General features: G+C 44.3%; 2 protein-coding genes and 4 pseudogenes across 4 annotated transcripts; 5 read left to right on the top strand and 1 right to left on the bottom strand.

The window, feature by feature from the left end:
* Positions 1 to 211,597: 211,597 nt before the first annotated feature.
* On the top strand, positions 211,598 to 836,015 carry LOC126215325 (uncharacterized). The gene is made up of 4 exons (XM_049942007.1): positions 211,598 to 212,285; positions 804,472 to 804,654; positions 825,489 to 825,601; positions 835,812 to 836,015. The coding sequence occupies exons 1-4, from the start codon at positions 212,126 to 212,128 to the stop codon at positions 836,013 to 836,015; spliced, it is 660 nt and encodes a 219-aa protein (XP_049797964.1). The 5' UTR covers positions 211,598 to 212,125.
* Positions 284,368 to 284,485, top strand: LOC126215410 (5S ribosomal RNA; annotated as a pseudogene).
* On the top strand, positions 454,050 to 454,167 carry LOC126215534 (5S ribosomal RNA; annotated as a pseudogene).
* On the bottom strand, positions 498,963 to 499,080 carry LOC126215537 (5S ribosomal RNA; annotated as a pseudogene).
* LOC126215347 (uncharacterized) lies at positions 825,661 to 1,112,598 on the top strand. Of its 3 annotated transcripts, none has more exons than XM_049942031.1 (9): positions 825,661 to 825,707; positions 835,810 to 835,953; positions 943,335 to 943,475; positions 964,512 to 964,658; positions 980,539 to 980,679; positions 1,004,413 to 1,004,527; positions 1,011,538 to 1,011,632; positions 1,077,549 to 1,077,641; positions 1,107,855 to 1,112,598. In XM_049942031.1, the coding sequence occupies exons 3-9, from the start codon at positions 943,424 to 943,426 to the stop codon at positions 1,108,085 to 1,108,087; spliced, it is 876 nt and encodes a 291-aa protein (XP_049797988.1). In that variant the 5' UTR covers positions 825,661 to 825,707; positions 835,810 to 835,953; positions 943,335 to 943,423; the 3' UTR covers positions 1,108,088 to 1,112,598. The 3 variants fall into 3 exon arrangements, with proteins under 3 accessions (XP_049797988.1, XP_049797990.1, XP_049797989.1); XM_049942033.1 differs by lacking the exon at positions 1,077,549 to 1,077,641 and adding an exon at positions 1,092,891 to 1,092,922 and having other exon boundaries at positions 1,107,855 to 1,107,978; XM_049942032.1 differs by lacking the exon at positions 1,077,549 to 1,077,641.
* A 16,952-nt stretch (positions 1,112,599 to 1,129,550) lies between these two features.
* Positions 1,129,551 to 1,129,667, top strand: LOC126215552 (5S ribosomal RNA; annotated as a pseudogene).
* The last annotated feature ends 23,766 nt before the right edge of the window (positions 1,129,668 to 1,153,433 follow it).

The following is a 1,153,433-nucleotide window of genomic DNA, read 5'->3' as shown; positions in this document are numbered from 1 at the left end:
CGTGTATTCGCCATCGCCATACTGGCGTATCACCCGGCGTGATGGTATGGGGTGCCATTGGTTACACGTCTCGGTCACCTCTTGTTCGCATTGACGACACTTTGAACAGTGGACGTTACATTTCGGATGTGTTACGACCCGTGGCTCTACCCTTCATTCGATCCCTGCGAAACCCTACATTTCAGAAGGACAATGCAACACCGCATGTTGCAGGTCCTGTACGGGCCTTTCTGGATACAGAAAATGTTCGACTGCTGCCCTGGCCATCAGATTCTCCAGATCTCTCACCAAATGAAAGCGTCTGGTCAAAGGTGGCCGAGCAACTGGCTCGTCACAATACGCCAGTCACTACTCTTGATGAAGTGTGGTATCGTGTTGAAGCTGCATGGGCAGCTGTACCTGTACACGCCATCCAAGCTCTGTTTGACTCAATGCCCAGGCGTATCAAGGCCGTTATTACGGCTAGAGGTGGTTGTTCTGGGTACTGATTTTTCAGGATCTATGCACCCAAATTGTGTGAAAATGTAATCATATGTCAGTTCTAGTATATTTGTCCAATGAATAAACGTTTATCATCTGCATTTCTTATTGGTGTAGCAATTTTAATGGCCAGTAGTGTATAATACATCGTATGCAAAATCATATGAAATTCATCTAGGTAAATAGCTGAGGTAATATTCACCTGTACAAGACTCGAAAATATTCCCGGCATCAACTATTTCTATAAAAAAAGGTAAATTTAGAGGTGTCCCAATTTTTATCTTAATTTGTCTGTCGGTTGTTCTTTCTAGCAACTCTTACAAAGCTTTTAAGGGATTCTTGCAGTGTTCTTTGTCGTTCTTGCGGCTATACCAGTATCCTCTGCATATGCTAGTATCTGAACTGTTTGTACATGACAGCACCCTTATACAGCAGGACCCCATTGGTTGTCATCGGCGGTACCCTCACAGCACGGCGGTACGTCGACGATATTCTACGCCCCGTTTTGACGCCCTTGATGGCGAGCCATCCTCGGATTACATTTCAGCAAGATAATGCCCCCCCCCCCCCCCCCACACACTACGAGAGTTTCTACTGCCAAACCCTACCTTGGCCAGCAATGCCGCCGGACCTCTCCACAACTGAGAACAGTGGGCAGGGTCATCCAACAATGTCGGCATTTTATCTAAGGCTCCAGTTGGGCAGAATTTGGCTCGACATCCCGAAGGATGTGAACCAAGAACTCTACAAATCAATGTCAAGGCGAATAACTGCTTGCATAAGCGCCAGAGGTGGATCATCGCCTTAATGACTGCTCGATTTGTGAAGCTCCTACTGTTGAATAAATCGTGCAGTTTTTCTGAAATTGTAATCTTTTTTTATCTGTACACGTACATCAGAAATGGTTCAAATGGCTTTGAGCACTATGCGACTTAACATCTGAGGTCATCAGTCCCCTAGAACTACTTAAACCTAACTAACCTAAGGACATCACACACATCCATGCCCGAGGCAGGATTCGAACCTGCGACCGTAGCGGTTGCGCGGTTCCAGACTGTAGCGCCTAGAACCGCTGGGCCACTCCGGCCGGCTACACGTACCTCACATTAACCTATTTCTGTCCTATTCGATAATTCCTTGGTGGTGTGTGTTTTACTCTCTTAGAGTCTATTAACAGAAGTAACTGATTATTGCGAAAAGAGGGTGTGACAGGTAGATGAAAATATGGAAAAACCGAAGCTGCAAAATTCGAACAAAATGAATAATTGATGAACTCCAGATCTCATAAACACTACACAGCTACTGGTTTTCGTAATTTCAGAAAGAAAGAGATATTCGAGCAAATACTCATTACCTTCATTACGACTCTTCGCTACATGCAAATCCACCTTTCACAATATCACGTCGGTACACTCACCATTTGTAAATACGCGCGGCATGCTTAAATGACAGAGCAGAATTGCACAACGAATAACAGTTACAATGACAGTTGAAAAATTCTATTGTGTAAACTCAAGCAGAACTTTACAACGAACTTTAATACAGAAGTCACAAACGGTAAATAAACCCACAACAAGTGAGCTATACACAAGTTCAAGACTTATCTCTGTAGTTAGACTGTATCTCTGTAACGAATAAAAGTTGAACAGATATTATACAGAATGTTTTATTCGAATTAGTTCTATACTGCCACTTTCTACAATATTTGCTTTTCCTACTGAAACAGTCTGAATATACAGACGTATGGGGGACAGAAAACTACATTATGGTCCTACACACACACACACATACACATACACAAGCTGAAAGTTTCCTTTAATAATTCTTTTCGTTAAATGTTTGGCCTTTGAACTCGTTTCGTTGTAACTTCGCTGTTGTTTAGCTTTGGGTGGCTTCGTGCATTTCCAACTGCAAGATAAAGCAAACATAATTGGCTGCGGGAAAGCAATATGAATTTGGCCCTATTTTATAATCTTTCTAAAGGAAATGTGCAAACTGATTAAATCCTGAAGTTTACTATTAATCGCTTTAAGTAAACAAAGTGGTTCCTGTGGACTAATGATATGACTAGTACTGCTGGTCATGAAATTGTCCCTGTTGGTTGATAATTTTCGTAGCAAAATGATCCAGAAATCAAAATATCTTACCTCTTAGTATAATTGCTTGGGAAGGCGGTGCCTGCTGCTTTCTGTGCGCCAGCTGCATATTTCTAACCCCAACTGCTGAGAGCTTAGTGCTATGCTCCAAACGACAAGTAAACTATTTTATACATATCAATGAGTGAGACGTTCTTTAAATAAACATGACTCAGTTCGACGATGTGGACAATGCTATTAGGTGAAAAATTACTTTAACAAAGTCTTTTTAAATTGTCTGATATATTACAACTTGTACGATATTCATATTACAGCACTCATTAACATTCGCAATGGACAACATTGATATCAAATTATGACTCTCACAAAAGTCAGACAAACTACCGTGCAGTGAAAATTACACAATCTTTAATGAAAAATCTAATCTTCCCTGGTATGGATGTCTCATTAAACAATGATTCTAACTACCTACGACGGCAGAGCCAATAAGTAAAAATATTACACTCATTCCTCTTCATACTCTTTTCATTCTACATCGCTGATCAAATCCTTCTCCTCTCTCTCACAATACTCAAACACAAATCATTTTACTTAAACACAGCTGCAGTTAACTATATGTCTACACTGCCACGAGTCTCACTACAGAACTCCCGCACTCCTCGCTGCCAAGCAGCGATGACAAAAGAAGCACATCTCCCAGCGATACTCTGACCAAAGACGACGTGTGAATAATAAGCGATTCAAAATGGTCGCTTAGCGTCTGACACATCCATAGAGTAAATATCTCTGGAGTGAGCATTCACATGCGCAGAACAATTTTGTGTTGTCAACATACATTGCCGGCCTGGTCACGTGTTCTCGGGACGTCGTGTGTTTGTCCGTATAGCGCCCTGTATATTTCGAATGTCACTACATCCCTAGTACAGACGGATTCTTTTCGTACGTGTCGTGGATTATTTATATATGTTGTGCAGACATTTTAACAGTATCCATTTGACACCGGGAATAAACCAGCTACGTAACTTTTAAGAGCAAGTGATATTGCCTTCTGCTTCTTTGCGATAGGCGTCACAGTTCAGATGCACTCGATTTTTGGTAGTTTTCGGTATGATACGGCACTTTATAGTATTACAGAGCCTGATGTACATTTTTCCAGTGATAATTTTGCGAAACGACTTGACAGTACGCTAGCACTTTTGCAAGTGTCCGAAAAACACCGAATTTGCCACACATTAGCGATTATATCCCTGCTAATTCGTCCTTTTTTCTGCTATTTCTGCGTATTTATCTTCTCGTTTTTGCGACCTGAAGCACAATTTTTCTTACTGATGACACTTTGAAGTGTTTATTTAACGCATTTTACGCACTTGGTCCCAGTTTATTAAATAAGTAGTAGACTGAGTAAGAAGGGGGCAAAAAGGCGGCCGGAGAATAAATGTACTGTAAAGCAAATACAAGGGGTCATGTAACAGTCAACCCATATAACACCATTAAGGGAAGTGGAAAGTGACACAAATGAAAGAGTTTGGGGACATGTTTACTAATATTTTACGCTTCTTAATCAAATGGCGAAGGAAATAAATTGAAGGCAAAATACACCAAAGAAGATGAATGCGTACTTTGATTAGCTGCACTATTGTGTTTTTATTTGATTTGTGCAGAAAATGTATTTAAGCTGAATGCAGAAATTGGTAGTAGGTGCTGTGGAAAATTAAAAATAGTTGGTATAGCACCTACCTTCAGCCACACACGTCCAAATTTTTCTCTGTCTAAACTTTCCTCTACAAAGTGTTTTGAACATACTTCGGCATATTTTGTGGCAACAAAATTACTCCTCCTTATTTTCTGGAGCCACATATTTACTCGTTGTTCATCCTTCGGGAAACTAAAATATAAATGCCACATAATCATTCTCCATGTCCTAGACACACTTAACATCGTCTACTACTGTAACTTTATACTAAACGAAAAGGTTTGGACACACATGTTATACGAAGACAATTACAGACTCCCACTCTATTGAATTTATCTGTCTCCCGTCTTTCAAATCTATATACATAATCGACAAGTCACTGATAAATGCATGGGGGATAGTATTTGCTGAAACAACTAAGCATTCCCTTTCCTGTTCCACTAGTAAATTTACGAGAGGAAGCGATTGTTTGTAAGCTTTTGTACAAGGCGTAATATCTGTTATATAGTCATAAAATGGTAGAAAAATAGGTCCACAGAATCAATGATAATGCGTCTCGAAATTTTTAAACATAGTACCCAGGAAAAGTTACTATCCCTCCTTTCACATATTTTTCTTTGCATCCGTAGCAACAACAGTAATTCACCATAGCTATTACACTATCAACAAACGGTGAAAACACAACAAAAACTCTTGATATTATAAACTTCAAACTCTGCGGAAAGCACACACGCACAGCGAAGTCCCGGAAACACGTGACAATCCTCGTTTAATACTGACAACATGCGCAGAACGCAATGCTCATTCCAGAGATATTTACTCTATGGACACATCCAAAGTATGTACGAGGGTGGTTTGAAAAGTTCTCGGAATCACCGTGAGAGGTCAGCGCTAGCGCAACGAGTTGCTCACGTGATAATCATAGGATTGTAGCCTGTAAACACGTGCCACGTCAGTGCTCTTGGAAGAGAGCTGTGGCGATGACGGGGCTTTGTCGTTGTTCCCGCGTTGTGATTTGCGAAGATGAAAAAAATCGAGATTCGAGCAGTGATTGAGTATTTCGTAAAGAAAGGTCTGAACGCAAAGGACATTCATGCCGATTTCCATAATACACTGGGGGACTCTGCTCCTTCATATTCAACTGTTGCCAAGTGGACAATTGAATTTAAATTTGGTCGGGAGAGCTAAGATATGATCCGCGCAGTGGTCGGCCAAGATGTCACTACTCCAGAAATCATTGCAAAAGTGCACAAAATGCTCACCACGGATTGCCGATTCAAAGTGCGTGAAATTGCCCACGCTTACCAGATCTCATCTGAAAGGGTATATTACATTTTAACTGAAGAATTAGAAATGTAAAAACTATCTGCAAGATGGGTGCCGCGACTCTTGACGCTGCATCCAAAACGCACTAGAATTGACATACCGGAACAACGTTTGGCCCGTTTCAGGAGAAATGAACAAGATTTATTGCGCCGGTTTGTGACCACAGATGAAATTTGGGTACACTACTATACCGCAGAAAAAAAAAACAGTCAAAGGAGTGCAAACATGCTGATTCTCCGCCACCAAAAAAGCAAAGGTAATTCCTTCGGCGCGAAAGGTCATGGTATCAGTGTTCTGGGATGTGAAGGGGTTCCCGTTTGTAGATTATCTCCCCACTGCTCATGCAATTACTGAGGAATAGTATGCTGACCTTCTGGACAAATTGCAACAAAAGATACGTGAAAAAGGCGAGGTTTAGCAAGGAAGAAAGTCAACTTCCATCCAGAGAATGTGCGCCCGCTCACATGTGCCGTCGGCATGGCAAAATTACACGGACTTAAGTATGGACACCAACACCGACTGGAAGTGCACCACATAAATTAAAACAAGGATAGCAATGGCGAAAGGGGCGTTTTATAAGAAAAGCAGAATTTTCTGCAGCGGTCTGGACAGAGAACTCAGAAAGAGACTCATAAAATGTCTTGTATGGAGTGTTCTTCTATATGGCGCTGAAACATGGACTATGAGGAAAAAAGACAGAGAAAGGCTGGAGGCTTTTGAGATATGGACATGGCGGAGGATGGAAAGAATAAGTTGGATGGTCAGAGTAAAAAATGAAGAGGTACTGAGAAGAGTGGGAGAAAAAAATTACTAGATGTAATAAAGAGAAGAAAAATAAATTGGATTGGGCATATATTAAGAAAGTTTTAGAAGGTTATGTAGAAGGGAAAAGGAAGCGAGGAAGGAAGAGATTCCAGATACTGGATGACATGATGGACGGTACAACACACAGCAGCCTTAAGAAGGAAGCAATGGATCGCAGTAAATGGAGAGGCAAAGGACCTGTTAATATAGCAGATAACTGATGATGATGAAGTATGGACTGTTGCCACACCCGCCTTATTCACCTGATATGGCTCCGTCAAACTTCCATCTCTTCGAAAAACTGAAAATTTTTCTTGGTGGGCGAAGATTCACTTCAAACGAAGAAGTGACAGCCAGAGTTGACAACTATTTTGCAGGCCTCGAGGAAACTCATTTTCGAGATGGGATCGAGGCGCTGGAGCATCATTGCACCAAGTGCGTTAACCTACAAGGAGAGTACATTGAAAAAGAAAAACAAAAAGTTTCAGTGATGTAAGTACTTTTTCTATTCCATTCCGAGAACTTTTCAAACCACCTTCGTACAAATTCCACAAATACAAATAACAGACTCCCAATAGGCGTGTCTCAACACACACACACACACATAACATTGTGCAACTACGATCGTAACTCTCGCGCACGGTGCTCCATCACGCACCTGACCTCACGCATGTGCGCGCGTTGCTCTTTTTTCCCTCCCGTCGCGCGGGGCAAGTTTTACAGCGCGAGTGATCAACGACTGCAGAGTACCCGAGGCGTCCTACGCCAGTGCAGCGGCGAAACAAACTGCGCGATTGTGCGCCACCAACCGCTGCGGAATGGAAAATACAGAACCCTCAAATGTTATTTCACGTCCAAAATTCCATTGCGACACAGAAACTTACGGAAGAGGCACGATGTCAAAGTGAAGCTACCGACAAGCGTGGTGTAATTCTATTGAATTCTCCGCTCGTTTCGTAAATCAAAGACCTGTTACAGCTACTCGATATATTCTCAACCGATTGGTTCAGAACGGAGCCTCTCTCTTCGTCATAATGTAAATTTACGCTTGATTAAAGTTGGTTCCGGTGTAACAGGGACTTTGTAACTTTTTTATGTTTAATTTAGTGAACTGATACTAGAGTAAACTGAATTGCTATTCTTTAACCTCGCATGTCTGTGTTCTAATCCTAAACAATGTAAATGGTGTAGATACGGAAAACGCTAACTTATAAAAAAAAAACGCCAAATTGAAACCGTGTAACTGTACTTTAATTACCTTCAACTTAGCCCCATGAACCGTGGACCTTGCCGTTGGTGGGGAGGCTTGCGTGCTTCAGCGATACAGACGGCCGTACCGTAGGTGCAGCCACAACGGAGGGGCATCTGTTGACAGGCCAGACAAAAGTATGGTTCCTGAAGAGGGGCAGCAGCCTTTTCAGTAGTTGCAGGGGCAACAGTCTGGATGATTGACTGATCTGGCCTAGTAACAATTACCAAAACGGCCTTGCTGTGCTGGTACTGCGAACGGTTGAAAGCAAGGGGAAACTACGGCCGTAATTTTTCCCGAGGGCATGCAGCTTTACTGTATGATTAAATGATGATGGCGTCCTCTTGGGTAAAATATTCCGGAGGTAAAATAGTCCCCCATTCGGATCTCCGGGCGGGGACTACTCAAGAGGATGTCGTTATCAGCAGAAAGAAAACTGGCGTTCTACGGATCGGAGCGTGGAATGTCAAATCACTTAATCGGGCAGGTAGGTTAGAAAATCTAAAAAGGGAAATGGATAGGTTAAAGTTAGATATAGTGGGAATTAGTGAAGTTCGGTGGCAGGGGGAAAAAGACTTCTGGTCAGGTGAATACAGGTTTATAAATACAAAATCAAACAGGGGTAATGCAGCAGTAGGTTTAATAATGAAAAAAAAATAGGAGTGCGGGTAAGCTACTACAAACAGCATAGTGAACACATTATTGTGGCCAAGATAGACAAGAAGCCCATGCCTACAGCAGTAGTACAAGTTTATATGCCAACTAGCTCTGCAGATGACGAAGAAATTGATGAAATGTATGATGAGATAAAAGAAATTATTCAGGTAGTGAAGGGAGATGAAAATTTAATAGTCATGGGTGACTGGAATTCGAGAGTAGGAGAAGGGAGAGAAGCAAACATAGTAGGTGACTATGGATTCGGGGTAAGAAATGAAAGAGGAAGCCGTCTGGTAGAATTTTTCACAGAGCATACCTTAATCAAAGCTAACACATGGTTTAAGAACCATAAAAGAAGGTTGTATGCATGCAAGAAGCCTGAAGATACAGACACGTTTCAGATAGATTATACACTCCTGGAAATTGAAATAAGAACACCGTGAATTCATTGTCCCAGGAAGGGGAAACTTTATTGACACATTCCTGGGGTCAGATACATCACATGATCACACTGACAGAACCACAGGCACATAGACACAGGCAACAGAGCATGCACAATGTCGGCACTAGTACAGTGTATATCCACCTTTCGCAGCAATGCAGGCTGCTATTCTCCCATGGAGACGATCGTAGAGATGCTGGATGTAGTCCTGTGGAACGGCTTGCCATGCCATTTCCACCTGGCGCCTCAGTTGGACCAGCGTTCGTGCTGGACGTGCAGACCGCGTGAGACGACGCTTCATCCAGTCCCAAACATGCTCAATGGGGGACACATCCGGAGATCTTGCTGGCCAGGGTAGTTGACTTACACCTTCTAGAGCACGTTGGGTGGCACGGGATACATGCGGACGTGCATTGTCCTGTTGGAACAGCAAGTTCCCTTGCCGGTCTAGGAATGGTAGAACGATGGGTTCGATGACGGTTTGGATGTACTGTGCACTATTCAGTGTCCCCTCGACGATCACCAGTGGTGTACGGCCAGTGTAGGAGATCGCTCCCCACACCATGATGCCGGGTGTTGGCCCTGTGTGCCTCGGTCGTATGCAGTCCTGATTGTGGCGCTCACCTGCACGGCGCCAAACACGCATACGACCATCATTGGCACCAAGGCAGAAGCGACTCTCATCGCTGAAGACGACACGTCTCCATTCGTCCCTCCATTCACGCCTGTCGCGACACCACTGGAGGCGGGCTGCACGATGTTGGAGCGTGAGCGGAAGACGGCCTAACGGTGAGCGGGACCGTAGCCCAGCTTCATGGAGACGGTTGCGAATGGTCCTCGCCGATACCCCAGGAGCAACAGTGTCCCTAATTTGCTTGGAAGTGGCGGTGCGGTCCCCTACGGCACTGCGTAGGATCCTACGGTCTTGGCGTGCATCCGTGCGTCGCTGCGGTCCGGTCCCAGGTCGACGGGCACGTGCACCTTCCGCCGAGCACTGGCGACAACATCGATGTACTGTGGAGACCTCACGCCCCACGTGTTGAGCAATTCGGCGGTACGTCCACCCGGCCTCCCGCATGCCCACTATACGCCCTCGCTCAAAGTCCGTCAACTGCACATACGGTTCACGTCCACGCTGTCGCGGCATGCTACCAGTGTTAAAGACTGCGATGGAGCTCCGTATGCCACGGCAACTGGCTGACACTGACGGCGGCGGTGCACAAATGCTGCGCAGCTAGCGCCATTCGACGGCCAACACCGCGGTTCCTGGTGTGTCCGCTGTGCCGTACGTGTGATCATTGCTTGTACAGCCCTCTCGCAGTGTCCGGAGCAAGTATGGTGGGTCTGACACACCGGTGTCAATGTGTTCTTTTTTCCATTTCCAGGAGTGTATAATGGTCAGACAGAGACTTGGAAAACAGGTTTTAAATTGTAAGACATTTCCAGGGGCAGATGTGGACTCTGACCACAATCTATTGGTTATGACTGAAGAAACTGCAAAAAGGTGGGAATTTAAGGAAATGGGACCTGGATAAACTAAAAGAACCAGAGGTTGTACAGACTTTCAGGGAGAGCATAAGGGAACAATTGACAGGAATGGGGGAAAGAAATACAGTAGAAGAAGAATGTGTAGCTCTGAGGAATGAAGTAGTGAAGGCAGCAGAGGATCAAGTAGGTAAAAAGACGACGGCTAGTAGAAATCCTTGGGTAACAGAAGAGATATTGAATTTAATTGAGGAAAGGAGAAAATATAAAAATGCAGTAGATGAAGCAGGCAAAAAGGAATACAAACGTCTCAAAAATGAGATTGACAGGAAGTGCAAAATGGCTAATCACGGATGGCTAGAGGACAAATGTAAGGATGTAGAGGCTTATCTCACAAGGGGTAAGATAGATACCGCCTGCAGGAAAATTAAGGAGACCTTTGGAGAAAAGGGAACCACTTGCATGAATATCAAGAGCTCAGATGGAAACCCAGTTCTAAGCAAAGAAGGGGAAGCAGAGAGCTGGAAGGAGTATATAGAGGGTCTACACAGGGGCGATGTACTTGAGGACAATATTATGGAAATGGAAGAGGATGTAGATGAAGATGAAATGGGAGATACGATACTGCGTGAAGAGTTTGACAGACCACTGAAAGACCTGAGTCGAAACAAGGCCCTGGGAGGAGACAAAATTCCATTACAACAACTGACAGCCTTGGGAGAGCCAGGCCTAACAAAACTCTACCATCTCGTGAGCAAGATGTATGAGACAGGCGAAATACGCTCAGACTTCAAGAAGAACATAATAATTGCAATCCCAAACAAAGCAGGTGTTGACAGATGTGAAAATTACTGAAGTATTAGTTTAATAAGCCACTGCTGCAAAATACTAACACGAATTCTTTACAGACGAATGGAAAAACTGGTAGAAGCCTACCTAGGGGAAGATCAGTTTGGATCCCGTAGAAATGCTGGAACACGTGCGGCAATACTGACCCTACGACATATCTTAGAAAATAGGTTAAGGAAAGGCAAACCTACGTTTCTAGCATTTGTAGACTTAGAGAAAGCTTTTGACAATGTTGACTGGAATGCTCTCTTTCAAATTCTGAAGGTGGCACGGGTAAAATACAGGGAACGAAAGGCTATTTACAATTTGTACAGAAACCAGATAGCAGTTCTGAGAGTCGAGGAGCATGAAAGGGAAGCAGTGGTTGGGAAGGGAGTGAGACAGGGTTGTAGCCTATCCCTGATGTTATTCAATCTCTATATTGAGCAAGCAGTGAAGGAAACAAAAGAAAAATACGGAGTAGGAATTAAAATCCAAGGAGAAGAAATAAAAACTTTGAAGTTCGCCTACGACATTGTAATTCCGTCAGAGACAGCAAAGGACCTGGAAGAGCAGCTGAACAGAATGGACAGTGTCTTGAAAGGAGGATATAAGTTTAACATCAACAACAGCAAAACGAGGATAATGGAATGTAGTCGAATTAAATCGGGTGATGCAGATTCAGAAGGACGTAGGTTGCAGTAGGTACTGGGAGATGAAGAAGCTTGCACAGGATAGAGTAGCATGGAGAGCTGCATCAAACCAGTCTCTGGACTGAAGACCACAACAACAACAACAACAGTAGAGCGTCGATTATCCGAACGTCGGTCAACAGAACACCGCTTAACCGAACAGTGTACTCGCTCGCACCTGTTACTCTCCCACCCTACCGTCCATCATCCCCATTGCTTCCAATGGGGCCTTCACAAGGCGCTGCTGACCGGCCAAGCCGCCAGTCGCTGTGTTGCAACAATCAGCACACTTCTGTCGCCTTGGCACTGGCAGTAGAAGTAGCGGTATTACAGCTTTGGCTTGTGCTAATGCTACTGGGAGTCACCGACTGCCTATGTTCGTCACTGGTAAAAGTAAAAAACCGCGTTGTTTCAAGCAAGTTAATATGTCAGCCTTGCCTGTTGTGTACACCTCACAAAAGAGTGCCTGGGTGGATAATACGATTTTTATGAAGTGGTTTCTGGACGTTTTCGTACCCTCTGTAAAAGCTCAGCTAAAGAATGGGAAGAGGGAGAAATCACTACTTCTCCTTGATAATGCACCAACTCATCCGGCATGTGATATTTTAAACGAAAAAGACGAGTTCATAAAGGTAATATTTCCTACACCTAACGTAACCTCCTTATTACAGCCCATGGATCAATGCGTTATTGAGACTTTGAAACGATATTACAGGAAAGATCTGTTGCGTAAGTTATTGTTAAAAAGAGAAGAGGATGGAAAGTCTCTTAAGAAATCATAAGAATATTGACTTTAAAGACGCGTCATACATGATCAGCGCAGCATGGAATAGTGTAAAGGAAGAGAATTTGAAGAAAGCCTGGAATAAAATTTTGGACACAGAAGAAAATTCACAAGGTATGATTGAAAATGACGAACGGAATGAAATGTCCGAAATTCTCGGTATGCTAAAAGAAATAGATTGCCACGAATGTGATGAAGAAGACGTTCATGAATGGACGAATATCGATGATGCAGATCCAGGACACCAAATCATGCAGGACAGCGAGATTGTAAACGTCGTCACTGGTAAAGATGACGCCGCCAGCATGTCATCAGTCAGTGCTCCAGAAAGTGAAGGTGAAAGTATACCAACAGCTTCTGAGGTGTTCACTTGTTTGGCTACTGCCTTGCGATGGTTTGAAGCCCAAAATGAAAGTGACTAGTTTCAGATATCTGTAATGAAAAAAGTACGTGACTTAGCTACTCGTAAGCGTGTAGGCTTGCTTAGACAGACCAAAATAAATCATTTTTTTAAACGTTAATTTTGTATACAGTGTGTATTGTTCATGCAAAATGCGTATGTAATATGTATATATTTTTGTTTAATTAACTGTGCCACATACCATATAGTTCTACTGAAGTTGCCTTTGTATGTTACTCTGTAATACTAAAAGAGAGGCCTGTTTTTATGAATAAATTTACTGTACAGTACTTCTTTTTGGCAAATAAACATGTACAGTTCGATTGGCGGAACAAACCAGTTTTCCGAACACCCATGTCCCCCAATTACTTCGGATAATTGACGCTCTACTGTACCCCCTAGTATCTTGTCGGACGTACTATTTTCCCGGCGTAGCGCAGAAACTCGATGTGGAATGAATTCGACAAGTCGTTGGAAGTTTCCTACAGAAATATTGAACCTCTATAGCCGTGCATAATTGCGAAAGAGTTGCCCGTGCCGGATTTTGTGCACGGACTGACCTCCAGATTGTGTCACATGAATAATCGATTGGTGTACGAAACTCTTCTCTCAAATTATCAAGAATGTTCTTCAGACCAATCACGAACAATTGTGGGCCGGTAACGTGGCGTACTGTCATCCATAGAAACTACACCGTAGTTTCGGTACATGAGGTCCATGAATGGCTGCAAATGGCATCCAAGTAGCCGAACATCACCATCTCAGTCAATGATTGGTTCAGTTGGACCGGAGGACCGAGTCCATTCCACACAGTCCACACCATTAATAGCCACCAGCAGCTTGAACAGTGGCTCGTTGACAGCCTGGCTCCATGGCTTCATGGGGTCCGCGCTACACTCGAACCCTACCGTCAGCTCTAACCAACGGAAACCCGGACCCATCTGACCATGCCACGGGTTTCCAGTGGTCTAGCGCCGCCCGATGAGGTCACGAGCCCAGGAGAGGCGGTGTCCTGCTGGTAGCAGAGGCACTCGCGTCGGCCGTCTGCTGCCACAGCCCCATTGACGCCAGATTTCGCCGCACTGTCCTCAGGGATACGTCCCACATTGGTTTCTGCCGCTATTTCACGCAGTATTGCTTGTCTGTTAGCACTGACAACTTTATGCAAGCGACGCTGCTCGTGGTCGTTAAGTGAAAGCCGTCGGACGCTGCGTTGTCGGTGGTGAGAGGTGATGCCTGAAATTAGGTATTCTCGGCACACTCTTGACACTGTGGATCTCACAAAGTTGAATTCCCTAACGATTTCCGAAACGGAATTTCCGATGCGTCTAGCTGCATACACCATTCTGCATTCGTCGTCCGTTAATTGCCACCGTGCAGCCATAATCACGTCAGAAAACCTTTTGTAGTGTCTAGACAAGACAGCCTAGACACAATGAGAGGAAGCCGAAAGGCACGCGCTTAAGCTCACGCAGCCTGGCGTGAGGTCTGAAACAGGATACGTAATGAATGCTATAAAGAAAAGTACGTAGCTTCTGGAATACTTAACTTTAATCCACATTTGTAGAACATCGCTCTCGATAATACATTAATACACTCCTGGAAATGGAAAAAAGAACACATTGACACCGGTGTGTCAGACCCACCATACTTGCTCCGGACACTGCGAGAGGGCTGTACAAGCAATGATCACACGCACGGCACAGCGGACACACCAGGAACCGCGGTGTTGGCCGTCGAATGGCGCTAGCTGCGCAGCATTTGTGCACCGCCGCCGTCAGTGTCAACCAGTTTGCCGTGGCATACGGAGCTCCATCGCAGCCTTTAACACTGGTAGCATGCCGCGACAGCGTGGACGTGAACCGTATGTGCAGTTGACGGACTTTGAGCGAGGGCGTATAGTGGGCATGCGGGAGGCCGGGTGGACGTACCGCCGAATTGCTCAACACGTGGGGCGTGAGGTCTCCACAGTACATCGATGTTGTCGCCAGTGCTCGGCGGAAGGTGCACGTGCCCGTCGACCTGGGACCGGACCGCAGCGACGCACGGATGCACGCCGAGACCGTAGGATCCTACGCAGTGCCGTAGGGGACCGCACCGCCACTTCCCAGCAAATTAGGGACACTGTTGCTCCTGGGGTATCGGCGAGGACCATTCGCAACCGTCTCCATGAAGCTGGGCTACGGTCCCGCACACCGTTAGGCCGTCTTCCGCTCACGCCCCAACATCGTGCAGCCCGCCTCCAGTGGTGTCGCGACAGGCGTGAATGGAGGGACGAATGGAGACGTGTCGTCTTCAGCGATGAGAGTCGCTTCTGCCTTGGTGCCAATGATGGTCGTATGCGTGTTTGGCGCCGTGCAGGTGAGCGCCACAATCAGGACTGCATACGACCGAGGCACACAGGGCCAACACCCGGCATCATGGTGTGGGGAGCGATCTCCTACACTGGCCGTACACCACTGGTGATCGTCGAGGGGACACTGAATAGTGCACGGTACATCCAAACCGTCATCGAACCCATCGTTCTACCATTCCTAGACCGGCAAGGGAACTTGCTGTTCCAACAGGACAATGCACGTCCGCATGTATCCCGTGCCACCCAACGTGCTCTAGAAGGTGTAAGTCAACTACCCTGGCCAGCAAGATCTCCGGATGTGTCCCCCATTGAGCATGTTTGGGACTGGATGAAGCGTCGTCTCACGCGGTCTGCACGTCCAGCACGAACGCTGGTCCAACTGAGGCGCCAGGTGGAAATGGCATGGCAAGCCGTTCCACAGGACTACATCCAGCATCTCTACGATCGTCTCCATGGGAGAATAGCAGCCTGCATTGCTGCGAAAGGTGGATATACACTGTACTAGTGCCGACATTGTGCATGCTCTGTTGCCTGTGTCTATGTGCCTGTGGTTCTGTCAGTGTGATCATGTGATGTATCTGACCCCAGGAATGTGTCGATAAAGTTTCCCCTTCCTGGGACAATGAATTCACGGTGTTCTTATTTCAATTTCCAGGAGTGTAGAATCTCAATTTCAATTGAAGACGGCGCCTTGCTAGGTCGTAGCAAATGTAGCTGAAGGCTATGCTAACTATCGTCTCGGCAAATGAGAGCGTAGTTGTCAGTAATCCATCTCAGGCAAAGTCGGCTGTACAACTGGGGCGAGTGCCAGGACGTCTCTCTAGACCTGCCGTGTGGTGGCGCTCGGTCTGCTATCACTGACAGTGGCGACACGCGGGTCCGACGTATACTACCGAACCTCGGCCGATTTAAATGCTACCACCTAGCAAGTGTGGTGTCTGGCGGTGACACCACACTTTCCACATGAATCACCTGAGTACAGTCCGCCCCCGGTAGCTGAGTGGTCAGCGCGACTGACTGTCAATACTAAGGGCCCGGGTTCGACTCCCGGCTGGGTCGGAGATTTTCTGCGCTCAGGGACTGTCCTAATCATCATCATTTCATCCCCATCGACGCGCAAGTCGCCGAAGTGGCGTCAAATCGAAAGACTTGCACCAGGCGAGCGGTCTACCCGACCGGAGGCCCTCGTCACACGCCATTATCATTATTACCTGAGTACCAACGATCGCTCTGCCAGTGCACTGCCCTTGTATACCTTGCGTGCGCGATACCATCACCATCTGCATATACGCGTATCACTACCGCTGTGGCTTGTGTCACCTCAGTTTATAGCAGTTCAATGTTAGCACTGGAGGTGTTATTTGGAGGCTGCTACACCTTTGAGGATACAACATTTCAGTATTTCACAAGGCAGCGGAGCAGTAAATATCATTACAAATAATATTAAATTAAAATCATTCCAGCCGCCCGCGGTGGTCGAGCGGTTCTAGGCGCTACAGTCTGGAACCGCGCGACCGCTGCCGTCGCAGGTTCGAATCGTGCCTCGGGCATGGATGTGTGTGATGTCCTTAGGTTAGTTAGGTTTAAGTAGTTCTAAGTTCTAGGGAACTGATGACCTCAGCAGTTAAGTCTCATAGTGCTCAGAGCCATTTGAAACAAAATCATTCCATAAGTATACTCTTGGAATTGTCTCTTTCGCACAAAAATCGCGTTCATCAACAATAATATCGATATTTTTCGGCAGATCTATATTTTTCGAGATATCGACGATACTTGCTGGGTGGATATCTATCGATAGATCATTATTTCTCGGTAAATCTATATTATTCGAGATGTCGATATCTCACGAGGTACTTATATTTCTCGGTATATCGAATTCTTTTGATTGATGGATATATATCGAGATACTGAAATGTTTTGATAGAACTAAATCTTCGAAAGATCGATACTCTTGATAAATAGACATTTTCCAATAGACCTATATTTTTCGCTATGTCGATATCTTCCGGGATGATATTTAACGATGTGTAGGTATATTCCGATACATCAATACCTTTCGATATATCGATATATTTGGGTGGACTGGTATTTTTCGGTGTATCGGTTTTTTCTGGGTTGTCTGCATTTTTCGACGTTTCATATTTTCCGACCAATCGATATTTATCTGTATCGATATGTTTCGAGATGTCTGTATTTTTCCAGATACGCTCTATCCAGTAACAATCTCTGTGTGTTCCTATTTGCCAGCCGTTGTGGCCGAGCGGTTCTAAGTGCTTCAGTCTAGAACCGCGCGACCGCTATGGTCGCAGGTTCGAATCCTGCCTTGGGCATGGATGTGTGTCATGTCCTTAGGTTAGTTAGGTTTAAGTAGTTCTAAGTTCTAGGGGACTGATGACCTCAGATGTTTAGTCTGTTAGTGCTCAGAGCCATTTGAACCATTTGTTTCTATCTTGCATGGTTTGCCTGCAATAAGCAACTGAAATCTGTTCTTTCTTTTTGTATAACCCTGTATTTTAGTGAACGATACAAAATGTACATAACTCTACATGTCAATAGACGTGTGCGGCAGATAAAACTAACCTTGTCAACAAAAAAAAGTTAATGCTGAATGGTACAGAAATTTAGTCTGCTACGTCATCAATTAAATCAGGAGAAAAAAAGAGCAATTGGCCAATTGGAAATAGGACTTGTGCACTTATAGGCCCTTATAGGGCCTTTGTCCCACTTCAACGTGGGGTCGGTCCTATTACTATGGATTTGGCGACGTTAGTGTCAGAGGGTGGAAACCCGTACCCCCCCCCCCCCCCCGCCCCTCCCCCGCTCACCCTAGGAAGGAATTAGTGTATCCCAGCTGTCTGTGTCTAGTGCGAACGTTTTTCAAATGTCTATGTGAGTCGTGTAACTGACACAAAACACGGGGACCAGCCCAGTAGTCACATAGTGGGATGTGGAAAACCGCGTAAAAACCACATCCAGCCTGGCCAGCACACCGGCCCTCGTCGTACATCCGCAGGGCTGATTCGATCCGGGGCCGGCGCGATTGCCCGAGTCCAGGAAGCAGCACATTAGCACCCTCAGCTAACCTGGCCAGAATGTGTAACAGATTAGAGAAATCCATGCATTTTCTGTACTCTCTTTTATTATGGAGTTACTTGTTACTGGAATTGCAAAATTTCACGGGTTGGGTGGAGGTACCAGATTTACGTTGCCTACCACCCACATAGTTCATGCAGCCTTGGAATTGAGAATGTCAACAGTTTTTGCCTGCTGTCGATATCGACACTTGCAAGATACTGTTCCGATGAATTCCGAGACCATATCACAATCTGTGTCCCTGAGATGAAACAGGACATGAAAAAGCAGCGAGAAGGTGACTCCAGTCTGTACATGTGCAGAGAGAAGATTTAATAACATATTTTTTTTTTATTTTACATACTTAAACATGGCTGCAATCTATCTGACAGATTATGAGTGCAATGTTAGTTCTAATGGCAAAAATATATTTTTTTGCATGATATAATGAAAATTTAACAACTTTTCTTTTTTTCCTGTATTTGCACTGTGACTCCTCGCTTCTTGCTAAATTTCATGATTATAGGTCAACGGGAAGTTTAGTATCGATCCTGGTGAGTAAGTTTTAGGGTCTCAAAATACGGCCGTACTTTTTTTATTGCGTTGACTTACAAGTTTAAATGTTTCACGCCACCAAGCGACTGTGGACCTTACACGTCACATAAATTTGAACTTGATACGTCTACCCGTTCCTGAGAAAAAGTGATCTTAAGATACGGACATCTACATCTACATCTACATCCATACTCCGCAAGCCACCTGATGGTGTGTGGCGGAGGGAACTTTGAATACCTCTGTCGGTTGTCCCTTCTATTCCAGTCTCGTATTGTTCGTGGAAAGACAGATTGTCGGTATGCACCTGTGTGGGCTCTACTCGCTCTGATTTTATCCTCATGGTCTCTTCGCGAGATATACGTAGGAGGGAGCAATATACTGCTTGACTCCTCGGAGAAGGTATGTTCTCGAAACTTCAACAAATGCCCGTACCGAGCTACCGAGCGTCTCTCTTGCAGAGTCTTCCACAGGAGTCTATCTATCATCTCCGTAACTCTTTCGAAATTACTAAATGATCCTGTAACGAAGAGCGCTGCTGTCCATTGGATCTTCTATATCTCTTCTATCCACCCTATTGGCTACGGATCCCACACTGCTGAGCAGTATCCAAGCAGTGGGCGAACAAGCGTACTGTAACCTACTTCCTTTGTTTTCGGATTGCATTCCCTTAGGATTCTTCCAATGAATCTCTGTCTGGCATCTGCTTTACCGACGATCAACTTTATATGGTGATTCCATTTTAAATCACTCCCAGATAATTTATGGAATGAACTGCTTCTAGTTGCTGACCTGCTATATTGTAGCTAAATGATAAGGGATCTTTCTTTCTGTGTATTCGCAGCACATTACACTTGTCTACATTGAGATTCAATTGCCATTCCCTGCACTATGCGTCAATTCGTTGGAGATCCTCCTGCATTTCAGTACAATTTTCCATTGTTACAACCTCACGATATACTACAGCATCATCCGAAAAAGCCTCAGTGAACTTCCGATGTTATCCACAAGGTCATTTATATATATTGTGAATAGCAACTCCTCTGCGGCACACCTGAAATCACTGTTACTTCGGAAGACTTCTCTCCATTGAGAATGACATGCTGCGTTCTGTTATCTAGGAACTCTTCAATCCAATCACACAGTTGGTCTGATAGTCCATATGCTCTTACTTTGTTCATTAAACGACTGTGGGGAACTGAGTCAAACGCCTTGCGGAATTCAAGAAACACGTCATCTACCTGGGAACCCGTGTCTATAGCCCTCTGAGTCTCGTGGACGAACAGCGCATTTTCGAAACCCATACTGATTCCTACAGAGTAGATTTCTAGTCTCCAGAAAAGTCATTATACTCGAATATAATACCTGTTCCAAAATTCTACAACTGATCGACGTTAGAGATATAGGTCTATAGTTCTGCACATCTGTTCGACGTCCCTTCTTGAAACCGGGGATGGCCTGCGCCCTTTTCCAATCCTTTGGAACGCTACGCTCTTCTAGACATACGGTACACCGCTGCAAGAAGGGGAGCAAGTTCCTTCTCGTACTCTGTGTAAAATCTAAGTGGTATCCCATCAGGTCCAGCGGCCTTTCCTCTTTCGAGCGATTTTAATTGTTTTTCTATCCCTCTGTCCTCTATTGCGATATCTACCATTTTGTCCTCTGTGCGACAATCTAGAGAAGGAACTACAGTGCAGTCTTCCTCTGTGAAACAGCTTTGGAAAAAGACATTTAGTATTTAGGCCTTTAGTCTATCATCCTCTGTTTCAGTGCCATTTTAGTCACAGAGTGTCTGGACATTTTCTTTTGATCCACCTACCGCTTTGACATAAGACCAAAATTTCTTAGGATTTTCAGCCAAGTCAGTACACAGAACTTTACTTTCGAATTCATTGAACGCCTTTCGCATTGCCCTCCTCACACTGGCCGGCCGGTGTGGCCGAGCGGTTCTAGGCGCTTCAGTCTGGAACCGCGCGACCGCTACGGTCGTACGTTCGAATCCTGCCTCGGGCATGGATGTGTGTGATGTCCTTAGGTTAGTTAGGTTTAAGTAGTTCTAAGTTCTAGGGGACTGATGACCACAGAAGTTAAGTCCCATAGTGCTCAGAGCCATTTGAACCTCCTCAGACTACATTTCTCTTCGCGTAGTTTTTGTTTGTCTGCAAGGCTTTCACTATGTTTATGTTTGCTGTGAAGTTCCCTTTGCTTCCGCAAGCAGTTTTCTAACTCGGTTGTTGTACCACGGTGGCTCTTTTCCATCTCCTTCGATCTTGCTAAACGGGAAGTTTAGTATGGATCCTGATGAGTAAGTTTTAGGGTCTCAAAATATGACCGTATTTTTTTATTGCCTTGACTTACAAGCTTAAATGTTTCACACCACCAAGCGACTGTGGACCTTAGTACGTCACATAAATTTGAACTTGGTAAGTCTATCCGTTCCTGAGAAAAAGAGGTCTTAAGATACGGACAGACAGTCAGGCAAAAAACGACAAGTAATTAAAAAACTAACACTTTTCGGATTTTTTACTTTACTTGCGCTGTGAAACATTGGTTCTTGACAAAGTTCATGATACTACCCCGACGTGAAGTACAGCAGAGTTTTGACGAGTGAATTTTCGAGTTCTATAGTATGTGATACAAATGGCCGCATCTTTTGATTGTGTTGGTCTTAACAGACGGCCGGACAACAAAGCGATGCTACAAGCTTTGCGTTTTCAGCGACTGAGTTACGGAACCTTAAAAACGAGAACGTCGCATCCCGAGCATTTGTGCTGGTTCGTGGCACAGACCGCTGTCCACCAGCGTGCGGCTACCGGTGTCCCAGTCTGTGGCCTTCACTGACTACAGACAAGGTCGTCAGCGTCACGCTCATGTTGTCACTCGTTCCTGGAGTGCAGCCTTGGCTGCCGCAATCCGTGCACTCGCATGGCGGCACTTGGTAGCTCAGCGGTGGAGATGTTAACGCTACCGTTCCACTGTAGAGTCTGTGGAGGCCGTGACAATAGACAGCCCGCAGAGAGCTTTTGCCTTATAAGCCGCGAATCACTACACGGTGCGTCGCAAGAGGTTCACTACTAGCCATTAAAATTGTTACACTAAGAAGAAATGCAGATGATAAACGGGTATTCATTGGACAAATATATTATACTAGAACTGACATGTGATTATATTTTCACGCAATTTGGGTGCACAGATCCTGAGAAATCAGTACCCAGAGCAACGACCTCTGGCCGTAATGCCGGCCGCGGTGGTCTAGCGGTTCTAGGCGCGTAGTCCGGAACCGCGCGACTGCTACGGTCGCAGGTTCGAATCCTGCCTCGGGCATGGATGTGTGTGATGTCCTTAGGTTAGTTAGGTTTAAGTAGTTCTAAGTTCTAGGGGACTGATGACCACCGATGTTAAGTCCCATAGTGCTCAGAGCCATTTTTTTTCTGGCCGTAATATCGGCCTTGATACGCCTGGGCATTGAGTGAAACAGAACTTGGACGGCGTGTACAGGTACAGCTGCGCATGCAGCTTCAACACGATACCACAGTTCATCAAGAGTAGTGACTGGCGTATTGTGACGAGCCAGTTGCTCGGCCACCATTGACCAGACGTCTTCAGTTGGTGAGAAAACTGGAGAATGTGCTGGCCACGGCAGCAGTCGAACATATTCTGTATACAGAAAGGCCCGTACAGGACCGGCAACATGCGATCGTGCATTATCGCAGATCGAATGAAGGTTAGAGCAACGGGTCGTAACACATATGTAATGTAACGTCCACTGTTCAAAGTGCCGTCAATGGGAACAAAAGGTGACCGAGACGTGTAACCAATGGCACTCCATACCATCACGCCGTGTGATATGCCAGTATGACGATGACTAATACACGCTTAAATAAAATATGGCGTTTCAGTCTTCGATCTCTATTCTTTATTTTCAGTTACCGGTTTCGGGCTAGCTGCCCATCTTCAGATCATATACTGTAGTTACAGAGTAACTTGTCCGTACAGAACACTCGGTTCGTTGTCATAACTTTACTTATGATAACGAACCGAGTGTTCTGTATGTACAAGTTACTCTACATGATCTGAAGATGGGCAGCTAGCCCGAAACCGGTAATTGAAAATAAAGAATAGCCATCGAAGACTGAAACGCCATATTTTATTTAATGAACGATCGCGGAATTCCCATTGAGACTATCATGTCTAATTTTGATGAATACACGCTTCCAATGTGCGTTCACCGCGATGTCGCCAAACACGGACACGACCATCGTGATGCTGTAAACAGAACCTGGATTCATCCGAAATAATGACGTTTAGCCATTCGTGCAGCCAGGTTCGTCGTTGAGTACACCATCGCAGGCGCTCCAGTCTGCGATGCAGCATCAAGGGTAACCGCAGCCACGGTCTCCGAGCTGATAGTCCGTGCTGCTGCAGTCGTCGTCAAATTGTTCGTGCAGATGGTTGTCGTCGTGAAAACGACCCCATCTCTTGAATCAGGGATCGAGACGTGGCTGCACGATCCGTTACAGCCGTGCGGGTAAGATGCCTGTCATCTCGACTGCTACTGATACGAGGCCGTTTGGATCCCGCACGGCGTTCCGTATTACCCTCCTGAACCCACCGATTCCATAATCTGCTAACAGTCATTGGATCTCGACCAACGCGAGCAGCAATGTCGCGACACGATAAACCGCAATCGCGATAGTCTACAATCCGACATTTATCAAAGTCGGAAACGTGTTGGTACGCATTTCTCCTCCTTGCACGAGGCATCACAACAACGTTTCACCAGGCAACGGCGGTCAACTGCTGTTTGTGTATGAGAAATCGGTTGGAAACTTTCGTTGTAGGTGTCACCACCGGCGCAAACCTTGTGTAAATGCTCTGAAGAGCTATTCATTTGCATATCACAGCTTCTTCTTCCTGTCAGTTGAATTTCGCGTCTGTAGCACAACATCTGTAGCAGTGGTTGACAAGAAAGTGTGGCAGGGTGTTATTCAATTTGTACATTGAAAAAGCCCTAAAGAAAACCTATGAAAAATTTGGAATAGGAATTAAAGTTCAGGGACAAGAAATAAAAACTTTGAAGTTTGCCGACAACACTCTAATTATATCGCAGCTAGCAAACAACTTCGATGAGCAGTTGAACGAAATGGACAGTGTCCTGAAAGGAGGATATAAGATGAACATCAACTAAAGCAAAACGAGGATAATGCAATCTAGTCGAACTAACATCGAGCACAGATTTAAGCTTCAGAAAGTCCTTTCTGAAAGTATATGGAGTGTAGGCATGTATGGAAATGAAACATGTGTGATAAACAGTTTAGACAAGAAGAAAATATTTTTTCTGATGTGGTGTTACAAAAGAATCCTGAAGATTAGATCGGTAGATCACATAACTAATGAGGAGGTACTGAATAGAACTGGGGAGAAGAGAAATTTGTGGTACAACCTGACTAGAAGACGGGATCGGTTGATAGCACACATTCTGATGCACCAAGGGATCGCCAATTTAGCACTGGACGGAAGCTTGGGGGGTAAAAATTGTAGAGGGAGACCAACAGATGAATAAATAAAGTAGATTCAGAAGGATGTAGGTTGCCGTCGGAGATGGTGAGGCTTGCGCAGGATAGAGTAGCATGGAAAGCTGCATCAAACCAGTCTCTGGACTGAAGACCACAACAACACATACATGACGTGCACAACATCAACATCTTAGCTGCTCACACTGATGAGAAGCTGAACTGGAAATCAGATGTCAGAGATCTTCTTAAAACACCTTAGCTCTGCAACTTCTGAGTTATAAACAATATCAGATTCAGCAAATTGAAAAATTAATGTATTTTTCCTATTTTCACTTACTAATACCTGATGACAATACGTTCTAGGGTTAATTATCACTAGGCGAACTGTTTTTGTACAGAAACATGTAGTAAGGATAACAACATGTGTAACCACTGTAGGACGTTTTTCTCAAGACAGCCCTATGCTGACAACAGCCTCACAGACATTTACTTAGGAATTTTGTTGCCAACAATCAATCACAGTTTCAAAGCAACATTAGTTTCATACACATAATACTAGAAGGAGAAGTGACTTACACCATCCATTTAGTGTTAGTCAGAAAGGTATTAACTCAGCCATAAAAATCTTTGAACATGTTCTCCGATTTCTGTACGTGTTAAGAAATCGTTAATTAAACATGTAAATTGTCACAATGTTGCTGTAAAACTGACTCACTGCATGGCATGGCGAGAGGTTGGAATTATGATGCACAGAACACCTAAATAACTAACAGTTAAATAGTTATTGCAAATTATCACAGATGACTGGCTGCAGTCATTTCTGATAATCTTCATCCACTTCAGTCCCAGTGTTCCACACCCATAATTTGATACAAGTTTTAAATATTATTTTACAGAAAGCCTTTATGTAGGATGTAATCAATATGATAATACAAACATAAAGGTATTCCGTCCCAATCAGTATGGAACGATGTTATACACAAAAACAAAGTGAGTGAATTGCACAATTCTTGCGCTAGTAGAATATCACTGGGAACAAATAATTATAATCAAAATGCGTTTTACTGACATTTCTCTCTTGCTTTCTGCTCGTTGTCTAAGGTGGATTTATTATGTGACGACAGAAACATCTTTCTTCGCGTTTTTCGTCATTTATTGATGTCAGATCTGCTGTTGATGACCTTTCTGCACACAAATAACGAACATCCTCAGACGAGAGCGATGGCATCTTTCAGGCAGAAAGTTAATCTTAGACTGACTGGCATATTATTTATACAGATGGAAAGCTAAATATTACTCTCTGCCCGTTTCCCACGAGAGTGTTTTGGAAACAGGAACATCGCAGTTTTGTTACTTTCATAATCTGCACATTAATTTTGAGAAAAATATATATCTTTAGAACCCTGAGAATTAGGGTTACAAGAACACAGATTTATTTATTCACATATTATTGAATGTCACAAAAGAACATTCTAAAATGCGAAAGATTTCTACCTTCAATAATGTTTCTAAGAAAATTTTTTTGGGAACATAAAATTGTTGTTTCAAAAGTGAAGAAAAGGTACTTTTCAGGTGTATAGATATTTGACGCAATACATTCTTAGTAGGTATTGTAATTTTATCATATTTCTTAAAATAAAATGTATTTAGCAAAGCTAACTATACCACGAGAATCAGGAGACAGGTAGCTAAACGCAGAATAATGAATGAAACATCTTTAATAAAATTTCAACCAGTTCTGGAATATTTTTGTTACACGCTTACCGCAAAAAAGAAGTATAAAATGTAGTTTGGGTGATTAGTTTCTCATTTTGTTTTAATTCCTTCCTTTATTTTAAAACGGACCATGTGATGCCGAATCATTATTGCTACTGTGTTAGGCAAATGTGTTGTAGTAGACTATAGCTCAAAAGAAATACTTTTATTAGTTACGATGCACACCGAATGAAACATCTAGTTATGGAAGTATGTGATGATATGTAATGCATAACTGAGACGTAAATTAGTATCGACAACTTTTATAAGCAATGGAATCAATATTACGGTAATGGAAATGTACCCACCCCAAGACATTCCTTTTTTTGTAACTGTAAGGTTTCTAGTTTATTTTTTGGCACTCAACAAAAGTTATGTGAGCTTTAGATTTTCTTTTAATGTGTTATATTTCATACGTGTACACTAAACATTTTTCAAACAGTATTCTTCAATACTCGATATGTTACGTCATAGAGATCCTGAGTACAAGCAGTGTGATCTTTGGTTGTGAGCAGCACTGTCGTTGATGTAAGCGTTCTAGGAGAAACTAGTAAGAGCGTCAAGCGTTTGTTACGCTTCTCAGCTGTCTTCAAACAGCTTTCATAGTACAGAGAGAAAATTACAAGGGCGATGGATTGTGAAACATGACTTTGTAAAGATTAATTGGATCTTTTCAGGTTAGGCGTTACTGCACTGCTTGCTTGCCTCATAGTTACGATATATTAGGATAACGGAATTTTTCTTTACTGGTCTGGGCTAGTCAGTTTCCTTGTTCAGACGTGTGTAAGTAAATTTGTCAGATCACATGGATTGCACTCAGAAGTTAGTTTTAGAACTCCTTTACCATTTTCAGTAGTTAATTTCATGGTAGAGAATACTTTGTTTTAAATTCTAAATATTTTTGTAAATATTTTAATTGTTGAGGTATGACTATCAGTTTTCGGAAAACAGTTTTTAATGTACTTTTAATCATTTAGAAATTTCGCATTTCATCATTATCCTCTCACGTAAGAATTTCATATTTTCTGATTATTTGTGTCGCCGCATTGCGCTTTGCGGAACAGAGTAAGGTTGAAGCATGAGCTGGTTAGAATAGTTCCACGTCCTCGAATTGCAATGCACAAGGCCTTTTGTTTCCTATTTACCTTGCTTGCTGGTGCGCTGCATATTTTGTATTCATCACTTAGAGCAGTACCGAGAGTCTCTTTCCACAAAAATTGGTTAGGGTCGGTTTAACAGTGCAGTCAGGATACAGTGAGACCAGTCAGTTAGCTTTGCTTTTGAAAATTCACTATCACGTCAGTTTAGGCAAAGTTCAGTTCAGATTTCATTCCACATGCAGGCAGTCTTTTATTTTAAAGAGCAGTGTTGGGAACTTGTTTGGTCAGATTGTGTGAGTAAACAGTTGGGTTATTTATTATTTAAAAATTCGTTTGCTAAATTTATGTAACATTTTATCCTTTTAGTTTGTGTGTTGGAACTGCAAGTCACGTATTTTGACGTCACACATTGAAGCATTGCGTTGCACAACACAAAATTCCACAGGATCGCTTATCTATCGCTTTAGGTTTCGCTTTATAATTGATTTGTTGACGTTGCTTATAATACAGTTATACAGTTTGAGTTAATACAGTTATACAGTTTGAGTTATCGAGGAGGAGGAGTAAGAGACTAGTGTTTAATGGCCCGTCGACAACGATGTCATTAGAGACAAAATACAAGCTCGGATTAGAGTCCAATGGCTCTGAGCACTATGGGACTCAACTTCTGAGGTCATCAGTCCCCTAGAACTTAGAACTACTTAAACCTAACTAACCTAAGGACATCACACACACCCATGCCCGAGGCAGGATTCGAACCTGCGACCGTAGCGGTCGCGCGGTTCCAGACTGTAGCGCCTAGAACCGCTTGGCCACTCGGGCCGGCCTCGGATTAGGGATGGATGAGGAAGGAAATCGGCAGTGCCTTATCAAAGGAACAACTCTGGCATTTGCCTGAAGCGATTTAGACAAATCACGGAAAACCTCATCAGGATAGCCGGACGCGGGGTTGAACCATCGTCCTCCCGAATACGAGTCCAGTGTGCTAACCACTGCGCCACCTCGCTCGGTATCTTCAGTGTTAGCGATTCATTTTATCAGATAGCATTTTCGTAATTACACAATTGCATTGTTCTGGACAACAACACAGATGTTGTTGTGGTCTTCAGTCCAGAGAATGGTTTGATACAGCTCTCCATGCTAATCTATTCCGTACAAGCTTCTTCATCTCCCAGTGTCTACTGCAACCTACATCCTTCTTAATCTGCTTAGTGTATTCATCTCTTGGTCTCCCTCTACGATTTTTACCCTTCACGCTGCCCTCCAGTACTAAATTGGTGATCCCTTGATGCCTCAGAATATGCCCTACCAACCGATCCCTTCTTCTAATCAAGTTGTGCCAAAACTCCTCTTCTCCCCAATCCTATTCAGTACTTCCTCATTAGTTATGTGATCTACCCATCTAATCTTTAGCATTCTTCTGTAGCACCACATTTCGAAAGGTTATATTCTCTTCTTGTCCAAATTATTTATCGTCCATGTTTCACTTCCATACATGGCTACACTCCATACAAATACTTTCAGAAACGACTTCCTGTCACTTAAATCTATACTCGACGTTAACAAATTTCTCTTCTTCAGAAACGATTTCCTTGCCATTGCCAGTCTACATTTTATATCCTCTCTACTTCGACCATCATCGGTTATTGTGCTCCCCAAACAGCAAAACTCCTTTATTACTTTAAGCCTCTCATTTCCTAATATAATTCCCGCAGCATCACCCGTTTCAATTTGCCTACATGCCATTATCATCGTTTTGCTTCTGTTGATGTTCATCTTATATCCTCCTTTTAAGACACTGTCCATTCCGTTCAGCTGCTCTACCAGGTTCTTTGCTGTCTCAGACAGAATTACAATGTCATCGGTGAACCTCAAAGTTGTTATTTCTTCTCCATGGATTTTAATACCTACTCCGAATTTTTCTTTTGTTTCCTTTACTGCTTGCTCAATATACAGATGGAATAACATCGGGGATAGGCTACAACCCTGTATCACTCCCTTCCCAACCAATGCTTCCATTTCATGCCCCTCGACTCTTATAACTGCCCTCTGGCTTCTGTACAAATTGTAAATAGCCTTTCGCTCCCTGTGTTTTACCCCTGCCACCTTCAGAATTTGAAAGAGAGTATTTCAGTCAACAACACAGATACACGAGTACAAACAACAGCAGTTCACTTGCTGCAGCTTCAATTCACAAATTCAACATGAAACAGTTACGTAACACACTCTCAAGTGTCAAGCTGGGTGCAGTCGTTTACGCAACACAATATTTCAACAGTATATCCTGAAGTCACCTTGAGCAGGTACTAAGTAGTCCGGTATTTCGAAAGAGTACTTTGTCGTCCTCTCAGAGTGCACGAGGATCGACACTCGAGAGCAAGACGAGCAGTGGATTCAATGACAAAGCGTTGTCACCGCTCTTTGCGCGGAGGAGATATACCAGAGTATCACATGAATGTGACGACAAAGTACGCTGTGGAAAAGTCGTGTTACGAAAACGGCTGTGCGCGGCTCGACATCTGAGGGCAATACAAACTACATACGTTACGTAAACAAGGCTCCTTCTTACGCTGTTGGCAGCTAGGAGCTGCTCTACACGCATACGAAGTCCCCACTCTCCCCTCTGCGGCCCGTTTTAAATATTCACGGGGACCAGTGCGGCATCCAGCAGAGGAAACTGAGGGCGGAGGGGGGGGGGGCGGTGAGGGGGGGAAGGAAACTCGATAAGGGAAACCCAGGCGCCCTACCCATCCCTACTGCACCCACTTGGGCCCTCCAGGCGGACCAGTTACATCGGGGCCCCATCTCCCGGCAAGCTAACGCGAACCCTTCCTCCGGCGGACAACGAGGGCCGTGCAGAATCACGACTTACGAAGGCACGCTCACAGGCACTGATATTTCGAGACGAGGGCGCTTTGTATCGCACGAAGAGGAGCGCTAGATATTGTAGGGCCACTTCCACGTTGCGTTTCTTATAACGCGGCGCCCTGCAAAGTGTCACCAGCGTTTCTGAGCAACGGCCAAATCTCACGAGAACATCTCTGCTTCAAGCGAGGGACGTTATCGACATTTTTCAAGACAAGTGCTCTACTTTCAAAAGTTGCAACGTGGTCTCGGATTAAAACAGTGATTCAGGAAGCATAGAATCTGTCTTTTATTTCCACCTATGATCACAAAACTTGTGGTCCGACTACCTGTTCCAGTGAGCAATGAGCATCTTCAGATGTGTTTTGCAACATGTCGTAATACAATAGAGCCACAGTGGCATCGCCACAAAATATTATCGATACGGCTTTATTATATAAGGACTTGTTATAAAACACGTCTGGAGATGCTCATTGCTCATCGGAACAGGTAGTCTGAGGACCACAAGTTTTGTGATCATAGGCGGAAACTGACAAAACACTACCATCTGGTGAGCAAGATCTATGAGACAGGCGAAATACCCTCAGACATCAAGAAGAATATAATAATCCCAATCCCAAAGAAAGCAGGTGTTGGCAGATGTGAAAATTACCGAACTATCAGTTTATTAAGTCACAGCTGCAAAATACTAACGCGAATTCTTTACAGACGAATGGAAAAACTGATAGAAGCCGACCTCGGGGAAGATCAGTTTGGATTCCGTAGAAATGTTGGAACACGTGAGGCAATACTGACCCTACGACCTATCTTAGAAGAAAGATTAAGAAAAGGCAAACCTACGTTCCTAGCATTTGTAGACAATGTTGACAATGTTGACTGGAATACTCTCTTTCATTATAAGCATTTTGTCTTATTTTATTGTAAATCTAGTAAGGTTTATATTACTTTCTAAATTAAATTACAGGTCTGATGATGGTCATGTGATATTACCGAAACTGGTCACCTATGTTCTTGTAACATTCGTGGTGTGATTAAGACTGAATTTTAAAAACAAAAAAATATCAAGATCAGTTCATGGAAGGTATACTACAGAAAACTGTTAATGTCAATAGCAACAGCAGCTAGATCAGACTCCCAAGAAGAGAAAACGAATATCCAAAACTTGATAACTATATGCAGACTGAAGGGACGAATGAAACTTTGTACCAAGGCTGGGGTTCGAACCCAGGTGTTCTCTGAATTAGAAGGGTAACTGAGTTTCAGGTGGGATTTCACGATTCGTTTGATGCTGAGGTGCTATCACAATACAGTTGGAGAGCCTCTACAAGCTGTTTGAGTTTAGGAGGAATACCAAGTGGGCTGAAACGTAAGTGGGAATGTGGGGTGAGTTTGGAGGCATGCTAGGGTAGTCCGTGAAGCTGTGCAAGGCAGCCACTGTGCCGGGGCGGCGTAATAGTCAGTGCATTTGCCGAGTGCGCAGGAGGCCTCGGTTCGAATCCCGGCCTTGGTACAAGTTTTCATTCGTCACCTCAGTCGGGATATAAACATCAAAGATGTTTGAGACTTGGAAAAGTCTCTGGAGCCAAGTAGTTCCATTTGATCAAAACTTGAACCGCACAGAGAGAGCTCATAAAGCAAATACCACGAAAGATATAGAAATGGATGGATTATTTCAATCCATTTTATATAGTTGCCAAACGTATCTGTTATGTTACATCACTTCTGTTATGTAAAATTTTAGGTTGTGCTTCATAAAGTAGTTTCATATGAAATGGTAGAGTCGATGTAGGCCTGGGGATAGTTAATGATCTTAATGAACTCAAGGGCCAGCCGGAGTGGTTGAGCGGTTCTAGGCGCTTCAGTCTAGAACCGCGGGACCGCTACGGTCGCAGGTTAGAGTCCTGCCTCGGGCATGGATGTGTGTGATGTCCTAAGGCTAGTTAGGTTTAAGTACACTATTGGCCATTAAAATTGCTACACCACGACGATGACGTGCTACACACGCAAAATTTAACCGAAATGAAGACGATGCTGTGATATGCAAATGATTAGCTTTGCAGAGCATTCACACAAGTTTGGCGCCAGTGGCGACACCTACAACGTGGCGACATGAGGAAAGTTTCCAACCGATTTCTCATACACAAACAGCAGTTGACCGGCGTTGCTTGGTGATTCGTTGTTGTGATGCCTCGTGTAAGGAGGAGAAATGCGTACCATCACGTTTCCGACTTTGATAAAGGTCGGATTGTAGCCTATCGCGATTTCGATTTATCGTATCGCGACATTGCTGCTCGCGTTGGTCGATATCCAATGACTGCTAGCAGAATATGGAATCAGTGGGTTCAGGAGGGTAATACGGAACGCCGTGCTGGATCCCAACGGCCTCGTATCACTAGCAGTCGAGATGACAGGCATCTTATCCGCATGGCTGTAACGGATCGTGCACCCCCGTCTCGATCCCTGTGTCAGCAGATGGGGACGTTTGCAAGACAACAACCATCTGCACGAATAATTCGACGACGTTTGCAGCAGCATGGACTATCAGCTCGGAGATCACGGCTGCGGTTACTCTTGACGCTGCATCACAGACAGGAGCGCCTGCGATGGTGTACTCAACAACGAACCTGGGTGTGCGAATGGCAAAACGTCATTTTTTCGGAAGAATCCACGTTCTGTTTACAGCATCATGTTGGTCGAATCCGTGTTTGTCGACTTCGCGGTGAACGCACATAGGAAGCGTCTATTCGTCATCGCCACACTGGCGTATCACCCGGCGTGATGGTATGGGGTGCCATTGGTTACACGTCTCGGTCACCTCTTGTTCACATTGACGGCTCTTTGAACAGTGGACGTTACATTTCAGATGTGTTACGACCCGTGGCTCTAGCCTTCATTCGATCCCTTCGAAACGTCACATTTCGGCAGGATAATGCACGACCGCATGTTGCAGGTTCTGTACGGGTCTTTCTGGATACAGAAAATGTTCGACTGCTGCCCTGGCCGGCACATTCTCCAGATCTCTCACCCATTGAAAACGTCTGGTCAATGGTGGCCTAGCAACTGGTTCGTCACAATACGCCAGTCACTACTCTTGATGAACTGTGGTATCGTGCTGAATCTGCATGGGCAGCTGTACTTGTACACACCATCCAAGCTCTGTTTGACTCAATGCCCAGGCGTATCAAGGCCGTTATTACGGCCAGAGGTGGTTGTTCTGGGTACTAATTTCTTAGGATCTATGCACCCAAATTGCGTGAAAATGTAATCACATGTCAGTTCTAGTATAATATATTTGTCCAATGTATACCAGTTTATGATCTGCATTTCTTCTTGGTATAGCAATTTTAATGGCCACTAGTGTATTATTGGTGACTAAAGTCTCTGTTATGCGTATATGATGTATTAAACTCACGGAAAAACCCTACCCACTTATGCACCAACCCAATATATGAAGCAGCTCCAAATTATTGGAGGAAGCCCAAGAAACGTTATAATTTTAAGTACCGTGTAAGGAACACCCTACTGAATACTTTCGCTGAAGGTTTCCTGGCGGTCCAGCAGAGAGGCATTACGGTACCGCTAGGGAGGATTTTACGTCCTGCCAGTTGCAACATTCCTGGCCCTACAGCAGATCCACACACGTACACAACCACACGCGGACACACTACTTGCTTCGCAAATCGCATACCGGCGGCTGCAACGGTGCGGGCTCTCATGCAGTATTGATGCGGCTCACCGCCAGGGCCGCAGGTGTCGGCGGGGTCTCATGAATATCTCTGGCCGGCAGCTGCCCCTCTGCCTCCCAGGGGATCCCCCTGCACCGCTGCACACGTATCTCTGGTGGTCGCGGGCCGGATACCAGCCATTTCCTCTGCCGGCCACACATTCACTGTGCTTCTCGCACTAAGCAGACTACTGTTTTGGTTACTCGACATATCTACATCTACATCTACATTTATACTCCGCAAGCCACCCAACGGTGTGTGGCGGAGGGCACTTTACGTGCCACTGTCATTACCTCCCTTTTCTGTTCCAGTCGCGTACGGTTCGCGGAAAGAACGACTGCCGGAAAGCCTCCGTGCGCGCTCGAATCTCTCTAATTTTACATTCGTGATCTCCTCGGGAGGTATAAGTAGGAGGAAGCAATATATTCGATACCTCATCCAGAAACGCACCCTCTCGAAACCTGGACAACAAGCTACACCGCGATGCAGAGCGCCTCCCTTGCAGAGTCAAGTTTCAACACAGCCATGTTTTTGGTGGGGTGTTTCCACGACTGTTGAAAATACGAATGGAAACATAACGAAACAATACCACAATTTTAAATAAACTATTTAAATTATGCCTTTCAGATAGCTATATTTGACAATTCTGTCTGATGATGACCAAATATTGGAAGTTGCATTTGTAATAACAGTAATAAAAATGTCAGCCCTAATTGTAAACAACCATTTTTAAGACTTACATAAAGTTTGTGGAACCAGACAACCTGTAACTAATCTGAAAGTTTTTTTATTTATGGCATATTTCGTGGGGCTTTGTCCCATGATCAGATGATGGTATGTGGAAAATAAAAAAAACTTTAAATTTAGGCACTGGCGACTTTCTGTTTTATTACTTTGTAGCACTGACATGTCAAACAACTACACCAAGTCACGGCCACTAGAATACACAGTAGGGGCCACACGGTCTGTGCACAGGAGCAAGCTGCGATGCTTACGTCACAGAAAACCCTGCTAGTGGCCAGTACGGCACCCAGCCGTACGTACTGTGTTGCGATTAAGTTTTTGGGTGATAAGAAAGCCGTCTACTTGCTTATGAATTGTTATCGGTGATTGACTTTTAAGTGCAAATTAATGCTACAGTTATCAATATATTGAGGGGTTCAGTGAAAAACATTGATTAGCTGTTCATGGCGACTTGTATTAACCACTGCAGGCGGAAAAAGAAAGTTAGGAATTAACTTTTATTCATTCCCTGAGACCATAGCGGCGAAATAAAAATTGATTACTGCTTGTAAAGAGGATTGCAAGTTATACCGACCCTTTCACGACAGTGCACGGTACCAACACGTTCCATAAAGCCGCGCAAGAAAATGATATTTTTCGCGGGTCATACTTCGTGTTCTATTGATCACAGAGATAATGTGTCAAGGGTTTTGGATAGCCCTTGGCCCAATAGTCACTTGTATACCCATCGGAGGAACGAGGATACGGCAGCCATGCTCAAAATTTAAATGTTGTCCACTTCCCCCACCCAAGGTAAATTGAGCAAATCGGTTGGTTCTTTTGCGGTCTAGGGTAGAACGTAGGCGGCTTATTAAAGCACCATTTGTTCATAGGCAGTTCCAGAGAAAATCCAGAAAACCATGATTTTTGGGTACAAAAGTACCAGTTGTGGGAATGGCCACTTGTACAATTTCTGGGTTTGGTACCGCGTCATAATGTAAAAACTACTGCTGCTATAGAAAAACGAACGTTTCTGCCGCTGCAATCGTGGCCGAAACGTTGGTTTTTCTACAGCAGCAGTAGTTTTTACATTATGACGCGGTACCAAACCCAGAAAACTTTTATGTCGACTGACTCTGGCCGCGGAAGCCTACGCAATGTACAATTTCTGTTCATGGCAGATCACCGAAATTTTTCAAAGATACCGTACTTATGCAAGTGGTATCTGGTCTGACGTGTAAATGTAGTTTTAGCTGACGTAATGAGAGAAATGGCAAGGGAGACACGGCTAGGGTTCTAGTGTCATCGCAAGGGATGTAGCTAAACCATGCTTTAGCCAGCATTTTTTGACCAAGGAAGCTTTATGATACGCCGTGTCTGTACAATAGGTACGATGCCTACACAAATAAGCCCAAACTTATACTAGGATAAAAAGGATCTTAAAATGGCCGAAAACAACTTACAATGGCTGCCAAAAGTTTTATAAAACTGGGAAGACTGTAAATTCGGTAAAATGTTTCTAATAATTTTTCTATGCTTTCAAGATACAAATCATAAAATAGGCATTTTCTGCGAATTGCGACCGAAAAGCAAAGTATCCAGAAAAATGCAAACGGTTTTGTGTAAATCTTATACTATGCATACGCATTTGCTGTTAATATATGTGAAAGTATGTGTGTGTGTGATGTCCTAAGGGGCGAAACAGCTGAGGTCACCGGTCCATGAAAGTATAAAACTGCGTCAAAGTATATAAATAAACCTATGGAATTAATTTTATATAAGCAGCACACATGTAGTAGCAGGGGAAAGAAGGGAAGCTAGAAAATGTTCACGTGGGAGCACAAAAAAGGCGAATAAATTCCTCTTTAAAAGACTCTGACAGAAAAGTGAGGGACCAGCTGCTTGAATCCTCATTTTGGCATACGAACATAGCTGCACTTTTTTCTGCTGAAAGAGATGAGCAGAGTCACGGTGATTGTGGAAGAGAGAGGAGACAGTGCCAGTGGGACAGAAAGAGAGCGAAGACAATGAAGTTGGGAGAGAGAACGTGGCAGTGAAAGAGACATGATGGTGGATGAAGAAAACAGCAGTGGGAGGCAAAGAGAGAGAGGGAGAGAGAGGAGACATTGATTTTCAGTGAGAGACAGTGGCAGTGAAAGAGAAAGAGAGAGTGATGAATATAGAAACAGTAGGAGAAAAAGAGAGAAATGAGAGAGAGTGGCAGTAAAAGAGAAAGAGAGATTGATGGAGGTAGAGGTAGTGGGAGAAAAAGACAAAGAAGAGAGTGGAAATGAGAAACACAGATGAGTGGACGCCATATGTAGGCTTCGGGGGGACCCTCCCAGACGGGCGATTTTTAACGTGTTGGTATATGGGAGGTGGCATTCCGGACCGAAATTTTAAACGTGTGTGTATAGAGGAAAAGTACAATACTGGCCATCAAAATTGCTACACCACGAAGATGACGTGCTACAGGCGCGAAATTTAACCGACAGGAAGAAGCTGGTGTGATATGGAAATGAATAGCTTTTCAGAGCATTGACATAAGGTTGGCCCAGGGACGACACCTACGACGTGCTCACATGAGGAAAGTTTCCAACCGATTTCTCATGCACAAACAGCAGTTGCCCAACGTTGCCTGGTGAAACGTTGTTGTGATGCCTCGTGTAAGGAGGAGAAATGCGTACATCATGCTTCCGACTTTGATAAAGGTCGGATTGTAGCCTATCGCTTTTGCGGTTTATCGTATCGCGACATAGCTACTCGCGTTGGTCGAGATCCAATGATTGTTAGCAGAATATGGAATCGGTGGGTTCAGGAGCGTAATAAGGAACGCCATGCTGGATCCCAACAGCCTTATATCACTAGCAGTCGAGGTAACAGGCATCTTATCCGCATGGCTGTAACGGATCGTGCAGCCACGTCTCGATCCCTAAGTCAACAGATGGGGACGTTTGCAAGATAACAACCAGCTGCAAGAACAGTTCGACGACGTTTGCAGCAGCACGGACTATCAGCTCGGAGACCATGGCTGCGGTCACCCTTGACTCCTGCGATGGTGTACTCGACGACGAACCTGGGTGCACGAATAGCAAAACGTCATTTTTGCGGATGAATCCAGGTTCTGTTTACAGTATCATGATGGTCGCAATCCAGGTTCTGTTTACAGCATCATGATGGTCGCATCAGTGTTTGGCGACATCGCGGTGAATGCACATTTGAAGCGTGTATTCGTCATCGCCATACTGGAGTATCACCTGGCGTGATGGTATGGGGTGCCATTGGTTACACGTCTCGGTCACCTCTTGTTCGCATTGACGGCACTTTGAACAGTGGACATTACATTTCAGATGTGTTACGACCCGTGGCTCTACTCTTCATTCGATCCCTGCGTAACCCTACATTTCAGCAGGATAATGCACGAGCGCATGTGGCTGGTCCTGTATGGGGCTTTCTGGATACAGAACACGTGCGACTGCTGCCTTGGCCAGTACATTCTCCAGATCTCTCACGAACTGAAAACGTCAATGGTGGCCGAGCAACCGGCTCGTCACAATACGCCAGTTACTACTCTTGATGAACTGTGGTATCGTGCTGAATCTGCTTGGGTAGCTGTACCTGTACACGCCATCCAAGCTCTGTTTGACTTAATGCCCAGGCGTATCAAGGCCGTTATTACGGTCAGAGGTGGTTGTTCTGGGTACTGATTTCTCCGGATCTATGCACCCACATTGTGCGAAAATGTAATCAGATGTCAGTTCTAGTATAATATATTTGTCCAATGAATACCCGTTTATCATCTGCGCCGGTTGGAGTGGGCGAGCGGTTATAGGTGCTTCAATCTGGAACCGCGCGACCGCTACGGTCGCAGGTCGAATCCCGCCTCGGGCATGGATGTGTGTGATGTCCTTAGGTTAGTTAGGCTTAAGTAGTTCTAAGTTCTAGGGGACTGATGACCTCAGAAGTTAAGTCTCATAGTGCCATTTGAACCATTTTTTATCATCTGCATTTCTTCTTGGTGTAGCAATTTTAATGGCTAGTAGTGTATTCGTCCACTGAATACCCGTCTATGTCCTGCATTTCTTCTTGGTGTAGCAATTTTAATGGTCAGCAGTGTATATTGTATTCGCCAGAATTTTTGAGCTGCCAACGTACGCTGGAGAGGAGACAATGGCTGTGGAAAAGAAAGACAGGACGAGACAGTGAAAGTGAGAGCGGAGACACAGGCAGTGAGAATGCAGTTAAACAGTGGGAGAAGTAGGCGAGACGTATCATCCAGCGGCAGTGAGAGGGAGATGCTGGGTGTTACAGTTTAACTACAAAGATGGACTGGGTGGACGGATTTAGAATGTTCTGTATTCAAAGCGCGCGAATATGTTCGCAAGCAAAAATTTTTTGTGATGGCGGATGATGTATGAGATAGGTCCCTCCCCACTTTTCCGTCGAAGTCTTATTAGGAAGAACACATTCGCCTTATTTTTTTTCTCGCACTCGAGAATTTTACTTTGGTTCCTATCGATATAGGTGCGACATAATGTATACGTAATATGTTCCAAAATATCGCACTCAAAAATGGGGTTTTCCAGTGTTCATACCTCAGGTTCTAATAGTGATAAAAAGGTAGGGTGAAGTGTTTTGTACATCCATTGGGGTATGGGCCATTTATACAGGGTGAGTCACCTAACGTTACCGCTGGATATATTTCGTAAACCACATCAAATACTCACGAACCGATTCCACAGTCCGAACGTGAGGAGAGGGGCTAGTGTAATTGTTTAATACAAACCATACAAAAATGCACGGAAGTATGTTTTTTAACACAAAACTACGTTTTTTAAAATGGAACCACGTTAGTTTTGTTAGCACATCTGAACATATAAACAAATACGTAATCAGTGCCGTTTGTTGCATTGTAAAATGTTAATTACATCCGGAGATATTGTAACCTAAAGTTGACGCTTGAAACCTCCGACGTTCAGTTGCGTGTTGTAACAAACACGGGCCACGGTCGGCGAGCAGCATCTGTAGGGACATGTTTACGAGTGTGGCTGTAGTGCACTGTTGTGGTTTGGTCTAGCTGTCGCAGTGTCCGCATGTAGCGCTTGCTGCTATTGTTATTCTGCATTCGTCTCCGCACGCAGACCAACTGTAGTGCACCGTGTTACCAGACGTCTGTGATAGTGTAGTGTTGTAGGAACTGTGACCATGGTGTATTCGAACTCTGAAAAGGCGTAGATGATACTCATCTATGGCGAGTGTCGACGAAATTCAGCTGAAGCCTGCAGGGTGTATGCAGAACGGTACCCGGACAGAGAGCATCCAACGTGCCGCACATTGCAAAACATCTACCGCCAACTGTATGCAACAGGTATGGTCGTAGCACGCAAACGGGTCCGTAACAGTTTGGCGTGTTAACTGCTGTTGCCATGAACCCACACATGAGTACACAGGACATTGCGAGAGCCGGTGGACTGAGTCAAAGTAGTGTCATGCGCATACTGCATCGTCACCGCTTTCATCCGTTTCATGTGTCGCTACATCAGCAATTACATTGTGATGACTTTAATCATCGAGTGCAATCCTGTCAATGGGCATTAACAGAGAATGCGTTGCAGTTCTACCTGTTTACCGATGAAGCGGGTTTCACAAACCACGAGGCAGTGAATCTACGGAACATGCATTACTGGTACGTGGACAATCCTCGCTGGCTCAGACAGGTAGAGCGACAGCTACCGTGGACTGTAAATGTATGGTGCGGAATCATTGGCGACCACCTCATTGGTACTCACTTCATTGCAGGGGCCCAAACAGCTGCAACATACATCGATCTGCCAACGTTGCTCGAAAATGTCCCACTGAAAACGCGTCGACGTATGTGGTATCAGCATGATGGTGCACCTACTCATTCCGCAATTAACACTTGGCTGACCCTTGACAGGATGTTCGACGGGCGTTTCATAGGACGTGGAGGACGCATAAATTGGCCAGCCCGTTCTCCTGATCTTACACCTGTGGACTTCTTTCTGTGGGGTACGTTAAAGGAGAATGTGTACCGTGATGTGCCTACAACCCCAGAGGATATGAAACAACGTACTGTGGCAGCCTGCGGCGACATTACACCAGATGTACTGCGGCGTGCACGACATTCATTACGCCAGAGATTGCAATTGTGTGCAGCAAATGATGGCCACCACATTGAACATCTATTGGCCTGACATGTCGGGACACACACTATTCCACTCCGTAATTGAAAACGGAAACCACGTGTGTACATGTACCTCACGCCTCATGGTATTGTACATGTGCGTCGGTGAAAAAGACCAATAAAAAGGTGTTAGCATGTGGACGTAATGTGCTGTTCCAGTCTCTTCTGTACCTAAGGTCCATCACCGTTCCCTTTGGATCCCTACGTAATTCGGTGCTCTCCGATACACACGATAGAACAGCGGAGCAGTGGTACTCAAGCGTCAACTTTAGGTTACAATATCTCCGGATGTAATTAACATTTTACAATGCAACAAACGGCACTGATTACGTATTTGTTTATATGTTCAGATGTGCTAACAAAACTAACGGGGTTCCATTTAAAAAAACGTAGGTTTGTGTTAAAAAACGTACTTCCGTGCATTTTTTTTATGGTTTGTATTAACATATTACACTAGCCCCTCTCCTCACGTTCGGTCTGTGGAATCGATTCGTCAGTATTTGATGTGGTTTACGAAATATATCCAGCGGTAATGTTAGGTGACTCACCCTGTATAGCCAACATATGTATCAGTGTCACTATCCTAGAGTACAGGGTCAAAGTATGAATACTGCACTTGCTCCCGCTTAGAGAAGTGGAGTAAATCGGTTGGTTCATTTCGCATTTGATGTGGTCTACGGTCGGTTTGGTGGGTCTTATGGAGGAGCTGTTATTTCACAGGTGGTTTCTTGGAAAACCCCAAAAATGCAAATTTCTACCATATTTTCGGTATTACCAACAGACCAAAAAAAACCAGCCGAGGATTCCGAGACGACAATGCACAGCAAATGGCTATAATTTTTACGATGTATTCCTAAGATCTCTAACAACCTTGCAAATTTTCTTCATATTTATCTGTTCCCTAGATATATGGGTTCCAAGTTATGCGACTCGTACACGTAAAATACTTATGTAAAATGTGGTGTGAGGCGGAAACATAGTTTATAAAGTGGCCTAGAACGGAGACGTTTGTTGTAAAGAGTTTCCGTTATCACCTGGGAAACCCATGTTGTATTACTGAAGCACATGGAAAAATTCTTTTTACGTAAAATCCCTTCTGAGATGTAAAATCAGTTTTGTTGTGTTTCAATTTCACATAAGTAAACTATCTAAATTCTATTGACCAATATATTTGATTTCATATGAGTAACATGCCCTGACACGTCAGAGAAAAGAATGGAACCGGTAGAAAAATACTCCTATCGAAGAAAAGAAAATGGGAGTATGTTCCTGTTTATTAAAAGACTCTGACTGGAAAGTGAGTTATCAGCTACCTCATTCTACTGTCTTTACTACCTTTAAAATTTTTCTCAAGAATTTTGGTATGAGAACATATTTGCGCTTTTTTACGCTGAGAGAAAAGAAGTCAGTGGCAACCCGCCAGGGTAGTCGAGATCGCTAACGCGCTGCTTCCTGGACTCGGGTAGGCTCGCCGGCCCCGGATCGAATCCGCCCGGCGGATTAATGACGACGGCCGGTGTGCCGGCCAGCCTGGATGTGGTTTTTAGGCGGTTTTCCACATCCTACTACGTGAATACCGGGTTGGTCCCCACGTCCCGCCTCAGTTACACGACTCGCAGACATTTGAAACACATTCACGCTGTTTCACGATTTACACTAGATGCAGACAGCTGGGGTACACTAATTCTGTCCCGGGAGAGGGGGGGGGGGGTGGCAGGAAGGGCAACCGGCCACCCCTTACACATTAACATGCCAAATCCGATTAACCATGTCCGACCCTGCGTCACTGCGGTACAAGGTGCAAGTGATAGATATATAGAAGAAGTCAGTGGCAATGGGAAAAGGTGGGAAAGTAATAAATTCTGGAAGATGGTAGACTGTGATTGTGGTATAGAAACAGTGAAGTAGACGACAATATGAGAGAAAAAGAGGCGGACACTGGAACATAGTTCACAGTGATAGAACAGTGCTTGGAAAAAAGTGAAGGAGACAGTGCGACTTGGACAGGGATAAAGAGAAGAAGAAAGTGGAAGTGCGTGAGAGCCAGTGATATTGAGTGACAGTATGACAATGACAATGACAACGAGAGAGGTAGCGACTGTGAGTAGAGACAACAGCAGCAGGAAGTAATGAACGAGTTACTAACAGTAAGAGAGAGCAACAGGGAGATTTGACAGTAAGAGGAGACTGTAGCAGCTGGATATGAGGAAGGGGGCTTTGGCTGTGAGATGATTACAAAGAGCTGGGCCTAATGAATGGATCGGTATCAACTACTTAAAGCGATGGACTAGTTGGTGCAAATGAGGTACAGCTAGGGGAGCTTGTGGGAGTAATAGGTGAGTTGCATGTTTAAAAAATATATCGAATACGTTCGCATGCGAAAGTTATTGGAAAATTTTTAAAGGTGCTGAGGAAGGTAGACTGAGGCAGCTGGTATCCCTTTTCAGCAATATTTCACATTTTTTGTGGTCTGATAGGACTATTTTTCCACTTGTTCCGTGAGCCGGATCGCTGGTCGATCATCAGCGATCGGCTTGTTATCTTTGGCGCGTCCCCGGGCATGAACATCTTTGCGTTTTCGGCTGGGACGCGCGGGACGGCGAGAGGCAGTCGGTTTGGGGCGGCGGGTGAGACTGGCGGAGTTGTGGGTCGGGCGTAAGCGCATGTGTGATGTCTGTTACGCTGGGCCTGTTTGCTAATCGCGAAACTCCTGCGGCGGTTTCTGGTTGCCTGGAAGGCATTTCGTATAAACTGTGCCGAGCCTCGCAGTGAGAGGGGAGTCCGGAGTTGGTGTTGGCCGAGATTTTGGTACAAATTGAGGTGCCTGTGTGAGAAGCACGGCGTGGGCCTGTCGGTTGCTTCGTCCTTCTGGCAGCCACCGCAAGCGGATGTTCGGCCGGAATGTCTACAGTTTGTGGTGAGCATAGTGTGAACAAGTTCTCTTAGGATGTGCTCCCAGCCAGACTCTTAGCCTGTGTTATTTGTGGGTGCCGACCCCTTGTCTGTTACTGCTTCCGGGTGTCCTGTAAGATTTCACAGCAAATTGTGTTTTTGTGGCATTCTGTGTTTCTGGCTCAGCCTCCGCCTGGAAAGGGAAAAGATGTTACTCTTCAGGCTTTCCCGGCGAGATCTTGACATGTGGCATAATCGGGTCTACTGCCAGATGTTTGTGTCGCTCTGGCACAATATTTCGACCACGTAACTCGTTGCCTTCTTCAGGTGCGACCTGAGACTGCCGTATTGGAGGAGCTTGTCCAGTATTTATGCCCAGAGGGCGCTGGGTGCTCTCTCTGCCGTCCGCGCCCGTCTGGCGCTGCTTGTAATGTGTTGTCTCTTCCCCGGCAGTAGACCCGATTATTCCACATGTCAAGGGAAAAGATCTTCTGAAATTCCTTAATGCTGTAATTTAAACATATAAAGAAAATGTTCTTTCAGAATAAGCGCCTGTTTGTTTGGGACACTGCAGTTCAAACAGGAGTGGCGTAATATGAACGGGTCTTTGTTATTCGTGAAATGAAGTGTAGTTAATGTCTTGCAGTTTTCTGGGGCACGCAGCTGTGTTACTGAACTCTTTTTGTTCTGTCGGGTGAATGACTGCACCCCATTTCAGTGTATTCTTTTGAGTAGTATTGTAAGGTTTTTTGGATATTTGTCAGTGGGGTGTATTGATTCAATTTTGTTTTTCTCTTTCTTTTGAATTACGGTGAATTGTTTAGTTTATCTGGTTATTGGCTTAACTCGCGCTTCACGCACTGAATCAGCTGATATTGAAATTGTTTTTTTTTATTCCTGTTTAATGTCAGACAGATTCAAATGTAACTTCATTTATATTATTTGAAATAAACGTGTTGGATTGACCTTAATGAATTATGTGCAGTCGAAGTAAGGGACCCAGTCTTTCAGTAGTGCTTAACAGTGGCGTGTGGTTCGGGTTGCGAGCCCCGTGCTCGAACCAGTTCTGGTAGCAGAGCGTGGTTGCTCTGTGGTTACTGCTATTGCGCATGGTTCATGTTTTAACTAATGGATATTGTCTTTAAATTGTAAATTTGTTGTTCTGCTGTGTGCTGTTCGTGTGCGTATTTTACAGAATTGTCATGTGGGCACGTGCGGTCGTGGGGACTGGGTGCCTGAAGAAGGACCAATTGCAATACGAGTTACGGATTCGAGGAGGGTGGCGTGAGTGAGCTGTCTGCGTCCTGCCACCTGCTGAAACCTTCACTACTCCTCCTGGTAGCTGCCGATGCACAGTGGCCGTCCCGCTCCGCTGCGACTGCCCAGCCGCACTTCCCCACTTCCCAGCTCTCTCGCCCACCTCGGGCAGTGGTCGGAAGTCGCCCGTTGGGCGTGCCGGCTTCGCCTGGGGTCACGGCCAAACTCCACGGCCACGCCGCCGTCTGACGCAACGCAGAACGGCAAGTGAAGTGGCCTCGTGTGGTCGCCTGTCATACGGTTCAAGAGCGACGCAACCTCGCGGAGAACCAAGCCAAACGGCGCCTCAGCAGCTAGCGGAAAACCCCATTTCTTCACTTACGGCAGTGGTTCCTAAACTCGGGCTAATTACCCCCCGAGGGATAAGGTGTAATTTTCTGAGGGGTAAAAACAAAAGGGTTCAGTTGTGTTTCGGATATTTTTAAAAATCTTTAGTATTATCGCTATTTTGTAACTATTGATTACATAAGTAGCCCCTTTGTATGTTGGCAGCTCTATAGACTGTGTTAATATCGCTGAGAGCGCTTCGCGCCCTCGGCAACAGAATGTGTAGTTGGATGGACCAGCAGTTATCCAGTGGACGGCTTGGACATATCTCCTTCGTGGAGACTCAGTGTTTGTAGGACATGTATTGTAAAATGAGGATGGATACACACACACACACACGCACTCACTGGTCATACCGGACTCGAGAGTCCATTACCGCAGCAACGTATTTTCGCCATCTGTCCCTGTCTTGGGCTATTTCCTTCCATTCACCTTCAGTACCTAGGCTCCTCAAATCAGCCTTCACATTGTCCTCCCATCTACGCCTCGGTCTCCCCACAGGACGTTTTCCCTCTAGGTGCCCTACCAGTACTCTGCGCGCTGCCCTGCCCTCATCCATTCGAGCTACGTGACCCGCCCGTCGCAGCCTACGTGATTTAATAATACTGATTATGTCAGGGCTTTAGTAGAGTTCGTGAACCTCTTCGTTATGCAGTTTTCGCCACTCTCCGCTAATGTCACCCTCTTTGCTCCGGAAATTTTCCTCAAAATTTTGTTTTCAAAATCTCGAAACAGCTTTTCATTTTGCACAGTGAGAGACCAAGTCTCACACCCATACAACATAACTGGTAGAATAATAGTTTTGTATATTCTAATCTTTAAATTCCTAGACAATGTCCGTGATGAAAGTAATATATTCAGTGAGAAGTAGCACGCATTTCACGCCCGTAATCTCTTCTTCAGTTCGGATTCAGCCGGCCACAGTAGCCGAGCGGTTCTAGGCGCTGCAGTCTGGAACCGCGCGACCGCTACGGTCACGGGTTCGAGTCCTGTCCCTGGCATCGATGTGTGTGATGTCCTTAGGTTAGTTAGGTTTAAGTAATTCTAAGTTCTAGGGGACTGATGACATCAGAAGTTAAGTCGCATAGTGATCAGAGCCATTTTTTTTTTCTTACGTGGCACCTGTCGGAGCCGAAGTCCCGCTAGTGTACCTCTGATGACTGCACGACACGAAGCCTTACGCCTCACCTAAACCCGTCAAAACAGCCATTCAAATTGTATCGAGCGGATGGACGTGTGCAGGTATGGAGACAACCTCATGAATCCACGGACCCTGCATGTCAGCAAGGGACTGTTCAACCTGGTGAAAGCACTGAAACAGTGTCGGACGTGTGCAGTTGGAGTGATACTGGACCACGGATACGTCTATATACGACTCTCCAAGGTGACACGTACGTAAGCATCCTGTCTGATCACCTGCATCCATTCATATACACTACTGGCCATTAAAATTGCTACACCACGAAGATGACGTGATACAGACGTGAAATTTTACCGGCAGGAAGAAGATGCTGTGGTATGCAAATGATTAGCTTTTCAGAGCATTCACACAAGGTTGGCGCCGGTGGCGACACCTACAACGTGCTGACATGACGAAAGTTTCCAACCGATTTCTCAAACACAAAAATAGCAGTCGACTGGTGAAACGTTCTTGTGACGCCTCGTGTAAGGAGGAGAAATGCGTACCAACACGTTTCCGACTTTGATAAAGGTCGGATTGTAGCCTATCGCGATTGCGGTTTATAGTATCGCGACATTGCTGCTCGCGTCGGTCGAGATCCAATGACTGTTAGCAGAATATGGAATCTGATGTGTCGGCAGCTGGGCCAACACCTTGTAGATCGAAGTGGCTGAAAGTGCACGCTAAACTAACGCAGACGGGCGTGAAGTACTGGAACATGAGACTTATTAATGAATAAGAAGAACAGTACGTAGCTGGAATAATATACTTAACTTTATTCTCTTGTTGGAATACATCTCTTGAATAGTAGTAAGCTATAAGCACTGATACAAATGGCGCCTTGCTAGGTAGTAGCTATGGAATAAGCTGAAGGCTATTCTATCAGTCTCTCGGCAAATGAGAGGAAGACTTGGTAGGTCTGGTCGCAAGCTATGTCGTCCGTACAACTGGGGCGAGGTCATGTCCGTGTCTTGTGACCTGCCATGTGGTGGCGCTAGGATTGCGATTACACAGTGGCGACACGCGGGTCCGACATGTACTACAGGACCGCGGCCGATTTAAGTTACCACCTAGCAAGTGTGGTGTCTAGCGGTGACACCACAGAATCGGTGGGTTCAGGAGGGTAATACGGAACGCCGTGCTGGATCCCAACGGCCTCGTATTACTAGCGGTGTAGATGACAGGCATCTTATCCGCATGGCTGTAACGGATCTTGCAGCCACGTCTCGATCCCTGAGTCAACAGATGGGGACGTTTGCAAGACAACAACCATTCGGACGAACAGTTCGACGACGTTTGCAGCAGCATGGACTATCAGCTCGGAGACCATGGCTGCGGTTACCCTTGACGCTGCATCACAGACGGGAGCACCTGCGATGGTGTACTCAACGACGAACCTGGGTGCACGAATGGCAAAACGTCATTTTTTCGGATGAATCCAGGTTCTGTTTACAGCATCATGATGGTCGCATCCGTGTTTGACGACATCGCGAGGAACGCACATTGGAAGCGTGTATTCGTCATCGCCATACTGGCGTATCACCCGGTGTCATGGTATGGGGTGTCATAGGTTAAACGTCTCGGCCACCTCTTGTTCGCATTGATGTCATTTGAACAGTGGACGTTACCTTTCACATGTGATACGACCCAAGGCTCTACCCTTCATTCGATCCCTGCGGAACCCTACATTTCATCAGGATAATGCACGACTGCATGTTGCAGGTCCTGTGCGGGCCTTTCTGGATACAGAAAATGTTCGACTGCTGTCCTGGCCAGCACATTCTCCAGATCTCTGACCAATTGAAAATGTCTGGTCAATGGTGGCCGAGCAACTGGCTCGTCACAATAACGCCAGTCACTACTCTTGATGAACTGTGGTATCGTGTTGAAGCTGCATGGCCAGCTGTACCTGTACACGCCATGCAAGCTCTGTTTGACTCAATGCCCAGGCGTATCAAGGCGGTTATTACGGCCAGAGGTGGTTGTTCTGGGTACTGATTTATCAGGATCTATGCCCCCAAGTTGCGGGAAAATGTAATCATTTGTCAGTTCTAGTTAATACATTTGTCCAATTAATATCCGTTTAGCATCTGCATTTCAATTTTAATGGCCAGTAGTGTACAGTGTTCATTCTGACGGACTTGGGCAGTTCCAGCAGGACAATGCGACACTCCACACGTCCAGATTTGTAAAACTGTGGATCCAGGAACTCTCTTCTGTGTTTAAACGTTTTAGCTCACCGCACCCCACACCACAAGGCCTAGGTCGGGGCCCGTGTGACTTGGATAGATGCACTCTAGGAGACAGTCCTCACCAGATCTACGGCATACGTGCAAACGACAATCATTTGTGTGCATGCAGAATCTGCTTTCTTCTCTGGAGACTACGGCCCGCCATTGCATCTTCCATACGCTCCTGTGATGACACTAGCCCAGTCGCACACACCGATGCTGCAGCGTGATGGGAATGTGGGTTAGAGATGTCTGTCGTAAGTAGGCTGTTTAGGTTCTTATATTGGTAACGCCACCGCCACGTAGCGCTCTGTATGAAAATCACTAGTTGTGCTGTGTTTGTCTCTGATTTTGTCCCATCGTGTATAACTTTTGCTGTGTTTGTCTCTGATTTCGTTCCATTGTGTCTAACATTTGAAGATTTTGTTCCATTGTGTCTAACTTTTGAAGATTTTTTTTCCATTGAGTCTAATTTTTGAAGCTTTTGTATTTGTTGTATTAATTGTAATAACAATGAACTGATGTCTGAAACATTTTCCTCAGTGCTATTCGGCAGTGCATTTGAACCGCCAATATTCACTTCCTGAAAAGCAGAAAATGTGTCTTGACTCATTTGAGAAAACGGTGAGGACGCAAAACCTGAATCTACAGTATTTGCAAGATTGTGTCCTGTCATTTCGGATTCCTGAGGCGAGCTGTTGCCGACCGATCGATTGATAATGCTTCCCTGTTCACTAATTGTTTCACTGTCTACACCATTATTTGCAGCCCGCTCCATTTCCCTATGCACAATTACCAAATTACTACTTTGAACATTAGTTAATTCATTACACGGTGGCGCTAACACACTGCTTTCGTCTTCACTATCATTTCTCAGTTTACTTTGGAGCCTAGTGTTACGTTTTTCACACGCCATAATTATCACGTATTTCACACGATAGCAAGAAAAGCACAATTTTAAGAGCAAAAATAAGAAAACACATTAACATAGCACTGAAAATAATATCTAGTTAATTGCTAGTGCAGCTGCGAAATACTTGGTGCAAATGTACATGCATGCCACAACTGTTTTACTGTACAACAATGAAAAACTACAACTACAAAGGAAATTCTCTCTATAAATACGCGCTAGCAACAAACAATAACTACACTAATTACACAAACTACAAGAAAAAATCAGAAGATTCCAGTGGGGTATCCTCGGCTAAGGGTCGACATGTGAAACGTCCCCTTAGAAAAATTATACATGACTGTGCTTATAAACCTCTTACATTATTTGATTTTCAAACAGCTGAGCAGAACTGAACGTACTCAGACATTTCGCTCTTCGCCTATTCTGATCAACACTAAACTGACACACAATATTTTTAGCGCAACGCAATCTGACTTTCAATAATCCCTACAAAAGAATGGCCCTGACTAACATTAACCTATACCTTTCGCAAATCACTTACCTCACAAAAATCTTCGTTACTCGTACTACTGCAATACAGCGACCGCCATTACTGCCAGCTAAATAAAAGATTCAAACTACTGAAGGCACTAACTACTAATAGGCATTGTTAGGAAATGAAAGATTTTGATAAAGAACAAACAATGTATTTACCTTAATAGTGTTCAAAAGTCATAATATATATATATATATCAGTTCATGACATCCAGTCTTACAAATTTACTGTCTCTGATGGACACACGTCCAGATCGTCCGCTCTCAAAACTCCGCCATCCCTCTCCCCACATCCACCACTGCTGGCGGCTCACCTCCAACTGCGCAACGCTACGCGCTGTTCACATCCAGCTGCCAAACACTACAATAGCGACTATGCCAACAATGCTAACCAGCCACAGACTACACACAGCACAGCTAGTGACTTTCATACAGAGCGCTACGTGGCGGTGGCGTTACCAGTATAAGAACCTAAACAGCCTACTTACACTGTGCCTTAGTCCCACTGCGTCAGTTCGTGTTGACACGCCTGGGCTCACGAGCCCTGTTGTCTGGGCTGTCGTAGCAGTACTATCTGTACTATCTGCCCCTACGGTACGATCGCTCTGGCGGGCGTCTGTGCTACCTCATCTACGACTGTGATCACGTGACCGGTGATGCCAGCACCGTTGCACAATCTTGTGTGTCAGTTCTCCGTTAAGAACCATCCCGCCACTCACAAGGCGACAGTTTGACCAGACTCCCTCACCTGGCTAGCACGAGTGCGTCTCCGTGGCATAGTTGCCTGATTGCATCACGTGCTCGCTTCACACTGAGCCTTCTGGCTTTGAGCATTCAATATTAAAGTGTAGCCACAGATCGCTCTCTGGTAGCTGTACCGCTACGCTGTTGGCGGACGACGTAGCAACAACTATCAGTATATCCGCTATCCCCCAGGTGGCGTATGTCGTCATCAGGTCGTCGACGTCGTCTCTTGAGGTGTACTAATTTTGTACGGCAATGTACACACATCAAAAAAAGTTTTGCAGCACCTCGGTTCCGAGAGTTCAGGAACCTGTACAGAAAATTGGAACAGAGATCAGTATAAATATCATTTCCGCCGTTTTTATTGCTCACGAAAACCACACATTGCATGTTGTACCATCATACAGCGAGTCTATCAGAGGTGGTGGTCCAGATTACTATACACACCGGTACCTCTAATACCCAGTAGCACGTCCTCTTCCATGGATGCTGAGCCGTGGAAAAAAAAAATTGCTGTTTTGAAGAGCGCGCCGCAGCGCGTAGTGTGAAGCAGTCGCCCTCCGCTTCTGGCGATGGCGCCGCTGTGGCAACCGCAGCTTTGGTGTCTCCCTCTGGTGGGAAAGGGGAGAGGTTGCTGTTCACGTGCATTTAAGGGGCGCTATGAGCTCACCAGTGAGTCATTCTGGGCCAGTCTCGCGTCCCCAGTTTGCTAGTCGTCTCTCGTCCGCATTTTTTAGGCAGTTAGTGTCTGTCTGTCGCTCGGAGTGCAACTAAGTCTGTCGTTCGCATCAATCTTTAAAGCCGGCGAAATGAGAGTCTTTCGACTCCGCCAGTACGAGAACAGCGAATGGTCCCCCGGTCGGGGCTTAGTTCCTGCATCTGAGTCCGCGCGTTAGGCCGCCAGTCTGCTCGAGTTTGCTCAGGCAACGGTCATTGGCCGTTGGATCGATCGGTTGGTCGGTCGCGCACTGAGACACGAGATGTCTTGTCCGTCTTGAGCGTCGGCGCATGTGAAGTCACCACGTGAGTCAATTGGGCCGCGGCGTATAGTGAGGGGTAGTGACTTCGCGGCCGACACGAGAGCAACAGGAGTCAACCCACGACATCGGTCTGGCCGGCGCGAGCTACGACGCCGTGAGACGGGAGATCGGCGTGCCTTCCTGCGTCCAGTGAAGCGGCTGGCAGCGGACGCTTCGGGAGAGCGATTTGGGGGTGCTGCGCCAAGTCTTCTCGAGAAATCGCAGTTTGTTAGAAGTTAAGTGATTGGTGATATGTTGTTGATTTACTCTTGTTAAATTCTACTTGTTTTCTTGGTGAAGTCACCGTGTACTGTAGAGCATCTGAACTATTGTTTGGCCAACCTTGTAGAATTTTATATAAGATTGCATTTGATGGGCTTCTATTTAAATGATCATTTCAGTATATAAAATTGCCATCCTTTCACCGTAAGACTTTTCTTAGAAGTTAAAATCAAGTTGCACCTTCAGTGGCAAGGTTAATATTTTATTAATATTTTAATTGTTAGTATTTAGTACCATTTCCATCCCACCTACAGGGGGTGCATAGTTTGTGTGCTTGTGTGAATTGTTAAAATTTTTAGTTTAAAGTAATCTGGTGTGTTGCAGATTTGCACCAGTGTAGTCTTTCAGAGGTTGTTGTGAGTGGTCGTAACTACGGCCGTGTCAAAAGGGAGCGGCAAGGTTCTCAGCCCGAAAGCTCATATAGTCAAAAATTTGTTTCTTTCTACCTCTGAATAAATTGTAACTTGATATTTAGAGGGTGCTTTCTGATTATAGTATTAAATCTGTTTCTTTTAAAAAAATGCTTTAGGCACCATTAAAGTGAATAAATTGTCATTTGTTAAAAAGGAATTTGCTTATGATTTTATCAGTTACTCCCTGGCAACTACTTCCACACTAACATAGTGTGATTAGATGTGTTAATGTTCTTGATTCGCTAGTAAATAAAATAAATTTTTAAGAATATTCTTTGAAAATAAGCCACGGTTCAGATGCATTCCTGTATGCGTCGTGACATACTATCCACAAGTTCATCAAGGCACTGTTGGTCCAGATTGTCCCACTCCTCAACGGCGGTTCGGCGTAGATCACTCAAAGTGGTTGGTGGGTCATGTCGTCCATAAACAGCCCTTTTCAGTCTACCCCAGGCATGTGCGATAGGGCTCATGTCTGGAGAACATGCAGGCCACTCTAGTCGAGCGATGTCGTTAGCCTGAAGGAAGCCATGCACAAGATGCGCACGATGGTAATGCGAATTGTCGTCCATGAAGACGAATGCGTCGCCATTATGCTGCCGATATGGTGCACTACGGGTCGGAGGATGGCGTTCACGTATCGTACAGCCGTTACGGCGCCTTCCATGACCACCAGCGGCGTACACCGGCCCACATACTGCCACCCCAAAACAGCAGGGAACCTCCACCTTGCTGCACTCGCTGGACAGTGTGTCTAAGACGTTCAGCGTTACCGTGTTGCCTCCAAACGTCTCCGACGATTGCCTGTTTGAAGGCATATGCGACACTCGCCGGTGCAGAGAACGTGATGCCAATTCTGAGCGCTCCATTCGGCATATTGTTGGTCCCATCTGTACCGCGCCGCATGGTGTCGTGGTTGCAAAGATGGACCTCGCCATGAACGTCGGGAGTGAAGTTGCGCATCATGCAGCCTATTTTTCACTGTTGGAGTCGTAACACGACGTCCTGTGGCTGCACGAAAAGCATTATTCAACATGGTGGCATTGCTGTCAGGGTTCCTCCGAGCCATAATTCGTAGGTAGCTGTCATCCACTGGAGTAGTAGCCCTTGGGCGGCCTGAGCGAGGCATGTTATCGACAGTTCCTGTCTCTCTGTATCTCCTCCATGTCCGAACAACATCGCTTTGGTTCACTCCGATACGCTTGGACACTTCCCTTGTTGACAGCCCTTACTGGCACAAAGCAACAATGCGGACGCGATTGAACCGCAGTATTGACCGTCTAGGCATCGCTGAACTACAGACAACACGAGCCGTGTACCTCCTTCCGGCCGGCCGGTGTGGCCGAGCGGTTCTAGGCGCTACAGTCTGTAACCGCGCCACCGCTACGGTCGCAGGTTCGAATCCTGCCTCGGGCATGGATGTGTGTGATGTCCTTAGGTTAGTTAGGTTTAAGTAGTTCTAAGTTCTAGGGGACTGATGACCTCAGATGGCTCAGAGCCATTTGAACCATTTACCCCCTTCCTGGTGGTATCAGTGGAACTGATCGGCTGTAGGACCCCGTCCATCTAATAGGCGCTGCTCATGCAAGGTTGTTTACATCTCTGGGCGGGTTTAGTGACATCACTGAACAGTCAAAGGGACAGTGTCTGTGATACAGTATCCACAGTCAACGTCTATCTTCAGGAGTTCTTCGAACCGGGGTGATACAAAACTTTTTTTGATGTGTGTACATCTACATCCACATCGATACTCTGCAAATCACATTTAAGTATCTGGCAGAGGGTTCATCGATCCACCTTCACAATTCTCTATTATTCCAATCTCGTACAGCGCGCGGAAAGAATGAAGACCTACATCTTTCTTTACGAGCTCTGATTTCCCTTATTTTATTGTGGTGAGCTTTCCTCCCTATGTATATCCCTCCCTATGTATAACCCTTCTGAGTTCATCGTTAGGTAGGGAGGTCGCGTGAATTGCAAAATTGAAATGAATTCCCGTACAGCATCATTCCCGAAGAAAATGCACATGCTGGCTTTCCTGATCCAGTAATTCCAGCAGGGCTAACAAAACAATTAAAAGTTTATCATTTTGAAATCATAAAGACGTGCTGCAGAGAGCAATAAAGGTACAGCGTGTCCTGAAATACAACATGAACCAGCGAGAAGTGACGAAGAAGATACTAAGGAAGAATCTGGCCCCGCCGCACAAAGAAGAAGAGACGAAAATGCTGTTTGTAGATGATCTTGAACCTCTTCAGAGAAAAGTATTTTAGAAATAGGAAAAAAAATCACGTGGCTACTATAAAATATGGATACTCAATCATATAGTTTTGGGGATTTAAGAATTAAAAATTTTAGATGATTTGTGTTCATGAATGGCTTCAAAATCAAACTTTGGTTTAAGTGATGGAATGAAATAGAGTAAAAATACCACTATTTTGCCAAAAAAGGCTGCACCTGGTACGCTAAATTTTCTCAATTTTGGGCCAACTGATTTTCCTTTTAAATTTGTGTACACTAAAATGTGCTGTAGGTCCGAAACTGCTAACTACTTGAGGCGTGATGTTAACTTAAAAAAAAAATCTGTGCCTCTTGGCAAAGGACTTTTTAGGCTAATATAGCCTGACTGAAAAAAATCGCAGCATCGTGAGACATGAACGAAAGTCGGTAGGCGTGTTTCTACATCCGAAACACGATGCCTATTCAAATTTCGCACCCGCTCCGTAAGTGTGGCGCTAGCAGCGCCAGTATTAGGATGAAGATCAAGTTCGCTTTACATAAACGCAGTTACGAACGTAAGCGCTAGCTACCTTTGAGGCTGGACGTGGTCAGCTGACGTTAGTCAAGAATTCGTTTAAGGTGACTGAACCGTGGATTTATTTTCAAAGAATATACTTACGAATTTTTTTTATTTACTAGCGATTCATCAAGAACATTAACACAATTAATCAGACTATGTGAGCGTGGAAGTATTTACCAGGGAGTAACTGATGAAATCATTACCAAATTGCTTTTAACAAATGGAAATTTTATTCGTAAAGTTTTTTTTTAAAAGAAACAGATTTAAAATTATAATCAGAAAGCACCCTCTAAATATCAAGTTACAATTTATTCAGACGCAGGAAGAAACAAATATTTGACTGTATGAGCTTTCGGGCTGAGAATCTTGCCGCTCCCTTTTGAGACGGCCGTAGTTGACGACTGCTGACAACAACCTCAGAAAGGCTACACTGGTGCAAATCTGCAACACACCAGATTACTTTAAACTAAAAGTTTTAACAATTCACACAAGCACACAAACTATGCACCCCGTAGGAGGGATGGAAATGGTACAAAACGCTAAAGTTAAAAAAAATTAACTTTGCCACCGAAGGTGCAACTTTATTTTAACTTCTAAGAAAAGTCTTACGATGGAAGGGTGGCAACATTATATACTAAAATGACCATTTAAATAAAAACCCATGAAATGCAATCTTATGTAAAATTATACAAGGTCGGCCAAACAAGTTAACATGCTCTACAGTAAACAGACAACGCCTCTCAATATGATAGGTAAGATCAAAACATATTTCAGGAATTAGGCTGTTATACTCCAAGCAATAAATTCCTTAACACGCCGAATCCGACAAAGATGACAGAGGCAGCTCCGAACGACAGACAGACACTAACCGTCTAACAAATGCGGACGAGAAACAGACGAGCAAGCTGGGGACGAGAGACTGACTCCGACTGACCCACTGGCGAGCTTACAGCGCCCCTTAAATGCACGTGAACAGGCAACCTCTCCCCTTTCCCACCAGACGGAGACACCAAAGCTGCGATTGCCACACCGGCGTCACCGCCAGGAACGGAGGGCGACTGCATTACACTACAGGCTGCGGCGCGCTCTTCAAAACAGCAATTTTTACCACGGCTCAGTGACAAAGACGCCATTATCAACACCTCACTGAGTTTGGACGAGATCGTGTAATAGAGCTACGAGAAGTTAGATGTTCCTTCTGTGATACTGCACAAAGACTTGGCAGGAATTTAGCCACTGCACATGACTACTGGCCCGCATTAGTCACTAGAAGAAACAGGGCTCCGCATGGTCATATGGCACCACCGACAGGGAGGGCCAAAATGCTCGGCGTGTGGCTCTGGCGCATCGTACTGCATCTGCAGCAGCAATTCGAGCAGCAGTTGGCACCACTGTGACACAACGAACCGTTAAAAATCTGTTATTTCAAGGACAGGTCGGAACCAGACGCCCTGTAGCGTGGATTCCAATGACCCTGAACCACCACCATTCTCACCTCCAGTAGCGTTAAGCCAGAGCTCCTTGGAGGGAGGATGGAGGTGTGTTGTGTTTTATGATGCACGCTGGTTCTGCCTCGGTGCTATAGTGCGCGTCATTTACAACGGCGGCCGAGTTTAGGTTCGTTCTGCGCATCTAATGTCACAAAACACAGTCAGCCAATGAACAGAGAGCGACGTTGCCAGAGCTCGACTGCAGTGCAGAGCACGGACGAGTGTCTTCAGTTTTAGAAACGTTCAGTCATAAATAAAGTAATTGAACAAAAGCAATGTCTTGATAGCAGACTTTCTTTTATAGAAAGTTTGGAAAAAGCATTCTTTATACCAATTGCTTCATATTCTATTAATTAATTAAACCAGACAAGCAATCATCCTCCTAATTCAGGTGATAGCAAGAAAAGGTGTTTGTATCATTCTCAAGAACCGCTTTTTCACAATAAAGAACAGCGGTAATTGTTTATTTCCTATTGTACTTCGATGAAACGTGAGTAATTCGTAGTCATACCAACAGTGTTTGTCGGTATTTTGCGTGATTTTTTAGAATCCTCCAGCAGTTTTACTGAACAACGAGTTACATTAGCATAATGGTTAAGGTGTTTGACTACTAAGCAACACGTTCTGAGTTCAAACGTTGTTCGGTACCTAATATTTTCTTTATTTAAAAACAATATCGAAGTGTCTTACTTCATGAATTTTATTCGTTTGAATGTAATTTTTTGAAATTTCTAGTGCTTTGTCTCTTCATTATAATCATAATAAGTTTTCGGTTTATTAATTTTGTCCTCCAATATTTTTTTTCACAGCAGTTAACAATAATGAAAAGGCACACATACAATATTCATGTTATCTGTTTTTTTTGTATATCTTCGCTTCCGCTGTCGCTGTTTTACTATTCATATTGAGATATATTCTTTTGCGACAGTATTAAAGGTATTATTTAGAGCAGAATTTCGGCTCGTACATTGCCGAGCTACTTGATTGTCTGACACAGTTCTTTGCTTCGCTGCTTTGGCAACATCATCATATTCAATGTTTTTGTTGACTGATCTATGTTTTGGCAGGTATTTGTTGTCTGCTGTAACAAACACAAATTGTTTGTGCACTGTGCCTCGCTGACAATATATTTTAGTTTCTAGTTTTTGTTACGTCCACAATTCAAAAATGGTTCAAATGGCTCTGAGCACTATGCGACTTAACTTCGGAGGTCATCAGTCGCCTAGAACTTAGAAATAATTAAACCTAACTAACCTAAGGACATCACACACATCCATGCCCGAGGCAGGATTCGAACCTGCGGCCGTAGAGGTCGCTCGGTTCCAGACTGTAGTGCCTAGAACCGTACGGCCACTCCGGCCGGCCGTCCACAATTCAGTTTTGTGTACTTCGCCAACTTTGTTTTAATCAGAACTTTTTAGAAAAAAGCGAAATGACTCTGGTATAAAAAAAAACTTTTATTACAGTCGTGAAAGACGGAATATTTCTCAATATTACATACGACACCTATCTGGTACTTAAATGAGATATTGTTATACAGTAAATTGTGTATGAAATTTAGGTATCTTGTCCACATTTCATTCTCAACACTGTGGCAACTAAAATGGACCATACGTAAAGTATACACTATGGACTTTTACCTCTGCAAATTCTTCAAAATTTCGTGCAATGGTTTACTACATTTGATGCTGCACAATAACTGCGTTGAACATGGAAATAGAATTAAGTGATTTATGGAGGGAAGGTATCAGTCAAGAAGATGTGTAGAAATAAGATTTTTGGGACAAATAGTTTTTGTGAAATTGAAAGATAAATGTGTCAAAGTCGGAACAGCATGTGTCTGCACAGGCGAGCTGTGCAGTGATGACAAAATCGCGCACAGCGCGGAATGCGGGGAGCACGTCTCTGTAGCAGCGAAAGGGTTAATGCGGCTGTGGTGGCTTTACTTCACAAACTGCGCGCTCCCCCCTAAACGTACGTTTGCGAACTATACTATACTATGGCGCTGCTTCTCTCGGCGCGCGCGTCGTTTGCAACTGGCAACGCAGCAATCTCCCGCTTCTGGGCGGGCACGCGCGAGCCGCCAAGATAAAAGAATTGAACTATAGTAATGGCCGTGTGTTGGCCAGAAGAAGGCCAGTTGAGGTCTGCAAACAACATGCTAGACAAACTGGACCTACACCTGGAGATACAGTCCGGAGTGCGATTTCGTATGACAGCGAGCGCACTCTCATGGTTATACCATTTGTACATCAGTCTGGTGATTCGACCTGTCGTGCAGACATTCGTGAACAGCTTGTAATATTTCTGGCTTAGTCAGCCGTCATATTAGGCTCCAAGAAGCTGTTCACAGAGCAGTAGAGATGTGAGAAGTCTACAGATGACGAAATGTGGTGTGAGGTACCTGTGACAGATGTTAGATTCGGTGCCACTCCCGTGAGAAAGACCGCCTGCATAATGCTACTGCTCTGTGATTGGCTGCTGTGTTCGGAGCATGGGCTCCAAAACGTTAAAGTATAGTTGTTGTTATTATTAGTTAAACAACTCGTTGGAATGGCTTCACTTTTTAACATAAATATCTCTCAACAGCTGACTATCTATTCAGTCATTTTAGAATTATTAAAAACAATTTAAATCAAAAACAAAAGAGTGCCGAAATTGCAGACCAAGCACTTCGGAAGCGTTCGGGTCACGCCTTTTATGGTATGGCGCGCGAAGTATTTCGGGCTATTCGTCACTCTGGATTACTCAGTCGAGAAGAACAGGCATGTTGTCTGTCGTAGGATGTGTTTCCAATTTTTATTTAAGCTCCTGTTCGTCACTCTGGAATAGGCAGTCGAGATGTACAGTCACGTTGTCTGTGGCAGGATGTGTTCGCCAGTATTCAGTATTATAAGATTCACTCCGGTAGTCATGAGGCACAGACACGTGCCACAAATAGTGTAAAGATACATTTTCGTAAACATTGTGTTTGATCATGTACTTTGCTGTATCAGAAGGTGTTGTACGTATTAAGATCATGTAGTCTTCTCGTGTGGCTATATTAAAATACGCGAGTGGCATCCCAAAGAGGTGATACATCATTTCAGAACAGAACCTCGCCAGAAGTCAGTTTCAGCCTCAAGATACAGAACCTACGACCTGCGTGCTGTTTCCTGCGCTGTGGACATCAACTTGAAGACAGCAGGTTAGTGAACTGTAACAGAACCTCCGTATTTCACACAGTGCAGTGAACACAACTAGGGGCCTCACGCGTACTGCATGCACAGAACAAATGCGCTCAGTGACACGTCATCTGCAGTAATGCAGAGCAGGTAAAGGAGGATGGTCGTTACTAACACCAGCAATCAATTCATTCTTCCCTTCTTGCCGTAAGCTTCCCATGAGATGTTTTCGAACAGAATAACGGTCGCCAACTTACCGCTTTTGTAATCCAAACTGCTCTACATAGACATCTTGTCTCGACCTGTTCGATCACTATCTCCGCCTGCAATCGAGCACATATGGGACATCATTGGACGACAACCTCAGAGTGATCAACAACACACATTAACCGACCCTGTACTGATCAACTAAGTGCAGCAAGCAAGGAACCATCCCTGAAGCTTACATCCGGGGCCTGTACAAGACAGTGCATGCACACTTCCATGCTTGCATTCAACATTGTGACGGATACATCAGTTATTAAAGCACCAGCATTTCGCATTTTCAGTGGCTTACCTCGCGTGATCTTGCAATGTTTATCACCTGAACACGCTACAAAGACAAATGTATTCCCGAAATTTCATTACTCTGTGTTAATTATTTTTTGTCTTGAGATTTTTTTTTCAATGAGTGTATGTTGGCCAGTCAGGCAGAGGTGTGGGAATTAGTTTGTCTGAACGTAAGCGGAGCTTGAATTTAAGAAAGAAAGATTCAAATTTTGCCGATCTTTTAGCAGAAAACCAGTTATATGAGGTAGAATGTGAAGTTAAGAAAAGCAGATAGGCGACCCTACTCTACATACTGGAAATCAACAAACATATGACACACAACGCCAGTTTAGTATTAAATAATGATACCCTTTTTGCTCCTCCCTCTTTTACGATAAATTTTAGTTACAAATAGTGGATTTAAACTGTAAAGTCTATTTTTTCATTAGTTGTTCGAAATGAATATAATTTTGAAGAACATTAGTTGTTTCCTATTTAATATTATTATTATTTTCTGCCAAGCATCGATGGAATGTTCAGTTATTTGAGTAAGTTTGTACGTAATACTGTAGCAGGGCCTATAAGTGAAATTATACATATGTCTCTAGTCTAAAACGAAGCGTTTGTGTATACATTAAAAGAAAACTGTAAACAACAGCTCGATGCATCGTTGTATCGAGGAAGATTGTAATCGCACATAATTAGTGACGAAGACGTTCAAAAGTAATTTAAAATTATTTCGAAATCTGACCCAGGAATGTATCTTTTGAAGGTGTGCTTCTTAGTGTCCGTTTTGTAGACAATAATGTCTTTACTTTTACATTGGAAAAGATAACGGAAATTGTTTCTGGGTACATTAAGCTGAATGGAGCCTATTTTGAACGATTTAATTAATGTTATACCAGATCATCCTCGTGGGTGAATGGTTATCAGCTACCTGCGTGTTGTCTTCCGTTTATCATAATAAAGCCGTAAATTATTAAAACGTACAACGGAGTTTATGGCACTGCGGAATTGTTTGCTGTGGTGTTTAGAAGGCAAATGAACGAATATTATTCTTTCATATACCTTCACTAAAATCCAGTTGTGTGTTGAAGAACGTGTACCAGCGCACAAGAAGCGGCCAGATAACAGCTTTTCTGAAAGAGTAAGAAAAATGCTGAAAAAAAGGAAAAAGAGCTGTCTCTGGCCTTTAAAACAAAGTTTCGGCGCAATTAACCACTCCCCCCTCTTCTCAAGAAAACAATTCACCGCCGCAGAACACGGTTTGTGCTGAATCCTCCCCGCCTTTGTGCCCGGAGTTTTACGTTGTCTCAAGAGACGAGGTAAAAAAAAAAAAAATGAACAGATGAGGAGAGTCAGCATTTATCCTTGAGACAATGGCCGCTTTCTGCTTCTGCAACTCGAATGCTCTACCAGGTGCAGAGAAACCACTATACCGAGACAATCGCCCATTACACGTCGACACACTCTCTGGATTTTCAGTAGCTATAATAATGTTACTGATATTCTACCAATATCACCGTCTAATTTTTTTTTCGGATGTTTCTTTCACTTCATGAGTCAAATCATTCTAATTCTGGGTTGACAAAGACGAATACCAAAATTTTTGATTAATTATAGTTTCTGTGATATACGGTAGGTGGAAGTACAGGATGTCCGTAAATTATCTTTACAACTGAAGACTTTCACAACTTTAAAACTATACTAGATATTAACAAATGGTTTTCAACATGCTGTAAGTCAAATCGAAATTTTTTTAACATCCAGGTGATGCAATATTGACGCAAAATTGAACTTTAAAAACTGATAAAATGAGGACGTCGCATGAGAAAACTCAAGATTGTGGCCTGGTTAACACAGACGACGTCCGATGCCCGAGTGCAACGGAACTTTCCGACAAGGTACAGAAGGCAACCACCGTCTCCACCAACTATTCGAACTTGGCATACGTGATTTGTGGAAACAGGTTGCGTTCTCCATAAGAGAGGGAGGCAGGTCGCCCATCTGTTTCAGACGCTAACGTGGTCAAAGTACGGCAGGCGTCTGCAAGGTGTTTGACAGAATCGGCCAGAGACTTAGAAATGAAACCCTCACCAGTGCACAATGTCTTGCATGAGAGGTTACGGCTGTATCCCTTCAAGGCACAGTTGCCTAAGGCCTTCAAACCTACGGACAAACCTCAGCGCGAGCGGTTTGCAGTGGATATGCTAGGCGAGACTGACACAAACAGTGACTTTTTGGAAAATATTTGTTCCTCCGATGAGCGAACGTTTCATGTATCCGGAAAACTGAATCGTCATAAGGTTCGTATATTGAGTTCATAACAGCCTCAAGTTGCACTTGAAAACAGACAGTTCAAAATGGTTCAAATGGCTCTGAGAACTATGGGACTTTACATCTGAGGTCATAAGTCCACTAGAACTTAGAACTACTTAAACCTAACTAACCTAAGGACATCACACACATCCATGCCCGAGGCAGGATTAGAACCTGCGACCGTGGCAGCAGCGCGGTTCCGGACTGGTCTAGAACCGCTCGGCCACATCGGCCGGCCAAAAAGACAGTCCCAGGGTCGGTGTTTGGTATATACCGATACAGAATTGCGTCTTTGGTCCATTATTTCCACCGAGTCTGACGTCAACGGTGGCGTTTACCTGGATATGTTACAAGAGTTTTCTGTGCCACATTTGGCACCTGCAGCCCGGTGTCATATTCCAACAGGTTAGGGCACCACCCTACTGGTCCTAAACGTCCGTCAATTTCTAAATGAAAAGTTTGTGGGTAGGTGGACTGGACGAGATGGTCCAATTCGATGACCGCCGAGATCCCCTGAGTTCACACAACTACACGTCTTCCTGCGATGTTCTGTAAAGGATCTGTTGCATCGAACCAAGGTTAGACATGCAGGCCTTGAAGGCGCCCATTCGCAGTGCATCTGAAGATGTCACTGTGTAGATCTTGAATCGTACATGGAGAGAAATGTAATTCCCACAAGACATTATCCGTGACACTAAGGCTGCACACATTGATGTGTACCAATGAGGAAACAAAATTTTATTAGTTACCTTATCACATACTGAAAAACATTTTTTAATATCTAGTATAGTTTTTAAGATATTAGAGTCTTAAGTTGTGAAGATAATTTATGGACACCCTGTATTTTATTTTAACAGATTAAGAGAAACCGATACATTTTAATTACACACTCCAACAACACTGAACGTCTTGTATTCTTTTAGCGGCTTTTATGTCATCTCGTCGTGTCTGTAGAGCTGTACCATGGGTAGCCAGGAGATGGTGTTGGTTGGTGGCCGGTATCCTCGTTCTATAACACAAACGTCACGCAGTTAATACAGGGTGTTTCAAAAATGACCGGTATATTTGAAACGGCAATAAAAACTAAACGAGCAGCGATAGAAATACACCGTTTGTTGCAATATGCTTGGGACAACAGTACATTTTCAGGCAGACAAACTTTCGAAATTACAGTAGTTACAATTTTCAACAACAGATGGCGCTGCGGTCTGGGAAGCTCTATAGTACGATATTTTCCACATATCCACCATGCGTAGCAATAATATGGCGTAGTCTCTGAATGAAATTACCCGAAACCTTTGACAACGTGTCTGGCAGAATGGCTTCACATGCAGATGAGATGTACTGCTTCAGCTGTTCAATTGTTTCTGGGTTCTGGCGGTACACCTGGTCTTTCAAGTGTCCCCGCAGAAAGAAGTCACAGGGGTTCATGTCTGGCGAATAGGGAGGCCAATCCACGCCGCCTCCTGTATGTTTCGGATAGCCCAAAGCAATCACACGATCATCGAAATATTCATTCAGGAAATTAAAGACGTCGGCCGTGCGATGCGGCCGGGCACCATCTTGCATAAACCACGAGGTGTTCGCAGTGTCGTCTAAGGCAGTTTGTACCGCCACAAATTCACGAAGAATGTCCAGATAGCGTGATGCAGTAATCGTTTCGGATCTGAAAAATGGGCCAATGATTCCTTTGGAAGACATGGCGGCCCAGACCAGTACTTTTTGAGGATGCAGGGACGATGGGAGTGCAACATGGGGCTTTTCGGTTCCCCATACGCGCCAGTTCTGTTTATTGACGAAGCCGTCCAGGTAAAAATAAGCTTCGTCAGTAAACCAAATGCTGCCCACATGCATATCGCCGTCATCAATCCTGTGCACTATATCGTTAGCGAATGTCTCTCGTGCAGCAATGGTAGCGGCGCTGAGGGGTTGCCGCGTTTGAATTTTGTACGGATAGAGGTGTAAACTCTGGCGCATGAGACGATACGTGGACGTTGGCGTCATTTGGACCGCAGCTGCAACACGGCGAACGGAAACCCGAGGCCGCTGTCGGATCACCTGCTGCACTAGCTGCGCGTTGCCCTCTGTGGTTGCCGTACGCGGTCGCCCTACCTTTCCAGCACGTTCATCCGTCACGTTCCCAGTCCGCTGAAATTTTTCAAACAGAACCTTTATTGTATCGTTTTTCGGTCCTTTGGTTACATTAAACCTCCGTTGAAAACTTCGTCTTGTTGCAACAACACTGTGTTCTAGGCGGTGGAATTCCAACACCAGAAAAATCCTCTGTTCTAAGGAATAAACCATGTTGTCTACAGCACACTTGCACGTTGTGAACAGCACACGCTTACAGCAGAAAGACGACATACAGAATGGCGCACCCACAGACTGCGTTGTCTTCTATATCTTTCACATCACTTGCAGCGCCATCTGTTGTTGAAAATTGTAACTACTGTAATTTCGAAAGTTTGTCCGCCTGAAAATGTACTGTTGTTCCAATCATATTGCAACAAACGGTGTATTTCTATCGCTGCTCGTTTAGTTTTTATTGCCGTTTCAAATATACCGGTCGTTTTTGAAACACCCTGTAACTAGGTTATTTATTCATAAACAAAGAGCTACTGAGCTGAAGTTTCCATGAGCTGTCGTGCAAGCTCTCTTCTGTACAGTCCAAGCAACCTCAACGCTGTTGAAACTGAAGTCCACTATGCTCACTGTAAGGCTGCTACGTGCTGCCTGTCTCTGTGCTGGAGGCTGTCTGCGGCTGCGTCTCGGTGGCACGCTGGAGCTCACATGGCGTACAGACTCGAACTGACTGACTAGCTGGCCCCACGGTCCGCGACCGCGATCCTAAATACTGGTGGCTCAGAGGACGCTGGCGGCGCGTTTCCAGCGAGTCTTGTCGTCGGCCTCTATCGATACTCTCGTAACCTCTGTGCCTCGCAGTGTGCTGGCGCCAGTGCACGCCAGCACAAAAAGTCCTTTTGGCATTTTTTTTTTTTACTGTCATTTACAGTGTAAGTGTTCTAAACTGCTGGAAGAATACTTGGCAGTTGGTTCAGTACGAAGAAAATCAGGTGGTGGCTTTATGAGATCACTGTCTTTTGGCTTTCCTCTCGTGACTTCCCTGGGATCCATAAACACAGACCGGCAGTAATTCTCAAGCACCGCCTCATTCAAACGCCCTCGGAATTTCTTCCTTAACAGAAATATCCTAACGGAAACTGTCTTCTTGTTGCACAACTACAAAGGAAAAAAGTCTGCGGGTAAGTGGAGAAAATTTTATTTAAGAGACATGTTGCATCCGAGTTTATGTTATGGTATCTTTGCAAAAATGCTTTCAGCATATGACTGCAGCTTTCGTATTTTTTGTTGCTTAACAATTCATGAAAGGCTCCCTGCGCAGTTTATCATTCTTTCGTCAAAATCAGACTCTTGGGATGTGAAAGGCTCATTCGTTTATTCTTCTTCTTCTTCCACACTGTCTTCATTTTTTAGTCAAGCTCACAATTCTGGGGTGAAGTAGGAAGAGTTAAACTGTCTAAATGTGGAACAGGCCGAACAGCAGATGAAAGATTACGGTACTGAACACCGATCGAGGTGGCGCAGTGGCTAGCACACTGGGAGGACGGCAATTCAATCCCGCGTCCGGACATCCTGATTTAGGTTTTCCGTGATTTCCCTACATCGCTCGAGGCAAATACCAGGGTGGTTGCTTTGAAAGGGCACAGCCGACTTCCTGTCTGGTTTCCTCCCCCAAACAACCCACCCCAGCCACGGTACTGAACTATTACTTGCTTCACTACAGCTGACATATTCGTCTTGTGAGAATCGGCAACTGTATTGATATTTGAGATAATTCTCATTTATTGTTCAGTCTCAGCTGCACATTTGGAATTACGTTACACGTTTCTGTCCTTCAGCTTCATCTTCAGATCTAAAGCAAAGTAAAAGTAAATATGTACCATCTAATATATTACAATAAGTAGAAAAGAAAAGAACTGTATGTACAAGTTGAATTTACTTGAGAAGTTGCGCCAGCGAACAGTCTTGCCTACTCAAAACCACATTTCAGAGTACTGTGTTTTCCAGTTGCGGGCAATGTTTTAAATAGATATATGTTGAAGATAAGGGAGAGAATGGGGAGGCGGAAGGGGAAATTTGACAAGGAGCGCTTCTATCAAAATATAATTCCAATGGATGCAAAAGTTAAAATCGGAAATAAAAAGCAAGACCTCGTTCAATAAAGAAGAAAAGTGAAATTATGTGAGTAAAAGCAGAAATCAGGAAAGCCTACAAGAACAATGACGTATTGAATGAAGAGTTGCAGTTATTGCACTTAAAGGTAGCTAAGACGCCACCTCCAGTACAGTTTCATAGCCGATGTACATTTATTGACGATAGGGTGGGCGCCAAAGAACCAAAATGACTGCAAGGCATCATTAGAAAATGTATGACACGTGGAAAGAAAGGCGAAAATTGTGCCTAAAAAGCACGTGTTCTTCGACAAGCTTGTTAATCTTACGGATAGTCCTCTTATAGCTGAAGAAATATTTCGTCAAAAGGTTTAAACTATTATACCAAACCAACGTTAGGACAGAAAGACATGAAGACAGTTATAGCAGAGGTCATATGCGCTGATGTAACAAAACTTCCCACTCATGATCTAATCCCAAAGTCACCAACGCGATAGAAACATAGTTGCAATCAGAAAGCAAAATTATACACTGAAGAGCCAAAGAAAATGGGAAACCTACTTAATATCGAGTAGGGCCCCCGCGAGCACACAAAAGTGCCGCAACACGACGTGGCACGGATTCGGGTAACGTCTGAAGAAGTGCTGGAGGGAATAGACACCACGAATCCTGCAGGGCTGTTAATCCGTAAGAGTACGTGGGGGCGGAGATCTCTTCTGAACAGCACGTTCCAAGGCATTCCAGATATGCTCAATTATGTTCATGTCTGGGGAGTTTGGTGGCCAGCGGAAGTGTTCAAACTCGGATGACTGTTCCTGGAGCCACTCTGTGGTAATTCTGGACGAGTGGCATGTCGCATTGTTCTGCTGGACATGAATGGATACGGGTGATCAGACAGGATGCTTACGTACGTGTTACCTGTCAGACAAGTATCTAGACGTATCAGGGGTCCCATATCATTCCAACTGCACACGCTCCACGCCGTTACAGAGCCTCTATCAGCTTGAACAGTCTCCTGCTGACATGCAGGTTCCATGGATTCGTGAGGTTGTCTCAATACCCGTACGTACCCATCCGCTCGATACAATTTGAAACGAGACCCATCCGACCAGGCAATATGTTTCCAGTCATCAACAGTCCAATGTCAGTGTTCACGGGTACAGGCGAGGCATAAAGCTTTGTGCCGTGCAGTCATCAAGGGTACACGAATGGGTCTTTGGCTCCGAAAGCCCATATCGACGATGTTTCGTTGAATGGTTCGCACACTGACACTTGTTGATGGCACAGCATTGAAATCTGCAGCAATTTGCTGAATGGCTCCACTTCTGTCGTGATAAACGATTTTCTTCACTCTTCGTTTTTCCCGTTCTTGCAGGATCTTTCCCTGGCGCGGCGATGTCGGAGATTTGATGTTTCACCGGATTCCTGATACTCACGATACGCTCGTGAAATGGTCGTACGGGAAAATCCCCACTTCTTCGCTACCTCGGATATGCTGTGTCCAATCGCTCGTGCGCCGACTATAACACCACGTTCAAACTCACTTAAATCTTGATAACCTGCCATTGTAGCAGCAGTAACCGATCTAACAACTGCACCAGACACTTGTTGTCTTATATAGGAGATGCCGACGTGAAATTTGAATACGCATGCCTAAACCAGTTTCTAGCGGTTTCCCAATGCCATTATTCCCTCTCTGTAGTGTTCCTCCAAAAGTGCTGCAAAGAACGCATGTACAGCCGTGATGGCTTCTCGATTGGACGTAAAGCGCTGAACAATGAGGAAATCTTCAGTTTTGAGAATAGATGGAGTTGCGCGTGGAACAGCGTGGATGTTCCTGCACTTCATAGTACAAATCCCTCAGTTTCCCCATTGCCAAGACAATTTTGGGGGCGTGTGCAGATGGAAGATGACTTTCTGCTGCTTTAAACAGCGTCTGCCTTCACGATTGCTTGTGTCCAGTTTCGTCAGAAGTTGAGAGTAGTATTCTGCAGTTATGATCTTACCTTTTTCATGACAGTCAGTCAATAAAATTCCTTTCGTATTGTAAGGCATCGTGGTCTCCTGACCTTCATTGCTTACATATTCCGCCCTCACAATCATATTCCGCACATCAAGACGCTTCATTCGAACCCTAACTCGATAAGATAAAGTCAATGTTGCATGAATTCATGCAAACGATATGCAAATAACAAATGCGCCCCGGGGTTGAAATACTCGAGGCTGGCGTACACACATACATTCCAGACACGACGGTCACAGGAGCTTTTAGTTCGGGAGAGGCAAACCACACACCAGGAGGCTGGTCCCTTCAGAGGACGAGTCAGCCTCGGCTGCCTGTGGAGCAGACAGCGTGTGCCCGAGTGAAAGGGGGAATGACCCTGTGTTCGGCTTAAAAGCAAATTCCGCTACATTGTGTGGGAGCGTCCAACCCACGCATTCTTTACACATAGCACGCAGTTTCAGAGATTTTCACAGGGAGACAGCAAACGCCAAACGCCGATACTACAGATTTCCGGATTGGTCGCCTTAAACGAAACGTCATTCTCCTGTTTTAGAAGAGCAATGCTGATTGGCAGATGATATTTCTGACGCCTTGAGCTGAAGGAGTAATGGAAGAGACGGAAAGGTATACCCCTTCACGTCTGGCGTGGAGAGCCGCTGTTCCGTTGTCGCTCTTGGAGCGAGGAACAAGTCTCTCCTCAGTAGTTTTCACTGGGAGAGCACCTCTGTCGAGAGCGAATCGGAGTGCGACTCTATATTGAGTCATTGCGATTAAGCGTTGTTCACTGTGTTGGCCGACACACTTATTGTGCTGTGTGAACGGACAGAGTTATAGTTAAACGCCTGCGAGCGAATTTTTGAGGGGCACCGCGGTCGACTGGTTATCTGACCGGTGTACCACGCCAATAGTTAGACTAGGGCGAATAGGAATCCTTGACTTCGTCAAGGCGTAGGGAGAGTTTGATTGGCGAAGGTCAATCCACATAGAACGAGAGTTATCTTATTTGTCAGCAGCGAGCGGCGCAGACAGCAGTCATCGCAGCTTACGGTATTGTGCGCTACAGCTATTGCGAGCCCCATATTTCCTCCACAAGAGTACACTTCACTGCATTTCACACGCGACAGCCTCGACCGTACCTAGCAACATTCTAAAGGATAATTATTCAAGTGGAGTAGGCGCGCCGCTCAGCCATTCTGCCAAGACAAAACAATCTTAAACTTTGTATAGAAATTTCATTAGCGAATCCTATCCTTGAGAGGTAACTTCACATTCCGAAAAGAACCAGGATATAAGTTGTTCAATTCATAACTAAAAGTGCCATTGTGATTTCTCAGAATTTTTGCAAAGTAAATAATAATTTTCGTTAGTTTGATGTTTTTCTTACACTAACTAGCACTACTCCAGTACCCAAGTATCCCACTAGTTACGTAAGAAATTTTGTGAATTTTTGTGTCATTTCCTTACAGCAGACGACTCCAGAAGATATTTATTGCTGAATGTTTTTCAGGCATTTCTCTTTACAACGTTAGGAGCGTCTGTCTGACTTCTGTAGTAGTGTGGGGGTGGAAATGGCGTCTTGCAGGAGCCACAGGGTAAAGGGTACATCTCAAATTAATCCGTTGCGCAGAATAACAGAATAGCAGATCAACCCCACGCTCACAGCATCCCAAAACACCTACACCATGATCTTTCACGCCGAGGGCACCGTCTTTGCCTTCTTTGGGGTTGAAGGAGCGACTTCTGTCCATTGCATAGCCTGCTGTTTGGATTCGAGCACGCAGTGGTGAATCCATGTTTCATCCACTGTCACGTATTGACACAAAAAGTCACATCCCTTTTTCTTAAGTAGCATGTAACATGTAACATGTCGGCCTCAGTCGCAAGCAGAAACCAAACATTACCCAGGTTTCAGCCAAAATAATTTGGCCTTCTTCAGAAGTGAGTGACACTGAACTACTGCATGCCAAAGTTTGGCCATGTCAAGTATAAAACTGCTAACACGTTTGTGTTCCGCAGTGAGCATACGCGGCACGCATCTTGCGCAAACCTTTCTCATGTTCAGTTTTTGGTGCGAGCTGTGACCAAGACGTTCCTCTCACATCCGTACGGCATTAGCAGTATCACGCAACTTTATACGTCAATCTTCCAAAATCACATCATTCACTTTGTGGATGGTTTCCGGTGTGGTTGCACTTTGCGGACGTCCTTCGCGTGGATCGTTGTGGACGATCCCACGACCACGTTTAATCTCGGCCGCCCATTTCTTCACGGTGTAAATTGAAGATGAAGAGCCGCTACACGTATTTACAAGCCGCAAATGAATATCGGTGGACGTTAAACTTTCTTTTACGAAGTTTAATCACCACATGATACTCGACTTTTTCCATTTTCTAGATTTATGTAGCTTTTTTTTTCAGCTAATTGCAAAATTTTAGATGCTAAATATTGTTTAGTGGTACTTAAGATAGGTAAATAAATTGGTGAAATCAATGTGAAGTAGAAAGAGAAAATAAATGAAAAACTTAGTTTAGTTTAGAAGAGTTACACTTTGGTAAACAGCGGGCAGAGCAGAAGAGGCAATGACCGTGAAGTCAGCACGTTCAGGAGAAGCCATCGCCCTCCCCCCATAAGCGGAAGCTGTCGATTCAGCCGTCAGGGCATCGACGACCGGCTCACGTGTTTCTCAGTTGTCACATGTGATCAAAGGCCCTCGCCTACATTCCAAGAGCCAATGACCGACGTTAAGAAGATTCTTCGAGAAGTTTTTCAACGTGACAGAAGAGGCAAGTCGTTCACCTCCAGTGAATAGAAGTAAATAAATACGCAAGACGCAGTGGGTCTGACAGTAGTTTTCAGTTCAGTTTCGGTTCGAGTTCAGTTCCAGTACAGTTCAGTCGGTGCTGCAGACCGTCATGCAGGAAGAGACTACATCGTACACAGAAGCACCAGGTCCGCCACTGTAATGGAATAGCAAGCAGCAGCCTCGCCGCCAGAAGACAGAAGTTAGAAGGTATTTGAAGACTGATTTGTACGTACCCGGGTGACTCGTGAGGACGGGAAGGAGACGGCCTCACATCAGCAGTCACCTGTGAACTGGGATGAAGATCTGACAGCCGAAGACTGGCAAGCGGGAGTCTGTTGTTCGAGTCCGGGACACTGGCCTTCCCCCGCCGCGCCGCTCCGCTGGCCGACGCACAACACTGTCACACGCGGCCGCTTAGAGAAGAGAAACACTGGGACGCCACATCCAAGGTATCACCATCCGATGCACGACTTCGTTCTCAATAATTAAACGGGCGACCTCACGATGCGCGTCTCCAGTCAACTGGGCAAAGAGCGACACGAGATAAACACCACCAGATGTAAACACACGCCGCCGCTCACGCAGCAGAAGGCTTCGCAAACGACACAGCTGCCGCTCTCCCAGCCAGAACAGTGCAGTAAGCAAACCATTGTACAAATCTTTCAATAAAAGTTATCTTATGTAAAAATGCTGTTTCATTCTACCTCATACCCGAGCCAAGGAAGAACCCACCCTGCCCACATGTTGTTAAGAGAGAAAAGGTAATTTATTTAGTGTTTTTCACCCTGACGTAATGCTTCGCAGTAATGCTCATCCTGACAATTGACTAGCATCAAAAGAGAAAACCCAATTACAATATTGAGTTTTACTTTGTTTCAGAAGTGAAGATCATCCTGAGTGATCGAAACATGTCATCTAATTAAAAATGTGCAATTGAGATGGAACAATAAATAAGAAGAATCTTAAATGTTCTTTTCTTGACTGCCAATCCAGGTTTTGTAGGTGGAGCAAGGCGGAAATAGCAGTTGTCTGCGTGGTGTGCAGTCTCACGTCGAACTACAGCCGCAGCTTTTTTGTTTTCTCACCCATTCTCGTTGACTAACTGAACAAGAGGTGCCCCACATATGCTGAGGCCATGATTTATCATGTCTCCTACCTTCATACCGAAATAAAGTCTATAGATAGTCTTCAGAAACGTCGTCAGACTGAGATTCTACGACGAAATTACTCACTGAATTTACAGATTTCCTTGGCATTTCGATTTAACAAATTTTCCACCTGAAAAGCACTCAAAAGCCAGAAATTCTGCACTACTTACAACAACATCATTCTCACAGTCACAACAGTAATAACAATGTTTATAAACTACGAACAGATGAACGTTGCAACACAAAAACCAAGATAATCACAGTCCTATAGACAGTAATTTCGATGCATAGTGAACATTACGTTGTCTGCGCGTAGAGCATTTGTGCCACATCGTAGACGACATTACTTCATCCAACAAGGACGCTCTCAGTAAAGCATTTTCTGATGTATCAGGAGATGTAGCCGACACGTAGCGCAGCTGTGTCAAAACTTTGAACCTTCCTCTATCCAGTGACATTCACACTAGGTTTCTATCTTTTATAGTTTACCCATGATAAACGGTTGATATCCTTTCTTTTTGAATCGCCCGATATTTACAGTCCTATAGACAGTAATTTCGATGCATAGTGAACATTACGTTGTCTGCGCGTAGAGCATTTGTGCCACATCGTAGACGACATTACTTCATCCAACAAGGACGCTCTCAGTAAAGCATTTTCTGATGTATCAGGAGATGTAGCCGACACGTAGCGCAGCTGTGTCAAAACTTTGAACCTTCCTCCATCCAGTGACATTCACACTAGGTTTCTATCTTTTATAGTTTACCCATGTTAAACGGTTGATATCCTTTCTTTTTGAATCACCCGATATTTACATTCTATTAAAGAGAATAAATGATGACCAGCTGTCGAGCTTACAATGATCAGTGATACTGTAAGCATTCCCCATAGTTGAAATGTTCTGTAAACGGCAATTTAGATTTTTGATCAGACAGTAGAAACCTGAGTGTAAGGGTATTTGATAGTGGCTATCTGAAACAGATAACTGGAACGCGAGTCACGCATTCTTTTTGAAGAAATTCAAAAGGTATCTTCGCGAGTTTTTGTTTTGTTTTTGTTACCCTTAGCTTCTCAGGTCATTTTTTGTCACACTCTCTCCCTGGTGCGGTTTCACAGAGTGCTATATTTATCAGCCATAAAAACTGCACTCAGCAATTTCAGTGAAACAGTTTAGATTTTTATGCAAAAAATTAGATTAATGTCACCAAAAAATATTTTCAGATAAATTTTAAAATTTATTTTTACGAAAAAGCACAAACAGAAAAATGACAGAACGGTTAAAATGACTCTGAGCACTATGGGACTTATCATCTGAGGTCATCAGTCCCCTAACCTAAGAATATCACACACATCCATGCCCGAGGCAGGATTCGAACCTGCGACCGTAGCGGTCGCGCGGTTCCAGACTGAAGCGCCTAGAACCACTCGGCCACACCGGGCGACCAAAAATGACAGAATGAACATAATATTACATGATAATGTTAATGCTATGAAGTCCCAAACACCCTGCTCTGTAAATTTTACTTTATGCTATATTTTTAATGTTAATTATACCCGTAAAGACAAAAAGATAAAAAACTCCCATAAAATATTTAAAAAATGGAAATTACACTAGTACTTTTAAAATTTTTAGTTTCCTTCTCCCACGTTTTCTTTGCACTCGCTGGAAATTTTTGTGGAGAATTCAGGTCAGATTGGCTTCTTGCAACAATGGCAAAAACAAGGTGTGTTTCTCTTCTTTTTTGGGTCAAGATGGAGCACGTTTTGCGTTTCCCAATCGTTCTATGACTTCCATTCTTGGTTCTACTACACCCAAAGACAGTAAATGGATGAACGTTCACGGGGTATGTCATAGCTGATGATTTGCCTTTTATGAAACTGTGAAGCACAAACTCATTTACCCCTCTTATGTCCAACACGTGAAAAAGTAATGCCATTGGGCTTCATTGGTTGGTTGGCTGTTTGGGGAAGGAGACCAGACAGCGTGGTCATCGGTCTCATCGGATTAGGGAAGGATGGGGAAGGAAGTCGGCCGTGCCCTTTCAGAGGAACCATCCCGGCATTTGCCTGGAGTGATTTAGGGAAATCACGGAAAACCTAAATCAGGATGGCCGGACGCGGGATTGAACCGTCGTCCTCCCGAATGCGAGTCCAGTGTCTAACCACTGCGCCACCTCGCTCGGTGGGCTTCATTGGGAAAGGCTTCGACGACCAGCGATATTTGTTTCGACCTAACATATTCCTAGCAGAACTTTTAGCTAAAGGTTCAGTCTCTACACTTCTGTCTTCATCACGTTGATCACTTGTTTCATTCAAGGAATTCACGGATAGCAGGAAAAAGAAGTTCATCTTCACTTTCTCGCTGTCCCTGTTCTGAGTTATGTTTTCGTGCAATATCTTTGTCCCTTGCAGTTTGTCACTATTTGATCCAGCTTCACTTCCTAAACTACCCTCAAAACATTTTAAAATAGCATCCTTAAAGTCGGCGTTCGTAACAGGAACAGTAGACGAAGACTTGGCTCCTGAATTCATAACGCAATGTCTCAGGTGCATTCTCAGATACCGCTAGCACGAAATAACCGGTAGTAGCATAAGTCCAGGTCACGTTCAAGTGGCTACTGCAAAAAAAAAAAAAAAAAAAAAAAAAAAAAAAAAAAAAAAAAAAAAAATGGCAGCTTCGGGAAAGAGCAACCAGACAGTGCTGTAGTACTCGAACCCCGCCTCTACGCATCAGCAACACACTAACAATAAACGCAGGCGGTTTGTGAGACCACACCTGCGACTTTAAGGGCTAAGATTCGTTTCAGTACGACTTACAACGAAAATTGGCGTACTTTATGCGTTAAGTCATCAGGTACTACAAGCAAATAATTAAATCTCTTGAGCATTACATTATGTTACAAGACTGACTAATGTTATGGCCGAGAGATGGTCAACTGAGTTAAGGGAATTATACCAGCACCTGCTTGTAGATACTTAGCAAAATAGGGAAAAGTTAAAATCGGAATGACCTGATAATTAAACAAAAATTGTCTCATGATATATAGTGCCTCATTCAGAGACAACAAATAATCTCTGCTAACGTTTGTGAAACCGTAGCAATAATGAAACACGGCGCTGTCCGGGGACAATTAAAAGGCGTTCCAAGGAGTTTGTTTCGTGCCAGCGACTACGAAAGAACCTTGTGTGAAGCCATTCACAGACATTTCCACTCCGACAGCTGAACAAACGCTGTAAAACCTGTTTCTTTATAGCGGTTCCCTGATGAGAGGAAATTGGTTTACAGACTTCTGTTTATGCCATCGAGATAAGACCGCGAAGATAAAGTCACTAGTCGTTAGCACGAGGCAGCATTATCTCGCAGCTGATCTACTGCAAACAGGTTTGTAGTTCACTGCATTTGCAGGAGAAGGATTAAGCGAGCGAGTATTGCCTTACGCGAATGAGTGTTGTGTGTGTGTGTGTGTGTGTGTGTGTGTGTGTGTGTGTGTGTGTGTGCGAGAGAGAGAGAGGGAGAGACAGAGAGCTGAGCCTTGTTTAGCTTGAAATGTATTTGGGGTTTAGGTAAATTTCCTTTTACTGGATACATGTGGCCACATACAAGTGTTTCACTCAGCATGTGCTGTTACTTAGGAAAGCATTTCTTTCGAGTCATATTCAAGTAAAAGATGTATGTTTAACATATAGTAATAAATACACCTAATCATATTATTCGTTTTAAGATAAAAAATATAACAGAGTTTCGGTACCTACAAAGTAAGTATTACCAAAAATTTCTGCAAAGGTGAAAGTTGTTCGTATTAGTTTTGACATATCTCAATGTAAACCTCCTTTTCTCAACTTTTGAAAGAACAGTTTTTCCATAAATATTTTGCTTCGAAAGCTATTGATGATAAAATCCTTCGGGTTCTAAAATAGTCTTCCTCAAAATTATTAAGATTTCTGTAACCAATACCATATTCTTGCAATAGAAATTCTCACGTTTTTAAAAACGTATACTTTTGTAAAAACTAATGTTATAATTGTAAAATTATTGAAATTAATAAGCTTCTGTTTCCAGCGGCAGATCAGTACTGCATTAATAGGGAATACTTATATCTTAAATACACTTACTATTTCTGGTTTTTAACTTTGTTGCATTATGATTAAGGTGCTACATTACAATTTCCACCTATTCTTCGCACAACGACAACCCTACAGCCAGTGATAAATTCTTGTAAGCGATTAGTAAAAGGCCACTATCATAATAATATTATCGGGGACAAATACAAAGGACATTGTAGTGGACTGACAAGGCAGCCAGTCCACAGTGACGGGTAGCCGAAAGGGCACACGTACACACACGCCGACTGGCGCGAAGTCTGGAACAGGATTCGTAATGAATGTGATAAAGAAAAGAACGTAGCTACTAGAACACTTAACTTTTATATCGTCCTTTGGTATACAGCATTCTTGATGATACAAGTGAGACTATCTTGAGATACATGCAATGTTACAAATGGCGCCTTGCTAGGTCGTAGCCATGGACTTAGCTGAAGGCTATTCTAACTGTCTCTCGGCAAATGAGAGAAAGGCTTCGTCAGTGTAGTCGCTAGCAATGTCGTCCGTACAACTGGGGCGAGTGCTAGTCCGTCTCTCGAGACCTGCCTTGTGGTGGCGCTCGGTCTGCGATCCTGACAGTGGCGACACGCGGGTCCGACATGTACTAATGGACCGCGGCCGATTTAAGCTACCACCTAGCAAGTGTGGTGTCTGGCGGTGACACCACAGACATCATTACTGTTATCATTTGTTTTCCCTCCCGATTTTTTTAGAAGTCGTAGGAAATGGTGGAGTACGAATTTATTGCAAACCAGATGTTTTGTGCCAAGCGGGTAGCGAGAATATTGAGCCAGTTAACAACAATATTACTATTTACTATGTTGTTTCAGAATGGTAATGAGAGACGCCAAACTTTACCTCCCCTGTTACGTGAACTTATTTGCCTGGTTGCCCCATCATCGCCTGAAAATAACGCATCCGACGGATCTGAAGAAGTGAAACACAGTGTAAGGTTTCAGTTATGCATGACAAAATCAATTTTGCTGATAGAACGTTTTATTATTAGTTAGGCCGGTTGCAAACACTCGATTTAAATGGCAGTGCCCTAGTCACAAACGGAAACTCTAAGACGTTTCGCGAGGGAATCAAACTCAGTTTTTTAGTTTATTCTTATACTTTCAATATAGTAGATAAATTTTAATTACAAAAGTATATGAGATTTCTTTTCAGAACAAATTTAATTTATTGCAAATATCGCCTATGCCTGTGGATCCCATTCTGGATTCGTTAGCTGAAACAAAATTGATTTTCCGTTTGCCTACAGACTATGCTGCAACGAATCATCACAAAGGCACAATAATAAAAAATAATTGGAGTGCGAAAGCGAAGGCGTCACTTTGGTACTATCAAATGGAAATTGATCCGTTTAAGGCTACCCCGTGCGACTATTAATATTCACACGGGTCGTTACGCCACTTGTTCGGAATTGGCACTGTTACAGTTTTCTTCAACTCTGGGGGCATTTTTATAAACTTTTATGGATGGCTAAATGCGCTTACTAGTCCACCAGCTGCGACTGTTGTAGTTCATACAGTCTCGTAAACGTTGAAGTGTCAGCATAAATGTGTTGTGAATTCTCATTTTCTTTCTCTTTAATGTTTGCTGCCTCGGCAGTATACCTCCAAGAAGGCTTCGTAACCTCTGACGGAGAAGTTTGTTGTAAATTCCGAAGTACTGGAGCCTTAGCTCGATACGGCAGCCCTGCTGAACGAATAATTTATTCGCGCTCTGCACTTTTAACGAGGAGAAAATGCTCTTGGAAATTTTAGGACGGCGCGTGAGTTAAGACCTCAAAGATAACGCTGCGGGTGAGGACGTATCGCGAAAGAGATCTGACTGCACGGGAAGTTGTGTCGGGGTAAATAGTTCCCGCGGAAAATTGTGGGAGGGGAGATGAAGTAGGGTAATATAATAAAGAAAAAGCTCTCTAGAGAGAGGGAGAGCGTGCGGGGATAAAAACAGAAGAGAGAGGAGACGGAGAGAGAGCTCAAAAGAGGAAAGTAAACACGTGCCGACTCTGAAGAGACACCGGTGCGAGACATTTCAGCACAAAGGCACTCTTCTCTGTAGAACCCAATTATAGCTAAAATGGAATGGGTAGAAAGCTTCTTTTCGCGTTACGGTCTCCGGGAGAGAAACTCGCCAAAGTGAGCAACAGAACTCTGAAGTCCTGTGTACGTATGTGAATATTACAAAACCCGAAAAAATTGTTCCTAAAAAGTCCCAGGTGCTGAACACTGTGACAAACCGCTCAGCTCTTCTCGCCGTAACTGATTAATGGTGTGCTTCCACATGCTCTGCTGATCTGTCCCTTCTATTATGTGGACAACACATCGACGACCGACCGCGTCGTCTCCTCCAGATTGAATGGTCTCTTAATTAATTCAATTTTTTGGGTTCCGAATATCAGTCGGTGAAAACGGAATCCTTATACTATCACTGTTGTCTGTCAGTCTGTCTGTCCGACCGGTAAAACTCATTTTTTTCTAGAAACGGGTAGACGTATCAACTCGAGATTTATGTCAGATACCACGCTTTACGGTATCTCGGCGGTGTGAAAAAGTGAAGCTTTTACGTCAGTGCAGTCAGAAGATGCAGACATATAAGTCACATGCACTACTGGCCATTAAAATTGCTACACCAAGAAGAAATGCAGATAATAAACGGGTATTCATTGGACAAATATATTATACTAGAACTGACATCTTATTACATTTTAACACCGTTTGGGTGCATAGATCCTGAGAAATCAGTACCGAGAACAACCACCTCTGGCCTTGATACGCCTGGGCATTGAGTCAAACAGAGCTTGGATGGCGTGTACAGGTACAGCTGCCCATGCAGCTTCAACACGATACCACAGTTCATCAAGAGTAGTGACTGCCGTATTGTGACGCGCCAGTTGCTCGGCCACCATTCACCAGACGTTTTCAATTGGTGAGAGATCTGGAGAATGTGCTGGCCAGGGCAGCAGTCGAACATTTTCCGCATCCAGAAAGGCCCGTACAGGACCTGCAACATGCGGTCGTGCATTATCCTGCTGAAATGTAGGGTTTCGCAGGGATCGAATGAGGGGTAGAGCCATGGCTCGTAACACATCTGAAATGTAAGGTCCACTGTTCAAAGTGCCGTCAATGCGAACAAGAGGTGACCGAGACGTGTAACCAATGGCACCCCATACCATCACGCCAGGTGATATACGCCAGTATGGCGATGACTACACGCTTCCAATGAAGCGGCTAGAACCGCACGGCCACAACGGCCGGCTAGATTGTTTGCAGATGACGCTGTAATTCACCGTCTAGTAAAATCATCAGACGATCAGTACCAATTACAAAATGATCTAGAGAGAATTTCTGTATAGTTCGAAAAGTGGAAATTTGCACTAAATAAAGAAAAGTGCGAGGTCATCCACAAGGGTACTAAAAGAAATTTTGGGTATACGATAAATCGCACAAATCTAAGGCCTGTCAATTCGACTAAATACCTAGGAACTACAATTGCGAGCAACTTAAATTGGAAAGACACATAGACAATATTTTGGGGAAGGCGAAACAAAGACTGCGCTTTCTTGGCAGAAGATGCGACATACCCCCTAAAGAGACAGCCTGCATTACACTTGTCCGTCCTCTGCTGGAATATTACTGCGCGATATGGTATCCTTACCAGGTAGGACTGACGGAGGACATCGAAGAAGTGCAAAGAAGGGCAGCTCGTTTCGTGTTATCGCGCAATAGGGGTGAGAGTGTCACTGATATGATACGCGAGTTGGGGTGGCAGTCACTGAAACAAAGACGGTTTTCTTTGTGGCGAGATCTATTTACGGAATTTCAATTACCAACTTTCTCTTCCGAATGCGAAAATATTTCGTTGACAGCCATCTACTCAGGGAGAAATGATCATCGTAATAAAGTAAGAGAAATCAGAGCTCGAACGGAAAGATTTAGGTGTTCTCTTTTCCCGCTCGCCATTCGAGATTGGAATGGTAGAGAAGTAGTATGAAAATGGTTCGACAAACCCTCTGCCAGGTACTTAAGTGTGAATTGCAGAGTAATCATGTAGATGTGGATGCCATGTAGATGTAAAACGGTCCTAAATTTATTTGGTAAGCGTTGAAAAGGCTGGATCAGTACCATCCGGCACGCTTTACAGTGGCTGCCCCCAGGAGTCGCTGAAAGTAAACACGTTCTCGCCAGTTCAGAAAACATATATTCACCTACATGGTGGTCAGAAATAGTATGAAAGGCTTTTAAGGGGATACGGAATCACCTATCCCCGCAATGTTAATATATGCCTATTATAGGGAACATTTTCTCACAAACTACTGGAGACAGAGAGGTAAAAATTTTACTGTATGTGCATTCATATGTTACAACAATACTGAAACAACAGTTTATTGTCAAAGTATTTTCTTACAGAGATATTGTACATTTATTTTTAAGTAAATTTTTTCCATCGCTTTTTACTAGACTATCACCCCTAAGTCTTTTGTAAATCAAGTAATTAAAAAATCGTTGTTTCAGTATGTAATAGGGACCTATGTCACTACGTCATAAAAATTTCAGACTTCTAGGTTGACCAGTACCTGAGATAATGTTCCTAGATGAAGTAAAAAGTAAACTTACGGGAAACGGAGAAAGAAGATTAAAACATTCCTGATCCGTAGCTAATACCCCCTTCACAGTCTTCATAATCATCTTCAAGTCTTCTTTTGGCACCCCTCTGCACCTGTCTTGCTTTTTTCACTAATGTCTTGATTATATTATCAGCATGCCTTAGTCTGTGCTGATCTAAAAAGAACATAGCACGTACCGTACGGGAACCAACACACATACCCAACTTTTGAAGGACCTGGCATTTAGTTATATTTCCAAGATTGAAGGTTGCCACAGCATCATACACACCAAAATGTAGTGTATTAATTCCGACAAACACTGTTTTTGGGAGACGATGCCATATCACACTATTCAAGCACTCGTTGGGGTTCTGCGTTTTTCCGTGAAGACATTTCATCAGAAGACTTCTGTCAGCCAGATCTCTGAAAATGGGCTTTATTTCTGCCATGATGGCTGATGGTAGACTGTGGTGGTGAATGTATTTCTCTCCTGTTGTTAGTCCCCTATTGTATTTACACCAGCTGTTTTCACCTTTGGGGCACAAACCATGTTGTGGATGCTCATCCGTGGATGCGGTGTGGAAATATAAAGCCCATATAGCTCTCCTCATTTCTTCAAGATTGCCTGTATTTTGCCTGATTGCAAGGCCATAGCAGTTCTGAATGTGGTCTATTATGGAATCAGTCAATCTTCCTCTGCCATCCAAGGTTTTCCCATCATCTAGTTTTTTCCCTTTCGTAACTGATTTTAACCTTCTCAGCCCGGCACCCATTCTCTTCTGCACATGTCCTATACATTCAAGTTTGCTTATATTTACACTGTTCCCATATGGTTTGCTTTCCAAAACTTCTTTGAATGCTTTAGAGTCACCATCTCCCAGATATTTGACATAGCGAACATTATACCACTGTGAAGAGCGATGAAAAATTTTCTTCACCCCAGCAACCTCCATGCCACCACTACTACCATAATAATTAGCAATACAGTCATCACTGTGTTCATTTTTCAGCCTGCCTGTGCACCTACAGTATTTAGACATTATTGCAACATCAATAACCTTGCCAGTATCAACACTAGTTGCTGTTACAACACCATTGTTGGAGGTGTGGCCCCTTTTCTGCCACGTGCCATCAAACGCCACTGTGAGGTCACGACTGCCGTCATTTTCTTCCACTGCTTCTTCCACAGCAACCTGCATTGACTTCTGTGCTACATCTTCAACTGCAGATCCTAGTACATAATTGTAAGCTTCAAACTTTGAAGGTGCACTTGGAAGATTTAGAACACCACATAGCATATCACCAGCTGCTTTGCCCTTACCAATTGCTCGCAATCCATAAACTAACCTAATATTTACACTATAAAGTTCAGTTTTCTTGTATCCATTATTTACAGTTACTGAAACCGAACTTGGAAACTTACAGCTGTATTTACAAACACTGCATATTAAATTAAACTGGGCAGCCAGGCCAACATGGGATTCTACTTTCAGAGAAACGTTTCCATGACATTTTTTGCAGCACAAACTGTTTTCAAGAGCTTCACACAATATATTCGTATCAATGAGTTCAAAAACTTCATTCCCTCTATCAAGTAAATTATATTTCTCTTCCAAATCTCTTAGTTTTTTATGAGAAGCACTGTTTTCATTTGGTGTAAGTTCGTTCGGCAAATCAGTAATAAGTGGATTCACATTTTCCAACAGTGATGATGATGAACTGCTTTGCTTTGCTAATGAATCATTATTTCTTTTCTTTTGCCAGTTCACACGCTTTTTAAATACTTTTGCTTTAGCTCTAGGCATTTTCACTGCGAAAAATGAAGCACTAAATACGTAATAACTCAACAACAACTACTTTCTTATATCACACTGTTTACAAAACAGTCCCGCCACAAAGTCAAAGAGTAACTTGAGGACACCAGAGAGAAACATTTTCGGGCAACTAGTGTATAAATAGTCGCTGGAAACCGGGATATTTGAATTCATGTCACTTTAAAGGTACTGCCAAAAAGTTCATGGTCAGCCACGAGAGACGTGTATAACTAAAGCGCAATACCCGATCTCACAAATATATAAAAATAAAATAGTTATAATTGTAGTAGAGCTATGTATGATACGTCATTTTAAAGAGGAAACATGGCAGAATATAATACGCCAATAAAAAAAATTCGATTTTTTAACCCAAAATCCGATTCCGTATCCCCTTAAGGACGTTGCAGGGTAGGCTGTACTGAGAAATAATTGTTAACAAAAAATTCGATACGTTGCGCCATTTTCGAGTTAGTGTTAGCCAATCAGGCCGTTGCATACACAGATTCAAGCAGCCCACCAGAGACTGTGTCGCCAAATGTGTTACGCTTTTGCTTTGCTAAAAGCGAACAAGAGAGCGACACAAAAACTGGACATGGGGCGGTAGTAAGGATATAACCTGAGCCAAAGCCTGAGGCTCGTGCGTTGTCATGAGGACAACTGACTCTAACCGGATCTGGTGGGCCATTCGAATTTCGACGTCCAACGTCCTGATTAGCTAACTTGAATGCTAATTAACTCGAACTGGCACAACATATCAAATTTTTTTATTAAAAATTATTTATCAGCCAAGCCTACGCTGCGATATTCTTACAAGCTTTTCAGACTGTTTCTGTCCACCCTCTATACTATCGATCCCACACATTCGCAGCCGGCCGGAGTGGAAAAGCGGTTCTAGGCGCTACAGTCTGGAACCGCGCGACCGTTACGTTCGCAGGTTCGAATCCTGCCTCGGGCATGGATGTGTGTGATGTCCTTAGGTTAGTTAGGTTTAATTAGTTATAAGTTCTAGGGGACCGATGACCTCAGAAGTTAAGTCCCATAGTGCTCAGACCCATTTTGAATCGCACATTCGCGCAGATCAATCCTTCTCCCCTAAAAGTAAAACACAGATAGGGAACATTGGGAGACTTGACCACTGGATAGGCTCACTATCCCCTACAGAAGCTCCTGTTTATGTGCCTTAATTTGACTTTACCAGTTTTTAAATATCTTACCATCAAACTTACAGGGTTGGACATCATCTCAGTGACCTCATAGGAACCTGTGAAACCTGGCAATAACTTACCTGTAATCTTTGCTCCACATTTCTGATTCTCAATAAAAACGCGGTCAACTGTCACCAGTGAAGGCCGACAGTCATGTCTCCTTTCTGACCTGAGAAGGTTATCCTTGGTATCAGCGTTCCTCCATTCCTCAAGTTAATAATCTTAGTATAACTGAACCTCAGTTTCAAGTGGAACATTTACCTCACGATCAGGCTGATTAATTGTCGAATTCACTTAATCAGTTCCCAGACGTCTTGACTAACTCTTTCGGGCTTGTTGGTAATGACGAATACGAAATTCAGCTCAGAGACGAAATCATTGTCAGGTATTCTCCCTACCATTTGTCACCATCTAAAATGCAGAACTTACACAATTAAATTTTCCTTCAGACATATGAATCTCAATTTTATGTATGATAATGACAGATTCTCAAGAAAATAATTGAAATTTGTGCCACTGTTGGGAAGGACGGTGTCCTGTTTACTAGGAAGACTTGTTAGCCATTACACGACCGTAGCGGTGTAGGTAATACTGGTGCACGGACTATCCTAGCCGAATTCCGTTCCCATTACGTATGAGCCTTGGCCGCTATTCCAGTACCGGAGAGCGTTGGCAATACTGACCATCTAAGAAGGGGAAAATAGGCTAAAGGGGGCAACTGAAGTTCGTGTGAGGGAGGGCACTGGCCTAGGGTAGCCCGTGCATGTCTGTTGCAAGTATTGCTATGCTTGTGTAATGACTAACACATCTACCTAATAAGCAGGAGAGCCAGGTTCAAGTCTCGGCTGTGGCACAAATTTTAATTGATTTCTTCAGCTTCTATCATTAATGTAAAATGTAGAAGGTGAGAAATGTATTTGATACATCTACATCTACATATATACTCCGCTAGCTACCAAGTGGTGTGTGGCGGAGGGCACAATTCGCGCTAACGTCATATTTCCCCCCCCCCCCCCCCCCCCCCCTCTGTTCCACTCGCGGATCGCGAGAGGGAAAAACGACTGTCTGAACGCCTCAGTACGAGCTCTTAATTCCCTTATCTTTGAAAGATGATCATTACGCTATTTGAAAGTTGGTGGTAATAATATATGCTCTACTCCTCGGTTAAGATTGGATTTCGGAATTTAGTGAAAAGCCCCTTCTGTTTAGCGCGTCGTCTATCTGCAAGTGTGTCCCACTTCAGTCTTTCTATGAGATTTGTAACGCTCTCGCGATGGCTAAATGTACCAGTCACGAATCTTGCCGCTCCTCTTTGGACCTTCTCAGTCTCTTGAATCAGACCAAACTGGTAAGGGTCCCATACAGACGAACCATACTCTAAGACTGGACGAACTAACGTATTGTAGGCTATTTCCTTTGTTGAAGGACTGCATCGCTTCAGGATTCTACCAATAAACCGCAATCTAGAGTTCGCCTTACCCGTTTGAGATCATTTCGAATAGTCACACCCTGATACTTGACTGATGTTACCGCTTCCAAAGAGTGATCATTTATTTAGTACTCATACAATAATGGGGATTTTCGCCTTGTTATACGCAGTAGGTTACACTTACTAATAATGAGAGATAACTGCCAGTCATTACACCACGCATTTATTTTCTGCAAATCCACATTGATTTGTTCACAACTTTCGTGTGATACTACTTTCCTGTAGACTACAGCATCATCGGCAAACAGTCCAAGGCCGCTGTCAGTACCATCAACTAGATCGTTTATGTACATCGTAAAAAGCAGAGGACCTATTACGCTGCCCTGTGGCACACCTGAAGTCACTCTTGTTTATGTTGAATACGTTATTGTATTTGATAAGTTATTTGAAGGAGCGATTATTAGGCAGTTTGCATCTCTGTAAGCATCTCGTATGCTTCTGGTGCTGAAAAGGAAGGCAAAAACGTTACAGGCCAGTAGCTGAGTACTGCGCTCTCAACCAATAACCTAGTCAGGTCAGTCTTGGTCGTGTGGAAATATCTTTCCGCGGTTATCTTGTGTATGTTCAAGGAATGATGATTTATAAGGAAAGAATCAGATGTGTTGATGATTCTCTGCCTTAGATGATTAAGAAAGGAACAGCACGTTTTATTGGCATGGTTAATTTTTTATGGAAGTTTATTTCTGGGTATGCTGTGTTGGCTGCATTCCTTTGTCAATTCCAGTGCAGAGGTGAGCCTTTTGTTAGTAGCAATAGCACGTGGCATTAGATGTCTTGATACAGTCCCTCAGTAATGCCGTTACCCTTGCAATACACGAATTTCAACGTGAATTTTGTTTGCAGACAGACGCCTACAATCTAGGCATTATGTTGAAGATCACCCGTGTAACCATCAACCACTGGTTTACGCATCGATAGCTGCTCCTAATGGTGAGGTTAAATATTCATTGTATGAGCTGAGGTGTTGGCTGTTCTGTTCAAGTTATAAAAATTTAAATTCTATCTGCAGCACAGAAAATTTCGTCTAGAGACCGACAACGAGGTCCTTATTTGGGTTTCCAGTCGTCTTCACAAGTGGGATGGATGGCTCGTTGGGCGGTTCGGATTTCAGGCTTCTGTTTTACTGTTACTCGCATAAAAGGGGATAACAGCCGAACTGCAGAAGCGTTGAGTCGAGTCTTTAATCAAGGCCAGGAGCCAGAGAAACTGTTGCAGGAAGAAGGGGATTTGCAGGTCCTCAGTACCATCCTGACTGACTATCTTTTTCAAAAACTTATCAAAACGTAATACCAGGATCAAAGGTTTCATCGCCATCATCAGTTATCTGCTATATTAGCAGGTCCTTTGCCTCTCCATTTTCTGCGATCCATTGCTTCCTTCTTAAGGCTGCAGTATGTTCTACCGTCCATCATGTCATCCAGTATCTGGAATCTCTTCCTTCCTCGCTTCCTTTTCCCTTCTACATAACCTTCTAAAACTGTTTTTATCAGTCCGTCGTTCTTTCTTAATACATGCTCAATCCAATTTCTTTTTCTTCTCTATATTACATCTAGTAACTGTCTTTTCTCTCCCACTCTTCTCAGTACCTCTTCATTTTTTACTCTGTCCATCTAACTTATTCTTTCCATCCCCCGCCATGTCCAGATCTCAAAAGCATCCAGCCTTTCTCTGTCTTTCTTCCTCATAGTCCATGTTTCAGCGCCATATAGAAGAACACTCCATACAAGACATTTTATGAGTCTCTTACTGAGTTCTCTGTCCAGACCGCTGCAGAAAATTCTCCTTTTCTTATAAAACGCCTCTTTTGCCATTGCTATCCTTGTTTTAATTTCTGTGGTGCACTTCGAGTCGGTGTCTATCCTGCTTCCAAGATACTTAAAATTTTGCACCTGTTCTAGTATTTCTCCATTCAGCATAATTTTTTATTCCTTATTTCCTCCTAGTGCCAATACTTTTGTTTTATTTGTGATAATTTTTATTCCATATTTCTTCCGTTAGTTTCAATGTTGTCCACTAAATTCTGCAATTCTTTTTCCCCTGTGGCTAGAAGGACCATGTCATCAGCAACCCTCAAACACCTTACTCTTCTTCCTCCAATTTCTTTTTCATCTAATGAGCATTGGTCAATCATATTTTCTAAGTAGAGGTTGAAAAGAGTAGGTGATAGCATCCTTGTCTTACTCCTTTTCCTAGTCCGATCCAGTTTGTACTTTCTCCTCTCACTTTAACTGAAACTTTTTGATTAAGATGTAATGAGTTTACAAGTCTTCTGGTTTTCCAGTCCACTCTATTTTCCCTCATTATAGTCAGCAGCTTGTCCCAAATCACATTGTCAAATGCCTTTTCTAGATCGATGAAGCACATACATAGGTCTCTTCCTTTTTCAATAAATCTTTCTCCTATGATTCGTAGGAGCCCTATTGCATCTCTGGTGCCCGTATTCCGTCTAAAGCTAAACTGCTCCTTGCCGAGATTCTCCTCCATTACTTTTTCAAGTCTCTTATTAATTATTCTTAACATCACTTTGGCTGCATGTAAAATGAGGCTGATTGTCCTGTGCTCGCTGCATTTCTTGGTTCCTTGTTTTTTTCGGTAATGGAATCATTATTGTTGTCAGAAAGTCCTCAGGCCATTCACCACTGTCGTATATTTTATTACATAATCTCAATATTTCTCTTATTCCATTTTGGTTCAAGCATTTTAATATTTTTCCCGGTATCGTATCTGTACGTACCGCTTTACCATTTTTCATTGCAGGGTTAGTGGTATTAAAAATCAGTTCCTTCAGGTCAATCTGTTCAAGGGCATTGACTGAACGATGGTATTGCGCTAAATACGAAAGGAGGACTAAAGTCTGTCTTTGCTGTGAGCTTACTCCTACTGTTTACTATTATTTCCATTTTTCTCCTTGTGGAGGCCATTCAGAGTTCTTTGCAACTATGATGAAGACTGAGCATCATCTTACTTCGCCCTGCGTAAATTATGATGTCTGAAGACTGCTATGACAGTCTCAGGAGTACCAGGTAACTAAACCCAATACCAATACATATCGGGTCTTTTATAACCCAGTTGAGAACAGGGGCTAACGGACAAGCTTTTCACATATTACCTGGAGCCTATTCCGCGAAGTATAGTATCCACAAACCAGAACATACTTATAGTGACACATATTCAGAACTACCTTTTATTGATATTCTGTTGTACCCTTTTCAATGCTTTGAGAGAGTATGCTGTTTAAGCAAGCATAATTAAAGACCTCGGATGTAACTGTAAGAGACATTTGGTTGTTTCAAGAAATCGTTTCAATAAATTCTCAAAAAAGATGATGCTGCTTGTACACCTGCGCCAAGTTATATTCCTGATAATTCATTGTTTTCACGTAATCCGCAGTAACGATATATCTTTCAAGTGGGAAATTGCACCCACAATTCTATTCTCAAAATTTCGTTAATGGGTACTTAACATTGTGTACTTGAAAACTGAGAGCACTTAACCTAAGTTTCCATGACATGTTTACGTGCTGGATAAATTAACGAAGCATTACTGCAAAACATGTCCAAACCACAAATGTAAAACTTCGTTTTACGGATAACATTTTTTGACCTTGAACGACCTTGTAGGTACGCATTTTGCGTATCACATCTATTCAGCTGCCAGAAATTCCTGAATATTCGTTGCTTGTCTTCTTCACTTAAATGCTAGAAACTTTTTGGAGCGTTCACATGGAGCGCCTAAATGTTTAAATACAACACTTCTCTTGCCCCTGTATGCTCTATAATTCTTGCCTTCATTTCTCTTTTTCTTCATTTGTTCCTGGATACTTCGATGATTTACCGCCTTGCAACATCTGTGTCACTCCGCCGATCGTTTGGATAAACTGTTTGGGCCTGATGAATGTTCGGAAGGATGCAGTTCTGTGAGGGTCCTCTGAACCTATAAAAATTCAGAGCTATTAGCTTAACATCCTCCGGATAAAACGGAATGATTTTTAACGGGTAAAATACACTACTGGCCATTAAAATTGCTACACCACGAAGATGACGTGCTGCAGACGCGAAATTTAACCGACAGGAAGAAGATGCTGTGATATGCAAGTGATTAGCTTTTCAGAGCATTCACACAATGTTGGCGCCGGTGGCGACACCTACAACGTGCTGACATGAGGAATGTTTCCAACCGATTTCTCATACACAAACAGCAGTTCACCAGCGTTGCCTGGTAAAACTTTATTGTGATGCCTCGTGTAAGGAGGAGAAATGCGTACCATCACGTTTCCGACTTTGATAAACGTCGGATTGTAGCCTGTCGGGATTGCGGTTTATCGTATCGCGACATTGCTGCTCGCGTTGGTCGAGATCCAATGACTGTTAGCAGAATATGGAATCGGTGGGTTCAGGAGGGTAATACGGTACGGCGTGCTGGATCCCAACGGCCTCGTATCACTAGCAGTCGAGATGACAGGCATCTTATCCGAATGGCTGTAACGGATCGTGCAGCCACGTCTCGATTGCTAAGTAAACAGATGTGGACGTTTGCAAGACAACAACCATCTGCACGAACAGTTCGACGACGTTTGCAGCAGCATGGACTATCAGCTCGGAGACCGTGGCTGCGCTTATCCTTGACGCTGCATCAGAGACAGGAGCGCCTGCGATGGTGTACTCAACGACGAACCTCGGTACACGAACGGTAAAACGTCATTTTTTCGGATGAATCCAGGTCCTGTTTACAGCATCATGATGGTCGCATCGACATCGCGGTGAACGCACATTGGAAGCGTGTTTTCGTCATCGCCATACTGGCGGATCACCCGGCGTGATGTTATTGGGTGCCATTGGTTACGCGTCTCGGTCAGCTCTTGTTCGCACTGACGGCGCTTTGAACAGTGGACGCTACATTTCAGATGTGTTACGACCCGTGCCTCTACCCTTCATACGATCCCTGCGAAACCCTACGTTTCAGCAGGATAATGCACGACCGCATGTTGCAGGCCCTGTACGGGCCTTTCTGGATACAGACTGCTGCCCTGTCCAGCACATTCTCCAGATCTCTCACCAATTGAAAACGTCTGGTCAATGGTGGCCGAACAACTGGCTCGTCACAATACGCCAGTCACTACCCTTGATGAACTGTGATATCTTGTTGAAGCTGAATGGGCAGCTGTACTTGTACACGCCATCCAAGCTCTGTTTGACTCAATGTCCAGGCGTATCAAGGCCGTTATTACGGCCAGATGTGGTTGGTCTGGGTACTGATTTCTCAGGATCTATCCACCCACATTGCATGAAAATGTAATCACATGTCAGTTCTGGTATAATATATTTGTCCAATGAGTACCCTTTATGATCTGTATTTCTTCTTGGTGTAGCAATTTTAATGGCCAGTGGTGTATAAAAGATCAGTGCATTGGTAGAGCTGCCATTTGCACTCAGGTGGTTCATGTCAAAAGCTTTCCGACGTGAGTATGACCGCACGACGGAAATTAACACACTTTGCACGTGGAATGACAGTTGGAGTTAGACGGATGGGACATTCCATTTCAGAAATCTGTTGATTTGGCTGCACTATGCGTTGCAGCCATGCGGATAAGATGCCTGTCATCTCGACTGCTAGTGATACGAGGCCGTTGGGATCCAGCACGGCGTTCCGTATTACCCTCCTGAACCCACCGATTCCATATTCTGCTAACAGTCATTGGATCACGACCAACGCGAGTGGCAATGTCGCGATACGATAAACCGCAATCGCGATAGGCTACAATCCGACCTTTATCAAAGTCGGAAACGTGATGGTACGCATTTCTCCTCCTTACACGAGGCATCACAACAACATTTCACCAGGCAACGCCGTTCAACTGCAGTTTGTGTATGCGAAATCGGTTGGAAACTTTCCTGATGTCAGCATGTTGTAGGTGTCGCCACCGGCGCCAACCTTGTGTGAATGCTCTGAAAAGCTAATCACTTGCATATTACAGCATCTTCTTCCTGTCGGTTTAATTTCGCGTCTGTAGCACGTCATCTTCGTGGTGTAGCAATTTTAATGGTTGGTTGGTTGTTTGGGGTGGTCATCGGTCTCATCGGGTGAGGGAAGGATGGGGAAGGACGTCAGCCGTGCCCTTTCAGAGGAACCATCCCGGCATTTGCCTGGAGTGATGTAGGGAAATACCGGAAAACCCAAATCAGGATGGCGTGACGCGGGACTGAACCGTCGTCCTCCCGAATGCGAGTCCAGTGTGTAACCATTGCCCCACCTCGCTCGGTGCAATTTTAATGGCCAGTAGTGTACGTTGTGTGCGCTATACTACGTTGTGTGCGCTATACTAACGCCGTCTGTATCTATGCATATTCTTTCCCATGACTTTTGTCACCTCAGTGTAACTGTTGACAGAACCTCCTTATGTCCATAAAAAGTTAACATAAAACTTGTTCCAAATAATTGTCTACTTCTTCATAAATCTATATCAAGTCCACACAAAAATGAATACGCAGAATGTTATAAGAAATTCTACTTATTATTCAATCGTCTTCATCCACTTATACGTTATATCTCCAGCTGATTATAAAATCTTGATAATATATGTAATATATTTTCAGAAGTATCTCAATATCGTCTTTGTTCTTGCTTATGCTTGTATCAGGAAGCCCAATGTTCTTGTTGGTTAAATATGACGTCATTCATCATCATTTGCTTGAGCCTTTGTCCCACTCCAACGCTGGGTCGTCCCTGTGACTATAGATTTGGCAATGTTAGTGGCAGAGGGTGACCGAATGCCATTTCTGTCGCCAACCAGTACCGCCCGGGATGGAAGTAGTGCACGCCAGCTGTCTGCGTCTAGTGTAAGCCATGAAATGGTGTGAACGTTTTCAGATGTCTGCGAGTAGTGTAACTGAGGTGGGACACGGAGACCGACCCGGTATTCACCTAATGGGATGTGGAAAACCGCCTAAAAACCACATCGAAGCTGGCTGGTACACCGGCCCTCGTCGTTAATCTGCCGGGCGGATTCGATCCGCGGCCTGCGCGGCTACCCGAGTCCAGGAAGCAGCGCGTAGCGCTCTCGGCTAACCTGGCGGGTGCGACTAAATGTGATCTGGCTTTCACTAATTTAAAGATATGGACGTCGATTCCTTCGTTGCAGCACTTACCAAACACTTGCCTTTTCTTTTCTGCAGCGTACACATAGTACATGAACTAATGTCTTTTGTGCCTCTTACCGTTGTTTCAGCGGAGCTGACGACGTTTTTGTATAAAAGGATCCGTTACGCTTTAAAATTCACTATTTCGCTTATTTTTGCGGCATAAATCGAGCAAGTTGGCTGGATTCTGTGGTAAGTGACATATGTCGATCTCAAATGAGTACTCAGTCATACATTCGTAACTTCGTTTTCCTGACACCTAAGTCACGGTAAGGTGCCCTCCAACAGAGAAATAGTAGTAGATTTTGTCAATCTGCCACTGTCTTAAGCAAAAATATTCTTATAGCCGTATCGCAATTTTAGGTCTGCATGCATTGGAGTTCTTTCATAGGGATAAAGACTGAACGATAGAGAAAGGCGCACACCTCAGTAGCTCCCTACTTGCCTGGTCTCTGGTGACAACAAGAAAACCTATCTTGGTATCTTTTCATGTTGTTTATCTCGAAATTAAAAATCCATAGCATACCAAAAGTAGTAGAGGTTAATGTTACTTATAATCCGTCTTGATTGCAAAATTTTTTATTCATACGACCGGTTTCGGTTCACCCAGAACCATCTTCAGATCTGATATTTCAGTTACAGGAGTAACCCCTCCAAATCCAGCAACTTTCACATGCTGCGTCACATGATGTGATTTTGCAATTAAGACGGATTATAAGTAACATTATACAATCACTGATTGCTGCTATCCCATCAGACATTATATCTGTTTTTGCAAAGGAATAGAGGTTCCTTTCTTTCGTTTTCTTTTATTTTTTGCATCATTATTTGAAACTTAGGTTCTTGTACTGGCCATCTTAATATTGTAAGCAGAAGAGTTAGTTAAAGTTTTCAACAAAAATCACCGATGATTGCAGGCCAGCCCCAAGTTTATTTGTAAAACTTTACAACTCTTGCAGCTGTCCCCTAGTAGAAACAATTGCATATTTAAATTTACTCCCTCCATCAGCATGGCAATGATGGTCTCCCATTTTCGTTCCATTCGATACACCTACGTTTCAAGAAACAGAAACCGACAAAATCAACATTTTCAATTTTTGAGGAGTTGTTTCCTCTTAGTAATAAGCGATTAATGTGGAAAGACGTTACGTTTCCAGAGTAATTTATGTGATTTCAGAGAAAGTATGCACCACGCCTAAGTGATTGCTACCATTTCAAAATAGAATAGCAAAATTTATTAGCTTTTGTTACAGTGCTGCCAAGAGACGAAAGTCTGAAACGTGTTCCACAGTACAACATTCTGCTCTATTCTGTTCTTGGTCGTCCATTCTTTTTGTTCTTCCATGTTTCTTGTACATCAAGTATATTAGCAACACCCCACAACCTACAGACAGGCAGCATTCCACGATATGACCTCTTTTATATCGCCAAGAATATTCGGACTAGGAACTCAATGCAATAAGAACAATAGCCACAAATAATGTATTTGATTCCAGCACTATTGACAAAATTCTCAATAAAAAAAAGTGCGCCCAGCGAGCACATACATCGACCGAAAAGGAAATGGTGTAATTTACATTTGTAGGTAAAACTTCGAATAGGATGAGCAACATTTCAAAAGCAAAGGGTTTCTGTGTGCTTTTCTATGTTCCACAGACAGTAGGCAGATATCTCTTGAATTCGAAAGATAAACTGCCAGACAGCATGGGAAGTGGGGTTAATAAGATCATCGGTCATTGTCGCTACATTGACCAGAGTGGGAGGTCAGTCTCCACTAGGCTCAGAAAACACCATAAAAGCTGAAGATTAAAGAAGCCAGGTTATTATTTGCCGAAATAAAAACCACAAATACAGCATAGATTCAGACACAAAGAGGGAAATTTTAGAGAAGTAAGAGACAGACAGGTTTTCAAGCTGGAGGAGACTCTGTAATGGCGTGGGGCATGTGCAGTTGGAGTGATATCGGACCCCTGATAGGTCTAGATACGAGTCAGACAGGTGACACGTATGTAAGCACCCTGCCTGATCACCTGCATACGTTCATGTCCATTGTCCATTCCGAAGGACTCGGGCAATTTCAGCAGGACAATGCGACACTCCACACGTCCAGAATTGTTACACTATGTTAAAAAATGACGTTATTCCTCCAGCTGTATTAAGGTGTTGGTTTTATTGGCAACTAGTTTCGATGTTGCAACAACATCGAAACTAGTTGCCAATAAAACCAACACCTTAATACAGCTGGAGGAATTACGTCATTTTTTAACATATACCAGCTGACGTCCAAAGTCGTCCGTTTTAATTATGGATATACGAAGAGAATTGCTACAGAGTGGTTCCAGGAAGACGCTTCTGAGTTTTAACTCTTCCGCAGGCCACCAAACTCCCCAGACATTACCATTATTGATCATATCTGGGATGGCTTGCAAAGTGCTGTTCAGAAGAGGTCTCCACCGCATCGCAATCTTACGGATTTATGGACAGCCCTGCAGGATTCACGGTGTCAGTTCCCTCCAGCACTACTTCGGACATTGAGTGCATGCCACGTCGAGTAGCGGCACTTCCGCGTGCTCGCTGGAGCCCTACACAATATTAGGCCGGTGTACCAGCTCCTAACGCGCTACTTCCTGGACTCAGGTAGGCGCGCCGGCCCCGGATCGAATCCGCCCGGCGGATTAACGACGAGGGCCGATGTGCCGGCCAGCCTGGATGTGGTTTTTAGGCCGTTTTCCACATCCCACTAGGTGAATACTGAGCTGGTCCCCATGTTCCGCCTCAGATCCACGGCTCGCAGACATCTGAACACTTTCGCACTATTCCATGGATTACGCTCGACGCAGACAGTTGGGGTACACTACTTCCATCCCGGGGGGTACGGGGTGGCGGCAGGAAGGGCATCCAGCCACCCCTTAACCATTAACACGCCAAATCCGATTAACGATGGCTGACCCTGCGTAACTGCGGGACAAGGCTCAAGCGATAGAATAGTAGAGGAAAGGTGCCTATTATGCGGTAGTTCCCTAATATGAGACACTCCAACTGTGCTCATGTTAGGGGTTGCACTCTGGTGGAGAGTTTCTTAAACACGTCTATTGCATGCGAGACGACGACACAGCGAGTAGGACGCCGTAGTTGAGCAGGACACAGTACGTAGAAGTAGATACAAAATTTCTTGTGTTTGGAGTTTTTGCGACGTCGGTGTTAAGACAATATTTCAGCTTAAAGCTGAGTAGATATTACTGCACTCTTTTATTGCTGTTATTTGTGACGGTATTACCTATAATTATTGACAATTAGGTTCATTTTCCAACGAACGTTGCTAGCAAGTGTGCGATTCTTTGTGTAAGATGGCGAAATTCCTAATATGCGACAGTATGGGGATCCAAATACGCGACAGAGTCGCATATTACGATACCTATCGCATATTGGGGGAACTCGTTGTCTCTCGATTTTTTATATGCAATTGACGCTATACTATCATGAGATAACAATATTTTATCATTTACTGGAGTAAAATTTTGGCAACTGCGTTTATTTTAATTCGATTAAATTATCATAAACAAGGGTTTCTTTGACTAGTCTTATGATCAGAAATTGGAATGTTTTCTGGAACTTTCTTTCAAGGCAGTATTTTTCCCAGAAGTTGATCAATATTACTCTAAATTCAAAGTACTCCTTTCACAGTACTTATAAAAAATAATCTAACAAATAAAATCATATAAGTTGAAGTCCTTTAAGAAGTATATCTGATTATTGCATTTATTCTTTGTAGGCGGCATTGGCACCTAGAAGGAAAACGTGGGATAAAGACGCCTTGGTTCGTGCCATTATGCGTGAGAAATGGCGAGATGGGGTACTTAAAAGCTTCAAAATTTTTTACTGTACCAAAACGTAGTTTGGAAAGGTATGTGAAGGATAAAACTCGTACACCCGAGAAGCTGGTTGGTGTTAACCTTTGCAGAAGGCCTGTTCTCTCATCTCAACTGGAAGATGAACTAGTGAAATACTGCCTTGCAATGGAAGAGTGATTTTATGCTCTTAAATGCTCAATACGAAGCATGGCCTTTCAGTTAGCTGTCAGGAATAGGCTGAAGAATCCCTTGAATTCAGAAAAGGCTTCAGCAGTAAACAAATGGCTCTGAGCTTTCCTTAAGAGACATCCCATTTTATCAGTGAGAACTCCTCAGGGTCTTGCAGCAGCAAGAGTGAAAGCTTTCACTCCAGAAAATGTAGGGACATTTTTTGATATTTACGAATCTGTGCCATCTAAAGTGAACCATAACCCGCATCGAGTCTTCAATGTTGACGAAACTGGGGTGACGTCTGTGCAGCACAAACAGAGCAAGGTTACTGCTATGAAAGGGAAGAGACAAGTTGTTGCCTTGACTTCAGCAGAAAGGGGAAATCTCATCACAGTTGTAACGTGTATGAACGCAGCTGGCACTTGCGTTCCACCACTAATCGTCTTCCCAAGGAAGAGTATCAAACACGAATTGACGGACGGTGTACCTGCAGGATCAATATCAGCTTGTCATCCAAGTGGCTGGACACAAACTCACATTTTTACTCAGTGGTTGGGTCAGTTTGTGAGTCATGTAAAGCCATCTTCGAATGACCATGTCATTTTAATTCTTGATGGGCATTATTCCCACACAAAGAATCTCGATGTGTTAGATAAAGCACGTGAAACAATGTTCATATTGTATATTTGCCTCCTCACTCAACGCGTAAAATGCAGCCAGTTGACGTCGGATTTATGGGGCCTTTGAAAACCTGCTATGCCCAAGAGATAGAAACGTGGTTGACAAGTAACCCAGGTCGTGTTATCACCCCATTATTAACAGCCAGGTTATTTGGGGCAGCTTACATCCGAGCAGCAAATTGGAAGCATCTGTGAATGCCTTCAGGGAAACAGGTTTCATCCCATGCAACAGAAACATCTTTAGGAAACATGAATTTTCAATTCATCGCCATGCTGACGCTCTTCAAGAAAGAGATGCCAAAAACGAAAATGAAACTACTGATGGTGATGGTCAAGCTGTCAGCCCGGCAGACATCAGACCTCTCCCACACATCGCGAAACCACTTGGAGATACTCAAGTAGGTCAAACATCGCGTTCGTGCTCTGCTGTGTTACTAACTTCAACTTCTTATGCGAAGCAATTGCAACAATTTAAACAGAAGAAATCAGAGGCTGAAGCTAAGAAAGCAGCCAGAAAGTTATTTGGGGAGAAGAGTGGAAAATCTTCCAATCGTAGACCTAAAGCAGAATAATTGTCTAGTGACTCGGCATCGGATGTCCATCTTGATGACAGTGGGGATTCAGACAGCAGTGATGACGATGACGCAGAGTGTCTGTTCTGTACTGGGTGCTTTTCTGAAAACAAACACGGGGAGAAATGGGCACAGCGCACGAAATCTTATCGCTGGGCTCATGGAGATTGCGGTGTCACGGAAGACAAATTTGATTGCCCCGAACGTCGTTAATATAAAAAAAATGGCTCTGAGTACTATGGGACTTGACATCTTAGGTCATCAGTCCCCTAGAACTTAGAACTACTTAAACCTAACTAACCTAAGGACATCACACACATCCATGCGCAAGGCAGGATTCTAACCTGCGACCGTAGCGGTCGCGCGGTTCCAGACTGTAGCGCCTAGAACCGCTCGGCCACCCCGGCCGGCGTCGTTAATATAAATCTAAGTACTGTGAAATGAGTGAAAGATAACAGAAATGAATGAACATGTAAAAATTGTACATTCATATGTCATTATTCTGTAATAAAATATTTAAAGCAAAATATTATTAGTCTCACATTAGGAAACCTTGATCTCATTTCTACGAAATGCCTTGTTTGTGAAAATTTAATAAGTACTCTGAAAGATTGTTTGTAATTGTAAATACGATAACTGTATGATAAAATTAAATAATGCAAGATATTATTACCATCATAAAAAATACAATTGCACTTACTTTTAGGTCTTTCAAATGAGTTTACAAAAGTGTGTCTCATATTAGGCACCTTTCCTCTACCAGTTTCTTTGGCTCTTCAGTGTATGTTTCCGGGGCTTAACATTTTAAATTAATTATTTTTCCAGCCCTCTCTCTGCCTGAAACAAGGCAAGCCCACTTATTGAATCAACAGAGCAGTTAAGTTCCGAAATGAGGAGGCAGTACGGGAGAGAGATGTTTTTTACGGGCGGCTCGGCCAGTACAGTGAGAGAGAGAGAGAGAGAGAGAGAGAGAGAGGGTCCCCCGGGGCGCCGCTTTCTGCCTGAAACGGCCGTCGGCGCGGACCGTGTCGTCCTCGCGAGGCGTTGTTAGCCTCCGTAAACACCGCGCCCTGCGCGCAGGGCCTGTGGGCGCAAGGGCGGAGGGCTCGCCCTGATTTCCCCCGAGGGCCCGCGGCGCGCGCTAAAAGGGCGCCGGTTTTGCGCCGCCGAAGACTCGCAGCGCACGTCTGAGAACGAGCTTTACGACTCGGCACTACACGCCGTAATCACTGCTGGCACACACTCTGCCTCTCTGTGTATTACCTAACAGCCCTCAGACTCGTGACGAACCTATAGTTAAAGCGAGTGACTTAACAAGCGAAGGCCACAACGATGGGATCACGAATTTACTTCAGAGATTGTACACCTCTAGTAGGCCGGTGCAACAACGTGATGTGTAAGCAGTAAGGTGCGCTAGTCTAGTTTTACGCTTGTGTGTGTAACTGATGTACAGTATGTGTTCGCCCGGCCGGAGTGGCCGAGCGGTTCTAGGCCCTACAGTCTGGAACCGCGCGACCGCTAAGGTCGCGGGTTCGAATCCCGCCTCCGGTATGGATGTGTGTGAGGTTAGTTAGGTTTAAATAGTTCTAGGAGACTGATGACCTCAGAAGTTAAGTCCCATACTGCTCAGAGCCATTTGAACCATTTGAACCAGTATCTGTTCGTAGGTCCCGGACGTCAGATTTCATTGTGGTCAAGAGTGTATAGCGCTCGATCTACGTAAGACAAAGGTGTAAATTTTTAATCTACTTTTTTCGTCACTGGTCATATTATTAAATTTATACACCACTGGCCATTAAAATTGCTACACCAAGAAGAAATGCAGATGGAAAAATAAATTATACTAGAACTGACATGTGATTACATTTTAACGCAATTTGGGTGCATAGATCCTGAGAAATCAGTACCCAGAACAACCATCTCTGGCCGTAATAACGGCCTTGATACGCCTGGGCATTGAGCCAAACAGCATGGATGGCGTGTACAGGTACAGCAGCCCATGCAGATTCAACACGATACCACAGTTCATCAACAGTAGTGACTGGTGTATTGTGGCGAGCCAGTTGCTCGGCCACCATTCACCAGAAGTTTTCCATTGGTGAGAGATCTGGAGAATGTGCTGCCCAGGACAGCAGTCGAACATTTTCTGTATCCAGAAAGGCCGGTACAGGACCTGAAACATGCGGTCGTGCATTATCCTGCTGAAATGTAACGTTACGCAGGGATCGAATGAAGGGTAGAGCCACGGGTAACACATCTGAAATGTAACGTCCACTGTTTAAACTGCCGCCAATGCGAACAAGAGGTGACTGAGACGTGTAACTAATGGCACCCCATACCATCACGCCGGGTGATACGCCAGTATGGCGATGACGAATACACGCTTCCAATGTGCGTTCACCGCGATGTCGCCAAACACGGATGCGACCATCGTGATCCTGTAAACCGGACCTAGATTCATCCGAAAAAATGACGTTTTGCCATTCGTGCACCCAGGTTCGTCGTTGAGTACACCATCGCAGGCGCTCCTGTCTGTGATGCAGCGTCAAGGGTAACCGCAGCCACGGTCTCCGAGCTGATAGTCCGTGCTGCTACAAACGTCGTCGAACTGTTCGTGCAGATGGTTGTTGTCTTGCAAACTTCCCCATCTGTCGGCTCAGGGATCGAGACGTGGCTGCACGATCCGTTACAGCCATGCGGATAAGATGCCTGTCATCGCGACTGCTGATGATACGAGGTCGTTGGGATCCAGCACGGCGTTCCGTATTACACTCCTGAACCCACCGATTTCATATTCTGCTAACAGTCATTGGATCTCGACCAACGCGAGCAGCAATGTCGCAATACGATAAACCGCAATCGCGATAGGCTACAATCCGACCTTTATTAACGTGATGGTACGCATTTCTCCTCCTTTACACCGAGGCATCACAACAACGTTTCACCAGGCAACGCCGGTCAACTGCTGTTTGTGTATGAGAAATCGGTTGGAAACTTTGCTCATGTCAGCACGTTGTAGGTGTCGCCACAGGCGCTAACCTTGTGTGAATGCTCTGAAAAGCTAATCATTTGCATATCACAGCATCTTCTTCCTGTCACTTAAATTTCGCGTCTGTAGCACGTCATCTTCGTGGTGTAGCAATTTTAATGGCACATTGTGACGAAAGTGTGCTTATGTGCCGTCGTGCATGAACCACATTTTATTCGTTACTGCAGCGCCACAGCCTCCAGCAAATCAGGCAATACATTAATGAGTAAGTCCAAATAACGCTACCCAGTTAACCTTTGTGGTAGACCGTATGGCTCCATTAATCTGTCACCAAGAATGCTTCGAAATGCTTCGAATGGCTCCGAGCACTATGGATCTTAACATCTGAGGTCATCAGTTTCCTAGAACTTAGAACTACTTAAACCTAACTAAGCTAAGGACATCACACACACACCCATGCCCGAGGCAGGATTCGAACCTGCGACCGAAGCGGTGGCATGGTTCCAGACTGAAGCGCCTAGAACCGCTCGGTCACAACGGCCGGCCGCCAAGTATGCCCGGCCATTCGTTATTTGAGGAAATGTGTTGATGCCCTCTTTCCTGAACTGCTAGGGGATTTACACCTGCCCATATTTGCTGGTTATAGATATTCGGAACTCCATCTCCAACTGCCTCATCGATAAATAAAATGTGTGATGTGAACAGTGGATCAGCGGCACTCTTCTGCAACAGCAATTGACGGAACTGCCATCTGCCATGAAGATCCTGCAGCCTTAGGACCTGAACGCGCTGTAGATGATACGGGAAAAATAATTGTTCGTGAAGTTCCCCCCCACACAAGGGAGTGAGACACACATTGTGCCGCTGCTAACCGTGGCATACCCTGCTCCGTTTCAGGCGTGCGGACTGTGCAGGGCCTTCCACTGTCAATCTTCCGAGGTGTAGGGGTACCTTCGTCCCTCAGACGCTGGAAAAGTCGGCCGAACGGCTCATCAATGGCTACTCTGCGCTGTGGATTATTTTCAACATAGACGGCACGGGCTTGCAGGCTACGTCCATCTGGTAAAGCATAGCAGAATATCTTATCCTTCATTTCACTTGTCGATTAGTAGGCTTCTATTGCTAACAAGTCGTGGAGGAGAGAAAAGGTAAATGTTGTGCAGCATTTGTACCTACAAACAGCGCATTAACAGTGAACTCTTAAGCGAATCCTCGTTTGAAAGATGGTGAAACCTCATGATACGTATCAGGGGTTGGCAGTTCCGTACAATAAGGCACGAGAACACTACGAAAACTAACGTAGCCTACAACACGACTCGAAGCACACAGTTGTAGACCACCTAATGGTAGGTGAGAGTGCTGTAAGGCACGCCAACGCCACGACTGTGCTAATATCCGGAACCAAGCGTCGTGCAGCCCTTCGTATAAGCAAGTGTTTATCTCGCAAAGTATGCGTTTCCCGACGCTTGTTTACTGGACTCATTTTTCTTGTTACGATGAGTGCTACCATCTCTCAAAGTATTAGACACTTTTTTTAAACCCCCTTTATAGATGAGGAACAGCAGAATTATAACACTTCCTTGGGGAAAGTTAGATGCTACTTCTGTTTTACCCCATGATTTTCAGCCGACTACTACGTACTGTTGTGACCTTCCGTACAGCAAATCAAGAATCCAGTCTCACAAGTGAAGCGATACCTCAAAGGCACGCAGTTTGATCGAAAGTGTCCAGTGAGGAATGCTGTCAAATGCTGTGCCAGAAACCTTCTGGAAATCTAGAAATATGGAGTCAATTTGAGATCCTCTGTCTATAACACTAATTAGTTTGTGGGAATAAAGAGTAGTTGTGTTTCACAAGAACGATGTTTCCTGAACCTCTGATGACTACGTGGCAACTGATGATGTTCGAACAAACTGCACTGAATTAGAATTATATCAATATATTCAGCTGCTGACGGGTGTTTATATATATCAACGGGACAGGTGAAAATGTGTGCCCCGACCGGGACTCGAAGCCGGGATCTCCTGCTTCGATGGCAGACGCTCTATGCATCTCGCGGGAGGCGTGTGCGAGATAGTTCCTGCAGTCGCGCTATCCTCTGTGGCCTCGGTGGCTCAGATGGATAGAGCGTTTGCCATGTAAGCAGGAGATCCAAGGGTTCCAGTCCCGGTCGGAGCACACATTTTCACCTGTCCCCGTTGATATGTATCAACGCCCCTCAGCAGCTGAAGGTATTAATATAATTCTAATTTCGTTCTAGACGGCTGCAGGTCATCAATGGTGTCTGTTCTTTCGGACATGTCCATAAAAGTACACTGAGGCGCCAAAAGTAATGTGATTCCTTGTAACATTGTGTCAGATCTGCTTTCTCCCGGGTTAGTACAGTACATCGACGTGGCCTGGACTCAACTATTCTTGCAAGTCCCCTGCAGAAATGTTGACCCAAGCTGCCTATATAGCAGTCTATAATAGCGAAAGCGTTGCTGCTGGAGGATTCTGTCCACGAACTGACCTCTCGGTCATGTCACATAAATGTTCGATGGGATTCATGTAGGGGGATCTGGGTGGCAAAATCTTGCGCTCGTACTGTCCAGAATGTTCTTCAAACCAATCGGGAGAAATTGTAGCCCGGTGACACGCCCCACTGTCATTCACAAAAATTTCACTGTTTGGGAACAAGTAACCGAAGATAACCATTTCCAGCCAATGATCGATTCGGTTTGACCAGAGGACCCAGTCCACTCCATGTAAACACAGCCCACACCATAATAGAGCCACCATTGTTGTAACTGACAATTTGAAAGTTCTTACAACACAACTTTTATTTACGTGGTCTTCATGGAAATGAATGAATAACAACGAAAAGTCACAATCACAAAGCCAGTAAGAATTTCCTACTAGAGCCAACAAAATATAACGTCTAAGTTTCCCACAATAGTCCGAGGTAACACACATACACTTAATTCCAAGTCCTATTCCGATGGCGGAGACGTAGTCTTCTGGGGAGACGTCCTTGAGGTAGGTATTCGGCCTGAACTGATGTCCAGTGTTGGTTCTAGCCTCTAAATAGTATTGGCCAACCAATCAGATGTTGATGTAGTAATACTTCCCGCAGGCCATCTCGAACTCGATCTGCGGGAAGTAGTATGCGGAATGTCTGTTTCCAAAACAGCCGATGTTTACCATTGCTTTCGCCTTGGGAATAGACAACCTCGGTCCTGTGTGGTCTTAGATGTGTAGCCGGCCCGCAGGGGCTACTTTGGCGACGGCGTAACAACCATTATCTTGAGCGGGTCTGTGGCTTCGTGATGTCTATGCCACACTCGAACCCTAACATCTACTGCTACCAACTGAAATCAGGACTCATCTGACCAGGCCACGGTTTTCCAGTCGTCTAGGTCCCAGTCACTATGGTCACAAGCCTGGGAGAGGCGCTGCAGGCGATGTCGTGCTGTTCAATTCTTTTATCTTGGCGGCTCGCGCGTGGCCGCCCAGACCGGGCAGACTGCTGCGTTGCCAGTTGCACACGACGCACGCGTCAAGAGAAGCAGCGCCATAGTATAGCATAGTTCGCAAGCTTACGTTTAGGGGGGAGCGCGCAGTTCATGAAGTAAAGCCACCACGGCCGCGTTAACCCTTTCGCTGCTGCAAAGACGTGCTCCCCGCATTCCGCGTTGTGCGCGATTTCGTCACTGCACTGCTCGCCTGTGCAGGCACATGGTGTTCTCACTGCTTTGACACTCTTTATCATTCGCGCCCAGTGTAAATAAAACTTTTATTACAGTCACGAAAGACGGAATATTTCTCAATATTACATACGACACCTATGTGGTACTTAAATTAAATGAGATATTGTTATACAGTAAATTTTATATGAAATTTAAGTATCTTGTCCACATTTGATTCTCAACATCGTGGCAATTAAAATCGACCATACGGAAAGCATACGCTATGGACTTTTACCTCTGCAAACTCTTCAAAATTTCGTGCAATGGTTTACTACATTTAATTCTGCACAATAAGTGCGTTGAACATCGAAACAAAATTAAGTCATTTATGGGGGGAAGGTATCAGTCAAGAAGATGTGTAAAAATCAAATTTTCTGGCCAAATAGTTTTTGTGATATCGAATAATAAGAGTGTCAAAGCAGTGGGAACACCATGTGTCTGCACAGGCGAGCAGTGCAGTGATGACAAAATCGCGCACAGCGCGGAATGCGAGGAGCACGTGTCTGCAGCAGCGAAAGGGTTGAAGAAGAGACAAAGCACTAGAAATTTCAAAAAAATGCATTCAAACGAATAAAATTCGTGAAGCAAGACACTTCGATATTGTTTTTAAATAAAGAAAATATTTAGCATCGTGCAATTTTTGAGCTCCCAACCTTTCATTTGCTAGCCCAACACCTTAACCGTTACGCTAACACAGCTCATTTATCAATACAACTCCATGAGGACTCTAACACGTCACGCAAAATACTGATAAACACTGTTGGCATGACTATGAATTACTCATGCTTCGTCGAAGTACAATAGGAAATAAACAATTACCACTGTTCTATATTGCGAAAAACGGTTCATGAGATTGATACAAACACATTTACTTGCTATCGCCTGAATTAGGAGGCTTATTGCTTGTTTGGTTTAATTAATTAATAGAATATGAAGCAATTGGTATAAAGAATCCTTTTTCCAAACTTTCTATAAAGGAAAGTCTGCTATCAAGACATTGCTTTTGTTCTATTACTTTATTTATGACTGAACGTTTCTAAAACTGAAGACACTCGTCTGTGCTCTGCACTGCAGTCGTTCTCTGTTCATTGGCTGACTGTGTTTTGTGAAGTCTGATGCGCAGAACGCACCTAAACTCGGCCGCCAACATAAATGACGCGCACTCTAGCAGAAGGCACTCGTGTCTGTGCCCCGCTGTCATAGATCATTAACGACCAATTTCGCCGCAGTGCCCTAAGGGATGTGTTGCTCATACGTCCCACACTGATTTCTGCGGTTACTTCATGCGCAGTTGCTTGTCTGTTAGCACAGACAGCTCTAAGCAAACACCGTCGCTCTCGGTCGTTAAATTAAGGCGTTTTCCGTGGTGAGAGGTAATGCCCGACATTTGGTATTCGCGGCACATACTTGACACTGTGGATCTCGGAACACTGACTTCGCTAACGATTTCCAGTGCAGAATGCCCCATTTGTGTAGCTCCAACTACGATTCCATTAATTTACGTCGTGTGGCCATATTCAGGCTGGAAATCTTTTGAGACGAACCACCTGAGTACAAATGGCAGCTCCGCTACTGCACTGCGCTTTCATACATTGTGTCTGCCATACTGGCGCCATCGGCATATGTGCAGAGCGCTATCCTATTCCAAAATCGTACTGGAAATCGATCTCAGTGAATATCAGTAATTCAAGAACAGTCTTAATCGCATTTATTATTGTTATAATGCCGCCAACCGGTTTCAACCCGACGTATGGGTCATCTTCTGGGCGTTTACACCATTGGTCGACTGCTGGTGGTGTCACTCCTGTCTACATAACGGCAGGAAACTATCGAGCAATGGTATAAACGCCCAGAAGATGACCCCTACGTCGGGTTGAAACCGGTTGGCGGTATTATAACAATAATAAATGCGATTAAGACTGTTATTGAATTATTGATTAATCATACTAATCGCTGCTTCTCTCCACAACCATGTTGTCCAAAAATCGATCTCAGTGAGATGGGTCTGTAGTTAAGCGGATTACGCCTACTTCCTTTCTCGAGTGCACCCTGTACAACTTCCGAGTCTTTTGGGGCGGATCTTTCGTACACCTTCTGGGTCCGAGTGTAGGACCAGGCGATGTGAGGCAGCCAAAACACACACAGCCTGTGTCGCCTGAGGTCAGCCGTGTCACGCCGTCCTCGTGTTGCCGCAGTAAACGACGAGACGGCCGCAAACAGGGTAATTGCCGCCGCCAACAAGTGTCGGCTGGAGCTGCGCCACTTGCTGCTCGCTGAGGTAGCAATTGGGGGCGACCGTTTCGCCGCTCCGTGACGCGTCATCCTCAGCAGTTTGCTTGCCGAGTGCCCGACTTACTGGCGGCAGGCCGTACTACCGGCTTCAACGCTCTTCTCCCTTCTTCTACCAACAAACTCCTCTCCATTTTACTGATTCCGCTGTTAGCGTTTGCTTCAAAGACTTTCGAGGGAAACTAAAAAAATTTCTGTTCAAAAAGCAAATGAAACCTATACTCATGGACGGTGTTTATAAATCTACAGGGTGAAAAGTATTTAAACCGACAAACTCTGGGAGGTTGTAGGGGGCATCAAAACAAATATTTTTCCCTAATGTCATTTTTAGGATTATTTAAACCGGTGGAGGCCGTATTACGCTCTTCAGTTGTTAGAGGCCGTATTACGATCTTCGGTTGTTAGAGGGCGTTTTACGCTCTTCAGTTGAAGGAAACTACTGTCCACCAGTGTAGTAGTGCATTGTCTCTGTTTACTAATGGACCGATACACCTGGAGTGACTACTCTGATATGATTGGTGCGTACTGCGTAGCGCACCACAATGGACGAGCTACACAGCGGGTTTACCAACAGCAATATCCTAATCGCCGTATCCCGCATCAAACGACCTTTGCTGCTGTGTACCAACGTCTGCATGACACTGGGTCGTTTAGCAAATTACCTGGACAGGGTCGCCGTCGCACGGTAAGAACGCTGCAATTTGAGGAAGCTGTCTTGCAGCATGTGGAGCGGGATCCTTCAATCAGAACTCGTGCAATTGCACGTAACATGGGAACGAATCAGACGAATGTAAGAACAGTCCTTCGAGAGCAGTTGTTACATCCATTTCACTTACAGCGAGTCCACAATCTGGAACCAGTTGATTACCCACCCAGAGCACAGGTTTCGCAGTAGTACCTAAAAAAGTGTGAAATGCATCCTACATTTCCATCCTCTGTGTTGTTTACGGGAAGCAACGTTCGGGCGTGATGGAGTCTTCAACATGCACAATTCACATGTTTGGAGTGAGGATAACCCACATGCCACAGTTACTAGCGCTCATCAAGTGCGGCTCTTCGTTAACGTGTTGTTGGGGACTGTTTAATTGGGCCGTATCTGCTACCTAGGCCATTAAATGGCAGCCACTATTACAATTTTCTCGCCAGAGCATTGCCAGAATTGCTGGAAGACGTCCCGCTCCCTACAAGATAACGCATGTGGTTCCAACATGACGGGGCGCCGGCGCATTTTAGTCTTCGTGTGCGTCGATTCCTGGACCGACGGTTGAAACCTGCTCGATTTACGCAACTCCTGTTGTTCAGAGGAGGATGTGGTTGCCTGAATAGTAGCAGCAACAGGAACAATTCAGGATACTCCTGGGGTTTCTGCCCGTGTCAGACAGAACATGATTTGACGGTGTAACCTTTGGCCGGCCAGTGCGGCCGAGTGATTTTCGGCGCTTCAGTCTGGAACCGCGCGACGGCTACGGTCGCAGGTTCGAATCCTGCCTCGGGCATGGACGTGAGTGATGTCCTTACATTGCATAGGTTTAAGTAGTTCTAAGTTCTAGGGGACTGATGACCTCAGATGTTAAGTCCATAGTGCTCAGAGCCTTTTGAACCATTTGGTGTAACCTTTGTTTACGTGTCAATACAGGCATTTTTGAAAATCTACTGTAATTGAAATTGGGTTGCGTAGATGTGTTATCTCCTGGTCATAAAAAAATGGAAAGGTGCTTGTTGGTTTAATTAAGTTGCCGCAAGAGAATTCTTCCTGTACCGGTTTAAATACTCCTCGTAGGAAAAAATGACATTAGGGAAAAATATTTGTTTTGATGTCCCCTACAACCCCCAGAGTTTGTCGGTTTAAATACGGGCTGGCTCTGAGCACTATGGGACTTAACATCTGAGCTCATCAGTCCCCTAGAACTTAGAACTACTTAAACCTAACTACCCTAAGGACATCACACACATCCATGCCCGAGGCAGGATTCGAACATGCGACCGTAGCGGTCGCTCGGTTCCAGACTGAAGCGCCTAGAACCGCTCGACCACATAGGCCGGCGGTTTAAATACTTTTCACCCTGTACATACAGGGTGTTTCATAGTTCACATTACACACTTCTAGAGGCTGTAAAGGGGAATTAGTAGATAAAGTTTTACACGGAAATCCCTGTCCGGAAACGTCATCCAAAGACGCTACAGAACGTCATAGTTACAGGCGCCTGCGCCTATGGATGTACGTGTACAGGCTGTTACAAAAAGGTACGGCCAAACTTTCAGGGAACATTCCTCACACACAAATAAAGAAAAGATGTTATGTGGACATGTGTCCGGAAACGCTTAATTTCCATGTTAGAGCTCATTTTAGTTTCGTCAGTATGTACTGTACTTTGTCGATTCACATTGCCCAATTGAATTTAATTGGCCCAATTGAAGGAAGGTAATGTTGACTTCGGTGCTTGTGTTGACATGCGACTCATTGCTCTACAGTACTAGCATCAAGCACATTAGTACTTAGCATCAATAGGTTAGTGTTCATCACGAACGTCGTTTTACAGTCAGTGCAATGTTTACAAATGCAGAGTTGGCAGATGCCCATTTGATGTATGGATTAGCACGCAGCAATAGCCGTGGCGCGCTACGTTTGTATCGGGACAGATTTCCAGAACGAAGGTGTCCCGACAGGAAGACGTTCGAAGCAATTGATCGGCGTCTTAGGGAGCACGGAACATTCCAGCCTATGACTCGCGACTGGGGAAGACCTAGAACGACGAGGACACCTGCAATGGACGAGGCAATTCTTCGTGCACTTGACGATAACCCTGATGTCAGCGTCAGAGAAGTTGCTGCTGTACAAGGTAACGTTGACCACTTCACTGTATGGAGAGTGCTACGGGAGAACCAGATGTTTCCGTACCATGTACAGCGTGTGCAGGCACTACATTATACTTCTGCGAATGGTTCATCCAACAATGTGTCAATCCTCATTTCAGTGCGAATGTTCTCTTTACGGATGAGGCTTCATTCCAACGTTATCAAATTGTAAATTTTCACAATCAACATGTGTGGGCTGACGAGAATCCGCACGCAATTGTGCAATCACGTCATCAACACAGATTTTCTGTGAACGTTTGGGCAGGCATTGTTGGTGATGTCTTGATTGGGCCCCATGTTCTTCCACCTACGCTCAATGGAGCACGTTATCATGATTTCATACGGGATACTCTACGTGTGCTGCTAGAACATGTGCCTTTACGACACAACATGTGGTTCATGCACGATGGAGCTCCTGCAAATTTCAGTCGAAGTGTTCGTACGCTTCTCAACAACAGATTCGGTGACCGATGGATTGGTAGAGGCGGACCAATTCCATGGCCACCACGCTCTCCTGACCTCAAGACTTTCATTTATGGGGGCATTTGAAAGCTCTTGTCTACGCAACCCCGGTACCAAATGTAGAGACTCTTCGTGCTCGTATTGTGGACGGCTGTGATACAAAACGCCATTCTCCAGGGCTGCATCAGCGCATCAGGGATTCCATGCGACGGAGGGTGGATGCATGTATCCTCGCTAACGGAGGACATTTTGATCATTTCCTGTAACAAAGTGTTTGAAGTCACGCTGGTAGATTCTGTTGCTGTGTGTTTCCATTCCATGATTAATGTGATTTGAAGAGAAGTAATAAAATGAGCCCTAACATGGAAAGTAAGCGTTTCCGGACAAATGTCCACATAACATATTTTCTTTCGTTGTGTGTGAGGAATATTTCCTGAAAGTTGGGCCGTACCTTTTTGTAACACCCTGTGTAAAGGGTGATTCCGAGACAATATTACAAACTCTCTAGGCTGTTGGAGAGGGATATACACTCCTGGAAATTGAAATAATAACACCGTGAATTCATTGTCCCAGGAAGGGGAAACTTTACTGACACATTCCTGGGGTCAGATACATCACATGATCACACTGACAGAACCACAGGCACATAGACACAGGCAACAGAGCATGCACAATGTCGGCACTAGTACAGTGTATATCCACCTTTCGCAGCAATGCAGGCTGCTATTCTCCCATGGAGACGATCGTAGAGATGCTGGATGTAGTCCTGTGGAACGGCTTGCCATGCCATTTCCACCTGGCGCCTCAGTTGGACCAGCGTTCGTGCTGGACGTGCAGACCGCGTGAGACGACGCTTCATCCAGTCCCAAACATGCTCAATGGGGGACAGATCCGGAGATCTTGCTGGCCAGGGTAGTTGACTTACACCTTCTAGAGCACGTTGGGTGGCACGGGATACATGCGGACGTGCATTGTCCTGTTGGAACAGCAAGTTCCCTTGCCGGTCTAGGAATGGTAGAACGATGGGTTCGATGACGGTTTGGATGTACCGTGCACTATTCAGTGTCCCCTCGACGATCACCAGTGGTGTACGGCCAGTGTAGGAGATCGCTCCCCACACCATGATGCCGGGTGTTGGCCCTGTGTGCCTCGGTCGTATGCAGTCCTGATTGTGGCGCTCACCTGCACGGCGCCAAACACGCATACGACCATCATTGGCACCAAGGCAGAAGCGACTCTCATCGCTGAAGACGACACGTCTCCATTCATCCCTCCATTCACGCCTGTCGCGACACCACTGGAGGCGGGCTGCACGATGTTGGGGCGTGAGCGGAAGACGGCCTAACGGTGTGCGGGACCGTAGCCCAGCTTCATGGAGACGGTTGCGAATGGTCCTAGCCGATACCCCAGGAGCAACAGTGTCCCTAATTTGCTGGGAAGTGGCGGTGCGGTCCCCTACGGCACTGCGTAGGATCCTACGGTCTTGGCGTGCATCCGTGCGTCGCTGCAGTCCGGTCCCAGGTCGACGGGCACGTGCACCTTCCGCCGACCACTGGCGACAACATCGATGTACTGTGGAGACCTCACGCCCCACGTGTTGAGCAATTCGGCGGTACGTCCACCCGGCCTCCTGCATGCCCACTATACGCCCTCGCTCAAAGTCCGTCAAATGCACATACGGGTCACGTCCACGCTGTCGCGGCATGCTACCAGTGTTAAAGACTGCGATGGAGCTCCGTATGCCACGGCAAACTGGCTGACACTGACGGCGGCGGTGCACAAATGCTGCGCAGCTAGCGCCATTCGACGGCCAACACCGCGGTTCCTGGTGTGTCCGCAGTGCCGTGAGTGTGATCATTGCTTGTACAGCCCTCTCGCAGTGTCCGGAGCAAGTATGGTGGGTCTGACACACCGGTGTCAATGTGTTCTTTTTTCCATTTCCAGGAGTGTATATATCAACGGGACAGGTGAAAATGTGTGCCCCGACCGAGACTCGAACCCGGGATCTCCTGCTTCGATGGCAGACGCTCTATCCATCTCGCGGGAGGCGTGTGCGAGATAGTTCCTGCAGTCGCGCTATCCTCTGTGGCCTCGGTGGCTCAGATGGATAGAGCGTTTGCCATGTAATCAGGAGATCCAGGGGTTCCAGTCCCAGTCGGAGCACACATTTTCACCTGTCCCCGTTGATATGTATCAATGCCCCTCAGCAGCTGAAGGTATTAATATAATTCTAATTTCGTTCTAGACGGCTGCAGGTCATCAATGGTGTCTGTTCTTTCGGACATGTCCATAAAAGTACACTGAGGCGCCAAAAGTAATGTGATTCCTTGTAACATTGTGTCAGATCTGCTTTCTCCCAGGCTAGTACAGTACATCGACGTGGCCTGGACTCAACTATTCTTGCAAGTCCCCTGCAGAAATGTTGACCAAGCTGCCTCTATAGCAGTCTATAATAGCGAAAGCGTTGCCGGTGGAGGATTCTGTCCACGAACTGACCTCTCGGTCATGTCACATAAATGTTCGATGGGATTCATGTAGGGGGATCTGGGTGGCAAAATCTTGCGCTCGTACTGTCCAGAATGTTCTTCAAACCAATCGGGAGAAATTGTAGCCCGGTGACACGCCCCACTGTCATTCACAAAAATTTCACTGTTTGGGAACAAGTAACCGAAGATAACCATTTCCAGCCAATGATCGATTCGGTTTGACCAGAGGACCCAGTCCACTCCATGTAAACACAGCCCACACCATAATAGAGCCACCATTGTTGTAACTGACAATTTGAAAGTTCTTACAACACAACTTTTATTTACGTGGTCTTCATGGAAATGAATGAATAACAACGAAAAGTCACAATCACAAAGCCAGTAAGAATTTCCTACTAGAGCCAACAAAATATAACGTCTAAGTTTCCCACAATAGTCCGAGGTAACACACATACACTTAATTCCAAGTCCTATTCCGATGGCGGAGACGTAGTCTTCTGGGGAGACGTCCTTGAGGTAGGTATTCGGCCTGAACTGATGTCCAGTGTTGGTTCTAGCCTCTAAATAGTATTGGCCAACCAATCAGATGTTGATGTAGTAATACTTCCCGCAGGCCATCTCGAACTCGATCTGCGGGAAGTAGTATGCGGAATGTCTGTTTCCAAAACAGCCGATGTTTACCATTGCTTTCGCCTTGGGAATAGACAACCTCGGTCCTGTGTGGTCTTAGATGTGTAGCCGGCCCGCAGGGGCTACTTTGGCGACGGCATAACAACCATTATCTTGAGCGGGTCTGTGGCTTCGTGATGTCTATGCCACACTCGAACCCTAACATCTACTGCTACCAACTGAAATCAGGACTCATCTGACCAGGCCACGGTTTTCCAGTCGTCTAGGTTCCAGTCACTATGGTCACAAGCCTGGGAGAGGCGCTGCAGGCGATGTCGTGCTGTTCAATTCTTTTATCTTGGCGGCTCGCGCGTGGCCGCCCAGACCGGGCAGACTGCTGCGTTGCCAGTTGCACACGACGCACGCGTCAAGAGAAGCAGCGCCATAGTATAGCATAGTTCGCAAGCTTACGTTTAGGGGGGAGCGCGCAGTTCATGAAGTAAAGCCACCACGGCCGCGTTAACCCTTTCGCTGCTGCAAAGACGTGCTCCCCGCATTCCGCGTTGTGCGCGATTTCGTCACTGCACTGCTCGCCTGTGCAGGCACATGGTGTTCTCACTGCTTTGACACTCTTTATCATTCGCGCCCAGTGTAAATAAAACTTTTATTACAGTCACGAAAGACGGAATATTTCTCAATATTACATACGACACCTATGTGGTACTTAAATTAAATGAGATATTGTTATACAGTAAATTTTATATGAAATTTAAGTATCTTGTCCACATTTGATTCTCAACATCGTGGCAATTAAAATCGACCATACGGAAAGCATACGCTATGGACTTTTACCTCTGCAAACTCTTCAAAATTTCGTGCAATGGTTTACTACATTTAATTCTGCACAATAAGTGCGTTGAACATCGAAACAAAATTAAGTCATTTATGGGGGGAAGGTATCAGTCAAGAAGATGTGTAAAAATCAAATTTTCTGGCCAAATAGTTTTTGTGATATCGAATAATAAGAGTGTCAAAGCAGTGGGAACACCATGTGTCTGCACAGGCGAGCAGTGCAGTGATGACAAAATCGCGCACAGCGCGGAATGCGAGGAGCACGTGTCTGCAGCAGCGAAAGGGTTGAAGAAGAGACAAAGCACTAGAAATTTCAAAAAAATGCATTCAAACGAATAAAATTCGTGAAGCAAGACACTTCGATATTGTTTTTAAATAAAGAAAATATTTAGCATCGTGCAATTTTTGAGCTCCCAACCTTTCATTTGCTAGCCCAACACCTTAACCGTTACGCTAACACAGCTCATTTATCAATACAACTCCATGAGGACTCTAACACGTCACGCAAAATACTGATAAACACTGTTGGCATGACTATGAATTACTCATGCTTCGTCGAAGTACAATAGGAAATAAACAATTACCACTGTTCTATATTGCGAAAAACGGTTCATGAGATTGATACAAACACATTTACTTGCTATCGCCTGAATTAGGAGGCTTATTGCTTGTTTGGTTTAATTAATTAATAGAATATGAAGCAATTGGTATAAAGAATCCTTTTTCCAAACTTTCTATAAAGGAAAGTCTGCTATCAAGACATTGCTTTTGTTCTATTACTTTATTTATGACTGAACGTTTCTAAAACTGAAGACACTCGTCTGTGCTCTGCACTGCAGTCGTTCTCTGTTCATTGGCTGACTGTGTTTTGTGAAGTCTGATGCGCAGAACGCACTTAAACTCGGCCGCCAACATAAATGACGCGCACTCTAGCAGAAGGCACTCGTGTCTGTGCCCCGCTGCCATAGACCATTAACGACCAATTTCGCCGCAGTGCCCTAAGGGATGTGTTGCTCATACGTCCCACACTGATTTCTGCGGTTACTTCATGCGCAGTTGCTTGTCTGTTAGCACAGACAGCTCTAAGCAAACACCGTCGCTCTCGGTCGTTAAATTAAGGCGTTTTCCGTGGTGAGAGGTAATGCCCGACATTTGATATTCGCGGCACATACTTGACACTGTGGATCTCGGAACACTGACTTCGCTAACGATTTCCAGTGCAGAATGCCCCATTTGTGTAGCTCCAACTACGATTCCATTAATTTACGTCGTGTGGCCATATTCAGGCTGGAAATCTTTTGAGACGAACCACCTGAGTACAAATGGCAGCTCCGCTACTGCACTGCGCTTTCATACATTGTGTCTGCCATACTGGCGCCATCGGCATATGTGCAGAGCGCTATCCTATTCCAAAATCGTACTGGAAATCGATCTCAGTGAATATCAGTAATTCAAGAACAGTCTTAATCGCATTTATTATTGTTATAATGCCGCCAACCGGTTTCAACCCGACGTATGGGTCATCTTCTGGGCGTTTACACCATTGGTCGACTGCTGGTGGTGTCACTCCTGTCTACATAACGGCAGGAAACTATCGAGCAATGGTATAAACGCCCAGAAGATGACCCCTACGTCGGGTTGAAACCGGTTGGCGGTATTATAACAATAATAAATGCGATTAAGACTGTTATTGAATTATTGATTAATCATACTAATCGCTGCTTCTCTCCACAACCATGTTGTCCAAAAATCGATCTCAGTGAGATGGGTCTGTAGTTAAGCGGATTACGCCTACTTCCTTTCTCGAGTGCACCCTGTACAACTTCCGAGTCTTTTGGGGCGGATCTTTCGTACACCTTCTGGGTCCGAGTGTAGGACCAGGCGATGTGAGGCAGCCAAAACACACACAGCCTGTGTCGCCTGAGGTCAGCCGTGTCACGCCGTCCTCGTGTTGCCGCAGTAAACGACGAGACGGCCGCAAACAGGGTAATTGCCGCCGCCAACAAGTGTCGGCTGGAGCTGCGCCACTTGCTGCTCGCTGAGGCAGCAATTGGGGGCGACCGTTTCGCCGCTCCGTGACGCGTCATCCTCAGCAGTTTGCTTGCCGAGTGCCCGACTTACTGGCGGCAGGCCGTACTACCGGCTTCAACGCTCTTCTCCCTTCTTCTACCAACAAACTCCTCTCCATTTTACTCATTCCGCTGTTAGCGTTTGGTTCAAAGACTTTCGAGGGAAACTAAAAAAATTTCTGTTCAAAAAGCAAATGAAACCTATACTCATGGACGGTGTTTATAAATCTACAGGGTGAAAAGTATTTAAACCGACAAACTCTGGGAGGTTGTAGGGGGCATCAAAACAAATATTTTTCCCTAATGTCATTTTTAGGATTATTTAAACCGGTGGAGGCCGTATTACGCTCTTCAGTTGTTAGAGGCCGTATTACGATCTTCGGTTGTTAGAGGGCGTTTTACGCTCTTCAGTTGAAGGAAACTACTGTCCACCAGTGTAGTAGTGCATTGTCTCTGTTTACTAATGGACCGATACACCTGGAGTGACTACTCTGATATGATTGGTGCGTACTGCGTAGCGCACCACAATGGACGAGCTACACAGCGGGTTTACCAACAGCAATATCCTAATCGCCGTATCCCGCATCAAACGACCTTTGCTGCTGTGTACCAACGTCTGCATGACACTGGGTCGTTTAGCAAATTACCTGGACAGGGTCGCCGTCGCACGGTAAGAACGCTGCAATTTGAGGAAGCTGTCTTGCAGCATGTGGAGCGGGATCCTTCAATCAGAACTCGTGCAATTGCACGTAACATGGGAACGAATCAGACGAATGTAAGAACAGTCCTTCGAGAGCAGTTGTTACATCCATTTCACTTACAGCGAGTCCACAATCTGGAACCAGTTGATTACCCACCCAGAGCACAGGTTTCGCAGTAGTACCTAAAAAAGTGTGAAATGCATCCTACATTTCCATCCTCTGTGTTGTTTACGGGAAGCAACGTTCGGGCGTGATGGAGTCTTCAACATGCACAATTCACATGTTTGGAGTGAGGATAACCCACATGCCACAGTTACTAGCGCTCATCAAGTGCGGCTCTTCGTTAACGTGTTGTTGGGGACTGTTTAATTGGGCCGTATCTGCTACCTAGGCCATTAAATGGCAGCCACTATTACAATTTTCTCGCCAGAGCATTGCCAGAATTGCTGGAAGACGTCCCGCTCCCTACAAGATAACGCATGTGGTTCCAACATGACGGGGCGCCGGCGCATTTTAGTCTTCGTGTGCGTCGATTCCTGGACCGACGGTTGAAACCTGCTCGATTTACGCAACTCCTGTTGTTCAGAGGAGGATGTGGTTGCCTGAATAGTAGCAGCAACAGGAACAATTCAGGATACTCCTGGGGTTTCTGCCCGTGTCAGACAGAACATGATTTGACGGTGTAACCTTTGGCCGGCCAGTGCGGCCGAGTGATTTTCGGCGCTTCAGTCTGGAACCGCGCGACGGCTACGGTCGCAGGTTCGAATCCTGCCTCGGGCATGGACGTGAGTGATGTCCTTACATTGCATAGGTTTAAGTAGTTCTAAGTTCTAGGGGACTGATGACCTCAGATGTTAAGTCCATAGTGCTCAGAGCCTTTTGAACCATTTGGTGTAACCTTTGTTTACGTGTCAATACAGGCATTTTTGAAAATCTACTGTAATTGAAATTGGGTTGCGTAGATGTGTTATCTCCTGGTCATAAAAAAATGGAAAGGTGCTTGTTGGTTTAATTAAGTTGCCGCAAGAGAATTCTTCCTGTACCGGTTTAAATACTCCTCGTAGGAAAAAATGACATTAGGGAAAAATATTTGTTTTGATGTCCCCTACAACCCCCAGAGTTTGTCGGTTTAAATACGGGCTGGCTCTGAGCACTATGGGACTTAACATCTGAGCTCATCAGTCCCCTAGAACTTAGAACTACTTAAACCTAACTACCCTAAGGACATCACACACATCCATGCCCGAGGCAGGATTCGAACATGCGACCGTAGCGGTCGCTCGGTTCCAGACTGAAGCGCCTAGAACCGCTCGACCACACAGGCCGGCGGTTTAAATACTTTTCACCCTGTACATACAGGGTGTTTCATAGTTCACATTACACACTTCTAGAGGCTGTAAAGGGGAATTAGTAGATAAAGTTTTACACGGAAATCCCTGTCCGGAAACGTCATCCAAAGACGCTACAGAACGTCATAGTTACAGGCGCCTGCGCCTATGGATGTACGTGTACAGGCTGTTACAAAAAGGTACGGCCAAACTTTCAGGGAACATTCCTCACACACAAATAAAGAAAAGATGTTATGTGGACATGTGTCCGGAAACGCTTAATTTCCATGTTAGAGCTCATTTTAGTTTCGTCAGTATGTACTGTACTTTGTCGATTCACATTGCCCAATTGAATTTAATTGGCCCAATTGAAGGAAGGTAATGTTGACTTCGGTGCTTGTGTTGACATGCGACTCATTGCTCTACAGTACTAGCATCAAGCACATTAGTACTTAGCATCAATAGGTTAGTGTTCATCACGAACGTCGTTTTACAGTCAGTGCAATGTTTACAAATGCAGAGTTGGCAGATGCCCATTTGATGTATGGATTAGCACGCAGCAATAGCCGTGGCGCGCTACGTTTGTATCGGGACAGATTTCCAGAACGAAGGTGTCCCGACAGGAAGACGTTCGAAGCAATTGATCGGCGTCTTAGGGAGCACGGAACATTCCAGCCTATGACTCGCGACTGGGGAAGACCTAGAACGACGAGGACACCAGCAATGGACGAGGCAATTCTTCGTGCACTTGACGATAACCCTGATGTCAGCGTCAGAGAAGTTGCTGCTGTACAAGGTAACGTTGACCACTTCACTGTATGGAGAGTGCTACGGGAGAACCAGATGTTTCCGTACCATGTACAGCGTGTGCAGGCACTACATTATACTTCTGCGAATGGTTCATCCAACAATGTGTCAATCCTCATTTCAGTGCGAATGTTCTCTTTACGGATGAGGCTTCATTCCAACGTTATCAAATTGTAAATTTTCACAATCAACATGTGTGGGCTGACGAGAATCCGCACGCAATTGTGCAATCACGTTCTGTGAACGTTTGGGCAGGCATTGTTGGTGATGTCTTGATTGGGCCCCATGTTCTTCCACCTACGCTCAATGGAACACGTTATCATGATTTCATACGGGATACTCTACGTGTGCTGCTAGAACATGTGCCTTTACGACACAACATGTGGTTCATGCACGATGGAGCTCCTGCAAATTTCAGTCGAAGTGTTCGTACGCTTCTCAACAACAGATTCGGTGACCGATGGATTGGTAGAGGCGGACCAATTCCATGGCCTCCACGCTCTCCTGACCTCAAGACTTTCATTTATGGGGGCATTTGAAAGCTCTTGTCTACGCAACCCCGGTACCAAATGTAGAGACTCTTCGTGCTCGTATTGTGGACGGCTGTGATACAAAACGCCATTCTCCAGGGCTGCATCAGCGCATCAGGGATTCCATGCGACGGAGGGTGGATGCATGTATCCTCGCTAACGGAGGACATTTTGATCATTTCCTGTAACAAAGTGTTTGAAGTCACGCTGGTAGATTCTGTTGCTGTGTGTTTCCATTCCATGATTAATGTGATTTGAAGAGAAGTAATAAAATGAGCCCTAACATGGAAAGTAAGCGTTTCCGGACAAATGTCCACATAACATATTTTCTTTCGTTGTGTGTGAGGAATATTTCCTGAAAGTTGGGCCGGACCTTTTTGTAACACCCTGTGTAAAGGGTGATTCCGAGACAATATTACAAACTCTCTAGGCTGTTGGAGAGGGATATACACTCCTGGAAATTGAAATAATAACACCGTGAATTCATTGTCCCAGGAAGGGGAAACTTTATTGACACATTCCTGGGGTCAGATACATCACATGATCACACTGACAGAACCACAGGCACATAGACACAGGCAACAGAGCATGCACAATGTCGGCACTAGTACAGTGTATATCCACCTTTCGCAGCAATGCAGGCTGCTATTCTCCCATGGAGACGATCGTAGAGATGCTGGATGTAGTCCTGTGGAACGGCTTGCCATGCCATTTCCACCTGGCGCCTCAGTTGGACCAGCGTTCGTGCTGGACGTGCAGACCGCGTGAGACGACGCTTCATCCAGTCCCAAACATGCTCAATGGGGGACAGATCCGGAGATCTTGCTGGCCAGGGTAGTTGACTTACACCTTCTAGAGCACGTTGGGTGGCACGGGATACATGCGGACGTGCATTGTCCTGTTGGAACAGCAAGTTCCCTTGCCGGTCTAGGAATGGTAGAACGATGGGTTCGATGACGGTTTGGATGTACCGTGCACTATTCAGTGTCCCCTCGACGATCACCAGTGGTGTACGGCCAGTGTAGGAGATCGCTCCCCACACCATGATGCCGGGTGTTGGCCCTGTGTGCCTCGGTCGTATGCAGTCCTGATTGTGGCGCTCACCTGCACGGCGCCAAACACGCATACGACCATCATTGGCACCAAGGCAGAAGCGACTCTCATCGCTGAAGACGACACGTCTCCATTCGTCCCTCCATTCACGCCTGTCGCGACACCACTGGAGGCGGGCTGCACGATGTTGGGGCGTGAGCGGAAGACGGCCTAACGGTGTGCGGGACCGTAGCCCAGCTTCATGGAGACGGTTGCGAATGGTCCTCGCCGATACCCCAGGAGCAACAGTGTCCCTAATTTGCTGGGAAGTGGCGGTGCGGTCCCCTACGGCACTGCGTAGGATCCTACGGTCTTGGCGTGCATCCGTGCGTCGCTGCAGTCCGGTCCCAGGTCGACAGGCACGTGCACCTTCCGCCGACCACTGGCGACAACATCGATGTACTGTGGAGACCTCACGCCCCACGTGTTGAGCAATTCGGCGGTACGTCCACCCGGCCTCCTGCATGCCCACTATACGCCCTCGCTCAAAGTCCGTCAAATGCACATACGGGTCACGTCCACGCTGTCGCGGCATGCTACCAGTGTTAAAGACTGCGATGGAGCTCCGTATGCCACGGCAAACTGGCTGACACTGACGGCGGCGGTGCACAAATGCTGCGCAGCTAGCGCCATTCGACGGCCAACACCGCGGTTCCTGGTGTGTCCGCAGTGCCGTGAGTGTGATCATTGCTTGTACAGCCCTCTCGCAGTGTCCGGAGCAAGTATGGTGGGTCTGACACACCGGTGTCAATGTGTTCTTTTTTCCATTTCCAGGAGTGTATTATCAACGGGACAGGTGAAAATGTGTGCCCCGACCGGGACTCGAACCCGGGATCTCCTGCTTCGATGGCAGACGCTCTATCCATCTCGCGGGAGGCGTGTGCGAGATAGTTCCTGCAGTCGCGCTATCCTCTGTGGCCTCGGTGGCTCAGATGGATAGAGCGTTTGCCATGTAATCAGGAGATCCAGGGGTTCCAGTCCCAGTCGGAGCACACATTTTCACCTGTCCCCGTTGATATGTATCAACGCCCCTCAGCAGCTGAAGGTATTAATATAATTCTAATTTCGTTCTAGACGGCTGCAGGTCATCAATGGTGTCTGTTCTTTCGGACATGTCCATAAAAGTACACTGAGGCGCCAAAAGTAATGTGATTCCTTGTAACATTGTGTCAGATCTGCTTTCTCCCAGGCTAGTACAGTACATCGACGTGGCCTGGACTCAACTATTCTTGCAAGTCCCCTGCAGAAATGTTGACCAAGCTGCCTCTATAGCAGTCTATAATAGCGAAAGCGTTGCCGGTGGAGGATTCTGTCCACGAACTGACCTCTCGGTCATGTCACATAAATGTTCGATGGGATTCATGTAGGGGGATCTGGGTGGCAAAATCTTGCGCTCGTACTGTCCAGAATGTTCTTCAAACCAATCGGGAGAAATTGTAGCCCGGTGACACGCCCCACTGTCATTCACAAAAATTTCACTGTTTGGGAACAAGTAACCGAAGATAACCATTTCCAGCCAATGATCGATTCGGTTTGACCAGAGGACCCAGTCCACTCCATGTAAACACAGCCCACACCATAATAGAGCCACCATTGTTGTAACTGACAATTTGAAAGTTCTTACAACACAACTTTTATTTACGTGGTCTTCATGGAAATGAATGAATAACAACGAAAAGTCACAATCACAAAGCCAGTAAGAATTTCCTACTAGAGCCAACAAAATATAACGTCTAAGTTTCCCACAATAGTCCGAGGTAACACACATACACTTAATTCCAAGTCCTATTCCGATGGCGGAGACGTAGTCTTCTGGGGAGACGTCCTTGAGGTAGGTATTCGGCCTGAACTGATGTCCAGTGTTGGTTCTAGCCTCTAAATAGTATTGGCCAACCAATCAGATGTTGATGTAGTAATACTTCCCGCAGGCCATCTCGAACTCGATCTGCGGGAAGTAGTATGCGGAATGTCTGTTTCCAAAACAGCCGATGTTTACCATTGCTTTCGCCTTGGGAATAGACAACCTCGGTCCTGTGTGGTCTTAGATGTGTAGCCGGCCCGCAGGGGCTACTTTGGCGACGGCGTAACAACCATTATCTTGAGCGGGTCTGTGGCTTCGTGATGTCTATGCCACACTCGAACCCTAACATCTACTGCTACCAACTGAAATCAGGACTCATCTGACCAGGCCACGGTTTTCCAGTCGTCTAGGTTCCAGTCACTATGGTCACAAGCCTGGGAGAGGCGCTGCAGGCGATGTCGTGCTGTTCAATTCTTTTATCTTGGCGGCTCGCGCGTGGCCGCCCAGACCGGGCAGACTGCTGCGTTGCCAGTTGCACACGACGCACGCGTCAAGAGAAGCAGCGCCATAGTATAGCATAGTTCGCAAGCTTACGTTTAGGGGGGAGCGCGCAGTTCATGAAGTAAAGCCACCACGGCCGCGTTAACCCTTTCGCTGCTGCAAAGACGTGCTCCCCGCATTCCGCGTTGTGCGCGATTTCGTCACTGCACTGCTCGCCTGTGCAGGCACATGGTGTTCTCACTGCTTTGACACTCTTTATCATTCGCGCCCAGTGTAAATAAAACTTTTATTACAGTCACGAAAGACGGAATATTTCTCAATATTACATACGACACCTATGTGGTACTTAAATTAAATGAGATATTGTTATACAGTAAATTTTATATGAAATTTAAGTATCTTGTCCACATTTGATTCTCAACATCGTGGCAATTAAAATCGACCATACGGAAAGCATACGCTATGGACTTTTACCTCTGCAAACTCTTCAAAATTTCGTGCAATGGTTTACTACATTTAATTCTGCACAATAAGTGCGTTGAACATCGAAACAAAATTAAGTCATTTATGGGGGGAAGGTATCAGTCAAGAAGATGTGTAAAAATCAAATTTTCTGGCCAAATAGTTTTTGTGATATCGAATAATAAGAGTGTCAAAGCAGTGGGAACACCATGTGTCTGCACAGGCGAGCAGTGCAGTGATGACAAAATCGCGCACAGCGCGGAATGCGAGGAGCACGTGTCTGCAGCAGCGAAAGGGTTGAAGAAGAGACAAAGCACTAGAAATTTCAAAAAAATGCATTCAAACGAATAAAATTCGTGAAGCAAGACACTTCGATATTGTTTTTAAATAAAGAAAATATTTAGCATCGTGCAATTTTTGAGCTCCCAACCTTTCATTTGCTAGCCCAACACCTTAACCGTTACGCTAACACAGCTCATTTATCAATACAACTCCATGAGGACTCTAACACGTCACGCAAAATACTGATAAACACTGTTGGCATGACTATGAATTACTCATGCTTCGTCGAAGTACAATAGGAAATAAACAATTACCACTGTTCTATATTGCGAAAAACGGTTCATGAGATTGATACAAACACATTTACTTGCTATCGCCTGAATTAGGAGGCTTATTGCTTGTTTGGTTTAATTAATTAATAGAATATGAAGCAATTGGTATAAAGAATCCTTTTTCCAAACTTTCTATAAAGGAAAGTCTGCTATCAAGACATTGCTTTTGTTCTATTACTTTATTTATGACTGAACGTTTCTAAAACTGAAGACACTCGTCTGTGCTCTGCACTGCAGTCGTTCTCTGTTCATTGGCTGACTGTGTTTTGTGAAGTCTGATGCGCAGAACGCACCTAAACTCGGCCGCCAACATAAATGACGCGCACTCTAGCAGAAGGCACTCGTGTCTGTGCCCCGCTGCCATAGACCATTAACGACCAATTTCGCCGCAGTGCCCTAAGGGATGTGTTGCTCATACGTCCCACACTGATTTCTGCGGTTACTTCATGCGCAGTTGCTTGTCTGTTAGCACAGACAGCTCTAAGCAAACACCGTCGCTCTCGGTCGTTAAATTAAGGCGTTTTCCGTGGTGAGAGGTAATGCCCGACATTTGATATTCGCGGCACATACTTGACACTGTGGATCTCGGAACACTGACTTCGCTAACGATTTCCAGTGCAGAATGCCCCATTTGTGTAGCTCCAACTACGATTCCATTAATTTACGTCGTGTGGCCATATTCAGGCTGGAAATCTTTTGAGACGAACCACCTGAGTACAAATGGCAGCTCCGCTACTGCACTGCGCTTTCATACATTGTGTCTGCCATACTGGCGCCATCGGCATATGTGCAGAGCGCTATCCTATTCCAAAATCGTACTGGAAATCGATCTCAGTGAATATCAGTAATTCAAGAACAGTCTTAATCGCATTTATTATTGTTATAATGCCGCCAACCGGTTTCAACCCGACGTATGGGTCATCTTCTGGGCGTTTACACCATTGGTCGACTGCTGGTGGTGTCACTCCTGTCTACATAACGGCAGGAAACTATCGAGCAATGGTATAAACGCCCAGAAGATGACCCCTACGTCGGGTTGAAACCGGTTGGCGGTATTATAACAATAATAAATGCGATTAAGACTGTTATTGAATTATTGATTAATCATACTAATCGCTGCTTCTCTCCACAACCATGTTGTCCAAAAATCGATCTCAGTGAGATGGGTCTGTAGTTAAGCGGATTACGCCTACTTCCTTTCTCGAGTGCACCCTGTACAACTTCCGAGTCTTTTGGGGCGGATCTTTCGTACACCTTCTGGGTCCGAGTGTAGGACCAGGCGATGTGAGGCAGCCAAAACACACACAGCCTGTGTCGCCTGAGGTCAGCCGTGTCACGCCGTCCTCGTGTTGCCGCAGTAAACGACGAGACGGCCGCAAACAGGGTAATTGCCGCCGCCAACAAGTGTCGGCTGGAGCTGCGCCACTTGCTGCTCGCTGAGGCAGCAATTGGGGGCGACCGTTTCGCCGCTCCGTGACGCGTCATCCTCAGCAGTTTGCTTGCCGAGTGCCCGACTTACTGGCGGCAGGCCGTACTACCGGCTTCAACGCTCTTCTCCCTTCTTCTACCAACAAACTCCTCTCCATTTTACTCATTCCGCTGTTAGCGTTTGGTTCAAAGACTTTCGAGGGAAACTAAAAAAATTTCTGTTCAAAAAGCAAATGAAACCTATACTCATGGACGGTGTTTATAAATCTACAGGGTGAAAAGTATTTAAACCGACAAACTCTGGGAGGTTGTAGGGGGCATCAAAACAAATATTTTTCCCTAATGTCATTTTTAGGATTATTTAAACCGGTGGAGGCCGTATTACGCTCTTCAGTTGTTAGAGGCCGTATTACGATCTTCGGTTGTTAGAGGGCGTTTTACGCTCTTCAGTTGAAGGAAACTACTGTCCACCAGTGTAGTAGTGCATTGTCTCTGTTTACTAATGGACCGATACACCTGGAGTGACTACTCTGATATGATTGGTGCGTACTGCGTAGCGCACCACAATGGACGAGCTACACAGCGGGTTTACCAACAGCAATATCCTAATCGCCGTATCCCGCATCAAACGACCTTTGCTGCTGTGTACCAACGTCTGCATGACACTGGGTCGTTTAGCAAATTACCTGGACAGGGTCGCCGTCGCACGGTAAGAACGCTGCAATTTGAGGAAGCTGTCTTGCAGCATGTGGAGCGGGATCCTTCAATCAGAACTCGTGCAATTGCACGTAACATGGGAACGAATCAGACGAATGTAAGAACAGTCCTTCGAGAGCAGTTGTTACATCCATTTCACTTACAGCGAGTCCACAATCTGGAACCAGTTGATTACCCACCCAGAGCACAGGTTTCGCAGTAGTACCTAAAAAAGTGTGAAATGCATCCTACATTTCCATCCTCTGTGTTGTTTACGGGAAGCAACGTTCGGGCGTGATGGAGTCTTCAACATGCACAATTCACATGTTTGGAGTGAGGATAACCCACATGCCACAGTTACTAGCGCTCATCAAGTGCGGCTCTTCGTTAACGTGTTGTTGGGGACTGTTTAATTGGGCCGTATCTGCTACCTAGGCCATTAAATGGCAGCCACTATTACAATTTTCTCGCCAGAGCATTGCCAGAATTGCTGGAAGACGTCCCGCTCCCTACAAGATAACGCATGTGGTTCCAACATGACGGGGCGCCGGCGCATTTTAGTCTTCGTGTGCGTCGATTCCTGGACCGACGGTTGAAACCTGCTCGATTTACGCAACTCCTGTTGTTCAGAGGAGGATGTGGTTGCCTGAATAGTAGCAGCAACAGGAACAATTCAGGATACTCCTGGGGTTTCTGCCCGTGTCAGACAGAACATGATTTGACGGTGTAACCTTTGGCCGGCCAGTGCGGCCGAGTGATTTTCGGCGCTTCAGTCTGGAACCGCGCGACGGCTACGGTCGCAGGTTCGAATCCTGCCTCGGGCATGGACGTGAGTGATGTCCTTACATTGCATAGGTTTAAGTAGTTCTAAGTTCTAGGGGACTGATGACCTCAGATGTTAAGTCCATAGTGCTCAGAGCCTTTTGAACCATTTGGTGTAACCTTTGTTTACGTGTCAATACAGGCATTTTTGAAAATCTACTGTAATTGAAATTGGGTTGCGTAGATGTGTTATCTCCTGGTCATAAAAAAATGGAAAGGTGCTTGTTGGTTTAATTAAGTTGCCGCAAGAGAATTCTTCCTGTACCGGTTTAAATACTCCTCGTAGGAAAAAATGACATTAGGGAAAAATATTTGTTTTGATGTCCCCTACAACCCCCAGAGTTTGTCGGTTTAAATACGGGCTGGCTCTGAGCACTATGGGACTTAACATCTGAGCTCATCAGTCCCCTAGAACTTAGAACTACTTAAACCTAACTACCCTAAGGACATCACACACATCCATGCCCGAGGCAGGATTCGAACATGCGACCGTAGCGGTCGCTCGGTTCCAGACTGAAGCGCCTAGAACCGCTCGACCACATAGGCCGGCGGTTTAAATACTTTTCACCCTGTACATACAGGGTGTTTCATAGTTCACATTACACACTTCTAGAGGCTGTAAAGGGGAATTAGTAGATAAAGTTTTACACGGAAATCCCTGTCCGGAAACGTCATCCAAAGACGCTACAGAACGTCATAGTTACAGGCGCCTGCGCCTATGGATGTACGTGTACAGGCTGTTACAAAAAGGTACGGCCAAACTTTCAGGGAACATTCCTCACACACAAATAAAGAAAAGATGTTATGTGGACATGTGTCCGGAAACGCTTAATTTCCATGTTAGAGCTCATTTTAGTTTCGTCAGTATGTACTGTACTTTGTCGATTCACATTGCCCAATTGAATTTAATTGGCCCAATTGAAGGAAGGTAATGTTGACTTCGGTGCTTGTGTTGACATGCGACTCATTGCTCTACAGTACTAGCATCAAGCACATTAGTACTTAGCATCAATAGGTTAGTGTTCATCACGAACGTCGTTTTACAGTCAGTGCAATGTTTACAAATGCAGAGTTGGCAGATGCCCATTTGATGTATGGATTAGCACGCAGCAATAGCCGTGGCGCGCTACGTTTGTATCGGGACAGATTTCCAGAACGAAGGTGTCCCGACAGGAAGACGTTCGAAGCAATTGATCGGCGTCTTAGGGAGCACGGAACATTCCAGCCTATGACTCGCGACTGGGGAAGACCTAGAACGACGAGGACACCTGCAATGGACGAGGCAATTCTTCGTGCACTTGACGATAACCCTGATGTCAGCGTCAGAGAAGTTGCTGCTGTACAAGGTAACGTTGACCACTTCACTGTATGGAGAGTGCTACGGGAGAACCAGATGTTTCCGTACCATGTACAGCGTGTGCAGGCACTACATTATACTTCTGCGAATGGTTCATCCAACAATGTGTCAATCCTCATTTCAGTGCGAATGTTCTCTTTACGGATGAGGCTTCATTCCAACGTTATCAAATTGTAAATTTTCACAATCAACATGTGTGGGCTGACGAGAATCCGCACGCAATTGTGCAATCACGTCATCAACACAGATTTTCTGTGAACGTTTGGGCAGGCATTGTTGGTGATGTCTTGATTGGGCCCCATGTTCTTCCACCTACGCTCAATGGAGCACGTTATCATGATTTCATACGGGATACTCTACGTGTGCTGCTAGAACATGTGCCTTTACGACACAACATGTGGTTCATGCACGATGGAGCTCCTGCAAATTTCAGTCGAAGTGTTCGTACGCTTCTCAACAACAGATTCGGTGACCGATGGATTGGTAGAGGCGGACCAATTCCATGGCCTCCACGCTCTCCTGACCTCAAGACTTTCATTTATGGGGGCATTTGAAAGCTCTTGTCTACGCAACCCCGGTACCAAATGTAGAGACTCTTCGTGCTCGTATTGTGGACGGCTGTGATACAAAACGCCATTCTCCAGGGCTGCATCAGCGCATCAGGGATTCCATGCGACGGAGGGTGGATGCATGTATCCTCGCTAACGGAGGACATTTTGATCATTTCCTGTAACAAAGTGTTTGAAGTCACGCTGGTAGATTCTGTTGCTGTGTGTTTCCATTCCATGATTAATGTGATTTGAAGAGAAGTAATAAAATGAGCCCTAACATGGAAAGTAAGCGTTTCCGGACAAATGTCCACATAACATATTTTCTTTCGTTGTGTGTGAGGAATATTTCCTGAAAGTTGGGCCGTACCTTTTTGTAACACCCTGTGTAAAGGGTGATTCCGAGACAATATTACAAACTCTCTAGGCTGTTGGAGAGGGATATACACTCCTGGAAATTGAAATAATAACACCGTGAATTCATTGTCCCAGGAAGGGGAAACTTTACTGACACATTCCTGGGGTCAGATACATCACATGATCACACTGACAGAACCACAGGCACATAGACACAGGCAACAGAGCATGCACAATGTCGGCACTAGTACAGTGTATATCCACCTTTCGCAGCAATGCAGGCTGCTATTCTCCCATGGAGACGATCGTAGAGATGCTGGATGTAGTCCTGTGGAACGGCTTGCCATGCCATTTCCACCTGGCGCCTCAGTTGGACCAGCGTTCGTGCTGGACGTGCAGACCGCGTGAGACGACGCTTCATCCAGTCCCAAACATGCTCAATGGGGGACAGATCCGGAGATCTTGCTGGCCAGGGTAGTTGACTTACACCTTCTAGAGCACGTTGGGTGGCACGGGATACATGCGGACGTGCATTGTCCTGTTGGAACAGCAAGTTCCCTTGCCGGTCTAGGAATGGTAGAACGATGGGTTCGATGACGGTTTGGATGTACCGTGCACTATTCAGTGTCCCCTCGACGATCACCAGTGGTGTACGGCCAGTGTAGGAGATCGCTCCCCACACCATGATGCCGGGTGTTGGCACTGTGTGCCTCGGTCGTATGCAGTCCTGATTGTGGCGCTCACCTGCACGGCGCCAAACACGCATACGACCATCATTGGCACCAAGGCAGAAGCGACTCTCATCGCTGAAGACGACACGTCTCCATTCATCCCTCCATTCACGCCTGTCGCGACACCACTGGAGGCGGGCTGCACGATGTTGGGGCGTGAGCGGAAGACGGCCTAACGGTGTGCGGGACCGTAGCCCAGCTTCATGGAGACGGTTGCGAATGGTCCTAGCCGATACCCCAGGAGCAACAGTGTCCCTAATTTGCTGGGAAGTGGCGGTGCGGTCCCCTACGGCACTGCGTAGGATCCTACGGTCTTGGCGTGCATCCGTGCGTCGCTGCAGTCCGGTCCCAGGTCGACGGGCACGTGCACCTTCCGCCGACCACTGGCGACAACATCGATGTACTGTGGAGACCTCACGCCCCACGTGTTGAGCAATTCGGCGGTACGTCCACCCGGCCTCCTGCATGCCCACTATACGCCCTCGCTCAAAGTCCGTCAAATGCACATACGGGTCACGTCCACGCTGTCGCGGCATGCTACCAGTGTTAAAGACTGCGATGGAGCTCCGTATGCCACGGCAAACTGGCTGACACTGACGGCGGCGGTGCACAAATGCTGCGCAGCTAGCGCCATTCGACGGCCAACACCGCGGTTCCTGGTGTGTCCGCAGTGCCGTGAGTGTGATCATTGCTTGTACAGCCCTCTCGCAGTGTCCGGAGCAAGTATGGTGGGTCTGACACACCGGTGTCAATGTGTTCTTTTTTCCATTTCCAGGAGTGTATATATCAACGGGACAGGTGAAAATGTGTGCCCCGACCGGGACTCGAACCCGGGATCTCCTGCTTCGATGGCAGACGCTCTATCCATCTCGCGGGAGGCGTGTGCGAGATAGTTCCTGCAGTCGCGCTATCCTCTGTGGCCTCGGTGGCTCAGATGGATAGAGCGTTTGCCATGTAATCAGGAGATCCAGGGGTTCCAGTCCCAGTCGGAGCACACATTTTCACCTGTCCCCGTTGATATGTATCAACGCCCCTCAGCAGCTGAAGGTATTAATATAATTCTAATTTCGTTCTAGACGGCTGCAGGTCATCAATGGTGTCTGTTCTTTCGGACATGTCCATAAAAGTACACTGAGGCGCCAAAAGTAATGTGATTCCTTGTAACATTGTGTCAGATCTGCTTTCTCCCAGGCTAGTACAGTACATCGACGTGGCCTGGACTCAACTATTCTTGCAAGTCCCCTGCAGAAATGTTGACCAAGCTGCCTCTATAGCAGTCTATAATAGCGAAAGCGTTGCCGGTGGAGGATTCTGTCCACGAACTGACCTCTCGGTCATGTCACATAAATGTTCGATGGGATTCATGTAGGGGGATCTGGGTGGCAAAATCTTGCGCTCGTACTGTCCAGAATGTTCTTCAAACCAATCGGGAGAAATTGTAGCCCGGTGACACGCCCCACTGTCATTCACAAAAATTTCACTGTTTGGGAACAAGTAACCGAAGATAACCATTTCCAGCCAATGATCGATTCGGTTTGACCAGAGGACCCAGTCCACTCCATGTAAACACAGCCCACACCATAATAGAGCCACCATTGTTGTAACTGACAATTTGAAAGTTCTTACAACACAACTTTTATTTACGTGGTCTTCATGGAAATGAATGAATAACAACGAAAAGTCACAATCACAAAGCCAGTAAGAATTTCCTACTAGAGCCAACAAAATATAACGTCTAAGTTTCCCACAATAGTCCGAGGTAACACACATACACTTAATTCCAAGTCCTATTCCGATGGCGGAGACGTAGTCTTCTGGGGAGACGTCCTTGAGGTAGGTATTCGGCCTGAACTGATGTCCAGTGTTGGTTCTAGCCTCTAAATAGTATTGGCCAACCAATCAGATGTTGATGTAGTAATACTTCCCGCAGGCCATCTCGAACTCGATCTGCGGGAAGTAGTATGCGGAATGTCTGTTTCCAAAACAGCCGATGTTTACCATTGCTTTCGCCTTGGGAATAGACAACCTCGGTCCTGTGTGGTCTTAGATGTGTAGCCGGCCCGCAGGGGCTACTTTGGCGACGGCGTAACAACCATTATCTTGAGCGGGTCTGTGGCTTCGTGATGTCTATGCCACACTCGAACCCTAACATCTACTGCTACCAACTGAAATCAGGACTCATCTGACCAGGCCACGGTTTTCCAGTCGTCTAGGTTCCAGTCACTATGGTCACAAGCCTGGGAGAGGCGCTGCAGGCGATGTCGTGCTGTTCAATTCTTTTATCTTGGCGGCTCGCGCGTGGCCGCCCAGACCGGGCAGACTGCTGCGTTGCCAGTTGCACACGACGCACGCGTCAAGAGAAGCAGCGCCATAGTATAGCATAGTTCGCAAGCTTACGTTTAGGGGGGAGCGCGCAGTTCATGAAGTAAAGCCACCACGGCCGCGTTAACCCTTTCGCTGCTGCAAAGACGTGCTCCCCGCATTCCGCGTTGTGCGCGATTTCGTCACTGCACTGCTCGCCTGTGCAGGCACATGGTGTTCTCACTGCTTTGACACTCTTTATCATTCGCGCCCAGTGTAAATAAAACTTTTATTACAGTCACGAAAGACGGAATATTTCTCAATATTACATACGACACCTATGTGGTACTTAAATTAAATGAGATATTGTTATACAGTAAATTTTATATGAAATTTAAGTATCTTGTCCACATTTGATTCTCAACATCGTGGCAATTAAAATCGACCATACGGAAAGCATACGCTATGGACTTTTACCTCTGCAAACTCTTCAAAATTTCGTGCAATGGTTTACTACATTTAATTCTGCACAATAAGTGCGTTGAACATCGAAACAAAATTAAGTCATTTATGGGGGGAAGGTATCAGTCAAGAAGATGTGTAAAAATCAAATTTTCTGGCCAAATAGTTTTTGTGATATCGAATAATAAGAGTGTCAAAGCAGTGGGAACACCATGTGTCTGCACAGGCGAGCAGTGCAGTGATGACAAAATCGCGCACAGCGCGGAATGCGAGGAGCACGTGTCTGCAGCAGCGAAAGGGTTGAAGAAGAGACAAAGCACTAGAAATTTCAAAAAAATGCATTCAAACGAATAAAATTCGTGAAGCAAGACACTTCGATATTGTTTTTAAATAAAGAAAATATTTAGCATCGTGCAATTTTTGAGCTCCCAACCTTTCATTTGCTAGCCCAACACCTTAACCGTTACGCTAACACAGCTCATTTATCAATACAACTCCATGAGGACTCTAACACGTCACGCAAAATACTGATAAACACTGTTGGCATGACTATGAATTACTCATGCTTCGTCGAAGTACAATAGGAAATAAACAATTACCACTGTTCTATATTGCGAAAAACGGTTCATGAGATTGATACAAACACATTTACTTGCTATCGCCTGAATTAGGAGGCTTATTGCTTGTTTGGTTTAATTAATTAATAGAATATGAAGCAATTGGTATAAAGAATCCTTTTTCCAAACTTTCTATAAAGGAAAGTCTGCTATCAAGACATTGCTTTTGTTCTATTACTTTATTTATGACTGAACGTTTCTAAAACTGAAGACACTCGTCTGTGCTCTGCACTGCAGTCGTTCTCTGTTCATTGGCTGACTGTGTTTTGTGAAGTCTGATGCGCAGAACGCACCTAAACTCGGCCGCCAACATAAATGACGCGCACTCTAGCAGAAGGCACTCGTGTCTGTGCCCCGCTGCCATAGACCATTAACGACCAATTTCGCCGCAGTGCCCTAAGGGATGTGTTGCTCATACGTCCCACACTGATTTCTGCGGTTACTTCATGCGCAGTTGCTTGTCTGTTAGCACAGACAGCTCTAAGCAAACACCGTCGCTCTCGGTCGTTAAATTAAGGCGTTTTCCGTGGTGAGAGGTAATGCCCGACATTTGATATTCGCGGCACATACTTGACACTGTGGATCTCGGAACACTGACTTCGCTAACGATTTCCAGTGCAGAATGCCCCATTTGTGTAGCTCCAACTACGATTCCATTAATTTACGTCGTGTGGCCATATTCAGGCTGGAAATCTTTTGAGACGAACCACCTGAGTACAAATGGCAGCTCCGCTACTGCACTGCGCTTTCATACATTGTGTCTGCCATACTGGCGCCATCGGCATATGTGCAGAGCGCTATCCTATTCCAAAATCGTACTGGAAATCGATCTCAGTGAATATCAGTAATTCAAGAACAGTCTTAATCGCATTTATTATTGTTATAATGCCGCCAACCGGTTTCAACCCGACGTATGGGTCATCTTCTGGGCGTTTACACCATTGGTCGACTGCTGGTGGTGTCACTCCTGTCTACATAACGGCAGGAAACTATCGAGCAATGGTATAAACGCCCAGAAGATGACCCCTACGTCGGGTTGAAACCGGTTGGCGGTATTATAACAATAATAAATGCGATTAAGACTGTTATTGAATTATTGATTAATCATACTAATCGCTGCTTCTCTCCACAACCATGTTGTCCAAAAATCGATCTCAGTGAGATGGGTCTGTAGTTAAGCGGATTACGCCTACTTCCTTTCTCGAGTGCACCCTGTACAACTTCCGAGTCTTTTGGGGCGGATCTTTCGTACACCTTCTGGGTCCGAGTGTAGGACCAGGCGATGTGAGGCAGCCAAAACACACACAGCCTGTGTCGCCTGAGGTCAGCCGTGTCACGCCGTCCTCGTGTTGCCGCAGTAAACGACGAGACGGCCGCAAACAGGGTAATTGCCGCCGCCAACAAGTGTCGGCTGGAGCTGCGCCACTTGCTGCTCGCTGAGGCAGCAATTGGGGGCGACCGTTTCGCCGCTCCGTGACGCGTCATCCTCAGCAGTTTGCTTGCCGAGTGCCCGACTTACTGGCGGCAGGCCGTACTACCGGCTTCAACGCTCTTCTCCCTTCTTCTACCAACAAACTCCTCTCCATTTTACTCATTCCGCTGTTAGCGTTTGGTTCAAAGACTTTCGAGGGAAACTAAAAAAATTTCTGTTCAAAAAGCAAATGAAACCTATACTCATGGACGGTGTTTATAAATCTACAGGGTGAAAAGTATTTAAACCGACAAACTCTGGGAGGTTGTAGGGGGCATCAAAACAAATATTTTTCCCTAATGTCATTTTTAGGATTATTTAAACCGGTGGAGGCCGTATTACGCTCTTCAGTTGTTAGAGGCCGTATTACGATCTTCGGTTGTTAGAGGGCGTTTTACGCTCTTCAGTTGAAGGAAACTACTGTCCACCAGTGTAGTAGTGCATTGTCTCTGTTTACTAATGGACCGATACACCTGGAGTGACTACTCTGATATGATTGGTGCGTACTGCGTAGCGCACCACAATGGACGAGCTACACAGCGGGTTTACCAACAGCAATATCCTAATCGCCGTATCCCGCATCAAACGACCTTTGCTGCTGTGTACCAACGTCTGCATGACACTGGGTCGTTTAGCAAATTACCTGGACAGGGTCGCCGTCGCACGGTAAGAACGCTGCAATTTGAGGAAGCTGTCTTGCAGCATGTGGAGCGGGATCCTTCAATCAGAACTCGTGCAATTGCACGTAACATGGGAACGAATCAGACGAATGTAAGAACAGTCCTTCGAGAGCAGTTGTTACATCCATTTCACTTACAGCGAGTCCACAATCTGGAACCAGTTGATTACCCACCCAGAGCACAGGTTTCGCAGTAGTACCTAAAAAAGTGTGAAATGCATCCTACATTTCCATCCTCTGTGTTGTTTACGGGAAGCAACGTTCGGGCGTGATGGAGTCTTCAACATGCACAATTCACATGTTTGGAGTGAGGATAACCCACATGCCACAGTTACTAGCGCTCATCAAGTGCGGCTCTTCGTTAACGTGTTGTTGGGGACTGTTTAATTGGGCCGTATCTGCTACCTAGGCCATTAAATGGCAGCCACTATTACAATTTTCTCGCCAGAGCATTGCCAGAATTGCTGGAAGACGTCCCGCTCCCTACAAGATAACGCATGTGGTTCCAACATGACGGGGCGCCGGCGCATTTTAGTCTTCGTGTGCGTCGATTCCTGGACCGACGGTTGAAACCTGCTCGATTTACGCAACTCCTGTTGTTCAGAGGAGGATGTGGTTGCCTGAATAGTAGCAGCAACAGGAACAATTCAGGATACTCCTGGGGTTTCTGCCCGTGTCAGACAGAACATGATTTGACGGTGTAACCTTTGGCCGGCCAGTGCGGCCGAGTGATTTTCGGCGCTTCAGTCTGGAACCGCGCGACGGCTACGGTCGCAGGTTCGAATCCTGCCTCGGGCATGGACGTGAGTGATGTCCTTACATTGCATAGGTTTAAGTAGTTCTAAGTTCTAGGGGACTGATGACCTCAGATGTTAAGTCCATAGTGCTCAGAGCCTTTTGAACCATTTGGTGTAACCTTTGTTTACGTGTCAATACAGGCATTTTTGAAAATCTACTGTAATTGAAATTGGGTTGCGTAGATGTGTTATCTCCTGGTCATAAAAAAATGGAAAGGTGCTTGTTGGTTTAATTAAGTTGCCGCAAGAGAATTCTTCCTGTACCGGTTTAAATACTCCTCGTAGGAAAAAATGACATTAGGGAAAAATATTTGTTTTGATGTCCCCTACAACCCCCAGAGTTTGTCGGTTTAAATACGGGCTGGCTCTGAGCACTATGGGACTTAACATCTGAGCTCATCAGTCCCCTAGAACTTAGAACTACTTAAACCTAACTACCCTAAGGACATCACACACATCCATGCCCGAGGCAGGATTCGAACATGCGACCGTAGCAAAATGTTCAAATGCCTCTGAGCACTGTCCGACTTAACTTCTGAGGTCATCAGTCCCCTAAAACTTAGAACTAATTAAACCTAACTAACCTAAGGACATCACACACATCCATGCCCGAGGCAGGATTCGAACATGCGACCGTAGCGGTCGCTCGGCGGCAGGCCGTACTACCGGCTTCAACGCTCTTCTCCCTTCTTCTACCAACAAACTCCTCTCCATTTTACTCATTCCGCTGTTAGCGTTTGCTTCAAAGACTTTCGAGGGAAACTAAAAAAATTTCTGTTCAAAAAGCAAATGAAACCTATACTCATGGACTGTGTTTATAAATCTACAGGGTGAAAAGTATTTAAACCGACAAACTCTGGGAGGTTGTAGGGGGCATCAAAACAAATACACTCCTGGAAATGGAAAAAAGAACACATTGACACCGGTGTGTCAGACCCACCATACTTGCTCCGGACACTGCGAGAGGGCTGTACAAGCAATGATCACACGCACGTCACAGCGGACACACCAGGAACCGCGGTGTTGGCCGTCGAATGGCGCTAGCTGCGCAGCATTTGTGCACCGCCGCCGTCAGTGTCAGCCAGTTTGCCGTGGCATACGGAGCTCCATCGCAGTCTTTAACACTGGTAGCATGCCGCGACAGCGTGGACGTGAACCGTATGTGCAGTTGACGGACTTTGAGCGAGGGCGTACAGTGGGCATGCGGGAGGCCGGGTGGACGTACCACCGAATTGCTCAACACGTGGGGCGTGAGGTCTCCACAGTACATCGATGTTGTCGCCAGTGGTCGGCGGAAGGTGCACGTGCCCGTCGACCTGGGACCGGACCGCAGCGACGCACGGATGCACGCCAAGACCGTAGGATCCTACGCAGTGCCGTAGGGGACCGCACCGCCACTTCCCAGCAAATTAGGGACACTGTTGCTCCTGGGGTATCGGCGAGGATCATTCGCAACCGTCTCCATGAAGCTGGGCTACGGTCCCGCACACCGTTAGGCCGTCTTCCGCTCACGCCCCAACATCGTGCAGCCCGCCTCCAGTGGTGTCGCGACAGGCGTGAATGGAGGGACGAATGGAGACGTGTCGTCTTCAGCGATGAGAGTCGCTTCTGCCTTGGTGCCAATGATGGTCGTATGCGTGTTTGGCGCCGTGCAGGTGAGCGCCACAATCAGGACTGCATACGACCGAGGCACACAGTGCCAACACCCGGCATCATGGTGTGGGGAGCGATCTCCTACACTGGCCGTACACCACTGGTGATCGTCGAGGGGACACTGAATAGTGCACGGTACATCCAAACCGTCATCGAACCCATCGGTCTACCATTCCTAGACCGGCAAGGGAACTTGCTGTTGCAACAGGACAATGCACGTCCGCATGTATCCCGTGCCACCCAACGTGCTCTAGAAGGTGTAAGTCAACTACCCTGGCCAGCAAGATCTCCGGATCTGTCCCCCATTGAGCATGTTTGGGACTGGATGAAGCGTCGTCTCACGCGGTCTGCACGTCCAGCACGAACGCTGGTCCAACTGAGGCGCCAGGTGGAAATGGCATGGCAAGCCGTTCCACAGGACTACATCCAGCATCTCTACGATCGTCTCCACGGGAGAATAGCAGCCTGCATTGCTGCGAAAGGTGGATATACACTGTACTAGTGCCGACATTGTGCATGCTCTGTTGCCTGTGTCTATGTGCCTGTGGTTCTGTCAGTTTGATCATGTGATGTATCTGACCCCAGGAATGTGTCAATAAAGTTTCCCCTTCCTGGGACAATGAATTTACGGTGTTCTTATTTCAATTTCCAGGAGTGTATTTTTCCCTAATGTCATTTTTAGGATTATTTAAACCGGTGGAGGCCGTATTACGCTCTTCAGTTGTTAGAGGCCGTATTACGATCTTCGGTTGTTAGAGGGCGTTTTACGCTCTTCAGTTGAAGGAAACTACTGTCCACCAGTGTAGTAGTGCATTGTCTCTGTTTACTAATGGACCGATACACCTGGAGTGACTACTCTGATATGATTGGTGCGTACTGCGTAGCGCACCACAATGGACGAGCTACACAGCGGGTTTACCAACAGCAATATCCTAATCGCCGTATCCCGCTTCAAACGACCTTTGCTGCTGTGTACCAACGTCTGCATGACACTGGGTCGTTTAGCAAATTACCTGGACAGGGTCGCCGTCGCACGGTAAGAACGCTGCAATTTGAGGAAGCTGTCTTGCAGCATGTGGAGCGGGATCCTTCAATCAGAACTCGTGCAATTGCACGTAACATGGGAACGAATCAGACGAATGTAAGAACAGTCCTTCGAGAGCAGTTGTTACATCCATTTCACTTACAGCGAGTCCACAATCTGGAACCAGTTGATTACCCACCCAGAGCACAGGTTTCGCAGTAGTACCTAAAAAAGTGTGAAATGCATCCTACATTTCCATCCTCTGTGTTGTTTACGGGAAGCAACGTTCGGGCGTGATGGAGTCTTCAACATGCACAATTCACATGTTTGGAGTGAGGATAACCCACATGCCACAGTTACTAGCGCTCATCAAGTGCGGCTCTTCGTTAACGTGTTGTTGGGGACTGTTTAATTGGGCCGTATCTGCTACCTAGGCCATTAAATGGCAGCCACTATTACAATTTTCTCGCCAGAGCATTGCCAGAATTGCTGGAAGACGTCCCGCTCCCTACAAGATAACGCATGTGGTTCCAACATGACGGGGCGCCGGCGCATTTTAGTCTTCGTGTGCGTCGATTCCTGGACCGACGGTTGAAACCTGCTCGATTTACGCAACTCCTGTTGTTCAGAGGAGGATGTGGTTGCCTGAATAGTAGCAGCAACAGGAACAATTCAGGATACTCCTGGGGTTTCTGCCCGTGTCAGACAGAACATGATTTGACGGTGTAACCTTTGGCCGGCCAGTGCGGCCGAGTGATTTTCGGCGCTTCAGTCTGGAACCGCGCGACGGCTACGGTCGCAGGTTCGAATCCTGCCTCGGGCATGGACGTGAGTGATGTCCTTACATTGCATAGGTTTAAGTAGTTCTAAGTTCTAGGGGACTGATGACCTCAGATGTTAAGTCCATAGTGCTCAGAGCCTTTTGAACCATTTGGTGTAACCTTTGTTTACGTGTCAATACAGGCATTTTTGAAAATCTACTGTAATTGAAATTGGGTTGCGTAGATGTGTTATCTCCTGGTCATAAAAAAATGGAAAGGTGCTTGTTGGTTTAATTAAGTTGCCGCAAGAGAATTCTTCCTGTACCGGTTTAAATACTCCTCGTAGGAAAAAATGACATTAGGGAAAAATATTTGTTTTGATGTCCCCTACAACCCCCAGAGTTTGTCGGTTTAAATACGGGCTGGCTCTGAGCACTATGGGACTTAACATCTGAGCTCATCAGTCCCCTAGAACTTAGAACTACTTAAACCTAACTACCCTAAGGACATCACACACATCCATGCCCGAGGCAGGATTCGAACATGCGACCGTAGCGGTCGCTCGGTTCCAGACTGAAGCGCCTAGAACCGCTCGACCACACAGGCCGGCGGTTTAAATACTTTTCACCCTGTACATACAGGGTGTTTCATAGTTCACATTACACACTTCTAGAGGCTGTAAAGGGGAATTAGTAGATAAAGTTTTACACGGAAATCCCTGTCCGGAAACGTCATCCAAAGACGCTACAGAACGTCATAGTTACAGGCGCCTGCGCCTATGGATGTACGTGTACAGGCTGTTACAAAAAGGTACGGCCAAACTTTCAGGGAACATTCCTCACACACAAATAAAGAAAAGATGTTATGTGGACATGTGTCCGGAAACGCTTAATTTCCATGTTAGAGCTCATTTTAGTTTCGTCAGTATGTACTGTACTTTGTCGATTCACATTGCCCAATTGAATTTAATTGGCCCAATTGAAGGAAGGTAATGTTGACTTCGGTGCTTGTGTTGACATGCGACTCATTGCTCTACAGTACTAGCATCAAGCACATTAGTACTTAGCATCAATAGGTTAGTGTTCATCACGAACGTCGTTTTACAGTCAGTGCAATGTTTACAAATGCAGAGTTGGCAGATGCCCATTTGATGTATGGATTAGCACGCAGCAATAGCCGTGGCGCGCTACGTTTGTATCGGGACAGATTTCCAGAACGAAGGTGTCCCGACAGGAAGACGTTCGAAGCAATTGATCGGCGTCTTAGGGAGCACGGAACATTCCAGCCTATGACTCGCGACTGGGGAAGACCTAGAACGACGAGGACACCAGCAATGGACGAGGCAATTCTTCGTGCACTTGACGATAACCCTGATGTCAGCGTCAGAGAAGTTGCTGCTGTACAAGGTAACGTTGACCACTTCACTGTATGGAGAGTGCTACGGGAGAACCAGATGTTTCCGTACCATGTACAGCGTGTGCAGGCACTACATTATACTTCTGCGAATGGTTCATCCAACAATGTGTCAATCCTCATTTCAGTGCGAATGTTCTCTTTACGGATGAGGCTTCATTCCAACGTTATCAAATTGTAAATTTTCACAATCAACATGTGTGGGCTGACGAGAATCCGCACGCAATTGTGCAATCACGTCATCAACACAGATTTTCTGTGAACGTTTGGGCAGGCATTGTTGGTGATGTCTTGATTGGGCCCCATGTTCTTCCACCTACGCTCAATGGAACACGTTATCATGATTTCATACGGGATACTCTACGTGTGCTGCTAGAACATGTGCCTTTACGACACAACATGTGGTTCATGCACGATGGAGCTCCTGCAAATTTCAGTCGAAGTGTTCGTACGCTTCTCAACAACAGATTCGGTGACCGATGGATTGGTAGAGGCGGACCAATTCCATGGCCTCCACGCTCTCCTGACCTCAAGACTTTCATTTATGGGGGCATTTGAAAGCTCTTGTCTACGCAACCCCGGTACCAAATGTAGAGACTCTTCGTGCTCGTATTGTGGACGGCTGTGATACAAAACGCCATTCTCCAGGGCTGCATCAGCGCATCAGGGATTCCATGCGACGGAGGGTGGATGCATGTATCCTCGCTAACGGAGGACATTTTGATCATTTCCTGTAACAAAGTGTTTGAAGTCACGCTGGTAGATTCTGTTGCTGTGTGTTTCCATTCCATGATTAATGTGATTTGAAGAGAAGTAATAAAATGAGCCCTAACATGGAAAGTAAGCGTTTCCGGACAAATGTCCACATAACATATTTTCTTTCGTTGTGTGTGAGGAATATTTCCTGAAAGTTGGGCCGTACCTTTTTGTAACACCCTGTGTAAAGGGTGATTCCGAGACAATATTACAAACTCTCTAGGCTGTTGGAGAGGGATATACACTCCTGGAAATTGAAATAATAACACCGTGAATTCATTGTCCCAGGAAGGGGAAACTTTATTGACACATTCCTGGGGTCAGATACATCACATGATCACACTGACAGAACCACAGGCACATAGACACAGGCAACAGAGCATGCACAATGTCGGCACTAGTACAGTGTATATCCACCTTTCGCAGCAATGCAGGCTGCTATTCTCCCATGGAGACGATCGTAGAGATGCTGGATGTAGTCCTGTGGAACGGCTTGCCATGCCATTTCCACCTGGCGCCTCAGTTGGACCAGCGTTCGTGCTGGACGTGCAGACCGCGTGAGACGACGCTTCATCCAGTCCCAAACATGCTCAATGGGGGACAGATCCGGAGATCTTGCTGGCCAGGGTAGTTGACTTACACCTTCTAGAGCACGTTGGGTGGCACGGGATACATGCGGACGTGCATTGTCCTGTTGGAACAGCAAGTTCCCTTGCCGGTCTAGGAATGGTAGAACGATGGGTTCGATGACGGTTTGGATGTACCGTGCACTATTCAGTGTCCCCTCGACGATCACCAGTGGTGTACGGCCAGTGTAGGAGATCGCTCCCCACACCATGATGCCGGGTGTTGGCCCTGTGTGCCTCGGTCGTATGCAGTCCTGATTGTGGCGCTCACCTGCACGGCGCCAAACACGCATACGACCATCATTGGCACCAAGGCAGAAGCGACTCTCATCGCTGAAGACGACACGTCTCCATTCGTCCCTCCATTCACGCCTGTCGCGACACCACTGGAGGCGGGCTGCACGATGTTGGGGCGTGAGCGGAAGACGGCCTAACGGTGTGCGGGACCGTAGCCCAGCTTCATGGAGACGGTTGCGAATGGTCCTCGCCGATACCCCAGGAGCAACAGTGTCCCTAATTTGCTGGGAAGTGGCGGTGCGGTCCCCTACGGCACTGCGTAGGATCCTACGGTCTTGGCGTGCATCCGTGCGTCGCTGCGGTCCGGTCCCAGGTCGACGGGCACGTGCACCTTCCGCCGACCACTGGCGACAACATCGATGTACTGTGGAGACCTCACGCCCCACGTGTTGAGCAATTCGGCGGTACGTCCACCCGGCCTCCCGCATGCCCACTATACGCCCTCGCTCAAAGTCCGTCTACTGCACATACGGGTCACGTCCACGCTGTCGCGGCATGCTACCAGTGTTAAAGACTGCGATGGAGCTCCGTATGCCACGGCAAACTGGCTGACACTGACGGCGGCGGTGCACAAATGCTGCGCAGCTAGTGCCATTCGACGGCCAACACCGCGGTTCCTGGTGTGTCCGCTGTGCCGTGCGTGTGATCATTGCTTGTACAGCCCTCTCGCAGTGTCCGGAGCAAGTATGGTGGGTCTGACACACCGGTGTCAATGTGTTCTTTTTTCCATTTCCAGGAGTGTATGTATCAATTCGTGTTAAGGGTCCCTGGTTTGGAAACTACCGAGTCGAAAGTTACAAGCGAGTATCATTCTGGTACCTTTGACAGTGGAATACATGCGCCAGTGCTGTTGTTGCTAAGAATGTAGGTATGCAACTTTCAGATACGGTGAAATGTGGACGAAAACGAGGAAAATGTCTAGTAGATACGGACTCTAAAATGCATATTTCCGAGGAGCTATGAGGACTTATTCATCTTCACTAATGTGAGAGCGTGCATCTCGCGATCACGCGGTTTCGTTCTCGCTTCCCGAGCACGGGATCACGGCTTCGATTCCCGGCTGGGTCAGGGATTTTCCCCTGGCTCTAGATGACTGGGTGTCTGTGTTGTCCTTATCATGTCATCATCATTCATGAAAGTGACGAAATTGGGCTGGGACATTTTTTCTTGTTTTGATTCATACTAGCACCTCTGAAACTTGCCTACCCTACAATCTTAACAACAGTATCTGTACATGTACGAGGGTCGTTCAATAAGTGGAAATGAAGTCCCATTCTTCTTGACAGAGCATAGGGGAACGGTACTGGGGACCTGCACCGCCGTACTAGGCAAGATCTGAATGGCGGTGGTTTGCCATTGTCTTCCTCCGACCGTAACAGGGATGAGTGATAATGACGAAGACGACACAACAACACCCAGTCGTCTGGGGGCAGGTGAAAATCCCTGACCCCGCCGGGAACCGAACCCGTGACCCTAGGCTCGGGAAGCGAGAAGAGCGGAAGTTCTACATCTACATCTTCGTGATTACTCTGCTATTCAGAGGCAGAGGGTTCAATGAACCACCTTGAAGCTGTCTCTCTACCTTTCCACTCTCGAATGGCGCGCGGGAAAAATGAGCACTTAAATTTTTCTGTGCAAGCCCTGATTTCTCTTATTTTATCGTGATGATCATTTCTCTCTATGTAGGTGGGTGCCAATAGAATGTTTTCGCAATCGGAGGGGAAAACTGGTGATTGAAATTTCATGAGAAGATCCCGTCGCAGCGAAGAATGCCTTTGTTTTAATGATTGCCACTCCACGTATCATGTCTGTGGCACTGTCTCCCCTATTTCGCGATAATACAAAATGAGCTGCCCTTCTTCGAACTGGTACGGATCCAACACCGCACAACAATACTCTAGAACAGGGCGGAAAAGTGTAGTGTAAGCAGTCTCTTTAGTAGACCTGTTGCAGCAGCCGAGAATTCTTTCGGGTTGTAAGGACGTGGTCCATGGAACTCTTCTATCCCCGACGTTTCGTCCAAAGCTACGTTGGACATCTTCGGAGGTGCTTCTGGTTGGGGTGAGCCTTGCCGACAGACGAGTCGGACGTCAAAGAACGGCCGAAATACCATGGAAAGTGGGTGTTGTCTGGATTTCACGTGATAGCATAGATAAACCTTGTCAAGGATAAAATATAACTATCGATCATAGTATGTCAAAGATAAAAACTTCTCATCGATTCTGTAGCGCTACTGTCCATGTATTGCTGAGTTTCATAGCTTCTTCTTTTCTATATAGCCGTAGATAATAGTTCGTCATAGTAGGTGAAATTTCAGTTTCCGAAAATTTCACTACGTGATCACCCGACTGAAGAGCATGTTCCGCCACGGCTGATTTGCCTGTTTTCCCTAGTCGGCAAAGACTTTTATGTTCCTTCAACGGTGTATTCACACTTCTCTTTGTAGTTCAAATGTAAACCCTACCACATGTACACGGAATCTTGTATACACCACTTGCAGACAGAGGGGGACGTTTATCATTAATGGAACGCAGTGTTTGGCCTATTTTCTTAGTTGGTCTGAAAATCGGTCGAATGTTATGTTTCCTTAAAATCTTGCCGATTTGATGCGTAACTTGTTCGATGAAGGGTAGACGAGCCATGTTCTTCCATCGCTGTGTCGTATCGTTGTCCTTAGACCTCCTGTTATTCGGTCGCAAAACTCTATTTATTTCCTTACTAGAGTACCCATTCTTCTCAAGAGCCTGCTTTAGATGTTTTAACTTGGTGTCCAGGTGTTCCGGCGTACAAATCCTTTTAGCTCTCTCCACTAGACTTTTAATTACACCTCTTTTCTGTTGTGGATGATGAATGGAATCCTTATACAAGTGTCTGTCGGTATGTGTAACCTTCCGAAAGACTTTATGTTTCACGCTGCCATCAGTCTGTCTCATAACGAAGACATCCATGAAGGATACTGCATTGTCTTTCTCCATTTCCATGGTAAACTGGATTTTAGGATTTATACTATTTAAATAACAAAAGAATTCGTCTAAAGCTTTTTTGCCATGTGACCAAACCACAAATGTATCATCCACGGATCGATACCATCGACATGGTTTCTTATTCGCTTTTTCCAGTGCTAATTGTTCGAATTCTTCTACGTAAAAATCGGCGACACCATCAACCTGCTCATAAAACTCATCCTCCCACTGGAACTGACTAGAGGTGAGACAGCGTCTGAAAAGAGCAGTCAAATCTGCTGGGAAAACATCCGCTATGTAAAGCATAACTTCGTTAAGCGGAATCATCGTAAATAACATAGTCCTTTATTTATGGCGTTTCTCAAGAAGAGAAATTTGTTAACATCGGGTATAGATTTGAATATATAGATATAGATATAAATATAGATATCTATATCTATAGATATAGATATAAATGACAGCATATCGTTTCTGAAAGTATTTGTATGGTTTGTAGCCGTGTATGGAAGATAAACTTTGACGACAAAGAGTTTAGACAAGAAGAGAATGGAAGATTTTGAAAGGTGGTGCTACAGAAGAATTCTGAAGATTAGATAGGTAGATCACGTAACTAATGAGGAGGTACTGAAAAGAATTGGGGAGAAAAGAAATTTGCAGCATAATCTCACCAAAAGAAGGGATCAGTTGATAGGACACGTTCTCAGACGTCAAGGGATCACCAGTTTAGTAGTGGAGGGAAGTGTGGGGAGGAAAACTCGTAGATGGAGAACAAGAGATTAATAATAAATTAGGCAGCGTTGCAATAGTTACTCGGAGATGAAGGCTTACACAGCATAGAATAACATGGAGAGCCTCATCAAACCAGTCTGCGGAATGTAGAGCATAACAATAACATATAAAGGGAAAACTTTGTTTCCAAAAATTTCGGGAAGTTCTTGACCTATGTACTTCAAGTTTTTGCATGATACTGTAATAAAACATTCGCACGGACATAGGCTACAGACAGGGCGTCCAATGAAGGTGTTCCTGATTTCAAAATAAAATATACTGGAAACAAAAATCTTGTGATTGCTTTAATTTCAAGTTTGACGGTGGTTAACAAATGGCAAAAGAAATATTTTCACGTGTGAAATTTTCCTTTGGATATACTGCCAAATCTCAAGTTCCTAGTTCAATGGGAAGTACCATGTAGGTTTTGATGAGTGAGTTTTCATTATCAAAATATGCGTATAAACGGCCGTACCTTCCGACTGCATTGACTTGAAAACTTCAATTTTTCATACAGCCAAGGGACCGTAGATCTTACTATGTGAGATAAATATGAACTTGATACGTCTCCCATTTCCTGAGAAAAAGAGTTCTTAACAATCGGGGAGCAGTCAGACAGACAATCGGATAACAAACTGATGCTATAAATGTTCAGTTTTTACCGATTGAGGAACACTAATAATGTCCACCCTTTCTCATTTTTAAAGCTGTCAGTGGCTCAGAAAGGTGTTCAATACGCACCATCAAAATTTTTTGATCATTTGCCAAATACCATAAAATATTTCACAGGTACTAAAGCAAGTTTTAAATGAAGGAGGAGGAGGAGGAGATTAGTGTTTAACGTCCCGTCGACAACGAGGTCATTAGAGACGGAGCGCAAGCTCGGGTGAGGGAAGGATGGGGAAGGAAATCGGCCGTGCCCTTTCAAAGGAACCATCCCGGCATTTGCCTGAAGCGATTTAGGGAAATCACGGAAAACCTAAATCAGGATGGCCGGAGACGGGATTGAACCGTCGTCCTCCCGAATGCGAGTCCAGTGTGCTAACCACTGCGCCCCCTCGCTCGGTGCAAGTTTTAAATCTAAACTAAAGTTGTTTCTGTTGGACATCTCCTTGTATTGCATGGACGAATTTCTATTTAAAATTTGGCGCCGTGTAGATTTTATCTGTAGTGCCATGAGTTGAACTAAAAAAATTATTTGTTCATTAATGTTAATACTAATCATGTGTACGTGTAAAGTGAATCTTTCCACAGCATTTCGATGAACAAATAATCCTGAATGAGATTTTCACTCTGCAGCGGAGTGTGCGCTGATATGAAACTTCCTGGCAGATTAAAACTGTGTGCCCGACCGAGACTCGAACTTGGGACCTTTGCCTTTCGCGGGCAAATGCTCTACCAACTGAGCTACCGAAGCACGACTCACACCCGGTACTCACAGCTTTACTTCTGCCAGTACCTCGTCTCCTACATTCCAAACTTTACAGAAGCTCTCCTGCGAAAGGCAAAGGTCCGAGTTCGAGTCTCGGTCGGGCACACAGTTTTAATCTGCCAGGAAGTTAAATAATCCTGAGTTAATAACGAGCATCAAAGCCGATCCAGGGATTAGTGAACACAGGGTTGTCGTAGCGAGATTGAATATTGTAACCCCAAAATCCTCGAAAAATAAGCGAAAAATATATCTATTGAAAAAAGCAGATAAAAAATTCACTTGACGCCTTCCTGAGAGACAATCGACACTCATTCCAAATCAACAATGTAATTGTAGACCAGATGTGGCTTAAATTCAAAGAATATGATCGGTAGCAATTCAGAGATTTATACCAAATAAATTAACGAACGACGGAGATGATCCTCCTTGGTACACAAAACGAGTTAGAACACTGTTGCAGAAACGACGAAACAAACATGCCAAATTTAACAGACGCAAAATCCCCAAGATTGGCGATCTTTTACAGAAGCTCGGGATTTAGCGCAGAGTTCAATGCGAGATGCCTATAACAGTTTCCACAACGAAACTTTGTCTCGAAACCTGGCAGAAAATCCAAATACACTCCTGGAAATGGAAAAAAGAACACATTGACAGCGGTGTGTCAGACCCACCATACTTACTCCGGACACTGCGAGAGGGCTGTACAAGCAATGATCACACGCACGGCACAGCGGACACACCAGGAACCGCGGTGTTGGCCGTCGAATGGCGCTAGCTGCGCAGCATTTGTGCACCGCCGCCGTCAGTGTCAGCCAGTTTGCCGTGGCATACGGAGCTCCATCGCAGTCTTTAACACTGGTAGCATGCCGCGACAGCGTGGACGTGAACCGTATGTGCAGTTGACGGACTTTGAGCGAGGGCGTATAGTGGGCATGCGGGAGGCCGGGTGGACGTACCGCCGAATTGCTCAACACGTGGGGCGTGAGGTCTCCACAGTACATCGATGTTGTCGCCAGTGGTCGGCGGAAGGTGCACGTGCCCGTCGACCTGGGACCGGACCTCAGCGACGCACGGATGCACGCCAAGACCGTAGGATCCTACGCAGTGCCGTAGGGGACCGCACCGCCACTTCCCAGCAAATTAGGGACACTGTTGCTCCTGGGGTATCGGCGAGGACCATTCGCAACCGTCTCCATGAAGCTGGGCTACGGTCCCGCACACCGTTAGGCCGTCTTCCGCTCACGCCCCAACATCGTGCAGCCCGCCTCCAGTGGTGTCGCGACAGGCGTGAATGGAGGGACGAATGGAGACGTCTCGTCTTCAGCGATGAGAGTCGCTTCTGCCTTGGTGCCAATGATGGTCGTATGCGTGTTTGGCGCCGTGCAGGTGAGCGCCACAATCAGGACTGCATACGACCCAGGCACACAGGGCCAACACCCGGCATCATGGTGTGGGGAGCGATCTCCTACACTGGCCGTACACCACTGGTGATCGTCGAGGGGACACTGAATAGTGCACGGTACATCCAAACCGTCATCGAACCCATCGTTCTACCATTCCTAGACCGGCAAGGGAACTTGCTGTTCCAACAGGACAATGCACGTCCGCATGTATCCCGTGCCACCCAACGTGCTCTAGAAGGTGTAAGTCAACTACCCTGGCCAGCAAGATCTCCGGATCTGTCCCCCATTGAGCATGTTTGGGACTGAATGAAGCGTCGTCTCACGCGGTCTGCACGTCCAGCACGAACGCTGGTCCAACTGAGGCGCCAGGTGGAAATGGCATGGCAAGCCGTTCCACAGGACTACATCCAGCATCTCTACGATCGTCTCCATGGGAGAATAGCAGCCTGCATTGCTGCGAAAGGTGGATATACACTGTACTAGTGCCGACATTGTGCATGCTCTGTTGCCTGTGTCTATGTGCCTGTGGTTCTGTCAGTGTGATCATGTGATGTATCTGACCCCAGGAATGTGTCAATAAAGTTTCCCCTTCCTGGGACAATGAATTCACGGTGTTCTTATTTCAATTTCCAGGAGTGTAGATTCTGATCGTATGTGAAGTATGTTAGCGGCAAGAAACAATCGATGCCTTCTCTTCGAGAACAGCTGCCAACATGAGTAACGTAGAAGTAAATATCCTCGGAGCAGTGAAGCAACTTATATCAATAAAAGTAAGTCTTCTGGTCCAGACTGTATACCAATTAGGTTCCTTTCGGAGTATGCTGATGCATTAGCTCCATACTTAACAATCATATAGAACTGTTCTCTCGCCGAAAGATCCGTACCCAAAGACTGGGAAGTTGCACAGGTCACACCAATATTGAAGAAAGGTAATAGGAGTAATCCACTACATTACAGGCACATATCATTAACGTCGATATGCAGCAGGATTTTGGGACATATATTCCGTTCGAACATTATGAATTACCTCGAAGAAAACGGTCTATTGGCACACACTCAACATGGGTTTAGAAAACATCGTTCCTGTGAAACACAGCTAGCTCTTTTTCACGTAAAGTATTCATTGCTAGTGACAAGGGATTTCAGACCGATTCCGTAATTCTGGATTTCCGGAAGGCTTTTGACACTGTAACACACAAGCGGCTCGTAGTGAAATTGCGTGCTTATGCAATATCGTCTCATTTATGTGACTGGATTTGTGATTTCCTGTCAGAGAGGTCACAGTTCGTAGTAATTGACGGAAAGTCATCGAGCAAAACAGAAGCGATTTCTGGCGTTCCCCAAGGTAGTGCTATAGGGCCTATGCTGTTCCTTATCTAAATAAACGATTTGGGAGACAATCTGAGCAGCTGTCTTCGGTTGTTTGCAGATGACGCTGTCGTTTATCGACTAATAAATTCATCAGAAGATCAAAACAAATTGCAAAACGGTTTAGAAAAAATATGTGAATGGTGCGAAAATTGGCAGTTGACCCTAAATAACGAAAAGTGTGAGGTCATCCATATGAGTGCTAAAAGGAATCCGTTAAACTTCGGTTACACGATAAATTTGTCAAATCTAAAGACCGTAAAGCCAACTAAATTGCTAGGTATTACAATTACAAAAAACTTAAAGTGGAAGGAACACATATAAAATGCAATGGGGAAGGCTAACCAAAGACTGCGTTTTATTGGCAAGGCACTTAGAAAATGTAACAGACCTGCTAAGGAGACTGCCTACACTACGCTTGTCCGTCCTCTTTTAGAATACTGCTGCGTGGTGTGGCATCCTTACCAGATAGGACTGACGGAGCACATCGAAAAAGTTCAAAGAAAGGCAGCACGTTTTGTATTATCCGGAAATATGGGAGATAGTGGCACAGAAATGATACAGGATTTGGGGTGGAAATCATTAAAACAAAGGCGTTTTTCGTTGCGACAGAATCTTCTCACGAAATTCCAATCACCAACATTGTCCTCCGAATGCGAAAATATTTTCTTGACATCGATCCACATAGGATCGATCACCACGATAAAATAAGGAAAATCAGAGCTCGTACGGAAAGATATAGGTGTTCGTTCTTTCCGCGTGCTATACGAGATTGGAATAATAGAGAATTGTGAATGTGGTTCGATGAAACCTCTGCCAGGCACTTAAATGTGATACGCAGAGTATGCATGTAGATGTAGATGTAGATATAGAATCACCTGCGTATCCAAGCAGTTAGTACATCTTATGCAGATGTGTCGTTTAGTGTATGCTGTGCACACTGTGTTACAGTTTTAATGGGCAGTACTATAATTCGTTGTCTTTATGTCTATAAACAAAAATATACGGATCTAGATGGCTAGTGTATGAGGTGTGCGATAAAAGTCATGAGACTGATTTTTTTCTACCAAACTTTTTACTTTTTTTTCAAACAACAGTATTGTTCCCTTCAAAGTAGTTCCCTACGGCAGCTATACACAGGCCGAGTTATTGTACCCAGTCTTGGTAGCAGCGCTGAAAGGCTTCAACTGGCAGGGCCTCCAGTACGTCGGTCACGTTCTTTTGAATGTTCTCCAGAGTCCCAAAGTGACGTCCTTTAAAGACATTTTTGAACAATGGGAAAAGAAGAGAGTCACAAGGACTCAGGTGAATACGGAGGCTGTGGAACAACAGGAATTGCTTTTGAGTGGATGGAGCTGGCTGTGTGACATCGGGCATTGTCATGATGGAGCACCCACTTGCCTACAGTGTCCCGTCTCATTTGATTCACCCTCAGCCTTTCAAGGATATCTTTGCAAAACACTCGGTTCACACTTTGTCCTGGATGAATGAATTCCTTATGCAAGATACCACTTCTTCTTCTTCTTCTTCTTCTTCTACGAGATCAGGCCTAGTGGACCGCACGCTGCTAAGAGTTTCCTCCTCCACTGTATTCTGTCCATTGCTGCTATCCGCCATCCGTCCACTTATATTTATGATTGGGCCGGCCGCGGTGACCGAGCGGTTCTACGCGCTTCAGTCCGGAACCGCGCGTCTGCTATGGTCGCCGGCTGGAGTGGCCGTGCGGTTCTAGGCGCTACAGTCTGGAACCGAGCGACCGCTACGGTCGCAGGTTCGAATCCTGCCTCGGGCATGGATGTGTGTGATGTCCTTAGGTTAGTTAGGTGTAATTAGTTCCAAGTTATAGGCGACTAATGACCTCAGAAGTTAAGTCGCATAGTGCTCAGAGCCATTTGAATCATTTTGTTTGATCATTCGAGCTTTTTTCGGTCGAGGGGATGTCTCAGTGTGCCATTCCTCACTTTGCCGCTTTTTCTCAGAATCGTAATCAAAAGTCCAGCGTTCATCACACGACTGAACCATTCGTAGACATTGCCAATCCTCTCAAGAAGATTAACGTGCACGTTTCTTCGAGTGTACTTCTGTCTAGTTGTGAGATATTTTAGGCACTATTTTGGCACAAAGCTTTCGCATGTGCAACGCTTCCGTCAAAATTTGATGTACGGTGAAACTGTATAAGATTACCAGGTAACCCATCATCTTTATCGTGAAACGCCGTTCTGATCTCGCACTAGCACAAACACGATCGACCATTTCGTCGAATTTTGAAGTTGAAGGTCTGTCTGAGCGGGGATCAACTGCAACGTAATCTCGGCCTTCCAAAAACGATTCGTGTCAGCAAAAAACTTGTGCTTTTGTTAAGGAATGTTCCCCCCATGCCTCCCCAATGATTCAAAGATCACACTCGCGGATTCCCCAGTTTAATAATAAACTTGACGACATAACCTTGTACTAAATTCCGCTGTTCCATTTTCGTAATGAACAACAAAAACACAACTTCACTGATGGCGCTCTCAAAAATCACGTGATGGCTATACCGATATGAAATTGGAGTGAGCATCTGTAAGGAGTGAAGTCACTGGTCTACCCAACTACACTACTGGCCACTAAAATTGCTACACCACGAAGATGTGCTACAGACGCGAAATTTAACCGACAGGAAGAAGATGCTGTGATATGCAAATGATGAGCTTCTCAGAGCATTCACACAAGGTTGGCGCCGGTGGCGACGCCTACAACGTAGTGACATGAGGAAAGTTTCCAACCGATTTCTCATACACAAACAGCAGTTGACCGGCGTTGCCTGGTGAAACATTGTTGTGATGCCTCGTGTAAGGAGGAGAAATGCGTACCATCACGTTTCCGACTTTGATAAAGGTCGGATTGTAGCCTATCGCGATTACGGTTTATCCTATAGCGACATTGCTGCTCGCTTTGGTCGAGATCCAACGACTGTTAGCAGAATATGGAATCGGTGGGTTCAGGAGGGTAATACGGAACGCCGTGCTGGATCCCAGCGGCCTCGTATCACTAGCGGTCGAGATGACAGGCATTTTATCCGAATGGCTGTAACAGATCATGCAGCCACGTCTCGATCCCTGAGTCAACAGAGGGGGACGTTTGCAAGACAACAACCATCTGTACGAACAGTTCGACGACGTTTGCAGTAGCATGGACTATCAGCTCGGAGACCACGGCTGCGGTTACCCTTGACGCTGCATCACAGACAGGAGCGCCTGCGATGGTATACTCAACGACGAACTTGGGTACACGAATGGCAAAACGTCATTTTTTCGGATGAATCCAGGTTATGTTTACAGCATCATGATGGTCCCATCAGTGTTTGGCGACATCGTGGTGAATGCACATTGGAAGTCTGAATTCGTCATCGCCATACTGGCGTATTACCGGGCGTGATGGTATGTGGTGCCATTGGTTACACGTCTTCGTCACCTCTTGTTCGCATTGACGGCACTTTAAACAGTGGACGCTACATTTCAGATGTGTTACGACCCGTGGCTCCACCCTTCATTCCATCCCTTCGAAACCGTACATTTCAGCAGGATAATGCACGACCGCATGTTGCAGGGCCTATCTGGATACAGAAAATGTTTGATTGCTGCCCTGGCCAGCACATTCTCCAGATCTCTCACCAATTGAAAACGTCCAGTCAATGGTGGCCGAGCAACTGGCTCGTCACAATACTCCAGTTGCTACTCTTGATGAACTGTCGTTCGGATGTTGTCACGCTGTTTACTTTTGCCACACACCTCGTAGTTTGAACCTCGCAGAAGACGCACGTTTTATTTACCTATGGCCGTATTTGATTCCCTATTTTATCCGTCCTGTTAGTGTTAGACACAAGGGCAAGTGACTCTCTCTCTCTCTCTCTGTGTGTGTGTGTGTGTGTGTGTGTGGGACAGCACGTCAGCACGTGCTCTGGTCACGTGCGCCTACGTGGTCGCGTGCTGCAGCAGCGGCAGCAGTGCGGTGGTGGGGGTAAGGTAGGGGCGGCTTAGCGGCAGAGGAGGGGATCGATACCCCCTCCATACCCTCCCCCCCTTGCCCTCCCACCCCCTACCGCGTGCCACTGCGGCAGACGCCGTCGGCCCACCGACGCCCGGCGTCTTCCCAGGCGTCAACCTGCCGACCCGGAACCGCAGCAGACACTGGGTGGGACACACACCGCCACCGAATGCCACGGCCACAGGCCAGCGAAACCGCTCTGCGGTTCGCACTTAATGAGTACTTGGCAGGGAGTTCACAGAACCAATTTCAAGCTACCGTTCCATGATCGTTCCCCTCTCGAAAAGCACGTGGGAAAAATGAACATGAAATCTTTCCTTGCAAGCTCTGACTTCTCTTATTTTATTACCACATCCGTTTCTGCAGTATGAATGTGTTAGTAAAAGAAATATATTTTCAAAACTGTCGATCGAGATTTCGGCGCAACAAAAAATCATCTTTCTTTATACACTACTGGCCATTAAAATTGCTACATCAAGAAGAAATGCAGATGACAAACGCCTATTCATTGAACAAATATATTATACTAGAACTGACATGTAATTACATTTTCACGCAATTTGGGTACATAGATCCTGAGAAATCAGTACCCAGAACAACCACCTCTGGCCGTAATAACGGCCTTGATACGCCTGGGCATTGAGTCAAACATAGCTTGGATGCCGTGTACAGGTACAGCTGCCCATGCAGCTTCGATACGATACCACAGTTCATCAAGTGTAGTGACTTGCGTATTGTGACGAGCCAGTTGCTCGGCCACGATTGACCAGACGCTTTCAATTGGTGAGATATCTGGAGAATGTGCTGGCCAGGGCAGCAGTCGAACATTTTCTGTATCCAGAAAGGCCCGTACAGGACCTGCAATATGCGGTCGTGCATTATCCTGCTGAAATGTAGGGTTTCGCACGGATCGAATGAAGAGTAGAGCCACGGGTCGTGACACATCTGAAATGCAACGTCCACTGTTCAAAAGGCCGTCAATGCGAACAACAGGTGGCCGAGACCTGTAACCAATGGCACCCCTTACCATCACGCCGTGTGATACGCCAGTATGCCGATGACGAATACAAGCTTCCAATGTGCGTTCACCACGATGTCACATAACACACGATGCTGTATACAGAATCTGGATTCATCCGAAAAAATGACGTTTTGCCATTCGTGCAACCAGGTTCGTCGTTGAGTACACCATCGCAGGCGCCCCTGTCTGTGAGGCAGCGTCAAGGGTAACCGCAGCCACGGTCTCCGAGCTGATAGTCCATGCTGCTGCAAACGTCGTCGATCTGTTCGTGCAGATGGTTGTTGTCTTGCAAACGTCCCCATCTGTAGCCTCAGGGATCGAGACGTGGCTGCACGATCCGATACAGCCATGCGGATAAGATGCCTGTCATGTCGACTGCTAGTGATACGAGGCTGTTGGGAACCAGCACGGCGTTCCGTATTACCCTCCTGAACCCACCGATTCCATATTCTGCTAACAGTCATTGGATCTCGACCAACGCGAGCAGCATTGTCACGATACGATAAACCACAATGGCGATAGGCTACAATCCGACCTTTATCAAAGTCGGAAACGTGATGGTACGCATTTATCCTCCTTACACGAGGCATCACAACAACGTTTCACCAGGCAACGCCGGTCAACTGCTGCTTGTGTTTGAGAAATTTGTTGGAAACTTTCCTCATATCAGCACATTGTAGCTGTCGCCACCGGCGCCAACCTTGTGTGAATGCTCTGAAAAGCTAATCATTTGCATATCACAGCATCTTCTTCCTGTGGGTTAAATTTGTCGTCTGTAGCACGTTATCTTCGTGGTGTAGCAATTTTAATGGGCAGTAGTGTATTCACACTCTAAGATAAGAAGTCAATGTAGGCGCGAGATAGCCGGCCTGGGTGAACGAGCGGTTCTAGGCGCTTCAGTCTGGAACCGCGCAACCGCTACGGTCGCAGGTTCGAATCCTGCCTCGCGCATGGACGTGTGTGATGTTCTTAGGTTAGTTAGGTTTAAGTAGTTCTATGGGACTGATGACCTCCGAAGTCCCATAGTGCTCAGAGCCATTTGAACCATAGGCGCGAGATAAGCCATTGTAAATATGACATACTGGTACCGTAATGACTGGTGTCACTGACGCAATGTTGAATGCAAGCATGCATCCATTGTGTGGTACAGGTGCCGCGTCTCAGCTCTGGAATGGAGTTCTATGCCTGTTGCACTTCGTCGGTCAGCACAGGGACGGTTAATGCTACTTGTGGATGATGCAGGAGTTGTCATCCGATGATGTCCCATATGTGCACAATTGGAGATAGATGTGGTGGTCAAGCAGCCCAATTTAACACGTCGACATTCTGTGGAACATATTGGGTTACAACAACACTATATGGGCGAGCGTTATCCTCATGGAATTCCCCCCCCCCCCCCCACCGCCCTTGGAAGTTGCAAATTGCACTCCGTCGTCAGGCCACGAGTGACCTACCGGGACCATTCGACCGCCGTGTCATCCACAGGGGAGGATGTGGTTAGGAGGGGCGTGGGGTGAGCACACCGCTCTCCCGGTCGTTATGATGGTATTCTTGACCGAAGCCGCTAGTATTCGGGCGAATAGCTCCTCAATTGGCATCACGAGGCTGAGTGCACCCCGAAAACAGCGCATGGCGGCTGAATGGTCACCTATCCAAGTGCCGGCCACGCCCAATTGTGCTTAACTTCGGTGATCTCACGGGAACCGGTGTATCCATTGCGGCAAGGCCGTTGGCCCCCCCCCCCCCCCCCCGCCCTGGAATGCTTCTCTACATCTACATCTACATCCATACTCCGCACGCCACCTGACGGTGTCTGGCGGAGAGTACCTCTATCGGTTCTCCCGTCTATTCCAGTCTCGTATTGTTCATGGAGAGAAGGATTGTCGGTATGCCTCTGTGTGGGCTCTAATCTCTCTGATTTTATCCTCACGGTCTCTCCGCGAGATATATGTAGCAGGGAGCAATATACTGCTTGGCTCCTCGGTGAAGGTATGTTCTCGAAACTTCAACAAAAGCCCGTACCGAGCTACTGAGCGTCTCTCTTGCAGAGTCTTCCACTGGAGTTTATCTACGTAACGCTTTCGCGATTACTAAATGCTCCTGTAACGAAGCGCGCTGCTCTCCGTTGGATCTTCTCTCTCTCTTCTCTCAACCCTATCTGGTACGGATCCCACACCGGTGAGCAGTATTCAAGCAGTGGGCGAACAAGCGTACTATAACCTGCTTCCTTTGTTTTCGGCTTGCATTTCCTTAGGATTCTTACAATGAATCTCAGTCTGGCGTCTGCTTTACCGACGATCAACTTTATATGATCATTCCATTATAAATCACTCCTAATGCGTACTCCCAGATAATTTATGGAATTAACTGCTTCCAGTTGCTGACCTGCTATATTGTAGCTAAATGATAAGAGATCTAACTTTCTATGTATTCGCAGCACATTACACTTGTCTACATTGAGATTCAATTGCCATTCCCTGCACCATGCGTCAATTCGCTGCAGATCCTCCTGCATTTCAGTACAATTTTCCATTGTTACAATCTCTCAATATACCACAGCATCATCCGCAAAAAGCCTCAGTAAACTTCCGATGTCATCCACAAGGTCATTTATGTATATTGTGAATAGCAACGGTCCTACGACACTCCCCTGCGGCACACCTGAAATCACTCTCACTTTGGAAGACTTCTCTCCATTTGGAATGACATGCTGCGTTCTGTTATCTAGGAAGTCTTCAATCCAATCACACAATTGGTCTGATAGTCCATATGCTCTTACTTTGTTCATTAATGGACTGTGGGGAACTGTATCAAACGCCTTGCGGGTCAAGAAACAAGGCATCTGCCTGGGAACCCGTGTCTATGGCCCTGTGAGTCTCGTGGACGAATAGCGCGAGCTGGGTTTCACGACCGTCTTTTTCGAAACCCATGCTGATAAAAAGAGTAGATTTCTAGTCTCCAGAAAAGTCATTATACTCGAACATAACACGTGTTCCAAAATTCTACAACTGATCGACGTTAGAAATATGGGTCTATAGTTCTGCACATCTTCTGGAACGCTACGCTCTTCTGGAGACCTGCGGTACACCGCTGCAAGAAGGGGGCAAAGTTCCTTCGCGTATCCTGTGTAAAATCGAACTGCTATCCCATCAGGTCCAGCGGCCTTTCGTCGTTTGAGCGATTTTAATTGTTTCTCTATCCCTCTGTCGTCTATTTCGATATCTACCATTTTGTCATCTGTGCGAGAATCTAGAGAAGGAACTACAGTGCAGTCTGCCTCTGTGAAACAGCTTTGGAAAAAGACATTTGGTATTTCGGCCTTTAGTCTGTCATCCTCTGCTTCAGTACCATTTTGGTCACAGAGTGTCTGGACAACAGGGTGAATCAGCAGTCTGAGGTACAGTTTTGTAGCGACGGTGCGTGGGGTGACCGCGAGAGTGCTCCTGCTGTCAAACGAAATCGCACCCGATACCGTAACTCCAGGCATAGGTCCAGCATGTCCAGCACACAGACAGGTCGGCTGTAGGCCCACAGCTGGGCTCCTGCTAACCAACACACGGCCATCACCGGCACCGAGGCAAAACCAGCCTTCATCACAAAACACAACAGACTTCCAACCCGCCCTTCAATGAGCTCTCGTTTGACACGACTGAAGTCGCGTATGGCGATGGTTTTGGGTCAGTGGAATGCACGCTGCAGGGTGATGGCTCGGAGCTGTCCTTGATGAACCGATCTGTAACAGTTCGTGTGCCATTTCTCTGGCGCGTTGCGTATCCGTCACCATCGACAGCGACTTGTATTTCTGTTTCCGTCTGGTTCGGCCTGCGCAGGCGTTGAGGCGGCTGCTGCCCTCTGGAGCGTTTTTCGCGGGGGGCCGCGCGCGTTCGGCTCGGCAGTTGGATTCGCACCGAGCTGGTGGTATTTTGCCTTCCGCCCCGGCACAGGGATGTGGTCTCGTTGTTGGCGGGCCTCGTCGATTTGGCCATTGGGCGGTGTGGCGTGTTGGTGACGTGCTGTAGTGGACAACTGATGGACCCCCGCACGCGATCGCTCGAGGTTCTCCGGCTCTGGAAAGGGTGCCACGATATCGCTCGGGTTTCCGCACCCAGGAGTTGTAAGGACTGCAGCGCAGGCTTTCTGTGTGTTTGCTCTGTCCGGTCTGCGTGGCGGGGTTCGTTTCACCTTACTTCAGCTGTTGTTTATATTTTCTGCGTGATTCCGTTTTGGCCGGAGTCTAGGTGTCGAGTTTTCTGCTGGTGTGTACCCGGTCGTCGCCCCCGTTTTCCCGCCCGGGGGTCAGCCGTATCTGTTGGTGGGAATTGTTTGGCAGTGTGTGTGTTTTGCGTGGACCCGGTGTCCGCACGCGCCCTGCTTCTGAGCTGAAATTGCTGTGGTCAGGCTGGCTCGGTTGCTGGAGTGTGTGTTATTGGTTTTCTGGCTTGCTGGGGACTGCGCGCGCGCCTGTTCCGTTTTGTGATGTGGCAGCAGTCTGATATTTTTATGTGTGTTTGTTAAGGTGCTAGCGATTGCTTTTAGCCTTGTGCTTACTCATTTTTATATAAATTGCTGGGCATTGTCATTTGCCTGTTCTTTTACCTTTATTTGTTTGTAGTGTCAATTAAGCCTAAGACGATGTCCAAGGCGCTAGCAATTGATTTTAGCCTCATGTGTACTTAATCCTATTTAAATTCTTAGCCATTCTGATTTGCTTGTTCTTTTATTTATTTGTTGTGCCAGTTAACCCTAAGATGATGTCAGACCTTGGTATCTTTCAACCTTATTTTGCCTACTAGCGCTCAGGTGCAATATTCCCGGACCTATCCCCGATTTTGTCATTAATTGAGATATTTTTATACTGTATTTTTAGTAGTAGGTTTGGCAAGTGCACTTGCTTATGGTATTTATTACGTCCGTCCCCCCCCCCCCCTTCTTCCTCCTTCGTGAAAACTGAATTTGGTAAGATTGCTAGGTGGCCTGTGTTCTTTTATTACCTATGTAAGTTTGCCCGCTGCCGCAGTCGTAACATGTTTTGACCGGCAAGCGGCCCATGTTGGCTAGAGTTTGAATGTGGTCTGCGCTGCTGAAATCAGCAAACTTTCTGTAGGGAAGCAAATGTGGGGCTTTGCCGTAGGTATATTTATTATTTGAGCTAGTCATGTATGTGTTGTTTTGTTAAGGGTTTTAGGGCACTTTTAATCGAGATACCTTTTGAAAATTTTATCACTCTTTTAAAGAAGGTATAGGAAGGAGTAACTTCGACTGAAAATTTAATTGTAAATTATACATTTGTGCTTCACATTATAAAATTTAGCTGTGTTAGGTGAAAGTATGTAGTTTAATGCACAATGATTATTTGTTAATGTACCAAATTGAAAACAGTTTTGTTTGGCAGTGATTCAAACGACACAAATAAGTTTCTCTGTTCACCTGTGGCATATAACATTTTTATTACCTCATATTGTAAGCAGCTTGAGTTGTTTGTGTCACTGTAATTTGTAAGCCACAGTGTAATTTGCCAAAGAAGGCAAATGCTACAAGATGTGAAAATTATAGGACGCTCAGCCTAGTTACTCACGCCTCTAAAATATTAACCTCAATTATCCTAAAACGCATAGAACAAAAAGTCGAAGCTACACTCTCCGAAGACCAGTTTGGATTCCGGAAAGATAGAGGAACCACAGAAGCAATATTTGCTCTAAAACTAATAATAGAGAAACGACTAGATAAGAACCTGAAAACATACATAGATTTCGTAGATGTAGAGAAAGCCTTTGATAATGTCCAATGGGATAAGATGTTTGAGGTACTCGAAAAAGTAGGAATAGACCATAAGATAGAAAAATGATATGGAACCTGTACAAAAACGAGACAGCAATTATCCGTGGACGGACAAAACAAGAAGAGGTGCAGATACGGAAAGGTGTCCGACAAGGTTGCGCACTATCCCCTGTTATCTTTAACCTATACATTGAAGAGGCGCTCAAAAAAGTAAGGGAAAATTCACAGACAGGTGTAGTAATTCATGGCCAACGAATAGATATGATAAGATATGCCGATGATATAGCTGTCCTGGCTGAAAGTGAAGAAGATCTTGTAGTCCTATTGAATAGAATGGATAAAGTTATGGGTGAGGAATATAATATGAGAATTAATAAAGCAAAAACAAAAGTAATGGCATGCGACAAAGAAGATCAAGTGAAAGTCCAAGTTCATGTAGGCAATGAACTTCTTGAACAAGTTGATAAATTTACTTATCTGGGCAGTAATATTACCAGGGATGGAAGGAGCAAGGCAGAAGTGAGAAGTAGAATAGCTCAAGCAAAGGCTTCTTTTAACAAGAAGAAAAACATATTAACATCTAAGAGCATCAGCCTTGAAATCAGGAAAAGATTTTTGAAATCATATGTGTGGAGTGTGGCATGCTATGGGTGTGAAACATGGACTCTCGGGACAGAGGAAGACCAGAAGCTAAATTCTTTTGAAATGTTCTGCTATAGACGCATGTTCAAAATAAAATGTATCGACAAGGTCACAAACGAAGTGGTTCTGGAAAGAGCAGGTGAGAAGAGAAGCTTCTGGAGTTTCATTGTTAAAAGAAGAGTGCAATTTACAGGTCATCTATTAAGACATAAAGGACTCCTGAACACAATCATAAGGGGGATTTGTCGAGGGAAAAAGACTAAGAGGAAGACCACGACTGAGGTACATTGATCAAATCGTGAAAGATGTGGGATGTAACACCTATAAAGAAATGAAGAGAAAAGCTGAAAGACACACAGAATTGAGACAAGCTGCCATTGTAGCTGTTGCAAACCAATCCTTCGACTGACCACTACAGAAGAAGAAGTGTAATTTATTATAATTAATTAATTGTTTTGGGGAAATAAACCTTGAATTGTATGTCCCCTTTTCATTAACCGAATCCCATCCAAATCGTCCGCTCTGTTCGTTTTGTCCCTGTGACGCTCAGATTGCTGCTCCAGATGCAGTACGATACGCCAGAGGCATACGATGGTCTCCCCTCTCGGCAGAGCCACTTGGCCGCCTGGAGTCCGGTCTTCTTGAGACCGTACAGCCTCGTCGCCGCCGCTGCCCAGCAATCGAGCACAGTGGTTACATTCCTGCCAAGTCTTGCTGCAATATCGCGGAAGGAACATCCAGTTTCTCATGGTCCTATTACGCGACATCATTCAAACTCAGTGGGGTCTTTATAACATCGGCTCAACACGTCCGGTCTGAAACGTAAGTAACGCTCACGACCGTCAAAGAGAATGTCTAAGCCAAACCTGATTTAGATCCTCATAGTGGCGCTAACAGCCCCACTCTTGTGCGACTGGCGCGAGATTTGGTTAGAGATCATCTCTGAGTTGTAGAAACACGCCTTCGAACTTTCATTTATTTCGCACAACTCGTTCTTGATGCTGCTGAGGCGTAGCGCCGTATAACGATCCTGCCTTGGAGGCGGTTAAGTGGGAGATGTGTCTCAGAGCTGGATAGTGACAGATGGTGACGAGAGACTGGACGCGCACGTAGTTTATGTATCAGCCGATAGAGGACAATATTGGGTAGGGGGACTGTGATTTTAGTTTCGATTGTGCCCACTAGAGTGCACTAAAGTAATAGAATGTTTTTCATAAACTGTTCTACTACTTTCATAAAGTGTTATTATGTCTTTTTGTGTATTTAAAATGTTATAAATGTGTTTTAGCAGTATGAATGATGCGTGAGCGTGGTTTAAGATTAATGTCAAGATAATTGTTTAACGAGTTATGTAGTAGAATTTAGTGTGGGAACATTTCGAAGAAGTATGGATATGGACAACGGGGATTTTTGTAGAATAGATTTGTAAAGTAAGTTTATGATAAAGGTAAAGTTAATTCAGATATAAATAACAACAGTAAATAACTTTATGCATAAACAAAACTTCAGCGCATTACATATTTACGTCGGTAAAAAGTGCAGTCGTTAGGTTTATTATTTTGCGATTGGTTACTGATGAAAAGCACGGACTGACGCGGGAGAATGTTGTTTTGCTATTGGCTGTTGAGTAAACTGACCAATGATAAAGCAATATTCTTCGCGCGCCTTTCTCTGCTGGTAGAGAAGACTTAGAGTAGACAAGAGTCGGAGCCTAGCCATGAAACAGATCGGACGTGTGTAGTAGTAGTTCCGATGGAAATGATAAGTTGCCGGATGTAGCAGTGTTTCATACATCAAAAGTGTTGGAAAGTGACGGCATAATTATTCCGATGTGTGTGTAGAAATTTCGGAATTTTTAAGTGAATTTTGTGACGAGAAAAGACATATATTCCGCTTGGGGTATTGAGCAGGTCGGTGACTAAAAACTGTGACTGCATTTGGTACCAACAGACTTAATATTTGGCAAGCGTTACGTTTTCGGGACATGCAACACTATAAACTTGCTAACGTGACTGAAATGGATTATGAGTGACTGTGTTAAGACTAGCATGGGCTTGGCAGTGATACTTGTTCACCTAAGTTTCAGAATATATTAACTGAGGACAAAATTTCCAACCTTTCATTTCGTGTTTCTCCCGAAACGTAGATTAATTGCAGCCTGGTTCACGTCGAAGTACAGTAGGTTTCACTCGGCCTTTCTACTGATGATCTGCTGAGACAATGTTCACAGGTAGGTGCAGGTCGCCGCACTGCCGCTGATTTCCGCCAGTGTGTATGAGGATTAGCGTGCTCCCCGTCCTGTGGCATGACGACAGTTTGAGTGTGAAGAATGAAGTTGTCTACAGCAGGTTCCACGAGTGGGTGTAACAAGTTTGTTTACAAACAACACACACAGTTCCTACCGTCGACATCTGGACTGCTGAGCAGATGTTTTCAGGGCTGGCACAGGTACAGTGACAATTAGGGATAAGAAATGAAAGTGAATGTGATTACTCTATAGCGATCCACCGAAGACTAAGGATCTATTATGCAGAAAAACTCTGAAATTTCCACCGAGCAACCTCGGGTTTACTGTGTAGAATTCGCCAGACTCTGCAGCGGGCAGATGTTACGTGGTGACTGGCCCGAAAGATAATATCCTGTTTGCTATACTAAAATGGGCAGCACAGTGAAAGTGTCCATTACTCGTAACATCGTAATAGCCTTCCACTGCGAAAGATAAGTTTGAAATTTGGCTCAAAGGTGCCAACAACTTTCAATGGTAATGATGCAAAAGCATGGCACTTTAAAAACGCACTAGACTCTCGCTAATCCGGCCATTCCTGGCACATATGGGTGCCGGATTAGCGGAAGTGCCGTATTATTGAGTGTCTGAAATTTATTTTATTCGTTTATCTGGTTTTTTATGTATTCTGAGAACATACGGGATGTAGTGTACTGTATTATATTAAACCGAAGGATACAATTTTAAAACTTAGAGAATATAATTTATTAAGTCCTTGAGTGTACAGTATACTGTACTTAATTACACAGTCGTATCACTCGCTACGAAACATGTCCCTAATTTTTAACTGTCACAATGATGATACGTGACGGTGGCATGCTTTATCACGCAACCGCATTTCAAGCATTACATCGATTCTGCACGTAGCTGGTTGTTACATAATGTACTCCAGGAAGACCTCGGCAGCTTCAGCACTAGTAGTGTGAGAAACCTTCATGCTCCCTCCTCCTGTGTCCTCTTTTTCATCACTTTCATCATTACTTTTTTGAGCTCGTTTGATTGTTTCTTCACCTATTAAAGTTTGGTCCGTATCACAGTTTTCCTCATTCAGACAGTAACATCTTCATCATCAATTTCTTCTCCTCCTGGAAGGTTGTAGAACATGTGAGTGTACAAAGTAATTGATAATTACGGATTGACTGGCTCATCGCTGTCACTCACCACTGGATCCAACTCGGCGTCAATGGACGGCCACAATTTTCTCCAGCTCTCCACTTTATCCCATGCTTCGGCTGCTTGGAAAACAACATCACATATTTTAATTGCTTTCCACGCCTTCAGCATAGCCTAGATACAGTCGTTTTCACTTTCGTTCAGCAAGGAGACGAGAAGTGAATGTCGATAATGACGATTAACTGGTTCCAAAATTCCCTAGTCCATGGGCTGAATTGGGGCTGTCACATTGGGTGGGAGAAAGAGTGCTTGTGTATCATCGAACTTTACATCTAAAGGATGACTGGGAGCACTGTCAAATACTGTAAGTATAGCTTTCAGTGGAAGCTTTTTCTTCTTTCGCTCTTTTCTCAGTGCTGGTACAAACGTTTTATGGAACCACCGAGAGAATATTTGTCTGTCCATCCACGTTCTCTTCTGAGAGCAATACTGCACTGGTAGAGCCTTTATGTCAGTGTGTTGAAAACAACGTGCATGTTGGGATTTTCCAATCACCATAAGCGGTAGTTTATGAAACCCATTTGCATTGAAACACGCCATTAATGTTACGCACTGCTTCTGTTGCTTGTAACCACGAGCTTCCTTCTCGTTCTTGGCAACTAATGTTTTTGAAGGAAGCATCTTCTAAAAGAGTCCTATTTCATCAGCACTATACAAGGCATCAGCAGTTAAATCTTCTTCCTCTCTTATCTTCCGTATCTTACTTACAAACTCATCACCATCCTTATCATTAGCTGAGGGACTTTCCCCGGTGACTGTCAGTTGCCGAATGCCATCTCGGTTTTTTTTTCCAGTTTCATAGCCAACTTTCACTCGCTGCAAACAAGTTACTACTGCCAAGTTGTTTGTTAAATGCAGCTGCTTTTTCCTTTATAGTTGGGCCACTGACTGGAATTCCTCTACTGCGTTGTTGTATGAACCATCTACAGGGTGCGTCAAAAAAATGTATACACACTTTGAACTGTCATAGACAATTTATTTCCCGTTCTACAAGGTTAAATATCTGTGAGAAAGTAATGTTATGTTTCTTTAACAGGTGGCAGCAGTGACAAGGAAGTAACTGCAACATGGTGGACGTGCGTTTGAGCTTTGAAGCGTGGAAGCAGATAATTAAGTGGTACTGGAAGTGTGAGAATGTAGCTGCGGTTCGAAGACAGTGGAGAAGTGAGTATGTTACAGAACCACCTTCAAGCTTAACGATTACACGTCTACGAGACAAATTCGAAATTCATGGAAGAGTGTGTGATGTGCATAAAGGTCGATCAGGGCGACCTCGTAGAGCTACGAGTGATGATTCCACAACTGCGATCTCGGAACTGTTTCAGCGTTCGCCTTGAAAATCTTCAGGGCAAGCGGCACGTGAGAGTAATGTAAATGCCAATAGTGTGCTACGCATTCTGAAGAAAGGCAAGTTTCGTGTGTACATTGCAAGGCTGGTGCAACACCTAAGTGACGACGATCCAGAACGAAGGTTAGAATTTTGTGAATGGGTGCACGAGATGTTGAGTCGTGAACCGGGATTTATGGGTAGCATAATTTGGTCGGATGAAGCCCAATTCAGACTCAATGGAACTGTCAATAGGCACAATTGTGTGTACTTGGCTGAAGATAATCCTCACATTACAGTTGAAAAGGCTGTGAATTTGCCTGGTGTAAATGTGTGGTGTGGTTTGTCTGGAAGGGGACTCATTGGGCATTTCCGCTTTGAAGGTATTGTTACTGGAGAAACGTACCTAACAATGCTTGCTGACTCCCTCCATATGCCCTGCCATTCGTGCATTATACGGTAATGATGAGTTTTATTTCCAACAAGATGGCGCCCCGCCGCACCATCATAGGGACGTACGAGCATACCTGGATCACAATGTGCCAGGCCAGTGGATAGACCGCAGGGGACCAATCGAGTTTCCTGCACGCTCTCCAGACCTCACGCCGCTGGATTTCTTCTTATGGGGCACAGTAAAAGATGAGATGTACAAACGTAAACCACTTAACATGGGCACACTTTGGAATGAGATTCAGGCGGTGTGCGCAGAAATCTCATTGGACACTTTGGTACGATGTACGGAATCAGTGATGAGTCGTACTCAGAAATGTATTGATGCTGAAGGCCACCACTGTGAACATTAATCACATTTGCAAAGTACATTTATTTTTCCAATTGGACTTTAAGCTTACCATTTCCATAAATTTAATATTGCAGAACGGGAAATAAATTTTCTATGACGCTTTTTTATACATTTTTTGACGCACCCTGTATAAACAGCTACGTCTAGCTCTTCATTCTCACTCTATCGCATAACCTTCCGTTTTCCCGACTCACTATCCATTTGTGTTGAGTACTGCCGAATAACATCTTCTTTCTTTTTTATGTCATAAATAGTTGCTCTTCCAACACTGAACTCAGCAGCAATGGCTTTCTGCGAAGAACCTCCATTCAATGTATCTAAAATTTTTCGAGTTTCTGCTTCAGGTATAGTGTAACGTGTTTCCTTTTAAAAGATACGATTCCGGACTATAAAGAAAGCTACAATTCCAAATACAGTATATAAAGCATTGTTTAACTGAAGGTTGTTGAGCACGATAATTAATTGCTCATGTGTTTTTGGATGTGCGCCGGATTATTTAGAGGCCGGAGGCCGAGAGTCTAGTAAATTCCTGTACAGAGACAGACGTTGACGGGTTTCTAGGTGCCAATGTAACAGGCAAAAATTTCGACAGAGCTGAGTCGTTGTTTAACTAGTGCCTGCTGGCCGCGTGTGAATTCCGAGGGGTGTCGAAAGGGGTGCCTGTCACGCAGGCGCCTAATAATCAGTGAATGGCTCCCTCTGTACAGGAACATTTTTAGAGTGCCCGACAAAGGTGTGCAGGTGACACTGAGGGTCTTGCCGAACTGTGGCCTCAGAAGGACCCCTTGGCGTTTTATTCACGTGTGTGCCATTGTCGCAGATCCCATGATCACGACACAGCAGGGCGCGCAACAGAAGCCATTAAAAACTCGTAAACACCCTTTGCCGCTTCGGGTCACTTTCAGTTTTGGCCCAGTTATTTTGAACGGTCCCTAGTGGTTCTACTCCGTACACCAGAGCAAACATTGCAAACGCACCTCGCATCCAAGGCTCGAGATCACGCTCAATGGGGTTGCGGGCCCACAGTGACCTTAGTGAAGGGTCGAGTCGTCGAGGCGTGTGTCAGCACTGTCAAGGGCTGTCAAGAACCTCGTCTTGTCGCTTATCGCACTGTTTTGTTTTGTTTCAGGGCACAAAAGCAAGTGGTCATAGGCGCCCAAGTTATAACTTTGTTGTTGTTGTTGTGGTCTTCAGTCCAGAGACTGGTTTGATGCAGCTCTCCATGCTACTCTATCCTGTGCAAGCTTCTTCATCTCCCAGTACCTACTGCAACCTACATCCTTCTGAATCTGCTTAGTGTATTCGTATCGTAGTCTCCCACTACGATTTTTACTCTCCACGCTTCCATCCAATACTAAACTGGTGATCCCTTGATGCCGCAGAACATATACTACCAACCGATCCCTTCTTCTTGTAAAGTTGTGCCACAAACTCCTCTTCTCCACAATTCTGTTCAATACCTCCTCATTAGTTATGTGATCTACCCATCTAATCTTCAGCATTCTTCTGTAGCACCACATTTCGAAAGCTTCTATTCTCTTCTTGTCCAAACTATTTATCGTCCACGTTTCACTTCCATACATGGCCACACTTCATACAAATACTTTCAGAAACGACTTCCTGACAAATCTATACTCGATACTAACAAATTTCTCTTCTTCAGAAATGCTTTCCTTACCATTGCCAGTCTGCATTTTATATCGTCTCTGCTTCTACCATCAGCAGTTATTTTGCTCCCAAAATAGCAAAACTCCTTTACTACTTTAAGTGTCTCATTTCCTAATCTAATTCTCGCAGCATCACCCGATTTAATTCGACTACATTCCATTATACTCGTTTTGCTTTTGTTGATGTTCATCTTATATCCTCCTTTCAAGACACTGTCCATTCCGTTCAACTGCTCTTCCAAGTCCCTTGCTGTCTCTGACAGAATTACAATGTCATCGGTGAACCTCAAAGTTTTTATTTCTTCTCCATGGATTTTAATTCCTACTCCGAATTTTTCTTTTGTTTCCTTTACTGCTTGCTCAATATACAGATTGAATAACATCGGGGACAGGCTACAACCCTGTCTCACTCCCTTCCCAACTACTGCTTTCCTTTCATGCCCCTCGACTCTTTTAACTGCCATCTGCTTTCTGTATAACCTTAGAACACTAATACGAAAAAGAAGTTATAACCAACTACACGGTTAGCCCAAAGAGAGCTACGAACAACGACTTTCTCTTCGAGAATGGTCCACGAAATACGCCGTAGAGACAGCGGACGTCCCAAACTAAAGATTAAATGTTGTCCGCCATATGAAGGATAGAAAGTAAAACACGGTCGACAGCCCGTGGATCGTTCGCTAAAATGGCCTACAGCTCGAACAGCAAGAATACACTAGAGCATAAGTGGTTGAAAAAAGGGGCATTCCGTCACTAAATGGCGGTCCACCCAAGGTTGATGACAATGAGCACATATTGATGTGGGATCACCGCATAATAAATGACAGTGGCTAAAACCACGGAGCCTAATAAGCAACGTAGCTAAAATTATCTCCTTGCGGCGAGAGAGATGAGAGGAGGTCGGCCAAGCAGCTGGGAGAGGTTTAATTCCATGGAGCTTGTTCCCATGAAGGGAGACCAGTGGGGAGGCAAAAAGCGATAGCACCTACTGACACACGGTGAAACGTCCCCTTAGAAAAATTATCAGTGACTGTGCTGATAAACCTTTTACGTTTTTTGGTACAGAGTCAGCTGAGTAAAACTGAACGTACTCAGACATTTCTCTCTTTACTTATTCTGATCATCAATAAACTGACATACAATATTTTTCGCGCAACGCAGTCTGACTTTCAATAATCCCTACAAAAGAATGGCCCTGACTAACAATAACCTATACGTTTCGCGAATCATTTACCTCACAAAACTCTTCGTTACTCGAACTACTGCAATACAGCGAGCGCCAATACTGCCAGCTAAATAAAAGATTCAAACTACTGAAGGCACTAACTACTGATAGGCATAGCAAATGAAAGATTTTGATAGAGAAGAAACAATGTATTTACCTTAATAATGTTCAAAAGTCATCATATATATATCTATCAATTCATGACATTCATTTTTACAAATTTCCCTTTGCTGGCGGACACACGTCCAGATCGTCCGTTCTCAAAACTCCGCCATTTCTCTCCCCACATCCACCACTGCTGGCGGCTCACGTCCAACTGCACAACGCTGCGCGCTGTTCACATCCAACTGACCAACACTACAATAGCGAATATTCCAAAAATGAGTCCAATCAGCCTCAGACTGCACACAGCACAGTCAGTGATTTTCATATAGAGCGCTACGTGGCGTTACCAACATAAAAACCTAAACAGCGTACGTACATGGCCCTCATGCTCCACACAAAAATCCTACAAATTGTTTTGGGCAGTGCCCAATACATGTTTGTTAAAATTTATTTTTATATTAACGATAACAGATATCAACTGCACACAATTATTGATACACTGTTGGTCAAAAGCAAAAATTGTCCACTGTCCATAAGGACAGTCCTGATCATTCATCACAGTGTTTTACTGAAAGTCTGAGCAGTAACAGAAAATGCACACGAAAGTAGCGGATTTCCATGCAGTCTTGAAGAAGTATTGTTATCCTTCCAACGGAAAAACAGTGCGGACTACTGACATGCAGACAGGTAATGGGCCACAACAGAGACAACCCACAGCAGGTTCATTCGGAGTTTGGGCCACCAAAGATGTAGATCCAGTGTAGTCCTTGTAGAGATAATGGTATTGGTGGGCCACCAAAGATGTAGATCCAGTGTAGTCCTTGTAGAGATAATGGTATTGGTGCGCCACCAAAGATGTAGATCCAGTGTAGTCCTTGTAGAGATAATGGTATTGGTGGGCCACCAAAGATGTAGATCCAGTGTAGTCCTTGTAGAGATAATGGTATTGGTGGGCCACCAAAGTTGTAGATCCAGTGTATTCCTTGTAGAGATAATGGTATTGGTGGGCCACCAAAGATGTAGTGCCATTATAGTCCTTGTAGAGATAATGGTATTGGTGGGCCACCAAAGATGTAGATCCATTGTAGTCCTTGTAGAGATAATGGTATTGGTGGGCCACCAAAAATGTAGATCCATTGTAGTACTCGTAGAGATAATGGTACTGGTGGGCCACCAAAGATGTAGACCCATTATAGTCCTTGTAGAGATAATGGTATTGGTAGGCCACCAAAGATGTAGATCCTGTGTAGTCTTTGTAGAGATAATGGTATTGGTGGACCACCAAAGATGTAGATCCATTGTAGTCCTTGTAGAGATAATTGTATTGGTGGGCCACCAAATATGTAGATCCATTGTATTCCTTGTAGAGGTAATAGTATTGGTGGGCCACCAAAGATGTAGATCCAGTGTATTCCTTGTAGACATAATGGTATCGGTGGCCCACCAAAGATGTAGTTCCATTATAGTTCTTGTAGAGATAATGGTATTGGTGGGCCCCCAAAGGTGTAGATCCATTGCAGTCCTTGTAGAGATAATGGTATTGGTAGGCCCCCAAAGATGTAGATCCATTGTAGTACTTGTAGAGATAATGGTATTGGTGGGCCACCAAAGATGTAGATCCATTGTAGTCCTTGTAGAGATAATGGTATTGGTGGGCCACCAAAAATGTAGATCCATTGTATTCCTTGTAGAGGTAATAGTATTGGTGGGCCACCAAAGATGTAGATCCAGTGTAGTCCTTGTAGAGATAATGGTATTGGTGGGCCACCAAGGATGTAGATCCAGTGTAGTCCTTGTAGAGGTAATAGTATTGGTGGGCCACCAAAGATGTAGATCCAGTGTATTCCTTGTAGAGATAATGGTATTGGTGGCCCACCAAAGATGTAGTTCCATTATAGTCCTTGTAGAGATAATGGTACTGGTGGGCCACCAAAGATGTAGATCTAGTGTAGTCCTTGTAGAGACAGTGATATTGGTGGGCCACCAAAGATGTAGATCCAGTGTAGTCCTTGTAGAGATAATGGTATTGGTGGGCCATCAAAGGTGCAGATCCAATGTAGTCCTTGTAGAGATAATGGTATTTGTGGGCCATCAAAGGTGCAGACCCACTGTAGTCCTTGTAGAGATAATGGTATTTGTGGGCCATCAAAGGTGCAGACCCATTGCAGTCCTAGTACAGATGGCCAGCAGCCGTATGTTGCGACGGTGCAAGTGCACAATCACCATGGAAGAGTCTTGCGGATAATATAGCAAGCCCATAAACCACCACTTGTGCACTCACAAACTTTTTGGAAAGTCCTTAGAACCAGCAGTGCTGTTAACCACTCCCTTGCTGAATTATCAACACACGTGCAAACGCTAACATTCCCCTTTTTTTTAACTTATCACATATTATGCATACACTATGACCAAATGAAACGTTTGCAGCGAAATGAAACTTAATGTGAAGAACTGGTGTGTATACAATTATAAATTTACAACACGAGAATACAATTAAGAAGGTGCAGAAAACATCATTAAAGTACATAATAATACAGATAACATTTGTAGTAATACAGGGTTTACAAAAGTTTAGAAATAAATATGTACATCAGTGTTACAGGAATTATGACATAAGTAAATATATAAAAGATGAGAAGAGCTTTGGAAACGTTAACTTCACACTAAAGCATTAAAACAGAACAGAATAAATAATGTCTAAACATCTGTACAAAGTAAATAACATATTATTAATGCACAGGCTACTTACAACGGCAACACAGAGATGATCGGAGGGAATGGAAGACCGATCTGGCTGAGGTACGGGGATTGCAGCCTTGGCAGCAGAGTCAGCGGCCTCGTTTCCCTTCAGTCCGACGTGACCAGGAAACCACATAAACGTGACACTGGCTCCATCAACAGCAAGCCCGTTCACTAGGGAATGCACTGTGTAGAGTACACAGAGACTCTGAAGGGCATTGAGAGAGTCGGTGAGCATATGGCGCAATTGGAAAGCCTGCGTCGCCGGATGTAGTGCGTGGCCAGATACAGGGCGAAGAGCTGTGCACTACATATTCAGCAGTGTTCTGGAAGCCGATACCGAAAATGGTTGGGGCCAGTGACAAAGGAACAGCCGACACCACAACCGGTCTTAAAGTCACCAGTGGTATCACTAAGTTGCGTGGGAAGGTCAAGAAACTTGCAGCGCGAAATGTGTCGGTGTCAACGTCCAAAGGTAAGCGGCGGTTTCATTGAAATACTTTACGCCACACCCTGAGACGTTTTCGCGTCGATTGTCAGCAGCGGTGTGTCTGAAATGTTTTCTTCGTCCGCCGATACAAGAACTGCTCGATTTCAAAGCAGTGGATCGTGTTTGTAACCTCCATCATACAGTCGTCAAAAGAAGGGTGGAAATTAACTCAAGCCCACGATGGCATTTTCCAGAATTTTGGTGAAATTTGGTGTCAGTATGACACAATTTTTGATTGCAATACTCTCTTTCAAATTCTGAAGGTCGCAGGGGTAAAATACAGGGAGCGAAAGGCTATTTACAATTTGTACAGAAACCAGATGGCAGTTATAAGAGTCGAGGGGCATGAAAGGGAAGCAGTTGTTGGGAAGGAAGTGAGACAGGGTTGTAGCCTGTCCCCGATGTCATTCAATCTGTATATTGAGCAAGCAGTGAAGGAAACAAAAGTAAAATTCGGAGTAGGTATTAAAATCCATGGAGAAGAAATAAAAGCTTTGAGGTTCGCCGATGACATTGTAATTCTGTCAGAGACAGCAAAGGACTTGGAAGAGCAGTTGAACGGAACGGACAGTGTCTTGAAAGGAGGATATAAGATGAACATCAACAAAAGCAAAACGAGGATACTGGAATGTAGTCGAGTTAACTCGGGTGATGCTGAGGGAATTAGATTAGGAAATGAGACACTTAAAGTAGTAAAAGAGTTTTGCTATTTGGGGAGCAAAATAACTGCTGATGGTCGAAGTAGAGGGGATATAAAATGTAGACTGGCAATGGCAAGTAAAGCGTTTCTGAAGAAGAGAAATTTGATAACATCGAATATAGATTTGTCAGGAAGTCGTTTCAGAAAGTATTTGTACGGAGTGTAGCCATGTATGGAAGTGAAACGTGGACGATAAATAGTTTGGACAAGAAGAGAATAGAAGCTTTCGAAATGTGGTGCTACAGAAGAATGCTGAAGATTAGATGGATAGATCACATAACTAATGAGGAGGTACTGAATAGAACTGGGGAGAAGAGAAATTTGTGGTACAACTTGATTAGAAGAAGGGATCGGTTGGTGGGACATGTTCTGAGGCATCAAGGGATCAGCAATTTAGTACTGGAGGACAGCGTGGAGGATAAAAATCGTAGAGGGAGAACAAGAGATGAATACACTAAGCAGATTCAGATGGATGTAGGGTGCAGTACGTACTGGGACATGAAGCAGCTTGCACAGGATAGAGTAGCATGGTGAGTCTCAGGACTGAAGACCACAACAAGAACAACAACATGACACCATTAGCCCACCTTAAACCTCACATGATCTTCTGAGCTATGGCCTTTTTTGCGTGTGCAGACACGTTGCTAGAATGAGATTTTCCACTCTGCAGCGGAGTGTGAGCTAATGTGAAACTTCCTTTCAGATTAAAACTGTGTGCCAGGCCGAAACTCGAACTGGGGACCTTTGCCTTTCGCGGGCAAGTGCTCCACCAACTGAGCTACTCTGAGCTGCAGAGTGAAAATCTCATACTGGAAACATATTCCAGGCTGTGGCTAAGCCATGTCTCCACAGTACCCTTTCTTCCTGGAGTGCTAGTTCTGCAAAGTACGCAGAAGAGCTTCTGAGAAGTCTGGAAGGTAGAGGACGAGATACTGGCAGAATTGAAGCTGTGAGGACGAGTCTTGAGTCGTGCTTGGGTAGCTCAGGTGGTAGAGCACTTGTCCGCGAAAGGCAAAGGTCCCGAGTTCGAGTCTCGGTCCGGCACACAGTTTTAATCTGCCAGGAAGTTTCAGACACTTTGCATCGCTGAATCCGATGGTGAAGTAGTAAGGCGCCACGCTTTGGCACCATTACAGAAGAAGGTTGTAAACACCTCTCAGCCAAGTTTCAAACTTCTGCACTGTACTGGGAGACAAATACCGGGTTTCGAAAAAGTGAGCGTTTTTGTTCGTGTTGCATAGTGTAGTTCCACGCATAAAACTCCTATAACTACTGTAGCAACGGTCCGTCGCAGCTCTAGCAAATGAGAGATACTGAAATACGCAGTCGCTGTATTGACACCAACTGAGCCTACTGGAAGCGAAGATGTAGTCTCGTTGTTATAGAGGTACTGTTACGCCTTGCAGCGAATACACAGCGGAATTTGTCCCCCTGCCAGCTCATGTTAGTCAGGAATTTTTCGTTCGGCGAATATTGTTGCGTGACTGCGACAGAGCACGCGTCACGGTCCTTTGTAATGAGGCCAGAAGGGCGTCGCCACGGAACTACCGGCCAATGGCTTCCAGTGTCTGTCCGCTGCGGCGCTGCAAGGCATTCTGTAAGCTCCTAATTTACATCCAGAATGTGGCGCGAAGAGAAATGTTGCTCTCAAAATATAAGGAACCATCAAAATGTTTCTGTTCGATGGCAGTGCACTCCACAATCGGCATTCCACTCAGGAAAAATCGCAATTATCGCAACCGGCGCACCAGGTTGAAGATGGCCGTTTGGTGAAACACTGTGTTCTGTTGCGTGAACAAGTCCGCAACTGTCGACAGGAATCGTCGACCCTTCGAGGCCTTTTCTATGAACCCAAAGGCGTGGTAATCGCATAGCGAGGGATCAAAAGTATAAGGCGGATGCTGCAGTGTCTCCCGCTTTTCGTCTTATATGCGTATACATTCTTCATTCTCCGAAAGACTTTTGCCGGTGTTTGTCCTTCGGCAGACAAGAAAAGAATAACAACTTGTTGGTCCTGTTTGAACGCATTTGATAATAACGTCGCCATAGTTCACGCTTCCGCTTTTACCGCACGCACGTCGGAAAGTCACGAACGCCACACTAATCCCTTGCGTTCATGTCGGTGCTTGTATACCAGCTTCGGAGTCGAGCTACGTTGCGTATCCGTTGCAGCGACGCCCTCAAATAGACACTATTTTGATCGCCCCTTATATCATAGATCGGATGCGCCAGACGTCACTAGTCTAAAATACAGCTTCCAAACGCATTGTTGTACAGAGTACATGTAGACGGGCACATAGCTTCCTAGATTCTCGGTGGGCATCTTAAAAGCATGATTTGGCATAATGGTGACTGCGAAAATTACCAGTCTGGGTCAAACAACAGGCGACTCCCTGTTGTTGTGGTCTTCAGTGTGAAGACTGCTTTGACGCATCTCTCCGTGTCCCTCTATCCTGTGCGAGGCTCATCTCTGAATAACTACTGCAACCCATAGGCTGCTTGTTACGGTCAAGCCACGGTCTCCCCTCCAGTTTTTATCATCCACGCTTGCTTCCGTCAACAAACTGACGACTCTTGGGCGTCTCAGAAACTGCCTATCAACCTAGTCCTCCCTCGAGTTAAGTTGTGTGATAAAATTTCTTTATTCCCCGTTTTAGTTCAGTAACTCGTAATTAATTAATACACTTACCCATCTAATCACAGTCCTTCTCATGTAGCATCACACTTCAAGAGCTTCTAATCTTTTCTTGTCTGAACTGCTTGTCATACAAGTTCCGTTTCCCTGCAAGGCTACGCTCCATACAAGTACCTTCTGGAAATACTTCTTAATACTTAAATTACAAATTTTTCTTTCCTGAGAGATGCTTTTCTAGATATTATCAGTCTGCTCTCTACTTCGGCCATCGTCATTTATTTCGTTGCAACGGCATAACACAGCTACTACTTTTACCATCGCATATTCTAGTTTCGTACCTTCATCACCACCTGATTTAATTCGATTACATTCCATTTCGATTTTTCTCGATTCATATGTCCTCTACTCATTTGACCGGTCATCCCATTTAGGGTCCATCAATTGTTCCTCTCTTTTGCCGAACATAGCAATGCCAGCAGAGAATCTTCTGGCTGATGTCGCTGCGCCCTGAATTTTAATCATCCTGCTCACTTTTATATCCGTCTTCCTCGACGCACAAATAGAGAAGTAGGGGAGAAGTGCTGCATCCCTGTCCTGCGCCCTTTTAATCCAATCACTTCATTCTTGGTCTTGCTCTCTCAAATGGTTCAAATGTCTCTGAGGACTATGGGACTTCTGAGGTCATCAGTCCCCTAGAACTTAGAACTACTTAAACCTAACTAACCTAAGGACATCACACACATCCATGCCTGAGGCAGGATTCGAACCTGAGACCGTAGCGGTCGCACGGTTCCAGACGGAAGCGCCTAGACCCACTCCGCCACACTGGCCGGCCTCTTCCGTTCTCATTGGTCCTTCTAGGTACTCGTATATATTACAAACTAACAAACCCGGCAATATTTCTTAGTTGCTAAATGTGTGTGGGACTTCGATATACGTGCTGATATCCATAACACTGTCTCTCTTTCCGTCATCTCCTTCCCCATCATTTGTCCATCTCCTATTTCTCCACCTCTGTCTCTCTGTCCACCATCTCCTCCCCTGCCTCTCTCCGTCTCCCCAATTTCTCTGTCCATCCCACCAATCACTGCATATTTTCTCATTCCTCTCAAAAATGGCTCTGAGCACTATGGGACTCAACTGCTGTGGTCATCAGTCCCCTAGAACTTAGAACTACTTAAACCTAACTAACCTAAGGACATCACATACACCCATGCCCGAGGCAGGATTCGAACCTGCGACCGTAGCAACAGCGCGGCTCCGGACTGGAGCGCCTAGAACCGCACGGCCACCGCGGCCGGCGTCTCATTCCTCTCTCCCTCTCTCTTTGACCTTGAGCCTTATTTATCGATATTGCAGACGGAACCTTGATTGGAAATTCAGGTCGCTTAAAATTAATGGATAAAACAGTTAAGCCGCTCGGGATTAGCCGAGCGGTCTTAGGCGCTGCAGTCATGGACTGTGCGGCTGGTCCTGGCGGAGGTTCGAGTCCTCCCTCGGGCATGGGTGTGTGTGTTTGTCCTTAGGAATATTTAGGTTAAGTAGTGTGTAAGCTTAGGGACTGATGACCTTAGCAGTTAAGTCCCATAAGATTAAAAAAAAGAATCATTTGGGGTGATCAGTATATGGGGTATGAGAGAGATCTCCATAGCTGTTGGATCTGTGAGGATATTCACTGGGAGTTCTTCGCATAGTTTTAATCTGTGAACGGGTAGCATTACGAGGGTGTCCAACACTTCAGATTCCTAGCAGTGTCCTAACCATAAATAAATAAGCCATGAACAGAGCTTTCCTGTTTTCTGCTGCAACCGACTGCGAAGAAGAAAACAAGACAACATTATATTTAGTCAGAAACTGACATATTGAGCCCGTGGTTGTGTACGAAATATAGGCTGACTCTTACAGAGAAGATTACAGCAACCAGTCCCTTATTAAAACTCAAGTAATTGTATGACAGTATAACAAAATATACAGGCAGAAATATGGGTTGGCAATGGGTAGCAGCGTAGCTGGGATGTTAGCAGATATTTACATAAATCACTTAGAGCAGACATTTTTTGAAGCTAACAGTCACATCAACAGCAAAATCATCTACTACAAAAGATATGTTGATGATACAATCATACTTTTCGATGGTACCAATGAGGTAATAGACACATTAGCAACAAAACTGAGTAGCATGCACAGAAACATTAAATTCACCATTGAACAGGAGACCAACAACAGCATCAATTTCCTAGATGTAAAAATCACCAACAAAAACCGTAAACATCCACTGATGTATGTATCGACAGCTCATCTTGTCATCCAAACCAGCATAAAATGGCATATTTTAGATCCACACTGAATCGCCTACATAAAATACCTCTTGAACCATTTAAAAGAAGAAAAAGAAATCAGTATCATTAAAACCATAGCCTCAAACAGTGGATACAGCCCTCTCATGATAGACTATCACAAAAAAAATCCCCAAAACCATCAGCTAACAAAACTGCGCACCAGACAACCATGCAACTTACACAAGACACAGTAGAAAAGAGCAGAATATACGTTGCACTACCTTTCTTACGCAGCATATCCTATAAAATGAGCGACCCATTTAGAAACACAATCATTAAAATAACCTTCCACACAAAAACAAACTCCAGTAGTTAGCAGTTCACCACTTAAAAAATAAAAACCCACCATACAAAAAATCTCGCATATACAAACTCAGCTGTCAAAGTTCCCCTCTTACTATACAGGACAAACTGGAAGAAACATTGAGACACCTTTCAAAGAGCATATAGATGCCATACGTTTGAACAACATTTCAATGTCCGCGTTTGCCATTCACACAACTACCAACAGTCATGCAATAAAGAACATAGAAAACCACGTACAAATATTGCACCAAGCTGAGAATTTGCCTTATGAATTTGCTTGAGGAGATTGAAATATACGTACATAAAAGCAAATCACCACAAAATCTCCTCAATGAACAAACTGAGTTAGCCAATTCAGCCTTTCTTCAAAATTTCATTCACCTGCCTTTCAATTTAAAGTAAAAAATAAATAATAAAAGTCTAGTTTTGTAATATTTGCAATATTTATATATGCAGATCCACCCCAACCCATTAACTGTGCTTTCAACGTATGCTCTGTCCGCCCCCGGTAGCTGAGTGGTCAGCGCGACAGAATAACAATCCTATGGGCCCCAGTTCGATTCCCGGCTGGGTCGGAGATATTCTCCACTCAGGGACTGGGTGTTGTGTTGTACTAATCATCATCATTTCATCCCCATCGACGCCCAAGTTGCCGAAGTGGCGTCAAATCGAAAGACTTGCACCCAGCGAACGGTCTACCCGACGGGAGGCCCTAGTCACACGACATTTTTTATTTAACGTATGCCACACTATGTCCATAGTGGTAACGTTTATTTAAGGACATCTGGCCCTTATCATTTACTTTTGGCCCAATGTATAGCATAATATTTACATAATATCACTGCAGGAACACTTTATAACTGACTGCTTTATTAGTTTATCTTAATTTTAATCAGTTCTCTTTCATTGTAAATAGTAAGTAACGTAACATTAGCAATTTGTAAATTTCTACTGTCACATACATGTACATTATGAAATATCTCTGAGAGTGGAAGTCTTTGTCATTCTTATGGTTGTAATATCGCCATCTTTGTATACTTCCTCCATGTGATTGAAACTTTTAAGTGTTTGAGTGGTGCATTACATTATGCACATATATACACAAAAAAGTGCATTATACAGTTCTTGATGTTGCAAGATGATAAGCAACCTGCTCTGGAACGTAATGACGCAGATTCTTCATTGCAAGTACCGAAACATCTTCCATTTGATAATAATAATTTGTTTACATCACTTAAAATCGTCGCGAGGCACAATTACAATTAAAAAGACATTGTCTCACATCTTGTTTTGGTTGTAGGGCACCACCACCCCAAGGAAGTTTCGACAGGTGAGAAAACAAAACACAAATGTAATGTAAGACGTGAACTAGCCGTCTGAAGATGAACCTATTAGTTCGAAACCGGTAACGGCGCAGTTTAAGTAAATAAATATGATTGTGAAAAGTGGCTGATTTCTGTAATCTGCTGTGTAAGAGTCAACAAATATAAGCGAAACAAACCACTGTCGTGTATACAGTTTTTGATTGATAAGGGTCGTGTATACAATTTTTGATTGATAAGGAGTTACAGATGGCTGCGAGAAAGAACCCGAAACAGTACATTTTCACAGCAGAACGTTTGCTTTCTCGCAGCTCCTTCTAACAGAAAATCTGTACATTGCTGTTTAAAAATAATGTAGCTTAGGGTCTCCCTGTATGTCTGTTACAGTATCGTACAAAAATCTGAAGTAAATCGGCCAAAAGCTTTTCGAGATTTTTGTTAACAGCGTTTCGTCTTTGTGTATTATTCATATATGCTTATACACTATACAGGGTGAGGCAGCTCAGTCATAACACCCATTGTATCTCCCCAACCAGAACAGATACAAAGATGCCGTTTGGATATTGAATTTCAGGGACAGGGGCTACGTGAATACATCACATTTCATGTTTGTGCCATTTTTTATTACAGAGATATGAGGCCATCTTTGGTTTTTAAGCGTTTTTTTAGCGTTAACATGATGGGCTTAAAAAGACGGTTTCAAAGATGTGTATATCATAATATTTAGGCGAACAGTTTTTGAGACACAGATGTGTTCTCTGATCGTGTTCGTCCTTCGAAGCGGCGTTGTCCAATGCGACCTTTCCTGTTGATCACTGAGGAACTTAAAAGGGAAGGCGCTGTTTTCCTGCTTCTCGGTAACGCCGCAAGGTGACGCACGAGGTAGCTGGACAGAAGGGTATAAATGTGCTGCTGGGGTAATGAGACATCGCATTTCCGTCACAGTTTCTTGGAGCAGACATGAACACCAACGATGAAAAGTTGCATATGCTTCTAGTGTATGGTGAAAAGCAGAAGAAGTACTGTTGGAGCAATAAAGCAATATGGAGAGCTGTATCCTGATCGTGAGCGCCAGAAACTACTTGAATCGGGATCATGGAACGTCATACAGAGGATGAGGCAGAAAACTGCAACTGGCGAGGTACATGAAGAGGGCGTTCTAGCGTTGGCGCATAACGACCCTACTGTTTCGTCGCGACGTATCGCCTCGGAATGTGGTATAAGTCAGAGAAGTGTTCACTGGCATAGATTTCACCCGTTTCACCTCTCATTACATCAAGCACCCTCCGGTGTGGATTTCGAACGGTGCCAGGAATTTTACCGGTTTGCTCTGCAGCGCCTACAAAATGAGCCAACGTTTTTTCAACGGGTGCTTTTTACTGATGAAGCTACTTTCACCAGCCACGGTAATGTGAATTTCATAATATGCATTACGATGGCTTCGACAGGTACAGCAGCAGCATCCGTGGAGTATTAACGTGTGGTGCGGCATCGTCGGAAATGTCATTGTGGGGCCGTACGACATACTGGGTATTCTAAATGGCAATAACTATGCCCAGTTCCTGCGAAACGTTCTGCCCATTTTGCTGGAAGAGACCACTAACTACGCGTCACTGCATATGGTTCCAACATGACGGCTGTCCTGCTTACTCTTCCCGTGTGGCTACAGAGCTGTTAAATGAAAGGTTCCCGGATTGTTGGATAGGACGACGTGCTGAAGTGGCCAGCCCGGTCACCTGATTTGGCCCCTTTTGATTTTTTTCTGTGGGGAGCAATCAAACATAAAGTGTACGCTCAAATACCAACTACGCCAGACGATATGAAGCAACGTATCATCGAAGCGTGCGCTGATAACTCACGTGACACCCTCGCAGCCGTTCACAAATCATTCGAACGGCGACTACAAATATGCATTGCAGCAGAGGGGAAGCATTTTGAGCACATGCTTCAGTAAAGTTCTGTATCACGTACAGTATGTATTTTGCATCTTTGTGTGTATTTGCTTCGTATTGTGATCAATAATAAATACACTCCTGGAAATGGAAAAAAGAACACATTGACACCGGTGTGTCAGACCCACCATACTTGCTCCGGACACTGCGAGAGGGCTGTACAAGCAATGATCACACGCACGGCACAGCGGACACACCAGGAACCGCGGTGTTGGCCGTCGAATGGCCCTAGCTGCGCAGCATTTGTGCACCGCCGCCGTCAGTGTCAGCCAGTTTGCCGTGGCATACGGAGCTCCATCGCAGTCTTTAACACTGGTAGCATGCCGCGACAGCGTGGACGTGAACCGTATGTGCAGTTGACGGACTTTGAGCGAGGGCGTATAGTGGGCATGCGGGAGGCCGGGTGGACGTACCGCCGAATTGCTCAACACGTGGGGCGTGAGGTCTCCACAGTACATCGATGTTGTCGCCAGTGGTCGGCGGAAGGTGCACGTGCCCGTCGACCTGGGACCGGACCGCAGCGACGCACGGATGCACGCCAAGACCGTAGGATCCTACGCAGTGCCGTAGGGGACCGCACCGCCACTTCCCAGCAAATTAGGGACACTGTTGCTCCTGGGGTATCGGCGAGGACCATTCGCAACCGTCTCCATGAAGCTGGGCTACGGTCCCGCACACCGTTAGGCCGTCTTCCGCTCACGCCCCAACATCGTGCAGCCCGCCTCCAGTGGTGTCGCGACAGGCGTGAATGGAGGGACGAATGGAGACGTGTCGTCTTCAGCGATGAGAGTCGCTTCTGCCTTGGTGCCAATGATGGTCGTATGCGTGTTTGGCGCCGTGCAGGTGAGCGCCACAATCAGGACTGCATACGACCGAGGCACACAAGGCCAACACCCGGCATCATGGTGTGGGGAGCGATCTCCTACACTGGCCGTACACCACTGGTGATCGTCGAGGGGACACTGAATAGTGCACGGTACATCCAAACCGTCATCGAACCCATCGTTCTACCATTCCTAGACCGGCAAGGGAACTTGCTGTTCCAACAGGACAATGCACGTCCGCATGTATCCCGTGCCACCCAACGTGCTCTAGAAGGTGTAAGTCAAGTACCCAGGCCAGCAAGATCTCCGGATCTGTCCCCCATTGAGCATGTTTGGGACTGGATGAAGCGTCGTCTCACGCGGTCTGCACGTCCAGCACGAACGCTGATCCAACTGAGGCGCCAGGTGGAAATGGCATGGCAAGCCGTTCCACAGGACAACATCCAGCATCTCTACGATCGTCTCCATGGGAGAATAGCAGCCTGCATTGCTGCGAAAGGTGGATATACACTGTACTAGTGCCGACATTGTGCATGCTCTGTTGCCTGTGTCTATGTGCCTGTGGTTCTGTCAGTGCGATCATGTGATGTATCTGACCCCAGGAATGTGTCAATAAAGTTTCCCCTTCCTGGGACAATGAATTCACGGTGTTCTTATTTCAATTTCCAGGAGTGTATTTTCAAATAAGAAACAAATACGTACGAAATAATTGTGAATAATAAGGGCCTCCTCATTTACATTTGCATTTATGTTACTTAAAATGTATTAACATCTTGTAGTATTTTAATACTGCATGTTGTCTACCATTTTGATATCACAGTTGTCAAATAACTGAATAATACTTGCGCGACATCGTCAGTTAATTTTTGCGCAAAATATCGCAGTATGTATTACTATTGTCTGGTAAATGGGCGTGTCTGTGTAAGGATGGACTCGCGACGTTTACCAGGTACTCTACACAACAGGAAAGGTCGCATTGGACAACGCCGCTTCGAAGGACGAACACGATCCGAGAACACATCTGTGTCTCAAAAACTGTTCGCCTAAATATTATGATATACACATCTTTGAAACCGTCTTTTTAAGCCCATCATGTTACGCTAAAATTTAACATAGGGTTCCATTAAAAAAAAACAAAGATAACCTCATATCTCTGTAATAAAAAATAGCACAAACATGAAATGTAATGTAGTCAAGTAGCGCCTCTCCCTACAATTCACTGTCCAACCGGCATCTTTGTATCTATTACGGTTGGGGAGATACAAGGGGTGTTGTGAGTTAGCTGCCTCACCCTGTACATATTTAATAAATTATTGTACGTCCTAAGGCTGAAACGAGCAACGTGTAAAAATTTGAAGCAAATCGGTCAAAAAATTTTCGAAATTTTTGGAATCATCGTTAAACAACGTGTTATATTGTACTTCAGATTTTTGGTCTTTGCCCGCATCTCGTGGTCGTGCGGTAGCGTTCTCGCTTCCCACGCCCGGGTTCCCGGGTTCGATTCCCGGCGGGGTCAGGGATTTTCTCTGCCTCGTGATGGCTGGGTGTTGTGTGATGTCCTTAGGTTAGTTAGGTTTAAGTAGTTCTAAGCTCTAGGGGACTGATGACCAAAGATGTTAAGTCCCATAGTGCTCAGCCATTTAGCCATTTTTGGTCTTTCCCTGTTGCTTATACCTAATTACCTGAGAATTTCAAAAATCTTGCACCATTTCACGTTGCCGAACGCTTCTCCCACGTCGACAAACCCTATGGTTCATGTCTTGCCTCCATTATTAGGCGCAAGGTCAGAGGTGCATCTCTGGAACTTTGAAAAATTGGTCATCTAACAGATGTTCAGTTTTCTTCCCGTTCTTCTGTATATTATACTTGTCAGGAGCTTCTGTATATCAACTATGAAGCTGCTGCGCGATAGATAAGCCCTCCCTATCTGCGAGACTGTGTTCGACAGTCTTCATGAAACCATTCGTTGTGTATCTAATGTTGCAAATTCTACACACCATCTTGAATAGTCGTTTATTTCTCAATTTTCCTTGTGATTTTAAGAATTCGAAAGGAATCTGAATGTTATAGATGCAGGGTTATGGGGCGTTTATCCGGATATATTTGACACTTTATACAAAGCGCCTTCCCCACAGTGCTAAATAATTGCTTCATGATTGCAGACTTGTGGGACATTGTGTAAATAGATGAGGCTAGTATTTGTGAATTCCGCACCTTGTCTGATTTGCAGCCGTTCAGATTCTGTCGCGCAGCAGCTGAGTTGCCTGAATCTGGGGGAAAAAAACACCCGCGCGTGTCTTCGAGGCGCGGGGCGATTACCTGCGGAATATTTACGATCTGCGGGATGGGGTTATGATGTAATTTACCCCAAGGAGGGGTTAAAAATTACCCCTGCTATCAGCTGGAAGCGGACTCCAGCGCCGTCGCTATCTCCTCCACAGGGCCCTGCTCCCGTTAAGCGGACTGTCTGCTCCAGCAGCGTTATCTGGACAAGCCTGGAGACAGGCTGGCCATCGCAGTGGGGAGTCCCTGTTGTCTGTTTGTGTGGGCAGTGTCTCGGCGTGGAGGCTCGGTCCAGTGAATCGAGCCGCTGTGACGCAGTTGGAGCAAGTTCGTCTCGCCCGTATTCAGACAGGGTTCTCTGTGCTGGGCTCGTCTGCGCTCTGACGGGCCGAACTAAATTTGACTTACCTCACGCGAGATAGTAACAGGCGCACGTGTCAGTATTCAAGGAGTGAGAGGAATTTTTAATTACGAGGTTCGTCCACAAAGGAAGTTCCGTTTCTATACGCGGCAGCGCTACGATCGCAGGTCCGAGCATGCGCGGCAGTTACTCTGACTCGAGGAGAAGACATGTACGCCATTTTCACATCGCTGCTGCCGACGTGTGCTTTGTAGTGCTTCTTTGTAATGTCGGCCGTAATTGAAAATTACCCCGCGAGGCGCAATTTCTTAATGGTCTTGCAGTAACCACGTGCATTGATTGTTTGGTCTCGTGGTAAGAAATCAATCAGCTAAATGCCTTTTCTGCCCCAAAAAACAGTGCACATGACTTTTCGAGGCTTAGGCTTAACCTTCGTTGGGGATGAAGTGTGCCTCCATTCCACTGATTGCCGTTTTGCCGGCCGTTGTGACCGAGCGGTTCTAGGCGCTTCAGTCTGGAACCACCCGACCGCTACAGTCGCAGGTTCGAATCCTGCCTCGGGCATGGATGTGTGTGATGTCCTTAGATTAGTTAGGTTTAAGTAGTGCTAAGTTATAGGGGACTGATGACCTCAGATGTTACGTCCCACAGTGGTCAGAGCCGTTTGAACCATTTTTTTGATTGCCGTTTTATTTCAGGGTTGTCGTACAATACCCAAGTTTCATCCCCCGTGACTATCCGAGGAAGAAAACCATCGCCTTCTTCACTGTAGTGTGTCAAAAACTGAAGTGCACTGCCAACCTTTTTTTTTTTTTTTGTTCAGTAAGAATTTTGGGTACACAAAGTACGCAAAGTTTTCGAAATTTCAGTTTTTCAGTAACAATTTCATGAATCAGTGATCGTGAGATTTTGCGGAACTTCCATAGCGAGGGCACTAAGTGTAAACTAACGGTTGTGCTTAATCTTCTCTTCAGTTGTGTGAACCAGTTCATCAGTAACCGCAGACGGGCGTGCACTTCGTTCTTCATCGTGCACTTGATCATGTCCTGCATTGAACAGTCTCATCCATCTTCTAATCATTGAATCACTCATAGCATTTTGTCCGTAAACAGCCGGCCTCGGTGGCCAAGCGGTTCTAGGCGCTTCAGTCCGGAACCGAACTGCTGCTACGGTCGCAGGTTCGAATCCTGCCTCGGGCATGGATGTGTGTGATGTCCTCAGGTTAGTTAGGTTTAAGTAGTTCTAAGTTATAGGGGTCTGATTACCTCAGATGTTAAGTCTCATAGTGCTGAGAGACATTTGAACCATTTGTCCGTAAACCTCGCAGATTTGCCGATGAATTTCCTCTGGTTTAACTTTTTTTGCGTTTAGTAAGCGAATCACAGATCTGATTTCACACGTGGCGGCATTTTCAAATACGGCTGACATTACAAAGAAGCACTACAAAGCACATGTCGGCAGCAGCGATCTGAAAATGGCTTACATGTCTTCTCCTTGAGTCAGAGTAACTGCTCGGAACTGCGATTGTAGCGCTGCCGCAGATAGAAATGGAAACGGAACTTACTTTGTGGACGTCCCTCGTATTACTAGCGGACGAACGAGTAGTTGTCCAGGTATTCATTTTGACAATTTTCTATTACACACGAAGACAAAGGAAAGAAACTACAGTGATTGTACTGTAATACTGAAAAAATTTCATCTTCATGTATTCGTGACAATAGCTTTGAAGTAATGAAACAGTTTTACTGTCCTAGTAACAAAAAAATAAATGCATTAAAACTTCGTGCATTTTTTCACGCATCTCCGTGTTTATGACATCACATCTCTTAAAATATTCTCGGGTTTCAAGCCGCTTCAAGTGCCAAAGGCTCGTGCGCAGTTAACCACTCGACGCGGCTTGAAACCCGGGAATATTTTATTTATGGATATCGCCGCGAGAGCATGCATTCGTAAACCATATCTCTTGAACTAGGTGTCATGCTATGATATATTTGTGTAGGTACATTCAGCGGCGCATGTGGATACTGTCTGCAAGGTGAGTTGTGAACGGGGTAAGAAGCAACGAAGAAATAAATATAAAAGTCATGCAAAGTGCGGCAGTTCTTGACGCATCTCAGTGCTTATGACGTCACATCTCCTGAACTATGACAGGTGGGTGTTTCTTATCCCCACAGCGATTGTTGCCTGACAGTGAAGGATATGTGTACCGTGTTTGTTTGAAATCGGTCCAGTAGTTTAGGGGGAGATGTGTGACATACATACACGCATACATTTTTACAGTATTGGTAGAGTCATTAGTTTAAGGAAAAAACAGGTAATGGGAGTCGGTATGGAGGCACAGGGAATTCAGTAACGGAGTTCAAGTAAGGTAAAATGATAAATACCAGTCCATCGGAATTTCTAAAACCATTGGGGGAAGTGGGAACTCAACGAGTACTCAAGCTGATGTTTAAAATCTATCAGACTGGAGACATACCACCACACTTACAGAAAAATAGCATCCACGCAATTGTGAAGTCAGCAAGGGCAATTAAGTGTGAGAAGTAACGCACAATCAGTTTAACAGTTCATGTATCCAACTCGTTGAGAAGAATAATATGCAGAAGAATGGAAAAGAAAATTGAGTATCTGTTAAATGACGATCATTTTGGCTTGAGGAAGGTAAAGGCATACGGAGGCAGTTTTGCCGTTACGGTAGATAATGGAAGCAAGGCTGAAGGAAAATCAAGAGATGTTTACAGGATTCGTCGAGCTGGAAACAGCGTTCCACGATGTAGAACGGTGCAAGATGTTCAGAAATCCTGAGAAAAATAGGGGTAAGCTGTAGGGAGAGACGGGTAATACACAATATGTACGAGAACGGAGAGGGAACAATGACAATAAAATGACAAAAAATGAAGTGCTCGGCTTAAAAAAAGAGTGTGAGACAGGGATGTAGCCTAACGCCCGTACTGTTTAATCTATACGAGGAAGAACCAATTGCGGAAGTAAAATAAAAGTTTAGGAGTGGATTTAAAATACAGAGTAAAGTTCATCAGTGTTATGCTAAGGGAAACTGAAGAATAATTATAGGCAATTGAAAGAAAACAGCCCTCGGTCACTATTTTTAATGAATTAACCGAATTTCAACACTGCTAGGAGTGTCTACCTCAGAATTTAAATCAAAGAATGTTCTGTAACATGGTCACAGAATTATGACTAAAAACGTATGATACAGAGTATAAGTACGGAATCATGGTGAAAGACTGGCAGTACTTATAGGTCATTTATAAAATAATAAATATGCCAAAAGGGCATTAGTCACAAAGATATTTAAGATATTCACAGTCTCTGAACGTGCAGCCATGTACAAAATTTTAAGAGTTAGAGGACCTGTTGAATGGAACGAATAGCCTCATGAGTTCAGAATATGAACTGACAGTAAACCGAAAGAAGAGGAATGTAATTGAACGTAGCAGAAATGAGCTTAGCGATAAACTTATCGAAATTAGGGAAAGAATGAAGGAATTATGCTACGTTGGATGGAAAACAACATACGATGCAGGAAGTAAGGACGATATTAAAAGCATGTTAACACTGGCAAAGAGCGAATAGCTGGCCAAAAGATGTCTTCTAGTATCTAACGTAGACCTGAATTTGAGGAAGAAGTTTCTGAGAATGTATCTTTAGAGCACAGTGTTGAATGGTAGAGACTCATGTATTGTGAGAAAACCGGAACAGAGGAAAATCGAAGCGTTTGAAATGTGGTGCTACAGAAGAATGTTGACAATTAGATGAACTGATAAGGTAAGGAATGGTTCTACGCAGAATCGGTGAGGAAAGGGGTATGTGGAAAACACTTTGAAGAAGAAAGTGCAGGATTACTAGACCTGTTTTAAGACATCGAGGAATAACTCTCATGGTACTAGACGTATACGGGAAAAACTGTACGGGAAGACAGAGACTGAAATGTACACAAAAAATAATTGAGGACATAGCGTGAAAGTGCTGGTCCGAGAATTTAAAGGTTGGTACAAGAGAGGAATTTGTGGCTGGCAACTTCAGACCAGTCAGGATACTGACGACTAAAAAAAGAAAAAAAGTGTTCGGCGGGCGAGAGTTACGATCTGGAATAGGCTGAGTTAGGAAAACACGAGCGGCACGCGGCACTGGGCGCCAGTGTTGGCAAATCGGCGCAGGGTCCTATATGCTCGTTCACCCGAGCGTTGAGCCTTGCAGCATAAAACACGAACGCTATCCCACATACGGCTTGCGAGACAGTTTTTGGCAAGGGTCGGCCGTGACGTAACGTCCTGCATCTGCATTGTGTACACAGGGCGATATCGAACGAGCCTGCGAGATCGCGTATAGGCAGCCCGCACAACAGGGCGGTAAGCATGGTGGCGGCATTCCAGCTGGCCACTGCGGTTGGCTCATGCAAGCACACACACACACACCCACACACACACACACACACACACACACACACACACACACACACAGACAAACAAACAAAGATCGCTAGCTTTCCCCGCTGCTTTCAGCCTACACCCTCAAAGTCCTTCGCAGTATATAGCGTTTGCAGTCAACACACAGGTGACGCAAGTGAAGGGCTACTTGATATGCACGGCGACCACAACCGAAATATTCCGTGATTTGAATAAACAAGGCTGCTGGGTTTGTTTATTCAAATCATAAAAAGTCATGGGATACCTTCCAATATCTTGTCTTAATTCCTTCGCACAGCGTAGATAGCAATCGATGCGGCATGGACTCAACACTCCATTGGAAGTCCCGTGAAGAAACACTGAGCCATACTGCTTCTCTAGCCATCGATAATTGCGAAAGTGTTGCCGGTTTACGAATTTGTGTACGAACTGACCTCTCCATTATGTCCAATAAATGTTCGACAGGATTCATTTCGAGCTATCTGGGAATCCAAATCATTCGCTCGCATTGTCCAGAATGTTATTCAAAGCAGTGACGGAAAGCTGTGACAAATTCCATCGCTGTTTGGGAACTTGAAATCCATGTTGTTGCTGTGGTCTTCAGTCCTGAGACTGGTTAGATGCAGCTCTCCATGCTACTCTATCCTGTGCAAGCTTCTTCATCTCCCAGTACCTACTGCAGCCTCCACCCTTCTGAATCCGTTTCGTGTATTCATCTCTTGGTCTCCCTCTACAATTTTTACCCTCCACGCTGCCCTCCAGTACTAAACTGGTGATCCCTTGATGCCTCAGAATATGTCCTACCAACTGATTCCTTCTTCTAGTCAAGTTGTGCCGCAAACTCCCCTTCTCCCCAATTCTATTAAATACCTCCTCATTAGTTATGTGATCTACCCATCTAATCTTCAGCATTCTTCTGTAGCACCTCATTTCAAAAGCTTCTATTCTCTTCTTGTCTAAACTATTTATCGCCCATGTTTCACTTCCATACATGGCTACACTCCATACAAATACTTTGAGAAACGACTTCCTGACACTTAAATTAATACTCGATGTTATCACATTTCTCTTCTTCAGAAACGCTTTCCTTGCCATTGCCAGTCTACATTTTATATCCTCTCTACTTCGACCATCATCAGTTATTTTCCTCCCCAAATAACAAAACCCATTTACTACTTTAAACGTCTCATTTCCTAATCTAATTCCCTCAGCATCACCCGGCTTAATTCGACTACATTCCATGATCCTCGTTTTGCTTTTGTTGATGTTAATCTTATATCCTCCTTTCAAGACACTGTTCATTCCGTTCAACTGCTCTTCCAAGTCGTTTGCTGTCTCTGACAGAATTACAATGTCATCGGTGAACCTCGAAGTTTTTATTTCTTCTCCGTGAATTTTTCTTTTATTTCCTTTACCGCTTGCTCAATATACAGATTGAATAACATCGGGGAGAGGCTACAACCCTGTCTCACTCCCTTCCCAACCACTGCTTCCCTTTCATGCCCCTCGACTCTTATAACTGCCATCTGGTTCCTATACAAATTGTAAATAGCCTTTCGCTCCCTGTATTTTACCCCTGCCACCTTTAGATTTGAAAGAGAGTATACCTGTCAATATCTTGTCTCAATTCCTTCGCCCAGCGTAGATAGCAATCGACGCGGCATGGACTCAACACTCCATTGGAAGTCCCGTGCAGAAACATTGAGCCATACTGCCTGTATAGCCATCCATAATTGCGAAAGTGTTGCTGGTGTACTAATGTGTGTACGAACTGGCCTCTCCATTATGTCCCATAAATGTGCGACGGGATTCATGTCGAGCTATCTGGGTGACCAAATTATTAGCTCGCATTGTCCAAAATGTTATTCAAACCAGTGACGGGCAATTGTGGCCCGGTGACAATTCCGTCGTTGTTTGGGAACTTGAAATCCATAAATGGCTGCAAATAGCCTACAAGTAGCCGAACATAACCAATTCCAGTCAATGATCGGTTCAGCTGGGCCAGTGGACCCACTCCATTCGATGTAAATACAGTCCACATAATTAGTGAGCCGCTACCAGCTTGCATATTGCCTTCTTTACAACTGGGTCCGTGGCTTAGAAGGGTCTGCGCCACACTCGAACCGTATCATCGGCTCTTACCAACTGAAATCCGGACTCATCTGAGCAGGCCACAATTTTCCAGTCGTCCAGGATCCAACGATACGGTCACTGGTCCTGGAGAGGCGCTGCAGGCGATGTCGTGCTGTCAGCACAGGCACCCGCGTCGGTCGTCTGCTGCCATGGCCCATTAACGCCAAATTTCGACGCACCGGTCCAACGGATACGTACGTTTCCCATTGTTTTCTGCGGTTATTTCACGCAGTTATTTCCTTTTTTTTCTTTTTTTTAACACTAACAACTGCACTCAAACGCTGCTGCCCTCCGTCGTTAAGTGAAGGCCCTGGACTACTGCATTGTCCACGGTGAGCGGCAACGCGTCAAAATTGGTACTGTCGACACAGTCTTGACACTTTGGACCTCGGAATATTGAATTCCGTAACGATTTCAGAAAAGGAATGGCCTGTTAATGCTATAACCAGGTCGGAAACTTTTTCACATGAATCAGCTGAGAAAAAATAACGGCTGCGTCAATGCACTGCCCTTTTATACGCTGTGCACGAGATTCTACCGCCATTTGCATGTGTGCATATCGCTGTCCCATGCCCTTTGTCATCTCAGTGTGTAGCATCAGTAGATTTGGTAAAAGCTTTTCTTTCTCTGGAAAACACTGTTTAAAACTGTAAAAGTAACCAATGAGTTTGAGAGGAAGCATTAGGCAATATTAGACAGATATGGGCAAAAGGACTACTGTAGAAGGAGACTGGGGAGCTCTGAAAGATGGTACAGTGAATAAAGCACAGAGAGAATCTAGTAAGTAGGACTGCAAGGGCTACTGTGACCGTCAGGAAACTAGACAAGTCAGGACCACGGCACATTCTCGTAACACTGACGGTGTTGATTAGAAATATCAAAAAAATTTCTAAAATGTATTATACCTTTCTACTTATAGTCTAGAATACGATGGAGTATTCTTTTGAAGAAGTATTTTTTTATCAATTTAACCTGTGGAAAAAAATACTATTATAAACTGAAGCGCCAAAGAAACTGGCACAGGAATGCCTATTCAAATTGAGAGATATGTAAACAGACAGAATACGGCACTGCAGTATAAGACAACAAGTGTGTGGAGCAGTTATTAGATCGGTTGCAGCTGCTACGAGGGTCACTCCAAAAGAAATGAACACTATTTCTTTAATAATCCATCTTTTATTCTACATGTTTGAAAGTTTTACAGTGTGTAGATACATCCTTTAGGAACAATATTTTCATTTCTCCACATAATTTTCATCCCTCTCAACTGCCTTACGCCATCTTGGAACCAGCGCCTGTATACCCGTACAGTAAAATTCTGGGCCAACCTGTTGGAGCCACTGTTTGGCAGCGTGCACAAGGGACTCATCATCTTCAAACCTTGTTCCACGAAGAGAGTCTTTCAGTTTCCCAAAGAGGTGATAGTCACATGGAGCCAGGTCAGGACTGTAAGGCGTGTGTTTCAGTGTTGTCCAGCCGAGCTTTGTAATCGCTTCCATGGTTTTTTGACTGACATGTGGCCGTGCAATGTCGTGCAACAGCAAAACATCCTGCTTTTGCCCATGTAGTCGAACACGACTCAGTCGAGGTTGAAGTTTCTTCAGTGTCGACACACATGCATCAGAATTTATGGTGGTTCCACTTGGCATGATGTCCACAAGCAAGAGTCCTTCGGAATCGAAAAACACCGTAGCCATAACTGTTCCAGCAGATGGTGTGGTTTTGATTTTTTTTTCCTTGGGTGAATTTGCATGATGCAACTCCACTGATTGCCTCTTCGTCTCTGATGAAAAATGATGGAATCATGTTTCATCACCTGTCACAATTCTTCCAAGAAATTCATCTCCACCATTCTCGTACTGTTACAAAAGTTCGCTGCATACCGTTTTTCTTGTTTCTTTGTGAGCCACTCTCAACATCCTGGGAACCCACCTGGCACAAACCTTTTTTGATGCCAACACTTTGAGTATTCTGCAAACACTTCCTTCCCCTATCCCATGCGTCTGTCAGCAGTCACCAGTTCGTCAACTCTCTGCACATTGTCTGGAGTGTGTGCAGTACGAGGCCAGACGCTGCGAGGACAATCCTCAATATTGTCGTGGCCGCTTTCATCATGTAACCTGCTTGCCCACCGACTAACTGTACTGCAATCGACAGCAGCATCTCCGTACACCGTTTTCAACCTCTTGTGGATGTTTCCCACTGTCTCATTTTCACAGCACAGAAATTCTATGAAAGCACGTCACTTCTGACGAACGTCAAGTGTAGCAGCCATCTTGAAGACATACTGTGATGGCGCCACTCACGGGAACAGGTTGAACTAAGTTTGCAACGAAGCAGGAAGGATGTCTCTACACACTGTAAAACTTCCGCACATGCAGAATGAAAACAGTTTTTTTTACAAAAATAGTGTGCATTTCTTTTGTAGTGACCCTCGTACAATGGTAAGTCATCGAGATTTAAGTGAGTTTGAACGTAGTGTTATAGTCGGCGCACGAGCGATGGTACACAGCAACTCCAAGGTAGCGATGAAGCGGGAATTTTCTCGTACGACAATTTCACGAGTGTACCGTGAATATCAGGAATCCTGTAAAACATCAAATCTCCGACGTCGCTGCGGCCGGAAAAAGAACCAGCAAGAACGGTACCAACGACGACTGTAGTGAATCTTTCAACGTGACAGAAGTGTAACCCTTTTGCAAACTGCTGGAGATTTCAATGCTGGACCATCAACAAGTGTCAGAGTGCGAATCATTCAAGGAAAAATCGTCGATATTGGCTTTCGAACCCGAAGACCCACTCGTGTACCCTTGATGACTGCACGACACAAAGCTTTATGCCTCGCCTGGGCCCGTCAACACCTTTGATGACTATATACCACTATATACCACTATATACCACTCTGTTGTCTGATCGGACGAGTCTCGTTTCAAATTGTATTGAGTGGATGGTCGTGTACCGGAATGGAGACCTCGTGAATCCATGGAACCTGCATCTCAGCAGGGGACTGCTCAAGCTGGTGGAGTCTCTGTAATGGTGTGGGGCGTGCCATGTTGAAGTGATGTGGGACCCCTGATACGTCTAGATACGACTCTGACTGGTGGGTGACACGTACGTAAGCATCGTCTCTGGTCACCTGCGTGGTCTCCAGGAAGATTCTTCTGAGTGTAAACACTCCCGCCTGCCGCCAAACTCCCCAGACATGAACAGTATTGAGTGTATCTGGGATGCCTTGCAACGTGCTGTTCAGAAGACATCTCCACGTCTATGGACAGCCCTGCAGGATTCATGGTGTCAGTTCCCTCCAGCACTACTTCAGACATTAGTTGAGTCCATGCAACGTTGTGTAGCGGCACTTCTGCGTGCTCGTGGCGGCCGATGTTAGGCAAGTGTAGCAGTTTCTTTGGCTGTTCAATATATTTCGACTGAAACAGTATATGAAATGTAGTGTGGCTAGGGCCTCCCGTCGGGTAGACCGTTCGCCTGGTGCTGGTATTTCGAGTTGACGCCACTTCGACGACCTGCGCGTCGATGGGGATGAAATGATGATGCTTAGGACAATACAACACCCAGTCCCTGAGTGGAGAAAATCTCCGACCCAGCCGGGAATCGAACCCGGGCCCTTTGGATTGACAGTCTGTCACGCTGACCACTAGACATTCTCATAGTTTATAGGTGCATGTGATATATATTTGATCATGAAAAAATAAAAATATTCAGATTTTTAAAAATATATAGCGTAAGAGGTCAGAAATTTTGTCTGTGTAGCTCGTAGAAGGTTTTTAAGAAAATTATAAAATTAATTTTGGTAACATGTGAAACATCATTATCCATCATTATCGTACAATGGCTTCTATGAACGCCATTTATTTACGAGAGACTCCGTGCGCGGCAATGCGAGAGTAGTTGCGATGGCTTACCTTAATACCACCGATAATATTACCTAATTCCCCAAGATTTTTTCATTTGTAGTTGTTAGAGGCCTTTCACCACTACACCCGTCACCCAAAATGCCGATATAAGCTGTCCAAAGGTAACTATAGATACTTTCGTGTCTTTATTTTTTACGATGTCGAGCAAAATATATCTCTTTGTAGGGTTTTGTGAGACCCTAATTTTACATCAATAAGCTACAGTCCTATTGTCCCAAGCACACAATAAGTGCACTGTGCGCAAAATCTTTGCTGTTGCTGCTGCTATGTCTTCAATTGCTGCAGTCCATGAAAAATTTTAGTCCATCGTTACACTTTCTAAACCGAAAATCAAGTGAGGGGAGAAGACGATGAACTGAGATCTCTGCACGACAATAATTAATTTTTTTACAGAGATCACTGTGTATTTTTCTAGCCGTCGTACGCACTCATGTGTCGTAATAACAAAGTACAGTTCTTCACACTAACTTTCCGTCAAATTTCACCGTTTCCGTACTCGTTTGTATCCCTTTCTTGGAGAATCAAAACACTTCCTCACACCTGCAGATTCTTCCGGTGTTACAGCACTGTTAATAGGCCTTACCATCGATTCCGAAAACCCGCAAGCTTTTGCCGTCAGGGCAGAATTAGATACTTAACCGGTTCAGCTGTAAATACAGGGTGACAAAGAATAACGGAAATGTTTCAAATGAGTAGTGGTAGCCATGGGCAGATGGAAGCACTGCAGGTTCGTGACAGCGAGTAAGCAGTCCACCATTTCAGTAATCATGGATCAGTGGAAAGGACAACAGCGTGCGTTAACCATAAAAATGTTTAATAAAACCAATGATAGTTTGGTAGCGGGGCAGAGGGAGTTTCGACGTGTTTATAATTTAGGACGTCATGATGCCGTTCCGTCGAAACACGCGATAAAATTTTGGATTAATAAATCTGAAGAGGATGTAGATGAAGACGAAATGGGAGATAAGATACTGCGTGCAGAGTTTGACAGAGCACTGAAAGACCTGAGTCGAAACAAGGCCCCGGGAGTAGACAACATTCCACTAGAACTACTGATGGCCTCGGGAGAGCCAGTCATGACAAAACTCTACCATCTGGTGAGCACGATGTATGAGACAGGTGAAATACCCTCAGACTTCAAGAAGAATATAATAATTCCAATACCAAAGAAAGCAGGTGTTGACAGATGTGAAAATTACCGAACTATCAGTTTAATAAGTCACAGCTGCAAAATACTAACGCGAATTCTTTACAGACGAATGGAAAAACTGGTAGAAGCTGACCTCGGGGAAGATCAGTTTGGATTCCGTAGGAATGTTGGAACACGTGAGGCAATACTGACCTTACGACTTATCTTGGAAGAAAGATTAAGAAAAGGCAAACCTACGTTTCTAGCATTTGTAGACTTAGAGAAAGCTTTTGACAATGTTGACTGGAATACTCTCTTTCAAATTCTGAAGGTGGCAGGGGTAAAATACAGGGAGCGAAAGGCTATTTACAATTTGTACAGAAACCAGATGGCAGTTATAAGAGTCGAGGGGCATGAAAGGGAAGCAGTGGTTGGGAAAGGAGTGAGACAGGGTTGTAGCCTCTCCCCGATGTTATTCAATCTGTATATTGAGCAAGCAGTAAAGGAAACAAAAGAAAAATTCGGAGTAGGTATTAAAATTCATGGAGAAGAAGTAAAAACTTTGAGGTTCGCCGATGACATTGTAATTCTGTCAGAGACAGCAAAGGACTTGGAAGAGCAGTTGAACGGAATGGACAGTTTCTTGACAGGAGGATATAAGATGAACATCAACAAAAGCAAAACGAGGATAATGGAATGTAGTCAAATTAAGTCGGGTGATGCTGAGGGAATTAGATTAGGAAATGAGACACTTAAAGTAGTAAAGGAGTTTTGCTATTTAGGGAGTAAAATAACCGATGATGGTCGAAGTAGAGAGGATATAAAATGTAGACTGGCAATGGCAAGGAAAGCGTTTCTCAAGAAGAGAAATTTGTTAACATCGAGTATAGATTTAGGTGTCAGGAAGTCGTTTCTGAAAGTATTTGTATGGAGTGTAGCCATGTATGGAAGTGAGACATGGACGATAACTAGTTTGGACAAGAAGAGAATAGAAGCTTTCGAAATGTGGTGCTACAGAAGAATGCTGAAGATAAGGTGGGTAGATCACGTAACTAATGAGGAGGTATTGAATAGGATTGGAGAGAAGAGAAGTTTGTGGCACAACTTGACTAGAAGAAGGGATCGGTTGGTAGGACATGTTTTGAGGCATCAAGGGATCACAAATTTAGCATTGGAGGGCAGCGTGGAGGGTAAAAATCGTAGAGGGAGACCAAGAGATCAATACACTAAGCAGATTCAGAAGGATGTAGGTTGCAGTAGGTACTGGGAGATGAAGAAGCTTGCACAGGATAGAGTAGCATGGAGAGCTGCATCAAACCAGTCTCAGGACTGAAGACCACAACAACAACAAATCTGAAGACTCTGGATCTGCCCACAAGAAGAGACCAACAGGACGACCAAGAAGTGTCCGTTCTCCAGCGAACACTGATGTTCGCGAGTCTGTCTTACGGAGCCCACGGCGTTCAGTTCGTAAGCAAGCAGCAGTGGCTGGAATATGCTGGGAGAGTGTTTGCAGAATTCTTCATCTTGATTTAAAATTTTATCTGTACAAACTACAGACGGAGCAAAAATTGAAGGACAACAATTACCGGTTACGACTAGGATTCTGTCAACAAATTATAATAAAAATAAACAATGACGATAAATTTCTAAACAAGTTGTGTATGTCAGATGAGGCGCATTTTCATCTCACAGGTTACGTGAGTAAATAGAGCTACCGTTACTGGACAAACACAAATCCTAAAGACGTTCACGAGCGCCCTTTACACGCTGGTAAAGTGACAGTATGGTGTACTGTTTCACTCACATGGGATTATCGGACCGTATTTTTTCGGAAATGAACTGGGAGAGGTTACGAACTTTCGTTACACCTGCATTGAACAGCGTTCCAAACGTTCAAGAAGCCTGGTTTCAACAGCACGAAGCGACATCACACGCTGCACGGCAATCAATGGCATATGTGCGGGAATTGTTTGGCAACCGTGTGATCTCACGATTCGGTAACATTCCCTGGCCCCCTAGATCACCAGATTTATTCGTTTGTGATTTTTTCTTGTGAGCCTACCTCATTAGCAAAGTCTACATGAGTCGACAAAGAAACCTGGATGACTTAAAACAGAGAATTCTGGATGCAATTCACAGTATCCCAACTGAGATGTTACAGCGGTCAATGAGGAATCTCAACAGCGGATTTCACGAATGTATTCGTACAGGAGGACGCCATCTAAAAGACGTAATTTTTTAAAAAAATTATAAATGCCATCAGTGTTTCGTAAATGGCAAAGTTGTAAGGTTTCAATTACTATGAATGTAATTCCTTCCCTCGATCACTTCTAGTTTTATTCGATTGTGGAAATGTTCCCGTTTTTCTGTGTCACCTTGTAGTTTGATTGGTTCGAAAGCACGACCTGTTTCGGCGATTACAAGCCCATCTTCAGGTGCACAAGGACCGTGAGGCGCGTCGCCGCATCACACGAACATCACGGCTGCGGGCAGGTGAGAGCCACACGTGGAGCCGAGACACGATTCCGCTTGGTTTTCATTGAGCCTAGTGTGTCCAGTGTGCCATGCCCCTCACGGTTCTTATACACCTGAAGATGGGATTATAACGCCCGAAACAGGTCGCGAACCAATGAAGCTATTTACAATTGAAGCGATTAAATATGTATTATGAAGCTCAGTTGCGGATGTCCTATTATCCAAATCTTACGCTTTTGTTGTCAGTTTATGAATTTGGTTAAAAATTGTACAAGCAAAAAGTTTCCGTTCGAAGGCCGTACACTCCTGAATCTACACTCATGCTCATAAATTAAGGCTAACTGCAGAATGTGGTGCCACACAACGTGACACTACGCAAAACTGGCGTTAATAGAACAGGCAAATAGGGAACACACACGACACAGTTCTGCAAGTCCACGGTATTGGTGATAAGTTGAGAAAACTGTCCCGAAACACATGTACTACAAAACGCCACTGTTTCCTGCGCAAGTACCCCGACATCAGTATGTGATATGATCACCATGCACACGTACAGAGAAGCCGCACAATGGGTTGGCATACTCTGGATCAGGTGGTCGAGCAGCTGCTGCGGTATAGCCTCCCATTCTTGCACCAGTGCCTGTAGGAGCTCCTGAAGCGTCGTAGCCGTTTGAAGACGTGTAGCGATACGTCGACCGAGAGCATCCCAGACGTGCTCGATGGGGTTTAGGTCTGAAGAACAGGCAAGCCACTCCATTCCCCTGAAATCTTCTGTTTCAAGGTACTCCTCCACGACGGTACCTCGGTGGGCCCGTGCGTTATCATCCATCAGGAGGAAGGTGGGACCCACTGCATCCCTGAAAAGGCGGACATACCGGTGCAAAATGACGGCCCGATACACCTGACCTGTTACAGTTCCTCTGTCAAAGACATGCAGGGGTGTACGTGCACCAATCATAATCCCACCCCACACCATTAAACCACGACCTCCATACAGGTCCTTTTCAAGGACATTAAGGGGTTGGTATCTGGTTCGTGGTTCACGCCAGATGAAAACGAAACTAGAATCACTGTTCAGACTATACCAGGACTCGTCTGTGAACATAACCTGGGAGCACTGTTCCAATGACCATGTACTGTGTGACACCAGGCTTTACAGGCTCTTCTGTGACCAGGGGTCAATGGAATGCACCTTGCAGGTCTCCGGGCGAATAAACCGTGTCTGTTGTCGTTTGTGTGTCTGTAGACAGCTGTTCCAGTGGCTGCGGTAAGGTCCCGAGCAAGGCTGCCTGCAGTACTCCCTGGCCGTCTGCGGGCACTGGTGGTGAGCTATCGGTCTTCTTGTGGTGTTGTACACTGTGGATGTCCCGTACTGTAGCGCCTGGACACGTTTCCTGTCTGCTCGAATCGTTGCCATAATCTTGAGATCACACTTTGTGGCACACGCGGGGCCCGTGCTAAGACCTGCTGTATTTGACCAGCCTCCAGTCGCCCTAGTATTCTACCCCTCATAACGCTATCAATATGTGTTCTCTGAACCATTTTCAACACACAGTCACTATTTACACGTCTGAAAACGTCTGCACACTTACTCGCTGCACCGTACTCTGACGTGCACCAACACACCTCTGTGTATGTGGACTGGTGCTAGCGCCACCGTGCGACGACCGCGGGTCAGATGCACCGCATGGTCATACCCCGAGGTGATTTAAACCCGCAAACTGCCCACGTTGTTTCACCATGTACCAGCATTACCCTTAATTTATGAGCATGAGTGTATATGCCTATCAAGCAAAATCGCCGTGAACATGCGTGCGGGAGTACTACTGCACAACCATCAAAGTTGGTTGGCTCAAATGTGTCATCTGCAAATTTCGATAACACTTGTAACATGTACAGTAAATTTCAGATGTGGAGAAAGAAATAAGAAGCACAATTTCAATTTTGCTGTGTTTCACCATTTTTAAAAGTTACCAGTTTGAACGGCGAAGGACATTGCAAAGCCTTTTGTCGGCGTCTAATACCCTATTTTTTTAATTGGAATGTTTCCTACGATTTATTTCATGTTGTAATAAATGAAACATTGCATAGCTTGGCATACTTTTTTTGAATTTGTTACCTAGTTATCGTCACTCCATCTCACCCAGATGATCTATGATCCATGGACCAGTCACATTTTTGTAACCCCGGAACCCTAGCCGACAATTTTCAGGAATTTGTCGTATGACTGTTGCAAATATATTTGGTATTAGATAACTGTGGGTCTTTTTAATTATTATAAAATTTCTGGAGTGTCCTGGAATGGCATTAGAAAAAATGTGGTCCGTCTCTCCCGGAATTACTCTGTATAACTTTAAACAAAACTTGGTTTCTTCACCGCAGTCGGCTTTCACAGAAAACATAGGCCTATCTGTGGCTTATGTGGCTTATCGGCCTCATGACTACCTGGAATACTTCTATGGAACCTGAATCATCGAGAACTTGCCGTTTGTCATTTGTAGACTACAACAATGTGAGGTACTCTCATCGAAGCTACTAACGTCATAGACCCAGCAGCAGAGGGGGTCTCTGATACCCCACAAACCAATGACCGCAACCGATTTAACCACTCCAATTAAGGATTCCTTGGCAATAACAATAAGCCCAGGCGGGGGGGGGGGGGGAGAATAGGTGGAAAGTGAGGGGGGAGTAGGGATTAGGACGTAATGCAATTGCTATACATATTTAAGAATTGCAAAGCATTCCCGGGATTGCTAATTTATGGTTCAAATGGCTCTGACCACTATGGGACTTAACTTCTGAGGTCATCAGTCCCCTAGAACTTAGAACTACTTAAACACAACTAACCTAAGGACATCACACACATCCATGCGAGAGGCAGGATTCGAACCTGCGACCGCAGCGCCTAGAACCGCTCGTCCACCGCTTTTGTATAAATAAAAATTTAAATGGTCGGTTGTTCAAAATCTTGACCAATTCCTTTCAAATTCTGCGCAACGTTGCATACCTTTTTGAGATTTTTTTTCAACAAAGTATCTCTATTATTAAATTAATAAAAAACTATATATTACATAAAAAATAACTACATACACTAAAGCGCCAAAGGAACGTATAGGCATGCGTATTCAAATAAAGAGGTATGTAAACAGGCAGAATACGGCGCAGCGGTCGGCAACGCATATATAAGACTAGTGTGTGGCACAGTTGTTAGATCGGTTACTGCTGCTACAATGGCAGGTTATCAAGATGTGAGTTTGAACGTGGTGTTATAGTCGGTTCACGACCGATGGAACAGAGCATCTTCAACGTAGCGATGGAGATTTTCCCGTAAGACCATTTCACGAGTGTAAATACCAGGAACCCAGTAAAACATCAAATCTCCGACGTCGCTGCGACCGGAAAAGGATCCTGCAAGAACGGGACCAACGACATCTGAAGAGAATCTTTCAACGCGACAGAAATGCAACCCTTCCACAAATTGCTGCAGATTTCAATGCTGGGCCATCAACAAGTGTCAGCGTGCGAACCATTCAACGAAACATAATCGATATGGGCTTTCCAAGCCGAAGGCGCAGTCGTCTACCCTTCAAGACTGCACAACACAAAGCTTTACGCCTCGCGTGGGCCGGTGAACACAGACATTGGACTGTTGATGACTGGAGACATGTCGCGTGGACGGATGAGTCTCGTTTCAAATTGTTTTGAGATGGTGGGCGAGACAACGTCACGAATCCATCGACCCTGCGTCTCAGCAGAGGACTGTTCAAGCTGGTGGAGCCTCTGTAATGGTGTGGGGCGTGTGCAGTTGGAGTGATGTGGGACCCCTGATACATCTAGATACGACTCTGACAGGTGACACGTATGTAAACATCCAGTCTGCCCACCTGCATTTATATCCATGTGCATTCCGACGGAGTTGGACAATTCGAGCAGGAAAATGCGACACCCTACACGTCCAGAATTGCTACAGAATGGCTCCAGGAACACTCTTCTGAGTTTAAGCTCTTCCGCTGGCTACCAAACTCCCCAATCATCATTATTGAGCATACCTGGGATGCCTTACAACGTGCTGTTCCGAAGAGATCTCCACCCCTCGTACACATTTATGGGGGGCCTGCAGGATTCATGGTGTCAGTTCCCTCCAACACTACTTCAGACTTTAGTCGAGTCCATGTCACCTCGCGTTGCGGCACTTCTGCATGTTCGCTGGGGCCCTACACAATTTAGGCAGGCGTACTAGTTTTTTTGGGTCTTCAGTGTAAAAACACTCGCATATTCCAATGCAACATTGTGTCACAATTTCAAAGTATTTGATGAAAAACTTTTGGAGATTTGTGATTAAGAACATTTAAAGTTTCTATATAAGTGGAAACGTAGATATTCGTTTCTATTTTTTTTTTAAAAACCAACTTTAAAGTACGAAAGTTCCTCACGGATTGCATCGAAATTTTGAGTCAACATTGCATTCGAATACCCAAAGTTTTGTATATACCTACGGGAACGCTATCTGGTATATATGTAATACATATGTGTGTCATAAAAGCGGAAACGTTACAAAAATGTAAATATTGGTTTGTTCAACATCGTTTATCTTCGCAATTTCTCGCCCGATTGGTTTAAAATTTTCACATAACGTGTTTTTGGGTACATAATTCTTTAATATATGTACATTTTAACACATAAAATATAGGAGTATATATATGAAATATAAAAAGGAAAAACATAGCAAATAGGAAATTGGTATTTCTTGGTTTGTAATTAGAATGCTACTATAGAATCTGAAATTGCAAGATCAATAAGCAAGGCTAAAGCTTAGAAAGAGGAGGAAAGAGGGGTGGGATAGAGGAGATGGACAAACAAATGGGGAAGAAGAGAGACAGGAGTGAGATGGAGATTAGGACGTATATCCGATTCCCGTAAACATTGGAAACGTGTCCTTTCTCTTTGCTTGGTTTTCCATTTAAGCAAATTGAGCCACAGCAACAGCTAGTTTATTATAAAAATACCTTTATAGCATCTAAAAGGCGGACAATTGGTTCCATAACAGAGTACTTACTACTAAAAAACACTGGCCAGGACCCAAAGCACTGAGGGTTCTGAGCAAACTTAATTACGTATACAGACGGTTTTTGCATTCCCCTCGAGGATCTGGACGATTTTTGCAAGATATCGGTCTCTGAGAATCTAAGACTTTCGAAACTGTTTTAATTTTAATTTTAGCAATTTTCTGATTCTTTTCCTCAACCTGTACTGTGGAAACGTTCTTCTTGCGAAATTTCACGATTCTATGTCAAGGACAAGTACACTGCATGTTTAATGAGTGAGTTTGCTACTCTCAGAATACGTGCCATAAATTGTATCCTTCGATGTCTTTGACTTAACATTTTTACACTACCAAAGGGCTATAGAGCTCAGTACGTGAAATGGATTTCACGTTCCTGAGGAAAGGGAGATCTAACAGATGGACAAATAGACAGACAGTCTGATAACAAATGAAAATTTTTTTCATGTAAAAAAAATGGGAAGCCCCTAGTCGGGGAAGTTCGGCCGCCAAGTGTAAGTTTTGTTTCATTCGACGCCACATTGGGCGACTTGTGAGTCGGTGACGAGGATGAAATGATGATGAGGACAGCAACACAACACCCAGCCCACGAGCGGAGAAAATCCCCAACGCAGCCGGGAATCGAACCCGGGTCCGCTTGCGTAGGAAGCGAGCACCTTACCACCCAGCTAAGCAGGCGGACTTTTTCATGTAATATAATTACAAAATTTTGTACATGGCTGCGCGTTCAGAGACCGTGAACAGTCACAACTGAAAACAGCAGCCCTCGGTCACTATTTTTAACTAATTAACCGGGTTTCAACACTGCTAGGAGCTTATTAAAAAACTAAAAACCCGCCTCGATTGCGAAAAAAGAAACAAGTGTTACGTGTTAACCCAAGTTTCGGCGTAGATAACTACACCTTCTTCAGAACAACAATAAAACCCACAAGTGCCTAAGAAGACCTTTGTCAATGATTAAAAGAACACCATAGCTGTACATTTATAAACGAAACAGAAAAGGAAAACACAAACAGTACATATGTAGATATGTAAGCGAGCGACCGTTTGTAGCTGCAGTTTGTGGCGGGTCATGGCCCATCCAACATAGGCCGGTGTGAGGTGGAGCGTACACCATTAAGTTAAGTAGTGGCTTTGACTTTGTACATATGTACTGTTTGTGTTTTCCTTCTATTTTTCGTTTATAAATGTGTAGCTATGCTGTTGTTTTAATCATTGACAAAGGTCTTCTTAGGCACTTGCGGGTTTTATTGTTGTTCTGAAGAAGGTGTAGTTATCCACGCCGAAACCTGCATCAACACTTAACACTAGGAGCTTTTTTCGCAATCGAGGCGGGTTTTTAGTTTTTTAATATATTAACCAACGATTGCTGACGCGCTGCGATGTTGACGGTTCTAAAACTGCTAGGAGGGCCTTCCTCAGAATTTAAATCAAACAATGGTCTATAACATGGTCACAGAATTATGACTAAAAACGTATGACACACAGTATAAGTACAGGAGCATCGTGAAAGGCTGGCAGTACTTGTATGTTATTTATAAAATAATAAATATGCCAAAAGCGCATTAGTCACAAAGATATTTAAGATAAAAAATTGTGATGGTGAGCCACTAAGGGCTGCTCGTTACTTACGCGGTTACAGGTTGCAGACGGACTGAGGTGCCCGAGTTAACAAAAGCGGCCAGGTGAACATGGCACTGTAACGAGCGTGCCATCTAGTAGCCGTAGATACAATTAGGCTACTTCACAGTGAATATAGGCAGAAATGATTATAAATGAACTGTATTTGGTACATAATAGAGAGCAATGTTTGTTTGGTAGTAGCATACAACATTAACATTTTGTCTACATCGAAGCTTATAACAGTAAGATAAAACATGTAAACATCATTATGAAAATGTAGATAGGACTGAATGACAGGCCGGCCGGGGTGGCCGAGCGGTTCTAGGCGCTACAGTCTGGAACCGCGCGACCGCTACGATCGCAGTTTCGAATCCTGCCTCAGGCATGGATGTGTGTTATGTCCTTAGGTTAGTTAGGTTTAAGTAGTTCTAAGTTCTAGGGGACTGATAACCTCAGAAGTTAAGTCCCATAGTGCTCAGAGCCATTTGAACCATTTTGAACTGAATGACAACTTGTAGAAAGCAATATTGACGTGAAATACAACCAAGAAACATTTGATAATTAGAAAACATAGGACTACCTTAGACGGAAAAGAACATTTCGGCAACCTGCACAAGGAGACCCGAAGTCGGATACTGAGTAACGGCTTTATACCGTTGAAAACATTTTTGTTACGTAGCTGTAGCTGTTCGTTAAGGATGAGGCTATCCTTTCGACCGAGATGTTTGAAAATCTCTAATTTTTCTAGAATATCTAGTCTACGCCCTTTCTTTTCGGTGAGCAAAATGTTGCTATCACAGATGGCTTTAGGTGAATGACTTGTAATTAGAAGATGGTCGACTAAAGACGAGTTTTGGAGGGTAGTGCCATTTTCTCTTAGCAAGTGTTCTGTATATCTGGTAGTGAAGGCACGTCCAGTTTGTCCTATATAGTAAGAAGAGCAAGTATCGCAGACAATTTTGTAGACACCAGAATTTTCCAAGGGGAGCTAATAGATTGTAAATTATGAATGAAATTTCTTTCCAAATTGTTACTAGTAGAAAAAGCAACGTTGCAATCGTATTTCTTTCGAAGAATGCGTTGGATCTGATAAGAGACAGACCCCACGAAAGGAATAGAGAAATATTTTTTCGAATTAGACTCGATAACAGAAGTGCCTAGCGTAGTAATTCTTTCAGCAGTTTTCGTTTTAAGGACATCACCTACTATGTTAGGTTTATACTCGTTGTTAACTGCCATTGTTTCAAGTAAATTGATTTCGTCGTTGAACTTTTCTTTAGAAAGTGGGATGGAAATGGCTCGGTGAACAGCAGAATGAAAGAAGGCTTTTTTATGCGATTGTGGATGAGTAGAAGATGCAGGAACGATGTGGTCGGTATATGTTACTTTACGAAAAACATTGAAAGAAATTTTATTTCTGTCTGTGGTAAGCGTCAAGGAAGTTTAGTTGACGGGCCTAATTTTCAGCCGGCCGGTGTGGCCCAGCGGTTCTAGGCGCTTCAGTCTGGAACCGCGCGACTGCTACGGTCGCAGGTTCGAATCCTGCCTCGGGCATGGATGTGTGTGATGTCCTTAGGTTAGTTAGGTTTAAGTAGTTCTAAGTTCTAGGGGACTGATGACCTCAGATGTTAAGTCCCATAGTGCTCAGAGCCATTTTGAACCTGATTTTCAAATTCGATAGTGAAAGAAATTTTCTCATGAAGATCATTGAATAGGTTAAAGATACGATCAACACCGTCAGCGGGTCCTTTGTAGATGATAAGAATGTCGTCAACGTATGTGGAATAAGAAAGAATGTCTAGTGTCGCAGCTGGAAAACAACTAAAAAAATTTTTCTTCTAGGGAGTTGATGAATATATCAGCGAGGATACCAGCTAATGAATTTCCCATAGCGAGACCGTCGGATTGCTGGTACAAATGTCCATAATATAATTACAAATTCACGGCTGTCGGAATTTTTCCATTGGTTGCTTCTTGCGCTATTTCATGATGCTAAGGCAAGAGGAAGTACCCTATAGGTTTTGATGAGTTTGCGAATATGGAAATACGTGACATACAGGGTCGTATCTTCTATTTGTATTGACTAAGAAGCTGGGAGATGGTAGATCTCAATACGTGACACAAATCTCAACATGATACGTGAACCCTTTCCAGAGGAAAGGGGTCTTGAAGTATCAGAGGGACAGACAGACAGCAAAGATGCACCACTGCAGGATTACTGTAACCCTTGGACCTTCACATTGACGATGAAACACAGAAATGCATCGGGATTTAATACAAAAGGCAAAATTACGATTTATGTTTAGGCGAGCAACGCTTCAAATGGTCTGTGCTTGTAGCCTTTCCTGGGAGTCCAGTAGTAGTTCCCGATTCACATTGACAGTGAAACACAGAAATCGCATCGGGACTGAATACAACAGGCACCATGTTGACTTCTGTCCAGGTAGATAATGCTTCAAACGGCCTGTGCTTGGATCCTTTGCTGGGAGTCCAGTTGTAGATTACGATGCACCGCTGCAGGTTTACTGTTACCCTTGGACCTTCACATTTACGATGAATCGGGATTCAATACAACACGCGACATGACGATTTATGTCCAGGCGAGAAAGCCTTCAAATGGTCTGTGCTTGTATCCTTTCCTGGGAGTCGAGTAGGAGTTCCCGTTGCACCATTGCAGGTTTACTGTTACCCTTTGACCTTCACATTGACGATGAAACACAGAACTTGCATCGGGATTTAATACAACAGGCACCATGACGATTTACGTCCAGGCACAGACAGACAGACAACAAACTGATCCTATAAGGATCCCGTTTTTACAGACTGAGATACGGATCCCTAAAAACAAAAGATAATTTCAGAACAAGGTTACTGGACCTCTGCTGTAAAATTTACCACGTCGACCTGAGCCCTACTTCTCTCCCTCGACGCTTTCGGCGCAGCCTCCGTGGCCGTAATCCCATCCGGAGACGGCCTCCGCATAGCTGCGCCGCGCTGGACACAACAGACGCCAGAGTTCCGCTCCCCACTCTCCGTTCCGCCCCTCCCCTTCCACTCTCGTCCGCCCCCACCCTGCCTCCCTCCCTCCCCCCCCTCCCCTCCCCCCCGCCCCACGACTCATCGACGCGCGCTGCAGTGCCGCGAACCCACAGTCTGCACGCTGGAATCTCCCGGTGCAGCAACGGCAGCAGCGCACACCACACGGCCAGGACGACCACGACGTCGACGCCGCCCCGGCCGGCCACTTGTCGCGGGGATCCCTCGCCACCCCACTATCGCCCGACGCTCCGCTGTACTTGCCCCCACCGACCACCCCCCACATGCGGCGAATCAGTCTAGCGGCGAGATAAGCGGGCGAAAACGACGAAAATATTGCCGAAAATAGAGAAGCCACCCCCCTGTGCCGCAGAAGGGGGTGAAAACTGCCACCCGCCGACAGGGATGTGACGACCGCCGGAACACCCCCACGTAGAAAAATCCCGCGGGCAGCAGCCTTTTGTTTCCGCATTTTTCTTTTCCGTTCGCTTCGTTCCGCCGCACAGTAGTTCATTTACAATTCCTCCCTATTCTCATCCATGTTGTCCTCCAGCTTAAATCGCTAGCCTCTTGATACTTTTCCTTTGCCTCCCCTCACTTTCTTCGCGGTATACCATTTGCAACAGCGAGCTAATATTTAAAAAAAAAAAAAAAAACATGGGGGGAAGACGTCCGGCGCCGTATAGGCGCTACGGAAGCCACGCATCACGGTGGCTGACGCTCCACGGGCCGTGGTGGTTGATCGCGATGGTTGCCGCTGCGCTGGTTGGCCACGTGGCGGGAGCTGAGGTGTCCGTCTCCACGGCGGCCGAGAATGGTGAGTCACGACCGGTCGACGTCAGAATCTCCACTGTCGCCTCACTTTCACGCTTGGCTCTCCGCTAGGGAACTAGCTCGTAGAGCGGCATGATATTGCCTGTTCGCTTTGCATGACACGTCCTTTGTTCGCCTCAAAACGATCAAGATATTTCCCTTCCCGCGCTGTTTATCCAATAAAAGCACTGCGTCCTAGTCGCTGAAGGGCGAGAACGAATTCCACACCATCAAATATTCCGACATTTGTAGTACGCTACACGGCCAGTCAAATTAGCAACAGTTGAAGTAAGTTTCATGATTACAGCCACAAACAGACTTAATAAATCAAGCTAATGGAAGGCATCCTACACAAAAAGCAGTGTGTATGACATATAGCGTCCACAGTTGCGTTACAGTTATTTAAGGGGGGGGGGGGGGGGGGTAGGACGTCAAACGGGCCGACTTCGAGCAGGAGAGGCACCACACGACATTTTAATTTCCACTGTCTATACTTTTACAAACAAATTCATAAAACTTTGTCAACACGACCAGGAAGGATTCATGATTCAAACGCATAGCAATGTATGTTCAAAAGTATAACAAAATAAATTTTTTTTCTTACGTGTGAAATTTCATCATTTTTTCACTTACTATTGGCTCCATTTGTTGCTATAGGTACACTTTTCTTCAGAAGTAAGAGAGATTCTACGATGAATTTTGCACAGCATACAAACCATACTTACAGCTGTATGAAACTCTAGAATTTATTTAATTAATGAAAAAAATGAATGAGCTGTTACATTTTAAACTTCATGTTTAGAAAAAACTCATATTTTATGGTTAATTATCTCAATTTTTATCACAGTTTTTAATAGATTTGGAAAATTCTAGAGTTTCATACACCTGTAAGTATGGCTTGTATGCTGTGGAAAATTCATAGAAGAATCTCCTTTACTTATGAAGAAAAGTGTACCTACAGCAACGAATGCAGCCAATAGTAAGTGAAAAAATGATGACATTACACATGTAAAAAAATATATTTTTGTTATATTTTTGAACTTCGACTGCTATGAGCGTGAATCCTGAACCCTTCCTGGTCATGCTGACAAAGTTTTATGGATTTATTTGTAAAAGTATAGACAGTGGAAATTAAAATGCCCTGTGGTGCCTCTCCTGCTCCCAATCGGCCAGTTTGACGTCCTACCCCCCTTAAGGTACTTAAATTCCGTCTGTGCAAATACGAAAAAAAAAATGCGTATTTGTATCACCACACGTATTCCGCTTTATTGATGTATCACGTCGTCAGCGTTCTGCAGTGAAACATATTTAAAATTTGCTTTGCCTTCGACATTTAAAAGCAATTCTTCGCGAAAGATACTGAGGTGTGATTGTTTTAACTCGCGGCATTTTACGTCCGATTTGTCCTGACGTCAGCAAGTGACGCACGCTTGTTAATTTTTGAAGTTTTCCTTCGTCTGGCAAGGTATTTGTTTGTGGCATTACTCGTTTCCTGACGTGAAATGCAGACAGACTCCAGCTGACACTACTGTGTCCTATTTCACATCAAGGAACTTCTTTTGCAGCAAACAACAACGTGAGAGTATAAAAAACCACCAGTATCATGGAAGGAACACATCAAATGTGCTAGCAGACTTAACTGTAAGCGAAAATCGGGCGTAAAACGCCGCAAGTAAAAGAGAAAATGGTACCTCAATGTCTTTTGTAACGACCTGTTTTTAGATCTAGAAGCCGGCCGAAGTGGCCGTGCGGTTAAAGGCGCTGCAGTCTGGAACCGCAAGACCGCTACGGTCGCAGGTTCGAATCCTGCCTCGGGCATGGATGTGTGTGATGTCCTTAGGTTAGTTAGGTTTAAGTAGTTCTAAGTTCTAGGGGACTAATGACCTCAGCAGTTGAGTCCCATAGTGCTCAGAGCCAGCCATTTTTTAGATCTAGAAAGTAAACAGAAATTGTAAACATGACCACTGACGGTGTTTTACCTAGGTAAAAGCAAACGCGCATGGTCATATAAACGAGCTTTTGGACTGACGGAATTTAAATAGCTTTAAACCTTTATTTTATTGGATCAAAACAGGTTTCGACCGTCTTGGTCACTATCAAGTGCCTGAATACAGAAAAACATGCATTAATGCTAATGTTTATTTCATCTGTTGTATAGGAAAATTAACAAATATATCGAATAATTCACAGAACAAGAGCTACTTACATTACAAATCATCAAGTGCGTCCAACGTAGTCAAATCTCTGAACAACAGACATTATCAAAAACCATGGGTGTAAAATTGTAGAACACAGAAAACTGTATAACATGAAAGTACCAACCGTAATTCGTAATTAGTCTCTATGTGGCTCATGTTACGAATTGCGATGTATGTTTCCTGTTATACAGTTTTAAGACTTTAGATTCGAGTAATTTGTCAATAATGATGGTTGAGATATGCGACTACGCGGGACGCACTTGGTGGTTTGTAGGGAAGAGTGTTAGCTTAATATATTTCCTTATTCCATTTTTAAATGATGGCATTCAGTTTTTGTGTGCTGCAGTCGTTTTTTTTTAAATTACAAGAAATACTACGGAAAATTTAGTGTTTTAGAAATCTGAAAACATGTTTCGAGGTTCAGTATGCTCACGTACCTAGAAACGAACATCCAACAAATTTAAAAGCACTGTAATCGAAACAGTCTTGTCAAAATTGTATTCAACAGTCGATGTTATACTGTTACTCTACTACACACGACTGAAATCGAATTAAGCTAAAGTATTTTGAAATAGTAGCTATTGGACACATACATAAATTCCCATTTTCAAGACTGGTAAAAGCTATTGAAGATATTACAGAAACTCACTTTATCTGCAAGTATCACATGTTCCACGTAAAAGACCCCATCTCTTCCTGTGTACAAGAAAGTGCACTACCGACACAGTATGGCTTAAATATCCACATGTTATATAAATAGTTTAAAAAAACAAGTAGGATTTTATTCGTCATAAACATTTGTACCTGGAGAAGTAACAATATACTGTAAGTAGCTTTAACGTATTATATAGCATTTAAATGTGGTGAACGCTGAATATTTACAATGGTTCAAATGGCTCTGAGGACTATGGGACTCAACTTCTGAGGTCATCAGTCCCCTAGAACTTAGAACTAGTTAAACCTGACGAACCTAAGGACATCACACACATCCATGCCCGAGGCAGGATTCGAACCTGCGACCGTAGCGGTCTCGCGGTTCCAGACTGCGGCGCCTAGAACCGCACGGCCACTTCGGCCGTCGAATATTTACAAACTTGCATGAAACACAACCTCATGTTTCAAAACAACAAAAATTTTAGAAAATGGAACATACTGCTTCTGGCAGTCTGAAGTGCGCATTCCTTTATTTGATTCTAAAATCAATCACTAGACTGAAGTAGACCCCAAAACACATCGTGTGTTCGTATGCACACTATCGTCTAGGTACAACACTTTCCCCTACTGTAACTGGCCCTTATTCTGTGAATAATTTGATATAGGCCGATTCGTTACTTCTCGTACAACAGCCAGAAAGAGTTTTTCTACTCGTGAATATTTTTCTGTATTCAGGCACTTGATAATGACTAAGAATCTCGAAACAGGTTTTATGAGCTCAGTTTATTATATTTTTCCAGAACGTTTTTCACTTGAGATAACTGGAATACTGAGCATTAGGGAAATTTAAAGATACAGAGATCTGTTAAATGACGCTGTTACATACACAAAGACGAATATTGCTGATCCTTTATATTTGCTGAAAGATTGCATAACAGTTGATCTTTTGTTTCCTTTAGTACTATTGCAGAATTTTGATCTTAGGTCATTTGTCAAGCACCTATTTACGTTTGCTAGCTGCCTGAGCATCAAAACTCGCCTGAATTGGCAATTTTTGCCATCGCAGAATCTTTATGATTGATCATCTAAATACGTGAAATAAATGGTTGTAGCACCGTCGTAAGTTGCATTGAGAAGTACCTATTTTTATTTTTTAATGGTGACTAATTGAAAATGGACACAGGTGTCTGAAATTAGTCACCATCAGGAAATAAAAAATAGATGCCTCTCAATGCAACTTATAGTACGACGGAACTACAATCATTTATTTCCATTATAAGACAAGCTGCGGACCTATTTTTCCGCTAAATCATGCTGCAAGTTCGTAACTACACTCCTGGAAATGGAAAAAAGAACACATTGACACCGGTGTGTCAGACCCACCATACTTGCTCCGGACACTGCGAGAGGGCTGTACAAGCAATGATCACACGCACGGCACAGCGGACACACCAGGAACCGCGGTGTTGGCCGTCGAATGGCGCTAGCTGCGCAGCATTTGTGCACCGCCGCCGTCAGTGTCAGCCAGTTTGCCGTGGCATACGGAGATCCATCGCAGTCTTTAACACTGGTAGCATGCCGCGACAGCGTGGACGTGAACCGTATGTGCAGTTGACGGACTTTGAGCGAGGGCGTATAGTGAGCATGCGGGAGGCCGGGTGGACGTACCGCCGAATTGCTCAACACGTGGGGCGTGAGGTCTCCACAGTACATCGATGTTGTCGCCAGTGGTCGGCGGAAGGTGCACGTGCCCGTCGACCTGGGACCGGACCGCAGCGACGCACGGATGCACGCCAAGACCGTAGGATCCTACGCAGTGCCGTAGGGGACCGCACCGCCACTTCCCAGCAAATTAGGGGCACTGTTGCTCCTGGGGTATCGGCGAGGACCATTCGCAACCGTCTCCATGAAGCTGGGCTACGGTCCCGCACACCGTTAGGCCGTCTTCCGCTCACGCCCCAACATCGTGCAGCCCGCCTCCAGTGGTGTCGCGACAGGCGTGAATGGAGGGACGAATGGAGACGTGTCGTCTTCAGCGATGAGAGTCGCTTCTGCCTTGGTGCCAATGATGGTCGTATGCGTGTTTGGCGCCGTGCAGGTGAGCGCCACAATCAGGACTGCATACGACCGAGGCACACAGGGCCAACACCCGGCATCATGGTGTGGGGAGCGATCTCCTACACTGGCCTTACACCACTGGTGATCGTCGAGGGGACACTGAATAGTGCACGGTACATCCAAACCGTCATCGAACCCATCGTTCTACCATTCCTAGACCGGCAAGGGAACTTGCTGTTCCAACAGGACAATGCACGTCCGCATGTATCCCGTGCCAGCCAACGTGCTCTAGAAGGTGTAAGTCAACTACCCTGGCCAGCAAGATCTCCGGATCTGTCCCCCATTGAGCATGTTTGGGACTGGATGAAGCGTCGTCTGATGCGGTCTGCACGTCCAGCACGAACGCTGGTCCAACTGAGGCGCCAGGTGGAAATGGCATGGCAAGCCGTTCCACAGGACTACATCCAGCATCTCTACGATCGTCTCCATGGGAGAATAGCAGCCTGCATTGCTGCGAAAGGTGGATATACACTGTACTAGTGCCGACATTGTGCATGCTCTGTTGCCTGTGTCTATGTGCCTGTGGTTCTGTCAGTGTGATCATGTGATGTATCTGACCCCAGGAATGTGTCAATAAAGTTTCCCCTTCCTGGGACAATGAATTCACGGTGTTCTTATTTCAATTTCCAGGAGTGTAGATACGTGTCTACGTAGCACGAAAAAGAAACTATGTAAAACGTGAGACAGTTGCAGGTGGCATGGAATCTCCCAGCAGATGCGGACCGAGATGCAAAGAAAATCGTTCTTCGTATATATTTGAAATAGTTTAATGTAACTGTATAACGTCGCTGCCTTATTTAATTTCCTCCAAGATAAATGGAAGGCTAAAAACTTATTAATGCTGTTAGTGTTCCTACGTAACAAAACAGATATACAAACATGGAATATGAATTTTTGTTACGGGAACGTTTGCTTTAATTCCCGTTGATTCTCCAACATTTTACGTGCTCTAAGACGGCAATGACCTAAGCTTCTTCCAAATAACGAGAATCGCTTCCGATTATTGTAATCATTTTTTTTCTATGAAGACAGCTCAAATAACAGTTTGGTACGGTCCTGGAACAATCAATTCGCTTTGTTACGTCAGTTACCTTCATGACTATGCTGTCGAATGAATACCTGCTCGGCAGGCTAAATCCAGGTAACAGGGGATGAATGTTTAGTGTTTATAAAGCTTGCGCTCTCACAAATTCATGTCAAACGCTGTTTAGGCTTCGACTGAGCACTGTTCATTTGTATCTCTTGCTTTCTTTCCGGCAATGATACAGTTGCAATGGATTAACGCATGTGGAGGTGGACAATACGCTCCTCGCGTAAGACAGTCCGTGCTGCGTCACTACAGAGTTTCGACAGTAAGTCAGTGACTGCCGGAACGTACTCGTTACAGCTAGTGTGCTTCACGAACACTAAAAGTCACGTCCACTAGGTGGAAGTCATGCTGAAGGATGTTATATAGAGATATCGAATATATTATTTACTCTGTCTAGAATACGTCAAAAAGTTCACCGATGAGGCAAAACACTACTGGCCATTAAAATTGCAAAAACTAGACATGATTGTCTTAAGGGATTTCCGCGATCGTTCTTTAAAAATATGGCATTTCAGTCTTTGATCGCTATTTTTTATTTTAAATGACCGGTTTCAGGCTAGCTGCCCATCTTCAGAACATATATTGCAGTTACAGATTAACTTGTCAGTACAGAACTATCGGTTCACTGTCATAACTGACTAACATTAAAATTGCTACACCACGTGCTACAGACGCGAAATTTAACCGAAAGGAAGAAGATGCTGTGACATGCAAATGATTAGCTTTTCAGAGCATTCACACAAGGTTGGCGCCGGTGGCAACACCTACAACGTGCTGACATGAGGAAAGTCTCCAAGCGATATCTCATACAAAAACAGCAGTTGACCGGCGTTACCAGGTGAAACGTTGTTGTGATGCCTCGTGTAAGGAGCAGAAATGCGTACCATCACGTTTCCGACTTTGATAAAGGTCGGATTGTAGACTATCGCGATTGCGGTTTATCGTATCGCCACACTGCATTTCGCGTTGGTCGAGATCCAACGACTGCTAGCAGAATATGGAATCGGTGGGCTCAGGAGGGCAATACGGAACGCCGTACTGGATCCCAACGGACTCGCATCACTAGCAGTCGAGATGACAGGCATCTCATTCGCATAGCTGTAACGTATCGTGCAGCCACGTCTGGATCCCTGAGTCAACAAATGGGGACGTTTGCAAGACAATAGCCATCTGCTCGATCAGTTCGACGACGTTTGCAGAAGCATGGACTATCAGCTCGGAGACCATGGCTGCGGTTACCCTTGACGCTGCATCGCAGACAGGAGCGCCTGCGGTGGTGTACTCAACACCAATGGCAAAACATCATTTTTTCGGATGAATCTAGTTTGTGTTCACAGCATCATGATGGTCGCATCCGTGTTTGGCGACATCGCGGTGAACGCACATGGTGTATACGTCATCGGCATACTGGCGTATCTCCCGGCGTGATGGTATGGGGTGCCATTGGTTACAGGTCCCGGTCACCTCTTGTTCGCATTGAGGGCACTTTGGACGTTACATTTCAGATGTGTTACGACCCGTGGCTCTACCCTTCATTCGATCCCTGCGAAACCCTACATTTCTGCAGGATAATGCATGACCGCATGTTGCAGGTCCCGTACGGGCCTTTCTGGACACAGAAAATGTGTCGACTGCTGCCCTGGCCAGCACATTCTCCAGATCTCTCACCTATTATATACGTTTGGTCAATAGTGGCCGAGCAACTCGCTCGTCACAATACGCCAGTCACTACTCTTGATGAACTGTGGTATCGTGTTGAAGCTGCATGGGCAGCTGTACCTGTACACGCCATCGAAGCTCTCTTTGACTCAATGCCAGGTACAGCTGCCCATGCAGCTTCAACACGATACCACAGTTCATCAAGAGTAGTGACTGGCGTATTGTGACGAGCCAGTTGCTCGACCACCATTGACCAGATGTTTTCAATTGGTGAGATACCTGGAGAATGTGCTGGCCAGGGCAGCAGTCGTACATTGTCTGTATCCAGAAAGGCCCGTACAGGACCTGCGACATGCAGTCGTGCATTATCTTGCTGAAATGTAGGGTTTCGTAGGGATCGAATGAAGGGTAGAACCACGGGTCGTAACACATCTTAAATGTAACGTTCGCTGTTCAAAGTGCCGTTAGTGCGAACAAGAGGTAACCGAGACGTGTAACCAATGGCAGCCCACAACATCACGCCGGCTGATAAGCCAGTATGGCGATGACGAATATAACTTCCAATGTGCGTTCACCGCGATGTCGCCAAACACGGATGCGACCATCATGATGCTGTAAACTGAACCTGGATTCATCCGAAAAAATGACGTTTTGCCTTTCGTGCACCAAGCTCCGTCGTTGAGTACACCATCGAAGGCGCTCCTGTCTGTGATGCAGCGTCTAACCGCAGCCGTATTCTCCGAGCTGATAATCCATGCTGCTACAAACGTCGTCGAACTGTTCGTGCTGATGGTTGTTGTCTTGAAAACGTCCCCATCTGTTGATTCAGGGATCGAGACGTGGCTGCACGATCCGTTACAGCCATGCGGGTATGATGCCTGTCATCTCGACTGCTAGTGATACGAGGCCGTTGGGATCCAGCACGGCGTTCAGTATTACCCTCCTGAATCCACCGATTCCGTATTCGGCTAACAGTCATTGGATCTCGTCCAACGCGAGCAGCAATGTCGCGATACGATAAATCGCAATCGCGATAGGCTACAATCCGACCTTTATCAAAGTCGGAAACGTGATGGTACGCATTTCTCCTCCTTACACGAGGCATCACAACAACGTTTCACCAGGTAACGCCGGTCAATTGCTGTTTGTATATGAGAAATCGGTTGCAAAGTTTCCTCATGTTAGCACGTTGTAGGTGTCGCCACCGGCGCCAACCTTGTGTGAATGCTCTGAAAAGCTAATGATTTGCATATCACAGCATCTTATTACTGTCCGATTAAATTTCGCGTCTGTAGCACTTCATCGTCGTGGTGTGGAAATTTTAATGGCCAGTAGTGTAGTTTCTTAAAAATACAAGTTCTTTGAAAGTATTGTTCAACAAAGTCATTTTGAGTTACAATTAAAATTGCTTGTTTCATAAGAAGTTACAGTTACAGTCTAGAATGTAATAAATGACTGATTATAAGGAAGCTATTTCCAAAATTGCTTTTTAAATTTAGTATCGAAATTCTGCTTGAGAAATGTGACTAAGGATACTTAATAGAAAACAATTAATATCTTCTTTATTACAACAGGAATTTTGATACTAAGATAGTTTGGAGTACTTTACATAACGCGGGGATAGGCGTTGAGGTTCAAATTTTGCCCAGTAATGTCGTTCTGACCAAATGATCGAAATAATAGTTTGTTTACGCCAGAAAGCTCTAGAACTCGTAGTTACGGAATTAAGTGCTATGAGTCTGATTTGAGGTTTTATAGAAACATAATCCCTTGTGAGTGAGCGTAACGTTTAGTGCGGCAGCTAGCGAGAAATCTAGCCAAACATTAAATTTCACGTTTTATGAAATAATCGACTTTTGACAATTAATTTCCCATTTAATGACTTAACTGATTATGTCACTAACATTTCTACGTGATTATTCTCTGATAGTTGCATAAACGGAATAACGTTACAGTCAGTAAATTTCGTAAAATTGAAAATTACAAGAAGATACTTGTCCAGTAATTTAAGATTCCTGTTAATTGTATTTGAATGAGTCGTAGTTGACTAAATGAGAGGGTTACGTTTTATACACTTCGTATACAATGCTCTTGATATAATACAGAGCACCAAAAGTTATATTTTAACGTTTGGTGTGCTCTGAAATGTGTATCGTATAATACGTAAAATCGTGGTACTGTATACTTGATATAAGGGTCCCGATAGTATGTCTTGTCACACGGTGCAGTTGAGTGGACACGGGAACACGATGGGGAGTTTCCGCTCCTCTGCCATCCTCTTCATCTCAGAGTAGCACTTTCACGCTACTTCCTTCATTATTTGTTGGGTGTATTCCAGTCTGTTTTCCCCAGGAGTTCTTACCCTGTACAGCTCCATCTGGTACCAAGGAAGTTATTCCTTGAAGTCTTAACACATGTCCTACCACCCTGTCTCTTCTTCTTGTCAGTCTTTTCCACATATTCCTTTCATCGCCTCCTTACCTTATCAGCCCACGTAATTTTCAACATTTTTCTGTACACCACATCTCATATGCTTCGATTCTCTTCTGTTCTGCCGGCCGGTGTGGCCGAGCGGTTCTAGGCGCTTCAGTCTGGAACCGTGCGACCGCTACGGTCGCAGGTTCGAATCCTGCCTCGGGCATGGATGTGTGTGATGTCCTTAGGTTAGTTATGTTTAAGTAGTTCTTTCTAGGGGACTGATGACCCCAGATGTTAAGTCCCATAGTGCTGAGAGCCATTTGAACCATCTTCTGGTTTTCCCACTGTCCATGTCTCACTTCCATACAATGCCGTGCTTCAAACGAACATTGTGATACATTTCTTATTCAAATTAACGCCTATGTTTGATACTAGTAGACTTATCTTGCTCTTGCTCTTTGCCAGTGCTAATCTGATTCTGACGTCCTCCTTGCTCCGTTCGTGATTTCTTATTCTGCTGCCTAATTGGTAGCATCTTTAACTTCATCTACTTCGTGAACATAATCCTGATGTTAAGTTTCTCGCTGTTCTTATTTCTGCTACTTCTCATTACATTCGTCTTTCTTCGCCTTGCAGTCAATTCATATTCTCTGCTCATTAGACTGTTCATTCTTCATTGAGGATTGCAATCTCATCAGCGAACCGTATTATTGATATCCTTTCTCCTTAAATTTTAAGTTCATTCCTGAACTTTTGTTTTGTATTCATTATTGCTTCTTTGATATAAAGATTATAGAATAGCGGTGGAGAACTGCATTCCTGTGTTACACACTATTTAATCCGAGCGCTTCGTTCTTGGTGTTCCGAGCTTATTTACCCCTCTTGTCTCATGTACGCGTTGTATATTATCCGTCTCTCCCTATATCTTACCACTACTTTCCTCAGAACTTTGAACATCCTGTACCATTAGTCGAACGCTTTTTCCAGGTCAACAAATCCTATGAAAGTGTCTTGATTTTTCTTTAGTGTTGCTCCCATTATCAGCCGCAAGGTCAAAATTGCTTCTCTGGAGCGTTTACCTTTCCTAAAGCCAAACTGATGGTCACCTGGCCACAGGTACCTTATATCAAAATGATTCCTTAACAACCGCCGAAATTTCTTCGATGGTCTTCCGGTTGATCCTATACACATTGTTGGGGTTTCTTCACGTGCTTGTTTCAAAATTCATGACACAGAAAAGAAAAATTGGCTCTGAGGCATGTGTTAATATTCATTTGAAAAGTGTTCAGATCGCACAGTCAAAAAAACGACAAAACGGTCTGTTTCCCATGAGGGGATTTTTCGCAGCACTCCCGAGCAACGTCAGTACGTGATGGGAAGGCCCCCTTGCTCAGATGCAGGACTGAATCCGTCGTGACAGACCACCGATGAGATCATCAAGCCAGTCCCGGTCAAAACTGTTCCACTCTTCAATGCCGATTGTGCGTAAGTCGCGCGGACCACTTAGTCGTTGTCGATTTCGATAAACAGCTCGTCCCTATCGATCCATCACATATGCGACTGGATTTGTGTTTCGAGAACAGCAGACCACTCGAATCTAGTGATGCTGGCATGTTGAAGGAACGTGTTCATAAGCACGTTGAGCCCGTTGATTTACCATCTATCGGGACGACACTGTCACTAATATGTCGGCGATACGGTCCCAGTATAGGCTGCAGAATCTCGTCCCTGTACCGTAGAGCTGTGAGATTGCCTCAAGAACCAAAAGTGGTGTGCGGTGGCCCCATGTAATCTCAGCCCAGGACACCACCCCACCATCACCTTGTTGCATACGTGGGACCCAGTATTGGAGGCGCCTGATATTACCGTGTTGTCTTCAAACACGTTGTCTGCGATTATCAGGTAGTAACACGTCCGGATTTTGTCAGTAAACAACAGTCAGCGTCAGTCGTGGGGCGTTCATTGGTCATGGTTCTTATCCTCTTATAACTAAGTCCGTGGTGCTGCTGTTTACGACGAGATGCCTGCCATGGTCAGCGGTAATGGAGATTCGTCTCCTGACAGTCTGATGCAGTACACTACGCCCTGGAGCCTCTCGGAACGCCAGATTCAGTCCTGGAGCTCTAAGATATCGATCATCCTGCGTATCTGTCGAACGTGGACGGCCGGTACGGTAAAAGCCCGCAACACTACCTGGAGCCGATACCGCGTCCGTACCACATCACTTTCTCTTTTAAATACACGTCGAGCAACTCTCGTGGCTGACAAGACTTCTGCACGTGATATGATTTTCTGATATCTGGAATGTGTTTTCTTATAGGACAACTATCCAAGGATTTCTACCCAATAATATCCAAACAGCAGACTCTGTCCACAATTTATTAAAATGCCAATACTAAACTCTTTTAAATAACAACAAATTCATATAACTTACAGAACTTAACAAATGGTTAAAAGAAGGAGCTTTAAAAAACAATAAAGGCGGCTTGCCACCATAAAATCAAGTAACCTTTTACAATAGTGTTTTTAGAGTTTACCCAAGAGACAAAATCCAATAATAAGTTAACCTGGCAATACAACTTAAGATAATTTACAAAAACCTTTAAGAATGATAATGACACTTGCCACCATAAAATCGGAAAACAGTAAGAGCAGTAATAAACTTAAAAAAATAATAATAATAGCAACTTGGCACCATAAAATAAGAGAAATTTCTTCTGCAAGAACTAATTACAATGGTGCTTTAAAAGATTTTACTCCACAGACCAAGATCCAATAATAAGTTAACTTGGCATTACAATTTAAAATCATTTATATAAAAATCTTTGGGAAAGATAATGGCACTTGGCACCACAAAATCAAAGAAACGCAACACAACCAATAAATACAATAACAAAATAATAATTTGGAACAACCAAAGGGCAAGGGCAACTGCCAGCGCAATCACAGACGAGCGAGCTCTCAACACTTTCGGAGCATTCCCACTACAAACGGTCCCCGAAATAAATCGCTGAGAGCTCCCCGACATGCCTCCCACAACTGCCCATCACTTACGCACCTTGGTTATGTTCTGTAACACACGACAGATTATATCAACACAAGATAAAATTCAAGACTCAAATAACAACATAACATCCCGACAGCACATGATAACCACGGCGCCGTTAGCTCGGGCGCTCTTAATAAGTGCCGGAAGCCAACACACACGACACAACAATTAGCACTTCTTAAAACAAAACAATAAAAGCCAAGCGCACATGATTAGTCAAATCACAGTCTTAGAAGTGCCTTAACGACACAGAACGCGACTATTCCACCAATTTAATAATAACACAGTGAGATAAAAATACAGAACATACCACTAAATGCTGTTACACAAACCAAATTGACGAGATCGTGTTGTTCAGGTCCCAGAAGACCACATATACCACGCAGCAGTAATTCACTATGCCTATACTGTCCAAAACGGCCTTCCTGTCAGAAAGGTCGCAGTTTGTAGTAATAGACGGAAAATCATCGAGTAAAACTAAAGTGATATCACGTGTTCCCCAGGGAAGCGTCCTAGGACCTCTGCTGTTCCTGATCTATATAAATGACCTGGGTGACAATCTGAGCAGTTCTCTTAGATTGTTCGCAGATGATGCTGTAATTTACCGTCTAGTAAGGTCATCCGAAGACCAGTATCAGTTGCAAAGCGATTTAGAAAAGATTGCTGTATGGTATGGCAGGTGGCAGTTGACGCTAAATAGCGAAAAGTGTGAGGTGATCCACATGAGTTCCAAAAGAAATCCGTTGGAATTCGGTTACTCGATAAATAGTACAATTCTCTAGGCTGTCAATTCAACTAAGTACCTGGGTGTTAAAATTACGAACAACCTCAGTTGGAAAGACCACATAGATAATATTGTGGGCAAGGCGAGCCAAAGGTTGCGTTTCATTGGCAGGCCACTTAGAAGATGCAACAAGTCTACTAAAGAGACAGCTTACACTACACTCGTTCGTCCTCTATTAGAATATTGCTACGCGGTGTGGGATCCTTACCAGGTGGGATTGACGGAGGACATCGAAAGGGTGCAAAGAAGGGCAGCTCGTTTGTATTATCACGTAATAGGGGAGAGAGTGTGGCAGATATGATACGCGAGTTGGGATGGAAGTTATTAAAGCAAAGACGTTTTTCGTCGCGGCGAGATCTATTTACGAAATTTCAGTCACCAACTTTCTCTTCCGAATGCGAAAATATTTTGTTGAGCCCAACCTACATAGGTAGGAATGATCATCAAAATAAAATAAGAGATCAGAGCTCGAACAGAAAGGTTTAGGTGTTCGTTTTTCCCGCGCGCTGTTCGGGAGTGGAATGATAGAGAGATAGTATGATTGTGGTTCGATGAACCCTCTGCCAAGAACTTAAATGTGAATTGCAGAGTAATCATGTAGATGTAGATTTCGTAGGCAGACTTTACGTAACACATCAAATGCCAGATATACCATACATGAACGCAACTCCGGGCAAGTAACAGGAACCACTTAAAGTGAATTACTTCAAAATGCGACGAACAGGCACCACCAAAGGTAACGCCGAGCAGACCGGGTGGGCAACGACCCAGTCAGCGGGACAACCAAAACATACTCCAGTTGAGCAAATAAATTAGTACCAACAAATATCGTAACGTGCCACACACACACACACACACACACACACACACACACACAGCAAAAACTTCCAATAACGCCGTCCCACATAAGAAACAATTGCTGGAGCTTCCAGCGGAAAATCTGACGAGCCAACCGAGCCCACACCCTAACCTGGCAGACGACTCCAAAATTCAGCAACTAGTGTCTCCGGGCCAGAGTATCACAGGACCCCACCGGATCTCCACATGAGACAGGCAGGCAGAACAACTACGCCGACTCCAATCAATCACCACCGCACGGCCAGCACAGCGGCGAGTCGCCTCCGCTCCAGACCACTGTGCTCATATTGCGAGGCACAACAACCTTAAGCCGTCGGCACACGGACCGTGCATGCGAACGTTGAGCGTTGAGCGTGCCGAGTTTCTGACGTCACAGCGTGAAATAGCACGCTCGGGAGTCTTACCGAACGTGCAGAGCAATATCTGGCGTGTCAGATATTCTGAGCGTGCGTCTGAGCGTTGACCAATGAGATGGCACAACGCCACCTACGTCACAAGCACGCCGTCTCCCTTCAGTACAGAGTTGTGAGGCGCCATATTGGCATTCATTTCAAGCCTATATGCATATATGCCGTTTCTGAGCACCAGCAAATTGAGAATCACTGGAAATCCTGTTGTTAACTGCGTGATTCGTTCCAATAAAACGATGAGAAACATCATATTCGTGGCAAAAGAATTATTGTAACTTGCGTATAATGAGAGTAGGCTATTTGAAGGCAGCGACACACTGAAGATCCACCCAAAACGCATTTTTCTTGGTACAATTTGTTACCATTAAATTTCAGTTAGTAACATATCTGCGATTAAGGTTTTTAGCAAGCGGTAAGACACTATGATTAGATAGGAAAGGTGTGATGCTGGTTTAGCGTAATGAATAGCGACAGTATCCTACAATGAGTTTTTTTTTGTTGGGGCTGTGGTTCGCGTCATGACACAACCAGTTATTTTTTCCTAAAATTCGCGTTTTTATTAGGTTGTGGTACTTTATTATTTAATAAAAGTATAGACTATAATATTTGATGTTATGTAAATACAAGTTCACCTTTTTTTGAGGGGTGACATTGTTCGACTGGCTTAATCGAAAGGACAGCTTGCGCTACTTGTATAAAGATACTTTACTCCTTCTTCTTTTACTCTTCGTAATTCACATGTTGCAAAGGTTCTGCTACTGGGTAGGAACAGTGATCAAGTAAGACTGACCTTGGGCCTTTACTAAAATGTGGGAATGATGGAATAATGTTTATCTTATGCGGAGAAGTATTCCAAATTTGTACCGCACTGTTTGTAATGGAACTTTTATAAGCCTGTGTCCTTGTTGATTGGACATGGTACTTTCCTTTTCGTGGACGATGGAAGAAATGTGCGTATTAATAGAGCTAACGTGGGGATTTTACGCGCGCCCGTTGAGTAAACAGTGTGATTTACGAACTAGAAACATCCCTCAGCTGCCGCTGGAGTGCGTTGCGATCGCGTATACCAGGTTGGGGCCCACGTACCGTATGCACGAGTCGCATCGTTCCTGAGCGTTCAGCAGCACGTTGAACTTGGCGAGCTCGACGTTAACGTTCGACAGCACGGTCCGTGTGCCGACGGCTTTAGCGCTAGTCACCAGCAGGTCAGGCAGAGCGAACTTCACGTTCCGTGCAATACCCGGAAACCGACTACCCTCTCGCTTTCCGCCGGCCACCGCAAACACACGCCAGCGACGTAATAGTAATAGCAAATCACCACCGGAGCGCCACCCGCACCAGAACAGCGAACTATAATCGATTATAGCGCGCGCTCTAAACAAGACCACAGGATAGCGGCGCGGGCCGTATCAATTGTGCTTTGCAGCGTGGCGGATCCCACTCTATCGTTCCGCAGACCCTTAAATGCTTCCCTGCTGGTGATGATGATGATGTTTAGTTTGTGGAGCTCGCAACTGCGAGGTCGTCAGCGCCCGTGCAAAGTCCCAATATCTGCAAAGTCAAATTTTTGCATAATCCAATCTAGCCACTGTCATGAATGATGATGATGAAATGACGACGACAAACACCCAGTCCCCCGGCAGAGAAAATCCCCAGTCCGGCCTCGAATCGAACCCGTGATCGCGTGATCCAGAGCCAGCAACGCTAGCCACTAGACCAGGGAAGTCCCTGTTGGTGATTTATTTGGAAGCGAAATGCTGCAATCGATTCGAATAAGACGATTTACCCGTGTGTGGTAACTGTGTGTATGTTTAATCTGCCGAGTCAAGGCGTCGTTCTCTTGTTTAAAATGGCTCTGAGCACTATGGGACTTAACATCTGAGGTCATCAGTCCCCTAAAACTTAGAACCACTTAAACGTAACCAACCTAAGGACCAGAATGAATCACACACATCCATACCCGAAGGAGGATTCGAACTTGCGACCGTAGCGGTCGCTCTGTTCCAGACTGAAGCGCCTATAACCGCTCGGCCACAGCGGCCGGCCGTCTATTGTTTAGAAACTGTCACACTTGAGCTGCCTATCGGCACAGGAATAGTTACAATAGGGCAATGGCAACAGTCCTGTACGATATGTCGTGTGATGTAGAAGTTTTGTTGACCTGTGAATTATTCTGTTAATTTTTTTTATCTTTCGTTGTCGTCTCCTATAGACGTGATTCCGTCCTGTCAGCGTCTGAGTGAAAGGGTGAGGGAACGGTGGAATTGTCAATAGTTTCCAACTCGACAGAAGCAACGTCACCGAACAAATTTCGTATTGTCAGACCCAATTGCACTGATGCGCGGATATTATCTGTACAACACAGTCACAAAGGTAACTGGGGTTATCAACCGGAACGGATTACTCTGTGTCAACTCACTGGCGACCAACACTTCCCTGTGCAATGGCCGTCATTAAACGACCACGATAAACTGTTGTATCTGTGTGGCTATTTGCCGGTACAGTTCCGTCACACCCTGTGCGAGCTTTCATACGGGCCTGTCCACACAGGTATATCAAATAAATACATATTCGGAGTATTTATGAGAGTTTACATGTTTACGTCTTCATCCGGAAATCGGTGTCACGGGGTAATAGCTGTTTTTAATACCACCCCTCCCCGATGAACGTTTCATACTTTGGAACATATGCCTCTAGTCCACCTTACTCTTCTTCTTGTCATTTTTACACTGTCATTCACTAATAACATTTCCAACGACTGAATAAGGACGTCTTCAGCGTTTATACCAAGCTTAAAACAATGATTCCTATTTCATATCCTCTCTAAGCATTTAACGCGCTAGCGTGTTTACCAATTATCCCGATGACTATTCGCCACTGCGTCTACAATAATCGCGTTTAAAATCCTCTCAATTCTTCTTTTCTTCCTACTATGCAACTGCCCGACAGTAAAAATACAAATATCAAAGGTGCCCATGCCAGAGCCATCTTCGAAATAACATCGCAAACGACGTATTTTGTATAAAATCATTTTTACTTTTGTCAGTTGAAGATATGATAAAGTGCTCCTGTACTGCTAACGTGAAATACCATTTTCAGAAGTTTACGCTAAAAGTTAAGAGTGGGAAAACTTCATTTACTCACAAAATCTTATTGTGTTGCATCACACTATACCATCTGTGGCCATAGGTATACGTACGCATGTATGCTAACGTTTGTCCGCAACCTTTTAGATTGTCTTTCAAACGTTCTCACACCGTGCATCCAAACTTTTAGCCTCACTCTCCAATTTGCAAAATAGTCACTTTAACATTCGCTCCAACCATCTGTCCACAAAACTTAGGAAATACCAGTGTTAGCGTTTAAAAAAAACTTGCTGATTTGGTATCAACGACCCATTTCAACAGCACGCCAAAAATATGCCACACGATACACACCTATGACTTTGCACTCCGTATGAAGACAAACTGCCCGTATCTTCAAACTTCATGGCTGATTAAAACTGTCTTTCGGACCAGGACTCAAACCTGCAATCCTACCTTCGACCGAGCTATCTATGTACGACCCCGACATGTGTTTATATTCTGTTTTTTTTTTTCCAGTACGACTCTCGTATTTTCCAAACGTCACAGAAGGTCCCCAGTTCGAGTCCAGGTCAGACACACAGTTTTAATCGACAACGAAGTTTCGAAACAGTGAGGTTCCGCTGCAGATAGAAAGAGTACTTCTGAAGATAATTTCTTATACTCAAAAATGTTTATGACTAGGTTACATTTCAAATAATATGTTTCTTTCAGTGAAGTCTCACAATATTGGAAAGTAATACAGTGAAAACCCAAAACATTATGACTACCTACTTAGAAACGTTTAGCCCATCTCCGAAAGGCAGTGCAGCACAGATTCTGGGTGGCACGGTTTCGACAAGACCTTGATAGCTTTGCGGAGTGATGTGACACCCGGCAACTTTGCACAGAAATTTTAGTAACATTTTCGAGCCACAGAGATCTTGTAAGCTACACTATGTGATCAAAAGTATCCGGACACCTGGCTGAAAATGACTTACAAGTTCGTGGCGCCCTCCATCGGTAATGCTGCAATTCAATATGGTGTTGGCTCACCCTTAGTCTTGATGATAGCTTCCACTCTCGTAGGCATACGTTCAGTCAGGGGCTGGAAGGTTTCTTGGGGAATGGCAGCCCATTATTCACGGAGTGCTGCACTGAGGACAGGTACCGATGTCGGTCGGTGAGGTCTGGCTCGAAATCGGCGTTTCAAAAAATCCAAAAGGTGTGCTATAGGATACATGTTGGGAGCCTGTGCAGACCAGTCCATTACAGGGATGTTATTGTCGTGTAACCACTCCGCCAGGGGCGGTGCATTATGAGCAGGTCCTCGATCGTGTTGAAAGATGCAATTGCAATCCCCGAATTGCTCTTCAACAGTGGAAAGCATGAAGGTGCTTAAAACATAAATGTAGGTCTCTGCTCCATGCAAAACACGACCACACCATAACACCGCCGCCTCCGAATTTTAGTGTTGGCACTACACACGCTGGCAGATGACGTTCACCGTGCATTCCACATACCCACACCCTGACATCGCATCGCCACACTGTTTACCGTGATTCGTCACTCAACACAACGTTTTTCCACTGTTCATTCGTCCAATGTTTACGCTTCGCACGCCAAGCAAGGCGTCGTTTGGCATTTACTGGAGTGATGTGTGGCTTATGAGAAGCCGCTCGACCATGAAATCCAAGTTTTCTCACTAACTGTCATAGTACTTGCAGTGTATCCTGATGCAGTTTGGAATTCCTGTGTGATGGTCTGGATAGATGTCTGCCTGTTACACATTACGACCCTCTTCAGTTTTCGGCTGCCTCTGTCAGTCAACAGATGGGGTCGGCCTGTAGTCCTTTGTGGTGTACGTGCTCCTTCACGTTTCCACTTCGCTATCACATCGGAAACAGTGGACCTAGGCACGTTTAGGAGTGTGGAAATCTGGCGTACAAACCAATGACACAAGTGACACCCAATCACGTGACCACGTTCGAAGTCCGTGAGTTCCGCGGAGCGCCCCGTACTGCTTTCTCACGGTGTATAATGACTACTGGGGTCGCTGATATGGAGTACCTAGCAGTAGGTCGCAGGACAACGTACCTGATACGAAAAACGTATGTTTTTGGAGATGTCCGGATACTTTTGATCAAATAGTGTACACTGATAAGCAAGAGCATTATCGACGCCTCGTAATTATTAAAATATTCCGCATTATTAGAGGCAAAGGTGGAAAAGTGGGCCCCTGCTGGTATTATGTGCCCCCTACATATCTGGAAGTACAGGCCATGAATTCTAGCGGAGAGCACATGAGCTACTAGAACTAGTTGCCAAACTTCACTGTAGAGTGTGCAGACGTAGTAGCTGTCATGCTTTGTGAGTAGTTGTGCTGCGAATTTTTTCGCTGTCATCAAAAGTTTGAAAGGTTAGTGTTTATTTGAATAAAACTCAAATTTCTAACATGTTATTACTAAAACTAAGGTAAAGTACGTATTTGGTTTGTTGTTGGGATGCCTTTTACATTAATTAACGTCGGTTGCGAACCAAACTAACCGTAGGCAAAATCGTTTTTCCCAAGATGTCGAGGGTGGATATATGGGCCCCTTTTGCTGCTGGTATTATGGGCCCCGTAAAATCAATCAGATTTTATGGGACCATTTACAAATATTGCTACTCTTTATGTTTCAGATGCCTCGAAGACATCTTGTACCACCAAAAAATCGAAACGGCAATCGTGGGACAAAGCAAATATGTCAAATGCTATTGTAGCTATTGAAGAGAAAAAAATTGGGTTGAAAAAAGCGGTTAAAGTGTACTCTGTCCCTCGTTCTACGCTCCAAAGTCTTTCACGAATCGATAAACCGGTCGAAGAAATAGTTAATATTAAACTGGGCCGTCCACCGGTTTTACCACAGGGACTTGAGGACGAACTGGTTAAATATCTTCTCATTATGGAATCCAAATTCTACAGCCTTACCAGAAATGACGTCTGGCGCATGGCCTACCAGTTTTGCACAAGAAATAAAATCCCTCATCCATTTGTAAAGGGCGAAGTTTCTGGTCGAACTTGGTTTGACCATTTTATGTCACGCCACAAAAATATTCTGTCTATTTTGAAGCCATCCGCAACTTCGATTTCACGTGCTAAAGAGTTTAATAAACAAGCTGTCGACAATTTCTTCAGTTTACTTGAAGCTGCGTTCAGTAACTACAAATATCCTGCAAACAGTTTTTAATGTAGACGAATCAAAAAATGGCTCTGAGCACTATGGCACGTAACTGCTGAGGTCATCAGTCCCCTAGAACTTAGAACTACTTAAACCTAACTAACCTAAGGACATCACACACATCCATGCCCGAGGCAGGATTCGAACCTGCGATCGTAGCGGTCGCGCGGTTCCAGACTGTAGCGCCTATAACCGCTCGACCACCCCAGCCGGCAGACGAGTCAGGTCTTAGTGTCGTTCAAAGAAAAATTTCTCGTGTCATCGGCCTGAGGGGAAAAAGGCAAGTTGGTGCATTATCTGCAGCTGAAACAGGATCACTTGATGCTTATGTGTGTGACTTTTGTGAGTAGACTAGGCGTAGGCTGTGAAAATCATCCCACCAGTAGACTAATTAACAATGTTCAGAGTGAATCTTTCTTTCATTATACACAAAAATTAAATAAAATTATTTTTTCAAATTTTTGTTTCTTTTTATTTCAAACTACCTCGGGGCCCATATTACCAGCACAAATTCTTGACGCAACAAAATGCAGACTATCATGAAAAATAAAATTTTGTTTTAACTATTAAAAAGTTGAACCAAAACATGTCGTAACTATTTGCAGGACATACTAGAGAAATGCTTTATGTTAATTTCAGGTGATTATACTAAAAATAGAAGGTGTTATATAAAAAAAACAAAGTAGGGGCCCATTTATCCACCTTTACCTATACTCCGTTGTCGATCGGATTTCACTAGGGTTTTTTCGATACCTTACGTTTATATCTTTGTGTCCCCGTGTCCTTGCCCTTTATGCAGGTAAACAATCGAGATTGCGTTTTTGAAGTTCAAAATAGTTGTGTAACTAACAGGCGGAGGCCACGGCGTTCTGATCACGGTTTTATTTAAACTCCGTACACTTTTAAAAGTCCATTAGTACAAGGTAATGTACACGTACTATACTAAGGCGTACTACTTACGTCATACGGAGAAAAATCTCAAGAGAAATTTTACGCGTCCTATAAATGTCTGTACTTTGCGACCCGAAGCACGAGGTGCCGGCGGTCAACTGGTTACCCTTCAAGCTCCATAAACGCTAGATCACTGGATCGAGGCCCAGCAATTTTTTGTTCTTTAAATATTTATTTTTCTGATATAGATGAGATTTGACAGGTAATGCAATACAAAAGACACGTGTCTTTGCATAAACTTTTATTGCGTTTCCAGTGATGTTGTGCTGTTCACTGATTTTAATTTTTACAACAAATATTATATATATATAACTATCGACAAGTAAACGACCGAATGCATGACGTTTCTATGCAAATGTATACCTGCCGTGAGTTTCGAAACCCCTTACACCTGCAGCCGGTTGAGGTACCCGAAATGCTTCGCACCTGGACGCTTCGGCCCGCAGACAGGTCTCGAGGACGAGGAACAGGGTTGGAAGGTCCAAATCGGACATCGATAAATAAAGGTGTAAACAACTTTATTCAATAATACGACGAGTTACAATAAGCCAGAATATCAGGGTACTGTGCACATAATCGTAGAATGTACTAGCGCGAGCAATAGTGTACGTGCGATTTATTTATCGAGGTTTAACTTGGACTTTGAAAACCCGCCCCTCGTCCATATCTATGACAGAGTAGCTTAAGAATTATATATGGATCATTGGCCTCCTTGTACAATTAATATTACAAGGAGCATTCAGTAAGAGTGGGGAATAATACGGTGTACTGGAATCCTGAATAAAACCAGAAAAAAATGTGTCGCATTACTTGTTGTTCGCTCCTTGTAATACGTAATTTACTTGCGTTTCTCTGCCTATGACTGTCCGATACTGTTTTTAAAAAATCATGTGTCTTATAAATCATTAGCAAAAAAATACGTTACTATATTAGTGATTGCGAATAACGTCATTCGCATCATTATTTATCGAGATTTAACTTGGGCTTTCCAAACCCGCCCCTCGTCCTTGAAATTTTTAGTTACAAATAGTAAACAGCCAAATAACATATCAAATTCACTAAAACTTCATGAAAATGCACGTGGTTTTTCCCTCATTATACAAGGTATTACCTTTCAAATGTCAAATAAATTAAATAATGTGACCACTGATGAAAAAGATGTAGATTGAAGAATAAGTGGTAGCGTGATTCGAATCGTCGCGTCGTCCTAAGCGCGAACACTTGAAACGTCCCCTTAGAAAAATTATTGAATTACTGTGCTGATAAACCTCTTACATTATTTGATTTTCAAACAGCTGAGGAAAACTGAACGTACTCAGACATTTCGCTCTTTATCTATTCTGATCAACACTAAACTGACACACAATATTTTTAGCGGAACGCAATCTGACTTTCAATAATCCCTACGAAAGAATGGCCCTGACTAACATTAACCTATACCTTTCACAAATCACTTACCTCACAAAAATCTTCGTTACTCGAACTACTGCAATACAGCGAGCGCCTCTACTGCCAGCTAAATAAATGATTCAAACTACTGAAGGCACTAACTACTGATAGGCATAGTTAGCAAATGAAAGATTTTGATAGAGAACAAACAATGTCGTTACCTTAATAGTGTTCAAAAGTCATAATACACTCCTGGAAATTGAAATAAGAACACCGTGAATTCATTGTCCCAGGAAGGGGAAACTTTATTGACACATTCCTGGGGTCAGATACATCACATGATCACACTGACAGAACCACAGGCACATAGACACAGGCAACAGAGCATGCACAATGTCGGCACTAGTACAGTGTATATCCACCTTTCGCAGCAATGCAGGCTGCTATTCTCCCATGGAGACGATCGTAGAGATGCTGGATGTAGTCCTGTGGAACGGCTTGCCATGCCATTTCCACCTGGCGCCTCAGTTGGACCAGCGCTCGTGCTGGACGTGCAGACCGCGTGAGACGACGCTTCATCCAGTCCCAAACATGCTCAATGGGGGACAGATCCGGAGATCTTGCTGGCCAGGGTAGTTGACTTACACCTTCTAGAGCACGTTGGGTGGCACGGGATACATGCGGACGTGCATTGTCCTGTTGGAACAGCAAGTTCCCTTGCCGGTCTAGGAATGGTAGAACGATGGGTTCGATGACGGTTTGGATGTACCGTGCACTATTCAGTGTCCCCTCGAGGATCACCAGTGGTGTACGGCCAGTGTAGGAGATCGCTCCCCACACCATGATGCCGGGTGTTGGCCCTGTGTGCCTCGGTCGTATGCAGTCCTGATTGTGGCGCTCACCTGCACGGCGCCAAACACGCATACGACCATCATTGGCACCAAGGCAGAAGCGACTCTCATCGCTGAAGACGACACGTCTCCATTCGTCCCTCCATTCACGCCTGTCGCGACACCACTGGAGGCGGGCTGCACGATGTTGCGGCGTGAGCGGAAGACGGCCTAACGGTGTGCGGGACCGTAGCCCAGCTTCATGGAGACGGTTGCGAATGGTCCTCGCCGATACCCCAGGAGCAACAGTGTCCCTAATTTGCTGGGAAGTGGCGGTGCGGTCCCCTACGGCACTGCGTAGGATCCTACGGTCTTGGCGTGCATCCGTGCGTCGCTGCGGTCCGGTCCCAGGTCGACGGGCACGTGCACCTTCCGCCGACCACTGACGACAACATCGATGTACTGTGGAGACCTCACGCCCCACGTGTTGAGCAATTCGGCGGTACGTCCACCCGGCCTCCCGCATGCCCACTATACGCCCTCGCTCAAAGTCCGTCAACTGCACATACGGTTCACGTGCACGGTGTCGCGGCATGCTACCAGTGTTAAAGACTGCGATGGAGCTCCGTATGCCACGGCAAACTGGCTGACACTGACGGCGGCGGTGCACAAATGCTGCGCAGCTAGCGCCATTCGACGGCCAACACCGCGGTTCCTGGTGTGTCCGCTGTGCCGCGCGTGTGATCATTGCTGGTACAGCCCTCTCGCAGTGTCCGGAGCAAGTATGGTGGGTCTGACACACCGGTGTCAATGTGTTCTTTTTTCCATTTCCAGGAGTGTATATATAGCAGTTCATGGCATCCAGTCTTACAAATTTAGTGTCTGTGATGGACACACGTCCACATCATCCGCTGTCAAAACTCCGCCATCTCTCTCCCCACATCGACCACTGTTGGCGACTCACCTCCAACTGCGCGACGCTACGCGCTGTCCACATCCAACTGCCCAACACTACAATAGCGAATATTACAACAATGCCACCCAGAAACAGACTGCACACAGCACAGTCAGTGATTTTCATACAGAGCGCTACGTGGCGTTAACAACATAAAAACCTAAACAGCCTACTTACATACTAATCACGTGACCACACTGACATCTAACGGGCTATATCTCCGCAGAGATACGTCTGTGACATAATAGACGCGGAAAACTTCTCTTGATATTTTCTCGCAACTGGCAGAGTAGTGGCCCTTATTACTAGCAAATTATGTTGTTTTAAGGGGAGGTTTACTATCTTTTGGTTCAAAAAATCGATTTTTTAAAAATTACATTTTTGGATCTATAACAGTGTTTAGAATCCACCCCTGAAACGGTTTTCCCGAATACGGAACGGAAATGTTTGTTATTCGAGGTTGTATATAAAATGTACCTGCCTGAAATCGGCCTTTTTCACCCCCCAGTTTTTTTCGGGAATTTCGACTTTATAGCCGCGAAAAATTATTCTGTGTGCTTGCCCATGACTAAAACTGATAAAGTGATCAAGGAGCTTACGACGTACTAGGGCTCGGCAATCCGACGGCATTCCAGTTCGGTGGAAAAGATGAAGAAGGCAATTTGGGCAACATTTCCACAGGTGTTTGACAGATGATCACCCACAACACCAGAATTCTCCGGCGGCGCATTGCAGAGCCTGCCGGACATCTGGACGGATATCAACACGACCAGCCGCTCTGCAAAGAGTTTCAAAAAGTGATTCATCCTATCTACGAGGCCCTTTCGGAGGACGAGTTATTGTGCTGGTGCTTGGGAGGAAACACACAAAATTCCAATGAAAGTTTGAATGCGTGTGTTTGGCAGTTAGCCCCCAAGCATTTGCATTCTGGTGCGAGGACTGTGGAGATTGCGACTTTCCTGGCAGTGAGCAGCTTCAACGATGGGTATTCAGCAATTCTGAAGGCCGTAAGAACGATGGAAGTCCCCCTGGGACTCTCTCTATTCGACGCAGTTCGCCAAACATTCCGACCAACATCGGATTCAAGCGGCCGAAAACCGCTTGTCACCTGCCGTACGAGCGGCTCTGGAGCAGCGCACGATGGCTCAGATCGAGCAGAACACCCTCGATGAGGAAGAGGAAGGACTAGTTTATGGACTCAGAATAGCAGATTGAACGTAAGTTGCATAATATTGCATTTATATGTAGTCAAAATTCCACACGAGTTTTTCTGGAAATGACCTTCTTTTTTATCACGCGGTATCTTAACTTCAAATCTACTGAACCGATTGGCGTGATTCTCTGTTTCCGACGAAGCTACTAAATTGTCTAGGGGTTGTACCACTTTTATTCCGATCCATCAACTATAAATATTTATACTTGGCCGACGAAGTCGAAAAATCGATCAAAAATCGATTTTTCAAATGGCTTCCATTTAGTTTTCTATGGTCGAAACAACTTAAGCGAGTTGCAACTCCTAAAGAATCTTATATACTTCGCTAACGTCAACTCAATTTTCATTTCAGACGAGCCGGCTGACCTGTGACATAAGGCGCGTGGAGATCTACATCGAAATTTTGTTTCGTTCCGACGGTACTTTCGTCTTTGCTCTTTGACATTTCCGGTAGAAAAAAATTCCAGTTTGTAGAGGAAATATCAATAAACATTTTGACCAAATTTTACATTGATATCTTTAATAAATCCCGAGAAAAAAATTCTCAATGACCATGCTTTTTTCCGGCCAGAGATAGTAAACCTCCGATTAATGGTGTACTAAAGGTGTACAAAGATTGCAGTAAATCCGTGATGCCAACGTCGTGGACTCCCCTTGTTACTAAATAGGGTCCAAGTGGAAAACGCCCTCTTCACTCAACAAATTTACGGAAGTAAAAGAAAGATTTTTAAAAAATATATTATTTTCAATTCTATATCTGTAATAAAATTTGCCGTTTCCAGTGGTGCAATTCTGCAAACGTGGTGTCGAGACGCTTCACAATGCCTCGCGCGTCCGGCAGTGGCACACAGGTCGGCTTTCCGCAAATGAATCGGTTAGCGACAGCTGGATCGATCGTCCTCACCTTCGATTCACGGCCGCGTGCTCTCGTCAAACATTAAAACACTGCCGGCGGGCGAAGAATGAGGTGGACGGCTCTAGCTAGTGACGTGCTTCCGCTTTCCAAGACAAGGCGACACGTAATGAGTGAAAAAAATAAAAAGAAGTTTGTAGCGGAATGAACGCAATACATTCACGTCCCGAGTTCCGAGTAACGCATTCATCAAAGTGTGTTACCACTGTCGTGTTCCCGTTGTGCCGTTTGAATCGCACAATGGAAGTATCTTATTCGGGTAAAATGTGCTTCTACTGACCTTGAACGACAAGAGGACGAGATAATATTAGCGTATAGCAGTGAACTCCCGATTCCTTACAAAATCGAACGCCAATGTACAATGCTTTAGACGTCTGATTACTTTACAAATGAGTTAATGTGTTAAATACTTGACGTTAAGCGTGCAAGCGAAAATTCAGATTATGCTTGAAGTTTGATCGGAGTCGCTAAGTGCGCTCATTGTGAAATACTGGGTAAGTATATTCTGCGGAATTTGGCTTCCGCTTTAAGCAAAAAGTAGTCTTTTTTCATGTTTATGGCGTCGGATCCGCTGAACTAGTGCCATAAAATGATATAATTTTCCAGGTACATTCAGCAAAGTATGTGGATACCGACTGCAAACTGTGTTGCGAATAGAGTGGATAGTAAAGAATTAATAAATTAAAAATACATCCCTGACGCTGAAGTTTCACTCCATTAACAGTGAAATGTAGTAAGCGATAGACCTTTTCCTTTCTTCTTTTTGTGAGGGTGGGGTGAAAGTGACAGTGAGAAAAAGTCTGGTGTAAAGGTTTGAAGTTACATTCTTAAATACCAGATGAATATAATCCGTGTGTTTGTCCGCAGCCAGTTACTCCGGATGAACGAATAAGTATCTTTCAATAACTAATACCCCCAATTTTTAAGAAGCAGAATTGGATGACTACACTACTGGCCATTGCAATTGCTACACCAAGAAGAAATGCAGATGATAAACGGGTATTCATTGGACAAATATATTATACTACAACTGACATGTTATTACATTTTCACGCAATTTGAATGCATAGATCCTGAGAAATCAGTACCCAGAACAACCACCTCTGGCCGTAATAACGGGCTCAATACGCCTAGGCATTGCGTCAAACAGAGCTTGGATGGCGTGTACAGGTATAGCTGCCCACGCCGCTTCAACACGATACCACAGTTCATCAAGAGTAGTGACTGGCGTATTGTGATGAGCCAGTTGCTCGGCCACCATTGACCAGACGTTTTCAATTGGCGATAGATCTGGAGAATGTGCTGGCCAGGGCAGCAGTCCAACATTTCCTGTATCCAGAAAGACCCGTACAGGACCTGCAACATGCGGTCAAGCATTATCCTGCTGAAATGTAAGGTTTCGCAGAGATCGAATGAAGGGTAGAGCCACGGGTCGTAACACATGTGAAATGTAACGTCCACTGTTCAAAGTTCCATCAATGCGAACAAGAGGTGACCGAGACGTGTAACCAATGGCACCCCATACCATCACGCCGGGTGATACGCTAGTATGGCGATGACGAATATTCCTTCCAATGTGCATTCACCGCGATGTCACCAAACACGGAAGCGACCATCATGATGCTGTAAACAGAACCTGGATTCATCCGAAAAAATGACGTTTTCCCATTCGTGCACCCAGGTTCGTCGTTGAGTACACCATCGCAGGCGCTCCTGTCTGTGATGCAGCGTCAAGGGTAACCGCAGCCGTGGTCTCCGAGCTGATAGTCCATGCTGCTGCAAACGACGTCGAACTGTTCGTTCAGATGGTTGTTGTCTTGCAAACGTCCCCACCTGTTGACTCAGGGATCGAGACGTGACTGCTCGATCCGTTACAGCGATGCGGATAAGATGCCTGTCATCTCGACTGCTAGTGTTACGAGGCCGTTGGGATCCAGCACGGCGTTCCGTATTACCCTCCTGAACTCACCGATTCCGTATTCTGCTAACAGTCATTGGGTCTCGACCAACGAGAGCAGCAATGTCGCGATACGATAACCCGCAATCGTGATAGGCTACAATCCGACCTTTATCAAAGTCGGAAACGTGATGGTACGCATTTCTCCTCCTCACACGAGGCATCACAACAATGTTTCACCAGGCAACGCCGGTCAACTGCTGTTTGTGTATGAGAAATCGGTTGGAAACTTTCCTCATGTAAGCACGTTGTAGGTGTCTTTCTCCACACACTGCGCCACATTTCCTCACCTTAATAAAGAAATCTTTAGTAAAAATACTGTAATTATGAAAAATATATTGTGATTTTGAGACCGAAGACTGCTTTGATGCAGCTCTCCATGCTACTCTATCTTGTGCAAGCTTCTTCATCTCCCAGTACCTATTGCAACCTACATCCTTCTGAATCTGCTTACTGTATTCATCTCTTGGTCTCCCTCTACAATTTTTTATCTCCACATTCCCCTCCAGTACTAAATTGGTAATCCCTTGATGTCCATAATGTGTCTTACCAACTGATCCCTTCTTCTAGTCAGGTTGTAGCATAAATTTCTTTTCACCCCAGTTCCATGCAGTACCTCCTCATTAGTTACATTATCTACCCATCTAATCTTCAGCATGCTTCTGTAGCACTACATCTAAAAGCTTCTATTCTCTTCTTGCTTAAACTGCTTATTTTCCATGTTTCACTTTCATACATGGCTACACTCCAGACAAATACTTTCTGAAAAGACTTCCTAACACTTAGATCTACATTCGATGTTAACAAATTTCTCGTCTTCAGAAAACCTTTTCTTACCATTGACAGCCTATATTTTATATCCTCCCTACTTCGGCCATGATCTGCTATTTTGCTGCCCAAGTAGCAATACCTGTCTACTACTTAAAGTGTCTCATTTCCTAATTTAATTCTCTCATCATCACCTGATTTAATGCTGCTACATTCGCTTATTCTTGTTTCGCTTTTGTTGATATTCATCTTATATCCTCCTTCCAACACGCGGACCATCCTGTTCAACTGCTCTTCCAAATCCTTTGCTGTCTCTGACAGAATTATTTCATCATCAAACACCAAAGTTTTTATTTTTTCTCCCTGATCTTTAATTCCTACTCGAAATTTTTCTGTTTTTTCCTTTACTGCTCATTCAACGTAAAGATTGAATAACATTCGTGACAGGCTAAAATCCTGTCTCACACCTTTCTCAACCACTGCTTTCCTTTCATGACCATGGACTCTTATAACTGCCATCTGGTTTCTGTACAAGTTGTAAATAACTTATGGCTCCCTGAATTTTACGCCTGCTACCTTTAGAATTTCAAAGAGAGTATTTCAGTCAACATTGTCAAAAGCTTTCTCTATGTCTACAAAAGCTATAATCGTAGATTTTACTTTTCTTAACGTATCTTCTGAGATGTCATAGGGTCTGTACTGCGTCGTGTGTGCCTACTTTTATCCAGAATCCAAACTGTTCTTCCCCGACGTCTACTGCTATAATTTTTTCCTTTCTTCTGTAAAATTTGTGTTAATATTTTTCGTCAATTGCTTATTAACTGAGACTTCGTTTAATTTCACACATTTCAGCACCTGCTTTCTTTGGAACTCCAATTATTACATTCTTCTGAAAATCTGAGTCTGTTTCCCGTGTCTCATACATCTCGCATACCAATGAAAAAGTTTTTTCATGCTGTTTCTCCAAAAGCTATCAGTAGTTCTGACGGAATATCGTCTACCTCCGGTACCTTTTTTAACTTAGATCTTTCAGAGCTCTGTCAAATTTTTCTCGCAATACTGCATATCCCATCTCATCGTCATCTATGTCTTATTCCCCTTTTTATAATAGTTCTTTCACGTTCACCTCTCTTGAAGAGACGCTCTGCATTCTCCCTCCACCTTTCGGCTTCTCCTTCCTTGCTTAGGACTGGTTTTCTATCTGAGCTCCTTGTGTTCTTTGTCCCAAAGAACTCTTTAGTTTTCCTGTGGGTGGTATTTACATTTCCCATAGTGAAATATACTTCCAAGTCTTTACATCTGTCGTCTAGCCATTCCTGCTTAGCCATTTTGCACTTCCTGTCAATCTGATTTCTTAAACGTTTGTATTCCCCTTCCGCCTGCTTCATTTCTTGTATTGTTATATATTCTTCTGTCATCATTTAAAGTCAGTACCTCTTCTGTAATATAAGATTTTCTAATTGGCATTCTCATTTTACCAATTCGAATCTCTGCTGCCTTTACAAAGATGACTGAAACATTATTCCAGAAGTCACCTGGAAATAGCTGCGACCACTGTTCACCTGACAGAAACGTTTGTTTTCGACATAACGACATACTGCGCAGTCAGTATCACCTGTGGTCTGATTAAGTTAGAATGACGTGTACAGGTTCAGCCGACTACTTGGCCGGGACAGGTTAATTACTGCCGTTGTTGGCCGTCGATTCAATCACGACAATCGATTCCCCCAGCTGACCCGCTAAACGGCGCCAAGCGCCGAAGGACGCCCGAACAACAGGCGACGCGAACGCCACTGTCGGCGTACAATAGCCGTAAAAGTGACGCGTCGCGTTGTGTGCTAGCAAACCATCGCAATGAGCGACATATTCGCAGAAAAAACAACCAAATGTTTGCAACAAGCAAGAACACTAATGTGTTTCACTAGCAGGAATTTCAGGTTTCGTCAGATGTCTCATAACCGAATAAACTCATTCCTGAGACTATGCGCTCTCGTATGTAAATAACATCGAATATTGCAGAATATATTTGTATTACACGAATCAGAAAGCATTCATTCTGTCAGAAACGCGAAAATGAATGTGTACTCAAAACATTATTACCAGCTGCGGCGCGCTCTTCGAAACAGCAATTTTTACCACGGTTCACACACCCTCACCTCTGCTTGCGCCGCTTCATCACCATTCAAGTGAAGTCCTCGGAGGTGTTCTCTACGTTTTGGAAACGGATGCAACTCAGATGGGGCCAGTTCGAGACCGAATGGGGATGATCGATGACAGCGAAGTCAAGGCCAATGGATTGTTGCAGATTTCGCAGCGCTCGTGCGTGGTCCGGCATGGTATTGTCATGCTGAAGAAGCGTGTGCTCCATGTTTGGAATTACTTTCTGAATTCGAAACTTGTTTCTCGCACACCGACATTGCTATGTGGCACGCCGCCATATCAAGCGCTACCATTCCGAGCCGCAGAGGGTCGCAACTTGTGTAAGCGAAGCAGGAAAGTCGCCCGAGTAACAGGCATGCCGCGTAATACCTCAACCGAAACTGAGAACAGAACAAAAAAATTGGGAGACGTTAGTTTTCAGCACGCCCACATATTTCGTAACATATGTAGAAAAAGAATTAAATTCTAACGTAATTCTTACGGCGCTTATGTGATAAAAAAACAGCAGGCTCTCTCTCGAAATGGTAAACATTGCACTGTGCAAAACCACGTTCGTGATGAACACTAACCTGTTGATGCTACGTACTGATGTGCTTGATGCTAGTACTGTAGAGCAATGAGTCGCATGTCAACACAAGCACCGAAGTCAACATTACCTTCCTTCAATTGGGCCAACTGGCGGTGAATCGAGGAAGTACAGTACATACTGACGAAACTAAAATGAGCTCTAACATGGAAAGTAAGGGTTTCCGGACACATGTCAACATCTTTTCTTTCTTTGTGTGTGAGGAATGTTTCCTGAAAGTTTGGCCGTACCTTTTTGTAACACCCTGTATAAAGACAGAAATGATCGTCCTAATAAGAGAAATCAAAGCTCTCACGGGAAGATTTAAGTTTTTCCTCTTGCCCCCGCCCTGCTCGAGAGTGATGCGGTAGAGAAACAGCTTGAAAGTGCTTTAGTTAACCTTCTGCCAGGCATTTAATTGTGAATTGCACGATAATCATGTAGATGTAGGTGTAGGCGCGTAAGTGTCGCTCCAACAGCCTGATAGCAAGAACCTTCACAGCTGTAAGTGTGAGTGTCACTGTACTGAACAGGGACGCTACACTCTGTGTGCTTTAGGGAAGCTTTATGCAATGTTGAACCGAAACATCAGGAGTACCTGGCTTCAGAATTCCAGCCTCTGGGCTCATAGTGAAACGACGCTATCGTAGACAGCTCCGCATGATCTTGAAACGGTTTATTGCCACAATTCGGACACAGCTCAATTACGCGTCTGAAACAGTGCGCCTACAGTAAGGCAAAACGGCAACCAGCCGAATCGCTCCGTGTGGCCGTCTCCTCTACCCAGCAGGCGTTTAATTAATTAATGGTCATTTCCCACAGCTCAATTGCGCGCCTGAAAGATTAGATTAGATTAGATTAGTACTTGTTCCATAGATCATGAATACGACACTTCATAATGATGTGGAACGTGTCAGGTTAATAAAAGGTGTCTATACAAGATATTACATTAGACAAAATATTACATGACACTCAATATTTTTAATTTTTTTCGTGGGGGTTGGGAAATTACCCACTTACTATATAAAGAAATTCATCTAATTAGGAGAAGCAGTTGCCATTAAGAAATTCTTTTAATTTCCTTTTAAAATCTATATGGCTATCTGTAAGATTTTTGATGCTATTAGGTAAGTGACCAAAGACTTTTGTGGCAGCATAATTTACCCCCTTCTGAGCCAAAGTTGGATTTAACCTTGAGTAGTGAAGATCATCCTTTCTCCTAGTGTTGTAGCCATGTACACAGCTATTACTTTTGAATGCGTTTGGGTTGCTAATAACAAATTTCATAAGTGAATATGTGTATTGTGAGGCTACAGTGACGATTTCTAGCTCTTTAAATAAGTGTCTGCAGGATGATCTTGGATGAGCTCCAGCAATTATTCTGATTACACGCTTCTTTTGTGCAATGAACACTCTTTTACTCAATGATGAGTTACCCAAGGATATGATGCCATACGAAAGCAGAGAATGAAAATAGGCGTGGTAAGCTAATTTACTCAGATGTATATCGCCAAAAATTGCAATGACCCTAATAGCATAAGTAGCTCATCTCAAACGTTTCAGCAGATCCTCAGTGTGTTTTTTCCAGTTCAACCCCTCATCAATGCATACACCTAGAAATTTTGAATATTCTACCTTAGCTACCGATTTGTGATAGAAGTCTATATTTATTAATGGGGTCATTCCATTTACTGCGTGGAACTGTATATACTGTGTTTTGTCAAAGTTTAATGAGAGCCCATTTGCAGAGAACCACTTAATGATTTTCTGAAAAACATCATTTACAATTTCACCAGTTAATTCTTGTCTCTCGGGTGTGATAGCTATACTTGTATCATCGGCAAAAAGTACCAGCTTTGCATCTTCGTGAATATAGAATGGCAAGTCATTAATATATATTAAGAACAGCAGAGGACCCAAGACCGAACCTTGCGGCACCCCATTCTTGATTGTTCCCCAGTTTGAGAAATCACCAGTTTTTTGCATATTATATGAACTGTTTATTTGAACTTTCTGCACTATTCCAGGTAGGTATGATTTAAACCATTTGAGCACTGTCCCTTTCATACCACAGTACTTGAGCTTATCTAGAAGTATTCCATGATTTACACAATCAAAAGACTTTGATAGATCACAAAAAATCCCAACGGGTGACTTCCGGTTACTCATAGCATTTAATATTTCATTAGTGAAAGTATATATAGCATTTTCCGTTGAAAAACCCTTCTGAAAACCAAACTGAAATTTTGTTAAAACTTTATTTTTACAAAGGTGTGAAGCTACTCTACAGTACATTACTTTTTCAAGAATTTTGGATAAGCCTGTCAGAAGAGAGATTGGGCGGTAGTTGTTAACATCAGACGTATCCCCTTTTTTATGCAGTGGTTTAACAATGGCATACTTCAATCTATCTGGGAAAATACTATGCTTCGGACAGCTATTACATATGTGGCTAAGAATCCCACTTATTTCTTGGGCACAAGCTTTTATTATCCTGCTGGAAATGCCATCAATTTCATGTGAGCTTTTATTCTTGAGAGAGTTTATTATCTTCCTAATTTCAGAAGTCTACAGTCTTTACACCCACACTTTTCTCCGTTACGAAAATGATGATTCGTTAATGCATCAGAATATGTCCTATCAATAGATCCCTTTTTTTGTCAAGTAATAGCCATAAATTAATTTTTTCCTCAATTCCATATAGTACCTCGACATTACTTACCCAATCGAACCATCTCATCCTCAACATTCTTCTGTACTCCATATTTCAAAAGCTGTTCGCTACTTGTCCAAACTATGTATCATCCACTTTTCACTTCTAACAAGACTATAAATCAATGAGTGTGAATAAATTCGTAACATTTAAATACATTACCGATGTTAACAAATTTTGCCATTGCCAAACTTCCTTCTATATCCTATCTACTTTGAGCATCACTAATTAATTTCCTACCAAAATAGCAAAATTCGTCTACTACCTCTCGTGTCTCATTACTAATATCATTCAGTGAGCATCGCCTGATTCGATTACACTCTATCGCTCTTGTTTCACATTTACACCGAAAAGACAAAAAAAACTGCCTAATATCGTGTAGAGCCCCAGCGAGCAGGCAGAAGTTCCACAACACTGAAGTAGTGCTGAAGGGACTCCATGAATCCTGCAGGTTTGTCCATAACTCTGTAAACAGTACGAGGGATGGAGATCTCTTCTGAACAGCACATTGCAACGCATCCCAGATGCCAAATAATATTCATGTCTGGGTAGTTTGGTGCCCAGCGGAAGTGTTTAAACTCAGAGGAGTGTTCCTGGAGCCACTCGTAGCAATTCTGGATGTGTGGGGTGTCGCATTGTTCTACTGGAATTGCACAACTCCGTCCTAATGCACAATCGACATGCATAAATGCAAGTGATCAGATAGGATGCTTACGTACACGTCGCCGGTCAGAGTCGTAGGTAGACATATCACGGGTCCCATATCACGTCAATTGCACATGGCCCACACCATTACAGAACCTCCACCAGCTTGAACAGTCCCCTGCTGACATGCAGGGTCGATGGATTCATGAGCTTGTCTCCATACCCGTATATGTCCATCCGCTAGATACAATTTGAAACGAGACTCGTCCGAGCAGGCATCATGTTTCCAGTCATCAGCAGTCGAATGTCGGTGTTGACGGACCCGGGCGATGCGTAAAGGCTTGTGTCGTGCAGTCACCAAGAGTACACGAGTGGGTTCTCGGCTCCCAAAGCCCGTATCGATGATGTTTCGTTGAATAGTTCTCACGCTGACACTAGTTGATGACCCAGCAGTAAAATATTGAATATCTGCGGAAGTTGCACTTCTGTCATGTTGAACGATTCTCTTCAGTCGTCGTTGAGGCCGGCCGATGTAGCCGAGCGGTTCTAGGCGCTTCAGTCTGGAACCGCGCGACCGCTAAGGTCGCAGGTCCGAAACCTGCCTCGGGCATGCATGTGTGTAATGTCCTTAGGTTAGTTACGTTTAAGTAGTTTTAAGTTCTAGGGGACTGATGACCTCGGATGTTAAGTCCCATACTGCTCAGAGAAATCTGAACCATTTGCAGTCGTCGTTGATCACGTTCTTGCAGGATGTTTTTCCGGCCGCAGCAATGTCGGAGGCTTGATGTCTTAGCAGATTCCTGATATTCACGGTACACTCGTGAAATGGTCTTACGGGAAAATCCCCACTTAATCGCTACCTCGGAGCTGCTGTCTCCCACCACTCGTGCACCGACTACAACATCACGTTCAAACACACTTAAATCTTGATAACCTGCCATTGTCGCAGCAGTAACAGATCTAACAATTGCGACAGACAATTGCTATCTTACACTAATGGCCATTAAAATTGCTACACCAAGAAGAAATGCAATGATAAACGGGTATTCACTGGACGAATATATTATACTAGAGCTGACATGTAATTACATTTTCACGCAATTTGGGTGAATAGATCCTGAGAAATCAGTGCCCAGAACAACCACCTCTGGCTGTAACAACGGCCTTGATACGCCTGGGCATTGAGTCAAACAGAACTTGGATGGCGTGTACAGGTATAGCTGCCCATGCCGCTTCAACACGATACCACAGTTCATCAAGAGTAGTGACTGGCGTATTGTGATGAGCCAGTTGCTCGGCCACCATTGACCAGACGTTTTCAGTTGGTGAGAGATCTGGAGAATGTGCTGGCCAGGGCAACAGTCCAACATTTTCTGTATCCAGAAAGGCCCGTTTAGGACTTCCAACATTCGGTCGTGCATTATCCTGTTGAAATGTAGGGTTCCGCAGGGATCGAATGAAGGGTAGAGCCACGGTTCGTAACACATGTGAAATGTGACGTCCGCTGTTCAAAGTGCCGTCAATGCGAACAAGAAGTGACCGAGACGTATAACCAACGGCACCCCATACCATCACGCCGGGTGATACGCCAGTATGGCGATGACGAATACTCGTTTCCAATGTACATTCACCGCGATGTCGCCAAACGCGGATGCGACCATCATGATGCTGTAAACAGAACCTGAATTCGTCCGAAAAAATTACGTTTTGCCATTCGTGCACCCAGGTTCGTCGTTGAGTACACCATCGCAGGCGCTCCTGTCTGTGATGTAGCGTCAAGGGTAACCACAGCCATGGTCTCCGAGCTGATAGTCCATGCTGCTGCAAACGGCGTCGAACTGTTCGAGCAGATGGCTGGTGTCTTGCAAACGTCCCCATCTGTTGACTCAGGGATCGAGACGTGGCTGCACGATCCGTTGGGATCCAACACGGCGTTCCGTATTACCCCCCTGAACCCACCGATTCCATATTCTGCTAACAGTCATTGGATCTTGACCAACGCGAGCAGCAATGTCTCGATACGATAAACCGCAATCGCTATGGGCTACAATCCGACCTTTATCAAAGTCGGAAAAGTGATGGTACGCATTGCCCCTCCTTACACGTGGCATCACATCAACGTTTCACCAGGCAACGCCGGTCAGCTGCTGTTTGTGTATGAGAAATCGGTTGGGAACTTTCCTCACGTCACCACGTTGTAGGTGTCGCCACCGGCGCCAACCTTAAGTGAATGCTCTGTACATAGGCGTTGCCGACCGTAGCGCCGTACTCTCCCTGTTGACGTATATCTCTTTTTGAATACGCGTGCCAATTCCAGTTTGTTTGGCGTTTCAGTGTATATCACCCATATTTTCCTTTATTTTTTTTTTTAGAATTTCGAACAATTTGCACCATTTGACATTGACGAACGGTTTTCTTATGTCGACAGTTTCTATGAGCGTGTCTTGATTTTTCTCCAGTTTGCCTCCATTATCAAGCGCAACGTCAGAATAGCGAAACTCACTGTCAACTGACAGGCCCTCAGTTTTCTTTTTCATTCTTCCGTATATTATGCTTGTCTGCAGCGTGGATGGTGAGTTGTTATGCTGATTGTGCGACATATTCTCTCAGTTATCTGCCGTTTCCCAGTCGACCACAGAAATCGAAACGATCGCTATTGAAGAAAATTGAAAAGGACTATGACGCTCGCCGTCCGCCTAGCTAGATTTTGCCATCAGAATATACTCGTACATTGCCTGAGTAGAAAATCCTGTATTCGGTGACTGCAGGATTTGTTTAGTCGATTCCGGACACGCGTCTTCTCCCCTGGTTGCGCCTTTCCTGCTGTTTGCTTTCTCCGTCGTGTTCTGTGCACACAGAGAGTACAAATTTGCTCATCTTCGGGCGGCAGTCAGACTGAATCGGTGCCCGGTAACCGGACAGGCGGTGTCTGGTGGCGTGGGAAACCAAGCCAGCCGCGAAGCGCGGGACTGTCGGCGCCAGGGAAATCGATATCGGCGATGTTGGCAGCGCTGACAAAACACCGCGTTAGCCCGCCGACTGCGGCTGGCGCCGGGCAGTCGTCACGTGACCCAGCCACGGGACGGGCTGTTGTGGTGTGACGTTCATTTAATAAACGAATTTAAATTCCGGTTGTGGTAATTTGCTGTCGGGAGGGCTTTTAATTATTCTGTGTGATTGATCTAGAGTCCTCCGATCTGCCCAGCCGAACCTCGGAGCACAGTGATTTTGTCACCGACAGAGGTCAAATACCACACGAAAGAGCTGTAAATTAAATCCCCTAATAGTCACTGCTTTATACTGCTGGACAGGGTGACTCACTGTAAGACGTAATACCCTTTTTACCTCGTGAACGGTTACACACATCGAAGCCAGATTTCCGACAAATCTTAGAGCGTCGAAGGACACGTGTGTTTTTGTTTGGTTAATGTTTCTAGAACTGTTATAAACTGAAAGTTGAAAGACAACATTCCATTAGAACTACTGACGCCCTTGGGAGAGCCAGTCCTGACAAAACTCTACCATCTGGTGAGCAAGATGTTTGAGACAGGCGAAATACCCTCAGACTTCAAGAAGAAAATAATAATTCCAATACCAAAGAAAGCAGGTGTTGAAAGATGTGAAAATCACCGAATTATCAGCTTAATAAGTCACAGCTGCAAAATACTAACGCGAATTCTTTACAGACGAATGGAAAAACTGGTAGAAGCCGACATCGGGGAAGATCAGTTTGGATTCCGTAGAAATATTCACGCGAGACAAATCTAACCCTACGATTTATCTTCGAATCTAGATTAACGAAAGGCAAACCTATGTTTCTAGCATTTGTAGACTTAGAGAAAGCTTTTGACAGTGTTGACTGGAACACTCTCTTTCAAATTCGAAAGGTGGCGGGAGTAAAATACAGGGAGCGAAAGGCTATTTACAATTTGTACAGAAACCAGATGGCAGTCATAAGAGTCGAGGGACATGAAAGGGAAGCAGTGGTTGGGAAGGGAGTGAGACAGCGTTGTAGCCTCTCCACGATGTTATTCAATCTGTATATTGAGCAAGCAGTAAAGGAAAGAAAAGAAAAATTTGGAGTAGGTATTAAAATCCATGGAGAAGAAATAACAACTTTGAGGTTCGCCGATGACATTGTAATTCTGTCAGAGACAGCAAAGGACTTGGAAGAGCAGTTGAACGGAATGGACGGTGTCTTTCAAAAAATGGCTCTGAGCACTATGCGACTTAACTTCTGAGGTCATCAGTCGCCTAGAACTAATTAAACCTAACTAACCTAAGGACATCACACACATCCATGCCCGAGGCAGGATTCGAACCTGCGACCGTAGCGGTCGCTCGGTTCCAGACTGTAGCGCCTAGAAACGCACGGCCACTCCGGCCGGCGACAGTGTCTTTAAAGGAGGGTATAAGATGAACATCAACAAAAGCAAAACGAGGATAATGGAATGTAGTCGAATTAAGTCGGGTGATTCTGAGGGAATTAGATTAGGAAATGAGATAAAGTAGTAAAGGAGTAAAATAACTGATGGTGGTCGAAGTAGAGAGGATATAAAATGTAGACTGCCAATGGCAAGGAAAGCGTTTCTCAAGAAGAGAAATTTGTTAACATCGAGTATACATTTAAGTATCAGGAAGTCGTTTCTGAAAGTATTTGTATGGAGTGTAGCCAAGTATGGAAGTGAAACATGGACGATAAATAGTTTGGACAAGAAGAGAATAGAAGCTTTCGAAATGTGGTGCTACAGAAGAATGCTGAAGATAAGATGGGTAGATCACATAACTAATGTGGAGGTAGTGAATAGAATTGGGGAGTAGAGGAATTTGTGACACAACTCGACAAGAAGAAGGGACCGGTTGGTAGGACAAGTTCTGAGGCATCAAGGGATCACAAATTTAGCATTGGAGGGCAGAGTGGAGGGTAAAAGTCATAGAGGGAGACCAAGAGATGAATACACTAAGCAGATTCAGAAGGATGTAGGTTGCAGTAAGTACTGGGAGATGAAGAAGCTTGCACAGGATAGTGCAGCATGGAGAGCTGCATCAAACCAGTCTCAGGACTGAAGACCACAACAACAACAACAACATCAACTGAAATACTGAAGTAAATACTTTTTTTTAAATGTAACCGTATACTTTTCATAACTGCATTCGATAGTTCTTGAGGAGACAATTACAGTGATATAGCGTTTGTTAATGTCGACGTTTGGACATGTCGTAAAAATACGAAAAATGTCCTAGAATTTGAGATCAAGGTGGCTGGAATCGACACTAGCGATGCAAACTTCGCGAAACAGAGCTCTCGTGCTACGGTGTGTCAGAATGACTACACATTTTCCTGTTTAATTGTCTGCACTGCAGGTCGCTCATTTCTGCTTCAACATTCGTTGCGTGCAGACATGTACACCAATGAGGAGAAGTTGGATAAAACAGTTTTATATGGTGCGTGTAACAGAAATGCTGTAAAAACGGTACAGGGCTATCTATCCGGAACGCCAGCGTCCGATGTGCCAGGCAATTGCACGAACCATTAAGACGCTAGTGCGGGTAGGCTGCTTGAACGTCTAAAGAGGGCCAGAAAGAAGACAGTCACTGACAGAGAAAACGAAGAAGCTACGCTCTTGAATCCGCACAGCGGTACGAGACACACTGCCGCGGAATGTGGAATCATCAGACGAGTGTCATTGGCGTCCTACACGACAGAAATTCCATCCCTGTCATCTGTCACTACATCAGGCACTCTACAACCGTGATTTAGAGTGTCGTACCAAATTTTGTCAGGTTGCCCTTCAGCAACTGAGAGACAACGCTATGTTTTGCAAACGTGTACTGTTTACCGATGAAGCATCGTTTACTAACCACGATAATGTAAACTTGCATAACATGCTCTACTGGACATCCACACTGGCTTCGCCAGGTGCAACATCAACTCCCATGGAGCGTAAACATACGGTGCGGCATCATAGTAAATTACATTCTGAGACCTTACTTCATCTCGGACATTCTCACTCGCACAGTCTGACAACATTCTGACGGTTCTTCTAGAAGAGGTATTAATGGATATTCGACAGTGTTTGAGGCTGCAACACGACGGTTGTCTAGCTCATTCGTCTCGTGTTGCAACGAAAATACTAAATGGGGACATTCTGGACGTTGGATAGAATGAAATTCTGTTGCCATATGGCCTGCGAGGTTCCCCGATTTGGGTACTCTCGATTTATTTCTTTGGGGAGCACTCAAAGATGCAATGACGAAGCCCAACTACGACAGATGATATGTGTCCTTGAATCGCCAGTGCGTGATTTACCATATCATCCACCGTAATTACATATCTTCAACGTACTCCGAACAGCGATTGCAAATGTGTCTTTCAGTCCATGGTCAACAATTTGAACATATGCATAATAAAGGATAGAGTTATTTTTTTGGAGGGCCAAATATATGTTATTTAATTTGAGTGGTTATCAAATCATTGTTACCAAACTGTTTATTTGATTTACGTGTGTACGAAATTGCATCGCAGTCTCAAATAAGTCGACAGCTTGCACTGCACGTGGCAGGTAACACTGTCATTACGACGTTTCGTTAAGAACAATATTTATTTTCCGGAGAGCAGATGATTCCGGGTGCACCAGTTTAAGCTCAATCACAATTGATTTCAAAAACGATGTTCCAGCAGGTTCTTGTTATCAGCATGAGAGAGAAAAGGTAGTAAGAAAATAGCTGTGATGGAGGCAGTGTTTAAATCTTCCAACTTTGACTGCCGTCACTTCTACATCTACATCTACATCCATACTCCGCAAGCCACCTGACGGTGTGTGGCGGAGGGTACCCTGAGTACCTCTATCGGTTCTCCCTTCTATTAATTCAAGAAACAAAAATTCTCCGTAACTACGAGATATTCTATAAAGGCTTCCTCTAACGCTGCAGCATGCAAAAATAAATTATATCATTAGCTGAAGATGTTTTTCGCAATTTTAATAATCTCCTCATTATTCATAGGTGTTATACAATTGCACAGAAATAAGTATCTACAACTTGCGATCAACACCCAGCTTCTATTCCTGTCGTCAGTCATCAACATCATATTGATAACTACACAAAATCCAACCGCCAGGAAAACATGGAGCGATGACGGCAAGCCATTAGGCATGGTTCGGTCTTTAGAGGCGTCACCCATTAAATCAAAGTGAAAATGCAACTCTTTTCTAGTGATAAAACACACACACACATAATCCACAACTTGTGTAAAATATGTCGAACATACATTATGTGGGTTGTTGCCCAAAATGTGTGTCAAAAATAATTTTGTTTAAAATAATTTTCATTTACTGCTCAGTCTGAGTTACACACTTTTAGTTACAAGGCATGTTTCGATCATTCAAGATCTTCTTCAGGTTAGTGTACTCTCGTTGAGGTTCTGAATAAATAAGACGCTGCCGCAACTACTTAGGTCTGAAGATGATTCTGAGTGATCGAAACATAACATGCAACTAAAAATGTGCAAGTCAGAATGAATAGTAAATGTGAAGTATTTTAAATATCAACACTGTTGGCCATTGTCAGAAAATGAATATGTCGGCCGTAATGAAATAATTCTATGACACTGCAATATCTTGCGACAGACGAGATTTGCCCTCCCTGCATACGGACGTTGTACTGAAAAAGTTTGGTTTCGCTCATACCCGACATCTTTTACGGATTTAGACTTTTTTCTCCTTTTGCATCATCACTTAACATGCTTTGTCAATAAAAATGTAGCTTCCTCGAATTTCTGTATTCTTAAAACCAGCAAAAGAGGTAGTTAATATATTAATTGCTGCACTGCGTACACCATATTCTTCTTTCCTCAGTTTTAACTTAACGCAAAACTTTGTTAATCATTTAACATCTGATTCACTGCTGAATACCGTTCCAGCATTTGTTATTGGCGGATCTACTCTCTCCGATTATGGGTCTGTAAACAATTCGGCTGGTTTCTGTGTCTGTGCTAGGTCACGAGTTGGCTAATGACCTGTTCAAAACACAGCCTACACCAAGGCGGGGGTCTTAGCCAGGTCGATATTTGAGGCAAATATTATGCAACCGCTGGTCCGCTGCACGTACGTCATGACCTGAGTAGACATGGCTGTCTAAACATGCAAGACGCCACCACAGATTTCGTCACACAATGCGATTGAAACCGTCGGAGAAATAAATGCTGCACAGTCATTTACAGCAACACATGCAAGGCGAAATTTTCTTATGCAGAGAATTAAAAAAATACATTAGCGCAAAAATAAACGATTTACGTTGTGGGTGATTCAAATGTTTTATGAAATTGATAGCATAGTTAACAGATACATCACGTTATGTTTAACAAAACGTTAAGATGTACTTCGTTATTCACCAGTTGGATACAGAAGATATTTTTCTCGTGAGGGAAATCATTAATGGTGTTGCACAAGGTCTGCTGTTTTTCGTGCATATTAATGGTCTGCCATTTAATATACGAGGGTTGTTCGGAAATTAAGGAACGATCGGTTGCAAAATGGAAACCACAGTGAAAATCAAAATTGTTTTCTTTGCACAATTAGCTACACCTTCCAGGTACTTCTCTACATAGTCGCCACTCCGACTTAGACATTTGTCGGAGCGTTATACCAAATTTCCAACACCATCGTCTTAGAAGGTAGCCGCCTGTGCTTTCCGATAATTCTCTACGCTGGTCTATAGCGCGTAGCCTGCGCCCAAGTGTTGTCTTCGTATCCAGCGTTTCATGTGAACAGAGATGACACTCAGGACGAGCCAACTAGGGCTGTGTTGTGGGTGATAGAACACTTCACATGGAAAAGGCTGCAGGAGTTTCTTCACTGCCCCTGCACCGTGCGGCTGAGAATTGCCGTGAAGAAGGAAGTGCGTGGCAGTTGTGTCAGGTGGGCTGCATCCATTAAGGCGAAGCCTCGCAGCGAGGCCTCCTACTTGGCGGGAGACATCGTTGTTCTAGGCACCTGTACTCGCTCACAGTGCGATCACAAGTGAAAAGAGCGTCTTGATGCGATCGCAAGTCTCTAGAGGAACGGTAGGTTACAAATGATTGGAAAAGAGCGAAATGCAGGAAGATCTGCAGCGGATAGGCACTTGGTGAGGGAGTGTCAACTGACCCTTAACATAGACAAATGTAATGTATTGCGAATACATAGAAAGAAGGATCCTTTATTGTATGATTATATGATAGCGGAACAAACACTGGTAGCAGTTACTTCTGTAAAATATCTGGGAGTATGCATACAGAACGATTTGAAGTGGAATGATCATATAAAATTAATTGTTGGTAAGGCGGTTACCAGGTTGAGATTCATTGGGAGAGTCCTTAGAAAATGTGGTCCATCAACAAAGGAGGTGGCTTACAAAACACTCGTTCGACCTATACTTCAGTATTGCTCATAAGTGTGGGATCCGTACCACATCGGGTTGAAGGAGGAGATGGAGAAGATCCAAAGAAGAGCGGCGCGTTTCGTCACAGGGTTATTTGGTAACCGTGATAGCGTTACGGAGATGTTTAGCAAACTCAAGTGGCAGACTCTGCAAGAGAGGCGCTCTGCATCGCAGTGTAGCTTGCTCGCCAGGTTTCGAGAGGGTGCGTTTCTGGATGAGGTATCGAATATATTGCTTCCCCCTACTTATACCTCCCGAGGAGATCACGAATGTAAAATTAGAGAGATTCGAGCGCGCACGGAGGCTTTCAGACAGTCGTTCTTCCCGCGAACCATACGGGACTGGATCAGAAGAGGGAGGTAATGACAGTGGCACGTAAAGTGAACTCCACCACACACCGTTGGGTGGCTTGCGGAGTATAAATGTAGATGTAGATGTAGACTGGCATACTAGAGACACTGCCCAAAAAGTCTGTGAAAAGCCTCGTCGGATTTGCAGTGTGGTTTCCATTTCGCGACCCATCATTCCTCACTTTCCGAATAGCCCTAGTGTATCAGATTTAGTTCTTTTTGCGATAGGCACAAGTAACAGTCAATCCATATAAACATAGACTCAGCATAATAAGTTATAAATAATATGTTTGTAAGTATTGGTGACTGATTTTTTACTAACTTTTTTTAAGCGCAGTCGCGCGTGGCCGGCACTTGGATGGACGACCATCCGGGTCGCCATGCGCTGTTGCCATTTTTCGGGGTGCACTCAGCCTCGTGATGCAAATTCAGGAGCCACTCGAGCAAATAGTACTGGCTCCTGTCAAAGAAAACCATCGTCACGACTGGGAGAGCGGTGTGCTGACCACACGCCCCTCCTATCCGCATCCTCAGCTGAGGATGACACGGCAGTCGGATGGTCCCGATAGGCCTGAAGACGGAGTGCTTTTTCTCACTTTTTAGAAAGTGCTAAATTTGAAGCCTGGGCAGGAGTTAAGAAGCGCGACGGCATCTTCAAGGCTCGAGGGAATATTCGGCGAATGGACGGACGGGCCTGCCAGTTCCCCCGACTTAAATCCCCTGGACCACCTGTGGGATGCGTTGGCGAGACGTTCTGCACCACGCCCACATGTACCAAAGCAGCTGTCAACCGCGCCAGTGGAGGAATGGAACGCCCTGCCACGAGCAGCCCTCTCAACCTTGTGGCCAGTATGGGAGCACCTGGCAGAACATGCACTGCCGTCCTTGATGACCACACGCCTTATTAAGAACCGTGTGCCACCTTTAGGAAAGTCCAGGGGAGCATCGCGAAACACGGTGACTGCAGCGTTAATTACACTACTGGCCATTAAAATTTCCATACCACGAAGATGACGCGAAATTTAACCGATAGGAAGAGGATGCTGTGAAATGCAAATGCTTAGCTTTTCAGAGCATTCACACAAGGTTGGCGCCGGTGGCGACACCTACAACGTGCTGACATGAGGAAAGTTTCCAACCGATTTCTCATACACAGACAGCAGTTGACCGGCGTTGCCTGGTGAAACGTTGTTGTAATGCCTCGTGTAAGGAGGAGAAATGCGTACCATCACGTTTCCGACTTTGATAAAGGTCGGATTGTAGCTTCTCGCGATTGCGGTTTATCGTATCGAGACATTGCTGCTCGCGTTGGTCGAGATCCAATGACTTTTAGCAGAATATGGAATCGGTGGGTTCAGGAGGGTAATACGGAATGCCATGATGGATCCCAACGGCCTCGTATGACTAGCAGTCGAGATGACAGGCATCTTATCCGCATGGCTGTAACGGATCGTGCAGCCACGTCTCGATCCCTGAGTCAACAGATGGGGACGTTTGCAAGACAACAACCATCTGCACAGTTCGACGACGTTTGTAGCAGCATGGACTATCAGCTCGGAGACAGTGTTGACGCTGCATCACAGACAGGAGCACCTGCGATAGGTACTCAACGACGAACCTGGGAGCACGAATGGCAAAACGTCATTCTTTCGGATGAATCCAGGTTCTGTTTACAGCATCATGATGGTCGCATCCGTGTTTGGCGACATCGCGGTGAAAGCACATTGGAAGCGTGTATTCGTCGTCGCCATACTGGCGTATCAACCGGCGTGATGGTGTGGGGTGCCATTGGTTACACTTCTCGGTCACCTCTTGTTCTCATTGACGCCACTTTGAAAAGTGGACGTTACATTTCAGATGTGTTACGACCCGTGGCTCTACCCTTCATTCGATCCCTGCGAAACCCTAACTTCAGCAATGAACGACCGCATGTTGCAGATCCTGTACGGGCCTTTCTGGATACAGAAAATGTTCGACTGCTGCCCTGGCCAGCATATTCTCCAGATCTCTTACCATATGAAAACGTCTGGTCAATGGCGGCCGAGCAACTGGCTCGTCACAATACGCCAGTCACTACTCTTGATGAACTGTGGTATCGTGTTGAAGCTGCATGGGCAGCTGTACCTGTACACGCCATCCAAGCTCTCTTTGACTCAATGCCCAGGCGTATCAAGGCCGTTATTACGGCCACAGGTGGTTATTCTGGGTACTGATTTCCCAAGATCGACGCACTTAAATTGCGTGAAAATGTAATCACATGTCAGTTCTAGTCTAATATATTTGTCCAATGAATATCATCTGCATTTCTTCTTGGTGTAACAATTTTAATGGCCAGTAGTGCAGAGTCTCTGAATAAAAGGGTCATTTATGTTCGTGTTACTACGCGTTTCTTTTTGTGTACCGTCTAAGTTCTGTTGAGCTATTTTACTTGGCAGTGTCACAAAAGTTACTGCCGTCTTTAAGTACCGCACACCAGCCTGACAATATAGGAGGGACCATTCGTCTGGATATTCTGACACGGCTGTCCTCTAGCTGCGGACTTTGGAACTGCACTATGGCCGATATAACGAATAGGAACTCTATCCACTTGCGTGTGTAATTTTTCGGTACGTCTTATAGGTTTGGCACAGTCATCTTCTGAAACGCCAGACACACTTACAATAAGTCGTAGCTGCTTGATTCCTGGAAGTGAAGAGAGAGAGACGGCTAATCCTTACACACACTTTTTTGGATGTGAGGTCCGCCAGTTATGCAAATCACCGTTTTTCTCAGTACCCAAACAAGTTTCGGCACCACTGTGCCATCATCAGTGGGTTTTCGTTTTTTATTTATTTTGCAATGTGAACATTTTGTTAAATGATTATAAAATTATGTGCATTTTTACTTCACACAACAGATCATTTCTTTTTGTAAATACCTTTACATTTGGTGTGCATGAATTTTCTGGATCACTTTTGTGTTAATTACTACAGGTATCTTGTCATCTGCAACCAAACGATGTTGATGAGAAAGTTTTTAGGTGGCAGTTAACCTATCTTTTGGAATGTAATTTAGTTTTTCGTGATGTTTTCGCACCTATTTTGTATTTACTTACGTTTTCGTGTGGCAAGCGCTTCCATTCTCCGCATCTTGCTGAGATGCGATGCATACGTAGCTATAACAAGTATTTTCCACAAATAACGTAGTAAAACGCTTTTCACTACGCCAGAACACAGTGTGGTCGTGGTTTGTTATGTGTCCCAGTCCAGTCAGTGTTCATTTGTTCACCAGAGAGTTCGGCGCCAAATTTGAATTTTGTTTGCATTTTATCTTTGTGTGAGTGAGTTTGTGTGTTTGTGTGTGTGTTTCCTGTGTGCTTCCTTAACTGTGCGTGTTGTGTTTTATATGGTACTCCTTTTGTGTGTAAATAGTGCCTCTTTGCAGATTTTAGTGTATCTATTTTTCGTGTGTGTGTGTGTGTGTGTGTGTTGTGTGTGTGGGTGGGTGGGTGGGTGGGTGGGTGGGTGTGCGTGTCCGCGTGTGTGTAGACTTTATCTGTTTGTGCTGTTTTTATTTGTAAAGTTCCTTTAATGTGTTAAATAGTGTGGCCTTGCAGAGTGTAGAGTATTCGTTTAAGATCTGTTTTTCTTCTGCTATTGCCTTCTGTATATGGAAGTTTTCCTCAATGGTCAGTTTGCTGTATAGGCTGTGGCTGGGTTTTAGTATTCTTAAGTCTGTTTCTATTGTGGTTCGGTGGTGATTGTTGGCTATAAGGTGGTCAGCAAATGTGCTATGGGAGCTGTTGCTTTTTAAAGCTCTTAGATGTTCTGAATATCTGGTTCTGAAGTTTCTGCATGTTTGTCCTGTGTATACTGACTGGCAAGTGTTGCATGTGAGTTCATATAACTGGCGGAACTCACATGCAAAAATTTTTGACTGCAAACACGGCCAATACAAGGAGCTGCATATCAAAAGATGGACCTTACACACACTCTCACCTGCATTCTGGACCTTCCAACGTCTTCGGCATCCAGTGATGCAACATCTCTTCGCTACTAATGCCCTTCAGTGTTTGCACTTTCATATTTTGACAAACTGCCTGCCGCCTCATTTGCGTTTCTGCCACGTGCCCATCGTCAGCACGATCCGCACAAGGTCGCGCCTCTCTGGGAAGGTCGCAGATCAGAGCCAGCAGGGAGCAAACTGGCCTCCGCATGTCTTCATTTGGTCGCAAGTTAGATTGCTGTCTGCCGGCGGGAGACCGGCATTAAATTTGATGAGAGTCCGCGCATGGGGGAGAATGGAATAGCGAAGGGGAGTTTAGGCGGCGAAATTTCCATGCCGGGGCGAGCGCGCCCAAGTAAATTCATTAATTTAGATCCCGTCGTTCCACGGGGAACGGACAGGGTAGCCTAGAAAGGTTGCGTGTTTTTTTTTCCCACCCGAGGAAGGCCTTATGTAACGTGGAGCTGGAAAACATGACTTCCGGGTTATGTAAAGCGGTAAGAGGCGTGTCATCTCCATGCGGCAGGGGACAGATGGCAGCTCTTGTCGTAATCACCGAAATATATCAGCGAGTGCTCGCGAGCAGATGCCCTCTAGAATGGACTGCTACGTGACCTCAATAACCCTTTCTGCTGCTATAGACACTGACCCATATTAATGCAGTTCGTTCTTACAAGAGAATCTCTTCGATTTTCTATACGATTATACATATGATTTGTACATCAGTGCTTGGACATCAATACCTAAAGCAGTACGACATAATTCTCAAAAAAAGTTGTAAGAAATCGTGTTTGAAGGGTGGAATATTTCCGACTAGAAAAATTTCGAAATTCTTAACAATAAGGAGCTCAGTGCGTAATGTGAAAGTCTAGTTATCGTAACGTAGTTGACCAAATTTTGTTGGTACACTCACTTATCAACAAATGGAAATGTTAATTGTCAAATATTCAATCATAATTATTAATAAAAGTTGTAACTTTCCCGAAGAAATTAATTAATTAATTAACTGTTGTGAACTAAACTTGACATGGACCCTATATTAACCTTCGTGTGTCGGTGTTGTTGTCCTAAATAATACAAGTGGAGTAATTACGAAGCGCTATCTGATAAAATGAGGCGCTAAATGTATGAAACTGTGTAACTGTATTCTTCTATTGCAATTAACTTCAACCAGATTAATTAGAATAACTAACGCTGGAAGCTAAATATGCTGTCCTGTGAAAACCTGTACTGTGCACTATAGTAAACAGTGCTACAGTGTGTGACGTCATACTACATGAATTGAAAAAATAACCAAAAAAATACTACCTAATAGTACAAATCGATTTTTGAAAGAATAAATAACCGAAGCGTTTCTCCTAAAATGCACTGTGAATTTACGCGTGTGAGCTGAGTAAAGAGAATTTCAAACGCAATTATAACACTGCACTGTAAGAAAGACTGTGTGACAAAATAATGTAATCTGAACTGAACTTTACCTAAACTGAACCTGATAATAGCTTTGAACTGCAATGGTTCACTGTGAATGATGTTTCTATGTTTTGACTGTGATGTAAAACTGGTACTAATAAGTTTTCAAGGCTTACTTGTGGCAACAGAAACTCGGTACTGCACGAAGTGATGGACAGAAAAAAAAGCATTGCAGCAGCAAACTAGCTAAAGGAAAGAAAGCCTTGCTCAGTGCAACACTACTCTAAGTTAATCATACTCTAGTTTTGGCCACTGTGTTCTGTTCGTAGCAGTGAGGCGACACACACAACCAGAAAATACACTTTCATGAGGAGATATTGGTACGTTTTAAAAAGTTGAATGATAGAAAGGAACTCATTTAAAAAAATATATGTTTTGAATAATGAAACTCATTCTTTGACAGTCGCAATGATCTTTGAAAATAAAATACTTTTGATAACAAATATTACTCTGCCATGAGATTCATTATTGAAAAGGTAAAGCAGTGGTAAATGTACAACTTGCGAGTGAGAGCCGTGTGAATAGATAACTTGTTTAATCACGCCTCAGTAATGAACTGACTCATATCAATAAAGACAAATCCCACTAAACCTTTCTGTTATCCTGCCACATCATAAACTAGCGCAAGCAAGCGCTGCAGCAACAACAGTACCTGGAAATCTTCACCTCTCAAAGTGATCTTTACCAAGTCCCATTCCCAAAATTCATCGTCCTCCGTATCCTTATTCGTGTGTTCTGTAAGCTGTTTCCACACGGCTCACTCACTAGCTTCTCTGAGAATGCTACTGCAACGTAAATGCTACTAGCAACCAAACATTATATTGCTTCCACATCCCAGTGATGTAACATATGAACTCGTGAATACCTCTCTTTGAAAAATATCCTGTACACAGATATGAAGTGTCAGATATCCAATTGAAATAGAGCTTATATCACTTTCCTTGTATACGAAAAATAAGCTAGAAACCACACAAAGTAAAATCTTTTTTTAATTACTAATCATTCGAAAATATGTTGAAATATTATGCAGACATACGAAAGGCGTTGTGGTAAAATGAAAGAAGGTTATAAACATCAACTAGCGAACGTGGCAATACTTCGGAGTTGCTATAGATGTAGGGGAACTAGATAAGCACCTTTATCTCTCTCCCTCCCTCTCTGGCTCCATGTCCTCCACCCCCCTCTGTTCATTTCTTACCTCCCCCCTCCCCCCCCCCCCCGTCTCTGTTCATCTCCTCTTCCTGCCTTTCTGTGACTTTTGAGTCGCGTTTATTGTCACTGCAAACGAAAGCTAGATTGGGAATTGAAGTCTCTTAAAATGAGTGGTTAAATCAGTTCGGATCACTAATATTTGGGGTATGAGAGAGAACTCTCCAACGGATAGATGAGGAGAGTTTTAATTTGCGAACGGGTAGCATTACAAAGTTTCCAACTATTCAGATACCTCAGTAGCATTCTGATCGTAAATCCTATGAGCCACAAATACAAATAAACCTGTTGCTCCGTTAAAAGCGACAGCGAGGAACAAATCAAACAGAACATTGCAGTGTATATAATTTTTGTTTAAAGTTATATCTAAGGGAAAAAATATATACGGGAAAAGTTTGTCTAACAACCTGCTATCGTAGTTAAGCCTGACTGCAAGAAAGCAAATTAAACCGAACATATTCACAGAACTGCTTTTTTTTTCTTGCAGTCGGTTTTAATAGAAAACATGTGCATTGTTGCTTAAATATAACCTATATCCATCTGTATGATTATTAGAGTTCTGTGCAAAAATGTGAAGATTATATACAAAATATAAATTATTTATTTATTTGAAAAGGTAGCCTATGTCGATTTGGATGTTTCTTACAGTATTGAGTAAAAACATAAATATGTCAAGAAATTTTCGAGCATTATGCTAACCACATTTCCATGTTATATATTATATTTATATTAACGTATTGCATACATTAAAAAACAAGTAGTCTATTTCCATTCCACTGTTCATAAGAACATCGTGTAAAAATTTAAAGTAAATCGGCCAGGAACTCTTAGATATTTTTGATAACAATATTAAACAAAATTTTTCCATATGCAGCAGATACATATTACATACTTTACGCGTTAACAAGTAGATGTCCTATGTCCCTCCGAAAATTTATTAGAGCATCGTGTAAAAATCTGAAATAAATAGGTAAGGACCTTTCAGAGATTTTTGGAAACAATATTAAACATCGTCTTGGGTTCTGTTGTGGTACAGATGGTATTGTGCGATCTCTGGACATAAAAAAGTGTTTTATTTTCTTTCCAGTGTTTCCCAGTTTTGTACACAAATTTGGTTTAGTGTGAATACTCGCATTTTGATGCGATTAGTAACTGAAAATAAAACGTTGTTATTTATCCTAAAAACTTATGATTCGTTTTATCTTAATTAACACCTTTATTTGTTAATAAACATGGGATTCAAAATGAAACCGAAAAATGACGCTTCTAGCGTTGTCTAAACTAATTAACTCAAAGCTATATCCTCAGGTACTAACAATTATTTTTACAAGCTCGAAAATTCTTTTTAAACAATAGGAGATTTGGTGGAGGGGCGACAGTTGTAGACGGCGAAGGACGCAGGAGCCAAAGAAACTGGCACGTCTGCCTAGAATCGTGTAGGGTCCCCGTGAGCACGCAGAAGTGCCGCAACACGACGTGGCATGGACTCGACTAGTGACTGAAGTACTGCTGGGGGGAACTGACTCCATGAATCCTGCAGGGCTGTCCATAAATCCGTAAGAGTATGAGGGGGTGGAGATCTCTTCTGAACAGCACGTCGCAAGGCATCCCAGATATGCCCAAGAATGTTCATATCTGAGGAGTTTGGTAGCCAGCGAAAGTTGTTAAACTCATAAGAGTGTTCCTTGAGCCACTCTGTAGCAGTTCTGCAGGCGTGAGGTGTTGCTTTGTCATGCTGGAATTACACAAGCCCGTCGGAATGCACAATGGGCATTAATGGATGCAGGTGATCATACTGGATGCTTACGTACGTGTCACCTGTCAGAGTCGTATCCAGACGTACCAGGTGTCCCGTATCACTCCAGTTGCACACGCCACATACCATTACAGATCTTCCACCAGCTTGAACAGCCCCATGATGAAATATAGGGTCCACGGACTCGTGAGCTTGTCTCCATACCGGTACACATCCATTCGCTCGATAAAATTTGAAACGAGACTTCTCCGACTAGGCAACATGTTTTCAATCACCAAAAGACCAACATCAGTGTTGACGGGCCCACGCGAGGCGTAAAGATTTGTGTCGAGCACTCACCAGGGGTACACGAGTGGGCATTGGGCACCGAAACCCCATTTCGATGATGTTTAGTTGGATGGTTCACACGCTGACACTTGTTGATGGCCCAACATTGAAATCTGCAGCAATGTGGGGAAAGGTTGCACTTCTGTCACGTTGAACGTTCCTCTTCAGTCGTCGCTCGTCCTGTTCTTTTCCAGTGGCAGCGACGTCGGAGATTTGATGTTTTACCAGATTCCTGATATTCACGCTACACTCGTGACATGGTAGTACTGGAAAATCCCCACTTTATCGCTATCACGGAGATGCTGTATCCCATCGCTCTTGCACCGACTGTAACACCACGTTCAGACTAACTTAAATTTTGATAACCTACCATTGTAGCAGCAGTAACCGATCTTACTACTGCATTAGACACTTGTCTTATATAGGCGTTGGCGACCGCAGCGCCATATTCTGCCTGTTTACACTACCGGCCATTATAATTGCTACACCAAGAAGAAATGCCGATGATAAACGGGTATTGGACAAATATATTATACTAGAACTGACATGTGATTACATTTTCACGCAATTTGGGTGCATAGATCCTGATAAATCAGTACCCAGAACGACCACCTTTGGCCTTGATACGCCTGGGAATTGAGTCAAACACAGCTTGGATGGCGTGTACAGGTACAGCTGCCCATGCAGCTTCAACACGATACCACAGTTCATCAAGAGTAGTGACTGGTGTATTGTGACGAGCCAGTTACTCGGCCACCATTGACCAGACGTTTTCAATTGCTGAGAGATTTGGAGAATGTGCTGGCCAGGGTAGCAGTCGAACATTTTCTGTATCCAGAAAGGCCCGTACAGGACCTGCAACATGCGGTCGTGCATTATCCTCCTGAAATGTAGGGTTTCGCATGGCTCAAATGAAGGGTAGAGCCACGGGTCGTAACACATCTGAATCGCAACGTCCACTGTTCAAAGTGCCATCAATGCGAAAAGAGGTGATCGAGACGTGTAACCAATGGCACCCCACACCATCACGCCAGGTGATACGCCAGTATGGCGATGACGAATACACGCTACCCATGTGCGTTCACCGCGATGTCGCCAAACACGGATGCGACCAACATGATACTGTAAACGGAGCCTGGATTCATCCGAAAAAATGACGTTTTCCCATTCGTGCACCCAGGTTCGTCGTTGAGTACACCATCGCAGGCGCTCCTGTCTGTGATGCAGCGTCAAGGGTAGCCGCAGCCACGGTCTCCGAGCTGGTAGTCCATGCTGCTGCAAACTTCGTCGGATTGTTCGTGTAGATGGTTGTTGTCTTTCAAACGTCCCCATCTGTTGACTCACGGATCGAGACGTGGCTGCACGATTCGTTACAGCCATGCGGGTAAGATGCCTGTCATCTCGACTGCTAGTGATACCAGGCCGTTGGGATCAAGCACGGCGTTCCGTATTACCCTCCTGATCCCACCGATTCCATATTCTGCTAACACTCGTTGGATCTCGACCAACGCGAGCAGCAATGTCGTGATATGTAAACCGCAATCGCGATAGGCCTCAATCCGACCTTTATCAAAGTCGGAGATGTGATTGTACGCATTTCTCCTCCTTACACGAGGCATCACAACAACGTTTCACCAGGCAACGCCGGTCAACTGCTATTTCTGTATGAGAAATCGGTTAGAAACTTTCCTCATGTCAGCGGTGCCAACCTTTTGTGAATGCTCTGAAAAGCTGATCACAGCATTTTCTTCCTGTCGGTTAAATTTCGCGTCTGTAGCACGTCATTTTCGTGGTGTAGCAATTTTAGTGGCCAGTACTGTAACAACTGCGTTAGACACTTGTTTGTCTTATATAGGCGTTGCCAACCTCAGCGCCATTTTGTGCCTGTTTACATATCTCTTTATTTGAATACGTATGCCTGTATTAATTTCTTTGGCGTTCCTGTGGGCGAACATCTAATACACTACTGAATCTAATTTTCCTCTTACTGTTCGTTGCCTGCCCCTGACTGTCGTCAGCAAGATCATCGTCGGCTGTCAAGAGTTTCACGCCTGCAGATGTGTGCCAGTTGTGTGCTCCCGACAGAGACGGAACACCTTGGGGGGCGCTGCGACTGGCCTATTCCAGACTGGCCTATTCCCCTCCCTGTTGTGGCCGCTTCTTAATCCGGCTGTCTGGGCCGGTCCGAAATAGAGGACGTAAACACGGCACGACGGATCGATGTGTGGCGGCGGGAGGCTGATGGATGGCACGGCAGCCAGGTGTCCAGGCTGTGCTGACGTCTCGACGTCTCCCCTCTACCCCGTCCACTCTGCCGTAACAGGAACCACCAGCGCTGAAGCGATGAAAGGATAGCGTTAACTAAAAATGGTTCAAATGGCTCTGAGCACTATGGGACTTAACATCTGAGGTCATCACTCCCCTAGAACTGAGAACTACTTAAACCTAACTAACCTAAGGACAGCACACACATACATGCCCGAGGCAGGATTCGAACCTGCGGCCGTAGCAGTCGCGCGGTTCCGGACTGCGCGCCTAGAACCGCGAGACCACCGCGGCCGGCGATAACGTTAACTCTCGTGCGTCTAGTACGTCTACAGCGTGGTCAAAAAAACTGGCTGTTCACCTTAGGCTAGGCAACCCAACTTAGTCCTGAATTACAGTGGAACGGTACAAGATGGCTTCGTGTCCAGGTGTAGCAGGGCTCAGTTGGCTGCAGGGATGGCAGTTGCGAGTGGCGACCGGTCTGCAGTCTCTATCAAACGATTTTAAACGAATTACTCGGTAAAAAAAGTTAATTCTAGCGCGGCTCGTAGCTTAGTTCAAATGGTTCAAATGGCTCTGAGCACTATGGGACTCAACTGCTGTGGTCATAAGTCCCCTAGAACTTAGAACTACTTAAACCTAACCAACCTAAGGACATCACTCACATCCATGCCCGAGTCAGGATTCGAATCTGCGACCGTAGCGGTCGTGCGGTTCCAGACTGTAGCGCCTTTAACCGCTCGGTCACTCCGGCCGGCTCGTAGCTTAGCTCGTCTGCTTCATGATGAACTGCTTATCATTTCGTTAATTTTTGTAGATTATGGCAAACGATAGCACGCAAAGAGGGGAGTGTGTAGCAATATGTTTACTGTACTTAATTTCCTTATCTAGCGCAATACACAAGTAACTGCTGATTTCTTCGATGGAATTACGTAATTTTTAAGGGTCGTCAACAGCTGGTGCAACGAAAATTGTTACAGCTTGCTAGAAATCAAAAGAAGTTTCTGAGACATGGTTCTGACCTTCACAATACGATTTCACATCCATTGTATGAATTCGTTAAAAAAATGGCTCTGAGCACTATGGGACTTAACTTCTGAGGTCATCAGTCCCTTAGAACTTAGAACTACTTAAACCTAACTAACCTAAGGACACCACACACATCCATGCCCGAGGCAGGATTCGAACCTGCGGCCGTAGCGGTCGCGCGGTTCCAGACTGTAGCGCTTAGAACCGCTCGGCCACTCCGGCCGGAGAACAATGTAATTTCGGCTTTGTTAATGTGATAAATCAAAGGACTCTATGATATACTAAAATGTGAGAAAATGTATTTACATAAAAACAAAAATTCTCCAACAATCATCAAATTTATGTAGTTCAAGCGAACCGTGAGGACCTGCCGTGACATTTTCAACTTTAAGAATCTGCCCCCAGACAAGAGGAACTGGAGCCAAATCAACATCAGAAGCTAAGTAAACTAGAAAGTTTATTGTAATCTTTGCTCCTGTCAAATCTACATAAAGAAGGGGGCGGAGGGGGGGGGGGAATTACAAACTAGATAAAACAATTAGGTGCATCTACTGTTGCTCTTCATATAATTGCTGTTTTCGGATACAGAAGAATCAACCTTTGCATAATTCCACAACAGTACCTTTTGGAACAATTTTATGGGGTAACTATTTGTCGAATACTTTTTTACAGTAAAAATTTTTATACTTGGATCATAGTCTTTCTATTAGACACCAATCGGGCTGCTTGTGTGTCCCTAACCTACTCCAGTTATCCAATAGTGGAAAGGGGACCTGGAGTTTGGCGTTAAAAAATCGCCATCCAGGATACAACACTATACGGTTACCCCAAAATTGTGCCAGTATGTTGGTTGGTACTCTTCCATGGCCTCTCATTCCAGATGAGAAGAAAATTTAAAAGAAGAAAATTAATCAATCATGGGTCAAGAAGGAAAACACAGAATTTGTGCAAACTGGTCTTGAAGTCTTCTGCGCGAACGTGCAGAAATGCGTGGTGACGTTGTTGAACAGAAGTGTTGTCTGGACGACAGTTCCGACTATGATCTGTTCTAATCGCTGTTACATGTTCGTTATTACATTTTGTATGACACAGGAGGCATTAGGATTTGATACATCTTCGTGCAACACTTACACAACGTGCCCATTATTGTGGAGTCTCTGGTCTGACTACAGTATCGAATCCCGCGAGTGAACCTAGCGCTAACGACTCGGTAACAGTGGTGTCTTGGGAGCCGAGTCTCTAAACGCCGGTATAATCCGCCCCATAAAGCACCTTTTGCCGGGGAAGGGGTGCTCGTTAATGTCCAAGTTGAGACGATAACTAGCCATTTTACGACGCTAAAGGTGTAACGTTGGAACTTCCCCGTGACGATGTCTGCTCCTCGCTTCCTCGTCTTCGTCAACTCCTGTAATTTTCTGAATTTCTGAGTGCTGCAGGGAACATCCTATTAACGAGCTACGCTATCCCCGTAGATCGCAACCGCTGTCAACGCTAGAGGGCCCTACTGGCGTCGTTATAAGTGGCAATGCCGAAGGTAGCTTTTGTAGTTCACCGCTTCCTTCTTGTGACATGTTCCTTTTTCCCTAAATTGAACGAAAATCAGCGGGTACAATGGTCCTCAATTCATTAGGATGGCACGGTATCGACTATTGTATGATTTTATTTGTGGTTAGATTTCTGATGTTCTGCCCAGTTCTTGACTACATTTTCATGTACAATATTTCGTCAATGATAAGACAGAGATTTCCGAAACAAATTTTAAACTGTATGACATTTCCAAGGGCAGACGTGCACTCTTACCACAATTTATTGATTATGAACTGTGGATAAAAACTGAAGAAATTGCAAGGAAAGTATGAAATTAAGGAGGTGGGACCTGGGTAAGTTGAAAGAACCAGAGGTTGTTGGGGGTTTCAGAGGGAGAATTGGGCAACGATTTACGGAAGCTGGGGAGAAAAATACAGTAGAACACGATAGGGCAGCTTTGAAAGATGAAACAGTGAAGCCAGCAGAATATAAAATATGTAAAAAGACAAAAAATGGTTCAAATGGCTCTGAGCACTATGGGACTTAACATCTATGGTCATCAGTCCCCTAGAACTTAGAACTACTTAAACCTAACTAACCTAAGGACATCACACAACACCCAGCCATCACGAGGCAGAGAAAATCCCTGACCCCGCCGGGAATCGAACCCGGGAACCCGGCCGTGGGAAGCGAGAACGCTACCGCACGACCACGAGATGCGGGCGGTAAAAAGACAGTGCCTAGGAGTAATCCTTGGGTATCACAGGAGATATTGTATTTAACTGATGAAAAGGGAAAACTTAAAAATGCAGCAAAGAAAGCACTGGAAAGGAAATACAAACGTCTAAAAATGAGATTGACAACAAGTGCAAAATATCTAAGCAGGAATGGTGAGACGGCGAATATATGAATATACAAGCACATGTAATTAGGGGAAAGATGTATACTGCCTACAGAGAAATTAAAGAGACGTTTGGAGTAAAGAAAAACAGCTATATGAATATCAAGAGCTGTTTTGGGAAACCAGTATCAAGCAAAGAAGGTGATGCTGAAAGGTCAAAGAAGTATGTGAAGCGGCTATACAAGGCAAACGATCTTGGACCAAAATATTAGAAAGGGCAGAGGACACAGATGAAGATAAGATTGGAAACATGATACTGCGAGAAGAATTAGATATAGCAGTAAAAGATATAAGCCGAAACAAGGCTCTGGGAGAAACGACATTCCGTCATAACTGCGGATAGCCTCGGGACGGTCAGCCATGACTTCACTATTCCATATGGCGTACAAGATGCACGAGCCAGGAAAATACCCTCAGACTTCAAAAATAAAATAATAATGCCAATCGCAAAGAAAAGAGGTGCTGACACGTGAGAATCTTACCGAAGCATTAATTTAATAAGTTATGCTTGCCAAATACTAGCACGAATTCTCCACAGAATAATGGACAAACTGGTACAAGCCAACTTCAGGAAAGATCTGTTCGAATTCTATGGAAATGTAGGAACAAGTGAGGCAATACTGACCGTACGACTTACCTTAGAAGATAGGTTAAGAAAAGGTAAACCATCGTTTATAGTTCTGTAAATTTGGAGAAAACTTTTGACAGTGTTGACTGGAATGTTGACTCTTTGAAATTCAGAACGTTTCTGGGGTCAAATACAAGGAGCCAAATGTTATTTATAAGTTACACTGAAACCAGACGGCAGTTAGAAAAAGATGGTTCAAATGGCTCTGAGCACTATGGGACTCAACATCTGTGGTCATAAGTCCCCTAGAACTTAGAACTACTTAAACCTAACTAACCTAAGGACATCACACACATCCATGCCCGAGGCAGGATTCGAACTTTCGACCGTAGCAGTCGCGCGGTTCCGGACTGAGCGCCTAGAACCGCTAGACCACCGCGGCCGGCTGGCAGTTAGAAGGGGCGAGTGGCATGAAAGAGAAGCAGTGGTTGAGAAGGGACTGAGCCAGGGTTCTAGCTTTTCCCTGATGTTATTCATTTTGTACATAGAGCTACCAGTGAAGGAAACCAAAGAGAAATTTGGAGAATGAATTAAAGTTCAAGGAGAATAAATAAAAATTTTGAGGTTTGTTGATGACAGTCTTATTCTGTCAGAGACAGCAAAGGACTCGGAAGAGCAGCTGAACGGAATGGACAGAGTCTTTATACGAGGGCACGATATGAACATCAACAAAAGCAAAACAAGAGTAACGAAATGTAGGCAAATTAAATCAGTTGATGGTGAGGAAATTAGATTAAGATACGAGACAGTGATAGTAGATGAGTTTTGCTATTTTGCCAGTGAAATAAACGATGAAGACCCTCAAAAACGTCCAATGTTTTTCGGAACACAGGACAAAAATTAACGGCAAGTGGAAACACATATCCGAAACAGTCATCCAAGAAGGCAATGGAGCATTGCATTCATAGGTGATAAGGCCATTCTACGCAGCAGCTAGCTCTATCTTCTCCACTGGCTATTGTGGCAATCAGCTGCAATCACTGAACGGCAAACAACATTTCTAGACATTCCGCTTATGGTCCATGCACATACAAAGTCACGTTTGCTGCCTATAACTTCGACGCTCTGTAGCGTCTTTGGGGAACGTTTCTGGTCAGAGGTTCCTGTCCCTTAAGACCCCCTCTACAACCCCTTGACATTAGTTGCAACATCCTTGGGACACCCAGTATATGAATGTTGCCAAGAATGGATAATGTAATTACGTTGCCTATCTTAAGGTTCCTACCCTCAATTTGTCCCCCGCTGCAACCCATTGATGTTTGTTGCAACATTCCTGGGATACCCAGTATATCACTCTTACCTAGAATGAATTATGTAAATTTGGTTGCCTGTCTAGAAGTGCGTTATTTGTGGTCAGGAGCAGTTTTACACAGGTGTGCCAAACATAAGAACGAAAATAACTTTTGCATGTTGTGTCTCTGCCAAGAAAGTTGATGAAACTTGAACCATATGTAGAAAGAACTGCTATAGCGTAGTACAGAAGGTAAGTGAAAGAAACAAGCAATGACAGGAACAGAAATGACAGTTTTATTCAAAGGCAGTAATAATTATACTGAAGTAAATGCAATGATGGTCCCCTGGACATCAGGAAAGATGGGACACAGTTCTCAATCTGGTGTGTGGTCACCATAGACAGCAATGCATGCTCTGCGATGTGCTCCCATGCTGGATACAGGGTTGGTAAAGAGTCCTCGTGGTACGGTGTTACATTCCTACACCAGATGGTTGACAACTGCTTGATGGTCGTTGGTGCATGTGGGAGTGGTGTAACACGTCTGGCCAAAGCATCCCACACATGGCCAATTGGATTTGGGTTGGGTAAACAGAAATGACCATGCATTTTTCTTGGGTGCATAACGTGTCCCCACATCTCGCCATATGATGGTGCGTCCAACACTCGGACATGATGCTTTTGGCGGTCAAAGTGTCACAGTGTGCAGAGGCGTAATACTACATGGGCGTACTGACTCCCAAATCTTTGAACACACACTAGTGGACGTTATAGCGACACTGTAGTACTCCCATATGTGCTTACTTTTGGGGGTGCACTTGGCCCTGATTCATTTCTATGGATGTCAATGCGCGACCCCACATTGAGCAGTGCAGATGGCTTGGAATGAGAGGATATTTGGCGAATATCCTATTGAGCACATATGGAGTGCATTGGGGAGACGTATTACAGGATGCCCATAAGCACCAATGCCCATCGAGCAGACGTCACCTGCGCTGGGGAAGAACGCTATGCCTTATCACAAGAACTCCTTATAAAGTGCTCTACCATCTGATCTACCCAAGCACGACTCACGCCCCGTCGCCACAACTTTACTTCCACCAGTACCTCGTCTCCTACCTTCCAAACTTCACAGAAGCCCTCTTGCGAACCTTGGAGAACTAGCACTCCTGGAAGGAAGAATATTGCGGCGACATGGCTTAGCCACAGCTGGGGGTTTCCAGAATGAGATTTTCACTCTGCAGCGGAGTGTGCGCTGATATGAAACTTCCTGGCAGATTAAAACTGTGTGCCGGATAGAGACTCGAACTCGGAATCTGTGCCTTTCGCGGGCAGTTGCTCTACCAACTGAGCTACCCAAGCACGACTCATGCCCCGTCGTCACAACTTTACTTCCACAAGTACCTCGTCTCCTACCTTCCAAACTTCACAGAAGCTCTCCTGCGAACCTTGCAGAACTAGCACTCCTGGAAGGAAGGATATTAGCCACAGCCTGGGGGATGTTTCCAGAATGAAATTTTCACTCTGCAGCCGGGTGTGTGCTGATATGAAACTTCCTGGTAGGCTAAAACTGTGTGCCTGACCGAGACTCGAACTCGGGACCTTCGCCTTTCGCCGGCAAGTGCTGCACCATCTGGTGCTCTACCAGGCTGTGGCTAAGCCGTGTCTCCACAATATCCTCTCTTCCAGGAGTGCTAGTTCTGCAAGGTTTCGCAGGAGAGCTTCTGTGAAGGTTGGAAGGTAGGAGACGAGGTACTGGTGGAACTGAACCTGTGAGGACAGGTCGTGAGTTGTGCTTGGGAAGCTCAGATGGTATAGCACTTGCCTGCCAAAGGCAAAGGTCCCGAGTTCGAGTCTCGGTCTGGCACACAGTTTTAGTGTGTCAGGAAGTTTCATATCAGCGTACGCTCCACTGGAGAGTGAAAATTTCACTCTGGAACTTCCTTAACAACGTTGTAGCCAGCGTGGGAGCACATTGCAGAGCTTGCATTGCCCAACGTGGTGACCATACAGTCTATTAAGAACCATGTTTCACCTTTTGGAATGTCCCAGGGACCATTATGGATCACAGTCACTTCAGTGTAATTATCATCTTTGAATAAAAGTGCCTTTCTGTTCGTATCATTGGGTAATTCTCTCAGTTACCCTCCCTGCACTATTCTGTAGAAGTTGTTTCTATGCATGGTACAAGTCTCATTGAGGTATTTTACTCCATAGTGTGAGATCTTACGAAAATTAGTTTTGTCCTCAAGTTTTGGACGCCAGTCTGAAACTAGCCCAGGAAGTAAATGATGCACCAATATTAAGGTGCATGAAATACTCCGTCGTCCAGTTTTAGTTTCTCGCAGACTAATGCCGTTTGTGGACACAAGTGTGTAGTTTCCTGATGATATTCCACTAAGCTCAAAAACGGTCAGTAATATTCAAATGTAAATTAAACAAAATGTGACTGGAATTTTGTACCAAGGAGTAATGGGAGAACATATTAACTTCAGCATTAGTTAATATGTGAGTCCCCTCAAGCTACTTTCCTGTGAAACACATCTAGAGGCCGTCTCTGACGTTTATGTAGTTACTCGAAAGTTTCAGACACTCGTCACAAGTGTGTACATAATCAGCATTACACAACACGAGTGACGTTATGAGCAGAGATGGACAATTTAAATTGCCGCTTTGACGCTAATCACCACTCCACAGCGCAATTAGCTGGAAGCCTGTAGTTTGTAGGGAGAGCGGTGAAATGAGCTAACGTGAGCCAGTTAGTGGTTCGGTATTACTAGTAGCGCCAAGCAGTCGCCGTTAATAAGGCAGCGCAGCTGTTGTGGTAGCGCAGTTGTGGGAGTAGAGAGACTGAGTGCTGCGCCGTCAATGTTTGGGTACCGAGTATAACGATTCGGTAACGGCCGACACGGCACGCAGGTCGACTGTGATCGTCACAGCCGTGTGGCAGCGCGACTGAAATGTAGGGGATAATAAAGGTAGCCAGCCCGAGCGAGGTAAACTGGAAAGACGACGTAAAACAAACTGTGGAAAGAGCAGATTCTAGGCCACGATTCGATCGCTTTGTATTAACAGGGGAAGTAAAATGCAGCGAATAACAAACACTAATCCAACAATCGCTATGTATTAACAGGGGGAAGTAAAACGCAGCGAATAACAAACAGTACTCCAACAATCGCTATGTATTAACAGGGGGAAGTAAAACGCAGCGAATAACAAACAGTACCCCAACAATCGCTATATATCAACAGGGGGAAGTAAAATGCAGCGAATAACAAACAGTACTCCAACAATAGCTATGTATTAACAGGGGGAAGTAAAACGCAGAGAATGACAAACAGTACTTCAACAGCGACTGTGTAGCGCTGCTGCATGGTGGGGTTCGTCAGCACTGGCTGGGGAGCTGTTGGAGTATGGTCTGTTATTCCTCGTCCCTGTTAATACATAGCGATAAACTGCTATCGCACTGGACTTTTACTTAGCCCTCTATCGTAGTAAAATTCCGCTTTTAATAATCATTTTCTTCGTAACGGGAAACAAACCGAAGCTTTCCACCGGCACTGAGCGTCGCATGAAAGACGTGCTGAGCAGTATTTGTTTGGACTGCATCCAAGGAGGAAATTGCAAATACCTGCAGAAACATCAGAAAATGTGTGCCTGGTGCTTCTCAGGAGGGATGTGCTGTATATGATTACGAAGCAGATTTGATGAATATATGTTGTAAAATTTAGATCAACATCAAATTACTACTGGTATCTGAAGAGTTAATTTTCTGAATGTACAAATGTACTCATTTAAAGCAAGATGACTTTGAATGATTGTTAAGGCAAAGCCCCTCATACTAGAACCACTCACACATTTGAAAGAAATTCTTTTCCCATCTTTCACAGTTTTTTGCCGTAGGTTTTATTGCTATTTTGTTTTTACTGTCCCTAAAATGGTTCAAATGGCTCCGAGCACTACGGGACTTAACATCTGAGGTCATCAGTCCCCTAGCCGTAGAACACCTTAAACCTAACTAACCTAAGGACATCACACACATCCATGGCCGACGCAGGATTCGAACCTGCGACCGTAGCGGTCGCGCGGTTCCAGACTGAAGCGCCTAGAACCGCTCGGCCATTAGTGTCCCTAAGCTAAGTGTCACAAGTTCCCGGCTTCGGCGAATGTTTACGAAAAATAAATAACTTTTTTAATTTTTCACCTTTTGTTGCTTGATAATGTATAAAAACTGACTCTTATTTTTACGTCTCAAGGGCAGACCTGATGATGGCAGTAGCCGAAGCGCCGTTACAAATAAATAAGTATGTAAGCTATTTAGACGCCTTTATTCAAAACGTATACACAACCAGTGAACATTCCAGCCCCAATACTTAATTATTTGAAATCCCATACATAAAACAGTTTCAAATATCTGTTTACATTACAGATCAGTTGATATGGAGCTAATGTCTTAAATACGCTGAGGTGACAAAAGTCACGGCATACATCCGTGTCGAAACTCTTTTTGCCCGATGTATTGCAGCAACTCGACTTAGCATGGAACACTGACCCATAATTCTGAAAGTCTTATCGGTGCACTATTTTGTGCATATACTGAAATCTCGATTATGTATCATAAATGTTCGACGGAATTCATATCGGGCGACCTGGATGGCCAAATTATTCGCTCGAATTGTCCTGAATGTCCTTCAAAACAATCGTGACCAATCGCGGCCCAGTGAGATATGACGCATTATCGTCCATAAAAATTCCATCGTTTTTTCGGAACATGAGGTACATAAATGTTGCAGATTGTCTGCAAATAGCCGAACATAACCATTTTCAGTCAGTGAGCGGCGTAGTTAGACCAGAGCACTCACACTTTTCTAGAGCCACCACCAAGTGCCCTGTTGACCATTTGGGTCCATGGTTTCGCGAGGTCTGCGTCACACTCGAACCCTAGCGTCAGCTCTTACCAACTGAAATCGGGAATCGGCTTCACCAGGCCACGGTTTTCCAGTTGACTAGGGTCCAACTGATATGGTGACGAGCTCAGAAGAGGCTCTTCAGGCGATGTCGTGCAGTTAGCAAAGGCTCTCGCATAGGTCATCTGCTGCCATAGACCCATTAACGCCAAATTTCGCCGCACTGTCCTAAGGGATACGTTCGTCGTGCGTCCCATATTAATTTCTGCTATTATTTTACGCAGTATGTAAGTCTGCAGGCTTTCGTGGCCGTTGTCAATGAAGTTAAAATCCTCTGTGTTATTAGGCCGCGTCATGTTCCTTCTAAAATGTTCGACGTTTCGACCCCTCCGCGTGGGATATTCCTCAGGATCTTTTGGTGTCCACTACTGCTAGAAGAAAAGACACCAAAAGATCCTGAGGAAGATCCCAGCGGAGGGTTCGAAACGCCGAACATTTCTACATCTACATCTACATCTACATGATTACTCTGCAATTCACATTTAAGTGCTTGGCAGAGGGTTCATCGAACCACAATCATACTATCTCTCTACCATTCCACTCCCGAACAGCGCGCGGGAAAAACGAACACCTAAGCCTTTCTGTTCGAGCTCTGCTTTCTCTCATTTTATTTTGATGATCATTCCTAACTATGTAGGTGGGCTCAAAAAAATATTTTCGCATTCGGAAGAAAAAGTTGGTGACTGAAATATCGTAAATAGATCTCGCCGCGACGAAAAACGTCTTTGCTTTAATGACTTCCATCCCAACTCGCGTATCGTATCTGCCACACTCTCTCCCCTATTACGTAATAATACAAAAAGAGCTGCTCTTTTTTGCACCCTTTCGATGTCCTCCGTCAATCCCACCTGGTAAGGATCCCACACCGTGCAGCAATATACTAACAGAGGACGAACGAGTGTAGTGTAAGCTGTCTCTTAAGTGGACTTGTTGCATCTTCTAAGTGTCCTGCCAATGAAACGCAACCTTTGGCTCGCCTTCCCCACAATATTATCCATGTGGTCTTTCCAACTGAAGTTGTTCGTAATTTGAACACCCAGGTACTAAGTTGAATTGACAGCCTTGTGAATTGTACTATTTATGGAGTAATCGAATTCCAACGGATTTGTTTTGGAACTCATGTGGATCACCTCACACTTTTCGTTATTTAGCGTCAACTGCCACCTGCCACACCATACAGCAATCATTTCTAAATCGCTTTGCAACTGATACTGGTCTTCGGATGACCTCACTAGACGGTAAATTACAGCATCATCTGCGAACAACCCAAGAGAACTGCTCAGATTGTCACCCAGGTCATTTATATAGATCAGGAACTGCAGAGGTCCCAGGACGCTTCCCTGGGGAACACCTGATATCACTTCAGTTTTACTCGATGATTTGCCGTCTATCACTAAGAACTGCGACCTTCCTGACAGGAAATCACGAATCCAGTCGCACAACTGAGACGATACCCATAGGCCCGCAGCTTGATTAGAAGTCGCTTGTGAGGAACGGTGTCAAAAGCTTTCCGGAAATTTAGAAATACGGAATCAACTCGAGATCCCCTGTCGATAGCGGCCATTACTTCGTGCGAATAAAGAGCTAGCTGCGTTGCACAAGAGCGATGTTTTCTGAAACCATGCTGATTACATACCAGTAGATCGTTCCCTTCGAGGTGATTGATAATGTTTGAATAGAGTATATGCTCCAAAACGCTACTGCAAACCGACGTCAATGATATAGGTCTGTAGTTCGATGGATTACTCCTAATACCCTTCTTAAACACTGGTGCGACCTGCGCAATTTTCCAATCTGTAGGTACAGATCTATCGGTGAGCGAGCGGTTGTATATGATTACTAGGTAGTGAGCTATTGTATCAGCATAATCTGAAAGGAACCTAATCGGTATACAATCTGGACCTGAAGACTTGCCCGTATCAAGGGATTTGAGTTGCTTCGCAACCCCTAAGGTATCTACTTCTAAGAAACTCATGCTAGCAGCTGTTCGTGTTTCAAATTCTGGAATATTCCATTCGTCTTCCCTGGTGATGGAATTTCGGAAAACTGCGTTCAATAACTCCGCTTTAGCGGCACAGTCGTAGAAGAAACATGGCGCAGCCTAATAACACAGAAGATTTTAACTCCACTATTTTACGCAGTGTTGCTTGTCTATAAGCACTAACTACTCTACGCAAATGCCGCTGCTGTCGGTCGTTCAGCGAAGGCCGTCGCCCACTGCGATGTCCGTGGTGAGAGGTAATGCCTAAATTTTGATATTCTCGGCACAGTCTTTGCGCTGTCGATTTCGGAATGTTGTGTTCCCCTACGATTTAAGTGCGGGAATGTGTCTAGCTCGAACTACCATTCCACTTTACAAGTATATTAAACCCTGTCGTGCTGCCATAATCACTTCGAAAACCTTTTCACATGAAACACCTGAGTACAATTGACTGCTCCGCCAATGCAGTGACGATTTAATCTTTGTGTGCGCGATGCTACCGCCATCTGTTTACATCTACATGGTTACTCTGTAAATCACATTTAAGTGCCTCGCAGAGAGGGTTCATCGAACCACCTTCACAATTCTCTATTATTCCAAACTCGTATAGCGTGCGGAAAGAATGAACACCTATGTATTTTCGTACGAGCTCTGATTTCCCTTATTTTATCATGGTGACCGTTCCTCCCTATGTAGGTCGGTTTCAACAAAATATTTTCGGAGGAGAAAGTTGGTGATCGGAATTTCGTGAGAAGATTCCGTCGCAACGAAAAACGCCTTTCTTTCTTTACGTACACATCGCTACCCTACGACTTCTCTGACTTCAGGGTATTTGACGTTAAACAGTAAAACCATTTACGGTGAATTATGTTGGTTTTGCAAGTTTCGGATTATTCACACATAGACTCAGTGAAAAAGTAATAAATTAAAACGTTATGACTGATTCTGCAGTTTTGCTGTATTAAGAGCGAAAATGCAGTAAGCGATAGACTTTTTTGCCCCCTTAGTTTGTGAGAGGGTGTCACCGAGAAAGAATTTGGTAAATGTTTGAAATTACGTGTAAAGCTTGTTGCAAGAGGCTAAGTGTTGCCATTTTCAAATAATGGGCGAATAAAATATGGGTAATTTGGGCGCCATGATTTACGCTGACTCAAGAGATGTACACAGTTTGTAAATTCAGTATCTGTCTTATTCCATTAAAACTTTAACGCGAGATTAAAGCTCCTAATGAGTAGATCATGGCAGCGTTCCCAATTTTTAAATTGCGTCAATAGTAATGTGAAGAAATTCAAAAGTTTGTTGCCATGAACGCCGCTTGATATCAAACCTCCAATAGGAATCGACTGACAGGTCGTTTGGTAATATGCGAGATGTTATCGAAATCTTTCGGGCAATTCATTATCTTTATTAATATCTCTATGAAGCTGTGGGACATGTCTTACTTAGAGCATAATTCTGCTCACCTTTCTAAACACGTATCGTTGTCGCTGCCTGGGTCTACAGTACGGAATGAGAGCGATAACCTGGAAATCGGTTATTGACTGAACTGCGGGGAACCTTTGCGTCTCTCATGCCTCACTTTCTTTATCTCTCTTTCTGCCTCTCTCTCTCTCTCTCTCTCTGTGTCCCTCGGCTCCTCTTCTTGGCTGTGGCACCCCTAACACCACATACCGCTCTAACACATCCGTACCTCCTGTCTGTGCTGGATCTAGGCCAATGGCGAGCTTAACGTGATGCATGGGGCAGGCGATCCCATGTCGAACACAGTGCTTCACCTTGTAGCACAGACCGCATCGAAAATTACGTCCGTAGCAGAGCACTACGTCATCACTTGCTATGGCGTACACTGCTCAGGAGAACGCCTGTAGTAAATTTACAGGGCGTCAAACATTTCGTTCACATCGTTGCAGAAGCACATAAGACGAAACAGCCGTTTACGGGACAAATCGCGGCCCGACACCCAGTTTAACCGCTGAGTACTTTACGCTATGCATTCTTTAGTGATCTACAGGTAGAATGCTGCAGGTTTTTGGGTGTACATAATGCTGAAAACTCTAACTTGTAACGATATATCCTTTCCTCTACAGTAGTTGTCGATACCAATATTATTTTTCGAATTTTGGACCGTTCAGTATTATCTCAGCTGGTTTTCTGAAAACTTTCATATAATTTTATACACGGTATTTTATATTTCAAGCTAAAATTTATGAAAAGGAATTACTTTATAAAATATTTTAGTTTCTATGTTATAATCGGTAAGTACTAGTTCTCAATGTGCAGTTAAAATTATTTTCTTAGAAACATTTGAAATAACGAATTATTGGCATACTTGAAATTTCTATTATTAATTACACAATCCTGTACTGTTTACTACTTTTTTGGATTCATTTATGAAATAATAATCTAAATTATTCATGTAACTGAAACTAGTAGAATTTCATTTGTTAAGAAAAATATTGTTGCCAATGGCCTTGCTACAGTGGTAACACCGGTTCTCGTCAGATCACCGAAGTTAAGCGCTGTCGGGCTGGGCTAGCACTCGGATGGGTGACCATACGGTCTGCCGAGCGCTGTTGGCGGGTGGGGTGCACTCAGACCTTGTGTGGCAAACTGAGGAGATACTCGATTGAGAAATAGCGGCTCCGGTCTCGTAAACTGACCTACGGCCGGGAGAGCGGTGTGCTGACCACATGCTCCTCCATATCCGCCTGCAATGATTCCTGTGTCTGAGGATGACATGGCGGACGGTCGGTACCACTGGGCCTTCCAAGGCCTGTTCGGACTGTTGTTAGTTTATTGTTATTTCCGCAGGGTGTGGGGGTTGTAAGATTGCCTCTGATATGTGCGGACGGATTTATGTGCGAACAATACAATTTCGGGTTTGTTAACGTGATAAATCAAAAGACTGTATGATATACTAAAATGTGAGAAAATGTATTTACGTAGAAACAAAAATTTTGCAACAACAACCTTCAAATTTATTTAGTTCAATCTAGCCGTGAGGACTTGCCGTGACATTTTCAGCTTTAAGAATCTGCCCCCTAGACTAGAAGAACTGCAGACAACTAACATGACAGATTGAGTAAGCTAGAAAGTTTCCTGTATCAGATTAACTTCCATTCCGATGGCTGTTGCACTCAGCGACTGTTATATTGACTTGTAAATAATAGATTTCAGCTATCAGTCGTCCTTTTTAAATTTTATTGGCTGATCTACATTCCAGCTAGAGACTAGCCATTCTCAATTCACTATCGTTTTTGATCAATGCGTGTAATTGCCTGTTGGTCAGGCTTCATCCACCGTAGGGTAGCTTGCGGAATATCTATGTAGTTGTAGATTTAGATGTAGAGTGCTCGCTAAAAGCAGATTGGTGTCAAACGTAGGCCTTACCTTGAGCAAGAAAGTTTTGTGAATGTGGGTCTGGAGCAGAGCATTGAAGGGAAGTTAATCACGGGCTGTGCGAGGATCAGACAAGGAGAGAATAGAAGTGTTCGAGATGTGAGGCTATAGATGAATGCTCAAAACTAGGCGGACTGATAAGGTAAGGTATGACGAGGTGCCCCTCTGCATCGACGAGGAGGTGAATGAGCCCGAAGCTCTGACTACAATAAGGGACAGGATGACTGCACGTGAGTTATCTACAATTACATCTACATTGCCCAAGCCACCTTACTGGGCGTGGCGGAGGGTAGTTTATGCACCGACGTCACATTCCCCTTTTCCCGTTACAGTCGCATGTGGTTCCCTGGAAGAACGATTGCTGGTAAGCTTCCGTGTGGGCTGGAATCTCTGGACGGTGTTTTCGCGAGATATAAGTTGGAGGGAGCAGTATACTGGTTGACTTTGCTAGGGACGTACGCTCTCGGAAATTTAACAGTGGACCACACCGTGCTGCAGAATGCCTCTCTTGCAGGGTCTGCCACTGAAGTTCGCGACGCTTTCGCGCTTGCTAAATGATCCTTTAACGAAACGTGCTGCTCTTCTTTGGATCTTTTAAGTAATTTCTGGCGTTCCGCAAGGTAGTGTTATAGGCCCATTGCTGTTCCTTATCTATATAAACGATTTGGGAGACAATCTGAGCAGCCGTCTTCGGCTGTTTGCAGATGACGCTGTCGTTTATCGGCTAATAAAGTCATCAAAAGATCAAAACAAACTGCAAAACGATTTAGAAGAAATATCGAAATGGTCCGAAAAGTGGCAGTTGATCTTAAATAACGAAAAGTGTGAGGTCATCCACATGAGTGCTAAAAGGAACGCGTTAAATTTCGGTTACAAGATAAATCAGTCTAATCTAAAAGCCGTAAATTCAACTATACACCTAGATATTACAATTACGAACAATTTAAATTGTAAGGAACACACAAAGAATGTTGTGATGAAGGCTAACAAAAGACTGCGTTTTATTGGCAGGACACTTAGAAAATGTAACAGACCTACTAAGGAGACTGCCTACACTACGCTTGTCCGTCCACTTTTAGAATACCGTTGCGCGGCGTGGGATCCTTACCAGATAGGACTGACTGAGTACACCGAAAAAGTTCAAAGAAAGGCAGCACGTTTTGTATTATCGCGAAATATGGGAGAGAGTGTCACAGAAATGATACAAGATTTGGGATGGACATCATTAAAAGAAAGGCGTTTTTCGTTGCGGCAGAATCTTCTCACGAAATTCCAATCACCGACTTTCTCCTCCGAATGCGAAAATATTTTGTTGACGCCGACCTACATAGGGAGGAACGATCACCAAGATAAAATAAGGGATTCAGAGCTCGTACGGAAAGATATAGGTGTTCATTCTTCCCGCGCGCTATACGAGGTTGGAATAATAGCGAATTGCGAAGGTGGTTCGGTGAACCCTCTGCAGGCACTTAAATGTGATTTGCAGAGTATCCGTGTACATGTAGATGTAGATCTTTTCTGTTTGCTGTAGCAATCCTATCTGGTACTGATCCTACACTGACGAGTATCGGTCACACGAGTGTTTTGTAAGATTGGAGGTAAAATAAATGAATGTGGCGACAGAGACTTAGGCTGTACATTGCTTTAAAGCCAGCGTCGAGACGCTAGTATCCGCTAAAAATAAGCAGACTACTGTTTAAAATTGCTTCTGCTTCTTAATTTCTCTCGTGTCGAGGCAGCAGTTATAAATAGCAAATATTTCACTGCTTTGGTAAACAAGACAGTATCAGGTAGTCATTTTCTGACGTTCTTCTGGTCTTAAAAGCATATCTGACCCAGTAATGCGACGCATTTGGAGTCTTTATTGTTACTTTCTTTTTCTTACAAGTCTAAAATAACCAAGAAGCGAAGTATGCGATGTGAATAGGCTGCTTCCCTAATCCAGCACTTTTCTTAATGCGGAATGACGAAACCGGTGTTCCGTCTGTGTACTCTTCCCAAAAATGCTGAGAACATATTTTGCGGTGTCTTGACGGTTTCCAATATCTCCTCCTCACAGCGTTCAACCAGAGCGGTCTTCGAGTTGTACTAATAGGAAACGTAAACTCAGATTTCGGATATAAAGCCACTATTGAAAAAGTAACCAGCGCGACTAAAATTCATGTAAATAATAGATTTGAGCCATCAGTCGTCCTTTTTCATTTTATTGGCAGATCTAGATTTCAGCTAGAAACTAGCCATTCTCAATGCACTATCGTTTTTGATCAATGCATGTAATTCCCGTTGGTAGGGCTTCATCCACAGTTCATTGAATACTCAATTTGCAAGTCAATATAACAGTCGCTGCGTGCGACAGCCTTCTGAATAGAAGGTAACCCGAGAAAATTGATGTATATGAAAGAAAATATAGCTTGAGAGAGAACACCTATGAATGAAGTATGAGTCTTTTACACTGTAGACTATAACCAGAAGAAATAGAACACCGGCAAATGATGCAAGGTGGCACTATTATTAAAACATTTCCACCAGAAGATGATGTTTGGACCAACTAATATGGCCGACGTCGGCTACACATTTGTGACGTCTTGACAAATCCCCCTCATGAGACCGCTATGTTTGTAAGCTGCTTCCTTTGTTCGCGGACACGTGCGATCATTCCACTTCAAATAGCTTCGTACACCTACTCCTTGATATTTTAGGTAAATAACTGCTTCCAGTGATTGTTCTCCATTCGTGTAATCATACAATAATTGGTCTTTCTGTATATGTATTCGCAATACGTTACCTTTATGTTGAGGATCAACTGCAACTGACTGCGTCAACCGTCAACCCTTTTCAGATCTTCCAGGGTTAAGCTAAAATTTTCTAGTGTCGCAGCTCCTCTGTATACAACAGCATTATCGGCGACATCAAGGAATAGCTTCCGCGATACTAGGTGCTGAGAACTGCAGGGGAAGAGATACATTTAAATATACCCAACAAATAGTCCATTAATATCACGGCCACCTTCGACGTCAACGTGCAATAACCAGTCACACATGGATGGTGGCAGCACTTGCAGTGGAGGGCATATAAAGCATGTTGGGCGAACACGGAAAATAGCGCAGGCGTTGTCGTAATTTTATCTGACGTCCAAAAGGGCATCTACATCCATACACCGCAAGCCACCTGACGATATGTGGCGGAGGGTACTTTGAGTACCTCTATCGGTTCTCCCTTCTATTCCAACCTCGTTTTGTTCGTGGAAAGAAAGATTGTCGGTATGCCTCTGTGTGGGCTCTGATCGCTCTGATTTTATCCTCATGGTCTCTTCGCGAGATATACGTAGGAGGGAGCAAAATACTGCTTGACTCTTCGGTGAAGGTATGTTCTCGAAACTTCAACAAAAGCCCGTACCGAGCTACTGAGCGTCTCTCCTGCAGAGTCTTCCACTGGAGGTTTATTTGTCATCTCCTTAACGCTTTCGCGATTACTAAATGATCCTATAACGAAGCGCGCTGCTCTCCGTTGGATCTTCTCTACCACTTGTATCAAACCTATCTGGTACGGATCCCACACTGGTGAGCAATATTCAAGCAGTGGGCGAACAAGTGTGCTGTAACCTGCTTCCTTTGTTTTCGGATTGCATTTCCTTAAGATTCTACCAATGAATCTCAGTCTGGCATTTGCTTTACCGACGATCAACTTTATATGATCATTCCATCTTAAATCACTCCTATTGCCTACTCCCAGATAATTTTGGAATTAACTGCTTCCAGTTGCTGACCTGCTATATTGTATCTAAATGATAGAGGATCTTTCTTTCTATGTATTCATAGCACATTAAACTTGTCTAAATTGAGATTCAATTTGCCATTGCCTGCAGCATGCGTCACATCGTTGCAGATCCTCCTGCATTTCAGTACAATTTTCCATTATTACAACCATTCGCTATACTACAGCATCATCCGCAAAAAGACTCAGTGAACTTCCGGTGTTATCCACAAGGTAATTTATGTATATTTTGCATAGCAACGGTCCTTCGACACTCCCCTGCGGCACACCTGAAATCACACTTACTTCGGAAGACTTCTCTCCATTGAGAATGACATGCTGCGTTCTGTTATCTAGATTCGTGCCAAGCGTGGAAGCGTTAATGAAACGGCTCAAATGGTTCAAATGGGTCCGAGCACTATGGGACTTAACATCTGAGGTCATCAGTCCCATAGAACTTAGAACTACTTAAACCTAACTAACCATGACACACATCCATGCCCGAGGCAGGATTCGAACCTGCGACCGTAGCGGTCTCGCGATTCCAGACTGTAGCGCCTAGAACCGCTCAGCCACTGCGGCCGGCCGTCATTCTGGAAACCACAGTTGATCAATAGAAGTTTGTATCCATTCTTGAGAATGAGGACCTAGGGCAGTGGCGACAGTTTGAGATGAGGAATTTGGCCTCGTGAAACCAGCCAGAAGACTCATTACCCTCCCCAGCTGGCCTGGTTTGCGCCGCCATACCGTCAGGTCCCGCGGTCTGGCGTGCCGCCTGCGCCATTCTGCGGTCTGGCCCCACCACACCGCATTCCCGGCGCACCGCTTTATTGGACAGCGGGAATGCGGCAATTAAGTTGCTGCGTCGCGACCGCGCTGTACCCGCAGCAAAACCCACATGTGTGCGAGTGACGTGCGACCCCTGAATGATGCAGAATTGACAGCTAGCTGTCGCGAGAGGCGGACCCGCCGCTATAAAAGGAGGCAGGAGTGTTGCGTTGCAAGCAGAGAAGCAGCGACAGCACAGTGGGACGGGCAGCAGAGCTCACAGGCTTCGAGCGTCGATAAGTCACTGGATGTCGTCTGACTAACATATCCATCAGGAACATTTCAGCCACTCTGAAACTCCACAAGTTTTGATTGTGACGAGGAAACGGCGCAGAGCAACACGGCTAGAGCAGGACCGTCCAGACACTAAAGGACAGTAACCGCCGAGCACTAGTCAGTGTTTGTAAACAGTCACACAAAATTTTGATCCCACAACGCTACCACCCAAGCACAAACACTGTACATAGGGAGTTTAAAACACTGGGATACAATTGTGATACGACCATTACTGTTTACAATATAAATAATTAAAATTGCTACACCAGGAATAAATACAGAAGATAAAAGGGTATTCATTGGACAAATACATTATACTAGAACTGACATGTGATTACATTTTCACACAATTTGGGAGCATAGATCCTGAGAAATCAGTACCCACAACAACCACCTCTGGCCGTAATAACGGCCTTGATACGCCTGGGCATTGAGTCAAACAGAGCTTGCATGGCGTCTACAGGTACAGCTGGCCATGCAGCTTCAACACGATACCACAGTTCACCAAGAGTAGTGACTGGCGTATTGTGACGATCCAGTTGTTCGGCCACCATTGACCATACATTTTCAATTGGTGAGAGATCTGGAGAATGTTCTGGCCAGGGCAGCAGTCGAACATTTTCTGTATAAAAGGCCCGTACAGGACCTGCAACATGCGGTCTTGCATTATCCTGCTGAAATGCAGTGCTTCGCAGGTATCGAATGAAGGATAGAGTCACGGGTCGTAACACATCTGAAATGTAACGTCCACTGTTCAAGTGTCGTCAGTGCGAACAAGAGGTGACCGAGACGTGTAACCAATGGCACCCCATACCATCACGCCATGTGATACGCCAGTATGACGATGACGAATACACGCTTCCAATCTGCGTTCACCGCGATGATGCCAAACAAGGATGCGACAATCATAATGCTGTAAACAGAACCTGGATTCTTCCGGAAAAATGACGTTTTGCCATTCGTGTAGCCACGGTCGTCGTCGAGTACACCATCGCAGGCGCTCCTGTCTGTGATGCAGCGTCAAGGGTAACCGCAGCCGTGGTCTCCGAACTGATGATCCATGCTGCTGGAAACGTCGTCGAACTGTTCGTGCAGATGGTTGTTGTCTTGCAAATGTCCCCATCTGTTGACTCAGGGATCGAGGCGTGGCTGCACGATCCGTTACAGCAATACGCATAAGATGCCTGTCGACTGATAGCGATTCGAGGCCGTTGGGATTCAGCACGGCGTTCCGTACTACCCTCCTGAACCAACCGATTCCATATTCTGCTAACAGTCGTTGGATCTCGACCAATGCGAGCAGCAATATCGCGATACGATAAACCACAATCGCGATAGGCTACAATCCGACCTCCTTATACAAGGCATCACAACAATGTTTCACCAGGCAACGCCGGTCAACTGCTGTTTGTGTATGAGAAATTGTTTGGAAACTCTCCTCATGTCAGCACCATGTGTGAATGCTCTGAGAAACCAATCATTTGCATATCACAGCATGTTCTTCCTGTTGGTTAAATTTCGCGTCTGTAGCACGTCATCTTCGTGGTGTAGCAAATTGTGATGGCCAGTAGTGTGGAAAGTGTCGGATGCTCTGTAAGGCTATTCACAGATGATGTAGTCGTCGATACCAAAGTAGCAACGGCAGAAGGTAGTAATAGTTTGCAGAACGACCTGCACAGAATTGATGATTGGTGCAGGCTCTGGCAGTTTCATCCCGAACGTAAATAAATGTAACGTATTCCGTATACATACCAAAAGAAATCTACTACTCTACAACTACACTATTGATAACAAACAGCTGAAGAGAGCGTCTGCCGTAAAATACCTAGTAACTATCCATAGCGACCTTAAGTCGAATGATCACATATAACAGATAGTGGGAAAAATAGACACCAGACTCACATTCATCGGCAGAATCTTATCCAAATGTAACTCATCCACGAAAGAAGTGGCTTATAAGGGACTTGTTCGAACGATTCTTCAGTATAGTTCATGTACACACATTAAAAAAAAGTTTTGCATCACCTCGGTTCAGAGAGTTCCGGAAACTTACAGAAAATTCAAATAGAGATAAACACTACCATCATTTTTGCCCTTTTTATTTCTCATGAAAACCACACATTGCATGTTGTACCACCATACAGTGAGACCTTCAGGGGTGTTGGTCCAGATTGCTGTACACACCGGTACCTCTGATACCCGGTAGCACGACCTCTTGCATTGATGCATGCCTGTATTCGTCGTGGCATACTGTCCACAAGTTCATCAAGACACTGTTGGTTCCGATTGTGCCACTCTTCAATGGCGATTCGACGTAGATCCCTCAGAATGGTTGGTGGGTCACGTAGTCCATGAACAGCCCTTTTCAATCTAACCCAGGCACGTTGGATAGGGTTCAAGTCTGGAGAACATGTTGGCCACTCTAGTCAAATGATGTTATCCTGAAGAAAGTCATTCACAAGACGTGCACGATGGGGGCGCGAATTGTTGCCCATGATGACGCATGCTTCGCCAATATGCTGCCGATATGGTTGCACTATCGGTATTGTACAGCCGTTACGGCGCCTTCCATGTCCACCAGAGGCATACGTCGCCCCTACATAATGCGACCCCAAAACAGCAAGGAACCTTCACCTTGCTGCACTCGCTGGACAGTGTGTCTATGGCGTTCAGCCTGACCGGGTTGCCTCCAAACACGTCTCCGTCGATTCTCTGGTTGAAGGCAGATGCGACACTCACCGGTGAAGAGAATGTGATGCCAATTATGGGCGGTCGATTCGGCATGTTGTTGGGCCCATATGTACCGAGCTGCGTAGCGTCGTCGCTGCAAAGATGGACCTCGTCTAGGACGTCGGATGTGAAGTTGCGCATCGTGCAGCCTATTGCGCAAAGTTTGAGTCGTAGCACGACGTCCTGTGGCTGCACGAAAAGCATTATTCAACACGGTGGCGTTGCTGTCAGGGTTCCTCCGAGCCATAATCCGTAGGCTGCGGTCATCCACTGCAGTAGTAGCCCTTGGGCGGCCTGACCGAGGCTTGTCATCGAGAGTTCCTGTCTCTCTACATCTCCTCAATGTCTGGAAAACATCGCTTTGGTTCGCTCCGAGACGCCTGGACACCTTCCTTGTTGAGAGCCCTTCGTGGCACAAAGTAATATTTTGGACGTGATCGAACCGCGGTATTGACCGTCTAGGCATGGTTGAACTACAGGCAACACGAGCCGTGTACCGCCTTCCTGGTGGAATGACTGTCGGACCCCCTCTGTCTAACAGGCGCTGCTCATGCATGGTTGTTTACAGGTTTGGGCGGGTTTATTGACATCTCTAAACAGTCAAAAGAACAGTGTCTCTGATGCAACATCCACAGCCAACGCCTATCTTCAGGAGTTATGCGAAACGGTGTGATGCAAAACTTTTTTGATTACGAAATGAGGCACTGGAATTAGTAGACGAATTTTGCCATTTGGGGAGCAAAATACACTATGTGATGGAAAGTATCCGGACACGCCCAAAAACATACGTTTTCGATATTAGGTAGACTGTGCTGCCACCTACTGACAGGTATTCCATATCAGCGGCCTCAGTAGTCATTAGACAACGTGAGAGAGCAGAATGGAGCGCTCCGCGGAACTCACGGACTTCGAACATCGTCAGGTGATTGGGTGTCACTTGTGTAATGCTTCTGTAAGCGAGATTTCCACGCTCATAAATATCCTTAGGTCCGCTGTTTCCGATCTAATAGTGAAGTGGGAACGTAAAGGGATACGTACAGCACAAAAGCGAACAAGCCGACCCCGTCTGTTGACTGACAGAGACCGCCGACAGTTGAAGAGGGTCGTAATGTGTAATAGGCAGACATCTATCCAGATCATCACACAGGAATTCCAAACTGCATCAGCATCCACTGCAAGTACTATGACAGCTAGGCGGGAGGTGAGAAAACTTGGACTTCGTCGTCGAGTGGCTGCTGATAAGTCACACATCACGCCGGTAAATGCCAAACGACGCCTCCCTTGGTGTGAGGAGCGTAAACATTGGACGAATGAACAGTGGAAAAACGATGACTGGAGTGACGAATCACGGTACACACGAAGTGATCCGACGGCAGCATGTGGGTATGGCGAACGTCATCAGCCAGAGTGTGTAGTGCCAACAGTAAAATTCGGAGGTGGTGATGTTACGGTGTGGTCGCGTTTTGCATGGAGGGGGCTTGCACCCCTTGTTGTTACGCGTGGCACTATCACTGAAAGAGCATACATTGATGTTTTAAGCATCTTCTTGCTTCCCACTGTTGAAGAGAAATTTTGGGATGGAGATTGTATATTACAACACGATCGAACACCTGTTCACAATGCAAGGCCTGTGGTAGAGTGGGTACAGGTCAATAACATCACCGTAATCGACTGCCCTGCGCAGAGTCCTGACCTGAATTCTATAGAACACCTTTGGGATGTTTTGGAACGCTGAATTCGTGCCAGGCCTCACCGACCGACATCGATACCTCTCCTCAGTGCAGCACACCCTGAAGAACAGACTGCCATTCCCCAAGAAAATTTCCAGCACCTATTTGAACGTGTGCCTGCGAGAGTGGAAGCTGCCATTAAGGCTAAAAGTGGGCCAACACCATTCCGAATTCCAGCATTACCGGTGGAGAGCTCCAAGAAATTGAAAGTCATTTTCAGCCACGTGTCCGGATACTTTTGATCACATAGTGTAACTCGTGATGGCCTATAAGGAGAGGATATAAAATGCGTACTGTATACAGCGTAGTAACCATTTCTGGAAAAAAAGGAGAATCTGGAGTGCCATCTTGTACGGAAACGAATGGTGGAGGAGGAACATAATAAGACTGTAAGGCTGTTGGGTCTGTCTGTCTGAACACGCTTGTCTCCAGAACTACTAACCTCAGCGTTGCTTAGGGGAGTGTATAGGTTTAATTTAAACAAAATCGGAACTCAGAAAATAAAGATATCGTAATTCAAAATTATACCTGAAATCGTCTGCTCGCTTAGTATTTAATCATCACAGTGTAGTATACCAAAGACACAATACATGGCACTATCAGTTTCGTAGTATACCACACAACCAACAAATGACGTTATTAGTGGTTTTTAACTCCGTGACAGATGTATTTTCGAAAATTTGTATCAGTGACAAAATTAAGTGCCACAATCTTCACGAACACAAACTAACGCTAAATATATTTGGTTTGAATATATGGGTATACTGTGCACTAAAAACTTAACGGCAATGCTGCTTTCTATAGGTTCTAGTTATATTCTTTGCTTGTTGTTGTTGTGGTCTTCAGTCCTGAGACTGGTTTGATGCAGCTCTCCATGCTACTCTATCCTGTGCAAGCTCCTTCATCTCCCAGTACGTACTGCAACCTACATCCTTCTGAATCTGCTTAGTGTATTCATCTCTTGGTCTCCCTCCACGATTTTTACCCTCCACGCTGCCCTCCAATGCTAAATTTGTGATCCCTTGATGTCTCAGAACATGTCCTACCAACCGATCCCTTCTTCTAGTCAAGTTGTGCCACAAACTTCTCTTCTCCCCAATCCTATTCAATACCTCCTCATTAGTTATGTGAACTACCCACCTAATCTTCAGCATTCTTCTGTAGCACCACATTTCGAAAGCTTCTATTCTCTTCTTCTCTAAACTATTTATCCTCCATGTTTCACTTCCATACATGGCTACACTCCATACAAACACTTCCAGAAACGACTTCCTGACAAATCTATACTCGATGTTAACAAATTTCTCTTCCTCAGAAACGCTTTCTTTGCCATTGCCAGTCTACATTTTATATCCTCTCTACTTCGACCATCATCAGTTATTTTGCTCCCCAAATAGCAAAACTCCTTTACTAGTTTAAGTGTCTCATTTCCTAATATAATTCTCACAGCATCACTCGACTTAATTCGACTACATTAAAGCTGCATGCCCTCAGGAAAATATTCTTTGCTAGGAAAAGCAAATTTACACTTTTATTTCGTTTTGTTTGCAAATAAGAATGTCTAGAAAATGGTCTTCTCTTCTTTAAAACATTAGAACGGCTAAAGGTCTGCAGACTACGCTGTCTCAAGCATGCATTGAAGATGGTGAGGCGACACTTGATGTGCCTCGAGAACACCAGGCTTTAACTCGCTCTTTGGAAGTTTCTTCCAGAAGCGAGGAACAGTGTAACTCTGATCTAGAGCATCATGCATTGTCCTGAGAACCCGTCGAACTGAGAGGCGTAGAGTTACTTCTGTCCAACGGAACATCATAGAAGCGGATATTCTGAAGGGGAGTGGTGAAGGCGAGCCAGTTTTTGCACTGCTGGCCATTACAACTCCTGCACCAGAAGATGACGTGCTACAGACGCGAAATGTAACCGACAGGAAGAAGATGCTGTGATATGCAAATGATTAGCTTTTCAGACCATTCAAACAAGATCGGCGCCGGTGGCGACACCTACGACGTGCTGACATGAGGAAAGTTTCCAATCGATTTCTCATACACTAACAGCAGTTGACTGGCGTTGCCTGGTGAAACTTTGTCGTGATGCCTCGTGTAAGTAGGAGAAATGCGTACCATCACTTTTATGACTTTGATAAAGGTCGGATTGTAGCCTATCGCGATTGCGGTTTATCGTATGTATCGCGACATTGCTGCTCGCGTTAGTCGAGATACAATGACTGTTAGCAGAATAGGTGGGTTCAGGAGGGAAATACGGAACGCCGTGCTGGATCCCAACGGCCTCGTATCACTAGCAGTCGAGATGAGAGGTATGTTATCAGCATGGGTGTAACGGGTTGTGAAGCCACCTCTCTATCCCTGAGTCAACATATGGGGACGTTTGCAAGACAACAATCATCTGCACGAACAGTTCGACGACGTTTGCAGCAGCAGGGACTATCAGATCGAAGACCACGACTGCGGTTACCCTTGACGCTGCATCACAGACAGGAGTGCCTGCGATGGTGTACTCAACGACGAACCTGGGTGCACGAATGGCAAAACGTCATTTTTTCGGATGAATCTAGGTTCTGTTTAATCATGATGGTCGCATCCGTGTTTGGCGACATCGCCGTGAACGCACATTGGAAGCGTGTATTCGTCATCGCCATACAGGCGTATCACCCGGCGTGATGGCATGTGGTGCCATTGGTTACACGTCTCGGTCACCTTTTGTTCGCATTGACTGCACTTTGAACTGTGGACATTACGTTTCAGATGTTTTACGACCCGTTGCTCTACCCTTCATTCGATCTGCGATAATGCACGATCGCATGTTGCCGGTCCTGTACGGGCCTTTCTGGATACAGAAAATGTTCGACTGCTGCCCTGGCCAGCACATTCTCCAGATCTCTCACCAATTGAAAACGTCTGGTCAATGGTGGTCGAGCAACTGGCTCGTCACAATACGCCAGCCACTAGTCTTGATGAACTGTGGTATCGTGTTGAAGCTGCATGGGCAGCTGTACCTGTGCACAGCATCCGAGCTCTGTTTGACTCAATGCTCAGTCGTATCGAGGCCGTTATTACGGCCAGAGGTGGTTGTTCTGGGTACTGATTTCTCAGGATCTATGCACCTAAACTGCGTGAAAATGTAATCACATGTCAGTTCTAGTGTAATATATTTGTCCAATGAATACCCGTTTATCATCTGCATTTCTTCTTGGAGTGGCAACTTTAATGCCCAGTAGTGTATATCGCGAATCTCACTTGTTCTTAACAGTTTGCCATTTCATTTTACGCGTGCACAGGTCACAGTGAGCTTACGTTGCGTCATGACCGTAAACAGAGCACAAGAGCACACACTGCGTGCTGCATGTGTCGACCTTAGTGTCAGGTGCATTTTGCGCGACTAGGTGTATGTGGCACTCTCCCGTGTTTGTGAAGCAAACAAGCTCTTCGTTAATGTCCCCGATCATTCTGTTTCAAAGGTTCTATACAGAAACACTTTATAAGTGAGAAATAAATCACACGTGTACATAGTCTCAGGTGCAGCTACAAATAAATGCCCGGGGGTGACTGGCTTTCTCCGCAACAATGATTATTGATAAATCAGAATTTCAGGTTTGAGGCGCTCGTTAGCTGAGGCGCCTCACATACCGGTTGGTTATAATTAAACTTTCCCTATTTATATTATTATTATTATAACACGTATCTATCGTACACGTACCAAACTTGGCAGCATTAATGTCCACTGTATGGGGTGCAGGATGCCCATACGTCACCGCCCCACCGTCCAGTTCCAACTAGGGCCACCACGTGCCGTGATCAGTCAACGTGGTTCATAGCCTCACACACCTGACCAGTCGCAGTGCACTTGTTGACGTGTCAACATGAGCTTGCACAAAAGGAGCAACGCGATATTGGTGAAACTCTACTATTGTTGTTCTTGTGGCCTTCAGTCCAGATACTGGTTTGATGCAGCTCTCCATGTTACCCTATCCTGTGCAAGCTTCTTCATCTCCCAGTACCTACTGCAACCTAGATCCTTCTGAATCTGCTTAGTCTTCTCATCTTTTGGTCTCCCTCCACGATTTTTATCCTCCACGCTGCCCTCCAGTACTAAATTGGTGATCCCTTGATACCTCAGAATATGTCCTACCAAGCGATCCCTTCTCCCAGTCAAGTTGTGCCACAAATTTCTCTTCTCCCCAATTCTATTCAGTACCTCCTCATTAGTTATGTGATCTATCTATCTAATCTTCAGCATTTCGAAACCTTCTATTCTCTTCTTGTCTATTTATTCTCCACGTTACTTGGCTACACTCCATACAAATACTTTCAGAAACGACTTCCTGACACTTAAATCTATACTCGATGTTAACTAATTTCTCTTCTTCAGAAATACTTTCCTTGCCATTGTCAGTCTATATTTTATATCCTCTCTACTTCGACCAGTTATTTTGCTCACGAAATAGCAAAACTCATTTACTACTTTAAGCGTCTCATTTCCTAATCTAATTCCTGCAGCATCACCCGATTTAATTCGACTACATTCCATTATTTTCGTTTTGCTTTTGTTGATGTTCATATTATATCCTCCTTTCAACACCCTGTCCATTCCATTCAGCTGCTCTTCCAAGTCCTTTGCTGTCTCTGACAGAATGACAGTGTGATCGGCGAACCTCAAAGATTTTATTTCTTCTCCATGGATTTTAATTCCTACTCCAAATTTTTCTTTTGTTTCCTTTACTGATTTCTCAATATACAGATTGAATAACATCGGGGAGAGGCTACAACCCTGTCTCACTCCCTTCCCAACCACTGCTTCCCTTTCATGCCCCTCGACTCTTATAACTGCCATCTGGTTTCTGTACAAATTGTAAATAGCCTTTCGCTCCCTGTATTTTACCCCTGCCAAAGAAAGTAGTCCAGTCAACATTGTCAAAAGCTTTCTCTAAGTCTACAAATGCTAGAAACGTAGGTTTGCCTTTCCTTAATCTATTTTCTAAGATAAGTCGTAGGGTCAGTATTGCCTCACGTGTTCCAACATTTCTACGGAATCAAAATTGATCTTCCCCGAGGTCAGCTTCGACCAGTTTTTCCATTCTCTGCTATTAAGACAACAGTAATGCTCCAGCTGTACTTCGAGAATATCGCCGGCTGAAAGGATTACGGAAGGGTCGTCTTTCTCCACCTGCTGCGCGGAGCATGATGAAGAAGTTCGAATCGTCTGGAGAACTGGGCGTCGCTCTGGTAACAGGCCGACGACCCGTTGCACCACTGCTGGTTGGCGAAATCTCTGTTGCTATGGCATGCAGCGCTGCGCGCAATTCCTGATCGTCAGGCAGTGCGCGTGCTGTGTCGCGACAGTTGAACGTCCCGTGGTCCACTGTACGGAAGGTGCTTCGAACCGTTCTCAAACGGTAACGGTACAAAATCCATATCGCACAGCTCCTTGCACCATAGGGCGCACAATGACGTGTTGACTTCGCTCTCCACTTTCTCATAAGAACTGAAGTTGACGAGGGCTGACCCTGGATCATCTTACGGACACACGAAGCTCATTTTCCTCTGACGGTTGAGGTGAACACACAGAATTGCCGAGTGTGGCGATCTTCACCTCCAGCCACTGTGCGTGAAGTTCCTCCGTGCGGTGAACGTGTCACCGTATGGTGTGGCTTCACGGGAACGTTCATCATTGGTCCATTCTTTTTTGAACGGGATGCCGCTCCAGGGCCAAAGACGTGCAGTGCAACTGGCCAGCATCACTGTGATATGCTTCGCCAGCATGTCGTACCCCCCTACAGGAGAGAGACACATTGAAGTCAACAGTTTTCTTGTAAGATGGGGCCCCACCGCACATCACTCGTGACATTCATCTACTTCTCTGGAACATTTTTGGAAACGATTGAACTATCGTTCGATTCTTTCCAAATGCTTAGTCAGCACGATCACCTGACCTCAGTCCCTGTGATTTCTGGTTGTGACGTTACCTGAAGGACAGAGTTTACCAGGGAAACATTCACACATGTGCTGATCTGAAGCACAGCATATCAAGAGAGGTAGCCAACATACCTATGGATGTGATTTGTTCTGCTGTACTTCACTCGTGAAGTCCACCTGCTTCTCCGAAGCACGTTTTCAAACGATCGAATTATCAGCCGATAGTTCCCAAATGCTTGACCGCCATGATCACCCTATCTCACTCCCTGTGATTTCTGGTTGTGGGGCTACCTGAAGGACAGGGTTTACATCATTCAAACATGTGCTGATCTGAAGCGCAGCATATCAAGAGAGGTAGCCAGCATACCTACGGACATGTTTCGTTCTGCTGTGCAGATTGCAGCCCTGCGCTTTCACACTCTTCTGGACACTGATGGGCCCCTTTTATAGCGGTAATGGTACAGGTATGCAATGCTATGGTGTACCGTAGCAGCAAATTAAAAGTGTTTCAATTCAATTGATTCTACATTATTTCTCTTCCTCATGTCCTTTACATTGATGCTACCAAGTTTGGTACTCGTACGCTAAGTAGTTTACGCGTAAGACGAAATAAATAGGGAAAGTTTAGTTATAACCACGCTGTATATCTGTAACACACTTTCAAACTACCATAATCATACCCTTCAGTTTTCATAGTTCCTCTGGCATCCAGTGCTCATATTCTCCATTATGTACGCTGTAAGCAATAAAGCATCTGTGATAAGATAATGCTGGTAAATGGTAGACGTGTGTACGAGAAGCGTCCACGCGCCATCAACTTGCTTACGCTTCTCTCGGCTGTGTTTGTTAGAGGACCACGGGAAACTGCTGGACTTTTCGTTTCAGTCCACCGGAGCGCGAAATGAGTCCGATGCCGGCTTCAGTGGAGACGATGTGCCGCGAAAAATTTCCAGCTGCCAAAATTCAGCCGCTCGCCAGATAGGATAAAGACATCTGCAAGGTCTTGCCCAGAGACAGACAGACCTGGAACTTATTACTGTTTCTCACATTTTAATTAAACAACTAGGATCACTAACAAGTTGAGTTCGTCTATTTTCCTTCTTTAATTTTTTCCCTGTATTCCTCTACCTTCTCCTCACGTTATCTTTTTTCTAACGTCTGTCCATGTAATTACCTTTTTTCCTAATTTGAGAACCTTTTGATTCTTTGGTGTTGCGTCTTTGTAGTTCTGTGCCTATTTCTGTGACCAGGTTACCGTTGACTTCTTTTTCCTGATATACAGAGATATATCCTTTGTTAATCTGCTTTCTTTCGTTCGGTAGCGATGTCCGAAAGAAAACTGATATTTCGTTTTGCCATTACCTTTAATGTTAACTCGCAATTTCCAACCCGCTTTCGTTCATGTTGCACGTTTTTTTCCCTTTCTTTAGTTCTATTCCCTTCCAACTGACAAATGGTTTTGTGCGTCTATGTGTTTTGTGTATTATGCGCGCGCGCGCGCGCGGGTGTGTGTGTCTTTTGTTACACATTCGTTTCCACAATGCGTGTTTCGCACTGGAAAACCCTGTTTTGGGAATATAGTACTTGTGTAAACATCTACGAGAATACGTTGTTCTTTTATAACGTACGTGCCAGTCCTGTAATTAACGTTGTGCAAATACTGGAGAGCTACATCTTTACATCTCTGAAGCAGCTTTGAGAAGCCCTGAAACATCGTACTGCGTGTTTCTGTGGAAGTAATCTGGCCTGTATCCGGGTATCCAGTTCATCTCAAACATTTTTCTTAGGCGAAAATCGCAGTCATGTGCAAATTTCAAAAAATGCCGGACACTGTGCTGTCTATAATAACATTTATTGCTAGCGGTCAACCCATTTCGGTTCTCAGTCACCTTCAAGGCAGTTGTTCAAAAGTTCTCGTTGGAAACTTGTATGACTTGTAGAGGGCAGTGAGTACATGAATGTCTGACTACGAACCCATGTCCGTAAATGACATCCAACGGCGCTACAGAGCGTCGAAGTACAGACGCTGGCCCCTGTAAATCTGTGTATATACAAGGTGATTCCACGATGATGTTACAAACTTTGAAGGATGATGGACATTGATATGTATCAGTTTAAGGTAAGGGTCCCTGTACCGGAAACGAACGAGTCGAAAGTTGTAAACGAAAACCGTTATGATACCTTTGACGGTGAAATACATGCACCGGTACTGTTGTTGCTAAGAATGTAGGGTAAAATAACTTTCAGAGGTGGTACTATGGACCAATACAAGGAAAAAATGTACATCTACATCTACATATACATGATAAATCTGCAATTCACATTTAAGTGCTTGGCAGAGGGTTCATCGAACCACAATCATACTATCTCCCTACCATTCCACTCCCGAACAGCGCGCGGGAAAAACGAACACGTAAACCTTTCTGTTCGAGCTCTGAATTCTCTTATTTTATTTTATGATCATTCCTATCTATGTAGGTTGGGCTCAACAAAATATTTTCGCATTCGGAAGAGAAAGTTGGTGACTGAAATTTCGTAAATAGATCTCGCCGCGACGAAAAACGTCTTTGCTGTAATGACTTCCATCCCAATTCGCGTATCATATCTGCCACACTCTCTCCCCTACTAGATGATAATACAAAACGAGCTGCCCTTTTTTGCACCCTTTCGATGTCCTCCGTCAATCCCACCTGGTAAGGATCCCATACCGCGCAGCAATATTCTAACAGAGGACGAACGAGTGTAGTGTATGCTGTCTCTTTAGTGGACTTGTTGCATCTTCTAAGTGCCCTGCCAATGAAACGCAACCTTTGGCTCGCCTTCCCCACAATATTATCTATGTGGTCTTTCCAACTGAAGTTGTTCGTAATTTTAACACCCAGGTACTTAGTTGAATTGACAGCCTTGAGAATTGTACTATTTATCGAGTAATCGAATTCCAACGGATTTCTTTTGGAACTCATGTGGATCACCTCACACTTTTCGTTATTTAGCGTCAACTGCCACCTGCCACACCATACAGCAATCTTTTCTAAATCGATTTGAAACTGATACTGGTCTTCGGATGACCTTACTAGACGGTAAATTACAGCATCATCTGCGAACAACCTAAGAGAACTGCTCAGATTGCCACCCAGGTCAGTTATATAGATCAGGAACAGCAGATGTCCCAGGACGCTCCCCTGGGGAACACCTGATATCACTTTACTCGATGATTTGCCGTCTACTACTACGAACTGCGACTTTCCTGACAGGAAATCACGAATCCAGTCGCACAACTGAGACGATATCCCATAGGCCCGCAGCTTGATTAGAAGTCGCTTGTGAGGAACGGTGTCAAAAGCTTTCCGGAAATCTAGAAATACGGAATCAACTTGAGATCCCCTGTCGATAGCGGCCATTACTTCGTGCGAATAAACTGCTAGCTGCGTTGCACAAGAACGATGTTTTCTGAAACCATGCCGACTACATATCAGTAGATCGTTCCCTTCGAGGTGATTCATAATGTTTGAATACAGTATATGCTCCAAAACCCTACTGCAAACCGACCTCAATGATATAGGTCTGTATTTCGATGGATTACTCCTAATACCCTTCTTAAACACTGGTGCGACCTGCGCAATTTTCCAATCTGTAGGCACAAATCTGTCGGTGAGCGAGCGGTTGTATATGATTGCTAAGTAGGGAGCTATTGTATCAGCGTAATCTGAAAGGAACCTAATCGGTATACAATCTGGACCTGAAGACTCGCCCGTATCAAGCGATTTGAGTTGCTTCGCAACCCCTAAGGTATCTACTTCTAAGAAACTCATGCTAGAATTCTGGAATATTCCATTCGTCTTCTCTGGCGAAGAAATTTCGGAAAACTGCGTTCAATAACTCCACTTTAGCGGCACAGTCGTCGGTAACAGTACCATCGGCACTGCGCAGCGAAGATATTGACTGCGTCTTGCCGCTTGTGTACTTTACATACGACCAGAATTTCTTCGGATTTTCTATCAAACTTCGAGACAATTTTTCGTTGTGGAACCCATTAAAGGCATCTCGCATTGAAGTCCGTGCCAAATTTCGCGCGTCTGTTAATTTTAGCCAATCTTCGGGATTTCGCGTTCTTCTGAACTTCGCATGCTTTTTCCGTTGCCTTTGCAACAGCGTTCAGACATGTTTTGTGTGCCATGGGGGATCAGTTCCATCTCTTACCAATTTATGAGGTATGAATCTCTCAATTGCTGTTGTTACTATATCTTTGAATTTGAGCCACATCTCGTCTACATTTGCATAGTCAATTCGGAAGGAATGGAGATTGTCTCTTAGGAAGGCTTCTAGTGACACTTTATCCGCTTTTTTAAGTAAAATTATTTTGCGTTTGTGTCTGGTGGATTTGGAAGAAACGGTATTGAGCCTAGCTATAACGACCTTGTGATCACTAATCCCTGTATCAGTCATGATGCTCTCTATTAGCTCTGGATTGTTAGTGTGTTTTCGCAACCATTTACAATTGGCGTGGGTTATTGGACTAACTGCTCGAAATAAAGATTGACTCTAACATTGGCTCTAACATGCATATCTGAGGCGCTATGAGCACTTGTTCATGTTGGCTAGTGCGAATCTCCTGTGTTGAACACGTGCTCATAGCTCTTAGGCCCGTTACTCACTGGGAAACTGATAAAGATCACCAGCGACCGTCACCGACAGAGATGCATTCGTTTGAACTGGAGTGTTCACACAGGGACACCACACCGCTTCACCGATGACCGAACCACTGTGACCCAGCAGTGACTCACTCTCGCCACATGTGGCGGACAAGGTCACTGTGATTACAGCTGTCACCGCCAGACGTGCACTAGTTTTAATTGGAGCGTTCACACTGGATCAAAGATCACAGACACAGCGCTGCAGGTTTGCCAACCGACAGGCTGGCATTTCTGAGACAGTGACGCGAAACATTCATTGTACATTGTACTCTACACACTGTAGCCATGAGTTTAGATTTGATTAACACGGAAGATTTTGTAAGTGAGGTAGAGAGTCGTCCTGATATTTGGGATGTGAAAAGCGATGACTAATGCAACAAAGTGAATAAAATAATGCGTGGCAAGAAAGTATAACGAAGTTTGTGCCTGATTTCAATGAGAGGAGCATAGATGAGAAAAACAAAACTGGTAAGTTGTATGTCCTTTTTTTCAAATTTAATACCTTAGCCTATAAAAGGCTAGCGAAGTTTAGTTGTTACCCCTGTACGAGTCCATTTCACTAACTAATCAGTTGGCAATACCTGCGATGTCAGACACCAATGCTCCAAGAGTGTTTACCACACACACCAAAGACCATCACTGGCGACCGTCATCAGTGTCATAGTGCGAAAAAGGCCTTAATGCATCCATTTTAGAGCTCATGTTTATTGAAGATTTTTTCCTTGTTTTCGTCCATACTACCACGTCTGAAAGTGGCCTATCCTACAACCTTAGGAACAGCAGTACCGGTACACGTATTCCACCGTCAGAAGTATCACAACGGTTTTCGTTGACAACTTTGGTTCATTTCCGGTACAGAGACCCTTAAGTCAGATTGATGCATTTATCAATGTCCATCATAATATCAAGTTTGTTCCTTTCTTCCAGTGCGTAAGCACAACATGTCCAATCTCTTAAGAGGAGTAGGTCATCAAATGGGCTGACTTGGGGCAGGAGAGGCACTACAGGACATTTTAATTTCCACTGTCAATACTTTTACAAATAAATTCATAAAACTTTGTCAGCATGATCAGGAAAGGTTCAGGATTCACACTCACAACAGTTGAAGTTCAAAAACATAATAAAATAACTTTTTTTACTTGCGAAATTTCATTATTTTTTCGCTTACAATTGGCTGCATTTGTTGCTTTCGGTACACTTTTATTCAGAAGTAAGAGAGATTCTTCGATGAATTTTGCACAGCATACAAACCATACTTACAGGTGTATGAAACTCTAGAATTTATTTAATTTATGAAAAAATAAAAGAGCTGTTACATTTTAAATTTCATATTTAGAAAAAATTCAAATTTTTACCACAGTTTGTAATAGATTTGGAAAAATCTAGAGTTTCATACACCTGTAAGTATGGTTTGTACGCTGTGTAAAATTCATCACAGAATCTGTCTAACTTATGAAGAAAAGTGTACCTATAGCAACAAATGCAACCAATAGTAAGTGAAAATATGATGAAATTTCACACACACACACACACACACACACACACACACAAATATTTTTGTTGTGGGTTGGCAGGAGAGCCAACACCGTATTACTAGAGGAAGCTGAAAGGCACGCGTTTTAGCTCACGCAGGCTGGCGTGAGGTCTGGAACAGGACAAGGAAATTAGAATTAAAAAAAACGGACGTAGCTGGTGGAATACTTAACTTTAATCCATTAATGGTGAACGTCGCTCTTGACGGTACATGATTCAGTATCAATAGTAACTGGTAATGGCGCCTTGCTAGGTCGTAGCAAATGACGTAGCTGAAGGCTATGCTAACTATCGTCTCGGCAAATGAGAGCGTATTTTGTCAGTGAACCATCGCTAGCAAAGTCGGCTGTACAACTGGGGTGAGTGCTAGGAAGTCTCTCTAGACCTGCCGTGTGGCGGCGCTCGGTCTGCAATCGCTGATAGTGGCGACACGCGGGTCCGACGTATACTAACGGACCGCGGCCGATTTAAAGGCTACCACCTAGCAAGTGTGGTGTCTGGCGGTGACACCAAAATTTTCGTATGCTTTTGAACTTCCACTGCTATGAATATGAATCCTGGATCCTTCCTGGTCATGCTAACAAAGTTTTATGAATTTATTTTTTAAAACTATAGACAGTGGAAATTAAAATGTCATGTGGTGCCTCTCCTGCCCCAAGTCAGCCCATTTGATGTCCTACCCCCCTTAAAGGAATCAGAAACTGCGAGCAAGGGGTCATGCTTAGGTGGTGTCACTGCTACATCAGAAGTGAGTTTCAGTCTGGGAATTTGGATCGGAAGACGAGCGTGCTCGGGCGGCCGGAGCACTTAAGACAACCAGTCGCGTAAAGCGGGAAATCTGGGTTCGAATCCGAGTTCGGCACAAATTTGCACCTGTTACTACTGAGACATTCCAATGCCCAAATTAGGGTAACGTTATCAAAATCTCTGGTAAATAATATATTACGTAGGACTTCATTCTTTCTCGGTAACGATTAACAATTTATGAACACCTCTTGTAAGTTACTGTTAGGAACTGAACGTGACGAAATGGCTCTTAATACGTTTTAGATGCTTGTTCCTAAACGTAAACTATATAGCGACCGGGGAAAAGTTGCAAGACTGGTTTTATTTCTGGGAATTTAAGAAGTGTCAGCGCAGTAGCTTAGGTGGCAGCTCGAACTAACAACTGCAAACAACATATGTGCATTCGACCAGTCAGTCGTGAGCAGGCGGTGTTAAATAGTCTACGTGGCGGCCGCAGTTTGTCAACGTTGCTGTCTCACAAATCGCAAATGGGGCAACACCTGTAAATCCAGTGTTCAAGACACTGTCCACAGAATGTCTCTAAGAAGAGAAAAGTGATTGCAAAACTTTCCTCGCACACCTTGACACCCGTAGAGGAACAACGACGCATGGATGTCCGCCTCGAGTCGTTGGAAATGCAAAATCCGGACAGTTCTTCTCCGGAAAATATCATAACAGCTGACTAGACCTACTGTGATCAATATGAAGCCACCACAGAATGGCAGAGTACATAAATTCTGATGAAGGGTCAACGTTTTGACGACGTATCCGACATTCCAGCCATAGTAACGCTCGAGTTGAACAACATCCCAACAGAGGAATTTCCGGACGGTTTCACGTGGTTGTTCGAATGCCCTGCGCGTTGTACTCGACAGGAGGGAAACACTGTAGAACAGCTGAAGCACTAGAAGCCAGCATTTTAATTTTTCTCTACTTTATATGAATTCAGTCTCAGTTTTGTCGACTGACAAGGTACACGTAACGCATTGGTACTAATTTTTGTGTTGACTCTTATGACGTATGGACATTTTTAGACGCGTTTTCGAACTTTTAGTCCACTGCGCGACGTCGTGCTGAGAAGTTTTGAAACCTCCGTTTGACCTCGCCCCGAAGAGCAGTAATGTGACAAGCTGTGGCCACGGGAGTGGAGTGGATTAACTTGTCAGCGAAAGCATGGAGGCGCGCGCACCACAGGGGAGTGGGGTGCCATTTGCCATACGTCTCTCTCTCTCTCTCTCCCCGCCCCCCCCCCCCCCACACACACATACACACATATACTCACATGCACTATTAATGGCGGTTATACCAGAGACAACCTGTTTTTGTTCATACCGATTTTTTTCGTCTCCAGTTTAACCCGACTGCTAAAACCACTCAAATAGCCGGTTTGTTTTATTGCTGTTGTTTCCAGGAATTAACGTAGACTTCCAAAAAAGATTGAAAAAAATTTAGTGAAGTTGAAGGAGTACAAGATGTCGACCAGTAAGAAGTTGGGGCTCTAACAGAAGTTGACCTCCGCACCTCCAGAAAAGATTGCGTAGGTGAGGGAGACGATGACAGCGAGAGGGAAGTGTGACAAGTCGAAGACTTCCCTGCATTGTCACTTTTGGATTAATTTTCCTCTCTGAAGCAATAACAAAAATCGCAATGTTATTGGACAATAGCTATGTTAATCAAATTCACCTTCCCTTCCAAGGAACATTGTGGCTGTTTTCTCCTTATAGATTCCTCAAGTGTGTTGTGCCTGCTCCTATTTTTAATCTAGTATGTTGGAACACGTGAGGCAATACTGACCCTACGACTTATCTTAGAAGAAAGATTAAGTAAAGGCAAACCTACGTTTCTAGCATTTGTAGACTTAGAGAAAGCTTTTGACAATGTTGATTGGAATACTCTCTTTCAAATTCTGAAGGTGGCAGGTGTAAAATACAGGGAGCGAAAGCCTATTTAAAATTTGTACAGAAAGCAGATGGAAGTTATAAGAGTCGAGGGGTATGAAAGGGAAACAGTGGTTGGGAAGGGAGTGAGACAGGTTTGTAGCCTATCCCCGATGTTATTCAGTCTGTGTATTGAGCAAACAGTAAAGGAAACAAAAACATTCAGAGTAGGTATTACAATCCATGGAGAAGAAATAAAAACTTTGAGGTTCGCCGATGACATTGCAATTCTGTCAGCAAAGGACTTGGAAGAGCAGTTGAACGGAATGCACAGTGTCTTGAAAGGAGGGTATAAGATGAATATCAACAAAAGCAAAACGAGGATAATGGAATGTAGTCGAATTAAGTCGGGTGATGCTGAGTGAATTAGATTAGGAAATGAGACACTTAAAGTAGTAAAGGAGTTTTGCTATTTGGGGAGCAAAGTAACTGATGATGGTCGAAGTAGAGAGGATATAAAATGTAGACTGGCTATGGCAAGGAAAGCGTTCCTGAAGAAGAGAAATTTGTTAACATCGAGTATAGATTTAAATAGGAAGTCGTTTATGTAAGTATTTGTATGGAGTGTAGCCATGTATGGAAGTGAAACATGGACGATAAATAGTTTGGAAAAGAGAATAGAAGCTTTTGAAATGTGGTGCCACAGAATAATGCAGATGATTAGATGGGTAGATCACATAACTAATGAGGAGGCATTGAATAGAATTGGGGAGAAGAGGAGCTTGTGGCATAACTTGACTAGAAGAAGGGATCAGTTGGTAGGACATGTTCTGAGACATCGGGGGATCACCAATTTAGTATTGCAGGGCAGCGTAGAGGGTAAAAATCGTAAAGGGAGACCAAGAGATGAATACACTAAGCAGATTCAGAAGGATGTAGGCTGCAGTAGGTACTGGGAGATGAAGAAGCTTGCACAGGATAGAGTAGCATGGAGAGCTGCATCAAACCAGTCTCAGGACTGAAGACCACAACAACAAATTACAAAGCAGATGGAGCATTCTAGTTAAGAGGGTATCAAATTTAATACCTTTCAGCCGTCAAATTTTCTACCTTATTTTATGTGCCAACCAGTTTTAGCGTTATGCTACGCCATCTGCAGGTACCTGACCGACGGTTAGGAAGATTCTACCGCGTTTGTGATATAATCAGGGACCAGCAAATAGTGGTATTAGTAGATACTTGCTACAGTCGCCACTGGAACCTCGGCAGGTGTCGCTGAAATGATCACTGTAGTAAGTATCTAGTAATACCACTATTGCTGGCCCCTGTTTCGATCACAGCCGAGTTAGATTCTTCCTACACGTCGGTCAAGGGCCTGAAGATGGCCCAGTGTAAAGCTGAAACTGGTTGCCAAATAAAATAAGGTTGAAAATTTGACGGCTGAAACGTGTTTAATTTTCTCTATCGAACAGCCGAGTCCCGCAACCATCTCTAAAGAGATGGACATACAGAGACTCGTTGCAGTTAATCCCTTCGTAAAATATTCCCAGACTATGGATGCCTCCAATCTGAAATACAATCGGCATCTGACGACAGCGGGAAACTACCCTACAGACCTGGTGCGGGCACGTCGCACACGCTTACCGTCTAAACGGGCCACGCCACACGGCTGCATTCCTGTGTCATGTGCTTGTTGCTTGTTTCTAACTGCTGGCTACGTTATTAAAATACTACTGATGGATTTTCATATTTCCTAAATAGTCCAATATTTCAACCAATGGAAATTTTACGAGTAACATTTCTCGAATCCTGCCTCGGGCATGGATGTGTGTGATGTCCTTAGGTTAGTTAGGTTTAAGTAGTTCTAAGTTCTAGGGGACTGATGACCACAGCAGTTAAGTTCCATAGTGCTCAGAGCCTTAAAAGAAAGTTTTACCTAAAAATAAAAATAAAAATTCGCACTGCTGCTGTAGTAATCTGATACGCCAGTTTTTTTAATCGGGTTGTTAGTAAAAAAATGAAAAAAAAAACTGTTATAAACGAGACCAAAGAAATACCGAAAAATACTGTTTATTCATAACAAAACTACAAGTGTCTGTTTTAACCGGTCGATTTTTCTCGCCCCTAATACGAACAGGTGGAGGTTCTTCGTGTCTGCTTCACTACCTTAATTCTCTGCAGCTGTCATCTAGATACCTGGCAGCTGTGGGAAAAACAGCTGGTGGCCAGCTGAGGCTCAGTCCATAGCGAGGTAATTAGCGCTGCGATTCTAGTCCTGGTTTGAGCACCACGGCCATCGCTTTTCCTTCTAATTCCGTGTGACGCTAGCTCCAACGTTGGTAACTGAGGTAATCTAATGAGGCATCTGGGCGGTCTCAAAGGATCAACTTACCTAGTCCGTACTACGCACTGCGTGGAGTGTGGTTGACAACACTAGGTATTCCATTCCCGGACGGTATGCAGAGAGAACGATTGTTCCTTATAACATCCAGCACACGCATGGATTGATTATATCAACACTAATTATTATAGATATAATAACATTTATAAATACCGAAACTAGAAATATAAATAACTCAATTAATTACCAAGCTATAACAATATCTTTAGAAAAATTGAACAATAGCCCACCATTTATTATTACAATAACAATAATAATAATTTATTTTTAGCATTATTAGCAGTAGTTAAAATCACTAATACACTACTGGCCATTAAAATTGCTACACCACGAAAATGACGTGCTACAGACGCGAAATTTAACCGACAGGAAGAAGATGCTGTGATGTGAAAATGGTTAGCTTTTCAGAGCATTCACACAAGGTTGGCGGCGGTGTCGACACCTACAATATGCTGACATGAGGAAAGTTTCCAACCGATTTCTCATACACAAACAGCAGTTGACCGGCGTTGCCTGGTGAAACGTTGTTGTGTAAGGAGGAGAAATGCCTACCATCACGTTTCCGACTTCGATAAAGGTCGGATTGTAGCCTATCGCGATTGCGGTTTATCGTAGCACGACATTGCTGCTCGCGTTGGTCGAGATCCAATGACTGTTAGCAGAATATGGAATCGGTGTGTTCAGGAGGGTAATACGGAAAGCCGTTCTGGATCCCAACGACCTCGTATCACTAGCAGTCTAGATGACAGGCATCTTATCCGCATGGCTGTAACGAATCGTGCAGCCACATCTCGATCCCTGAGTCAACAGATGGGGACGTTTGCAAGACAACAACCATCTGCACAAACAGTTCGACGACGTTTGCAGCAGCATGGACTATCAGCTCGGAGACCGTGGCTGCGGTTACCCTTGACGCTGCATCACAGACAGGAGCGCCTGCGATAGTGTACTCAACGACGAACCTGCATGCACGAATGGCAAAACGTCATTTTTTCTGGTGAATCCAGGTTCTGTTTCCAGCACCACGATGGTCACATCCGTGTTTGGCGACATCGCGGCGAACGCACATTGGAATCGTGTATTCGTCATCGCCATACTGGCGCATCACCCGGCGGGATGGTATGGTGTGCCACTGGTTACACCTCTCGGTCACGTTCGCACTGACGGCATTCTGAACAGTGGACGTTACATTTCAGATGTGTTACGACCCGTGGCTCTACCCTTCATTCGATCCCTGCGAAACCCTACATTTCAGCAGGATAATGCACGACCCCATGTTGCAGGTGCTGTACGGGCCTTTCTGGATACAGAAAACGTTGGAGTGCTGCCCTGGCCAGCACATTCTCCAGATCTCTCACCAACTGAAAACGTCTGGTCAATGGCGGCCGAGCAACCGGCTTGTCACAATACCCCAGTCACTACTCTTGATGAGCTGTGGTATCGTGTTGAAGCTGCTTGGGCCGCTGTACCTGTACACGCCATGCAAGCTCTGTTTGACTCAATGCCCAGGCGTATCAAGGCTGTTATTACGGCCAGAGGTGGTTGTTTCTCAGGATCTATGCACCCAAATTGCGTGAAAATGTAATCACATGTCAGTTCTAGTATAATATATTTGCCCAATGAATACCCGTTTATCATCTGCATTTCTTCTTGGCGTAGCAGTTTTTACGGCCAGTAGTGTATCAGTGCACTCGATGGATTAAGAATTTCATTTCGAATCCCTCCCTGATGTTATGGAGAAATTCGAATGTTCTACTGCCATTGTCTGAAGTGTCCCATTCATTTTTCCACAGCTGTAATATGCGACCTTTTATAGCCATCTTCGAATCGGCCTCAGTTTCAAGCCCCGTTTGTACTTCCATTCGGTCGCTTTTCTTTAACCAGTAAAAGGTTTCCTCTTTTCCTAATTTCCAAGTCCAGTGGCCATATTCCTGGAATGACTAACAAAGTATCATTCGCGATAGTGCAGTGGGCGCCCGTTAATCTTAGTAGAACGCCGCGTTGAATTAATTTTATCAACTATAACACGTTGTCAGTAAAGACAGACTTCTGCGCTATTCTGTTTTTTTTTTTTTTTTTTTTTTTTTTTTGCTGAATCACGTTGGCGCCTTGGCCACCACATTTGCTGATTTCGACGTGATGGAACACGTCCGGGACGCCGTCGAACGCCAGTTTCGCGCCTACAAATCACAGGCCAGTAGTTTACATCGTTTGTGTGCCAAATACGTAAACATCTGCTGCCACATAGCTTGTCAGAGCCATGTCACGGACAATATTTCTTCTATTGCGCTCGAAAAGATCCCAGAAGCTGTTAAGTAGTTTGGCTGGTAAGTATAAACAGAGAGTTGCCGCCTCAGGAACAAATTCTGCGCTTTGCATCTTTTCACCCCTAGTCATCCTCGATACACAAAAACCCGCGCGCGATGCAGCACTCTTCCTGAAGCGATAAACATTTTGTATGAGAGTTTAGCGGGTATTATCTGGCTGAGAGCTGAGCGAGTTCGATCCGGAGGGTAACTTACAGCGCTGCGAGCAGTCGACGTCCGCGGCGTCGATGCTGCGGGTCGTTTGGCAGGCGGTACAGCAGGCGCTCAACGAGCCGACAGCTCAGGGGACGACGCGGCCCGTTTAACTTGGCTGCAGACCCGTTCTCGTGGCGGGTCTCCAGCACCGCAACGTAAACTAGTCTGGATTACTGCACTGCGCTGTGAGCGATGAACCCACCCTCGAAACTTTCCTGTCTGGGTCGCTTGCTGAGTGTACGGCCGCTCACCCCAGGACAACTCGTGCCGTTGAAAGCAGGGCGGACTGAAAAAAGCTGTGTGATCGACGCAAGCAATCAAGCGCACAGGAAAAATAATTGATGACGTCATAAGAAGAGGACATCAGGCCATTTGGAGCGCTGTACGGGTTTGGACGAAAACATGGGAACACCACGAGATATGCGTTCTTGAATAAAAATACAGAAGCTAGCAGAGCCTACAGGTTGCGCTGTTGTTGGTTGGTTGGTTTGGGGAAGTAAAGGGACCAGACTGCGACGGTCATCGGTCCCTTGCGCTGTTGTATTTGACCAAGAAGGCCAGCTGTGTAATGCCCTTAGTACGTCACGTGTCAGCCGTGGTCAGAACACCCGCCTGTTTCTTTAGATACGTTGACGACACCTTCGTTGTTTGGCCTCATGGTACGGAGAATTTGAATGTCTTTCTAGAACATCTGAACTCGATCCACCCATACATTCTTTTTACGATGGAGGTGGAAGAGGATAGTTACCTTCCCTTTCTTGACTTGTTGGTTAGGAGGAAGGATGACGGATCATTGGGACATGCAGTCTACAGGAAACGTACTCACACCGACTTTTACTTACAGGCTAATAGTTGTCACCATCCGGCTCACCGTGGAGGGGTACTTCGTACCTTGGTACACAGGGCACATGTCGTTTCTGACGCTGAGACTTTGCCAGCTGAGCTGTCCCATCTTGAAGTTACATTTCGTCAAAATGGTTATAGTGATAGACAGATTGAACGTGCGTTGCGCTATCGACCAACTGTACATCGGGTGATTGATGATAATTCTGCCTTTTTGCCTTACGTAGGAAACACGTCCAACAACATCGGTCGTATTTTACGGAAATACGATGTGAAATGTGTTTTCCGACCTCCATCTAAAATTAGAGCACTTTTGAGTTCCGTTAAGGATGATCTTGCCTGCGTAAGGCGGGTGTATATCGTATTCCTTGTAGCTGCGGCATGGCATATATTGGTCAGACTATCAGGACCGTGGAGGACCGATGTACTGAGCATAAACGGCACACACGATTACAGCAGCCAAATAGATCTGCTATTGCCGAACATTGGTTGGATACTGGTCACCCCATGTTATATAATAACATCGAGATATTGGCATACACGTCCAGCTATTGGGACAGAGTTATTAGGGAGGCAGTTGAGATTAAATTAGCGAGCAACCTCGTTAACAGGGATGGAGGTTTCTGTTTAAATTCTGTTTGGAATCCGACTCTCTCCCTTGTCAAGAAATAGAGGGACAGAGTCAATGCTACCTCACCGGCGAATTCATACTCTCACTGTCGATAGCTCTGACTATCACCTTTGGTGGCACAAGTGTTCAGTGTGTGTGCGTTATCTTTCCTGCTTCGGTCCGAGAACCGAGGTTTTAAATTTGCATGTACGCCGCCTATCCGTTGCAGTTTGCCTTGAAAATGGCGGGGTGTTCTCCCGCCGAAATATCGGCGGTCGCTGAAAGTGCTACCTGGAAGTTATTTGAAAGTTGCACACGCCAGGAGAAACTCAGGTCTCACAATGTTCTTTGTAGCTGTGAGTGCCTTATGTCGGAGCTCAGTGAAATCGAACTTGAGCAGACTGATGGTGCTCGTATGCCGGATGTTTCCGTTACCAAGGGGGCCGATGCGTCTTGGTGATTCGTGAGGCACCGTATCTATTTATATAGCGAAAAATCAGTACCGGCGATATGGAAGAAATCTTGTGACTGTATTTGTGGACACTGAAACAGCGTATGACGGTGTACCTAGAAACAAGATACGGGAATGCTTGGAAGACCTAAAAGTGCCAAGGTACCTAAATGATGAAGTCAAAATGTTATACCTGCTGTGTCCAGATATGTAATGGACGACCAGAATAGTTTGAAACAAAGAGAGGTGTCTAAAATGAAAGTGCCCTCGTACCACTCCTGCTTGTAGTAGTAATGGACAAGGTCATAGAATCTATCAAGAAAATACACACCGAACCAAATGCCCCTGGTTTTTGCTGATGATTTGATAGTATGGGCAGAGACAGAAGCTGAAGCACAGAGGAAAGTTAATAATAGGTTAATGATTGGAACAACACTTAAAAAATTTTCGGACTAAAAATACGTAAAACAAAGACAATATAAATGACCATCAACAGGCAAGGAACAACCTCAAATATATTTCGAGAAGGACTCAAAGTAGGATATGTTTCCCATTTCAAGCACCTAGGAAGCACGATCTCGAAAGACAACACCATTAAGCAGGAAATACTCAGAAGGACATAGGAAGCATCCAATTTTTAAAGGCAAATCAGAAATCTTCCCTGGGATGATAAACTAAGCTCCGTCCGAACAGGCCTAGGTAGGCCCAACCGCACCGACAGGCCGCCGTGTCATCCTCAGCCCACAGGCGTCACTAGATGCGTATATGGTGGGGCATGTGGTCAGCACACCGCTCTCCCGGCCGTATGTCAGTTTACGAGACCGGATCCGCTACTTCTCAGTCAAGTAGCTCCTCAGTTTGCCTCACGGGGACTGAGTGCACCCCGCTTGCGCTCGGCAGACCGGATGGTCAACCATCCAAGTGCTACCCCAGCCCGACAGCGCTTAACTTCGGTGATGTGACGGGAACCGGTGCTACCACTGCGCAAGGCCGTTGGCTCTGGGATGATAAAAGGCCACGAAAAACAAAACGACCATGTATCACACCTATTTCGTACCAGTCGTAACACATAGTTTAGAAACGTGTACCCTACTAAATAAAGACCTCAACAGGCAACAGAAATGAGATTCATTAAAACTGTAACCAAACAACTAGAAAGGACAAAACCAGGTATGAGGTGAATAGAAAAGTAGCTGGTATTGAGGTTCCTGCTACCAGTATCATCAAGAAACGCAGGCCTCAGTAGCACGGCCACATGATAAAAATGAACAGCCAAAGGCCTGCCGAAAGACATTTCAACCTGAAGGTCGTAGGAAGAAGACGCTGGGGAGGACCAAGAAAACGCTGGACTGAGGCGGTAAGATCTGATATGGAGGAGAAAGGACACAATTGGGAATCTGTCCTGGAACTGAAGAAGTATGAAGACAGAAGGAGATGGCGAGCGCTTGTACACCACACCCGGAAAACTGAAGTTGCAAAACGACGATGATGATGATGATGATGATGATGACAGCGAAAGTGGAAAAACATCATCCGCTAAGACACAACGCGGAGGAAATTGTCTGTTTAGTAAGATATTTATTCTTTTCTTAATTTTTGACACAATCGCCTTTATGACTCAATCATAGCCGATTTTGGCCTTCAAACGCCATCTTCAGATGCTGCTCGCGGCATTTGATGAATAAGTGTTCATGCGTTATCAGTCACTATCTCCGTAAACGGAATGTCGTTTTCTTTTCCACACTTAAAGTGTGGAAAAGTCCTACATGCAAATAAATGCAGATAAAAATATAGAAGTTCCATTTGCATGTTTGGATAATTCAGCCATTGTTTACATCCTGACAGATGTAACTGCACTACTAAATGCTATTTCAATATTTGAGGTATAGTGTATAGCTGGGGTGATCTTCCGATGTTATTCAATCTGTATATTGAGCAAGCAGTAAAGGAAAAAAAAGAAAAATTCGGAGTAGGTATTAAAATCCATGGAGAAGAAGTAAAAACTTAAAGGTTCGCCAATGACATTGTAATTCTGTCAGAGACAGCAATGGACCTGGTACAGCAGTTGAACGGTATGGGCACTATCTTGAAAGGAGGACATAAGATGAACATGAACAAAAGCAAAATAAGGATAATGGAATGTAGTCGAATTAAATAGGGTGATGCTGATTGAATTAGATCGGGAATTGAAACACTGAAAGTAGTAAATGATGTAGTGGACTGACAAGGCAGCCAGTCCACAGAGACGGGTAGCCGAGAGGGCACACGTACACACACGCCGACTGGCGCGAAGTCTGGAACAGGATTCGTAATGAATGTGATAAAGAAAAGAACGTAGCTACTAGAACACTTAACTTTTATATCGTCCTTTGGTATACAGCATTCTTGATGATACAAGTGAGACTATCTTGAGATACATGCAATGGTACAAATGGTGCCTTGCTAGGTCGTAGTCATTAAGTTAGCTGAAGGCTATTCTAACTGTCTCTCGGCAAATGAGAGAAAGGCTTCGTCAGTGTAGTCGCTAGCAACGTCGTCGTACAACTGGGGCGAGTGCTAGTACGTCTCTCGAGACTTGCCTTGTGGTAGCGCTCGGTCTGCGATCCTGACAGTGGCGACACGCGGGTCCGACATGTACTAATGGACCGCTGCCGATTTAAGCTACCACCTAGCAAGAGTGGTGTCTAGCGGTGACACCACATTCCTCCCCCGCAAATCGGCGAACGGTCGTGTGATAAGGCTTCCGCCTGCCGTGGGGAGGACCCCACGTTGACGTATGCGATGAGGTGGGGAGTCTAACAACAGGCGAGGCTGTGCCACCCGCACCCGGCCATTCGGTCCGAGGGGAGCTAGGAAACGCCTGAAAACCTAGTCCAGGGTGCACGCCAACATGCGGTGGATGCGCCCGTAGAGAGACAGGAGGGGCCGAAGGGTCGACCTCCATTGCGTCGGGGGATCCGACGCGCAATGACGCCATGTGGTCCGGAGCGGGCAAGCGTTCCATGGCGGAGGACGTCTGGTCACGAGAAGCGATCGGCGGCGCGTGACCCAGGGAGGCGCTTGGCGGCTGCAGCGAAGCGTCCACTGCGGGCGGCGCCGGCGGGAGAACAGGCGGCGGCGGCGGCGCGTCGCCATGAGGCAAAATGGAAGGCAGCGTCGGTAACACCTGGGGATGAGGCGAGCCAGTAGATGGGTCCCCAGGGCGCTGACCGGACGGCACCGTCTCTGAAAGCAGACTGGGAGCGGCAGAACCCAGGCGACGACAGAGGCGCAGCTGATTGAGATGCCGACGCACCTCACCAGAGGCCCCCAAAACCAAATACATCGCGCGGCCGAGGCAGCGAAGAATGCGCCCTGCGAGCCAACGCCGTGAACCTCGATAGTTGCGATAGAAGACAACGTCGCCAGGAGCAAAAGCAGGAGTCTGCCGCTGCACAGGAACCTGATGCGGCGGATGCAGCAAAGACATCAAGGTTCGATGAGGATGACCGTGGAGCAACTCAGCCGGCGAGCGACCATCGCGGGGCTGAGAGCGATACGAGGACAAAAAGAGCAACAATGCGTCCTCCCGAGAATGCGACTCTTTCAACTTCAACATCTGTGACTTGAAAGTCCGGACCAATCGTTCAGCGGCACCGTTTGACTGAGGCGAAAACGGCGCGGATGTCAGATGTTGAATACCAGTGGCCTTGCAGAATGACTGAAATTCTGCGGACATGAATTGTGGGCCATTGTCGGAAACAATAGTCTGTGGAAGACCTTCAATGCAAAAAATAGCAGATAACGCTTGGATGGGGGCAGATGACGTCGTGGAAGACATCCGGACAACAAAAGGAAAATTACTGAAAGAATCGACCACAACCAACCATCGAGCATTCCAGAATGGACCGGCAAAATCTATGTGCAAGCGTTGCCAAGTGGAAGTGGCTTTCGGCCATGCAAAGAATTTCTGCAGCGGTGCGGATTGTTGTTCGGCACACGCCACGCAAGAAGAGCACATATTCGTAATTGCAGCATCGATTCCGAACCAAGTACAGTGCTGACGAGCAAGTTGTTTCGTTCACACTATACCCCAATGTCCTTGGTGAAGAAGCCGTAAGACAGAGGACTGTAACGAACGTGGGACCACGACTCTGGACTGATCATTATCAGAACGCAACAACAAAACACCACGTTGTACAAAAAGTCTCTCCTTGTGAGCAAAAAATCGGCGAACCAACGGATCCTCGATCCGTGACTTCGACAAGGGCCATTGCATAGCAACAAAACGCAAAACAGTAGCAAGGACAGGGTCAGCAGCTGTGGCTGTAGCTACACGACGAAAATCAATCGGAAACGATTCGACCACGTCATCGGTTTCCGAATCAATGAACATGCAAGCAAGTTCGGAAGAATCGAATGCTCTATCCTCAGCAACAGGCAAACGGGACAACGCACCAGCGTTGCCGTGCTTAGCAGGGGACCGAGACAAGATATCGTAGCGGTTGGCGACCTCATCACGCAATGCGCGGGAAACATTGCGCGCTCTGAAAAATTTCGGTTGCGCGGTCACTTTCAGGTCCAAATGAGCTTCATAGTTCTTAGCGCAACCAAGGCCCGGCGCAAAAATGTCTGCAAATTCTTCGCAGAGACTAGAAACACTGGCTGAAGGCACAGTCTGATTCACTGATAGGACCTGATTGACGATAGACAACAACTGAAATACATCTAAACCAAACAAGTTCACTGCCGAAGAAGAACGAAGAACATAAAAAGACACAAGTTTTGTTTGTCCCTTGTATGTTGCAAGAAGGCTGCACTGTCCTAACACAGGGATATTCTGTCCTGAATAACTCGCGAGCTGAACATTTGCGGCACGCAACGGAGGTGCGCCCAGTTGTTTGTACGTGGCGTGATTGAGCAATGAAACTGCAGCTCCGGTATCGAGCTGCAACGGTATCACTTGCCCGGCAAAGTCCAAATCTACAAAAAGTTTATTGTCCTGCTGACGACAAGAGCGACTGTTTTGTGCAACGTGAACAGACACTGGTACAGAATCACTTACGACTTTACGGGATTTCCGGCGACGTCGACGCACACTTTTTGTGGGACGAACACAGTCACTGTTAGCGAGAGGAACACTGGGCGGAGTGGCATGAACGACATTAATGTCCATGGGCAAAGGTTCACGAGCCTGAGTGTCCTTGGTGTGATTCCAGCGCGAAGCAAAGGGCCGGGAAGGGTTGCGATTGTCTGATCTGAGCTTTTTCTGGCAAACACTTTGAACATGTCCTTTCTTGTTACAGAAAAAGCAAATAGCCTGGCGTGACGGGCAATTCTCACGCGAATGTCTAGTTGCACACCGCGGGCATGATTTTAGAACTGCATTGGCATGCTTACGCGGCACACGTGTTTGCGAGCTAGGCTGCAGCTGCGCGGACGTGCGCGAGGGCCGGTTAGCGTCCCGTGCTGCGCGCCCGGCGGGCCGGTTAATGTGACACACGGCTGGCGAAGTTGCAAATGAGTCCTGAGCAAAGTCAAGTGTGTCTTGCCTATCTAAAATGTCTATCACTTGTTGAAGGGAGGGATTGACGAGTTTCAAAATCTGTTCCCGTATGCGAACATCAGAAACGTTCTGTGCTATTGCATCACGCACCATAGTATCTGAATAAGGGAGTCCACAGTCACATTCAAATGCACAATCCCTAGTAAGTCCTTGCAAAGTTGCAACCCACTCCCGATTAGTCTGACCGGCCGTACGTTTGGTACGAAAGAACGTATACCTTTTTGCAACGACATTAACTGTGTCTTTGAAATAGGTATCTAAAGCAGACAAAATTTCTTCGTCGCGCCGGGGAAACAATTTCACTATCACACGGTAGGTGGACACACCTACACACGAAAGCAAAAACGGCTGCCGCTCATTACCTTGAATTCTGTAGGCGGCGAGATGAAATCCAAATTGTCGAGACCATTCCGGCCATGTTTCTCGGGTGGAATCAAAACTACGGAAGGATGGTGCATCTGCGTGTTGTGGCTGCGGTAGCGATGAAGCGGTGGCAGCCGCATCGTTTTGCAGCGCACGTTGACCCTGGACGAGCTGTCCCAGGACTTCCAATAACGCCTGCGTCTGCTGAGTCTGCAAGCGATAAAATTCGGACAGTAAATCTGGAGAATGTGGCGAAGCCATGACACAATCAAATTAATACAATACGAACGCTAAAGTCCCTTTTGAGACTCGTCGCCAATGTAGTGGACTGACAAGGCAGCCAGTCCACAGAGACGGGTAGCCGAGAGAACACACACACACATGCCGACTGGCGCGAAGTCTGGAACAGGATTCGTAATGAATGTGATAAAGAAAAGAACGTAGCTACTAGAACACTTAACTTTTATATCGTCCTTTGGTATACAGCATTCTTGATGATACAAGTGAGACTATCTTGAGATACATGCAATGGTACAAATGGCGCCTTGCTAGGTCGTAGCCATTAACTTAGCTGAAGGCTATTCTAACTGTCTCTCGGCAAATGAGAGAAAGGCTTCGTCAGTGTAGTCGCTAGCAACGTCGTCGTACAACTGGGGCGAGTGCTAGTACGTCTCTCGAGACCTGCCTTGTGGTGGCGCTCGGTCTGCGATCCTGACAGTGGCGACACGCGGGTCCGACATGTACTAATGGACCGCGGCCGATTTAAGCTACCACCTAGCAAGAGTGGTGTCTAGCGGTGACACCACAAATGAGGTTTGCTATTTGGGGGGCAAAATAACAGATGATGGTCGAAGTAGGATATAAAATGTAGACTGGCAATGGCAAGGAAAGCGTTTCTGAAGAAGAGAAATTTGTTAACATCGAGTATAGATTTAACTGTCAGGAAGTCGTTTCTGAAATCATTTGTATGGAGTGTAGCCATGTATGGAAGTGAAACATGGACGATAAATAGTTTGGACAAGAAGAGAATAGAAGCTTTCGAAATGTGGTGCTACAGAAGAATGCTGAAAATTAGATGGGTAGATCACATAACTATTTTGGAGGTATTGAACAGAATTGAGGAGGAGTTTGTGGTACAACTTGACAAGAAGAAGGGACCGGTAGGTAGGACATGTTCTGAGGCATCAAGCGATCACAAATTTAGCATTGGAGGGCAGCGTGAAGGGTAAAAATCGTAGAGGGAGACCAAGAGATGAATACACTAAGCAGATTCAGAAGGATGTGGGTTGCAGTAAGTACTGGGAGATGAAGAAGCTTGCACAGGATAGGGTTGCATGGAGGGCTGCATCAAACCAGTCTCAGGACTGAAGACCACAACAACAACATGTGTGCTCACTGTTCGTGACAGAGGATTACTGAAGACGATTGTGCAGAAAAATAAGAGCACGACTGCGGCAGAGTTTACTGCAGAACTGAAAGTCGCACTCGCGAACACTGTCAGCACCAAAACGACACGAAGGGAGATCCATAAGCAGGGAACTGCAGGGCCGACTGGAATTCCAAAAACAAACATCAGTGATGCAAACGCCGGTAACAGCAAAACGTGGTGGCGAAGGTATAAAAGTTGAACTCTGGGGAAAAGGGAGAGCAGAGATTGGATCCGCGGTCGGCACGTCTCCCCGAATCTCGAAAGAGACGTGCTTACGCGCGCGGCTATAAGGGCGGGTATGTGATGACGGTCGTACTGGACTGTATTCTCAACAGTGAGTGCCACAGGTCGATGAAAAGCTTTTGCTCCACACACAACATTCGTTCTATACTATATGCTTTCGAAATAGTCGTAAGATATCTGGGATACCAAACGGAGTGAAGGCTTTCACTGCCGGTTTTTGCTTTAGTTAAAATTTTAGGGCCCAGACGCCGTGGGCGTTACATAAAACTGTTCAGTGACGTCTCGACTGCATCAGTGGGATGTACCATCACAGAAGTAGAGCCACACAGCCGTCAATCGCAACCCCATTAGTTATTACTGTAATTGCAAATCTACGTACTTCCATACGTTCTTACAGGTGCATACGCACATCTGTAGGAACATATGGGACATGAACTGCCGCGAGTCTGTTGAATTGTAACGAAAATGCACTGAAGATGGCTGTTTATAGCCGAAATCTAGATTTGCAATAAAAACCAATGGGACTGCGACTGTCTGCTGTGTGTGTCTCCTTCCCATTACAATCTACGATCGCTGTGCACAACGGTTCCTAACACAATCAAAGTTGGTTATCAACTGAGACACAACTGGTTCTAGTGAACCCTCTTGAGCTTGCGATCCGATTGTCACTTTTGTCAGCCAAGATGTCTTACGCAATTCAGCGACGCAGGTTTCTTCACGTATGCCATAACCAGGTGAAGGAAAACATTCAAAATTACATCCTGTAGACCTACCATATTCTGCGGATGTTGGCTGCTGCGTTTCAGCCCCTATTACAAAATAGTTCCAGACATTTTGTATGGGATTTAGTAGCATTGGGTGGTTTACTGGGCCAATCGAGATGCGTTAGAGTATCTCAGTGTTCGTCCTTTCCGACAGCGGCAGCCAACAGCAAAAATCCAATGTAAGAATTCACGCTGTGTTGTAATCTGCGGGTCGAGAGCTGCAGAGAAATTGCAGTTGTAAACTGTACAGAGTGGCAGTCGCAACTGTGTCGAAGTACTGCATCAGCTGTAGCCAAGCTCAGTTAACAGACGCTGCCCACGGCGTCGCCTGCTCGGCTTGCAACCCGCAACACAAAAGTGCTGGAAATGTTATCTATCCCGCAGAGGTATTTGAGAACTCGACATGCCAAATACTCTTTCCTTTACATTTTCAAGATTACCAGGATTACACTGGGACCATTACCCTTTTCCAAGACGATGACAGTCTTTTCACAGCGCTGCACACATACGCTCCTCGCTCCACGAAGCCGTTATGAGGGCTCGAGTCCACATCATAACGTATTACATCTACATACATATTCCGCAAACCACCGCACTGTGCATGGCGGAGGGCACCTTTAACCATTACCAGAACATTTCCTCCTCTGTTCCACTGGTAAATACCTAGTATGCCTCGTCCTTCGATGACTCCTTTGATCGTCTGTATGGAGCTCGTTCCTCTTCTCTGTTACCTCCTGGAGTCCGCTTTTGGTACTTGCTACAGCGCCTTAACTTCACACTACCTGCGTCTTTCCCGGTGGGTGCGAACCCTTCACCCCCTTGGCTTCGTGAAGCAGCCAGTGTTAACCTTGGCCTTCATTTGCTTACTAAGGACACTACTCCAGCCTCGGTCTACCACCTTTAGTTTCACGACCCTCTCATGGAACTTCACGATAGTACCATTATGCACACTGATGGCTCTCGGACTGACCGTGGGGTCGGGTGTGCCTTCGTCACTGGCTCCCGGGTCTTTCGATGTTGGCTTCCGCCACACTGCTCAGTATTTACAGCCGAGATCTTCGTCCTGTATCAGGGCACGGAGTACAGACCTTTCAGTTGAGTCCTCTGCTCGCCCTTCAAAGTCTATGTGTGCTGTAAACGGCCCATCCCATAGTGCAGCGGGTCCAGGAAAGCTGTCACTCGTTCACCCTTGGTGGAGCCAGTGTGATGTTTCTGTGGGTTCCTGGTCACGTGGGTCTGCCAGGAAACGAGGCTGCTGACGCTGCTGCCAAGGCTGCAGTCCTCCTACCTCAGCACGCTAGTCCCAATATTCCCTCTGACGAGCTCTGTGTTGCCGTCTGTCAGCAGGTGTTGATCCTTTTGCATTGCCAATGGTCCTACCTGCACGGGAACAAGCTCCGGATTATTAAGCCTCTCCCAGTGGCTTGGACGACCTCCTCTCGACCCTCCGCCGCGAGGAGGTCATTTTAACTTGGCTGCGTATTGGGCATTGCGTCTTTTGCTAAGTGAAGTTACCCCACCACTTTGTACACATTGCGCCCAAGTTTTAACTGTCCGCCACTTCCTGACGGAATGTTCATTTTTAACCGTTTACGTTCCCGCTTGGATTTGCCGTCTGCATTATCGGCCGTTTTAGCAAATGACGCGCGGGCTGTCGACCGCGTTTTATTTTTTATTCGCGAAAGCAATATGGCGGAGGCCATTTAATTTTTAGTTTTCGACCTCCGTTTCTGTATGGTCTCCTTTTTTACCCCTTTTTCCATGTGCCGGTTTTTAGTTGTCTTCTATTATGTCAATTGGGATTGACGTATAGTCATTTTTTAATTCCTCTGTGTCTTCGTGTTCTGTAGTTTTGACTTGGGCCCGTATGACCCCAGTTTCTTTTGCGGTCTAAAGCAATACGAAGACCAAAAACAATAAGAGGAAATTCTTGCCTTTCATCATGATGAAGGATTTTCTATTGAGAACAAAATAACAATAATAATAATATATTTCTTTTTATGTTTGTCCATTTAAACTCTACCTGCGTCAAAAGTGACTGCTTTGGTTTCATAAAACCGCACAAGTTATGCGATCAACGTATTTTTATTACTTATAAAATACAATTTATGTTCTATATGGATACAAAATTCTTAATAGATTAACCCTGAATGATGTGCAGTTCTAATTACGTGAAAAAAAACCGAGAGAAGTCCTCGGCTCCTATTTGCTCTCTCACACATTCATTTGTCTTTCTTTCGCTACCAATGCTACCCATACTAGTGTAACCGTACCATTTACTACGTCATTTACGTGCTGTACCAAAGTTACTGAACTGTAGTTTCGGTAGAGCGCAACTCGAGCTCCCACATGTAGGGATCCTCTACAATACCACAGCAAAAGAATGTCAATATCGTAATTCAGCAGCTACAAAAATTAAAAATTTCAGTCGTACGTTGCAAAATTCGCCGAGTTATCACTACTATAACTTAGCGAACACCGCAACTCGTTATATTTCAGATACTGACTTCCTGTTGTATCCCAGGAGGATGAATTCGCTGATAGCCGCTGAGCACAGTTCAGTATCGCATTATTTTGTTCAGTCGCATGGACCTCAGTATATTCTATTTTCTAGTGACTACATTAATTAACGTGTGATACCTCGAAATCCAGAGCAAATGATCTTCGGTTCGTATATCTGTGGGATTACTCCATCAGTTATTATTGGTGCTGAATTTTAAGTAATTTAATATGCCCCCGTTTCGTTACAGTTCTTGGACTATAACTCCGGTATTTCACAATTATTATTTTCTCCAAAAGCTTTTCACCGAAATTTCGAGATTCATTCCACTCCATATTGTTAGTGGATAAGACCGTCGTGCGTATGAAGGGTAATTTTGTGGTGCGCACGAAAATAACTGCTGTCTATGGTGGATAGTGAACATACACTGACGTAGTTACAAAATTTTAAAAGGCGCTACATATATATCTTCAAAATCGATTTATGGTGTATGAAGACAGTTAAATTATTTTAGTTACGGAGATTGTGCGTCACAGGGGAGAAGGTACAGTAATTAACAGAATATGCTGCACGATAATATATTAATAAAATTTAAATTACAAACAAAACAGAAATTTCATGCTAATTAAGAAGAATCTTTTTAGATGAGCAATAAGACTAGAGAAGAAGCACTTAGATTGGCCAGGAACTAGACCATCTGCATCTTAAGAGTCCCTACGTATATTCTATATTTTTAATGGTGATGTTTATAAAGTAATAAAAGTGAAATATCGCACAGTATTATGTACTTGTACAATAGGCGTGTTGAAAGTTAGTTGGACTGGCACAAATAAGGAATAAGCAGCTTCTCTGCAGAATCCGTGAAGAAAGCAACACGCGGAAAAGACTGACAATAAGAGGGGACAGGATGATGAGACACGTGTTACGGCATCTGTGTCACTAGAGGGAGCTATACAGGGCGGTCCATTGATAGTCACCGGGCCAAATATCTCCCGAAATAAGCATCAAACGAAAAAACTACAAAGAACAAAACTCGCCTAGCTTGAAGGGGGAAACCAGATGGCGCTGTGGTTCGCCCGCTAGATGGCGCTGCCATAGGTCAAACGATATCAGCTGCGTTTTTTAAATAGGAACCCACATTTCTTATTACGCATTCGTGTGGTACGTAATTAAATATGACTGTTTTAGTTGGACCACTTTTTTCGCTTTGTGATAGATGCCACTGTAATAGTCACAAACGTATAAGTAGGTGGTATCACGTAACATTCCGCCAGTGCGGACGGTATTTGCTTCGTGATACATTACCCGTGTTAAAATTGACCATTTACCAATTGCGGAAAAGGTCGATGTCGTGTTGATGTATGGATATTGTGATCAAAATGCCCAACGGGCGTCTGCTATGTATGCTGCTCGGTATCCTGGACCACATCATCCAAGTGTCCGGACCGTTCTCCGGATAGTTACGTTATTTAAGGAAACAGGAAGCGTTCAGCCACATGTGAAACGTCAACCATGACCTGCAACAAATGATGATGGACAAGTAGGTGTTTTAGCTACTGTCGCGGCTAATCCGCACATCAGTAGCAGGCAAATTGCGCGACAATCGGGAATCTCAAAAACGTCGGTGTTGAGAATGCTACATCAACATCGATTGCACCAGGAATTGCATGGCGACGACTTTCAACGTCGTGTACAGTTCTGGCACTGGGCACAAGAGAAATTACGGGACGATGACAGATTTTTTGTACGCGTTCTATTTAGCGACGAATCGCCGTTCACCAACAGCAGTAACGTAAACCGGCATAATATGCACTATTGGGCAACGTAAAATCCACCATGGCTGCAACGAGTGGAACATCAGCAACCTTGGCGGGTTAATGTATGGTGCGGCATTATGTGAGGAAGGATAATTGGCCCCCATTTTATCGATGTCAATCTACATGGTGCAATGTATGATGATTTCCTACATAATGTTCTACCGATGTTACTACAAGATGTTTCACTGCATGACAGAATGGCGATGTACTTCCAACATGATGGATGTCCGATACATAGCTCGCGTGTGGTTGGAGCGGTATTGAATACCATATTTCATGACAGGTGGATTGGTCGTCGAAGCACCATACCCTGGTCCGTACGTTCACCGGATCTCTTACCTGTTACCAACTGCTCATCTAAAATTGTGAGCCATATGTTTGTGACTATTACAGTGCCACCTATCACAAAGCGATAAAATTGGTCCAACTAGAACATTCATATTTGTTTACCTACTACACGAATATGTAATAAATAAATGGGGGTTCCTAATTTAAAAAAAAAACGCAGTTGACATCCGTTTGACCTATGGCAGCGCCATCTAGCCAGCCAGCCATAGCGCCAACTGGTTTCCCCCTTGAAGCTAGACAAGTTTCGTTTTTTGTAGTTTTTTCGTTTGACGCTTAATTCGTGAGATATTTGGCCCGGTCACGATAAATTGACCACCCTGTAGAGGGCGAAAATTGTACTAGAAGGTAGAGAGTGGTATACAATCAGCAAGTAATTGAGGCCCTAGATTGCAAGTGCTACTCTGACATCAAGAGGTCGGCACAGGAGAGGAATTCGTAGCGGATCACATCGAACTGATGAATCACACCCCCCCCCCCCCAAAAAAAAAGAAAAGCAATGAAAATATATAGAAAGAGTGTAAAATATCGTATTATCGAACCTCCTTCACATCTCTAGTATTGTTGCTGGTGGGGCGTCAAAAAATCAAGTGAAGTGGCTGGGACTATATGGCCTAACAGTTGACAGATTGCAGCCTTCCTATCCACAGTAGCGGTAGGAGGGGATGGGGTCACGAGTCCCGCTCCCCAGTTGACCCCGGTGTTCATTTTCACCTGGGACCGTTGTGGAGGAATAGGATCTACAAAAAACTCCCAACTCAGACCCAGGACTGAACCCATTACCACCAGATCCACAGAATAGTACTCTACCCACTAGACCCCAAGAGGACTTGATGATGTCAGAACTGTTTTCATTCAGTACGAAATCTTAAATTTTGTTAATTTACTGAAGTTTATTCATACTCTTTTTATATAACGTCTCTTTGATCGCGCATAGCATCTATAAAATAAACTTCCCTAACTTCTTTCAGATTTTTTAATTTTGTTTATATTTATTTACATGCCACAAGGGATTAGCTTTCATATGTGTGACGCTCCTCATTCATACGGACTGTAATGCAGTTTTCTCAACGTACTTTTGAGTGAACTACTGTCTCCTCTCCTGGTATGACATGTTTCAATTTATAATCTGGATAGATTCACTTTCAACGTTCCTATTTATTTGCATTATTGCTTATTTCGTAGTACTGAGGATAGGTAGTGTCGGCCGAAACTGCTAGTGTATTTTAGAAATTTTATGTGATTGTGGCGAATGATACAGCTCCTAAAAAGAAAGTCAAATGAAACTATATAGTTCGAGAGACCTTTTCACGTCTCAAACATCTATCACGTATACACGCACACTGAAGCGACAAATGAGAATTTGTACCAAGACCAGAATACGAATCTGGATTCTGCTGCTGACTAGGCAGATACCATAACCACCACGCCACCCTGGCACAGTGGATTTGCGCAACTGCACGGGCTTCCCTAGTACGCCTCCCTACTCAGTCCAAATTCCCCTTCATGCCTCTGCCCCTTGATATTGCACCTAACCTCGAGCAGCGTTTTACAGATCCTGCAGCTGTATTTGAATATCATCTGAGCATCGAACGAAATGTGGGATCCCGCCTGAGACAGAGGCGTAGGTGGTTTAATCTACTGAAACTACAGTTGGTACACTTGTATAAGGCCACTGTGCCAGGGTGGCGCAGGGGTTAGCCCATCTGTCTTAGTAAGCAGGTGACGTGGATTCGAATCCCGACCTTATTACAAATTTGTATTCGTCGCTTCAGTTTGCATATATCCATTGTAAAACAAGTAACCGTGCAACGCTGTAGATGAATGTGATATTTTGTTGATGCATTTGTTTCTTACATGCTCGTTTAAAGTAATAACAGAATACGCAACTGACGAACAGCAAAGTCTCAAATCACGGGCTGGTGATTGCTTTAGTGCGAAAAGTAAAATTACTCTGCGGTGAATTGACAGACAGCACTGGCTGTCGGAATTATTGTGAAAAAAAATTGAGGAATATAATTTTAAACTATTGAAATCGTAAAATAAAACTTGCGTCTAATGAACGGTGAAGAAAATTGTTTACATTCAAAAGTAGTGTAGGTTATCGAGTGCAGCTGTGAGATATTCATAGAGAAGCTTCTTCTTTAGTTTTTATTCTCTGATATTAGACTCTTTGGTCATGTGGGAGTACATAAACCAGAGGTACCACCGTATATCAGACTTATCTGATCTTTTAGATTTATCGCCAATATCTGGTTATGATGCATATGCAACATATCTAATCAATTATTCAAAATGACAGTCACTATGCATAGTTACCAACCGTGCACAGGCAGGGTGACGACTCCAGCGAGCGACCAAATGGTGTAAATTGCCTGAAGATGACCCATCGCGGGTTGAAACCGGTTGGCGACAAAATAAATAATGCGATTGTGACTGTCATTTTGAATAATTGATTATAAGTAAACCAATCGGGGTTATCTCCACGCAATTATGTTGTCTAAACATTTCAACTTACCTAAGCTTTGCTAGGTAGTGCAGAACCTGGTTATTTTGCATTCCACGTTTTGGTATGTGGAAGTGTCTTCCATGAGAATTTTCCATTTTTAAACGAACAGATGTTACAATTGTGTAAGTACGGTATATGATGTCTACGTTCAGAGTATCAACTCTAATTTTTACATATGGTTGTTTTTTGTTTGTTCAGTCTTCCAGCTAATGACGGTTGAAACAAGCGAAATCGGTCAAGAATAAATGTAATTTATACTGCTGATTCAAATAAAAATGCTTTCCTGCATTTAAAAAATGGTTCAAATGGCTCTCAGCACTATGGGACTTAACATCTGAGGTCATCAGTCCCCTAGAACTTACAACTTCTTAAACCCAAGTAACCTAAGGACATCACACACATCCATGCCCGAGGCAGGATTCGAACCTGCGACCGCAGCAGTCGTTCGGTTCCGGACTGAAGCTTTCTGTATTTCACATTCAACATAGTTAATTGATGTGGTGACGCCACAGGAAGGGAAAAAAACAGTAACTGAGCATCTGAATGCATGTCGGGTATATCAGTGCCTTTCCTGGAAAGTAAAATTTGCGGAAATCCACACCAACGAAGAAAGCAATTCGAAGCAAAAATGTCCTCAGCGGCTTTCCACAGAGAAATCCGAAATAAATTTCAAACTTCCGCCCGCACGGCTTATGTCACTGCCAGTATTGGCCCACTCTGCGTATCCTCGAGCCTGGAGCAGCGGGTGTGCTGCCGTACCACAGGGCACAGTGCCGGAACCAGCTTCACTGCTGGGGGGATACGGCGACGCTCAAGTGCTCCCATAATTCAGCTGCGGGCTTCCGTCTGGACCACAAGCGGCCACGGCGGACGCACTGAGCTTCCTGAGGTCAGAGCTCCGATCGATATGGTAGCGGGTGCAGCCTCTAAACGCCCCGCTCCACCTTCCCGATGACTTCCGACTCAATTAATAGTTACAGGTTACTGATATCACCATGAAACCACACCTAAGCAACGGTCCCGTACTTCTTACTTGCCTGTACAGCTTATCTCCAAGCGTGCCTACATCTACATCTACATCTACATCTACATCCATACTCCGCAAGCCACCTGACGGTGTGTGGCGGAGGGTACTTTGAGTACCTAGATCGGTTCTCCCTTCTATTCCAATCTCGTATTGTTCGTGGAAAGAAAGATTGTCGGTATGCCTCTGCGTGGGCTCTAATCTCTCTGATTTTATCCTCATGGTCTCTTTGCGAGATGTACGTAGAAGGGAGCAATATACTGCTTGACTCCTCGGTGAAGGTCTGTCCTCGATACTTCAACAAAATCCTGTAGCGAGCTACTGAGCGTCTCTCCTGCAGAGTCTTCCACTGGAATTTATCTATCATCTCCGTAACGCTTTCGCGATTACTAAATTATCCTGTAACGAAACGCGCTGATCTCCGTTGGATCTTCTCTATTTCTTCTATCAACCCTATCTGGTACGGATCCCACACCGGTGAGCAGTATTCAAGGAGTGGGCGAATAAATGTACTATAACGTACTTCCTTTGTTTTCGAACTGCATTTCCTTAGGCTTCTTCCAATGAATCTCAATCTGGCATCTGCTTTACCGACGATTAATTTTATATGGTCATTCCATTTTAAATCACTCCTAATGCCTACTCCCAGATAATTTATGGAATTAACTGCTTCCAGTTGCCGACCTGCTATGTTGTTGTTGTTGTTGTGGTCTTCAGTCCTGAGACTGGTTTGATGCAGCTCTCCATGCTACTCTATCCTGTGCAAGCTTCTTCATCTCCCAGTACCTACTGCAACCTACATCCTTCTGAATCTGCTTAGTGTATTGATCTCTTGGTCTCCCTCTACGATTTTTACCCTCCACGCTGCCCTCCAATGCTAAATTTGTGATCCCTTGATGCCTCAAAACATGTCCTACCAACCGATCCCTTCTTCTAGTCAAGTTGTGTAATCATACAGTAGAGCTGCATGTCCTCGGGAAAAATTACGGCTGTAGTTTCCCCTTGCTTTCAGCCGTTCGCAGTACCAGCACAGCAAGGCCGTTTTGGTTAATGTTACAAGGCCAGATCAGTCAATCATCCAGACTGTTGCCCCTGCAACTACTGAAAAGGCTGCTGCCCCTCTTCAGGAACCACATGTTTGTCTGGCCTCTCAACAGATACCCCTACGGTACGGCCATCTGTATCGCTGAGGCACGCAAGCCTCCCCACCAACGGCAAGGTCCATGGTTCATGGGGGGGACCTGCTATATTGTAGCTAAATGATAAAGGATCTTTCTTTCTATGTATTCGCAGCACATTACACTTGTCTACATTGAGATTCAATTGCCATTCCCTGCACCATGCGTCAATTTGCTGCAGATCCTCCTGCATTTCAGTACAATTTTCCATTGTTACCACCTCTCGATATACCACAGCATCATCCGCAAAAACCCTCAGTTAACTTCCGACGTCATCCACAAAGTCATTTATGTATATTGTGAATAGCAACGGTCCTACGACACTCTCCTGCGGCACACCTGAAATCACTCTTACTTCGGAAGACCTCTCTCCATCGAGAACGACATGCTGCGTTCCGTTATCTAGGAACTCTTCAATCCAATCACACAATTGGTCTGATAGTCCATTTGCTCTTACTTTGTTCATTAAACGACTGTGGAGAACTGTATCGATCGCCTTGCGGAAGTCAAGAAACACGGCATCTACCTGGGAACCCGTGTCTATGGCCCTCTGAGTCTCGTGGACGAATAGCGCGAGCTTGGTTTCACACGATCGTCTTTTTCGAAACCCATGCTGACTCCTACAGAGTAGGTTTCTAGCCTCCAGAAAAGTCCTTATACCCGAACGTAATACGTGTTCTTGGTTTGGAGCTCTGTTTATTCTCTATTCATGTAACATTAAATACACTATCAGCTAGGAATTTGGCTCATCATGATAAGACGGGAAAAAAGCTGAATTTGTGCACATGAAGCGGCGTAACCTGCGTTCCAACAGCGCACGAACCAGACTAGTGGAGCAGGTATTCCCGTATCGGCAGATGCAGATTAAACGGGCCCTCTACGATATCTGTCGTCGCACACTGAACCCACAAAAGTCACGGGACACCTGCTGACATCGTGTCGGACCTACTTTTGCCCTGAGTAGTGCCGGAACTAGCACGGACTCACAAATCGCTGCAAGTCCCGTGCAGAAATATTGTGCCAAGCTGCCTCTACAGCCGCCCATACCTACGAAAATTTTCTCGGTGCGGGAATTCGTGCACGAACTGACATCTCGATCAGGTCGCAGGAATGTTCGATGGGATTGACGTCGGGCGATCTAACTCGCCAGATCAAAAAAATGTTCAAATGTGTGTGAAATCTTACGGGACTCAACTGCTAAAGTCATCAGTCCCTAAGCTTACACACTACTTAACCTAAATTATCCTAAGGAGAAACACACACACACACCCATGCCCGAGGGAGGACTCGAACCTCCGCCGGGACCAGCCGCGAGAACCGTGCAAGGCGCCCTAGACCGAACGACTACCCGGCGCGGCGCACAAGTTAATATGAACAGTTGACAGGATTACAAGGGCTCAACATGCTGATTACATTCTCTTTGTATCTTTGTATGCTTACACGACAACAATTCAGAATCAATATTCATTCTCCGAAAGTTTGTGTTTATCACGCAGTGTATAGAGGAGTAATCTACATTTTATTCAGAGGCGTCGTCATTTTCCCACTCCACACTGAAGTTCATGCCATTGGTAGTCTTTATGTTCAGTGTAACTTTATTGCACATTTTTTCAAAGCTATAATCTCACTGTAAGAGAAATTTTATTTGACAGATCACAGTAATTACAATATGGACTACAACTTTCGACAAATTTTAATTGCTGTCTTCATATCTGAAAAAAATTTTTACAGCGAAGTTTTTACAATAGCTTTTTTGAAGTCTAACAATCGAGATATCAAAATATGTGCGTTTCATGCCTTCTAGACACATCAAACATTGTGCCACTCTATGCAGTGCAGGGTCATCTATTCATGATCATCTATTCATGAACGTGCAGGAGCTCAACTGTAATGTAGATAAAAGCAATTATGAAAAAATCAACGTCAAAAAATTATATTAAAACATGTCAGAGGTGGATATACTTCATTCGGTCAAACACACCACTTTTGAATTATACGTCAAGGAAGCATAATTATGGCAAACACTAAAATAACTTACTGATAAAATACATTTGGTACGTCCGTGTTGACAGCTGACGGCACTTTGACAAGCAGTAATCAAACCGACTTTATCGTATTACAGAGTACCACTGGAAGACAGAGGTCGCCAAGACGGCAGCTTACGAACATAATACAGACATACTTCCTATGTTCGTATAATAAGTACAAAGATATCAACAGTCTGCAGTTACAATTTTTTATCAGTAGCTTTTGTGAGTGGTTACCACTATTATCTTTTTATTACCTGACGTACGACGCTACATTGGTGCGTTACGTCCTGTGAGGTGCGTGCAGCTATGACATGTTTTAATATAATTACGACATCGGATTTTTCATAATTGCTTTTGTCTACATTACATTTGAGCTCCTGTATGTTCATAACTAGATGACAGTGTGCTACATACACTCCTGGAAATGGAAAAAAGAACACATTGACACCGGTGTGTCAGACCCACCATACTTGCTCCGGACACTGCGAGAGGGCTGTACAAGCAATGATCACACGCACGGCACAGCGGACACACCAGGAACCGCGGTGTTGGCCGTCGAATGGCGCTAGCTGCGCAGCATTTGTGCACCGCCGCCGTCAGTGTCAGCCAGTTTGCCGTGGCATACGGAGCTCCATCGCAGTCTTTAACACCGGTAGCATGCCGCGACAGCGTGGACGTGAACCGTATGTGCAGTTGACGGACTTTGAGCGAGGGCGTATAGTGGGCATGCGGGAGGCCGGGTGGACGTACCGCCGAATTGCTCAACACGTGGGGCGTGAGGTCTCCACAGTACATCGATGTTGTCGCCAGTGGTCGGCGGAAGGTGCACGTGCCCGTCGACCTGGGATCGGACCGCAGCGACGCACGGATGCACGCCAAGACCGTAGGATCCTACGCAGTGCCGTAGGGGACCGCACCGCCACTTCCCAGCAAGTTAGGGACACTGTTGCTCCTGGGGTATCGGCGAGGACCATTCGCAACCGTCTCCATGAAGCTGAGCTACGGTCCCGCACACCGTTAGGCCGTCTTCCGCTCACGCCCCAACATCGTGCAGCCCGCCTCCAGTGGTGTCGCGACAGGCGTGAATGGAGGGACGAATGGAGACGTGTCGTCTTCAGCGATGAGAGTCGCTTCTGCCTTGGTGCCAATGATGGTCGTATGCGTGTTTGGCGCCGTGCAGGTGAGCGCCACAATCAGGACTGCATACGACCGAGGCACACAGGGCCAACACCCGGCATCATGGTGTGGGGAGCGATCTCCCACACTGGCCGTACACCACTGGTGATCGTCGAGGGGACACTGAATAGTGCACGGTACATCCAAACCGTCATCGAACCCATCGTTCTACCATTCCTAGACCGGCAAGGGAACTTGCTGTTCCAACAGGACAATGCACGTCCGCATGTATCCCGTGCCACCCAACGTGCTCTAGAAGGTGTAAGTCAACTACCCTGGCCAGCAAGATCTCCGGATCTGTCCCCCATTGAGCATGTTTGGGACTGGATGAAGCGTCGTCTCACGCGGTCTGCACGTCCAGCACGAACGCTGGTCCAACTGAGGCGCCAGGTGGAAATGGCATGGCAAGCCGTTCCACAGGACTACATCCAGCATCTCTACGATCGTCTCCATGGGAGAATAGCAGCCTGCATTGCTGCGAAAGGTGGATATACACTGTAGTAGTGCCGACATTGTGCATGCTCTGTTGCCTGTGTCTATGTGCCTGTGGTTCTGTCAGTGTGATCATGTGATGTATCTGACCCCAGGAATGTGTCAATAAAGTTTCCCCTTCCTGGGACAATGAATTCACGGTGTTCTTATTTCAATTTCCAGGAGTGTAGAATGGCACAATGTTTGTTCTATGTAGACGGTATGTAACGCACATATTTTCAAAAAGTGTTCTCGTTAAGTAGTTTCGAATATTGAACTGTAAAAAAACTGTTGTAAAAACTTTCTTGTAAACATTTCCTTCAGCTATGAAGATGGATATTAAAATCTGCCGAAACTAGTAGTCCTTATATGAAGAGGTTCAAATGGCTATGAGCACTATGGAACTTAACTTTTAAGGTCATCAGTCCCCTAGAACTTTTTTAAACCTAACTAACCTAAGGACATCACACACATCCATGTCCGAGGCAGGATTCGAACCTGCGACCGTAGCAGTCGCGCGGTTCCAGACTGTAGCGACTATAACCGCTCGGCCACCCCGGCCGGATATGAAGAGGTTTACGGCATAATGATGTAAGCCAGATGTTGACGAAAATAAGTTAAGCGCCGTGTTACGTAGTAGGAACTGCACTCTTTTGGATGGCACAGTGATGGAAGTCTTCGTGTGCAGAATAGTATCACAGATGGCGCAACGCGTTCTGCTGAGAAATGGTTTGTGTGTTACGTGTTGCGGCAAGGTGAACGACGTCTAACTTGCACCACAGTGCTATGAGACAAAATTAGATTTTCTGTTTTCTTGTTATGGCAATGTGAAGTAAGTCTGACTTGCATCACAATGCCACGAAACAAAATGAGATTTTCTGTTCCACCACGAGGGAATTTTCGTTTCTTTATCATAACTATTATTACTATTTTTCTGGAAAGTTTGTTTCATTTTAACGTTATCAAAACCGTTTCCATGTAAGTTTTGTACCATAACGCACTTATACCACTACGATTAATGTGCTCAAGTATTGTCAGTTCAAAGCGAAACTGTTAATGCAAAGTCAAATTCATGGAATTTATAGTAATTATGGTGATAATATTAACATTACTACATTTAACTAAAGACCCAATATAAATACTATCTCTCAATAGACATCATGTCCCCAAATACACTTCTCTTAGGTTTTCCTGATGTATCTGTACATTTTTTAGAAAAGTTTCAGTTTCTCAAAATGAGCAAAAGTGACTTACCATTATCCAATAAACCTCTTCGTATGTAATTATTGCGATCTGACCAAATAAAACTTCTTTAACAAGAAGATTTCAGAATGAGATTTCGACTCTGCAGCGGATTGTGCGCTGATACGAAACTTCATGGCAGATTAAAACTGTGTGCCGGACCGTGACTCGAACTCGGAACCTCTGCCTTTCACGGGCTTGCTCTACCTAAGTTCGAATCTCGGTCCGGCACACACTTTTAATCTACTAGGCAGTTCCAAGAAAATTTGATTTTTCATACTACGAGATAGCTCTCCTACTGACAGTGTCAGATAACCATAAAGTTATCTCGTCTTTTTTCAGTAGCTATGAAGTTGCTGACATCAGAAAAAATAACTTTTTTTATGACCATCACTATTGGAAAACACATTTGTGTGTGTGTGTGTCAGGAACAATATTGCTTCTAATACCTACCCTGAGAAATTCCTATAGTAATACATATTGCTTCTCGTTAAGTCTTTGGCTAAATCTGAGTGGCTGTTATCCTCATTGTGGATCATGAGAGGTTTACTTTATTTCCGTACGTAGTGGAATCTACATCATAACGTATTCTGATGCGTACGGTAGTTCCATGTGGATATAACGGGATGCTTACGCAGCTGCATACATCTGAAGATGATAAACTTTGATCGAACATTTTTATGTCATAAAAGGAAATGTGGAATTCGGACGGAGAAATAAAAAAGTAAAAATTATAAATATGTAAGAAATTCTGTTCTTGCTCTTGATATACGTGTGTCCATCACTTGAAATGCTGTGAATTTGCCTTTCCTATCAGTAAACTGCCTAAGCCATCTCCAACTTCCCACTCAGCGCATTCCGTGCACCCGTCTGCTGCGATTAAAGCGCTTGCCGTGTTTACCTGTAGAACCGCACTGTGTAGCTTCTGCTGTGTTTGTAGTGAGAACGTCTGTCTGCATGTGTGCCTAGCACTGCACGTTCCTGTGTCGCTTGCAACCACTAAGCATGCCTCTGTGTCTAGAATAACAAAACTTTGCGTTGTGTGACTCTCCCAAAATTCTAAAAGTCTTCCGTTCTACATACTGTGTCTAGAAACCAGAGACTCTCTGTTTTCATCTCAGACTCTAACTCTTTTCTTTGTCTCATAGATCTTTCCTGAGTAGAGGTTAAAACTATTACAACTACTGTTACTAGTCTTAGAAAAAAAATACGAGTTTTCGATAGACAATATAGAACTTGCGGAAGCTAGACTTAGAGAACTACTTAGTTCTTATTTACAAATTAAAACGGTAATTCTATTTATATTGGATAGTTATGAAAAGGTTGCAGTCGAAGATAGCATTTTTAGGTAGACTTCATTTACATTAGGAGTAGACATTTAGTAGCATAAGAATTTCAGCTTAGGAGAATGGAAACAGCACAAGAAAGAATGAGAGAAGATAATAGCAGAAATATATGAGGAGTGTCAGTGATAAGTAAGTAAGTAAGAAGAAAGTAAGACACTACTCAGACCAATACCATTTCGTTGTTTTTTTTTTAAATTTGTACCTACAAACATATTTTCGTTTAATTTGTAATCAGGTATACTGGTATAATTCATCGTCAACAATTTAACACGCCACGCTAGAAGTTTAAGTACAATCTTGACGTTGCCTTATGACTAAAAAATCGAAAACTGTGTGATATATTACATACCTCATTATCGTGGAGTAAGATAAACATTATGAAATATGTTCCTTTTCTTGCTGATTGCCCAAAACGCTGCACAAATGAAAACTAGAGTTCTGTAATGTAAAACTAGTTTCACAACACAGCTACATATTCTACAAAACTTACTTTCTGGAATGCTGTGTCAGTATTGCCTCCCGTAATATTAAGCTAAAAGTCAAATTTTCCCCAATAAATTATGATAACGAGTGTTGCTACAAACAACTGAGAAAAATTGAAAAAGCAATTTCTTGTGTATCACTCCACTGTACCATCATTTACAGCAAAGTATTATTTTTTTTCTTCACATCATTTGTCAAAGAAAACCGAGAAATGTCTAGTATTGTTCCAAATGTATATAAATAAACTGTGTACTGTGTCTGAGTTTTCGATAAAATATGCGTGTTGGTGCATAAATGTGGATTTAGTAGTAGGAGTAAAGTGATTAACAAGAAAGACATTGCAGTTCTCCTCAAGTAGCAATATTCTCGGCACAAAAAATTTTAGAGTCGTCATGTAAAACTGAACTGGATATTTTTCAGTTTCTTTACGTCCTTTATAGATCAGATATATGAAGCCTGACGGCATGCGTATTATACATTTCTAGCCGTCACACGTAACACATGTGTGCTTGTGTAGTAGGTTTCCTGATTCAGTGTCTTAAAAGAAACGTTGAAATCTTTCATAATATATGGATATGAAACCTGAAAATTCGCTGCTTAGTAAAAAAATTGTTTTTTTGCTAAATACTGTCATTTAACAGAAATCATTTAAAATTAGAGATTAGTAATTATATATAATAGCCACAGGATACTCATGTGGGTTAAAGAAACAGAGAAAATATTTTACAAACGCAAAGAAGAAACGATGCTTGTTTTATTATTGCAAAAAGGATAACGTACAAGAAACAACGATTATTAGCTGTTGTATAATCACTGCTTTGACAAAGAGATAAATGCAGAAATAATACCATTTACAATTTGTAAACTATGTTTTTATTGCATATTTCATACAAAGTTTAAAAAAATATGTCCTGTATTTATATCAGTTACAATACAACTGCCGGGCTGTTTCGTTGTTAATGCAGTAATCAAACTGTATGTCACTTGACAGCTACTCAGTCACCTTTATGTCTGTGTGTTTTTTTCCACTCGTATTTCTAAACACTTTTGCGGCGAAGAAATTCTCTTACAGAAATTTCCGCCGGTTTAAATCTGACAACGGAACAACAAGATGAAATACTCTTTTGACACCAAATATCGATATAAAGAAAGAGTTTTCGTATTTGAGTTGTGAGAACATATTTTGTCTCTAAGTACAGAACAGCGCTCGTACTGCGCTTGTTTAGTATTACTCACAACAGCCTCCAAATTTCTGCTGCCGACGATTTCTGGCTGGGTACTTACTCATATCATCGTCAATGAATTATAGTATGAGAATTCGAATTATTAATAACTTTCGATTAAATAAGTGGTACCATTTTAACACCCTGACACTACAGCTCTTGCTTAGATTGCTCTGGTAAAGTTTCAAGGTCTATAACGTATTAACAAATGGCTGATTTAAGTGAATGTTAATATTAGCTGTTTTAAGAAATTTCTGCAGATTGTGTCTTCCATTTAATTCAAAATCTGTCACTGGTGATGCGTCACTGTTAGGCGTTCATTGGAATAGTTTACTTATTGACCTTACCTTAGGTAATTTATTTTAATTTTAATTTATTTTTGGTTAAGTTTCTTGGTCCTTTCTGTCTTGTGAATGGACATCTGACGATGGAAGCTAGGCTTTTGAAACGTTTAGTATTCTGAAAAAACTAATTCACAATGCCAGAGGTTGGAACGGTCATCACTGCTCATTCTGAAGCTGCCACGCTCATGAGAATTACATCTATCGGAAGTGGACAAGCTTATCTTTGCCACGTCTTCCTGAGACTAAAGTTATCAACACTACACGAAGTCTGTCCCCGGTAGCTGAGGTCTCAGCGCCACAGAATATCAATCCTAAGAGCCCGGCTGGGTCAGAGATTTTCTCCGCTCAGGGACTGGGTGTTGTGGTGTCCTAATCATCATCATTTCATCCCCATGGACGCGCAAGTCGGCGAAGTGGCGTCAAATTTAAAGACTTGCACCCGGCGAACTGTCTACCCGACGGGAGGCCATAGTCGCACTACACGAAAAATGTTTCACCTCTGATGTTAAACTGATTGCTGTCACCAAGAATTTTTTATTCATAACGGAGTGTCACATTATCTTTATAAATGCATTAATTGGTTTCAGGAAGTTTGGCGTTGTCAGCAGGTGGTTTGTAGACAGGCTGTTTCAGGGCGAACAGTAAATGTTTTGGGATGTGGTCGTATAGACCATTTCTAATAAAACACTGCATGTAGAGTGCATCTAACTTTTAGAGGTTACAGAAGTGCAACTGTTAGAATAAAGCGGAAACAAATACACACAGTAGGTGTTAAGCAAAGGGAAATGCTTAAGTTCAAAGTTGAGAATGAAATCTTCTCGGTTTTCAAGCCGCGTCAATTCGAATAAAATCCCTGAGCTTTGGATAGTTACCTCCGCCATCGTCGGCGGAAGTAAAACCTCTGATTTCCGGGGCTGTTTTTTTTTCCTTTATTGTTCTTTCAATTCCCCACGACGTGGGCCGGGCTGTCAGCGGACAAAAACGCCCCGCTCTTCAGCGAAAGGTTACAACAACCGTATTTAAAAAGGGATAAAACATATAAATGGTGACAATAACAGATTATTTTGCAAAAAAATGCATTGATGGACGATAGTGATGATTTTTGCGTAAAGACAAGTGACAGTCAAGGAGAATTTGTGAAATACACATAGATGGGAAATATTGATTGTTTTAAAACTCGTTTGACGATTTTATACTACAGTTAAAACACAGCCTTGCTTCAACATGAATGATGCCATGGTTTAATGGTAGTGCTAGGTAACACAGGAAAAAGTTTTCATGATGACGGTACGATGATATGAGTCGGGGCCCTGTAGAACTGCAGGGTAACGATTACAAGCTAGCAAGGTGGATGAAGGGAGCGAAGGAGAAAACTGGAGTATGGTGTGAGGTGGAGCGTTATGGTAAGGGGTGGAAAGAGGGTATATCTGGGGATGGATTTCACTGCTGCGGAGTCCGGACTGGCATGGTTCTCCGCTTAAGCTGGGTGTCAGCCGAAGTGTAAAATGATAAGTAGGCGGGTGGGATATGCTGTAGCTCTTGTAATTGTAATGCAAAACGTGAAAAACAAAAAGAGAAGTATTTGGGTTAGAGAGTGGATAATGAGAAGATCGCAAAATGGTGCCTTTTGCAAGAACTTTGTATCGAGAGCTTGGATACTTTTGAAAACTTTTGCAGAATGTCCTCTAATGATCTGGAGTATTTGTTGATGTTAATAGCGCCCGTCATATCAAAACGAGACACAAACTTCGGTGCTGCTATTTCAGCAAAGGAACGTTTGCTAGTCACTCTATGATTTATAGCTACCGGTGAGCTACGAATAAAATAGGCATTTCATTTATTTATGTGAAACATACAACCAAAAAAAGTTTGAATTTTGAAATCTTTTCTTTGTAGGAGACTCATACAAGTCCCTAATGTACTTGTTTCATATTCCCGTCAGCACGATATCTCTGATCGTACCCGATGTATGTAGAGCCATTTTTAACGTCTTGAAAAGGGAAAATTATTTGAAGGTATGTGAAAACACAACAATGAAATTAAATTTTTATTGAAATAAACTGCATTTTACAGAATTATATGCTTATAAAAATCTTTTTTTTCTAATGCTCATAAAATGGAAAGTGGCAAGCTAAGTAAATAGAACATGTAATAATTACACATCGTCTTTTTCTAGACTCCTAAAACAACAAGCGAGTGGATGCTGGTGGCAAAGGGGTTGTGTCTTCAAGTTATGCTACTTTCTATGTACTTCTTTTATAAATGTGTCGAATATCGACGAGATTTCATTTAACGCGCTCATCTTCTTCACTCTATCCTTCAAGTCTCGGTTATGCACGTTCCGTACTTCGGTGTAGCTCTCCACGGCTTCAATAAAATGTTCTGTATCCTGCTTCATCCATTCCCGTTTCTCCTCCATTTCTGAAATTTTTTTGCTTATAATACCTAAGATGGTTGCATAAAATTAAGTCACCACATTAAGTAAAATGTTAAATATTAGTGTTATGCAGACGACATACTTACTATAACTTGCGCTTCCCACTTGCAGGAAATAGAAATAAATCCTAAAAGCTGCAAGTTACTTGCAGATACTTCTTGCGTGGTGTTCACACTGGAAGCGGAAAACGTGCAGCAAGTCACTTCCGCAATAATTGCTACGGTCGCAAGTCGACTTGGCGATATGATTAGACTCGCAAATCGTGCGGCAAGTTTCTCCGCGCAAGTAAATTGCTGCAATAACTTGCTATTGTAAACCGAGCACTACACAGCCTCGACTGCAGCCTCTGGCAGGAATCAAAGAGAGCGGAAACGACGCGTGCGTGGAAGATGAGCTGGGCAGTTCATAGCAGCTCCGGCCCACGAGAAGACAGGCGGCGGCTCGTACGTCACAGCACGTGACTCTGCAGGTCTTACGAGCCCCTGCAGCTGTGACCGGCAGGGGGCGAGCAACTGTTTCAGACGAGTTTTATAATTCCTGACAGCGCGTTTAGATGCGTGCGAGTACTACATAGCACACGACGAAGTTAAGACCTTCTAACAATACCACCACTTGCAAAGTAGGTTAGAAATCAGATTAACAATGTTTTGTCACGCAGCATATGTTCGCTTTGTAGGGCAACAACAAAGTTATTGACTGTGAATGGTGCCGTCAGAATGGAAATAATGAAGTCACTGTAAAACAAGTCATTAATTTTGGCACTTACCTTGAATGGATTCCCACGCAGATTTCGTCCAAGTTGTTATGGCTCATCTTGTTGATTCTAGGGTGATTCCACTTTGACTGCTAGAAGGTCCAGATCTGTATTTTAGCAAAATTTGAAGACCTAACAAATACTTTTTCAGGAAATTCTTAATGATCAAACAATCCCAGATCAGAACAATGGTATGGTAGAAACAATTTTTGACTTGGTGTTCACGGTCCACATTTTTATTAAACTTCTTGTAAATTCATATATACTTCTTCTTAATTGTCACATCATCAAGAAAACAGTTTTGTATCAAAGTTCATATATTTAATTTCCACTTTAACCAAACACGAGACTTGACTATTCTTTTACAAAGCGAAATAACAGCTTAACTTCTGCAAAGTGAAACAAAGACTGCTCTGTGCGCATTCGCACCAAAACGGTTACAAGTAAGTCAAAGATTATGACAGTCTCACAGAAATGAATACACACAAGAACTATATCACTATAATATATCGATACATCGGAGTACCCACATCATTAAAAAAAGCAAATGTGAATACTGTCACAAAAATGTGTCTGTTACTTCGCGGTAAAGTAGTACGATATTACTCGTATCGAGAACTGGGGTTGGAGTGCCGTAATGGTCACGTAAATAAAGAACCATTACAACCTTTAGTGAGTATCTTTTCAGTTAGGAACTGATTTTCACGGAAGCGTACGTTCGCGAAGTGTGGTGCACAAGTCGACTAGTGTGAGGTCCCAAGTCCGTTGCAGGGCCCATATTTCTCCTGGGCCGTCCTGCAGGACCGAGTGATGTCAGGTTTCAGAATGTCGCTCCCGCCTCCCTAAAACCGTCAAGCATCCGTCTTTGCTTCCTTTCGATATACACTCCTGGAAATGGAAAAAAGAACACATTGACATCGGTGTGTCAGACCCACCATACTTGCTCCGGACACTGCGAGAGGGCTGTACAAGCAATGATCACACGCACGGCACAACGGACACACCAGGAACCGCGGTGTTGGCCGTCGAATGGCGCTAGCTGCGCAGCATTTGTGCACCGCCGCTGTCAGTGTCCGCCAGTTTGCCGTGGCATACGGAGCTCCATCACAGTCTTTAACACTGGTAGCATGCCGCGACAGCGTGGACGTGAACCGTATGTGCAGTTGACGGACTTTGAGCGAGGGCGTATAGTGGGCATGCGGGAGGCCGGGTGGACGTACCGCCGAATTGCTCAACACGTGGGGCGTGAGGTCTCCACAGTACATCGATGTTGTCGCCAGTGGTCGGCGGAAGGTGCACGTACCCGTCGACCTGGGACCGGACCGCAGCGACGCACGGATGCACGCCAAGACCGTAGGATCCTACGCAGTGCCGTAGGGGACCGCACCGCCACTTCCCAGCAAATTAGGGACACTGTTGCTCCTGGGGTATCGGCGAGGACCATTCGCAACCGTCTCCATGAAGCTGGGCTACGGTCCCGCACACCGTTAGGCCGTCTTCCGCTCACGCCCCAACATCGTGCAGCCCGCCTCCAGTGGTGTCGCGACAGGCGTGAATGGAGGGACGAATGGAGACGTGTCGTCTTCAGCGATGAGAGTCGCTTCTGCCTTGGTGCCAATGATGGTCGTATGCGTGTTTGGCGCCGTGCAGGTGAGCGCCACAATCAGGACTGCATACGACCGAGGCACACAGGGCCAACACCCGGCATCATGGTGTGGGGAGCGATCTCCTACACTGGCCGTACACCACTGGTGATCGTCGAGGGGACACTGAATAGTGCACGGTACATCCAAACCGTCATCGAACCCATCGTTCTACCATTCCTAGACCGGCAAGGGAACTTGCTGTTCCAACAGGACAATGCACGTCCGCATGTATCCCGTGCCACCCAACGTGCTCTAGAAGGTGTAAGTCAACTACCCTGGCCAGCAAGATCTCCGGATCTGTCCCCCATTGAGCATGTTTGGGACTGGATGAAGCGTCGTCTCACGCGGTCTGCACGTCCAGCACGAACGCTGGTCCAACTGAGGCGCCAGGTGGAAATGGCATGGCAAGCCGTTCCACAGGACTACATCCAGCATCTCTACGATCGTCTCCATGGGAGAATAGCGGCCTGCATTGCTGCGAAAGGTGGATATACACTCTACTAGTGCCGACATTGTGCATGCTCTGTTGCCTGTGTCTATGTGCCTGTGGTTCTGTCAGTGTGATCATGTGATGTATCTGACCCCAGGAGTGTGTCAATAAAGTTTCCCCTTCCTGGGACAATGAATTCACGGTGTTCTTATTTCAATTTCCAGGAGTGTATAATGCCCACCCCCATGCCCAAGTATGTATCGCTGGTCTCTGTTAAAACTAACGTGACTTGTAAACTGAGAAGATTTTATTCAGAAAAGCCGTCGCGAGAGACTCCGAGGACATTGATCTTCTTGGATTCACCCTCCACCTTCAATGCACTTTCGAGTTATTTGATCACTCCAACTGTAGCTCTTCTGAGGGCGTCTTAGCACTCACTACTGGGATCAGCACTACTCATATTCACCTCGTGTCTTTTCCTTTTTCTTGTTGAACTCCTCTTTCAACCATCGCGGCAAGCCAGACTCCAAAGTGGTAAGAACAGGGATCTTGGTGACCAACAAATGTGAGCATTTCTCAGACGCATCTTCTTGGGAATGTTGGCTTCAGATGATGCGCCAACTGACGACTACAACGTGCAGGGACCACGTCATGCTAGAACAACGTACCCATCCTTGTAGCCGAAGCAAATTCTTCCAGTAAAGCTAGGTTTTCGAGAAAGTCTTAGATAACACGGTTCTGTAAGACGATACGATAACACAGCACACCTAGTCAACTGATTGTCTGTCATACCACGCCACACATTTACACGTAATCACCTCCACAATGGATCTGGGTTTTCGTCAGATCATCAGTGTATGATGAGTCAATGTGGAGTCGTCAGTAAACAACATGTTGTGACGTGGTATCTGTCCTGTAGCACGTCACCTCAATATGACTGCGCCATTGTGGTATTGGAGACAACCATACAAATAAATAATCTAAATATAATAACTGTGCTCATTAGATCACTCAAACAGAACGTAGGACTGCAGTATAACTGAACACAAATAACACTTTTATCATCCGGATGAGTGGACTCAATCTTGGTGACTGGCAAGCGCTAGCCGCGATGACAAGCTGCTTGCTCATTGCTATCCACGTTTGTCATCCGCCAGGTGCCTGGCGTCTATAGAAGCCGTGGTAAAGTAGATTCGTCGGCTTCGGTGCCATCTTGACAGACTCATTGCTGAAAGGGCGCGCCTGCTCATTATGCAACCAGTGACTCCGAGCCGTACAAAGGGAGGCGCCCGGCGGGCGCCGGAGGATGTAAGACAATATTAACAGGATTACTTGGCGATTTTGCAATTAGACAGCGACAAAATTCCAATCGTCTACCTTCAACTCCTACTTGGACAATGACGAAGTTTTACAGAAGCTCAAAATTTACCACGAACTTCAACGCGAGATGCTTTTAATATTTTCCACGTCGAAACTCTGTCTGAATATAAGATTTTTGAATTTTTTGAAAACATAGTCAGCGATCTTAAAAGTAGTTAAAATTAAAATTTAAAACAGTCTTGATCGCAATCTTGTTAACATATTTTTTACTGGAGTGAGTGACCGGTTTCGACTATGAAAGAGTCATCTTCAGACTCCAGAGCGGTGGATGGACACTGCTAGATGAGCAGTTACACGAGCGTCGAGAGTCGACGGAACTCATCTAGCAGTGTCCATCCACCGCTCTGGAGTCTGAAGATGACTCTTTCATAGTCGAAACCGGTCACTCACTCCAGTAAAAAATATGTTAACAAGATTGCGATCAAGACTATTTTAAATTTTAATTTAATCTGTCTTAAAATCTGGCAGAAAACCCGAGGAGATTCTTGTCATATGTAACACCAGCGGCAAGACGCAATCAATACCTTCACTGCACTATAAAAATAGTGATGTTACTGATGATGGTGCCACTAATACGAGTTACTATACACGGTATTCCGAAACTCCTTTACGAATGAAGACGAAGTAAATATTCCAGAATTTGAATCTAGAACAAGTGCCAACTTGAGTAACCTAAAAGTACATATCTTCAGTGTAGCGAAGCAGCTTAAATCACTTATTAAAGGCAAGACCTCCGGCCCGTCTTTTATACCAGTCAGGTTCATTTCAGAGTACACTCCATACTTGGCAATCATATACAGCCGCTCGCTCACTGAAAGTTCCGTACCTAAAGATTAGAAAATTACGCAAGTCACACCAATATCTATATAGGAAATAGGAGTAATTCGCTGAATTACAGATCCATATCACTAACGTGGATTTGAAGTAGGGTTTTGGAACATATACTGTGTTTGAACATTAAAAATTACCTCGGGGGAAACGATTTATTGACAAACAGTCAACACGGATTCAGAAAATATCGATCTTGTGAGACACAACTAGCTCTTTATTCTAACCAAGTAATGAGTGCTATCGACAGGGAATATGAAATTGATTCCATGGTTTTACATGTACAGAAGGATATTGACACCATTTCTCACAAGCTTTCTTTAATCAAATTGCGTGCCTGAGGAGTATCGCCACAGTTGTGCGACTGGATTCGTAATTCCTGTCAGAGAGCTCACAATTCGTAGTCCATCGAGCAAAATAGCAGTAACATCTTGCGTTCCCCAAGGAAATGATACACGCCCTCTGTTGTTCGTGAACTGTGTAAACTACATAGGGGACTATCTGAGCATCCCTGTTAGATTGTCTGCAGAAGATGTTGTCCTTTACCGTTTAGCAAAGTCGATAGAATATCAAACTAATTCCAAACCGACTTTGTTACGACATCTGTATAGTGCGAAATCTGGCAATTCACTCTAAATAATGAAAAATGTGAAGTCATACACATGACTACAAATGGAAAGCTAACCAAAAATTGTGTTTTATTGGAAGAACACTTAGAAAGTTCAACAGGTCTCCTAAAGAGACTGCTTACACAACTCTTGTCCGCCCTCTTTTGGAGTATTGCCATGTTCTGTGGGATCGGCACCAGATGGGACTAACGGACATCCAAAAGTTCAAACAAGGATAGCTCGTTTTGTACTACGGTGAAATAGGGGAGAGAGTACCAAGGACATGATACGTGAATTGTGGTCGCAATCATTAAAAGAAAGGTGTTTTCCCTTGCACCAGGAGTCTCACATGAAATTTAAATCACCAACTTTCTCCTCAGATTGCGAAGATATTCCGTTGGCGCCCAGCTGTATAGGAAGAAGTGATAATCATGATAAAATAAGAGAAATCAGGGCTCTTACAGAAAGAATTAAGTGTTGGTTTTTCCCGCGCCCTGTTCGAGGGTGGAACGGTAGAGAAATGTATTGAACAATTTTGGTAAACGTTTTTGGAATACAGCGATCAATAGATTATTATATTTTGACTAAAGTTCAGTCTTGATCACACCATTTATGTTTCAATGATATATGTAACCGGTTTCGGTTATTTTTACATAACCATCATCAGACACATGGCTCCCTTAGGATGGTAGGCGGAGCTCTCCTCAGCTGCTACGAAGTCAGTTGACTTCGTAGCAGCCGAGGAGAGCTCCGCCTACCATCCTAAGGGAGCCATGGGTCTGATGATGGTTATGTAAAAATAACCGAAACCGGTTACATATATCATTGAAACATAAATGGTGTGATCAAGACTGAACTTTAGTCAAAATATAAATGTATTGAAGCTGGTGGGATGAATGACTTAATTGTGAATTACAGAGGAATCACGCAGGTAAAGATGTAGATGAGTGTTGAGCTGGCTGCGAGTTATAAGGATAGAGGTCATGCGTACGTAATGTCCGCTACATTCCTGAATACTAAACACTAATGCGGGTAGAAATTGTGCGTGTGCCTGTTGTAGCAACTGAATAATGTCTTCCAGTTCATCCATGCTCAGTTCATCTGCAGATCCAGATAAGATATGAGTAATGGTCATTTTAGCGGAAACGTGACTAAGAAAATCTTCGATCTGGTACTCTGCTGTTAGGAAATCGTCTGCTGTATTCTCTACAAGTACGAAGGCTATTCGGAAAGTAAGGTCCAATCGGTCGCGAAATGGAAACGACTGTAAAAATAAAAAATGTTTTATTTGCAACAGTATGCTACAACTTCCAGCTATTTATCTACATAGTCACCATTCCGACTTAGACATCTATCGTAGCGTTGTGCCAGCTTTTCAATTCTGTACGCTTATTTATGGGTCGTCGTCTGTGCCAAAACGTTGCCTTCATAGGCAGCGATTCATGTAAGCAGAGATGAGCCTCATGGGAGTCAGTTATGGGCTGTATTGTGGGCGTTCAAAGAGTTCCCATCGAAAACATAGCAGGAGCATCTTCATTGTCCCTGCACAGTGCGGCCGAGAACAGTCGTGTAGAAGGAAACGCGTGACAGATATGCTATGTGGGCTGCATGACATCAGGCGAAATCTCTCACCAGGCATTCATACTTGGCGGGAAATACTAGGTTTTAGGCATTTTTAAGCGCTCACTGTGCGCTCAGAACTGAAAAGAGCGACGTGATACGTTCGACGAGCATGCTAGAGACACAACCCAACGAGTCTGTGCAAAGCTTCATCAGATATTTACTGTTGTTTCCATTTCGCGCCCAATCGGACCCTACTTTCCGAATACCCCTCGTAGCAGCAGCGTTTCTGTACGCTGGCGTACTCAGCATTTGTAAACAAGTGCGAATACAGTAGAATTGGCCAACAAATTACACTCAATTACGTAAAGTAAAGTATAATTACACAACTTGAACTTGAAACCGAAAATTTCTGTCTTCCTTTCTTTCGTGTACACCATAGTCCCGCAGCGATCGCAGGGTCGGCGCGGTTGCAACAGATTTGGCAATGTTAGTTTTTTTTTTAGGGATGGCCGGATGCCCTTCCTGCCGCCACCCCGTACCCCCTCCCCCCCCCCCCCCAGGACGGAATCAGTGTACCTCAACTGACTGCGTCTAGTGTAAATCTTGAAATAGTGCGGACATGTTTCAAATGTCTGCGACGCGTGTGACTGAGGCGGAACGTGGCGACCAGCCCGGTATTCACCTTGCGGGATATGGAAAACCGCCTAAAAACCACATCCGCCGGGCGGATTCGATCCGGAGCCGGCGTGCCAACCCGAGTCCAGGAAGCAGCGCGTTAGCGCGCTCGGCTACCCTGGCGGGTAACTTCAAACCGAAAATGGGAGTCAATAAATGAAGCCACAGTAACTGGACTACCAATAACCAGAATTAAAACTCGTCTCGGTTTCAATAATAAATAAAAATGTGATCTTATACTAAATGTTTTATTCGAATTAGTCTGTAATACCACCGCCTGAAGTATTTAGTATTTCTTCTGAAAAAAGCTGTATATAGCACAGCGCACGAAAGCTCGTTGCGGCAGCAGAATTTCGCATCCGGCCCGTCTACATCTACATGTACATACATACTCCGCAGTCCACCATAAGGTGCGTGGCGGAGGGTACCTCGTACCACTACTAGCATCTTCTCTCCCTGTTCCACTCCCAAACAGAACGAGGGAAAAATGACTGCCTATATGCCTCTGTACGACCCTAATCTCTATTATCTTTGTGGTCATTCCGCGAAATGTAAGTTGGCGGCAGTAAAATTGTACTGCAGTCAGCCTCAAATGCTGGTTCTCTAAATTTCCTCAGTAGCGATTCACGAAAAGAACGCCTCCTTTGCTCCAGAGACTCCCACCCGAGTTCCTGAAGCATTTCCGTAACACTCGCATGATGATCAAACCTACCAGTAACAAATCTAGCAGCCCGCCTCTGAATTGCTTCTATGTCCTCCCTCAATCCGACCTGATAGGGATCCCAAACGCTCGAGCAGTACTCAAGAATAGGTCTTATCTCCTTTACAGATGAACCACATCTTCCCAAAATTCTACCAATGAACCGAAGACGACTATCCGCCTTCCCCACAACTGCCATTACATGCTTGTCCCACTTCATATCGCTCTGCAGTGTTACGCCCAAATATTTAATCGACGTGACTGTGTCAAGCGCTACACTACTAATGGAGTATTCAAAAATTACGGGATTCTTTTTCCTATTCATCTGCATTAATTTACATTTATCTATATTTAGAGTTAGCTGCCATTCTTTACACCAATCACAAATCCTGTCCAAGTCATCTTGTATCCTCCTACACTCACTCTACAACGACACCTTCCCGTACACCACAGCATCATCAGCAAACAGCCGCACATTGCTATCCATCCTATCCGAAAGATCAATTATGTAGATAGTAAACAACAGCGGACCTACAAGGCTTCCCTGGGGCACTCCAGATGATACCCTCACCTCCGATGAACACTCACCATCGAGGACAACGTACTGAGTTCTATTACTTCAGAAGTCTTCGAGTCACTCACATATTTGGGAAGCAATCCCATACGCTCGTACCTTAGGAGTCTACAGTGGGGCACCGAGTCAAACGCTTTCCGGAAGTCAAGGAATTTGTCATCCGTCTGATACCCTTCATCCATGGTTCGCAAGATATCATGTGAAAAAAGGGCGAGTTGCGTTTCGAAGGAGCGTTGCTTTCTAAAGCCGTGCTGATGCATGGACAGCAACTTCTCTGTCTCAAGGAAATTCATTATATTCGAACTGTTCGAGAATCCTGCACCAAATCGATGTTAAGGATATTGGTCTGTAATTTTGAGGATCCGTCCTCCTACCCTCTTTATACAGGGTGTTACAAAAAGGTACGGCCAAACTTTCAGGAAAAAAAGAAAGAAAATTTGTTATGTGGATGTGGACATGTGTCCGGAAACGCTTACTTTCCATGTTAGAGCTCATTTTATTACTTCTCTTCAAATCACATTAATCATGGAATGGAAACACACAGCAACAGAACGTACCAGCGTGACTTCAAACACTTTGTTACAGGAAATGTTCAAAATGTCCTCCGTTAGCGAGGATACATGCATCCACCCTCCGTCGCATGGAATTCCGTATGCGCTGATGCAGCCCTGTAGAATGGCGTTTTGTATCAGAGCCGTCCACAATACGAGCAGGAAAAGTCTCTACATTTGGTCCCGGGGTTGCGTAGACAAGAGCTTTCAAATGCCCCCGTAAATGAAAGTCAAGAAGGTTGAGGTCAGGAGAGCGTGAAGGCCATGGAATTGGTCCGCCTCTATCATTCAATCGGTCACCGAATCTGTTGTTGAGAAGCGTACGAACACTTCGACTGAAATGTGCAGGAGCTCCATCGTGCATGAACCACATGTTGTGTCGTACTTGTAAAGGCACATGTTCTAGCAGCACAGGTAGAGTATCCCGTATGAAATCATGATAACGTGCTCCATTGAGAGTAGATGGAAGAACATGGGGTCCAATCAAGACACCACCAACAATGCCTACCCAAACGTTCACAGAAAATCTGTGTTGATGACGTGATTGCACAATTGCGTGCGGATTCTCGTCAGCCCACACATGTTGACTGTGAAAATTTACAATTTGATCACGTCGGAATGAAGCCTCACCCGTAAAGAGAACATTTGCACTGAAATGAGGATTGACACATTGTTGGATGAACCATTCGCAGAAATGTACCCGTGGAGGCCAATCAGCTGCTGATAGTGCCTGCACACGCTGTACATGGTACGGAAACAACTGGTTCTCCCGTAGCACTCTCCATACAGTGACGTGGTCAACGATACCTTGTACAGCAACAACTTCTCTGACGCTGACATTAGGGTTATCGTCAACTGCACGAAGAATTGCCTCGTCCATTCCAGGTGTCCTAGGTCTTCCCCAGTCGCGAGTCATAGGTTGGAATGTTGCGTGCTCCCTAAGACGCCGATCAATTGCTTCGAACGTCTTCCTGTCGGGACACCTTCGTTCTGGAAATCTGTCTCGATACAAACGTACCGCGCCGCGGCTATTGCCCCGTGCTAATCCATACATCAAATGGGCATCTGCCAACTCCGCATTTGTAAACATTGCACTGACCGCAAAACCACGTTCGTGATGAACACTAACCTGTTGATGCTACGTACTGATGTGCTTGATGCTTGTACTGTAGAGCAATGAGTCCCATGTCAACACAAGCACCGAAGTCAACATTACCTTCCTTCGATTGGGCCAACTGGCGGTGAATCGAGGAAGTACAGTACATACTGACGAAACTAAAATGAGCTCTAACATGGAAATTAAGCGTTGCCGGACACATGTCCACATAACACCTTTTCTTTATTTGTGCGTGAGGAATGTTACCTGAAAGTTTGGCCGTACCTTTTTTGTAACACCCTGTATACAGGCGTCACCTGGGCTTTTTTCCAGTCGACAGGGAGCGCAACCGCAGCGCAGTCTGGCTACGCTCAGCCAGATGCCAGATGGAGGCGTTGCGCGCAGAGCGGCGCCAAATCGCAGTCCACCCCTGTCCGGGTGCCCGCACAGTCGGCTCAGTAACCGCGCAATTAAGGGAAGCGCGACCCGGCCACTGCTCGCTAATTGGAGGCCGTAATGCTGGACCGCGGTGCGCCAAATCCGCCGACACGCGTCTCGGGTCTGCGGCAGCCTACGCACGAGCCCGCGTACACACGCAGCAAACGCACCAGTCCGTATCAAAATTAACGTCTGGATTTCGGTAAGTAATGTAACACATTTATTTTCTCTGAAAACAGGTTGGTTTTATTCAGCATTCCAATGTACCTTATTATTCCCCACTCTTTTGGCTACGAAACCCTATGTTCAATGCGACAGCCTGGGAGGGCCTCTATGTCTGCGTGCTACGCGAAGGAACTTGCCCCCCCCCCCCCCCCTTCCAACAACCGTGTACCGCATGTCTCTAGAGGAACGGAAGGTTCCAAATGATTGGAAAAGAGCACAGTCCCAGTCTTCAAGAAGGGTCGTCGAGCAGATGCGCAAAACTTTAGACCTATATGCAAATGATTGGAAAAGAGCACAGGTAGTCCCAGTCTTCAAGACGGGTCGTCGAGCAGATGCGCATAACTATAGACCTATAGCTCTGAAGTCGATCTGTTGTAGAATTTTAGAACACGTTTCTTGTTCGCGTATGAACATCAACAAAAGCAAAACGAGGATCATGGAATGTAGTCGAATTAAGTCGGGTGATGCTGAGGGAATTAGATTAGGAAATGAGACGCTTAAAGTAGTAAAGGAGTTTTGCTATTTGGGGAGCAAAATAACTGATGATGGTCGAAGCAGAGAAGATATAAAATGTAGACTGGCAATGGCAAGGAAATCGTTTCTGAAGAAGAGAAATTTGTTAACATCGAGTATAGATTTAAGTGTCAGGAAGTCGTTTCTGAAAGTATTTGTATGGAGTGTAGCCATGTTTGGAAGTGAAACATGGACGATAAAAAGATTGGACAAGAAGAGAATAGAAGCTTTTGAAATGTGATACTACAGAAGAATGCTGCAGATTAGATGGGTAGATCACATAACTAATGAGGAGTTATTGAATAGGATTGGGGAGAAGAGAAATTTGTGGCACAACTTGACTAGAAGAAGGGATCGGTTGGTAACATGTTCTGAGGCATCAAGGGATCTGTTCTGAGGCATCAAGGAATCACCAATTTAGTATTGGAGGGCAGCGTGGAGGGTAAAAGACCAAGAGATGAATACACCAAGCAGGTTCAGAAGGATGTAGGTTGCAGTAGTTACTGGGAGATGAAGAAGCTTGCACAGGATAGAGTAGCATGGAGAGCTCCATCAAACCAGTCTCAGGACTAAAGACCACAACAACAACAACGTCATTTCTGGAAACCCACAATCTATTCTGTAGGAATCAACATGTATTCCGGAAACAGCGATCGTGTGAGACCCAACTCGCTTTATGTGTTCATGAGACCCAGAAATATTAGATAGAGGCTCCAGGTAAATGCTATTTTCCTTGACTTCCGGAAGGCGTTCGATACAGTTCCGCACTGTCGCGTAATAAACAAAGTAAGAGCCTACGGAATATCAGACCAGCTGTGTGGCTGGATTGAAGAGTTTTTAGCAAACAGAACACAGCATGTTGTTCTCAATGGAGAGACGTCTCCAGACGTTAAAGTAACCAATGGCGTGCCACAGGGGAGTGTTATGGGAACATTGCTTTTCACAATATATATATATGTATCAATGACCTAGTAGATAGTGTCGGAAGTTCCATGCGGCTTTTCGCGGACGATGCTGTAGTATACAGAACAGTTGCAGCATTAGAAAATTGCCACCCAACGGTGTGTGGCGGAGGACACTTTACGTGCCACTGTCATTACCTACCTTTCCTGTTCCAGTCGCGTATGGTTCGCGGGAAGAAGGGCTGCCGGAAAGCCTCCGTGCGCGCTCGAATCTCTCTAATTTTACATTCGTGATCTCCTCGGGAGGTATAACTAGGGGGTAGCAATATATTCGATACCTCATCCAGAAACGCACCCTCTCGAAACCTGGACAGCAAGCTACACCGCGATGCAGAGCGCCTCTCTTGCAAAATCTGCCACTTGAGTTTGATAAACATCCCTGTAACGCTATCACGCTTACCAAATAACCCTGTGACGAAACACGCCGCTCTTCTTTGGATCTTCTCTATCTCCTCCGTCAACCCGACCTGGTACGGATCCCACACTGATGAGTAATACTCAAGTATAGTTCGAACGAGTGTTTTGTAAGCCACCTCCTTTGTTGATGGACTACATTTTCTACGGACTCGCCCAATGAATCTCAACCTGGCACCCGCCTTACCAATAATTAATTTTGTATGATCATTCCACTTCAAATCGTTCCGCACGCACACTGCCAGATATTTTACAGAAGTAACTGCTACCAGTGTTCGTTCCGCTATCATATAATCATACAGTAAAGGACCCTTCTTTCACTGTATTCCCAATACATTACAGTTGTCTATGTTAAGGGTCAGTTACCACTCCCTGCACCAACTGCCTCTCCGCTGTAGATCTTCCTGCATTTCGCTGCAATTTTATAATGCTGCAACTTCTCTGTATACTACAGCATCATTTGCGAAAAGCAGCATGGAACTTCCGACTCTGTGTACTAGGTCATTTATATACATATATTGTGAAAAGCAGTGGTCCCATAACACTCCCCTGTGGCACGCCAGAGGTCTTCATGAAACTATAGATGCTGAAGCGGGACTATTCCATGATGTCCCACAACAAATTCCGTACTTTTCAACCGAAATTAGCTAAGAAGAAAGTATCTGTACGTCCATCTTTTCAGAGATCCTTGCGAGACTCGGTTGTTCCATGCAGGATGTGAAATGAAACACCTTTGAGCCGTCTACTTTCCAAGCTTATTTTATTTGGCTACCACTTTAGCTTTCAGCCTTCTACTTTACAAACTTATTTTATTTGGCTACCAGTTTCGGCGATCTACTACGCTATCTTCAGGCCCCTGACCGACGTGTAGCAAGATTCAACCTTGCTTCTGATCGAAACAGGGGACAGCAACATTGGTATCATTTGCCGGCAGATCACTAAAGCAAGCAGTACTGCTGATCTCTGTTTTGACCAGAACCTTCTAACACGTCGTTCAGGGGACTGAAGATGGCGTAGTAAATCGCCTAAAATTGGAGACAAATAAAGTAAGCTTGGAAACTACAAGGCTGAAAGGTATTTCATTTCACATCCTGCAAGGAAAAAGTATGCTGGATTACTTACTGAACGCCCCTCTCACAAGTTTCTTCACTACTGGACATTAAAACTGCTACGCCAAGAAGAAATGCAGATAATAAAAGGAAATTCATTGGACAAATATATTATACTAGAACTGACATGTGATTACATTTTCACGCAATTTGGGTGCACAGGTCCCAAGAAATCAGTACCCAGAAAAACTACCTCTGGCCGTAATAACGGCCTTGATACACCTCGGAAGGACGACGGTTCAATCCCGCGCCCGGCCATCCTGATTTAGGTTTTCCGTGATTTCCCTAGATCGCTCCAGGCAAATGCCGGGATGGTTCCTTTGAAAGGGCACGGCCGATTTCCTTTCCCATCCTTCCCTAATCCGAGCTTGTGCTCCGTCTCTAATGACCTCGTTGTCGACGGGACGGTAAACAATATCCTCCTCCTCCTTGATACACCTGGGCATTGAGTCAAACAGAGCTTGGAAGCTTGGATGGCGTGTACAGGTACAGCTGCCCATGCAGCTTCAAAACGATACCACAGTTCATCAAGAGTACTGAATGGCGTATTCTGACGACCCAGTTCCTCGGCCACCATTGACCAGACGTGTTCAATTGGAGAAAGATCTGGAGAATGTGCTGGCCAGGGCAGCAGTCGAACATTTTCTGTATCCAGAACGGCCCGTACAGGACCTGCAACATGCGGTCGTGCATTATCCTGCTGAAATGTAGCGTTTCGCAGGGATCGAATGAAGGGTAGAGCCGCCGTTCGTAACACATCTGAAATGTAACGTCTACTGTTCAAAGTGCTGTCAGTGCGAACAAGAGGTGACCGAGACGTGTAACCAATGGCACCCCATACCATCACGCCGGGTGATACGCCAGTATGGCGATGACGAATACGTGCTTCCAATGTGCGTTCACCGCGATGTCGCCAAACACGGATGCGACCATCATGATGCTGTAAACAGTACCTGGATTCATCCGAAAAAATGATGCCGCCCAGTGTGGCCGAGTGGTTCTAGGCGCTTCAGTCTGGAACCGCGCGACCGCTACGGTCGCAGGTTCGAATCCTGCCTCGGGCATGGATGTGTGTGATGTGCTTAGGTTAGTTAGGTTTAAGTAGTTCTAAGTTCAAGGGGACTGATGACCTCAGATGTTAAGTCTCATAGTGCTCAGACCCATTTGAACCATTTTGAAAAAACGACGTTTTGCCATTCGTCCACCCAGATTCGCCGTTGAGTACACAATCGCAGACTCTTTTGTCTGTGATGCAGCATCAAGGATAACCACAGCCACAGTCTCCGAGTTTATAGTCCATGCTCCTGCTAACGTCGTCGAACTGTTCGTGCAGATGGTTGTTGTCTTGTAAACGTCCCCATCTGTTGACTCAGCAATCGAGACGTGGCTGCACGATCCGTTACAGCCATGCGCATAAGATGCCTGTCATCTCGACTGCTAGTGATACGAGGCCGTTGGGATCCAGCACGGCGTTCCGTATTACCCTCCTGAACCCACCGATTGCATATTCTGCTAACAGTCATTGGATCTCGACCAACGCGAGCAGCAATTTCGCGATACGATAAACCGCAATCGCGATAGGCTACAATGCGACCTTTATCAAAGTCGGAAACGTGATGGTACTCATTTGTCTTCCTTACACGAGGCATCACAACAACGTTTCACCAGGCAACGCCGGTCAACTGCTGTTTTTGTATGAGAAATCGGTTGGAAACTTTCCTCAGATCAGCACGTTGTATTTGGCGCCGCCGGCGCCAACCTTGTGTGAATGCTCTGAAAAGCTAATCATTTGCATATCACAGCATCTTCTTCCTGTCGGTTAAAATCCGCGTCTGTAGCACGTCATCTTCGTGGTGTAGCTGTTTTAATTGCCAGTAGTGTATATTCAATAATAAGTCACATTGCGGTATTGTAGGCTTGGATACACCCTACTGTTCACTCCCGATTAGAACGTCCCACAGAAATGGGGCTGCGAGTACGGCGTACAACACTGTGACAGACGCTATCGTTCAATAGTAAATCCCGTTCTAAAAACATTTTCATGAATAGAATACTAACTCTCACTAATGTGATGAGGTACGAAGGGCGTAAATGTTTCAAACCGTTACACATCCCCACTGCACTGATTGTTCCGGAGTAGTACCGACCACGTTCGAACAATTTAAGGGAGTTCAACCGGGCGACGTGATCGACAATCGCCAATATTTCGACAAGAGTACATCATGCCATTTTCAAAAGGCGTAACTGCAGTAAGTAAGCGACGTGCAAGGGAATTTAAAACCTTAGTTTGCAGAGAAACTGCAGAAAGATCACACACACGACCGAGGTCATAAGTTACCGATAGTGAAATTAATAACCAATGGGTGAGGTAGCATTAACTCTGTCCGTCGGCTTTTTGACAAGAGAGACAGAGCACAACTCTAGGCAGGATGGCTGATTTGCTGTTGCAGACACTGCGCAACGTCGTCTTGGCACCGGTCATCCTATGGAATATAACAATACGGAAATTCTGGCACGCACTTTCAGCTACTGGGGTAGTATTTCCTTTGTTTTACGTGTATGGTCACAAACGCTTTGCCATCAGGCTACCTGTTTAAGTCTATTTATTTATTTATTTATTCTTCCGTGGGACCAAATTGAGGAGAAGTCTCCATGGTCATGGAACGAGTCAATACATGAAATTATATCACGATAGTAGAAACAGATAAAATGAAATATAAAAAAAACATATTCAGGTGACAAGTCGTAAGTTTAAATGAAGAAAATCAACAATGTAACACTAGAATTTGCTTAATTTTTTAGCTCTTCCAGGAGCTCCTCGACAGAATAGAAGGAGTGAGCCACGAGGAAACTCTTCAGTTTAGACTTCAAAGAGTTTGGGCTACTGCTAAGATTTTTGAGTTCTTGTGGTAGCTTATTGAAAATGGATGCAGCAGAATACTGCACTCCTTTCTGCAGAAGAGTCAAGGAAGTGCATTCTACATGCAGATTTGATTTCTGCCTAGTATTAACTGAGTGAAAGCTGCTAACTCTTGGGAATAGGCTAATATTGCTAACAACAAACGACATTAAAGAAAATATATACAGCCACATATAATGACCATCTTCAGATCTGTATATATTATAGACCGAAACCGGTAGCCTGATGACAAAAAATTTGTGACCATACACGTAAAGTAAAGGAAATTTATTTTATATGTGGGTCACTGTTCAATTCCCGACTATGTCGCAGCTTCTGATACTGGGATAGTGTTACTAAGGAAGCAGTTGAAATTAAATTAGCAAGTAATCTTGTGAATAGAGTTGGTGGTTTTTTTCTGAAATTCTGCATGGAATCCTGCTCTCTCCTTTGTCAAAGAAACCGAGGGACCGAGTTAATGCTACCTCACCCGTTAGTTATTAATTTCACTAGCTTTCTGTAGTTTCTCTGTAAATCGGGGTTTTTAAATTCCCTTTCACAGTGCTTACTTGCTTCAGTTACGCCTTCAAAATGACAGGGTGTGCTCCTGTCGAAATATCGCCGTTACAACTACGTCACCCGGCTGCAATCCCGGTAGTTAGTTGAACATTGTATGCGCCGGGAGCAGCCACATTCCCCATTTGCTCCTGCAAGTCATCAGTGACTGTAAATGTTTTATTAGTACTGGTGCTCCGTGTGCAACTACTGAAATGCAGTTTCTTTGTAACTGTACAAGTTTCGTTTTACACAGTTAAAACATCGCCAATGCTAGGGTATTTTAGTCCGTTTCTTGCTTACAATGGGCGTGTGAAATCTGCTTGTTACTATTTCAGCAAGAGCGCTAATAATTACAATATTGAATACACTAAATCCATAAATATACACACATACACTTCATGTACTTAAATTTTGTACGGGGATACATTTTTGCTGGAATTACACTACAGGCCATTAAAATAGCTACACCACGAAGATGACGTGCTACATACGTGAAATTTAACCGACAGGAAGAAGATGCTTTGATATGCAAATGATTAGCTTTTCAGAGCATTCACACAAGGTTGGCGTCGGTGGCGACACCTACAACGTGCTGACATGAGGAAAGTTTCCAACCGATTTCTCATACACAGACAGCAGTTGACCGGCGTTGCCTGGTGAAACGTTGTTGTAATGCCTCGTGTAAGGAGGAGAAATGCGTACCATCACGTTTCAGACTTTGATAAAGGTCGTATTGTAGCCTATCGCGATGGCGGTTTATCGTATCGCGAAATTTCTGCTCGCGCTGGTCGAGATCCAATGACTGTTAGCAGAATATGGAATCGGTGGGTTCAGGAGGGTAATACGGAACGCCGTGCTGCATCCCAACGGCCTCGTATCACTAGCAGTCGAGATGACAGGCATCTTACCGTATGGCTGTAACGGATCGTGCAGCCACGTCTCGATCCCTGAGTCAACAGATGGGATCACAGACAGGAGCGCCTGCGATGGTGTACTCGACGACGAACGTGGGTGCACGAAGGGCAAAACGTCATTTGTTAGGATGAATCCAGGTTCTGTTTACGGCATCATGTTGGTCGCATGCGTGTTTTGTGACAGTGCGGTGAACGCACATTGGAAGCGTGTATTCGTCATCGCCATACTGGCGTATCACCCAGAGTGATGGTAGGGGGTGCCACTGGTTACACGTCTCGGTCACCTCTTGTTCGCATTGACGACACTTTGAACAGTGGACGTTACATTTAAGATGTGTTACGACCCGTGGCTCTACCCTTCATTCGATCCTTGCGAAACCCTACATTTTAGCAGGATAATGCACGACCGCATGTTGCAGGTCCTGTAAGGGCCTTTCTGGATACAGAAAATGTTCGATTGCTGCCCTGGCCGGCACATTCTCCATATCTCTCACCAATTGAAAACGTCTGGTCAATGGTGGGCGAGGAACTGGCTCGTCACAGTACGCCAGTCACTACTCTTGATGAACTGTGGTATCGTGTTGAAGCTGCATGGGCAGATGTACCTGTACACGCCATCCAAGTTCTGTTTGACTCAATACCAAGGCGTATCAAGGCCGTTATTACGGCTAGAGGTGGTTGTTCTGGGTACTGTTTTCTCAGGATCTATGCACCCAAATTGCGTGAAAATGCAGTCACATGTCAGTTCTAGTATAATATATTTGTCCATTAAATTTCCTACCTTTTTCCTGTAGGCCTAACAGTTTATGTATTGAGAGGGAGTCCGCAGCTCGTGGTCTCGCGGTTGCGTTCTCGCTTCCTGATCACGGGGTCCCGGATTCGATTCGGGGCGGGGTCAGGGATTTTCTCTGCCTCGTGATGACTGGGTGTTGTGTGTTGTCCTTAGGTTAGTTAGGTTTAAGTGGTTCTAAGTTCTAGGGGACTGATGACCATAGCTGTTAAGTCCCATAGTGCTCAGAGCCATTTATTGAGAGGGAGACAATATGAAAATCTTGCACGCAGTGTTTGGAGGCACTGCGGGTTGCATAAAACACATCGGTAGGAGCAGCTGAATAACCTTGTACACACAGCCGCGCGCGCGCGCGCGCGCGCGCGCGCGTGTGTGTGTGTATGTGTGTGTCTGTGTGTGTGTGTGTCTGTATCTGTGTTCGCATTGAGTACTGCATTAGCTTTCGAGAGCAAACACGGTAACGGCGTGCTGGGATTAGCATCTCAATACGGCTCAGAGAAACAGGCGGGCTGGCACCACTAGAGGTACCATTGTACTCTGCCTCGACGTGCCGCGCTTTCTGTGCGCTTTAGTCAGCTCCAGCTGTGAGTGAAGAGCGGGGCTATTCAACTACAATGCTTTTGTCACTCGGGTCCAGTAGTCCGGTCACGTACCCCAAATACGAGGTCCAGAGACAGAAAGCCCACATGAGCAGAAAAATATAACCACCTTGAATAACTTGGAGGGGTTTCAGGAGGATTGGTAAATATTTAGGAGGTGGGAGCGTACGGCAATTCGAACAAAACATTCCATACAACATGTGTCCAGTTTTATTGCTACAGCTGTTTAAATGTAACCCAAACTGTACAGCAGAGAAATGATCCTATTGGAGTACAAAATAGGTTGATATGCTCCAATTTAACAAAAAAAACCTGACTGAAAAGTAGGATATAAGCTGCCTCGTTCTACCTTCCTCAGCATCTTTAAAAATGTCCCCAAAAATTTTTACATGCAAACATATTCGCACTGTTTTTAACACGCAACAAACCTCTCACTCGCACAAGCTTCACTCGCTCACACCCAGTAGTACTGCAGCCAACGGCCTTGACTCGGTGGTAACACCGGTTCCCGTCAGATCACCGAAGTTAAGCACTATCGGGCTGGGCTAGCACAAGGATGGGTGACCACCCGGTCTGCCGAGCGCTGTAGGCAAGCGGGGTGCACTCAGCTCTTGTGGGGCAAACTGAGGAGCTACATGATTGAGAAGTAGCGGCTCCGGTCTCGTAAACTGACATACGGCCGGGAGAGCGGTGTGCTGACCACATCAACCTCTCCCCTTCTTGCAGCGGTGTACCGTATGTCTGTAGAAGACGTAGCGTTCCAAAGGATTTGAAAAGGGCACAGGTCATCCCAGTTTTCAAGAAGGGACGTCGAACAGATGTGCAGAACTATAGACCTATATCACTAACGTCTGTTGTAGAATTTTGGAACACGTATTATGTTCGAGTATAATGACTTTTCTGTAGACTAGAAATCTACTCTGTAGGAATCAGCATGAGTTTCGAAAAAGACGATCGTGTGAAACCCAGCTCGCCCTATTCGTCCACGAGACTCACAGGGCCGTAGACACGGGTTCCGCAAGTCGTTCGATACAGTTCCCCACAGTCGTTTAATGAACAAAGTAAGAGCATATGGACTATAAGACCAATTGTGTGATTGGATTGAAGAGTTCCTAGATAACAGAACGCAGCATGTCATTCTCAATGGAGAGAAGTCTTCCAAAGTGAGAGTGATTTCAGGTGTGCCGCAGGGGAGTGTCGTAGGACCGTTGCTATTCACAATATACATAAATGACCTTGTGGATGATATCGGAAGTTTACTGAGGCTTTTTGCGGATGTTGCTGTGGTATGTCGAGAGGTTGTAACAATGGAAAATTGTACTGAAATGCAGAAGGATCTGCAGCGAATTGACGCATGGTTCACGGAATGGCAATTGAATCTCAATGTGGACAAGTGTAATGTGCTGCGAATACATAGAAAGAAAGATCCCTTATCATTTAGCTACAATATAGCATGTCAGCAACTTGAAGCAATTAATTCCATAAATTATCTGGGAGTAGGCATTAGGAGTGATTTAAAATGGAATGATCATATAAAGTTGATCGTCGTTAAAGCAGATGCCAGACTGAGATTCATTGGAAGGATCCTAAGGAAATGCAATCCGAAAACAAAGGAAGGAGGTTACAGTACGCTTGTTCACCCACTGCTTGAATACTACTCAGCAGTGTGGGATCCGTACCACATAGGGTTGATAGAAGAGATAGAGAAGATCCAACGGAGAGCAGCGCGCTTCGTTACAGGATCATTTAGTAATCGCGAAAGCGTTACGCAGATGATAGATAAACTCCAGTGGAAGACTCTGCAGGAGAGATGCTCAGTAGCTCGATACGGAGAACATATCTTCAGCGAGGAGTCAAGCAGTATATTGCTCCCTCCTACGTATATCTCGCGAAGAGACCATGAGGATAAAATCAGAGAGATTAGAGCCCACACAGAGGCATACCGACAGTCCTTCTTGCCACGAACAATACGAGACTGGAATAGAAGGGAGAACCGATAGAGGTGCTCAAGGTACCCTCCGCCACGCACCTTCATGTGGCTTGCGGAGTATGGATATAGATGTAGATGTAGATATCCGCATCCAGTGATGCCTGTGGAATGAGGATGACACGGCGGCCGGTCGGTTCCGTTGGACCTTGCAAGACCTATTGGGATGGAGTTTAGTTTAGTTTACAAGTACTGCAAGTCGCTCGTACCCATCCACTCTCAGTTGCCCTTTTGCAACCACTCATTCCTCCCAACTAATTGTCATCATCTCTTTGTGTCTCCTCCGTTCAGTGCTCTTGCTACTCTCTCCTCTGTCTCCCACTTACTCTCTCTTATTGCTACTGTCTCATTCATTCCTTCCCACTGCTACTGTCTCTTCTAAGCCATTTCTCTCTTCCTCGTGGTCATTGTCACACATTTTGTCTCTCATTATCACTGGTTCTCACCCACTTCCATTATCTCCTTATCTTTACTCTCTTCCTCTGGCACTGTCCCTTCATTCATGAAAAATCGGCGGTAGCAGAACACTGCCTAAATGAGGGACACAAAATGAAATTTGAGGAAACTTTTGTGGTTGCCAACATTTCCGGTTTTTGGAACAGTGTTTATAAAGAGGCGATCGAAATTGGGTTGGTTGATAATTTAATCAACAGAGACAATGGATTTCCTCTTAGCAACACGTGAAATTCTGTATTATCTCGCATCAAAACTGAACGTTCTTCGGTGCGGCCTTGATTGCGATATATGGTTGCCAGCAGTGTTTCACTAAGGGCGGCGCCACCTCCCTGTTTTGGAAGGCAGAAACTGTGATGGGCGGCGCATGCGCCGTGTACTGAACGGTGGCCTATATAGGACGTCGATTTGCAACCTGGCGTCAGTTCTCAGCGGGACTCATCAGCAGAAGCAGCATTTTTCTGAAGATGGCGACCAGTTGGATCGCCGAAATATCGAGTCAAGTTGATTTTAGGATCCGGCAGCAAACCCGAAGAGACTTTCATAACAGATTACAATACATTCAGCTAACAAGTGAGGACGCAAGTTGCAAGTACTACTCCGAGATGAAGAGGTTGGAACTGGATAGAAATTCGTGGCGGGTCCGAACCAGTCTGAAGACACCCCTCCCCCCCCCCCCCCCCCAAAAAAAAAAATCCAAACATTTCTGGAAAACTCAGGCACATTACAAGTATTAATAATCCTTGGAAGCTGCCTCGCGGAACTCGTTAGAGAGAGAGTATTTCTCCCGCTTCTCTCTCGACCGTGTTTTGAGTAACGAAGCGACAGTTAACGGAGTGTGAGGTAAGGGTTCGGAAACTATTTGTGTCACTGTAGATGTTACGCACTTCTGGAGAACTGACACACATAACGAGTCGCATTGGTCTGAGGAAGTTTCCTTGAGGTTCTTCGGGCACTCAGGACGGTAATCGAAACTCGCCGCAGAGAACTCCAGCGAGCCGGAAGAGAAACAACGTAATTAAGAAGAAGCGGCAAACGGTGTCGGGAAGTTCCAGAGTGGTTGGAGGCAGAAAAAACACGAGCCGAGAGGACTGTTCCTGAGGGACCAGGAGGGTCTGCGGTTGTTTGCTGGACTTTCTAGGGAGGTGTTTGGCGAGGGGCGGAGGGGGGAGTAGGAGGGTTCAGGGAGAGGGTCGGGACGGGGGTATGGGGGGGGGGGGAGGGAGAGAGGAGGAAAGTGAGACAGACGTCAGGGCGGGGGCTCGTTACCGGCTGCGCAAGACAAAGGCCAATTACGAAGTTCATTACGAGCCGACAGTGGGACTACTGGAGACGTAGTTCTGGCAACCTGGGCAAGAAAGGACAGGCTGGCACTGGTCGGACACAAGAAGACCTGCCCCGCCCACCTACCTCACTCTCTGCCCTGTCCTTAGGTTGGACTCTGTGGCCTAACATGACTATTCAGACATACAATTACCAGCTGAAAAAACCCTCCCGTCGAAGCACAAAACAAGGAGAATGATCCGCTCATCAAAAGACTCTCATAAAAATGTGGATCCAGCTGCCCCAATCCTCTTTCCCCCTTACTCACCACAAATTTTAACATGCGAACATATACGCACTCAAAATATCCACGGGTGTACTGCCGGTCTACAGTGTCCAACGGGCACAATATTTCGGCGATCATACATGTCGCCATCATCAGGTGAACTGACGGATTGAGCTCCTGTGAACGTGCCGGCACGGAGATCCGTACGCTGTGGCTGCTCAGGGGGAACTGGGTTCGGTCGCGGCGGCGGCCGATTTAAATACCCTCCGCCCGCGGCGCGCTCACTCCGCCGTCCGCGCCCCGCGCCACGGTCGCGCGGTGGAACAGATTGCGACGGCGTCTGAGATGACGTCGGTGTGATGGCGCTGTCCGCCGTGGTCGTCACAACTATACGATTGCTCGATTTACTCTTGATTAACCCAATTGCTGGTTCCCAAGCCTTGCTAAGATTCTGCCGATGTCTCTCTGACGCACTGCCACTGTCTTTATCCCCTTCTTTTTCTCTCCCATTCCCACGGTCTCTTCCTTTCTCACTTACAGCCTGCTCCCTTTCTCTGAATCACCATTGTCTCCTCCCCACACGTGCCTTTCAAGATGGTTTGCTCCTGGTTATGACTCCTAGATCGGGCAACTTTATGTGGGTTATGGAGGAGTGTCAGGAACTCTTTTCTGAAAGCATTTCTATCGAGTGTAGGCACGTATGGAAGTGAAGCACGGACGATAACTAGTTTAGACAAGAAGAGAATAAAAGCTTTCCAAGTGTGGTGCTACAGAGAATGCTGAAGATTAGATGGGTAGATCATGTAACTAAAGAAGAGGAATTTGTGGCACAACTTGACTAGAAGAACAGATCGGTTGGCAGGACACATTCTGAGGCATCAAGGGATCACCAATTTAGAACTGGAGAGAAGCCTGGAGGGTAAAAACCGTAGAGGGAGAGCAAGAGATGAATACATTAAGCAGATTCAGAAGGTTGTAGGTTGCAGTATGTACTCGGAGATGAAGAAGCTTGCACAGGATAGAGTAGCATGGCGAGCTGCATCAAACCAGTCTCTGGACTGAAGACCACAACAACAACATGGAGAAGGAGATTAGTATTTAACATGCCATCGACAACGAGGGACAGTGTACATACTCGGATTAGGGAAGCTTGGGGAAGAAAATCGGCCATGCCCCTTCAAAGGAACCATTTAGCTGAAGAAATTTAGGGAAATCACGGGAAACCTAAATCAGAATGGCCGGACGCGGGTTTGAATCGTCGTTCCCTCTAATGCGAGTCCAGTGTGCTAGTGGGTAAGAGGATGGGGGCAAGTGGACAAATATTTTCGTTTTAAAGTCCACCAGTCTTCGAGTATCCAAACACTCCAAGCCTATGTACTCTTATGGTCTCTATTCATCTCTCCTTATCATTTCGAGTATTTCTATCTCTTTTGTTCACACTTTTTCTATCTCCATTCATTTCTTTTTCGCTTTCATCGTCACTTTCTCTCTCTCACCACCACAATTTGCTCTCCCTTTTTCTTCCACTGGCACTGTCTCCTCTCTCTTCCAGCGTCACTGTCTGTCTGTTACTCTGTTTCAGCACAAATAAGCGTGAATATATTATTACGCTAAAATTTTTCGTGGGGAAAGCGGAATGAGGACTGAGACCGTTGATTCCCTATTTTTCTGCTAGAGCGGCATCTTTGCCCTTTATTGTGTCCCGGCAAGAACATTTTCAGTGACTTCCCTACTTTCCCCTGTTTCAGTATGATGTGTTGCATGCATAAGACGAATTCCGTAGGTCAGAAATCTTTTGACTCTTCATTTACATGGTTCGATATTTTTATGTACTTTTATACCCATAAACAACAAATAAGGACACATAAGGTCAACACAAAATTGTTTCCCATCCAACAAATTTTACTTTTCACTACCTTGCATAAAAATGCACAAAGTTTTTGGCTATACATATGGCATACCAAAAAATGGGGTGTTTGATTTGCAAGTACTGAGAATTTCGTAAGACATAAAAATATTTTCTAAGGTGCTTATGCCGCCCGGTGACCCATCTAATAATATCCAGGTTAGGACAGCTTGTATAGGCGCGAAGTGTCTATTACATAGAAACAGTGCCTAATGAGTTTTATTGGCGAAACAGTAGCAACTAAAAATCGTTTGGTGACTTCAGAACCCTTGAGATGACCCTAGGACCTTTCCATATCTTTATTAAATCAGTTAAAACTACATTGAATTCTCATACCGGACATTACGAGCCTATTTTACGTGCATAAGTACTACAACATTGCGTTTTTGTATATCAGTGAGGATAATGATAAGGGAAAAATGTTTCAAGGTTCTCCGACAACATAATGTTAGCAACATATGGTAAAAATATCGACAATTTGCGATGAATACAAATTATAGAAGTGAACGTACCTACAATTGCTGCTTTTGGTACCTAAAAATGATTGGTTTTCTCAGGAACCAACCATGAATAAATGGTGCTATTACACTAAAGAGCCAAAAAAACTGGCACACCTGCCTAATATCGTGTAGGGCACCTGTGATCACGCAGATCTCCAGCAACATGACGTGATATGCACTCGACTAATGTCTGAAGCAGTGCTGGACGTGACTGACACCATGACTCCCACAGGGCTGTCCATAAATCTGCAAGAGTAGAAGGGGTGGAGATCTCTTCTGAACAGAATGTTGCAAGACATCTCAGATATGTTCAATAATGTTCATGTCTGGGGAGTTTGATGCTCAGTGGAAGTGTTTAAACTCAGAAGAGTGTTTCTAGAACCACTCCGTAGCAATTCTAGACGTGTGGAGTCTGCTGGAATTGCCCATGGTCATCGGAATGTACAATGGACATGAAAGGATGCAGGGATTAGACAGGATGCTCACGTATGTGTCACCAGTCACAGTCATATCTAGACGTGTCAGGGGTCCCATACCACTCCAGGTGCACACGTTCCACGCCATTACAGAGCTCCACCAGCTTGAAGAGTCCTCTGCTGACATGCACGGTCCATGGATTCATGAGGTTCTGTCCATACCCGTAGACGTGCATCAGCTGCTCAATGCAATTTGAGGCGAGACTCGTCCGACGAGCCAACATGTTTCCAGTCGAATGTCGGTGGACGCCGTAAAGGTTTGTGTTGTGCAGTCATAAAGGGTACACTACTGGCTCCGAAAGCCCATATCGCTGATGCTCTATTGAATGGTTCGTAAGTCGACAGTTATTGATGGTCCAGCACTGAAATCTGCAGGACGTTGCGGAATGGTTGCACTTCTGCCACGTTGAACTATTCTCTTCAGTCGTTGTAGGTGCCGTTCTTGGATCTTTCCCCGGCCGTAGCGATGTCGGAGACTTGATGTTTCACCAGATTCTTGATATTAACGGTACACTCATGAAATGGTAGTACGGGAAAATCCCCACTTCATCGCTGCCTTGAAGATGCTGTGTCCCATTGCTCGTGCCCCGATTATAACACCACATTGAAACGCACTTAAATCTTGAAAACCTGCCGTTTGTATCAGCATTAACCGATCTAACAACTGCGCCAGACACTTGTTGTCTTATATAGGCGTTTCCGACCGCAGCGTCGTATTCTGTCTGTTTACATATCTCTGTATCTGAATACGCATGTCTACGCCAGTTTCTATGGCGCTTCAGTGTGTAAACCGTCTAAAGCCAAACCTAGACTACAGCTGATGCAAAAGAGCCAAACGATTTGCTAAATTTGCTTGAGCTGGATGAAGTTTTTATCTTTTGGCCCTCTACTGTAGGATTCTTATTGTATGCCGGTTTTTCCGATAGGTATACATACAAATGGTCTCTAGGACAAGGCCATTAATAGAACCCGACATAAGAGCCCCGGGAAGATCACACTTGCGGGCTCGGGTTTTTGGAACATACGAGTATTGTTATCTACACTGTCTTGCAAGGAACGACTGACAGGAACGCAACAAGTTCTTCTAGATATGTAAGGTCACACCAACTTCAAGAAATATTATACAGGTTAAGTAAAACTGACAGGGAGAGTATTCACGATCCTTAAGGTAAGCATCCGAATTTCCATCGGCTGCTCCTGGGCCAGATGATGGCACTTCGGTAGCCTATCTTAAGAAGCGTGAGGTAGTTTCCCTGGCCGTTTCTCTTAGTGTACAGGTCGACGTACTAAGGCTTTTCTCACACAGTTAACATACGTTTGCATATAGGCAATATTTTCCACAATCTAAAAACTAAAAATGCCGTCGGATCACTCCAGAACCATGTTTTTAACGTACAAACGTCGTAGTGCAAACAGGTTTCCACAATGATCCTAAGGCAAGCAAAGGTGATGTTATATCAATAGAACGATTTGAGAAAAAAAAGTTTGTGATGTTATGAGTAACAGTAGAACGATTTGAGAAAAAAAAGTGTGTTCCTTCCGTTGCTCTTGCACCCTCGTGTTTTTGAAATCTTTTGCTAAGGCAAGGAAACGGGTGTATTTCCACAGTGTTTCACTACAGATCATTATAATGAGGTTCGTGTGGCTCATTTTCGCGTTTTGCACCTTCTCGTTTTGCAGCCGTCCGCCGCATAAATAATTTATACGTGTAATTAGCATCTGAATCCTTTATATCTACAAATTTATTCCGTGGTTAGAGTTCTTTCTCGTGGATAGAAAACTCTTAATACCGTCACGTTCCGAGAGAGAACCGCCGTGAATTATTCATCAGTGCGAAATGCAATATAGCCATCTTGTTACAGGTTTCAATACCACAACAAAAATGGCAGCATTTGGTAATTACATACAAATGTTGTATAATTACTCAAACATTTCCAGTGACCACGCATGGGAACAATCGCGTAATCAACATTTTCAAGAGTATGAAATTATCTTAAAATAAAATAACTAAAAAAATCATTATTCATCGTTACTCAACATACAAGTAAAGAGAGAACAGATCTTTGAGCGATAATTTTTTTGTGGTTTTACTACATTGCTCCGAAACTGGTAATTTTTAATTATAAAAACGTCAATTTAGAGTTACTCGCGCCAAAACGCTTAAAACAATGGATGAACTAAACAATTTCTACAAATTTATATTTCATTCAGAGTGTCAATATCTGTTACAGTATGTATTGGCCAATAAACTACACTATGTGATCAAAAGTATCCGGACAACTGCCTGAAAATGACTTACAAGTTCGTGGCGCCCTCCATCGGCAATGCTGGAATTCAGTGTGGTATTGGCCTACCCTCAGCCTTGATGACAGCTTCCGCACTCGCAGGCATACGCTCCAACAGGTACTGGAAGGTTTCTTGGAGAATGGCAGCCCATTCTTCACGGAGTGCTGCACTGAGAAGAGGTATCGATGTCGGTCGGTGAGGCCTGGCACGAAGTCGGCGTTCCAAAACATGCCAGAGGTGTTCTATAGGATTCAGGTTAGGACTCCGTGCAGACCAGTCCATTACATTACATTGTCGTGTAACCACTCAGCCGTGCATTATGAACAGGTGCTCAACCGTGCTCAAAGATATAACCGCCATCCCCAAATTGCTCTTCAACTGTGGGAAGCAAAAAGGCGCTTAACACATCAATGTAAGCCTGTGCTGTGATAGTGCCACGCAAAACAACAAGGGGTGCAAGGCCTGTGGTGTCACAGCCAGACACACGTCCTAGGTGGTAGCTTAAATCGGCCGCGGTCCTGTAGTACATGTCGGACCCGCGTGTCGCCACTGTGTGATCGCAAACCTAGCGCCACCACAAGGCAGGTCTCGAGAGACTGACTCGAACTCAGCCCAGTTGTACGGACGACAGAGCTAGCGACTAGACGTACGAAGCCTTTCTCTCTCATTAGCCGAGAGACAGAATAGCCTTCAGCTAAGTTAATGGCTACGAACTAGCAAGGCGCCATTAGCCTTACAGTGATTGTAATTAGAGTCTCACTTGTGTTCACCATAGAGATGTACAAGAAGAAATTAGAGATAAGTATATGAGAAACTCAGTTCTTTTCTTCATAGCATTAATTACGTATCCTGTTCCAGTACTTCACGCCCGTCTGCGTTAGTCTAGCGTGCCTTAAGCCACCTCTATCTACAAGGTGTTGGCCCAGCTGCCGACACATCAAGGCCCTCCATGAAAAACACGTTCACACCATAACACCATAGACTCCGAATTTTACTGTTGGCACTACACACGCTGGCAGTGACGTTCACCGGGCATTCGCCATACCCACACCGAGCCATCGGGTCGCCAAGTTGTGTACCGTGACTCGCTTTTCCACCATTCAATCGTCTAACGTTTACGCTCCTTACACCAAGCAAGGCGTCGTTTGGCATTTACCGGCGTGATTTGTGGCTTAAGAGCAGCGCTCGACCATGAAATCAAAGTTTTCTCACCTCCTGCCTGACTGTCATAGTACTTGCAGTGGATCCTGATGCAGTTTGGAATTCCTGTGTGAGGGTCCTGATAGACGTCTGCATATTACACATTACGACCCTCTTCAACTGTCGGCGGTCTCTGTCAGTCAACAGACGAGGTCGGCATGTACGCTTTTGTGCTGTACGAGCCCCTTCACGTTTCCACTTCACTATAACATCGGAAACAGTGGACCTAGGGATGTTTAGGAGTGTGGGATTTTCACGTACAGAAGTATAACACGACACCCAATCACCTGATCACATTCGAAGTCCATTAGTTCCGCGGAGCGCCCCATTATGCTCCCTCACGATGTCTAATGACTACTGAGGTCACGATAAGGAGTACCTGGCAGCAGGTGGCAGCACAGTGCACCTAATATGCAAAACATATGTTTTTCGCGGTGTCCGCATACTTTTGATCACATAGTGTATTTGTGTTCCACATTTCCTCGTAAACCACTGGACCGATTTCAGCCAAACTTGGTAGACATAATTATCACTTATTTTTTGGAAGAATCGTCGTTGGTGAAAACAAGAGTTTCCTATCAAAGAGGTGAGCATAGCTGTTAAAAAGTGTAGCCTACGGCGCGCGAATATCAAGACTTCATTTGTCTAGTATTTGAGAATGAGAACACTTAGTGACTTGCAACAAACTTCGCACACAATTTCAAACATTTAGAAACTTTTTCTCGCTGACAACCGACATAAAATGATTAAAGGAAAAATGTTTGTCGCCTACTACATTTTCGCAGCTCGTGAGGAAGACTGCCGCGTTAGGCATGACATTTCAATTTAAAGAAGGAAGAACGGAAGACTGGGTATAACGTGCCCGCATTTGCCTGGAGCGAATTAGGGAAAAACGTCATAAACATTGAGATGCGTGGGTAACTGCCGCATCGTGCATAACGTTTACATTTATTGATCTTTGGTACTAATTCTACTCGCGATTCATTTTGCACATGTGTGAACTAAGTGGGGCGTGTGTATCTGGGTGAAGGTGTACATAAAAATCTCCGCCTAAATTGCTGGTTCGATATCAACAGAACTCGGCACACACATCACTCACAGTCTCGAAAGAAATAGGATGGGGGCAAGAACCAGCAACTGATAGTGGGTTGGGAGTGATAACGTGGTCAAAGAAAAAAAAATGTGTGTGAAATCTTATGGGACTTAACTGCTAAGGTCATCAGTCCCTAAGCTTACACACTACTTAACGTAAATTATCCTAAGGACAAACACATACACCCTTGCCCGATGGAGGACTCGAACCTCCGCCGGGACCAGCCGCACAGGTGGTCGAAGAATGGGGGGGAAGACACGCTCAGAAAGAGGGGGGAAAGAGGGCATGGACACAGAAATGGCCGCGGAGGAAGTGGACAGAGAGAGGGGGAAGGCGAGAGAGTGGGGGAAAGAGATGCTAAGACATCTCTGCTTGAGGCAGCCGGTAATTTGGACAGGGGTCACGTATCTCACTTGTTAAGGCCGGTGACTGTGTTGCCACAGAAATCCCTTTGACATCTTCCACAAGGCAACGCAATATTCTGTGTTGGCCGCCATACTCGCCTGACATACTTTGATGCAGCCCTAAATACAGCACGCTGCACAACCTTGGATCCGTTACAAAATAATAACATATACATTCTACATTAAGCACACTGATCAAACAAAAAAATTATTTTTTATCCTAACTCTCTCCCCCCCGCCCCTCTCTTCTGTCTCCACATTATCACTCCCAACACAATATCAGTTTTAACTGACCAACAGTGCTGATGGATGGGCAGGAGAACTACAGTGAACCCGAAATTGGAAAAAAGGAGCTGAAGCAAGGAAAGGAGCCAAATGCGCCTGAGTACACCACAAAACTCGTTAGAAATACGCAAGAGGGGTTGAAATTCCGTACAAAGGAGTAGATCTATTCCACCATGTATTCACTACCAGTATTATTTCCTTACGACTCGTAGCTGAGTACCTGGCGTTGCTCGGGTATGTATTTGTCCTATTCCTGTAGGGTCGACATGGCAATGTGTAGGGGACTTCCTCTGGGGTGTCCGTGCTCGACAGTACATGACGGGCGATGTACTCCAAGACACTTGTGCCTGCACAAGCACTGCATTCTGTCACCACATCTGTCACATATCGCCACATATCCTGCTTTACAAAGTGGGCAAACCTCAGACCTGCAGGTTGTGTCATTAGGCTGTCGACACCTACTTCTGCTTTCAGAGTCATTCAACCAGTTTACGTACACGCCCACATCAGCAGCACGTAAACAGTCCGCCTGCTTCGCCATTTCTTTTTTCAGCTGCTGCGTCATAACATACCGGCCATTATCAAAGTCTCTTACGCCAGTGGATATCGTCATTCGCGGCCCGCATCGTCGCTAGTATGATTCGCCATTCATTTCTGCTCCACCTATAAGCTTTGCTCACAGCGTCACGTGCGTGCGATGCAAGTACATGCCACTGGGTCTCGTGCTGTTAGGTGCTCGTAATGTTACGGATTGCCAGTGCATCTGCAAGTGGTAGCCCCGTGGTGCTCCTCAAGTTAATGCGGGGATAGGGAAACCCTTACCGTGTGTTTGCTAGGGGTCGAGTATCTAGCCAGTAACGTTGCCACTCCGAGCTGGTGAAGTCTAGCGGGGCGTCAAATTGCTGTTTGCGCACGACGCGGTGCGAAGCAAACACGGCCCGTGAGTTGATGGCGACCTTACACGAAGTGACGGGTCGAGAAATTAACGAGTTCTGCTGCAAGCAGCACCACTCGGGCTGTAATACTGGCGGATAAATTTTGCACCGCGTGTTTTCAGTGTTGTCGAAATGCATATCCATCACAAATTATTCATTACTGGTTAACTTCCAGCTGCACGTCAATATGTGTAAACAGTTTTGTCAAATTTGCTTTAGATTCTCGTCCGACTGACAAGGAGGCCATGTGCCAATCAGATATGCGTGTGTGTGTTTTTTTTTATGCTGGGTGGTTATAATGAAAAGGACGGTATTCCGAGCGCTGCCGTGCGGGTTGCATACATAGCAGGACGCTAAAACATCTTTGGTATGTTCATTAATCGGCGCGCTCGCTGTGTATGCTGGAAAAAATTGTTTCAGTTTCTGCCGCCAGGTGAAAATATGGCGCTGTAATCAGCCATAAAGTCAAATATTTACCTGTTTTGACTTCAGTATGCTGTTTTGTCGCTTGGTCACGCATGTTAAATTCTTTCGTGAAATGAGTGTTCAGTGAAGGGTTAAGAATGTTGTACCAAACGCAATGGCTATTGAGAAGAAAGACTGCTGGTAAAGTTGCTTTATAAGAATGGCAGCAATAAATGGGCTGAAGAATATTTTAAAGAAATATGAAGAAATGGGTGAATTAGGTGGTGCATAAGGAAGAGGAAGGAAACCCATTTCCATGGCTGTTTTTGATGAAGTTGCTGTAGATAAACCCGACCGTGCAACACATCCCTCAATTTCTGCAGCCAGTGCTTGAGATGTGTCACGGAAATTTTTTCTCTCCTGTCAACAGTTCAAAAGACTTCGTGGCGCATTTTACATTGCCATCCTTGCACATTCAAAATGTGCACCAAATGAAACCCCAAGACAGTTTTTTTGGCACGCACGGAAATGGATGACATGTGGTCAGAGAAAATTCTTTCGACGGACAAAGCATATTTTACTTTGCACGTTACCTTCAAAGCATGGAACTGTCACATGTGGTATAGTAATCCGCCATACGTTGCGCAGGGACATCCACTGCACTCAACTTATGTGACTGTGTGGTGGGATTTCACCGCTCCCTCATTCCTGGTACGTTTTTCTTCGAGGAGATGACACCTCGCGGGCCTGTTAGGTGTACGGTGACATATGCACACTATAGGGACCTCCTTGTGCAACACATAATTCCAGCTTTGCAAGAACGTATTTGTGTCGACACCACTATTTTCGTTCAAGATGGGGCGACACCACATGTCGCTTGCTAGGTGAAAGAGTTGCTCCGGAAAACCTATGCCAACGATGGTGTCATCGCTACGCGATCTCAAGATGCGTCGTCTTCCCCTGATCTAAATCCACATGACTTCTTTGGAAATATCTGAATGATCGTGTCCATCAGGCATGCATCAGGAGTCTTTCGGATATGAGGGAAGGCATGTGACGACACATCGCTCTGATTACACTAGATATCGTGCGAGCTACAGCCGACCACGTCGTGTAATGGATGCATTATGTTGCTGAGTCAGCAGCCCATATTGAACAAGTGTTGCAATTTGTGACCATATCGTAGCGAGAACCACTGTTATGTGTTTGATCATACATTTTCCTGCACTCACACCACATTATAACTGCTTACAATGCCCTGTTTTCACCTGGTGGCGCAAAATAGAAATATTATTTTCTTCGACACAGTCCGTCAGTGCAACCAATGAGCATACCTGCGACATTTCAGCATCCTGCGACATATACATCCCGCGCTGCAGCACTCGAAACACGGTCAGTTTGATTATAATCACCCTGTATTTATGGTGCTTGAAGTTTGGGACTGAAATATCAGTATCTCAAAGCAGTTAGCTGCAACTCTCAAAAATTCTTGAGAAAATTGACTTTGAAGTTTTAAAGTTTGCCAAGTGTCTATAGTACCCTCAAGTAAGGCCGTTTTTTCAACAGGCGGTTTGGTGGAGTGCTTACATGCAAAGTGGGTGGTCTGGATTCGACTCCCAGCCGCTACAAATTTTTAAACAACTGTGCATGTTCTAGGAATATTTTAGTGAAGCGTGCAGTGAGTAATTATGGAACAAAACATCAGTAGCGTTCGAGACTCCACTCGTGTTTCAGTCATAATTTTTTCCGTTATTTTTTCAGTTCAACTTAAACATAATGTTCGTCAAATACATACCAATTAACACATATTTAATTGACTGGAAGGGGCGATGTATTTGCTTTGAAGGAACTTTTAATAGTCAAGATCGGAAAGTTGACGTATAATAAGTTTTTCGAAGAACAGGTGACAGTCTTAGCTGTTGAAATCGGTAATCAGAAATATAGAGCACTGAGTGCGTTCTTGACTACTAAAAGTCTCTTCAAAACACTTCTAATTGTCGTTTTGATCAAAAATGTTCGTCTTCTTGTTTCAAATTCCATATCACACACAAAAATCCGGTTTTCATTGCAAGCATAAATTCTTAATTACCGATCTTACATAAGAGATTATTAATTAACTTTGTTTCAACTACAAAATATTTTTTTTTCATCTTTACATACACTGCTGTCCAAAACTAAAGCAACGAACAGCTGACTTTCCCGTCCTGTGTATAATTGACAATATAATCATACAAACTGTCCACAGATGTCGTTACGATCGCGTTGTGCACGGAAGATGGCATTCCGATCAACGGACAACCACGCCAGCAATAGCATCAGGGCACCGGTAGAGTGGGGTAGTGCTTGCAGGGAAGTCGCACATCCACAGTCGCTGTGTACATAGTCACAGAATGGCACAGAGAAGACACCTACCACACACTCCGCGGTGGAGGGCCGAACGAAAATGGAAGAGCAGGACAGTAGCAAACTGATTTGGCGTGATGACTTAATGCGAATCGTTCTGTTGTTTCTCGGATGTGGCGACAGTTTATAGAGACCGAAACTGTATCCCGAAGACCTGGGCTGGTCCGACCACGTGTGACGTCAGAAAGAGAGGGTCGTTATTTGGCTGTAAGGGCACGAAGGTGCCGCCTTAGTACTGCACGGCGACTGGCATCTGACCCTCGCAGCATCCCTTGGACGTATTGTATCGGGGCAAATGGTGTACAGAAGGCTTCAGCAGAGTAGCCTTTATTGTTGGACACCTGCTGTCTTTGTACCTCTGGCGTGTCTTCACAAATGGGAAGGTCTACTTGAGTGGAGTCGTCAACATGCCACCTGGACGGTCGAACGGTGGGCCAATGTTCTTTTCACAGGTGAGTCACGATATGGTCTGGAGAGTGATTCTCGACGGTTTCACATCTGGAGGCAACGCGGAACGCCATTTCGAGATCCGAACATTTTGGAAAGAGACCGAGGAAGTTCCCTAATGGTGCGGGCAGAGAGTGAATTGGCAAGGTCTAACTGATGTCGGAGATCGTGACGAGATCTTGGGACCTCATGTGCCGTTGTTGCAAGGTGCTGTGGGCCCAGACTTCGTACTGATTGACGATTTCTATCACATAGAGCATGTCTAGGGTGCACTAGGAAGACTGGTTGCATGAAGACAGCGTCCACCAACCAAAGACTTGTGAGCAGCTCTGCAGGAAGAATGGGCGTTATTGCCTCAACATGAGGTTCATGACATCATTCACAGCATTTCCCGTTGTTGTCAGGCTTGAATTGGTGCCAGAGGTGGCCACACCCCATACTGAACACATTAACCAGTTGTCCGAATGTGTATGGAACTCCATTAAGTTGGAAAAAAGACGAACATTTTTGTCTATCGTTATGCACGTTGCATTTGATTTCGTTTTGTATTCTTTACATTGTTTCTTACTATCATCTGTTCATAGTATTTTGTGGCAAAATAAAGGAACCTTGCAAAATTTCCGTTTGTTGCTTTAATTTTGGGCACAAGTGTACATTACTCTTCTCAGAACACCCATCTCTGTTTAAAAATTTATCAAGTCCAGGATTCGAATACGGGCCGCCAACATTGGCAGAGAACTACAGTACCACAGCGCCATGCTGCCTGTCGAAAACGCGATTTTTCTTTAGGGTACTGCACTGTAGGTGTAGCTGTTCTTTCTATGTACAGTCCAAGTTTCATCAAACTTCGCAGTGAGAGACGACGAGAAAGTTACTATAACCTTTAAGCTTCACACACCGGCTGAAAAATTTAGTTTCGTTAACTCTAGCACAACTTCAGTCCTTGAGTTTGAAAACAAAAATAACCGTTTCTAAATAGACGCATGGCGACTGGAGTACGAACACACGACTTGAAAAATTATCTCAGTAAGCAGATGTTGTTCTATAACTAAGAAAACTGGGACACTGTTTATACTAAATATTTTAGTCGAATTACAGCACCAAGTCCTAAAATATTATAACTCCTGGAACACTATATGTAGTAGTTAACACCATAGTAACTAACTTGAAGGTAAGTAACAAATAAAAGCTTCAGATTGGACAGCGGATCAAATTCACATATTTACTGCTTCACGGGTACAGGGAGAACACATCTTGCAGAATCCATTACTGATAGCATGGTCAATCTACAAGTCAGACAGTTAGAAGCAGCTCTGCGATAGTGACACAGTGCTTTATGCAGTATATACTTTAATTACGTTTACTCTTCGAATTTAATGGTACTCTGTTTTGGGAAACACAATAACCAAAATTTGAGGAAGAAAAAAGTGATAAACTTGTTGGCGCCGTAGTATCGGATTGGGTACTATTCGGCAAATAACACCACTACATCTTTTTTCTGTATATATATCATTTTTAAACAACGAGAATATAAGTGGGCCCGGTGTTAATCCTTATGGTACACCAACAATTTATTTTCGTATCTTGAAGATGTTGAGAGACTACATTCATACTTTCTGACTGATGAAGAGTTTTCCTGCATTGTGTCAGTTAATTGGCTGGCTCTGAGCACTATGGGACTTAACAGCTATGGTCATCAGTCCCCTAGAACTTAGAACTACTTAAACCTAACTAACCTAAGGACATCACACAACACCCAGCCATCACGAGGCAGAGAAAATCCCTGACCCCGCCGGGAATCGAACCCGGGAACCCGGGCGTGGGAAGCGAGAACGCTACCGCACGACCACGAGATGCGGGCTCAGTTAATTTAGATGAAAATTAACTACAGCAAAACATACGGGCTCAAACATGTACGCTCTCACTACGCATACAGCGAAATATTGCATTGTCGAACCTACTCCAGTAGGGGAGAAAAATACAGTTGCGTCATTTGGTCGCAGCGGTGAGTGCCAGGCTTCTATTGTGCAGGACGACAATGGTCCTATGATGTAGTGAACGGCCCCTGCAGTGCGCGGCGTATTGTGTGCGCGCGTGTGTGAGCGTGCGTGCAAAGTACTGCGGACCCGCGCGCCGTTGTCCATCGCCACTAATGCGTGCTCCAGCGGACAAGAGGGGCCCAGGAAGAGTTAACGAGGCGCAGTGTCATGTGCATGTGCATGTGCGAACGCGACCGGCGCTCGTTAGGCAGTCGTTGTACGCTAACGACCAGCGCACTGTAGAGGGACGCGAGAACTACAGCAACGAATGGGATAATGCCAGAAAAATTACTCGCTGCTGCCTCCTGAAACATTTATTTTATGAATGCCAACAACACAGCTCCAATCTGCGCCAGCAGTTAGTGACTTCGAAATCTTGTTTTCTACATGCCACTTTCTCTGTTTTTCACCCTCATTCCAAATTGAGAAGATACTGCTGCTAAGATTTTGTATGTAGTGCCCCATGAATCCATATCTTTTGTATAATATCAAAAACTGTGTTACTTTGGACGCTGCTGTCAATTAGTTTCCATCTTACCTAACTGACACAGTGTAGGAAAATTCTTTATGAAGGTCAGAGACAACGTGTAACGGCTTTACAACTTCACAATGCGAGCAAAAATTGTATTTGCCCTACCATACAGATCAATATTCGGTCCATTTTTATTCTTGTTGTTTAAAGATGATATCCGATCATATATTCAGAAGGTGTTGCTTGCTGAACACAATACCCGAACACATTATATAGCACGATTATTAATTTTTTTCTCGTAATTGGTAATTGTGTCTTCGAGAAACAAGTACAAATAAATTCGAGAAGAGTACAGTTAACTGAATTATGTACTGCACAAAGCATTGTGGCACTACCGTACACCACACTATGGAGAGGAATTTACTCTGCTCCAGTACTGACATGAATTAACACAGTCGCACAACAACCTTCAATTAAATTTGATTATTTTATTTTAATTTCTTCTCACCTCACAGATGTGTGAATATGTGTCAGAAAGACTATCTAGGTACATTTAAACGATAAATCACGGTTTTTTATTAGTGTCTGTGCGCGAAACGAGCAAATCCAAGAGGCATAACATCACGTGCAAACGCAACGCGTACTCATTAGCTTCTCGTTGTATACTAACGACCAACGTACGAGGCCTGTTCAGAAAGTAAGCTCCGATTGATTGCCAAATTGAAACCACAGTGAACATCAGAAATGTTTTACTTGTAACAATTAGCTACACCTTTCAGCTACTTCTCTACGTAGTCGCCGTTCTGACTTAGACTTTTGTCATAGCGTTGTATCAACTTTTCAATAGCCTCATCATAGAAGGCAGCCGCCAGTGCTTTCCGCCAATTCTCCACGCTGGCCTACACCTCGTTGTCTGTGTCAAAATGTTGTCTTCAAAGACAGCGGTTCATGTGACCAGAGATGAAACTCAGGGGTAGACAATTGCGGACTGTATTGTGGGTAATCTCACATTTCCATTTGAAAACGATGCAGGAGCATCTTCATTGCCCCTGCAGAATGCGGCTGAGAATTGTCTTGAAGAAGAAACAGCACGACAGTTATGTAATGTTAGCTGCATAGCTTCAGGCGAAATTTCTCACCAGGCCCTCGTACTTGGCAGCAGACACTATTTTCTAGACATCTTTACGCACTCACTGCGAGCTCAGAAATGAGAAGAGCGACGTGATGCTAACTGGGGTTATACTAGAGACACTACCCAACACATCTGTGCAAAGCTTTATCGGATTTTCATAGTCGTTTCCATTTCGCGAACGATCGGAGCTTACTTTCTGAACGCCCCTCGTATTTTTCCATGTCTGCACGACGTCGGCATCTTAATTATTTTATTTGGCAATCTTAGTGGTAAAGGGTGGCCAAATGACCTTCCCATTGCCATCCTCCCCCTCCCCCCCCCCCCCCCTACCCATGGGACGTAACTCGTAGACTCCATCGATCTACGTCTGGCGGACACGAACTCGGCAACTTTTAATGACCACAAGGAGGGTCCCGTGAAATGGTCAGTTGATCCCACACTAGAACTCGGCAACTCAGTGCGCAGGTAGCCGGAAGGCCCGAGCCTGGGTGGTGTTCCCAGCCCTAACCGAACTCGTCGGTCCTGTGAACGCTAGCAACTCGTTAACATCCCTGCAGAATCAAAAGAGTGCCTCGTTGTGTGGTTAGTCACCGAAGCATAAAATACGGTAGAAAGTAATTTTTTGCACACCTACTTTTTGTATCGTATAGTATATATTTTACCTGCGACTGTTATAAATTCAAACATTACAGAAGAATTCTAGGACTTGGATAATGATGCTGCAGAATAAATTTACGGTGTTCCGCTGAATAATTTACAGTAGGCAGCGAAAACTTATCTTCGCATTTGGAAGGCAATCACGACCACACCCTTCTTCCAGAAACTCGTTAAACAAGAGAACATAATCGAATTTCGTTCAAACAAAAGGCGAAGCTTTTGATGGAAGACCATCTAAACTTGACAAGTTGATGACAATCCGACAACCGTGAAGGGGTTAACGAGGAAGAGTATAATGGATATTCACAACAATATTACTCACGCTCGCTTGAAGAGCGTGCTGAAATTGCCAAAAACCACGATGGAAATTCAGGTTGCCTTATCGCAGATGATGCTGACAATCAGAAAAGACGATGCCTTTTTTCCTCAGTAATTATATGGAGAATGGTATATTTTCGGCCGACTGCAGTCTATATTGATGGATGGTATTTTTCAATATGCAGCAAACAATTTCTCCAGTATTCAAGATCCACAACTGCTCTCGCGGTTTTTGCATACTATTAGTATTCAGACGTATAAAGTATAAGAAGAAAGAAAAAATCTAAAAATATGCAGATACGTCCCTGATATTCAGCGAACACTCGTGAAATGGTCGTACAGGTTAGTCCCCCACTTCATCGCTACCTCAGATATGCTGTGTCCCATCGCTCGTGCACCGACCATAGCACAACGATCAAACTCACTTAAATCTCGATAACCTGCCATTGTAACAGCAGTAACCAATCTAACAACTGCGCCAGACACTTTTTTTTGTCTTATGTAAGCGTTACCGACTGCAGCGCCGTATTCTCCATGTTTACATATCTCTGTATTTGAATACGAATGCCTATACCACAAATAGCGAAACTGGCTAATTAGAGCTTGTCACGTGGGTTTGATACAAAGCAGCCGTGAGCAGGACATAAGATAAAAGAAACTCAGTTGTTTACAGGAAATATTTTATTTTTGTGCGTGAAATGGGCAATGAAAATCTTGCTGTTTACGAGGTGCGGCTAGAAAAAAACCGGACTGATGCTGGAAAAAACATTTATTTACAATTATTTACAATTTCATGTTATCTCCTTCAATGTACTCTCCTCCTCGGTCTCTACACCGCTCCATACGAATTTTCCACTGTTCATAGCAATGCTGCAGATCATTTTCGGTAAGTCCATACATTACTTCCGTCGCTTTTTCTTTTACTGCTTCAACAGTCTCAAATCTAGTTCCTTTCAAAGCTGACTTGACTTTAGGGAAAAGAAAAAAGTCACAGGGGGCCAAATCAGGTGAGTAGGGTGGATGATCTAAGATGGGAATGTTGTGTTTTGCCAAAAACGTCTTCACTGACAACGCACTGTGAGCTGGGGCATTGTCTTGGTGAAGGATCCATGACTTTTTTCTCCACAAATCGTTCCGTTTTCTCCGTACTCGCTCACGTAGGGTAGCCAGGACGCTAATGTAGTAATGCTGATTCACTGTTTGTCCCTCTGGTATCCAATCAATGTGCACAATCCCTTTGATGTCAAAAAAAAACAATCATCATTGCCTTGAATTTCGATTTTGACATTCGTGCTTTTTTTTGTCGTGGAGAACCAGGAGTTTTCCAATGCATCGATTGGCGTTTAGTTTCGGGATCGTAAGTAATAAACCACGATTCATCGCAAGTAATAACATTTTGTAAGAAGGTGGGATCACTTTCAATGTTTTCCAGGATGTCAGAACAAATCATTCTTCGGCGTTCCTTCTGTTCAATTGTGAGACACTTTGGAACCATTTTTGAACACACTTTGTTCATGTTGAAACTTTCATGAAGAATCTGCCTAATACTTTCCTTGTCAACTCCTGTTAACTCAGACACTGCTCTGATTGCTAAACGGCGATCTTGTCGAACAAGTTTACCGATTTTTTCAATGTTTGCATCAGTTTTTGCTGACAATGGTCTGCCAGTGCGAGTGTCATCACTGGTGTCTTCGCGGCCATCTTTAACTCGTTTAAACCACTCTAACACTTGTGTTCGCGATAAACAATCATCGCCGTACACTTGTTGTAACATTACAAACGTTTCACTTGCAGATTTTCCTAGTTTGAAACAAAATTTGATGTTAACACGCTGTTCTTTCTGCACACTCAACATTTTCCGACGCACAGACAATACGTCAACTACTTAAAACAGACGCCACGGGCGGACTGAGTGCAGGAGGCAGATGAAACTCGAGCAGTAGGCGGAGCGAGAGTCACGTGACAGGCCACGCGACTTTCAGCCTTATTGCATTCGTTTTATCGTTTCACCAGTACTAGTCCGGTTTTTTTCTAGCCACACCTCGTATGTATAATTTTTTTATATCTTGTCCATTTCTCCAGCATTTACAGTAGGCTTTATGAACGTTGTAAATAGTGGCGGTGGTTGTGCACACGCTCCGTTCCATTAAAATTGCAATGTTGTGGTTGTTGTGGTCTTCAGTCCTGAGACTGGTTTGATGCAGCTCTCCATGCTACCCTATCCTGTGCAAGCTTTTTCATCTCCCAGTACCTACTGCAACCTACATCCTTCTGAATCTGCTTAGTGAATTCATCTCTTGGTCTCCCTCTACGATTTTTACCCTCCACGCTGCCCTCCAATGCTAAATTTGTGATCCCTTGATGCCTCAAAACATGTCCTACCAACCGATCCCTTCTTCTAGTCAAGTTGTGCCACAAACTTCTCTTCTCCCCAATCCTATTCAATACCTCCTCATTAGTTACGTGATCTACCCACCTTATCTTCAGCATTCTTCTGTAGCACCACATTTCGAAAGCTTCTATTCTCTTCTTGTCCAAACTAGTTATCGTCCATGTTTCACTTCCATACATGGCTACACTCCATACAAATACTTTCAGAAACGACTTCCTGACACTTAAATCTATACTCGATGTTAACAAATTTCTCTTCTTCAGAAACGATTTCCTTGCCATTGCCAGTCTACATTTTATATCCTCTCTACTTCGACCATCATCAGTTATTTTACTCCCTAAATAGCAAAACTCCTTTACTACTTTAAGAGTCTCATTTCCTAATCTAATTCCCTCAGCATCACCCGACTTAATTTAACTACATTCCATTAACCTCGTTTTGCTATTGTTGATGTTCATCTTATATCCTCCTTTCAAGACACTGTCCATTCCGTTCAACTGCTCTTCCAAGTCCTTTGCTGTCTCTGACAGAATTACAATGTCATCGGCGAACCTCAAAGTTTTTACTTCTTCTCCATGAATTTTAATACCTACTCCGAATTTTTCTTTTGTTTCCTTTACTGCTTGCTCAATATACAGATTGAATAACATCGGGGAGAGGCTACAACCCTGTCTCACTCCTTTCCCAACCACTGCTTCCCTTCCATGCCCCTCGACTCTTATAACTGCCATCTGGTTTCTGTACAAATTGTAAATAGCCTTTCGCTCCCTGTATTTTACCCCTGCCACCTTCAGAATTTGAAAGAGAGTATTCCAGTTAACATTGTCAAAAGCTTTCTCTAAGTCTACAAATGCTAGAAACGTAGGTTTGCCTTTTCTTAATCTTTCTTCTAAGATAAGTGGTAAGGTTAGTATTGCCTCACGTGTTCCAACATTTCTACGGAATCCAAACTGATCTTCCCCGAGGTCCGCTTCTACCAGTTTTTCCATTCGTCTGTAAAGAATTCGCGTTAGTATTTTGCAGCTGTGACTTATTAAACTGATAGTACGGTAATTTTCACATCTGTCAACACCTGCTTTCTTTGGGATTGGAATTATTATATTCTTCTTGAAGTCTGAGGGTATTTCGCCTGTCTCATACATCTTGCTCACCAGATGGTAGAGTTTTGCCAGGACTGACTCTCCCAAGGCCATCAGTAGTTCTAATGGAATGTTGTCTACTCCCGGGGCCTTGTTTCGACTCAGGTCTTTCAGTGCTCTGTCAAACTCTTCACGCAGTATCTTATCTTCCATTTCGTCTTCATCTACAACCTCTTCCATTTGCATAATATTGTCCTCAAGTACATCGCCCTTGTATAAACCCTCTATATACTCCTTCCACCTTTCTGCCTTCCCTTCTTTGCTTAGAACTGGGTTGCCATCTGAGCTCTTGATATTCATACAAGTGGTTCTCTTCTCTCCAAAGGTCTCTTTAATTTTCCTGTAAGCAGTATCTATCTTACCCCTAGTGAAGCCTCTACATCCTTACATTTGTCCTCTAGCCATCCCTGCTTAGCCATTTTGCACTTCCGGTCGATCTCATTTTTGAGACGTTTGTATTCCTTTTTGCCTGCTTCATTTACTGCATTTTTATATTTTCTCCTTTCATCAATTAAATTCAATATTTCTTCTGTTACCCAAGGATTTCTATTAGCCCTCGTCTTTTTACCTACTTGATCGTCCGCTGCCTTCACTACTTCATCCCTCAGAGCTACCCATTCTTCTTCTACTGTATTTCTTTCCCCCATTCCTGTCAATTGTTCCCTTATGCTCTCCCTGAAACTCTCTACAACCTCTGGTTCTTTCAGTTTATCCAGGTCCCATCTCCTTAAATTCTCACCTTTTTGCAGTTTCTTCACTTTCAATCTGCTGTTCATAACCAATAGATTGTGGTCAGAATCCACATCTGCCCATGGAAATGTCTTACAATTTAAAACCTGGTTCCTAAATTTCTGTCTTACCATTATATAATCTATCTGATACCTTTTAGTATCTCCAGGATTCTTCCAGGTATACAACCTTCTTTTATGATTCTTGAACCAAGTGTTAGCTATGATTAAGTCACGCTCTGTGCAAAACTCTACAAGGCGGCTTCCTCTTTCATTTCTTCCCCCCAATCCATATTCACCTACTATGTTTCCTTCTCTCCCTTTTCCTACTGACGAATTCCAGTCACCCATGACTATTAAATTTTCGTCTCCCTTCACTACCTGAATAATTTCTTTTATCTCGTCATACATTTCATCTATTTCTTCATCATCTGCAGAGCTAGTTGGCATATAAACTTGTACTACTGTAGTAGGCATGGGCTTTGTGTCTATATTGGCCACAATAATGCGATCACTATGCTGTTTGTAGTAGCTAACCCGTACTCCTATTTTTTATTCATTATTAAACCTACTCCTGCATTACCCCTATTTGATTTTGTATTTATAACCCTGTAATCACCTGATCAAAAGTCTTGTTCCTCCTGCCACCGAACGTCACTAATTCCCACTACATCTAACTTTAACCTATCCATTTCCCTTTTTAAATTTTCTAACCTACCTGCCCGATTAAGGGATCTGACATTCCACGCTCCGATCCGTAGAATGCCAGTTTGCTTTCTCCTGATAACGACGTCCTCTTGAGTAGTCCCCGCCCGGAGATCCGAATGGGGGACTATTTTACCTCCGGAATACTTTACCCAAGAGGACGCCATCATCATTTAATCATACAGTAAAGCTGCATGACCTCGGGAAAAATTACGGCTGTAGTTTCCCCTTGCTTTCAGCCGTTTGCAGTACCAGCACAGCTAGGCCGTTTTGGTTAATGTTACAAGGCCAGGTCAGTCAATCATCCAGACTGTTGCCCCTGCAACTACTGAAAAGGCTGCTGCCCTCTTCAGGAACCACATGTTTGTCTGGCCTCTCAACAGATACCCCTCCGTTGTGGTTGCACCTAGGGTACGGCCATCTGTATCGCTGAGGCACGCAAGCCTCCCCACCAACGGCAAGGTCCATGGTTCATGGAGGGAAAATTGCTATACCAACAAGAAATGCAGATGATAAACGGGTATTGATTGGACAAATATATTACACTAGAACTGACATTTTCACGCAATTTGGGTGCATAGATCCTGAGAAATCAGTACCCAGAAGAACCACCTCTGGCCGTAATAACGGGATTTGATACGCCTGGGCATTGAGTCAAACAGAGCTTGGATGACATGTACAGGTACAGCTGCCCATGCAGCTTCAATACGATACCACAGTTCATCAAGAGTAGTGACTGGCATATTGTGACGATCCAGTTGCTCGGCCACCATTGACCAGACGTTTTCAATTGGTGAGAGATCTCGAGAATGTGCTGGCCAAGGAAGCAGTCGAACATTTTCTGTATCCAGAAAGGCCCGTACAGGACCTGCAATTCTCGGTCGTGCATTATCCAGCTGAAATGTAGGGTTTTGCAGGGATCGAATGAAGGGTAGAGCCACGGGTCGTAACACATCTGAAATGTAACGTCCACTGTTCAAAGTGCAGTGAATGCGAACAAGAGGTGACCGTGACGTGTAACCAATGGCACCCCATACCATCGCGCCGGCTGATATGCCGGTATGGCGATGACGAATACACGCTTCCAATGTGCGTTCACCGCGATGTCACCAAACACGTATGCGACCATCATGGTGCTGTAAACAGAACCTGGATTCATCCGAAAAAATGAGGTTTTGCCATTCGTGAACCCAGGTTCGTCATTGAGCACACCATCGTAGGCGTCAAAGGTAACCGCAGCCACGGTCTCCGAGCCGATAGTCCATGCTGCTACAAACGTTGTCGAACTGTTCGTGCAGATGGTTGTCGTCTTGCAAACGTCCCCATCTGTTGACTCAGGGATCGAGACGTGGCTGCACGATCCGTTACAGCCATGCGGATAAGATGCCTGTCATCTAGACTGCTAGTGATACGAGGCCGTTGGGATCCAGCACGACGTTCCTTATTACCCTCGTGAACCCACCGATTCCATATTCTGCTAACAGTCATTGGATCTCGACCAACGCGAACAGCAATGTCGCGATATGATAAACCGCAATCGCGATAGACTACAATCCCACCTTTATCAAAGTCGGAAACATGATGGTACGCATTTCTCCTGCTTACACGAGGAATCACAAAAACGTTTCACCAAGCAACGCCGGTCAGCTGCTGTCTGTGTATGAGAAATCGGTTGGAAACTTTCATGTCAGCACGTTGTAGGTGTCGCCACCGGCGCCAGCCTTGTGATAATGCTCTGAAAAGCTAATCATTTGCACATCACAGCATCTTCTTCCGGTCGGTTAAATTTCACGTCTGTAGCACGTCATCTTCGTGGTGTAGCAATTTTAATGGCCAGTAGTGTATTAACCTTCGGCCGGGGCGTTATAACCTCTTAAGGGGTTGCAGCGGCGTCTGTAAATTTAGTTTAACACGGACACGTACGTGTTGAATGAAAAGGGTGCCTACTTACGGAGGGGAGCAAAAGACAAGTGCTGAAGCAGGTGCTGGGCGACGTCGCGAGCGGCCATTAGGTAATGGGGGAGAGCCGCTCGTGCGAACCGCATCTGCGGGTGAATTATTTATCGAGTGCGTCACGCGCGTAGACGGCGCCGCCGTGACGTCACGGGACTCCGCTCAGCTGTCCGCCTGTGACTGTCGTACCGGACCTTGGCCGGCGTGCCGCCAACTCATCGATCACCCCCCACCCCGAGACACACGTAATTCTTGCGGTGTCACATGACCTCGGCAGCCGATCGCTTTGTAAACGTGTACTAGCCAAGGACGAAGTGCTCTGATTGAAAACGCACAGTCTCGATCTTTAAATTTTCCTCTTTTCATTTAGCGTTTCCGTGAGCACTGTACCGCACGTTATGGTTTCTTCATTAAAAAGGTCTTTCTGATGTAATTTCTCATACTTGCCGAGACGTTTCGTAGATAAACTTGAGACGGCTGTAATGAATTGCTGCCTGCAGCCTCGTGGTAGGTGCTGCCTCGAGATTCTTTGTAATGTTTCGCAAATGCCTCGTAATTTTCAAATGTGGGTGTAAGGTCCGCAATGGCTTTGTGAAGTTCCCCAGAAAAGATGTACAATTTGGCCTTTGTAGTGTAACGACGTAAGTTTTGTATAAATAATGTTATTTTGACATATGACCATGTGCAGGCTTCGTCACCTACGTCAGTTACAAAACACTTCAAAATTATTTAAATTCTTTTTAAAGTTGTCTCTGAATGATTCTTGAACGAAACTGTAATTAAAACAACATCATTTGAGTAGTATGAGCAGAATTACGTCACTCAGTCCAATTGGTTTGCGCAAACTTTTTAAAATCTAGATGTCGTTTGTTTCTTCTCAGAAATTATAATAATGCAAGTTACCTGCTTTAATAAATATTAAAACTGTGGTGTCACCGCCAGACACCACACTTGCTAGGTGGTAGCCTTTAAATCGGCCGCGGTCCGTTAGTATACGTCGGACCCGCGTGTCGCCACTATCAGTGATTGCAGACCGAGCGCCGCCACACGGCAGGTCTAGAGAGACTTCCTAGCACTCGCCCCAGTTGTACAACCGACTTTGATAGCGATGGTTCACTAACAAAATACGCTCTCATTTGCCGAGACGATAGTTAGCATAGCCTTCAGCTACGTCATTTGCTACGACCTAGCAAGGCGCCAGTACCAGTTACTATTGATATTGTGAATGATGTACAGTCAAGAGCGACGTTCACCATTTATGGATTAAAGTTAAGTATTCCACCAGCTACGTCCGTTTTTTTCTAAATTCTAATTTCCTTGTCCTGTCCCAGACCTCACGCCAGCCTGCGTGAGCTAAAACGTGTGCCTTTCGGCTTCGTCTAGTAACCCGGTGTTGGCTCTCCTGCCAACCCACAACAAAAACCACATTGAATAAACTTTTAAGACTTAAACTCGCGATGAACGTTGTCAAAAATTAATAATCTTGTCAAATAAATCAGTAATATTTCTTCCTTAATATAATTCTTCATAAATAAATTCTCGGAACACGTATTTAAACTTTTGTAGTATACACTAGTTTATTATCTTCATATATACTACATATAGACGTGAACATAAGCCTTGACAAGATAGGACTGAACATTTACAACATGATTAAACTTTCTATGACGTCATTGTTGTAGAAACATTACAAATTCTTATTTTTTCAGTTTTTAGAAGCACGACGCAACAACTCGGTTTCGGGATCTTCTGTTGCTCTTTGGCTGTAGACCCGCGACATATAGTGGCCAGCAATTTTCTCTCTGGTCCCGGCAGTGAAGATGCTGTCTCCATTCGTTGCGCCGCCCTCTCCGTACATGAAACATAAAAATAAATACAAAACTTTAGATAGTTCACAAACATTACAAAAATTACAAAATACACAAACAAAACACTTAATTAAACTTATATTCACCTGCAAACTGGGCTGACACTGGTGGATGGGTGACGCTTCAATTTCGCGTCCCACTACACCTTCCTGAAGTTAAATCTCCTGCAGAAGAGCACTGTGGCATGCACCTGTATGCCTGTTGGATAATAATAATGTAGATGTGTGTGGAGAAACAGTACAGGTAGGAGTTTTGTTGAGACATCTGGGAATAACTTCTACGGTACTAGAGCGAGCTGTAGAGGGTAAAAACTGTAGGAGGGAAGACAGAGATTGTAATAGAGCAAACGAATCATATAGAGGACGTAAACTGCAAGTGCTGCTTTGAGATGAAGCGGCTGGCACAGTAAGGGAAGCATTGATACAGTCAGCTGACTGGTGACATTACTCTGACCCAACCCTGAGATCGCGTTGTAATCGGGAAGTTGAGCGAGGGGTGAGTGGTTCAGAGCGCGCTCTGAAGTATCAGTCAGACAGCATTATCTCTAAATATCACCAACTGCGACATAATCGCGTGTACAAACAGTGATCCAATACTGTAAAATGCTTTTTTATTCCAGTCTCTGATCACGAATGAATTCTTTAGACGATGACCGGTTTCAGTCTGTAATGACCATGTTCAGATCTAAAATATATAAATATATACATCTAGTGAGCAGTGTGTCGTTTAACATAAAACAGCAATTTGTATCACAATATACTGTCATACACCAGGGAAATTTACAGATAAAATATGGTATAACGTGCCTTTTTTACACCATGTCCTAAAGTGACATAATGGCATCGTCAAACCATATAAATATGATCCGCATCGTCACATAGATTTAAAGTATGGTGTAGAATAGGCCACATCGTCCACTTGGTGATTATTGCCAACTAGCTACTGAGGTACAGTAGCACCCAGAAACCTGTTTGCCTACACCCTACCTAGATGTCGCTACTGTGGGCCTGCTTATATGTAGTCATAATTTAAGCAAAAACATAATCTGATAAAAACGCATTAGATAAAATGCATGTAGCAGACTTATTAAAATTGATGACTAACATAGAAACCAATTGTGATACATTGAAAGATTAATGCAGTTACCCATGGAAAATTATTAAAAGAAAATATATGAAGAGTATAGGTCCGACCCTTTTTATGGTGAATTTACGGTCAATAATTAATATAGCGTAATACACTGCCTACTCATGGAATGTATAGCTTAACTATATCATTTTATTTATTGAATGCTCGTATGTTGTTTAAAAGTTTTCTGTGGGAGACATGTTACGATGTATGTTAAGCCCTCTATTGGTTAAGTTCTTACGATCGGTGCGCGCCTAAATAAGATCCTAGCGGCCGACCCAACAGAGGGCGCTGATCATTGATCTCTCTCTTTTTCAGCTGTCATATAGACATTTTATCTTTCGTAAGTAATTTATAGGTTGCCACAGGCAATGTATTATGCTATATTAATTGTTGACCGCAAATTTACCATAAAGAAGGGTCGGACCTATACTCTTCATATATTTTCTTTTAATAATTTTACATGGGTAACTGCATTAATCTTTTAATGTATCACAATAGGTTTCTATGACAGTCATCAATTTTAATAAGTCTGCTACGTGTATTTTATCTAATGTGCTTTTATCAGATTATGTTTTTGCGTAAATGATGACTACATATAAGCAAGCCCACAGTAGCGTCATCTAGGGAGGGTGTAGGCAAACAGGTTTCTGGAGGCTACTGTACCTCAGCAGCTAGTCGGCAATAATCACTATGTAGACGATGTGGCCTATTCTACACCACATTTTAAATCTATGTGACGATGCTATGCTGATTATATTTATATGTTTTGACGATGTCATTATGTCACTTTAGGACATGGTGTAAAAAAGGTACGTTATACCATATTTTATCTGTACATTTCGCTGGTGTATGACAGTATATTGTGATACATATTCCTGTTTTATGTTAAATGACACACTGCTCACTAGACGTATACAGGGTGTTACAAAAAGGTTCGGCCAAACTTTCAGGAAACATTCCTCACACACAAAGAAAGAAAATATGTTACGTGGACATGTGTCCGGAAACGCTTACTTTCCATGTTAGAGGTCATTTTATTACTTCTCTCCGAATCACATTAACCATGGAATGGAAACACACAGCAACAGAACGTACCAGCGTGACTTCAAACACTTTGTTACAGGAAAATCCATCGGTCACCGAACCTGTTGTTGAGAAACGTACGAACACTTCGACTGAAATGTGCAGGAGCTCCATCGTGCATGAACCCCATGTTGTGTCGTACTTGTAATGGCACTTGGTCTAGCAGCACAGGTAGAGTATCCCGTACGAAATCATGGTAACGTGCTCCATTGAGCGTAGATGGAAGAACATAGAAAATGAGCTCTAACATGGAAATTAAGCGTTTCCGGACACATGTCCACATAACATCTCTTCTTTATTCGTGTGTGAGGAATGTTTCCTGAAAGTTTGTCCGTACCTTTTTGTAACACCCTGTATATTTATATATTTTAGATCTGAGGATGGTCATTACAGACTGAAACCGGTCATCGTCTAAAGAATTCACTCGTGATCAGAGCCTGGAATAAGAAAGCATTTCTAAATATAATTATTGTCAAACACAGTTTACAAAAGTTCTAGCTTCGTCAGAAGTGCAGTGCAGATGGGTGTGGTGTGCATGTAATACATCGTGTCATTACTATGACAGGTCAGTGCCCTCGGTCCTGTACAGAGCGGGTGTCGGCAGTTGTCAAGGCTCTGGCGACCCTGGTCGTGTGCCACGTCAGTGCTCTCAAAGTTCGCCCCATCCTGTGCTGAGGTGGACTCTGCTGACTTTGGTCCAGAATGACGGCTATCATACAGAGAGGACACGGTCAACCGCCATGTATCGACTAACACTACAGCAGGTGTTCACAAGCCGGCCAAGAGGCTGGATGGGCGCATGGGGAGTGGTGTGTGCAAAGAAGGCACCTCGTAGATCATCCACGATGATCCAGTGGAGGAGGGCTGACCATCCACCAGTCTTCTCACCCACAGCAGCAACTCACCACAGCTTTGTACGCATCGGGATTGGCTGTTTTGGGATTGGAGTCAGCAGGCAGGCAGCAGACTAGGCATCATCGAACTGCCCCTCATGCTTACACTAAAATTTGGTCTGCCATTCTCTCTGGAGCCGAGCCCCCGTTTATGACGCACTGTCTGTGAGTACGTAAACGTGTTTTTCCCCATTTTTTCGGATCTGTCTGCGCTCCTTGCCATGCTGCCATAATTTTCAGTAATTGTTCTACGCCATCGGACAGCATTCCTCTTGACATTTGACTGTACCAGAGCTCCAAATGGTTCAAATGGCCCTAGGCACTGTGGGACTTAACATCTGACGACATCAGTCCGCTAGAACTTAGAACTACTTAAACCTAACTTAAGGACATCACACACATCCATTCCCGAGGCAGGACTCGAACCTGCGACCGTAGCAGCAGTGCGGTTCCGGACTGGAGCGACCAGTGCTCCGCCACAGAGTTACATAGAATGACCTCACAGCGGCATGTTAAGCATTACAGTGGTGCTTAGGTTTCTGACTGCGCCAAAACTCCCCTAGAACTTGGAACTACTTAAACCTAACTAACCTAAGGACATCACACACATCCCAGGCTGTGGCTAAGCCATGTCCCCGCAATATCCTTTCGTTCAGGAGTGCTAGTTCTGCAAGGTTCGCAGGAGAGCTTCTGTAAAGTTTGGATGGTAGGAGACGAGGTACTGGCAGAAGTAAAGCTGCGAGGACGGGGCGTGAGTCGAGCTTGGGTAGCTCAGATGGTAGAGCACTTGTCTGCGAAAGGCAAAGGTCCAGAGTTCGAGTCTGGGTACGGCACACAATTTTAATCTGCCAGGAAGTTTCATATCACCGCACACTCCGCTGCAGAGTGAAAATCTCATTCTGGAAACAGCCCAGAGACTTGTCTTATATAGGCTTTGCCGACCGAAGCGCCGTATTCTGCCTGTTTACATATCTCTGTATTTGAATACGCATGTTTACACGAGTTTCTTTGGCACTTAAGCGTAGTTCGCTGCCAGAGGATAGGCACTATCGGGGCACAGTGCCCCCTCACCGCTACGCACTTAGCGTAAAGCGGCGCACGCCAGCGGGTGGAACGAAAAGTCTGGGGATCGATTTAGTGACGTGTCGAGAGTCGGTAGCCGGCCTGCCCGGGCTTTTACGCGCAATAAAGTCCGCTCGTAGATAGCGGCGCTAATCGGCCGTGAGAGCACGCAAACGACCTGGAGTGGGGCTGGAGAACTGGAAGAAAAGGGTGTGGGCGGTTTTGCGGATGTGAGACCGTTTTTTTGTCGACTAGGTGGACTTGGGTTTCACTGCATTCAGTACCTTCGTAATGGCTCTGAAAGCGTGTGTTCGCGTGCGCTACGTCACCAACGGAGAAGCTTGCAGCACGATGCTACACTACTGGCCATTGAAATTGCTACACCAACAAGAAATGCAGATGTATTATACAGACAGATGTATTATACTAGAACTGACATGTGATTACATTTTCATGAAATTTGGGTGCATAGATCCTGATAAATCAGTACCCAGAACAGCCACCTCTGGCCGTAATAACGGCCTTCGTACGCCTGGGCATTGAGTCAAACAGAGCTCGGATGGCGTGTACAGGTACAGCTGCCCATGCAGCTTCAACACGATACCACAGTTCATCAAGAGTAGCGACTGGCGTATTGTGACGAGCCAGTTGCTCGGCCACCATTGACCAGACGTTTTCAATTGGTGAGAGATCTGGAGAATGTGCTGGCCAGGGCAGCAGTAGAACATTTTCTGTATCCAGAAAGGCCCGTACAGAACCTGCAACATGCGGTCGTGCATTATCCTGCTGAAATGTAGGGTTTCGCATGGATCGAATGAAGGGTAGAGCCACGGGTCGTAACACATCTGAGATGTAACGTCCACATTTTCAAAGTGCCGTCAATGCGAACAAGAGGTGACCGAGACGTGTAACCAATGGCACCCCATACCATCACGCCGGGTAATACGCCAGTATGGCGATGACGAATACACGCTTCCAATGTGCGTTCACCGCGATGTCGCCAAACACGGATGCGACCATCGTGATGCTGTAAACAGAACCTGGATTCATCCGACAAAATGACGTTTTGCCATTCGTGCAGCCAGGTTCGTCGTTGAGTACACTATCGCAGGCGCTCCTGTCTGTGATGCAGCGTCAAGGGTAACCGCAGCTGTGGTCTCCGAGCTGATAGTCCATGCTGCTGCAAACGTCGTCGAACTGTTCGTGCAGGTGGTTGTTGTCTTGCAAACGTCCCCATCTCTTGACTCAGGGATCGTGACGTGGCTGCACGATTCGTTACAGCCATGCGGATAAGATGCCTGTCATCTCGACTGCTAGTGATACGAGGCCGTTGGGATCCAGCACGGCGTTCCGTATTACCCTCCTGAACCCACCGATTCCATATTATGCTAACTGTCATTGGATCTCGACCAACGCAAGCAGCAATGTCTCGATACGATAAACCGCAATCGCGATAGGCTACAATCCGACCTTTATCAAAGTCGGAAACGTGATGGTTCGCATTTCTCCTCCTTACTCGACGCATCAAAACAACGTTTCACCTGTCAACTGCTGTTTGTGTTTGAGAAATCGGTTGGAGACTTTCCTCGTGTCAGCACGTTGTAGGTGTCGCCACCGGCGCCAGCCTTGTGTGAATGCTCTGAAAATCTAATCATTTGCATATCACAGCATCTGCTTCCTGTTGGTTACATTCCGCGTCTGTAGCACGTCATCTTCGCGGTGTAGCAATTTTAATGGCCAGTAGTGATTCTAAAATTTAGATTTTTCCATTCCTTCTCATTATGTGTCACTGTGAATTAGAAATGCACTTGATGACTTTCCACAATACAACCTCATATTACGAAAGCGTAAGTTCTTTCTTTTGCATGCTGGTATTCCGGTTCTTATGACTTTCAGAAACAGCTGATTTCGCTACAAAATTGAGAAAGCTCCAGGGACTGATGGAATTCCCCTAAGATTCTGTACCGAATTTCGGACTGTGTTATCCCCTCTCTACCGCATATCTCTCGTAGAAATAAGTAGCTGAAAAGGCTGAAAGAAAGCACTGCTCACTCCAAACTACAAGCTGAGTAAGACAAGCGATCCACAAAACTACAATTCAGTATCCTTGACATCGATTTGTTGGAGAATCTTAGAACATACTATTAACTCAAAGGTAATAAGATATCGGGAACAGAATGACCTCTTCCACCTTAACGAAGACGTATCCGCAAACAGCCATCATCTGACACCGAACACGCTTTTTTCTCACATGACATCTTGAAAGCCATTGGTTGGTTACGTGGATCTCCAAAAACCATCTGACTGTAAGCACCAGGCCCACGCTTATCATCAACTGTACGATCGTGTCGAGCGTCGAGCGACATTTGTGACGTCACTAAGGATTTTTTGGTAGGGAGAGGCATCTTCAGATGTAGAAGCTTCTTCGAGTGTGCCCAACGGAAGTGTGTTTGGATCTTTGCTGTCCATGTTGTGTATTAATGACCTTGCAGACAATGTTAGTAGAAACTTCAGACTATTTTCAGATGATACCGTTACCTAAAATGAAGTACTGTCTGAACGAAGTAGCATAAATATTCACTCACGTCCTGATAAATTTCGAAGTGTTGCAGCTTGCACTAAAAGTTCAAAATGGAAAACTGTGCATTTCATGAAACGAAAAAACGTAGTATCCTGTGAGAACAGTGTTTGAGTAACGGTTGGAAACTGTCAGTTGATAAAAATACCTGGGTGTAACAGTCGGTAGGGGCGTTAAATGGAACGATCACAAAAACTCATTCGTTGGTGAATCAGGTGGCAGATATTGATTTACTGGCAGAAAAACTAGCGAAATGTAGTGAGTCTCCAAAGGAGATTGCTTACGAAACACCCGTCCGAATCATCCTAGAATATTGCTAAATTGTGTGGGACCCGTACGAAAGAAGACTAATAGGGGATGTTGAATGTATCCGGAGAAGGGCAGCACAAATGGTCACAGGTTTGTTTACTCAGTGGGAGATGTTGAAAGAATTGAATTCGCACACTCCTGAAGCTAGACGAAACCTGTCTTGAAAAATAATGAAAATGGAAGGTGAGAGACTAACAGCATTAAGCTAATATACTTAATATTTTACACGGCAGACCTGCTTCGGGTTAACTGCCATCATCAAGTGACCTGTGGAAATACCACTGGTAATATTACGTTTACATTTACATTGGTACTTACGCCTAGTTGGAAGTGGGGAATATATAGCATCTATAGCACTTTTTTCTGCCAAGTCGTGGTAAATGCAATATTTTATTGTAGTTACAAAACGTAGAAAGTACGTATTTGACAGATTATTTAACTATTGTATATTTTGATAGTTGTCTGCTACGATCCTTCATGTTAATAAAGTACACACAGGTTAACATAGTTGTTTTTATTTTCCATTAAATTTCATCTATAGTCTGGGTATGTTTTGTTTTCCAGAAGACTATCCATTTTTGTTGCCTTGTTATGTCAACAAAGCTTCTTTATGTTTAAACTCTGTGACATAATAGAATACGAAAAGCGATAGTCATATGGAATACAGATCATACAGAGACTATAAATAAAATTCAAAGGAAAATAAAAACAATGAAATGGATCATCATCTCTGGTACGTTGTATGTACTTTGTAAACATAAAGCATCGTAGTAAAAAAGTTTCAAAACATTCACCTGCCAAAATATCTGTCAAAAACGTATTTTTTACGTTTTGTAACTAAAATATATACAAGATATATACAAACTACTGTACTTAACACCACTTGCCAGAAAAAAATTTACAATTGTTGCAATATGGTCGTCACTTCCAACCAGAGGGAAGTACCAATGCAATGTTAACACAAACGGCCATGATTTACGTGCAGATAGTCTTGCCAATGTTATTTTCGTAGGTCACTTGATAATGGCAGTTAAGGGGGTTAGGACGTCAAAGGCGCCGACTTGGAGCCGGAGAGGCATCACAGCACATTTTAATTTCCAGTGTCTATACTTTTACAAATAAATCCATAAAACTTTGTCAGCATCAGCAGGAAAGATTCAGGATTCACACTCATTGCAGTGGAAGTTCGAAACCATAACAAAATATTTTTTGTTACGTGTGAAATTTCATCATTTTTTCACTTACTAATGGCTGCATTTGTTGCTGCAGGTACACTTTTCTTCATAAGTTACAGAGATTCTTCGATGAATTTTGCGCAGGGTACATACCATACTCACAGATGTATGAAACTCTAGAATTTATTTAATTTATGAAAAAACAAATGAACTGTTATATTTCAAACTTCATGTTCAGAAAAAAAACAAAAATTTTATACTTAAATTTTATAGTTAATTATCTCAATTTTTACCACAGTTTTTAACACATTTGGAAAACTGTAATGGTTCATACACCTTTAAGTATGGTTTGTATGCTGTGCAAAATTCATAGAAGAATCTCTCTTTCTTATGAAGAAAAGTGTACCTATAGCAACAAATACTGCCATTAGTAAGCGAAAAAATTGATGAAATTCCACATGTAAAAAAAATCATTTCGTTATGTTTTCGAACTTCCACTGCTATGAATGTGAATTCTGAATCCTGCCTGGTCATTTTGACAAAGTTTTATGAATTTATTTGTAAAAGTATAGACAGTGGAAATTAAAATGTCCTGTGGTGCCTCTCCTGCTCCAAGTCGGCCCGTTTGACGTCCTACCCCCCCCCCCCCCCCCCTTAAGCCGAAACAAGCTTGTCCTGTAAAATATTAAGCATATTACCCTATTCCTGATAATTTTGGAGCTTTCATTTTCATTATTTCTTTAACTATGCCGCAGCCCAACGGAACGTGAAATATAGTGAGAAAGTGTCCTATCAAAGTTTCAAGAACCGGCTTTAAATGATGACACTGAGACTATAGTGCAAAACCCTACGTTCCGCTCACATCGTGATCGTGAGGATAAGTTTGCATTAAATACAGCACGCACTGAGGCATTTAAATAGCGTTCCATACATGAATGGGACGAGAATAAGCGTTAATTACTGGTACTATGGGACGTACCCTCTGGCGTGTACTTCACAGTGGTGTGCAGACTGTAGATGTAAATGTAGGGGTAGATGGGTACTGCTGTATCCACCTCTGTCTCTATCTAGCTCTCTCTCTCTCTCTCTCTCTCTCTCTCTCTCTCTCTCTCTGTCTCCCTCGCGATCTAGTATAGTAACCTACAACACTGTCTCATTCACTTCGATCTTCACAGGCCAATCTCGCTAGCCGCACACGCTGCGCCGGGCTAAACAATTACCCCAGAGACGTTAGTGGACCCAGTTACACCCAACCAAATAGATTCCAAACTGCGATCTTATCAAGTAGCATCTCCTAATAACGGAACGACTCTAGGATAGAGCTGTCCTATTAAGGGGTCGCGGCAGTGGGTCTATTTGTAAGTGCCGCTGGGACGGCACATAAAAACGCCGCAATGCGAAGCCATTAACGGCGCTAATGGGCTGTGTGGGGCCGCGAGTAGTCGACGCTGAGTGGTGATTAACTGCTGGCGTCGCAGCGGCCAGACCACACTGGACCAGAACGCTGGCGTTCTCTGTCTGCGGCCGCTCGAGAGATATGCGACGCGTGGGGGAAACCGGCGAACGCGTCCACCCGTAAGCGGTCGGACACTTCATCATTGGAGGATCGCGCTCGTACTGGGATGTCACAGTGCGGTTCGTGGCTTACCAGCAGTACAAAAATATCTGTGACAAAATTCCGTCCCGTGAATATTTTCAGTAGAAAATACACATCAAAGAGATACAGTTTGGCAACACAAAAATCGCATCTATGTCAAATATGAACACTTTAGGTTAGGCTCTACCGTGACTATTGTTGACATTAAATGAAACAACAAGTTGTTACCAGTCAGTTTATTTGTCTCCACGACTCGTTTCAAAGGTTTAAACCTCCATCATCAGGTGGATTTACATTTGCTAGTATGATATGTGTGTCTGTGTGTGTGTGTGTGTGTGTGTGTGTGTGTTGTGTTACGATTTTTTGGAGGAACATTTGGCACTGTCTTGTGGAGAAACAAAACACAATTCCACAACATGGTTTGGGGGCTTCCTTTGACAAAAAACTAAACGTATATCTAACAAGGAGACGGCACGACCGTGGGGTCGGGGATTTGTCCGAAATTTTCTGTGGTGAAAGAGGACCCCTAACACCTCACGTGGTTAAAATATTAGGACGTACTACCCGGAAAATCCCGGGAAAAATCGATCCAATGTTTCTTAGGTGCCTTATAAGTATAAACTGTTAGTGAATTGCCGAGCCACCGTCTGGCCTACATGGTTAGGGCTCCAGTTATCTGGCACATTTTTTCCTTCTGTTTCATTTTCTTCTGTTATTCCACCAAGTATTCAGAAAGTTTCCCAAACCTACATTATCTTTAACAAATTAGTTACATTACTGAATAAAAATTATTTTCTTTTTGTCCAACAACACAATTCATGGCGGTTGGTTTTCCATTTTTCATTATAAAGTATATAAGGAGAATCATTGGGTTTTTAATCAGAATAACAAATTCGATTGGGAAACATCCCATTTTTATACATATAATAATTATAAACAAGAACCGCAGTGGTCATTATCGTAAAAACAAACAAAACAATAATTTTTGCGACATCTTGCGCAACATATAAAAGCGGATTTTTTACAATCACAGGGCGTCTGCAATAAGTCTGTACAAAAATATGCCCCATTAACATTTACGAATATGTTTTGAGTTTCTTATAATTTTGAGCCAAACCAGGCATATTGAATCATGTCTCGGAATATTGGTGACGATAACTGATGGTGAATTACAGAATGAATTCTTATACAGTCTTCCTGGGAATTAATTTCACGATTCTCCTGCAACAATGCGCTGCAATTTTGCAAGCAACAGAAAAAAAAACGTGCCAGAGGAGGAATCGATCCCGAGACCTCTGGCGTAAGGGTCCGACTGCTAACCATGTAGGCCAGGCGGTGGCTCGCCAATGGACTAACATTTTACACTCATAAGACACCTAAGAAACTTTGGATCGATTTTTCTCGGGATTTTCCGGGTAGTGCGTCCTAATATTTTAACCACGTGAGGTGTTAGGGGCCCTCTTTCACCACACAAAATGTCGGACAAATCCCGGACCCCAGGGTCGTGCCGTCTCCTTGTAAGGGTAAAAATAAAATAAGTAAAACAGAGTATTTTGACTTTATCGATACTGGATGAGAGGTCGTGGTTGTGAATGTCAATGTTAAAAAATATATCGGCTCAACCACTTGTTTATAGTGTAAAATACTAAGACTGACGCGTTTCGGAAGTCAAGCTTCCATCATCAGAATAATAAAAAGTAAAAGAGCCGGTTAAAACTTGCTAAAATGGAACATGCACCAGGCACAATAAAATTGATAATAAAATTAAAACATCGTGGCTACTTCCCTTGTTGCAAAAAAATGGCTCTGAGCACTATGGGACTCAACTGCTGTGGTTATCAGTCCCCTAGAACTTAGAACTACTTAAACCTAACTAACCTAAGGATATCACACACATCCATGCCCGAGGCAGGATTCGAACCTGCGACCGTAGCAGTCCCACGGTTCCGGACTGCGCGCCTAGAACCGCGAGACCACCGCGGCCGGCTCCCTTGTTGCAGCCGTGTCTTCCAAGGTGCATCTCCACATAGTCGTCAAAATATAAAAAAAACAGCCACGATAGCAGATTATCAAATAGAATTCCATTTAGTGAAGGAAGGGGTTGCAGGCGTGCAACGCCCACCACCAGGAATTAGCCAAAGACTGAGAAGAATCGCTCGGCACGGTCAGACTGCCACTGAACCACTGCCCCTTTGTCCACCATCCACCCGCGGGGGGCGGTTGGCGCCCGCCCGCGAAAAACGGGCGCGCACCTGAACTGGCCAATCATAGGGCCGGAATTTCACAGGGAGGCGACCTCGCGACGTTAAAATTGAGAATAAATATCAGTTACAAGGTTGGTAAGGCAGGTTGGGGAACTGAGAACAGAAGAAGCTTTGGCCACTACTGGATGTTCAAACGCCACCACGTGCTACCCTGGCGATCGGAAAAAGGATGGGGAACGGGGAGCCGTCATGGCTGCTAGGAAGACTGCTGCCCTCGCCCATAAATAAAGAAAATTCCTGGCGCCGAGCTCCTCTCACAGATCAGCGCGAGACAAGATGTAAAAATCGTCAAATAAATCAGGCAACCCATAGAAATTATTAATATTGCATGAATTATTATTTTACCGAGTACCAGAATGCTGGGATTAGAAATATGAAATACGAGCACTGAATGGAGAATGAAGTGCACGTCTTTCAATGTTCTAACGCAGAAATTTCCTCACTGCACTACCGTACTGATAAAGATATTCGACATACATCTGATTACACTGCTGTCGAAGTGCGTCTTATTGACGTACGTATAACAGATCCTCAATTTCCTTTTACATTCTTCTGTTTATTATTCGTGTCAAAATGTTGGATGCAAGAGCCATTAAGCTGATTCTGCTCTAGTTCTCACATTTGCGTGCGCTTGCTGTATTTGAAATTTGGAAATTTGTGGTAAGTTCCCATGGGACCAAAGTGCTGAGGTCATCGATCTCTAGGCTTACACACTACTTAATCGAACTTGAACTAACTTACGCTAAGGAGGACACACACACCCTTGCCCGAGGGAGGCAAGAAGACCTGCCGACTGACGATTATGCTCTGTTTGCAAATGGAAATGTTAGTGAGAACCGAACCTCCGGGGGAGGGGGGGGGGGGGGGGGGGCGGGGGGCGAGAACCGTGACAAGACGCCTGAGACCGCGCGGCTACCCCGCGCTGCAATATTCGGGATTGTGTGGATGATGTTTTTCAGAAAGTCTTGAGGTGTTTCTCCAGACTCATAGATCCACAAATTGACTTCAGTAGTCATTAGCTGTTACCGATTTCAGAAGTGCTGAAGCAATGTTATCTAACCCTTCTGCCTTGTTTGGTCGCAGGACTGCCAAAGCTCCTCTAAGCTCTGGGGTGCCATTGGTCTAACGGTAACAAACCACAAATTTTAAAACCAGGGCAGTGCCTCATTTCAATAGCGCGACTTGCTGCTCGTCTGTAGAAACACGTAAAGCGAGGCAGGCAGAAGCGCCCGCTAGATGAAGCTGTCTGCAGCTATACAGGGTTGCTATACAGAGAGGCCCTAGTGTCTACAGAGCAAGCAGACAGTGGCTGGGTGAATGCAGCTGCCATTAGGAACACAACGGCGGGCTAACGATCTCTCCAGCGCTCCAGTGCTGGACAACACTAGCTGGGCTCCACGTGGCCGCCCCCACACCGGCTGAAAGGGTTGCTCAGGATCCTAACGCCAAAGCAAGGATATTTTTTTTTCTCTTTATTACTTCATGCCCTCGTCGCAGAGCGGCGAGGGAGGCATGCTAATCGAACAGTACTCCACCCTTCAGTCGTAATACTTAAAAAATACAAGAAATGGAATCAAGTTTTTAAAAGGACGATCTATATAAGATATCCAATACTACAACTGCAGTAGAGTCATGTGAAATTCTTACCGCAATTCGTATAGAATTAATTAATTCCATCAATTTGGAATATTTACGCTGTGGTACAAGAAATGTCTACTGACGAGTATGCTCTAGAACTGTTAACTTCCCTGCATTTGTATTTTCGCAATGGTTTTCATTTTCTATGATTTAATCTAACTGCAAATGGAAATCTTAGTGAGAGAGCCTGACATACAATATTTGTTATTGAGCACTGAATCTCCGTGTTAAAAAGTATGTCTTCTACTGTATTCTATGCTCAGAGTGATGGTTTCTGCACTGTTTTACCTGTGGCGAGCCTTGGCCGGCCACATTGCTACTTTCATGGTGAATTTTTGCTGGAAGAGGATTAGATGAAAGACGAAGCCCGCAAGAAATCGTTTTCAACCGTACGCCGCTTTTTTTTTTTGCTGGTTCTGTTAATATAGCAAACCCACCGCTTATGTTCGGTACGGGATATCAGACCAGCTGTGTGGCAGGATTGAAGAGTTTTTAGCAAACAGGACACAGCATGTTGTTCTCAATGCAGAGACGTCTACAGACGTTAAAGTAACCTCTGGCGTGCCACAGGGGAGTCTTAGGGGACCATTGCTTTTCACAATATGTATATAAATGACCTAGTAGATAGTGTCGGAAGTTCCATGCGGCTCTTCGCGGATGATGCTGTAGTATGCAGGAAGTTGCAGCATTAGAAAACTGCAGCGGAATGCAGGAAGACCTGCAGCGGATAGGCACTTGGTGCAGGGAGTGGCAACTGACCATTAACATAGACAAATGTAATGTATTGCGAATACATAGAAAGAAGAATGCTTTATTGTATGATTGTATAATAGCGGGACAAACACAGGTAGCAGTTACTTCTGTAAAATATCTGGGAGTACGCGTACGGAACGATTTGAAGTAGAATGATCATATAAAATTAATTGTTGGTAAGGCGGGTGGCAGGTTGAGATTCATTGGGAGAGTGCTTAGAAAAATTAGTCCATCAGCAAAGGAGGTGGCTTACAAAACACTCGTTCGATCTGTACTTGAGTATTGCTCATCAGTGTGGGATCCGTACCAGATCGGGTTGACGGAAGAGATAGAGAAGATCCAAAGAAGAGCGGCGCGTTTCGTCACAGGGTTATTTGGTAAGCGTGATAGCGTTACGGAGATGTTTAGCAAACTCAAGTGGCAGACTCTGCAAGAGAGGCGCTCTGCATCGCGGTGTAGCTTGCTGTCCAGGTTTCGAGAGGGTGCGTTTCTGGATGAGGTATCGAATATATTCCTTCCTCCTACTTATATCTCCTGAGGAGATCACGAATGTAAAATTAAAGGGAGTCGAGCGCGCACGAAGGCTTTCCGGCAGTCGTTCTTCCCGCGAACCATACGCGACTGGAACAGGAAAGGGAGGTAATGACAGTGGCACGTAAAGTGCCCTCTGCCACACACCGTTGGGTGGCTTGCGGAGTATAAATTTAGATGTAGATGTAGATGTAGATCCACTCACCGGGGGTAGGTGGGAGCACAAGCAGTGGAGGGGATACAAAGGGTGTTGGGGAAAGTGGGAACCCGTACACTCGCCGTATTGCGGAGACGGTGCGATTTATATGACGTCCTAAAGGAAATATCGTAAACCACCAATGTTGATTCGTAATATTGTTAGCAGTTAAGTTACCTCTTGCCAGCAAAGTGGACTTCCACCGTCGGAGGATGGTATGAGACTTCAAAGTCCCACCGCCACAACTTCAACGTGCACTCCAGTGATGTATTTGGAATGACATCACTGTCGAATGGAACAGTTTTCCCATCCATCCAGGCAGTAAGACTATGAGCCACCGGTGAAGCCGTATTTCAGCCTCCCAAATTAACGTCAAACCATGAAACCATGACATGACTGGCTATCACGGGAAAAGTGGAAGAATTCCAGAAACAAGTTTGCAAGCTGTTCTCCTGGCGCCGCGTGTAAAGGATACTGTAAATGGGAAAATGGCGCTATCCAAAATCTGGGTGCACCATGGCCGTAGATGACAGGGGGTGAACGACGGCTGAACAGATGTGTATGGGCCTCTGCAACAGGTAGCTGGTCCATCCACGCGTGCTGACTGCCGTTCGTCGGCGACGAAGGCTGGAGTTCACACGCCAATGCAACTACACTCATGCTCATAAATTAAGGATAATGGCTAATAGCATAGGCACATAGGAAACACACACGACACATATCTGTAAGTCCACGGTATTGGTGATAAGTTGAGAAAATCGCCCCGAAACACATGTGCTACAGAACGCCACTGTTTCCTGCGCACATACCCCGACATCAATATGGGGTATGATCACCATGCACACGTACACAGGCCGCACAACAGGTTGGCATACTCTGGATCACGAGGACTAGCAGCTGCTGGGGTATAGCCTCCCATTCTTTCACCAGTGCCTGTCGGAGCTCCTGAAGTGCCGTAGGGGTTTGAAGACGTGCAGCAATACGTTGACCGAGAGCGTACCAGACGTGCTCGATGGGGTTTAGGAGAACAGGAAGGCCAATCCATTTCACCTGATGTCTTCTGTTTCAAGGTACTCCTCCACTATGGCAGATCGGCGGGGCCGTGCGTTATCATCCATCAGGAGGAAGGTGAGACCCACTGCACCCCTGAAAAGGCGGACATACTGGTGCAAAATTACGTCCCAATACACTTGACCTGTTACAGTTCCTCTGTCAAATAAATGCAGGCGTGTACGTGCACCAATCATAATCCCACCCCACACCATCAAATCACGACCACCATAGAGGTCCCTTTCAAGGACATTAAGGGGGTGGTATCGGGTTCCTGGTTCACGCCAGATGAAAACCCGGCGAGAATCACTGTTCAGACTATATCTGGACTCGTCCGTGAACATTACCTGGGGTCGGCCGGAGTGGGCGAGCGGTTCTAGGCGCTTCAGTCCGGAACCGCGCGACCGCTACGGTCGCAGGTTCGAATCCTGCCTCGGGCATGGATATGTGTACTGTCCTTAGGTTAGTTAGGTTTAAGTAGTTCTAAGTTCTAGGGGACTGATGACCTCAGATGTCGAGTACCATAATGCTCAGAGCCATTTGAACCAATTTGAACTCAAGATAATGCAATCACACCTACACAGAACACTGTTTTGTCGATGACTGACACATGCAACGTATTGAGCACATTACGGAGGAGTTCTTCGTGGTCGGAAACAACAGCGCAACCCGAGGCTTTGCTAGCATCTTGATTCATGTTCAACGACGCAATTCTCGCAGTTTTTTCCTTATTTTTTCCCATCTGCTGCACATTAACTGGAGGTTATTTCAGGTTGTTTGTATGCAGACGTTTGATGCCATACGCTTGAAGTGCCATCTGTTCAATGGAGCGAAATACGTGATTGATCTGAAAAGTCCACCTGTCGTCACTCATTGGATGTGCAGCTGCATCACTGGCGTGGCAAATTCCAGCCTCCATCGCTGATGTACAGCAGTCATCATGGGTGTATGGACCAAGCGCCTGCCGCAGAGTCCCATACGCAGCAACACTGACTGAACGGTCGTTGAGAAGACACTGTTGGTAATCCCTTGATTCGTCTGGGCAGTCAGTTGCTCAAGAGTTGCACACCTGTTCGCCCAAACTCATATCCGCATCCATCGTTCACTCATGGCCCGTGGTGCACCATAGTTACCTAGCCGCCAGTTTTGTAATGCGTAATTCTGTCATGCGGTGTTCAACCATGATGAACAGCCGACAGTTTTCAGACTTAGCCGTTTCCGAAATGCTTCCATCCTCGGTCCGAAAGCTAGTGAGCACGCCCTTTTTGACGTCAGGTAAAGCGCTCCGTTTCCGCATTACGACAAAGACTGCACTGTTTTCCGCGTCCCGCGACACGCCTTATTTACCCTCCACTGCTAGTGCTGCCACAGGACGTCTGTGAGCGCTTATTGCACGTTGACGACCATCATAGGCGGTAGTCACATTAATGTGACCGGACCCGGACCCGTGTATACAGAGTGTTACAAAAAGGTACGGCCAAACTTTCAGGAAACATTCCTCACACACAAAGAAAGAAAATATGTTATGTGGACATGTGTCCGGAAACGCTTAATTTCCATGTTAGAGCTCATTTTAGTTTCTCCCACCTACGCACAATGGAGCACGTTATCATGATTTCATATGGGATACTCTACCTGTGCTGCTAGAACATGTGCGTTTACAAGTACGACACAACATGTGCTTCATGCACGATGGAGCTGCTGCACACTTCAGTCGAAGTGTTCGTACGCTTCTCAACAACAGATTGAGTGACCGATGGGTTGGTAGAGGCGGACCAATTCCATGGCCTCCACTCTCTCCTGATCTCAACCCTCTTGACTTTCATTTAGGGGGGCATTTGAAGGCTCTTGTCTAGGCAACCCCCGTAGCAAATGTAGAGACTCTTCGTGCTCGTATTGTGGACGGCTGTGATACAATACGCCATTCTCCAGGGCTGCATTAGCGCATCAGGGATTCCGTGCGACGGAGGGTGGATGCATGTATCCTCGCTAACGGAGGACATTTTGAACATTTCCTGTAACAAAGTGTTTGAAGTCACGCTGGTACGTTCTGTTGCTGTGTGTTTCCACTCCATGATTAATGTGATTTGAAGAGAAGTGATAAAATGAGCTCTAACATGGAAAGTAAGCGTTTCCGGACACATGTCCACATAACATATTTTCTTTCTTTGTGTGTGAGGAAAGTTTCCTGAAAGTTTGGCCGTACCTTTTTGTAACACCCTGTATATATAACAGGTCACCTCAACAAATTATTTTTTCAGATTATAATCTACGCCTAAAATTGCCGATAAAGATTTTGCCTCCTTGTGTTTTCCAATAAAATTGCTGTTTCAGTGCCTGGGTTCCGAACTGTATACCAACTGTGATACGTTTCATCTTCAGCATGCTAGAAACTCAGTCTAGGACCGAATCGGTCAGTTTCTCACAACAAATTTTTCGGGTGTGAGAACGTCCGCCGACGTGACCGAACACAAACTACATCTAAATCTACATCTACATCTACATACATACTGCGAAATCCACCATACGGTGCAAGGCTGAGGGTACCTCGTACCACAACTACCATCTTCTCTCCCTGTTCCAAACAGAACGAGAGAAAAATGATTGCCTATATGCCTCTGTACGAGCCCTAATCTCTCTTATCTTATCTTTGTCGTCTTTCCGCGAAATGTAACTTGGCGGCAGTAAAATTGTACTGCAGTCAGCCTCAAATGCCAGTTCTCTAAATTTCCTCAGTAGCGATTCACGAAAAGAACGCCTCCTTTCCCCTAGAGACTCCCACCCGAGTTCCTGAAGCATTTCCGTAACACTCGCGTGAAGATCAAACCTACCAGTAAAAAACCTAGCAGACCGCCTCTGAATTGCTTCTATGTCCTCCCTCAATCCGACCTAATAGGGATCCTAAACACTCGAGCAGTTCTCAAGAATAGGTCGTACTAGTGTTTTATAAGCGGTCTCCTTCACAGCTGAACCACATCTTCCCAAAATTCTGCCAATGAACCGAAGACGACTATCCGCCTTCCCCACAACTGCCATTACATGCTTGTCTCACTTCATATCGCTCTGCAATGTTACGCCCAAATTTGATTTGATTTGAATTTCATCGTTTCTCTTCCGACCTGCGTTCGGACGATGAGATCGGTAACACTGTGGCCATGCACATAGACGCGTAGTTATGTGAAAAGATCTGCCGTCTTCAGCCGAAGTCGGTCGTCGGCGGAATGCAACTACCATACATCGATGCCACTGTGACCGCACCCTTAGACGCTATAACGATATCCTGAAGCTCCAAAGAAACTGGTATAGGCGGGTGTATTCAAATACAGACATACCGGTATACAAACAAGCAGAATACGGAGCTGCGGTCAGCAATGCCTGTATACGAAAACAAGTCTCTCTCGCAGTTGTTAGATCGGTTACTGTTGCTACGACGGAAGGTTGTCAAGATTTAAGTGAGTTTAAACGTAGTGAACCAGCGATGAAGTGGGGATTTCCCCGTACGACCATTTCACCAGTGTGCCGTGAATACCGGGAATCCGGTAAAACATGAAATCTCCGACATATGCGGCCGGAAAAAGACCCTGCAAGAACGGGACCAATGATGAATGAAGAGAATGGCTCGGCGCGACAGAAGTGCAACCCTTCCGCAAATTGGAGAAGATATCAATGCTGGGCCGTCAACAAGCATCAGCGCCAACCGTTCAACGAAACATCATCGATATTGTTCTTCGCAGCCGAAGGCCCCCTTGTGTACCCTCGATGACTGCACAACACAAAGCTTTACGCGTCGCATCGGACTGTCAACACCGTCATTGGACTACTGATGACTGGAAACATGTTGCCTGGTAGAACGAGTCTCGTTTCAAATTGTATTGAGAGGATGGACTAATATGGGTATGGAGACAACATCATGAATCTGTGGACGCTGCATGTCAGCTGGTGCAGGCTCTGTGATGGTATGGGGCGTGAGCACTTGGAGTGATACGGGACCCCTGATACGTCTAGACTGTGACAGGTGACGCATATGTAAGCATTCTTTCTGATTACTTGCATCCATTCATGTCCATTGTGCTTTCCGACGCACTTGGGCAATTACAGCAGGACACTGCGACACCCCACACGTCCGTAATTGCCACAGGGTATCTCCAGGAACACACTTCTGAGTTTAAACACTTCCATTGGCCACCAGACTCCCCAGACATGAACGTTACTGAGCATATCTGGAATGCCTTGTAACGTGCTGTTCAGAAGAGATGTCCACCCCCTCGTACTCTTACAGATTTATGGACAGCCCTGCAGGATTCCTGGAGTCATTCTCCTCCAGCGCTACTTCAGACATTAGTGGAGTCCATGCCACGTCGTGTTGCGGCAGTTCTGCGTGCTCGCGGGGACCCTACACGATATTAGGCAGGTGTACCAGTTTCTTTGGCTCTTCAGTGTATATTTGGTCCTGCTTACTGAAGTTATCCCTTCTTCTCCCTCTAGAATTGTCCCCCCTCCACACAAACGCTTCCCTCTATTAACAAAGTGACGATTCCTTGATGTCTCATAATCTTCCCCATCACCTGCGAAAAAACTCTTTGGTGATACAAGATTTCCGCCCACTTTTATGTACAAAAAATTTTGAGCTTGTAAAAATAATCGTTAGTACCTGAGGGTATAGCTTTGAAGTGTGGTGAACGTGAGTTAATTCTGTAATGCTGCGTCACATGTGAAAGTTGCTGGATTTGGACGGGTTACTCCTGTAACTGAAATATCAGATCTGAAGATGGTTCTGAATGAACCGAAATCGGTCATATGAATAAAAAAATTTGCAATCAAGACGGATTATAAGTAACATTATAAAATCACTGATTGCTGTTATCCCATCAGACATTATGTCTGTTTTTGCAAAGTGAGTTAATTCGTTTAGATAACGCTAGAAGCGTCATTTTTCGGTTTCATTTTGAATTCTAGCTCTGCTTCAGACATAAGTCAAGTCCATGCCACGTCGTATTGCGGGACTTCTGGGTGCTCACAGATAGCCTACACGATATTAGGCAGGTGTGTCAGATTTTGGCTAAATAACGATATGAGATAGAAATGAGTGATAATTTAATGTATTTAAATAAGAGTAGAGTTGCAGTATTGGGCAGTTTTAGTAAATTTCTGAGGTTTGCTTCAGTTCCCGGTAGCCAAGCGACACCCTGCGCCTTGCACTGCGTAAGCGCTTTCCATATCGATGCGAACGCGACACGCGAAGCGACAAGCTAGCTAGCTTGTATACCCGCTCCGCTTAACGCACGAACTGGCAGCCAGGTGCTTTCTCCGCAAATTTACCGCCGCGGATATCGCCTGCGGGCATCTGCAGGCAATATGGTGCGCGTTTCGCTGATCTCGGACTTGGAAATTACTACCGAGAAACGCGGACGTGATTTTCTTTTTACCTTGCGTAAAGCGTACAGTGGCGACGTTTTCCTAGTACTGTGTCACTAAAAACTGGAAAGGCCACAGATATTTATCACGAAATCTCACATCGATCTCGCTGCTACAGGGAAAAATAATGTCTTTGGGAACAGAATGTGTGGTGACTAGCACCGTACTTTCAGCTTAGCAAATTGTACGGGGAAACAGACGATAATACGCTAAACGTTTTTCATTACATAGCGGGGCCTAATCTGTTCAAGTGCGGACAGACAACAAGACTAACACGTTGGAATGTCGCCCCGGAAATCCAGTAGTTATGACACTGTTTCGGCTCGGTACATTAGACGAATAACCGACGACGATGAAATCTCCGCTTTAGGTAGCTATCAGCAGGAGTCCACTGTTCCTTGACAGGGACCACTCACATTAACGTTGAACGTCAACGTGCAATAACCGTTCACAGACGTCACGTGGCAGCACTAGCTATGGGGGTGGGGGGAGGGTATGTACACTACTGGCAATTAAAACTGCTACACCATGAACATGACGTGCTACAGACGCGAAATTTAACCGACAGGAAGAAGGTGCTGTGATATGCAAATGATTAGCTCTTCAGAGCATTCACACAAGGTTGGCGCCGGTGGCGACACCTACAACGTGCTGACATGCGGAAAGTTTTCAACCGATTTCTCATACACAAACAGCAGTTCACCGGCGTTGCCTGGTAAAACGTTATTGTGATGCCTTGTGTAAGAAGGAGAAATGCGTACCATCACGTTTCCGACTTTGATAAAGGTCGAATTGTAGCCTATCGCGATTGCGGTTTATCGTATCGCGACATTGCTGTTCGCGTTGGTCAAGATCCAGTGACTGTTAGCAGAATATGGAATCGGTGGGTTCAGGAGGGTAATACGGAACGCCGTGCTGGATCCAAACGGCCTCGTATCACTAGCAGTCGAGATGACAGGCATCTTATCCGCATGGCTGTAACGGATCGTGCAGCCACGTCTCGATCCCTGAGCCAACAGATGGGGACGTCTGCAAGAAAATAACCATCTACACGATGTTTGCAGCAGCATGGACTATCAGCTCGGAGACCGTGGCTGCGGTTACCCTTGACGCTGCATCAGAAAAAATGGTTCAAATGGTTCTGAGCACTATGGGACTCATTAGTCCCCTAGAACTTAGAACTACTTAAACCCAACTAACCTAAGGACATCACACACATACATGCCCGAGGCAGGATTCGAACCTGCGACCGTAGCGGTCTCGCGGTTCCAGACTGCAGCGCCTAGAACCGCACGGCGACTTCGACCGGCTGCTGCATCACAGACAGGAGCGCCTGCGATGGTGTACTCGACGACGAACCTGGGTGCACGAAGGGCAAAACGCCATTTTTCGGATGAATCCAAGTTTTGTTTACAGCATCATGATGGTCGCATCCGAGTTTGGCGACATCGCGGTGAGCGCACATTGGAAGCGTGTATTCGTCATCGCTATACTGGCATATCACCAGGCGTGATGGTATGGGGCGCCATTGGTTACACGTCTCGATTACGTTTGACTCAATGCCCACTCGTATCAAGGCCGTTATTACGGCCAGAGGTGTTTGTTCTGGGTACTGATGTCTCAGGATCTGTTCACCCAAACTGCGTGAAAATGTAACCACGTGTCAGTTCTAGTATAATATATTTGTCCAATGAATGCCCGTTTGTCATCTGCATTTCTTCTTGGTGTAGCAATTTTAATGGCCAGTAGTGTAAATCGTGTCGGTAGGTCGTGGAAAACAGTGGAGCCGTTGTCATGATGCGGAAACGGAGCAACTTATCTGACGTCCAAAAGGGCACGATAATTGGCTTTTGCGCCAAGGATGGAAGCATCTCGGAAGGGGCTGAGTCTGCAAACTGTACACATGCCGCTGTGGTTAAAGTGTATCGTGCTACACTGGGGATGGGGCCCCTCCTCGCCTACACCAACGTCACCAATGTGGTGACAAAACCAGAAGTTCTACTGTCACCTCCGTATAACACGTTAGTCAGGAGTCACAGGATGTGGGTTGTGATGTTATCCATGCGTCTGGGTAAGATTGCTCATTAACATGGTCCATCAGGAGATAGAAAGTGGACGAAAGCGATCGAAGCGTAGCGGTTGTAAGGGCAGAGGAAAAAAAGTGCCAAGGCAAGCTCGTTGTGGGGCTTGCTGCAGTTGCTGCGTCCCTGTAACAGTTCAAGGTCGTCATACATTAGTGGGCGATCGGTCATAGATCGGCTCACAGACAGTGTAGGGGGTGTGTGTGGCTGGTTTGCGAGCTGTGTACAGTACGGTTTCCCTGCGGTTGCCTGTTCTTCGGCGAGTCGAGCATCTGGGGTTGCCAGTAGTAGCTGTGTTGCAGGGGCTCGCCAGTACTGTCGTGGAACATAGATGTTTAGTTCCTTGCCAATCCTTTGGTCTATTATGTTCCCTTCTATGGTTGTGGTCGTAGTTACCCAGAGAAAGGATAAACGGGTTGCACGAGTGTCTCGTGTTATTGTACAGTCGTGTGGAGAGTTTTTGGAATACCTGCAAGACGGTATCTAGCCGGTATTCCCGGTGAAGGTCCGCGATGCGTGTGTAGCGCGGAGCGTTGCTTATGATTCTGAGTACTGTGTTCTGTATGAGCTGCAGACGGCGCAGGCGTGTGGGCGCAGCGTATCCCCAGACAGGGGCTGCGTACGTCGTCAGGGGTCGAGTGATTTTCATGTACATGGACCTGGACACCCTCCTATTCAGTGTGCTACGCCTGTTAAGGATAGGGTAGAGTTGTTTGAGCCTCGCGTTTGCTTTGTTACTCACGTGTTGAATGTGGTCCCCCCCCCCCCCCCCCCCGATTAGTTTCCGGTCCAGCCAGGCAGCAACTGATCGTCCAGATGAACCACAGGCCTGCCAACAGTGTCTCCTCAACGACCGTTCAGCCAACGTTGCTGTGTACGGACCTCCGCAGCAGGTGCCTGCCTGATGCACCGATGCTGACTGCTGTTCGTCAATGACGAAGCCTAGAATTCGCATGCCTATAACACGAGATCCACTGAGTGTCGACAGATGGAATTTGGGGATGAGTGACGTATTGTGCACCACCGGACAGGTAGCCGTTGGCGTGTACTGGGTGAACCGTCTGAAACCAAACACCATACAACAATCGGGGAAGGGTCCAGGCAGGAGAGGAGAGTTTTGCGGCCAGGTGAACGTTTTCATGGCATCCCTGGGTGATCTCCTCATGCTATTTAATACCGTTGTGTCTGTCTGTTTGAACGTGGTAACCTCCAAAACTACAGACTGAATTTTCGTGGCGTTTTCAAAGTTGACTTACGCGTATGATGGGGCACAGCACAGATTTTATTTCATCAGAATAGGATCACGCCAGAAAACATATCGAAATTTAGTGTTTCATCGAAAACCGTCTGCTCAGCTTAGTAGTTTGGATTTTTATCGTGCCATACTATATCAAAGGGCCAATAGATCGCACTGTTAGATTCGTAGTGCGCCAATCTATCAATCAACAGACAGCTCTCTTAGTTTTGCTTTTTGCTCAGTTACAGATGTATTTTCGGAAACCCGCCAGGTAAACGCGCTGCTGCTTCCTGGACTCGGGTAGGCGCGCCAGCCCCGGATCGGATCCGCCCGGCGGATTAACGACGAGGGACAGTGTGCCGGCCAGCCTGGATGTGGTTTTTAGGCGGTTTTCCACATCCCGCCAGGTGAATACCGGGCTGGTCCCCACGTCCCGCCTCAGTTACACGCGTCGCAGACGTTTGCAACACGTCCGCACTATTTCACGATTTACACTAGCTGCAGACAGCTGGGGCACACTGATTCCGTCCTGGGGGGCATGGGGTGGCGGCAGGAAGGGCATCCGTCCATCCCTAAAAAAAAACTAACATTGCCAAATCCGTTGTAACCGAGCCGACACTGAGATCGCTACGGGACTATGGCGTAAGTGAAAGACAGAAAGATGTATTTTCGGAAGTTTGCATCACTGACATACTTAAGCGCAGTCTTATCTTTACGAATACAAACTAACAGCCAATTCACTTGGCTAGGAACCTCTACAAAAATCAACATCGATTTCGCAGACAGAGATACTGCGAAACTCAGCTCTCTCTCTTCCTCCATGAGATCCACAGCGCAGTGGACAATGGCGCTCAGGTTGATCCCGCGTTCCTCGATTTCAGTACCGCATTTGACACCGTCCCGCATTGCCTTTTAATGAAAAAAATTCGAGCTTACGGAGTATCGGAGCTGACCTGCGATTGGATTCAAGACTTTCTTGGAGATAGAACTCAACACGTCGCTCTTAAGGGGGGGTAGGACGTCAAACGGGCCGAGTTGGAGCAGGAGAGGCACCACAGGACATTTTATTTTCCACTGTCTATACTTTTATAAATAAATTCATAAAACTTTGTCAGCATGATCAGGAAGGCTTCAGGATTCACACTCATAGCAGTGGAAGTGCACAAACATAACAAAATAATTTTTTCACTTACTGTTGGCTGCATTTGTTGCTATAGATACATTTTTCTTCACAAGTAAGAGAGATTCTTTGATGAATTTTGCGCAGCATACGAACCATACTTACAGGTGTCTGAAACTCTAGAATATTCCAAATCTATTAAAAACTGTGGTAAAAATTGAGATAATTAACTACAAAATTTGGTTTTTTTACTAAACATAAAGTGCAGCAACGGTTCGGTGCAAACTTAATTATGCATACAGATAGTTCACCCATCCTGAGAATCGAGAATTACTCCGATTTTTACCTGTTGTCGATATCGATACTGGCACGATATCAAAATATGAGAGATAAATGGCCGTATCTTTTGACTGCACTGACGAAAAAGCTTAAATTTTTACAGCGCCAAAGAACCATAGACCCTAATGCGCATCGTAAATTTCAACCTGATATGTCTGCCTATTCCTGTTAAAAAAGGGGTCTCACCAGACGGAAAGACAAACGGTAGTATAACATGACAGAAAAAAAGTTTATTTCGAGAGATTCAATTACAAATTAACAATTTTCGGATTTTTTTCCTTTACGTGTACTGTAGAACCTTACTTCTTGCCAAATTTCATGATTCTGTGTCAATGAGAAGTACCCTATAGGTGTTGAGGAGGGAGTTTGCGAGTATCAAAATGTATGGCACAAATGTTATTACCTTTTGTTTCCACTTACTGGGTAGCTTAAAGTTTCTACACCGCCAAGAGACCACAGTCATTAGTATGTGACATACGTCTAGACTTGATACTTTTACCCATTCCTGAGAAAAAGGGGTCTTAACAGATGGAAAGGCAGCCAGAAAGACAGACGGACCAAAAGTGATCGTATAATGTTTTCGTTTCTACCGACCGAGGCACGGAACCCTAAATATCAGTGTGAATAATGCAATCAACGGTGGATAGGCCACCAGCGTAGCTCGGCTTGTCCTGCCGGGGGAGTCCGGGTTCGATTCCCAGCTGGGTTGGAATGGAAGTCCGAAGATGCCGTCAGGTGTGACGTCATGTGTGACAGCCGTGGATGGTCTATCCGACCGCTGCAACTCGTGGAGCTCCGTCGAACCGCCTTCTGATGACCTCATCGTCAGTGCCCAGCGACTAACTGTACTTCTGTCGACAGCAGATGCTCCATAGACTGGTCAAGTGTTCGTGAATATTTCGCACAGTTTCTTTCTCTGCAGTGAGAAATTCAATGACGGCAAGTTGGTTGTAACGTACATCACCTACAGACGCCATTTTGAGAGTGTTCTGCAGCTATGTTATCTGTTGGAAGTGGCGGAAACTTGGCGCGCTCAGTCAGGAAACTTCAAATAATACATACGCAACGTTTCGCATTCGCAGTATTGTTTACGGCTGAGAAAAAAATGCGATGCATTTATTTTCTGGGCAAACTTCGCAGAAGCACAAAGTTGTGTAGTCGGCATTTGGAATGTCTTTGCCGCTAATCCAGCATGTGCGTGAGTGTCACCCTTGTATTTTTTGGCGCCACACTATCAACAAGTCTGGTTGCACTTCTCTGCTAACGACCCTCGCGTGCGGACAGTATTGTCTAATGGGCTCTGAATGACACACCACAGGCTTCCAATTTCAGTTCATGCGTGTTTCGACTCGTCGATTTTCGCTTAAGTGATTTTTTTCTTCCTCTGTTTCCATCCTTGTCCCGTTCTTCTCGTTCGTCGGATTAAATGTCTCAATGTGACCACACCATAGTCCACTGCTCTTCTCCAATACTTTCACGTTGTTCTTCTCGTCTACTTCTCTTATTCATTACAATTCTCTCGAATCACAATGTCTTTCCTTTCCCCCTTCTGTTCCTGCGTCGCCTCGTTTCTTTGTGATTTTGCTTGAGATTGTGTAACACGCTTGTACGTTTTGGAATTCTAGCGACAGAAGACCATTTTTAATTGATAGTAACATACATGCACCGATGAAATGAAATGAAATGTCGCGTAGAGAGGGCCTTCCGGCGGGAGGATGCCATTCGTGGAAGACATTTTGAGGACGATGAGGAGGTGATTCGCACAGTGAACCACTGGCTCCGTCACCAGGACAAGGATTGGTACTGACAGGTCATACACGCCCTTGTTTCGCGCTGGAGGAAGGCCACACAACGGGATAGGGATTACGTGGAAAAATAGGGGGTGTAGATAAAACACCATTCTTTCGTCTGTATAAATCTTATTATGTTCAATAAACAATTGTTGAAGAAAAAAATGTAGTGTATTACATTCTGGGCAACCCTCGTATAAGAGGAAAGGCACGATCATGAGAACGTTTCCTACATCATATTCACTGGCTTCGAAATGGTGTTATTTGGGTGACATCTATACCAAATGAAGACCCTTACAGACGAGCTTTTTATGTCCAACGACAGATTTATCACCGAGTGGTCTCAATACTGCCAACAGAATTAATCACCGACACTCTTACGTGTGTATTACGTCACTCGTAAACAACTCCAAGTGGACCAACTTTGCACTAACATCCAGCGTACACGAAAGAAAAAAAAAACATTGGGGAATCAAAACAACTTCCCCATAATAACAATGGAATAGTTATTATATTCAAAACTTCCCTGGATTGGATGGTGCCCGACAGCTATGTGATCGTTCACAGCCTAAAAACTGTGTACAATCAAGTGCTGTGATGACAACGTAAAACAGCGACTGTGACACAATAAAAATATATAACTTGTGTTTCATAATAGCACAAAACACCTGATAATTCATAATAAATCTTTATTCCTCCCAGGCCATGAGAGCTAAACCAGTTAGTAAAAAGTGCGATAGAGAAAGATTTTACGTTGGTGTGCTGAGATCTTATGCCTCAGAATTTTTTATGTGGAAAATCTTACAACTTTTTAAATAAAACCAACATTAACATTCTGTATCTTCAGTTTTCATATGTATACAGGGTGGTCCATTGATCGTGACCGGGCCAAATATCTCACGAAATAAGTGTCAAACGAAAAACTACAATCAACGAAACTTGTCTAGCTTGAAGGGGGAAACCAGATGGCGCTACGGTTATCCCGCTAGATGGCGCTGCCATAGGTCAAACGGATATCAACTGCGTTTTTTTAAATATGAACCCCCATTTTTATTACATATTTGTGTAGTACGTAAGGAAATATTATAAGTAGGCTGTTTAGGTTTTTATGTGGGTAACGTTAGGTAGTGCTCTGTATGAAAATCACTGACTATGCTGTGTGCAGTCTGTGGCTGGTTTGCATTGTTGGAATATTCTAGTGTTGGGAAGTTGGATGTGAACAGCGCGTAACGTTGTGCAGTTGGAGGTGAGCCGCCAGCAGTGGTGGATGTTGGGAGAGAGATGGCGGAGTTTTGAGAGCGGATGATCTGGATGTGTGTCCATCAGAGACAGTAAATTTGTAAGACTGGATGTCCGGAGTCTAGTATTACATTTTTCACACGCCATTATTGTCACAATATTTCACACGATAACACAGAAAAGCACAATTGGAAGAGCAAAATAAGAAAACACAATAACATAGCATTGAAAATAATATCTCGTTAACTGCAAGCGCAGCTGCGAAATACTTGCTCCAAATCTACATGCATGCCACAACTGTTTTACTGTACAACAGTGAAAAACTACAACTACAAAGGAAATTCTCTCTATAATTACGAGCTAGCAATAAACAATAGCTACACTAATTACACAAACTACAAGAAAAAATCAGAAGATTCCAGTGAGGTATCCTCGGCTAAGTCGACATATGAAACGTCCCCTTAGAACACTCAGTGAATTACTGTGCTGATAGACCCCTTAAGTCATTTGATTTTCAAACAGCTGAGCAAAACTGAACGTACTCAGACATTTCTCTCTTTACTTATTATGATCAACACTAAACTGACACACAATATTTTTAGCGCAACGCAATCTGACTTTCAATAATCCCTACAAAATAATGGCCCTGACTAACAATAACCTATACCTTTCATGAATCACTTATCTCACAAAAATCTTCATTAATCGAACTACTGCAATACAGCGAGCGCCAATACTGCCAGCTAAATAAAAGATTCTAACTACTGAAGGGACTAACTACTGATAGGCATAGTTAGCAAATGAAAGATTTTGATAAAGAACAAACAATGTATTTACGTTAACAGTGTTCAAAAGTCATAATATATATATCAGTTCATGACATCCAGTCTTACAAATTTACTGTCTCTGATGGACACACGTCCAGATCATCCGCTCTCAAAACTCCGCCATCTCTCTCCGAACATCCAGCACTGCTGGCGGCTCACCTCCAACTGCACAACGCTACGCACTGTTCACATCCAACTTCCCAATACTAGAATATTCCAACAATGCAAGCCAGCCACAGACTGCACACACCACAGTCAGTGATTTTCATACAGAAAAACCTAAACAGCCTACTTACAATATGAATGTTTTAGTTGGCGCTGTAATAGTTACAAACATATGGGTCACAATTTTAGACGAACAGATGGTAACAGGTAGGTTTTTTAAATTAAAATACAGAAGGTAGGTAGGTTTGAACATTTTGTTCCAATGTGATACATGTACCTTTGTAAACGTACCATTTCTCAATACGCATGCTGTTACAGCATGATTACCAGTAAATACCACATTAATGCAATAATTGCTCAAAATGAAGTCCGCCAACCTCAATGTCCGCAGCTCGTGGTCGTGCGGTAGCGTTCTCGCTTCCCACGCCCGGGTTCCCGGGTTCGATTCCCGGCGGGGTCAGGGATTTTCTCTGCCTCGTGGTGACTGGGTGTTGTGTGCTGTCCTTAGGTTAGTTAGGTTTAAGTAGTTCTAAGTTCTAGGGGACTGATGACCATAGATGTTAAGTCCCATAGTGCTCAGAGCCATTTTGTGCCAACCTCAATGCATTTGGCAATACGTGTAACGACATTCCTCTCAGCGAGTAGTTCGCCTTCCGTAATGTTCGCACATGCATTGACAGTGCGCTGATGCATGTTGCCAGGCGTTGTCGGTGGATATATATCCTTCAACTTTCCCCACAGAAAGGAATCCTGGGACGTCAGACCCGGTGAACGTGCGAGCCACGGTATGGTGCATCGACGATCAGTCCACCTGTCATGAAATATGCTATTCAATACCGCTTCAACCGCACGCGAGCTATGTGCAGGACATCCATCATGTTGGAAGTACATCGCCATTGTGTCATGCAGTGAAACATCTTGTACTAACATCGGTAGAACATTACGTAGGAAGTCAGCATACATTGCATCATTTAGATTGCCATCGATAAAATGGGGGCCAATTATCCTTCCTCCCATAATGCCGCACCATACATTAACCCGCCAAGGTCGCTGATGTTCCACTTATCGCAGCCATCGTGGATTTTCCGCTGCCCAATGGTGCATATTATGCCGGTTAACTATACCGCTGTTGGTGAGTGACGCTTCGTCGCTAAATAGAACGCGTGCAAAAAATCTGTCATCGTCCAGTAATTTCTCTTCTGCCCAGTGGCAGAACTGTACACGATGTTCAAAGTCGTCGGCATGCAATTCCTGGTGCATAGAAATATGGTACGGGTGCAATCGATGTTGATGTAGCATTCTCAACACCGACGTTGTTGAGATTGCCGATTCTCGCGCAATTTGTCTGCTACCGATGTGCGGATTAGCCGCGACAGCAGCTGAAACACCTACTTGGGCATCACCATTTGTTGCAGGTCGTGGTTGACGCTTCACATGTGGCTGAACACTTCCTGTTTCTTTAAATAACGTAACTATCCGGCGAACCGTCCGGACACTTGGATGATGTCGTCCAGGATAGCAAGCAGCATACATAGCACACGCCCGTTGGTCATTTTGATCACAACAGCCATACATCAACACGATATCGACCTTTTCCGCAATTGATAAACAGTCCATTTTAGCACGGGTAATGCATCACGAAGCAAATACCGTCGGCACTGGCAGAATGTTACGAAGTGTAGTATTCATGATCTATGGAACAAGTACTAATCTAACCTAATACCAGTACAGTGCGTCTATAACAAGGCGAGAAAAGTGGTCCAACTAAAAAATGCATATTTCTTTACGTACTTACCGAATATGTAATAAAAAATGGAGGTACCAATTTAAAAAAACGCAGTTGATATCCGTTTGACCTATGACAGCGCCATCTAGTGGGCCAACCATCGCGCCATCTGGTTTCCCCCTTCAAGCTAGACGAGTTTCATTCTTTGTAGTTTTTTCGTTTGACGCTTATTTCGTGAGATATTTGGCCCTGTCTCGATCAATGGACCACCCTGTCTATATAAACTGAAGAGCCAAAGAAACTCGTACATCTGCCTAATATCGCGTAGGGCCCCCGCGAGCACGCAGTGGTGCAACAACACGACGTGACATGGACTCGACTAATGTCTGAAGTACCGCTGGAGGGAATTGACGCCATTAATCCCGCAGGGCCGCCCCGAAATCCGTTAGAGAACGAAGTGGTGGAGATCTCTTCTGAACAGCACGTTGCAAGGCATCCCAGATATGCTCAAAAATGTTCATATCTGGGAAGTCTTGTGCCCAGCGGAAGTGTTTAAACTCAGAGGAGTGTTCCTGGAGCCAGTCTGTAGCAATTCTGGACGTGTGGGGTATGCTGGAATTGCCCAAGTCCGTCGGAATGCACAATAGACACGAATGGATGCAGGGGATCAGACAGGATGCTTCCGTACGTGTCACCTGTCACAGTCGTATGTAGACGTATCAGGCGTCCCATATCACTCCAAGTGCACACGCCCCAAACCATTACAGAACCTCCATCGCCTGCTGACATGAAGGGTCGATGGGTTCATGATGTCGGAGATCTTATGTTTTACACTTGTGAAATCGTCGTAAGGGAAAATCCCCACTTTGTCGCTACCTCGGAGATGCTGTGTCCCATCGCTCGCGCGCCGACTATAGCACCACGTTCAAACTCACTTAAATCTTGATAACATGCCATTGTAGCGGCAGTAACCGATCTACGAACTGCGCCAGACACTTGTTGTCTTATACAGGCACTGCCGACTGCATCCCCGATATCTCTGTATTTTAATACGCGCGCCTGTACTATTTTCTTTGGTGCTTCAGTGTGTTTGCAGCCGTCTGACGCTGGAAGACCTCGTACTGTAGCGTGTAACATGGCGGCGTGTGACGTAAGTATGTCGGTGAGTGAGAAGCAGCGTTCTATAATCGAGTTTCGGATTCGAAGGGTTTGTCCACACACGGAGCACCCTCTGATTCAGCACGACAATGCGAGGCCACACACGAACGCTGCGACATCTGCAAGAAGCCGACGCCTCGGGTTCACGGCCATCGTTCATCTTCGAGAGAGTCACGAACTGGATCCATCCAGTTTTCATCTTTTTCTAAAACTTCACCCTCGCGTACTTCACTTAGGTAGACATGAAGCGGAGCAGGCAAAGGTGCGGTGGTGGCTCCGTGAACAATGTCAAACATTCTATAGTGACAGTACGAGCAAACTGGACTCTCCGTGATAGAAGTGTGTTCGTCGCCAGGGTGGCTTTATTGCGACAGAAATATGTAGAGATTGAAACCTTCCCGTCTCCTCTATATCTCTCTCTCTTTCTTTTTGTTACGCAACTTTCCCTTCTACAGTAACCTATGAAACCTTTCCCTTAGGAATTCTATCTCTTGCTTAATAATAACAAATGAAATCTTCCCTTTGAAATTAATTCTCTTTCTCAATCTTCGCACACAAATTTAAATGCTGCTTACTAAAAGTGATTTGCTGAGTGTTTCGACGAAACATAGAATGTGTCGTCGTGGTGGCCCTCAGTCATTACCTGCAATAACCCAAAACTGTTCCTTACCTTTTTTGCTGTTACTGGATCGCCATCTGACTGCTACATCGAACTGCGACACGAATACACTTACTCTGTTTTACTATACTCTATTAGTCGCTGGTGGGCTTTCACAATAAGTGGCTGTATTTATTACCAAAGCTGACGTTATTCTTTAACAGCAAAGCTGACGTTATTCTTTAATTAATTTGACTGAAGTTACGTAATTCGTAGTTACACTTTTTTTTTACAACAATAAAATTTTTGCAAAGTTTTACGTTGATAGTTTTTTTGGGATGGATTATAATCAGTAATTCAACATTGCTGGCAAAAATTAATTATATTCTGAAAACGTTTCTTCAAATATATACTGCTGGTAATGAAATGATTTTACAAACGTTCAAATGGGACTTACTTTTTACAATAATCTTACAACTAGCAATGCGCAAACATACCTTCAGTAGTCATGAGTTTCTCAAAAAATTAATTCAATTATATTAGTTCCTCTTATGATAATATTAGCTGATGTCTCTGTACATCCGTTTATAATCTCCTGTAAATAATAGCTGGTGGCTGGCAGGCACACCGCTCCTCTCAACCTCTCGCTTCAGACCTGCTACCGACTCGCTTCACGTCTCGCTTACTACTGACTTCCTACGAACGCTAAAGTGCGGTCTCTCCTGCCAACAATGCTTTCTGGTGCAGACAGTCCCTGCTACCATTACAAAATGTATCAATGCGCGGTCTTTCCCGCTCTTTTCTTAAAATGTATCCATACGCGGTCTCTCACGCCTTTTTTTAAAATTAATCGAATGTGTGCTCTCTCTTGCCAACAATACTTTGGTGCAGACATTCCCTGCTACCACAATTATTTCCAACATGACAAATATTAATTATTCCTACTTAATCCTATTAATAAAATATAAACATCTTTCATAAATTGTGGTTTGACACTAGACAATAGAAATATACACATCTTACAAGATGAAGAATGAAGATATAGAATACTAATAAAGTTTGTTTTATTTAAAAAGCAGTAAGAATTTTTACATAAAAAATTCCGAAGCATTACTTTTCAGCACGCCCTCGTAATATTTATGTCATTACACACACACACACACACACACTCACACACACACACACACACACACACACACACCAATTGACCCACACATGCTTACCGTGGTATGAAACGTATTCAGTAATCGGCACATAATATCAGCTTTGTAGCTCGTACGAATTAACATGCACGCCACCCACGTATTGAATCAGCAGTAACACTGCACTAGGGCGTGAATTTCATAATGATTGCGCCCACTTGAAAAAATGAACGATCACAATCAGTGCGAGTAATATTACACTAACAATATTTGGAAGCAGCGTGAAACGCTTCCGCAGTGGTGCAGCACAAAAATGTGACTGACAGAATCTCGCACACCAGTGAACCGCTAAATCTGCGGCGTATTTTACAAACGCAGTCGACATGCAGAAAATATTGGGTGTTTGAACAGGGGTGGAAAATATTTGGTTCGGTGACAGCGTCGAAAAAGCATTGATGAAAATAAACAGGATGTTCATGGTTCAAGAGTTCCAATGTCAACATCCGCTGACGGCCTTGCCACTTCAGTGATGAAGAAGAAGTACAGAACCTGATGAATGATATGAACAGTCTAATGAGTACAGAATAGGTGTTGAGAGTAAGCAGAAGAAGGACGCAAGTAATGAACAGCAGAAGAAGTAAGATTAGCGATAAAATTAAGAACAAAATTGAGGATCAGGAAGTAGAGCATATTAAGGAATTCTGCTACCTTGGACGCAAAATTATCCACGACGGATAAAGAAAAGAGGACGTTAAAACAGACTAGTATGGGCAAGAAAGGCATTCCAGACCAAGAAAAGTCTGCTGGTATCAAACATACGCCTCAATTTGAGGAAGGAAAACATGAGAATGTGCGTATGGAGCACAGCATTGTATGATACTGAAACATGGACTGTGGGAAGACTGGGAAAGAAGAGAACCGAAGCGTTTGAGATGTGGTGCTCTAGAGGGATGCTGAAAGTTAGGTTCACTGATAATGTAAGGCTTGAGTAGGTTCTCCTCACAATCGGCGGAGAAAAGAAGATGTGGAAAAGTGACAAGAGGGAGAGAGGACATGTGTTAAGAGATCAGAGAATGACTTCCATGGTATTAGAGGGGACTGCAGAGGGTAAAAACTGTCCATATAAATATTTCTTCAGACCGTGTGAAACGCTGGTGTTTTCGAAAAAAAATTGTAATTCTTTATTGAAGCAGTTTGTTCTTAGGAAACCATACCAATTACTTATAATAGTTTGAATTAAATTTTCAAGAAATGCTGCTAACAGGTGCATTGTGTCACTCATCTCGCTTTGCAAGATGAACCGACAAGTATGAATATTACCGAAACATCAGTTTGAAAATCCAGGAATACATAATTCCGAGTAAATAAGGAGCATCATGACGCATGCAGGGATTAGGAGACAACAAGGTCGACGTAGCGAAACTGAATACTGTAACATCCAGATCCAGCAAAAATAAACACAAAATTAATTTCTTTAAACAGGCAGATAAAGATTACGCTGTCGCCTTTCTAACAGAGCGGGTCTGCTCCTCTCCAACTGACAGTATAGGCGTAAACAAAATGTAGCTTCAATTCATAGAAATAGTACCGTTGGCAATTGAGACACGCATAGAAAATAAATGAATAAGAGTCGGAACTGATCCCCCATGTGACATAAAACAGAACACAGTTGTAGAAGCAAAGAAAAAAGCATGCCAAATCTAAAAGCCCGAAATTTAGCAAGAGCTTCAATGCGAGATTCTGGTCATATTTAAAGTACATCAGCAGCAGGACGCAATCAGTACCTTCACTGTGGGATAACAATGGTAATATCACTGATAACAGCACCCCTAAAGCGAAGTTACTGAACACTGTTTTACGAAGTAAGTATTCCAGAATTCGAATCAAGAATTGTCGCCAACATAAGAAGACGTAGCAAAGCAGCTTAAATCACTTAATAAGGGCAAGGCCTCTGGCGCAGTACACAGCCAGGTTCCTTTCAGAGTATGCTGAGACAATGGCTCCACACTTAACAGTCACATACAACCGCTCACTCGTCGAAAGACCCGTACCCAAGGGCTGGAAAGTTGCACAGGTCACACCAATAGTAGTAATCGACTGAACTGCAGATCCATATCACTGACGTCGATTTCCAGTAGGATTTTGGAACATATACCGTGCTCCAACATTATGAATTACCTCTTAGAAAACGATTTAATCACCAGCAGAAATCAAGAATTCAGAAAATATCGTTCTTGTGGAACACAACTATTTATTCACACGAAGCAACCAGTGCTGTCGACAGTCCGTATTCCTAGAATTCCAGAAGGCCTTTGATATAGTATTTCACAAGGGCAACTAATCAAACAGCGCTTGCATCGATTATCATTCGTGATTTCCTGTTAGTGAGGTCACACAGTTCATACTAGCTGACGGGAGCTCATCAAGTAAAACAAAAGTGATTTCTGGCATTCCTCAAGGTAATGTTATACGCCCTCTGCTGTTCTTTATCTGTATAAACGATTTAGGAGACAATCTGAGCAGCCGTCTTAGGTTGTTAGCAGATGATGCTGCCATTTAGCTCCTAGTAAAGTAGTCAGCAGATCCAATTGAAAAATGATTTAGACAATACATGATGTGTATGACGTGTAAAATGGCAATTCAGTCTAAATAGTGAAAACTGTGAGGTCATCCATATGAGTATTAAAGGGAATAGGTTTCATTTCGGATACACGAAAAATAACACAAATCTAAAGGCAATCAATTCAACTAAACACCTTACAATTAGGAACAGCTTAAATTGGAACTATCACACAGTATGTTTTGGTTGGTTGGTTGGTTTCGGGGAAGGAGACCAGACAGCGTGGTCATCGGTCTCATCGGTCTCATCGGATTAGGGAAAGATTGGGAAGGAAGTCGGCCGTGCCCTTTCAGAGGAACCATCCCGGCATTTGCCTGGAGTGATTTAGGGAAATCACGGAAAACCTCAATCAGGATGGCCGGACGCGGGATTGAACCGTCGTCCTCCCGAATGCGAGTCCAGTGTCTAACCACTGCGCCACCCCGCTCGGTAGCATGTTTTGGGTAAGGAGAACGAATGATTACGTTTTCTTGGGAGAACACGTAGAAAGTGAAACGGATCTACTAAAGAGACTGCCTACACTATACTTGTCCGTCCACTTCTAGAGTATTGATGCGCGGTATGAAATCCTTACCAGATAGGACTGACGGAGGGCATCAAGAAGTTCAAACAAGGGGAGCTCGCTTTGTACTATCGCGAGACAAGGGAGAGAGCGCCACGGATACGATAGGCGAACTGAGCTGGTAATAATTAAAACAAAAGCAGTTATCGATGCGGCACGTCTTTTCATGAAATTTCAGTTACCTATTTTCTCCTCCAAATGAGAAAGTATTTTGTTGGTTCCCATCTACACTACTGGCCATTAAAATTGCTACACCAAGAAGAAATGCAGATGATAAACGGGTATTCATTGGACAGATATATTATACTAGAACTGATCTGTGATTGCTTTTTCACACGATTTAGGTGCATAGATCCTGAGAAATCATTACCTAGAACAACCACCTGTGGCCGTAATAACGGCCTTGATACGGCTGTGCATTGAGTCAGAGCTTGGATGGCGTGTACAGGTACAGCTGCCCACCACGATACCACAGTTCATCAAGAGTAGTGACTGGCGTATTGTGACGAGCCAGTTGCTCAGCCACCAGACGTTTTCAAATGGGGACACATCTGGAGAATGTGCTGCCCACGGCAGCAGTCGAACATTTTCTGTATCCAGAAAGGCCCGTACAGTACCTGCAACATGCGGTCGTGCATTATCCCACTGAAATGTAGGGTTTCGCAGGGATCGAATGAAGGGTAGAGCCACGGGTCGTAACACATAAGAAATGTAACGTCCAATGTTCAAAGTGCCGGCAATGCGAACAAGAGGTACCCGAGACATGTAACCAATGGCACCCCATACCATCACGCCGCGTGATACGCCAGTATGGCAATGAGGAATACACGCTTCCAATGTGCGTTCACCGCGATGTCGCCAAACACGGATGCGACCATCATGATGCTGTAAACAGAATCTGGATTCGTCCGAAAAAATGACGTTTTGCCATTCGTGCACCCAGGTTCGTCGTTGAGTACACTATCGCAGGCGTTCCTGTCTGTGATGCAGCGTTAAGGGTAACCGCAGTCACGGTCTCCGAGCTGATAGTCCATGCTGTTGCAAACGTCGCCGAAATGTTCATGCAGATGGTTGTTCTCTTGCAAACGTCCCTATCTGCTGACTCAGGGATCGAGACGTGGCTGCACGATCCGTTACAGCCATGCGGATATGATGCCTGTCATCTCGACTGCTAGTGATACGAGGCCGTTGGGATCCAGCACGGCGTTCCGTATTACCCTCCTGAACCCACCGATTCCACATTCTGCTAATAGTCATTGGATCTCGACCAACACGAGCAGCAATGTCGCCATACGATAAACCGCAATCGCGATAGGCTACAATCCGACCTTTATCAAAGTCGGAAACGTGATGGTACGCATTTCTCCTCCTTAGACGAGACATCACAACAACGTTTCACCACTCAACGCCGGTCAGCTGCTGTTTGTGTTTGAGAAATGGGTTGAAAACTTTCCTCATGTGAGCACGTTGTAGGTGTCGCCACCGGCGCCAACCTTGTGTGAATGCTCTGAAAAGCTAATCATTTGCATATCACAGCATCATCTTCCTGTCGGTTAAATTTCGCGTCTGTAGCACGTCATCTTCGTGGTGTAGCAATTTTAATGGCCAGTAGTGTACATACTTTTGGACGAAATCTGAATCATCAACTTTCTCTTCGGGAAACTAAATTATTTTACTGACGTCCACCTACGTACGGAGGAAATGTTCATCGTGATAAAATGAGAGAAATCAGAACTAGCACGGGAAAATGTGAGTGTTGGTTTTCCCCGTAAGTTTTCCGAGAGTGGAACGGTACAGATATATTCTGCAGGTGATTCTATGAAATCTCTGTCGGGCACTTAAGTATGGATTGCAGTGTAATATAGATGCAGACGGACTGCTAGGCCAGTTTTGTGGTTCAAATGGCTCTGAGCACTATGGGACTCAACTGCTGTGGTCATAAGTCCCCTAGAACTTAGAACTACTTAAACCTAACTAACCTAAGGACAGCACACAACACCCAGCCATCACGAGGCAGAGAAAATCCCTGACCCCGCCGGGAATCGAACCCGGGAACCCGGGCGTGGGAAGCGAGAACGCTACCGCACGACCACGAGATGCGGGCCCAGTTTTGTGGATGCCATTGTTTTAACAGTAAGTAACGTCAACCTTCGAAAGTACTGCGTGTATCAAATGAATCATCCGATTTTGCACGTCTATATTTCTGAAACTAATAAACATATGCAATGAGTTCTGTTTTTTTTAAGGAACGGGAAACTCAAAATTCATTTTCAAGCCTTTTCATGGGTGTTCAATATGACCCCCTTGAGATGCACGCCATATGCCAATGTGGTATTCGAATTCTTCCCACATTGCAGCGTGCATGTCTTACATGAGTTACATCTTCCACAGCTGCTGTTATGCGATGTCCCAGTTCATTCATTGCTGTTGGTAACGGAGGCACATAAACAGAGTCTTTTATAAACCCCTACGAGAAATAATCATCTACAATCAGGTCCGGTGGCCTTGGAGACGAGTAATGCAAGGCTGAATCATATGGTCCTGTGCGAACGATCCATCGTTCAGTAATGCTTTTAATTTTTATAAAATCCCACACCTCCAGACGCCAGTGTGGCGGTGCCCCATCCTGTTGGTAAATGAAGTCGTTCGAATCAGTCTCCAACTGTGGGGAAAGGAAGTTCTCAGTCTCCAACTGTGGGGAAAGGAAGTTCTCAAGCATGACGAGATATATGCTTCCTGTAACAGTGTTCTCGGCAAAGAAAAAGTCGGCCACACACCGTTTCCTGTGAAACTGCACAAAACACATTCATTTTCTGAGATCCGTCTGATGTTGTACAACTTCATGTGGTTGTTCCGTACCCCATATTCTCACATTATGGCGGCTTACCTTTCCATCTACATGTAATGTTGCTCGTCACTAAACACTAAGCGTGGAACAAAACTGTCGTACTCCATCATGCCAAGAACGAAATTACAGAACACCATACGTTTCTGTTCGTCACCTGTCACCTTCGCGAAGAGCTTACAGTAGCTGAATTTCGTATGGTTTCACTTGTAAATGTCGACGCAAACACGCCAGACGGACATTGGAGGCATGTTGAGCTGTCGAGCTGCACGGCGAACGGATTTCTGCGGACTCCTTCTGAAACTATGACGGATGCGTTCGACTTCTGTGTCAGACACTCGGGGACGGCCCAGCGATTTGCCTTCACACAAACAACCTGTTTCTCTGAAATGTTCATGCAAACGTCTTCTGTGCTGTAGAAGGATGCACACCTTACCTAGTACGAAAGTCACGCTGAACAGTTATTACTGACCTGCACTGCGCAGAACGTGGAACACAAAACGGTTTTTGTTGTCCCGACACCGTATTTACTAGAACTGAAGTGGGCGCACACTGCTGCTACCTATCGGGAACCATGTAAAACTCGAGAGTCTGCTCTTACCAACACAGTACGTTGTTCACGCACGTATCTCAAAATCGGATGATTCTTTTTGATACACCCTGTACATTAATATCACATCTCAATTGCGCCGTCAGGTGCCTCTTTGTAAAATCTTAAAAAATGTTACCGTCACATAAATTTTCTGTTGCAGCGAAGTAGAAGACAATGGGGCTCATCCGAATAACAGATGAAAATTTAAACAGGCAAAAATCCTACCAGGAATCTGACAGCTTATTAGGTACACATTATCGTTTATTTGACAGTCAAAATCTAATAATAGCTACTTAAAAGCCAATATACTAAGGCAACATCTATATTAGTACATCTCTATTCGGGAATACCCTACCAGCTCCTGGCTGCATATCTAACGGTTGCTAGGCGCAACAATAACTAGATTTCCTACGGTCACAGGTTCGAATCCTGCCTCGGGCATGGATGTGTGTGATGTCCTTAGGTTAGTTAGGTTTAAGTAGTTCTAAGTTCTAGGGGACTGATGACCATAGATGTTAAGTGCCATAGTGCTCGGAGCCATTTGAACCAATAACTAGATTTCAATATTTCGCGTATTTATCTATCGAATTTAAAATGCTAATAGAAGAAGTATTACAGTTGGAACCATTGTATATGTTCCATGGCAGTGGAAGTCATAGCGCGCAAATTACCCGTATTATATTCGTCCAGTATTTGAGAGTGAGAGAACTTAGCCACTTCCAATAAAATTTATACATAAATTCAAACCTTTAAGAAACTTTTTCTTGCTCAGAGCCCTGCAGAACGAGGAAAAGAGAAGAGTTCATCGCTTACTACGTTTTTGATTTTCATGCAAACAAACTTCAGCATGAGGCAATACATTTTCACTTATCACTTCTTCTCCAGTAACTCTATTTGCAGTACAGTTTGCGGACAGCGTCCCCATATGTGATACCTGGGTCTGATGACAGAGATGGTCTGACAGATCTAATTAGACCAGGTTAAATAAATAACACCTGATATATAAACGCCTGAAAAATTATATCATTGTACAATACATAGTTCAGATGTCATAAACACTGAAATGCGAGAAACTAAACTGGAGTGCGAATTACCCAGAATGTATCGTTCAGTGTTCCATAAAGAGAGCACTTTGTGACTTCCACCAAACTTCAAGCATAATTTCAAAAATTTTCTGAACTCATTCTGACTTACACACGGGATGTCACACATTTAAACACATGTAATCAGAGGCTTTTCATGTTCTTGTGTACACGGGAGGTAGATTTTGCAAGGAATCGCGGGTTTACTGGTGGAAGCTAATGCTTACACACGTATCTCATTCGTCTTCTTCAGAACTGTAGTAATGAAAGCACAAATGGGTAAAAAAAAAAAAATAAGAAAGAAGATTGTACAGTTGCACAAATGGGGCCACATTAGTACTAATGTATGTAGTCTGTTGTATTTTCCGCAATCAAGGACACAGGTTTAGTGCTATTACCAATAAATTTTTACTGATGGAAAAACTGGCGTAACAGACCTCATGAATCGTAAAGTAGAAGAAAAATTGTGAGGAGAAGAAGAAGTACGCGAAACAGAGAATAGTAAATATTGTAAAGAGTAAATACCCCTTATTACCACAGCGTGAATGTTGGGGACAAAGAGTACATCGCCCTTCGCAAATCGTTCACTAGGCACAATCTGTAGTTTGTTATTTTCCTAGTGATTCCGCGATCCATTCTGGAGATACGGCGGCGCAACCGACAATTTTTCCTCCGATCGATGAACCGGAGCGAAGTACCTCGTAAAGGGCGACACAAAAGAAAAAGATTGTTGCGAGGAGGCGCAAAAAAAAGGGAAAAAATCGGAAAATTGTCGCAGTTTCGGCGAAACGGGCCATTTCGTCCTCGGGAACGGAAGCTAGCGAGCGAACGACGCTGCCCTCAGAATCGATTGTTGCAGTCACGCAGCGTTGGCGCAGAGGCGGCCGCGAGCCGCAATCTGATTGGCCCCGGCGGCGCGTGTCCTTATCTGATTGGGCGCGGCAGTCGCAAAGTGCACAGCGTACAAGAGAGTCCACCCGCTGTGCTTTGCTCGCCCTGAGTTGGGTTGGTTGCGAATCTGAGGGGTCTCTTTACCACCAGGCGGGCGTTCTTAAGAGGGTGCGGAACGCATTACTTCTGCTATCACATGGCCGGGTTCCGCGAACACTTACTTCGCCTGCTACAGAGTTTTAAAGCGACTTAGGTGTCGTGACTGCAAGAAATGTAGTAGCAAGAACACAAAGAAAGACAAGCATCACTAGATGACTCAACCACTGTTATTATTTCTTTCCCTTTACATACGACATCGATACTGAGACTTTCTTATGTATCTTTTCTGGCATATAAAGGAGTTATCATTAGCAGGTACCCAAAACCACAACCCCTGTGTACACACACACAAACACACACACAGTTGGCGCGCAAGATGGCGCTGCCATGGGTCAAACGGATATCAACTGCGTTTTTTTAAATATGAACCCCCATTTTTATTACATATTTGTGTAGTACGTAAGGAAATATTATAAGTAGGCTGTTTAGGTTTTTATGTGGGTAACGTTAGGTAGTGCTCTGTATGAAAATCACTGACTATGCTGTGTGCAGTCTGTGGCTGGTTTGCATTGTTGGAATATTCTAGTGTTGGGAAGTTGGATGTGAACAGCGCGTAACGTTGTGCAGTTGGAGGTGAGCCGCCAGCAGTGGTGGATGTTGGGAGAGAGATGGCGGAGTTTTGAGAGCGGATGATCTGGATGTGTGTCCATCAGAGACAGTAAATTTGTAAGACTGGATGTCCGGAGTCTAGTATTACATTTTTCACACGCCATTATTGTCACAATATTTCACACGATAACACAGAAAAGCACAATTGGAAGAGCAAAATAAGAAAACACAATAACATAGCATTGAAAATAATATCTCGTTAACTGCAAGCGCAGCTGCGAAATACTTGCTCCAAATCTACATGCATGCCACAACTGTTTTACTGTACAACAGTGAAAAACTACAACTACAAAGGAAATTCTCTCTATAATTACGAGCTAGCAATAAACAATAGCTACACTAATTACACAAACTACAAGAAAAAATCAGAAGATTCCAGTGAGGTATCCTCGGCTAAGTCGACATATGAAACGTCCCCTTAGAACACTCAGTGAATTACTGTGCTGATAGACCCCTTAAGTCATTTGATTTTCAAACAGCTGAGCAAAACTGAACGTACTCAGACATTTCTCTCTTTACTTATTATGATCAACACTAAACTGACACACAATATTTTTAGCGCAACGCAATCTGACTTTCAATAATCCCTACAAAATAATGGCCCTGACTAACAATAACCTATACCTTTCATGAATCACTTATCTCACAAAAATCTTCATTAATCGAACTACTGCAATACAGCGAGCGCCAATACTGCCAGCTAAATAAAAGATTCTAACTACTGAAGGGACTAACTACTGATAGGCATAGTTAGCAAATGAAAGATTTTGATAAAGAACAAACAATGTATTTACGTTAACAGTGTTCAAAAGTCATAATATATATATCAGTTCATGACATCCAGTCTTACAAATTTACTGTCTCTGATGGACACACGTCCAGATCATCCGCTCTCAAAACTCCGCCATCTCTCTCCGAACATCCAGCACTGCTGGCGGCTCACCTCCAACTGCACAACGCTACGCACTGTTCACATCCAACTTCCCAATACTAGAATATTCCAACAATGCAAGCCAGCCACAGACTGCACACACCACAGTCAGTGATTTTCATACAGAAAAACCTAAACAGCCTACTTACAATATGAATGTTTTAGTTGGCGCTGTAATAGTTACAAACATATGGGTCACAATTTTAGACGAACAGATGGTAACAGGTAGGTTTTTTAAATTAAAATACAGAAGGTAGGTAGGTTTGAACATTTTGTTCCAATGTGATACATGTACCTTTGTAAACGTACCATTTCTCAATACGCATGCTGTTACAGCATGATTACCAGTAAATACCACATTAATGCAATAATTGCTCAAAATGAAGTCCGCCAACCTCAATGTCCGCAGCTCGTGGTCGTGCGGTAGCGTTCTCGCTTCCCACGCCCGGGTTCCCGGGTTCGATTCCCGGCGGGGTCAGGGATTTTCTCTGCCTCGTGGTGACTGGGTGTTGTGTGCTGTCCTTAGGTTAGTTAGGTTTAAGTAGTTCTAAGTTCTAGGGGACTGATGACCATAGATGTTAAGTCCCATAGTGCTCAGAGCCATTTTGTGCCAACCTCAATGCATTTGGCAATACGTGTAACGACATTCCTCTCAGCGAGTAGTTCGCCTTCCGTAATGTTCGCACATGCATTGACAGTGCGCTGATGCATGTTGCCAGGCGTTGTCGGTGGATATATATCCTTCAACTTTCCCCACAGAAAGGAATCCTGGGACGTCAGACCCGGTGAACGTGCGAGCCACGGTATGGTGCATCGACGATCAGTCCACCTGTCATGAAATATGCTATTCAATACCGCTTCAACCGCACGCGAGCTATGTGCAGGACATCCATCATGTTGGAAGTACATCGCCATTGTGTCATGCAGTGAAACATCTTGTACTAACATCGGTAGAACATTACGTAGGAAGTCAGCATACATTGCATCATTTAGATTGCCATCGATAAAATGGGGGCCAATTATCCTTCCTCCCATAATGCCGCACCATACATTAACCCGCCAAGGTCGCTGATGTTCCACTTATCGCAGCCATCGTGGATTTTCCGCTGCCCAATGGTGCATATTATGCCGGTTAACTATACCGCTGTTGGTGAGTGACGCTTCGTCGCTAAATAGAACGCGTGCAAAAAATCTGTCATCGTCCAGTAATTTCTCTTCTGCCCAGTGGCAGAACTGTACACGATGTTCAAAGTCGTCGGCATGCAATTCCTGGTGCATAGAAATATGGTACGGGTGCAATCGATGTTGATGTAGCATTCTCAACACCGACGTTGTTGAGATTGCCGATTCTCGCGCAATTTGTCTGCTACCGATGTGCGGATTAGCCGCGACAGCAGCTGAAACACCTACTTGGGCATCACCATTTGTTGCAGGTCGTGGTTGACGCTTCACATGTGGCTGAACACTTCCTGTTTCTTTAAATAACGTAACTATCCGGCGAACCGTCCGGACACTTGGATGATGTCGTCCAGGATAGCAAGCAGCATACATAGCACACGCCCGTTGGTCATTTTGATCACAACAGCCATACATCAACACGATATCGACCTTTTCCGCAATTGATAAACAGTCCATTTTAGCACGGGTAATGCATCACGAAGCAAATACCGTCGGCACTGGCAGAATGTTACGAAGTGTAGTATTCATGATCTATGGAACAAGTACTAATCTAACCTAATACCAGTACAGTGCGTCTATAACAAGGCGAGAAAAGTGGTCCAACTAAAAAATGCATATTTCTTTACGTACTTACCGAATATGTAATAAAAAATGGAGGTACCAATTTAAAAAAACGCAGTTGATATCCGTTTGACCTATGACAGCGCCATCTAGTGGGCCAACCATAGCCCCATCTGGTTTCCCCTTTCAAGCTAGACGAGTTTCGTTCTGTGTAGTTTTTTCGTTTGACGCTTATTTCGTGATATATTTGGCCCGGTCACGATCAATGGACCACCCTATATATATATATATATATATATATATATATATATATATATATATATATATATATATGTGTGTGTGTGTGTGTGTGTGTGTGTGTGGAGAGAAATCCAACACTGCCCAGGTATTTATAGCTGTGCATCCACACGTATACTATGCAGTGTCTGGCCTTGTCCTTAGTAATGTGACATGTGTCATAAAATGAAATAATTTTGTAGATACATTTAGTGTCATATGTGGAGACCATCTGCAAAATGAGTTGCGAATGGAGTTACTAAAAATGAAGTAATAAATTTAAACATCACACATGATGTGGCAGTTTTCCATACGTCTCATTGTTTATGACGTATTATCTCCTGAATTATGTGTCATACAGTGATATAATTTTGCGCTTAGGTTTAGTGGTATATATGCATGCTGCGTGTAAAATGTGTTGCGAATACAGTTATTAGTAAAAAAGCAATAACTTATAATGTACTTTTACTGCATGACCAGCAGAAAAGTAGTAAGCAACAAACATTTTTCTTTTATCATTTTGTAGGGGTTATCAGAGAGGTAAAATTTTGTAAAAGTTTGATATTATGTGTTAAGTTCGTTGCAAATTGCTAAGTGCTCTCATTCTCACATACTGGGTTAATAAAGTCTGAGAATTCATTTATCACTGGCTACACTTATTTCACCCTCACTCCCACCCCTTTGGTGGGTAGGTAGTTCTTACTCCAACAGCGATTGTTCCCTGACATAAAGGACATGTGTGTCACGTTTGGTTGAAAACGGTGTTGTGGTATAGGAGGAGATGTGGAACTCACACACACACACACACACTATATATATATATATATATATATATATATATATATATATATATATATATATATATATATATATATATATATATATATTCATTTTGTTTCATCCTGAGTTACAGCCCAGCATAGCATCTGGTGTCTGTGGTAATACAGTGGTTTGAAAAATGAAAAAAATTCTGTACTGTTTATTTTTATTTATTCTTAACATACAGAATAAACAAAAGCATATCTCTATCACTGTATTACAGCTGATCCCATTGTTACCCCCCATACTATTCAAAAGAAAAATACAGTACTTTCTGAAGTGAAACACTTCTCAAACGAACCACAACCAACCTGTTAGTACCAATACTCTGCAGCAAATATAACAGTTGCTTTTGCAACGGTGGCTTGCCATGTCACTTCTGTGGTATCAGCCTAGACATATGTGAAACTGATAAAATATTTTTTAATTAAAACTATCTTTTCCATAATTTGAAATTACAATAAACACTAATTTTTCGTATGGTGCAGTGGATCATAATAAAAACTGGATTCAGTCACACATCATATATATGATCTGTTGATTGATGTGATGATGGAAGGGGTAAAAACAAAGAAAATCAAAACAGAATTGCTAAATACAGATGGAACATAAAGTAGTTATCTACACTCCTGGAAATTGAAATAAGAACACCGTGAATTCATTGTCCCAGGAAGGGGAAACTTTATTGACACATTCCTGGGGTCAGATACATCACATGATCACACTGACAGAACCACAGGCACATAGACACAGGCACCAGAGCATGCACAATGTCGGCACTAGTACAGTGTATATCCACCTTTCGCAGCAATGCAGGCTGCTATTCTCCCATGGAGACGATCGTAGAGATGCTGGATGTAGTCCTGTGGAACGGCTTGCCATGCCATTTCCACCTGGCGCCTCAGTTGGACCAGCGTTCATGCTGGACGTGCAGACCGCGTGAGACGACGCTTCATCCAGTCCCAAACATGCTCAATGGGGGACAGATCCGGAGATCTTGCTGGCCAGGGTAGTTGACTTACACCTTCTAGAGCACGTTGGGTGGCACGGGATACATGCGGACGTGCATTGTCCTGTTGGAACAGCAAGTTCCCTTGCCGGTCTAGGAATGGTAGAACGATGGGTTCGATGACGGTTTGGATGTACCGTGCACTATTCAGTGTCCCCTCGACGATCACCAGTGGTGTACGGCCAGTGTAGGAGATCGCTCCCCACACCATGATGCCGGGTGTTGGCCCTGTGTGCCTCGGTCGTATGCAGTCCTGATTGTGGCGCTCACCTGCACGGCGCCAAACACGCATACGACCATCATTGGCACCAAGGCAGAAGCGACTCTCATCGCTGAAGACGACACGTCTCCATTCGTCCCTCCATTCACGCCTGTCGCGACACCACTGGAGGCGGGCTGCACGATGTTGGGGCGTGAGCGGAAGACGGCCTAACCGTGTGCGGGACCGTAGCCCAGCTTCATGGAGACGGTTGCGAATGGTCCTCGCCGATACCCCAGGAGCAACAGTGTCCCTAATTTGCTGGGAAGTGGCGGTGCGGTCCCCTACGGCACTGCGTAGGATCCTACGGTCTTGGCGTGCATCCGTGCGTCGCTGCGGTCCGGTCCCAGGTCGACGGGCACGTGCACCTTCCGCCGACCACTGGCGACAACATCGATGTACTGTGGAGACCTCACGCCCCACGTGTTGAGCAATTCGGCGGTACGTCCACCCGGCCTCCCGCATGCCCACTATACGCCCTCGCTCAAAGTCCGTCAACTGCACATACGGTTCACGTCCACGCTGTCGCGGCATGCTACCAGTGTTAAAGACTGCGATGGAGCTCCGTATGCCACGGCAAACTGGCTGACACTGACGGCGGCGGTGCACAAATGCTGCTCAGCTAGCGCCATTCGACGGCCAACACCGCGGTTCCTGGTGTGTCCGCTGTGCCGTGCGTGTGATCATTGCTTGTACAGCCCTCTCGCAGTGTCCGGAGCAAGTATGGTGGGTCTGACACACCGGTGTCAATGTGTTCTTTTTTCCATTTCCAGGAGTGTATATCAAATGATTTGCTTTGAATATGGAACTACAAATCTGAAATTGAATGTTTTAATTACCTTACGGGCACTCGGACCGGCTCGAATCCTTAGTAGACAGGATTAATAGAGGATAGCGTTATGGAGGCGCTCCATAAATTCCAGTGGCAGAAGCAACAGGAGCGGTGTTGTGCATCACGGCGAGGTTTACTCTTGAATTTTCGAAGCAAGAAGAGGAGTGCAGCATGCTGCATCCTCCCACATTTGTCTCCTGAAACGACCACTTCAAGAAAGTCAGAGCAATTGGAGCTGACACCGAGATCCAGCCATAATTATTATTCTTCCAAAACACCATTCGCCAACATAAAGGCAGTAGATGAAACGGTAGTGGGACGAAATTACCCTGTACTGTTTTCTGCTAAACATCGTAAGATTCCTTACGATGTATAGATGGAGCTATACAGATTTTTTCCTACCCACTGATGGCGACTTAATATGGGCAGGCTTACAGGGCAGTGTACTGAATTCTGACAAATCTTAATGAACGAAATATTAGTCACCCCAGTACATGTCTACCTGGATACTCTACAAGCCGCAAAACGGTACCGCCAGTAGTCACTTCCTCACCTCTTGCACTCGCAGACAGAACGAGGGAGAAACAAGTGTCTAAAAGTCTCCATACAATGTCTAATTTCTCGCATCTTACCTGCGTGGTATCGACGCGCAAGTCGCCGAAGTGGCGTCAAATCGAAAGAGTTTTACCCGGTGAATGGTCTACCCTACGGGAGGCCCTAGTCGCACGACATTTATATTTATTTACCTGCGTGGTCCTTACGCGAAAAATACGTCGGCTTCAGTAGAATCGATCTTCAGTCGATCTCAAATGGCGGTTCTATAAATTTACCGAACAGTGCCTCACGAAATGAGCGTCGTCTTCCCTCCTGGGATACCCATTTGAGTTTACGAAGCATCCCCATAATTCTTGCGTGCTAACAGACTCCACCACTAACAAATCAGACAGTCTCCGTTCTGGGTGAACTACACTTTCCCAAAATTCTCCCAGTAAAACGAAGTCGAGCATTCTCCTTCTCTACTGCCAATCTGACGTGCACATGCCATTTCGTATTACTTTGCAAGGTTGTTGTTGTTGTTGTTGTGGTGTTGGTGGTGGTCTTCAGTTTGAAGAACAGTGCGGAGAAACAGGCAGTAAACAAGAGAGGATTAGACCAATTGCTATAATAGGGGAAATCCGGGGAAATGTGGGAGGGTTGTTCACGGTGAGCAGTTAATCAGGCAGCACGAGCGGGGGGGGGGGGGAGTCGGTTACTTGTAGGATTAACCCTAGCTCGTGGCGCAGCAGCTGGTGCGAGACAGTCGGCCTCCACTGCGGTTAATGCAGGCGCGGGAACAGCTGTGCAGCAGGGAGGTGTGGGGGAGGTGCGGGGGAGGCAGGAACAAAGGAAACGCAACGCGCCGCAGAGGCTTCGATCGCGACGCCGAGCCGGCGCCAGCCGCCCGCCGGTGCACGCGTAGCGTCGCGACGCCTGCAGTGCCCCACTCTGCCGTGCTTTGGCGCCGTACGATGTGGCGTGGTGGTGGTCGCAGGTCTGCCGCTGTGGTCGCCCTGGCAGGAACATCGGTCAGCCCACCCCCACTGAAAGAGCGCACCGGCCGCTCTGCAGAACGCTACGACTGGTATCTGTCAGTCACGCGACACTCCGACGCTGACGAAAGCCCCGGCAGTGAACGTGTGTCTATTAAGATCGGATGTGCACTCCAAGAAACACAAACGACGCACTACGAAGGAATCATACGAATGGGACGGAAATGGTGAATGTGGTGTGCATGTACAGACGAACAATTGGATGATTTATTCAAGAGCAAGGCGCAGGTTCGAGTCTTCCCTCGGGCATCGGTGTGTGTGTTTGTCCTTAGGATAATTTAGGTTAAGTAGTGTGTACGCTTAGGGATTGATGACCTTAGCAGTTAAGTCCCATAAGATTTCACACACATGTGAACATTTTCAAGAGAAAGAGTTTAGATTGAGCAAGCCAATAACGCGTTGGTCCACCTCTACCCCAAAGGAAGCAATTGGCACTGACTGATAGTGAAACATCCCCTTTGAAAAATTAATGAATTACTGAGCTGATAAACCTCTTACGTTATTTGATTTTCAAACAGCTGAGCAGAACTGAATGTACTCAGACATTTCTCTCTTTACTTACTCTGATCAACACTGAACTGACACACAATATTTTTAGCGCAACGCAATCTGACTTTCAATAATCCCTACAAAAGAATGGACCTGACTAACAACAACCTATACCTTTCATGAATCACTTACCTCACAAAAATCTATGTTACTCCAACTACTGCAATACAGCGAGCGCCAATACTGCAATACTGCCAGCTAAATAAAAGATTCTAGCTACTGAAGGCACTAACTACTGATAGGCATAGTTAGCAAATGAAAGATTTTGAAAGAGAACAAGCAATGTATTTACCTTAATAATGTTCAAAAATCATCATATATATATATATATATATATATATATATATATATATATATATATATATATATATATATATATATCAGTTCATGATATCCAGTATTACAAATTTTCTCTTTCTGATGGACACACGTCCAGATCGTCCGCTCTCAAAATTCTGCCATGTCTCTCCCCACGTCCACCACTGTTGGCTGCTCACCCCCTCTGCACAACGCTACGCATTGTTAACATACAGGTGCCCAACACTACAATAGCGAATGTTCCAACAATGCCAACCAGCCACAGACTGGACACAGCACAGTCAGTGATTTTCATACAGAGCGCTACGTGGCGTTACCAACATAAGAACCTAAACAGCCTACATACAATAGAGTTGTTCGATGTCATTCTGGTGGATATCGTGCCAGACTGTCCAATTGGCGAGCTGTTTGGAGGGCCACGCGCATAATCCTCCAAACGTTGGGGAGAGATCCGGCGATGTTTCTGGCCAGGGTAGGGTTTGGGAGATGCGAAGACAAGTAGCAAAAATTCTCGCCCCATGCGGATGAACATTATCTTACTGAAATGTAGCCCCAGGATGGGCTGCCACGAAAGGCAACAACACTTGAGTCTCGGCAAATTTTATGATTATAGGTCAACGGCAAGGTCCCTATAGGTTTTGACGAATGAGTTTGTGAGTGCCAAAATATGTGATATAAATGGCCTTTATCTTTTGATTCCACTGACTTAGAAGCTTCATTTTTTTACACCGCTAAGGGAACGCATAATAAATGGCGTAAAAAGAATTTTTTTTAGTGTGTTACAACAACGCCGGCCGCTGGTGGCCGAGTGGTTCTGGCGCTACAGTCTGGAACCGCGCGACCGCTACGGTCGCAGGTTCGAATCCTGCCTCGGGCATGGATGTGTGTGTTGTCCTTAGGTTAGTTAGGTTTAAGTAGTTCTAAGTTCTAGGGGACTTATGACCTCAGCAGTTGAGTCCCATAGTGCTCAGCGCCATTTGAAACATTTGAACCTGGTCTGCATTGACTGGGCTCTTGCGGCACCGACGTAGTCAAATGTTTTGTTAACATTATTAATTTAAACTTTCCCGTGTGGGCAGTGAAAAAAAATAAAGACGTTTGTATAACCGTTACGCGAAAGCTAATTTCGTCTAAAGTTCGATCTACGCCACTGGCAATTAAAATTGCTACACCACGAAGATGACGTGCTACACACGCGAAATTTAACCGACAGGAAGACGATGCTGTGATATGCAAATGATTAGCTTTTCAGAGCATTCACACAAGGTTGGCGCCGGTGGCGACACCTACAACGTGCTCACATGAGGAAAGTTTCCAACCGATTTCTCATACACAAACAGCAGTTGACCGGCGTTGCCTGGTGAAACGTTGTTGTGCTGCCTCGTGTAAGGAGGAGAAATGCGTACCATCACGTTTCCGACTTTGATAAAGGTCGGATTGTAGCCTATCGCGATTGCGGTTTATCGCATCGCGACATTGCTGCTCGCGTTGGTCGAGATCCAATGACTGTAAGCAGAATATGGAATCGGTGGGTTCAGGAGGGTAATACGGAACGCCGTGCTGGATCCCAACGACCTCGTATTACTAGCAGTCGAGATGACAGGCATCTTATCCGCATGGCTGTAAAGCATCGTGCAGCCACGCCTCGATCCCTGAGTCAACAGATGAGGACGTTTGCAAGACAACATCCATCTGCACGCACAGTTCGACGACGTTTGCAGCAGCACGGACTATCAGCTCGGAGACCGTGGCTGCGGTTACCCTTGACGCTGCTTTACAGACAGAAGCTAAAAAATGGTTCAAATGGCTCTGAGCACTATGGGACTCAACTGCTGTGGTCATAAGTCCCCTAGAACTGAGAACTACTTAAATCTAACTAACCTAAGGACAGCACACAACACCCAGCCATCACGAGGCAGAGAAAATCCCTGACCCCGCCGGGAATCGAACCCGGGAACCCGGGCGTGGGAAGCGAGAACGCTACCGCACGACCACGAGATGCGGGCACAGACAGAAGCGCCTGCGATGGTGTACTCAACGATGAACCTCGGTGCACGAATGGCAGCATCACGATGGTCGCATCCGTGTTTGGCGACATCGCGGTGAACGCACATTACAAGCGTGTATTCGTCATCGCCATACTGGTTAAGATCATCAGTCCCTAAGCTTACACACTACTTTATCTAAATTATCCTGAGGACAAACACACCCATGCCCGAGGGAGGACTCGAACCTCCGCCGGGACCAGCCTCACAGTCCATGACTGCAGCGCCTGAGACCGCTCGGCTAATCCCGCGCTGCCCTCTTGTTCGCATTGACGGCACTTTGAACAGTGGACGTTACATTTCAGATGTGTCACTACCCGTGGCTCTACCATTCATTCGATCCCTGCGAAACCCTACATTTCAGCAGGATAATGCACGACCGCATATTGCAGGTTCTGTACGGGCCTTTCTGGATACAGAAAATGTTCGACTCCTGCCGTGGCCATCACATTCTCCAGATCTCTCACCAATTTAAAACATCTGGTCACAATACGCCAGTCACTACTCTCGATGAACTGTGGTATCGTGTTGAAGCTGCATGGGCAGCTGTACCTGTACACGCCATTCAAGCTCTGTTTGACTCAATGCCCAGGCGTATCACGGCCGTTATTACGGCCAGAGGCGGTTGTTCTGGGTACTGATTTCTCAGGATCTATGCACCGAAATTGCGTGAAAATGTAATCACATGTCAGTTTTAGTACAATATATTTCTCCAAGGAATACCCCTTGGTGCAACAATTTTAATGGCCAGTAGTGTAAATTTAACACTCCCAGTAGTTGCTTCGCAATAAGGCCAGAGAAACAAAATGATTTTATTTCTGCTGTTACGCAGCTAAAATTTAGAAAATGTTCAGGTATAATTTACAGAAACGTCAGTTTTACATTTTTCAAGCGCACGACAAACCGGTGTACAATGCTATAAAACTAAAGGCATAAGTTATTTATGTACGTATGAATAACGTGCAGCATCATTTTGGTTGCAGTTTTCAAATTTCGTACACCGACATTATGCATGGGCCAGACTGGTATAACACGGGTTCATTTACAGCGCAAAGCTGCGGAGCCACCGACGTACAGGGGTCGGGTAGGGACACGCGGCGTGAAACTCCCTCTCCCTTTTTGACGAAAGGCCGCGCCGCTCTGGTGAATAATGCATGATCGGCGAGTCGCGTACGAGGAAAAAAAATGTATGAATAGCTTTAAAGTTTCATACCGGGCCGCGAGGTGTTCCACAGCGGGCAGCAGAATGTCGGAAAACGGGCGATGTTTTGCCGAGAAGAGAAGTAGGAGAAGCACACTAAAAAAAATTTTTTTTTAAAATGGGGAAACAAAAGCTGCGTGTCCAATTTGTATACCCTCAGAGCTGTATGAATTCACGAGTGATTGATGACATAGCATCAAAGCGCTTGGCATGGATAGAGGTAGCAGTCCGACAGAAATGAGCGCAGTACTAGGGCGGACACGAGTTTCGTCACGTTTGCGAAATGAAAGTTTAGGTCTGCGTTAGAGGAAATACAAGCAGACAATTTGCTGACGGAAAAGTTGCAGGAAGCTACACTTCAAAGTGGTATGAGCAGAGGTGACACTGCATTTTTATTCCATGTAACCAGTGCCGCACTCATGACGTCTCTTCTCACACTTGTCTTGCTCGCGATGGATGGGTATAAAACTGTTCACCAGATTCGGTTCTCATTACTCATTATCAGAAATAAAAAGGTAATCAAAAACAAAATGGGAATTTATAGTTAAATAGATTTAAAAAATACAAAGATTGCAGGAAAAGAAAAAAAATGTAATTACAATGAAATGAACACCCTTAGCTGCTTACAGGCGTTGACATACGTCAACGGGGACGGATGAAAATGTGTGCCCCCACAGGGACTCGAACCCGGGATCTCCTGCTTACATGGCAGACGCTCTATCCATCTATCCATCTTAGAATATATATAGAAAAAAATGTTTTTCTTTTTTTTAAATCTCATTATTTACACAATATCAAAATCTGCCCACGTCCGCATAATTTGAGCACGTGCTTACGGCCAATATTTCTGTCGTGTCGTACAAGAAATAGCACGCAAGAACTACGCACATTCAGTTTATTCATTGGTATTAATCAAACAGATGGGAATAGGCGTCGCTAATTTCTCAGTAACAGAGCGGAGGTCCAACCAGTTCAACATGTATTCAAATGAATGACACACCTACTAACCTGGATAATAGCATTGCAATTTCTTCTCTGTCTTCGCTGCACAGGCGAAGTTGACATTCCGTGGCAAAGCTTCAACTAAACATTCACGCGTGTGCGAGAGGCGAGGTGTCAGGGAATACGGAAGGATCGTTGCGTGATGCAAATAATCCAAATGCGGGAGACGTAATTATACGAGTTTCATTCAAGTTACAACACTTCACATTTCCTTTCTCACACGTTAATCACAGGAAAACAGTGAAACTTGTCAGCGTAACCTCCCTGCAGCCGTACAAATTTTTCACAACGGCGTCGCCATGATTCCATCCGCGGGTGCGAACGCTTCTTTAGGACTCTGATTTAAGCACAGGAAAATCTCTGACGCAATAGCGGCGCGGCTAGTGAATGTGCTACGACCACGGAGATTGCCTTTCGTCGTCGCAAACAGCCAAACGTCGCTAGGAGCCAGATTAGGTGAGCAGGAAGCATGAGAAGTCATTTCAAAGATATTGTCACGAAGAAACGTCAGCCTCGCGTCCGCACGACACGCCGGTGCATTGTCTTGCTGAAAAAGCCACACCTGCAGCCTTGTCCGGCCATTCTTCAATGCAGTGCTGGAAGGTGCTTATTATTCGAAACATTTTGGCAGGATACACCTGTCACCGTAGTGCCCTTTGCAACGTAATATGTAAGACTACGCCAGTACAGCGCAATAACGTGGCTAGGATCATTTCTTTAATTTTTTTACCATTGGAGCTTGCTTATCCGAAATTTTTTTGGTGGTGGTGTGTGTAGATGTGTGATTTTATCTTGGAACTCTTCCATTTGGTTCGCGTTTGCATAGAAAACAGGAATCAGAAATTGAGTCCGCCTTGATGGAAAACACCTTGTATATCGTTTATTTCTTTATTATCACAAATTAGTTTCGGCGACAAATATCACCATCATCAGTGGGTTTTTCTTAATCAAACATGCAGAAAATAGCATGGTTACACAAACACAGTAGCACATTATTACATTTTTTACTACTAGTTTTTTGAAATATAGTTTACTATGGATACTTTCATACTACCTAATTTATTATATGTTACAGCATGTTTTAAGCAATTATTGTCGCTGTTTGCGACAAATTTTCCGTGCGCTTTTTTTCTGTTGCCGTTTTTTACTTAGCGAACATCATGTCATCTGCAAACCATGTGAGCGGCTGTTAGTAAACAAATACTGAAAGGTGAACTTCGTATGTCAGCAATATATACTTGGGGTTGTGGTAGTGTTGTGGAAAACCAGTTATTTGGTGTGTACTGACCTGTTACTTAGCTACTCGTCAGCAACGAACGTGAGTGCACGAACAGCTAAGTAACAGGTCAGTACACACCAAATAACTGGTTTTCCACAACACTACCACAACCCCAAGTATATATTGCTGACATACGAAGTTCAACTTTTAGTGTTTGTTTACTAACAGCCGCTCACATGGTTTGCAGATGACATGGTGTTCGCTAAGTAAAAAACGGGAACAGAAATAAAAGCGCACGGAAAATTTGTCGCAAACAGCGACAATAATTGCTTAAAACATGCTGTAACACATAATAAATTAGGTAGTCTGAAAGTATCCATAGTAAACTGTATTTCAAAAAAAGGAATAGTAAAAAGTGTAACAATGTGCTACTGTGTTTGTGTAACCGTGCTATTTTCTGCATATTTTAGATTTAAAAATAAAACGACTGATGATGGTGATATTTGTCGCCGAAACTAGTTTGGGAGAATAAAGAAATAAACCAATAATAAGGTGTTTTGCATCAAGGCGGACTCAATTTCTTATATTACTGTGTGCGTGTTTGTGTGTGTGTGTGTGTGTGTGTGTGTGTGTGTGATTTCATTGAACTGACTGGCGATTCGTTTCAGGACTGAAAAACAGCATCCGTGTCTCATCCACTGTCACAGTCGATGAAGAGAAAGTCCCAATCCTGGAGTCATGACGCGTCAACGTTGCCAGGCAACACGCCACGTGTACATCCGTGTGGTCTGTCAGCATTCGTGGAATCCACCTGGGGGACATTTTTCGCATTTTGAGGTCTCCGTGCAGGATTCTGTGCGCAGATCCCCCGAAAATGCCAAATAGGGAGACGACTTGTTCCACACTCATTCGTCGACCCTCCAAAACTTCTCTCTCCACTCGCTCAATCATGTCGTCACACCGGACAAGGCTGTCTCGATTTGTTGACACACGACGTTCGGCCTTCTCTGAACTGTCGCACCCACGAACGCACATCGGACACATTCGTGACATAACTACGTTTCTCCCCCAGCCGGCGATGAATTTCAGTCGGTGTCACTCCACGCAGGCAACGGCCTTGCCGCAGTGGCTACACCGGTTCCCGTGAGATCACCGAAGTTAAGCGCTGTCGGTCGTGGTCGGCAGTTGGATGGGTGACCATCCAGGCCGCCATGCGCTGTTGCCATTTTTCGGGGTGCACTCAGCCTCGTGATGCCAACTGCGGAGCTACTTGACCCAATAGTAGCGGCTGCGGTCAAGAATACCATCATTACGACCGGGATAGCGGTGTGCTGACCCCACGCCCCTCCTATCCGCATCCTCCATTCAGGATGACACGACGGCGTCACTCCACGCAATGATTACACGTTGTTCCTGTGCTGAAATCGTCCCCATTTTAAGTATCAGAAACCTCCTCCTCGCAGCTGCCATTCGCCTCTTTGTGCTGTATACCGCTGACATGCCTGTGACGTATACACAAATGCACTCGTATTTTAAAACAAACCGCACGTTTGTGTTCCCAGTTCACCTGCGGGCCGTCAAGACTTCCTTTCCTGTGCTAACCTCTTCATCCTCAGAGTAGCACTTAGACTCAATGTACTCTAATTTTTTTTGGTTTTATGCCAATTTTTGCCTACAGTTTCTACCCTCTATACCTTTACCCACCTACCTTGATGATCATTCTCTGATGTCTTAACACAAGTCCTGCAGTTTCTTAACTTATTCTTGTCAGTGTCTTCCGCAAATGCAATACAACGAACATACCCCAATAACAAGGAGCTTACAGAAAAAATTAGAAAAAGAAGAATGCAGCAAATACAGAGAAGTGAAGTGTCCCATCAACTCCCTCCAACCCTCTCCAACCACCCCAGTGAAGTGAAGTGAAACGACCCTCCACATACCCACATGACCATCCTCCCAACTCACACTAGTTTAGGAATAGAGTTTACCAATCAATGAATTAATTACTCACACTCAAACTATAGAGCATATAACATAGGCATCATTCATAATCTAGAACAAAAAATCTACAAAGAGATAAAGTAATCCATCATTAGAACATCAACTACATTAAAAACCTAGCGTAAGAAACTCTCAGAGACTACCAGATGATAATCCAGTGTCATCTTGACTGGAGTTTTGGCTTTTCCCCCAGTTCTAAGTGAATACCATGATGTGGAATTCCGCCACTTAGATATAAGAAAATCTAACTACAAAACGGCATGAGCCAGCACAAACGTAACATCCAAGCAGGCAGGATTTCCCAATGAAACAAATAAACGTTTTTTTTTTTAAAAGAAAGAAAAATCTCGCTGATTCTGCTGAGAGACGCCTCATTTCTTACCATATCAGTCCACTTAAATCTTAGCATACTTGTGTACATACCACGTCTCAAACCATTTGATGGCCGGCCGCGGTGGCCGTGCGGTTCTGGCGCTGCAGTCCGGAACCGCGGGACTGCTACGGTCGCAGGTTCTAATCCTGCCTCGGGCATGGGTGTGTGTGATGTCCTTAGGTTAGTTAGGTTTAAGTAGTTTTAAGTTCTAGGGGACTTATGACCTAAGATGTTGAGTCCCATAGTGCTCAGAGCCATTTTTTGAAACCATTTGATGCTCTACTTTTCCGGATTCCCCAAAGTGGACAACACCTCTGCCATATACCATGCTGTGCTCTAAACATACAATCTCAAAAATCTCTTCCTTGAATTAGGGTCTATGTTCCATTACACTAAAGTTCTACACTTTGTTCTGTAATAACTCTGACTTACCTTTCTTTACGTTTTGTAGTGACATTGCTCTTGCTCATAATACGAGGTTCCTAGAGTCCCAAAGTGGTACACAATTTTAATCTAAGGGACGCACAGTCAACACAGCGTGTGTCGCACCACGACTACCACAAATTCATATTTGCAAAATATGCCCTCCCTTCATGCAAAAATAGCGTTTCATGTCTTTGGTGGAAAATCCATTTCACACAGCGAAGTAATATATTCCCGACCAATGCCCGAATTAATAAAGCTTCGCCAACTAATAGAATAGCGGGGAAAATAATGAAAATTAATGGTCGTTAAAAAAAACGTGAACTCATTCAGTGTAAACCCTTAACGAATCCCAAGCGGATCAATTTGTATTGCTCGCTGGACGGCGCCACCGTTAATTTAAAAATTCGTTCAGCTAATAGCCTTTATAAGTACTGTTGTGTGCTGAATTTAATTGTTTCATTCTGGCCGTATTAAAATTGCAGTGTGGAAGTTTCTGTGTGCAGCGGGCTACCAAATAATTCTTCTCCTAATGAAGAGAAAACAGAAATGTTAGACTATATGCTTTATCAATTTACGTTTCTATTTCCTTCCTGTAAGTTTTGTTATCAATTTACAGCATATTCCATCATCTTTCGAGAGTGCATCCGGAACAAAATTATTTCTGCTTCCAACATATCGGCTCACAAATCTCTATTCATCATCAAGACGCGTTGGTTGCTGAATTAAAGCCACTTGAAAATATAATGTGCAGTAAACAATAATTTTGTTCCACATGTACGTACGAAACATGACGTAATATTCTATTGATTAGGAACATTTAAGAAACATAATTTTACATAATTTTAACATTTGCCTCCCACTGCTCGATCAAATACTACTCCACACTTTTCCTCATATTAGGTCCTTTAGCTTCATGCAGTTCCAATTCATACAGTTTGACCGTCTTTCATTACGCTTTCTCGAAGTAGTTTCCGATCGGTAATAAACCAGCGATGACACTTATTCATCTACATCTATATGACTACTCTGAAAACCTCACATAAGAGCCTGGTAGAGATTCTTCGAACAACCTCGAGACTATTTCCCTTCCATTGCACTCCCTAACAGAGCGTGAGAAAAGACCAAGACTTAACTCTTAGTCTACGAGCTCTGATTCCTTCTGTTTTATTACTATGGTCATTTCTTCCTATGTACAGTGTTACAATTACTGAACTACACCCCTGGAAATGGAAAAAAGAACACATTGACACCGGTGTGTCAGACCCACCATACTTGCTCCGGACACTGCGAGAGGGCTGTACAAGCAATGATCACACGCACGGCACAGCGGACACACCAGGAACCGCGGTGTTGGCCGTCGAATGGCGCTAGCTGCGCAGCATTTGTGCACCGCCGCCGTCAGTGTCAGCCAGTTTGCCGTGGCATACGGAGCTCCATCGCAGTCTTTAACACTGGTAGCATGCCTCACCAGCGTGGACGTGAACCGTATGTGCAGTTGGCGGACTTTGAGCGAGGACGTATAGTGGGCATGCGGGAGGCCGGGTGGACGTACCGCCGAATTGCTCAACACGTGGGGCGTGAGGTCTCCACAGTACATCGATGTTGTCGCCAGTGGTCGGCGGAAGGTGCACGTGCCCGTCGACCTGGGACCGGACCGCAGCGACGCACGGATGCACGCCAAGACCGTAGGATCCTACGCAGTGCCGTAGGGGACCGCACCGCCACTTCCCAGCAAATTAGGGACACTGTTGCTCCTGGGGTATCGGCGAGGACCATTCGCAACCGTCTCCATGAAGCTGGGCTACGGTCCCGCACACCGTTAGGCCGTCTTCCGCTCACGCCCCAACATCGTGCAGCCCGCCTCCAGTGGTGTCGCGACAGGCGTGAATGGAGGGACGAATGGAGACGTGTCGTCTTCAGCGATGAGAGTCGCTTCTGCCTTGGTGCCAATGATGGTCGTATGCGTGTTTGGCGCCGTGCAGGTAAGCGCCACAATCAGGACCGCATACGACCGAGGCACACAGGGCCAACACCCGGCATCATGGTGTGGGGAGCGATCTCCTACACTGGCCGTACACCACTGGTGATCGTCGAGGGGACACTGAATAGTGCACGGTACATCCAAACCGTCATCGAACCCATCGTTCTACCATTCCTAGACCGGCAAGGGAACTTGCTGTTCCAGCAGGACAATGCACGTCCGCATGTATCCTGTGCCACCCAACGTGCTCTAGAAGGTGTAAGTCAACTACCCTGGCCAGCAAGATCTCCGGATCTGTCCCCCATTGAGCATGTTTGGGACTGGATGAAGCGTCGTCTCACGCGGTCTGCACGTCCAGCACGAACGCTGGTCCAACTGAGGCGCCAGGTGGAAATGGCATGGCTAGCCGTTCCACAGGACTACATCCAGCATCTCTACGATCGTCTCCATGGGAGAATAGCAGCCTGCATTGCTGCGAAAGGTGGATATACACTGTACTAGTGCCGACATTGTGCATGCTCTGTTGCCTGTGTCTATGTGCCTGTGGTTCTGTCAGTGTGATCATGTGATTTATCTGACCCCAGGAATGTGTCAATAAAGTTTCCCCTTCCTGGGACAATGAATTCACGGTGTTCTTATTTCAATTTCCAGGAGTGTATATGAAATAAAATCGACATAACTTCTAAAAGGTTTGCGTCAGGACGTTCAAACTGCACGATTGGCCGCGGGGCATGATGGGAATTAGTATGTGTTATCTGGTTTAGTTAAGCGGCAAAGCCCAGTATCATTTGGATGGGTTCGTCAGTAAGAAAAAAGTGACGCATTTGGGGAACTGAGAATCCGCATTTTCGGTTAGAGAAGTCTCTTCACCCTCAACGGGTGACTGTGTGGTGTGCAACATTCACGGAACAAGCGGTGCGATATTCCTTGATGGCACGGTGACGACCGAACGGTACGTGAAGGTTTTGGAAAATGATTTCATTCCCATTATCTAAAGTGACGCTGATTTCTACTAGATGTGGTTCATGCAAGACGAAGGTAGACCCTATCCAAGCAGGTGTAATTGTTCTTTATTTTCGTGACCATTACGGCACTCCAACCCCAGTTCTCGATACCAGTAATATCGTACTACTTTTCTGCGAAGTAACAGACATATTTTTGTGACAATATTCACATTTGGTTTTATTAATGTATAGGTACTCCGATGTATCGATATATTACAGTGATATGGTTCTTGTGTGTAATCATTTCTGTGAGACTGTCATAATCTTTGACTTACTTGTAACCGTTTAGGCGCGAATGTGCACAAAGCAGTCTTTGTTTCACTTTGCAGAAGTTGTTATTTCGCTTTGTAAAAGGACAGTCAAGTCCTGTGTTTGGTTAAAGTGGAAATTAAATATACGAAGATTGATACAAAACTGTTTTCTTGATGATGTGACAATTAGGAAGAAGCATATGTGAATTTACAAGAAGTTTAATAAAAATGTGGATCGTGAACACCAAGTCAAAAATTATTTCTACCATACCATTGTTCTGATCAGGGATTGTTTGATCATTAAGAATTTCCTGAAAAACGCATTTGTCTTCAAATATTGCTAAATACAGATCTCGACCTTCTAGCAGTCAAAGTGGAATCACCCTAGAATCTACAAGATGAGCCATAACAACTTCGACGAAATCTACGTGGGAATCCATTCAAGATAAGTGCCAAAATTAATGAATTTTTTACAGTGACTTCATTATTTACATTCTGGCGATATCATGCACAGTCAATAACTTTGTTGTTGCCCGATAAAGCGAACGCATGCTGCTTGAACAACATTATTAATCTGATTTCTAACCTAATTTGCAAGTGGTGGTATTGTTAGGCAGGGGAGTGTTTGATGTCCTGGAGGAGCACTTTGGGGACCGCATTCTGGTTCCGGGGTACCCAGATGCCATTGGCATGGGCCTCGATTGCTCGCCATATTCTGCGTCTCCGAACACATGAGACCCCTTTTTGTGGGCCTATATTAAAGGCGTACAGCAATAACTCCAAAAGAACTGCTGAGCTGAAAACAGCCATTCAGGAGGTCTTCGACAGCATCGATGTTCCGACACTTCAGCTGGTCATGCAGAATTTCTCTATTCGTCTGCGCCACATCATTGCCAATGATGGCGGGCATATCGAACTTCTCATAACCTAAATCCCAATATTTGTAGTGTCCTTTACATGTCGAATAAAGTGTGTGTATGCTGTAGTTTGCAACTAATTTACTTTTTCATATAGTTCAATAATTGTCACATTGTAAGATGGTGACAACAGAATATGTCCATATTCTGAGTAGAAGACCGGTGATTAAAATTTTGTGAAAACGTCACGCCGCAAGGGAAGAGGCCTTTCTTTTAATGACTGCCACCCCAAATCGCGTATAATATCCGTGACAGTCTGTGCCCTATCTGGTGATGATACAAAATGAGTTGCCCTTCTTTGGCCTTTTTCGATGTCTCTGTCAACCCTGTCTGGTAAGTATCCCATAGCTCATATCAGTACTCTACCAGAGGGCGCAAGAGTGTAGTTTAGGCAGTCTCTTTCGGAAACTTGTTGTGTTTTCTTAGTGTCCTGCCAATAAAACGCAGTCTTTGGTTTGCCTTCCCCAGAACATTATTTACGTGGTCGTTCCAGTTTAGCCTGTTCGTCATTCCTAGGTATTTAGTTGAATTTACATTGTATTTGTGTGATTTATCGTGTAACCGAAATTTAGCGAATTCCTTTTTGTACTCATGAAGATCACCACACAATTTTCCTTATTCGTAGACAAATGCCACTTCTCGCACAATACAAATATCTATCTAAATCATTTTGGAGTTGATCTCGATCGTCTGATGACTTCGCTAGAAGGTAATAGACAGCATCATCTCCGAATAATGTAAGAGGCTGGTCAGATTGTCTCCTAAATCGTTTATATAGATTAGGAACAGCAGAGAGTCTGTAACACTTAATCTGTCTTCCATCAGCTATGTGACAATTGCAACAGCATTTCAATTGCACAAGTCACTATAACACCCTCAACTTCCTTCTTTCCTCACACCCATTTATTCTTCTCCAGCTTCATTATATCTGACATGGTTTTCTCAACCAACTATTGAATACCACCCAATCTTTCAACCTGGTCTGTAATTTGGATTAACTAAGTGATTCGGCGTCTCCTACAGAATCTTCTATTCTGGGCATCCACAACTGTAGAATTATGCCACGACGAAAAACACCGCTCCAGCTGTACGATAAATATCTATTTGCTATCCATAAATATTTATCATACTGCTGAAGCTGACTTCTTCGTCATCTTACAGAATCACAATATCATCATAAAACCTTGAAGTATTGATTTCTTCATTGTGAAATTCAATTGTTTCCTCAAAAGTGTGTTTCACTGGTTGCTGATCAGTCCACCACCCAGACTGTTGCCGCTGCAACTACAGAAAAGGCTGTTGCTGCTCTTCAGGATCCACAAGTCGGTCTAGCCTCTCAACACATACCCATTCGATGTACTTGCACCTACGATACTATTAACTGCATCGTTGAGGCACACAAGTCACTCCGACAGGGCTAGGCCCATTGTTCGTATCAGAAACCATACCGTTCCCATTTCCGGAAGATTCACAGTTGTAACTATCTCTTCAATTACCTGGAATCGAATAGGCTATTTCCGTTGTCGAGCAGATGGGTACTTTAGCGACCTCGGCGATCTAAACAGATACCGTTCTCATTTATGGACAATCTATTGCTGCAAATATATCTTCCAGCACCTAGAATCGAACCAGATACATCCCATGACGAATTTAATTCATTATCTGAGTGAAGATACACTGCTGGCCATTAAAACTGCTACACCAAGAAGAAATGCAGATGATAAACTGGTATTCATTGGACAAATATATTATACTAGAACTGACATATGCCGGCCGCAGTGGCCGTGCGGTTCTAGGCGCTACAGTCTGGAGCCGAGCGACCGATACGGTCGCAGGTTCGAATCCTGCCTTGGGCATGGATGTGTGTGATGTCCTTAGGTTAGTTAGGTTTAATTAGTTCTTAGGCGACTGATGACCTCAGAAGTTAAGTCGCATAATGCTCAGAGCCATTTGAACCATTTTTGAACTGACATGTGATTACATTTTCACGCAATTTGGCTGCATAGATTCTGAGAAATCAGTACCAAACTTCATAAGCTTGGCAATGTAATAGGATTTAGTCGCAGCATTGCGATGGTGTAAAACACAGACGCCCTTCTAAAGGGTAAAGCCATATCGTTCCCATTTCCGGAATTTTAACGTCTATAAAACCCACTTTCGTGACTGGGCATCGAATGGGCGACTTTCCTCTTTGAGCTCCACCGTAATTTACCGATGTTACCAGACAAGCGGATTCAGCAGCATTCCCGGACGCCTTACGGCCATGGAAACATCTTCCAGCAGCGAGAATGCTACCCTCTTGTCCAGACCCACTGTAGTTTACGGATCTCGACGAAATGAGCAGGTTTAGAGCAATACTAGTGCGGTAAAATTAACAATTTCGTAAAATCCATACAGTTCCAAGTTCTGGATGATTACGGCTCTAAGACGCTTTCCATCATCGCGAATCGAAACGGGTACTTCCGTTTTGAGCGCCAGCGGGATTTCAAAAATGGTTCAAATGGCTCTGATCACTATGGGACTTAACATCTGAGGTCATCAGTCCCCTCGAACTTAGAACTACTTAAATCTAACTAACGTAAGGACATCACACACATCCAAGCCCGAGGCAGGATTCAAACCTGCAACCGTAGCGGTCGCGTGGTTCCAAACTGCAGCGCCTAGACCGCTCGGCCACAGCGGCCGGCGCCAGCGTGATTATCCAGCGAGTGAGGGGATTTAGTCGCTTTACTTGAACGATGATAAAACAGCGAGTCTGTTATCTTCGCAATCATCACGGACTTTCATTTTCGGATGTTTGCTGGCTATCGAAACCTCTTCCGGCACCGAAAATCGAACCGTGTACTTCCTTCGTTGGATTTAGTAATAGCAATTGGAAGGTGTAAAATGGAGAAATTGGTATCTTCGATAAAAACATACCGTTCCTGTGTACAGATAAAATATGGCTGTAAAATTCTCTTCCAGCACCGGATATCACATAATCTACTTCTCTTATCCGATTTAGTCGTCGATGATAAATAGGAGAAGTTGTTCCCTTCTCAAGAAACACTTATTCTTGTTATTTTGCGAGCTGGTTACAGCTCGTTCGGCTTTTTCTCGCTATCTCGTATCCAAGTTTTCGATTGTTCTTTCGATCTTCTTTCAAATTTCTTCGTTGCATATCCTCCTCCACCTGATTTCTCCATCCTGCACTGAATCTTCCTCTTTTTCTCTTCTACTGAGTTTGCCTACTTAGTACTTTATTCGGTCTTCGTCCCTCCTCTAATCTTATTGCATGTCAGTACCATTTTAAACGCCGTTTTTCCATATTCAACCGTGACGTGCGTTGGAATTTTCATCCGCTTCGTGATCTCTATATTTGTGACCATCTCTCACCGTGACAGTCTACAACTTCTCAAAAAAAAAAATAAATAAATAAATAAATAAATAAATAAATAAATAAATAAAATAAAAAAAAAATAAAAAAATCCATTTGCATCGCTTCAAGTCTTCTTCTGGTCTGTTTAGTCATTTCTCCGGTGTCTGCTCCATTTAAACAAATGCTTTATGTTATTGATTCATGTAACCTTTGTTGTTTCTCCCTTAACTTTATCTTAGCGAGGGGTGAAAACATATTGTAAGCGGTCCATGATTAAGGAATTTGTTGCTCGCGCACTCGAGCACATGTAATTTCGATGGATTGCTCAGGCGCTGCCTGGAATATCTAAGCTGTAAGAGAATCTCAGACTGGAGAGCAGTGTTGTATGCAGTAGGAACTGTGTAGCAGTTGTTGGGGTAGGTATTTGCTAGCTAGCAGTCTGGTGTATCGAGTTGGCTGGGCCGGTCGTGGGGAGCGATGGCGGAGCCTGAGCGTTGTAGTGTAAGGTAAAAGCAGCCTCGCGCATATGTAGTACTGTTATATCAAGTCCCATGTAAATGTTTTTTTTTAAATCTCTTAATAATAATCTTTCTCATAAAAAGTAACTTTTGACAATCATTCATTTCAATTTAAAGAATTTACTAATTTCACCAATCCTTGGTCATCCCGATTATTGAAAGGAAAGGTCAGTTGTTTCCTTTTATACATGACAAATCTATCGGCCAGCATTGCACAGGGCTGAGCCAAAAAATTTCTTATAGGAGCAGATATATACGCGTTATCCGGCGACCTTCTTGAGGTAAGAATTTTCAATTTATTCAGAATGATCTTTCAGGGCCATGACGCAGCGCTGGTGACGTCCAAAATTTACCAGTTTACATTCACAGTCAAATATTGAAAGGTTATAAGTGAGCCGCAATTTTATTGAGAGATTAGTCACATTGTACTATTTGGTAGGTTACGGAATTTTTTTAATGGGAGGTTACGCTGAATGTCAATTATATAAGTAATTATATTTTACTGTTGGGAGGTTTCGGAATTTTACTGTAGGGAGGTTACACTAAATGTCAATGCTATACATATTATTTATTTTTCTGTTGGGAGGTTACAATATAATTAGTTGCTTATTTAGCTTGCATTGTTCTCTGACCTATTTGTTGTTTACTGGAACCCTGATATGAGCTTAGAACGTGCAGAGATATATATTTTTCATATGCCTCAGTGATTTTCCCATCTCTGATAACGTAATGTTGTACACTTCCTACAGAGAGAAATTCTGTTTTAGAAAAAAATTGTTGATAGTAAAAACTGGGCCGCTCCCTTTGCTGGACGATTGTGCCTATGAAAGCCTGTTCCAGCACCGGGAAACAATTGTCCAAATCCTCTGGTCGAGTATCGCCGTGTTTTACTGATCTCGACGACGCAAGCGCATGTAGTCGCAGTACTGTGGCGCAGATAAAATGGAGCGCCTGGTGACTGGACGGCTGATATGAGTGCGTGAAGCTGTCAGACCCGATTCGGCGCACAGCGCGAGTCAATTACCAAACCTGGCCGCACATGATGGCCGTCAACACGGCGGCAGCAATTAAGTCCGGCAGCCAAATTAGCGACCCTTCCGTCGCGCGTCCACTCCCACGGGATGGGGGCCCCACCACGCCCTGACCCCCGTGACGTCGTACTTCGCGCTCGCCGCTGCGCGCAACCGAATTCGGGCCAATTAATTACGTAGGGTCGGTCGGTGGAGCGCTCTCGGTTCTGCGACCTGGCTCGCCTTCCGCGCGACGCGAACTCTGCAACACTCAGTGTCCACGTGTGGGGCGGACGCTACGTATGCGTGCGTGCGTAATGCGTGCGTGAGCACCGGAACGCGATAACGTGACTACGGTGAGTCAGCGCACTTTACCTGTGAGGTGGCCCACGCCCAGCGTCACAGCGCAGCGTCATGAGTTATCGCCGACGGTAAAAGTACTCGCGCCGGGCTGTGACACGAGGCACTGGTATTATTATTAATTAACATTCCCATTACTGACAGAACGCTACATCTACGGTGAACTCACCACTCAGGCTGTTAAGCCGTCGGCACACGGACCGTGCTGTCGAACGTCAACGTTGAGCGCGCTAAGTTCTACATCTACATCTACATCCATACTCCGCAAGCCACCTGACGGTGTGTGGCGGAGGGTACCTTGAGTACCTCTATCGGCTCTCCCTTCTATTCCAGTCTCGTATTGTTCGTGGAAAGAAGGATTGTCGGTATGCTTCTGTGCGGGCTCTAATCTCTCTGATTTTATCCTCATGGTCTCTTCGCGAGATATACGTAGGAGGGAGCAATATACTGCTTGACACTTCGGTGAGGGTATGTTCTCGAAACTTTAACAAAAGCCCGTACGGAGCTACTGAGCGTCTCTCCTGCAGAGTCTTCCACTGAAGTTTATCTATCATCTCCGTAACGCTTTCGCGATTACTAAATGATCCTGTAACGAAGCGTGCTGCTCTCCGTTGGATCTTCTCTATCTCTTCTATCAACCCTATCTGGTACGGATCCCACACTGCTGAGCAGTATTCAAGCCCCCCCCCCCCCCCCCTCCGGCGTACTCTAACCTACTTCCTTTGTTTTCGGATTGCATTTCCTTAGGATTCTTCCAATGAATCTCAGTCTGGCATCTGCTTTACCGACGATCAACTTAATACAGGGTGTTACAAAAAGGTACGGCCAAACTTTCAGGAAACATTCCTCACACAAAAATAAAGAAAGGATGTTATGTGGACATGTGTCCCGAAACGCTTAATTCCCATGTTAGAGCTCATTTTAATTTCGTCAGTATGTACTGTACTTCCTCGATTCACCGCCATGATTTCATACGGGATACTCTACCTGTGCTGCTAGAACATGTGCCTTTACAAGTACGACACAACGTGTGGTTCGTGCACGATGGAGCTCCTGCACATTTCACTCTAAGTGTTCGTACGCTTCTCAACAACAGATTCGGTGACCGGTGGATTGGTAGAGACGGACCAATTCCATGGCCTCCACGCTCTCCGGACCTCAACCCTCTTGACTTTCATTTACGGGGGCATTTGAAAGCTCTTGTCTACGCAACCCCGGTACCAAATGTAGAGACTCTTCGTGCTCGTATTGTGGATGGCTGTGATACAATACGCCATCCTCCAGGGCTGCATCAGCGCATCAGGGATTCCATGCGACGGAGCGTGGATGCATGTATCCTCGCTAACGGAGGACATTTTGAACATTTCCTGTAAAAAAGTGTTTGAAGTCGCTCTGGTACGTTCTGTTGCTGTGTGTTTCCATTCCATGAGTAATGTGATTTGAAGAGAAGTAATAAAATGAGCTCTAACATGGAAAGTAAGCGTTTCCGGACACATGTCCACATAACATATTTTCTTTCTTTGTGTGTTAGGAATGTTTCCCGAAAGTTTGGCCGTACCTTTTTGTAACACCCTGTATGATCATTCCATTTTAAATCACTCCTAATGCGTACTCCCAGATAATTTATTGAATTAACTGCTTCCAGTTGCTGACCTGCTATTTTGTAGCTAAATGATAAGGGATGTATCTTTCTATGTATTCGCAGCACAACGTGCTGCTGAACGCCCAGGAACGACACGACTTGTGCATACGGTACGTGGGCCTCAAATTGGTACACGCGATCGCAACGCACTCGGCGGCAGTTGCGGGAAGTTTCTAGTTCGTAAATCACACTGTTTACTAAACAGGCGCGCGTAAAATTCCCACGTTAGCTCTATTAAAACGCACATTTCCTCCGTTGTCCACGAAAGGGAAAGTACCATGTCCAATCAATAAGGACACAGCCTTATAAAAGTTCCATTATAAACAGTACGATACAAATTTGCAATACTTCTTCACATAACATAAACGTTATTTCATCATTCCCACATTTTAGTAAAACCCCAAGGTCAGTCTTACTTGATCACTGTTCCTACCCAGTAGTAGAATCTTTGCAACAGTGAATTACGAAGCGTAAAAGAAAAAGGAAGAAAAAGCTTCACACAAGTAGCGCAAGGTGTCCTGTAGATCAAGCCAATCGAACACCCAAAGAAAGGTGAACTTACATTTCCGTAACATCAAAAATTATAGTATATGCTTATATTAAACTAATAATAAAGTAACAGAACCTTATAAAAACGCATATGTTAGGAAAAGAATTTACGTACTGGCAAGTCGCGAACCACCGCGCAAACGTAAAAATTTCACAAATAAGTGATGCTCCTCACCAAGCTACACGAACATATTGTAATTGGTTGCCATTCCTAGAATGTTACCAATCTTAGTACTTGCTGAAAGCTTTAATCGTAACTATGTTACTAACTGAAATTTAGTTATAACAAATTGTACCAAGAACAATGCGTTTTGGGTGGATCTTCAGTGTGTCGCTGCCTTCAAATAGCATACTCTCATAATACGCAAATTACAATAATTCTTTTGCCAAGAATATTATTTTATTGGCACGAATCACAAAGTTAACAACGGGTTTTCGAGTGAATCTCAGTTTGCTGGTGCTCAGAAACGGCATATACACGTGTAGGTTTGAAATGAAGGCCAATATGGCGCCTCACGACTTTGTGCTGAAGGGAGACGGCGTACATGTGACGTAGGTGGCGTTGTGCCATCTCATTGGTCAACGCTCAGACGCACGCTCAGCACATCCGACATGCCAGATATTGCTCTGCACGTTCGGAAAGACTCCCGAACGTGCTATTCCACGCTATGACGTCAGAAACTCGGCACGCTCAACGTTCGAATGCTCGGTCCGTGTGCCGACGGCTTTAATCCCACTCCTTAAACGAGCACACTGGACTCGCATTCGGGAGGACGACGGTTCAATCCCGCGTCCGGCCATCCTGATTTAGGTTTTCCATGATTTCCCTCAGTCACTCCAGGCAAATTCCGAGATGGTTCCTCTGAAAGGGCACGGCCGACTTCCTTCCCCATCCTTCCCTAATCCGATGAGACCGATGACCTCGCTGTCTGGTCTCCTTCCCCAAACAACCCCAACCCTTAAACGAGCACAGTGGTTACTTCGGAGTGTGCGGCAAGAAAAAAGGAATAAAAGCGAGATAGTGTTAATACTTTCATCCTTCTTTAGCTTCTCTGCATTACTGCAGATGACGTGTCACTGAGCACATTTGTACTGTGCATGCAGTACACGTGAGGTGCCTAGTTGTTTCCACTGCCCTGGGTGGAATACATAAGTTCTTGTACACTTCACTAACCTGCTGTCTTCATGATGATGATGTTGATGATATCCCCAGCGCAGGAAACAGCACGCAGGTCGTGGATTCTTTTTCTTGAGGCTGAAATTAACTTCGCAAGGAACTGCTGCTACGAATAAACTATAACTCAATCGGGATGCCACTCGCGTTTTTATTGATATAGACACGAGAAACTATTCTTGATCACAACGTATTGAACATATCTTTCCACAGTCATTATATCTGGCTAAAATATGAAATACATCCTGCCACAGACAACATGTCTGTCTACTGGAACCGTCAGAAATGGAGAATAAAATTACATGAATCAAATACTACTATTACAGACAACATGTATTTACCTAGCGACGGTCGGAACTGTAGTAAATAAAATTGCATGAAACAAATACTGCTATAACAGACAACATGTCTGTCTAGTGGAACGGTCAGAACTGGAGAGCCGGACTGCCCGAGACACTTCGCGCGCCAAGCCAGCAAGGCGTGACCCGAACGCCACCGAAGTGCATCGGCAGTAATATCGTCAGTCTTTTGTTTTAGTAGTACTTTGATTTTAATAATTTTGAAATGACTGATTGATACCTGAGTGTTGAGAGATGTTTATTTAAAATAAATGAAGTAATTTGGATGACAGGTTTAATTAATAATAGCAACTAAAGTTTAACGTTTTGGCGCCCTACCGCCGAACACAGCAGCCAATCACAGAGCAGCAGCACCATGCAGGCGGTCTTTCTCACGGGAATGGTACCGAATCTAACATCTGTCACCGGCACCTCACCCCACATTGCTTCATCTCTATGCTTCTTACATCTCCACTGCCCTGGGAATAACTTCCTGGAGCCTAATATGATGGCTGACTAAGTCAGAAATATTATAGGTGCTGCAACTGGAGTGTCACAACTGGAACCAGACGGTGACGTGACTGGAGAAGGGTGACGCAAGTTACTGCAGCCATGTGGCGGGTACACTATCTGATCAAAAGTATCAGGACACACGTATGCAATGCGGAATTCACCACCAGATGTCACGATGGTTGGATCGGCCAGTATAAAATGAGGCGGGTAGCATCGCTGCGCCAGTAGAGAAGCGATAATACCAGAAAAGCTGAGTGACTTGGAACGTGGACTACTCACTGCAAGAGACCTGAGTAACGAATCCATCAGCGACATTTCAACCCTTCTAAAGCTGCCCAAGTCGACTGTTCGTGGTGTGACCTAGAAGTGGAAATGCGAAGGAACAGCCACAGCTGAACGGAGACCAACATGGCCCGACGTACAGACGGAGACGGACTGTCAAGGATTTCGGAGGGTGATGATAAAAAAAAAATGACATGAAGTTAGCGGAAGGAATCATAGTGCCATTAGCAATCCAGGATAAGGAGCTAAAATATTGTTTTTTGAAAGACAACTGACATTCGGCTTTACAACGCGTTTTATGCATCGTCTACATTTCGGTCTCAGGCCATTTTCAACTGTTGCAGCTATCAAAAATCATTAGACTTTAAGAGAAAACAAGTTCTCGTCATTTTTTTTTCACGCAGTAAATCGAGGAGTCACCGTCGGCGAAGATCCAGACTTCATGGTGGAAGGTAATTAGGAGCTTGGCTTCAATTAAATGTGTACGAATAAACGTTTGGGGCTAACTTCTTTGGATATATATATATATATATATATATATATATATATATATATATATATATATATATATATATATACTCCTGGAAATGGAAAAAAGAACACATTGACACCGGTGTGTCAGACCCACCATACTTGCTCCGGACACTGCGAGAGGGCTGTACAAGCAATGATCACACGCACGGCACAGCGGACACACCAGGAACCGCGGTGTTGGCCGTCGAAGGGCGCTAGCTGCGCAGCATTTGTGCACCGCCGCCGTCAGTGTCAGCCAGTTTGCCGTGGCATACGGAGCTCCATCGCAGTCTTTAACACTGGTAGCATGCCGCGACAGCGTGGACGTGAACCGTATGTGCAGTTGACGGACTTTGAGCGAGGGCGTATAGTGGGCATGCGGGAGGCCGGGTGGACGTACCGCCGAATTGCTCAACACGTGGGGCGTGAGGTCTCCACAGTACATCGATGTTGTCGCCAGTGGTCGGCGGAAGGTGCACGTGCCCGTCGACCTGGGACCGGACCGCAGCGACGCACGGATGCACGCCAAGACCGTAGGATCCTACGCAGTGCCGTAGGGGACCGCACCGCCACTTCCCAGCAAATTAGGGACACTGTTGCTCCTGGGGTATCGGCGAGGACCATTCGCAACCGTCTCCATGAAGCTGGGCTACGGTCCCGCACACCGTTAGGCCGTCTTCCGCTCACGCCCCAACATCGTGCAGCCCGCCTCCAGTGGTGTCGCGACAGGCGTGAATGGAGGGACGAATGGAGACGTGTCGTCTTCAGCGATGAGAGTCGCTTCTGCCTTGGTGCCAATGATGGTCGTATGCGTGTTTGGCGCCGTGCAGGTGAGCGCCACAATCAGGACTGCATACGACCGAGGCACACAGGGCCAACACCCGGCATCATGGTGTGGGGAGCGATCTCCTACACTGGCCGTACACCACTGGTGATCGTCGAGGGGACACTGAATAGTGCACGGTACATCCAAACCGTCATCGAACCCATCGTTCTACCATTCCTAGACCGGCAAGGGAACTTGCTGTTCCAACAGGACAATGCACGTCCGCATGTATCCCGTGCCACCCAACGTGCTCTAGAAGGTGTAAGTCAACTACCCTGGCCAGCAAGATCTCCGGATCTGTCCCCCATTGAGCATGTTTGGGACTGGATGAAGCGTCGTCTCACGCGGTCTGCACGTCCAGCACGAACGCTGGTCCAACTGAGGCGCCAGGTGGAAATGGCATGGCAAGCCGTTCCACAGGACTACATCCAGCATCTCTACGATCGTCTCCATGGGAGAATAGCAGCCTGCATTGCTGCGAAAGGTGGATATACACTGTACTAGTGCCGACATTGTGCATGCTCTGTTGCCTGTGTCTATGTGCCTGTGGTTCTGTCAGTGTGATCATGTGATGTATCTGACCCCAGGAATGTGTCAATAAAGTTTCCCCTTCCTGGGACAATGAATTCACGGTGTTCTTATTTCAATTTCCAGGAGTATATATATATATATATATATATATATATATATATATATATATATATATATATATATATATATATATATATTCAGTATAAATTTGAAAACTTAATAAACCACGGAATAATGTAGATAGAGAGGTAAAAATTGACACACATGCTTGGAATGACATGGGGTTTTATTAGAACCAAAATTAAAAAAAAAAACACCCCATATTGCTAGACGCGTGAAAGATCTCTTGCGCGCGTCGTTTGGTGATGATCGTGTGCTCAGCCGCCACTTTCGTCATGCTTGGCCTCCCAGGTCCCCAGACCTCAGTCCGTGCGATTATTGGCTTTGGGGTTACCTGAAGCCCTAAGTGTATCGTGATCGACCGACATCTCTAGGGATGCTGAAAGACAACATCCGACGCCAATGCCTCACCATAACTCCGGACGTGCTTTTTACAGTGCTGTTGACGACATTATTCCTCGACTACAGCTATTGTTGAGGAATGATGGTGGACATATTGAGCATTTCCTGTAAAGAACATCATCTTTGCTTTGTCTTAATTTGATATGCTAATTATTCCTGTTCTGATCAGATGAAGCGCCATCCGTCGCACATTTTTTGAACGTTTGTATTTTTTCGGTTCTAATAAAACCCCATCTCACTCCAAGCATGTATGTTAATTTTTACCTCTGTATCTACATTATTCCGTAATTTATTCAGTTTTCAAATTTATACTGATTTTTTGATGACCCGGTATATTTAATGTATGTATGTGTGTGTGTGTGTGTGTGTGTGTGTGTGTGTGTGTCCATGATACCACCTGATTAATCGATTGTTTGTCTATATTTGCATATACGGAACAAAATACATCACCGATTCTGCGTATCAGGTTGAAATGGCTCTAGCGCTATGGGACTTAACATCTGAGGTCATCAGTCCCCTAGAACTTAGAACTACTTAAACCTAACTAACCGAGGGACATCACACACATCTATACCCGAGTCAGGATTCGAACCTGCGACCGTAGTAGTCGCGCGGTTCCTGAGTCTTCTTCTTAAGTTGCCAATCCTAAGATTGATTTGCAGCAGCTCTCCATTCAGTGCGATTGTCGGCCAGCCTCTTCAATTCCGTGAAACTTCCGCATCCTAGGTCCTGCATTATCTGGCTTATGTACTTTCTTCTAGGTCTGCCTCTTGCCCTTTTGCCCTCCACAAGGCCTTCCGTTATAGAGTGGAGAAGACTTTCATGTCTCAGAATGTGTCCCATCCATATATCTCTCCTCTTCTTGACCGTCTTCCAAAGAACTGGAACTTCCTCCGCTCTCTGCAGGACTTCTTCATTTGTCATCCTGGCCGTCCATGGAATTTTTAAGATCCTTCGCAGACACTACATTTCGAATCCTTCAATCCTTCTTCTTTCGTCCTCTCCAAGTGTCCAGGTTTCGCTGCCGTAGAGAAGCACATTCCCAACAAAGGTCTTTATTAACCGCTTCCTTAACGACAGACTTATCATATTTGATGTGAGGAGTCCTTTCCTTTTATAGAATGCAGTCTTTGCCTGATTTATTCTACTTATTACATCTTTCCTACTACGACCTTCTGATGTTATTCTGCTTCCCAAGTAGACAAAGTCTTGTATTTCTTTCAGCTTCTCTCCATTCAGCCTTATATTCGTAATTGCTTGATTATTTTGTTTGCTTGCAACTAAGATTTTTGTTTTTGACTTATTAATTTTCATGTTGTACCGTGTAGCAAGAGTGTTTTCCATTTCCTCCAACACTACTTGTAATTCTTCCTCATTTTCCGCTAGGACAGCAATGTCATCCGCAAAACGCAGCATATCAACTATTTTTCCCTGGATCCTGATTCCATTAGTTTGTCCTAACTTTTCTCTGACCTCGTCCATTGCTTTCTGTATGTACATATTAAAGAGGACAGGGGAGAGTGCACATCCCTGTCTCACACCCTGTTTAATTTTTGCTTGTTGTTGATGTTCCCCACATCTCACTATTGCCACCTCTTCTTTGTATATGTTCCATATCGTTCTCCTGTCCTTGTACTTAGCTCCAGTTTCCCTCAATATCTGGAATAGTTTTTTTTCCATTCAACCTTATCGAAGGCCTTTTCGAGGTCAACAAATGCTATGTAGGTGTCCTTTCCTTTTTCCATTCTTTTTCTATTATGAGCCTTAGAGCCATAATGGCTTCTCGCGTACCTCTCCCTGTTCTAAAGCCAAACTGGTCTTCTGTGAAACTCCTAAAACCGCTCGGCTACCGCGGCCGTCTGCGTATCAGGGATCCGACCGATGGTTGTTAAGTTTGTAGAGGTATGTATCATCAGATGTTTACCCGCAGGTCACGAATTTGGTGCAAATAACGGGCCACTGGTTAGCGTTCGCTGTGGTGACACCCGATAGCGATGCGGATGGGTTCCACGTGATTTACACCACGCGAATGTGGTCGCCAAGAGATCAATGTGGGGTCACTATAACGCTCCTTAAACTACCGTAGTACGGTTCCGCCTTCGGTAAACGGACAATTATACTGCTGAAAAATTACATAGCGATGGCGGAAGACATGAGGCATGAAGGGATGCAGCGTGTTCGCAGCTGCCAGCGCGTCTTCGATCACTGCCGCAGGTCCCATGAAAGCGCAGGAAAATGTCTGCCATAGCGTAATACTGCTCCCACCAGCCTGCGTCCGCGAGGCGTTGCACGTTTCGAGCCGCCATTCATCTCGATGAAGCCGTTTTTCGAGACGACCAGCGACACAGTGTAGCAGGAATGTGATTCACGCGAAGAGCAGACACGTTTCCATTTATCGACAGTCGAATCTCGATGCTCCCATGTCGACAGCAATCGTAATTTTTATTAAAAATGAAACTCTTCCAGCTGTACATAAGATTTCATATTTATTTGGCTACCTTCGTTCATCCATATTTAAACTGGATGATCGTGGCACATCAGCTGGTATAATTTTTATTAAAAATGAAACTCCTTGTATATATATATATATATATATATATATATATATATATATATATATATATATATAATTTTGTTGAACTGAATTGAGATGGATGGAAACATTTAAAAGAATCAGTTAATATATTTACTATCATAATAAGGTGGCATCGGATATATACTTTGAAAATTTCGTCGTCGTAAGGAGGTTCGTGGGCCACGTTATTTCTGAGCTAAAATGAGATAAATACTGAAAATACAGTTTACATATAATGTTGAATTTTTAGGATCATGGATTAAACAAATAATAAAATCACAATTAATCATAACTATAATTATTGAAGTGCACTATGCAACTTACATTGGGAATACAATATTAATCACTAGTGATATGTTGATTATCCGCACGTCGGTATCTTGTCCGTGCGCAGTGGAAATTTCCTTATATAATTACTAGTATGCGCGAGTATACACCCTGCAGTACGCAGTGACTTTTTATAAAATTAAAGAGTTTAAATTAAAGCGGCCAGTCTAACGCGCGAGGCTCTCTCCCGACTCCATTCCAGAACAGATAACAGAAGAAGTAATTAACAAAAGACTAGACATCCTTTCTGTGTCTCACTAGCGATCACATGCGACCGCGCACAAGATAACTTGCATTGGCTTTCATGCTTTATTAAGCAGGGTTCTCCGATTTAAAAAAATAGATTTAGAAGCTATGGCTAAAAATATGCCTGTACTTAAGATTTCATATTTATTTGGCTACTAGTTTCGACGTTGCGTCCACGCCATCTTCAGGCTCGTACACTTTGATGATATCAGTTGTGTGTGGCTGAGTACTAGAAGTCCGAGGTGAGACCCATACATGCTCCATATGGATGGCGGGCAATAACCAGTGTAATTTACGATGTCGTTGGGTCAACATGTGAATACGTAGGGTTGGTCTGCTGCGGAGCTAAATGTTGAACAATGTACGATGAACAGTGTGCTCCGAAACACTTGTGCGTGCACCAGCATTGCGCTCTTTCGTCAGAGACGCCACAGATCACCATCTATCCTACTATACGGAGTAGACCAGCCTCCGAACCCCAGATTGTGTCAAGAGTCGTGAACGTCCGAACATTTAGCGCCTAGAGGCAGTTTCACTGTCCTCCTGCCTCTTTCCGTAGATGCACACGACAGTAGCACGTGAACATTCGACCAGCTTCTCTTCTTTCGAGACACTCGTTCATAGGCTCTGCGTAACAATAATCTGTCAAAGTCTCTTATCTCAATGGATTTCCTCATCTGCAGCCCATATCTTCGCTCGGGTAATCCAATCTCGGTATCTGCTCTGCTCGCAGACTTGTATACTTTGCTACTGTGTCACGTGCCCCCAATGCCACCACGCGGCATCAAACGTCACTGTGGGCAGTGGTCGTAATATTTCGTCTCATCAATGTGTGTCTGTGTGTGTCCTATGTGCAAGCAAATGTTTATTGGACTATGGTGTTAAGATTTGCAGTAAATCGGTCAAGACTTCTTTGAGATTTTTGGTAATGATGTTAAGAAAAATCTCTCCTCTTTATTTGGTAGTACTGATAAAGACGCTCGCACAGGACAGCGTGGTGTGGTGAGCGGCACCAAACCAGTCTTTGGACTGAAGACCAAAATATTCACCTACCAGATGCGCCGATCAAGGCTATGTTTGCTTTTCTTGTCATGAAACACATTTTAAGGTTACAATGCGAATATAACGATAAGAACTCTAGATGTTTATTAGGAAATAGGGTGTGTTCTGAATAGAAATTAGTCCCAAATAAATTGTTAGACAATGTCCACAGTGAGATATCGGTAGCGTATTTCCTAAAAAAAGAATGACTTTCTTAATTTGACATTATAATTTGTAACCAGTCCTGAGTCAATAGTGTATATTTCACGAAAAATTAAAAATTCCCACAAAATAGTGTAGCAGTAATCTTAATAAGTTCGATCATGGGACATAAGGGAGGACTGAGGGCGAGTGGAATTTCATCCACTGATTGGTCATTTCTTGTCATAGAGTTACAGAGATGTTAATTTTTATGACCCGTTTCATGTTCTTTGTACTTATAATCTTACATGCCAATGTTTCAGTAAAAATGTACCAATAGGTTTGCACATAAATCTTGTAACTTGGGGTGTCCTTGTTTGTCTGTCAGGGGTTTTATATAAGGGTTTTTATGGATAGTAAACAATAGTCTGCAAATAACATGTTTTTCCTGAAAAAAAGTTACATTTTGGAGATGTGAATCAGGAATGATCTATGACAGTATCTTCACACTTCTTCTACATACGAGGTGCCACAATAAATTAATGAGACTGATTTTCTTTGCAAGATGTGGCTTGCATAGGCACAATATCTTTGACGTTGGTCTATAAGCTGCTTCTAGTCCAAGCGGCACATCGATGCAACTGCTCAGTCGTGAGTTATGCGGTAATAAGTTAACACGTGTTTATGTCACTTGTCACGGAAATGGAACCGCATAATATTGCGCAATGGTATGCCATTTCTTTTTGCGTTAAATTGGGTGAAAACGCGATAACAACTTACGGTAAGTTCAGAAGGCTTTTGAAGAGGAGGTTATGTCAAGAGCGCAAGGTTTTCGTTGGCATAAAATGTTAAGTGAAGGCAGAACGAATGTTGAAGATGGAGACCGCAGTTGACGACCACCAACCTCGCGGACGGGTGTCAGCTTGGTCAGGGTGTGTGAACTCGTACGATCTGATCGAAGATTATCTGTGAAAATGGTTGCAGAAGAACTGGACATCAACTGAGAAATGGTTCGTCTAATAATAACTGAAGATCTTGGTATGAGAAAGAGTTATGCAAAAATGGTCCCCAAAAATGTCACACCACAACAGCGAGAATCACGGAAAAATCTGGCAGCAGATCTGTTAGAGCAAACGGAAATCAATCCAGAATTGTTAAGCCATATTACCACTGGTGATGAAAGTTGGTTTTTCCAGTACGATCCAATCCAAAGGCAAAATGCCAGAGTTCGCAATGGTGTTCAAAGGGATCACCCAGACCAAAAAAAGCTCGCTTGTCGAAGTGAAATGCATGGTTATGTGCTTATTTGATTCCGAGAGTGGATGCCTCCTGGACAGACAGTTAACCAATATTATTACAAAGAAATTTTAGAAAGACTTCGTAAAAGAGTTCTTCGTGTCCGTGCCAATTTTGCTGATAATTGGATTCTGCATCACGATAATGCGCCATCCCATACTGCTCTGTCAGTACAGCAATTTTAACCTCAAAACAAATTTCAGTACTACCACAGCCACCTCATTCACAAGATATCGCTCTATGCGACTTTTTTCTATTTCCCAGAGTCAAAATGGCGGTCAAGGTACACCATTTTCAAACCACACAAGATGTCCAAAAAGCTGTGACGAGGGTCTTGGAGGATATTACAGAAGATGAGTTCCAGAAATGTTACCATCAATGGCAGAAGCGCTGGAAGAAGTATGTGCAATCAGAAGGGAACCACTTTGAAGAAGACAACAATAAATTTGACTAAAACGTTAAGCACCTTTATTTTCCACATCAATCTCATTACTTCACCGTCGCACCTCGTATAACAGATAGTGTGATGAAGAGGAAAGTGTACAAGTAATATGGATTACGCTATCTGTTAAGGTGAGAAGCATGACATCATAACACACATGAGAAGATGTTAGCTCTCTATGCAGTAACTATTGACAGGGTGGATGTATTTGCATGCACAGTGTAATGGTACCTCTCGATACCAGGAATATTCTACTGTGTTTCTGCAAAATAGTTAACGTATTTCTGTGACAATATTCAGATTTGATTTCATTAATGTAGAGGTACTTCGATACATCGATATGTATATATTGCAATGATATTATTCTTATGTGTATTCTTTCTTTTGTCACTATGATCTTTGACGTAACTCTGATTTTTGGGCACGTAAGCGGTTATTAGAGAGTCAAGCTTTGGTCGTTCTGTTAAAAAGACGCAAATTGGAGTCAGTTTATGAAATGTGAACATTAACAGTGAGGAAGATATTTTCAAGTATGTTTTATATTGTGAAGTCAGGTTTTGGAGTGAGTTAGGTGATATTGCAACAAAAGTAATAAAAAAGAAGTGTAACTTAAATTCGGAGTGCCGATTACTTTTTTACATCACCATTGTCCTAACTTGCAAAAGTTTAATCTCCAAGAATGGTTTATGAAACCCATCTATAAAACTTTTGAATACCGCAGAAACTTTTGAATACCGCAGAATAACACCTAGGCCTCTTTGCATCCGAACTTGGAATCATCACTACCTAGATTTTCGACGATTGAGCCATGAGTTCACAACGAGACCAGCGTGGAAAATTTTGTGTTGGCAGAAGAGCCAACACCGTGTTACTAGAGGAGGCCGAAATGCACGCGTTTTAGCTCACGCAGGCTGGCGTGATGAGGGAAGGACTATACTGACGTGCGGGCTGGAACATGACAAGGAATTAGAATTCAGAAAGCAGACGTAATTAGTTTGATACTTAACTTTAATCCATTAATGATGAACGTCGCTCTTGACGGTACATGATTCACAATAGTATCTGTTCAAAATAGTAACTGAATATGGCGCCTTGCTAGGTCGTAGCAAATGACGTAGCTGAAGGCTATACTAAACTGTCGTCTCGGCAAATGAGAGCGTATGTAGTCAGTGAACCATCGCTAGCAAAGTCGGCTGTACAACTGGGGCGACTGCTAGGGAGTCTCTCTAGACCTGCCGTGTGGCGGCGCTCGGTCTGTAATCACTGATAGTGGCGACACGTGGGTCTGCCGAATACTAACGGACCGCAGCCGATTTAAAGGCTACCACCTAGCAAGTGTGATGTCTGGCGGTGACACCACAGGAAACACGAAAAGATGAGTGCCTACTTTATCCATTATTTCAAGATATGACTTTATTAACTGTGCTGTAATGACACCTGACACATAATATAACTTTGTTGTTAGCCGAAAATGCAGCGTGAGAAACTCTACAATCATAATTAATTTTTGACCTTTGTTGTGGTAGGTTTGTTAGAACAGGAGCTCGCAAGTTGCGAAAATAGGAGAAAACTCTTCACAATAGATAAAGTATAGAGTGTTTTAAGGCCGTATGCTCGGTGGTTTCTTCAGCGAAAGCACGTCCCAGACCATTCGTTTACTTGCATTTGATAGTGGCGGGAGGCCGAAAGGTCAGCCCACACAGGCCAAGGTCCCCGTCTTGGCACCGAGACTCCCTCCCCCTCTCCCTCCCCCTCTCCCTCCCCCCGCCCACCAGCGCCAGCGTGCCGCAATAAACGGCCGCAGACTCCGCCGCAGAGCAGCGCCGTAACTCACGACGGCTGGCGACCGTGCCAGGACGCAGTGGCGCATCATGGCGGCGCCGGGGGATTCCCCCAGAGACAGCGGGACGGCTGGATGGCTGGCTGGCCGGCGAGCCTACACGCGCGTCGCGACGCGGCGCTCGTGACGGGAATGCAGCGCAGCCCGCTGACGCCTCAGGCGTCGTAATTTCTGGAGTCTTCTCCGCACCCGGCAGCTGATGGAAGATTCATGCTGCACCTTCTGTCTAACAGGATGGGGCTTTCGACGGTCTGATTTTTTCTCGTCACGTCCACTCAGGCCCCTTCGGCAGCAAGTCGTACGTCATTGTAAATTATACCCACAAATTTCAGTATGAAGTAGAACATGTCTTGCATTCACATAGCAGGAGTTGTGACCTCCACATGAAATTTGCATGTGCTGCATTCCCAACGTGAGTTAGGCATTACAATTTGTTTATCCCCAACGATATTTGGGTGTACAGTATAATACATTTATCTTTTTTCTCAATGACTGTGTTACAAGTTTAAAATGCAGAGTTTGTATCGTCAAGTCCATTGTACCTCTGGAAAACGTTTACATATACTAATTTGCGAAATGAATCGAAGTAACTCGTTGAAAGCCATCAGTTTATTTTTTACATCATGTTCCACTTATGTTCGACACAGGGCGCTATCATTGAGAAATACACTACAGGCCATTAAAATTGCTACACCAACAAGAAATGCAGATGATAAACGGGTATTCATTGGACAAATATATTATACTAGAACTGATATATGATTACATTTTCACGCAATTTGGGTGCATAGGTCCTCAGAAATCAGTACCCAGAACAACCACCTCTGGCCATAATAACGTCCCTGATACGACTGGCCATTGAGTCAAACAGAGCCTGGATGGCGTGTACACGTACAGCTGCCAATGCAACTTCAACGCGATACCACAGTTCATCAAGAGTAGTGACTGGCGTGTTGTCACGACCCAGTCGCTTGGCCACCATTGACCAGACGTTTTCAATTGGTGAGAGATGTGGAGAATGTGCTGGTCACGGCAGCAGTCGAACATTTTCTGTATCCAGAAAGGCCTGTACAGGACCTGCAACATGCGGTCGTGCATTATCCTGCTGAAATGTAGAGTTTCACAGGGATCGAATGAAGGGTAGAGCCACAGGTCGTAACACATCTGAAATGTAACATCCAATGTGCCGTCAATGCGAACAAGAGGTGGCCGAGACGTGTAACCAATGGCACCCCATACTATCACGCCGGGTGATAACGCCAGTATGGCGATGACGAATACACGCTTCCAATGTGCGTTCACCGCGATGTGGCCAAACATGGATGCGACCATCATGATGCTGTAAAGAGAACCTGGATTCATCCGAAAAAATGACGTTTCGCCATTCGTGAACCCAGGTTCGTCGTTTTTACACCATCGCAGGCGCTCCTGTCTGTGATGCAGCTTCAAGCGTAACCGCATCCACGGTCTCCGAGCTGATAGTCCATGCTGCTGCAAACGTCGTCGAAGTGTTCGTGGAGATGGTTGTTGTCTTGCAAACGTCCCCATCTGTTGACTCAGGTATCGAGACGTAGCTGTACGATCCGTTACAGCCATGCGGATATGATGCCTGTCATCTTGGCTGCTAGTGGTACGAGGCCGTTGGTATACAGCACGGCGTTCCGTATTACCCTCCTGAACCCGCCGATTCCACATTCTGCTAACAGTCATTGGATATCGACCAACGCGTGCAGCAATGTCGCGATACGATAAACCGCAATCGCGATAGGCTACAATCCTTCCTTTATCAAAGTCGGAAACGCGATGGTACATATTTCTGCTCCTTACACGAGGCAACACAACAACGTTTCACCAGAAAACGTTGGTCAACTGCTGTTTGTGTATGAGAAATCGGTTGGAAACTTTCCTCGTGTCAGCACGCTGTAGGTGTCGCCACCGTTGCCAACCTTGTGTGAATGCTCTGAAAAGCTAATCATTTGCCTATCATAGCATCTTCTTCCTGTCGGTTAAATTTCGCGTCTGTAGCACGTCATCTCCGTGGTGTAGCAATTTTAATGGCCAGTAGTGAATATGGACACACACCAGAGTAAACAAATGCCTTTCTCATGACACGTCTCACAAGCAACTTCCTTCCTAGTTTTTCAGCATCAAACATTGCAGGCCTTTTGAAAGATAATACAGTTTTTACATTAGTATATTTATGAAGGACACTGATAAATATTTAAATGTAGATTACATAACAGACTTTACCGTAACATTTCTACTTCTCTGTAACGACCACATTTCATTCAGTACAGCGTCGTATTTGCAACAGCCCAAGTATTTTGATCAGTGTAATTGTTATTGACACACTCAAACGCAGATGTTGTACTTTTTCTGGTCATGGCTTTTAGAGTTTTAAATATTCTTTTGGCGGCAGCAAAATCTAAAAGCAAAGTTAGTGGTAGTATTTATGTGAACTAAGTGTGTTTCTAAAATTTAAATTTAAATGCATTGTATATATTTGATACTAATTTTATACGGCTCAACAGTCACGTTCTAATCTAAAACTCATTTTGTTTTCTCTGTTCTGTAAAATTGTCACCGTGATAATAATGATGATCGAAAAACGACAAATTTTTTGTAAATACGGAAATTTCGAAGCTAAAAAAAGTTGAAAGTAAACAAATGGTAATATGTAGCTATTGTGCTCATTAAAATCAATGATATAAGGAAGACGTTATCATTTTCGTTGTTTACGTTCATGGTATATGTAATTGCATGCCTGATGTATTACTATTATGTAAGAGATTTTTGATAATAAAGCTGTTTACCATGGATCACAGTATCTGTCCTCTAACAAATCATTTAGCACTTTTATCAGCTAGCCTATGTGGCAGGTTGTAAGAGTATTTCACACTTTGTTAATGATATTGTATTGCCATTATCTTCTTTACAAGTACTTTAATTACATCACTGAAGTGCTTCGCATACGTCGCTGCATACATCGGAAACTACGAGGCCTGTTCAGAAAGTAAGCTCCGATTGATTGCCAAATTGAAACCACAGTGAACATCAGAAATGTTTTACTTGTAACAATTAGCTACACCTTTCAGCTACTTCTCTACATAGTCGCCGTTCTGACTTATACATTTGTCATAGCGTTGTACCAACTTTTCAATAGCCTCATCATAGAAGGCAGCCGCCAGTGCTTTCCGCCAATTCTCCACGCTGGCCTACACCTCGTTGTCTGTGTCAAAATGTTGTCTTCAAAGACAGCGGTTCATGTGACCAGAGATGAAACTCAGGGGGAGACAATTGCGGACTGTATTGTGGGTAATCTCACATTGCCATTTGAAAACGATGCAGGAGCATCTTCATTGCCCCTGCAGAATCCGGCTGAGAATTGTCTTGAAGAAGAAACAGCACGACAGTTATGTAATGTTAGCTGCATAGCTTCAGGCGAAATTTCTCACCAGGCCCTCGTACTTGGCGGCAGATACTATTTTCTAGACATCTTTACGCACTCACTGCGAGCTCAGAAATGAGAAGAGCGACGTGATGCTAACTGGGGTTATACTAGAGACACTACCCAACACATCTGTGCAAAGCTTTATCGGATTTTCATAGTCGTTTCCATTTCGCGACCGATCGGAGCTTACTTTCTGAACGCTCCTCGTATATGATACACAGCAGGTATATAAACGCGAAACAATTACTGTGGTAAGATAATAGTATCCAGTTGCTAATAACCGGAGTGCAAATACTAGCCTTTCTTCAGGTTATGCTGGTTGTTGAAAATTAGTATTCCTATATCAAACTTCCTCCTCAGTTATTATGAGAAGCAAATTACTCTGTGATAGGGGCATCTGCAGCTGCCTTCTTTCAGCAAGAACAAAGCAGACCGCTATCTTTTCAGCAAATTTTATTAGGGTACTGCCCGTTTTGCGTCTGATTCCATATAATCAGGTGCGTATAGACAATGAAACACGGTAAACAACAAGGAAAAGAAGACAGAAGGCAAGACAGTTACCATAATGGCGATAGGGCGGAAAGTCAGTGAATAAATAGTTGGTGAACGGAATACATTTGTATGACAGCAAATCAATACAACACGGAGGGCGCTAAGCGAGCCACAGTAATCACAGGCGACGTTTACAGTGTGTCTGTGTATTTTATGAATAAAAGTCCGGCGACTGTCTTTAGTTCGGTTTTTCAGGTTTTCATATCCGATACGTATTTCAGAGCAAGACCTCTGCCATCACCGTCCTCTAGGAATGCTTTCAAGTTTGTCATTGTGAACTGGTAAAGCGGATGCACGTTAGCAAGGTTGTCTTTTCATATAAAAGGAAAATATAATCATGTGAGGACTAGGAAAAAAACTTTCACCGGTATTAAAAGAGGTGTACATTTCTAAGACGTTTCTCCCTAAGTCCACTGTGAAATTTTTCAAAATTATTTGGGTCTCATCGCAAGTATTTCATCAGAAAACTGATGAAAACATTCAGAACAAATATCCTGTGTAGTAAAGGATATTGTATTAGATCATATAGTTTGTTACGTTGGAGACAAAAGATTTGTGTCAAATGATGTAATATTCTTAGAGTCTCAGGAAAAAGCACACTACCTGACAAAAGAGCTACCTAGAAGGGGACGAGAAACGAGATGAAAAATGAGCGATTTGAGTAGGTGTGTGACGGTATTTTAGTGATCCCAAAATCGAGTCAAATTTACGAACAACTTGACAGTTTGAGCCCACTTGTTAGCACGAAGAATCAGTTGAGAAGGGTGTCATAATGCCGTTGCTTTCTCTCCTGAGACATGCTGTTGTATCTGGTCTTTCATATCATGGATACTGGCAGTGGGGCAGAGTTGTCGGCCACGCTGATCCCATAAATGTTCTGTCAGGAACGGATCTCCGGATCTTGTTGGCCACAGGATTGCCAACGACTCTGCTACAGTGGCAACACCGGTTCCCGTCAGATCACCGAAGTTAAGTGCTGTCGAAGTTGGATAGCACTTGGATGGGTCACCATCTGGGTAAGCGGGGTGCAGTCAGCCCTTATGAGGCCAACTGAGGAGCTACTTGATCGAGAAGTAGCGACACCACTCATGAAAACTGACAACGGCCGGGAGAGTGGTGTGCTGGTCACATGTGGTGTGCTGGCCGCATGCCCTTCAGTATCACCATCCGGTGACGCCTATGTGCAGAGGATGACACGGCGACCGATCGGTACCATTAGGTCTTCAAAGCGTGTCCGGACGTTGTTTGTTTGGCCACAGGAGTGCCTCGACATCCACGTGGGTAGTTCATAGAGATATATCTCATGTGTGGAAGGGCATTGTCCTGCTGAAAAATGGCACTGCGATACTGTTGCATGAGGACGCAGGATGCCCGTGACGTAGCGTTGTGCCGACAGAATTCCATCAGTCACAACTAGCCACGATTTGAAGTCATACCTGATCACTCTCCACAACATGAGGTGAGAAGTAACACCTCTTTGTATGGTCAACACAGTGGATGAATGGGAGCCCTTCGAAGGTCGCCGCCAGGCTCGCCTACGATGTTCATCTGAGACAGTGCAGAACAGCCATTCATCGCTGAATGCAATGCGACGTCATTCCTCAACACTCCGCGCTTCCCGTTCACAGCACTACTGCATACGCTGCAGCGTGCGCTGTGGTGTTGACGGCAGTCTACACATGGGACAGTAATTCCCTAGCCCGACCGCTGCTAGTTTTCGACCAAAGGAGCGGGACGACACATAAAGTTGCAAGAAGTCCATTACTTGCACTGGGATGGGGGGCACAGATGGGAAGGTGTCACCACGAGCTTGGTTCACAATACCGCTATCCTCTTCCTTGTGGTGATCAGGCGGGGTCGACCAGAACTATGGCGGTAAGTGTGCTCACCCTCGCACTCCCACTCTCACTTGCAAATGTCCCACAGATCTGGACCAGCCAGCCAAATGGAGACCCAGTCTGTCAGGTGCTGATAACGCTGTCTCACACGAGTACGCGGCATCGCGTCCTTCACAGTGACCGCTCAACATCTGACGCTGTTCGCGCCCCTTAAACGAGGTGTGGCTCTAAAATAACAGGACTGCTGCTGTCACAGAGTAAGTACGCATGCGCCAAAGATGAAAGGCCAATAGCTGTCAACAGTGAAGTTATCTCAGCCGAATGTGGCATCTCTGGCGTCTGTAGATAAATCTCTGAGTCAGTGGCTTTCATATACGTAATTCTGTTTCACCAGAGAAATGATAAGTGTAATAACAATGAATTGTCTTGAGGTTTCACAGGAAACTTGCAAAAACTGCTATTGAAACGTATCTTCTACTAAGACAAGTGTATGGCAAAGGTTGTTTGTCACTTGCGAATTTTTGAAAGGTTAAACGTTTCCACTATCGCAGAGGAGACGCTGAAGATGACTCACGCCCGGGACGCCCTTCAGCATCAAGTTTGTTGTTGTTGTGGTCTTCAGAAGCGCTTTCCTTGCCATTGCCAGTCTACATTTTATATCCTCTGTACTTCGACCATCATTAGTTATTTTGCTCCCCAAATAGCAAAACTCCTTTACTACTTTAAGTGTCTCATTTCCTAATCTAATTCCGTCAGCATCACCCGACTTAATTCGACTACATTCCATTATCCTCGTTTTACTTTTGTTGACGTTCATCTTATACCGTCTTTTCAAGAACGGATGAAAATATCGAAAAATTAGGTAAAGTGGTGCAATCAGGCCGTCGTTTGAGTATTCTACCGATGGCTGAAACTGTAGGAATCGATGAAGAATGTGCAACGCAAATTTTGCATAACCTATTTCAGGTGAGTACAGCGCATGCGGAACAAGTGCTGAAAATTCTCACGATCGAAGAAAAAGGAGCTCTTCAAAATGTTTTTACTGATAGGGCCCAAATTCACCATGAGCGAAAAAAGATGAAATGAGCAAAATCATGATTCAAAGTGATATTCATGGAATGGTGTATCTTCACTGGATTCCTGAAGCTCAGTCTGTTAATAAACATTACGACCTTGAGGTTCTCGCTCAGCTCCATGAGAAAATAAGAAAAAAATGCCCCGAATTGTGGAAGAACGAGTCATGGGTTCTGGGCCAAAACAACGCACTGCCTCATCCTGCATTGTCTGTTAAGAGGTTTCTAGAGAAATTCGGGGTCCCAGTGTTAGACTACTAGCCTTATAAGCCTGACCAAACACTGTGGGACTTTTTCCTGTTCCTCAAGGTCAAACCGGAATTAAAAGGAACAAGATTTCAATCCATCCATTGAAGCAGTGAAAGAAAAAGCTGCGCGCGTCATCATGGAGCTCACGGAGGAAGACTTCCAGCCCTGTTCCCATCATCAGTGAAAACTTCACATGTAACGTTGTAAGGATAGAGGAGGGGAATATATTGAGGATGACAAAAGTTAGATATGTATGTTCTTGAAATAAAATGTTTCACAGCAGTAACCCCGCTATTTTATCGCCATAGCTCGTATATTCCACCAGGTCTGGTAACAACACTGACCACGAACAACACTGTTGTTACACAGTGGCTCTTCTACCTGTCACAGAGAACTCTAATCATTTACATCGTCTATGGTGTGTATGTATACGAAGTTACATTGACGTCCGATCATGTCTTGTGAGTGTTCCGCGGTTTAATCAGACAGTACATACTCACAACGAAATGTGTCACAGGATAATATAAAACGAGAGGCTAGAATGGGTAGGATGTTCCAAGCCAATGTTTGAGGCAAAATATTGAGCAATTCTGTGTATCTGCCACCCCTGTTTCCGCTAAGCCAGGGGACTTGTTATGTAACTTTTTACCGCTAATACGCAAGTCTATTCGGAATGTAAGGTTCGATCTGTCACAAAGTGGAAACCTCTCTGAAAATCAAAAATATTTTATTTGCAACAGTTAGCTGCACCTTCCAGCTACTTCTCTACATAGTCGCCGCTCCGATTTAGACATTTATCGTAGCGTTGAAGGACCTTTCCAATACGCTCCTCATAGAAGGTAACCACCTGTGCTCCTGCCAATTCTCTATGCTGGTTTACAGCTCATTGTATCTGCCTGATACATTGTCTTTATAGCCAACGGTACACGCGAGCAGAGATGAAACTCAGGGAGAGTCAAAATTACGGGCTCTATTGCAGGTGATCAAATACTTCCCGTCGAAGAGACCGCAGGAGCATCTTCATTGCCCCTGCAGAGTGCGGCCGAGAATTGTCATGCAGAAGGAAACACATGACAGCTATGTTATGTGGGCTGCATGACATCAGGCGAAATCTCATACCAGCATCTCGTACTTGTTGGGAGACTCTATTGTTCTAAGTATATTTACGTGCTGAGCTGACTGTGGGCTCAGAACTGAAAAGAGCGACGCGATCGACGGGCATACTAGAGGCACTGACCCACGCATCTGCACGAACCTTCATCGGATTTTCACTGTGCTTTCCATTTCGCACCCCGACAGACCTTACTTTCCGCATAGCCCTCGTATTTAATTTCTATTTTAGTAACGCTCGATTGTTTTTACGTTTGCATAATAACAGAACCTGCCGTCTGTTGCGACTGTCTTACCGAACCATGCTCAAACGCCTCAAGTAAATGTCAGTAACCATGATAACAGAGCTTTCGTTTAAAAAGGCATACAGTTTAACATAAGAAAAACAGTCATCTAAAATTTCAATGTACTTTGTGACGCTAATGGAATTACACTACTGGCCATTAAAATTGCTACACCAACAAGAAATGCAGATGATAAACGGGTATTCATTCGACATATTATACTAGAACTGACGTGATTACATTTTCACGCAGTTTAGGTGCATAGATCCTGAGAAATCAGTACCCAGAACAACCATCTCTGGCCGTAATAAAGGCCTTGATACGCCTGGGCATTGAGTCAAACAGAGCTTGGATGGCGTGTGCAGGTACAGCTGCCCATGCAGCTTCAAGACGATACTACAGTTCATCAAGAGTAGCGACTGGCGTATTGTGACGAGCCAGTTGCTCGGCCACCATTGACCAGACGCTTTCAGTTGGTGAGAGATCTGGAGACTGTGCTAGCCAGGGCAGCAGTCGAACATTTTCTGTATCCAGAAAGGCCCGTACAGCACCTGCAACATGCGGTCGTGCATTATCCTGCTGAAATGTAGAGTTCTGCAGGGATCGAATGAAGGGTAGAGCCACATGTCGTAACTCATCTGAAATGTAACGTCCACTGTTCAAAGTGCCGTCAATGCGAACAAGAGGTGACCGAGACGTGTAAGCAATGGCACCCCATACCATCACGCCGGGTGATACGCCAGTATGGTGATGACGAATACACGCTTCCAATGTGCGTTCACCGCGATGTCGCCAAACACGGATGCGACCATCATGATGCTGTAAACAAAACCTGGACTCATCCCAAAAAATGACGTTTTGCCATTCGTGCACCCAGGTTCGTCGTTCAGTATACCATCACAGGCGCTCCTGTCTGTGATGCAGCGTCAAGCGTAACCGCAGCCACGGTCACCGAGCTGATAGTCCATGCTGCTGCAAATGTCGTCGAACTGTTCGTGCAGGTGGTTGTTGTCTTTCAAACGTTCCCATCTGTTGACTCAGGGATCGAGACGTGGCTGCACGATCCATTACAGGCATGCGGATAAGGTGCCTGTCATCTTGACTGCTAGTGATGCGAGGCCATTGGGATCCAGCACGGCGTTCCGTATTACTCTCCTTAACCACCGATTCCATATTCTTCTAACATTCATTGGATTTCGACCAACGCAAGCAGGCCTGGAACTAAACAGCACCAAGTTATCCAGTTTTATCTGCTTCGACCGCTTTCAGTCTTTGTTACGAAAATGAGCCCTTCTACGACTGATGTTCCAATATGTCCCACACCCAACATCATATCTCTCCGCGGTGTTAGAATGTCTGCGCATGTCTGCTGCGCGTGCTATAATCCCTTCTACTTCGTCCTGGTACACACAAAGAACAGCTCTAGTGCTGATTAAAATTCCGCCCAGGGAGTAAATAAACATGTCGGGAACGAAGCTCCTGCTAACCGTATACTTAGTATCGGCATGCGATAACAGATACCGCGCTGACTCGGAATCGCCTTTCCACTGCTACGCCGTCCTCTTCTAAAGGAGATGGCTCCAATACTGACTCGTCGGTAATCTGATTGGAAGAAGCGGCTCGGTCTCCCTGGACAAGAGCATTACATTTCGGACTGAACGGCATAAAGAAATAAGCTAATTACTTTTGGGCACGCGAGACTCATTAACTGTCGAGAGGAAAAGTTTTTATCGCCTTCCTGCGCTCTGGAGCAGGCGGCACCGACGTCTATAGCGTCGAGAGATTAATCGTAGCTCTATAATTACTTCTGCATCCGAATTAGTACTATTTTCGGAGCTCCTCACAACGAAAACGTTATGTGTTATAGAGGCTTGATTCACGAGTAAAGACCCATTTGATCACAGTCTACGATTATTCGATTAAGCACAGCAACTCTCAAATATTTAATATGACAATTTGGTTATTCAAAAGACACATTAATTTATTCACACGAAGTTATTCACAAATAGGTGTACCTCCGTAGTTTCAGAACACTAGTGCGCAATAACTGCAAACCGCAGAGCAAAATGAGACATGTCAGTAGTTAGAGAATCACTCCATGTTTCTGTATCTACATGATCACTCTGCAAGTTACATTTAAGTGAATGGCTGAGGGCTCACCGAATCACCGTCATACTGTTTCTCTACCGTCCCGAACAGCGCGTGGGAAAAACGAACGCTTAAATCTTTCCATTGGAGCTCTTGCCACGGAGCGGGGTAGGTCGTCTGTGTGTTGTTGTTAACGCTATTCTTCAGTCGGCCTACCTCGATAGGATTCTTGCCGATGTCCCTTCACTCTGTGGTAGCAGATACGTGCTAGGCAGTGTAAAGCAGCGTTGATGAAACCACTACCTGATACCTACCACACAGAGGCCGCATAATTCTAGTTGAAAGTACGTTCCTGAAAGTTCATGACACAAAAATTGGGCGTTCTGGATGTTCAGTCTACCTGCAGAAAAACGCTTAAAAGTAGATTAATCTTTTTTTTTATTTATATTGAAACACATGACGTGGCTATCAAGTCCGTATTTACTATGGTGAAACGTTATCATTGAAAATTCTCTGTCTGTATAGCAAATATTCACTCGAAAAGCAGCCAGAATTTTAGCAAGTCCGACCCGACTAATTTTCACGTTCTACCAGTCACAGACCCGCAACTATTCGCGAATTAAACATTCGGTCGTTTCAGTGATCTGGTTCGTAAGAAGTGCTCGCCAAAATATTCCGTACAGAGTACGAAACACGCCACGCGGAGTTGTTACTACGACCAGAAAGTTCACACGCTGATATCTCTCAAACTATTTAACTTACAAACACCAAACTTTCATTAAAAATGTTCGTAACTCCAGTCGCTTCAGTCACGATATGTTCGAACCGAAATTAGCTCACTTTTTTCTCATCTCACAGAGTATTTTAAGGAGCGATCTGACCTCGTGTTATCCTTAGGCCGGCTAGCAAGCGACTCTCCCAAAGGTATTCTCCTCTCTGCCCACTCCTCTATTTGTGCGGGAACAGCTTGATTCTGATTGTCTCCTGAACTAAACGACCAATCAGAACGTTCCTTCCTGATCATTCTCGCGGCAAGTCTTGCCTTATCCAACCACTAATTTGATAGTAATTAACATCAGCAAAACTTCAATTTCTTGTATTATGTTTAATCAAAATAAGCAAAGCGCGAAGTATTCTTCAAATTGATAAATAAACTTATTCCGCCTCCAACTTCCATTCGAGCTGCTTTTATACAAAAGTATGCTAACACAGACATTCGTCACCTGAATAACTTTCCCATGGTTCGTTTTTACAAGGTTTTACGTGAAATGAAATATTAAATTTTAATGTATGTCCCACATACACTCTCTCAATCATTCTCACACACTCTCACAACAAAATATGTGGTGTCACCGCCAGACACGACACTTGCTAGGTGGTAGACTTTAAATCGGCCGCGGTCCGTTAGTATACGAGGTGTGGCTAGAAAAAAACCGGACTAGTACTGGTGAAACAATAAAACGAATGCAATAAGGCTGAAAGTCGCGTGGCCTGTCACGTGACTCTCGCTCCGCCTACTGCTCGAGTTTCATCTGTCTCCTGCACTCAGTCTGCCCGTGGCGTCTGCTTTAAGTAGTTGACGTTTTGTCTGTGCGTCGGAAAATGTTGAGTGTACAGAAAGAACAGCGTGTTAACATCAAATTTTGTTTCAAACTAGGAAAATCTGCAAGTGAAACGTTTGTAATGTTACAACAAGTGTACGGCGATGATTGTTTATCGCGAACACAAGTGTTTGAGTGGTTTAAACGATTTAAAGATGGCCGCGAAGACACCAGTGATGACACTCGGACTGGCAGACCATTGTCAGCAAAAACTGATGCAAACATTGAAAAAATCGGTAAACTTGTTCGCCGTTTAACAATCAGAGCAGGAGTTGACAAGGAAAGTGTTAGGCAGATTCTTCATGAAAGTTTCAACATGAACAAAGTGTGTTCAAAAATGGTTCCAAAGTGTCTCACAATTGAACAGAAGGAACGCCGAAGAATGATTTGTTCTGACATCCTGGAAAACATTGAAAGTGATCCCACCTTCTTACAAAATGTTATTACTTGCGATGAATCGTGGTTTTTTACTTACGATCCCGAAACTAAACGCCAATCGATGCATTGGAAAACTCCTGGTTCTCCACGACAAAAAAAAGCACGAATGTCAAAATCGAAATTCAAGGCAATGATGATTGTTTTTTTTTGACATCAAAGGGATTGTGCACATTGATTGGGTACCAGAGGGACAAACAGTGAATCAGCATTACTACATTAGCGTCCTGGCTACCCTACGTGAGCGAGTACGGAGAAAACGGAACGATTTGTGGACAAAAAAGTCACGGATCCTTCACCAAGACAATGCCCCAGCTCACAGTGCGTTGTCAGTGAAGACGTTTTTGGCAAAACACAACATTCCCATCTTAGATCATCCACCCTACTCACCTGATTTGGCCCCCTGTGACTTTTTTCTTTTCCCTAAAGTCAAGTCAGCTTTGAAAGGAACTAGATTTGAGACTGTTGAAGCAGTAAAAGAAAAAGCGACGGAAGTAATGTATGGACTTACCGAAAATGATCTGCAGGATTGCTATGAACAGTGGAAAATTCGTATGGAGCGGTGTAGAGACCGAGGAGGAGAGTACATTGAAGGAGATAACATGAAACTGTAAATAATTGTAAATAAATGCTTTTTCCAGCATCAGTCCGGTTTTTTTTCTAGCCGCACCTCGTACGTCGGACCCGCGTGTCGCCACTATCAGTGATTGCAGACCGAGCGCCGCCACACGGCAGGTCTAGTCTAGGGAGACTCCCTAGCACTCGCCCATAGTTGTACAGCCGACTTTGCTAGCGAGGGTTCACTGACTACATACGCTCTCAGTTGCCGGGACGAGAGTTTAGCATAGCCTTCAGCTGCGTCATTTGCTACGACCTAGGAAGGCGCCATAATCAGGTACTATAATTACTTCAAGAATGTATTCTGAACAGACAATATTGTGAATCGTGTACTGTCAAGAGCGACGTTCATTATTAATGGATTAAAGTTAAGTATCAAACTAATTACGTCCGCTTTCTGAATTCTCATTCCTTGTCATGTTCCAGACCTCACGTTAGTATAGTTCTTCCCTCCTCACGCCAGCCTACGTGAGCTAAAACGCGTGCATTTCGGCCTCCACTCGTAACACGGTGTTGGCTCTTCTGCCAACACAAAAAAAATAAAATCAAATAATAATTCTGACCGGTTTTTTTACGTAATGCAAAGTGACTAAAGTTTTAAAAAGAAAATTCTAATTAATTGATTTGTTATGCACTGACAACTTTGTAATGGCTTCAAATGATAATGAAAGTCAATCTGTTATTGTTCCTAACTTGGTTTTTTAAAAAGAAAAAAAAAGCAGTCGTAGGGTTTAAGACTTTTAGGTGATTCTCTTTATCCCCGGAACTATAGTAAATAAAAATCTGAAATTTTGACAGCGTCATTCCATTAATAACAAAAGGTTGTGTAACAAATTTGAACAAAATGGGATAGTAACGAATATGGCTTATTTATATTCCTAGAGGGTATGAATCTTCGTATCGACCGTATGTTAAGCTAGGCAGTTCTCAAGGCAGGCGGCGTCACCTGAGCTGTGAGTGAGCGGAAAAAAAGCAACATAGCTATCCATCAGCCACCGTACCAGATAGCTGCCTGCCTTACTGCAACGAATGTTATCTCGTGATAACTTGCTGCGTTATACTCTGATTCCTCTTATTTCATTACGATGACCATTGCTCCCTATATAATATAAACAGATGAGAAACACCTAACCATAACACATTACGAAACGTAGTACAGTGTAGGAAACCCGTTGGCAATCAAAACAGCTTCCAATCAAATGGTTCAAATGGCTCTGAGCACTATGGGACTCAACTGCTGTGGTCATAAGTCCCCTAGAACTTAGAACTACTTAAACCTAACTAACCTAAGGACAGCACACAACACCCAGCTTCCAATCGTCTCGGAATAGAGAGACACTGGTTCTGTACGGTTTCCAACGGAATCTTATGCGATTTATCCCGCAGAATCGTGGCAAGTCAGGAAACGACGATGGAGATGGGTAGCAATCAAGCATCCTTCTAGAATGAGATTTCCACTCTGCAGTGGAGTGTGCGCTGATATGAAACTTGCTGGCAGATTAAAACTGTGTGCCGGACCGAGACTCGAACTCGGGACCTTTGCCTTTCGCGGGCAACTGCTCTACCAACTGACCTACCCAAGAACGACTCACGCCTCACCCACACAGCTTTACTTCTGCCAGTACCTCGTCTCCTACCTTCCAAACTTTACAGAAGCTCTCCTGCGAACCTTGCAGAACTAGCACTCCTGAAAGAAAGGATATTGCGGAGACATGGCTTAGCCACAGCCTGGGGGATGTTTCCAGAATGAGATTTTCACTCTACGGCGGAGTGTGCGCTGATATGAAACTTACTGGCAGATTTAAACTGTGTGCCGGACCGAGACTCGAACTCGGGACCTTTGCCTTCGGTGGGCAAGTGTTCTCCTTTCTTTCAGGAGTGCTAGTTCTGCAAGGTTCGCAGGGGAACTTCTGTAAAGTTTGGAAGGTAGGAGACGAGATACTGGGAGAAGTAAAGCTGTGAGGAGGAGGCGTGAGTCGTGCTTGGGTAGCTCAGTTGGCAGAGAACTTGCCCGCGAAAGGCAAAGTCCCGAGTTCAAGTCTCGGTCCGGCACACAGTTTTAATCTGCCAGGAAATTTCAAGCACCCTTCTGTTCAAAGTTGGCAATAAAGCCCTAAGAGTGTTGAGATCTCGTCACTGTGGCGCCAAAGAGATGTAACTGTTCACACTCGTATTCACAAAACCAGTTCCGGGCGATGCGTGCTGTATGAACGGGGGTCCTGCCGACATGGAATACAGAGTCACCGTTTGGGAACAAACCCGGTACCACAGGATGGACCTGATCAGCCAAAATAGTCACACAGTCCTTGAGAGTAATGCGACCTTGTAGAGTGTGGTGTCACCGCCAGACACCACACTTGCTAGGTGGTAGCCTTTAAATCGGCCGCGGTCCGTTAGTATTCGTCGGACCCGCGTGTCGCCACTATCAGTGATTGCAGACCGAGCGCCGCCACACGGCAGGTCTAGTCTAGAGAGACTCCCTAGCACTCGCCCCAGCTGTACAGCCGACTTTGCTAGCGATGGTTCACTGCCTACATACGGTGTCATTTGCAGAGAGGACAGTTTAGCATAGCCTTCAGCTACGTCGTTTGCTACGACCTAGCAAGGCACCATAATCACTTACTATGTCTTGTGAACAGATAATATTGTGAATCATGTACCGTCAAGAGCGACGTTCATCATTAATGGATTAAAGTTAAGTACCAAATTAATTACGTCCGCTTTCTGAATTCTAATTGCTTTTAATGTTCCAGACCTCACGTCAGTATAGTTCTTCCCTCCTCACGCCAGCCTGCGTGAGCTAAAACGCGTGCATTTCGGCCTCTACTAGTAACACGGTGCTGGCTCTTCTGCTAACTCAACATAAGAGTACCCAAGAGGGCCATGGCAAACCATGACGTGGCTGCCCAGAACCCAACTCCCTCCTCGTTTCGCCCTTTGTATATCAATTCGGCCAGCTGGAATTTAGACAACTACGTGGGAAGGTCGAGCAGGCGTGGCGTAGCGAATCCCAGGACAGAACTCACGATCTGTACGGTCCACTGGATACCAGAGTCAGCGCCTGCATTGCCGCCTGTGGAGGCAACCTCACGTACTATCTCGGGTGTTTCAGCATTGATCTGGTAAACGTAATCATTTCATGTATTTCATGTGCACTGTTTCAACAATAAATCTTCAGTGAATCATAAACCCCTGGAGTGTGTACTAGTTTTCCTTCCGTCAGTGTATTAGTAGTGGTGATGGAGAGCACGGTTTCAGGTGCGCCTTATAGATGCTGTCGCCTGACCTCACTATCCGGTTCCCCCGTTTCAGCGCTTCTTTCACTCGCGGCGAAGCAACTCCGCTAATTGGAGACCGGGCCACGCACCGCGCAGCGCTCGTTAACCCACGCTGGGGCCATTTGCATCACAAAGGGCGGCTCCCAGCTGTCTCTGAGACTTTCCGCTACGCCCGGCTAATTCTCCAATTAAGGATCCGACCTGCGACACGTTCAACACACGGTTAACACGGAGCGTCTGCTCCACAGCACTGAGAATCGGATGTTTCAACAAGCGTTCAGGACGAGAAATAGAATCTGCACCACGCCCAAATACTCGCTTCTTTACAGTCTTGCACGAAATCACATATAGCTGTGCACTCGTGAACAATAAATATTATGTGTTCCACAGGGTAGAATTGGAATTAGTTTAATATTTGCTGCCTCATAGATAAATATTCGGAGATGGTATTCCACAGGGAAGCATTCTAGGTCCGCTGCTCTTGCAACCTGCCTCACACCTTAATGCGGTTGAAACTTGGTTTGTGGTAACTACACTGACGGAAAAAAAATTGCAACACCAAAAAATACACTACTGGCCATTAAAATTGCTGCACCACGAAGATGACGGGCTACAGACGCGAAATTTAACCGACAGGAAGAAGATGCTGTGATATGCAAACGATTAGCTTTTCAGAGCATTCACACAAGGTTGGCCCCGGCGGCGACACCTGCAACGTGCTGACATAAGGAAAGTTTCCAACCGATTTCTCATACACAAACAGCAGTTGACCGGCGTTGCCTGGTGAAACGTTGTTGTGATGCCTCGTGTAAGGAGGAGAAATGCGTACCATCACGTTTCCGACTTTGATAAAGGTCGGATTGTAGCCTATCGCGATTGCGCTTTATCGTATCGCTACATTGCTGCTCGCGTTGGTCGAGATCCAATGACTGTTAGTAGAATATGGAATCGGTGGGTTCAGGAGGGTAATACGGAACGCCGTGCTGGATCTCAACGGCCTCGTATCACTAGCAGTCGAGATGACAGGCATCTTATCCGCATGTCTGTAACGCATGGTGCAGCCACGTCTCGATCCCTGAATCAAGAGATGGGGACGTTTGCAGGACAACAACCATCTGCACGGACAGTTCGATGACGTTTGCAGCAGCATGGACTATCTGCTCGGAGACCGTGGCTGCGGTTACCCTTGACGCTGCATCACAGGCAGGAGCGCCTGCGATTGTGTACTCAACGACGAACCTGGGTGCACGAATGGCAAAACGCCATTTTTTCGGACGAATTCAGGTTCTGTTTACAGCATCATGATGGTCGCATCCGTGTTTGGCGACATCGCGGTGAACGCACATTGGAAGCGTGTATTCCCCATTGCCATACTGGCGTATCACCCGGCGTGATGGTATGGGGTGCCATTGGTTACACTTCCCGGTCACCTCTTGTTCACATTGACGGCACTTTGAACAGTGGACGTTACATTTCCGATGTGTTACGGTCCGTGGCCCTACCCTTCATTCGATCCCTGCGAAACCCTACATTTCAGCAGGATAATGCACGACCGCATGTTGCAGGTGCTGTACGGGCCTTTCTGGATACAGAAGATGTTCGACTGCTGCCCTGGCCAGCACATTCTCCAGATCTCTCACCGATTGAAAACGTCTGGTCAATGGTGGCCGAGCATCTGGCTCATCACAATACGCCAGTCACTACTCTTGATGAACTGTGGTATCGTGTTGAAGCTGCATGGGCAGCTGTACCTGTACACACCATCCAAGCTCTGTTGACTCAGTGCCCAGGCGTATCAATGCCTTTATTACGGCTAGAGGTGGTTGTTCTGGGTACTGATTTTTCAGGACCTATGCACCCAAACTGCGTGAAAATGTAATCACATGTCAGTTCTGGTATAATATATTTGTCCAATGAATACCCGTTTATCATCTGCATTTCTTCTTGGTGTAGCAATTTTAATGGCCAGTAGTGTAGATGAGCTCGTTCAAACCCAGTGAGGTGTAGGCAATGGATTGTTGTCTTAAAGGCGATCTTGACTAACATCAGGTCACGACTTCCAATCTCAAAGGCCACTGACGCCTACGACCGTATTTAAAGCAAACCCAGTTTTCAAGCTGACAGCGCCGCTACTAGCGCTCCTCATATGCGACCGGCGCGAACAGACATCATCTTTAAGATGTAGAAACACACCTAGCAACTTTGGTTTACGTCGCACGACTCTTAAACAAAACTAAACTCCTCCCGAACAGGCCATGAAGGCCCGACGGTACCGACCGGCCGCCGTGTCATCCTCAGCCCACAGGCGTCACCGGATGCGGATATGGAGGGGCACGTGGTCAGCACACCGTTCCCCCGGCCGTATGTCAGTTTCCGAGACCGGAGCCGCTACTTCTCAATCAAGTAGCTCTTCAGTTTGCCTCACAAGGGCTGATTGCACCCCCCTTGCCAACAGCGCCCGGCAGACCGGATGGTTCCCCATCCAAGTGCTGGCCCAGCCCGACAGCGCTTAACTTCGGTGATCCGACGGGAACCGGTGTTACCACCACGGCAAGGCCGTTGGCCGCACGACTCTTACTTGGTGATTTTTAGTCACTATATTTTTAGTCACTATATTTTGCATTCCACAGGGTACAATTTTAGATCTGCTGTTGTTGGGAGAGGTTAAATATACACTATCCGCCTCACAGCTGAATATTCACTGTTGTGGTAGTGTATGTTGATGGCTACAGATTTCAGCGTGCTTGTCGAAAGTAATAGGCAGCTGATGTTCCACAAGGAAGCATTGTAGGTCCGCTGCTCTTGGAATCTATCCCACGGGTAAATACGAAGGTTCGAACTTGAGTAGTGGGAACTAATTATTTACAATTTATAGAAAATATATCCGTGTCCCAAAGATTTACTATCCTTCAAAGCAGTCACCAGCATTGTGTATAGCTCGTAGCAGTGCCACTTGTGTTGATAGTTCGAGTGGAGCGGTCTACTGCCGACGAATCTTAGTAACAGGTGCGAAGCGAATGGCATGAAGTGGTTCATTCAGTTATTTAGGAATCAAGGTGAAGTCGCAAGGGCGTAAGTCCGACGAATGTGGTGGGCGGCACCACACCCCCGAGCCCAACCGATCGAGCAAATCGGTCGCAATTTGCGCCGTATTCGCCCCAGGAATTTTCTACAAAGGGTAGACAAGTTCTGCAGAGACTGTTGTCGCGTTTTTCTTTAAGCTGTTTATTTATGGAACACATGCTACGACAAGCCTATAGAATCCTTGTGGTCTCCTTTTTAGAGAAGGGTGTGTGATTTCTATCCACCTCAATCATCATTACCCAAACTTGGCTCTATTTTTCAGGAAGATTCCTTTGTAAAACTGGCGAGACCTGCATTTTTCTTACAGTCCGGGCATGGATGTGTGTGATGTCCTTAGGTTAGTTACGTTGAAGTAGTTCTAAGTTCTAGGAGACCGATGACCTCAGATGTTGTCCCATAGTGCTCAGAGCCATTTGAACCCATTCTCCATGACAACGCTCGCCCACACATCGCTCGGCAAACCGTTGCTCTCCTGCAACAGTTTCAGTGGAACATAATCACCCACCCACCCTCTAGTCCAGTGACTATTACCTGTTCCCTAGGTTAAAAGAACATTTGGCCGGAAAGCGATTCAGCTCCGACGACGAGGTGAAAGAAGACGATCATAACTTTCTGAACAGCATGGCGGCGAGCTGTTATGGCAAGGGCATACAAAAACTGCCACAGCATCTACAAAAATGCATCGACAGAAATGGTGATTATGTCGAAAAATAGCTGAATGTTGAAGCTGTAAACCGATCCACTGTGGAAATAAACAGGTCTATGTACTTATAAAAAAAATAGACATTACTTTTGGGATTACCCTCGTAAATATATTCTAGCGTTTTTCCTTAGGTTTAATAAAGAAACAGATACATATGACAGAGGCTTTTGTTCTCCTTCACTATGTACAACAGTCTGCAGGTGCTGGGGTGACGTTTCGATTCCGCGACTGTAGAAATTACGTGGTTTTGGGCGAAGAACTCATCGTGCCATGTTCGGAGCGCATTTTCATGCGGAAAGGAAGTTCCTTGAAGACTGTTCGATAGAGGGAAACGTGAAAATCTGAGAGTGCAAGATCAGATGAATAAATTGGTTTGCGGAATGCCTGCCCAACCCGACTACTGCACGGTGTTTTTGTCAGTTTTTCAGAATGCGGACGGGCGTTACAGTGGAGTAGCATCAGTTACATCTCGAGCAAGCAGTGCGTAGTACACCACACCGTCGCTCTTCCACCAGATGCATAACATTATCTTTTGTGGATGCGAGCAGGTCTTTCTACGACGAATTGTTGCTTTGTTTGGACTCAACCATTCCTTTCATGTCCTTGTGTCAGCATAAAGAAACCATTTCTCATTACTAGTAGCGATATAGGATAGGAATGGTCGGTGTGGTTCACGAGTCAATTGAATACGAGCAAGCAGAGTTGCACGTATGGTCACCCGCTGATTTTTCCGGTTTTGGCTTAGAGCATGAAATATCCATACAGCCAGTCTATGAACCTCCCCCACTGCGTGAAAATGTCGCAAGATGGTGGAAAGGTACCGATATGTGGATGACACAATCTGTCTTGTAGATGAAACACATAGCAGGATAGAAGAGCTCCACAGTAACATCGACACAGTACACCCACAAATCCACTTCACAACGGAAATGGAAAACAACAACAAACTAAATTTCTTGTATCTTACAATCACAAGAAACAACCACCAATATGAATTCCACATCTACAGAAAACCCACATCCACAAGCACTGTTATCCACAGCTCGTCCAACCACCCGACAGTGCATAAATATGCCAGTTTCACACACATGCTCCACAGGATAAACAGAACACCTCTCAAACCAGGAAACTGCACACAGAAACTAAACATAAACAAATTGCTGTTGACAACGACTACAAAACAAACATCATAAACAAACTCAACAACAAGGTAAAACGGAAACATGCAGCACACACAGACAACGCAACAGACCACACCACTTCAGAAAAAAGAGAGAGATGGTACACACTAACATACAATAACAAAATGTCACATAGAATAGGAAACATCTTAAAAAAGCAAAGGATCCCAATAACATTCAGAACAAACAATACAGTTCAGAAAAGACTAAGACCAGTCAGAAAAACCTCAGACAAATTCAGCAACGCTGAAATATATCAACTCACTTGCAACTCTTGTCAGGCCCACTACATAGGACGAGCAAGCAGAAATTTCCGAACGAGGTACACAGAGCACACGAGAGCTCTTAGAATGACAGCACACCTTCAACTTTTGCAGAACATCTAATGAACAAAAACCATAACCCCACTAATATCGAAAACGATCTACGCATTCTGAGAAACAGCAACAGTCTATACCGACAACTAACAATAGAAGAAAATTATCACATACAAAAGGCTATAGTCGAAGGGAAAAATGTAATAAATGAAAAGACAACACTGTGCAACAACACACTCTTTACCGCTCTGAGCGAACTGACCAAGGACACAGAAGGCACACACACGCAAAAGAACCACTTCCCCATCACACACAGAGACATAAATAATGAACAGAAGTCGTCGTAATCCGCGCTACAGTTTTTCATAGCCTTTCTCGCCACTTGCGATACGCCTCCCGTGACACACGCGAAAAGCAAGATAGCGTAATATTCTGGATCAGTAACAAAGTTTTGTTTTTCTGTGTAAAATGCAGCAACACACCATGCAACGAACGTGAGTACACGAATAGCTAAGCATCAGCTAAATACACACCAAAATAATTGGTTTCCACAACACTACCACAACCCCAAGTGTATACTGCTGACATACGAAGTTCACCTTTGAGTATATGTTCACTAACAGCCACTCACATGGTTGCAGAACACATGATGTTCGCTAAGTAAAATGACGACAACAGAAAAAAGAGCACGGAAAATATGTCACAAACAGTGCCAATAATTGCTTAAAACATGCTGTAGCATACAATAAATAAGGTAGTACGAAACTCTCAATATAAAACTATATTTCAAAAGCCGGCCGCGGTGGCCGTGCGGTTCTAGCGCTGCAGTCCGGAGCCGCGGGGCTGCTACGGTCGCAGGTTCGAATCCTGCCTCGGGCATGGATGTGTGTGATGTCCTTAGGTTAGTTACGTTTAAGTAGTTCTAAGTCCTAGGGGACTGATGACCTAAGATGTTAAGTCCCATAGTGCTCAGAGCCATTTTTTTATATTTCAAAAGACGACTTGTAAAAATGTAATAATGTTTTGCTGTGTTTGTACAACCATACCATTTTATGCATGTTTTAGATTTAAAAACCCCACTGATGATGGTGATATTTGTCGCCGAAACTAGTTTGGGATAATAAAGAAATAAACGAATAACAAAGTGTTCTGCATCAAGGCGGACTCAATTTGTGATATTACTGACCTGCATCAAACCGTGAAGGTCTTCCTGAATGTCGAGAGCCACTAATGTCAAAACGATACTCCTTAAAACGAGCAAACCATTTTCTTGGTGTACTCTGTCAAATCTTATTATCCCCACACACGGGGCAAATGTTAATGAGTACATCCGCTGCCGTTACATCTCCATTTTCTAGCGTCCACAGCTCCACTCACTACCTCCACACGACGAAACGTCAAGATGTAAACTCAAATAGCAACAGTGTACCACAAACAAAAAATTACAATCGAAAATAAACCCATAGCAACCGAAATATCAACAAGCCAATCGAAAACTTAGGCACCAACCTAATATAAGTGCATACTTCAGGTGGCCGAACTCCGCAGAATGGGACTAGTGATGCGATATGCACGTTTCTGAATTTTAAATTCAAGTAACTAGACCTTTATACCTCCTGAGGAGGTCTCCAGCATTAGAAAACGAAACCTTATGCACAGAAACGTTTCCTCGTCCAAGGCTCAAAGTTCAGAAAACAGAATTGGCCAAGGACCTTTTTTTATCCGTTTCTGGAGTTGGATGCACGTGTGCTAGCAGCAGACTCGTTCGAACCGATGCAACATTGATCGTGTGACGGACGCGGTGCAGAAAACCCGCCGGCACATGTAGTGTGTGGATGCTGCACGCAACGATGACGTGAAACATATATGGCTGACGGCGGACCAGCTCTGAATGAAACATGAGCGGCCGCCGTATTGTGGGTGCGGTTAGTACTGCAGCCGCCGACGAATGTCCGACGTTTACATTCGTCGGCGGCGGCACAGCAAAACACTCGTGACAGTTACACGGTGGCTTCCAACGCAGCTCTTTCATCCTGAGCACTACAAAGTAGAAGTAGTAGAAACAGACAGACTTGAAGAGTTAAATAAACATCAGTGGTCGCAGCAGGACACATCACGCTAATACCGCAGAACATCCCTTCTCTCTCTCTCTCTCTCTCTCTCTCTCTCTCTCTCTCTCTATATATATATATATATATATATATATATATATATATATATATATATATATACGTACGGCCAAACTTTCAGGAAACATTCCTCACACACAAATAAAGAAATTATGTTATTTGGACATGTGTCCGGAAACGCTTACTTTCCATGTTAGAGCTCATTTTATTACTTCTCTTCAAATCACATTAGTGATGGAATGGAAACACACAACAACAGAACGTACCAGCGTGACTTCAAACACTTTGTTACAGGAAATGTTCAAAATGTCCTCCGTTAGCGACGATACATGCATCCACCCTCCGTCGCATGGAATCCCTGATGCGCTGATGCAGCCCTGGAGAATGGCGTATTGTATCACAGCCGTCCACAATACGAGCACGAAGAGTCTCTACATTTGGTACGGGAGTTGCGTAGACAAGAGCTTTCAAATGCCCCCATAAATGAAAGTCAAGAGGGTTGAGGTCAGGAGAGCGTGGAGGCCATGAAATTGGTTCGTCTCTACCAATCCACCGGTCACCGAATCTGTTGTTGAGAAGCGTACGAACACTTCGAGTGAAATGTGCAGGAGCTCCATCGTGCATGAAGCACATGTTGTGTCGTACTTGTAAAGGCACATGTTCTAGCAGCACAGGTAGAGTATCCCGTATGAAATCATGATAACGTGCTCCATTGAGCGTAGGTGGAAGAACATGGGGCAAAATCAAGGCGTCACCAACAATGCCTGCACAAACGTTCACAGAAAATCTGTGTTGATGACGTGATTGCACAATTGCGTGCGGATTCTCGTCAGCCCACACATGTTGATTGTGAAAATTTACAATTTGATCACGTTGGAATGAAGCCTCGTCCGTAAAGAGAACATTTGCACTGAAATGAGGATTGACGCATTGTTGGATGAACCATTCGCAGAAGTGTACCCGTGGAGGCCAATCAGCTGCTGATAGTGCCTGCACACGCTGTACATGGTACGGAAACAACTGGTTCTCCCGTAGCATTCTCCATACAGTGACGTGGTCAACGTTACCTTGTACAGCAGCAACTTCTCTGACGCTGGCATTAGGGTTATCGTCAACTGCACGAAGAATTGCCTCGTCCATTGCAGGAGTCCTCGTCGTTCTATGTCTTCCCCAGTCGGGGGTCATAGGCTGGAATGTTCCATGCTCCCTAAGACGCCGATCAATTGCTTCGAACGTCTTCCTGTCGGGACACCTTCGTTCTGGAAATCTGTCTCGATACAAACGTACTGCGCCACAGCTATTGCCCCGTGCTAATCCATACATCAAATGGGCATCTGCCAACTCCGCATTTGTAAACATTGCACTTACTGCAAAACCACGTTCGTGATGAACACTAACCTGTTGATGGTACGTATTGATGTGCTCGATGCTAGTACTGTAGAGCAATGAGTCGCATGTCAACACAAGCACCGAAGTCAACATTACCTTCCTTCAATTGGGCCAACTGGCGGTGAATCGAGGAAGCACAGTACATACTGATGAAACTAAAATGAGCTCTAACATGGAAATTAAGCGTTTCCTTACACATGTCCCCGGCCGGCCGAAGTGGCCGTGCGGTTAAAGGCGCTGCAGTCTGGAACCGCAAGACCGCTACGGTCGCAGGTTCGAATCCTGCCTCGGGCATGGATGTTTGTGATGTCCTTAGGTTAGTTAGGTTTAACTAGTTCTAAGTTCTAGGGGACTAATGACCTCAGTAGTTGAGTCCCATAGTGCTCAGAGCCATTTTTGAACCATGTCCCCATAACATATTTTCTTTATTTGTGTGTGAGGAATGTTTCCTGAATGTTTGGCCGTATTTTTTTGTAACACCCTGTATATGTAGAAACTGGTATAGGCATGCGTAATCAAATACAGAGATATGTAAACACGCAGAATACAGCGCTGAAGCGATGAAGTGGGGAATGTCCCGTACGACCATTTCACGAGTGCACCGTGGATATCAGGAATCCGGTAAAACATCGCTGCGGCCGGGAAAAGGTCCTGCAAGAACGGGACCAAAGACGACTGAAGAGAATCGTTCAGCGTAGCAGAAGTGCAAACCTTCCGCAAATTGCTGCAGATTTCAATGCTGGGCCACCAAAAAGTGTTGCCTGGTCGGACGAGTCTCGTTTCAAATTCTATAAAGCGGATGGACGTGTACGGGTATGGAGACAACCTCATGAATCCACGGACCTTGCATGTCAGCAGTGGACTGTTCAAGCTACTGAAGGCTCTTTAATGGAGTGGGGCATGTGTAGTTAGAGTGATTTGGGACACGTATTAGGTATATTATACGACTCTGACAGGTGACACGTTCGTAAGCATCCTGTCTGACCACCTGCAACCATTCATTTTTTTTCTTGATGCAATAATTTACCAACAGCCGTATGTATTGTAGAAATTTATTTTATGAACTTCTTATGTGCTACCAGTTTCGGCATTACATTGATGCCATCTTCAGGCCCCACTCGTCATAGTCGTAAAATCGCCATACACGGAAGGAGCCATATAACTTGATCCAGACTGCGTCGCCTGGCCACCAAGAGCTGTTGCAGGACGATTTGATTCACGTATCCAGTTATATGTCTCCTTCCGTGTATAGTGATTTTACGACTATGACGAGTTTGGCCTGAAGAGGGAATCAATGTAATGCCGAAACAGGGAGCACATAGAAGTTCATAAAATAAAATAAATTTCTACAATACATACGGCTGTTGGTAAATTTTTGCATCAAGAAGTTCATGGCAGCCGTCGTCCCACGATCCATAATGGATCAACGAAGATTGCAACCATTCATGTCCATTGTGCATTCCGATGGACTTGGACAATCCCAGCAGGACAAGTCCAGAATTCCTCCAGAGTGGCTCCAGGAACACTCTTCTGAGTTTGAATACTTCCGCTGGCCCTGAAACTCCCCAGACATGAACATTATTCAACGAGCTGTTCAGAAGAGATATCCACGCGCTCGTACTCTTACAGATTTATGGACAGCCCTGCAGGAGTCATGGTGTCAGTTCCCTCCAGCACTACTTCAGACATTGGCAGAGTCCACGCTACGTCGTGTTGCGGCACTTCTACCTGCTCGTGGGGGCGCTACACGATATTAGGCACGTGTACCAGTTTCTTTGGATTTTCAGTATGTATAAATATACATACAGTATTAGCGTGATGTGTCCTGGGAGACGATTGATATACACACATCAAGAAAACTTTTACGTCACATCGGTTCCGAGAGTTCCAGAACCTGTACAGAAAATTGGATTAGAGATAAACATCATTTTCGCCCTTGTTTTTTGCTCATGAAAACCACACATTCCATGTTGTATCACCATACATTGAGACTTTCAGAGGTGGTGATCCACATTGTTGTACACACCGGTACCTCTAATACCCCGTAGCACGTCTTCTTGCATTGATGCATGCCTGTATTCGGCGTGGCATACTATCCACAAGTTCATCAAGGCACTCTTGGTCCAGATTGTCCTACGCCTCAACGGCGATTTGACGTAGATCCCTCAGAGTGGGTAGTGGGTCACGTCGACCATAAATTTCCCTTTTCAATTTATCCAAGGCACGTTCGATAGGGTTCATGTCTGGAGAACATGCTGGCCACTCTAGTCGTGCGATGTCGTAATCCTGAAGGAAGTCATTCACAAGATGTCCACGATGGAGGCGCGAATTGTCGCCCATGAAGACGAATGCCTCGCCAAGCTGGCGATATGGTTGTACTCTCGGTCGCAGGATGGCATTCAAGTATCGTACAGCCGTTACGGCGCCTTCTATGACCACCAGCGGCATACGTCGGTAGCACATTATGCACCCCAAAGCAGCAGGCAACCTCCACCTTGCTGCACTCTGTGGACAGTGTGTCTAAGGTGTCGAGCCTGACCAGTTTGCCTCCAGACATGTCTCCGACGATTGTCTGGTTGAAGGCATATACAACACACGTAGGTGAAGAGAACATGATGCCAATCCTGAGCGGTCCATTCGGCATGTTGTTGGGCCCATCTGTACCGCGTTGAATGGTGTAGTGGTTGCAACGATGGACCTCGCCATGGGCGTTGGGAGTGATGTTGCACATCATACAGCGTATTGCGCACAGTTTGAGACGTAACACGACGTCCTGTGGCTGCACGAAAAGCATTTTCATCATGGTGGCGTTGCTGTCAGGGCTCCTCCGAGCCGTAATCCGTAGTTAGCGGTCATCCACTGCAGTAGTAGCGCTTGAGCGGCCTGAGCGTGGCATGTTATCGACGGTTCCTGTCTCTCTGCATCTCCTCCATGTCCGAACAACATCGCTTTGGTTCACTGCGAGACGCCTGGACAATTTCCTTGTTGAGAGCCCTTCCTGGCACAAAGTGACTATACGGACGCGATCGGGCAGCGGTATTGACCGTCTAGGCATGGTTGAACTACAGACAACACGGGCCGTGCACCTCCTTCCTGGTGGAATGGCTGGAACTGATCGGCTGTCGGACCCCCTCCGTCTAATAGGCGCTGCTCATGCATGATTGTTTACAGCTTTGGGCGGGTTTAGCGACATTTCTGAACAGTCAGAGGGACTGTGTCTGTGATAAAATATCCACAGTCAACGTCTATCTCCAGGAGTTCTGGGAACCGGGGTATGCAAAACGTTTTTGAAGTGTGTATGTGATGTTTCAAAATGAACATCCGAGTTTCAAGGCTTTGTAGCATTTGTTACAATCAACGTAATGTAAGTAATAGATGAAATGAAAGAACAACTGAAGCAGTTTTTTTTTTATTATTCGTAACTGTGAACACCATTCACCACATGGGACATATCGAGTCGATGCGTACTAACTTTGCCGACGAAACGTTACTGCATGACCTTGAAGATTTTCTGGATCGGGTCATCTTCAGTGATGTATCGACACTTCACCTAAGTGGAAACGTGGCCACACAACGTGTACTCTTCTGGAAGTCGGCAAATCGCCATGAGATGGTACAGTTGCAACGAGAATCTCCTAATCTTTTTTTTTTTTTTGTGCCATGTCCCGTCGTAAAGTTTATGGGTCTTCTAATACACTGAAGCAAGTGGAGCTGGTGTTTGTTTTCTTGATATGTTAGAACTATGGCTGTTTCCTCAACTGGAAGAACCTGATCGACAGATCATTAGTTGGCAGCAATACTGTGTCCCGCCTTATCAGTCCACCTAATTTCGAACACATTATGAACCTCCGCATCATAACCGCTCTGATTTTCTTGCGTTCCTGTTTTTCAACAGTCCATGTTTAACTACCGTGCACTGCTGTCCTCAAAACATACCCTCTCAGAAATTCCTTACTGATTAAAGCTGATATTTAATACTAGGACACTTCATTTCATCGGAAATGTTCTGTTTACCTGTGTTAATATTCCAAGTCCTCCTTTGTTCGTCTGTCATTTTGCTTGCAAGGTAGCGTAACTTCTTCACTTCGTCTACATCGTCGTCCCCAATTCTGATGTTACGTTTATCATTACTTCCATTTCAGCTAATACTTATTATTTCTATTTCTTCGACTTATTCTCAAGACATTTTGCGCCCTCGGAAGACTATCCCACTGAACACAAGTTGCAATTCTTCTCCTGCTGCACTGAGGGAAACCTTGTCATCAGAGAACGTTGCCACTGATATCCTTTCACGCTGAATTTTTATCCTACCGTTGAACTTTCCTTTTATTTCCGTCGTCGCTCCTTCGGCATATAGATTGAGCAATAGAGGTGACGGACGATATCCCAGTCTTACACCCTTATTGATCCGAATCCTTCCATCTTGGTCTTGTAATCTTACTTTCTCCTCTTGGTTCTTCAACATCTGTACTACCATAGAATTACAAGTCGTTGTTTAACGTTTTTACCAAGAATCTCGAAAAGTACTTGGCTGATTTACTTCAAATTTTTACACGTTACTCTAATAAACGTTCTGACACACATAGGCTATACATTTTAAAATATATATATGTTATATAAAATACATAGGTAATATACAAAGGAGAAACTTTGTGATTAAGAATTTCGATAATTTCATGACCGCTTTACTTCAACTTTTTTACACGATACTCTAAAAACATTCAGTCGAACGTAGGATACATATTTTTTAAATGCTTGTGGAATATACGAAGGCGAAAAGCTGTTTGCAAAAATGCGGATACGTTCTTCATCGATTTGCTTCAGATTTTTACACAATACCCTAATAAACATTCGCACGGACGCAGCCTATTTATTTTTAATATATGTAACATATATATATTTTAATATGTGTAATACACATAATATGCGTAATGTATAAACGGAAAATACACTTACCAAAAATCTTGAAGTTTTTGGCCGATTTACTTCAAAATTTTTACATGATACTCTAATGAACATTGGGCAGACATAGGCTACATAGTGTTTAGTATGTATAATATACAAATATAAATGTAATATGTACAGGGGAACTACAGTGCAGCAGTTCTTCCTATTTATGGTCCAAGTTTCATCGAAAGATATTACTTGCGAGTGACACATCGTGCGAAGCTTACTCTCGTCCTTAAGTTTTACACTTCTCTGTATGTGTTACCTGAAGCAAATTGTGTTTTGGGTCCAATCGAAAAGGCTGTGCATCGACTATGGAAAACATCGTGACAGCTTTTTATGACATACTGGTCTACACGATTACGTACGAACAATATGAAAAAGGATGTCGATAATACTGGAAAGCGATAAATGCTATTTTGTCGTTTCAAGAAAGTGTTCCTCCTACCTTACTCTCTTTTACGTGTCTGACTTACTTGCATAATTACTGTGAGCGGTTGACTTACCTGAAACAAAAAGAAAAAATAAAACGTTAACACGAATGTACTCCTGTCATTCTCTCTCTCTCCTCTCTCTCTCTCTCTCTCACACACTCACACACACACACACACACACACACACACACACACACACACAATACGCACATAGAACTTTGTGTCTGTTTCGCAATTTATAGATTTATCATCTGTGCTTATTGCGGCAGAGATATTTTCACTGTTTATGCTGAAGTGCGTAGACAAGACGTTGTTTCAAGTTTTCAGCAAAAATCTGGAAATTTTCTAGACTGATTTTCTTCAAATTTTTGTAAGAAACTGTGATAGACCCATGGACAGACACAGGCTATTTTTCTTAAATATATATGATGTGTAAATACGTATGAAATATATAAAGCGGAAATGTTGATTCCAAAAACCTCGACAAGTTCTGGACTGATCTATTTCAAATTCTTACATCACACTATAATGTACATTTGGACAGACATAGGCTACATATTTTGAATATACGTAGTACATAAACATATATATACATATGCCCTCTCTTTATATATAATTTGGAACAAAAATTGTATAAACAACCATAGGCTATTTTGTTTTCTTCCTCACGATCGGTTTTACAGAAAACAGCGTAGTTGTATTTGTGGATTATGGGCATATGACTAGAATACTAATACGTCCGAAATTCTGTAATCCTACCCACTCCCAGATTAAAACTATGCGAAAGATTGTCACCGACGCTACTCTCCCCACAGATCCAACACCTGGAAAGGCCTCTCTCACACCACGTATACCAATCATTCCAATAGATGTAATCGTTCATTTCAACTGACTACAATTCTGAAACAATATTTCGTTTGCAATAGCAATAAACAAGGCTCAAGGTCTGAGAAAGGGGTAAGAGTGCAAAGAAAATGGGAGGGGAGAAAATGGATAGAGGGAGGAGGGGGGAGGAGGAGGAGACAGACAGAGACGAGGAGGATGAATGAATTTAGGATATACATCCAATTCATATTTAGCAATTCTGAATCATTGCCATGTTCGCTAGCATTGAATATTATCAGTCTTCCTCTGTAGCTTACCGCTATTTTTCTCAGAATTTCGAGCTATCTCTACCATCGTAGATAGTCGAATACTTTTTCCAAGTCGACAAATCCTATGAGCGTGTCTAGATTTTTCTTTAGTTCTGCGTCCATTATCAACCGCAACGTCAGAATTGCCTCTGTGGTGCCTTTACCTTCCCTAAAGCCAAACTTGCCGTGATCTAGCACATCCTCAATTTCCTTCTCCATTCTTCTGTACATTATTCTCGTCAGCAATTTCGATGCATGAGCTGTTAAACTGATTGTACGGTAATTCTCGCACTTCTCTGGCCTTTCTCTCTTCGGGATTATGTGGATGGCGTTTTTCCGAAACTCTCAAGTACTTTACCGGTCTCATGCGTTTTACACAGCAACTTGAATAGTCGTTAGGTCGCCGCTAACCCCAATGATTTTACAAATTCCGGTGCAGTGTTATCTATACCTTCTGCCGTATTTGACCTTAACACGTCCTAAGCTATTTAAATAATGATTCTAATACTGGTTCCCCTATATCTTCCTGTCGACTCCTGTTTCTAATTGTATCACGTCATCAGTCAAGTCATCCCCCTCCCCCCCCTCCCCCCTCCCCCCCTCCATAGAGGCCTCCAATGTACTCTTTCCACCTTTCCGCTCTCTCCTCTGCATTTAACAGTGGAATTCCCATTTCACTATTAATGTTACCGCTGTTCCAATTAATTTCAGGGAAGGGTGTTTTGACTTGTCTTCATGCTGAATCAGTCCTTCCGACGAACATTTCTTTTCTCATTTCTTTGCGTTCTTACTGCAGCCACATCGCTATGGTTCCCTTGCACATCCTACTTATTTTATTATTTTGCTGCAATATTTTTAATGTTTTGTTTTTTAGTTCAGTGAGACAGACGCCTGTGATTGTGATCTAACACCTCGAAATCCGATCATGAAATACAGGAAAGATTTTGTGATGGAAGACTGGATTGCACAAGTTCAAGAATAGCAACAATCTCGGTGTTAACCCGTCGCTAAATACGACCTCACCATTACAGCAACAGGTGATTGGAACGTTGCGCACAGCAGCATAGCGGCGCGGGGTAACCGCGTGGTCGAGGCGCATTGTCACGGTTCGCGCGACTCCGCCCACCGGAGGTTCGAGTCGTCCCTCGGGCATGGGTGTGTGTGTGTGTGTGTGTGTGTGTGTGTCCTTAGCGTAAGTTCTTCGTACATCCATATTTAAATTGGATCATGATGGGACATCAGCTGGTATAATCTTTTTTTATTGAAAATGAAACTCCTCCAGCTGTATTTAAGATTTCATATTTATTTGGCTACTAGTTTCGACGTTGCGTCGACGTCATCTTCAGGCCCGTACACTTTGATGATATCAATAGTGTGTGGCTGAGTACTATAAGTCAGCGGTGAGACCAATACGTATTCCACATGGATGGCGGGCAGTAACTAGTGCCAAGTAAAAGTTGGATTAAGTAGTGTGTAAGCCTAGGGACCTATGACATCAGCAGTTTGGTCCCACAGCAACATGCCACAAATTTCCAATTTACAACATGTCCGAAATAATAGTTAGTCATTTTTTTTTAAGTCTAATGTTTATGTAGATGCACAATACTTTGCGATTGCTGTTAATGGCAACAGAACTGAAAGGGGATACAAAGAAACTTCGTTTCGCCACAGTGACACCTGCACAGACGTTCATGCTGCGACAGTACGGACTAGAACAATAGACGATAGTGATGAAATGAGGCGCGTTGTGTGTTGTGGGAATGCAGTTACATAGATAAAAGACTCTTTTAAAAATTGTAGAGACAAATTTTGCGAACCTGACACATTTTTCAATAATGTCGTTTTATAGTGACGGATGGAGTGATTATTACAATACATCACGACCAACTGATCACTACAGCGCAGGCTCGCCTTTGGAACGCAATACAGCAGCGATTTCATATGGTGTGCATTCACAGTAGCGAATATGAAAAAGAGACCATAAAGTCCATGTTTAGTGGACAGTCCAATGATTACTGGACTTTTTCTTCTTGTTTTGGTCAATGCCAACTTTATATATATATAAGGTGGTCCATTGATAGTGACCGGGCCAAATATCTCACGAAATAAGCATCAAACGAAAAAACTATGAAGAACGAAACTTGTCTAGCTTGAAGGGGGAAACCAGATGGCGCTATGGTTGGCCCGCTAGATGGCGCTGCCATAGGCCAAACGGATATCAACTGCGGTTTTTTAAATAGGAACCCCCATTTTTTATTACGTACACGTGTAGTACGTAAGTAAATGTGAATGTTTTAGTTGGACTACTTTTTTCGCTTTGTGACAGATGGCGCTGTAATAGTCACAAACGTATAAGTGCGTGGTATCACGTAACATTCCGCCAGTGCGAACGGTATTTGCTACGAGATGCATTACCCGTGCTAAAATGGACTGTTTACCAATTGCGGAAAAGGTCGATATCGTGTTGATGTACGGCTATTGTGATCAAAATGCCCAACGGGCGTGTGCTCTGTATGCTGCTCGGTATCCTGGACGACATCATCCAAGTGTCCGAACCGTTCGCCGGATAGTTACGTTATTTAAGGAAACAGGAAGTGTTCAGCCACATGTGAAATGTCAACCACGACCTGCAACAAATGATGATGCCGAAGTAGGTGTTTCATCTGCTGTCGCGGCTAATCCGCGAGAATCGGGAATCTCAAAAAAGTCGGTGTCGAGGATGCTATATCAACATCGATTGCACCCGTACCATATTTCTATGCACCAGGAATTGTATGGCGACGACTTTGAACATCGTGTACAGTTCTGCCACTGGGCATAAGAGAAATTACGGGACGATAGATTGTTTGCACGCGTTCTATTTAGCGACGAAGCGTCATTCACCAACAGCGATAATGCAAACCGGCATAATCTGCACTATTGGGCAACGGAAAATCCACGATGGCTGCGACAAGTGGAACATCAGCGACCTTGGTGGGCGCGGCATTATGGGAGGAAGGATAATTGGCCCCCATTTTATCGATGGCAATCTAAATGGTGCAATGTATGCTGATTTCCCACGTAATGTTCTACCGATGTTACTACAAGATATTTCACTGCATGACAGAATGGCGATGTACTTCCAACATGATGGATGTCCGGCACATAGCTCGCGTGCGGTTGAAGCGGTATTGAATAGCATATTTCATGACAGGTGGATTGGTCGTCGAAGGATCATACCGTGGCCCGCACGTTCACCGGATCTGACGTCCGAGGATTTCTTTCTGTGGGGTAGGTTGAAGGATATTTGCTATCGTGATCGACCGACAACGCCTGACATCTTGCGTCAGCGCATTGTCAATAGATGTGCGAAAATTACGGAAGGCGAACTACTCGCTGTTGAGAGGAATGTCGTTACACGTATTGCCTAATGCACTGAGTTTGACGGACATAATTTTGAGCATTTATTGCATTAATGTGGTATTTACAGGTAATCACGCTATAACAGCATGCGTTCACAGAAATGATAACTTCACAAAGGTACATGTATCACATTGGAACAACCGAAATAAAATGTTCAAACGTACCTACGTTCTGTATTTTAATTTAAAAAACCTCCCTGTTACCAATTGTTGGTCTAAAATTGTGAGCCATATGTTTGTGACTATTACAGCGCCATCTATCACAAAGCGAAAAAAGTGGTCCAACTAAAACATTCAAATTTACTTACGTACTACAGGTGTATGTAATAAAAAATGGGGGTTCCTCTTTAAAAAACCGCAGTTGATATCCGCTTGACCTATGGCAGCGCCATCTAGCAGGCCAACCATAGCGCCATCTGTTCCCCCTTCAAGCTAGACGAGTTTCGTTCTTCGTAGTTTTTTCGTTTGACGCTCATTTCGTGAGATATTTGGTCCGGTCACTATCAATGGACCACCCTATATCACCATGAATCCTGTAGTGCTGTCCATTAATCCGTAAGAGTACAATGGAGTGGAGATGACTTCTGAACAGTATGTTGCGACGCATCCGAGATAAGCTCAATAACGTTCATGTCTGTGAGACTCGCACACGTTAAGTGGACATTCGCGCGCCGGAGATCATCGCCATCAGTTTCTCGTGTGTGCCATCGTGTTTGTGATTTAGTGTTCTTCGCCGCCACGCTCCTTCGTTCACTTTTACCGTCTAAGTCATCAGTGTTTGTGCGCAGTGCCGACAGTTTTATGTGTTTTTTCGTCGAGTGTGAACGGCTTCATGTTTTTAATTTTTATATCTACTGTTTTTTAACCACCAATCTGTTACTTTTCTGTCTTCCTTGTCTCTTTTATTGTAATGCTTGTGGCTGAAGAGCGGAGTAGGTTTATCCGATGCCAGCCCACCTCTGTATGAGGTGAAAAATACCAATAAAGAGTTTGGTGGCCAGTGGAAGTATTTAAACTCAGAAGAGTGTTCCTGGAGCAACTCTGTAGCAATTCTGGATGTGTGGGGTGTCCCACTGACCTACTGGAATTGGCCAAGCCCGTCGGAATGCACAACAGATGTGAATGAATGCAAGTGATCAGACAGGATGTATACGTACGTGTTACCTGTTAGAGTCGTATGTAGACGTATCAGGGGACCCATATCTCTCCAACTGTACACGTCCCACACCATTACACAGCTTGAACAACTCCTCCTGACATGCAGGATCCATGTATTCACCAAGTTGTCTCCATACCCGTACATGTCCATCCGCTCGATACTATTTGAAACGAGACTCGTGCGATCAGGCAACAAGTTTCCACTCATCAAAAGTCCAATGTTGGTGTTGACAGGCCCAGGCGAGGCGTAGAGCCCTGTGTCGTGCAGCCATCAAGCCTCCTCAAGTGGGTGTTCTGCTCCGAAAGCCAATATCCATGATGTTTCATTGAATTGTTTCGCACGCTTACAGTTGCTGATGGCCCAGCATTTAAATCTGCAGAAATTTGCTGTCATGTTGCTTCTGTCATGCTGAACGATTCACTTCTTGTCTAAACTATTTATCGTCCATGTTTCACTTCCATACATGGCTACACTCCATACAAATACTTTCAGAAACGACTTCCTGACACTTAAATCTATACTCGATGTTAACAAATTTCTCTTCTTCAGAAACGCATTCCTTGCCATTGCCAGTCTACGTTTTATATCCTCTCTACTTCGACCATCATCAGTTATTTTGCTCCCCAAATAGCAAACCTCATATACTACTTTAAGCATCTCATTTCCTAGTCTAATTCCCTCAACATCACCCGACTTAATTCGACTACCTTCCATTATCCTCGTTTTGCTTTTCTTGATGTTCATCTTATATCCTCCTTTCAAGACACTGTCCATTCCGTTCAATTGCTCTGCCAAGTCCTTTGCTGTCTCTGACAGAATTACAATGTCATCGGCAAACCTCAACATTTTTATTTCTTCTCCATGGATTTTAATACCTACTCCGAACTTTTCTTTTGTTTCCTTTACTGCTTGCTCAATATACAGCTTGAATAACGTCGGGGATAGGCTACAACCCTGTCTCACTCCCTTCCCAACCACTGCTTCCCTTTCGTGTCCCTCGACTCTTATAACTGCCATCTGCTCTCTGTACAAATTGTAAATAGCCTTTCGCTCCCTGTATTTTACCCCTGCCACCTTCAGAATTTGAAAGAGAGTATTCCAGTCAAAATTGTCAAAAGCTTTCTCTAAGTCTACAAATGCTAGAAACGTAGGTTTGCCTTTCCTTAATCTTTCTTCTAAGATAAGTCGTAGGGTCAGTATTGCCTCACGTGTTCCAATATTACTACGGAATCCAAACTGATCTTCCCCGAGGTCGGCTTCTACCAGTTTTTCCATTCGTCTGTAAAGAATTCGCGTTAGTATTTTGCAGCTGTGACTTATTGAACTGACAGTTCGGTAATTTTCACATCTGTCAACTCCTGCTTTCTTTGGGATTGGAATTATTATATTCTTCTTGAAGTCTGTGGGTATTTCGCCTGTCTCATACATTTTGCTCACCAGATGGTGGAGTTTTGTCAGGACTGGCTCTCCCAAGGCCGTCAGTAGTTCCAATGGAATGTTGTCTACTCCAGGGGCCTTGTTTCGACTCAGGTCTTTCAGTGCTCTGTCAAACTCTTCACGCAGTGTCACATCACCCATTTCATCTTCATCTACATCCTCTTCCATTTCCATTATGTTGTCCTCAATACATCGCCCTTGTATAGACGCTCTATATACTACTTCCACCTTTCTGCTTTCCCCTCCTTGCTTAGAACTGGATTTCCATCTGAGCTCTTGATATTCATGCAAGTGGCTCTCTTTTCTCCGAAGGTGTCTTTAATTTTCCTGTAGGCAGTATCTATGTTATCCCTCGTGAGATAAGCCTCTACATCCGTACATTTGTCCTCTAGCCATCCCTGGGCTTCAGTGTGTATATCTTGTGAATTCGGAGCTGGTGTGTTCGCTCTCCTTCCTAGACTGACGTGTAGTCCACTTGCGCCCAGCAACAGACTCTGGTGGCGAGTTGTCAGTGAAATAGCCAGCAGCGGACAACGGCAAGCCGAGACTCCAACCACATGGGGACGGCGAGTTCAAATAGGACGTCAGCGGACCCGCTGGCGAGTTTCAAGCGAGTATACGAAACTCAGTCTTGATCTCTAGTGGTGAGTCCTCGCGCCTCTCCGTATGCCATTAATAAACAAACGCGGACGCGCAGCGGCGGCTCGTGTGGTCCCTACCCTAGGTGGGCGAGCCGCGGCAGCGATTACGGCCGTCAGTGGGCGGCCGGTGCTTGTTTGCAGACAAAGAAGTCTGGCCGTCGGGTCGATACTCGCGCTCTTAACCCTCATGCATCTGGAATGACGGACACGCCGAGTTCGGCACGCGACAACCTGTTCCCGCCGTCACGGTTCGCTTTGTCCCCGTTTACTCCAGCCGTCTCGATGATTACGGTGTGAACTACGGCTCACTTGTCGAAATCACTGTAGCTGGCTGCACTCTTGGTGGTACCCCGTGTTAGAGAGCCATTTACTGATACAGGGTACTGAGGTACTGGGTTGGCACATACGTTTGTAGCGTCTTTCCATGAGTGTAATAAAGGCAACAGCTAGACATAACAGAGACTTTAGTTGTCAGGCCGGCCGAGGTGGCCGAGCGGTTCTAGGCGCTTCAGTCTGGAACCGCGCGATCGCTACGGTCGCAGGTTCGAATCCTGCCTCGGGCATGGATGTGTGTGATGTTCTTAGGTTAGTTAGGTTTAAGTAGTTCTAAGTTCTAGGGGACTTATAACCACAGATGTTGAGTCCCATAGGGCTCAGAGCCATTTTTTTTTTTTTTTTTTTTTGCTAGGAAGTCTCTCTAGACCTGCCGTGTGGCGGCGCTCGGTCTGCAATCACTGATAGTGGCGACACGCGGGACCGACGTATACTAACGGACCGCGGACGATTTAAAGCAGGGCTTCACAACATACGTGCTCGCGGAGCAAGCTGTGAGCAGCAAGGCGCGAGCACGGAGCAGCGCGAGCACGCTACCCCCACTACCGGACCAGAGCGGAGAGTAGGGAGAGTCACGTGGGGCACACAACAGCTGCCGCCAGTCAATGTAAATCCGCGGCCACCTGCAGGGATATCACTCACGAATTGTTACTGCGACAATTGAAACAAATATAGGAGAATGTACACGTGCCACATAATTTTATTAGCTTAGTGTATGCCTCTACATTCGTATTAATTTGTGAACTATTACACAATAAAAGGTGTCATTGAAGTGTGAGATTCTCGGTTATCTTGTACTTTTTGCCCTTTACAATTGCGTCTATGTTCGGAGTAATTATTCTTGTGCATCGTTGGCGCAGCGTGCAGTTTAAATTTTGATCAGACAATGCGTTTCTCAGGCGCGTCTTGTTACATTCCATTGCAGAGAACAGTTGTTCACAAACATACGTGGAACCGAACATTGATATTATTATAGCCGCCAGTTTGTGCAAACGAGGAAATCTATCCTGAGGAAAGTGTCTGTAGAATTCCAAAATGGTTTTCTTGTTCTGACATTTGTCTCTGTATTCTCTGTCACCGGCCGCGGTGGTCTCGCAGTTCTAGGCGCTCAGTCCGGAACCGCGCGACTGCTATGGTCGCAGGTTCGAATCCTGCCTCGGGCATGGATGTGTGTGCTGTCCTTAGGTTAGTTAGGTTTAAGTAGTTCTAAGTTCTAGGGGACTGATGACCTAAGATGTTAAGTCCCATAGTGCTCAGAGCCATTTGAACCATTCTCTGTCACACTGCAGGTCAATAATTTCTAGTTGCAGCTCAGGACGAATCTCTTCAATATTCGCTGAATATGGAGAGGAGAACAGATCAAAATCACTGTCTAGTGCTGTCAGATCTTGAAAGCGTTGATCAAATTCTTCCTTAAGGGCAACTAAACTATGGGAATAACGTTTACAGTCTTTGTGAACATTTTGCATGGATGATAATTAAGGAAAATGAGCTAGATTTCCAGTTTCCAGCTGACTCACCCAAATGTGTCAATTTCATTTTAAAAGCTCGTATTCGATCTATGAAATGAGTAATTAGCAGATCTTTACCTTGTAGTGAAATGTTCAAAGCATTCAGATGGCTAGTTAAATCTGCTAATAATGCGAGATCACATTTCCATGAAGGCTCTTTCAATTCAGGAACACACATGTTATTTATTTCCATGAACATATTTATCTCATCTAATAGGCAAAAGAATCGATTTAATAATTCGCCACGACTAAGCCAGCGGACCTCGCTGTAATAAGACAGGCCGCCACACTGGCTTTCTACATCATCAAGAAAGCTTTTAAATTGCCTGTGTTGTAGCCCATGCTTCCTTATATAATTGGTTGTACGAACAACAACACTCATTACATTTTTTAGAGTGATACTCTTTGCACATAAGTTTTCCCGGTGGATCACACAGTAAACGCCCCATATTTCATTCGGCATGGTCAGTTTTTGCATTTTCTCCTTCAACAGCGCAACGAAACCTGATCTTTTCCCTGTCATCGCTGGTGCACCGTCTGTAGAAACTGAAACAAAAGAATTCCACGACAATCCTATATTTTCAACACTTTCTTCAATACTACTTAAAATATCACCTCCGGTTGTAGTTTTCTTCATGGCTACTACATCGAGGAGCTCCTCCCTCACCTGAAGATCTCTTTTAACACCTCTAATAAATATGGCAAGTTGCGCTGTTCCAGTGATATCAACACTTTCGTCCAGAGCTATCGAATAAGCCATAAAATCTTTACAGATATTTGCAAGCTGGCTCTGGACGTCGCCTGCCATGTCCTGTATGCGACGCATAATAGTCATGTTAGATAATGGCAAATCCGAAACTGTTCAACTTGAGATGGACACAAATGTTCCGCTGCAACTACCAAACATTCTTTTATTAAATCGCCATCAGTGAAGGGGCGCAGGGATTTTTGTAAGCAATTTTGTAACTCACTCTGAGAGCTGCCTCAGTTTATTTTTCTTCGTCGTCCAGATCTTCTTCAGATAGCTTTCTTTTAAGTTTAATAACTTCCTGTGCACGATCTGGTCCATCACATTTTCCACTTCCGTAGTCTTTCGCGTGGTACGACATATAATGTCGCTGCAAATTAAATTTCCGAAAAGAATTCAGCGTTTTGTAACATACTAAACATTTTGCAACACCATCTTTTTCTGTAAACAGATACAATTCCTCCCAACTGCGGATGCATGGTTGGGGTTACACAACGGCGACTTGACATGATTCTTAACCAGCGAAGTGACTGTTAGAGCTGATCGTAATACTTTAAATGTTACACAGTCATCGCGATTTCAATAGGCAAGCTGCGGCCCTATTCAAACGTGCGCGCGCATTTCCCCTCCCTCCCCACCCTCCCTACTCCACGACCTTGCACCTGCTCGCGAGCACGTGCCTGAGCAGACACGTGCTCAAAACCGGCCAGTTGTTAAGCCCTGATTTAAAGGCTACCACCTAGCAAGTGTGGTGTCTGGCGGTGACACCACACTTAGGTTAGTTAGGTTTAAGTAGTTCTAAGTTCTAGGGGACTGATGACCTCAGATGTTAAGTCCCATAGTGCTCAGAGCCATTTGAACCATTTTTTTTTTAGTTATCAGCAACAAATCCTCCTTCACTAATTACAACACTCTGCCAATGCTAGGGTAACTTTTTGATTCCGCGACTGTAGAAATGACGCGGTTATGAGACGAAGAACTCGCCAAGCCATGTTCGGAGTGTATTTTCATCCGGAAAGGATGATACAGAGCAGAAAAGGTGAAAAGAACTTAAGATCCAGTGACTAATGTCGTAGTGGAACGACTTCCAAACCCAACGCCTTCACAGTTTTTTTTCTTTGTCAGTTTTTCAGAATGCGAGCCAACCTTATAGTGGAGTAGCATCACTTGGACACTCTGGGAAGCAGTTCGTAGTTATCTTTTATGGATGCGAGCAGGTTTTCGTATGGGGAGTTTCTGCTTTGTTTGGGTCCAAACATTCGTTTCTCTTCCTTATGTTAACAGAAAGATACCGTTTCTTGTCAGCAGTACACACAGCCACGCCCGAGGCAGGATTCGAACATGCAACAGGAGCGATCGCGGGGTTCCAGACTGTAGCACCTAGAACCGCTCGGCCAACCCGGCCGGCCGTCCAGCCTTTACTGACCCTTTTGAACGATCTGCGGAACCGTATCACTGCTGCCGTGCAATCAGCAACATCGGATACGCTTTCGCGTGCGTGGGACGAGTTTGCCACTGTGTCGATGTTTGCCGTTCAGCCAAGAGTGGCAGCACTGAACATTTACAAGGTTTATCACATTTCTAATTATTAAATAATTATTAAAAACTAATTAATTACAAATTATTAAATTTATTAAATTGATATTAAACATTACGAAAAAAAACTTTGAAACTTCCTCTTTTCATTGGTATGAAGCTTGTTCATTTTGGGTTTGTTCTTCAATAAATACGAAGTTTTGAAAATGGTTCCATCATTTACACTACTGGCCATTAAAACTGCTACGCCAAGAAGAAATGCAGATGATAAACGGCCATTCATTGGACAAATATATTATACTAGAACTAATTTATGATTACATTTTCACGCAATTTGGATGCATAGATCTTGAGAAATCAGTACCCAGAACAACCACCTCTGGCCGTAATAACGGCCTTGATAGGCCTGGGCATTGAGTCAAACACAGCTTGGATGGTGAGTACAGGTTCAGCTGCCCATGAAGCTTCAACACGATACCACAGTTCATCAAGAGTAGTGACTGGCGTATTGTGACAAGCCAGTTGCTCAGCCACCATTGACCACACGTTTCCAATTGGTGGGAGATCTGGAGAGTGTGTTGGCCAGGGTAGCAGTCGAACATTTTCTGTGTCCAGAAAGGCCCGTACAGGACCTGCAACATGCTGTCGTGGATTATCCTGCTGAAATGTAGGGTTTCGCAGGGATGGAATGAAGGGTAGAGCCACGGGTCGTAACACATCTGAAATGTAACGTCCACTGTTCAAAGTGCCGTCAATGCGAACAAGAGGTGACCGAGACGTGTAACCTATGGCACCCCATACCATCACGCCGGGTGATACGCCAGTACGGCGATGACGAATACACGCTTCCAATGTGCGTCCACCGCGATGTCGCCCACCACGGATGCGACCATCATGATGCTGTAAACAGAACCTGGATTAATCCAAAAAAAAATGACGTTTTGCCATTCGTGCAGCGAGGTTCGTCGTTGAGTACACCATCGCAGGCGCTCCTGTGATGCAGCGTCAAGGGTAACCGCAGCCATGGTCTCCAAGCTGATAGTCTGTGCTGCTGCAAACGTTCGTGCAGATGGTTGTTGTCTTGCAAACGTCCCCATCTGTTGACTCAGGGATCGAGACGTGACTGCACGATCCGTTACAGCCATACGGATAAGATGCCTGTCATCTCGACTGCTAGTGATACGAGGCCGTTGGGATCCAGCACGGCGTCCCGTATTACCCTCCTGAACCCACCGATTCCATATTCTGCTAACAGTCATTGGATCTCGACCAACGCGAGCAGCAATGTCGCGATACCATAAACCGCAATCGCGATAGGCTACAATCCGACCTTTATAAAAGTCAGAAACGTGATGTTACGCATTTCTCCTCCTTACACGAGGCATCACAACAACGTTTCACCAGGCAACGCCGGTCAATTGCTGTTTGTGTATGAGAAATCAGTTGGATACTTTCCGGATGCGAGCACGTTGTATCTGTCGCCACCGTTGCCAACCTTGTGTGAATGCTCTGAGAAGCTAATCATTTGCATATCACAGCATCTTCTTCCTGTCGATTAAATTTCGCGTCTGTAGCACGTCATTCGTGTGGTGTAGCAATTTTAATGGCCAGTAGTGTAGAATAACTCTGTACTTGCTGTCGAGAGGGCGTTGGCGACGTGTTGCTTGTGGGTGTGTCTCTGACCCCTCTCGTGACAGGCGACCTCGGTCCAGGGCCTACTGTCGATCTTCGCTTCATCCTTGCCGACCCGTCAGCCGGCGAGAGCTTACGCCAGCACGTGTCGTCAAGACGTGCACCAGGACGTCGTGTCGTACTACTTTTCTATTTTTTTGCGTTTTTTTAAGACATCACCTACCCTAAAATCAATTTTCTCCGAGGAGAGGCCGGTGGGTAAGTTCCACGGCGTGTTATCCACTACGTAACCTCAGTCGGTGACGTAAGCTACAGAGAGTAGAGATTAGAGGACCTCCGTGCTGAGACGCAGCGCTCCTTCCACGAGACGTGGGTGCGGTGGACGGGTGGGGGTAGTTTGGGCGGCGGTAAACACTCTGCCGTGGCGCCGAGCGGCCCTCCGCCGCACTCTGCCGGGCCTCGGAGCTGGTCCTTTGCATAAGTAGCGCCGGCACCGCCGCATTTGCATGGCAGACGCTGTGGTCCGGAAACTTGAGGAGCTGTCCCTATCGTGACGGCAAACACACTGAGGAAACACATCCCCCTGTGCGCCGCGGGGTTTCTTGCATCTCGAAAGAAAATGGAACGCTGCATCCGCAGCTGTTGCAATGCCACATCATCATGGGGTCGCCGTAATCGTTACAGCGCGGAAGCGTTCTAACAAATATACGTGTGAAAAGGCCACGCGGAGAATCGCGTTTGGTGGAGGACGGTTACGTGTGGGGGGGGGGGGGGGGGGGAGGCGGTCTCAATGGAGAGAAGTCTCCCGAAGTAAGAGTGATTTCAGGTGTGCCGCAGGGGAGTGTCGTAGGACCGTTTCTATTCACAATCTACATAAATGACCTTGTGGATGACATCGGAAGTTCACTGAGGCTTTTTGCGGATGATGCTATGGTATATCGAGAGGTTGTAACAACAGAAAATTGTACTGAAATGCAGGAGGATTGAAACGTCCCCTTTTGACAATTTATACTCGACTGTGCTTAGACTGACACACAATATTTATAGCGCAACGCAGTCTGACTTTCCACACACAATATTTTGTTAACGCAACGCAATCTGACTTTCAAAATTCTCTACAAGAGAATGGCCCTGACTAACATTAACCTGTACTTTTCAGAAATCACTTACCTCACAAAAATCTTGGTTACTCCCACTACTGCAATACAGCAAGCGCCACTACTGCCAGCTAAATAAAAGATTCAAACTATGGAAGGCACTAACTACTGATAGGGATAGTTAGCAAATGAAAGATATTAATAGAGAACAAACAATGTATTTACCTTGATATCATGACAAATTACAAAACTCCGCCATCTCTCTCCCCACATCCACCACTGCTGGCGGCTCACCTCCAACTGCCCAGCGCTACGCGCTGTTCACAGCCAGCTGCCTAACACTACAATGGTTGAGTATTACAACAATGCAAAGCAGCCACAGACTGCACACGGCACAGCCGGTGATTTTCATACTGAGGTGGCGTTATCAATAAAAAAACCTAAACAGCCTACTTACATAGCCCCCATGCTCCCCACAAAAAATTTTACAAATTTTGTTGGGCACTGGCCAATACATATTTGTTAAAATTTTTTTTTCACAATTACAATAACAAAGAAATCAAATGCACACACTTATTGATACAATGTTGGTCAAAAGCTAAAATTTTCTCACAGTCCATAAAGACAGTCCTAATCGTTCATCGTAAAACTGCCGTTTCTTTTCTCAAAGTCTGAGCAGTAAAAGACAATGCACACAGACGTAGTGGATTTCCATGCAGTCTTGAAGAAGTAGTGTTGTCCTTCCAACGGAAAGACAGTGCTGACTCTTGACATGCTGACAGGTAATGGGCCACAACAGAGCAAACCCACAACAGAGTCAGTCGAAGTTTTGAAGAGTATTGGTGTGTAGGTCATCACAGAGCAGACCCACTGTAGTCCTGGTAGAGATTACGGTATTGGTGGGCCACCAGAGGTGCAGACCCACTGTAGTCCTTGTAGAGATGGCTAGCAGCCATCTGTTATGACTGTGCAGGTACACAATCACCATTGAAGAGTCTTGCGGATAATATAGCAAGTCCATAACCACCACTTGTGCACTCACAAAGTTTTTGGAATTGTCCTCAGAACCAGCAATGCTGTTATCCAGTCCCTTGCTGAATTATTAACACACGTGCAAACACTAACAGTCCCTACTTGTCACATATTGTCCATATATTATGACCAACAAAAACGTGTGCAGTGAAATGTAACTTACAAGTTACTTAATTTGATGACCTGGTGTCAATTACAATTTTATAACATAAGAATACAATAACAACGGTATAAAATACATCATTAAAAACATAATAATACAGATAACATTTGTAGGAATAGGGGCTTTACAAAAGAATAGAAATAAACAAATACATCAGTGTTACAAAAATAATGACATAAGTACATACATAAAGATCAGAATAACTTTTGGAATATCAACTTCCACATGAGCATTAAAACAAAACAGAACAAATACTGTTTAAACATGTTTACAAAGTAAATAACATGGTATTAGAAAAATTCTACAACATAGGTCTTATCAGATAAACAACTAAAGACAGGAAGTACACAAATACACAAGGGAACAGAAACACATAGTGGGATAACACAAGGAAAGGACAGGGTTTCTTTTACTGCAGTATCTTGCGAACAAAACTTTTTTTGTTCTTGGAGATCTCCCTTCGTTCCTCATTATTTCCAAAAGTCCTATCTGTACCTCTTTTCTGTATTCCAACCATAATTCTTTCAAAATAAATATGGCTCATTGTACAATACTCATTTTGGCCCTATCTGTTTCTTGCGGCTTCTCAATGCATTTCTTCCAATTCATCATAGTTAGTTTCTTATATAGGCTACCCCCTCTTAAGCTAACTTAAATCTACTGAGCTCAGATGCTAAACTAAGGGACGAGGCAATGCAGCAGCACATAACAAATTAACACAAACAGCAATGACAAAAAAAACGCAGATTTGCGAAGCAAGCAGCATTAAGAAATTAGCAAAGCAATTGTAATATTACAACTAATCTAAGGCAATGTGCAACAAATAATAACAAGAAATCATTAGTAAAACTGGCTTAACAGAATAATACAAAGTCAAATTCAATAACACTATGCCTGGCAAACAGCAGCAACTTATACCTAAACATGACATAGCTCAAGCAGAAAAAATATTACAGTAAAAATGGCCATGTTTAAAACTTACGTCACATCTTAACACTAGAGTGATGCATCACAAAAACTTACTCTACGAAAAAAATTAACAAGTAGTTGAAAAGAAAATTATGTATGCAGTTCCTGTTATTAGTCCCTTCTTATTGGTCTTTCCATTCCAAGAGCTCCTTTTTCGAAGAATGTGGGTCATAAAATAATTATTTAATAGATCTGTTGACAGAAAGTGTCCACATTAGCAAATGAATATTTTTTTTTTATAAAACCTATGCTGCAACACAGCTGGAAACTAGATATCAAATGAAATAAGCAACTATGAAAGGCAGAGCATAAAAATATCATTCAATAGTCATGTGACATTTCATAAGTTAACTCTCGTAGAAAGACGCTTGTCGTAATCAGGTGTGCAGGTGTAAAAATATTTCTCGTCATTTCATTAGGCATTTCTGTCGCCATATGGCATTTCTCTCAACTAGCACGACAATAGCCGTGAAATGTTGCGATGCTTTCTACAAAGGAACGTCAATAGCGATTATAATGGCCTCTTTTTTCTTCTACCTGTGCCGCTGGAAGGCTAATGGCTTTTTTTTGTTCGGGCGGCTGTCGCCCAGGTGTCTGACACAGCTGTGTGCCCACGACGTATTACGTGCAGGTGGTCACTTAACTTTCGTACGGAAATATTTACGACAGCAGTTTCCACTACAATGGCAGTCTTAAATATTTCACAGGTCAAGAATTAGCGTTGCAAATCTGTAAAAACAAAATCCTATGAATATAACAGTGTCCAAAAATTTTCGTCGGCATTGTGATACATTCACGCATTTACACACATTTCATAATTCTAAAAGTACGATTCTCGGTTTCCAACATACGTCTTCACAAGGCAGAGTTCCTAACCGTTACTCATTACTCCTTACCTTATTATACATATATATATTCGTCGACGCTTCTTTAATATTTCATTACATGAAATACGTAGCATAATCAAATTCCTCATATAGCATCAGCTTCTTGACCATAAACATACCTCAGCAGCATAAAACACATCGTCGTCGTCAAAATAACATCATAACACCTCAGTCAAATCTCAAAACCGTCGTAGCTTTCTGCAATAATTTCAAAACCTAAAAAAATTCTCTGCTCATGTCAGTAGTGTCATTTACCTCAAACGTACTTTAAAAATCATGCTCCCTTACCAAATACATCATTCAAAGCTCTCATAGTATCACAATGGTTCTGAAAAAATATGAAGAGTTCACAAGGTACATACAAAATACAATTTCGTAAGAGTGAAGTTATCCAACTGTGTAATTACGTAAACATCTGTCACTGATGTAGTAAAAAAAATGTTTATCTCTCAGTTACATGATCAGATAGCTGTGTAATTTATGTGTTGGAGAAATATGGTACCGATGTGTAAAGTTGTATAAGCAAATACCATATTAGCTAGCGTTCCTTGTGGTTGCCACACACATGGTACACAAAGTAAGCGTGTACCCCCCTGAGGATTAATGTAATTATACCCTCAGGTGTTACAGATTACAGCAATGGAATGAAATGTATCACGGAAAACCTTCTTTGTAATTAAAAAATCTTTAAAAGTAAGTGTTTTAAGTATAAGATTAATCACTCAAATGCGTGTACTGTAGCGCTAAACTGTGCGTCATGTTGTAAGATAATCTCTGTGGAAGTCTCGTAGTTATCGTCCTCCGAAAGCTAAGTTCTGCAAAAGTCAATGTACTTACCTGATGATACACAAAAGTGAAATGCTTTGCGTATAGATATCTTAGTTATTACGCTTATTGTTGTGATGAAGAAAGTACTGTACTGTAACGTATTGTTGTGCTACGAAAAAGGCTGTCTCATTGTTGCTATACCACAAAAGTTACTACTAAAACATGTTGTAATTTCTTGAATAATGCCGAAAAACTGTGCAGATATAAAACAGATACACCGCAAAAGCAACATTGTAAATTGTCACTCATTAGTAACGTCGTGATAAAATCCTGTAGCTGTCACATAAACTAACCACTGTGTCATCTAGTATCTCTCAGAAAGCACTTTAAATCCAGAATGTATTTTCAAATAAACCAAAATGTTGCATTAAAATCTCAAGTTAAAAAAGCACATTATCTCTCAATAAACGGTGTTACATGTGAAATGTGGTGTAAACCTTTGCTCTTCCTAGTACGCAGAGTTTCAACTTTAACGCAATTATCAAGTGGTATACGTCGGTAAAGAATACTGGAATTTTTCTCAAGGTTAGCGTCTGTGTTATTTTTCTCGGAGCCAGCCGGCGCAGGTGTCTGCCTGCGGTGCGGGTCATTGTCTGTTTCTCTGATGGCGCGCGTCGTTAATGGGATGCGGAGACCGAACTTCTACAAATTCGCCTTGCCGAGAGGGCCCTGCCGTGTTTAAATCCCGCCAGTTCTGATGCAATTCAGGTCTGTCGTTACGAATATATCGTCTGTCGTCATGTCGGTAGTTTCTGTGGTTTCTTTCTTGTCGGTTAAGTGGTGGAGAATTTCTCCCTGAATCGTAACTGCGCGCTGGACCGTTGCGTCTAAAGTTATTCTGTCCCTCGTAATAATAATTGTTTTGGTTCCCATATTGTCTGTTTCTCTGATTGTCTCTGTGATAGTCATTACCGCGGAGAGGTGATCTTTCCCTGTAATTATTACTACTCTGCCAACGGTTGTTATACGGGTGGTGTCTGTTTCGGTCACGATTTGTGTTGTGAGAATAGCCTTGTCGCGTCCAGTTATTATTTCTTTCATCGCGGAATTGCGACGGATGTGATCTGTAATTGTTGTGCTCGTGCGTTCCGCGATTGTCAGTGTCAATTTCTAGTTCTTGTAAGAGTCCTTGAAATGCTTCAATGTCGTCTTTGCAACGTCCTGCCAAAATAATACGTCGCAAATGTTCAGGCAGTTTGATTAAGCAAATGCGGATGAGTTCTGAAGGGCTGTATGGGTTTGACAGGTACTGATTTTTGTGCAACATGTCTTCAAAATATTTCACAAGACTGGAGAATTCAGATTGTTCGAAATGTTTCATCATTATGATGCCATGTTTTACTCGGTCTTGTGTGGCTTGAGACCAATATGCTGAGAGGAAGGCATGGTAAAATTCTCCTTCACTATGACAATCGTGAATGACCGAACGCATTCTTACAGCTGGTTCATTCTCTAAATAGCCACACATAAATTCTAATCTGTGTTCTAACGACCAGTTAGGGGGAAAACAATGAGAGAATTGATGGAGCCACGCTTGTGGATGAATGTCGTTGGCAGAATTTTTAAACGTTTTGAATTTACGTGTAGTAATGAACAGCTTATAGTCAAAGTCATCATGTCGGCGAGTCGCATATCGGTCATTGTTACGTCGTGTCGGCGGTTCCATCTCAAAATTCGGTGTGCCTTGCCAATTTCTGTCATAATTTCCGAAGTGTCCTGTGTTATTATTTTGTGGCTGTTCCATATTGCTAAGTCCCTCTTCCCGTATTGGGGCGCGAGTGTCCTCCGAAATACGTAATTCTTGTACTACCTGTGTCAGCTGATCTTGTACTTCGCGGATTTCTCTTTGGTGTTGCGTATTAATTTGATTCTGATTTTGTTTGAATTTCCTAATTTGTTCGCACTCTTCTGTGTCATTAAAGACTACCGGTTTTGTGTCATTCAGATTATCATCTACCTTCGTAGATAAATTATTTAGCTGATCCGAAAGTTCAACTACTTTCTCTGATAATGTACTAATTTCCTCCATGTGTCTTTCTACTGTGTCTTTTAAGTTTTCCTGGGTTTTTGCAAGTTGCATAACCGAATCGGTAGATGCAACTGAGTCAAATTTAGCTTGCAAGGTCTCATGATTTTCATGAACAGTAGTTTGCAGTTCTTTTATGGCTACTTCGTGATTCTGTAGTGCATTTTCATGCCGCGAAAAAATAGGTTGGAAATGCTCACAAATTTGTGTTTTTACGTCGTTACAGACTTTTTGACATTTCGATTCAATGTGATGTAACTCATTAGTTAAATCCTCACGTGTTTGTTCAAGAGTTTGCTCCAATGAGTCTAACTTTTGAAGCTGTTGCTGTGTTTGACTCTGATTTTGTTCCATTTGTTTCTGATTTTGTTCCATTTGTTTCTGATTTTGTTCGATTGTGTCTAATTTTTGAAGATTTTGTCCCATTTGTTGTATTAATTGTAATAACAATGCACTGGTGTCTGGAACATGTTCCTCAGTGCTTTTCGGCAGTGAATTTGCACCGGAAACATTCACATTTTGACAAGCAGAAAATGTGTCTTGACTCATTTGAGAAAACGGTGAGGACCCAAATCCTGAATTCACAGCATTTGCGAGATTGTTTCCTGTCGTTTCGGATTCCTGAGGCGAGCTGTCGCCGACCGATCGATCGATAATGCTTCCCTGTTCTCTAATTGTTTCGCTGTCTACACCATTGTTTGCAGCCCGCTCCATTTCCCTATGCACAGCTACCAAATTATTACTTTGAACATCTGTTAATTCATTACACAGTGGTGCTGGCAAGCTACGCTCGTCGTCACTATTATTTCTCAGTTTGCTTTGGAGCCTAGTGTTACGTTTTTCACACGCCATTATTGTCACAGTATTTCACACGACAACACAGAAAAAACACAATTTGAAGAGCAAAAATAAGAGAACACATTAACATAACACTGAAAATAATATCTAGTTAATTGCAGCTGCGAAATACTTGGTGCAAATCTACATGCATGCCACAACTATTTTACTATACAACACTGAAAAACTACAACTACAAAGGAAATTCTCTCTATAATTACGCGCTAGCAATAAACAAAATCTACACTAATTACACAAACTACAAGGAAAAAATCAGAAGATTCCAGTGAGGTATCCTCGGCTAAGGGTCGACATATGAAACGTCCCCTTTTGAACAATATACACGACTGTCCTTAGACTGACACACAATATTTATAGCGCAACGCAGTCTGACTTTCCACACACAATATTTTGTTAACGCAACGCAATCTGACTTTCAATGAGAATGGCCCTGACTAACATTAACCTGTACTTTTCAGAAATCACTTACCTCACAAAAATCTTGGTTACTCCCACTACTGCAATACAGCAAGCGCCACTACTGCCAGCTAAATAAAAGATTCAAACTATGGAAGGCACTAACTACTGATAGGGATAGTTAGCAAATGAAAGATATTAATAGAGAACAAACAATGTATTTACCTTGATATCATGACAAATTACAAAACTCCGCCATCTCTCTCCCCACATCCACCACTGCTGGCGGCTCACCTCCAACTGCCCAGCGCTACGCGCTGTTCACAGCCAGCTGCCTAACACTACAATGGTTGAGTATTACAACAATGCAAAGCAGCCACAGACTGCACACGGCACAGCCGGTGATTTTCATACTGAGGTGGCGTTATCAATAAAAAAACCTAAACAGCCTACTTACAGGATCTGCAACGAATTGACGCATGGTGCAGGGAATGGCAATTGAATCTGAGTGTAGATAAGTGTAATGTGCTGCGAATACATGGAAAGAAAGATCCCTTATCATTTAGCTACTAAATAGCAGGTCAGCAACTGGGCACTGTTAATTCCATAAATTATCTGGGAGTAGGCATTAGGAGTGATTTAAAATGGAATAGCCATATAAAATTAATCGTCGGTAAAGCAGATGCCAGACTGAGAATCACTGGAATAATCCTAAGGAAACAACGGAAGTAGGTTACGGTACACTTGTTCGCCCACTGCTTGAATACTGCTCACCGGTTCTCGCGTCCGTCAACCGTCTTAATTTAATTATTATTAAAGAAATTGATTGGTAATGTTGATCGTTGCCGACTTACGTGGTGGGCCTTAATCAAAATGATATTTCATTCAATTTTGATTTACAATTAAATGCTTTTGTGAAGTTCTCTATTTTAACAATATTAATCTTCACTAGAATTAGACTCGCTGAATCTTAAAACATGAATATATAAGTTGAACAATGGAATAAGCTTTCCATATTAATTTCCTCGGCTAGTCAGTGGGCCGGCCGGAGTGGCCGAGCGTTTCTAGGCGCTGCAGTGTGGAAGCCCGCGACCGCTATGGTCGCAGGTTCGAATCCTGCCTCGGGCATGGATGTGTGTGATGTCCTTAGGTTAGTTAGGTTTAAGTAGATCTACGTTCTAGGGGACTGATGACCTCAGATGTTAAGTCCCATAGTGCTCAGAGCCATTTGAACCATTTGAGCTAGTCAATACAACTTATAAGCAAAAAATCTTTAGTTATTAGTTACAATTGCGGCCCACACACGCGCGAGAGTATTTTTTCTTACCTCCGTTAACCATTGCATTGTAGTAAGAGTCCTTTCTCTGGCTCTCGGCTGTTGTACTGAAAATAAGAACCTTAAAGCTACGTATTGTCTTCAACGTCTGTGGAGAAAAATGTATATTATGTTAATAGCGGGCGAGTTTTTCGCTTCCGCTAATTTTTATAAGTTAATATCGCCACGTAATGGCGTCGTTGGCTGCATTGGCCGCTGCGATTGTTGCACTGTAAATTACTCGAATGCAAGTTAATTCAAGGAAGGCGGACGTGAAATCGGGATCACCTCTTAAAAATTAAAACTGAACAATAATATTAAATCAATATATTATCTGCTTAATTAGTACAAATATGCTTACATTTGGCAGCACTCGCAAGATGTCCGTCTGCGCGCAACCAAGACAACATTAGAAGACAAGACGACTAAAAAATTAACAAAAGAGCGTATCTTGTCGTCTCTTTAGATCATTTTGTTATATTTCTTTGCCCTCGAAACTTACACAGAAAAATTATTATAATACGGATACATGATAAAAATGTATATTACTCAATTTTTAAATGTCTCTTCTTTATAAAAACTGTTTTTTAAGTCTTTTCTTATTATTTCAATTGGGACACTATACGGTGTGGGATCCGTACCAGATAGAGTTGATAGAAGAGATAGAGAAGATCTGACGGAGAGCAGCGCACTTCGTTACAGGATCATTTAGTAATCGCGAAAGCGTTACGGAGATGTTAAATAAACTCCAGTGGAAGACTCTGCAGGAGAGACGCTCAGTAGATCGGTACGGGCTTTCGTTGAAGTTTCGAGAACATACCTTCACCGAGGAGTCAAACAGTATATTGCTCCCTTCTACGTATATCTCGCGAAGAGACCGTGAGGATAAAATCAGAGAGATTAGAGCCCACACAGAGGCATACCGACAATCTTTATTTCCACGAACAATACGAGACTGGAATAGAAGGGAGAACCGATGGAAGTACTCAAGGTACCTTCCGCCACACACCGGTGGCTTGCGGAGTATGGATGTAGATGTAGATGTAGACCTTCGATTGCTATTTTCGCGAGGAATACGCGGTAACAAGTTTCAGGTTTAGCCGTACCAAGGACCATTTGTATAGCCATTGGAACATCTGACTTACTGTAGCTGTGTTTCAGTATATTTAGCAATTTTTGAAGGATGAACCGGAGCCTGCACCCGAGAAAATTGTAAGAATCAATTAATTCATTTCGCAAAAGATTGGAATTGGGATTCATTTAATGCTGAGGTAATGGCATCATCTATATACATGGTAATTCACGAAGATATGCAAATATTTTAATATGTTATTGTACAAGTAAAACTAAAGGAAAAAGTTCATAATTATCAACATAGGTCCGCAAATGTTTGGTTACGGAGTTACGGCTAATAAAAGATTTTGCCTCAAATTTAGCAACTTCGCTAATATAAAGCCAGCGCAAAATTGTACGAGGTTGAAGTAAGGCACGATTTCCATTTATTTTGTTGCTATTGGTCTGGCGAATCTAATAAAACATGTCCCAGACGTATATCTGCAGTAGTTTTCTAGAACATCAAGAGAAACAAAGGTATTATACAAGTAAATCTGTTTACTTTCCATTAAGAATATAGGACCGGTTATGTCACTGTTGGCAACCGTTAGTGAGTTGTTTCAGTCGTTTCCTAACCTTGAAGCGAGTAAGATTCCTGTATTGTTCAGTGAAAGATCATAATAACAACTGTGTATTTAAGTGAAACCACGTAGTAACTGTTGTAGTTTGTAGATTATTTATGAGATAGGGATGGCCTTCAAATTTACGACAGAGGAATGCGCCGATATGGTGTCTGTTTATGGCAGAAACAAATTGGGCGAAGTAGTTAATAAAGCCTCGGTCATGGATGTGTGTGATGTCCTTAGGTTGGTTAGGTTTAAGTAGTTCTAAGTTGTAGAGGACTGATGACCTCAGAATTTAAGTCCCATAGTGCTCAGAGCCATTTGAACAATTTTTTACGTACAAAAACGTTTTTCTGGGAGGTTTCTGAGGCGCCCCAATTACGTAATTTAAACATGTACGAATGCGTTAAAATTTTACACGAAGGCAGATAAATAGATGAAGTCAAAACGAATTTTTTTATCCGTTATCGAGATAAGATGGCTTAAAATCGAGATAAACGTAGCTCGTAAGATCCGTTTTGAGTTGAGTTGAATACGAGGTTTAAAGTGAAACAAATAAATAAGAAATGCATTCTTACGATAAAATTCAAAAATCTAGCTTCATTCGAATTTTCGGAGCAAAAAATATGTTGTTTTGTGATTTCTTCTAGGGCTGAAACTTCTATGTTCCAAACTTGTGCGAATCGGTTAAAATTGTGTCGTGTAACTAATGGCTGTCCTCTTGTTTTGTGAAAGCTTTATCGGTTGCTACGATATAGGAAACGTAGTTAGAAAGACAATAAAAACCTTAACCGGATCAGTAGTCGCCCCAGTCGAAAAGAAATCTACGCCGGTTGCCAGGCTACGGCGCTGTGATGACAAAATTGTGGTAGAAAAAAAATTGGGAACGAGAAAAAAACTGTTTTTATCATAAAACAAATAAGGCGTATATGTCCCGGCATGCGGTCCATTCATTACCACGATATGCAGCCCAAGTCGTCACCGAACCTCTGCGATATCTCGCTTCTGTTCCGTAAATTCGGCCAGAAGTGGAAGAGGACTCATCTGACGGAATGACTGTATACCATTACTCCACAGACCCAGCTTTAATGGCTTGATCACCGCGTTTTCCTGTTACAGGCATTTGCATCACTCAAGAGTGGTTTTGCAATTCTAGCTCGCCCTGAATTCCCTGCTTATGGAACTCCCTTCGTGTTGTTTTGATGCTGATAGGGTTCGCGAGTGCAACATTCAGTAGTTCTGCAGCGACTTGTGCAGCTGTCGCCCTCTTATTTTTCGTTACAATCCTATCCAACGACCCTCTGTCACGAAAACTGAACACACCGAAACTTTCGTCCGCGTTGTGACTTAGCGGACCGTGCAAGCTTGGCTCCCACCTGCGTTCATGTTGAAGCATGCGTTTCGCGCCGTCTTTTCACATTTTTCTGCAATTTCTGTATTTACTTTCCTAGAAATAATAGATAAAATATATTTAGATTAAAGTTCAGTCTTGATCACGTTATGTCTGTTTTAATGAGTAACCGGTTTCGGTTTTTTCTATAAAACCATCATCAGACCCATTGGCTCCCTTGGGTTGGTAGGTGGAGCTCTCCTTGCTGCTGTGCAGCAGCAAGGAGAGCTCCACCTACCAACCCAAGGGAGCCAATGGGTCTGATGATGGTTTTATAGAAAAAACCGAAACCGGTTACTCATTAAAACAGACATAACGTGATCAAGACTGAACTTTAATCTAAATATAACAATTAATTGATCACTGTATTCCAAAAATGTTTACCAAAATTGTACAGATAAAATACATACAGAATTACACTCTTCCACTGCAGTACTCACAAACTGAAAACGTACATACTGCGGTTTCAGTAGCTTTCCGTACTTTGCAGTGTAGCTCTTATTTTCTTACAGTTTGCCATCTGCCACCATACAGATTAAATAGAAGAGAGATGTACATTGAATATTACGCCTGAGAGTTAAGCTGCTGTGGTTTACATCATTCTACTCTATGACTGCGCCTCTGTGTGTATATTTTTACAGGGTGTTTCAAAAATGACCGGTATATTTGAAACGGCAATAAAAACTAAACGAGCAGCGATAGAAATACACCTTTTGTTGCAATATGCTTGGGACAACAGTACATTTTCAGGCAGACAAACTTTCGAAATTACAGTAGTTACAATTTTCAACAACAGATGGCGCTGCGGTCTGGGAAACTCTATAGTACGATATTTTCCACATATCCACCATGCGTAGCAATAATATGGCGTAGTCTCTGAATGAAATTACCCGAAACCTTTGACAACGTGTCTGGCGGAATGGCTTCACATGCAGATGAGATGTACTGCTTCAGCTGTTCAATTGTTTCTGGATTCTGGCGGTACACCTGGTCTTTCAAGTGTCCCCACAGAAAGAAGTCACAGGGGTTCATGTCTGGCGAATAGGGAGGCCAATCCACGCCGCCTCCTGTACGTTTCGGATAGCCCAAAGCAATCACACGATCATCGAAATATTCATTCAGGAAATTAAAGACGTCGGCCGTGCGATGTGGCCGGGCACCATCTTGCATAAACCACGAGGTGTTCGCAGTGTCGTCTAAGGCAGTTTGTACCGCCACAAATTCACGAAGAATGTCCAGATAGCGTGATGCAGTAATCGTTTCGGATCTGAAAAATGGGCCAATGATTCCTTTGGAAGACATGGCGGCCCAGACCAGTACTTTTTGAGGATGCAGGGACGATGGGACTGCAACATGGGGCTTTTCGGTTCCCCATATGCGCCAGTTCTGTTTATTGACGAAGCCGTCCAGGTAAAAATAAGCTTCGTCAGTAAACCAAATGCTGCCCACATGCATATCGCCGTCATCAATCCTGTGCCCTATATCGTTAGCGAATGTCTCTCGTGCAGCAATGGTAGCGGCGCTGAGGGGTTGCCGCGTTTGAATTTTGTATGGATAGAGGTGTAAACTCTGGCGCATGAGACGATACGTGGACGTTGGCGTCATTTGGACCGCAGCTGCAACACGGCGAACGGAAACCCGAGGCCGCTGTTGGATCACCTGCTGCACTAGCTGCGCGTTGCCCTCTGTGGTTGCCGTACGCGGTCGCCCTACCTTTCCAGCACGTTCATCCGTCACGTTCCCAGTCCGTTGAAATTTTTCAAACAGATCCTTTATTATATCGCTTTTCGGTCCTTTGGTTACATTAAACCTCCGTTGAAAACTTCGTCTTGTTGCAACAACACTGTGTTCTAGGCGGTGGAATTCCAAAACCAGAAAAATACTCTGTTCTAAGGAATAAACCATGTTGTCTACAGCACACTTGCATGTTGTGAACAGCACACGCTTACAGCAGAAAGACGACGTACAGAATGGCGCACCCACAGACTGCGTTGTCGTCTATATCTTTCACATCACTTGCAGCGCCATCTGTTGTTGAAAATTGTAACTACTGTAATTTCGAAAGTTTGTCCGCCTGAAAATGTACTGTTGTCCCAAGCATATTGCAACAAACGGTGTATTTCTATCGCTGCTCGTTTAGTTTTTATTGCCGTTTCAAATATACCGGTCATTTTTGAAACACCCTGTATGTGTGGGACGCATCAAACGTCATGAGTTTTGTCAGTATCCGTAATTTTAAAAGTAGCGATGGCCGCACTGATGACGTTTTAAATCTCGTACTTAACTGCTTTTGTGATGGAGTGTCGTCTTCTTCACAATATAATTGCTGCCTCGAGTACCACCCGTACAAGGAAATTTAGAACTTTCCAAAATCGTAATAATTCGTTGAGTGAATTTAACTACTAAATAATAGAAGTTTTATTTTCTGTATCCTTTAGAAAATCAAACAAATTGGTTCACAACAATCCCTCAACTGACACAGTAATATAATTTGCATCTGCTCGCACGAACTGCAAAATTCCCACTACTTCCTACGACGGTGCAAACATGTCTGACTTTACATCGTCTCTTCCCGCCAAGTGCGAGAGATCAGAGAAGCCAAAGAGTCAAATCATTTACAGTGCTGGCAACGATAGAATTCAAAGTGACTTTACACATACTTTCACGTAAATATTACAAAGTTTGGTCAAATCGTTACTATAAGTAACTTTATAAAATTAATGAAGTTATCTTGCTTAGTCGTCAACTTCAAAATTACTCTATTCATATCGAATGAAAGCAGTAGTTTACAAAGAATACCGTTCGGATGTTAATCGATTTAGATAAACACACCTCTATACAAGGATTAGTAATATGCTTTGACTACATCACTGTACACGATATATTCGTATTAATTTTAAAGGTAACAACATTGTCAAATGGTTCTGAGTACTGTGGGACTGAACATCTGAGGTCATCAAGTCCCCGAGAACTTAGAACTACTTAAACCTAACTAACATAAGGACATCACACACATCCATGCCCGAGGCAGGATTCTAACCTGCGACCGCAGCAGTCGCGCGGTTCCGGGCTGAAGCGCCTAGAACTGCTCGGCCACCGCGGCCGGCCGCCACATTGTCTTCACACTCAAACTGCACATATAACTTGCACTGTCTCACTGGTTACTAATTACGAAAACAACATGGCGAACAGATGAATGTGTTATCGGCGGGAGTTTTGAATCTTGTTTCGACTTTTTAAGAGGTGCGTATTTGTCTGTAAAGTTGCTGTAACTTCAACGAAACATATTGTGGTGTAAAATAACAAATGAACGTGTTTCCTCAAGTCACTACATTTCAATTTTAAGGAAACAACAGGAACTTGCGTTCCTTCTTTAATGACCTCGATATGAACGGGGCATTAAAACCTAAACCTTCCTTTCTCTTTATAAAACAACTGCAAACACCGGTTGGGTATAGTCCTGGTAGTTTGTACTCGTTTAAAGAGAAGCTAGTTTTTTCACGCATCTCATTGTTTTATGACGTCATATCTCGTGAACTATGTGTGGTGCAATTGCAGGTACGAGGGCTGTTCGGAAAGTAAAGTCCCATCGGTCGCGAATTGGATACCACAGTGAAAATCAAAAATTTGTTATTCGCAACAGTTAGCCACACCTTCCACCTACCTCTCTAAATAGTCGCCACTCGGACATAGACATTTGTCGTGGCCTTGTACAAAATTTCCCGTATCCTCGTCACAGAAAGCAGCCGCCTGTGCTTTTCTCCAATTCTCTGCGCTGGTCTGCCTTTCGTTGTTTGTACCAAAAGCTGTCTTCGTAGACAGCGGTTCACGTGAGCAGAGACGAACAACGCAGGGAGCCAATTAAGGGCTGTATGTGGGTGATCAAACACTTCCCATCCAAAACGCTGCAGGGGCGTCTTCATTGCCCCTGCAGAATGCGGCTGAAAATTGTCTTGAAGAAAGAAACGCATGACATTTATGTTACGTGGGCTGCATAGCTTCAGGCGAAATCCCACACCATTTCCAGATACTTCGCAGGTGATATTGTTGTTTTAGGCATTCCTAGGCGATCACTTTGCGCTCTGACCTGAAAAGAGCGACGCGAAACGATCGACAGGCGCATCAAAGACACTGCCCAACACATCTGTGTTAAGTTCCATCAGATTTTCACAGTGATTTCCATTTTGCACCTAATCGGACCTTACTTTCCAAATACGACGCCCACATTCAGTGATTTATCTGAATAATGTCTGCAAAATGTGTAGCGAATATGTAGAGGTAAAAAATGAAACAGTCATCACTGATGCTTAAGTTTCACTGTATGAATAGTGAAAATGTAACAAGCGATAAACATTTTTCGCTTTCATCATTTTGTGACGAGTGTCAGCGAGAAAATGTTTCGTAAAGGTATGAAACACCACGTAAAATCCGTTGGAATTTCCGAAGAGCTGTCATCGCCAGTCAGTGGACAGATATAGTCTGGGTAATTTGGGCATCATGTGTTTTGCTGCCTCAAGGTTCATGTACAGTTCCTAACGGTAATCCTTGACTTACTGTGTTTAGCCTTAAACATATGATTATACCTATCAATTGGTAGATTATGACAGGATTTTAAAGTGCGACAACAATTATATGGAATATTAAAGATAACTTTATCGCTGCCCCTGGAAGGCTTCCGATAGGCAACCAGCAACTGGTGTGCGTCACGGACTATGCACCGTGCACCTTTTAGCTGTTTACTAACGAAAATGACCCTTATCATCCAATTCACAACAGACTCAAACAAATATTCCAAGATAGAAAGCCATTTGCATCTACAGTACACGGTGATGATATCACGCCTTAGTTTGAATCTGTAAAAGCGCTGTCTTAATCTGGAAAAATGTATTTACAAATTGCTTTGTGTTTCTAAAACAACTTCACTCATAGAACGAAATATTTACTGATGATGGACGCGTGCTAGGGTAGTCCGTTCAGTTGTGCAAAGCCACCATGTCAGGGTGGCGTAGTGGCTAGCCCATTTGCTAGTGAGCAAGGGGCCTGGGTTCGAATCCCAGCCATGGTACAAATTTTCATTCGTCCCTTCAGTGTGCATAAATACATCACTTCCTTTCACAAATCTCTCGATAGAACCAGACGTCCGGTTACTTCCTTACATAATGAGGAAGTAGTCAAGCGATCTAAAAGGTTTGCCGAAGATTAAAAACTTTATAGCAATAAGTAATAGCGCAGTAGGCAGTACAGTTGAAGAGGAAAGGGCATCTCTAAAAAGGGCCATCACAGAAGTTGGGAAGGAAAACATAGATACAAAGAAGGTAGCTGCGAAGAAACCATGGGTAACAGAAGAAATACTTCAGTTGATTGATGAAAGAAGGAAGTGCAAACATGTTCCGGGAAAATCAGGAATACAGAAATACAAGTCGCTGAGGAATGTAATAAATAGGAAGTGCAGGGAAGCTAAGACGAAATGGCTGCAGGGAAAATGTGAAGCCATCGAAAAAGATATGATTGTCGGAAGGACAGACTCAGCATACAGGAAAGTCAAAACAACCTTTGGTGACATTAAAAGCAACGGTGGTAACATTAAGAGTGCAACGGGAATGCTACTGTTAAATGCTGAGGAGAGAGCAGATAGGTGGAAAGAATACATTGAAAGCCTCTATTAGGGTGAAGATTTGTCTGATGTGATAGAAGAAGAAACAGGAGTCGATTTAGAAGAGATAGGGGATCCAGTATTAGAATCGGAATTTAAAAGAGCTTTGGAGGACTTACTGTCAAATAAGGCAGAAGGGATAGATAATATTCCATCAGAATTTCTAAAATCATTGGGGGAAGTGGCAACAAAACGACTATTCACGTTGGTGTGTAGAATATATGAGTCTGGCGACATACCATCTGACTTTCGGAAAAGCATCATCCACACAATTCCGAAGACGGCAAGAGCTGACAAGAGCGAGAATTATCGCACAATCAGCTTAATAGCTCATGCATCGAAGCTGCTTACAAGAATGCGCTAGGTGACGATCAGTTTGGCTTTAGGAAAAGTAAGGGGACGAGAGAGGCAATTCTGACGTTACGGCTAATAATGGAAGCAAGGCTAAAGAAAAATCAGGACACTTTCATAGGATTTGTCGACCTGGAAAAAGCGTTCGACAATATAAAATGGTGCAAGCTGTTGGAGATTCTGAAAAAAGTAGGGGTAAGCTATAGGGAGAGATGGGTCATATACAATATGTACAACAACCAAGAGGGAATAATAAGAGTGGACGATCAAGAACGAAGTGCTCGTATTAAGAAGGGTGTAAGACAAGGCTGTAGCCTTTCGCCCCTACTCTTCAATCTGTACATCGAGGAAGCAATGATGGAAATAAAAGAAAGGTTCAGGAGTGGAATTAAAATACAAGGTGAAAGGATATCAATGATACTATTCGCTGATGACATTGCTATCCTGAGTGAAAGTGAAGAAGAATTAAATGATCTGCTGAACGGAATGAACAGTCTAATGAGTACACAGTATGGTTTGAGAGTAAATCGGAGAAGGACGAAGGTAATGAGAAGTAGTAGAAATGAGAACAGCGAGAAACTTAACATCAGGATTGATGGTCACGAAGTCAATGAAGTTAAGGAATTCTGCTACCTAGGCAGTAAAATAACCAATGACGGACGGAGCAAGAAGGACATCAAAAGCAGACTCGCTATGGCAAAAAAAGGCATTTCTGGCCAAGAGAAGTCTACTAATATCAAATACCGGCCTTAATTTGAGGAAGAAATTTCTGAGGATGTACGTCTGGAGTACAGCATTGTATGGTAGTGAAACATGGACTGTGGGAAAACCGGAACAGAAGAGAATCGAAGCATTTGAGATGTGGTGCTATAGACGAATGTTGAAAATTAGGTGGACTGATAAGGTAAGGAATGAGGAGGTTCTATGCAGAATCGGAGAGGAAAGGAATATGTGGAAAACACTGATAAGGAGAAGGGACAGGATGATAGGACATCTGCTAAGACATGAGGGAATGACTTCCATGGTACTAGAGGGAGCTGTAGAGGGCAAAAACTGTAGAGGAAGACAGAGATTGGAATACGTCAAGCAAATAATTGAGGACGTAGGTTGCAAGTGCTACTCTGAGATGAAGAGGTTAGCACTGGAAAGGAATTCGTGGCGGGCCGCAGTAGACTGATGACCAAAAAAAAAAAAAAAGAAAAGACAAAGTCTTTTAATAGTCCAGATTGCAATTCTGTAATATTCAGTCATTAATAGTTTCGGCTGACTATTCAGACATCTTCAGATCGATTATCAATTCTAGTATAGTGTCTAACTGAATGCTTAGGTAGAGACACGTGGTCATCGGCAAACATTACGATAAAAAATTAATATTCTGTAAACAGTCTCATTACACCAGTAACTTGCCAACAACAACATGTATTATGTGACCAGTTCAGAGCAATCAGCGTTGTTCAAAAAATGGTTGAAATGGCTCTGAGCACTATGGGACTCAACTTCTAAGGTCATCAGTCCCCTAGAACTTAGAACTACTTAAACCAACTAACCTAAGGACAGCACACACATCCATGCCCGAGTCAGGATTCGAACCTGCGACCGTAGCGGTCGCGCGGTTCCAGACTGTGGCACCTAGAACCGCTCGGCCACCCCGGCCAGCAATCAGCGTTGTGGTCAATGTTAAATATGAGCTACTGCTATGATGATGGCAATGTGTCTGTATCCAAGCTCACTATTGGACACTGCATTCGAAAGGGTAATAGACCTGAAGATGCCTGAATATTTAGCCGAAACTAGTGATCACCGAATGTTATACAAATGGCAACCGGACCCGTCAAAATATTTTAGCTTCATTAAAACCGAACGCTGCCAGGTTTTGATAATTGTAATGAAGTATCGTTTACTGAAAATTGTAGAATTAGGATAAATTGTATTCCAAAACTCAGTTTAAATGCATTCTTGACTAACACCGCCTCACCACGACCAGTCCCAAGGGTAACTGAAGCTCACAATTGCCACAGCACGTGTTAGAGGCAAACTTGATTTGCATCCTCACGGTGGCGCTGTTAGTGCGACTGGCGTGAAATTTTAATAGACAAACAGGCCTACCAAGTTTCGTTTACCTCGCAAGACTTGTTTTCTGTCAGTGCATTTAATTTTGAAATCAGGTACTCCTTCGCAGGGCACCCAGTAAATGAACAGAAAAACACTCTTCTGCAGATGCAGTAGTTCTAAAAGCCAAACCTTTACATGTTAAGCTGCATTCGACATAAACTGAAATGCCGTCGTTACTGGAGTCAGGTAGCGGCAGAGTGCACTTGCACATCGCCTGGTGCGCCTCACGTCGACAGCGGCGAAGCAATGTCCCAAAGAAGCCGGCCCTTTCGCGTCACGCACCCCCTCCCCCTCCTTCACCGGACTGCTCCTTTTTCAGCCCCCCTTCCCCCCCCCCCCCCCCCGCCCAACACCCGGCGCGCCACCCGCCTGTCTTCCTTTGAACTGTCCCAATGTTTGCGTCGCGATTGGCCCTCCCCTTTCCCAGCCTTCCTGAATAGCGCCAGCGGGCAGGCAGTCTTCTGCCTTAGCCTTTTCCTGGGCACCGCTTTGCCTGACTGGCTTCGCTCTTTCCTTCCTGCCCGGCCAGCCGCAGGCGGTTTCCATCCGAATAAAAAAGACGCGGTGTTCTCCCCTTTGAGGCCGCGGCAGTAGTAGCTCATTGGGAAGCAGACGTGAAGGCAGCTATTCACGATTATCGGCTACTCACGTCCACCGGATTATCCAGTTACTTTGCTTCAGATTCCTGCTGTTACGCCTTTACATCATCAGCATTTCGATTGAACTGAAACTGTGCCACACCTGTTTCCATTCCGTTCCAAATCTTTTCAGCACCTCATATCTACGAAGGCTGTTTTTCTTTTCTCCACAAATCTCAACCAATAAAAGCGTAATTTAAGGTTGAATTACAAGTACATGGTTTTCTTCCTACCAATTTTTATTTATTTCAAACTAGTTTTCCGGTTATTAGGCAATCTTCAGGAAGCAACTAACTAGTGCCTGAAACAGACACTAGTTATTACGTAACCAAACATTGTAAGCAAAGATACAATCCACTTAGACAGAGTGTCGTGCTTCAGACTTGTTTCTTAATGCTGAAATTGCACTTTACGCAATGGACTGTATTAAACAATAATTAAACTACACAATATTACAGATTAAATCGTTATAATGCTAAAGTTTCTGAAGTCTTGACATTGTATGAGAAACTATTAAATTGAGCACTCTTCATTTATATTGTGCAACAAACACTTTTTTAATATTGTAAATTAATCTTTGGGCAATGCACAGTATCATGCACAATAAATACGCAATGTTACGGTATTACATGTTACGTGGTTGTGATGCAATAGTTTGTGACGTCGTGGTATTCGCTGAGAACTGTCTAGCCGCGCGGGATTAGCCGAGCGGTCTCAGGCGCTGCAGTCATGGACTGTGCGGTTGGTCCCTGCGGAGGTTCGAGTCCTCCCTCGGGCATGTGTTAGGATACTTTAGGTTAAATAGTGTGTAAGCTTAGGGACTGATGACCTTAGCAGTTAAGTCCCATAAAATTTCACACGCCCACACACACACACACACACACACACACACACACACACACACACTCAGAACTGTCTAACTGAGTCCTAGTAACTTACGTTTCCTGAAGGCGGCCCAATAAGCCGACAACTAGCTTGAAATAAACAAAAATCAGTAGCACATAAAACAGTGTACTTGTGACCCAACCGTAAATTTGGAATAGCTCTACCAAGAAATAACGGAAGAATCTGTAAATAAAAAAGAGTGATGTTACTAAAGGTTACAAAATCTAATGATTACTTTCCACCATAATCACCACAATGACTTCAGCATATGTCGTGCCTGTGGACAAGTTTTCCAATACCACTTAACAATACTCTGCCACCAATGAGTTCAAACGCGTCTTGACGTGGTCTTCAAGCTCGTCGTTGGTTTAGAAGCGACTTCTTGAGTTCAGTTAAGAGATGGACGTCTGGACTGTTAGGCAGATGGTGGGTAATTCCAGTTGCTTTCACTACACCATTCACCATACACGTCAGTTCAGTTAACTTTCTACACTAGATGACAAAAATCACGGGATACGTCCTAATATCGTGTCAGTCATCCTTTTGTCCAGTGTAGCGGCATGGACTAAACAGGACGTTGCAAGTCCTCTGCAGAGATATTGAGCCGTGCTGTCTCAATAGCTGTCCATAATTCCGAAAGTGTTGCCGGTGTAGGATTCTGAGCATGAACTGACCTCTAGATTATGTCCCATAAGTGTTCGGTGGGATTCATGTCGGCCAATCTGGGTGGCCAGACCATTCACTCGAATTCTCCAGAATGTTTCTCGAACCAACCACGAACAACTGTAGGCTAGTGACATGGCGCATTGTCATCCATTAAGGTTCCATTGTCGTTTCGGAACATGAAATCCATGAATGGTCTCCAAGTAGCCTAGCATAACCATTTGCAGTCAACGGTCAGTTGGACCAGACGAGTCAGACCACTTCATGTAAACGCAGCCCACACCATTATGGAGCCATCACCAGCTTGAACAGTGCATTGTTCACAACTTAGGTCCTATTATATCTCTTAAAAAAAATAATGTAACTATTTATTTAGAGGAAACACTCTCCTAGTAAATTTGTTTGTCCTTAGATTTATCGTGATCTGTTACTGATTTTTAGTGAAGCTGGTTTTTACGTTTAGCTTTCAAAAAAATACAAAAGAGATATAATAAGTAAAATAATGAATTTCGTAGGTTGCCAATTACGTATTATATCTGGTTTTATCGAGCGCCAGGCTCCCTACAAATTACTGTAAATGCAATAGCGTAGCATTACTCAGCTCCAGTTCACTGATCTGAAGTTATTACTATCACAGAAAATAGACAAGCTTTAATAAAATTATTTCACTGGATTCCTTCAATTAACCTCACTGAATATTTTTACATAATTTCTTCCGCTCCGGCTATCAGACATGGTGCTGTGAAAAAATATTTTTAAATGTACCGTCTAATGGCGGCTAATTGTTAACAGTCAGAGATCACTGTTACTCGCTCCGTAGCAGCTGGAAACATGCTAAATAATTTTCATTAAATATTCTTTTCATAAGATAAATGTGACGTAGGTTCTTGAAATAACACACGGAGATCACTTTATACTAATATATTCTAACTATAACACAGTTTACACCATTAAATATTTGCAATTACGTTACGACAGAAACAAATGCTAGCGCAGCACAACAGCTTGCGTACCTTATTCCAGCTAACACCAGAACGAACAGAACAAAACAGACTAGACAGAAGAATGAACATTGCATTGTGTTTTATACTCTTAGAAAGATAATAATACTTCTTTTAATTAGTTACACATTATAATCTCATACAATAAAAATAATTTTTCTGCATCTATCGATCTATATTATATATTTTTATAGTAAGTGTTATTACCTTTCGCAGAAAAATCGATGTTTGCAGTTCATTTTGAGTCACATACAGTCATTTTTATTTATGTTTCACCTCGATAATGGTGAATATTGCAAAAGGGACACTACAGTCCGTGGCTTCACGGCGCCTGCGCCACACTCGAACACTACCATCTGCTGCTACCAACTGACCAGGTCACATTTTCCAGTCGGCTAGGATCCAACTGACATGGTCAGGAGCCCACAGGAGGCGCTGCAGGCGGTTTGATCTTACACCTCAGCAAGTTTCATTTTAGCCCTGAGGTGGCAATTTCGCCCATCTGGCAACAGCAGCTCTAGTTATTGTGTAAGTTAAGTGTAGCGATAATTCTTACTATCGCAGAGAGATCGTTTTCCGTGGAGAGGTTTTCCGTGCAGTACGAAACTTTACACATCATGTTAGACGGCAATTTAGACTGCGTTTTCCTGCTTAGAGGTGTCCACATCGTGACACTGTATATTATTTAATTCGCAAATTCCACACAAGACGTTCAGTTCATGATACGCCACGAACGGGTAGTGCGGTAGCGTTCTCGCTTCCCACGCCCGGGTACCCGGGTTCGATTCCCGGCGGAGTCAGGGATTTTCTCTGCCTCGTGATGGCTGGGTGTTGTGTGCTGTCCCTAGGTTATTTAGGTTTAAGTAGTTCTAAGTTCAAGGGGACTTATGACCACAGCAGTTGAGTCCCATAGTGCTCAGACTCATTTGAACCATTTTTGAACGAACGGGTAGGCCCAAAATTTTTAACAGAACGTAAGTTTGTCCCCATTTCGGACATCGTGTTGTGGAGTGCACCGAAATCAGTGATGAGATTATACCAAGAGGCTAAAATCTCTCGTACAAGAGCCCATAAGGCTGTAAGAAAAGAACTGGGGAAGTATCTGTATAAAATTACTGCTGTGAAACAGTTACAGGGCATGCATCTTGCGAAACGAATAGCGTGTTGTGAATGGTCTCAGCGATTTGCTAACCGAGGTGGGGTTGGTGTTTTAGATCGAATCTTTTTCACTGATGGGGCTTGGCTTCACCTATCTGGATACGTTTATTCCCAAAATGCACGAATTAGAAAATGCACATGCCTTAAGAGAAATGCCATTGTACGCAGAGGAAATCGGAGTGCGGGTTGCCATAACACGAGCGTGAATTATAGGGCCGATCTTATTTGTTACTGTGGTGTCACCGCCAGACACCACACTTGCTAGGTGGTAGCTTTTAAATCGGCCGCGGTCCGGTAGTATACGTCGGACCCGCGTGTCGCCACTGTCAGTGATAGCAACCCGAGCGCCAGCACACGGCAGGTCTAGAGAGACGTACTAGCACTCGCCCCAGTTGTACAGCAGACTTTGCTAGCGAAGCCACACTGACACATACGCTCTCATTTTCCGAGACGATAGTTAGCATAGCCTTCAGCTAAGTCATTGGCTACGACCTAGCAAGGCGCCATAGCTTTAATATTTTGAAGCATGTATCATCAAGAGCGATGTTCTACAAATGTGGATTAAAGTTAAGTATTACAGCAACTGCGTCCATTTTCTACGTTCTCATTTCCTTTTAACTGTTCCAGACCTCACGCCAATCTGCGTGAGCTTAACGCGTGCCTTTCGGCTTCCTCTCGTTGTGACTTGGGTGTCTTGCTAAGTCACAACAGTTACTACCGTCACTTCCGATGCCTATTCTTCCCAGATAATTTATCCATTTATTACGTTGCTGAATGAAAGTGAGATCAGTCGTTCATTTTTTTCCATCACGACAACGCTACTGCTCATACGGCACATCAGTCCCTACGACTTTTAGATGAAATCTTTGGAGTCAGAGTAATTTGGAAATGCCTCTGGCCCCCGCGCTCACAGGATCTGTCTTCAAAATGGTTCAAATGGTTCTGAGCACTATGGGACTTGACATCTGAGGTCATCAGCCCCTTGAACTTAAAACTACTTAAACCTAACTAACCTAAGGACATCACACACATCCATATCCGAGGCAGGAGTCGAACCTGCGACCGTAGCGGTCGCGCGGTTCCAGACTGAAGCGCCTAGAACCGCTCGGCCACTCCGGCCGGCTGATCTGTCTTCACCCGACTACACCCTTTTGGGTGCGGTTAGGACATTCTTGTATAAAAATAACCCAAAGACAATAGACGAATTGTAGACAGTGGTAATTGATTACCTGAAATCGATTAGACATGAAACAATGGTAAAGTACTGAACAATGGCTTCAAGAAACAGGAAAACATTCAAAGCACCTACTGTGGCATTGACCAGTGAGTGGATTTAATTGTAATTAATATAATTAATTAATTTCATTGTTCCACCTCCCAACATAATCGCAGCCACTGGCACTGAATCCCGGCTCCTAGCTTATACTGCGACATGAATGTGTTGCCAGCCTTACGCGCCTCGCATCCAGAGATAGGCGGAGGTCACCACTACGGAATGACTTTTCGGACGCACTGTACGATATGAGCATTACAGTATTTCATTAAACTGACACTCATAAACATTATAGCCGGCAGCTGTAGCCGAGCGGTTCTAGGCGCTTCAGAAGGGAACCGCGCTGCTGCTACGGTCGCAGTTTCTAATCCTGCCTCGGGCATGGATGTGTGTGATGTCCTTAGGTTAGTTAGGTTTAAGTAGTTCTAGGGGACTGATGACCTCAGATGTTAAGTCCCACAGTGCTTAGAGTCATTCTTGAAACATTATGTCTGAAATCTCATTGTCTTCTTATTACACACAAGATTAATTTTTTTTTCAGGTCCTAGGCCTTCATTTGAGAGTAGCACTTGCAACCTACCTCCTCAATTATTTGCTGGATCTATTACAGTCTCTGTCTTCCTCTACACATTTTACTCTCTACAGCCCCGTCTAGCACAGTGGAAATTATTCCCTGATGTCTTAACAGATATAAAGTATATATGTACTATAAAAATTTGGATACTATTGGAGCAGAGGTGGCCAAGGCGCAGTAGAGGGCGCTTCCTTTTGGACTATCGGTACTGTTTACATCGGTATTGTTTACATCTCAGTCAGTAGAGTATCGTACGCTTCAGCCGCGTCTGTGCAACAGGTGTGGCTGGCTTGTTGGCCAGCTTTCTACAGCACGAGGTCATCGAATACAATGCAGTATGGGCCGGGGGTGAATTCATTTCGTCCATTCAGTAATTTATCCGGTTCCTTCCGGTTTGCTGCGTACATTTCTTTCTCTTCCATTGTGTCCAAATAAATCTCTGGTGAACAGCCTGGTATGAGTGTGCATAGGAAACAATATTTGGGCAATCGAGCACGTTGCCATCATCAGGTGCCACAGCCAGAAATCACAGGGAGTGTCGTCAGGTGATCGTGCCGGCCGAGCGTCTGAAAACGATAGGCTGATAATTCAATCGTTTCCAAATGTGTTTCGGAGAAGCAGGTGAACACGAGCGATGTGCAGCGGGGACCCATCTTGCATGAAAACTGTTGAGTTCTGTGCGTCTCTCGCCTGTAGGGCAGGTACGACATGCTGGCGAAGCATATCGCAGTACAGCTGGCCAGTCACGCTGCGCTTCCTTGGTCGCAGAGCGTCAACCTGTCCAAAAAAGAATGGGCCAATTATGAACGTAGCCGTGAAGCCGCACCATACGGTGACACGTTCACCACACGGAGGAACTTCACGCACAGTGGCTGGAGGTGAAGATCCCCATATTCGTCAATTCTGTGTGTTCGCCTCACCCGTCAGAGAAAAATGAGCTTCGTCTGTCCATAGGATGGTCCAGGGCCAGCCCAGCTCAACTTCAGTCCTTGCGAGAAAGTGGAGAGCGAAGTCAACGCGTCGTTGTGCATGCTGTGGTGCAAGCTGCTGTACGATGCGTATCTTGTACGAATACCACTTGAGAACGGTTCGAAGCACCTTCCGTACAGTCGACCACGGGACGTGACACAGCACGCGCACTGCCTGACGATCAGGAACTGCGCGCAGCGTTGTCTGCCATAGCAACAGCGATTTCATCAGCCACCTGTGGTGCAACCGGTCGTCGGCCTCTTGCCGGAGCGACACCCAGTTCTCCAGTCGATTCGACTTCATCGTGCTCCGCACAGCAGATGGAGATAGAGGAGCCTTCCGTAGTCCTTGCACCCGGCGATATTCACGAAGTGCAGCTTTGTTGAAACTTCCTGGCAGATTAAAACTGTGTGCCGGGCCGAGACTCGAACCCGGGACCTTTGCCTTTCGCGGGCAAGCGCTCTACCAACTGAGCTACCCAAGAACGACTCACGCCCCGTCCTCAAAGCTTTACTTCTGCCAGTACCTCGTCTCCTACCTTCCACACAGTTTTAATCTGCCAGGAAGTTTCATATCAGCGCACACTCCGCTGCAGAGTGAAAATCTCATTCTGCAGCTTTGTTGTTTTGATAATGCAGTTCACCAACAACGCTCTGCTCCTTTTGTCCAAGCTCAAGTTGATACGTCAACAAGTGCACTGCGACTGTTCAGGTGTGTGAGGCTACGAATCACGTTGACGGATCACGGCACCTGTTGGCCATGCTGGACGGTGGCGCTGTGACGTATGGAAATCATGCACCCCATACTCTGGAGATTAATGCAACCAAGTTTGGTACTCGCACGGTATTTAGTTTCCGTGTGATAACGTGTTAAGTAGGGTAGTTTAATTATAACCACTCGGTAGACATGTCAAAGTCCAGCCCTTTAACAAGAGAACCGACCTAGGGTTTGTCGCGGGAAAATACAGGGTGATTCAAAAAGAATACCACAACTTTAGGAATTTAAAACTCTACAACGACAAAAGGCAGAGCTAAGCACTATCTGTCGGCGAATTAAGGGAGCTATAAAGTTTCATTTAGTTGTACATTTGTTCGCTTGAGGCGCTGTTGACTAGGCGTCAGCGTCAGTTGATGCTAAGATGGCGACCGCTCAACAGAAAGCTTTTTGTGTTATTGAGTACGGCAGAAGTGAATCGACGACAGTTGTTCAGCGTGCATTTCGAACGAAGTATGGTGTTAAACCTCCTGATAGGTGGTGTATTAAACGTTGGTATAAACAGTTTACAGAGAATGGGTGTTTGTGCAAAGGGAAAAGTTCTGGACGGCCGAGAACGAGTGATGAAAATGTAGCACGCATCCAGCAAGCATTTGTTCGCAGCCCAGGAAAATCGACTCGCAGAGAGCTGCAAATTCCACAATCAACTGTATGGAGAGTCCTACGAAAAAGGTTAGTTATGAAACCTTATCGTCTGAAATTGGTTCAAGCACTGTCTGCAGCTGATAAGATTAAAAGAATCGATTTCTGTGATTTTATCCTTGCTCAAATGGAAACAGATGAATCTTTCGTTTGAAAGATTGTGTTTAGTGATGAAGCAACTTTCCACACTAACGGGAAAGTCAACCGTCACAATGTCTGTATATGGGGCACTGAGAATCCGCGGGAAACAACTCAGTATGAACGGGACTCGCCTAAGGTGAACGTTTTCTGTGCCATTTCAGCCAATAAAGTTTTTGGTCCCTTTTTCTTCGAAGGTGCTACTGTAACTGGACTACAGTAACTGGAGATGTTAGAGAATTGGCTGTTCCCTCAGCTCGAACAAGAAGCACAACAATTCATATTTCAGCAGGATGGAGCGCCACCACATTGGCACTTATCTGTCCGTAACTACCTGAACGTCAACTACCCGAGGCGATGGATCGGCCGCCAGGCAGCCCGTGACAGAGCACTTCATCACTGGCCTCCAAGAAGCCCTGATCTTACCCCCTGCGATTTTTTCTTATGGGGGTATGTTAAGGATATGGTGTTTCGGCCACCTCTCCCAGCCACCATTGATGATTTGAAACGAGAAATAACAGCAGCTATCCAAACTGTTACGCCTGATATGCTACAGAGAGTGTGGAACGAGTTGGAGTATCGGGTTGATATTGCTCGAGTGTCTGGAGGGGGCCATATTGAACATCTCTGAACTTGTTTTTGAGTGAAAAAAAAACCTTTTTAAATACTCTTTGTAATGATGTATAACAGAAGGTTATATTATGTTTCTTTCATTAAATACACATTTTTAAAGTTGTGGTATTCTTTTTGAATCACCCTGTATTCCACAGCTGGGTAAAGAAAGGACTCGGGGTCAATAACATGCGGCGGCAAGCGTACATAACACGCAGGCATCCGCAACGACTACACAGGTGAATCGATGACGACCATCACCGACACTATGACAGACACCGCAGAGGCGAGAGTCTGCACGGAGCCGCTGGTTTGTTGGATGCTTCCCACAGGTCGAATGATACCGAGTCGATCTGATATGCGTCGGGAAGAGCCGATCCGTCTGAGCTACCCGAGTACGACTCACGACCCGTCCTCACAGCACTGATTTCGCCAGTACCTCGTCTCCTTCTTTCTTCCAGAAGCGCTAGTTCTGCAAGGTCTGCAAGAGAGCTTCTAGGAGCTTAGAAGGTAGGAGACGAGCTACCGGCGGAATTTGGGTTGTGAGGACGGGTAGTGAGTCGTGCTTGGGTAGCTCAGATTGCGCCGGCACGGTAGCTCAGCGTGTTCGGTCAGAGGGTTAGCTGTCTTCTGTAGTAAATAAACTGATTGGATCAACGATGAACTTGAATGGGTATCATAGGACGTACGCCCCGAGCAAATGCAACAAACAATAAAAAAACAGATGATAGGGCACTTGCTGGCGAAAGGTAAAGGTCCCGAGTTCGAGGCTCGGTCCGGCACACAGTTTTAATCTGCGAGGAAGTTTCAAACCTCACTTTGTCTACGAATTACTCACTGGTGCACGGAAAAATTGCATTGCAGCGAGGTTCAGTTCGTTATATCCGGAGGCAAGTTTTGTAGTTTACTAGCGTCTGGGAACGTAGATGATTACGAGAGACAAACAAATTCCGGTGACAAACGTTGCATGCTAATAAGAGTCAAAAGAAATAAGTAAATACAAAACAAAAGCGCTCATGATGCGGAACAAAAGGAATGCGCACGTGTCGCAACAGAGCAAGTTTTTTCTGGTGTCTGCTGCGTGCAGAGTCCATAATCAGCTTTCTCTCTCCTGCCCGCAGCGTTAAGTGAACGCGTTTTTGTTTCTCGAAGGCTCACAAAAGCGGACCGCGCTGACGAAAATTACTGCGCGAATTATTTCTCAGAACAATACTGCTGCTCCTTCTCTACCTAGACACAGTGTATAGTCTGCAAGAAAAAGGAAAACACGAACGTGAGCGCACACACCCGTACAGACACTCATACAGACACACACACACACACACACACACACACACAGACAAACTCACACTCACGGTGGAACTAGGGGGACAATTTTGGACACGGAATGTGGCATGCAAGGAATAAAGAAAGAAGTTTAATAAATAACACATTTGCTTCATTTGACGCAAGGACTTTGTTTGTAATAAATTTACCTTTCTCACCTTGTACTCGCTACGCTCGCAGGTTCGAATCCTGCCTCGGGCATGGATGTGTGTGGTGTCCTTAGGTTGTTAGGTTTAAATAGTTCTAAGTTCTAGGGGACTGATGACCTCAGATGTTAAGTCCCATACTGCTCAGAGCCATTTGAACCACCTTCTACTACTACATATTTGAGACAGTGGGATCACAGTCTACTCAAGCCAATAGGTTTTGTCAAGCTGAAAGTACGTCTCCCTCACCCCGATAACTGTACGGTGCGTTCTACTTTCCCATATTTTTTTATACTCACTTAGTAATGTTCTGCTGCCATTTATCTTTACTTAGACATAAAACTGGCATTCATAAAGGCACATATCAATTTCCATATAAATACATGACAACACCGCTTGGATAATATCAGTAAGTTTGAAACAGTTGTTGTCCATACAACTGCTGAGCTACCCGTCGCAAATGGGCTTATTACTGGCTACAAAATGTCCATCGTTAACGTAAAGCCAGCTACAAGGATAAGATCAGCTTTTGCAAGCTATAACAGGCAATTTTTCACTCACTTGCACTACAGCACCACTAAGTAACTCAAACAACTTTTCAAGCAATTTCACGTGTAACAATGCTTCTAAAACATTTGTTCTGTTACTTAAAACAGGGAAGTCGTTAACATAGTGTGCGGGTTGAAAATATTAATGCCTTTGACAGTCTGGATACCTACGGTCGCAGGTTCGACTCCTACCTCGGGTATGGATGTGTATGATGTCCTTAGGATAGTTAGGTTTAAGTAGTTCTAAGTTCTAGGAGACTGATGACCACAGTTGTTATGTCCCATAGTGCTCAGATCCATTTGAACCATTTTGAACCAGTCTGGATACACAAACGACTAAGACAATTTTCCGTTCGCTTCTACCGTTTGTTCTCTGTGACCAAAGATGTGAGGCTGCTGGAGCTAACGGTAACTTGTGAAGACAGCGAACGATGCAGCAGCAATTGAAAACGTGTCCAGTATGGCGACTGCACTTTCTTCATTAATAAGTAGTTTCCGGAGAAGTCAACACGGACCGCCAAGAGCTGCTGATAAGAATTTGTTATACACTACTGGCCATTAAAATAGCTACACCAAGAAGAACTGGAGATGATAAACGGGTATTCATTGGACAAATATACTAGAAGTGACGTGTGATTAAATTTTCACGCAATTTGGGTGCGTAGATCCTGAGAAATCAGTACCCAGAACGACCACCTCTGGCCGTAATAACGGTCCTGATACGCCTGGGCATTGAGTCAAACAGAGCTTGAATGGCGTGTACAGGTACAGCTGCCCGTGCAGCTTCAACACTATACCACAGTTCATCAAGAGTAGTGACTGGCGTATTGTGACGAGCCAGTTGTTCGGCCACCATTGACCAGAAGTTATCAATTGGTGAGAGATCTGGAGAATATGCTGGCCAGGGCAGCAGTCGAACATTTTCTGTATCCAGAAAGGACGGTACAGGACCTGCAACATGCCGTCGTGCATTATCCTGCTGAAATGTAGGGTTTCGCAGGGATCGAATGAAGGCTAGAGCCACATCTGAAATGTAACGTCCATTGCTCAACGTGCAGTCAATGCGAACAAGAAGTGACCGAGACGTGTAACCAATGGCACCTCATACCATCACGCCGGGTGATACACCAACATGGCGATGACGAATACACGCTTCCAATATGCGTTCACCGCGATGTCGCCAAACACGGATGCGACCATCATGATGCTGTAAACAGAACTTGGATTCATCCGAGAAAATGACGTTTTGCCATTTGTGCACCCAGATTCGTCTACATCTACATCTACATCCACATTTATACTCCGTAAGCCACCCAGTGGTGTGTGGCGGAGGGCACTGTGCCTGCCACTGTCATTGCCTCCCTTTCCTGTTCCAGTCGCGTATGGTTCGCGGGAAGAACGACTGCCGGAAAGCCTTCGTGCGCTCTCGAATCCCTTTAATTTTACATTCGTGATCTCCTCAGGAGGTATAAGTAGGGGGAAGCAATATATTCCATACCTCATCCAGAAACGCACCCTCTCGAAACCTGGACAGCAAGCTACACCGCGATGCAGAGCGCCTCTCTTGAAGAATCTGGCGCTTGAGTTTGCTAAACATCTCCGTAACGCTATCACGCTTACCAAATAACTCTCTGACGAAAGGCGTCGCTCTTCTTTGGATCTCCTCTATCTCCTCTGTCGTGGAGTACACCATCGCAGGCGCTCGTGTCTGTGACGCTGCTGTAAACGTCGTCAGACTGTTCGTGCAGATGGTTGTTGTCTTGCAAACGTCCCCATCTGTTGACTCAGGGATCGAGACGTGGCTGCACGATCTGTTACAGCCGTGCGGATAAGATGCCTGTCATCTCGACTGCTAGCGCTATGAGGCGGTTGGGATCCAGCACGGCGTTCCGTATTACCCTCCTGAACGCACCGATTCCATATTCTGCTAACAGTCATTGGATCTCGACCAACGCGAGCAGCAATGGCTCGATACGATAAACCGAAATCGCGATAGGCTACAATCCGACCTTTATCAAAGTCGGAAACTGTATGGTACGCATTTCTCCTCCTTACACGAGGCATTAACTGTATTTTTCTTACTTGTCACTTCTTCTTCCGTGTGTTTTTGCTTTTAGGAAGCTTTAATTGTCGAGTGCTAGTAATAGTGTTCCATAGATTTCGTGTTTGTTTTAGGTACAGTCAGAGAGAGTCCCTTTAGTCAACCATAGTGCCAGTAGTGCTAGTGTTTGTTTTCAATACAGTCCAGAGACAGGTAGTGCTATTTTCATTGTTTTCTACAAGAAATGGCTAGCAACCACAGTTCAGTCAGTTTAGTCAGCCGCCTTTACTGAATTAGCAGTCTAGCTAAAAGTTGATTAACTCTCTACAGTAAATTGATTTCTTAGGATGGATAGGATGTGTGACTGCTGTGTACGGACGCAGGAGGGGCTGGCCACTGTTCGCGAACAGCTGAGCGTGTTGATGGCCACGGTCAGCCGTCTTCAGGCTGCTGCCTCGGCGCACGAGGCGGAGGGTCAATGTGGAGGCTGGCCGTGTGGCATCGCCCGCTCTGCCTGTGAGTGGACATGTGGCCGCTCCTTCAGCAAGGTCCGAGCAGGCACACGTGGGGAGGGGTTTATTAGTTATCGGGAGCTCCAGCGTTAGGCGGGTGATGGAGCCCCTTAGGGAAATAGCGGAAAGGTCGGGGAAGAAGGCCAGTGTTCACTCCGTCTGCTTGCCGGCGGGTCTCATCCGAGATGTGGAGGAGGCCCTGCCGGCGGCGATAGAGAGCACTGGGTGCACCCGACTGCAAATTGTTGCTCATGTCGGCACCAGTGACTCCTGCCGTCTGGGTTCAGAGGCCATCCTCAGTTCGTACAGGCAGTTGGTGAAATTGGTGAAGGCGGAAAGCCTCGCTCGCGGGGTGGAATCAGAGCTAACTATTTGTAGTATCGTTCCCAGAACCGATCGCGGTCCTCTGGTTTGGAGCCGAGTGGAAGGATTAAACCAGAGACGATTCTGCGGAGATCTGGGGTGCGAATTTCTCGACCCCCGCTATCGGGTGGAGAAATGGTTCAAATGGCTCTGAGCACTATGGGACTCAACTTCTGAGGTCATTTGTCCCCTATAACTTAGAACTAGTTAAACCTAACTAAGGACATCACACACATCCATGCCCCAGGCAGGATTCGAATCTGCGACCGTAGCAGCAGCGCTGTTCCAGACTGAAGCGCCTAGAACTGCTCGGCCACAGTGGCCGGCTCAACTTTGTTACTCATGTTGATTTCCAAACAGTGATAAGGGACCATAAGAGCGAGCCAGAGAGCAGGAAACAAGATAAATACTTAGGAAACAAAGTTCATGAAATCCTGGAAGAAATACTAAAACCACAGCGGCAGAGTTTAGAAAATAATGCATAATCTTTCTTATCAAGTTGCATTGACTCTTTGTCCCAAAACTGTGACTTTTCTGGGAACAACGTGTTAAATCTGCATACCAGTTTTTCTCTTTAAAGAACACGAAGATTTTCGCCTACAATTGTTTTAAAAACTGTCAAAAAGTAGAGTCTCAATCTGAATGAAGCTTAGTTAAAGAATGAATTCTGCTATTTCCGGAATGCATACACTGGAGCTCAAGGTAGTAAAGCAGGACACATTTTGGCGCATTTCTTTGGGCGGTAGATCGCAGTTGACATCTCCCGTTCCCATTGGCTTTGTGTTGCATCATACATATTTTCAGTTCCTACCAGTGACTCATTTTGTGAAAGAATCTTCAGTATGATGAAGAACCAGTGGTCAGAAGGAACAAGCCCTTAGCCTTAGCGAAAAGCGATCTTCAAACAGAAGTGCGCTTGTTACTGTTGGACATTTTCTTCAAGACTTTTCATTTCTCTCTCTTTTAATTCATGAATTGAATATAACAAATTGCCTGTAAATGTTCATTTAAAAATTCCGTTCGTGTTTCAATGGTAAATCCATGCATTATAAATAAGAACGGAAAGGAGACGAGTTTTTTTTTATTTTTGTGTTAATACAACATTAAAACTAAATTTTGGTATGTTTAGAATTCTAAGTACAACAGATTGGTTATATCACTAATGACATCTGCAGTAAACTATTAGCATTTTCTTCACTCCTGTATGATCGACAAGTTATCCAGCCCTGGGGTTTGGAAAGGTGGCATTCCTGTTAACTTCGACTCGCTGCCTCGCTAGACATCACTACTAGCGCACACGTTACTGCTTTACTCAGAAAACAAACAAACCAGGTTATTATGTTTAGGAAACCACTGTGAAGCAAGAACTGCAAGGCCGCTATGCCTCTGACTCGCAACACACAGTTTGAAAACGCATGTCGTAAAAGATCTGTAGCCCAGTTTTCTGTAAGCTTTCGTAATTGAGACAGAAGCATAGACAGCGTGTGGATGATGTGTGTATGTGTACACCCGCCAATTACAAAAACAAAAAATCTGGAGATTTTTTAAAAATCGAGAGATTCAGTTTTAAAAATCTGGAAGTACGAATGACCATAACATGCGGTTCATTTCAGAGTAATATAGAGAGAACTGTTCAGTTTTAAAAATCTGGAAGTACGAATGACCATAACATGCGGTTCATTTCAGAGTAATATAGAGAGAACTGTTGCGAATCTTTTCCTTTGACGTCACAAATAAGGACTATAAAAAGACTAGAAATACCTAAATTCCTAAAACAAGAGAAAGGCAAGCACGGACCTATAGCGGACTGGTGCGTGGTGCACAGAAACAAGTAACACAAAACTGATAACCCCCCATTTATTTTCGCTTCAACCGTTAAGCTCTCATAATCTTAATTTTCAACTTAAACTTGTTATAATTTAAGGAAATTGACGGAGATCCAAAATGTGAAATAATTTGGGTGAAGGTCACGGTTAAAGCAGGCTCAGACATGGTAATTGGATGTCAATATAGGCCCCCTGTCCGCCCCTCGTGGTCTCGCGGTAGCGTTCTCGCTTCCCGAGCACGGGATCCCGGGTTCGATTCCCGGCGGGATCAGGAATTTCTCCTCCCTCGAGATGACTGGGTGTTATTTTGTCGTCTTCATCATCAACATTCATCCCCATTACGGTCGGAGGAAGGCAATGGCAAACCACCTCCACTAGGACCTTGCCTAGTAAGGCGGCGCGGTTCTCCCGCGTCGCTCCCCTACGCTCTGTAAAGAAGTATGGGACTCATCATCATCATCATAGGCCCCCTGGCTCAGCAGCTGTTGTGGCTGAGCACCTGAAGGATAATTTGGAAAATATTTCGAGTAGATTTCCCCACCATGTTATAGTTCTGGGTGGAGATTTTAATTTGCCGGATATAGACTGGGAGACTCAAACGTTCATAACGGGTGGCAGGGACAAACAGTGAAATTTTTTTAAGTGCTTTATCCGAAAACTATCTTGAGCAGTTAAATAGAGAACCGACTCGTGGCAATAACATATTAGACCTTCTGGTGGCAAACAGACCCGAACTATTTGAAACAGTTAACGCAGAACAGGGAATCAGCGACCATAAACCGGTTACTGCATCGATGATTTCAGTCGTAAATAGAAATATTAAAAAAGGTTGGAAGATTTTTCTGTTTAGCAAAAGTGACAAAAAGCAGATTACAGAGTACCTGACGGCTCAACGCAAAAGTTTTGTCTCAAGTACAGATAGTGTTGAGGATCAGTGGACAAAGTTCAAAACCATCGTACAATATGCGTTAGATGAGTATGTGCCAAGCAAGATCGTAAGAGATGGAAAAGAGCCACCGTGGTACAACAACCGAGTTAGGAAACTGCTGCGGAAGCAAAGGGAACTTCACAGCAAACATAAACATAGCCAAAGCCTTGCAGACAAACAAAAATTACGCGAAGCGACATGTAGTGTGAGGAGGGCTATGCGAGAGGCGTTCAATGAATTCGAAAGTAAAGTTCTATGTACTGACTTGGCAGAAAATTCTAAGAAATTTTGGTCTTATGTCAAAGCGGTAGGTGGCTCAAAACAAAATGTCCAGACACTCTGTGACCAAAATGGTACTGATACAGAGGATGACAGACTAAAGGCCGAAATACCAAATGTCTTTTTCCAAAGCTGTTTCACAGAGGAAGACTGCACTGTAGTTCTTTCTCTAGATTGTCGCACAGATGACAAAATGGTAGATATCGAAATAGACGACAGAGGGATAGAGAAACAATTAAAATCTATCAAAAGAGGAAAGGCCGCTGGACCTGATGGGATACCAGTTCGATTTTACACAGAGTACGCGTAGGAACTGACCCCTCTTCTTGCAGCGGTGTACCGTAGGTCTCTAGAAGAGCGTAGCGTTCCAAAGGATTGGAAAAGGGCACAGGTCATCCCCGTTTTCAAGAAGGGACGTCGAACAGATGTGCAGAACTATAGACCTATATCTCTAACGTCGATCAGTTGTAGAATTTTGGAACACGTATTATGTTCGAGTATAATGGCTTTTCTGGAGACTAGAAATCTACTCTATAGGAATCAGCATGGGTTTCGAAAAAGACGGTCTTGTGAAAACCAGCTCGCGCTATTCGTCCACGAGACTCAGAGAGCCATAGACACGGGTTCACAGGTAGATGCCGTGTTTCTTGACTTCCGCAAGGCGTTCGATACAGTTCCCCACAGTCGTTTAATGAACAAAGTAAGAGCATATGGACTATCAGACCAATTGTGTGATTGGATTGAAGAGTTCCTAGATAACAGAACACAGTATGTCATTCTCAATGGAGAGAAGTCTTCCGAAGTAAGAGTGATTTCAGGTGTGCCGCAGGGGAGTGTCATAGGACCGTTGCTATTCACAATATACATAAATGACTTTGTGGATGGCATCGGAAGTTCACTGAGGCTTTTTGCAGATGATGCTGTGGTGTATCGAGAGGTTGTAACAATGGAAAATTGTACTGAAATGCAGGAGGATCTGCAGCGAATAGACGCATGGTGCAGCGAATGGCAATTGAATCTCAATGTAGACAAGTGTAATGTGCTGCGAATACATAGAAAGATAGTTCCCTTATCATTTAACTACAAAATAGCAGGTCAGAAACTGGAAGCAGTTCATTCCATAAATTATCTGGGAGTACGCATTAGGAGTGATTTAAAATGGAATGATCATATAAAGTTGATCGTCGGTAAAGCAGATGCCAGTTTCATTGGAAGAATCCTAAGGAGATGCAATCCGAAAACAAAGGAAGTAGGTTACATTACGCTTTTTCGCCCACTGCTTGAATACTGCTCAACAGTGTGGGATCCGTACCAGATAGGATTGATAGAAGAGATAGACCCAACTGAGAGCAGCGCGCTTCGTTACAGGATCATTTAGTAATCGCGAAAGCGTTACGGAGATGATAGATAAACTCCAGTGGAAGACTCTGCAGGAGAGACGCTCAGTAGCTCGGTACGGGCTTTTGTTGAAGTTTCGAGAACATACCTTCACCGAGGAGTCTAGCAGTATATTGCTCCCTCCTACGTATATCTCGCGAAGAGACCATGAGGACAAAATTAGAGAGATTAGAGCCCACACAGAAGCATACCGACAATCCTTCTTTCCACGAACAATACGAGACTGGAATCGAAAGGAGAACCGATAGAGGTGCTCAGGGTACCCTCCGCCACACACTGTCAGGTGGCTTGCGGAGTATGGATGTAGATGTAGATGTAGATCACAACAACGTTTCACCAGGCAACGCCGGTCAACTGCTGTTTGTGAATGAGAAATCGGTTGGAAACTTTCCTCATGTCAGCACGTCATAGGTGTCGCCACAGGCGCCAACCTTGTGTGAGTGCTCTGAAAAGCTAATCATTTGCATATCAAAGCATCTTGTTCCTGTCGGTTAAATTTCGCGTCTGTAGCATATCATCTTCGTGGTGTAGGAATTTTAATGGCCATTAGTGTAGATTTATTTATTCCTATTCAAGAATTCATCTATGCTATAGAAGGAGCTGTCAAGGAGATATGATTTCAGTTTATTTTTGAATCATTTATTTCATCTGGTAATTTGTCAAAAATTTTTATTGCAGCATATTTTACCCCTTTCTGTGCCAAAGATAGATTGAGTAAAGGATAGTGTAAGTCTTTCTTTTTCCTGGTATTGTAATCATGAAAGCCACTGTTGTTTTTAAACTCGTCCAATTTGTTGAGAACAAATTTCATTAGTGAGTAAATTTATTGTGAGGATGTTGTACGAATTCGCTATCTTTTAAAAAGACTCCTACGAGATGTGCGACTATGAACCTCAGACATTATTCTAACCACTTTCTTTTGAGCAGTGAATACTTTTTATCTAAATGTTGAGTTACCCCAAAATATTATTCCGAATGACATCAGAGAGTAAAAGTACGTAACGTATGTTAGCTTAGTAATTTCTATATCCTCAAAATTGGCAATTATTTTGATTGCAAAAGTTGCTGACCCTAGTCCCCTTAGAAGATCCAAAATATGAATTTTCCAATTAAGATTCTCACCTGTGTGTACACCCAAAAACTTAGTATGCTCTACCCTGTCTACTGACTTCAGTTGATGTGTTATATTTATGGAAGGAACTATACTTTTTGCAGCATAAAATTGTTTGTCCTGTGGTTTTCAAAGTTTAGAGCAAGCCCATTTGCAGAAAACCGATGAATGTCTTTTCGAAAGACCCTATTTGTATCTTTTTCAATTGGAGTTTCTTTTACCAGATTAATAATGATGCTTGTATCATCAGAAAACAGTGTCAGTTCAGCTTCCTGTTTCAGTTAGGAAGGGAGGTCGTTCAGATATATGAAGGAGCAGTAGAAGCTCTCGCTGTGTGTGGGTGAGCATTGTCTTATTGAAATTTGAACCCAGGATGGCTTACCATGAAGGGCATGAAAATTAGTCTACTTTGCTTATTTTCGTTCACTTATGTCACATGGTATTATATCTTGGGGTAATTCTTCCCATTCTAAAAGGATATTTTTGGTTCAGAAACGGGGGGTTCGGGCAATACGTGGTGTAAGGTCGCGAATCTCTTGTCGACCCTGTTCACCAGTCTGGGTATTTTGACATTGCCCTCTCAGTACATGTATTGTTTACTGTCGTTTTTTGTTAACAATACCAGTTTTTTCCCAATAATTAGCAGCTTTCACTCAGTTAACACTCAGCAGAAATCCAGTCTACATGTGGATCGCACTTCTTAAACTCTTGTGCAGAAAGGTGTGCAGTATACTGCTACATCCATTTTCAATAAGCTGCCACAAGAATTCAAAAATTTTAGCAGTAATCCACGCGCTTTCACATCGAAAGTGAAGAGTTCCCTTATGGGTTATTTTTCCTATTCTGTTGAGGAGTTCCTTGAAAAATTAAGCTGATTCTTATGTTGTTGAATGCCTTTACTTAAACTTATGGCTTGACTTTTTGGGTTGATAAACATTTTATTTTATCTGTTATTACTTTTATGTTGTAATTTCATGAACTGACACGTTCCATGACCTTGGATATTTGCTCCTCACTTTGATCCTACGGAACTAGACGTGTAAATAATTAAACAAATAAATGAGTAATGTTTTCGGAATCGATGTTGGTTGGCACGGAGGTGATCAGAAATTGACTTTCCCATGTCTGACCCATCGCAGTAGAGCGGTTCTCCTAAGAGATTTACAGCATACCCCCAAGAGAACGAACTTTCCACGTGTTACTAAGAGGATAGCTCTCTAGCAGGCTAGGAGGGAAGGGACTGCTTCGTTCCAGGGAGGGTTAAGTGGACCTGCTCGGTGGGAGGTAGAGAGACCTCCTGGGCAGCGTGCGAGTGGTGATCCCACCCTCCCCCACCAACACTCCGTCCATTTGCCCTTTCCTCTGCACAGAATAGCCTCGAAGGAACCCCTGACTCCCAAAGTGCCCCCAGCTGAGCAGCTAATGCACTGTGCGGCATGCGGACTCTTTAACTCGCAGCTGGTAGCCTTAGAATCTGTGGAATGGCCTGTCAGGTCCTCACACTTGACAGCACTCACTTGATGCGTAGATCATTAAGCTTTTCCTTGAGTCATCGGTGTTGTGGCTGGTTTGATGTGGCCTGCAACGAATTCCTCTCCTATGCCAGCGCTTTAGACTCCGAGTAGCACTTGCAACCTGCGTCCCCTACTTGCTGGCTGTGTATCAATCTCTGTCTACCTCTACAGTTTTCACCCTCTGAAGCTCCCTCCGGTACCTTGCAAGTTATTCCATTATGTCTTAGCAGATATCATACCACCCTGGCTCTTCTTCTTCTCAGTGTCTTCCATGTGTTACTTTCTTCGCCGATTCTTCGGAGAACCTCCTCATTCCCTGCCTTACCAGTGCGTCTAACTTCCTGCATTCCTCTATACTGCAGTGGTTCCAAACAGGTGGTCCGCAGACCCCCCAGGGGTCTGCGAGCTATGCCAGAGGGGTCCGCAAAATGCTATTAGAATAAAAAAATATATTAAATGTATTTCGTACGATAACAGATTTTTTGTTTTGGCCGCTCAATATTTTTTCAATAATGAATATGTCAATGTTTTTTCTAAGTACCAAAAATAAAAAAACGTATAAAAAGACTCTTAATTTGGCCTTTCCAGGTACTTGATACTGTGATATGACAAGGTACCAATCATGCTCGATGAGGGGGTCCTCGAGAAAATTTTGTTGGGAACCCGTGCTCTATAGCATCCTGCGCTTTCTTCTCGACCCTGTTTTCCATATATTCATTTCCTCATCGATCCCGCATAGAACCTCCGAATGGTATCAGTCCATCTCAATTTCTAGCATCTTTGCATAGAACCACATCTCAGACGTTTCAGTTGTTTTCTTTTCCGGTTTGGCTACAGTTTACGATTCACTGTCATACAATGCTCTGCTCCAAATGTACATTATCAGAAATTTCCTCCTCAGATTAATGCTGACGTTTGAAACTACTTACTTCTTTTAGCCAGAAATGCCCTATTTACCTGTGTTTTCTTACATTCTCACTGCTTCGGCTGTGATGTCTTATTTTCGTCCCAAGTTAACAGAATTCGTTCATCTACTCTACGGCCCCCAGTTTTGTTGTTAAGTTTATCGCTAATCCCATTTCTACTACTCATCATTACTTTAGACTTTCTTCGGTTTCCTCTGTATTCTGTGCTAATTAAACTGTTCACTGCATGCAAAACATTGCGTAATCTTTGGTACTGTGCGGATGATATTTTTCTCGAATGTTTGATGACATGTCTCCAGAGAATAGTGTGATCAAACAGTAATGGATGTCTCCTTCTATTTGAGCACAAAGTGTTATATATATACCTGCACGAATCATCAGTCCTCCTCGAATCTTCCTTCGTTTCGTGATGTTCGTCTTCTGTCGTTGTTGTTTTCCTGTAGACAGTAGCATCTTACGCGAAAAGCCTCGTTCACCTGTCAGTGTTATCCACTATATCGTTAAGCTGTACAGCAAACTGCAGACGGTCCATCTGGTAATAAGCCGGCTTCCTGATTACCCACGCAAAATTAGGCGATTTAAAAGAAACTAAAACCGAAAGAAAAAGTCTTCTATTCTCATTCGGAAGCATATTTTTCTTTAAAATATTCGTTATGCATGTGACTCCATGTTTCATTACGCGCACAGAAGCACTGCAATGCGTTTCTCTGTTATTACACTCGTTGTTATTGTGGTCTTCAGTCCGAAGACACATTTAAAGCGGCTCTAGACCCTAGTCTATACTGTGAATGCTGCCTCACTCCGAATACTGCTGCAACTTACATCGTTCTGAATCTGCTTACTGTACTCATGGCCAGCGATTCCACTACAAATTTTACTCCCACACATCGTTCAATTACAGAAATGATTCCTTGATACCTCACGATGTGATCCACTCTTTTAGTCAAGTTGTACCACGAATTACACTACTGGCCATTAAAATTGCTACACCAAGAAAAAATGAGGATGATAAACGGGAATTCATTGGACAAATATATTATACTAGAACTGACATGTGATTACATTTTCACTCAATTTGGGTGCATAGATCCTGAGAAATCAGTACCCAGAACAACCATCTCTGACCGTAATAACGGCTTTTATACACCTGGGCATTGAGTGAAACAGAGCTTGGATGGCTGCCCATGCAGCTTCAACACGATACCACAGTTCATCAAGAGTAGTGACTGGCGAATTGTGACGAGCCACCATTGACCAGACGTTTTCAGTTGGTGAGACATCTGGAAAATGTGCCAAGGCAGCAGTTGAACATTTTCTGTATCCAGAAAGCCCCGTACGGGACCTGCAACATGCGGTCGTGCATTATCCTGCTGAAATGTAGGGTTTCGCCGGATCGAATGAAGGGTACAGCCACGTGTCGTAACACATCTGAAATGTAACGTCCACTGTTCAAAGTGCCGTCATTGAGAACAAGACCTCACCGACACGTGTAACCAGTGGCACCCCATACCACCCCGCCGGGTGATACGTCAGTATGGCAATGACGAATACACGCTTCCAGTGTGCATTCACCGCGATGTCGCCAAACACGGATCCGACCATCATGATGCTGTAAACAGAACCTGGATTCATCCAAAAAAATGACGTTTTGCCATTCGTGCACCCAGGTTCATCGTTTAGTACACCATCGCAGGCGCTCCTGTCTGTGATGCAGCGGCCGGCCGGTGTGGCCGAGCGGTTCTAGGCGCTACAGTCAGCGACGGTCGCAGTTTCGAATCCTGCCTCGGGCATGGATGTGTGTGATGTCCTTAGTTTAGTTAGGTTTAAGTAGTTCTAAGTTCTAGGGGACTGATGACCTCAGAAGTTCCATAGTGCTCAAAGCCATTTTTTTTTTTTTTTTTTTTTTTGTGATGCAGTGTCAAGGGGTCAAGGGTAACCGCAGGCACGGTGTCCGAGCTGATAGTCCGTGCTGCTGGAAACGTCGTCGAACTTTTCGTGCAGATGTTTATTGTCTTGCAAACATCCCCATCTGTTGACTCAGGGATCGTGACGTGGCTGCACGATCCATTACAGCCATGCGTGTAAAATGCCTGTCATCTCGACTGCTAGTGATACGTGACAGTTGGGATCCAGCACGGCGTTCCGTATTACTCTCCTGAACCTACCGATTCCATATTCTGCAAACAGTCATTGGATCTCTAACAACGCGCGCAGCAATGTCGCGATACGATAAACCGCACCCTCTCGAAACCTGGACAGCAAGCTGCACCGCGATGCAGAGCGCCTCTCTTGCAGAGTCTGCCACTTGAGTTTGCTACACATCTCCGTGACGCTATCACGCTTACCAAATAACCCTGTGACGACCCGCGCCGCTCTTCTTTGTATCTTCTCTATCTCCCCTGTCAACCCGACCTGATGAGCAATACTCAAGTATAGGTCGAACAAGTGTTTTGTAAGCCATCTCCTTTGTTGATGCACTACATTTTCTAAGGACTCTCCCAATGAATCTCAACCTGGCACCCGCCTTACCAACAATTAATTTTATATGATCATTCCACTTCAAATCGTTCCGTACGCATACTCCCAGATATTTTACATAAGTAACTGCTACCAGTATCTTCTGTAGTATATTGCAGCAGTTCTTTTTTATGTACACTGACGTGACAGAAGTCATGGGAAACCTACACAGGGGGCGGTAGTGTGGCGTGCACAAGGTATAAATGCGCAGTGCACTGGCGGCGCCGTCATTTGTACTCGTGCGATTCATGTCAACAGGTTTCGAACGTGGTTGTGGCCACACGACGGAACTGACAGACTTTTATCGCCGAATGATAATTGGAGCTAGGTGCACTGTACATTCCATTTTGGAAATCCTGAAGGAATTCAATATACCGAGACCCACAGAGTCAAGAGTGTGTCGAGAATACCAGATTTCAGGCATTAACTCTCATCACCGACAAGGCACTGTCCGACAGCCTTCACTTAACGACCGAGAGCAACGGCGTTTGCGTAGAGTTGTCAGTGCTGCAGTGCTGACAGATAAGCGACAACGCGTAAAATAACCGCAGAAATCAATGTGGGACGTACGACGCACGTATCCGAGAGGACACTTGGGCCAAATTTAGCGTTAATGAGGTATGGCAGCGGACGACAGGTGCGAGTGCCTTTGCTGGCAGCACCACATTGCATGCAGCAGCTCCCGTGGGCCCATGACCGTATCGGTTGGACTCTAGACACCTGGAGAACCGTGACCTGGTCACATAAGTCCGGATTTCAGTTGCAGTGTGGCACAGAAACCACGAAGTGATGGACCAGAGTTAAATAAAAATGTGGCATTTCAGTCTTTGATCGCTATTTTGTATTTTCAATGACCGGTTTCGGGCTAGCTCTTCATCAGATCTGTTAGACATAGCCGGCCGCGGTGGTCTCGCGCTTCTAGGCGCGCAGTCCGGAACCGTGCGACTGCTACGGTCGCAGGTTCGAATCCTGCCTCGGGCATGGATGTGTGTGATGTCCTTAGGTTGGTTAGGTTTAAGTAGTTCTAAGTTCTAGGGGACTAATGACCACAGCAGTTGAGTCCCATAGTGCTCAGAGCCATTTGAACCATTTTTGTTAGACATAGTTAAAAGTATAATTAACAAGAGAGATACATTTACTGATAGAAATATCTTAGTTTACAAAAAGAAGAAATTTTGGATTGTATTAAATGCCAACATACCATATATTGCAGTTACACAGTAACTTGTTAGTACAGAAATATCGGTTCACTGTCATAACTAAGTAAATTTTAATCTGTTAAAAGCTTATATCGCAGTTTTGGAGAAACCTGATTGGAAACAGTAAAAAGTGCCCTCTACCTATAAGAATTGTGCATTTGTTAGTTTTTCACCGTCCATATTAATGGCAAATATACCTTTTAATAAAGCAATTTTTTTTGAGTGGGTCATGAACCGCTATAATTTACGCTAATGTAAAATTTTTTTACAAACAAACTTAAAAATATAATTAAAATGTAGATATTCTTTCGAAGATGTGCAGGCGTTTTATACACTCTCACATAGGGAAACCCTCTCCACCACCAATCAATACAAAGAAGAGGAAATGCAGATTTTCGAAAGAATATCTACATTTTAATTACATTTTTAAGTTTGTTTCGGTTCATGGACCACTCAAAAAAATTGCTTTATTAAAAAGTATATTTGCCATTAATATGTACGGTGAAAAACAAACATATGTACAATTCTTATAGGTAGAGGGCACATTTTACTGTTTCCAATCAGGTTTCTCCAAAACTACGATATAAGCTTTTAACAGATTAAAATTTACTTAGTTATGACAGTGAACCGATATTTCTGTACTAACAAGTTACTCTGTAACTGCAATATGTGGTATGTTGGCATTTAATACAATCCAAAATTTCTTCTTTTTGTAAACTAATATATTTCTGTCAGTAAATGTATCTCTCTTGTTAATTATATTTTTAACTTTGTCTAACAGATCTGAAGATGGGCAGCTAGCCTCAAACCGGTCACTGAAAACAAAAAATAGCGATCAAAGACTGAAATGCCACATTTTTATTTAAAGAACAATCTCGGCAATCCCATTAAGACAATCATGTCTAGTTTCGATAAAAATGAAGCCCAGTTGCCAACCAGCCACCGTGCAAGCTGGTGCTGACTCCACAGTGGTGTGGGCTGTGTTTACATGGAATGGGCTGGGTGCTCTGGTCAAACTGAACAGATGGTTGACTTGAAATGCCTATGTTCGGCTACGTGGAGATCATTTGCACCCTTCATGGACGTCTTGTTCGCAAACAACGATGACGATAATGCGCCACTTCACTGGGCAACAATTGTTCGCGATTCGTTTGCAGAACGTTCTAGACAATTAGAGGAAAGGATTTGGCTATCCAGACCGCCCGACGCGAATCACATCGAGATCAGTTAGCGCATAACATCCTGCACCGTCAACACTTTCGCCATTATGGACAGCTCGCGGCTCATTATTTCTTCAGGGGACTTCCAACGAATTGTTCAATCCACACCACGTCGAGTTGATGCACCACGTCGGGCAAAAGCAGGTTTATGACGATATTAGAAGGTACAACATGATTTTTGTCAGATCACTGTATGGTCCATGCGTCATCGAGGGCCGCCCGCGATGACCGAGCGGCTCAAGACGCTACAGTCGGGAACCGCGCGACCGATACGGTCGCAGGTTCGAATCCTGCCTCGAGCATGGATGTGTGTGATGTCCTTAGGTTGGTTAGGTTTAAGTAGCTCCAAGTCTAGGGGACTGATGACCTTAGAAGTTAAGTCTCATAGTGCTCAGAGCCATTTTTTTGTCATCGAGGTATGTTGCTTGACAGTGCCACATGACGCGGAAGTTACTTTCGTAGTTAAGTTTAGCACACCAGTCTAGAAATACGTCAGAATTCTGAAATAAACAAAAGTAAAACTGAACATAGCTGCTAACGTTCAGTGACAGTGTCAGAATTATATTGTAACAAATAAGCCCTCGGTCACAAATATTAACTCAAAATTGACCTGGTTTCGACGCTACTATGAGCGTCGTCTTCAGAATTAGACTAACTGTACTAAAACATTAGGTATATAGTACATTAATAAAATTAAAGTTTGAACTGACTCGAAAAGATGCAGTACTTACAAGTCACATATTAAAAAATATCTCAGCCGGAAAGGTGACGTCATGAACACTTGTGCGATGGCGAGCCGCTAAGGGCTGCTCGTACTGTGGACAAGGGTTGCAACAAGATTTGTAAGTACTGCATCTTTTCGAGTCAGTACAAACTTTAATTTTATTAATGTACTATATACCTAATGTTTTAGTACAGTTCGTCCAATTCTGAAGACGACGCTCATAGTAGCGTCGAAACCAGGTCAATTTTGAGTTAATATTTGTGACCGAGGGCTTATTTGTTAGAATATAAACAAAAATTTTCGGCCCCCTCCCCCACCATTGAGGACGCCCAGTGAGCTCGCTATTTCGTTCGCTAGACGACAGAGCCAGCTGCGTGTAGTGCCTTCCGTAAGTTAACCACCTGGGCGCCTTTGTGTGCTGCGCTTTGGATCTCCTGGACGAGCAGAGCGGGCCGCGTTTCCATCTGATGAGGGACAGCTAAGGACAGGGAGTGAGCGGTCGGTGTCTGCCCTTCATTAGCCGAGGTCCCCCCTAGTGTTTCCACACAGCTCCCGCGTCATCAGGAGCTGTGATCGCGATAAGACACGCCACGGTGATAGGGAGGGGGGGGGGGGGGGAGAGTGGGGGATGCTTGCCGACGTAAACAGCGCGCCACGTGTTCCGACACTCCAGACAAGTGCCGTGGCTGTACATCCTGCGGGACACAGGCGACGGGCAACTGTAGTGGCGGGAACAACCGAAGCAAAACAGTTCTTGTCAGCAACTTCGATACGTGAGCTGTTGAGCTAATTTTGCGATAATTGTCGCACTTGTTGGCTCTTTCTACCTTTGGATTGCGTAGATGATGTTTTTGTTGTCCTAAGGACAAACACACACACCCATGCCCGAGGGAGGACTCGAACGTCCGCCGGCACCAGCCGCACAGTCCGTGACTGCAGCGCCCCAGACCGCTCGGCTAGTCCCGCGCAGTAATGCTGTTTTTCCAAAAGCCAGATGGTGTACCGCAAGTTCCATACTTTCTACTCATCAACTCGAACAGCCGTTTTGTTGCCACTTCCCCCAATGATCTTATAAATTCCGGTGGAATGTTATGTGTTCATTCTGCCTTCTTTGATCCTTAACTTGTTCAAAGCTCTTCTAAATTCCGAGTCTAATACTGAATCCACGGCCTCTTCGCCATGGCCTCCTCTTTCTTATTCCATCACGTCAACAGGCAACTCCTCCTCCTAGTGGCTTTCAGTCTACTCTTTCCACCGATACGGTACCTCCTCTCCGTTTAAAAGTCGAATTCCCATTGCACTCTTGATGTTACTGCCCTTGCTTATAATCTCACTGGTGCCTGTTTTGACTTTTTGATAGGATGAGTGAGTTCTTCCCGGTAAGCGTTTATTTTCGATTTGTTCAAATTTTTCATGTAGCCGTTTCACTTTACCTGCCATGCACTTCCTATCTGTCACGTTCCTATCTCACTTGTACTTCTCTATTACTGAATATTTTGCGAAACCTTTCCTATTTAATTAAGACACCACTTGTCGTGTATAACTGTGCCACGTAGCAAGCACACGTTAATCAATGCAAATCCAGCCAGCAGTAAACTACATCTCCCTGAACAGTCCGGGCTCCGTCATTGGGTGATTAAGTCGATCACGCAGCGAACACACCTCATCACCATAACAGGGTCTGACCGCCTATAGCTGGCCGGTCGTGTCCCGTACTCCAGTATCACCACCTTGTCGGCCACTGGCCAGTTGGAATCCCCGCATTCTGTGTAATCCGGAGGAGGCACACTACACTTCGGGATTGAAACCGCTCATCTCTGATAGGCCGCCACAGCGTTTTGTTACTCCTTAGCACTGAGGGTAGATGGCAGTCTTTTTTTGGAAGTGTCACGTTGAAGACCTCGAGCAGAAACAGAATGCCGCTGTCTTCACTGTAGCAACTGTGGCGTCTCTCACACTGGCTTCTCTAATTGCACCTGTGTACTGTGTTCTCACCGAGGAAATTCCTAGTCTAGAAAACTGATTTTCGTTGTCGGTTCGAGAACTTGGTGTGGGCTGTTGTTCTGGTGTCTCGGAATTTAACTCTGCCACAGAAGGTTGTATACATGGAAGAACCCCGGAGATATTAAAAGGTATCAGATAGATTATATAATGGTACGACACAGATTTAGGAACTAGGTTTTAAATTGTAAGACATTTCCAGGGGCAGATGTGGACTCTGACCACAATCTATTGGTTATGACCTGTAGATTAAAACTGAAGAAACTGCAAAAAGGTGGGAATTTAAGGAGATGGGACCTGGATAAACTGAAAGAACCAGAGGTTGTACAGAGTTTCAGGGAGAGCATAAGGGAACAATTGACAGGAATGGGGGAAAGAAATACAGTAGAAGAAGAATGGGTAGCTTTGAGGGCTGAAGTAGTGAAGGCAGCAGAGGATCAAGTAGGTAAAAAGACGAGGGCTAGTAGAAATCCTTGGGTAACAGAAGAAATATTGAATTTAATTGATGAAAGGAGAAAATATAAAAATGCAGTAAATGAAGCAGGCAGAAAGGAATACAAACGTCTCAAAAATGAGATCGACAGGAAGTGCAAAATGGCTAAGCAGGGATGGCTAGAGGACAAATGTAAGGATGTAGAGGCTTATCTCACTAGGGGTAAGATAGATACTGCCTACAGGAAAATTAAAGAGACCTTTGGAGAAAAGAGAACCACTTGTATGAATATTAAGAGCTCAGATGGAAACCCAGTTCTAAGCAAAGAAGGGGAAGCAGAAAGGTGGAAGGAGTATATAGAGGGCCTATACAAGGGCGATGTACTTGAGGACAATGTTATGGAAATGGAATAGGATGTAGATGAAGACGAAATGGGAGATACGATACTGCGTGAAGAGTTTGACAGAGCACTGAAGGACCTGAGTCGAAACAAGGCCCCCGGAGTAGACAACATTCCATTGGAACTACTGACGGCCTTGGGAGAGCCAGTCCTGACAAAACTCTACCATCTGGTGAGCAAGATGTATGAAACAGGCGAAATTCCCTCACACTTCAAGAAGAATATAATAATTCCAATCCCAAAGAAAGCAGGTGTTGACAGATGTGAAAATTACCGAACAATCAGTTTAATAAGACACAGCTGCAAAATACTAACACGAATTCTTTACAGACGAATGAAAAACTAGTAGAAGCCGACCTCGGGGAAGATCAGTTTGGATTCCGTAGAAACACTGGAACACGTGGCGCAATACTGACCTTACGACTTATCTTAGAAGAAAGATTAAGGAAAGGCAAACCTACGTTTGTAGCATTTGTAGACTTATAGAAAGCTTTTGACAATGTTGACTGGAATACTCTCTTTCAAATTCTAAAGGTGGCAGGGGTAAAATACAGGGAGCGAGAGGCTATTTAAAATTTGTACAGAAACCAGATGGCAGTTATTAGAGTCGAGGGACATGAAATGGAAGCTGTGGTTGGGAAGCTAGTAAGACAGGGTTGTAGCCTCTTCCCGATGTTATTCAATCTGTATATTGAGCAAGCAGTAAAGGAAACAAAAGAAAAATTCGGAGTAGGTATTAAAATCCATGGAGAAGAAATAAAAACATTGAGGTTCGCCGATGAGATTGTAATTCTGTCAGAAACAGCAAAGGACATGGAAGAGCAGTTGAATGGAATGGAGAGTGTCTTGAAAGGAGGATACAAGATGAACATCAACAAAAGCAAAACGAGGATAATGGAATGTAGTCGAATTAAGTCGGGTGATGCTGAGGGAATTAGATTAGGAAATGAGACACTTAAAGTAGTAAAGGAGTTTTGCTATTTAGGGAGCAAAATAACTGATGATGGTCGAAGTAGAGAGGATATAAAATGTAGACTGGCAATGGCAAGGAAAGCGTTTCTGAAGAAGAGAAATTTGTTAACATCGAGTATAGATTTGTCAGGAAGTCATTTCTGAAAGTATTTGTATGGAGTGTAGCCATGTATGGAAGTGAAACATGGACGATAAATAGTTTGGACAAGAAGAGAATAGAAGCTTTCGAAATGTGGTGCTACAGAAGAATGCTGAAGATTAGATGGGTAGCTCGCATAACTAATGAGGAAGTATTGAATAGGATTGGGGAGAAGTTTGTGGCACAACTTGACTAGAAGAAGGGATCGGTTCGTAGGGCATATTCTGAGGCATCAAGGGATCACCAATTTAGTATTGGAGGGCAGCGTGGAGGGTAAAAATCGTAGAGGGAGACCAAGAGATTAATACACTCAGCAGATTCAGAAGGATGTAGGTTGCAGTAGGTACTGGGAGATGAAGAGGTTTGCACAGGATAGAGTAGCATGGAGAGCTGCATCAAACCAGTCTCCGGACTGAAGACCACAACAACAACAACTCAGGAACAGCCGGCCGGTGTGGCCGAGTGGTTCTAGGCGCTTCAGTCTGGAACCGCGTGACCGCTACGGTCGCAGGTTCGAATCCTGCCTCGGGCATGGATCTGATTGATGTCGTTAGGTTAGTTAGGTTTAAGTAGTTAGGTTGACTGATGACCTCAGATGTTAAGTCCCATAGTGCTCAGAGCCATTTGAACCATTTTGAACTCAGGAACATACCAATATACAGTGTACAATCACGTTAATGTAAACACGTCAAAAGCCTAAATGACCACCTATTGAAGCGTGGACTGCTGCGAGACGTGTAAGAAGAGACTCAGTGAAGTTCTGGAAGGTACCAACAGGTATGTGGAGCCATGCCGACTGCACTGCCGTGGTCAGCTGCGCCAGGTTTCTCAGTTGAGGAGCCACTGTGTGAACACCTCCATGGAAGCGGTCTCACACCTTCTCGATGGGGTTTCAATCCGGAGGCGTTTTGCGGCCAGGATAATACGGTAAGCTCGTTCTGGAGCTCTTCGAACCTCGCACGTACACTTTGAGCTGCGTGACACGTTGCATTGTCCTACTGGTAGATGCCACAGTGCCAAGGTAGAAACAAACTGCATGTAGGTATCAATATGGTCTTCACGAACAGATGATCCACTGTGCCCTCCAGAATAAAGAGATCGGCCAGGGAATGCCACGAAACCATTCCCCAGACCATAACGATCCCTCTTGCGTCCTAGACCCTTCCGACGATTGTCGAAGGCGTTTGCTTTAAGACTCTCCAAGCCGTACACGCCAACAGCCACCAGTCCAATGGAGCACAACACGTAATTCATCTGTCACCGCTCATTGGATGTCCAGCCGCGGCAAAGGCGTGCAAATTGCAGAATTCGTCGCACCATGGACGGGACCGAGCGAGGTGGCGCAGTGGTTAGCACACTGTCTACCGTATCTTCCTCCATCGTCGGCGTTGTCGCTGTTGCCGTGAGGCGCCGTTATACCGAGTGGAAAGGCGCGTCCATCTTAGAGCGTGAGATATGGAAACCTTAAGTCATTGACAACACACAACGGTCACGGTACCACCTGATTCCAGAATAGCTGCAGTAGTTAGGATCTACGAACTACCTCCTCTTGACCAGGTCCCCAAAACTTAACTCGTAACGAGATCCCTTCGAAGCAAATTGTCATAACGATCGTGTATAAAGGCTTCGTACAACGAGAAGAAATGTTACACTTTATGGAATAATAACAGATATGACCAAACTGTCTTGTTTCTTCTGTTTTTTTTAACGTAACTTTGTTCACAGTTTTATTTCGCATTCACCACTCACTCACACTCTGATGTGGGGTATATGCGAGCGCCTGAACCCTAACCCCCAAGTTCCATCGAAACCCTTTGATGAACAGTTTTGGTAGCTCAACACCAACAGTCAATGATAATGATACAGTTTTTCTCCTTTTCATAAATTGAAGCCCGCTCTCCGCGATATAATTAAAAAAAAAAACCGTCTCAATACCGCGTCCCTCGTGAGATGCGTATAGATTTCTCCAAGAATTGACCGCCCTGTAGGTGTACTCAATTTAATGACCACACTTCGCTATCCGCGATTTCGTGTAACTAAATGTCCTTTTGTTACTCTGATTGTATACCGTAGTTATTTAAATCTCGACCCTATATTTTTTTCACAACGCACAATTAGCACTTCTTTACTTGTTTATTTCTAAGAGTAAACGCAAAAAAATGACGCCGTATCATCGGCTTCGTCGATATAAAGCAAAACACCTCAATATGCCCAATCTTACCTCTTCTTATAGGATTGGCTACCTTACTCATTAATTTACTACATATTATTTGCAATAACACTAAACAGGTATCGCCGTTATATTTTAATTGTATTCAAAAGCATGTTATTATTACTATGACCGAACAAATCGCGCGGCGTGGGTTTTTAACGATAGCTTTTCACTCTCCCAGGCTTTATTCACGCAATATTATATATAAATATACAGACAGGACCGGAAGATCGATCTCTCTACCGTAACCAATAGAGGCAAATACGCTATTCAAGTTCCGTTACATCTGTCTTGACTCGTATTGTTACAACTGGACTCGCATTCGGGAGGACGACGGTTCAATCCCGCGTCCGGCCATCGTGATTTAGGTTTTCTGTGATTTCCCTAAATCGATTCAGGCAAATGCCGGGATGGTTCCTTTGAAAGGACACAGCCGGCTTCCTTCCCCATCCTTTCCTAATCCGATGAGACCGATGACCTCGCAGTTTGGTCTACTCCCCCCAAATCAACGAACCAACTATGAACGGGAGCCAGCGTGGGTGTATGAACCAGGTGCCTGCGCCACAGGGCCGTATGCAGCAACGTTCGCTGAACCGCAGTTGAGGAGACACTGTTGGTAGCCCCTTGGGTCATCTGGGCTGTCACTTGCCCAACCGTCTATTCGTCGGTACACATGTCATTATCATCCTGTCGTATATGGACCATGGTGTATTATAATTGGCGCAGGTTTTGCATATCGCAATGTTTCCATGTACGGTATGCTTTATACACAGCTCCACGCGAACAGTTTACAACCTCAGCCGTTCCGAAAATGCTTCCACTACTGCCACGAAAGCCAATGATCATGCCCTTGTGGACGTCAGATAAATCGATCCATTTCCACCTTGCGATTATAATTGCACTGTTATACGCATCCCGGAGACACGCTTTATATACCCTCCACTGCCACTGCAGGCATCTACCGTCTGTGAATGGCGCACGTCGAACATAGGCAGTGGTCATGTTAACGCAACTGGACCGTGTACTTACCCATATACTCTGAGACAGTTCTTGTACAGTACCGGCCATTAAAATTGCTACACCAAGAAGAAATGCAGATGATAAACGTGTATTCATTCGACAAATATATTATACTAGAACTGACATGTGATTACATTTTCACGCAATTTGGGTGCATAGATCCTGAGAAATCAGTACCCAGAACAACCACCTCTGGCAGTAATAACGGCCTTGATACGCCTGGGCATTGAGTCGAACAGAGCTTGGATGGCGTGTACAAGTACAGCTGCCCATGCAGCTTCAACACGATACCACAGGTCGTATTGTGACGATCCAGTTGCTCTGCCAACTTTGACCAGCTGTTTTCATATGGTGAAAGATCTGGAGAATGTGCTGGCCTGGGCAGCAGTCGAACAGTATCCATAAAGGCCCGTGCAGGACCTGCAAAATGCGATGGTGCATTATCCTGCTGAAATGTAGGGCTTCGCAGGGTTCGAACTAAGGGTAGACCCCAGGTCGTAACACATCTGAAATGTAGCGCCCACTGTTCAAAGTGCCGTCAATGTGAACAAGAGGTGACCTAGACGTGTAACCAATGGCACCCCATACTATCACGCCAGGTGATACGCCAGTATGGCGATGACGAATACACGCTTCCAATGTGCGTCCACCGCGATGTCGCCAAACACGGATGCGACCATCATGATGCTGTAAACAAAACCTGGATTCGTCCGAAAAAATGACGTTTTGCCATTCGTGCACCCAGGTTCGTCGTTGAGTACACCATCGCAGGCGCTCCTGCCTGTGATGCAGCGTCGAGGGTAACCGCAGCCACGGTCTCCGAGCTGATAGTCCATGCTGCTGCAAACTTCCTCGAACTGTTCGTGCAGATGGTTGTTGTCTTGCGAACGTCCCCATCTGCTGACTCAGGGATCGAGACGTGGCTGCACGATCCGTTACAGCCATGCGGATAAGATGCCTGTCATCTCGACTGCTAGTGATACGAGGCCGTTGGGATCCAGCACGGCGTTCCGTATTACTCTCGTGAACCCATCGATTCCATATTCTGCTAACAGTCATTTGATCTCCACCAACGCGAGCAGCAATGTCGCGAATTGGGCTTCTAGTCAAGCTGTACCAAAAATTTCTCGAATACTGTTCAATACTTCCTCATTAGTTATGTGATCTGCGCATCTAATCTTCAGCATTCTTCTGTAGCAATACATTTCGAAAGTTACTATTCTCTTCTTGTCCAAACTATTTACCTTCCACGTTTCACTTCCATACACGGCTACACTCCATACAAATACTTTTAGAAACGACTTCCTGACACTTAAATCTATACTCGATGTTAACAAATTTCTCTTCTTCAGAATCGCTTTCCATGCCACAGCCAGGGTACATCTTCTCTACTTCGACCATCATCAGTTATTTTGCTGCCCAAACAGAAAAACTCATATAGTACTTTAAGCGTCTGATTTGCTAATCTAATTCCCGCAGCATCAGCCGATCTAATTCGACTACGTTCCATTATCCTCGTTTTGCGTTACAAGTGAGGACAAGCCACGAAAACCTGATTAGTTCGGCAGGCGACACGCTCGTTACGCTTCCTGTATTAACTGACTGCCTCAAGTGGACGTCTCCTCGTATTCTCGAGGCTAAGTACTCCGCTGGTTTGTTCAGTTCCGGCAGAGATTTAGCAAGTGAGCGAAACAGCGTCTCCTGCCCGGCGGGGGCAAACGCGCCGCCCTAAGCCCGCCGCTGCTTTTTCGACCTCCGAGTTCGCCCCGCGGCTGTGATTATTGTGGAGGGCCCGGCAGGGCCGCTAACGAGATGCATTGTGTCCCCGCGCACCATCGACCCCATAGCGGATCCCCACTTGACACAGTTCCGCCCCGCCCCACGCGAAATACCAACCAGGTCTACCGTCCCTGCAACGTGCAGAGTGCAGCGCAGACATCGAATGAATAGTCTTTCTTTCTGTCAGCGGCTATTGGTTACATCCACACCACTAACCCCCTGAACCACCACCCTCCATTTTCTACAAAGAATCCAACTGCCAGGTATAAAACAGCACCAAACGTCTGATTACTTGACAAATGAGATGACGTGTAGAATACTTGACGATAAGCAAGTTAAACATTTATGGTTGAAGATGCAAAATCCCAGTCATTGTAATGCCACTTCCTCGGACGAGAAATAAAAATCAAAAATTAGCTCCCAGTACCCCAAAGATTTCCCCCCAAGTCCCAAATTCCCAGAAAAGTGAATAAGCGAACCAAGTTCCATTTATCACTGTTATTAGGACAATAACAAGTAATTAAATCAGGAATCTAAGACTTGACAATTTAGCACTGTACGAAAGAAAGATTAAATTTCAGTAAAATTAAAATCAAAATCATAATAAATCGCATAATTAGCATAAATTAACATTCGCAAAGTAGAACCAACGATCCCAAGGAATACTCCGTGTGAGTACAATTTGGGAATCGTGGGTAATGACTAAGTATAATTCAATGCACTGTCACTAAGTTACGAGAGTTAGCCGAAGCAGGTCATATATTCGAATGCTCGTACATGTAGGCGCGCTTAGATTGTTTTTGAGATTGAATAATTGCGATCTATTATGACGCAGTAATACGATGTTCTGACTTCAAATATCGCGGCATTAGAATTCGAACGGAGGAGTTTTACCTACTGGAATAAAGTGAACTTTTAACTATATAATTGAACTAGACATTACTTAGACAGTTTAGGCAACGAACTCTGATAGACTATTTTCATTCATAACAGCCAGTGGTTTATGGAACTTCAGTGATAGGTCCGAAGCATATAATTTCTCCCCAATACCTGGGAAAGTTTTCTTCTCAAGGCTCGGTTAGGAAGTGACTGATATTGTGCAATAAAACACCCTCTCGTGCCAAGTCGTGCATATGTGATTTAAAATTCTATCAAATTATTGACATGAAACTCCCGAGTAATAATTACGCGCAGCGATAATATTTGACTGTAGCGCTCGGCGCTTGTGTAGAATCTTTGACTCAAATAACAAGCCCACTGTTACGATTTCTTAGATACTTGAAATTACGACCAGCGTGTAGGGAATTTGTTGTGGATGTGACTGTATTGGTTTTATCATTAATATTTCATCATTAATCAGTTAAACATCGATTACGAACGATTAATTACGATTCTTGGTGAAGTAAATATCTCACGCACGTCGACAATTCGGTTCAGCACTGTTATTTTGTGTAACGTCGTCTTCGTAACTTGATAACGATCTCAACACTCCACCGACTGTCGCCGAGTTTTAGCCGAGGCCAAGTACAGAACAAACCAAATCATCAAGAAGAAGAGGCGATATATCATGTAAATAAAGAACGTTTACGATATATTAAGTTAAACTGTGTGGGCTTTGAATTAACTATGCACCCTCAGACTCAGAGATGAAATATTAAAAGTTTGGGCTGCTTTCGTTGTCTAGCGGCTGGGATGCGTAGTTTCCGAATCACACGCCAAATACTGCAGAGTCTACAGTATACGATAAGAATACACACATGAACCGATTGGTCGAATGTTTCTAACACTCGGCAATTGCGAATTATGAATGTAGCATATAAATTTATAAATGAAAGGTTGCAATTAAATAAAATCTGCAGGTACTACCTTAACGGCTTTAAATGATGAGTACGAAAGTAGAAGTACTTTTGAGAATGCGGTATATTTCTGCAAAACACTTATTGGTGTCGATGGTCCAGCAATTAAGTAAAATATAAGTTGAATAAAAGGGAAACAATAGATTCCTACTGCACTCGTAATTAGTTATTAACAAAAACATAGCTCGAGAGACATTCAGTTCTAAACGAACACTACGTCTTCGCCGTAGAAGCTACGAAAATCTGACATGCGCGAAAGTCGGCACTCCGAAATATTTCCATCTGCCGCGGCCACGCAAACCGCTCCACACTCTCCAAGTCTCTCCGCGACTGTGCGTTCGCCGCGCCGTCGCGTCCAGCACTTTCTGTGTCGTGTGCCGTACTCCAGAACTGCCGCACCGGCCGTGTCCTGTGCCGTCCTGCCCAGAACAACCTCATCTCCTCTCTGGAAACCATGCTCTCCTCCCACTTCCACCCAGTCTCCCCATACACGAGCGCTGTGATTGGCTAGAGCGCTCCCGCCATATCTTCAAGAGAGCGCATATTCACAAACCTAATAAAACACTTTCTAAATACTGGATGTACATTTAAAAAAACTTGAAATTAAATAAATATTCCAACAGCTGGACCACAAACCCGCTCTAACACGCATTATTAAATACATAAACAATTAAATAAACATATATCGAAAGAAAAGAAGCAAAAGGTAGGCCAGGAGCCTAATGTCTCTGTGCCTTCTAAAACACAGTAAATAATTGACCAGTTTCTTCACCAATAGCATATATCGGATAGTAACAAATACATAGATGAATAGATATACACTACTGGCCATTAATATTGCTACACCACGAAGATGACGTGCTACAGACGCGAAAGAAGATGCTGCGATATGCAAATGATTAGCTTTTCAGAGCATTCACACAAAGTTCAAAAATGGCTCTGAGCACTATGGGACTCAACTGCTGAGGTCATAAGTCCCCTAGAACTTAGAACTACTTAAACCTAACTAACCTAAGGACAACACACACATCTATGTCCGAGGCAGGATTCGAACCTGCGACCGTAGCGGTCGCGCGGTTCCAGACTGTAGCGCCAGAACCGCTCGGCCACCAACGGCCGGCATTCACACAAGGTTGGCACCGGTGGCGACACCTACAACGTGCTAACATGAGGAAAGTTTTAAACCGATTTCTCATACACAAACAGCAGTTGACCGGCGTTGCCTGGTGAAACGTTGTTGTGATGCCTCGTGTAAGGAGGAGAAATACGTACCATCACGTTTCCGACTTTCCGCATTGTAGCCTGTCACAATTGCGGTTTATCGTATCGCGACATTGCTGCTCGCGTTAGTCGAGATCCAATTACTGTTAGCAGAATATGGAATCGGTGCGTTCAGGAGGGTAATACGGAACGCCGTGCTGGATCCCAACGGCCTCGTATCACTAGCAGTCGAGATCACAGGCATCTTATCCGCATGCCTGTAACGGATCGTGCAGCCACGTCTCGATCCTTGCGTCAACACATGGGGACGTTTGAAGGGAACAACTGATTGCACGAACAGTTCGACGACGTTTACAGCATCCTGGACTATCAGCTCGAAGACCATGGCTGCGGTTACCCTTGACGGTGCATCACAGACAGTAGCGCCTGCGATGGTGTACTCAACGACAACCTGGGGTGCACGAATGGCAAAACGTCATTTTTTCGGATGAATCCAGGTTCTGTTTACAGCATCATGATGGTCGCATCCGTGTTTGGCGACATCGCAGTGAACGCACATTGGAAGCGTGTAGTTATCGCCATACTGGCGTATCACCCGGCGTGATAGTATGGGGTGCCATTGGTTACACATCGCGATCTCCTCGTGTTCGCATTGACAGCACTTTGAACAGTGGACGTTACATTTCAGATGTGCTACGACCCGTGGCTCTACTCTTCATTCGATCCCCGCGAAACCCTACATTTCAGCAGGATAATGCACGACCGCGTTGCAGATCCTGTACGGGCCTTTCTGGATACACAAAATGTTCGACTTCTGCCCTGACCAGCACATTCTCCAGATCTCTCACCAGCGGAAAACGTCTGGTCAATGGTGACCGAGCAACTGTCCCGTCACAATACGCCAGTCACTACCCTTGCTGAACTGTGGTATCGTGTTGAAACTGCATGGGCAGCTGTACCTGTACACGCCAACCAAGCTCTGCTTGACTCAATACCCAAGCGTATCAAGGCCGTTACTACGGCCAGAGGTGGTTGTTCTGGGTACTGATTTCTCAGGATGTATACACCTAAATTGCGTGAAAATTTAATCACATGTCAGTTCTAGTATAATTATTTGTCCAGTGAAAACCCGTTTATCATTTGCATTTGTTCCTGTCCAGTAGTCTATCTACATTTACATCTACATCTGCATGTAAATAACTACTCTGCAAATCACACTTAGGTGCCTGGCGGAGGGTTCATCGTCCCACCTTAACAATAATTCTATATTATTCCACTGTTCAACAGCGAGCGAGGAAAGAACATCTATATCTTTCTGCGGGAGCTCTGAGGTCCCCTGTTTTATGAAGATTATTTTCCCCTAAGTAGATAGGCGTCAACAAAATATTGTGCCATTCTGACGAGAAAGTTGGTGATTGAAATTTGGTGAGAAGATCCCGTCGCAACGAACACACCTTTGTTTTCATTATTTCCACCCCAAATCCTCTAACATGTCAGTGACACTCTCCCCCATATTTCTCTATAATACAAAACGTGATGCTCTTCGTTGAACTTTCTCGACGTACTCCGTTAGTTTTATCTGTGAGGACTCCTCACCGTGCACCAGTACTCCAAAAGAGGACGGACAAGCTAGTGTAGGCAGTCCCTTAAGTAGTTCTGTTACAGCTTCTAAATGTTGTGTCAATAAAACGCAATCTTTGTTTTGTCTTTCTCACAACATTTTCTGTATGTTCTTTCCCATTTCAATCGTTCGTAGTTGCAATTCCTACGTATTTAGTTGAAGAATTTACGGCCTTTAGATTTGACTAATTTATCGTCTAACCGTAGTTTAACGGATTACTTTTAGCACTCATGTGGATGACCTCACACTTGCTCTCCAGATGGTAGAGTTTTGTCGGGACTGCCTCTCCCAAGGCCGTCAGTATATTCCATTAGAACTACTGACGGCGTTGGGAGAGCCAGTCCTGACAAAACTCTACCCTCTGGTAGACTTCAAGAAGAATATAATAATTCCAATCCCAAAGAAAGCAGGTGTTGACAGATGTGAAAATTACCCAACTATCAGTTTAATAAGTCACAGCTGCAAAATACTAACGCGAATTCCTTACCGACGAATGGAAAAACTGGTAGAAGCCGACCTCGGGGAAGATCAGTTTGGATTCCGTAGAAATGTTGGAACACTTGAGGCAATACTGACCTTACGACTTATCTTAGAAGAAAGATTAATTAAAGGCAAACCTACGTTTGTAGCATTTGTAGACTTATAGAAAGCTTTTGACAATGTTGACTGGAATACTCTCTTTCAAATTCTAAAGGTGGCAGGGGTAAAATACAGGGGGCGAAAGGCTATTTACAATTTGTACAGAAACCAGATGGCAGTTATAAGAGTCGAGGGGCACGAAAGGGAAGCAGTGGTTTGGAAGGGAGTCAGACAGGGTTGTAGCCTATCCCCGATGTTATTTAATCTGTATATTGAGCAAGCAGTAAAGGAAACAAAAGAAAAGTTCGGAGTAGGTATTAAAATCCATGGAGAAGAAATAAAAACTTTGAGGTTCGCCGATGTCAGAGACAGCAAAGGACTTGGAAGAGCAGGTGAACGGAATGGACAGTGCCATGAATGGAGGGTATAAAATGAACATCAACAAAATAAAACGAGGATAATGGATTGTAGTCGAATTAAGTCGGGTGATGCTGAGGGGATTAGATTAGGAAAAGAGACACTTAAAGCAGTAAAGGAGTTTTGCTATTTGGGGAGCAAAATAACTGATGACGGTCGAAGTAGAGAGGATATAAAATGTAGACTGGCAATGGCAAGGAAATCGTTTCTGAAGAAGAGAAATTTGTTAACATCGAGTATAGATTTAAGTGTCAGGAAGTCGTTTCTGAAAGTATTCGTATGGAGCGTAGCCATGTATGGAAGTGAAACATGAACGATGAATAGTTTGGACAAGTAGAGAATAGAAGCTTTCGAAATGTGGTGCTACAGAAGAATGCTGAATATTAGATGGGTAGATCACATAACTAATGAGGAGGTATTGAGTAGAATTGGGGAGAAGAGGAGTTTGTGGCACAACTTGGCAAGAAGAAGGGACCGGTTGGTAGGACATGTTCTGAGGCATCAAGGGATCACAAATTTAGTAATGGAGGGCAGCGTGGAGGGTAAAAATCGTAGAAGGAGACCAAGATATGAATACATTAAACAGATTCATAAGGACGTAGGTTGCAGTAGGTACTGGGAGATGAAGAAGCTTGCACAGGGTAGACTAGCATGGAGAGCTGCATCAAACCAGTCTCTGGACTGAAGACCACAACAACAACAACGTATTTAGTTGAAGAATTTACGGTCTTTAGATTTGACTGATTTTTCGTGTAACCGAATTTTAACGGATTACTTTTAGCACTCATGTGGATGACCTCACACTTTTTATTGTTTAGAATCAACTGCGAATTTACGTACCATACAGATATCTGATCTAAATCGTTTTGCAAATGGTATTGATCTTCTGATGACTTTACTACATGTTAAACAGCCCGTAGCTGAGAAGAAGGGTTTGTAACAGTCGGACACACAGACAGACTGACAGTTGAATAACAAAGTAATTTGCGATCGATTGCTGGATCCCAGTAAACAGAAGTACATAAAGTAAACCAAATTTTCGTTAGTAACTTCGCTGTACGATTTTCGAGAAGCTCGGGACTACTTTTATGCTGATGAAAAGCTCTCGGGTTTCCATCTGACTGCTACTGCATGTTATACCTGCCACCTACTTCGCCGGAAGGCGTTGAGCACTATACTCGTCGAAATGTCGCGCGATCTCAGTATTACCACTTGGCTGGAAACCGATAGCTTTCGTCACATAGTATGGGCCAGGAAAGTATACATTCAAAATTTGATGCTATTTGAATGAAAACTTTTTTTTCTCCAACAGTGAATTCTGGAAGCTAATGTCGGTGGCAGAAATTGTTCCATTCCCGGGGCAGACAGTCTTGAACGCGCTTGCTCAGCATAGAGTTCGACATTATTGAGACGAAAACGGGCTATAAGGCATCAGCAGACTAGTTCCCCCGCTTCTCGCCGCTGGCGTTTCTACAGATACGAGCGCTCTGTCGTCAGGTCCCACGTTGCACTCACAGGTGCAACAGCCGCGTTTTACTGCTCGACTCCAGCGAGTCTGGCGTTCTGTGAACCGGAATGTGCTCGTTTACGGTCGCGCACTATAATTTCGCTCGATTTATGGACTCTGCAGGACGCATTCGCCGAATATTCCGTGGCAATAGAGCAGGAAGTAAAGTGGACGTCTGAGAAACGGTGTAAGGCATCTGGTGACACAGAGATGGCGATGGAATAATGCCAGCACGAGGGTGGTTTGATAAGTCGGGTGAAAAGGCAAGAGAAATGTTTGCTTCGTAAACAACTCGCCTTAATTCTCGACACAGCCTCCTTTGAGGGATATGCACTTGGTCCAGCGATCTTCTATGTCTTTCATCTCATAGAAAAAATAGTTTCGTCAAACTCTGCAAAATACCGACTGACTGCGGCTTCCTCATTTGATGACACTTTCTTCCCACGAGGCCAAAGTTTAGGGAACAAGAAGGAGTCGGCCGGCCGGTGTGGCCGAGCGGTTCTAGGCGCTACAGTCTTGAACCGCGTGACCGCTACTGTCACAGGTTCGAATCCTGCCTCGGGCGCGGATTTGTGTTATGTCCTTAGGTTAGTTAGGTTTAAGTAGTTCTAAGTTCTAGGGGACTTATGACCTCAGATATTGAGTCCCATAGGGCTCAGAGCCATTTGAAACATTTAGGAAGGAGTCACTTGGGGGCTAGGCGGTAAGGATGGTGGATGAGGAACGAATTCAATGCAACGCAATGCAACGAAATGGAACGATAGACGAGATAAAACTGATGTGTGGGATGGTGCATTATCCTGGCGACAGAGCACTTGCTCTTCTTACAACCAACACAAATTTTGAACGATCCAACAATGAAGCCTAATAGGTTCCAGTTATGGTTCGGCCTTGTTCCAAGTAACCCACGAGGACTATTCATTGGGTACCCTTCACCGGACCAGGTGACAAAATGGTCTTTTCCTCCTTCCGTGTACTTTCACCCGACTTTGTGCGCCATTTTGATTCTGGTATCTAATGATGGGTCCGGGTTTCATCAACATTCATAAAAGGACGCAAAAAATCTTGCGGACTGCCATTAACGTCGCCAGACACTGTATTAAAATGTGCTGGATGCGCCTTTGGTCGATTATGTGCAATCGGGGCACCCACCTCGCACACAGCTTCTTCATAGCCAATCATCCATGCAGGATACTGTATACTCGTTCAGTTGAGGTGTCTACAGTCTCAGAAATCTCACGAAATTTTATTCATCGGCCTTGCAGTACCATATCATGGATTTTTTTCAGTGGCTTACTTTGTGGTGACCACAATTTGGCAGCCAAATAGTCTTCAATGATGGAGCAGAGTCCAAATGTACTTCATCGAGTTCTGTTAGTGGCGAGTAGTGTGTCTGGACGTAACGTTGAAAACAGATGAGAGGTAGAACGCGCATGTGATAACTGTCGTAGGGAAGGCAGGTGGTCAACTTCGGTTTATTGGGATAATTTTAGGCAAGAGTGGTTCACCTGTAAAGGAGACCGCATACAGAACGCTGGTGCGACCTGTTCATGAGTACTGCTCTAGTGTTTGGGACCCGTACCAGGTCGAACTGAAGGAAGACACCGAGGCAATTCAGAAGCGGAACCGAGTGAGGTGGCGCAGTGGTTAGAACACTGGACTCGCATTCGGGAGGACGACGGTTCAATCCCGCGTCCGGCCATCCTGATTTAGATTTTCCGTGATTTCCCTAAATCGCTCCAGGCAAATGCTGGGATGGTTCCTTTGAAAGGGCACGCCCAACTTCCTTCCCCGTCCTTCCCTAATCCGATGAGACCGATGACCTCGCTGTTTGGTCACTTCCCCCAAACAATCCAAAATCCAAAAATATCAGAAGCGGACTGTTAGATTTGTTACCGGAAGGTTCGAACAACACGTATGTGTGACGGAGATGCTGCGAGAACTCAAATGGGAACCCCTGCAGGGAAGGCGACGTTCCCTTCGAGAAATACAACTGAGAAAATTAAGAGAACTGGCATTTGAAGCTGATTGCCAAGCGATTCTTACAGTGCGCGAAAGGACCACGAAAATAAGACACGAGAAGTTACAGCTCATACGGAGGCATGTTACAGTCGTTTCTACCTCGCTCTGCTTGGGAGTAGAGCAGGAAAGGAAATGAATAGCAGTGATACAGGATGCCCTCCACCACGCACCCTATGGTGGTTTACGTAAAATCTACGTGCACTGCTCGCCATTAAAGTTGCTACACCAAGAAGAAATGCAGATAATAAACGCGTATTCATTGGACAAATATATTATACTTGAACTGACACGTGATTACATTTTCACGCAGTTTGGGTGCATAGATCCTCAGAAATCAGTACCTAGAACAACCACCTCTGGCCGTTGTAACGGGCTTGATACGCCTGGGCATTGAGTCAAAAAGAGCTTGGATGGCGTGCAGCTCCAACACGATACCACAGTTCATCAAGAGTAGAGAGTGGCGTATTGTGACGAGCCAGTTTCTCAGGCACCATTGACCAGCCGTTTTCAGTTGGAGAGAGATCTGGAGAATGTGCTGGCCTGGGCAGCAGTCGAACATTTTCTGTATCCAGAAAGGCCCGAACAGGACCTGCAACATGCGGTCGTGCATTATCCTGATGAAATGTAGGGTTTCGCAGGGATCGAGTCAAGGGTAGAGCCACGGGTCGTAACACATCTGAAATGTAACGTCCACTGTTCAAAGTGCCGTCAATGCGAACAAGAGGTGACCAAGACTTGTAATCAATGGCACCCCATACCATCACGCCGGGTGATACGCCAGTATGGCGATGACGAATACATGCTTCCAATGTGCGTTCACCGCGATGTCGCCAAACACGGATGCGACCATCATGATGCTGTAAACGGGAGGTGGATTCATATGAAAAAATGAAGTTTTGCCATTCGTGCACCCAGAGTCGTCGTTGAGTACACCATCGCAGGCGCTCCTGTCTGTGATGCAGCGTAAAGGGTAACCGCAGCCATGTTCTCCGAGCTGATAGTCCATGCTGCTGTAAACGTCGTCGAACTGTTCGTGCAGATGGTTGTTGCCTTGCAAACGTCCCCATCTGTTGACTCAGGGATCGATCCGTTACAGCCATGTGGATAAGATGGTTGTCATCTCGACTGCTAGTGATACGAGGCCGTTGGGATCCAGCACGGCGTTCCGTATTACCCTCCTGAACCCACCGATTCCATATCTGCTAACAGTCACTGGATATCGACCAACGCGAGCAGCAATGTCGCGATACGATAAACCGCAAACGTGATGATACGCATTTCTCCTCCTTACACGAGGCATCACAACAACGTTTCACCACGCAACGCCGGTCAACTGCTGTCTGTGTATGAGAAATCGGTCGGAAACTTTCCTCATGTCAGCACGTTGTAGGTGTCGCCACCGGCGCCAACCTTGTGTGAATGCTCTGTAAAGCTAATCATTTGCATATCACAGCATCTTCTTCCTGTCGATTAAATTTCGCGTCTGTAGCACGTCATCTTCGTAGTGTAGCAATTTTAATGGCCAGTAAGGCAGATGTTGGTGTTAATATAACCGCAGAATTAATAAAATAAATGAAAAATTAGAGTAGCAAATGTGAAATCAAACTGCAAACGTTACATTAAAACATTCAACAAAGTCTTGGTATTCCCAGGAGCGGTATCTCGCCAATACCGATATCGATAAAAGCCTTAATGTCGAGATTCCGGATTTCAGGAGAGGAACCCTCACAGCGCAAGTCCTGCTCCCAGTTTTCCAGGTCTTCTACCGACTGCTCCCAATAGAAGCCCCCTCCCTTCCCCCCTCCCCTTCCCAACACACACACACACACACACACACACACACAGACACACACACTACAGACAAAATTTAAAAAGCCTACTCTCACAGAGGAGAGGCTGAGGAATTGGAAGGACAATAAGAGAGCCGTCCCGGTAGCTGCCCTGCAGTGGTCTGCGTGGAGACAGCTGAGAGCCGGCCGGGCCCTGCTACTTGCTGCTCCGAGCCGCAGCAGAATCCTCCTCCCAGCGTCGGCGGCGCGCAGAGCAAATATTTGCCCCCTAGACTCCGGCAAGTTCTCCTCCGCTCTCGGTGGCTCCTTTCACAGACAATCCTTCTCGCAGAACGGCAGTTCTCGGAAACAGACGGACGCAGACAGGTAAAGGAAAAGCTTTACTTATTAGCCCAGGTAAATGCTTTCTTCTCCTACTTCCACAACTTTTCCCCATACCGGAACCCACCACACTTATGGAGTCGCTGCTACATAATTTACACTGACGGATAAAAATCGCAATACAAAGACGGATAAAGTAATTAATGTAAACATCTGTTATTATAATTATCTGTCTTTAGCTGTCTGCAATGTAATTAAAAAGAATTACACCAGACGCCTTTCGCTTTTATTTACAAAGCATCTTCTGTGCTATTATGTAAATTGAAGGTACACGTTTGTACATTTATTTGAGTCTTTTAGGTTAAAAACAGCGTTTTCTTTATGAAATTGGTCTGTAAGTTACATAAGGATTCAAAACAACAAACAGACATTTGACATATACCGAAAACCGACAGCAACAGACACAATTATGTATGAGACATCCACAACACCCCAATTCTCAAAAGCAGGCAGCATTTAGATACATGCTCCACAGACTAAACATAGTACCATTAGATACAGACAATTACCAAAAAAAAACAAATGGTTCAAATGGCTCTGAGCACTATGGGACTTAACTTCTAAGGTCATCAGTCCCCTAGAACTTAGAACTACTTAAACCTAACTAACCTAAAGACATCACAGACACCCATGCCGGAGGCAAGATTCGAACCTGCGACCATAGCAACAGCGCGATTCCGGACTGTAGCGACTAGAACCGCTCGGTCACCCTAGCCGGCAATTACAAAAAAAGAAATGAATACTATAATGCAAATAGCCACAAACAGTAGATACAAAGAGAACTTAGCAACAAAGCTGGCAGCGGAGCGAACAATGGCACTGAATATGGTTTCGTGATATGATCGCACCACATGCAACGGTAATTTATAGTCAGCCGTACCAGTGTGGAGAATCTTATGCATAATTTTGGCCACTTTCTTGAGTAACAGATTTTACGTGTTCTAGAAAATTTCGTTTCTCTTTTAGAAGAATGTACCTACAAACAGTGCTGCGTTTTAGAGGTATTGCGTCAAGCCACGGGGAAGGATTTTTGCAAGAGAAAGTCTTCCTTTCAGAAGTATGTATGTGGTCTTACGAACGGCTATAATCTACTTGTTACTCTCGCACGAATGCTGCGACTGAGCAAGCACATCATTCGGCTTTTCCTCAAGTCTCGCCCTAGGATGCCATCTACGTATGCAACAACTCCTTCGGTAGCATCTTCCCCATCCAACAGATATAATAGGGGTTCAATAGTAAGATCGCAGAACGGTGGACCATTTATGGAGCCTTGAGGAGAGCCCTTGTTAACCTTTCTCCTCCCCGAAAGCCACTGGAAGCTACGTCCACTACAATAATATAATGTTCAACTGCGCGTGAATTCCTAAGGGGCCAAACGGCTGAGATCATCGGTCCCTAGACTTACACACTGCGTAAACTAACTTAAACGGAATTATGCTAAGAACAACACACACAGACACACACACATGCCTGAGGCAGGACTCGAACCTACGGCGGGAGGGCCGCGCAATCCGTGACATGGCGCCTCAAACCGCGCGGCCACTCCGCTTTTATACAGACATTTGGGAACCCAGAGATCTTGGAGGAGAGCGAACATCGAAAGCCACCAAAGACTGCGTACTGCGCATGCGACATGAATCATGAGCGGAACAGTGTACTTCGTCGTCGAATTTTCTACAATGGGAAGAGCTCTATTAACCGCATCTATAGACGTCCCTTTTCTGAAGCTATATTTATATGTTGCAGGCGAACAGGGGTGTAAATCCTTGAGCACAAGACACGATTCAGAAATATTTATAGAGTTATTGTAACGACAGAGACTGAGTCACATTAAAAAAGCTTCGCACGACGTTGCGTAAGGCCGAATGTTTGAAGGCTGTCAGTTACTCGTTGAGACTGGTATACCACTCATAAATGAAACTCTACAATTTATTTAATGTATGAGAAATATGTCAGCTGTTACATTTTAAACTTCGCGTTTAGAAAAAACTCAAATTTTATAGTTAGTTATCTCAATTCTTACCGCAGTTTTTAATTGATTCGGAAAATTCTAGAGTTTCATACACCTGGAAGTATGGTTTGTATACTGTGCAGCCAACCGCGGTGGCCACCCGCTTCTAGGTGCTGTAGTCCGGAACCGCGCGACTGCTACGGTCGCAGGTTCGAATCCTGCCTTGGGCATGGATGGGTGTGATGTCCTTAGGTAAGTTAGGTTTAAGTACTTCTGAGTTCTAGGGGACTGATGACCTCAGATGTTAAGTCCCACAGTGCTCAGAGACATATCAACCATTTTTTTAAAATTTTTATTTATTTATTTATTTATTTATTTATTTTCTGTGCAAAATTCATCGAAGAATCTCTCTCACTTATAAAGAAATATGAACCTATAGCAGCAAATCCAGTCAGTAGTAAGTGAAAAAAATGATGAAATTTTACATATAAAAAAATTATTTTGTTATGGTTTTGAACTTCCACTGCTACGAGTGTGAATCCTGAATCCTCCATGATCATGCTGACAAAGCTTTATGAATTTATTTGTAAAAACATGTTGTTGTTTTTCTGGTCTTCAGTCCTGAGACTGGTTTGATGCAGCTCTCCATGCTACTCTATCCTGTGCAAGCTTCTTCGTCTCCCAGTACCTACTGCAGCCTACATCCTTCTGAATCTGATTAGTGTATTCATCTCTTGGTCTCCCTCTACGATTTTTAGCCTCCACGCTGCCCTCCAGTACTAAATTGGTGATCCCTTGATGCCTCAGAACATGTCCTACCAACCGATCCCTTCTTCTGGTCAAGTTGTGCCACAAACTCTTCTTCTCCCCAATTCTATTCAAAACCTCCTAATTAGTTATGCGATTTACCCATCTAATCTTCAGCATTCTTCTGTAGCACCACATTGCGAAAGCTTCTACTCTCTTCTTGTGTAAACTATTTACCGTCCACATTTCACTTCCATACATGGCTACAGTCCATACAAATACTTTCAGAAACGACTTCCTGAAACTTAAATCTATACTCGATGTTAACAAATTTCTCTGCTTCAGAAACGCCTTCCTTGCCATTGCCAGTCTACATTTTATATCCTCTCTACTTCTACCATCATCAGTTATTTTGCTCCCCAAATAGCAAAACTCCTTTACTACTTTACGTGTCTCATTTCCTACTCTAATTCCCTCAGTATCCCTTGATTTAGTTCGCCTACATTCCATTATCCTCGTTCAGCTTTTGTTGATGTTCACCTTATATCCTCCTTTCAAGACACTGTCCATTCCGTTCAACTGCTCTTCCAAGTCCTTTGCTGTCTCTGACAGAATTAGAATGTCATCGGCGAACCTCAAACTTTTTATTTCTTCTCCATGGATTTTAATACCTACTCCGAATTTTTCTTTTGTTTCCTTTACTGTTGGTCAATATACAGATTGAATAACATTGGGGACAGGCTATGACGCTGTCTCACTCCCTTCCCAACCTCTGCTTCCCTTTCATGTCCCTCGACTCTTATAACTGCCATCTGGTTTCTGTACAAATTGTAAATAGCCTTTCGCTCCCTGTATTTTACCCCTGCCACCTTGAGAATTTGAAAGAGAGTATCCCAGTCTATATTGTCAAAAGCTTTCTCTACAAATGCTAGAAACGTAGGTTTGCCTTTCCTTAACCTAGCTTCTAAGATACGTCGTAGGGTCAGTTTTGCCTCACGTGTTTAAACATTTCTATGGAATCCAAACTGATCTTCCCTGAGGTCGGCTTCTACAAGTTTTTCCATTCGTCAGTAAAGAATTCACGTTAGTATTTTGCAGCTGTGACTTATTAAACTGATAGTTCGGTAATTTTCACATCAGTGAACACCTGCTTTCTTTGGGATTGGAATTATTATATTCTTCTTGAAGTCTGAGGGAATTTCGCCTTACATCTTGCTCACCAGATGGTAGAGTTTTGTCAGGACTGGCGTAGACAGTTTAAATTAAAATGTACTGTGGTGACTCTCCTGCTCCAAGTCGGACTGCAGGTTTATTCGGTTGTTTCATTCAACAGAAAAAAAAAAACAACAATGAGACGAGATACTGGCAGAAGTAAAGCTGTGAGGACTGGGCGTGAGTTGTGCTTCGGTAGCTCAGATGGTAGAGCACTTGCCTGCGAATGGCAAAGGTCCCGAGTTCGTGTCTCGGTTGGGCACACACTTTTAATCTGCCAGGAAGTTTCAATGAAAAAAAAAAAAAAAGAAAGAAAGAAAAAGAAAAGAAAATCTAGTGGTCAATCGTCTGTTGTAACCGGTCGCCTGTGCAGTCGTAGTGCTACCAGACAGCGACTAGTTTGGGTTGGACCTCAGAAGACTGCGCGTCACCTACTGGCAGTAGGTGGCGGGTCGGCGACCGCTGTGAGCTAAGCACAGGAGTCTGGGTTGCCCGCAGTGGCTCTGCTCTGCGGAGGCCAGGCGCCGTAAAGGCCCGAATGAGGGAGGGGAGCGACGGCGGGGAGGAGAGGGGAGGGAGGTAGGGGGCGGAAGCGGGGGAGGGGAAGGCGCCAGGCTCGGGTATCGAACCGCGACGCGACGGGACCTGCTGACACGGCCGCCCTGCCCTGCCCCTGCACGGCGCGGCGCCGCTACCCGCGGAGCACGTGGCCGCGTCTCCGCCCTGTCAACACGTCAGACGCACCGTTCTCTGCATCGTCCGTTTACCGACTCGACAGACAACCACTTCACAGTGGTTTGCAGGGTATACGAGGTTCGACCGTAAAATACGTATAAAAGTTGAATAATAACTTTATTTTAAAATTATTCAGGTATTACAATATGGTCTCCTTCAAAGTACTCGCCCTGAGTCGTGATACAATAACATTGCTGAAAGTCTTCAGTTGTGATGTTGTTCAGTTGCCGTGTCGTTTCCGCCTTGATGGCTTCCACATCTCCCAAGTGCCACCCCCGAAGCACCATTTTGCATTTCGGGAACATGAAGAAGTCACACGGGGCTAAATCGGGTGAATAAGGCGGGTGGTCTGCCACGGTGATTGAGCTTCGGGCCAAAAACTCGCGCACAACAAGCGACGTGTGAGCGGGCGCATTGTCGTGATGAAGGATCGACCTGCACCCTTTTGCCAACTCCAGTCGAACTCGGGCCACACGAGCTCTGAGACGTGTCAGAACTTCAACGCAAAAATTTCCGTTCACTCTCTGACCGGGAGGGACAAATTCCTTGTGAACAATGCCCCTAGAATCAAAGAAAACAATCAACATTACCTTCACATTGGACCTTGATTTTCGCGACGTTTTTGTTCTCGGTTCTCCTGCTGCTTTCCATTCCTTGCTTTGAGCCCCACATCGAATTCGTAAAACCAGCACTCGTGTCCAGTGATGACTCGGTTGAGAAAGTCCTCTCGTTCCTCTGCTTCCAACCAATCCTCACAGCACTCAACCCTCTTTGCTTTCTGTTCTGGCGTCAAGAGATTCGGTACGATTTTCGCACACAATTTCTTCATTTCAAGTTTTTATGTCAGCATTTCGTGAACGTTTGTTTTGGGGATTGACAGCTCGTCATCAATCATTCTGACCGTCAATCTACGGTCTTTAAGAACAGAAGCCAGAATTCGTTCAACATTTGCATCGGAATGCCGGCCGAAGTGGCCGTGCGGTTAAAGGCGCTGCAGTCTGGAACCGCAAGACCGCTACGGTCGCAGGTTCGAATCCTGCCTAGGGCATGGATGTTTGTGATGTCCTTAGGTTAGTTAGGTTTAACTAGTTCTAAGTTCTAGGGGACTAATGACCTCAGCAGTTGAGTCCCATAGTGCTCAGAGCCATTTTTTGCATCGGAATTCGATGTCGACGGGCGTCCTGGGCGAGGGTCATCGTTCACTTCTTCTCGGCCATCCCAGAACCTTTTTAACCACTTGTTCACGGTGTGTTCCTTCAGAGAATTGTCTCCGTAAACCTGTTTCAAACACTAAAAAATCTCACGGCCATTCTTGCCTAGCTTTGCAAGAAACTTCATGTTGACGCGCTGTTCCTCAATCAGTGAGAGCTCCATGCCGACGGCAGGTGAAAAAGGCTGACTGTCAACAAGCTGCCGCACAGTCCCACCTTCACGCAGAGAGCTCTGACTCGAACTGAGCGTTGATGGGATTGATTACAGCAGTATTCCCACCTGGCGGTGACTGAGACTTGTAACATAAAGACATTATTCAACTTTTATACGTATTTTTCGGACTAACCTCGTAGATGTAGGTTACAGGGATCGGATAGTCTCTAACGGAGCTGAAAGAAGATAAAATATTGAATTTACAGCTGTCTTCAAAACACTTTTCACGCATAAACGACCAAACATGCACATACAAAAAGCGCGAAAGAAACTGGTACACCTGCCTAATATCGTGTACGGTCCCCGCGAGTACACAGAACAGCCGCAACACGACGTGGCACGGTCTCGACTAATGTCTGTAGCAGTGCTGTAAGGAACTGACACCACGAATCTTGCAGCACTGTCCATAAATCGGTAAGAGTACGGGGTGCGTTGCAAGGCATGCCAGATATGCTCAATAATGTTCATGTCTGGGGAGTTCGGGGGGCAGCGGATGTGTTTAAACTCAGAAAAGTGTTCCTGGAGCCACTCTGTAGCAATTTTGGACGTGAGGGGTGCCGCATTGTCCTCCTAGAATTGCCCAAGTCTGTCGGAAAGCACAATGGGCATCAGTGGATGAAGGTGATCAGACAGGATGCTTATGTACATGTTAGCTACCAGAGTCGTATCTAGACGTATCGGGGTCCGATATCACTCCAATGGCACACGCCTCATAGCATTATACAGCCTTCACCAACTTCACAGTTCCCTGCTGACATGCAGGGTCCATGGATTCATGCGGTTGTCTCCATACCCATACACTCCATCCGCTCGATACCATCTGAAACGAGACTCGTCCAACCAGGCATCATGTTTCCAGTCATCAACAGTCCAATGTCGGTGTTGACGGGCCCAGGCGAGGCGTAAGGCTTTGTGTCGTGCAGTCATCAAGGGTACACCAGTGGGCCCTCGGCTCCGAAAGCCAATATCGATGATGTAGGGGAGCAGCATTGAAATCTGCAGTAATTTGCGGAAGATTTGCACTTCTGTCACGTTGAACGATTCTCTTCAGTCGTCGCTGGTCCCGTTCTTGGAGGATCTTTTTCCGGCCACTGCGACGTCGCAGATTTGATATTCACGGTACGCTGGTGAAATGATCGTACGGGAAAATTTCCACTTCATCGCTACCTCAAAGATGCTGTGTCGCATCGCTCGTGCGCCGACTATAACACCACGTTCAGACGCAGTTAAATCTTGATAACCTGCCATTGTAGCAGCAGTAGGCGATGTAACAACTGCTTCAACCACTTGTTGTCTTATATAGGGGTTGCGGACTGCTGCACCGTACTCTGACCCTGTTTACATATCTTTCTATTTGAATACGCATGCCTATACCAGATTCTTTGAGTGCTTCAATGTAATTAATGAAAATGTGTTTAACGATCGCGGATTGTTTCATAAGTTTTCTGACTGGTTCGATGCTGTCCGTTACTACTTCTTCACCTCTCCATCGCAGAGTAGCACTTGGGACACACGTCCTCAGTTATTTGCTGGCTGTATTCCACAGTTTTTACTCTCTACAGCTCTCTCTAGTACCCTGGATTTCCTGATCTCTTAAGACATGTGATATTATTCTGTTCGTTCTTCCCTCCTTGTTGTCACTATTTTCAACATATATGTTTCCTCGTCTATCCTGCGGAAAACTTATCAGTCCACCTAATTTACAACATTCGTCTTTAGCACCACGTCTCAGACGCTTAGATTCTCTTCTGTTCCGGTTTTCCCACAGTCCATGTTCCACTATCATACAAAGCTGTGCTCCAAACGTAGAAATTTCTTCCTCAGATTAATGCTTGATACCAGTAGACTTCTCTTGACCAGGAATTCCCTGTTTGCCTGTGTTTGTCTGCCTTCTATGTCATCCTTGCTTCGCCCTTCATATGTTATTTTGATTACATGCTAGCAGAATTCCTTCATTTAGTCAACTTCGTGGTCCTCAGTTTTTATGCTAAGTTTACCGCTAATCTTATTCTGCTACTCGTCAATGCTTGCATCTTCTTCGGTTTATTCTCTTACTCATTAGACTGTCCATTACGTTCGACGGTTCAGCAGTTCTTCGACTTTCACTGAGGAAAACAATGTCGCCAGTGAACCTCATCATTCATATGCTTTCACTTTGAATTTTAAAAAATGTTCAAATGTGTGTGCAATCTTATGGGACTTAACTGCTAAGGTCATCAGTTCCCAAGCTTACACACTACTTAACCTAAGTTATCCTAAGTACAAATACACACCCATGCCGGAGGGAGGACCCGAACCTCCGCCGGGACCAAACTTTGAATTTTAATCCCACTATTCAAGTTTTATTCCCGTCAGTGCTTCTTCGATGTATATATTCAACAGAAGGGGACGAAAGGCTACATCTCGTTTGACCTTTAATCTGAGCTCTTCGATCTTGTTCTGCCAGTCTTATAGCTCCCTCTTGGTTCTTGTATATAATGGTATATTATACGCGTTTCCCACAGCTTACTCCTGCTTTTCTCATAATATACAAACCTCGGACCGATTTTTAGAGCCGGTCGCTGTGGCCGAGCGCTTCTAGGTGCTTCAATCCGCAATCACGCTACTGCTACGGTCACAGGTTCGAATCCTGTCTCGGGCATGGATGTGTGTGATGTCTGTAGGTTAGTCAGGTTTAAGTAGTTCTAAGTCTAGGGGTCTGATGACCTCAGATGTTAAGTCCCATAGTGCTATAGTGCTCAGAGCCATTTGAAACATTTGAAAGATTTTTCAAGGCAGGCACATGAACGTGTGTTGATAAAAAAAAAAGATCACGTACATGTCCTGTTTCGCATACGTTCAGGATAAAGCGTTTAAAACGGCGTTCTGTACCACAAGCCGTAATGAAGTTATGTCTATTCTTCACGAAATCCTTATCAGCTGATTATTTACAAAATTACCGTAAAAAAGGTAAATAAGCTCTGCTGTGGCATCTGAAGTGTCGTAGCAAGCATACAGTATGTTAGCCACGGTCGTTGTGTCCTCTGCATTACACCGAGAACTTTCGGAATGTACGCGGTGCACCATCCACTGACATTACTATGAGAACCCCCCACGCGTTAATGTCTATAGCGCTCCGGTCGTGAATTATTAATAACGCAATTGGGATCGCTCTGGACCTAATGTATTTTCTATTAAGCAACTCGGTTAACGTTGGATCGAACGCTATAAAATCTCGCTGCTGTTTTTTTAAAAAAATTGTAATTACAATGTCTTTTAGCACGTTCTGGCACAATCAAATTTCATACTCCCCGAACGAGAAACGGAACAAAAGAAAAGCGCTTTAAGAGTGACAGACCAGTCACTATGCCGAAGGCTGTAGGGTTTCAGCAGCAAACCCTCGGGTCTTTAAATAATCGAACTAGCACGTGTCAAACAGCTTCCAAATTCTGAGTGATTTTGCGGATGAGTTAATCTGTAAAATGTGGGATATAAGCGATAAAAAAAGTTCAGAAAATGTCTGGAATTACGTTTAAAGTTTGCTGGAGGTCGCTAAATGCTCTCATTATTAAACAACGGACGAGTATAGTCTTTGTACGAGGGCTGTTCGGAAAGAAAGGTCCGAAACCACAGTGAAAATCAAAATTTTTTTATTCGCAGCACTTAGCCACACCTTCTACTATCTCTCTAATTAGCTGCCGCTCTGACTTACACATTTGTCGTGGCATGCTACAGACTTTCCAGTAGTCTCGTCACAGGAAGCAGTCGACTGTAATTTTCACCAATTCATTACGCTGATGTGCCTTTCGTTGTTTGTGCCAAAATGTTGTCTTCGTAGCCAGTGGTTCATGTGAGCAGAGATAAACAACGGAGGGAGCCAGTTAAGGGCTGTATTGTAGGTGATCAAACACTTCCCATCCAAAACGCTGCAGTAGCGACTTCATAGCCGCTGCAGCATGCGGCTGAAAATTGTATTGAAGAAAGAAATGCATGAAATTTATTGTATGTGGGCTGCATAGGTTCAGGCGAAATCTCTCACCAGATCCTCATGCTTGGCAGAAGACACTGTTGTTTTATCTCTAATGAGAGGAGATAGTGGCAGAGGACAGACATGAGCTTGTTTCGAACATAAGTATACTCCTGGAAATTGAAATAAGAACTCCGTGAATTCATTGTCCCAGGAAGGCGAAACTTTATTGACACATTCCTGGGGTCAGATACATCACATGATCACACTGACAGAACCACAGGCACATAGACACAGGCAACAGAGCATGCACAATGTCGGCACTAGTACAGTGTATATCCACCTTTCGCAGCAATGCAGGCTGCTATTCTCCCATGGAGACGATCGTAGAGATGCTGGATGTAGTCCTGTGGAACGGCTTGCCGTGCCATTTACACCTGGCGCCTCAGTTGGACCAGCGTTCGTGCTGGACGTGCAGACCGCGTGACACGACGCTTCATCCAGTCCCAAACATGCTCAATGGGGGACAGATCCGGAGATCTTGCTGGCCAGGGTAGTTGACTTACACCTTCTAGAGCACGTTGGGTGGCACAGGATACATGCTGACGTGCATTGTCCTGTTGGAACAGCAAGTTCCATTGCCGGTCTAGGAATGGTAGAACGATGGGTTCGATGACGGTTTGGATGTACCGTGCACTATTCAGTGTCCCCTCGACGATCACCAGTGGTGTACGGCCAGTGTAGGAGATCGCTCCCCACACCATGATGCCGGGTGTTGGCCCTGTGTGCCTCGGTCGTATGCAGTCCTGATTGTGGCGCTCACCTGCACGGCGCCAAACACGCATACGATCATCATTGGCACCAAGGCAGAAGCGACTATCGCTGAAGACGACACGTCTCCATTCGTCCCTCCATTCACGCCTGTCGCGACACCACTGGAGGCGGGCTGCACGATGTTGGGGCGTGAGCGGAAGACGGCCTAACGGTGTGCGGGACCGTAGCCCAGCTTCGTGGAGACGGTTGCGAATGGTCCTCGCCGATACCCCAGGAGCAACAGTGTCCCTAATTTGCTGGGAAGTGGCGGTGCGGTCCCCTACGGCACTGCGTAGGATCCTACGGTCTTGGCGTGCATCCGTGCGTCGCTGCGGTCCGGTCCCAGGTCGACGGGCACGTGCACCTTCCGCCGACCACTGGCGACAACATCGATGTACTGTGGAGACCTCACGCCCCACGTGTTGAGCAATTCGGCGGTACGTCCACCCGGCCTCCCGCATGCCCACTATACGCCCTCGCTCAAAGTCCGTCAACTGCACATACGGTTCACGTCCACGCTGTCGCGGCATGCTACCAGTGTTAAAGACTGCGATGGAGCTCCGTATGCCACGGCAAACTGGCTGACACTGACGGCGGCGGTGCACAAATGCTGCGCAGCTAGCGCCATTCGACGGCCAACACCGCGGTTCCTGGTGTGTCCGCTGTGCCGTGCGTGTGATCATTGCTTGTACAGCCCTCTCGCAGTGTCCGGAGCAAGTATGGTGGGTCTGACACACCGGTGTCAATGTGTTCTTTTTTCCATTTCCAGGAGTGTAAAATTACATATGGCACCGTATGTCCTCCGCCACTACCTCTGTTATACTTATTATTACTATATTACTACTATACTTGAAGTTATTTTATTAGTCTTGACGTAGCCGCTTGAAGTTATTTTATTAGTCTTGACGTAGCCGCTGGGCTAAGGCATTTTTCATTTATTAGTGTTTATGACTTATGAAGAAGGCTTTATTATTATAGCAGAAACCATGGTCAAGGTTTAAAATAAACATAATTCGGTGGAACTGTGGGCTGTTTTCATTCGAGACAATTTGTAACGGTTGCTGTTGTCGCTGCCATGATGAAAATACTGTTGCTTTACTCATTTCTACAGGCATGCTAAAGACACTGCCCAACACATTTGTGCAAAGTTCCACCGGATTTTCACAGTGCTTTCCATTTCGCGCCTAATCGGACGATACTTTCGAAATACGCCTCGTAATTTGCGCTCCCTTTTAAGCGAAAGCTAATCTTTCGAGCATCTCAACTACTATGACGTCATGCCTCCTCAGATATGAGCCACATAATGATGTATTTTTGCTGGTACATTCGGTGGTATATGTGGATAGTTCCTGTCAATCGCGTGGCGAACAGAGAAGTGAAGAATTAATAAATTAAGACATCACGCCTGATGCGGCAATTCTACTGTATGAACAGCAGAAATATCGCAAGCCATAAACTCTTTTACATTCATTATTTTGCGAATGATGTCAGCTATAAAAAGTTTCGCAAAGATTTGAAACTACCTTGGAAGTCTCTAAGTGCTCTCATTCGTAAATAGCAGGCGAATACAGCCTGGGTAATTTGCGCGTTGTACTGGCGTACTGATTTAAAATAATCGCTCGTTCGCGGCTGATGTCTGTAGTCAGTGGAATCAGCCGATGCCTGTGCCTCTGTGGCGATAGCCTTAGACGTTTGGTAATTTAAATACATCCATAATGAGATTTTCACTCTGCAGCGGTATGTGCGCTGATATGAAACTTCCTGGCAGATTAAAACTGTGTGCCGGACCGAACTCAAACTCGGGTCCCGAGTTCGAGTCTCGGTCCGGCACACAGTTTCAATCTGCTGAAAAATGCCTCTGTCGGAACACAAATAAGGTGAATATGTTCCCTTTTAAAAGACTCTGACAGAAAAGTAGTAAAGCACTTGCCTCAAACCTTACTCCGCCTTTCTCCTTTCTCACAAAAAATTTCGGCACTGGGGCTATTACGGAACGGGAGGGAGGGGGGGGGGGTCTTAAAGGGGCACGTTTGTGTTTCTTTTTCTTTTTTTTTTTACGTCTGAGTCAATGTCGTATCCCTCCACGAGCACCACAAAGGTGGGCGCGAAGCGGGAGGGCTCAAAGAACATAAGCAGCCTTTGCTGTTTCGGATCAAATTTCGTCGAATGGTTTTGAAGAGTCCTTAGGGGTTCCACCACATTCACAATAGCAGAAACTGCGACCGCACTGCGATCACATCACATTCACTGGAGTTACTGGCCCGCGATGTGCTTAGAGGGGGGGGGGGGGGAGGGGGGACAGTGCTAAAGTCAAGAACGTCGTCCAGTCGCATGTTGCACTGCAAACTGTCGTTTTCGCACGCGAAATGTGTGGGAATCAACGCCCCAGAGAAAGCTGTGGTTTTACTGACGCCTTTCATGCCCCCCCCCCCCCCCCCCCTAAGGCCTTTTCGTGTCGCTTCCGAAGAGCGATGTGTCTTAGAATGTTTTCGTTGGCCACTCGTAAAAAACCCCCTTGGCGTCGTGGTTCTGATTTAGACAGCAAAGGCGGTAAAAAAAAAGCGGTGAAATGTGGGTAGCAGGGGCTGTGACGACCTCGCCAGCGTGTAACCACTGCGACGATGGGCACGACTGTGGTGAAATTCAGTGCCAGTGTGACATCACTCACTCACCTTATGCGTCACATGGACTTCTGGGCGCTGACACTTTTTAGCACCTTCCTGTTAGAGGCGTCATTGAGTCCAAGGGTGACGTCACAGGGAGCCACGATTTTGCAGTAGATGGAGGTTGTAGGAGCGTTTGAGCTGAGTTCCAAGCTACTGCGAGGCAATGGGAGACAACTACAGTGCTTCGAAAAAGTGACACTCTAATTGTGTTGTGCAGTGTATATAAAAGCGAACTATTTCAAAATCATACCACTGATAATTAATTGAAACCCTCAGCTGCCGACAGTTGTTGTTGATATGGGGACAGCTGAAACTGTGTGCCCCGACCGGGACTCGAACGCGGGATCTCCTGCTTACATGGCAGACGCTCTATCCATCTGAGCCACCGAGGGAACAGATGAATAGCCCGACTGCAGCGACTTATCCCTTGCACGCTTCCTGTGAGACCCACATTCCCAAGTGTCCACAATCTACGTACGTAGTGTACCTAATAGATATTTGCCTATCCACTCATTACTCGTGCACACTAAAGTGACGATTCCCGTAAGAGTTCGGACAACCTGTGCGCATTCGCATAGACGAAGGTCAATGGCTGGGTAGCCTTTAACTATATACACTCCTGGAAATTGAAATAAGAACACCGTGAATTCATTGTCCCAGGAAGGGGAAACTTTATTAACACATTCCTGGGGTCAGATACATCACATGATCACACTGACAGAACCACAGGCACATAGACACAGGCAACAGAGCATGCACAATGTCGGCACTAGTACAGTGTATATCCACCTTTCGCAGCAATGTAGGCTGCTATTCTCCCATGGAGACGATCGTAGACATGCTGGATGTAGTCCTGTGGAACGGCTTCCCATGCCATTTCCACCTGGCGCCTCAGTTGGACCAGCGTTCGTGTTGGACGTGCAGACCGCGTGAGACGACGCTTCATCCAGTCCCAAACATGCTCAATGGGGGACAGATCCGGAGATCTAGCTGGCCAGGGTAGTTGACTTACACCTTCTAGAGCACGTTAGGTGGCACGGGATACATGCGGACGTGCATTGTCCTGTTGGAACAGCAAGTTCCCTTGCTGGTCTAGGAATGGTAGAACGATGGGTTCGATGACGGTTTGGATGTACCGTGCACTATTCAGTGTCCCCTCGACGATCACCAGTGGTGTACGGCCAGTGTAGGAGATCGCTCCCCACACCATGATGCCGGGTGTTGGCCCTGTGTGCCTCGGTCGTATGCAGTCCTGATTGTGGCGCTCACCTGCACGGCGCCAAACACGCATACGACCATCATTGGCACCAAGGCAGAAGCGACTCTCATCGCTGAAGACGACACGTCTCCATTCGTCCCTCCATTCACGCCTGTCGCGACACCACTGGAGGCGGGCTGCACGATGTTGGGGCGTGAGCGGAAGACGGCCTAACGGTGTGCGGGACCGTAGCCCAGCTTCATGGAGACGGTTGCGAATGGTCCTCGCCGATACCCCAGGAGCAACAGTGTCCCTAATTTGCTGGGAAGTGGCGGTGCGGTCCCCTACGGCACCGCGTAGGATCCTACGGTCTTGGTGTGCATCCGTGCGTCGCTGCGGTCCGGTCCCAGGTCGACGGACACGTGCACCTTCCGCCGACCACTGGCGACAACATCGATGTACTGTGGAGACCTCACGCCCCACGTGTTGAGCAATTCGGCGGTACGTCCACCCGGCCTCCCGCATGCCCACTATACGCCCTCGCTCAAAGTCCGTCAACTGCACATACGGTTCACGTCCACGCTGTCGCGGCATGCTACCAGTGTTAAAGACTGCGATGGAGCTCCGTATGCCACGGCAAACTGGCTGACACGGACGGCGGCGGTGCACAAATGCTGCGCAGCTAGCGCCATTCGACGGCCAACACCGCGGTTCCTGGTGTGTCCGCTGTGCCGTGCGTGTGATCATTGCTTGTACAGCCCTCTCGCAGTGTCCGGAGCAAGTATGGTGGGTCTGACACACCGGTGTCAATGTGTTCTTTTTTCCATTTCCAGGAGTGTATATGAAGATGGTAACTGTCCTCCAAAGAACAGATACCACTGATGCCCGTGCAGCTTCTCTAGAATAAATTATTATTAATTGGACAGTTGGGAATGTGGGTCTCACGGGAAGCGTGCAAGGGATAAGTCTCTGCAGTCGCTCTATTCATCTGTGTCCTCGGTGGCTCAGATGGATATGACGGCAAACATCTGGTGTCTGACATAAAGGAAGATCTTGAACTCCCTAAGGATGCGTTTAGAAGGCTGGAACTGACAAACATTACAAGGCAGTGAAGGACCTTGCGATGTCGCCGTTCGGGACTGCTCTTCTGTCCACGTAATTTACCCCGGAAGGAACACACATCAAGGAATTACTGAATGATTAATTTGGGTTTGGGAAATGATGATGAGGAACCTCAGGCTGCAGAAGAAGAAAATGTGCATGCTGAACTGCCACCAGCTGAAGGTGGCAGTGAAGGTGCTAAGTGTGTGTCACTGCTGAAGACTGAATATGATTCCTCGTTCTTTGAACACTGTAATTTATGGCTGTAATTATCTGTCACCTCATTTATGTCATTTCATTGTAGCCATTTTGTTACTGTTTTTGTGGGATAATAATAATAATAAAAAATGGGTAAAAAAAGATGGATATACTGCCATGTAAGCAGGAGATCACGGGTTCGAGCCCCGGTCAGGGCACACATTTTCAGCTGTCCCCATCCAGGTGTATCAAGAACACCTGTCGGCAGCTGAGGGTTTCAATTAATTATCATTCATTCTAGAGAAGCTGTACGGTCATCAGTGGTATGTGTTCTTTCGAGAACAGTTACTATCTTCATATATAAACATACCACTGCCTACTTTTTCAACTGTTCACCATTGAAATGCTTTTTTCAATACATATTCAGTTCATTTAAGCTTCCATAAAGTCAGAATGTATATACTGAAAAATTGTGAAACCGTCATGTCTGTCTCAAAACTACTACACGAATTTTCACGGGGCTTTCATCGATAACTTGAGCGCAACATGGGGCAACGTATAGGCTTTATTTCATCTAAGTCGAATCACGGATAAAAACTATATAGTGATCTAAAGCGCTGTCTAAAACCGTCGTGTGTGCGTGCGTGCGCGCGCGCGTGTGTGTGTGTGTGTGTGTGTGTGTGTGTGTGTGTGTGTGTGTGTATGTGTGTGTGACAGTTAGAACACGCTAATCTCTGAAACTACCAGACGAATTTTCATGAGGTTTTGACAGATAACTTGAGCATAGCTTGGGGCAACACACAAGCTCTATTTCATCGTAGTCACAATTTAAAATTTTATCTAATGTCGCCTACTAACCTTGCCAGTCCATATGTTAAATCATCACAGCGTAGCACATTCAAGAACCAGTAGATGGCGCTGCTAGTTTCGTAGTACACCAAGGAAGGACTAGATGGAGCTTCTAGAATTTTATTATTAGAACAAATAAGCCCTCGGTCACAAATATTAAGTCAAAATTGACCAGGTTTCGACGCTACTATGGGCGTCGTCTTCAGAAGTAGACTAACTGTTCTAAAACATGTTAAGTACATAATACATTCATAAAATTAAAGTTTGTACTGACTGGAAAAAGATGCAGTACTTACAAGTCACATATTAAAAAAAGTCTAAGCCGGAAAGGCGACGTCATGAATAGTTGTGAGTAAGATGGCGAGCCACTAAGGGCTGCTCGTACTTTAGTGAACAAGGGTTGCAACAAGACTGAGGTGCCCACGTTATAAAGTGTGGTCAAGTAAACATAGTGTTGCTACGAGCGCCATCTAGCAGCCGCAGAAACAACTGCGGCTACTGTGGCTACAGTACAAAAATTGGCCAGTTATAACTATAGCAATCGGACTGACGTAATGGAACATTGAATACCAGAAATATTTGTACATCACGTGACGTTCACAGCTGAAATTAACGAGGCGACGGTAATAGTAATTGTGAAATAATTATGACCCACTCGGATCACAGAGAGAGAGAGAGAGAGAGAGAGAGAGAGAGAGAGAGAGGGAGAGAGGGCAGAAGATACTCGTGAAAGTTGACACTACTTGTACACGTCAGAGTATTGGCTCGCAGAACCGACGGACTGGCGTCCGCCCGATATTCTTTTCCTCTCGGCATGCGGCCGCTAGAGGATCCCATTTAAAAGCCGGCAGCTGCAGGGGGCTTAAGCGCTCCGCCGAGGAAAGTTCCAGAACTAATTCTCGCCAATGCTCCGTGAGTTGTGGGGCACTTCTGAGCGAAATGGCTTGGTGGGAGGAGGGGGGGGGGGAGGGAGGCAGGAGGGAGAAAAGAACTAGGGTTGGCCGCTGGTCTATGAGGCAGTATTAAAGACCCAGCTCAGGGGCTGCCGGCCAAACCGACTTGCTCAGTACAGCATGCAACTCACCGCTGCTAAAGTGCGCGTCATTTATGACGGCGGCCGAGTTTAGGTTCGTTCTGCTCATCTGACGTCACAAAACACAGTCAGCCAATGAACAGAGAACGACGTTGCCAGAGCTCGACTGCAGTGCAGAGCACGGACGAGTGTCTTCAGTTTTAGAAACGTTCAGTCATAAATAAAGTAACTGGACAAAAGCAATGTCTTGATAGCAGACTTTCTTTTATAGAGTTTGGAAAAAGCATTCTTTATAACAATTGGTTCAAATTCCATTAATTAATTAAACCAGACAAGCAATAAGCTTCCTAATTCAGGCGATAGCAAGGAAAGTGTTTGTATCATTCTCACTAACCGCTTTTTCGCAATAAAGAACAGCGGTAATTATTTATTTCCTATTGTACTTCGACGAAACGTGAGTAATTCATAATCATACCAACAGTGTTTGTCGGTATTTTGCGTGATAGTTTAAGTCCTCTGGGAGATGTATTTAACAATGAGCTGCGTTAGCGTAATAGTTAAAGTGTTTGGCTGCTCAGCGAAAGGTTCTGAGTTCAAACCCTCATCGGTGCTTAATATTTTCTTTATTTAAAAACAATATCGAAGTTTACTTCATGAATTTTATTCGTTTGAATGTAATTTTTTGAAATTTCCAGTGGCAACTAAAATCGACCATATGGAAAGTATACACTATGGTCTTTTGCCTCTGCAAACTCTTCAAAATTTTGTGCAATGGTTTACTACATCTAATGCTGCGCAATAACTGCGTTGAACATCGAAACAAAATTAAGTCATTTATGGGGGGAAGGTATCAGTCAAGAAGATGTGTAAAAATCAAATTTTTGGGCCAAATAGTTTTTGTGAAATCGAATGATAAAGTGTGTCAAAGCAGTCGAAACACCATGTGTCTGCACAGGCGAGCAGTTCAGTGATGACAAAATCGCTCACAGCGCGGAATGCGGGGACCACGTCTCTGTAGCAGCGAAAGGATTAATGCGGCCATGGTGGCTTTACTTCATAAACTGAGCGATCCCCCCGCCCCCTAAACGTAAGTTTGCGAACTATACTATGGCGCTGCTTCTCTTGGTGCATACAACTGGCAACGCAGCAATCTCCCGCGTCTGGGCGGGCATGCGCGAACCGCCAAGATAAAATAATTGAACTATAGTACCATGCGTGCCCACTTCTCTTGTCTCCATATTACGTAGCGTACAGACGCTGATGAGCCACAACTTAGTCACCACCGGCTTTATAATGTGTTACTCCATCTCTTGAATGCAATACGGAAGCGATTCTGTGCGTCATGGATTGGACAAGTGGTTGGTCGGTTTCTGCAGGTACGTGGCACCAGATGTCTTATGTACAGGTCACGTGACAGCGTCCCAGACGTGTTTCGCCGAGTTCAGGTCAGGAAAATATTGTGGCCGAGACAAAAACGGCAGTTGAGTGTCACGCTTGTCAAAGCACAAATGTCGTCTTCTACATCTACATCCATACTCCGCAAGCCACCCGACGGTGTGTGGCAGAGGGTACCTTGAGTACCTCTATCGGTTCTCCCTTCTATTCCAGTCTCGTATTGTTCGTGGAAAGAAGGATTGTCGGTATGTTTCTGTGTGGGCTCTGATCTCTCTATTTTATCCTCATGGTCTATTCGCGAGATATACGTAGGAGGGAGCAATATACTGCTTGACTCTTCGGTGAAGGTATGTTCTCGAAACTAACAAAAGCCCGTACCAAGCTACTGAGCGTCTCTCCTGCAGAGTCTTCCACTGGAATTCATCTATCATCTCCGTAACGCTTTCGCGATTACTAAATGATCCTGTAACGAAGCGCGCCGCTCTCCGTTGGATCTTCTCTATCTCTTCTATCAACCCTATCTGGTACGGATCCCACACTGCTGAGCAGTATTCAAGCAGTGGGCGAACAAGCATACTGTAACCTACTTCCTTTGTTTTCGGAATGCATTTCCTTAGGATTCTTCCAATGAATCGAAGTCTGGCATCTGCTTTACCAACGATCAACTTTATATGATCATTCGATTTTAAATCAATCCTAATGCGTACTCTCAGATAATTTATGGAACTAACTTCTTCTAGTTGCTGACCTGCTATTTTGTAGCTAAATGATAAGGGATCTATCTTTCTATGTATTCGCAGCACATTACACTTGTCTACATTGAGATTCAATTGACATTCCCTGCACCATGCGTCAATTCGCTGCAGATCCTCCTGCATTTCAGTACAATTTTCCACTGTTACAACCTCTCGATACACCACAGCATCATCTGCAAAAAGCCTCAGTGAACTTCCGATGTCATCCACAAAGTCATTTATGTATATTGTGAATAGCAACGGTCCTACGACACCCCCCTCCGGCACACCTGAAATCACACTTACTTCAGAAGACTTCTCTCCATTGAGAATAACATGCTGCGTTCTGTTATCTAGGAAGTCTTCTATCCAATCACACAATTGGTCTGATAGTCCATATGTTTCTTTGTTCACTAAACGACTGTGGGGAACTGTATCGAACGCCTTGCGGTAGTCAAGAAACACGGCATCTACCTGTGAACCCGTGTCTATGGCCCTCTGAGTCTCGTGGACGAATAGCGCGCGCTGGGTTTCACACGACCGTCTTTCTCGAAACCCATGCTGATTCCTAGAGAGTAGATTTCTAGTCTCCAGAGAAGTCATTATACTCGAACATAGTACGTGTTCCAAAATTCTACAACTCACCGACGTTAGAGATATTGGTCTATAGTTCTGCACATGTGTTCGACGTCCCTTCTTGAAAACGGGGATGACCTGTGCCAATCCTTTGGAACGCTTCCAGTCTTGTTAGACTGGCAATTATTGTGTTGGAATATGGCATCTGGTAGGATGCTAGACATCAAGGAACGCAGGTGCCCCCACTGACATTCGAGTGAGCGGCAGCTGTGGTGGGGCCTCCGATTACTACCATAGTTGCCGTAGTCACCGAGGTGAATGTTCGCCGTAGCATAATATTCCCACAGTGACCTGGAACCTCGGCACGGTGTATGTTTCAGATGTTCAAATGTGTGTGAAACCTTATACTAAGGTCATCAGTCCCTAAGCTTGCACACTACTTAACCCAAATGATCCTAAGGGCAAACACACACACCCATGCCCGAGGGACGACTCGTGATTTCCTGCCAGGAAGGTCGCAGTTCGTAGGAATAGACGGCAAATCATCGAGTAAAAGTGATATCAGGTGTTCCCCAGGGAAGCGTCCTGGGACCTGTGCTGTTCCTGAACTATATAAATGACCTGGGTGACAATCTGAGCAGTTGTCTGAGGTTGTTCGCAGATGATGCTGTAATTTACCGTCTAGTAAGGTCACCCGAAGACCAGTATCAGTTGCAAAGCGGTTTAGAAAAGATTGCTGTATGGTGTGGCAGGTGGCAGTTGACGCTAAATAACGAAAAGTGTGAGGTGATCCACATGAGTTCCAAAAGAAATCCGTTGGAATTCGATTACTCGATAAATAGTACAATTCTCAAGGCTGTCGATTCAACTAAGTACCTGGGTGTAAAAATTACGAACAACTTCAGTTGGAAAGACCACATAGATAATATTGTGGGGAAGTCGAGCCAAAGGTTGCGTTTTATTGGCAGGACACTTAGATGATGCAACAAGTCCACTAAAGAGACAGCTTACACTACACTCGTTCGTCCTCTGTTAGAATATTGCTGCGCGGTGTGGGATCCTTACCAGGTGGGATTGACGGAGGACATCGAAAGGGTGCAGAAAAGGGGAGCTCGTTTTGTATTATTACGTAATAGGGGAGAGAGTGTGCCAGATATGATACGCGAGTTGGGATGGAAGTCATTAAAGCAAAGACGTTTATCGTCGCGGCGAGATCTATTTACGAAATTTCAGTCACCAACTTTCTCTTCCGAATGCGAAAATATTTTGTTGAGCCAAAACCTACATAGGTAGGAATGATAATCAAAATAAAATAAGAGAAATCAGAACTCGAACAGAAAGGTTTAGGTATTCGTTTTTCCCGCGCGCTGTTCGCGAGTGGAATGGTAGGGAGATAGCATGATTGTGGTTCGATGAACCCTCTGCCAAGCACTTAATGTTAATTGCAGAGTAATCATGTAGATGTAGATGTAGATGTAGATGTAGATGTAGATGTAGATGTAGAACCTCCGCCGGGACCAGCCGCACAGTCCATGACTGCAGCACCCCAAGACCGCACGGCTAATCCCACGCGGCTATGTTTCAGACAGCTGTCGGTCTGCATGACGGCTTATCAGATGCCGATCATCGACCTGATGTAACAAGGACCGTGATTCACCGAACCAGGGGTTTCCAACGAATCACGTTCCAATACCGATGATCCCGCCTCTGTGTCGCTGGGTCAAAATGGGAACGACCACATAAAACCAGTCTCAAGAAAGGTTTATCACAGCCTGAGATTGATTGGAAGGATCCCCACGTAATGTAGTCCTGCAACAAAGGAAGTATGTAAGTCTGCAGACTTTCGTGACCGTTGTCACTGAAGTGGGTTATTAGGCCGCGTCATGTTTCTTCTAAAATCTTCGATGTTTCGACCCCTCTGCTGGGATCTTCCTCAGGATCTTTTGGTGTCCACTACAGCTAGAGTGTTCTAGCAGTAGTGGGGACCAAAAGATCCTGAGGAAGATCCCAGCAGAGGGGTCGACACGTCGAAGATTTTAGAAGAAACATGACGCGGCCTAATAACCCAGAAGATTTTAACTTCAACAAAGGAAGTAGCTTACAAAACACTCGTTTGAAAAATCCTTGAATATTACCCGTCAGTTGGAATCTGTAGCGGAATTCACAGTGGAAACAGAATAGATCCAAAGAAGAGCAGCGCGTTTCTTTACAGATTAATTTAGTGAAGGACGAAACCGCCTTGCCGATGCTCAGCCAGCAGACGCGACAAGAGAGGCGTTGTACAGCACGGTACAATTTCGGGACTATACATACCTAGAAGAAGGACGTAGTATATTCCTTCCTCGCACGACCATCTCGCGAAAAGACCATGAAGATAAAATTAGATAAATTCGAGCCAGCAATTGTTTTTCCCCACAACCACTTCCTACTGGAGCAGGACAAAGGAGAAGTAACACTGTATGGTGCTTTGCGAAGAATACGTGTACATGTACGTGGACGCGTAGATTTGAGCACGTAGGGGTCTTGCACTGCAGCGACGTATGTTCAGCGATTACACTCCGAAACGCTTCCACCTGCATCAGCAGTGTACTCTGACGTCACATGTGCCACAGATCACCGCCTACTCTACTTCACAGAGCGGCCAGGTCTCCGACCTCCACGTTATGTGATGAGGCGTGGCTGTCCATCACCTTGTCTCGTACTCTAGGTTACGCCGTCCTTTCCATAGACCATCACGGCAGCAGCGTGCGAACAGCCGTTTGCGAGACACTGGTTCCCTACACAGAGCATCTGTCCACGTCGCTTATCTCAGTACGTGTCTCAGTTTGTCATTACCCTCAAAAGCCAAACAAACTGAAGCGTCTAGAGCCCTCGGCCAGACCGGCCGGCGCAAGATTACTGCTCTGTCGTTTGGGATCCCTACCAGATAGAACTCACGAAGGACATCGAAAACGTTCAAAAGAGGGCAGCTCGTTTTGTATTATCGCATAATAAGAGGAGGGAATGTTGCGCATATGACATGCGAGTCGGCGTGGCAGTCACCAATCAAATGCGTTTTCCGCTGCCGCAAGAGCTTTTCACGAAATTTCAAAGTTCTCCTCCGAATGGGAAACTATACTGCTGACACCCACCTACATACGAATATACGATCATTGTAACGAAAGAATAAAGATCAGAGCTCGTACGGGAAGACGTCAGTGTTCGTTTTTCCAGCGCGCTCTTACAGAAAAAAATGACTCTCAGCACTATGGGACTTAACTTGTGAGGTCATCAGTCCCCTAGAACTTAGAACTACTTAAACCTAACTAACGTAAGGACATCACACACACCCCTGCCCAAGGCAGGATTCGAACCTGCGACCGTAGCGGTCGCGAGGTTCCAGACTGTAGCGCCTAGAACCGCTCGGCCGGCGCTGTTACAGAGTGGAACGGTAGAGAAATACTAGCAGTGTTAAGTGTCAGTTGCGGAGCTGTAATGTAGATGTATACCAGGTGTACCGGTATGAAATGAGCGTTATTTTGTGAAAATGAAACACTAATTTTGAATTGAAAAGTAAAAACATTTTATTCAAAGTACTGACCATTGCTTTCTATTCATTTTGACCACCTTTCTGGCAATTTGTGGACACCACGCCAATAGAAATGTTCGTCTTTTGAAGCAAACCAATCAGACACCCAATTTTCGACTTCTTCGTAGGAATCGAAGTGTTCCTCAGCCAGTGCGTGTCCCATTGATGAAAACAAATGGTAGTCGGAAGGGGCCAAGTTGGTGAATATGGCGGGTGGGGTAGCAGTTCCCAGCCAAGTGTTTTGATTGTATCCTGAACCAGTTTCGTTTTGTGTGCAGGCGCATTGTCGTGTAAAAAAAATTACTTCGCCATGTCTTCAGGGCCATTCTGGTCTTTTTTCGGTGAATGCATAGTTCAAATTGATCATTTGTTTTCTGTAGCGATTAGTATTCACAGTTTCACCGGGTTTTAGAAGCTCATGACACACCACACCTTTCTGATCCCAACAAACACAGAGCATTGTCTCCTTGCCGAATCGATCTGGTTTTGCAGTCAATGTTGATCGTTGTCCTGGATTAACCTATGTTTTTTCCCGTTTAGGATTCTTAAAATAAATCCATTTTTCATCGCCAGTAACAATTCGATGCAAAACTGATTTTCTTTCATGTCTTTGAAGCAAAATTTGACAAATGGTTTTTCTGTTTTCCATCTGTCTTTCATTCAGTTCATGTGGCACCCATTTTCCACACTTTTGGATCTTTCCCAAAGCTTTCAAACGGTCAGAAAATGTTCGTTGCGCAACATTTAGCATTGCTGCAATTTGCTTCTGACTCAAAGTATCATCTTCATCCAATATTGCTTGCAATTCGGCGTCTTCGAACTTTTTTGGTCGTTTTCCACGTTCTTCATTTCTTACATCAAAACAATTATTTCTGAACCGTTCAAACCATCTTTTGCATGTTGCTTCTGATAGAGCATGATCACCATTTGCCTCGACAAGCATTCGATGTGACTCTGTAGCACGTTTTTTCATGAAAACAAAAAATTAATGCTTTCCGCAAATCATGACTTTCTGGTACAAAATTCGACATTGTTAACACGATGAAAACATATGATGTTGTTTGTTCCATGACTTGATGTATACTAAATATCTCTGACAGATGTCATACCAACCAAACAAAACAAAAAATTAAGGCTCGTTCACAAGAAATGTTAACTATCGACACACTTGTATCTTAACGCTCATTTCATAGCGGTACACCTGGTATGCACATCGGCCCTTCGGGACTTCCCCTTTAGATGAAGACGCAGCGCTGCGTGCCCGCTGCAGCCTGCCGTGACGTCACGCAGACGCACAGTGGCACAACCCCCTCTCCCAGCCCCGACACTCCTACCCCTTTTCTTACCCCCACCTTCCTCCCTCCCCCCTCCTCCCTGCCGCTCATTCATGCTTGTTGCTCGCCGCAGTGTCTCTGCAGCGACTTTGCAGCAGAGCAGCTTCTTCATACTGCAGCGGCAGAAATACACAGCCGCGTCCTCGCACTGTCTACGAGTATTATAATCCACCTCCCAACACTCCACGATACCTCATCCACATGTACGTTCAGTCTCTGCAAACGACACTGTGAAGTGCATGGCAATGGGGAAAGGGAGGAGTACTCCACTGAAATACGTGCTGTGGTCTCACCACTGAGAATGTTACGCACCAGTTGTCAAATGTGGAGGTCCCAGCCGCGGCATGGTGCATTTCTTGACTGGGCACGGACCTTATCCCACGCACTTGAACCGCGTGAGTCTAAGAGACACATCTACATGTACAAGCGCTAATAGAAATCACAGAAGCTGAAATCGTTATAGGTACAGAAAGCTGACTAAAGCCTGAAATAAGTTCTGCAGAAATTTTTACGACGTTGGCAAAAATACTTGTTCAAAACCGGTGGTAGGCAGAATACATCTTCCGAGATTGTCCTAAATGCTTTCTCCGAAAATTATTTCGAGCAGTTAGTTCACGAACCCACGCGAATTGTAAATGGTTGCGAAAACACGCTTGACCTCTTAGCCACAAACAATCCAGAGCTAATAGAGAGCATCATGACTGATACAGGGATTAGTGATCACAAGGTCGTTAGGCTCAATACCGTTTCTTCCAAATCCACCAGAAACAAACGCAAAATAATTTTATTTAAAAAAGCGGATAAATTGTCACTAGAAGCCTTCCTAAGAGACAATCTCCATTCCTTCCGAACTGACTATGCAAATGTAGACCAGATGTGGCTCAAATTCAAAGATATAGTAGCAACAGCAATTGACAGATTCATACCTCATAAATTGGGAAGAGATGGAATTGATCCCCCGTGGTACACAAAACAGGTCCGAACGCTGTTGCAGAGGCAACGGAAAAAGCATGCGAAGTTCAGAAGAACGCGAAATCCCGCAGATTGGCTAAAATTTACAGACGCGCGAAATTTGGCACGGACTTCAATGCGAGATGCCTTTAATAGGTTCCACAATGAGACATTGTCTCGAAATTTGGTAGAAAATCCGAAGACATTCTGGTCGAATGTAAAGTACACAAGCGGCAAGACGCAGTCAATACCTTCGCTGCGCAGTGCCGATGGTACTGTTACCGACGACTGTGCCGCTAAAGCGGAGTTATTGAACGCAGTTTTCCGAAATTCCTTCACCAGGGAAGACGAATTGATTATTCCAGAATTTGAAACACGAACAGCTGCTAGCATGAGTTTCTTAGAAGTAGATACCTTAGGGGTTGCGAAGCAACTCAAATCGCTTGATACGGGCAAGTCTTCAGGTCCAGATTGTATACCGATTAGGTTCCTTTCAGATTACGCTGATACAATAGCTCCCTACTTAGCAATCATATACAACCGCTCGCTCACCGATAGATCTGCACCTGCAGATTGGAAAATTGCGCAGGTCGCACCAGCGTTTAAGAAGGGTAGTAGGAGTAATCCATTGAACTACAGACCTATATCATTGACGTCGGTTTGCAGAAGGATTTTGGAGCATATACTGTACTCAAACATTATGAATCACCTCGAAGAGAACGATCTATTGATACGTAATCAGCATGGTTTCAGAAAACATCGTTCTTGTGCAACGCAGCTAGCTCTTAATTCGCACGAAGTAATGGCCGCTATCGACAGGGGATCTCAAGTTGATTCCGTATTTCTAGATTTCCGGAAAGCTTCTGACACCGTTCCTCACAAGCGACTTCTAATCAAGCTGCGGGCCTGTGGGGTATCGTCTCAGTTGGGCGACTGGATTCGTGATTTCCTGTCAGGAAGCTCGCAGTTCGTAGTAATAGACAGCAAATCATCGAGTAAAATTGAAGTGATATCAGGTGTTCCCCAGGGAAGCGTCCTGGGACCTCTGCTGTTCCTGATCTATATAAATGACCTGGGTGACAATCTGAGCAGTTGTCTGAGGTTGTTCGCAGATGATGCTGTAATTTACCGTCTAGTAAGGTCATCCGAAGACCAGTATCAGTTGCAAAGTGATTTAGAAAAGATTGCTGTAGGGTGTGGCAGGTGGCAGTTGACGCTAAATAACGAAAAGTGTGAGGTGATCCACATGAGTTCCAAAAGAAATCCGTTGGAATTCGATTACTCGATAAATAGTACAATTCTCAAGGCTGTCGATTCAACTAAGTACCTGGGTGTAAAAATTACGAACAACTTCAGTTGGAAAGACCACATAGATAATATTGTGGGGAAGGCGAGCCAAAGGTTGCGTTTCATTGGCAGGACACTTAAAAGATGCAACAAGTCCACTAATTGACAGCTTACACTACACTCGTTCGTCCTCTGTTAGAATATTGCTGCGCGGTGTGGGATCCTTAACAGGTGGGATTGACGGAGGACATCGAAAGGGTGCAAAAAAGTGCAGCACGTTTTGTATTATCACGTAATAGGGGAGAGAGTGTGGCAGATATGATACGCGAGTTGGGATGGAAGTCATTAAAGCAAAGACGTTTTTCGTCGCGGCGAGATCTATTTAAGAAATTTCAGTCACCTACTTTCTCTTCCGAATGTGAAAATATTTTGTTAAGCCCATCCTACATAGGTAGGAATGATCATCAAAATAAAATAGGAGAAATCAGAGCTCGAACAGAAAGGTTTAGGTATTCGTTTTTCCCGTGCGCTATTCGGGAGTGGAATGGTAGGGAGATAGTATGATTGTGGTTCGATGAACCCTCTGCCAAGCACTTAAATGTGAATTGCAGAGTAATCATGTAGATGTAGATGTAGATGTAGATCTACATGTACATGCGGAGGTATGGGATCCCCCGAACACACAATCCTATTCTGCGGGAAATACAGACAACATAGGAACACACTAGGAATACAACACTTAAAAACAGAACGACACATATACGATGCAATCAGAACACCAGAATTATGGGACGAACTAAACGTATTGACTGAAGAAATCTCAGATGAATGCCATAAAGAATACAGGCGCGAGAGACCGTACAGACGACAAACCTAGATTCAGCACCCACATAGACGCCATAGCGTGGAGGATGAAAACCGAGACAGAAAGAAGACCGACAGAAATGCATTAGTTTAAACATAATGTAGAGATATCACAACAGATTACGCATAACTAAAGCTCAATATGAATAGATGTTAACTGTGTCGGCGCACCGTCGCAATTGCCGCAGGCAAACACGGCACTTTAAACCTAGCGTAATTATCATAGTAAAAGCTTCAGTAATTAGCATAGAACTTACAGATCAGCATATATCTTCTTAGTTAAAGGTAAGCAAGGGATTGGAGACTGAGGATCAATGGCTTGACGACTAATTCCAAGGCTTTCATCCTCAGTTCCCCAGGGTGGAGGGACTATGAACATCTTCCTTTCCTATCTTCTTTCCTATTCTTCATTCTAAACTGTATTTTCGTATTTCTTTTTAAAAATTTAAGCTTCATGTAAATTTTTGTTAAACGGTTTGGGAAAGCTGCCATAAAGAAAAGAAAAGAAAGATAAATAGGAAATAAAGATAACCAAGGAAAAGAAAAAAAAGAAAAAAAGAAAAAAAGACAAAAACAAAACACGATCAACTGTGACCCGCCTCCACGTGGCGGGAGAAGGACAAAAAAAAATGGCTCAAATGGCTCTGAGCACTATGGGACTTAACATCTATGGTCATCAGTCCCCTAGAACTCAGAACTACTTAAACCTAACTAACCTAAGGACAGCAGACAACACCCAGTCATCACGAGGCAGCGAAAATCCCTGACCCCGAACAAGGACAACGGTGCGATCGGATGCGGGAACTGGTGTGGAGGTTCAGCCACATCAGCGCCCATATACCGATCGCAGTGGCTAAGTGGTCAATGAAGATCCACCTTAAGACCTTGGTGGGTGGTAAAATCAGGGCGGCAAGTGAAAAAAAGAAAGTGAAGTGGTCCATCGTCCTCGTGGACATGGGATAGCGGCTGATGATATGCACCGATCAGCCGGAACGTTATGACCACGTACCAGATAACCGGCACGCCCACATTTGGCACGCGTAACTGCGGCGACGGGTCTTGGCATGGAAGCAGTGAGGCCATGGTAGGTCGCGTGAGAGAGTTGTCACCACGTCTGCACACTCACAAGTCACCTGATTACCGTAGATTTCGTGTAGGAGGCGATGAACTCTGACGCAACGTTCAATCACACTGGATCGGGTTCAGACCTGGTGCGTTTTGGGGCCAGCACATCAATTGGAACTCGCCACTATGCTGCTCAAACGACTCGATCACACTCCTGACTTTGTAACATGGCTCATTATCCTGTTGGAAAATGCCACTGCTGTCGAGAAACATGATTGCCATGAAGGGGTGTACGTGGTCTGCAACCACTGTGCGATACACCTTGTCCGTCACGGTGCTTTGCAAGAGTCTTATCGGACCCAAGGATGCCCGCGTGAGTGTTCCTCAGATCATAACACAGCCGCCGCCAGCTTGTCTCCGTCCCGCGGTACAGATGTCGAGGAGCTTATTCCCTGGAAGACGACCGATTCACGCCCTCTCGCCGGCATGATGAAGAAGGTATCGTGATTCGTCAGACCGTACAACGCTCTGCCACTGCGCCAACGTCCAATGCCTACAGTCACATGCCAATTTCAGTCGTAGTTGCCGGTGTCACAGTGTTAACATTGGCACATGCATTGGTCGTCGGCTACGGAGACTCATCGTTAGCAGTGTTCGGCGCTCTGTGTGTTCAGACACACTTGTATCCTCCCAGCATTAAGGTCTGGTGTTAGTTGCGCCAAGACGCGCCGCCTGTCCTGTTTCACCAGTCTGCCAAGCCTACGACGTCTGACATCTGTAACGAACGGTGACCGTCCAACTCCACAACGTCTGGGCGTGGCTTCACCTTGCTTTCGCCACGTGTTTAAGACACTCACTACAGCACTTCTGGAACACCCGACGAGTAGTTTCCGAAACGCTCGTGCCGAGCCTCCGGGCCATCACAATCTGCCCTCGGTCAAACTCAGGCAGATAGCGCGCCTTCCCCATTCTACAAACCGACAGCGCCCTCCGTGATACCATATTTACCGTGCATGTTTCTGACTAGCAGTCATTCCTCGCCAGGTGACGCTGCTATCACCTGGACGGATTTACATCAATAGTAGGTCGCTGGTCATAATGTTCTGACCGATCAGTGAAAATAAAGAAGGTGCTACAGAAGAATGCTGAAGATTATATGGGTAGATCATATAACTAATGAGGAGGTATTGAATAGGATTGGGGAGAACATGACTAGAAGAAGGGATCGGTTAGTAGGGCATGTTCTGAGGCATCAAGGGATCACCAATTTAGTATTGGAGGGCAGCGTGGAGATGAATACACTAAGCAGATTCAGAAGGATGTAGGTTGCAGTAGGTAGTGGGAGAAGAAGAAGCTTGCACAGGATAGAGTAGCACGGAGAGCTGCATCAAACCAGTCTCAGGACTGAAGACCACAACAACAGCAACTACCACCACAGCCGTATGATCAAGAAAATTAATTTATTTCAGATTATTTTCTGCGAAACACTTACGTAATCTTCAGGTCCCTACAAACCAAAACAGCACTTTCGTACGCTGTACCGTGTACCGTAGAACCCACATAATTCTACGGGATGTTTAAAAAAGAATGACCCAATCTGGACGATAATAATGACGAAACATGGGACATGCCGGCAAGGAAATGTGTATTGTTTGAATGGGCGTGGCCTAGAGTTTCAGAGAATCGCCATTAGATGTCAGTCAGTGCGTCTTATCAGTTTGCACTCAGTCAGAAGTAAGATGCTTTCCCCTCAACGGAAGGCGTTTCACGTGCTGCAGTTAGCAAAGAGTGAGTCAGTGATTTCGGTCCAGCGTGCTTTTCGTCGGCATTTGGCATATAGGGACTGCAGAACTCTCATGACATTAGTGAGAACGAAAGAATCTAATGTGAACGTTTCTTGTGCCATTTCTAGTGAAAGAGTGTATGGCACCTTCTTTTTTTTTTAGGAAAAACACAGTGACTGGAATGAGCTATATAGTAATGCTGCAAAATTGGCTTTTTCCACAACTTCAGAAGGGCTCCAATGACTTCATTTTCCAACAGAATCAAACTCCAGCACACTGGCAGAACAACAGATGTCAGTCACACTCTACCTCAACACTGGATCTACATCTACAGCTACATCCATACTCCGCAAGCCACCTGACGGTGTGTGGCGGAGGGTACCTTGAGTACCTCTATCGGTTCTCCCTTCTATTCCAGTCTCGTATTGTTCGTGGAAAGAAGGATTGTCGGTATGCCTCTGTGTGGGCTCTAATCTGTCTGATTTCATCCTTATGGTCTCTCCGCGAGATATACGTAGGAGGGAGCAGTATACTGCTTGACTCCTCGGTGAAGGTACGTTCTCGAAACTTCAACAAAAGCCCGTACCCAGCTACTGAGCGTCTCTCTTGCAGAGTCTTCCACTGGAGTTTATCTATCATCTCCGTAACGCTTTCGCGATTACCAAATGATCCTGTAACGAAGCGCGCTGCTCTCTGTTGGATCTTCTCTATCTCTTCTATCAACCCTATCTGGTGCGGATCCCACACTGCTGAGCAGTATTCAAGCAGTGGGCGAACAAGCGTACTGTAACCTACTTCCTTTGTTTTCGGATTGCATTTCCTTAGGATTCTTTCAATGAATCTCAGTGTGGCATTTGCTTTACCGACAATCAACTTTATATGATCATTCCATTTTAAATCACTCGTAAAGCGTACTCGCAGATAATTTATGGAATTAACTGCTTCCAGTTGCTGACCTGCTATATTGTAGCTAAATGATAAGGGATCTTTCTTTCTATGTATTCGCAGCACATTACACTTGTCTACATTGAGATTCAATTGCCATTCCCTGCACCATGTGTCAATTCGCTTCAGATCCTCCTGCATTTCAGTACAATTTTCCATTGTTACAACCTCTCGATACACCACAGCATCATTTGCAAAAAGCCTCAGTGAACTTCCGATGTCATCCACAAGGTCATTTATGTATATTGTGAATAGCAACGGTCCTACGACAGTCCCCTGCGGCACACCCGAAATCACTCTTACTTCGGAAGACGTCTCTCCATTGAGAATGACATGCTGCGTTCTGTTATCTAGGAACTCTTCAATCCAATCACACAATTGGTCTGATAGTCCATATGTACTTTGTTCATTAAACGACTGTGGGGAACTGTATCAAACGCCTTGCGAAAGTCAAGAAACACGGCATCTACCTGGGAACCCGTGTCCATGGCCCTCTGAGTCTCGTGGACGAATAGCGCCAGCTGAGTTTCCCAGGGCGCACACGGCGTTGTCCTGCTTTCTTGGCCTCCGAGATCGCCAAACGTGACGACGTGCGATTTTTTCTTCCGAGTATATATGAAGGAAAGAGTTTTCATCTCCCCTTTAACCTTTTGCCACAGAATAATTGAGGAACAGAACAACAGCTGCCGCAACTTCTGTAAAAGTAGGTACATTGCGTCAAGTACATGACGAATTTAGCTATCGTCCACATGTTGTTTGTGCTGCTGCCTTTAAAATAAACACATCAAAAACACATTCGTGGTGTCAGTTCCCTCCAGCACTATTTCAGACGTTAGTCGAGTCCACGCCACGTCGTGTTGCGGCACTTATGCGTGCTCGCGGGGGCCCTACACGATATTACGCAGGTGTCGCAGTTTCTTCGGCTCTTCGGTGTATGAAACTTGCTCATCAGTTGCCAGCTTCGTTCGCATGAGAAGATTATAGACCTTTCGGCGCAATGTTCATATTCACGGTCGCTGCAGGTATCCTCAAACAAGACTCACGTACTACTGCTAATGGACTACATAAAAGTTGTTCTATAACGTTTGATTTAACAATGGGTGGGCGTGTAAATGCCTGCAGGTGCAAACAGACAACTATTCTACCACTAATTCTCTAGCAGAACCAGCATATTTTCTGTAAATATGAGCTGAGCGTGTGTTGTAAACTAAAGGCCAAGAAATTCAATTAAAAGAAACTGTAGATGGTGCAATGCTGACTAGTAAATGAGCAGAACTTGAATATCGTCCCAATGTGCTACGAGCGACGAGTGGAGCACACTCTAAAATTCTAGCATAAGAGAACAACAGATCTCAGAGCTTCTAAACGTCTTACTCCGTCTCTAATAGTTCATACCTTTTGATATTTTTTTTAATGGTAGTGGAACTTCATGGACACCGTGTAGTTCGCATTCATTCTGTAATATAATAGGGGTTAAGTTGAGACCTGCCGGCACATACATTTCCAGCTTTTACATCCCATTTTAGACTACCTTTCAAGCGGTATTCGTTCACACCGTTTTATTTCTCATCTACAGTTTAACCTGACTGTTAACTGCGCTCAAAATAGCCGTTTTATGAGATAAGCGACAGTCGGTTTTATACTGCTGTTAATCTCTGTAAGAATGGTTGAAGAATTCTAAGGCTCCCTCAGGCTTCTGCAGTATCTGTTTCAAGATGCGTCGAATCGATGTATCAAGTAAAATAGATAAATAAAACTTTCTCCATTTACCACTCGTTCCTTTTCTGGGAAAGTAATGAGAGGTTGAAAACTAGAAAAAATTGCCAGAATTCTCCCACTGATTCTAATGTTTTTCAGTTGCTGCTCAAAAATCATGTAGTAGTCGAGGTTCACAGCACTATTTGGGCAGTTCGAACAGTCGGTGCTAGAGGGCGAAAACTGAGGTTGGAGTGTAAATGGAAAAAGGCACATTATGTGGACGCAGGCAGCAGATTAGCTGTTTCTATTTTTACTACAGAATATAAATGCACTGTTAAGTTTTTAATTTATTACTTTTGCCTCAATTTAGTTTTCGTTTTATTATTTGGTAGAAATGGTAGACAATAACATTTTCGGAAAAATTTGTAGCATTCTATATACTTAAGTATTTCGAAGAAGAACCCGTTTTGTAGTCAAATATATTAATCGACTTTTTAACAGGAATTTAAATACCATTGATTTTTTGCTTAGAGGAGTAAAAAGGCTCTTTCAAGAAATTCAAATCAAGAATTTAGACAGGAGAAAAAATAAAACATTTATCAGGAACAATTACATCAATGTAGTTAAAATTTCAATACTGAACTAAATCGTTGTGCAATATTTATTGTCCAGTTTGTTCGTAAATACTGGATGTATAAGCTGTTGATTCGTAAGTTGACCCCTTTCATCAGAAACGATACCACTCAAACACACTAGCAATATTCTGGAAGCCACAAAACTTCCTACCAGCAATAAATATTCTTTAGCACAAAGGACAAGCCTGGCATACCCCTTTTAATACTCTAGCAGAAAACGAAAGGATCACTGCTTCCGGATAGTGAACGAAAACACGTTTACTACTGTCTAAGCAACGTTGTACTGATTCTCATGCCATTCATTTTTTGTTTTCATTACTAAAGGTCGGCGTTGTTATTATAATAGCTCTGATCATCTTACCATTTTATACAATCATCCAATATTTCAAAGTAATGGAAATTATTGGAGTAAACATAAACGCCTGTTGTGACAAATTTATATACCAATCGGTTTATCAATAGGTAACGAAATACCTGTTGTAACCGAGACCAAATAAAAAACACGGGTTATTGAGAACTGAAATTCCAGTATGAGTTTCAACCAGTCGCTTTTTCCCATCGGTACTGCTTCTGTTGCACAGTACACCATCAACGCACTGTGGCAGCGAAACTGCGCCCCCACCCCCACCCTCACACACACACACATACACACACACACACAAATTCACATACTCCGGTGTTATAATTCTTCACGTTGCCAGGCAGGGTAATCCCCTTTTCGGCCTTTGACGCAGTTCTGCCAACAGTGGCAAGAGATAATCCGCCGCTGCCGCTTATCTCGCCATTTGCCGCTACGCTTTTAGCTGGGATCTCTGTGGCTAGGGTATCATCTCTCTCTCTCTCTCTCTCTCTTTGTCTCTCTGTATTCCTCTCTCCGCCCATACAGTTCCACTGTGCAGCGCGCCCAGTACAAACTTGATCTTCCCCACACCTTGCGCGAACTTTGGCGGACGGATTACCTCCTCATCTCGCGACTGAAGCACAAGAAGTTCTGATCCCCAGAACAGAACTCGGTGGATGGAGCGTGACCAGAATGTGGCGGTAGGGGTTGTAATATACACTGTCTCACAAAAACAGTGAAGCAGCGGTGAAGGGAGAACCAGAAATCGAAATGAAACTTCACGAGTCGAGAAGGTATGTGATGTTACTGAAGTGATCATAAAATCGAGGCAAATTTACAAAGAACGTGACAGTATGACCCCATCGATTAGTATGACGTTGCGACCCTCGTGGCCTGAGTGCATACAGTTATTCGGTTTGCTAGGGTGTCACTTGGCGATGTATTCTGTCCCGAGCCAAGGTGGCCCGCAGCTGCTGTAGCTAGATATTCTGGGAACTGATACTGCGACGGAGCTAGCGCCCGAGCTGGTCTCACACATGGTCTATCAGGGACAGACGTGGGGACCTTACAGGCTCTGGGTATACACTGAAGAAGCAAAGAAACTGGAACACCTGCCTAATATCGTGTACGGCCACCTCGAGCACGCAGAAGTACCGCAACATGACGTGGCATGGACTAAAGTCTGAAGTAGTGCAGGAGCGAACTGACACCATGAATCCTGCAGGGCTGTCCATAAATCCGTAAGAGTACGCGGGGGTGTAGATCTCTTCCCAACGTGACGTTTCAAGGCATTCCAGATATGCTCAATAATGTTCATGTCTGGAGAGTTTGGTGGCCAGAAGAAATGTTTAAACTCAGGTGAATGTTCCTGGAGACAATCTGTAGCAATTCTGGGGGTGTGGGGTTTCGCATTGTCCTGCTGGAATTGCTCAAATGCGTCGGAATGCACAATGGACATGAATGGATGCAGATGATCAGACAAGATGCTCGTACCTAGACATATGAGCGGCCCCATATCACTCCAGCTGCACATGCCCCACACCATTACAGAGCCTCCACCACCTTGAACAAGCCCCTGCTGACGTGGAGTGTCCATGGATTCATCAGCTTGTCTCCAAACACGTACACGTCCATCCGCTCGATAGAATTTGAAACGAGACTCGTCCGAACAGGCAACATGTTTCCATTTATCAACAGTCCAATGACGGTGTTGACGGGCCCAGGCGAGGCGTAAAACTTTGTGTCGTGCAATCATCAAGGAGACACGAGCGAGCCTTACGCTTTGAAAACCCATATTGGTGATGTTTCGTTGAATGGTTCGCACGCTGACACTTGTTGATGGCCCAGTATTGCAAGCTAGAGCAATTTGCGGAAGGGTTGCACTTCTGTCACGTTAAACCATTCTCTTCAGTCGTCGTCGGTCCCATTCTTGTAGGATCTTTTTCCGGACGCAGCCATGTCGGAGATTTGATGTTGTACCGGATTTCTGATATTTACGGTACACTCGTGAAATGATCGTACGGGAAAGTCCTCACTTCATCGCTAGCTCGGAAATGCTGTGTCTCATCGCTCGTGGGCCGACTATAACACCGCTTTTCAAACTCACTTAAATCTGATAACCTGCTATTGTAGTAGCAGTAACCGATTAACAACTGCGACAGACACTTGTCATATAGGCGTTGCCGACCGCAGCGCCGTATTCTGCCTGTTTACACATCTCTGTATTTGAATACCATACCTACACCAGATTTTTTGGCTCTTCAGTGTACGTTCTTGTAAAAGGATTATAGTACTTCCATGTAGTCTGGCTCAGCCAAGGTAAAGTTGATTTGCGTCCTGCTCCAAAAGGGTAGAAAGGTGTCTCCGCGATGTGCAGCCCGTGGAAATGTTTACGGAAACATCAGTCGTTACATTCGAGTTTGCTTACTATAGAGGCGAGGTGCCTAAGCATTGAATCTGTACTAGGTTTCTTGGAATACGGAACCGACATATGAACGGTTGTGTACTTCTTGCCTTTGTCTCTTGTTTTTCCCCCATACCCGTTGCCAGTCTTCTACAACTCGCCTGTGTGCAGGACACAGCGGTAATCCGTACTTAGGACTGCAGTCCAGGCAGTATGTCCTTTCAAAGCAACTCATTTGGCTAAGCGGACGACAGGTTCATTGCCAGTAATCTGACCATGTGATTTCACCGAAGCATCAACAGTTCTGATTCCTTCATTGATTCGTGCATGAAGGACAGCAGTGCAATTGACTGGCATCGTGTGCACACGATCCTTGACATAACCCTACAAAAGAAGTCTAATGACGTCGTATGTGGAGAACACAGGGGCTGGGATCACACGACAAATTCACCTCTCACGAAATGTGTCATACAGAACGTTCAAACTCCAATGTGGGGATGCACCATCATGTTGGAAGATAATGGACGACATGTAGCCCTTCGATCTGTGTTAGCAGCAACTGTTAGAGCAAGTCGAGATAAAAATTTCCCGTTATGGTCTTCTCTGCGATAAGAAGTGGGCCTATGAAACTCTCGTGTGTTAGACCACACCACACGCTTTGGCTGTCATGGATGTGTTCACGTGTGTTGTGTGGATTTTTGTAGTCCCAAATCGTAATAGAGCGCTTCAGAAGTCGAGTCCAGAAATGCTTCCCCTTAAAACAGGCAGTTTTTCAGATAGTCATTGTCAGCATCTATGGTGGGCAGCATGGAACACGCAAATGCACACCGCAGATGACGATCTTTAGGACGCAGTGCTTGCACCATTTGCACTTTTTTCGGACATGGAGTGCGGGAAGAATGATTTTTAAATGCCTCTGCGCGTGCAGTAATTATTCTAATCTTGTCTTCACGATCCCTATGGGAACGATATGTAAGGGTATTCCTAGAGTCGTCTTAAAGCCGGTTCTTGAAACTTCGTTAACAGGCTTTCTCGAGATAGTTTACGTCTCTTTTCAAATGTCTGCCAGTTCATTTCTTTCAGAATATAACACTCTCTCACAGGCCAAACAAAGCTGCGACCATTCATGTTGTCTTTCTCTGTGTACGTTCAATATGCCCTGTAAAGTCCTCGTTGTAACCGGTGGCACACTTGAGCAGTATTGCAGAGTGACTCGCACAAGTGTTTTGTATGCAGTCCTGTCTGTAGATTAACTTTATTTCGCTAATATTGTCTCAGTGAACCGAAGTCTGGCACCTGCTTCACTTACTACCGAACTTGCGTCATCGTTCCAATTCGTGTCCCTAGAGTTTTCATGTGTATGAGCTACCTGATTCTGACTGTGACTCACTGACATTGTAGTCAAAGAACATTACGTTTTATTCCGTTCTGCAAAGTGCATTGCTTTACATTTCTGAACATTTACAGCAAGTTGCCGACCTGTGCACCTCTTCGCAACCTTATCAGTACATGACTGAAATTCGCCACCACTTAAAAAAAACGCACAAGCTGCGATATCGTCACGAAAAACAGTGACCCGTATATATAATAATTTTTCTTTAATTTACGTCTATGGTCAAAAACTTTTTGTTAACAATTACCGGTTTCGGTCTTTAATGACCATCGTGAGATCTGTTTCATAAAAACAAAGTCCTAATGGCTGCAATACATTAGGAGTTTGTTTTTATGAAACAGATCTGATGATGGTCATTAAAGACCGAAACGGGTAATCTCTTAACAAAACGTTTGTGACCATAGACGTAAATTAAAGGAAACTTATTAAAAAAAACTGATGGGAAAGCTGAAGTTATACAGTATTTGAACAAAAAAAGAAGATATTACTCCTTTCCACTGACCCGTCATTTTCTCCACAGTAAATCTTGATTAGAATTGCGCGCTGCAGTGGACTACCGTGTGAGAAATAATGCAAATAACGGCAGTTTCTGGGCATTGGCCAACAGACCACAGCTGCGTATCTATCAGGTATAGAGCTTAGCGTAATGGCTGTGGGCAGAGAGACAGAGAGAGAGAGAGAGAGAGATGGGAAGGTAGCCCCTGGCACGCCAGCCATTTTGCCTGTCACACGGAAGCAGAGCTGACAGGATAAACCGTCGCAGGCAGCTTATATCTGATCGCTGTTGGCAGCACTGAGTGGCGCCACTGCGCAGGAAATCCCCCAGTGAGATTAATAATGGAAAACGGCTGTCACGAGACTACGCAGATGCCGTCAGCTGACTGCGGCCCTGAACTGTGACTACACGTTCTGAGCAAATGACACAACACAGTGATGTGAGATGTAATCACATAAATTTCTACACTGCTTCTCAACTCCTGAACGCACCATGAAAATTTAGAAAACTTGGAATATTGTTCCTATTATACGCGATGTTTGACTGTTACAGGTACAAACGCAAGGGTCGAGTAGACGAGAATGAATCTTAATATACATAGGTACAGAATCCAATGGTTTCCCATATACGACGTAAGCACAAGTGTGATAATACACTACTGGCCATTGAAATTGCTATACCACGAAGATGACGTGCTATAGACGCGAAATTTAACCGACTGTGATGTGCAATAGCTTTTCAGGGCATTCACACAAGGTTGGCGCCGGTGGCGACACCTACAACGTGCTGACATGAGGAAAGTTTCCAACCGATTTCTCATACACAAACAGAAGCTGACCGGCGTTGCCTGATGAAACGTTGTTTTGATGCCTCGTGTAAGGAGGAGAAATGAGTACCATCACGTTTCCGACTTTGATAAAGGTCGGATTGTAGCCTATCGCGATTGCGGTTTATAGTATCGCGGCATTGCTGCTTGCGTTGGTCGAGATCCAATGACTGTTAGCAGAATATGGAATCGGTGGGTTCAGGCGGGTACTACGGAACGCCGTGATGGATTCCAACGGCCTCGTATCACTAGCAGTCGAGATGACAGGCATCTTATCCGCATGGCTGTAACGGAATGTGCAACCACGTCTCCATCCCTGAGTCAACAGATGGGGACGTCTGCAAGACAACAACCATCTGCACGAACAGTTCGACGACGTTTGAAGCACCATGGACTATCAGCCAGGAGACCGTGGCTGCGGTTACCCTTGACGCTGCATCACAGACAGGATGAATAAAGGTTCTGTTTACAGCATCATGATGGTCGCATCCGTGTTTGGCGACATCGCGGTGAATGCACATTGGAACCGTGTATTCGTCATCGCCATACTGGTGTATCACCCAGCGTGATGGTATGGGGCGCATTTGGTTACACGTCTCGGTCACCTCTTGTTCCCATTGACGGCACTTTGAACAGTGGACGTTACACTTCCGATGTGTTGGCTCTACCCTTCATTCGATCACTTTGAAGCCCTACATATCAGCAGGATAATGCACAACCGCATGTTGCAGGTCCTGTACGGGCGTTTCTGGATACAGAAAATGTTCGACTGCTGCCCTGGCCAGCACATTCTCCAGATCTGTCACCAGATCTGTCAATGGTGCTCGAGCAACTGGCTCGTCACAATACGCCAGTCACTACTCTAGATGAAGTGTGGTATCGTGTTGAAGCTGCATGGGCAGCTGTACCTGTACACGCCATCCAAGCTCTGTTTGACTCAATGCCCAGGCGTATCAAGGCCGTTATTACGGGTACTGATTTCTCAGGATCTATGCACCCAAATTGCGTGAAAATGTAATCACATGTCAGTTGTAGTATATTATATTTGTCAAATGACTACCCGTTTATCATGTGCATTTCTTCTTGGTGTGGCAATTTTAATGGCCAGTAGTGTAGTAATGTTTTAACACCGTTAGCGTCTAATGCTACGTTTCTTGCGAAACAGCCGTGCTAAAGTGTAAATTACAAAGTGATTAACTCGCAACGTTTGGTTTTATCATCTATCTGGGTACCGAAGTACTGATAAACTGCGTTTCGACAACAAGTGTACGAATCATTGCTGGGCATTACCATGCACACCTTCTTGAACCCATTGGACTTTTTTTGCGTGGTGATAGCTAAAAGACCTTGTGCATTCCAGCTTTGTTGATAGGTGTGGATCGACTCTGGGCATGCACTATGGATGGTTGGCACAGCATTCAGGCAAGTTTTTGATTTTTGAACTTGTACTGCAGGTGCTGAAGCTTGTCTTCGGGTGAATGGTGACACGTGGAACACTTGCTGTAATGTGTTTGTTGCCAACTCCATATCTGCAGTTTGGATCCTCAGGGACTTTATTATAATGTTCCCACGAACTCAGTCGTAACCAGTGTCCCCCCCCCCTCCCCTCCATTCCCAGCCTGTTTATTGGATGCCAAATTGAAGCTCCCAGTGACTAGCAAGATTATACGTTGCTACCACCATTTATTAATACTCTCTCCATCGGCGACCTTGATTTACTGGTGAACCACAGGCCATACATGACCGGGGTGAACGACGGTTGCGGAGATGTGTACAGGCGAACAGACTTGTCTATGAACGAATAGATGTGCAACTGACCACCCACATGAACCGAGGCGCTACAACAAAGTCTCTTCAACGACCATTCAGTGAACTTTGGATCGTATTGGCATCCACAGGAAGCGCCTGGTTCGTGCACCCATGTTGAATACTTTTCATCGGCGACGAAGGCTGGAATTTGCCACGCCAGTCAGCACCTGGTCTTCCAGTCAGTGGCGACAGGTGGCCTCTCCAGGTGTCAGGTGGTCTGCTCCATCTGGCAGGTGGCTGTTTGCACATACAGCGTGAAAGGTGGGAAAGTAAACGTCCTGCAACAATCGTCCTAAGAGTGTAGGCCTGAAGAGGGAGCATTATTGTCTGAGGAATGTAACTGTGGCATTCCCTGGGTGATCTCGTCATTCTGAAATACACGATGGATCAACACAAGTATGGGCCTATCTCTGGGGACCATTTCCACCTCTACATGTGGTTTATTTTTCCTGAGCACAGTGGCATTTACCAGAAGAACAGTGCACTGTGCCACACAGTTCCCAGAATACATGTTTGGTTCTAAGAGCACCGGAATGAATTTACCGTGCTCCAGGCCGCCAAGATCGCCGGATTTGACCCCAATCTCGAATCTGTGGCATCACCTGGGTCGGTCTCTCCGCGCCATGGATTCTCAACCGAGAAACCCAGCACAGTGGTCCACGGCACTGGAGTCAGCATGGTTCCACATTCCAGTCGGCACCTTCCAGAACCTCACATCTCGCGCTGCAGGTTATTACGGCTTTCGACAGGGGGTTGAAATGGCTCTGAGCACTATGGGGCTTAACTTCTGAGGTCATCAGTCCCCTAGAACCTAGAACTACTTAAACCTAAGGACATCACACACATCCATGCCCGAGGCAGGATTCGAACCTGCGACCGTAGCAGTCGCGTGGCTCCAGAATATAGCGCCTAGAACCTCTCGGCCACTCCGGCCGGCTCGACAGGTGGTCATATTAATGTGACTGGACCATGTATTATCATAAATAGTCATTTTACAAAGATTCATAAGTTTAATTGGAAATCCCAAGTGCGTCATTACAGTCCACAGGTTTCATGAAGTTGACGAACAAGTAGTTCTTTTTGGACTTCGTTATCTTACAAGTATGTGATCAGTAGTGGATAATCCACGAAAGTATTTTCAGCGTATCATTTCAAGCAGTTCAGCAATAAACAGAATAAATTCTTATAGGCTGTGTTAACCAATTGCGCGGAAGAGCCAAAGAAACTGGTACACCTGTGTAATATCGTGCTGCGCCCCCTTGAGCACGCTGCCGCAACACGACGCATCATGGACTCGACTAATGTGTGAAGTAGTGCTGGAGGAAACAGACACCATGAATCCTGCAGCGCTGTCCATAAATCCGTAAGAGTACGAGGAAGTGGACAGCACGTTGCCAGGCATCCCAGATTTTCTCAATAACGTTCATGTCTGGGAAGTTTGCAGGCCAGCGGAAGTCTTTAAACTCAGAAGAGTGTTCCTGGAGCGACTCTGTAGCAATTCTGGACGTGAGGGGTGTCGCATTGTCCTCCTGGAATTGTCCAAAGCCGTCAGTATGCACAATGGACATGAATGGATGTAGGTGGTCCGACACGATGCTTACGTATGTGTCACCTGTCAGAGTCGTATCTAGACGCATCAGGGGTCCCACATCACTCCAACTGCACACGCCTCATACCATTACAGAGCCTCCAACAGCCTGAACAGTCCCCTGCTGACATGCAGCGTCCATGGATTCATGAGGTTGTCTCCATGCCCTACACATCCATCCACTCGATACAGTTTGAAACGAGACTCGTCCGATCAGGCAATATGCTTCCAGTCATCAACAGTCCAATGTTGGCATTGACGGGCCCAGGCGAGGAGTGTAGCTTTGTGTCGTGCAGTCACCAAGTCGATGATGTTTCGTTGAATTGTTCGCACGCTGACACTTGTTGATGGCCCATCATTGAAATCTGCAGCAATTTACGGAAGGGTTGCACTTCTGTTGCATTGAACGATTCTCTTCAGTCGTCGTTGGTCCCGTTCTTGTTGAATGTTTTTCGGTCACAGCGATGTCGGAGATTTGATGTTTTAATGGTTCAAATGGCTCTGAGCACTATGGGACTTAACATCTGTGGTCATCAGCCTCCTAGAACTTAGAACTACCTAAACCTAACTAATCTAAGGACATCACACACATCCATGCCCGATGCAGGATTCGAACCTGTGACCGTAGCAGTCGCGCGGTTCCGGACTGAGCGCCTAGAACCGTTTGATGTTTTACCGGATTCCTGATAGTCACAGTGTACTCGTGAAATTGTCGTACGGGAATATCCCCACTTCATCTACATCTACATCTACATCCATACTCCGCAATCCACCATACGGCGCGTGACGGAGTGTACCTCGTACCACAACTAGCAGCTTCTCTCCCACTCCCAAACAGAACGAGGGAGAAACGACCGCCTATATGTCTCTGTACGAGCCCTAATCTCTCTTATCTTTGTGGCCTTCCAGGGAATGTAAGTTGGCGACAGTAAAATTGTACTGCAGTCAGCCTCAAATGCTGGTTCTCTAAATTTCCTCAGTAGCGATTCACGAAAAGAACGCCTCCTTTCCTCTAGAGACTCCCACCCGAGTTCCTGAAGCATTTCCGTAACACTCGCGTGATGATCAAACCTACAAGTAACAAATCTAGCAGCCCGCCTCTGAATTGCTTCTATGTCCTCCACTTCATCGCTATCTCGAAGATGCTGAGTCCCATCGCTCGTGCGCGACTGTTAACACCACGTTCAAACTCACTTAGAGAAGTAACCGATCTAGCAACTGTGCCAGACACTTGTTGGATTATATAGGCGTTGCCGACCGCAACGCCGTATTCTGCCTGTTTACGTAACATGAATACGCATGCCTGCACCAGTTTGTTCGGCGGTTCTTTGTATATTTCCCTACTGTTTGTGAAGTGTTCCCTGTCTCCTTTTTTATGTATCGTGACTCATATTGATTCTTTCCATTCTGTTGGTATGATCTCTGTTGTCCACATTAGCTGTATCGGGTGAAACAAACATCTATGCAGTGCGTATCCTTCATATTTTTGTATCTCAGTTGGAATTCCGTCACTCCCAGCTGCCTTGCCATTTTCTCATACGTCGGTTCTGGCATTTGGTCGCTATTGGGTCTGATTCTGGAATCTGTAATTGGAGATTATGGATCAGAGCAAATCAGTAGGGGGTCAAAATATTTCTTGCTTGTTGATATTGAATGATTTAATAATTATGTCACTAATTTGAAAAAAAGCAAAGTCGCGGCGGTTGAATCGGGACCGACAGACCGCCGTGTGAACCTCTACCGCTGTCAGCTTTCTAGATCTTGTAGACGCTACTTCTCAATCAAGTAGCTCATCACCTGGCCCCACGATACTTATTGCACGCTGTGCCTAGTCATCCCAACAAGGAAAAATCCCTGGCAGTACCGGGAATCGAACTAGGGTCCACCGCCACAGCAGCCAGAAGCGCCGATCGCTGACCTACGCAGGCAGACCAGATCGGGAAGAGAGAACTCTGAACTGAATTAGTAATTAAAACTGTGAGGGGACCCGGACTGTGCCGTACGCTGCGCTGAAAACAAAGGCGGACTGATTGCGTACAGTACGTGCGGGTGCTCTCTAATTAGAACGCTCTTGCTCCGCCATTGTTTGCTCGGTGTGATGACTTTACAGCACTCGTAACAGAGTTTACATTCGATTCAGAGTCCGTGCGAATGTTTCCATAGTCGTTTGTTTACTTACTACTGTAACTGTGCGTCCATACAAACACGTGAGCCGAGCATCACCTGTGCTCCACTCCAAAGTGCGAAGTAGCAGAAAGCTACACACAGAGGAGATATGTAAAGAAGCATGACTGCATGCATGGTTCTCCACACGCTTTCATTTATACCAGTTAACCCCGATTTTAGGAGGAATCCAACTCCCGTGTAATCTATACTACTACAGATTTATAAAGACATATCGTTGTCTAATGTTGTTAGCGAAAATCTCGAACGGTTCTCGCCCGATTTAATTCAGATTTTGACACGATATTCTAATAAACTTTCAGACAGTCATGGGCAACATATTTTTAACATATATGGTATACAAATATGTATATAATACATGAAGGGGGAATGTTGTTGGCAAAAATCTCGGAAAGTTCTTATCTTACTTCAAATGTTTGCCCGATACTGTACTAAACATTAGGACTGAAATAGACTATAGACAGAGGGGTCCAAAAAATGTATCCACTGTTTAAAAGTCCATAACTGGCAAACTAATTGACGGAGTTGTCTCATCTTTGGGAGTGTAATAGTTTGTAGTTCCGGCAATCGCCACACAAGCGTTGTATTGCGTTGTTTTGTTCTGTCAGATGACAGTCGCCAGATAGTCAGTGTTTTGTTCTTAGTTGCACCCAGTTACTCGAGTAAACATGGCTGGCGCAAGGCTTGCATTCGATGAAAGGAAGTCAGTTTTGAAGTGGTATTTTAAGTACGAAAATATTAATGAGGTTCGACTACAATGGCGAAATGAGTATCAAACAAAGTCACCGACACGTTTAATGATTCGTCGCATTCGAGACAAATTTAAAACCGAAGGCTGTGTTAAAGATGTACACAAACAACGATCTGGACGACCTCTAACGGTAACAAGTCCAGCTAACTCCCGTCGTGTGTTACAACAATTCACTCGCTCACCACAGAAGTCTGTGAGACAGTGTGCCCGTGAAAATGGAGTGAGACGCTTAAATGTTCGGCGAATTTTGAAGACAGCAAAGTGGAAGTGCTACATCTCACGATTACTACACGCAATGAACGAGGACGACCCAGATTGTAGAATGGAGTACTGCGAGTGGTTTACTAACTTGGTGAGCAACGATGAAGAGTTTGCAGAGGTGATTGTGTTGTCTGATGAGGCACGGTTCAAACTCAGTGGTACAGTAAATCGCCACAATTGCATCTACTGGGCCGCCGAAAATCCGTACGTCCGTGTAGACAAAGCCGTGAATTTGCCAGGAGTAAATGTGTGGTGTGGGTTGTCTTACCGGGGCTGGATTGGGCCATTCTTCTTTGACGGCACAGTTACCGGTGAGGTGTACCTTCAGAAGCTTCAGACATCCATTTTACCTGCCATCCGAGACTTGTGTGGAGACGGAAGAGTTTACTTTCAACAAGATGGTGTCCCAGCCCACTACCAAAATCGTATTAGGGCGTATATCGACGAAAATCTACCAGGAAGATGGACCCCTCTGTATATATTAAATATTTATTATACCGTATTAATAACATAAAACAGGAAAACACTGTTGGCAAACATTTCCAAACGTTCTTTACCCATTTACTTTAAACTTTTACACGACACTCTAATAAACACTCAGACGGACATGGGCTATGTATTTTTTTTAAACAATAATGTACAAGTTTTCTGTTAAAACCAACTGCAAGAAAGAAAATGTATGCCATGTTGTGAAAAATGTTCGTTTTCTTTTTAACGGTCAGTTTTAGTTACCATATCAGAACATATAAATCATTAGAGAAATGGTTTCTCCCAAATAATTCTCCCTCTTTATACATAAATGTAAACAAAACTTGTATAAACAACAATGTGCTTTGTTTTATTCCTCGTTGTTGATTTTAACAGAATACAGAAAAGTAATATTTATGGCTTATCGGCGTATGGTTAGAATACTACTACGCAATCTGAGTCGCCTTAAACTTCGCAGTCCTACCCGTCATCCGATTAGATCTATGCTAAATACTGTCACTGAAGTTCCTATCCTCTATGGAGAGGTGTCTCTACGCTACGCTGGTTAGTTGGGTTGGATTGTTTGGGGAAGGAGACCAGACAGCGAGGTCATCGGTCTCATCGGATTAAGGAAGGATGAGGAAGGAAGTCGGCCGTGCCCTTTCAAAGGAACCTTCCCGGCATTTGCCTGGAGCGATTTAGGGAAATCGCGGAAAGCCTAACTCAGGATGGCCGGACGCGGGATTGAACCGTCGTCCTCCCGAACGCGAGTCCAGTGTGCTAACCACTGCGCCACCTCGCTCGGTGAAAAACAAATGGACATTTATGTTGGAAGTGGTGTACTACTACATTTGAGAACGAAGGATACCCTTCCAGTTCTTAATAAAACAATGAATGGGTTCAAATGGTTCAAATGGCTCTGAGCACTATGGGACTCAACTGCTGAGGTCATTAGTCCCCTAGAACTTAGAACTAGTTAAACCTAACTAACCTAAGGACATCACAAACATCCATGCCCGAGGCAGGATTCGAACCTGCGACCGTAGCGGGCCTGCGGTTCCAGACTGCAGCGCCTTTAACCGCGCGGCCACTTCGGCCGGCAAAAACAATGAATGAAAAACATTTCTTGGTACAATACATTATATCGTTTCTCAGATCATTCGCCTTCAATTTCTTCACAATTTACCAGGCACTCGAACCAGTTCTAAAAACGTGTTCCTTCCGCTCCGGTACTGTTGCCTTCATCTACTTCCACACGTCTAATGTCAAGTATCTTTCGGTAACATCACATTTCAAGAGCTTCTACATTGCTCTTGTCTCAAGTGTATACCGTTCAGTCTTCACTTCCGTACGAGGCAGTACTTCAGACATATAATCTCAGGAAAGACTTCATAACAAATTTATGTTAGACTAGCAAAACCGGCAATGCTTTGCTGTTGCTAAATGTGTATGGGAACTGGATATACGTGCTAATCTGTGAAATCCTCTGGATTGTATTACGACGCAAATTTCGGCCGCTTGCTGCAGCTTCGCGCATTTTGCAGGTATGCAACTTGAAATTCTAATAAATCTTAATGAAAGAGATTACTTTGTTCTTGTCGTTTTTACTTTGTTCTTGTCGTTTTTACGGTGTTTTTAATTTATTGTACAGAACACAGTTACAAAACTTCAGATCACACAACAGTTTTATTTTAGGATAATGTGCCGGAAGAGTGTGAACTGATTTTCTAAACTATATGTTAATCAAAGGGCCACATACAGTGATGACCATGCTAAAAAAACTCTGGTCGTAAATCAGTTCCATCGTACTTCAGTGCTTGACTTTGAGTCATGTTTATATTATTGCAGACGAAACCTTGATTACGATGGAAATAACTGAAACTGAATAGGTAAATCGGTTGTGGGCAATGGCATACACGGTGTGAGAGAGAGATCTATACAGTTGCTGGACCTGATGATAGTATCGTCAGCGACAGATTTTTCACGTAACGTTGATCGGCGAATGGACAGGATTACAAAGTTTCCCACGATTCAAATTGCGTAGTAGTATTGTAGACGTAAACAGATAAACCACAAATACAACTTTCCTAATACACAGGTTTTCTGGTAAAACCGATTGCGAGGTAGATAAGAAAACAGTACATTGTTGTGTATAAAATGTTTGTTTACAATTACGTATATATAACATACGGAGAAAAAATATATACGGGAGAAATAATTTGTTTAATGGTTTAAATGCCCTGCTATCCTAGTTAAGACCGACAGCTAGAAAGAAAAAGACCCTGCAAATTTCTGCAGCACCTTGGTTTTTGCAGTCCGGTTTCACAATAAACCTATATATTATCTTCTTTTTTTAATATATCCAACATTTCCAGTCTCATGCTACTACAAATGTAATTGTAACTTTTCAGAAATGCTTCTCTAGTTATTTTCGGTCTAAATTTTATGTTCATTCGCGAATTATTTTACTGTCAAGATACCAAATTTGCCTCTCTCATTATTGATACCTCTATTCCGTTTTGTCTGCTAAATATGCTGAAATTTTTGCATACATTTTCTTCTTACGTCAATTAAGTAGCTGTGGAGTTCCTAGGTTCCGTTGGAAGAAACAGCAGAAAATTCATTTAATGTTACTGTTTCCTCAGTTTTCTGTCTCAGTTGCGTTCACAGTTGAGTTAACGGTGACTAGTTGCGAACATTTTCGTTCATTTTCAAATCATTTTCTGAGTCATTCTGATGTAATGAACGAAATAATTCCATAATTCCATTCTCAGACGTTTACATTTGAACGTTCTGCATCCTTGAGTTATTAACTAATATCCTTGAGGTAGCGTTCTCGCTTCCCGCGCCCGGGTTCCCGGGTTCTATTCCCGGCGGGGTCAGGGATTTTCTCTGCCTCGTGATGACTGGGTGTTGTGCGCTGTCCTTAGGTTAGTTAGGTTTGAGTAGTTCTAAGTTCTAGGGAACTGATGACCATAGATGTTAAGTCCCATAGTTCTCAGAGCCATTTGAACCATCCTTGAGGTATTAACCAGTTTGTGAAGCAGCTTTCTTTCGCAGCGTATTGAGTGTAAAATCTAACTGCAGTTCCTCCAGGACCAGGTGCGTCGTGCATTTTCTACAGTGTTAATTCCTTTTCAATGTTCGGAATGCTAATATTAACACATAAAATTAGCGAGTCTATGAGGCAGTCAAACTTTGGCACGGTTCAGTCCAGATGAGTGCGTAGGCTTTTAAATACAGAATTCTGGACTGTATCTATTGTCTTCATGACTGTAAACAGCACGACAGTCTTCGGTGTCCTCTTGCGCTGTGTAAAAGATACACTTTGACGCTATTGACACGTTTGGAGCGATGCCCTGTCGTTACAAAAACGGATACGATCAGCTATTCCACCTTCCATCAAACCCATATTTCGAGATCACGACGGTTTGTGTGACTGACAAGCAATTTAGATGCAGTCAAAAATCCGCGATTGCATTTTGATTGCCTCTGTGGAAACACAACTGCTCATTATACAGCGGTCTGTATTTAAATTGGGCGTTTAATATCCGACTGTCGCCATTTCCTGGCCAGGTTCGTCAAACATTCGCGGGAGTGCTTTCCGGTATCGATACCCTCCAGGTCGACGGCAGCTACCGAATTTCGTTTCCGAAAATGCCGGGCTGGTTTTAATCGGCTGCCAGCGCGCGGTAATACCGCTTTGCTGTCGCTTTCGCATGACGCCATTCCGGCGTGCGCGCGACCAGATATTAAAAATTTCATCAAGGCTGCCTCTGCTGTCACACCACTCGTCACGCTTGCGTGCTTCTGTCAGCACAAAGGCAATATGGCCGCAGAAAAAATAATTTCGTCGATCGAGCCCGTGCATCCGTACGGTATGCGTGTTTTAGCTACGGACAGATCTCTTGCAAAAGCGTTGAAACGGACGATGGTGCCTTATGAGTCAAGTTACACTTACAATAACACGATATCTTTTACGATTTTATACATATTTCAATAACAACACGCCTAATTTAATTCCAAGTACAAAATTTATCACAATTTATTTATCAACTGCATTTCATTCCTTGAATGGCACATTCTGTCCGCGTCATCCTTCTACGACAGCGTACACAACTATATCCATTTTCTGACTTGTTTGACGCCACTAACCCCTCTCCTGTGCCAACCTATTCATCTCTGATTTGCACTTGCAACCTGCGTCCTCAATTATTTGCTGGATGTATCCCAATCTCTGTCTTCCTCTACAGTTTTTACTCTCTATAGCTCCAGGTATTAAAATCCACGGAGAAGAAATAAAAACTTTAAGGTTCGCCGATGACATTGTAATTCTGTCAGAGTCAGCGAAGGACTTGGAAGAGCAGTTGAACGGAATGGACAGTGTCTTGAAAGGAGGATATAAGATGAACATCAACAAAAACAAAACGAGGATAATGGAATGTAGTCGAGTTAACTCGGGCGATGCTGAGGGAATTAGATTAGGAAATGAGGCACTTATAGTAAAGGAGTTTTGCTATTTGGGGAGCAAAATAACTGATGATGGTCGAAGCAGAGAGGATATAAAATGTAGACTGGCAATGGCAAGGAAAGCATTTTAGTTAACATCGAGCATTTTAGTTAACATCGAGTATTTGTATGGAGTGTAACCATGTATGGAAGTGAAACGTGGACGATAAATAGTTTAGACAAGAAGAGAATAGAAGCTTTCGAAATGTGGTGCTACAGAAGAATGCTGAAGATTAGATGGGTAGATCACATAACCAATGAGGAGGTATTGAATAGAATTGGAGAGAAGATGAGTTTGTGGCACAACTTGGCTAGAAGAAGGGATCGGTTGGTAGGACATGTTCTGAGGCATCAAGGGATCACCAATTTAGTATTGGAGGGCAGCGTGGAGGGTAAAAATCGTAGAGGGAGACCAAGAGATGAACACACTAAGCAGATTCAGAAGGATGTAGGCTGCAGTAGGTACTGGGAGATGAATCAGCTTGCACAGGATAGAGTAGCATGGAGAGCTGCATCAAACCAGTCTCAGGACTGAAGACCACAATAACAACAACATAGCTCCCTCAATTACCTTGGAAGTTATTCCTGATATCTTAACAGATGTACTACCATCCCGCACCTTCTTCTTGTTAGTGTTTTCAATATATTCTTTTCCTCAACTGTTCTACGGAGTATCTCTTCAATCCTTACCTTATCAGTCCACCTTTCAGCATTCGTCTGTAGCTCCGCATCTCAAACGCTTCGATTCTCTTCTGTTCCGGTTTTGTCATTCTCTGTGATTTACTGCCATACTCTGCTGTGCTCCAGAAATTTCTTCCTCGAGTTACGTCCTCTGTTTGACTTCTCTTGGCCACGAACGTCCTTTTCGCCAGTACTAGTCTGCTTTTTACGCCCTCCTTGCTCCGTCCGTCATTGGTTATTTTGCTGCCCAGGCAGCAATATTCTTTAACTTCCACTACCTCCTGTTCCCCAACTTCCCGCAAATTTCAGCTACTTTCGTCTCTCTTCAGTTTACTCTCATATTCATTAGACTGTTCATTCATTTCAATCGTCCTGTAATTCTTCGACTTTCCCTGACGATAGTAACGCCTCAGCGAATATTATCACTGATACGCTTTCACTCTGAATTTTAATCCCACTCTTGAATCTTCCTTTTATTTCCGTCAGTGCTTCTTCAACGTACAGATTGAACAATAGGGGCGGAACACTGTATCCCTATCTTACACCCTCTTTAATCCAGATCTTTCTTCTTTGTCTTCCAGGCTTATTGTTCCCTCTTGATACTTGTACATACTGCATATCACCCGCCTTTCCCTACATCTTACTCCTATTTTGCCCCAAGATTTCCAACATCTTGCACTATTTTAACGCTCTTCCTAGGTCGATGAATGCTATGAGCGTGTATCTATGCCTCAGTAAAAAGTATTATGTAATAATTTTGACCATCTCAGAGCAGTTTTGACGGCTTGCGCGATATACTGAGCGAGACTGCAGAGCTTTAAAAATATTGACGCCCGCTCAAAACACGCTCAAAATATTGTGAAATATACTGTAGCGTGGAAGAGCGCAATCGCTCAATGCATGGCAGTTCCTGCCTAGATCGAGAGAAATTCAGTTCGCTCCGAACGAATTTCCAAGAACAACTGAAAAAAGTAAATGGCAAAACACCAGGATGTGTGCTGGCGGATCTATATTAGAGCACCATGCGACACTTTGAGAGATGAAATTCATGACTATTTTGAAAACGCCAGGTACCCCGTTCTCAACAAACGTAGCAGTGGATCTGAAGATTACCTGCCCAGTGAGCATTTTTCTTTTTTTTTTTTTTTTTTTTTTACAACAGTTATCGCACAACAAGTATAAGATCATGTAAGCTTTCAATCAAAAATCTGGAAATAACAGTTTTGTTTCGTTAGCAATAGTTGTTACAGTAGAGAAATACGTAGGAAAAGCTACGCACATCACTTTATCGCGTGATCGAGCGCCGACGTGTTCTGTACGAAGTCAAAGTTCTAGCCGACACGTCCCGGGCTATTTTGCATAGTAATACTGTGCCGTCCGTTCTTGGACTCGCACTTTCGCGCAATATATTGACACAATACTATTGCATGATAAATTTTCTGAGAATTATAAACATATTGTGGCATCAAATGCTGTCGGAAGTTTTTTCTAGGTCCTCAAATCCTATGAATGTGTCTTAATTTCTTTTGAAGTTCGATTAGGCCTACCAAGCGCAACGTGGAAGCTCAGTTTCTTATGCCTTTACCTATCATAAACCCAAAATGATAGCATCCAACAGATTCTCAATTTTCTTGACAATCTTTCTATCGTAACTGTCAGAAATCTCGGTGCGTAATCAGTCGATGTGATGGTTCGATAGATCTAGCATTTGGTACACTATGAATATACTGCAACACAATCTGTACTTTTGTCACGACCGTCCAGGGATAATATCCGGCGATAGGTCGAAACTTTTCGAAGTTTTCTCACGCCGACACTAGGCACAAAATGATGAAAGGACAAAAAATTATTGCTCGCTGCGTTTTGGTCTTTCTTGCAGTAAAGCTTCAGCATTAGGCATTAGGCATTACTTCTTTACTGTTAATTCTGTTCGCAACACGTTTTGCACACAGTATGCACATATACCACTGAATTTACCTATTATTTCAGGACAAAGCGTACAGGAGCTATGACGTCATAATCATTTAGATACGTGGAAAACTTGATTCTGCTTACAATAAAGCCCAAATTACCAAGACTATATTCATCGACTTCCAATAAACTTTAAATATGATTTCAAACTCATCCTAAACTTTTCCTCGCTCACATGTTAACGTCAAATATTTAACATATTAACTCATTTGTAAAGAAATCTGATGTCTAGAGCTGTTTTATAATACGAGCTCGATTACGTAAAGACTCGAGGCTTTACTGCCTTATTAGCTCCTTACTATAAATACCGCTTTTTTTTTAATTTTGGCATTTTACAACATATTACCCGTCATCTTTCCGTCCCCGTATCGCGTTTTCCGTCCTTTTTTACAATATTAATGTTTCCAAAAATCAGGTTTGTCCTAGAACAAAATGAGAGTATTTTCTCGCAATAAAAAGTCCTTGGGTACCCAATGTTCTTCAGCGTAAAATCGAAAATTCCGCTCCCCAGATTTATGTTTTCCGTTGTGACTGTCTTCTGGAAATTATCGTAAACTTTTAACCCGTACTGTTTCATCACACTTTTCACAGACGGCGTCCCCATTGTCTAGAAACAGCATCTTTGGACAGTCAATCGCCACGAACTTAGGCAAATATATATATATATATATATATATATATATATATATATATATATATATATATATTCAAAACTGGTATTATTTTACGATATTCACTGGCAAAATAGTTCATGTTACTTTACAAAATACGCTGGAGCAAAGAAAAAGGAAGAATAATTACGTTGTGTCCAGTACACAATGACATAACTCAGTCCGCAGACATTCTTCCGTTATTGAAATACCTAAGGCTATCTCTGGAGCAAACCAGAGATATCTTTTCCCCGCAAGCAGACCGCACGCCGGAATACAATCTCTGCCACAAGGCGGTAGAGCTAGGACGCAATTTCCTTTGGCAGTGTTGGGAGGGGACGACTTTGCCGATGACAGGTCGGCGAAATGAAATACGCGACTCCTTTATCTGCCCTCGTGGCTGCTGGAGCGAGTTAGCTCGGCCTGCAGCCTATTGGCAGGTCTTCCCCCTCGTGTTATCTGGGGCGCGGCTATTGGCAGATCGCGCTGTCGCAGGTACGAGCCGGCTAAAATGAACCGAGGCGGGGCGGTATTTCGAACAACTGCAGAAGGGTGTCGTCTTTTTATTGAAGAGGGACACAGTTTTCTTTCCGAGACACTTTCGAATCCGGTCCAGTTGAACTTCACAAAGCCTTTATTTGGATAAAATCGTACACACAACCCAGGCGCTCCAAGGAACAAGAGAAACTGAGAGGGAGTATTCATAAAATAAGACTGAAAGGACCTATACAAATGTGAGCATCAGGTTATTACTTGATTGCGTACGAGACAGTGGTCCAATTTATGTAAAACATCCAGGAAATTTATCAAATAGCATGTGACATCCAGTGCGAGTGAGGCATGAGAAGGTTCTCTAACCAGTACCACAGCAGGTGAATTGGGACTAACCGAAAAATTTACCAGTAGTTGTGGATGCCCCTGAAAGAGTTTTTACTTTCGAAGGTTTTTCTGATCACTGAAGTGGGTAAATGTGTAGTTGGTAATATTTCAGTGTTAGTATAAGCCTTTTTAGGCGATAAACCCTGAATAAGGAAAAATGTGAAGTTATTCACATGAGTACTAAAGGAAATCAGCTAAATTTCGATTACGCGATGAGTCACACAAACCTGAAGGCTGTAAATTCAACTAAATACTTAGGGATTACAATTACAAATAACCTAAATTGGAAAGATCACGTAAATAATATTGTGGGTAGAGCAAACAAAAAACTGCGATTAATTGTCAGAACACTTAGAAGGTGCAACAGGTCTACTAAAGAGACTGCTTACACCACGCTTCTCCGCCCTATTATGGAGTACTGCTATGCGGTGTGGGATCCGCATCAGGTGGGAGTGGCGGATGACATCGAAAAAGTACAAAGAAGGGCAGCTTGTTTTGTATAATCGCGAAGTAGGGGGATAGTGTCACAGACATGATACTTGAATTGGAGTGGCAATCATGAAAACAAAGGCGTTTTTCGTTGCGACGGGATCTTCTCATGAAATTTCAATCACCAGTTTTCTCCTCCGATTGCGAAAACATTCTGTTGGCACCCACCTACATAGGGAGAAATGATCATCACGATGAAATAAGACAAATCAGGGCTCGCACAGAAAAATTTAAGTGCTCGTTTGTCCCGCGAACCGTTCGAGAGTGGAACGGTAGAGAGCTTGGAGGTGGTTCATTGAACCCTCTGCCAGGCACTTTATTGTGAATAGCAGAGTAATCAAGTAGATGTAGATGTATTTGGCTTGGCACTGATTAATAGAGTTTTTGGGTGTCCTTCTGACACATATCGTGCCAAATTCATATCGTGCCAAATTCTATTCAACTGGCTCATTAGACTGACAAATTGCCCCTAATGCCTGGAATGTCATTGTCTAGAGTAGAATTGTCTTCATTCATGAGTCCCGCTTCGAACTGAGGCCAGACGCCCAGCGAATACCTGTCTCGAAACGCCCCTGGCAGGGGTGGGACACCAGGCTGACCGTCGCTCCCCATAGGGCTCGACAGCCAGGAGTAATGGTCTGTGACGCAAGTCCTTTTCATAGCAGGACGACTTTGGTTGTCATCCGCGGCAGCTTTGCATCACATCGGTATGTCGTCGGCATTCTATCCCCCACTCTGCTGCCGTTCACAGTAAGCTGACCTGGGCATACTTTTCAGCAAAATAATGCCCATCCAGACAAGGTGGGATTTTCTAATGCTCTCCTGCGTTGGCAAGCAACGTCGTCGGATCTCTCTCCAGTTGGGAACGTTTGGGGAGCACGATATCCCTCAGGAGAACTTAAATATCTTCAACATTTCGCGGCCCTGTCAGCAACTGTATAAATATTAATTTTAATAATCAACAGCCTCAGTTGCACCGTTTACCTAGAATTTACCTAGGTTTCAGTCGGGATAACCCAACCTTCTTCAGAATAACAGTAACTACCGTTTGTCCATAATGGACATCGTCAAGCTACAACTACAAATCCATAAATTATCGCCAGACTATAAAATTTACCTGGAACTGCCTCGGCACCACTTGTTCCAGTACAGCACTCGTGGCTGCCGCATGCCGGTCGCGAAGTGGGGCCGACGCAGTTCCAGAGAAGTTTTTACAGTCTGACGATATTTTATGGATTTGTAGTTTTAGCTTGACGAGGTCCTCTATGGTCAAACGGTAGTTGCTGTTATTCTGAAGAATGTCGGGTTGTTGTTGTTGTTGTTGTTGTTGTTGTTGTTGTGGTCTTCAGTCCTGAGACTGGTTTGATGCAGCTCTCCATGCTACTCTATCCTGTGCAAGCTTCTTCATCTCGCAGTACCTACTGCAACCTACATCCTTCTGAATCTTTTTAGTGTATTCATCTCTTGGTCTCCCTCTACGATTTTTACCCTCCACGCTGCCCTCCAATACTAGATTGGTGGTCCCTTGGTGCCTAAGAACATGTCCTACCAACCGATCCCTTCTTCTAGTCAAGTTGTGCCACAAACTTCTCATCTTCCCAATCCTTTTCAGTACCTCATCATTAGCTATGTGATCTATCCATCTAATCTTCAGCATTCTTCTGTAGCACCGCATTTCGAAACCTTCTATGCTCTTTTTGTCTAAACTATTTATCACCCACGTTTCACTTCCATACAAATACTTTCAGAAACGACTTCCTGGCACTTAAATCTACACTCGATGTTAACAAATTTCTCTTCTTCAGAAACTCTTTCCTTTTCATTGCCAGTCTACATTTTATATCCTCTCTACTTCGACCATCATCAGTTATTTTGCTCCCCAAATACTTACTACTTAAAGTAGTAATACTTTAAGTGTCTCATTTCTTAATCTAATTCCCTCAGCATAACTCGACTTACTTCGACTACATTCCATTATCCTCGTTTAGCTTTTGTTCATCTTATATCATCCTTTCAAGACACTATCCATTCTGTTCAACTGCTCTTGTAAGTCCTTTGCTATCTCTGACAGAATTACAATCTCATCGGCGAACCTCAATGTTTTTATTTCTTCTCCATGGATTTTAATACCTACTCCGAATTTTTCTTTTGTTTCCTTCACTGCTTTGCTCAATACACAGCTTGAATAAAATCGGGGATAGGCTACAACCCTGTCTCACTCAGTTGCCACTCACTGCTTCCCTTTCACGTCCCTGGACTCTTATGCCATCTGGTTTCTGTACAAATTTTTAAATAGCCTTTCGCTCCATGTATTTTACCCCGGCCACCTTCAGAATTTGAAAGAGAGTATTCCAGTCAACATTGTCAAAAGCTTTCTCTCAGTCTACAAATGCTAGAAACGTAGGTTTGCCTTTTCTTAATCTTTCTTCTAAGATAAGTCGTAAGGTTAGTATTGCCTCACGTGTTCCAACATTTCTACGGAATCCAAACTGATCTTCCCCGAGGTCGGGTTCTACCAGTTTTTCCATTCGTCTTTAAAGAATTCGCGTTAGTATTTTGCACCCGTCACTTATTAAACTGATTGTTCGATAATTTTCACATCTGTCGGCACCTGCTTTCTTTGGTATTGGAATTATTATTTTCTTCTTGAAGTCTGAGGGTATTTCGCCTGTCTCAAACATCTTGCTCACCAGATGGTAGAGTTTTGTCAGGACTGGCTCTCTCTAGGCCGTCAGTAGTTCTAATGGAATGTTGTCTACTCCTGTGGCCTTGTTTCGACTCAGGTCTTTCAGTGCTTTGTCAAACTCTTCACGCAGTATCGTATCTCTCATTTCATCTTCATCTACATCCTCTTCAGTCGGGTTATCCCGACTGAAACATAGGTAAATTCCAGGTAAACGATGCAACTGAGGCTGTTGATTATTAAAATTAAAATTAACCTCAGGAGAACATCCAACAACTCTATCAATCAATGTCAAGACGAGTAAGGGCTTGCATATGGGACAGAGTGGACCAATGAGTTACTGACTAGGTCAATTCATGAAGCTATTTCTCTTCAATAAATCATCCGATTGGTCTGAAACTGTAACCGATTTCCTTCACATTCGGATAATTCCTTATTGGAACATGACTTTTTTGTCTTAGAATGTCGATTAATCAGTTTGTCTGGCATGGAGGGTATGTAGTGACTGAAAGCGCTGGCACAAAATTACGGTGAGATGAGGGAAGGCTGCAAAGCAGTCGAAAGCGCGATGAATAAGAGGAACTGAAATAGAATAGAGACGAGGAGCCGAGGCAATTCTGGGTTGAGAACGCGCGGAACGGGGCCGTACGGCTCCCCATCCGCCGCGAGTTACACTCGGGCGGCCAGGTTTTTTGTCGTGGCGCTGCCGGCGGGAAAATACTGCCACGCGCGCCGTAATGAGAAATAATGCGGCAGCCGCAGCAGGTAGGTATAAGAGAGATTAAAAAACGCGGCACGGCGCACGCTAAGCCTCGGTTTTCTTTTTGTTTTTATAATGTTTAATTTCGCGCTCGCGTGTTCCCTCGACGCTGGCACGTGTTTTGTATATCAGTGTGTAGGTTTGTCTAGCGCCGTGCCCTAGATAGGGCGCTCACAGCGAAGAACTTCAAGTTTGTACTACACTGTGCGCGTGTGTGACGCCATTGTTCGCCACTGGGTTAACAACATACCATGCTTCTATCTCCCTTGCATTCGCACTTTATTGATAACTAGCGAACCCTTGAATGCATCGCAACTGTTAATCATGTAACGGGATTGCATATGTATTCTAAATTCTTTGCCTCCCATTCCTCTCTGTCCATCTTCTCAACCCCTCCCTCTCTCCATCCATCTTCTCCTCCCCTCATCTCTCCGAGCATAACTTCCCCCCTCTCTTCCCATCTGCTCCTTCCCCCTCTACATGTCCATTTGCAGCTGAGTCTTCAGTAGAGTACCATGTAAAAATTTGAAGTAAATCCGACAAGATCTATTCAAGATTTTTGGTAACAACTTTTCCCCTTTATACGTTACATATATACAGCTTATGTCCGTCCAACTGCTCATTAGAGAATCGTATCAAAACTGAAAGTGCATCGGTCACCAACTTTTCGAGATTTTTCGGTAAGAACATTTCCGTTTTACGTACTACACATGCATTTCCAGTACTGGCCATTAAAATTGCTACGCCAAGAAAAAATGCAGATGATAAACGGGTATTCATTGGACAAACATATTATACTAGAACTGATATGTGATAACATTTTCACGCAATTGGGGTGCATAGATCCTCAGAAATCAGTACCCAGAACAATCACCTCTGGCCGTAATAATGGCCTTGATACGCCTGGGCATTGAGTCAAACAGAGCTTGGATGCAGCATCAACACCATACGACAGCTCACCCAGGGTAGTGACTGGTGTATTGTGACGAGCCAGTTGCCAGTTGCCACCATTGACCAGACGTTTTCAATTGGTGAGAGAATGTGCTGGCCAGGGCAGAAGCCGAACATTTTTTGTGTCCAGAAAGGCCCGTACAGGACCTGTAACATGCGGTCGTGCATTATCCTGCAGAAATGTAGGGTTTTGTAGGGTTCGAATTAAGGGTAGAGCCACGGGTCGTAACACATCTGAAATGTAACTTCCACTGTTCAAAGTACCGTCAATGCGAACAAGAAGTGACCGAGACGTGTAACCAATGGCACCCCATAACATCACGCCGCGTGATATGACAGTATGGCGATGACGAATACACGCTTCCAATGTGCGTTCACCGAGATGTCGCCAAACACGGATGCGACCTTCATGATGCTGTAAACACAACCTGGATTCGTCCGGAAAAACGACATTTTGCCATTCGTGCAGCCAGGTTCGTCGTCGAGTACACCATCACAGGCGCTCCTGTCTGTGATGCAGCGTCAAGGGTAACCGCAGCCACGGTCTCAGATCTGATAGTCCATGGTGCTGCAAACGTCGTCGAACTGTTCGTGCAGATGGTTGTTGTCTTGCAAACGTCCCCATCTGTTGACTCAGGGATCGAGACATGGCTCCGCGATCCGTTACAGCCATGGGGATAAGATGCCTGCAATCTCGACTGCTAGTGATACGAGGCCGTCGGGATCGAGCACGGCGTTCCGTATTACCCTCCTGAACCCACCGATTCCATATTCTACTAACACTCATTGGACCTCCATCAAAGCGAACAGCAATGTCGCGATACGATAAACCGCAATCGCGATAGGCTACAATCCGACCTTTATCAAAGTCGGAAACGTGATGGTACGCATTTCTGCTCCTTACACGAGGTATCACAACAACGTTTCACCACGCAACGCCGGTCAACTGCTGTTTGTGTATGAGAATTCGTTTGGAAACTTTCCTCATGTCGGCACGCTGTAGGTGTCGCCACCGGCGCCAACCTTGTGTGAATGCTCCGAAAAGCTAATCATTTGCATATCACAGCATCTTCTTCCTGTCGGTTCAATTTCGCGTCTGTAGCACGTCATCTTCGTGATGTAGCAATTTTAACGCCCAGTAGTGTATATATGTATATAACTGTCAAACTGATTTTATTTCTTATGAGAACATGTGAGAGCAGAATTGTCGAACTGAAAGCAATTTTTTTTAAATTTTCTTTTTCATGTCAAAAGTACCATTACCATAAACAATTACAAACACAACTTAAAAAATCAAGCAAATCGCTCGAGTCGTTGTCAAGTGACGATCTTTTACAGTTCATTTTTCTGTTTCCGAATTTTCGGATCGATTTTTCCAAACATTTTCTCTCATACAGACCTTGGGATGACAATCACAAATACAACAAAGACAAAAAACAGCCAAATCTATCGAGCCGTTCTTGACTGGTGATAACTTCGTACATGTTGCAACTGATGTTAATTTTCAACTTTTACGATGGATTTTCCAAAAGTTTTGTGTCGTGTAAACCTTGTCATCACGATAACAAACACTACAAAAACAAATTTCAGCTATCAGTCGTCCTTTTTAAATTTTATTGGCAGATCTAGATTTCAGCTAGAAATTAGCCATTCTCATTGCACTATCATTTTTGATCAATGCATGTAATGCCTGTTGGTCGGGTTTCGTCCACAGTTCATTCAGGGAACTGTTGATGAAGCCCGACCATCAGGCATTACATGCATTGATCAAAAATGATAGTGCAATGAGAATGGCTAGTTTCTAGCTGATATCTAGATCGGCCAATAAAATTTAAAAATGACAACTGATAGCTGAAATGTATTATTATTTACAAGTCAATATAACAGTCACTGCATGCAACAGCGTTCTGAATGGAAGGTAACCTGACAACAAAAACAGTCAATCATATCAGTCCAGTCTTTCTCAGATGATGATATTTCATACATGCGACAGTTGATTTTTATTTATATAGATTCCTCTTCTCCTTGTCGATTACAGATTGTTTCGTAAATATCGTCATTTCATGATCTGTTGTACCACAATTCTGAAAAGTTTAGAGCGCGAATTGCAAATTTTATGAAGTTTGCGATCTGAAGTCTTCCCGGCGTAGTTCCAATTTGAACAGTTCTCGGGTATCCGACCGGGTAGAGACGTAATTTCTCCACAATATTTCGGCAGACGTCTTGAGACACGCACTCAGACAGACTGCGCCAAGAGAACAAGAAGGAAGAACAGAAGTCATTGGCGTGCATTCCGTTTGTCGGGAACACGTCAAGAAAAATCGGTGGAATCCTGGGGAAACACGATGTTAAATGCGTATTCCGACCCTCTGCAAAAACGTTGACTCTACTGGGTTCAGTGAAAGATGACCTAGGCCTTCGAAAATCAGGCTTTTATCAGATTCCCTGTCAGTGCGGAAAATCATACACTGGGGAGACAGCCCGCACTGTAGAAGAGAGGTGCCGCGAACACAAGCGCCATACCGAATTACGGCAGGCCACTAAACCAGCCGTGGCTGACCATCGTATAAAGACTGGCCGTAGTATGGACTATGAAAAAACAAAAATACTCTGTCAGTCCTCCTACTTCTGGGACTACAGGACGATCTAATTAATAAAGACAGCGGCCTTCAACTTAGTCACAGTCTTGTAACCCTGCACTCAGCCTGGAGAGAAAGATGCGGTCCCAGAGATCGAGGACCACCCCCGACGGCGGCAGCAAGGAGAGTGCAGACCCCAGTTCAGACCCAGGCGCCGGTTCCCCCACCACCACCAGTAGCCGCCGCGCCGGCCGCACCAAAGACACCAGGAGAGGAACGGTGGAGGGGGTAACGGCTAGTATATATAGTGCGCCGAGAGGAACAGCAGAGCATTCGTCAGGAACAACCTGAAGATAGCAACAAGTACGTCTGCCGAAATATTGTGGAGAAATTACGACATCACCCGGTCGGATACCCGAGAACTGTTCAAATTATTATGAAGTTTAATTCCCGCCTTGGCCTAGCAGTAGAGACCAGCTCGGGTGATGTGGTTAAGCAAGTGAGCCACTGTGCAGTACTACTGACATTACGTCAGAATGTTCTGGCCAGACAGGTCTGATACAGGGCGAGGTGCGTAGAACCGCGAACGCCGCAACACAATGTAACCAAGAGTAAAGAAGTACATTTTGTAACTCAGAGCACTTGCGTGCTGCCGAGAAACTCACACGTTGCAAATTTACCCGGGCCTAGCAAGGCGTGGCCGGGGCAGAGTGGCTGGAAACAGCTGACAGGACAACTACAATGAAGCAGACTTCCTAGATTTTGTATTTCGCATAAAATGATGCTGTGATTACTTTTATGAACGTGAAGATGATCAGACGACTGAACCAGAAAGAAATATTTCACCAACAGCCCAAGGTGGTAATATGACATTTTTCTAATATACACTACTGGCCATTAAAATTGCTACACCACGAAGATGACGTGCTACAGACGCGAAATTTAACCGACAGGCAGAAGATTCTGTGCTATGCAAATGATTAGATTTTCAGAGCATTCACACAAGGTTGGCGCCGGTGGCGACACCTACAACGTGCCGACATGAGAAAAGCTTCCAACCCGAATTCTCATACACAAACAGCAGCTGACAAACGTTGCCTGGTGAAACGTTGTTGTGATGCCTCGCGTAAGGAGGAGAAATGCGTACCATCACGTTTCCGACTTTGATAAAGGTCGAATTGTAGCCTATCGCGCTCGCGGTTTATCGTATAGCGACATTTGTCGAGATCCAATGACTGTTAGCAGAATATGGAATCGGTGGGTTCAGGAGGGTAATACGTAACGCCTTGCTGGATCCCAATGGCCTCGACTCACTAGCAGTCGAGATGACAGGCATCTCATCCGCATGGCTGTAACGGATCGTGCAAGCCACGTCTCGATCCCTGAGTCAACAGATGGGGACGTTCGCAAGACAACAACTGTCTGCACGAACAGTTCGACGACGTTTGCAGCAGCATGGACTATCAGCTCGGAGACCGTGGCTGCGGTTACCCTTGACGCTGCATCACAGACAGGAGCGCCTGTGATGGTGTACTCAACGACGAACCTGGGTGCACGAATGGCAAAACGTCATTTTTTCGGCTGAATCCAGGTTGTGTTTACAGCATCATGATGGCTGCATCCGTGTTTGGCAACATCGCGGTGAACGCACATTGCAGGCGTGTATTCGTCATCGCCATACTGGGTATCACCTGGCGTGATGGTATGGGGTGCCATTGGTTACAAGTCTCTGTCACCTCTTGTTCGCATTGTCGGCACTTTGAACAGTGGACGTTACATTTCACATGTGTTACGACCCGTGGCTATACCCTCATTCGATGCCCTGCGAAACCCTACATTTCAGCAGGATAATGCACGACCGCATGTTGCATGTCGTGTACGGGCCTCTCTGGTTACAGAAAATGTTCGACTGCTGCCCTGGCCATTCTCGAGATCTCTCACCAATTGGAAACGTCTGGTGAATGGTGGCCGAGCAACTGGCTCGTCACAATACGCCAGTCACTACTCTTGATGAACTGTGGTATCGTGTTGAAGCTGCATTGGCAGCTGTACCTGTACACGCCGTCGAAGCTCTGTTTGACTCAATTCCCAGGCGTATCAATGCCGTTATTACGGCCAGAGGTGGTTGTTCTGGGTACTGATTTCTCCTGACCTATGCACCCAAGTTGCGTGAAAATTAATCACATGTCAGTTCTAGCATAATACAGGGTGATTCAAAAAGAATACTACAACTTTAGGAATTTAAAACTCTGCAACGACAAAAGGCAGAGGTAAGCACTATCTGTCGGCGAATTAAGGGAGCTATAAAGTTTCATTTAGTTGTACATTTGTTCGCTTGAGGCGCTGTTGACTAGGCGTCAGCGTCAGTTAATGCTAAGATGGCGACCGCTCAACAGAAAGCTTTTTGTGTTATTGAGTACGGCAGAAGTGAATCGACGACAGTTGTTCAGCGTGCATTTCGAACGAAGTATGGTGTTAAGCCTCCTGATAGGTGGTGTATTAAACGTTGGTATAAACAGTTTACAGAGAATGGGTGTTTGTGCAAAGGGAAAAGTTCTGGACGGCCGAGAACGAGTGATGAAAATGTAGCACGCATCCAGCAAGCATTTGTTCGCAGCCCAGGAAAATCGACTCGCAGAGCTAGCAGAGAGCTGCAAATTCCACAATCAACTGTATGGAGAGTCCTACGAAAAACGTTAGTTATGAAACCTGAACGTCAACTACCCGAGGCGATGGATCGGCCGCCAGGCAGCCCGTGACAGAGCACTTCATCACTGGCCTCCAAGAAGCCCTGATCTTACCCCCTGCGATTTTTTCTTATTGGGGGTATGTTAAGGATATGGTGTTTCGGCCACCTCTCCCAGCCACCATTGATGATTTGAAACGAGAAATAACAGCAGCTATCCAAACTGTTACGCCTGATATGCTACAGAGAGTGTGGAACGAGTTGGAGTATCGGGTTGATATTGCTCGTGTGTCTGGAGGAGGCCATATTGAACATCTCTGAACTTGTTTTTGAGTGAAAAAAAACTTTTTAAATACTCTTTGTAATGATGTATAACAGAAGGTTATATTATGTTTCTTTCATTAAATACACATTTTTAAAGTTGTGGTATTCTTTTTGAATCACCCTGTATATTTGTGCAATGAATACCCGTTTATAATCTGCATTTCTTCTCGGTGTAGCAATTTTAATGGCCAGTAGTGTATAAGATCTTACATTAACATCCATTACAACGAGTTTCACTTTAAGAAATGGTGGAATAAGAGTATTTCCCTGCTGAATGAGAACGTTACTTTTCGCGTTCAGCAGTGGAACGACGTGGAATGTTCTCTGCTGTGGCCGACGATGTAGCAGCAGTGGCTGCTGAAGTGCAACAGAACCCCACTGGCCTGGCACTAGGCGTGAAGTTCAGCGGCACGAGAAAATTGGAAGTGCGGCAGAAAAAAGTAGAGAGAGAGAGAGAGAGAGAGAGACGGAACGCACAGCTACCCGCGGGATGAAAACAAAAGAAATGCCGAACGCTTGTTGAATTAGCGCGGTTCAGCGAAGCGAGGAGAATTGAGCGAGTCTGCTCTCTGCTGGCTGGGGTGACTCGCGGTATAATTGGTCGAAACAAGACTAAAACAATGGCAGCGCTGAGGGTTTCCGAATCGAGCGGCTCGCGCTGTCGCACTACTAGCAAAATCCCTGTGGCGCTGGCGCGCTGCTGGATATGCCAGCAAGGCGGTGTAGATCGGGGCACTCCAAACTGCGTCCCGAGAAACACCATATCGAATACCTACATGGTGACAAGTATTTAAACCGACAAACTCCGGGATGTTGTAGGGGACAACAAAACAAATACTTTTCCCTGATGTCATTTTTTCCTATTATGAGTATTTAAACCGGTAGAGGAAGATTTCTCTGGCTGCAAATTAATTAAACCAACAAACGCTTTTCCATTTTTTTATGACCAAGAGACAGCAACTAGGTAGCAGATACGGCACAATTAAACAGTCTCCGACATCACCGTCCCACACATTAACGAAGAACCGCACTTGATGAGCGCTAGTGACTGTGGCATGTGGGTTATCCTCACTCCAAACATGCGAATTGTGCGTGTTGAAGACTCCATAACGCCCTAACATTGCTTCATCGGTAAACAACACACAGGATGTAGGATGCATTTCACACTGTTCCTGGTACCACTGCGAAAACTGTGCTCTGGGTGGATAATCAACTGGTTCCAGGTTGTGGACACGCTGTAAGTGAAAAGGACGTAACAATTGCTCTCGAAGGACTGTTGTTACATTCGTCTGATTCGTCCCCACGTCACGTGCAATTGAAGGACCCCGCTCCACATGCTGCAAGACAGCTTCCTCAAATTGCAGCGTTCTTACCGTGCGACGGCATCCCTGTCTACGTAATCTGCTAAATGAGCTGGTCTCACGCGGACGTCGGTACACAGCAGCAAAGGTCGTATGATGCGGGATACGGCGATTAGGATATAGTTGTTGAGAAACCCGCTGTGCAGCTCGTCCGTTGTGATGTGCTAAGTAGTACGCACCAACCATATCAGTGTACTCACTCCAGGTGTATCGCTCCATTAGTAAACAGAGACAATGCACTACTACACTGGTGGACAGCAGTTGCCTACAACTGAAGAGCGTAATACGCCCTCTAACTACTGAAGATCGTAATACGGACTCTATCAACTGACGAGCGTAATGCGGCCTCCAACGGTTTCAATAATCCTCATAGGGAAAAATGACATTAGGGAAAAATATTTGTTTTGATGTCCCCTGCAACCTCCCAGAGTTTGTCGGTTTAAATACTTTTCACCCTGTATACCGCGTTCGGGGAAAGCGGAAAAACATCTTCCGCTGGGTCATACCGCGGGCGAGAGTGTGTACTGAGTGGTTGTGACGGACGGCTATTGAAAAGTACTGTGACGAGACATACGAAGCGGCAGCTACAACAGCCAACTGCAGGGCCGAGTGTCGCACTCGCGAATCCTGTCAACACCGAAACAATTCGAGGGTAGCTCGATAAGCCGAGATCGCAGCGCGAGCTGGAATTCCACAACCATTCATCAGAGATGGGAATATTCGTTATAGAAAAATGTCATGCGCGAAGCCTTGACTATGGAGGAATGGAAGAAAGCCATTTGGTTGGATGAGTTCTGTGTCGCACGCTTTCCGACTTCTTACAGAGGTTACGCCCCAGGAGTGAAATATGGCGGGGGGTTCCGTGACGACTTGGGCAGTCATCTCCTGGTATTCCACGCTCGTCGTGGTTACTGTGCGAGGCCTCATTACTGCCGAGGATAATGTGAACATTTTGACTGGTCAGGTCCATCCTACTGTACAGTTTGTTCCACAGGGGTGATGCTGTCGCCTGAGTGGGTAAGTCCGAAGGCCACGAAAAATGATGGAGCCGTGTTCCACGACTGACGGGCCCACTGTTCACACATCTCGCATCGCCCAGGACTGGTTTTCTGGGCACGAGGATTAATTGTGACATGTCTCACAGCCGCCACAGTCACCAGATCTCAATATTATTGTGCCCCTACAGTCTACCATGCAGTGACTGGTACCTGGTCGCTAGCTACCTCCATCGTCATTAGCTGAATTTGCCACTATTTTGCAGGAATAATGGTATAGGATTACCTTGAAAACCGTCCAGGACCTGCTTCTATGGCGTTTATGCATTATGAGACGACAGGAAGCAGTTCTGCATACCATCTGGTTGTCCACATCGTCACGGTAATGCGTTGTTTCTTGGTATCTCCACATCTTTCTCCAATCCCAGAAGGTTCTGTGATTGCACTGAAATGCTAGTTACTTGTGCGTGCCACCATGCAGTGGACTCCATGGCACTTGACGTAACATGCAAGCCTTGTTTTCATAGCCGGCAGTCTAGTTACGTTAAAAGTCCCTCAAAGCCTAATAACTGGAAGACAACCATTATTCCATTTTTACGGCTTCGTACTTCAGTTGGTAAAAACGCAAACCTTATATGGTAACTTTCTTGTCTATCTGTCTATCTGTCTCTTAAAAACCCTTTCTCAGGAAGCAGTAGACGAATCATGTTGGAACTTACGTTACGTACTAAGGTCTATCGTCCATTGGCTGTGTAAAACCTTCAAGTCTATGTAATCAAAAGACACAACCATTTACGTCTTGTACGCGGGCCATTCAATAATTAAAGAGACAAATTGGCCTAGAGAAAAAGCAGGGGAAGTTTGGTACTTTTATGGCTCTAAGGTGGTATTGCTGGGATGAGCCCCGATCAGCTGATATTTTGTTTATAACCTCAAAAATTCATTTCAAGGTGGCGAGTCAACTTGAAACGTCCACATTAGTGGAACAACGTACTGTTATTCGTTTTTTACTTGCTGAAGGCAAGAAACCAGTCAATATATATTGTAGAATGTCTAATGTTTACGGTGAAGGTTGTATGAATCGTGCAAATTTTTACAAGTGGGTAGAGCAGTTCAAAAATGGTCGCGACTCAGTGACTGACCAACACCGTTCTGGCCGACCCGTTGCAGTTTCCACTCCCTCACTTGAAAGTCGGACTGATGACATTATTCGTGCCGACTGCCGTGTGACTGTGGAAATAATAGATGATAAGGTTCAGGTTAGTACTGGTACAGTTCATAACATTATCTGTAACAAGCTGAAGTACCGCAAAACATGTGCAAGATGGGTCCCAAAGGAGTTGACGCAGCTACACAAGAAAACAGGACTGAGGCTGTGCACAGAGCTAAAGGAACGTTACGAAAGAGAAGGTGAGGACTTTCTCAACAAAATTTTAACTTGTACTGAAAGACAAAGCACACCAACTCACGTGTCAAGAAAAAATTCTAAACCAAAGCATCAGCAGGAAAAGTCATGTTGACGGTGTTTTGGGATGCTGAAGGTCCAGTTTTTTGTGATTATCTCGAAGAGCAGCGTACAATGAACAGCCAATACTACTCGGATTTGCTTTTAAACGAGGTGAAGCCAGCCATGACAGAGAGACGTCGTGGATCTCAGAGGAGAGGTGTGATTCTCCAGCAAGACAACGCATGTCTACATCTACATCCATAATCCGCAAGCCACCTGCCGATGTGTGCCCGCAGCTCGTGGTCGTGCGGTAGCGTTCTCGCTTCCCACACCCGGGTTCCTGGGTTCGATTCCCGGCGGGGTCGGGGATTTTCTCTGCCTCGTGATGGCTGTGTGTTGTGTGATGTCATTAGGTTTAAGTAGTTCTAAGTTCTAGGGGACTGATGACCATAGATGATAAGTCCCATAGTGCTCAGAGCGATTTTTTTTTTTTTTTTTTTTTTTGACGATGTGTGGCTGAGTGTACCTTGAGTACCTCTATCGGTTCTCCCTTCTATTCCAGTCTCGTATTGTTCGTGGAAAGAAGGATTGTTGGTATGCCTCTGTGTGGGCTCTAATCTCTCTGATTTTATCCTCATGGTCTCTTCCCGAGATATACGTAGGACGGAGTAATATACTGCTTGACTCCTCGGTGAAGGTATGTTCTCGAAACATCAACAAAAGCCCGCACCGAGCTACTGAGCGTCTCTCCTGCAGAGTCTTCCACTGGAGTTTATCTATCATCTCCGTAACGCTTTCGCGATTACTAAAGGATCCTGTAACGAAGGGCGCTGCTCTCCGTTGGATCTTCTCTATCTCTTCTATCAACCCTATCCGGTACGCATCCCACACTGCTGAGCAGTATTCAAGCAGTGGGCGAACAAGCATACTGTAACCCACTTCCTTTGTTTTCGGATTGCATTTCCTTAGGATTCTTGCAATATTGCTCAACTAACCAGTGAAACCATCAACAAAATGGGTTGAGAAGTATTGCCTCATCCCCCTTACAGTCCTCATATAGCAAGTAGTGATTTCCATTTTTTTCGGTGCATTGAAGAAGGCATTACGTGGGAAGAGGTTCCAGGACAACGAGAACGTGAAAAAGTTTCTGGGAAATTGGTTCAAATATCAAGATGAAGCGTTGTGTGCAGTCGGAGTAAAGAAGCTTGTAGCCCGTTGGAAAAAGTGCATAAACGTTCAATGGGATTATGTTGAAAAGTAGAAAGAATACTATATACGAAGACAGTAACTTGTTCTCGAAAGAACAGTTACTGTTGATGACCGTGCAGGTTTTCCCTGGAATAAATGATGACTAACTGACAACCTCAGCTGCCAACAGGTGTTGTTGTTATACCTCGATGTGGACAGATGAAAATGTGTGCCCCGACCGGGACTCGAACCCAGGACTCCTGCTTACATGGCAGACGCTCTATCCATCTGAGCCACCGAGGACACAGATGAATAACGCGACTGCAGGGGCACACATTTTCAGCTGTCCACACCGAGGTATAACAACATCTGTCGGCAGCTGAGGTTGTCAGTTAGTCATCATTTATTCCAGGGAAAAGCTGCACGGTCATCAACAGTAACTGTTCTTTCGAGAACAAGTTACTGTCTTCGTATATAATGTTAAAGGCTACCCAGCCATTGACCTTCGTCTGTGCGAATGCGCACAGGTTGCCCAAACTCTTACGGGAATCGCCAAAGCGTGCGCGAGTAATGAGTGGGTGGGCAAATGTCTATAAGGTACAATACATACGTAGAAATGTGGACAGTTGGGAATGTGAGTCACACGGGAAGCGTGCAAGGGATAAGTCCCTGCAGTCGCGCTATTCATCTGTGTCCTCGGCGGCTCAGATGTCTGCCATGTAAACAGGAGATGCCAGGTTCGAGTCCCGGTCGGGGCACACATTTTCAGCTGTCCACATCGAGGTATAACAACAACACCTGTCGGCAGCTGAGGTTGTCAGTTTGTCATCATTTATTCCAGAAAGAATACTGTTTTGTAAAAATAAATGCTTTTTTCTCCAGACCAATTTGTCTCCTTAATTACTGAATGCCTGTCGTATTTTAATACTCACAAACTTACTGACCAAAACCTGTAAGGTACTTCTCGTTGACCTTGAATCTTGAAATTTGGCAAGAAGCAAGGCTTCACAGTAAAATTAAAGGAAGACAATCCAAATAAAGTTGATTTGTAATTGCATCAAACGAAAAAAATTTTTTTTGTCCTTTGTTATTCGACTTCAAACTGTTGTTGTTGTGGTCTTCAGTCCTGAGACTGGTTTGATGCAGCTCTCCATGCTACTCTATCCTGTGCAAGCTTCTTCATCTCCCAGTACCTACTGCAACCAACATCCTTCTGAATCTGCTTAGTGTATTGATCTCTTGGTCTCCCTCTACGATTTTTACCCTCCACGCTGCCCTCCAATGCTAAATTTGTGATCCCTTGATGCCTCAAAACATGTCCTACCAACCGATCCCTTCTTCTAGTCAAGTTGTGCCACAAACTTCTCTTCTCCCCAATCCTATTCAATACCTCCTCATTAGTTACGTGATCTACCCACCTTATCTTCAATTCTCACAAGGCTTGGAATTCCTAGGACCGATATCTTGCCAGTATCAGTGCCCATTACAGGGAGAAATGGCCAAGATTCTCGAATCCCGTAAAGGATGGACTGTCTGTACACGTAATTAAGTTTGTGCGGAACCCTAGTGCGCGAATTCTGGCCAACGTTTTGGACAGTCGCGTCGCCCGGGCAACAAGAGCGCCGTAGAGTCACCCGTCCGCGGAAGGGCGTGTTTGTTTTATTACGCCAGCACTGAAGGACGATGCGGCGGATGGCCGGCTTGCATGACGGGAAATGCGCTTTTTATTGCAGGCCATGCGGTTTTTCACCGATGAGGAACTGCTCTGCACGAAACACGCTCTCCAGTTCCAGCGCTGGAACCACGGACGACGGTTCTGGAGAGAGAGGGTCAATATATCACCCCGCTGGCTCATTGAGTCATGGCGGACATGCGACCGGGAACAACGGCCAGGCATTTGTGCCCCTCTCCAGCAATGGAGCCCTCGCAGAATACAGCACAGTGTTCGTGTCACATATTGTAAATACAACAAAATCTTGGTATTAGTAACCAGAAACTACGAAAGATCAGGTTCTAATCCTTGAATTTATGACGCAAATTGGATGTTCTCTGCCGGAAAAAATAGTGCACCCATTTTAGAGGTTACAAATTCATTCGGGATTTATTATTGCAACAGTGCATACGGAGTACATGAAATGATTGCATTTATAGATCAACAGCACAAGCGGATTTGAGTTACCAGGTACTGAAACATACTGAAACTCCCATACTACACTACTGGCCATTAAAATTGCTACACCACGGGGATGACGTGCTACAGACGCGAAATTTAACCGACAGGAAGAAGATGCTGTGATATGCAAATGATTAGCTTTTCAGAGCATTCGCACAAGGTTGGCGCCGGTGACTACACCTAAAACGTGCTGACACGAGGAGAGTTTCCAACCGATTTCTCATACACAAAAAATAGTTGACCGGCGTTGCCTGGTGAAACGTTGTTGTGATGCCTCGTGTAAGGAGGAGAAATGCGTACCATCACGTTTCCGACTTTGATAAAGGTCGGATTGTAGCCTATCGCGATTGCGGTTTATCGTATCGCGACACTGCTCCTCGCGTTGGTCGAGATCCAATGACTGTTAGTAGAATATGGAATCGGTGGGTTCAGGAGGAAAATACGGAACGGCGTGCTGGATCCCAACGGCCTCGTATCACTAGCAGTCGACATAACAGACATCTTATCCGCATAGCTGCAACGGATCGTGCAGCCATGTCTCGATCCCTGAGTCAGCACATGGGAACGTATGCAACACAACAACCATCTGCACGAACAGTTCGACGACGTTTGCAGCAGCACGGACTATCAGCTCGGAGACCGTGGCTGCGGTTACCCTTGACGCTGCATCACAGACAGGAGCGCCTGCGATGGTGTACTAGACGACGAACCTGGCTGCACGAATGGCAAAACGTCATTTTTTCGGACGAATCAAGGTTCTGTTTAGAGCATCATGATGGTCGCATCCGTGTTTGGCGACATCGCGGTGAACCCACATTGGAGGCGTGTATTCGTCATCGCCATATTGGCGTATCACCCGGCGTGATGGTACGGGGTGCCATTGGTTACACGTCTCGGTCACCTCTTGTTCGCATTGACGGCACTTTGAACAGTGGACGTGACATTTCAGATGTGTTACGACCCGTGGCTCTACCCTTCATTCGATCCCTACAAAACCCTACATTTCAGCAGGATAATGCACGACCGCATCTTGCAGGACCCGTACGGGCCTTTCTGGATACAGTAAATATTCGACTGCTACCCTGGCCAGCACATTCTCCAGATCTCTCACCAATTGAAAACGTCTGGTCAATGGTGGCCGAGCAACTGACTCGTCACAATACGCCAGTCACTACTCTTGATGAACTGTGGTATCGTGTTGAAGCTGCATCGGCAGCTGTACCTGTACACGCCACCCAAGTTCTGTTTGATTCAATGCCTAGACGTATCAAGGCCGTTGTCACGGCCAGAGGTGGTTGTTCTGGGTACTGCTTTTCAGGATCTATGCACCCAATTTGCGTGAAAATGTAATTACATGTCATTTCTGGTATAATATATTTGTACAATGAATACCCGTTAACATATGCATTTCTTCTTGGTGTAGCAATGTTAATGGCCAGTAGTGTAATAATAATATTGACAATAATAACAATGATTATAGTGGCAGATATAAAAAGAATTTATAGGTGTACAAAATATATGTTTTCTGATATTGAGATTTCTGGGGAAAGGAAATTTAAGGAGACTGCATCGGTTAAAAATACTGGGAAATGGGGAAGATCTGGTAGGAAAGAGAGATATATTGGATAACGGGAGTGCACAGGGACAATGATAATCTTTATTGTTGCTTTAGAAGATATGTCATTAACTCGCTCCCGATGGTCAAGACGTTGTTCAGTACTGTTATATAATGCGCGAGGTTATTCCGGTATCGGGTTTCAGTTACTGAGAAGGACTTCGAGAGAGTGGCTGAACGATTGAGGGAAAGAAATCATTTTGCTCTGATGGGAAGGGGTATTTCTGCCGTGTTGTTCAGACAACAGCGTCAATATCTCGGTGACAGGTGGGGGACAGTGTACGTTGATAAAGCAGTAGAGAAGGCATAGGGTATGGAAATCTTTGTGCTTGCCGGCCGAAGTGGCCGTGCGGTTAAAGGCGCTGCGGTCTGGAACCGCAAGACCGCTACGGTCGCAGGTTCGAATCCTGCCTCGGGCATGGATGGTTGTGATGTCCTTAGGTTAGTTAGGTTTAACTAGTTCTAAGTTCTAGGGGACTAATGACCTCAGCAGTTGAGTCCCATAGTGCTCAGAGCCATTTGAACCATTTCTTTGTGCTTGTCTTCGCTCAGCCAGTATAGCTGTATATTGATGGTGAAATGTGATCAGAGTCGAACATCACGGATATAACTAACACAGGCATTCATAAGCAGTTCCAGGGGCCTTGAGCTTTCGCGAGAAAGGCCTTGTGGGATAACATCGCTATAGGCTATAACTGAAAATATAAATGTTTGTACAATTACTTTTCCATGTCAAGAGGAAAGAGCTTTCAACATTTGTATGGCACCTAGAACTGCTGGTGCCTCCTTGCACATTGCAGTTACGTGCTGAGTCCAATTCGATTTTCATCTATCATTACTCCTAGAATCTTTGCTTAGGGGTTGACATTTTTCCCAGTTAGGGTTACATATGGTAGGGATTTCTAATGTTTTGGGTTACTGAGCCTAGAATGACCAACAAGTACCGCCTTTAACCCTGTATCCTACGTCTATTTTGATAGTGTATGCGGTCAATGTTGAGTGTCTCGACAGCTGTCTTCAGGTTTATTGGTTTTTGACTTAGATACAACTGGAGGTCATCGATATACATGTGTGAGAAGACTGATGACGCATCACTGGCAACAGAGAAAAGAGTGTAGGACCTAATACCGAACCCTGTGGAATGAGTGATACTGCCTGCCTCCACTGCGAATTTATGGTGCCGGACATAACCCATTGCTGGCGAGACATCAGGTATGAGCGGAAAAAATGTACTGCTCTAGGCGAGAAATTCAGGCAGCCAAGCTTGGCAAGTAAAATGTCGAAGTCGACAGTTTCAAAGTCTTTGTTGAAGTCCAAGGAGCACACGTTAGTCGCATCTTGTGCTTGCATGGCAAGCTTCAGGTCATCTGTCAACTTTATTGAGGCAGACATTGCGCTGCAGTGTTCGTGGACACCTGATTGGTATTGATGGAGTAGTTAGGTAGTTTGTTAGCTGGTCGTGGATCGTATATTATAAAGCCTCTACAGCATCACCTGTAGCTTAGACAGTCGGTAATTCGGACAACAGCAATTACACATCTCAAACGTTAAGGCTTCTGGCTGCTTCCTATACTCCAGGTCTTCGTGATGTTATCTTTCAACAAGATAACGCAAAACCATCCCATAATGTGTTGATCTAGCCAAATGCAGAGCGGGATTCGATTCTTGTCCTGAGTTGTAATCTCTGCACATCTCTCATCCTTTGGAAATGTCTCGTCTTCGGTCTCCGTAAGACCGGAAAGCCATCACTTGCCAGCCGCTACAGTTAACGAAGTGAGTCGTAAGGTTGAAGCACCACAGAACGACGTACGCACATATGTTACCAAAGCTGGCCGGTTAGACTCATTGCTCCTGTCCAGTGTGGCACGTTTTTGTGCTGAATCTCGCAGTTCGTACTCACCCTAATGGCCTACCTGTTTAATTGCGTATTCTTCCTACTTTATTGCATAAACACAATTTGCAAAATTTCGTATTTTCTATAGTCTACATATTATTATAACATATATGATTTATACATACATTTATACTACATAAATGAGAAATGTTTTCAAAAATCTCAAAAAGTTCTAGACCGACTGTGTTCAAATTTTCACACCATAGTCAATGTTCAGACGGATATAGACTACATATTTTTAATATAAATGTATGTACACTGTATAAACTGAATATGTTTTTAGCACACATTTTCAAAGCTTCTTGACCGCAGTACTTCAAATCTCTACACGATGCTCTAATAATAATTTGCTAAACAATATATACAGGCTCTCTGCTAAAACCGATTGCAAGAAACAAAATGCTGTGCTGTGCCGTGTTGAATTTCGTTTCCTTCCTCGCAGCCAGTTTTAACTACGATAACAGGACTCGCAAACCATTAGACAAATTGTTGAGCCACGTGAGACGTAATACCCCCTTTTATGTCGTGAACGGTTATACTTATCAAAACGTGGTTTTCGGATAATGTTAGAGCGTCGCACGTATGTTTTTGTTTGGTTAATGCCTTTAGCGCTGGTATCAACGGAGATATTGAGGCAAGTACGTTTTTTTCTAAATAGAATAGTGTCCTTTTTATAACTGCAAACGATAGCTCTTGACAAGACAATTACAGTGATATGGCGTTTGTTAATGTTGACATTGAAACCTGTCGTAAAAAATTCGAAAAATGTCCTAGAATGTCAGAGGACGGTGGCCGGACGCGGCATTTGCGGTGCAAACACAGTCAAGCAGAGCTCTCGTGCTACGCTGTGTCAGAAAGTCAACACATTTCCCTGTTTATTTGTCTGCACTGCAGGCCGCACGTTTCTGCTCCAACAATCGTTGCGTGCAGTCACGCGCACCAATGATGAGATATACTACCTTTGCAGGGTGAATGTAAAAGAAATGGCGTAAAAACAGAACAGAGGTGTAGGGCTATCTATTGGGACCGCCAATGTCCGACCGCCAGACATTTGCACGAATTATTAAGACGCTAGTGTGGACTGGGTGGTTGAAGGTCACAAAGCCGACAAGAAAGAAGACTGCTGCAACTGGCAGACAACATGAAGAACGTCTTACAGAATTTTGTCGGTTTGCCCTTCAGTAATTGAAATACGACCCTATGTTTTGCAAACTTATACCATCAATGAAGCAACGCTCACTAATTCCGGTTACTTAAATTTGCATAACACGCACTTCTGCACAGCCGAAAATCCACATTGGCTTCGTCAGGTGCAACATCGACGCCCATAGATCGTTAACGTATGATGCGGCATCACAGTAAATTACATTCTGGGACCTTACTTTATCTCAGACGTTGTCAGTGGACATTCTGCCGAATATTCTGCCGATCTTCTAAAAGAGGTACCACCATTCGACAAAGTATGTGCCTGCATCACGACAGTAGTCCATCTCACTCGTCCCGTGTTGCAACGCAAGTACTGAATGCGAAGATTCTGTTGCCAAATGGCCCGCGAGGTCCCCAAATATGGGTACTCTCGATTTCTTTCGTTGGGGAGCACTCAAAGATGCGGTCTATGGCGAAGCCCCAACTGCGCCAGACGATATGTGTCGTCCAATTGCCAGTGCATGCTCTACCTTATCGTCCATTGCAATCACATATGTTCATCGTTCTTTCAGCACACGGTTTGAACATATACTTAAATTAAGGATAAAGTTATTTTTGGGAGGAAAAATTTTGTGTTACGCGATTTGTTGATTACCAAATCGTAGTTAGTAAATGGTTTATTTCATTGCATTGCAATGTCAAATAAGTCGACAGCGTGCATTGCACGCAGCTAGTAACACTCTCATTAAGCGCTTACGTTCAGCATGAAACGACGTTTCATTAAGAAGAAATATTTATTTTGCCGTGTACAGCTGGTCACCAAAGTATGTTTAATGAAATGTTTAGTCAACGAGTGTATACCCTACGATGAATTTTGAGCCGCGTAGTACAGGTAGTTGTCTGAAAGCACGTATTTTATCTCTAAGAAGCACGCAGCCACGTGCAGGAGAAGATACGCCAAATCTTCCTTCTAACATTGAGATATTTAATACAGTAGTTACTTTTTGCAGCGAATTTTATTTCTGAAGAATGAACGGTTGATTTCTCTGGTTGACCTCACTTAAATCTGGGAGGATACACAAATGTGAAATAGTTTTCCTCAGTCCTTTGTGATCCGCTATATTGTAGCCTGTGTCTGCTTTCCATATACAACATTGGTAGGTGAATCTGCATATAGGTCGTAAGTTGGTTCAAGGGGAAATAAAGCTTTATTCTCGGAGCGTAGGCCTACCTTAACGGACTGATGACCATAGATGTTAAGTCCCATAGTGCTCAGAGCCATTTGAGCCTACCTTAACGGCTTTCAGCTACGCAGCCTGGTCCGAGATGCCTGCTTGGTAGTGTTTGATTGACAAATGGCGTTTCCGACCACCGTCCTGACATTGTAGGGCATTTTTCCATATTTTTTTACAACAGGTTTCAACGTCAACGTTAACAAACGTTTATCACTGTAACTGTCTTCTCAAAGGATATCAATTGTCTTCTCAAAGGATATCGAATGCAGTTACGAAAAGTATATGGTTCCATTTAAAAAAAGTACTTACTTCAATATTTAAGTTAATACCAGCTCTAAAAGCATTATCCAAACAAAAACACACGTGCCCATCGGCGCTCTATCATTTCGGAAACCGCGTTTCTATGTGTGTATCCGTTCACTAAATAAAAGGGGTGTTACATCTTACGTGACTCATCATGGATATTCTTTCTCCTTAAATATAATTTAAACAAAAATTGTATACACAGCTAAGTGCTATTCTGGTTTCTTTCTCACAGTCGGTTTCCAGCAAAGTTGTATTTAGGGGTTATCGGTTCATGATTAGAATACCGCTACAGAATCTGAACTGTCTGAAACTTTGTAATGCTTTTCACTTGCAGATCGAAACCACGCCAAGTACTGTCGTTGAAGGTACTACCTTTCACATCCTGCAGGTGGAGAGACCTCTCATATACCCTTTCTAGCAATGATCCCAACCGACTTACCCATTCATTTCAAGCGACTTCAATTCCCAATAAAGGCTTTGTTTGCAGTAACAATAAACAGGAGTCAATGTGAGAGAGAGGGGGAGTGGAGAAAGAGGAGATGCACTGAGGGAGGGGGGACAAGGAAATGGCCGTACAGAGGAGAAAGTAGGGGATGCACGGAGAGAGCGAAGATGAGGATAAGGAGAGATACAGGGAGGCAGAGGTTCTGTACAGAGAGATGGGGGCAGGAAGACATTAAGACATATAACCAATTTGCATAAGTATTTAGCAACAGCGAAGTATTGCCGGTTCGCTAGTTTATCTATATATGCAGGCTTTCTCGGCGAATTTCACTGATGGAACCTTCTCGAGCTGTCAACCGACTCGGGGTGTCTTCTTGTTTCCACGTTTCGAAGAGTTTCCCCCCGTCATCTCCACCCATATTGTGCGATTCACATCCAATCAGCTCCTTTATAGCTGCCGGACTGCAAAATCTTCTGTCGAGGACCGAATGGTTGGACCAATAGCGTTGCTCTGCAAGACATGTCGCGACCGATTGGCGGGAGAGGGGGGGGGGGGGGGACGTCACAGCACTACAGGTCCGGGCCCCGAATTCTCGAATTCTGCTACTGCCTGTCTCTTCCGCCCGTTTCCCCCGCCACTTTCACATCATAGCAAGCCCGGCGTATTCTTACTAACCGTTCGAAAAGATCGTATTCTACTCATATTTCCACCACCACGTTCGCATCCGAATCCAAGAAGCTGCTCGAACGGTACAGCACCTTTGCCCGTACATAAACAAATGTATGAGTCTGGCGACATATCATCTGACTTTCGGAAAAATATCGTCCACACAATTCCGAAGACTGCAAGAGCTGGCAAGTGCGAGATTATCGCGCAATGAGCTTAACAGCTCACTGACAAGAATAATACGAAGAAAAATTGAAAAGAAAATTGAGAATGTGTTAGAGGGCCATCAGTTTCCTTCAGGAAAGGTAAAGGCACCAGAGAGGCATAGCTGACGTTGCGGTTGATAATGGAAGCAAGGCTAAAGAAAAATCAAGACACGTTCATAGGTTTTGTCGACCTGGGAGAAGCGTTAGGCAGTGTAAAATGGTGCAATATGTTCGAAACCTTGAGAAAATTAGGGGTAAGCTACAGGAAGACACGGGTAGTATACAATATGTATGAGAGCCAAGAGGGAATAATAAGAGTGGATGACAAAGAACGAGGTGCTCGTATTAAAAATGGTGTGAGACTGGGGGGAAAGCTTTCACCCCTGCTGTTCAACCTGTACATCGAAGGAACAATGATGGACATAAAAGAAAGTTTCAGGAGTGGAATTAAAATTCACGATGAAAGGATATCAATCATAAAATTCGCTGATGACTTTGCTGTCCTCCCATGACGGGCAATGCGAACCGGTATCGCGTCCAGATGGCTGTGGCTAAACTTCCTCACCATGTAGCCCATCACAGACCGTACATCCACGGCAGATATCGCCCTGTACGCTGCTTCCAGCTCCGCAGACTGCCCTGCCCTGCGATTCCCTCTCTGATGTCAGTACGGGCGATCCACCTCAGTGTTATGGCGAGCGCAATCGTAACTTGCGCCGTACCGGTTACACAGTTGGATTCGACGGGCTGTTTCCGTTCTGCTCTCCCCCACCCGCACCTTCGACCCACTCCCACCACCAGCTTCCCCCCTTCATTCCAGTTCTCCCACCACACCTCCCGCTGACCGCAGATTCTATTCAATACGGGCCTGCTAACTCCAACAGACACAGTAGAAATCTGTAATGGAGGCGGGCCCCTGCAAACTGCGTGATAAGCAACCCGCATAACATCGCCGTGTGAGTAGCTATTCACCGAGACTGTCGCTAGTGCGAACGCAGTAGGCAATAAACGTCCCAAATGAAAGCTCACACTTGTTTCACAGTTTGCATAAAAAATAGATATATTTTGCAAAAGGATTCCGCCCCAACCAAGCAATTTTCGAACATTTTTCTTCCCATCCCATACAGTTATCAGTAATGTCAAACAACATTAATTTTTTTCTGACCAACAAAAAGCAAAAAAAAAATTACGTTAAAATACATACAGTTTTAGGAATGGTGGCCATTACATTTCAAAAGTTTTAACAATAGAGGGTAATTCAAAAGTCGCGCGACATTGAACAACGCCGTTATTTGTGCAGATACCGAAAAAACGATAGAGGGCAAACATTATTTTAAACCATGAGCTTAATTGTTCTAACACAAAATTCACCATTCCTTTAAATGACAAAAAAAAACAAAATGACTGTCAAAGTGACTAACTGAAACAAACAAAAGCAAATCAATGTCATATCTGTATACCATTTACGACTTAACAACAAAATTGACAATCGCAATAGCAAATGCGCGGAGTGAAAAACTGAAACAATAAGTTGAACTGCCATGCGCTACAACTGTACCGCTTTGGCACCACTGGAGGAACTTTTCACATTGATTCCCACTCTGTTGACGGTGCATCCGAATGCGGTTCACATAACTCTTGTGCACTTTACGTAACATCGGAAGTGTTATAGCTCCACAGGCTCCTCTGATGTTTTCCTGCTAAGTTCTGCGCCTGTTTCTGTACACTACAGATTTGACATGGCCCCAGAGGAAAGAGTCAAGCGGTGTCTTAATAGCACTTACTGTTGTTCACATAGCTGCCTGTCAGCTGTAGCAGAGGTGATGTTTCGCTACAGTCTATCAAGTGCAAATCATAATATTTTCTGTGTAGGTCAATGCTTTGTGTGGAAAGAAAAAAATTCACCCCTATTACGAAACTATTAGTGTTTGCACCATTTTGGGCTTTTTTTTAAGTATTAGTTTGTCCTACTAAGGGCCAACGGTCTTGCTGCAGTGGTAACACCGGTTCCCGTCAGATCACCGAAGTTGAGCGGTGTCGGGCTGGGCTAGCACTTGGATGGGTGACCACCCGGTCTGCTGAGCGCTGTTGGGAAGCGGGGTGCACTCAGCCCTTGTGAGGCAAACTGAGGAGCTACTTGACTGAGAAGTAGCGGCTCCGGTCTCCTAAACTGACATGCGGCCGGGAGAGCGGTGTGCTGAACACATGCCCCTCCGTATCCGCATCCAGTGACGCCTGTGGACTGTGGATGACACGGCGGACGGTCGGTACCGTTGGCCTTTCATGGCCTGTCCGGCGGACTTGAGGGTTTTTTTTTTCCTACTAAGGACCACATGAAATAATTTATGTATTCCTTGTTTTCTCCTATCTTTCTTTCCAGTAATTTTTCATACTTTCCCTATGTTTTCTGTCTTCCGTCGATATTGCAGCTGTCATTTACTTTGTTTTCTCCTGGAAGCCCTTGAAACCTTTTACCTTTGCTCTAAACCTTTCTCTTACTACTATTTCTTCCACCATTATTTTCATTTCTCTCAGGTCTGCTTTGACTGCTTTTATCCACGTCATTGATATTTTGGGGTTTCTGTCAAAGAAGTTAAAAATTCTTTTTGTTACTCTGTTTTCATGTAGCCTTCTTGGTTGTCCATATAATGCAACTCTTCTCTTCCTCATCGTGCCTGATATTCGCTCTACTTTTTCGTAAAGTTCTTCCATTCTCATATTTTGGTCCCAATATATTTCTGGTTAATTTCCTTTCCTTCTTTTCTATTCCACCTGATTGTTTGACTGTACTTAACGAAAGGCATTCTGATGCATAATGGCATTCTGGTTAATGGCAGGCTTCTAGCGCCGAAATTTGCGTTTATGGTAATAGATTTCTTGCCATAAAGGTTGTCTGCTAGTTAAAAAGCCACCTCCTTTTTCCTTGCCCTTGCTAGGTTATCTCCTTTGTTTAAAGCATTTTATTGTATTACATTTTTATGTAACTTTCCAACCGATTTCTCATACACAAACAGCAGTTGACCGGGTGTTGCCTGGTGAAACGTTGTTGTGATGCCTCGTGTAAGGAGGAGAAATGTGTACCATCACGTTTCCGACTTTGATAAAGGTCGGATTGTAGCCTATCGCGATTGCGGTTTATCGTATCGCGACATTGCTGCTCGCGTTGGTCGAGATCCAATGACTGTTAGCAGAATATGGAATCGGTGGGTTCACGAGGGTAATACGGAACGCCGTTCTGGATACCAACGGCCTCGCATCACTAGCAGTCGAGATGACAGACATCTTATCCGCATGGCTGTAACGGATCGTGCAGCCACGTCTGGATCCCTTAGCCAACAGATGAGGACGTTTGCAAGACGACAACCATCTGCACGAACTGTTCGACGACGTTTGCAGCAGCTTGGACTATCAGCTCGGAAACCATGGCTGCAGTTACCCTTGACGCTGCATCACAGGCAGGAGCGCCTGCGACGGTGTACTCAACCACGAACCTGGGTGCACGGATGGCAAAACGTCATTTTTTTCGGATGAATCCAGGTTCTGTTTACATCATCATGATGGTCGCATCCGTGTTTGGCGACATCGCGGTGAACGCACATTGGAAGCGTGTATTCGTTATCGCCATACTGGCGTATCACCCGGTATGATGGTATGGGGTGCCATTGGTTACACGTCTCGGTCACCTCTTTTTCGCATTGACGGCACTTTGAACAGTGGACGTTACATTTCAGATGTGTTACGACCCGTGGCTCTACCCTTCATTCGAAACCTTACATTTCAGCAGGATAATGCACGACCATGTTTCAGTTCCTGTACGGCCCTTTCTGGATACAGAAAATGTTCGACTGCTGCCCTGGCCAGCACATTCTCCACATCTCTCACCAATTGAAAACGTCTGGTCAATGGTGGCCGAGGAACTGGCTCGTCACAATACGCCAGTCACTACTCTTGATTAACTGTCATATCGTGTTCAAGCTGCATGCCCAGGCGTATCAAGGCCGTTATTACGGCCAGAGGTGGTTGTTCTGGGTACTGATTTCTCAGGATCCATGCACCGAAATTGCGTGAAAATTTAATCACATGTCAGTTCTAGTATAATATATTTGTCCAGTGAATACCCGTTTGTCATCTGCATTTCTTCTTGGTGTAGCAGTTTTAATGGCCAGTAGTGTAGGTTCCATCCCTATCACATCTCTCTCCGTCAAGAGTGCATGGAAACGGTTACAGAGAATGGTGTTGAGTTCTGTACATGGGCATTAAGACAGGATACGACAGATGTATCATGTATGTCATTTATTGATGAAGCCACATGTACTAGTCATGGCCAGGTAAACAGCCGAAACATGCACTATTGGTCTTCTCAGGTGGAAGGGCAGCGACGATGAAGTGTAAACGTATGGAGTGGGACAATGAATCATCAGCTCATAGGCCCATTTTTCATAGACTTATCACTGAACGCTCACAAGTATCGCAGCCCCCTAACAGACCACCAATTATTACTGCAGCGTTCTTGGACACCTCCGCTGCAACGCTGGTCCGTGTGCAGCAGTGGTGTAGGCTGGAAGTGTCTACTGCCGCTGCCGGCCGTCGTTTTGAACGCAACCTGCGATGGTCAGTTGTCTCGTTACTGGCCAGAACCCATGTTAACTAGTGTATGCTTTTGTGGTGTTCTTTACTGTGCTACCACAGGTATTGCACAAGTGTCAATGTGGGAACTTTCCAAAATATGATATGCCGTAAACGATTTGCTCTAGAATCCTGCAACACATACCACAGACGTAGTAATTGACCCTAATTTTAGTCAATTGTTCCGTTTAAATAAGTATATGTCTGCATAAAAATGCAATTTCTTAGAATTATTACACACATACCACAGACGTAGTAATTGACCCTAATTTTAGTCAATTGTTCCGTTTAAATAAGTATATGTCTGCATAAAAATGCAATTTCTTAGAATTATTACAATCAGTAGATGGGCCAACAATACGAGCCCCTGACTACCAATCCGTTCTGTTAACACCATACATTAATAGCACTTTTCATTTTCGCAGTGTTTACGGTACAAGTTTTAGGTAAAGTCACCCTGTGTACGAGGGGGGCTATTCGGAAAGTAAGGAACGTCGCGAAACGGAAACCACAGCGTAAATTAAACTTTTATTTGCAACAGTTAGCTACAACATCCAGCTACTTATCTCCATAGTCACCGATCGGACTTAGACGTTTGTCGTAGCGTTGTACCAACTTCCCAATACCCTCGTTATAGAAGGCAGCCGCCAGTGCTTTCCGCCAATTCTCTACGCTGGCCTACAGCTCGTTGTCTGTGCCAGAATGTTGTCTTCATAGCCATGTGAGCAGAGATGAAACTCAGAGGGAGACAATTACGGGCTGTATTGTAGGTAATCAAACATTTCCAATTGAATGCAAGAGCATCTTCATTGCCCCTGCAGAATGCGGCTGAGAATTGTCTCGAAGCCGAAAACGCACGACAGTTATGTTATGTTAGCTGCATAGCTTCAGGCGAAATTTCTCACCAGGTCCTCGTACTTGGTAGGGGACACTATTGTTCTAGGTGTATTTACGTGCTCCCTGTGTGCTCATAAGTAAAAAGAGCGACGTAACGCGATCGACAGGCATACTAGAGATACTGCCCAACATACCTGCGCAAAACTTCATCGGATTTTCACTGTGGTTTCCATTTCGCGACCGATCGTTCCTTACTTTCCGAATAACCCTCTTATATTGCTCACAGTATGAAGTCGTTAACAATATCCTGGAAGGGTATTTTCTATTAGTGCATATTAATAAAAAGGTGTTTCCTAGATTCTTGCAATAATTTTCTTTATCCTTCGGCTGTGTGCATCCAGTGGAATTCGCACCATCCTTTCTCTCGGCTACACTGCGACCTTTGGTCCGTGCTAGTTACCATCTTCGGTACCTACTCTGTCTTTCCCCGCGACCGTCAGTTATTCACGACAGAAGAGCAGAACTTCAGAACTTGCGCGCAGAGCCGAACTTTGGGTCATAAATCAGCCCCTAAACCCCAGGGCCAGTCGGGACATACTGACGGAATACTAAGTCAAGTGCAAGAGAAGTTACTTGTTCCAGAGCAACAAACGTAGCGTGCAACATCTGGGAAGAGTCATTTTTCACAACGGGGAGCTTACAAAATTTTAAAGTAACGGAAACAACTATCTGTCTTGCAAGATTTATGATGCAGAATATAATAATGTAAACGAGGAGCCGGCCGCTGGTGGCCGAGCGGTTCTGGCGCTACAGTCTGGAACCGCGAGACCGCTACGGTCGCAGGTTCGAGTCCTGCCTCGGGCATGGATGTGTGTGATGTCCTTAGGTTAGTTAGGTTTAAGTAGTTCTAAGTTCTAGGGGACTAATGACCTCAGAAGTTGAGTCCCATAGTGCTCAGAGCCATTTGAGCCATTTTGTAAACGAGGAAATTAGGAGATATAACAGTATAATGTCCGATGTCTCCTAATTATCAGTGATAAAGCTAGCAATATTTCGCCTAAGCATTAACGGCATTTGATAAAATTGTAGTTACATATAATTAGAGCTAGAGAAAATGCCAGAATTGTCCAGATGAAGACAACTACTTCTTCTCATTGAAAAATGTTACGGAGTGCACCTCATGAGAACGTAGAAACACCATTAAGGAGGCACAGTTGGACGCAACCACGTCACACTAACAGCTATTAGCAGTAACATTGCTAGCTGATATGAAGTGCAGCGACCACACTGGCTCAGTTGTAGATAGGCAACAGGGCAGAATTGGATTCATTAGTGGTATACTACGAAACGTCAATTTTTCCACGAAATACTTACTTAGATAACACCAGCAGTCCTCCACTGGAATACTGCTCAAGTGCGTGGGGCCGGCAACATGTCCGAGTAACAATGAAGACGACACACCGTGCAAGGAAGTGCAGCGGGAAAGTCTGAGGGAAATGCTACGTCTGTACTACTGAACGACTGAACCGGTCACCTGCTCACCCAATCCCACTTGCTGCTTGGATCTATAACAGCTTCCAGGAACGACAAAAATTTGATTTTCAGTATCACCGAATTTTAAAATTGAAAATACTGCCATAACCTACTCATTGTCAGATTTAACACAATACATCAAGTATTAAAGTTAGAAACTGCGAGCATATCTTCTTGTTGTTGTCGTCTTCAGTCCTGCGACTGGTTTGATGCAGCTCTCCATGCTACTCTATCCTGTGCAAGCTACTTCATCTCCCAGTTCCTACTGCAACCTACATCCTTCCGAATCTCTTTAGGGTGTTCATCTCTTGGTCTCCCTCTACGATTTTTACCTTCCACGCTGCCCTCCAATACTAAATTGGTGATCCCTTGATGCCTCAGAACATGTCCTACCAACCGATCCCTTCTTCTGGTCAAGTTGTGCTACAAATTTCTCTTCTCTCCAATTCTATTCAATACCTCCTCATTAGTTATGTGATCTACCCATCTAATCTTCATCATTCCTCTGTAGCACCACATTTCGAAAACTTATATTCTCTTCTTGTCTAAACTATTTACCGTCCACGTTTCACTCCCGTACATTGCTAAATCCATACAAATACTTTCAGAAACGACTTCCTGACACTTAAATCTATGCTCGATGGCAACAAATTTCTCTTCTTCAGAAAAACTTTCCTTGCCATTGTCAGTCTACATTTTATATCCTCTCTACTTCGAACATCATCAGTTATTTTCCTCCCCAAATAGCAAAACTCATTTGCTACTTTAAGCGTCTCATTTCCTAATCTAATTCCCGCAGTATATCTTAAGGCAGTGGAACTCACGGCCCGCAGATTAACCATATTCATCTAGTGTTTGATTATGTGAGCACTTAGCGACTTCCAACAGAATTTACACGTATTTTCAACCCTTTTATATGCTTTTCCTCGTCTACATTTTTAACATGAAGTATTGTATACTATCTCATTTGTAAAGTAATCAGAGGGTTGAAATTTCGATTTTTAATGGATTGGAGGGGGGTGGGGGTGGAGGGTATACGGATGGAAAATTACTGCTGTGAGGATAACATTAGACTAATGAGTCTGCATGAAGCGATGGAAGCGTACAAACTTGCAGCGCTCTATCCGTGGGTAGAATCAGTACAGTGCGACTGAGAAACAACAGAATTTCCTGATAGGCTTTAGAAAACCGGGTGGAAACTACGCTGACGTCCTCATCATCATCATCATCATCTTGATTTCTGAATTATACGATACTCTCTGTTCTGAAGCCTCGGCCAGTCGGCTTTCTCCTGCATCAGATAAACTCGTAAAATGTTACGTGTTACTCTACCAGTTACCCTTCTGAATAGAGAACTACTTTTATGTCCAGCCTTGTCTTCAAATATGGGGTGTCTAGGAAGCCTGCATAAAACATTTAAACAAATCGTATTAGAGTTTTATTACAAAAGGAAAAGAGACAATACTTAACTTTGACAATGAGGCAGATGTGTCGCAAGCAAAGGGCAACATACGAAATAATTAATCTTCTTTCGCATAAACAAGCACAAGTCTGAAAGACATAGAATGTGCAAGCAAAGTAACTAGAGTTGACGTTGCCTAGTCTTAAAGCTGCTAATGAACGGGTGACCTTTTATCTCTCTCTCTCTCTCTCTTTATGTTGAAATACAGCTTTACCTGCCGGCTGGGGTGGCCAAGCGGTTAAAGGCGCTACAGTCTGGAACCGCGTGACCGCTACGGTCGCAGGTTCGAATCCTGCCTCGGGCATGGATGTTTGTGATGTCCTTAGGTTAGTTAGGTTTAAGTAGTTCTAAGTTCAAGGGACTGATGACCTTAGAAGTTAAGTCCCATAGTGCTCAGAGCCATTTGAACCATTTTTTTGAACAGCTTTACCGGTGGCTCACGGTCTTACTCTCTTGGTGGTTGGTAAAACTGTTCCATTCGACAAGGATGTCATTCCAAAGACATCACTGGAGTGCACGTTGAATGTGTGGCGGTGGGAAGTTCAGGTGGCAGGCAAGTATTAACTAACTTTAAACTACAGTACGGATCAACAGTGGTGGTTGACGATGTTACGATACCCATCGAGTGAAGTCGACCGCCTCTTCATTAGTGGCCGCAACAGTGCTATCGTTAGCCGTGGTCAGAAACGGATTCCTCAAGGATGACGAAAGGAACAGGATGTTAGTGTCAGTGCCGGGGAAGCGTTGTGCCAGTGTTTTGTAAGCCAGCGCCAGCGTCGCGTAGGGCTTCTACTTTGGCACAGAGACCCCTTGCCTTCTCTTGCATGGCCGCCTTGAGAGTGGCCATGTCCGCTTCCTCGTGGAGGGTAACCACTCTCGTGAGGGGAGGGGCGTGAGGACTCCACCGAAGCACCTTATTCTGCAGGCGCTGGAGGGTCTGCATCCGGGAGGCACTAATCGTAGCTCAGTGGAGCCATAGGTGAGGGAGGGGTGGACAACCATCCAGTACAGCCAGAGCCTGGTGTACAGTTCCATGTGGATGAACATTGGGTACAATGCTTTTATCAGCTTGAGTCGTTTTTTGGGTTCAAAATGGTTCAAATGGCTCTGTGCTCTATGGGACTTAACATCGGAGATCATCAGCCCCCTAGAACTTAGAACTACTTAAACCTAACTAAGCTAAGGACATCACACACACCCATGCCCGAGGCAGGATTCCAGACTGAAGCGCATAGAACCAAAAAAAAATGGTTCAAATGTCTCTGAGCACTATGGGACTTAACATCTATGGTCATTAGTCCCCTAGAACTTAGCACTACTTAAACCTAACTAACCTAAGGACATCACACAACACCCAGTCATCACGAGGCAGAGAAAATCCCTGACCCCGCCGGGAATCGAACCCGGGAACCCGGGCGTGGGAAGCGAGAACGCTACCGCACGACCACGGGCTGCGGACCGCCTAGAACCGCTCGGCCACTTCGGCTGGCCGTTTTTTGGGTTGCACGGCGATGGAAGAGCAGTTTTTTATCCATCCAGACACTTAGGTATTTGGTATCTGGGGACCATGGCACCTGAACGCCTGTCCGCGACCAGCCGAGCGCGGCGCTTATATCCTCTCTACACAGGGGCCGCTGCTGTCGCTTTGTCGTCGTGGAGAGAGGTCGTTCAGCTGGCTGACGTCTTCTCACAGCCGTCTCTGCTCTATCGTTCCCGACTGGCGTGCCGCCGCTTGATTTTACGCCGTAACAACTACTGCAGTATTATATTAGACACTTTGCTGGATCGGAACCGAGCACTCTAGTCGCTGGCGTTAGTACACTACTGGCCATTAAAATTGCTACACCAAGAAGAAAAGCAGATGATAAACGGGTATTCATTGCACAAATATAATCTACTAGAACTGACATGTGGTTACATTTTCAGGCAATTACGGTGCATAGATCCTGAGAAATCCGTACCAGAACAACCGCCTCTGGCCGTAGTAATGGCCTTGATACGCCTGGGCATTGAGTCAAACAGAGCTTGGATGGCATGTACAGGTACAGCTGCCCATGCAGCTTCAACATAATACCACAGTCCATCAAGAGTAGCGACTGGCGTATTGTGACGAGCCAGTTGCTCGGTCACCATTGACCAGACGGTTTAAATTGGTGAGAGATCTGGAGAATGTGCTGGCCAGGGCAGCAGTCGAACATTTTCTGTATCCAGAAAGGCCCGTACTGGACCTGCAACATGCGGTCGTGCATTATCCTGCTGAAATGTAGGGTTTCGCAGCGATCGAATGAAGGGTAGAGCCACGGGTCGTAACACATGTGAAATGTAACATCGACTGTTCAAAGGTGACCGAGACGTGTAACCAATGGCACCCGATACCATCACGCCGGGTGATACGCCAGTGTAGCGAAGACGAATACACGCTTCCATTATGCGTTCACCGCTATGTCACTAAACACGGATGCGACCATCATGATGCTGTAAACAGAACCTGGATTCATCCGAAAAAATGACGTTTTGCCATTCGTGCACCCAGGTTCGTCGTTGAGTACACCATCGCAGGCGCTCCTGTCTGTGATGCAGCGTCAAGGGTAACCGCAGCCACGGTCTCCGAGCTGATAGTCCATGCTGCTGTAAACGTCGTCGAACTGTTCGTGCAGGTGGTTGTTGTCTTGCAAACGTCCCCATCTGTTGACTCAGGGATCGAGACGTTGCTGCAGGATCCGTTACAGCGATGCGTATAAGTTGCCTGTCATCTCAACTGCTAGTGATACGAGGCCGTTGGGATTCAGCACGGCGTTCCGTATTACACTCCTGAACCCACCGATTCCATATTCTGCTAACAGTCATTGGATCTCGACCAACGCGAGCAGCAGTGTCGCGATACGATAAACCGCAATCGCGATAGGCCACAATCCGACCTTTTATCAAAGTCGGAAACGTGATGGTACGCATTTCTCCTCCTTACACGAGGCATCACAACAACGTTTCACCAGAAAAAGCCGGTCACCTGCTGTTTGTGTATGAGAAATCGGTTGGAAACGTTCCTCACGTCAGCACATTGTAGGTGTCGCTACCGGCGCCAACCTTGTGTGAATGTTCTGTAAAGCTAATCATTTGCGTATCACAGCATCTTCTTCCTGTCGGTTAAGTTTCGCGTCTGTAGCACGTCATCTCCGTGGTGTAGCAATTTTAATGGCCAGTAGTGTAATTTCCATTTTAGGTCCGTGGTTTTATGTATTGTTCTTCTTGGTGCTGTAAGCTTTGGTTATGGGGTACGACCTACTTTAATTGAAAATATGAATATGGCTCTGTGTGTCTGACATAAGTAAATCCATACTCACAAAAACAATCAAAATGGAGTTCATTGTACTACGAAATTAAAGAAGGATTTTAATTAACTCAGCTTATTACACGCAAATGCAAAAACAATGTTTTAACGATCATTGACAATTACGAGCTAATGCCCTGTCAAACCTGGACAAGGGATCGGGATTGCGGCTCAGATTAACGCACAGCTGGAGGAAATTTATATATTCGTATAAGTTGTAAGGTGATTCCTGTAGGTTAGTTGAAAGTTTTATCATCAAAAATTATTATAATTACGTACGCGGCTCGTGGTCTTACGGTAGCGTTCTCGCTTCCCGCGCACGGGGTCTCAGGTTCGATTACCGGCGGGATCAGGGATTCTCTCTGCCTCGAGATGACTGGGTGTTGCGTGTCTTTCATCATCATTTCATCCTCATTCACTCGCAAGTCGCCGTAGTGGCGTTAAAGAACTTGTGGAGCGGCGGCCGAACCGCCCAGCGAGGGGTCTCCCGGTCACCAATGCCATACGGTCATTATTATTATAATTAGTAGTAGTGTGAAAGTTTTGTGCGAAAATAATTATTATGGCAACAGACGTGCGGAAATGTGTAAAGCTGTATCTCTGACAACATTATCGTTATCTATAGTTTTTCTCTAAAAATTCCGAAGACTTTCTAGCGAAACTTAATTATCGTTATCATAAAATATCTAGCCGTACAGCTTATATTATGAAAACTCTTATACGGACATGTTAGTATTCAAACATTATCTGGAACTTCCTACAGTCGGACGTGTCAGTATTCCGACAGAGAACAAGACACGGAAATTAATCACTCTCCCTATAAATCACGAAGAACCAGTTCTCTTGTATCTGACTGCGATTTTTAAAATATACTCTAACATCTCCTAACAATTATACTGTAATGCTCCTGTACGCAATAGACAACTTATCTCGGCTTTGATTTCTTCTTTCCGGTTTTACATCAGTTACAGAACAGCTTGGAAAAAACGGTCGCATAACAGGCCCTGTCCACGCTATTCTGTGCAAGCCTCTCCATCACTACATCCATTTCAACCTGCTCACTGCTTTCGAGCCTAGTTCTCGCTATACAATTTTTATCCCCACACTCTTCCCTCAGTTACGAAAAGGACAATTCCATTGTGCCTCAAAATTTATCTCTTCAACAAATCCCTTCTTTTACTCAAGTTTTCCCATAAATTCCTTTCCTTCTCAAATTGATACAAGTGCATCTTCATTAGTTATCCGGTCTACACATCTAATCTTCAGCATTCTTTGTAGCACCACATTCCCTTCCTGTATGACTGTTTTCTGTCCACGTCTCAGTCTCCATGCAGTGCTACAGTCCCGATAAAATAGATCCCAAGCCTTGAACTGATATTCGACATTAAATCGTTCCTCACCTTCAGAAATTCTCTTCTTGCTATTTACATTCTGCATTTCATATTATCTCTGCTTTGTCCCTCATTAGTTATTTTGTTACCCGAATGCATCTACAATTTTTATAATTTAATTCTCCCAGCACTGCCTGATTTAATTCGAATACATTCAGTAATTCTTGTTTCACCTTTGTTGATAATCTTAAAACCTCTTATCCTTTCCGTTCAACTTCTAGTGTTTTATCCTCTCTGACAGAATTAGAATGTCATCGACAAATCTCCGTACCGAGTGAGGTAGCAAAGTGGTTAGCACACTGGATTCCCATTGGGAAGGACGACGGTTCAAACCCCGTCCAGCCATCCTGATTTAGGTTTACCATGATTTCCCAGAATCGCTTAAGCAAATCTCGGGATCCTTCCCTAATCCGAGCTTATGCTCCGTCTCTATGTAGAGATTAACAAAACCGGGTATGGGTTATGACCCTGTCGCATATAGGCATTGTTTTTCGAGTTTAGTGTTAATATTTTTCGTGGTTTACTCCCTTCATATTTATGAACCGTCCACCTTTTGACCTTTTTAATTGCATTACCACTGCACTGTCAGAGATGACATTTACTGGTGTTTTTGCCTCATTATAGGTGACTAACATATCGTAACTTCATTGTCGTCGATAACTGGCTAAAGTTTCATTATGGCTTCGTAAGCCGAAAATTGGTTAACTAAATAATTAATTCTGTAAAAAATACGCTATATTGTGTTCATCATTTATAAACTGTCACTGGAATAAATCCTTTTCCCCCTCACATGGTAAACTCTAGCAAAGAACCAACAAGGAGACCCTAATTTTCAAAGTCAGACATTTTTACATATTTCAACACACACGATAGAATCCAACAGACTATGGAGATATTCGCCGCAAACATTTCTTAGCTCTATTATGAATTATGCCTGCTATAAAGCAAAATCCGATTTTATTTCACGTGTATGATTCTGCCAATACGATCTATATCGAAAACTCAGACACAACTAATTGTTAAATGTAGTAGATTTACGTGTAACTTACATTAGTTTTGTCCATAACTGATGTGGTTGAACTCCATGACTATTCTTTTAAGGAGTAATGTTGGAGAAAATCCGCTAGTCACTTTGGAAGTGCTTTATTGAAAACAGTTTCTGGTTAAGGATTTATGCCCTTCTTCAGATGATTACCATCAGTTTCATCCCTCCCGACGTTGAAACCGACTTCAAAACTGACTGGTAGCGGATTTTCTATAGTACCCTTTATATGTAGTTTGACAAAGAATGAAGGAAAGTCAATAGTAACGGGAGATCAAAATACCATGAAGTATTAGCTATCTACCTTAATTGTTGTAAGATACTAGTGGCTAATTAAGTAATATTGAATGTTAAAACATATATCATTTGTAGCAAACAGTGAAGAAGCCTATTCTGAAGTCACTTGTAAGTGTAGATGAAAGGTGCAAAGTAGTTAGATCGTAAACTGTATTTGTTTTATGTAAAAAAGTAACTAAATAAAATGTGTCCATTTTTGTTATATAATATTTTTAACGAAGATCCATCTTACACCCTTGTGCTCCCCTCAGCGAAAAGCGTTGCAGCATTTTATACCAATAAGAGCAAATTAGTTTCTTTACTTTTCCCCCAGACATCAATACACTTGTAGACATGGCTCTTATGTAACTTGGACACCACTATCATCACATCAGTAATACTACGAGGGTTAACATTTCATTATCATCTCGAAAAAATAAAGTTATATAAATAATTTTTGTTTGTGAGATTTATTCGCAATTGCAAAATGTTTCAGGCATTAGCTACATTAGGTGTGAAGATATTACTTCTTGGTGACACATGACAATCTGGGTCTCGAACCAGATTTCCCGCTTGTCATGAGTAGCCACGTTAACCACTTGGTCTATCTAGGAACGCTTCTAGGAGCAACCCAAACGTCTACATGTGACAATGTCTACGAACCCGTCGTTCGCAACTGTACTTGGATTCAGGGCACAGTGTTTCAAGGAGCCAAACGTATTCAGCATTATGCCTGCTGAAGGCATACGTTTAGTACAGCTACAAGATCTTCATCAAGGTCTCTTTGTTCAGACTTAAAAATAAGTATTGCAAGCCTCGACAGGTGAAAATGACGATTGTAGTACAATCGTTGAATACATTTGTCTCCTTGAAACCCTATGCAGGGAATCCAAGTAGAGTTGCGAGCAACACGATCGTAGACAGTATGACATTTGGAAGTTTGGATCATATGAGGAGGTGTGCTCAGATAGCCGAAGTGGTTAAGGTGACCACACACAATAAGTGGTAAATTCAGGTTTGAGTCCTGGTCCGCACAAATTTTTAGGTGTCACCGAAACGTAATAACTTTGCACCTGATGCTCCTAATGTCACAAAGTGTCCACAACTGCGGAATAAATATCAAAAATTTAGTACAGCTGCAAGATCTTCACCAATGTCTGTTTTCTCAGACATCGTAAAAAAAACTAATTTTTTTGCTTGTTTGCAGGTAAATAAATGCAGTCATGCTACAATTTGAAATACCCTTGCCACACTCTTATAGCAAGCCGCTACAGCAGCAATAACAAAATGGTGCTGGCATTTGATGACGGCCGGTCCAAATGGCTAAAAATGTATTCTGCAATGGCTTGACGCAACTGCAATATTTCAGTACTATGCAGCTGGTCTTACAGTGTGGACCAGAAATGTAGACATTTACCTGCGGGCAAACAAACAATTAATTGCATAACATTGTTGCTTAGGAGTGCCACATAAAACTTTCACTACCTCACGCGTATGATGGTCAAAAACCCTGCTTTCATCTACTGAGTATTCTGTTAGATATTACATGGGACAAAACCGATTGCGCAGAACACGAAGTGCGTGTGTCATTTGAAAGCGCAAAGAAAAGAGTTAGCGTTTGCTTGTTGTTTGTTGTACACTAGCAGTTACACCTCGGGCAGGATTTTCGCAAATTTTATTGTGCATACGTGAGATGGGAACTGAATATTTTAAGAGCTGCTTGTGCATTGTGTTTTTATGTGCGCTGTGCTACACCCTAGCAGAATACGAAACTCCCAACAGCCGAAGCAAATGGTCATTACCTACACGGCTGTGCATCAGACTTTTAAGATGCACACAACTTGCTGCTTTCCTGTATATTGTTTCAGTGTGAGTGTGCTGCAATGTGCTACTTTTTTGTACATGTGTGTGTTATCCACGGCATATATAGGTGACTATGAACGTATCACAAATGTATGCGCTGTATGCGGCTCACCGTGCATTGAACGTACTTGCATACATGTTTGCCACGGCATGTGTTTTGCCATAAGTGTTGCGTCATAGCTGTTTGGTTGCCGCTTGCAGATTGGTGTGTGTCCCGAACATCCTGCTCCCTTCAATTTCTTACCACTTTGCCGCTTGCTTGCTCCAGATGTGTTGGAAATGATTGCTACCAGATAATAGCCACCTGAATGCGATGTGTCTGTCTGTGTGTGTATGTACATATGGCTAAGGAAGCGCCCACGTGTGGATATTATGTACTAGCTGGCAGCTGTTGCGCAGAAAGCAATCGACTCATTCTTCAGTTCAGCAGCAAGGCGCAATTTTATTTATTTTTTCCCCTGTTTGTTGCAAGCAGAAACGGGATGTGTCGATGTGAAACCGCACAGCGCTTCACCCTCTTGCCTTTTCTTGTAGATCACCAGCACAGGAGGAATGTCACCAACTGTGCCAAGCACACCACTTGTCACCTGTAACGTTACTGTAACCTTGTTCATGTTGTTCATGTTCATGTCCATGTTGTTTATGTTCATTTTCATGTTCTTTATGTTCTTTTTTCATGTTATTTATGCTCATCTTTATATCGTTTATTTTCATGTTCATGTTGATGATGAAAATGTTCATTTGCAGTGCATCTCAGGTAAGTACCATACGATCTACTCCCGACTCTTTCAGACAAAGTGACACAGACGGGACACATGAGATACACCTAAGTGACTTTGACACGACTTATATTCCATACAGTTTATGATACAGAGATGTGGTTCTTGATAACACATTGCCGATGGTGCAAGTATAGGTATCACACCCGACAGACAAGAATTAACTGGTGCAATAGTAAACGATGTTTTTCAGAAAATCATTAAGTGGTTCTCTGCAAATGGGCTCTCATTAAACTTTGACAAAACACAGTATACACAGTTCCACACAGTAAATGGAATGACCCCATTAATAAATATAGACTTCGATCAGAAATCGGTAGCTAAGGTAGAATATGCAAATTTTTTAGGTGTATGCATTGATGAGGGGTTGAACTCGAAAAAAACACACTGAGGATCTGCTGAAACGTTTGAGTTCAGCTATTTATGCTATTACGGTCATTGCAACTTTTGACGATATACATCTGAGTAATTAGCTTACCACGTCTATTTTCATTCTCTGCTTTCGTATGGCATCACATTCTGGGGTAACTCATCATTGAGTAAAAGAGAGTTCATTGCACAAAAGCGTGTAATGAGAATAATTGCTGGAGCTCATCCAAGATCATCCTGCAGACGCTTATTTAAAGAGCTAGAAATCTTCACTGTAGCCTCACAATATATATATTCACTTATGAAATTTGTTATTAACAATCCGAACGAATTAAAAAGTAATAGCAGTGTACATGGCTACAACACTAGGAGAAAGGATGATCTTCACTGCTCAAGGTTAAATCTAACTTTGGCTCAGAGGGGGGTAAATTATGCTGCCACAAAAGTCTTTGGTCACTTACCTAATAGCATCAAAAGTCTGACAGATAGCCATATAGCATTTAAAAGGAAATTAAAAGAATTTCTTAATGGCAACTCCTACTCATTAGATGAATTTTTGGATATAGTAAGTGGGTAATTTCCCAACCTCAAAAAAATGTAATATCTTGTATAGACACCTTTTATTAACCTGACACATTCCACATCATTACAAAGTGTCGTATTCATGATCTATGGAACAAGTACTAATCTAATCTAATCTAATCGGGAGGTAGAAAATCATAAGCAAACTTTATCTGTATCACTCCTATGAAATTGTTAAAGCTTCTTACCTACCAAACTACGTGTTCAGTCAACTAAAATTTAATTCATTAGGCGTAGAAACAGCAACAACATCGCTGGACTCGCGGGATACCACATTAAGTAGAAATCGCTACTACAATCCCTCACAGCAATCTGGATATCATGCTAATAAAAATTGATTGTTTTTCGTTTAGAGGTGACATTGTAGTAAACATTTTGAACTCCGACGTGTTTTACTTCTATCCATATGAAAACGCCTACGGGCGGAATGCCAAAATGACGTTTTCGCTTTTATAAAAGATAATTTTGAGATAATCATTGAACAGATAATTAGATCCGCATCGAGATTTCTTTCTTCCTGCGCAAAGACATACTGTTACACATTTTTTTACAATATTCCAAATATTTTCTCATTTTCTCATTGAAATAACTTCCAAAACAAATGGATATAGTTGGGAATGTAATATGTCAAGTTGAAGATAGCCACTACACAGTTCCTGACAGCTGCCACAACTGCCGGCGGATGGTGGAATTATTTGTTAACTTTGTGTCTGAGTTCTAAATCACACTACGAGACTTTACATCCTACAAGTTCTTCTCGAACGAAACTACTGATTATGATTTTGCCCATGCTGTTTGCTGTGGATTTTATTAGCTACTTGGAAAAATACAGCAACCGGACGCTTTTTATACAGCTATATAAATACATTGTTTGTTGAAATAGTCTGGATAAAGCTGTCAATCAGACAAGGAGTGACCACTGTCTTAGAATGCTTTTGTAGACCACCAGCATCCGCAACAAACGTCGCAGAACGTCTCAGGGAAAGTCTTGAGTACATGCGAAATAAATATCCAAATTATCCATTAGTTATAGGTGGAGACTTTAATCTTGCATCCATTACACGTTTATCACAGGGAGCAGAAGCAAATATTCGTGTGAAGTTATTCTACGAGCGCTCGCAACATACAATCTTGAGCAATTGGTTAGAAAACCAACTCGAGATGGGAACATATTAGCTATCTTGGCGACAAACAGACCTGACCTTTTTCAGGAAGTTAGACGAAGGCAATAGCGACCATAATCTCGTTGTGGCTTCTATGTCAGTGGAAGTTGGAAAAAGACCAAAGAAACAGCGTAGAGTTTTCTTGCTGGGGAAAGCAAATAAAATTGTCATTAATGAATATCTTCATAGTCAGCTCCAAGCATTCACCGCTGGACACAAAGATATTGAGCATCTTTGGTCAGAATTTAAAGGTATTGTCCACCATGTGCTAGAGAAGTATGTGCCTAGCAAACATATAGGGGAGGGAAAGGATCCACCTTGGCACAACAAACATATTAGGAAGTTGCTGAGAAAGCAGAGAATTTTGCACAGTCGTTTTAAACGTAGTCATTGCCCCGCTGAGAAACAGAAATTATGTGAAATGAAAGCAGCTGTCAAAACCACAATGAGAGATTCTTTTAACGAATTTGAAAACAATATTTTATTTGCTGATTCTAAAAATAACCCCAAAAATTTTGTTCGTACGTAAAATCTATGAACGCTACAAATAATTCAATACCTTATCTTGCTGACAGTATGGGTAATGTAACTGATGATGATAAACAGAATGCCGAAATTCTAAACCTAGCTTTCAAAAACTCGTTTACGGTAGAGGACTGTAGCCCCATTCCCCCTTTCAATGATCTAAAAACGCAAGAATGGCTCACATAGTGTTTAGTGTATCTGGGATTGTAAAACAGTTTATACCCTTAGACGCCAGGAAGGCATCTGGCCCAGACGGTATCCCCGTAAGATTATATGTCGACTATGCAACAAATATAGCACCATTCTTATGCATCATCTACCAGAGATCATTGGAACAGCGGAAAGTTCCACGAGACTGGAAGAAGGCCCAGTCGTAGCAATCTATAAAAAAAAGTAGAAAATCCGTTGCACGTAATTACCGGCCAATTTCATTGACATCGATTTGTTGTAGAATCATGGAACATATTTTGTGTTCAGACATAATGACCTTTCTAGACTCTGAGAAGCTCATCTGCAGAAACCAGCACGGAGTTAGGAAACAGCGGTCATGCGAGACACAGCTGGCCCTCTTTGTGCATGATATACAACAGGCTCTAGATACCGGCTCCCAGGTTATGCCATATTTCTCGACTTTCGAAAGGCGTTCGACTCAGTTCCGCACTGTCGCTTGCTACAAAAAGTGCGCGCTTACGGTCTGTCCAATGGCATATGCGGTTGGATAGAAAGTTTTCTAACAGACAGGGAGCAGCATGTCGTCCTGAACGGGGTGACTTCAACAGAAACAAGCGTAACTTCAGGTGTGCCCCAGGGCAGCGTAATAGGTCCTCTGCTTTTTGCGATTTACGTAAACGATCTGGTTGATGGCATTGACAGCGGCATTAGACAGTTTGCCGATGATGCTGTAGTTCTACAGGAAAGTAGCATCATACGAAAGTTGTGAACAAAGCTTTATACACCATTTCAAACATTTATGAAACGTTTTCTAGGCTGAAATTGCATTCTGCCTCCCTCCCGTTCCCTTTCTCAAAAACAACGAAAAGAAAAAAGTTTATCGCTTACTCCAGTTTCGCTCTTCATGCAGTAAAACTTCAAAATCATTATAACGTTTTAAAGTATTATTTCTTTAGTACTAACACTATTCGAAATACATTCTTCACACATTATCCACGTGTACCAGTGAATATACCTACAAAATGATGACGTTATACGACGCACCGTTCGAGAGAAAATGACGTTTTATAGATGGGAGTGCTTGTCATTAACACTTTGAGTATTAGCGGTTTATGCTTTTTTTTAAGTACTGATGCCTTTCGAATGAAACCAGCGGTGATACTGCAAGACGCAGACACCTAGTGGCACAGGGAGTTACTTCTAAGAACGCACCGCACTGCAGTGGTCACTTACAGCGTTGAAAACAACAAGTAGTGCGGAGACTGTGATTCCAGGAGATTGCGACATGTGATTTTTTTATGATGATCGTATTGAAGAGCTCACTGACGCTGAAACTAAGTACATATAAAGATAAAGTAATGTCAGTTTGTACAATGAGATTTTCACTCTGCAGCGGAGTGTGCGCTGATATGAAACTTCCTGGCAGATTAAAACTGTGTGCCCGACCGAGACTCGAACTCAGGACCTTTGCCTTTCGCGGGCAAGTGCTCTACCTACTGAGCTACCGAAGCACGACTCACGCCCGGTACTCACAGCTTGACTTCTGCCAGTACCTCGTCTCCTACCTTCCAAACTTTACAGAAGCTCTCCTGGTTCGCAGAAGTAAAGCTGTGAGTACCGGGCGTGAGTCGTGCTTCGGTAGCTCAGTTGGTAGAGCACTTGCCCGCGAAAGGCAAAGGTCCCGAGTTCGAGTATCGGTCGGGCACACAGTTTTAATCTGCCAGGAAGTTTCATATCAGCGCACACTCCGCTGAAGAGTCAAAATCTCATTCTGGAAACATCCCCCAGGCTGTGGCTAAGCCATGTCTCCGCAAGATCCTTTCTTTCAGGAGTGCTAGTTCTGCAAGGATCGCAGGAGAGCTTCTGTAAAGTTTGGAAGGTAGGAGACGAGGTACTGGCAGAAGTAAAGCTGTGAGTACCGGGCGTGAGTCGTGCTTCGGTGGCTCAGTTGGTAGAGCACTTGCCCGCGAAAGGCAAAGGTCCCGAGTATGAGTCTCGGTCGGGCACACAGTTTTAATTTGCCGGGAAGTTTCAATGTCAGTTTGTGTTTGTAGTATTAGTGTTTTGAGTGGTTTGCAAATGATACGCTAGGGCAGTATGTATTTTTGATATTAATACATTAAATTTTAGGCTTTCAGTTGGTTGGTTGTTTGGGGGAAGAGACCAAACTGCGAGGTCATCGGTCTCATCGGATTAGGGAAGGATGGGGAAGGAAGTCGGCCGCCCTTTCAAAGGAACCTGGAGCTATTTAGGGAAATCACGGAAAACCTAACTCAGTATGGCCGGACGCGGGATTGAACCGTCGTCCTCCCGAATGCGAGTCCAGTGTGCTAACCTCTGCGCCACCTCGCTCGGTTTTGTTTCAGTATGAGTTTGTGGAAGTTTCGGATGAGGGATTGCGTCTAGGAAAAATAGTAAATTGTTTTCGAACATATCTCATGAAGTGATGGGTGGACTGAAAAGTGTAGGCTGGCCGAAGTGGCCGAGCGGTTCTAGGCGCATCAGTGTGGAACCGCGCGACCGCTACCGTCGCAGGTTCGAATCCTGCATAGGGCATGGCATGGATGTGTGTCATGTCCTTAGGTTTGTTAGGTTTAAATAGTTCTAAGTTCTATGGGACTGATGACCTCAGATGTTAAATCCCATAGTGCTCAGAGCCATTTGAACCATTTTTTGAAAATTGTATGTTCAGTTGTTCCAGAGTGAAACAACAAATTTAAAACAATTAATTGTTTACTTTTTCCTAATTTCGTCTTGTATTCGTTGCTTATTATGATGATACAGGGTGTTTCAAAAATGACCGGTATATTTGAAACGGCAATAAAAACTAAACGAGCAGCGATAGAAATACACCGTTTGTTGCAATATGCTTCGGACAACAGTACATTTTCAGGCAGACAAACTTTCGAAATTACAGTAGTTACAATTTTCAACAACAGATGGCGCTGCTGTCTGGGAAACTCTATAGTACGATATTTTCCACATATCCACCATGCGTAGCAATAATATGGCGTAGTCTCTGAATGAAATTACTCGAAACCTTTGACAACGTGTCTGGCGGAATGGCTTCACATGCAGATGAGATGTACTGCTTCAGCTGTTCAATTGTTTCTAGATTCTGGCGGAACACCTGGTCTTTCAAGTGTCCCCACAGAAAGAAGTCACAGGGGTTCATGTCTGGCGAATAGGGAGGCCAATCCACGCCGCCTCCTGTATGTTTCGGATAGCCCAAAGCAATCACACGATCATCGAAATATTCATTCAGGAAATTAAAGACGTCGGCCGTGCGATGTGGCCGGGCACCATCTTGCATAAACCACGAGGTGTTCGCAGTGTCGTCTAAGGCAGTTTGTACCGCCACAAATTCACGAAGAATGTCCAGATAGCGTGATGCAGTAATCGTTTCGGATCTGAAAAATGAGCCAATCATTCCTTTGGAAGAAATGGCGGCCCAGACCAGCACTTTTTGAGGATGCAGGGACGATGGGACTGCAACATGGAGCTTTTCGGTTCCCCATATGCGCCAGTTCTGTTTATTGACGAAGCCGTCCAGGTAAAAATAAGCTTCGTCAGTAAACCAAATGCTGCCCACATGCATATCGCCGTCATCAATCCTGTGCACTATATCGTTAGCGAATGTCTCTCGTGCAGCAATGGTAGCGGCGCTGAGGGGTTGCCGCGTTTGAATTTTGTATGGATAGAGGTGTAAACTCTGGCGCATGAGACGATACGTGGACGTTGGCGTCATTTGGACCGCAGCTGCAACACAGCGAACGGAAACCCGAGGCCGCTGTTGGATCACCTGCTGCACTAGCTGCGCGTTGCCCTCTGTGGTTGCCGTACGCGGTCGCCCTACCTTTCCAGCACGTTCATCCGTCACGTTCCCAGTCCGTTGAAATTTTTCAAACAGATCCTTTATTGTATCGCTTTTCGGTCCTTTGGTTACATTAAACCTCCGTTGAAAACTTCGTCTTGTTGCAACAACACTGTGTTCTAGGCGGTGGAATTCCAACACCAGAAAACTCCTCTGTTCTAAGGAATAAACCATGTTGTCTACAGCACACTTGCACGTTGTGAACAGCACACGCTTACAGCAGAAAGACGACGTACAGAATGGCGCACCCACAGACTGCGTTGTCTTCTATATCTTTCACATCACTTGCAGCGCCATCTGTTGTTGAAAATTGTAACTACTGTAATTTCGAAAGTTTGTCCCAAGCATATTGCAAGAAACGGTGTATTTCTATCGCTGCTCGTTTAGTTTTTATTGCCGTTTCAAATATACCGGTCATTTTTGAAACACCCTGTAGATATCAATTTTGTGAAAAATTTTATAATTTTTTTTTAATACCGTTAGGACTCAAAGGCTTAATAAGTCATGGCGGTGTGTTTATTGGCAGCTGCTATCGTACAAAAAGACAAAGAGCTAAGTAATTTTTAATGTAATTTTACTTTTTAATTAATAACTTAAATGAAATTTTGAAAATGAAAAGCATTTGTTATACCAGATTTCGGCGTGTCTAATATGTGGAGCACTCCGTGTTTACAGTATTACGAGCCGGCCCGTCAGCTGTTTGGAAACAGGGAGCCCGCCCCGCCATTTATCAGCGTTAATCTGCCCTGTTTGCCTAATCTGAACCGCTGACAGCACAACACGTCAACCGCAGACGCGCGCGCCGCTCCTATATGCGGGAAGGCCCAGCGCAACACAAGTATGCGCCGTAAGCGCCAAGGAATGAAGGGGGTGAAGGCGGGAGGAGCGTTGTAGATAGGTGGGGAGGGGGAGGGGGGTAATTGCTTTTCCTATAATGCCTGCGGGCGCAGAAAATGGGAAAGGCGGCGGCGGCGGCGGCGGCAGCTGGTGGTTACGTCGGCGGCCGCAACTGTACACGTCCCCGAAGCGAAACACTGAACAGGACCCAGCGGAGAAAGACGGACCGCGAAGAGACACGAACCCAGTGCGGTATCTGTCCGCGCTGCTGCGGCGTTCGTCGCATGATTACGTCCATCGTTAGGACACGGATATGTTACCTGATACAGCTTTTCAAATACTGTCGACCTAGCTCAGAAAAGCTGTCTTAGCATTTGTCGACTCAAACGACAAACGATCGACGAAATAAAGTGATGTAAGATTTTCGAAATTGTAAGAAAAAGAAGAGAATGTATCGAACAAAAACTTAGCCTCCCACCTAGAGTCGTGACTAATAATGTGTAGCGCACCAAATGAATTGGCAATTGCGAATAATATGACAGCTATCAGCTGTAGAACGGAATGACGACAGTGAAAATTTGTGCAGGACCGGGACTCGAACCCGGGTTCCTCGCTTATCGCGACCCGTCGCCTTATCTTTTTTTTTTTTTTTAAATAGGGTATAGTAGATTAGGGGGCAGAGTGGACAGGGGTCGTACTTGGAATCTACATCTACATGCATACTCCGCAAGCCACCTGACGGTGTGGCCATGGTGTCCCCTTCTCCTGACAGGATAAGGGAGAGGCAGCGGGAACAAACAAGGAAACATTGTACAAGTATTTAATCCTTTTTTATTATTATTATCATTATTTTTTTATTTAATTTCAATGTCCCACAAGAAAAATGATATATGATAAAGAAAGGAAACAAATATAGGGCCGAAGTGACATCGTCGTCACTTCACTACGTAAACCTGGGACTCCCCACTACTTCGGGGGGGGGGGGGGGGGGTCATGAAACATGCTGCCTAGAAAGTTCAAAAATGGTTCAAATGGCTCTGAGCACTATGGGACTTAACGTCTGGGGTCATCAGTCCCCTAGAACCTAACTAACCTAAGGACATCACACACATCCATGCCCGAGGCAGGATTAGAAGCTGCGACCGTGGAAGGAGCTGAAATTAGGAGTTTCATCCTTCAGTGTGAGAACACAGTTAAAATGCCCTCCTACCAAGATATGGTCATATCTCCCATGCAATAGGGAGGGGGGGGGGGCAGTCTCCTCCGAGTAAAATCGTGCTCGCGCCCTTCACTGTTCCCACCTTATATGCTTGGTCCGTTGTGGCTGTCATGCTCGTGTCATGTCATTGTAAACTCCAAGGGCTTTAGTCCACTATTTGTGCTCAGAGGGGTGCCGGCCATCGGGTTGCCCTCCGTTGTTTTCGTTCGGTGGTGTGCATCCTGTAAGTGAGTTGTCATCAATTGGGGATGCCAATTCCTGTATGTCTTCGACTGGTTCCGACCAGTCACAGTGGTCATCAATCCCAGGAACGTCATCTGATGTGTTTCGTTACGGCTGCCGGGACATTGGCGTCCGTCGCTGTCAATGAAGAGGGACCGTCTGAAAGGCAGGACATCCGGTCACCATCTGAAGGAATGCTGTCAGCGTCCTGCAAAGGCACGCGCTCCTTGTCGGACAGTTCTTCGGCTAGAATAACTTCCGTGTCCCCTAGGCTAGGGGGGGACGTGTCACCCGAACTATGGCGACGCTTTTGGCCTGCCCTCTGCTGCCTCACTGTGGTCGTCGATCGTCCGTTGGTCCGTTGCCGGCGCCACTGTCTCGACCTCTACTTCCACGCCGCGTGCTACATGTGAAGGTGCGGAAGGTTCCTCCATCATCTGACGTGACGTGGATCTAGGGGCATTCTCCGAGTCACGTCCACGCTCCCCTAACTCGGTCTGCTCTTGCATCAACTCGTCCTTCTCACGCACCGAACTCGGCAACACATCCCGGGGGGCCATCGACACGTACGTCATCGGCAGTTGCGTGGGAACTTCTCGCTGTGACGCTTCTCCGTGTGGCAGTTGCTTGTAGCGGCGTTGTATGCACTCCGAGCGGATATGTCCTCTACCACAGCCAGAACATGTGCGTGGCTGGCCCTCGTAACTCAGAATAGCTCGACATCCTCCAACGTATCAATAAGAAACGATATGTTTAGTAAGGACGATCCGCACCTGTCGGACGCCGTTTAGCACAGGATAGGTGCTAGCCCAGCGTTCAGGCGTATGACTAAGTACCGTTCCACATGGTCAAAGCGATTCAGTAACCATCGATTCTGGCACCTCAAACGGCAATTCAAAGATCCGAATGACCCTCACACCCAAGACTTAAGGAGCTGCTGTTACATCGCTGATGTAGTGTCGAAATTTAAATCCTCTTTGAGGAGCGGCGAGAGTTCTTTCACACGCAAATTCATCGGTCATCTTGACGTACATGGTACTGCTTACAAAGGATAGGTGTATTCCAATTAGGTCTGCAGAAGATAAACGAACTTCTTCCCCCAAAAAACGGTCTATTTAGAAAGCTTTGGGTCTGGCATATTCTTTGTCAAACGTAAAATTGTGAGCCATGGCGATCTCGTCAGACAACAACACGCGCGAGTACCGGCGGTGTAAACACTTCCTCGTCCACGCGCGCCCGCGGCCGGGACAACAGGTCCTAAAGCAGACTTGCCGTTTAGCTATCCGTGCACGACTCACATCCACACCCAAACTCCCATATGTCGTCAACCCTGCTTCTACAACTTGTTCTCGCGCATCCATTCTGCATATTCCGGTACAGGTCAGACGCTGTACTTGACAGTAGCTTGCCCGGTATCGGAAGATAAAACACGGTATCGCAGTGACCGCGTTATTCTGATTACAATGCAAAGCTCCTTTCGACATGCATGAATCAGACTAACACAGGCACTGCAATATCGTAAATATTGTATGGCAATAATGTGTAGCGCCGACTTGATGACAAACGGAGTCTCTGAGCTTCATCAGGTAAACCACCTAATCAAAAGTATACGGACACCCCTATTTAATACGGAACTGAGAGGTGGAAAGTATTGTAAGCAGGGGAGCAGCAGAATGGGTCGGTCAGGAGAGGTCAGTGACTCCCAACGTGGACCAAATGGTTCAAATGGCTCTGAACACTATGGGACTTCTGCGGTCATCAGTCCCCTAGACTTAGAACTACTTAAAACTAACTAACTAAGGACAGCACACACATCCACGCCCGAGGCAGGATTCGAGCCTGCAACAGTAGCGGTGGCGCGGTTCCAGAATGAAGCGCCTAGAACCGCTCGTCCACAGCGGCCGGCCCAACGTGCACCTGTCACTGGATGTCCCCTGAATAACAAACCCATCAGCGGCACTTCAGCACTGCTGAATCCCGCTAAGGTCGCTGTTGGTGACGTCATTATGAAGTGAAAACGCGATGTTGTGTGGTCGTAACTGCCGTCTGCTTCACGTCTGCTGTGCAGCGAGCTATCTTAATTTAAGTATTAACTGTATTTTTCTTACTTGTCACTTCTTCCTCCGTGTATCTTTGCTTTTAGGAAGCTTTAATTGTCGAGTGCTAGTAATAGTGTTCCGTAGATTTCGTGTTTGTTTTGAATACAGTCAGAGAGTGTCCCTTTAGTCAACCATAGTGCCAGTAGTGCTAGTGTTTGTTTTCAATACAGTCCAGAGACAGGTAGTGCTATTTTCATTGTTTTCTACAAGAAGTGGCTAGCAACCACAGTTCAGTCAGTTTAGTCAGCCGCGTTTAGTGAATTAGCAGTCTAGCTAAAAGTTGATTAACTCTCTACAGTAAATTGATTTCTTAGGATGGATAGGATGTGTGACTGCTGTGTACGGACGCAGGAGGGGCTGGCCACTGTTCGCGAACAGCTGAGCGTGTTGATGGCCGCAGTCAGCCGTCTTCAGGCTGCTGCCTCGGCGCACGAGGCGGAGGGTCAATGTGGAGGCTGGCCGTGTGGCATCGCCCGCTCTGCCTGTGAGTGGACATGTGGCCGCTCCTTCAGCAAGGTCCGAGCAGGCACACGGGGGGAGGGGTTTATTAGTTATCGGGAGCTCCAGCGTTAGGCGGGTGATGGAGCCCCTTAGGGAAATAGCGGAAAGGTCGGGGAAGAAGGCCAGTGTTCACTCCGTCTGCTTGCCGGGGGGGTCTCATCCGGGATGTGGAGGAGGCCCTGCCGGCGGCGATAGAGAGCACTGGGTGCACCCGACTGCAAATTGTTGCTCATGTCGGCACCAGTGACTCCTGCCGTCTGGGTTCAGAGGCCATCCTCAGTTCGTACAGGCAGTTGGCGAAATTGGTGAAGGCGGAAAGCCTCGCTCGCGGGGTGGAATCAGAGCTAACTATTTGTAGTATCGTTCCCAGAACCGATCGCGGTCCTCTGGTTTGGAGCCGAGTGGAAGGATTAAACCAGAGACGATTCTGCGGAGATCTGGGGTGCGAATTTCTCGACCCCCGCTATCGGGCGGAGAAATGGTTCAAATGGCTCAGAGCACTATGGGACTCAACTTCTGAGGTCATTTGTCCCCTAGAACTTAGAACTAGTTAAACCTAACTAACCTAAGGACATCGCATACATCCATGCCCGAGGCAGGATTCGAACCTGCGACCGTAGCAGTCGCGTGGTTCCGGTCTGAGCGCCTAGACCCGCTAGACCACCGCGGCCGGCTATCGGGTGGAGAAATGTAGGGTCCCCCTGAATAGGTCAGGCGTGCACTACACGCCGGAAGCGGCTACAAGGTAGCGGAGTACGTGTGGAGTGCACATGTGCGTTTTTTAGGTTAGAGAATTCCCTCCCTAGGCCCGACAAGACGCCTCCTGAGATGCAGCAAGGTAGGAGTAGGCAAAATGCAACAGGGAATAACAATATTAATGTGCTAATAGTAAACTGCAGGAGCGTCTATAGAAAGGTCCCAGAACTGCTCTCATTAATAAACGGTCACAACGCCCATATAGTACTAGGGACAGAAAGTTGGCTGAAACCAGACGTAAACACTAATGAAATCCTAAACTCAGATTGGAATGTATACCGCAGAGACAGGCTGGACAGTGAAGGAGGAGGCGTGTTTATAGCGACAAGAAGTGCAATAGTATCGAAGGAAATTGACGGAGATCCGAAATGTAAAATGATTTGGGTGAAGGTCACGGTTAAAGCAGGCTCAGACATGGTAATTGGATGTCTCTATAGGCACCCTGGCTCAGCAGCTGTTGTGGCTGAGCACCTGAAGGATAATTTGGATAATATTTCGAGTAGATTCCCCCACCATGTTATAGTTATGGGTGGAGATTTTAATTTGCCGGATATAGACTGGGAGACTCAAACGTTCATAACAGGTGGTAAGGACAAAGAATCCAGTGAAATTTTTTAAAGTGCTTTATCTGAAAACCACCTTGAGCAGCTAAACAGAGAACCGACTCGTGGCGATAAGAAAAAAATGGTTCAAATGGCTCTGAGCACTATGGGACTCAACATCTAAGGTCATCAGTCCCCTAGAACTTAGAACTACTTAAACCTAACTAACCTAAGGACATCACACACAGCCATGCCCGAGACAGGATTCGAACCTGCGACCGTAGCGGTCACGCGGTTCCAAACTGAAGCACCTAGAACCGCACAGCCACAGCGGCCGGCGTGTGACGATAACATGTTAGACCTTCTGGTGACAAACAGACCCGAACTATTTGAAACAGTTAACGCAGAACAGGGAATCAGCGATCATAAATCGGTTACTGCATCGATGATTTCAGCCGTAAATAGAAATATTAAAAAAGGTAGGAAGATTTTTCTGTTTAGCAAAAGTGACAAAAAGCAGATTACAGAGTACCTGACGGCTCAACACAAAAGTTTTGTCTCAAGTACAGATAGTGTTGAGGATCAGTGGACAAAGTTCAAAACCATCGTACAATATGCGTTAGATGAGTATGTGCCAAGCAAGATCGTAAGAGATGGAAAAGAGCCACCGTGGTACAACAACCGAGTTAGGAAACTGCTGCGGAAGCGAAGGGAACTTCACAGCAAACATAAACATAGCCAAACCCTTGCAGACAAACAAAAATTACGCGAAGCGAAATGTAGTGTGAGGAGGGCTATGCGAGAGGCGTTCAATGAATTCGAAAGTAAAGTTCTATGTACTGACTTGGCAGAAAACCCTAAGATATTTTGGTCTTATGTTAAAGCGGTAGGTGGATCAAAACAAAATGTCCAGACACTCTGTAACCAAAATGGTACTGAAACAGAGGATGACAGACTGAAGGCCGAAATACTAAATGTCTTTTTCCAAAGCTGTTTCACAGAGGAAGACTGCACTGTAGTTCCTTCTCTAGATTGTCGCACAGATGACAAAATGGTAGATATTGAAATAGACGACAGAGGGATAGAGAAACAGTTAAAATCGCTCAAAAGAGGAAAGGCCGCTGGACCTGATGGGATACCAGTCCGATTTTACGCAGAGTACGGGAAGGAACTTGCCCCCCTTCTTGCAGCGGTGTACCGTAGGTCTCTAGAAGAGCGTAGCGTTCCAAAAGATTGGAAAAGGACACAGGTCATCCCCGTTTTCAAGAAGGGACGTGGAACAGACGTGCAGAACTATAGACCTATATCTCTAACGTCGATCAGTTGTAGAATTTTGGAACACGTGTTATGTTCGAGTATAATGACTTTTCTGGAGACTAGAAATCTACCCTGTAGGAAACAGCATGGGTTTCGAAAAAGACGATCGTGTGAAACCCAGCTCGCGCTATTCGTCCACGGGTTCCCAGGCAGATGCCGTGTTTCTTGACTTCCGCAAGGCGTTCGATACAGTTCCCCACAGTCGTTTAATGAACAAAGTAAGAGCAAATGGTCTATCAGACCAATTGTGTGATTGCATTGAAGAGTTCCTAGATAACAGAACGGAGCATGTCATTCTCAATGGAGAGAAGTCTTCCGAAGTAAGAGGGATTTCAGGTGTGCCGCAGGGGAGTGTCGTAGGACCGTTGCTATTCACAATATACATAAATGACCTTGTGGATGACATCAGAAGTTCACTGAGGCTTTTTGCGGATGATGCTGTGGTATATCGAGAGGTTGTAACAATGGAAAATTGTACTGAAATGCAGGAGGATCTGCAGCGAATTGATGCATGGTGCAGGGAATGGCAATTGAATCTCAATGGAGACAAGTGTAAAGTTCTGCCAATACATAGAAAGAGAGATCCCTTATCATTTAGCTACAATATAGCAGGTCAGCAACTGGAAGCAGTTAATTCCATAAATTATCTGGCAGTACGCATTAGGAGTGATTTAAAATGGAATGATCATACAAAGTAGATCGTCGGTGAAGCAGATGGCAGACTGAGATCCATTGGAATAATCCTAAGGAAATGCAATCCGAAAACAAAGGAAGTAGGTTACAGTACGCTTGTTCGCCCACTGCTTGAATACTGCTCACCAGTGTGGGATCCGTACGAGATAGGGTTGATAGAAGAGATAGAGAAGATCCAACGGAGATCAGCGCGTTTCGTTACAGGATCATTTAGTAATCGCGCAAGCGTTACGGAGATGATAGATAAACTCCAGTGGAGGGCTCTGCAGGAGAGACGCTCAGTAGCTCGGTACGGGCTTTTGTTGAAGTTTCGAGAACATACCTTCACCGAGGAGTCAAGCAGTATATTGTCCCTCGTACGTTTATCTCGCGAAGAGACCATGAGGATGAAATCAGAGAGATTAAAGCCCACACAGAGGCATACCGACAATGTTTCTTTCCACGAACAATACGAGACTTTAATAGAAGGGAGAACCGATAGAGGTACTTAGGTACCCTCCGCCACACACCGTCAGGTGGCTTGCGGAGTATGGATGTAGATGTGGATGTAGAATAGGGTAGTCGATGTGTGAACTGTTAGAAACTGCTGTTTCGCCGGCCGAAGTGGCCGTGCGGTTAAAGGCGCTGCAGTCTGGAATCGCAAGACCGCTACGGTCGCAGGTTCGAATCCTGCCTCGGGCATGGATGTGTGTGATGTCCTTAGGTTAGTTAGGTTTAAGTAGTTCTAAGTTCTAGGGGACTAATAACCTCAGCAGTTGAGTCCCATAGTGCTCAGAGCCATTTTAGAAACCGCTGTTTCTCACGCACCGACGTAGTTACGTTACACACCGCCATGTTACACGCTACAGTCCGGAGTCATCTTGCCGCAGAGTGTTGCAACATGGGTCTGTGAAACGAGAAAGTGGACAGCGTGACATGTGATATCTCAACCCGTAGTTAGAACACAATATAAAATTCAGAGGTATTACATTTCAGCACGCCGTTCTACATTTACAAGAAGACAGAACGTCGTCATTGTAACACACAATTCCAAATGATAAAAAAATTAACTTTTGCACTTGAGGATAGGCTAACATTTTGGAATTTACAATATCACGATGAAAAATGAAATAAATGTGAAGCAATACACACCTTTCAAACAGTTCGAATCACTAACCTATGGGCCCCACCACCGCTATGCAAAAGCACACGACCCAAGGCCTGGCCGCAAAGTAATCTTTACTAAACAGCGCTAAACTAGTCTCGCCACGAAAAACTGACTTTAACTGCAGTAAATCAATTGAACTAGTCCCAGTGTGTTCCTTATGCCTCGTACTATCCGTTCAACAGCACGGACCTTCTGCCTGACAAAGGCAGCCTCCCTGTCAACGTCAGAAGACAGCGTAGTCTCGAACGCAGCTCACCATGTTCAGAACCGGAAACAGAATGGCTGAAGCTCTTCAGACATGGAATCCCTCCTGGCTAGCAGCCAGTGAATGATTTCTATTGCTTCAAGGACAAGCCACGTGACAAAGATACTGTCACCGTGACCAGACAAAGAGAATGCTACAGAGCCTGTATCGACTAATCGAACTGTTACGGTCGCAGGTTCGAATCCTGCCTGGGGCATGGATGTGTGTGATGTCCTTAGGTTAGTTAGGTTTAAGTAGTTCTAAGTTCTAGGGGACTGATGACCACAGCAGTTGAGTCCCATAGTGCTCAGAGCCATTTGAACCATTTTTTGACTAATCGAAACGTTAGAGCAAATTTTCCACAAAAGATACATATCGCGATGCACAAAAGACACCATACAGGGTGCCCCAGAAATGTTGCGACAAACTTCGAGGGGCTGTAGAGGGTATCTTGAACAAACCGTGCAGAGGAACCCGTGTCCGGGGATCATCCGACGACGCTACAGAGCGTCCAAGCTATAGGTGCAAACCACTACGCCACCCCTTTGGCTGCAAACCAGATTTTGTACACTGGCGTACCGTAGGTAGAACGTCTATTGACATGGTTTGTTACTCAGTGTTCTCGACTATAGCCACGATCGCCTATGGAGAAGATAGAACTAGGTGTTCCGTCGAAAGGCCTTGTCTCCTACGAATGTGATGCTGTTGACTCAGCGGATGACGATTCCGGACGGGGATTTCCATCTGCGTTTTATTTTTCTCCTTTATACCGAAAACACTGGAGTTTTTAGAAGGTTCTGGGAGAAAAATAAATTGCAGATGGAGACCCATGTCTGAAATCGCCATCCCCTCAGGCAAAAGAATATCGGATTCATAGGAGACAATGGCCGACTATGCAGCAGCAAGCTCCTTCACCTCCACTGGCGATCGGTGCAATAACAAACACCACTGAGAGACATTCCGCCTATGGTCCGTCATTGTACTGAGCCACGTTAGCCGCCGAAGGGGTTGCCTAGTGGCAGGCGCTGGTGGCTGTTACTTCGTCGCTGTATAGCGTAGTGGATGGCGTTTCCAGACACGGGTTTCTACGCTCGATTTGATCCTCAAACCACCCTCTACAGCTCCTCGAAGTTTTTCACATCATTTATTGGACACTCACTGTACATCTACATCTACGTGATTACTCTGCTATTCACAATTAAGTGCCTGGCAGAGGGTTCAATGAACCACCTTCAAGCTGTCTCTCTACTGTTCCACTCTCGAACGCCACGCGGGAAAAACGAGAACTTAAATTTTCGGTGCGAGCCCTAATTTCTCTCATTTTGCCGTCATGATTATTTCTCCCTATATAGGCGGGTCTATATAGGCGGGTGCCAACAGAATGTTTTCGAAATCGGAGGAGAAAACTGGTGATCCCGTCGAAGCGAAAAACTCCTTTGTTTTAATGATTGCCACTCCACGTATCATGTCTGTGGCACTATCTCCCCTATTTCGCGATAATACAAAACGAGCTGCCCTTCTTTGTACTTTTTCGATGTTATCCTCATGGGGCTCCCACACCGCACAGCAATACTCCAGAATAGGGCGGACAAGCGTGGTGTAAGCAGTCTCTTTAGTAGACCTGTTGCACCTTCTAAGTGTTCTGCCAATGAATCGCAGTCTTTGATTTGCTCTACGCACAACATTATCTATGCGATCGTTCCAATTTAGGTTATTTGTAACTGTAATTCCTAAGTGTTTAGTTGAATCTACAGCCTTCAGATTTGTTTGACTTATAGTGTAATCGAAATTTCGCTGATTTCTTTTAGTACTCGTGTGAATAACTTCGTATTTTTCTTTATTCAGGGTCAATTGCCACTTTTCGCACGATACAGATATCTAAATCATTTTTCAATTCGTTTTCGTCGTCAGATGAGTTTACAAGACGATAATTATGCATCATCTGCAAACAATTTAAACGCCTACTCAAATTGTCTCCTATGTCGTTAATACAGATCAGGAACAATAAAGGGCCTATAACACTTCCATGGGGAACGCCGCATATTACTTCTGTTTTACTCGATGACCTTTCCGTTTATTCCTACGAACTGTGGCATTCCTGACTGGAAATCACGAATCCAGTCGCACAACTGAAGCGATATTCCATAGGCACACATTTTGGTTAGAAGACGCTTGTGAGGAAAGCTGTCGAAAGCCTTCCGGAAAAGTAAAATTATGGAATCAATTTGACATCCCCTGTCGATAACACTGAATACTTCATGGGTATAAAGAGGTAGTTGTGTTTCGCAAGAACGATATTTTCTGAATCCGTGCTGACTATGTGTCAACAAATCGTTTTCTTCGAGGTGCTTCATAATGTTCGAATAGAGTATATGTTCCAAAAGCCTATCGACGTTAGTGATATGGGCCTGTAATTCAGCGAATTACTCCTACTTCTCTTTTTGGGTATTGGTGTGACTTGAGCAATTTTCCAGTGTTAAGGTAAGGATCTTTCCGTGAGCGAGCGGTTGTATATAATTGCTAAATATGGAGCTATTGTATCAGCATAGTCTGAGTACAGATTTAAGTGTCAGGAAGTCGTTTCTGAAAGTATTTGTGTGGAGTGTAGCCATGCATGGAAGTGAAACATGGACGATAAATAGTTTGGACAAGAAGAGAATAGAAGCTTTCGAAATGTGGCGCTACAAAAGAATGCTGAAGATTATATGGGTAGATCACATAACTAACGATGAAGTATTGAATAGAATTGGGGAGAAGAGGTGGCACAACTTGACAAAAAGAAGGGATCGGTTGGTAGGACATGTTCTGAGGCATCAAGGGATCACAAATTTAGCATTGGAGGGCAGCGTGGAGGGCACAAATCGTAGAGGGAGACCAAGAGATGAATACACTAAGCAGATTCAGAAGGCTGTAGAATGCAGTAGGTACTGGGAGATGAAGAAGCTTGCACAGGGTAGAGTAGCATGGAGAGCTGCATCAAACCAGTCTCTGGACTGAAGACCACAACAGACTGAGAGGAACCTGACTGGTATACAATCCGGACGCGAAGCCTTGCTTTTATTGATTTAAGCTGCTTTGCGACACTAAGGATATATGTTTCTATGTTTCTCAACCTGGCAGTTGTTCTTGATTGGGATTCAGGAATATTTACTTCGTCTTCTTTGGTGAAGGAGTTTCGGAAAACCGTGTTTAATAACTCTGCTTTAGTGGCACTGTCATGTGAGAAATGAAAATGCTTAGTAGACAAAATATCTGGTGGTGGGAGTGAGCAGCGTCCTGTGACTGTTGCTGACGCTGTGGTGTAGGGGAAGGCGTCGTCGTTGAAGGCGAGGATTCGAGATGACTTAGAGAACATTTCTAGTAGAGCACTTGCCCGCGAAAGGCAAAGGTCCCGAGTTCGAGTCTCGGTCGGGCACACAGTTTTAATCTGTCAGGAAGTTTCATATCAGCGCACACTCCGCTGCAGAGTGAAAATCTCATTCTGGAAACATCCCCCAGGCTGTGGCTAAGCCATGTCTCCGCTATATCCTTTCTTTCAGGAGTGCTAGTTCTGCAAGGTTCGCAGGAGAACTTCTGTAAAGTTTGGAAGGTAGGAGGCGAGATACTGGCAGAAGTAAAGCTGTGAGTACCGGGCGTGAGTCGTGCTTCGGTAGCTCAGATGGTAGAGCACTTGCCCGCGAAAGGCAAAGGTCCCGAGTTTGAGTCTCGGTCGGGCACACAGTTTTAATCTGCCAGGAAGTTTCATTTCCAGTTGTAGTTCCTGTGATGAATGGGAACTTGCCCTAAATGATAGGCAACACAACTTACATCATTCGTGAATGGTGCATACGATGTGATTCGGGTTGCCTATCTTTAGGTGCACGAAATATTTTCAGCGCTAGTTTCAGGTTGCCCACCTGCTACTTCGCAGAAATTGTCAGGATCAACTGCGAGATCAAGAGAATGAAGGTAGCGGGCGGCGGAAGTGTAGCAGATGGATGCCTGATGGAGTGTGACGGCGCAGAGGAGAAGGGGGGGGGGGGGTTTAATCTGCGCGGGTTTCTTGGGGCGCCCGGCGGCGCGGGCTATTGGGCGAGCACAATGCGGCCATTGTTCGTCGAGGTGGGAAGCTGCGAACCACCTCGTGAATGGCTGGGCCGGCCGGCTCCGGGCCACAGCCGCCCGGAGGCCATCACCGGCGGCTGGCGGGGTCTGCAGCCGAGTCCGTGATGTGCAAGTGACCGCCGAGTATCTTCCGGATGGTGCATTAGACTGAGCCGTAACCTAAGAGCGATTAAAGAGAGCTGCACGCAGGAGGCTGCCATCGACTATTGAGCAGACTTGCAGATTGACAGCATAGAAACAGGCATCGCTGGTGATGAAATGTGGCTGAAGGGGTTGAAAACAAATGTATCGCTAGGTCTGGATAGAACCTCAATACGATTTTATGGCACTGGTCGCTTACTTAGTTCTTTTTTGTTTATCGCGAATCTCTCGCCCTGCACAAGTACCAAAGTGACTGGTAAAAAGCAAAGGTGGCACCCATATATAGGGTGTAAGGGGTAGAAATGCAGACATTTTTACATGTGCTACTTTAATATGTAAACACATTACTGTATTCGTTGTTTTTCCTCTGTATCGATTAGTCTTCCGGCTATATCTGTCAGTATGGACTAACGCGGGTATTACACTATCAAATTTCTTTGTCAAATGGTTCAAATGGCTCTGAGCACTATGGGACTCAACATCTTAGGTCATAAGTCCCCTAGAACTTAGAACTACTTAAACCTAACTAACCTAAGGACATCACACACACCCATGCCCGAGGCAGGATTCGAACCTGCGACCGTAGCAGTCCCGCGGTTCCGGACTGCAGCGCCAGAACCGCTAGACCACCGCGGCCGGCAAATTTCTTTGTCAAATATCTTTGTCCAATATACACTCCTGGAAATTGAAATAAGAACACCGTGAATTCATTGTCCCAGGAAGGGGAAACTTTATTGACACATTCCTGGGGTCAGATACATCACATGATCACACTGACAGAACCACAGGCACATAGACACAGGCAACAGAGCATGCACAATGTCGGCACTAGTACAGTGTATATCCACCTTTCGCAGCAATGCAGGCTGCTATTCTCCCATGGAGACGATCGTAGAGATGCTGGATGTAGTCCTGTGGAACGGCTTGCCATGCCATTTCCACCTGGCGCCTCAGTTGGACCAGCGTTCGTGCTGGACGTGCAGACCGCGTGAGACGACGCTTCATCCAGTCCCAAACATGCTCAATGGGGGACAGATCCGGAGGTCTTGCTGGCCAGGGTAGTTGACTTACACCTTCTAGAGCACGTTGGGTGGCACGGTATACATGCGGACGTGCATTGTCCTGTTGGAACAGCAAGTTCCCTTGCCGGTCTAGGAATGGTAGAACGATGGGTTCGATGACGGTTTGGATGTACCGTGCACTATTCAGTGTCCCCTCGACGATCACCAGTGGTGTACGGCCAGTGTAGGAGATCGCTCCCCACACCATGATGCCGGGTGTTGGCCCTGTGTGCCTCGGTCGTATGCAGTCCTGAATGTGGCGCTCACCTGCACGGCGCCAAACACGCATACGACCATCATTGGCACCAAGGCAGAAGCGACTCTCATCGCTGAAGACGACACATCTCCATTCGTCCCTCCATTCACGCCTGTCGCGACACCACTGGAGGCGGGCTGCACGATGTTGGGGCGTGAGCGGAAGACGGCCTAACGGTGTGCGGGACCGTAGCCCAGCTTCATGGAGACGGTTGCGAATGGTCCTCGCCGATACCCCAGGAGCAACAGTGTCCCTAATTTGCTGGGAAGTGGCGGTGCGGTCCCCTACGGCACTGCGTAGGATCCTACGGTCTTGGCGTGCATCCGTGCGTCGCTGCGGTCCGGTCCCAGGTCGACGGGCAAGTGCACCTTCCGCCGACCGCTGGCGACAACATCGATGTACTGTGGAGACCTCACGCCCCACGTATTGAGCAATTCGGCGGTACGTCCACCCGGCCTCCCGCATGCCCACTATACGCCCTCGCTCAAAGTCCGTCAACTGCACATACGGTTCACGTCCACGCTGTCGCGGCATGCTACCAGTGTTAAAGACTGCGATGGAGCTCCGTATGCCACGGCAAACTGGCTGACACTGACGGCGGCGGTGCACAAATGCTGCGCAGCTAGCGCCATTCGACGGCCAACACCGCGGTTCCTGGTGTGTCCGCTGTGCCGTGCGTGTGATCATTGCTTGTACAGCCCTCTCGCAGTGTCCGGAGCAAGTATGGTGGGTCTGACACACCGGTGTCAATGTGTTCTTTTTTCCATTTCCAGGAGTGTATTTGTCAAAGATATTTGATGGTGTAATAGGGAACTTTGTCAAATGTCGTCCAACATTTGATCAAATCTAGGGCCTCACTGTAGATTTGATCAGAGAAGTCGCTTGTCTTCTGTTCACTGCAATGTGACACGTTACCACGTGGGGCGCTAGCATCGCTGCAGCGCTCTGTCGTCTGTAGTGTTTTTATAAACATTTCCGGTAAATACAATTGCTGTGTGGTGACAACTACAAAATTAATAGAGATGTATGAAGCTGATGCGGATCTTTACAACGTGAAGCACGCTGAATACAAAAATAGATTAAGAAGATTGGAGACCTGACCTGACCTGACCTGACCTGACCTAACCTAACCTAACCTAACCCTCTCCTGTAGCAAGGAATCGGAGTGTTACAGTGAGCCTGTCTTCTACAAATGTAGCAGTTCTTAAGTGAATATTGTGCTTTGTGATATGAGGATGCACTTCATTGAGCACATACAGAAATGTATGCTCATCCATTCTTAAGTAATTGATGTACGACTTGACGTCCTCCACTATAAGCTCACGTAACAACTTTTGTTGAACCCACGGCTTCACCCAGGTATGTTTCCTTTTTTTCCCCCGCTTATATTCCACGGAATATTTGATCACATCTTTGATCAAATCTTTGACAAAGAAATTTGATAGTGTAATACCGGCCTAACCGCCTTGCCTGCATGCGTCCATAGTTCACTATCTCACCTGCTGCCCAGGGGAAAGTCAGCATTAATGGCTTGCTCTTGCCATATGTTTTCGGAGATACTACCCAACCTAAAAACATATGACCTGTAACAGCTATAATTATTAGTCTGCAAATGACGTAAATACCGATATATTTTTGTTCAGCACTCAGTCCTCATTCACCAACAAAAGTCTCTGCAGTTATACTCGTCACACTCTGTATAGGAAAGGTAGAAGAACACACCTGCAAAATAACAGTCCAATACCCTGAACGTCGGTTTGCTGCAGAACTCGTGCACACGTTCCGTGTTCGAAAAGGATACATTTTCGCTTCTGTCCAAAAATCAGCACGGATTTAGAAAGCATTGCTCATGCGAAAATCAGCTTTCCCTTTTCTCTCATGATATCCTGGAATCCATGGCTAGAGGGCAACACAGAGATTGCACTTCGCTATACTTCCTGAAAGCGTCTTATGCAGTGCTCCGCTGCAGACTGATATTAGCGCACGGTTTAGGTTCTCACACATGTGAGTGGCTCGAAAACTTCTTCACTAGTTCACTCCTCGACATCGGGTGTTCATCAGACACGAGGATATCGCTAGGAGTGCCTCGTGGAAGTGTAAAAGGAGCTCTGTATACGTAAATCATCTGACAGACATGGTGAGCAACAATTTACGTCCAATTGCTGATGATGCGGTGTAATGAACAGAAAAACCATCCTGTAACGTTCAAGTGCATGATTCGGAGTGTGCTGCTAAAATACCTATGCGTAACGTCGGAAAAAGATATGAAATGGAATAAGCACGTCTGGTTGGTAATAGGGAAGACGAATGCTCGGCCTCGTTTTTTCGGAAAATTACCGGAAAGTGTGGCTCATCTATAAAGGAGAGGGCGTATACAATATCAGTGCGACACATTCTTCAGTGCTGCCCGAGTGTGTGAGATCTTCACCAGCTCGGAATGAAGAAAGTCATTGAAGCATTTCAGATGCGGGTTGGAAGATGGTACCAGTAGGTGTGAACAACACGTAAGTATTACGGATATATTTCGTGATCTCAAATGGGAATCCCTGGAAATAAAACGACGTTCCTTTCGCGAGACACTATTGAGAACATTCAGAGGAGCAGCATTTGAAGCTGACTGCAGAACGATTCTGTCCCCCCCCCCCCCTCCCCACCAACGCATATTTTGCGTAAGAATGATGAACATGAGAGAAACTTTTTAGTCCGTGGGCCACATTGAATCCTCCACGAAGTCATAAGGGCCAAGATCTACCTAGTGGGATTAAAGCACCCTAGCACTCCACGATCACCGTAGTGTAAGGCTAAAGGAAAGATGAAATCGCAAAAATCTAAGGTTGTTGGAATAGCTAGCACTGAAACGAACTACAATTTTTATTTAATTACATAAGTTTGATTGGTGGACGTACCTGACCGGAATTCTGGCGTATTTTATTCTGGCGAATTTCACCGACAAAAAAGTATGTCACTGCACATTCTTCACGAAAGCGTCCTGCAAAGTTAACGAAATTTCAAAATCATTGTTAGCAACACTATTACTGCAAGACGTAACAGAGGTAGAGTATGTCAACGCATTGTTGTTTCAAGCGGTGCAAGAATAAGTTTAGTTATGTAGTCTTGTAGTGAGTAGCAGAGCCAATGTCGCGGTGTATTGGTCGCGATACGCCTCGAAACTCAGTTGTTGGCAGTATAGGCACCACCTCAAATATTTGGCGGGCCGGATACCGGGGATGTCCGGCCAGCTAACGCGGGCCGCTTTCTCGGCACTCGCGGGCCGATTTCGGCCCGCGGACCGTAGTTTGGAGACCCCTGGTATAGACAATCGTTCCTTCCTCGCTCTATATGTGAGTGGAACAGGAAGGAAAGGTCTGGCAGTGGTACGTTGTAGCCTGTGCCGTGCAGCGTGTAGCGTGTGGCGTGTGTGTGTGTGTGTGTGTGTGTGTGTGTGTGTGTGTGTGTGTGTAAATGTAGATGTAGATGCACCCGTTTTGTGAAATACATACAATACAGAAAATCACATGTATATTATCATAGCAAGAAAGACTGGGATATAGGACGTAGCCACGGTAGAAGCTCGGATTGGTGGTCAGGTGAAAAGAATAACATTCTGGTTCATACAGTTTGAGGTATTGGTATGATAAAGTTACAAAATACATAGTCAGTAACTGTTGAGATACAATAATCTGAGCGAATGAATAGGTGAGATGAAGGGCCTAAGACCTAAGCCTGGATCATTCCCAAAAAATCTTCGCATTGCAAGACAGTTACTGAGCTAATTAACATAGTAGGCAGAGCTTTTAGCAACGTGCATTTGCGTGCGAGATCACGTATCACCGACACGAACTTAAAGGGAACCCACGTCTCGATTCAGCCAGTGATATCAACAGAAAACAAAATGAATCAAGAGCAAGTCACGGTGGAAAAACTCGCTAGATCCCGAGTATAACTGCGTTGAGTTGCTTTTAATGGCGTCGCGGTATCTGATTATGATTACACAGTCTGATCAAGTTTCGGAACATCTACACTGAAGCGCCAAAGAAACTGGTATAGGCATGCGTATTCCAATACAGAGATATGTGAGCAGGCAGAACAAGGCACTGCGGTCGGCAAAGCCTATAATAAGACAAGGGTCTGGCGCAGTAGTCAGATCGGTTACTGCTGCTACAATTGTAGGTTATGATGATTTAAGTGAGTTTGGTGTTGCGCTCGACACAAGAGCGATGGGTCACAGCATCTCCAACGCAGCGGTGAAGTGCGGATTTTTCTGTACATCCACATCACAAGTGTATCGTGAATATTGGGAATCCAGTAAAACAAAAAATCTCCCAGAACGCTGCGGCCCGAAAAAGATCCTGCAACAATGAGAACAACAACGAGTGAAGAGAATCGTTCTACGTGACAGATTGTTGCAGATTTCAGTGCTGGACCATCAGCAAGTGTCAGTGTACGAACCATTCAACGAAACATCATCCATATGGGCTTTCTGAGCCGAAGGCCCGTCCATGTACCCTTGATGACTGCACGACACAAAGCTTTACGCCTCGCCTGGGTCTGTTAACACCGACTTGGACTGTTGATGACTGGAAGCATGTTGCCTGGTCGGACGAGTCTCGTTTCAAACTGTATCTAGCGGATGGACGTGTGCGGGTTTGGAGACAAGCTCTTCAGTCTATGGCCCTTGCATTTCAGCTGCTCTGTAATGGTGTGGGGTATGTGCAGTTGTTGTGATATGGGACCCTGGATACGACTAGGTACGACTCTGATAGCTGACTCATACGTAAGCATCCTATCTGATCACCTGCGTCCTTTCATGTCCGTTGGGCATTCCGAAGGACTTGGGCAATTCCAGCAGGACAATGCGACACCCCACACGTCCAGAATTGCTACTCGGAGTTTAAATACTTCCTCTGTCATCCAAACTCCGGAGACATGAACATCATTGAGCATATCTGGGATGCCTTGCCAGATGCTGTTCAGAAGAGATCTCCACCCCCTTCGTACTCTTACGGATTTATGGACAGCTCTGCAGGATTCATGGTGTCAGTTCCCTCCAGCACTACTTCAGACATTAGTCGAGACCATGCCACGTCGTGTTGTTGCACTTCTGCGTGCTCACAGGGCCGCATACGATGTTACGCAGGTGTATCAATTTCTTTGGCTCTTCAGTGTGTTAATGGGCGTTAAGATGTGGTGTTGTCACACTTCGCCCTTATGACAGGTCGAACTCTGCTGGAGACAATTTCAGTGAGGCATCTGAATGTCTGACGAGGTACTGGCAGAAGTAAGGCTGTAAGAACGGGGCGTGAGTAGTGCTTCGGTAGTTCAGTTGGTACAGTACTTGCCCGCGAAAGGCAAAGATCCCTAGTTCGAGTCTCGGTCCGGCACACAGTTTTAATCTGCCAAGAAGTTTCACGCAAGGGCTATCTTAAACAGACGCTATTTGACAGCAAGTTTCAAATGGTTCAAATGGCTCTGAGCACTATGGGACTCAACATCTGAGGTCATCAGTCCCCTAGAACTTAGAACTACTTAAACCTAACTAACCTAAGGACATCACAAACAACCATGCCCGAGGCAGGATTCGAATCTGCAACCATAGCGCTCGCGTGGTTCCAGACTGAAGCGCCTAGAACCGCTCGGCTACACTGGCCGGTGACCCCAAGGTATTTGACCAATAATTAACAAGACACTTTAAACAGAAGCAAAAGTCTTAACAAAGGAATCACAGTAATAGGCAGACTTTAAAATTTCCACACATGATAAATACAATCGGCAATAAAATAACTGATTAATTGGTTCTCAAGTTAGTGTGAGCTGCTTCACATTTAACTCATACATGACCTGGCCGGTACACTACAGCCGGCTCACAAACCACCAGTTTGTCTAGAACAGACTAGAACGTTCCATAACCAGCCGATACTGACAATGAAGTACAATACTAACAGAAATGAGAACCTAAACTGAATTATGCTGGCCCCACGTTAATAAGTTGGCAACGCGAGGAAACATTTTGTTACTGAACTACAAGTTCGCGGCCAGAACCGCCAAAGAAACAAACATACGTGACATACTAACATGCCAGATTAAATCGTACATGGCAAACACTCTCTCCGTGAAGTTGTTAAAGAAAGATAGTATAAAATACAAAAAATGTCGTCAAAACTAAACTTCAGGCGCAGCTCATAGAGGGCGCCATACGCAAAACCGATGTGTACTGTAAAACCAACATATAATTTTACGACAGTAATGGTCGAACTGTGTAAGCATTCACTTGAGCACGAACAACTGCTACAATTCCGCACTGGTATGTAGTGTTAACATTAAAAGACAACGATGTGATGCTTATAACTTTTGTAAATCACATTGTAATATATACTCTTGTATTTGTTTTAGCATTGATAATGACCTGACACAGGTCGAAATCTGATCTGCGTTGTGACTATAAATGTCACATTAAAGCAACTTTATTCTACGACTGATTGCTGCTCTGTCTAACCCAATAAAATATATTAATATAGGGAGGGGCAGATTGAGCCGACACAGAGATCAGATCGATAAGTATAGTCTTTGTTTCTTTTTCTTTATTTTGCTACCGCCTTTATGCCGCATTGTGCGCAGGGTCGGCAGGGTTAAATACGGAATTGGCGTGGTTAACTTTAAGGGGTGGCCGGATGCCCTTCCTGCCGCCACCCCATATCCCCCCCTCCCCCCCCCCCCCCCCGGGTTGGAATCAGTGTACCACAGCTGTCTGCGTCTAGTGTAAATCGTGAAATAGTGTGAATGAGTTTCAGATGTCTGCGAGTAGGATGTGGAAAACCGCCTAAAAACCACATCCAGGCTGGCCGGCACACCGGCCGTCGTCGTTAATCCGCTGGGCGGATTCGATCTGGGGCTGGCGCGCCTACCCGAGTCCAGGAAGTAGCGCGTTAGTTCTCTCGGCTACTCTGGCGGGTCAGATCAATAAGTACAGTGAGGAATTCAAATTGCCTACCGAGTAACTACAACGGCTGCCAATAGCGATAGCGGAAGAATCTTGAGGAGGTGGCACACACTTTCGTAGTAGTCTGCATAGTCAAATAAACACTATGCTCACTGTAGCAGAAGGCTGCTGATTTCAGTGCTGATCTAACAAAACCGGAATGGATAGCCTGTAATGAATCTGTTGTGGACTGGCAAGACAGCCAATCCACTATGACGGGAAGCCGAAAGGCACGCGTTTAAGCTCACGCAGGATGGCGTGAGGTCTGGAACAGGACAAGTAATGGAGACTAGCAAATAAAGTACGTAGCTTCTGGAATACTTAACTTTAATCCATAATTGGTGAACATCGGTCTGACGGTACATGCATCACAAGATAAATAGCAAATGATAATGGCACCTTGCTAGGTCCTAGCAAATGACGTAGCTGAAGGCTATGCTAACTATCGTCTCGGCAATTGAGAGCGTGATTTGTCAGTGAACCATCGCTAGCAAAGTCGGCTGTACAACTGGGACGAGTGCTAGGAAATCTCTCTAGACCTGCCGTGTGGCGGCGCTCGGTCTGCAATCACTGATAGTGGCGACACGCGGGTCCGGCGTATCCTAACAGACCACGGCCGATTTAAAGGCTACCACCTAGCAAGTGTGGTGTCTGCCGGTGACACCACAGAATCCCGTCTGTGAGTCTCACACAAACACCTAGGCCGTCATTCCATACTCCCTTACAGGTTGCAACTAGCACGTTGCGCCGTGCCAACAGCCCGTACTGAAACCTCCACTAGCAGCAGCGTACGGCGTACTCGTTCTTCTCCAGCAAGGCCTGGCATGTTTACTTCCTCACACAGGCCACTGCTTCCAGCTAAAAGCACACACCGTGCGACTTACACGCTATCACGTGCCAAGCCAATCCAGAACTGACAGCCTGGCCGTTCGCATTGACAGCCAAGTCGCGACTCTCTACCCCACACCCCTCCAAAGACTCTCCCCCTGTGCTGACTACCTTCTCTCAACAGGATCACTAGCCGTAAACAGGAAAGATAAACTAGCCGATAGTTGATGGCGATCAGTGATCCGGCTCAGTATGGATACATCTACATCTACATCTGCATTTATACTCCGCAAGCCACCCGACGGTGTGTTGCGGAGTGCACTTTACGTGCCACTATCATTACGTCCCTTTCCTGTTCCAGTCGCGTACGTTTCGCGGGAAGAACGACTGCTGGAAAGCCTCCGCGCACTCGAATCTCTCTAATTTTACATTCGTGATCTCCTCGGAAGGTATAAGTAGGGGGAAGTAATATATTCGATACCTCATCCAGAAACGCACCCTCTCGAAACCTGCACAGCAAGCTACACCGCGATGCAGAGCGCCTCTCTTGCAGAGTCCGCCACTTGAGTTTGCTAAACATCTCCATAATGCTATCACGCTTACCAAATAACTCTTCTTTGGATCTTATCTCCTCCGTCAACCCGACCTGGTACGGATCCCACACTGATGAGCAATACTCAAGTATAGGTCGAACGAGTGTTTTGTAAGCCACCTCCTTTGTTGATGGACTACATTTTCTAAGGACTCTCCCAATGAATCTCAACCTGGTACCCGCCTTACCAACAATTAATTTTATATGATCATTCCACTTCAAATCGTGATACAACAAAACGAGCGTCTTAATGTAGTTTATTAAATAAAAGTCTTCTTAGGTAAAAAACTTTTAATGCCTAGAGCGAAGTTTTTAGTATCAATTAAAGGACGATGAATAGTGGCGGTTATTTTCTACAGCCATCTTTAGATGGTTCAAATCATAAAAAAGTGGTGAACACACATTGAAAAGCACCGTCATTTTCTTACTTTATACGTGTCTTGCCAGGCATGTTGGAATTGTGGCATCTTCATCTGGTGCACATTTTATAGAGATGTCTATTTTATATGCCAGGCTGGGTGGCTCCTCTGTAAGCCAGACTTTGGAACAGGTGACAGTACTTCTTACAATTGCATGTACCGTTCTCACAATAACAGGAGCTGTATAATTGCAAATCATAATCATGTCGTGCAGTTTTTACTAATGTAACTGACCATTCTCGTTCTTTATTACCTGCGTCTTGCGAGATTATGGCTTACAACCTGGTTCGTTCCAGGTGAAATTTTTAACTACATACTGTTATAATCCTGTTGGATCGTAAGACGAATGCATGTCATTGCATGAGTGCAGCTACTGATGGTGTTTCTCACAGCATCTTCACCACTTTTTTAAGAGTTAAACTATCTGAAGGAGGTTGAACGAAACGACCGAAACTAATAACCCTGCCTTACAATGAGGTGACAGAAGTCGTTGGTTACCTCCTAATATCATGTCGGACCTCCGTTTGCCCGGTTTAGAGCAGAAACTGAATGGGGCATGGACGCAACAAGTCACTGCAAGTGCTCTGCAGAAATATTGAGTCATGTACCCTCTATAACCATCCATAATTGCTGAAGTGTTAACGGTACAGAATTTCGTCCACGAAGTGACCATTACCTCCCATAAATGTTGGATGGTATTCATGTCGGGCGGTCTGGGTGGCCAAATCATTCCTTCAGGACGTCCAGAATGTTCTTCAAACCAGTCGTGAACAATTGTGGCACAGTGACATGGTGCACTGGAAATGGAAATGCCGTGTGGCTAGGGCAGGGCTTCACAACATACGTGCTCGCGGAGCAAGCTGTGAGCAGCAAGGCGCGAGCACGCTACCCCCACTACCGGACCAGAGCGGAGAGTGGGGAGAGTCACGTGGTGCACACAACAGCTGCCGCCAGTCAATGTAAATCCGCGGCCACCTGCAGGGATATCACTCACGAATTATTACTGTGACAAATGAAACAAATAAAGGAGAATGTACACATGCCACATAATTTTATTAGCTTAGTGTATGCCTCTACATTCGCATTAATTTGTGAACTGTTACACAATAAAAGGTGTCACTGAAGTGTGGGATTCTCGGTTATCTTGTACTTTTTGCCCTTTAAAATTGCGTCTATGTTCGGAGTAATTGTTCTTGTGCATTTTAGGCGCAGCGTGCAGTTTAAATTTCGATCAGACAATGCGTTTCTCAGGCGCGTCTTGTTACATTTCATTGCAAAGAACAGTTGTTCACAAACATACGTGGAACCGAACATTGATATTATTGTAGCCGCCAGTTTGTGCAAACGAGGAAATCTATCGTGAGGGAAGTGTCTGTAGAATTCCAAAATGTTTTTCTTGTTCTGAAATTTGTCTGTGTATTCTCTGTCACGCCGCAGGTCAATAATTTCTTGCTGCAGCTCAGGACGAATCTCTTAAATATTCGCTGAATATGGAGAGAACAGATCAAAATCACTGTCTAGTGCTGTCAGATCTTGAAAGCGCTGATCAACTAAACTATGTGAATAACGTTCACAGTCTTCGTGAACATCTTGCATGGATGATAATTTAGGAAAATGAGCTAGGTTTCCTGTTTCCAGCTGACTCACCCAAAGTGTCAATTTCATTTTTAAAGCTCGTATTCGATCTATGAAATGAGTAATTAGCAGATCTTTACCTTGTAGTAAAATGTTCAAAGCATTCGGATGGCTAGTTAAATCTGCTAAGAACGCAAGATCACATTCAAACGTGCGCGCGCATTTCCCCTCCCTCTCCTCCCTCCCTACTCCGCGACCTTGCACCTGCTCCCGAGCACGTACCTGAGCAGACGCGAGTACTCACACTCAAAACCGGCCAGTTGTTAAGCCCTGGGCTAGGGCCTCCCGTCGGGTAGACCTTTCGCCTGGTGCAGGTCTTTCGAGTTGACGCCACTTCGGGGACTTGCGTGTCGATGGGGATGAAATGATGGTGATAAGGACAACACTGATACCCAGTTCCTGAGCGGATAAAAGCTCCGATCCAGCAGGGAATCGAACCCGGGCCGTATGACATTCTGCCGAGGTGACAACTCAGCTACCACGGTCGGACACATGGCGCATTGTGTCCATGAAAATTGCATTGCTGTTTGGGAACATTAAGTCCATGAATGGCTGCAAATACTTTTCAAGTAGCCGAATGTAACCATTTACAGTCAAAAATTGGTTCAGGTGGACCAGAGAACAAAGTCCATTCCATATAAACGCAGTCCACACCATTTTGGAGCCAACACCAGCTAGCAGAGTGCCTTGTTGACGACTCGGTTGCGCAGATTCAGAGGATCTGCCCCACTCTCGAAAGCTGCCGTCGGTTATTACAAACGGAAATCGGCCCTCATCTGACCAGGCCACAGTTTTCCAGCCGTACAGATTTCAACGGAAATGATCAGGAGCCTAGGAGAGGCACTGCGGCTGATACACTGTTAGCAAAGACACTCGCGTCAGTTGTCTGCTGCCGCAGCCAAACTTCGCCGCAACAGCAGATACGTTCATCGTATGTCACACATTGATTTCTGCGGCTGTTACCCAAAGTGTTGCTTGTATGTCAGCACTGACAACTCTATGCAAACGCTGCTGCTCTCGATCTGTAAGTGAAGACCGTTTGCACACTGCATTGTCTGTGGTGAGAGATAATGCCTGATATTCTTGACGCGGTGGATCTCAGAATACTGAATTCCCAAACGCCAAAGGCTCTTAATTCCCATAGTATGGTCACAATCACGCCAGAAACCTTTGCACATGAATCACCGGAGTGCAAATGACAGATCGACTTTTTTTTTCCTTTATTGAGTTTCGATTTCCCCCGAAAGGGGCGGGCTGTCAGAAGCTTATTACGCCGCACTTCAGCCTAAAGAATTTGTTTTAAAAAATGAAGATAATAAATAAAAATATAGAGAAAATATCTGATGTAATGGCCAAACGAATATTAACCTCTTTTTTTTTTCTTGGACATGTCTACCGAATGGATGGAAATAGACTAACAAAACAAATACTCCTATATTTCTGGAAGGAGAAATCGACAATAGCATGGATTACAGAAGTAAGAAAAGATCTTGAAAGAAACAACATCAAAGAATCAGAAATAGCAGAAAGAAACCGTTTTAAAAACAAAATACGAAATTTGGAAGGCTTTCAAAGCAGAATAAATAAAAAATCGGGAACAACATGGACAGGAGAAAGGAAGAGACCTCATGGGGAGAAAATGAGGGAATACTGGAAAAATAGGAAGCAACAACAAAGGAAGAAGAGGAACTGAAGTTGTTAACATGATCCTAGTTCGTCAAGACGATTGTAAAAAAAAAAAAAAAAAAAAAAAAAAGGCAGGCTATGAAATCGGTGACTCAAATGGTAAAATGGTGGAAAATTAAAACATAAAACAAAGGGTTGGTGATGCTAATAAAATACACAGGAATAGATCCACCAATGCGGTGCCCTTTTATACCTTCTACATCTACATGACTACTCTGCGATTCACATTTAAGTGCTTGGCAGAGGGTTCATCGAACCACAATCATACTATCTCTCTACCATTGCACTCCCGAACAGCGCGCGGGAAAAACGAACACCTAAACCTTTCTGTTCGAGCTCTGATTTCTCTTATTTCTCTTGGGTTCAACAAAATATTTTCGCATTCGTAAGAGAAACTTGGTGACTGAAATTTCGTAAATAGATCTCGCCGTGACTAAAAACGTCTTTCCTTTAATGACTTCCATCCCAACTCGCGTATCATATCTGCCACACTCTCTCCCCAATTACGTGATAATACAAAATGAGTAGCCCTTTTTTGCACCCTTTCCATGTCCTCCGTCAATCCCACCTGGTAAGGATCCCATACCGCGCAGCAATATTCTAATAGAGGACGAACGAGTGTAGTGTAAGCTGTCTCATTAGTGGACTTGCTGCAGATTCTAAGGGTCCTGCCAGTGAAACGCAACCTTTGGCTCGCCTTCCCCACAATATTAGCTATGTGGTCTTTCCAACTGAAGTTGTTCGTAATTTTAACACCCAGGTACTTAGTTGAATTGACAGCCTTGAGAATTGTACTACTTATCGAGTAATCGAACTCCAACGGATTTCTTTTGGAACTCATGTGGATCACCTCACACTTTTCGTTATTTAGCGTCAACTGCCACCTGCCACACCATACAGCAATCTTTTCTAAATCGCTTTGCACCTGATACTGGTCTTCGGATGACCTTACTAGACGGTAAATTACAGTATCATCTGCGAACAACCTAAGAGAACTGCTCAGATTGTCACCCAGGTCATTTATATAGATCAGGAACAGCAGAGGTCCCAGGACGCTTCCCTGGGGAACACCTGATATCACTTCAGTTTTACTAGATGATTTGCCGTCTATTACTACGAACTGCGACCTTCCTGACAGGAAATCACGAATGTTTTTGTTTGTTGTGGTCTTCAGTCCTGAGACTGGTTTGATGCAGCTCTCCATGCTACTCTATCCTGTGCAAGCTTCTTCATCACGAATACAGTCGCACAACTGAGACGATACCCGATAGGCCCGCAGCTTGATTAAAAGTCGCTTGTGAGGAACGGTGTCAAAAGCTTTCCGGAAATCTAGAAATACGGAATCAACTTGAGCTCCCCTGTCGATAGCAGCCATTACTTCGTGCGAATAAAGAGCTAGCTGCGTTGCACAAGAACGATGTTTTCTGAAACCATGCTGATTACGTATCAATAGATCGTTCCCTTTGAGGTGATTCATAATGTTTGAATACAGTATATGCTCCAAAACACTACTGCAAACCGACGTCAGTGATATAGGTCTGTAGTTCGATGGATTACTCCTACTACCCTTCTTAAACACTGTACGAGATACTAGTGCCATCAGTATACACGCACATGGCAATTCCATGACTTTTGTCACCTAATTGTAATCCTACGCTGAAACTTGCGGTATAAGTATTAAATGTTTCTTTTAGTTTTAAAAAAATTGCTTCGTTATAAATAATATGTTTGTGGTAGCGGCGGCGTTAATTGTTCACACGCCGCAAGCGGCGTTACCTGCAGGTAAGCAATACGGGAACTGGGGAATGACAGAGAGTGATTAGCATCCGTGGCAGCGGGACAGCGCGAGAATCAGTTCCACTCGGCAAGGGCTACGTGCGTTGTGTATAGTGGGGGGGGGGGGGGGGGGGGGATGCCAGACTGACCCCAAAGGCAGCGGGCGGCACGCGTGGTAATGGCACGGCACCCCGCTCTGCGTGAGAGATGGCTGCGGTTGCGCAATGGGAGGCGAGGGCAAGTACAGCGCGGGCCAATCTGTCCCTGGAGAGGCGGTTGGAATCCAATTTTCACTCCACCTTCTCATTGGCCGCTTTGGACCGCAGACGCGATTACCTGCGCTGGAGCAGCTAATCTCTGCATACTGGCCGACACTCAAACACACAGGCGTGTGCTGCGGATAGCACCGTTCACGCCACTACCTCGCCCGTGAATGCATTACACACTAGGAGCGGACTGCAGTCTTGCCGAGTGAGCTATCCGCGCACCCAGAGCCTCACTCAGCCAATGATACTCCATTATTAGAATAACGCCAACATACGTATACGGCAGGGGTAAAATACAGGGAGCGAAAGGCTATTTCCAATTTGTACAGAAACCAGATTGCAGTTAGTCGAGGGGCACGAAAGGGAAGCAGTGGTTGGGAAGGGAGTGAGACAGGGTTATAGCCTATCCCCGATGTTATTCAATCGGTATATTGAGCAAGCAATAAAGGAAACAAAAGAAAAATTCGGAGTAGGTATTAAAATCCATGGAGAAGAAATAAAAACTTTGAGATTCGCCGATGACATTGTAATTCTATCAGAGACAGCAAAGGACTTGGAAGAGCAGTTGAACGGAATCGATAGTGTCTTGAAGGGAGGATATAAGATGAACATCAACAATGGAATGTAGTTGAATTAAGCCGGGTGATGCTGAGGGAATTAGATTGGGAAATGAGACACTTGAAGTAGTAAAGGAGTTTTCCTATTTGGGGAGCAAAATAACTGATGATGGTCGATGTAGAGAGGATATGAAATGTAGACTGGCAATGGCAAGGAAAGCGTTTCTGGAGAAGAGAAATTTGTTAACATCGAGTATAGATTTAGGTGTCAGGAAGTCGTTTCTGAAAGTATTTGTATGGAGTGTAGCCATGTATGGAAGTGAAACGTGGACGATAAATAGATCAGACAAGAAAAGAATAGAAGCTTTCGAAATGTGACGCTACAGAAGAATGCTCAAGATTAGATGGGTAGATCACATAACTAATGATGAAGTATTGAATAGAATTGGGGAGAAGAGGAGTTTGTGGCACAACTTGACATGTTCTGAGGCATCAAGGGATCACAAATTCAGCATTGGAGGGCAGCGTGGAGGGCAAAAATCGTAGAGGGAGACCAAGAGATGAATACACTAAGCAGATTCAGAAGGATGTAGGTTGCAGTAGGTACTGGGAGATGAAGAAGCTTGCACAGGATAGGGTAGCATGGAGAGCTGCATCAAACCAGTCTCAGGACTGAAGACCACAACAACAACAACAACAACAACGTATACGCCTGACAGTCGCATTATCATAAAGAGAAAATCAATTTCAACCTGTACTGTACATACACCTTTCAAAGCGCACTTTTATCTCAGGCGGCAAAACGGAACTCTTATACGATCACTTTGTTCTCGGTCCGTCTGTCTGTCTCTCCGTGTGTTAAAAACCCTTTTTCTCAGTAACGTATTGACCTACCAAATAAAAATTTCTTTCAAATACTAAAGTCTACGGTCTCTTGGCGGTGTAAGAAAAGTTTAACTGCTTCGTCAATGCAGTCAAAGTATGTGACTATTTATGTCATATACTGGGAGTAAGAAATACATACGGCACAAATTGCACGACACATTCCAGACACTCAGACAAAAAAATTATGTTATATCAACATGGGTTTGGAAACGTTTTGTTTGCGTGTAACAACTCATTTTCTCTAACGAGGTTCAACGAGATCAGACTGTAAATTTTCACAATCGGCATGTATGGCCAGACGTCTGGCGGACCGAGTAGTCAACAAAGATTTTCTGTCAATGTTTGGGCCGGCAGTTTTGGTCACTCTTTGGTACTGCCTCACCTTCTTCCACATCCATGCCCGAGGCGGGATTAGAACCTGCCACCGAAGCGGTCGCGCGGTTTCAGACTGAAGCGCCTAGAACCGCTCGGCCACACCGGCCGGCAGATATGCCTTTAGCTGTGCGACAAAACATGTGCCTCATGCAAGAGAGCACCTTCTCGTTTTAGTGCTAATGTCCTTCGACTTCTACATAACAGACACGATGACAGATGGACAGGCAGAGATGCGCCAGTTGCCTGACCACCACCCTCTCCGCACCTAAACCTACAGGACTTTCATTTGTGGGGCCCTTTGAAAGCTCTCGTGTAGGGAACCCGAGTACTAGATGTTCAGAGTCACCGTACCCGTCTTATGGAAGGCTGTGAAACCAAACAAAATACTCCTGGTATACATCAGCGCATCTGACATTCACTAAGCAACGTGCTGATGCGTGTATCAACGCCCACGGAGGGCATATCGAACACCTCCTGTGAGTAAGAGTTTCATGTGGTACGCTGGTGCGTTCTGTTCTTGTGTGTGTCCGATGACTAATGAGTTGGCGAAAATGAATTGTAACATGGAAACAAAGCGTTTCCAGACCCGTTTCATATAGCAATTTCTTCGTCTACGTCTGAGGACAGTGGCCTGCGATTTGTGCTGTACATTTTTGTTACACTCTGTATTTTGATACTCGTAAACTCACTCTTCAAAACCTATAAAACTACAGGGCGCTTCCCGTTGAACTAGAGGCATGATCAAAAGTACGCAGTAAAACTAAAGGGAAAAGTCTAAAATTGTTAATCTGTAAGTACACACATCAGAAAAAGTTTTGCATCACCTTAGTTCCGAGAGTTCCGGAACATGTACAGAAAATTCGAACATAGATCAACATAACCATCATTTCCGCCATTTTTATTGCTCATGAAAACCACAAATTGCATGTTGTACCATCACATAGCGAGACCGTCAAAGGAAGTGGTCCAGATTGCTGTACTCACCGGTACCTCTAATGCCCAGTAGCACGTCCTCTTGCATTGATGCATGATTGTATTCGTCGTAGCATACTATCCACAAGTTCATCAAGACACTCTTGGTCCATATTGTCCCACTCCTCAACTGCGATTCGGCGTATATCCCTCAGGGTGGCGGTTAAAGGCGCTGCAGTCTGGAACCGCAAGACCGCTACGGTCGCAGGTTCGAATCCTGCCTCGGGCATGGATGTTTGTGATGTCCTTAGGTTAGTTAGGTTTAACTAGTTCTAAGTTCTAGGGGACTAATGACCTCAGAAGTTGAGTCCCATAGTGCTCAGAGCCATTTGAACCATTTTTGAACCCTCAGGGTGGTTGGTGGATCACGTCGTCCATAACAGCCCTTTCCAATCCATCCTAGGCATGTTCGGTAGGGTTCATGTCTGGAGAACATCCTGGCCGCTCTAGTCGAGCGATGTCGTTATCCTGAAGGAAGTCATTCACGAGATGTGCACGGTGGGGGCGCGAATTGTCATCCATGAAGACGAATGCTTCGCCAATATACTGCTGATATGGTTGCACTATCGGTCGGAGGATGGTATTCACGTATCGTACAGCCGTTACGGCGCCTTCCGTGACCACCAGCGGCGTACGTCGGCCCCACACAATGCCACCCAAAAACAGCAGGGAACCTCCACCTTGCTACACTTTCTGGACAGTGTCTCTAAGGCGTTCAGCTTGACCGGGTTGCCTCCAAACACGTCTCCGATGATTGTCTTGTTGAAGGCATATGCGACGCTCATCAGTGACGAGCACGTGATGACAATCCTGAGCGGTCTATTCGGCATGTTGTTGGGCACATCTGTACCACACTGCATGGTGTCGTGGATGCAAAGATGGACCTCGACATGGACGTTGCGACTGAAGTTGCTCATCAAGCAGCCTATTGCACACAGTTCGAGTCATAACACGACGTCCTGTGGCTGCACGAAAAGCATTATTCAACATGTTGGCGTTGCTGTCAGGGTTCCTCCGAGCCATATTCCATAGGTAGTGGTCATCCATTGCAGTAGTAGCCCTTGGGTGGTCTGAGCGAGGCTTGTCATCGACAGTTCCTGTCTCTCTGCATCTCCTCCATGTCCGAACAACATCGCTTTGGTTCACGCACAGACGCCTGGACACTTCCATTATTCAGAGACCTTCCTGGCACAAAGTAACAATGCGGACGCGATCGAACTGTTGTATTGACCGTCTAGGCATGGTTGAAATACAGACAACGCGAGCCGTGTACTTCCTCCCTGGTGGAATGACTGGAACTGATGGGCTGTCGGACCCCCTCCGTCTAATAGGCGCTGCTCATACATGATTGGCTCAAATGGCTCTGAGCACTATTGGACTTAACTTCTGAGGTCATCAGTCCCCTAGAACTTAGAACTACTTAAACCTAACTAACCTAAGGACGTCACACACATCCATGCCCGAGGAGGGTTCGAACCTACGACCGTAGCGGTCTCGCGGTTCCAGTCTGTAGCGCCTAGAACCGCACTGCCACTCCGGCCGGCATACATGATTGTTTACATCTTTGGGCGGGTTTAGTGACATCTCTGAACAGTCAAAGGGACTGTGTCTGTGATACAATATCCACAGTCTGTCTTCAGGAGTTCTGGGAAAGCGGTGATGCAGAACTTTTTTTTATGTGTGTATATCACACAAAAAATGTTTCTTTGTCAGTTCTTAGCGACCTCAAACTCAAAATTCTCCAAACTTTTGGGATTCCCGGGCCCGATATCTTTCCAATATCAGTATCATTAATAGGCAAAAACCGTCATCATTCTCGATTCTCGGGATGGACCAGCTATCTACATACACAACTAAGTTTCTATGCAGTCTTCAGATTGCAAGACCCATTTGCACCTGGCCAATTTTTTCTACTATTCCGAATTTACTATCGCGTGCAGTCCGACATTCTCTTGTATACACAGGGTCGACGGCGAGAAATGCATGCTCGAATATAAATGCAGTTGCTGGTCAAGCCTGCAGGTTGTGCTGTTGTATTTGGTCACAAACGGCACCTGTGCAGTGTCCTCAATACGTTGCAAGTGTTCTGTGTAGTTGTGAGTGCCTTATCTCGGAGCTAAGTCCACTCGAACGTGGGCGAATTGTTCGTGCTTATACGGCAACCAAGATAGCTGAAGTGTTAGGTGTTTCAAGACTTAACACTATCGAAGATTCATCCAGCATTCAGGGAATGCGGAAAAGCATCATCCGGTAAGTCACAACGCAGACCAAAGTATGTGTTGAGTCACCGTGACGGGCGGTCATTGAAGATGAATGTGACGAAAAATAGGACGACGACAGCTGCAAAAGTCACTGCGGAACTGAATATCGCACCGTGACTATGGATGGGGCTCCATAAGTAGTGAATTGTAGGGTGAGCTGGAAATCCCAAGCAGGCTGCTGTGGCCGAGCGGTTCTAGGTGCTTCAGTCCGGAACCGCGCGACTGCTACGATCGCAGGTTCGAATCCTGCCTCGGGCATGGATGTGTGTGATGTCCTTAGGTAGGTTTAAGTAGTTCTAAGTTCTAGGGGACTGATGACCTCAGATGTTAAAGTCCCATAGTGCTCAGAGCCATTTGAACCATTTTTTGGAATTCCCAAACCACTCATCAGTGATGCAAATGACCGTAACAGGGAAACGCGGTGCCGAATCCATAAAACTTGGACTACAGAACAAAAGAAGCAAGTCAGCCCGTCGTGTGTGTCCTGTTTCACATTGTTCGCAGTTTCCGGCCGAATTTACGTTCCAAGCGTCAAACATGACGTGACTTCAGTGGTGATTTGGGCAGCCATATCGTGGAATTCTATTGGCCTCATGGTTACTCTCCTAGCTCCCTTTACTGTCGATAGTCATTTTCTTCTCCGTCAATTAAGGGTGAAAAGAAACTGAATTTGTTGTGGCCCATGGTGGAATATTCTCGCATCAGTCGCTGTAGTTTCGTGAAGTTCAGATAGGTTTCCAACGAAAGAACCGTCATTTTCTCTTGGCGGAAAACCAGAGCGTCGCAGATATTCAAAGGCACCTTCAGAGTGTCTACGGAGACATGACAGTGAATAAAAGCACGACGAGTCGTTGGGCGAGGCTTCTGTCATCCTTGCAAACCTGTATGGCATTGAATAAAAGCACGATGACTGACCATTTTGGCTGATCTGACCTATCCCATGGTACAGTGTTTGTTCCCCAATGGTGATGCTGTGTTCCAAGATGGCAGGGCCCCTGTCCACTCACCTCGCATCATCCAGGGCTGATTTTATGAACACGAGGATGAATTCTGCCATCTCCACTGTCCGCAACAATCACCAGATCTCAATATCGTTCAGCTTTTGTGTTCTGCTTTGGGCAAAATGGTACGTCACTGCTATCCACCTCAATCTTTGTTACCAGAACTTGCCACCATTTTGAAGGCTGAACGGTATAACATTAGCTATACAGGACCCGTACTTATCCACAGTACCTTCCACTACCTTGCAGAATATTTCTGTAGGTCTGAAGTGCTCGTTATACATACAGCACTTCCAACCAGTTGGAAAAATACTTAAAGAGAAATTAAGGGCCCTTTACGACACGGCTGTGCAATAGGAAGGGTTTTAATAAAACTGATATCGGCTGCTCAGGTCTCATACACAAGACGGAAGTTGGCAACATTATATGGTTCGCCAGGTCGGCTTGTAAGATGCAATACAGTCCCGATGGGTCCAACCGTTACAGCTTAACGATTGCCTCCGTCGCGTTTGATAGCGCATAGGCAGTTACAGGTGGAGGCGCTGCGCGCCTGTGGAGCAGGCAAACCGCAATGCGGCACTGCCCCCTGTGCGGCCTAACTTTATGGCGCTTTTCAGGCTCTCGCGCGACGTAGCTGGCAGTCCAACAGCAAGGGCCATTCCGTAACAGGAAACGAGAGACTCAGATACGACGACGAGTAAACACAGCAAACGTAACCTACAGACGACCGGCTGCACACTCTGCTAAAAAACTCATTTGCCAGTTAACTTCACGATAAACACCCAACATAGTTCCCTTTCTACAACAACACACACGACTGGAAAGTTTTTTTGCAAAAGGCAATTGGATGGCACTATTCAGATGTGATATAACTATTGTTTTAAACTTTCTCAATGAATGTTGGCAACTTTAAGAAAACTTGAACTAGGCTATAAGGAAATGCGATTACTATACAATAAGAACAAGCAGCAAGATTGGAACACCAAGAAATGGATAAGATAAGGATGCATTGTTGCCGCTCCTAATGTTGTATCTGTAAATTGAAGAAGCAATAACGGAAATAAAAGAAAGGTTCAACAGTGTGATTAAAGTCAGAGTGAAACGATACCAATGATAAGATTTGCTGATGATACTGCTATACTAATGTGAAGAAGCAATAGAGGATATCTTTGATGGAATGAACAGTTTAATCAGTAGGGACTGAGAGTAAACCGGAAAAAGACAAGACTAACTCTAAATCACAGTAAGACTCAGTTTTTACACAATTCAAAACACACGACGTTTTAATTTCACAGAATGGGCATATGATTAGTGAAACTGAACAGTTCAAATTTCAAGATGTTCAGATAGATACCAAACTGTCGTGGAAAGCCCATGTTCGGAATCTTGTTCAAAGATTTAATGTTGCCATTTTACTATTCGAACGGTATCTGAATTAAACGATAGTACGACACGAAAATTAGTCTACTTTGCTTATTTACATTCGCTTATGTCGTATGGTATTATATCTTGGGGTAACTCTTCCCATTCTCAAAGGATATTTTTGGCTCAGAAACAGGTAGTTCGGGCAGTAAATGGTGTAAGTTCGCGAACCTCTTGTCGATCCACGTTCATTAATCTGGGTATTCTGACATTGGCCTCTCAATATACATACTCTTGAAACATAAAAGTACATATCCTCTGAGTAACGAAGCAGCTTAAATCACTTAATAAAGACAAGGCCTCCGATCCAGATTGTATACGAGTGAGGTTTCTTTCAGAGCATGTTGATGCAAAAGCTGCATATTTAGCAATTACGAGGGTTGGAACTTAAATAGTGGCAACTATCTACTCACAACCGATACAAAAGAGTTATACGTTTGCACCTGTTACTGTCCTTCAAAGTAGTCACCAGCGTCGTTTAGAACCCGTTAGCAGAACCTGTTCTGTTGATGTTGCGAATGCAGCGGTCTACTGCCTGTCGAATCTCTGGAACAGTTCTGAAGCGAATGCCACGAAGTGGTTTCTTCATCTTCGGAATAAAATCAAAGTAACAAGTACTTAAGTCCGGGGAATATGGTGGATGGTACAGTACGTCCCAGTCCCATCGACCGAACAGAGCAGCCACAGCTTGCGCTGTATGCGCCCGCGCATTGTCGTGCAAAATGATGGGTGGGTTGCGCAGAAAGTGTCGCCGCTTGTTTCGTAAAGCTGGCGCAGGTGATGCTCCAAAAACGAACAGTAATACTGTGCATTTGATTCTGAAGATGAAAGAACCACTTCGTGGCATTCGCTTCAGAACTGTTCCAGAGATTCGACAGGCAGTAGACCGCTCCATGCCAGCCGGAGTGGCCTAGAGCGGTTCTAGGCGCTTCAGTTCGGAAACGCCCTGCTGCTACGGTCGCAGGTTCGAATCCTGCCTCGGGCATGGATGTGTGTGTTGTCCTTATGTTAGTTAGGTTTAAGTAGTTCTAAGTTCTAGGGGACTGATGGTCTCAGATGTTAAGTGCCATAGTGCTCAGAGCCATTTGAACCATTTTACACCGCTCCATTTGCACCATCAACAGAACAGGCTCTGCTAACGGTATACTGCACCTTCCACATCGCTGGCAACGGGTTCTACATAACGCTGGTGACTACTTTGTGGAACAGTAACAGGTGCAAACATGTAACTCTTTTGTATCGGTTGTGAATAAATAGTTGCCACTATTTAAGTTCCAACCCCAGTATATACAACCACTCCCTCATGGAAAGATCCGTAGACAAAGACTGGAAAATTGCTCAAGTCACACCAATACCCAAAAAGGGAAGTAGGAATAATCCACTGAACTACAGGCCCACATCACTAACGTCGATTTGAAGTAGGGTTTTGAAACATATACTGTGTTCGAACATTATGGAGTACCTCGAAGAAAACGATTTATTGACACATAGTCAGCACGGATTCAGAAAATATCGTTCTTGTGAAACACAACTAGCTCTTTATACTCATTACGTAATGGGTTCTATCGATAGGAGATGTCAAATTGATTCCATATTTTTAGATTTCCAGAAGGCTTGCGACACCGTTCCTCACAAGCGTCTTCTAACCAAACTGCGTGCCTATGGAATATTGCCTCGGTTATGCGACTGGATTGGTGATTTCCTGTCATAAAGGTCACAGTTCGTAGCAACAGACGGAAAGTCATCGAGTAAAACAGAAGTAATATCCGGCGTTCCCCAAGGAAGTGATATAGGGCGTCTGTTCTTCATGATCTATATTAACGAGATATGAGACAATCTGAATAGCCCTTTTAGATTTTTTGCAGACAATGCTGTCATTTACCGTCTTGATAAGTCATCAGAAGACCAAAACGAATTGCAAAACGATTTAGCTAAGATATGGTGCGAAAAGCGGCAGTTGACCCTCAATAAAGAAAAGTGTAAAGTTATTCAGATGAGTACTAAAAGAAATCCGCTAAATCATGATTACGCGATATGTCACACAAATCTGAAGGCTGTAAATTCAACTAAACGCTTAGGAATTACAATAATAAATACCCTAAACTGGAACGATCACATAGATAATGTTGTGGGTAGAGCAAATCAAAGACTGCGATACATTGACAGAACACTTAGAAGGTGCAACAGGTCTACCAAAGAGACTGCTTGCACCACGCTTGTCCGCCCTATTCTGGAGTATTTCTGTGCGGTGTGGGATCCGCATGAGATGTGACTGACGGATGACATCGAAAAAGTTAAAAGAATGGCAGCTCGTTTTGTATTATCGCGAAATAGTGGAGATAGTGCCACAGACACGATACGTGAATTGGAGTGGCAATCATTAAAACAAAGGCGTTTTTAGTTGCGACGGGATCTTCTCATGAAATTTCAATCATCAGTTTTCTTGGCCGATTGTGAAAATTTAAGTGCTCGTTTTTCCCGTGCGCCGTTCGAGAGCGGAACGGTAGAGAGAGACAGCTTGAAGGTGGTTCATTGAAGCCTCTGCCAGGCACTTTATTGTTAACAGAAGAGTAATCACGTAAATGTAGATGTAGATGGCCCCCCACATCATGAAACTTGGGATGGCACCTGTGTGTCGTGGGAGAATGCACTGTGGAATAAGCAGCTCACCAGGTCTGCACCACACACATAGTCTATATGCCCATCACTAACATACAGCCAGAACCTATTCTCATCACGGAAGACAGATCGCCAGGTTAGCCGTGCTTGCGAGCAGACAGTTCCCAATGGTTCTCGCTGACAGAGCAGACGCAACATGAGCTCGGATTTCGTCCTTGGATGATGTTCAGTCGGCCACCGCTGCTCGTACAGTGCATCGATCCTGAGAGAAACTGTGAGGACGGGGCGTGAGTCGTGCTTGGGAAGCTCAGTTGGTACAGCACTTGCCCCCGAAGGCAAAGGTCCCGAGTTCGAGTCTCGGTCCGGCACACAGTTTTAATCTGCCAGGAAGTTTCATATCAGCGCACACTACGCTGTAGAGTGAAAATTTCATTCTACTTAAATCTAACTAACCTAAGGACAGCACATCCATACCCGAGCCAGGATTCGAACCAGCGGCCGTAGCGGTCGCGTGGTTCCACACCGAAGCTCCTAGAACCGCTCAGCCACTGCCGCCGACCCAACAATGTTATCCCGTTCAAATGGCTGAAGCTGTTCAATAGGAGTACGAACTCGTTAGCGATGTGTGGTTGTTCCTCAGAGTGAACACTGTTCACCTGTAAACTCTGCACATTTAGTGCCTGCAGAGTCAAAACAGAGACGCTTAAAATGCCTTCTGTTGGCTATCTGATCCCTGACGACCGTGACATATGAGTCACTTACACCACACCCCTTCAGTATGGACCTGTTATACCCTGGTGTCACTGAGAAGAGACCTTGAGGGTGTTCCTTTTTTCGTGGTGGCGCATATCCTCATGAAGAGTGTCCTGTTGACACTCCTGCCTCTAAGATGCCAGCGGCTGTGTATCTGTACACATCCACCAAATGTTTGAGGAACGTGCCAGCATCCTATCGCAAGTCGCGTCACCCTTTAAGTACCCGATCTGAAATACACAGGTAATGTCTGAGACTATTTCGAACAGCGGCTGAAATGTGACCCTCAACATCCCCGTAATAAGGTATATCTACAGAATCTAATCATCAATGTGTGGCTTCAGCTGGACATGGCATACCTGCAGAAACTTGTGGACTCTCTTCCTCTCTGGACTGCTAGAGGTGGTATTACACAGCATTAGCTTCACATCTTTTCTGAGTGGCTTATTTTTTCGAGTATGCTTATAAACTGAAGAAGCGCTAGTGCTGTGTTTACTTTATTTCCCTAATAGATGAGTTCTCAGCACTGCCCGAGAATGTATTTACTCCTATTAGTCCATCTGCTCCATCCAAACCTCCCTCTTCGCCGCCTCCTCACCCCTCACTGCGTCCACTACCCCCTCCCGCTAGCTCCTCCTCCTTCTTCTCTCTGTCCATCTGTTCGAGTATAGCGACTTTTCTGGAGACCAGAAATCTACGCTGTAGGAATCAGCATGGGTTTCGAAAAAGACGATCGTGTGAAACCCAGCTCGCGCGATTCGTCCACGAAACTCAGAGGGCCATAGACACGGGTTCCCAGGTAGATGCCGTGTTTCTTGACTTCCGCAAGGAGTTCGATACAGTTCCCCACAGTCGTTTGATGAACAAAGTAAGAGCATATGGACTATCAGATCAATTGTGTGATTGGATTGTTCCTAGATAACAGAATGCAGCATGTCATTCTCAATGGAGGGAAGTCTTGTGTGATTTCAGGTGTGCCGCAGGGGTGTGTCGTAGGACCGTTGCTATTCACAATGTAGATAAATGAGCTTGTGGATAACATCGGAAGTTCACTGAGGCTTTTTGCGGATGATGCTGTGGTATATCGAGAGGTTGTAACAATGGAAAAGTGTACTGAAATGCAGGAGGATCTGCAGCGAATTGACGCATGGTGCAGGGAATGGCAATTGAATCTCAATGTAGACAAGTGTAATGTGCTGCGAATACATAGAAAGAAAGATCCGATATCATTTACCAACAATATAGCAGGTCAGCAACTGCAAGCAGGTAATTCCATAAATTATCTGGGAGTAGGCATTAGAAGGGATTTAAAATGGAATGATCATATAAAGCTGATCGTCGATAAAGCAGATTCATTGGAAGAATCCTAAGGAAATGCAATCCTAAAACAAAGGAAGGAGGTTACAGTACTCTTGTTCGCTCACTGCTTGAATATTGCTCACCAGTGTGGGATCCGTACCAGATAGGGTTGATAGAAGAGATAGAGAAGATCCAACGGAGAGCAGCGCGCTTCGTTACAGGATCATTTAGTAATCGCGAAAGCGTTACGGAGATGATAGATAAACTCCAGTGGAAGACTCTGCGGGAGAGACGCTCAGTAGCTCGGTATGGGCTTTTGTGGAAGTTTCGAGAACATACCTTCACCGAGGAGTTAAGCAGTATATTGCTCCCTCCTACGTATATCTCGCGAAGAGACCATGAGGATAAAGTCAGAGAGATTAGAGCCCACACAGAGGCATACCGACAATCTTTCTTTCCACGAACAATACGAGACTGGAACGGAAGGGAGAACCGATAGAGGAACTCAAAGTACCCTCCGCCACACACCGGCAGGTGGCTTGCGGAGTATGGATGTAGATGTAGATGTAGATGTGGTACTCGCTCCCATCTCTACTCATGTCCGCCTTCCCCCTCTCTCTGTGCCAGTCCTTCTCCCCCTCTCTTTGTCCATTTCATCCTCCCCTTCTCTCTATCCGCCTCCTCTCCCCCTCTCTTCCTCTCTCTTAGACCCTCTTCCCTGTCTCAGACTATTTCCACCCCACCCCCCTCTCTGGCCACCTCCGCCTGCCCCATACCTTTGTCCATCTTCGCCATCCCCTTCCCAATCTGCCTACATCTCTCTCCACGTTATTATCCCCCCCACCAATAGGAGGTTGCTGGTTCTTAACACCACAATATACCGGGTGATCAAAAAGTCTGAAAACTGAATAAATCACGGAATAATGTAGATGTACAAATTGACACACATACTTGGAATGAGATAGGGTTGTGTTAGAACCAAAAAAATACAGAAGTTCAGAAAATATCCGACAGATGGCGCTTCATCTGATCAGAATAGCAATAATTAGCATAACAAAGTAAGACAAAGCAAAGATGATGTTCTTTACAGGAAATGCTCAATATGTCCACCATCATTCCTCAACAATAGCTGTAGTCGAGGAATAATGTTGTGAACAGCACTGTAAAGCATGTCCGGAGTTACGGTGAGGCATTGGCGTCGGATGTTGTCTTTCAGCATCCCTAGAGATGTCGGTCGATCACGATACACTTGCGACTGAGGTCTGGGGACCTGGGAGGCCAAGCATGACGAAAGTGGTGGCTGAGCACAGGATCATCACCAATCGAAGCGCGCAAGAGATCTTCCTCGTGTCTAGCAATGTGTGGTGGAGCGCCATCCTGCATAAACATTGTACGTTCCAGCAGGTGTTTATCAGCCAGGCTGGGGATGATGCGATTCTGTAACATATCGGCGTACCTCTCACCCGTCACGGTAGCAGTTACGAAACCGGAATCACGCATTTCCTCGGAGAAAAAAGGTCCGATAACGTAGATGTGGTAAATCCAAACCATACCGTGACTTTCTCGTCGTGCAATGGAGTTTCCACGACAGTTCTAGGATTTTCGGTAGCCCAAATTCTGCAGTTGTGGGCGTTGACAGACCCTCGGAGCGAGAAATGGGCTTCGTCGGTCCACAACACGTTACTCAACCAATCGTCATCTTCCGCCATCTTTTGAAACGACCACACCGCAAATTTCCTCCGCTTCACTAAATCGCCAGGTAACAACAGTTCATGATGCCGATGGATTTTGTACGGATAGCATCGCAGGGTACGCCTAAGTGCCAACCAAACAGCAGTGTATGGAATGCCGGTGCGACGTGCGACTGCACAAGCGCTGACTTCCCCGTGCATAGACGAACCAGCTACAGTCTCCATTTCTTCCTGAACTGTCTCAGCAGCATTACGCCTCGTGCTCGGTCGGCCTCTACGGGGTCTATCGTCTAAACAACCCGTAGCTTCGAACTTCGAAATCATTCTCGCCACAGCTGCACTTGTCAACGGACCTTTACCCGTTCGAATCCCCTCCCTATGGCGATAGGATCGTAACGCTGAACTAGCACATTCCCCATTCTGATAATACAGCTTCACTAAAAGCGCCTTTTCTGGTAACGTCATGCTGCGACTGCTGGCGCATCTGATTGTCTCTCTCATTACAGCTCCTTTTATAGACGATTGTCATGCGTAGTCATTGACGTTTTGCTGTCCAGCGCCATCTGTCGTACATTTTGTGAACTTTGCTTTTTTCTGTTCTAATAAAACCCCATGTCATTCGAAGCATGTGTGTCAATTTTTACCTCTCTATCTACATTATTCCGTGGTTTATTAAGTTTTCAAATTTATAGTGACTTTCTGATCACCCGGTATAAAGCAATATTTGTACATATGTGTGGCCTTGCATACATGTGCACACGTCACATATTTCATGTATATGAAATATACCACACGCATATCTGTACACGTATTTCACCTGTATTTCTAACAAATTTTGCACCTGTATCTCTAACAAATTTCGCTCTGCAGTTTCGTTTCCACGCAACGCAGTGTTTATGACGTCATATCTCGTGAACTATGGCTTTATAATCATATAATTTTGCAGGTATACATGGGCACTCTCTGCGAAATGTGTTACGAATAGAGGTAGTAGCAAACGTCATCCATGATGTGGCAGTTTTACACGCATCTCACTATTTATAACTTCATATCTCCGATTTCCTTTAGTATGTGCCGTACCACGATATAATTTTGCAGGTACACTCACTGCTACATATGAACACTGTCTGCAAAGTATGTCAAAATACAGTTAGTAGTAAAGAAGTAACAAAATTAAAACGTCAGGTGTGATGCTGCAGTTTTACTGCATGAACCGTGAAAATGTATTAAGTAATAAACTATTTTTCTTTCATCATTTTGTGGGAGTTCTCAGCGAGAAAATGTTTCTTAAAGGTTTGAAATTATGTGGAATGTTTGTTACCAGTCGCTACGTGCTTTCATTCTCAGATACCGGAGGAATAGCTCTGGGTATTTTCGGGTCGTGGACTAAACATCTGTTTCACCTTCATATCCACTGCGGATGGTTCTTACCCCCATTGCAGTTCTTTCCACACACTTAGTAATATGTTTACTAGGCTTGGTACCAATTGATCCAGTGGTTAGGAAAACATGTGAAACATATATACATATGTACGTACACAGAAACATAGATTTATGCGTCCGTTTTCATACACACATCAAAAAGAGTATTGCATCACCCAGGTTCCCAGAACTTCTAAAGATAGACGTTCACTGTGGATATTGTATCACAGACACAGTCCCTTTGTCTGTTCAGAGATGACACTAAACCAGTCCCAAGATGTAAACAACCATGCATCAGCAGCGCCTATTACACGGAGGGGGTCCGACAGCCGATCAGTTCCAGTCATTCCAGCAGGAAGGAGGTACATGGCTCGTGTTGTCTGTAGTTCAACCACGCCTAGGCGGTCAATGCCGCGGTTCGATCGCGTCCGCATTGTTACTTTGTGCCAGAAAGGGCTCTCAACAAGGGAAGTGTCCAGACCTCTGCGAATGAACCAAAGCTATGTTGTTCGGACATGGGGAGATACAGAGAGACAGGAACTGTCTATGACATGCCATACTCAGGCCGCCCAAGGGCTACTACCGCAGTGGATGACCGCTACATATGGATTATGGCTCGGAGGAACCCTGACAGCAACACCATCATGTTGAATAATGGTTGTCGTGCAGTCGCAGGACGTCGTATTACGACTCAAACTGTGCACAATTAGGCTGCATGATGCGCAACTTCACTCCCGACGTCCATGGCGAGATCCATCTTTGCATCCACGACACCATGCAGCGCGGTACAGATGGGCTCAACAACATGTCGAATGGACCGCTCACGATTGGCATCACGTTCTCTTAACCGATGAGTGTCACATACGCCTTCAGGTAGACAATCGTTGGAGACGTGTTTGGAGGCAATGCGGTCAGGCTGAACGCCTTACACTGTCCAGCGAGTGCAGCAAGGTGGAGGTTCAAAAATGGTCCAAATGGCTCCGAGCACTATGTGACTCAACTTCTGAGGACATCAGTCACCTAGAACGTAGAACCACTTAAACTAAATAACGTAAGGACAACACACACTCCATGCCCGAGGCCGGATTCGAACCTGCGACCGTAGCGGTCTCGCGGTTCCAGACTGTAGCGCCTAGAACCGCACGGCCACTCCGGCCGGCAAGGTGGAGCTTCCCTGCTGTTTCTGAATGGCATTATGTGGAGCCGACGTACGCCACTGGTTGTCATGGAAAGTGCCGTAACGGCTGTACGATACCTGAATGCCATCCTGCGACCGACAGTGCAACCATATCGGCAGCATATTGGCGAGGCATTCCTCTTCATGGACGACAATTCGCGGAGGCATAGTCCACATCTTGTGAATTGATTCTTTCAGGTTAACGACATCGCTCGACTAGAGTGGCCAGCATGTTCTCCAGACATGAACCCTATCGAACATGCCTGGAATAGATTTAAAAGGGCTGTTTATGGACGACGTAATCCACCAACCACTCTGAGGGATCTACGCCGAATCGCTGTTGAGGAGTGGGACAATCTGGACCAACACTGCCTTGATGAACTTGTGGATAGTATGCCAAGAAGAATATAGGCATGCATCAATGCAAGAGGACGTGCTACTGGGTATTAGAGGTACCGGCGTGTACAGCAGTCTGGACCACCACCTGTGAAGGTCTCGCTGTATAGTGGTACAACATGGAATGTGTGGTTTTGATGAGCAATAAAAAGGGCGGAAATGATGTTTATGTTGATCTCTGTTCGAATTTTCTGTACATGTTCCGGAACTCTGGAAACCGAGGTGATGCAAAACTTTTTTTGATGTGTGTAATATCTAGGGATTTGTTGCACTTTAGATGAAAATCGCGCTAGCAGAAGTTCAGAGGAACCTGATAGCGTCCTCCTTGCGTACGTTCATCAGCGTGCGGCGCATATTGTCGGGAGTACGTATTCTGGTCCTGCCGGTGATTGAATACTCAGACGCCGTATTGTGCTATTGAGAGGCGTCGACGCCATTTTTCATGTGCCCTATTAACCTCACGGTACAGCCTCACCTCTTAATCAATGCTGACAGCAGAGTCATGGTCCCGAATGGAACACAGCGCTCCTCCTACACACCCAATAATTTGAAAACGAGATTCCTCCCCCGATCATTAGTGAGAGATAAGCTAAGAATACTATAGCGTTTTTGCTGAGAAATAATAGACTTTTCAATTGCAATTAAAAAAAACGTTTACTATGAAAACGCTTACCACGAAAAGTCGATAAATACACTACTAGCCATTAAAATTACTACACCACGAAGGTGACGCGCTACAGACGCGAAATTTAACCGACAGGAAGAAGATACTGTGATATGCAAATGATTAGTTTTTCAGAGCATTCACACAAGGTTGGCACCGGTAGCGACACCTACAACGTGCTGACATGAGGAAAGTTTCCAACCTATTTCTCATACACAAACAGCAGTTGACCGGCGTTGCCGGCTGAAACGTTGTTGTGATGCCTCGTGTAAGGAGGAGAAATGCGTACCATCACGTTTCCGACTTTGATAAAGGTCGGATTGTAGCCTATCGCGATTGCGCTTTATCGTATCGCTACATTGCTGCTCGCGTTGGTAGAGATCAAATGACTGTTAGCAGAATATGGAATCGGTGGGTTCAGGAGGATAATACGTAACGCCTTGCTGTATCCGGACGCCCTGGTATCGCTACCAGTCGAGATGACAGGCATCCCATCCGCATGGCTGTAACGGATCGTGCAGCCACGTCTCGATCCCTGAGTCAACAGATGGGGACGTTTCCAAGACAACAACCATCTGTACGAACAGTTCGACGACGTTTGCAGCAGCACGGACTCTCAGATCGGAGACCGTGGCTGCGGTTACCCTTGACGCTGCATCACAGACAGGAGCGCCTGCGACCGTGCACTCAACGACGTATTTGGGTGCACGAATGGCAAAACGTCATATTTTCGGATGAATACAAGTTCTGTTTACAGCATCATGATGGTCGCATCCGTGTTTGGCGACATCGAAGTGAACGCACATAGGAAGCGTGTATTCGTCATCGCCATACTGGCGTATCAGCCGGCGTGATGGTATGGGGTGACATTGGTTACACGTCTCGGTCACGTCTTGTTCACATTGACGGCACTTTGAACAGTGGACGTTACATTTCATGTGTGTTACGACCCGTGGCTCTACCCTTCATTCGATCCCTGCGAAACCCTACATTTAGGCAAGATAATGCACGACCGCATGTTGCAGGTCCTGTGCAGGCCTTTCTGGATACAGAAAATGTTCGACTGCTGCCCTGGCCAGCACATTCTCCAGATCTCCCGCCAATTGAAAATGTCTGCTCAATGGTGGCCGAGCAACTGGCTCGTCACAATACACCAGTCACTACTCTTGATAAACTGTGGTATTGTGTTGAAGCTGCATGAGCAGCTTTAACTGTACACGCCATCCAAGCTCTGTTTGACTCAATGCCCTGGCGTATAAAGGTCGTTATTACGGTTGTTGTGGGTACTGATTTCTCAGGATCTATGCACCGAAATTGCGTGAAAATGTAATCACATGTCAGTTCTAGTATAATATATTCGTCCAATGAATACCCATTTATCATCCTTATTTCTTCTTGGTGTAGCAATTTTAATGGCCAATAGTGTACAATAGAGTATCGCTGTCCCAACAAAATACTATGTACAGGAGCATGTTGAAAATTAATGATTCCGAATTTTTTATTCACTTCTCAATTTTGGGTGGAGTATCACATATTATGCACATTACTCCGTCATGGTGCTGTCAGCAGGGAAAGTCAAGGGAAAGTCATTCTCAACCGACACTACCATAAGGTAATGAAAGACCCTTACAGAACCGAAAGCACGAAAACAAAGAGATCGTCCGCACATGGACCACCCTCATTTTCAGCAAGACAATGCCAGGAAACAAACGAGCGCTGCGACATCAACAACAATCCGACGCCCTGGGTTCACTGGTATCGATCGTTTTCCGTACAGTCCCGACTTGGCCCCTTCCGCTTTTCACACGTTTCCCAAACTTAAAATGGAAATGAGCGTATGGCACCGTCGGCTAGGAGGCCCCTTTCCAGGGAAGTTCGGCCGCCAAGTCTTCCTTCAGTCGACGCCACATCGGGCGACTTGCGCGCCGGTGATGAGGATGAAATGATGGTGAGGACCACACAACGCCCAGTCCCCGAGCGGAGAAAATCTCCAAACCCGGCCGGGAATCGAACCAGGGCCCGCTTTCATGGGAGGCGAGGACGTTACCACGCAGCTAAGCACGCGGACTACGAAACTTACAGAACACCTTCGACGACTTCACTCTCATAGTCATGAAGCGCGGCCGACATAGGCGGTGGTGTCGCTCCACGAACAAAGTCAAAAATTCTACAGTGACGGTATCAACGAAGTTCTCTCTCGTTGGGAGAAACGTATTCGACACCAGGGTGAATATATTGGGAAATAAATGTGTAAACATGCAGAACAAAGAAGTAGAATGTCAGTAAAATTTAATAGTTTCCAAAAAAAAAAAAAAAATTCGGATACATTTAAAAAAATGATTCAATTGGCTCTGAGCGCTATGGGACTTAACTTCTGAGGTCATCAGTCCCCTAGAACTTAGAGCTACTTAAACCTAACTAACCTAAGGACATCACAAACATCCATGCCCGAGGCAGATTCGAGCGTGCGACCTTAGCGGTCGCGCGGTTCCAGACTGTAGCGCCTAGAACCGCTCGGCCACCCCGCCTGCGTCGGACACATTATTTTACGTTTATTTTACCAACCTTTTTGTGGAGCAGCATGCTACAGTATTGCGCAACGGGAGCTTCGTTACGTAGTACGACTGGACACAGGCATCTGGAAAGAAACATAAACGAATTACGTCACTTCGTTTTTCCCCGAGGTAAAAATTAAATCGTTGTGTCTGCCGTCCTTGTACCTGCTTTCTGCATTCACAATGTCAACCAGATTTATTGGCAAAATTTTCTTTGCCCATTAAACCGCACACGACAAACAAATCTTGTAACAGCACTTATATTACCACAAGCTGCGAGATTGTCGCGAATAAAACAGTGACCCGTATGTCCAATAACTTCCCTTTAATTTACGTCTCTGGTCTCAAACTTTTTGTTAACAGATTACCGGTTTCGGTCTATAATGACCATCATCAGATCTGTTTTATAAAAACAAAGTCCTAATGTACTGCGGCCATAGTGGCATCGTCAAATGTTGTTTATATATATTTGACGATGCTGGTGCTGATTCAACATTTAACATTTGACGATGCCACTATCGCTGCAGTACATTAGGACTTTGTATAAAACAGATATGATGATAGTCATTATAGACCGAAACCGGTAATCTGTTAACAAAAAGTTTGTGAACATAGACGTAAATTAAAGGACACTTATATTACCACTGGTATTTGGAAACTGGCTTACCAGAGTGCTTAAGACACTCTTCCATTTATGGCTGCGTCGAAGTAGATGAATAGTGTCTCCAGATCACTGCTTCTGTGGTGAAAATCTTATCAGTTTCGTTTTGTTTTAAATACTCGTACACACTTCTTTAAGTGCGATGGCAGACAAATCAGTACTGACAAGAAGCTGCTGTTACGCTTAGATAGAAGGTACAACCACTTAAGACACCTGATGCCAGACGGAAGTTGCAAACGGAGATGATACGAAATTCAATACTCCATCACATAACAATAACATAGGTTAAATTTGTGTCATCTGAGAGATGTGGAACCCTCAAATATTCCTAATCATTCAACAAAAACAGCGTAACTGTGGAAGCTTTTCGCCATTGCAAATGTCCACCCAGTCTCTGACAACTGAGCTGTGGTTCCGAAGACTAATTATCAAATAAGAAGATTGTGAGTGAAGACGTAATATTATTAATAAAGTGTATAATACTAAGCGGCTACCCCAGAATTTGTAGACTTAGAGAAAGCTTTTGACAATGTTGACTGGAATACTCTCTTTCAAATTCCGAAGGTAGCAGGGGTAAAATACAGGGAGCGAAAGGCTATTTACAATTTGTACAGAAACCAGATGGCAGTTATATGAGTCGAGGGACATGAAAGGGAAGCAGTGATTGGGAAGGGAGTGAGACGGGGTTGTAGCCTCTCCCCGATGCTATTCAATCTGTATATTGAGCAAGTAGTAAAGGAAACAAATGAAAAGTTCGGAGTTGGTATTAAAATCCATGGAGAAGAAATAAAAACTTTGAGGTTCGTCGATGACATTGTAATTCTGTCAGAGACAGCAAAGGACTTGGAAGAGCAGTTGAACGGAATGGACAGTGTCTTGAAAGGGGGGTATAAGATGAACATCAACAAAAGCAAAACGAGGATAATGGAATGTAGTCGAATTAAGTCGGGTGATGCTGAGGGAATTAGATTAGGAAATGAGACACTTAAAGTAGTAAAGGAGTTTTGCTATTTGTGGAGCAAAATAACTGATGATGGTCGAAGTAGAGAGGATATAAAATGTAGACTGGCAATGGCAAGGAAAGCGTTTTTGAAGAAGAGAAATTTGTTAACATCGAGTATTGGTTTCAGTGTCAGGAAGCCGTTTCTGAAAGTATTTGTATGGTGTGTAGTGGAAGTGAAACATGGACGATAAATAATTTAGACAAGAAGAGAATAGAAGCTTTCGAAATGCGGTGCTATAGAAGAATGCTGAAGATTAGATAGGTAGATAACATAACTAATGAGGAGGTATTGAATAGAATTGGGGAGAAGAGGAGTTTGTGGCACAACTTGACTAGAAGAAGGGATCGGTTGGTAGGACATGTTCTGAGGCATCAAGGGATCACCAATTTAGTACTGCAGGGCAGCGTGGAGGCTAAAAATCGTAGAGGGAGACCAAGAGATGAATACACTTAGCAGATTCAGAAGGATGTAGGTTGCAGTAGGTACCGGGAGATAAAGAAGCTTGCACAGGATAGAGTAGCATGGAGAGCTGCATCAAACCAGTCTCAGGACTGAAGACCACAACAACAACAACCCAGAACCCAGGTTGCAGGTTGTCTAACGGCTTCAAGAGCCTACAAAAGTTTGGCCCCAATGTTTCATCTAATTGTTGACCCGAAATTTGATAATGACAGCACTTAGCTCCAAAAAAAATCTACACATGATTTCGAAATTTTTCTCGCCCCCGCACTTTCCACAAAATGATGAAAGGAAAAAAACGGTTAGGTGCATTTTCGATGTTCATGCAACCAAACTTCAGTATCTCGAAAGACGTTTCAATGCTTTACTACTTTACTACCGACTGTGTTCGCAACACAGCTTACGATCAGTACCCACAGTCACTGAAGAGCGAAAGAAACTGGTACACATGCGTAATACAGTGTACGGCCTCTGCGAGCTCGCAGAAGTGCCGCAACACGAAGTGGCACGGATTCAACTAACGTCTGAAGTAGTGCTGGAGGGAACTGACGCCATTAATCCCGCAGTACGGTCCATAAATCCATAAGAGTACGAGGGGGGGATATGTCCTGAACAGCACATGGCAAGGCATCCCAGATATGCTCAATAATGCTCATTGGTGGGGAATTTGGTGGCCAGCGGAAGTGTTTAAACTCGGAAGAGTGTTTCTGGAGCCACTCTGTAGCAATTCTGGACGTGTGGCGTGTCGCATTGTCCTGCTGGACTTGTCCAAGTCCGTCGGAATGCACAATGGACGTGTATGGATGCAAGCGATCAGACAGGACGCTTACGTACGTGTCACCTGTCAGAGTCGAATCTAGACGTATCAGGGGTCCCATACCAATCCAGCTGCACACGCCCCACACCATTACAGAGCCTCCACCAGCCCCTGCTGACATGCAGGGTCCATGGATTCATAATGTTGTCTCCAAACCCGTACACATTTGTCCGCTCGATATAATTTGAAACGAGACTCGACCGACCAGGTAACATGTTTCCAGCCATCAACAGTCCAATGTCGGTTTTGACGGGGCCAGGCGAGGAGTAAAGCTTTGTGTCGTGCAGTCGTCAAGGGTGCACGAGTGGGCCTTCGGCTCCGAAAGTTCGTATCGATGTCGTTTCGTTGTATGGTTCGCACAGTTGTTGGTGGCCCAGAACTGAGATTGCAGCAATTTGATGAAGGTTTGCGGAGGGGTTTCACTACGCTGAACGACTCTCTTCGGGCGTCGTTGGTCCCGTTCTTGCAGGGTCTTTTTCTGGCCGCAGCGATGTCGGAGATTTCACGTTTTACCAGATCCCTGGTATTCCCGGTACACTCGTGAAATGGTCGTACGTGAAAATCCCCACTTCATCGCTACCTCGGAGATGCCAATACCATTTTGATAAGGTGCCATTGTAGCAGCAGTAACCGATCTAACAACTGCGCCAGACACTTGTTCTCTTATACAGACGTTGCCGGCCGCAGCACCGTATTCTGCCTGTTTACATATCTCATGCCTATACTAGTTTCTTTGGCGCTTCAGTGTATATCGCTGGATGTACCTGTAAAATAATATCATGCGCGGTACATAGTTCAGGGCATATGACGTAATAAATATTAAGATGTGTGAAAAACTATCTGTTCATTAGAACAGACGGAAAATTCCCCTTATTGCTTTCATCCACTGTTTCATAATATTGTCGCTTACAAAAAAAATGGTTCAAATGGCTCTGAGCACTATGGGACTCAACTTCTGAGGTCATCAGTGCTCTAGAACTACTTAAACCTAACTAACTTAAGGACATCACAGACATCCATGTCCGAGGCAGGATTCGAACCTGCGACCGTAGCCGTCTCGCGGTTCCAGACTGAAGCGCCTAGATCCGTTTTTTTTTAAGGAGAAACAGAAAGCTTTATTATTGACAAAATGAACGTAGTACGTCCTGACACATGATAACTGTCCTGGAAGGAATCTCGCTGCCGTCCTACCATGCAGCATGAAATAACAACAAAATTAAAGTGGGGCCACCTCCGGCACCCTAAAGAAAAGTATTTATAGATATGAAAACAAAATGTGAAGTACATCCATTTGTTAACTGTGCAAGCGTTAGTTTTTCCTAGGTCCTTAGCTGATCACTTTACTTGGTCGGTTTCGCAACGACAGCACCGCCGCTCATCTTTGCGCAGCCGGCACAACCCAAGTATACGGCGGGTCCGCAAAAACCGCTACTAGGAAATTGGCATACCAATCCTTGTGCTTGTGAAGCCGTAATAGTTTTGTGTGTCCATCTTGCAAGTATTGCCAGTAATCCAGGACGTTCAGTAAGTTCGTACGTGTGTCTCTATAGATGTAATGGACCGTCATACCTGTGATCCACGCCACTGCGTTCGTCTTATGACGCGGAAAATACGTTTCCTCTGGAAAAAATACTACGTCAGGAGAGACTGCTGTATACACAGCGCGCCGCATGAACGCTGTTATCTTTCTTGCGAGAGTCCAGACAGCCAGCGCCTCGCCGCAGACGAACCGATGCTCGTCCGTATGCAGCACGCCGCATTGTTGACACAAAGGCGAATTCGCCAATTGTATTGCGTACTTTTTGTCATTCGTAGGGTATTTTCGGTTCACGACAATGTACCATGTTGATCTGACTGTTGTAGGTAGGTGGGGGTGGTGGACCGTGCGCCACACCACGTGCCAATTAACAGCTGGATCGCTCGGCCACACCGGCCGGCTGTCGCTTACATGCTTATCGTCAAGTATTTGACGCATTAACACATTTGTAAAGTAACCAGACGTTTCAGGCTGTTTTATACGTGGCAGTTCGATTGTTTAAAGAATCTGTGGTTTAACTGTACATCCCTAGCCTAGAAGTTACAGTCACTGACGGCCCACGATTTTACGTTTATTAATAACGTTCCGTTCGTCCCAGGCTCATAACGCTTCCTAGTGTGAGGTGTCGTACACAATCTCACGAATTTCCTAACTGTTATGTTTATCAGTGTGAAAGAAGGAACTTTAGGCTTTGACGCGTCGTGTCGAGGATTATGTTATCAGGGACGGAACAGAAACTCGGATTGGAGAAGGATGCGGAAGCAAATTGGCACTGTCCCTATCAAAGGAACAATAACGGCATTCGCCTTAATAGAATTAGGGAAATTACGAAATCCTGAATGTACACTACTGGCCATTAAAATTGCTACACCAAGAAAAAATGAGGATGATAAACGGGTATTCATTGGACAAATATATTATACTAGAACTGACATGTGATTACATTTTCACGCAATTTCGGTGCATAGATCCTGAGAAATCAGTACCCAGAACAACCACCTATGGCCGTATTAACGGCCTTGGTACGCCTGGGCATTGAGTCAAACAGAGTTTGGATGGCGCGTACAGGTACAGCGGCCCATGCAGCTTCAACACGATACCACAGTTCATAAAGAGTAGTGACTGGCGTATTGTGACAAGCCAGTTGCTCGACCACCATTGACCAGACGTTTTCAATTAGTGAGAGATCTGGAGAACTGGCCAGAGCAGCAGTTGAACATTTCCTGTATCCAGGAAGGCCCGTACAGGACCTGCAACATGCGGTCGTGCATTATCCTGCTGAAATGTAGGGTTTCGCAGGGATCGAATGAAGGGTAGAGCCACGGGTCGTAACACATCTGAAATGTAACGTCCACTGTTCAAAGTGCCGTCAATGCGAACAAGAGGTGACCGAGGCGTGTAACCATTGGCACCCCATACCATCACGCTGGGTGACACGCCAGTATGGCGATGACGAATACACGCATCCAATTTGCGTTCACCGCGATGTCGCCAAACACGGATGCGACCATCATGATGCTGTACACAGAACCTGATTCATCCGAAAAAATGACGTTTTGCCATTCGTGCACCCAGGTTCGTCGTTGAGCACATCATCGCAGGCGCTCCTGTGATGCAGCGTCAAGGGTAACAGCAGCCACGGTCTCCATGCTGCTGCAAACGTCGTCGAACTGTTCGTGCAGATGTTTGTTGTCTTGCAAACGTCCCCATCTGTTGACTCAGGGATCGAGACGTGGCTGCACGATACGTTACAGCGATGCGGATAAGATGCCTGTCATCTCGACTGCTAGTGATACGAGGCCGTTGGGATCCAGCACGGCGTTCCGTATTACTCTCCTGAACCCACCGATTCCATATTCTGCAAACAGTCATTGGATCTCGACCAACGCGAGCAGCAATGTCGCGATACTATAAACCGCAATCTCGATACGCTACAATCCGACCTTTATCAAAGTCGGAAACGTGACGGTACGCATTTCTCCTCTTTACACGAGGCATCACAACAACGTTTCACCAGGCAACGCCGGTCAACTGCTGTTTGCGTGTGAGAAATCGGAAGCTTTCCTCATCTCAGCACGCTATAGGTGTCGCCACCGGCGCCAACGCTGTCTGAATGCTCTGAAAAGCTAATCATTTGCATATCACAGCATCTTCTTCCTGTCGGTTAATTTTTGGCGTCTGTTGCACGTCATTTTCGTGGAGTAGCAATTTTAATGGCCATTAGTGTAGGTATCCGGAAGGCGATTTGATCCGACGCTTTATTAATGTAACGGGATTAACTGACGACTAATACTATATACATTTGATTTCTGCACGCTGAGCGGGACACGGTGGCAGTTTCTAGGTACTGCCGAGTGTATGTTGTCATAGGAACGGCGGCTACGCGAAACCGGGCGGAGGAACCGGATACCGCGCTGCGACCTCGGCGGTTTCTCTGGAGACACATAAATATCCCGCGTTTAAACAGAAGTCGGAATCCTCTAAGCAAATAAGAGGAAAGCTGGGCCCCAAAGGGTTCTGGGAACAGCGGACGCCACCGGCAGAAAACTGGAATTATTTCGCTGTATTCAGAGAGGCGACGCTGCACCGAGTAATCCCTTTGGACTCCACGGTGCGGAAAGCTCGAAATTTATGGCCTGACAACGAAATGCGTACTTCAACAGCGTAGCAGAAGTGCGAACTCAAACGAGTGAGACATTGACACATTATCCGTGGGTCATGTTTATTCACTAACCTCCCATCTCAAACACATACACACACACACGCATAAACACACGCCCAACTCGATGGAACTTGGACCATACATCGAAAGAACTGCCACAATATAGTACAGAAGGGAACTCAAAGCACTGTGCAATGAGACAAACAGAGATGACAAACTTATTCCTAGACAAGAGCATCCTACATAATACGCCAGGACGTACTCTCTTCTCTGCGGTTGAGAAACGGTGTAGTCAATCATCTGTCAGTAAAAAACGACGCCATCCAGTGGCTTTTACTACGAACCAATCGCAAAATAATAGCTTTTATGAGCAATTTATTAAAAAAGCAAATTAAAAAAAAAACACCCAGCTATCAAAATAACTCCGTCTTTAAATAACTGAACTATCGTAAAATCTGTCTTTTTTTCCCCAAGCACCATAAACTGGCGAATTACACTTTACAATTTTCCCCTGAGAGTGTGATTCATTTTCTGGGTAATTCCAATGATACTATTTACTCAGTTAATAGGTAGAACGATATTGATTTATTACACTACTTTGAATTCACATATTTCACACTAATAACTAAACATACCAAATCAGTAATAATTTTTGCTGTTGTGGTCTTCAGTCCAGAGACTGGTTTGATGCAGCTCTCCATGCTACTCTATCCTGTGCAAGCTTCTTCATCTCCCAGTATCTTTGGGATTCAAGAAGAATATAATAATTCCAATCCCAAAGAAAGCAGTAATACTTAATAGAATTCATAATATTCACAGAAGATTTTCAGTTCCAAAATACATTATTACATTATTTTGTCTACTTAGAATTTTCTAGTCCGTAACATGCTGACATCTTTCGGCCACTGCCTTCACTAGTATGGACTGTTTCTGGACCGGAGCGCACATCTGTCACGCAAGAATCATGGCTCATAGTCTATATGAGACTATCTTGCCGTAGCCTGACTTCTGTAGGCGAGATGAAATGAAGGGCTTTTTCATTAGTGGTACAAGTCAATTTTTGTTCATATTGAGGTACAGAGTCCTAAAGTTAAATGAGCTCTGAAAAATCTGCAGTTGACATACCAGAAATATGCAAGCATATGCCTTCTTGCTAGAGATGAAACTTTCTTTCTGTTTGTTTGGCTCATTAGTTTCAGAAGCATTATATACAGAAAAGTGGAGGTAATGGACTTGTAGCACTATTGAAATAAGCCCTTCGCTACACCTCAGTATGTTGCATTTATTTACGTCCAGGACCATCTGGCAGTTACTGCGCCAATCGCCTATCCTCCGCAGGGCTTCCCGCATTTCCATGCAGTCTCCTGACGTTACCGCCTCTCTATACAGTACAGACTACAGTCTACAAAGAGCCTCATGCAGCTTCCCGCCGTGTAACACTCCATTGAGGTGCTCCAGATATTGTCTTTACATCTGTATATTGCGTTCTGTTAAGAATAATATACGCTGAAGCGCCAAAGAAACTGGCATAGGCTTGCGTATTGAAATACAGAGAGTATAAACAAGGAGAAAACGGCGCTGCGGTCGGCAACGCCTGTATACGACTACAAGTGAAACTTCCTGGCAGATTAAAACTGTGTGCCGGACCGAGACTCGAACTCGGGACCTTTGCCTTTCGCGGGCAAGTGCTCTACCGACTGAGCTACCCAAGCACCACTCACGCCCCGTTCTCACAGCTTTACTTCTGCCAGTACCTCGTCTCCTACCTTCCAAACTTTACAGAAGCTCTCCTTTCATATCAGCGCACACTCCGCTGCAGAGTGAAAATCTCATTCTACCACGACTACAAGTATCTGGCTCAGTTGCTAGATCGGTTACAGCTGCTACAATGGCAGTTTATCAAGATTTGAGTGAGTTTGAACGTGGTGTTATACTCGGCGCACGAGCGATGGGACACAGTATATCCGAGGCAGCAATGAAATCGTTCAGCGTGACAGAAATGCAACACTTCCGAACACTGCTGCATATTTCAGTGCTGGGTCATCAACAAGTGTCAGCTTGCGATCCATGCAACGAAACATCATCGATATGGTCTTTCGGAGCCGAAGACGCACTCTTGTACCCTTAATGACTGCAGGACACAAAGCTTTACGTGTCGCCTGTTGATGACTGGAAACATGTTGTCTGGTGGGACGAGTCTCGTTTTCAAGTTGAATGGCCGTGTACGTGTATAGAGACAACATCATGAGTTCATGGACCCTGCATGTTAGCAGGGGACTCTTCAAATTAGTGGTGGCCCTCTAATGGTGTGGGGCGTGCGCAGTTGGACCCCTGATACGTCTAGATACGACTCTGACAGGTGACACGTACGTAAGCATCCTGTCTGATCACCTGCACTCATTCGTGTCCATTGTGCGTTCCGACGGACTTGGGCAATTCCAGCAGGACAATGCGACACCCCACACGTCGAGAATTGTTACAGATTGGCTCTAGGAACACTCTCCCGAGTTTAAACACTTTCGCTGCCCACCAAACTCCCCAGACATGAACATTATTGAGCATATTTGAGATGGCTTGCAACGAGCTGTTCAGAAGAGATCTTCACCCCCTCGCACTCTTACGGACGGCCCTGCAGGATTCATGGTGCCATTTCCCTGCAGCACTACTCCAGACATTAGTCGAGTCCCTGCCACGTCGTGTTGCGGCACTTCTCCGTTCTACACGATATTAGGCAGATGTACTAGTTTCTTTGGCTCTTCAGTGCATATACCACTAAGAACGCTCTTAGGATGTCGGCGGCTTTTCCGTTGCGTGACAAACATGTCCCAAACATCTCCGTAATAGTCAAGTGTTTATCGAACCTGTCGGTAGCAAACCTAGCAGCCCGCCTCTGAATTTCTTCGATGACTTCCTTCAATCTGACCTGGCGCGAATCCCAAACACACGAGCAGTACTCAAGAACGAGTCGCACTAGGGTTCTATACGGTGTCTCCTGTATGGATGAGCTGCAGTTCTCTCAGATTCTCACAGTAAATCGAAGTCGACCATTCACCTTATCCTTACATACTCGTTCCATTTCGTATCCCCTTCCAACTTCTCGCCTAGATATTTAATCTCCATTTCTGTGTCAAGTAACCTACTGCTAATGCTGTATTCGAATATTATGGGATTTTTTCCCTATTTATCTGCATTAACGTACATTATTGTACATTTAGACCAAGCTCCCATTCGTCGCACCAGCTAGAAATTTTTTCTAAGGCACCTTGTATTCCCCTACAGTCATTCAACAACTACAGCTTCCCGTCCACCACAGCATCGTTGGCAAACAGCCGGCAGTGCTTCCTACTTTGTCCGTCAGTTCATTGATGTATATAGACAAACGAAGTACTGACACGAATCAAGAAGAAAATAACTGTATGGCATAACTTGACTAAAAAGGGGCCGGCCGAGGTGGCCGAGAGATTCTAGGCGCTACAGTCTGGAACCGCGCGACCGCTACGGTCGCAGGTTCGAATCCTGCCTCGGGTATGGATGTGTGTGATGTCCTTACGTTAGTTAGGTTTATGTAGTTCTAAGTTCTGGGGGACTGATGACCACAGAAGTTAAGTCGCATAGTGTTCAGAGCCATTTGAACCACATCAGTCTTCAGATTACACTCTTAGCAATGATAAGCTCGAATTTGGCCTCGGGATCGCTGTAATTCAGACTGGGATACATGAAGGGTTTCCGTAGCAGTTCACGTGCACGTGTGAACACACCGAAGCCGGCCAAACACTTTTTCAAACACCGCTTGTGAATCACGTCAGAAGCAAAGCAACCCTGTCACTCCTTAACGCCGATGACGGCATGTCCATCTTCTCTACAATTCTGGCTCCTCTAAAAGGTTTACGTCGCGCAGAGGCAATGAGATCGGAAGGCGTAATTTGTCACTGGGGGAGAAGCCGTTCTCCAAGTCAGAGAGGATCGCTTTGTAGACGCCGCCTCCCCGAAGGCCTTGTTGCATTATTCACTACGCTTCTAGCTGCGATGTACCAGAGGTACTTCAGGCGATGAATGGTCGAGCTCCTTGAGATTGATTCCGCGTCCGGTGCAGAAAACAGGGAAACATTTCTCAGTATTTAACGTCCTTCATGGTTAGGTAATAAAATAGAAGTGTATGTGAAAAAGTGCCCTGTACGTACTAACACACTACTTTTACATCCAACTTTGGTGTTTGGTGGATACTACTTCTGGTATTATTACCTTAACCCACTCCCCGATCGTATGGCGGGGGGGGGGGGGGGGGGGGGGGAGGGAGTAATACACTATCTAACCAAAAGTGTCTGGAGAGGTGTGTCTGTGTGTGGGTGGGGGGGGGGATTAATCAGTATCTAACCAAAAGTCACTGGATATTTTATTTTTTTATTTAATTTTCTGCGCAAAAGCAACGGTGGTCATACGCACCCGTGTTATAAGCTTGGAACACTAATAAGTGAAAGAAGTTAAAAGGGACTATACGTTAAGACCAATGGACACAAGGAGTGAGAGCTAAAAACAAGGACTCCCTCTTGGAGAAAGGTCCAAAAAATGCGGCGTAGAGACAGCAGAGGTCCCGAACCAAAGATTAAATGTCCTTCGTCACATTATTATGACAGGAAAAAAGCAAAACGCGATGGACAGCCCGCACGTCTTTCGCTAAGCCGGTATGTCAGACGGCAAACATGCAGAGGAACGTAAGTGGTTAAAAGGAGACCGCTTATAGAACGCTGGTGCGACCTATTCTTGAGTACTGCTCGAGCGTTTGGGATCCCTATCAGGTCGGATTGACGGAGGACATAGAAGCAATTCAGCGGCGGGCTGCTAGACTTGTTAGTGGTAGGTTTGATCATCACGCGAGTGTTACGGAAATGCTTCAGGAACTCGGGTGGGAGTCTCTAGAGGAAAGGAGACGTTCTTTTCGTGAATCGCATCTGAGGAAATTTAGATAACCAGCATTTGAGTCTGACTGCAGTACAATTTTACTGACGCCAACTTACATTTCGCGGAAAGACCACAAAGATAAGAGAGATTAGGGCTCGTACAGAGGCATATAGGCAGTCATTTTTCCCTCGTTCTGTTTGGGAGTGGAACAGGGAGAGAAGATGCTAGTTGTGGTACGAGGTACCCTCCGCCATGCATCGTATGGTGGATTGCGGAGTATGTATGTAGATGTAGATGAAGAAAAAAAGGGAATTTGGTCAAGAAATGGCGAACCGTCAAAGGCTGACGACAATGAGTACAAAGTGGTTGGAGATCACCACTTAAGAAATGGCGATGGCTAAAAAGACAGTGCCCAACACGCAACCTATTACTGGACATTAATACAGGGTATGTCGAATCTTCAACTCTGATAAGGGCATTTCCAATGAGATTTCTGAATGTCTGTGCGGGAATGGCAGCCAATTCTTGCTCAAGAGGTGAAACCAGACTAGATAGTCAATTTGGACTCTGGCGCCTGGAGCGAAGTTGAGGTTCACACTAATCGCAAAGGTTTCCCATTGGGTTCAGGTGGAGACTTTGGGCAGGCCAGTCCGATCCACTGTGTTATCGTCCACAAAAAATTGTCCCACATGTGCTGCTTTATAGCTTAGTGCATTGTCATGCTGATGGAAACAGTGATCGTCCCCGAACTGTTCATCTACTTTACACACTGTGCAATAGTACCTAAAGTGGTCATATCCCTCCGCATTTAACGATTTCTTGAGCACAGTAAGGTGAGGACACGACAAACACAAAAAATACCTCCATATCGCAGCAGCACCTCGTCTGTGCTTCATTGTCGGAACTACACACGATGGTAAGCAAAGTTCTAAGGCATTCGTCAAACCCACACCCCTCCATCGGACTGCGACAGGGAACAGCATGGCTCATCACTCCAAACCACTCGTTTCCAATCATCCACTGCTCAGTGGCGTTGCTCTTTACAGCACCTCAAGCGTCGCCTAGAACTGCAGAAATTTATGGCTTAGGAGGAGCAGCTCGATCACGGTATCCCATTCTTTCTAACTCCCTACGCACAGTCACTGTACTAAATGGACTCTAAAAGCACTTTGGAAGTCGCATGTCGTTCCTTCCTCTGGTTTCATGTGATTTTTTTTTTTACGCCCATCATTAGCAATACTGGACGGTCTCTCTCTGTTAGAATATGACAACTGCCTCGTCTTCGTTTAGCTGTGGTGGTTCCTTCACGTTTCCACTTCACAATGGCATCACCAACAGTCGACTTGGGCAGCTTTAGAAGGGTTCAAATGTCCATGATGGACCTGTTACTCACGTGACTTCCGACTCCCAATGTCTTGTCAATGTCGGAAGGCAGTGCGCACACCTGACAGACCCACCCTTCTACTCCTGCTTCTCTTCCGCCCAACTCAATACTCACCCCACCTCCAGTCGGACTTCAGTTTACTGATACATCCAAACAGTTCATATTTGTACCACGTACTTTATGAGAATGAAAGCCCATCAAACAAGTTATTTAACGCCATTCAATATGGAGGCTCCTATGTTCTGTTTACGACGTAGAACGATGCCGCACCGGCCGCTGTGGCCGAGCGGTTCTAGGCGCTTCAGTCTGGAACCGCGCGACCACTACGGTCGCATGTTCGAATCCTGCCTCGGGCATGGATGTGTGTGATGTCCTTAGGTTAGTTGCGTTTAAGTAGTTCTAAGTCTAGGGGACTCATGACCTCAGATGTTAAGTCCCATAGTGCTCAGAGCCATTTGAACCATCACTCCTCCTCCTTTTATACTGGCGGCACCGCCTCTAATGACGTCTACTGGGCAATTCTGAATTACGTAGAGGGGTCTGGATATTTTTGATCAGATATTGTAACTTCTCTGACTCTTCTAATAAAGTACTGCCTCGGAATTGCAACAGTACACCCCTTTGTGATGCACAACACTTCTCTTGTACCGTTTCTCTCTCTACTTTGTTCGGCACCACCTCAACGCTCTTGCACCAGATAAACGAACCCATGACGAAACATTCTGGTCTTCGTTGTATCTTCTCCAGTCTTTCAATTGATGCAACCAAGGGTGTCAGGCTAACAACCAGTACTCAAGAATTGGTGCAGCAAGTGTTCTGTACGATATTTCTTACATGCATGAATTACATTTCCTCAGGTACATCCAATTAATCTCAACCTGGTATATGGTTTTTCAGCCGTTTCTTTCATGTGTCTTCATCAATCTTTAGGTCGCTCCAGATGGTAGTTACCGTTTTCAGTGATTTGACTCCAATAACGTCATCGAAAAGTAATGGATATCTTCGCATTTTAGTGTACAGTACCTCTCTGCAAGGAGGGTTCGAACGTTCGTCTTCGTCGCCATTGTAGAGAGACAAGGACAAAGAGAACGTTGATTTTCACCACCATTGTAGTGTGCATGACCGATGGGAACAACCATCTATGACAGATGTGCCCAGGTAGCCAAGAACAACGGTACTTTACTAGTGTAATAAACAAAATACTGTAACAGTTCTTTGAAATGAGAATCCACACTATTCGGTTCAGGCTGAGGGTTAGTTGCTGATGCACTGGAATGTCTTGCCATGTAATCATTGACATGGAATGGAATGTTCTAGTGGGTAATCTCGGGAATATTCACATTCGGACAAAGTCCATGATGATAAAACTCCCATGAGGTTGGTGATCTCACAGACAGAATGAGATTTTCACTCTGCAGCGGAGTGTGCGCTGATATGAAACTTCCTGGCAGATTAAAACTGTGTGCCGGACCGAGACTCGAACTCGAGTCGAGGTACTGGCAGAAGTAAAGCTGTGAGGACGGGGTGTGAGTCGTGCTTGGGTAGCTCAGTTGGTAGAGCACTTGCCCGCGAAAGGCAAATGTTCCGAGTTCGAGTTTCGGTCCGGCACACAGTTTTAATCTGCCACGAAGTTTCATCTCAAAGACAAGTCGGAGGCAAAAACCCATGAAACACTGAGTTGCAGTGGACTCCAACTGATGAATCACTAGCCGTGGCTGGCACAGAGCACTGGATTCAGAGGGGGCTCAGCTGAAGACTGAAGACTGTGATTGAGGAACCACTAGTTGTGGCCGGCATAGAGGCTAGAGTGTGCTCAGTGGAAGAAGTCTGACTGAGAAACTGCTAGGCACAGCCAGCCTAATATCTGTAGGGGGAAGTGATTGCAAAGTAGTTGGGTGGCGACCTAAGTAGCCATACGCCAGAAGAACAGCGGCAGAGCCATGTGACTTGTTGTACAGGATGGGCGTATAGGCAGGCGGTGGGCGTTATGGAATGACTGGGGTTATTTTTAGAGAAAGGCCATTTATTGGCTAAAGCATGTTGAAAGGGACTACATAGGCCTAGGGCGGTGAGGGTGAGCCAGAGCTTAGAGTTTGGCGAAACATTGTTCGCGAAGCTACCGAAAGTGGTTGTCTGCCAAAACTAAGTCCACCGGGAGAAGCGGGAGATGTTCACTGCTACAGGGCGCGCATCCGACTCGCGGGAGAGCAAGAATACAAGAGAGCGAGCCAGGAGACGGGCGGCCGGGTATGTTCGACCCACCACGCGGCTTCCTCCGCCCTGATTGGTCAGGACCGAGCAAACCGTGCGGGCGGCGTGGAACTTTCCAGAGCGTCGCCTGCTAAGCGACGCCTGGGGCGGCGTTACCTCATAAGCACCTGAGAGAGGCGCCTGATCAAGGTGCCCTTCCTCGGTGCTGACTTCCTGTTACTAGGCCGTGGGACGAAAGAATTTACAGGCACCTAACACTGCCGGCCGTGGCTTGGCCGCAATGGACAAATGAAGTTACCGTTTGGAGGCTCATATAATAAAGTAAAATCCCTTATTGTCTGGCTCATCCTTTACATTGTGAAAGAAAGGTAGTGCCACCATGGCAGCACTGTTTGCAGCGGGGCTGGTGCTGTTGCGGCTGCTGGAGGTTCAGTTGTAAACAACTGGGCGTATTTGTGTGCTTCTGCGGATTGTTTTCGTCTGAGCACCAGAGGAAGTGTCATTGGCGGGTCGCAGCTGCAGCAACCTGCGGTACACAACTGTATGGTTGGTGGCTGTGTCGCCAGCGGTTAGAGCACCCTACATGTGCCTATGTTGGCTCAACAAGTTTGTCAGTTCCAACTGGAGTCGACACAGGATCATTGACATTGAGCCACGTCTTAGTGGAAACATGTCACTTGTCAGCAGTCGTGACCGGTGCACTACTTCTCAGTCGAGGAGCTCCTCAACTGGTCTCACAAGGGCTGAGTGCATTCCGCTTGCCAATAGCACTCCGGTCGCAGGTTCGAACCCTGCCTCGGGCATGGATGTGTGTGATGTCCTTAGGTTGGTTAGGTTTAACTAGTTCTATGTTCTAGGGGACTGATGACCTCAGAAGTTGTCCTATAGTGCTCAGAGCCATTTGAACCATTTTTGAACCAATAGCACTCCACAGACCCAGTTGGTCACCCAGGCAAGCCCGACAGGGCTTAACTTTAATGATCTGACGGGAACCGATGCTACTGCTGCGGCAAGGCCTTTGGCGTTGTATAGAATATTGAAAGTTAAAGACTAAATTTTCGTATGGCAGAAGTCACGAAAGCCAAAAAGTGTAGAGCGGGAGCGCAGCAGATACAGCCACCGGGGCGAAACGCCAGGTCAGAGGGCAACGAGGGACTTTATGAGGCAAAGTAATGACATCCGCCCTTCCTTGAGGGATGATGGTGTAGCATGCTCGGTTCAGAGTCTGCAGCGTCAGCTGTGGCTAAAAAGTCCCACTCGAGAGTGGCAGCCCCTACTGCAGTTTGGACATGTGAAATTTGAGGGACTTCGAACAGAAGCCGCTCTGTCTCTTCGCTTTGTCCTCTTCCTGATTTGTTCCTGTGTGCGTTCGTCCTCTGAGAGCTTGGCGCCTTTGCGCACAGCTACTCGCCACCTGACACGGTCATCTGCAATGCTTTCCAGCGACTTGGATTGGTTCTGGTTTCGGTCAGGTCTCTCTTGCAGACATCCTTGAAACGAAGATGCGGTCGTCCCACTGGCCTCACACCTTCCTGAAGTTCTCCGTACAGCAGTTGTTTCGGTATCCGTTCAGGATCCATGCGACTGACGTGTCCCAACCATCTTAGACGTCGATGACTCAGGAGTGCAAAGAGGCTGGCTGTGCTTGCACGATGAAAGACTTCGGTGTTGGGTACTCTATCTCTCCAAGAGATCTGATGGATCTTCCGGAGACAGCGGAGATGGAAGCCGTTGAGTCGAGATTGATGCCTAGAAAGAGTTGTCCATGTCTCACAGCTATAGAGAAGGGTGCTTATAACAGAAATGTTGTAGATTTTTAATTTAGTTTTTGTGGTAAGCAGTCCGTTGTTCCATACTCTGTTTTTCAATCTAGCCATGACAGATGATGCCTTTGCGATTCTGTTTGTAATTTCAGTGTCCATGGACAAGTTGCTACACATTGTGGATCCCAAGTAGGTAAAGTCATCAACTACCCGGACAGGATTGCCATCAATGCTGATGGTAGTGCTCTGCGCCATGGTCTTTTGAAGGCTGATGAGTAGACCAAATTTTTCATAGGCATTTGATAATTTGTTGATTATATACTGCATCTCATCTTCTGTGTTCGCTACTAGAGCTGCATCGTCCGCATATAACAACTCACGAATAACAACTGTATTTACTTTGGTCTTGGCCTTGAGGCGAGCAATGTTGAAAAGATTTCCGTCACACCTCGTATGTAGATACACTCCCTCCTCACAGTCTTCAAAGGCAAATCTGAGTAGAAGGGAAAAAAAAATCCCAAATAATGTAGGAGCTAACACACACCCCTGTTTCACACCGCTATTAACAGGGAATGCTTCTGATGTTTTGCGCTAAAGTCATATTCCCCTCCCCCCCCCCTCCCCCTCTCTTCCACTCGCGGATCGCTCGAGGGAAAAACAATTGTCTGAACGCCTCAGTACGAGCTCTTATTTCCCATATCTTTCATGATGATCATTACGCGATTTGAAATTTGGTGGTAATAATATATGCTCTACATCCTCGGCGAAGATTGGATTTTGGAATTTAGTGAGCAGCCCCTTCTGTTCAGCTAAATGTACCAGTCACAAAACTTGCCGCTCTTCTTTGGACCTTCTCAATCTCCTGAATCAGACCCAACTGGTAAGGGTCCCATATAGACGAACAATACTCTAAGACTGGACGAACTAACGTATTGTAAGTTATTTCCTTTGTTGAAGGACTGCATCGCTTTAGGATTCTACCATTAAACCGCAATCTAGAGTTCGCCTTACCCGTTACTTGTGTAATCTGATCATTCCATTTGAGATCATTACGAATAGTCACACCCAGATACCTGACGGATGTTACCGCTTCCAAAGACTGAGCATTTATGTTGTACTCATACATTAATGGGGATTTTCGCCTTGTAATACGCAGTAGGTTACGCTTACTAATATTGAGAGATAACTGCCAGTCATTACATCACGCATTTATTTTCTGCAAATCCTCATTGATTTGTTCACAACTTTCGTGTGATACTAATTTCCTGTAGAGTACAGCATCTTCGGCAAACAGTCTAAGGCCGCTGTCAGTACCATCAGCCAGATCGTTTATGTAAATCGTAAAAAGCAGAGGACCTATTACACTGCCCTGGGGCACACCTGAAGTTACTCTTGTTTCTGTTGAAATTACCCTGTTCAGGACGACACACTGCTCCCCGTGTGTTAGAAAACTTTCTATCCAACCGCATATGCCATTGGATAGACCGTAAGCGCGCCCTTTTTGTACCAAGCGACAGTGCGGAACTGAATCGAACGCCTTTCGAAAGTCGAGAAATATGGCGTCAACCTGGGAGCCGGTGTCTAGAGCCTGTTGTATATCAATCACAAAGAGGGCCAGCTGTGTCTGTCTAAGGCCGCCACTTTAGCGTGGAAGCACCTAAGTTGGCAATGTCGACCTTTAACTTGAGATTCAGAATAAACTTAAAGATTAACAGTACCTTTATCGGTTATTCTCGTAGTCATCCGCCAGTGAGCTACATCCACCTCACGGAATAAACGCCAGACAATCAAGTTGTCCACGCAGTTCAGTCAGCCGTCTGTCGGCCGCTGTGGCCGAGCGGTTCTAGGCGCTTCAGTCCGCAACCGCGCTGCTGCTGCGGCAGTAGGTTCGAATCCTGCCTAGGGCATGGATGTGTTTGATGTCCTTAGGTTGGTTATGTTTAAGTAGTTCTAAGTCTATGGGACTCGTGACCACAGATGTTAAGTCCCATAGTGCTCAGGGCCATTTGAACCATGTGAGACTTAACTTTTCCTGGCTAACAGATGTTCGAACAACTTACAAGTTTGCTGCCGGGTGATGTCGTCGACCACCGCCGATATTTCGACAGGAGCACACCCTGCCTTTCTCAAGGCACAAATGCAAGGAGGAAGAATTGTGCAAGGAAATTTAATACCTCGGTTCACAGAGGAGAAACAAGGAAGACACCACACTCAGAACAAGTGCCAACACAAACAAAGATGACCAACACCAGAAATATAGATAGTGACTAATCAACAGGTGAGGTAGCACCTAATTCTGTCCCTCTGTTTTTTGATGAGAGACAGAGCCGGATTCCAAGCAGCATTTAAACAAAATCCACCATCTCTGTTAAGGTTGCTTGATAGTTTGATTTCAACAGCTTCCTTAATAACACTATTCCAATAGCTGGACATGCAAGCCAGAATCTCCGTATTGTTGTATTCCATAGGATGACCGGTGTCAAAGCAGTGTTCTGCAATAGCGGATTTGCTCGGCTGTTGTAAGCGTGTATGACGCTTATGTTCAATACACTAGTCTTCCACAGTCCAGATTGTCTCACCAATATATGACATGCCACAACTGCAAGGAATACGATAGACCCCAGCCTTACGCAAACCAAGATCATCTTTTTCGGACGCCAACAGGGCCTTAATCTTAGAAGGTGGTCGAAAAACACATTTCACATCATATTTCCGCAAAATACGGCCAATCCTGTTGGAAATGCTTCCTGCGTAAGGCGAAAAGGCCGTAGACTTAGGTGCCACTTCGTTACTATCGTCACTCACCCGTTGCACAGAAGGCTGATGGCGCAACGCACGTTTGATCTGCCTCTCGCTATGACCATTCTGAGGAAAGGTGACTTCGAGATGTGATAGCTCAGCTGCCAAACTTTCAGGGTCTGAGATAACGTGGGCCCTGTGAACCAAGGTGCGAAGTACTCCTTCACGCTCAGCTGGATGGTGACAACTATCAGCTCGCAGATACAAGTCAGTGTGAGTAGGCTTCCTATAAACAGAATGTACCAACGTACGATCAGTCTTCCTTTTGACCAACACATCAAGGAAGGGAAGGCATCCATTCTTTCCCACCTCCATAGTGAACTGAATATTAGGGTGGACTGAATTCAGGTGTTCCAAAAACCGATTTAAATTCTCACTACCATGAGGCCAAACAAAAGTATCGTCTACATATCTGAAAAAACACGCAGCTTTCAAAGTCGCTGACTCCAATGCACGTTCCTCAAAGTCCTCCATAAACGCCGGGCCGCGGTGGCAGAGCGGTTCTAGGCGCTTCAGTCCGGAACCGCGCGTCTACTACGGTCGCAGGTTCGACTCCTGCCTCGGGCATGGATGTGTGTGATGTCCTTAGGTTAGTTAGGTTCAAGTAGTTCTAAGTTCTAGGGGACTGATGACCACAGCAGTTAAGTCCCATAGCGCTCAGAGCCATTTGAACCAAACCATACTCCATAAACAAATTGACCACAATAGGTGACAATGGGCTTCCCATTGCAACTCCATCAGTCTGTTCCTAGTACTGACCATTGAATAAAAAGTAAGTGGAAGTCAGCACATGTCGAAACAAATTTGTTAACTCGACACCAAACTTAACCTCAATTAGCTGCACTGAATCAGAGAGAGGAACGCGAGTGAAAAGAGAAACCACATCAAAACTAACTAAAATATCAGAGTCATTCAAACGCAATCCCTGCAATCGATGTAAGAAATTTGCACAGTTCTTAATGTGGTGTTCACACCTGCCTACTAGTGGTCTCAACAAGGGCAAGATGTTTAACTACACGATAAGACGAAGCACCAATATTAGAAACAATAGGCTTACAACAGCCTAGCAAATCCGCTATTACAGAACACTGCCTTGACACCGGTCATCCTATGGAATACAACAACACGGAGATTCTGGTTTGCACGTCCAGCTATTGGGATAGTGTTATTAAGGAATCTGTTGACATCAAACAACCAAGCAACCTTATTAACAGGGATGGTGGATTTTGTTTAAATGCTGCTTGGAATCCGGCTCTGTCTCTCATCAAAAAACAGAGGGACAGAATTAGTGCTACCTCACCTGTTGATTAGTCACTATCGATATTTCTGGTGTTGGTCATCTTTGTTTGTGTTGACACTTGTTCTGTGTGTGTAGTATCTTCCTTGTTTCTCCTCTGTGAACCGAGGTATTAAATTTCCTTGCACATTTCTTCCTCCTTGCATTTGTGCCTTGGGAATGGCAGGGTGTGCTCCTGTCGAAATATCGGCGGTGGTCGACGACGTCACCCGGCAGCAAACCCGTAAATTGTTCGAACATTTGAACCATATTCAGCCGTCTGAATACCTGTCGCACAATCCGTGGCGAAAGCCACTTTGGGGACGCGACAAGTGTATTCGGACCAGCACTGATTAAAACAGCTGGCACATCATCAAGTCAGTCACAGTTACGGTGGAAAGTGAAAACGTTTTGGCAACTGTGGTTACAGTTTTATGTGCAGCATACCACGCTGCACACCAGACTCGCCGCAGTGCACGTTCTTGACAGCATCGGACGGTATCCGCGTATCGCCCCCGGCGAGGCTAAAATTCCAGCTGCTGGTGCCGGAGCGAGCTGAGTGATTAAGTTCTCCGCCGGCGGTTATCGGCTTAGCGGCGGCCGTGGCGCGGCGTTCTCCATCAGGGCCATTAGCGCCGGCGCTGCCAGCTCCCCACCAGACCTCTTCACAGTCAATAAAAGGGCCACCGCGGCCGATGCGTGGGTGGGGCGCACCAGGCTCGTTGTGTGTGTGTGTGTGTGTGTGTGGTACGGGGTAATCCCCACTCCAGGACATAGCTCTTCTGGTGGCATTCACAACCTGTGCCCTCCCGATTTATTTTCATATTAACACACTCGCATCAACTACAGAACTCTATTTTTTCCTTGCTTTAGAAATCCTAGATGCTCGGTCCTCTTCCCCCAATTCGGGTTCTGGTGTATATATTCAGCTCGTCACTGCTACGTGCAGGGTGGTTATACGAGGAGCGTTCAATAAGTAACTCTACGCATTTACACTACTGGCCACTAAAATTGCTACACCAACAAGAAATGCAGATGATAAACGGGTATTCATTGGACAAATATACTAGAACTGACATGTGATTACATTTTCATGCAATGTCGGTGGATAGATCCTGAGAAATCAGTTCCCAGAACAACCACCTCTGGCCGTAATAACGGCCTTGGTACGCCTGGGCAATTCTGACGTTACGGCTAATAATGGAAGCAAGGCTAAAGAAAAATCAACACACTTTCATAGGATTTTTCGACCTGGAAAAAGCGTTCGACAATATAAAATGGTGCAAGCTGTTCGAGATTCTGAAAAAAGTAGGGGTAAGCTATAGGTAGAGACGGGTCATATACAATATGTACAACAACGAAGAGGGAATAATAAGAGTGGACGATCAAGAACGAAGTACTCGTATTAAGAAGGGTGAAAGACAAGGCTGTAGCTTTTCGCCCCTACTCTTCAATCTGTACATCGAGGAAGCAATGATGGAAATACAAGAAAGGTTCGGGAGTGGAATAAAAATACAAGGTGAAAGGATATCAATGATACGATTCGCTGATGACATTGCTATCCTGAGTGAAAGTGAAGAAGAATAAATGATCTTCTGAACGGAATGAACAGTCTAATGAGTACACAGTATGGTTTGAGAGTAAATCGGAGAAAGACGAAGGTAATGAGAAGTAGCAGAAATGAGAACAGCGAGAAACGTAACGTCAGGATAGATGGTCACGAAATCAATGAAGTTAAGGAATTCTGCTACCTAGGCGGCAGTAAAATAACCAATGGACGGAGCAAGGAGGACATCAAAAGCAGACTCGCTATGGCAAAAAAGGCATTTCTGGCCAAGAGAAGTCTACTAATATCAAATACCGGCCTTAATTTGAGGAAGAAATTTCTGAGGATGTACGTCTTGAGTACAGCATTGTATGGTAGTTAAACATGGACTGTGGGAAAACCGGAACAGAAGAGAATCGAAGCATTTGAGATGTGGTGCTATAGACGAATGTTGAAAATTAGGTGGACTGATAAGGTAAGGAATGAGGAGGTTCTACGCAGAATCGGAGAGGAGAGGAATATGTGGAAAACAACACTGATAAGGAGAAGGGACAGGATGATAGGACATCTGCTAAGACATGCGGGAATGAATTCATTGGTACTAGAGGGAGCTGTAGAGGGCAAAAAATGTAAAGGAAGACAGAGATTGGAATACGTCAAGCAAATAATTGAGGACGTAGGTTGCAAGTGCTACTCTGAGATGAAGAGGTTAGCACAGGAAAGGAATTCGTGGCGGGCCGCATCAAACCAGTCAGTAGACTGATGACAAAAAAAAAAGGCCTGGGCATTGAGTCAAACAGAGCTTGGATGGCGTGTACAGGTACAGCTGCCCATGCAGCTTCAACACGATACCACAGTTCATCAAGAGTAGTGACTGGCGTATTGTGACGAGCCAGTTGGTCGGCCACCATTGACTAGACGTTTTCAATTGGTGAAAGATCTGGAGAATGTGCTGGCCAGGCCAGCAGTCGAACATTTCCTGTATCCAGAAAGGCCCGTACAGGACCTGCAACATGCGTTCGTGAATTATCCTGCTGAAATGAAAGGTTTGCAGGGATCGAATGAAGGGTAGAGCATCGGGCCGTAACACATCTGAAATGTAACGTCCACTGATAAAAGTGCCGTCAATGCGAACAAGAGGTGACCGAGACATGCAACCAATGGCACTCCATACCGTCACGCCGGGTGATACGCCAGTATGGCGATGACGAATACACGCTACCATTGCGCGTTCACCGCGATGTCGCCAAACACGAATGCGACCATCATGATGCTGTAAACAGAACCTGGATTCGTCCGAAAAAATGACGTTTTGCCATTCGTGCACCCGGGTTCGTCGTTGAGTACACTATCGCAGGCGCTCCTGTCTGTGATGCAGCGTCAAGGGTAACCGCAGCCATGGTCTCCGAGCTGATAGTCCATGCTGTTCGTGCAGATGGTTGTTGCCTTGCAAACTTCACCATCTGTTGACTCGGGGATCGAGAAGTGGCTGCACGATCCGTTACAGCCAGGCGGATAAGATGCCTGTCTTCTAGACTGCTAGTTATACGAGGCCGTTGGGATCGAGCACGGCGTTCCGTATTACCCTCCTCAACCCACCGATTCCATATTGTGCTAACAGTCATTGGATCTCGACAAACGGGAGCAGCAATGTCGCAATACCATAAACCGCAATCGCGATAGGCTACAATCCGCCCTTTATCAAAGTCGGAAACGTGATGGTATGCATTTCTCCTCCTTACACGAGGCATCACAACAACTTTTCACCAGGTGACGCCGGTCAACTGCTGTTTGTGTATGAGAAATCGGTTGGAAACTTTCCTCATGTCAGCACGTTGTAGGTGTCGCCACCAGCGCCAACCTTATGTGAATGCTCTGAAAAGCTAATCGTTTGACTATCACAGCATCTTCTGCCTGTCGGTTAAATTTCGCGTCTGTAGCACGTCATCTTCGTGGTGTAGCAATTTTAATGGCCAGTAGCGTACGTCATATTGCAATAGTAAATACTGTTTAATCTTGACACCAGCGGAAAAATGCTGCTATCGGACCACAGAAAAGGCGAATATGCTCCTGTTTTAAAAGACTGACTCATAAACTGAGTACCAGCTGCCACATTTTACCTTCCTGAGCACCTTTAAAAATTTTCCCAAAAATTTACTGTCCGAACGTACTCGCGCTCTTTTTAACATGCAATTCACCTCTCACACTCTCCCGCTTCCTGAGCACCTTTAAAAATTTTCCCAAAAATTTACTCTCCGAACGTACTCGCGTTCTTTTTAACATGCAATTCACCTCTCACACTCTCCCCTAACTGTAATTCGCTCACACCCATCCACTCCCAGTTGCCCATTCTAACTCACTCATCCAGCCCAACTCTCTGTCACTGTCTCCCCTCTCACAGCCACAATCTCCTTCGTTCTCTCTCTCCTCACTCTCACTCCCTCCTGCTCTCTGTCACTTCTACTGTCTCATTCATTCCTTCCGACTATTGCCGTCTCTCCTCACCGTCACTATTTCCCTCTTCACCGAAATCATTGTCAAATGACTCGGTCACTTGTTATTACTGGCTCTCACCCACTTTCTCCATCTCTATATTCCTTTCCCACTGGGTTCGTCTGCTTCACTCTTTTCCTAGCAATGTTCTGTGAGTGTCAGCTACGTTCCACTGGCACTTTATCCCTCTGTTTTTCTCTCGCAGTGCCGTTGACTCCTTTTCTCTGTCTTACCACACCTGCTGTCTATTATGGTTCAAATGGCTCTGAGCACTATGGGACTTAACTTCTGAGGCCATCAGTCCCCTAGAACTACTCAAACCTAAGGACATCAGACACATGCATGCCCTAGGCAGGATTCGAACCTGCGACTGTAGCGGTCGCGCGGTTCCAGACTGTACGGCCTAGAACCGCTCGGCCACACCTGCCGGCGCTGTCTATTATCTTGTAGTATTTGTTACTCTTCTGTCTCTTTCTCACAGCTACTGCCTTTTTTCTCAGGAAAAAAAGCTCGAATATGTTCACATGCAAAAATGTTGGGAAATTCTGTAAAGATGTTGAGGATGGTAGAATGGGGCAGCTCTTGTCCCGCTTTTCACTCACAGTCTTTTAAACAAGAGGATACTGGTCTTTCTTTTATTTCAACAGGGGTATTTTTTCGCTGGTTCCCTTCTTTTCTCTGTTACATCCGAGCTGTCTTTATGAGCCAGTAAAATTTTAGTAGTCTACTTACGCAAAATTTAAATATCGCAAAACTAACTATATACCTCATACCAGAGCTTACGTGCAAAAAAAGTTTTGTATGTGCTTCAGTACCACAACATGTGATGCCAGAACTTTCTGACGATAACGGTGACATTTCATAGCATATTTCTACGTGCTACGTAACTTCATAAACTACGATTTCGGCTCACATCGGATTTTGCTAGCGTTTTTTACCTGTAGCCTGCATTTAGGACAGCTTTGAACCTCTGTCTCCCGGAAACGCATAAAGACATCAAGAAAGTTTTCAAGGTTGTTCGAGGTCGGGAATTTAGGAACACATTGAAAATAATTACACCCATTTTCTGTGCATTGGCGTTTTGGAACTTGCGGCTCGTTTTTTTTAGCCAAAAACCGTGTTTTGGAATGTTTCTCCATAAGGGAAAAAGATTTTTGAAAACGTATGGATTAAACTTCTAGATAAGTGCATAAAGAATGTACCACTAAAATTTGAGCGATTTGCCGCCGGCAGTTAGATATCCGCTGCTGACGGCGAAAATATGGTGTTACCACATTTTTCGGTTTTCTCATGAACAGCTTACGATAAGCCCCTTAAGGTCCACTGTAGACCACATCAAATGCAGCAAAGAGGATAGATACAGTAAAGCGATCCTTCTGTTGGGTATTGAGTGATCCTTAGCCCGAGGGCTATCCAAGACACTTGACCCTAACTTTCTATTAAAAAAATAGAGCCTGGGTTTAAGTCCTGAATGAATTCCGTTTTTATGCACGGCATTTTGGGTCATGTTGATAAAGCATGCTGTCGTATGCGTACCGATATCTGATACAGACAAACGGATAAATCAGTAATGTGCAACGTATAAGAAATTTAATATTTGCTGTCTTGACTCAGTGCATTAATAAATCTGACATTAAGGTCCCGATCTCGAACAACCTTGAAAATTATCTTGATGTCTTTATGCGTTTCCGGGATACAGAGGTTCAAAGCTATCCTACTTGTAGGCTGCAGGTAAAATACGCTAGCAAAATCCGATGTGAGCCGAAATCGTAATTTATAAAGTGACGTAGCACGGAGAATGATGCTATGAAGTGTCTCCGTTATCTTCAGAAAGTTCTGGCAGCACATGTTGTAGTACTGAAGCACATACAAAACTTTTTTTGCACGTAAACTCTGGTATGAGGTATACAGTTAGTTTTGCGTTATTTAAATTTCACACAAGTAGACTACTAAAATTTTATTGGCCCATAAAGTCAGCTCTGTGAACGGCGTAAGCACAGAGCCCGCAATACCGAGTATGATAATCTTTGTCTGTAGTATGTCCGCCATTAACTGAGAGCAGTAAACGTAGTTGAAACCATAGCTCTAAAAAATTCCATACAATTACTGACTTCACGCTAGGCTAGCCAGTAAATAGCGCATCCAGAGTGTGTCACACCACGGATTATAACGAAGTTCCTCCGCAGCAAAAAAGAGTCGTTTATGACAGACAAAAGCCTTCTTTAATGGTCTACTGCATTATGGACAGCGGTCGCCACGACACGCGCTCAGCGCTGCACGCGACTGCTCTGAAGCTACCATCAGCGCAACAAATTCACAACAGCGGCTGCGGTAACGAGTCGAACAAATTTCTCTGCAACAAGCCACCGAAAATCGAATCACCCAGCAAACAACCTCTGAAACTGAAAGATGGACGCGACTATATGATGAAAAATAGAAACCCTTCATAATTTCTTTATGGTTACACTGCCAAGATTATTTATTTATTCTACTTGTTGTTACTATTGTTGTGCTACTCAGTCCTAAGATTGGTCTGACGCAGCTCTCCACGCTATTTTGCACAAGCGTCCCCATCCCTGCATAGCTACTTAAACACACATCCCCCTTACAACAGTCAAATTTTGCTCTTCCTTTACAACTTTCACTCCCAAAGTTTCTTCCACTGCCTAGCTGATCTCTCCTCGACGTCTCTGTCTGTGCTCTATCAACTGATCCCTTCTTTTACACAAGTTGTGCGATAAAACTCTTCAAAATTTTGCAAAAACAGACATAATGTCTGATGGGAAAACGCAACACTGGCTATACAATGTTAATTATAATCCGTCTTGATTGCAGAAATGTTTATTGACATGACGGTTTCGGTAACCGAAACTGCAGACCTGAAGATGGTTCTAGAGGAACCGAAACCGTCATGTCAATAAACACTTTTGCAATCAAGACGGATTATAATTAACATTGTATAGCCAGTAATTGCGGTTTCTAATCATCTAAATTGCAGATCTGAAGATGATTCTACAGGAACCGAAACTGGACATGTGAATAAACAGCAGTCAAAGACGGATTATAATTGTTTGTTGTTGTTGTCTTGAGACTGGTTCGATGCAGCTCTCCATGCTACTCTATCCTGTGCAAGATTCTCCATCTCCCAGTACTTACTGCAACCTACATCCTTCTGAATCTGCTTAGTGTATTCATCTCTTGGTCTCCCTATACGATTTTTACCCTCCACGCTGCCCTCCAATGCTAAATTTGTGATCCCTTGATGCCTCAGAACATGCCCTACCAACCGGTCCCTTCTTCTTGTCAAGTTGTGGCACAAACTCCTCTTCTCTCCAATTCTATTCAATACCTCCTCATTAGTTACGTGATCTACCCATCTAATCTTCAGCATTCTTCTGTAGCACCATTGTAAAACTCTTTTTTTTTTCGATTCGATTCAGTAACTCCTCACCTATCCATCTATTTCCCGCGATTATTCTGTAGCATCACATTTTAAAATCTCTGCTCTCTCCTGGTCATTTCTCGTCCACCAACCAATGGCACTGTCACGTTGATGAGACCGGTTCTTGTCCGATCTCCGACGATGAGTAATGTGCACGGATGGGTGACCGTCCGGGGAGGAGCGGTCGCCGTTAGTTTTAATGACACGCAGAACGAAGAAGTGGCGTCCGACAACTGAAATTTAAATTTCTTATATTCTTGTTCCTTTTTCCCCACACTACTCTCATTTTTTCTGCATGCGCTCTCTTCCTCCCCTGTCCATTTTGTTCCTGCTTTCTTCGCAGCTTCGTTCTCTGGCTTAATTTCCCTTCAGTCAACTTCCTACTTAAATACCTTTCTGTCCAAAAATCTGAGCTATTTGTAGGTCCTTTTATACCTCTTGTATCCTGGGTATAGTTTTAAGTTCTTCTATGTCTTTAAGAATTTTCTGCCTAAGTCTTGTTTTGGGAAGCCTAGAGACGTGCTCATAAAATTTTAATCGCCCTTTTCTGCCCCAAGGTTCGACAATTTCTCAGTTGTTTGACGAGATGGTAGTCTATAGCCCTCTTCTGTTTACTTTGGCCCTGGTATCTTTCTGATGAGTTTACGTTCTTCCTTTATAAGTTTTCTAGATAATTTTTGATGTGGAGTGCTAGGGTTTTACTGGCATACAGGACTTCTGGTTTCAATACTGTAGCCGGCCGAAGTGGCCGTGCGGTTAAAGGCGCTGCAGTTTGGAGCCGCAGGACCGCTACGGTCGCAGGTTCGAATCCTGCCTCGGGCATGGATGTTTGTGATGTCCTTAGGTTAGTTAGGTTTAACTAGTTCTAAGTTCTAGGGGACTAATGACCTCAGCAGTTGAGTATCATAGTGCTCAGAGCCATTTGAACCATTTTTCAATACTGTATTATAGTGCTATTTTTAATGTTTTTGGACAAGCATTTTTTATTGTACATCTTGTAGGTTCTTCCATAGGCTCTCTTTAGTTTTTTGGAGGCGAATATTTTATGCTATTTTCTCTCGCCTCGTAGGTTCAGAGACTTCACCTAAGTATTTAAAAATATCGGTATTTTTAGTCACGTTTTGCACATTCTTTAAGCGTTTCAACCTGTTCGATTGCTGTTATTTCATCATCCGCTAGTAAAGCTAAGCAGTCAGCAAAAACTAAACATTAAATTCTAGTGTCATCCTTGACTCGCGCCATTTGTATAGGTTTCCTGCAGTTTTTATTCTTCAGTTCCTCTTCCCATTGGCGGATGACCTTGTCCAGCACAAGATTGAATAGGAGAGGAGACAGACCGTTACCTTGTCGGAGGCCAGTTTTGGTCAGCAAGGGCTGGGATATTTCACCCATGAATTTCACCTTGGAGGTAGTATCGATCAATGTTTCTTTGATGAGGTTAAGGGACTTTGGATCTAACTCTTGTTCATCAAACATATCAAAAAGTGCTCGTCGGTCAACATATGTGTACATGTGTGTGTCTGTGTGTGTGTGTGCGCGCGCGTGTGAGTGTATGTGTGTGCCGCGCGCTACACTACAGCCCAGACAAATTCCTGCACAAAAAGTTTCGTACCACTTAAATTACGTTCCCAGATCTTACGATTGCCAGACTCTGTATTGTGTCATTTCCACTCCCGTCATCTCCAGTTACTTTGCTCCGGAAATAGTTAACAAAGGCATCTCACGCAAAAACATTTTTGTAATTTCTTTTTATATTCGTAATACATGACGTACAGTAATGGCTGGTTCAAATAGCTCTGAGCACTATGCGACTTCAGGTCATCAGTCGCCTAGAATTAATACTGTACTTCGCCGGCCGGAGTGGCCGTGCGGTTCTAGGCGCTACAGTCTGGAGCCGAGCGACCGCTACGGTCGCAGGTTCGAATCCTGCCTCGGGCATGAAACCCAACCAACCTAAGGAGATCACACACAACCATGCCCGAGGCAGGATTCGAACCTGCGACCGTAGCGGTCGCTCGGCTCCAGACTGTAGCGCCTAGAACCGCACGGCCACTCCGGCCGGCGAAGTACAGTATTAAAATATCAGTCACCAAAAGCATTTCGGAGCAACACTCAAAAATTTTCGAGAAAATCCACTTTGAAGTTTTCTGAGCATCTGTATTGCCCTAAAGCAAGATCGTTTCTTCGATATGCCGCGTGAATCTGTGGTAGAGTGCTCACCAGCGATAAAGGCCTCCTGGGTTAGATCCCGGCTGACGCTAATTTTTAAACGAAGGTGCATGTTCTATGAGGATTTTCGTGGAACGTAAAATACGTAAGACTGGGAAATAATTCAATTTGTGATTTTTTAAATTAAACAACTGTTATTAACAATCTTCTATGAAACATCGGTAATTAAGAATTTATATTTGCAATGAAACTGAACTTTCGTGGGTGATGTATAATTACAAATAAGAAGACAGGAAATTTTTCATGAACATGACAGATATATGTTAACTAGCATATATTTGACGAATTTTATATTTAAATGATTCAGGATATCGACCTGAACGAAAAAATAAAAAAATGACCAAAACGGGACTCGAATCAGCGACATAGTCAAGAGCACTAACGATATTTTCCTTCTTTATGTATTTTACACTTCACGGAAATGGTCGTAGAGCATGCACCTTAGTTTCAAGAACTCTCATGGGCCACGAATCGAACCCAGCACACAGGCAGGAGATCATTACATTTAGGTGAAGGAAGTCACTGGATACCTTCTAATATCCTGTCGGGCCTCCTTTTGCCTGACGAAGTGCACGAGTCGAAGTGGCATGGACTCAACAAGTCGTTGAAAGATGAGCCCTGCTGCCTCTATAGCCGTCCATAGCTGCGAAAGTGGTTCCGGTGGGATTCATATCGGGTGATCTGGGTGGTCAAACCATTCTTAGAATTGTCCAGCATGTTACTGAAACCAGTCGCGAACAATCGAGGCTGACGACATGCCGCATTGCTGTTTGGCAACATTAAGTCCATGAACGACTGCAGGTGGTCTCCAAATAGCCGAACATAGCCATTTCCCGTCGGTGATCCGTTCGAGGACCCAGGCCATTCCATGTAGAGACAGCCAACACCGTTATAGACCCACCACCAGCTTGACAACTTCGTGGTGTCTACGCCACACTCGAACGCTACCATCAGCTCTTATCCACTGAAATCGGGACTCATTTCACCAGCCAACTGTTTTCCAGTCGTCCGTAAGGGCAGCAGCCCACACGAGTGGCGCTGCAGGCGATGTCAAAGGTTAGCAAAAGCACTCGTGTCGATCGTCTGCTGCCGTCGCCGATTAACGACAAAATTTCGCCGCACCATCCGCACATCCCATCAAAGGCAGGGCTACCTGTGAAACCAGTCATGGGGTCCACAAGCTAAGCTGCAACCACTGTGCTGCATTCTGTGTAGGCATGAGAAGCAACAAGCTGTCTGTCCACATGAATGGCTACTGACAACCTGCGGCCAAGAAACAAGTGGACCACCTTGTTACTGCCGAACATGATATCCTGCATTTCAATGACTGCTTCACAGCCTGTACCATATGGATCCTTCCCACCAACAACCTGTTTTTCTGAATTGTGCATGTGGGAACTTCCCCTGCAATACATCCTATGTTCCCATAACCCTCCTGGCCTCAACCTTCGTTAGTAGCATCCAGCCCCTTCCCTGCTCCCATTCCAACACAGCACAGCCATAATTCCACCACCACACCCAGTCTCTTTTTTTATTGATTTATTTCTCTCTTTTTCCGTTACTTTCCTCCCCTTCCCCACCTCACCCCTGCTCACCACCCAACCTGCAGCACCCACCATACTACCCTCCCCCTCCCCCCCCACTACCAGCCGCCTCCTTTCCCCCACCCAGTCACCACTCCCATCGTGCACTGGTGCTAACAGATCCGTTCGTCGTACGTTCCACATCAATTTCTGCGGTTATTTCACGCAGACTTGCTTCTCTGTTCGCACAGACAACTCTATGCAAACGCCGCTGCTCTTGGTCGTTAAGTGAAGACCGTCAGCTGCAGCGTCGCCCGTGGCGAAAGGTAATGCCTGAAATGTGGTGCTTTCAGCATACTCTTGGCACTGTGGATCACGGTATTTGAAGTACATAACGTTTCCCGAAATGAAAAGTCCCATGCTTCTAGCCCCAACTACCATGCCGCATTCAAATCCTGTTGATCCCCCTGTGCGGCAATAATCACGTTGAAACCTTTTGACATGAATAACCTGAGTACAAATGACAGCTGCCGCCCGGGATTAGCCTAGCGGCCTAGGGCGCTGCAGTCATGCACTGTGCGGCTCGTCAAGGCGGAGGTTCGAATCCTCCCTCAGGCATGGGTGTGTGTGTTTGTCCTTAGGATAGTTTAGGTCAAGTAGTGTGTAAGCTTAGGGACTGATGACCTTAGCAGTTAAGTCCCATAAGATTTCACACACATTTCAAACACACAAATGATAGCTCCGCCAATGCCTTTTATATCTTGTGTACGCAAAAAAATAGCTCAAATGGTTCAAATGCCTCTGAGCACTATGGGACTTAACATCTGTGGTCATCAGTCCCCTAGAACTTAGAACTACTTAAACCTAACTAACCTAAGGACATCACACACATCCATGCCCGGGGCAGGTTTCAAACCTGCGACCATAGCGGTCGCGCGGTTCCAGACTGTGGCGCCTAGAACCGCTTGGCCGCGGAAGTCAAGAAACACGGCATCTACCTGGGAACCCGTGTCTATGGCCCTCTGAGTCTCGTGGACGAATAGCGCGATCTGGGTTTCACACGATCGTCTTTTTCGAAACTCATGCTGATTCCTACACAGCAGATTTCTAGTCTCCAGAAAAGTCATTATACTCGAACATAATACGGGTTCCAAAATTCTACAACTGATCGACGTTAGAGATATAGGTCTATAGTTCTGCACATCTGTTCGACGTCCCTTCTTGAAAACGGGGATGACCTGTGCCCTTTTCCAATCGTTTGGAACGCTACGCTCTTCTAGAGACCTGCGATACCCCGCTGCAAGAAGGGGGGCAATTTCCTTCGCGTACTCTGTGTAAAATCGAACTGGTATCCGATCATGTCCAGCAGCCTTTCCTCTTCTGAGCGATTTAAATTGTTTTTCCATCCCTCTGTCATATATTTCGATATCTACCATTTTGTCATCTGTGCGACAATCTAGAGAAGGAACTGAGTCCGCTCCATCGAACCGTCAAGTAAAGTTAACCCTCAAAAATCATAATGTTCGCAACGGGAAACAAATCGATCCCGACGCTTTCCGTCGACACTGGACATCGCATGAAGACGTGGAGACCGGTCTTTGTTTGGGCTGACTCCAGCGACACACTGCAAAAACGAAATTGCTGATATCTGCTGAAACTCCAGAGAAAATGCGCTCGAGTCTCTTAGGAGGGGCACGCTGCGCATAATCACCATTTCAAATACCGTACCCCACTTCAGTCAGTCATTGGCCATCTGGTTTCAATAGCGCCACATAGATGGAGACAAAACAGCATAGCGCAGATCCAATTTTCTATTCATGTACCTCTACTATAGTTGTCATTTTAGTCAGACTAATTTAAAATCGGGTGTTAAATGGAAAAGTCATCAATGTCATTCTGAAATGGAAGTAGTCCATTGTCGAAGAAACATATGCCACGAATGTCTGGCATTTGCGAGAATAGTCGCTACCTTAAGGGTCGAAAGTAGAGAATACATTTCGTGTTCCAAGTACAATTTACTCATAATCTAATATCAGATGAAAAGCTTGAGGCCGTGTGAAGAGAGGGTCACTTCTCCAAATTTATTGGCCCTCGGTTCAGCTCAGAATCTTAAACTGCACCAACAGATTCAAGTGCGACTCGTGGTTCATGCCCGGATAGCTCAATCAAAAGAGCATTTCCCACGAAGGGGAATGTTTTAGACTCCAGTCCCATCCAAACACACATTCTTCAGTTTGCAAGCAGGTTTCTAAAAACGGCGCACACTCCACTGGAGAGTGTCACATTCTTTCTAGATTATTTCTCATTTAGAATAAATGATTCACGTTATCAATTACCACAGTCCTTGCTAACAATAACGTCAATTTGTTTTGTCATTCAGTCCACATATATTGTCGTGTTGTTGTGGTCTTTAGTCCAGAGACTGGTTTGATGCAGCTCTCCATGCTACCCTATCCTGTGCAAGCTTCTTCATCTCCCAGTACCTACTGCAACATACATCCTTCTGAATTTGCGTAGTGTACTCATCTCTTGGTCTCCGTCTACGATTTTTACCCTCCAAGCTGCCCTCCAATACTAAATTGGTGATCGCTTGATGCCTCAGGACATGTCCTAACAACCAATCCCTTCTTCTAGTCAAATTGTGCCACAAACTTCTCGTCTTCCCAATTCAATACTTCATCATTAGTTATGTGATCTACCCATCTAATCTTCAGCATTCTTCTGTAGCGCCACATTTCGAAAGCTTCTATTCTCTTCTTGTCTAAACTATTTACCGTCCATGTTTCACTTCCATACATGGCTACACTCCATACAAATACTTTCAGAAACGACGTACTAACACTTAAATCTACACTCGATGTTAACAAATTTCTCTTCTTCAGAAACGCTTTCCTTGCCATTGCCAGTCTACATTTTATATCCTCTCTACTTCGACAATCATCAGTTATTTTTCTCCCCAAATAGCAAAACTCATCTACTACTTTGAGTGTCTCATTTCCTAATCTAATTCAATCAGTATCGCCCTATTTAGTTCGACTACATTCCATTATCCTCGTTTTGCTTTTGTCGATGTTCATGTTATATCCTCCTTTCAAGACCATTCCGTTCAATTTCTCTTCCAAGTCCGTTGCTGTCTCTGACAGAATTACAATGTCATCGGCAAACCTCAAAGTTTTTATTTCTTCTCCATGGATTTTAATTCCAACTCCGAATTTTTCTTTTATTTCGACTATACAGATTGAATAACATCGGGGAAAGGCTATAACCCTGCCTCACTCCCTTCCCAACCACTGCTTCCCTTTCATGTCCCTCGACTCATATAACTGCCATCTGCTTTCTGTACAAATTGTAAATAGCCTTACCTTCCCTGTATTTTACCCCTTCCAACTTCATAATTCGAAAGAGAGTATTCCAGTCTGTCAAAAGCTTTCTCTGTGTCTACAAATGCTAGAAACGTAGGTTTGCCTTTCCTTAATCTTTCTTCTAAGATAAGTCGCAAGGTCAGCATTGCCTCACGTGTTCCTCCAAACTGATCTTCCCCGAGATCGGCTTCTCCAAGTTTTTCCATTCATCTGTAAAGAATTCGCGTTAGTATTTTGGAGCCGTGACTAATTAAACTTATATTTAGGTAATTTTCACATCTGTCAACAGCTGCTTTCTTTGGGATTGGAATTATTATATTCTTCTTCAAGTCTGAGGGTATTTCGCCTGTCTCACACATCTTGCTCGCCAGATGGTAGAGTTTTGTCAGAACTGGCTGTCCCAAGGCTGTCAGTAGTTCTAATGGAATGTTGTCTACTCCCGGGGCCTTGTTTCGACTCAGGTCTTTCAGTGCTCTGTCAAACTCTACACGCTGTACCGTATCTCCCATTTCATCTTCATCTATATCCTCTTCCATTTCCATAATATTGTCCTCAAGTACATCGCCCTTGTATAGACCCTCTATATACTCCTTCCACCTTTCTGATTTCCCTTCTTTCCTTAGAACTGGGTTTCCATCTGAACTCTGGATGTTCATACAAGTGGTTCTCTTTTCTCCAAAGATCTCTTTACTCTTCCTGTAGGCAGTATCTATCTTACCACAAGTGAGATAAGCCTCTACATCCTTACATTTGTCCTCTAGCCATCCCTGCTTAGCCATTTTGCACTTCCTGTCGATCTCATTTTTTAGTCGTTTGTATTCTTTTTTGCCTGCTTCATTTACTGATTTTTTTTTTTATTTTCTCCTTTCTTCAGTTAAATTCAATATTTCGTCTGTTACCCAAGGATTTTTACTAGCCCTCGTCTTTTTACCTACTTGATCCTCTGCTGCCTTCACTATTTCATTCCTCAAAGCTACCCATTCGTCTTCTACTGTATTTCTTTCCCCCATTCCTGTCAGTTGTTCCCTTATGCTCTCCCTGAAACACTGTTCAGCCTCTTTAAGTTTATCCAGGTCCCATTTCCTTAAATTCCCATCTTTTTGCAGTTTCTTCAGTTTTAATCTACAGTTCATAACCAATAGATAGTGGTCAGAGTCCACATCTGCCCCTGGAAATGTCTTACAATTTAAAACCTGGTTCCTAAATCTCTGTCTACCCATTATACAGTATAATCTATCTGGCACCTTACAGTACCTCCAGGCTTCTTCCATGTAAACAACCTTCTTTTATGATACTAGGCGCTTCAGTCTCGAACCGCGCGACCGCTACGGTCACAGGTTCAAATTCTGCCTCGCGCACTGATGTGTGTGATGTCCTTAGGTTAGTTAGGTTTAAGTAGTTCTAATTTCTAGGGGACTGATGATCTCAGATGTTAAGTCCCACAGTGCTTCGAGCCACTTGATCGATTTTTTGAACCATTTTTTTACACTTTGCTGAAACAATGCAGAAGGCAATGCGATGGGGCAACCTCCTAGCAAACGAAAACATAGATGGTGGAACGCGAATTGTTATCTAACCATTGAAAGAAGAACACAGATATGGAAGAAATTCAGCACTAACAGAAGATCAGAAACATGGAAGGAATTTCACCAAAATTCAGAAACAATTAACAAAGGAAATCAGATTAGAAAAACGAGCATATGACAACAACAATATATATAAATAACCTAGTAGATAGTGTCGGAAGTTCCATGCGGCTTTTCGCGGATGATGCTGTAGTATACAGAGAAGTTGCATCATTAGAAAATTGCAGCGAATTGCAGGAAGATCTGCAGCCGATAGGCACTTGGTGCAAGGAGTTGCATCTAACCCTTAACATAGCAAATGTAATGTATTGCGAATACATAGAAACAAGGGTCCTTTATTGTATGATTATATGATTGCGGAACAAACACTGGTAGCAGTTACTGCCGTAAAATATCTGGGAGTATGCGTACAGAACGATTTGAAGTGGAATGATCATATAAAATTAATTGTTGGTAAGGCGGGTGACAGGTTGAGATTCATTGGGAGAGTCCTTACAAAATGTAGTCCATCAACAAAGGAGGTGGCTTACAAAACACTCGTTCGACCTATACTTGAGTATTGCTCATCAGTTTGGGATCCGTACCAGTTCGGGTTGACAGAGGAGATAGAGAAGATCCAAAGAAGAGCGGCGCGTTTCGTCGCAGGGTTATTTGGTAAGCGTGACAGCGTTACGGAGATGTTTAGCAAACTCAAGAGGCTGACTCTGCAAGAGAGGCGCTCTGCATCGCGGTGTAGCTTGCTGTCCAGGTTTCGAGAGGGTGCGTTTCTGGATGAGGTATCGAATATGTTGCTTCCCCGTACTTATACCTCCCGAAGAGATCACGAATGTAAAATTAGAGAGATTCGAGCGCGCACGGAGGCTTTCCGGCAGTCGTTCTTCCCGCGAACCATACGCGACTGTAAAAGGAAAGGGAGGTAATGACAGTGGTACGTAATGTGGCCTCCGCCACACACCGTTGGGTGGCTTGCGCAGTATAAATGTAGATGAATGTAAATGAACAGGTTGAACTAAATTGACGAAAATTTCAAGAGAAATAACAGTAGAATTTTTACAGAACATTCAAATAAAATATGAAGGGTTATCAGCCTCCTAGCCTCTGCTTCCGAAGAACAAATGGATCCCTCGAAACGAACACGAAAGAAAATTGCAAAATCCTAAAACAATTGATGAACTTCTGAATTGCAAGAAACCCACAAAAAAATTAACCTTCCAAAAGGTCACAGCCAACCCAATTTGTAATCCACTCACAATAGAAGAGATAGAGAGAGTCATCAAACAAATGGAAAATAACATAGCAGCAGGAAAAGATGGTATTATTGCCGAGATCTGGAAGCTCCAAGATGAAAACATCACCAAGCAAATTTGTAAAATTATCTTTTTTCGCTTTAATCCCCCTCCACCGCAAAATGATGACACGAAAAAGCAAATTTTATCGTTTATTGCATTGTCACCATTCATACAGTAAAGCCTCAGCGTCAGGCAAGAAATTCCAGTTTATTATTTCTATACTACTAACTCTATTCGTAACACATGTTCCCAACAGTATCCGCATATACCACTGAATGTGCCTGCAACATTATATCATTCTACGACATATGGGTCACGACATATAACGCCATACACATTGGTATTCGTAGAAAAGTACATGTCCTTAAAACGGAATTCAAACTACTCACAACGTACTCATCCAATACTTAATAATCGTAGCACGTAGTGGCTTCCGACCAATTGCGAACATAATTTCAAGGCTTTCCTAAACTTTTTCTCAACTACAGTCCCACAAGATAATGAAATGAAAAAATTTGTCGCTTACTAAATATTCGTTGTACATGCGATAAAAGTTCAGCATCAAGCATGACGTTTTAATGTATTACTTGTGTAGTACTAAATCCATCAGCTGCCATATTTCAGGCAATATCGAGCACTGGTTTTGACTTTGTCAATATTCTACGGGTGAATAATTCGAATCTAATGACATCATAAAGGTTTTACATACATAATGTGGCAGGGATAAAATACAGGGAGCGAAAGGCTATTTACGATTTGTACAGAAACCAGATGGCAGTTATAAGAGTCGAGGGGCATGAAAGGGAAGCAGTGGTTGGGAAGGGAGTGAGACAGGATTGTAGCCTCTCCCCGATGCTATTCAATCTGTATATTGAGCAAGCAGTAAAGGAAACAAAAGAAAAATTCGGAGTAGGTATTAAAATTCATGGAGAAGAAATAAAAACTTTGAGGTTTGCCGATGACATTGTAATTCTGTCAGAGACAGCAACGGACTTGGAAGAGAAATTGAACGGAATGGTCTTGAAAGGAGGATATAACATGAACATCAACAAAAGCAAAACTAGGATAATGGAATGTAGTCAAATTAAATCGGGTGATGCTGAGGGGATTAGATTAGGAAATGAGACACTTAAAGTAGTAAAGGAGTTTTGCTATTTGGGGAGCAAATTAACTGATGATGGTCGAAGTAGTTGTTGTTGTTGTGGTCCTCAGTCCTGAGACTGGTTTGATGCAGCTCTCCATGCTACTCTATCCTGTGCAAGCTTCTTCATCTCCCAGTAGCTACTGCAACCTACATCCTTCTGAATCTGCTTAGTGTATTGATCTCTTGGTCTCCCTCTACGATTTTTACCCTCCACGCTGCCCTCCAATGCTAAATTTGTGATCCCTTGATGCCTCAAAACATGTCCTACCAACCGATCCCTTCTTCTAGTCCAGTTGTGCCACAAACTTCTCTTCTGCCCAATCCTATTCAATACCTCCTCATTAGTTACGTGACCTACCCACCTTATCTTCAGCATTCTTCTGTAGCACCACATTTCGAAAGCTTCTATTCTCTTCTTGTCCAAACTGGTTATCGTCCATGTTTCACTTCCATACATGGCTACACTCCATACAAATACTTTCAGAAACGAATTCCTGACACTTAAATCTATACTCGATGTTAACAAATTTCTCTTCTTCAAAAACGATTTCCTTGCCATTGCCAGTCTACATTTTATATCCTCTCTACTTCGACCATCATCAGTTATTTTACTCCCTAAATAGCAAAACTCCTTTACCACTTTAAGTGTCTCATTTCCTAATCTAATCCCCTCAGCATCACCCGATTTAATTTGACTACATTCCATTATCCTAGTTTTGCTTTTGTTGATGTTCATCTTATAGCCTCCTTTCAAGACACTGTCCATTCCGTTCAACTGCTCTTTCAAGTCCTTTGCGGTCTCTGACAGAATTACAATGTCATCGGCGAACCTCAAAGTTTTTACTTCTTCTCCATGAATTTTAATACCTACTCCGAATTTTTCTTTTGTTTCCTTTACTGCTTGCTCAATATACAGATTAAATAACATCGGGGAGAGGCTACAACCCTGTCTCACTCCTTTCCCAACCACGGCTTCCCTTTCATGCCCCTCGACTCTTATAACTGCCATCTGGTTTCTGTACAAATTGTAAATAGCCTTTCGCTCCCTGTATTTTACCCCTGCCACCTTCAGAATTTGAAAGAGAGTATTCCAGTTAACGTTGTCAAAAGCTTTCTCTAAGTCTGCAAATACTAGAAACGTAGGTTTGCCTTTTCTTAATCTTTCTTCTAAGATAAGTCTTAAGGTTAGTATTGCCTCACGTGTTCCAACATTTCCACGGAATCCAAACTGATCTTCCCCGAGGTCCGCTTTCGTCTGTAAAGAATTCGCGTTAGTATTTTGCAGCTGTGACTTATTAAACTGTTAGTTCGGTAATTTTCACATCTGTCAACACCTGCTTTCTTTGGTATTGGAATTATTATATTCTTCTTCAAGTCTGTGGGTATTTCGCCTGTCTCATACATCTTGCTCACCAGATGGTAGAGTTTTGTCATGACTGGCTCTCCAAAGGCCATCAGTAGTTCTAATGGAATGTTGTCTACTCCCGGGGCCTTGTTTCGACTCAGGTCTTTCAGCGCTCTGTCAAACTCTTCACGCAGTATCTTATCTACCTTTTCATCTTCATCTACATCCTCTTTCATTTCCATAATACTGTCCTCAAGTACATCGCCCTTGTATAAACCCTCTATATACTCCTTCCACCTTCCTGCTTTCCCTTCTTTGCTTAGAACTGGGTTGCCATCTGAGCTCTTGATATTCATACAAGTGGTTCTCTTCTCTCCAAAGGTCTCTTTAATTTTCCTGTAGGCAGTATCTATCTTACCCCTAGTGAGACAAGCCTCTACATCCTTACATTTGTCCTCTAGCCATCCCTGCTTAGCCATTTTGCACTTTCTGTCGATCTCATTTTTGAGACGTTTGTATTCCCTTTTGCCTGCTTCATTTACTGCATTTTTATATTTTCTCCTTTCATCAATTAAATTCAATATTTCTTCTGTTACCCATGGATTTCTATTAGGCCTCGTCTTTTTACCTACTTGATCCTCTGCTGCCTTCACTACTTCATCCCTCAGAGCTACCCATTCTTCTTCTACTGTATTTCTTTCCCCCATTCCTGTCAATTGTTCCCTTATGCTCTCCCTGAAACACTCTACAACCTCTGGTTCTTTCAGTTTATCCAGGTCCCATCTCCTTAAATTCCCACCTTTTTGCAGTTTCTTCAGTTTCAATCTGCAGTTCACAACCAATAGATTGTGGTCAGAATCCACATCTGCCCTGGAAATGTCTTACAATTTAAAACCTGGTTCCTAAATCTCTGTCTTACCATTATATAATCTACCTGATACCTATTAGTATCTCCAGGATTCTTCCAGGTATACAACCTTCTTTTATGATTCTTGAACCAAGTGTTAAGTAGAGAGGATGTAAAACGTAGACTGGCAATGGCAAGGAAAGCGTTTCTGAAGAAGAGAAATTTGTTAACATCGAGTATAGATTTAAGTGTCAGGAAGTCATTTCTGAAAGTATTTGTAGGGAGAGTAGCCATGTATGGAAGTGAAACATGGGCGATAAATAGTTTAGACAAGAAGAGAATAGAAGCTCTCGAAATGTGGTGCTACAGAAGAATGCTGAAGATTAGATGGGTAGATCACATAACTAATGAGGAGGTACTGAATAGGATTGGGGAGAAGAGGAGTTTGTGGCACAACTGGACTAGAAGAAGGGATCGGTTGGTAGGACATGTTCTGAGGCATCAAGGGATCACCAATTTAGTACTGGAGGGCAGCGTGGAGGGTAAAAATGGTAGAGGGAGACGAAGAGACGAATACTCCGAGCAGATTCAGAAGGATGTAGGTTGCAGTAAGTACTGGGATATGAAGAAGCTTGCACAGGATAGAGTAGCATGGAGAGCTGCATCAAACCAGTCTCAGGACTGAATACCACAACAACAACAACGACAACAACAACGTTAAATAATTAATATATTAACTCATTTGTAAAGAAATCACATGTTTGGAGCTGTTTCATAGATTCCAGTTTGATTCTTTAAAGGGAGCGAGTGTGGAGGGGTTTACTGGCAGATGTGTGAAAGAAAGTTGTCTACCGACTTGATGACTGATGCGACTAACTCCAACGTGACGCAATAATGACAGCAGATGAACAAACGACTGGGTTTTCGTGGCGTGTGACTCCATGGTATTAACACCACCTGGTAGTTCAGAGCCGCCTCCCTGGTCACATGGTAGGACTGCCGTCTGAGGCGTGCGCTGGTAGCCGCCATTGATGACGATCATCAGGCGTCGGGCAAACTACAGGGTGGTCCATTGATCGTGACCGGGCCAAATATCTCACGAAATATGCGTCAAACGAAAAAACTACAAAGAACGAAACTTGTCTAGCTTGGAGGGGGAAACCAGATGTCGCTATGGCTGGCCCGCTAGATGGCGCTGCCATAGGTCAAACGGATATCAACAGCGTTTTTTTTAAATAGGAACCCCCGTTTTTATTACATATTCGTATAGTACGTAAAGAAATATGAATGTTTTAGTTGAACCACTCTTTTCGCTTTGTGATAGATGGCGCTGTAATAGTCACAAACATATGGCTCACAATTTTAGACGAACAGTTGGTAACAGGTAGGTTTTTTAAATTATAATACAGAACGTAGGTACGTTTGAACATTTTATTTCGGTTGTTCCAATGTGATACATGTACCTTTGCGAACATATCATTTCCGAGAACGTATGCTGTTACAGCATGGTTACCTGTAAATACATTAATGTAACAAATGCTCAAAATATTGTCCGTCAACCTCAATCCATTTGGCAATGCGTGTAACGACATTCCTCTCAACAGCGAGTAGTTCGCCCTTCGTAATGTTCGCACATGCATTGACAATGCGCTTACGCATTTTGTCAGGTGTTGTCGGTGGATGACGATAGCAAATACCCTTCAACTCTCCCCACGGAAAGAAATCCGGGGACGTCAGATCCGGCGAACTTGCGGGCCATGGTATGGTGCTTCGACGACTAATCCACTTGTCATGAAATGTGCTATTCAATTACATCGCCATTCTGTCATGCAGTGAAACATCTTGTACTAATATCGGTAGAACATTACGCAAGAAATCAGCATACATTGCACCATTTAGATTTCCATCGATAAAATGGGGGCCAATTATCCTTCCTCCGAGAATGCCGCACCATACACTTACGCGCAAAGATCGCTGATGTTCCACTTGTCGCAGCCATCGTGGATTTTCCGTTGCCCAATAGTGCAAATTACGCCGGTTTACGTTACCGCTATTGGTGAATGACGCTTCGTCGCTAAATAGAACGCGTGCAAAAAATCTGTCATCGTCCCGCAATTTCTCTTGTGCCCAGTGGCAGAACTGTACACGACGTTCAAAGTCGTCGCCATGCAATTCCTGGTGCATAGAAATATAGTACGGGTGCAATCGATGTTAATGCAGCATTCTCAACACCGAGGTTTTTGAGATTCCCGATTCTGGCGCAATTTGTCTGCTACTAATCTGCGGATTAGCCGCGACAGCGGCTAAAACACCTACTTGGGCATCATCATTTGTTGCAGGTCGTGGTTGACGTTTCACACGTGGCTGAACACTTCCTGTTTCCTTCAATAACGCAACTATACGGCGAACGGTCCGGAAATTTGGATGATGTCCTCCAAGATATCGAATAGCATACATAGCACACGCCCGTTGGGCATTTTGATCACAATAGCCATACATCAACACGATATCGACCTGTTCCGCAATTGGTAAACAGTCCATTTTAACACGGGTAATGTATCACGGAGCAAATATCGTCCGCACTGGCGGAATGTTACGTGATACCACGTACTTATACGTTTGTGACTATTACAGCACCATCTATCACAAAGCGGAAAAAGTGGTCCAACTAAAACATTCATATTTCTTTACGTACTACACAGATATGTAATAAAAAATGTGGGCTCCTATTTAAAAAAAAAAATCAGTTGATATCTGTTTGACCTATCGCATTGCCATCTAGCGGGCCAGCCATAGCGACATCTGGTTTCCCCCTTCAAGCTAGACGAGTTTCGTTCTTTGTAGTTTTTTCGTTTGACGCATATTTCGTGAGATATTTGGCCCGGTCACTATCACCGGACCACCCTGTATATACTAGCCAGTGACGAGAACCCGATGCCACGGATCCAGCTTCGTTTCCAGGTGTTTTCTTGTCCAGCTTATTCGCGCAGCACGCTGCTGGGAGTTTTGGTCTGCAGCTCGTGGTCGCGCGGTAGCGTTCACGCTTCCCCCGCCCGGGTTCCCGGGTTCGATTCCCGGTGGGGTCAGGGATTTTCTCAGCCTCGTGATGACTGGGTGTTGTGTGATGTCCTTAGGTTAGTGAGGTTTAAGTAGTTCTAAGGGACTGATGACCATGGCTGTTGAGTCCCATAGTGGAGCCATTGTTGTACATATTCGACGCCCAGAGGGCAAACTGGTCGTCATGGGCCCAGAGCTCCCCACGTTGAGATGCCTTCTCGCGTAAACTAACAGTACGGGCATATCCGAACCTTGAAATTAGTTTTGCAAGCGTGTTGACAGCGTGAACAATGCCGACAAGTAACGACCATAGAGGCATCCCGGTGCTACGGAATACATTAGCAATGCGGGTCTACTTTCCCCTCTATTGACGATGTGCCTCTTCCAAAGTGTACTGATACAACCAAAGAGAAAAGAGAAATGCTGATCTCCATCATCCTTACAAAGGATAATCAAATTCTATACAGAACCTGCGGCTGAGGTAGATCCTCTTTTGGCCATAATATAGTAATGGTGAGCAAGATGTCTGAGACAGGCGAAATACCCTCAGACTTCAAGAATATAATAATTCCAATCCGAAAGAAAGCAGGTGTTGACAGATGTGAAAATTACCGAACTATCAGTTTAATAAGTCACGGCTGCAAAATACTAACGCGAATTCCTTACAGACGATTGGAAAAACTGGTAGAAGCCGACCTCGGGTAAGATCAGTTTGGATTCCGTAGAAATATTGGAACACGTGAGATGATACTGACTTTACGGCTTATCTTAGAAGAAAGATTAAGGAAAGGCAAACCTACGTTTCTAGCATTTGTAGACTTAGAGAAATCTTTTGACAATGTTGACACGAATACTCTCTTTCAAATTCTGAAGGTGGCAGGGGTAAAATACAGGGAGCGAAAGGCTACTTACAAATTGTACAGAAACCAGATGGCAGTTATAAGAGTCGAGGGACATGAAAGGGAAGCAGTGGTTGGGAAGGGAGTAAGACAGGGTTGTAGCCTCTCCCCGCTGTTATTCAATATGTATATTGAGCAAGCAGAGAAGGAAACAAAAGAAAAATCCGGAGTAGGTATTAAAATCCATGGAGAAGAAATAAAAACTTTGAGGTTCGCCGATGACATTGTAATTCTGTCAGAAACAGCAAAGGACTTGGAAGAGCAGTTGAACGGAATGGACAGTGTCTTGAAAAGAGGATATAAGATGAACATCAACAGAAGCAAAACGAGGGTAATGGAATGTAGTCTAATTAAGTCGGGTGATGTTGAGGGTATTAGATTAGGAAATGAGACACTTAAAGTAGTAAAGGAGTTTTGCTATGTCGGGAGCAAAATAACTGATGATGGTCGAAGTAGAGAGGATATAAAATGTAGACTGGCAATGGCAAGGAAAGCGTTTCTGAAGAAGAGAAATTTGTTAACATCGAGTATAGATTTAAGTGTCAGGAATTCGTTTCTGAAAATATTTGTATTGAGTGTAGCCATGTATGGAAGTGAAACATGGACGATAAATAGTTTGGACAAGAGAATAGAAGCTTTCGAAATGTGGTGCTACAGAAGAATGCTGAAGATTAGATGGGTAGACCACATAACTAATGAGGAGGTATTGAATACTAGTGAGGAGAAGAGGATTTTGTGGCACAACTTGACTAGAAGAAGGGATCGGTTAGTAGGATATGTTCTGAGGCATCAAGGGATCACAAATTTAGTACTGGAGGGCAGCGTGGAGGGTAAAAATCGTAGAGGGAGACCAAGAGACGAATACATTAAGCAGATTCAGAAGGATGTAGGTTGCAGTAGGTACTGCGAGATGAAGAATCTTGCACAGGATACAGTAGCATGGAGAGCTGCATCAAACCAGTCTCAGGACTGAAGACCACAACAACAACAACAACAACAACATAGTAGATCACTAGAAGAAAAAACTGTGACTAGTAGTTTTAAGGAAACAGAAGTTCCACACGTATAAGAAAAGTATATCACAAATGATGCAAAAAACTACAATTTCCTATGTTTTACAACAATGTGTTGCAGAATCTTATGGTATGTTCTGAGCACAAACCTAATGAGTTAAATAAAGACTTCTTCCATGGCAACGATCATAGGGTGGGTCATTTGAAAACCAATTCGATTGGCTCTTTTTGCAGACGCGTCCTAAAAGGCATGAATGACGCCAGTCACGAACATGCAGTATCAGATGTGATCCACAAAGTATTTGTCCCATTAACACTGCAACGTTTACAAGCTAAAGTACGACTATATGGGTATCCACAGTGTTTCTCACTTGACTGAGGATTCCTTTGTAGAGAAGAGACAGCGTGTTATGTTCGATGGAGAGTCATCGACACACGTAGAATCGGCTTCAGGCGTGCCGCAGAGAGGTATGTTACGACCCCAGCTGTTCATTCTGTACATTAATGACGTTGCGGACAATGCTGACAGTAACCACAGATTTTTCGCAGACGTTGTTTTTATCCACAACGAAGTACATTCTAAAAACCGGCACGTACTTTCTGTCAGGGTTTCAGAACTGTGACAACATTAGGAAGTTGAGAAATGTAAAACAATGCACTTCACGAAACGGAAAACGAACTATCGTATGACACAAGATCGATGATTCGCACTTAAAATCATTCAGCCCATACGAATTTCTGAGTAGGGACATGAAATGGAGTGGTCACATAGGCTCGATCATGGGTACAGGTGGTAGTACACTTTATTTTATTGGTAGAATGCTAACAAAATGCAGTCAGTCTGCAGAGGAGACGACTCTTGTAACCTGTCCTGTTAAATTTATCTCTTGTATAAGACCCATGCCAAATAGGACTCATAGGCGATAATGAACATATGCAAAAAAAGACAGAACGTATGGCTACAACTTCGTTTCACCCATGAGAGAGTGTCACAGACATGCTGAAGAAACTGAACATGATAGACGCAAAGTATCCATTGGAAGCCTACTTCACAGATGTGCAAGACGTTGGATGTTGTCTGAGTAACGAATCGATGAGGGATATTTCACGCCTTGAAAAGCTACCAAAGTCGACAGTTGGTGACGTAATAATGAAGTGCAGTAGCGAAGGAGGAAGTACAGCTAAACCGAGACAAGATAAATGTCCCGTGCTGACAGACGGAGACGTTCAGCCATGTGAAGGATGGCCGTAAAATATGGCCCGAGGTGAGCGGAATCAATCACTCGTGAGGTTCAAAAAAGTCCTAACTTTACTCCGGCTAGCACAAAGGTTGTTTTATGCCGTTTAAGAGTGTGGGGTACAATGGTGGAACAGCTTCTCATAAGCCACACATTTCTGAAGTCGATGTTAAGCGATGCTCGAGGTGCTGTAAGGAGAGAAGCCGCTGGACAGTCGATGACGAGAAATGAGTGATTTGGAGTGATGAATCACGCTGTACCATGTAGTCCGATGGATGGGCTTGGGTTTTGAGGATACCTGAACAACGTTGGCTTTCATGATGTGTAGCGTGAATCGTGATACACAGAGGAGGCGGTGTTATGGCACAAGGGCGTTCAACGTGTTTGGGTTGGGGTGCCCTTATTTACACTTAAGAAAGGGCTAAATACGGAAGGATATGAAGACATTTGACATCATTGTGTGCTGCTTACGGTAGAGGAGCAGTTGGGAGAACATGATATTCTTTGTATCGACATGACAATGCAACCTGTTACAAAGCAGCATCTGCGAGACCATGGATTGTGAGCATTAGCGGAGTGGCCTGGCCAGGTTTCCGACCTGAACGCAACGGATCGCCTCCAGAACAAAGAGTCCAACGTCACTCGCTACTATGATTTCGGCTCTTGGGAAAGAATGGGCTGCCATGTCGCCACAGACGTTCACACAACTCACTAAAACTGTCCTCAGCAGAGTTGAAACCCCTTTTTAAAATCCAGTAGTAGTCATCAGGTCGTGCACTTCGTCCATCTAACAAGGAGACGGCACGACCGTGGGGTCGGGGATTTGTCCGAAATTTTGTGTGGTGAAAGAGGACCCCTAACACCTCAAGTGGTTAAAATATTAGGACGCACTACCCGGAAAATACCGAGAAAAATCGATCCAAAGTTTCTTAGGTGCCGTGTGAGTACAAAATGTCAGTACATTGCCGAGCCGCCGTCTGTCCTAGACGTTTAGGGCTCGGACTCTTACGCCAGAGGTCTCGGGTTCGATTCCTCTCCCGGCCCCTTTTTTTTCCTTCTGTTTCATTTTCTTTTGTTATTCCACCAAGTATTCAGAAAGTTTCCCTAACCTACATTACCTTTAACAAATTAGTTACATTATTGAATAAAAATTATTTTCTCTTTGTCCGACAACACAATTGATGGCGGTGGGTTTTCCATTTTTCATTGTTAAGTATATGAGGAGAAACATTGGGTTTTTAATCAGAATAACAAATTCGATTGGGAAACATTCAATTTTTATACATATAATAATTAAAAACAAGAACTGCAGTGGTAATTATCTTAAAAACAAACAAAGCAATAATTTTTGCGACATCTTGCGCAACATATAAAAGCGGATTTTTTACAATCACAGGGCGTTTGCAATAAATCTGTACAAAAACATGCCCCATTAACATTTACGAAAATGTTTTGAGTTTCTGATAATTTCGAGGCAAACCAGGAATACTGAATCATGTCTCGGAATATTGGTGACGATAATTGATGGTGAATTATAGAATGAATTTTTACACAATCTTCCCAGGAATTAATTTCGCGATTGTCCTGTAACAATGCGCTGAAATTTTGCAAGCAATAGAATAAAAAAAAAGTGCCGCAGGAAGACTCGAACCCGAGACCTCTGGCGTAAGGGTCCGAGCGCTAACCATGTAGGCCAAACGGCGGCTCGCCAACGAATTAACATTTTATTCTCATACGGCACCTAACAAACTTTGGATCGATTTTTCTCGGGATTTTCCGAGTAGTGCGTCCTAATACTTTAACCATGTGAGGTGTCAGGGGTCCTCTTTCACCACACAAAATTTCGGACAAACCCCCGACCCCACGGTCGTGCCGTCTCCTTGTAAGCATCGCTGACGTAGGTACCACGAACACTAGCTTAGAGTAGTTTCAAGGCACGCTGGGGCATTTAAGCATGTAGTGTTCCAGAAGTCAATACGTGAATGGAACAGGAAATTACCCGTAAGAAGTTCTGACATAGAATTTGCGCCCTGCGATACACTTCGACGTGATTTGCACAGTACGGATGTGGTAGTGGATCCCGGATTAAGCTGTAGCAACATTTAGGACAGTGAGTTCCTGAAGTTTTGTCTGTCAGTAAATAAAATACGAGGGGCGTTCGATAAGTAATGGAACCCATTATTTCTTACGGCTCAGGTTGGGAGAGCCTGTATGCCCACACTGTACCGCTCTACGGGTTGACGTCGGAGATAACGCCTTCCTGCGTCAATAACCCTACCACCACACACGTACTGCTTCCTGCGGTGTGAATCGATCACTGACCCAAACAGATGGAGTCAGGAGATGCGAGGGGGAAGAAGAATGGAATGCAGTTTTGTGAGCTCTTCCGGGTTGTGCAGACCTGTGTGAGGCCTTGTGTTGTCATGGAGGAGAAGTGTTGGGATTTTTGAAGTGACGAGCAGGATGGAGTCGTTTCTTCAATTCCCTGACAGTAGCACAATAAACTTCATAGTTGATCGTTGCACCATGGGGGAGGACATTGTTATGCCGGAGCCAAGGTAGCCCCTGAGGGCCGGCAACCTATATTACACCCAGAGGACGAGGTTGTCTATATCCAAGGCGTACCAAAAGCACCATGCTAAACACCGGCTATTTACATACAAGATAATAGACATTCCGAGCTCGAGCCACGGCCTGCAGGAGGTATCACTACGCAAAAAGCTGATTGGCTGGAGACAGCTACCAGGGTAATCCCAGAAGTAAGGTCTCCTATAAGTACAGAACTCTGTTTGTGTGGCAGTTGAACACACTGTTATGAAGAGTGCTTCACTCGCTGTGTATAAACATGCGCACGCCGCGCTGAGGTGCTCAGTCTTGGCTTGGCGGCCGTTGAGAATGGAGCTTCCTTTGGATGGTACCGCCAAGTGCGAACGCAGTTATTCGGTTTTTGAACGCAAAGGGCACTGCGCCGATTGAAATACATCGCCCATTGACAGAACTGTATAGTGAGTCGTGCATGGATCTCAAAAATGTTCGTAAGTGGTGTAGAGAGTTTGCAAATGGTCGGACCGAAATTCACGACGAGCAAAGGAGCGGGAGACCGCCAATTTCTGAAGAGACAGTGTTGAAAGTTGAGCACTCGGACCACAATTAACGCTGACAGCTACCGTGAGACTCTGAAAAAGCTTAAACGGGCAATTCAGAACCAGAGAAGAGGAATGTTGAGCAAGGGCGTACACATTGTCCATGACAACGCTCGGCCACACATCACTCAGCAAGCCGTTGCTCTCCTGCAACAGTTTCAGTGGAACATAATCACCCACCCACCGTATAGTCCTGACTTGGCGCCCAGTGACTATCGGCTGTTCCCTAGGTTAAAAGAACATTTGGCCGGAAAGCGATTCAGCTCCGACGACGAGGTGAAAGAAGAGGTTCATAACTTTCTGAACAGCATGGCGGCGAGCTGATGACTATCGGCTGTTCCCTAGGTTAAAAGAACATTTGGCCGGAAAGCGATTCAGCTCCGACGACGAGGTGAAAGAAGAGGTTCATAACTGTCTGAACAGCATGGCGGCGAGCTGGTATCACATGGGCATACAAAAACTGCCACAGCATCTACAAAAATGCATCGACTGAAATGGTGATTATGTCGAAAAATAGCTAAGTGAACAAGATGTAAATTGATGTAAACCATTGTAAAAATAATCAGTTCTATGTACTTATAAAAAAATAGGAGACTTTATTTTTGGGATTAACCTCGTATTTAGGAGCTACAACCAGCCCCGAAGTTCAGTTCACTCTGGAGGCCGACCTCGTCCACTTCGACCACTGAAGATTATCTCTTCGTCTCTGAATTGGACTCTTACTAGTGTGTGTGTTACCACGAACCTTTGTGGAAAATTAGAAGTGAACTTTTGCTTGCCTCAATTAGGAGACTTTTACTGGCATCGTTATTGTTACCTTTCGTTTGTTGTTCAGTCGTCAACCTTGTGAACTTACATCAATGAAAGTCGTGTTTGTGAAAAATTGCGAATTGTTACTCACAACAGACATGAAACAGAATAATCCCTTCAGTATCCCAGAAGACTTTACTGGCTCAGGATGCGACTGTGATCGTTTTCTCCGCAGGAGAGGTGGTTTGGTGCGTTTCCTTAGTTTTCCTTTTTGGTTCAGATTCGAAGTGATGAACACATGTTTCCTCTTTACGGGCTTCTGTTACGCGACAAGGAACGCAATGGGCGCACACCTTTCTGCACTCCAGTGCATGGACGAGTGTGTCAGCACTATCAACAGAGACTTCCAGTTGTGCACGCGGGAAACTGGACAGGTATTTTGCGACCTTGCTGCGATGATGAGAGAAACCTCCCCCAGCGACTGACTGCGGTTTTGTTCCCTGCCAGGTCTCCGTAAACATTCTGGAAGCGCTTATGAATACCTGCGATGCTCTGGTTTTCCGCCAAAAGAAACTCAGCGACAACTATCTGCCTGGAATGCACCTTCGTTACAGGGGCCATTTTGAAGGCTACGTGTAGCGGCGCTACCTATCAGAAGTTGACAAAACTAAAGGGGCTTAAGGGGGGTAGGACGTCAAACGGGCCGACTTGGAGCAGGAGAGGCACCACAGGACATTTTAATTTCCACTGTCTATACTTTTAGAAGTAAATCCATAAAACTTTGTCAGCATGACCAGGAAGGATTCAGGATTCACACTCGTAGCAGTGGAAGTTCAAAAACATAACAAAATAATTTTTTACATGTGAAATTTCATCATTTTTTCACTTACTATTGGCTGCAATTGTTGCTATAGGTACACTTTTCTTCATAAGTAAGAGAGACTGTTCGATGAATTTTGCACAGCATACAAACATACTTACAGGTGTCTGAAACTCTAGAATCTATTTAATTTATGAAAAAATGAATGAGCTGTTAAGTTTTAAACTTTATGTTTAGAAAAATTCAAATTTTGTAGTTAATTATCTCAATTTTTACCACAGTTTTTTTATAGATTTGGAGAATTCTAAAGTTTCATTCACCTGTAAGTATGATTTGTATGCTGTGCAAAATTCATCACAGAATCTCTCTTACTTGTGAAGAAAAATGTACCTATAGCAACAAATGCAGCCAACAGTAAGTGAAAAAATGATGAAATTTCATATCTAAAAAAAAATTATTTCATTATGTTTTTGCACTTCCACTGCTATGAGTGTGAATCCTGAATCCTTCCTGGTCATGCTGACAAAGTTTTATGAATTTATTTGTAAAAGTATAGACAGTAGAAAATAAAATGTCCAGTGGTGCCTCTCCTGCTCCAAGTCGGCCCGTTTGACGTCCTACCCCCCCCCCCCTCCCCTCCCCTTAAGCGGGAATATTCGACGAGAAAAAAAAGTGTTACACTCAAACTTTCTGGCAGATTGAAACTTTGTGCTGAACCGAGACTTGGACTCGGGACCTTTGCCTTTCGCGGGCAAGTCCTCTACCGGCTGAGTTACCCAAGCACAAATCACGACCTCTCCTCGCAGCTTTAATTCCGCCATTACCCTACACTACTGGAAGGAATCATATTGCGAAAACATAACTTTGCTAGAAACATCCACCAGGCTGTGGCAAACCCATGCCCTCGTAATAGCCTTTCTTTTAGGAGTGCTAGTTCTGCAAGTTTTGCAGGAGAGCTTCTGTGAGTTCTGGAAGGTAGGAGACGAGGTACTGGCGGAATTAAAGTTGTGAGGAGGTGTCGTGATTCGCGTTTGGGTAGCTCAGTTGGTAGAACACTTGCCCGCGGGAGACAAGGGTCTCGAGTTCGAGTCTCGATCTGGCATACAGTTTTAACTCGCCAGGAACTTTCATATCAGCGCACATTCCGCTGCACAGAGAAAATTTCTTTCTGTTGTTACATTACTTATCGAACTCCCCAGTAAAATAGCAGTTATCGAAACAGAGAACGCCAGATATCGCATTCCCTACACGCCCTTTTCTTTGCAAATGGTCCTCGTCTCCCAGTCGACCCTTCTTCGTTCCTTCACCCCGTCGAAAAGTGGCAATGGAGTGACAGAGGCCAGGTGGTGCAGGTACTGTGGCTGAACTGACTATCGATACTCAAAAACAGTCTTAATCGCATTTATTATTATTATACCGCCAACCTGTTTCAACACGACGTTGGGGTCATCTTCTGGGCGTTTACACTGTGAAATTATAGATATCTGTCAGAAAGACTCTATTGTACAACAGCTAAAATTACGTAAATTTAAAATATGTTACCCACTGCTCGACTGCTGGTGGTGTCACTCCTGTCTACATAACGGCAGGAAACTACGCGAAGCTAACCCTTCGTACGGGCTTAAATAGCGTGCCGAGATCACGTGAATAGACGGCAACAACCCTAGCGGCGATCAACGGTATTTAATACAGTTTATTATATGTGATTACTAGTCACCTTGGTTTAACATAAATTTAAGTGACAGTAAATAACAGAAAACGGTACCATTCCATTTAAAAAGGGTTACAATTGTAGTGTTAATTATAAAGTAATAACAAATGTTCCATAATCAACTCGTAAAATTCGTAAAAGTATATCACATTATGTGCCGTAATATAAAGTAAAACCATTTGTGGCACACGAAAACTGGTATCGTCTTGTATTATAATATATCTATTCGTACATTCCATATTAGCCGTTTTAGTGAATTGACTCAGATGTTTTCTACGTAAATGTACGAATTACAATATATCTATTCGTACATTCCATATCAGCCGTTTTAGTAAATTGACCCAAATGTGTTCTACGTAAATGTACGGATAGATATATTAAAATACAAGATGACACCAGTTTTTTTGTGTCACAAATTGTTTTACTTTATATTATGGCACATAACGTAATATACGTTTACGAATTTTATGAGCTGGATACGGAACATTTGTTATTATTTTAGATTTAACAATATAATTGTAACTCTTTTTAAATGGAACAGTTCCGTTTTCTGTTATTTAGTGTCACTTAAATTTATGTTAAACCAAGGTGACTAGTAATTGCATATGACAAACTGTATTAAGTGCCGCTGATCGCCGCTGGGGGTGTTGCCGCCAGTTCACGTGACCTCGGCACGCTATTTAAGCCCATACGAAGGGTTAGTGTCGCATAGTTTCCTGCCGTCATGTAGACAGGAGTGACACCACCAGCAGTCGACCAATGGGTAACATATTTTAAATTTACGTAATTTTAGCTGTTGTATAATGGAGTCTTTCTTACGGATATCTATAATTTCACAGTGTAAATGCCCAGAAGATGACCCCAACGTCGTGTTGAAACCGGCTGGCGGTATAATAATAATACAGTCGATTAAGACTGCTTTTGAATAATTGATTAATCATACTAATCGCTGCTTCATCTCCACAACCGTTGTTGTTGTGGTCTTCAGTCCTGAGACTGGTTTGACGCAGCTCTCCATGCTACTCTAACCTGTGCAAGCTTCTTCATCTCCCAGTACCTACTGCAACCTACATCCTTCTGAATCTGCTTAGTGTATTCATCTCTTGGTCTCCCTCTACGATTTTTACCCTCCACGCTCCCCTCCAATGCTAAATTTGTGATCCTCTGATGCCTCACAGCATGTCCTATCAACCGGTCCCTTCTTCTTGTCAAGTTGTGCCACAAACTCCTCTTCTCCCCAATTCTATTCAATACCTCCTCATTAGTTATGTGATCTACTCATCAAATCTTCAGCATTCTTCTGTAGCACCACATTTCGAAAGCTTCTATTCTCTTCTTGTCTAAACTATTTATCGTCCATGTTTCACTTCCATACATGGCTACACTCAATACAAATACTTTCAGAAACGACTTCCTGACACTTAAATCTATACTCAATGTTAACAAATTTCTCTTCTTCGGAAACGTTTTCCTTGCCATTGCCAGTCTACATTTTATATCCTCTCTACTTCGACCATCATCAGTTATTTTGCTCCCCAAATAGCAAAACTCCCTTACTACTTTAAGTGTCTCATTTCCTAATCTATTTCCTTCAGCATCAACCGACTTAATTCGGCAACATTCCATTATCCTCGTTGTGCTTTCGTTGATGTTGATATTATATCCTCCTTTCAAGACCCTGTCCATTGCATTCAGCTGCTCTTCCAAGTCCTTTGCTGTCTCTGACAGAATTACAATGTCATCAGTAAACCTCAAAGTTTTTATTTCTTCTCCATGGATTTTAATAGCTACTCCACATTTTACTTTTTTTTTTCCTTCACTGCTTGCTCAGAATAGAGATTGAATAACATCGGGGAAAGGCTGCAACCCTGTCTCACTCCCTTCCCAACCACTGCTTCCCTTTCATCTCCCTCGACTCTTATAGCTGCCATCTCTCCACAACCATGTTGTCCAAAAATCTGTGGACTGACTACGACTCGACAGACAGACAGTGGGAGTACAGGGTAGTGCAGTAGTGGTGTATTGTGCAGCGGTGATGCAGTGTGTAGCGGGAGTGTGGTTTCGCAGGCGTGGAGGCGGTGACGCCGACGGCGGTGCAGCACCGGCTGGGCGACGAGTGCGGCGAGGACCTTCCGGCGGGCGCGGAGTGCGTGGGCGTGCCGGGCGCCTTCTGCAGGCCGGAGGACGGCCGCTGCGCCTGCCGCGAGGGCCGCGTCGCCGCCGCCGACGACCGCGACCGCTGCGAGCTGCGTAAATAGATAGCCCAGCACTCCAGTCACTGTCTGTGTGTCTGCCGCGGCTGCCTACCTCACAGGCGCGCAGCTGCCAGCGCTTGCCGCGCCGCGCCACCTAATATCGCTGTCGCAAGCACTACCTACACTACTGGCCATTAAAATTGCTACACCACGAAGATGACGTGCTACAGACGCAAAATTTAACCGACAGGAAGAAGCTGCTGTGAAATGCAAATAATTAGCTTTTCAGAGCATTCACACAAGGCTGGCGCCCGTGGCGACACCTTCAACGTGCTGACGTGAGGAAAGTTTCCAACCGATCTCTCATGCACAAACAGCAGTTGACCGGCGTTGCCTGGTGAAACGTTGTTGTGATGCCTCGAGTAAGGAGGAGAAATGCGTACCATCACGTTTATCCAAGTCGCAAATGTGATCGTCGAATTGTAGCCTATCGCGATTGTGGTTTATCGTATCGCGACATTGCTGCTAGCGTTGGTCGAGATCCAATGACTGTTAGCAGAATATGGAATCGGTGGGTTCAGGAGGGTAATACGGAACGCCGTGCTGGATCCCAACGGCCTCGTATCACTAGCAGTCGAGATGACAGACATCTTATCCGCATGGCTGTAACGGATCGTGCAGCCACGTCTCGACCCCTGAGTCAACAGATGGGGACGTTTGCAAGACAACAAACATCTGCACGAACGGTTCGGCGACGTTTGCAGCAGCATGGACTATCAGCTCGGAGACCGTGGCTACGGTTACCCTTGACGCTACATCACAGACAGGAGCGCCTGCGATGGTGTACTCGACGACCAACCTGGGTGCACGAATGGCAAAACGTCATATTTTCTGATGAATTCAGGTTCGTTTTACAGCATCATGATGGTCGCATCCGTCTTTGGCGACATCGCGGTGGACGCACAGTGGAAGCGTGTATTCGTCATCGCCATACTGGGGTATCACCCGGCGTGATGGTATGGGGTGCCAGTGGTAAAACGTCTCGGTCACCTCATGTTCGCATTGACGGCACTTTGAACAGTGGACGTTTCATTTCAGATGCGTTACGACCCGTGGCTCTACATTCGATCCCTGCGAAACCCTACATTTCAGTTCGACTGCTGCCCTGGCCAGCACATTCTCCAGATCTCTCACCAATTGAAAAAGGTCTGGTCAATGGTGGCCGAGCAACTGTTTACGCCAGTCACTAGTGGTATCGTGTTGAAGCTGCATGGGCAGCTGTACCTGTAAACGCCATCCAAGCTCTGTTTGACTCAATGCCCAGGCGTATCAAGGCCGTTATTACGACCAGAGGTGGTTGTTGTGGGTACTGATTTCTCTGGATCTATGCACCCAAATTGCGTGAAAATGTAATCACATAGTATATTTGTCCAATGAATACCCATTTATCATCTGCATTTCTTCTCGGTGTAGCAATTTTAATGGCCAGTAGTGCATATACAGAGTGGTTTTGCAGAATGGAGACAAACTGCAGCAAACGAATTCTGACAGGATAATGAGCAAAAAATCTCACGAGGACAAATGGCTGAAAATGCGTTTCAAGAGACGTCCACCCTCTTCTGACAGTGTACGTTCCAGTGATGCACGTGAGAACACACCAGACAAGTGGGAATGTTCTGCCTGTATTAGTGTTTTAGTGATGTGGTGGTAGAAAACCATCAGCACCAGTTCAGGCTCAACGGGTGGTCGGGTCAGACGTTGTCCACAAGCCTCCTCATGGAAATGCAGAAGTGAGCTGGGGTACCATGATGTAACAGCCACCATTACACTTCCTACCACCACAGACACGTCTTGTAGTGCGGGAGGTAGGGTAACGCCAAGGAGGTGCACACATTCCTCCTCGTCTGTCATTGTGGAAAGATGGCTGATCTCACCACGTGGCCGCCAGTCATCCCAGCCCATAGTCTGAAGCCCACCAAGCGAAGACAGTTCCCTGGTTACCATGCCGCCAAAACACTACAACATACAGAACATTCCCACCTGGCCGATGTACACAGTGTGTCCCAGTTTCGTTATTGCTGCCTGTGTAAAATGCCAAACTGTAATTCTATCTCGCGGCGAGATGCGCCGTTACGACACTTCAAGTTTCAGGAACAACTGTGTACAAAGACAAAGCGCTAGCATTGCTGCAGGAGGCAAACTAGCCGTGAACGTAACAGAACCCGTTGGAAAATGGCAGAGAAGCACTGAGGCGACATCATGGGTTTTTGAGTCCTGCAGCGTTGTGGGCGATAATTCGTCGAATACTGAGAGACATGTTCCTGATTGCTTCTCCATGACGACACCCGAACCCACAAAGAAAAAATTATGCACGAGTTTTTGACCAGAAAACGTGTCACAGTCCTGGATCACCCAACGTATTCGTTGGATTTGATCCCAGCCGACTTCTGGTCGTTCCCCAAATTGAAGTTGGCAACGAAAGGACAGCGTTATGACAGAATTAAGGACTTCCAAGAAAACTGTGCTCCATTACTAAATGCAGCTCCAAAAATGGGCTAGAGTCACTGTTTCAAAATACTTTTAAAAAGATTTCGCCTGTGTTTTCATTCAGGATGAGAGCTTTTTTTAAATAAATGCAGTAGTTTTGTGAAGATAATCTATTAATTTTATTTTTCTTATGGACTGTCCTAACGGAACTGGGACACACTTTGTTTTCTGTTGTGTGCTTTCATTCACTGAAACTTTACACCTTCAAAGATCTCTTGGTGTGGTTCTCACTGAGGTGATACGATATCCAATGCAGTAAACGACGCGACTTTTGATATGATTGGCAGAGTGTGCAGAAATGTAATTGAAGAGACTTAACTGGTTCTCACTGGCACGACACCATTACAGTACCGAAACGATTCTCTATGAGTTGCCCCACGCAACTGTGTTGTACAGTGCTGAAAATAAAACTAAACTCTGTCCGAACAGGCCACGGTCCAACGGTACCGACCGACCGCCATGTCATCCTCACCGATAGGCGTCACTGGATAAGGATATGGAGAGGCACGTGGTCAGCAGACCGCTCTCGGAGCTGTTGTAAGTTTTCCTGATTGGAGCCGATATTTCTCAGTCAAGTAGCTCCTGAATTGGCTTCCAGAAGGGATAAGGGCACCTTGCTCTCAATCAATACCATTCAGCAGACCAGAGTGGTTACCCATGCAAGTGTTAGCCTAGCCCGACAGTGCTTAACTTCGGTGATCAGACGTGCGCTAGTGCATTGCATAACACAGGGAGGGAAATTACAAGTCATCTGATGAGTTCACACAAAAGTAGTTTTATAAGCGCGAAGCTAAGCTACATCTGCCTCTGTAAATAGATTATCAGTAAAACTTCTACTTTTCACAGTCAAAGTCAAAAAGACTGTTTTGGGATTTGTGCAAGTGCTCTCCTATGTAATCTTTCTTATTCGGTTTTCGTTTTTATCTCATCTTACAGTCTGATATAAGAGCCTGATCATGAACTGCTGTTGCCTTCGCTATTGCCCATGCCTATTATGATACTTCGAAATTAAGTAAAACACACAAGGTATTGTGAAGAGTTCGCAGTAAAAAAAGTCATTGGCGAGTTTACGTTTGTTGTATTTTAGGTGAACAATGCTGCATGCCGAATGAAACCGACATATCGAAATTCTTCTTAACGCTGGAAGGAGAGCCATTCCTCTTTGTAATCTCGAGTAAATGTACGAGGCGTGTTTTTTAACTAAGTACCGTTTTGAAACTAAACAAAGACGTGCTAAGCTATGTCAATAATTTTATTTTTACATGAAAGCCTGTACCTTAATCTACTTTTCTACATAATTTCCGTCAATATTCAGGCACTTGTCATAACGTTGTACCAGTTTTTGAATACCCTCCTCATAGAAGTCTGCCGCCTGACTTGTTAACCACTGTTTTGACTTCGTCATCGTCTTGAAGACGCTGACCGCCCAGGTGTTTCTTCAAGCGCAGGAACAGATGATAGTCACTGGGCGCAAGATCGGGGCTGTACGGAGGATGATCTTGAGTTTCCCATCGAAAAGATGTGATGACATCTTTGGTCTGATTCGCCACATGCGGACGGGCATTTTCTTGGAGCAAAACGATGCCCTTGCTCAAGCTGCCACGTCTTTTGTTTTGAATTGAACGGCGTAGATTGTACAATGTCTTACGGTAAGCTGCTGCATTGATTGTCTCATTAGGAGGCAGAAATTCCACAAGCAATACTCCTTTTCTGTCCCAAAAAACTGTGCATATGATTTTCCGGGCAGAAATTGTTTGCTTAAACTTCACTTTTCTGGGTGAATCTGAATGCCGCCATTCCATGGACTGCTGCTTTGATTCTGGTGTGACGTAGTCCAACCATGTTTCATCTTGAAGAAACACCTGGGCGGTCAGCGTCTTCAAGACGATGACGAAGTCAAAACAGTGGTGATGCACTGGTTAACAAGTCAGGCGGAAGACTTCTATGAGGATGGTATTCAAAAACTGGTACAACGTTATGACAAGGGCCTCAAAATTGAAGGAAATTATGTAGAAAAGTACATTAAGGTACAGGCTTTCGTGTGAAAATAAAATTATTGAGATATCTTAGCACGTCTTATTTTAAGTTTCAAAACGGTACTTTGTTAAAAAACACGCCTCGTATAAGACACAAAGGAATTAAAGGCATTGGCGTCCAGTAGGTATTGATTTATATCAATGAGAGAAGTTGCAAATTTGTGCCGGATCGAGATCCGAACGTGGGTCTCCTGCTTACTAGGCATATGCACCGACCACTACGCTATCCAGACACAGTGGTCAACACAGCCGCACCGACTACACTGGCACACCACCCAGCACACCCAAATTCTCAGCTTATGCACACGCCGCAGAGCTGCAGATGTAGTGCCCCTTGCCCACTATCCTCATTAAATTAAGAGTTCGACGTTGGCGTGCATTTTCACTGAAGAGATCATTGCTTTTCGTCGCCTTAATTTTTAAATATTACATATAGATGTATGTGTGTGTGTGGGGGGGGGGGGGGTTGTGGTGGTATCTGCACTTTCAGACGTATCCGGAACAAGAGATACAGTTTTACGCTGCAGCCACTATGAATCAAGACACAACTAGGTTAAAGACATTAGCTGCCAGTGGGCATTGATATATATCAGCAGTGTGCGAGAAAGTTCGGAATTTGCGACTGACCGGAGGTGCGCTGAGGCAGTCCGTGCAGGTGCCCTGGCCACTGTGTCCGGATGGCTTAGTCGCCAGCGTATCTGCCTAGGAAGCAGCAGACGCACGTTAAATCCCCGTCTGGCGCAAATTTTCAACTCCCCCCATTGAGCAAATTCAACGGCCACTGGCAGCTAATGTCTTTAATTCCCTTATGTCTCGATTCATAGTGGATGCAAGATCAAAACGGTGTCTGTCCTTTTCCGACATGTCCGAAAGAACAGACAGCACGTGTATAAATAGATGAGATATGTGCAAGCTGTCCCTGACGAGACTGGCAGCGACGCGCCCAACGTGAGGCTCCTGCTACCTGCTGCGTGTCGTTGCTTGTCGTAGTACCTTATTGAGAACCGCACCTGTATTGTTACTTTTGTATGCAGCCTGGAATGCGGCGCGTGGGTAGGAGCAGGAGCAGGAATATTACGTCGGTACTGCAGTGAGTAAAGTTGGTTTACTGGTGCAAGAAAGAATACATTATACAGATGCGAAGTCTTAGACCCGTCGTATGTAGAGCAAAGCTGAGGCGAAGTGTCCTGGCTGTCTGCACCTGATGAAATGGGCTGAAGCAGTCGCGCAGCTGGTAGACCTCGACAGCACCGGCTAGAGGGCGCTGTCGTCTGCGTCTCTCGTAGTGCCAACTTGAGAAACTATTCCGTCGCATCCTTGCTATCGATACCACATTTACTTTCAATTGTATCCCCCCCCCCCACTACCCCCACCCGCCATCCACACACCCGGAAAGCATTTACCGAGCCATACATTCATACGATCTTTTCCGTTCCTCATCCTCTCGGGTACCGTTTGCGGCAGTTCGTCACCATTTAGCAGAATGTCCCTGTATACTCGGCGCTCCCCACCTGTCCCACGGCAACGCTAACTGTATCAGCAGCGCCCGGCGCCACACAGCAACTCCACTCGCAATCGCTGACCGACATTTGACAAACTTCCTATTGGCTTCTGTATCGGGTTCTTCGACCGACGTTCATCTAATGATTTTACTGACGTTTCGCCAGCACGAGTGGCTAGCATTGTCAAAGTTTCACCCTCCATTGCCGGTGGTGAACTGGAGCCGAGCTCGCGGCCGCAGACTATATGTACCTGGCGCGCCAACGTCCGAGGGCTTCTCCGCGGTCATTTCCGGTGCGGTTCTCCTCTTGCTACCTGCGACGGTCGTTCGCTGCTGTGCGGGAAGTCAGGATCCGTTTACCTTAAGGCTTTCCTCTTTCTTGTAGAAACTGTTCGCGTGTTTTTGTATTTCTACAGCTTCTATGAAGAAGCGCGTGTGAAAGTGCTTCTCTTCAGCCAGAACTTCCGTGTCGGCGGATTTTATTACGTGGTCGGTCTCACTCAGTGCGTGCTCTGCCACGGCCGATTTCTCCACCTGCTCCAGCCTGCAATGTCTCTTATGTTCTTTGATCCTGGTGTTGATTGACCGTCCAGTCATTCCGACATAAACTTTTCCGCATGTCCGTGGTATACGGTATACTCCCGACATTGCAAGTGGGTCCCTTTTCTCCTTTGCCGATCTAAGACACCCTTTGATCTTCCTTGCCGGTTTGAAAATCGTCTTTAGGCCATGTTTCCGCAATATACGGCCGAATCTGTCCGTCACTCTGGGAATGTATGGCACAAAAGGCCGCACCCGACATTTATATTTTCCATTCCTTACTTCGCTAAGTGTTTGGCTCTGTTACACTTCTAATATAGTTTGTGGAGTACCCAGAGAGGCTGTAGAAATACAAAAACACGCGAACAGTTTGAACAAGAAAGAGGAAAGCCTTAAGGTAAACGGATCCTGGCTTCCCGTACTGCAGCGAACGACCGTCGCAGGTAGCAAGAGGAGAACCGCACCGGAAATGACCGCGGAGAAGCCCTCTGACGTTGGCGCGCCAGGTACATATAGTCTGCGGCCGCGAGCTGGCTCCAGTTCACCACCGGCAATGGAGGGTGAAGCTTTGACAATGTCAGCCACTCGTGCTGGCGAAACGTCAGTAAAATCATTAGATGAACGTCGGCCGAAGAACCCGAGACAGAAGCCAATACGTAGTTTGTCAACAAGTGGCCACGAAAGCCTCAACAATTTTGTATGACTGAGATTTGCCCACTAAGTGAATAACGCTGCGCTGCGCCTTGTCCTCGCCACTTCTGCATCGGCAGCGAAACTGTAAAATAATTCTACGTCATCTAAACTAATCAGTAAATGAATGCCAAGAGAACACACCCAAAAAAAAGAAACATCAAGGGATAAAAAAGAGACTGTGTGTGTGTGTGTGTGTGTGTGTGTTTGTGTGTACTCCACCTACGAGGTGTGGTTAGAAAAAAATCGGACTAGTACTGGTGAAACAATAAAACGAATGCAATAAGGCTGAAAGTCGCGTGGCCTGTCACGTGACTCTCGCTCCGCCTACTGCTTGAGTTTCATCTGCCTCCTGCACTCAGTCTGCCCGTGGCGTCTGTTTTAAGTAGTTGACGTTTTGTCTGTGCGTCGGAAAATGTTGAGTGTACAGAAAGAACAGCGTGTTAACATCAAATTTTGTTTCAAAGTAGGAAAATCTGCAAGTGAAACGTTTGTAATGTTACAACAAGTGTACGGCGATGATTGTTTATCGCGAACACAAGTGTTTGAGTGGTTTAAACGATTTAAAGATGGCCGCGAAGACACCAGTGATGACACTCGCACTGGCAGACCATTGTCAGCAAAAACTGATGCAAACATTGAAAAAATCGGTAAACTTGTTCGACACTTTCCTTGTCAACTCCTGTTAACTCAGACACTGCTCTGATTGTTTAACGGCGATCTTGTCGAACAAATTTACCGATTTTTTCAATGTTTGCATCAGTTTTTGCTGACAATGGTCTGCCAGTGCGAGTGTCATCACTGGTGTCTTCGCGGCCATCTTTAAATCGTTTAAACCACTCAGACACTTGTGTTCGCGATAAACAATCATCGCCGTACACTTGTTGTAACATTACAAACGTTTCACTTGCAGATTTTCCTACTTTGAAACAAAATTTGATGTTAACACGCTGTTCTTTCTGTACACTCAACATTTTCCGACGCACAGACAAAACGTCAACTACTTAAAACAGACGCCACGGGCAGACTGAGTGCAGGAGGCAGATGAAACTCGAGCAGTAGGCGGAGCGAGAGTCACGTGACAGGCCACGCGACTTTCAGCCTTATTGCATTCGTTTTATTGTTTCACCAGTACTAGTCCGGTTTTTTTCTAGCCACACCTCGTATACTGACATTGATTTTATCCCTCTTTACTCTTAATGTTTTGTGGTTTAATCGTAGATCGCGCAGCTCTCAGCATTTTCCGTGCTTCCTCACAAAAATTGGAGCAATATTCCGCTTTACATAAGATACCGTTTCATTACTTTAGCTGTACAAAAAATTGTTTCAACATTTTCTGTACTATCTTCAGTGTGTTCTCTCGATTTCGCATTTAAAAGGAAATAAGTCACTGCGATCTGAACTTTTCCTTAAAATAGTGTAATTTACAATCGCCTTCGTTCCTAAATGGTATCAACAATCATTCTATTTACTTATTTTCTTACACGGCGCTATTGGTCACTTATGTTGGTAGGTTTATATGTACCATGCATTTTATAGCTAGTCACTTTTTTTTTAATGTTGTGATCTTACTACCTTTACGTATTAACACTTCATATAGAAGGGAACAACATATAAAATAAGCATAAGCTGTCGAAAGCATAGTACACATTAAATTACGAACACACACTACTGGCCGGCCGGGGTGGCCGAGCGGTTCTAGGGGCTACAGTCTGGAACCGCGCGACCACTACGGTCGCAGGTTTCAATCCTGCTTCGGGCATGGATGTGTGTGACGTCCTTAGGTTAGTTAGGTTTAAGTAGTTCTAAGTTATAGGGGACTGATGACCTCAGCAGTTAAGTCCCGTAGTGCTCAGAGCAATTTGAACACACGACTGATAACGTCATGCCAGAAAGTAAATAGACAAACAAAATCACTCAAGGTGGTACTAAAAGTGCTGAAACACATTTTGCTAAAACTAAATTACTCAGACTGTACCTTGCATAAGTCTGAATTTCTCTGAAATTAACCAGACAGTACCTTGCGTAAGTCTGAACTTCTCTCCAAGGTGTCTGGTACGTTCCTCTCACATTTGTTTACTGAAATATTTTTAATTTTGTTGCAGTTACACTGTCAGAAATGACGTTAACTCTCTTGCTCCACTTCGCTCCCATGTGTAATCGCTTTTTCAAAATTGTTCACCAGTACTGGATCCTCTTTGATAACTATAGTTACTTATACCCAGATGATGGCTTTGTAGCCGAACATAAAAACAGATTGATACTGTACAACAACCGTATGTTTTCGCTTTTCATTTATAAACATTTTTAAGTTCGCAACTTCACCATCTTGCTATCTACAAAAAAAATATAGTTATCTCATTTCTCTCTCCCTGATTCAGTAATCTATTGACGACCCACAACAAAAGTCGCACGAATCCCTGGAGCAAATGTGCGTGCTAAATATAATTCACCCACTACTCGTCATCCCACAAAAATACATACCATTTCTCTATGTTTCGACAGTTTTGCTGAGCCATGTAGATTGTCTTCTGTAAATCGAGAGAATTCCTAGGACTGCCGGCCGGAGTGGCCGTGCGGTTCTAGGCGCTACAGTCTGGAATCGAGCGACCGCTACGGTCGCAGGTTCGAATCCTGCCTCGGGCATGGATGTGTGTGATGTCCTTAGGTTAGTTAGGTTTAATTAGTTCTAAGTTCTAGGCGACTGATGACCTCAGAAGTTAAGTCGCATAGTGCTCAGAGCCATTTTTTGAATTTGATGTAATAGCCCTGATTAAGCTGTTCCAGGTCTACCGTAAAGGCTGACAAAAAAGACCGGAAAAACATTGTGTAAAGTGGACTGTCATTATGTTTTCTGCCACAGCGTGAGAAAGATTACAGTTCGTCTTCCAAGTAGAAACTGCTGTGTTTATTTGAAATTGTCTTTATAAACTGATTATTTTTTAAACCTCAAATCATGACATTGACATAACTTTTAATGAACATTCAATGCAGGACAGAAATGGAACACTATAACCACGTATTACATTGAAGCCTTTTTGGATTTTTCGTGCTAAGTCCGCGCTGATCGAAAATACAACGTGGCTTCAGGCCGCGACATTCTGTGTAATGTTCCACGTTTCTTGGAAAGAATAACAGTTCTTTCTCTACCATTACCGAGAGCGCAAAGTATTTTCCCTACATTTTGTCGCCCCGCAAGATTGTTTCTCATGCCAACATGGCATAGGATTACAGAAAGCAGAAAGTATGCTGTAGTCCGGAAAAGGGTTTAGCTCCACAACTGTATAGTGACAAATAAATCGTTATTCAATGAAACAGACACATTAGATCGTTTTGATTAATCTAATGGCTCACATCCTGTGTTCGTGTGTGACAATACATAGACGGTTGTAATTTTCGTAAGAACTTCGAATGAAGTATGTCAGTAAACTTGCAATGAATCATAATATCTAGTCCACAGTTTGAGCAAGGACAAATCTCTCTGGTAAGGCAAACGACATTATGTTCTTTACGTCTGTGGCGAGCGCTTGAAGATCTCGCTCTTCATCACTCATCGCAACTATACCAATCGCTTTCCATACCGCCGAAATAAACCCCTCTGTTACAGATTTGCAAAGGTGCTTGATCTTGGAAGTGATGTGCATGTCTGAAATAATAGGTTTCTTCTCGCTCCAAAAACGAAACTATGACGCTGCGCAGAAATGTAGGCCATCACTTGTAGTGTATATTTACACCATTAGATACTTACGCCATATGTAATTAAAAAATTAAGAATACTCTGTATCATTTCAGAACATTGGGTACAAACTGTTTCTCCGCTGCTGCAACGCATGTGGTTAACTGTGAACAATGTATACTTTCAAACATCATTGTCACCAATGACGATAAGCTCATGTTCAACAAACTGTTTTCACAATAGCATATCGCTACAATGCGCCTGCTAAAGCAAAACTAAATGTACAAACACTGCTGCAACGCTTTCCGCTAATTTTCACATCCCACTCCAAAGGTCAACGATGCTTCTTTTTCCTTTCCACAGTAACAGTGAATCCGAGTGACAACCATTTCACAGGTTTCAGTCTCGCACACAGCATTGCAGGAAACTGCTTTGTACGTAAAGAAGAAAGAGCTACTGAAAATATTGAAGCATTCAGCATTTTTGCTGGTGCCAACGAAGAAGCGGTCGCTGTTGGACGAACAATTATCTGCAATACTTCCCGGTGTTGCGCTTTTCGTTTGTGCTGCCCAGTCCTGCGATTATGGGCTATGAATGGAAAGTTTATGTTAGTAGTCAGTGCATTTTTCTGGTACGGGAGCAGATGATGTAAGCTGGGTTGCCTGTCGTACGGTGCGTGAAATACACTGATATGCAAAACGTCAGGACGAGAGTAACTTCCGCATGATGCGTCGTTGTTAAGCAATATAGCTCCATGAAACTTGGAGCATAAAGAACTGCTAGAGTATAGTACAGAAGGAAGTGCGGCGGCGCGGTTCTTTCCGTCCCTTTACGACGGACCTGCACCTACCTGTGAACATTGTCTCAACAGATCATCAGTAGGAAAGCCGTGTGAAACCTACTGTACTTCGACGCGAACCAGGCTGCAATTTAAGTCACTAATCTACGTTTCGGGAGAAACACGAAATGAAAGTTTGGAAATTTTGTCCTCAATTAACATATTCTGAAACTTAGGTATCTTTGCCAAGCCTGTGCTAGTCTTAACACAGTCACTCACAATCCCTTTCACTCACGTTTTGCGTTTATGGTATTGCATTTCCCGAAAACGTAATAGCTACAAAAATACTAATTGTTTTTGATTGAGAATGCTCGCCAAATATTAAGTCTGTTGGTATCAAATGCAATCACAGTTTTTAGCCACCGACCTGCTCAATACCCCAAGCGGAATATATGTCTTTTCTCGTCACAAAATTCACTTAAAAATTCCGAAATTTCTACACACACATCGGAATAATTATGCCGTCACTTTCCAACACTTTTGATGTACGAAACACTCCTAGATCCGGCAACTTATCATTTCCATCGGAACTACTACTGCACACGTCCGATCTCTTTCATGCCTAGGCTTCGACTCTTCCCTAGAATAAATACTCTCAGTCTTCTCTACCAGCAGAGAATATTGCTTTACCATTGGTCAGTTTACTTAACAGCCAATAGCAAAACAACATTCTCCCGCTTCAGTCCGCGCTTTTCATTCATAACCAATCACAAAATAGTAAACCTAACGATTGCACTTTTTACCGACGTAATTATCTAATATACTGAAGTTTTGTTTATGCATTAAGTTATTTACTATTGTTATTTATACCTGAATTAACTTCCCCTTTATCATAAACTTACTTTACAAACCTATTCTACAAAAATCCCCTTTGTTCATATCCATACTTCTTCGAAATGTTCCCACACTGAATCCTACTACATAACTCGTTAATCAATTATTTCATATTAACATTAATCCACACTCATGCATCATTCATACTGCTAAAACACGTTTATAACATTTTACATACACAAAAAGACATAACAACACTTTATGAAAATACTATAACAGCTTTTGAAAATCATCCTATTACTTTAGTGCACTCTACTGGGCACAATCGAAACTAAATCAGTCCCCTATCCAATACTGTATCGGCTGATACATAAACTACGTGCGCATCCAGTCTCGTCATCATCTGTCACTCTCCAGCTCTGAGACACATCTCCCACTTAACCGCCTCCAAGGCAGGATTGTAATATGGCGCTACGCCTCAGAAGGTAACTAAAGCAATGCGTTATGAGATGAAAACAAATGACATCCTGCCTACTCGTCAAATGTGGGGTGCTTAGGAAACGTGCTTCTCCGAGCGCGTCTTTTCAGGGAGGATACATTCGGGCATGATTTCATTTTTTTTTTTTTTAATGACACTGCGCGACCGCATCGAAGAGCCAATGTGGAGGAGGCCTTGGAACCACGGGACACTTGGTGAATGGACTGCCCTGCCCGACCCCCGACTTAAGTCTCATGGAGTATGTGAGGGATGCGTTGCGGAGGTATAATATCTCTTAAAAAAATAATGTAACTATTTATTTAGAGGAAACACTCTCCTAGTAAATTTGTTTGTCCTTTGATTTATCGTGATCTGTTACTGATTTTTAGTGAAGTTAGTTTTTACGTTTAGCTTTCAAAAAAAATACAAAAGAGATATAATAAGCAAAATAATGAATTTCGTAGGTTGCCAATTACGTATTACATCCGGTTTTATCGAGCGCCAGGCTCCCTACAAATTACAGCTCCAGTTCACTGATCTGAAATTATTACTATCACAGAAAATAGACAAGTTTTAATAAAATTATTTCACTGGATTCCTTCAATTAATCTCACTGAATATTATTACATAATTTCTTCCGCTCCGGCTATCAGACATAGTGCTCTGAAAAAATATTTTTAAATGTACCGCGTAATGGCGGCCAATTGTTAACAGTCAGAGATCACTGTTACTCGCTCCGCAGCAGCTGGAAACATGCTGAATAATTTTCATTGAATATTCTTTTCATAAGATAAATGTGGCGTAGGTTCTTGAAATAACACACGGAGATCACTTTATACTAATATATTCCTACTAGGACACAGTTTACACCATTAAATATTTGCAATTACGTTACGACAGAAACAAATGCTAGCGCAGCACAATAGCTTGCGTACCTTATTCCAGCTAACACCAGAACGAACAGAACAAAACAGACTAGAGAGAAGAATGAGCACTGCATTGTGTTTTATACTCTTACAAAGATAATAATACTTCTTTTAATTACTTACACATTATAATCTCATACAATAAAAATAATGTCTTTTCTGTATCTATCGATCTATATTGTATATTTTTACGGTTAGTGTTATTGCCTTTCGCAGATAAATCGATGTTTGCAGTTCATTTTGAGTCACATACAGTCATTTTTACTTATGTTTCATCTCGATAATGGTGAATATTGCAAAAGGGGCACTACAGTGGACGTCCACATGCACGAAAGACCGTCCAGCAGTTGTCATACGCACTGGTGGGGGAATGCAACATCCTACCAGAAGAACTGCTTATTAAGATCGCGGCCTGAATCGGAGCACTTTACAGAGGATGCGTTGCTGCACGTGGTGGTCACACACACTATTAAGAGCCATGTCCCCCTTTGTAATGTACAGGGGAGCAACGTCAGTTACGTCTTTGAATAAAAGTGTCATTTGTGTTCGTCTCACTGCATATTCAGCTATCTTCTGTACTATACTGCAGCAGTTATTTCTATGTTACCTGGCACTGACACATCAGGCGGAACTTACTTAAGTTCCGCACACCAGTGTATTTTCCGGGCCAGTATTACTTTTCCGACGCTATACAACACAATTACAGAAATACACCTTTTTGGTTCAAATCATTTTAGTGTTTCTCAAAATATTCGCCTTTACTTTGTCGGCGTTCGAACATATTCTCGAAACATGTAAAATTCCTATTCTGATGTTGGTAGGTGAGAATACGCTTTCGGAAGGATTCAGTAGCCTCCTGAGGACATGTAAAGCGTAGTCCACTCCATCACACGTGTTTGTTTGGCACAAGGAAGCAGAGATAAGCCGGAGGGCGATACATCAGGTGAATACTGGCAGCTAGGCAGTAATTTCCAGTTTTTTTCTCCGTCAGTTAATCAGTTCCTTGTCGCGCTCTACACAGCTGGCATTGTGATGATGATGATGAATGATGCGATGTTTTCGCGTATTTTTATCGCTTTAATCGTCGTCTTATGGCTAACAAATTCTTGCATAACATTCAGCGTTAACTTCCGCCATCTTCTCCCTTCGTGGATTGGGTGCTTTCACCTAATCCGGTCAACAATATCCGTGCACCTCATACCTGGTCTGCCCTTCTGTTTTTTCCGATCCAAGTTTTTAGTCAAGAATTTGTTTCGAATATTTTCAGGCACTCTATCAACATGTTTCTGTACACTGACTTACATTGTAATTCACTTCCAATATAATCATTACTGCAGCGATTTTATAAGTCCTCGGTTTTGTAATTCCTCGGACGAATATGTTGAGCATTTCATTACTCCGACACCCACAAGCCTCCTTTTGAACTTGTAACACCTCCGTTTTTATCCCGACCTGATCTGATCGAATAGCAGCCCAATATTTATTATTAACCTGACAGTGAACCTAATGGGGCTGGTAATCGGAATTGACTGCTACGGAAGTTGTTACTTTCCAGTTCGTCCTGTTCAATACTATAATACTGAGTGTATGGTAATAAGGAATACCACCACAGTTTTAATAATTACGAACTTATATTCTTCTCAAAACACAAAAAGGAGACAGCCACTGCCTTCATCATACATATCTAATTACGGATAATCTCCCCACAGGCTTTCTTCATTTTCCATTATCGTCACACGCTAATCCATCACTGCATCCAACACTGCAATCCAAGGTTAGGCCGGCGCGGTAGACGCGAAACTAAATATCGGCACCAGTAACGTCACTGATCACTTTTATAAAGATACTTCATCACTTTCCCGGTATTTATTTATTATTTAGGGGTCTAACCGCGGCGATGGTGACACCCTTCTCGGTTAAAAACCCTGTATTCCAATAATGGCCTCCACACACACACCATTCCCGCCAACCACTCCGGCGCATCTCGACACTCGCTCTCGCAACACGTCACAATCGATTGTTCGCCCTGTCGACCTGTGCCGAGTGCAAAGTTATTGTAAGGGCCTACGGACCCGTTACAAACTTCAATCCAATTGCACGGAATCCGTGGAGAACAGATCTTTCTCGAATTTTTAATCAAAATCGAATATGCTTCACTCTTCTAAATGCCTACGAACCCCTCCACCTCACTCTAATTCACATACCTATTCTCGGCATGGACGTCGTGCACAGTAGAGGGCTGTTTGTAAGAACCTGCAGCATTTCAGAATACGTGTGCGTGAAACCTACAAGACGTGCGAAAGACACACACACATGGGTGCACAGAGCATCTCTGCAGGTTTAGATTCGTAACACGCAGCGTGCCGTACTTGCAGAATGCACCACTAGTGGAAAGGCGTGTCAGAACGTGAGGACAAATCATGTGCTCCGTACCGTCGCATCGAATTAGTTCGCGCCTGAGGACAGACTACCAAACAGGCAGCAAAGCGGGGTGCTGTCATTGCGCCATCCCGGGCAGCAGTAACGGCGACTTCAATGAATTACACGAACGTGCAGACGTTTGTTGCGCCATATGATGGCTTCCTACAGTTTGTCCCCGCTGAGCTTAATTACTCTGTACATTTCTTCCACCATTCAGCGACCCCTTCTTTTCTTAGCTCTGGCTCGCCCTCTGACCTTGAGGGGTAGGCTACAACCCTGCCTCACTCCCTTCTTTAACTAGTGTTTCACGATAAAGGATGACAGCCAAAACAGTTGCAGGATAAAGATTTATTAAAATTCGGTACATATAAATATACCTTCATCAGAAGTAAAAAAACCTGAACAGGAAGACACTTTCATTAGCGAAACCTTAGCATCGGAATGATTTTTTTTTTACTTTATTGAATTTCAATTCCCCCCCGAAGGGGTCGGGCTGGCAGCAGCTTAGTATGCCGCTCTTCAGCCTACAGACTTATTTAAAAAGATGAAGAGAATAAATCATAAAAACAGGCGATAAAATCGGAGACTCAAAGAGTAAGATGGCGAAGAGGAGGAAATGATTTGTTTTTTCCTTTATTGTAATTTTGATACCCGTACAACAACAGGTAGGCTGGCAGCAGCACCTTGCGCCGCTCTTCAGCCTCAGAGGAAACAATGATAAAACACAAAGAAGACACATATGAGTTTGAACAATTGGCGGGTAAAAAACAGTAGAGACAGAACATAAAAAACACGAAGCCGTTCACACTAGATGAAAAACCACTAATACTGTCGACACGACGCACAGACACCGATGATTTCGACGGCCCATGTGAACGTTGAAGCGAGACGGCGAACACTGAACACAAACATGACGGCACACACACGAGAAACTGATGGCGATGATCTCCGGTGCGCGAATGTCCACATAGTGTGTACGAGTCCGAGGACCTGCCAAGACGGGAAGATGGAGGGAGAGGTGGAGAGGGGAGAGCAAAGATGCCAATGGCAGAGGAGATGGTGCGAGCAGTGGAGGAATGGGGGTGGGGGAAGCCCAGGGGAGGAATGTGGAGAAAGGGAACAGGGAGGGAAGGTGTAGTGAAGGGAGAGAGGGTGCCCATAGGAACAAACATAGGAAGAGGGAGGTAGGATCAAAGTTGGTAGGAGGGGTAGATGGAGGGGAGGAGGGCATCATCAGGGAGGGGGAGCTGGCGGAAGCCACCTTGGGAGAGGGTAAGGAGGGTGGTGAGATGGAGAGCAGGTGGGACGTGGGAATACAGGCGCGGCAGCGGGTGGGGGTGGGAGAGGATGGGTGAGACAAGCGGGTGATGAGGATCGAGTTTACGGGAGGTGTAGAGGATCCATATCCGTTCGAGTAAAAGGAGGAGGTGAGGGAAGGGAATAAGGTCATACAGGATCCGCGTGGGGGAGGGAAGACGGATGCGTTAGGCGAGGCGATGGCATTCTAGGATCTGAAGTGATTTGTAAAAGGCAGGGGGAGCGGAGATCCAGGCAGTGTGGGCGTAGCAAAGGATAGGGCGGATGAGGGAGGTATAGGTATGGAGGATGGTGGAGGGGTCCAGACCCCAAGTTCAGCCGGAAAGGAGCTTGAGGAGACAGAGGCAGGAGCGTTCCTCGGCTTGGATCGTCCGGAGGTGGCGGGTCCAGGAGAGGCGACGGTCGAGGGTGACACCAAGGTACTTTAGGGTGGGGGTGAGGGCGATAGGACGGCCATAGATGGTGATGTAGAAATCGAGGAGGCAGAAGGAAGGGGTGGTTTTGCCTACTATGATCGCCTGGGAGGAAATGAGAAACACTAAAGCTTAAGTAACAGTGAAATTACAAGAGTAGTACAGGCACAAAATCTTTTAGTTACTTACTAAAATTACATCATGAATTGGAGATTAATAAAACAATTGTGCCAAAGGTATCGTCAGTCATTAAGGCATCTTCTCCATTTGTACAACATGATTATGGGCACAGGGCAATGCGAACAGTTTAGCACCAGTACTTCGCCTATGAACTATCGAGACGAGAGTGTGAAAGCACTAGGGCAGATGGTTTCGCCGAGAGAGGGCACTTGTGGTATGTGCCAGACACTCGCACATATTAAAATCCATGGATACCTACATAAGCGCATCAAAATTATTAAAAGTTGTGCTAATTCGAACCTTCTGTCATAATAAATAAAACATATCAGACCATTTAAAAACATTTATGTAAAATAGAAAATATGGAACCAATTTACCTGTGTCCTCGTTAGTTCATAGGCAAAGTACTGGTGCTAAGCTGTTCGCATTGACCCTGTGCCCATAATCATGTTGTACAAATGGAGAAGATGTCTTCGTTATTGACGATGCCTTTGGCACAATTGTTTTATTAATCTCCAATTCATGATGTAATTTTAGTAAGTAACTAAAAGATTTTGTGCCTGTATTACTCTGGTAATATCACTGTTACTTAAGCTTTAGTGTTTCTCATTTCCGACTGATATGCCCAAGCCACCCCCTCCAGTCCACCTTCTCCAGTATGCTGATGACTCCGCCTTCCTGGCTCTCTATCCTACCCGTGAACGGTCCCAACATACCCCCCAAACCCACCTTAACCAGTTCACCACTTGGTGTAACCAGTGGCTCCTCCATCTCAACCCCTCCAAAACCCAGGCAATCATCATAGGCTGCACCACTCGCTCCTTTCGTCTCCATGATTTCCACCTCACCCTTTATGGTCGTCCCATCCAGCTCAGCCCCACCCTGAGATACCTTGGCCTCACCCTCGACCGACACCTCACCTGGACCTCTCATCTCCAGACCGTCCAGCAGAAAGCCCACTCGCACCTCCGCCTTCTGAAACTCCTGTCTGGCCGGACATGGAGATTGCATCCTTCTACCATCCCCCACACCTACAAATCCCTCATCCGTCCTATGCTCTGTTATGCCAGCGTTGCGTGGATCTCCGCCCCCACCCCCTTTTACAAGGCCCTCCAAATCCTTGAACGCCATGTGCTCCGCCTTGCCTTCCGTATCCGCCTTCCTTCCCCCACGCGGCTCCTGTATGAACTGATCCCCTTCCCCCACCTCCTCCTGTTCCTCCAACATCTCCACATCCTTTACATTGTCCGCAGGCTTGATCCCCCCCCCCACCCTCTGGTTTCCTCCTTCCTCTCCACCCCCCGCCCGTTGCTGCGCCTCTATCGCTGTATCCCTCCCTCTCTCCACCTCTCCATCTCCTTCATTAGGGCAATTTCCAGCGCCTCCCCCTCCCAGATGATAAACTGCGCCGTGACATCTACCCTTCCTTTCAACTATAGCCTGGCCCTTCCCCCCCCTCCATAGTGCCCCCTTTTTTTCCTCTCCCCTACTTCTCCCAGAGCAGATTTTCCTCCTTCGCCCCCTGAGACCCTGCACCCCATACCTGCCTCTTTCCTTCCCACATCCCTACCTGGCCCTCTTCAGCGCGCCCCCCGCCCATCTCCCCCCTCTCTTCCCCTCCCTCCCTCCCTCCCTTTTTCCGGTCTCCCTCATCTCCTTTCGCCTGGCAGATCCTCCGTCTTGATCCTCGTCAATGTGCCACGGCAGTGTTGTGTTTAGTGCTGTTTCTCCTGTGCGTCAAGAGGTGTGATTTTAATTGTGTACTGCCTTGAGGTTCGCCGTCAGTGTTTTTTATGTGCTACACCATCCGTCGATACATTTTATGCTCTGGTCATAGTGTGTCTTCTGTTCTTTTAACTGTCGCAGTGTGTGGCTTTTTGTGTGTGCTACTTTTTTACAGTTTTTTTTAAACTCCATTTTACAGTCGCCCCTTTCTTTTTGTCTATTGCCTTGCATGATGTTCCCCCTTTTTTATACCTATGTTCACCATGTTTTCTCCTTTTATATTTTTAAATGTCTTCAATTGTTTGTTCTATGTCTTTCGGCTGAGGAGCAGCGCACATGTTGCTGCCAGCTCGCCCCGAAGGGGAATTGAAATACAATAAAGAAAAAAAAATCATTTCCAATGCTAAGAATTTGCTATTGAAAGTGTCTTCCTGTTCAGGGTTTTTTACTTCTGATGAAGTTATACTGTATTTATATATACCGAAACCTTGGTCAAGAATTTTAATAAATCTTTATCCTGCAACTGTTTTGGCTGTCGTCCTTTATCGTGAAGGATTTCAACGCTGTTTCAGCCATTTTTAAAATCTTGTAACTAATGTTTCCCTTCCACTCTTGTCAGCGGAGTCCTGTTTTGTGCACATTCTGTAGAAGCTTTCGAGGCTAGCGCTATATTGGACGACTGATAGGAAGCGGTGTTACGTAGCGGCATACTGTGTCGGACTGGAAGTAGGGAGATGTGTTTGGATGAGTGTGCAGTAGAGTAGTGTAGTGCAGTGTGTGGAAACGCGAGGGCGCCTTCAGCAGCGGCTCTGGCGTGTGTGCCTCAGCGGCCAGGCTGGGAGAGGAGTGCCACTTCGACGAGCAGTGCGGCGTCGCGACGCCGCGTACCGTCTGCGTCCAGGGGCGCTGCCGCTGCTCCGAGGGTCTGGTCGCCGTCAACGTGAGCGTCGAGGAGGCCGGCGGGGGCGGCGCCGGGGGCGGCGGCGGCGCCGGGGGCGAGGACGGCGGCGGCGGCGACGGCGGCGGCCAACACGCCGCCTGCATCGGTACGTCCGCACTCGCTGCTCGCCCCCCACCCAGGACCGTCACTTTGCCGCCGGAGGAGGCAGCGATACATCGATACATCGAAAATTCAAACTGAATTTTGATATCGACATGACGTACCGACTGAGAGGCACCCACATGCCTTGCTCATACTGTGGCATCAAGCAGTCAGGCCTGCAAGATGAGTGGTCTGCCAAACGAGTGAATTTATTCTTATTTCTCAGTGACTGTTTATGAGCTCTAGTACCCACAGTTAAGCTATAAATTATTCTCCTGCTTGAATATTACGCAACGGAAACGGATAACGCACACCTGACTATTAGTAATTTACACACACTCTGGCAGTACCACATCTTCTTTCTTGCTCAACGGCTTTGATCAATACGTGGCCATCGCACTGAATATTAATAGCGCACACATTATAAATTCTGGGTATCATGACTACACACTATTCGAAAAACAAGGGCATCAGGCTTTTTCTTTTCACTATCGTTTTTATTCCGATAACTTCTATTATGATTCAAACATAAACTAAACACACCATTACATTTTATACAACAATTACACATGAGAAACTCCGCCCAATGGGCATGGCTTTACATTGGTGATTATCTTATGGTCTCGTAATGATCTAACGCTACAGTGCACTTTCTGGATAGGATGGTGGATCCTTTGCTATATCACACACTTCGACTCTCACACCCATCATCACGAAAATTTACTCCAGACCGAGCGGTACAAAAAGGAACATGCATAACCCACTGCCTCTGAACCTATCTTGCTACTCTCCCATGCGAACCACACATACTTAAGTTACATGAAATACATCACACTGGCAACATACAATACATCAAAAAGAATAGTCACAACGTTAGAATCACTTCACTTTCCCACATTAATTAGTATTCATCTCAGTTTCACCCGACACTGCCCCACTTCGTAACTTTTCTTTCCTACTACGAACTCTGGAGGACATATGCACGTCTTCCTGTGCAATGCAAGCCAAGTGGCGTTGCTGGATAGACGGCTGACTCACCTTGCTTCTCTCTCAGAGTATTAGAGTTTGAATCTAGCGTCACACGGAAACATAACACCCAAAGTAATATTAAGATCAAATTCGTCACACACGTGAGTTCTCAAACTTATACCATGGACGAGTACTTCTCTTTATACTTTGTCTCATATACAGATTGAGACTCACACAGTACTCACCACGTGGAAGTACTCGTCTCTAATTTCAAGTCCTGCACACGCCATTTCTTAAATATTTCCACCACACGACAGTAATTCAGCTTAACTTTAGCACTCGGAAGTATTTCAACTTAGTACTAGCACTCGCAAGTATTTCAACTTATTGCTACACGTGGTTTCATTGTGACCGTTGGTCGCTTCCGAATATTACTACGATCCCCTTAATATTACCTGCGTGTCATTTAATTCTCCCCCCAAAAGTTCCTGAAATAGAGAAATAATTATTCCAAACTACTCTTAAGTATTTCGCATGCATACCATCTCTCCACTCTTTTGTCTTTACGGAGCACACCTAAGACAGGTCTTACCAACGCAAGATCCAGCGCCAGAGTACTGAAACATGGCCGTTCTTCAGGTCATCCCGCCCCTCCGCCGAGGTGGGGGAGCACCTTGCTACTGTACTGGTCAGCCACATTTCAGGCGCTCAAAGCTCAGGTAAATTTCATCTCTTTGGTTCCACCAAAGGTGACCATTGGACCGTCTCAAAGATGATTATATATTGCACTTTCACTATCTGCGGTTAACATACGACCATACATTCATTCATTTCGCAGATCTCGCCAAATTGGATGTAGGGATTTATTTTGTGGGAGTGCACGTGTGATCAATTACATAAATAAATTGTCCTTCTTTCCCACACTGGTATCCGGCTTCGGTGTATTAAGTGGAATTGAGTTATTATTACAAAAAAATATGTTGTGCTGACAAGAATAACGAAGAATGTTGTACCTATTTTCAATGTCGGGCGGTACTGTACCCTTTCATGACAAACGGCCTAATAAAAAGTTATCACTGCCACTTGATTGCAACGCCTCACCCCCATCACCATCCCTACTATTTTCGGCTCACACGATACGTTCTCAACGTCACCACCAGCAGATTTCACGACACCTTGCACCTTGCTACAGGGCATTTCACATTGTAGACAAGTATAGAAATTAGCACACAGCATAAAAAATTTACGTACGATATAAACATTGTAAATATAATATGTAAATACTGTAAACAGCTGATGCGCTACTCATACCGCTATGTAATTACATCTATACTCATATTATATTACCATTCAACAGAATACCCATCACACACAAACACACACATACACACACACACACACACACACACACACACACACACACACACACACACACACACACACCACGTCCGGATGGAAACCCAATTCGATTTCACAAGGGTACCCTACGGCATTGCCCCTTACCTAGCTTGCATTTATCGAAAATCTCGTGAACAGTCGTTAAATGAACAAAGTAAGAGCGTATGGACTCTCAGACCAATTGTGTGATTGGATTGAAGAGTTCCTAGATAACAGAACGCAGCATGTCATTCTCAATGGAGAGAAGTCTTCTGAAGTAAGAGTGATTTCAGGTGTGCCGCAGGGAAGTGTCGTAGGACCGTTGCTATTCACAATATACATAAATGACCTTGTGGATAACATCGGAAGTTCACTGAGGCTTTTTGCGGATGATGCTGTAGTATATCGAGAGGTTGTAACAATGGAAAATTGTACTGAAATGCAAGAGGATCTGCAGTGAATTGACGCATGGTGCGGGGAATGGCAATTGAATCTCAGTGTAGACAAGTGTAATGTGCTGCGAATACATAGAAAGAAAGATCCCTTATGATTTAGCTACAATATAGCAGGTCAGCAACTGGAAGCTGTTAATTCCATAAATTATCTGGGAGTAGGCATTAGGAGTGATTTAAAATGGAATGATCATATAAAGTTGATCGTCGGTAAAGCAGATGTCAGACTGAGATTCACTGGAAGAATCCTAAGGAAATGAAATCCGAAAACAAAGGAAGTAGGTTACAGTACACTTGTTCGCCCACTGCTTTAATACTGCTCAGCAGTGTGGCATCCGTACCAGATAGGGTTAATAGAAGAGATAGAGAAGATCCAACGGAGAGCAGCGCGCTTCGTTACAGGATAATTTAGTAATCGCGACAGCGTTACCTAGATGATAGATAAACTCCAGTGGAAGACTCTGCAAGAGAGACGCTCAGTAGGTCGGTACGGGCTTTTGTTGAAGTTTCGAGAAAATACCTTCACCGAGGAGTCAAGCAGTGTATTGCTCCCTCCTAAATATATCTCGCGAAGAGACCATGAGGATAAAATCAGAGAGATTACAGCCCACACAGAGGCATACCGACAATCTTTCTTTCCACGAACAATACGAGACTGGAATAGAAGGGAGAACCGATAGAGGTACTCAAGGTACCCTACGCCACACACCTTCAGATGGCTTGCGGAGTATGGATGTAGATGGATGTAGATGTAGAATCTCTCGCCCAGCACAAATCCCCAATTGACTGGAAAAAATCTCAGGTGACTCCAGTATATAAGAAAAGTAAAAGAATGGACCCATAAAATTACAGACCTGCACCATGTCATAGCACCTACACTATGACATAGCACTACCATTTGTACCATTCTGATGCATACACAGGAGTCATCCCCTCTCATGATGTGTCCATAACACTGCATTCCTCTCTTGAACCTTCTTTGATATATCCGCCACTTTAACACTGCCTTTTGTTCCTCTCGTTTCTGATCTTACTGCCTCTGGTGACGCCATAAATTCTTCTTAACCCTCTCATTTCAGCCTCATCCTTTGCCTTGCAGTGTGCCTTACGTGGTCCATGCCTCTGCTCCATACAACATTGCAGGTCGTACTATTGGCTTCTGCACCATTCGTTTAGTCTTGTGATTTATCCTTCTACCCCACTGTACGTCTGACGACCTTTTCAAATTCTTCCAACTTATCTTCACTCTACATGCCATTTCCGCATTGTCATCATTGGACATTGTCAACCACAAGAAACTGAAGCCATTGACTTTCTTCAAGTTTACTCCACGCAACTGGATCAGTTCTTCCCAACTCCAACCTAGGTTAGGTAGTCCGCTTCCTTCCCAAGCTTTTCATCTTTCTGTCTTCTAGACCTTTCCTCCACTTTTTCAGAGTAATTTGTAAGGACGATACATCAAGGAGCTCAGTGTCTACGACCCTCTCATAATACATTCCTTGACTATCTATAGTGCAACAGTACCTAAAAATAAAGTTTTCTTCTCTTTCTTTCGCGTCATTGGGAATTAGTGAAACCTAGGAATAGACTTGCAGGAATGTTTTCCACCTCCTTCTTAACTGTACTATTGTACACTACTGGCCATTAAAATTGCTACACCACCAAGATGACGTGCTACATACGCGAAATTTAACCGACAGGCAGAAGATGCTGTGACATGCAAATGATTAGCTTCTCAGGGCATTCACACAAGGTTGGCGCCGGTGGCGACACCTACATCGTGCTGACATGAGGAAAGTTTCCATTCGATTTCTCATACACAAAAAGCAATTGACCGGCGTTGCCTGGTGGAACGTCGTTGTGATGCCTCGTGTAACGAGGTGAAATGCGTACCACCACGTTTCCGACTTTGATAAATGTCGGATTGTACTCTATCGCTGCTCGCGTTGGTCGAGATCCAATGACTTTTAGCAGAATATGGAATCGGTTGGTTCAGGAGGGTAATACGGAACGCCGTGCTGGATCCCAACGGCCTCGTACCACTACCAGTCGAGATGACAAGCATCTTATCTGCATGGCTGTAACGGATCGTGCAGCCACGTCTCGATCCCTTAGTCAACAGATAGGGACGTTTGCAAGACAAAAACCATCTGCACGAACAGTTCGACGTCGTTTGCAGCAGCATGGACTATCAGCTCGGAGACCATGGCATGACAGACAGGAGCGCCTGCGATGGTGTACTCGACGACGAACCTGGCTGCACGAATGGCAAAACTTCATTTCTTCGGACGAATCCACGTTATGTTTACAGCATCGTGATGGTCGCATCCGTGTTTGGCGTCATCGCGGTGTATGCACATTGGAAGCGTGTATTCGTCATCGCCATACTGGCGTATGACCCGGCGTGATGGTATGGGGTGCCATTGGTTACACGTCTCGGTCACCTCTTGTTCGCATTGACGGCACTTTGAACAGTGGACGTTACATTTCAGATGTGTTACGACCCTTGGCTCTACCCTTCATTCGATCCCTGCGAAACCCGACATTTCAGAAGGATAATGCACGAGCGCATGTTGCAGGTCCTGTACGGGCCTTTCTCGATTGCTGCCCTGGCCAGCAGATTCTCCAGATCTCTCACCAATTGAAAACGTCTGGTCAGTGGTGGCGGAGGAACTGGCTCGTCAAAATATGCCACTCACTACTCTTGATGAACTGTGGTATCGTGTTGAAGCTGCACGGGCAGCTGTACCTGTACATGCCTTCCAAGAGCTCTGTTTTAATCTATGCCCAGGCGTATCAAGGCCGTTATTACGGCCAGAGGTGGTTGTTCTGGGTACTGATTTGTCAGGATCTATGCACCCAAATGGCGTGAAAATGTAATCACATGTCAGTTCGAGTATAATTGTCCAGTGAATACCGTTTAACATCTGCATTTCTTCTTGTTGTAGCAATTTTAATGGCCAGTAGCTTAATACCTACCGGTGCCCGCAACCCTGTAGGTAAAGTGTATGAGAATTGTGCTTCATCATTTGTCTCTTCTGATATGACTTTGATGGCATTGTATCTAATCAGATGTGCCTGGTTACGAAGGCTTCCTATGCAGGTCTAGTGGATGAAGAATGCAGTGCCGTGCTAAGTAGTGGAGAGACAGCGAAGAGAACACGCAAAGCACACCGGTTGCCGTGTGACGGCGAACTGATGCGCCCACCTCTTCTGAAGGAAGGGGTAGACCCACCCAGCGCGCAACACCAGAAAGCGTTACTGGCACGCTAGCTTTATGTCGCACGAGTTCTGTACCCAGAGTCTTGTCAGGCACGGCTGGGTGCTCCGCAGCAACACTTCCCTTACCACTGCAACCCGTCACTCACAAAGTTACTTGACTCTTGAGTACATACCTCGTAGACGCCACTGTAGCCGAGGTCGCTAATGCACGCCTGTTCGATCCGGAAGGAATCCGATTCGCATCGTGGTGGATAAAACTATCGCTGCCACTATTTGGCCGGCAAGGGGACGAGATGTGCCAGCGCAAAGTTTCTGATCACCAGTGTTTGCGCCAATGTCCTGAGTTGGAGTTCGAACCTCTACGCAGTCTCTCATGGTGTGAGACCATGTCTACATCTTCATCTACATGGATACTATGCAATTCACATTTATGTGCCTGAGAGAGCGTTCATCGAACCACCTTCACAATAATTGTCTGTTATTCCAATCTAGTACAGCGCGCAGAAAAAACGAACACCTATATCTTTCCGTGCGAGCTCTGATTTCCCTTACTTTTTTATTCTGATCGTTTCTCCTTACGTAGGTCAGCGCCAACGAAATATTTTCGCATGCGGAGGAGAAAGTTGATGATTGGAACTTCGTGAGAAGATTCCGTGACAATAAAAAACGCCTTTGTTTTAATGATGTCCACGCCAAATCCTGTATCATTTCAGTGAAACTTTCTCCCCTATTTCGCGATGATACAAAACTTGCTGCTCTTCTTTGAACTTTTCCGATGTACTCCGTTAATCCTATCCGGCAAAGATAGCAGTACTCCAAACGAGGAGGGACAAGAGTAATGTAGGCAGTCTCTTTAGTACATCTGTTACATCTTGTAGGTGTTCTGCCAATAAAAGGTAGTTTTAAGTTCGCCTTCACCACAGCATTTTCTATGCGTTCTTTCCAATTTAAGTTGTTCGTAGTTGTAATTCATAAGTATTTAGTTGAATTTACGGCCTTTATATTTGACTGATTTATCGTGTAACCGTAGTTTAACGGATTTCTCTTACCACTCATGTGGATGACGTCACATTTAACCTTATTGAGGGTCATTTGTCAATTTTCTCGCCGCACTGGTAGAAAAATCTTTTTGCAATTTGTTTTGACCTTCTGATGACTTTATTAGTCGATAAACGACAGCGTGATCTGCAAACAACCTAAGACGGCTACTCAGATTGTCTCCTGAATCGTTTATGTAGGTAACGAACAGCAAAGTGCCTACATCACCTTGAGGAACGCCAGAAATCAGTTCTGTTATACTCTATGACTTTCCGTCAATTACTACGAACTGTGACCTCTCTGACAGGAAACCACGAATCCAGTCAGATAACTCCACGCAATTTCACTACAAGCCGCTCGTGTGGTAGCGTGTCAAATGCCTTCCGGAAATCCAGAAATACGAAATCAATTTGAAATCTTTTGTCAGTAGAGCTCAACACTTCATGCGAATAAAGAGCTAGTTGTGTTTCACAAGAACGATTCTTTTCGAATCCGTGTCGACTGCGTGTCAATGGATCGTTCTCTTCGAGGTTATTCATAATGTTCCAACACAATCTATGTTCCAAAATCCTGCTGCACATCGACGTTAATGATATGGGTCTGTAATTAAGTGGATTACTCCTACTACTTTTCTGGAATATTGGTGTGACCTGTGCAACTTTCCAGTCTTTTGGTACGGATCTTTCGCTTAGCAGGGCGCACGGAACTTCCGACACTATCTACTAGGTCAGCAATGGTCTCATAACACTCCCTGTGGCACGCTAGAGGTTAACGTCTGTAGAAGTCTCTCCACTGAGAACAACATGCTGTGTTCTGTTTGCTAAAATCTCTTCAATCCAGCCACACAGCTGGTCTGATATTCCGTAGGCTCTTACTTTGTTTATCAGGCGACAGTGCTGAACTGTATCGAACGCCTTCCGGAAGTCAAGGAAGATGGCATCTACCTGGGAGCCTGTATCTGATATTTATCTGGGTCTCACGAACAAATAAAGCGAGTTGGGTCTCAAACGATCGCTGTTTCCTGAATCCATGTTGATTCCTACAGAGTAGATTCTGGGTTTCCAGAAATGACATGATAGGCGAGCAAAAAACATGTTCTAAAATTCTACAACAGATCGATGTCAGAGATATACACTCCTGGAAATTGAAATAAGAACACCGTGAATTCATTGTCCCAGGAAGGGGAAACTTTAGTGACACATTCCTGGGGTCAGATACATCACATGATCACACTGACAGAGCCACAGGCACATAGACACAGGCAACAGAGCATGCACAATGTCGGCACTAGTACAGTGTACATCCACCTTTCGCAGCAATGCAGGCTGCTATTCTCCCATGGAGACGATCGTAGAGATGCTGGATGTAGTCCTGTGGAACGGCTTGCCATGCCATTTCCACCTGGCGCCTCAGTTGCACCAGCGTTCGTGCTGGACGTGCAGACCGCGTGAGACGACGCTTCATCCAGTCCCAAACATGCTCAATGGGGGACAGATCCGGAGATCTTGCTGGCCAGGGTAGTTGACTTACACCTTCTAGAGCACGTTGGGTGGCACGGGATACATGCGGACGTGGATTGTCCTGTTGGAACAGCAAGTTCCCTTGCCGGTCTAGGAATGGTAGAACGATGGGTTCGATGACGGTTTGGATGTACCGTGCACTATTCAGTGTCCCCTCGACGATCACCAGTGGTGTACGGCCAGTGTAGGAGATCGCTCCCCACACCATGATGCCGGGTGTTGGCCCTGTGTGCCTCGGTCGTATGCAGTCCTGATTGTGGCGCTCACCTGCACGGCGCCAAACACGCATACGACCATCATTGGCACCAAGGCAGAAGCGACTCTCATCGCTGAAGACGACACGTCTCCATTCGTCCCTCCATTCACGCCTGTCGCGACACCACTGGAGGCGGGCTGCACGATGTTGGGGCGTGAGCGGAAGACGGCCTAACGGTGTGCGGGACCGTAGCCCAGCTTCATGGAGACGGTTGCGAATGGTCCTCGCCGATACCCCCGGAGCAACAGTGTCCCTAATTTGCTGGGAAGTGGCGGTGCGGTCCCCTACGGCACTGCGTAGGATCCTACGGTCTTGGCGTGCATCCGTGCGTCGCTGCGGTCCGGTCCCAGGTCGACGGGCACGTGCACCTTCCGCCGACCACTGGCGACAACATCGATGTACTGTGGAGACCTCACGCCCCACGTGTTGAGCAATTCGGCGGTACGTCCACCCGGCCTCCAGCATGCCCACTATACGCCCTCGCTCAAAGTCCGTCAACTGCACATACGGTTCACGTCCACGCTGTCGCGGCATGCTACCAGTGTTAAAGACTGCGATGGAGCTCCGTATGCCACGGCAAACTGGCTGACACTGACGGCGGCGGTGCACAAATGCTGCGCAGCTAGCGCCATTCGACGGCCAACACCGCGGTTCCTGGTGTGTCCGCTGTGCCGTGCGTGTGATCATTGCTTGTACAGCCCTCTCGCAGTGTCCGTAGCAAGTATGGTGGGTCTGACACACCGGTGTCAATGTGTTCTTTTTTCCATTTCCAGGAGTGTAGATCTACAGTTTTGCGCATCTGCTCGACGACCCTTCTTGAAGACTGGGACCACCTGTGCTCTTTTCCAATCATTTGGAACCTTCCGTTCCTCTAGAGACTTGCGGTACACGGCTGTTAAAAGGGGGACAAGTTCTTTCGCGTACTCTGTGTAGAATCGAATTGGTACCCCTTCAGGTCACCCGTAACACCACAAAGCTGACACTTCGCTTTAAGGTGCTCGTCACAACCATCCACACAGTACAGATACAGAGGTGACACTTGATTGGTGGCCGGAGGAAGGCCACAGTGAAGCACCTCCACTAGGACCTTGCAGTGAGAGGTGTTACCGCAACCACTCCAGTACACTCACTCATTCTGACTTGTAGTGTTTTAGCGTGGTGTCTGACGACGCCTGACACTGCTCTGGACCGTGGTGTCTGGTGACGCCTCTAAACACTGGTCTGGACCGTGGTATCTGGTGACGCCTCTGACACTGTTTTCCTGCCCTCCAGAGCCGGGTCGGCGGCGCCTGGGGGAGCCCTGCAAGGATCGGAAGGAGTGCGGCGCGCCGAACTCGTTCTGCCTGCCGGGCAAGGATGTGTGCGCCTGCCTGCCGGAGTTCCCGCTCAGCGACGGACACAGCCAGTGCGGAAAGCGTGAGTACCCAGCATCTGTCAGCCACACAGTAACTGTACCTCGTTTCATTACCTTCTTATAATAATGATAATGGCGTGTGACGAGGGCCTCCCGTCGGGTAGACCGCTCGCCTGGTGCAAGACTTTCGATTTGACGCCATTTCGGCGACTTGCGAGTAGATGGGGATGAAATGATGATGATTAGGACAACACAACACCCAGCCCCTGAGCGGAGAAAATCTCCGACCCAGCCGGGAATCGAACCCGGGCCCTTACGATTGACAGTCCGTCGCGCTGACCACTCAGCTACCGGGGGCGGACCTTCTCATAGGTTTCAACCAAGACTATTTGACCGCGTACAGTTATGCGACACTTTTTGTGCACGGTAGGGTAATTAAATTGGCGTCGAATGTACCGGGTGATCAAAAAGTCAGTATAAATTTGAAAACTGAATAAATCACGGAATAGTGTTGATAGAGAGGTACAAATTGACACACATGCTTGGAATGACACGGGGCTTTATTAGAACAAAAAAAAAAAAAAAATAAATACAAAAGTTCAAAAAATATCCGACAGATCGCGTTTATCTGATCAGAATAGCAATAATTAGCATAAGAAAGTAAGACAAAGCAAAGGTGATGTTCTTTACAGGAAATGCTCAATATGTCCACCATCATTCCTCAACAATAGCTGTAGTCGACGAATAATGTTGTGAACAGCACTGTAAAGCATGTCCGGAGTTATGGTGAGGCATCCGTAGAGATGTCGGTCGATCACGAAACACTTGCGACTTCACGTAACCCCAAAGCCAATAATCGCACGGACTGAGGTCTGGGGACCTGGGAGACCACGCATGACGAAACTGGAAGCTGAGCACACGATCATCACCAAACGACGCTCAAGTGATCTTTCACGGACCTAGCAATATGGGGTGGAGCGCAACTTTACTGTATGATTAAACGATGATGGCGTCCTCATGGGTAAAATATTCCGGAGATAAAATAGTCCCCCATTCGGATCTCCGGGCGGGGACTACTCAAGAGGACGTCGTTATCAGGAGAAAGAAAATTGGTGTTCTACGGATCGGAGCGTGGAATGTCAGATCCCTTAATCGGGCAGGTAGGTTAGAAAATTTAAAAAGGGAAATGGATAGGTTAAAGTTAGGTATAGTGGGAATTAGTGAAGTTCGGTGGCGGGAGAAACAAGACTTTTGGGCAGGTGAATACAGGGTTATAAATACAAAATCAAATAGGGGTAATGCAGGAGTTGGTTTAATAATGAATTAAAAAATAGGAGTGCGGGTAAGCTATTACAAACAGCATAGTGACCGCATTGTTGTGGCCAAGATAGACACGAAGCCCGCGCCTACTACAGTAGTACAAGTTTATATGCCAACTAGGTCTGCCGATGACGAAGAAATTGAAGAAATGTATGATGAAATAAAAGAAAATCTTCAGATAGTGAAGGGAGACGAAAATTTAATAGCCATGGGTGACTGGAATTCGGTAGTAGGGAAAGGGAGAGATGGAAACGTAGTAAGTGACTATGGATTGGCGGTAAGAAATGAAAGAGGAAGCCGCCTGGTAGAATTTTGCACAGAGCACAACTTAATCATAGCTAACACTTGGTTCAAGAATCATAAAAGAAGGCTGTATACATGGAAGAAGCCTGGAGATACTAAAAGGTATCAGACACATTATATAATGGTAAGACAGAGATTTAGGAACCAGGTTTTAAATTGTAAGACATTTCCAGGGGCAGATGTGGACTCTGACCACGATCTATTAGTTATGGACTGTAGATTAAAACTGAAGAAACTGAAAAAAGGTGGGAATTTAAGGAGATGGGACCTGGATAAACTGACTAAACCAGAGGTTGTGCAGAGTTTCAGGGAGAGCTTTAGGGAACGATTGACAGGAATGGGGGAAAGAAATACAGTAGAAGAAGAACGGGTAGCTTTGAGCGATGAAGTAGTGAAGGTAGCAGAGGATCAAGTAGGTTAAAAGACAAGGGCTAGTAGAAATCCTTGGGTAATAGAAGATACATTGAATTTAATTGATGAAAGGGGAAAATATCAAAATACAGCAAATGAAGCAGGCAGAAAGGAATACAAACTTCTCAAAAATGAGATCGACAGGAAGTGTAAAATGGCTAAGCAGGGATGGCTACAGGATAAATGTAAGGATAGATACTGCCTACAGGAAAATTAAAGAGACCTTGTATGAATATCAAGAGCTCAGATGGAAACCCAATTCTAAGCAAAGAAGGGAAAGCAGAAAGGTGGAAGAAGTATATGGAGGGTCTATACAAGGGTGATGTACTTGAGGACAATATTATGGAAATGGAAGAGGGTGTAGACGAAGATGGAATGGGAGATATGATACTGCGTGAAGAGTTTGACAGAGCACTGAAAGCTGAGTCGAAACAAGGCCCCCGGAGTAGACAACATTCCATTAGAACTACTGACGGCCTTGTTGTTGTGGTCTTCAGTCCTGAGACTGGTTTGATGCACCTCTCCATGCTACTCTATCCTGTGCAAGTTTCTTCATCTCCCAGTATTCACTGCAACCTACATCCTTCTGAATCTGCTTAGTGTATTCATCTCTTGGTCTCCGTCTACGATTTTTACCCTCCACGCTGCCCTCCAATGCTAAATTTGTGATCCCCTGATGCCTCAGAAAATGTTCTACCAACCGATCCCTTCTTCTTGTCAAGTTGTGCCACAAACTCCACTTCTCCCCAATTATATTCAATACCTCCTCATTAGTTACGTGATCTACCCACCTTATCTTCAGCATTCTTCTGTAGCACCACATTTCGAAAGCTTCTATTCTCTTCTTGTCTAAACTACTTATCGTCCACGTTTCACTTCCATACGTGGCTACACTCCATACAAACACTCTCAGAAACGACTTCCTGACACTTAAATCTATACTCGATGTTAACAAATTTCTCTTCTTCAGAAACGCTTTCCTTGCCATTGCCGGTCTACATTTTATATCCTCTCCGAGCATCATCAGTTATTTTGCTCCACAAATAGCAAAACTCCTTTACTACTTTAATTGTCTCATTTCCTAATCTAATTCCCTCAGCATCACCCGACTTAATTCGACTACATTCCATTATCCTCGTTTTGCTTTTGTTGGTGTTCATCTTATATCCTCCTTTCAAGACACTGTCCATTCCGTTCAACTGCTCTTCCATCTATAATTTTTGAGAACATGTTTCGTGAAGAGACAGCGGACTTGCTAAAAGTACTTTTACAAGCAGTCTCGACTGCAAAAATATTTATTTCGCCGGTCACCGGTTTCATTGGCAACGGCCTTGCCGCAGTGGATACGCCTGTTCCCGTCAGAACACCGAAGTTAAGCGCTGTCTGGCGTGGTCGGCACGTGGATGGGTGACCATCCAGGCCGCCATGCGCTGTTGCCATTTTTCGGGGTGCACTCAGCCTCGTGATGCCAACTGAGGAGCTACTCGACCGAATAGTGGCGGCTCCGGTCAAAGAATACCATCATAACGACCGGGAGAGCGGTGTGCTCACCCCACACCCCTCCTATCCGCATCCTCCAATGAGGATGACACGGAGCTCGGAAGGTCCCGATGGGCCACTTGTGGCCTCTACATGGAGTGGTAACTGGTTGCATCAAACCACTATACAATGACGTAGGCGGTGACTGTGAATGGTGCATTTTTAAACAACTTGCATCTTCCGAACCTGGGGCAGTCTAGAGGGGATGCTGTGCTCCCTCCTGGTATTTGAGGCTATAGACTTTACAAACATAACAAAATTTTCCTCCATCATGTCTAGCACTGATCGTCTGAAATTCTGCTAAATTGGAGATTTTGCACTGCCGAGTCCATTGAGAAATACTGTGATTTTCAAAATTCTACATTTCCAGGAACAATAATATGTCATTTCGCCTTCATTATTGTGTTGTTATGCAACAGAATTTACTCAGTCGTTATGACACACTTTTATTCAGTTTGAGTTTTTCATTTTTCGGTAAAGACTAACATTACTGGTGCATGAACAAAGAAACAAACGGACATTCTGTAATTCGTTGAAACCTGTGCACGTAATCATAAGGAGGACGTTATGATTCACTTTTTTCAGTTTGAGATTTTCAGTTTTCGTTGAAAGTCTAACATTATTGCTGCATGATCAAAGGAAGAAACAGATATACTGTGTATTCAATCATATGAAGGACGTTATGTTCACTTTTTTCAATTTGAGATTTTCAATTTTCAGTGAAAGTTTAACATTATTGGTGTCTGAACTAAGAAAAAAAACAGATATTCTGTAATTCTTTGAATACTGTGTATTTAAGCATAAGAAGGACATAATTCTGGTGTGTTCAGCTAAGTAGTGGCATTAGCATTAATAATATAAAAAATATGAACCTGTACTCACCTTACACTAAAGAAACATGCTTGCAATTTGGTGTGCTATCAGAATAACGTACCTAAAAGCTTTGAGTGGAGACCTGTCAGTCATCTGAGATACAATTAACTTCATGTAATACTTATTAAGCTTTTCGGGCACTATGAGGATCTCAAAGTCGCCAAATAAGGTGTATAAAAAAATTATAAGTTTAAAATCCAGCCCTCACTTCCACAAACTTCTGCAAATCTTCATGGCTGCACTACTCTCAATTCGAATTTGGTGACTGCATTTCATTGTATTACGTTTTTTATTCGTCTCAAACGCAGTCTGTTTGCTCAGTCACAGTTATCTGACACATTTACACAAACAGAACATGAGTCGGACTTCACTCCAAAAATATAAAGCACTCTGTGTTAGATAAAACCATATTATATAAACATATGTGGGCAAATATGTGAGATAATAAGACTAACAAGAGCGTCATAGGGCCCTTCACACGTTCGATACTTATTGCGCAATGCTATTTCGCCATAGTACTGACTGTCTGAGATCAGTATTGATGATTTGCGCAATATATTCAGCAAGAGCCACAGCTTTAAAAACGTACTGTGCACTGCGAGAAAATTGAATTAGCTGAGAACGTAATTCCACATAACAAAGAAAAAAGTAAATGATGAAAGGTCAAGAAGTGCTGTTGAAAATTTGTATGCAGAACTTTAAAGAATTGAAGTTAACCAGTCGAACAAATGAGGTTCTTGTGTCATCAGCAAACGCCAATACCTCCTTTTCCACAATAACAGAGGAAACTAAAGATCATGGTGTCATGACTGTAACAGAAAAGTTTATTTAGTTGTAACGGTTCTTAGAATTGATAAATAATGTCAGGTTAGATCTCGAGTGAGCATAAATTCCCATTATTCTCGCAACACATGTCACAGTGTGCACACAAGATCATGCATGCTTTCGATCATTCAGCAGAAAATAATTGTTTCACTTCGTTGGCAGAAGTTGTTACAGTAGTGAAATACATAGAAAACTGCAGCACGTGTACATGTTAAACTGCACGCTTCACTTGTTTCGTTTGTAATTAGTCGTTGTTGTCGTTGCGAGTGAGCCCGTGGTCCGCTTAAATGCTCTTTGGTCGTTTTTCAGACTTGTTCCGCCAATTCTGCATGATTTCTGTTTGTGTTACGCAAGCCAAGCAACTCATTACAATACATGTAAGTACCGCATGACGACCACTGACATGTTCACTGCGATGCCAGAGTGCTGTACGATTGCCAATTATTTTTCTGCTTACTTCCTGGCTAATTTTGAGGAGACTGCATTACGAGGGTAATCTGAAAACTTCTCAGCTGAAGAGTGAAAACGACGAATTTATACTTTCGAAGAAATTTTATTTTTCAACATAATCTCCTGTAATAACAGTAAATTTCATCCAGCGATGTCTCAACGCCGTTATCCCCTTCCTGTAGTGTTCCATCAACAGTGCTGCAAAGTACCCGTCTAGAGCCGCAATGGCTCCTAGATTGGACGAAATGTGCTGACCAGTGAGAAATTTCTTGAGTCTTGAGAACACATGAAAGTCAGAGGGAGCCAAATCTGAGGAACAGGGAGTACGTTTCAGCATTTAATAGTGCAAATCCCTCAATTTCTCGATTGCCAATGCACTTTTGTGGGCATGCACACTGTTCTGATTTTTGTAAATCCTCGTCGCCAGTTTTAAAGGCCTAGTCGGTATTGCTGGAAAGGTCGAGTTGTCACTATTGTTACGGTAGGCCGAGTACGTGAGTTCGAGCAACGGCTTCAGGTGCAGTACACCGCTAAGACAATTTCTCCCTGCCACTGTTATAGAGCTATGCCCCAGGGCCAGGTAACAGGATAGGAGAACGAGGCTTCTACGACATTCAAACAAATCATTTTGTTGTTATGGTCTTCAGTTTGTTATGGTCTTCAGTCCAGATACTGGTTTGATGCAGTTCTCCATGCTACTCTATCCTGTGCAAGCTTCTTCATCTCCCAGTACCTACAGCAACCTACATCCTTCTGAATCTGCTTAGTGTATTCATCTCTTGGTCTCCCTCTACGATTTATACCCTCCACGCTGCCCTCCAATACTAAATTGGTGATCCCTTGATGCCTCAGAAAATGTCCTACCAACCGGTCCCTTCTTCTAGTCAGGTTGTACCACAAACTCCTCCCCAATTCTATTCAGTACCTCCTCATTAGTTATGTGATCTACCCATCTAATCTTCAGCATTCTTCTGTAACACCACATTTCGAAAGCTTCTATTCTCTTCTTGTCCAAACTATTTATCGTTCATGTTTCACTTCCATACATGGCTACACTCCATACAAATACTTTCAGAAACGACTTCCTGACACTTAAATCTATACTCGATGTTAACAAATTTCTCTTCTTCAGGAACGCTTTCCTTGCCATTGCCAGTCTACATTTTATATCCTCTCTACTTCGACCATCATCAGTTATTTGACTCCCCAAATAGAAAAACTCCTTCACTACTTTAAGCCTCTCGTTTCCTAATCTAATTCCTTCAGCATCACCCGATTTAATTCGACTACATTCCATTATCCTGGTTTTGCTTTTGTTGGTGTTCATCTTATATCCTCCTTTCAAGACACCGTCCATTCCGTTTAGCTGCTCTTCCAGATCCTCTGCTGCCTCTGACAGGATTACAATGTCATCGGTAAAAATCCATGGATTCTTCTCCATGGATTTTAATTCCTACTCCGAATTATTCTTTTCTTTCCTTTACTGCTTGCTCAATATACAGGTTGAATAACATCGGGGATAGGCTGCAACCCTGTTTCACTCCCTTCCCAACCACTGCTTCCCTTTCGTGCCCCTCGACTCTTATAACTGCCATCTGGTTTTTGTATAAATTGTAAATAGGCTTGCGCTCCCTGTATTTTACCCCTGCCACGTTCAGAATTTAAAGACAGTATGCCAGTCAACATTGTTAAAAGCTTTCTCTAAGCCTACAAATACTAGAAACGTAGGTTTGCCTCACGTGTCAAACATTTTAACGGAATCCAAACTGATCTTCCCCAAGGTTGACTTCTATCAGTTTTCCCATTCGTTTGTAAAGAATTCGTGTTAGTATTTTGCAGCCGTAACTTATGAAATATGGACGATAAATATTGTAGAGAAGAAGAGAATAGAAGTTTTCGAAATGTGCTGCTACAGTAGAATGCTGAAGATTAGATGGGTAGATAACATAACTAATGAGGAGGTACTGAACAGAATTGGGGAGAAGAGGAATTTGTGGCACAGTTTGACTAGAAGAAAGGATCGGTTGGTAGGACATGTTCTGAGGCATCAAGGGATCACAAATTTAGCATTGGAGGGCAGCGTGGAGGGTAAAAATCGTAGAGGGAGACCAAGAGATGAATTCTCTAAGCAGATTCAGAAGGATGTAGGTTGCAGTAGGTACTTCGAGATGAAGAGGCTTGCACAGGATAGAGTAGCATGGAGAGCTGCATCAAACCAGTCTGTGGACTGAAGACCACAACAACAACAACAACGACCTACGGTGATGTGCATTCCAGTTGGCAGAGTGGAACGAAACACCACATCATTTTTATATAACAGGCGATTGAAAAGTTCCGTTAGAAGGCCGTACAGCTCAGAATCGGTATCCCTATCAGGAAAAATCGCTGTGAGCATTGAGGCAATCATCCTGCCAACACACCATGTTGAAGGTACCAGTTTGGCAACACACCGTGTCCTGCTGCGTGAAGAAGTCCGTCACTTTCTGCTGCACGTCCTCGTCGACCATTCAAGGCCTTTTTTAACGGACTAAAGGCACTGTAGATGCTCGAGTGTCTCCCAATTGAGTTGGCGTAACTTCTCCGTAACGATTTTTGCGTTTTGGGGCGATGCTCTATCATGAAGCAGCAGCACATAAACTGGCGCACCATTCCACAACGGCGGCTTACGACAGACGTGCTGTCACATATTCTTCATTCTTCGATGGATGTCTATTTGTGTTTGTCCTTTGGCAGCCAAGAAAAGGAAAACAGCACGTTGGTGCTGTTTGCACGCATTTGGTAGTAACATCGTCATAGTTCACGTTTCTGTATTTACCGCAGGCACGTTGGAAAGACACGAATCCCAACCTGATCGCTTACCTACATGTCGGTACTTGCATGCCCTCTTCGGTGTCTAGCAACGTTGCATGTAAGCTGGAGCAAAACTCTCGAACAGAAACTTTAGGATCGTGCTTGATACTAACAAACCGTATGTAAAAAATACCGACAGAGACTCCGTAACCCTATAGTCCTCGTATATTATGTTATGTTATGTTAACCGGGGCCTAGAAACGACGGAGAGGCTCCGTCCCCGCCGCAGCCGCAGTGGTCCACAACCCCACGACGACTACCGCAGTCCACTTCACCCTTCCGCCGCCCTACACCGAACCCAGGGATATTGTGCGGTTCGGCCCTCGGTGGACCCCCCAGGGAACGTCTCACTCCAGACGAGTGTAACCCCTGTTTGCGTGGTAGAGTAATGGTGGTGTACGCGTACGTGGAGAACTTGTTTGCGCAGCAATCGCCGACATAGTGTAACTGAGGCGGAATAAGGGTAACCAGCCCGTATTCGCCGAGGCAGATGGAAAACCGCCTAAAAACCATCCACAGACTGGCCGGTTCACCGGACCTCGACACAAGTCCGCCGGGCGGATTCGTGCCGGGGACCAGGCGCTCCTTCCAAATCCGGAAAGCCGTGCGTTAGACCGCACGACCAACCGGGCGGGCTGTAGTCCTTGTATATTAGTTTCCTTTTAATTTAAAATATTTAGTGTAATACCTTATAATGTGTAAATTCAAAATGTGTAAGCGGCATCCATGGTTTCGTGAAAATTCAGTTTCCTTTAGAGTGGCGACTGTACTCTACATCCCCTCACACAAATCTACAATCTTTTCCCACCATTTGCGCATGCATTTACAGTGCCTTTCATAAGCTTTGGAACAAATAGAAGAGTTTTGTATTTACTTTGAGAAATAATAGATAAACAATTAAATGTATTATGTTTCCTATTCCAAAGACAGAATGATATTCACAGAAAAATAAATTGAACATTTTACTTCATTTAATGAGTCACAAAATACGAATAATTTCATATTTATGTGAAATAACATAGATTTGTCTTCGCAGGTTCGAATCCCGCCTCGGGCATGGGTGTGTGTGATGTCCTTAGGTTAGTTAGGTTTAAGTAGTTCTAAGTTCTAGGGGACTGATGACCTCAGAAGTTAAGTCCCGTAGTGCTCACAGTCATTTGTCTTCGCAAAAGTTTTGGTACAAAGTGCAGAAATAAACCAAAAACTAGGAAATAATAACTAATTAGTACTTTGTGCTTCTACCGCGACGTTGTACCATTTGTGTCAGCCGTTCTGGCATACTTTGCACAAGCTTCTGTAAGTACGAAATGTTGAGATTTTCCCATTCTTCTCGCAGTAGTCTCCTGACGTCTTCTTCGGACTGTCTGGGGACTTTTCGAATAATTCTTTCTAACGTATCTCATAAGTTCTCAAGGGGGTTCAATGTCCGGACTTTGTGGAGGGGGACTGACAACTTTTGGACAGTTGTACAGGAGCCACAACCGTACAAAATAGGCGGTATGTTTGGGGTCTTTGTCCTGATAAAATCTGAAACATTCTCCAATCCCCATATTTTCTGCGCTCGTCTTCCAGTTGTTCCTTAGGTTCTGCAGATATACATTTTTATCAAATGTTTCATCAATGAAGACCAGGTCACCCACTCCCTGCGCCGACATACAGCCCCAGACCATAACGTGGTCCTGCCATGTTTCACTGTGGCTTGCACATTTGTTTTCTTCCAGCTCTTTGTTGGGCTGCCACCAGACCGTTATTCGTCCATCCTGTCCTGCTATGTAAAATTTTGATACAACCGAAAAAATTACTTGATTCCACCACTCAATGTGATTGTTTGTGTGTTCCCTTACGAGTAGCAGCCTCTTCTTCCTATTGGCAGGACTGGTGTAAGGCTTCCTTTTTGCAGTTAGCCTATGGTAATTTTCCCTGTACAGTACTCGTTTGATTGTGCTAGAACAGGCCGTCCTCCCAAACTCTTTCTCAACCCAAATGGCAATTCGTGTAGCTGTGATTCGTGGAGCTTTCTTGACCTTTTGTACTATTGCCCTCTATTGTCTCCTCACAAATATCCTTGGACGGCCTATCTGTGGCAGATTTTCTATCCTGTCTTCCTATTTATATCGACAGACGATGTTCCTTACATTACTTGTCTTCATATCTAGTAACGTTGTTATTTCTCGCCATGTTCTTCCCTTTTCGTGGAGGAAAATTACCAACTCCCTGAGTTCAAAAGTGCTGTTTTCACCTCTACGTACCATTGTATACAAACACACTTGTGTGTTCCAGTGAGCTCTCGACAGGTAACGACTGACATCACAGGAAGTAACGAATAACAGAGAAATGCACACTGACACTGTTGCCAACATTGTCCCAAAACTTCTGAAGTACAGAATTTCGTATCCCGCAGTAAGAAATGGGTCTTGTTCTCTTGTAAACAAGCAAACGTATGAGATTGCACTGTTCATCGCCCACATATATAACATGCAGACGTATATCTTTATTTCCGTACTAACCATCATAAATGCTTTCATATTCAGACATACTGTACACATGTTTGTCCCAAAACTTATGAGAAGCACTGTATTTACAGTGGACGGGACAGCGTGCAGGGTTTCGAAAAGAAATTCAGCAGCCCTGTAGCTTAAAAAACCAGACAGCAACAGTTGACTTTCAGAAGAACTGAAGAATGACCGCACAAAACATGGCGGCTAGTAGTGCAGCCTGACAGTGCATGGAGCACTAAACGACGGCCCCCACTCTTCTCCGCCTACTCTCCACCTTTTTTTAGAGGGGGAAGGGGGAATCCACAGCCTCTAAACGCTTAATAAAAGAACTCATTGCCCGCTGCAGGCTAAATATAGACGATCTTTAATTAAATCGCGCGATTAGCTAACTTCGACGACCTGTCATTTTCAAGCACGCGAAAACCAACGTGGAAGAGTATCACGTCTCCATACATGGCCATGTACAAGTAACACATTACACAACTCACACTGACATATCAACTTACTGTGCAATGTTCCTACTTACATGTGTAATGTTACGTATTACCTGTCGTAACTATCAAAGTATTTTTCACTACACATAAAAAGTAAACTTTATATTCCATTCTTACATTGCGAATCGATCCACATTAACATGACAACTACAAACACCACTTAAGAACGACATTTTTCCACCAGACTGCGTACAGTTTTTCCGTTTTTCACGCTGCCGGTTTCGGTCATTTCCACTGGACATTCTCAAGCATGTCTCTGGTAACATATGAGGCTACAGCATCAGCATTAATTTAAAAATCACGCGCAGTGTATAATGTTACCAGAGACAGACTTATGAGTGGGCAATACCCGAAACTGGTAGTGCGAAAAATAAAAAAAGTTAACGCAGTCTTTAGGAAAAATGTCACTCCTCAAATTTATTGAGGCTGTGCAGAAGAAAATGATTTGAACACCATATTGGAACTTTGCTCTAACTACTGCAGTTTGACAACTAACAGCAGGTGATATTTTGTTACCAAAGATACGCATACATTCAAATGCTGTAGGACAGTCGATAACGAATATCAGAAGCAGACTTAGGGGATGTATTGTATACCAGATAATCAGCGACCAAATACTTCTCAAAAGCATACGAGCAAACATAATAAAATATTTTATATGATACATTAACAATAATGTATGAAATAAGTGCAAATTTCACAAAATATTGAGAACTGAACAATCCATTAATTATTGCTGGTGTGCCAGACTTAACTAATGCCTTATTTTGTAGGTAACTGATGTCTGAAGGCATTATATAGACAAACAGAAGCGACTTTGACTTATTTTTACGAAAGAGTAATCCATAGAAATACAATTTTCATAAATTTCTAAATTCTATTACTACTGACAAACCAGCAGAATTGTCTTATAGAGGACGATTTATACTCGTAAACATATGTCTGCACGTTTGCCATGTATATCGATAAAATGAGTAAATAGTGATAGTAGATAAAAAAGCAAACAATTACGTGTATAAACGACACCCATTTGTGGGTAAACCTTACTGGAGACATGAAGGGGCGAAAAAAATCCTCTCAAAAACGTGAATGTCGCCTTACCGTATGCAAATACATGATAACACATCACATTATTTGAGAGAAATGCGTAGTATCAAGTAGTAAAGTTAAGAAACGCCATGTAGAAATTATACCATGACGTACATCGAGTAAAAAATATGAGCTGTTACAGATTCCTTAATGAGAGAAAGTAGGTGTTCAAGTCGCATTTACAAACATTTTTTTTTTTTTAAGATGCATAGAGGGTACCAAAAGGCATGAAAACTTTTTAGCGTCTATCAACCGAGTGACGCAGGACGGCAACCTAATTGCACCTGTGATAAAACTGCAGAAAGCAACATTGCGTGCATCTCGTAATCCGTGGATTACACCATGTGATAACTATCTTAATGTAAAACAAATTAAAATACGGCAGGAGTCAGCTCATTGTAATTGCAAATTAACGGGGGAAGATAACGTTCAAAAACTAGAATGAATGTTTCCGAACCAGAAGCGTCCGCGCGGAGAGTATGACACCTAGGGATGGCGGTTATCGCTAAACAACCGGTTTTCTGTTGTATAGGTACTTTTACTAGCCAATTTAACTTGAACGTTAAAACCGCTCAAAATAAACGGTTTCTGAAATAACTGATTCTTTTTATTCCCATTATGTGCTGTAATAAAAGTAGAAATCAAACAGAGGTTGGAAAACTTAGACTCTCTCAGTTTCAAGATAGATAACTCGAAATATTAAATTAAATAGGCAAACAAAATAAAAATTAGCCCGTACACTGTTCCCTGCTTTTCTCGAAAAGTGATAAGTGATTGAACACAACAAAAAGTCACTTGTATTCTCCTATTGATTCAAATTCTTTGAAACTCTGCTCAAAAATGGTATTGTAATCGAGTATCACACCACTACTTAAGCATTACGAATAGTCAGTGCTGAATGGTGGAAACTGAACTTGAATCTCCCTGTTTCTCATGTTAATTTGTCCGTTTACAAAATCCACAAGCAGATAAAGATATAGTATTTAAACAAAGGCAACATATCAGCTACTTTCTGTTTTTATTGTAAACTGTGAATGAATTATTCAATTTTCTCGTTATATCATGTTGGCAAATTCGTCGTGGCCCATTCTATTCTTAGTCTTTTAACCCCTATCTCACAACGTGACTTTCCTGAAACGTATACCACAGCATCGAGTCTCCGGGATCCCTGTGTTTAAACCAAGATTTAAGCAGGAAATCATCTGAATCTTTCAGTTAAAGCTAAATAACATTTACTTTTAGAACTTAAGTGTCGTTTAAATACTCCTTGTTGATCATCTTGCAATAAAGGAAGCCTGCAAGGAATTTACTTTATCTTACACAAAATCACACATTTTGTGTGGTTCTTAAAATAGCACGCAGAAATGTTCTGTTAGAGAAATCAGTTTTACATCCTGAAAAATTATACACTGAAGCGCCAAAGAAACTGGTATAGGCATACGTGTTCAAATACAGTCATACAGGCGCTGAGGTCGGCAACGCCTATATAAGAGAACAAGTGTCTGACACAGTTGTTAGATCGGTTGCTGCTGCTACAATGGCAAGTTATCAAGATTTAAGTGAGTTTGAACGTGGTGTTACAGTCGACGCACGAGCGATGGGACACACCATCTCCGAGCTAGCGATGACGTGGGGATTTTCCCGTACCGCCATTTCACGAGTGTACCGTGAATATCAGGCATCCGGTAAAACATCAAATTTCCAAAATCGCTGCGGCCGGAAAAAGATCCTGCTACAACGGGCCTACGGCAACCGACATCCTTCTGAATCTGCTTAGTGAATTCATCTCTTCGTCTCCCTCTAAAATTTTTAACCCCCACGCTTACCTCCAGTATTAAATTGGTGATCCCTTGATGCCTCACAACGTGTCCTACCAATCGATCCCTTCTTCTAGTCAAACTGTGCCACAAATTCCTATTCTTCCCAATTCTCTGCAGTACCTCTTCATTAGTTACGTGATCTACCCATCTAATCTTCAGCATTCTTCTGTAGCACCACATTTCGAAAGCATCTATTCTCTTCTTGTCTAAACTATTTATCGTCCACGTTTCACTTCCATACATGGCTACACTCCATACAAATACTTTCAGAAACGACTTCCTGACATTTAAATCTACACTCGATGTTAACTAAATTCTCTTCTTCAGAAACGCTTTCCTTGCCACAGCCATTGTACATTTTATAACTTCTCTACTTCGACCATCAGTTATTTTGCTCTCCAAATAGCAAAACTCCTTTACTACTTTAAGTGTCTCATTTCCTGATCTAATTCCCTCAGCATCACCTCATTTAATTCGACTAAATTCCATTATCCCCGTTTTCCTTTTGTTGATGTTCATTTGATATCCTCCTCTCAAGACACTGTCCATTTTGTTCAACTGCTCTTCCAGGTCCTTTGCTGTCTCTGACAGAATTGCGTGTCATTAGCAAAACGTCATAGTTTTTATTTCCTCTCCTTGGACTTTTTTTTTTTCCTTGACTGCTTGCTCAATAGACAGAGTTGAATAATATCGGGGATAGGCTACAAGCCTGTCTCATTCCCTTCTCAACCACTGCTTCCCTTTGGTGCCCCGCGACTCTTATGGCTGGCATCTTGTTTCTGTACAAATTGTAAAGAGCTTTTCGCTCCCTGTAATTTACCCCTGCCGCGTTTAAAGTTTGAAAGAGAGTATTCAGTCAACATTGTCAAAAGCTTTCTCGAAGTCTACAAATGCTATAAACATTGGTTTGTCTTTCCTTAACCTGTCCCCTATGAGAAGTCGTAGGGTCAGTATTGCCTCGCGTGTTCCAGAATTTTAACGGAATCCAAAGTGATCTTCCCCGTTGTTGGCTTCTACCAGTCTTTCCATTCGTTTGTAAAGAATTCGTGTTAGTATTTTGCAACGATGACTTATTAAACTGATAGCTCAATAATTCTCATACCTGTCAACCCCTGCCTTCTTTGGGACTGGAATTACTATATTCTTCTTTAATTCTGAAGATATGTGGCCTGTCTCATAGAGATGGAAGAGTTTTGTCATGGCTGGCTCTCCCAAGGCTATCAGTCGATCTAATGGAATGTCGTCTACTCCCAGGACCTTTTTTCGACTTGGGCTTTTCAGTGCTCTGTCAGATTCTTCACGCAGTATCATATCTTCTATTTCAACCACATCTACGTCCTCTTCCATTTGCATCATATTACCGTCAAGTACATCGCCCTTGTTTCAGTAAAAATCAAGAACTTTGGCACTGCTGCTATCGAGAATTGATGATTCAGTTTTTTTTAAAACGCTTATAAGTATAAAAATAAAAAAAACACCTCTTATAACCGTGACCAAACAAGTAGCGAAAAATACCGGTTATTCAGAACTAAAATACCGTTGTTGTTTTAGCAGGTCGGTTTTTCGCATCCATAATGAGGCCACATACTCGATCCTCTCTCGCTCTCTGCTTCACAATCCCTCGCAGGGTGCAGACGTTGTTGTTGTTGTTGTTGTTGTTGTTGTTGTGGTCTTCAGTCTTGAGACAGGTTTGATGCAGCTCTCCATGCTACCCCATCCTGTGCAAGCTTCTTCATCTCCCAGTACTTACTGCAACTTACATCCTTCTGAATCTGCTTAGTGTATTCATCTCTTGGTCTCCCTCTACGATTTTTACCTTCCACGCTGCCCTCCAATGCTAAATTTGCGATCCCTTGATGCCTCAGAACATGTCCTACTAACCGGTCCCTTCTTTTTGTCAAGTTGTGCCACAAACTCCTCTTCTCCCCAATTCTATTCAATACTTCATCATTAGTTATGTGATCTCCCATCTAATCTTCAGAATTCTTCTGTAGTACCACATTTCGAAAGCTTCTATTCTCTTCTTGCCCAAACTATTTATCGTCCACGTTTCACTTCCATACATGGCTACACTCCATACAAATACTTTCAGAAACGACTTCCTGACACTTAAATCTATACTCGATGTTAACAAATTTCTCTCCTTCAGAAATGCTTTCCTTGCCATTGCCAGTCTACATTTTATATCCTCTCTACTTCGACCATCATCAGTTATTTTGCTCCCCAAATAGCAAAACTCATCTACTACTTTAAGTGTCTCAGTTCCTAATCTAATTCCCTCAGCATAACCTCATTTAATTCGACTACATTCCATTATCCTCGTTTTGCTTTTGTTGGTGTTCATCTTATGTCCTCCTTTCAAGACACTGTCCATTCCGTTCAACTGCTCTTCCAAGTCCTTTGCTGTCTCTGACAGAATTAGAATGTCATCGGCGAACCTCAAAGTAGAGGGCCGAAGTGAATGGCGGGACAGCTGGTTGAGGGACGCCAGCTGTGGACCGTGCCGGTCCGGTCATCCACGTGGCGGGGTTAAGCCGAAACGCGCACCCCATGTTGACCTCTGCCCACCGCCCCCCCCCCCCCCCCTGCGTACACTGTGCGTGGAGGACCGCACTGGAGGCAGGCGGCACCCCGGAAATCGATTCCTCCCCCGTGCCAACCACCCCGCACCTGTGCGTGAGCACCGCCGGCCTACAGGGCAGAGGGGGACGCCCGGCCGGGCTGAGCGGCAGGCAGCGCAACCTCCCGGCACAAACACGGGGCGACTACCACACAGCAGGGGACAGACTCTGACCTTGTGCATCTGACTAGATTCATCGTAAAGCGATCTCCACACGGGACGACACAGTTGACGTTTATGTGGAGCTTTACGAGTTTTGTGACGTTGAAACGTTTCTGTTGGATTCCTTTCATGTTAATTTTTTAAAAACTGTTGTCATTTACGGCATACATTCCACTTCTAAATTTACTGTGCTGTTTCTATCTGGGAGGAGACTGAACAGTGGAACGTGTTACTTTTACACATAATCAAGAATGATCTGTCACACTACTACACTTTAAAACACAGTTTATATGTAATTCATGTCACACAGTCTCATACGGAACCTACATCCACTTTCTTTTATATATTGTATATGATAAGATACTGTCATCCACCTTCCCTTCTGTGTGAAAGGATGAATGAGCAAACGTATTTCTAGTTGCATGCTTGATGGTAGCAGAAAAGCCTGTCTGCTAGAGAACAGTAGGACCAACGTCGGAACAGGTAGCTACGCTTTCTAAAAGCAAACCGGTTTCTATTCTTAGTATGGTCCTGTCCGTCCCTTGTCATGTTGGTATAGGAAGCTGCCTCTCTGGTCACTTCCGTTTTGTATCTGGAAGCACCCTTGGTAGGGGCCCACGGCAGTCTGTCCGCAGCGAGCGTCTGAAGTGGTAAGATCTCCGGCTAAGCGCGTCTCTGCTAAGTCCATAGGACAATGGACTTCTTAAGCACGTGGTACTGGTCTCACAAAGTACACCTCACGTGGGTTAAACATAAAGAAAAGTTGCTATATTGAAAACTATTGTCAAGACGATGTAGCGGACACTGGTTACTTTGTGCTACAGAAATATCAGACGTGACCGCGAGTTCTGATGGCTGTCCACACCATGAAGCCTGGGATGGCACCACTGTCTCCTGGAAAGATACACTGCAGAACAGGCCACACAACAGGCCTGCACCATATACGTGTACGTCCATCAGTCGGATACAGACAGAGCCTACCCCCATCACTGAAGACAACAGAGCGCCTTTCCACTCTCCAGTTGACTCTTTCACGTCACCATACTACCCGTTCATGGCGGTGTCGTGGTGTCAGAGGTAGTCTGGCCAGACCTTGGTAGTGCTGGAAGCAGACGGTTCCCGGTGTTCCCTGATGGCACAGCAGGTCCAACACGTATCCGGTTATTTCGTCGTCTGATGACGTTCGCCGAGTCAGCATTGGTCGCACAAGATGTCGACATGCGTCTTTACAGCGCCGACGTCCAGAACCTGCAGCAACGTGTTCCGCCTATGGGTCTGGCGCATCGTACTGCATCTGCAGAAGCAATTTGAGCATCAGTTGGTACCACAGTGACACAACGAACTGTTACAAATCGGTTACCACAAGGACAGCTCAGAGCCACACGGCTTGTAGCGTGCATTCCACCAGCCTCAAACCGTATCACAGTAGGAGCACTCTCATGCTTATCCCATGCAAGCCGAGTGCATATTTGTACGTCAGTCTGGTGGTTCGACCTGTCGTGCTGCCATTCATATACAACATTCGTGGAGGTATTTTCCAACAGAATAACGCTTGCACACATATCACTGTTGTAACCCAACATGCCCTACAGAGTGTCGACAGGTTGCCTTGCCCTAGTCGATCACCAGATCTGTCTCCAATCGAGCACTTCTGGGACATCATCGAACGACAACTCCGGCGTCATCTACAAACAGCATCAACCGGTCCTGTACTGAAAAAGCAAGTGCAACAGGCGTGGAATACGAGCTCACAAATTGGCATCCAGCATCTGTACAATAGAGTGCGTGCACGTTCGCATTTACACCCATCACCCGCACATAATATTTACACTGGCAGTAAACATACTAATTGCATCATGATATGCTCTCATAATTGCAACGAGGTGTCACTCCAAATGCCACTTAAATATGGAGTATATACCTTTCACGCCCCCTGGGAACGCTCGTGGCTTGCTCCCCTTAAATCGTTTAAGTTCTATGATACTGACGAGCTTCAGTTAACTAACGTTGTTCTCTGAATTTCATACAGAGCCCTGCGCAGCGTACCATCAACAAAATCGCCGCTACGCAGGTCAAGTCGTCCTGGCGATAGATACACTATGTAGAAATAATTTAAAAACCGATCGCTTAAACACTGTTTACTAGATGACCAGTTTCAACACACTAAAGGTGCCATCATCGGATCTGAGTGTGGTGGCACCTTCAGTGTGTTGAAAACGGTCATCTAGTAAACAGTGTTTAAGCGATCTTGGCTTTTGAATTATTTCTACAACAGAATGATCGCCCTACAGCACACTATGTGTTCACTGCAAGATACGCTATGTGATCAAAAGTATCCACACACTCCCTGAAACATACGTTTTTCATATTTGCTGCATTGTGCAGCCACCTACTGCCAGGTACTCCATATTAGACACCTCAGTAGTCATCAGACATCGTGAGAGAGCAGAATGGGGCTCTCCGCGGAACTCACGGACTTCGAACGTGGTCAGGTGATTGGATGTCACTTGTGTCATACGCTTGTACGCGAGATTTCCACATTCCTAAACATCCCTAGGCGCTGTGGTTCCGATGTGACAGTGAAGTGGAAACGTGAAGGGACACGTACAGCACAAAAGCGTACAGACCGGCCTCGTCTGTTGACTGGCAGAGACCGACGACATTTGAAGAGGGTCTTAATGTGTAGTAGGCAGACATCTATCCATACCTTCACACAGGAATTCCAAACTGCATCAGGATCCACTGTAATTAGTATGACAGTTAGACGGGAGGTGAGAAAACTTGGATTTCATAGTCGAGTGGCTGCTCACAAGTCACACATCACGCCGGTAAATGCCAAACGATGACTGGCTTGGTGTAAGGAGCGTAAACATTGGACGATTCAACAGTGAAAAAAAGTTGTGTGCAGTGAGGAATCACAGTAAACAAAGTGGCGATCTGATGGCAGGGTGAATGAACGGTGAACGTCATCTGCCAGCGCGTGTAGTGCCAACAGCAAAATTCGGAGGCGATGGTGTTATGATGTGGTCGTGTTTTTCATGGCAGGGGCTTGAACTCCTTGTTGTTTTACGTGGCACTATGACAGAACAGGCCTACATTGATGTGTTAAGCACCTTCTTGCTTCCCACTGTTGAAGAGCATTTCGGGAATGGCGATTGCGTCTTTCAACACGATCGAGCACCTGTTCATTTTGCACGGCCTGTGGCGGAGTGGTTACACGACAATAACATCCCTGTAATGAACTGGCCTGCACAGAGTCCTGACCAGAATCCTACAGAAGATGTTTTGGAACGCCGACTTTGTGCCAAGTCTGACCGACCGACATCGATACCTCTCCTCAGCGCAGCACTCCGTGAAGAATGGGCTACCATTCCCCAAGAAACCTTTCAGCACCTGACAACGTATGGCTGCGAGGGTGGAAGTTGCCATCAAGCTAAGGGCGGGCCAACACCATATTGAATTCCAGTACTATCGATGGAGGGCGCCACGACCTTGTAAGTCATTTTCAGCCAGGTGTCCGGATACTTTTATCACATAGTGTATTCCGCTCTACATTTTTCACTACTACATTGCTTCATATCTCAAATGTATAACAGTATTGTCCTTTTCCCTAATTCACGGTAATCTCTGAAATCCGACTCGTGTCCCTGGTATTGGGAGGGAGTGAAGGTGGTTTCTGTCGGTGCCGCCGCGAGTATGGAATGTCACGCGGCTCTAATTTTCTGCACGGTGGATGTCGGGGCAATAACGCGAGAGAGACAGCTGGCTGGGCGACTTCAAAGGGCCGCCGCCAGCGGGGTGGGGCGGGGGGGGGGGGGGGGAGGCGTGCGTGGCATTCAGCAGCGCGGCGTAGGCGGGCGTGCTGACAGCGCTGGGCTGGATGTCGCTTCCTGCAGCGGCGGAACACTCTGATGTAACGACCATTGTTTTCCGCACTCCGATCATCCACGCTTTCGCGTCTCTGACAACAAGCGAAACTTCACTGTCACTGCCGCTGACCTCTGTTCAACATATGATGCATGCAGTAAAGCGTAGCTCATATTTTTAGCAAACTGTGCCCCAGCAACACCACCTAAACTACAGGCCTGCGCTCACACTTGTGACGTCACATACTGACGGCCGGGTCTGTATCGGAACGCTCCTGTTACGCACTCTGCAGTTATACGAACTTTGCGAGTTTTGGAGCTGAGACCGCACAGAGATAGTCGTGCTTTCCTCTCCCACATGTCCTTGTAACGAAAGTATGGAGATTTATATCATTACGTAAAGTAACTGAACAAAACTGCCCTTTGTTATTACAAGATGTAAAATTACACTACTGGTCATTAAAATTGCTACCACACGAAGATGACGTGCTACAGACGCGAAATGTAACCGACAGGAAGAAGATGCTGTGATATGCAAATGATTAGCTGTTCAGAGCATTCACACAAGGTTGGCGCCGGTGGCGACACCTACAACGTGCTGACATGAGGAAAGTTTCCAACCGATTTCTCATACACAAACAGCAGTTGACCGGCGTTGCCTGGTGAAACGTTGTTGTGATGCCTCGTGTAAGGAGGAGAAATGTGTACCATCACGTTTCCGACTTTGATAAAGGTCCCATTGTAGCCTATCGCGATTGCGGTTTATCGTATCGCGACATCGCTGTTCGCGTTGTTCGAGATCCAATGACTGTTAGCAGAATATGGAATCGGTGGGTTCAGGAGGGTAATACGGAACGCCGTGCTGGATCCCAACGCCCTCGTATCACTAGCAGTCGAGATTACAGGCATTTTATCCGCATAGCTGTAATGGATCGTGCAGCCACGTCTCGATCCCTGAGTCAACAGATGGGGATGTTTGCAAGACAACAACCATCTGCACGAACAGTTCGACGACGTTTGCAGCAGCATGGACTATCAGCTCGGAGACCGTGGCTGCGGTTACCCTTGACGCTGCATCACAGACAGGAGCGCCTGCGATGGTTTACTCAACGACGAACCTGGGTGCACGAATGGCAAAACGTCATTTTTTCGGATGAATCCAGGTTCTGTTTACAGCATCATGATGGTCGCATCCGTATTTGGCGACATGGCTCTTAACGCACATTGCAAGCGTGTATTCGTCATCGCCATACTGGCGTATCACCAGGCGTGATGCTATGGGGTGCCATTGGTTACACGTCTCGGTCGCCCCTTGTTCGAATTGACGCTACATTTCAGATGTGTTACGACCCGTGGCTCTACCCTTCATTCGATCCCTGCGAAACCCTACATTTCAGTAGGATAATGCACGATCGTATGTTGCAGTTCCTGTACGGGCCTTTCTGGATACAGAAAATGTTCAACTGCTCCCCTGGCCAGCACATTCTCCAGATCTCTCACGAATTGATAACGTCTGGTCAGTGGTGGCAGAGCAACTGGCTCGTCACAATACGCCAGTCACTACTCTTGATGAACTGTGGTATCGTGTTGAAGCTGCATGGGCAGCTGTACCTGTACACGCCATCAAAGCTCTGTGTGACTCAATGCCCAGGCGTATCAAGGCCGTTATTACGGCCAGAGGTGGTTGTTCTGGGTACTGATTTCTCAGGATCTATGCACCCAAAGTGCGTGAAAATGTAATCACATGTCAGTTCTAGTATAATAAATTTCTCCAATGAGTACCCGTTTATCATCTGCATTTCTTCTTGGTGTAGCGATTTTAATGGCCAGTAGTGTATTTTGACGATTTGCCTTAAATTTGAATACTGTAATTTTAAATTCTGTCTTTTACCTCAGGAGCTACGCTTTCTTGCAGTAAAAAATCGGCAATATGCAACAACAAGCAGATGTTTTCGGTTTTAAATAAAGCAGCTGGAGCTCCTACAGAATTTAAGAATTTGTTTCACTGGTTTTTTTCGTAAATGTTCCCCTCCCCTTCAAAATTTGCTGATCTCACACGAAACTCAAATCATTCGATGAAATGGAGCACCTCCTGGCATAATCTTTAATAAATCAAAAACCCCGAAAAATATTTTATTTCATTGTTTCTCCAGAACTTTAGAGCCTTAAACATGAAAAGATTGTTTCTCCTATATCCTTGATTGAAATTCGTGTCACAGAATGCTGTTAATTTAATCTTAATGCCCTTACCTTGAAATTATGCTTTTTATACTGCTTAATCTGTCGAACACTGATATCATTAAAGCAATTTTCTAAGGTAGTTTACTCAAATTGAAATAGTTTCCGAATAGCTGTATATGTAAAACTGAACAAAATCATTCTGTAGCTCTTCCAAATAAAAGTACTGGAAACTCAATAATCTGGTAGGAATGATGAGGAATACTAAGCATTTTCGAGTCAGACTAATTAATATAACTATTCTGTGCGACAGTAGTTGCAAATATGAGAGACATTTCACAGCCAGCTTCGTATTAACGTCGCAGCAATGGTCCAGAATTAAGAAACAAAGTATACTAGTACATGATACGTAACTGCTTTTAAAAACAATTGGCAAATGTGGTGCAATGGAAACAAATAACACGCTACAATTTTTTTGTCATTTACTTATCCCTGAATGATGTAGACAAAAATTCCTGTCTGGGAATAGCTGCAATCCAGCGATTTCTCAACTTCATACATTTGGGAAATCGAAACTTGTGCACTTTCATGCCTGTTTGAGATTTATAATTTCCCTGGCAAAAGAGAACGCAGCACTTGTGTCCCATACTTCGAAGAACTGTAGGCGAATACTGTATGAAATATATGACACTTGTACGTATCACACACTTTCAACACAACATACACGCCAACAGGACTGCCGACTGAATATAAGATGGCCAACAGTTTGTGACGTCACGCGCCAATATGGCCGTTGTGCGTAGGCCTTGTATCTAGAAGGCTTTGGCCCTAGACGATAATGGACGCTATTTTTCGAGGGGGTTTGACAAAAATTCGGGAACACCAAAAAGACAAGACGTTACCATGGAGAATACGGTGTAGGAAAAGCGTTCCCATTCAAAACAGGGGAAAGTCGTCGCAGAATTCATAAATACAGCTCTGCATACTATTCAAGGGAATTTGATACGGTTCTTCTCGGTTGTCTCGCTTGTTCAGGGACCTATAAAGGAGGTGGATAGCGAATATGCAATTAAAGACTTTAAATCAACCTGACAAAAACAAATAAATCTAACAATAACACCACCAGATAAACCTAAAGATAATCAAAAATAATTAAACTTTAAACCCAAATAAGAAATAACCTTTATAACCACCCAACTTCAATAAAACACCAGCAAGAATTATTCTACCTGAAACAGGGGCCTCTACATGAGCATCACGCACCCTTTTCTACAAAATCTACCGCAGGTGCTCAGTAGTACTGAGATGTGAAGACAGTGTTAGCCGGGGGAGGACTGACAGTTACTTCTCGCGCTCACAAAACCAGTCCTCGAAGACGCGAGCCAAGTGAGCAGGCGCCGTGTCGTGTTGCAACAAAGCATCACCATTAGGGCACCAGCATTGTACCATGCGATACACCTAGCCAGCCAAAATGGTCACAACAATGCGACCTTCCAGAGGAATCATGAGGTCCATGGAACATGACTGCCCAAACCATCACCGAACCTCAACTGTGTTTCAGTCTTGAGCCGTAAAACTGTCCACAACTTGGAAACAGTCTGAGAAAAACTCATTTGACGAAACGATTTCCTTCCACTGTTCCATAGTCGATGTTTTATGGCTTCGGCACCTCGTTTACCCGTTAATGGTATTTCCATCACAGATGAGTGGTTTTGTAATACCAGTTTGCCCTGTAATTCCCTGCAGAAGCTTCTCGCGCAGGCGCAGTGGCCTGTACCCGGGGTATAAACGAGCCGCCGTTTCTGATGATCGCACCTGAAGATGGCGGCTAGATGGTTCGCCGAAACATCGTGTAGTGAAGACGATCATACCCGGCAGCATACCCCCGAAGAGCAAAAACATACTACTTGTTTGCTTGCGAATTAGACATATAGCGCAAACGTTTTCGGTGGAAGACAGACATAAAGATAAGTGACGGTAAGAAAGCTACTGCAGACAGTAGGTACCTTCTTTCGCCGGTGGAGTTCAGGTGTACGACACACGGTGTATGTGTTTAAGTAACTTCGTCGTATAGTAAGAGCAGCAATCGTACTTACTCCACTGCTAATGCGCAGTATTCAGATTTTCGGATAATGGAACTCGTCTGTCCTCTCGCAGGATTTCGTGACACATTCTGTAAATGAAATGTATGTGTATAACACTCACGTAATTACCTTGAATGCAGGGTAAGTCAGCTAAAGCTACATCTATACTGCATCCGTATCTATTAAGATCAGTTGCAGAGCGATTACGTTGTCCGTTACGAGTGCGATAATTGGTGTCATAAATCGACAGCTATAAATTTAAAACTTAGTGACATATGTCAGAAAATCCTTGCATATTCCGTTACGACTCACTCGAATGCTCTCCTCGACATATTTACTTCATACATTTGGTATGGCCCGTCTTAGTGTACACGTTCAGTCCATCCGTAATTCTCCCAATCTGATACCGGATGACATCGGAAGAAAAATAAACGCCAAGACCACACTCTAAGTGCCTATAATTAAAGCCCGATATGGCAAACACGGATGACCCCCCAATTACAGACCGAAAAGCTTGTTTGAGGTCCGATATCTTAAGCCAACGCGACATTATGACTGCGGACACTGACAAACAGTTTTTGATTCATCTTGAGAGGTATTAGCAGCGCTTGTGGAGCCAGAAGAACGAATATTTGATAATAGGGACATTAAACCTCCTGTGTGTGTTATCAGGAATAGAACTAATATACCACCAAGAAATGTTAAGAATAAAATATATGATAGTTAATAGCTTTCCATTATTGTTCCTGTTATTAATGCAACCAGGAAAGTTTGAAGGATAATGAAAAGTATAATTGATATTGGGTGTCTTAATTTAATAAAATTAATATTTATTACATTTGACGATATAATTATTATTTTAATCATTTCAGGAGTTAGTTTATTTAAGCTTTCCATGAGATTAAAGTTGATGTTGAAATCAATCGTATTGTTGAAATTATTACTGTTATAGGAAGAATAATTCTTTATTTTTGAGACTTTATCTTTATAGATATCACGAGCGTAATGGTTTAAAAAAAACTTTCAGAGTTCTTCAGTTAATGCATGTTTCATAAATATTTGAAGAATTTTTATAAAAGAAAATTAACGTTTTTATAAAATCCTTATCGTCTCCATGGATTAGGCCTTTTGGTCGGTTCCGCCTCTGAACTGACGTACGTCCAACGTTCCTCTCACCGGTTGGGTTACACTGCATTACCGCTTTAGTTATTCTATCGTTAGACATACGTTGGACATGATCTTTCCACTTCACTCGGTGTTTTTCAGTTATATTTGTAATAGGTTCAACATTTAATTTCTGCCTAATATTGAGATTTCATTTATGGTCTCTGATGATTCGATTCCTCGTAATACGAGTAAATCAGCAGCAAAGTTAACGTTGCTACTTTGTAGAGTTTCAATTAATATTTCTTTCTGTACGTTATATTTTAGTGTACGTTATTGTATAGTTACACAGAAATGTCTGAATCTGGTCAATTTAGCTCTACATAATATGACATGTGAAATTTAAAATTGCACCCTAAACATTTAAACTCACTTACTCGTTCAATTATTTGTCCGTCTATAACAATGTTGGCTCTTGTGAGTTCCAGTCCTTGAAATTCCATCACTTTGGTTTTATCTGCTAATATTTTTATTCCATGTTTAGCGCGAAACGTGGTTAGGCTACCCCACGCGGCCATGTTTGATTATCCGAAAATCTGAATACTGCACATTAGTAGTAGACTAAGTACAGCTGTCTTAGCGTACGATGAAGTTACTTAAAGACATACACAGTGTGAAATTTTGTCGCAGTACACACCTCCCTCAACAAAATTTCGAATCCTGTTCGTCGTTTTAGGGTGAGTGTTTTGGCATGAGGTACCTACGCTCTCCGGTAGCTCTTCTTGCTCCCATTTATCTTCGTATCTGTCCTCGACTAAAAAAGTTTGCACATAAGAGCGGATAGCGAGGGAGTGCGCTGTATATCTAGTTTGCAAACGAACTAGTAGCATATTTAGTAACACCACTTGCTGTTGACAACAATAAATATCAGGTCACTGTTCGGCCTCATCGGTTCTCTATGCCTTTCCGGCAATGTTAGTTGCACAGTGGTCGGAAATATGGAAACACTGCAACAGATGAATGCTCCAACATACATGAAGACGCTAACCAAGCCTTCAGTTCCCGCTGTTGAATTTGACAGCGAACGGCATCTGTGGCATGTCCTGCATGTATTACATGCTTTTTATTCCAGACTTTGATCACAATATCAATTCTTTAGACGGCGACCGGTTTCAGTCAGTAATGACCATCCTCAGATCTTTATTACACCATGTCCTAAAGCTGCATATATTAGTCGTGACCAGATAAATGCTTCACGCAGGTGTGAGTGCGTTAAATCAGAGATAATTGAATTCGAACGTGGACAGATCGCTGGTGCTCGTATGGTGCCCGCTTCTGTAAACAACGCAGGCAGAGTGTCTGGGTGTTTCAAGAGGCACCGGTCGAAGATCTATACCGAATACAGGGAAAGTGGAAATACGGCATCCGCTAGGTCATAACACGGTCGAAAGTGTCTGCTGAGTGACTGACGATCATGGAAGAGAACTGAGAAGAAAAATAAGAAGATTGCAGAATGATGCCCTATTGGCAGCGAATTCCTAGGCGAGCTATGATTGCAAAACGACTCATCACTGATGCAAATGCCCGTAACAGGACAACTTGGAGCCGAAGACGACAACTCTGGGGCCGGCCGGAGAGGCCGAGTGGTTCTAGGCGCTACAGTCTGGAACCGCGCGACCGCTACGGTCGCAGGTCCGAATCCTGCCTCGGGCATGGATGTATATGATGTCCTTAGGTTTAAGGGGACTGATGACCTCAGAAGTTAAGTCCCATAGTGCTAACAGCCATTTGAACCATTTTTGACAATTCCAGGCTATGGAGGCAAGGAAAAAACTCATTTTGTCGGATGAGTCGTGTTCAAACGTGTGTGACGGAGGAGATAGAGAAGATCCAAAGAAGAGCGGCGCGTTTCGTCACAGGGTTATTTGGTAAGTGTGATAACGTTACGGAGATGTTTAGCAAACTCAAGTGGCAGACTCTGCAAGAGAGGCGCTCTGCATCGCGGTGTAGCTTGCTCGCCAGGTTTCGAGAGGGTGCGTTTCTGGATGAGGTATCGAATATATTGCTTCCCCCTACTTAAACCTCCCGAGGAGATCACGAATGTAAAATTAGAGAGGTTCGAGCGCGCACGGAGGCTTTCAGACAGTCGTTCTTCCCGCGAACCATACGCGACTGGATCAGAAGAGGGAGGTAATGACAGTGGCACGTAAAGTGCCCTCCGCCACACACCGTTGGGTGGCTTGCGGAGTATAAATGTAGATGTAGATTCAGATGAATCCCTAAGAGACCAAACCGCTGAGGTCATCGGTCCCTAGACTTACTCACTACTCAAACTGACTTATGTTAAGAGCAACACACACACACCCATACTCGAACCTCCGGCGGGAGGGACCGCACAGTCCGTGACATGGCGCCTCAAACCGAGCGGCCACTCCGCGCGCCGATGAGTCTAGTTCGCCGCGTTACCAGCTTCTGGCCGAAAGAATGAAGAGTGAAATACGGTGGGAGGTCGGTGATGATTTGAGAAGGCATACCTTATTTCACGAGCCTCGTAGTTATGCGGTCGCATTACGGCCAAGGATTATGTGACTGTTCTAGCTTATCAGGTCCATCCCGTGACACAATGTTTGTTGCCCAATGGTGATGCTGTGTTCTAAGACGACATGGCCCCTGTTCACACAGCTCGCATCGTCCAGGGGTGGTTCTGTGAGCACGAGGATGAGTTGTCTCATCTCGCCTGGCCAACGCAGCCGCCAGATAAGCTCATTGTTACCGAGACTTCGGGAAGAAGAGGTCATGATCGCTATCCACCTCCATCTCCCTTAGCTGAAGCTGCCACTATTTTGCAGGTAGAATGTTACAAGACTCCATTCAAAATCATACGGAATCTGTATTCATCCATTCTGAGACGGCAGTGTGTTGTGTTTCTAGCGATTCCATTCTTTTGTCCATCCCTGGCATGTTAGCAGTGGTACGCAGCAGCAGTATAGATACACATGCTCAATGCCAGCGCCGTTCGCATGCTATTGCATTCATCATGACATCTCAACAAGGCAAAAAGTGACTTGGTAACTACACTACTGCCCATTAAAATTGCTACACTAAGAATCGATGCAGATGATAAACGGGTATTCATTGGACAAATATATTATACTAGAATTGACATGTGATTACATTTTCACGCAATATAGTTGCATAGATAATGAGAAATCAGTACCCAGAACAACCACCTCTGGCCGTAATAACGGCCTTGATATGCCTGGGCATTGAGTCAAACAGAGCTTGGATGGCGTGTACAGGTACAGCTGGCCATGCAGCTTCAACACGATACCACAGTTCATCAAGAGTAGTGACTGGCGTATTGTGATGAGCCAGTTGCTCGGCCACCATTGACCAGAAGTTATCAATTGGTGAGAGATCTGGAGAATATGCTGGCCAGGGCAGCAGTCGAACATTTTCTGTATCCAGAAAGGACGGTACAGGACCTGCAACATGCCGTCGTGCATTATCCTGCTGAAATGTAGGGTTTCGCAGGGATCGAATGAAGGGTAGAGCCACACGTCGTACCACAACTAAAACGTCCACTGTTCAAAGTGCCGTCAATGCGAACAAGAGGTGACCGAGACGTGTAACCAATGGCACCCCATACCATCACGCGGGGTGATACGCCAGAATGGCGATGACGAATACACGCTTCCAATGTGCGTTCACCGCGATGTCGCCAAACACGGATGCGACCATCATGTTGCTGTAAACAGGAGCTGGATTCATCCGAAAAAATGACGTTTTGCCATTCGTGCACCCAGGTTCGTCGTTGAATACACCATCGCAGGCGCTCCTGTCCGTGATGCAGCGTCAAGGGTAACCGCAGCCATGGTCTCCGAGCTGATTGTCCATGCTGCTGCAAACGTCGTCCAACTGTTCGTGCAGATGGTTGTTGTCTTGCAAACGTCCCCATCTGTTGACTCAGGGATCCAGACGTGGCTGCAGGATCCGTTACAGCTATGCGGATAAGATGTCTGTGATCTCCACTGCTAGTGATACGAGGCCGTTGGGATCCAGCACGGCGTTCCGTATTACCCTCCTGAACCCATCGATTCCATATTCTGCTAACAGTCATTGGATCTCGACCAACGCGAGCAGCAATGTCGCGATACGATAAACCGCAATCGCGGTAGGCTACAATCCGACCTTTATCAAAGTCGGAAACGTGATGGTACACATTTCTCCTCCTTACACGAGGCATCACAACAACGTTTCACCAGGCAACGCCGGTCAACTGCTGTTTGTGTATGAGAAATCGGTTGGAAACTTTCCTCGTGTCAGCACGTTGTAGGTGTCGCCACCGGTTCCAGACTTGTGTGAATTCTCTGAAAAGCTAATCATTTGCATATCACAGCATCTTCTTCCTTTCGGTTAAATTTCGCGTCTGTAGCACGTCATCTTCGTGGTGTAGCAATTTTAATGGCCAGTAGTGTAATATAAGGGGCGGTCAAAATGTTTCTGTGTGAGGACGTTGCTACAAAGTACTAGCATCGTAGCGCATCTCCGATGCAGATATACACTGAAAGCAAACAAACTGTCACACCGGCCTAATATCGTGTAGGGCCTCCCCGAGCACGCAGAAGTGGCCGCAACGCAACGAGGCAAGGACTCGACTAATGTCTGAAGAAGTGCTGGAGGGAACTGACAATATGAATCCTGCACGGCTGACCATAAATCCGTAAGAGCACGAGGAGATGGAGATCTCTTCTGAACAGCAGGTTGCAAGGCATCCCAGATATGCCCAATAATGTTCATGTCTGGGGAGTATAGTGGCCAGCGTATGTGTTTAAACCCAGAGGAGTGTACCTGGAGCCACTCTGTAGTAATTCTGGTCGCGTGGGGTGTAGCATTGTCCTCCTGGAATTTCCCAAGTCCGTCGGAATGCACAATGGACATGAATGGATGCGGGAGATCAGACAGGATGCTTACGTACGTGTCGCCTGTCAGAGTCGAATCTAGACGTATCAGGGGTCCCATATCACTCCAGCTGCACACGCCGCACACCATTACGGAATCTCCACCACCTTGAACAGTCCCCTGCTGACACGCAAAGTCCTTGTATTCATGAGGTTCACTACATACCCGTACACGTCCATCCGCTCAATACAATTTGAAACGAGACTCGTACAGCCAGGCAACATGTTTCCAAACAATCCAATGTCGGTGTTGACGGGCCCAGGCGAGGCGTAAAGCTTTGTGTCGTGCAGTCATCAAGGGTACGCGAGTGGGCCTTCGACTCCGAAAGCCCATATTGATGATGTTTCGTTGAATGGTTTGCACTCTGACACTTGTCTATGACCCAGCATTGATATCTGCAACAATGTTAGGAAGGGTTGCATTTCTGTCCCGTTGAACGGTTCTCCTCAGTCGTTGTTGGTCCCATTCTTGCAGGATCTTTTTCCGGCCGCAGCGATGTCGGAGATTTGATGTTTTACCGGATTCCCGATGTTCACAGTACATTGGCGAACAGGAAAATCCCCACGTCATCGCTACCTCGGACATGCTGTGTCGCATCGCTCGTGCACCGACTATAGCACCACGTCCAAACTTACTTAAATCTTGATAGCCTGCCATTGTAGCAGCAGTAACCGATCTAACAACTGCGCCAGACACTTGTTGTCTTATATAGGGGTTGCCGACCGCAGCGCCGTGTTCTGCCTGTTTACATATCTCTGTATTTGAATACGCATGCCTATACCAGTTTCTTTGGCGCTTCAGTGTATAAGCTCCAACAAGTAGGCAAGGTATTACAATGGCATCCGTCTCTTTCCAACGTGCGTGCGGTAAATGCGCAAACGTGCACTATGGGTAACGTGCAATGTGCGTCCGAACAGCCTGCTGAAGGACAAATATCGGTAGACATATTCCGGAGAATGAAAAATGTGAATAGGACAGCATGTCTATCGAAAACCGTCTGTGTGGAATGGTGCATCAAGTTCCGTGCTGGTCGATTCAAAATAAGACGACGGTCGACTGGGACACCAGCCTCATCCATTACGAAGGAACGCATGTGGGAGACGATCGAGCACACGCCCAATAGTGCTGATCTTTAGAAAAGGCATTGAAGGTTGGAAGATCCCTGTCGGACGACGATGTTACGGATTTCTTCATGGAGTAAGGCACAGTGTTTTATCAAACGAGTGTCTTCAACATTGTGTTTCGATAGGATGATTGATTCCATTCTCATTGTCAATTTGCCTGATTGTAATACTGGTACTGGACAGTACGGCCTTCGAACGAAAACTTTTTGATCGCCCCTTCTATGTTTTCTTATTTTGTATTTAGTCATTTAATAAGTACTTCCCAATAAGTTGACTGAAAAGAGACTCTTTTATTATTTTGTTTGACATCTTTCTAAATTAATATACGGAAAAGAGGTAGTCAGTCAAGATTTAGCCTTTTCCCGCTGGTTACTCGTCAGCTAAATACAGGAGGCTACCGAACTTGTTGTTGTTGTGGTCTTCAGTCCTGAATCTGGTTTAATGCAGCTCTCCATGCTACTCTATCCTGTACAAGCTTCTTCATCTCGAAGTACCTACTGCAGCCTACATCCTTCTGAATCTGCTTAGTATATTCATCTCTTGGTCTCCCGCCACGCTGCCCTCCAGTACTAAATTGGTGATCCCTAGATGCCTCAGAACATGTCCTACCAACCGATCCCTTCTTCTAGTCAAGTTGTGCCACAAGCTCCTCTTCTCCCCAATTCTATTCAATACCTCCTCATTAGTTATGTGATCTACCCATCTAATCTTCAGCATTCTTCTGTAGCACCACATTTCAAAAACTTCTATTCTCTTCTTCCCCAAACTATTTATCGTCCATGTTTCACTACCATACATGGCTACACTCCATACAAATACTTTCAGAAACGACTTCCTGAGACTTAAATCTATACTCGATGTCAACAAATTTCTCTTCTTCAGAAACGCTTTCCCTGCCATTGCCAGTCTACATTTTATATCTTCTCTACTTCGACCATCATGAGTTATTTTGCTCCCCAAATATCAAAACTACTTTACTACTTTAAGTGTCTCATTTACTAATCTAATTCCCTCAGCATCACCAGAGTTGACTACATTCCATTATCCTCGTTTTGCTTTTGTTGATGTTCATCTTATATCCTTCTTTCAAGACACTGTCCATTCCGTACAACTGCTCTTCCAAGTCCTTTGCTGTCTCTGACAGAATTACAATGTCATCGGCGAACCTCAAAGTTTTTATTTCTTCTCCATGCATTTTAATTCCTACTCCGAATTTTTCTTTCGTTTCCTTTACTGCTTGCTCAATATACAGATTGACTAACATCGGGAAGAGGCTACAACCCTCTCTCACTCCCTTCCCAACCATTGCTTCCCTTTCATACCCCTCGACTCGTATAACTGCCATCTGGTTTCAGTACGAACTGTAAATAGCCTTTCGCTCCCTGTATTTAACCCCTGCCAACTTTAGAATTTGAAAGAGAGTATTCCAGTCAACATCGTCAAAAGCTTTCTCTAAGTCTACAAATGCTAGAAACGTAGGTTTGCCTTTCCTTAATTTTTCTTCTAAGATAAGGCGTGATTCCGGTGGGGTCAGGGATTTTATCTGCCTCGTGATGACTGGGTGTTGTGTGATGTCCTTAGGTTAGTTAGGTTTAAGTAGTTCTGAGTTCTAGGGAACTGATGACTATAGATGTTAAGTCCCATAGTGCTCAGAGCCATTGAAGATAAGGCGTAATGTTAGTATTGCCTCACGTGTTCCAACATTTCTACAGAATCCAAACTGATCTTCCCCGAGGTCGACTTCTACCAGTTTTTTTAACCGTCTGTAAAGAATTCGTGTTAGTATTTTGCAGCTGTGACTTATTAAACTGATAGTTCGGTAATTTTCACACCTGTCAACACCTGCTTTCTTTGGGATTGGAATTATTATATTCTTCTTGAGGTCTGAGGGTATTTCGCCTGTCTCATACATCTTGCTCACCACTCACCAGATGGTATTTTTTTTGTTTTTTTTTTTTTGTTTTTGGTCGTCAGTCTACTGACTGGTTTGATGCAGCCCGCCACGAATTCCTTCCTGTGCTAACCTCTTCATCTCAGAGTAGCACTTGCAACCTACGTCCTCAATTATTTGCTTGACGTATTCCAATCTCTGTCTTCCTCTACAGTTTTTGCCCTCTACAGCTCCCTCTTGTGCCATGGAAGTCATTCCCTCATGTCTTAGCAGATGTCCTATCATCCTGTCCCTTCTCCTTATCAGTGTTTTCCACACATTCCTTTCCTCTCCGATTCTGCGTAGAACCTCCTCATTCCTTACCTTATCAGTCCACCTTATTTTCAACATTCGTCTACAGCACCACATATCAAATGCTTCGATTCTCTTCTGTTCCAGTTTTCCCACAGTCGATGTTTCACTACCATACAATGCTGTACTCCAGACGTACATCCTCAGAAATTTCTTCCTGAAATTAAGGCTGGTATTTGATATTAGTAGACGTCTCTTGGACAGAAATGCCTTTTTTGCCACAGCGAGTTTGCTTTTGATGTCCTCCTTCTCCGTCCGTCATTGGTTATTTTACTGCCTAGGTAGCAGAATTCCTTAACTTCATTGACTTCGTGACCATCAATCCTGATTACTATTAAAAACAGTCTTGATCACGATTTATTTAACAAGGTGACCGGTTTCGACAACTACTGTGGTCATCTTCAGACCATTGAGTAGGAACCTCTTTCTGTTGGAGAATTCTGTTGAGTAGTGATTCTCCAACAGAAAGATGTTCCTACTCAATGGTCTGAAGATGACCACAGTAGTGGTCGAAACCGGTCACCTTGTTAAATAAATCGTGATCAAGACTGTTTTTAATAGTAATTATTTATAAGACATTGATCACTGCTGTTCCCGTAATGCATTCAAAAGTAATTCATCAATCCTGATGTTAAGTTTCTCGCTGTTCTCATTTCTACTACTTCTCATTACCTTCGTCTTTCTCCGATTTACTCTCAAACCATACTGTGTACTCATTAGACTGTTCATTCCGTTCAGCAGATCATTTAATTCTTCTTCACTTTCACTCAGGATAGCAATGTCATCAGCGAATCGTATCATTGATATCCTTTCACCTTGTATTTTAATTCCACTCCTGAACCTTTCTTTTATTTCCATCATTGCTTCCTCGATGTACAGATTGAAGAGTAGGGGCGAAAGGCTACAGCCTTGTCTTACACCCTTCTTAATACGAGCATTTCGTTCTTGATCGTCCACTCTTATTATTCCCTCTTGGTTGTTGTACATATTGTATATGACTCGTCTCTCCCTATAGCTTACCCCTACTTTTTTCAGAATCTCGAACAGCTTGCACCATTTTATATTGTCGAACGCTTTTTCCAAGTCGACAAATCCTATGAAAGTGTCTTGATTTTTCTTTAGCGTTGCTTCCATTATTAGCCGTAACGTCAGAATTGCCTCTCTCGTCCCTTTACTTTTCCTAAAGCCAAACTGATCGTCACCTAGCGCATTCTCAATTTTCTTTTCCATTCTTCTGTATGTTATTCTTGTAAGCTTCGATGCATGAGCTGTTAAGCTGATTGTGCGATAATTCTCGCTCTTGTCAGCTCTTGCCGTCTTCGGAATTGTGTGAATGATGCTTTTCCGAAAGTCAGATGGTATGTCGCCAGACTCATATATTCTACACACCAACGTGAATAGTCGTTTTGTTTCCACTTCCCCCAATGATTTTAGAAATTCTGATGGAATGTTATCTATCCCTTCTGCCTTATTTGACAGTAAGTCCTCCAAAGCTCTTTTAAATTCCGATTCTAATACTGGATCCCCTATCTCTTCTAAATCGGCTCGTTTCTTCTTCTATCACATCAGACAAATCTTCACCCTCATAGAGGCTTTCCATGTATTCTTTCCACCTATCTGCTCTCTCCTCTGCATTTAACAGTGGAATTCCCGTTGCACTCTTAATGTTACCACCGTTGCTTTTAATGTCACCAAAGGTTGTTTTGACTTTCCTGTATGCTGAGTCTGTCCTTCCGACAATCATATCTTACAAAATAACGGCGTGAAATTTCGATTTGTTATTACAAATTTAAGGTTTTCGTTTGACTCACCCTCGTAGTTCTGCAGCTGAGTTGCTGTCTGCCAGTGCTTGGCCGCCCCAGAGAGTCAGGGATCTGTTCTGCGTGTATTCGATGAACAGAACTGAGGGAGAGGCGATAGTCAGTGATCGGTGCCGGCTGCCTGCGGCAGAATGACATATAGCACAGCGACGCCGCTCGCTGCCAGGAGGTGGGAGGGGTGGCGGTGTTTGTGGGGCAGGAAGGGGGAGGGGGTGCGAGAGGTACCGGCGCCTGTGGCAGGGCCGCCCTGTCGACCTCAGTATCGATTCTGCTGCGCTGTAGTGTCCGTGTCTCGGCATGCTGGCTCCGTGGACAATCTCTCGGCACCCCCCGAGGTCGGCGCGTGAAATTGAAAGGACACACAGAATGCAGAGAAGGAGAAAGGCAACACACACCTCGCCACTGTCATTGTCCTCCCATCGGTACCTCCCCACAGGACACAGAACGTCGACTCTAACGCCGCTGCTCTCTGGATTCCTGTGGAGTGTACAGTTCCTCAAGGCTTCATACTGGGTCCTACAGTAGAGACACAGACGGTCGCCGATTGCTTGCTTTTGCAGACCTCGAGGCGGAAAACAGTGCAGCAGTACGTGGCTGGAATAGCGTCACCTTTTCATTTCTCAGATTGCTTTCTTCCAGTACTATATACAGACATGTCTCTCTTTAACACTGTTACCAAAAATCTTGAAAAGCTCTTGACCAATTTAAATCAAATTTTTACATTACACTCTAACAAACGTTCAGACGGATATAAGCTAAAGAGGAAACGTTTTAGCGAAGATATTCAAAAGTTCTTGACCGACTTATTTCAGATTTTTACACGATACTCTAATAAACCTTCCAATGGTCATGGGCTATATATATTTTTATATATACAGTATATAAATATATGTTTAAAAACTGTGCTACTCTATGAAAACAAGTTGATATTTAACGTTATTACAAGAAACTTCGTAAAGTTCGTCACCGAATTACTTCAAATTTTTACACGATACTCAAATAACCGTTCAGACAGATAGAAGCTATGTTACTGTCCTCAGCCAAGAGACTGGTTTAATGCAGCTCTCCACGCTACTCTATCCTATGCCAGCTTCTTCGTCTCCCAGTACCTACTGCAACCTACATCCTTCTGAATCTGTTTAATGTATTCATTCCTTGGTCTCCCTCTACGATTTTTACCCTCCACGCTGCCCTCCAATACTAAATTGGTGATCCCTCGGTGTCTCAAAACGTGTCCTACCAACCGATCCCTTCTTCTAGTCAAGTTGTGCCACAAATTCTTCTTCTCCCCAATTCTATGCAGTACTTCCTCATTAGTTACATGATATAACCATCTAATCTTCAGCATTCTTCTGTAGCATCCCATTTCAAAAGCTTCTATTCTCTTCTTGTCTGAACTATTTATCATCCGTGTTTCACTTCCAGACATGTCTACGCTCCATACAAATACTTTTCAGAAAAGACTTCCTGACGCTTAAATCTATGCTCGATGTTAACAAATTTCTCTTCTTCAGAAACACTTTCCTTTCCATTGCCAGTCTAAATTTTATATCCTCTCTACTTCGACCATTATATAAGCTACATATCACAAAAAATATGTCGAAAAGTTCTTGAATGATTTACTTCAGTTTCTTGCATGATACTCTAATAAACATTTGGGTGGTTCTCTTCTACGAGGGTTGCGCAGAAACTAATCAACCGCATTATTTTTCTCTCAGCCCAAAAAAAGAATGCTACGAATGCGAACCGTTACGTATATATTATTTGAAGTCTCCTGGGTGAGCGCGGCAAGTTCCCGTCACTTCCGACAGTTAGTGTAGCTGCAGGACAGTTTCAAAATAGCGTGTGTAGGCGATGTACTTTACGAGCAACGTGCCATCATTGAATTTCTCAAGCCGGCCGCGGTGGTCTAGCGGTTCTGGCGCTGCAGTCCGGAACCGCGGGACTGCTACGGTCGCAGGTTCGAATCCTGCCTCGAGCATGGCTCTGTGTGATGTCCTTAGGTTAGTTAGGTTTAAGTAGTTCTAAGTTCTAGGGGACTTATGACCTAAGATGTTGAGTCCCATAGTGCTCAGAGCCATTTGAACCATTTTTTGAATTTCTCACTGCAGAGAAAGAGACTGCGAGGAATATTCACAAACATTTGTACAAACTCAATGGAGCATCTGCTGTCGACGGAAGTACAGTTAGTGGCTGGACACGGAAGGTGAGGCCATCAGAAGGCGGTTCGGCGGAGCTCCACCATTGTCAGCTGTCAGGGAGTCCATCCACGGCTGCCACATGTGAAATAGCTGACCTAGCCATCTCGGACTTCCACTTGTTTGGGCCGTTAAAGGATGCCGTTCTTGGAAGACATTTCGAGGACGATGGGGAGGTGATTCACACAGTGAACCACTGGCTCCGCCACTAGGACAACGATTGGTACCCAAAGGACATACACACCCTTCCATAGAACGGGATGGAGATTATGTGGAAAAATAGGGCGTGCAGATAAAACACCATTATTTCGAGTGTGTAACTGTCATTAAGTTCTAGAAAGAATTGTTGAAGAAAAAAAAAACGGGGTGCATTACTTTCTGGGCAACCCTCGTAGAACCGACTACGGGAAATAAAACGCTGTGCTATGCCGTGCTGTGAAAATGTGGATTTTCGTTTTCTTTCTCTCAGTCAGTTTTAACTACAATAACGGAGCACTCTAAGCATTAGAAATACTGCTCTCCCTTATACATAATTTCAAACGTCAGTTGTGTACAGAAATAAGAGTCGAGGGGCATAAAAGGGAAGCAGTGGTTGGGAAGGGAGTGAAACAGGATTGTAGCCTCTACCCGATGTTATTCAATCTGTATATTGAGCAAGCAGTAAAGGAAACAAAAGAAAAATTCGGAGTAGGTATTAAAATTCATGGAAAAGAAGTAAAAACTTTGAGGTTCGCCGATGACACTGTAATTCTGTCAGAGACAGCAAAGGGCTTGGAAGAGCAGTTGAACGGAATGGACAGTGTCTTGAAAGGAGGATATAAGATGAACATCAACAATGGAATGTAGTCGAATTAAGTCGGGTGATGCTGAGGGAATTAGATTAGGAAATGAGAAACTTAAAGTAGAAAAGGAGTTTTGCTATTTGGGGAGCAAAATAACTGATGATGGTCAAAGTAGAGAGGATATAAAATGTAGACTGGCAATGGCAAGGAAAGCGTTTCTGAAGAAGAGAAATTTGTTAACATCGAGTATAGACTTGTCAGGAAGTCGTTTCTGAAAGTATTTGTACGGAGTGTAGCCATGTATGGAAGTGAAACATGGACGATAAATAGTTTGGACAAGAAGAGAATAGAAGCTTTCGAAATGTGGTGCTACAGAAGAATGCTGAAGATTAGATGGGTAGATCACATAACTAATGAGGAGGTACTGAACAGAATTGGGGAGAAGGGGAGTTTGTGGCACAACTTGACAAGAAGAAGGGACCAGTTGGTAGGACATGTTCTTGAGGCATCAAGGGATCACAAATTTAGCATTGGAGGGCATCGTGGAGGGTAAAAATCGTAGAGAGAGACCAAGACATGAATACACTAAGCAGATTCAGAAGGATGTCAGTTGCAGTAAGTACTAGGAGATGAAGAAGCTTGCACAGGATAGGGTAGCACGGAGAGCTGCATCAAACCAGTCTCAGGACTGAAGACCACAACAACAACAACGGGGTTAATATTCTAATACGAGTACAGAGTCCGGATCGTCCGAAACCCTTTGCGAAGCTACTCCTTCGCAGATTCAGACTACGCGAAATGCTGACATTGAAGCTATTGTACTCACGGATCCAGTAGCTGCAGAGGTCTCTCTCTACACTTGGAAATGCTCTGGCGGCAGAGGATTGCAACTTGTGTCAGCGAAGCGGTAAAGTCCACATATTACCATGCATCACAATGTAATACCTTAATCCAGATTGAAAACTGAATAAAAAATTCCGATACGTTACTTTTCAGCACGGTCTCTTATTTGCGTGAAACAGCCCGTAATGTCTGAAACACGGATTTACTAAGTTGGAGTGTGATTGTAGTGATCCCATTATTTTGTCGTCCGTTATTAAAATACCTCCCTCCGCTCTTCCAGCTGTCCGAAGCTTCATCTAAATTTTTTTTGACAGCAAGTGAAATAGTGTCAAAGACAAAGAAAACGACGCACTACGAAGTAATTATCCGAATGGGTCGGAAATCGATAGATGTAATACACGTGTACACAGACAAACAAATGACTACAATTTCAGAAAAATTGGATGATGTATAAAGAGCTTCACAAACGAATCAGGTCAAGAACGCGTCGGTCCATCTCTGACCCTACCAAGCACTTTTTCCGCTTGGCACTGATTGACAGTGTCAGGTTCTGTCAAATTTTCGCGTTAGATCGTCAGAATCCCGAGCAGTTTGGGAGAGGAGGGGGGGGGGGGAGTGTCCTGCCGACAATGCTCCAAACTTTCCCCTTTGGGGAGAGATCCGGCGACTTCTGCTGGACTGGGCAGGCTTTGGCAAGCACGAAGAGAAACAGTAGAAACTCTTTAAAAAAATGGTTCATATGGCTCTGAGTACTATGGGACTCAACTTCTGAGGTCATCAGTCCCCTAGAACTTAGAACTACTTAAACCTAACTAACCTTAGGACATCACACACACTCATGCCCGAGGCAGGATTCGAACCTGCGACCGTAGCGGTCGCGCAGTTCCAGACTGTAGCGCCTAGAACCGCTCGGCCACCTCGGCCGGCAGAAACTCTCACCTTGTGCACACGCGGATTATCTTTCTGAAATGGCTTGCCATGATGGGCCACAAAACAGGCTTCGACGTCAAAATCACCATTATTGAAGCGGTGAGACCATTTCTACATCTCCATCTACATCTACATCCATACTCCGCAAGCCACCTGACGGTGTGTGGCGTACCTCTATCGGTTCTCCCTTCTATTCCAGTCTCGTATTGTTCATGGAGAGGATTGTCGGTATGCCTCTGTGTGGGCTCTAATCACTCTGATTTTATCCTCATGGTCTCCTCGCGAGATATACGTAGGAGGGAGCAATATACTGCTTGACTCCTCGGTGAAGGTATGCTCTCGAAACTTCAACAAAAGCCAGTACCGAGCTACTGAGCGTCTCTTCTGCAGAGTCTTCCACTGGAGTTTATTTATCATCTCCGTAACGCTTTCGCGATTACTAAATGATCCTGTAACGAAGCGTGCTGCTCTCCGTGGGATCTTCTCTCTCTCTTCTATCAACCATATCTGGTACGGATCCCACACCGGTGAGCAGATTTCAAGCAGTGGGCGAACAAGTGTACTGTAACCTACTTCCTTTGTTTTAGCACTGCATTTCCTTAGGATTCTTCCAATGAATCTCAGTCTGGCATCTGCTTTACCGACGATTAATTTTATATTGTCATTTCATTTTAAAACACTCCTAATGCCTACTCCCAGATAATTTATGGAATTAACTGCTTCCAGTTGCCCACCTGCTATTTTGTAGCTAAATGATAAGGGATCTTTCTTTCTATGTATTCGCAGCACATTACACTTGTCTACACTGAGATTCAGTTGCCATTCCCTGCACCATGCGTCAATTCGTTGCAGATCCTCCTGCATTTCAGTACAATTTTCCACTGTTACAACCTCTCGATAAACTACAGCATCATCTGCAAAAAGCGTCAGTGAACTTCCGATGTTATACACAAGCTGTAAGGTAATCGCGGAAGCTGGTCTTACATTTCAGTAAGATAATGCCCGCCTGCACCGGCTACCGTCTTGTCCTCGTGCTTGCCAAACCCTACCTTGGCCACTACGTTCGCCAAGCCTCTTTCCAATTGAGAACGTTTGGAGCATTATGGGCAGGGCCCTCCAACCTGCTCTAAGGCACCAATTGAACAAAATTTGGCACTATGTCCCTCAGTGCCGAGCCGATTTGTTAAGCACATTCTCATCTAGTTTTTCTTAAGTTGTAATTATTTGTTTCTCTGTACGTGTACACCACATCTGCCGATTTCCGTCCTATTCCAAAATTGAGCATGTTTTTATTTTTCATTTATTTTTTAAGTGTGTAGGACTAGCAGTATTAGTGTGGAAGTTCTGGTTATCAACACGAAGCTGTACTTTGCAAAAACAGACATAATGTCTGATGGGATAGCAGCAATCAGTGATTGTATAATGTTACTTATAATCCGTCTTAATTGCAAAAGTTGATGAATTTGGACAGGTTACTCCTGTAACTGAAATATCAGTTCTGAAGATGATTCTGGATGAACCGAAACCGGTCATATGAATAAAAAAAAATTGCAGTCAAGACGGATTATAACATTATACGAAGCTGTACGCCAAAAGTCTAAGTAGGGCAGACCACCGATGGCGCAGAGTTAACAGACGCGAGGGTGCTGTGGAACGAGACTTGTAATACGGCTTGTGTTCCCCATGGGTCGATGCAGGGACCAGTGTTAGCGCGGGGAAGCGGTGCGCTTCTCGCACGGGAGGCTGGAACAATATTGGAAAACAATTCCCCGAGGCGGCCTGGTGCAAACTCATCGGCTTCTCTCCTCCCTCCCCCTTCGCATCTCGCCCACCTACTCCTCCTCCGCCGCCGTCCTTTCACTCACTTCCACAGTCCATCGCTTCACCTAGAAAGCTTTACAACGCGCCCTGGCCACTCACGATATTCCACCTTGCAACACCGCTACGGCTCACCACGACCGAACTAGGCCGCTGCGCACGGCCGCAATTTCCAAATTACTGCGCAGTTAAATCACTTAATTAGTAAATATATATTGCATAAATCGTAATTAGCTCATTATGACGTGGAAAATATCAATTAGCTTACAAGTATTACGGGCTTAACGTCACCTGCTCACTTTTAACAAAAGTAGTTCTAGATTAATACGTCACCAGATAATATACGAGGGGCTGTACGTAGTGTTGAAAATGGTGTCTGTAACAGAGAACAGTCTACTAACTTATTGGCGCCGCGGCTCAGGAGCATTTACGATGCCGTTTCTTAAATATATTAAAGCTGTGCAGCGTTGTTTACAGAAAATAAATTCACAGAATAATGTTGCAGCACCAAGAAGGAGTTGTGCCACCTAAGCGAAAGTTCGTAGGCGAGTTTTTATTCCTGGAAGATGGTGTCAATTCAAATTTCGAGCATGTCGCAAAACAGTGGCGCCAGTAGCGTCAGTAGAAGGATGCAATCAGGTTTGCTTTACATACACGCTGTAACGGTTGTGTGTGTTAGTTACCATTGAGAATGGGCATGTTAGTCAAGAATGCCTCTTAGGGGTCAACCACCCACTGCCAGCTGCTCCAGTTGCGACATCGAGTGAAAAATTAACTCGACATCCACGAAAAAAAATAGGACCATTAAGAATTACAGATTGTGCAGTGCCATTTACTCCAAGCTTGTTTTCAAGGCATGTGTTTATAAAGTGGCATGCGGTGGCGACGATGACGATACACACGTCTACGAGGCATAGTGCTTCAATGCTGCTGCAGATACAGCTCACAGCGGAATGGTTCCGATAGCGTGCGCTGCCCGCTTATATAGAGTACTAGTGACCTTCATCACGTAACGCGCTGATAATGATCATCATTCCACTGAGTGTAAACAACGCCGTGTTATAGGGATACGAGAAGCTGGATGTTCCGTGAGGGGTGCTGCTGAAAGACTTGCCACGAATGTTGCCATTGTACTTGATTGCTGGCAGTGGTGCTCCAGATGGCCACGTGGCGAGAGAGAACACCATCGTGTTCAGTACATGGCTCTGACGCGTCGTTCTACATCTGCAGCAGACATCTGAGGAGCAGACGGCACCGCAGTGACGCAACGAACCGTTACAAATCCGTTACCTCAGGGACAGCTCCGAGGCAGACGCCCTGTGACGTGCATTCCACTGACTCCGGCAACGCCAAGCGAGAGCTCATTGTACCGAAGGGTGGAAGCATGTTGGGTTTTCTGATCGAAGCTGGTCTGCCTCGGTGTCAGTGACGGCCGTGCGTCGGTTAGGAGTCCAACTGAGGGTGTGCAACCTGCCTGTCTGTATGCTGGACGCACTGGACCACCACCTGGAATTATGGTCTGGGTTGCGGAGCCCTCTCGTGGTTAGCCCGTGCACCCGAACTGGAAATTTGTGTGTCAGTCTGGTGAGTCCACCTGTTGCGTTGCCACTCATAAACAGCATTCCATGGTTGTATTTTCCAACAGGATAACGCCCGCCCACATTCCTCTGTCGTAAACAACGGCTACAGAGTGTGGGCATGTTCCGTTGGCGTGCTTGATAACTAGATCTGTCTCCAATCGAGCACATATGGGACATCATCAGAAGACAACTCCAGTATCATCCACAGTCAGCATTAACCGTCACTGTATCGAACGACCACGTGCAACAAGCATGGAACTCCATCTCCTACACTGACATTGAGCATCTGTACAACACAATGCAAGCACGTTTTAATGCTTGCATTCAACATGCTGGCGGTTACGCTGCTTATTAACGTACCACCATTTCACATTTACAATGGCTTTTCTCGTCCTTACATTAACATGTGATTTTGCGATGTCAATGTTTCCTAGGCGAATGTATTCCCAAAACTTCATACCATTCGATTATTTACTTTTTGGTGTTGCGACATATTTCCGACAGAAATCCAATGGCCTTGCCACAATGGTAACAGCGGTGTCTGTAACATCAACCAACTTAGGTCCTGTGGGGCACTGCTAACACATGGATGGGTCTGCCAAGTACTGTTGGCCAGCGGGATGCATTCGGCTCTCGTGACGCCAGTTGAGGAGCTACTTGACTGAGCAGTAGCAGCACCAGTTGCGCAAAGTAACAACTGTCGGGAGAGCGATGTGCTCACCACATGCCCCTCTGTATCCACATACGGTGACGCCTCAAGGCTGAGGATGACATGGCGCTTGGTCGGTACAGATGGGTCTTCAAGGCCCGTTCGGATGGTGTTTGTTTGTTTTATACACTACTGGCCATTAAAATTGCTACACCGCGAAGATGACGTGCTACAGACGCGAAATTTAACCGACAGGAAGAAGATGCTGTCAGATGCAAATGAATAGCTTTTCAGAGCATTCATACAAGGTTGGCGCCGGTGGCGACACCTATAAAGTGCTGTCATGAGGAAAGTTTCCAACCGATTTCTCATACACAAACAGCAGTTGACCGGCGTTGCCTGGTGAAACGTTGTTGTGATGCCTCATGTAAGGAGGAGAAATGCGTACCATCACGTTTTCGACTTTGATAAAGGTCGGATTGTAGCCTACCGCGATTGCGGTTTATCGTATCGCGACATTGCTGCACGCGTTGGTCGAGATCCAATGACTGTTAGGACAATATGGAATCGGTGGGTTCAGGAGGGTAATACGGAACGCCGTGCTGGATCCCAACGGCCTCGTATCACTAGCAGTCGAGATGACAGGCATCTTATCCGCATGGCTGTAACGGACCGTGCAGCCACGTCGCGATCCCTGAGTCAACAGATGCGGACGTTTGCAACACAACAACCATCTGCACGAACAGTTCGACGACGTTTGCAGCAGCATGGACTATCAGCTCGGAGACCGTGGCTGCGGTTACCCTTGACGCTGCATCACAGACAGGATCGCCTGCGATGGTGTACTCGACGACTAACCTGGGTACACGAATGGCAAAACGTCATTTTTTTGGATGAATCCAGGTTCTGTTTACAGCATCATGATGGTCGCATCCGTGTTTGGCGACATCGCGGTGAACGCAAATTGGAAGCGTGTATTCGTCATCGCCATACTGGCGTATCACCCGGCGTGATGGTATGGGGTGCCATTGGTTACACGTCTCGGTCACCTTTTGTTCGCATTGACGGCACTTTGAACAGTGGACGCTACATTTCATATGTGTTACGACCCGTGGCTCTACCCTTCATTCGATCAATGCGAAACCCTACATTTCAGCAGGATAATGCACGATCGTATGTTGCAGTTCCTGTAGGGGCCTTTCTGAATACACAAAATGTTCGACTGCTGCCCTGGCCAGCACATTCTCCAGATCTCTCACCAACTGAAAATCTCTGGTCAATGGTGGCCGAGCTACTGGCTCGTCACGATACTCCAATCACTACTCTTGATGAACTGTGGTATCGTGTTGAAGCTGCATGGGCAGCTGTACCTGTACACGCCATCCAAGCTCTGTTTGACTCAATGCCCAGGTGTATCAAGGCCGTCATTACGGCCAGAGGTGGTTGTTCTGGGTACTGATTTCTTAGGATCTATGCATCCAAACTGCGTGAAAATGTAATCACATGTCAGTCCTAGCATAATATATTCGTCCAATGAATACCCGTTTATCATCTGCATTTCTTCTTGGTGTAGCAATTTTAATGGTCAGTATTGTACATCAAGAAAAGCATGAGATCCAAAACAGAACCCTGTGGGAACCCCATTTTACCAACCTTATAATCAGACTGGTGGAGAATCGAGTGACAGTGGATGGCTCAAGTCGAAGCTCCGAGAGAACTCAGATTCATACGAACTGCCTATCAGCCAATCACGACATCATCTCGAAAATCATGAGAGTTTGTGTTCGGCAGACTTGAACATCAATAAACACCAACATAGAGCGAACTCGAAACGACACTAGAGACTCCATCACGGGAAGACTGCGGAGATTCGTGCGGAAGAGTTTAATCGGCTGGGTTTCCGCAGTGCCAGGCCAGGTCAGGCGATGCGGCAGCCGTGCCGCCGAAAAGTTATCGTTGCAGTGAAAAGTTCTGAAAGAATGAGGGGGGGGGGGGGGGTTGCTTGTAGGTGGAGGGGGAGGGGAACGCGAAGTAGTGAGAGGGGGACGGTAGGGGGGGGGAGAAGGAAGGACGAATAACGTGAAAAGCACTGCGCTGCGACGGGCAATTATACGGACGTCGCTCCTTTAATAGCTCGCGAGTGACTTCGCAGGAGCTTAGCAATGGCTACAGACTGAACAGCGATCCTACTGCCACCATTGTGCATCTCGCGTAAAAACACAGTGGACACCATAAGAGAAATGAGCGTCTATACGGAATCGTATGGAAAGGCGTTCCTGCTGTGCTCCGTACATGAATGAAACGGAAAACGGAGGTACACTCAGTCACGTATCATATGGTGCCTTGCTGAGTATGTATGTAGTTGAAGATGAGAATATGCGGATCACATCTACATCTACATATAACTCCGCTAGCCACCAAGCGGTGTCTGGCGGAGGGCATAATTCCCCCCCTCTGTTCCACTCGCGGATCCCGCGAGGGAAAAACGACTGTCTGAACGCCTCAGTACGAGCTCCTATTTCTCTTATCTTTGAATGATGATCATTACGCGATTTGAAAGTTGGTGGTAATAATACATGCTCTACATCCTAGGTGAAGATTGGATTTCAGAATTTAGTGAGCAGCCCCTTCTGTTTAGCGCGTCGTCTATCTGCAAGTGTGTCCCACTTCAAACTTTCTATGAGATTTGTAACGCTCTAGCGATGGCTAAATGTACCAGTCACGAATCTTGCCGCTCTTCTTTGGACCTTCTCAGTCTCTTGAATCAAACCCAACTGGTAAGGATCCCATACAGACGAACAATACTCTAAGACTGGACGAACTAACTTATTGTAAGCTATTTCTTTTGTTGAAGGACTGTATCGCTTGAGGATACTAACAATAAACCGCAATCTAGAGTTCGCCTTACCCGTTACTTGTGTAATCTGATCATTCCATTTGAGATCATTTCGAATACTCACACCCAGATACTTGACTGATGTTACCGCTTCCAAAGACTGAGCATTTATGTTGTACTCATACATTAATGGGGATTTTCGCCTTGTTATACACAGTAGGGTACACTTACTAATATTGAGAAATAACTGCCAGTCATTACACCACGCATTTATTTTCTGCAAATCCTCACTGATTTGATCACAACTTTCATGTGATACTACTTTCCTGTAGACTACAGCATCATCGGCAAACAATCTAAGACCATTGTCAATACCATCAACCAGATCGTTTATGTAAATCGTAAAAAGCAGAGGACCTATTACGCTGCCCTGGGGCACACCTGAAGTTACTCTTGTTTCTGTTGAAGTTACCCCGTTCAGGTCGACATACTGCTCTCTGTCTGTTAAAAAACTTTCTATCCAACCTCATATGTCATCGTATATACCGTAAGCGCGCATTTTTTGTAGCAAGCGACAGTGCGGAACTGGGCCGAACGCCTTTCGAAAGTCTAGAAATGTGGCATGAACCTGGGAGCCGGTATCTAGAGCCTGTTGTATATCATGCACAAAGAGGGCCAGCTATGTCTCGCATGACCGCTGTTTCCTAAAACCATGCTGGTTTCTGCAGATGACCGTCTCAGAGTATAGAAAGGTCATTAGGTCTGAACACAAAATATGTTCCATGATTCTACAGCAAATTGATGTCAGTGAAATTGGCCGGTAATTATGTGTATCCGATTTTCTACCCTTTTTATAGATTGCTATGACAAGGGCCTTCTTCCAGTCCGATAGAATTTCCCGCCGTTCCAATGATCTCTGATAGATGGATAATAATGGTGCTATATTTGTAGCACAGTTAACATAAAATCTTACGGGGATACCGTCTGAGCTAGATGCCTTTCTGGCGTCTAAGGATCCTAACTGTTTTACAATCCTAGGTACACAAAACACCGTGTCACCCATCCTTTCGTTTGTTCGATAATTGAAATAGGAAACGGTGCTACAGTCCTCTATCGTAAACGATTTTTTGAAAGCTAGGTTTAGAATTTCGGCCTTCTGTTTATCATCATCAGTTACACTACCCGTACTGTCAGCAAGAGAAGGTATTGAATTATTTGTAGTGTTCACATTACCAGGAATGTTGGCTCTTGCTCACAAAACCATTCGTGGACGAGCTGTGTGAACAGGGACCCTATCGGCTTAGAACACAGTACCAGCACTGAGAATTGAACTGTGTACCACTGGATAGACCATACTGGTCACGTCATCCCTGGGAGGAAGGCGAACTTGCAGAGGAACCGCGGGACCCATCGAATGCCTCGACACGTCTGTTCAGATCATTATTGGACACCAGTCATGTTTTACTCTTGGGACGTACACACGACCAGGAGTTGGAAAGAGTATGAAAAGAGACACATCCGACCAGATGACTTGTTCCGGCGTAATATCAAGCGCCGGTACGTCCTCACGAAACGTTGCAGCAGAGAAGGCTGTGAGACGACGTCAGCCGATAGAACGCTAACTAGGACGATACCACGACAGGAGCTGCACCTATACAAAGAGAATATAAGCGCTGCTCCAGCTAGCCTCGGCGGCACCAGACCACTAGAAGACGAACTGTAATACACTACTGGCCATTAAAATTGCTACATCAGGAAGAAATGCAGATGATTAACGGGTATTCATTAGACAAATATATTATACTAGAAGTGACATTTTCTCACAGTTTGGGTGCATAGACCCTTAGAAATCAGTACCCAGAACAACCACCTCTGGCCGTAATAACGGCCTTGATACGCCTGGCCATTGGGTCAAACAGAGCTTGGATCGCGTGTACAGGTACAGCTGCCCATGCAGCTTCAATACGATACCACAGTTCATCAAGAGTAGTGACTGGCGTATTCTGACGAGCCAGTTGCTCGGCTACCATTGATCAGACGTTTTCAATTGGTGCCAGATCTGGAGAATGTGCTGGCCAGGGCAGCAGTCGAACATTTTCTGTATCCAGAAAGGCCCGTACAGGACCTGCAAAATGCGGTCGTGCATTATCCCGCTGAAATGTAGGGTTTCGCAGGGATCGAATTAAGGGTAGAGCCACGGGTCGTAACACATCTGAAATGTAACGTCCACTGTTCAAAGTGCCGTCAATACGAACAAGAGGTGACCGAGACGTGTAACCAATGGCACCCCATACCATCACTCCGGGTGATACGCCAGTATGGCGATGACGAATACATGCTTCCAATGTGCCTTCACCGCGATGTCGCCAAACGCGGATGCGACCTTCACGATTCTGTAAACAGAACCTACATTCATCCGAAAAAGTGACGTTTTGCCATTCGTGCACCCAGGTTCGTCGTTGAGTACACTATCGCAGGCGCTCCTGTCTGTGATGCAGCGTCAAGGCTAACCGCAGCCACGGTCTCCGAGCTGATAGTCCATGCTGCTGCAAACGTCGTCGAACTGTTCGTGCAGATGGTTGTCGTCTTGCAAACGTCTCCATCTGTTGACTCAGGGATCGAGACGTGGCTGCACCATCCGTTACAGCCATGCGGATAACATGTCTGTCATCTCGACTGCTAGTGATACGAGGCAGCTGGGATCCAGCAGGGAGTTCCGTATTACCCTTCTGAACCCACCGATTCCATATTCTGCTAAATGTCATTGGATCTAGACCAACGCGAGCATCAATGTCGCGATACGATAAACCGCAATCGCGATAGGCTACAATCCGAGCTTTATCAAAGTCGGAAACGTCATGGTACGCATTTCTCCTCCATACGCGAGGCATCACAGCAACGTTTCACCAGGTAACGGCGGTCAACTGCTGTTTGTGTATGAGAAATCGGTTGGAAACTTTCCTCATGTCAGCACGTTGTAGGTGTCGCCACCGGCGCCAACCTTGTGTGAATGTTCTGAAAAGCTAATCATTTGCATATCACAGCATCTTCATCCTGTCGGTTAAATTTCGCGTCTCTGGCACGTCATCTTCGTAGTGTAGGAATTTCAATGGCCAGTAGTATATAAACTCTATAGCAGTGACTTACGAACTTGTGTGAATTGCTTGCATGGAAATTGTATATATCGAAGGACACTGATAATTTGCATGTCGCTAGATGCTTGCGACGCCTGTTCGTAAAAAGGCAAAGTTAAGTATTGTGGATTTACTTTACTGTAATAAACTCCATTAATAAGATCTGCTTGAATGTTGTCTAGCTATACGAGAAAACAGCTTCCTAGGCACCGTATATCAGACGAGTGGGCAGGGTCCCACACGACTTTCTTCAATTGCTCAAAAATTCATATTTTACGGCTTTGGCACCACATTTTCCTGTTATTTGCATCACTGACGACTGCTTTTGGAATACTTTTTTTTTTTTTTTTTTTTTTTTTTTTTTTTTTTTTTTTTTTTAGCGGGTGCGCCGTTTCACGATCACTCCAGATACACTTGCGCCCGTGTTGTGACTTACCAGATAACTTCTTTGATAAGGTGCCCCCTGGAACACCAAACAATGCGGCTACCCTGGTTTCAGGGGCACCCACCACACAAACACCGACAGTTTGCCCACGTTCTGATTCACTTAGCTGCAGTGTAGTGCGCTCACAACTACACAGAACACTGTTTTAACCGCAACAGACACTTGCAACGTATTGAGGACACTGCACGGTTCGCTCGTGGCCAAATACGACAGCATCGTTGGCTTGGCTACGATCTGTATTCGCGTTCAAGCACGTATTTCTCGCGGGATTTCGACATTTCCGTCCAGTTCCTGTATTATGTACACATGCATCAGAATATGTATAGCACCTTAGCTCGGATGCTGGCACGCAGCTGGAAAGGTGAGCACGGGCATGTTAGGATGAAATGGTGGACGCAATGTGCAGTGGCAAGTATGCTAGCAGTAACTGAACGCAAACAGCGACGTGTACTTTCAGGACGATTTAGCAACCATAAATGATGATTCCTGTCTACATCTACATCTACATGATTACTCTGCAATTCACATTTAAGTGCTCGGCAGAGGGTTCATCGAACCACAATCATACTATCTCCCTGCCATTCCACCCACCGCGGGAAAAACGAACACCTAAACCTTTCTGTCCGAGCTCTGATTTCTCTTATTTTATTTTGATGATCATTCCTACCTATATAGGTTGGGCTCAACAAAATATTTTGCATTCGGAAGAGAAAGTTGGTGACTGAAATTTCGTAAATAGATCTCGCCGCGACGAAAAACGTCTTTGCTTTAATGACTTCCATCCCAACTCGCGTATCATATCTGCCACACTCTCTCCCCTATTACGTGATAATACAAAACGAGCTGCCCTTTTTTGCAGCCTTTCGATGTCGTCCGTCAATCCCACCTGCTAAGGATCCCACACCGCGCAGCAATATTCCAACAGAGGGCGAACGAGTGTAGTGTAAGCTGTCTCTTTAGTGGACTTGTTGCATCTTCTAAGTGACCTGCCAATGAAACGCAACCTTTGGCTCGCCTTCCCCACAATATTATCTATGTGGTCTTTCCAGCTGAAGTTGTTCGTAATTTTAACACCCAGGTACTTAGTTGAATTGACAGCCTTGAGAATTGTACTATTTATCGAGTAATCGAATTCCAACGGATTTCTTTTGGAACTCGTGTGGATCACCTCACACTTTTCGTTATTTAGCGTCAACTGCCACCTGCCACATCATACAGCAATCTTTTCTAAATCGCTTTGCAACTGATACTGGTCTTCGGATGACTTTACTAGACGGTAAATTACAGCATCATCTGCGAACAACCTAAGAGAACTGCTCAGATTGTCACCCAGGTCATTTATATAGACCAGGAACAGCAGAGGTCCCAGGACGCTTCCCAGGAGAACACCCGATATCACTTCAGTTTTACTCGATCATTTGCCGTCTATTACTACGAACTGCGACCTTCCTGACAGGAAATCACGAATCCAGTCGCACAACTGAGACGATACCCCATAGGCCCGCAGCTTGATTAGAAGTCGCTTGTGAGGAACGCTGTCAGAAGCTTTCCAGACATCTAGGAATACGGAATCAACTTGAGATCCCCTGTCGATAGCGGACATTACTTCGTGCGAATAAAGAGCTAGCTGCGTTGCACAAGAACGATCTATCGTGTTGCAGACACGCCCTACACGCATGCATGATGTAACTGATACCGCGAACTGTTTTCTCCTCTCATTCCTTTTTTGTGTGTGTGTGACGTTTCTGCAGCGAACTCCTGCCTCGCTCGAAGCCAAAGGAAAGCAATTTTGTTCCGCGGGAAATCACATTTCGCTTCGGCCCCCATTGGTGATTTCGGCGCGGCTACCCCTACCACTGTAAAGCGTGCGTGGCCGATTATTTATTGCTGCAGTAAAAACCCCGGGCGGGAAAATACAGAGAGAGAGATTTGCGGGCTGTAAAAAAAATGAAAAAAAAGGGTTAGTGAGGCGGAATGGCCGCGCAGCGGGCGAACTCAGCAGGTGGCGCACGGGCAGGGCCCGAGGGAGTAGCCCTCAGTCATTTGTTTTACTGCTCGCTGTCCTGCCGCCGTGTGGATACCTGTGTTACTGAGCAGTGCCGTAAGCACTCACAACACAGGTTAGGTAACCTGATGCGAATACAAACTCTATAAAGTAGAGCCACATGCCAACTAGCAACCTGGACGAGAAAAATGAAAATTGACACACACAGTGGTTACGGTTACTACAAGCCACAGCACAAGTTGGGAAACGGGGCCAAATTTCTAGTAGTTTACTGTCGAGTTGACATTTTCACACACAAATCTTTTATTCATATCTTATTGAAACTAGCAGTACTGCAATAACAGCCTTTCGAAACACGCCGCTGACGGCAATCAAGTAATTTATAGCAATCATCATCAGTTATCTGCTATATAAGCAGGTCCTTTGCCTCTCCATTTTCTGCGATCCATTGCTTCCTTCTTTAGGCTGCTGTATGTTGTACCGTCCATCATGTCATCCAGTATCTGGAATCTCTTCCTTCCTCGCTTCCTTTTCCCTTCTACATAAACTTCTAAAACTGTTTTTATCAGTCCGTCATTCTTTCTCAATATATGCCAATTTATAGCAATACAACAGTAAAAAAAATTAAAGAACATTAGTAAACAGGCTACTAAGGTAAATACAGAACTTTGTTAATAAAGTACGGTTAGGTAGTGAAGCTACCATCACCGCCATTAAAAAAAATCAAAGGTCTCAGCAAACACACGATTACTGGCAATAAAGGAATGGAGGAATTTAAAAAAGTTTTTAAACAAAGTGTCATGGCATATCATCAGAACATAACAGATATGACGGAAGTGTAAGGCGGCCACAAATCACCCACTCAGGGATGCTCGGGCTAGACAGAATACTGACCAATGTAAATACGCCCGTAAATACAATTGCCACTCTCAGGCTGGTCACTGCACCGACTTTTAGCCAGCCAAAACTTGTGATAAGATGGCTTAACTAGCTGACAGAAATAGAGCTAACCTCGTGCAAGGAAACATTACACCACACAGTCCTGAATGAGCGACCATATGATCAAGCAACAAGAAGCAAGAATTTACTCATAACACACGACAGAATAGCGAAACAATTAAACTGCCAAAACTACACCTCCCATCGGACAGTAACGAGAGGAGGAGGAAGGATCACTGTCTTCAATTACACCGGTGCCGGGGACAGGAAACCTGATCGCCGGAGGCCACAAGGCAGAAGAGACAATGGTTACGCAAACTTATTACCTAATGGTTAAACCTTCCACGAACCTAACTTCCAATTATGCTCGAACCGGCACTACACGACCTCCGATGGCAAGGATCCACACATCCGACCGCGCACGCGTCGCCAGCGTACCCAACACGCCACGGTCACGCGAGAACACGCTCTGTCACCGGAGTTCACGTCTTCTCTGCAACGTTGACGGGTAGTGACCGCTCCTTCATGTTAGGTGTCCCCTTTTAAACTCCAGTGTTGAAACGGAGAACTTAAAGAAGCTGGTTAACGTCCCACCAGGGTGAAATGAAGAGCAACTACTCGTGGGGCGATTCGGTATACAACCAACCCGCGGGGAGCTCTTCCGTCAATCCACCCGCTCGTTACATACAGGGTGGCGCAGGGAAACGGGAAATTTCGAAATAACGTCATTTCCATGAATAAATTCATAAAACTAGTAATTTATTAACGAAAATGAATGTATGCAGTATGCCATTATTCAGTACCTCTTTACAATCAAAATGTCCAAAAGTGTCTCTTTACTTTTTAAAGACGACATCGGAAAGATGTGCTCCCATTCGGCGTTCACACTCTAACAGCCTGTTATGAAAACTCTGGAATGCGCGGTGTAGCAAATCTTGGGGAATGGCAGTGATTTCGTTTTCAATGTTCTCCTTCAATTCACGGATTGTTGCAGGACGTGTACGGTACACCTTGCCTTTAAGATATCCCCACAGGAAGATGTCGCACACACTAAGATCAGGGGATCTCGCAGGCCATGCAGTGTCACCGTTACGTGAAATAATGCATCTTCCAAACAATTGACGAACTGCTGCCATCGATTGTCGAGCAGTGTGTTGAAACTACATGTTTTCGACGTTAAGATTAAGCTCGTACAGTCTAGGTGTACAGAATGTTTCAAGCATTTCAGCATATCGAGCGGATGTTACTGTCACTGCACTACCATCCTCACGTTCAAAAAAATAAGGGCCGATAACATCATGACATGATACAGCACATCATATTGTGACCTTGGCGCTATGTAGTGGTCGCTGGTGAAACTCACAAGTATTGTCCTGTGCCCAATAACGAAAATTCTGTTTGTTCACGAACCCGTTCAGGTGGAAATGGTCTTCGTCTGATATCCATAAGTTACCAAGGAAATTCGCGTCCTCGTTAATTTTAGCCAATATCTGGCTACTAAACTCCATACGTGACGCTGGGTCTCGTTCATGTAAGTGTTGCACAATCTGCAACTTATAGGGATGGAAGTCTAATTCGTGCAGTATTCTTTGTAAGCTTCGTCGCTTAATCCCTAGCGAAGATGCGTGCTGTCGAACGGAGCGGCGAGGACTTCTCTCGATTGCAGCTCTAGCAGCTGCAATGTTCTCTGGCGTACGTACCGTTGGAATGTCACCTGGAGGTTTCTTTTTCAAGGCACATCCTGTTTCTTCAAAATTACGCACCCACGTCGTAATCGCATGCGCAGATGGGACACGTCCATGACGTCCAAGCTGGTAATGCTGTCGAAATGTTCTCTGCGCGGCAGTCGCGCTATCACCATTTTTGTAAAACGCTCTCACAGCTACTGCACGTTCTGCACCAGACCAATTGTCCATGATTACTAAATGGCAATGCGTTGACATCAATTGTGCAAAGTTTCGAACATCTGCCGGCGCTACAGTGCTGCCAACTGTAACGTTCAAAATTTCCCGTTCCCCTGCGCCACCCTGTACAACCGACATACATCACGTGGCAACTCGGTACAACCGACCACGCCTGGTCGGCGCTGGCGAGCCACACTGCCCTCCCGTGTCCACGAGACCGGTCAAAGGTCCCACTTCCTCCATACCAGTTTCCCGGAAGCAAATGGCAGATATCGATAGCAGAGAGAAAAAGACAACCAAGCAGCGACTTAATGACAGACAACATATCACACAAACACGTCAGGGGAAGAAAAGGAAAACCAATGCAATTTAAACACAAGGTGTAGCACGAGTCGATACACGACTCAAAAATAATTCAGGATAGCACTGTCCAGTCACAGTGACCACCTGTTAAAAGCCTGAATGAACACCTTCTGCAGCGACGATCGCTGCGAGATATGCAGAAAGGGAACCAGTTAGGATCTGGAAGGTACCGCCAGGAATGGAGAGCCACGCCGACTCCGGCGTCACGGCCAGCTAGACTGATGATCCACGGCGTGAACAGCCCGATCGAAATGGTCACACAGATTCTCGGTTTGGTTTTGATTCGGGAAGTTTGGTGGCCAGGTGAGTGCAGTAAACTCATTCTTGTGCTCACAAACACTGCAAGCTGTGTAAAAGACATGCTGCATTGTCCTTCTGATAGGCGCCATCAGCCTGAGGAGGAACAAAGTGCATGTTGGAGTGGTTTTGGATCCAAAGAATTAATGCATGCTTGTGTTGATCCATTGTGCCTTCGAGAATGACGAGATCACCCAGTGAATGACGTCACGACATTCCACAGACCATAACGTTTCTTCCCCCGGCCTGGACCCTTCTGACGATTTCGCAGAGTGTTTGCTTTCAGATGTTTCACGCCGTACGCGCCAACGGCTATCTGTCCAATGGAGCGTAAAACGTGTTTAATATGAAGGCCACACGTCGCCATTCAGTGCACTTTCAGCTGTGGTACTGGCACACTAATTCTTCGTCGCTAATGAACGGCCGTCAGCACGCGTGCGTGAACCGAGCGCCTGCTGCGGAGGCCTATATTCGTGAATGTTGGCTGAACAGCAATTGAGGAGAAACTGTTGGCAGCTCCTTGGTTCATTTGAGTGGCTAGTCGCTTCACAGTTACACGTCTGTTCGTCCTTCCACATGTCCCTGTCATCTACAGGGTGTTACAAAAAGGTACTGCCAACCTTTCAGGAAATATTCCTCACACACAAAGAAAGAAAATATGTTATGTGGACATGTGTCCGGAAACGCTTAATTTCCATGTTAGAGCTCATTTTAGTTTTGTCAGTATGTACTGTACTTCCTCGATTCACCGCCAGTTGGCCCAATTGAAGGAAGGTAATGTTGACTTCGGTGCTTGTGTTGACATGCGACTCATTGCTCTACAGTACTAGCATCAAGCACATCAGTACGTAGCATCAACAGGTTAGTGTTCATCACGAACGTGGTTTTGCAGTCAGTGCAATGTTTACAAATGCGGAGTTGGCAGATGCCCATTTGATGTATGGATTAGCACGGGGCAATAGCCGTGGCGCGGTACGTTTGTATCGAGACAGATTTCCAGAACGAAGGTGTCCCGACAGGAAGACGTTCGAAGCAATTGATCGGCGTCTTAGGGAGCATGGAACATTCCAGCCTATGACTCGCGACTGGGGAAGACCTAGAACGACGAGGACACCTGCAATGGACGAGGCAATTCTTCGTGCAGTTGACGATAACCCTAATGTCAGCGTCAGAGAAGTTGCTGCTGTACACGGTAACGTTGACCACGTCACTGTATGGAGAGTGCTACGGGAGAACCAGTCTACGCAACTCCGGTACCAAATGTAGAGACTCTTCGTGCTCTTATTGTGGACGGCTGTGATACAATACGCCATTCTCCAGGGCTGCATCAGGGATTCCATGCGACGGAGGGTGGAGGCATGTATCCTCGCTAACGGAGGACATTTTGAACATTTCCTGTAACAAAGTGTTTGAAGTCACGCTGGTACGTTCTGTTGCAGTGTGTTTCCATTCCATGATTAATGTGATTTGAAGAGAAGTAATAAAATGAGCTCTAACATGGAAAGTAAGCGTTTCCGGATACATCTCCACATAACACATTTTCTGTCTTTGTGTGTGAGGAATGTTTCCTGAAAGTTTGGCCGCACCTTTCTGTAACACCCTGTATAGCCCGTGCTGCGCCAGTTGCCTCGGAAACGGTTTTGGACGGCGCCATTCTCCCGTGCATAGTATCCTTTTTCCAAGTCGACACACAAACAGTTTACAAAATTAGTTTCTGGCAACGCTTCTACCCTTGGCCAGAAAGCCAGTGACCACATTCTGCTGGAAGTCAGATAAATCGTTCCGCTTCTGCACTACGCCGGTGGCTGGACTTTTTCCCGCGCCTCCCGACAAGCTTTATACACACCCCAGATCCTAGTGCTACCACCGGCCGCCTGTGAGTAGCTACTCCAGGTTCACGTCGAACATAGGACATGGTCATGTTAATGTAATTGGATCATGCATTATAAAGCAAATACCCGATTCCAGCGATCATTTCATTTTCTGTAACTATTTCGCCAGCTCAAGTACCAGCGCTATGCGCCTACTTTACGTTTCGGCGATATGTACGCAAATCTCTCCGCTGCAGTCACTATGCCGTACTCTACGTTAGGGATGCGAAAACCGACTGCTTAAAAACGATACAGGTATTTTAGTTCCGAATAATCGTTTTTTCGGTATTTGTTTAGTCCCAGGTTTTTAATTTTTCACTAATTACAGGGTAAAAAACGGTATATCAATTTACTATCGCAGCGAGCCAAAATTTTTTGTTTGTTAAAAAAGTTTTTTTTAATGAGTAGTTTTTATTCATAAAATTTCCACTGGCTTGAAATCTATCTAAATTGTTTGCTGAATTTTGAAAGACCATTTTTAGTATCATCAGCAAAAAAACATGCATATTCTAATCCGTATGAAAAGGAAATACAAATATATTTGACTACAAACTGATTTTTTCATTCCAAATAATTAAGAAAAATGGACACGACATATTTTACACAGACTCGTACTATTTGTCTGTCTTTCGTACAATATAATAAACGAAAAAGAAAATCATGGTAACAGCATTAAAACTAAAAACGTGACGATTCATTCATTCTGAAACGTATAACGCAGAAATCCAAGGGAGTCTTAGAATGTTTCAGTCTTTGTCATATCTTCATTCATTACTGGAAATATCAGCAATAAACAGGCGAAAGTCGATTACTTCAGAAACCGGTTATTCTGAGCGGTTTTACCGATCGGATCGAACTGGATATGAAAGGAAAACGGTATAACAGAAAACCAGTTGTCTGAGCCTTTCCTAACGTACTCCAACAACCCGGCAAAAATTCATTGATATGAAAAACACAGCTTAGCATGCTGCACAAATTCCAAGACAAGTGAAAAGAAACTTGTGCACACACCTGGAAACCGAGCGACGTGGCGCAGAGGTCAACACACTGGACTTGCATCTGTGAGGACGACCGTACACCCCGCGTCCGGTTCAAAAATGTTTCAAATGGCTCTGAGCACTATGGGACTTAACTGCTGAGGTCATCAGTCCCCTAGGACTTAGAACTACTTAAACCTAACTAACATAAGGACGTCACACACATCCATGCCCGAGGCAGGATTCGAACCTGTGACCGTAGCAGTCGCACGGTTCCGGACTGTAGCGCCTAGAACCGCTCGGCCACTCCGGCCGGCCCGCGTCCAGCCATCCTCGTTTAGGTTTTCCGTCATTTCTCTAAATCGCATAAGGCAAGTGCCGGGATGGTTCCTTTGAAACGACACGGCCTGTTTCCTTCAGCATCCTTCCCTCATACGAGCTTCTCCTCTATCTCTAATGATCTCGTTGTCGACGGCACGTTACATTCTTATCTCCTCTTTCTCCGCCTCCCCCTCCTCCACACAACTGAAAATGTACCTCTTTTGGGAAGAAAATACCAACAACTTACTAATTTGAAAACAAAGCAAAAAAAATTCTGGACAGTGCAACCTTACAAATAGGACTCCAAAAAGAAACAGCAAACGATGCGTGATTAGCGTCATTACAATTTCCTTTTGAAATAAACGGCGTTTATTTTACAGATGCAATAATTCCAACCCGTACAATGAAGACAACGTATGGTAACACCAAAAGAACACAGAAGCGCGTGTACGTAGATGAGATTCTCAGCTTCCGAATATCGATGAAAAGGTTGCATATGATGAGTGTGGCGTAGTAGACCTCTAAAATCTTAGCTGTGATGGGAGACAGATATGTAGCGTACCCCCGAGATCTAAGTTAGATTGGAAGGTGACAGTTTGCTTTACATTTGGCAAAGCCAGTGTATGTAAATGAGGTTGTGCTAACAAGTTGATCTGTAGTGCAGATTGATGTCTATGTTCGCGCCGTATTTAGCATACATTTCAAGTGGCTCTGAGCACTATGCGAGTTAACTTCTGAGGTCATCAGTCGCCTAGAACTTAGAACTAATTAAACCTAACTAACCTAAGGACATCACACACATCCATGCCCGAGGCAGGATTCGAACCTGCGACCGTAGCGAGCATACATTTCGTTACAAAAACTAACACTGCGACGTACATTCAGATTGTTGTTGTTTTGTTGTGGTCTTCAGTCCTGAGACTGGTTTGATGCAGCTCTCCATCCTACTCTATCCTGTGCAAGCTTCTTCATCTCCCAGTGCCTACTGCAACCTACATCCTTCTGAATCTGCTTAGTGTATTCATCTCTTGGTCTCCCCCTTCGATTTTTACCCTCCACACTGCCCTCCAATACTAAATTGGTGATCCCTTGATGCCTCAGAACATGTCCTACCAACAGATTCCTTCTTCTAGTCAAGTTGCGCCACAAATTTCTCATCTCCCCATTCCTATTCAACACCTCCTCATTAGTTATGTGATCTACCCATCTAATCTTCATCGTTCTTCTGTAGCACCACATATCGAAAGCTTCTATTCTCTTCTTATCTAAACTATTTATCGTCCATGTTTCACTACCATACATGGCTACACTCCATACAAATACTTTCAGAAACGACTTCCTGAGACTTAAATCTATACTCGATGTTAACATATTTTTCTTCTTCAGAAACGCTTTCCTTCCCATTGTCAGTCTACATTTTATATCCTCTCTTCTTCGACCATCATCAGTTATTTTGCTCCCCAAATAGCAAGTGTCTCATTTCCTAATCTAATTCCTCAGCATCACCCGACTTAATTCGACTACATTCCATTATCCTCGTTTTGCTTTTGTTGATGTTCATCTTATATCCTCCTTTCAAGACACTGTCCATTCCGTTCAACTGCTCTTCCAAGTCCTTTGCTGTCTCTGACAGAATTACAATGTCATCGGCGAACCTCAAACTTTTTATTTCTTCTCCATGGATTTTAATACCTACTCTGAACTTTTCTTTTGTTTCCTTCTCTGCTTGCTCAATATACAGATTGAATTACATCGGGGAGAGGCTACAACCCTGTCTCACTCCCTTCCCAACGACTGCTTCCCTTTCATGCCCCTCAACTCTTATAACTGCCATTTGGTTTCTATACAAATTGCAAATATCCTTCAGATAACCTGTAAATACAACCAAACGCTGTCCCGGAACTCGGTGCCAGTTGCAGCATTGGATCAATAAAAATTCAATTATCAATATTTTACGTAACTATTGACTGAATTTAAAAACTGAAAATTGGCGAAGAAAGGGCCTTATGAAAAACAGAGATACGGTGGACAGGATGATAAGGCACCTGTTAAGACATCAGGAAATGACATTCATTGTGATAGAGTGGGCTGCAGGCGGTATAGGAAGACAGAGACCGGAATACATCGAGAAAGTAATTGAGGAAGTAGGTCGCAAGTGCTACTCTGGGATGAAGAGGTTGGCACAGGACTGGAATTCGTCGCGGGCAGCATCAAATTAAATTTGGTGGTAAGTTTCTAAGGGACCAAACTGCTGAGGTCATCGGTCCCTACGCTTATACACTACTTAAACTACGCTAAGGACAACACACACAGCCCATGCCCGAGGGAGGACCCGAACCTGCGATGGGGCGATCCGCGCGAACCGTGACAAGGCGCCCCAAACCGCCCAGCTGCAACGTGCGGGGCACCCTGAAAGGAAGCCAAATATTTAACACATTTGTAAAGTGATCAAACGTTTGAAGCAGTTTTATACCATTCATTGGAGATCGATTCGTATAAGAATCGAAGGTTTACTGGTATTAGCAAGTGAACAATATTTTGATATAATAATTCCAATCCCAAAGAAAGCAGGTGTTGACAGATTTGAAAATTACCGAACAATCAGTTTAATAAGCCACAGCTGCAAAATACAAACGCGAATTCTTTACAGACGAATGGAAGAACTAGTAGAAGCCGACCTTGGGGAAGATCAGTTTGGATTCCGTAGAAATATTGGAACACGTGAGGCAATACTGACCTTACAACTTATCTTAGAAGCTAGATTAAGGAAAGGCAAACCTACGTTTCTAGCATTTGTAGACTTAGAGAAAGCTATTGACAATGGAATACTCTCTTTCAAATTCTAAAGGTGGCAGGGGTATAATACAGGGAGCGAAAGGCTATTTACAATTTGTACAGAAAACAGATGGCAGTTATAAGAGTCGAGGGGCACGAAAGGGAGGCAGCGGTTGGGAAGGGAGTGAGACAGGGTTGTAGCCTCTCTCCGATGTTATTCAATCTGTATATTGAGCAAGCAGTAAAGGAAACAAAAGAAAGATTCGGAGTAAGTATTAAAATCCATGGAGAACAAAAAAAGCTTTGAGGTTCGCCGATGACATTGTAATTCTGTCAGAGACAGCAATGGACTTGGAAGAATAGTTGACGGAATGGACACAGTCTTGAAAGGAGAATATAAGATGAACATCAACAAAAGCAAAACAAGGATAATGGAATGTAGTCGAATTAAGTCGGGTGATGCTGAGGGAATTAGATTAGGAAATGAGACACTTAAAGTAATAAAGGAGTTTTGCTATTTGGGGAGCAAAATAACTGATGATGGTCGAAGAAGAGAGGATATAAAATGTAGACTGGCAATGGGAAGGAAAGCGTTTCTGAAGAAGAGAAATTTGTTAACATCAAGTATAGATTTAAGTGTCAGGAAGTCGTTTCTGAAAGTATTTGTATGGAGTGCAGCCATGTATGGATGTGAAACATGGACGATAACTAGTTTGGACAAGAAGAGAATAGAAGCTTTCGAAATGTGGTTCTACAGAAGAATGCTGAAGATTAGATGGGTAGATCACATAACTAATGAGGAGGTACTGAATGTGATTGGGGAGAAGAGGAGTTTGTGGCACAACTTGACAAGAAGAAGGGACCGGTTGGTAGGACATGTTCTGAGGCATCAAGCGATCACCAATTTAGTATTGGAGTGCAGCGTGGAGGGTAAAAATCGTAGAGGGAGACCAAGAGATGAATACACTGATTCACAAGGATGTAGGTTGCAGTAAGTACTGGGACATAAAGAAGCTTGCACAGGATGGAGAAGCATGGAGAGCTGCATCAAACCAGTCTCAGGACTGAAGACCACAACAACAACAATGTATGCAGCAACTTCAGAAAATTAAGTCCCACGCGTCGTCGCTCGCTAAGACCGTTTCTCAACAAGAGTGGCGCATTGTCAGAAGAGAGTACATGTCCCGGGTTCCCTGCAGATACAGTTCTACTGCGGTACAGATGACAACTTCGTCGCAGTGTCCGAGTGAACTGATGCGGTAAGTCGAAAGTACTACAAAGTTGAAGTACGCGGGACAACGCGATTCTCGTGGACGAAGCGTGTAAATTCAACAGGCATTCACCTCGACATTCTAGCGGTATATGTACAAAGAGCTATATCACGTCCGGCTGTAGTGAAATGGCGCCAACAAATTAACCAAGGCCAGAGAAAGACATGGGTTGTGCCCATTGCGAAGTCCAGACCTTGCAACGTGGGCTTTCCCTCTTTTCAGCAAGCTGAAAGTATATGTGCGGGGGGGAAGGAGATTTTCCAACGATGAGAGAGTTCACGTAGCAGTTTTTGAGTGGCTCCGTGATGAAGAAGAGGACTTCTATCGCCGAGGAATTCAGCGATTGGTAGAGCATTGGCACAGAGTTGAAGGCTATTTTAAAAAACATACACCTGTGTCAGTTTGAAGTATAGTACATCATTCAACAAAAGTTAATGCCCTGTCATAATTATGTGTAACTTGCTTTCTGAAGTCTCATTGTACATATATCGTAAATAAACTACGAAAAATTCGAGATGGGAGTAGAGGTTGAGGGGAGCGTATATTATGTAACTTCTGCCGAAGAAAGAGCCAGTACGGAGGCAGCCCACGTACAGACTATGCCATAACACTTACAGTTCCGAATTCCTATCTAACTACACACACCAGAAAAAGTTTAGCATCACCTCGGATCCGAGAGTTCCGGAACCTGTACAGAAAATTGGAATAGAGATCAACATATTTTTCGCCCTTTTTATTACTCATGAAAACCACACATTACATGTTGTACCACCATACAGCAAGACCTTCAGAGGTGGTGGTCCAGATTGCTGTACATATTAGTACCTCTAATACTCAATAGCACGTCCTCTTGCACTGATGCATGCCTGTATTCGTCGTGGCACACTATCCATAAGTTCATCAAGGCACTGTTGGTGCAGATTGCCCGACTCCTCAACGGCGATTCGGCGTAGATCCCTCAGAGTGGTTGGTGAGTCACGCCGTCCACAAACAGCCCTTTTCAATCTATCCCACGTATGTTCGATAGGGTTTATATCTGGAGTATATGCTGGCCAGTCGAGCGATGTCGTTATCCTGAAGGAAGCCATTTAAAAGATGTGCAAGATGGGGGAGCAAATTTTCGTCCATGAAGACGATTGCCTCGCCAGTATACTGCCGATATGGTGGCACTATCGGTCGGAGGATAACATTCACGTATCGTACAGCTCTTACGGCGCCTTCCATGACCACCAGCGGCGTACGTCGGCCCCACTAATGCCACCCCAAAACAGCAGGAAACCTCCACCTTGCTGCACTCGCTGGACAGTGTGTCTGAGGCGTTCTGCCTGACCGGGTTGCCTCCAAACACGTCTCGGACGATTGTCTGGTTGAAGGCATATGCGACAATCAGCAGTGAAGATATCGTGATGCCAATCCTGAGTGGTCCATTCGGCAAGTTGTTGGGCCCATATGTGCCGCGCTACCTGGTGTCGTGGTTGCAAAGATGGACCTCGCCATGGACGTCGGGAGTGAAGTTGCGCATCATGCAGCCTATTGTGCTCAGTTTGAGTCGTAACACGACGTCCTGTGGCTGCACGAAAAGCGTTATTCAACATGGTGGCGTTGCTGTCAGGGTTCCTCCGAGCTATATTCCGTAGGCAGCGGTCATCCACTGCAGTAGTAGCCCTTGGGTGGACTGAGCGAGGCATGTCATCGACAGTTCCTGTCTCTCTGTATCTCCTCCATGTCCGAGCATTGCTTTGGTTTACTCAGAGACGCCTGGACACTCCCCTTGTTGAGAGCCCTTCCTGACACAAAGTAACAATGCAGACTCAATTGAACAGCTGTATTGACCGTCTAGGTATGGTTGAACAATATACAACACGAGTCATGTACCTCCTTCTTGGTGGAACGACTGGAACTGATCGGCTGTTGGACCCCTCCATCTAATAGGTGCTGCTCATGCAATGTCGTTTACATCTCTGGGCGGGTTTAGTGACATCTGTGAACAGTCAAAGGGACTATGTCTGTGATACAACATGCAGGGGCAACGTCTATCTTCAGGAGTTCTGGGAACTGGGGTGATGCAAAACTGGAGTATCGTACTCGAACCTCAGTTTTATAAGTAGCAGAGACAAATCCGAGAAAGGGACTCTGAGAAATAGTGAAAAAAGAAGGGTAATTGTAAGGAAGATTCTTACGTCGCAAAAAGTAACAGCGGATCAGTTTACTTTTCATTTCAGATAGAGCGGGGTAATATATCCAAAGTTTGATATTGTCTCTATTGCAACAAACGAAAAGAGGCTCACTTTCTATAGATACATTTCATGGAAGAAACAAGAAAGATTTGCAACTTTGTTTATTTATCACATAATGAAAACAAACACACATCTGCGGATAAGTGTGAATAATGCCGAACTCATTCAGTCTTATATCTCCAGATCTTATTTCCTGGTCCATTCAACTGCTTCAACCGATGCGTGGTGAACGTTCTTAATCGTTCCTTTGAATGCTCGAGGAGGACTGTCAGCAATGGTACGGTGGGCACCCCAGTCACAGTCTGCAGAACTAGCCCATCACCAGTTGTGCATTAGATACCATTTACCTTCTCCGGTTCAAATCCCTTTCATGATCCTCCGTTGACGTCTGAGGAAATCAAATCCTTTTAAGGGCACGGATGGTTTTCCAACTACAACGAGGGAAAAAATCGCAGCACCAAAAGAACTTAATGTACAGTAATGAAATTTTGGGAATAAATTTATCTAGGGAGCATATTTAAGTGATTAACACAGCAAGATCACAAGTTAATGTATGCGCGAGATAAACCACTGCACATATGAAATGCTGGTACATTAATAACCGTCGTAACCACCAGACTGTTGAATGTAAGCATGCAAACGTCCAGGCGTTGCAGTCGCCGAAGGTCAGTTTGTGGGATGGAGCTCATGCCTATTGCACTTAGTCGGTCAATACAGTGACGGTTAATGCAGTTTGTGGATGATGCTGGAATTGTCCTTCGATGATGTCTTATATGTATTCGGTGATAATGAGGGACAGAATGTATACAATGACACCGAGGAAGAGAGAAGTAATGGCAATGAGAAGTGAGAGCAGCAGCAGTAGGAAGGAATGAATGAAATTTTAGCAGTAAGAGAGAACAAGAGGCAGATAATGACAGTCAGAGGAGACTGTGGTAAGAGGACAGAACGGAGGGCACTGTGGCTGTGAACACAGGAGACAGTGACAGAGAGATACAAAGAGATAATGACACTGAGGTGAGCTGAATGACTGAGTGAGAGTAAGTGGGAATGTATCGGTATGAGCGACTTATACCGATGGACTAGAGGGTGTGAGTGAGTTACTGTTAGGGAAACCTGTGAGAGTTCGAGGTGAGTTGCATATTAAGAAAAGCACGTATATGTTCGCATGCCAAAATATGTGGGAAAACTTTTAAAGAGGCTGAGGAAGGTAGAATGCAGCATCTGATGCCTCAGCCTTCAGTCAGAGTCTTTTAATGAAACAGCAATGTATTCTCATTTTCTGTGCTCCGATACGGGCATTTTTCCGATGGCAGCAATATATTTTGAATTAGTTAGATGCTTAGTCCATTAAATTTCGGGCATGCAGCCGCGCATACAACTGGACTCAGCAAGTTTTAAACCAACGGGCTTCTGGAGGTACTTGGACGACACATTCGTGGTATGGCCCCATGCGATGGATGAATTACATCGATTTCTTGAGCATTTGAATTCCATCCATGCTAGCATTAAACTTACTATGGAAATAGAAAAAGACGGCTGCCTCCCCTTTTTGGACGTTGTCGTTCGCCTAAAGGTGATGGTACATTAGGACATGCCGTATATCGAAAACCAACACACACAAATCTATATCTTCATGCCAGTAGCTGCCATCAGCCTTCACTGATCATAGGTGTCCTTAAGACCTTAGTGCATCGGTCGCACTTTATAACCGATAAAGACAATTTTCAAGAAGAGCTCACATACCTCAAGATCATTTTTAAATCGAATGGATCTTCTCCGCAACAAATTCGTAGAGCATTCGATGCAAAACCTAAAATGCAGGTATGTGATGGGGAAGAAGATAGTAATTCCTTCAGATCTAGTGCGTTTTTGCCATATGTGGGTGCTCTTTCCTCTAAGATAGGCCATATTCTTGAGAAACACTGTGTTAAGGTGATCTTCCGGCCCCCCACGAAGACTGCAGCTTTACTCGGCTCTGTTCAAAAATGGGGCAAATGGCTCTGAGCACTATGGGACTTAACTTCTGAGGTCATCAGTCCCCTAGAACTTAGAACTACTTAAACCTAACTAACCTAAGGACATCATACACATCCATCCCCGAAGCAGGATTCGGTATCAGACTGTAGCACCTAGAACCGCTCGGCCACTCCGGCCGGCTACTCGGCTCTGTGAAGGACGATTTACAGCTTCGTAAAGCTGGTGTGTATCAGATTCCTTGCGGAATCTCTTGTGAGAAATCGTACATAGGTCAAAGAACACGCACCGTTCATGAGAGGTGTGTGGAGCATCGAAGATATACACGCTTATTACAGCCAGACAAGTCAGCTGTGACTGAACATTGTATTGATACAGGGCATTCCATGAATTACAGTGATGTGAAGATTTTAACATCTACCTCTTCTTTTTGGAATCTGTCTTCAAGGAAACTATAGAGATTAGATTAGCTAATAATTTAATAAATAGAGATAATGGTTTTAATTGGACAAAGTATGGAATCCGGCTCTTGGGGTAATTAAACTGCAGAGAAGTCGTCATGGTGTCACCGCCGCCGATCAAACATCGATAAGCGAATCGAATGTTTGTACGCCTTCGCCACAGGCGGCGCATGTATAAACGTACTTCTCTGTCGCCAACCAGCATCTGTGACCCGCATGCGCAGAACCGCCGCGGTGGAGCATATAAGGCCGCGCTTGGCGTCTTGTCGGTCTTGTGACTCACTCTGAGGATGGCCGGACGATACGCGGCCGAAAAATCAGTGGAGGAAATTTTATTTGCGCGGCTGCATGCCAAAAATTTAGTGGACTATTCATTACGAAGCGAGAAGTTGAAAATGTACAAGTTAGATGCTGTGTAAATAAGATAATTAACTGCCATTTTTTTCAACTAACAAAAACAATGTTCAAATGTGTGTGAAATCTTACGGGATTTATCTGCTAAGGTCATCAGTCCCTAAGCTTACACACTACTTAACCAAAATTATCCTAAGGACAAACAGACACACCCGAGGGAGGACTCGAACCTCCGCCGGGACCAGCCGCTCAGTCTATGACTGCAGCGCCCCAGACCGCTGCCGGCCGGGGTGGCCGAGCGGTTAAAGGCGCTACAGTCTTGAACAGCGCGACCGCTGCGGTCGCAGGTTCGAATCCTGCCTCGGGCATGGATGTGTGTGATGTTCTTAGGTTAGTTAGGTTTAAGTAGTTCTAAGTTCTAGGGGACTGATGACCATAGAAGTTAAGTCGCATAGTGCTCAGAGCCATTTGAACCATTTGAACCCAGACCGCTCGGCTAATCCCGCGCGGTTTCAACTAACAACACAGAGAGAAAAAGGACTAACGTTTTCAGCTATTAAATTGAATAAAGTATCAGGGAAATAAAGTTAACGATCTGAAGAAGTGTATTGATTCTAAAGCCATAATAAATATCAAAGACGTTGCATTGGTCTTGGCAGCAGAATGTAGTCATAACTCGGGTTATAGCTCCAGGACCAGCAACAGAGCTCTGTGAAGTGAAGATAAGCGGTGAACGTTTGTGACTAAAATAGGTTCTTTAACGGCCGAAAAGTACTTATCTAGTAGTCCGGCCCCAACTTGCGGCAGATATAGTCTTTACGCCGAGCCGTCAAACCGAAAGACGATTCATGAGTTTATGACACATTACCTGCGACCTACCGACCCCGCTGTGCGGTTTACTGCTGCTTATTTCTGGACGGGACATCCAGCTAAGGTGCCAGATTCCCGTACTCCCCACGATACCACTGAGTGATGCGTAAATAACGGGAAAGCAGAAAAATTCGTCTTCCGAAGGCTATCGGCATAAGCACAAAAAGATTTCAGAAGAGTACCAAAAGAAATAAAAAAAAGATTAACTGAGAAGTTACCTACATCATGAGCCAAAACAAGGTGACTAAACTCCATTCACCGAAACAAGAGACGTACTGTAAACACGGCAAGGCGCGTGACCAAAGCGCTGTCGTCGAGGGGTGTACAAGGCAGGGGCGTCAGAAATTAAAAAACGAAAGTCGTGTTGAGTCCACCAAAGAAGCATGCAAAGAAGGAATCATTGAGTGCTTAATGTGTATAAAACGGAACGGTTACATCCAAAGCAGTCGATGAGTGACATTGTTTCGAAAACAGCTGCAGCTACACGTGTTGGAGGTTCTTCAGTGTATCGTGTGATAAGTGAGAACAAGGCCACATACTGTTTGAAGTTTCCCAAGAAAGGAAAATTACGACAGAAACTTTCTGAAAGTATTGATGACTTCGATAGAAATGCGATACGAAGGAAAGTACACGAATTTTTTTTCGTAACGAATTGCCAACAATTGACAAAGTGCTTACAGTCGTGAACGAAGATGCAGATCTGGGCAATTTTCGGAGAACTACATTTTATAAGTTATTGAGAGAAATGAATTTCAAATATGTCCGGCATGGGCGCGATAGCACGCTAATAGACAGGGATGACATCATTTTATGGAGGCGGCGTTATCTTCGAACCATTAAACGGTTGAGAGATGAAGGCAGACCCATTTACTATTTGGACGAGACGTGGGTGAACGCAAGACATACCCGAAGTTACGTCGAGTTAGATGACATTATAAATTCCTCAAAACAAGCGTTTCTGTCCGGATTATCCACCGGAAGCAAGGGCCCATCAGGTAAAGGGAAATGTCTGATTATCGCACACATTGGCAGCAAAGCAGGGTTCGTTGAAGGATGTTTGTGGACTTTCGAGTCCAAGAAAAGTGGAGATTATCATGAGGAGATGTGCGCCGAAACCTTCAGGAAGTGGTTTCAGGATGTTCTTCCTCGGCTTCAGGAAAATGCAGTTACTATTCTTGATAACGCACCGTACCATTCTCGAAGAAAACAAAAATTTCCCAATGCGGATTCCAATAAGCAAGAAATATCAGAGTGGCGAAAATCTAAAAACATCGATTTCGAAGACGGTATGTTGAATAAAGAACTTTCAGATATAGTCAAAAATCACATAACAGCGCACAACGAATACGCAATAGATGAAATGGCGAAGAATGCAGGGAAAATTGTTCTCAGAATTCCTCCGTACCACTGTGAATTAAACGCCATCGAGTTAGTGTGGGCCAGAATCAAAGGCTATGTTGCAGCGAAAAACTAAACATACAAAATGCCGGAAGTTAAAGTACTGCTAGAAGAAGCTGTAAGAACAGTGACTGCAGAGGATTGGAACAATTGCGTCCTCCATGTCGTAGAAAAAGTGGAAACTCAAATGCGGAAATTAGACTGCGTTATAGAGGAGAGAGAGGAGCGATTTGTTATAAACCTCAATGAAAACAGTTCAAGTTCGACAGAGTGAACCTTGTTTCGTCCTTTATCATTATTATTACTGGTATTGTTATTAAAATTAAATTAATTGTGTTTGAATGGAGCGTTTTGTTAGCAACCTGAATAAAAATAAATCTGCTTCGACAGAATGAACTCAGTTTAACATTATTTTAATATTATTGTTAAATTTATTTCGTACATTGTTGCCCAGGTTTCTCACGGTCCGCCGTGACAGCACGGCAGCCAGCCGAACGCCGCCATCTGCAAAGCGTGCGCCAAAGATTTTCCACACCCCTACGTATCACGTGAACACCGAATGCTTTCTCTGGAAACGAGCGTAGTCGCTTACGTGACACTGTTTATGTTTCGTCCCAGCGCTCGGTGAATAGACAGTAGTGCCCACCGCCTTCCTGACATTGTGAGCGCGTGACGTCATAAGCAAAGAACACCGACGGAAAAAAAAAAAATAACCCAGCACCAAGAACCAGTTGTGCGAGATAAGGGAAAGTTGGTACCCATGTTTCTAAATCCAAAAGATGACATCTATTTAAATTTCGCGCCAGTCGCATAAGACTCGGGCTCGTAGCGTCACTATCACCATGCGTATCAAGTTTGCTTTAAGTACACGCCGTAACGGTCGTCAGCGTTAGTTACCTCTGACGTTGGACGTGGTGAGCTAATGTTAGTCACGAATGCCTTTTTTGTCACCTGGCCACCACGAGCTGTTGCAGGACGATTGATTCACGGATCCAGTTATATGGCTCCTTCCGTGTGTAACGATTTTACGACTACGACGAGAGGGGCCTGAAGATGGCATCAATGTAATGCAGAAGCTGGTAGCACATAGAAGTTCATAAAATAAAATAAATTTCTACAATGCATACGGCTGTTGGTAAATTATTGCATCAAGAAGATACTCTACCAAATGTCGGTACGTCGCCTTGGCCTGCTCCATCACCAGATCTGTCTCCAGTCGAGCAAGTATGAGACTTCATGGGACTTGAACTCCAGCGTCATCCACAAACAGCATTAACCGTCACTGTATTGGAACTCCATCCCACAAACTGACATCTGGTACCCGTACAAGACACTGCATGCCCGTTTGCATGCTTACTTTCAACATTTTGGCGGTTTCACCGGTTATTAATATAGTGGCTATTCTAATCTGCAATGACATCTCTCGCACTTGCATTAACGTCTGATCTTGCTACGTCAACTACTTAAATACTTCACCTAGACTAGTTCATCCTCACAAGTTCATTAATACATACTTTATTTCTTGGTGCTGGGCTTATTTTTTCTATTAGTGTATACAGGGTGGTCCATTGATAGTGAAAGGGCCAAATATCTCACGAAATAAGCATCAAACGACAAAACTACAAAGAACGAAACTCGTCAAGCTTGCAGGGGCAAACCAGATGGCGCTATGGCTGCCCCGCTAGATGCCGCTGACATAGGTCAAACGGATATCAACTGCGTTTTTTTTAAAATAGGAACCCCCGTTTTTCATTACACATTCGTGTAGTACGTAAAGAAATATGAGTGTTTTAGTTGGACCACTTTTTTCGCTTTATGATAGATGGCGCTGTAATAGTCGCAAACCTGTAAGTACGTGGTATCACGTTACATTCCGCCAGTGCGGACGGTATTTGCTTCGTGGTACATTACCCGGGTTAAAATGGACCGTTTGCCAATTGCTGAAAAGGTCGATATCGTGTTTAGGTATGGCTGTTGTGAACGAAATGCCCAACGGGCGTGTGCTATGTATGCTGCTCGGTATCCTGGACATCATCCGAGTGTCCGGACCGTTCGCCGGACAGTTGCGTTATTTAAGAAACAAAAAGTGTTCAGCCACATGTGAAACGGGAACCACGACCGGCAACAGATGTTGATGCCCAAGTAGGTGTTTCAGCTGCTGTCGCGGCTAATCTGCACATCAGTAGCAGACAAATTGCGCGAGAATCGGGAAACCAACAGCGGTAACGTAAACCGGCATAATATGCACTATTGGGCAACGGAAAATCCACGATGGCTGCGACAAGTGGAACATCAGCGACCTTGGCGGGTTAATGTATGGTGCGGCATTTTATCGATGGCATTCTAAATGGTGCATTGTATGCTGATTTCCTACGTAATGTTCTACCGATGTTACTACAAGATGGTTCACTGCACGACAGAATGGCGATGTACTTCCACCATGATGGATGTCCGGCACATAGGTTGCGAGCGGTTGAAGCGGTATCGAATACCATATTTCATGACAGGTGGATTGGCCCGCACGTTCACCGGATCTGACGTCCCTGGATGCCTTTATGTGGGGAAAGTTGAAGGATATTTGCTATCGTGATCCACCGGCAACGCCTGACAACGTGCGTCAGCGCATTGTCAATACATGTGCGAACGTTATGGAAGGCGAATTACTCGCTGTTGAGAGGAATGTCGTATTGCCTAATGCACTGAGTCTGACGGACATCATTTTGAGCATTTATTGCATTAATGTGGTATTTACAGGTAATCACGCTGTAACATCATACGTTCGCAGAAATGATAAGTTCACAAAGGTACATGTATCACATTGGAACAACCGAAATAAAATGTCCAAACGTACCTACGTTCTGTATTTTAATTTAAAAAAGGTGCCTGTTACCGACTGTTCGTCTAAAATTGTAAGCCATATGTTTGTGACCATTACAGCGCCATCTATCACAAAGCGAAAAAAGTGGTCCAACTAAAACATTCATAGTGTATATTATGCCGGTTTACGTTACCACTGATACACGAGCGTGTATCAGTGGAAATTTCAGTCAGATTAGGTGTATTTATGACTCATTTTATTACGCTTTTATTTACTCGCTCTCCCGTCTGTCTGTCTGTTAGCCGGTCGGTGTGGCCGAGCGGTTCTAAGGGCTTCAGTCTGGAACCGCGCGACCGCTACGGTCGCAGGTTCGAATCCTGCCTCGGGCATGGGTGTGTGTGATATCCTTAGGTTAGTTAGGTGTAAATAGTTCTAAGTTCTAGGGGACTGATGACCTCAGATGTCAAGTTCCATAGTGCTCAGAGCCACTTGAACCATTTTGTCTGTCTGTTCGATACAAACTTTGCAATTGATTTGAAACTAACTTCCCGATGAGCTAGAGACTTGTAACTTTCAACATTTCAGTACTGCATGACAATGCAACATTAATTTGGTTTCTTGTCTGGTGTGTGGAGGAGGGTACTTTTTTACAAATGTCGTATCCCAGTTGGTTAGAGACTTTAAATTTTCAGCATAGCTCAAAACTGGATGACAACGCAATATTAACTCTCTTTCTTGTGTGGTATGCGGCGGACGTTTCTTTATTTACCACTCTCGTTTCCGTATGTGTTAGAGATCTGAAACTTTTGACATAGCTCAGAGGTGCATGAGATTGCAATGTTAACCCGAGCTGAAAAGTAATGCGTTCGAATTTTTATGTGAAAAGTCTTAAAGCTTTTTAAATAAAACAAACTTTTTTAACATTCTGCATCTGTATTATTCACGTATAGGTATTTATTTCTTAATACAGGGCGAAAAGTATTTAAACCGACGAACTCTGGGAGGTTGTAAGTGACATCAAAACAAATATTTTTTCCTATGAGGGTTATTTAAACCGCTGGAGGCCATTTTACGCTCTTCAGTTGTTAGAGGCCGAATTACGATCTTCAGTTGTTAGAGGGCGTATTACGCTCTTCAGTTGTAGGAAACTGCTGACCACCAGTGTAGTAGTGCATTGTCTGTCTTTATTAATGGAGCGATACACCTGGAGTGAGTACACTGAGCCGGCCGGAGTGGCCGTGCGGTTCTAGGCGCTACTGTCTGGAGCCGAGCGACCGCTATGGTCGCAGGTTCGAATCCTGCCTCGGGCATGGGTGTGTGTGATGTCCTTAGGTTAGGTTTAATTAGTTCTAAGTTCTAGGCGACTGATGGCCTCAGAAGTTAAGTCGCATAGTGCTCAGAGCCATTTTGAGTACACTGATATGATTGGTGCGTACTACGTAGCGCATCACAACAGACGATCTACACAGCGGGTTTATCAATAACAATATCCTAAACGCCTTATCCCGCATCATACGACCTTTGCTGCTGTGTACCAATATCTGCGTGAGACCGGGTCATTTAGCAGATTACCTGGACAGGGACGCCGTGGCATGGTAAGAACGCTGCAATTTGAGGAAGCTGCCTTGCAGCATGTGGAGCGTGATCCTTCGATCAGCACTCGTGCAATTGCACGTAACATGGGGACGAATCAGACGAATGTAAGAACAGTCCTTCGAGAGCAATTTTTACGTCCATTTCACTTACAGCATGTCCACAACCTGGAACCAGTTGATTATCCACCCAAAGCACAGTTCTTGCGTTGGTACCTGGAACAGTGTGAAATGTATCCTACATTTCCATTCTCTGTTTCATTTCCCGATGAAGCAACGTTCGGGCGTGATGGCGTCTTCAACACGCAAAATTAGCATGTTTGGAGTGAGGATAACCCACATGCCACAGTTACTAGCGCTCATCAAGTGCGGCGCTTCGTTAATGTGCGGGTAGGTCTTGTTGAGGATTGTTTAATTGGGCCGTATCTGCTACCTAGGCCATTAAATGGCAGGCACTATTACAATTTTCTCGCCAGAGTATTGCCAGAATTGCTGGAAGACGTCCCGCTCCCTACAAGACAACGTATGTAGCTCCAACATGACGGGGCGCCGGCACATTTCAGTCATCGTGTGCGTCGATTGCTGGACCGACGGTTCCCAGAAACGTGAATTGGCAGAGGTGGTCCTGTACCATGGCCTGCTCGATCCCCAGATATTTCCCCTCTGGACTTTTTTGTGTGAGGAGAGATGCGCAACCTTGTTTACGCAACCCCTGTTGCATCAGAAGAGGATGTGGTTGCCCGGATAGTAGCAGCAGCAGAAACAATTCAGGATAATCCTGGGGTTTTTACCCGTGTCAGACAGAACATGATCCGACGGTGTGTTTACGTGTCAATGGAGACATTTTTGATAATCTACTGTAATTGGAATTGGGTTGTGTTAATGTGTTGTCTCTTGGTCATAAAAAAATGGAAAAGTGTTTGTTGGTTTAGTTAATTTGCCACCAGAGAAATCTTCCTCTACCGGTTTAAATATTCCTCATAGGAAAAAATGACATTAGGGAAAAATAGTTGTTTTGATGTCCCCTACAACCTCCCAGAGTTTGTCGGTTTAAATACTTTTACCCTGTGTAGTCATACATATTTTTGCCAACGAGAGACCAGTCTGTTGATGCCATCACTGTAGAATGTCTGACACTGTTGACGGAGCCACATGTCTCCTTGCAGCGCCTCATCACTAGCAAAGTGAAGTCCTCGCAGGTGTTCTTTAAGTTCTGGTAATATGAGAAAGTCGTACGGCGCCAAGTCGGGACTATACGGAGGATGATCTACAGCAGTCAAAACTCGGTGCGTCGAGTTGTTGCAGACGTCGCAGCGCTCGTGTGAGCTGTGCTGGCAGTGTCACGCTAAAGGAGACGGTGCCCCAAGTGTGGACGCACTCTTCAAATTCGAGACTCGATTACAGCACGTCATAGTTACGTTACACACCGCCACGTTACACGCCACATTTCGGAAGCCTCTAGCAGCAGAGGTTTGGAAATTGCATCAGCTAAGCGGGATAGTCGATCGAGCAAAGTGCATGACGTGTAGTATCTCAGGGAATACTGAGAACAGAATCAAAAATTTGGAGACACTTCCATTGCAGCACTCCGTCGTAGCTATGTTCAGACGCCAGAGAGGGCGCACACAGCATAGCCTATGCTATCTTACGCTACACAAATAGTGTCCACTTGAACAGTAATAATATTCGTCCAGTGCCAACAGCGGTATCAGCAGTATCCTCAAAGACAACATCAGGACCACGTATATAACCGCCGCCAATAAGAGCCCAACTGGGCTTCCTACACTAGTGGCCATTAAAATTGCTACACAAAGTAGAAATGCAAATGATTAACGGGTATTCATTGGACAAATATATTATGCTAGAACTGACATGTGATTACATTTTCACGGTCTGGGTGCATAAATCCTGAGAAATCAGTACCCAGAACAACCACATCTGGCCGTAATAACGGACTCGATACGCCTGGACATTGAGTCAAACAGAGCTTGGATGGCATGTACAGGTACAGCTGCCCATGCAGCTTCAACACCATACCATACTGGATGGTCCAACGTTCGAAAAGTGCTCGAACAGCTGCGAGATTGCATCCGTACAAACTGCACTCCACGTGACGCAGACATTCGAGTATACCTTGCGCTTACGTTTCTTGAAAGGCTGAAGTTCACGACTTGTGGCCTTGGAACAATTTTATGGAGCGACGAAGCGCGCTTTCTACATCTACATCTACATCGATTCTCTGCAAGCCACCTGAAGGTGTGTGGAGGAGGATACCTTGAGTACCTCTATCGGTTGTCCCTTCTATTCCAGTCTCGTATTGTTCGTGCAAAGAAGGATTGTCGGTATGCCTCTGTGTGGGCTCTACTCTCTCTGATTTTATCCTCATGGTCCATTCGCGAGATATACGTAGGAGGGAGCAATATACTGCTTGACTCCTCGATGAAGATATGTTCTCGAAACTTCAACAAAAGCCCGTACCGAGCTACTGAGCGTCTCTCCTGCAGAGTCTTCCACTGGAGTTTATCTATCATCTCCGTAACGCTTTCGCGATTACTAAATGATCCTGTAACGAAGCGCGCTGCTCTCCGTTGGATCTTGTCTATCTCTTCTATCAACCCTACCTGGTACGGATCCCACACTGCTGAGCAGTATTCAAGCTGTGGGCGAACAAGCGTACTGTAAACTACTTCCTTTGTTTTCGGATTGCATTTCGTAAGGATTCTTCCAATGAAAGTCTGGCATCTGCTTTACCGACGATCAACTTTATACGATCATTCCATTTTAAATCACTCCTAATGCCTACTCCCAGATAATTTATGGAATTAACTGCTTCCAGTTGCTGACCTGCTATATTGTAGTTAAATGATAAGGGATCTTTCTTTCTATGTATTCGCAGCACATTACACTTGTCTACACTGAGATTCAATTGTCATTCCCTGCACCATGCGTCAATTCGCTGCAGATCCTCCTACATTTCAGTACAATTTTCCATTGTTACAACGTCTCGATATACCACAGCATTCATCCGCAAAAAGCCTCAGTGAACTTCCGATGTCATGCACAAGGTCATTTATGTATAATGTGAATAGCAACGGTCCTATGACACTCCCCTGCGGCACACCTGAAATCACTCTTACTTCGGAAGACTTCTCTCCACTGAGAATGACATGCTGCGTTCTTTACGCTGACTGGGGCATTTGGGGGTTGTCACCGCCGATGGACCTGCGTGAAGTTCCCCTGTATAGTGAAAGCGTCACTGTGTGGTATGGCTTCACGGCACGCTTCATGATTGGTCCACTTTTCTGTGAGGAACTCGGACCCCAAAGACCAAGGACATGCTGTGTGAACGGCACACGTGACTGTGACCTGCTGCGCCAACGTGTGATCCCTGGTCTAAAGAGGAGAGGAGCATTGGACTCTACCGTTTTGATGCACGATGGAGCTCGAGCCCACATTGCTCGTGAGGTCATTCGGTTACTCCATAACACATTTGAAGAAATCCGAACCAGTGGCCGATCTTTCCAAATTGTATGGCTACCGAGATCACCAGATTTCAACCCGTGTGATCTCTGACTGTGGGGTTACCTGGAGGACAGGCTTCGTCAACGGGACACTGACACATGTTGATTAGATTAGATTAATACTTGTTCCATAGATCATGAATACGACACTTCGTAATGATGTGGAACGAGTCAGGTTAATAAAAAGTGTCTATACAAGGTATTACATTACACAAAATATTATATGACACTTAATATTTTTAATTTTTTTTGTGGTGTTTGGGAAAATTACCCTCTTACTACATCCAAAAATTCATCTAATGAGTAGAAGGAGTTGCCATTAAGAAATTCTTCTAATTTGTGGGGAAATGTGCGCACCATATCCGGAACTCGACGGACTTCATTGGCCGCCTGAAGGAGATGACAGTACAAGAATCCGACATCATGGTCAGCTTCGATGTCGCCTCATTATTCACACGTGTCCCGCTGGAAGATTCTCTCCACTTAATCGGTGAGAAATTCGGGCCTGAACTCACACAACTGTTCAGGCACGTGTTAACATCGGCGTACTTTGTCTTCAATGGTCAATACTACGAGCAGACTGACGGAGTAGCCATGGGGAGCCCGCTCTCCCCAGTGGTGGCCAACCTGTTCGTGGAGAGTTTCGAAGAAGAAGCACTGGACGCCGCCGAACTGAAACCTGTATGCTTCTTTCGCTACGTGGACGACACATTCGTCATCTGGCCACATGGACAGGAACAGCTACAGATTTTTCTACAACATCTAAATTCGGTCCACAGTAACATTCAGTTCACCATGGAGACTGATAAAGATGGAAAACTACCCTTTCTTGATGTCCTAGTGGAACGTAGGTCTGATGGCTCACTGGGTCACAGTGTGTACCGCAAGGCTACACACACGACCTGTACGTACATGCCTCCAGCTGCCACCATCCGGCGCAGCTTAATGGAATGCTCAACACCATGGCACATAGAGCACACTCGATCTCTGATGAACAGAACTTGACAACGGAACTCGAACACCTGGAGACCGTGTTCCGCAAGAATGGGTATGGCAACCGCCAAATCCAAAGGGCCTTCCGACAACAGAAGTGCAGCAAGAACCGAGATGAAGAACAACCCGAAGAAGAAAAGCAAGCTCTGGCCTTTCTGCCGTTTGCTGGCAACGTGTCGTCAAAAATAGGGAGACTGTTAAGGTGACACGAGATGACACAGTCTTGCGGCCACCAGCAAAGATTCGTGACCTACTAGGAACGGCAAAAGATGACGTAGGCCTTAAGAAAGCGGGCGTATACAAAATCCTGTGCGGCTGTGGCAAATCCTACATCGGTCAAACAGTTCGCACGGTCGAGGACCGGTGCAAGGAACACACTTACGCCAACCCAGCCATTCGGCCCTAGCAGAACACTGCATTGAAACCGGACACACAGGGAAATTCGAAGAGACAAAAATCCTGACGGCCACAAGTGCCTATTGGGACAGTATCTACTAGGAGGCCATAGAAATTCGAGTAACAGATAACCTCATCAACAGGGACACCGGGTATCAACTTAGCGAGGCCTGGAAACCATTATTAAACACCATCAAAGAGCAACGGCGCGAGCGGACGCGAGATCCTTCCGCCACGGCGGACGGAGGTGAACTGTGCCTACCACCGGGTACGACTCGGGACCCCGCGGACATCAACACCACCTGATGATGGCGGAACGGTTATTCGCCGAAATATCTTGGAACTTTGACGATCGGATCCGGCTGGACACCCGAGAACCTTGGGTACAGTACATACGCCGGGAAAGCCTCAGATCACATATTTCTTTTAATTTCCTTTTAAATACGATATGGCTATCTGCCAGACTTTTGATGCTGTTAGGTTGAAGGTGAGCATAACGAGGGAGGCAGCCAACATCGCACCTGAAACGTTGCGGGCATCAGTAGAGAAATTTCTAGCGCCGTTCCAGGCTGTCGTGGATGCACTCAGCTACGTCTGTAACATGGAATGTAAACATGGCACGCAAGTAACAAATGTCAGCCTTTCATGTGGGAATTAAAATGTGTTCCCTATAATTGTTTATTCGTCATTTCTCTTCCGCACGTCCTCAGAAAGGTTTCCGTAAAGATACACTGTTATGTGAATCTTGAGTTTCTCCCGGCGTATTTGATAATCAAAATATCCACAGGTGTACTGCCGGTCTACAGTGTCCAACGGGCACAATATTTCGGCGATCATACATGTCGCCATCATCAGGTGAACTGACGGACTGAGCTCCTGTGAACGTGCCGGCACGAAGATCCGTACGCTATGGCTGCTCAGAGGGAACTCGGTTCGCTCGCGGCGGCGGCTGATTTAAATACCCTCCGCCCGCTGCGCGCTCCCTCCGCTGTCCGCGCCCCGCGCCACGGTCGCGCGGTGGAACAGATTGCGACGGCGTTTGAGATGACGTCGGTGTGATGGCGCTGTCCGCCGTGGTCGTCACAACTATACGTTTGCTCGATTTACTCTTGATTAACCCAATCGTTGGTTCCCAAGCCTCGCTAAGATTATAGCCACAGTCACGGTTTATGAGGTCGTCATTGGTGCGAATTTCGATGCCCTCTCTAACAACGCTGTCCCAGTATCTCGACGTCTGTACCAGAATCCTCGTGCGTTCATACTCCAGAGCGTGATTTTCCGACAAACATTGTTCAGCGACCGCCGACTTGCTCGGATACATCAGTCGAGTGTGTCTCTGGTGTTCACGGCATAGATCCTCGACGGTACGCATCGTCTGACCAATATACGACTTGCCACATTGACACGGAATCTGGTACACGCCGGTCTTCCTCAAACCGAGGTCATCTTTGGCGCTCCCCACCAGTGCACGAGTTATATTCGGAGCACAAAACACAGTTCCGACCCGGTGTTTCTTCAAAATGCGGGCGATTTTCCCCGAGAATGCGCCTGTATGTGGAATAAACGCAGTGCCTACCTCCTCACTCGTGATTTCATCCATCTCCACAGGTTGTGCTGTAATGGTTGGGCGGAGAACACGTTGAATCTGCCAGTGTGAGTGCCCATTTTTTCGAAATACAGTTCTCAGATGTTCCAATTCCTGGGGTAGACTCTCTGCGTCAGAGATAGTGCGCGCCCTATGTACTAGAGTTTTAAGTACCCCATTTCTCTGTGAAGGGTGGTGGCAGCTGTCTGCGTGCAAATACAGATCAGTGTGCGTTGTCTTCCGATACACGCCATGACCTAGGGTGCCGTCAGCCCTTCTCTTGACCAAGACGTCAAGGAAAGGTAATTTACCCTCCGTTTCAGTCTCCATAATGAATTTGATGTTGGGGTGTATGGAGTTTAGATGTGTAAGAAAGTAAAGGAGTTTATCCATACCATGTGGCCACATGACGAACGTGTCGTCCACGTAACGGAAAAAGCAAGTAGGTTTCCATTCGGATAACGACAGGGCTTCCTCCTCGAAGTTCTCCATGTACAAATTCGCTACCACCGGTGACAGTGGGCTACCCATGGTGACTCCCTCCGTTTGTTCGTAGTATTCTCCATTAAAAAGAAAATACTTGAAAGTCAAGACATGCCTAAAAAGTTCAGTGGTCTTCTCGTCAAACTTCTGACTAATCAATTCGCAGCGGTACCCTCGTAAACAAGGAAACGACGTCAAAACTCACCATGATATCTGACTCATCCAACCTGAAGCTATCAAGGCGTTTAACAAAATCCACGGAATTACGGATGTGATGAGGGCATTTACCCACATAAGGACTTAATATTGCCGTCAGGTATTTGGCCAACGTTCAGAAGAGCTCAGTCCGTCAGTTCACCTGATGATGGCGACATGTATGATCGCAGAAATATTGTGCCCGTCGGCCACTGTAGACCTGCGGTACACCCGTGGATATTTTGAATACACTCTTCTGTCATCGTTAGGTTTTCACGGGGGCTCTCTCAAGCTGCGAAAGTTTAATTGTAACCATCCTATATTTTGGTGGATGATTGAGAGCTTCACCAGAAATTCAGTTTTTAATTGAAGTAAGAGGAAAAATAGGCTGTGGCGAGAAATCGTCTTTTTGAGTACAGCCGTGTGGCCTTAGTCCTACGGATCGGACAACGGGGCCGCATAAAAAAGCGAGAGACGACAAAGAAGGGAGACTACACGCAGGTTGCTGCGCCTCTAAACTAGGTACAGAGATGGAGAATGCAAAAGCAGGACACGAAATGGTATGCGTTTCCATGCAAAGGCAAAAGCAAAAAGAAAGGAGGAAAGTATGGAGGGAGGAAAGGCGAGGCAGAGTAAGGGCCAGCAATTAACGGGTTTTCTTTAGCGCCCCCCCCCCCTCCCCCCCACCGTATTTCTAGGCGAGCGAGCGGGGAGAACGCTTTCACCCGCCGCACCGAAGCAGACGAGGCCCCCCTGCTCGCGAGTGCCTCAAAGAAAGCCGCAAAGCCCGCTGCGCTGTGTTCCACAGATAATAAGTAACCGGCCCGACCTCCGTCGCGTGCGGCCGCGATGTATCGAGTCGCTGCGATCGATCCCGTATTGTAAACTTCACATGCGAAACAGCACTGATTCCGAAACCCAAATAGTGTGTTCGACATATGGTTTCCTGACCGCCACGGATCTAGCAAGTGTGGTAGGTGCAGTATTTCTTGACGTCATAAAAGCGCTCGTGGTCTTGCGGTAGCGTTCTCGCTTCCCGCGCACGGGGTCCCGGGTTCGATTCCCGGCGAGGTCAGGGATTTGTTCTGCCTCGAGATGGTGTTGTGTGTCTTTCATCATCATTGACTCGCAAGTCGCCGAAGTGGCGTCAACTAAAAAGGACTTGCAAATACGGCGGCCGAACTTCCCCACATGGGGCCTCCCGGCGAACAATGCCATACGATCATCACAGCGCTTCACTCGGCACTTCACCAACGTTTATCGGTTCAAGTACGATGATATGGGAGTATCAAACGAAATTAGTGACTGAGTTGACAATTTATTGGTTGTTATATGGTTTTGCGTGGAGAGTCATCGACAGATATTGAGGCAACTTCAGGCGTGCCCCATGGTATTGTGTTTCTGTCCTTGCTGTTAATGTTGTATATTAATATCAACCAGAAAACCCTCCTATTCCTTAAAGAATCGAACTCTCATCAGTAAAATAGTTACAAATTAATGATAGAAAGATCCCATATCATTTAGCTACAATATAGCAGGTCAGCAGCTGGAAGCAGTTAATTCCGTAAATTGTCTGGGAGTACGCATTAGGAGTGATTTAAAATGGAATGATCATATAAAGTTGATAGTCGGTAAAGCAGATGCCAGACTGAGATTCATTGGAAAACTCCTAAGGAAATGCAATCCGAAAACAAAGGAAGTACGTTACAGTACGCTTGTTCGCCCACAGCTTGAATACTGCTCAGCAGTGTGGGATCCGTAGCAGATAGGGTTGATAGAAGAGATAGGGTAGATGCAACGGAGAGCAGCACCCTTCATTACAGGATCATTTAGTAATCGCGAAAGCGTTACGGAGATGATAGATAAACTCCAGTGGAAGACTCTGCAGGAGAGACACTCAGTAGCTCTGTACGGGCTTTTGTCGAAGTTTCGAGAACATACCTTCACCGAGGAGTCAAGCAGTAAGTATATTGCTCCCTCCTACGTATATCTCGCGAAGAGACCATGAGGATAAAGTCAGAGAGATTAGAGCCCACGCAGAGGCACACCGAAAAACCTTCTTTCCACGAACAATACGAGACTGGAATAGAAGGGAGAACCGATAGAGGTTCAAATGGTTCAAATGGCTCTGAGCACTATGGGACTCAACTGCTGAGGTTATTAGTCCCCTAGAACTTAGAACTAGTTAAACCTAACTAACCTAAGGACATCACAAACATCCATGCCCGAGGCAGGATTCGAACCTGCGACCGTAGCGGTCTTGCGGTTCCAGACTGCAGCGCCTTTAACCGCACGGCCACTTCGGCCGGCGCGAACCGATAGAGGTACTCAAGGTACCCTCCGCCACACACCGTCAGGTAGCCTGCGGAGTATGAATGTAGATGTAGATTATTTTACCAGTTAGTTACTGTGATAATACACTGACGGAAAAATTCCCAACATCGAGCAAGAGTTGTGCGACATAACAGAATGTTGGTAGGCGTGTTTATACATGTGAAAGATGAAGTCTATTCAAATTTCGCGCCAGTCGGGTAAGATTGCCGCTAGTAGTGCCACTATGAGGGCGCTGCAACGGTCGTGAGCCTTAGTCACCTTTGACTCGATATTAGGAGGTATCGTATGACTACTGTCACTTCAGTGTATATATTTGCATGGGGGCTTAATTAAAATGCAATAATTTTAGTAGCTGTGTGTCCGGTTACGAAGTCTCGTAACCAGTTTTCCCTGAGTAGTATTAGTACGCAGTCTGACTGCATAAAATAACAATAAAGAATGAAAGGAAATTCCCGTTAACACAATTGATGAAGTCCCCTGAAACTATAAAAGCTACGAAACAACAAAGCACAAGTGTAACTGTTCTGTGTGTGGTGATTCAACGCACATGTATCTGGCACTGTTCTTCCTCAATACGACAAGAAATTTTAAACACCATTTACAATGAACTCATTGAAAAACCAGAAATACTATAATTGCACATAGAAACCAGAATTACAAGTCTAATACATGAACACGAGCCAGATGCTTTGTTGACTGAACCTGTGACCAATAGGCATTGTCATAAGGAAATGTGAAATAAATTTTTGTTCTTTTTTTTTACCTCCATATATATTGACGAAACATAGACTGCAATCATTGCAACATCTTCCATCTACACATTACACCAACCGAACAGCATCTGCTCTCTCGCCCAACAGAACGACAACTGCACACGACATGCTCTCAACTAGTACTGCTCTCGACATCCTCTCAACAAGCACTGCCCACGGCAACCTCTGAACTACTACTGCACCAGTGGAGGCGGCGGAACAATAATCTTTGGCGCAATCTCTGGCGCTGTGACTCAGTGTAGCCACCTTTCACGTTACGTGTCTTGCGTCGCAAAAAAGTCTGATGACATTGTTAAAAGGAACATCATCTTTCAGATGTATAAACACGCCTGTCAACATTCAGTGATGTCGCACAACTCTTGCTCGATGTTGGGGATTTTTCCGTCAGTGTATATAACACAGCAACTAATCTATAAAATAATCACTAGTTTGCAAACATTTTATTGATGAGAGTTCGATTAAAGAAAAGGGAGGGTGGGGGTTCTGGTTAATATTAATATAGAATATTAACAGAAGGAACAGAAACACAATTCCATGGGGAACACCAGAAGTTGCAGCAATATCTGTCATGACTCTCCACGCAAGATAACAGAACTGTTGTATTCTCCAACAGTTTATTGAGAGTAATTTCTTCTGCACTACAATAGCTGGCTGTACAATAGATGTAGACGTCCGTCGATCTAGCCGGAGATGTGGTTCCCCTCTGTCGGCTGGTACTTCGATCGGTGGTGCAGTACAGTGGCTTCGGTGATATCTTCTCGGAGACTCCGCTATAGCGGTTGCCATTAGCAGCGGACGAAGACTGGTCTGCCTTCGACCGGCCGGGCCTATATAGTGAGCTGGAGCCAATAGAAACCCGGCGTAGGAATCCGTGGCCGGATATGTCGCGGCGACCTCTGCAAGGAAAGGTTCCCATTAATCGACTGCAATCTTCGGCGTGTTTACCTGATGTCGTCGCCTGTTTGGCTGTTGGTTTGTTTCCCTCATAGCGTGGCTGTTAGGCGGTGCTGTGTGCCATGTAGGGGAACCCGATGGCACACAGTACAATAACAACCAACAAATTGTCAACTCAGTCACTAATTTCGTTTGATACCCCCACATCATCGTACTTTACGCGTGAATAGATTGGATTTGTTAAAAAGGACGGAACTCAGAATCAGAAAATGTATAACAAATGCCCAAACTGCATTATAATAGATGGCAGAAAGAAGAGTTCAGAGCAGACGCAAGACTTCGACAAGGAAATGAGCTTTCACCAGTGCTCTTGGATGCAGTTGTGGGCAACATTGTAAGGAATGTTCGCCAAGGATGAACAGTAGCTCATATGAAAATCATAGCCTATGCAGATAATGTGATGATTTGGGAAGCCAACAAGCAAAAATCAACATCTACAACGACATGATTACTCTGCAATTCACATTTAAGTGCTTGGCAGAGGGTTCATCGAACCACAGTCATACTATCCCTCTACCATTCCACTCCCGAAAAGCGCGCGGGAAAAACGAACACCTAAACCTTTCTGTTCCAGCTCTGATTTCTCTTATTTTATTTTGATGATCATACCTACCTATGTAGGTTGGGCTCAACAAAATATTTTTGCATTCGGAAGAGAAAGTTGGTGACTGAAATTTCGTAAACAGATCTCGCCGCGACGAAAAACGTCTTTGCTTTAATGACTTCCATCCCAACTCGCGTATCATATCTGCCACACTCTCTCCCCAATTACGTGATAATACAAAATGAGCTGCCCTTTTTTGCACCCTTTCCATGTCCTCCGTCAATCCCACCTGGTAAGGAACCCATACCGCGCAGCAATATTCCAACAGAGGACGAACGAGTGTAGTGTAAGCTGTCTCTTTAGTGGACTTGCATCTTCTAAGTGTTCTGCCAATGAAACGCAACCTTTGGCTCGCCTTCCCCACAATATTATCTATGTGGTCTTTCCAACTGAAGTTTTAACACACAGGTACTTAGTTGAATTGACAGCCTTGAGAATTGTACTATTTATCGAGTAATCGAATTCCAACGGATTTCTTTTGGAACTCATGTGGATCACCTCACAATTTCGTTATTTAGCGTCAACTGCCACCTGCCACACCATACAGCAATATTTTCTAAATCGCTTTGCAACTGATACTGGTCCTCGGATGACCTTACTAGAAAGTAAATTACAGAATCATCTGCGAACAACCTAAGAGAACTGCTCAGATTGTCACCCAGGTCATTTATATAGATCAGGAACAGCAGAGGTCCCAGGACGCTTCCCTGGGGAACACCCGATATCACTTCAGTTTTACTCGATGATTTGCCGTCTATTACTACGAACTGCGACCTTCGTGACAGGAAATCCCGACTCCAGTCGCACAACTGAGACGATACCCCACAGGCCCGCAGCTTGATTAGAAGTCGCTTGTGAGGAACGGTGTCAAAAGCTTTCCGGAAATCTAGAAATACGGAATCAACTTGAGATCCCCTGTCGATAGCGGCCATTACTTCGTGCGAATAAAGAGCTAGCTGCGTTGCACAAGAACAATGTTTTCTGAAACTATGCTGATTACGTATCAATAGATCGTTTCCGTTGAGGTGATTCATAATGTTTGAATACAGTATATGCTCCAAAACCCTACTGCAGACCGCCGTCAATGATATAGGTCTGTAGTTCGATGGATTACTCCTACTACCCTTCTTAAATACTGGAGCGACCTGCGCAAATTTCCAATCTGCAGGTAGATATCTATCGGCGAGCGAGCGGTTGTATATGATTGCTAAGTAGGGAGCTATTGTATCAGCGTAATCTGAAAGGAACCTAATCGGTGTACAATCTGGACCTGAAGACTTGCCCGTATCAAGCGATTTGAGTTGCTTCGCAACCCCTAAGGTATCTACTTCTAAGAAACTCATGCTAGCAGCTGTTCGTGTTTCAAATTCTAGAACATTCCATTCATCTTCCCTGGTGAAGGAATTTCGGAAAACTGCATTCAATAACTCCGCTTTAGCGGCACAGTCGTCGGTAAATTGGGAGAACAACTAAATAGCTGGCGAAGATACGGGCATGATGATGATGTTTGGTTTGTGGGGCGCTCAACTGCACGGTTATCCAGCGCCCGTACAAATTCCCAAACTTTGCTCAGCGCAATCTCGACACCTTCACGAATGATGATGAAATGATGAGGACAACACAAACACCCAGTCATCTAGAGGCGACTGAAAAATCCCTGACCCCGCCGGGAATCGAACCCGGGACCCCGTGCTCGGGAAGCGAGAACGCGACCGCGATACCACGAGCTGCGGACTAGAAGAAGCGGGCATGGAAATCAGCTTAACAAAAGTGAGGTAGTGAAAATCGGCAGGAGAAATAAAAATATGAAGGATGGAATCTGTAATGGAAAAATTATTAGGGGAGTAGATGCTTTGAAATGTCTAGGAAGTACGCTAACCAAGAAAGAAAACATCAAGAATGAAATTTCTGGGAGGGTAGAAGATTGCACAAAATTTTATTAATGTACGAGCTGTGATCAAAGGGCAACGGGAATTTTTGTTTTTCTTTTTAAGTATCAAGCCGGCCGAGGTGGCCGAGCAGTTCTAGGCGCTACAGTCTGGAACCGTGCGCCCGCTACGGTCGCAGGTTCGAATCCTGCCTCGGGCATGGAGGTGTGTGATGTCATTAGGTTAGTTAGTTTTAAGTAGTTCTAAGTTCTAGGGACTGATGACCTCATATGTTAAGTCCCATAGTGCTCAGAGCGATTTGAAGAATTTTTTTTTTTTTTTTTTGCAACTACTGTACCGTTCACAACAAAAATTCGAATATCTGACCGTCAACTTCACTGCATTTTGCACTCTTTGAGTGTTCTACCCCTAAGGGATGAAATTAGGGATCAAAGGTTTTTTGAAAACATAACTCTATTAAGGTAATTTTGATGCTACGTATATGAAAATAGATATTTGGTTTCTCGGTTAGAAATAAGGAAATATGTAACTTCCTGGCAGATTAAAACTGTGTGCCGGACCGAGACTCGAACTCGGGACCTTTGCCTCTCGCGGGCAAGTGCTCTACCATCTGAGCTATCGAAGCACGACTCACGCCCGGTACTCACAGCTTTACTTCTGCCAGTATCTCGTCTCCTACCTTCCAAACATTACAGAAGCTCTCCTGCGAACCTTATAGAACTAGCACTCCTGAAAGAAATGATACTGCGGAGACATGGCTTAGCCACAGCCTGGGGGATGTTTCCAGAATGAGATTTTCACTCTGCAGCGGAGTGTGCGGTGATATGAAACTTCCTGGCAGATTAAAACTGTGTGCCCGAGTTCGAGTCTCTGTCGGGCACACAGTTTTAATCTGCCAGGAAGTTTCATATCAGCACATACTCCGCTGCAGAGTGAAAATCTCATTCAAGGAAATATGTGTTTGAGCATTCTTTGAAATTTAACCCCTGTGGATTAAAATTGTGGGTGAAAGTTTCTTGAAAAAAATCATTATTAAAGAACTACTAAAGCATTTTTGAAGCTAGATCTATGAAAACTGGCATTTGACTTGTAGGTTAGAAATAAGAAATACGTGTTTCAGCATTTTTGGAAATTCAGAGTTTAAGTGGGTAAAATGTGGGGTGAAAATTTTTAAGAAAAAATTTCGTTACACTAAAAAATTTTTAAAGCTAAGTCTATGAATATTGGTATTGCACGTCTCAGTTAGATAGAAAACAATATGTGTTAGGGGATAAAGTTTCTATCGAAATACAAAAGTCGCAGAAGGCATGATGAACAAAAACCTAGGACGCCAGCTAACAGAATAGCTATTTGGTCCGAAGTACATTCAGCAAACACGTTCTATGACATTATTTAGCGTGGAAAGTTTAGAAAGTGTTGCAATTTGTGAACAACATAAAATTGAAACTTCGTGGCAGAGTAAAACTGTGCGCCGGACCGAGACTCGAACTCGGTACCTTTGTGTTTCGCGGGCAACTGCTCTACCAGCCTTTTTATGGTTTTTTTTTTAATTCCACAAAAACAGTAACAAAAATGGCTAGCTTACAATGAAATGACATAAATAACGCGACAGATAATTGCAATCATAAATCACCGCATTCATAGAATGAGTAATGATATTCAGTCTTTAGCAGTAGGACACATTTAGCACCTGAGCTACCCAAACACGACTACCGTCCCGTCCTCACATCTTTAATTCCGCCGGTACCTCGTCTCCTACCTTCCAGACTTCACAGAAGTTCTCCTGCGAACCTTGCGGAAGCCGGCCGTTGTGACCGAGCGGTTCTAGGCGCTTCAGTCTGGAACCGCGCGACCGCTACGGTCGCAGATCCAATTCCTGCCTCGGGCATGGATGTGTATGATGGCCTTAGGTTAGTTAGGTTTAAGTAGTTCTAAGTTCTAGGGGACTGATGACCTCAGATGTTAAGTCCCCTAGCGCTCAGAGCCACTTGAACCATTTTTTGAACTTTGCGGAACTAGCGCTCCTGGAAGAAAGGATATTGCGGAGACATGGCTCAGCCACAGCTGGGGGATGTTTACAATATGAAATGTTCACTCTGCAGCGGATTGTGCGCTAATATGAAACTTCCTGGAAGATTAAAACTGTGTGCCGGACCGAGACTCGAACTCGGCACCTATTGCCTTTCGCTGACAAGTGCTCTACCAACTGAGCAACCCAAGCACGACGCAGGACCCGTCCTCACAGCTTTAATTCCGCCAGGACCTCGTCTCCAACCTTCCAAACTTCACAGAAGCTCTCCTGCGAACCTGGTCCCGAGTTCAAGTCTCGGTCCGGTATACAGTTTTAATCTGCCAGGAAGTTTCATATCAGCGCACACTCCGCTGCAGAGTGAAAATTTCATTCTGGAAACATAAAAATTCGATTAAAGAAACCCAAAAGATATCTGTGCAGACCACATGGTCTGCGCGAGAGAAGCTACGGATGCTAAGCTAGTAGTTGTGTAAAGGAGGCACGAATACAGGCATAGGTTATATGAATGGATACAATAGTAAGTAATCAAAATACAGCCAAACACGCATGTTTCGAAATGTCCACAGCAGACTGTCTAGAAAGGGAATCCAGTTAGTTCAGCACACAATCAACCAACAGTTAGTTCAGCACACAATCAACCAACTATGCTGGACAGCACAAAGGGAACTGATGCTCGAAGACACCAGCAGTTGCCACATAAAAGCGCCAGATGCGGTTAGTAGCGGTGCACACAAAGGACCAGAATGTTAATTATCGAAACAACTATTGCTCAGTTGCGATAACTACGTTACAACTACACAGTGACAAATAAAATAAATCAAAACCACTTATTGCTCTTAATCTCCTCAAACCCGAATACAACAATAATGAACCATGTGAAAATACACTATGGTGCCACATGCGGCGTAATTCGCAAGCTACATAACCCAGATGCAGTGGAAATTGCCAACAGGCAAAAAATTTTAAAACAATTATAATATGCAATGCAGATGATGAAGAAATTGATGAAATGTATGATGAGATAAAAGAAATTATTCAGGTAGTGAAGGGAGACGAAAATTTAATAGTCATGGGCGACTGGAATTCGAGAGTAGGAAAAGGGAGAGAAGGAAATGTAGTGGACTGTTACGGCAGCCAATCCACAGTGAAGTAGCCGAAAGGGCACGCGTCAACTCACGCCGTCTGGCGTTAAGTCTGGAACAGGATTCGTAATGAATGTGATAAAGAAAAGAACGTAGCTACTAGAACACTTAACTTTTATATTGTCCTTTGGTATACAGCATTCTGGATGATACAAGTGAGACTCTATCTTGAGGTACATGCAACGTTACAAATGGTTAATGGCGCCTTGCTAGGTCGTAGCCATTAACTTAGCTGAAGGCTATTCTGTCTCTCGGCAAATGAGAGAAAGGCTTCGTCAGTGTAGTCGCTAGCAACGTCGTCGTACAACTGGGGCGAGTGCTAGTCAGTCTCTCGAGACCTGCCTTGTGATGGCGCTCGGTCTGCGATCCTGACAGTGGCGACACGCGGGTCCGACATGTACTAATGGACCGCGGCCGATTTAAGCTACCACCTAGCAAGTGTGGTGTCTGGCGGTGACACCACAGGAAACATAGTGAGTGAATATTGATTGGGGGAGAGAAATGAAAGAGGAAATCGTCTGGTAGAATTTTGCGCAGAGCATAATTTAATCATAGCTAACACTTGGTTCAAGAATCATGTATTCATGGAAGAATCCTGGAGATACTAGAAGGTATCAGATAGATTATATAATGGTAAGACAGAGATTTAGGAACCAGGATTTAAATTGTAAGACATTTCCAGGGGCAGATGTGGACTCTGACCACAATCTATTGGTTATGACCTGTAGATTAAAACTGAAGAAACTGCAAAAAGGTGGGAATTTAAGGAGATGGTACCTGGATAAACTGACTAAACCAGAGGTTGTACAGAGTTTCAGGGAGAGCATAAGGGAACAATTGACAGGAATGGGGGAAAGAAATACAGTAGAAGAAGAATGGGTAGCTTTGAGGGATGAAGTAGTGAAGGCAGCAGAGGATCAAGTAGGTAAAAAGACAAGGGCTAGTAGAAATCCTTGGGTAACAGAAGAATTATTGAATTTAATTGATGAAAGGAGAAAATATAAAAACGCAGTAAATGAAGCAGACAAAAGATAATACAAACGTCTCAAAAATGAGATCGACAGGAAGTGCAAAATGGCTAAGCAGGGATGGCTAGAGGACAAATGTAAGGATGTAGAGGCTTATCTCACTAGGGGTAAGATAGATACTGACTACAGGAAAATTAAAGAGACTGTCGGAGAAAAGAGAACCACTTGTATGTACATCAAGAGCTCAGATGGAAATCCAGTTCTAAGCAAATAAGGGAAAGCAGAAAGGTGGAAGGAGTATCAGAGGGTCTATACAAGGGCGATGTACTTCAGGACAATATTATGGAAATGGAAGAGGATGTAGATGAAGATGAAATGGGAGATACGACACTGCCTGAAGAGTTTGACAGAGCACTGAAAGACCTGAGTCGAAACAAGGCCCCGGGAGTAGACAACATTCCATTGGAACTACTGACGGCCTTGGGAGAGGCAGTCCTGACAAAACTCTACCATCTGGTGAGCAAGATGTATGAGACAGGCGATATACCCTCAGACTTCAAGAAGAATATAATAATTCCAATCCCAAAGAAAGCAGGTGTTGACAGATGTGAAAATTACCGAACTATCAGTTTCATAAGTCACAGCTGCAAAGTACTAACGCGAATTCTTTACAGATGAATGGAAAAACTGGTAGAAGCCGACCTCGGCGAAGATCAGTTTGGATTCCGCAGAAATGTCGGAACACGTGAGGCAATACTGACCCTACAACTTATCTTAGAGAATAGATTAAGGAAAGGCCAAACCACATTTCTAGCATTTGTGGACTTAGAGAAAGCTTTTGACAATGTTGACTGGAATACTCTCTTTCAAATTCCAAAGGTGGCAGGGGTAAAATACAGGGAGCAAAAGGCTATTTACAATTTGTACAGAAACCAGATGGCAGTTATATGAGTCGAGGGGCATGAAAGGGAAGCAGCGGTTGGGAAGGGAGTGAGACAAGGTTGTAGCCTGTCCCCGATGTTATTCAATCTGTATATTGAGCAAGCAGTAAAGGAAACTGTTGTAGGTTGGCAGGAGAGCCAACACCGTGTTACTAGAGGAAGCCGAAAGGCACGCGTTTTAGCTCACGCAGGCTGGCGTGAGGACTGGAACAGGACAAGGAAATTAGAATTTAGAAAAAACGGACGTAGCTGGTGGAATACTTAACTTTAATCCAGTAATGGTGAACGTCGCTCTGGACGGTACATTATCCACAGTATCAATAGTAACTGGTAATGGCGCCTTGCTAGGTTGTAGCAAATGACGTAGCTGAAGACTATGCTAAATATCGTCTCGGCAAATGAGAGCGTATTTTGTCAGTGAAACATCGCTATCAAAGTCGGTAGTACAACTGGGGCGAGTGCTAGGAAGTCTCTCTAGACCTGCCGTGTGGCGGCGCTCGGTCTGCAATCACTGATAGTGGCGACACGCGGGCCGACGTATACTAACGGACCGCGGCCGATTTAAAGGCTACCACCTAGCAAGTGTGGTGTCTGGCGGTGACACCACAGAAACAAAAGAAAAATTCGGAGTAGGTATTAACGTCCATGGAGAAGAAATAAAAACATTGAGGTTCACCGATGACATTGTAATTCTCTCAGAGACAGCAAAGGACTTGGAAGAGCAGTTGAACGGAATGGACAGTGTCTTGCAAGGAGGATATAAGATGAACATCAACAAAAGCAAAACGAGGATAATGGAATGTAGTCAAATTAAGTCGGGTGATGCTGAGGGAATTAGATTAGGAAATGAGACACTTAAAGTAGTAAAGGAGTTTTGCTATTTGGGGAGCAAAATAACTGATGATGGTCTAAGTAGAGAGGATATAAAATGTAGATTGGCAATGGCAAGGAAAGCGTTTCTAAAGAAGAGAAATTTGTTAACATCGAGTATAGATTTAAGTGTCAGGAACTCGTTTTTGAAAGTATTTGTATGGACGGTAGCCATGTATGAAAGTGAAACATGGACGATAAATAGTTTGGAGAAGAAGAGAATAGAAGCTTTCGAAATGTGGTGCTACAGAAGAATGCTGAAGAGTAGATGGGTAGAACACATAACTAATGAGGAGGTTTTGAATAGAATTGGGGAGAAGAGGAGTTTGTGGCACAACTTGACAAGAAGAAGGGACCGGTTGGTAGGACATGTTCTGAGGCATCAAGGGATCACAAATTTAGCATTGGAGGGCAGCGTGGAGGGTAAAAATCGTAGAGGGAGACCAAGAGATGAATACACTAAGCAGATTCAGAAGGATGTAGGTTGCAGTCGGTACTGGGAGATGAAAAAGCTTGCACAGGATAGAGTAGCATGGAGAGCTGCATCAAACCAGTCTCAGGACTGAAGACAACAACAATGGAATAAATAACACAAATCACAGTATTCATAAAAGACGCTATGCCGTCACAGACGACGTACCATATAGTCATAGTAAAATATTGTAGAAAATGTCTACAGTTACAGTATTAAATATTACAATATAGTATACAAGAAAATACAAATATCTTCATAGTATTCATAAAAAACCCTATAGCGTCACAGACGACTTAACATGTAGTCACTGTAAAATAATATACAAAATCTTGTCCATAGTTACGGATAGACATTGCTTGTCACCTAAGAATTAATATTAAACGAAATATAATTATGAAATGATGAAATATCTTTATAGTATTCGGAAAGGAACGTTTTAAGATCACCTGAGACGAAACATAGAACCACATTAAAAAAATACAAAAATGTGCATTTCATTACATGCAATAAAACTTCTTATAGGGGGTTAGGCGTCATATGACCAGCCTCGCCTCGATGAGTCTTCACATATCGATGAAAACAACACGCCTACGTCCACAAAAAACATCTGGCGGCCTGACATGGAGAAGCCATAGGCTACAAAATCTGCTCACGCTAAAGTTGTTTGTCTGAATGACTTTTCATGTTTCCTAATCAGGGAAGCAGCGTCCACAATGCGACAAAACAGATCGACTCGCCTATTCACCTCTCGTTCCTGCACCTCAGACTTCATCCAACACCATAAACAAAAATGTAATGTCGTAAGATCAGGAGATCTTGGTGGCCTGTTAACTGCACTACCACGACCAATCTAGGATGATAATAACGATGATGCCAGAATGAGATTTTCACTGCGCAGCGGAGTGTGCGCTGATATGAAACGATGTTTGTTTGTGGGGCTCTCAACTGCACGGCTATCAGCACCTGTACAAAGTCCCAATTTTTACGCAATCCCATCTTGCCACTGTCACGAATAATGATGATGAAATGATGAGGAGAACACAAACACCCAGTCCCCGGGCAAAAGACATACCCAACGCGGCCGGGAATCGAACCCGGGACCCTGTGATCCAGAGGCAGCAAGTCTAGCCGTCAGCTCCACCACCCATTCTAAGACAGCTTACAAACGTGCAGTTGAAGACGTCGGCAGTAATACGAGAGAGACCCGTTCAGTTTTTTCCGCACCTCGGTTTCAGCAGGTACAGGATACCCACCTCCTGTCGCCTCTCTCCGCCTGCTGGGGACAGAATGTAGTTCTCACAGCTGGCTTGGACGGAGCTTGCCGCCCTCTCCCCCACTTCGCACCTTAGCCTGCTATTTTTCACCCACCTCGCTACCTCTCGCCCCGTTCCTCCTCATTCCGTCTCCGGTTCCCCTTTTTTTAGAAACGGTTCTTTACGCGCAGGTGTCGCGAATGATAACAGGGCGGTAGAACCTGGCGAGGAAAACAGAGCTACCTCCGAAAGAGTGACAATTGCTGAAGTTTTCAAGAACACTTTGTCGTGACTTCCTGCAGATCTTTTTAAATGTTAATTTTCGAGTGCATTCTCAGAATCCGTACATATTTTTAAAAATAAATGTACATATGTATATATCTACACTGTGGACCACAATCAAATAGTCACTTCTTCGAAACCTCGTAATTGCCTCCCACTGTGATGCAGCAGGAGTATGAAATGAGTCTCAAAGGTACCTACAGGCTTCCTCTGTAATGGTGCACAAGCGTGACGGTGTGCGGTTTCACCCTTGGGATCGGCGGCGTTACAAACAGCAAGTTGTCGAACAGGCGAAGAAGAAGCCACAGCACAAAGGTTGATTTGAGCTCTAAGCTGGGTTACTCATGCCACAGTGCCATCAAGTTCACCACAATTCAAATGGTTCAAATGGCTCTGAGCACTATGGGACTCAACTTCTGAGGTCATTAGTCCCCTAGAACTTAGAACTAGTTAAACCTAACTAACCTAAGGACATCACAAACATCCATGCCCGAGGCAGGATTCGAACCTGCGACCGTAGCGGTCCTGCGGTTCCAGACTGCAGCGCCTTTAACCGCACGGCCACTTCGGCCGGCTCACCACAATTCTGTCCAGTGCCAGTATGGACGTCTCCCAGCCTACCAACATTTCTCTACTTCTTTGGACGCCTCTGCGGTGGAGGTCACAACCGCGACGCCCAGCGTTGAAATCGTCCTGTTTTCTTACGCCGCTCAGATTCGACACGAAAACGGCTCTTGTCTTGTCGTACATGACGTCAGTGAAACCACCCTTTCGCTTGGGGCGTTGACCGCAGTTTCTGCTGTCATGTACAGGTTGGTACCTCTAGGGACCGCTCAAAACCGTTCTACGAAATTTGAACGTGATGCGAAGCCGCAAAGGGGTGCTTTTGCATTTTCAGACATGTTTCACGTCCTCCTGTGGCGTGACTGCTAGGAGGTTCGACAATGACACATACGCGAATAAAACGACTAAGGATCTCTCTAAGACTCCCCAGTTCGCAAGACCCTCTGTGGCACCCGCTTACATTTATTGATAATTTTGACAATAAGCCTGTACAGAGGCAGCCTGAGAAGTAGTCCTAGGCGCCTGGAGCCAGAAAACCCCTTGACATGATTCCAGATACTTGCCTCCAGGCATCTGGACTACACATTTACACCATTTAAATTTTAGCCGACCATCTAGTTGCGATAGAGTAAGATACTATGAGTGTCGTTCAATAAGTAACACCCCACATTCTTTTCTCAGAACATATTTGTGTTGAGAGCCAGAATTTGGTGACAGTGTACATCAACATGTCTTGTCCATGTTCTGTGGCAGTACGCCGACGTTGTGAAAGAGCATGTATCCTGTGTTGGTAAAAGCTCTTCTCCTGTAGGCGTAGCCATGGTTTCACTGCATGGCTGACACTCTCGCCATCTTCAAAGTGTGTTCCCCGTAGAGAATCTTTAAGTGGCCTGAAGAGATGGAAGTCCGAGGGTGTCTGGTCTGGACTGTAGGGTGCATGAAGGAATGATGTCCATCCCAATTTGGCGATGTGTTCCCGGGTTCTCAGACTTGTGTGTGGGCGTGCCGCTATCGTGTTGGAGCAAGATTTCTGCTGGATTCTTATCCGATCGAACACGTCGGAAACGGTTCTTGAGTTTATTCAGAGTCTTCACGTATGCCTCGAAACTGATAGTTGACCTTCTTGGCATCACATCCACGAGAATGACGCCATCACAATCCTAGAAGACAGTCACCATGATTTTTCCGGCAGAGAGGGTTGTCATGAATTTCTTCTTTTGTTGTGAATGAGGATAATACCACTCCATGGACTGCCTTTTTGTTCCTGGCGGAAAGTGGTGCACCGACCTTTCGTCCCCCGCAACAATCCGTGACAGAAAGGCCTCTCCGTCGGGTTCAAAACTCTCCAACAGTTCAGATTCTTTGAATCTTTTGGTCCCCTGTGAGCATTCGTGGGCCCTATCATAAGCACCTCTTTGAATGTCCGAGAGTCTCGATCAGTGCAGGCACACTTCAAAAGCTGACCGACAACTGTAGAGCCAATTGTCGAGTTGTGATGCGCCGGTCGGCATGAATAATGGCATCCGCACGGTTCAGCATGTCTGGAGCAGTGGCTGTGACACGACGTCCCGAGCGTGGCTGATTGTGGAGCTCTTCATTAGCTATCGCCAAACTGTACTACTGTTAACTACAACTAACTACAACATCGCCATAAACTCCATACAAAAAAATTTATGGATGTTTACCACGGTCTCTTTTTCTGCACACAAGAATTCAATAACGGCACGCTGCTTGTAAAGTGAGTCGTATATAGGCGCCATTTTGACGCTGTACTGCGGCTCTGCTGTCTGCCCCAACGTTTGGAAACTTCACTGGTGCACAAAAAAAGAAGCACCAGCAAGGACGTTTTTCTACGTATATTAATGGCTTTTTAAAAAATGTGGGGCATTACTTATTGAAAGACCCTCGTATGTTTTCTGAGTTTTGTGAAATGCAAAATTTTATACTTCTGAATATTTAAAGCGAGTTGCCAATCTTAGCACCACTGGGAAATCTTCTAAAGATCCGACCAAATATTTGTACAGCATTTTTTCAGACAGTATTTCATTACAGATAACGTCATCATCTTTTAAAATATCTGAGGTTAATATGTACGAGGTGCCCCAGGATGAATGGTCAATACTGAGGGATTTGACAGGAACGCTCATTTGAAGCAAAAAACTTCATATGGTCATATGCCGTATTGCAATAGTTTTCGAGGTGGAGCGCATGTAATGTAGACTTGTTTTTGGTGTAGTGGTGGCCACATACGTGTCATACCTACACAACCTCTTTGACCGTTTATTCTAGTCCAACCTACCTCTTTACTTTCAACGTTTTTGGTCGGGATGCCTTTCTGCCACTAAAATAGCCCGCTGGACGCGCAGTTGTCTACGGTGTGAGCGAAGTAGTGCGAGGTATTGAGACTGTATCAGAGAGAAGCATAGGTTAACTGTGTTTGCTGACGGTTGTCCATATTCGCAATTGCGAATACATTTAATGCACGCCACATAAGTCTGTCGATAGTGTGGGTAGCCGCCAACGAGAGCACTCTCAACTACAGGCTACATTGCCTCTGCCCAGTACTGACTTTGAAATTCTTCAGCTGACAAGCACAAAGCTCGATGCCCCACTGTCACTGGCACAGTTCCGAGCTAGCACTTTGACAATCCATTTCAGTGCCTGCAACCAAATCTTTATAGTTCCTGGAATACTACATTCCGACTCAGCAGTCGCTATTTACGAAGCAACAGGACAAACAAAAGTATCTGCAACATTACATTCAGTTACAGTGGTGATGATATCATAGATTGCCAACAGACAGCAGAGTTGATTAGATATCACTGTATTAGGTTTGGTACCTCAAGTACCACAAATTAGACAAGTAGCAATGTTAGGTACTATACTGTAATGACATACTGTTAATAAAATAAATGTGATTCGTTGTTTCTTATTATGTTGCTAGAGAACTTTTAGATAGCACAAATAACATCATTTGTAATCATATCAGCCGAGTATCCGGAGTTTCGTGCGTATCTACTTATTCCAGTCTTCTGTTCGGCCACCTCATCCTCTCCCCACTCTCAGTCTATCCCCTCACGCCATTCCACCTGTCCATCTGGTCCTGTCCATTTGCTCCTTTCCCTTCTCCCTGCCCATCTGCTCCTCGCCCCTCTCTCCATTCATCTTCAACTTCCCCATCGCTCTCGCTGTGCATCTTCTCCTACCCTCTTCTCTCTCCACGTTACCACCCCCAACCCCAAGAGCAGGTTGCTGGTTCTTACCTCCACATTAATTATTTTCAGGCAACAAGTAGGATATGCAAGTTTGACTGAAATCGGTCAGGTGGTTTAGGAGGAGATGTGGAGCACACGTATATACATATATACATAGACAATGTTTCCCAGAAGTGTTGCAACAGATTTCGCAGGATTGTACAGCAAGTTCAAATGGTTCAAATGGCTCTGAGCACTATGGGACTCAACATCTTAGGTCATAAGTCCCCTAGAACTTAGAACTACTTAAACCTAACTAACCTAAGGACATCACACACACCCATGCCCGAGGCAGGATTCGAACCTGCGACCGTAGCAGTCCCGCGGTTCCGGACTGCAGCGCCAGAACCGCTAGACCACCGCGGCCGGCTGTACAGCAAGTCTGGAGGAATCTGCGACCAGAAACGTTGTCTAACGGCGCTACATAACGCCGAAATTACTAGGCGCTGCGCCTGTCGCTAGGCCAACCCTTCTGCAGGAAACATGATTTTGTTCTCTGGCGCAGTTTATTCTTTTCCTCCATATCGAAAAAAATGAGACTTTAGAGACTTCAAGGAGAAAAATAAACTGCACATGGAAATCCATATCCAAGCCCGAAATCCACCGAGGCAACCCAACAGCACATCTTCTCCACTGTCGATCGGGACAATACGTCACAATCACTAAATAACAAACAACATTCGAGACGTCCCGCTTACGATCCGTCAGCGCACAAAGTCACAGTTGCTGTCCTAGGGGTGGTATATCGCCAGGTGCCGGCGCCTATAGCTTTGAAGCACTGTAGCGTCGTTGGGTGACGTTTCCAGACACCGGTTTCTATGCTCGATTAGTTCCTCAAGACGTCCTCTACAACACTTCGAAGTTTGTCACAATATATGTGGAGCATCCTGCGTAGATACACACATCCATTTTTGTAATGTAGGTTTTCCAAACCTTTCGGGGTCAAATTGCAGAATATGGTAGTGGGTCGACAGCCGATTATATTGAGATAGAGAACGAATGGTCAGACATGCATATTTATTGTGTTATGGGCATACACAGCGTACACCGCATAACAACAACATAGCTTACAGTAAGTGTTCAAAGCCTCCCCGTTTGCCTGCTCCACGTCACCTGCTGCTCCTGCAAGATGTGCTGCCACAGTTCCTTGTTATTCGCGGGAAAATGTGATTCCAAGGCGACGATGAACCAGCCCACTCCGATGTAAATGTCTGCGAGCACCTCAACAACACGTGTCCTTATCGTTGAATTGCAAGGGGACATCGCCGGATCTCAAACCTCTAGAGTTTGGGATCACGTCGAGACATTGGTGTATGAAACCCCCTTAGAAACGGATGAAGACCTGCTTGCTAGGTTCCAAGCTGCCTGTCTGCTGGTAAAACAGATACCACGGATCTTTGAGCGAGCGTGGCCTAACCTCATGAACCATTGCCCGGCAATGAGACTGGCATCGTCACTTTGAACAATTACTATGAGCTACACAGTTGATATGTGGTGAATGCTGCGTATGTACATAAGACGATCAATATGTACAGGGTGATCAAAAAGTGAGTATAAATTTGAAAACTTAATAAACCACGGAATAATGTAGATAGAGAGGTAAAAATTGACACACATGCTTGGAATGACACTGAGTTTTATTAGAACAAAAAGAAACAAAGTTCACAAAATGTCCGACAGATGACGCTGGACAGCAAAACGTCAGTAACTGCTACCGTTACGGGTGAGAGGTACGCCAATATGTTACGGTATCGCATCAGCTCTAGCCTGCCTGATAAACACCTGCTGGAACGTACGATGTTTATGCAGGATGGCTCCCCATCCCATATTGCTAGACGCGTGAAAGATTTCTTGTGCGCGTCGTTTGGTGATGATCGTGTGCTCAGCCGCCACTTTCGTCATACTTGGCCTCCCAGGTCCCCAGACCTCAGTCGCAAGTGTATCGTGATCGACCGACATCTCTAGGGATGCTGAAAGACAACATCCGACGCCAATGCCTCACCGTAACTCCGGACATGCTTTACAGTGCCGTTCACAACATTATTCCTCGACTACAGCTATTGTTGAGGAATGATGGTGGACATATTGAGCATTTCCTGTAAAGAACATCATATTTGCTTTGTCTTACTTTGTTATGCTAATTACTGCTATTCTGATCAGATGAAGCGCCATCTGTCGGACATTTTCTGAACTTTTGTGTTGTTTTGGTTCTAATAAAACCTCATGTCATTCCAAGCATGTGTGTCAATTTCTACCTCTCTGTCTACATTATTCCAGGATTTATTCAGTTTTCAAATTTGTACTGACTTTTTGATCACCCGGTACTTCCGACCTTTGGTTCCCTATCTCAGAGTGATCCGTTGCGCACCTTCCATCACAAAGTGTTCAACTTGAACCAAAAGATTTGAGACATCGTGTATGTATGGACTGATAAGTCCAAATACGAAATTGTAGAGCGAGGTATTAACAATATTAATGGCTTTGCAATTTCACTCCTCGACCACATCTACATCTACATTTATACTCCGCAATATATTCGATAACTCATCCAGAAACGCACCTTCTCGAAACGTGGACAGCAAGCTACAACGCGATGCAGAGCGCCTCTCTTGCAGAGTCTGCCACTCGAGTTTGCTAAACATCTCCGTAACGCTATCACGCTTACCAAATAACCCCGTGATGAAACGCGCCGCTCTTCTTTGGATCTTCTCTATCTCCTCTGTCAACCCGACCTGGTACGGATCCCACACTGATGGGCAATACTCAAGTATAGGTCGAACGAGTGTTTTGTAAGCCAGCTGCTTTGTTGATGGATACATTTTCTAAGGACTCTCCCAATGAATCTCAACATGGCACCCGCCTTACCAACAATTAATTTTATATGATCATTCCACTTCAAATCGTTCCGCACGCATACTCCCAGATATTTTTCAGAAGTAACTGCTACCTGTGTTTGTTCTGCTATCATATCATCATACAATAAAGGATCCTTCTTTCTATGTATTCGCAATACATTACATTTGTCTATGTTAAGGGTCAGTTGCCACTCCCTGCACCAAGTGCCTATCCGCTGCAGATCTTCATGTATTTCGCTGCAATTTTCTATCGCTGCAACTTCTCTGTATACTACCGCATCATCCGCGAAAAGCCGGATGGAACTTCCGACACTATCTACTAGGTCATTTATATATATTCTGAAAAGCAATGGTCCCATAACACTCCCCTGTGGCACGCCAGAGGTTACTTTAACGTCTGTAGACGTCTCTCCATTGAGAGCAACATGGTGTGTTCTGTTTGCTAAAAACTCTTCAATCCAGCCACACAGCTGGTCTGATATTCCGTAGGCTCTTACTTTGTTTATCAGACGACAGTGCGGAACTGTATCGAACGCCTTCCGGAAGTCAAGGAAAATGGCATCTGCCTGGGAGCCTGTATCTAATATTTTCTGGTTCTCACGAACAAATAAAGCGAGTTGGATCTGTTTCCGGAATCCATGTTGATTCCTACAGAGTAGATTCTGGGTTTCCAGAAATGACAGCGGTTCCTGAGAGATATCTACGCGGCATTGTTTTTGGCCAAAATTCAACAATCTCGTAACAAACTTTGGTGCTACATGTTTCACGTCCAAAACATCCGAAAAAATTGCTTGACGTGAGACAAAGAATATGCCGACATCATCAGCAACCTCTCTGATGGTGATACGGCGATTTTCCAGAAACATTTTCCTTACTTATTCCACACTGTCGCGAATGTGCTTGGGCGTCCAGTGTGGTCGTCGTCTTCACCGTGTTCTGGACCCTCTTTGAAACGTTTATATTTTATTTATTTGTTTATTGTTCCGTGGGACCAAATTAAGGAGAAGTCTCCATAGTCATGAAACGAGTCAATACGTGAAATTATAACATGATAGTAGAAACAGATAAAATGAAATGTAAGTAACATATTCAGGCGACAATTCGTAAGTTTAAATAAAGAAAATCAACAATGTAACTGGAATTTGCTTAATTTTTCAGCTCTTCCAGGAGCTCCTCGACAGAATAGAAGGAGTGAGCCATGAGGAAACTCTTCAGTTTAGACTTAAAAGTGTTTGGGGTACTGCTAAGATTTTTGAGTTCTTGTGGTAGCTTATTGAAAATGGATGCAGCAGAATACTGCACTCCTTTCTGCACAAGAGTCAAGGAAGTGCATTAGACATGCAGATTTGATTTCTGCCTAGTATTAACTGAGTGAAAACTGCTAACTCTTGGGAATAAGCTAATATTGCTAACAACAAAAGACATTAAACAAAATATATACTGTGAGGGCAATGTCAGAATTCCCAGACTATTGAATAGGGGTCGACAAGAGGTTCTCGAACTTACACCACACATAGCTCGAACAGCCCGTTTTGAGCCAAAAATACCCTTTTTGAATCAGAAGAATCACCCCAAAAAATAAAACCATATGACATAACCGTATGAAAATATGCGAAGTAGACTACTTTTCGAGTTGAACTGTCACTTATTTGAGATACTGTTGTAATGGTAAATAAAGCAGCATTTAGTTTCTGAACAAGATCCTGAACATGGGCTTTCCACAACAGTTTACTATCTATCCGAACGCCTAGGAACTTAACTGAGTCTTACTGTGATTTAGCATCAAATTATTTTCCATAAGCCACGAACTTATTTCATGAACTACATTATTTGATACTGTTTCAATATTACACACAAGATCCTTCACTACCAAGCTGGTGTCATCAGCAAACAGAAATATTTTTGAATCACCTGTAATACTAGAAGGCATAACATTTATATAAATAAGAAACAGCAGTGGCCCCAGCACCGACCCTTAGGGAACGCCCCACTTAACAGTGCCCCATTGGGACTGAACATCACTACCGCTCTCAATATTGCGGAGAATTGCCTTCTGCTGTCTGTTCTTAAAGTAAGAGGCGAACCAATTGTAAGCTACTCCCCTTACTCCATAATGGTCCAACTTCTGCAGTAATATTTTGTGGTCAACATAGTCAAAAGCCTTCATTAAATCAAAGAAAACACCTAGCGTTCGCAACGTTTTATTTAATCCGTCCAAAACCTCACAGAGGAAAGAGAGTATTGCATTTTCAGTTGTTAAACCATTTCTAAAACCAAACTGTACATTTGACAGCAAATTATGTGAATTTAAATGCTCCAGTAACCTTGTATATACAACCTTCTCGATAACTTTAGCAAACACCGATGGCATAGAAATAGGTCTATAATTGTCAACATTATCCCTGTCTCCCTTTTTATAAAGTGGCTTCACTACCGAGTACTTTAACCGGTCAGGAAACCGATCACTCCTAATGGAAAAGTTACAGATATGGCTAAGTACTGGGCTAACATACATAGAATCTTGTCTTACTCACAGTAGAGTCTCCAAAAGGCCACAGTCAACATTTAGAAAGCGGTGCTGCACTTTACTACGTTTTCAAGCAAGATTTAATGCAAATTCTTTGACCCATCTTTTTCATAAGTAAAAATTCGCCGAGCATTCGAAAACACGTATAACTTTTTTGACTCTTACATACAAGATATTTTTGACATTGTGTACCCTTGCATTATATCGCAGACATTATTGTGTGTGTGTGTGTGTGCGTTGTGCTAGCCGCAGCCTGTTGTGTCTCGTGTTCCAGCGGCGGCGTGGAACGACTCGTGCGACTTCAGCGAGCAGTGCCTGGCCACCACGGACAAGACGGTCTGCAGGGCCGGCCGCTGCGTCTGCATGTACCAGATGCGCGCCGAGCGGCAGACTGACGGCTCCACCAAGTGCCTAGGTCAGTAGCCCGGCGCGGCCGCGCTCTAAGACACGCCGTCACCAGCACCTCCAGTAAAGCAATCAACCGAAAAAGGCGAGCGCAGGTGCGAGTCCTGCCTCGGGCATGGATGTGTGTGATGTCCTTAGGTTAGTTAGGTTTAAGTAGTTCTACGTTCTAGGGGACTTAATGACCTCAGAAGTTAAGTCCCATCGTGCTCGGTGTGGTGTCGCCGCCAGACACCACACTTGCTAGGTGGTAGCCTTTAAATCGGCCGCGGTCCGTTAGTATACGTCGGACCTGCGTATCGCCACTATCAGTGATTGCAGACCGAGCGCCGCCACACGGCATGTCTAGAGAGACTCCCTAGCACTCGCCCCCGTTGTACAGCCGACTTTGCTAGCGATGGTTCACTGCCTACATAAGCTCTCATTTGCAGAGACGACACTTTAGCATAGCCTTCAGCTACGTCATTTGCTACGACCTAGAAGGCGCCATATTCAGTTACTATGTCTTCTGAACAGATTATACAGGGTGTTTCAAAATGAATATACGGGTCTTAATGCTTTGTAGCACATATTACATTCACCTTACAATTATAAATAATACACCTAATGAAAGAGAAACACAAACAGTTTTTCTTACAATTATTCGGTGAGAACACCGATCACACATCGAGTCGATAGGCGAGTTGTTCCGAAATCTTGATCAGTGTGTCAGGAGCAACTGTTGCAATAACACTGTTTCTAAAGTCGGATAGATCAGTTGGTATCGGAGACACACACACACATGATCGAGTGAGATCGTGTGTGAACGTGGAAGTCATGCATAAAATGCTGTGTCAACCGGCCCCTTGCTCCCAATCCATCGGTCGGATACATCGTTGTTTTAACCAGTCGCGCACTGAGCTATGCCGCTGAGGCGGCGCACCATCTTTGCTCACAAATAAAGATGTGTTGTTCAGCTCCTCCCATTGAGGCACGGGCTACAGATGTAGTACATCAAGATAAACATCAGTTACAGGTGATACAGCGGGGATATTTCTTGGGGCTAAGCGTGAAAGACTCGCGCTTGTTCAACACGTTTTTCAGTCACTCTTTGTCATTCCATACTCTTCATGTTGCGCACAGGTACACAAACAAAACTGTTTGAGTTGTTCTTTCATTTGGTGTATTATTTACAATTGTAAGTTGAAAGTAATAAATGCTACAACACCTTAAAACCGGTATGTTCATTTTGAAACACCCTGTATTGTGACTCATGTACCGTCAAGAGCGACGTTCATCATTAATGGATTACAGTTAACTATCAAACTAATTACGTCCGCTTTCTGAATTCTAATTCCTTGTCATGTTTCAGACCTCACGTCAGTATAGCCCTTCCCTCCTCACGCCAGCCTGCGTGAGCTAAACGCGTGCATTTCGGCCTGCTCTAGTAACACGGTGTTGGCTCTTCAGCCAACACAATACTCAGAGCCATTTGAACCATATTTTTTTCTGTCTAAATGATAACGAACGAGTAAATTTACAGGATATGTATGCACGACTAATTTTAACACCAATGCACATACATATTTTTCAATCCCTCTCGTGCAACTAACTTAAAAACAGGGTTTTCTGTCCGTTTTCGTATATACAGGGTGGTCCAAATATCTCACGAAATAAGCGTCAAACGGAAAAACTACAAACAACGAAACTTGTCTAGCTTGAAGGAGGAAGCCAGATGGCGGTATGGTTGGCCTGCTAGATGACGCTGCAATAGGTCAAACGGATATCAATTCCGTTTTTTTAAATAGTAACCCCCATTTTTATTACATATTCCTGTAGTACGTAAAGAAATATGAATGTTTTAGTTGGACCACTCTTTTCGCTTTGTGATAGATGGCGCTGTAATAGTCACAAACATATGGCTCACAATTTTAGACGAACAGTTGGTAACAGGTAGGTTTTTTAAATTAAAATACAGAACGTAGATACATTTGAACATGTTATTTCGGTTGTTTCAATGTGATACATGTACCTTTGTGAACGTATCGTTTCAGAGAACGCATGCTGTTACAGCGTGATTACCTGTAAATACGACATTAATGCAATAAATGCTCAAAATGATGTCCGTCAACCTCAATGCATTTGGCAATGCGTGTAACGACATTCCTCTCAACGGCGAGTAGTTCGCCTTCCGTAATGTTCGCACATGCATTGACAATGCGCTGACGCATGTTGTCAGGCGTTGTCGGTGGATCACGATAGCAAATAACCTTCAACTTTCCCCACAGAAAGAAATCCGGGGACGTCGGATCCGGTGAACGTGCGGGCCATAGTATGGTGCTTCTACGAGCAATCCACCTGTCATGAAATACGCTATTCAATACCGCTTCAACTGCACGCGAGCTATGTGCCGGACATCCATCATGTTGGAAGTACATCACCATTCTGTTATGCAGTGAAACATCTTGTAGTAACATCGGTAGATCATTACTTAGGAAATCAGCATACATTGCACCATTTAGGTTGCCATCGATATAATTGGAGCCAATTATCCTTCCCCCCATAATGCCGCACCATACATTAACCCGCCAAGGTCGCTCATGTTCCACATGTAGCAGCCATCGATGATTTTCCGTTGCCCAATCGTGTATATTATGCCGGTTTACGTTACCACTGTTGGTGAATGACGCTTCGTCGCTAAACAGGACGCGCGCAAAAAATCTGTCGTCCCATAATTTCTCTTGTGTCCAGAGGCAGAACTGTACACGACGTTCAAAGTCGTCGCCATGCAATTCCTGGCGCACGGAAATATGGTACGGGTGCAATCGATGTTGATGTAGCATTCTCAACACCGACGTTTTTGAGATTCCCGATTCTCGCGCAGTTTGTGTGCTACTGATGTGCAGATTAGCCGCGACTGCAGCTAAAACACCTACTTGGGCATCATCATGTGCCTGAACACTTCCTGTTTCCTTAAATAACGTAACTATCCGTCGAACGGTCCGGACACTTGGATGATGTCGTCCAGGATACCGAGCAGCATACATAGCACACGTCCGTTGGGCATTTTGATCACAATAGCCACACATCGACACGATATCGACCTTTTCCGCAATTGGTAAACGGTCCATTTTAACTCGGGTAATGTATCGCGAAGTAAATACCGTTCGCACTGGCGGAATGTTACGTGATACCACGTACTTATACGTTTGTGACTATTACAGCGCCATCTATCACAAAGAGAAAAAAGTGGTCCGACTGAAACATTCATATTTCTTTACGCACTACATGAATATGTAATAAAAATTGGGGGCTCCTATCTTTAAAAAAACGCAGTTGATATCCGTTTGACCTATGGCAGCGCCATCTAACGGGCCAACCATAGCGCCATCTGGTTTCGCCCTTCAAGCTAGACGAGTTTCGTTCTTTGTAGTTTTTTCGTTAGACGCTTATTTCGTGAGATATTTGGCCCATTCACTATCAATGGACCACCCTGTATATGTATAATCCTTCCTGTCATTGCCATATTATAATATAATAAAATAATGGAATAGATGATAATAAAATGTTGAAATGCGTGGCTTTTTAAAATGTATTGAATTAATGAGATTAATTTTTTGGCATGAATGACAAGCACAATAAGCTGAGCTATGTCTGGAAATAAGTTCGTATTAGTTCCTATTATTTTGCAGGGTGAAGTAGTTTCTTTCTCCACTGTAGATTTGTGCTTACCCTTCTTTATAATGCTACGTTTGGTCGCCGTGTTCACCTTCGAAGTCTTGACCGTGTTCCTATTGAGCTTATCGGATCTTCGTAATTTTCCAAAGTACACAGGTGGCCTTCAGTTTTTGTAATTATCGTACTATTTGAAATAACAACTCACACGACCTTTCTGTTAATAAAACAATACTGTATTTTCTAAACGGTGCACATATGAAATACATACTCCTCAATTATTCATAGCGATCCCAAAATGGCTTAAAATGGTGTGCTTCTCACTCGTTCACTAGCTGAGCGCGAAACCTTCCTTCTTCCTACTGGTACAAGAAAATCTCCACTCTTTTTTCACAACTGAAAATTAAAAAAAGAATGGTTCAAATGGCTCTGAGCACTGTGGGACTTGTACCCCAAAACGTGATCCCATAGCTGAGGACTGAGTGTAGATATCCGTAATATGTTATTTTAAGACAGGTACTATTGCATACCGGTGCAAGGATTCTAAGGGCATAGCATGCTGTGTATAATTTCTTTGCCAAAATGTTGACATGGTTTGTCCATTTCAGTTGGCTGTCTACATTCATCCCTAAGAACTGGGTACTTGTTACACATTCTAATTCATTATTATTAACTTTTATTCTAGTGGCATTGTGGTTTTTGTTCAATTGGAAGTTAATATAGTTAGTTTTCTTTACATTTAGGGTTACTTTATTTTTTAATGACCAGTTGTGGCCATCATTGAGAGCCTCGTTTGCTCTTTCTGAAAGTTGTGTTGCCTTTTCACCTGTTATTACTATGTTGCTGTCATCAGCAAAAAGTATTTTTTCACCATGTCTGATACTTGGTGGGAAGTCGTTAATGTATATAAGAAACAATATTGGGCCTAATACACTTCCCTGTGGGACGCCTATATTCACATGTTCTGGGTCAGACAGGTGTTTTACAAGGGAATTGAAACTTGTGATATCTCAACTTGTGATATCTGAACTCTGTTTTCCAAGTATGATTTGAACCACTTTTATCACACCTCTTATTCCTATTTGCCCTAATTTATGAAGTAAGATTTTGTCAACTGTATCAAAGGCCTTTGACAACTCTAAAAAGATACCACCCTCATTTTCACCTTTGTCCAGTGCTTCTAAAATTACTTTAGTGAACTGTGCTGTAGCAGATTGTGAGCCTTTTCCGGGCCTAAAACCAAATTGGTCATTGGGAAGAAGGTTATATTTATTCAGGTAATTTAGCAGTCTCTTTTTGACTAGTATTTCTATTATTTTAGAAATGATAGTGTAGAAATCGGCCTGTAGTTCTCTACATTTTCCACATCTCCGTTTTTAAGGATAGGTATAACTTTTGCTTGTTTTAGGTACTCCGGAAGGTATCCAGATTCGAAAGATTCATTAATTATGTCTGTTCATGGGCCCTTTTTGGAGTCTATACATTATTTAATTACGCAGACTGAGATTTCATCAAGTCCTACTGAAGTTTTATTTTTTAGTTGGTGTACTACTAGTGCCACTTTCCTTTCTGTAGTCGGCAAGAGCACCATTGATTTTTTTGGCTGGTTCTGAGTAGGTAAATCATACGTATCTGGAAATTTCTGCTGTAATTTTTTTGCAATACTACTGAAATATGAGTTTACAAAAAAAATGGCTCTATGGGACTTAACATCTATGGTCATCAGTCCCCTCGAACTTAGAACTGCTTAAACCTAACTAACCTAAGGACATCGCACAACACCCAGTCATCCGAGGCAGAGAAAATCCCTGACCCCGCCGGGAATCGAACCCGGGATCCCGTTCTCGGGAAGCGAGAACGTATGAGTTTACAAAACCAGCTAATTTTTTAGGGTTATCTACTGGTACATCTTTGTGTTTAATATGTGAATTAAGGTCCTTTTTAGCAGAGTTAGATGTTTCCTGTTTGACGATGTTCCAGACTGCTTTGCTTTACAACCATATGGACGTGAACTCAGCCGTATCGCCAAAAAATTGATCACTTTTGCGACTTACCCCGTTCTTAACGGGGTAAGGCAAGTTCAGATCGAGCTTAAACAGCAAATCCCTTCTTATTGGTTGTTGTAGAGCGGTAATTATTTACGACAGGCAGCCCAAGACCTGCTCGGGTTGTGGCAAGGAAAGCCACGTACACTCACAGAGCGTCCAAAGGAGATAATTCAAGTACCGACGGGCGAAGCTGTGCCCATACCCACGACAGCATTCACGCCTCTTACGTATGGTACTGCCTTCCGAAAGGATTTCCCTTGCGCGTTCCCCCAATATCAAACGGCACAGTCGACACAGGTGGATGACAATGCGTCCGAAATGTCAAGGGAGGAAACCTCCGCTGAGCAGTTGCAACAGAAGTTCGATGCCGCATGAACGAACATGGAATTCGGCTGGCTGGGGGTATCGACGCCCACTACTGTCCCTAACATGCGAGACAACGGGACTTGCAAACAGCATTCGGATCTGGATCCGGACGAACGACAGCACAGTTACCACAACGGCGATAGAAAAGATGTCGCACGCCGTCAGATGACTGCTTTCTTCGTATAGGAGAAGTTGAATGCAAATGACGACTCCATAGAAGAGAGTGCTGGAGTATCTGACGAATACCGACGTTACACCACCGAATGCGATGGCCCTCTCCAGCGAGACCTTTAAGGCAGACCCCAGGAAGTTCCAGAAGTAGGCACATTAGAGGAAGACGTAGCCATAACAGCTGAGGCTTGGGAGAATAGGTCTGATGACAGTGGGACAATCCAGTCGCCTGCAACCGCGGGTATAACAGTTGAAGCGGCACCACCGATAGCCCACTTCATAACTGCTTCACTCACACCACTGACAGAGACCACACCGACATGGACAATGTGTGCCTAACAAGCGCGCTCCGCAACACGCTGAACGTCAAGTGTCGTTCCTCGTCGTATCCATTAATACTAATACCATACCATCCCGGACCATGGTGATCTTACTCAAAGATATAGCACATGCGGCAGATATACACACCGCTCTTGTACTGGAAGTATACGTCGACGAATTCCCGTCCCTCTGTGGTTACAGCAACTACACTACTCGCCATTAAAATTGCTACACCACGAAGATGACGTGCTACAGACGCGAATTTTAACCGACAGGAAGAACATACTGTGATATGCAAATGATTAGCTTTTCAGAGCATTCACACAACGTTGGCGCCGGTGGCGACACCTACAACGTGCTGACATGAGGGAAGTTTCCAACCGATTTCTCATACACAAACAGCAGTTGACCGGCGTTGCCTTGTGAAACGTTGTTGTAATGCCTCGTGTAAGGAGGAGAAATGCGTACCATCACGTTTCCGACTTTGATAAAGGCCGGATTGTAGCCTATCGCGATTGCGGTTTATCGTACCGCGACATTGCTGCTCGCGTTGGTCGGGATCCAGTGACTGTTAGCAGAATATGGAATCGGTGGGTTCAGGAGGATAATACGGAACGCAATGCTGGATCCCAACGGCCTCGTATCACTACCAGTCGAGATGACAGGCATCTTATCCGCATCGCTGTAACGGATCTTGCAGCCACGTCTCGATCCCTGAGTCAACAGATGGGGAAGTTTGCAAGACAACAACCATCTCCACGAACAGTTCGACGACTATTGCAGCAGCATGGACTATCAGCTCGGAGACCATGGCAGCGATTACCCTTGACGCTGCATCGCAGACAGGAGCGCCTGCGATGGTGTACTCAACGTCGAACCTGAGTGCACGAATGGCAAAACGTCATTTTTTCGGATGAATCCAGGTTCTGTTTACAGCATCATGATGGTGGCATCCGTGTATGGCGACATTGGAAGCGTTTATTCGTCATCGCCATACTGGCGTATCACCCGGCGTGATGGTATGGGGTGCCATTCGTTACACGTCTCGGTCGCCTCTTGTTCGCACTGACGGCACTTTGAACAGTGGACGTTACATTTCAGATGTGTTACAACCCGTTGCTGTACCCTTCATTCGATCCCTGCGAAACCCTACATTTCAGCAGGATAATGCACGACCGCATGTTGCAGGTCCTGTACGGGCCTTTCTGGATACAGAAAATGTTCTACTGCTGCCCTGGCGAGCATATTCTCCAGATCTCTCACCAACTGAAAACGTCTGGTCAATGGTGGCCGAGCAACTGGCTCGTCACAATACGCCAGTCACTACTCTTGATGAACTGTGGTATCGTGTTGAAGCTGCACGGGCAGCTGTACCTGTACACGCCATCCAAGCTCTGTTTGACTCAATGCCCAGGCGTATCAAGGCCGTTATTACGACCAGAGGTGGTTGTTCTGGGTACTGATTTCTCAGGATCTATGCACCCAAATTGCGTGAAAATGTAATCACATGTCAGTTTTAGTATAATATACTTGTCCAATGAATATCCGTTTATCATCTGCATTTCTTGTTGGTGTAGCAATTTTAATGGCCAGTAGTGTAGATATCACTAGCTTCACAAACCAGCACCGGCACAGCGATACTACTTACGGAAGGCATAGTACTGGAGGACGTAAGCTACTTATCATCGTCACGTGGAATGGCTGCAACAATACTTCCAGTGAAGCTTAACAACATTTACGCACCGTCAGACATGGGCAAACGAAGAGAAAGATCTTCATGGAAGGAATAGTGTTGCTGTATCTAGGACGGCCCCTCATTACGTCCTCGGCGTCGACATCCATTGTGTGCTGGCGCCAGACGATCAGCTCCCACGTTATAGACCATGCTCAAAATTGAGGTGGTAGGAGACCTTCAGTTGGTAGATTCGTGAGAACCCTACCGTTAGCACTTGTCAGCTGAAATCGGGACTCTTGTGATCAGGACACGGTTTTCCTATCGTCTAGGGTCCAACCGATGTGCTCACCAGCCCAGGACAGGCGCTGCAAGCGATGTAGTGCTGTTAGCAAAGGCACTCGCGCCCTAGGGCGGCCTCAGCGAGGCATGTCATCGACAGTTCCTGTCTCTCTGTACCTCTTCCATGTCCGAGCAACATCGCTTTGGTTCACTCAGAGACGCCTGGACACTTCCCTTGTTAAGAGCCCTACCTGGCACAAAGTAGCAATGCGGACGCGATCGAACCGCGGTTGAACTACAGACAACACGAGCCGTGTACCTCCATCCTGGTGCAATGACCGGAACTGTTCGGCTATCAGACCTCCTCCGTCTATTAGCCGCTGCTCATGTATGGTTTTTTACATATTTGGGCGGGTTTAGTTACATCTCTGAACCGTCAAAGCGAGTGTGTCTGTGATACAATATCCACAGTCAACGTTTCTCTTCTGGAGTTCTGGGGACCGGGGTGACGTAAAACTTTTTTTGATGTGTGTAAAATCAAAAATATGGCTTTCTCACTCGTTTGACCTTCTTTGGCTGCGTCTCGTTCCTAGTCCATTGCAGGTGGAAACATTTCTGCGCGTCTTTCTTGAATTCACAGTGCCAGATTTGCACCTCGTGCCCGAAATTGTAACTTTCTTTTTTTTTATTCGGCGTAAATCGGTTCCGCATTAACGCATTAGTATATCTGCCGAGTTTCGCTGCCATACGATAATTACAGTCCACACTAGGCCTCCGTGTGTAGGTGCACTTTAATTATAACCATACAGTACGTGAAGCACTTTGGTAAATCTAGAACTTTGAAAGCGAATGACTCATTTATAGTAGCGCTGTATATTCGTGCGGAGTTCGTTGTACTGCTGTAGGACTGAATGGTAGACTTTGCCAGCGTCGCAGGACGCCTTCCTTCCTTTCGTGCGCGACTCGGCTGAGCTGGAGTGACCACTTACTCGAGCAGCAGCGGTAACGACCCTTTCCCCTTAGCTGCGCATAATCGCGAAAATGCGTCCGTGCCGTGGGCGACGTTTGCGACGCACGCGATCACGCTACTTGACGTGACACTGGTGCTGTCGGCGAGGGAACTGTTGATCGATGGACGCGGATCAAATCTGTGGAATATTGTATTATAGTAAAATATCGTTTTTTAATTTGTCTTCGCCGGCATCGCTTTGACCTGTAACAATTCTGTGTTCCATAGCGCAAGCTTCATCTGCTTGACACTAGGACATAGGTAAATTGCTTTCATATTTTCTATTTTACGTAGATGTTTTTAAATGGTTCTGATATGTTTTATTTATCAAGACAGAAGGTTTGAATTACGAGGTGAATTCAAGTTCTAAGGCCTCCGATTTTTTTTCTAATCAACTACTCACCCGAAATCGATGAAACTGGCGTTACTTCGCGACGTAATCGCCCTGCAGACGTACACATTTTTCACAACGCTGACGCCATGATTCCATGGTAGCGGCGAAGGTTTCTTTAGGAGTCTGTTTTGACCACTGGAAAATCGCTGAGGCAATAGCAGCACGGCTGGTGAAAGTGCGGTCACGGAGAATGTCTTTCATTGTTGGAAAAAGCCAAAAGTTACTAGGAGCCAGGTCAGGTGAGTAGGGAGCATGAGGAATCACTTCAAAGTTGTTATCACGAAGAAACTGTTGCGTAACGTTAGATCGATGTGCGAGTGCGTTGTCTCGATGAAACAGCACACGCGCAGCCCTTCCCAGACGTTTTTGTTGCAGTGCAGGAAGGAATTTGTTCTTCAAAACATTTTCGTAGGATGCACCTGTTACCGTAGTGCCCTTTGGAACGCAATGGGTAAGGATTACGCCCTCGCTGTCCCACAATATGGACACCATCATTTTTTCAGCACTGGCGGTTACCCGAAATAATTTTGGTGGCGGTGAATCTGTGTGCTTCCATTGAGCTGACTGGCGCTTTGTTTCTGGATTGAAAAATGGCATCCACGTCTCATCCATTGTCACAACCGACGAAAAGAAAGTCCCATTCATGCTGTCGTTGCGCGTCAACATTGCTTGGCAACATGCCACACGGGCAGCCGTGTGGTCGTCCGTCAGCATTCGTGGCACCCACCTGGATGACACTTTTCGCATTTTCAGGTCGTCATGCAGGATTGTGTGCACAGAACCCACAGAAGTGCCAACTCTGGAGGCGATCTGTTCAACAGTCATTCGGCGATGCCCCAAAACAATTCTCTCCACTTTCTCGATCATGTCGTCAGACTGGCTTGTGCGAGCCCGAGGTTGTTTCAGTTTGTCGTCACACGATGTTCTGCCTTCATTAAACTGTCGCGCCCACGAACGCACTTTCGACACATCCATAACTCCATCACCACATGTCTCCTTCAACTGTCGATGAATTTCAATTGGTTTCACACCACGCAAGTTCAGAAAACGAATGATTGCACACTGTTCAAGTAAGGAAAACGTCGCCATTTTAAGTATTTAAAACAGTTCTCATTCTCGCCGCTGGCGGTAAAATTCCATCTGCCGTACGGTGCTGCCATCTCTGGGACGTATTGACAATGAACGCGGCCTCATTTTAAAACAATGCGCATGTTTCTATCTCATTTCAGTCCGGAGAAAAAAAATCGGAGGCCTTAGAACTTGAATGCACCTCGTAGCACAACTTTTAATAATTTTGATGCGCATGTGTATGTATCCATGGATTTTAAAGTGCGCGATTGTCTGGCACATACCACAAGTGTCCTCTCTCGGCGAAACTGTCTGCCCTAAGACTTTCACACCCTCGTCAGGACAGTTCATAGGCGAAGTACTGATGCTAAGCTATGTTCGCATCGACCCTCTGTCCATAATCATGTTGTATAAATGGTGTTTTAACTACTCACGACGCCTTTGGCACAATTGTTTTATGAATATGCAGGATGTGATTTTAGTAAGTAACTAAAAGTTTTTGTGCCTATAATACTCTGGTAATTTTACAGTTACTTAAGCTATAGTGTTTTTTCTTTCTCATTTCCGATGCTAAGTTTTTGCTAATGGAAGTGTCTTCCTGTTCAGGGTATTTTACTTCTGATGAAGGTATATTTAGATATACCGAAACCGTGGTCAAGAATTTTAATAAATCATCTTTATCCTGCAACTGTTTTGGCTGTCATCATTTATCGTGAAGAATTTCAACAGTTGCTGTTCCAGCCATGTTTAAAATCTTGACTTCTGTGGCACTCAGATAAATTCTGAAGTCCAAACAGTGCACAAGAAACAGCGTTAACAGTCTCCTCTTGACATTCAACTGCCTGCTAACATATCTTTTGTGTTTACACTTGTTCCTTGGATCATGCTCGAAACATCTTGCTGTGATGTAGAACATGACAACAAAATGGCTCTGAGCACTATGGGACTCAACTGCTGAGGTCATTAGTCCCCTAGAACTTAGAACTAGTTAAACCTAACTAACCTAAGGACATCACAAACATCCATGCCCGAGGCAGGATTCGAACCTGCGACCGTAGCGGTCCTGCGGTTCCAGACTGCAGCGCCTTTAACCGCACGGCCACTTCGGCCGGCACATGACAACAAAATGGCTTCGAGGTAACCATTTATATAACTAATTTCTTGATTCTTGAGCTATAGAAAAATTTGATGAATGTACCACTACAAAGTAAATATCATTTATTCAGAAATGCATCTACTGGGTAGAAGGAGTTCTCGAGCGGAAATGATTTCAATTTTCCTTTAAAACTTTCGTTAGCTGCCAGGACCTTTAATGAACGACGGAGTAAGTGTAACCTACTGCGTATAACAAGGCGAAAATCCCCATTAATGTACGAGTACAAAATAAATGCCCAGTCTTTGGAAGCGATAACGTCCGTCAAAAATGATCTCAAATGGAATGATCAGATTACACAAGTAACGGGTAAGGCGGTTTATTGGTAGACTCCTGAAGCGATGCAGTCCTTAAACAAAGGAAATAGCTTACAATACGTTAGTTCGTCCAGTCCTGGAGTACTGTTCGTCTGTATGGGACCCTTACCAATTGGGTCTGATTCAACTGATTGAGAAGGTCCAAAGAAGAGCGGCAAGATTCGTGACTGGTACATTTAGCCATCGCGAGAGCGTTACAAATCTTATAGAAAGTTTGGAGTGGGACACAGTTGCAGATAGACGGCGCGCAAACGGAAGGAGCTGCTCAATAAATTCCAAAATCCGATCTTCACCGAGGATGTAGAGCAAATAGCGTAATGATCATCATTCAAAGATAAGGGAAATTAGAGCTCGTACTGGGCGTTCAGACAGTCGTTTTTCCCTCTCGGGATCCGCTAGTGGAACAGAGGGGGGGAGGGGGGGGGGAATTATGACTTTGGCGCAAACTGTGACCTCCGCCACACACCGCTTGGTGGCTAGCGGAGTATATATGTAGATATGTAGATGTAGGAGGTGGTCAAATATTTTATAGCTACATACTTCGTCCCTTTCTGTGCAAGAGTAAGGTAAAATTGTGGACAATGGAAGCAGATTTTGTTCCTAGTGGTATATTTATGAAAGGTACTATTATCATCAAATTGTGGTTCAAATGGCTCTGAGCACTATGGGACTTAACATCTGAGGTCATCAGTCCCGTACAAGTTAGAACTACTTAAACCTAGCTAACCTAAGAACATTACACACATCCATGCCCGAGGCAGGATTCGAACCTGCGACCGTAGCGATCAAATTGTGCCCGATCATTCACAACAAATCTTAACAAGAGAGTAAACGCACACGGTCAGTCGTAAGTACCTGTGGAGTCTCAGAAGACGACTTGCGCGAGAACTACAAGACATACGGAAAAATGGCACTGACAAGGAATCGTATCAATTCCAGGCACCCTGACAGGGAAACGTCTCTAACTCGAAGTCATGTCTTAAGGAGAAGAAACAGCGCACTGGCAGGACAGCAGTCCCAGCCATCGATCCAGCGCGAAAATTTGGACCTCAATTCGGAATGTTGAAATGTGTGCGAATTCCTAAGGCACAAAACTGCTGAGGTCATTGGTCTCTAGACTGAAACTACCTTAAAGTAACTTACGCTAAGAACAACACACACACCCATGTGCGAGGGAGGACTCGAACCTTCTGCGGGAGGGGCAGCGCAATTCGTAACATGGCGCCTCTATCCGCGCGGCAACTCCGCGCGGCCTACAACTCTGATACGACACTCTTGTGGCGTTCTGAAAGTACAGCTTGTAAACTTTTGCGCGCAGATTGTTTGTTACTCGCTCAGGTCCGCTGCAGCCGCCTAATACCCGAGCATGGAGCACCTGTTTGTATTCCATGGAAACGGACAACGTAACACGAAGAATAGAGTTCTCCAAACTCTTTCACTCTTTAGCATTGATTATAAGTAACGCGCAATTAGTTGCACTATCCTCTATTGCAACACGATTTTCTAGGAAAATTTCAAAAAATTAGAATCCATAGGACAATATTGCCAATTCTTTTGTAGTACTCCACCCCTCATTACCTTCAGAGTATATTAGAACAAATAAGCCCTTGGTCACAAATATTAAGTCAAAATTGACCAGGTTTCGACGCTACTATGAGCGTCGTCTTCAGAATTAAAATAACTGTTCTAAAACATATTAGGTATATAATACATTAATAAAATTAAAGTTTGTACTTACTGGGAAGAGATGCAGTACTTACAAGTCACATTTTTTAAAAATCGAAGCCGGAGAGGCGACGTCATGAATAGTTGTAAATAAGATGGCGAGCCGCTAAGGGCTGCTCGTACCTGAGTGAACAAGAGTTGCAACAAGGGCTTATTTGTTCTAATATAATTCTGACACGGTCACTGAACCTTAGCAGCTATGTTCAAAGTTTTACCTTCAGAGTAAATGCAACAAACGGTATATGGACGAAGATTTCTTTTGTTTTTTTCTTCTTTTATTTACCAATTTAATTTAACAATTTGCTTCTAGGAATTCTGAAAAGTATAATTCAAAAGTCTGAGGCACTCCTAAAATTTTTCAGTTTTTTTCGATGTCTACATTTATTATTGCAAACAATAGCAACAGAAAACAGAACAGCAGTTATTTCAGAAACCGGTTATTTTGAGTGATTGTAACAGTCATGTTAGATTGGAGATGGAAAAAAAACAGTATAACCGAAAACCAGTCGTTTTAGCGATAACCACCATCCGTAATGGAGCGTCAGCAATATAACATGCTTACGGTACTCCGTTGTATTGGCCGGTGCAATATGGAGTTCTGGTTGGCCAGTTTACATTTGGTGCATTTTGGGTCACACAGATGTAGCTAACATGTCAAATTTGTCTTGTATGATACACGTAGAGCGAAATTTCTAGCCATCTGACGTGCCTAAAAAGACGGTTTTATATGCATGAAGCATCTCTGTAGTTAATTTGTCAGTAAATCTTTTACTTTTCACATAAAAAATTAAAAACCATGTTTTCGGATTCTCCCGTGTTCGCTACGCAGTCTTTCTGCGTCGGTCTTTAGGATATTATTCGGTAAAATTGGTAACCAATGCTGTACAATCGCAATAAGGTCATGAGATGTTCAACTGACTCTTTTATTAGAACATGTTACGCGTGCCCGCATCTCGTGGTCGTGCGGTAGCGTTCTCGCTTCCCACGCCCGAGTTCCCGGGTTCGATTCCCGGCGGGGTCAAGGATTTTCTCTGCCTCGTGATGGCTGGGTGTTGTGTGCTGTCCTTAGGTTGGTTAGGTTTAAGTAGTTCTAAGTTCTAGGGGACTTATGACCACAGCAGTTGAGTCCCATAGTGCTCAGAGCCATTTGAACCATTTTTTTGTTACGCGTTTCGGGATTACACTCATCTTCAGACATCACAAACTTCAATAACATATGTTATTCGACACTTTCTTTGAGTTGCCAAGGCTGTACGCCTGGTTGGTTAGGAAGGAGTTGAAGTTTGTTATGTCTGAAGATGGGTGTAATCCCGAAACGCGCAACATGTTCTAATAAAAGAGTCAGTTGAACATCTCATGACTTTATTGCGACTGTACAGCATTGGTTGCCAATTATTAACATAAAAATGATCGCAGGCCTCAGACGGGATTTTATGTCCTGTATATCATTATTCGGTAAAATAAACTGAGTTTCTGCCGTCGTATAGCCTGGAATCACAGCTTGATAAGGAACTGGTTTTCTTTCCGCTGCTGCTGCTATTGTGATACTTTGAAATTAAGTAAAACACAGAGCATATTTTGAAAAGTCTTCAGTAAAATACGTATTCGCTGGCCAATTTACGTCTGGGGCATTTTGGGTCGTAACATATCGAAATTGTTTATAACGCTGGAAAGAGAGCACTACCTGCTTCCAGTCTTCAGTAAATATGTGTTATATTTGTAAGTCGTTTGCAGTGAGGGCAGCAGCGGCGCGTCACACGCGAGGCCCTTGCTGCCTTTACTTCTGTCGCCCCTGAGGGAACACGAGTGTCGGACGGGCAACAGTCGCGCCGAGCCACTTTTCCTGCGACATATAGTGATGCCTCAGTGAGAACCGTGCCTCGCAGGATTTACGGCACTGTGTCTCAGTGGAGTAGCGGTATAGAACTCCAATGGCCTCGATATGTGCTGCAGCTTTTTTGGCGCAGCCAATCTAGTCAGCGATGCAGGAAATGCATTCTGCGGTTTCGAATATGCACCACCTTCGGCTGTCAACTGGAATGACAACAATGAAAATTTGTGCCGGATCGGGACTCGAACCCCGTATTTCCCACTTTATGCGAGGGGTCGTCTTAACTGCTTCGGCCATCCGTGCACGAATCATGGCCAGACCCAAACTTCCATACGTCGTCGTCCATGTGTCACAACCTGCACTCGTTACGTATATTCCCTTCCAAAAACATATTTATTTGAGTCGAGGGTACAGTCTCGAAACGTGAAACCGCTACGGTCGCAGGTTCGAATCTTGCCTCGGGCATGGAGGTGTGTGATGACCTTAGGTTAGTTAGGCTTAAGTAGTTCTAAGTTCTCGGGGACTGATGACCTCAGATGTTAAGTCCCCTACTGCTCAGAGCCATTTGAACCATTTAGGTCGAGGGCCCGGTATTGGCGAATAAATAGGAAATAGCAGTGCTTGTGTAAATATTAAGTATGCACGCATGCATATTCGAATGAACATTGCATCGTACCTCTTCGTAACACTGCCACTGCTATTGGGGAGTCAGCACACGTCATCGTGTTCAGGATGACTACATACTCGCAAACGTAACACACGGAATAAGAGATCACAAAAATGTTGTATATACACTACTGTCCATTAAAATTGCTGCACCACGAAGATGACGTGCAACAGACGCGAAATTTAACCGACAGGAAGAGGATGCTGTGATTAGCTTTTCAGAGCATTCACACAAGGTTGGCGCCGGTGGCGACACCTACAACGTGCTGACACGAGGAAAGTTTCCAACCGATTTCTCATACACAGACAGCAGTTGACCGGCGTTGCCTGGTGAAACGTTGTTGTGATGCCTCGTATAAGGAGGAGAATGCGTACCATCACGTTTCCGACTTTGATAAAGGTCAGATTGTAGCCTATCGCGATTGCGGTTTATCGTATCGTGACATTGCTGCTCGCGTTGGTCGCGATCCAATGACTGTTAGCGGAATATGGAATCGGTGGGTTCAGGAGGGTAATACGGAACGCCGTGCTGGATCCCAACGGCCTCGTATCACTAGCAGTCGAGATGACAGACATCTTATCCGCTGTAACGGATTGTGCAGCCACGTCTCGATCCCTAAGTCAACAGATTGGGACGTCTCCAAGACAACAACCATCTGCACGAACAGTTCGACGACGTTTGCAGCAGCAGGGAGTATCAGCTCGGAGACCATGGCTGCGGTTACCCTTGACGCTGCATCACAAACAGGAGCGCCTGCGATGATGTACTCAACGACGAACCTGGGTGCACGAATGGCAAAACGTCATTTTTTCGGATGAATCCAGGTCTGTTTACAGCATCCGTGTATGGCGACATCGCAGTGAACCCACATTGGAAGCGTGTATTCGTCATCGGCACACTGGTGTATCACCAGGCGTGATGGTATGGGGTGCCATTGGTTACACGTCTCGGTCACCTCTTGTTCGCATTGACGGCACTTTGAACAGTGGACGCTACATTTCAGATGTGTTACAACCCGTTGCTGTACCCTTTATTCGATCGCTGCGAAACCCTACATTTCAGCAGGATAATGCACGACCGCATGTTGCAGGTCCTGTACGGGGCTTTCTGGATACAGAAAATGTTCGACTGCTGCCCTAGCCAGCAAATTCTCCAGATCTCTCACCAATTGAAAACGTCTGGTCAATGGTAGCCGAGCAACTGGCTCGTCACAATACGCCAGTCACTACTCTTGATGAACTGTGGTATGGTGTTGAAGCTGGATGGGCAACTGTACCTGTACACGCCATCCAAGCTCTGTTTGACTCAATGCCCAGGCGTATCAAGGCCGTTATTACGGCCAGAGGTGGTTGTTCTGGGTACTGATTTCTCAGGATCTATTCAGCCAAATTGCGTCAAAATGTAATCACAAAATTGGTTCAAATGGCTCTGAGCACTATGGGACTCAACTGCTGTGGTCATAGGTCCCCTAGAACTTAGAACTACTTAAACCTAAGTAACCTAAGGACAGCACACAACACCCAGCCATCACGAGGCAGAGAAAATCCCTGACCCCGCCGGGAATCGAACCCGGGAACCCGGGCGTGGGAAGCGAGAACGCTACCGCACGACCACGAGATGCGGGCATGTAATCTAGTTCAATATATTTGTCCAATGAATACCCGTTTATCATCTGCATTTCTTCTTGGTGTAGCAATTTTAATGGCCAGTATGGTAAATATTGTAGAATATTTCAGCAGTGTTGTGTGTGTTTCGTTCACAACTTTTTTTTATTATCTCGCACTTTTGATATATAAGCAGGTTGATTTGTTTCTGAACCACAGAAATATCTCTCTTATTTAAAAACGCATATTTTGCTGTGCGGCTTATACCAACTGTAAGTTGTAGAGAATTTTTTCTTGCTGTGTGTCGTTTCAGTTAGAAATATTTTTTCACTACTTAGCAAACAAATGTACAAGTAAGGGGTTTAAGCAGTTACTCCTTATTTTAAAAAAACTACAAAAGTTTTGCATCAATTTCGAGTTGGGTTGTTTGAGAGAGGAGACCAGACAGCGAGGTCATCGGTCTCCTCGGATTAGGGATGGATGAAGAAGTAAGTCGGCCGTGCCATTTCAAAGGAACCATCCCGGCATTTGCCTGGAGCGATTTAGGGAAATCACGGAAAACCTAAATCAGGATGGCCGGACGCGGGATTGAACCGTCGTCCTACCGAACACGAGTCCAGTGTGCTAACCACTGCGCATCAATTTCGGTTCCAATGATGCATACTAACAGCCGTTCTCCTTATATTCTTCAGTCATGCAGCGTTGATACTTATTGGAACAACAACCGTTATTGGGCGACCTTCTTGAAACTCACCGCTCAACGAAGCACGCGCGCCATTAAAATCCGCAAGTCAGTCGTGAACGATCTTTTCTGAAGGGGAATGATTACCAGAAATTTAACGAGGTGAAAATCCTAAAAAGAAAGCATAAAACGATAATGTCAGGAGAAATTTTGGTGTTATGTCAAAGCGGTAGGTGGATCGAAACAAAATGTCCAGACACTCTGTGACCAAAATGGTACAGAAACAGAGGATGACAGACTAAAGGCCGAAATACTAAATGTCTTTTTCCAAAGCTGTTTCACAAAGGAAGACTGCACTGCAGTTCCTTCTCTAGATTTTCGCACAGATGACAAAATGGTAGATATCGAAATAGACGACAGAGGGACAGAGAAACAATTAAAATAGCTCTAAAGAGGAAGGGGCGCTGGACCTGATGGGATACCAGTTCGATTTTACACAGAGTACACGAAGGAACTTGCCCCCCTTCTTGCAGCGGTGTACCGTAGGACTCTAGAAGAGCGTAGCGTTCCAAAGGATTGGAAAAGGGCACAGGTCATCCGCGTTTTCAAGAAGGGACGTCGAACAGATGTGCAGAATTATAGACCTATATCTCTAACGTCGATCAGTTGTAGAATTTTGGAACACGTATTATGTTCGAGTATAATGACTTTTCTGGAGACTAGAAATCTTCTCTGTAGGAATCATCATGGGTTTCGAAGGAGACGTTCGTGTGAAACCCAGCTCGCGCTATTCGTCCACGAGACTCAGAGGGCCATAGACACGGGTTCACAGATAGATGCCGTGTTTCTTGACTTAATGAACAAAGTAAGAGCATATGGACTATCAGCCCAATTGTGTGATTGGATTGAAGAGTTCCAAGATAACAGAACGCAGCATGTCATTCTCAATGGAGAGAAGTCTTCCGAAGCAAGAGTGATTTCAGGTGTGCCGCAGGGGAGTGTCGTAGGACCGTTGCTATTCACAATATACATAAATGACCTTGTGGATGACATCGGAAGTTCACGGAGGCTTTTTGCGGATGATGCTGTGGTATATCGAAAGGTTGTAACAATGGAAAATTGTACTGAAATGCAGGAGGATCTGCTGCAAATTGACGCATGGTGCATGGAATGGCAATTGAATCTCAATGTAGACAAGTGTAATGTGCTGCGAATACATAGAAAGAAAGATCCCTTATCATTTAGCTACAATATAGGAGGTCAGCAACTGGAAGCAGTTAATTCCATAAATTATCTGCGTGTAGGCATTAGGAGTGATTTAAAATGGAATGATCATATAAAGTTGATCGTCGGTAAAGCTGATGCTAGACTGAGATTCATTGGAAGAATCCTAAGTAAATGCAATCCGAAAGCAAAGGAAGTACGTTACAGTACGCTTGTTCGCCCACTGCTTGAATACTGCTCAGCAGTGTGGATCCGTACTAGATAGCGTCGATAGAAGAGGTAGAGAAGATCCAACGGAGAGCAGCGCGTTTCGTTACAGGATCATTTAGTAATCGCGAAAGCGTTACGGAGATGATAGATAAACTCCAGTGGAAGACTCTGCAAGAGAGACACTCAGTAGCTCGGTACGGGCTTTTGTTGAAGTTTCGAGAACATACCTTCACCGAGGAGTCAAGCAGTATATTGCTCCCTCCTACGTACATCTCGCGAAGAGACCACGAGGATAAAATCAGAGAGATTAGAGCCCACACAGAGGCATACCGACAATCTTTCTTTCCACGAACAATACGAGACTGGAATAGAAGGGAGAACCGACAGAGGTACTCAAGGTACCCTCCGCCACACACCGCCAGTTGGCTTGCGGAGTATGGATGTAGATGTAGATATAATCTTAATTTTTTACAACACTTTCTTTAAACTCTCACAGTAAAACGGACTACGCGGTCACTTTAAGAGCTTCCACCATTTTTAAATAATAAACGAAATGATGTTACATGAAAATAGTGCCTCCTAGCGCTGTTTTTCCAGAAACTGAAGAAGCGATCACAGAAATGGCACTGGATGTTGACTGATATGTTGCAGGTGGGGAGCTGAAGTACGGCGACCGCTGCGACGACTCCAGCCAGTGCGGCTTCGACCACGGCATCTGTGAGAAGCAGAGTGGCAAGCAGCTGTGTCTCTGCCAGCCGGACTACCCCGTCACCAACCACATCAACATGTGCGGAAAGCGTGAGTACTGCCTGCCCTGTCTGAACAGTTAGGCCTCACTTTTTTACAAGTAGGCAGTCGCCCGACTCGTTTGACGCTGTCATCCATCCTTTCCTATCCGGTGCTGATCTTTCCATCTCCTAAAAGTGCGCGTCATTAACGACGGCGGCCGAGTTTAGGTTCGTTCTGCGTATCTGACGTCACAAAACACAGTCAGCCAATGAACAGAGAACGACGTTGCCAGAGCTCGACTGCAGTGCAGAGCACGGACGAGTGTCTTCAGTTTTAGAAACGTTCAGTCATAAATAAATTTAACAAAAGCAATGTCTTGATAGCAGACTGTTGTGTACATTGTTCCGAGCAGTCAGCGCGTACACAACTTTCCCACTAGAGCGCGCCCCGCTAAGCACAACAGCGCAGGCGCAGCGCTTGTCCGTCTCCGCACAACGAGACGGCGCTGTCTTAGAGACGGACCAAATTCTGCTACCGCCGATCCGCGTATTAATATGTAACGCAGCCAATGAGATTGCTGCTAACATAGAACCTTTTCTCCTCGCGGATCACACTCCCGCAGTGATACCTGAACGCTCGAGGTATTATAACGAGTGTACAGACCTCCAATCAGTCAGTCTGCATTAGTCTGCATTTGTCTGCAGCAGTATGTACCAGTATACATTAGTCTGTACCAGTCTATAGTCAAGTTTCAGTCTGCGCCTAATAAGATTATCATATTCCTGTACATAGCCATGAAGAGAAATGTATAGACACTTTGTCAAGTATCAGAGATATGTGAGAATAAGGTTAACGTACCAAGACCAAAGGAACTTCATATTGTCAATTGTAAATAGCATCCAGAATCAAGTTAAATAACGTTTATGATTATTATTATTTTAATAAATGTGTGTGAAAATTAATCAAGTTCTGTTTAAAGTTGGTCACCGTCAATCTGCTACTCTAAGCGTGCAAGTGGCATTTCTATCGTCTGACCTAACGGCAGAAGATAAACACGCCACGATAAGACCACGAGACATATTGCTGACACTCGCCTACTTCGTTGGAGTGACAAGTCAAATAATCTGATGGTGTGTGTACCGAAGGTCTTACAGTACGCACACCACACAGTCTTTCTATAAAAGAAAGTTTGGAAAAAGCATTCTTTATACCAATTGCTTCATATTCTATTAATTAATTAAACCAAACAAGCAATACGCCACCTAATTCAGGCGATAGCAAGGAAATTCATTCTCACTAACCGCTTTTTCGGAATAAAGAACAACGGTAATTGTTTATTTCCTATTGTACTTCGACGAAACGTAATTCATAGTCATACCAACAGTGTTTGTCGGTATTATGAGTCATTCTTTAATGACCTCCAGGGTTTCTGTTCAATGACCAGCTGTGTTAGCGTAGTGGTTAAGGTGATTGGCTGCTAGGCAAGACGATCTGAGTTCAAACCTTGTTTGGTGCTTAACATTTTCTTTATTTTAAAACAATATCGAAGTGTCTTACTTCATGAATTTTATTCGTTTGAATGTAATTTTTTTGAAATTCCTAGTTCCAACTAAAATCGACCATACGAAAAGTATACACTGTGGACTTTTACCTCTGCAAACTCTTCAAAATTTCGTGCAATGGTTTACTACATTTAATGCTGCACAATAACTGCGTTGAACATCGAAACAAAATTAAGTCATTTATGGGGGGAAGGTATCAGTCAAGAAGATGTGTAAAAATCAAATTTTTGGGCCAAATAGTTTTTGTGAAATCGAATGATAAGTGTGTCAAAGCAGTCGGAACACCATGTGTCTGCACAGGCGAGCAGTGCAGTGATGACAAAATCGCGCACATCGCGGAATGCGGGGAGCACGTCTCTGTAGCAGCGAAATGGTTAATACGGCCGTGGTGCCTTTACTTCATAAACTGCGCGCTCCCCCCTAAACGTAATTTTGCGAACTATACTATGGCGCTGCTTCTGTTGACGCCTGTTGACGCGTGCATCTGGCAACGCGGCTATCACCCGCGTCTGGGCGGCCATGCGCGAGCCGCCAAGATAAAAGAATTGAACTATAACAATGCTCATTTACACCATCCTTCAAGCGCGCAGCAAGGAGAGCGCTAAAGTGAACGGGACAAGTCTCCTACGGTAAGATGCGCCACAAAACACTCGTCGGGAGACCCAGTTGCACGCACTGAGAGTAGCCTCTCCTGGAGTCGAGTGCTAAAAGGAAACCGGCAATGCTTGCTTTTTCTGTAGACGCTGCATTATGCCGTGACAATAGGCAACACGAAAACAATATGGTCACTACGAGCGAAAAAAAATGCATGAGCACACGGGAGGAGAGAAGAAGGGTGACATTTTTTAGAAAATAACTTCTTTTAGAGGACGAACAGTCTTCACAGAATTAACTGGGGGTCTTGTGCAACAGAAATTGACGCAGCAGGGCACCGTCATGAGAAATTACTTCTTCTGAGAAGTGGTCGGCTACGCTAAATGTGCGTTTATATGGACCCTAGTTTAGATTAGATTAGATTAGATTAGGTTAGTTTTTCATTCCATAGATCCGTTCTGAGGAGATCCTCGTGGATGTGGAACATGTCATTTTTTTTTTGAGCTGAGATAACAATACTAATAATATGAATATATACAATACATCATTTGTTTCTATTAAAAAATTCGTCAATGGAGTAGGAGTTGGCCACTAGTAAGTCTTTCAGGCTCCTTTTAAACTTATCTTTATTTGTAACTAAATTTATTATGTTTGCTGGCAAATTATTGAAGATGAGTGTTCCTGAGTAGTGGACCCCTTTTTGAACTACAGTAAGTGCTTTTAAGTCCTTGTGCAGATCATTTTTGTTCCTGGTATTGTATGTATGAACTGAGCTGTTTGTTGGAAAAAGAGATAAATTATTTAGGAAAAATTTCATTAAGGAGTAAATATACTGAGAGGCAGTAGTTAGTATACCCAGTTCTTTGAAGAGGTTCCTACATGACGTCTGTGAATTTGTTGTTGTTGTGATCTTCAGTCCTGAGACTGGTTTGATGCAGCTCTCCATGCTACCCTATCCTGTGCAAGCTTCTTCATCTCCCAGTACTTAGTGCAACCCACATCCTTCTGAATCTGCTTAGTGCATTCATCTCTTGGTCTCCCTCTACGATTTTTACCCTCCACGCTGCCCTCCAATGCTAAATTTGTGATCCCTTGATGCCTCTTTTTGTCAAGTTGTGCCACATACTCCTCTTCTCCCCAATTCTATTCAATACTTCATCATTAGTTATGTGGTCTACCCATCTAATCTTCAGCATTCTTCTGTAGCACCACATTTCGAAAGATTCTATTCTCTTCTTGTCCACACTATTTATCGTCCATGCTTCACTTCCATACATGGCTACACTCCATACAAATACTTTCAGAAACGACTTCCTGACACTTAAATCTATATGTTAACAAATTTCTCTTCTTCAGAAACGCTTTCCTTCCCATTGCCAGTCTACATTTTATATCTTCTCTACTTCGACCATCATCAGTTATTTTGCTCCCCAAATATACAGTAAAGCTGCATGCTCTCGGGAAAAATTACGGCCGTTCGCAGTACACAAAAATAATACGTGTTACACGCTTTAGGACTGAAAACTTTTGTTTGACTTGAAGAGTTACCCCAAAATATTATACCATATGACATTATGGAATGGAAGTAGGCAAAGTATGCAAGCTTTCTCATTTTTATGTCGCCTATGTCAGCTAACACTCTAATTGCAAATACAGATTTGTTAAGGCGTTTCTGCACTTCTGTGGTGTGCTCTTCCCAACTGAATTTATTATCAAGTTGTAATCCCAGGAATTTAAGACTCTCAACCTCTTCTATCTGCTCTTCTTCATACTTTATGCATATGCTGGGTGCAGACCTCTTACAGGTTCTGAACTGCATATAGTGAGTCTTTTCGAAATTTAATGTCAGTGAGCTGGCTTTAAACCATTTATTAATATCCATGAAAATATCATTAGCAGATCTTTCTAGAACTACACTCGACATACTATTTATTGCAATACTTGTGTCATCTGCAAACAAAACGAACTCTGCTTCTAGCAGTGTAACTGATGTGAGATCATTAATGTACACAAGAAAAAGCAATGGCCCTAAGATGGAGCCTTGTGGGACACCACATGTAATTTCTTCCCATTCTGGTGATGAGTGATGACTTAATTCACTAGTCCCTTGCACTGACACCCTTTGTTTCCTGTTAGCGAGGTATGACTTGAACCATTTTGCAGCACTGCCCGTGACACCATAGAATTCTAATTTATTTAAAAGGATGTTGTGGTTCACACAGTCAAATGCCCTTGACAGATCACAGAAAATAGCTGCTGCTTGTAATTTGTTATTTAATGAATTAAGTACATTTTCACTGTAGGTGTAAATAGCCTTCTCGATATCAGAACCCTTCAGAATTCCAAACTGTGTTCTTGATAATATGTTATTTGTGGTCAGATGGTTAATTTACGGCAATAAATCGCCACACACAACGTTGCCGTCAATATTACTGTAATGGGGATGCAATACACGGTATGGCATACCGTATGCGGTATGCACCTGCATAACTGCTGATGTTGCAGGCTGTTACTGATGAACTGCCGAGGGGTTTCCACCGTTTTCCACCGAATGTGTCGTATACCCAGGCAATTAATGTCTGTCATTGTCTGTAAATGTTTTCCTCCCGCTCTCATATGTTTGTTTCCTATTTCTCTCACCGAGGACGCTGCAGTGTCGTTTCAGTTTCGTTCCAAAGTTATCACACGTACGTACCAGCTGAAAAATGTTCCTGTCACACACAAAAAACGCGATTATGCCCCTCTTTAAAAGACTCTGACGCAAAAGTGGGGAATCAGCTGCCTCAATCCTCATTCCGCATTCCTCGCCAAAAATTCGGCCGTCCGAACATATTCGCGCCTTTTAACACAGGACATTCTAAATCCTTTTCTCCTTGTCTCTCTTTATAGTGACGCCTTGACACTGCCACTGTCTATACAGGATGATCAAAAAGTCGGTATAAATCTGAAAACTGAATAAACCACGGAATAATGTAGATAGAGAGGTACAAATTGACACACATGCTTGGAATGACATGGGGTTGTATTAGAACCAAAAAAATACAAAAGTTCAAAAAATGTCCGACAGATGGCGCTTCATCTGATCAGAATAGCAATAATTAGCATAACAAAGTAAGACAAAGCAAAGATGACGTTCTTTACAGGAAATGCTCTACATGTCCACCATCATTCCTCAACAATAGCTGCAGTCGAGGAATAATGTTGTGAACAGCACTGTAAAGCATGTCCGGTGTTATGGTGAGACAGTGGCGTCGGATGTTGTCTTTCAGCATCCCTAGAGATGTCGGTCGATCACGATACACTTGCGACTTCAGGTAACTCCAAAGCCAATAATCCCACGGACTGAGGTCTGGGGACCTGGGAGGCCAAGCATGACGAAAGTGGCGGCTGAGCACACGATCATCACCAAACGACACGCGCAAGAGATCTTTCACGCGTCTAGCAATATGGGGTTGAGCGCCATCCTGCATAAACATCGTACGTTCCAGCAGGTGTTTATCAGCCAGGCTGGGGATGATGCGATTCTCTAACATATCGGCGTACCTCTCACGGTAGCAGTACCCGTCACGGTAGCAGTTACAAAACCAGAATTACGCATTTCCTCGAAGAAAAAAGGCCCGATAACGGTAGATGTGGTAAATCCAACCCATACCGTGACTTTCTCGTCGTGCAATGGAGTTTCCACGACAGTTCTAGGATTTTCGGTAGCCCACATTCGTTTTGCTGTCCAGCTCCATCTGTCGGACATTTTGTGAACTTTGTTTTTTTTTTTTTTTTTGTTCTAGTAAAACCCCATGCCATTCCAAGCATGTGTGTAAATTTTTATCTATCTACATTATTCCGTGGTTTATTACGTTTCCAAATTTATACTGACTTTTTGATCACCCAGTACATGTCTCTCTGCCGTTGTCTCTCTCCTCCGCCACTGGCACTTTCTTCTGTTTGTCTCTCCCAGTGTAGCTCCGTTCATCGGTTTCAGTCTCTCTTCCTTACCACTGTCTTCTTCTCTGACACTTTCACTGTCTCTCTGTCCCACTCCCATTGCCTTTTCCCATTCTTTTTATCTTACATTGCCACTTTCTCTTTCTTTCTCTGCTGTCTTTTTCTTCAACCGCCACTGTCCCCTCTCCACACATGTCCTTGGGGATGGTTTGCTCGCGGTTTTGAGCCCTAGACCAGGAAATTAACACATGGGTATAGAGAATGGGGGAAATTTAGCGAATTAATATGTCAAAAACCCGCCTCAGTTGCGAAAGACCAGTAAAATTTCGCAACTGAGGCAGATTTTTGACGTATTATTCTATCACAGTTGCTGACAGTCCTGCAACATGTTAAAAATTCTTAAAGTTAGCGAACTTTTTTCGTGCTAAAGTTCGCCGATATGCGGGGAGTAGAGACCCCCAAGCCTATGTATGGTCTCCACAAATCTCTTTTCCATTTCCACTGTCTCCTCTCTCTTTTTCTCCCACTGCTTCTATCTCGATCCATGTTTCTTTCTCTTTTACTGCCATTGTCTCTCACTGATTATCAGTAACTCGTCTCTCTTCGGCTCCCACTCCTATCCTCTTCATCCACTTTTCTTTCTCTTTCACTGCCACTTCCTCTCTCCCGCCGTCACTATTTCCTCTCTCTTTCCCTCCCACTGTCACTGTCTCGTCTCCCACAGTCCCACTACTTATATAAAATGAATTCTCTCGGTCTGTAAAGTTTTGACAGTTTATAAACTTCTACACATTTACATACTGTGACACATATAAACAACAAGGAAGTATGCACAATATAAGACCGACACAAAATCGGCGCTGATACAAAGCAAATTAACTTTACACTACTTTACATAAATATGCACAACATTTTGAGGCTACATCTACAGATTTCAAAAAATTGCAATGTTTAGTTAGCAAGTACAATGAATTTCGTACGAAAAATATTTTTTTGTAAGGTCCTTAAGCCGCAAGATGGCATCATCGAATAATCTCCAGGTCAAGACATTCTATATAGGCCTAAAGTGTCTACTATAAAGAGTGAACAGGTCATAGTGTCTTGTTGGTGAAAAGATGGAGACTAAAAACACAGTTTGGTGACATTAGAACCATTGTGATGACCACAGAATCATTACCATGTGTTCACTGCGTCAGACAAAACCACACTAACGGGTCAGACTGGATATCGCGTGCATATTTTACGTGTATATATACGGTAACATTGAACCTCTGGACTTCGGTAACGGATAACGACATCGAAAAAAATTTCGAAGTTCTCCGAGAACATCATCTTAAGACAAATGGTAAAAAATTGCGACGATTTGCGATGAATAGAAATTATGGAAGTGGTCAGCCCCCGAATTGGTACTTCTCGTTTCCCGGTTTTTTCTCAGGAACCGCCGGAGAACAAATGGTGTTTTTTATAACCCGCCCAAGGCCCACCATGGATCACATCTAACGGTAAAGAACCAACCGAATTCCTGAATTTGCCTTGGCTGGAGGAAGTGTGATGTTTAAATTTTGATCCTATACAGTAGGGTAGCGAGAGTATGCCTGTTCTTCCGAGAAGTACACAAATGGTCGCTAGGCCAAGGGTTATCCCTGGCACTTGACCCGTTATGTCTGTTATCAACCGAATCCGAGATATGGGCTCCTGAAAAATAGTATTTTCATGCGAAGCTTTTTGTAACTTACTGGCGCGGTGTGCACTGACCAATAGCCACCTATTTTATTAGTTGTTTGTTAATTTACGTTTATCGAGTGCAGTAATGAAGAAGTGAATAAACGAAAGGACTATCAATCTCATAAATGACTCTATGACCAGAGCTATGCGACATCACAAATAATGTGTACAAAGACGGCAATCTGGAAAAGAAAAGTGGGCAACCTGCTGACAATGAGCCAGGTATCACACTTGAGGAAGCATACGGACTGTTCGAACCTATGCCGAATGTGTGGCAAACATGTGCAGGAAGAGCGGAAGCGCAGGTGGCTCTTCTTCTGTGTGGTTTGCATTTGATGACATGAGTTTCGTAGTACATCGAGACGTGCGTGAAGCACGAACTGATAGTACACTACTGGCCATTAAAACTGCTATACCACGAAGATTACGCGCTACAGACGCGAAATTTAACCGACAGCAAGAAGATGCTGTGATATGCAAATGATTAGCTTTTCAGAGCATTCACACAAGGTTGGCGCCGGTGGCGACACCTACAAAGTGCTGACATGAGGAAAGTTTCCAACCGATTTCTCATACACAAACAACAGTTGACCGGCGTTGCCTGGTGAAACGTTGTTGTGATGCCTCGTGTAAGGAGGAGAAATGCGTACCATCACGTTTCCGACTTTGATAAATGTCGGATTGTAGCCTATCGCGATTGCGGTTTATCGTATCGCAACATTGCTGCTCGTGTTGATCGAGATCCAATGACTGTTAGCAGATTATGGAATCGGTAGGTTCAGGAGGATAATACGGAACGCCGTGCTGGATCCCAACGGCCTCGTATCACTAGCAGTCGAGATGACAGGCATCTTATCCGCATGGATGTAACGGATCGTGTAGCCACGTCTCGATCCCTGAGTCAACAGATGGGGACGTTTGCAAAACAACAAACATCTGCACGAACAGTTCGACGACGTTTGCAGCAGCATGGACTATCAGCTCGGAGACAATGGCAGCGGTTATCCTTGACGCTGCATCACAGACAGGAGTGCCTGCGATGGTGTACTCAACGACAAACCTGGGTGCACGAATGGCAAAACGTCATTTTTTCGGATGAATCCAGGTTCTGTTTACAGCATCATGACGGTCGTATCCGTATTTGGCGACATCGCGGTGAACGCACATTGGAAGCGTGTATTCGCCATCGTCATACTGGCGTATCACCCGGCGTGATGGTATAGGGTGCCATTGGTTACACGCCTCGGCCACCTCTTGTGCGTATTGACGGGACTTTGAACAGTGGACGTTACATTTCAGATGTGTTACGACCCGTGGCTCTACCTGTCATTCGATGCCTGCGAAACTCTACATTTCAGCAGGATAATGCACGACCGCATGTTGCAGGTCCTGTACGGGTCTTTTTGGATACAGAAAATGTTCGACTGCTGTCCTGGCCAGCATATTCTCCAGATCCCTCACCTACTGAAAACGTCTGGTCAATGGTGGCCGAGCAACTGGCTCGTGATAATACGCCAGTCACTACTCTTGATGAACTGTGGTATGGTGTTGAAGCTGGATGGGCAACTGTACCTGTACACGCCATCCAAGCTCCGACTCAATGCCCAGGCGTATCAAGGCCGTTATTACGACCAGAGGTGGTTGTTCTGGGTACTGATTTCTCAGGATCTATGCACCCAAATTGCGTGAAAATGTAATCACATGTCAGTTTTAGTATAATATACTTGTCCAATGAATATCCGTTTATCATCTGCATTTCTTGTTGGTGTAGTAATTTTAATGCCCAGTAGTGTATAAATGTGGTGTCTGCTGGTGAACAAAAATAAAATACTGTTTTTCTATTTGAAATTTACCCTTGTGAAATCCTTCAGTCTTTCTACTGAAACATTGCATTTTTCTAGTACCAAGAGGCTTAATGATGAACAGTGAAGTTATAAGAGGTCTATTATACATGTGTACGAATCGGCTGTAGCTAGAAACTGAAGGGTGATCGTCAATCTGGTTGTACACACACTCATATTTGTATCGCTTTCAGCATCTGTCGGACCAGTTGTTCGTACGAGATATCGGAAATCGTATTTCGTCGTTCTGGTAGAATTATGGTAAAGATATGTATCCACCACCCGTTCACGAGTTAAATTTGCTGAAGCATTCCACTAACTTAATAAAAGGAGGCATCACAATGCCTGATTTTTTCCTGGTCTCTCAAACTTTATTCCTTGTGTGGTGTAAGACCAGCAGAGCCGTACAGTATCTCGTTGCGCACCGCAGGAAGGTACAACGGGGCACTTAACATCGTCTACAATCTCCTTTGCATATTCGAACCGTCTGCCTCAACAACTCTTATTTTTCCTCTATACTGTTCTTCATTTGTCAGAGCAAATGTTGCACACTAACTTGTGGCTACTTCGGATATTTTCTATAGATTTATATCCTCATCTAATCTTTTTAGTGTTTCATTTCGTACTTTATCTGTCTAGTTAACTTTCAACATTTTTCCATAGGGCGAAATTTAAAATGTATTCAGCTGAATATCCTCCAGATTACCGATGATCCACACCGAGTGGGTCACCGAGACTAACATCCAGTCAGATGTACGGATCATCACCAACAGTGTCACATGCCCTCACTGCAATGAAACAGTCAGTACGTAGCAGAGGACAGTGGCAAAAGTTTGGTGCTTAGAAACGGTACATCAGTACCGAGCTTTCTCCTCCAGCCAATAGTGATAGTAAAAAGCTCAGCCACCAGCAAGACAGATCTCTACTATAAGCACTGAATGCAGCTGTGGTGTGTGCGTTTGTGTGTGTGTGTGTGTGTGTGTGTGTGTGAGAGAGAGAGAGAGAGAGAGAGAGAGAGAGAGTGAGAGAGAGAAAGAGAGAGGCTCAAAAGGAACCATCTCAGTAAATATAACACAGAATCGTCCCATACATCAAATAGTCAGTCCTTCAACGATAGTGCTTTCTAATTTGCTATTCCTTGACAACGACACCTTTCCGCCTCCGCTTCTGTATCGCCCCTCTGCAGTCATCGGCAATCGAGTAGCACACTTGAGCGCTAAACTGAGCTTGAGCGAGTGCTCACAAAGCCGCGAATATAATGCTTTTATTGTCCTACACGCTTCATTTATTGTTGTGAGCTCCAATCCGTAGACTGATCTGATGCAGCTCTGTACACTAGCCTATCCCGTGTAAGCAAGCCTCTTCATCTCTGCATAACTACTACAACCTACATCAAACGAATACTGTTTACTGTGTTCAGACCTTAGCCTCATCTCTTTACCCTTCACACTTTCCCCTTTTGCCACGCTAATTGCACTACGGTGTCTCAGGATGGGTCCTCATATCCGTTCTTTTAGCTATCTATGCCATAAATTTCTTTTCTTCCCGATTCGATTCACTCCCTATTCATTAGCTACTCGATCCACTCATGTTAGCTTCTACAATCTTTACCACAACATTAAAAAGCACCTATCCTCTCCTTGTCTGTGCAGCTTTTTTCGTCCACATTACAATTCCACATTCCCAAAGATATACTCCAGAGAAAAACCTCAAAAAAGAATTTCTAACACACATATTTATCTGCGATGTTAAGGTATTTCTGTTTCAGGAAATCTTTCGTCATCATTGCAGCTCTACATGTTATTCTCACTTTACTTAACCCTTAACCAGTATTTTGCTACTCAAAGGGCAACACTCGTCTACTAGTGTCAGCTTATAATATTCTAATCTAAATGTCCTGAGTATCACCTCACTTAATTCCACTACACCTCATCATCCATGTTTTAGTTTTATTTACGTTCATCTTCCAAGATTAACCTCTCATGGTTACGATTCACAGTCATATAATATTTCTTAAAAGACATCATAGTCGCCGTTGACTGTATAAAATATTTATTGTTACTATTGTAGTTTCGGCCTTATGGTCATTTTCAAGTAACACTGCAAAGTCACCTGTTATTTATGTTGTGGTCTTTAGTCCTGAGACTGGTTTGATGCAGCTCTCCATGCTACTCTATCCTGTGCAAGCTTCTTCATCTCCCAGTACCTATTGCAACCTACATCCTTCTGAATCTGCTTGGTGTATTCATCTCTTGGTCACCCTCTACGATTTTTACCCTCCACGCTGCCCTTCAGTACTAAATTGGTGATCCCTTGATGCCTCAGAACATGTCCTACCAACCGATCCCTTCTTCTAGTCAAGTTGTGCCACAAACCCCTCTTCTCCACAATTCTATTCAGTACCTCCTTATTAGTTATGTGATCTATCCATCTAATCTTCAGCATTCTTCTGTAGCACCACTTTTCGAAAGCTTCAATTCTCTTCTTCTCTACACTATTTATCGTCCATGTTTCACTTCCATGGCTACACTCCATACAAATACTTTCAGAAACGACTTCCTGACACTTAAATCAATACTCGATGTTAACAAATTTCTCTTCTTCAGAAACGCTTTCCTTCCCATTGCCAGTCTACATTTTATATCCTCTCTACTTCGACCATCATCAGTTATTTTGCTCCCCAAATAGCAAAACTCATTTACTACTTTAAGTGTCTCATTTCCCAATCTAATTCCCTCAGCATCATCCGACTTAATTCGACTACATTCCATTATCCTCGTTTAGCTTTTGTTGATGTTCATCTTGTATCCTCCTTTCAAGACACTGTCCATTCCGTTCAACTGCTCTTCCAAGTCCTTTGCTGTCTCTGACAGAATTACAATGTCATCGGCGAACCTCAAAGTTTTTATTTCTTCTCCATGGATTTTAATACCTACTCCGAACTTTTCTTTTGTTTCCTTTATTGCTTGCTCAATATACAGATTGAATAACATCGGGGATAGGCTACAACCCTGTCTCACTCCCTTCCCAATCACTGCTTCCCTTTCATACCCCTCGAATCTTATAACTGCCGTCTGCTTTCTGTACAAATTGTAAATAGCCTTTCGCTCCCTGTATTTTACCCCTGCCACCTTCAGAATTTGTAAGAGAATATTCCAATCAACATTGTCAAAAGCTCGAAATATACAACAGCTATATATGTTGGATCGTCCCTTTTCATGGTTTCTTCCGAGATCAGTCTTACGGCCAGTACTGCGTCTCGTGTACTTTGGCGCTCCGAGACCCAAGTGATGTTCCACCACGTCGGCTTCCACCAGCCGTTGCAGATTTCTATAGATGACTCCTGTTAGTGGTTTGCAGCCGTGACCTGATGGTTCGTAGTAAACACACCAGTCAGTGTCCGCCCTGATTGGTATTAGAATTGGGTTTTCTTTTTTGAGTCATCAGTCTTCTGACTGGTTTGATGCGATCCTTCACGAATTCCTCTCCTGTCACAACCTCTTCATCTCAAAGTAGCACTTGCAACCTACGTCCCCAATTGTTTGCTGGATGTATTGAAATCTCTGTCTTCCTCTTCAGTTTTTACACTCTTCGGCACCTTTTGTACTATGATATTTATTCACTGATGCGTTAACAGATGCCCTATCACCCTGTCCCTTCTTCTTGCCAGTATTTCCCATATGATCCTTTCCTCCCCGATTCTCCGGAGAACCTCCTCATTCCTTACATTAATCAGCTCACCTTATTTTAAAAATTCTTCTGTAGCACCACATCTAAAATACTTCGATTCTTTTCTTTGCCTGTTTTCCCACAGTCCATGTTTCACTACCACGCAATTCTGTGCTCCAGAAGCAAAGTCTCAGAAATTTCTTCCGCAAATTACGGCCTTTGTTTGATACTAGCAGGCTTCTGTAGGCCAGGTAGCAGAATTCTTTAACTTCATCTACTTCGTGATCACCAGTCCTGATGTTAAGTTTCTCGTTGTTCTCATTTCTGCTACTTCTCGTTACTTTCGTGTTTCTCCGGTCTACTCTCAGTCCATATTCTATACTCATTACATTCCATTGGGCTGTAACTTTTCTTCGCTTTCAAAATGGTTCAAATGGCTCTGAGCACTATGGGACTCAACTGCTGTGGTCATAAGTCCCCTAGAACTTAGAACTACTTAAACCTAACTAACCTAAGGACAGCACACAACACCCAGCCATCACGAGGCAGAGAAAATCCCTGACCCCGCCGGGAATCGAACCCGGGAACCCGGGCGTGGGAAGCGAGAACGCTACCGCACGACCACGAGATGCGGGCACTCTTCGCTTTCACTGGGGATAGCAATGTCATCAGTGAATCTTATCATTGATTCCCTTTTATTCCCACTCTTGAACCTTTCTTTTATTTCCGTAATTGCTTCTTCGATGTATAGATTAAACAGTAGCGCCGGAAGACCACATCCCTGTCTTATGCTCTTTTTAATCCGAGCACTTCGTTCTTGATCGTCCAGTCTTATTGTTCCGTCTTGGCTCTTCTACATATTGTATATTACCCCTGTTTTTCTCAGAATTTCGAACATCTTGCGCCATTTTACACAGTTGAACGCTTTTTCAAAGTTGACAAATCCTATGAACGTGTCTTGGTCTTTCTTAAGTCTTCCCTCCATTATCAACCGCAACGTCGGAATTCCCTATCTGGTGCCTTTACCTTTCCTAAAGCCAAACTGATCGTCATGTGAAACTTCCTGGCAGATTAAAACTGTGTGCCGGACCGAGACTCGAACTCGGGAGCTTTGCCTTTCGCGGGCAAGTGCTCTAACCGATCTACCCAAGCACGACTCACGACTCCACCATCTAACACATCGTCAATTTTATTTTCCATTTTTCTGTGTTTTATTCTGGTCAGCAACTTGGAACCGAACGAGGTGACGCAGTGGTTAGCAGACTGCACTCGCATCCGGAAGGACGACGGTTCAAACCCGCGTCCTGTCATCCTGATTTAGATTTTTCCTGCTATCCTTAAATCGCTTCAGGCAAATGTCAGGATGATTGCTTTGAAAGGACACGGCCGATTTCCTTCCCCATCCTTCCCGCGCGACCGCTACGATCGCAGGTTCGAATCCTGCCTCGGGCATGGATGTGTGTGATGTCCTTAGGTTAGTTAGGTTTAAGTAGTTCTAAGTTCTCGGTGACTGATGACCTCAGTAGTTAAGTCCCATAGTGCTCAGAGCCATTTGAACCATGCTTCCCTAATCCGTCTCTAATGACCTCGTTGCCGATGGGGCGTTAAACACTAATCTTCTCCCTTTCAGCAACTTGGACGCATGAGCTATTAAGCTGATTGTCCGATAATTCTTGTAATCTTGGGAATTATGTGAATGGTGTTTTTCCGACAGTCTGATTGTACATCGCTAAACTCACTCATTCTATTACAATGAAATGAACACCCTTAGCTGCTTACAGGCGTTGACATACGTCAACGGGGAGAGATGAAAATGTGTGCCCCGACCGGGACTCGAACCTAGGATCTCCTGCTTACATGGCAGACGCTCCATCCATCTGAGCCACCGAGGACTCACAGGATAGCACGACTGCAGGGATTTATCTCTGGCACGCCTCCCGCGAAACCCTCATTCTCAACGTATTGTCCCGCACTACATTCGTAGTGCCCCCGCCTATTATACTCATTACCTTCGTTCTGGAAATCTGTCTCGATACAAAGGTACCGCGCCACGGCTATTGCCCCGTGCTAATCCATACATCAAATGGGCATCTGCCGATTCCCGTAAGAGTTCGGGCACTGTTTGTGCATTCGCACAGAAGATGAAGATGGTCAAGTGGCCGGTGAGCCTTAACTATATATATACTAAGATGGTATCTGTTCTTTCGGACATGTCCGAAAGAACAGATACCATCTTAGTATATATGTATCACTCATTCTACCCACCAAAGTGAATAGTTGTTTTGTTGCCGCTTCCCCCCAATGATTTTAGAAATTCCGATTCAGTGTTACCATCCCTTTTGCCTTATTTGATTTTAAGTCTTTCAGAGCTCTTTTAAATTCTAATACTGGATCCCCTATCTCTTCCATGTCGATTCCTGTTTCTTCTCCTATCACGTCATCAGCCAAGTCTTGACAGTAGTCACCAGCGGGCTAATGTCTCTTTTTCCAGTCCGCTAGAGAGGAGCAAGTATACCCCCTTCTGACCCTCCGCACCTCCTGACTGTCGAAAGACCCCGTGATTCGTGGCAGTTACCCTTCCTAGCGCCATGTTTACGGGCTGCCCACGTGTTGCAGCGGCCAAGATCAACGAGACGTGCGAGTTCTCGGAGCAGTGCGAGCGCACCACCGAGAAGACGGAGTGTCGCGACGGCCGCTGCGTCTGCCTCTTCCAGATGGGCGCGCTCTACAAGAACGACGGCTCCGTCGAATGCGTCGGTGAGTACCGCCACGCCGATAGCACACGTTTTAGTATGATACAAGGAAAAAAAAAACAACTTAAATATATTTGATTTATTTTTTGCAATTTTAATCTGATTATATATATATATATATATATATATATATATATATATATATATATATATATATATATATCGCCAGTTGGCCCAATTGAAGGAAGGTAATGTTGACTTCGGTGCTTGTGTTGACATACGACTCATTGCTCTACAGTACTAGCATCAAGCACATCAGTACGTAGCATCATCAGGTTAGTGTTCCTCACGAACGTGGTTTTGCAGTCAGTGCAATGTTTACAAATGCGGAGTTGGCAGATGCCATTTGATGTATGGATTAGCACGGGGCAATAGCCGTGGCGCGGTACGTTTGTATCGGGACAGATTTCCAGAACGAAGGTGTCCCGACAGGAAGACGTTCGCAGCAATTGATCGGCGTCTTAGGGAGCACGGAACAGTCCAGCCTATGACTCGCGAGGGGGGAAGACCTAGAACGACGAGGACATCTGCAATGGACGAGGCAATTCTTCGTGCAGTTGACGATAACCCTAATGTCAGCGTCAGAGAAGTTACTGCTGTACAAGGTAACGTTGACCACGTCACTGTATGGAGAGTGCTACGGGAGAACCAGTTGTTTCCGTACCATGTAGAGAGTGCAGGCACTACATTATACTTCTGCGAATGGTTCATCCAACAATGTGTCAATCCTCATTTCAGAGCAAATGTTCTCTTTACGGATGACGCTTCATTCCAACGTGATCAAATTGTAAATTTTCACAATCAACATGTGTGGGCTGACGAGAATCCGCGCGCAATTGTGCAATCACGTCATCAACACAGATTTTCTGTGAACGTTTGGGCATGCATTGTTGGTGATGTCTTGATTGGGCCCCATGTTCTTATACCTACGCTCAATGGAGCACGTTATCATGATTTCATGCAGGTTAATCTACGTGTGCTGCTAGAACATGTGCCTTTACAAGTACGACACAACATGTGGTTCACGCACGATGCTGCACATTTCAGTGGAAGTGTTCGTACGCTTCTCAACAACAGATTCGGTGACCGATGGATTGGTAGAGGCGGACCAATTCCATGGCCTCCACGCTCTCCTGACCTCAACCCTCTTGACTTTCATTTACAGGGGCATTTGAAAGCTCTTGTCTACGCAACCCCGGTACCAAATGTAGAGACTCTTCGTGCTCGTATTGTGAACGGCTGTGATACAATACGCCATTCTCCAGGGCTGCATCAGCGCATCAGGGATTCCATGCGACGGAGGTGGATGCACGTACCCTTGCTAACGGAGGACATTTTGAACATTTCCTGTAACGAAGTGTTTGAAGTCACGCTGGTACGTTCTGTTGCAGTGTGTTTCCATTCCATGATAAATGTGATTTGAAGAGAAGTAATAAAATGAGCTCTAACATGGAAAGTAAGCGTTTCCGGACACATGTCCACATAACATATTTTCTTTCTTTGTGTGTGAGGAATGTTTCCTGAAAGTTTGGCCGTACCTTTTTGTAACACCCATTGCGTTTCATACTAGAATGTCGTGTTCCCAGTTTGGCACAGCTTTGCCACAGGAAACACGAAAGCGGTAGAAGACGTCCGTCTTCTGGTCGGCTCCTGATCGTTGTCAGAAGGAGGCTAGTTTTTTGATTACTCAAAGGCTTCTATTATTTGGAAAAGAACAACCCGGATTTCTTTACGTAATCAGTATGAAATTTATAATCACCTAATAGACCTTTAACAATGAACAATAAAAAATTGCATTTGCAAATGAAATCATTAATAAATGGGGCAGCTATGAGTTGTATAGAAGACAAGGAGCAGCCTTCTGTCTACGATCAGGATGCCGCTGTATTCTCTGCTGTAGTAAAGGCTGTTTGACATTTATAAACATAATATGGCATGGTGGTAAAAAAATATAAAGGAAAAGAATAGAATAAGAAATCTGGTAAACACTAAACAGGCCTATATTCAAACAATCATCACAAGCAATTAGGGATTATTTATAAACAGTATAACTTACATAAGTACTTTTCGACTGTATGGTGCGATCAGATTTCAGCCTGTCCTGTGCTAGCTCCTTGGTTCACGTTTTTGTCACAAATTACAGTCATTACTTTTCTCCTTCCTTCAAGACAATTCTTGCACCGTTCAACACCGTCATGACAATAACTCGCCGGTTTGCAGTATCGAACATAAATTACTCGAATTTTATTAATTAATAACTGTTGTCTGCACGCTGGCAAGACCGCTCACTTTTATGGGTTAAAGACGACCTTCTTTACGCTTTCACATTACAAGCAGAAGTACGATAAAATCTGAAGATCTACAAAAGTTTTTACTGTCATCTTTTACTTAGATCGAAGCGCAACGTTCAATTCAGCTTCTGTTAAAATGTTTCTTTGACTGCGCAATCGATGTATTAGCGTCCACACTAGATGCGCATCTTTACAGTTACCTAAATTATATAAAACAAATGTCTTTCAAAGAATAGGTCTCATCCCATAAGTTGATCATTTAATATACACTCCTGGAAATGGAAAAAAGAACACATTGACACCGGTGTGTCAGACCCACCATACTTGCTCCGGACACTGCGAGAGGGCTGTACAAGCAATGATCACACGCACGGCACAGCGGACACACCAGGAACCGCGGTGTTGGCCGTCGAATGGCGCTAGCTGCGCAGCATTTGTGCACCGCCGCCGTCAGTGTCAGCCAGTTTGCCGTGGCATACGGAGCTCCATCGCAGTCTTTAACACTGGTAGCATGCCGCGACAGCGTGGACGTGAACCGTATGTGCAGTTGACGGACTTTGAGCGAGGGCGTATAGTGGGCATGCGGGAGGCCGGGTGGACGTACCGCCGAATTGCTCAACACGTGGGGCGTGAGGTCTCCACAGTACATCGATGTTGTCGCCAGTGGTCGGCGGAAGGTGCACGTGCCCGTCGACCTGGGACCGGACCGCAGCGACGCACGGATGCACGCCAAGACCGTAGGATCCTACGCAGTGCCGTAGGGGACCGCACCGCCACTTCCCAGCAAATTAGGGACACTGTTGCTCCTGGGGTATCGGTGAGGACCATTCGCAACCGTCTCCATGAAGCTGGGCTACGGTCCCGCACACCGTTAGGCCGTCTTCCGCTCACGCCCCAACATCGTGCAGCCCGCCTCCAGTGGTGTCGCGACGGACGTGAATGGAGGGACGAATGGAGACGTGTCGTCTTCAGCGATGAGAGTCGCTTCTGCCTTGGTGCCAATGATGGTCGTATGCGTGTTTGGCGCCGTGCAGGTGAGCGCCACAATCAGGACTGCATACGACCGAGGCACACAGGGCCAACACCCGGCATCATGATGTGGGGAGCGATCTCCTACACTGGCCGTACACCACTGGTGATCGTCGAGGGGACACTGAATAGTGCACGGTACATCCAAACCGTCATCGAACCCATCTTTCTACCATTCCTAGACCGGCAAGGGAACTTGCTGTTCCAACAGGACAATGCACGTCCGCATGTATCCCGTGCCACCCAACGTGCTCTAGAAGGTGTAAGTCAACTACCCTGGCCAGCAAGATCTCCGGATCTATCCACCATTGAGCATGTTTGGGACTGGATGAAGCGTCGTCTCACGCGGTCTGCACGTCCAGCACGAACGCTGGTCCAACTGAGGCGCCAGGTGGAAATGGCATGGCAAGCCGTTCCACAGGACTACATCCAGCATCTCTACGATCGTCTCCATGGGAGAATAGCAGCCTGCATTGCTGCGAAAGGTGGATATACACTGTACTAGTGCCGACATTGTGCATGCTCTGTTGCCTGTGTCTATGTGCCTGTGGTTCTGTCAGTGTGATCATGTGATGTATCTGACCCCAGGAATGTGTCAATAAAGTTTCCCCTTCCTGGGACAATGAATTCACGGTGTTCTTATTTCAATTTCCAGGAGTGTACATATAGGTGAATGCCTTTCCCAGGGTACTCACAGCTTTCATACGACGGAAATCCCAGAAATATTACAATGTACAGGGTAATTCAGGACGAAGGCTACATGCTTTGAGGGGTGATATTACTGGCGAGCCTAAAAAAAAAAAAAAAAAAAAAACACTTCAAATGCACGTATGCCCTATTCTTATCCGGACCCGACATACAACTGTTTGAAAATAACAGGCACCAACCGTGCTGAAACTACATATGACGTCGTGATGCCCAAGGAATATATTCCCAGTATTTTGGTAATACGCTGTGAAGGAAATCAAGATACCGTACTCCATTACGATGGTTACCTAAAACAATCGGAACGATGAGTTCGTCATTAATAATGCCGCACCAAACGACCACTGAGAAACATCGTTGAAAATTTGTTTCCACAGTAGCGTATAGAGTTTCACGTGTTCTTGACGCCGCTGCGTGTAAATGTTGACTCATCAGTGAACCGAAAACGTGGAATACAACATTCCGTACCAGTGAACTCTGAACAGCAACGTATCAGCTGTCTACAAGGGCTGAGAAATGCCTTGCAGTTCACAGTGCACTTTTTGATCATACTCTGTGAGAAAATGTACGCAGCTAAACAAAACATTAGATCACCTGCCTTTCTCCTGCTCCCCATTCTTTTCATTAGTTTGCTCGGAAATCGTTAAGAACGGGACATACGTTGCTTCAGTAATGGCTTCTCAGCACTACGGTCTTAAAATATAAAAATTTGCTTACTTAATGTACAGGGTGTGTCAAGAAAGTATCGAAAATTATTTTTTAAAGAGGCTCATTGGCATTTAACGCATAAAACCGTAAAAATCTTCCAAAACATGAGGACGATGGTTATTTTCGAATGACGTGTCTCTGCTCGGTGAAACTTGGACTATACATAGAAAGAACTGAAAGAACACGTCAGGAGACGAACAGATACGACACTTTTATTCAAAGAAAATAATTAGACTGAACTCACCGCGATTCATGATGGTCCCTTGGACATTACAAACAGTGGGACATAGTTCTTAATAGGGGCTGTGATCACCACGGGTTAGCAATGCGTGCTCTGTAAAGTGCTCCCATGCTATACACATGATTGGTAAGAAGTTCTTGAGGCAGGGCGTTCCATTTCTCAACCAGATCGGTTGACAACTGGGCATTGTCGTTGGTGAATGTGGACCTGGTGCAGAACGACTCCTCAACGCACCCCACAAGTGCTGGACGGGATGTAAGTCAGGAGCAAGGACAAGCCAGTCCATTCGTCGAACATCCTCTCGTTCCAAGAGCTCCATCTACATCTACATCTACATGATTACTCTGCAATTCACATTTAAGTGCTTGGCAGATGGTTCATCGAACCACAATCGTACTATCTCTCTACCATTCCACTCCCGAACAGCGCGCGGGAAAAACGAACACCTAACCCTTCTGTTCGAGCTCTGATTTCTCTTATTTTATTTTGATGATCATTCCTACCTATGTAGGTCGGGCTCAACAAAATATTTTCACATTCGGAAGAGAAAGTTGGTGACTGAAATTTCGTAAATAGATCTCGCCGCGACGAAAAACGTCTTTGCTTTAATGACTTCCATCCCAACTCGCGTATCATATCTGCCACACTCTCCCCCCTATTACGTGATAATACAAAACTAGCTGCCCTTCATTGCACCCTTTCCATGTCCTCCGTCAATCCCACCTGGTAAGGATCCCACACCGTGCAGCAGTATTCTAACAGAGGACGAACGAGTGTAGTGTAAGCTGTCTTTTTAGTGGACTTGTTGCATCTTCTGTCCTGCCAATGAAACGCAACCTTTGGCTCGCCTTCCCCACAATATTATCTATGTGGTCTTTCCAATTGAAGTTGTTCGTAATTTTAACACCCAGGTACTTAGCTGAATTGACAGGCTTGAGAATTGTACTATTTGTCGAGTAATCGAATTCCAACGGATTTCTTTTGGAACTCATGTGGATCACCTCACACTTTTCGTTATTTAGCGTCAACTGCCACATGACTTTACTAGACGGTAAATTACAGCATCATCTGCGAACAACCTAAGAGAACTGCTCAGATTGTCACCCAGGTCATTTATATAGACCAGGAACAGCAGAGGTCCCAGGACGCTTCCCTGGGGAACACGTGATATCACTTCAGTTTTACTCGATGATTTGCCGTCTATTACTACGAACTGCGACCTTCCTGACAGGAAATCACGAATCCAGTCGCACATCTGAGACGACAACCTGCGTCGTTAGATGCAGTCGCGTATTCTCATTCATAAAAAGTAAGTCAGGGCCGAATGCACCCCTGGAAAGACGCACACGGGGAAGTAGTACAGTGTCGCGATAACGATGACCAGTTAGCGAACTGTGTTCGGTGAGGTAGAGATCAGTACGCACACGCAATTTTACGCTTCAACACACTGTAACACTGGACCACCAAAACAACCCTTGTGTGGCACAACACAAGAGGTGGAGCCCCTCCACGCCCACACCGGCATGATGGCCAACACAAAAGGTCTACTGCCATCTCTGCATAAGGGTTAGTATTCACTGAATTGAGGTGTCGCAGGATGTGGGTACTGCGATGTTTACGTACGTCTGGCTAAGGTTAACCATTAATACGCGCTCATCTGGAGATAGATTGGGTCGAAATCGAACGAAGGGTAGCGGTTTGAAGGGCAGAGGAAAAAAGGTGCCAAGGCAAGAGCCAAGGGAAAAAACCTCTGCGGTAGTTAGGTCGGGTGGCAAGAGCAGTAGCGGTTGTCTTACTGCCTGCGATAGGTCGTGCAAGGATAGGCTTTGTTAGTAGTGGGTATCACGCATGTCGATACCTTGACGTTGTGCGGTCGTGTTGCTCGGAGACTGGCGCTGGGTGTCGGTGTAGAGTCCTAGTTCAGCGTCAGCAACCTGCAACAGTTAGGTTTATTATCGTTCTTGTGTCCGATAGGTCATATACCGGAAGCACAGTGTAATGTTTGCGGATTGTTTTTGCGTCTGTAGGCGAGCTCGTCGGTGTCCCTGCTGTGGCCTGTTGGTCGGCTCTAATAGCAGCTGGTAGTTACAAGTCAGTGTTGCTGATATGCAGGGGCTTGCCGACGTTTGTCGCTTGTTTGCCTGTGTTAGTTTACCATAGGTGGCTATGCCCTAGCTAGCAGTGTCTTTGGCCGCTCGTGTGCTTCCACCTGTGGTTGTTGTCATAGTTTCCCAGAGTGAGGATGAAAGGATTGTTCTAGTGTCTCGAGTTCCTGTATAGTCGTGTGGCGTGTTTTTTGAATACTTCCTTGAGGGTATCGAGGCGGTATTCATGGTGAAGATCCACGGTGCGTGTGTAGCGTGGAGCGTTGCTAATGATTCGTAGCACTTTGTTCTGTATGATCTGCAGGCGGCGCAGTTGTGTAGGAGCTGCGTATCCTCAGACGGGAGCTGCGTACGTCATCAGAGGTCTAATCAGTGTCATGTATATGGACCTCGACACCCTCCTATTCAGTGTGCTTTCCCTGTTGAGCATTGGGTAGAGCTGTTTGAGCCTCGCGTGTGCTCGGTTGGCAACGTACTCGATGTTCAAATGGTTCAAATGGCTCTGAGCACTATGCGACTTAACTTCTGAGGTCATCAGTCGCCTAGAACTTAGAACTAATTAAACCTAACTAACCTAAGGACACCACACACATCCATGCCCGAGGCAGGATTCGAACCTGCGACCGTAGCGGTAGCCCGGTTCCAGACTGTAGGTACTCAATGTACTCGATGTGTATGGCGGGAGGTGGTAACAATTAATACACCCACAAACATTTACGAACATTATCGTTATGGTGGTCCGGGTACTTGGGTGTGGAGAGGCTTAATGTTGCATCGACGTACTGAGCTCCAGACCTTTCAACACGGTTCGCCCACCAGTCAGCGTTGTTGTGACACTGTACTCCAGCCCGTGTGCGTCTTGTCATTCGAAACGGACTTCATTTTTTTATCGATGACAGTGCGAGACAGCATCGATCAGCCCAGGTGCAGGAGCACGTGGGACGAGAGGATATTCGGCGAATAGACTGGTCTTTCCGTCCCCCCCCCCCCTTCTCCCCACCTTACCGACTTAAATCCCATCAAGCGCTTGAGGGATGCGTTCGGCAGACGTACTGTATCACGTCCACATGGAGCAATGACCATCCAGCATTTGTCAACCGAGGAGGTGGAGGAATGGGAACGGTCACCACAAGGACTCCTCACCAGCCTTCTGGCCAACGTAGAAGCGCACTGCACACCATGCATTGTCGTCCGTGGTGATATATACTGTATTAAGGTCGATGCCCCGCATTTTCTAATGCCCATGACACCATCATGAATCGTGGTACTTCCGTCAGTAAGTTTTGCATACTCGTGTATTTCAAAGTGAGCCGCAGCCCTGACGGAATCTACATCTACATCTACATCTATACTCCGCGAGCCACCTTACGGTGTGTGGCGGAGGGTACTTATTGTACCACTATCTGATCCCCCCTTCCCTGTTCCATTCACGAATTGTGCGTGGGAAGAACGACTGCTTGTAAGTCTCCGTATTTGCTCTAATTTCTCGGATCTTTTCGTTGTGATCATTACGCGAGATATATGTGGGCGGTAGTAATATGTTGCCCATCTCTTCCCGGAATGTGCTCTCTCGTAATTTCGATAATAAACCTCTCCGTATTGCGTAACGCCTTTCTTGAAGTGTCCGCCATTGGAGCTTGTTCAGCATCTCCGTAACGCTCTCGCGCTGACTGAATGTCCCCATGACGAATCGCGCTGCTTTTCGCTGGATCATGTCTATCTCTTCTATTAATCCAACCTGGTAAGGGTCCCATACTGATGAGCAATACTCAAGAATCGGACGAACAAGCGTTTTGTAAGCTACTTCTTTCGTCGATGAGTCACATTTTCTTAGAATTCTTCCTATGAATCTCAACCTGGCGCCTGCTTTTCCCACTATTTGTTTTATGTGATCATTCCACTTCAGATCGCTCCGGATAGTAACTCCTAAGTATTTTACGGTCGTTACCGCTTCCAATGATTTACCACCTATGGCATAATCGTACTGGAATGGATTTCTGCCCCTATGTATGCGCATTATATTACATTTATCTACGTTTAGGGAAAGCTGCCAGCTGTCGCACCATTCATTAATCCTCTGCAGGTCTTCCTGGAGTACGTACGAGTCTTCTGATGTTGCTACTTTCTTGTAGACAACCGTGTCATCTGCAAATAGCCTCACGGAGCTACCGATGTTGTCAACTAAGTCATTTATGTATATTGTAAACAATAAAGGTCCTATCACGCTTCCTTGCGGTACTCCCGAAATTACCTCTACATCTGCAGATTTTGAACCGTTAAGAATGACATGTTGTGTTCTTTCTTCTAGGAAATCCTGAATCCAATCACAAACCTGGTCCGATATTCCGTAAGCTCGTATTTTTTTCACTAAACGTAAGTGCGGAACCGTATCAAATGCCTTCCTGAAGTCCAGGAATACGGCATCAATCTGCTCGCCAGTGTCTACGGCACTGTGAATTTCTTGGACAAATAGGGCGAGCTGAGTTTCACATGATCTCTGTTTGCGGAATCCATGTTGGTTATGATGAAGGAGATTTGTATTATCTAAGAACGTCATAATACGAGAACATAAAACATGTTCCATTATTCTACAACAGATTGACGTAAGCGAAATAGGCCTATAATTATTCGCATCTGATTTATGACCCTTCTTGAAAATGGGAACGACCTGCGCTTTCTTCCAGTCGCTAGGTACTTTACGTTCTTCCAGAGATCTACGATAAATTGCTGATAGAAAGGGGGCAAGTTCTTTAGCATAATCACTGTAGAATCTTACGGGTATCTCGTCTGGTCCGGATGCTTTTCCGCTACTAAGTGATAGCAGTTGTTTTTCAATTCCGATATCGTTTATTTCAATATTTTCCATTTTGGCGTCCGTGCGACGGCTGAAGTCAGGGACCGTGTTACGATTTTCCGCAGTGAAACAGTTTCGGAACACTGAATTCAGTATTTCTGCCTTTCTTCGGTCGTCCTCTGTTTCGGTGCCATCGTGGTCAACGAGTGACTGAATAGGGGATTTAGATCCGCTTACCGATTTTACATATGACCAAAACTTTTTAGGGTTCTTGTTTAGATTGTTTGCCAATGTTTTATGTTCGAATTCGTTGAATGCTTCTCTCATTGCTCTCTTTACGCTCTTTTTCGCTTCGTTCAGCTTTTCCTTATCAGCTATGATTCGACTACTCTTAAACCTATGATGAAGCTTTCTTTGTTTCCGTAGTACCTTTCGTACATGATTGTTATACCACGGTGGATCTTTCCCCTCGCTTTGTACCTTAGTCGGTACGAACTTATCTAAGGCGTACTGGACGATGTTTCTGAATTTTTTCCATTTTTGTTCCACATCCTCTTCCTCAGAAATGAACGTTTGATGGTGGTCACTCAGATATTCTGCGATTTGTGCCCTATCACTCTTGTTAAGCAAATATATTTTCCTTCCTTTCTTGGCATTTCTTATTACACTTGTAGTCATTGATGCAACCACTGACTTATGATCACTGATACCCTCTTCTACATTCACGGAGTCGAAAAGTTCCGGTCTATTTGTTGCTATGAGGTCTAAAACGTTAGCTTCACGAGTTGGTTCTCTAACTATCTGCTCGAAGTAATTCTCGGACAAGGCAGTCAGGATAATGTCACAAGAGTCTCTGTCCCTGGCTCCAGTTCTGATTGTGTGACTATCCCATTCTATACCTGGTAGATTGAAGTCTCCCCCTATTACAATAGTATGATCACGAAACTTCTTCACGACGTTCTGCAGGTTCTCTCTGAGGCGCTCAACTACTACGGTTGCTGATGCAGGTGGTCTATAGAAGCATCCGACTATCATATCTGACCCACCTTTGATACTTAACTTAACCCAGATTATTTCACATTCGCATTCGCTAATAACTTCACTGGATATTATTGAATTCTTTACTGCTATAAATACTCCTCCACCATTGGCGTTTATCCTATCCTTGCGGTATATATTCCATTCTGTGTCCAGGATTTCGTTACTGTTCACTTCCGGTTTTAACCAACTTTCCGTTCCTAATACTATATGCGCACTATTTCCTTCAATAAGCGATACTAATTCAGGAACCTTGCCCTGGATACTCCTGCAGTTTACCAATATTACGTTAACTTTTCCTGTTTTTGGTCTCTGAGGACGGACGTTCTTTATCAACGATGCTGATGTTCTCTCTGGTAAGCCGTCAGGTATTTTATCGTTTCGCCCAAGGGGGGTCCCTCTAACCTAAAAAACCCCCGTGTGCACGCCACACGTACTCTGCTACCCTAGTAGCTGCTTCCGGTGTGTAGTGCACGCCTGACCTGTCTAGGGGGGCCCTACAGTTCTCCACCCAATAACGGAGGTCGATGAATGCAGGATTAACTTGGTCAGATGACTAGCTATAGCCAAGCTGCAGTTGTTACCACGCTGTGTAAGCACTGATAGCTATTGCTGCAACTTACTATCAAAATGTTCGTGATGTACAGAAAGTAAATGTCCTACGTTGAACCGACTATTTTAGAGCCGTCACTGTTAATATAATAAGGGCAGAAACATTATATTAGCAGATAAATGTTACTTATCTTCCTATGGCTGTCTCGTTATGTAGGATGTCGGTTCCTGTTTATGCTTTCCAGTTAACAGGTCAAAGATTTACGTTTCAGTAAAAGTCGCTGGTATAATGTTGCTTTTTAACATCATCAGTATTTATTCATAAATACTTGACACCTTGTGATGAAATGTATTGTGCAACATTTCAACACAAAACAAAGAACTTCGTGATTACATTGATCAACCTCGACAGTAACTGAAACTACTATGGTGCGTTTGGTGCCTGAAATTTCTATAACTGTCCTTCTAGAATAGGATGTAGTTCAAATGAATTTTATTGTGCCTGTCTTAATTGAAATTGCTTTTCAGGTATAATTTACATAATGTTTTCTGGAAATAACTATTTATGTAAAGATTTATGTGCCTAATAATTAATGATGAAGGTTGCAAATTTTGACACTATAAAAAGCGTAATTCTCGTTAAACTGTTGACAGTAAAATTAGAAACATTAGAGATGAAAACATAAATTTTGTTTACATGAAAACTAAAGCATAATAATATTAGTTTCACCGTAAAGTGGTTTTTTATTCATTTAAATTAACAATTGTGATTATTAATGTTCATGGCTCAAGATCGATGTTGCTAAATGGATCGATATGAAAAATTAAATTATATTATTAGATTTTTGATGAACAAATGTATGTAAAATCATCTTCAGATGTGGTATATATAATGTAAGTATAAAAATTAACTCAAATCAGCCCCAAATTTATATGGAACCGAACATTTCAATTGAAGTACGAAAGTTCTGAGGAGACAAGATACATCACACTGCGCAGAATGCTTTTAGCGTGGCAGCCACGACGTGTTGCTGTTAATGCCATTAAAGTTACTGGCGATGAGAAGCCAAAGGAATGAGAGTATAGACATAGAAAAATCTCGGAACGGAGAAACAAAGAGAGTTGAGTGAGTGGACGTTGGCTAAAGTAGGGCAAGAGGGACACGATGATGGGTATTGTAGGAGTCAAGTATGTCTCAAAGAAGAACAAGCAATCCGCGCACAATAAATATCCCGCTGACGATAAAAATATAAGTGTCTTGGACATAAATGTCTGCAACATCGTCAACAATAAAAAGAAACCCCAAATATGCAAATACTACAGGTTCTTTACCGCACAGAACTGGAGATCTAGATCATCAAGGAAACAACAGCGACAGTTATTCTGCCTAAGGGATTTGCGACGTTATGAAAGAATTCAGTGACAGTACTTCGTACAGAAATTAAAAAGTAACAGTCAAGATCATAAATGTAGACAATATAGTCTATGGAGAGCAGCGACCTGATGCTATATTTAAGTTAAAGTGAGCGGTCGAGATCGCAATAATATTTTTTTATTCACTGGTTTCGGCTTCTGTAAATGCCATCTTCAGAATTTTTTGCCCCCTATGGATGGTGCTGGCGGCTCTTCGAGTGTACGATCGTGGTATCGCGAGAAAACCAGAGAGCCGCTGCCAACAGCCACAGGGGGCCAAAAATTCTGAAGATGGCATTTACATAAGCCGAAACCAGTGATTAAACAAATATTATTGCTATCTTCACTGTTCAGTTTAACGTAAATGTCATTCAAGATCCTACATTTGTTTCACACTGCCCGACAAAAAATGTGTGGATTAAATGAACTCGCAATTGTGAATAAGGACAACCATCAGCTGTAGAATGGAATGACGACAGTGAAAATTTGTGCCGGACCGGTACTCGAACGCGGATTTTCCGTCTATCGCGTACGGTCGCCTTACCATTTCGCTATCCGTGTATCGGTTCATGGCCACATCAAACTTCCATATGTCGTCCATCAGGCGTCTACGGCCTGTACTCGTACATCCATTCTGTATATTCCAGTACAGATTAGGCGTTGCACTCGCCGCAGTGCCTGTTCCTTTGGACATGCATGTATGCATGCGTTGTAGACCGAGCGAAGTGGCGCACTGGTTAGCACACTGGACTCGCATTCGGGAGGAAGACGGTTCAATCCCGCGTCCTGCCATCCTGATTTAGGTTTTCCGTGATTTCCCTAAATCGCTCCAGGCAAATGCTGGGATGGTTCCTTTGAAAGGGCACGGCCGACTTCCTTCCCTAATCCGATGAGACCGATGACCTCGCTGTTCGGTCTCTTCCCCCAAACAACCCAACCCAACCATGCGTTGTAATCAGAATAACACAGGTATTGCCGAAAGCAGGCAAGCGACTTGCAAGTACAATGTCTGACCTGTACGGAAATGCACATAATGGATGCATGAGTACAAGTCATAGGCGCGTGGTTGACGACATATGGAAGTTTGGGTCGAGCCGTGAGTCGTGCACGGATACCTAAATGATAAGCGGGAAACCCGGGTTCAAGTCTCGATCCGGTACAAATTTTCATTGTCGTCATTCCATACTACAGCTGATTGTTGCCTTATTCGCATTCATTTAATCTATTTCATAACGGCTGTAGTCGCCGTACAGATCAGGCATTGTAGTAGCCGCAGTGCCTGAAAGGAACTTTGCATTGTAATCAGAATAACACAGACAGCCACAAGACTTGGCCAGTTGTTGTCTATGACCGTCGCACACGTACGCGACGTGTACGTGGGAGGAAGTGATATGTATCATCGGTTGTCTTAGAACGTACACTGCCGAAATCTTACGACACATCAAATCATTGCTTGATGCGCAAGGCCTTTCTTCCAGCATCTCTAACCACAGATTAATGAGTATTTCTGCACGTAAATGATTAGAGTTGCTACTCTCTGTGATATGGAGAGAGGCAACCAAGACTGCATTATCGTCGTTTCTTGGTTAGTGTTGCTACCAGGTCTGATAGGACATACAGGGTTCCTATAAAAAGTAGTGAGACTGATTTTTTACTGACGCGACAGTAATCCGCAGCGCGCGCTCACCCGGGAGGGGGGGTTAGTGGGGGGGGGGGGGTATCTGGCCGAAAACGTGCGGCGTGCCAGTCGCCTGCGGGCTCTTGTCTCGGCAGCATCGTGCGTTGGGTGGACACGTCGCAAAGTCGTCGGCGTTGAGGACGAGGACCGCTCGGAACGCCAATCAACCAGCAAAACTGACGAGAAAATCGACCGTATGCGAGCTTTATTGAGCACCGACAGTCGGATGAGTGTCAGGATGATAGCAGACGACCTCGGACTCGATAAAACGACTTTTGTGTTAGCAGAAGAGGCAACACCGTGTTACGAGTGGAGGCCGAAATGCACGCGTTTTAGCTCACGCAGGCTGGCGCGAGGAGGGAAGAACTACACTGACGTGATGATGAACGTCGCTCTTGTCGGTACATGAGTCACAATATTATCTGTTCAGAATACATTCTTGAAGATAATTCTTATAGTAACTGAATATGGCGCCTTGCTAGGTCGTAGCAAATGACGTAGCTGAAGGCTATGCTAAACTGTCGTCTCTGCAAATGAGAGCGTATGTAGACAGTGAACCATCGCTAGCAAAGTCGGCTGTACAACGGGGGCGAGTGCCAGGGAGTCTCTCTAGACAAGACCTGCCGTGTGGCGGCGCTCGGTCTGCAATCACTGATAGTGGCGACACGCGGGTCCGACGTATACTAACGGACCGCGGCCGATTTAAAGGCTACCATCTAGCAAGTGTGGTGTCTGGCGGTGACACCACAATACCAGTGCACAACATCATCACCAAAGAATTGTCCATGAGGAAGATCTGCGACGAGATGGTCCCGAAGATTTTGTCAGACGTTCAAAAGCAAGCACGTGTGAACGCCTGCCTTGCAGCTGATCCGGAATTTTTAGATAACATCACCACAGACGAATCCTGGGTGTTTCACCACGACCCGGAGACAATGCGCACGAGTGCCGAATGGCACACCGCAGCATCCCCACGTCCAAAAAAGGCTGGCATTTGCAAATCGAAGGTTAAATCCATGCTGATCGTGTTTTTCGACGTCAGGGCCGTGGTTCGTCATTTTTGTCCCCCAAGGCCAAACTGTCAACAGTGCTTTTTATTGCGAAGTGCTCAAGAGACTGAAAGCCAGGGTCCATCGCGTGAGGCCAGCCATCGCCAATGATTGGAAGTTGCATCACGACAACGCGCCACGACACACCTGCTTCATGATAGCTAGCTACCTGGCTAAGAAACGGATTCAACGATCCCCCAGCCCCCCTACAGTCTCGACGTGGCCACGCCACTCTTGTTTTTGTGTCCCAAATCAAACACTTCCCTGATAGGACACCATCATGGGACCCTGGAGGAGGTCCAAGCCGCCACTACGAGGACATTGAAGGCCATCCCACACTCAACTTCACGGTAGCGTTTGAAGCGTGGAAAACTCGCATGCAGCGTGTTGTTGACTCTCAAGGATCATACGTTGAAGAGTATTGTGTGGTTGTAGCGATATCTACAATAAATGTTGTCTCAAGCTCAGCCTCATTACTTTTTATACAAAACCCTGTACAAGGGGTGTGGATAGGGTCAGTGTTGGGTGATCACTGTAAGAGACACGGAAAGGCAGCATGATCGTATTGGAGGTCAGGTTATCATCTGGAGTGCCCCAGGGAAGTGTGGTACGTCCGCTGCTGTTTTTTATCTACAAAAATGGCTCTGAGTACTATGGGACTTAATGTGGTGTCACCGCTAGACACCACACTTGCTAGGTGGTAACTTAAATCGGCCGCGGTCCTGTAGTACATGTCGGACCCGCGTGTCGCCACTGTGTAATCGCAATCCTAGCGCCACCACATGGCAGGTCACAATACACGGACTAGACCTCGCCCCAGTTGTACGGACGACATTGCTTGCGACCAGAAGTACGACGCCTTCCTCTCATTTGCCGAGAGACAGATAGAATAGCCTTCAGCTCAGTCCATAGCTACTACCTAGCAAGGCGCCATTTGTATCAGTGCTTATAGCTTACTACTATTCAAGAGATGTATTCCAACAAGAGAATTAAAGTTAAGTAACATCTACGTACTTTTCTTCTTATTCATTAATAAGTCTCATGTTCCAGAACTTCAAGCCCGTCTGCGTTAGTTTAGCGTGCACCTAGCTACCTCATTGTGTCTAGGCTGTATTAAATAGACACAACACTTAACATCTATGGTCATCAGTCCCCTAGAACTTAGAACTACTTAAACCTAACTACACCCAGTCATCACGAGGCAGAGAAAATCCCTGACCCCGCCGGGAATCGAACCCGGGAACCCGGGCGCGGGAAGCGAGAACGCTACCGCACGACCACGAGCTGCGGACTTTTTATCTACATAAATGATCTTTTGGATAGGGTGGATGGCAATGTGCGGCTGTTTGCTGATGATGATATGGTGTACGGGAAGGTGTCGTCGTTGAGTGACTGTAGATGGATACAAGATGACTTGGACAGGATTTGGGATTGGTGTAAATAATGGCAGCTAACTCTAAACATAACTAATGTAAATTAATGCAGATGAATAGGAAAAAGAATCCCGTAATGTTTGAATACTCCATTAGTAGTGTAGCGCTTGACACAGTCACGTCGATTAAATATTTGGGCGTAACATTGCAGAGCGATATGAAGTGGGACAAGCACGTAATGGCAGTTGTGGGGAAGGCGGATAGTCGTCTTCGGTTCATTGGTAGAATTTTGGGAAGATGTGGTTCATCTGTAAAGGAGACCGCTTATAAAACACTAATACGACCTATTCTTGAGTACTGCTCGAGCGTTTGGGATCCCTATCAGGTCGGATTGAGAGAGGACATAGAAGCAATTCAGAGGCGGGTTGCTGGATTTCTCACTGGTAGGTTTGATCATCACGCGAGTGTTACGAAAATGCTTCAGGAACTCGGGTGGGAGTCTCTGGAGGAAAGGAGGCGTTCTTTTCGTGAATCGCTACTGAGGAAATTTAGAGAACCAGCATTTGAGGCTGACTGCAGTACAATTTTACTGCCGCCAACTTACATTTCGCGGAAAGACCACAAAGATAAGATAACAGAGATTAGGGCTCATACAGAGGCATATAGGCAGTCATTTTCCCCTCGTTCTGTTTGGGAGTGGAACAGGGAGAAGATGCTAATTGTGGTACGAGGTTACGAGGTACCCTCCGCCACGCACCGTATGGTGGATTGCGGAGTATGTATGTAGATGTAGACAGCGTTAACGGCACTTGACCGGGCCTTGTTGTGAGTCTTTATTTGGCCGAATACCCGAACCATGCAATAGCGAGATTTGTGGAGCATTCGGATGTGACAGTAGTCAGATGTTGGACAGCATGCCAACGTTAAGGGCAGCTATACTCGTCGTCAAGGTTCCGTTCGATAACGTCTAACCACCACAAAGTACGATCGCCGTATGTGCTCCAAGCGCATCGTAGCGCCTTCACATCTGCAAAAGTAATAGATTCCGTGCAACATTCTGTGTCATCCAGCACCTTCGGTCGGAGACTAACAGCAACACGACTGGGGAATTACCGTCCACTGCGTGTGCTGCCGTTAACAGCACAACACAAATGGCTATGTATGGAGTGAAGACGCGATCGGAAAGCTAATGAATGGCATCGATGTATCGCGGTTCTGCATTACCCCGGATGATCGACATCGGCGATCAAGGCGGCAGCCTAGGGTGAGGTCCCATTCTCCAATGTTTCGGAGAGGCACAGCGCTGTTACTCGAAGCTTCATGGTGCAGGGAGCCATCAGCTATGACTTCAGGTCAGGGCTGTTACCGATTGATAGATCTCTAACGACACGACAGTACGTCACGGGCATCTACAACTAAACTTTACATTTATACTCCGCAAGCCAACAAACGGTGTGTGGCGGAGGGCACTTTACGTGCCATTGTCATTACCTCCCTTTCCTGTCCCAGTCGGTATTGTTCGCGGGAAGAACGACTGCCGGAAAGCGTCCGTGCGCGCCCGAATCTCTCTAATTTTACATTCGTGATCTCCTCGGGAGGTATAAGTAGGGGGAAGCAATATGTTCGATACCTCATCCAGAAACGCACCCTCTCGAAACGTGGACAGCAAGCTACAACGCGATGCAGAGCGCCTCTCTTGCAGAGTCTGCCACTCGAGTTTACTGAACATCTCCGTAACGCTATCACGCTTACCAAATAACCCTGTGACGAAACGCGCCGCTCTTCTTTGGATCTTCTCTATCTCCTCCGTCAAGCCAACCAGGTACGAATCCCACACTGATGAGCAATACTCAAGTATAGGTCGAACGAGTGTTTTGTAAGCCACCTCATTTGTTGATGGACGTCATTTTCTAAGGACTCTCCCAATGAATCTCAACCTGGCACCACCTTACCAATAATTAATTTTATATGATCATTCCACTTCAAATCGTTCCGTACGCATACTCCCAGATATTTTACATAAGTAACTGCTACCAGTGTTTGTTTTGCTATCATATCGTCATACAATAAAGGATCCTTCTTTCTATGTATTCGCAATACATTACATTTGTCTATGTTAAGGGTCAGTTGCCACTCCCTGCACCAAGTGTCTATCCGCTGCAGATCTTCCTCCATTTCGCTGCAATCTTCTAATGTTGCAACTTCTCTATATACTACCGCATCATCCGCGAAAAGCCGGATGGAACTTCAGACACTATCTACTAGGTCATATATATATATATATATATATATATATATATATATATATATATATATATATATATATATATATATTCTGAAAAGCAATGGTCCCATAACACTCCCCTGTGGCACGCCAGAGGTTACTTTAACGTCTGTAGACGTCTCTCCATTGAGAACAACATGCTCTTTGCTAACAACTCTTCAATCCAGCCACACAGCTGGTCTGATATTCCGTAGGCTCTTACTTTGTTTATCAGGCGACAGTGCGGAACTGTATCGAACGCCTTCCGGAAGTCAAGGAAAATGGCATCTACCTGGGAGCCTGTATCTAATATTTTCTGGGTCTCATGAACAAATAAAGCGACATGGGTCTCACACGATCGGTGTTTCCAGAATCCATGTTGATTTCTACAGAGTAGATTCTGGGTTTCCAGAAATGACATGATACGCATCCTGCGCCCTCGTGCTGCAACTCTCACGCGATAGTATTGTGGTGCCAATTTTCAGCAAAACGATGCTTGTCCACACATGACATGTATCTTTATGAACTGCCTATGTGACGTTGACGTACTTTCGCGGCTGTCGCTTCTGAGACAAGCTCCGACGTCAACTTCCTCCCTAGGCCAGTATCCGCGATATCAAGGAGCAGTTTCACCAAGAGAGCGCCAGCTTCCCTCAGGAGAGGATACAATGGCTTTATGACGCCCTTCCCAACTGAGCGCCGGCCGGAGTGGCCGAGCGGTTCTAGGCGCTACAGACGGGTTCGAATCCTGCCTCGGGCATGGATGTGTGTGATGTCCTTAGGTTAGTTAGGTTTAAGTAGTTCTAAGTTCTAGGGGACTGATGACCACAGAAGTTAAGTCCTATAGTGCTCAGAGCAATTTGAACCATTTGAACCCAACTGAGCCTCTGCAAGCATCCACGCCAGAAGGTGTGCAACGCCATACTGATGTTGGCTCCTACTGTCAAGTTCTTTGTACATTTTACTCGAGTTTGTACTCACTCTGATAACATGAGATACCGTCTCAACGTGTGATGTTTCATTTCGTTCCCCTTCTCGGTGCTTCACTTTTTTTCTTCGGACAGTATATTGATTGATTAGGCCATTGGCGATCTATCATTTTTTCCGAGGCACAAAAAAAAGTGTAGGAGTACCCATGTGGAGCTATTTACGGTGAGACGACTACGTAGATATAGGCTGCACAGGAGAAAGTTGTCAGACTCTTAATTCATAGGAAGGAAGGTAATGGAACCAATTTCGTGCTGGAAGTAAGACGTTCATATTTCTCTCACTCACCCGATGTTTTTTTTCTTTGTGGTAAGTTCCTATAGGACCAAACTGCTGAGGTCACCGGTCCCTAGGCTTACACACTGCCGTACTTAAACCAACATACGCTAAGGACAGCGGTGCTCGAACCTCTGACGAAAGGAGCCACACGAACCGTGGCAAGGCGCCCCTAGACCGCCCGGCTACCCCGCGCGGCTCAGCCCATTCTCGAGAGAAGTTTTCGTCAGAGTAGTACCTGACTAACGGAGTGCAGAAATACTCATTAATCTGTGGTGAGAGACGCTGGAAGAAAGGCCTTGTGCGTCAAGCAATGATTTGATTTGTCGTAAGATTTCGGGAGTGTACGTTCTAAGACAACTGATGATACATATCACTTCCTCCCAAATACACGTCGTGTTTTAATGACGACGTTATACTTGATAGGGATTAGCATTAAGTAATCCCGTGGCTGTGAACGAAACTACTTGAAGCAACACGGAAACCTGACTCTTGCTATATAACTTCATTTATTCCAGGACGCGTTTCAGTTTTTCCCTTCAGATGGTGTAATACCCTTACATCTTCATCACTAGGACGCTTTCCAAAAGAAGGCATTGTCCTTATTGACTGTACAGTTTTCAGTTTACCAGGGGACCGATGCAAAACTTTCGCACTTTTATAGTTTTTCAATATTGATAGAATTTGGAATAAGTGTAGCTGTTGCGATAAGGGTAGTTGTGGAAATGAAAATAAAATACCTTTAAAAATGAACCAAAAAACGTGAAATAGTAATTATGAATTTGTTCACATTCCTGTAAATTAATTTCCATGTGTCCAAAAATGTGTTCCGCATTCGGAATATTTGTCCCGGTTTGTACGACGGCCACATAGCCTATAACTTTAACTCGACAAACATTCTCAGTTACAATAAGCACGTTAGGTCGTAGTAGCAATAGGTAAATCACGATTAAAGGCTACAATGACAGACATGTTTGTCGTTTCGGGAAGTATATTCGTTTAGAAAAGTCAACCTGTACGACGGGCAGAAATAATGGACTAACCCAGTGGTCACACCTATTTTCTATGACAATGGTGTATATAAATTATTTAGTTAGCAGGTACTGTAAAACAAATTTGACGGTATTTGTAATAAGATAATATGGAAAGGGAGTCCGTTATTCGTAAATAATAAGTTGATATCTTAAAATATGAGTACGAAACTGGGCACCTATAAAACACTTTTGCCTATGATACTTAAAAGTCTCATTTATGTTGTATGCAATGTCAGAAGCAGATTAAAAAGCGTTTGTAAAGATGCCTCATTAATCCCTGTACGATTAGTATGTATTGATAAAAAGGGATGTTGACTTAGAAATAATATACACTACTGGCCATCAAAATTGCTACACCAAGAAGAAATGCAGATGACAAACGGGTATTCATCGGACAAATATATTATACTAGAACTGACATGTGATTCCATTTTCACGCAGTTTGGGTGCATACATCCTGAGAAATCAGTACCCACAACAACCACCTCTGGCCGTAATAACGGCCTTGATACGCCTGGGCATTGAGTCAAACAGAGTTTGGATGAGTGTACAAGTACAGCTGCTCATGCAGCTTCAACACGATACGACAGTTCATCAAGAGTAGTGACTGGCGTATTGTGACGAGCCAGTTGCTCGGCCACCATTGGCCAGACGTTTTCAGATCTGGAGAATGTGCTGGACAGGGCAGCAGTCGAACATTTTATGTATCCAGAAAGGCCCGTACAGGACCTGCAACATACGGTCGTGCATTATCCTGTTTAAATGTAGGGTTTCTCTGGGATCGAATGAAGGGTAGAGCCACGGGTCGTAACACATCTGAAATGTAACGTCCACTGTTCAAAGTTCCGTCAATGCGAACAAGAGGTGACCGAGACGTGTAACCAATGGTACCCCATACCACCACGCCGGGTGATACGCCAGTATGGCGATGACGAATACACGCTTCCAATGTGCGTTCACCGCGATGTCGCCAAACACGGATGCGACCATCATGATGCTGTAAACAGAACGTGGATTCATCCGAAAAAATGACGTTTTGCCATTCGTGCACCAGGTTCGTCGTTGAGTACACCATCACAGGCGCTCCTGTCTGTGACGCACCGCATGGGTATCCGCAGCCGTGGTCTCCGAGCTGATAGTCCATGCTGCTGCAATAGTCGTCGAACTGTTCGTGCAGATGGTTGTCTCGCAAACGTCCCCATCTGTTAACTTAGGGACCGAGACGTGGCTGCACAATCCGTTACACCCATGCGGATAAGATGCCTGTCATCTCGACTGCTAGTGATACGAGGTCGTTGGGATCCAGCACGGCGTTCCGTATTACCCTCGTGAAGCCACCGATTCCATATTCTGCTAACAGTCAATGGATCTCAACCACCGCGAGCAGCAATGTCGCGATACGATAAACCGCAATCGCGATAGGCTACAATCCGACCGTTATTAACGTCGGAAACATGATGGTACGCATTTCTCCTCCTTACACGAGGCATCACAACAATGTTTCACCAGGCGACATCGGTCAACTGCTGTTTGTGTATGATAAATCGGTTGGAAATTTTCCTCATGTCAGCACGTTGTAGGTATCGCCACCGACGCCAACCTTCTGTTAATGCACTGAAAAGCTAATCATTTGCATATCACGGCATCTTCTTCCTGACGGTAAAATTTCGCGTCTGTAGCACGTCATCGTCGTGGTGTAGCAATTTTAATGGCCAGTAGTGTCTATGATCTGCTATCGGGAGCATTCGGATAACCTCTATGCAGCATGTCCCAACAGATGTGACATTCAAATCAACTCACCAGTCCACATGTGGAAAGACTTATAAACATCAACACCATCTGTATCAAATACGTACACGGGGGAGAATAACGTCAGTGTAATTTAACTGCATATTTAACAACCAAACTCTAAGGATCCACATGATCCCATATATCAATATCATCTTATTCCATAAGAAAGTGATGTAAAAAGCGTTTGGTCTTTGTATTTCCTATAGTGATTTGGAGACATTAGGCTTTGTACACAAGGCTGCCGACAGTCTTTTTTTTGTGCATCAAATGAAATAGGAAATGGGAATATGATATATTTTGTAGCGTCCATTATGCGCAATACGAAGGCTCGAAAAGTAGGAAATATATACCTGTAAGTGATAATGAGCGGCTTACAAAATGTATACTTTGATGTGTGTCACATGGAGCAGACATCAAGCAGGAGCCGCCGTCGCTGCAGTACGTTGACCCCACCATGATCGGCGTCCTGGTCGGCTTGGGACTAATGTTCATCATCCTCTGCGTCGTACTGCATCTCTTCAGCAAGTAAGTCTCCTCCAAGCCTACTGTCTTTGTTTTCTTTCTTGATTTTTAAACGTTTCACGCACTTATCTGTAACTCACTATAGTAACACCCCCCCCCCCCCTTGTTTATAGAGGCGTCAGTCTTCTTCATTGCCAGTATCCTTTGTGTTTGTGACACAATTAAACATGGCTTCAGAAACTCTAAACTAATTAACATTATCGTTATTCTGAATGGTTGCTTTCATTATCATTATTTACCACTAACACTATTATTCGTGAAACTTCCTGGCAGAATAAAACTTTACGCCAGACCGAGACTCGAACTCGGGACCTTTGCCTATCGCGGGCAAGTGCTCTGCCAACTGAGCTACCCAACCACGACTCACCCCCTGTCCTCACAGCTTTAATTCCGCCAGTACCTCGTCTCCTACCTTCCAAACTTCACAGAAGCTCTCCTGCGAACCTTGCAGAACTAACACTCCTGGAAGAAAGGATATTGCGGAGACATGGCTTAGCCACAGCCTGGGGGATGTTTCTAGAATGAAATTTTCACTCTACAGTCTCGGTCTGGCACACAGTTTTAATCTGCCAGGAAGTTTCATATCAGCGCACACTCCGCTGCAGAGTGAAGATCTCGTTCTGGAAACATCCCCCAGGCTGTGGCTAAGCCATGTCTCCGCAATATCCTTTCTTCCAGGAGTGCTAGTTCTGCAGGGTTCGCAAGAGAGCTTTTGTAAAGTCTGGAAGGTAAGAGACGAGGTACTGGCAGATGTACAGCTGTGGGGACGGGACGTGAGTCGTGCTTGGATAGCTCACCTGGTAGAGCACTTGCTCGCGAAAGGCAAAGGTCTCGAGTCTCGGTCTGGCCCACAGTTTTAATCTGCCAGGAAGTTTCATATCAGCGCACTCTCCGCTGTAGAGTGAAAATTTCATTCTACTATTATTCGTGTTCGTAATTATAATTCATAATAATATCTCAGATTACATAACTAAATCACAGTACCCATATAAATTGGGAATGTTTAATGATAATTTAAAGTATATACAATTCCTGGTATGATGTAAGAAAGCTGAAAACCCTAATATGACCAAGCTAAGCAAATGTATAACAGTAAATAAAACATATTCCGTAATTTGCCGCCGACATAACGTAAATAAATTTTCAATAACGCTCATGAAGGTCGCCAGGCTATGGATGCCAGTTAGTACGTAACCACGATATGAGTGCAGTGGCTTCCTGCGGCCGTTATGGGAAACATGTGGTGATGTTACAGAAGTACGGTGGTAACTATGAAAAACGCATCACCGTGTGAATGCTTTTAGGACAGTAGTGCACATACTGTCAAGTGTTTCAACGTATCCTCGTGAAATATATCGATAAAAACTCACGATAAGCACTCCCAGGTGCAAAAATATTGTGCTCGACCAATACGATGCCACGAACTCCGGCACTGTTGACGTTTACACACTTTGAAGTTACACTTCTGAGCAACAGCGGTTCACAGCACACGCAACAATTAGAACAGGTAGGGACTGAGCAAGTCAGACATATGCTGAGTGATAACAAGATTGAGGAAGCGAAGTGGCTTGAAGAATTTATTTTTGTAGTATTCTCCAGTATGGAAACGATAACTGAGAATCTGTTAGATGACGATACTTTCGCTTTAAGGAAGGTAAAGGCACCAGAGAGGCAGTTCTGACGCTGCGCTTGATAGCGGAAGGAAGCTTTCAGAAAAATCATGACACCTTAAGAGGTTTTCTCGACTTAGGAAAACCGCTAGATGAAATGAAATAATGCAAGACGTTCGAAATTCCAAGAAAAATAAGAATAACCTATTGAGAAAGAGGGATGATAAACAGAGTGTTCAAAAAAGTGTCAAATAACTTTGAACGATGGCAGTACTCATCGAAACAAGAAAAATAAGTCCAATAACGTGGGTCCTGAAACGCATATTTTCCGAGATAAACACGTGTTTATAGGAAAGGCTGCGCGACGCTTGGTTGCGGATATTAGTACCGTCGTTGCATTGGCGCTCCGTGTGTCGCCAGGGTATTATGACGTCTTACTCACAGTACTCTACCTACAATTAGGGGTCTGCAATAAGGTGTGTTGTTCGAACGGTGTTGCAGGTACGTTACGCCTCGTCGTGTTTGTGTGCCTTATTGTACAGTGCTGTCAGCACTGGGTATGTATCATTGTGTTTAACTTCTTCCAAACGCAGATTCCGTTATACGCTACTGGCCATTACAATTGCTACACCAAGAAGAAATGCAGGTGATAAACTGGTATTCATTGGAGAATATATTATACTAGAACATGTGATTACATTTTCACGCAATTTGAGTGCATAGTTCCTGAGAAATCAGTATCCAGAACAACCACCTCTGGACGTAATAACGGCCATGATACGCCTGGACATTGAGTCAAACAGAGCTTGGAAGGCGTGTACAGGTACAGCTGCCCATGCAGCTTCAACGCGATACCACAGTTCATCAAGAGTAGTCACTGGCGTATTGTGACGAGCCAGTTGCTCGGCCACCACTGACCATACGTTTTCAGTTGGTGATTGATCTGGAGAATGTGTTGGCTAGGGCAGCAGTCGAACATTTTCTGTATCCAGAAAGGCCCGTACAGGACCTGCAACATACGGTCGTGCATTATCCTGCTGAAATGTAGGGTTTCGCAGCGATCGAATGAAGGGTACAGCAACGGGTTGTAACACATCTGAAATGTAGCGTCCACTGTTCAAAGTGCCGTCAATGCGAACAAGAGGTGACCGAGACGTGTAACCAATGGCACCCCATACCATTACGCTGGGTGATGCGCCAGTATGGCGATGACGAATACACACTTCCAATGTGCGTTCACCGCGATGTCGCCAAACACGGATGCGACCATCATGATGCTGTAAACAGAGCCTGGATTCATCCGAAAAAATGACGTTTTGCCATTCGTGCACCCAGGTTCGGCGTTGAGTACACCATCGCAGGCGCTCCTGTCTGTGATGCAGCGTCAAGGGTAACCGCAGCCTTGGTCTCCGAGCTGACAGTCCATGCTGCTGCAAACGTAATCGAACTGTTCGTGCATATGGTTGTTGTCTAGCAAACGTCCCCATCTGTTGACTCAGGGATCGAGACGCGGCTGCACGATCCGTTACAGCCATGCGGATAAGATGCCTGTCATCTCGACTGCTAGTGATACGAGGCCGTTGTGATCCAGCACGGCGTTCCGTATTACCTTGCTGAACCCATGGATTGCATATTCTGCTAACAGTCATTGGATCTCGACCAACGCGACCAGCAATGTCGCGATACGATAAACTGCAATCGCGATAGGCTACAATCCGACTTTTATCAAAGTCGGAAACGTGATGGTACGCATTTCTCCTCCTTACGCAAGGCATCACAACAACTTTTCACCAGGTAACGCCGGTCAACTGCTGTTTGTGTATGAGAAATCGGTTGTAAACTTTACTCATGTCAGCACGTTGTAGGCGTCGCTACCAGCGCCAACCTTGTGTGAATGCTCTGATGAAAAGCTAACAATTTTCATATCACAGCATCTTCTTCCTGTCGGTTACATTTCGCGTCTGTAGCACGTCATCTTCGTGGTGTAGCAATTTTAATGGCCAGTAGTGTATATAGACATTTAAATACACAAGCCATCCTCGTGAATCTATCTGTGAGTGAAAACCGTATAAAAATCCCTTCAGTACTTCCTTACGTTAACCTTCACATACAGACAGAAAAACGTGAGAGGTACCTTTAATTTAGGAATTTGTATAGAATGTACAGGTGTTTCAGTTTGGGCATCAAAAATCTGTATCGCTATTGTTCCTATTCTTTGCTCATCTCTTAAATTTTTGGTGGCAAAACAACTGACTACCTAAACTATCCTGTAAAATTTTATACAGCATGTCAAACATCCCTCTGTTAAGAGTGTATTTTGATGTTTATACCGGTTATTAGAACCAAAACAATACAAAAGTTCCAAAAATGTCCAATAGACGGCGCTTCATATGATCAGAATAGCAATAATTAGCATAACAAAGTAAGACAAAGCAAAGATGACGTTCTTTACAGGAATTGCTCAACATGTCCACCATCATTCCTCAACAATAGCTGCAGTCGAGGAATAATGTTGTGAACAGCACTGTAAAGCATGTCCGGAGTTATGGTGAGGCATTCGCGTCGGATGTTGTCTTTCAGCATCGCTAAAGAGATGTCGGTCGATCACGATACACTTGAGACTTCAGGTAACCCCAAAGCCAATAATCGCACGGACTGAGGTCTGGGGACCTGGGAGGCCAAGCATGACGAAATTGGAGGCTGAGCACACGATCATCACCAAACGACGCGCGCAAGAGAACTTTCACGCGTCTAGCAATATGGGTTGTAGCGCCATCCTGCATAAATATCGTACGTTCCAGCAGGCGTTTATCAGCCAGGCTGGGGATGATGCGATTCTGTAACATATCGGCGTACCTCTCACCCGTCACGGTAGCAGTTACAAAACCAGAATCACGCATTTTCCTCGAAGAAAAAAGGCCCGATAACGGTAGATGTGGTAAATCCAACCAATGCAGTGACTTTCTCGTCGTACAATGGAGTTTCCACGACAGTTCTAGGATTTTCGGTAGCCTAAATTCTGCAGTTGTGGGCGTTGACAGACCCTCGGAGCGTGAAATGAGCTTCGTCGGTCCACAACACGTTACTCAACCAATCGTCATCTTCCGCCATCTTTTGAAACGCCCACACCGGAAATGCCCTCCGCTTCACTAAATCGCCAGGTAACAGTTCATGATGCCGATGGATTTTGTACGGATAGCATCGGAGGGTATGGCTCAGTGCCAACCAAACAGTAGTGTATGGAATGCCGGTTCGACGTGCGACTGCACGAGCGCTGACTTCCCCGTGCATTGACGAACCTGCTACAGTCTCCATGTCTTCCTGAACGCCTTGTGCTCGGTCGGCCACTATGGGGTCTATTGTCTAAACAACCCGTGGCTTCGAACTTCGAAATCATTCTCACCACAGCTGCATTTGTCAACGGACCTTTACCCATTCGAATCCCCTTCCTATGGCGATTGGATTCTGTCAATACAGCTTCGCTAAAAGCGCCTTTTCAGGTAACGTCAACATGCTGCGACTGCTGGCGCATCTTATTCTCTCTCTTTTTTTTCCTTTATTGTGATTTCATTCCCCTGCCCCATATGTGCAGGGGAGGGCTGTCAGCGGCACAATCCGCCGTTCTTCAGGCGAGTGACATGACAACGTAAAATAAGAATAAAATGTTACATACATAAGGCGACAGAGGGGATTTTAAATCAGAATAATGGGAGAAAATGGAGGTAAAAATAGACTAACATGGAGACGTTCATGGAGGACAGTTAAAAAAAAGTCACCAGAAAGTTAAAAAACACAGTTGGCGATTCTTCAAAACTCAGACAAGACACTGAATGTGACATGCACAGGTTAAAAGTCGGCCACAGTAATAAAAACACTCCAGAACAACACACTTAAAACACACTTGGAGCACACACGACGAAGAATAAAACTGCCAGGCGGGACCTGCCGAGGGAAAGGGCAGAGAGGATGGAAAGGGAAGGGAGAGCAAAGGGGCACCTGGGGAAGCGGCGGGATGAAGAGAGGAGGGGCGTCAGTGGGTACACAAAGAGGCAGGAGACATGTGGGATGGGAGATGTAGAGGGAAGACAGGACAGGAGGGAGTGCAGAGACACTGAAAGGAGGCACAAGAGAGGGAGGGAGAGTAGGAGGGGGAAGCCGCTCAGGAGGAGGGAGGGGGAGGAGAGGGAGCCCTGAGGAGGAGGCAGGAAGATGGGGTTAGAGTTGGTAGGAAGGGTAGATGTCACGGCGAAGCATCATCTGGGAGGGGTAGATGGTGGAAGTTGCGTTGGGAAAGGAGATGGAGGGTGTGGAGATGGAGAGAGGGTGGTACACAACGGTAAAGGCGCGGCAACTGGTTGGGGGTGGAGAGGAAAGGAGACACCAGGGGGTGAGGGGGATCAAGGTGGCGGACAATATGTAGTGTGTGGATATGTTCAAGGAAAAGGAGAAGGTGGGGTAAGGGGATGAGGTCGTAGAGGATGCGCGTGGGGGACGGAAGGCGGATGCGGAAGGTGAGGTGGAGAGCATGGTGTTCGTGGATTTTGAGGGCTTTAAAGAACCGGGGAGGGGCGGAAATCCAAGATACGCTGGCATAACAGAGGATGGGACGGATCAAGGATTTGTAGATGTGAAGGACGGTGGAAGGATGCAGACCCCACGTCCGGCCGGATGGGAGTTTCAGGAGGCGGAGTCGGTTGTGAGCTTTGTTTTGGATGGTAAGGAGATGGGGAGTCCAGGTGAGGTGGCGGTCGAGTGTGAGGCCAAGGTATTTGAGGGTAGGAGTGAGGTGGATAGGACGGCCATAAATGGTGAGGTAGAAATCATGGAGGCGGAAGGAGCGGGTGGTGCAGCCTATGACCATCGCCTGGTTCTTGGAGGGGTTTACACGGAGGAACCACTGGTTGCACCAAGCGGTGAATTGGTCGAGGTGGGTTTGGAGGGTACGTTGGGAGATTCTCTCTCTCATTACAGCTTCTTTTATACACGATTGTCATGTGCAATCACTGACGTTTTGCTGTCCAACGCCATCTGTCGGACATTTTGTGAACTTTTTTTTTTTTGTTCTAATAAAACCCCATGTCATTCCCAGCATGTGTGTCAATTTTTACCTCTCTATCTACATTATTCCGTGGTTTATTAAGTTTTCAGATTTATACTGACTTTTTGATCACCCTGTATGTATGCCACAACAAAATCGTTAATTTTGTTACAGTGTTTTTCTGTTTTCCTTTAACCAAACCAAAGTTATTTCTCAACATTTTGTACAAAAATTAACCAAGAATAGGCTTAAAAACACACTTGTTAAATTTGTATCTGTATGGTCTCACATTGTGAATTGCATTTAGAGGACTGGCTAAGTTCCCGTTAGACGCCGGAGGCGAATGTAGCTCCGTGTGTCCGCAGGGCCCGGTGGCGCGAGAACCGCACCATCTTCAACACGCCGAACCCGCGCCTGATGAACGTGTCGCTGCTGCGCGACAGCAAGCTGATTCACGGAGGTGAGCAGGCGGCGGCTGCGGGCGCGGCCGCCGCCGCGGGGGCGGCTGTGGGGGCGGGAGCTGGCGCGGGGGCGGCGGCGGCGGCGGCGGTGGGTCGGCGCGGCAGCCCCCAGCCCAGCCTCGCGTCGCTTGCCGACGCCGGCTCCGCCGGTACTCGATCCTCGGACCACCGCTCCGCACGATCAGATGAGATGGCAGACCCCGCCAGCCAGACGCCCTGCACGCCGCTCCGCTCAGAGTAGCAAGTAGCCGGCGAGGGGCGAGCAACACACACACACACACACCACACACCACACACACCCACACACACACACACACACAGGCAAACAAACAACACACAGTGAGAGAGACAGAAAGAGAGGAGTGGAGGAGCAACAAATTCGTAGCAAACACATCTACATCCCCCGCACTCATTTTCTATAAAGGACGCATAAAGCATATGTTCAGGAATTGTTAACACTCCCTATTAACACACACTCAAACACAGAGACACAGGCATAGCAGGGATCACCAGAAGTCCAGTTACTGGTTGCCTATATGGCGACTTCCACAGGCAACAATATTTTGTATTTTTAACTGAAGTTCAATGTTGATCACAACACTTATGTCTCAATAACATAGGTGACCGGTTTCGGTTGTGTTTATATAACCATCTTCAGACCCATGGCTCCCTTGGAGGATGGTAGGCGGAGCTCTCTTCAACTGATCAGTTGACTTCGTAGCAGCTGAAGAGAGCTCCGCCTACCATCCTCCAAGGGAGCCATGGGTCTGAAGATGGTTATATAAATATAACCGAAACCGGTCACCTATGTTATTGAGACGTAAGTGTTGTGATCAAGACTGAACTTTAGTTAAAAAATATAATGATCTATTGATCACTGTATTCCAAAAATGTTTACCAAAATTGAACAATATTTTGGTTCTCACTAGGATTTTCGTAACTTTTTATATTTATGGTACGTGAAATTCAGAACTCATACATCAGTCCGCCAAAGCAGTTACATGCCAACAGTCAGTGGTAACGCCAGTTCCCGTCAGATCACCGAAATTAAGCGCCGTTGGGCTTGGCTAGCGCTTGGATGGGTGACCATCCGGGTCTGCCGGGCGCTGTTGGCGAGGCGGTGGCCACTCAGCCCTTGTGAGGCCAACTGAGGACCTACTTGATTGAGAAGTAGCGGTTCCGGTCACGAAGACTGACAACAGGCCCTTCATACCTGCATCCAGTGACGCCTATTGTGTGAGGGTAACTTGGCGGTCGGTCGGTGCCGTTGCGCCTTCTAAGGGTTGTTCGGACTGAGTCAGTTGTACTCAACTCTCAAAAATTCTCGGCAGAATCGACTGTGAAATTTTTCCAGTGTCTTTAGTACCCAAAAGTACGACCGATTTCTCGACGGGCAGCATGGTGCTGTGGTAGAGTAATTGCCTCCCACGTGGGTGGCCTGAGTTTGGTTCTTGACTATCGTACATTTTTAAACAAAGATGCATGCCTTACGTACATTGCCGTGAAGAGTATATATAATACATAAAAAAGAAATTTTTTTTAATCTTTTGGCTTTCGGGTTGTGCCCAATCAGCCATCTCAACAGTCGAATATCGTTTTTGACGATCCGAACGTGAGAACTCCACAACACAACACCCTATCACCGAGCGCAGAAGAATCTCAGGCCCAGCTGGCGATCGAATCCGTGCCTCTTCGCTTAGTAACCCGTCGCGCGAACCACGTAGCTGCCGATGCGGACGAGAACAGAGTTAACTGGTAATGTTTTTTCTTTCAACGAAACAAAATTTTATTAACAATCTTATATAAAATATCATTAATTAAGAATCTATATTTGCAAAAAAAAAAAAATGTTCAAATGTGTGTGAAATCTTATGGGACTTAACTGCTAAGGTCATCAGTCCCTAAGCTTACACACTACTTAACCTAAATCATCCTAAGGACAAACACACACACACCCATGCCCGAGGGAGGACTCGAATCTCCGCCGGGACCAGCCGCACAGTCCATGACTGCAGCGTCGTAGACCGCTCGGCTAATCCTGTGCGGCTATATTTGCAATCTAAACTGGATTAAGTGTGTGCTATCAATTAAAAATAAGAACATGCACATTTCTCATAAAAACGATAGTTAGGTATGCATTAATTAGCATGTTTGATAACTTTTGTTTTCAAACTGAACTGAACGAAAAAAGGAAAAAATAGTTACCGAAATGGGACTCGAACCAGCGGTCATCAGTCTCGAGCGCTTCCGATTTTTTTCCATCTTTATGCATTTTGCGCTTCACGGAGGTGCTCGTAGAACGTGCACCTTTGTTTAAAAATTTGCATTCGCCCAGAATCGAATCCACAGCACTCACGCGGCAGACAAGCACTCTACTACAGAGCTACATCTCTGTCGAGAAGTTGGCTTTACTTTACGGTATTAAAGGCACTCGAAAAATAATTTTCTCTAGAATTTTTAAGAGTTGCAATCAACAGCTTTGTGCAATTATATTTGAGTTGTGTTCTTCCTTTAATCCAATTATAACAAATTACAAAAAGCCGATGACAATGCGGTCTCTTTGTGAATATTTCACATAATTGTTGAAGAAATTTAAAAATTTTAAAAATTTAAAATTCAGTCGTAATATACTCATTAAGTAGTTTCAAAACAGTAAGTCAAGAAACTGTGTGTATGTCCTGCAGCGCAACTCACGACCCGCAAATTATCCAAATTATATTCATCCAGTATTTGTGACCAAGCGTACTTAGCGACTTCCAACAAACGTTAAACATAATTTCAAACCTTTTGTAAACTCTTCTTCGCTTACATGCTTAACTTCAAATATTTAACACCCTGACTCCTTTCCAAACAGACGTCTGAAGCTCATTTATACACGGTAATTCAATTCTTCAATGAATCGGCTTTGGCGGTTAAATGGTACAATACAGGCTGATTCATGAAGATACGCAAATATTTTAATATGTTATTCTACAAGTAAAACTAAAGAAAAAAGTTCATATAAACATGTTTAGACGGATTTGCGGCTAATAAAAGATTTTGCCTGAAATTTAGCAACCTCGATAATATGAAGCCATCGCAATACTGTACGAGGTTAAAGTAAAGCACGATTTGCATTTATTTTGTTGTTATTGGTCTGGTGAATCTAATAAAACATGTCTCAGATGTGTATCTGCAGTAGTTTCTCAGAACATCCAGAGAAGCAAAGATTATTGTACAAGCAAATTTGTTTACTTTCCATTAAGAATGTAGAAACCTTTACGTATTTGTTGGCAACCGTTAGTGGGTTGTTTCAGTCGTTTCGTAACTTTGAAATAAGTTAGTTTTCTGTATTGCTCAGTGAAAGAACAAAGTCAATACACGTCGGGCATTACCTGCTCGCATTATGAATACAATAGACGAAATTAAGAACAACCATGTGAAACTGAAACGAGCAACAAAACCTGTTCATACACGTGCTGCTAAATGCACTGAACTCGGTGGTGATATTTTTGAACATTTATTGTGACCGTATTGTGAAATTGTGTGTACTCTCTACAACTTCCTTAACACTGAGCTTTGTTTTTTCCGTTTTAACATAGATTCACATGTGCTGTGGTATTAATAAAAGCAGATTAGCTGACACATTCATACAGTTTCAGTTAACGTTATCATCATCATTTTTCCAAAACTAAATTCTCTACAACTTCTGTTGAAAACTTTATGCAATTGTCTGGAATTTTAAAAAAAATTTGGTCAAGTAGTTAATAAATTAAAAATTTAACGAAATTACTTCTTTGCTTTCCTGGATGTTCTGGAGGGCATGATTTATTAGATTCACCAGATCAGTAAGAACAAAGTAAATGGAAATCGTACTTTACTTTAACCTCGCACAGTTTTGCGATGACTTCATATTAGCGAGGTTGCTAAATTTCAGGCAAAATCTTTTCTTAGCCGTAATTACGTAACTAAACATTTGCGGCCCTATGTTTATATGAATTTTTTTCTTTAGTTTTACTTGTAGAGTAGCTTATTAAAATATTTGCGTATCTTCGTGAATCACCCTGTAGAATGACGCTTTTGGCTGGAGCGTCACACGACACACTTCATTCTAGCAACGCATCTCACAAGGATTTCTTATGTGCTCGTAGATCTAGGTACCAAATAAGCGATTTGCAAGAAGCATACAGTAGTTTTCAGCAACCTGACCGCTCTAGAGTAGGGTTAGGGTCTGTAAGATGGCTTTCACACACATACAGACACACACACACACACACACACACACACACACAATCCCAACTAGCAGGTACGGATTAACCGCCTCAAGGCAACAATATTACGATCAAGCATTTCACTTAAGGAGAAAGCATTAGCTATGCCGCTGACCTAAGCTTTCTCCAAACACACACACACACACACACACACACACACAGCCACTTCCGCAAACACGCATATACCTAAAGCGTCCTACAACCAGGCTTCCCAGGCCATGCGAAACAACTGATTTATTATGCGTAACAACAGCTCGTAATTCATATACATACAAACAAAATGTTAAGCAGCACGGCAGGGAATCATCATGAAGAGCAAGGGTCAAGTACGAGCTTTTTTTGAAGCATACATCATAGTTAAATAGTTTACTGGGGACTGGGGGCAGTGTGTATGAATAGGAAAAACACAAACTCGCACACACACACACACATGCATAAGATACCCCGTAAATTTACTTCCACTAGCAGTTGTTTTACTCGACTAACTAGCGTTTCGTTACTATACGCCTGTAGGATCCTCGCCTTTCCGATCGCAAATGGTCAAAGAGCTCACAATCTCTGTGAATCAGTCATGTCTACTACTTGCTGTATCAAGCTGTTTGAATAGAGGAAAGAATGCTAGACACCATTCCATTTATGGCAATGAAACCCGTTTAGGCGCAATCGAGTTTCTTTAAGGAGTCAGCCCCGATAACAACATTTCTTAAAATTCTTTTTTACGATATTCTGAGCCGCGCGGAGTGGCCGTGTCACGGACTGCGCAGCCCCTATCGCCGGAGGTTCGAGTCCCTCCCTCGGGCATGGGTGTGTGTGTTGTTCTTAGCGTAAGTTAGTTTAAGTAATGTGTAAGTTCTAACAACCCTACCACAACAAAGGTCAAAAATTAATTATTATTGTAGTGTTGCTCACGCTACTAAATATTTCATTTTCGGGCAACAAAAAAGTTATATTATGTGGCAGGTGTCATTAGAGCACAGTTATTAAAGTCATTTCTTCAAATAATGCATAAACTAGGCACTCATCTTTTCGTGTTTCCCACGGTGGTCTCGTTGTGAAAACTCATGACTCAATCGTCGAAAAACTAGGTAGTGATGATTCCAAGCTCGGATGCAAAGAGGCCTAGGTGTTATTCTGCGATATTCAAAAGTTTTATAGATGCGTTTCAGAAACCATTCTTGAAGATTAAACTTTTGCAAGTTATGACAATTGTGTTGTAAAAAAGTAATCAGCACTCCAAATTTAAGTTACACTTCTTCTTTATTACTTTTTTTGCAACATCATTTCACAATATAAAACATACTTGAAAATATCTTCCTCACTGTTAAAGTTCACATTGCATAAGCTGACTACCAAAGCTTGATTCTCTAATAACCGCTTATGCGCCCAAAAATCAGAGTTACAAGTACGTCAAAGATCATAGTGACAAAAGAAAGAATACACATAAGAATAATATCATTGCGATATCAACATATAGATGTATCAAAGTACCTCTACATTAATGAAATCAAATCTGAATCTTGTCACAGAAATATGTTAACTATTCTACAGAAACACAGTAGAATATTGCTGGTATTGAGAGGTTGAGGTGAGGTGCCGTAATGGTTACGTAATTCAAGTACCATTACAAAGTCTAGGGGCCGATGACCTCAGCAGTTTGGTCCCTTGGGAATTTAACATATGATATTCTGAATACCAGTTCCGCCAGCTTACGGAAAACGAGGCAGTTAACTACCTCGAGGAATGTCCACCAATATGTAGATCAGTAGTAGTTTTCAGAACACGCTTCATGGATGCTCAACTGGCGACTAGCATACCGGAACGTCGAGGTACCGCACACTCAGTCGCAAGCTACACATTAAAGGTGCGTTTCCACCTGCACGCCTTCACGCCTTGCGCCTGGCCGTCGTGCGACTGTCATTCTCAATGGAGAGAAGTCTTCCGAAGTAAGAGTGAATTCAGGTGTGCCGCAGGGGAGTGTGGTAGGACCGTTGCTATTCACAATATACATAAATGACCTTGTGGATGACGTTGGAAGTTCACTGAGGCTTTTTGTGGATGATGCTGTGGTATATCGAGAGGTTGTAACAATGGAAAATTGTACTGAAATGCAGGAGGATCTGCAGCGAATTGACGCATGGTGCAGGGAATGGCAACTGAATCTCAATGTGGACAAGTGTAATGTGCTGCGAATATGTAGAAAGAAAGATCCCATATCATTTAGCTACAATATAGCAGGTCAGCAACTGGAAGCAGTTAATTCCATAAATTATCTGGGAGTAGGAATTAGGAGTGATTTAAAATGGAATGATCGTATAAAGTTGATCGTTGGTAAAGCAGATGTCAGACTGAGATTCATTGGAAGAATCCTAAGGAAATGCAATCCGAGAACAAAGGAAGTAGGTTACAGGACGCTTGTTCGCCCACTGCTTGAATACTGCTCAGCAGTGTGGGATCCGTACCAGATAGGGTTGATAGAAGAGATAGAGAAGATCCAACGGAGAGCAGCGCGCTTCGTCACAGGATCATTTAGTAATCGCGAAAGTGTTACGGAGATGATAGATAAACTCCAGTGGAAGACTCTGCAGGAGAGACGCTCAGTAGCTCGGTACGGGCTTTTGTTGAAGTTTCGAGAACATACCTTCACCGAGGAATCGAGCAGTATATTGCTCCCTCCTACGTATATCTCGCGAAGAGACCATGAGGATAAAATCAGAGAGATTAGAGCCCACACAGAGGCATACCGACAATCCTTCTTTCCACGAACAATACGAGACTGGAATAGAAGGCAGAACCGATAGAGGTACTCAAGGTACCCTCCGCCACACACCGTCAGGTGGCTTGCGGAGTATGGATGTAGATGTAGATGTAGATGTAGACTGACACTCTCGTCATCTTCAAAGTGTATTCCCCGTAGATAATCTTTAAGCTCCAACAACTCAGATGAAATGGCCTTCCTTTCAATCTTGTGGTCCACTGTGAGCATTCGTGAAACCCATCGTGAGCATCTCTTTGAATATCCGAGAGTCTCGATCACTGCAAACGAACTTCCAATGCCGACCGACCCGACAACTGTAGACCCAATTTTCGAGTTGTGATGCACCGGTCGGCACGAATAATGGTATCCGTACTATTCAGCATGTCTGCACCAGTGGCTGACAGGACGTCCAGAGCGTGGCTGGTCATGCAGCTCTGTTTCTGCATTTCCTGAGGCTGTAACTTCCTTTACAAATCGCCCAACTCTACTCCTACCAACTGCAGCATCGTCATACACTGCATACAAACATTTATAGATGTTCACTACGGTTTCTTTTTCTGCACACAAAAATTCAATAATAGCACGCTGCTTGTAACATGAGTCGTATGTAGACGACATTTTGATGCTGTACTACAAACAATTGCCTCACAAATGCTGCTCTATGACTTTATACCTAGTCATGCTCCGAACTTTTCCTTTACTGCACGTAGTACACAGTGCTGTAACGTATGTTGATATCCTACTGCATTCAGTGTTTTCTTCGGTGCAAGGACAGGACCACACGCTAACCACGAAAAACACCCCCTTACTGTACCACAGCCTCATCCGTACTTCATTGTTGGCGTTACACGCCTCGTAGTGGCCCCTTATCAGTTAGAGGGCCCGCACAACAGACAAGCAAGATGGGCTGTCAACCTCCTCTCAAGAGCTCAGATCGAAACATCGCGCCAGAAGACATGTGACAGTGTTTCCACCAATTGGAACTCGTGACTCATGTAGCACTCCGCCAAATCGGCGTTATAAGCGCGCCCGGACAGTCAGACAAGCAGTGTTTACCCACCACTAGAACAATTCTGGCCAGTACTTACGCCGGCTCTAGCACCGCATATACTCACCATAACATTCAGTAGCTCGTTGCATCTTGTAATTGGTAGATTTTGGTCATTATTTTGTTTCATTGGCTTATATTCTTGTCTGGTTTTTCTACCACAAGAATTGTGGAGTTTTCTTCTTGTTCTTGCGTTTAAAAATTCGTGCATGTCAAGAAGGCGTTTTTTTTTTTAAGTATATTAAAGTGTATTCAAACTTGACTGTTAGTTCTTTCCTGCTGACCGCAGGACGCAACAGTAGGTAACGTTCTCCAGGATTCACCTGACCTAAACTTCTTCCATCGGATTGCAACAGAGTAAAGGCTGTTACATCGCTCCAAATCACTTATTTCCAGACATCTGCTATCCAGTGGCGTCGCTCTTCACAACCTCAAGCATCGCTTAGTACTGATTACAGAAATGTCTGGGTTACGAGGAGCTGTTTGACCCTGGCACCCCATTCTTTTTAACTCAGTCATTGTACTAGCTCCTGGTGGCAGCTTTGAACTCACGAGTGATTCCTTGCACTGATTTCATGTTACAACCCTTCACGGTGGTGGTATTGGTGGTGGTAAGTTCCTGTGAGACCAAACTGCTGAGGTCATCGGTCCCTAGGCTTACACACAACTTAACCTAACTTACGCTAAGCACAACACACACGCCCATGCCCAAGGGAGGACTCGAATCTCCGACGGGGGGAACCCCGCGAACCGTGGCAGTGCGCCCTAGACCGCTCGGCCACAACCCTTGGCATTGCTCGAAGGTGCCTGTCTGTCAGTTATGAGGTGTGACGCGTCTTGGTGTAACTGCGGTTGTCCCTTAGCGTCTATCATCACATCACCAACAGTCGTCTTGGGTAGCTTTAAAACGGTTGAAGTGTCAATCATGGTTTAGTCAGTCAGATGACATCAAATGCCTAGGCCACGTTCGAAGACAGTGTATTCTCCTGATCGACTCATTCTGGTGTTACCGCCTCTCTACTGACAACGCAACACTCCTCGTCAGCTTTAATACTGGCTGGTCCACCTCAAGCGCCATATAGTGGTCACTACCGCATTACATCGGCGTCTCCGGATACTTTCGAATAGTAGTGTAGGTGTGTTTATTACAAAATCTACGTGTTTCTCTGTATTTTCGCGATAATTACATCGTCCTACTACTATTACAATGGGTATTCATGAAAATATGCAAATATTTCAGTACGTTATTCTACAAGTAAAACAAAAGAAAAAGATCATGTGAACATAGGTCCACAAAAAGGTTAGGTACGGAGTTACGGCTAATAAAAGATTTTCTCTAAAATTTAACAATTTCGCTAATGTGAAGCTATCGCGAAACTAAACGAGGTTAAAGTAAAGCACGATTTCCATTTATTTTGTCGTTATTGGTCTGGTGAATCTAATAAAACATGCCGAAGCGTGCATCTGCAGTAGTTTTCCAGAACATCCAGGAAAACAAAAAAGTAATTTCATAATTTTTTTTAATTTATTAACTACTTGACCACATTTGTTTTTTAAATTCCATACAGTCGCGCGAAGTTTGCAACAGAACTTGTAGAGAAATTAATTTTGGAAGAATGATGGTAATAACGTTAGCTGTAACTGTACGTCTGTGTCAGATAATCTGCTTTTATTAATACCATAGCGCATGGTATTCGTGTTAAACCGAAAAAAAAACGAAGCTCAGTATTAAGGAAGTTGTACAGTGTACATAAAATTTCATAATACATTCACAATAAAGTATTGGTTAAAAACAGTCTTGGTTGCAATTTTTTTTTATTTTTCAACGACGCGTTTCGCCTTATTTTGACATCTTCAGGTTATCTTCTCTACGTGGTCGCGAAAGGCACCAAGATCTGCATAACGCGTTCCCGTTCACAGGACCGAGTAACAGTAAGATGAGGGCTCAGGTAGTAAGCATAATGCATAACCTGAAGATGTCTAAATAAGGCGAAAGGCGTCGTTGAAAAATAAAAAAAATTAAAATTGCAACCAAGACTGTTTTTAAACAATACTGTTAAGTACTGGTTTGGTGTTATGCCACATATGGACTGGAAGAATTTCTATTCACAATAAATGTTCAAAAATGCCTCCACAAAGTTCAATGCATTTAGCTACACGTGATATAAACAGATTCTGTTGCTCGTTTCAGTTTCATACGGTTGCTCTTAATTTCCTCAATTGCATTCATAATGCCAGCAAGTAATGCCTCACGTGCATTGACTTTGTTCTTTCAATGAGCAATACAGAAAACTAACTTATTTCAAAGTTAAGAAACGACTGAAACAACTCACTAACGGTTGCCAACAAATACATAAACGTTTCTACATTCTTAATGGAAAGTAAACAAATTTGCTTGTACAATAATCTTTGCTTCTCTGGATGTTCTGGAAAACTATTGCAGATACACATCTGGGACATGTTTTATTAGATTCACCAGACCAATAACACCAAAATAAATAGAAATCGTGCTTTAACCATGTATAGTTTTGCGAAAGTTTCATATTAGCGAAGTTGCTAAATTTCAGGCAAAATCTTTTATTAGCCGTAAATCCGTAACCAAACATTTGCGGACCTATCTTTACATGAACTTTTTTCCTTAGTTTTATTTGTAGAATAACGTATTAAAATATTTGTGTATCTTCGTTAATCACCCTGTATATGGTAAAATGAGTAAGTAAACTGTCTATTATTTCAAAAGTAATCGCCAGAACTGTTAGCACATTTATCCTACTGACGAGACAAGACAGCCAATGCGCCCGTCTACGGAATCGTGATCGTCTCCAGGCGTGCACCTCTCCGTCCGAAGCAAATCGACAGCCAAGAATGTCGTCCTTCAGGGCTCCAAAAAGATGAAAAGCGCAAAGAGAGAGAGGAGGAGGAGGAGATTAGTGTTTAACGTCCCGTCGACAACGAGGTCATTAGAGACGGAGCGCAAGCTCGGGTGAGGGAAGGATGGGGAAGGAAGTCGGCCGTGCCCTTTCAAAGGAACCATCCCGGCATTTGCCTGAAGCGATTTAGGGAAATCACGGAAAACCTAAATCAGGATGGCCGGAGACGGGATTGAACCGTCGTCCTCCCGAATGCGAGTCCAGTGTGCTAACCACTGCGCCACCGCAAAGAGAGAGAGAGACGGGGACTGTATGGAGGGTGTGTAAGGCCTTCCCAGCGAAACTTTCGCAGTATAGTCGAGACAACTGTAGAAACATGTAAGCGGGCAATATCCTGCAGCATAATAATAACGCCAATCAACATTCCTAGGCATTTGCACTCTAAAGTATTCCTGTTGCTTTAACTACGCTCCAGATGTTTCGGTGGGAAGCCCTTTCTCCATCCTCTTCCAAGCGATTTCCAAATGTTTGGAGCCCTGAAGAAAGACATTCGTGGCCAAAGATTTGCTTCGAAAGAGGAGGTACACACCTGGGCACAATCACAGACATTCGACTGGATTCAAGACTTCCTTGTAGACAGAACTCAACACGTCGCTCTTAACGGAACAAAATCAACACGAACAATATCACACCGATACTCAAATTTCTCCCATACTCGGGCAAGCATGTCCTTCGTCACTGATGTTATGGCAGTACTGAGCCACTTCAACTCTTCCAGGTTCTGTGGGAGTGGTGGTCCATAAACGTTGTCTTTAACGAAACCCCACAGGAAGAAGTCAGACGCTGTCAAATCCGGTGACCGTGGAGCTCAGCTGAGACATGCTAAGTCGCCAGCTCCTTGACGACCAATCCAACGGTTCGGTAGAGTTTCGTTCTGATATTCACGCACTTGACGACTCCAGTGAGGCGGTGCCCCGTCTTGCTGAAAAATGAAGTCGTCTTCGTGCAGCCTCAGAAGCAACAAGTTTTGTAACATAGCGAGATACTGCTGACTGTTAACCGTGTTTCCATCAAAGAAGAATGAACAGATGATCGGGATATCGCACAAAACACATTGACTTTAGGCGAATCTCGTACATGTTGAGTGGGTTCCGTAGGCACCAAAATTCGAATGTTGTGTTTGTTTACATGATCACTAACATGGGAAGTCACTACATCACCGAACACGGTGCGTTGTGCGAAAGTGTTATGATTGTCAATAGCGTCACGAATCTCGTTACAAAATGCCACACGTTTGTATTTGTCATCAGGACGCGGAGCTTGTAACAGCTGTAACTTGTATGGCTTCATAACCAACCGACGTCTCAAACACGCCAAATTGTCGCTGCAGGCAGTTGCGACTCCCGACTGGCACGACGAGTTGATTTTGAAGGACTACGTGGGAAAGAATTCATGCAACATTTTTTTCTTCAGAACACGAGGGCAGCTAGGACTCTTTCCTTTACATACACATCCTGTATCTAGAAACTGTCGATGCATCTGCGAATGCTCCACCTATTCGGAGGATCAGTTTGGTACCTCAACTTGAAACGTCTTTGCACCTTAATCACGGAATTGCATTTCGCAAACTCGAGAACACAAAATGATTTCTGCTGCGGAGTAGCCATTTTAAGCATATGACGGTTACCAAGCAAAACAGAAGATAACTGACACCTAGCGGCTATAAATATAGACTACGTATTCGTTTCTCCAATAGCCGAGGCGATGCGATCGATAGTTTGGACAAAATAATACTTTTTAATACGTCTATACCTTTTGAAATACCCTGATTATAAATGATCTAGTAGAAAGCGTCGGATGCCCTTTAAGGCTATTCGCATATGATGCAGTTGTCTATACCAAAGTAGCAACGCCAGGAGATAGTGAGAATTTGCAGAACCACCTGGAGAGAATTGATGAATGGTGCAGGCACTGGCAGTTGACCCTGAACGTAAATAAATGTAACATATTGCGTATACATAGGAAAAGAAATACACTATTGTACAGCTACACTACTGATGACAAACAGCTGGAGACAGCGCCTGCCGTAAAATATTTAGGCGTAACTATCCAGAGCGACTTTAAGTGGAATGACCACATAAAACAGATAGTGGGAAAAGCAGTCACCAGACTCAGAGTCATCGGAAGAATCTGAAGGAATGTAACTCGTCCACGAAAGAAGTGGCTTCTAAGACACTTGTTCGCCAGGTTCTTGAGTATTGTTTATCTATCTGGGATCCCTATCAGGTAGGACTGATAGAGGTGACACAGAAGATCCAGCGAAGAGCGGTGCGCTTCGTCACGAGATCGTTAAGCTAGCGAGTTACGGAGATGCTAAACAAACTCCGCTGGCAGACGTTACAAGAGAGGCGTTGTGCATCACTGAGAGATTTACTATTGAAATTTCGGGACAGAACTCTTCAGAAGGAGTCGGACAACACATTACTTCCCCCCACATACATCTCGCATATTGACCACGAGGAGAAAATTAGAGAAATTAGAGCCAATACAGATGCTTACCGACAATCATTCTTCCCACGCACTATTCGCGAGCGGAAGAAGATTGGAGGGATCAGGTAGTGGTACCGAAAGTGCCCTCCGCCACACACCATTAGGTGGCTTGCGGAGTATGATGCAGATGTAGATGCAGATAGTTCCGTAGGCAACAGCGAACGTTTTTCCATCAAGACATTGACCATCTTTTCTCACAGTGGGATGAATGTATTAACAGTAATGGCGATTACTTTTGGAATAATAAACAGCTTCCTCACTTTTTTCCATCTGTCTTGTTTTTGCATTAACACGCCGCGGAACCTTCTTCTGCATATAAGGATAGCATGCTCAATGTCCTGGACTTTAAAGGAACAGGAAAGATGAAACATCATTTGACTGATGTCAAATGATGTTTCACCTTTCCTGTTCCTTTAAAGTCCAGGACATTGAGCATGCTGTCCTTATATGCAGAAGAAGGTTCCGCGGCGTGTTAATGCAATAAATCTTCTCAGGTTTCTTGCCGAATTCGTCTACAGTGTTTCCGAAGATGGAATGATAGAACATTCCTTCCCAAAAGTTGCGAACTCACCGCGGATTGATGCGGCAAGAAATCCGAAGAGATTTTACTGCGTGTCGTCACTACTCAGGTTGAAACTGTGTGATACAAGAATTTCACGAGAATTCTCTGATTGATCTTGAGTCTCAGCTGATGGTCTTAACATGTATTCGTCATCATCAGGTCCTCTTAATATATAGTGGCTGAATTTTCGAAAGTTCCACATGGGGTTGTTTGCGATCTCGCCCTGTGTGGTTGCTTCCTACAAAAGCTGATGCGGCTGCCAGTTATTTTCACGTGAGATTTTCTGACTGATATCTTTCGGGAAAATTCAACCAGTATATATTTATAGAGCCCGAAGACGACGAAGTGTATCGTCGAAATCGTTTGCCAATAAATTGATATTGAAACTACAGCTGACGGTTGTGTTGAAAACTGTAACATGTTTTGAATTATCTGTTAAGGTTGGTGAAGCTGGTTTTGTCGTGCTTAAAGAAACAAAAATAGTTACAGAGATGATGAAGAAGACACGTTGAGAATTATTTGTTAAGGAGCTGTAAAGTTGGTTTTGTGGTGCACAACGAAAAAAAATTTATCACAGGAATGCTGCTTTGGTTCATTTTTGATAGCCTAGTACGAAACGTTTCTTGCAAAACGAGCTACGAAAAATCATCAATATAAACTGAAATTTCGTCATTGGAAACACTGGCTGAAATTATCTCTGTTGATGATACACAACATTTGTTCGCTAACTTCGACTTCTAGGCATTTTTATTTTAGTGAATACGTGGCTACTGCAGTCTAACCATGGCTACCGACAAGAAACTATTAAACTGATGCAACCTCATTGATTACTGATAATGTATGTACTACACTGCAATATTTCTCTTGTAATTCTAGGACCCGTTAAGTTAAATAGCGCTACGCAGAGAAATATTCTCGCTATTTCTCTGCGTAGCGCTATTTAACTTAATTTTTTACTTTTGCTGAAAAAGACTTTAGAAGAATAACTTGTTTCATTTGTCAAGACAGGATAAATAGAAAGTATTGTTTTATGATACTTTGGTTACTGGATGATGTAAGCTGCTCTCTACTTATTTGTCCATTTTTTACAATTTCAATTTGTGTAATGAGATAATTACGACGCTAAGAGATGAATTTAAGCATACTAGTTATGATGTTCTTGCTATCACTGTAGATTAACTGTGAATCAGGTCTAGCCTGAACTAGCTGATATCTACAAGTGTCTCACCGGATCCTGGTGTCCATGTGTTGTGTCTTTAGCACCTGCCTGAAACCAAACGTGTGTCGCACCTAGAGTTTCACCGTGATGCTTTCGTAGTCACAAGGAAAAGTTCCCTAAAGGCAATTGGAGTAGTTGCCATCTCCAAAGATTTAGTATTAGTAAAACTATCAATCCGCTCACTATAAGTTTTAATTGACGTGGAAACTGTCTCTCGCGTTTCAGAACAATCTATTAACATGACAAGTTACGTCATCTACGTATACTATTGAAAGGGGATCTGGGACATTAAGAAAGGACGCGTTGACATCGAGGTCATTAGAGAAGGAGCACTATTTCGACATGGGCAGTGATACGGAAGGACAACGGACTTATTGGTAAAGGAATCTCTCCGGCGTTCGCATTACTTATTCTACGAAAACCAGGGAAGACATTTATCTGGATGGCCAGACGTCAATCTGAATCCAAGTCATCCCAGTGAAGTTGAAATGTCTTAATCACTGGGATGATAGGGAGAATGAGAGACAAACGTCCCGTCAATGACAGAGTCGTTAGGGACAAAGCACAAGTTCAGTTGACTGAGGGAAGGATGAGAAAGATATCTTCCATGGTCTTGTCGAAGGAACTAACTTTCAGCGCGCAGTTTAAATTGCACTGCGCAAAAGAATTATAGGGTCACGATTTTGAAATACCGCTATTTTCGCAATTTTTACCACACTGTGACGCAGAAGTTTAAAATTTGGCTAAAAGGTACATACAGCCTTCCTCTGTAATGGTGCGGCCTGGAATATCACCCTCGGTCTCAGCGAAGCTTCAAACAACAAATTGTGTCGACACCATAGAGTAAATATCTCTGGAGTGAGCATTGCGTTCTGCGCATGTTGTCAACATTAAACCAGGATTGTCACGTGTTTTCGGGACTTCGCTGTTCGTGTGTGCTTTCCTCGGTTTGAAGTTTATAATATCAAGAGTTTTTGTTGTGTTTTCACCGTTTGTTGATAGTGTAATAGCGATAGTGAATTAATGTTGTTGCTACGGATGCAAAGCAAAATATGCGAAAGAAGGGATAGTAACTTTTCATGTGTATTATGATTAAAAATTTCGAGACGCATTATAATTATTGCTTGATTCTGTAGACCTATTTTTCTACGATTTTATAACTATATAATAGATATTACGGCTCGTACAAAAGCTTACAAACAATCGCTTCCTCTCGTAAATTTGCCAGTGGAACAAGAAAGGGAATGGTTAGTTGTTTCAGCAAATACTATCCTCCATGCATTTATCAGTGATTTGTCGATTACGTATATAGATTTGAAAGACGGGAGAAAAATAAATTCAATAGAGTGGGAGTCTGTAATTGTCTTCGTATAATATGTGTGTCCAAACCTTTTGTTTACTATAAAGTTACAGTAGGAGACCATGTTAAGTGTGTCTAGGACATGGAGAATGATTATGTGTGATTTATATTTTAGTTTCCCGAAGGGTGAACAATGAGTAAAGACGTGGCTCCAGAAAATAAGGAGGAGTAATTTTGTCCCCACAAAATATTCCAAAGTATGTTCGAAACACTTTGTAGAGGAATCTTTATAAAGAGAAAAATTTGGACGTGTGTGGCTGAAGGTAGATACTATACCAACTATTTTTAATTTTCCGCAGCACCTACTACCAATTTCTGCATTCAGCTTAAATACATTTTCTGCACAAATCAAATAAAAAACACAATAGTGTAGCTAATCAAAGTACACATTCATCTTCTTTGGTGTATTTTGCCTTAAATTTATTTTCTTTGCCATTTGATTAAGAAGCGTAAAATATTAGTAAACATGTCCCCAAACTCTTTCATTTGTGTCACTTTGCACTTCCCTTAATGGTGTTATATGGGTTGACTGTTACATGACCACCTGTATTTGCTTTACAGTACATTTGTTCTCCGATCGCCTTTTTTCCCCCTTCTAACTCAGTCTACTACTTATTTAATAAACTGGGACCAAGTACGTAAAAGGCGTTAAATAAGCACTTCAAAGTGCCATCAGTAAGAAAAATTGTGCTTCAGGTCGCAAAAACGAGAAGATAAATACGCAGAAATAGCAGAAAAAAGGACGAATTAGCAGGGATATAATCGCTAATGTGTGGCAAATTCGGTGTTTTTCCGACACTTGCAAAAGTGCTAGCGTACTGTCAAGTCGTTTTGCAAGACTATCACTGCAATAATGTACGTCAGGCTCTGTAATACTATAAAGTGCCGTATCATACCGAAAACTACCAAAAATCGAGTGCATCTGAACAGTGACACCTATCGCAAAGAAGCAGAATGCAATATCACTTGCCCTTAAAATTTACGTAGCTGGTTTACTCCCGGCATCAAATGGATACTGTTAAAATGTCTGCGCAACATATATAAATAATCCACGACACGTACGAAAAGAACCCGTCTGTACTAGGGATGTAGTGACATTCGAAATATACAGGGTGCTATACGGACAAACACATGACGTCCCGAGAACACGTGACCAGGCCGGCAATCTATGTTGACAACACAAAATTTGTTCTGCGCATGTGAATGCTCACTCCAGAGATATTCACTCTATGGTCGACACACGCGAAAACAATGCCAGAGCTCAGAAAGTGAGGTGTTAGGTAGGTTAACGACGTCACATTGGCACCAAATTTCACCTCATTTCTGCCCAACGTCACCGTAGACGTGTCAGACAATGGGAAGGTCGTCGTCCCACGTTTACCCACATCTCACCTCTTCTCTTGATGCCACTGCGATGCAGGTCAGAACCGCGACGCCCAGGGTTGAAATCACGTGGTTTATCTTACAGGTGTCCTACGTAAAGGTTTCAGACAAACCGCCGCCCAGAATCGACAAGAAAAGACCTTAGGAGGCAGCATGAAGTTATGGCCAACACTCGTAACTTTTTAATTCTCTTAGATATCGTACGACGAATGATATGGGACTCCTGATACGACTAGATGCAACTCTGACAGGTGACACGTACGTAAGCAATCTGTCTGATCACCTACATCCATTCACGTCCATTGTGCATTCCGACGGACTTGGGCAATTCGTACAGGACAATGCGACAACCTACAAGTCCGGAATTGCTAGAGAGTGGCTCCAGAAACTCTCTTCTGAGTTTAAACACCTGCTGGCCACCAAACTCCCCAGACATGAACATTATTGAGCATATCTGGGATGCCTTGCAACGCGCTGTTCAGAAGAGATCTCCACCCCCTCGTACTCTTACGGATTTATGGACACACCTGCAGAATTTATGGTGTCAGTTCCCTCCAATACTGCTTCAGACATTAGTCGAGTCTATGCCACGTCAAGTTGCGGCACTTCAAGACGAGTGTACTAGTTTCTTTGGCTCTTCAGTGCATGTGCAAAGTTTTGGAACAATAGTAAGAACAGCTGGAGCTGCAATTCAGTGTTAAGCACATTACTTGGAAGCATTCACGATTACGCAGAAGTTTAGACACCTGAATTCTTCTTTTCCCACGCCGTTGTGCTTACTTCGTCAAAAACATGCAAAATAAATCAGTCTCACACTTTTGCGTCGTGCCTAACTACATAGTGTTGTGTCCTGTGTGCCGATTATCAGAGAAGAAAAACAGAAAAAATAAGAATAAAATAAAATAAATAAACAGCATTCATAGGCTATGCTCATTATCTAGTGCTCTCTTTCATTCCCTTTAGTATAAGCACTTATTCGCAGAAACAAGCAATGGTAGTGAACACTGGCCAATTGTTTGAGAATGCTCGTTCGTTAGTCTTTGTTCCGGTGTAAACCAGGTTTTACTGAGTCAGTCTCATGAAAATTTTTCGTCTCCATCCCCAAATTTCGATACTGTCCAAGCACCTGAGTTTTCTCCATCAAAGGAAAATCAGGATATAATGACCCGTCGTCGACGAGTGCATTTCAGACGGAGCACAAACTCGGATTTGGAAGGAAATCACTAGCGCTCTTTTCAGAGGAATCGTCCTGGCATTCTCCACAAGTGATTTATAAGAACTATGAGAGACCTATATCTAGACGTCTAGAGAGAGATATGAATCTGAACCAGCGTCCTGCCGAACGCGAATACAGTGTCTTAATCGCTATCGCTATAATGAGTGCTATCCACAGGGGATGTCATTTTGATTCCATATTTTTAGATTTCCAGAAGGCTTTCGAAATCGTTTCTCACAAGCGTCTTCTTATTAAACTGCGTACTTACGGAATATCGCCTCAGCTGTGCGGCTGGATTCGTGATTTCCTGTCAGAAAGGTACCAGATCGTAGTAACTGTCAGTAAGCCATCGTGTAAAACAGAAGTAATACCCGGCATCCCCAAGGGTGTGTTATAGGCCCTCTATTGTTTCTGAACTATATTAACGACGTAGGAGACAATCTGAGTAGCCCTATCAGATTGTTTGCAGATGATGCTGTCATTTACCGTCTTGTAAAGTCGTCAGATGACGAAAACGAATTGCAAAATGATTTTGGTAAGATATCTATTGACCTGAATAAAGAAAAATGTGAAGTTATTCACATGGGTACTAAAAGAAATCCGCTAAATTTCGACTACGCGATAAGTCACACAAATCTGAAGGCTGTAAATTCAACTACATACTTAGGGATTCCCCCCATGAACCATAGACCTTGCCGTTGGTGGGGAGGCTTGCGTGCCTCAGCGATACAGATAGCCGTACCGTAGGTACAACCACAACGGAAGGGTATCTGATGAGAGGCCAGACAAACGTGTGGTTCCTGAAGAGGGGCAGCAGCCTTTTCAGTAGTTGCAGGGGCAACAGTCTGGTCGATTGACTGATCTGGCCTTGTAACACTAACCAAAACGGCCTTGCTGTGCTGGTACTGCGAACGGCTGAAAGCAAGGGGAAACTACAGCTGTAATTTCTCCCGAGGGCATGCAGATTTACTGTATGATTAAATGATGATGGCGTCCTCTTGGGTAAAATATTCCGGAGGTAAAATAGTCCCCCATTCGGATCTCCGGGAGGGGACTACTCAAGAGGATGTCGTTATCAGGAGAAAGAAAACTGGCGTTCTACTGATTGGAGTGTGGAATGTCAGATCCCTTAATCGGGCAGGTAGGTTAGAAAATTTAAAAAGGGAAATGGATAGGTTAAAGTTGGATATAGTGAGAATTAGTGAAGTTCAGTGGCAGGAGGAACAAGACTTTTGGTCAGGTGAATACAGGGTTATAAATACAAACTCAAATAGGGGTAATGCAGGGATAAGTTTAATAATGAATAAAACAATAGGAATGCGGGTGAGCTATTGCAAACAGCACAGCGAACGCATTGTTGTGGCCAAGATAGACACGAAGCCCACGCCTACGACAGTAGTAAAAGTCTATATGCCAACTAGCTCTGCAGATGGCGAAGAAATTGAAGAAATGTATGATTAGATAAAAGAAATTATTCAGATAGTGAAGAGAGATGAAAATTTAATAGTCATGGGTGACTGGAATTCAATAGTAGGAAAAGGAAGAGAAGGAAACGTAGTAGGTGAATATGGATTGGGCGTAAGAAATGAAACATGAAGCCTCCTGGTGGAATTTTGCACAGAGCACAACTTAATCATAGCTAACACTTGGTTCAAGAATCATAAAAGAAGGTTGTATAAATGGAAGAAGCCTGGAGATACTGACAGGTTTCAGATAGATTATGTAATTGTAAGACATTTCCAGGGGCAGATGTGGACTCTGACCACAATCTATTGGTTATGAACTGTAGATTAAAACTGAAGAAACTGTAAAAATGTGGGAATTTAAGGAGATGGGACCTTGATAAACTGACTAAACCAGAGGTTGTACAGAGCTTCAGGGAGAGCATAAGGGAACAATTGACAGGAATGGGGGAAAGAAATACCGTAGAAGAAGAATGGGTAGCTTTGAGGGATGAAGTAGTGAAGGCAGCAGATGATCAAGTAGGTAAAAAGACGTGGGCTGGTAGAAATCCTTGGGTAACAGAAGAAATATTGAATTTAATTGATGAAAGGAGAAAACATAATAATGCAGTAAATGAAGCAAGCAAAAAGGAATACAAACGTCTCAAAAATGAGATCGACAGGAAATGCAAAATGGCTAAGCAGGCATGGCTAGAGGACAAATGTAAGGATGTAGGGGCTTATCTCACTAGGGGTAAGATAGATACTGCCTACAGGAAAATTAAAGAGACCTTCGGAGAAAAGAGAACCACTTGTATGTACATCAAGAGCTCAGATGGAATTCCAGTTCTAAGCAGAGAAGGGAAAGCAGAAAGGTGGAAGGAGTATATAGAGGGTCTATACAAGGGTGATGTACTTGAGGGCAATGTTATAGAACTGAAAGAGGATGTAGATGAAGATGAAATGGGAGATACGATATTCCGTGAAGAGTTTGATAGAGCACCGAAAGACCTAAGTCGAAACAAGGCCCCTGGAGTAGACAACATTCCGTTAGAACTACTGACAGCCTTGGGAGAGCCAGTCCTCACAAACCTCTACCATCTGGTGAGCAAAATGTATGAGACAGGCGAAATACCCTCAGACTTCAAGAAGAATATAATAATTCCAAACCCAAAGGAAGCAGGCGTTGACAGATGTGAAAATTACCGAACTGTCAGTTTAATAAGTCACGGCTGCAAAATACTAACGCGAATTCTTTACAGACGAATGGAGAAAACTGGTAGAAGCCGACCTCGGGGAAGATTAGTTTGGATTCCGTAGAAATATGGGAACACGTGAGGCAATACTGACCCTACAACTTATTTTAGAAGCTACATTAAGAAAAGGCAAACCTACTTTTCTAGCATTTGTAGACTTAGAGAAAGCTTTTGACAATGCTGACTGGAATACTCTCTTTCAAATTTTGAAGGTGGCAGTGGTTAAATACAGGCAGCGAAAGGCTATTTACAATTTGTACAGAAACCAGATGGCAGTTATAAGAGTTGAGGGACATGAAAGGGAAGCAGAGGTTGGGAAGGGAGTGAGATAGGGTTGTAGCCTCTCCGCGATGTTGTTCAATCTGTATACTGAGCAAGCGGTAAAGGAAACAAAGGAAAAATTTGGAGTAGGTATTAAAATCCATGGAGACGAGATAAAAACTTTAAGGTTCGCCGATTACATTGTTATTCTGTCAAAGACAGCGAAGGACTTGGAATAGCAGTTGAACGGAATGGGTAGTGTCTTGAAAGGAGGATATAAGATGAACATCAACAAAAGCAAAACGAGGATAATGGAATGTAGTCGAATTAAATCGGGTGATGCTGAGGGAATTAGATTAGGAAATGAGACACTTAGAGTAGTAAAGGAGTTCTGCTATTTGGGGAGCAAAATAACTGATGATGGTCGAAGTAGAGAGGATATAAAATGTAGACTGGCAATGGCAAGGAAAGCGTTTCTGAAGAAGAGAAATTTGTTAACATCGAGTATAGAGTTATGTGTCAGGAAGTCGTTTCTGAAAGTATTTGTATGGAGTGTAGCCATGTATGGAAGTGAAACATGGACGATAAATAGTTTAGACAAGAAGAGAAATGAAGCTTTCGAAATGTGGTGCTACAGAAGAATGCTGAAGATTAGATGGGTAGATCACATAACTAATGAGGAGGTACTGAATAGGACTGGGGAGAAGAGGAGTTTGTGGCACAACTTGACTAGAAGAAGGGATCGGTTGGTAGGACATGTTCTGAGGCATCAAGGGATCAACAATTTAGTGTTGGAGGGCAGCGTGGAGGGTAAAAGTCGTAGAGGGAGACCAAGAGATGAATGCACTAAACAGATTCAGAAGGATGTAGGTTGCAGTAGGTACTGGGAGATGAAGAAGCTTGCACAGGACAGAGTAGCATGGAGAGCTGCATCAAACCAGTCTCAGGACTGAAGAACACAACAACAACAACTTAGGGATTACAATTACAAATAACCTAAATTGGAACGATCACATAGATAATGTTGTGGGTAGAGCAAACGAAAGACTGCGATTCATTGGCAGAACACTTAGAAGGTGCAACAGGTCTACCAAAGAGACTGCTTACACCATACTTGTCCGCCCTATCCTGGAGTATTGCTGTGCGGTGTGGGATCCGCATCAGGTGGGACTGACGGATGATGTCGTAAAAGTACAAAGAAGGGCAGCTCGTTTTGTATTATCGCGAAATAGGGGAGACAGTGTCACAGACATGATAGGTGAATTGGAGTGGCAATCATTGAAACAAAGGCGTTTTTCGTTGCGACGGGACCTTCTCATGAAATTTCAATCACTAGTTTTCTTCTTCTATTACGAAAACATTGTGTTGGCACCCACCTACATAGGGAGAAATGATCATCACGATAAAATAAGGGAAATCAGGGCTCGCACAGAAAAATGTAAGTGCTCGTTTTTCCCTCGCGCCGTTCGAGAGTGGAACGGTAGAGATACAGCTTGAAGGTGTTTCATTGAACCCTCTGCCAGGCACTTTATTGTGAATATGAGAGTAATCACGTAGATCTAGAATCCTTCTGTCACTTCGCTCCGGATCTTGCTGAGCTAGTGTTGCTAGCACGGATGTAGATATAACCCACCTACCTCAGCTCCTATAAAAAATTGGATTCACTCGTCTGTTGCGATGTGCACAAGTTTAAGTGCCCTCTTGCTTAATATAGGCCCCGAGCTCTTCGGCTATAAGTTCCTGGTTCACGTCTTCACGTCCATCTATCTGAGGATCATCTAGAACTTCACTGACATGCAGAAATCTGGGGTTCTCACGATATCTATTCTCAATGCTGTCTCTATCTGAGGGTCATCTAGAACTTCAATGAAATGCAGAAATCTGCGGTTCTCACGATAACTGTTCTCAATGCTGTCATTAATCGACTCGTAATATGCTGCAACTCGTGGCCCGATGGGAAGATCGTCAACTTCGCAGTTATACAGTTACTTTGCCTCCCTTGGCCCACAAGCATTGTCCCCTTTTTGCAACAGGTAAACTATGTCCTTTACCAATGACAACAGTGAGTGATGTGTGTACTGACAGTACGTTGGTCCCCTTTACACATCTACATCGGCCGTGCATACCATGTGGCGCACGTCAAGAGCTACAAACTGAGAAGCTTGTTGAGATGGAGAGGCCTGCCTACCTGAACGATTCAGACTGCCAAACCGTAATGGCAACCAAGTCAGAGGGGGATCTGTAGAGATCCACATAACACGGTTTTTGATGGGGAGCAGTGGCCTTTTCAGTAGTTAGAGGCTCGATCGTCTGGCTTGGCCTTGTAACACTAGCCAATATAGTTTTGCTATTAGGGTACTGTGGCACTACTCCAGGAAAAACTACAGCCGACATATTTCTCCAGCACATACAGCCCTGCTGCATAGTTTAATGATGATAGCATTTTCTTTGATAAAATAAGTGTGGAGATAGTCGCCCATTTGGATGTTCCAGTGACGACTGTCCAGAGGAACGTCATTCAAAAGATAGAACATTTTGTGAGCGTGTGGGTGCTTTGTTATTCTGTCATTCTGCGCAACAGATTAATCTGAGATGTACCCTTTACCCTGTGGCTCCTGCAAGATGCAATTTCGACCCCCACACTACTACAGAAGTCAGACAGACGCTCCTAACGTTCTAAAGGGAAATGTCTGAAAAACTTTCAGCAATAAATATCTTCTGGAGTCGTCCGCTGTAAGGAAATGACACAAAAATTCACAAAATTTCTTACGTAACTAGTGGGATACTTGGGTACTGGAGTAGTGCTAGTTACTGTAAGAAAAACATGAAACTAACGAAAATTGTTATTTATTTTTGCAAAAATTCTGAGAAATAACAATGACACTTTTAGTTATGAACTTAACATGTTATTTCCTGGTTCTTTTCGGAATGTGAAGTTACCTCTTAAGGATGGCATTCGCTAATTAAATTTCTATACAAAGTTTAAGATTGTTATTGACTTGGCAGAATGGCTGAGAGCAGCGCCTACTCAACTTCAATAATTATCTGTTAGAATGTTGCTAGGTACGGCCAAGGCTGTCACGTGTGAAATGCAGTGAAGTGTACTGTTGTGGAGGAAATATGGGGCTCGCAAGAGCTGTAGCGCACAATACCGTAAGCTGCGATGACTGCTGTCTGCGCCGCTCGCTGCTGACAAATAAGATAACTCTCGTTCTATCTGGATTGACCTCCGCCAATCAAACTCTCCCTACGCCTTGATGAAGTCAAGGACTTCTATTCGCCCCTACTCTAACTATTGGCGTGGTACACCGGTCAGATAACCAGTCCACCGCGATGCCACTCAAAAATTCGCTCACAGGCGTGTAACTGTAACTCTGTCCGTTCACACCGCACAATAAGTGTGGCGGCCAACACAGTCAACAATGATTAATGGCAAGGACTCAATATAGAGTCGCACTTCGATTCGCTCTCGACAGAGGTGCTCTCCCAGTGAAGTACTGAGGAGAGACTTGTTCCTCGCTCTTTGAGAACATGTATGAGCGCGCACGCTCTCATTACGTGTTCTCGCTCCAAGAGCGACAACGGAACGGCCCCGCTCCACACCAGACGTGAAGGGGTATATCTTTCGGTCACTCCCATTACTCCTTCTACATCTACATTTATACTCCGCAAGCCAACGGTGTATGGCGGAGGGCACTTTACGTGCAACTGTCATTACCTCCCTTTTGTGTTTCAGTTGCGTATGGTTCGCGGGAAGAACGACTGTCAGAAAGCCTCCGTGTGTGCTCGAATCTCTCTAATTTTACATTCGTGATCTCCTCGGGAGGTATAAGTAGGGGGAAGTAATATATTCGATCTCATCCAGAAACGCACCCTTTCGAAACCTGGCAAGCAAGGTACACTGCGATGCAGAGCGCCTCTCTTGCAGAGTCTGCCAATTGAGTTTGCTAAACATCTCCGTAACGCTATCACGGTGACCAAATAACCCTGTGACGAAACGCGCCACTCTTCTTTGGATCTTCTCTATCTCCTCCATCAACCCGATTTGGTACGGATCCCACACTGATGAGCAATACTCAAGCATAGGTCGAACGAGTGTTTTGTAATCCACCTCCTTTGTTGATGGACTACATTTTCTAAGGACTCTCCCAATGAATCTCAACCTGGTACCCGCCTTACCAACAATTAATTTTATATGATCATTCCACTTCAAATCGTTCTGTACGCATACTCTCAGATATTTTACAGAAGTAACTGCTACCAGTGTTTGTTCCGCTATCATATAATCATACAGTAAAGGATCCTTCTTTCTATGTATTCGCAATACGTTACATTTGTCTATGTTAAGGGTCAGTTGCCACTCCCTGCACCAAGTGCCTGTCTGCTGCAGATCTTCCTGCATTTCGCTACAATTTTCTAATGCTGCAACTTCTCTTGCTTCAGCTCAAGGCGTCAGAAATATCATCTGCCAATCAGCATTGCTCTTCTAAACCAGGAGAATGACGTTTTGTTTAAGGCGACCAGTCCAGAAATCTGTAGTATCGGCGTTTGGCGTTTGCTGTCTCTCTGTGAAAACCTCTGAAACTGCGTGCTATATTGTAAAGAATGCGTAGGCTGGCCGCTCCCACACAATGTAGAGGAATCTGCTTTTAAGCCGAACACGGGGTCGTCCTTTCACTCGGGCAAACGCTGTCTGCTCTACGGGCGGTCACCGGCCGACGTAGATGGGTTGGGACTGGCCTCCTGGCGTGCGGTTGCCTCTCTCGAACTAAAAGCTCCTGTGACCGTCGTGTCTGGATTGTATGTGTGTACGCCAGCCTCGAGTATTTCAACCACGGTGCGCACTTGCGATTTATTAGTTATTTGCATATCGTTTACATGTATTCATTACAACATTGGCTTTATCTTATCGAGTTTGGGTTCGAATGAAGCGTCTTGATGTGCGGAATATGATTGTGAGGGCGGAATATGTAAGCACTGAAGGTCAGGAGACCATGACGTCTTACAATTTGAAAGAAGAAATAGATAGAGTGAAGCTAGACATAGAGAGAAATTAGTGGAGAGAGGTGGCAGGAAAACGCTGATTATAAATTTCAGTGCTATGAAGGATTTTCTAATGCACAGTGATACACTGATTTACGTATACTGTACACTACTCTCCGTGGTCACATTGACATCATCTAAGTGTAATGACACGAACCACAGCAACAGCCAAGTGTCGTATTTAGGTCACTGGCAGCTGCCGCATCAACGACATGCCGACATAGCACCCAGCAGGAGCACCCGTTTCAACACACAGCCGGGCTTACGTCACTGGTCCCTGTTCCAGACGCTTCCTCGTGACACAGAAATGGGGCGTCTTCCACATGGTCAGCTCCTGCCCCCCTCCCCCCCTCCTACCCCTCTCCTTCAAGGACATGACTGGCATGGTCAAACAACTGGGAAATGGTATGTCCAGCCTCTGTCAGACAACACCGTACTGATGATGCAGTCGCCACCCCTGTCGCCATGCCTCGAATTTCCGACCACCACCTGATCACAAGGGTGCTCGGCTGTTCCACGTTCTACGACTTCGGGATCCAGCATCGCAGACTGAATGAGTGTAAATAAACAACAATGAAACTTTTCTTGCACCCAAGAGCTGTCTTCTTCTGCTGCACCCACATCCAACCCCGTTAGAGAGTCATTACTCGCACCAAGCCATCACAGACAACCTATCACATAAGCAATAATCTGTCTCGCACCATGCCGTGGACTCACAGATGTGAGCGCATTTTGAGTTACGGATTGTTTCTTGGCAAAAGAGACACATACACAAGGTCTCCCAAATAACGACATAAAGCCATATGTCTCAGTTCGAGAGACCTACGTAGACAAGAGCAGACTACAGTGTCGTCATATCCTTTACGAACGATCCATCGACTTGGTAGATGTTGGTTTCAAAATGAACCAACCTCCATGTGCCAGCTCCCGATCCACTGATTTTCGCAACGGCGAATTTTGAACTCTTTTTTACATTCTCTGTAAAGAATACTATAACACAACCTAAAACTACAATCTGACTGTAGAGAATTTCGCATTTTATAGATTCAGTGTTCAGCAGCCGGAATGGCACGGTCATTCGCTGAAAACAAGTCTTTTGTATCACTGGATTTGCTCAGATCACTGCAAACCAGCAACTGTTCAGAGTCGTTTTGCAAAAACAGACATAATGTCTGATAGTAAAGCCGCAACCAGTGATTTTACAATTTTATTTATAAACCGTCTCGATTGCAAAATGTTTATTCATATGACCGGTTTCGGTTCCTCTAGAACCATCTTCAGGTCTGTAACGATAATGATACTAATTTACTATTTCACGAATTCAAACCTTTTTCATCCTATCTAATCAACATCAAATGTACCAGAACGTACCTGATATTTCAGTTACAGGAGTAACCCGTCCAAATGCAGCAACTTTCACATGCGGCGTCAATAACAATTGGTTGGCAGAATGCACGTCATTTATATTAATTATAACACTATTACCGACAGGTGGCGTCTGGTACATTTGTTGCATTACATATGCACATACTGTATTCAGTAGATTTTTGTGATTAACTTTTATCTCCAAAAATACTTAATTAAAATGTGTAGATGTCAAGGTTAAAATCTGTACTTATCAAAATTAAAAAACACAGTAAAAACTTTGACATCTACAGATTTTAATTAAGTATTTTTGGAGATAAAAGTTAATCACAAAAATCTACTGAATACAGTATGTGCATCTGTAATGCAACAAATGTACCAGACGCCACCTGTCGGTAACAGTGTTATAATTAATGTAAATGACGTGCATTCTGCCAACCTATTTTATGTGACGTAAAATGTGAAAGTTGCTGCATTTGGACGGGTTACACCTGTAAACGAAATATCAAGTACGTTCTGGTACATTTGATGTTTATTAGATGGCATGAAAAAGGTTTGCATACGTGAAATAGTAAATTATTATCATTATCGTTACAGATCTGAAGATGGTTCTAGAGGAACCGAAACCGGTCATATGAAAAACCATTTTGCAGTCAAGACGGTTTATAAATAAAATTGTTCAGAGTCGTGCCTGACGTCACATTCACAAAATTCATCATCGCTGATACCTCATTTCTATAAATTAGTCTCGCACTTTGTCGCCACTTTTCTCAATCTGCCAGGCTCTTCCAGGCCCCAGATTGGAATTGGCAACTTGACGGTAGCTTCTCTTTTGCCGTCCATAATCCTCCACGAGAATTTGTTCTCCACAGCTGAGTTCGGTGGGTTTCTGCTAAAATTGGAATGGATGCTATTGTAAGCAGAAAACTTTTTCTAGATTTCACTCGTGATACATCTACATCTACATCTACATGATTACTCTGCAATTCACATTTAAGTGCTTGGCAGAGGGTTCATCGAACCACAATCATACTATCTCTCTACCGTTCCACTCCCGAACAGCGCGCGGGAAAAACGAACACCTAAACCTTTCTGTTCGAGCTCTGATTTCTCTTATTTTGATGATCATTCCTACCTACAGGGTGTTTCAAAAATGACCGGTATATTTGAAACGGCAATAAAAACTAAACGAGCAGCGATAGAAATACACCGTTTGTTGCAATATGCTTGGGACAACAGTACATTTTCAGGCCGACAAACTTTCGAAATTACAGTAGTTACAATTTTCAACAACAGATGGCGCTGCAAGTGATGTGAAAGATATAGAAGACAACGCAGTCTGTGGGTGCGCCATTCTGTACGTCGTCTTTCTGCTGTAAGTGTGTGCTGTTCACAACGTGCAAGTGTGCTGTGGACAACATGGTTTATTCCTTAGAACAGAGGATTTTTCTGGTGTTGGAATTCCACCGCCTAGAACACAGTGTTGTTGCAACAAGACGAAGTTTTCAACGGAGGTTTAATGTAACCAAAGGACCGAAAAGCGATACAATAAAGGATCTGTTCGAAAAATTTCAACGGGCTGGGAATGTGACGGATGAACGTGCTGGAAAGGTAGGGCGACCGCGTACGGCAACCACAGAGGGCAACGCGCAGCTAGTGCAGCAGGTGATCCAACAGCGGCCTTGGGTTTCCGTTCGCCGTGTTGCAGTTGCGGTCCAAATGACGCCAACGTCCACGTATCGTCTCATGCGCCAGAGTTTACACCTCTATCCATACAAAATTCAAACGCGGCAACCCCTCAGCGCCGCTACCATTGCTGCATGAGAGACATTCGCTAACGATATAGTGCACAGGATTGATGACGGTGATATGCATGTGGGCAGCATTTGGTTTACTGACGAAGCTTATGTTTACCTGGACGGCTTCGTCAATAAACGGAACTGGCACATATGGGGAACCAAAAAGCCCCATGTTGCAGTCCCATCGTCCCTGCATCCTCAAAAAGTACTGGTCTGGGCCGCCATTTCTTCCAAAGGAATCATTGGCCCATTTTTCAGATCCGAAACGATTAATGCATCACGCTATCTGGACATTCTTCGTGAATTTGTGGCGGTACAAACTGCCTTAGACGACACTGCGAACACCTCGTGGTTTATGCAAGATGGTGCCCGGCCACATCGCACGGCCGACGTCTTTAATTTCCTGAATGAATATTTCGATGATCGTGTGATTGCTTTGGGCTATCCGAAACATACAGGAGGCGGCGTGGATTGGCCTCCCTATTCGCCAGACATGAACCCCTGTGACTTCTTTCTGTGGGGACACTTGAAAGACCAGGTGTACCGCCAGAATCCAGAAACAATTGAACAGCTGAAGCAGTACATCTCATCTGCATGTGAAGCCATTCCGCCAGACACGTTGTCAAAGGTTTCGGGTAATTTCATTCAGAGACTACGCCATATTATTGCTACGCATGGTGGATATGTGGAAAATATCGTACTATAGAGTTTCCCAGACCGCAGCGCCATCTGTTGTTGACAATTGTAACTACTGTAATTTCGAAAGTTTGTCTGCCTGAAAATGTACTGTTGACCCAAGCATATTGCAACAAACGGTGTATTCCTATCGCTGCTCGTTTACTTTTTATTACCGTTTCAAATATACCGGTCATTTTTGAAACACCCTGTATGTAGGTTGGGCCCAACAAAATATTTTCGCATTCGGAAGAGAAAGTTGGTGACTGAAATTTCGTAAATAGATCCCGCCGCGACGAAAAACGTCTTTGCTTTAATGACTTTCATCCCAACTCGCGTATCATATCTGCCACACTCTCCCCCCTATTACGTGATAATACAAAACGAGCTGCCCTTTTTTGCACCCTTTCGATGTCCTCCGTCAATCCCACCTGGTAAGGATCCCACACTGCGCAGCAACATTCCAACAGAGGACGAACGAGTGTAGCGTAAGCTGTCTCTTTAGTGGACTAGTTGCATCTTCTAAGTGTCCTGCCAATGAAACGCAACCTTTGGCTCGCCCTCCCCACAATATTATATATGTGGTCTTTCAACTGAAGTTCTTCGTAATTTTAACCCCCAGGTACTTAGTTGAATTGACAGCCTTGAGAATTGTACTATTTATCGAGTAATCGAATTCCAACGGATTTCTTTTGGAACTCATGTGGATCACCTCACACATTTCGTTATTTAGCGTCAACTGCCACCTGCCACACCATACAGACATCTTTTCTAAATCGCTTTGCAACTGATACTGGTCTTCGGATGACCTTACTAGAAAGTAAATTACAGCATCATCAGCGAACAACCTAAGATAAGGACATGGATGTCTTGGATCTGTTTCTTGCTTCATCTTTTCATTCTCTGCTGCTATTTGTCTTCTTGCATCTCGGGATGCTACCCCCATCACTGAAAAGATCTCATTAAATGGGGTTGGTCTTAGACGCCCTGTAACAATGTGGCATGTTTCATGAAGGGCCACATCAACTTGATTATCATATGCGGAGTTCCTACAGACTGTGCAGGGTATTCCACAGCAGAGAAACACAGAGCAAGAGCGGATTTGGGGAGGTCGCTGGACTGCACTCCCCACGTGGTTCAAACAGTTCAAAATGGTTCAAATGACTCTGAGCAGTATGGGACCCAACGTCTGAGGTCATCAGTCCCCCAGAACTTAGAACCACTTAAACCTAACTAACCTAAGGACATCACACACATCCATGCCCAAGGCAGGATTCGAACCTGCGACCGTAGCGGTCACGCGGTTCCAGACTGTAGCGACTAGAACCGCTCGGCCACCCCGGCCGGCGCCGTTATTACGGCCAGAGGTGGTTGTTCTGGGTACTGATTTCTCAGGATCTACGCACCCAAATTGCGTGAAAATGTATTCACATGTCAGTTCTAGTATAATACATTTGTCCACTGAATACCCGTTTATCATCTGCATTTCTTCTTGGTGTAGCAGTTTTAATGGCCAGTAGTGTAGTTCCATGGAGCACAAGCTTCTTCGCAACCGCACCTCACGAGGCACACCGCATCCATCCACATCCCTACCATCCCATAGCAAACTGACGCAGTCTGTGGCTCAACAGGTGTCCAAGGTGGGCGTCGCGCAAGCCGGACCAGTACGAAGACGTGCAGCCGCCAATCCAGCGTCGCCTCCTCCGGTACACACCAGAGCATGACTCGAGTACCCTGCACGTAGACACCGCCTGCACTCCTGTTCCACGGCACAGCAACCATTTGTATACACCTCCCTCGTAGTAACAGGCACAAACTGTCACTTCCCTGAAGTTACAAATCTGATCCACGGTCTAAGCAGCTGACTGGTCTACATACTGCCAAGTCAACAGTGAGACGAATGGAATATTCCAGAATTTGATACACGAACAGCTGCTGGCATGAGTTTCTTAGAAGTAGATACCTTAGGGGTTGCGAAGCAACTCAAATCGCTTGATACGGGCAAGTCTTCAGGTCCAGACTGTATACCGATTAGGTTCCTTTCAGATTACGCTGATACAATAGCTCCCTACTTAGCAATCATATACAACCGCTTGCTCACCGATAGATCTGTACCTACAGATTGGAAAATTGCGCAGGTCGCACCAGTGTTTAAGAAGGGTAGTAGGAGTAATACATCGAACTACAGACCTATATCATTGATTGACGTCGGTTTGCAGTAAGGTTTTGGAGCATATACTGTATTCAAACATTATGAGTCACCTCGAAGGGAACGATCTATTGATACGCAATCAGCATGGTTTCAGAAAACATCGTTCTTGTGCAACGCAGCTAGCTCTTTATTCGCACGAAGTAATGGCCGCTGTCGACAGGGGATCTCAAGTTGATTCCGTATTTCTAGATTTACGGAAAGCTTTTGGCACCGTTCCTCCAAGCGACTTCTAATCAAGCTGCGGGCCTATGGGGTATCGTCTCAGTTGTGCGACTGGATTCGTGATTTTCTGTCAGGAAGGTCGCAGTTCGTAGTAATAGACGGCAAATCATCGAGTAAAACTGAAGTGATATCACGTGTTCCCCAGGGAAGCGTCCTGGGAGCTCTGCTGTTCCTGATCTATATAAATGACCTGGGTGACAATCTGAGCAGTTCTCTTAGGTTGTTCGCAGATGATGCTGTAATTTACTTTCTAGTAAGGTCATCCGAAGACCAGTATCAGTTGCAAAGCGGTTTAGAAAAGATGGCTGTATGGAGTGGCAGGTGGCAGTTGACGCTAAATAACGAAAAGTGTGAGGTGAACCACATAAGTTCCAAAAGAAATCCGTTGGAATTCGATTACTCGACAAATAGTACAATTCTCAAGGCTGTCAATTCAACTAAGTACCTGGGTGTTAAAATTACGAACAACTTCAGTTGGAAAGACCACATAAATAATATTGTGGGGAAGGAGAGCCAAAGGTTGCGTTTCATTGGCAGGACACTTAGAAGATGCAACAAGTCCACTAAAGAGACAGCTTGCACTACACTCACCTACATACGTAGGAATGATCATCAAAATAAAACAAGAGAAATCAAAGCTCGAACAGAAAGGTTTAGGTGTTCGTTTTTCCCGCGCTGTTCGGGAGTGGAATGGTAGAGAGATAGTACGATTGTGGTTCGATGAACCCTCTGCCAAGCACTTAAATGTGAATTGCAGAGTAATCATGTAGATGTAGATGTAGATGTAGAAATGCTCTCTCCTGCGACAGGCAATGAGAGGTCATACATAGATTATCGCCTTCTTCACGAAACTTTGCGAAGCCTTCTGATCGCAGAAGTAGATAACATCGCCCTTACATTGACCGCGTCCAGGGTAGACTGCCATTGTCAATTTTTCAGGCCCCTACTACGTTACGTGCGCCATAATCTATAGCCGTCTTTGGCTATACCACGAGGTTGCTCAATTTTTAGTGACTGTTACAACTCGTTCAGTGTTTGCACGATACTAATGAATACATGTGCCCAGGAACCAAAGACAATGGAACTGGATTCACACAACACATCAAGCAAGTTCAACGTAATGCCGATTCAGAAAAAGAAACGAGTAAAATATCGTCATGATCTGATATGAATGACACAATACACAACAACAGTTTCTTTGCAGACACGAGTCGCATTGTTTATGCTAGCCGTGTCACTGAGTTAAGGGGGGGTAGGACGTCAAACGGGCCATCTGGAGCTAGAGAGACACCGCAGGACATTTTAATTTCCACTGTCTATACTTTTACGAATAAATTCATAAAACTTTGTCAGCATGACCAGGAAGGATTCGGGATTCACAATCATAGCAGTGGAAGTTCAAAAAAATAACAAAATAATTTTTTTTTACATGTGAAAGTTCATCATTTTGTCACGTCTATTGGCTGCGTTTGTTGCTATAGGTACACGTTTCTTCATAAGTAAGAGAGATTCTTCGATGAATTTTACACAGCATACAAACCATACTTACAGGTGAATGAAACTCTAGAAATTATTTAATTTATGAAAAAATGAATGTGCTGTTACATTTTAAACTTTATGTTTAGAAAAAACTCAAATTTTATAGTTAATTATCTTAATTTTTACCACAGTTTTTAATATATTTGGAAAATTCTAGAGTTTCATACACCTGTAAGTATGGTTTGTATGCTGTGCAAAATTCATCGAAGAATCTCCCTTACTTATGAAAAAAAGTGTACCTATAGCAACAAATGCAATCAATGGTAAATGAAAAAAGGTGAAATACAAATGTAAAAAAAATAAATTATTTTCTTATATTTTTGAACTTCCACCACTATAAGTGTAAATCCTGAATCCTTTCTGGTCATTCTGACAAAGTTTTATAAATTTATTTTTAAAAGTATAGACTGTGGAAATTAAAAATTTCTGTGGTGTCCCTCCTGCTCCAAGTCGTCCCGTTTGACTTCCTACCCCCCTTAAGTATGCTGGTCGGTCTTAATAGGTTATCACTGGCGTAGACAGGAACTGTTCCTACATGGATGTAGTTCCTGATTGATGCACTTGTTACGGGACGGTTTTTCAGGAAACAGTCTCACAACATATGCATATCAGTAATTTACATCGATATAAATGATACGCCACAGTACTAGTGATTGTATGTAAATAACTAATGCATCTTTGTTATTCCCTCATTCTTAATTCATATCTGCAAAATGTGTAGGTGGACACAGAGGTTTATAGATCGGCCGCTCCAGGTTAGTGAGTTGAATCCCGGCAGGCGTCAATCAAGAATGTACGGGGTGGACAGGGTTGAAAATTCAGTCGAATCATGGGAGGCGTCGATAAAGATATGGGAATGTACCCTGCAAAATTTTGAACAGGGAGACTTAAAGTGAAAGAAGAGTTATAGTGATTTTGATTTATTACAATAACGAAGAGTATTACACAACCTGTGGAAGTATTAACGTGATCCAGTCGTAGATAAATAAATGGCAACCTGATGGCAACGTTAAATCCTTGATTGAAGGGTAAAATGCTAACTGCGGAATGCCTAGTGATTGTCGTTTAATTGTTCTACGGGATTGAATATGTCACACCTGTGGGTGAAGTTGGAAGCAAACTGTTCATAACCGTAAAAATACAAGTCTTTAGAATGGAACTTGAAGTAATCGGATTCTGGAAAAGTGACTAATTTCCCTACACGTTGTCTCGCGGTTGCGGCATGATCTCACCATAATATTGCAGGTGGCGGCCAAGGTGGCTGCAGAACGAAGCTCGCCAGTGGCTGAGTCCAATGTTTCTGTGTCCCCAATGCATCAGACCAGACAACTCTGCGCCGCCTCTCAGCAGCGAGGTCTGATGGCAGAGACTCCGAATCTTGCTCTCGGTCTGATTTCCACTCGAATGTCAATTAAAAGGACCTAGTGTCCCCTATCCGTCATTTAGATGTTTAGCTCGAGGGAGCTGCAGTGGGCAAAAACCGTGGTGGAAAGCAGATTGCAATACAGCCAACAAATATTTGATGATGTAGGGTGCAATTCCTACTTTGGGATGAAGAGGTTGGCACAGGAGAGGTATTCGGCGGTGCTAAACAGAAAAACATTGTATACTGAAGTCAGAGGCAGCCAGTTATCTTGCAAAAAGCTTGTTTGCAGACACATGTTTACTGGAACATTTTTGCTTCTGTTATCATATACTTTCACTATTGTCAGTTTTCACTTTTAGTTATGTTATACCCTATGTACGGGATAATCAAAATGAAACTGGACTGAAATATACTCATAAGACTGACAAGGAGCTGACTGTAGTTAATGAACAGGAGAACTGCCCATTACAGAAAATACTGTAAGCTTTTCCATACACAAATCGATTGCTGTCACATTTCTGCACATGTGCATCTCCCGTATGCTTTGTCCCGAGTACTTCATTGTGCCATTACGTTTGGGTGGGTGAAAGGAGCAGGCATGTTCATTTATCACTTGTCTGCAATACAAAATCATTTCATGATAAAACAGCGCATGTTCTTTGTCGAATATTATGCGAAGCACAGTTCCTGGGAAACGTGTGCAGAACTGTTAGTGGGAAAACGACGCAAAACGCACTCTGAAGCGAATAAAAACAGAAACTAGCGGAATAGAGTTCGAACACCGGGAAACATTGCTTCCAGCATAGTTTTTTGCCCATGCTGCATATCTTCATCATCTTCTTCTCCTCCTCCTCCTCTCCTCTTATTTTACCTTTTCCCGTTTCTTTGTGATATCGCCATTGTTATGTGGGTTGAAGCAGTTTTAGCAACTCCACCTGCTTGTGTCTATAGTTCAATTCTTTTATCTTGGCGGTTCGCGCATGCCCGCTTAGACGCGGGAGATTGCTGCGTTGCCAGTTGCAAAAGACGCACATGGAAGAGAAGGAGCGCCATAGTATAGTATAGTTCACAGACTTACGTTTAGGAGGGAGTGCGCAGTTTATGAAGTAAAGCCACCACGGCCGCATTAACCCTTTCGCTGCTACATAGACGTGCTCCCCGCATTCCGCGCTGTGCGCGATTTTGTCATCAATGCACTGCTCGCCTGTGCTGACACATGGTGTTCCGACTGCTTTGACACACTTATCATTCGCTTTCACTAAAACTATTTGGCCCAAAAATTTGATTTTTACACATCTTCTTGACTGATAACTCCCCCCATAAATGACTTAATTTTGTTTCGATGTTCAACGCAGTTATTGTGCAGCATTAAATGTAGTAAACAACTGCACGCAATTCTGAAGAGTTTGCAGAGGTAAAAGTCCATAGCGTATACTTTCCGTATGGTCGATTTTCGTTGCCACTAGATATTTCAAAAAATTACATGCAAACGAATAAAATTCATGAAGTAAGACACTTTGATATTGTTTTTTAATAAAGAAAATATTAAACACAGAACCAGGTTTGAATTCAGAACCTTTCGCTTAGCATCCCAACACTGTAACCATTACGCTAACGCGGCCATCATTCAATAGTCTTCCTGGAGGACTTTAAAATATTACCCAAAATACCGACAAAAACTGTTGGTATGACTATGAACTACTCACGTTTGGTCTAAGTACAAAAGGTAATAAACAATTACCGCTGCTCTTTATTGCGAAGAAGCGGTTAGTGAGACAGATACAAACACCTTTCCTTGCTATCGCCTGAATTAGGAGTCTTATTGCTTGTTTGGTTTAATTAATTAATAGAATATGAAGCAATTGGTATAAAGAATGATTTTCCAAACTTTCTATAAAAGAAAGTCTGCTATCAAGACATTGCTTTTGTTCAGTTACTTTATTTATGACTGAACCTTTCTAAAACTGAAGACACTCCGTGCTCTGCACTGCAGTCGAGCTCTGGCAACATCGTTCTCTGTTCATTGGCTGACTGTGTTTGGTGACGTCAGATGGGCAGAACGAACCTAAACTCGGCCGCCGTCGTAAATGACGCGCACTTTAGTGTACATTTCATCTTCAAGAGCAAGAACGCATTTTTTCTAACGTTTTCTATATGCTTGTGTGAGGTGACTCGTGGGTACCAACCCAGTATTTACCTAGGTAGATGTGGGAAAACACCTAAAAACTAAACCCAGAGTGGCCAGCTCACCAACCCTTATCGTTAATCTACAGGGCGGATTCGATTCAGGGCAGGCTCGCTTACCCAAATCCTAGAAGCTAATGCACTTAGCTATCTGGGCAGGTTGCCCACCCCATATATGTTGTTGTTGTGGTCTTCAGTCCTGAGAGTGGTTTGATGCACCTTTCCATGCTACTCTATCCTGTGCAAGCTTCTTCATCTCCCAGTACGTACTGCAGCCTACATCCTTCTGAATCTGCTTAGTGTATTCATCTCTTGGTCTCCCTCTACGATTTTTACCCTCCACGTTGCCCTCCAGTACTAAATTGGTGATCCCTTGATGCCTCAGAACATGTCCTACCAACCGATCCCTTCTTCTAGTCAAGTTGTGCCACAAACTCCACTTCTCCCCAATCCTATTCAGTACCTCCTCATTAGTTATGTGATCTACCCATCTAATCTTCAGCATTCTTCAGTAGCACCACATTTCGGAAGCTTCTATTCTCTTCTTGTCCAAACTATTTGTCGTCCATGTTTCACTTCCATACATGGCTACACTCCATACAAATACTCTCAGAAACGACTTCCTGACACTTAAATCTATACTCGATGTTAACAAATTTCTCTTCTTCAGAAACGCTTTCCTTGCCATTGCCGGTCTACATTTTATATCCTCTCTACTTCGACCATCATCAGTTATTTTGCTCCCCATATAGCAAACTCCTTTACTACTTTAAGTGTCTCATTTCGCGATCTAATTCCCTCAGCATAACCCGACTTAATTCGACTACATTCCATTATTCTCGTTTTGCTTTTGTTGATGTTCATCTTATATCCTCCTTTCGAGACACTGTCCATTCCGTTCAACTGCTCTTCCAAGTCCTTTGCTGTTTCTGACAGAATTACAATGTCATCGGCGAACCTTAAAGTTTTTATTTCTTCTCCATGGATTTTAATTCCTACTCCGAATTTTTCTTTTGTTTCCTTTACTGCTTGCTCAATATACAGATTGAACAACATCGGGGAGAGGCTACAATCCTGTCTCAGTCCCTTCCCAACCAATGCTTCCCTTTCATGTCCCTCGACTCTTATAACTGCCATCTGGTTTCTGTACAAATTGTAAATAGTCTTTCGCTCCCTGTATTTTACCCCTGCCACCTTCAGAAATTGAAAGAGAGTATTCCAGTCAACATTGTCAAAAGCTTTCTCTAAGTCTACAGATGCTAGAAACGTAGGTTTGCCTTTTCTTAATCTAGCTTCTAAAATAAGTCAAAGGGTCAGTATCGCCTCACGTGTTCCCATATTTCTAAGGAATCCAAACTGATCTTCCCCGAGGTCGGCTTCTGCCAGTTTTTCCATTCCTGTAAAGAATTCGCGTTAGTATTTTGACCCTATGTATATGAAGTAAAATTTAATTTGAGAGATTTGGGCACACAAAAAGGTTTACCTACAGTATTTCTTCCCACATTCCATATGAGAAAGGAACAGGAAAGGGAGGCTAAATACCCTCCGCCATACACTGTAAAATGGACTGTGGAGTATAGATGCACATGTAGAATGGTATCCTCAAACACATCCCTATAGCTTCTGTCTGGCTTCCTTAGCTAAATCTGATTCCGACCTGTGTAGCCCCATTAGACTCGTGTAGCCCCATTTGACTAGCGGCTGAGAGTAGACAGACAGGCGCTAGAGCCTGCTAGCTGGCTGCGGTGATTCCCGCTGCTGTTTTCCCGGCGCTGACTCGCCGACTGCTGCTGCAGCAGGGGACGCGGCGAGGCGGCCCAGCCGGGCCAGCGTGAGGACGGCGGGCAGCCGCAAGGCGAGCGTGGCGTCGCTGCGCCAGGCGCCGTCGGCCGGCTCCATCGTCGCCAGGGACAAGTAGCCTCCTCGCCGCCCCATTTGACACCGTGAGGAAAGCGGACCGCCGGTCCCCACTAGCTGCGCAATTACACAGCCCTAGGCTTCCAGGTGTCCACTGGACACTGTGGCAGAAGTGTAGTCAGATGTTCCCTACCATTGCAAGTAGACCCGTAGACGTCCATCTGACGCCGTAAGAGCAATGCAGCATAGTATTCCTACTTGCGCCACGCTTAGAAATCAATAGAGGTGCAAATTCGTAGCTCTAGATATTGGACCAGAAATGGAACAGATAGCCTCATCCCCCGGCATACTTACACAGAAGTGCTCTGGGGTGCAAAACTTAAGGACAGATGTTACTTCTGCATGATGTATTACTTCCAAGTAACATAACTCGATGCAACTTGGACCAAACATAGAAAGAACTGCTATAATATAGCACAGAACGTCACTGAAAGAAATACACCACGAGACGAACAGAAAGCTCAAGTACTGTGGTATGAATGGAACAGTGCTCAAATGGTTTAAATTATACCTAACTGAAGAGTGCAGAAAGTTGAAATAAACAGTTCACATGATATGCAAAAAACTGGTGATTTCTCAAACTGGGGAACAGTCAAGAATGGGGTGCCGCAAGGTTTGGTCTTGGGTCCACTGCTGTTCTTAATATATATTAATGACTTGCCATTCTATATTCACGAAGATGCAAAGCTGGTACTTTTTGCCGATGATACAAGTATAGCTATCAAACCCGACAGACAAGAATTAACTGGTGAAATTGTAAACGATATTATTCAGAAAATCATTAAGTGGTTCTCTGCAAATGGGCTCTCATTAAGCTTTGACAAAACATAGTATATACAGTTCCACACAGTAAATGGAATGACCCCATTAATAAATATAGACTTCGATCAGAAATCGGTAGCTAAGCTAGAATATTCAAAATTTCTAGATGTATGCATTGATGAGGGGTTGAACTGGAAAAAACACACTGAGGATCTGCTGAAACGTTTGAGTTCAGCTATTTATGCTATTAGGGACATTGCAAATTTTGGCGATATACATCTGAGTAAATTAGCTTACCACGCCTATTTTCATTCTCTGCTTTCGTATGGCATCATATTCTGGGGTAACTCATCATTGAGTAAAAGAGTGTTCATTGCACAAAAGCGTGTAATCAGAATAATTGCTGGAGCTCATCCAAGATCATCCTGCAGACACTTATTTAAAGAGCTAGAAATCTTCACTGTAGCCTCACAATATATATATTCACTTATGAAATTTGTTATTAACAAATCCGAACGAATTCAAAAGTAATAGCAGTGTACATGGCTACAACACCAGGAGGAAGGATGATCTTCACTACTCAAGGTTAAATCTAACTTTGGTTCAGAAGGAGGTAAATTATGCTGCCACAAAAGTCTTTGGTCACTTACCTAATAGCATCAAAAGTCTGACAGATAGCCATATACCATTTAAAAGGAAATTAAAATAATTTCTTAATGGCAACTCCTTCTACTCATTAGATGAATTTTTGGATATAGTAAGTGGGTAATTTCCCAACCCCTACAAAAAAACTTAAAAAATATTGTCATGTAATATTTTGTCTAATGTTACATCTTGTATAGACACCTTTTATTAACCTGACACGTTCCACATCTTTACGAAGTGTCTTATTCATGATCTATGGAACAAGTACTAATCTAATCTAATCTACACTTTTATTTAAAGAGAATATTACACGGAACTCACCACAGTTCATAATAGCGCCATGGGCGTTACAAAAGGCGGGAACTAACAGGGGGTGTGATCATCATGGACGGCAGTGGATGCTCTGCAACGCACTCCCATGCTGCCCACATGGATGACACTAGTTCATGTTGTAGGGTTTTCCATTCCTACATCAGTGCCGTTGACAAGTACCGGATAGTCAAATCAAATGGCTCTGAGCACTATGGGACTTAATATCTGAGGTCATCAGTCCCCTAGAACTTAGAAATACCTAAACTTAACTAACCTAAGGACATCACACACATCCATGCCCGAGGCAAGATTCTAACCTGCGACCATAGAGGTCGCGCGGTTCGAGACTGAATGGCCTAGAACCGCTCGGCCACATCAGCCGGCCCTTGATAGTCGTTGGTGCACGTGGATGTACTACAGTATGTCTCCCCAACACACCCCACACTTACTCAATGGGATTTAAGTCAGTCCATTCACCGAATATCCTCTCATATCAAGAGCTCCACCGACTGCACTGTTCGATGCGGTCACGTTTTGTCATCCACAAAACAGAAATCAGGGCTGAATCAACCCATGAGAAGAAACACGTGGAGAAAGAGTACAGGTAATATATTACGAGCATTGTCCAATCTGATTGTTTCGATGGTCCGGGTGTTACAGTGTGGGGAAGCATAATGTTGCACTCGCGTGCTGATCTTAATATAATTGAACACAATACACTCATTAGTCAACGTTATTTTGACACTGTACTCCTTCCCATGCCCAGGGCTGTATCAGCAACTAACTTCATTTTTATGGATGACAATGTGCAACCGCATCAAACAGGGCACTTGGCGGAACTCTTGAAATGAGAGGATATTCGTCGAATGGACTGACCTACCCATTTCCCTGACTTTAAGTCCATGGAACACGTGTGGTGTGCGTTGGGGAGATGTATTGCAGTATGTACACATGCATCAACGACCATTCAGCAGCTGTAAAACCTCGCTGCTGGAGGAATGTAACGCTGTGCCACAAGAACTCTTACCAGCATGGGAGCACGTTGCAGAACATGGATTGCCGTCTGTGGTGACCACAGACCATATTAAGAACTATGTCTAAGCCTCCATCACAAATCGCGGTGTAATTATTGTCTTTGAATAAAAGCGTCATTTCTGTTCGTCTCACTGCGTATTACTTTCAGTACCTTCTGTGCTGTACTGTAATGTAATGTACTGTATACTATACTGTAGCAGTTCTTTCTAATGTATGGTCGAAATTTCATCGAGCTCTGTTACTTGGTAGTGACACATCATGGGAAAGCTACTTCCGTCCTTAAGTTTTGCACAAAGTGTTTATTGAAAGGTTCCTAACTGGGACCGATGGAGAAATACAGCAAAGTAACCAGTCTGGAATAGAGGCACAAATGACTTAGTGTAGAGATATAGGGACCTTTTTCCGCAGCTGTAGCACATGTAGAAGCGAAGGAAGTTCCATCTCTCTAGTCAGATATTGTGAGATAAACAGAGACAAAATTAAACCGCTGTGGCATGCCTAAAGTGAAGTAGAAATGTATGTCTCTCACTAAATAGCGTAGGAGAGATGGACAGAAAGTCCCTAACTCCAGCATATTTAAAGCTTAATAGTGATCCATATCACGTTAGATATTATGAGAGAAACGGACGTAAAAATTCCTGTTTGCAGCTCACATCGAGTGAGCCAGAGGCAAAGGCCAGCGGTGGCTAATGGGAGAGAAGTAAACCTAGTAACGGCTGAATTCACTATGAGCACTTGGTGAAACATTGTTACACGGAGAAAACAGACTTATTTACCATTTTCTTGTGTAATTATTTATTCTCATGTCCTAGGTTTTGCGCTATTAGCCCATTTCTATCATTACTAGCTAGTTTCATCCCAATGTAGCAGGTTTAGCTACATGTAAACAATTAGCTCTTTTGCAGGACAACTTGGAGTGAACACACCCGGAATGAGTCGTCCTATACATCTTCAGATCGAACTAATGATTCAGGTCTGACATTAAATGGTGCAAGAGAAATGAAGTCCCGTATTATCATTTACTACAAGACTTAGAAGTAGACTGATAGAATTGGGTTGGGTTGTTGTGGGGGAGGAGACCAGACAGCGAGGTCATCGGTCTCATCGGATTAGGGAAGGACGGAGAAGGAAGTTGGCCGTGCCCTTTCAAAAGAACCATCCCGGCATTTGCCTGCAGCGATTTAGCGAAATCACGGAAAACCTAAATCAGGATGGCCGGACGCGGGATTGAACCGTCGTCCTCCTGAATGCGAGTCCAGTGTGCTAACCACTGCGCCACATCGCTCGGTAGACTGATGGACATACGTCTGGCGTGGTAAGACTAATGCAGTGTAATGTTTCTATTTGCAGCCTGCTTACGATAATTCAGATGCAAATAACAAGATACTGGAAGAAAAATGGAACTTGTAGCCCCATCCCCTGGCACGTTTACAGGGGATCTCGCTGGCAGATACCTATTTAGCACTGCGGAAGACTTGAAGCCAAAGATTATTTGTAATATATACAAAATAAATTAGTGGCACAGAGTCAGTATTAGCTCCATTTTAGAAACAAATAAAGATTAGGCTCCCCTGTTGCGCGTGATGAGAGGAAATAAGCTGAAATTGGTTCTCTGTTAACTACTTTACAGCGATGCACAGATGTTTGTCTCTAATTGAGCAGGGTAAAAAAAATTTAACCAAATGCCTCTGTTGCAGACAGAGGTAAACTCAAAGCAATACATCTGATGCTGTAAGAGTATAGAAGCCATGAGCCCTACCTGAAATATATGTAGAGAGATAGAGACATGGGATTGATTGCATGCTCCCAGAGAAATACCTCGCAAGTTCCTAATTAGGACGGTCACAGAAATGGAGCCGAAGGTTTCTGTTCAAGATAGCAGTACAAGCCTCTTGTTAGTAGCGAAACAGAAGAATGCCCACTTTCTTCCTTCCTGACATGCACATAGAGACAAGGAAAATTTCATCTGTCTTGTCGGTCATTATAGGACCACCAGAGCGAAAATTGGCTGTCTACAGCATTGTAAGAGCAAAGTAGAGACATAGGAGTCTTATTTGATAGCGTTGAAGAAACGGCATTTAACGCTATCGGCTCTAGCACAGTTACGAGACAAATAGAGATTCAGATCTCATCAGATATTATGAGAGAAAGGGAGCCAAAGATTTGTTTATTTACCAGGTATATAGAGCGAAGTACAAATACAGGTACACTGTCAACAATACGAGATAAACCAAGCCTAGCAATGCAGAAAAAAATTCATTCCTCTAGACTGGCATTTGGGAATGAACACAACATATCTGGGTTCTCCATGGCATGTTTAGAACTGAATAGAAATGCAGTATGTCTATCATTAAAGGTAAATAAAATCAGATGTAGGCAGAAGCAGACTGAAGGGAATCTATGTAAAGTCATAAGAACAGAAAGAAGTAGTAGAGTGTGTAGAGATGGAAGTGCTACTTCCATCATTAGAAATTGCACGAGAAAAAGGGTAAAATACACATTATGTACTACACAATTGCTGCTGATTTCTCTTTAGACACAGTGTTAGGAATACTGCTTTCGCAGTGTACAGTAAGAAGTAGAGATACTAGTCTTTTAATAGTTGCAGCGATAATTTTAGAACACCTTTCCCGTTAGCATGTTTAAAGGAAACTCATAGAAACAGATATTTCTTTAAAGTATATAAAACGAATAGAGTCAAAGTCTCGCCTACAAGCTGCGTATAAAGAAATAGAAGCCGGCCGCGGTGGTCTAGCGGTTCTGGCGCTGCAGTCCGGAACCGCGGGACTGCTACGGTCGCAGGTTCGAATCCTGCCTCGGGCATGGGTGTGTGTGATGTCCTTAGGTTAGTTAGGTTTAAGTAGTTCTAAGTTCTAGGGGACTTATGACCTAAGATGTTGAGTCCCATAGTGCTCAGAGCCATTTGAGCCAAAGAAATAGAAACTTCTGCTGGTCTCTCTTCAGATTCTGTGAAATGAAGTATCTCCCTAGACGTAGTGAACAGAATAGAACTTAAGATAACTAACTACTGAGTACTTAGAATAAGGTACAGATAGCTGTGATTTCCTTTTTTATGCTGATGCGAGAAGTCTATGGCGTACTGTTTAACAACGGTATCAAAACTCTTTACTTTGAGCACTTTCAGATAAAAGTGGAGATGCATCTTCTTCTTTCAACACTGCGACAGAGATAGTGTCAAGCATCATTGTGATACACACGACAGTAGAGGTGGTGTTCACTTATTAGATACAAAGATGAAGGTGAACCCAACCGTTCTCGGCCAAGGCGAAATCCGAGAAGAATGGTAAGACTAGTCTTTCATCATACTACGTGAGAGAAACAGCCTCAGACTATCTGTACAATGAAAGCTCCGAGAGTCATAACAGACACTCTGAGAGAAACAGGAACAGTTCTCCACTGTAGCACAATGAGAAAACAGAAGGTACTTAATGATGACTAACTGACAACCTAAGCTGCCGACAGGTGTTGTTGATATACCTCGATGTGGACAGCTGAAAATGTGTGCCCCGACCGGGACTCGAACCCGGGATCTCCTGCTTACATGGCAGACGCTCTATCCATCTGAGCCACCGAGGACACAGATGAATAGCGCGACTGCAGGGACTTATCCCTTGCACGCTTCCCGTGAGACTCATCTGTGTCCTCGGTGGCTCAGATGGATAGAGCGTCTGCCATGTAAGCAGGAGATCCCGGGTTCGAGTCCCGGTCGAGGCACACATTTTCAGCTGTCCACATAGAGGTATATCAACAACATCTGTCGGCAGCTTAGGTTGTCAGTTAGTCATCATTTATTCCAGGGAAAAGCTGCACGGTCACCAACAGTATATATAGAAGGTACTTAGCTCTCTAGCTGAACACTACTCATCTCATCACACACAGAATTAATCAAAGATGCGTGGCCGACAAAGACAAATATGAGAAAAGTCAGGTGCCCCAAAGTGCACCGCAGTTGGAGGCAAGAACAAAGCAACTCCTGCAAGAACAGTAAGGGAAATAGAGCCAAAGGTTTCTGTCGCAGGCTTAATGTGAGGTGGAGTCAAACCTTCTGCAGGTATGGTGGAGGAGGAAAGAATAAAAAGATGCAGCCCTCTGATCGGGGTGTTACAAACAGAAATGGACGCCTTCAACCACAGAGAGGAAGGCACAGCAATACTTCATTAATGCTATGGTATGAGCAGAGCTCGATATTTTCAGCAGTAGCATACTTTTGTGGAGATTATATTCCATCTGGTGTCCTGCGAATACGGTGCATTTATAAGACAGTGAAGGTGCTGGTCTTGACGGACACAGTAAGGATCGGAACCTCTTTTAGGAGCAATTGCGACATTCCCTCTCCTAAACAGTTATAAGACTCCGCAGTAGCTGCTATGGGAAAATCTAACGGGAACCTGCCCTACGCAGCCCTATACAATATATGAGTTCACTTGAATCAGCGTCGTGTTTGACGTAGATGTCTTGCCTGTAGTTATACTCTGATTTGATTTCCACAAACAGACAGAACATTGCTTGCAAGTACTTAACAAAACAATTTTAACGCCTTAAGTAAACCGCTATAGCTTAAAAGTAAATGCACAAGAGGTGTGACACGAAGACTAAAATCAAAAGAAAAAAAAGTACTGGCGTGGCCAGAAGCGTCACACAGTAATTGGAATACAGATAAATTTCATACTCAGAAGTAGACATGCTTTAATATCTTAAAAGGCTATGACAGACATAGCTATGAATCACTGTACGCATAATACGAAGACAAGCAGAATTCAAGTACACGAATATACCGTGTGGAGAAGTAGATGTCCTACAGTGCTACACCCAAGAAAAAAGTAATATTAGACTTTGTTCCTCTGGGAGAAACAATACCACAGACTTCCACTTCATGTAGTGTTCGCTTAAGAGCGGAATGCAGATAAATTTCTCTCTTTAGAAACTGTGAGGAAAGCAAAACCAAGGCTCTGCTACTGAGAGAATATGTAGCAATAATTACAGGTACTGTCCTCCCTATCGTCAGCATACGCATGGTTAAGAATGTCCATACACTCGATGTCAGACAGTGAAATTGAAACAGATTTTATCATCTATTTGTAACACACTACGTTTGCAATAACAGTGGAGCGGTGATCAAAAAAGAGTTAATGTAGGCAGAAAAGAGAACACTGCTCCTACATGTGCGTAATTACAGTGCCACTGCCAGAAGTATGACGCGAAAGAGAACGGCCAAGAGCAGCGCTGAAGGGTTCATAATTGTTTGGCCAATCAGCAGTGACCAGCATATTCGATCAAATCCGACAATATCCAGCTATCGTCAAGCTGTAAATAGCAGCGACAGCGAAATCTGGGAAGAATTCAGTCGGTTCTTGCTGCAGTTTCAGTGGTCTTCGGTTACGTACGCCCCCTCCTAGCCCCATCCCCACCAACTCCAATTGTAGCACTGCTATACTTGGACATGAGGCCCAACTGTAGCATCTGACCACGTATCATTTTTTTTTTACTCAGGGTACCACTCCGCTATACATGTGGTCAAGATGCTTAATAGTGGATCTGTGGTCTCTCAGAGTAGGATCATAGTCAAAGTGGCTAAGCGACAGTCCACACTGGACACAATGATAGGTACACACATGCCTGGTTGATTTGTGTATGAGGGGCCGTCAAATCAAAAGTGAACACGCGACACAATGGAACCATGTTTCGTGGAAAGTGGTCAGCCACTGACGGATCCACAATTGCACCCATTCTTGCACTTCCTGAAACCCAAGTCCACAAATATCTTTCTTCAGGTCACCAAAGACGTGAAAATCACACAGTGAAATATCCGAGCTGTGCAGAGGATGTTGCAGTATTTCCCAACCAAATCGCTGAAGCTTAGCCTTCGGCCGATTGTCAGTTCGGCGTGATTCCCTCCTCCAGCATTCCTGGGTAAATTGACTTAATGGCGCGTCGCAGTTTCTGCAAAGTGTCTTCATACACTGAAGAGCCAAATAAACTGCTATACCTGCCTAATATCGTATAGGGTCGCTGCGAGCACGCAGAAGTGCCACAACACGTGGCATGGGCTCAACTAACGTCTAAGGTAGTGCTGGAGGGAACTGACACCATGAATCCTACAAGGCTGTCCATAAACCCGCAAGAGTAAGACGAGGTGGAGATCTCTTCTGAACAGCACGTTGCAAGGCATCCCAGATATGCTCAATAATGTTCATGTCTGTGGAGTTTGATGGCCAACACAAGTGTTTAATCCCAGAAGAGTGTCCCTGGAGCCACTCTGTAGCAATTCTGGGCGTGTGAGGGATCGCATTGCCCTACTGTAATTGCCCAAGTTCGTTGGAATGCACAATGGATACGAATGGATGCAGGTGATCAGACAGGCTGTTTATGTACATGTCACCTGTCAGAGTCGTATCTAGACATATCAGGGGTCCCTTATACTCCAACTGCACACGCCTCACACCATTACAGGGCCTCCACCAACTTGAACAGTCCCCTGCTGACATGCAGGGTCCATGGATTCATGAGGTTTTCTCCACACCCATACACATCCATCCGCTCAATACAATTTCAAACGAGACTCGTCCAACCAGGCAACATGTTTCCAATTATCAACAGTCCAATGTCAGTGTTGACAGGCCCAGGTGTGGCGTAAAGCTTTGTGTCATGCAGTCATCAAGGGTAGATGAGTGGGCCTTCAACTCCAAAAGCCCATATCACTGATATTTCGTTGAATGGTTCGTGCGCTGACATTTGTTGATGGCCCAGCATTGAAATCTGGAGCAATTTGCGGAAGGGTTGCACTTCTGTCATGTTGAACGATTCTCTTCAGTCGTCGTTGGTCCCGTTCTTGCAGGATCTTTTTCTGGCCACAGCTGTGTCGGAGATTTGATGTTTTACTGGAATCCAGATATTCACGGTACACTGGTGAAATGGTCGTGCGGGATAATACCCACTTCATCACTATTTCAGATATGCTGGGTCCCATCGCTGGTGCGCCGACTATAACACCACGTTCAGACTCACTTAAATCTTCATAACCTGCCATGGTAGCAGAAGTAACAGATCTAACAACTGCGCCAGACACTTATTGTCTTAGATAGGCGTTGCCGATCGCAGCGCCTTAATCTGCCTGTTTACGTATCTCTGTATTTGAATACGCATGCCTATACCAGTTTCTTTCGCGCTTCAGTGTAACACTGCGTGTTGATTGTGGTTCCACGCTAGACGAACTCGACGAGTAGAGAAAGAATCCTGTTGCACTATACGCCTGTCCCCACATGGCCAATCGGATGAAAGCTGTGGTTCAGCAACATGGTTGGGAAACACTGCAACATCCTCTGTACAGCCCGGATCCTTCATCGTGTGATTTTCACATCTTTGGTGACTTGAAGAAAGACATTTATGGACTTCGGTTTCAGGAAGTGCAAAAATGTAGATGTAGAATGGGTGCAATTGTAAATCCATCACTGGCTGACCACATTCCACGAAACAGGAATTGATAGTCTTGTCTCCCAGTGGGATAAATGTCTTAACATGTGTGATGATTACTTTTGAATGGGACCATTCCATGGTCCCATTGTGTTGAGTGTTTGGTTTTCATTTGACTGCTCCTTATAAATGCCACCTTCGTTAAGCAGTCTGTACGTAGTAATTGATGACGGCGCTCTTCCGGTAGCTGATCAAGGGGAGGCCATAATTGGGATGAGTAAGTGGCCCTATTTCTCCGATTGTATAATTGCAAATAGTGATCATCTGTGCATGTTGCACTCCTTGGCCATCCTTTATTGAATCCTCGTGGTGCCAGATTGGTGACCAGAAACTGTTTCCACAGTCTGTGACAACCGAAGGACAAACGTTCAGTCCTCTGGCCACATTAGTATGGGCTTTAAGTGTGTCTAATCTGCCAACGGCCCCCCATCATAGTTTTACCTTGACTCGTTCCACATAACTGAGGATTCTCTTTGTTGCCAGGATCACAGCTCTAACTGCAATCCTCCTCTCAAACATGCTGTTGCGTGCCGTGAACAGATGAAGCAGCGCACCGCATTGACGATCCTTTGTCTTGAGTATCTTTTGCGGCACTACTGCGATAACAAAGTATTTAATTTTTGCGTCAACTGCTACCTTTGCGAGTAACTTTTGTTTCCTCCATTTTTCTCTAATTTTTGGAAATCTATCAAATAACTTAGATCGTTTTCATATGCATTGCAGCTACATGCAATTTACGTAACCAATGTTTAGATATTGTCCCCAATGTCTGCGAACTACAGAGCCTAGCTTTTAACCTACTACCAACATAGGCAAGTCGTGGCATTTTACGACTCTTAACATCTCACAAGCTGCCTTACTTTACGGTGAGAGAAAAAAGTTACTCGCGAAGGCAGCAGCTGACACAAAAGTATTTTGTTACCACAGTAGCGCCGCAAAAGGTACTCAGTCCAAAGCAGCGTCAGTGTAGTGCGAGTGCATTATCTGTATACAGCAGGCAACAAATGTTTGAGAGTATGACCGCATGGTGCTGTGATCCTGGTGAAGGAATATAATCGTGAAAGTAAAGACATAGCTTGTCATAGCTCCAGTAATAAATAATGTTTCAGTGCAGTAGATATTGCGTATTGTTCTTCTGAGACAACGAATGTAGTGTCTTAATCTGTGTAGGGACGGCGAGGTTTAGTTACTCAGAAGACCATCTCCAATCCACAGTGTGTACTCATCGCTGTCTAGGTCTGTCGAAGCAACTAGATGACTGAAAATGAAAGGCTGTGACGAGATGCAATCATTTAGCAGGCCACTTCACATTCTATGACGTGTTCCACACTGTGGAAGTTATTTACTTTTTTATCTGTCGCACCCGAGTAGGTTAACCGTAATACATGTGTTCGTCGAGCACCTGAGACCGAACAGACACTAGGGAGATCCCTCCACAGTCGACTGACTACTGTCCAGTGTGTGTTTTCTTCATTGTAGAGTTGACCTTCCTCCTTCTTACGGGCCATTGTGGATTCCCATCGCTGTAAGGATCACTCAGAGTATTTCTGTGGCACCAAAGTAGATTCATTCAGAAAAGTAGCTTGGATGTCGAAATCACAGTGAATCAAATGGCGTGGATTCACAGCACTGCATCTCCAGTGCAATGTGTATGTTCACAACCGTAGAGTTATCCTCTGTGTCTCTGTGGTACCAGAGTAGATTTATCACAATATGTACGATGAGCATAGCATCCAACCATGGACATCCTACATTAAGTTATCTCCCAGCTATTGTGGGTTTCCATTACTATAAGGATCGTATTTTTGTGGCACCAAAGTAGATTATTCTGAAATGTAACTTTTGACGTCGGAATGAGAGTGGCTCAAGGAATAAGGATTCACAGTATTGTACCTCCAGTGGAATGTGTATGTCCATCACTGCACAGTTATCCTCTGCGTTTCTGTGGCACTAGAGTAGATTTATCACAATACTTAGATAGCTATGATGCCCGAAAATGAACATCTGAGGAAGTTCGTTCGCCAATAGGTTGCCTCCAGGTCATTTATGTAGAGGTCACTCGCAAAAAAAAGCAGATTTATTCTAATATGTAGCTTGAATATCTTGACGAGGGCCAATAAAAGGAAGTCGATTTCACAGTAGGTTGTCTTCAGTCTATTGTATCTAGGATTCATCTTTCTCTGTTTCTGTGGTATCGAAGTAGAGTTAGCACAAAACACAAATAACTAGCGTGCCCGAACATGAACATACGAGGACAGTCGGTTTTCTTCCGTCTATTGTCCAGTCACTCGCTGTACCTCTACGGCACCAAAGCATATTTGTTTTGATACGTAACTTGGTCCACAGTAGGTTGTCTCCCGGCTATTGTGGGTTTCCATTACTGTAAGAAACACTCGCTGTATTTTTGGGCACCAAAGTAGATTTATTCTAATTTGCAGCTTGGGACGTAAGCAAATAAAAGGATAGTGACTTCACAGTGGACGTGATGTACGTCCGTCACTGTAGAATGCACCTTCTGTGTTTATGTGGTTCCAAAGTAGATTTAGCACAAGACACGAATAACTGGAGTGTCCAAATTTTCCCTTCGATCACTGTGGGATTCCATTACTGGAGGGCTCCCTTGCTGTATTTTTGTGGCACCAAAGTATACACTGAAGTGACAAAAGTCGTAGGATACCTCCTATTATCGTGTTGGACTTCCTTCCGCCCTGCATAGTGCAGCAACTCGACGTGTCATGGACTCCACAAGTCACTGGAAGTCTTCTGTAGAAATGCTGTACCATGCCTTCCTCCATAGCTGTCCATAATTGCGGAAGTGTTGCCGGAACAGTATTTTGTGCACAGACTGATCTCTCGATTATGCCCCATGTCGGGTGATTTGGGTGGCCAAATCATTCGCTCGAACTGTTCATAATGTTCTTCATGCCAACCGCGAACCACTGTGGTCTGGTGACAGGGTGCATTGTCATCCATAAAAATTCCATCGTTGTTTGGGAAAATGAATGACTACAAATGGTCTCCAAGTAGCAAAGATAATCATTTCCAGTCATTGTTCGGTGCAGTTGGACCAGAGGACCCAGTCCATTCCATGTAAACACAGCCCACACCATTATGGAGCCGCCACCAGCTCACACAGTGCCTCGATGACTACTTGGGCCCACAGCTTTGTGGCATCTGCGCCATACTCGAACCCTGCCATCATCTCTTACCAACTGAAATCGAGACTCATCTGACCAGGCCACGATTTTCCAGTCATCTAGGTCCAACTGACACAATAACGAGCTCAAGAGAGGCACTGCAGACGATGCTGTGCTGTTAGAAAATGCTCTCACGCCAGTCGTCTGCTGGCATGGCCCAACGCCAAATTTTGCCACACAGTCCTAAAGGATACGTTCGCCGTACGTCCCACACTGATCTCTGGGGTTATTTCACGTAGTGTTGCTAGTCTGTTATCACTGACAACTCCGTGCACGCACTGCTGCTCTCAGTAGTTAACTGAAGGTCGTTGGCCACTCTGTTGACCGTGGTCAGAGGTAATGCCTGAAATTTGGTACTCTCGGCACACAATTGTCAATGTGGATCTCGGAATACTGAATTCTCTAACGATTTCCGAAATGGAGTATCCCATGCACCTAGCTCCAGCTACCATTGCACGTCCAAAGTCTGTTAACTCCCGTCGTGTGACCATAATCACGTCGGACACCTTTTCACACGAATCACCTAAGTACAAATAGCAGCTCCGCCAGTGCACTGCACTTTTATACTTGGAATACGTGTTCCTACCTTCACCTGTATACGTGTATTTACTGTCCCCTTGACTTTTGTCACCTCGGTGTATTTACCCTTTTGTGTAAGTGATGCGAGTGCAAGGAGTCGGCTCCCACAGTAGGCTCTGTCCAGTCCGCCGTGTGTGTCCAGCACTGTAGAGTTGTGTGTGTGGCAGCGCTGGAGCGGTTGTGTGGCTGCCGCAGGAGACGGCGCGCCGGGCCGGCGGCCAGGCAGCAGGGGCAGCAGCGTGCGCTCGGCGACCAGCCGCCACCCCAGCCTCACCTCGCTCAGGCCGACCTCCTCGTCTGCGTCGCTCAGCACGGAGCGCAGGCTCAAGAACGGCGCCGTGCCGCGGTCCGCCACGGCCGCCGAGATCCAGGCCTAGGCCAGTCCGTACTTCTCTCTGTGTAGCAGAACCTCACGACGAAGGCACGAGTAGTCCGCCACGCCACGCCCAGAAAGTGCACGGCACTCAGCTCTGTTCACTCGCCACTCGCTGCCGATTGTTGGGGCTAGGTCACTTCCTCTGCACAGGACGTTTCGGTGTCACAGTTTCATCATCATGGGCGTAATATAATATATTGGTTTGGTGCATAAGTTCGTAGCATTTTTCCATAAGTTTAATAAACACAACAGATATACGAGGGCTGTTCAAAAATAAGGTGACTTTTCAAATTGCGCGGGCAACGTACATTAGACTATCGATTCTTCTTTGTTACGTTGGTACACATGTACCGAACATATGTTCACAGTGTTGAGTGGTACTTAAGATAAGTAAATAAATTAGTGAAATCAAAGTGAAGTAGAAATTAGAAAATAAATGTATAACTTGGTTTAGTTTAGAGAGTTACATACTGGCAAACAGCGGGCAGAGCAGAAGAGACAATGACCGTGAAGTCAGCAAGTTCAGGAGAAGCCATCGCCCTCCCCACATAAGCGGACGCTGTCGATTCAGCCGTCAGGGCTCATGTCATGCAATTTTTCTGATGTTTTCGGCATGATACGTGTCAGCGAAGTTTGTTCCAAAACTTCTCAATTTTGATCAGGAGAGCCATCGCATGAACATCGTCAGGAGCCCTTGAATGCCGTCAATGATGACCTGATTTTCTCAAAAGGGTCATAACTAGTGACGAAACATGGGTTTACAGTTATGACGTCCAAACCAAAGCGCAATCATCCAGTGGAAGCATCCCGGAGAGCCAAGACCGAAAAAAGCCTGTCAAGTTCGATCAAATGCCAAAGTTTTGCTCACTGGTTTTTCTTTTTTTTTTTTTTTTTTTTCATTACCGTTGCGTAGTGCATCATGAATTTTCGCCTCAAGGTCGTACGGTCAATAAGGAGTATTACTTTGACATTATGCGCCGTTTGCGAGAAGCAATACGCAGAAAACGTCCGGAATTGTGGAAAAACAATTCATGGCTTTTGCATCACGACAGTGAACCTACTCATTTATCGTAGTCTGGGAGAGATTTTTTGGCCAGAAACATCACGACAGTAATGCCTCAACCACCATATTCACCGGATTTGGTCCCCTGCGACTTTTTCCTGTTTCCGAAACTGAAGAGACCGGTGAAAGGACGAAGATTTTCAACGAATGAGGAAATAAAAACTGCATCGCTGGAAGTACTCAAGGCTGAACCAAAAAGTGCTTATGAGAAATGCTTCGAGGATTGGAAGAGGCGTCGGCACAAGTGTATTGCATCTGAGGGGGATTACTTTGAAGGGGACAACATGAATATTGATGAATAACAAAATATTTTTTCATAAAAATACAAAAGTCATCTTAATTTTTGAACACATCTCGTACATAACAGAGATCTTGGTTATCAATAACATATTCTCCTTGACTATTCACAACAGTCTGCCAACGCTGGGGCAAATTTTCGAATCGACTAGAGAAAACACGTGATTTTGAGGTGAAGAACTCGTTGAGCCATGACCGAAGCGCATTTTCGTCCGGAAAGGAAGTTCCTTGAAGGTTGTTCGATAGCGAGCGGAAAAGGTGAAAATCTGAGGATGCAAGAACAGATAAATAAGGTGGATGCAATATAACTTCCCAACCCAACTCCTCTACAACGTATTTTCTCAGTCTAGCAGAACGCGACCAGGCGTTATAGCGCATTAGGGCCACTTCACGCAGTCTTCCTGGCCGTTGTTCTTGGACTGTGTGTGCAAGACGTCTCAGTTGTTGTCAATAAATGTCATCGGTGATGGTTACATATCGGGAAACCAATTCGTAGTACATCACACAGTCACAGTTACACCAGATGCGTATCATTATCTTTTGTGGATACATGAAGGTCTTTGTTTGCTTTGTTTTAGTTCAACAATTCGTTTCTCTCCCTTGTGTTAACATAAAGACACAATTTCTCGTCACTAATAACGATGCAGGGTAGGAATGGTCGGTGCTGCCCATGAGCCGATTGATGACCAGCAAGCAGAGATACGCTTATGGCCACTAAACTTTCTCATTGCATGAAATGTCACTCGATGGTCACAGTTCGTCAAATTTGTCAGTGCTCAAATAAAATGACGTAGATCATTGTGGATTAATGTGTTTAAATGATCTTCATCGAATCCCGAAGGTCTTCCTGAGCATAGAGTCACCTTAAGTAAGACAAAACGATCCTCCTTAAAGCAAGAAAACCATTTTTCTGTCGTGCTCTGTCCAACAGAATTATCACCATACATGAGGCAAATGTTTCTGGCTGCCTCTGCTGTTGTCGCCCCTCTATTGAACTCAAACAGAATAATCTGTTAGAAATGTTTCAATTTCTCCACTCTGCACTCCATTTTCTAGCACCACAGCTGCACTCACTATCTCCAGATGACAAAATGATAATATGTAAACTCAAACAGTAACAGTGAACTACAATAAAAATGACAATCAATAGACAAAGCCATAGCAACTGATATGCCAACATGCAAAACAAAATGCTATGAACTTATGCACCAACCTAATACAAGGATGTATAACAAGACAGTGACGAGCACTCAGCCATAATTAATTGTACAGGCTGTTTGACTGCTATAGCTACAAACAAAAGAAGCAAGCAGAGGGCAATGAAACAAACAAACAAACCTAATAAACAAAGGTCTGGAGTACAGTTGTTTCCTCGATACGACATATGCACTAGTGCAGTTGTGCCGGTGTCCAGGACTACATTTTGGATGCTGTTCCTTGTGGTGAAAGTGTTGTGAGTACAGTAATTCGGCCCAGATATCCACAGCGAGAGAAAAGTGTTCCCTTGGTATGGTTCCTTAAAGGTGGTTGCTTGCACACTTGCCAATCAGACACTTCCCTTAATAGGCCAGCATTATAGCATAAATGTGGCAGTGCTATAAGAAATAACCAATAACATTTATTGCTAGTATCCAATGGTGTCTCATTCAAAATTATACCAATGTGCTACAATGTGGTGGCCTATAGCCTATTAACTTATCATCATATCTAATCACAACTAAATTGAATATATTAATTTAATGTATATACTGAAATTTCATAATTAATAGTTTATCATTGCAAAGAATAAAATTTTTTTTAAAAAATGTTGGTACCAGCAGGAATCAAACCTGGGGCCACTCAGCCGCTGTGCCAATACAAGAACAGCTCCTCAAAAATCCCCCACACTTTACATGTAGATCTTTAGGGACTGTTTTACCTTTTCCTATTGCCCATTAAGGCCAGATATTCTAGGAACCTGAAATGGGTATCAACCTGCTCCTATTCACATACTTTTATTTTATCTATAGTTTCTGTCAAGAGAATCAATGGCCCTTTGGAAATCAATAAGCATCTTTTGAATTCAGTAATCTGTGGCAAATGATTGACTTCAGATTAAATATTTGTTCAGAACATCACGTGCCTTTCCTAAAACCACCTTCACATTCACCAAAATTACTCTCCAGTGTCGTTTCTACTCCGTTTAGTATAATCTTGGAAAATATGTTGTTTGCAACTGGTTGCAAAGAAATTCCTCTCTAGTTTTTAACACTTTGTTTATTGCCTTTCTTATGTAGTGAATGTATTAAGGACATCTTCCACTCTTGTGGCATTTTTTTTTTTTTTTTAGTTTTCTCAAACATTAATTTTAGTTAACTTCAAAAGTTCTGTTGTAATATAGTCTTCTCCACTACCTTTATAAGCTTTTAATGGAAAGGAAACCCTGAAACAACTTGTTTCTTTGATAGTTGGGGGTTTTGACTAAGATGAGTAGTAACTGTAACTAAATTTAATGAATTGAACAGTTTAAGTATATTTAAATTGTATCATTAATAGTTTAACATTGACAGGAATAAAATAAAATGAAAAAAAGGTTGGTACTAGCAGGGCTGAAACCCAGGTTCACACCTTGTCACTCTGTACATTGGACCAGTCAGGAGTTGATCCTAATGCAGCTGACCTAAATTTCAGCACTGGTTTCTTATTAATGGGGAAAGAGGCACTACAAAACCTATTTTCATTCTAAGAGGTTGAAAAATCAGCCAACCAGTTTGAAATAAAGGTTTATTAGCCCATAAACCTTTGTTTGCAACTGGTTGACTGATTTTTCAACCTCTTCAGGTTCACACAGTTGCTGTTTGCAGCCATGTTTAAGATTTTGATATTTTCATCCATTTTATTTGCACACAAGCATGCATTTGAAGAGAAATGCGCTGATGTTATTGCTATTTCCCACTCACATTTGAAGAGAAATGACATAATTCTAGTGTGATTTCTATATCACATTCAAAGTAAAATGGCATAATTTAAGTGTAATATTATTAGTGTGCTGTAGCACATTATCACATGATAACCAGCCGCCACTAAGAGTTTGTGACAGAATAGTAAGCCCTACTTAACTTTGGTATAATTTGATGTATGACAGGAATAATCAGGGTGAAAGGGATGGAAAGGAAAGGGGATGGGAAAGAGAGAGGAAGGAAATAATGACTTCCAGCCGTACATGGGTTGCAGCAATGCAAAGGCAAAAAAAAAAGTTCAAAATTTATGCCAGAACAAGACTCGAAGTCAGATGCTCCACTTCTCTAGAATGGTTGCCTTAAGCGCATCAGCCTTCCAGACACACTTTCCATCCAACCCAAATGCCTCTGATGGAAAACTTGTCCGGATGGCCAATGCGGTTAAGGCAACCATTCTAGAGAAGCAGAACATCTGAGTTTGACTCTCATTATGCCACAAATTTTCAACTCTCACCTTTACATTGCCCTGTGAGGCTGGAAGTCATTATTTCCTTCCTCTCTCTTTCCCATGCTGTTTCCTTCAACCCTAATTATTCATGTATATGTTCTTGCTGCTTCATCATGAGTGGTGTCTGTTCTGTCAGACATGTCCAAAAGTCCAAAAGAACTGATTCCTCTCATATCTATGATGTTCTGTACCTAATAGAATAATATCTAACTTTGCTGTCTCTTGACAGTCTATGGCACTGATACTATAGCTGATACTAATGATTGCAGAAACTCTGTTAATGATCCTAGGTCTCTGTATGTAGTGACTGCTAAGTCATGGTGCTGTATTGAGCTGGCTGCAGGTGTTGAACTGTCTAACTGCGGATTCAGGACTGGATGAAAGTCCATAGTACACAAATACTTTCTTTGAGATGTATTTGCAAATCTAATCCTGGAAAGCTCACATTTGTACTTACACTACACCTGTATAGTATTGACAAAATATAGTCAAGTCCAATATACTAGGGCACTGAAATGCAAATGACACCATAAGATAACGCACATTGAGGCCATCACAGGTAATCTCTCTTCAGTGTTACATAGTATTTTGATACGTCATCAGCATAAATAGGAAAGGACAGCAACCAAGCAGTCAACTGTAATACAAAAATGATGATGATAACATTTCCCTCTAGTAATCTGTTACCTTCAGACATCACTTAACATACATAGTTTCAGTCATCTAGAAATTATGTGGTGTATATATTAACATCTGTACAAGATGTTTGAACAGAATGGAAGATCTATGACTCAGTGTGTTGGCCAACTGCATTTTGTCTTTCCAAGATGTCATTCTCATGAATGTGTTGTTTTTGTTTTCCACTGATTCTAGGTTCTCACTGCACCATTTCTAACAAACTATAAAAGCTAAAAAGATGACTGCTGCATCCTGTCACTTGAACCCAAACCTTTGCCTTTCACAGATAATGGTCATGTCAATCAAGTTACCGAGTGAGGCCTCAAAACAAGATTTAAAGCTTCAATATGTCAGTACCTCTTACATACTTTCCAAACTATTTACTTTGCATATTTTTCAGAAGTGGTCACTCAGGCACTTTGCAGCAAGAAAAGAATTACTGAAAAACTGAAGCTCTCATATCACACCATGGGGCACTCTTTGATGGTGCTTTCAGCAAGGCAATTGATCACAAAAGGGTCAAGGTCCAAATCCTGGTCCAGCACACAGCCTTAATCTGTCAAGCAATGTCAACAGAACTCTCCGCAAAACTGCATCACTCCGAAGCAGACTGACACACAGAAATAACTTCCGCAGTGTGTCAAAGCTATGCTCTGGACATCAACATGAACTCCAGTCTTAGACTTATAGGACCAGTGGTCTGCCATGTGAAATGCTCCCTTAGAGATTAACACATATGCTTAGGCTAACGGAAGCCTCAGGGATCGAACTCCTGAGCAAATGACTCAAAACAGGAACAACGTATCAGGGTGGTGTAAACCACTGAAAGTACGGGTGTCCCAATAAATAAACACATCAATATTACCTAATTGTTCAGTCATTACGTACCAACTTTGTCCAGCCAGGTTTAAGCCTCTACTCCAAAGTAGACAGTTACATCAGGAACAAAGCCAACCTCAGAGCATGAGTGCGGAGGATAAATCTAGAACCTTTTGGCCCACCTGGAGAAAAATCTTTAGTTCCAGAAAAATGATGATGCAAGAGTCTTAATCTGAGACCTGATTCTAGTGAGCCAGAGGAGCAACAATCTTCAGATCAAATAAACGTCAGGTTGGTAATAACACTGGGTTTCATGTGGAAATTTGGAACACGGCAATCCCATGGAGTGAGGATGGCAACTTCAGGGGTAAAAGGTTATGGAATATGAAGTGGATGTGGGGGGATGAACAGAGCAGAAGTCCAAAGGGCTAAGGACCCCATACACAGACTGACCAATCTACCAACCCACTCACTGAACAGGTTAGCTTCAATCTGCTCACTTGTGTGTGGACAATGAGCTTGTGGTTGATTCTGGGGTTCAAGTGCATCGCTCCACTGGTGAGCCCCTACCTGCTTACACCAACCAGACAGCACATACTCTACCAGTACTGGCAGGTAGGGTAACCAAGTTGATATTGGTGTCCACACACAAACAGGTCACGGCTATGGTTGGCGAGGGGGTCACCCACACTGATTGAGCTGTGAACGGGCACCTTTAGATACAATCAGGTGACCAACTTCTACAGTGTGCTGCCTCCCTCCCCTTATCCCTTCATGCTGACGTCAGTAGGATTCCAATCTGTCCCAATATTGTAGGTATCGTCTCTACTTTTCTGTAACTGTCACATGAGTATGGTGGGGCACCCTCAAGCCCCTATTTTTCTGGTTTACTTCTATAGTTATACTTTTTTATGTCATATTGTATAATTTTCATCTGTGGAAAGTGAACTTCTTGTAAAAATAAACTATAATATGAGCTTCTTAGAGTTCTATTAACATGTTCTAAGATAAAAAAACTTCTAAAAGCCACTACAGGAGACAACAAGTACATTTACAAGTTCCATCCCCAACCCCATTGATTTTCACCAGTGTATAAGGCAAACACTGTTAACTTTTAAATATTTTAAGCTTCAAGTATAGTTTTGGTGTGAGGGTAAAAACTGACAGAATCTTAGTAAGAACTGCACATTTAATATATTAAGCACTACCTTTTATATCTAAAAACAAAGATGATGTGACTTACCATACGAAAGCGCTGGCAGGTCGATAGACACACAAACAAACACATGTGTGGTTGGATATGGGTGTGTGTGCAAGTGCATACCTGTCCTTTTTTCCCCCTAAGGTAAGTCTTTCCGCTCCCGGGATTGGAATGACTCCTTACCCTCTCCCTTAAAACCCACATCCTTTCGTCTTTCCCTCTCCTTCCCTCTTTCCTGATGAAGCAACAGTTGGTTGCGAAAGCTAGAATTTTGTGTGTATGACTGTGTTTGTTTGTGTGTCTATCAACCTGCCAGCGCTTTCGTATGGTAAGTCACATCATCTTTGTTTTTAGATATATTTTTCCTGCATGGAATGTTTCCCTCTATTATATTCAAGCACTACCTTTTGTTTGAGATGTCCCGACTTTTGACTTGCCAATGGGGGCACATTCCTGACTTTTGACTTGCCAAAGGTGGCAACCTTAAATCTCATTCTAATTTTTTTTTTTTTTAATTCTCTTCGTTGATCAGCTGGTTAATTGAGATCAGAATGACTTTATACTGGAGTAAAAGGTATACATAGAAGTGATCGGTTATGTATGATACAATTCAAAACATGGAACAACACACAGTACCCAAGCAGCACTGCAACAATAATGTGATTCCTTTTTCATTGTTCCATTGTTGGTCAGTATGAAGCCAATACAAAGTACACTCTTCCCACTTTCATTGCATTGCCTCACTTGGGAAAACAAGAGTGGCTCCATGTAGTAGCCTAAAACAATAAAACAAGAATCTCCATATCAGGGTAAGGGAGGTCTTAATGGAACTGTTGATCCACACATTCCAGTCTAAATCTCCTCGTGATTCCCTTTCACATATTACCCCCCCCCCCCCTTCCTACTTTAGACCCCTCCAATCCATTCCCTACCTGTCTTTTTTCTTCCCCCTCTACTTCACCCATATTCTTCCCTTTCTTTCTGCCCTTCCTTATTTTTTCAGAAGTCACAGAACTGTGGCCCTCCACCTCCCCCTGAAATGGTATCTATGACACACGCCCACCTGCAGTGCTTCAGTTATGCCACAATAAACATATAAGGTAAAACCTCCCACCTCCTCCCCCCCCCCCCCCCCTCACAACATTTGTGCCATGCACTAGATTCCTGTTGAGGATTCAGATGGGCAATAGAGTCTTATCACTGATGATTCGAAAACCATACCAAACTGATTCTGCACAACACCAACTCTTGAAAATAGAGAAGTAGCACCAAGAACTCTGATCCTGAACATGAGCAAGCCCTATAGGCTTCAGCTGTGTGAACCAAGTGCACTATTTCTCCATAAACCATGTTAGCAAAAGATGTCTGCTTGGCAGTAGTCATTTCTTCTTTTGCTACTTGAATAAAATGACACTATAGAAATAACACAGAGACAATGACTGTTTACAGTTGTGTGTTGAGGAAAAGGCTTCTTTTTGTAAGCAGAAGATAGATAAACAAGGGATAGGAGAACTTAAGTGTCTCACTCGATTAATTCTTAAACTGTCTTCCTTTCTAGGTATATTTCTCATTCAGTTTTTGCACCCCTTCTGTGCCTGGACCCTTTGCCGGGGCCTATCTTCCTACACCTTTGGTATGGCCTTCAGTAAGCCCTAGACTGATAGGAAGCTATTATATGTTGATAACAGACTGGTAAAGACAAAGAAAGTGTGTAAACATGTTTCCTAAAGTTGGGTGGCTTAGTGTGGTGTGGCAAAAGCCATATCTGATGTTAAGATGAAATTGGAAATCAAAGAAGAGAGGATAGTAGAATTAAACTGAATATATGCATAAACCATTTCCTAAGTTCAGTATTTGGAACATTATGGTGTCCACTGCTGAATCCTCCTGTTTATTGACATCATCCACTGAACAAGCCACACTGAATCTTATGCAGTAGAGACAATTTGAGTTAATATCAGTTTAATTTCCATACTCTCACAAATTCTCAATGAACTGTGCTACCCCTTCCATACAAATTCTTGTGGATATAGAGAAGTGTTACAAAATTATGGCACACGGTCATTGCAGTGACAGAAATGCAGATATGAGGTAAGTAAGTCAGCAGTCCCAATCAGAACATATCTGGGTATCATACAGAGTGTCAATCACCACTTATTTTCAGAGGCAACAAGCAGTTGCAGGAAGCTATCAAATCGTATGAGTTGTGATGTAGGTTTCATATATACTCCCCTATTCCCTAATGCTCTGATCTCTATACTGTGAGTTTGGAAATTCCTGTTACAGACTTCTAGGACTTGCAGAAGGGAATGAGTATATAATATTTTGAATAGGAACCCATGTCTGGGAATGTACCATTCCTCTTCTACAATGGTATCAATTCAGATGTGTAACATGTCCACGTCAAATTCTATTCACAGATGAATGTCAGTTCAGTAGGGATTGTGTTCTGTATTCGTGAAACAGCTATGTCTGGGCAGACAAAAACCCTTGTGCCACACATGTTCGGTGATTTCAGAACTGGTTTGGTATCAACGTATGGGCAGGTATTTTGGACAGTCATATGATTGACTATACCTTCTTCCTCTCAAGCTACCTGGTCCTGTACACTTGATCTTCTTACAAAATGTACTGAATCCATTCTTGGAAGCTGTGCCATTGAATGTCCATCAGGAAATGTGGTTTCAGCATGATGTTGCCCACCTCACTTCTCACGCTCAGTTCAGAGACATCTCAACAGATGATACTGTGAAAGACTGATAGGCCAAGATGGTCCAGCCACATGGTCACTGCAGTTGTCAGATTTAAATCCTACAGACTACTTCTTGTGGGGTCGAATGAAAATTTTAATTTACTGGACTCCTGGCATATGTTCTGGCTGATGCACTAGAAACTGAAGAGACACCAGGTCTGTATGTACAGCATGCTGGGGTCTGTTTTGTTTTGGAATAATGTGAACACGTAATGTTAAGTGTTAATACAAACAAATGTGCTTAAGTGATAAACAATTGTTCCATTATGTTTCCTTTAGAATTGATACTTAATAATTGTACTGCATCGTGCCAAATTTAGTTCCTCAAACAGAAGTGGATGAGTTAAACATCTGAATTGAAACAGTCATAGAATGGAAATGGTACATTTCTGGACATGAGTTCCTATTCAAAAGAATATGCACTCGCTCCCCTTTACAAGTCCTAGAAGTTTGTAACAAGAATTTCCAAACACCCTGTATTTATTCACGGAACTAACACTGCGTTGTAGCTAAGTCACCTTGTACTCTGTCCTACCTCTCAAGGATGCTTGTCAATATTCAAGAATCTGTGGAAGTTATAGTAGTAGAGTAGTAGAGGTAAGATGAAACTGGCCATTAGGTCTACAAGTATCCTCAGGTAGACCAGTGATAACATGCTTGTAAAAGCCAAAGATCTGGGTTCTCAGTACATATCTCTGTCCATCACACATTTTTGCCACTCGAGGTTCCAAAGTGCGGACTGCTCAATCCAGTCTGACACTCAACAGGTGATGCAGCGCGCCGGCGCCACTCCTACCTGGTGGCGAGCCGCCAGCCCAGCATGTCATCTCTGCGACCGCCGTCACCGACGCCTTCCTTTGGTACTAACAGAAACCCATCAACAGTAGATAAGCTGCCGTCATCTTCTGATGGATAAGTAGAAGTTGCTCCTATCCGAGTGCCAGCACCGTGCTCCTAGAAGTCGTGAGCAGCTGCGCGGCATCTCACATCAAGTTTCGTGCCTGAACTTCCATTTGGATGTGCAGTTACTTCATTCTAGGCAACAGAAGCTTCTTCATGCTGCCAAAGGACCGTTTGAATGTGCTGGCTACTACTGTCACTTTTGTTTCACCTTGGGCTGTTCCTGAGGAAATGATCACAAATGACATTTCACTCACATAGCTATCAACCACTGCTTCATTGTCGTGCTGTAGCTCACCATAGATTTTTAGTTTATAGGCATTATAGTGGGATTACAATATTTTTCCATTCATTTATCCAAATATGCAACAATTTTGCCTAGAGAAATAGAAGAATTGTTTGATGATAAAGCTATGATTGCTCATTCCTGATGTTTTTATCATAATTTTGCAGCTTCCTTTGATAGCACAGCATAAAGTATGGGCAGGCTGCATACAAAAGAAATGGGCCCTCGTTGCATCAAGCTGTTTCTAGTGAAAATTCAGATTGTTTTTTAGCACTCATTATGCAGATCTTAAGAATTTTGTATTGCTGTTAAATGCCATTTTTTTCTTTTTTATTAGATGGCAGAAGCACCTTTAGATATCTAGGCAGTTTTTGAATGTATGTGTCAATGATTCATAGTACTTTCTTTCTTATTTTGTTTTAGCACAGCGAAGTGTGCAACTTTAAACAATATCTGCCTGCAATGTTACAAAATGTATCACTTTTATTCAAATGAATGGAGTATTGTGCAACAAATTTGATCTGATTCATTTACGGTTTTGTTAATTAGTCTCTTAATTCCACATAAAATTGAAATGTACATTTCTTCCCACATTTCTAAGTTTCCATCAGCTATTAACCACTACTTCACTGTTTTGCAGTAGTATTTTTTAATTTTCTTTTGCCTTTCAGTGGAATTTTCAAATATATTTTTGTATTACTTTATCAAGGTGCGTGAAAATCATTGTTTACAAGAGAAGCAAATGAGCACATAATAAACCAAAGAGCTGGTAGCACAACCATCCAACTACTACATTTGCTTTTATATTGGGTGTGCTTCTTCAGCAAAGAATATGCCAACAAGGTAGAAGATGTTACTGTGAGTACTTAGCTGGCAACTTAGCTGAAGACTTTCCGCTCCCGGGATTGGAATGACTCCTTACCCTCTCCCTTAAAACCCACATCCTTTCGTCTTTCCCTCTCCTTCCCCTCTTTCCTGATTAGGCAACAGTTTGTTGCGAAAGCTTGAATTTTGTGTGTGTGTTTGTGTTTGTTTGTGTGTCTATTGACCTGCCAGCGCTTTCGTTCGGTAAGTCACATCATCTTTGTTTTTAGATATATTTTTCCCACGTGGAATGTTTCCCTCTATTATATTGAGAGCAGTTAATTGGATAGACAAAAAATCTACTCACCATGCAGCAGCAGGAAACACATATATAAAAGGCATTATATTTGCAAGCTTCTGGAGCCAGTGGCTCCTGCTTCTGATAGAAAGACTGAAGGGGAAGGAGGAGGGGCAAAGGAAAAGAACTGGTGGTGTTTGGGAAAAGGTGTAGAGTTCAGAAAAGTCATCCAGAGTCCCAGATCAGAGGAGACTTAACAGACGTCATGAGAAAGAAAGACTCCTTCTCATCCAGTCTGGTTAAGTCCCCCCAATTCAGCGTCCTAAACCTCGCCAGTCCTTTTCCTTCATCTTGCTTCCTTCTCCTTCAACCGTTCTGCCAGTAGAAGGAGCCACTGGCTCCAAAAGTTTGCATAAATAATACATTTTATATGTGTATTTTCCTGCTGACGCTTGGTGAGTAGATTTTTTTCTAGCAGTAACTATGCGCTGGCTACAAGTACCATATACACTTATAAGCACCAAGCTACTGATTTCCATAAGTTTCCTGTCCTCTTCTATATATGGAGGACAACATCAAAAACCTAGGAGTGAGTTTTACCGTGGGTGACGGTGGCAATAGTCTTCACGAAAAGCTTAAGTTCTAAATCAAATTTCAAGTGGCTTTGTCACTGAGAAGATTTTGTCCAACAATTATTTTAGCTTGAGCATCTGACAGTAGCTGCCGTGGCTGATTGCCAGAGTAACGGATCAGAAGCATTTTTGCAGCTGTGGCTGTGCTGTGAAGCTGATGTGCTGACCCGACAAATTGCTTCCTCCAGTTTGCAGGAAAATAATAGAGAGTATGAAACTCTGCTTTTCTTTTGTCTTGTTGCAACAGTCATCAACTTCAGTGAAATTAATACCAGCAACTCATCTGAATGATATAATTAGATCACCTATACATATAGGCTCTAACTAAAAGTTGTAAGTAACAAACAAAAAGAAAAGGGCCATATCTTGTGGACATGAAGGGGGAAATGGAATGGTGCGTATATCTGCTGACATTGAAAGAGAGGAGCCAATGTTCTACGATTTCCAGTCTTTAGCAAAATGGAAAGCAAATGTTAGGTGAAACTGAAACCTATAAAATTTAAGAATGTGCTACATTAAGCCGATTTGTTCACCAGTAATATATGGGCACTCTAAAGCAAAAAGTGTGAATTGCGTAAAGGTAATAACTTTGAAAAAAAAAAATCAAGAAATCCTGCTTTTTTCAGACAGTTGCTTTCTCTGGCTAATAATTTGCCTTTCTAATTATGCTAACTTCCTCCAAATCTCATTTATTGGATCTACTTGTTTGCTGTTTTCCATGCCTTGCACTTTACGAATTTATCTTGATCAAAATGCCTTGACAGATGATTTTTCTTTTACATCTCCACACCCTTCCCAAGCCTGTCGTTTTCTCCATTTAACCTTCAGCTGTATATTACCGCCTGGTTATAAAATTCAGATTTCGATACTCAGCTCTTGAAGCAACTGTCAATCCAGTCCCACAAAGCACATAGCTTGGTGTTGCTTTCTCATCACATTTAGAGGAGAATAAAAATTACTAATATATTTAATTTGCACCAGAATCAGTAAAATGTCTCATATACATGGGGCAGACAGCTGTGTTTGGTGAAAACATAAAGCACAATATAGTACTGCAAAACAAACCAGAAAGTGACATAAGTTATGACCCTAAAAATAAATAGTTTAAGGTATAAAGTGCCACAACATTTTATGATGAAAGATGCAAACTAAATGCGATAACTGTTTCACATTGTTTCTGGTGTGCACTCCTTATTGGTATAGTAAACATTATGACAGTCATTTTAAATCATACATTTAGTAAACCAAAAACAGAACAATGTCATTTTATAAAATTTTGTAATATCTCTTTAAACTCACAGTAAAAAAAATGCACATCACATAAACACCACATATTCATGAACACACCATACACACATGTACAAGGGTCCTTTCATTTTAATGTGCCCAAACTTACCTTTTTTTTTACTTCAAGAAAGCAATACTACTGTTTTATTACAGTACCTTCTGTTGTGCAATGCCCACTTGCCATGCTTCAGAGAGTAGAGTTAGGTCAGTATACTTCAGGCATTAGAGGCCTATCTCTGACCGCAAACTGCTTCTCAGAAAAGGCTCTCAATGCGCCAGCTTCTACTGCTGCTTTACAGCTTTGCTAGTGCATTTATGCATTTGACTTATTTAAGGTTATGAGCTTTTAATTTCTAGGCAGTCTGCTTGTAGTGTAAGTATTGCAGGTGTTTATAAATATTCCATTCAAACTGGGGGCTGCTTAAGTGACATTATAATTTTATCTCAAAAGTGATAAACAATTTTAAAAATAAACATGAATTTAAATGCACAGGTATAAACAGGTTCTTAAATTAATTGATGTTCTCTTTACATGACATGTATCATATTCATCTGACAAAATTTGATGTATTAAAAGCAATGAAATATCAAGTCACAGGAATGGTTCCCACTTCTTATGTTCAATGTATAAACATGAATGTTTCTCACAACCTGTTGACACAGATCATCTTACAAAATGATTATTCCTTCTCATTGCCTCCTTATCAGTAAACTTTTTACAGAACTGCAGGATATTTTTTGTGCTACTGGCTACACAAAGGGTTGGTTTGTGTCCCACAGACGTGGGTGTAACTCCAAAGCATGTGACATATGAGGGGAAGTGAAATATTATTTCTTCCATATCGATACTTACCTATATTTAGTCAATAATACTGTGCGCTCACTTGTGTATTCATTTTACAGTGAATGTCATGTGTTACAAATGTAGATTCAAAATATTGCCAATATACATTAATTTAGGTGTCAATAACATGCAGAAATTCTGTTTCAGTAATTTTTATTTATTCTTATTATCATCTTTTTTGAGCATTTGTGAGAATCATTTGAAACAGACTATTGCCTAGGTTTAAAGAAGGGCAGGGAAGGTAGGATTAGAGGGAGGGTGACTGTACTGAGAAAAGTAGCCAGCCTGAAACGACTTGTCAAAATAGAAAGCTGAGCTCAGAGAGGTCAGAACAAGATATTAACCTGGCACATGCACTAAAATCCAGAAATTACAAATAATAACAAACACAAGAGAATATATATCTTAAACTGGAAAGTTCAGAATCCCAGAAGACACATTACAAAAAAGTAACAAAATTGTAAAATATCTTCCCCAACAGCAGATCGGTTAACAGTGGATATGATTACCCACAGGAGGCACACAGGCTCCACAGTGATGTGACATGCTCTTTGTGAGAAGATGGTTCAAGTACAATTCCAGAGAAACAGAAATCCTGAAAAGTCATTGCTTTGACTGATAGACTACACTTCATCTTCCCTATGCATTTCAGACATTCTCTCATAGGACATAGATCTGGAAGCACCAATGATGTGCCCATGAGGTGGATTGTGCCATGCATGCAAGAAAATCCTCCAGCAGATCAGCTTGACGAGCAAAGGCTTTACCATCCACAAAGAAGAACCCTGTACCAATTGCCTGTTGGAATACAAACAAATTTCTCTGAACCTCCAATAAACATTTGATTGCTTAACTCCAAATCCTGAGATAACTGTAGCCTCTGCAGTTACTACTGGATTTTTCAAGCAGTTAAATTAAGATACCCGAGTTGCTATTCTTCGCCAAACTATCACAAACATTTCCTGTAGCTCAGAAATAATGCCAAAGCATTGATACATCATGACACATTCAGTATTTCACAATGCTGAAACTGAGATTTACATTTTAACATCTTGATGGTGTTTACGAGCTCTACCCTGCAAAACAAGGCCTAAAGTCTACCTTTGCTATGTTACATAGCAATCCTCACTCTGCCCACAATGAAAGTGCACACACAATTGAGATCTGCGTGTCTACTATGTTGTTTCCTCTTTCTTTGAGTCACTCATTATTCACAGCAGAAAATACTTTTTTTCTATATAACAGAAAATTCTAGTTTATACACACTAGTGTGTGTGTGTGTGTGTGTGTGTGTGTGTGTGTGTGTGTGTGTAAAACCTTATCACTTCTGTCAGCCTTTGCAGCCCTTGTCTTCTATTCTAACACTGTGTTTCAGTTCATTTACATTATCCAGAATGAATCTTTCTCCAGCGCAGTTTATACTGTAATGAAATTCGTAGACTGATTGCATGCTAGACTGGGAGTTGAACCTTGTTCTTTGGCTTTCACCGGCAAGTCCCTTAAGAACTGAGACACCCATGTTAACTGCATGGTAGAATCGTCCAGACACCATAAAGAAGGTAACACATAACCCTTAGTCTCACTAATTCTGTATGTGCTGCAAACTGCCTTTTCAAGGCTTTGGCCCGCAAGTCCAAATCTGACACAGTTTAGATATTGCAGAAACGTTTTCATATGAGAGAGCAATCCCTATTGATATGGCAATAATTTTTATTTTGTTGTTGGGTATGCTTTCTGCCATCACAAACATAATTTGCCCTGTGGGATAAAAATTCTATATACCACATATCTGTGAATCATTTACACTTTGTTCTGTGTGTTGTGTATCTGGTGTAGAGTCAGTGATTCAAGCAGACATCTACTTAGACAAATGTAGAAAACCACCAAACAAATGATAATCAGAATAATTGCCATTATAGTGGCGTGTAGATTCAGTCTGTGTCTAGCTTACCACCCTGTTTTGTAAGCCAGTACTCAGTGCATTTAACTATATGGGTGAATCAACAGGTCTAATAATCATTATAAAATAGAAATGTGAACATATTCACACAAATCAATGATGAAGATGCAAGAATCAGAATGGCATTATCTCAGATGTTTTATATGTATGTGGTAACATCCATGCCTAGCAATATTAAGTATGTCAGTCACTTAAAATGAGAATAAAAATACTCAATGCTCAATTTATACTGTTATATATGTTAGTACACACTAATACAAGGGCAGTCTTTACATCATGATTCCATTTATGGCAGCTCAGTAGAAAACAGAGATATATGAATTTCAAATTTTTCAGTATTCTGCCTGTCATCTAATTTCCCATTCATACTATATCATGCACACGTAACCTTTTGCTGTTATTCAGTCTATTAATATTCTTCACTTACCTGGCCTTATTGTCTTTCCTAATACCATACTGTAGTTGACATGGGTCTAAACTACCTGCTAAATGTGATTTTTTTTTTTATTTTAACACTAAAGTAAAAAGCATACTTAACAAACAAATATGTGTACTGACTGCTCAAAAAATTATTTACAAATTAAGATACAAACTAAATCTCATTCTTTTAAATTATATGTCTGGTAAATTCAAGAAAAAATATTTCTCTCTTGACAAGTCATAATTCAAAGGCTTTGCATGCATGAATGATTACTCCCACAAGAGTCTTTAAATTACTACTTCACAAAGAGAGACTTTTGTTCACTCACTTCTATCATTTCCCAGAACATCTTTCCGTCTAACACCAAGATAAGTGAAGGCTAATTGTACTATTTGCTTTCTAATAGTGGTATACTTATACTTGTTAGCTATCTCTTAAGTTTTGCTTTCAGGGATACATGACTTTCTACTCATCCCATACATTAATGCAAAAGATGCAGGTGATACTGACAGCAGACAACAATCCTCATTTGTCAGAATTTCAGAGTGTTGGGACTTTTACCTCCAACTCTGGAAATGAGAATTTTAAATGTTATGTGGTAATCAATCAGCAAGTCAGTTTTACCTGTCATCCAAGTAATTCAATAGCTTTTATTTTTTAATGATTGCTTTACACTAGTTTGAATCAATAATGGACAATAGTCCACACAAGTCACTCACTAAGTTCTGGTAGTTGCACTATTACATAAAAAATTAATAGTTAACCTGAATGATGTACTTATGGAGATGCTGCTCTTAAAGACTGACAGTGCAAATTTGAGTAATGAATTCCAGAAGTGTCAGTAGTGATTCCACTGTTGTGGAAAACATTATTTAAAACTATACCATCATTTGATTTGTGAAAATAGCCTGATTGCATTGTGGTGACAATGGATGAACTATCTTCCTCTCACATGAAGTTAAAATCTTCTCTTACAATTTTCAGGCCTCAGAAAAGTAAAATTATTGCATATTGTGCATAGCACTGCATTGCTGATTTATAATTATTTTTAGAAATGCATACTGTTTTTGCTGTAGAGATATATAGGAATTCGATCTTGGTACCACTGAGTTATAACTGCTGTGAGGGTTTCAGAGCTTCACATTAAAACACTGCTGGCACCATGCATATACAACTCTTACTGGACCTACCTTCACCATGCATGTTACACAAAAAAGAGAACAGAGGAACAAGTAGGGATGCCATCTGCACTTGATGCATTATACTAGTAGAGCATGCAGCAAAGTGGCATGCTGCATGGAGAAAGTGCTGATACAGCACATCACTTAAAATTAAGGTGCCTGCAAGCATGTATGTTCTATCTATAGTTCTATTTAACTTTATGTTTGCAAATTATATTATAGACGAAATAAGGTCAAACAATGGAATATCCAGGATGGAATGTAACATTATGAAGTAAGGTCAGTTTGTTAAGTATGACATCTGACCATAAATGACCTTTGAAAATTTTCAAGTGCATTTGACACATTTTTTCCAAACCTCTTTGCACAGTAAAGCATAAAATGAATTCTCATTTGAACAACAATAAGAAAATTATAATTTTACTTCAAATATTTAATAACTGCTAGAAAACAAAAAAAAATGCATGCAAAAATATTATAAACAGAAAATCAAGTATGAGATATTTGTTTAAACTGTGTGTACATGATGTATTTCCTACCTTTCTCAGGCACTACTGTATTATCTTGAGCACAACGGCGAAAATCTGTAAAAACACGGCATGAATGTCACTTTTAGTGGGATGTGTGCTTTGAATTAGACCACGAAGTGCTCAGATAACTCAGCAGTAAGATCATCTCTCATTAAATGCAGGAGACTAGGTTTGAGTCACTGTTCCTCACCCAAGTTCAGTATGCCAGGAACACGCATTCCATAAAACAACTCTGATATCCCCCCCACTGCCCATGTGGAAATTCTTCTTTGTCTTCCTCAACAGGTGTGATTTGACTCTTTAGTGCAGCATTTCTTAAACTGTGTTCCCTGGAACCCTGGGATTTCGTGGACATCACCTGTGGGTTATGTGAAACTAACATGTCTTTTTTCTTTATACTCAAGAAAGTAACTTAAAAAATATTAACATCTCTACAAAATTGAGAAAAAGTAGAACAACAGTTAACTGTCACTTTTGCTTACTAGTTTGAATAGTTTGTATGAATGCAACACTGGCCCCAAAGAAGTCTGTATTGATCCCTGGGTGCAAGAAGCTGTGTTGTTGCTTTTACTGTTTGCAACTACTTACACAAGCGAAACAGGCTTATCAGCTTACTTGTTAACAAAAATAAATATTGCAACAGACTTGATGCCAAACCTGCCATGGGAAGGCTTTAATTCATAAAGACCAAAATTAAATACGCCAACAAAAATAAAGCCCTGAAATTCAAAATACTGGATTTCACTCCTAAAGTCAGCCTTTGGATTTTTTCTGTAATGACTTCTTTCACCTCTGGCCTTTTTGTGCATTTCTCATATCTTTTTTTCCTTCTTATTACTTTGCCTCCTTATCTCAGGATGCTACTCAGATACAAGGTAATTTTCATAAATGGGAGAAATTGCAGGAAATGGCCCCTGATAGGATAAAGGAGCAAAACATGCCAAATGGACATATGGCTGTAATTGCATTCCAAAGTTGCATTGACAGTGTAGGTTTCAGTGACTGAAAGCACATATGATAACACACCAGCTAAGTGGAAATTTTCTGTCTGTACTAGAGTTTTAGCTCTGCTCTGCTATAATGGTGTCAATGATGGTGGTGCACTAGTACATCAGTACATGGGGGTATCTGCTTCACTGCTGTTGTCGACTCCCTCTGGTGTGGACGCAAGTCATGTAGTGCACTGCTGAGAGGTGATGGCTCAGTATACCATACAGGAACAGGCCAAAATAGTCTTTACATACAGACAGGCAAATGGCAATGGGTGGGAAGCAGCATGACAGTACAAGAAAAAGTATCCTTGCCAGGCTTGCCTATAACAATTACATCATAAACTGTCTGTGACAGTATTCCATGGTTTGTGTGTGACTGGGATGTTTACTGGAATTGGTAACGAAGAAAGGCAGGTGTGTCAGGTATAGACAAGGGGCACTCAATAAAGAACACAACACTATTTCTTTTCTGAAAGAAAGTTGGTTTTATTCAGGATTCCAATACACCATATTATTCTTCAGTCTTTTGGCTACAAAACTCTATTTTTCAACTTAATCTATGTGCAATGTGACAGCCTTATGCCACCTTATCAGGGGCTTGTTTGCCCGCATGTTTCCACAGCACTGGTTGACATCAGAGCCAATGTCTTGCTGCATCAATAATCTCCCCCATCATTCACATAGTGCTTCGCGTGGAGTGCATCCGACACCTCTAAGGCAGTGTCAGGGCATCCTTCAGGTGCTAAACAGATGGAAGCTGGAAGATGTGAGATCCGGGCTGTAGGGTGGATGAGGAAGAACAGTCCAGTGAAGTTTTGTGAGCTCCTCTTGGGTATGCAGCCTTGTGTGAGCCTTTAATTGTCATAGGGAAGGACAAGTATGTTTGCATTTTTGTGGTGATGAACACATTGCAGGAGTCACAACTGTATGCTGCTGGCCAGTACATGGGAGACTGGGCAGGTTTGTGTGACCTTGTTGTGGTGATGTCAGACACTTTGCTCAACCATCTACCGGGCTTTTGTTCACTACCAGGTCTCTGTAGACATTCTGCAAGCACCTATGAATATCTGCGATGCTCTACCTTTCTGCCAAAAGAAACTCAATGACATCTCTCTGCTTGGAACACACCTCCATTGCAGACGCCATTTTAAAGGTTACATATAGTGCTGTCACCTATCGGGACTTCATGAAACTATAGGAACTGAATTGGGAATGTTCCATGAGGTACCACAACAAATTTCATATTTTTTCAACTGGAATTGGCTGAGAGAAAAAAAAATGTGTTGCATTACTTATTGAATGCCCCTCATATGTGAGCCTTGGCTGAATTGGTGTTGAACATTGTAGCATATGGCCCTGGTATCAGCACCAGATAGGTGGCTCACCATCACGAGGTAAGTCAGGCAACTGTGTGGAGCATTCTCCTTCACATCCATTACATGGGACAGTGTCTTCAACCTTCACAACATCCACCTGTGTAGTATAGAGAATCGTCATAATGAACCGTCAGCAAGACCATCTCCTGGTTCCAGTCATCCTACACCCAAGGGGTATCTGTAATTCCTGCAGGTGCACTGCCTCCCTTGCTGGGAGAAGTGTCTTTGGTGGTAGGAAGGCTAATATAACCACTACATGATGGTACTCCAGCACACTTTCAAATTCCTGCACGGAGGCATCTCGATAACATCTACCTTGGCCAATGGATCGGACAAGACGGTCGAGTCCCGTAGCTGGTCTGGTCATTGAGCCTCGGCCATTTAGATTTCTACGTGTGGGGACACCTGAAAGAAGTTGTGTATTTGACACACATCCCAAACATGCATACACTGCAATAACACATTCCTGTTGCCTGTAATGCCATTCACTTGCAGGATGTCGCATTTGAATGTGTAATCCATTGCTACCGCCTCATGTTAGCAAATGCTTTAGAGGCCCGTGGGGGTCATTTCAAACACCTTACCCAGTAGTGTCTCATCGGAGGTTGATGTGTGTTGCATTGGACTGTGCAGATGACATGAATTAATACATGCACACCATGAATTTCTGCCCATGTGTCAATACAATCTATTTGCTCTTTAGGCCTATCTTCTTAGGAAATGTTTCCTGCAGTTTATATCCATTTAGCAACATTACCCTGCATACAAATGTCACCTGCCATAACCATTTGTTTGGCTGGAATTTTTGAAAGCAAGTTTTGCACAATATTTGTAAATTCCCAACTAATGTGTAAGACAGAGGTGCATGATGTCTTTATTAAATCCAGTGGCAATAGTGGCACCTCTGACCATTAGATGACGATCTGAGCTGACAGCTCAGTTCAACTTCTGCAGACAGATAACACTGTGTGTGGAAATAAAAAATTCTGTCCCCTCAGCATCCCTGTATAAAAACAGAATGCACTCAGCATGATGTTGTCTAGGAAACTGAATGCAGTTGGGAGAATTTTTGGGGAATGAAGAAACACACAATTACCCATGCCGGCTTTCCAATGTTGCTCCAGTGCTCACAATATGACCAATCTGTCAACTTCAGTATCATACGTCATATTTAAACTGAACCACAGCAGAATCATCGCCACCCCAATAAAGAAATATTAATTATCAAAAGCAAAATCAATGGAATTGCTGAATAACAGAAAGGAAAGGTACTCTTAGTTGCTTACAAACAGCGAAGGTCTAGACGGGAGCCCCTGTCCACCAACACATTTGCTCTGTTAGTAAGTTTTAATGCCTATTGCAGGGTAAGGCATAGGACCCCTTATGTTGTGATCGACTGTCATTTCCTTCTGATGTGAAGGAAACACTGCTGTATTTTAAAACTGTTTTTCAGCCACGCTTCCTGCCATTAACTGTGTCACATCTAAAGTCATTATAGAAGTGTGGTACCATTCAGGCACACAACTCATCAAACCCAAAATGTCCCATGAGCTATAGGCACCATTCCTTGATTGTGGTCAACCCACTACCTACTGGATGGCATAGGACCCCTTATGTTGTGATCAACTGTCATTTCCTTCTGATGTGAAGGAAACACTGCTGTATTTTAAAACTGTTTTTCAGCCACGCTTCCTGCCATTAACTGTGTCACATCTAAAGTCATTATAGAAGTGTGGTACCATTCAGGCACACAACTCATCAAACCCAAAATGTCCTATGAGCTATAGGCACCATTCCTTGATCTTTCAGGTGTTTGCAGTTTTCATCTCCATACTCATTCACAAAGAAGGCTAATACAGTAAAGTCAATGCACTGCTTGATTTTATATAGGCCTACAGTACATGTATTCTCAAGGAAAGCAGTAGTATCGACCTTGGACAACAACTTAGAATCTGTACTGTCATGATAGAATCCCTCATAGGATCACTGTATCTCCACAGGGAAGGGCCATACACTCTCCTGAATTCAAGCTTTATGTCCTCTGCACCTCATATTCCCAAAGCATCGCTGCCTCATAATTTTTTTGCATTCGTTTTCCTTTTCCATAATTTGCAGTGCTGAACTAAGTGGCAAGAAATGATTCTCTGTAGGTGAAGTTGCTTCTAGATTCATCAGTATATTATAAGAGTGTTCAAACAAGTCCTCATTGTCAACTTACACGGCAAGAAGACTTAAAAATACACTTTCAGAGAAGAAATTAGTACATTTATTACTCTCTGATCAAAAGGTCAACAACAATGTTGTTAGTCAAACGAAAATTTCAATTAGGAAAGATACAGCACTAATTACTGAGGCTGACTTGGGATTGAAAGCCTTATCCGCTAGCCTGCTGAATGTCCCACGGACCTGTTCGAGATATACCTGTACACGTTTCTCTGACGTAATTGTGGTCAACCCACTACCTACTGGATGGCAAACTTATTAAATCCAAAAATGAGAATAAAAACAAAAGTTGGAATTTAAATTTATCGCCCCTGCGTGCGATGCCTACATCGCATAACGGACAACCACTACGAGTTATAAGAAGGTCGTGATAATACAGCAAAGCCGTTGTTTATCGTTGCCAACTTTCGTTTCGTGTGAACTAAAACTGAAATTCAGTAAATAATGTGAATTATAGAACAATTTGTACACCTATATAAAATTAGCTATGATTTTTCTATTGCACTGTAGCATAAATAACGATCTAAAAATTGCTTTCAACTTAATGATTAGAAATAATTTGTTCGATACTACATTGATATGGAAGGCGCCGTTACTTACATGTAACAGCGTCTCCTGCCGAAAAGCGTAAGAGGAACAAGCATGATACAGCGTAAGCAACCGAAAACTTTATACATAAAATACATGCAATATTGAACAACGCGCGCATGTGTTTGAATTTAGATTCAACATTGGTTCCACGAACAGCGATATAATTCGCATATCGATGGCACACTCGCATAAACCGATAAGATTCGATAATTGTAAACCCGCCGTCTGCATCCGGATATAACATTTGTAATTAATTTATACCAAATATAAATACTTTTGGAAACACCAATCGCATTTTTCTATCGCTGTCGCAGAGAAGTGCGAAAAGTAACGGCCAATGATAGGTGCTAAGAATACGATTATTCTGAGGCCGAATTCCTCACAATTGTTCTACAGATTGTTAGTAATATCACAGTCTATATTCTCTGTGACGATTTTAATTACAGCAGAAGCAACAAGAATGCACCGACTACAAGTAATACATTATTTTTCTCATGAAATGTGGCGAAAAATGTTTCTTTTGAAATTCAGGTTATTTCGTTATTCAATGTGCCCCTTTTTGCACAGTCTAACATTGATACCATTTTACAGGTGATTAAACAATATTTCTTTCCCTATTCTTAGCAAGTTGAAAACTATTTTTCTCTTGGAAACGGAAAAATAAAAAGTTTTGATCCGCCCGTAACATTCATATTACTAAATTTTGTGAGTAGTATGAAATGCAGCAACTAAAATCAAATCATAAAGATAGTGAGGGACAGAGAAGGATGGCTACATCAACAAGGTGTTCCTTTAGTATCTGCTGCAGCTGCTGATGATGCTGATGACTGTGTCTATAAGCTGGATAAACTAAATAAGAGACTACTCCAGTCTCTTGGATTTCCCCAAGGCAGTGGCAATTTTTGAAATCTATAATTGCCAATTACCCTTACTGCCATATCCACCACTCATGAAACTTAATAGGCATGATTTTCTCGATAATACTGTATGATGCATAAATACTCATCACCGCAACCCTACAGTTCTTCTCCTTTACTGTCTACTTTTTAAAAAGATAACTTCTGGTCATCACCAGTATTCTCTCAAAAATTTACAGAGCTTAATGTTAAGTGCATTCGGATAAATGAGGAGAAATAAAAAAATACAGTTTCTATCATCACATGAGACAATAAGTTTCCATTATTATATAGTGAAACTTTATTAGTTACACTGGTATCAGCCACTGCCTTGAAGTCTACTAAAAATGAGTGTCGTGTTAGTATGTGTTCCACATTCTTACCACCTTTGTTCTTACAAGTTCTCCTGGAGTGATAATTCTTTCACACATTTTCTCTGGTGTCTACATTGTACATGTAATGTTTGTTCTGAATGCCAAGTCCAAAACTTTTGCAGTACTGGTATTAAATTGAAGAAACCAGAATTCATATATGCTTTGTCTAATCAAATTTTGAATGTAGACAGTAATATATTCCAGACTGAGAGGAAGATAATTTGTTCAAAAACTGTATGCTACTCAAGTAATATTTGTTTTCAGATATTTTATAACTTAAGTCAAGCAGGAAATAATGCGACTTTATTTTTGAAGGTAGTGAGTCTGAAACAGTTTCTCGTGCACTGGTAATGGAAAACAATGAATTACATGTTCAAAACAATGGACTTCTGGAATTTTGCCAGATGCTAATGATTGTTGCCTTGTTGTCATTAATAACACATTTTTTAACCACATGAGCATGCATGTTATCTAACAGGTTGCCACAATTAATTACCCTTGTTTTTGTTTTCAGTTGCAGGAAAGGTCTAATTCAAATGCTTTGAGGTTTGTTGCTTGCATTTCTCTCGGGCTAAATGTATTGGTGTCGCATGATATGTGCAACTTTCAGTGCCTTTGCCTGCTTGCGAATCCCCTTCCTGTGGTCTGTAGTGAAAAGTAAACAATAATTTAAAAAATGCACCTCAAGAAACCCTGAATGTTGAGTAGGAGGAGTTCTGTACTGTTGGACATCCCTATGGGATTCAATTCCTCTTATAAGTTTCATTTGATGTCTGTCACTTGTTTCAGAACACTATAACTTGATGTGGAAGCAATGCATGCCGGAATGGTATGGAGTACTTACTGATACTATGTCATTAAAAATTAGCAAATTTAAATTATGAAATAAAGATAAACAAAGATTCTGTTGTTTGTTGGAAGCACACTGAAAATTTATTTTTCTTTGATGAAATTTTGTTTTAGTTCCCAGATGTACATGAAGCAAGAGAATAGACAAGGTTTTGAGTCATATGAGTCATATTTATGAACAGCTACCAATGAAGAAATGGTCCCATTCAATTAACCATCTGTTGAAACAATATTGAATCGTAGCAGGGCAGGAGTAAAAAAATTGAAACAGAGGAATGAATTATATTCAAATGTTTAGCTATTTTGCAAGTAGCCAGAAGAGTGTTGCTATATTAGACAACAGATATCTACTTTTTGATTGTGAAATGGTTTTTCTGCTCCAAAATGTAGGAAAATGACTGGCATAATTGTCCTGACTGAATTCTGCAATCAGTGCATTGGTTTTTTGCCTTTGTTCTGATTCCTTGCCTAAAGTGCTCTATGGACAGTTAACAAAAGTTGTTGCAGGTGTCCTAATGGAGTCTCCTTGTACCAGGAACTGCCTGTAGAAGTCTCAGAGTAACTTAATTGTTTTAAGAAATTGGCTTTTTTAGTTTCTTGTAACTTTCCATGAAACAAACATTTTTACACGATGTTATAATTCAAATTAATGTCTAAAAATGAGGAGGTAAGTTCTGGTAGAATATAAATGATGTAGGAGTAAAGGAGGCCATTCACCAAAAAGCAGAAATGTTGAGTCATCCACAGGCACACACAAAAGAGAAAGAGAACTTGCTACTTTTTGTTATCAATCCTTTTTCAAGCTACAGCTCAAACACACACACACACACAACCACACACACAGATGCCTCTGACCCTACATAGTGCCAGAAGGACAAAGGGACAGACATGTCACAACATGTTGACAAATCATCACTCTGAATTGTCACACTGAATTAATCCACACCTGCAAGCAGACAACCAAATGCCTAGATTACCAAAGTGGTCTGTCGTCAAGCCTTTCTGGTCATATTATGTTAGTGACTTCAAGGAAGTGCTAGCACATTTTGACGCTTGCCAAGACACAGGTAATGCCCTTTGTGATCACTTGTAATGTGAGTTTAAAACTTGGAGAGATGCTTTGTCCACTGATATACGACTATTTTCTCTGGGGACTGGGTGGAGCTATCGAGTGGAAATTTATGACACATACTAAGGTATGTGGTTCCTTCATTGTGTACAAAATAGAAAATTCTAAGGCAATGCATTGACAACTACAGCAATTTATGTCAGATACTTTGGTAATCAATAACTCACTTATTGACCATTGCAGGTGCCTTCCACTTGACCTAGCAGCATAATATTTAGCAAGAGATGAGAATTAGCAGCAATATTTATGAAAAATTCCGAAAACTGTTAACTTGTATTAAAATTCTTGTAATTTATAAATCGACTATTGTAAAGCTCGACCATTACATAGCATGAATTCTCCAGGGACTGGTTGGAGCTATTGAGTGGAAATTTATGTTACCTACTGAGGCATCTGGTCCCTTTGTTGTGTATAAAATATAAGGGGCATTCAAAAAGAAATGATCTGGAGTCTGGAATGTGCAAACTGGTGGCAGAAGGGTAATATCGTGGCGTGCGTAATGAGGTGTGGTTCCGACTACAGCATGGAAGTTCACAGCCCATTGCTAGAGGGCATGCATGCATGCCACATGACTATACATAGCTAGCAGCAGCACGCATCAATTGTCCATCACTGCCAGTCGCATTGCAAACAGTGACATGGGGGTGTCAACAGAAGAGCAAAGAGCTGTTCATTATCTGACAGCAAAAGGAGTAGGAGGAACGGACATTCATCAACAAATGTCACAAGTGTATGGCGAAGACTGTATGTCCCTTGCAAGGGTCAAGGCATGGCACAAGCGCTTCAGGGAAGGACAGGTGTCGTTAGCTGAAGATGCACGGCCTGGAGCACCACACTGAATTACCGATGACATCGTCCAGCTGGTAGATGCACTCATTACCCAGGACCACCATGTGACAGTGAAAGCCGTAGCCGCCGTGGTTGGATTGAGCGTCGGAAGTGTTCACACTATCATAAAGAATGACTGCTCATGTACAATTTGTGTGCCCAATGGGTGCCCCACAGTCTTCAACTACGCCAGCAAGCATGTTGAATGGCCCACTGTCTTGCTCATCTGCAGTGCTATGCTTGGGAAGGGAATGCGTTCTTGGCACAAGTGGTGGCTGGAGATGAGTCATGGTGTCATCACTTCAAACCAGAATCAAAACTACAAAATCTCCAGTGGAAGCATCCAGGGTCACCACAACCAAAAAAAGCCAAGGCCATCCACATGAGTAAGGAAAGGTTATGCTGACGTTCTTCTTTCCAAGATGGCCCCCTTGCGATTCACTTCCTGCAGCACGGGACAACAGTGAATGCCCAGCATTACTCGCAAACCTTAACCACCCTTTGCCAAGCGATCAAATCAAAACAACCAGGCAATCTCACCTGTGGGGTCATTCTGCTCCACGGCAATGCAAAGCCTCATACGGCCCAAATTCAAATGGGAGGTTCTTGGTCACCCTCCATACAGTCCAGACTTCTCTCCCAGTGATTATGCCATTTTTGGTCCCCTTAAAAAGGCTCTGAGGGGCAAACAATCCACCTCGGACGACAACGTCCAGCTGTACGTATGGAACTGGTTAACATCACAGTCCCAGGAATTTTATGAGACAGCCATTCACCACCGTGTGTCACAGTGGGACAAGTGTCTCAACAACCAGGGTCAACACTTCTAACATACTGGTACTGGTTTCTGTAATTATGCCTCTGGCTCGTCTCTTTTTGAATGGCCCTTATAGAAGCTTCTATGTCAATGCAATCGACAAGTACTGCGATTTATGTCAGATATTTTGGTAATCAATAACACACTTATCGACCAATTTAGGTGCCTCCCACTGGACCTAGGAATGTAATATTTGGCAAGAATGAGGAGTAGCGGAAATATTTACAATAAAATGTGACAAGTGTTAATTTGTAGTAAAATGTTATGAAAAAATTACTTCTTTTTCATTAGTATATCAACTATCGTAAAGTTCGACCAGTACATAGCACGAATTCTGATAGTCCCAAAGGTACCTATAACAATCCTGTGTATAATACGTAAATAACCATTACTAAGTACACACTGAGGTGACAAAAGTCATGGGATAGTGATATATACATATACATATGGCAGTAGTATCACAGACACGAGATATGAAAGAACAGTGCATCGGTGGAGCAGTCATTTGTACTCAGGTGATACATGCAAAAAGGATTCTGACATCATTATTGCTGTGAATTAACAGTCTTTAAACGTGGAATGGTAGCTGGAGGTAGACGAATAGGACATTCCATTTTTGAAACCTGTAAGTAATTCAATATTCTAAGAGCCACAGTGTCAAGAAAGTGCTGAGAATATCAAATTTCTGGCATTACCTCTTCAGTGGCATATGGCCTTCACTTAACAACTGGGAGTGATGGCGTTTGCATAGAGTTGTCAGTGCCAACAGGCAAGCAACACTGAATGAAATAATTACAGAAATCAATGTGGGATGTACAACAAACATATCCATTAGGGTAGTGTGGTGAAATTGCCATTAATAGCCATAGCAGCAGAGGACCAACACAAGTGCCTTTGATAATGGCACAAAATCACCTGCAGCACCTCTCCTGGGCTCATGAGCATACCAATTGGACCCTAGATGAATTTCAGTTGGTAAGAGCTGATGGTAGGATTCGAACGTAGTGCACAGCCCACAAAGCCATGAACCCAAGTTGCCAGCATGCTACTGTGCAAGCTGCTGGCAGCTCCATAATGGTGTGGGCTGTGTTTACTTGGAAAGGACTGGGTCGTTGACTGGAAATCATTATGTGTGGCTACTTGGGGACCATTTGCAGCCATTCATGCACTTCGTGTTCCCAAATGATGATGGAATTTTTATGGATGAAAATTTCCATGCCACAACTGTTTGCAATTGGTTTGGAGAACATTCTGGACAATTCAAGTGAATGATTTGACCACCCAGTGTCAGTTTGTGCACAGACTCCTGCTGCGACAACACTTTCACAGTTACGGACAGCTATAGAGGCAGCATGGCTCAATATTTCTGCGGGAGACTTCCAACAAGTTGTTGAGGCAATGCCACATCAAGTTTCCGCCTACTTCATGCAAAAGAAGGTCCGGCACAATATTAGGAGGTATCCCATGACTTTGTCACCTCTGTGTCTATCTCTTAGTATCCCTTTAAGACCACAGCCATAGCGAGGTGATCCTACATTCTCGGCAGAAGTGTCAGATCTGTCCGTCCCCTCCCCCCCCCCCCCCCCAAAAAAAACTATAAAAATTATTATTTTGTAAGTAGGTCCAATAGAAATTAAGTATTACTGATAAAATTTCTTACATGATCTTTAATTATGTAAAATATTGCACACAACAAATTAAATCAAAAGTTTTATGGCCTTTCTAAAAAAAGTGAAAACAATATTGTATTGTTTATATAGGTATTGTACATTGGATGTAGTATGATGTAGAATAAAGACTTTGCTTTGGACAATCGTCTTTTCCAAGGTTGATAACGTGAAAGAGATGATCGTCCAAGGGAAAGTCACAGAGGAAAGACTGCAGGGAAGAAAATCAAGATTATGGGAAAGGATAGAAAAACGAAACCTACAAAAGATTAGGAAAAACGTAGACAGACTGTTGAGAGGATCATGTGATGCGTCACAAACTTTCAGCTATAAAAAATGAAGTATTGATAATGATGATAATAAACCACGGATATAAGAATCCTTCTATGCTATTTCAGTGAGCAACTTGTTGGATAGTATGTATACCAAAAAATTGTTGGCAGTTCCCCAGCACATAAATTCACCTATGAGAATAGGGCTATAGCCATTGTTTTGTGTCAACAAAAGAATCTGAACATCATGTCAACCTCTCTGGGGAAACATTTCTGAAAGCCAGTAACCTGCAGGGACCCATTCAGTTGCTTGATGAGCACTAAATCAATGATATTACCATCACATATCACTCACAGAAGGAAGTTCTCAATGTAAAGATCCACAGAGGTGGAAACATCAATTCCGGTCACTATCTTGTGCTCATTAGGGTTAAGTTTACACCAAAATAGTGCACTGCAACAGTACAAGCCTTCATAAATTTGACACAAAAAAGATCTAAGAAACTAATATAAAAGAGAAATGGGAGAAAGAAGAAGCAGTCACCTGGGAACAGTTCCAAATCAAGATTAAACAGAAAGCCAAAAAGCTACCCTGCAGAAAAAGAAAATGAAACAATTTTGGTGGGATTCAGTACGCGAAGACCCTTTGGAGGAATGAAAGAGAGTCTTCCAGAAACATAATGGTAAACATTCACCCAAGACTAAAGAAGACTTTTTCGAGATTAGAAAGCAAGTGACTAAATTAACCAGACCGATAAAGAGGAGACACATAGAGAGCAAGCAATATTAAATTATTGAAAAGAACTTGAGGGAAGTCAACACACATGACTCTTACAGAATGTACTTGGAAATATCCACTGATACACACCACAGAATCTGTGCTTCAAAAAGGAGGACAATAAACTTGCTCTGACAAATCATGACAACTGTGTGGAGATACTTCCCTGAGCTACAGTTTGTAAGCATATCCTTTGCTCAAAAAGAACAGGACATCTGGGGAAGACAGCATCATCAGGGAGTTATTGAAGCATATAGGGACAAACACACTTGTGGAAATAACTTAAATCATCACAGATATATGGCGCACATAAAAACTTCCAGAAGATTGGAAGTACATGCTCATCCACCCATCCCACAAAAAAATGTGATGGAACAGATGTAAATAACTAGAGAAGGATCTCTCTCCTTCAGGTCACATGCAAGATATTCGCAGCATGTTTATTTCAAAGAACACACTTACACCTTTAACATAAGATCACTGAATACTCAACGAACTTTCTATCAAGGTGTCCATGTGTAGAATAGCTCTTCAACCTAAATACAGTACTAAAATATAAGGCAACCCATAACAGCCCAGTCATCTACAATTTCATTGATTTCAAAAAGGCATGACTTAGTTTAATGACAGTCTCTTTTCAGTGTCCCAGAAGGACAGGGATTAGACACAAAGTCCAAGGTAAAATTTATGGTGGAAATATGAGAACCTTTTGACAACAAAACAGGTATTCACTAAGGAGAGGAAGTGTCACCATTCAATCTAATCTTAGATAAAGTGTTTGGGGAATGGGAAAAAGAATTCATAAACCAAAATCACTGGAAACTTATTCAGCTTGGGTGAACAAAGATGACATTAATATCTCTTGCTTAATCATCACAGGCAATTTAGCAATTTTAGAGTACGGGGAAATCACAGCAGTTGGGTAGAAATCCCCAAAGAATGTGATGAAAAACCTGGCCTACAAATACTTTTTTTTTTTCATCGGTAATAAATGTAACATTCAGAAATTAAACTTGAAGTACAGTAAATCAGAAGGTTAAGATACTTCAAGTGTTTCATTGAGATCATAGAACAAACAAGTCTACTAAAGGGAACACTGAGAGTTCAATTACAAAAACTCAAGAGAGCGTGTAGGAGAACACAGGATGGAATGGGCATGCTGATACACAAAAATGTTAAACATTACAACACAGTGATAAATCCTGAAGTCCTGTATGGAAGAGAAATTTTAATTCTCACCAGAAAAGCCATTCTGGAAAACATCCTGAAGGAACATTGGTGAATTACAAAGGAAATTCTTGGACCAGAAAAAACTGAGGCCTGGTATGAATTGAAACCCATAAAGCAACTGAGGAATTGTCAAACCTGGCAGCAAACATTAGAAAGAAATGATTTAAATTTTATGGACATGCTGAAAGACTCCCAGCAGTTATACTTACACACAAGATTATGGAGTATACTCTAGATCAAACAAGTTGAAAAGAACTGCAATGAGGCCCAGATACCCACAATGGAAGTAGCAGACACGAATCTGTTCCTTCATTCAAAAGATAAGCAGTTGTACAGAATGAGGTGATCTCCCTCCCCCCCCCCCCCCCCCCAAAAAAAAGTCAAATCACTCTGTGTGATCATATGCAAAGGACAACAACAATAATAATAAAAACCAGATTTTATTTGTTCCTTAAAAATTATCAATAATGCTTGCATTACTAATTAGAAACAAAAGAAAAATGCTGTAATTAAGAACTGAAAAATATCTCTTTCCCGGACTACTAACCTTTTATTAAAATATTACTTTACATTTCTTCACTTTGAACAAAGAAACCTCACTGATTATGTCACTGAAGCCAGGTTTAATGGTTGTGTCATATCCTATAGACAAGATGCATGTGAGTGAACAGTCTGCTTTCATCCAAGATACTGCACTCATTGGCAAAGCTATTTCAATGTTTAAAAAGGATGTCTTAACTTCAATAAATGTTCAAAAAAATCTGTTCTTTCAGCTAGCACTTGAAAGTAGCTATTACTTTAACTAGCTACACTGTATCAAAATCTCTGCATTTGGCACCAAAACCAGCTGCACATTTTTCAGGATAAGACACAGACCTTTTATTTGAGGCATTTCCTGACAGGAAATAAAAGTCAGATGAAACATTTTGATTAAGTGAGATATGTTTTGCATTACACTTGCAATTCTGTTAAGCACTCTCTCTCAGTCTCACACCAGTCCTCAGTCTGCAAAAATCTGATGCCTTTGGTCCAACAGCATACCTGTGTCAGCACTGACTTGCTGACATTTGAGATCCTGCAATACTGTACCAAAGTTGCAACAAGAGCTCCACTGTTGAACGTAAGTGAGTTGTGTAGATGGCAACTGTGTGAATCAGGCACGCTGTTGCCACATGAACCACCTTAGCATTAGATTTCTGTTGGGTAGTAGCCATTTCTTTAGGATGCTACTTGGTGAAATGACACTACATATGTACCACTGTGATTACTGCCTCTGCAGTCACTGGCCAAGGGAAAGGCTTCTTCTTGTGGGCAGGAAATAGGAACACAAGGGGGTAGGAGAACTCATGTACCCTCCTGGTTAAATATTAAACTACATTTTTTTAACAGGTCAGATTTTGCACCCCATATATGCCTGGGCCAACAGTTTCTCTAACCGAGAAAGTGTTTACAGCTGACAAAATTTTCTACATATTAATTTTTTGTTTAAAATTGTGGAGCATTTACCTCAATCACATTTGCTTGAAATTGGCAAAATTATGTTTTGAAACCAAAGTAAAGCAGTTATTTTGTCTTTTGTTTTTCCAGTGTAAATGACCATAAGATATGGATGCTATGTGCAATATGACTATGACAGCTATACCATTTTAAAATTGAATTAAAAACAGTCCCAATCACAATAAAATATTTAATGGCAATGGTAGGTGGTTTTGATCAAAATGTGACACTCTGCAGACTGCATTACAGCATGATAACAGGTATCCAGGATCCACAAATATCGATGTCAAGCAGTTAATGTTCGTGGACCTACAATACCTGCTCTGTTCCCTACTATCGCCTGACATGATGGTGTAATATGGTCTGAAAATGGTCACATTTTGACCAAAACCAGTTACCATTGCCAGTAAATATTTCATGGTGGGCAAGAATGTTGCTAATTCCATTCCAAAATATTTTATCAAGACGGTACTCGTATTTCATGTAAAATAACATACATGTTCAATTTCTGATCCCAATGTTCCCCAGTGACACATTGATCATTTCGCTGCTAGGAAAAAAAATAATTAAATTTGCTTCCAGTAATGGCTTCAACTGCCCTCATTTATTAATCCAGAAATAAATTATATAAAATACTACCAGTAATGCAGAGTCCATTTTAATTTGATGCAATTTGGTTTTGGCCCATCCCCCTGTTGAACGATTCAAATGAAAATGTCTAATGACAAAACACATTTGGTTTCACTGCTTGATATGCGTGGTTTTATTTAATACACTTTAATCATTTCTGAGTACATAAAAATAATGAGTCATTAACCTGAAAGAGAAATCCTTCACATCAGAAAATGTCATTCATGTGTTGAGATATGTCTCAGTGTGCTTCTAACATCGGCTTATCAAGTATGTAATATGGATATCTGTGTGGCTTTTTGATTTTGTTAAATACAATGTTCACTGTTAAATTCTTTAAGACATCAAACTGAGTATACTTTTGTCAATAGTAACAGTCAACCATTATTACAAAGATAAAAATCTTAAAAATTTGCAGCTCTTTTTTTATTATGTTATGCAATAAGCTTAGGACATTATTAATAAGTGTCTCTGTATTAGTAGGTGTCTATGTCAATCCCCATCCTGATCTCTTAAAAAGTAGAATTGTCATTAGCTAGAAGTTTAAAATAACTTATTCTGTTGTTTAACTTTGTATCTTTTGTATATTAAGTGTCTGTTAATGGCAACAATAGCTTCAAGTAAATCATTCACTATAATTTGCAGTGAATGCATTTTGACAGTTATTGAATTTAACACATTAATTCCCTGCTATTGATGTTGTCATTGTTCCTCTGGTTTTTTGTAGCAGTATAATATAATATTTTCCACAAAATATCACGCACTAAAAAGATACACATACACAAGGTGATGCATGTATTCTCTAGCATGAACAGTGTTGTAGATTTGTCCTGTAGTTCAGTCTTAACAGATAAAATAGTTGGGTGGTACTTCTTTGGTGTAAATTAATGACTGTAGCAGAACCATTATGATAATTTATTTCTGCTTCTGGAATTTATTAAGGGCTTGCCGTAACAGGTGGCGATTATGAGTTTTAGGTAGGATGTCTGAATCAATAGAATAATTAATTTGGTGTTTTGACAAACATTTGATATTTCAAGTGAAAATGCTTTTGACTTTTGATTTCAGTGTTATATTACAGTCTTGTCCTTTCTCATACAGTGTTAAAGTTATTGCTGTTCTTTTTTTCTTGTATATAAAAATTAAACATTCATCACACACATGACACAGGAATAGCAAGCATTTCTCGATAAAGAGACTTATCACTATAGTCATTTTGTGCACTTCTAACAGCTTCTCATAAAAGGGCATTAAAGTTGTTGGAGTGCATGAAATTTCAAATAACAGTAACTGAAATAGTTGAGGTATTGTAGGAGTTGCTTTTACAGGCAGAAAGTGAAAGGATTTATCAGCAATAGATGAATATTCTACCAAGTCAATCTACCACATTTATTTGAACAGAGGTGAATGCCTAGACATGAATATGACTAGAGAAATAAAAATTACACAAGGGACAGAAGAAGATTAACATTCTGAGTAACATATTGAGATTCCCAACACAGTAGGAATAGTAATGAAAGTATAGAAAAAAAGTATGAGCCAGTACATATAACTACAAGGAAATGAATGGTAATCTTCTCTCAACATCAGATACAAATGAATGATGGAAGAACTTACAAAACGATTACTGAACACAGAGAATCACTAAGGCAAATTGGGTATGAAAAATTAGTCATTCTAAAAGAGGATTGGAATAAAAGGCCCTGAAATTCTAGATAGAGGTGCATTTTAAAAGAAAATTCTTGACAGTCTTTTCCAGAGGAAATGAAAAAGAAAACTAAACTGATTTTTGTCAGAGGATTGGAAACAACACCACTCTGATTAAATAAAACAGAAAAAATTGGAAACTATGGCAGGAAGATACTATTAACATTGTTGTTGTTCAGGAGGATACTATTAATATTGTTGTTGTTGTGCATTTCAGTCAATGGAAATTTATGGTAAATTCCTGTGAACAAAGGAATCTCAGGAAGCAAATGTTGTCACTTGTTTGAGACTTACTGGCACCCTTCTCTAAATATTTTGTGCCTTTGACATACTTTGTTATTGTACATAAGGAAAGTAAATGTACTGAATTATAAGGTTCTCTATATGAATCACACAGGTTTACGTATAAAGAGGAAATCAATATATTTTGTTAGCTGCAGGCTAATATGACATTATTGCATTGCGGCAAGAGTAATAAGTAATAAATCTGTTGAGTTCAGAAACAGGCAAAGGGCAATAATGTTTCATGTTCAGCAGAAGGCTCAGTAGGTATTCGAAATGCTGAAACATAATCAGAAATGTGTGTCCAATGCACATTTACCCCCACTCAGAGTAATATTCCACACTGCCGACAACAACTTTTGCAAACGGCAAATGGCAACACACAAAATGAAGAAAGTACTGAAACCATATATTGCCCAGAATAACATTGACCATGTACAGGCGTCTTTTCTAAGACATCCACGGAAATCCATCTTCATGTCAATATATATAGTTTATGGTGACATGCACAAACACTTCCATCAACAATTGCTTCTTGTTACCCTGACCATGTGTTATTTCTATTGGGGCAAGATGCTGAGCTTGCATTGCAACATTCTAATAAAGGATCAGCTACGTTCACCTTGTGGACACAACAACATTTCATATTCATGGCAAAGTACACAGAAATGGTTGCAGAATGTATGGAAATCAAAACCTACAACCCACTGACTATGAACTTAAAAGTCTAAACATGAATATGTGGTTCTACCCCATAAAAGTAATGGGCTGAGAACTGTGAATTATTTGTCTCATTATTACATCCACATCTATATCCATATCCTGCAAATCACTATAAAGTGCCCGGTAGTGTACATGTAATTATAATTTAATTAAGAAGCAAGCTGCACACTAAAATATGTATGATATAACCTCATTGTTATGAAACAATAGCTAATGCGGGACAATAGCATAACTACATTAATATGATTTTTAATGTGAATATCTGTCAGTGGAAAACTACCTCCTGTTCAAATTAAAGAGTTCATTTTAATGAATTTTTCCACTGAGTATTAATGTCTGTACATCATATTATCAAGGAGCTTCTGCCAAACCCCTTGCCACATCCATCATACAAGCCCCCCTCCCCCACACCAAGACACTCTCTTTCTACACTCTAAACCTGTGCCCCTTCAATCACCACCCAATTGCCTGTAGCTTCATCTTAAGAATACTCTTGTCTTTTACTTTGGGGCTGATTTCTGTTTTCATATATTGGGGAGTTATAAATGAAATCAGTGAGTAAGAAGAATAAAATTGTCTCCTTTTCTTCTAAAATGATTTTTCTTAATATTTTTTTCATGAGAACATCATAATTTTATAGAAGTTCAGGAAGAACATTAATCCATGCAGATTTTAACACAGTAAATAATATAGTTATTTTAGTTGTGTAGTACACATGTACGAATTATTCTTTTCTACAACTTCAGACCGTACATTATGTTACTTCAACTTTCCTGAGAAACAATATTGCACTGAAAATAAATATTACATGTTATAATCAATATGCCCATGACATTAGCACTTGATAATATGTGTAATGAAAGCGCCAAGCCACAAAATTTATTTACTAGATAATAAACATGTGTACTGCTGTATAAATTCATATCCATTTTTAATTTTAGGAACTTAAAAAGAGTCCGCTTTTATTATGCATAGACTTTTATTACTAATTTTAATTTCTTTGAATTTCAGCTGTTTTGTCACAAACTATATAATATCACTTTTTAAGATGTTCAGAGTCATCCCATTTGGTTGGAATTATGTTTCTACACTTCTGAGTGTACTATTGATGTAGTGAGAATTTATTTCACAATTTTCAATCAGTGCAGGTATTTGATCTCCAACCAAAAATTGCCTTGTGCTTATATCATTAGGCAAATCAGCAACATGGAGTAAAAATAGAATACACCCAGCAATGAACTCTTGAATGTTGCTCATTTGAAGAATCAATATGCTTTTTAATGTGTTCATATCCAGACATCCTACATATGGCAGTTGATATGTATATGAGATGTGTTCAAAAAGCATCACACCTTTGGGTTACAGAAATACATCTATTTTGAATTAGATGCACAGAACCCTAACCCCTTTGAAAATATTCTCCTCGATAATGTGCACAGTCTTCTCAGTGTTCCCACCATTGTTGGAAACACTCCTGGAATGTGTCTTTTGAAATGTGGATCAGGTAGGCCATCATGTTGTGCAGGATGTCTTCCCTTGACTCAAATTGTGTTTGTATAATAATTTATCATGTCACCATCTCTTACACATATATAAAATGTTCCCATTACCTATTTCAGCAAGCAGTTGCCATCTTCAGATATGAAACATCCACTAAAGAGCTCCATATGGAATATATAACAAATACAGTCCAAACATCATGAAGTCAACTAAAATATCTCAGTGAATGTTCATCATATTGTCACATGGTATTTTCCCCGTGTTATGATAGGATGTACATTCATGGAAATATTTTTGTTGGCTTCATGATGTGCAAAGCGTTTAATTGTATTTCTTATATGTTCTGTAGAGCACTCTTTAGTGGATGTATCACATCTGAAAATGGCAACTGCTTGCCAAAACTGGTACTTTGAATATTTCATATATGTGTAAGTAATAGTGATGTGATAAATTATTATACAAACATTTCAAAATGTCACTTACTTCCAATCGGCAATGTGTCAATTTTTAAAAAAAAATCTTTTTCCTTTCAGTGGAATTTTTAGCTCAGGAAATAGCCAAAAGTCACACAGAGTCATGTTGGGAGAGTAGAAAGCCCGAGTAACCACAAGAATGTTATGTTCAGCAAGGATGAGCTGAATGGGCAGATCCACCATCACGATAGAGCTGACAAGATTTTTCTGTTCGTGGATGTGGTTGTTTGCATGCTGCAAGGTGTCATGAAGGTGACAAATGACCTCTCGATAGTAATCCTTTGTGATGGTTTGGCCTTGTGGTGTGGAATTGTTATGCACCTGGCTTCCTGTGAGTGTGCCCAAGCGCAGATCACTGTCCACTGATTTGCAGACAACTTTGAAGCAGTTACACCACTCCTTATGCATGATGATAATACCAAGAATATGTTTTTTTCAAGGATGACATGTCACAGATGCAACAGACGTTTATTAACATTTTAACATGCACTTGAGAATGGCTACAAAGCCAAAATCATGTAGGTGTAAAATAAATGAACAATTAACATTTAAATGGAAAAAAAATTGATAAAATAAGTAAATAAATAAAAATAAAACCTTACCTATGAGTTGATCATGGCATTGTTTCCAAAAGACTGTTGTATCTTGTGAATATTTTCCACATGGGTGTCACCAAATTTTTGGCAAAATCTGATGCAATATCATTGCTCAATTTGTTCTGCCATTTTGACAATTATTCACTACAAGTCCCCACTCACAGCCGACTGCCAGCGACTGACGCTTTCTGCCGGCAGGTGAAAATACACGACTGCACACGATATCCCCCACCACATCTCCACTGAAGAAAGTCTCCCATACTCGATGATTTCTGCGGAAAAGGAGAAGGTTTTTAAACACAGCTCATAAGTGCCTTTGAATGGAAACAGTTAGGTGCATAAGAGACTAAGTTATTGAACAATAGCAAACAAAAAGGAATAAAATTAAAATTAAAGTCTCGGAAATGTTAATGCTAAGTTGATAGCGATTATATAGTTGATAAGTAGAGCAGTGTCTGAAATTATGAGGAATACTACAACAGTGACATTTTTTCACGCAGGCGGCGGTTCCCGGCGGGGTAGCAAAGGCAGTAACGTGTCGGCGACATCGACACGCTCTCCGAGGTCACCCGCAAAGCCTCCTCCCAGCCCGCTGGTCAGCTCAGCCCACCCACACAGTCTGGCAGCTGTGGCCGCGACACCTGCAACCACGGGCTCTGCACCCACGCTCGAGAGCGTCACTGTCGAGATACGTGGCAGCAGGGCAACGACGCCACAGCAGCAGCAGTTGTAGACAGTGTGCTCACCTCCCAGGAGTGCCACCTCACAGCAGCCTTCGCCCACCCACAGATATGATCACCTTTGCCTGTAACCTGGTCACTGCGACGTACTGCAGCATCTTCACATCAGAAAATCATCGCCGTCTCCTCTGCGTGGTCCTTGTACATATAATTGACAGTAACTGCACGTTACATAAATTCGAAAAGCAATCGCAATGGCCAACTTAGGGTGCTTCCAGGGAGAGGTAGTGCTGTAAAAATCACCAGAAAGAGAAACACAACAATTGTTGGCAATATTCCCAGTTTTGGCCAGTTACATACTAGTAAATAAAAACTAAAGTTTTTACCTCTCTCTAGAAAATGTCACTGAAAAATGAGAATGATGTGTTTCCAATTAGGTTTTGAATTCTGTAGCAAGTGTTGCTCTTGTGTTGTTTGTGTGTGTGGGTGCATGGGTGAGAATGTTTATGTACACATACATGTATAACTGAATGTTTGTGGCCAGGCAAGAATTTCATTTTTTCCTTTCTCTCTGTGTCTCTCTCACAGTATTATTAATGTTATGGCATAAGCCTTGCAGTCATCTCTTACATAACACAACAGTTACATTTGACATTTGATTCTTATAGCTAAATGTGTAAAATATAGCCTCAGTAGGTCACAAATTGGCTATGGGACAGTAGTGAAGCTGACATTTTTAACTACCAAATTTTATATCACTTTTATAATTGTAAACAAATGCACTATACACCTCACTTTCCTGTTAACGTCACTTTGGCAACATTTTATGGTGTCTGAGAAACCGACATAGATACAAAAGTAAGGTGACAGTGTTTTATTGACACCATTTCACATGAAGCAAACCTGTGGTGTCTATACATGGCATACAATACAAATATTCAGAATAGTCAAATAAGTACTTACATGGACAATTTTACCTCCTCTGTTTGAGGTTATTAATATAATTAACCATTAGAGGATAGCTCAGTAGCAGCTGCGTTCTGAAAATTAACTCCAAGCTATCTTATACATACAGGACATCATCAGAAGACTGCAGCATCCAAAGCATAAAAACCTAGCAAAGTCCTTTCATAATATTCTGCAATATTTTCCTGAATGCTAGTTGCAGCAACTCACATCTTTGAAGAGCCCATTCAGACCAGGTTACATGTAAAGGGGTCCACGAATTTTTCTTCAGTTCATTTGGCTTAATACTTCTGCCAATGTTCCAGGCTATGAGCAGAAGACTAAAAGTGAATTTAGCACACACCTTCATAACTTTAGAAGTGGCTTCTCAACTATGCAAAATGAATTGAAAATTCTACCATTACCTTTGCTACGACACACATTTTCTCGTGTATAATGAAGAGCCTTATTTTTTCTCAAGGGTAGCAATGCAAAGCTATGTGATAGTACAGAGGTTTTCAGTAGACATAGATCACTATGACTTGATTGTTGCTTCATAGCTAACAAAGGCATTTCAAAAGCCATAGCACAAATATTTTTTGTGGAAACATCTTTACCAAGGACATATTTCTTCAGATAGCTACAATCTCAGCCATCCATTTCTGTGATATTGGTAACAAATCATAACTTCTTCAGAATTGGCCAAAACTGGACTACAAATATATATATATGATGTAGGAATAGGTGCAAGTCTTGTGCAAACACTTCTCTACATTCTTAACGTATTAGGCTCTCCTACCGAAATATGAAGTTCAATGAAGAACTTCGTTCAACAGTTTCTTTCTTTGTGTATTACAACACAAAGTGCATTATGCAGCACATACCCACATGCACCTGTTGCCTGTGAGATGAATTAAAATAATTGTCTCTATATATTAAAGTGATTGCAGTATGATACCCAGTTAAGTGCAGATCAGAAGATCTTAACATCTTCTGAATGAGTCAAAATAAATAAAAGCTATAGAGAAAGACCGTTATTCAGTGTTGTCAGGAGGACTCAGAAATTATCCTAAATAAGATTGTCTGGAGCTTGAGACTCGTTTGAATGACAAAAATTTATCATATGTACTGTTGATGTTAATAAACTGTAAGCATCAAACTCTGGATGAAATCAGGAGTAGTACTAAGTTTATCATGTAAGTGGAGAGGAAATGTGATTTATACAAGGGACCACCTGCTGGACGTGTATTAACTGTGTCTTGTCATGTTGAGCCTCCAATTTGCTGTGTGAAAAATAGTTTTTCTTATTAATTTTTCCCCGTACAGTACAACGAATATAAGTGAGAAACTAAAGAAATATTATCTCCTTCTGAGAGACATGCTTGATTTCCCATAGAGGGTAACAGCTAAAATTCTAAAACCAATATATTGTCAGTATAAACCTCAGCTTTTTAAAGTTAAAAATTGAAAATTAATCTCATAAATATTCTCTTATATTGTCTTTTTGTGTGTGAAGGGAGAGCCCTTTACCCATATTTTTCATTTAGTTCCATTGCAGTGCTCTTCTGGCTGCATTAGAGCCCAGCATGAAGAAATTTTAACCAATTTGTAAAAAAAAAAGACAATGAGAGACCTTTCATTTGGATTTAGCGTTTAGAATTCACATGAAATTATTGGTTCTACGTGAAAGTTTGAATCTCTTACTTTTAGCTCGAAATGCAATTTCATAGTAAAGTCATTTTCACATTGCATTTTCTTAAAAGTTGCCACATTTGAGAATATATATTTTATTTTGTAAAATTCTTGTGAATGCTTCAGATATTCACAACAGAGCAACAGCTTGTGATTAATCATTGACATGGTCACCTTTCATATGGTTTGTTGAATAATGTTTCCATTCAAATAGAGAACTTCTCACAAACAAGATTCAGATCTGCTATATACAAACATGTCGCAAATATTGCATGTGGATCTCTGTATGTGGAGATTATAACTCTTTGTTAATTACACTGTAGTCATACTTTTCATTATAATCTAGAGTCTAGTGAAGTTTTTGATTTTTCTACAGTACCTCACAAATTTAATTTTCTACTCTTGATGCACGCGTTGACCCAAAGAAAGTATTTTTGTGCCTATTCTATCCAAAAACTTCAGTATAGTTTACAATTGAAAATGTACAAAAGTAAGATAAATGCACAATATGTAATTAGCCATTAGAAAGATTTTAGCACAAGCAAGCTATGCAGATGATAAGTAGGCTAGCAGTTTCTAAAATTGTGAGTGAAAATGAGCAACAGTAGTCAGAAGCATTTCAGAAGATGGTAGCCCTAAGTCTGAGTGCCTGAAATTAGCATAGATACAACTTCTTATTTGATAAACAATTTTAAATAGATACATTTCGTTCTCATCTGCATTTATACATTGACAATTTAAAAAGTGTCATCTAGAAGTAAGAAAACCTTTCGAATTTGCCGCTCATGTAGTTTGCAGTGGCATAGTGCTAACGGAAAATTAGGGGAAGGTTTTCTCGTTAGCACTATACGCTGTTTAGTTGCTATTATTGCAGGAGATGGAGCATCCGATAACAATCAAGTATATTTGTAAGTGATTATTAATATAAGTCAATAAAACTTATTTTTCTGTTGTCACAGTTTTCAAATACTTGGTGAGCTATCACATGTACATAAAATTAATAGCATTTTCTCAGTAGCAGCTATACTTTTGAGAATCTTTGCAGTTTTGAATACTACATTATAACATTCATATACTAATGCTGCTCAAGGACTATATATACATACATATAGATACTGAATTTGCCCGAAGGGGATGAAGAATCCTTCTGACAGTTATAGGGTATGAACTATTATATAAATATTATACTTGAGACGTAGATTTTAAGAGTACTAAACTTTTATTTATAGAGATCATATAAAAGTTGATAATACATGAAATGCTATTCATAACAGATGCTAATAATGCAGTTAAATATCTCTTTAGTTTATTAAAAAATATGGTTTAAGACTTTGAGAGATTTATGTACATTTCTCCTAAGCAAAGCAAGTTAATAAATATTTTAAATAAAAATTTCTTAGAAAAAGTTTAATGTAATGCTTGAATCATTGGGGAAGAGGTTCAAGTATTATCATTAAACATCTTTTTTATAACTTCCAGTTAAACACTTAACTTTAATTAGTATCACAATTGTAAAACTTCTGGGTTTAGCAAATGGACTTTATTCTATGAGAATTTGTTAACATTTGTCTTTGACCAGGAATTTATAGTTTATATATATATATATTATTGCAAAATGAGCTTTTTTCTACTATCTGCTATTAAAAATAGCTACTACACAGGTAGAGTAGACTATGCGAGTGAAGTTTTCTACAATTCCTTCTCGATTAGATGCAGTCATTTATTTTTCTTGTGAATAAAAATTATAGAAGATGCATTACTTGCACAATATTTGTGGCTGAAAATGAAATGCCTCTTCTATATGTACAGAAAATGATAAATAAAAATGAAAACATATATGAAATCTTTTCTTATTCTTGGTAACTTAAACATGTAAAAAAACTAAAGATTTATACATGTATGAAAGATGAACTTATAATAAAAGAAACTGTCCTCTTACAATTTTCTAGCAGTCATTTTATCTACAACAGAGGAACCTCACCAATACCACATTCCTATCTTGTGTCTGTGCTGCCTCTCTCCCCCAGCCATATGTCACCCTTATCTCCCACCCTCCATCCTGATTCTAACTTCCTCCCTCAAGTTGCCCACTTCATCCATTACAATCACAGGTGTACAAATTCTCCTTCTAGTCTGCCTGCCCCTATCTCCATTGCAACCATTAAAGCGGCTCGACCTGTCGCAATGGAAACACAAGAGTACATGTGTACTGAAGCACGTTGGTTAAAGCAGTCCAACTTAAGTTTCCGCAATCGTGCCGAGTTTTGAGGGACCCATTCAGCCTGTTGTGTCTGCCAACAGATTGCAATAACAATCCAATGTGACTGATCAGGTACGTGTTTGCATAAGTAGTTTCATTGCAGCTCATTTATCATAACGGTGGATGCAGCAAAATAATCAAACCATACATAAAGGAGATTGAGGAGAAGTGATGAATTGGGGAATATATGGCAGTCACGAAGCAGAGTGCAAGTCCAACTGGGGAAAAGTTGTCATATGTTTATGAGGCAGCTTGAAATAAATCAGTAGGTGTCTCACAAGACAAATTGTGAAAAAGTTACTAGACACTTGTGGTGAGTAATGATATTATGGCAAAATAATAACATTTAACACCATGTTATCATAGTGTAATACTTTATTCACTTTGTGATCACAAAATGTAACAGCACAGAACAAAGCTAGACATCAAGTGAGTTCAAAGATCATCATAAAGAGAGATCACACAGATCAATGTATTGAACCACCAAGGGAAGTGTGGAGCATAGTGTAGAAGCAAAAGGAGAAGGGAATTGTATCAAGGATGTGATCAAGGGAGACATAACATAATATTTCATCCACGTTGGTTGTCATAGGGGATGACCGGAATGGGAGAGTGGGATCTGAATAGGAGCAGAAGGGAGGGACTGCAGACGGTTGCACAGAATGACAATTGACAGTATACCATACTCGTCGGTAAAAGCTCAAAGGGAGCCATTGACAAAATCTTTGGGTAAGTGAATAGCTTGGATGAGTGTGAGCTTAACATCCTTAGATTTACATACATGAAGAGGCACATAAAAAAACAAACAAATAGTCATTATGACGTTGCACTGAAATGTCGTCCAATGGGAATGCCATAACTTCGACAGTAAATGTGGTCATAGTTGAGCGCTGTATGGGTGGTGAGAAGATCAAACGATTCAAAGATCAGTGGTGGCAAATTGAAGCAGAAGACATACGCATAGGTGTAGAACTGGTGGATGCAGTTGGTTGCTGTGTTGTAACAGTTGTTGCTATTGTAGGCAACATTGTCTCTGTGGAATTTCGATCACGGAAATTGTCCAAATCGCTGGATTCACAGAAAACATTTAACACGGGGTCACCAATGTGGCAAGTAATAATATTACAGCAAAATAATAACGTTTAACACCACTTTATTGTAATGACATACTTTATTCACTTCGTGCTCACAAAATGTAACAACACAGAACAAAGCTAGACATCAAGTGAGTTCAAAGATCATCATAAAGAGAAATCACACGGATCGATGTATCGAGCTGCCACACACTCATTTCAGGAGCTTTAAGTATGTTATGACATGCTTGTTAGTTTGACCAGTAGTTTCCTCCCTGCACACGTATTTTGAAAGAGGACAAGACTTAGTGGTTGACAAGCATGTGGAATATATGCTGAGGTCTTGAGGCCATTTAGCAATATATGGGCTTTCTAAATTTAGGGCGAACATTGAATTCTGGTGGTACACAACATAGTCCAAAGAAAGCTTAGCAATAAAGAAATACTTCTTCTTTCAGAGATGTACTTTTTACATGTAGGAAAGATAAACTTTGTGTTTGCTAAAATGCATATGGGGAATTTAGAATGAACTATTTTGACCACCTCAGCAAACTCACAACACACATCCTTGGAAAAGTAATTAAAATTGATATAACTGGACTCATATTTGGCTAGAATACACTATGGTTACAAAAACTAAACTGTCCAAACATTACTTTAGTTGGTGTTGCAGTGTAACAGACATCTTCAGGTTCTTAGGTACAAAGGATGTCAACTTTCAGAGACTGTTCTCATTACTATGGAAACCATATATTAGAAATGATCTTCTGATGGCCTGCATTGAGAATAGTCAGTAATAGTCTAAATAGGGTGAAGTTGCAGAGAAAACCATTCATACCAAAATAAATAAATAAGACTGAAATTTGCCGAAAAGGAAAACAAGTACCAAAAAAAAATCACCATTTTATGGGCTACAATGACACAAAACGAATATATATTTCATTGAGCTTTGTCTTGTGATACTCAGATATGTTCATCAACCTCAGAATCCTACTCATAACACTACCAGGAAAGCCGTCCGCCCCCCGGTAGCTGAATGGTCAGCACGGCAGACTGTCAATCCTAAGGGCCCGTGTTCGATTCCCAGCTGGGTCGGAGTTTTTCTCCGCACAGGGACTGGGTGTTGTGTTGTCCTAATCATCATCATTTCATCCCCATCAACGTGCAAGTCGCCGAAGTGGCGTCAAATCGAAAGACTTGCACCAGACGGGTGGTCTACCCGACGGGAGGCCCAAGTCACACGCCATTATTATTATTATTACCAGGAAAGCCTACAGAATAAACTCCTACACAGTGTAGCACAGCAGGAAGAAGGGTCGGCATACTTCCTTTAGCATGCTTGGGTTTGGCGTAGCTTGTGTTGGAAGGGAGTAAAGCAGCGTGTCTGTTCTGCTGATAACATGTGGCATCTTGACTACCTCGCTAAGAGGCAAGCATGGCCAAGTTAAAAGCAGAACATATATGCCTCTGATTACAACCCCTCACCCCAGTTGAGATGGAGTGCTGCTACAATATAGCCATGCAGGTGTGTGTGTGTGTGTGTGTGTGTGTGTGTGTGTGTGTGTGTGTGTGTGTGTGTGTGTGTGTGAGAGAGAGAGAGAGAGAGAGAGAGAGAGAAGGAAAAAACCTCTGAAAAAGGTTTTCTCCAAAAATTACTGGCAACTTGTCACAGAATTAGCACCAGAATAAAAAAACACTGATCTGAACCCTAGTCTACAGGCAAATTAGTTTTATATTATATTTTATGAATTTATTCATGTAATTAATCCACCTTGTTGGGCAATGAATCCACAACCTTCAGTGTGAATGCACATTTATGTTCAACCTCCAGCAGAAATCTAAAAATTGGCGAACATCTAGAACATGGATAGGGCCTGCTTATTGGTGGCACTAGGTGGGAATGTGAGTTGGCCAGGCATCACGCCAAAGCAGCCTGCACATTTTTGATTAACTCTGTATCAGGGCAACGCAGGAGTTAACGCAACTGCCTAGTAAGTGAGAGATCCCGGGTTTGACTCTCAGTCAGGCATAAGTTTTCACTCATCGCCGCTGATTCTGCATAAAGTCCCGGTGCAGTTGATATCATTAGTGCATTCCCTTTCCTCTCTTTCCTCCCCCTCCACCTACAATTTGCATAAAATTACTTTTACTTCTAGCCCTGTGAAGCTCACAGGTAATCCTAAATAAACTCATATTATTGACCACAAATACCATTAAGGAGTAAACCTGCAGGAAGATAAGTTTAAGAATATGAAGGACCCTAAAGATGATTCCAAGATGTTCAGTTCTAAATACTTTAGGAGTATAGGATACCCTCACCAAAAAGCAGAAACGCTGAGTTGTCAACAGGCATACACAAAAGAAGGAAAACTTACTAGCTTTCAGAATAAACCCTTTCTTGAGTTAGAATACAAATACACTCTAGCTCAAGAAAGGATTTATTCTAAAATCAGCAACTTTTCCTTCTATTTGTGTGTGCCTGTCAACAACTCAATGCTTCTGCCTTCTGGTGACTAGTTTCCTTGACTCCTAAAATATTTGCATTGTGCCAGACCTTTCCTACTACAATTAAGTTCAGTTCTAAACTTTGTGTAATATTGTTACTGTGTACTTCAGTGGAATAAATATTTTTTTGACCTCAGCAATACATATAATTGAAAGTTCAAGCCATGAATTTTTTTTCCACAATAATTGTGTAACAAATAGAACAATAAGCACACTACAAAAAATTAAGTTCTTAATTCACACTACTTCTGAAATTTGATAATAAGTGATACAGATAAATCAAAATATCAGTCCTTTTCAGTTTCTGTCAGCCAAGTGGTGCTAACCTTCTTGTTTTGCCAGAAGGTGAACAGACAATTGGTCAGTCTGGAGGCAATCTTGCAAGATGGCTATTCCTTTTTCTTGTACAATCAGAAAGCCTCTCAATATTTCATAGAGCTCCGAGTTATGTCATCTTCTGACTTCCCCATCTTCTCATACCGGGCCTAGGATCTTCCTGAGGATTCTCCTCTCTCTGACTTCCAGTTTCTCCATCATATCTCTCCAGTTCATGAAAAGACATTCCATGGCATACAGGGCTTCTGGTCATATAACTGATGTGTAGTGCTTAAGTTTCAGGTTGTGCGACAGGCATTTTTTGTTATACGTGATCATAGTCAGTCAATGGGGTAGTTCCAACTTGTTGACTCATGGATAATGACGTTTTTTCTGATAAGTTGGGTTCAATACATTTGTCAAGATACTTAAATTTCTCAGTCCTTTTGATGTTTCCCTAGTCTAGTAACATCTCTCTGCTAGCTTCTTTGATGTTGGTGAAGAACTCTTTTCTCTCCAGCGACACTTGAAGACCCACTTTGGCTGCCTGTTTTCTGAAGTAGTTTACCTGCATTGTTGCCATTTCAAGAGAATCAGCAATCAGTGACATGTCATCTGCAAAAGCCAGGCACTCTACAATCAGTCCTCTGTTCTTACGGTCCAGGTAGACACCACTCTTAACACCCAAACTGATCAGTTCCTTGCGCCATTCTCTCACAACCTTTCCGAGGACACAGTTGAAGAGAAGTGGGGAGAGTCCATCCCCTTGGCTCACTCCAGTTTTTGTCTCAAAGATTTCTGAGATCTCACCTCTAAATTGGAATGGGTGTTGGTCAAGGTTTCTAGAATGTGTCTGCATATTTTGTTGTCTACTCTAGTTTCTGGAATATTTTGTTAAGTGTTTCTCTATCAACGGAGTTGTCTATCAACGGAGTTGTAGGCCTTCCTGAATTCAACAAAGGTGATGACAACCTTGCAGTTTCTCATCTTGGAGTATGCCAGTACAGTTTTAAGGTTAAGGATCTGTTCGGCACAGGATCGGGTCTTTCTGAAGCCTCCCTGATACTCTCCCAGTTGACTACACATTTGATCTTCTGCCCTTGTTAGTAGCGCCTTGGAGAGGATCTTGTATGTTACCGGGGCAAGAGAATTTCACGATAGTTGTTCAGATTAGTAAACTCTCCCTTTTTGTGAAGCAAATGAATCAGAGCCATTCCAATCAGGTGGTATTTTCTCTGTTTGACGGATGTCCTGGATGATCTCGGTGAGCTTGCTCACGGCACTGCTTCCAGCACATTTCCAGAGTTCAGCAACAATTGAGTCCTCTCCAGCTGCCTTATTATTCTTTAGAAGTTGAAGCTGAAAATGAGACTAAAGAACTGGGAATAACTGATCTCCAGAATGTACAGTCTGTGAGATGTACCCTGAAGGAAGACTGAGGATTTCAGGAAAAGCCCCAAAGGAAAGGTATCCCCTGGACAGAAGAAAGGAAGGCGTTAAATCAGCAGAGGATGCAACAGTACTGGGCAAAGATCAAAGCCCAAAGAAGGCTCATTTGGAAAAAGAAGAAGAAGAAAACATTTTTCCCTATACTCTTAAGAAAACTGACAAATCACTTTTTACAGATGAATGTGTTTAAACCAAAAGCCAAGATGCCAATTGAAGGAGGAGGTAACCCATGCTCAGCAGTCATCAGAAATTCTGATCATTCGTTGACAAATTTGCTACAGGAAAACAGATGTGGTTTACATCACCTTCTGACTCATAATCACACTCACATGCAGGGGAGTCATAAATGTTGGTTTTATACAAACCTACAGGAAATGAGGCACAGTTAAAGTGGAGTTGAATGATCATGGAAATTGTAGATCGATCCAAATGCGTTCTCTTAAACTGTGGTCTTGTGAGAATTTGAGGTGGTAGTGCCACATAATATCCATTTGTTTGTTGGGACACATTCCATATCTATTGCCATGCTGTCTTCTGTGACTTTTGACTTCATGGAAATAATCTGCATATGGTAATTTCAAATCAAGAACAGTTCCTGTTGATACAGCTTGCTTCACTAGGAGATCAACTTCCTCATTCTAGGAGATGCCAGTGTGGGACTGTACCCATAGCAGATTGATTGTCTGCCCTCACCATGTACAACACATGTACCACATCCAGAATCCAGAATATAACGGTTGGTTGTTTTATTCTATCTTTAGTGTTCAACAGTTTTAAGAACACGCTGGGAGTCAGACACAATTAATGTTTTTAAGAAGGACATTGAAGATACAAACTTGATTGCTTCCAAAATTGCCACAGTCACTGCTGTAAAAATTTAAGCACTGCTAGGCAGTTTGTAGGTTTACAATTAGGGCCTGAGGGCATAGAAAAGCATATCCAGCATACTCCTCTTGTAGACTGTTGGATCCATCAGTGTATACAGGGTGGTCCATTGATCATGACTGGGCCAAATATCTCACGAAATAAGCGTCAAACAAAAAAAAAAAAAACTACAAAGAACAAAAATTGTCTAACTTGAAGGGGGAAACCAGATGGTACTCTGATTGGCCCGCTAGATGGTGCTGCCATAGGTCAAACAGATATCATCTGCATTTTTTTTTTTTTTTTAATAGGAACCCCCATTTTTTTATTACATATTCGTGTAGTACGTAAAGGAATATGAATGTTTTAGTTGGACCACTTTTTTCGCTTTGTGATAGATGGTGCTGTAAAGGTCACAAACATATGGCTCACAATTTTAGACTAACAGTTGGTAACAGGTAGCTTTTTTAAATTAAAATACAGAATGCAGGTACGTTTGAACATTTTATTTTGGTTGTTCCAATGTGATACATGTACCTTTGTGAACTTATCATTTCTGAGAATGCATGCTGTTACAGCATGATTACCTGTAAATACGACATTAATGCAATAAATGCTCAAAATGATGTCCGTCAACCTCAATCCATTTGTCAATACATGTAAAGTCGTTCCTCTCAACAGCGAGTACTTCGCCTTCCATAATGTTCGCACATTCATTGACAATGCGCTGACACATGTTGTCAGGCATTATCGGTGGATCACAATAGCAAATATCCTTCAACTTTCCCCACAGAAAGAAATCCGGGGACATCAGATCCAGTGAATGTGCGGGCCATGGTATGGTGCTTTGATGACCAATCCACCTGCCATGAAATATGCTATTCAATACTGCTTCAACCGCATGCGAACTATGTACCGGACATCCATTATGTTGGAAGTACATCACCATTCTGTCATGCAGTGAAACATCTTGTAGTAACATCGGTACAACATTACGTAGGAAATCAGCATACATTGCACCAATTAGATTGCCATCGATAAAATGGGGGTCAATTATCCTTCCTCCCATAATGCCACACCATACATTAACCCGCCAAGGTCACTGATGTTCCACTTGTCACAGCCATCGTGGATTTTCTGTTGCCGAATAGTGCATATTATGCCAGTTTACGTTACCATTGTTGGTGAATGACGCTTCGTCACTAAATAGAACACGTGCAAAAATATCTGTCATTGTCCCATAATTTCACTTGTGCCCGGTGGCAGAACTGTACACGACGTTCAAAGTTTTCGCCATGCAATTCCTGGTGCATAGAAATATGGTATGGGTGCAATCGATGTTGATATAGCATTCTCAACACCAACGTTTTTGAGATTCCCGATTCTCACGCAATTTGTCTACTACTGATGTGCGGATTAGCCGTGACAGCAGCTAGAACACCTACTTGGACATCATCATTTGTTGCAGGTTGTGGTTGACATTTCACATGTGGCTGAACACTTCCTGTTTCCTTAAATAACGTAACTATCTGGCGAACAGTCTGCACACTTGGATGATGTCGTCCAGGATACCAAACAGCATACATAGCACATGCCCGTTGGGCATTTTGATCACAACAGCCATACATCAACATGATACCAACCTTTTCTGCAATTGGTAAATGGTCCATTTTAACACGTGTAATGTATCACAAAGCAAATACCGTCCGCACTGGCGGAATGTTATGTGATACCACGTACTTATATGTTTGTGACTATTACAGCGCCGTCTATCACAAAGTGAAACAAAAGGTTCAACTAAAACATTCATATTTCTTTACGTACTACACAAATATGTAATAAAAAATGAAGGTTCCTATTTAAAAACATGCAGTTGATATCCGTTTGACCTATGGCAGGGCCATCTAGCAGGACAACCATAGCGCCATTTGGTTTCCCCCTTCAAGCTAGACGAGTTTTGTTCTTTGTAGTTTTTTCGTTTGATGCTTATTCCGTGAGATATTTGGCCTGGTGACTATCAATGGACCACCCTGTATACACATATACTCAGGCTACTGAGCTACAATGAGATAATTACATCTTCAGTTTCTGTTAACACTCAGCACATGATATGATTATAATACACTCGAATCTGGCAGCTGAGTACGTGAAGATCATATTCAAATAAAGATAAATGTGAGGAACATTGTATAGAATCAATGACAAAATACCAAAAGTCGAAGTTTGTTCAGAGGGTCGGAATTTTAGTTCTTCTGTTGGAGGCATTCCATAATTGGTAAATGCAGTCTCTACTCTTACAGACAGGACTTTCCACGGAGGCCATTCCATGAATGAAAAATTTATCTGGCAGTATTTGATGTCTAATGCTGAAGGGCAGCTCTGCTGCCTCCACCAAAGGAGCTTTTTTAGTTGAATTAAAATATGCTAACAATCACATCTAATATTCAACACAATCAGGTTGACTTCAAAGTGTTTAGAGAGCAGAACTTTGTTTGGAGCTGAGATATGCAAGTTTGTAACAGAAAAATTCAAAGGTGGCAATAGGACTCAGTTATGATAATTATAGAGGCTCAAAAGGCTCTGATTACAGGAATGAATGTATGTTACTTTGAGTGATACAAACATTGCTATTATTCAGTCAATGACTTTAACTCGCAACTATGGCTTAATAAGGTTATAAACTTTTGTTAAAGATTAAAATTTATTTAAACATCACAATTGTCCAGATTATTCTGGCCAAGAAGCTGCAAAATACTAAGTCTAGGCAAGATTCATACATGTACGTGATAAGTGGTAGAGTTTGAGGATGGAGACCATTTTCAAGTTCTCAATTCCATGAAAAAATTAAGTTTTGAAAGACATCACTTTCATTGTAAAACATACATTCTAAGAAAGAAAGATGCACCATGAATGTGTAATCCAAATGGGACAGAAATTAGTAGATGCAGTGTACAGGTACAGACAAACAATGTTTACAATTGCAGAACAATTGGATGATTTATTCAAGAGAAAGAGCTCCACAAATTGAGAAAGTCAATAATGCATTGGTCCATCTCTGGCCCTTATGCAAACAGTTATTTTCCTTGGCATGTATTGATTGATTTGTTGCATGTCCTCCCGAGGGATATCATGTCAAATTCTGTCCAATTGGTGCATCAGAGAGTCAAAATCCCAAGCTGGTCGGAGGACCCTGCCCACAATATCCCAAACGTTCTCAACTCCAGAGAGATCCAGCGACGTTGCTGGCCGAGGTAGGGTACGGCAAGCACGAAGACAAACATAAACTCTTGTCGTGTGCAGACTGAAATGTAAGCCCGAGAAGGCTTGCCGTGAAGGGCAACAAAATGAGGCACAGAATATTGTCAACGTACCTCTGTGCAGAAAGGGTGCCACAGATGGTCCTGATATGAAAAGACCAGACCGTCAGTTCTATTTGTCAGACCGTATGGAGGACAACAGTCAGGTTGGTATCCCACCACTGTCCAGGGCATCTTCAGACATGTCTTTGGCCTGGAATATCACTGACAGGAGAACAACTGCCTTCAGTGATGAGCGTCACTTCAAACTGAGTCCTGGTGGTCAGCAACGACCCGTCTGTAGATGCCGTGGACAGCAGTGGGATACCAATCTGATTGTCACCCACCACACGGCCTGAAGACCAGGAATGGTTGTCTGGGGTTCCTCTTCTTTTCATAGCAGGACCTCTTTCATTGTCACAGTGGTACATTGATGATATTCTACTCCTTGTTTTGTCATCCTTCATGGCAAGCCATCCTTAGCTTAATTCTCCGGTATTTTTGTTGACAAAAATATCGTGTCTACTGAGGTCGAAGTAGAGTGTGATTGTGAAGTTATCTGGACTTGTTTAACAGGGCTAGGGGAAATAAAGTTAATTGTGGGGTGTTATTACCGGCCACCAGGTTCCGCCGTGACAGTTCTAGAATCCTTCAAAGGGAGTCTACATTCTGTATCGCAGAAGTACCCGGATCGTGCTATATTAGTCGGAGGCGACCTCAACCTACCTAGTATAGACTGGGATATCTATGGGTTCATTACAGGTGGTACAGACAAGTCGTCATGTGAATTACTTTTGAACACATTATCCGAAAACTGTCTCGAGCAGCTAAATCGACAGCCAACACGTAATGGAAATATTTTAGATCTGGTAGCCACGAACAGACTGGACCTCATCGGCGGTGTCAGTGTTGAGACAGGGATTAGTGATCATGATGTTGTCATTACAACTATCGTTACAAAAGTTAAAAAGTTGGTCAAGAAGGCTAGGAGAGTATTCTTACTAGAAAGAGCAGATAAGCGGTTGTTAGCATCCCACTTAGTAAATGAATCAATTTCATTTACTTCCGGTACGACGGACGTGGAAGAATTATGGGCAAATTTTAAACACATTGTAAATCACGCATTGGACAAGTATGTGCCAGAAAAGTGGGTTATGAGTGGAAAAGACCCACCGTGGTTTAACAGCGCAATTCAGAGAATGCTCAGGAAGCAAAGGCAGTTGCATTCACGATAAAAGTTAGTAGAGATTCGTGCTGCTGTAAAAGAGCGATGCATGAAGCATTTAACCACTACCACCGTCATACCTTAGCAAAAGATCTTGCTGAAAACCCAAGGAAATTCTGGTCTTACGTAAAATTGGTAAGGGGGCCGAAGGCTTCCATCCAGTCACTCACTGATCAGTCTGGCCTGGAAACAGAAGACAGCAAAACGAAAGCTGAAATTTTAAATTTAGCATTTGACAAATCTTTCGTGCAGGAGGATCGTACAAACATACCGCCGTTCGAGTCTCGTACAGATTCCCGTATGGAGGACATAGTGATAAACATCTCTGGGTTGTGAAGCAGCTGAATGGGTTGAAAATAAATAAATCGCCAGGTCCTGATGGGATTCCAGTTCAGTTTTACAGAGAGTACTCTGCTGCATTGGCTCCTTACTTAGCTTGCATTTATCGCGAATCTCTTGCCCAACGTAAAGTCCCGAGCAACTGGAAAAAAACGCAAGTGACACCTGTATATAAGAAGGATAGAAGGACGGATCCTCAAAATTACAGACCAATATCCTTAACATCGGTTTGTTGCAGGATTCATGAACATATTCTCAGTTTGAATATAAGGAATTTCCTTGAGACAGAGAAGTTGCTGTCCATGCATCAGCATGGCTTTAGAAAGCATCGCTCTTGCGAAACGCAACTCACCCTTTTTTCACATGATATCTTGCGAACCTTGGATGAAGGGTATCAGACGGATGCCACATTCCTTGACTTCTGGAAAGCGTTTGACTCGGTGCCCCACTGCAGAGTCCTAACTAAGGTACGAGCATATGGGATTGGTTCCCAACTATGTGAGTGGCTCGAAGACTTCTTAAGTAATAGAACCCAGTACATTGTCCTCGATGTTGAGTATTCATCGGAGGTGAGGGTATCATCTGGAGTACCCCAGGGAAGTGCGGTAGGTCTGCTGTTGTTTTCTATCCACACAAATGACCTTTTGGATAGGGTGGATAGCAATGTGTGGCTGATTGCTGATGATGCTGTGGTGTACGGGAAGGTGTCATCGTTGAGTGACTGTAGGAGGATACAAGATGACTTGGACAGGATTTGTGACTGGTGTAAAGAATGGCAGCTAACTCTAAATATAGATAAATGTAAATTAATGCAGATGAATAGGAAAAAGAATCCTGTTATGTTTGAATACTCTATTAGTAGTGTAGCGCTTGACACAGTCACATCGATTAAATATTTGGGCGTAACATTGCAGAGTGATATGAAGTGGGGCAAGCATGTAATGGCAGTTGTGGGGAAGTCGGATAGTCATCTTTGGTTCATTGGTAGAATTTTGGGAAGAGGTGGTTCGTCTGTAAAGGAGACCGGGTGTAAAACACTAATACGACCTATTCTTGAGTACTGCTCGAGCGTTTGGGATCCCTATCAGGTCGGATTGAGGGAGGACATAGAAGCAATTCAGAGATGGGCTGCTAGATTTGTTACTGGTAGGTTTGATCATCACGTGAGTGTTACAGAAATGCTTCAGGAACTCGGGTGGGAGTCTCTAGAGGAAAGGAGGCGTTCTTTTCATGAATGGCTACTGAGGAAATTTAGAGAAACAGCATTTGAGGCTGACTGCAGTATAATTTTACTGCTGCCAACTTACATTTCACAGAAAGACCACAAAGATAAGATAAGAGAGATTAGGGCTCATATAGAGGCATATAGGCAGTCATTTTTCCCTCTATCTGTTCAGGAGTGGAACAGGGAGAGAAGATGCTAGTTGTGGTACAAGGTACCCTCCGCCACGCACCGTATGGTGGATTGTGGAGTATGTATGTAGATGTAGATGTAGATGTAGATGTAGATGTAGATATCACGCGCTGTGGAATTTGAATCGCCACCAGACGTCATGGACGTCGAAGACCCATAGAGGTCTCTGTACCATCGCACCGTAAGCTGTGGCGGCGTGCACCTCCTAGACTGCATTTAGAGTGAGGGTGCCACAGTAGAATATGTGGTTGCAGTGGCCAATAGTGGTGTCCCTGATCGACTACTTAAGCACTTGCCTGTCGCTGAGCCTGCCAGTCTAACCTCGCGTTCGTCTCAGGACATATCGCCTCGTATTAGACAGCGTATCGACTTTCGTGTTGCTTTACGAGTGGACATGGTTGTCTTGTTTGGTTCGTGACTCTGTTGTCTGTTCTTGTTTTATGTTGTAAGCTCCTTCATTGGTCGTGTCCATCCTCTCACATCCTCTCCGCGGGTCCCACCGTGTTTCCATCACTACAACCCCACGACCTTTCCGGTCGCCATTACAACAAATTCCAGCAAGATAATTCCCACCCACACAGTCGTCCTTGCACTTGTCAAACCCTACATTGGCCAGCAAGGTCATCAGATGTCTCCCAGAATGAGAATGCTTGGAGCAATTTGCGTAAGGCCCTCCAACCACCTCAGGAATTTTATTATCTAATATGCCAATTAGACAGAATTTTGCATGATATCCCTCAGGGGGACATCCAACAACTCTGTCAATCAATGCTAAGTTGTATAACTGCTTGCATAAGAGCCAGAGGTGAACCAACATGTTCTTGATTTGCTCAGTTTGTGAAGCTCTTTCTCTTGAATAAATCACATAATTTTTCTGAAGCTGTAATCATTTGTTTCTCTCAACATGTGCATTGCGTCTATTAATTTCTGGTCAATTCAGATAATATTTAGGTTTTCAGGATGAATACTCTGCACAAGCATTAGCAATTTAAGTAAGTTAATACATTGCTTTTCATATTTAATTTCTCTGATGATGGAATTTAATGGCATGATCAGCATTTGCAGCTGGAAAAGTATATCCTATAAATCTGCATCAGGGTTCTTTCCAGGTAGTTGCTGAACTGCTGATGTTTAGTTTTATTTGATCACTCATATGAATCAGAATTCAAGGAATCAGATGGAATGGCCACATCCATGACTACCAGAATGATCTACTAAAACTTATATGTAACTTGTGCTTCTCTTGTTCAACATCCTGAAAGTAATGGACAAATGCAATCTGATAGATGCAGTGTTTCTTGACTTCTGAAAAGCATTTGACTCATTGTCATGCTAACAACTATTAACAAAAATATGACCCAATGTTTCAAAACAAAATTTGTAACTGGAACTTGTATTTTCTTGGAAGAACAATGCAGCACATTATCTTGGATTGGATTAACTTCACTTGCTACAATACTGCTCCTACCCACATATATGTGAAATTTGCAAATTATTATATGAGCTATATTTTCCAAATGTTTTTTCATGTATAGTTTACAGGCTGCTGATAACAATAGTGTGAACAGTTCACGTAGAAACTTGTTACTAAAAGAAGTTTCAAACATTCACCCAAACAACATTGTGACTAAACAAAAGTAAATTTTACAGAAGAGCAAGAAAACTGTTTTATGCTTACCTATTTGTGCTGTCCTGAGGCAGAGAGTATATATATAGGGTAAAATGCAATTCTACATATTTCTGTTTGGTTATTACACAACTGCATATGTTATTTTTAAAATGTTATTTCAGTTTTTCTGGACACACTATACAGTGTTTATTGTTGTAAAAAGATGCACAGCAGCAGCAGAAGATAGTGAAGAATATAACACAATTTCTTTTGCAATTACACCAAACATGTATATTCAGCACTACATTTTCAGTCCTCAATTGATGGGTTTTGTTATGCTGACATTGAAATATACTATTCAATTGATAGCCTGTTACAGAAATTGCATTCTTCTGCTGGAATATATTGACACATGTGTTCCATGTGCTTTTGATCAGTAGAAGTTTATCATAGGAGTTGAGGAAAACCGAAATGTTAGAAGGTGGCAGATTTCTTCTCCAAGTCCTCTCAGTTTCTTTGTAATGCTTTGACAAACCCTCTGTTGCAAGACTGTTATGAGTTTTCCTTCATCTTGGTGTAGCAGGTTCATCATATGAAATTTCTTGTCAGACGTGTTCAGTTATTTTGAATGAGCCTATATAGGAACCTCAGTCTAGTGCGCTGAGACGTCTGAAATCCTCTCGTTCCACCTTATAGACAAAAAAATCCATTTTTTTTAACATTGGCAAGGACTGGAATACAATTATCCAGGTGATATACCTGAACGCAGAGGTGGCTCATCTTTAAGGACCAGAAAAGGGGTGGGGGAGGCTGGCTCCACCAGAAATTTTGAAATGTAATTTTATCCAGCATTTTTTTTTCAATATTATATCAAACAGATTGAGTATGATGTGACTCTGGTGTAGTGCAAGTGACAGGTACCAGTGACAATGAGGCACTGTTTCCACTGCCCCAATGCAGAAACACAACCTCACTCTGAGCTGCCAGTAGCCGGACCAGGTCTCACCGCTACCTCTCTGTCACTACCCACGCCCATCCCCTCAGTATATCCTTTCATAGTGCTGAACCTTCTACACCTCATTATTCCAGTGTTAGGGGGTAGTGTCAGGTGGCCTTCCCTCCCTCCACACCCCAGGCTCATAAAACTGCAGTCACAGCGACGTGACCAAGCAGTCTCCATTCCTCCATTTCCCCCCTCGTCATGGCTTAGTGAAGGGCCAGCTGGGGCAGGCTGCCTTGACAGAGCAGTTCACACACAGCCTCTTGAATGTTTCCTTGGGCCCTAATGGAGGTGTTAGGAATAGGCTGTCAAAACAGTGCAGTAGTCAATCCGTAACTTCTGAAACTGCCTAGTTTTGTGCTTCCCTTACTTTTTTCTCATGCTGCTGTACAATGCTGATGCTGCAAGGGTCCTGCTATTCAGTACCCCTGCACTGTGACACAGTTTATCTTCCAGAGATGGAATAACATGCTCAAAGAAGTTGTAGTCAATGTATTTCCTGTACTGTACAACTCTAACTTCTCTAAATGACTCAGCTACACACGTGTTACATTCCAGCTAGGTGTTGTCATGTGTCTGTCTCACATGAGACTCAGAACAATAGTGCTATAAAACACAAATCCAAGCTGTGATGATTTCTTTGCCATCACTGAAGTCACGGGCACTCTGTGCTATTCCCTGGCGGCTCCAGGGAGAAAACGACTCCATCCAGCAGGTAGAAGCACCTGTCCATGGCCCATATCGGCAATAGTACAGGACTGGTACAATTCTGATCTGCATAAACTGTCAAAAAAACTGCTGAAATTGGGCGCTTCCAATTTACTAACTACCTTAACAAACAAACATCTTTCATCAATCAATGGACATTAAGAATGTAGAACATCTCATTCTATGAATGACACGTTACATCTCACCCTTCCCCTCCTCCTCTCCCTGTACCCCAGTGAATCCTGCTGTTTCTCTCCCCTCCTTGTCCTCCTGCCTGGTCATCTACACAAGAACATGTTTTATTCATTAATCACTTCAATTTTAAATCATAACAACAAAATTTTTAAAAAATAACTGGCACTGTCAAAATGGAGGAAAAAAGTGCCACATTATTAACAGTTCTTTGTACAGCATTCATTCACTTCCTGTGGAACACTAATGTTCCACAGCACAGTATTTGGGACCCACCACCTTGGGCCCATAGCCAGAGCTGTTCTGTACTGATAAGAATAGAATAATTACAGCATGCACAGATGCATTCAAACAATCATTCTTCCTACATTCCATTCATGAAAGGAACAGGAAGAAACCCTAATAATTGGTGCAGGTGACGTACCCTCTGCCGTGCACTTTGTTTTGCAGAATATAGATGTAGATGTAGATGCAGGTAATCCTGCACCCCTGGCAGAAATGACAAAGCCACCCTCCTCCCCTTTCCCTCCACCCAGAAACGCTATCTTCCTGCAATTTTTTTCATACAGATAAAGGAAACCTTGTAATTTATCAGGTACATCTAATAAAAATGAAGCTATATTGAAAAATGGCAATGGCCTTGCCGCAGTGGATACACCGGTTCCCGTGAGATCACCGAAGTTAAGCACTGTTGGGCGTGGCCGGCACTTGGATGGGTGACCATCCAGCCGCCATGCACTGTTGCCATTTTTCGGGGTGCAATCAGCCTCGTGATGCCAACTGAGGAGCTACTTGACCGAATAGTAGTGGCTCCGGTCAAAGAAAACCATCATAACGACCGGGAGAGCGGTGTGCTGACCACATGCCCCTCCTACCCACATCCTCAACTGAGGATGACACGGCGGTCGCATGGTCCTGATGGGCCACTTGTGGCCTGAAGATGGAGTGCTTATATTAAAAAATATTACTTAAATGAAGTATATAGCTGAAAAATATTTCACAAAACAAATCAAATGTATCATTGTATTAAATAAATTACAAATACTTTCTAAAAGAATTTAAAGTAAAACAAAACCTATGTCTTGTTGTTTGTGGCAACTACTGCACACATATTTCTTCATGATGTATAGCAAAGAAACGATTTTTTTTAACAGCTATCAGTATATAGAACATTAATAGGAAATCAAAGAAAATAGGCTGTAATTAAGTGCTGTGAATACATTCTTTGCCAAGAATTGTGTCATTATAATTTTACTTTCCATTTCCTTGTTTTGAGCACGGCCAATTCACTTGTTATGTCATTGAGGTCAAATTTAGCGTCATATTCCAACAACAAGATAGCTAAATTTAACAGTGTGCTTCACCATAAGTAATTTTTATCATCTTTAATTTGCTGAAACTGCACTGAATTGTCATAAATATCCTCTAAGCTATTTCAATGTTTAGATATCGACAATGTAGGAAAAGATAGGTTGTTGCTTACCATAAAGAAGGCGCATTAAGTTGCAGACAGGCACAATTAAAAGACAACCAAAGGTTCCAGCCACGGCCTTCATCGGCAACAGTCAAACAGAGAAACACTCACCATTCACACACACAAGCAAGCACACCTCAGGCACGCATGATTGCCTACTCTGGCAGCTCAGGCCAGAGCTGACAGAGCTGGCAGTCATGAGTGTGTGAGATGTGCTTGCTTGTGTGCATGAATGGTGTGTGTTTCTCTGTTTGTCTGTTGCCAATGAAGGTTGCGGCCAAAGGCAACTTAATGTGTCTTCTTTATGGTAAGTTGCAATCTATCTTTACCTACATGCCTATATTGGATATATACACTCCTGGAAATTGAAATAAGAACACCGTGAATTCATTGTCCCAGGAAGGGGAAACTTTATTGACACATTCCTGGGGTCAGATACATCGCATGATCACACTGACAGAACCACAGGCACATAGACACAGGCAACAGAGCATGCACAATGTCGGCACTAGTACAGTGTATATCCACCTTTCGCAGCAATGCAGGCTGCTATTCTCCCATGGAGACGATCGTAGAGATGCTGGATGTAGTCCTGTGGAACGGCTTGCCATGCCATTTCCACCTGGCGCCTCAGTTGGACCAGCATTCGTGCTGGACGTGCAGACCGCGTGAGACGACGCTTCATCCAGTCCCAAACATGCTCAATGGGGGACAGATCCGGAGATCGTGCTGGCCAGGGTAGTTGACTTACACCTTCTAGAGCACGTTGGGTGGCACGGGATACATGCGGACGTGCATTGTCCTGTTGGAACAGCAAGTTCCCTTGCCGGTCTAGGAATGGTAGAACGATGGGTTCGATGACGGTTTGGATGTACCGTGCACTATTCAGTGTCCCCTCGACGATCACCAGTGGTGTACGGCCAGTGTAGGAGATCGCTCCCCACACCATGATGCCGGGTGTTGGCCCTGTGTGCCTCAGTCGTATGCAGTCCTGATTGTGGCGCTCACCTGCACGGCGCCAAACACGCGTACGACCATCATTGGCACCAAGGCAGAAGCGACTCTCATCGCTGAAGACGACACGTCTCCATTCGTCCCTCCATTCACGCCTGTCGCGACACCACTGGAGGCGGGCTGCACGATGTTGGGGCGTGAGCGGAAGACGGCCTAACGGTGTGCGGGACTGTAGCCCAGCTTCATGGAGACGGTTGCGAATGGTCCTCGCCGATATCCCAGGAGCAACAGTGTCCCTAATTTGCTGGGAAGTGGCGGTGCGGTCCCCTATGGCACTGCGTAGGATCCTACGGTCTTGGCGTGCATCCGTGCGTCGCTGCGGTCCGGTCCCACGTCGACGGGCACGTGCACCTTCCGCCGACCACTGGCGACAACATCGATGTACTGTGGAGACCTCCCGCCCCACGTGTTGAGCAATTCAGCGGTACGTCCACCCGGCCTCCTGCATGCCCACTATACGCCCTCGCTCAAAGTCCGTCAACTGCACATACGGTTCACGTCCACGCTGTCGTGGCATGCTACCAGTGTTAAAGACTGCGATGGAGCTCCGTATGCCACGGCAAACTGGCTGACACTGACGGCGGCGGTGCACAAATGCTGCGCAGCTAGCGCCATTCGACGGCCAACACCGCGTTTCCTGGTGTGTCCGCTGTGCCGTGCGTGTGATCATTGCTTGTACAGCCCTCTCGCAGAGTCCGGAGCAAGTATGGTGGGTCTGACACACCGGTGTCAATGTGTTCTTTTTTCCATTTCCAGGAGTGTATATATGAATTTTATGAATTTGAAAGCAGCTATTTTGTTAATTAACTCCACTGTATCAATCTTTCTGCTACATATGGCCTCAAAATCTACATCTATATTCTGGAAACTACCTTGAAGTGAATGGAACATTTTTCAAAATAAGATACACAGCTTTCATTTAATGCTTTCCTGGCGGGAAATTAAAGGGAAATGAATTATTGTGGTATATGTGAAATCTGTTTCCCATTTCACTTATTATTCTAGCAAATATTTTGAAGTAGCCTAATTTAAACAGTTTCACTCCAGTCCTCAGTTGGCAGAAACTGGCAAAAACAGGAAGCCTTTGGTTAAACAGTGTATTTTTGCTTCAATACACAGCGGGCAACATTTGAAATACCACAATACTGTAGCAAAGTACAGTACCAGCGAAAACGCCACTGTAGAACATGAGCTAGCTGTGTAGGCAGCTGCTGTATGAATTCATCTACATCTACATCTATATAGCTACATTACAGTCCACCATACAGTGCATGGAGGAGGGTACCCCATACCAAAAAAAGTCATTTCCTTTCCTGTTCTACTCGCAAATGGAGTGAGGGAACAGAAACTGTCTATTTGCCTCCACATGAGCCCTAATTTCTCATATCTTACCTTTGTAGTCCTTATGCACATATTATGTCAGAGGCAGTAGAATAATTTACAGTCAGCTTCAAATGCTGGTTCTCTAAATTTTCTCAGTAGTGTTCCTCGAAAAGAATACACTTTCCCTCCAGTACCCAAAACATCTCTGACACCTGTGTGTTGTTCGAACCCAAATGATGCATGTTCGGTTCTGCACTCCTGCTCCAGCCCCAATGTTATTCATCAACGGGAAATACAAACAGCAAATGAGGACATCTCTAAGTAGTATTCTGTATTCTGGAGCTGTGTGGTTGAAAGTCAAGTATTCTTACAACCATTTTAAAATGAATAAGGTGTATAATATAATGAAATAATAAGCAACCCATTGCCTATAAGAAATTTCCATGGCTATGGTCACCACAATGAACCTATCCTGGAAGTCCAGTAGCTTGTAATCAATGCATCACTGCCCGTTTACTGTAACCCTCATACCCTCACATTGACAATGCGACACAGAAATTGCTTCACAATTTATAGTTTGCAGCTGACCTTATCAGCGGCTGACCAATCACCTAACTGCAATTTAGTGCACTGCAACTCTTGTAATCACTTGCATGGGCCTTGTATTTTGTGCATGTGTATACAATTTCATGCTTACTAATGCAGATGCTAATGGTCTCAGTTACTGTGGCTGTAGTACATCGACCTAATGTAGACACTGCAGCAGGTCTGGAGATTTTTAACATCTGATAAGTTATTGCTTATCATACATTTCAGATATGTGAAGTGTATAACAGAGATTGTGGTACATCTTATAATATGTCTACAATGCCATTGGTTCTTAGGATGAGAAATCGTCCTAAAGTAAATGAATCAGTGTCCATGTGCGTTAAGGGTGCACAGAATTGTGCTAAGATTGAAGTTGTTGGTGATTTCATGCATTATTATAGAATCAGAAATAAAGTATCTCTCCTTTCCTTACGTGACCTTGAAAAAATAATAAAAGATAATAAAATAATATAAGATAATAAAATATTACATGACACCTAATATGCTAATATGATATATATCTGGTATGACATATATCTTCGATACGCTAGTATCATAAATGCGGCGTTCTAGGTACTTTGCCCTGCCCATTCATGGTACCTTGCACACGACGCTCTAGTTTTACAAGCATTGTAGGGCACTAAATTGTCATTAGGTGATTGCGCAATTCGATGATGTGGTTAGCGATAACTGGCAGCTATACAAGTGACGTTTCTGATAAGACAGCATCAGTCGTCAAGCAGCTGCATGTGCAGGAGTATCGACACAGACTAGTGATCCCACGTTATTATAGGAAGAGAAGGCATTTGCACTTTACAGTATATAAAGCTATTTATGGTATTGTTATTAGTGCTAAGAGATGAGTAGGTGTGCAAGTAATTTTGCATGGGCCTACAGTGTTTTGTGGATGTGTATTCAACTTTATGCTTACTGGCGTAGATGCCAGTGGTCACGGTAATGGTTGGGTTACTATGGCTGTAGTATGTGGACCTAAAGCAGACACTGTAGCAGGCCTAGAGACTTTTAACAGCCAAGAAGTTATTGCTTATCGTACATTTTGCGATTTCATACTACAGGCTCCCTGCTGACTTATCTCCAAGAGATCAATGATGCCCTCAGGGGTTGTCTCACCATTAGGCGGGTGCTGGCCTATTGCATAAACCTAGAGGACATTGTCAGAGTCATTCTCCTAGTATACATCTGTGATACTGGCGTGGCTATGGTCACCACATGGAACCTCTCCAGACAGTCCAGTAGCTTCTAACCGATGCACCGCAGCCCATTTACTGTAACACTCGTACACTAATATTGACGATGCAACACAGAAATTGCTTCGCAATTGCATACTACAGGCTTGCTGCCGGCTTCTCTCCAAGAGACTAATGCTGCCATCAGGAGCTGTCTCTTCATTAGGCAGATGCTGGGCTACTGCATAAGACTCAAGGAAATTGTCGGAGTCATTCTGCTAGGGTACAGCTACGATACTGGCATGGCTATGGTCACCACATGGAACTTCTAATGGGATTCCAGTAGCTTGTAACCGGTGCACCTCTGTCAATTTACGCAACCCTCGCACCCCCACATTGATGATGAGACACAGAAATAGCATCGCGATTGCATCCTATAGAGTACCTGCCAGCTTCTCTCCAAGAGACTAATGATATTCTCAGGAGGTGTTGTGCCGTTAGGCAGGTACTGGGCTATTGCATAAGCCTCAAAGAAATTGTGGGAGTCCTTCTGCTAGTATACATGTACGATACTGGTGCGGCTGAGTTCACCACGTGGAACCTATCCTGGGAGTCCAATAGCTTGTAACTGTTTACTGTAACACTCACCCCCTCACATTGACAATGAAACACACAGAGAGCTTCGCAATTGCATCACACAGGCTCCCTGCCAACTTCTCTCCAAGAGACTAATGTGGCCCTCGGGAGTTGTCTTGCCATTATGCAGGTGCTGGGCTATTGCATAAGCCTTGAGGACATTGTTGGAGTCACTGTGCTAGTGTACTTCTATGATACTGGCATGGCTACGGTCACTGAACGGAATCTACCATGGGAATCCAGTACCTTGTAACCAATGCTCAGATTTCAACACACAAAAAATATAGTTAAAGATACCCTTGCTCAGAGTTCATTATGGTTTAGAGCGAACGGTTTTCTACTAAATGAAAGTAAGACCCATGCACTTTCCTTTAGCTTAAGAGAGAACCATGATTTAGAAAGTATAAAATTTTTAGGTGTTATAGTAGACAACTAGTTGACATGGGAACCACACATCAAACATTTATCTGCCAGACTCTCAAGAGTTATCTATTTAATTAGAAACTTAAAAAGACATGTCCCTAATAGTTATATAAGATCAGCATATTTTGCTTTCTTTCAAAGTATCATATCATATGGAATCTTATTGTGGGGCAATAGCAGTCATGTGAAGGGCATTCTACTTTTACAAAAAAAATTAGTAAGAACAATAACCGACTCAGATAAGTTAGAACACTGTAAACCCTTGTTTGTTAAATTGCAATGCCTGACAGTAATAAACTTGTACATCTATAATGTTCTATTGTATGTTAGGAACAATATTTCAAATATATCATTAAGAAGGAATGTACATAGCCATAACACCAGGAACATATCATGTTTAGATGTACCATATCAAAGACCATCCAAGTCACAGAATTCATATTTAGTTCTTGGACTTAAGTTGTACAATAACTTAAGTATAGATTTAAAAGGGTTACCTGTCAATATCTTCAAAGCTAAGTTGTACAGAATACTAGTAAATAATCGTTTCTACACAGTAGACGAATTTTTTGAAACTGAAAATACTGTCTTTCAACACTGTATCTAGTGGATGGCCTTATGTAATCCAAACTAAATTGTATTTAGTAATTAATGTTAAAAATGTAAGTTATCTTGACGTTGTCTATTGCTTTATGAGCTGAACGACAATAAAATTTGATTGATTGATTGATTGCCCATTTACTGTAACTCTTGAACCCTGACATTGACAAAACGACATAGAAATTGCTTTACAATTGCATACTACAGGCTCCACGCTGACTTCTCTTCATGAGACTTATTCTGCCCACGTAACTTGTCTGGCCATTAGGCGGCTGCTGGGCTATTGCATAAGCCTCGAGTACAATGTCAGAGTGATTCTTCTAGTGTACATACATGATGTTCACGCAGCTACGGTCACCGCATTGAACCGGTCCTGGGGGTCCAGTAGCTTGTAACCGATGCACCACTGCCCATTTATTGTAATCCTCACATCAACATATTGATGATGTGACACAGAAATTGCTTCACAATTGCATACCACAGGTCCGTGCCTACTTCTCTCCAAGAGACTAATGCCACCCTCAGGAGTTGTCTCACCATTAGGCGGGTGCTGGACTATTGCATAAGCCTCGAGGACATTGTCAGAGTCATTCCGCTACTGTTCATCTGTGATACTGGCACAGCTGTGGTCACCACTTGGAACCTCTCCTAGGAGTCCAGTAGCTTGTATCCAATGCACCACTGCCCATTTTCTGTAACCCTCACCCGCTCACATTGATGATGTGACACAGAGATTGCTTCGTGACTGCAAACTACAGGCTTCACACAGATAAGGCTTACCGGCCAATAATCTTCTTCAGTGGGGATGCACTCACATTGCTCAATCTGCTGCGGTAATCAGTAGATTGACTGCTGCAAGTGATGTGTATAGTGGGCAGGGGCACTGCATATATAGTGTGGGGACAGTAAGTTGGAAATGTTGGTCTCATGGGGAGTGTGCCAGAGATTAGTCCCTGCAGTCACACTACCGTCTGTGTCCTCGATGGCCCAGTCAGACAGAGTGTCTGCCATGTAAGCAGGAGATCCCAGGTTCGAGTCCGGGTCGGGGCACACCTCTTCGAGTTTCCCCTATTGATATTTATCGACACCTGTAATCAGCTAATGGTCTGGATTTCATTGTAATTTCATTCTTCGAGTGCTGCATATCACCAACGGTATCTGTTCTTTCAGACATGTCCGAAAGAACAGATACCATCTTCATATAAATGGTACAAGAGTTGAAACGGCCAGTATAAAAGGAGATGGGACTCACTGTGTTGTCAGCAGAGAAACAGATACAGCAGAATGGGTCAGTCAGGAGAGCACAGTGACATTTAACGTGGACAGAGCAGTGGATGTCAGATGAGCACCAAATCCATCAGGGTCATTTCAGTCCTTCTAAAGCTGCCCAGATTGACTGTTTGTGATGTGATTGTGAATTGGAAATTTGAAAGAATGACCACAAATAAACCGAGAGGAGGCAGGCATCATATACTGCCAGACAGTGACTCCCGAGGGAATTGTTTGCTGTGGATACAGAACATATGTTACCATTTTATATTCAGAGAGAGCTGGTTGCAACACCATCTGATAATTATCACAGTTACGTCTATTTTCTGGAAAGAGTGGAATAACTGAACAGCCAATATGGCAGCCAGCAGAACAGATAGCCACAGTGAAAGGGAGTCTGTCTTGGATGTCTTATGCAGAGTCGGGAAAAGAGCACTTGCACAAAATGCAAGTGACAGAGTATTAGCCATTGTGAAGGTGATGTGGAACGTGGAAATCATTATATTCCTCGTGACCCACTAAACTAAACAGTGTCTCACTACAGGATCGGCCAGAAACTACGAGGTCCGATGCACCAATCTTAAGCAGATAATATTTATGGATTGAGTGCAAATGAAGTGTGAAATGAAGGTGTCGTGGATGACCTACACAATGTGTGGCAGTGGTCGGTGGTGGCTGTAGGTCTGTCAGGTAATCAGTTGGAGCAGTTGTCACGATGTTCTAGTGACTTTGGTCATGGTGGAGAGACTGGCAGTCTTGAAGAATAGGGACAGCCTAGGGAATGAGCGAAGCGTGACATGACCATCCGAGAAGTAGTTGAAGCCATCATGACGTTCTTGACAAACTTTGGGCTGATGATACATTCAGAATAATGAAGCTGTTTGACAAACAGGAACCAACTGCAGTAGGAACATAAGAAATAACAATTCATTAAGCTGGCAAAACTTTGGGTTCCAAAACTTAATATTAGAGAGAGCAAGGGAGAAAGCACTTCTGAATTACAAGCAATAAAACTTGAACAAGCAATTAAAGTAGAGAGTGCAAGAGCACCTTAGGAGGAAAGCAATGTTATCTGTAAATTTGTATTTGGTGGAGATTCTGCATATGAACTGCCCTTTATGCTGGATATGCCTAAATCTGTAGTTAAGCTGGTTAAGCCACATAAAAACTCATGCAGCAGGTGAAGAATGACTTTACTGATCAGAAAGTATGCATGCTGCATTTCAGAATTGTTTCTATCTCGGATTTCTCAATATGGAAATAATTTCAAATGCATCATGCATACCTTGTGATCAATAAAGTCTTTATTCACCTGCTGTATGACATTTTGTGTGATCTAAACTACAGATCTACACATATTTACTAGAATGGTTGCTAGCCTCCTATGTGACTTTATGTCACACCTTTATTCCAAGTGCAGTGCTTTGAGGTTCACAGGCCAAGTAGGGTGAAGCCCAGTCTGTTGCTTCACAACTGGATGATTAGAGTTTAAATGTCTGACTATGAAGTTTTCAAACTGGAAAATTCACTATGTAATGCAGAGTTTGATAGAAAAGCAATAATTAAAGATCTGTATATGAAGAAGAGTTAGTCCCCATTGCAGTTGTTAAGCCTATTGTAACATTATTAGTAGGTGGTTCAGAGAGAGAACTATTAATCAACAGAAATTTTGTGATATCGACAATTTCTGAAGAATACTTCACAGCCTCACAAGCAAAACAGACATGGTAGTGCTGACATTATCCAGTGTTAAAATCTTTGGTGCTACAGGATACCTGACCAAAGAAATCCAGCATAAAGTCACAACACCTGTGCAGTATTAGGATGTTGTCTTGGAGCACACATTCTTCATCATTCTGAAGCTAAATATTAATATGGTTGTATGGGTAGGTTTTTTTTTTTAATTTGAACTGCTGTGATGAAAATTTTGATTTGTGTTGCATGAAAATGTATGTGAAGGGAGAGGAAGTAGTAGTTTCATTTGTGAAGCAAAAGGAGCAGATTTCTGAAGTTCAGATTATGACTGAACTCAATAATTAAAAAGAAGAAAAAAGCAAAAGTTTATATAACCTTATAGTTAAATTGGGAGCAGAAAGAGTAAGTACAGGCCAACCCCTAGAAGGGTAACATGGGAAACTCAAGGTGGAGATAGATAAGGATATGACAGTAGAGGAGATGTTATCCTAATCAAAAAACATAGGTGGTTTCCTGTGCCTTGTGAAGCTTCACAGTTGGGCAACTGTGGACATCTCAGCTGTGTAGGATAACTGTTCCTTTCCTTGTTTTATTCTATTCCTCTCTTCTTGGATCTATTTCCTTTCTTCCTAATGTGGATGTAGGAACCTGAAAGATTTTCGTACAGTAATTGGTAGGGATGTTAGAGCAAGATATAAAATGGTAGAAAGGTAGCCTGAGTAAGAGAGTATAAAGGGTTTAAATGTAGGAAAATGCATCCACTGAAGTTGAAGTGGAAACTAGGAATAATTCGAGATAACCCAGGATACTGGAAACAATGATCTGGCATATTGATGTATGAATCATGTTGGAGTGGTTTAAGTTAAAAATATTGAATGACAGCTAAGTAAAAAGGAAATGCAGATTGTAACTAAATTAATGGCACAAAGTGCAGATAATATATTAAAAAGAGATTCTTTTTTTAACAATATTATGAAAAGGGTAGTTGCTACTCACCATATGACAGGGATGCTGAGTCGCAGATAGGCACAACAGAAAGACTGTCAGAAAATGAGCTTTCAGCCAACAAGGCCTTCACCAAGGGTGGAATACACACACACACACACACACACACACACACACACACACAAACATGCAACTGGGTAGTGGGGTTGAAGAGGGGAGTGGGACAGGGAGGGAGGGGGGGATGGTAAAGTGCTGCTTGTGGGAGCATACAGGGAAGAGGTGGAGAGAGGGTAGGGCAACTAGGTGAGGTCGGGAGGATAGATGGTTGGTGGGGGAGTGGGCAGGGTTAGTGGAAAAGGAAGGAGGTAAAAATAATGTGGTTCTATTGGAGGAGTGAGGACTGTCTAGTGCTAGAATGGGAATAGGGAAGGAGCTAGAGGGTAAGGACAAAGAGTAATGAAGATCGGGACAGGACGCTCATGGGAATATACGATTTACTGCACAGAGAGTTTCAACCTGTACAGCTCACAAAATCTGATGTTGGTAGGAAGGATCCAGATGGCAAATGCTGTGAAGGAGTCATTGAAAGGAAGAAAGCTATGTTGGATGGCTTGCTCTGCAATGGGATGGTCCAGCTGTTTCTTGACCACAGTTTGCCATTGGCCATTCATGCAGACAGACAGCTTATTAGTTGCCATGCCTATATACACTCCTGGAAATTGAAATAAGAACACCGTGAATTCATTGTCCCAGGAAGGGGAAACTTTATTGATACATTCCTGGGGTCAGATACATCACATGATCACACTGACAGAACCACAGGCACATAGACACAGGCAACAGAGCATGCACAATGTCGGCACTAGTACAGTGTATATCCACCTTTCGCAGCAATGCAGGCTGCTATTCTCCCATGGAGACGATCGTAGAGATGCTGGATGTAGTCCTGTGGAACGGCTTGCCATGCCATTTCCACCTGGCGCCTCAGTTGGACCAGCGTTCGTGCTGGACGTGCAGACCGCGTGAGATGACGCTTCATCCAGTCCCAAACATGCTCAATGGGGGACAGATCCGGAGATCTTGCTGGCCAGGGTAGTTGACTTGCACCTTCTAGAGCACGTTGGGTGGCACGGGATACATGCGGACGTGCATTGTCCTGTTGGAACAGCAAGTTCCCTTGCCGGTCTAGGAATGGTAGAACGATGGGTTCGATGACGGTTTGGACGTACCGTGCACTATTCAGTGTCCCCTCGACGATCACCAGTGGTGTACGGCCAGTGTAGGAGATCGCTCCCCACACCATGATGCCGGGTGTTGGCCCTGTGTGCCTCGGTCGTATGCAGTCCTGATTGTGGCGCTCACCTGCACGGCGCCAAACACGCATACGACCATCATTGGCACCAAGGCAGAAGCGACTCTCATCGCTGAAGACGACACGTCTCCATTCGTCCCTCCATTCACGCCTGTCGCGACACCACTGGAGGCGGGCTGCACGATGTTGGGGCGTGAGCGGAAGACGGCCTAACGGTGTGCGGGACCGTAGCCCAGCTTCATGGAGACGGTTGCAAATGGTCCTCGCCGATACCCCAGGAGCAACAGTGTCCCTAATTTGCTGGGAAGTGGCGGTGCGGTCCCCTATGGCACTGCGTAAGATCCTACGGTCTTGGCGTGCATCCGTGCGTCGCTGCGGTCCGGTCCCAGGTCGACGGGCACGTGCACCTTCCGCCGACCACTGGCGACAACATCGATGTACTGTGGAGACCTCACGCCCCACGTGTTGAGCAATTCGGCGGTACGTCCACCCGGCCTCCTGCATGCCCACTATACGCCCTCGCTCAAAGTCCGTCAACTGCACATACGGTTCATGTCCACGCTGTCGCGGCATGCTACCAGTGTTAAAGACTGCGATGGAGCTCCGTATGCCATGGCAAACTGGCTGACACTGACGGCGGCGGTGCACAAATGCTGCGCAGCTAGCGCCATTCGACGGCCAACACCGCGGTTCCTGGTGTGTCCGCTGTGCCGTGCGTGTGATCATTGCTTGTACAGCCCTCTCGCAGTGTCCGGAGCAAGTATGGTGGGTCTGACACACCGGTGTCAATGTGTTCTTTTTTCCATTTCCAGGAGTGTAGAATGCAGCTCAGTGGTTGCAGCTTAGCTTGTAGATTACATGATCAGTTTCACAGGTAGACCTGCCATTGATGGAGTAGGTGGTGCTTGTAAACTGTGTGGAGTAGGTGGTGTTGGGACAGATCTTGAATCTAGGTCAGTGAAAGGGATATGAGCCATGAGGCAAGGGGTTGGGAGCAGGAGTCGTATAGAGATGAATGAGGGTATCGTATAGGTTCGGTGGGAGGGTGGGGAGGATAGTGGGTAGCACATTCCTCATTTCAGGGCATGACAGGAGGTAGTTGAAACCCTGGCAGAGAATGTGATTCAGTTGCTCCAGTGCTGGATTGTACTGAGTCACAAGGGGAATGCTCCTGTGTAGTTTGACAGTGGGACGTTGGGAGATGGTGGGTGACTGGAGAGATAAGGCACAGGAGGTCTGCTTTTGTACAAGGTTGGAAGGGTAATTTCAGTCTGTGAAAGCCTCAGTGAGACCCTCAGTGTATTTTGAGAGTGACCACTTGTCACTTCAGATATGACGTCCGTGGGTGGCTTGGCTATATGGAAGTGAGTGCTTGGTATAGAATGGGTGGCAGGTATCAAAGTGGAGGTATTGCTGGTGGTTGGTAGGTTTGATATGGATGGGGGTACTGAGGTGGCCATCTTCAAGGTGGAGGTCAACATCAAGGAAGCTGGCTTGTTGGGTTGAGTAGGACTAGGTGAAGCGAATGGGGGAGAAGGCGTCGAGGTTCTGGAGGAACGTGGATAGGGTATCCTCACCCTCAATCCAGATCATGAAGATGTCATCAACGAAACTGAACCAGGTGAGGGGTTTGGGATTCTGGGTGTTTAGGAAGGATTCCTCTAGATGGCCCATGAAAAGGTTGGCACAGAATGATGTCATGTGAGTGCCTGTAGGTGTATTATTTGTACATAATGCCTTCAGAGGAGAAGTAACTGTGTATGAGGATATAGTTGGCCATGGTGATTAGAAAGGAGGTTGTAGGCCTAGAATTCATTGGGCATTTGGAAAGGCAGTGTTCAATAGCGGTAATTCCCTGGGCATTATGGATGTTAATGTACAGGGAGGTGGCAACAATAGTGACGAGTGTGGTTAAAGGAACAGAAACTGCGGAGAGTCGGTGGTGGAAATGGTTGGTACTGCAGAGATTCCCTTGCTGGGGCACAATAACCAGCCACATTGGGGCATCCTGGGTGGTTGGGTTTATGGACTTTAGGAAGCATGTAGAAGGTAGGAGTGCAGGAAGTGGTAGGATTGAGGAGAGAGACTCCAGGGAGAGGTTCTGGGATGGGCCTAAGGGTTTGAGAAAAGACTGGAGATCCTGACAGATTTCTGGAATGGTGTCATTGTGGTAGGTTTTGTAGGTGGATGACTCTAACAGACCTTCTGCCAGGTAATCCTCGCAGTTCAAAACAACAGTGGTGGAGCCTTTGTCAGCTGGCATGATTATAAGGTTGGGATCAGTTTTTAGGTGGTGGATTGCAGTTCTTTCCACAGATGTAAGGTTAGTTTGCATGCTGAGGGGTTTGGGGAATGATGGTGAGGCAAGGTTCAAGGTTAAGAAATTCTGGGAAGTCAGTAGAGAGTGATATGGGGGCATGGGGTGAATCACAGCTGGATGGAGGAGTGAACTTTGTATAATTGCTGTAATGAATGTATACCCACCAAATTGGAGGACACTGGGCCCAACAAGATATTAGCATTTTATTAGATTTCTTTGCTATACATTTGCTAGTGTTCCATCCTCCCCCAGAGTAGTGTTATGTTAGAGTAATTTGTCATCAGAGTTTGTATGCTGGAGTGCACCACACAATGCATTGCACTACAAGTAAAAGCAGGTAAGGTTAACAAGTTGAGTTTTAGCAGATGGACTTCAAAGACACAGTACAAACTTGTAGGTCTGTGCTGCAATTGAGTCTCACATTCCTGTGAGGCTTCTGTATGCTGGTACTGCCAGTTTATTCCATTGTATATTGTTGGTTAGGGTATGGCAGCTACTTTCTCTTGGTTTTTCCCAATGTAAGAATAAAGAAGTAGGGAAGACAATTGCATCCAACCTATTGCAACACTTAAGTATGGAGGGGAAGGAGTTTTTGCCAAAAATTGTGACTGGAGATGATACTTGCATTCATTTTTGAACCTGAGATCAAGAGGCAGTCAATGAACTGGCATCACATGATATCACTGAAAAAGAAATATTCAAAACAGTGTATTCTGCTGGAAAGGTTGTGGCAACAGTCTTTTGGGATCCAAAGAATGTCATTCTGGTTATTTGTTTTGGAAACTGGGTTCACAATAAACTCCATCCAATAAATGAAAATCCTCTAGGAGTTGAAAGTACGTCTTCCACAATTTTGCCGATCAAAATTTCAGGATTCAGAAAAAATTCCCAAATCTGTGTTCGGTACCCTCAGTACCTTAGAAACTTGGTTTCAGCTAAATGGGTTCAATCTAAACATATCTAAGACTCACATGATGCAGTTCAGAACCAAACAGTCAAAATGTGAGCAGATTAAGATTGTACACAACAACCACAGTATAGAAGAAGTTGACTCAGTCAAATTCTTTGTTTAAATGTAGATAAAAATTTGAGCTGGTAGTCACACATTAAATACCTGGCAAACAATCTGAGCAGCTTTGCATTTGCAATGCAAATATTATCAACTGCAACTGACATGGACACACGAAAAGTAGCATATGTGAGCTACTTCGAATCCATTATTAGATATGGTATTGTTTTTTGGGTAACTCGACAAACATAGTATGGATACTGAAAATACAGAAAAAAATCATTCGAAATATGTGCACTGCAAATCACAAAGAAGCATGAGATTATTATATTTTTGTACACCAGACATGAATCATTTGAGGGAAACCATTTTGTCTGTTCACGTGATACTATAAACAAAGAAAATTTTATGCTCCCTACCCACTGCCTCAGACTGTATGCCCAGTGACCTCGATACATGGGACTGAAAATTTGTAATAAATTAAAAGGGAACAAGTTGATGCAGATGAATTCAGGTTCAGTTAAAAGAAAGTTATATGAGGTACTGACACTGAAGTGTTATTACTCAGTGGATGAATTCGTGTGTGACAAACTGGAAATTTGATCTGGATACAATGTGTTACACATTTCAAGAAATATCCTTATAGTGTTATTATTTATTATAGTGCCATTATTTATTAATGTAAAATCATTGTAACTGTTTTATAAATTTTTGACATGTCTCCTGTACACAAACCAAATGGATTGCAAATGTATGTCATGAGATGAATAAAACACAATTCACAAAAATTCACATGTTCTTTTGGACGAGAGTGCCAGACCACACACCAGTCACTTCAACACTGGAAAAATTGCAAAAATTTGGCTGATAAGTCTTGTCCCCGTCTTCCACACAGCCCTGACCTTGTACACCAGATTTCCATCAGTTCAGTCCACTCAAAGCAGCTCACTGGGGTTATCATTTTGAAGATGCATACATTCTGTGTATCAGTGGCTGAGGAAGCAGGACCATGATTTCACACAAGTAACATGCTACTGTTTCAAGGTGGAAAAAACTGTGGACACAGATGATGATTATATTGAAAAGTGACAAATTGATGGTGGCTGTTGTAGTGGGTATCCTATGTATATAACATTTACTTTTCTTGTAAAACCTACATCTACATCTATGTGAAATTCACAATTAAGTGCCTGGCAGAGGTTTCATCGAACCACCTTCAAGCTATTTCTCTATCATTCCACTCTCAAGCAGCGCACGGGAAAAATGAACACTGCAATGTTTCCATGAGAGCCCTGATTTTTCTTATTTTATTGTGATGATCAGTCCTCCTCATGTAGGTGGGTGCCAACAAAATATTTTCACTCCCTGTGGAGAAAGTTTATGATTGAAATTTCATTACAAGATCCTGCCACAACAAGAAATGCCTTTGTTTCAATGATTGCCACCCCAGGTCACGTATCACATCTGTGGCACTCTCTCTCCTATATTTTGCAATAGTACCAAATGAAAGTACAAAATGAATAAAAAAGGAGGCATTACCTCATGACAAAGCCCCATAATTACAAAACCTGACAGCATAAGTGAACTTCAGAAGCAGAGACCAGGAATTAACAGCAGCTATCAAATTTATCACATTACATTGGTAAAATCCACAAGCTGAATTAATGGTGTATTTGTGCCACATCGAATGAACTCCAAGCATAGGTAACATTACAGGCTGTAGCCTGTACAGCACCTCAGGAGGACTTATCCCACCAATTACTGTGGTGCGATATGAGCTGAGGAATAACATCACAATAACTTGCATGGATGCTTCCTGGAAACAGTCTGGAAATGCTGTACAGTTTGACTAGGATGTTACAGAGGTTAGAAGAGCAATGGGAGGTGAGAGTGGGTGATGTGTGGAAGATATCAGGGAGAGAGAATTTCATTTCAAGACTTGGCTCGAGAAGGTTGCGGCCTTGGTAGTGTAAAGTGTTGAAGCATTTGAGGCCTGGAGGGTACTGGATGATGAGGGGAGTCGTCCTAAAGTTTTTGGAAGTGAGGATCAGTATTAGTTGGAGAGGGCCAGGAGGATACTGCCCTAGAGATTAAGATGCTACTGATGCTGAGTAAATGTTTAAGAAACCAAACGACTAAGGCCATCAATCTCCTATTCACAGGACAGAAGAAGTGTACCCAGTCTGTCTGTGTATAGAGTAAATCCTGTGTACAAGCATGACAAAGTGTTCTAAATGTTTGTGTAGTGTATATCTGAGGCAGAACATGGGAATGAGCCTGGTATTCACCTAGTGGGGTGCAATAAACAACCTAAATACCACATCCCAACTGGCCGGCACACCGACCCCTCATCAATAACATGGCAGGCGGATTCAATCCGGGGCCAGCATACCTACCCGTACCAGAAGGGCAACATGGATGGGTGCGAATGAAGTCTGTGGGGTACCTGTGTGAGAGGAAAGCTGAACAAAGGTGCAGGTGTTGCGGGATTAGACAGTGGAGCAGATATGTTTGCTGTGGATGCCTAAGCTGTGAGGAAGGGAATGTTTGATGTGGGTTGGCAGCTGCCAAAGTGTAAGTATTGTTCTTTATCAGTTCATTTTATCTGCACTGGGTGTGAACTTTAGTGAAGTGGGGGTAATTTTCAGGGAAGGTGGCTTTAGATTTGAGATTAGGAGTTAAGCTGTTCTAGGAAATGGAGTAGTTATTCTTCATCTTGAGTCCAGTCCACAAAGAAGTCATCAACAATCTCAACTAAACCAGGAGGCATAGCTTCTGGGTCTTGAGGAATGCTTCTGCAAAGCAGCTGATGAAAAGTTTGGCATAGGACAGGGCCGTTCTGGTTCCTAAGGCAGTCACCCTTATTTGTTTGCAGATCTGATCCCCAAAGGTGAAGTAGTGGCTAAGGTGACGATAAAGAAAGTTTTTCAAGTCGCTAACAGAGAGGTTGTGTTCTCGGCCTGAGTGACCAAGTGTCTGTGGGATATTTGAGTACAGGAAGGGTGCATCAATAGGGTTCCAGATGGGGACAGATTTTAGACATCTCAGGAAATACGACGGGAAAGTGTGAGAATGGTTGGTGGTTTTGGTCAATCAGGACTGAAATGTATTTGCTAGCTACCGTGGAACAGCCAAGATGGCTGTTTTTATGTATTTTGAGAAGTAGGTAGAAGGTGGAGGCAGATGGATCAGGAGGGTGTGGTGTTCTATAGAAGCAGATTAGAGTCCTTGTGAAGGGCCTAGGATTTTGAAGATTTTCTGCAGCTTAGTCTAGATACAAGGAAGAGAACCATTACAAACTGTTTAGTGTGTCAGTGTGTCAGAGAGAAAATAATGCCTCTTTGCTATATACAGTGTGACATAGCAGGTGATACTAGTCACCTGTTTTTTTTTTCTACTCCCTCAAAAATCAAATTTTTTCGCAAATTTTTATTTTATTTTTGAATATATTTACTTACTGGTATGTAAAACCTACATCAAAATTTGAAGTTCTTATTTAGCCTTAATTTCACTGGAATTTCAGATAATGGAAACACTTATGTTAACAATATAAGAAAAAGATAAATTACTACTTACCATAAAGATGACACGTTAAGTTGAAGATAGACACAATGAAAAGACACTTACACATTATGCACACACATTCATTCACACAAGCAAGCACACCTCACGCACACATGACTGCCATCCCCAACAGCTCAGATCGGAATGTCACAGCGTTCCATTCTGAGCTGCTGGTCATGTGTGCGTGAGCTGTGCTTCCTCGTGTGAAAGAAAGTGTGTCTCTGTTACTTTTTTTGATGAAGGCTGTGGCCAAAAGCTAGTGTGTAAGTGTCTTTCCATAGTGCCTGTTTGTAACTTAACATGTCATCTTTATGGTAAGTAGCAATCTATCTTTTACCTTATAATGTTGATGTTTCTCTGGAATTTATTATTCAGATTATTATTTTGGTGTAATTAGTTTTCATTGGGGCACTAACAATTGGAAAATGTAGTTGACTGAAGTTAGCACTTAAATTCAAGACATGTAAAACTTTGTGAGCTAATTGGCATAGTTCCATATAATGAATGACCCACACCAAAAGAAAGATAGGCATTCCAAATTTTCAGTACTGTATATGGAGTTACCCAGAACTAATTATCTTCCAAAATTTAACAATGGAAAATCCAGGATGGAATGTAACAATACAGTGGAAAGGATCGTTGCTACTCACCATATAGCAGAGATACTGAGTCACAGATACGCACAACAAAAAGACTGTCAGAAATTGAGCTTTCAGCCAACTATGCCTTCAGAAATACACCCCCCCCACGCACACACACACACAAAATAGCAGACCGTGGTCGTGTGTGTCTGTTTTTTTTTTTTTTTTTTTTTTTTTTTTCTGATTAAGACCTAGCTGGCCGACGAAGGCTCACTTTCTGACAGTCTTTTGTTACACCTGTCTGCGACTCAGCATGTTCGCTATATGGTGGGTAGTTAATATTATAAGCAGGCATCATTTTTCATTGCAGATTTTGTCATAATCTCTGTCAGATTTTTACTATTGACTATATATTTTTCAGACAACAGAATATCAATGGTACAGGAAAAAACAGATTGCTACTTACTGTAAAGAAGACATGTCAAGTTGCAGACAGTCACAATTAAAAGACACTAACATATATTTGATATCTTAATTTTTCTGTACAGTAAGACATACAGCATTGATTGATTAACTTATTAATTTTGTTTAATTTGCTATAATTTGCAATTTAATGCCCAAACTTGTAAACAAGAGGATCCACATTGTGTAAGGATAATAGTTCCTCATATTCTTCCAGATATCTGATTAGCGACATTTTCTACAAATCACCTTAGTTGTAGTTCAACAAAAACAGTAAAATCCAATGTAGCCGTTGTTAAAGCTTTTTGTAGTTTTCAAAATAACAGTTCGTTGTTACGCCAGTCTCTATAAGACCATCTCAGTCATGAAATTCCAATCCGCAGTTTGATAGTACGTGAGCAACATCTATGTCTGTTGCACTCTTGGTGTTCACTCACACTACAATTATGCACATCCTATATATGAAAATAAGTGCGCCAGCAACTGTAAAACTTTAGAACCTTAATGTGTAAAAAGTTTCGAGTGATGTCCATAAACTAAACTAATGGACATTCAAAGTGCAACGAGCTATGATTAAAAAGAGTCATTTTTGCTGGTATGAACTATTGTTGAACACACTGAAGCTCATCAGGGACTAGATTAAACAAATTACTGGAGTATGAACTGCTCTTATAAACTAACATAGGGCAGTGAAGTGAGAAATGTGACATTTACATGTAAAGATGAACTGTATTTTGGTGCCATGAGAGAATAATTAACTTCACCACTTGGCAGTGTTGAGCATTGTGGGTTCTGATCTGAATAATTATGCTATTAATTTTCTGCAGCATATAAACTGGTCACTGCACTTAATAATTGGACTTTTAAGGGAATAAAATGTGTGTGTTAATGTCATCTAAAATATCATTTCATGTACATCAGTGAACAAACACCATCCCACACTCAACTAGATTTTCACCCTTGTGGTGATCAAGACTAGTGCTGCCGAGGATGAGACTAATAAATCCATGTCAGTTCCATCCCAACTGGTGACTAGAAAGTCTGTTTATGCATGCAATTATTTCATTGTACACAGACGTTACAAAAGACATTATACAGGGTGATTCAAAAACAATACCAGAACTTTAGGAATTTAAAACTCTGCAACGACAAAAGGCAGAGCTAAGCACTATCTGTCGGCGAATTAAGGGAGCTATAAAGTTTCATTTCGTTGTACATTTGTTCGCTTGAGGCGCTGTTGACTAGGCGTCAGCATCAGTTGATGCTAAGATGGCGACCGCTCAACAGAAAGCTTTTTGTGTTATTGAGTACGGCAGAAGTGAATCGACGACAGTTGTTCAGCGTGCATTTCGAACGAAGTATGGTGTTAAACCTCCTGATATGTGGTGTATTAAACATTGGTATAAACAGTTTACAGAGAATGGGTGTTTGTGCAAAGGGAAAAGTTCTGGACGGCCGAGAACGAGTGATGAAAATGTAGCACGCATCCAGAAAGCATTTGTTCGCAGCCCAGGAAAATCGACTCACAGAGCTAGCAGAGAGCTGCAAATTCCACAATCAACTGTAAGGAGAGTCCTACGAAAAACGTTAGTTATGAAACCTTAATGTCTGAAATTGGTTCAAGCACTGTCTGCAGCTGATAAGATTAAAAGAATCGATTTCTGTGATTTTATCCTTGCTCAAATGGAAACAGATGAATCTTTCGTTTCAAAGATTGTGTTTAGTGATGAAGCAACTTTCCACTCTAACGGGAAAGTCAACCGTCACACTGTATATGGGGCACTGAGAATCCGCGGGAAACAACTCAGTATGAACGTGACTCGCCTAAGGTGAACGTTTTCTGTGCCATTTCAGCCAATAAAGTTTTTGGTCCCTTTTTCTTCGAAGGTGCTACTGTAACTGGACTACAGTATCTGGAGATGTTAGAGAATTGGCTGTTCCCTCAGCTCGAACAAGAAGCACAACAATTCATATTTCAGCAGGATGGAGCGCCACCACATTGGCACTTATCTGTCCGTAACTACCTGAACGTCAACTACCCGAAGCGATTGATCGGCCGCCAGGCAGCCCGTGACAGAGCACTTCATCACTGGCCTCCAAGAAGCTCTGATCTTACCCCCTGCGACTTTTTCTTATGGGGGTATGTTAAGGATATGGTGTTTCGGCCACCTCTCCCAGCCACCATTGATGATTTGAAACGAGAAATAACAGCAGCTATCCAAACTGTTACGCCTGATATGCTACAGAGAGTGTGGAACGAGTTGGAGTATCGGGTTGATATTGCTCGTGTGTCTGGAGGGGGCCATATTGAACATCTCTGAACTAGTTTTTGAGTGAAAAAAAACCTTTTTAAATACTCTTTGTAATGATGTATAACAGAAGGTTATATTATGTTTCTTTCATTAAATACACATTTTTAAAGTTGTGGTATTCTTTTTGAATCACCCTGTATACTTCCTAATACCATGTCAGACTTCCTTTTCCCCAGCGTACTATAGCATCTCAACGCGATGTGGGTTCAATAAGTTGTTGGAAGTCCCCTGCAGAAATGTTGAGACTTGCTGCCTCTATAGCCATACATAACTGTGAAAGCACCACAGGTGCAGGATTTTGTGCATGAACTGCCTTCTCGATTAAGTGCCATAAACATTTGCTGTAATTCGTGTCGGCAATGTATGTGGGCCAATCATTTGCTTGAACTATCCAGAATATTCTTCAAGCCAATTGCAAACAATTCTGGCCTGATGACATGGTGCCTTTCCACCCACAAAATTTCCACCATTAAATGGCTACAAATGGTCTCCAAGTAGCTGAAGACAAACGTGTACGGTCAGCGATCGATTTGGTTGGACCGGGGGTCCAGTCCATTCTGTGTACACACAGGCCACACCATTATGGACCACCACCAGGATGCACAGTACCTTGTTGACAACTTCGGTCCACAGTTTTATGGGGTCTGCACCACACTCAGAGCCTACCATCAGCTCTTACCGAATGAAATAGGGACTCATCTGACTAGGCCACAGTTTTCCAGTTGTCTTTGGTACAACAGATATGGTCACAAGCCGAGGAGAGGCACTGCAGCCATTAAGTGAATGGTGTTGGCCACTGTGTTGTACCTGGTGAGAGGTAATGTATAAAATTTTGTATTCTCAGCACACTCTTGACACTGTGGATCTCAGAAAATTGAATTCTCTCATGATTTCTGAAATGCATCTTGCTCCAACTATCATTCCACGTCCAGAGTCTGTCAATTCCTGTCGTGTGGCCCTAATCGCCTTTTCATGAGTATCACTCGAGTACAAATGACAGCTCTGCCAACGCAATGCCCTTTTATGCCCCGCATCCATGATATAACAGGCCATCTCTACATGTGCATATTGCCATCCCATGACTTTTATCACCTGAGTGTAACTTTAGCAACACATAATTATTTGTCCATGATCTCTGTATGTACACCACCAGTACCCTTTGACAGCTTAATGCATCTCTGTGTCATCCTAGCATTCACTTTAGCAGCTGCAGTGCCACATGCTGGAAAGCTTTAAGCAGAGCATCATTGTCCGTGAACTGCTCCTTCCTGACTTATGATTTGAAGATGCCCCACAAGGCACTGTCTGATGTCAGAAGGTAATCAAGGATAAGGGTCCCATGAATTTGGAGACCCACTTCCTATTCACTGACCAGGGAAAATTCATTTAGAGGTTCACGAACAGCAAGTGTGTAGTGGGTGGGATATCCATCACGTTGGTAAACAACCGTGTCACTGATGCCCAAATTCTGCAGCTGTTGAAGAAATCAGTCATTCATTGTCCTCAGGTAAGTAAAAATGGTCACAGAATCCTCACAGAAGTAAGGACCAAAGACATATTCTTCAGTCATCCCAACCCAAATCATGACATGTGAAGGAATGTTCCCAATTTCTTGGTAAAAATATGCATTTTCCTTTGCCACCATGAAGAAGTTCCTACCTACAAAAGGCGATGAATGGCACATTCATCAGAAGAAAGAAAGCACTTCCGAGCACAAATGGTGAGGAAGGCCTCCAACACGATTTTGCATGCTATCTGCCAGCAGTTTAAGTCATTGTCCGTCTGTTGATTGACGGCCA

This window comes from Schistocerca nitens, chromosome 12 (assembly GCF_023898315.1).
Source record: "Schistocerca nitens isolate TAMUIC-IGC-003100 chromosome 12, iqSchNite1.1, whole genome shotgun sequence".
In the NCBI taxonomy this organism is placed as follows: Eukaryota; Metazoa; Arthropoda; class Insecta; order Orthoptera; family Acrididae; genus Schistocerca; species Schistocerca nitens.
This window is presented reverse-complemented; position numbering and strand designations above follow the sequence as displayed.

What these genes read in the sequence shown, in the direction of transcription:
- LOC126215347 (XM_049942031.1), top strand. Translation starts at nt 943,424, where the DNA reads ATGTACCAGATGCGCGCCGAGCGGCAGACTGACGGCTCCACCAAGTGC. An exon ending in CATCAACATGTGCGGAAAGC is followed by an intron (nt 964,659 to 980,538) that starts GTGAGTACTGCC and finishes CACGTGTTGCAG; the next exon opens with CGGCCAAGATCAACGAGACG. An exon ending in CGGCTCCGTCGAATGCGTCG is followed by an intron (nt 980,680 to 1,004,412) that starts GTGAGTACCGCC and finishes CACATGGAGCAG; the next exon opens with ACATCAAGCAGGAGCCGCCG.
- LOC126215325 (XM_049942007.1), top strand. Translation starts at nt 212,126, where the DNA reads ATGGGGGGAAGACGTCCGGCGCCGTATAGGCGCTACGGAAGCCACGCA. An exon ending in CTCCACGGCGGCCGAGAATG is followed by an intron (nt 212,286 to 804,471) that starts GTGAGTCACGAC and finishes GTGGTTTCGCAG; the next exon opens with GCGTGGAGGCGGTGACGCCG. An exon ending in CCGCGACCGCTGCGAGCTGC is followed by an intron (nt 804,655 to 825,488) that starts GTAAATAGATAG and finishes TGTGTGCCTCAG; the next exon opens with CGGCCAGGCTGGGAGAGGAG.